General features: G+C 43.8%; 4 protein-coding genes across 5 annotated transcripts; 1 reads left to right on the top strand and 3 right to left on the bottom strand.

Annotated features, from left to right (window-relative positions):
• Positions 1-231,398: 231,398 nt before the first annotated feature.
• Positions 231,399-815,675, bottom strand: bmp5 (bone morphogenetic protein 5). 2 transcript variants are annotated; one of them, XM_068021227.1, is made up of 7 exons: positions 814,741-815,670; positions 280,951-281,143; positions 277,154-277,302; positions 255,300-255,497; positions 236,865-236,941; positions 233,577-233,687; positions 231,399-232,525 (listed from the first exon to the last, which is right to left on the bottom strand). In XM_068021227.1, the coding sequence occupies exons 1-7, from the start codon at positions 815,150-815,152 to the stop codon at positions 232,376-232,378; spliced, it is 1,290 nt and encodes a 429-aa protein (XP_067877328.1). In that variant the 5' UTR covers positions 815,153-815,670; the 3' UTR covers positions 231,399-232,375. The 2 variants fall into 2 exon arrangements, with proteins under 2 accessions (XP_067877328.1, XP_067877337.1); XM_068021236.1 differs by lacking the exons at positions 231,399-232,525; positions 233,577-233,687; positions 236,865-236,941 and adding an exon at positions 254,813-254,881 and having other exon boundaries at positions 814,741-815,675.
• Positions 815,676-915,560: 99,885 nt separating this feature from the next.
• Positions 915,561-916,994, bottom strand: LOC137366860 (probable G-protein coupled receptor 139). The gene is made up of 2 exons (XM_068028439.1): positions 916,925-916,994; positions 915,561-916,480 (listed from the first exon to the last, which is right to left on the bottom strand). Exons 1-2 carry the CDS (start codon positions 916,992-916,994, stop codon positions 915,561-915,563), a joined length of 990 nt encoding a protein of 329 aa, XP_067884540.1.
• Positions 916,995-954,715: 37,721 nt separating this feature from the next.
• On the bottom strand, positions 954,716-956,719 carry LOC137366844 (probable G-protein coupled receptor 139). Its single transcript, XM_068028438.1, has 2 exons — positions 956,650-956,719; positions 954,716-955,635 (listed from the first exon to the last, which is right to left on the bottom strand). Exons 1-2 carry the CDS (start codon positions 956,717-956,719, stop codon positions 954,716-954,718), a joined length of 990 nt encoding a protein of 329 aa, XP_067884539.1.
• A 71,212-nt stretch (positions 956,720-1,027,931) lies between these two features.
• On the top strand, positions 1,027,932-1,029,365 carry LOC137366828 (probable G-protein coupled receptor 139). Its single transcript, XM_068028437.1, has 2 exons — positions 1,027,932-1,028,001; positions 1,028,446-1,029,365. The coding sequence occupies exons 1-2, from the start codon at positions 1,027,932-1,027,934 to the stop codon at positions 1,029,363-1,029,365; spliced, it is 990 nt and encodes a 329-aa protein (XP_067884538.1).
• Positions 1,029,366-1,034,295: the final 4,930 nt, after the last annotated feature.

The following is a 1,034,295-nucleotide window of genomic DNA, read 5'->3' as shown; positions in this document are numbered from 1 at the left end:
CTAAATGACTGATGGCTTCTTTTCCTACAATTACATGAACTTTGCCTGCGATCATACCAGTCAGAATGAGCGGGTGCTTGGGTTTACAGCTGTGGATGGCTTTCTTCGGATGTTGAGCATCACTGACTGCTTATGTGTTTCAACTAAGGCACCCATCGATCACCCAGGTCTTTTTGTCCACCACAAGGGCCTCTATATTATAGTAAACCTTTGTAAATTATTGATTAGGCCTTAGCTGGAAGGTCATGCTCAATTCCAAGCACCACACTTTAGGAAGGATAGCAAGACCCTGGAGAGAGTGAAAAGATTTACTAGAATGATACCAGGTATGAGGGACTTCAGTTATGTACAGAAACTAGAGAGAGAGAGAGCAGAGAAATCTAAGGGAAAATTTATCAGAGATTTTCAATGTTAGGTAGGATTTTAGTAAAAGACAAACTATTTCCACTGGCAGGATGATTGGTAACCAGAGGATACAGATTTACGATAATAGGCAGAAGAACCAGAGGGGAGATGAGGGGATTTTTTTAACATATAAATTTGTTGTGATCTGGAATGCTCTGCTTGAAATGATGGTGGAATCAAATTCAGCAGTAACTTTCAAAGGGGAATTGGATAAATGCTTGGAAAGGAAAAGTTTTCAGGACTGTGGTAAAAGTGAAGAAGTGTGAGATTAATTGGATAGCAGAGAGTCAGCACAGACACAATGAGCTGAACGGCCTCGTTCTGTGCTATGTGATTAAATGATTCTATGATTGGAGACAAATCCCTTTTCTTGATTTATATTTATGAGATACAAACATTAAACAAATTACCTTCAGAATGAACCCACTGGGGGGAATTTCAACTCCCAAAAACAGATGGTATGGATCAGGTGGAATGTTAAAATGTAAAACTTTTAAAACATGCTCACTTTCGGTTTTAACAGAGGTAGGTTGGTGGGGGAGGAAACCAACCCACTCCCAAGATGGGGCTGCTCTTTGTAATATTATAATGAGGCTGCATGCCTCATATTTTGCCTCTCTTCCGGCTTTAACGCTGATTGACTGGGTTTTCTGGGCCTTGGGAAACCTAGCATCTAAAGGAAGGCGAGGACTGCTGCGTGGAAGAGCTAAGTGCCAATCCAACCTTGCTTGTGGGCCAGGAGGATTAGTTGAACAAGCTATTCCACTTCCCTCTCCAGGATAGTAGCCCACCTCCCCAGCTAGATCAGACAGCCCCGTGCTCACCAACACGCCGCGCTGCGGTCACTGACCTTCCCAGCCTTCCATCTATGCCCTGACCTCATTCCCATCCTCCCACAATCACCCAACTCTCCAAGCCACGCTATACCCACACCAACCTCGAGTTCTCCACCCCAAACCCAGAATCAGGATATCTACCATTTGTTTTAGAGATCTTGTTGAGTAATGTACAATCAATGGTAAGTGTTTTTTTTGCCCGAAGCCTGCAGCATATAGATTTTGGCGGTGTATTCATATAGATTTTCAGATATACAATCGGCTAAAGCTTAATATTCTTACACTGAAGATTGTTAGCAAACAAGATGAAACTGATTAAATGATTAATACATCATTATATCATGACCTGATTTAAGTACGTTTTAAATTTCCATGGTGATGACAGGGTTAGTTTTTGCATTTGCATGCATACCTCATTTGACCCTGTTCCTTGTGCATTTTTTGGTTCTTAGTGGTCACATTGTAGCACAAGGTACCCTTATTATTTTTACAAATGTTAACAGCATTTATAAAAACAGCCACTAACCTGGACTCGGTTCTTTCAAAGCAATCACTGTTCATCCAACTTTCCAGTTTCCATTCCTCATGAGGGGCTCCAGATGCAATAAGGATTAATTCTTGCTCCATTTGTGCTCTATCCAACCACTGGAATTTTACTCCTAACTTGAGACACATTTTAACAGAGTCATCACTGGAGGACAAGTTATCAGGTTTGCAACATCTTAAAATGCAATTAGGTGTGCTGACTTTGTAGGTCTGATTTAATTTAATCAGATACCATAAGATGTTTTACTGTGAGGATCTACAAAAAAGTTCCTGTGACAATTCAAAAAGTAATTTGAACATATTGTTTATTCACCTTGCCTCAACGTGACAAAATGTTGCCTAATTAGATTAAAACTTATCTACCCTTTGTTGAATGTTGCACCTTGTCAAAAAAGATCCCACCAGAGTTAGTTGCTTGGTAGTTTCAGACGCTGACCAAGCTCCTTATGATGGATTACAAGTTTAAAGTACATCTCTAACTAAAAGGTTAACATGCATATTTTCATATGTGCCAGTTTTGTCTGGGCGGTTAGAGGGAGCACTTCGCAGTAAGGAAATATTCCAGTACGGAAGAGAAGAATTCTGGCAGTTTTGGTCCTTCCCTTCAGTACTGAATCTCCTGTGACCATGGAGCATGGTTAACAGTACCCAAAAAGCAACCAAATGAAATGTGACAGCAGTAAGCTATTTATAGAATCATAGCATCATATAGAACAGAAGGAGGCCATTTGGCTCATCGTGCCTCTTTGAAAGAGTTATCCACTTCATCTCACTCCCCTGCTTTTTCCCCATATTGCTACAAATTTCTTTTTCAAGTATTTATCCAATTCCCTTTTGAAAGTTATGATTGAATCGGCTTCCACTGTTGTTGCTGTTGGAAGAAAACTGGCATTGAAGCACAATTGATTCAAGATGTTTTAGTATATAATCCTGACCCTTTAACTCTAGTAGAATGCTGTAAAAGTTCTAAAGATGATGACAATCACATATTTAATCATAATCAGATTTATGCATTGCAAAAATTGTCCACATCAGTACTGAGGATGTCAAGTTGAAATTGGAAGTCAAAGATTTTTTTCTGGTATTAGGGACATCAGTCACAGTTGGCATTTATGTTTTTAATGTAGTAACATATCTTAATATGCTTCACAGTACCAAAGGCAATAGCAGAACTTAAAGGATATGAGCAAAGCCAAGCTTGAGAAAGTAGGTTTCAGTAACAATTTGAGGGTAGGAAGAGAGGCAGAAGGATAGAAGATTTACAGAAAGTGTACCAAAAGGATGAGGCCAAACAGATGAAGGTTTGAAGTTGGAACAGAGGAAGGAGAGGACGCAAAGGAAATGTGAATCAGAAGAGGAGATGTTGCATGCTGGTATGTCGGCCATAAAGAGTAAGACCCAAGGGAGATTTGTAGATGTGGACTAAAGTTTTAAATTTAACACACTGGTGGACAGACAATAATGGAGGTTTATGAAGACGTGAGGAACAGGGAACCAGGATTTAGTGTAGGATGGGTTGAGGACAGCAGAGTGTTGTCTGTGTTGGCTGAAGTTTGGGAGGTTAGCAATAGAGAATGACACTTATCAAGCTTGGAAATAATGAAAGCCAGGGATGATGGTTTCATCAACAGTAAGAGTGAGCTAGAGATTGGGATGTTGCTAGAAATAGATGGTATTGATGATGGATAGAATATAGGGATTGAAGCTCAGCTTAGAGTCACAGGGAAGTTGTGCTCTGTCAGATGCAGCCTAAGGGAGTAAGCAGGAAAGGAGATGAAATTAGCTGCTAAATTACAAAGGTTTTGGCTGGAACCAAACTAAATAGCTTCCATCATAATGATGCTAAGTTGGGGAAATGTGTAGAGCACCCATGACTTAACGATAGATACACACTGTGGTGGTCAAGGTGTTAAGGGTGGTGGTAAAAAGGTATAAGTGGCTGTCATCAGCTGACCCCATGTCTATGGATAATGTCACCAATTGTTATGACCTCAGAGAGATCGTTAACATGAAAAATATGAGATATGAACTCCCCCCTGACCAATTTAACGAATTACACAAGATTTTACGTTTTAAGACTTTTATTATAACAACTAAACTAAAAGAAATCCCCAATTAACTAAGACGACTTATTTGAAAACCTCACTACACACTTATAAATTACACAGTGCTTTTTGATGACGCAATCCTTTGCGGCTTAAAGTCCCAAACTCCTCGCAGTTGCAATGGGTTGGATCTCCCAGACTTTTCAAAAATCAATGTTCTCTTCACTCACTTCTCCGAGCATCTCTGATCGCAGTATCCATGAATAATGTGATTCCCGGTGATCCCGTGGGTCCTCCACAAACTTCGACTCTTAAAACAAGTTCAAGTTTTCACAGCCTTTCGCTGTATATCTTTAGTGAGCAGGGATTTTCTCTCGCTGTCTCTCTCCAGCTGCCACCGCTGAGTGTCTTCTCTTATAGCCTGTCTTGAGGCCACAACTGTTGACTCCTTTTCTTACAGCCTGTTTGCCTCCAGAAATTCTGTTTATCTGGACCTAGAAGTCAATAGTTTATTGTTCTGCTCCAAAATGTAAAGGCCATAAGTCTGGGTTCACAAAGCCAGTCGAGTCTTTCCATTGTCCTCAGGTCTCAACACCAGCCTGGTTCATTTGCAATTTCCCAATTATGATCCAAAATTCTAGGAGAGCGAAACCCATTGTTCTTCAGGTGTTAGTGATGTAGTCTTGTTTTTTCCATAAGACAGTCTTTGATCTGTGTTCTCTCATGTCCTGGTAACCTTTAGCAGAGAGGAGGTGAGGTCACCTGACCTTCTGGACTCCATCTTGAACTTTTAAGAATCACAATTTTTAAGGAATAATCATATTACCAGGTCCAGTGTTCATAACACCTCCGCCCTAAAAATAGAAAAGTCATTACCGTGGTAATGATTTTTCTTACAATGTAATCACATATAGCATTGCAAACATTTTCATTATTAACATTTTACACTTCACACAGGTAACAACAATATTTTATATTTCTGAGTTGTTTGCCTCCATTATATTCCTTATTTAAATTCTGGATGGGGCATCGGCAATTACATTGCTCTTTCCTGCAACATGTACAATCTCCAGGGTAAACGGTTGTAACATTAGGCTCCTTCAGAATAATCTAGCATTCTTGGTTTTGAATTTTTCTAGAAACCTCAATGGATTACACTACGTATAAGTTGTTATTTCTCCTTTTCTATTATTAACGTATTCTTCAAAATGTTGAAGAGCCAATAAGAGACCTAAAACCTCCTTCTCAATGGTGCAACATTTCGTCTGGTACTCATCGCATTTTCTGGAAAAATAACTGACTGGTCGTTCGATTCCATTATCATCACTCTGGAGTAATACTGATCCTACTCCTTCATCAATGGCATTAATAACCACTTTAAAGGGCTTGGCTTAATCTGATGCCACCAGAATGGGTTCATTTATTAAAATGACCTCTAACTTTTCAAATGCCATTTGACAGGATTCTGTCCACTCGATCTTCACATCCTTTTTTTATAAATTTGTTAGTGGAGTCACTACGGTACTTAAGTTAGGAATGGACTTACGGTAGAACTCACACATCCCTAGGAATCATAATACTTCCTTTTCTGTCTTGGGGACTGGCAAGTCTATTATCACCTGAACCTTAGCTTCCCTAGGCATCACTTGACCTTGACCCACTACATACTTGACCTTAGCCTTCGCAAACTTGCTCTTCACTAAGTTTATTACAAAATTGGCTCTCTCTAACCTGCCGAACAGAGCCTTTAATTGTTTAACATGGTCTTCCCAGGTCTCACTGTATACCAACAGATCATCAAGGTACACAATGCAATTCCTTAGTCCAGCGATCACCTGGTTGGTCAACCTTTGAAACGTGGCCAGTGTATTTTTCATACCAAACAGCATGACCTTGCACTGAAATAGGCCATTTGGGGTCATGAAGGTGGAAATTTCTTTAGCTTGGTTGATCAAGGGGACTTGCCAATAACTTTCAGCAAGTCAATTTTGCTGATAAAGACTGAATTCCCCATTCTATCAATACAATTCTCAAATCGTAGGATTGGATAAAAATCTGTTTTAGTTACTGCATTGATTTTCCAATAATTAATACAAAATCTTTTAGAATCATCCGGTTTTGGTAGCTGCACCACTGGTGAGCTCCAGCTACTTTGACTAGGTTCAATTATATTGTTCTTTAGCACATATGGGACCTTCACTCTGACCTGAGCTAATTTATCAGGACTGATTTTATAAGGGTTCTGTTTAATGGGTATAGCTGTTCCCACATCAACCCTATGAATAGCCAGAGGAGTTAGATGTGGTTTATCTGCACATGTGACTTTAAATTCTTTAGCACTTCAGCTATATCCCTTTTATGCTGTTCAGAAAGATTATGTAGAACTCTATCTAGATTTTCTAACACTTCTGTGTTTGCCAGTTTCATCGCAGGGGGTTCAGTCTGAGAGTTCTCAGTCTCTGCCCCTTCCTCTAGTTCCTCAAAAGAACACTAGCTCTAACTTCCTTTTCTGCCATTTGATGTACAGTTACTGGCTGACAAGGTTCACGGTCATAGTATCTATTCAACATATTCACATGACATGCTCTTTGATTTTTCTGTCTGTCTGGGCTGCTCGCAAAATAATTCACCTCACTAAGTTTCCTCTTAATGAAGTAAGGTCCACTGAATCTAGCTTTCAATGGTTACTCGGACAAAGGCAACAAAACTAACGCTTTGTCTCTGGGCTGCAAACTGCGTGCCTTAGGTGTTCGATCCACTTGGGTTTTCATCATTTACTGAGAAATCTTGAGATGCTTTCTGGCCATCTCACAAGCTTTTGTGAGTCTCTCTCAAAGTCTAAGAGGGTAGTTTCTTCTTCCTGTGCTAAAAATCTCCCTTTAATGAGTTTAAGGGAACCCCTAACCTCATGCCCACAGAAAAAGTCAAATGGACTGAAACCAGGGGACTTGTTTGGTGTGTCCCTGGTGGCAAATAATAAAAATGATATCACAAGAAATAGGAGCAGTCGTAAAGTATTTGGCCTATTTGGCTCTGTGGAGTGAAACCCGTGCTTGCAGGTCGCCATTATCGGTGGCAGCAACATGGAATCCAGCCCACTCTCTCAGTCTCTACCCCATTCAGCCCCTTCAGAATCCTGTATGTTTCAATGAGATCACCTCTCATTCTTCTAAGGTCCACAGAATATTGGCTCAATTTACTCAGCCTCCCAACATAGGACAACCCCCTCATCCCAGGGAGCAACTTAGTGAACTTGCAATGCAAGTATATCCTTTCTTAAATGTGGAGACCAAAACTGTGCACAGTACTCGAGTTGTGGTTCCACCAAAAACCTGTACAACTGTAGCAAGACTTCTTTATTCCTGTGCTCCAACCTCCTACAATAAAGGCCAACATGCAATTTGCCTCCTAATTTCTTGCTGCACATGCATGTTTACTTTCTGCCTACCTTGTACAAGCAACATCAACACTTACAAATTTTACACCTTTCAAAAAATATTCTGCTTTTCTATTCTTATGACCAAAGTGAATAACTTCACACTTCCCGACATTACACTCCATCTGCCATCTTGTTGCCCACTCACTTAACTTGTCAAAATCTCTTTGCAGCTTCTCTGTGTCCTCTCCATAGCTTACATTTCCAACTACCTTTGTATCATCAGCAAACTTAGATGCATTACTCTCTGTCTCTTCATCTAATATGGATTATAAATAGCTGAGGCCCCAGCACTGATCCTTGTGGCACTCCACTATTCACTGCCTGCCAACTTGTAAATGCCCTGTTTTTTGCCCACTCTTTGCTTCCTGTCCATTAACCAATCCTCTATCCATGCTAATGTATTACCCCCAACTTGATGAGACCTTATCTTGCCTATTAACCTTTTGTGTGGCATGTTACTGAATGCATTTTGGAAATCCAGGTCTACTACATCTACTGGTTCCCCTTTATCTAGCCTACTAGTTACATCCTCAAAGAACTCCAATCATGTTGACTTGTTCTCATCATACTGTGCTTTTATAAGTGCATTGTTAAGATTTCCTGAAGAAACTTAAGGGACTAAAATCTGACAAATCCCTGGGACCTGATGGCCTCCATCCTAGGCTTCTAAAAGAGATAGCTGCAGAGATAGTGGATGTGCTAGCTATGATTTTCCAAAACTCCTTAGATTTGGGAACAGTCCCATCAGATTGGAAGTTGGCAAATGTTACACCACTTTTCAAGAAAGGAGAGAGAGAGAAAACAGGGAACAACAGGCCAATTAGCCTAGCATCAGCCATTGGGAAAATGCTGGAATCTATTATTAAGGAAGTCTAACAATACACCAAACAACATTCCATTGCACCAACTGCTTAAAACACATTAACAACAGCAGTTAATTAACAACAATGTTGGGAATTTAGAATAGTGGGAATGGAGGTTAAGGCAGTTGTATGTTCCTCCTGCAGAATGTGGGAGGTAAGGGTCGCCAAGAGTGTCCCTGCTGACTGCATCTGCGGGAAGTGCACCCAACTCCAGCTCCTCGAGAACCACGTTAGGGAACTGGAGCTGGAGCTGGATGAACTTCGGATCATTCGGGAGGCGGAGGGGGTTATTGAGAGGAGTTATGGGGAGGTAGTCACACCTCAGGTAAAAGAAGTAGGTAGATGGGTTACCGTCAGGGGAAGGAGAGGGAACCAGCAGGCAGTGCAGGGATCCCCTGTGGCCGTTTCCCTCAACAACAGGTATACTGTTTTGGATACTGTTGCGGGGGACGACTTACCAGGGGTAAGCAATGGGGTACAGGTCTCTGGCACAGAGTCTGTCCCTGTTGCTCAGAAGGGAAGGGGGAAGAGGAGCAGAGCATTAGTCATTGGGGACTCCATAGTTAGGGGAACAGATAGGAGGTTCTGTGGGAACGAGAGAGACTCACGGTTGGTGTGTTGCCTCCCAGGTGCCAGGGTTCGTGATGTCTTGGATCGTGTTTTTGGGATCCTTAAGGGGGAGGGGGAGCAGACCCAAGTCATGGTCCACATAGGCACCAACGACATAGGTAGGAAGAGAGATGGGGATTTAAGGCAGAAATTCAGGGAGCTAGGGTGGAAGCTTAGAGCGAGAACAAACAGAGTTGTTATCTCTGGGTTGTTGCCCGTGCCACGTGCTAGCGAAGCGAGGAATAGGGAGAGAGAGGAGTTGAACACGTGGCTGCAGGGATGGTGTAGCAGGGAGGGTTTTAGTTTCCTGGATAATTGGGGCTCTTTCTGGGGTAGGTGGGACCTCTACAAACAGGATGGTCTTCACCTGAACCAGAGGGGTACCAATATCCTGGGGGGGAGATTTGCTAGTGCACTTCGGTGGGGTTTAAACTAATTCAGCAGGGGAATGGGAACCTAAATTGTAGTTCCAGTGTACAGGATGTTGAGAGTAGTGAGGTCAGGGATAAGGTTACAAGGACGCAAGAGGGCACTGGCAAGCAAGAACTTGGTTTAAAGTGTGTCTACTTCAACGCCAGGAGCATCCGGAATAAGGTGGGTGAGCTTGCAGCCTGGGTTGGGACCTGGGATCTCGATGTAGTGGCCATTTCGGAGACATGGGTAGAGCAGGGGCAGGAATGGATGTTGCAGGTTCCGGGATTTAGATGTTTCAGTAAGAACAGAGAAGATGGTAAAAGAGGGTGGGGTGTGGCATTGTTAATCAAGGAGAGTATTACAGCGGCAGAAAGGACGTTTGAGGACTCGTCTACTGAGGTAGTATGGGCCGAGGTTAGAAACAGGATAGGTGAGGTCACCCTGTTGGGAGTCTTCTATAGACCTCCGAATAGTTCCAGAGATGTAGAGGAAAGGATAGCGAAGATGATTCTCGACAGGGGCGAGAGTAACAGGGTAGTTGTTATGGGGGACTTTAACTTTCCAAATATCGACTGGAAATACTATAGTTCGAGTACTTTAGATGGGTCAGTTTTTGTCCAGTGTGTGCAGGAGGGTTTTCTGACACAGTATGTAGACAGGCCAACCAGGGGCGATGCCACATTGGATTTGGTACTGGGTAATGAACCCGGCCAGGTGTTAGATTTAGATGTAGGTGAGCACTTTGGTGATAGTGATCACAATTCGGTTAGGTTTACCTCAGCGATGGGCAGGGACAGGTATATACCGCAGGGCAAGCATTATAGCTGGGGGAAAGGAAATTATGATGCGATTAGGCAAGATTTAGGATGCGTAGGATGGGGAAGGAAACTGCAGGGGATGGGCACAATCGAAATGTGGAGCTTATTCAAGGAGCAGCTACTGCGTGTCCTTGATAAGTATGTACCTGTGAGGCAGGGAGGAAGTTGTCGAGCGAGGGAGCCGTGGTTTACTAAAGAAGTTGAAGCGCTTGTCAAGAGGAAGAAGAAGGCTTATATTAGGATGAGACGTGAAGGCTCTGTTAGGGCGCTTGAGAGTTACAAGCTAGCCAGGAAGGATCTAAAGGGAGAGCAAAGAAGAGCAAGGAGAGGACACGAGAAGTCATTGGTGGATAGGATCAGGGAAAACCCTAAGGCTTTCTATAGGTATATCAGAAATAAAAGAATGACTAGAGTTAGATTAGGGCCAATCAAGGATAGTAGTGGGAAGTTGTGTGTGGAATCAGAGGAGATAGGGGAAGCGTTAAATGAATATTTTTCATCAGTATTTACAGTAGAGAAAGAAAATGTTGTTGAGGAGAATACTGAGATTCAGACTTCTAGGCTAGATGGGATTGAGGTTCACAAGGAGGAGGTGTTAGCAATTTTGGAAAGTGTGAAAATAGGTAAGTCCCCTGGGCCAGATGGGACTTATCCTAGGATTCTCTGGGAAGCCAGGGAGGAGATTGCAGAGCCTTTGTCCTTGATCTTTCTGTTGTCATTGTCGACAGGAATAGTGCCGGAAGACTGGAGGATAGCAAATGTTGTCCCCTTGTTCAAGAAGGGGAGTAGAGACAGCCCTGGTAATTATAGACCTGTGAGCCTTACTTCGGTTGTGGGTAAAATGTTGGAAAAGGTTATAAGAGACAGGATTTATAATCATCTTGAAAAGAATAAGTTCATTAGCGATAGTCAGCATGGTTTTGTGAAGGGTAGGTCGTGCCTCACAAACCTTATTGAGTTTTTCGAGAAGGTGACCAAACAGGTGGATGAGGGTAAAGCAGTGGATGTGGTGTATATGGATTTCAGTAAGGCGTTTGATAAGGTTCCCCACGGTAGGCTATTGCAGAAAATACGGAAGTATGGGGTTGAAGGTGATTTAGAGCTTTGGATCAGAAATTGGCTAGCTGAAAGAAGACAGAGGGTGATGGTTGATGGCAAATGTTCATCCTGGAGTTTAGTTACTAGTGGTGTACCGCAAGGATCTGTTTTGGGGCCACTGCTGTTTGTCATTTTTATAAATGACCTGGAAGAGGGTGTAGAAGGGTGGGTTAGTAAATTTGTGGATGACACTAGGGTCGGTGGAGTTGTGGATAGTACCGAAGGATGTTGTAGGGTACAGAGGGACATAGATAGGCTGCAGAGCTGGGCTGAGAGATGGCAAATGGAGTTTAATGCGGAAAAGTGTGAGGTGATTCACTTTGGAAGGAGTAACAGGAATGCAGAGTACTGGGCTAATGGGAAGATTCTTGGTAGTGTAGATGAACAGAGAGATCTTGGTGTCCAGGTACATAAATCCCTGAAAGTTGCTACCCAGGTTAATAGGGCTGTTAAGAAGGCATATGGTGTGTTAGCTTTTATTAGTAGGGGGATCGAGTTTCGGAGCCACGAGGTCATGCTGCAGCTGTACAAAACTCTGGTGAGACCGCACCTGGAGTATTGCGTGCAGTTCTGGTCACCGCATTATAGGAAGGATGTGGATGCTTTGGAAAGGGTGCAGAGGAGATTTACTAGGATGTTGCCTGGTATGGAGGGAAGGTCTTACGAGGAAAGGCTGCGGGACTTGAGGTTGTTTTCGTTGGAGAGAAGGAGGAGGAGAGGTGACTTAATGGAGACATATAAGATAATCAGAGGGTTCGATAGGGTGGATAGTGAGAGTCTTTTTCCTCGGATGGTGATGGCAAACACGAGGGGACATAGCTTTAAGTTGAGGGGTGATAGATATAGGACAGATGTTAGAGGTAGTTTCTTTACTCAGAGAGTGGTAGGGGCGTGGAACGCCCTGCCTGCAACAGTAGTAGACTCGCCAACTTTAAGGGCATTTAAGTGGTCATTGGATAGACATATATTGTTTGTGTGAATAGTTGGACGGGGTTGAAGGGCAAAGGTTAGAAGGTTGCAGGGGAAAGTTCAGGTAGGGAAAAAGGCATGTGTTGATCATTTCGGGCATTGAAATGACCATTGAGGGGGGTTGTGGAAGGGCCACCCACATCTTGATTATTAGTCAATAAAAAATTCACAACAATGCACCTTTAAAAATTAAAAGTAATTCTGAGGGCTTAAAGCCCTTTAAGAATGGAACCGGCGCATGCACGGTGGCACCAGACTCCTTTACCGGGGATTCGGCGGCCGCATCCTCTACATCATTGGGGGAGACCGCTCCGCCCCTCCATTTAAATGAGCCCTTGTACGTAATATCGTGTGGGCTCAGGGATGGTGAATCCGTGAGGGATGCATGCCGCCATTAGGGTGCACTGCCATGAACTGCGGCGCACTTGTAAAATTCAGTCCCCTGTGTGCCAAAAAGAAACAGCTTTCCCAGTCCAAGTGTAAGCATACATGCTAAGGTGGGTACAATTCACTTGACATTCTCCAGATGCCATAAGATAGCTTGTAAATTTTCTTGCAGGTACAAGAAACCTGGGTGACTGCAAGCAATTTACATCAGCTATCTCCAGCAATGCAGCTTGCACCTCTGCTTGGGGAAGTGGATGGCTTTCAGCACCCAGAGTACACCTCACATTTACTGCACCTCCTGTAGCAAGATCTCCAAGAGAGTATTGCTGAGTGTATTTCTTCAACTCTATGCTTTCACAGCTCCTTTTGGTCAGGAAAAGAGTGCATTTTCCCATCACAATGAGCTTTTGGCATGCCCAATTTTACAATTCTCAGTCAACCAAAATATAGACACATGTACTTCACTTGCATTTTCAATGAATATGGACAAGATAGAAATTAAAAGGAGCATGTTGCCTCAGTAGATTCTAAAAGGCCTCTCTTACCCACTGCTGGCAAAGGTAACCTCACATCTAAGGTTAGAACAGCTCTAATTTTGAACTCCCCACAAAATCAAAGTAAGTAAGTTGAGCTGGATCAAACATATACAACAGGCTTTATTATGTCAATACAAAGTAGACTGCACAAGTTATGAATCCTGACACAGAGATTTGCGGGACAGAAGAACATATAGGAAATATGGGGCTGAATTTTACGAACGCGCCACAGTTCACGGTGGCGCACTCTTAAAAAGGCGCGCATCCCGCGTGGATGCACCATCCCTGAGCCCCAGCGATATTATGCACGGTGGCTCATTTAAATAGCGGAGTGGCTGTCCTCGGCGATAGCGTCCAGTGCCACTGCGCAGATGCTGGCGCCATTTTTAAAGGGCTTTAAGCCCTTCAGTTGCATTTTAAAATTTAAAGGTCCCGATCTCTGGGATATAACTATGAAATGTCATTTCAAATATAAATCACTTCTCCCACCCTCCCCCATGGATAAATTATACATCTATCGCACTCTTCCCCCATAATAAACCATTAATAGCATTCCGAACTTTCCCCCGCGAAATCTGATCCCTTTGACTCTCAACCCCTACCCACTATCCCATTAGCCAGTAAAGATTGTTTACCCTGCTCCTCCACCCCTCCTGCCCTGAAAATTCTATTCCTCCCCCCTCCCCACCTGTTTCGTGCCTGGAACTCCGTATGGAGGTCCGAAGGCGTGCCGAGTATGAAAGGCGGGTTGTAAAATCAGATGGCTGCTGCCTGCAGGTAAGTTCATTTACATCTCTTTATTGTCAATTTGAATATTAAAATGAACGGCCCTCCGCCACGTGGCGGGGGGGGAGGGGCGGGGTGGCGCACCGAGATCGCCCCACCGCCGGTAATATGCGGCAGGCCCTTCTCGACGTCACAGGTCAAGGCAGGCCTCTCCCTGCTGCATTTTACTGGCCCTCGCGCTGCGACCCGCGGCTTTGATGCACCGGTAAAATTCAGCCCATGGAAACCGAGGTTGTTGCCTCCTGCATCAATTTCCATCCATTTCTGGATTAGCATTTCTGAATCAGTTTCCTGTGAAGTAAGTTAATGTAAGGGCCTGAATTTTATTAGCGCACCACACTTCGCTGGGGCGGCCTTTGAACTCAGCGGCATGCCCGCACTGAGCGACTGCTGCCGAGCGCCCGCAATATTATGCGTGGGGGCCCATTAGCATTGTGATGGAATATCGGTATAATAGGCTTAATTAGGTAGAATTTAGATATAGTTAATATATTATACCTTTTAGAATTAGAGATTGAATAAATGGTCAATTTTCAAGACTCACTGACATTCCCCTTTAAGAAAGTAGAGTTAGAAATTTCAAGGTCTTTCAAGGTCCCTGTTACAATAGAATGTGAACCAGAAACACCTTTTAAGTTGGGAAATCCATTTCAGCACTTTTGTTGCCAGGGACTAGGAGGATAAACACACATTGAAATATCCTGTGTGACATCAGTAACAGGTATCAATAAACTTAATTGATGGTGTTGGTCATGTAGGCAGATTGGCTCAAAAGGTTGTTACAAGGTACCATAAAAAACACAATTATAGATAATAAAACAATAAATGGAATAGAAGCAAAATACTGCGCATGCTGGAAATCTGAAATAAAAACAAGAAATGCTGGAACCACTCAGCAGGTCTGGCAGCATCTGTGGAAAGAGAAGCAGAGTTAACGTTTCAGGTCAGTGACCCTTCTTTGGAACTGACAAATATTAAAAATGTCACAGGTTATAAGCAAGTGAGGTGGGGATGGGGCAAGAGATAACAAAGGAGAAGGTGGAGATTGGACAAGGCCACATAGCTGACCAAAAGGTCATGGAGCAAAGGCAAACAATATGTTAATGGTGTGTTGAAAGACAAAGCATTAGTACAGAAAAGGTGTTAACAGACTGAATATTGAACAGCAGCAAGTGCAAACATGAAAAAAACCAGTGGGTAAGCAAACTGAACAAGCAAAGATGAAATGAAATAAATGCAAAAAAAGGTTGTAAAAAATGTAAAAAAGGAAAAAGAAAAAACAACTAAAAATGAAAGTAAAACGAGGGTCTGTCATGCTCTGAAATTATTGAACTCAATGTTCAGTCCGGCAGGCTGGAGTGTGCCTAATCGGTAGATGAGATGCTGTTCCTTGAGCTTGCGTTGATGTTCACTGGAACACTGCAGCAATCCTAGGACAGAGATGTGAGCATGAGAGCAGGGGGGAGTGTTGAAATGGCAAGCTACCGGAAGCTCAGGGTCCTGCTTGCAGACTGAGCGGAGGTGCGACGCAAAGCGGTCACCCAGTCTGCGCTTGGTCTCCCCAATGTACAGGAGACCACATTGTGAGCAGCGAATACAGTATACTACATTGAAAGAAGTACAAGTAAATCGCTGCTTCACCTGAAAGGAGTGTTTGGGGCCTGGGATAGTGAGGAGAGAGGAGGTAAATGGGCAGGTATTACACCTCCTGCAATTGCAGGGGAAGATGCCATGGGACGGGGACGAGGTGGTGAAGGTAATGGAGGAGTGGACCAGGGTGTTGCGGAGGGAATGATCCCTTCGGAATGCTGACAGGGGAAGGGAGGGGAAGATGCGTTAGGTAGTGGCATCACGCTGGAGGTGGCGGAAATGGCGGAGGATGATCCTTTGGATATGGAGGCTGATGGGGTGGAAGGTAAGAACAAGGGGAACCCTGTCAAGGTTCTGGGAGGGAGGGGAAGGGTTGAGCGCAGAGGTATGGGAAATGGACCGGACACGATTGAGGGCTCTGTCAACAACAGTGGGGGGGAATCCTCGGTTGAAGAAAAAGGAGGTCATACCAGAAGCACCGTCATGGAAGGTAGCATCATCAGAGCAGATGCGTCGAAGACGGAGAAACTGGGAGAATGGAATGGAGTCCTTACAGGAGGTAGGGTGTGAAGAAGTGTAGTCGAGGTAGCTGTGGGAGCCGGTGGGCTTATAATGGATATTAGTAGACAACCTATCCCCAGAGATGGAAACAGAGAAGTTGAAGAAGGGAAGGGAAGTGTCAGAGATGGACCATGTCAAGGTGAGAGAAGGGTGGAAATTGGAAGCAAAGTTGATAAAGTTTTCCAGTTCGGGGCGGGAGCAGGAAACGGCACCGATACAGTCATCAATGTACCGGAAAAAGAGTTGGGGGAGGGGGCCTGAGTAGGACTGGAACAAAGAATGCTCGACATATCCCACAAAAAGACAGGCATAACTAGGACCCATGCGGGTACCCATAGTGACACCTTTTACTTGAACGAAGTGCGTGGAGTTGAAGGAGAAGTTGTTCAATGTGAGAACAAGTTCAGCCAGGCGGAGGAGGGTGGTGGTGGATGGGGACTGGTTGGGCCTCTGTTCCAGGAAGAAGCGGAGAGCCCTCAAACCATTTTGGTGGGGGATGGAGGTGTAGAGTGATTGGACGTCCATAGTGTAGAGGAGGCGGTTGGGACCAGGAAACTGGAAATTGTCCAAATGACGTAGGGCGTCAGAACAGTCACGGATGTAGGTGGGAAGAGACTGGACCAGCGGAGAAAAGATAGAGTCAAGATAGGAAGAAATAAGTTCAGTGGGGCAGGAGCAGGCTGACACAATGGGTCTGCCGGGCCAGTCCCATTTGTGGATTTTGGGAAGGAGGTCGAAGCGGGCTGTCCAGGGTTGCGGGACTATGAGGTTGGAAGCTGTAGGGGGAAGATCTCCAGAGGAGATGAGGTCAGTGACAGTTCTTTGGACGGTGGCTTGATGTTCGATGGTGGGGTCATGGTCCAGAGGGAGGTAGGAAGAAGTGTCTGTGAGTTGGCGTTGAGCTTCTGCAAGGTAGAGGTCAGTACGCCATACAACAACAGCACCATCCTTGTCTGCAGGTTTGATGACCATGTCAGGGTTAGACCTGAGAGAACGGAGTGCCTCAAGTTCAGAGGGGGCAGGTTAGAGTGAGTGAGGGGGGCAGAGAAATTGAGATGACCAATGTCTCGCCGACAGTTTTCAATGAAGAGATCAAGAGCGGGTAAGTGGCCAGGGGGAGGGGTCCAGGTCAAGGGAGAATGCTGGAGGCGGGTGAATGGGTCTGCTGGCCGGGAGGAGGACTCCTGGTCAAAGAAGTGAGCCCGGAGGTGGAGGCAACGGAAGAAGAGCTCAACGTCATGCCGAGCGTGAAATTCAATTGAGGTGGGGGCGTAAGGGAATAAAACTGAGACCTTTGCTGAGTACAGAACGTTCAGCATCAGAGAGGGGGAGGTCAGAGGGTATAGTAATAAATGGAACAGTACTTACAGGAACAAGAGGTCAAGTAAACACAATTATAAACATTTTGACCAGGGCGGCACAGTGGTGCAGTGGTTAGCACCGCAGCTTCACAGCTCCAGCGACCCGAGTTCAATTCTGGGTACTGCCTGTGTGGAGTTTGCAAGTTCTCCCTGTGTCTGCGTGGGTTTTCTCTGGGTGCTCCGGTTTCCTCCCACAAGCCAAAAGACTTGCAGGTTGGTTGGTAAATTGGCCATTATAAATTGCCCCTAGTATAGGTAGGTGGTCGGGAAATATAGGGACTGGTGGGGATGTGGTAGGAATGTAGGATTAGTATAAATGGGTGGTTGATGGTCGGCACAGACTCGGTGGGCTGAAGGGCCTGTTTCAGTGCTGTATCTCTAAACTAAACATAAATGCTCACAACTTCAAGAGTGGGGAATTCCAGCAAAACATTAAGTGACGTTGTTAGTTAATGATATTACCAAATATTGATTTTAAAAGCAGGAAAACACACAGAAAAGTAACACCTACCTGCTAAAAGGTCAGATGATACCTCAGAAACAGTATAGACATGAGAGTTTCTGAAGCATAAATTAGAAGTATTGAATTCTCAACAATACTTCTCACCCTATGACTTGCTCGGGTAAAAGTTTATTTTAAATTTTGATGGATATTCTAACATATTTTGCTGTAGCATTAGCAGGGTTAAACTTTTGGATTCTCTGTTAAAAATAAGATTACGTGTTACATCGCTTCATAATATTTGATATTGTGATATGCTTCACCACTTAAAAGTGTACTGCATGTTCAATTCTTTAATAAATATATAAAAGTTAATAAATCGTCTCATGTAGCATTCTGTATACAACTGCAAGAACCCCCCACCCCTGTGTCTCTTTAAGTAGAGAGATACATATTGAAGAGAGTTTCCCAGACCCTTATAATATCTGGGATATTTATGACTTAGCCATTATTATTTTTAAAAAACACTATCTGGAAGATGGTAATATTCTCTGCTAGTTTTCTTTCCTTGAGGGAAAACTAGGTCAATTCTTTGGACCCAAATAAGTGTCTTTAGGAATTTGCCTGGTTTGAACTTAATTAAAGGAGTTTCATAGGGATGTACTCCTGATTTGGTTTAGTCCCTATAACGGGTTAAAGTCATAAATCACTTCAGTTGGCGCACAAAAACTTGTCTTGTTGCTAATAGAATCCTGTATTTATATGTTAGTCTATGATGTTTATTTTAGATTTGTAAGTACGGAAGGAATGTTTTCTGTCAGTGGCAGTAAGACCCAGATTTAAAAATCTAGAGACGGCAAACTCTTGTTCAGGGTTTGTGTATCTTAAATCAGAATTCCCTCATTCTACTTTTGAGGATTGGAACTTTCCTTTAAATTTCACCTTAAATCCTATTGAGATTAGGTCCTGACACATTTTAAGCATGTTGAAGTTGCGGCATTGCAGCTTGCTTTAGAAAAGGCAGACCCTATTGAGCCCACATTAATTTGTACAGATAGTGACTATTGTAAACGGGCTCACAACCAAGTCCTTATGTTTTGGGAGCAAACAGGCTTTACCAATCATAAAGGTAAACCCATAAAACACAAATCATTGTGGGAAGATATTCTCCATTTGCGACAGGAGAAACAGAATTGTCAGGTAATCCATGTACCCGGGCATACCACTGGTTCAGTACATTCAAAGGGCAACAGTCTTTCAGATGGACAGGTAAAACATTCAGTTTGCATGGCACTCCCTCGAGAGGGGCCTGCCACAGTTACTAGGGCAGAATGGGCAGCTAATCAGGATGAGGAACTGATTCAGCTATTAGCCCCAACGAAAGAGAATCCAAAAGAATATCCATCAAAGTACTTCTATTCAGAGACCCTGACTGGTATTGTACTGGTTAAGTTGCCCAAGGGTGTCCGGGAAGTACGCCCGACTCACAAACGAGAACAGCTTGTACGAGAAGCTCACAAGGGTATAGGTCAGGCACATAGTGGTGCCCGAAAACCATTCTGCAAATTGACTCCTTTATATTGGTGGACAGGCATGTTTAAAGCCTGTAAAACAAATGTGGCAAATTGTGAGCCATGTAATTTGAGCAACAAATCATCACTAATTAAATCACCACCGTTGGCTCCTGTGAAGCCTAAATAATCAATGGAGAATTTTTTTGTTGATTTCATTAGACCACTACCCCCATTGATGGGGTATAAACATGTCCTTATTTGTGTTGATGCCTGCACTTCTTTTTGCTGGCTGGTCCCCACAAAAACTGTTTTGGAAACCGCACTTATCAATGCTATTACTGACATTACTACAATAGCTGGTGCACCCAAAGTCCTACACTCTGATCAAGGCACAGCCTTCGTTTCCAAGGATTTCAAAGACTATTGTGTGCAAAGAGGGATTGGGTAGAGCACAGCACGCCACGTCATCCGCAGTCAGTGGGACCGGTGGAATGTAAAAACCAGGAAGTAAAAAAGCTATTGACCAAACTGTTGAGAATCAGAGGGAATAAGTGGGCCGCCATCATTCCGGAAGTACAGTTATCACTAAATAATGTGCCCGTGGTGCGCATCAGGGACAGTGTTCCCTAGAACACCATATTATTTAATGTATGGTGTTGAAATGCTTACACCACTTACTTGCCGTTCTTTTATTGCCTCTATGCTTTCTGACACCTTGACCCAACAGCAACAATTAGATTTGAAACAAGAAATAACAGATCAAATTCATGAAATTGATCAGAGAATCAGAGAGACGAATAGACAAAAACAGGTAACTAACAAAGCTTGGCAATCTGTAACCAGGGTGTGGGAGAGAAGGTTTGAACAGAAAGCTGGTTTGAGACCCAAGTGGAAGAAACCTGTTCAAAAACCTTCTGTTATTAATGAAAGAACTGTCAAAATACTTGATAACCAGCCGAATGGCAAGCAGTCTCTTAAAATTGTCGCTTTGACAATCTGAAGAGGTGTTCTGAAGGGTACAGGGATGGAGGAACAGTACAAGGGGTAGTTGTATGCTATCTTTCAGGATCCAACCTGAAGGATGGCATTGGAAACAACACTAATCGAACTGCAACCAACTGCATCAATAACTGTTCTTCCCCCACGCAGGCCCTCGCAGCACCTTAAAGGTTGGTTTCACAGGGAACCACACTCGGCGCAACAAGTGACAGTCAAGTCACAGCAACAGAGGAAGGAAACAATAGGCAAAGGATAGCCCTTGTCTCCAAGAAGCCACTCCTCCATCTGAGCCAGTTCAGTGAACAACGGTGGCAGACGGGACTGGCGCAAGACCCAGGTGTCATAGTAGCTGCCTGAGAAGCAGGCACAGATTTGCATGAAGCATCTCTGGTGATCGCATTCCAGCTGCACCTAGATTAAGAGAATTCCTTTAATGGTGACGTCTGCAGGTGGTAGCCTGGCAGTAGGCCTGATGGCCACATGAGTGCAGTCTATTAACATTACAACTTATGGATCTCCGGCAATGGTGCCAGAAACAATGACCCTCTGGGCCTGGCTGTGAGAGTCCATCCTGAAGCGAACATACTCACTGGCCCTCCGGTGCAGGGCATCAGTGACCACCTTGATGCTGCGGTGCACTACTGACTGTGTGACCCTACAATGATCTCTGGTGGGCCCCTGAAATGCTGCATAGTCATAAAGCTTGAGAACTGCAGCCACTATGAGGACCGTAGGCATAGGATGTCCACCAAAGCCCGTAGGCTGCAGGTCATCGTTGAGTAGGGCACAGAGACATGTCATCACCCTCTGACACTGGCACTCTGACATCTGCTGGCATGTCATGTAAGGCCTGTAGATGCATGGCAACCGTAATAGTGAGCTCCCCTTGGGGGCTGCTGCTCACGACTGGGTGCCTCTACGTGGTCCGCACCTGCCTGTTGATTTTGTCTCTGGCAGGTACGGATCCTCAGGAGAAGTGGATCACACAATGTAGGATGAGCCATACCTATTTCCATAAATAAAGTTGTATCCTTCATTTATTCGAAGGTTCCAAAGAGGGCAGGGATTTGTGTTGATGGGTACATCAGATGCTTTCATGGATCATCTATATGGCGTGGCATGGCTTTGCACATCTTGGCTCACACCCGGAGTGGCACAGCATGACCACATCAAGATCCTCAAGATCCTATCAGTTGCATCGATTGCTCCCACCATCCCTATAACCTTAATGCTCCTACCCTTTCTGGCACCCTCCCCACACACAGGGTGACTAGGATGCCATTGCTCCTTCACACACACCTACAAACGCAGAGCACACACAGTTTAAGGAGGGAGGGTACACAATATCTCCCTTCATGCCTGCAGAGGTTTCCCTCCAGCAATCCCAGACCCCCTTCCTCCTCCCTTCCAGCAAGCAGAGCTGAGACCCCTGAATGTTTGGCGAATTACCTTCACTGGTGAAACCTTCTGCCTCCGATGACCCACCAGCTTTTCTTTTCATGAACAAGACGGCACATGAGGGCCGCCCGTTCAATGTAAAATGCAGAAGTGTGCAGCGAGAGGTGGCGGGATGCTTAATCAGGAGAGGTATGTTAATTGAATATGTTAATTGGTAATTGGGGTGACGCCGCCAAGCAGCAGGGGGGCCGCAGTGAGGTCCCCCCGCCGATGGTAATATGCAGCGGGCCCTTCTTGACATTGTGGGTTGTGGCAGGTCTCTCCCCGCAGAATTTTACTGGGCCCCCGCCATAACCCGTGGCCTCAAGGGGCTGGTAAAATTCAGCCCAAGGAATACAGAGCAGAGGCCAATGCCTAATGCATTATATTCTGTCCAATAGAATTGGCTGGGACAGCTAAAATATATCATTATTTTTACATTGAATGCTCATACTAGTTATATAAAGAAGAAACGTTTGTTTACTACTTTCCCTGACACTGGGATCAAATGCGGATCATGACTTCGCATCTTGTCGGGAATAGTCACCCAACACGATTTTCCAAAGAATGATCAATTAATGGCCAGAGGGCATTTTTGCTCGCCAATTAAGGACAGCAGTGGGTTCCTGACGCTGGAGAGCCAATAGGCAGTCTTCCTGCACTGAGAGAGCGGCAGCCTGCCGATGCAGGTAAGGGAGAGAGAGGGTGCCTTAAGATGGAGATTCTCTGCCAGGACTTTTAACAGTCTGGAAAATAAAAATGACCACAGCTACCAGACAACCATTGTGTAGGGGAGCCCCTCACACAGGGCAGCTTGCAGCTGCAGCTGTGGCTATCTTTCTGCACCAGCAGTGGAGAGGTATGGGGGGCTTTAAATTATTCTGGAGTACTGCCCCCCCTACCTCCCTGTTGGCTGCTTTCCACCACACAGGCACCTTTCATTGGCCCCTTAATTGCTTCAATTGGCTACCCATTACTTGTGGGCAGGTAGTTATTGCACGTCTGACCTGGCCTCGTTGAAAACGGCCTGGAGGCGGGAAGATACTGACAAACTGGCATGCTGCGCTCCCAGAGCAATTTTTTTGCTTGGCCTCCTTTGGTCCCACCTCCCCTGCGAATGGAAAATCCGGCCCATGACTTCGAACTTTTTTTTTGTACCTGTCCTGGGAATGTTTGATGGGACGGTGTAGAGGGAGCTATACTCTGTATCTAACCCTGTTTTTTTATCTTTTGTTTCCTCTGGGGTTCTACAAAGACTGCCAAGAGTTATTTTACAATCCATGTGCGAGCAGACAGGGTATAACATCTGTATCTAACCCCATTTTTTTTTATATTGTATTTTATGTCGAGGGGGCCTTTATTTTCCAGGTCCCCTTTATATACATTTTAAAATAACTTTATTTAAAAAACAGAAAAATGGCTAGTGGCAGGAGACAGAGGGTGATGTTCAAGGGTTGATTTTGCGAGTGGAAGCCTGTGACCAGTGGGGTACCACAGGGATTGGTGCTGGGACCCTTGTTGTTTGCAGTGTACATTAATGATTTAGACATGAATATAGGAGGTACGATAAGTAAGTTTGCAGATGACACGAAAATTGGTGGTGTCATAAATAGTGAGGAGGAAAGCCTTAGATTACAGGACGATATAGATGGGTTGTTGGTGAGATGGGTGGAGCAGTGGCAAATGGAAATTAATCCTGAGAAGTGTGAGGTGATGCATTTTGGGAGGACTAACAAGGCAAGGGAATATACAATGGATGGTAGGACCCTAGGAAGTACAGAGGGTCAGAGGGACCTTGGTGTACTTGTCCATAGATCACTGAAGGCAGCAGTACAGGTAGATATGGTGGTTAGGAAGGCATATGGGATACTTGCCTTTATTAGCCGAGACATAGAATATAAGAGCAGGGAGGTTATGATGGAACTGTATAAAACACTAGTTGGATCACAGCTGGTGTACTGTGTACAGCTCTGGGCACCACACTATAGGAAGGATGTGATTGCACTGGAGAGGGTGCAGAGGAGATTCACCAGGATGTTGCCTGGGCCGGAGCATTTCAGCTATGAAGAGAGACTGAACAGGCTAGGGTTGTTTTCCTTAGAGCAGAGAAGGCTGAGGGGGGACATAATTGAGCTATACAAAATTATGAGGGGCATAGATAGGTTAGATAGGAAGGAACATTTTCCCTTAGCAGAGGGGTCAATAACCAGGTGGCATAGATTCAAGGTAAGGGGCAGGAGGTTTAGAGGGGATTGGAGGAAAAATCTTTCATCCAGAGGGTGGTTGGAATCTGGAGCGCACTGCCTGAAGAGGTGGTAGAGGCAGGAACCATCACAACATTTAAGAAGTATTTAGATGAGCACTTGAAACGCCACAGAATACAAGGCTACAGGCCAATTGCTGGAAAATGCGATTCGAATAGTTAGGTGCTTGATAGCCGGCCCGGACATGATGGGCCAAAGGGCCTGTTTCTGTGTTGTATAACTCTATGACTGTATGACTCGAAAAACTCAAATCAAAATGCCATTCTTGGCGTCGATGATGCACTCCAGCTCCTGCGGTGCCCACCGGTCGCGGAAGGCCTCAAGCGTGTCGAGGGATGTCGCATGCTCCTTCTCCAGGGACACCCAGGCGCGAATGTAACCTCGGAAGAGGGGCAGGCAATCAGGGAGGATGTCCCCTCCCAAAGGCCCACAGCCTGGACCTGTGAATTGCCACCTTGGCCAGATTCGTTTCCAACTTGTAACATATCATTGTCTAAAGCATGGTTCTTGCACTGTTAAAACCAATGGAATATTGTCTGTGTCTGAATGGAATAATGTAGAATAGGAATGCTAAAGTGATATCCTGGAGTGTTTAGCCAATTACTGTGGGGAAAATCATAAAGTTTGCTCTTTTTGGATGATTTATCAGTTCTTCACCAACCTCAACAGCTTAACATTGAGCACCTGTGAGGAATGCAAAGGAGAATTTATACATCATGAGATGTATCTGAGCAATAGCAGCAGGCCCTTCTGATCATCAGAATATCAGGTGAGATCAAAAACTCAAAGCTCTGTGAACACTACATCCCATTACCTGCCTGGATTGGGCAGTTCTCCTCTGTCTTCCCTGGCCCACAAAGGCTCCCCTGTGTATCTGTCCAGGAGCCGTAGAGCTTGCGTCCTCATTTGTCTGCTGTGGGGCCTGATGCTGGTCATTCCTCTATAAGAACAGGAGGAGGCCATTCAGCCCCTCGAACCTTTTCCAACATCCAATTAAATCTTGGCTGATCTGTATCTCAATTCCATCTCCATTGCTACCCTCACCTAACAAAAACCTACTGATGTCAGTCTTGGAAATTCCAAGGACTAGATTTTCAACCTGGGGTCAGGAACCCAAAGCCTAGATCATTCCTGGGTCCTGACCCTGCACTGCATCAGTGTCAGTGATGCAACTCAATTTTAAAATGTAAAGGGCCTAATTGGCCACGGGGGTGAGTTCTGCACCCAATTGGCGGTGACAGGAGCGGCATGGAGGCAGGACCCAGTGATAGAGGGCCTTTTGAAAAGGCAAGTGGCATCGATGACTGGGCTTGCTGTTCACTGAAGCAGTGGAGCAGCAGGGACCTCAGAAGGTCAGTGCTGACTTGGCAGGTGGCCCTTGGTGGCACCATGATTTTCGGATGCTTCCCTTGAGGCTTTAACAGATGAAGTGTCCAACAGGAGGCTGTCAGATCAAGTGGTCAGTTGCATCACTGAAGCATCAGTGACCCAAACATAGGGGGTGTGTTCGAACAGGGGACATCACTGAGGAGCACAACATCTCATCGGGAAGTCATGCTGGAATAGGTGAGAGAGGGCAGCCTACTCATAAATCTTTCTCTCTTTATCATGTAGGAGAAGAGAGCACATAATGCGAGGGAAATGTCTTGGACAGGAGATTGTGTGCCTCAGTTCCACACTCTTTCCATGATGGAGGAGGCAGCACTGGAGATTATGAGGGTGCCATTGTGTCAGGCCATGGATGATGGTGAGGTGGGAGGTTGTGAAGAGCAGGATCATTTGAAAGCTCTATCTTCAGGAGAGGGGCATATAGGAGACTCCTGTCTAATGTGCACCATGGCTATACCACTGTCATCTATGGGGTTGATTGAGCTGAAGCACCTGCAGAGTAGCCCGAGTTCTCATCACCACCTTCTTGCATTCCCAACAGGACCAGTTGTGGAGGGGGAGCAGAATGTCCCAGCACAGTTGTCACTGGCCTCTTCATCAGGGAGAGATTTCCCTGAGGCAGCAGCATCACTTCATTCCTCTGTGCCTTCCACCAGTGCACACATACTCACCTCTGTTGGGCCTCATTCTAGCTTCAGACAGGGAGCACTGGGTGAGCTGTCGATCACGAGTGAGCAGGAGGAGGAGAGTGAGGCAGAGTCAGCAGTGGACAGTCCCTTTCGGAGGTCGGAGGACAGACACAGTCATGCTCCATTGGGCAAAGATGCTGGGCCTCGGGTGTCACATAAAAGGAGAGTTTTTCTGGAGCATCAGTGAATGTTAGAGATCTCTGAGGCATTGTGTAGACAATGGAGGAGTCCATGCAGCACATGTGCACTGTTATGACTCAGGGTTTTGTGCGCATGAACTCCTCCATTGAGGGAATGGCCAAACTCTTGGAGAGCCACATGTGGCATCACTCTGAGACAGTGCAGGAGCAGCACACTGATGTGCACAGAAAGAGTGAAACTCTCTGTTGTATGGACCCCTCGGTGTCGCTGATAGCGCAGAGATGCTTCGAGTCGATGCCAGCAGCGTCACAGCCGGTGGCCTCATCCAGCATGCAAGGCGCCATGAAAGGGCTGAGGCAGTCAAAGAAGCTGATGAGGGGGTCCTGTGACAGAAGCTGCTCCTGCCAGGACGCAGGCACAGCAGCCTGTGGAGAAGCCCCCACTGGCACCTGCACGATGAGGATGGGCATCTCAGCTGTGAGCAGAGACAAGGGAGCAGGCTGCCTTCAATTCATTAACAAGGGGGGCACCTGGTAGAAATGAAAAGGAACACAAGGTGTCATGCTTTAGATGCATTTAATGGGTCACCTGGTTGATGCTTTCTCAGTTTGCATGATCATTAACCTTTTCTTCAATAATAATTGTTTATGCCTACAATCAGATTTGTGTGTTTTTATTGTTTGATGTCAAAAAGGACATGGAGTTAAGCGGGCTTGGGGGGTGTGGTGGGGGGTGGGGGCACAGTTTCATGGGAAGTGGGGGTTATGTTTGCTGCAGTGCCATGGTCTGTGTTGTGGGAGACCCCATTCTCAATCTACTTGGGTGGCAATGGGATTATTCAGATGTGTGTGTTTTCTGGATGATTTCTCTCTCTGATGGAAGGTGAGTTCCAGAGTCATCTATCATCAGGGTTAAGAACAGCTCAAGTGAAACATTGCTAAATTAGCGTGGCCCTTGCGGCCATGCAACTCCAGGCCTCTTTATATTGTCATGTTGTGCATTACACAGTAAGCAACCACAATACGAGACACTCTGGCTGACTCGTACTGGAGGGCACCACTCGAGCATTCAAGATACTGGAAGCGCATTTTCAAGATGCCAATGGTCTGCTCAATGGGATGACGAGAAGGACCTGGAACACCACTCTTCCTCAGGGGAGGAGGAGGAGGAGGAAGAAGAGGACAAAGGGGGGGTTTCAGAGGAGCCCGGGCACCCAGACACTGGAGGAAGACCACCGAGGCCATCCCACACCGCACAACAATCACCAAGCTGGCAGGTCCATGTTAGTTCGTGACCCTGGCTGTAGCACCTCTCTCCATCCGTGTCTGGATAGAGCACGGGCATCAGGAGCTACCTCTTCAGGGGATAACCCTTATCCCCCAGCAAGCACTCACAGAGTCTGAATGTGGGCCTGAAGAGGTACCTGGGACTCTCACAGGATGAAGGAATCATGACAGCTGCCCAGGAATTGAGCACAGACCTACAAGATGCACTTCCTGTGGTCACAGACCAACTGGACATTCAGTGAGTGGAAGCTATTTTCCGGGATCTGGCTGGTCTGTCGGTGCCTTGATGGCTATGTGGGTGCAATCGATGACCCCTGAACCTGAGGGAATCCATTGATGGCAGCAAACCCCAATGTCTTCTGTGCCTGCGATGACCCATCTATCTCAAACTGGATATATTCCCCCAACCTATTAAAGTGGGCATCCATGACCTGCCTGATGGCATGATCAGCTGCCGACTGCAGGATGTCACCCAGGTCCACAGCTGGAAATAACCAGATACATAAAAATTCAGGGCAACGATGATCTTGAAAGCTGCAGGTAGGGAACTTCCATGGGGGTCGTGAAGCCTCAGGTCATTGTGGATCAGAGCACCAATGTCCGAGACCATCTGCCTGAATATATGCAGCCTCCTATGGCACTGGCACTCTGTCATTTGCAGGTAGCTGACTCATGGGCGGTAGACCCAATGTCTTCAGGAGTGTCTTCTTCCCCTTGTAGCCTCTCGCTGTGCTCCTCTGGCCTCCTCCTATCCAGGAGGATAAATCTGCTGAAGCTCTCCTCGTTACTCTATCCAATGTCAGAGCATCCTGCTCCCATCTCAACTCCTCAGTTTCAGCTTTTCGTTCACCAGGGCTTCCTCCACCAGTCTCTGATGCCCATTTGATGCCAGCAGCCTCACGTCCCTATCAAGAGTTCAACCACTCACTGTTCACAAATGCTACTGGTTGAGCAGCTGAATATAAATCTCCATTTCTTAAATTTGTTAACCAGTGGATCAATTAGCACTCATGGTTCCTCACTGTGTTCATGACAACTGCACCCTAACGTGGCCCAGATCCTGCATTTTCACTGACCCATCCAAGAATGCTATTTTCAATGCGCACCCACACCTGTACTCACCCTCATGGGCAATTGAAAATCCAGCCCCAATTGTCCCAATATCTACAGCATTTCTGGGGAGAGAAATACAGATTTTTACGACCATTTGTGTAAAAGTTGCTTCCTGATTTCCCTCCTAAATGGCCTGGATCTATTTTTAAGATAGTATCCCCTCAATTCCCCCACCTGAGGAAATAGTTTCTCTGTATCTGCACTATTGAATCCTATTAACGTTTTAAACACCTCAATCAGATCATCCCTCAATCTTCAACACTGAAGGGAATACCAGCCAAATTTATGAAACCTATCTTCATAATTTAATCCTCTAAATCTGGGTATAATTCTGGCAAATCTGCACTGCACCCCCTCCAAGGCGAATATATCCTTCCGGAGATGCAGTAACCAAAACTGAATGCAGTACTCCATACAACTGAGGTATAAATTCCTCCAGTCCCCTTGAGATAAAGAAAGGGGCTGTGGATGCTGCGACAATTGGAGCTTTCAAGACGTCAATCGAAATATTTTTGTTCGTGAAGGGTTTCAGGGGATATGGAGCTATGGTGGATGGAAACAGACAGCAGATTAGTCTGTGTGAAGCCAAAGGAGAAACGTATGTGGAACCAAAGGCAAAGGGCAGTTCCAGAAGCCCTCAGTGATACCTAAGAGAACACAGTGCAGCACTTTAAAGGGAGACCAGAATTGAAAGGAAGGGAAAAGGAGATGGGATGTTCAAGTACCTGGGCTCATGTTATAGTGCCTTAGCCTATCGCACTGTGAGCTTCAGCTGAACATTTACGCCATCGATCTACAGACCCGATCGTCATTCCACCATTGGCAACTTGAAAAGTGAAAGGGGCTGAAATTCAAAGATTGTATTGTTACAGGACTCACAAAATGCACACCTAGTGCAGCATGCATTGCATGAATTTTACTGATGCACGACCCCCAAAACAAACCCAGGGTTTTTGTCGAATACCTACTTTAATCTGCAGACTTTCAGATTCACATGAGCAATTTGCTTTTTGTTTTGTCCTATGTTTCATTATATAAAGAGATCAATACCATTCTGTGTAGATTTTGTCAAAGATATTAAACAGAAAGGACCAATTTAAGTTGGAAATAGTGCAGGACTATTTACAAGCCAAAGTCTTGTGCTCCAGTAAAACATAGCAGTCAAAGAAAGATTATGTACAATCATAGTCTGCAAGAATACTCATCGCTTGTTTTTCTCTTCCAGTAAATCTCAGTGATTCTCTGGGTAGCACTTAACTTTCATGAAAAAACCCTTACATTATATAACGACTGTACGTGATAAGAAGTATGATTTGAGTAAAGAATCAGACGTTGGATCCAGCTAATTTATCCACAATTTAAACATTGGCATTTAAAACTAGGTCAGAGCTTTAATTTTTTTTTAAATGACGTTACTGTTAGATGGGTTATTTAAAGATTATATACGAGTTAAGCATTAGAAATATCCAAAATGCTGTGGTGAAGTCATGTTCTCACTGACTACAACATGTGGTGATATTCCCCACATGGTGAGTTCCTCAACGCAGTCAAGCTGCCTGGGGAGGTAGCAGTTGGAAGTAAGACACTTAAAGAGGGAGGTACTCCGAGGGCATCAACCTGCACTGCTCATATGCACTTTTTGGCAGGCTGCTCAGGAGTGACATTGGCAAGAGCTGAGGATTAGCCTCCTGCAATCCTTGTGTTCAGGAAATGGAATCTTATCCAACAGAGACTGAAACGGTCAAGAAGAAATAAGTTACAAAACATTGAAAGGAAAAATGAAAGAAACATACTCTAAACTATTTTTACAGATGTTACATGATAAAAACTTCTGCTTATTTTGAAGGCTCTGAAGGACATTTTTTCTGTTAATCATTATATCATAAAGGATAGAACTATACCAGTTAGACTGAAGATTTCAGATCAAATTCAGACTTCCTGCAAAGAATGCTGTTTTACTGTATTTTTTTGCTGGTAATGCTGTATATGACCTTTAGTGAAATCCCTAAGAAAAAATATGGTAACATCCAATTGTTCAGATATTGTCATCTAAGATCACCAAGTAACTTGCTGTTCCTCAAATTAAGATTCCACACATACAAGGGTTCAGAGAAGGTCCAGGTTTCATTGCTGGTCTGTGCTGAATTAGCTAATCATAGCCAGGACAGTAGTAGAAGTTTTAATACTGGCCTCAGCAAGGCTGGATTAGAAAATGGAAAACTGGGGCCAGGTTTCTGATTGCCTATCTAGTGACTGGTGCTGCACGCTCACATTCGTGAAAGCCAGGTGAGGGCAGGAGTGGGCTTGGGCAGTGATTCCCCACATAATCAATTCACCTGCCAATACTCACTTCCGAGGCCCTATCATAAATAATGATGAGCCAGTGGAGTGCAACAGGCAGTGATGATAATGCTGTATCCCGGCAAAGATTCAGTGATATCAGAAGAGTAGGGGAAGGGATAGAATTTGCAAGAAAAAAACAAAGTTCTATATGCCTATATAGAAGTATAATGATTCCTGTTTCAGCCAAGACTGTCTGGAACACGTGTTCATTATTACTATCAATGCAGGTAGGAGACTCTTTCACGTGCGTCTCTCACTGCTTTTCCCCTTTGGTTAGTTACAGTCTTTTGTTAATCACTTTGTTACCTAGAAATTACAACATGGAACAGGCCATTCAGCCCAACCACTCTGTCTTGGTGTTTATCCTCTAAAAGAGCATTAGTTCTAATACCAGGATCTTTGTTCCCATTCCATTCAACATCCTAGCTAACCTGTTTTTAAATGTTGAGATGGTCTCTGTTTCAATCCCCAACAGCCTCATAACTCTCTGTGTAAAAAAAAAGTTTATTTTGCATTCAGTCCTAAATATCTTACATTTAATCAGAACCATGTTCCCTTGTTTTCACTCATTGGAAACAGTCTGGGCTAAAATTTCCATAGAGATTCACTGATCTCCTGCCATTACTTCTGTGAAAGAGCAGTAAGAGACCCAGAGAAACAGCACAAATAGTTGCTTATGTTGTTTCTCTGGGCTTTTAATGAACTTGCACCAAAGTTATATCAGGAGATCAGGAGAACCCCTGCAGAAATAACTAGTAACTGATTTTCTACCTAGTCTTTCCTATTCCTTCACAATTTTAAATATCTCTACTAAATGACTCATTAATCCTCTCTGTTCTCACAAAAACTGCCCCAAGTTTTCTTTTCATGTTTGTATCTTCTCATGCCAGGCAGCATCCTAGTGAATATGCTCTGTACAGAAGCACAGAAGGAGGCCATTCAGTCCATCGTACCTTTCAAATAAAATAAATAGTCCCACTCCCCTGAAAATTATTCCTTTTCAAGTATTTATCCAATTCCCTTTTGAAAGTTACTATTGAGTCTGCTTCGCTGCCCTTTCAGGCAGTGCATTCCAGATCACTGTACAACAAAAAAAAGTCACCTCATCTCCTCAATGGCTCTTTAGCTAATTCTCTTAAATGTGTGCCCTCTGGTTTTTTGACAGCATCATCAATTTGTGGGGGTACTTAAACCCCGAGGGCTTCCTATCCCTGCACCCCAATGCGCTCACTTCACCAGTCTGTTTATGCCCATGAAATTATACCATTTTGTTTATATAACCTCACCTCATTCTTCCTTTCAAAATGCATCATTTCACACTTGTCTTCATTAAATTTTATGTCGTGTGTCTGCCCAATTCGCCAGCCTGTTTATGTTCTCCTAAATTCTGTAGCTAACCTCCTTAATATGTACTTATGGGCTTAACTTTAAGGGAATAGTGTGGACGGGTATGGAGGCTGGAGGGGACATAAAATCGGAGCAGGACCGTGACGTCCCATCCCAATTTTATCCATGGTGCCAAATATGGAGGGCGGAGTTCCGGTGGCAATGCGGCAGGCAGGTAATTAAGCTTGTTAAATGGCCAATTGAAAGTGATTTTCTGTGTCAGCTGCAATTTTATAAACAGAGCACGGGTCTCAGAGGGTTTCTGTGACTTGCTTCCTTCAACGAGGTGACATCGATGCAGCAGATCATGGCTCCCTGGAAGAGGAGGCTATTGGAAGGGCAAACATCGAGGGCCTGGAAGGGTCACCAAATGAGGGCTGAGCTTAGCATGTCAGGAGTGAGGGGAAGGTTGGCTGTCCTGCAGGGGGGCCAATACAAGAGGGCAACGGGCAAGTGACACCTGAACAAGGGTCACAAGTGTGGGCATCAAGAGGGGGAAACTGGCAGGGGAAGACTGCTTTTAAGGGAGAGGTCACTTATCATGGGCCTCATTCATCCAGTCTTTGGGGACCCTGTCAAAGACAAATTTCTCCTGAGAGGGAAGCAGTGCCAGGCTTCTTCAGCGGCATGGCCATGGACTGTGTGCCCACAGGAGGGACCTCAGTGGCCTCTGGATGTGGCAGTAGGGTGAAGAGGAGAGAGAGAGACAGGGATGTGGCCTTTGCAGAATGATGTACCCTCCAGAAAGAGTGTACAGGTCGAGGCTGAACTACCTGCAGATGTCCGAGAGGTAATGCCAGAGAGGCCATTACTGACAATGATGCAGAATGAACTGTGCACCAGGGGACTAGGTCTCAATCCAATGCCAGTGGCCTTGTAGGTCACCGTGGCACTGAACTTTGTCACCTCTGGATCATTCCAGAGATCCACAGAGGACATTTGTGGAATCTCGCAGCCCGTAGCACATCGGTGCATCAAGGAGGTCACCAATGCCCTGCTCAGGAGGGCTGGAGATTATGTCGGCTTCTGCATGCATCCTGGCTTACAAGCCGAGCGGTCCATTGGTTTCGGGACCATTGCTGGGTTCTCCCAGGTGTACGGAGTCATCAACTACACGCACGTGGCCATCAAGGCTCTGGAACATCAGCTAACGGCCTTCATCAACAGGAAGGGCTTCCAGTCTCTCAATGTTCAACTGGTCTGTGCACGCATCCCAGGAAGTTACTACAATGTCTACATTTTGAGCAGTCACAGGTGCCTGACATTTTCTGCCCTCCAACCAGCCTTCAGGGATAGATCCTTAGAGACACGGGCTACCAACTGAGGACATGGCTGCTGACACCTGTGAGGGGCCCTCGCAAGATGCAGAGGAGAGATACCACACCTACCACAGGACAATGCAAGCTACCATTGAGCAGGCCATTGGTCTGCTGAAGATGAAATTCAGGTGCCTGGATCTGTCCGTTAGAGCCCTCCAGTGTGACCTGGTGAAGGTCTCACGTATCGTCGTGATGTGCTGTGTGCTGCACAACTTTGCCCTGCAGAGGGGGGAGGCGATCAGACATGAAGAAAGTGAGGAGAGGACTGCCTCCTCAGCCAATGAGGATGTGGAGTGGGATAGGCCAGATGTAGAACCTCAGGGACAACATGACATTGGACATGAGAGATACGCAAGAGAGGTTCGCGATGCCCTTATACACTCGGGTTTCATTTGATCCTTTATGGCCCTTGTAACTTATTCAATAAAGACCTTCCTTTATGCAGCTATCTTTCTGCATTCCTTCATTAACAATCCATTGTCTTATTGAACATTTGCACAGAGCTGATCTGGTGAGGCTTTAGAGTTGACCCCTTGCAGCATCTTCAATTGCCTCCAGCTCCTTACTAGAGGCTGGGATGCAGTGAAGGGTCAAGCCTTTGATGGAGGAAAAAGGGAGGGAGTCCTTTCCTAGCAGTGAAGATTTATTCACTGTTATAATGGAGGCGGACAGTGTAATGATGGACAAACGCTCACTGTGAAAACCCAATGATTCTAAAAGCATTTCTTAATTCTCTTACGTGAACTCTTATGTGGTGTTGCCCCTATGCTGTCAGCTGAGGTGGAGGTTGCCTGCTGACCTTAGTGTCCTCTGGTTACGGATAACCTTGGTATCCATCCTTGGGATGCCTTGGCCTGGAGAGCCCTGACATGCTGTGGGTCTCCTGCACAGAAGCAGTACAGCCCTCTTTAGGCTGGGACGTTGGATAAACTGGCGACACTGGCAGAGGGGCAGGGGAGCTGCTGCCCACACCAGGATCACATTGAGAGGAGCCCCCAGCTGCAGGAGGCAGACACTCTTCCCCTCCATCAAGGCAGACTTCTGCCTCTCTGCTGACCTGAGAGGACAGAGGACCTGATGGTGACTCGAGGTCCCCTGTTTCCCTCTTGCCTTGCCACTGCTGCCCATGGCCAGGATGAGGGTATGGAGGTCTGCACAAATATCCAACAAACACTGAGTGCTCTCGTGGATGTGGCTCTCTATCAGATCCCACCAACCTCTCAACAGAGGAGGCCACTCGCCCACCAGTCAGAGACAAAGTTGAGGTCAAGGCTTGGATGCACTCCTCTACAGATCGCCCTTGGACAATCATAGACTCTGGTATCTCTGCCAGATGCTGCCGCACCTCTCGCTGCAGCTCCAGAATTTCCCTTGTCACTGCCAAAACCAGAGGCCCATCACGATCCTAGGGCTCAGCATGGGCCTGGCTTCCCACAGTCCTCCAACTGTCAGAGGCCTGGGCTGGCACAGCCTCCGTTAGCTGCTCGGGCACGTGTGTGCCGTGCTCACCAGATTCTGTGCCCAGATCTAAACTTGTGCGAAAACCCACCAAGGTGCGAGTATCTGTGCTGGTAGAGTAGTATGAGATGCCAATGGACCCTCTTCAGAGGTGGCAGAATCTGCAATATATTCAACTAGTGTCTGATTTGGCTTAGTTTGACCTGTATGACAGAAGAGAGACATGTAAACGAGAGGCTACCATCCCTCCAACAGACATCCCTACGATGCAGAGCCCTGTGTGTACCGAATGCCTGATGAGCAGCATGGCTCCATTGTTGCAGATACAGCATTATGCCTCATGTAGACCTTACTTACTATCTTGGCAGGTTGTCCCTGTCACTCCGTCAGCAACACTCCTTCCATCCTGCTGTCCGGCCAGCTCCATGGCCTCCTCCTCCTTCAGCATAAGGGAGATGCAGCAATGACAGCCCACCTCCGGTCTTCGTCCACTCCCTCTGAATATGTGCCATTTTCACCTGCAGAGGGAAGGGAGATGTTGGACCCCTAGTGACATCAATCCCAACACATAGGCTGCTGGCAGTCCAGTTACCACTGAAGGTGGTACACTAACCCCTCCTGCACGTGGTCCCTTCATAGGAATCTCGTGGGATTCAAATGTGACAGGGGGGCTACTTTCAGGGCCACTATGACAGGCCACGGGGGGGGTAGATCACTCTCATCCCAATGCAATGTCCTACTACAAGGCCCAAGAAGATGAAAGGATTATTTGACACTCACTTTCACAGACTGGATGAGGTAATTGAGCCACTTGCAGCACCGTATCCGCGTGCGAAGAGTTACACCATGGCCGCTGACCTCCTCAGCAATCGGGAGCCAGGCCTGCGTGGTTTGGTTCCCAGGACTTTTCCTCCTATCCCTCGGGAACAAGATGTCCCTCCCCTCACTGACAGCCTGTCGTAGCACCTGGAGGGAGGGAGGTAAGGGGCTGCATGGGGTCTCCTGTCAGCCATATGTAAGTATGCAATGTCATCCCCTCCTCTTCCAGGCCTTCCCAAAGCAGAGTTCAATGCAGGGCTGGCAGCTCTTTAAAACTGGTGCCAGACCCTGCTGAGGTGTCACCTGACCTGTGCTCCCCGCCTCCGGGCCCGATTCCGACCACGCAATTGGTTGGAGTTCACAGCTCATTAGTCTCAATTTTCCGGCCGCTGCTGCCCCCGACGTGCCTTGCGCCCAACGGCGGGACCGTCGTTCAAAACATAAAATTCAGCCCTATATTTCTGAGTTTTGTGTCATCTGCAAATTTTGAAATTCTGCCCTGTTCAGGTCATTTATATATATACTCAAAAAGAACAGTGGTCTTAATCCTGATACCTGGGGACACCACTGTACACTTCCCTCCAGTCTGACAATTAACTGTTCAGCACTACTCTCTGTCCCTTAACCAAATTTAAATCCATATTGCCACTGCCCGTTTAATCCGATGGGCTTCATTTTTATTAATGTCTATTATGTGAAACTTTATCAAACGCCTTTTGAATGCTCATGTACACAACATCAACTGTAGTGTGTTAGGCTGAGTGTGACCAGCCCCATTGGGAGAGGTGACTTGTCAATTGAGAATTGGTCAATTACAGCCATATTAAAATGACTTTTGCAATTTAACTGTGGGTCCAAAGATTTTATTGTCTTCCTGGAAATTGTTAGTGAAAGCAAGGCAAGTACCTAGCAGCAAGTGAGGGTTATGAGAGGATACTTTGACAACTTTGGAGGTTTATAGGTCTGATCTGCACTTTGGAGTTCTGATCTATCAGATCAACCTGGGTGCTACATATGCTTTGTTAATTTGGACCTCTGATGAAGACCAAGGTGACAAGCACTAACACCAGCAGTGGCAGGAACAATAACAGCAATAACAAAGGGTAGCAAAGACTGCTCCACCTGCAACTATACAGGAGAAGTCTGAGCCATCAAGTCATGAGGCAGCATGTGGTGTACTGACTGAGGAGGAGGGGGGGTGCAACACTTGAGAATTGGAAGATGCTTTGAGCAGAGTATGAGTTGGTGCATGATCCGCACGAGTCCTGTGACGGTACACACTCAGAGGGAGTGATCCTTCTCTGAGGCGTCGTCATCCTTCTGCACCACCTCCTGTGAGACACTTGAATACCCTGAGGGAGTTTGATGAATTAGTTCTATCAAGGTAAGAATGTTTTCAGTGATCATTGTGCACATGATCATATTTTGCTCACTGCTGATATCAAGTCAACATGACTGAGTGTTATACACCATGTGGCTGTCTGATAGTTAATTCTGCCACCAAGTAGCTGGGAGGCCCCTATCTCTGATGATCAAACACACAGAGACTCCACTGATGTCCAGCAACTTCTCTTCTACAAATGTCAGTTGAGAGATGGTTGGAGGGCCACCTCTAGTTCTCTATCTCTCTCTGATATTCTATGCTATCTTCTTATAGAGTTATTTACAGCACAGAAGGAGGCCATTCGGCCCATTGAGTCCATGCCCACTCTCCAAAGAGCGATCCAGTCAATCCCACTCCCCTGCACGATCCCCATAGCCCTGCAAGTTTATTTCCTTCAAGTGGCCATCCAATTTCCTTTTGAAATCATTGTCTCCGTTTCCACCACCCTTTCTGGCAGCAGGTTCCAGGTTATTACCACCCACTGCATAAAGAAGTTCTTCCTCATGTTTCCCCTGCAACTCCTGCCCAAAATCTTCAATCTGTGTCCCCAAGTCCTTGCACCATTAATTAATGGGAACAGTTTTTCCCTGTCTAACTTATCTAAGCCTGTCATAATCCTGTACACCTCTATTAAATCTCCCCTCAATCTCCTTTGCTCCAAGAAGAACAACCCCAGCTTTTCCAAGCTAACCTTGTAACTAAAATCCCCCCACTGGAACCACTCTGGTAAATCTTCTCTGCACCCTCTCAAGGACCCTCATATCCTTCCTAAAGTGTGGTGACCAGATCTGGATGCAGTACTCTAGTTGAGGCCTAACCAGAGCTTTATAAAGGTTCAGCAAAACTTTGCTGCTTTTGTACTCAATACCCCTATATATGAAGCCCAAGATCTAATATACTTTACTAACCACTCTCAATATGTCCTGCCACCTTCAAAGATCTATGCACATGCACCCCTAGGTCCCTCTGTCCCTGCACACGCTTAGAACTGTGCCATTAAGTATATATTGCCTCTCCCTATTCCTTCTGCCAAAATGCATCACCTCACACTTGTCAGTATTAAATTCCATCTGCCACCTGTCTGCCCATTCTGCTAGCCGATCTATGTCCTATTGCAGGCGACTAATACTATCCTCACTGTTTACCAAGTTTGGTGTCATCGGCAAATTGTGAAATTCTAATTCTCCGGCAAAGAGTGGAAAAAGAAAGAGAGCCATGAGTGACAGTAATGGCTTGTGTTGAATAGCTGGATGGAGAGCATTTGTTGAGGGTGTCTAGTGGGGGAGGCATGGCATTGCATAAAAATGAGGGTGAGTGTTAGTGGTGGATATATACACGGAGATGTGAGGAAGAGCATAGATAGAGAGGGATAGGTGTGATGAGTGATGTGCTGGAGTAAGCTTGAAAAGGCAGAGTGCAGTGGTTAGGGTGATACGCACATCAGAATGTAGGTGAATGTGCCACTGTACTCACCTTTCCTGCTTTGCTTAGGCCATTAAACCACTTTTGGCTTTGAATCCACAAGTGTCGCACTATGAGGGGTGACGGTAGCATAATGGTAATGCTACTAGACTAATAATTTGAGGTCTGGATGAATGCTTTGGTGACATGTTCAAATCTCACTCCTGCAGCTGTGGGTGTTTAAAGTCAATTAATTAATAAATCTGTAGTTAAAAAGGCTAAGGGTGGCACAGTGGTGCAGTGGTTAGCACCGCAGCCTCACAGCTCCAGCGACCCGGGTTCAATTCTGGGTCTTGCCTGTGTGGAGTTTGCAAGTTCTCCCTGTGTCTGCGTGGGTTTCCTCCGGATGCTCCGGTTTCCTCCCACAGCCAAAGGACTTGCAGGTTGATAGGTGAATTGGCCATTATAAATTGCCACTAGTATAGGTAGGTAGGGGAAGATAGGGACAGGTGAGGATGTGGTAGAAATATGGGATTAGTGTAGGATTAGTATAAATGGGTGGTCCTGGATGGTGTCGAGCTTCTTGAGTGTTGTTGGAGCTGCACCCATCCAGGCAAGTGGAGAGAAAGGTATTAATATGGGAAATGATAAACAGACTGTGACAGGAAGGGACAGAGCGTACAAATCTATGGGTAAATAAACAGATAAGGCTAGAGGTTACAAAATAAAAGGACACAACTAAAGGCTCTGTATCTTAATGAACGTAGCATTCAAAACAAAACAGATGAACTGAGAGCGCAAATAGAAATAACTAAGTATGATCTTGTAGCCATTACAGAGACATGGCTGCAGGACGACATAGATTGGGACCTGAATATTAAACGGTACGTGGCATTTAGGAAGGACAGAAAGCTAGGAAAATGTGGAGGGGTAGCTCTGTTAATTAATGATGGTATTACCGCAATAGAGAGGGATGACCTAAGTTCAGGAGACCAGGATGTAGAAGCAGTTTGGGTAGAGATGAGCAATCTTAAAGGCAAGAATTCACTTGTGGGAGTGGTGTACAGGCCAGCTAACATTAACCACACTTTAGGACAGGGTATAAAGGAAGAAATAATGGCAGCTTGTCAGAAAGGTACAGCGATAATTATGGGGGATTTAAACCTACATATTGACTGGAAAAATCAGATGGGCAGAGGTAGCCTAGATGAGTAGTACATAGAATGTTGTCAGGATAATTTCTTGGAAAAATACATTCTGGAGCCAACCAGAGAGCAGGCTATACTAGACCTGGTATTGTGCAACGAGATAGGTTTAATTAATGACCTCATTATTAAGGCGCCCCTCGGTAGCAGTGATCATAATATGTTGAATTTTCAGTTGGAGGGAGAGAAGAGTGGGTCTAAGACTAGTATTTTAAATTTAAATAAGGGCAATTATGAGGGTATGAAAGCGAGCTAGCTAAAGTGAACTGGCAAATCAGGTTAAGGGATAGGTAAATCGAGATACAGTGGCAGACATTTAAGGGGATATTTCAGAATGCACAGAATAGATACATTTCAATGAGAAAGAAAAATTCCAAGGGTGGGACCCGCCATCTGTGGTTAACTAAAACAGTTAAAGTTAGTATCAAACTTAAAGAAAAAGCCTATAATTGCGCAAAGATGAGAGACAGGTCACAAGATTGGACAGAATATAAAAACCAGATTGATAAGGCAGATAAAATTAGAGTACAAGAGAAAGCTAGCTACAAATATAAAGACAGATAGTAAGAGTTTCTATAGATATTTCAAAAAGAAAAGAGTTAACAAAGTGAGCGTTGGTCCTATAAAAAGTGATTCTGGGGAATTAATAATATATAATAAGGAGATGGCAGATGAATTGAACAGATATTTTGCATCGACCTTCACTATTGGGGATACAAGTAACATCCCAGTATTAGCTGTAAGTCAGGAAATGGAAGGGAGGGAGGAACTCAAGAAAATTACAATCACCAGGGAAGTGGTACTAAACAAATTGTTGGAGCTGTGGGCTGACAAGTCCCCGGGTCCTAATGGGCTTCATCCTAGGGTGTTAAAAGAAGTGGCTAGTGAGATAGTTGATGCGCTGTTTTAATTTTCCAAAATTCCCTAGATTCGGGGAAGGTTCCGTTAGATTGGAAAATAGTGAATGTAACTCCTTTATTCAAAAAGGGAGCGAGACAGAAAGCAGGAAACTACAGGCCAGTTAGCTTAACATCAATCTTAGGGAAAATTTTAGAAACTATTATTAAAGATGCTATATTAGGGCACTTAGAAAAATTCAAGGTAATCAGGCAGAGTCAACATGCTTTTGTGATAAGGAAATCATGTTTAACCAATTTATTGGAGTTCTTCGAAGGAGTTACATGTGTCATGGATAAAGGGGAACTGGTGGATCTATTGTACTTAGATTTCCAGAAAGCATTTGATAAGGTGCCACATCAAAGGTTATTGCAGAAAATAAAAGCTCATGGTATAGGGGGTAACATATTGCATGGATAGAAGATCGGTTAGCTAGCAGGAAACAGACAGCAGGCATAATTGGGTCATTTTCTGGTTGGCAAGATGTAATGAGTGGTGTGCCACAGGGATCAGTGCTGGGGCCTCAACATTTTACAATTTATATAAATGTCTTAGATGAAGGGACCGAAGGTATGGTTGCTAAATTTGCTGATGACACAAATATAGGTAGGAAAGTAACTTGTAAAGAGGACATAAGGAGACTAAAAAGGGGTTAAGTGAATGGGCAAAGACCTGGCAAATGGAGTAAAATGTGGGAAAGTGAGAAATTGTCCACTTTGGCAGGAAGAATAAAAAAGCATATTATCTAAATGGTGAGAGATTGCAGAGCTCTGAGATGCAGAGGGATTTGGGTGTCCTAGTGCATGAAACGTAAAAGGTTAGTATGCAGGTACAGCACGTAATTAGGAAAGCTAATAGAATGTTATCATTTATCATGAGGGAAATTGAATGCAAATGTAGGGAGGTTATGCTTCAGTTTTACAGGGCATTGGCGAGACCACATCTGGAGTACTGTGTACAGTACTGGTCTCCTTATTTAAGGAAGGATGTAAATGCATTGGAGGCAGTACAGAGAGGTTTACTAGACTAATACCTGGAATGGGTGGGCTGTCTTATGAGGAAAGATTGGACAGGTTAGGCTTGAATCTGCTGGAATTTAGAAGAGTAAGAGGCGACTTGATTGAAATATATAAGATCCTGAGGGGTCTTGACAGGATGAATGTGGAAAGGATGTTTCCCCTTGTGGGAGAATCTAGAACTAGGGGTCACTGTTTAAAAATAAGGGGTCGCCCATTTAAGACAGAGATGAGGAGAATTTTTTTCTCTCGGAAGTTCGTGAGTCTTTGGAATTCTCTTCCTCAAAAGGCAGTGGAAGCATGCTCGAAGGGCCGAGTGGTCTACTCCTGCTTCTAATTTGTATGTTCTCTTTTGAGTGCCGCTAACCTTTGAAGTACCTCCTCTTTATTGTTATCCTATTGAATTTCTCGATTACCTCTTGCTTTATTGCAACAATGCCAGCATCCTCTTCTTCGGTGAAGACAAAAGCAAAGAACATATTTAGTACCTCAGCCATATGCTGTCTCCACAAGACTTCCTTTTAAATCAGCCCTGCCCTTCTCTTGACCATTCTTTTACAATTTTTATGTTCATAAGAGACTTAAGTGTTCCCTTTTATATTATCTGCTAATTTTTTCTCACACAAAGGGCTGAATTTTATTAGCGCCGCTGAGATTGGCGGCACACTTTAAAAATGCCAGTCTGTGTGCGCAGATTGCCCGTTGCAGAACCATAGCAATATTCAGTGCGGTGGCTCATTATCATCATGTGGAGGGGGAGGGATTTCCAGTGCTGGTATCAGTGTTGGGTCAGGTGACCATCAGGTGCTGGAACCCTATTTAAAGGGCAGCCAGCACATCAGTAATGCCTCCACTGACAGAATACAGCGACTGACAGATCTCATTGGGCTGCAGAAGCCCAATATGACCAATCTCATTTGGGGACATCAGGAAAGTTGGATAATGGTGTCAGAGGGGCGTTCCAGGGTGGCCACACGGTTCAGCGCTGCCTCCCTGCTCACTCTCCTCCAGGCTATGCAGGCAACGCAGGAGGTCCCCTTCCCCAACGATAGCAAGAAGAGGCCCTCCCACCAGACCAAGGCAGCCTGGCTGGAGGTCAGTAGCTGTGGGGCCATCCGGCGTGGGTTCAGTGTCACAAGCAGCTCAACGGTCTGCTGTGAACTGCAAAAGTAAGTGCCACTTTAGATCAGGGCTCAACTGAACCTGAGTGTGCCCACACAGAGTGGCACATGTGTGCCACTACCATGCCAAAGACATGGAGGTTGGGCAGGGAGGAAAGACGTTACAAGAATGGAAGAATGTATGATAGAACATACCCTTGTCTGCTTCTCAGAGCATGGCACCTACATAAGTGGCTCACCGAGCATTCCCCACCTTTGGGCACAGCACCCTTCTTGTGACATGTGTCATGTTGTTGATCTGCCATGCTTAATATCTGCCTCCTTGCTTCTCCAGGTGAAGAGGGCCCACAATTCAAGGGAGGCCACTCGTACCGGTGAAGGTGTGCCAGAAATCAGAAGGCTCAACGAAGCTGCGGAGGAGGCTCTGGAGATAGGAGCTAGCCATGTGGAACGTACATTTGGTGAAGTAGACCTCAGGGTCCATGGTGAACAATGATCAATATGAAATTTTTGTTGTATGATATAATGTTATAATTGTGACATGTGCAACGTCAAGACTGACAGTATGCTCTTCCCATTGTATCTTCGAGCTCAATGCTCTGAATCGACTCCGGCGGCCCATGACTCCTCCTCCACCTCGAAGAAAGGGACAGCCTCCGAGGAAGTAGCATTCCATGACACTCCCGCACCTTCCACCAGCGCAGATACTGTCACCTCGGTGGGTATCCGTTCGGCCTTAGATTCAGGGTCACAAGCTGGTGAGAGCGCTGCACACTCGCCCGAGCAGCTGGCTGAGGCTGAGAAAGCCGACGCCCCTGACAGTCAGAGGGCTGTGAGTGGCCAGGCCCATCCTGAGCCCCAGGCTGATGATGACCCTCTGTTGTCGACAGCACAGGGGTTGCTAGAGCTGCAGCAGCAGTGCTGGCAACATCTGGCAGAGATGCCACATGCCGTGCGCAGCCTTGAGCGGACGATGGGGGAGTCCATCCAGGCCATGACAGCTGCCATGTCCCAGGCATATGAGCGCATGGTGTCATCCATTGAGGTGGCGTGGCCCTCTTGGTGAGCCAGATTCCAGTAATATGCGTTGGCCTGCAAGCGCTCGCTGCGACCACAACATCCAATCAGCAGTGGCAAGCCGAGAGAGGGACCAGAGGCATGGAGACTGTCCCTGCCCCTGGTCTCCCCAGGAGAGCGGACGGGTTCCAAGGAACCCTGAGATGGAGGAGGAGAGCCAACGCACCACATCTGGGATCCCCTCTCAAGATGATTCCAATGTGGACAACAGCCCCTCCACCCCTCCACCCCTCCACCGGTAAGTCAAGCTCCAGCAGCCATGACATTTGAGAAGAGTTCTGCACTGACGCAGGATTCCCCCAGCCAGCCGGGGTCCTCCAGGCCTCATGCGCACAGAGGACGGCCGCCAAATTCAGCTATAGCCAAAGGGCAATCAGATCAGCAGCCTTCCTCCAGTCAGGTTGCCAGCGCTGAGGCTGCACCACAAAGGAGCATTTAAAGAAAACACACCGACACAAATAGGAATGCACGGGTGACAGTACAATGTAAATACCTATTTCGCTAAGTGTTCTTCACTAACATCTTTGTTGTTTTTACTGTGTGAATGAGGTGTGCCAGCATTTACCGCTCATGTCTCCTCCCTTTACATCATTGCCCTTTCAGAACTGCCAATGTATGGAATGACATTATTGCCATGCCAGCATTAATCATGTGCGTCTCCACGGATGCAGTGACATGGACAATGGCTCAGTATTCTGCTGCCTCTAATGGTTGAGACAAAGATGTTGCAGATGCAGACTGCTGCACAGCAGGTGATCGAGGGTGCTGTGTGGCTTGCAGAGCTCGTGGTGGTTCCTATGGAGTGGAGAACCTTTGATCACTAAAGCCCAGCTGTGCATCCCTAGCTCACTGCTCATCCTGCATGTGGCGCCTGGATGCCCTCTGCCCTCCCATGCGCCTTCCCTGTTGTAAGTCTTCTGCGTCCTCATCATCCAAGGAGGAGTCCTGCTGACATCTCTCCTCATACTGCAGGGCAGCACCTGATCTATCCAGGCAGTGGAAGCGCATTTTCAGCATGCTGATCGCCTGCTCAATGGTGGCTCTTGTAGCTCTGTCACTGGTGTTGTATCTCTCCTGTGCAGCAGTGGTGGGGTGTCTCACCGGTGTCAGGAGCCATGTCTGCAAGGGGTATCCCTTGCCTCCAAGAAGCCACCCCTCCATCTGAGAAAAGGCACCTGGGACTGGCGTAGGATGAAGGCATCATGGCAGCTGCCTGGAAAGCGAGCAGAGATTTGCATGAAGCATTTCTGGTGATTATATACCAGCTGCACGTTGAGTGAGTGGAAGCCCTTAAGGTTTACGTATGCAGCTGGTCGCCTGGTGGGAGCCTTGCTGGCCACATGGGTGCAGTCTATGACCCTTTGCAGCTGTCATGAAGTGGATATAGTTACCAGCCCTCTGGTACAGGGCATCGGTGACCTCCATGATGCAGCAGTGCACTGCTGACTGTGTGACCCTGCAAAGGTCTCCAGTGGGTCCTTGAAATGATGCAGAGGCGTAATGTTAAGAGTCACTTTCACTTTGAGGGCCACAGGCATAGGATGTTCACTGAAGCCCATTGGCTACAGGTCATTGTTGAACAGTACACAGTGATGTGTCACTGCCTCTCTTGACATCCGTAGGTATGTCATGCAGGACCTGTAGATGCAGAGCGATCTGTAGTGGCGAGCTCTCCTTGGGGGCTGCTGCTGCTCATGACCAGGGGTCTCTATGTGGGCTGCACCTGCCTGCGGCGCATATGGCTCCTCGCGACAAGCGGAATGATGCATATAGGGTGAAACATTCCCATCGCTAAGTTGCAATTAAACTTGGTTCCTTCGCTTCTTCGAGACTACCTAACAGGGCTAAGATTGATGCTGACTGTACATCAGGTGCTTTCATGTATCGACTATGTGGCATGGCATGGCATTGCCTGTCTTAGCTCCCACAAAGAGTGGCACAGCATGACCACATTCAGATTGTAACAGCTGCATTGATTGCCCCACCAGCCAGATAACCTTTGCACGCCTACTGTTTCTGGCACCCTCCCCACATACATTGTAACTGGAGTGCCAGTGCTCCTTCATTCACACAAACAAACAATGGTGCAGGGCGGCCATCCCTAACAGAGGGAGGGTACGCAGTATCTTCCTTCATGCCTGCAGAGTTGTGCACCCAGTAATAACATCCCCCCTATTACCTCTCTTCGTGCCTGCAGAGTTGTGCCCCCAGTAATAACATCCCCCCTTCCCACCTCCCTTCATGCCTGCAGAGTTGTGCCCCCAGTAATAACATCCCCCCTTCCCACCTTCCTTCATGCCTGCAGAGTTGTGCCGCCCGGTAATAACATCCCCCCTTCCCACCTCCCTTCATGCCTGCAGAGTTGTACCCCCAGTAATATCCTCCCTTCCCACCTCCCTTCATGCCTGCAGAGTTGTGCCCCCAGTAATAACATCCCCCTTCCCACCTCCCTTCATGCCTGCAGAGTTGTGCCCCCAGTAATAACATCCCCCCTTCCCACCTCCCTTCATGCCTGCAGAGTTGTGCCCCCAGTAATAACATCCCCCCTTCCCACCTCCCTTCATGCCTGCAGAGTTGTGCCCCCAGTAATAACATCCCCCCTTCCCACCTCCCTTCATGCCTGCAGAGTTGTGCACCCAGTAATAACATCCCCTCTTCCCACCTCCCTTCATGCCTGCAGAGTTGTGCCCCCAGTAATAACATCCCCCCTTCCCACCTCCCTTCATGCCTGCAGAGTTGTGCCCCCAGTAATAACATCCCCCCTTCCCACCTCCCTTCATGCCTGCAGAGTTGTGCACCCAGTAATAACATCCCCTCTTCCCACCTCCCTTCATGCCTGCAGAGTTGTGCACCCAGTAATAACATCCCCCTTTCCCACCTCCCTTCATGCCTGCAGAGTTGTGCCCCCAGTAATAACATCCCCCCTTCCCACCTCCCTTCATGCCTGCAGAGTTGTGCCCCCAGTAATAACAACCCCCCTTCCCACCTCCCTTCATGCCTGCAGAGTTGTGCCGCTCGGTAATGCCATTCCCCCCTCCAACCTCTGTACACACATGTAGAGTTGACACCCATCTTGCAAGACTTACCTGCAATGTCTCCGAAAACTGCTACTTCTGCTGTCCTGCTGGCTTTTCTTATTCGTGAATGGGATGGCACGTGAGAGATGCCCGTTCACAGATAAATGTAGAACTGTGGACTGAGAGGCAGCGGGATGCCTAATGAGGCAAGGTAAGTAGCGTTTTGCATGTTTGAATTGGGTTGCCGCCACTGAGCGGTGGGGGTGGGGCAGGAAACGGAAGTCGGGACTGTTTTTAGGTTCTGAACTAGCCCCCGGGAGTGGGGGGAGGAGCAGGGAAGAAAATGGAGGCATGATTTTCTCAGGGCAACCACTTAATTGATATGGAAATGGGTTTGGCAGCTAATGAGCAGTCACGGGGGTGTGAACCGAGGTGGGCCAATTGAATTGCAAGCCCGATTTAACCTCATCACGGCAGCCATTGCTGTGGCTGCTGTTTCACTGCTGCAAGAGGACAGAGAAGACTGTCAGTGAGCTTTAGGCTGCATTTCTGTATCTCATGATGTCTCAGAAGAGCCATAAGCCTGGAACCCAGGGCAGGGTACCCCTCATTTTTCCAACAATGACCTAGAAGTGATGTTGAAGGCCGTGAGGGAAAGGAGGGAGGTCCTCTTTCCAGACAATGGCAGGAGGAGACCACCCATTCAGACCAAACAGACCTGGGTTGAAATAGCAACCACTGTCAGTGACAGAAGTGTCGTAAGATGAACCTGGATCCAGTGTTGGAAAAGTTTGAATGACCTGATACATTCTTTCAAGATGAGTGCAAGCCCGCAGCCCTCAGGGCAGGCCTCTGGGTATTCACCCTCCAGCAGACAAGCCAGCTGAGCAGCCTCAGTGTACATGCTGCTCCTGAACATGGCAGGAGTGTGTGCCCAGGCCACTTACTGACCCCTCAGAATGGCTCAGAGACATAGTGCTGCTGAGGACCTGTACACCACTGAGATATGTCACTTCTAATGAATAGGAGCAGACTCCATTGACCGCAGAGGACAGCTGTGCATTATCATGCTTTTTATTGCCCTTGCAGGAGAAATGGGCACATAATGCCCAGGAGTGGGCCCAAACAGGCAGAAAGGTGTCATACTTTCAAATTATCATGGCAATGGAGGATTGAGCAACGGAAATAGCCAGGATTGTGGACCATGAGGAAGTCAGTCCTGATGAAATTGGACACTCATGGTAGAGATGGCGATTACAGAGGACAACGCTCTCATCAGGGGGGTGAAGTGCACTCTACCCCATCCAGTAGTATGTTAAACACAGAGTTGCATTGGGTAGTCTCAGCATTGCAGAGGTTTCTACATTCCTAGGCTAGCTTTCATCATTTCTTCTTGTGTCTTCCACAAGTGCAGACGTCCACCCCAGAAGAACTTCTCCCTTTCCTTATGCAGCACCAGATGACCAGTAAGGAACTGAAGAATCACCGTCACACCTTTAAAGCACACCGTCCACTAGTGCAGATAATCTTACCTCGGTGGGTCTTCACATGCAGATAGATAGGGTGATACAGGGTGAGCAGCACGGCCCTAGTGTGCAGGAGGAGGTGCCAGAAGCAAAGGCAACTGTGGGAAACTACCCCTCAGTGGAGGGAGGACAGACACAGCCCTGCTCAGCTGGGCACAGATGCAGGACCTCAGGAGTCACTGGAAAGGAGGTTTTACCTAGATCAACGGCAGAAGATATGCATCCGCCTGTCGGAGTTCCCTGAGACAGTGCAGGGTCTTGGGCAGAAAATGGAGAAGTTCATGCAGCTCCTGTGCGCCTCCATGGCTCAGGGTTATGAGTGCATGAGCTCCACCATTGCAAGAGTAGCCAACCTCATGGATAGCCAAATGCAGCATCACTCTGTGCATGCAGGAAAGGCACACTTATCTCCACAGGATGCATGCCACACTTTGTAACTTGGACTAGTCAGGGCACGTAAGCCCTCCTCCAGCCAAGGGCAGAGAATGTCACCGACGTGGATGAGGCTGCCACCCCTTACAGGGTGGCTTCATCATCATCGGCCTCCTTGGCTCCTCTGACAGTGGGAGCCACTGTGCAGCATGGCCCGGTGGTGGAGGCTGCCCCTACTCTGAGGAAAGTGCAGCAGCCTCTGGAGATGCCCCCAAGGGCAACAACCATATGCATCTCAGCCGCAAGCCGAGGCAAGTGAGCGAGATGCCTCCACCTACTCCGAGGCAATGAGGGGAGCACTGTGTCATGTGGAGCACTGAGTGGGTCACTGGTATGTCTTCTTGCTGTATCTGTGCACTGTTTTCCTTGCTGAGCACCATGTAAATAATGACACTTTAAGCCACACTTTAAGTCTGAGATTCCTTTTATTGATGGCGGGACAAGCAAAGAGTTATGAAATGGTGAAGGAGGTCAAGGGTTCCTCAAGGGTGAAAGTGAAACCTCTGGACAGATGTGCATTCTTCATTGGAGGTATGAGTTTAGATGTTCCAGGCTGTGTCTTCAATGGATGTGTTAGCACAGGCACCTCCGAGTGAATTCCATCCCATGCCCTTTCTCCTGGGTCAGAGGGACTCAGTTAAAATGTCCCTGAATCAAATGATCCCTGACATCCATGGCATCCTGACAAGACCTTTGCACCCCACCCCATGCCTGGTCATGTCACTGTGCACTGGGAGAACCTCGGAGTTCTGCATCTTCCTTCTCTGCCTCATCTTCCTCCTCCCCTCCCACCTCTTGCTCCTTCTCTTCCTCCAATGAGCTGTCTCCTCCCAGGTCCTCACTGTCCTCAAGGTCCACACCTCTCCAGAGGACCATGTTATGGAGAGTGCAGCAGACCACCACAATGACAGAGACCCTTGCAGGAGGGTACTGGAGGGTGCCACTCGACCAATCCAGGTATGGAACTGCATCATGAGAAGCCTGATGGCCTGCTCAATGGTTATTCTAGTGAGTAGTTGGCATTGGTTGTATCGCCTTTGTGCCTCTGTCTGGGGCTCTCATAGAGGGGTGAGGAGCTATCTGTTCAGGAGATGGCCCTTGTCCCCAAGAATCTGTCCATGCACTTTGGGAATGGAGTGAAGAGCTGCAGCAGCCTGGACTGTCGGAGGATGAAGAAGTCATGGCTGCTGCCAGGAAAGCGAGTGCACACATGCAGGAAGCTCTTGTTCTGGTCTCAGTTGAACATTGAGGGAGTTGAAGCCCTTCCTGTTGATGAATCTGTCTGGCCTGTCACTGAGCGCCTTGATGACCACATGGGCGCAATCGATGATGCCTTTCACCTGGCAGAATCCAGTGATGGCATCAAAACCCACTACCCTCTGTGCTTGCAAGGTCTCATCTGTCATGATTAGATTTTTAGATTAGAGATACAGCACTGAAACAGGCCCTTCGGCCCACCGAGTCTGTGCCGAACATCAACCACCCATTTATACTAATCCTACACTAATCCCATATTCCCAACAAACATCCCCACCTGTCCCTATATTTCCCTACCACCTACCTATACTGGTGACAATTTATAATGGCCAATTTACCTGTCAACCTGCAAGTCTTTTGGCTTGTGGGAGGAAACCGGAGCACCCGGAGAAAACCCACGCAGACACAGAGAGAACTTGCAAACTCCACACAGGCAGTACCCAGAATTGAACCCGGGTCGCTGGAGCTGTGAGGCTGCGGTGCTAACCACTGCGCCACTGTGCCGCCCTCATGAAATGAATATATTGTCCAGCCCTGGCAAAGAAGGCTTCAGTAACCTGCGAGATGCTGTTCTGTGCTGCCGTTTGCGAGATGCCACCATGGTCTGCAGCTGATCCTTGGAAGGAGCCAGAAGCAAAGAAATTCAAGGCAGCAGTGACTTTGATGGCTACCAGCAGGGTAAGGTGAACAATGCTGTGAGGCGCGAGGAGGCTTTTGCTAGCGCATAGAGTAAGTAGCTTGGAATCCACTTCAGCAGAGTACGCATCTACCGAGTACTTAGTTTGGGAATTTGGCGAATGAGGGAATTTGGCACAGGGAGGGAAGAGGTGCTGTTCTGATCTTTTACAAAACAAGGAACGGGTGAGGGAGCAAAAGGCAGCGAGACCTGAGAGCTGACGTCTAGAAGCATTATTTAAGTGAGCATATAGGTGATTGGTTGGTGAGTTTTATGCTTTTTTTTCTCTAAACTAGGGCAGTAGTTTAAACTAGGATGGGGAGATACAAGTACTATCTTAAATGTATAGCTTAACTAGTTAAACTACTTAATATAGCTACAAATAATCATTGAGTGACATTTCAAAACATGAATACCAAATTACTTAAATAAAATACAATAGAGAAGACAGGTCATCTGACGTGTTGCAGCTGTAGCATGTGGGAGCTGGTGGACACCAGTGTGATCCACAACAACCAAATCTGCAGTAAGTGTTTGCAGCTCAGGGAACCTCGGCTCAGAGTTGTTGAGCTGGAGTCTGAGCTTTGGACACTGCGATGCATCAGGGAGAAAGTTACTGGACACTTTGTTCCAGAAGGCAGTCACACCCTTTAGAATCTTTTGGGCCTCCTTATCTCGAGAGACAATGGATACGCGCCTGGAGGTGGTCAGTGGTTTGTGAAGCAGCGCCTGGAGTGGCTATAAAGGCCAATTCTGGAGTGACAGGCTCTTCCACAGGTGCTGCAGAGAAATTTGTTTGTTGGGGCTGTTGCACAGTTGGCTCTCCCCTTGCGCCTCTGTCTTTTTTCCTGCCAACTACTAAGTCTCTTCGACTCGCCACAATTTAGCCCTGTCTTTATGGCTGCCCGCCAGCTCTGGCGAATGCTGGCAACTGACTCCCACGACTTGTGATCAATGTCACACGATTTCATGTCGCGTTTGCAGACGTCTTTATAACGGAGACATGGACGGCCGGTGGGTCTGATACCAGTGGCGAGCTCGCTGTACAATGTGTCTTTGGGGATCCTGCCATCTTCCATGCGGCTCACATGGCCAAGCCATCTCAAGCGCCGCTGACTCAGTAGTGTGTATAAGCTGGGGATGTTGGCCGCTTCAAGGACTTCTGTGTTGGAGATATAGTCCTGCCACCTGATGCCAAGTATTCTCCGAAGGCAGCGAAGATGGAATGAATTGAGACGTCGCTCTTGGCTGGCATACGTTGTCCAGGCCTCGCTGCCGTAGAGCAAGGTACTGAGGACACAGGCCTGATACACTCGGACTTTTGTGTTCCGTGTCAGTGCGCCATTTTCCCACACTCTCTTGGCCAGTCTGAACATAGCAGTGGAAGCCTTACCCATGCGCTTGTTGATTTCTGCATCTAGAGACAGGTTACTGGTGATAGTTGAGCCTAGGTAGGTGAACTCTTGAACCACTTCCAGAGCGTGGTCGCCAATATTGATGGATGGAGCATTTCTGACATCCTGCCCCATGATGTTCGTTTTCTTGAGGCTGATGGTTAGGCCAAATTCATTGCAGGCAGACGCAAACCTGTCGATGAGACTCTGCAGGCATTCTTCAGTGTGAGATGTTAAAGCAGCATCGTCAGCAAAGAGGAGTTCTCTGATGAGGACTTTCCGTACTTTGGACTTCGCTCTTAGACGGGCAAGGTTGAACAACCTGCCCCCTGATCTTGTGTGGAGGAAAATTCCTTCTTCAGAGGATTTGAACGCATGTGAAAGCAGCAGGGAGAAGAAAATCCCAAAAAGTGTGGGTGCGAGAACACAGCCCTGTTTCACACCACTCAGGATAGGAAAGGGCTCTGATGAGGAGCCACCATGTTGAATTGTGCCTTTCATATTGTCATAGAATAAGTACTTTAGAATAAGTACTTCAGATGTGGTCTATGGTCAGGGACAGGAGGGTGTGATTACGAGCGAGGCAAGTATGGGGATCCAGAAGGTGGCACTGGAGGACCCTTGCACTTGTCCAACAGGTACAGCATGTTTGCAGCCTGTGTGCTGAGAGCACGGACTGTAGGGAGGATGAGCAAACTGACCACATCACTGTGGTGCAGGGGGCCATTCAAGTTGGGGGAGTAAAAAGAATGTAGTAGTAGTAGACAGTATAGTTAGGGGGATAGATACTGTTGTCTGCAGCTGAGAGTGCGAGTTCTGAAGGCTGTGCTGCCTGCCTGGTGCCAGGTTAAGAACATCTCCTCGGGGCTGGAGAGGAACTTGGAGTGGGAGGGGAAGGATCCTGTTGATGTGGTCCATGTAGCTACCACCGACATAGGTTCTGCAAAGGGAGTATGAGCAGCTCGGGGTAAATTAAAAAGCAGAACCAGAAAGGTATTGATCTCTGAATTACTACCTAAGCCACGAGCAAATTGGCATAAGGTAAATACGATTAGAGAGTTGAATGCATGACTCAAAGATTGGTGTGGGAGAAATGGGTTTTGATTCATGAGGCACTGGCACCAGTATTGGGGAAAGACCATTGGGATGGGCTTCACTTGAAGTGAACTGGGACCTGTGTCCTGGTGAACCAAAAAACGAGGGCTGTAGAGCGGATTGTAAACTCAATCGCGGCAGGGAAGGTTCAGGTGAGGGGAAATTTAGAAAATTTAAGAGAAAGGACAAGGCAATTGTGCAGTGTAGCGTTATCAGTATTGATAACCAGAGTGTGACAGGAAGGGACAGAGTGTACAAACATAAGGGTGCACCAGCAAATAGGGTCAGAGTAGGGAAATTTGGGAAAAACACAGAAGTCATAACAAGATAGGTGAATTGATGGCACAAATAGAAATAAATGGGTATGATATGTTATTCATTACAGAGGCTTGGTTGCAAAGTGACCAAGTCTGGGAATTAAATATTCAAGGGTATTTCACATTTTGTAACGATAGGAAGAAAGGAAAAGGAGGTGGGGTAGCTCTGTTAATAAAGGATGAGATCAGTACACTAGTGAGAAATGATCTTGGTTTGAAAGATCAAGAGGTAGAATCAGTTTGGATGGAGATAAGAAATAGTAAGCGAAAAAAGTCACTGGTGGGAGTAGTTTATAAGCCCCCTAACAGTAGCCACACTATAAGATAAAGTATAAATTAAGAAATAATGGGTGCTTGTATGAAAGGTACTGGAATAAATGTGGGTGATTTTCATCTTCATATAGATTGGACAAATCAAATTGGCAAAGGTAGCCTTGAGTTCATAGAGTATATTCTGGACAGTTTCTTAGAAGGATATGTTGTGGAACCAACCAGAGAACAGGCTATTTTAGACTTGGTAATGTGTACAAAGAACAAAGAACAAAGAACAGTACAGCACAGGAACAGGCCATTCAGCCCTCCAAGCCTGCGCCAATCTTGATCTTGCCGAAACTAACACCTTCTGCACTTCCGGGGACCGTATCCCTCTATTCCCTTCCTATTCATATATTTGTCAAGATGTCTCTTAAACGTCGCTATCGTATCTGCTTCCACCACCTCCCCTGGCAGCAAGTTCCAGGCACTCACCACCCTCTGTATAAAAAACTTGCCTCGCACATCCCCTCTAAACTTTGCCCCTCGCACCTTAAACCTATGTCTCCTAGCAACTGACTCTTCCACCCTGGGAAAAAGCTTCTGACTATCCACTCTGTCCATGCCGCTCATAACTTTGTAAACCTCTATCATGTCGCCCCTCCACCTCCGTCGTTCCAGTGAAAACAATCCGAGTTTTTCCAACCTCTCCTCATAGCTAATGCCCTCCAGACCAGGCAACATCCTGGTAAACCTCCTCTGTACCCTCTCCAAAGCCTCCACGTCCTTCTGATAGTGTGGCGACCAGAATTGCACGCAATATTCTAAGTGTGGCCTAACTAAGGTTCTGTACAGTTGCAACATGACTTGCCAATTTTTATACTGTATGCCCCGACCGATGAAGGCAAGCATGCCGTATGCCTTCTTGACTACCTTATCCACCTGCGTTGCCACTTTCAGTGACCTGTGGACCTGTACGCCCAGATCTCTCTGCCTGTCAATACTCCTAAGGGTTCTGCCATTTACTGTATACTTCCCACCTGCATTATACCTTCCAAAATGTATTACCTCACATTTGTCCGGATTAAACTCCATCTTCCATTTCTCCGCCCAAGTCTCCAATCGATCTATATCCTGCTGTATCCTCTGACAATCCTCATCATTATCCGCAACTCCACCAAATTTTGTGTCGTCCACAAACTTACTAATCAGACCAGCTACATTTTCCTCCAAATCATTTATATATACTACAAACAGCAAAGGTTGAGGCCCCAGCACTAATCCCTGCGGAACACCATTAGTCACATCCCTCCATTCAGAAAAACACCCATCCACTATTACCTTCTGTCTTCTGTGACCGAGCCAACATGGATTTATGAAAGGGAAATTGCCGACATTGTAGATACCATCAGTGTCCTCAAGTGATGAGTTTTGCTGCCTGGATCACACTGGAGGAGCCCTGCAGTTCTCAGCTGGGTGCATGACAAGATTTGTCCTTGTGTGTTGTATGCTGTCCAACCTGGCCAATACGAGGACCGGCCCTTAACTCCACCTATCAGACAAGATGCTAAGGAGCAGGCAGCAGATAGATGGCTACAGCAGTCAGCTCCCATTTGATCTATGGAAGAATCCTGGGAAAATCCCTACATTGCATTTTCTTGCTAATTAACAAAAGCTAACTTAAATACTATGACTACACTGCTTGAATTTCATTCTTACACTGAATCTAACTTAAGTCTTTTTTTAAAATTCCTGCTTGTAATACACCCTGAGTAAAAGCGACGGAGAGGCGACATGATGGGTAATTGTGGTTTGGGCCTTCATTGACCAAGTGTTTTTGACCCTGAAGGTTTATGAAAGGGACTAAATCGTAAAAAGGAAAATATTTAGCAGAAAACAGGCAGCCAAATGCATGAGAACGAAAAGATAAACACCTTAGCAGAATCTTAGAGGCCTAGATGGGGGTAGAGTTGAGACAGAATAGCTGAGAACCAAGACCACTATGTTTTTCTTGCTTTGGCCAGCCACTAGCATTGGAATGTTTACGAGTTGATAAGAATTCCAATGTGGGAAGCCAGAGATCTTGAGAGTCAGATCTGCCTTAGCCAGGCAGATGGGTAAATGACAACTTTTGTAATTGGGCCATTCATATAATAGCAAGGTAATGATTGGGGTAATTGGTGTCAATAGTCTTTGCTGTGTAAAGAAAGTATAAGAAGGAATTCCTCAAGCAGAGACATTGAAGAGATATTACATGACTGACATGATGGTATCTGTGGCACAATCAGGGATTAATTACATAGAGATTGCACTGCTAGTCAGGGGGTCATGGTAATGCTGTTGTGCTTTGATGCTGCTGCTCAGACATTCGCATGTGTCAAGTCTTACTTATACTGAATAAAATATAACCACCGTCACCAATAAGGTTTATCACTTCGAATCATTACAGAACTTGAGAGTGAGAGGTTAAAGGGTTAATTGACTCTATTACCCTGAGTTCCAATATGCCCAACCTCTGAATGAACAAGTAATTCATGAGCAATGCGAGTAAGTTCAACAACATGACCCCATTCACCCGCAGTCCCACGCTCTTTGCCTTTCCTCTCACACTTAGATTAAACATTGTCCTATTTCCAACACAAAAATAAAAATCACCAGAAAATGCACACTCTAATCCAATTTTATAAATTTAATCATCACATAATGCAAACAGAAATAAAGTAATCACCCGTGTGCCTTCCCTTAGTGCCTGTCTTCTATGTATCTTTGCATATCCTACTGCTTCAATGAGGTGCTTCCCCAGTGTCTGCCGCATGGAAGCTGGAAGGCTGCTGCTCTTTGATTGAGGAGACTGCAGATGGCCTCAGAGGGCGACCTCGAGAAGCTCTGGGTAAAGAAGGTCAGACTTCAAACTGTACCATCACGGCCTGGACTGCAACAGTTTGAGCTGACAGACAACAGGAAGGGCAGCGGCAGAGTGGCAGAGGTGACAGCAGGAATGCTGTCATCCTGAGAGAGGACAGCAGGTTCATGGAATCAATGCTGCTCTCCTGGAACAGTGCCTCAACAGTCTGAGTAATCTGTTGGAGAACAGATTGATGGACTGCTGTGAGGATCTGAATAGTACTTTGAACAGTGGTATCCAGGGCCATGATGGCAGCAGTCTGAGCTTCCACTACAGCATTCAGACTGTTGGTGGAAGTTGAGCCATCAGCCATCAGATGCTGCATCAAGCTGTAAGTCAGAAGAGATTAAGGTATGAGAGGAGGAGGATTAGCTTTGCTGATACCCTCAACATCAATTCCTCCAGCTCCACCAGTGGCTGGGCCTCATTGATGCCCCTTCTCATGAAGGTCAGCACTATCTCCTCCATGGCAGGGGGTTAAAACTTGCAGGCACACTTGCCCTTCTCCAGTTCTTTTCTGCTGCCTCCTGTTATGCACCACCTTCCCCAGCAAGAAAGAAGGAAGCATATCAGTGAGTCTGCTGCAATATGTTTGGGTGATGTGATTGTCATGGTTGAATTGCTGCTAATATGTGTGAGCTGTGGGTGTGAGGCTTGCAGCAGTGCAAGGTGTATGAAGGTGAGGTAAAGCATGTGAATGTTAGGATTGAGTCCTGATTGAGAAAGGTTGTTGATAGGTGAGTGATGAGGGTGTAGAGAATTTAGCAGTCCATGAAGCTTGTGGTGCAGTTGGTAGGATATGGTGCTGAAGATGAACTCACTCACCTTGACAATTTGTGTAAGATCATTAAACTTCTTCCTGCAGAGCGTCCATGTTCTTGGCCCAGCACTAGAATCATTGACGGTTACCGCTACTTAGTCCCATTGCCTTCTGAGCATGTGTCTGGAGGACCTCCTGCCCCCCTGCACATACAGGTTATTTCTCCTTTCCATCTCTTCCACCAGAACCTCCTGTGTGTTGTCAGAGGACCTCGGACCATGCTCTCGCGTATCTTCAGTCATTGCTCAAAGTTTCACAGCCCAGAGTGACTTTTGAAAAACTGCCACCACTTCTTGCAGCCACAATGAACCTCCCCTTTAAGAAGTGCAGGTTCCTTTAAGTAGTGTTAGCCATTCACAATATCGGGCCCCCTGCTGATGTGTGCAGCCAGTGAACAGGGCAGGGGGTGCTGGCTACATGCAGTGATCATTTGGTGGAGAAGGCAGCAGCAATTTGATGTACTACCTGCAACGCAACAGATAATCCCCACGCCCGTTTTTGGGGGTTAGCCACTTTCTCTCCTGATGGCTCAGTGAGAAGACTAAACTTACTTTATTATCGATTTGCTTCTCTATCATACTCAGCAATATTGAAAAAGCAATTACGTGAATGTGCCATTTTCCAGCTAATGATTCAAATGGTGATTCAATACGGTTGCCCATTTAACCTATTTTTAAAAATATAAACAACATATTTGCGGTTATAATTGAGGAAAAGAAATAGTTCTCTGTCTTTTAACAAGCCCTTTGTAAATTGCCCACATTTGAACCACTGAATAACAGCAGAACAGATAATTATTCTTGTGGTTGGAAGTGAGACTCCCACGTGATGTAATAACATAAACAATTTTTTTTAAAATCAGTTTAGCTTTTTCCGTTGCATCATACTTTACATGCAATCTGTGGAAGTATGTTGCCTTGACAAATAAATACAATATTGTGGAATAATATTGTGAAAATTACGCAAAAGTATGATTTCTTTAACCAGCCATGTCTGCAGTTTGTAAACAATAGCCAGTCAGCCTCCTTCTCCTGGCGCCTGTGCAGTTTCTATTGCGCCACGTGTTGTAACTCTGCTGGTTCTTAAAATGTTTTCCTCAATTATAGCGTGCAAGAGAACATTAATACTTAAAGAGCAAATATCTCATTTTATAAATGAAAATTATGATTAATATTAACACTTACTTTCTTTTTTATTTCTGTTGATTTGAAAATATATGTTTTTATTCAAGTGAGTCCTCAGGACATCATTGGGAGAACTTACTTGAAGGGGTTGGCAAGGACCTCAGGTTCTGAAAATAAATAGCCCATTTTTAGACTGTTAGTATATCATTTTTGTGATCACTTCCCAACAAACTCAGACACCTCCCTCCCGGCTTGCAAAAGGCTTCTAAAGGCATTTCTCAAACTGTTTCTGCCCCCGCACAAATCCTTCTCTTCTGTTATGCTCTGTTCCAAGCTCAGTCTCCACCTATGCCCAACACCGTCATAGAATTATTGAATCATACAGCACAGAAGGAAGCCATTTGGCCCATCACATCTGTCCTAACTCTTTGAAAGAGCTATCCAATTAATCCCACTCCCCTGCCCTTTCTCTCCGGCACTGCCAATTTCTCCTTTTCAAATTCCAATTCCCTTTTGAAAGTTACGATTGAATCTGCTTCCACCGTTGCTGTTGAAGAAAACTTGTTGAAGCACAATTGATTCAAGATGTTTCAACATGTAATCCCTGCCCTTTAAATCTAGTGGAAGACTGTAAAAGTTATAAAGTTAATAAGCAACAAATATGTAATTATCAGATTTATGCAGAAATATTGTATACATCAGCACTGAGTATTAAAACCTCAATGGGAAGGCAGTGGCGTAGTGTTATTGTCATTGGACTAGTAACCCAGAGGTCCAGGATATGGCTTAGGGGGACATGGGCTCGAATCCCACCACGGCAGAGGTGGAATTTGAATTCAATTAATAAATTTGGACTTAAAAGCTAGTCTAATGATGGCCATGAAACCATTGTCAAGGTTCTCATAGTCACAGGGAAGGAAATCTGCAGTCCTAACCTGGTCTGACCAACATATGACTTTAGACCTTACAGCAATGTGGTTGACTCTTAAAAGCCCTCTGAAAAGGCCTAGCAAGCCGCTCAGTTGTATCAAACCACTACAAAGTCAAGAAGGAATTAAACTGGACAGACTACCTGGAAATGACAACAGCAAACCCAGCCCTGTGCGACCCTGCAAAGTCCTCCTTACTAACATCTGGGGGCTTATGCCAAAGTTGGGAGAACTGTCCCACAGACTAGTCATGTAACAGCCTGACATAGTCATACTCATGGAATCATACCTTACAGACAATGCCATCACCATCCCCGGGTATGACCTGTCCCAGCAGAGGTGGCAGCACAGTGGTATACAGTCGAGAGGGAGTTGCCTTGGGAGTCCTCAACATTGACTCAGGACCTCATGAAGTCTCATGGCATCAGGTCAAGCATGGGCAAGGAAACCTACTGCCCCCTCCCCGCCCTCAGCTGATGAATCAGTACTGCTCCATGTTGAACACCACTTGGAGGAAGCACTGAGGGTGCTAAAGGTGCAGAATGTTCTCTGGGTCGGGAACTTCAATGTCCATCACCAAGAGTGGCTCAGGAGTGCCACTACTGACCGAGCTGGCCAAATCCTAAAGGACATAGCTGCTAGACTGAGTCTGGAGCTGGTGGTGAGGGGAAAAACTACTTGACCTTGTCCTCACCAATCTGCCTGTCACAGATTGTCCATGACAGTATTGGGAGGAGTGATCACCGCACAGTCCTTGTGGAGACGAAGTCCTGCTTTCACATTGAGGATACCCTCCACTGTGTTGGGTGGCACTACGACCGTGCTAAATGGGACAGATTTCGAATAGATCTAGCAATGCATAACTGGGCATCCATAAGGCACTGTGGGCCATCAGCAGCAACAGAATTGTACTCACCCACAATCTGTAACCTCATGGCCTGGCATATCCCTCACTCTACCATTATCATCAAGTTGGGGGATCAACCCTGGTGAAATGAAGAGTGCAGGAGGTCATGACAGGAGCAGCACCAGGTATATCTCAAAATGAGGTGTCAACCTGGTGAAGTTACAACCCAGGACTACTTGCATGCCAAACAGAGTAAGCAGCATACGATAGACAGAGCTAAGCGATTCCACAACCAACGGATCAGATCTTAGCTCTGCAGTCCTGCCACGTCCAGCTGTGAATGGTGGTGGACAATTAAACAACTGACAGGAGGAGGTGGCTCCACAAATATCCCCATCCTCAATGATGGGGGAGCCAAGCAGTGCAAAAGATAAGGCTGAAGCATTTGCAACAATCTTCAGTCAGAAGTGCTGAGTGGATGATCCATCTTGGCCTCCTCCTGAGGTCCCCAGCATCACAGATGCCAGTCTTCAGCTAATTCCATTCACTCCGAGTGATATCAAGAAACAACTGAAGGCACTGGATACTGCAAAGGCTATGGGGCCTGACAATATTCCGGCAATATTACTGAAGACCTGTGCTCCAGAACTTGCCGTGCTCCTAGCCAAGCTATTCCAGTACAGCTACAACACTGGCATCTACCCAGCAACGTGGAAAATTGCCTGGGTATGTCCAGTACACAAAAAGCAGGACAAATCCAACCCAGCCAATTACCACCCCATCAGTCTACTTTCGATCATCAGTAAAGTGATGGAAGATGTCATCAACAGCGCTATCAAGCGGCACTTGCTTTGCAATAACCTGCTCAGTGACGCTCAGTTTGGGTTCCGACAGGGCCACTCAGCTTCTGATCTCATTTACAGCCTTGGTTCAAACATGGACAAATGGGCTAAGCTCAAGGGGTGAGGTGAGAGTGACTGCCCTTAACATCAAGGCAGCATTTGACTGAATATGGCATCAAGGAGCCCTAACAAAACAGGAGTTAATGGGAATCAGGGGGAAAGCTCTCTGCTGGTTGTAGCCGTACCTAGCGCAAAGGAAGATGGTTGTGGTTGTTGGAGGTCAATCATCTGAGCTCCAGGACATCACTGCAGGAGTTCCTCAGGGTAGTGTCCTAGGCCCAACCATCTTCAGCTGCTTCATCAATGACCCAAAGCCTGTCTACCATCGACAAGGCACAAGTCAGAAGTGTGATTGAATACTCTCCACTTGCCTGGATGGATGCAGCTCCGACAACCCTCAAGAATCTTGACACCATCCAGGACAAAGAAGCCCGCTTGATTGACACACCATCTACAAACATTCACTCCCTCCATCACCAATGCACAGTAGCAGCAGTGTGTACCATCTACAAGATGCACTGCAGCAATGCACCAAGACTCCTTAGACAGCATCTTTCAAACCCACAACCTCTACCACATAAAAGGACAAGGGCGGCAGATGCATGGGAATAGCACCATCTGCAAGTTCCCCTCCAAGCCAAACACCATCTTGACCACCATCCGTTCCGAAGAAGGGTCACTGACCCGAAACGTTAACTCTGCTTCTCTTTCCACAGATGCTGCCAGACCTGCTGAGTGATTCCAGCATTTCTTGTTTTTGTACCATCTTGACTTGGAACTATATCACCATTCCTTTACTGTCGCTGGGTAAAAATCCTGGAACTCCCTTCCTAACAGCAGTGTAGGTGTACCTACACCAGATGGACTGCAGCGCTTCAAGAAGGCAGCTCACCACCACCTTCTCAAGGGCAATTAGGGATGGGCAATAAATGCTGGCCTGGCCAGTGACGCCCACATCCCAGGAACAAAAATAAACAGCTTCCACAACCCTTATAGGTAATACATTCCAGATTCTAATAACTCACTCCTTAAAAATAATTCTCTTCATTTCCCTCCTGGACGTTTTGCCAATTACCTTAAATCTGTGTCCTCTCATTACCAACCTTTCTGCCAGTGGAAACTTTTTTTCCCTATCAACTCTATCAAGACCCCTCACAATTCTGAACTATTAAATCTCCTCTTAATCTTCTCTGCTCCAAGGAGAACAAACCCAGCTTCTCTAGTTTCTCCCCATAACTGAAGTCCCTCATTTTTGGTATCTTCCTGATAAATCTCCTCTACACCCTCTCCAAAACCTTAACATCCTTCCTAAAGTGTGGTGCCCAGAACTGGACACAATACTCGAGCTGAGGCCTATCCAGTGAATTATAAAGATTTATTTCATGTTCTTATAAAACTTTTGGAGATTTCTCACTCGACATGAGAAGCAACCTTGAATTGTAAGTAGTTGTTACTCCAGCCAGTAAGGGTAGTTAAGGCTTCATATTGGTCTACGTATTCCTAAACAGGTTTAGTCCACAGGTGAACAAAAATAATGAAGACGACTATTTTTGGATGCCGCCCCCGAATTCCGAAAGTTTAGTAATTGAGTAGATGAAACAGACTAGACAGAATTACTACTATGCCTCTAATGTAATAAAACATCCCAAATGCTTCACAGGAGCATTATAAAACAACGTATGAAATTGAGCCACAAAAGGAGATATTAGGTCAGATGACCAAAGGTTTTGTCAATGAGGTCGATTTTAAGGAGCGTCTTAAAGGAGGAAAGCGAGGTGGAGAGGCAGGGAGGTTTAGGGAGGGTATTCCAGAGCTTGGGGTGTAGGCAACCGAAGGCACGGCCACCAATGGTGGAGCGATTAAAATCGGGTGCACAAGAGGCCAGAATTAGAGCACAGATATCCTGGAGGGTTGTGGGACTGGAGGAGATTACTAAAATAGGGAGGGACGAGGCCATGGAGGGATTTGAAAACAAAGCTGAGAATTTTAAAATCAAGATGTTGCTTGACTGGGAGCCAATGCAGGTCCGCGAGCACAGGGGTGATAGCTGAACGGGACTAAAATGTGGTCATTTGTTTCATTGCTGCTTGTGGGATCTTGCTGTGCTTATATTGGCTGCTCTGTTTCCTAGGTTACAATAGTGGCTGCACTTCAAAATTGTTTATGATGTCCTGAGATCGAGAAAGGTGCTATATAAATGCAGTTTCTCTTTTATCACTTCCGATAACTGTCCGCTGACTCCTGCAACAAGGATGGAAGAGCGACTGATGAATCAGGTTTGCTACAATCCTCTTATTTGCTCTGTGGCCAACTCCATTCTCTACCAATTGAAAAGTCTGATAATACTCACTGTTAATTCATACATGTAAAAAAGTAGCCTCCATAGGCAACAGAGTACAACTGTATCCCAGTCAGAAATCAATGTTTTTTGGAGAAGTAAGGAAGAAAATTGTTCAGGAAAAAAAGTAACTGATTTTAAAAAGGAAGGGGGCCAACAGAGCCAAATAACTGAAGTATTTGCATTTTCTGCACTTTAAAAGTCATGCAACACCATTAGCAAAGTTATATTCAGGCTTTAAGAATGCCAGAGTACTAACTGCAGTATTGAAAATCTTGATTGAAATGTTGCTCCTGCCAGTTGAAGCAGTGGTTGTGCTGCCTGAGGGCAAGTAAGATGAATAGACCATTCAGCCCCTCAAGCCTGTTCCATCATTTAATTAGACCATGACTGATCTATATCTTAACTCCATTTTATCCACATCTGCTCCATATTCCTTACCCATGATAAATCTATTTATCTCAGTTTTGAACTTTTCAATTGACTGAGTCTCAACAACTTTGAGGGGATCTAAGCATACAGAAAGGGGAGCAGCAAATAGGCCGAGAATTAATTGATAGCTTTATCTGGTGAGCAGCACATTCAGAAGTTTCAGCTCAATTTGAACTACCTCTGCACAGGAATTGTTGACTTCCAGTATGGCTTTTGAGCATATGTGAAGTCAGATGCCTCATAGGACAATTGTTGATTTGACACCAAACAAGTTTTGTCTACTACTCAGGCTTTTGGACAAGAACCATACTGCAGCTGCTGGAAACAGCTTTGCAACTGAATAAGTACATTCTTAAACAAAAACAAAAAATGCTGGAAATACTCAGCAGGTCTGGCAGCATCTGTGGAGAGAGAAGCAAACTTAACATCTCAGGTCTGTGACCTTTCATCAGAACTGGCAAAGGTTAGAAAAGAATTAGGTTTTAAGCAAGTGAAGGGGAGGGGGTAGAGGAGAGAACAAAGGGAAAGGAAGGAGAGATTAAATAACAAAGCTGTCCTGGGACAAAGGCAAAGCGTGTGTTAATGCTTGTGGTGAAAGACAAAGCCTTAGTCCAGAGAGAGTGTTAATAGCAGAATAATGAGCAGCTCTGACTACATGAAAAGCAGGCACATGGTTAAAAAATAAAATATTAAAAAAAAGGCCAGTCATGCTCTGAAGTTATTGAACTCAATGTTCAGTCCGCAAGGCTGTAGAGTGCCTAATCGAAAGATCAGGTGCTGCTCCTCGAGCTTGCGTTGATGTTCACTGGAACACTGGAGCAGGCCGAAGACAGAAATGTGGGCATGAGAGCAGGGAGGAGTGTCGAAATGGTAAGCAACCGGAAGCTCGGGCTCATGCTTTTGGACTGAGCGGAGGTGTTCCGTAAAGCGGTCACCCAGTCTGCGTTTGGTCTCCTCAATGTAGAGGAGACCACATTGTGAGCAGCGAATACAGTATACTACATTGAAAGAAGTACAAGTAAATCGCTGCTTCACTTGAAAGGAGTGTTTGGGCCTGGGATAGTGAGGAGAGAGGAGGTAAATGGGCAGGTATTACACTTCCCGCGATTGCATGGGAAGGTGCTGTGGGAAGGGGACGACGTGGTGGGGGTAATGGAGGAGTGGACCAGGGTGTCGCAGAGGGAACAATCCCTTCTGAATGCTGACGGGGAAGGGAGGGGAAGATGCATTTGGTAGTGGCATCACGCTGGAGGTGGTGAAAATGGCAGAAGATGATCCTCTGGATGTGGAGGCTGGTGGGGTGGAAAGTGAGGACAAGGGGGACCCTGTCACGGTTCTGGGAGGGAGGGGAAGGCATGAGGGCGGAAGTGCGGGAAATGGGCCGGACACGGTTGAAGGCAAGTGGGGAGAATCCTCAGTTGAGGAAAACAGAAGACATATCAGAGGCGTTGTTGTGGAAGGTTGTTTCATCAGAGCAGATGCGTCGGAGATGGAGAAACTGGGAGAATGGAATGGAGTCCTTACAGGAGGCAGGGTGTGAAGAAGTGTAGTCGAGGTAGCTGTGGGAGTCGGTGGGCTAATAATGAATGTTAGTAGAGGATTCTTAAGCTTAAGTACATCCTTAAGCTTTCCAAAACCTTTGTTGGCTCGTCGTTGGGGTACAATGCCGCAAGATCTGTTCAGCCGCTAAGACCACATTATGTGGCAAGGACTATTATTTTGAGGTTTTAAAACAGGTTGGACTGTTCAGCTATGATTGTTCCTGTCCCTAAAAGGGGTGTATGCATAGCAATTGTAACTAGTAGCTGTAATTTGACCCAGACATTTCATGGCTTTCAGTACAACAGCTGGTCACAACTTCTTAAACTATCCATGGCTGTTAACTGAGGGAAGTATTTTGCCTAAATAGAGCTTGTAGCTATTCCTTTCTATATTCTAGATCTGGAGGGTGTGATCAGAGGAGGCATTGACTAAAATTTTCCTAGATTCTGCAGCATCAGCAGCACATTGCTCCTGATATCAAGAAATTGCCGAATGCCCAGGATACATCAAAAGCTATGAGCCCTGACAACATTCCGGCTGTAGTGCTGAAGACTTGTGCTGCAGAACTAGCTGCGTCCCTAGTCAAGCTGTTCCAGTACAGTTACATCTACTTGACAAAGTGAAAAATTGCCTATGTCTGTCCTGTCCACAAAAAACAGGACAAATCCAATCTGCCCAGTTACCACCTGTTATGATATCACTTTAACAGTCTGAGTACTTCATACATCATCACAGGAAGTGATGCCAACCAACATGTGATAGAGCAGTTGGAGTCGTGTCAGTCACCTATTCACATATGTATGATAGATCTCTCTTGTAAACTTGTTACTTCGCAATAAAGATCCCAATATTTAACTACCACGCAACTCAGGATTGTTTGATACCTTATTGCTGAAGAAAGCAATAACACAACACCACCCATCAGTCTACTCTCAATCATCAGCAAAGTGATGGAAGGTGTCGTTGACAGTATTATCAAGTGGCACTTACTGAGCAATGACCTGTTCACTAATGCTCAGTTTGGGTTACTCCATGACCACCGGACTCCAGACCTCACTGCAGCGTGGGTCCAAATATGCACACAAGACCTGAAGCAAGAGTGACTGTCCCTGACATTTGGTAGCATTCAGCTTGGCAGCATTTGACCAAATGTGGCATCAAGAAGCCCGAGTAAATTTGAAGTCGATGGGAATCAGGGCGAAACTCTCCACCAACTGAAGTCATACCTAGCACAAAGAAAGACGGTTGTGATTGTTGGAGGGCAAACATTTAAGTCCCAGGATATTAATGCAGGAGTTCCTCAGGGTGGTATCCTAGGCCCAACCATCTTCAGCTATTTCATCAATGGCCTTCCTGGCATAAGGTCAGTAGTGGAGACATTCACTGGCGATTGCACCATGTTCAGTTCCATTCACAACTCCTCAGAATCTGAAGCAGTCAGTGCCAACATGCAGCAAGACCTGGACAACATTCAGGCTTGGGCTGAGAAGTGGCAAGTAACATTTGAGTCACAAGTGCCAGACAATGACTATCTCCAAGAAGAAAAAGCCTAACCACCTCCCTTTGGCATTCAACAGCATTAGCATCACTGAATCCCCCATCATCAACATCTTGGGGTTTACCATTGACCAGAAAGTTAACTGACCAGGCATATAAATACTGTGGCTTCAAGAGCAGTTTAGAGGCTGGGAATTCTGCGGCGAGTAACTCACCTCCTGACTCTCCAAAGCCTGTCCACCTTTTACAAGGCAAAAATCAGGAATGTGATGGAGTACTCCACACTTGCCTGGATGAGTGCAACTCCAACACCAAAGAAGCTTGACACCATCTAGGACAAAGCAGCCTGCTTGATTGGCACCCCAAATAGCACCTTAGACATTCACTCCCTCCACCACCTACACACAGTGGCAGCAGTGTGTACCATCTACAAGATGCACTGCAGCTATTCCACGACTCCCACCATTGTTCAGATATCAGGATTGTCTCTGAATCTGGAAGTTAAAAATGCTGTTGCAGCATAGATGACGCCAATGGGCTGTGATTTTTCAATGCAAAAGTAGGTCCCCACTGGCTAGTGGTGGTGGTTCTGCTTTCTTTGAATTAGGTAAACATAATGTGAGGCAGGAACACATCACGGCACCTCTTGCCTCCCACCCTAACATTTTAACCCCCCCTCCGCTGTGTGGGTTAAAAAATCTACCCTGGTGTCTCTGTTCACACTTCCTTCTTAAGTTCATCACTAACAACTTTAGGCTGGAGGCAACCTGAACTGCAGTCATCATCAATTGACGATTATCCATAGGGGATTGATCTTGCGTGGCCTTGGAGTTGTCTAACTAGTTATTGCTCTTCCCGAGATGGGCACTTAATTAGGAGTTGAACTTGAGTCTTAGCGGGGAATCAAAAATACTGCTGCAAGAGAGGTAGAAGGCAGTTCCATTTTGATTGAATGTATAAATAAATAAATGAATTATGTTTCAAACTCAGTATTGTGGCTCATTAGCGGAAATAATGCCAACAATTAATTTGATTAAATGAGAGGTTTGGCTACGCTAAAGGAAGGCATAGTATACTGTACTGAATCCAATTCTGTCATTTCTGAACTGTCCAAACTTAAACCATATGATTAATGTATCAGCTTCAAAGGATTTTTATCTTCCTTAGATTTTTAATTTAAGTGACATTGTGGGGGTCACACTTTTAACAACTGCAAACAAGCTTGTTTGTAGAACAGCCAAATAATACCACCAAGAAATATGCAATCAAGTAGCTCATTGAAGAAACCACAGAGTGGTTTCTCGTTCCTTACTTGCACCTGTTTTTGTTGCAAAGTATTCCCACCTGTATATAAAACAAAAAAGGTCAACCTTTCATGTCTGTACAGAAGGGAAAAATGATATCATAGCTACTGTGCTCTAATTCTTCTTGGGCCATATTTTCCCCTGTGCTAATTTTGATAAAATCATACACTTGTGTAAACTGGGAAGCAGGACTGGTGGAAATCAGTAACAGATTTTTTTTTTCATACCACATGCTACTCTGAGTCTTGCTTCTGTTCCAAAATGTGTTCAACAATTTACCAAAAAGACCTTGCTTGTTAAAACCTATCAAGACCTTGTTCAAGGCCAATTAAGAGCAAACCTGAGCAGTATTATGCAGGGGATAAAGATTGTCACAATGCTTGCCCTCGGAGGCCTCACTCATGCCTAGGTGGCTGCAAATTGAATCAATGTCCATAGACTCCCTTCAAATATTTCGAGACCAGTGGACACCACAAAGTACACGGTGTTTTAATAACGATGGTAATAATACCATATTCTAACTCAACACATGCGTTTAAAGTTTGTTAGAATCAACAACCACTTGCATTTATATAACACCTTTAACATACTAAAACATCCCAAAGCACTTCACAGGTGTGTTAAACAATATTTGACATTGAGCCACTTAGAAATATTGGGAGGGGTGACAAGAAACTTGGCTAATGAGTTAGGTTTTAATGAGGGTCTTAAAGAAGAGAGAGGCTGAGGGAGGAAAGTCCAGTGCTTAGGGCCCAGGCAGCTGAAGGCTGCACAGTGGCGGCACAGTGGCGTAGTGGTTAGCACCGCAGCCTCACAGCTCCAGGGACCCGGGTTCGATTCTGGGTACTGCCTGTGCGGAGTTTGCAAGTTCTCCCTGTGTCTGTGTGGGTTTCCTCCCACATGCCAAAGACTTGCAGGTTGATAGGTTAATTGGCCATTATAAATTGCCCCTAGTATAGGTAGGTGGTAGGGAAATATATAGGGACAGGTGGGGATGTGATAGGAATATGGGATTAGTGTAGGATTAGTATAAATGGGTGGTTGATGGTCGGCACAGACTCGGTGGGCCGAAGGGCCTGTTTCAGTGCTGTATCTCTAAACTCTAAAAAATGAAGCAATTAAAATTAGGGATGCACAATAACCCAGAATCGAAGGAGTGCAGAGCTCTTGGAGGGTTGTAAGGCTTGAGTAAGTTAGAGGTGGGAAGGCATGAGGCCATGGAGAGAGATTTGAAAACAAGGATGAATCAATTTAATAATAGCATAATACTGTGGATGTTGGAAATCTGAAATAAAACATTTGGTGATGAAAATACTCAGCAGGTTTGGCAGCATCTGTGGAGAGAGAAAGGTCAGTGACCTTTCAGCAGAACTGGCAAAGGTTAGAAATGTAATAGGTTTTAATCAAATAAAGTGGGGGTGGGGGTTCAAAGAACAAAAGGGAAGGTGTTGATAGGACAGAGGGTCACAGAGAATAACTGACAAGGCGGTCATGGGGCAAAGGCAAAGAGTGTGCCAATGGTGTGATGAAAGACAAAGCGTTAGTGCAGAGAGGGTGTTAAATGACAGAATAATGAACAGCCAAAAGCCAGTGGACATGCACAAGGTTAAAAAAGAATCATGAAACAAGCATTATTCTATCTTTTAACACCCTCTCTGCATTAATGCTTTGTCTTTCACCACACCATTAGCACACTCTTTGCCTTTGCCTCATGATCTCCTTGTCAGGCACATGGTTAACAAAATAAAACAAGCTAAAATAAAATAAAATAAAAAAGGGCCAGTCAAGCTCTTGAAATTATTGAACTCAATGTTCAGTCCAGCAGGCTGTAGTGTGCCTAATCGGTAAGTGAGGTGCTGTTCCTTGATCTTGCATTGATATTCACTGGAACACTGCAGCAAGCCCAGGACAGAGATGTGAGTATGAGAGCAAGGGGTATGTTGAAGTGGCAAGTAACAGGAAGCTCGGGGTCATGTTTTCGGACTGTGCGGAGGTGTTCTGCAAAGCCGTCACCCAATCTGCCACTTAGAAATATTGGGACAGGAGACCCGAAACTTGGTGAATGAGTCAGGTTTTGAGGAGGGTCTTAAAGGAGAGAGAGGCTTGGGGAACAAATTCCAGAGCTTAGGGCTCAGGCTGCAAATGGAGTAATTAAAATCAGGGATTGTAGAGGAGACCGCGTTGTGAGCAGCAAATACAGTATACTAAATCGAAAAAAGTACAAGTAAATTGCTGCTTCACCTGAAAGGAATGTTTGGGGCCTTGGATAGTGAGGAGACACGTGTCCAGCCCATTTCCCGCAATTCTGCCCTCACGCCTTCCCCTCCCTCCCAGAGTCACGACAGGGTTCCCCTTGTCCTCACTTTCCACCCCACCAGCCTCCACATCCAGAGGATCATCCTCCGCCATTTCCACCACCTCCAGCGTGATGCCACCACTAAATGCATCTTCCCCTTCCCTCCCCTGTCATGAATCAGAAGGGATCATTCCCTCTGTGACACCCTGGTCCACTCATCCATTACTCCCGACACCTCATCCCCTTCCCATGTCACCCCATGCAATCACAGGAAGTGTAATACCTGCCCATTTACCTCCTCTCTCCACACTATCCAAGGCCCCAAACACTCCTTTCAGGTGAAGCAGTGATTTACTTGTACTTATTTCAATGTAGTATACTGTATTCGCTGCTCACAATGCGATCTCCTCTACATTGGGGAGACAAAACACAGATTGGGTGACCGCTTTGCGGAACACCTCCGCTCAGTCCGAAAACATGACCCCGAGCTTCCTGTTGCTTGTCATTTCAACACTCCCCCCTGCTCTCATGTTACAAATCTGTCCTGGGATTGCTGCAGTGTTCCAGTAAACATCAACACAAGCTCGAGGGACAGCATTTCATTTACCGATTAAGCACGCTACAGCCTGCCGGACTGAACATTGAGTTCAATAATTTCAAAGCATGACTGTCCCTTTTTTATTTTTATTTTATTTTAGTTTGTTTTATCATTCATTGTTTAACCATGTGCATGCCCACTGTTATTTTCAATTTTGTGCTTTTGGTTAGGGCTGTTCTTTATTTTGTCATTTAACACCCTCTCTGCACTAAAGCTTTATCTTTCACCACACCATTGGCACACTCTTTGCCTTTGCCCCATGACCTCCTTGTTGGTTATTCTCCGTGACCCTCTGTCCTATCAACACCTTCCCTTTTGTTCTTTTCTCTCCCGTCTCTGCTTTATTTGCTTAAAACCTATTACATTTCTAACCTTTGACATTTCTGATGAAGGGTCACTGACCTGAAACATTAACTCTGCTTCACTCTCCACAGATGCTGCCAGACCTGCTGAGTATTTCCAGCACTTTTTGAGTTAATTTAACGGTGCTCCACTAAAGGGGACTCTTGTTGGGTATTAGTTGCTTATTTGTGGCATTGGTGCACCCAATGTCACTTTACTGGCTCACACAAGAGAGGCAGGGGAAATAAAAATGAAATATGTGTTTTGAAAATATAGAATCACAGAATCATAGAACGATACAGCACAGCAGGAAGCCGTTTGGCTCATTGAACCATTGCTGGCTCTTTGGTAGAGCTTTCCAATTAGTCCCACCCTCCTGCTCTTTCCCCACAGCCCTGCCATGTTTTTTCCCATTCCAGTATATATCCAATTCCCTTTTAAAAGTTCCTATTGAACCTGCTTCCATGATCCTTTCAGGCAGTGCAGTCCAGATTACAACTGACCGTGGGTTTTAAAAAAAAATCCTCATGTCGCCTCTGGGTTGTTTACCAATCAACTTTACATCTGGGTCCTCTGGTTACCTTCCCTTCTGCCACTGGAAATGGTTTCCCCTTATTTACTCTATCAAAACCCTCATGATTTTGAACATCTCTATTAAATTTCCTCTTCACCTTTCTTTACTTTAAGGAGAACACCATCAGCATCTCCAGTATTTCCACATAATTGAAGTCCCTCATCCCCACTGGTCACATTCCAGTAAGTCTCCTCTGCACCCTCTCCAAGGTCTCGACATCATTCCTAAAGTGTATTGCCCAGAATACCCCAGCTGACGGCTAACCAGTGTTTTATAAAGGTTTAGCAAAACTTCTGTGTTTTTGTACTCCATTCCTTTATTAATAAAGCCAAGGATCCCAAATGCTTTTCTTTCCTTTCCACCACCTTAAAGTTTGTGTATATATACCCCAGATCTCTGCTCTAGAACCTGTTATAAAATTGTACCATTTAGCCACCAACCAATTTGCAGTGAATTATATTGGCCCTGAAATTATTGGTCCTGTCAGCAAATTCAGCTGCAAATCAGAAATGCCAGGTCCCAACCATGTGCTAGTTTCTGGGGATGGCTTTGTGGGAGCAGGCCGTCCACCAGAAGGTAAATCATGCAAAGGTTTCCAAAGTCAGGACTTCCTGCTCTTGGGTCTTCAGTTGAAACTTGCCACATGTTCCATTCAGGTACAGCTGGTTTCACCAGTCATACTTGCCTGATTTTGGCAGAAATTGGACCCACCTTGAGTTCCAGGCAGTAGTCAGAACCTGGACCACTGAAGATAAAAAGCTAAAAGGTATTTGGGGGTGGGAGAAAAAGAAATACAGATGTGCCCCAAAACCACTAAAGGCCCATGGAGCCCTCACCCCTGACCCCACCAACTTCAGTGCAAGTAGAGGAGTTCTGTAGCATAATCCCAGTATAACTGGCATGATTGCATCCCTTTGGAATTTCTAGGATATCGAAATTGGACTCCCAGTGACATTCATGTCATTTTACACAATTAACATCTGTAAAGTGCTAAGTCATCTATCCATCCATTTAAAATGGGCACTCTGGGCTAGTAAGATGTGCTGCTTGGAGAAGTGTATCACCAAAAGTTTGCTAATCCAGCATTTGAGCTTGCAATATTTGCATGTAATGTAGAAGTTTCTTGCTGGGACATGATTTATCTTCATAAAATATAGCTAATTTCTTAAAATTCATACTCTGGTGTGGGCATTACTTGCAAGGTTGGCATTTATTGCCCGTTTCTAGTTGCCGTTAAGGAGGTGGTGATGGGCTGTTGTCTGCAAGGTAAAGATGCTCGCACAAAGCTATTTTCTGGGGGTTCTGCCAGTGTCCTGCCAGAGTTACAGCAGGAATCCAGTCAAACTGCCATGTAATATGAGGCCAATATGTTGACTCGAAGTGGGTGGGGGTGGTGGAGAAGGTTTCAGACCTCTCTGGCATCAGTTAAAGGCAGCCTGTTCATTTTTAAAGAAGTGGACAGTGGCTGCAATCAGCTTCATTCTGAACAAAAAAATGGCAGGCAGAAGAGATGCTGGAAGGTCTCCCTGCTTTTTTGCTTTGGAGGTGGGAGTGAAGGAGGTTCCACCCAGTGACAGGAAGGTGTCTTGGCTAAATGGCAAAGCAGGTCAGCATTAGAAGCACTGGTCCAAAAACCTTGCTGTAATGGTCTCAAGTGCTACTCAAGGTAAGCCTCGTAACTCATCTCCTACATTACTCTACTACTGACCAAGTTGGCTGAGTCCTAAAGGACATAGCTGCTAGACTGGGTCTGCAGCAGGTGGTGACGGAAAAACTTACTTGACCTCATCTTCACCAACCAATGTGTCGCAGAAGCATCTGTTCATGGCAGCATTGGTAGGAGTGACCACCGCACAGTTCTTGTGGAGACGAAGTCTCGTCTTCACATTGAGGATACACTTCATCGTGTTGTGTGGCACTACCACTGTGCTAAATAGGATAGATTTTTAACAGATCTATCAATGCAAAACTGGGCATCCATGAGGCGCTGTGGGCCATCAGAAGCAGCAGAATTGTATTCAACCACAATCTGTAACCTCATGGCCCGCATATCCCCAACTCCACCATTACCATCAAGCCAGGGGACCAACCCTGGTTAATAAGGAATGCAGGAGGACATGCCAGGAGCAGCACCAGGCATACCTCAAAATGAGATGTCAGCCTGGTGAAGCTACAACACAGGACTATTTGCATGCTAAACAGTGGAAGCAGCAGGCAATAGGCAAAGCTAAGCAATCCCATAACCAATGGATCAGATCTAAACTCTGCAATTCTGCCACAACCAGTTGTGAATGGTGGTGGACAATTATACAACTGAGAGGAGGAGGAGGCTCCACAAACATCCTCATCCTCAATGATGGGAGAGCCCAGCACATTGGTGCAAAAGACAAGGCTGAAGCATTTGCATCCATCTTCAGCAAGAGGTGACATGTAGATGATACATCTCAGTCTCCTCCTCAGGTCCCCAGCATCACAGATGCCAGTCTTCAGCCAATCCAATTCACTCCACGTGATATCAAGAAACGGTTGAAGGCACCGGATACTGCAAAAGCTATGGGCCCTGACAACATTCCGGCAATAGCACTGAAGACCTGTGCTCCAGAACTTGCCGCACCCCTAGCCAAGCTGTTCCAGTACAGCAACAACACTATCATCTACCCGGCAATGTGGAAAATTGCTCAGGTATGTCCTGTGCACAAATCTAACCTGGCCAATTAGCGCCCTAGCAGTCTACACCTGATCATCAGCAAAGTGATGGAAGGTGTCATCGACAGTGCTAACAAGCGGCTCTTGCTCAGCTATAACCTGCCCAGTGACACTCAGTTTGGGTTCCGCCAGGGCCACTCAGCTGCTGCCCTCATTACAGTCTTGGTGCAAACATGGACAAAACAGCTGAACTCCGGAGGTGAGGTGAGAGTGACTGCCCTTGACATCAAGGCAGCATTTGACCAAGTATGGCATCAAGGAGCCTTAGCAAAACTGGAGTCAATGTGAATCGGGGGAAAATCTCTTTGTCGCTTGGAGTCATACCTAGCGCAAAGGAAGATGGTTGTGATTGTTGGAGGTCAATCATCTCAGTCCCAGGACATCACTGCATGAGTTCTTCAGGGTAGTGTCCTTGGCCCAATCATCTTCAGCTGCTTCATCAATGACCTTCCCTCCAACATAAGCTCAGAAGTGGGGAGGTTCGCTGATGATTGCACAATGTTCAGCACCATTCGTAACTCCTCAGATACTGAAGCAGCCCATGTCCAGATGCAGCAAGACCTGGACAACATTCGAGCTTGAACTGATAAGTGGCTAGTAACATTCACACCACACAAGTGCCAGGCAATGACCATCTCAAACAAAAGAGACTCTAACCATCTCCCCTTGACATTCAATGGCATTACCATCACTGAATCCCCCACTATAAACAGCCTGGGGTCACCATTGACCAGAAACTGAACTGGACCAGCCACATAAATGCTGTGGCTACAGGAGCAGGTCAGAGGCTGGGAATTCTGTGGCAAATAACTCATCTCCTGTCTCACCAATGTTTGTCACCATCCACAAAGCACAAGTCAGGAGTGTGATGGAATACTCTCCACTTGCCTGGATGGGTGTAGCTCCAACAACATTCAAGAAGCTTGACACCATCCAGGACAAAGCAGCCCACTTGATAAGCACCCCATTCACCACATTCAACATTCAGTTCCTCCACCACCAATGTACAGTGGCAGCAGTGCGTACCATCTATAAGATGCACTGCAGTAACTCACCAAGGCTCCTTCGACAGCACCTTTCAAACCCATGACCTCTACCATTTAGAAGGACAAGGGTAGCAGATGCATGGGAACATCACCACCTGCAAGTTCCTGTCCAAGCCACACACCATCCTGACTTGGAACTGTATCCCCAATCCTTCACTGTTGCTGGGTCAAAATCCGAACTCCCTTCCGAACCGCACTGTTGGTGTACCTACACCCAAGAACTGCAGCGGTTCAAGAAGGCAGCTCACCACCACCTTCTCAAGGGCAATTAGGGTTGGACAATAAATGCTGGCCTTGCCAGTGACACCCACATCCCACAAACAAATAAAAAAAATACTCTGTTCAGCCAGGCATTAATTGCGACCTCACTGCTCACAATAAATATTTGAAGAAAGATAACTTGCAGGGCTATTGGGAAATGGCAGGGGAATGTGGCTAACTGTATACCCCTTCAAAGAACTGGTGCAGGCATGATGGGCCCTTTCCTGCCCTGCTTCCCCCACCACTCCTCCAATCGTTGTAGTGGTCTTCACTCCACCTTCTTCAGCTGCTCCTGACACATTACACCTGCTACTGTCTTAATTATCACTTCTCCCATTTTTGCCATCTTTCACATCGCCACTAGACCAGCATTAATGTTTCCAGTTTACTTGCAAGAGAAACTCGTGCACAATAACATGGAGCAGACGGCAAACAGAGCCCACCTGCCACACACATCCATCCCATCAGAACGGGACTGAAAACTGAACAACCACAAGCACACAAATGATGGGCCCCCCATTTTACTTTTATTTTTAGTTCTTTTTTCTTTTTGTGTTTATTTTATTTTAGTTTGTTCAGTTTGTTTCTACTGTGCCTACCCACAGCTTTTTTTTCATGTTTGTGCTTGTGGCTGTTCAGTTTTCAGTCCATTAACACCCTAACTGTACTAATGCTTTGTTTTTCAGCACACCATTAGCATATTGTTTTCCTTTGTTCCATGACCTTCTGGTCAGATATTCTGTGACCTTGTCCTATTAACACCTTCTCTTTTGTTATCTCTTGCTCCACCCCCACTTTACTTGCTTAAAATCTTTTACATGTCTTATATCTGCTAGTTCTGAAGAAGGGTCGCTGACCCGAAACGTTAACTCTGCTTCTCTCTCCACAGATGCTACCAGACCTGCTGAGTATTTCCAGCATTTATTGTTTTTATTTCAGATTTCCAACATCCACAATATTTTGCTTTTATTATGTTGCTGAGCCTATTCTTGTTTGCATGTGTAAAACACTGTAAAGATTGAATCTATGATGTGACCAGATCAACCATTCAAGTTTGGACTTACATTTAGCTAAACAAAATCTATAAAACTATGAAGGTTTTCATGAAATTCTAATGGAGAAGAGTAACAGTAGGGTTGAGTTACCACATGGTTTACCTCATCACTGCTGATTATAGTCCTGAGAGAATTATATCTCATTCATACGATCACACCAATTTTAGAAATGAAGGTTAAAGTAATAATTCAAAGTTGAAAAAACCTTTGTGCACAACAATATTTTTAAACAATAGTTTTATCTCTAAACTTTCTTTTATTGTCATGTGAAAACATTGACTATTGGTGCACTAATACATTTCATGGCCAGATGCAATTGCCTACTAAAGTCACTAAATGTTCAAAATAAATAGGTTAATGCCTCTTAAAATAGTGGGAAAAGGAACTGCATATAAAAGGATTAATATTTTCAAACTGATGAAAGGATACCCAGCATTCATAGCAGAAAGGAACCACTGGTACTGGAGAGATTTGCTTGCCAATGGAAGAGATTGCACAATCTTGACAAATAACCAATAAGAGGAGGATAGTGTAGAACAGCAAAAGGATGTAGGCAAGTTGGTGCAATGGGCAGACAGGTGGCAGATGAAGTTCAATGCAGAGAAATGTGAAGTGATTCATTTTGGTAGGAAGAACATGGAGAGACAATATAAAATAAAGGGTACAATTCTAAATGGGGTCCAGGAACAGAGGGACCTGGGTGTATATGTGCATAAGTCATTGAAGGTGGCAAGACAGGTTGAGGGAGCAGTTAATAAAGCATACAGTATCCTGGGCTTTATTATTAGGGGTATAGAGTACAAGAGAAAGAAAATTATGTTGAACCTGTATAAGAAACTAGTTTGGCCTCAGCTGGAGTACTGCGTCCAGTTCTGGGTGCCTCACTTTAAGAAAGACATGAGGGTATTGGAGAGAGTACAGAAAAGATTCATGAGAATGATACCAGGAATGAGGAACTTCAGTTATGAGGATAGATTGGAGAAGCTGGGACGGTTTTCCTTGGAGAAGAGAAGGCTGAGAGGTGATTTGATAAAGGTATTCAAAATGATGAGGGGTCTGGACAGAGTAGATAGAGAGAAACTGTTCCCACTCGTGAAAGGATCGAGAACGAGAGGGCACAGATTTAAAGTATTTGGTAAGAGAAGCAAAAGTGACATGAGGAAAAACTATTTCACGCAGTGAGTGGTTAAAGTCTGGAATGCACTGCCTGAGCATGTGGTGGAGGCAGGTTCAACTGAAGCATTCAAAATGGAATTAGACTGTTATATGAAAAGGAAGAATATGCAGGGTTACTGGGGAAAGGCAGGGGAATGGCACTATATGAATTCCTCTTTCGGAGAGCCAGTGCAGACACAATTGGCCAAATAGCCTCCTTCTGCGCTGTAACATTTCTGTAATTCTGTGAAGAGAAAAAGAAATGGAAGAAAATTAGAAAGGAAAAATAGGAATGCAAAATGCAGCACGTGAGTGAAACTGAAGAATTGAGCAAGATAATATGATTTGTTTTTTGGGAACTTCTAATAAATGATGTCTTTTTGGAAAATTGAAATACTTATTACAGTAACCATATTCAGTAAAATATCTAAGGTTATCAACCTGAAACATTAACTCTGTTTCTCTCTCCACAGATGTTACCAGAGCTGCTGTGTATTTCCAACCTCCGCAGTATTTTGCTTTTGTCCCAGTAAAACATTTAATGGTCTGTCCAAAATGAACATCACTTCTTTAAACCAGCAACTTGTGGGTGGGAGAATAGCAAATTTTTATAACAAATTATTTTGAAGTAAAAAAAAAGTAAAGATAGGAAGCTGAAAAATATATGTGGGAAGTAAAAATGTTGGTTTTAGTTACATCTTTATCTATCTTGTTTGGAACACATTTACTTACATTGGCTCAGCTGTAAATAATAAGATGGTTGTTTACTTTTATGTGGTTATGGACTGACATGAAGGAAATGCAGACATGTTGAAAGCACCATACAAACCATCATACATATTAATGATATAACTGGGAATCTAGTTCTGTACAGTTGGAATGTGTTCATAATATCAAACAGAACACAGGACTGTGAAGTGCTAGAAATGATCATGCAGAGCAATAGGCCACAGGAATGCAAACCATCCACTGAGCCAAAATCAAAAACTAGCAGGTGGCCTGCCCCAGTCATCTGATGTCAATACCCTTCTCAGTTTTAGCTATCAGCACATCTGGCAAGACTGATTACTACGTTCAATTAAATGAAACAGTCACTTGGTGCATTTCTGTGCAATAAAACCACAAGGTTAAAAAAAAAGGAATATTTTGTGCAAATATCCGACATTCTGTTGCAGGAAAGCAGCAGGAAGTTCTCTAACTTTAATGAAAAAGGTTTATTTTTCTGTTCTACAAACATACTTGCCACATAAATTATGGTGTTTTCTTGTAGCTGAGTACCACATGTGCTTCCCATTGAACTAATGATAGTATTAAAAGATGGCAGAGGAAAAACTGTTTAACTTTACAATCCATTAAAACGGCACAAATATACACATGGACACAGTGCAGGGAGTCACAAAGCCATAACTCAGTTGAGCAGTTCTTAATGAATATCAGTGAAACCCTAAAGTACTGTTTAACTCTTATCACAGCATCTGTTGTATCATGCAGCATACACTACTCTGACCTCGAAAGTTTTAAACAAAAGGAAATAATTTTCTAATGTGCACAATTTGTGGTTGTACAGTTGACAAGGTTGGGTACCATGAGGAAAATGTGAACAACTGGAAGTAGGGGCCATCCACAAAATGGTGGAATACAAAAATAGCACTATCACATCATTCACAGACTTTTTTTAAGTCAATGATTTATGGAGTGATTATGCAGTTAATATATTTTATAGATTTGATTTGCAATCCAGATACATGGGCCTAAAAACTCAGTCCGAAATGGGCTGCATGGGTCTCCTCACGGGATCTCAGGCAGCACGATAACTTTAGGCTGGGACATCCTTCTCCTTCTGCCTCATGACCCACAATATTCCCCTCTGCCCCACTTCCCTTTCACTCTCCTCCAATTACACCTCATGCACACACATTATTACAATCCTCACTTCCCCACACCTCACAACATACACACTGCATACCACAGTCCTCCCATGACAGACACATTCTTTAAACACCTCACAAGTCGATCACTCACACACCACAGGAGACAGGAGGCTGCTAGCAGAGAAGTCTGAGCCCGCCTGTACAGCCTCCCTCCCATGAAAGAAAACACCCTGGCCATCATGTGCTGGGCATACAAACATTGTACACAGTTCTTCCTATGTTATCTTCTTTTAGCCTAATGCAAAAGACAAAATACTGTGGATACTGGAAATCTGAAAAATAAACTGAAAATGTTCGAAATGCTCAGATCAGGCAGTATTTGTGGAGCAAAATAGAGTTAACAGGAGAATTCTGTCCTAAAAAATGGATGGGGTTGGGTTGGGTGGGGGAATTGATATATAAGAAATCTGATTTCTGACCCAAATCACCTCCAAACCACCCACTTCTGGCTTTACCTGAGGCTGGAAGGTGGGCAGGCGATCATCCTGCTCCAAGGAGGTAGATTAGAACTATACATATGATCATGAGGTTATGAGTCCCATTGTCAATCAAGTTTTCAACTTTAACTGTTGTTGGCCAACTTTCCCAAGTGTCAGAAAACCCAGCAGCTTCCTCGAGGTGAGGACTTCGTGGATTCAGGAGGCAGGTGTCTTTACACCTACCTCCTGAATCCAGATGCTTGATCTGCAGAGACTCTGTAATCAGTCACCCTCCCCAACCCACCTCCATGATCTTCCCTCCAAACCCCCCAGTTGCCTCTGAGGCCCCCGGTCCAAGCTCCCAACCTCCCCTAACCATGAAGCCTCCAATTCTTTGCCCCTTCATCCCCCTCAACCTCCACCCTAGGATCGGCAGCCCACCCGATCACTTGATCTCCCCCAACCCACCTCCTGCACCATCCTAGCCACTGGCCTTCACCTCCTTCCCTCCCACCATCCAAGGCTCCAAACACTCCTTCCAGATGAAACAGAGATTTACTTGTACTTCTTTCAATTTGGTATACTGTATTCACTGCTCATGATGTAGTTTCCTACACAGGGGAGACCAAACGCAGATTAGGTATTATTTTGCTGACAGTCCGCAAGCATGACCCTGAGCATCCAGTCACTTTTCATTTTAATTCTGGTCCCACTCCCACTCTGACTTCTCTGTCTTCTGCCTCCTTTACTGTTCTAATGAAGCTCAATGGATGCTCATAGAATAGCTTTCGCTTAGCGCCTTACAGCCTTCCCAGTCAGATCCAACACAGAGTTCAAAAATTTCAGATCATATCTACTGCTCCCATTCTTACAGGGACAGCTTTTGGTAATGATTCTGCTATTTCCTATTTACACCTCCTTTAGTCCCATCTTTTGTTGCTTTATTTCTCCCATTATTGCTCCTTTTTGCTGCCACCGCCCCGACAGTCATTTAATCTCTCCTATCTTCCACCCTACTACATATCTTCCCCTTTGTCCTTTTCTCCCCTCCACTTTCCCTGTCTCTATACTTGCTTTAAACCTGTTACATCTTTTACTTTTTCCAGTTCTAACAAAAGGTTAGCGATCTGAAACATTGGGCTGAATTTTCCTAGCCCCAGAGTGCCTGGCTTTGGGGTGGAGCCACCAGGAAAATAAGGGGGAGCCACATCAAGATAGCTCCCCGATGCATTCTGGCCACCGGGCAGCTTTTCAAGGGGCAGGCTGGGAAATGGATCGGCTGCCCGCTACAGGGAGATGGGCAGCCAATTACTGTAGGTAAAGGCCTATTTAGGGGCGATTTTATGGCAATGGTATATTGCCACTGGTGGAGCAGACCCCTGCCATATGCGAAGGCTGCCATCTCCTTGGCAGGCAAGGGGACTATTGGAGACAAAGGCAATTTCGCAAAGTGGAGTTGTGTTCATAATTGCACCCAAGACCAATCCATCAGAGGAGATTTTCCCTCCAGGTCAATTCAACTACCAGTCTATATCCCTGTTATTTGATGACTGATGTGCAGTCCAGAGAGGACGCTGCCAGGTTGAGCCTGCGGCATTGGGAGCCTGCCCGCTGTCCTTAATAGGATGGAAAACACAGAGGCAGCCAAGTAGGAGGCCGCCTCTCAGAAGTCTTCTCTGCTGGCCTCGCAACTACAGGCTTGAGACCCAAATCGGCCCAGCAGTCATGGTCCTAAAGCCCGTGGTAAAAATCCAACCATTAATTCTGTTACCCTCCACAAATGCTGCTTGACCTGCTAAGAATTTGCAGCATTTTCTGTTTATATCCTTTTTTTAAAAGCAAAACTTCTATCTCACGCTACAGCCACTGCATGACGTATCACAGCCGCACATCTCTCCCCTCACTATAAAGACTAACCCTTGTTCCTCTGTTTCATTTCTGGAGCTGAAAATGTGGAGATACCTCTGCCATTTCAGTTAGAGGAAGCCTGCCTTACTGACAATGCATTGTCACTTGATCGACCCTCACCAGCAACCGTTCAGATATTTACATCACATGTACTTTCAAGGCCAAGTGAGAGGAGGGGTCTTCACGTAATGAATTTCTGAGAGCGTGCACAGGAGCTAGGGCACTAGGACAGGATGCTAGAGGTGCCAGCTGGTGAGAAAGGGAGATCACATACTAGCTCTGCTGCAGGTGACTCAGATACTGTCTTTGAGGGCCCAGGCTAAGGAAAAAAGCTGCTGAAATAAAAAGCTTGATGTGCTGGGCAGCCTGCCAGAGAGCTAGTGCACAATTTCTTGTAGCAGAGTGGAGTCCAGCTCCAACTTCTGTCAAAGCTTCATGCAGAGCATAGAAAACATTCAATCCAACATGGATTAGTTAGTTTCACAAACATGATGGAGGATTTGTTGACAGCTGCTGTGGAAGGCCAGACAGCTGTTTTGGGAGCCAGTGTTGATGGGGTTTTCCAGAGCATCACCCCACTTCTGCACTGTGTTCTCAAGTAGAGCTGGAGGAGTGCTGAGACCCACTGCAAGAAGTGTGTCTGTGTCTCCATGGGAAGTGGACGGTTATATTCTCTCAGGCGAGCAGAATGCCTCTTCCTTTACCATCCAGTTCACCAGCATCCTTGATATTGTCTTATGCCAGCTAGGTAGACTGCCTGGACCCACGCCAAGATGTTGTAGTCTGACCCCAGCACCTCGAGACCCACAGCTGCTCAAGGTCACCTTCCACCGTCATCTGAAGTGTCCTCACTGAAAGCTCCACTTCCTAAGCTGCAGCCACTGGAGAAACACTTTTTAGGAGCACTAGGATAAGTTAAAAAAAAGTACAGACAATGGACACTAAGGGCATGTACAAGGGTGATTCATAATTATTTCTATTTAATACTAGATACAAATGGAATTGGGTTGATTGATTTGGATTTGTTTGTGGTGTTTGTAGTGAAGTGAGGACACTTATGGCTAGACTGAATGGAGGCAGATGATAGTAATAAAGATGATCATGTTCAGGATTGTTGGACTGTTCATGGATTCGGGAGGGGAGTGATAGTTGCTGAGCACAGCGGGACTGGTGGTCTGAAGTGCACTTGTTTCAATGCGAGAAGTATAACAGGTAAGGCAGATGAACTTAGAGCTTGGATTAGTACTTGAAAATATGATGTTGTTGCTATTACAGAGACTTGGTTGAGGGAAGGGCAGGATTGGCAGCTAAATGTTCCAGGCTTTAGAAGCTTCAGGCTGGATAGAGGGGGATGTAAAAGGGGTGGGGGAGTTGCATTACTGGTTAAGGAGAATATCACAGCTGTACTGCGGGAGGACACCTCGGAGGGGTCATGCAGTGAGGCAATATGGGTGGAGCTCAGGAATAGGAAGGGTGCAGTCACGATGTTGGGGGTTTACTACAGGCCTCCCAACAGCCAGCGGGAGGTAGAGGAGCAGATATGTAGACAGATTTTGGAAAGATGTGAAGGTAACAGGGTTGTGGTGGTGGGTGATTTTAACTTCCCCTATATTGACTGGGACTCACTTAGTGTTAGGGGCTTGGATTGGGGCAGAATTTGTAAGGAGCATCCAGGAGGGCTTCTTGAAACAGTATGTAGATAGTCCAACTAGGGATGGGGCCATTCTGGACCTGGTATTGGGGAATGAGCCCGGTCAGGTGGTCGAAGTTTCAGTGGGGGAGCATTTCGGGAGCAGTGACCATAATTCCATAAGTTTTAAGGTACTTGTGGATAAGGATAAGTGTAGTCCTCGGGTGAAGGTGCTAAATTGGGGGAAGGCTAATTTTAACAATATTAGGCAGGAACTGAAGAATTTAGATTGGGGGCGGCTGTTTGAGGGGAAATCAACATCTGTCATGTCGAAGTCTTTCAAACGTCAGCTGATTAGAATCCAGGACCAGCATGTTCCTGTGAGGAAGAAAGACAAGTTTGGCAAGTTTCGGGAAGCTTGGATAACGTGGGATACTGTGAGCCTCGTCAAAAAGAAAAAGGAAGCATTTGTAAGGGCTGGAAGGCTAGGAACAGACGAAGCACTTGAGGAATATAAAGAAAGTAGGAAGGAACTTAAGCAAGGAGTTAGGAGGGCTAAAAGGGGTCATGAAAAGTCATTGGCAAACAGGATTAAGGAAAATCCCAAGGCTTTTTATACGTATCTAAAAAGCAAGAGGGTAACCAGGGAAAGGGTTGGCCCACTCAAGGACAGAGATGGGAATGTATGTGTGGAGCCAGAGGAAATGGACGAGGTGCTAAATGAGTACTTTGCATCAGTATTCACCAAAGAGAAAGACTTGGTGGATGATGAGCCTAGGGAAGGGAGTGTAGATAGTCTCAGTCATCTCATTATCAAAAAGGAGGATGTGTTGGGTGTCTTGCAAAGCACTAAGGTAGATAAGTCCCAAGGGCCTGATGGGATCTACCCCAGAATACTGAGGGAGGCAAGGGAAGAAATTGCTGGGGCCTTGACAGAAATCTTTGCATCCTCATTGGCTACAGGTGAGGTCCCAGAGGACTGGAGAATAGCCAATGTTGTTCCTTTGTTTAAGAAGGGTGGCAAGGATAATCCAGGAAATTATTGGCCGGTGAGCCTTACGTCAGTGGTAGGGGAACTATTAGAGAGGACTATTCGGGACAGGATTTACTCCCATTTGGTAACAAACGAACTTATTAGCGAGAGACAGCATGGTTTTGTGAAGGGGAGGTCGTCTTACGAATTTGATTGAGTTTTTTGAGGGAGTGACGAAGATGATTGATGAAGGAAGGGCAGTGGATGTTATCTATATGGACTTTAGTAAAGCCTTTGACAAGGTCCCGCATGGCAGACTGGTATAAAAGGTGAAGTCATACGGGATCAGAGGTGAGCTGGCAAGATGGATACAGAACTGGCTCGGTCATAGAAGACAGAGGGTAACAGTGGATGGGTGTTTTTCTGAATGGAGGGATGTGACTAGTGGTGTTCCGCAGGGATCAGTGCTGGGACCTTTGCTGTTTGTAGTATATATAAATGATTTGGAGGAAAATGTAGCTGGTCTGATTAGTAAGTTTGTGGACGACACAAAGGTTGGTGGAGTTGCGGATAATGATGAGGATTGTCAGAGGATACAGCAGGATATAGATTGGTTAGAGACTTGGGCGGAGAAATGGCAGATGGAGTTTAATCCGGACAAATGTGAGGTAATACATTTTGGAAGGTATAATGCAGGTGGGAGGTATACAGTAAATGGCAGAACCCTTAGGAGTATTGACAGGCAGAGAGATCTGGGCGTACAGGTCCACAGGTCACTGAAAGTGGCAACGCAGGTGGATAAGGTAGTCAAGAAGGCATACGGCATGCTTGTCTTCATCGGTTGGGGCATAGAGTATAAAAATTGGCAAGTCATGTTGCAACTGTACAGAACCTTAGTTAGGCCACACTTAGAATATTGCGTGCAATTCTGGTCGCCACACTACCAGAAGGACGTGGAGGCTTTGGAGAGGGTACAGAAGAGGTTTACCAGGATGTTGCCTGGTCTGGAGGGCATTAGTTATGAGGAGAGGTTGGAAAAACTCGGATTGTTTTCACTGGAACGACGGAGGTGGAGGGGCGACATGATAGAGGTTTACAAAGTTATGAGCGGTATGGACAGAGTGGATAGTCAGAAGCTTTTTCTCAGGGTGGAAGAGTCAGTTACTAGGGGACATAGGTTTAAGGTGCGAGGGGCAAAGTTTAGAGGGGATGTGCGAGGCAAGTTTTTTACACAGAGGGTGGTGAGTGCCTGGAACTTGCTGCCGGGGGAGGTGGTGGAAGCAGATACGATAGCGATGTTTAAGAGACATCTTGACAAATACATGAATAGGATGGGAATAGACGGATATGAGCCCCGGAAGTGCAGAAGGTGTTAGTTTAGGCAGGCATCAAGATCGGCGCAGGCTTAGAGGGCTGAATGGCCTGTTCCTGTGCTGTACTGTTCTTTGTTTGTTCTTTGTTTGTTTGTTCTTTACATGACATGCTCTTCAGTGCACTGTTCTGAGAGCTCTGGTAGCTCCTGGCACTGTTGGGGAACCAAGATGTTTCAGTAAAACATGTAAAACTTTCCAACTCAGTTATATTGTAGTCATAAAAATTTATAAACTAACCCTTTCCCTCTGACTACAAATTCATGAAGTATCGACACAGATAGTCCAAAGACTTGGGTTCCTGTACACATTCAGTCACAAGAAGAGTAATGGCACCTTCCAACTCCACATACAATCCACAGAAGATCTGATATATTCTCCACAGTTGCAATCCTTGAGAAACTTGAAGCAATCTCTGTTGTCACCCCCACCACACACACACACACAGATTAAAAATTCACAAAGTTCTCAGAAATGTTAGCAAAGCAGTTAACAAAGCATATGGGATCCTGGACTTTATAAATAGAGGCATAGAGCACAAAAGCCAGGAAGTTATGCTAAACCCATATAAACACTAGTTCAGCCCCAGCTGGAGTACTGTAGCCAATTCTGGTCACCACATTTTAGGAAAGATTTCAAGGCTTTGGAGATGGTGCAGAAGAGATTTACTAGAATGGTTCCAGGGATGAGGGATTATCGTTAGTTGGATAGACTAGAAAAGATGGGGTTGTTCTCCTTAGAGCAGGGAAAACTATGAGGAAATTTGATAGAGGTCTTTAAAATTGTGAATAGTTTGGATGCAGTGAATAAAGAGAAACTGTTTCGGATGGCTGAAGTGTCAATAACCAGACACCACAGATTTCAGGTGATTGACAAAAGAATCAGAGGCAACATGAGAAAAACCCTTTTTACACAACTCGTGGTTGCAATTTGGAATGGGCTGCCTGATAGGCTGGGCGAGATAGATTCAATAGTAGCCTTAGGGAGAGATTTGAATCAATTACATTTTGAGGCAGAAAATATTGTAGAAATATGGGGAAAGAGCCGGTGAGTGGGACTAACTGGATGGCTCTTTAAAAGAGTCAGCGCAGACTCCATGAGCTATTCTATAATTCGAGAAGTTGAGACCAATCCCCTTTCAAACTAAGAATTTGAAAATGAACTCAGACTATCCCAACCAACACCCCCACCACCCCCAAGCAAGTTTAGTCAATATAAATATATTTTCAAAACGGATTATGAGAATGTGAGGCGTGTGCAAAGGCTTATAAATCAACTTCATGGAAAGATGCAAGTAAATTAAGGCATATCTGGGCAGGTACAAAGATACACCAGTAGACCTAGTTACCAAACCCTTTGTCTGAGTGTATATACACACACACACACACACACACGGGAACAGAGCAGATAAACATATGTGTCTCATTTAAAAAACCTGAGCATCAAACTAAACTGTTGAAACATTCCATGCTGTGTTGTTAGCAGCAGCAAAGCTCTTTAATAAAATGGCAAATAGAATCTTTCGGCTCATGGACAAAAGGAATAAAAATTACCTGACATTTGCACAGTGGAAAAAGTATAGATCATTTGCAATTTCTTTCCCAAATAGACCTGGAGATATTTAAAATTAAATAGAAAAGACACAAATCAATGCCATCCATATACTTTGCCAGTGACTGTCTTGGAGAAAACTGTCCCAAGCATTTTCCAAAATCTAAAATCAACATTGGTGCTTGTCCTCAGTGTCACATACTACATTCAGCTCCTTCATACCCTAGTTATCTCAAGAGCAGAGCAGTCTTTGTACACACATTATAGAAAACTATAAGGCATGTAGAATAATAGAGGGGTGCAAACAGTTTTTGTCCAGCAAAACTCTTAGTGCTGCTTCCCAATAGCTGAATGAGTAAAGGTACTAATTTAATAGAGACTAGAAAATTGATTTAATCTGGGCAGCATTTGGGTGCTTCAGTCGATTTCTGCCCTCCTGGGTAAAAGAGCAGAAGAATTAACCAGCATTCCCACTTATGTTTCCATTGACGCAGCTGGAGAATATGCATGCCAAAACGTCAGGTGTCAATACGACAGGCTCGGCTGTGATCACTTTTATAGTCATATGGCCTAATGTCACTCAATGTCCAAGCTTATTTGTGGTGAATGGTTGCTGTGATGGTGTGCTGAAGGTCACATAGAATAGTACCCCAAGTCCATACTTTAAACTGAACACGGGGATGGGGTGAGGGGAAAACTGGAGGAAATTGAAGAAAAAAACTACAGTCATGCTAGCCCGTGCGGGAATCACAGCAGGAATTTTATGTTGACGTGGGGGCCCTGCCCACTGGCTGAAAAGTCAGAGGAACAGCCTGTCTCAGCTGGGCCTGGAGGCCACAGAGCAATTTTGCATGACCCAGGCCCTTAATTGGCCTTGGGTGGGGCTTATGCCCCTCTGAGGCAGGAAGCCCCACCTCCAAGAGCTGCCATCCAATCAGAGGGCCAGCAGCTGTTCAGTCCCAGCAGCGCCACCGGCCACATCTGGGACTGCATCCAGCAAGATGAGGATGATGAATACGCCCTTCAAAACGGTAAGTAGTGTTCGGGCCTTGCCAGGGACAATCAACTGGGCCCTGGCAAGGGAGGTGACAGTCAGAGAGCAGGGCAAGGGGGGCAGTTTTAGCAGAGTCGGCCCATGCTGCTGGGGAGGCCCTCTGTGGAGCACAGGATGCCCGATCGGGACGGCCTCCACACCACCTCCCCCCAGCCTGCAAGGAGACCACCAGGTATTACTGTGCAGATTCCTCAGGTGCTAACATGCCCGTTTGCTGCTGGTAAGATAGGGCCTCAATTGGCCTTGGGCGGGCGGGCCATTTGTCACTTCCCCCACTGCTGGTAAAATGGAAACGGGGGTGGGTAGGTGACGGGTATGGCAACCCCCACACATCCCCCCCTGCCTCCCACTCAATTTTATGCCCATCCCCCTCCCAGCTCACTCCTGGGAGGCATAAAATTCCAGCCCACATTTATAACCACCTAGTGCAGAGAGAAACAAAAGGTTCAATGAACTGTGCCACAAAAGTTATTTAACTGTTGAAAACTAGCTGATTTCATCAAAGTGGTGGTGACATATCAAAAACAGTTCAGCTCTTAATTTCTAATGGATACATAATTGGTCCAGTCAAAATGTCAACCAATGGTTAAATAAAGCTTCAGTTTTGTCCACAAACAAAATATGCAGTTATATATGGCAGAAATGTTTATCAAACAGAAAATTTATGTTACCAACATGACAGGCCCAAATCATTTGGAAAATAAAGTAATTTATCAAATATTAAATGATCTTACCTTACCTATCTCTCCATTTTCCTTTGTATATCCCAGCTCAATTGTCTTTTACAGCTCATTTCTAATCAACTTGATTACTCCTTGTTTACTATCAAAGATTTTTTTTTAACTATCACTTCCTCTTGTTAATGTTCTGGTTAAAATAAAACTAGCTGACCATAAGCCAAGCAATTTTGAAAGCAACCTGCCCGATAACTAGAGCTAGAACTCTTCGGGAGGGTTTAAACTAGTTTGGCAGGGGGATGGGAACCGGAGCCACGGATCAGTGGATGGGGTAGCTGTTGAACAGTCAGATACAGAGTGCAGAGAGTCTGTGAGGAAGGTTAGACAGTTGACAGGGCAAAGTCGCAGCCAGTATGATGGGTGTGTCTATTTTAACGCAAGAAGTGTCAGGAATAAGGGTGATGAACTTAGAGCATGGATCAGTACTTGGAGCTACGATGTTGTGGCCATTACGGAGACATGGATATCACAGGGGCAGGAATGGATGTTGGATGTTCCAGGGTTTAGATGTTTCAAAAGGAATAGGGAGGGAGGTAAAGGAGGTGGGGGAGTGGCATTGTTAATCAGGGATAGTATCACAGCTGCAGAAAGGGAGGTCGTCGAGGAGGGTTTGTCTACTGAGTCATGATGGGTGGAAGTCAGAAACAGGAAAGGAGCAGTCACTTTGTTGGGAGTTTTCTATAGACCCCCCAGTAGCAACAGAGACATGGAGGAACAGATTGGGAGACAGATTTTGGAAAGGTGCAGAAGTAACAGGGTTGTTGTCATGGGTGACTTCAACTTCCCTAATATTGATTGGAACCTCCTTAGTGCAAATAGTTTGGAGGGAGCAGTTTTTGTCAGGTGTGTCCAGGAAGGTTTCCTGACTCAACATGTAGATAGGCCGACTAGAGGGGAGACTATGTTGGACTTGGTGCTTGGCAACGAACCAGGCTAGGTGGCAGATCTCTCGGTGGGAGAGCATTTTGGTGATAGTGATCACAACTCCCTGACCTTTACTATAGTCATGGAGAGGGACAGGAGCAGACGGGATGGGAAAATATTTAATTGGGGGAAGGGGAATTTCAATGCTATTAGGCAGGAACTGGGGAGCATAAATTGGGAACAGATGTTCTCAGGGAAATGCACGACAGAAATGTGGAGGTTGTTTAGGGAGCACTTGCTGCGACTGCTGGATAGGTTTGTCCCGATGAGGCAGGGAAGGGATGGTAGGGTGAAGGAACCTTGGATGACAAGAGATGTGGAACAGCTAGTCAAGAAGAAGAAGGAAGCTTACTTAAGGTTGAGGAAGCAAGGGTCAGGCAGGGCTCTAGAGGGTTACAAGGTAGCCAGGAAGGAACTGAAGAATGGACTTAGGAGAGCTAGAAAGGGACATGAAAAAGTCTTGGCGGCTAGGATTAAGGAAACTCCCAAGGCGTTCTGCACTGATGTGAGGAACAAGAGGGTGGCCAGAGTGAGGGTAGGGCCTATCAGGGATAGTGGAGGGAACTTGTGCCTGGAGTCGGAGGAGGTAGGGGAGGTCCTAAATGAATACTTTGCTTCAGTATTCACTAGTGAGAGGGACCTGGTCGTTTGTGAGGACAGCGTGGAACAGGCTGATATGTTCGAACAGGTTGAGGTTAAGAGGGAGGATGTGCTGGAAATTTTGAATGATATGAGGACAGATAAGTCCCGGGGCCAGACGGGATATACCCAAGGATATTACGGGAAGCGAGGGAAGAGATTGCTGCGCCTTTGGTGATGATCTTTGCGTCTTCACTGTCCACTGGAGTAGTACCGGATGATTGGAGGGTGGAAAATGTTGTTCCCTTGTTCAAGAAAGGGAATAGGGATAACCCTGGGAATTATAGACCAGTCAGTCTTACGTCGGTAGTGGGCAAATTATTGGAGAGGATTCTGAGAGACAGGATTTATGATTATTTGGAAAAGCATGGTTTGATTAGAGACAGTCAGCATGGCTTTGTGAAGGGCAGGTCATGCCTCACAAGCCTTATTGAATTCTTTGAAGATGTGACAAAACACATTGATGAAGGAAGAGCAGTGGATGTGGTGTATATGGATTTTAGCAAGGCGTTTGATAAGGTTCCCCATGGTAGGCTCATTCAGAAAGTAAGGAGGCATGGGATTCAGGGAAAGTTGGCTGTCTGGATACAAAATTGGCTGGCCCATAGAAGTCAGAGGGTGGTAGTAGATGGAAAGTATTCAGCATGGAGTTCGGTGACCAGTGGTGTTCCACAAGGATCTGTTCTGGGACCTCTGCTCTTTGTGATTTTTATAAATGACTTGGATGAGGAAGTGGAAGGCTGGGTTAGCAAGTTTGCCGATGACACGAAGGTTGCTGGAGTTGTGGATAGTGTGGGGGGCTGTTGTAGGTTGCAACAGGACATTGACAGGATGCAGAGCTGGGCTGAGAAGTGGCAGATGGAGTTCAACCTGGAAAAGTGTGAAGTGATTCATTTTGGAAGGTTGAATTTGAATGCGGAATACAGGCTTAAAGACAGGATTCTTGGTAGTGTGGAGGAACAGAGGGATCTTGGGATCCATGTCCATAGATCGCTCAAAGATGCCAGCCAAGTTGATAGGGTTGTTAAGAAGGCGTATGGTGTGTTGGCTTTCATTAACAGGGGGATTGAGTTTAAGAGCTGCGAGGTTATGCTGCAGCTCTATAAGGCCATGGTTCGACCACACTTGGAATATTGTGTTCAGTTCTGGTTGCCTCATTATAGGAAGGATGTGGAAGCTTTAGAGAGGGTGCAGAGGAGATTTACCAGGATGCTGCCTGGACTGGAGGGCATGTCTTACGAAGAAAGATTGAGGGAGCTAGGGCTTTTCCCATTGGAGCGAAGAAGGATGAGAGGTGACTTGATAGAGGGGTACAAGATGATGAGAGGCATAGATAGAGTGGATAGTCAGAGACTTTTTCCCAGGGTGGAAAGGGCCATCACCAGGGGGCATAATTTTAAGGTGATTGGAGGAAGGTTTCGGAGAGATGTCAGAGGTAGGTTCTTTACACAGAGAGTGGTGGGTGCGTGGAATGCGCTGCCAGCGGTGGTAGTAGAAGCAGATACATTAGGGGCATTTAAGCGACTCTTGGATAGGTACATGGATGATAGTAGAATGAAGGGTAGGTAGTTAGTTTGATCTTAGAGTAGGTTAAAGGTTCGGCACAACATCGTGGGCCGAAGGGCCTGTACTGTGCTGTACTGTTCTATGTTCTATAACTAATGAGCAAACCAGTAAATGCACAATATGACACTAAAGCTAGTAAGCTAGTTCCAGTGAGAATAGGTTAGTATTGGTTTTCTCATGGACTGTAAGTATGCAGAATGAATTGTGTTAGTTTTGCTGTAAAGTTGCAAAAGAACTGTAAACATCTGAAATGTCTGGAGAGCATTATGGAAAGGAATATTACTGAGTGCTCTGGGTATGTTTGTTCATGTGGAGCCGACATAGTTATACCAGCATCTACTACAGCTGCAGCCGCAGCTACCCCGGTTTGGCAGTTAATGGAGGTTAAGTGTTTTAATGCAATTTCTAATTAAATGGATAGACTAAAGTAAGGCAAACAACATTACTGCTCCAAAGGCCAACCATGGTTCATTAAAAGTGCAGTAATGAACTGCTTAACATTTTTTGTAAACTGGAACTCTGGTGGGTCTGGTATATGTTTTCATCTGTCTCTCACTTAAGTGCCATAACAAATGGCAGTGTCTTCAAATCCAGATAATTCCATTCCAATTGCAACCTTCAATAATACTTAAAGTTCATACTGATAATAGCTTGCATAGATATGCCGACGTGAATTGAGATAGATACTACCTGTTGTTTTTGCGCTACAGTTGCCAATTGGTAATCAAAATGGCATCTGTGATACACGTGCAAACTTTTGGGGTGAGTGACGCCAAGCCCTCTATTGTTGAGGGTCTTAGCTCATGTGCAGTGAACAGCTGTTGAAAATATACAGAGCAGACAGATCATGATGTCAGTTAGCAAGTAACATTGAATTGACGCCAGCTGTGCCATTTTGGAGCTCAATGCTCCAGATAATGCTCTCTGTTAACCTCGGACAGCTGAATATGCATTCAGCAGCAGGAAGGATACCACCCACACCCTGTTCCCCATTATGCTGTTTAAAGATATCATCAGCTGCTTATAGGTTAGTGGCTGGTTGATTTCTACTGGATGTTGTTTCGATTTTACAAGTGTAAGGTATTCCCCTTGGAATGCAGTGTGACTTGGAGAATAAACAGAGGCAACACAGAGCAGGACAAGCTGCTGGAAGAGGAGGAGAAGGGCTTTCGGCAGGAGGTGTTCAATGAGCAATTCTCCTACCTGAACCTCAGCAAGGAACAGTATGTGAGACATTCCTGCTGCACTAAGGACATCCTCATTGAAAGTAACCAAAACCGCAACCTCAAAGCAGGGCAGTGACCACATTACCTGTGGCTGTGAAAGTGACCATGGTCATGAACTGACTCCTTCTAGGCTGGAATTATAGGTATTTTTAACGTCTCCCAGTTTCCAATCCACTGTTGCATAAGGGAGGTCATTGAGATCTAGCTAAACTTCATTGTCTTTTGCTGGAGGGAAGCAGGCAGAGCGAGCACACAACTTTGCTGTGATTTCAGGTTTCCCCATGGTGCAGGGTGCCAGTGATTGCACACACGTCGCTTTGAGGGCATCACATGCCAACTGTGCCATATACTGGAAATGAAAGGGATTCCACTCCCTCAAAATTCAGCTGGTCCATGACCATGAACAGCAAATCATGTAGCTCACTACCCGGTATCCTGGCATCATGCCTTCATTCTGCAGCAGTCTGCTATGCCAGCTGCATTTGAGCCACCAGGGGAAAACCAAAGGGTGGTAACTGGGTGACAAGTGCTATGCATGATGACATGGCTTATGATTCTGTGCAATCCACACATGCGTAGGCATCACGAAATATAACGAAAACCACGCTGTCACATGAAATGTGATCGAGCAGATCATTGGCACGCTGAAACAACATTTCTGCTGCCTTGACTGCTCTGGAGGAGGTCTTCAGTACTCGGCAGAGCAGGTGTCACGATTCATGGTGGGCTGCTGCATGCTACACAACCTTGCCATCATGAGGACAGCGCTTGTCTCTTGGCATATGATGAGCAGCTCAGGAGCAGGAGCATTAGGAGAAAGATGAGGAGCAGGAGCATGAGGAAGAGGAAGAGAGGAGGTCATCTAGACAGCACCTTCCTGACCAGGCTGAATGGGAAGAAGTCATCTAAGTGCAATACTAGAACCACAACCACAATTCCCCATTCACCAACAGTCCTTACCTTTCCCCTATCACTGACCATCACAGCATATGCTTGGCCACATGCAAAACCACAAAAGCTACCAGAAAATAAACATTCCAAACCAAATTTATAAATGAAATCATTGTATATTGTATACAAAAGTCAACCATCACCCTCGAGCAGTCCCTTAGTGCCTGTCTTCCATGTGCCTTCGCCTGGCCTAGTGCTCTTCTAAAGTGCATACAGTGTCAGTATCTGAGCTGGTGGGGGTGGCTGTAAGTGTGAAAACAAATGGGGATGGTATGTGTTCATCATCACTGTCTTCTTGGTGTTCCCCCACTGCCTTGCCATGTTTCACCTGTTGTATATCTGAAAGGAGAAAGGCACAAGGGTAAGTTTGTGGTATGTGCAGGGGGGAGGTAAGAGATGTATCCTTAAACCATCTGTAGCTTGTAAATCAGAAGTGTTGGATGAGTGGGAGGCGTGATCTGAGAAGGAGGACACTGTCATCTTTCATGGTTTCAGCCACGGTCTCAGCAATGGCTATCCCAATAGTGGCCCGCACTATCTCCTCCATGGGGGTTAAGACATGCAGGCACACCTGCCCCCTCCCCCTCTAATTAGCTCCTGCTACCTGTCCTGCAAGGGAAAGGGAAGCTTGTCAGTGAGTGTGGTAAAATCTGTTTGGGTGATGTGGCCATCATGGATTTATATCTGGCAGTGTGAGAAACATGTGAGATGTGGGTGTGAGGCTTGGAGCAGTGATAAGTGTGTGAAGGTGAAGTGAAGTTACAAAGGTTAGTTATGAGTCGTGATTGATAGAGAATATTGGTAGGTGAGTGGTGGGGGTGTGGTTAATGGAGCAGTGTGTGAGGCAAGTGGTACAAATGGGGGGATATGGCATTTAAAGATGTATTCACTGACTTGACCACTCGTGTGAGGTCATTAAACCTCTGCAAAAACTGCATCCAGGTCCTCGGGGCTTGACTCCTGGCATTGACGTCCATGTTTATCTGCTCCCACTGCCTTCCAACTATGTGTCTGGACCTGTTGTTATATATTGTTATATTAGTTGTAAAGAGCTAGGAACTAATTGTCATGTGTAAGTGTGTTCCAGAGTTACACATTTCACAGATGCACTGGAGAGTCATGTGATGCGTAACACGACACTGGTCTATCGCAGTCCTTACCAGGCAGAAAGGCGAGATGAATGGAATAAACAAAGAGCTCCAGCCTTTCCAAGTCCAAAGTGTGATTATTTCTAAATTATGGGATCCGAAGACAACCAGGAGACGTAATATAGTGGCAGCAGTTGTCTGTGAGTAAACCTAACACATTTTAAACAAATTTAATGCTGACTTAAATTGCAAACAACTGATCCAAATTAGTGCCAGAGAGAGGGAAACTGAGTGAATCCACTAAAATAAAAATGACTGCTGGCACAACAAGGAAAGCACAACTGCAGCCTGTAATGAATTGGGAAGCTGATGATGTCGTAGAGGCATTTGAGAAGTTTAAATAAAAGTGCAGATTGACATTCAGTAGTTTTCTAAAAGGCACTAGTGATGAAGAGAGGGTCAGCTATATCCTTCTGTGGGCAGGAGATAAAGGATTAGATTTTTTTCATAGCTGGGAGCTGAGTGAAGTGGACAGCAGAAACCCAAACAAAATTTTTGAAAAATTCAAAATGCAGCCAAAATCAAATTATCAGATCTACTGATATGAATTTCAAGACCTCAAACAGGAATTAGGTGAGCCTATTGAGAATTTCATAACAAGATTGAAGCTAATTTGGGGTTCTGCACACCCTAAAGTAAAGAAAGCACTAATTGGGAAAGACAAGCTCACAGGTTGCAGACACTGGCAACGCACATGAAGCCACGAGCAAACAGATGAAGATATTGACTATCCAAACAGCTAGCCTTCAGTTAAGTCAAGAGAACAGCAGCAGAGCTGATGCGGTGAAACAGCAAAAGAATGTACGCCAAACAGAGAGGAAGACGTCCAGGAGCTGTGGTCGACCACATGAATTCACCAAATAGACCGAAGGAAATGTTCCGCATATGGATCAATCTGCAGAGCTTGTGGGAAGGCCAGTCACTGGGAAAAGATGTTCAGAACAAGGGAAGAAGGAATGAGTCACCAGAGACAGAGCAACAGGTGAATGAGTAGGAAAAGAAACCAAAACATCCATACCCTGGATGATGACGATGAGTTTGAGAACATGATAGGCATCGGAACCATACAATTGCATGAAATATCTGGATGTGACAGTTCCCAGAGAAAAGAAATTCACACGACCATTCAGACCAGGAATATGGTGAGAAATAAGCCCACAATGATAAATCTGAAGGTGAGATTGATACCAGGGGTCAGGGTAATATCATCCCCTCAGACCATACCAAGACGATCTTTCCTGAAAATTTGGAAGAAAATGGTTATCCAAGGAAAGGTGTTCTGAAACTGTCATGCTAACAGGATTCAACAGCTAGGAACAACCAAAATCAGAGGGACACACAAAGGAAAAGATGTTAACTGTATGTTCTACATCACTGAAACAGATGGTCCTGCTATCCTGGGGTTGAGCAGTTGTGAAGAGCTGCAGATTATCTCAGTTAACCATAAGGTGAAGGAGGCGACACTGAGGGTTAAAGATCGTACACCTATTGAAAAGTGCCTTCCAATCGGAAGCAAAGAAGATCTGGTACAAATGTACCCAGAGTGTTTTGAGGAGATGGTTGAATGCTTTAAAGATTTTGAATATCACATCACTATTGACCCAGCAATGAAACCAGTGTTTCATCCCCCACATCAATTACCAAATAAACTAAAAGGAAAGCATGAAAGAGAGCTCCAAGATATGGAAGAAAAGAAGGTAATCACCAGAGTCACAGAGCCTACAGATTGGGTAAATTCAATCATGGTGAGAGAGAAGCTGAATGGACGGCTAAGAATTTGCCTGAATCACAAAGATCTTAATCAAGCAATAAAGAGGAATCACAACCCTATTTCCAACACTGCAAGAGATCACACCAGGACTAGCAGGGGCAAAAGTTTTCAGCAAATTTGATGCCAGAAATAGCCACTGGAATGTGAAGCTTGACACAGAATCTTCATTGTTGACAACATTGAACACACCCTTTGGACGGTACAAATTCCTGCATCTACCTTTTGACCTCAGCCAGGATATGTTCCAGCAGAAAGTATACGAGACATACAGGGGATGCAAAGGAGCAGTCGGCATAGCAGATGATATTCAGATATATGGTGTAGATGGAAAAGATCATGACAACCATCTACATGAAGCCATGAAGAGAACCAGGAAAGCTGGGATCAAGTTAAACACAGACAAATGCATTGTGAAAGTGACAGAATGCCAGTTCTTTGGAATGGTGTACACATCTGATGGAGTCAAGCCGAGTCCTGAAAGAATGTCAGTCATCTCTGGGATGGAAGCCCCAAGAGACAAGAGAGAGTTACAAAGTTTCATTGGCTTGATCCAATACATGAACTCGTTCATACTGCATATGTCGGAAAACACAGCAAACCTGTGGGAGCTGATGAAAGATGATGTAGAGTACCAGTGGTCAGAGTCACATGACAGGCATTTCAACAAACTCAAAAAGGTAGTATGCAAGGAGACAAGTCTTTCATACCAAAACAGAAAAAAAAAACTGTCACTCTGAATGTAGATGCTTCTACAAAAAGACTAGCAGCATCCCTGGTACAAGAGGGAAAGCCAATAGCATTTGCATCCAAAGCTGTAACATCAGCTGAGAGCAGATTTGCCAACACAGAAAGAGAGCTTTTGGCAGTTGTGCATGGATGTGAGAAGTTCCAGACATATCTCTAAGGGAGAAAGTTCATAGTGGAGAGTGATCATCTGGAACAGATCTACAAGAAAAATCTATGTAAAGCACCAGCAAGACTGCAGAGGTTACTCTTGAGGCTTCAGAGTTATGATTTCACTCTGAAATACAATCCAGGAAGAGAAATGGTGCTGGAAGATACCCTATCTTGGTTGTCGCCGCAGGAGAAACACGAGATAGAAGATAAAGATTCATCACTTAGTAAATGTGTAACACCTCCGAAACTGAGTCAAATCAGAGTTAATGAGGAGTTACAAAGGTCTCTCAGCAAGTGAACCAGGGGTAGCCTGATAAGATACAGCAAACACAGCCAGCATTACGGCAGTACTGGTCTATCAGAGATGACATCTCACTGGAAGATGGTATTCTGTTAGCCGGATCCAAAGTATCATACCCAAAACAATGCAGGAAGGACTTCTCCAAGTGATACACAAGGCCACATGGGAATAGAAAAGTGTAAGCTCAGAGCCAGATCAGCTGTGTACTGGATAGGCAAATGCAAAGACATCGAAAATATGGTGCCTACATGCAATGTATGCCAGAAGTACACATAGCAGAAAGAGATGATAGCTACTGAAGTACCACCCAGATCATGGCATACTGTTAGGAGCTGATGTCATGCTAGGATCTCACCTGCCAAGAATGAGGCACATCAATTTTGTCATGAACATTGATTTTTAACTGTTGTTGGAGGGAGGAAATGACTTGTTAAACAGATCAGCCATGGCTGGAAAAAAACATTTACATACTAACAGACATCGAGGGTGAGGAGGTGCATTCCAGGGTCTGCTAAGAAGGATATAATCCACAAGGTCCAGGACTGGTTAGACCAGCTGGTCACATGACTAACTAGCTGTTCCAGGGTTTTCTTTTGAGCTGGCCACAGAGAGTTGGAACTCAGAAAGACTGTTTGCTTCTGGAATGAGAAAAACTCTCTCCTGTCTGCTCCCATCTCTTTCTCACAAGCCTCTGAATCCACTGAAGACACATGACCCCCAAGAGTGAACAAGGTTTAAGAAGAATACTGGGCCCCAATGAAAAGCTTGAAGAACTGTAACGAAAACTCTTCAGATATTGCCTCAAATTTTTCCACTTTATTTTTCTTCTGCTCTTTTCTGTCTCTATTTGCATGTGTGTATTGCGTCTGCATGCTAGCGTGGGCACGTTGTGTATCTGTAGGCGTCAACCGAATTAGAGTTTAAGTTCAAGTTTAATACATTTCAACTTTTCTTCTTTAAACCTAAGAAAAGCGATGAAAAAGGATTCACCAAGGGGGAGCTAAAAATAAAACCCTGTTACAGTAAGAGCAGGTGAAGGCTGAGAGGGACCCCTAGACACCTTTCTCACCTGGTCGTAACACCGATATAGTCACACACAATCAGAAATGGTATCTCTTAGTCGCAGACGACTACTCAAAGTTCCCTTTTATCCAGAAGATGAAAGACTTGACAGCCACAACAGTATGAATCCTGTTTGCTGAGCAAAGGATTCCTGAAAGATTAATATGTGACAATGACACCAAATTCACCTCCAGAGAATTTAAGGAATTCGCTGAACTGTATGGGTTCAACACCGTCATTTCTTCACCACACTACCCACGGGGACATGTGTTTATAGAAAGACACATTCAGGCAGTCAAAAGAACCCTTGAAAAATGCAAAGAGATGAAGGAAGACCCAAACCTTGCCCTATTGTCACTCCGATCCACTTCTCGCAAGGCTGAGTTTAAATCACCTGCGGAGCTGTTGAATGGAAAAAGACTCTTGCAAGCAAAATATATCCTCCAAGTGACAGGAGAAAATGAGACAACAACTCACTGAAGCATAGGTAAGAGGAGATCAACACTTCAACAAGCATGCTAAATCCCTTCCTGAGCTGTTGAGAAAGGACAAACTGTACATGTGCAGGATCCAATCCTGAAAGCTTGGAGCCCAGCAAAAGTTGTTGGGGAAGCTGAGACTCCAAGGACATGCATCATTGAGACCAAAACCAGTAAGCAAATGAGAAAGAACAGGGTCCATAATCAACCTGCACCTGAGCTGGAAAAACAAAAAAGACCATCAACAACACCAGAAATATCACTATCCAGTGAGACAACATCAACAATGTCACCAGCAAGTGACACAACATTAGCAACAGCAAACATGACTCCTACAACACCAGGAGCAACAAGCACAGCATTGTCTGTGCAGCGTGCCAACTCACCACTGACAGCAACGAATGCCAAATCTACAAGAAGGAGACAAAAAATCTTTCCACCTAAGTAATACTGTGAATAATATTTCTTGAAAAGAAAACAAGCTATAAAAGACTCTAACAGGTGTTCAGTTTATTTCTGAAAGACAATTGATAACCTTCTTTAGTTTAGAAAAGCCTGCGTTGCTGACAACGCAACCACTAGGTGGTGCAGTATTGGCATATGTGCAAATGCAGCCTCATTGACTGAAACGTCACTGTCTCTGACGTCTCAGGCAGTTACCAGTAATAAAAATGGCGTTGCTCAATTTGACACAAAAAAACTAAGTGTACCCAAAGACCCTACCCCTCAATGGCCATGATCGCCACTTCCACACCACGCCCCCAACAATACTCCCTTGCGATCGCCACTTCTGTTCCCTGCTCCATCCTGTGACTGCTGCCTCAATTGCTGCATTCAGTTTCCCACTCCCTCCCATGGACACCACTTCTCTTCCCTTCTCCCTCCCGCCGCTTCAGACTGCTTACCGCTCCATCTTGCCGTTACCTCCTGTTGCTCGCTCCCTGCCCAGAGAAGCGCAGCGAGGTGGGAAGCGAGCAGTGGGATGGAGTGGTGAACAGTCAGGAGCGGCGAGCAGGTGGGAGCAGTCTTGCGCAAGCGGTGCGGGAGAGACGGTGGGAGGGAGTGGGCAAGAGAAGTGGCGATTGAGGTGCTGATTGCAGGGGGAGTGGGGGTACTGTTGGAGGTGATGGTGACGGCATCGCAGACACTGAGCGGTAAAGCAACACTCGGGAGTCATTGTGTCTGACGTCATTATGCGGTGACATCGATGTGCGCAAGCGTTAACCCATACTGGCAAGCTGGAAAATGTTTGGACGCACCAATGGCATCGCAATCGCTATGCACATGCGCTGCATTGTCAGGAGACACTCGGTTACATAAAATTTAATGATTGAAACAGTTATAGTGATATAGAGGCATTGTGTTTTTTTAAAGAAAGAGGGATGTTATATATTGTTACAATAGTTGTAAGGAGCTAGGAATTAATTAGCTAGGAATTAATTGTCATGTGTAAGTGTGTTCCAGGGTGACACATTTCACGGCTGCACTGGAGAGTTATGTGATGCATAACACGACACTGGTCTAACGCTGTCCTTACCAGGCAGCATGGTGAGATGAATGGAATAAACAAAGAGCTCCAGCCTTTCCAAGTCTAAAATGGATTAATTTCTAATTTATGGAATTAGAAGATAACCAGGAGACATAACATCCGTCAATACAGGACATCTCTCCTACTTTCTACCTCCTCCACCAAGACTTCAATCCAGCCTCCAAAATTCTTACAGCCTGGACTCTCCCATATTGTGCCATTTTTCAATGGTTCACAGGTCAGAGTCACTTTCCGCTTGACTGTCATCACCTGCTCCAGCCACAGTGCATCTCCCCTTTAAGAAGTGCAGGCCAGTTTAAGCAGTGCAGAATAACTTTAACAGGTATTGGCCCCATGCTAGGCATCCAGCCAATTAAGAGCATGTTTAGTGCTTGCTGGACCCTGAACTCATTTAAAACACCCAGCAGCATAGAGTTGACATGCTGTCTACCATGCAGTCCACAGGCACAGATCGCGCATCACGATCCCTGTGCCGGTTTTCGGGAACTCTTAAATTTAGTGCCTCACCCCTCTATATTTTTGAACATGGAAGATTAAATATAAAACAAGGGGTGGAATTTTACTGGCCCCCGGGTGGCAGACTAGGGGGCAAGAGGTAGGGGAGGGGGGTGACGGTAAAATGCTGGGGAGCCGCATCAGGTAGGTTCCTCAATGCTCTACCACCACAGGGGCAGTTTACCAGCAGCCCGGCTGTCACCAACCGGAGAAAGGTAGGCAATTTAGATAATTAAGGGTCCAATTAAGGGCCATTTTCCCGGGCCGCTGGCATTTTGCCAGCAGTGGAGCTGCCTCACCGCATGGGGAGGCCATCAACCGCAAGGAGGCCAACACTCTGCAGCTTCCTGGGGGATGGGGCTGGAATTTTAGCCAGAGGCTCGATGGTTCAAGGAGAGGGCCGCTAGTAACGAAGGCCACACCTGCGGCCCTGATGCCGCCACCGGAGAGGCTTTCCCTCCAACCACCAGGGCCTGCCTGCTTGGTCCTGGCAAAAAAAAGCTCTCTGCCACTCCTGTGAGGGCCCTTCAAAATGGAGGGGCCCTCACATTTCCTTTGCTGCCTCAGCAGGGGCCTGTCTCTCGGTTGTGCTGCCGAGGATGCAAAGCTGCCAGTCTTCTGATTTGGCTGGCAGCTTAAGAGCAAAAGAACATGAGAAACAGGGGCTGGAGTAGGCCATTCGGCCCCTCGAGCCTGGTCCTCCATTCAATAAGTTCATGGCTGATCTGTTTATGGCCTTAATTCCACTTTCCTGCCTGTCCCCCATAACCCTGGACTCCCTTGTAGATCAAAAATCTGTCTGACTTAACCTTGAATATATTCAATGACCCAGCCTCCAGTGCTCTCTGGGGTAGAGAATTCCAAAGATTAATGACCCTCTGAGAGAAGAAATTCTTCCTCATCTCCATCTTAAATGGGAGACCCTTCATTCTGAAACCGTACCCCCTAGTTCTAGATTCCTTCATGAGGGGAAACATCCTCTTAGCATCTACCCTGTCAAGTCCCCTCAGAATCTTATATGTTTCGATAAGATCACCTTTCATTCTTCTAAACTCCAATGAGTATAGGCCCAACCTGCTCAACCTTTCCTCATAAGACAACACCTTCATTTCAGGAATCATTCTCGTGAACCTTCTCTAAGCTGCTTCCAATACAAGTATATCCCTCCTGTACCTTGGCATTCTGCAGTCTCTTGCTATTCAAATAATATTTTGCTTTTCTTTTCTTCCTACCAAAGTGGATAACCTCACGTTTTCCCACATTATAGTCCATCTGCCAAATTTTTGCCACATTACTCAACACACCTTTAGCCCTATCTGGGCTGGATTTTCATTCCGGGGTCAGGAACCCAGTGAACTGAGCATTCCCAGTCCCAATCCCATGCTTCAGCAGCATTGCTCTCGCCACGTGATCTCGGAATGCAAATGCCCTTAATGGGCAAGAGGCAAGCTCGGCACCCAATTGCCTGCCTGGGGCCCGAGGCAGAGGCAGGCAGTGGCCATGCTGGGGGCTGCCGCTGCTTTTGCCGTGGAGTGAAGGCAACTCATGAAAGGTCCAGGATGGTGACAAGGATGGAAAGTGGCCATGGAGACAAAGAAGGTACAGCACAAGACTCAGTGCCAGTTGGCCCCTCAAATATATTTCCATCACACTTTCTAGTAAAGTTTATTTGGTCCCCCGGAGACCGAGGGCTCTGCACTAATGTGCACCAGACTGATCGGGATTGCCGAAATCAGGATTGAAAATGCTCTTCCCCAATGCCCCAGCCCCTTAATAAGCTCATAACTGCCCGACATCAGGACATTTCCCTTTCTGGGAAGATCCTGCCAAGCGCTTTGATTTTAGGCTCTTTCAATATTAGCATATCAATGCTGGCTGCTTTCTTACAAAGTTCTTTTGTTTCTTTTCAATCTGTTAATACACTCATGAACATAGAATAGGAATTTTATACTGAGGAATTAAATAGTTGTACATTAACATTCTGAGCGGCTAATTGAGGGGTGACAGTAGCATAATGGTAATGCCTCTAGACTAATAATTTGAGGTCTGGATGAATGACTTTGGTGATATGTTCAAATCTCACTCCTGCAGCTGTGGGTGTTTAAAGTCAATTAATTAATTAATCTGTAGTTAAAAAGGCTAATCTCATCAATAATGACTATGAATCTACTGGGCTGTTGTAAAAAACCATCTGGTTCACTAATATTCTTTTAGGGGAGGAAATCTGCTGTCTGACCTCCATGTGACTCCAGACCCACAGCAATGTGGTTGACTCTTAACTGCCCTCTGAAATGCTGAGCAAGTCATTCACTTGTAGACGGTTCACCACCTCCTACTCAAGGGTAATTAGGGATGGGCTTTGTCAGCAAACCTCACATGCCAAGAACAAATTTTTAAAAAATTCAATATAATGGCTCCTTGTACCATTACTTACATTTATAGATTCAGAACGATTACAAAAGCTTGTTGTCGGTAGTTTTTGTGTTCTATGTAACAACTGCATATATATTTAACCTCTTATCATTCCCAATATAAACTAGATTCAAGACAGTATTAACCTATATTTCTTGCTTCCATACAGTGACAATACCATGACATTTCCCACACCATATTATCACATACAAGGTGGTAGCCTTTTCAAAGGAGAACAGCCATGTGAGGTTTGGACTGCTTCCTGCTGTCAGACCTGACTCTTTAACTAGACAGGCCTTCTAGTCCTACTATCACAATACATTTCAAACATTTCACAAAAGCTACTATGTTCAATATTTTTTATCATTTTAAAAGACTTAGTCATATACCCTGGACCTTACATCTCTGCAAAGTGAAGAACCCCAAGGGGGTTAAATTGAGCCACATAGTGCCCATTTTTCAGGCATTACACCACCTCCTAATGTCCCTAAATGGTAGGCAGGAAGCATGTGTGGGCTTCCAACAGAAAGTGTGCCACTCAACATATCGGGTAAGGACAAAGAAGAGACATTCTTTACCCACAGCTGGAACAGACATTGGTCCCTTTTCATACATGCCATCCCTTCCCCATTGGCATGCAGCCAGTGAATAGCAGAATAGCAATGGCTGCATGCACAAATGATTACAATTAGCAGGGAGCATGGATATTGTTTGCTGCCTGCATTGTAAGTAAGTGGGAAAAATTTGCGTCATGCTCCTGCAATTTCTAAGCTGTTATTTGCATGGGTTCTGCAGATTAATGCAATTGCTGCTGAATAATAGAGTTTGTTGTGTTAAATGTTTTAATACAAACAGATGATAATGGACGTGAAAAGATGATCTGGTCCATCCAGCTTTGTGTGTAACCGTACATACACTTTCCATCCCACACTTTAAACCGTGTGATCTTCTGGGAGTCGCCAAAAAATAGATTTGAAAAACAGAAAGATTGGGAAAAGAAAATCTGGAGATTTCTCTCCAATACCCATAGATGATCAAAACTAGTCCAGGAGATCACACTGGCCCTGAATACCCAGCAGTGGCATTTTATATGAGGTGACATCACCCCAGCCAGAAACAGGCCCAGCTCACATGTGAAGGAATTCAGCGAGTCAGTGTCCACCACATGAGCCAGCAGACTGTTCCGGAGATCCACTATTTTCTGGAAAAAGAAGCACCTCCTGATATCTCACTTTGATCTGGCCTTACACAGCTTAAAATTGTGACCCAGGTCCTCCCTATCCTATTTAATTGGAGCAAACTGTCAACTGGAACACAATCTATTCCATTTAACACCTTATAAACCTTCATCAGATCAACCCAAAGTCTATGCTTCACTAAAGTGTACAGTTTCAACTCTTTTAACCTACCTTGATAACTAAGATGCTTTATACTGTGGATTAGTCTAATGGCCATCCTCTGCACCCGTTCCAAAGCCCCAGTATCACCCACTATATTAGGATATCAAAACTAGACACATTATTCCATGCAAGGCCTAATCAAGGTCTTGTACAAAGATAAATAGTTTATCTTATAGTCAATTGTCCTATAAATGCATCCCAACACTCTATTTACTCTAGCTATCATTTAACAGCAATGATCATGTACCATTAGAGATCTATGCACGCAAATGCCCAGATCTCTTTCTCCACCTTCTTTAATGTTTATCCCTGAAGGGCATATGTATGTACCTTAACCCTACCCACATGCATAACACTGTGATTTTCCAAATTAAACATTATTTGTCTGTCTCGTGCCCAATCCCCCAACGCATCACGATCTGCCTGAAGTAATCAAGCATCATCTACAGACCTAACACTCACGTAGATCTGAGTATCATCTGCGAATTTTCATATCATGCCCCCAACACCTACATCTGGACCATAAGAAGAGTAAAGAGCAACAGTCCCCACACTGTGGGACACCACGGGTGACTGGGAATCTAAATCCATCCATTACTACTTTCTGCCAGTGGCCTTCCAGCCTGTTTTCAATCCAGCTCAATATATTAACCACTAAAAAAATGTCGGAACTTCCGTGGGAAACCTCGAATCTGTCCGAAGTTCAGAAACTGCTGTTCCTGATCCAAGCAGCTGTCAGCTGTAAAACTGAGAGCGTGACTTTAAAAAAAAACTGTCCACCCATCTGCTGAGCGTTCTCACTCTCTGCAACTGTCAGAGACAGAGAAATGGGACAGAGAAAGAGTGGGAAAGGGAGTCAGAGAGAAAATGAGAAAGGGGGACAGAGAAAGGGAGGGAGGACAGAGAGACAGAGGGCAAGAGAGAGATCAAGATCACTCCTGACAGATGAACATCTATCCAGAATACTCCGCATCAATACATCCACTGTGCAGGCAGATATTGACTACTTGTGCAAGCAAAAAATGCCAGGTATCTCACTAAATCAGTGTCTTGTCAGGTAACGTTTCTTCACAAAAATATGCATTTGTTGTCACTTTGATTAATAGTAAGATAACTTTTTAATGCCTTTATCTCTCAGAAATTGTCTCACCGGCCCCCTATGTAAGAAAAAAATTGTAATGTACCCCCCCCCCCGCCCCCCCATGTGAAAAGGTTGGACAACCATGGTGTACAGGAGCAGAGGGATCTGGGGGTGCATGTGCATCAATTTTTAAAGGTGGCAGGACATATTGAGAGAGTAGTTAGCCAAGCATATGGGATCTTGGGCTTCATAAATAAATGTATTGAGTACAAAAGCAGAGCGGTTATGCTGAACCTTTATAAAACTCTGGGTAGGCCCCAACTAGAGTATTGTGTCCAATTCTGGTCACCACACTTTAGGAAAGATGTGAGGGGTCCTTGAGAGGGTGCAGAGGAGATTTGCCAGAATGGTTCCAGGGCTCTGGGATTTTTGCTGAGGGATGGGCAATAAATGCTGGCCTAGCCAGCGACACCCACATCCCATGACGAATTTTACAAAGTTACACGGTTTGGTTGGGAAGCTGGGGTTGTTCACCTTGGAGGAAAGGAGATTGCGGGAAGATTTGATGGAGGTGTACAAGATTATGATGTTTTGGATAGGGTAGACAAAGAAAAACTGTCCCAATATCTGATGGTCCAAGGACTAGGGGGCATAGATTTAGGATTTTGGGCAGGAGATGCAGGGGGGAGGGGGGTGTGAGGAAGAACTTTTTTACACAGCGTGTGGTATGCTCAGTGACCTGGAACATGCTGCCTACGAGGGTGGTGGAAGTGGAGATAATGAATGATTTCGAAAGGAAATTGGATGGGCATTTGAGGGAAATAAACTTGCAGGGCTACAGGGATATTGCCGGGGAATGGGACTAACTGGATTGCTCTACAGATAGCCGGCACAGACTCAATGGACCAAGTGGCCTCCTTCTGTGCCATTCTGACTCTATATTGGGCTATCTGTGCCTAGTTCATCAGACAGTTAGTCTACAGTCTCTGACCGGCAGACAGTCTGTGATGGTTTGACTTTGTAGTAGTAGTTCACCGAGTAAGAACTGAACATCCATGTTTAATCGGGATGGTGCAGTAACTCAGGAAGAAGTGCTTTCTTGTTTTGATATACCAAGGAGAATAGTAATTGCTGTCATATACTATTTTAAACTGAATTCTGTTCATTGACCTGCTTTATTTAAATAAATTGTCTGTTGGTTTATAACCTGAGCTCCAGCCCTGTTAAAATGTATATTAAACACATCTACAGAAGAAAGGAAATACAATAAGGCTTCCATCATTACATCATTGTAAGAGGCAGAACTGGTGACATCCGCCTTTCCCTAGAAATCCTGTCCAATCTGCCTATCTTTAGGTAATGTGTAGTACGCTTGCTTGATGCAATCTACATCACAGTCTAACTCCACTACACTCTTGACCAGAAACTGGTCTGTGCAGTTACATTTCTACTTAAGATTGAAAGCTGAAATTATTACTGTGTACTGAGGTCTTTTGCCTGTGATTATAAGAAGTTGCTTGACTGGCATGAATTCCATTACCATGCACTGATAAGAATTGTTCCTAATGCAGTGAGTATGAATGAAGCCTTGAAATGGTCCAACAGCTTATTGTTAAACAACAAAGAATCAAATTTTAAAAGTTTCCTGTCTAGTTAGCATGTTAGCAATATAAACTAGTGAAAGTTATTTAATTTCAATGTCAGCCATTGTCTCACCACTGCATACTTTTATTTCCTTGGGAAATTGGCTTTGTGCCTGACTGCAACTATATTGCAACAGATTTATGAGGCTCCTTCATGAAGTTAATCTCACACCTACATATTCTATGGAGGATTGCTTTTCCGAAGGCATGGCCCAACATAGACAGTCACTGGTCAGGAGTGCGTAACAAGAAGTAGTAGGCACAATTTAATAGATGGAAAATCATAGGCCTATGATTTCCTAATGTGCATTCCCAGTGGACAAGGCTCCATCCAGGAGCAGGAATTCAAAGAATCAACCTTTAAACAATTTCACATCTGAATTCCACTGGAAAGTTTGCACTGATGTGAAGTTGACAGTATTACTCACCAACACGAACTGTAGAACTGACCTGCAAAGTTCATGACTTGAGCCTAATTGTATCATAATATTGCACTAGTTACATGGCAGGTGAGGAGAGCAGTATTTTACTCTCATTCCTCTGGCTTGAGACTGCTGCCTGCTGAGTTAACAGGCATATTAAAACTATTTTTAACATGCGAATACCCTGGTTGTGTTAAGTTTCTAATGGTGTGCTAATTTGCTTTATTATACCCTTAGGCTCAATTCTCAAACTCAATTGGCTAAAATTAAAAGCACACAATTTTGCCTGTCAGCTTAAGAGGAATATAATTATTTTCTTTACCTATGAGATTAAATATGAATATCCTAAAACAAAGTACTCTGTAATAGAACATAATATTTACCGTTAGTCTCTAAGGAGGTGACATTTTTCATAGTCTGCAGCCAGTACATTAAATTCGAGTTAAAATGTTGGTCTACAGATCAGATTAGGAAGAACTTCATAGAGCTCCTGACCCTATGATAAGAATGGCTGTCCTGCTGATCATATGCAATGAAGCAATATAGCTTTTATGTTCTTCCAGAACTTTGCTCCCAGTCCTTTCTCAGTTCTTTAATGTGAGCTACTGGGCAATAGGTGTAAAAGACCCATTAACTGTGAACAGCCGTATGTATTGACCTATATCAAGTGACTCAGGAAAATTAGGTCAGTCAGAAGGCCCTGAGATCAACAGCCTATCCCACAGTTGCAGCCTCCTTGGGCTTGCATTTAGGCCTGTGTACCTAACCCCTGTTCCAGGCACAAAGGCAATAATCCATCCATATGGCATTTTGGACATGCACACCTATCCAGCACCCAAGCAAAGTGGCTACACGAATGTCTAGGCCAATATTTTCCTTGTTCTAGACCAAACTGGTTCACAATATCGTAGAATCATAGAAACCTACAGCACAGAAGGAGGCCATTTGGTCCATCATATCTGTTTGGTTCTTAGAAAGAGCAGTTTTGTTTAGTCCCACATCCCTTTTTTTGTCTATAACCCTGTAAGTTCCTCATTCTCAATTACCTGTCCAACTCCCTTTTAAAATTATTTGTGGAATCTACCTTTTCAGGTAGAGTGTTCCAGCTCCTGACAACTCTCTGAGTGAAAAAGTTCTCCTCATCTCCCCGTTAGATAGTTTGCCAATGATTTTGAATCCATGACCTCTGGTTAATGACCCACTCAAGAGGGGGAATTGTTTTCTCAATCTACTCTGTCAAAACCTCACATGCTTCACAAGAAGCAACACTAACATTTATCAGTTGATTAGCAGAGGCCTTGTGTGAGTAACCAAACATAACACAAGTGTCAGTGAAACACACATCTGACCCATTTGGAAATAGGAGATACAGTGGGCAGAGTTTTCCAGGCCCCGCAGAGGCATGTTTGGAGGCAGGACTGGGAGCCAAATGTGAAAGTTTTTGTCGGGTCGGCTCCCCAACGCATTCCTGTGTTGGAGCACACTTGCTGGAGGCAGGGTCAAGGGAGCAGTGGCTACCCACTTGGTAGTGGCAGGTAGCCAATTAGGCCAACTGAGGGATGCCACTGGGACCTTTGCGGCATCGGACCAGCCCCCCGCTGAGGATGAAGGCGGAAGCATCTTGGAGGCAGCCTCCTCGCAGCAAACAAATACAAAGGTCACAGCCTCGGCCATACTTCTTCCTGTGGAGCAGTTTTCCCTCCACGCTGATGGCTCTACAAGGTGGGCCTGCTGGTTTTTCAAATATTAATCAGGCTTCTGAGGGTGGTGTGCTGGATCTAGCTCCAGGGAATGATGGAGGGCAAGTGGAGCATGTTTTAATGGGCCAAAATCTGGATAATGGTGATCTTCATAGAATTAAAATATGTTTATATAGTTATGGAAAGAGACAAAGAAAAATCAAAGGTAAAATGCTCAACTGGAAGTGAACTAATTTCAGTGATTTGAAAAGCAATGAAACAGATGGACTGGAAACAGAGATTGGCTGGGTAAACAGTAAATGAGCAATGGCAGGTCTTCATGGCAGATGTCTTCTTTAGCCTCCTTATCTCAAGAGACAAAGGGTAAGCGCCTGGAGGTAGTCAGTGGTGTGTGGAGGAGCGCCTGGAGTGGCTATAAAGGCCAATTCTAGAGTGACAGACTCTTCCACAGATGCTGCAGAAAAATTTGTTTGTCAGCGCTGTTACACAGTTGGCTCTCCCCTTGCGCTTTTGTCTTTTTTCCTGCCAACTGCTAAGTCTCTTCGACTCGCCACACTTTAGCCCCGCCTTTATGGCTGCCCGCCAGCTCTGGCGAATGCTGGCAACTGACTCCCACGACTTGTGATCAATGTCACAGGACTTCATCTCGCATTTGCAGATGTCTTTAAAGAGGAGACCTGGACGGCCGGTGGGTCTGATACCAGTGGTGAGCTCGCTGTACAATGTGTCTTTGGGGATCCTGCCATCTTCCGTGCAGCTCACATGGCCAAGCCATCTCAAGCGCCACTGACTCAGTAGTGTGCATATGCTGGGGATGTTGGCCACCTCGAGGACTTCTGTGTTGGAGATATGGTCCTGCCACCTGATGCCAAGTATTCTCCGGAGGCAGCGAAGATGGAATGAATTGAGACGTCGCTCTTGGCTGACATACGTTGTCCAGGCCTCGCTGCCATAGAGCAAGGTACTGAGAACACAGGCTTGATACACTCGGACTTTTGTGTTCCGTGTCAGTGCGCCATTTTCCCACACTCTCTTGGCCAGTCTGGACATAGCAGTGGAAGCCTTTCCCATGCGCTTGTTGATTTCTGCATCGAGAGACAGGTTACTGGTGATAGTTGAGCCTAGGTAGGTGAACTCTTGAACCACTTCCAGAGCGTGGTCGCCAATATTGATGGATGGAGCATTTCTGACGTCCTGCCCCATGATGTTCGTTTTCTTGAGGCTGATGGTTAGGCCAAATTCATTGCAGGCAGCCGCAAATCTGTCGATGAGACTCTGCAGGCACTCTTCAGTGTGAGATTTGAACGCATGGTAAAGCAGCAGGGAGAAGAAAATCCCAAAAAGTGTGGGTGCGAGAACACAGCCCTGTTTCACGCCACTCAGGATAGGAAAGGACTCTGATGAGGAGCCACCATGTTGAATTGTGCCTTTCATATTGTCATGGAATGAGGTGATGATACTTAGTAGCTTTGGTGGACATCCAATCTTTTCTAGTAGTCTGAAGAGACCACGTCTGCTGACGAGGTCAAAGGCTTTGGTGAGATCAATGAAAGCAATGTAGTGGGGCATCTGTTGTTCACGGCATATCTCCTGTATCTGACGAAGGGAGAACAGCATGTCAACGGTCGATCTCTCTGCTCGAAAGCCACACTGTGCCTCAGGGTAGACGCGCTCGGCCAGCTTCTGGAGCCTGTTTAGAGCGACGGGAGCAAAGACTTTCCCCACTATGCTGAGCAGGGAGATACCACGGTCGTTGTTGCAGTCACCGCGGTCACCTTTGTTTTTATCGAGGGTGATGATATTGGCATCGCGCATGTCCTGAGGTACTGCTCCCTCGCCCCAGCACAGGCATAGCAGTTCATGTCGTGCTGAGAATATAGCAGGCTTGGCACTCTTGATTATTTCAGGGGTAATGCTGTCCTTCCCAGGGGCTTTTCCGCTGGCTAGAGAATCAATGGCATCACTGAGTTCCAATTTTGTTGGCTGTATGTCCAGCTCATCCATGACTGGTAGAGGCTGGGCTGCATTGAGGGCAGTCTCAATGACAACATTCTCCCTGGAGTAGAGTTCTAGGTAGTGCTCAACCCAGCAGTCCATTTGCTTGCGTTGGTCAGTGATTATGGCCCCTGATTAGATTTGAGGGGGGCGATCTTCTTGATGGTTGGCCCAAGAGCTCTCTTCATGCCATCATACATTCCTCTGATGTTTCCGGTGTCTGAGGCCAGCTGAATATGACTGCATAGGTGTTGCCAGTAGTCGTTTGCGCAGCGCCTGGCTGTTCTTTGTGTGGTGCTTCTGGCTGCTTTAAGTGCTATGGATGTTAACTCGCTGGGGGCTTTCTTGTAGTTCAACAGTGCAATGCGCTTAGCGGCTATGACAGGTTCCAGCTCTTCATTATGAGATTGAAACCAGTCTGCATTTCTCTTCGCACTTTTGCCGTAGGTGGTCAAAGCTGACTCATAGATGGCGTCTCTGATGTGGGCCCACTTGGTCTTAGCATCCCCTGTGGGAGTGTTTTGAAGGGCTGTTACAAGTGAATTTAGAAATTTTTGTAACAGCTGTGGATGAGAAATTCTGCTCGTGTTGATGCGCAGGTGGCCCTTCTGCTTGGAATGATGCAACTTCTTTGGTCTGAGTCTAACCTTGCTGCACACCAGGGAGTGGTCGGTGTCGCAGTCCGCACTGTGGAAGCTGCGTGTGATTTGAACACTGTTTAAGGAGGCTTGCCTTGTGATGATGAGGTCTAGCTGGTGCCAACGATGCGATCTTGGGTGCCTCCATGAAACCTGGTGACAGGGTTTAATGTGAAAGAACGAGTTGGTGATGCAGAGGTTATGATAGGTACACAACTCAAGCAGTCTCTGCCCATTCTCATTCATCCTTCCAACGCCATGGCGCCCAAGGCAGGAGGGCCATGAGTCATGGTCGGCCCGAACCCTGGCATTAAAGTCCCCCAGCAGGAATAGGTGTTGGGGATGCTGCTAATGATGTTATGGAGTTCATCGTAGAACTGATCTTTAGCTTCAGGTGGGGAGCAGAGTGTTGGAGCATAGATGCTGAGTAGGTGTACTGGACCAGAGGTGGTGAGCAGTCGGATGGACAGTATGCGCTCCGAGCCATTTGAGGGAGGCTCTATCATGCTGAGCAAGGAGTTTCTGATGGCGAAGCCCACTCCGTGCTGTCTTGGTTCTTCAGGATCCCTGCCCTGCCAGAAGAAGGTGTAGTCTTGCTCTGCTAGAGATCCACTCGCGGGGAGGCGTGTCTCCTGAAGTGCTGCAATGTCTACATTGAGTCTACTCCGAGAATCGTTGATTTGTGTAAGGCCTTCCGACAGGACAGGGCACGTAGTTCTGACGTTCCAGGTTGCAAAGCGAAGGGCTGGTACCTTCTTTCCTTTTTTCGTGTTGTTTAGTGCGGTGTTGCAGTCCACCTTTCGGGCAATGACCCTGAGCTCCAAGCACCCATTGAAGCAGGTAGACTGTGGCGGGACAGAACCTTATTGACCGGGGGCTGCTCGTTATGAGGCGGGCGGTAGCTGTCCAGTGAGGTGCGATGACCTCTCCCACCGACAAAGGCAACCCGTGGCGCCCAATCTCTATGCCAATTTAGCTGGACTTATAACCTGTAACTGCTGCCTTCCGTGTTGTTTTAGTCGCTGTGAGGCAACTATGGAGTGACCTCTCCATGGCGCATGCCTGGGCGAATTTATGGAGGTTGAGAATTGCCCAATCGTCAAAACCCCCCTCTCGGCCTTTCTGTTGGGATCCAAAGGAGTGCAGAGCACGACGTTTGGCACCGGTATGGCTGCAGAAACTGCTGGAAACATGCCAAAGGTGACACATGACCGCTTACGGGGTTCCGCTCCGGATTTTCTGTTAGGGTTTACTCCCTTAGCCTTGGTCTCTCCCGAGACACCCACAAAACAGTGGGGTTGTTAGGGCCCCTACACAGGTGTAGGATGATGCCGGTGGGAGGAGGGGGTGCGAGGGGGAGGGGTGGAGGGAAGCGGGTGCGAGGGGGAGCTGGGAAGGGGGCTGTAAGGGGGTGGGATGTAGTGCATGTATAAACCAAGCATATTCTCATAAGGGGAAAAGATAGGCCATCAAAAGCTAGAGGCTCCCTGGGTAACAAAGGAAATAGAGGTTAAAATAAAACAGAAGAAGGAAGTTTATGAGAACTGTCAGGTATAGAGTAAAATAGAAAACTAGGCAGAATACGGAGAGTGCAGGGGAAAATTGAAAAAGGATATAAAAGGGCACATTAATTTTGCCACATGGACGTTAAACGTCAAATTGTTGCTGGGAAGAAGAGAAGGCCTGGTACAAGGAATTGCCGGGCCTGGCCAGAGGACATTTTTTGCATAGCAACAGGCACTGCTTGGAACAAAGGACCAGTTCCTGCTCCCAATACACAGAACAGATGTGGTCAGACCAGTTTAGTCACATGACTAACTGGCTGTTGCAGACTTTTGAACAGAGAGTTTTAAATAGGAGAAACTGTGTTTGAAGACAGAAAGCTTCTGGCTCCTGGATTGAGAACATCTCTCTCCTGTCTGCTCCCATTTCATTCTCACCAGCTTCGAAATCCCTTGAAGACACATGAACGCCAAGAGAGAAAAGTCTCCTACAATGAACAAGGTTTAAGAAGAATACTGGGCCCCAACGAAAAGCAAGAATTACCTACAAGCAAGGACTCTACAGTGAGTTCGAAGAACCGTAACCACTCTTCAGATATTGCCTCAAACCTTTCCACTTATGTTTTCTTCTGCTCTTTTCTGTCTCTATTTGCATGTGTGTATCACATATGCATGCTAGTGTGGTTGCGGCGTGCATCCGTGGGTGTTAACCAAATTAGACATTTTAGTTTAAATTTTAATAAATTTCACCTTTCTTTTTTAAACCCAAGAAAGCCTGTTTGTGCTCATTTCTTTACCTTATAATTGGAAAGCAGTGAACAAGGATTCATCGGGGGAGCTAAAAACACAGTATGTTTAAAAATAAAACCCTGTTACAGTAAAACCAAGTGAAGGCTGAGAGAGACCCCTAGACACCTTTCTCACCTGGTTGTAACAGAAATTTGGGTGCTAGTGTCCGGCATTTTACCCAAAGACAAATGAGAAAAATTGGAAGTGGGAAGTCGAATTGTTCCCAATCAAAAAACAGCAAGATTAATACTTGTTTGCTTGTGGTTGCATGTGATTGAATACTAACATGTCTGCAACTGAAGCTGGTAGCTCTCCAAGCCAGGGTGAAGTAACTTGGGGATAAGCTGAAAGCACTGTCTATGGAGGAGTTGAGAAAAATGGCTGAGCAGTGTGGGATCACTGTATGTGGCAAGGTTAGGAAGTCTGAACTCCTCAGGCTAGTGGCCAACCATTTTCCCCTTGAATCTGAAGAAGCAGAAGCAGTGTTAGAAGCAGACGCAGAGAGGGTACTGTTAGCAAAGATACAATTGGAACAGAGGAATCTTGAATTAAAGGAAAGAGAAAGAGAGAGAGAGAGGCAGGAGAGGGAGAAACAGAGAGCCTTTCAGAAGGAATGGGAAGAGAAAGAAAGAGCCTTCCAGAAGGAACATGAAGAAAATGAAAGGCAGGAGAGTGAGAGCGAAAGAATATTCCAGAAAGAATGTGAAGAAAGAGAGCTGAAGTGGCTTCAGTTAACAAGGGGGCGACAGAGTAACCCCAGTGAAAGCATGGCCAATGTGGAGTAGCGTAATTCAGGGTTGGGTACAAAATTGCTAAAACTTGCTCAACTAATTCCAAAATTCAATGAGGAAGATGTGGAGTCTTTTTTCTGTCTTTTGAGAAACTGGCAAGGCAGCTAAAATGGCCAGCTGAGACCTGGTCTCTTTTACTGCAAAGCGAGCTAACTGGAAAAGCCCATGAGGTTTATTCCCTGTTGCCAGATGAGAGTTCATCAAATTATGAACTGACCAAAAATGCTATCCTCAGGGCATATGAATTAGTACCCGAAGCCTATCACCAAAAGTTTCGAACACTCAAGAAGCAAGCTAATCAAACTTACCTGGAGTTTGAAAGAAGTAAGCAGCTAGCTTTTGACCAGTGGCTGAGGACTCTTAAAGTACAGCTCAGCTATGAGAATTTCAGGAAAGTAATTCTGTTAGAGGAATTTAAACTCTCTCCCCCACTCTCCATAAAGACCCATGTAGAGGAACGGTAGGTTCAGAGAGCTCAGCAAGCGGCCGTTCTGGCTGATAAGTTTTCTTTAATTTATAAGTTGGTTTCCCAGGGAGAACCTTTACTAATCACCCCTCAAATCCGAAAAGAACAAAGGGTTGGAAGGTGATCTCCGCCCAGGCAGTCCTAGAAGAGAAAGGAAAGCAGGAGACGCAGGGGGTCCTCCTCCAGCTAAAAAGGAAGGTGCTGTGAGCAAGAGTGAGACCCGGAGACCTGTGTGCTTCCATTGTAATAAAGCAGGGCATTTAAAAGCTGACTGCTGGAAACTAAAGGGGAAACCAGTAGGGTTAATCAGGGCACACCTGCTCAGTGAAGACAGGGACCTGATGGAAAGCACAGCAGAACAAGCTGTGGCTTTAACTGCAGTAAGATTGCAACACAGGAAGCTTACTATGGCCAGTGCAGGAAAATTTAATAGGATTCCTCAAGGTTATCAGGGTTTTGTGTTTGAAGGGAAAGTAACCCCATACCCCTCGAGTGGGGCAAGCAAGCCCATAGTGATTCTCAGGGACACAGGGGCCACTAGATCCCTTCTACTGGGAAAACGCCTGACCTTTCCCCCAGAAAGTGCAGTGAACACCAGAATGGTGGTGAATGGTTTTGGAGGGCAGTGCATGCCTCTACCTGTACACCGGGTGCACCTGGAGCACCACCTAGTTTAGGGACCGGTGACTGTAGGGATTGTCCCTAGTTTGTCTGTGGACAGGGTTGACCTGCTCCTAGGTAATGATCTGGCATAGGTGAAGGTGGTTGCCCTCCCCCCACCCCCAGTATTGAAAGAAAGACCGCAGGAGGTCAGAGAGATAAGGCAGTGGCAGGAAACGGTCCCCTGCAGAGTCCCTGAATGTGTAGTGAATCAGGCCATGATCAAACCAGCTCCCCTAGAGGAGACTGAATTGGCACTGTAGGCAGATGACCATGAGGCCGGGCTGTCTGAGACATTCTTTGGAAAGTTAGGAGACCCAGGGAATGAATTAAATGGATTTTCCCTAGGTGAGGCTCAGCAAGCTGACCCAGTATTGTGAGAGTTAGCGCAGACAGCCCAGTCTGAAAGTGAAGCAGAGGAAGTCCCTGATTGCTACTATTTGAAGAATGGGGTACTGATGAGGAATGGAGTTCTCCTCACAGACCTGAGAGCAAGGAGTGGACAGTAGGAGAAATATTAAGAAGGTCCCACGGGACTACAGTGGCTGTACATGCCAGTATACGAAAGACCAAAGCCCACATAAGATAGCTGTTTGACTGGCCAAAACTCCACAAAGATGTGGTGGAGTACTGCAGGAATTGCCACATGTGCCAGGTTGAGGAGAAACCCCAACCTATAGTGAAACCTGCACCCCCATGGTTTTCTTTCTGTGTCTTATATTTCTCTCAAACTCTGTAATGAAGTGCGCTGTTTTTCTTCAAATCGCATTTCATTCCCTTGGGTGTGGAGGTGTCAGGAAAACCCCCCACCTGCCAAGACTGAGGCACACATTAACCTGCCACATGAACAAAAACTTAGAATTGCAAGCCCTGACTGGAAGGACATTTGCATAGCACCAGACAATGTTGAAACAATGGGGACCCAGTGGTAGCTTCCCCAATACACACAAGTGGTCAAACCAGTTTTAGTCACAAGACTAGCTGGCTGGAGATTTTGAATTTGAATTTCCAACAAAGGATTTGAACTCAGAATGCCATGTGCTCATGGACTGAGACCAGCTCCTCTCCTGTCTGCCTGCCTCCATTTCTTTCACATGGAACTGAATCTTGTCAAGACATGTAAACTCAAAGAGAGAACAGTCTCCTACATGAACAAGGTTTAAGACGAATACTGGGCCCCAAGGAAATGCAAGACCATATCTTCAATCAAGGACTACAGCCAGTTCGAGAAACAGTAACAACAGTTTGCCTCAAACTGTTCTACTTTTCTTCTTCTGCTCTTTTTTGTCCCTATTTGCATGTGTGTATCGCATGTGCATGTTAGCATGGGTGCATTGTCTATCCGTAGGCATTAACTTCATTAGCATTTAAGTTTAAGGTTTAATAAATGTCATCTTTCTTCTTTAAACCAAAGAAAGCCTGTTTGTGCTTATTTCTTTGCCTTATAATTGGAAAGTTGTGAACAAGGATTCACAAAAAGGGAGCTCAAAGCACAGTGTGTTTAAAATAAAACCCTGTTACAATAAGGCCAGGTAAAGATAGTAACAGACCCCTAGACATCATTTTCACCTGGTCGTAACAGAATAAATATTTTTATAAGTTATTCCACAAAATGGTAGGATTCAAAGGCATTTATGGTCTTTCATAGGCATTAAGCATACAATAGCTATTTTATTAACAATTACACAATAATTTAGGGTCACATTTATGATACAAGATTGGCGAATTCACTGTATCACAGCTTTCAAGCTCAAGCGGAATGGTTGGACGAGCCTCGTTGAATTCTGAACTATGTATTCTAACAGGATTTTTATATTTGTCTTTCACTTTGGCTACACGTGAATCTGCAGTTTCAAAGTATTACCTTATCCAGTTAACTGCACTTCAGTATAACAAGAAAAGCTCTCCAAGCCTTCACCGTGACTGAACCGTCAATCAAGTTATTCAACTGCAGACAGTTACTGGACTCCAAGGCTCTCCTGTAGATGAGTTATCACTTGCATTGTGCAGATATGTCCTTGGAGGATGTAATCCCTAGATGGACAGCTGAGAAATCTATGAAGGTCGGACAAAGAAAGCTCGTAGCTGAATGCTTGACAGGTAAAATCTCTGTCTGGTAACTTTTAATTTCACTGATATTTCCAGCCTTCTAACAGAAACTCACTTAAAAATCTTAATTTAATATAACTAACCACTTCCTTACAATCCTCATCTCTGTCTATTTCACCATCGGCACTGGAGGATAAAGCCTACAGTTGCTGTGATTTTACACTCTGGAGTTCTATTCCCAAACATTTTCATTTCACCGCTTCTCCCCACCTTCATGAGGTTTCTCTCCTATTTCCGACATGTTGTTGACAGCTCCCTCAGTAAAGGAGCTTGGGACATTTTGTGATATGAAAGGCAGCATATAAATATGCTATTATGTTCTTCACCTGCTCTGTGCTGTTTGCAATGACAAGTAGGCTGAAGAAATAGAACAAGGGTCTGATGTTGAAGATTTAATCTGGCACAGCGGTAGTTACCTCAACACCCCCTTTAATTTGGCTGCGTGGCATCTTAAGGAAAGTGTGACTCGCATCAGTCCTGATCTGGAAGAGAGAGTTGCATTCAAGACCAGCTCCATAAAGAGGTATTGAAGTCCTTCATGATTTCTTCCAAAACATCTTGCACAGGTCTGCTGCACTGGTTTCTATCCATTTGCCTGATTACATCCTGATTTGCAGCCACAGTGATGTGAGTTATATGCTGGTTGTTCCTCATGGCATTCCGTATGGTAACCAATCTGTACATGCATCATATTAGTACATAGAACCTTCATTCAGATTGATAATGCCAGTCTGCATAGTGCCTTTCAGCTCTGGAATTGCAACCTACAGCCATAAGCTATCTGTCGTAAAGCAGCTCTTGTTCCACTGTGCCAGTTCTTTCAACTAAAATGCCCTTTAGTAACTGCCAGGACTTGGTGAGAAAACATGTGGAAGCAGAAATGCTATGGTCTATAATACTCCTCATATGGCAAATGATTTGTTCAAGAGATCCAGCTGTTTTCTCCGAGGCGTTTTCTGTGATTCTCACAACTGTCAGTCTGACTCCAGATGTCACAGGTGCAGCTGTTTGGAAAGGAAAAACAATAACTTTTGCGCAATAGAATGAACAAATAAAATCTGCTCTTCTTAATATTAAATTGATTAATCACAGTTGTGACATGAATGTAGGATTTCGAAAGTGCTTACCATGAAGCTTAAACATTCACTTCCTCCACCACCGCCGCACAATGGCAGCAGTGTGTCCCATTTACAAGATACACTGCAGCAACTCCTCACGCCTCCTTTGACAGCCCTTGACCTCTACCACCTAGAAGGAAAAGGGAAGCAGACGCATGGGAACACCACCACCTGCAAGTTCCCCTCCAAACCACACACCATCCTGACTTGGAAATATATCGCTGTTCCTTCACTGTCACTGAGTCAAAATCCTGGCGCTTCCAACCTAATAGCACTGCGGGAATGCCTTCAGAATTCACACTGCAGTGGTTCAAGAAGTCAGCTGAAGGAGGCGTCTCACCACAACCTTCTCAAGGGCAACTCCAGATGGGCAACAATGGCTGGCCTTGCCAGGGATGCCTACATCCCATGAATGAATAAAAAGATCATATTCATTGCCTCATTGCCAAAATATCTCTAATAATGATCGAAAATGAACTGTTGTCCTATTAATTCACTATTGAATAAAAAAACTTACTAAAATTACAAATTAATCACAAAAATTACATTTACTTCAAAATTCTTCGACATAATTTCCCTCCCTACTTCGATAAGTTATATCTGTGGCCAACGTTGGAAGTTTGTATTACCTGCTACATGCTGGCAGAATGAAAATTGTTGCTTAAATCAGTCACTTATCAATGTGTTATCTGCTTACACTGCCATCACATGGATTGTCAACCTTCATCTGAAACATTAAATGCCATGTATTCCCTATTGCCCCAAATATCTGCAATCTTTCTGTCAAACTCTAGCTTTCACTTCAACAGTCAGCTGCAAACTAGCCTGTATGTATTTCAGTAGGTTGGATTGGTCTTGGGGTAGGGACTCCCTACATTAGCAATTTCCACTTTCTCAGCTTTCAGTGGGACCTAGCATAGGCCAAGATTGTGCACTGAATTCCGAAAAGGGAGGAACAGTTTTATACAACAGACCCCTTACAAATGAGATGGGACTCTGCAGGCTTACATTATGCAATTTTATTGAAGACATAACATTGGCCGGAATTTTATACCCCCTGCTGGAGCAGGCTGGAGGCGAAGTGGGTGGTGTAAAATTGAATGGGAGGTGGAGGGTGCTATTCCTGCTGCCTTCCTGCCCCCGCTGCAATTTTATGAGTGGCAACGGGGTGACAAATGGTCCATCTACCCAAGGGCTATTACAGTCCTTAAGCTGCCAATTAATTGCCACTTAAGGGCCTCTTCCCACCGCCGTAGCTTTTATTACCAGTGGAGGGTGGGCAACTCAAGACCCCCAGGAGACTGCCCTGTAAAGCTTGGTCGCCTACTTTCGGGCTGGGGGGACCCTCCTGATTGGTCACCCTATGCCCACGGAGGGACCCCTCCCCAATGGCACAAGCTGCCCCCACCGCAGCACACGATCCCCCCCCACCTCTCAACTGACCTCCCCTTGCCTTGCCGGGGTCCGGCCAATTGTCCCCGGTGAGGCCCCACACACTTACCTTGATTCTGGGGCCTCCTCCATTACTGCTCCTCTCCCTGGCTTCAGTCCCAGCAGTGGCCACCGCTCCCGGTGGCTTTGCTGAGACTGAGAGCTGCCAGCCCACTGATTGGCCGGCAGCTCATGGAGGTGGGACCTTCTGTCTCAGAGTGGAGTAAGTCCAGCCTAAGGCCAATTAAGGGCCTGGACCAGGTAAAATCTCTGCATGGATCCCAGGCCAGGCGGAGGCGGGCTTGCCAGTGCCTTTTTGGCCAGTGGGCAGGATCTCCAGCCCAACGTAAAATTCCAGCCATTGTGTTGTAGTTATGGCTAAAACAAACAAGGTTTTATCACCTCAATCAAAACAGCGTGCCTTTATGTAACCAGTCCTCCTGAATGTCATAACGATAAATTGCACACTGTAACCCTGGAGATTTGTGTCTCTTAAGCTTGCTCCTGCCATAACTTTGGCTGAAACGTGCCAGCAGGGCCGACATCTACAGCTTGTCTGGAACCCAACCTTGCAGTGAGGAATTTAAATGGCCATTGGCGAAGTAGCAGTGGAGCAGAATGTGAGGGGGGATTTTCTATGATGGGAGTGTCTAATTTTTCTTCAATGCATCCCGAGATTTTGTCTCCCTTACTCCAGCTGAAAGTCCATTCTAAGTGTTGATCAAGAATAACTCCCTGATATATCAGTCCGAAATAACTTTTTGCTCATACAAACTGCTATGCATGCTGGAAATCTAAAATAAAAGCAGAAAATGCTGGAAATACTCAGCAGGTCTGGCAGCATGTATGTAGAGAGAAACAGAGTTAACGTTTCAGGTTGTTGACCTTTCATCAGAACTGAACAGAACTGAAACGTTGGATCGGATTCAAATGACAGCGGGATCGGGACTGTTTGCGGACATGATTTAAAAATCACGGTCCTGGAGGGCGTCTCTGGATCTCGACGCCTCTGGGACAGACTTCAATTTTTAAAGTGAGGGTGGGGGGGAAGGAACGAGGAATCCACTTGCCTCCAATTAATGGCCCATTAAACTCCTAAAGGAGCTTGTTAAGGGGACAGGGAGGTTGGGACTGCCATTTCCAATTTTGATTCCAGTGAACCCGAACAGTCTGGTGCACGACAATGCTCAGCTGCCAGGTTCACCGCACATTGAAAGGAAACTTTTGTTTTATAAGGTTAAAAATTATGGGGCCCTTGGGGATTTGGTACTGGATCAAGGGCCTTTCCTCATTTTTGAATCTTTCAACAACGTTGCCTTTTTTTTATGCTACTGGCCCTCTAAGGAGCTGCCTGCTCTCTTCGGCAAGGCGGCGGCAGGCCCCATCATGGTTGCCCTCTGTCTTTGCTGCTTGTGTTCTGCAGGTAGCTTTCGCCTCCTGGAGACGCTGGGCACCGAGCTCACCTCCTGACCAATTAGAGCATTAACATATCAAAATAGCATTGTGTAAGCGATGCAGCTGAGGCGCCGGGTCAGGACCCGGAAATTATCCAGGCGTTAGGTTCCCATCCCCATTTTGAAAATGCAGACCATCAACTCAGTTCCTCTTGGCACAGATGCTGCCTAATCTGCTGAGCATTTTCAACATTTTCTGTTTTTATTACCTTGACTAGATTGAATTTATATTTCCCTCTTGTTCCATTCCTATAACTTACTTTAAAATAATATTCTGAGTTTACTTTTTCCATACTAACTACTGTCTTGTATCCCTCTCAGATATCTCTTCCCAGACTGAAAAGCCCAACCCTCTCTAGTCTTTCCTCATATCCCAGATCCTTGGCACCAAGGATCCATCCCGTGGCTCTTCTCTGCACCACCTTAAACATTTGAATATCTCTCTGTGTCTCAGTAGCCAGAACTGAGTGCAGTGTGAAAAGTGTGGTATGACCATTTCCTTATTGAGTTTGACCATGACATCATCTGACTAATATTTAACTGCTTTGGTGAACAGTTCAACATTCTATTGCCTGTTGATTGCTACTCTGCATTGGGTAGACTTGTTAAGATTCCTAGGTCTCTTTTGACTTTGTCCTTAGCTATTTCAACACCAATTTACATGGGCTGCTCATTTTTCCATCCTAACTTCCTTCTTAACAGCACTGTTGGTGTACCTAAACCCCAAGGACTGCAGTGGTTCAAGAAGGCAGTTCACCACCACCTTCTCAAGGGCAAATTAGGGATGGGCAAAAAAATGCAGTGCTTTGCAATTGCCTATATTGAATTCCATCTGCCATCGATCTGCCTGCATAATTATTTTGGCTAATTTACTCAAATGTTTGAATCATTCCCTATAATTCTACTGGCTCTCCCACTTTGGTATCATAGAAAAATTTTGAATTGAGATGCTGAATTGCGATCAGCAACCTAGTTTTATGTAACGTGAAACAGTTGTAGTCCCAACATCAAGCCCTAGGGACTGTACTCAGTCCTCCTCCACACCCTGCCCCACCCCGACCTAACCTCCAACAAGTATTTTAATGCAGTAGTACCCCATTCTACTTGTATGAAAGCACTGTTCTCCGTGGGAGCATGTAGGCCCATATGGATCCCACCAATCGTGCTCTGCTCACTGAAAAAGTTGGAGAGTCATATAAGTTTGTTGCTTCATAGCATCTAAAGAGATGATCTATTGATCTGCCCTGAAAAACAAGGAACCAATGACCTGGAGGATACACTGATTTGCGGCTGAGTGACTTAAACAAGCATATGTCCATGGTAGCCCCCTGAAAATCTCCAATGCAGTACAAATCAGATGCTATGGTGATCATCACTGGCACAGAGGAAGCTCGGGACCAGGTTTCAGCATGGGAGCCAAATTCCTTTAATGTTTATGATATCAAAAAAGACAATGAAGTATTCTTAACAGCAGCAAAGTTTGTCCACCTCAATATTCTTGCTATGTCGGGCCTCATAGTGCTCAAAACATTTTGACCCTGAATTTCCACTCCTACTTACAGCAATTCTCCAGGCGTTCTCCCTGAAGTCACAGCAAAAGATCAGGAGAACTCTGATTCCTGTGGGCAGCTCGCACAGTCGCGAAACCAGGAAGTCAGTTTGCCGGTCACTGTATGATGTCAGAAACGTGATATAGCCCTTTAATTTATATCCCAGCAATGGCTTCTGACATAGCAATGAAGCTTTCGGAAAATAAAATTGCAGGAAGTCCAGGGGCAGCTCTGTGGGAGTCGAGACCGAGTGTTGTGAGTACATATTTTCAAATGCACTGTGTTTCCTGATAAGGGACTTCAGGGATGCTATATCCAGGAAATTTTCTATCCAGTAAATTGTCCCCTAATCCCAAGAGTCAGTAGCTCCAGTGCAAGTGCTAATAGAATCTAATGGCACACATTCGGCCGGATCTTACTGGAAAAATAAAGTCATGTTAACCATATACACCATTATTAATATGCAAAAGGCAGAAAGATTAAGAGATATGTTCTGAGTTGCGAATCTGCAGAAGTAGCTGGTCAATATATGTCACTCCGCCACCATCTCACCAGATTTTATACTCTCCCCACCCCTTCTCCTAACCTACCATGGGGGAGAGCATAAAATTCCCCCTGTTAACTCTATTTCTTTATCCACAGATGCTGCCAGACTTGCTGAGTATTTCCAGCATTTTTGTTTTTATTTCAGATTTCCAGCATCCACAGTATTTTGCTTTTGCTTTTTATATTTATTATTGGATTAGGTAAAGATGCTGGTGTGATGATGATAATACCTGTAAGTCAATCCAGAAAAGGTTGGTGCAATGAAGGCTCACAAATTGCATTTGCAGCTGATGGATCAACCAGACTTTGCACTGATTACACACAAAAGTAATGCAGTAACTCGTACAGACTCGCATTCAATCCCTGTATTGAGGATTGCATTGACCGAGTAGGAATCTCTACCTACATCAGTAAAATCGACTTATTTTAAAGATATTGGCAAGTCACAATGACCACCCAAGCAAAGGAAATTTCAGAAACAAAAACAAGAAATGCTGGAATCACTCAGCAGGTCTGGCAGCATCTGTGGAAAGAGAAGCAGAGTTAACGTTTCGGGTCAGTGACCCTTCTTCAGAACTGACAAATATTAGAAAAGTCACAGATTATAAACAAGTGAGGTGGGGGTGGGGCAAGAGATAACAAAGGAGAAGGTGCAGATTGGACCAGGCCACATAGCTGACCAAAAGGTCACGGAGCAAAGGCAAACAATATGTTAATGGTGTGTTGAAAGACAAAGCATTAGTACAGATTAGGTGTGAATACACTGAATATTGAACAGCAGCAAATGCAAACCTGAAGAAAAACAACCTGAAAAAAACAGTGGGTAAGCAAACTGAACAAACTAAGATGAAATGAAATAAGTGCAAAAAAAGATTTAAAAAATGTAAAAAGGAATATAAAAAAAGGAAGAAAAAATAACTAAAAATGAAAGTAAAATGGGGGGGCTGTCATGCTCTGAAATTATTGAACTCAATGTTCAGTCCGGCAGGCTGTAGTGTGCCTAATCGGTAGATGAGATGCTGTTCCTCGAGCTTGCGTTAATGTTCACTGGAACACTGCAGCAATCCCAGGACAGAGATGTGAGCATGAGAGCAGGGGGGAGTGTTGAAATGGCAAGCAACCGGAAGCTCAGGGTCCTGCTTGCGGACTGAGCGGAAATTTCAGCATTTGTCACACCCAAAGTTTATACCAATGTAATGTAATGCCATTTGGTTTAAAGAACGCCCCAACAACTTTCCAAAGACTCATGAAGCAGGTGGTAGCTGGTTTTAACATCTGGGTCATCTACCTGGATGACCTGTTGTTGACAGTGATACCTGGGAAGACCAGCTGAACCATCTAAGGGAACTCTTTAAAGGTTTACAGAGAGTTCATCTAGTGGCCAATCTAGCAAAGAGCTAGTGTAAAACCCTCTGTCTGGTCTAAAGGTTTTAGCCTCTACCCTGGGTATCAATGGCACACAAAAACTTGGATACTGTTCCACTACATCTTTATTGTACCACTAAGCTATAGCACATACTCATGATAATACCAGTTGCTTAGCAGCTCTGCAAGCTGGAATCCATCACAGCGGTCAATTTTCCGATGAATCTTTTGTGCATGACTTCTGGATGGCCAACCACACCACCCTAACCACTGCAGCAAAGATGTTCTTGTGGGCTCTTTCTTTGACCTTTTTTTGCTCTGGCCCTGTTCCATATAAGGTAAAACCTGTCTTTAACTCCTTCAATTGGTCTGTAAGTATCTCACTGTTCTTTCCAACACAAGACAGTTACTTCTCCAGATGGTTGCCAACTTGGGCCTCATGCAGAAATTTCAAGGCCCACTACTTCAAATACCAAAGACTGTTTCGCTCTGCTTCATTATCTCTAGCACCATTATCAACCTCCAGGCTGGTACAGACAGACCTGTTTTTTTAGCTCTTAATGAGCAAGGTCTGCATCCCATCCCGGATGTTAGCACTTTTGCAGTTTAATTGGTTTTCAGACCTTACAGAAAAGTTTAGGGGGGATATGCGTGGAAAGTTCTTTACGCAGAGGGTGGTGGGTGCCTGGAACGCGTTGCCAGCAGAGGTGGTAGACGCGGGCACGATAGCGTCTTTTAAGATGTATCTAGACAGATACATGAATGGGCAGGAAGCAAAGAGATACAGACCCTTAGAAAATAGGCGACATGTTTAGATAGAGGATCTGGATCGGCGCAGGCTTGGAGGGCCGAAGGGCCTGTTCGTGTGATGTAATTTTCTTTATTCTTTGTTCTTTGTACTAATTCTGGCAAGGCTCTGTCATGACCTAATTGACCATCCTGCCCTGCTCCTTCAGGCCCACAATACAGTTCAGTAGATGTCTTCAGTCTAGGTACTTCGATGCTCCATGTTACCACCATGAGACAGACTCCACATACATACGACTCCATCATAACTGGTCTACATTTATCTACATTCATTAATATAAAAAGAAATAAAGGAACAGTTACATGGTTAAGAGGTGATTGCACATTAAAAGGCAAATAACATGTTGGATTACACAAGTTTTCTAAAGCTAAAGAAATCTATTTAGGTCACATTGTAGGCTAAGGTGGAGTGTTGCCAAGGGCAGCAAAAGCACAAGCCCTGGTAGATTAGATTAGATTAGATTAGAGATACAGCACTGAAACAGGCCCTTCGGCCCACCGAGTCTGTGCCGAACATCAACCACCCATTTATACTAATCCTACACTAATCCCATATTCCTACCAAACATCCCCACCTATCCCTATATTTCCCTACCACCTACCTATACTAGTGACAATTTATAATGGCCAATTTACCTATCAACCTGCAAGTCTTTTGGCTTGTGGGAGGAAACCGGAGCACCCGGAGAAAACCCACGCAGACACAGGGAGAACTTGAAAACTCCACACAGGCAGTACCCGGAATTGAACCCGGGTCCTTGGAGCTGTGAGGCTGCGGTGCTAACCACTGCGCCACTGTGCCGCCCACGAATGGGTAGATATCCCCATTCCAAAAAAAAAGAGGGAAATAATGTGTTTTGCCAAAACACTTTTCACATTTCAGCACCATAGCTGTACCTTTAACTGACGTGTTGAAGAAAAGTGTAAAATTAGTGTGTCAGCTAGCTTTCGAAAAGTTGAAGGCAATTTTAACAAATGACCCAGTATTGGCAGCTCCAAATTTCAACAAGCCTTTTAAAATGGCTATGGATGCCAGTGATGTCGGAGTGGGGGCTGTCCTAATCCAAGGTGATGATTCAGGCCTAGAAAGGCCAAATGGCTATTTTTCCAAAAAATTAAACAAACATCAAAAAGAAAACTCGACTAAAGAAAAGAAGGCATAGAGCTCCTACTCGCCCTTCTACATTTCAAAGTCTATGCCAATAATGGACATCAAAAATTCAAATTTACACTGATCGCAACCGCCTAATATTCCTGGAAAAAAATCAAAGTTAAAAATTCCAGATTCTTTAGAAGGAGCTTGCTCCTCCAGCCATTCAACCTGAAACTTGTACATATCGCTGGAACAAGCATTGTAGCAGATGCTTTGTCCAGAATGTAAAAATACTGTGCAACCAAAAAGCCTGTACAGAAGTCATAACTGGAAGCCTGAGGAATGCACGGGATAAATGTGTAAATGTGTACTATCCTATATTTTACTTTCCTTCTTTCTGACGGAAAAAAAAAAATGAAACACCAAGGAATTTCATTTTTTCCCTTTTGTGGCGGAGTATCATGCACGGAAGGAGTCGTGATGAAATATACAATGAAATGAAAGAATTATGAATTTAAAAAGTCAACTGTTAAACAAAACCACAAGAACATGTACACTTGTACCACAGTCAAATGGAGTAGCGATCACGCGACCCCTCCTGTACTGGAAATCAACAAATCCGTCTACAAGGATGGAACTCGTTAATCTTGTTTGAAACAGCTGTGGGAAGAAACACGTTGAAATTGAAATGAGCACTATTACATATTAATGACTCATCGACATGAACAAACTAATAAATAATTCTGAAGATCGATGGACTCACAGCCCAAACCAAAATTGAATAGGTGTGAAATAGCACCATGTTAACAGAAGGGTCCCAATTCAGACATCAATCAATAGCCATGGGCTCCACATCTTGGTCCTTTGCGTGGTCACACCAGGGGAGCCGACCGTGTGCCTCCTAACAGAAACTCTAGGGCTGGATTTTACAGCCTGCCCGACATTAGGGATTGTAGTGGGGGACGTGTGGGGGGGCAGAAAATGTCTCCAGGAGAGGCCTGCCAGGGACCTCGACACTGGAAAAGCCCCGCCCCATATTGCCGGTGACAGGAGGCACATCTAAATATTCAAATAAATGTTAATTAATGAATTAAGTACTTACCGGCTCCTGCCATCTGTTCCACTCCGTTATTCGTGCCGATGGCCAGCACTCCTGCGCCTTCAGATCTCCGTTCGGAGATCCGATGCAGGACACTGGTGAGGAGGGAGCAGCAGGTAAGTATCTCAGTGTAGGAGGGGGAGAGCGGGGTCAAACTAATATGATTGGGGATGGTGGGAAGGGTTAAAGATAAAAGTTTGTGAACTTCGGGGTGGGGGGGGAAGGTCAGGTAAACAAGGTAAGTATTTTGCGTGGGGAGAGGGCAAGGAATGAAGTGTCTGGTTATGGTGGGGGGGGGGAGATGGGCTAGGAACTTTTATTTAATTTTTTTTAGCTAAATTTAAAATTCCTATATCTTTAAGTATGTAAATGAAGCCCTTTAAAAATGGTGTCGCGCCTGCGCAATGGCGTCTGCCGCTGTTGCCGGAGACAGACCGCCCACTCCCTCCACATCATTGGTTGGGGGGGGTGGGGGGGTGGCGGGACGGATAGTCCACTCTGTCAATCTAAATGAGCCGCCGCTTTTAATATCATGGTGGCTCCACGATGAGAACGCCATAATTTATGGCTGTGGCTGATTTTGGTGGCAGCAGTGTAAAATCTAGGCCCTAATGTGATGAATTTTTACCTTAAAAAGGTAACCCTCTGGAGAGAGGGGGGGATATGAAGTCAACACCTTCAGAAAGCAGTCCAGCCAGGGACTGTGAAAGAGATCCAGCCAAGTAAGGAAGAAGCCCTGCCACTAATTCTACACTTCAACATGCTGCAGCCAATAACTTATAGTCTCCAGTCTGAACCTTTAACCACCAGAAAATCTACAAAACCTCAACAAGTTCAAGACTACAAACACCCAGGCCTACCCTTTAAAAGAGACTGCCCTCCTGAGAAAATTCAACAGATTTATTGTAAACCAAGAACACCTACCTCACCTTGAATTTTAAACTACTTACCTTTTTCTCTCTATCTATCTATTCTTGTGTATGTGTGTGTGCATGGGTGAGGTTGCAACCATTTCGGGAATCAGTTAATCAGTTATCTTCTTTTTAACCTACGAGAAAACATGTCATTTGTCTGCTTATTTGACCTAAAGATACTCAGGGGCTAACACAACATTTTAACAAAACACAATTGTGGTCATTTGGGTGGTAAACAGTGGGAAACACCCACACCCCTTACCACCTGTCCATAACAATGGTATGTGCCATATGCATGCTCATTCCACACAAGGTAAGCATTGCACATTGGTTAGGCACCCTGTAGTTGCACCAGCATTAGGCCCATGGCCTGTGCAAATCAGGGGCCATGTTTCAGGCCCCTTTCCATATTGAGCTGTGACTGACCACAGCAGATAACGTGCATGTTACCATCAGTTTTCTTAAGTGGACAACAGTCTTTAATTGGAAAATTGAAGCCTGCCATCAAAAAGTAAAAAATATTTTACTTCTCTGAATGTGGACTCAGAAGGCTCAGGAGTGCTTCCCTTGACTCCCAATTAAAACTAAAAGCCAGGGCTCATCCCACACCCCAACTCCACGATTGCTGGTCTTCTGGCCCACCAACTCACTTAGAGTGCATCGGGAATCCTCATCAGGCTGGTCACATCCCGTTGATGCCAGAAGACCAATTTAGTGTGATCCTCTTGCTCAGCAGTGGCACACAGTGGTTTGTGTCCTCTGGCACCACCACCCCAGGAAGATTGAAATATTGTGGCCAGAGCCTCTTCTATTTCCACCTTTACTTCCCTCAGCAACCTAGCATTCCATCCTGAGCAGGTGGCTTTTCGACTTTGAGCACAAACATTTTAAGGGCCAGACATCACACGTGAACCAATTTCTAGACCTACATATGTTTTGGCCAGTATGAGCCGAACATCCATCACTTGTTTGATATACATGTGCATGTGAACTGATGGCAGAAAGATATTTGATGTGCTGCTTGTGCCATGCTGGAATGCCCCAGTGCAAAGACATTCAATGCTGTGGTAACTTGTACTGCTACAGGGATGGCCATTCGAACTATGTATTGAGGCTGAAAGTTGTCCTGCATCAAGGCACAAGTTTCTCCTGCCACCTTTTTGTAAAACAAAGACTTTGAAGGTTCCTCAGTCGGGTCTAAAAATATTCTGTGCATTTCAAATATCATTGGTGCATTGGTAACAACAGATTACCTCTATGACATCTAAACATGCTTCTTGGCAGTCCTTGTAATCCTTCAAATAGGCTGGTATAAGGGATGTTTAAAGGCTAAAAGAGTTAAGTTATGAGGACAGGTTGCATTGACAAGGCTTGTAATCCCTTGAGTATAGGAGCTTAATGGCTGATCTAACTGGAGTGTTTAAGATGATAAGAGTATTGTTACGACCAGGTGCGAAATGTGTCTAGGGGTCTTTTGCTGTCTTTACCTGGTCTTAGTGTAACAGGGTTTAATTTTTAACACACTGTGTTTTGAATCCTTGTTCACAGTTACCAATTATAAGGCAAAGAAACCAACACACCAGGTTTTCTCAGGTTTTCTTCTCTTCTTTGGCCTCCTTGTCTTGAGAGACAATGGGTAAGCGCCTGGAGGTGGTCAGTGGTTTGTGGCGTAGTGCATGGAGTGGCTATAAAGGCCAATACTAGAGTGACAGACTCTTCCACAGGTGCTGCAGATAAAATTGGTTGTTGGGGCTGTTACGCAGTTGGCTCTCTCCTTGCGCTTCTGTCTTTTTTCCTGCCAACTGCTAAGTCTCTTCGACTCGCTACACTTTAGCCCCGCCTTTATGGCTGCCCGCCAGCTCAGGTTTAAAGAAGAAAAAATGAATGTTATTAACCTTAAACTTACTCTAATACAGTTCACGCCTACGGATATACGATGCACCCACACTAGCATGCACATGTGATATATGCAGGCAGATAGGGACAGAAAAGCGAAGAAGAAAAGATAAGGTGGAACAGTTTGCGACAATATCTTGTTACTGCGCATTGAGCTCATGGTTTAGTCCTTTAGTAAGTAGTCTTGCTTTTGTCGGGGCCCAGTATTCTTCTTAAACCTTGTTCATGTAGGAGACTTTTCTCTCTTTGAGTTTCACATGTTTTCACAAGATTCAGTTCTGTGGGAAGGAGATAGAGCAGGCAGACGGGAGAGGAGGTAATTCTTGCTTCAGTTCCAGGAGCATGCAGTGTTCTTCTCAAATCCTTTGTTGGAAGTTCAAATTCTCTGCAGCAGCCAGGTAGTCATGTGACTAAAATTGGTCTGACCACTTCTTCTGTGTATTGGGAAAGCAATGACTGGCTCCCCATTGTTCCAACACTGCTAGTATGATACAAATGTCCTTCCAGTCAGGGCTTGCAATTTTAAGTTGTAATGTTCATGTGGCAAAATGATATGTCTCAGTCTTGGTAGGTGGGGGGCTTGTCTGACAGTATAGAGAGAAACTATTTCATCTGGCAGGGGAGCCCAGAACAAGAGAGCATAACATTAAAATTAGAGCTAAGCTGTTCAGGATTTGATGTCAGGAAGCAATGCTTCACAGAAAGGGTAGTGGAAATGTGGAAATCTTTCAAAACTGAGATTGATAGATTTTTGTCAGACAAGGATGTTAAAGGTTACAGAATAAAGACGGATAAATGGAGTTAAGATACAGAACACCTATGATCTAATTGAATGGCAGAACAGACTCAAGGGGCTGAATGAGCAACTGCTGTTCCCATGTTTCTAGTTCCAAAGGATCTCTTGGATCACACTGCAAGCTTTTCCAATGAGAGTTTCTCAGATTTTTCAGGTGTACCCGACCTGCGATCAGCAGAAATTCAGGAAAGAGGGGCACAAGAAGGAGTGACATCAGAAATATTTCCATCTATTTAAATTTTTGGGCCTATTTCCGATGCTACTGATCACAGACGTTATAAAGGCAGGAAAATCAATCACAACAGAGGTGGGGAGAAAGTCCAGCACTGATAGTCAGCACTTCCATTTCTCTCTTAAAGGCGTGTGATCCTCTCTGCTTGATTTTATTTTATGTGCTGCACCCGAGCAACCCAGTGTATATATTGAACCTCAGTATTTTGCGTATGAAATGGGGGCCAAAAGTTCCGATTTTGCGGGACTATGTCCTTGTGGTGAGCAAGCCTGAAATATGCCTGATGCCACATTCGCTCCGCTGATATTCTGACAACCACAGTGGCTATCTTAGACAGGCACTTGTATCTTCTTCTTTGGCCTCCTTATCTCGAGAGACAATGTAAGCGCCTGGAGGTGGTCAGTGGTTTGTGAAGCAGCGCCTGGAGTGGCTATAAAGGCCAATTCCAGACTGACAGACTCTTCCACAGTTGCTGCAGATAAAATTGGTTGTCGGGGCTGTTACACAGTTGGCTCTCTCCTTGCGCTTCTGTCTTTTTTCCTGCCAACTGCTAAGTCTCTTCGACTCGCCACTCTTTAGCCCCGTCTTTATGGCTGCCCGCCTGCTCTGGTGATCGCTGGCAACTGACTCCCACGACTTGTAAGCAATGTCACAGAACTTCATGTCGCGTTTGCAGACGTCTTTAAAGAGGAGACATGGTCGGCCGGTGGGTCTGATACCAGTGACGAGCTCGCTGTACAATGTGTCCTTGAGGATCCTGCCATCTTCCATGCGGCTCACATGGCCAAGCCATCTCAAGCGCCGCTGGCTCAGTAGGGTGTATATAATGGGGATGTTGGCTGCCTCGAGGACTTCTGTATTGGAGATACATTCCTGCCACCTGATGCCAAGGATTCTCCGGGGGCAGCGAAGATGGAATGAATTGAGACGTCGCTTTTGTCTGACATACGTTGTCCAGGCCTCGCTGCTGTAGAGCAAGGTACTGAGGACACAGGCTTGATACACTCGGACCTTTGTATTCCGTGTCAGTGCGCCATTTTCCCACACTCTCTTGACCAGTCTGGACATAGCAGTGGAAGCCTTTCCCATGCGCTTGTTGATTTCTGCATCGAGAGACAGGTTATTGGTGATAGTTGAACCTAGGTAGGTGAACTCTTGAACGACTTCCAGAGCGTGGTCGCCGATATTGATGGATGGAGCATTTCTGACATCTTGTCCCATGATGTTCGTTTCCCTGAGGCCGATGGTTAGGCCAAATTCATTGCAGGCAGCCGCAATCCTGTCGATGAGTCTCTGCAGACACTCTTCAGTGTGAGATGTTCATGCAGCATCCTCAGCAAAGAGGAGTTCCCTGATGAGGACTTTCCGTACTTTGGTCTTCGCTCTTAGATGGGCAAGGTTGAACAACCTGACACCTGATCTTGTGTGGAGGAAAATTCCTTCTTCTGAAGGCTTGAACGCATGTGAGAGCAGCAGGGGGAAGAAGATCCCAAACAGTGTATGTGCGAGAACACAGCCCTGCTTCACGCCACTCAGGATTGGAAAGGGGTCTGATGAGGCACTGCTATGCTGAATTGTGCCTTTCATATTGTCGTGGAATGAGGTGATGATACTTAGTAGCTTTGGTGGGCATCTGATCTTTTCTAGTAGTCTGAAGAGACCACATCTGTTGATGAGGTCAAAGGCTTTGGAGAGATCAATGAAAGCAACGTAGAGGGGCATCTGTTGTTCGCGGCATTTCTCCTGCAGCTGGCAAAGGGAGAACAACATGTTAATGGTGGATCTCTCTACTCGAAAGCCAAACTGTGCCTCAGGGTAGACACGCTCAGCCAGCCTGTTTAAAGTGACTCGAGCGAAGACTTTCCCCACTATGCTGAGCAGCGAGATTCCACGGTAGTTGTTGCAGTCACCGCGGTCACCCTTGTTCTTATAGCGGGTGATGATATTGGCATCACACATGTCCTGTGGTACTGCTCCCTCGTCCCAGCACAGGCAAAGCAGTTCATAGAGTGCTGAAAGTATAGCAGGCTTGGCACTCTTGATTATTTCAGGGGTAATGCCGTCCTTCCCAGGGGCTTTTCCGCTGACTAGAGAATCAATGGCATCACTGAGCTCCGATTTTGTTGGCTGTACGTCCAGCTCATCCATGACTGGCAGAGACTGGGCTGCATTGAGGGCGGTCTCAGTGACAACATTTTCCCTGGAGTACAGTTCTAGGTAGTGCTCAACCCAGCAGTCAATTTGCTTGCGTTGGTCAGTGATTGTGTCTCCTGATTTAGATTTGAGGGGGGCAATCTTCTTGATGGTTGGCCCAATAGGTTTGTTAATGCCATCATACATTCCTCTGATGTTTCCGGTGTCGGAGGCCAGCTGAAATTGACTGCATAGGTGTTTCCAGTAGTCATTTGCGCAGCACCTGGCTGTTCTTTGTGCTGCGCTTCTGGCTGCTTTAAATGCTACGGATGTTAACTCGCTGGGGGCTTTCTACAGTGCAATGCGCTTAGCGGCTATGACAGGTTCCAGCTCTTCAAAGTGAGATTGAAACCAGTCTACATTCTGCTTCACACGTTTGCCATTGGTGGTCATAGCTGAGTCATAGATGGCGCCTCTGATGTGAGCCCACTTGGTCTCTGCATCCCCTGTAGGAGTGTTTTGAAGGGCTTTTTCAAGTGAATTTAGAAACTTATGTAACAGTTGTGGATAAGAAATTCTACTAGTGTTGATGCGCGGGTGGTCCTTCTGCTTGGAGTGATGAAGCTTCTTTGGTTTGAGTCTAACCTTGCTGCACACCAGGGAGTGGTCGGTGTCGCAGTCCGCACTGTGGAAGCTGCACGTGATTTGAACGCTGTTTAAAGAGGCTTGCCTTGTGACGATGAGGTCCAGCTGGTGCCAACGACGTGATCTTGGGTGTCTCCATGAAACCTGATGACAGTTTTAGTATGAAAGAACGAGTTGGTGATGTAGAGGTTATGATAGGTACACAACTCAAGCAGTCTCTGTCCATTCTCATTCATCCTTCCAATGCCATAGCACCCAAGGCAGGAGGGCCATAAGTCATGGTCGGCTACAACCCTGGCATTGAAGTCCCCCAGCAGGACCAGATGTTGAGTATTGGGGATGCTACTAATGATATTATGGAGTTCCTCGTAAAACTTGTCTTTAGATTCAGGTGGGGAGCAGAGTGTTGGAGCATAGATGCTGATTCTGACAACCACAGTGGCTATCTTAGACAGGCACTTGTATATGCTAGTGGGAAACCTCTCACTTGTTTATGGACCGCTGTTGGAAATTGGTCAGCAGCACTTAGCCTGCTCCACTCAGTTTTTTCATTGTTACTGCTGTCCAATTGCTACATAAAAGATAATTTTTGAAACTTACTATTCTATGGAGCTGCGGGGGGTGGGGGGTGGGGGGGGTGGGTGCGGAAGCGAAAGTTCTCCTCCTAGCTTGATCTACAACACTGCTATGGGCTGTTGCTGGCCTGTGCTTACCACTGTCGCATTCTCCTTCCATCACTCCCAGAACCTACCTGAGGGTCAGTGCTGGCATGGTAGCTGGTCCAAAAAGGCTCCACAGACCAGAGGCAGCTCACTGAAAATGTTCAGATGAGGCCCAAGACCCAATTATGGCCGAGCCTTGGGCCTCCATCTTTGGACACCCATTCCATGCCTGAAAATGGACATAAACCAATTCCTATAGGCTAGGATGTCCAGATGTGCAACAAGAAAATTTGACCAATTGTCTTTTATCTTTTCATTCTCCTTCGGATGTTGATTGACCTGCTCCAGAATTTCTGGTTTTATTTGAGTGGTCCAGCATTCAGCATTTGAGCAGCTAATGTTTCTGAGTTTGTACAAATGCTAAAGAGAGTATGGCATTTTTCTGTACTGTATGCTTTACCCACCACTATGATGTATATATAAAAAAGTAGCAATGGTCATAAAACTGAACCTTGAGGGAAGTTGGATACAAAGAGCACACTGTGAAATGTGGCAATGAGAAACACATTTTATGCTCTTTCTGGTAAATATGCTGAAACCCAATTTACTGCTTCATTTCTCAAACCAGAAACATTACGCTAATTCAACAGGATACTGCGGTCAAGAGTATCAAAGGCTTTACTTAGATCAAGGAAAAGGGCCTCAGTTAGAAGATAGACATTCATAGCTTTAGAAAGGTTCTCTAGAAACTGGTGTGATGTGGTGTGGAATGGATCTCAAACCCCAGTGCCACGGATTAGGAAAACATCTGAAATTGAAGCCATGAAAATAAAACTCAAGCTGTATGCTTGCAGTGTTAGATGACTTTTTGAGATTAGCAGGCTAATGATTGAGCACTTGAACTTTGCAATTTAGTTCACAGCAGTGATAAGCTTTAGATTCCACATCAAATTCCAGAAACACAACTAAACCTCTTCCCTCCTATTCTCGCCAAAAATAACTCTTTAAATTACTTCAAAGCTGTATTACCTTCAGAAAAAATACCTAGACCTACATTATAACACAGAACAGTTCTATATGGTTCTAATAACATGACAAATACCTCGAAGTCTACCCTGTGACCTGGGTTCAAATCCAGACAGATATGAATGAATACATGGAATGAATTTCACCTATCTGAATCAAGTTCTTATTGAGCATGAGCCCACATCACAAAACAATGCCGTTTTTAGATTAATTTAGTAGTTGTTGGTCGTCTCACTCAGAGGAACTACACGATGGTTACTGTGGGAAATAGAAGTATGTAACAAGATAAATTTTGAAACTTACCTTCTGGGCCTCTTCTTGGCCCAAGACCCAGCTCCCGTCAGCTTTTGTCAGACGGGAGAGCTGACACTGCCCCTTCACTTGCTCATAAATCTGGTTGATATTGCAGATGGGGTCCAGTGATGTCATCAATACCCTATCTCCATACTTAACACAGAACCCACTTCCTTCCTGCAGGTGCCCTAATCAGTTGCTCAGAACAGAAGGTTAATACAGGGACAAACAGGGAAGGAAGTGGGATTGATGTGGGTGACATCTGTCCCTTCTCTGGATTTCTGCCAGGTGGGGCCCATTTAAATTAGGGCCAATTAGTTACTTGAAAATGCAGTTAGTGTTATTGTGCAGGTGACTGTGGCAACTGGTTTATGCCTTGCAAGGTCCCATAAACAACAATGAGATGAATAAGTAATTTATCTGATTTTGGTGGTTCAAAGGTAATATTGGCCAGGATACATGATACAGGACTCTCTGCCCTTCTTTAAATAGTGCCGTGCAATCTTTAACATCCAACAGAACAGGCAGATTGAATTTCACACTTCTTCGAAAGGATGGCACCTCAGACAATTCAACATTTCCCCAGTAAAAGAGCCTGGATTGTGTGTTCAAATCCTGATGTGAGGTTTGTACCCACCACCTGCTAACTCAAATGGGACAGTCATTGCTAGGAATTGATACCAGCTTTACAAGATGCGATTACTCCAAATTCAATAGTAAAAGGGATAAGGGGTTAATTTTCCAACATTGTACTTCCAGTCGGGAGTCTTGCCTGTTGAGAACCATATATGGCAAATTCTGGCACATGCTGTCACGATACTCTAACTGTTACTTTAAATAACTGGAAAACCAAGCATTGCATTGCACTGGAATTTCTAATGTACCCTATCGATGGGCAGCACTCCCAACCAGGAGCAGAAATTTAGAAAATTAAGCCTCAAACTTTTCAAGAATTTCTAGAATTTCAGAGCACCAAAACCTGCCATAAGAGATGTTGTACATGGTGGGACGGAGTTTGAAAATTGACTCTCCTGGTGCAGAGCTGTGCACATCGGGATACGGTTGCAGGATCCACAGAAATTTTCTGTCTGGAAAGTAATGTAGGGCTCACTGACATGCATGCCTAATTACTGATTTCTACTCCTGCTGCATGACTCTCTGTGCTGGTAGTATGAATTTGTGAACTCTGTCCAGATGTATATTGTCCAGCACACTCTAAGGTTGACTACACATATTTCACTCTTCCACAGCACCAACAAGGCCCCACTTGTAGTCATTTTATCTCCTTGTTGCTGTAGTCCTTGTAAAAAGAATTCCCTGACTCAAGCAACTGTTGTTTTTCACTCCTGACGCACCCACTTTAAAGTGCTGCTGCAGACCCGTCAAGATCGGCAGCTCTGTTGGTCTTCCCATCCCCTTCAATCAGCAAGCTGCCTATGAAGAAGGTGATTAGTACTGTCAGCTTGCTGAACCAATCTTGATGAGGCAAGCCAGGGAAATTGATCTGGTCTCCCACCAGCTATATCTTCTGCCTAATGTGGATCCAAATCAGAAATCACCCCCATATAACTTTGTCTAGAACAATGAGAACAAGCTTGAAAGAGGACTCTATCTAGAAACAAGCCCTTGATGAAGGAATGCAGTAAAAGAGAAACAATAAGGTACATAATAACCATTTTTTTGTGGGCATCTTGAAAAATTTAAAAACCAGACTGAGAGATTTACTCATTAATTGGTATCTAAAGAGTAGGTTAATCTAGTAAAATTACTGATGGGAAAAATCCCCCCCACCAAGTCTATAAGAATATCTTTTTGTGAATACTAATATGCAGCTGTATACTTTGATTATAACCAGTTATTTGTGCTATTCCTACCATTCTGTTCAATGCAATGTTCGTGGATTAACATTATAAAAACAGCACTGGTATTGATGTAGCAAATCCATTGACAGTGTTACAGAACCGTATTTATTTTCTCCTCGGATTAAAACAATGTGCCTTTAAGACTCTGTTAAAAACAGTGCACCTTTCAGACAGAGAGAGAATCTTTTGGATTTCTGAGGCACAGTGTGCCAGCTGCACTTGTTACCAAGGCCACAGCAGGAGAGTGAGGTCACATGGTGTACTGTAACAATTTAACTCTGTGGTAAAAAACAGAAAAAAAACAGTTTTTGAGAGACTTGCCAGCGAAGCATGCTACTGAGCTACTCTCAGCAAAAATTCTGTAAGGAGCTACAGGCCAAGTTAATTGCCTAAGGAAGAAATAACTCTTTGAAGAGACCATTTGTTTTGCTGAAGTAAAGCTTCAACTAAGAGACTGTCAGTTTTAAAATTCATGTAGACCTATTGCTGTGCTCATTGTTGAAAGAACTATTTGATGCCTGCTGTAGCCGAAGTGTTTTGAATGCCTATCTACTAAGAAACTATTTCATCAAATCCGCTTGGAGACTTCAACTGACATTTGATTATTTACACATTAGAATACCTCACTCATCAGGAACATAACCCACAAAGATTATATGCCAGTTATTTACTTATTCTTAAGAAACAGCTAATTTTTAAAACATAACTTTTTTTTAAAAAAAGGAAACTGGATGACCATGATTTTTGAGTGTATGTTTGTGAATGGGGGAGTATGGTTAAAATAAGAAGTTATAAGTTCTTTAGACATAGGTTTATCTTAATAGTGTTTAAGATTTAGTTTTTATTAAATAGTTAATTTGTTGTTGTCTAAAGATACCTGGTTTGGTCTGTTTTATTCTGGGGTTTAGTAGAGTGTTTAATTTGGCTGTTTTTTCTGGTTGGGTGGGAAAACTTTAATAATATGCTGCGACCTGTGGAGTGACAGGACTGAATTGACAGTGCATCACTCCCACTGCAGTTGTAACAACAGCATAAATTACAAAATACTTGAGTCATGTGAATCAGGTTGAGTAGATGCCTTTGTATATAAGGGTAGAAATTTGAGTGGAGTGATTCAAGTGGAAGTGGTGCATTATTAGAGATCATAAGAACATAAAAACATAAGCACATATGTAATAAGAGCTGGAGTAGGCCATTTCGCCATTTGAGCCTGCTCTGCCAGTCAATAAGAGCATGGCTGATCTTCAACCTCAACTCCACCTTCCCACACTATCACCATGTCGCTTAATTCCGCTAGGGTCCAAAAATCTTTGGAACTCAATCTTGAACATGTTCAACAACTGAGCATCCACAGCTCTTTGGGGTAGAGTATTACAAAGACCCACAACTCTTCAAGTGAAGAAATCACTCCTCATCTCACTCCTAAATGGCCAATCCCTTATTCTGATGGTGACCCCTAGTTCTAGAATCCCCAGCCAGGGGAAATACCCTCCCAGCATTTACCCTATCAAGCTCCTGAAGAATGTCATATTTTCAATCAGATCACCTCTCATTCTTCTAAATTCTATGGAATATATGTCTAGTCTACCCAATTCCCTCATCTCACAACCAGTCAAGTGAACCTTTGTTGCAATCCCTCTGAGGCAAATATATCCTTCCTTCGGTAAGGGGATTAAAACTGCACATAGTTCTCCAGATGTGGTTGCACCAAGGCCCTATACAATTGTAGTAAGTATTCTTAACTTTTATGCTCTCAACCTTTCATAGCAAAAGCTAACATACCATTTGTTTTCCTAATTACTTGCGGTGCCTGCATGCTAAATTTCTGTGACTCGTGTACAATGACTCCCAGGTCCCTCTGAATACCAATATTTTAGTCTGTCATCACTTAAAAAATATTTGGCTTTTCTATTTTTCATTTCAAAGTGGATAACTTCACATTTCTCCACTTTATATTCCAACTTCCATGTTCTTGCCCACTCACTTACCCTGTCTATATCCCTTTGCAGCCTCTTTGTGTCCTCTTTACAGTTTACTTTCTCACCTAACTTTCTATCATCAGCAAACTTGGATACATTACATGTGGTCCCTCATCTAACTCATTGATATAGATTGTAAATAGGTGAGGCCCAAGCATTCATCCTTGCGGCAACCCACTAGTTACAGCCTGCTAACCCATTTATTCCTACTCTCTTAACCAATCCTCAGTCCATGCTGATATGTTACTGTGAATCCCATGAGTCCTAATTTTATATAATAATCTCTTGTGTGGCACCTTATCAAATGTTTTTTGAAAATCCAAATACACTGCATCCAATAGTTCCGTCTTGTCTACCCTGCCAGTTACAATCTCAAAAAGCTCTAACATATTTGTCAAACACGATTTCCTTTTCATAAATCCTTGTTGACTCTGCCTAATCAGATCTCATCAATATTTTTCACATGACCATTTTCACTCAAAAGTCATGAATAGCACATTTTCCTTATTTTTAGTGAGCTTCCACCACACAGTGGGCTGCCTGTGTGAGCTTGTGTGTGGCTGCCAAGTATTTTGTAGTGAAGTTACATCCCGGGCCAGAATCTTGCATGCAGTGCAAAGCAGGACACAACTGGCAGGTTTATACACTGTCGTTTTTTCTGACATCCACTCACTGGAGAAAGCACTTTTGCTGGAAGGAATTTCCACTCTATAACTCACAAGAACAAATGGGATCAGGCAAAATAAGGTAGGCTGCACCACTCAGGTCAAAAGTGTGAGTTACATAGAATTACATAGAATTTACAACACAGAAACAGGTCTTTCAACCCATCTGGTTTGTGATCATGTTTATGATCCACACAAGCCTTCTCCCACACCTCTTCATTTCACCCTATCAACATGTCCTTTTATCCCTTTTCCCTCATGTATTTACCCTTAAATACATCTATGCTATTCGCCTCAACTCCATGTGGTAGCAAGTTCCACATAAAGATGTTTCACTTGAATTCCTCATGGGATTTATTAGTGAATATTTTATATTGATGGTAGCTAGTTTTGGTCTCCCTCACTAGTGAAACATCTTGTCTACAGCTGCGCTATCATATCTTTTTCTAATCTTAAAGACCTCTATCGGTCACCACTCAGCTTTCTCTTTTTTCTTTTGAAGAGTCAGGGCCACATTCATAGAGTCATAGGGCTGACTTTTATTGGGAAAATGTGGACAGGTATGGAGGCATAGGGGGACATAAAATTGGGATGGGACACATGGGGCAGGAAGTCCAATGTCGTGGTGTCCCATCCCAACTTTGTGCATGGCGGCAGTCATGGCGGGCAGAGGTCCGGCGTTGATGCAGCGGGCAGGTAATTAAGACACATTGAAAGTGATTTTAATCGGCAGATTCAATTTTATTAACATTGACGGGTCTCATGGGGCTTCAGAATCTCACCTCCTTTAAGGAAGCGACATCGAGGTATGTCTTGCTGGAAGGGGAGGCTATCTGTAGAGCAACCATCAAGGGCCTGGAAGGACCCCAAAGGGAGGGATAACTGTAGGGCGTCAAGCGTGAGGGGTAGGCGTGCTGCGCTGCAGGGGGGCCAATACAAGGAGGGGAACGGGCAAGTGACACCTGGTCAAAAATCAAAGTGGGGGCATTAAGAGGAGGCCACTGGCAGAGGAGGACTGCCTTGCATGGAGATGCTACTTATCATGGGCACTTATCATTCATCCAGGCTTCGGGGACCCCATTGAAGACAAAGTGCAGCTGAGCGGGAAGGAGGACCAGGCACTTGCAGCGGCACCGCAACAGACTATGAGCTGAATGGAGGGTCCTCAGCTGCCTCCGGATGCGGAAGAAAGGCAAAAAGGAGAGAGGGAGAGCTGCCCTCCACAGAGAGTGGACAGGTTGAGCCTCAACTACCTGCAGATGTCTGACAGCCAGTATCAACACAGACTTCGCCTCTCCAGAGAAGCCAAGCCATGATGCATAATGATTGTGCCCCAGGGGACTTGGTGAAAATGCACTGCTAATGGCCCTGAAGGTCACTGTGGCACTGAACTTAATTCCAGGGATCCACAGAGGACATGTTTACAATTTTGCAGTCAACGGTACATCGGTGTATCAGGGAGGTCACCAATGCCCTTTTCAGGAGGGCTGAAGATTATGTGCAATTCAGAATGGATCCCAACTCACAGGCTGAGAGGGCCATTGGTTTTGGGGTCATTGCTGTATTCCCCCAAGGGCAGGGGATCATGGACTGCACGCAAGTGTCCATTAAGGCTCCTGACCACCAGCCAGTGGCATTAATCAACAGAAAGGGCTTCCAGTCCCTCAATGTACAACTGGTAAATGGATCCTGCAGGTCTGTGCATGCTTCCCGGGAAGTAACTACGATGTCTACGTTTTGAAGCAGTCACAGGTGCCGACATTTTATACCCTCCCTCCAGCCTTTGGGGATGGATCCTTGGAGACAAGGGCTACTCACTGAGGACATGGCTGCTGACACCTGTGAGGAACCCAAATACAGATGCAGAAGAGAGACACACGTCTGTCACGGGACAACGCAATGCAAGTAACCATTGAGCAGACCATTGGTCTACTAAAGATGAAATTTAGGTGCCTAGATCAGTCTGGTAGAGACCTTCAATATGCCCTGGTGAGGGTCTCACATATCCGGGTGGCTTGTGTGCTGCACAACCTTGCCCTGCAGAGGGGGGAAGTCGATGAGCAACGAGGAAAGTGATGGGCAGGATGCCTCCTCAGCCAATGAGGATGTGGAGCAGGAAGATGGGCAAGCTAGGCCAGATGAAGAACCCCTTTCTCGCTGCAGCTCCAGCATTTTCTTTGTTTCTACCGAAACCAGAAGCACATCATGAGCCTGAGGCTCAGCATGGGGCCTGGCCTCTCACAGTCATCCTACTGTCAGAGGCCTGGGATGGCATAGCCTCCGTCAGCTATTTGGGCACGTGTGTGCTGTGTTCGCCAGATTCTGTGCCCAGTTATAAATTCACACGAAAGCCCACCGTGGTGCGAGAATCTGGGCTGGCAGAAGGTGGAGGAGTATGAGATGCTGATGGACCGTCTCAGGCTACTTCCTCCCCCTCAGAGGTGGCAGGAGACACCACGGCTTCCAGTATTTTATGCTGTGCAACAGCTTGTCCTGTGTGTAGAACAAAGACATGTAAGGATCAAGGGCTTGCCTTCCCTTCAAATCAAGGACCCCAATGATGCAGATCTTTGTGTGCACCATATGCTTTATGAGCTGCATGGCTCCATCATGGATGATGCCACAGTGTGCCCCATGGAGTCCTTACCTATGATCTTGAGAAGGTGCCTCTGTCTCCTTGTTTGCAGTGCTACACCCATTATTTTGGCCAGCCAGCTCCACGTCCTCCTCCTCCTTCAGCGCAAGGACACGCTGCAATGACAGCCCATTCCCTATGATTATGTGCCATCTTCTGCTGCAGCCAGAGGGAAGGGAGATGACCCCAAATGACATCAGTCCCAAAAAATAGGCTAGATGCCACCAATGGGAGAACACGGATGCCTCCAGCATGTGGTCCCCTCCCAGGGATCCTGCGGCATTGCACTAAAGCAGGGGGCCTCATTTAATTGCCACTGTGACAGGCCACTGACTGTCATGTGGCATCCTTGTCCCTTTGGCCATGCCATTGCTCTCTTCCCAATGCATCCTCCTACTTCACCAGATGCCAGGCCCAAGAGGATGAAGGCATTATATGATACTCACTTTTGCAGCCGGGAAGAGGTCATTGATGCACTTGCGGCACTGTATCCAGGTGCGCGGAGCAACACTGCAGCTGCTGACCTCCTCGGCTCTCTGTGGTTTGGGTGGCAGATCACCTCGTCCCGTCACTCGGGAACAGGATGTCCCTCCTATCGCTAACACCCTGAAGGAACATCTGGAGGGAGACATCAGGAAAGCATGGGGCTGCACAGGGTCTTCTGTTAGCCATTTATTGAGAACTGCTGCTACCTCCTCCTCTTCCAGGCCTTGCAAATGCAGAGTGCACTGCATTAAAACTGGCCGCTTTTACTGCTGAGACATCAGCTGGCGCCTTGTGCCACACCTCCGAGCCTGATGGTGACAATGTAATTGCACGCAGGCCCTATCTCATTAGGGTTAATTGGCCAGCTGCCACTGAATTTTGTTGGTCAGCTGCTATTGCCCCCAACGTGGATTGCATACGGCTCTGGCCCAATGTCGGGACTAGCGTCTGAAAAATAAAATCCAGCCCATAGAGTCATAGAGTCATTTACGACATAGCAGGAGGCCATTCAGCTCATCAAGTCCATGCTGGTTCTCTGCAGAGCAATCCAATCTATCCCAATCTCCTGCTCAATCCCCATAGCCTTGTAAGTTTATTTTCTTCAAATGTCAGTCCAATTACCTTTCTAAATCATTGATTGTCTCTGCTTCCACCACACTCGTGGGCAGTGAGCTCCAGGTCATTACTACTCACTGTGCAAAAAATTTCTTCCTCACACTCCCCCATCATCTCTTGCCCAAACCTTCAATCTGTGTCCCTGAGTCCTTGTACCATCGATTAATTGGAACAGTTTTTCCTTGTCTAACTTATCTAAGCCTGTCATATCTCATACACCTCTATCAAATCTCGCCTCAATCTCTTTTGCTCCAAGGAGAACAACCCCAGCTTCTCCAAACTAACCTTGTAACTAAAATCTCTCATCCCTGGTACCATTCTGGTAAATCTCCTCTGTACCCTCTCAAGGACCCTCACATCCTTCCGAAAGTGTGGTGACCAGAACTGGATGCAATACTCTAGTCGGGGCCTAACCAGAATTTTATAAATGTTCAGCATAATTTCCCTGCTTTTCTACTCAATGCCTCTATTTAAGAAGCCCAAAATCCCATGGACTTTGCTAACCACTCTTTCAATATGTCCTGCCACCTTCACAAATCTATGCACATGCACCCCATGTCCCTCTGTTCCTGCACACTCTTTGGAACTGTGCCATTAAGACTATATTGCCTCACCTTATCCCTTATGCCAAAATGCATCACATCACATTTGTCAGTATTAAATTCCATCTGCCATTTGTCTGCCCATTCTGCTAGCCTATCTATGTCCTGTTGCAGGCAGTTCGTATCATCCTCACTGTTTGCCACTCCTCCGAGTTTGGTGTCATTGGCAAATATTGAAATTCTACTCTGCATTCCAAGAACCAAGTCATGTATAGAATCATGGAAAGATGAAGGCACAGAAAGAGGCCACTTGGCCCATCATGTTTGTGCCAGCTGAAAAACAATCCACACATTCTAATCCCACCTTCCAGCATTTGGTCCATAGCCCTGCAGATTATGCCACTTAAGGTGCATATCCAGACTCCTATTGAATGAGTTGACGGTTTCTGCCTCAACTACCCTTTCAGGCAGTGAGTTCCAGACCCCCACCACCCTCTATGTGAAAATGTTTTTCCTCATCTCCCCTCTAATTTTTCTACCAATCACTTTAAATCTATGCCCCTCATCACTGACCTCTCTGCTAAGGTGAATAGACCCTTCACCTCCACTCTATCCAGGCTCCTCAAAATTTTGTACATTTCAATCAGATCTCCCCTCAGCCTTCTCTGTTCCAAGGAGAACAACCCCAGCCTATCCAATCTTTCCTCATAGCTGCATTTTCCAGTCCTGGCAGCATCCTCGTAAATCTCCTCTGTACCCTCTCTAGTGCAATTACATCCTTTCTGTAATAAGGTGACCAGAACTACACACAGTACTCAAGTTGTGGCCTGACCAATGAGTTATACATTTCCAGCATAACCTCCCTGCTCTTATATTCTATACCTCGGCTAATAAAGGAAAAGATTCCATATGCCTTCTTAACCACCTTATCGACCTCCTGCTACCTTCAGGGATCTCCAAGGTCCCTCACTTCCTCTACACTTCTCAGTATTTTCTCATTAATCGTGTAATCCTTTGCCTTGTTTGACCTCCTCAAATGCATCACCTCACATTTCTCTGGGTTGAATTCCATTTTCCACTTTTCTGCCCATCTGACCAGATCATCAATATCTTCCTGCAGCCTACAGCTATCCTCCTCACTATCTACCACACAGCCAATCTTTGTGTAATCTGCAAACTTCTTGATTATGCCTCCTACATTTATGTCCAAATCATTAATATGCACCACAAAAAGCAGGGGACCCAGTACTGAGCCCTGTGGAGCACCACTGGAAACAGCCCTCCAATTGCAAAAACACACTGCAACAATTACCCTTTGTTTCCTGCCACTGAGCCAATTTTGTATCCACCTTGCTGCAATTCCCTGGATCCCATGGGATTTTATTTTTTTAACCAGTCTGCCATGTGGGACCTTGTCAAAAGCCTTGCTAAAGTCCATGTAGACCACATCGACTGCACTACCCTCATCAATCTTCCTTGTTACTTCTTAAAAAAATTCGATCAAGTTGGTCAAACAAGATCTTCCCTTAACAAATCCATGTTAACTATCTATGATTAACCTATGCCTTTCTAAGTGACAGTTTATCCTGTCTCTCAGAATAGATTCCAATAATTTGCCCATTACTGAGGTTATACTGACTGGCCTGTAATAATTCGGTCTGTCCCTCATTCCCTTTTTAAACAGAGGTACAATGTTAGCAGTTCTCCAATCCTTCGGCACCACACCTGTATCCAGTATATATAGATATAGCAAAAAAAGCAGTGGTCCAAGCACTGATCCTTGGGGAACACCACTGACTACCATCCTCCAGTCTGAAAAACAACCATTTACCACGTCTTGTTTTTTGTCCTTAAGCCAGTTTTTATCGAATTGGACACTGACCCTCCTATTCCATGAGCCTCAATTTTTTTCACCAGTCTTTTATGTGGTACTTTATCAAATGCTTTCTTGCAATCCAGAGACAACATCCACCCTTGATCAATGTTCTCTGTTACTTAAAATTCACTTAGATTAGTCAAGCATGATCTACCTTTTACAAGTCTGTGCTCGCTATCTTTAATTAACTCAAACCTCTCCAAGTGCCTGTTGATTTTTTCCCTGATTATTATTTCTAAAACCTTACCCACCACTGATGTTAAACGAACTGGCCTGTAGTTGCTAGGACTGTCCTTACACCCTTTCTTGAATAAAGGTGTTACATCTGCCATTCTCCAGTCCTCTGGCACCTCCCCCATATTGAGGGAAGATTGGAAGATTATGGCAAGCGCTTCTGTTATCTCCATCCTCACTTCCTTTAGCAACCTGGGATGCAAGCCATCTGGACCAGGTCACTTATCTACTCTAAGCATAGCCAGCCTTTCCAGTACCTCCTCCCCCTCAGTTTTTACCCCATCCATTCCCTCGACTCTCTCTGCTTCTACTGGTATTTTCTCAGATTCCTCTTCCTTAGTAAACATTGATACAAAGTACTCATTAAGTATTCCAGCCTTGCTTTGAGCCTCTAAGCATATATTACCTTTTTTCCCCTAATAAGCCCATTCCACCTCTTACTACCCGCTTACTATTTACATGCCTGTAGGAGATTTTTGGGTCCCCTTTTACGTTAACTGCCATTCTATTCTCATATTCTCTCTTTGCCAGTCTTATTTTCCTCTTCACCTCCCCTGTCAACTTACTGTATTTGGCCTGGTTCTCACTTGAAGAATTCACCTGACATGCATCTTTACACCCTCTTTTTTTGTTTCATCATATTCTCTATCTCCCTCGTCATCCAAGGAACCATGTTTATGGTTCCCCTACCTTTTGCCCTTGTTGCCTGAGGAATTTCTTCCTTAAAGCTAACCCATTGTTCCATTACAGATTTTCCTGTCAATCTTTGGTTCTATTTTATCTTGGCTAGATTCCTTCTCACCACACTGAAATTAGCCCTCTTCCAATCTAGCCATTCTACCTTTTTTTGCTCCTTGCTTTTCTGCATTACAAGTCTAAACCTTATGATATGATGATCACTCTTACCAAAGTGCTCCCTGACACAATCCCACCTTTCTATTTGGGCTGAGAACAGACTGATCAAGGAAGTTCTCCTGGACACAATCCAGAAATTCCTCCCCCTCCTTTCCCTTTACTCCAAAATTATCCCAATTGATATTTGAGTCAATAAAGTTCCCCAGTATCACCATTCTATAGTTCTTGCACATCTCTGTGATTCCCTGCAGATTTGCTCCTCTATCTCTCTCTCACTATTTGGGGGCCTAAAGAATCCCCTAGTAGCTTTTTGTTTCTCAACTCCAAACAAATGGATTCTGTCATTGCCCCCTCAAGGACCTCCCCTCTTTCCCACACTACTATGCCTTCCCTAATCAGTACTGCTATCCCACATCCCTTTTTCCCTTTTCTACCTTTTCTGTATACTTTGTATCTTTGTATATTTAGTGCCCAGTTCTCATCATTTTTAAGCCACATTTCTGTCATTGCCACTACATCATATTCCCATACTTCTATTTGCACTTGTAGCTCAGCAACCTTATTCACCACACTTTGTGCATTTACATACATGCATTGTAATCCTGTCTTTGCATTCCTTGTAGTCCTTACTAGTCTTCTTCTATCTAACATGGAACTACTTCCTTTTCTAGTACTGTCCAACAGTCTCACATTATCCATTTTATTCCTCTTTTCTACTTCTATATGCTGGTGCCCAACCCCCTGCCAATTTAGTTTAAACTCTCCCTAACCACACTAGTAAACCTAACCTGTTGAGGTGCAACCTGTTCCTTTTGAATAGATGCCTTCTGCCCCAAAACTGGTTCCAATGCCCCAAGAATCTGAAGCCCTCCCTCCTGCACTTGCTTCAGGCCACGCATTGATCCTCCCTATCTTCCTATTTCTATTCTCGTTAGCGCATGACACTGGCAGTCATCCAGAGATTACTACTTTCAAGGTCCTACTCTTTAACTTCCTCCCTAGTTCCTAAAATCAGAGCATAGCACCTCAATACCTGTCCTTGCTATGTCATTGGTACCAACGTGTACCACAACTTCTTGTTCACTCCTTTGCACAATATCCTGCACCCTCTCTGTGATGTTCTTTACCCATGGCACCAGGGAGGAGACATACCATGCGGGACTCACAATGATGGTTACAGAAACATCTTTCTGTCACTCCCACCCCCTCAACTATGGAATCACCTACAACAACTGCATTTCTGCACTTTGCTGCTCCCTCCTGTACAGTCCCATGCCCATTGGTGCCATGGTCTGGACTGCGCTCCTTCAGGGTATCGTCAGTCCCAGCAGTCTCCAATGTTGAGTACCTGTTTGAGAGTGGCACACACCCCAAAGACTTCTGCACCTCCTACCTCTTCTTACTGTTCCAGATGGCCACCCACCTTGTATCCTGAACTCTTACTGCCATGAGGGGTGACCACCTCCTGGACCGTATGATCCAGGAAACTCTCCTGCTCTCTGATGCACTTCAGTGATAGCAGCTGCCCCTCAAGCTCAGAAATCCTGAGCTCGAGCTGAAGCAGCTGCAGATACTTCTTACACACCTGGTCACCCAAGACACATGGAGTGTCCTGGAGTTCCCACAAGGCACAGGAATTGCAAGCAACAGGTCGCAGCTGCCTATTCATGATCTAAAAAAAAAATCAATTCCCTCTTTTAGAATTTAGTTGATGCCTTGTTTAAACTATTAATTTTAATTAATGCCTCTAGACGTGCTCTGTGCTACTACTCTTATTAATTTACTTATATTCACCCTAATTGAGGTCATTAATTTCCCAGCTCCTAATTTGAAAAACTGCCCTAGTTTAGAGAGAGAGAAAAATAAATACTCACCAACCAATGACTTACCTACTTTACTGCGATATCACAGTTTAAATTTTTTTCTTGGTTTCCTCTCGCAGTGCCCTCTCTCTCTCTCTCTCTCTCTCTGCACCACTGCTTTATCCCACTGTGCTTTCAGACCTTCTGCTCTTCCTGCAGTGCTCTCTCCCTCTCTCTGCCACTGCTTTATCCCTGCTGTGCTCTCGGACCTTCCACTGTTCCTATGGTGCTCTCTCTCTCTGCTGCTGCTTTATCCCCACTGTATTATAGCCTTATCCCTGACTCACACCTCCATCTAACAAGGCTCCCTTCCGGGAGTGCAGACTCACTGAATTTTCCAACTAAAAAGCAACTAATACCATCATTTCATTATAGTTTGAAAATATGATTGCAGAAATATAGAACCTCAAATTTATGCATGATCCCTAATGTATGCATAGGAAATTTTATAACCAAATTAAATTCTAGCATGGAGATAAAACACAAATAATGCAAATCTGAAATCAAATTGAAAGGGAAATGCAGAGCAAGTCAATCAGCATCTGAAAAGAGCAAAGTCCTTTGTCAATACTGAGGAAGAAAGCCTGGTGAGGAAAACCTGTATTGAACTGACCAAAACAATGAGGGGTCATTGTAGGTCAAGTACATTAATCACTGACATAAAGAAGAGCTTTGGGGGTTAAATTGGGTCACGTGGAGCCCATTTTACAGGTGCTAATGCTCCAAAGGGGCAGACAGGAAGCGCATGCGCACTTTCAACCAAGCACCCTTGCTTCTCTGCTGATTGCAAAACTCAGACCCTTATATAGCGCCTTTCATGACCTTAGAACATCCCAAAGCACTTTATAGCCAAATAAGTACTTTTGAAGTGTGATCACTGTTATAATGTACGAAATGCAGCAATCAATTTGCACACAGCAAGCTTCCACAAACAGCAGTTTGATAATGAGCAGATAATCTGTTTTCTGTAATGTTGATTGATGGACACTGGGAAGAACTCCCCTGCTTTTCTTCAAAATAATGCCTTTGGATCTTTTATATCCACTTGAAAGAACAGACCGGCCCTCAGTTTAACATCTCATCTGAAAGACAGTACCTCCGACAGTGCAGCACTCCCTTAGTACTGCAGTATAGAGTCAGCCCTGATTTCTGTATTCAAGTCTTTGGAGTGGCAATTGAACCCATAACCTTCTGACTCAAAGACAAGAGTGCCACCAGTTGAACCATGACTGACAAGAGGCCTACCATACCCATGCCCGAAGCAGGTGTTAGTCCATTTGCAAGGGGCCACAGTGATGTCCTTGGGACTTGAGTGACGTTTAGCCAAGTTTGGTATAGGATATGAGACAAAGACAGGGAGACAAAGACTGCAGCTCCTGAACATAAAGGCTTCTCTTTTATTCTGTCTTAGTTTCACTTTCATTTTTCCAGCATATGTGTTCTACAGCAGCCGCTAGAATACCCAATGCACAATGCAATTGTAATTTCAAAACACTACAACATTACATCACCCCCTTCCTTAGTAAATGAGAGCATAGCCTATTCAATGGTTTGCTTCTCAAAATATAATAAACTCAAGCATAAATAGTTCATCTCCTAACATAGTTACTTCAGTAGGTTGGGTGTTTTCTCTCATGAATAGGATATCATCTGGCATCGGGTGCAGTCTCATTTGACTTATGTTTTTCATCTGAGGTGTCGATGTTGGAATAGGATTCAATGCTTGCGAGTGGTGTTTTCAGTGCTTTGGAGAATGATTCATTGCTTGTGATGATTTGTGAACCGTGTTTAGCAGTGATCATTGATCCTTTTGTGTTGGTGACAACAAATGGTTGGATGTCATAAGGGGTTATTTGCTTTCCAATATTACCATCACATTTCACAAGTACTTTATCTCCTGGCTTAAGTAGCATGTTTCGCTCTGCATGTACTTTCATTCAATCCTTCTGTTCTCGGTCGCGTTTGCGTACATATTGATCATTAGCTCTGCAGGGTAGCTCAGGTAGACATGTATACATAAGATGTGCAAAAATGAGTGTAGCTGCAGGTTTTCCAGTAGTCGAGTGAGGAGTCACTCTGTAATTACGAAGAAAGTGATATAGTTCTTGCTTCCATGACTTGTTCTCAGCTGTAGCTGTACATATCACTTTTTTCAAGGTTTGCATAAATCTCTCAATTTCACCATTAGCGCTTGGCCAATGGGGTATGATTTTTTTGATGAGTGAACCCTAGGTAGTTGGTGAATTTACTGAACTCATCACTGTTGAATGTGGGTCCATTGTCGCTTCTTACCGTTTGAGGGATTCCAAACAAGGCAAAGATCTGGTCAAGCTTTGGGACGACTGCTTTCATTGAAATTGACAAACTAATTCCACGATTGGGAATCTGTTGTAGTCGTCAGTGACAACAAGCAAGTGTTCACCGGTGGGCAAATCTGTGAAATCAACACTGACTTCAATCCATGGAACTGGAGGTAGTTCAGACATCTTTAGAGGATCATGAAGATTTGACATTGTGGTTGCTTGACATGGCAAACACTGATTAATTTTGTGCTCTACCTTACGATCAATTACTGGGAACCATACCTTTTCCTTAAGGAGTTGTTTGGTCTTGACTATCCCCTGGTGTCCTTCATGTGCCATATTGACAACACATTCCTTCAATGAGTGTGGAATGATAATACAGTTGTTGCTTAATACGAGATCTGGTGTTGTTGTAATGATGAGTTCATTTCAAACATTGTGAAGACCTTGTAATGTTTGAGTGATTTCGTTTGTAGACAGTATCTCAAACACATCTTTCCAGTTTCGAGATTCCACAGCCTCCATCCATAGTTTCAAAGCTTCATCTTGTTTTCTTGCTGCTTTGATGCCAACTATTTTTAGCAACTTTGGCACCGCTGACATAGTTAAGATGTTGTTCGGCAACCTTTTCCTCATGACTGGTATGACTGACTGTCAGCAGCGGATGTCGTGTAAGATAATCCACTGGGTTCAGCTTGCCTGGCTGATACTCAACTTGGAACTCGTACTCTTGTAGTTTGAGTATCTAACTTTCTATTTGAGTGGGTGGTTTGTTATGTGGATTGATGAACAAGCTCACTAGTGATCTATGATCAGTTATTACTTTAAACTCACATCCATATAAGTAGAGATGAAAGTGTATGGTACCCCATGTGATTGAGAGCACTTCTCTCTGCAAATAATGTTGCTCTACAAGCTTTAATGATCTGTTTGCTATCGCAGTAATTAATGGGTGACCTGTCTTGTCTTTTTGTACGAGAACTGTACCCAAGCCAACTGAGCTTGTATCCACAACTAGCTGGGTGTTTTTCTCAGGGTCCAAATAGGCATTTGTGCAACTTGCTGACAAACATTGTTTGATCTGGTGTACCGCCTGTTTGTATGACTTAGTCCATTCCCAATTGGTGGTCTCTTTTGTCAGATCGTGTAGTGTGACAGATAGTGTAGTGAGGTCAAGAATGAAGCAACTGCAGTATGTGACAAATCCTAGCAGACTCCAGACCTCTTGCACATTTGTAGGATCTGCAGCATTTGCGAAGGATTCAACTTTTCATGGATCTGATGCTACTCCTTCACCATTGAACACATGACCCAAGAATTCAATTCTGCTTTCATTGACCTTTGTTCAAGATGAAGTTACATTCTATGAGGCATTGTAGACAATCATGTAGGTGTGTCTCGAGTTCCTTTTCAGTGTGACCATAGATGAGAATGTCATCACTGATGTTCAACGGGCCTTCAAGTCCTTGAAGTGCAGATTGAATCAGTGCTGAAATACCTCAGCTGCTGAGCTGGCTCCAAAGTTGAGCCTCTTGTATCGGAAAAGTCTGATATGAATACAGAATACCGTCAGATATCTCGATTCTTCTGCAAGCTCCATTTGATGGTAGCCTGCATTGAGGGCAAGTTTAGCTTTCTCTGTAATATCATCGATTTTCAGTGTCAAGTGTCTTTCTCGTTGTATGGCTTGATTTGGTGATCACATATCAACACAGATCCGAATCTGGTTCTTGATCTTGGGTTTCTTGACGACTTGTATGGTTGAGACCTAAGGGGTAAACTTATCCCCAACCTTCTCAATAATGTCAAGGTCAAGTAGGCGTTAAAGTTCCTTTTCTGTCTGTTTCCTGACAGGAAATGGTATTCGTCATCATTGATGCACAACTGGGGGCACATTAGGATCAACATGCAGCTTGCATGTAACACCTTTCAGTTTTCCAATATCAGTGAAGTGATCAGCATATAGTTCGAGAATGTTTTTGTTATGCATAGGAATTGCATATGTCACCGTAATCATGTGCATATGCTGTGTAGAAACTGACATGTGTGTCACATTCTCCAGATATGACATAGAATACAGCTTTCGCTCCAGTACTTTTGAAAGAAACTGGCGTTTCAAAAGTTATGAGGATTTTCAGCGGTTTGCCACTGTTGTAAGGGAAAATTTTCACATTCCCTGGTTTGCAGAGATTGGGGCAATCCTGCAGTTTGTTGAATGTTTTATCTTCCATGACATTAACAGACACTGCTGTGTCTATGAGAGCATCTACGTCTGAGCAGCCAATGGTCACAGTCACAGGTGGCTGTTTGCTGTGTCTGAGAGTGAGCTCAAAAGAATGTACAGCATCATCTGCCTCTATGTTACCTACGTTTCTCGCCTTTTTGCTATGGTATGCATATATGGCACCCTTCTGCTGGTATTGGTCTTAGTAGTGATTTTGCTGATGAGCGACAAACATGAGCAAAGTGGTTGGGTTTTCCACAGCTTTACACTGTTTAGCAGTAGCAGGACACTCTGTCCGGTGTAGGTAAGCACCGCCACAGGGGTAACCTTCTTTGGATAAGTCACGGTTTTTGTGAGATGGTTGTTGTTATTTTGCAGGTGGTTTCCTGGCAAATGAGCAATGAATAGTGTTCACAGTAGTTGTACTTGGAGTGTGGTAGTTACTCTTAGCGGCCTCAACCTCAATAGTTCTGAACTCTGAGAGCGATAGTGATCTTGCTAACTTCAGCAGCTCTGATACTCAGACGTAAGTGTCTCAAAGATATTGTCTAATTCTTCACCTCCATAGTGTAGAAGCAAGGCCTTTATCCTTGCGCCATCCTTGATTGCGAAACCTGCCATCGCACCTTCAAAATGTCACAGCTATGTTTGCCAACGTAGGGATACAGATGATGGCTCCAAATGCACAACAAAGGTAGTATCTTGGGCATAGACAAAGCCATACTGATCAGCAACACAGTGATAAAGGATCTGGGATCACACTCCTTTTCAGAGGAAGCTTCTCTGCAGTGATCCGTTATAATTTTTTTTTAGATTGGATGCTTATTTTGGAGAGGTCAGTGTGTGAGCATACACTGTACAAGCTTCCTGTGTGTCACTCTAACACAGTATCCAAGGTAAAAAGGTGTCTGTGAAAATAGACAAAAGATTCCAAAGTTTTCATACCTGAAAGCAATGGTTCTGGATTTTATTTTCATTCTTTTTCTGTTTACCACATCACCATCCTCAGGACCTGAGTGAGGTTTAGCCTAGTTTGGTATAGGCTTATACACACTACTGAGTCAGCGGCGCTCGAGATGGCTTGGCCATGTGAGCCGCATGGAAGATGGCAGGATCCCCAAAGATACATTGTACAGCGAGCTCGCCACTGGTATCAGACCCACTGGCCGTCCATGTCTCCACTTCAAAGACGTCTGCAAACGCGACATGAAGTCCTGTGACATTGATCACAAGCCGTGGGAGTCAGTTGCCAGCGTTCGCCAGAGCTGGCGGGCAGTCATTAAGGCGGGGCTAAAGTGTGGCGAATCGAAGAGACTTAGCAGTTGGCAGGAAAAAAGACAGAAGCGCAAGGGGAGAGCCAACTGTGTAACAGCCCCGACAATCAAATTTTTCTGCAGCACCTGTGGAAGAGCCTGTCACTCTAGAATTGGCCTTTATAGCCACTCCAGGCGCTGCTCCACAAACCACTGACCACCTGCTGGCGCTTACCCATTGTCTCCCGAGACAAGGAGGCCAAAGAAAGGTATAGGATATGATGCAAAGATTGAGAGACAAAGACTGCAGCAGCAGAACATAAATGCTTCTCCTTTATTCTGTCTTAGCTTCACTTTCACTTTGCTAGCATGTTCTACGGCTGCCTCTAGAGTACCCAATGCACAATGCAATTGTAATTTCAAAACACTACAACACTACAACCACAACACCTGCTTCAGGCTCCCTTTCCAACATTAGTTTGCCTCATGGCCTCCAGGAAAAAAACAACCCAAAACATTGCATACATAAATTAGGTAAATATTTACGACAATCACTGATGCTTCCAGTCCCAATGTTCCCGGCCTCCAGGCCCTGGCCCCAACCTCTGATGTCCCTTCTCCAACAGGCCCTAACCTCCAAACTCTCTGGGATAAGCTAGGAAATGATAGGTCTATTAGTTTAAAATCTATTGTGAGAAAGTTACTCGATCTGTTATTAGGCATAGAGGGATTGAGCACTGTTCAGAGAGAACCAGCATGAATTTCTAAAAAATAAGTTATGTTTAATGAATCTTGCTGAATTTCTTGAAGATGGAACATAAGTGATAGATAAGGGAGTATGTATAGATGTCATTTATATGGACTTCCAGAAGGCATTCAATAATGTTCCACATAAGAGAATGTTAACAAAAAAGAAAGCACATAGAATTGCAGACAGGTTTGGGTAGGAAGTTGGTGGAACGTAGGAGACAGACAGTGCAGATAATGGGTATGTATTCCAATTGGCCCTATGTGACTAGCTGTGTTCCCAAACAACATGGATAAGAGGGGAAGAGAGGAGTCTTGAAACCTCCATTCCCTCACCCTATTCTAGGAAAGGCAGAGCCTGGCTATCTGTTGTGGAGCTCATCATCAGCTTGTGGCTTCACCCTGGATGAAGAAGCTCCCTGCCGCACAACTTATGAAATGAACTCAAATGGAACAATTACAGCTATTGTATGTCGGAGTGTCTCCAACTTGCACTCCTGCGCAATGAATGAGCCAGACAGATTTGAGATGGAGACATCAACTGCAGATGTGTTGGCTCAGGACAGTTTCGCTGTCCCCAAAATACCTGCTCTACTATATCTTAGTCTAAGAACATAGGAATATAGGAACAGGAATAGGTCAGTTAGGCCCTTAAGCCTGTTTCACCATTCAATGAGATCATGACTGCTCTGTGACCTAACTCCGCATAACCGCCTTTGCCCCATCTCCCTTAATACCTTTGGTTAATTAAAAATCTATAAATCACAGTTTTAAAATTTACAATTAATCTAGCATCATTTGCCATTTTCAGAAGAGAGTTCCAAACTTCTCTCACCCTGAGGCGGGGTTGGAGGTGGTGGGGACACGGAGTATCGCAACAGGTAGCAGGGGACAGAGGGCCCATCGCCAAGCTTTCTTCCTGGAGGCGGGATAGGCTGACGACAGCCTTCCTGCCCAGAGGACAAATGAGGCCCTTAAGTGGCCTATTGACAAATCTTAAGTGGCCTATTGAGGATTGCTTCGGCTGGGCACGAAAGGGTAGTGGCAGGCTTTCCCCCGCCTTTTCAGCCTGACGCTGGGAGCCCCGGCTCCAGCACAAAATCCAGCCCTTTGTGTGTAGAGATGTTTCCTAATTTCACTCCTGAAAGATCTGGCTCTAACCTTTAGGCTATGTCCCCTAGTCCTAGACTCCTTAACTATGGGAAATAGTTTCTCTCTATCTATCCTATCTGTTTCTCTTAACATATTGAAGACTTGGATCATTTCTGCACTTAACCTTCCAAATTACAGGGAACACAACCCTAGTTTGTGTAATCTCGCCTCATAGTTTAACCCTTGGAGACCAGGTTTCATTTTAATAAATCTACGCTGCAGTCCTTCCAAGGCCAATATTTCCTTCCTAAGGTGTGGTGCCCAGAACTGCTCACAGTACTCCAGGTGTGATATAACTGAAGCATGACATCTACCCCCCTTGTATGCTAGTCCTCTAGATATAAAGGCCAACATTCCATTAAACTTCTTGATTATTTTCCATACCCGTTCATGACATTTTGCCCATGTACCCGGACCTCCAAGTCTCTTTGGACCGCCACTGTTTCTAGCTTTACCCCATTTAGAAGGTTCCCTGTCCTATCCTTTTTAGGTCTAAAGTGGATGATATCACATTTGCCTACATTGAAATCCATTTGCCACAGTTTTGCCTATTCACTTAAAATAACAATATTCCTTTGTAATTTTAGGTTTCCATCTACACTGCTTACAATGCTGCCTATCTTTGTGTCATCACAAATTTGGATATGTGGCTTTCTATCCCATCATCTAAGTCATTAATAAATGCAGTGAATAGTTGAGGCCCCAACATGGATCCTTGTAGGACACCACAAGTCATATTCTGCCAATTAGAGTACCTGCCCATTATTCCTACTCTCTGTCCTGCTGTTCAGCCAATTTCCTAACCAGGTCAATAATTTCCTTCAATTGCATGACTTTCAACTTTACTTAACAGTCCCTTATAAGGAATTTTATCAAATGCCTTCTGGAAGTCCATATAAATAACATCCATTGACATTCCCCTATCAAGTACCTCAGTCACAACTTCAAAAAATTCAGATTCATCAAGTATGATCTACCTTTTACAAATCCATGTTGGTTCTCTCTAACCAGCTGAACATTTTTAAGGACTTCAGTCAGTTAATTATAGACTCCAGCAATTTTCCAACAACAGATGCTAGGCTAACTGGTCTCTAATCCCCAGGTTCCCCTCTTTCACCTTGCTTAAATAACGGAGTGACATACACAATTTTCCAATCTAAAGAAACGGTTCCCAAATTGAGAGAACTTTGAAAGATTATCGTTCGGGCATCTGTGATGTTCTCACCTACTTCCTTTTAAACCTTCAGATAGAAACCATCTCATCCTGGGGATTTGTCACTCTTTAGTTCCCATTATTTTCTTCATTACTGTTTTTTTGTTTACATTAATTTTAGTGAGTTCCTGTCCCTGATTCAATAATAGTTTCCTTTGGATGTCTGGCATGCTGACCTTTTCTGTAAATACGGACGCAAAGTAATTTTTCAACGCGTGTGCCATTTCCTTATTTTAATTGACAATATCACCATTATCAGTTTTGAAGGGGCCCACATTGCTCCTGAAGACTGTCTTTTTCCTAATATGATTGTAAAATTTTTTGTATTGATCTTTATATCCTTTAAAAGCCTCTTTCCACACCCCCTTTTTGTAGCTATTACAATCAGTTTATAGCCTTTTAGCTGTTCTTTGTATCTTTCCCATTTGCCAGGATCTATGATCTTTGTTTTGCATTTTTGTATACTTTTTCTTTTCATTTTATGTTGTCTGTTACCACTTTAGTTGTCAATTTCAGTTACGGTCAAGTGAGGAGGGGTCAAAGGGCTTCCCTATTTTCCCTCTCCTTGTTTGACCACAACAGGTTTAATTCTTTATTAAAGTGGATGTACTGACCAATTCAATTGGTGTTTAATTAGTTACTTGCTATGATCATAACACGATCCAATTGGACAGGTTTTCTTGAGATAACAAAGAAAGCAGTTAACTTTATTGTAGCTAAACTGAAATAATAAAAATAATAAACTATGCACCAACTTTCGCTCACACACACACTCTGGAGGTCTACATACACACAAATAGGTTACAGAGTGGGGAAAGATAGATTGGTTGAGTTAGAGTCCATTAAAAGGGGTATACAGTCTATGGCATTTGGTGATTCAACTGGCTTCTAGCTGAATTTGGTGGTCCTGAGTCTTTTAGTTTAAAGAGGTAGATGACTGTTCAGTAGGTCTCTTGCTGACAGCGATGCGGATGATTTCCTCCAATGGGATTGTTGATTGTAGCTGGAGCATACAAAGGTGGTCAGTCAACAGGCAGGATTTGAAAGCTCTCAAGCTGGAATGGAGAGAGAGGAAGAAAGAGAGAGAGACTCCCACTCGGATCTGCACATGTCAGAGTCCAGTTGCTTCTCCTGTGCTGCAGAGAAAACACCAGCTTAAAAGCACAGATGGGGAGGGGCTTGTCACATGACAGTCACTCAGTGATTCAAACATAGCAGTTAGCAATATTTCTTCTTCTTGCTAAAAGAAAGAGAATAAACAGTTCCCTTAAACTTCCAGGCTCTTGGTTCTTGCTGGGGAATTAGCAACATTTTGTCTCCCTCTTCACAGTCCTTGCATGTAGCATACAGTGTTGCAAACACTGACCATCCGAAGCTGCTAGCAAAGTCATCTTTATTTAAATGTCTTCTGAAAATATATATATAAATTCAGATCTGCAGTCAGTGGATTAAAGAAAATTATCATTCAACAAAGGACATTGGTATAACACCATGGCTGTCTTTTTTGGCATGTTGAACTCTTGCCCCTTTGAGGTATAAACTAGTTCTGTGTCACGTTTGTTTTTTTGAACAACTCCCATTGTCATTTTACCCATTATCAGATTTGCCGATGTTACTCTGGACAGTCTCTGTCTCATTCCATTGAAGTCAGCCTTACCTAAATCTAAAATCTTAGCAGCTGTTTCATGTTTCTCCCTTTCAAACACTGCATTGAAGGTGATAATATTCTGTTCATTATTAGGTAAATAGTCTAGATTATTTATATTATTTGTCTGCTCTTTAGTTTTTTTTTGTTTTCTTTTTCTACACACCAACTTGCATTAAACACTGGAAAAAATAGTTACCGCCTCAAGCTTACAAAAGCCACTACATGTATTGGAGGCAAAGAGCAGAACTTCCTTCCCCTTCTGCACCAAATTCCACTCTCACCAAATTCCCAACTTTTGCACTCTGAATTTCTCAATAAATATTACAGTTGTTGCAACTAGACATATCAATTAATAGGTTTAGCAGAAGTGGCCATATTAGTACAGTTTTACATTTGCAAAAGACCTTTCCTTTTCCTAGTTGCCATCAGTCTAGGCACTAGACCCATAAATCCACCTCCAAAATCCAAGGAATCCAATGTGATTGGGTGTAAAGAATGTACATTTGCTCTATATACACTTGGGATTTTGCTATTTATGAATAGCTTAACTAACTCAATTCTTCTTTTATGGGAAGTGTTGGTACTGTTTGTAGAATTAATGGTTACAAATTAACTTGGGAAAAGACCTTGCCAATTTCCAACCTATGTCAGAAAATTATATACACAGATGTTCTTTTACATAGGCTTTAGAAGAATTCAAATATTATGGAGTTTGACTTCAAAGAACAAAGAACAAAGAACAGTACAGCACAGGAACAGGGCATTCGGCCCTCCAAGCCTGCGCCGATCTTGATGTCTGCCTAAACTAAAATCTTCTGCACTTCCGGGGACCGTATCCCTCTATTCCCATCCTATTCATGTATTTGTCAAGATGCCTCTTAAACGTCATTATCGTACCTGCTTCCACCATCTCCCCAGGCAGCAAGTTCCAGGCACTCACCACCCTCTGTGTAAAGAACTTGCCTCACACATCCCCTCTAAACTTTACCCCTCTCACCTTAAACCTATGTCCCCTAGTAACTGACTCTTCCACCGTAGGAAAAAGCTTCTGATTTGAACTCTGTCCATGCTGCTCATAACTTTGTAAACCTCTATCATGTCACCCCTCCACCTCCGTCGTTCCAGTGAAAACAATCCGAGTTTATCCAACCTCTCCTCATAGCTAATGCCCTCCAGACCAGGCAACATCCTGGTCAACCTCTTCTACACTGTACCCTCTCCAAAGCCTCCACGTCCTTCTGGTAGTGTGGCGACCAAAATTGCACGCAATATTCTAAGTGTGGCCTAACTAAAGTTCTGTACAGCTACAGTATGACTTGCCAATTTTTATACTCTATGCCCCGACTGATGAAGGCAAGCATACCGTATGCCTTCTTGACTACCTTATCCACCTGCGTTGCCACTTTCAGTGACCTGTGGACATGTACGCCCAGATCTCTCTGCCTGTCAATACTCCTAAGGGTTCTGCCATTTACTGTCTACTTCCCACCTGCATTAGATCTTCCAAAATGCATTACCTCACATTTGTCCGGATTAAACTCCATCTGCCATTTCTCCGCCCAAGTCTCCAACCGATCTATATCTTGCTGAATCCTCTGACAATCCTCATCACTATCCGCAACTCTACCTTTGTGTCGTCCGCAAACTTACTAATCAGACTAGCTACATTTTCCTCCAAATCATTTATATATACTACAAACAGCAAAGGTCCCAGCACTGATCCCTGCGGAACACCACTAGTCACATCCCTCCATTCAGAAAAGCATCCTTCCACTGCTACCCTCTGTCTTCTATGACAGAGCTAGTTCTGTATCCATCTTGCCAGTTCACCTCTGATCCCGTGTGACTTCACCTTTTATACCAGTCTGCCATGAGGAACCTTGTCAAAGGGCTTTACTGAAGCCCACAGAGATAACATCCATTACCCTTCCTTAATCAATCATCTTTGTCACTTCCTCAAAAAACTCAATCAAATTAGTGAAACACGACCTCCCCTTCACAAAACCATGCTGCCTCTCGCTAATAAATTTGCTTGTTCCCAAATGGGAGTAAATCCTGTCCTGAAGAATCCTCTCTAATAATTTCCCTACCACTGATGTAAGGCTCACCGGCCAATAATTTCCTGGATTATCCTTGCTACCCTTCTTAAACAAAGGAACAACATTGGCTATTCTCCAGTCCTCTGAGACTTCACCTGTAGCCAATGAGGATGCAAAGATTTCTGTCAAGGCCCCAGCAATTTCCTCCCTTGCCTCCCTCAGTATTCTGGGGTAAATCCCATCAGGCCCTCGGGACTTATCTATCTTAATGCTTTGCAAGACACCCAACACATCCTCCTTTTTGACAATGAGATGACTGAGACTATCTACACTCCCTTCCCTACACTCATCATCCACCAAGTCCTTCTCTTTGGTGAATACTGATGCAAAGTACTCATTTAGTACCTCGCCCATTTCCTCTGGCTCCACACATAGATTCCCTTCTCTGTCCTTGAGTGGGCCAACCCTTTCCCTGGTTACCTTCTTGCTCTTTATATACGTACAAAAAGCCTTGGGATTTTCCTTAATCCTGTTTGCCAATGACTTTTCATGACCCCTTTTAGCCCTCCTGACTCCTTGCTTAAGTTCCTTTCTACTGTCTTTATATTCCTCAAGGGATTTGTCTGTTCCTGGCCTTCCAGCCCTTACGAATGCTTCCTTTTTCTTTTTGACTAAGCTCACAATATCCCGCGTTATCCAAGGTTCCCGAAACTTGCCAAACTTATCCTTCTTCCTCACTGGATTCTAATCAACTGACATTTGAAAGACTCCCACATGTCAGATGTTGATTTACCCTCAAACAGTCGCCCCCAATCTGAATTCTTCAGTTCCTGCCAAGATTAGATTAGATTAGGTTAGATTAGAGATACAGCACTGAAACAGGCCCTTCGGCCCACCGAGTCTGTGCCGAACATCAACCACCCATTTTATACTAATCCTACACTAATCCCATATTCCTACCAAACATCCCCACCTGTCCCTATATTTCCCTACCACCTACCTATACTAGTGACAATTTATAATGGCCAATTTACCTATCAACCTGCAAGTCTTTTGGCTTGTGGGAGGAAACCGGAGCACCCGGAGAAAACCCACGCAGACACAGGGAGAACTTGCAAACTCCATACAGGCAGTACCCGGAATCGAACCCTGGTCACTGGAGCTGTGAGGCTGCGGTGCTAACCACTGCGCCACTGTGCCGCCTAATATTGTAATTAATTAGCCTTCCCCCAATTTAGCACCTTCACTCGAGGACTACTCTTATCCTTATCCACAAGTACGTTAAAACTTACGGAATTATGGTCACTGTTCCCGAAATGCTCCCCTACTGAAACTTCGACCACCTGGCCGGGCTCATTCCCCAATACCAGGTCCAGTATGGCCCCATCCCTGGTTGGACTATCTACATATTGTTTCAAGAAGGCCTCCTGGATGCTCCTTACAAATTCTGCCCCGTCTAAGCCCCTAGAACTAAGTGAGTCCCAGTCAATATAGGGGAAGTTAAAATCACCCACCACTACAACACTGTTACCTTTACATCGTTCCAAAATCTGTCTACATATCTGCTCCTCTACCTCCCGCAGGCTGTTGGGAGGCCTGTAGCAAACCCCCAACATCGTGACTGCACCTTTCCTATTCCTGAGCTCCACCCATATTGCCTTGCTGCACGACCCCTCCGAGGTGTCCTCCCGCAGTACAGCTGTGATATTCTCCTTAACAAGTAATGCAACTCCCCCACCCCTTTTACATCCCCCTCTATCCAGCCTGAAGCTTCTAAATCCTGGAACATTTCGCTGCCAATCCTGTCCTTCCCTCAACCAAGTCTCTGTAATAGCAACAACATCATAGTTCCAAGTACTAATCCAAGCTCTAAGTTCATCTGCCTTACCTGTTATACTTCTCGCATTGAAACAAATGCACTTCAGACCACCAGTCCCGCTGTGCTCCGCAACATCTCCCTGCCTGCTCGTCCTCTTAGCCTGACTGGCCTTATTTACTAGATACCCCTCATTTATTTCACTTGCTGTCCTACTACTCTGGTTCCCACCCCCCTGCCACACTAGTTTAAACCCTCCTGAGTGACACTAGCAAACCTCGCAGCCAGGATATTTGTGCCCCTCCAGTTTAGATGCAACCCGTCCTTCTTGTACAGGTCCCATCTGTCCCTGAAGAGATCCCAATGGTCCAGATATCTGAAACCCTCCCTTCTACACCAGCTGTTCAGCCACGTGTTTAGCTGCACTATCTTCCTATTTCTAGCCTCACTGGCACGTGGCACAGGGAGTAATCCAGAGATTACAACCCTAGAGGTCCTGTCTTTTAACTTTCTACCTAACTCCCTAAACTCCCCCTGCAGGACCTCATCACTCTTCCTGCCTATGTTGTTGGTACCGATGTGTACCACAACCTCTGGCTGTTCACCCTCCCCCTTCAGAATGCCCCCTGTCCGTTCAGAGACATCCTTGACCCTGGCACCAGGGAGGCAACATGCCATCCTGGAGTCTCTTTCACGTCCACAGAAGCGCCTATCTGTGCCACTGACTATAGAGTCCCCTATAACTTATAACTTTAAAAGGCACAGTGGCGCAGTGGTTAGCACCGCAGCCTCACAACTCCAGTGACCCGGGTTCAATTCTGGGTACTGCCTGTGTGGAGTTTGCAAGTTCTCCCTGTGTCTGCGTGGGTTTCCTCCGGGTGCTCCGGTTTCCTCCCACATGCCAAAGACTTGCAGGTTGATAGGTAAATTGACCATTATAAATTGCCCCTAGTGTTGGTAGGTGGTAGGGAAATATAGGGACAGGTGGGGATGTGGTAGGAATATGAAATTAGTGTAGGATTTGTATAAATGTGTGGTTGATGGTCGGCACAGACTCGATGGGCCGAAGGGCCTGTTTCAGTGCTGTATCTCCAAATAAAAAGTAAAAAATAAATTTAAAAAAAACTATTGCTCTTCTGCGCTTTGTCCCTCCCTGCTGAACAACAGTGCCAGCCGTGGTGCCACTACTCTGGCTGCTGCTGTTTTCCCCTGATAGGCCATCCCCCACAACAGTATCCAAAACTGTATACTTGTTAGAGAGGGGGATAGCCACAGGGGATTCTTGCACTGACTGCCTGCCCCTTCTAGTGGTCACCCATTTATCTACCTGCACCTTGGGTGTAACCACTTCTCTAAAACTCCTGTCTATGACGCTCTCTGCTACCTGCATGCTCCTAAGTGTATCCAGTTGCCGCTCCAACCGATCCATGCGGCCTGTGAGGAGCTGCAACTGGATACACTTCCTGCTGATGTAGTCGTCCGGAACGCTGGAAGTGTCACGGACCTCCCACATCTCACAGGTGAAGCACTTTACCCCTCTAACTGACATTTCTAGCACTAATTAGTTAATTAATTTAAGATAAATAAATACTTATTAAATCCTTACTAAATTGTTATAACTCTATGGTCCCTAGTGCTAGATTCCTACTATAAATATTAAATGCTAACTAAATACAGTAATCTCCTCCCTCTGGTTTAGCTACTCTACTTATTAATTAGTTAATTAGGGTTTTAATCAATTTTTATCAATGTTTTATTTTCAAATTCAGTAAAAAAAAATTCCTACCAGCCAATCAGGTCACAGCTTTCCTGTGACGTCACTTTCAGATTTTTTTTTACCAGAGTTAAGTTTTTCTCTCCTTACCGATCCGGAACTCTGCCCTCCGAGTCTTCTCCCAGTCAGCTGTGCTCTTTGGAAGCTCCGGGCTCCCCTCACTCTGAGGACAGGTAGGAAATGAAAGGAGCTCCTCGCTCCCTCCTTACCGAACTTCCTCACTTACCAAACTTCCACTGTAGCACGCTATTGCAACCCAAGTCAGCACTCCAATGCAAACGAAGTCAGCACTGTAAGATGGCTCACTTCTATACTGACTCACTCTTGCCCCTGAAAACTGGTTTAAACCAATTCTCTAATTAACAAGGTGCAGCTGCAAGCAGAGCCTGAGTGAACCCTGTTTCAAGCTGGTCCAAAACTCACCTTCCCCAACCCTAACAGCAACTGTTAAGTTGATCAACTAAATAAAAGACAGATTAGATTTAAGATAAAATTAACCCTTAATTATCCTCACTTACCAAACTTCCACTGTAGCACTCTATTGCAACCCAAGTCAGCACTCCAGTGCAGAAAAACAGATTACTGGTCAATGTCAGAAATAACATTTGGAAAAGTCTGTATGCTGAATTGAATGAAATCAAAATAATTATGATCATGAGTTAAAATATACCAACATATGAAATCGGTGGGTAGGAAAGGACAAGCTTGTCCATCAAGCCTGCCCTACACAGTGATGGCAGGAGCATCATAACTAAGCACTTCTTTCCTCCCACCACAGCAATCAATATCCCACCTCCTCCCTCAAGAGCCATATGATGTCCTGTGACAGACAACAAACAGAGAAAAAGCCTAGGGCCAATAAGGGAAAAAATAATCTAGAAAATTCTTCTCCGACTCGTCGTGTGATCAAAACCAACCCAAGAGATCACATGGTGTAAGTGTTATCTATAAAGACTCTCACCTTCTATATGATGTGATCACTTCTTCAGCCAGGAACTGGTCCAGCCCCGTCTCGAAGGTGTGCAAAGTGTAAGTACCCACTACACCAATGTTCTCACTGAGAGGTTATTTAGAACTGTTGGCGAAGGTTGAAAATAATTTGGCAGGAGGAGGACAACCAGAAAATAGCAGAAAGGAGATCAGAGGACAGAGATCGAAACACCAGCAAAATTAGAAATATCCCAATAAATGCAGGAACCAGACTGAGGAAAACAATGATTAAGGAACAATGATTGCACAATGTTCAGCATCATTCACAACTCCTGAGATACTAAAGCAGCCCTTGTCCACATGCAGCAAGACCTGGGCAACATCCAGGCTTGGGCTGATAAATGGCAATTAACATTCGCCCCACACAAGTGCCAGGCAATGACCTTCTCCACAAGCGAGAATCTAACCTTCTCCCTTTGACATTCAATGGCATTACAATTGCTGAATCCCCCACTATCAACATCCTGGTGGTCACCATTGACCAGAAACTGAACTGGAACAGCCACATAAATACTATGGTTACAAGAACAGGTCAGAGGCTGGGAATTCTGTGGTGAGTAACTCAACTCTTGACTCCCCAAAGCCTGTTCACCATCTACAAGGCACAAGTCAGGAGTGTGATGGAATACTCTCCACTTGCCTGGATGGGTGCAGCTCCAACAACACTCAAGAAGCTTGGCACCATCCAGGACAAAGCAGGTTGGGGAGCTACAGGCACTAATTACTACATGGGATTATGATGTGGTTGCATTAACAGAGACATGCCTCCTGCAAGGCCAGGAATTGGTTATTAATATTCCTGGTTACCAAGTATTCAGGAATGATACAGAAGGAAAACAAGAAGGGGGTGTGGCAATATTGATTAAGGATGGTGTTACAGTTTTAAATAGAAAGGATATACCAGCTGATTCTAGGCAATCTATTTGACTTAAGTTGAGGAACAGAGGGGAAGCTGGTATTGTTGGGAACTTTTTTATAGAGCACTAAACAGTAAGAAGGAGATAGATGAGCAAATCTTTTGGCAAATGTCAAAGGCGTGCAACAATAATAGTGTAGCAATATTAGGCAATTTTAATTAATCTAATAGAGACTGGCATTAATAGTGTTAAGAGCAGTGGAGAAGAGGAATTTCTGATATGTGTACAGGAAAACTTTCTTGATCAATATCTCTCCAGTCCAACAAGGAAGGAAGCAGAGTTGGATCTGCTTCTGGGAAATGAATTAGGGTAAATGGAGTATGTTGTAGTCGTAGATCATCCAACTAACAAGGACCACAATTCAATTTAAAGTAATTATGGAAAGAGACCACAAAACATCAAAGATAAAAATGCTCAACTCGGGAAGAGCTAATTTCAGTGATTTAAGAAATATCACAGGTAGATTGGAAAAGGTGACTGTAGGGCAAAGTAGCAACAGAACAAGAGTGAAGAGATAGTTCTGGTACAAACAAGGCATGTTCCTTTGAAGTGAAAAGAAAGGACATCCAACACTAATGCACACTGCATGACAAAGGAAATAAAAGTTAAAATAAAACAGGAAAAGGAGGCTTGTGACAAATGTCAGGAGCAAAATTCGGTTAATAACCAGAAAGATTATGGAAAATACAGGAGGGAATTGAAAAAATTAATAAAGAAGGTGAAGAGAGGCAGGCACCATTAAATTGAAGCCTAAAACATTTTATAAATATATAAAGACTCACAGGTTAGCTAGGGAAAGTGGGCCTATTAAGGACCGAAAGGGAAATATTCATGTTGAGGCAGAGGACATGGCTGAAGTATTAAATGAACACTTTGTATCTGTCTTCACAAAGGAAGTTGATGATATGAAAATTACACATAAAGAGGAGAGGCAACTTATGGGCAGGATAGTAATTGATAGAGAAGATGTACTAAAAAGATTAGCATTACTGAAAGTTGGTACGCCAACTGGTCCAGATAGAATATATCCTAGGTTGCTGAAAGAAGCAAAGGTAGAAATAGCAGAGGCATTGGTCACAATCTTTCAATCTTCATGGGATACAGAAGTAGTGCCGGGGATCTGGAAGCTTGTTAATGTTGTACCATTATTCAATAAAGGGCAGAGGGATAAACCAGGAAACTGCAGGTCAGCCAGCCTATCATCAGTGGTGGGGAGAGTTGTTGGAAAAAGTACTGGACAAAATAAACTTTCGTTTGGAAAGGCATGGGTTAATCAAGGAGAACCAGCATGAATTTACTATAGGCAAATCATGTGTGACTAACTTGGTTGAATTCTTTGATGAGGTAACTGAGCAGGTTGATCAAGGTAGTGCAGTAAATGTTGTATATGTAGATTTCTATGAAGCATTTCACAAAGTGCCACACAGGAGACTTATTAAGAAGATGGAAGCCTTAATGTTATAATTTAATATTAAGAGGAAAGTGGTGGTATGGATATGGAATTTTCAGTGACAGGAAGAAAAAAGTCGTGATGGATGGATGTTTTTCAAACTGGGAGGGGGCTTGCATTGGTGTACCCTAAGAGCCCATTTTGCTTCCATTACCCTTTCAATTTTTCTAAACAACGTAGATCCATGTGCAGGGAGCAGCATTATAAAGTTTCCAGTTGATACAAAACTTGGCAAAGTAGTAGATAGTGACGAGAATAGTAATGGGTTTCAGATGACATAGATGGGATAGTGAAATCGGCTGAAATATGGCAGATAAAATTTAGTGCAGAAAAGTGTGAAGTGATGCACTTTGGGAGGACTAATATGGGAAGATAATACATTATAAATGGCATGATTTTGAAAAGTGTAGATGAGTGGAAGAATCTTGTAGTCCTTGTACACAAATCCTTAAAGTTGTTAAGGTGGTTAATGAAGCATATGGTTTACATAGATTTATAAACAGAAGAATGGAATATAAAAACAAAGAGGTCATGCCAGAACCTTATAAATCACTGGTTAGGTTACAGCTGGTGTATTGTGGACAATTGTGGACACCACACTTCAGAAAAGATGTAAAGGCCTTAGAAAGGGTTCAGAAGAAGTTTACCAGGATAATACCAGGGATGAGGGACTTCAGTTATGAGGAGACATTGGAAAAATGAGAATTATTCTCTTTGGAACAGAGAAGGTTAAGAGGTCACCGAATAGAGGTTTTCAGGATGGTGAGAGGTTTTGATTGTGTCTTTCTTTTGGGCCTCCTTATCTCGAGAGACAATGGATACGCGCCTGGAGGTGGTCAGTGGTTTGTGAAGCAGCGCCTGGAGTGGCTATAAAGGCCAATTCTGGAGTGACAGGCTCTTCCACAGGTGCTGCAGAGAAATTTGTTTGTTGGGGCTGTTGCACAGTTGGCTCTCCCCTTGCGCCTCTGTCTTTTTTCCTGCCAACTACTAAGTCTCTTCGACTCGCCACAATTTAGCCCTGTCTTTATGGCTGCCCGCCAGCTCTGGCGAATGCTGGCAACTGACTCCCACGACTTGTGATCAATGTCACACGATTTCATGTCGCGTTTGCAGACGTCTTTATAACGGAGACATGGACGGCCGGTGGGTCTGATACCAGTGGCGAGCTCGCTGTACAATGTGTCTTTGGGGATCCTGCCATCTTCCATGCGGCTCACATGGCCAAGCCATCTCAAGCGCCGCTGACTCAGTAGTGTGTATAAGCTGGGGGTGTTGGCCGCTTCAAGGACTTCTGTGTTGGAGATATAGTCCTGCCACCTGATGCCAAGTATTCTCCGAAGGCAGCGAAGATGGAATGAATTGAGACGTCGCTCTTGGCTGGCATACGTTGTCCAGGCCTCGCTGCCGTAGAGCAAGGTACTGAGGACACAGGCCTGATACACTCGGACTTTTGTGTTCCGTGTCAGTGCGCCATTTTCCCACACTCTCTTGGCCAGTCTGGACATAGCAGTGGAAGCCTTACCCATGCGCTTGTTGATTTCTGCATCTAGAGACAGGTTACTGGTGATAGTTGAGCCTAGGTAGGTGAACTCTTGAACCACTTCCAGAGCGTGGTCGCCAATATTGATGGATGGAGCATTTCTGACATCCTGCCCCATGATGTTCGTTTTCTTGAGGCTGATGGTTAGGCCAAATTCATTGCAGGCAGACGCAAACCTGTCGATGAGACTCTGCAGGCATTCTTCAGTGTGAGATGTTAAAGCAGCATCGTCAGCAAAGAAGAGTTCTCTGATGAGGACTTTCCGTACTTTGGACTTCGCTCTTAGACGGGCAAGGTTGAACAACCTGATTGTGTAAATAGGGCATAAATACTGCTTCTGCCAAATGGGTCAATAACCAAAGGTCACAGATTCAAAATCATTAGCAAAAGATCTATAGTGGAAATGAGAAGAATTTCTTTCTCTCGGAGAGTTGTAGGGATTTGGAACGCTCTACCTGAAAAGATGGTGGAAGCTGATTCCATATAAAATTTTAAAAGGGACTTAGACGGGTACTTGAGGATGAGGAACTTACAGGGTTATGGACAAAATGCGGGAAAGTGGGACTCAGCATGACTACTTTTTCTGAGAGACAGCACAGGCAAGGTGGGATGAATGGCCTCATTCTGTGCTGTAAGTTTCTATTATTCTATGATTCTACACCAGTTGGCAATGTAATCCGCAGACTCACTACTTTCTGGAGAAAAAAGAACTGCCTAACCGCCAATCTATTCCCTCTATTACTTACTTTTAACTCATGTCTGCTGGTCCTCCCCAATCTGTTAATAATATAAACATAGGAACATACAAATTAGGAGCAGGAGTAGGCCACTTTGCCCCTCAATGATGCTCGGCCATTCAACATCATGGCTGATCTGATTGTAACCTCAACTCCACATTCCCGCCTACCAGCAAGAACCTTTCACTCCCTTGCTTAACAAGAATCTCTGCCTTAAAAATATTCAAAGACTGTGCTTCTACTGCCTTTTGAGGAAGAGAATTCCAAAGACTCACGACCCTCTGAGAGAAAAAATTTCTCTTTATCTCTGTCTTTATTGGGCGACCCTTATTTTTAAACACTGACCCCTAGTTCTAGATTCTCCCACAAGGGGAAGCATCCTTTCCACATCCACCCTGTCAAGACCCCTCAGGATCTTATATGTTTCAATCAAGTCACCTCTTATTCTCCTAAAATCCAGCAGGTACAAGCTTAGCCTTTTCAATCTTTCCTCATAAGACATCCCGCCCATTCAGGTATTAGTCTAGTAAACCTTCTCTGAACTGCTTCCAATGCATTTACATCCTTCCTTAAATAAGGAGACAATACTGTACACAGTACTCCAGATGTGGTCTCATCAATGCCCTGTAAAACTGAAGCATAAACTCCCTACTTTTGTATTCAATTCCGCTTGTAATAAATGATAACCTTCTATTAATTTTCCTAATTACTTGCTGTCCCTGCATACTAATCTTTTGCGATTCATGCACTAGAACACCCAGATCCCTCTGCATCTCAGAGCTCTGCAATCTCTCACCATTTAGATAATATGCTTCTTTTTATTCTTCCCGCCAAAATGAACAATTTCACATTTTCCCACATTATACGCCATTTGCCAGATCTTTGCCCACTCACTTAACCTTCATTCCTTTATTGCCTCCTTATGTCCTCTTCACAAGTTACTTTCCTACTTATCTTTGTATCATAAGCAAATTTAGCAACCATACCTTCCGTCCCTTCATCTGAGTGATTTATAGAAATTGTAAAAAGCTGAGACCCCAGCACTGATCCCTGCGGCACACCACTCATTACATCTTGACAACCAGAAAATGAGCCATTTATGCTTACTCTCTGTTAATCTGTTAATTGTGTATCAATTGTTTGATTATATGCAGGTGGAGGATATCAATTGGGGTCTTACTTGAACACTTATAAGCAACACCTACTGAGACTGGTGGAGGGGTTTGAGTGAGCAGCTGCATGTTTGTAATCCTTTTATTCTGTACAATAAATGTGCATCTGAGTAAAGATTGGCTCCAGCATTATCCTTCCAGAACAAGCTTTCTGGAGTTTAACATGGTAGCAGAGAATGGTTGCCTAAAGCTGAAGGTTGCAAACAAGGAATTTTTTTATATAGAAAACTAAAATCTTAAGGGTTATTGTGGAAAATATAGCAGAAAGCAAGGGTGCATTGTGAGGGTATGATTACCCTCTGATGTTCTCTGAGTCTGAACTATATGACCAGTGGGAGAATGAAATGGATATGTGGTCTCAGGTTACATCTCTGCCAAAGAGAAAACAAGGTATGGCTTTGGCGTTGTCACTTCCGAACAAAAGTAAAATCAGAAGTAAAGTGTTTTGTGAACTGGATGCTCGTCAGTTGGATACTGATGAAGGTTTGGATCTTCTGTTTGAATTCTTGGATGAAACTTACAAGAAAGATGACTGATTGAATGCATATGAGGCATAGTCAGACTTTGATAGATTTCAGAAAACAGATGGTTATTCAATGGAGGAATACATCATGGACTTTAACAGACGGTATAGAAGATTGAGGAAATTCAATTTGGAGATCCCTGTTTCAGTGCTTGCATTTAAATTGATAGATTGTGCTAGGGTGTTGCACATGGACAGTTTCCTGGTTCTAACTGGGGTTTGATTCTTGGACAAAGACTCCCTGTTGGATCAAATGTCTGCTGCCTTAAAGAAATTCCTGAGGAAACAGTCATTTCCTGCAGCCCTGGTAGAACAAACAGGGAATTCTGTGGTGGCACAAAGAATGGAGGACTCCGTATTTATTAGATTTCTAAATAGTCCAGATATGGGAAGCAGGCAGAAGTACAATGGCGGAGTTAAAGACAGGAAGAATGAGGGTGAAAGCACCTTTAGCAGGTCTGACTATTACTGTGGAAGACAGAATTGGAACAGTAATCATAGACGAATGAATCCCAGGAAAGCCCAAGGAGCAGTTAATAGGTGCTTCAGATGTGATTCAAAGTATTATTATGCAATGAACTGCCCTAAATGGAGGGGCAAAGTTCTCAAAATAACACACAACACAGAGAATTTTTTTAATTTGTTCATCGGATGAGGGCATCACTGGCCAGGCCAGCATTTATTACCCATCCCTAATTGCCCTTGAGAAGGTGCTGGTGAGCTGCCTCCTTGAACCTCTGCAGTCCATGTGGGGTAGGTACACCCACAGTGCTGTTAGGAAAGGAGTTCCAGGATTTTGACCCAGTGACAGTGAAGGATCGGCAATATAGTTCCAAATCAGGATGGTGTGTGGCTTGGAGGGGAACGTAGGTGGTGGCGTTCCCATGCATTTGCTGCCCTTGTCCTTCTAGTTGGTAGAGGTCGCAGGTTTGGAAGGTGCTGTCTAAGGAGCCTTGGTGCATTGCTGCAGTGCATTTTGCAGATAGTACACACTGCTGCCACTGTGCATCGGTGGTGGAGGGAGTGAATGTTTGTAGATAAGGGTGCTAATCAATCAGGCTGCTTTGTCCTGGATGGTGTTGAGATTCTTGAGTGTTGTTGGAGCTGCACCCATCCAGGCCTTGTGCCTTGTAGATAGTGGACAGGTTTTGGGAGGCCAGGAGGTGAATTACTTGCTGCAGGATTCCTCGCCTCTGACCTGCTCTTGCAGCCACTGTATTTATATAACTACTCCAGTTCAGTTTCTGGTCAATGGGACCCTGCAGGATATTAATAGTGGGGGATTCATCAATTTTAATGTCATTGAATGTCAAGAGGAGATTTAGATTCTCTTTTGTTGGAGATGATCATAGCCTGGCACTTGTGTGATGCGAATGTTACTTGCCACTTATCAGCCCAAGCCTGGATATTGTCCAGGTCTTGCTGCATTTCTAAATGGACTGCATCAGTGTCTGAGGAGCCGTGCATGGTGCTGAACATTGTGTAACCATCAGTGAACATCCCACTTCTGACTTTATGATTGAAGGAAGGTCATTGATGAAACAGCTGAAGATGGTTGGGCCTAGGACACTACCCTGAGGAACTCCTGCAGTGACGTCCTGGAGCTGAGATTATTGACCTCCAACAACCACAAAAATCTTCCTTTGCACTAGGTACGACTCCAACCAGTGGAGTGTTTTCCCCCTGATTCCCATTGACTCCTGTTTTGCCAGCGCTCCTTGATGCCATACTCGGTCAAATGCTGCCTTGATGTCAAAGGCAGTCACTGTCAGCTCACGTCATTCTGAGGCAGAAAAGGAAGATACTGATACATCTAAATGAATCTTACTGGTCACAAGGAGTTTTTGTCCTGTGATAAATGTGTTAGTTGCAGATTCGTTCAGCTGTGCTGTATTAGATAGTGCTTGCATGTCAAGAGTATGTGGAACTGATTGATTACAATGTTATTTGGATTCACTTCATAGTGAGGATTGATGCAAGGTTAAGGAGTATAAAAGTAGTACCAGCTTTAGGTTTGGTGATGACAACACATTGAAGTCACTGAAGAGAGTAGTAATTCCATGTAAAATAACTGGAGTAAGCCACTTTATCAGTACTGATGTAATCTTGAGTGAGATACCTTTACTGCTGAGCAAGCCCTCAATGAAAAAGGCACAAATGAAACTTGACGTAGAGCATGATAAGGAAATTGTTTTTTGGAAAGTCAGTGAATTTGCAGTTTACCCAGTCAGGGCAATATTGTATACCCTTAACAAAACCTGTTGTTTCTAGTCAGTGTTAGAGCAGTATTACTGGCATCAGGCGTTAAGAAGTCAGAGATAAAAAGAAAATTGTCTTAAAGTTACAAAAACAATTTGCTCACCCTTCTTGTCAGAGATTAAAAACCCTGCTAAAGGATGCCGGTATGATTGATGAAGAGTATATGAGGATAATAGAAGAGATTAATGAAAAGTGTGAAATCTGTAAAAAGTAACAGAGGACACCATCACATCCTATTGTCAGCCTTACCATCAGCATGTGACTTTAACAAGGTAGTCGCCATGGATTTAAAGGTATGGGACAAAGATAAGGATATTTTCATTCTAGATTTTATAGACTTAGCAACTAGATTTAGTCTTTCTACAATAATAAATAGCAAGGATGGAAGAATGATTATAGACAAAGTTATGGAGAATTGGATAAGGACTGGACTTGGGCACCAGCTAAGCTTCTGACTGATAATAGAGGGGAATTTAATTTGCCATTGACGAGTTCAGAGATCTGTGTGATAACGCGAACATTATTGTTATGAATACTGCAGCTGAAAGTCCTTTCAGCAATGGGTTCTGTGAAAGGAATCACACAGTGGTTGGTGAAAAGCTGCATAAAATCTTAGCTAACCAGCCAAACTGCAAGTTGACAGCTGCCCGAGCATAGGTGGTTCATACGATGAATTTGCTTCAGATGGTTGGAGGATATAGTCCCTATCTATTGGACGATGGACAGAATCCCAAATTGCCTTCTGTATTGTGTGACAGTCCTCCTGCTCTAGAAGGTACTACAATTAGTTCGACTTTTTTTCTGCACATTTGAATGCTTTACATGTAGGGAGATGGGGTTTCATCAAGGCTGAGGTCTCTGAGAAAATTCAGAGAGATCTGAGGCATTGTATAAGGCCACCTGAGGCAGAATTTAATTCAGGAGATTTGGTCTATTATAAAAGAGACGGTCATAGGGAATGGAAGGGCCCTGGTAATGTAATCGATCCTAATGGTAAGACAGTAGTTATCAAGCATGGAAATCAAACTGTTAAGGTCCATTCCTCACAATCAATTGGGGTTGATTACAAAATGTCAGATTCTGAGCAGCTGATGGAGGGAAAAGAGGCATCTTGTACCTCAAATATTCATGTGCTTTGTGATGAAGGTCCTGAGGAACAGAATGAGGTAGATGAAGGGTTGGTTAGTAATGTGAGGGATCATGATGCTCAAGAAAGTGCTTTTGCATCCAAAGGACAATTGCCCCGAGTAGGTACTCGGGTGGTATATCGGGGTCTAATAGATGGGGGAATGCAACAATTGTGGGCCATGCAGGAAAATCTACAGGTCAGTTTAAATATTGGGTGAATGTTCAAGATGATGGTCAAGAAGTGAGGTCTATGGACTGGCAGAATGGATTGAAAGAGTGGAGGTAAGAAAGTGCAGTGCAAGTTCTAATAGTGGTTATGGAAGTGACTCTTGCATAAGGAAGCAATAACGTATTGGAGAAAAAGCCTCCAATAAAGTGCGAGGGAGACCTTCTAGCATTAGTTGCGAAAGACATCAAAGTGCTAATAGAGGCCGTAGTTTGAACAGATTCCACAATGAAATGAAGGCTAGAGAGCAGTCTCGTAATAGAACTAGAAGCAGAACTCCTCATGACCGTGAAATTTTAGTGGCCGCCAATAAACTTGAGGATAAACTAATAAGAGAAGCAAAAGATAAGGAATTAGAGAGTTGGAGAGAGTTTGGAGTTTATTCTGAGATACCAGATAGGGGTCAGCCGGCCTTGTCACACAGATGGATTTGTACTGAAAAAGTCCTTCTCGATGGAACTTATAAGGCTAAAGTGAGGCTAGTTGCGAGGGGTTTTGAAGAGTGACTGGGTGATACTGATGTTAGAATGGAAAAGTAATCTTGAAAATCTTTTTAGCTCTTTTGGCCACGTATTCATGGGAGTGTAGATCCATTGACATCAAAGCCGTATGTCTGCAGGGTGATACTTTTCAGAGGGAAGTGTTTCTGAAATCACCTAAAGAGGCAGCAGATGCAGAAGGAAAATTGTAGAAACTGAACAAATGTATCTCTGGCCTTAATGATGCTTCCAGGGTGTGGTATTTCTCAATGAGACCTGCTTTGTTAAAAATTGGTTGTGTTCAACTAAAAGCAGATGCTACGATGTTTTATTGGTATCATAAAGGAAAACTTTCGGGCATTTTCATGATGCATGTTGATGATTTCTTGTGGGGTGGTACTGCAGGTTTTGAGAAATGTGTTATTAATAAGATTAGAGCAGAATTAAGATTGGGAATCAGGCTTGTGGGGCCTTTAAATATATTGATTTAGATATTAAGCAACGTCTGGTATAACTTTAAATCAACAATCCTATTTAGAGAGTGTTCCATCCCGGTTAATCATGTTAGGTCATCACAGAAAGATGATATATCTTAAGCAGAGAATAAGTAATTGCGAAGTTTGATTGGTCAATTAAACTGGCTGTGCTCTCAGACTAGGCCTCATGCTAGTTTTGATGTGCTGGAGTTAAGCATGATGATGAAACATCCAAAAGTTGAGAATGTTTTAAGCAAATAAAACTAAATCTGGAGAATTGTGTACTGAGGTTCCCATCCTTAGGTGACCCAAAGAACATGAAGCTAATAATTTTTAGTGATACTTCATAGGCTAATCTTGCTGATGGGTATTTGAGTGCAGCTGGTTTCATAATATTTCTGAGGGTCAAAATGGAAAATGTTGTCCTTTAGCTTGGGAGGCTATGAAAATAAAATGGGTTGTTAAAAGCATTTAAGCTGCAGAAACGCTGGGTCGTGTGGAGGCATTGAATATGGGGTTCTATTTATCAAATATTTTGAGTGAAATTCTGAACAAAGGACTTACTGAAGATAGGATACCCAATGAATGTTATGTGAATGTTACACTGAACAAAAGGTGCGAGTGAGAAAAGACTATTAATTGACCTTGCTGGATTGAAACACACGCTGGAGAGAAAGGAAATCTCCAAATTTAAATGGGTAGATGCAAGTCATCAGCTATGCAATTGTTTCACAAAAAGAAATGCTCGTACAAAGAAATTGTTCGGGGTGCTAGTGGTGGGGCATCTCACAATGTAATACTTTGTACCCAAAATGGAATTTATTTTGATTTATTTTGAAATGTTCTTTGAACATGTTAATAATTTGTGCATAAGATGGAATTTATTTTGAAATGTTGTTTGAACATATTAAACCACATTGTATTATAAAGGAAATAAGGAAATCTGTTAATTGTGTATAAATTGTTTGATTATATGAAGGTGGAGGGTGTTACTTGGAGTCTTACTTGAGCACTTATAAGCAGACATGTACTGAGACTGGTGGGGGGGGTTTTGAGTGAGGAGCTATATGTTTGTAATGCCTTTATTCTGTACAATAAATGTGCAACTGAGTAAAGATAGGCTCCAGCATTATCCTTCCATAAAAGCTTTCTGAAGTTTAACACTCTGTTTCCTATTAGCTAGCCAATCTTCTATCCATGCCAACATGTTATCCCCTGCACCATGAGCTTTTATTTTCCACAGTAACCTTTGATGGAGCACGTTATCAAATGCCTTCTGGAAATCTAAGTACAGTACATCCACCAGTTTCCCTTTTATCCACAGCACATGTTACTTTTTCAAAGAACTCCAATAAATTGGTGAAACATAATTTTCCTTTCACAAAACCCACAAAACCCACATTGGCTCTGCCTGATTACCTTCAATTTTTCTCAGTGTCCTGCTATAATGTCTTTAATAATAGCTTCTAATATTTCCCCTATGGCAGGTGTTAAGCTAACTGGCCAGCAGTTTCCTGCTTTTAGTTTCCTCACTTTTTGAATAAAGGAGTCACATTCACTATTTTCCAATCTAATGGAACCTTCCTTAAGTCTAGGGAATTTTGGAAAATTAAAACCAATGCATCAACTATCTCACTAGCCACTTCTTTTAAGACCTTAGGATGAAGTCCATCAGCACAGTGGCGCAGTGGTTAGCACCGCAGCCTCACAGCTCCAGTGATCCGGGTTCAATTCTGGGTACTGCCTGTGTGGAGTTTGCAAGTTCTCCCTGTGTCTGCGTGGGTTTTCTCTGGGTGCTCCGGTTTCCTCCCACAGCCAAAAGACTTGCAGGCTGATAGGTAAATTGGCCATTATAAATTGCCCCTAGTATAGGTAGGTGGTAGGGAAATATAGGGACAGGTGGGGATGTGGTAGGAATATGGAATTAGTGTAGGATTAGTATAAATGGGTGGTTGATGTTCGGCACAGACTCGGTGGGCCAAAGGGCCTGTTTCAGTGCTGTATCTCTAAACTAAACTAAACCTGTCTGCCTGCAGTGCCAACAATATGGTCAGTACCATTTCCCTGGTGATTGTAAATTTTCTTGAGTTCCTCCCTCCCTTCCATTTCCTAATTTATAGCTATATCTGGGCTGTTACTTGTATCCGCTATGGTGACGATCAATGCAAAATATCTGTTCAATTCATCTGCCATCTCCTTATTCTCCATTATTAATTCCCCAGACTCTATTTCTGTAGGACCAATGCTCACTTTGTTAACTCTTTTCTTTTTAAAATATCTATAGAATGTCTTACTATCTGTTCTTATATTTCTAGCCAGCTTTCTCTTGTACTATAATTTTATCTTCGTTATCAATCTTTGAGTCCTTCTTTGCTGCTTTTTTATATTCTGTCCAATCTTCTGACCTGCCTCCCATCTTTGTGAAATTATTTGCTTTTTCTTTAAGTTTGATACTACCTTTAACTTTTTTAGTTAACCGCGGATGGTGGGTCCCACCCTTGGAATTTTTCTTTCTCATTGAAATGTATCTATTCTGTGTATTCTGAAATATCCCCTTAAATGTCTGCTACTGCATCTCTGTTGACCTATCTGTTAACCTAACTTGCCAGTTCACTTTAGCTAGCTCTGGTTTATGCCCTCATAAATGCCCTTATTTAAGTTTAAAATACTTAGTCTTAGACCCACTCTTCTCTCCCTCAAACTAAATGTAAAATTCAATCATATTATGATCACTGCTACCTAGGGGTGCTTTCACTATGAGGTCATTAATTAATCCTATCTCTTTTCACAATACCAGGTCTAGTATAGCCTGCTCTCTGGTTGGCTCCAGAATGTGCTGTTCTAACAAACTATCCTGAAAACATTCAATGAACTCCTCATCTAGGCTACCTTTGCCCATCTGATCTTTCCAGTCTATATGTAGATTTAAATCCCCCATGATTATTGCCGTACCTTTCTGACAAGCTGCCATTATTTCTTGCTTTATACCCCGTCCCACCATGTGGTTACTGTTAGGGGGCCTGTACACCACTCCCACAAGTGACTTCTTGCCTTAATCATTTCTCATCCCTACCCAAACCCCTTCTACATCCTGGTTTCCTGAACTTAGGTCGTCCCTCACTAATGTGCTAATACCACCATTAATTAACAGAGCCACCCCTTCACTTTTTTCCTAGCTTCCTGTCCTTCCTAAATGTCATGTACCCTTCAATATTCAAGACCCAATCTACGTCATTCTGCAGCCATGTCTCTGTAATGGCTGTCAGATCGTACTTATTTATTTCTATTTGCGCTATCAGTTCATCCGTTTTGTTGCGAATGCTACATGCATTCAGATACAGAGCCTTTAGTTTTGTCCTTTTATTATTTTGTAACCTCTAGCCTTATCTGTCGATTTACTCTTCGGTTTGTCCCTTCCTGTCACAGTCTGTTTATCATTTCCCATATTAATACCTTTCTCTCTTGCCTTGTATTGACTCTTTGATTTACCAAATCTTCCCAAATTTGATCCCTTGCCCCCACTATTTAGTTTAAAGCTCTCTCCATTTCCCGGGTTATGTGACTTGCTAGAACACTGATCCCAGCATGGTTCAGTTGTAGACTGTCCCAAAGGTACAGCCCTCACTTTCCCCAGTTCTGGTGCTAGCACCCCACAAACCGGAACCCACTTCTACCACACCAGTCTTTGAGCCACGCATTCATTTCTCGAATCTTATTTGCCCGATGCTAATTTGCACATGGCTCAGGTAATAATTGGGAGATTACCTTTAGGTTCTTCTTCTTACTTTGGTGCCTAGCTCCTCATACTGACTATGCAGAACCTCTTTCCTTGTCCTGCCTATGTCGTTGGTACCTAAGTTTCTCTCCAGCCCTGAGCAGATGTCTCGAACCCTGGCATCGGGCAGGCAACACAACCGTCTAGACTCTTGCTCTTTGTTGCAGAGAACAGTGTCTATCCCCTCACTATGCTGTCCCCTACTACCACTACTTTCCATTTTGTTCCCCCCGCTTGAACATCCACCTGTACCATGGTGCCATGGCCAGTCTGCCCATTCACCCTGCAGACCTCGCTTTCATCCACACAGGTTACAAGGACCTCAAACCTGTCTGACAATTGCAAAGGCTGAAGCTCCTTCACTACTGTCTGCTCGGTCCCTTTACCCGCCTCACTAAAGGTCACACCCTCCTCTCCAGCAGGCACTTGAAAAGAACAGTGGCAGAGAGAGAGAGAGAGAGAGCGGGACCAGTGAGCAATGTAAAAGAGCTGTCTAGTCCTACCCAGTCCAGGCAACAAGAGTGGACAGACCTCCTTCTGAGGAGAGAAAAGTAAAATCAAAGTGTGAGGTCACTTGTTGTCATTTATCTTTCAAAACTCGAGTAATTTTACTTTTTATTCATTTGTGGGTGCTGTGGGCCTCGTCGGCTAGGCCAGCATTTATTGCCCAACCCTAATTGCCCTTGAGAAAGTGGTGGTGAGCTGCCTTCTTCAACCACTGCAGTCCATGTGGGGTAGGTGCACCCACAGTGCTGTAAGGAAGGGAGTTCGAGGATTTTGACCCAGTGACAGTAAAGGAATGACGATATAGTTCCAAGTCAGGATGGTGTGTGGCTTGGAGGGGAAGTTGCAGGTGGTGGTGTTCCCATGCAACTGCTGCCCTTGTCCTTCTAGGTGGTAGAGGTCGCGGGGTTGAAAGGTGCTGTCTAAGGAGCCTTGGTGCTTTGCTGCAGTGCATCTTGCAGATGGCACACACTGCTGCCACTGTGCGTCGGTGGTAAAGGGAGTGAATGTTTGTGGATGGGGTGCCAATCAATCAGGCTGCTTTGTCCTGGATGGTGTTGAGATTCTTGAGTGTTGTTGGAGCTGCACCCAAAAAGGCAAGTGGAGAGTATTCCATCACACTCCTGACTTGTGCCTTGTAGATGGTGGACAGGCTTTGGGGAGTCAGGAGGTGAGTTAGTCGCTGCAGGATTCCTAGCCTCTGACCTGCTCTTGTAGCCACTGTATTTATATGGCTACTCCAGTTCAGTTTCTGGTCAATTATAACCCGCAGGATTTTAATAGTGGGGGATTCAATGATGGTAATGCCATTGAACGTCAAGGGGAGATGATTAGATTCTCTCTTGTTTGAGATAGTCATTGCCTGACACTTGTGTGGCATGAATGTTACTTGCCACTTATTAGCCCAAGCCTGGATAGTCTCCAGGTCTTGCTGCATTTCTACACAGACTGCTTCAGTATCTGAGGAGTTGCGAATGGTGCTGAACATCGTGCAATGAGGTCAGGAGCTGAGGGGGCCTGGTGGAACCCAAACTGAGCATCACTGAGCATGTTATTGCTAAGTAAGTGCCGCTTGATAGCACTGTTGACAACACCTTCCATCACTTTACTCAAGGTCGAGAATAAACTGTTGGGGTGGTAATTGGCCGAGTTGGGTTTGTCCTGCATTTTGTGTACAGTGTCGTAGCTGTACTGGAACAACTTGGCTAGGGGCATGGCAAGTTCTGGAGCACAGGTCTTCAGTGCTATTGCCAGAATGTTGTCAAGACCCATAGCCTTTGCAGTATCCTGTGCCTTCAGTCATTTCTTGATATCACGTGGAGTGAATCGAATTGACTGAAGACTGGCATCTGTGATGCTGGGGACTTCAAGGGCAGGCTGAGATGGATCATCAACTCAGCACTTCTGGCTGAAGATTGTTGCAAATGCTTCAGCCTTATCTTTTGCATTGATGTGCTGGGCTCCCCCATCATTGAGGATGGAGATATTTGTGGAGCCACCTCCTCCTGTTAGTTGTTTAATTGTCCACCATTCACAACTGGATGTGGCAGGACTGCAGAGCTTAGATCTGATTCGTTGGTTATGGGATCATTTAGCTCTGTCTAACGCAAGCTGCTTACGCTGTTTGGCACGCAAGTAGTCCTGGATTGTTGCTTCACCACGTTGACGCCTCATTTTGAGGTATGCCTGGTGCTGTTCCTGGCATGCCCTCCTGCACTCTTCATTGAACCAGGGTTATTCCCCGGCTTGATGGTAATGGCACAGTGGGGGATATGCTGGGCCATGAGGTTACAGGTTGTGGTTGAATAGAATTCTGCTGCTGCTGATGGCCCACAGCGCCTCATGGATGCCCAGTTTTGAGTTACTAGATCTGTTCAAAATCTATCCCATTTAGCACACACCAAGATGGAGGGTATACTCAATGTGAAGACAAGACTTCATCTCCACAAGGACTGTGTGGTGGTCACTCCTACCAATACTGTCATACTGCCATGGACAGATGCATCTGTGACAGGCAGGTTGGTGAGGACAAGGTCAAGTGTGTTTTTTTCTCTTGTTGGTTCCCTCACCACCTGCCGCAGACCCAGTCTAGCAGCTATGTCCATTAGGATTTGGCCAGCTCGGTCAGTAGTGGGGCTATCAAGCCACTCTTAGTGATGGACATTGAAGTCCCCTACCCAGAGTACATTCTGTGCCCTTTCCACCCTCAGTGCTTCCTCCAAGTGGTGTTCATAAGTTTGTAGAATGTTTTTGGGACAGTTTCTTGGAGCAATACGTTGTGGAGCCAATTAGGGATAAAGCTATCTTAGATCTAGTACTGTGTAATGAAGCAGGGTTAATAAGTAATGTCATAGTAAAAGATCCACTGGGAAACAGTGATCATAATACCATTGAATTCCATGTTAAGTTTGAAAGTGACATGCTCCAATCACAAACAAGGAACTTAAACTTAAACAAAACCAATTATGTAGGCATGAGGGGAGAACTGGCTAAGGTAAATTGGGTAAATAGACTAAAAGGCATGGCAGTAAATGAACAGTGGGAAACCTTTAAACAAACAATTCAAAATGTTCAACAAAAATATATTCCTTTGAAAAACAAAAACTCAGCCAGAAAGACCCATCCCTGGCTCACTCAGGAAGTTAAGAATAGTATTAGATTAAATAGTATTAGATTAGATTAGGGCGGCACAGTGGCGCAGTGGTTAGCACCGCAGCCTCACAGCTCCAGGGACCCGGGTTCGATTCCGGGTACTGCCTGTGTGGAGTTTGCAAGTTCTCCCTGTGTCTGCGTGGGTTTTCTCCGGGTGCTCCGGTTTCCTCCCACAAGCCAAAAGACTTGCAGGTTGATAGGTAAATTGGCCATTATAATTTGTCACTAGTATAGGTAGGTGGTAGGGAAATATAGGGACAGGTGGGGATGTTTGGTAGGAATATCGGATTAGTATAAATGGGTGGTTGATGTTCGGCACAGACTCGGTGGGCCGAAGGGCCTGTTTCAGTGCTGTATCTCTAATCTAATCTAAAAGAAAAGGCTTACAATGTTGCAAAAATGAGTAACAAGTCTGAGGATTGGGAATGTTTTGGAAACCAGCAAAGGGCCCCTAAAAGTTGATTAAAAAAAAGGAAAAAATAGAATGAGAATAAACTAGCCAGTAACATAAAAGCAGATAGTAAGAGCTTTTATAGGTATTTCAAATGAAGAGAGTAGCTAAAGTAAACGTTGGTCCCTTGGAAGCAGAGACAGGAGAAATTATCATGAGGAATGACGAAATGGCAGAGGCTTTGAACAAATATTTTGGGCTGCATTTTACAAGCTCACCACCGATCTCGGAGCCGTTGCGATATTAAATGTGGCGACTCATTTACATGGCCAGGGCAGAACGCCACCCCCTGCACCACCCCCCGCATCCCCCCCCCCCGATGACATGGAGCAGGAGGGTGGTGCATCCCCGGCAATGGCATCAGGCACCATTGCGCAGGCGCCGCTGCCATTTTTAAAGAGCATCAACCCCTTACATTTCAATTGAATTTTTAAAGGAATAGTGAGTCACAATTAATTCAAAAATATTAAATACATTTTCCTACCCCCTATACCACCCCTCCAATAACCAAACACTTCATTCCTTGCCCTCTCCCCCACAAAATACTTACCTTGTGCATCTGACCTTCCACCCCCCAAAGGTTACAAACGTTCATCTTTAACCCTTCCCACCATCCCCTACACCAATCATGAGTTTGACCCCACTTCCCCCCCGCCCCCTCGCACTGAAATATTTACCTGCTCCCCCCTCCCTATCAGTGTTTTACCTCGGACCTCCCAATGGAGATCCGAAGGTGTGGGAGTGCCGGCCACCGGCCTGAATATCTCTCTGGGATGGGCAAGTATTTAATTCATTACTTTTAATAAATTTAAATATTTAAATTTTGACGCCGCCACCAAGTGGCGGGGGGGAGGGGCCACCATGAGGCCTCACCACCGCTGACAAAATGGGGCGAAGCCTTCCCAGCTTCAAGGTCCATGGCGGGCCTCTCCTGGAGGCATTTTCCGGGCCCCCCTGCCACGAACTCTGATGTTGGGGGTTCGGTAAAATTAGCCCCTTTTGTCTGTCTTCACAGCAGAAGACACAAGTTCCATACCAGAAATAGACAGTAACCTAGGGTCTAAAAAGAGTGAGGAAATTCATATCAGCAGAGAAAAAGTATTGGATAAACTTAAGGGATTAAAATCAGATAAATCTCCAGGACCTGATGGCCTACATTCTAGGGTTCTAAGAGATAGCTGTAGATATAGTGGACGCACTAGCTATGATTTTCCAAAACTCCTTAGATTCAGGTACGGTCCTATCAGAGTGGAAGTTGGCAAATGTTACACTGCTTTTCAAGAAAGGAGGGAGAGAGACAAAAGGGAACTACAGGCCAGTTCGCTTTACATCAGCCATTGGGAAAATGCTGGAATCTATTATTAAAGAAGTCTTAACAATGCACTTAGAAAAACAAACACAGTATGATTAGAACAAATCAACATGGTTTTACTAAAGGAGATCCTGTTTGACAAATTTATGAGAGTTTTTGAGGATGTACCTCGTAGGTTAGATAAAAGGGAATCAGTAGATGTAGTCTATCTGGATTTCCAAAAGGCATTCGATAAGGTGCCACACAAAGGTTAATTGGCAAGTTAAGGGCTCATGAACTTGTGGATAATATATTAGTATGGATAGATGATTGATTAACACTCAGGAAGCAATGGGTGGGCATAAACGTAGCATCTCCAAGTTGGCAGGCAGTAAATAGCGGAATGCCGCAAGGATCAGTGCTAGGGCTTCAGCTAGTTATAATGTGTATTAATGACTTAGATGAAGAGACAGAAATGTATCTAAGTTTGCTTATGATACAAACGTAGGTGGAAAAGTAAGCTGTGGGGAGGACACACAGAGGCTGCAAAGTGATATAGACAGGTTGTGCTGAATTTTCATAGCCCTCCGGTATCAGGGGTCGTAGCAGGGGGGCCCAGAAAATTCTTCCGGGAGAGGCCTGCCATGACCCCCGATGTCGGGAAGGGAAGGCCCTGCCACATAGTGCAGCCCCCGCGGGGCCTTCATTATCAGATGCAAATGATATTAAAATTAAATAACAATTATTTATCTGGCCGTGACGGCCGTCCCATGCCGATATTCCAGCCACCGGCCGGACCACCCATGCCTTCGGAACTCCGTTCAGAATTCCGAGGTATGACACTGGTGTGGAGGGGGGAGGAGTGAAATTTCCAGGGTGGGTTGGGGGGGGAATGCCAAAATCCTATGCGATTGGTGGGGGGGATGCTGGAAAGGGGTTAAATGGTAAAGTGGTGAAAGGTCGGGGAGGGGGAAGGTTGGAATCAACTCTTTAATATTTTTGTCTGGAAAGGGCTATTCAGATATAGCGTTCTCATTGCGGAGGGTGGGAGAGTGGATTTGCACTGATAATAAAGCTTAAACTTTAATGTTTTAACACCTGTCCCTTTAAAAATTGTAATTAAAATGATTGGTCCCTTTAAAAATGGCACCAGTGCCTGCGTGGTGGTGCTGAACGCCTTTGCCAGGGATGGAACGGCCGCTCCCTCTAAGTCATCTGGGGCGATCGCTCCGCCCCTTCCATTTAAATGAGCCCCCATGCAAAACATCACGGAAGCTCAGCGACAGCGAATCCACACAGGCAGACCCCCGAGATCAGAGCACGCCTCCGCGATTTGCGGCATGGTTATAAAATTCAGCTTGTTAAGTGAGTGGCAACAAGAAGGCAAGTGGGGTATAATGTAGGGAAGTGTGAAGTTATTCATTTTGGTCGTAAGAATAGAAAAGCAGAATATTTTTTAAAAGGTGTGAAACTTGTAAGTGTCGATGTTCAAAGAGACTTGAGTGCTTGTACAAGGAACACAGAAAGTTAACATGCAGGTACAGCAAGCAATTAGGAAGGCAAATGGCATGTTGGCTTTTGTTGCAAGGGGATTGGATTACAAGAATAAGGAAGTGTTGTGACAATTGTACAGGGTTTTGGTGAGACAATATCTGGAATACTGTGTGCAGTTTTGGTTTCCACGTTTAAGAAAGGATATACATGCACTGGAGGTGGTACAGCGAAGGTTCACTAGATTGGTCCCTGGGATAAGGGGGTTGTCCTATGATGAGAGACTAAGTAAATTGGGCCTGTATTCTCTGCAGTTTAGGAGAATAAGAGGTGACCTTATTGAAACATATAAGATTCTAAAGGGGCTGGATAGAGTAGACACTGAGAGATTATTTCTGCTAGTCGGTGAATCTAAAATACAGGGGGGCACAGTTTCAGGTTAAGGGGCTGCTCATTTAGGACTGAGATGAGGAGAAATTACTTCATTCAAAGGGTTGTGAATCTTTGGAATTCTCTACCCCAGAGGGTTGTGGATGCTCCATCGTTGAATACATTTAAGGCTGGGATAGATAGATTTTTGATTTCTCGGGGAATCAAAAGATATGGCGAGTGGGTGGGAAAGTGGAGTTGAATCCTAAGATCAGTCATGATCATTTTGAATGGTGGAGCAGGCTCGATGGGTCATAGGGTCCACTCCTGCTCCTATTTCTTGTGTTCTTGTGTTCCCTCACTGCTAACCAAAGTAGACGATCCTATTCTAAGGGGTGTGACCGTCTTCTGGTACAAATGTCCGGGTATCTCTCCCCCTCCCTGATGTTACACAGTGTCTGCAGTTCGGATTCCAGATCAATTATCCTGATCCAGAATTCCTCTAGCTGTTTAGACTTTCTGCAGATGTGTTTGTCCTGGATTGCGTTGGCGTCCAGGAGATCCCACATTCCACAGCTGCAAAACAATCTTTATCTATCTATATCTAAAATCTATCTATAAGAGCACTACCCAGCCCTTTAATTATCAGGTTGTCTCTAAGTCTCTAAAGTAAATAGACAAAGATCCTTGAGTATATCTGAGTAGCTGAGATTATTTAAGCTAGGAATCATTCTTGCAGCTTTCCACTAGATCTTTACCAAGGCCATTATATCACCCACCATGTGAGAGGACCAAAACTGGGCACAATACTTCAGAGGTGGTCTGACCCACTATCTGTATAATATCAATATGGTGTCTTGTGATTTATACTGAATGGTTCTATTCATACAACTCAACATCCTGTTAGTTTTAGCTACAGATTCTCTAAAATTGGTCATGAACCTTCAGTGATCTGTGCATAATGACAACTAAGTATTTTTCTCTCTCTACCTTTTTTGTTACTGTTCCCTGCAAATGATACATGTATTCTTTGTTGGTACTACCAATATGCATGACACTACATTTACTTAAGTTGAATGCCATTTGCCATAGGTGGTTCATTCCCCGAGCACATCAAAATCCTCTTGCACTCAATTTCACTCCCTGCTGTCTTAAAACTTGCACACTTTTGGTGTCATCTGCAAACGTACTTAACTTACTCCAACACCACTTTCCAGGTCATTAATATAGAACAACAGCAGGCTTAGGCCTGATCCCTGGTGGTCACCAGTAGTAGCATGCCTCCAGGCTGAACCTCTCTGTTACAACCAGGTGAGAAAGAGGTCCAGGGTTCCCTTTCAGCCTTCACCTGGTCTTACTGCAACAGGGTTTAATTTTAAATACACCGTGTTTTTTTTTAGCTCCCCCTTGGTGAATCCTTGTTCACCACTTTCCAATTATAAGGCAAAGAAACCAGCACAAACAGGCTTTCTCAGTTTTAAAGAAGAAAAGTTGAAATTTATTCAACTTTAACTTAAACTCTAATTCGGTTAACGCTTATGGATACATATTAGCATGTATATGCGATACACACATTAGAGGCAGAAAAGAACAGAAGAAAAATAAAGTGGAAAAGTTTCAGGCAATATCTGAAGAGTTGTTGTTATGGTTCTTTGAGCTCACTGTAAAGTCCTTGATTGTAGGTAGCTCTTGCTTTTCATTGGGGCCCAGTATTCTACTTAAACCTTGTCGCTGTAGGAGACTTTTCTCTCTTGTGTTTCATGTGTCGACAGTGGATTCAGAGTCTTGTGAGAAAGAGATGGGAGCAGGCAGACAGGAGAGAGATCTTTTCAGTCCAGGAGCAAACAGACACTCTGCCCAAACTCTTTGTACAAATTCAAAAAACTCAAGTTGCCCAGTAGGTTAGTCATGTGACTAGCTGGTTTGACCATGTCCGTTCGTGTATTTGGCCATCTTAGCAGTCAACCTGGAATGTGAGCTCCCCCACCTTCAACGTCTAGTGATCAAAAGTCCATTGTGGGTTGAATGTCAGGGAATGGTCCTTTGTCCTTCTAAACACTGTCTGTTAATATGCAAATGTCTTGTCCAGCCACGGCTGATCTGTTTAACAAGTCCTTTCTTCACTCCAGTAACAGTTTAAAATTAATGTTCATGACAAAATTAATGTGCCTCATTCTTAGCAGGTGGGGGCCAAGCATGACAATATCTGTTAACGACAAACTGTTTGGCTGCATGATTAGAGCCAAGTCCTAATCCGGTGTTTCAAATTCCTACTGATACCACACAGTTCTATCTTGTAAAGTTACCTAGTGTGAGGTATTTTATCAAAGGCTTTCTGAAAGTCCATTTCGATAATGTCTGCCCATCCATTATCCACTGATGTGTAAGGCACTATTTTTTCAGAAGCCGTGTTGCGATTTTCTAAAGGTCTCTTTCATTTTCCAGTAATCATTAAGGAGATGTCTTACAAACCCTTCAATTATCTTCCCAATAAAGAATGTCAGGCTGATCAGTCTGTAATTCCCTGGATTTTCTTTGTTCCCATTTTTGAAAATAAGGACTACATGAGATACCTTCCAGCATAAGGGAACTATTCCTGACTCTATCAAACTATTGAAGTTATGGGGCAAGGGGCACTTAGGTACTCAGATGAATTTGGATACTTCTCCTGTTTTTCTGAAGTGACAGATTTCAAGAGCTTTATCTCTTCTCTATACCTATTTTATCACCCATATATGGTCACATTTGTGACTTCCATAATTCACTTGAGTCAGTAAGTTTTAGCTTGTGACCTTTAGCTCATTGAATTTAACTTTGGTGGACGTTTTATGACCCATAGGTCATTGGACAGATTGCTGAACACAAACAACTATTGAGGCCCTACCTCTACCTTCGCAATATCCTATTCCATTGTCTAAAGTTATCATCCTTGTAGATAGTGCTCAACCATTTTTCATTACACATGTCTATACTAGAATACCTTCTTGGCAGCGAGTAAAGTTAGAAACTTCCACTTCCTGTTTGTTTGCTTAAAATATCTTTATCCTACATCAAAAATTTCAGAAAGGCCAACTTTATTTATCCATATCACTGCATTTTACTGTACCAATAATTTTTGCATTAGCCATTCTGCCTTGGTTTCAGTAAAATAAACACAAAAGGAAATTCTCCAACAGGCTATAATGATGGATGTGTAGCAAAAGGACTGAGAGAGAGCAGAGAGGATTTTATATGTTGCATCTGACCCATGCTATACATCGGAATTGGGAATTCGTGATGCTAACAATGAAAAATATTCGAACAGCCCTTGATCCTTACTTTGAGAAGCACAATGTTCACTCACGCTTTTATTTTAAGTTATTGATGAAAGGGTCAAATCTTTAGTGTATGCCAATCTTTGCAGTAATGTGACAGTTATTCCACTTCTTTTGTGGATGACTCTGGGTAATCTAACATTGAAATCATAAGGCCACAGTTCTGGATCATATCCATCACCAATCAATAAGACTAGTAACTATAAAACATACAGGTAGAGAACACCAAAACTGAGATTTCTGGGTTAATGTGTACTGTAGACATCATAGAAGCTGCGATTAAATTGGCAGTGACTGAAACTATTGAATTATACCGAATGCTATTGTTCAATTGGTTAAGGCAGAAGTGGTAGCAATGTCTCAATTTGAAAATTTTCATCCTTGCCTCACCCCTCCCAATTTCTGTAATTTCCTCCAGCCCTGATACCCTCCAATTCTAACCTCTTGCATATCCCTGATTTTATTCTCTTCATCACTGGCGGCTGTGCCTGCAACTGTCCAGGCCCTAAGCTCTGGAATTCCCTCCCTAAATCTTTGTAACTCTCTACCTGTCTCACCTCCTAAATGACACTCCTCAAAACATAGCTCTTTGACCAAGTTTTTGATCACCTGTCCTAATATTTCCTTAAGAGTCTTGGTGTCAAATTTTGTTTGATATTTGCTTCTGTGAAGTGTCTTGGGCCATTTTACTGCATTAAACGTGTAAGATAAATGCAAGTTATTGCTGTTGTAGTAGCTGAATGGTAAAGCAAGGTGATGCTGATGTGGGAAGTGAACTTTGTCCTGTGATTTCCAATGTACCGAGTTGTTCATTTCAGTTCTGCTGTCAGACAGAGCTGCTGAGTGGGGAGGCTAGCCACTTCTAGATAACCTGAGATTGAGGTGTTCTCAGCCACTATTATGCACCTCCTGTTATAAAAGCAGTATCAGCAGAAGCCTGCTTGGAGGAATGGGTCTTGACCAGGATAAACCTAAAAAAGCTCAAATGAAATGGGAAAAAAAATGCAAAGATCATCAGCACTGGGAGAGAAAATCTTACAGTTTTATTTCTAAAAGTTATTTATGTATACTCAATCCATTTATAACAGGAAATGCTCCTACTCAGCAAGAAGCATTTGAGCTTGAGAGATCAGTTGATCTGCAATTCATCACCAGGTTTTTACAGACAGGAATGTCCCAGATTTGGCTTTCTTGATAACATTATTCCAATATCCACACGTGAGCCCACAGAGTATTTCAAGTAATCACAGCCCTGGGTACCTATTAGTTTGTTTAAGCATATTTAAGATACTAAGAACCTGTTTTCAAAACTTTGCAAACTTTTTGTCATGTAATTTATTCCTTTTTATGTGTGTGCCAGTGCGCTAGTCTCTTTCCTACTCATTTTTGATTTTGTTGCTTTAGCAAACCACTTCCAGAAGTGGACATTTACAGGGTAGTTTTATGACTTTGTGCTCCTGATTGGGCTCCCTGCTCATTGACAGTGCACATTGAAAATTTGGCGCACACTGTTCCAACGAGAAGAGCAAACTGGGAAAAAGACTCTGTCATGTCAACCCTTGTTGTTTTGACAAAATCATGTAAACAAAGTACAATTTGTTTACTTCTTTCAGTTCCTAATGATTTTCGCCTCTTCTATCCTGGCAATGTCTTCTATTTTACTTCTTTTATTTAGAGATACAGCACTGAAACAGGCCCTTCAGCCCACCGAGTCTGTGCCGACCAACAGCCACCCATTTATACTAACCCTACAGTAATCCCATATTCACTACCACTTACCTACACTAGGAGCAATTTACAATGGCCAATTTACCTATCACCTGCAAGTCTTTGGCTGTGGGAGGAAACCGGAGCACCCGGTGAAAATCCACACGGTCACAGGGAAAACTTCCAAACTCCGCACAGGCATTACCCAGAATCGAACCCGGGTCCCTGGAGCTGTGAGGCTGCTGCGCTAACCACTGCGCCACTGTGTCACCCCATGTCGGCTTTTTTGTTGGAACCCAGTTCTATGAGAATTGCTCATGCTCCAGTTATTTGCCTATTCGGGTGGATGTAAAAGATCCCATTACTTTTTTTTTAAAGAAAAACAGGGAAATGCTCCTGCTGTTCTGCTCAACACTAATCACACAACCAACACCACTGAGAATTATTAACTGGTCATTCATCCCAGGGCAGTTTGTGGAACCTAGTTGCGTGCAATTGACAGCCATTTATACCTGTGAAAAGAATAATGACTGCAGGATATAGATCAACTGGGAGAGTGGGCAAGGGATTGCAGACAAGTGCGAATAATGCATTTTGGGAAGTTAAACCAGGGCAGGACATATACAGTGAATGGCAGGGCCCTGGGGAGTGTTGTTGAGCAGAGAGACCTTGGGGTGCAAGTATATAGTTCCCTGAAAGTGGCAACACAGGTAGACGGGGTGGTGAAGAAGGCATATGGCATGCTTGCCTTCATCAGCCGAGGCACTGAGTACAAGAGTTGGGGCGTCATGTTACAGTTGTACATAACATCAGTTAGGCCGCATTTGGAGTACTGTGTGCAGTTCTGGTTGCCGAAAAACAGGAAAGATGTGATTAAGCTAGAGAGGGTGCAGAAAAGATTCACAAGGATGTTGACTGGTTTGGAGGGCTTAAGTCATAAAGAGAGATTGGATAGGCTGGGTCTGTTTTCCCTGGAGCGAAGGAGGCTGAGAGGGGACATGATAGAGGTATATAAAATTATGAGAGGCATAAATAGGGTAGATAGCCAGAGTCTGTTTCCCATGGTAGGGGTGACTAAAACTAGAGGGAATAGATTTAAGGTGAGAGGGAGGAGGTTTAAAGGGGATCAAAGGGATAAATTTTTCACACAAAGAATACACTCTGATTTGAGATTTGAGATTTGCTACTGGTTTACAATTCTGTAGTTTGCATCCACTTTTAAGCGTTGGCCTCAGATTTGCCAATTTTTTCTATCGGTGTTCCTTCGGAATGAGACCAAGGGAAAGAGCATAGGAATATAGCATCAAGCAGGTGACTTATGCATCAATCAGAATGCCTTGAACTTTCATTTCGATCCACATTGTATAGTGTGACATGGTTTTCCTATTATACCCAGTAGACTCGTTTAAAGAGCAATTAATAAGATTGAAATATTTGGGGATTAGTCTTTTTTGTCTGATTATACTCTGAACAACGTGGGATGTTTTATCGTGCTAAAGAATCGTAGAATCATACAGCACAGAAGGAGGCCATTCAGCCAATCCTGCCTGTGCTGGTTTCTTGAAAGAGGTATCCAATTAGTCCCAGTATCCTGCTTTTTGCCCATAGCGCTGCAATTTTTTTTCCTTTTCAAATATTTATCTGATTCCTTTTAAAAAGTTAATATTGAATCTGTTTCTACCACATTTTCAGGCAATGTACTCCAGATCATAACAAATAGCTGTATTGAAAAAAATCCAACTTATCTTAAATCTATGTTTACCAACCCTCCTGCCACTGTAAACCGTTTCTCCTTATTTACTCTATTAAAACCCTTCATCATTTGCACATCTCGATTAAATCTTACCTCCACCTTCTTTGCTCTAAGGAGAAGCTTCTCTTGTCTCTACACATAACTGAAGTCTCTCACCATTCTAGTGAATCTCCCCCTCTCCAAGGCCTTTACATTATTCCTAGAGTGTGGTGCCCAGAATTGGATGCAGTATTCTAGCTGAGGCTGAAAGAGTGATTTATAAAGGTTCAGCATAACTTCCATGTGTTTCAACTCGATGGGCAGAATTTTAACTGCCCAGGGAAGCAGGTTCGGTTGCTAATGGGGTTTAAAGCTCCGGAAAGTGACATCGGTGCAGGAAGCCAACATGGTTCCCCCATCTTCCGGGTTTAATCCACATGGGTTTGCAGGTGAATGGGAACCCTTATTTAAATCCCCAATTAACTCAGGATTTCATACAGCATTCTGGCTTTAACAGCCAGCACGTGGGTTTCCCGAGCTGTGTGCAAGTTCCCAGGGTTAACAAAGCTCGAGCACAGGGAGTCATTGATCAATGAAACTGATAGGCTGGCAAGTCTTTAAAGAGTGAAATTGCATAGCTGCTTCCCTGCCTATGTGAAAGGTTAGTGCCCACAGAACTTATTCTGAGTGTGTGACTTCACTGCTTTACAGGTGATTTCCAACTTTTTGGAAGTCATTTCACCTGCCTTGGACTTTACTTACCTTGATCTGAACTTCCTTGCTGTCACCCTTCACTGCAGCATGGGAATAACTTATGGAGCTATAGCATGGACCTCTGATGCAGAGCAACAGGAGCGCACACCAACAGCAGCACCAGGACCCACAGCAACAGCAGCAGCAGCCTCAATTCCCGCCACACAGAGGCCGGTAAAATTCAATCCATTGTCTCAACATTTTTCCCACAACTGACAATAGGCTGACTGGCCAAAGATACCTCATTCATCGTTGTGTAACATTTGCAATCCTCCAATTACAGGCCATTTTACAGAGCCATGCGAACATATCGTCATGCAGAACCCCACCTGCCAAGAATGAGGCAGAGTAATTTTTTGTCAAATGAACATTGATTTTAAACTGTTGCAGGAGTGAGGAAATGACTTGTTAAACAGATCACAGCTGTCACTGGAAAAAGCATTTGCATACTAACAGACAGTGCTTGGAGGGACAAAGAGGCTATTCCCTGCTCCAATTTAACCTACTTTGAGCACCAGGTATTGAGTGTAAGAAGAGACATTCCAGGGCCTGCTAAGACAAGAGAATCCACAAACAGATGTGGTCAGACCAGCTAGTCACATGACTAATCTGCTTGGCAACCTGGGTTTTTCTGAATTGTACAAAGAGTTTGAACAGGAAAAAGACTGTTTGCTCCTGGAGTAAGAAAACCTCTCCTCTCTGCTCCCATCTCTTTCTCACAAGCCTCTGGACCCAACGAGGACACATGAACTTCAAGAGAGAAAAGTCTCCTACATCGAACAAGGTTTAAGAAGAATACTGGGCCCCAGTGAAAAGCAAGACCTACCTACAATCAAGGACTATATAGTGAACTCAAAGAGCAGTAACCAAAACCACCTTCAGATATTGCCTCAAACTTTTCCACTTTATTTCTTCTGCTCCTTTCTGTCTCATGCGTGTATCACTTATGCATGCTAGCGTGGACGCGTCATGTATCCGTAGGCATTTACCAAATTAGAGTTTAAGTTTAATAAAATTCAATCTTTTATCTTTAGTTTTGGACTAAAAACTGTTTAGCTGGTTTATTTGCCATACAATTGGAAAGAAGTGAACAAGGATTTACTAAGGGGGAGCTAAAAAAGCAGTGTGTGTGAAAAAAAACCCTGTTACTGTAAGACCAGGTGAAGGCTGAGAGGGACCCCTAGACCCCTTTCTCACCTGGTCATAACAATATGAACATACAAATTAGGAGCAGGAGTAGGCCACTCGGCCCCTCAAGCCTACTCCACCATTGAACAAGATCATGATGATCTGATTGTAACCTTGACTCCACGTTCCCGTCTTCCCCGATAACCTTTCACCTCCTTGCTTATCAAGAATCTATCTACCTCTGCCTTAAAAATATTTAAAGACTCTGCTTCCACTGCCTTTTGAAGAAGAGTTCCAAAGACTCACGACCCTCTGAGAAAAAATTTCTCCTCAGCTCTGTCTTAAATGGGTGATCCCATATCAAAGGAGGTTTCAAAAATTGTGCCCACCCTTATTTCCCAGAGAACCCTAGGATGCATTCCGTCTAGTCTGGGTGAATTTTGTACTTTGAGCAATGTCAACCATTTCAATATCTCCTGTTTATTTATTTTTATCCTATCCAATTTCTCAATCCCCTCCTCAGTATTGCAACTACCTCCTCCTTTACTATAACATTACTGCTTCCACTTCTATTGCAAATGCAGATGCAAAGTACTTTTTCAGTACCTCAGCCATGCCCTCTTCCTCCACAAAAAGATCTTCATTTTAGGACCTAATCAGCCCTATCCCTCCTTTGACTATCCTTTTACTAGGATGTCCAGCACTCTTAACAATGTGAAACATCTCAAGGTGCTACACAGGAGCATTATCAGACAAATTTTGACACCAAGTCACGTAAGGACATATTAGATCAGGTGACCAAAAACTTGGTCAAAGAGTTAAGTTTTAAGGAGCATCTTAAGGGAGAAGAGAGATAAGGAGACAAAGAGTTTTAGGGTGAAAATTTGAGGGGTTAGGGCCTAGGCAGCTGAAGGCACAGCCACCAATGATGGGGAGGTTAAAATAGGGATGCGCAAGACACCAGAATTGGAGGAGTGCAGAGATTCCAGAGGATTGTTGGACTGGAACCAGTTAGAGAATTAGGACGGGGAAAGGCCATCGAGGGATTTAAAACCAAAGATGAAAATTTTAAAATTAAGGCCAGGAAGAGGGATGGAGTCTGTGGCAAGAGAACGGGTTTGTGATGGGAACTAAAGACAATGGCTTCAGCCTACCCAAATTTCTTTGGGGGCAAAATTTTTGTTAGTACAATACTTGATGACAGACAAGCCGCGTGACAAATCAAAGGCAGTGGAGGGGTCGAGAGAGATGGTGATGAGATAAGCTGGATATTCTTATATTCAGCATAGATGTGGAACTTGACATTGTGTCTTCAAAGGATGTCGCCTGGGGCAGCATGTAGATGAGAAAAAGGAGGTGCCAGGAATAGATCCTTGGGGTAACAGTGTGGAAGTGCAAGAGAAGACATTGCAGGTGATTATCTGGCAATGACTGGATTGATAAGAATGGAACCAGGCAAGGGCAGTCCCACCCAGCTGGACAACAGATGAGAGGTGGTGGAGGAGGATGGCCCAAGACAGGGAAGATGCTGATAACAGAGATGAAAATGTGAACTTTTCTCAAAGTGTTCGCAAGTCTCACCCATTACCTCCCACCCCTCTTGCCATTCCCTCCTCACAGTACCCAGTATGCTTCCTCCTCTCCCACTGTCCCAGTCTGTCCCTGCACAGGTGCAGGAGAAGCAGCTCATGGGCTCCAACACTCACAGCTTGTCAGCTGTGAGTACTTCAGAAATCAGCAAACAAAAATTGCTGAGCACTTCTTCCTCCTGATGTCCAGTCCTCACTGCTGCATTATGTTGTGCAGAACACAGCACACCATGATTATCCTGGAGACTCTCACTGGTGAGTATTGCAGGGCACCCTCCGATCTGTCCAGGCACCTGAAGCGTGCTTTGGTATGCTGATGACATGCTCAATGGCATCTGGTTGTCACATGGCTCATGTTGTTTATTGGTGGGGTTCCTCAGCCTGGTTTGAAGGGGGTATTCTTCATCACCCAACAGCCACCCCTTGAGGCTAGTTCCAGGGATGTTGGACTGTTGCCATGTGAAAGCTGCATGGCAGCTCTCGGGGAATCTGCTGCAGACCTGCATCAAACTTTTCTTGTGGTTGCACAGCAGCTGAACATTGATGGAATTAAATCCCTTCTGGTAGACGAATGCTCCTGTTTGATCTGGGGGTGTTCAGATTGTCACGTGTGTGGTATCAATGGCACCCTGAACCCGCGGGAACCCAGCCAGAGAGTCAAATCCCAGTGTCTGCTCATTTTGTCTATTTCATCACAGGGGAAGTTTACATACCTCCACCCCTGGCAAACAATCTGGCCGTCTTACACATTTTACATACTCATAAATATACATATATACCTTCCTATGCACTTATGAACAGCTGATTGTGACACCCTCTCTATGTTCCATTAGGGGTCTGGAAGGAGCCAGAGGTAAAGAAATTGAGGGCGGGGGTGACTTTCATAGTCACTGGTAATGTGTGCCTGCCATATCCAGCAGGGAGTAGATCTGCTTCTAGGAGGATGGTCTGTCACCAACTGACGTGATAATCTCAGGAAGCATTGCTCCTTTGACAGGTCAAGGAAGCTGACTCTCTGTCTGTAGACCCTATTACTGTAGTATAATGTGATATAGCTTGTTGTTAGGTAGATTATGTAAATAGACTGTAAGTATCATTACAGGATGTGATGTCACAGATTGTACAGAATGTCGTGTGAGGAGTATTGTAGTGGAAGCCATAGGTGCTAGACAGTTGTAAATAAACTCCAGTTACCTTAACCCACAGACTAATATCTTTATTTGGTACAAAGAGTATAGCAACCCGGATATTACAATTAGGTGGGTAGGGCCTCCTGTAACCTCAGCCCCCTCCGTTGCTCCCTACTCTGTTGGTCACCTGCAGCTCAATACACAGCACATCCCTGCTGCTGATGATGCTCATTCTCCTCCTCTTCCTCAGACCAATTGAGAGTAGCCATGGCACCACCCATCATGAGCTTCTCTGGCTGAACAACTCCATTCTGTCCCAATCACTCTCTCTCACCAAGTACTCTCACCAAACCAGGTTCCAGAGTGTACTGAGAAAGAAACTGTGAGCACTGAACCTTGATTCAGATGGGACGTCCTGACGTTTAGCATCTCTGACAAAGTGCCACTCAACCTCACCTCGATTTCACTGATGGGTTTCCCAAACCCCAGGAAAGCCACACAGCAGCCGTTAACTCCAAATCAGTCTCCCAACTGCATTATAGGAGCCTGATTTCAATATGTTAATAAGCGTCCCACCTTTTCACAGATGCCCCAAGATCTCCGGCCATAAAAATATTGGCGGACAGATGGACAGTGTGTTGGGGTCGATTAATGCAAAATTAACACTTCAATTCACACTATCAAGTGGGGGTTAATATCGAGGCCAATGCTTCTGTTATATGAATTAATGTGGAACAATTATGTGTTACTGGATCATGAAGACAATTTTGCTTACACTCCCTGAGTTCCTCCTGGAATCTAATCAATTTAATGTCCATTAATGCTCAGAGGTAGCGTTAACCTTTTTTTGACCTGTTCTTGTCAAGCAGTACTTAAAAAGATGTAAATTTGCATACACTTGACATTAATGACATAAGTTCAAATTCCACCATGGCAGTTTGTAAATTTAAACTCAGTTAATTAAATAAATGTGGAATAAAAAGCTAGAATCAGTCATGGTGACCTTTAAGCTATTGGGTTTTTGTTAAAAAAAACAACTGGTTCACAAAGGAAAGGCAGGAAATCTGCCATCATTACGCAGTCTGACCAATCTGTGACTCCAGACCCACAACCATGGGATTGACTCTTAACTGCCATCTGAAATAGCCTAGAAAGCCACTCAGCTGTATCAAACTGCGAAACAAAAAATACAGGAAGAATAAAACCGGATGGCTCACTTGACATCGGCCTAGGTATCAGATTCAGAAATGATAAATGCACACCCAGCCCTGTCAACCCTGCAAAGTCCTCCTTGCTAACATCTGGGGACTAGTGCCAAAATTGAGAAAGCTGTCCCACCGACTAGTCAAGCAACAGCCCAGCATAGTCATACCCACAGAATCATTCCTGACAGCCAATGTCCCAGACTCCTCCATTACCATCCCTGGGTATGTCCCGTCCCACTGGCAGGACAGACCCAGCAGAGGTGACGCCACAGTGATATACAGTCAAGAGGGAATGGCCATGGAAGTTCTCAACATTGAGTCCAGACCCCATGAAGTCTCATGGCATCAGGTCAAACATGGACAAGGAAACCTCGTGCTGATTACCTCCTACTGTCCTCCTTCAGCTGATGAATCAGTGCTCCTCCATGTTGAACATCACTTGGATGGGGCAATGAGGTTTGCAAGGGCACAGAAGGTACTCTGGATGGGGAACTTCAATGTTCATCACCGAGAGTGACTCGATGGCACCATTACTGACCGAGTTGCCAATTCCTGAAAGGCATATCCACCAGACTGGGTTGTGGCAGGTGTTGAGAGAACCAACATGAGGGAAAAATCTACTTGGCCTTGTCCTCAATCTCCCTGTTGCAGATGCAGCTCTCCAAGTCAGTATTGGTAGAGGTGATTGCCCTTGTAGAGATTAAGTCCCATCTTCACTCCAAGGAAAGCCTCTATCATGTTGTGTGGCACTACCAATGTGCTAAATGGGATAGATTCAGAGCAGATCTAGAGGCCCAAAAGTGGGCATCCATGAGGTGCTCTCGACCATCAACTGCAGCAGAATTGTATTCCATGCAATCTGTAAGCTCAGGGCCCGGCGTATCTCTCACTAAACCATTACCATCAAGACAAGTCACCAATCCTGCTTTAATGAGGCATGTAAAAGAGCATGTCAGGAACAGCATCAGATATATTTGAATAGGAGGTGCCAACCTGGTGAAGTTACAACACAGGACTATATGCATGCTAAACAACTGAAGCAGCATGTGATAGTCAGAGCTAAACGATCCCACAACCAATGAATCAGCTGTGCAGTCCTGTCACATCCAGTCATGAATGGTGGTGGAAAATTAAACCACTAGCAGGAGGAGGAGGCTCCTTGTCCTCCATGATGGCAGACCTCAATGAGCGAGTGCAAAAGACAAGGCTAAAGCATTTGCAACCACCTTCAGCCAGAAGTGTCGAGTGGAAGATCCATCTCAGCCTCCTCCTGAGATCCCCACATCACAGATGCCAATCTTCAGCCAATTCGATTCATTCCATGTGATATCAAGAAGCAGCTGAAGGCCATGGATGCGTCAAAGGCTATGGGCACTGACAACATCCCGGCTGTAATAATGAAGACTTGTGCTCCAGAACTATCTGTGCCCCTAGCCAAGCTGTTCCAGTACAGATACAGCACTGGTATCTTTATTTATTTATTTAGACAGCACTGAAACAGGCCCTTCGGCCCACCGAGTCTGTGCCGACCAACAACCACCCATTTATACCAACCCTACAGTAATCCCATCTTCCCTACCACCTACCTACACTAGGGGCAATTTACAACAGCCAATTTACCTATCACCTGCAAGTCTTTGGCTGTGGGAGGAAACCGGAGCACCCGACAAGAACCCACACGGTCACAGGGAGAACTTGCAAACTCTGCACAGACAGTACCCAGAATTGAACCCGGGTTCCTGGAGCTGTGAGGCTGCGGTGCTAACCACTGCGCCACTGTGCCGCCTATCTAGCGGATAAAGTTACCCAGGTATATCCTATCCACAAAAAATTGGACAAATCCAATCTGGCCAATTACTATCTCATCAGCCTACTCTCAATCATCAGCAAAGTAAATAAAAGTGTCATTATCAGTGCTCTCAAGTGGCACTTACCAATAACCTGCTCACCAATTTTCAGCTTGGGTTCTAACAGGACCGCTCATCTCAAGACCTCATTACAGCCCTGCACCAAACAAAGAAAGAGCTGAATTCCGGAAGTGAGAGTGACTGCCCTTGACATCAAGGCAGCTTTTGACTGATGTGGCATCTGGAATCGGGCGAAAACTCTCTGCTGTTTGGAGTCGTACCTAGCACAAAGGAAGATGTTTGTGGTTGTTGGAGGCCAATCATCTCAGTCCCGGGACATTGTTGCAGGAGTTGCTCAGGGTAGTGTCCTAGGCCCAACCATCTTCAGTTGCTTTATCAATGACCTTCCCTCCAACGTAAGGTCAGAGGTGGGGATGTTTGCTGATGATTGCAGTATGCAGTACCATTCACGACTCCTCAGATAATGAAAGAGTCTGTGCCTGCATGCAACAAGACCTGGATAACATCCAGATTTGGACCGCTAAATGGCAAGTAACATTCGTACTACACAAGTGCCAGGCAATGACTATCTCCAACAAGAGAAATTCTAACCACCATGCTTGACTGGCATCCCATCCTATTCTTCACCTTGAACATTCATTCCCTCCACCACTGCTCCTTCGACAGCACCTTCGAAACAAACCCACGATCTCTACCACTTAGAAGGACAAGAGCAACATGTGCATAGGAACAACACCATCTTCAAGTTCCCCTCCGGGTCACGCACCATCCTGACTTGGAAATATATCCCTACTCCGTCACTGTTGCTGGGTCAAATTCCTGGAACTCCATCCCTCACGCCACTATGTGTATATCTACACCACATGCACTGCAGCGGTTCAAGACAGTGGCTCACCACCACCTTCTCAGAGGAGATTAGGGATGGGCAATAAATTCTGACCTTGCCAGTAATGCCCACAACCCATGAATGAATAAATAAATAATTAAATGACAACTGCCATAAGAATAGCATTAAAGTAATGGAAGAAACTAGCAGATATCAAGCATGCAGCAGAGTAGCAATCATTGTAAAAATCATCAGCAGCTTGAGAGCATCAGCACAATATATCATGTTGAAAAAGGTGGTGTATGAGCAGTGCAGATTATCTACATACTGTGCCCAGACCCTAATACAGCATTTAGAAAATAGGAGCAGGAGTAGGCCATTCAGCCCTTCGAGCCTGCTCTGCCATTCATTATGATAATGGCTGATCATCCAACTCAGTAACCTGCTCTGGCTATCAACATAAATAGCCTTTTAAAGGGTTTGGATCATATTCCTAGGGTAAGCATATCTGTAATGATGTTTTGAAGCCAGCTTGACACAGATCATAGAATCAGGCATGGCCTGAGGTCATGAATTTAATTGACAGCTGTGTCTGAGACCTCTGAGGGTGGGTCCGAGCCATTGATTGGTTGTATTCCTCTTTGATGGACACCTCGGTAGCCTGGGGGTCTTCAATTATGGATTTATACTAGACTTGTGTGCAGTGCCAGGGTCAGTTTAAAGTCAACTTTTCAGTCTTACAGCCACCAGCTGTGTGTTTCTTTGCATTTTGTGGCAGCTTAGCAGGGAAGCTAGACCCAATTGAAACTACAGAAAGGAAACGTTTATTATCTAAAACCTTCAGTCACCAGTACCTAAATACTGATTAAAGTTTAATGCAAATGAAGAGCAGGAAGATTAAAAAGGTGAACAGCAGTTAAAAAAATTCTCAAACACAATTTGCTGAGTACTGGTTATCTTCTTCTCTTGCGTGCCTAGCGTCACACCAAAGGACCATTTTCTTCCATTGCTTTTATACCCAGCAGATTGTGCTCTGGGCTGTCTCTGTAACAAAGACCTTTTTGTTGCGGACAGGTTGTTAGTCTGACTCAACTGCCTACCAGGATAATGGGCTAGGGGGTTGCTACTCTGCTCCCAAGCAATGCGATTACCCTCCTGGATGTTACCCAATATTCATGACCAGAACTCTCCTCTCTGCTCACCAGGCCCATTGATACTGTAACTGGTGTGAAAATAATAAAGTGCAATCTCACATCACTTAAATTTATTTCAAGCAACTTCACACATAGTACACATTTTGTGTTAATGCAAAGCCAAAACTGCTTTTCATTGATGCAAAATGTATGGTATAACTGGATTACTAGCCACTCTTTTATACCTAAACATATAGGTAAACGTATTTAATATAAAGGCTTTCTCTTTGGGATTGTTATTTGTGTGCTGATACTTATTGAAGTGGCATTGAAGCCAATGAGCATTCAGACCTGCCGAAGACCCTATTCCCTTCTTTCATCGAAGCAACAAGAGGGCAATGGATAAATAAGTCTATTCATCACACATTCTTTTTCTAAAAAAATGCATAAGCTATCCACAGTTATCTGATTTTGTGCAATGCTGACCTTTGAATTTTGAGGCAGTAGCTTTCAACAACGAGGCAGTGGGGCCAGAAAAGATGCATTTTGTTAATGTAAGGGTTACCATCTGTAGAAAGTACCCCAACTGTCTGTGACTAGACAGTAATCAGAAATCTCAGTGATCTGATAAAAAGGAGAAGCTTTTTATTATTTCGAAAGATCTAAGGGTGCAAATGCCATGAAGCAAAGGAACGTAACTTGACCTGTTATCTATAAATCACAGGTGATGAGGGAAAAGAAAGTGGAAGGTTGCTGAACAAAAAAAGCTTTAAACTGACCCCATTCACCCAAGTAAATTTAGCTTGCTGAGAACCTTCCCCATTCTGCAATATGCATTCAGCTTTTTTACAAAGATCCAAACTACTTTTTTCAGTTATGCTTTGTAGTTGCTTCTAACTTTTAAGTGTGCCCCATGCATGAATCTAACTTGAAGAAGTGAAACTGTGCATCAAGGTGTGGCTGAAAATAAATAGCATATAGAAAATGTTTCACTCTAATTTGACAATAGGTTGCTTGTGTTTAAAAGTCAATGACATTTTTGCTTTGTTAGTAAATCTCTCCTCCCTTTAGGTAAACTGCATGACAATAACAACCTCATGATTACAGAATGTAAATCAAATTTGCGGCTTTTGTAGATTTAGTGGATATACAAGTTTACTATTGTGTGAAAGTAATGGTAAGGACATTCTTGCAAAAAGGGTGTGTTTTATTCACAAGATATTATAGGCATTTTTTGGCAGAAAAAGGGAAAATTAGACAAAAGGATAATTGTTGCCCCATTGTTCAAACAAGAGCAAACTTGTGCTTTTGCAATTGTTGTGAGAAACATTAACCCTATGGTTTAATAATAAAGAGCTAAGTGTAATACTAGAGAACTGTTTATAAAATTAGAAGTTCAATGAGAATAATGCACTTAGTGCTTTTTTCATGATAAATTAATCTAAGAGTTAGGCTACCGAGGAAACATCCCAGAGACACGGCCTTGATTTAATATTAATCTGTGCGGATTGCAACATAGGAAGTGAAATTGTCCTTCGTCAGTCATCATCTTTACATAGCGCCAGGTTTCCTTTCCTATTTGGCTGCTGTGAACAGGTTTTGTGCTATTGGTGAAAACCAATTTTACCCCCATTTTCTCCTATTCACAACATGTTCTCAGTATGTTCTTTCTAACCTAGTGACAGCATAACTATTTCTCTTCGAAGTATAGAATCTAGTCACTGCAGCCCAGATATCCAGATCAGTGCCACTCAATTTGCACCCATAGATCAGGTAAACTGAACTGAAAAAGTAGGTGGAGAACCATTGCACCTCATCGTCCCCTCACTGTTTGTATGTAGACAAACGTTTTAGTTGGTTTGCTCATAGCAAGATCCCGCAAACGGTAAATGACTGAATATTTTTTCAAACGATGGACGTAGGAATATTGTCCAGGAAAAAACCATGCTCTTCTTTGAATAGAGCTATGGGGTCTTTTATGTCCACCTGACCACGCAGGTTGTGTATGAGATGGCACCTTCAAAAATGGATCGCTCCCTCAGCATTGCTGTGTAAGCCTAGGTTTTGTGCTCACCTGATTGGTTTTAATCCAACAACATTTTGACTCAGCAATGAAAGTGCTACCAATTGAGCCAAACTGATCCATACTGAACCATTTGCAGGTTTATTTTCATTGAAAGATGCTCTTATGCATATTGCCAAATTAGGAGTTCAATCAATTCTGTGGAGATTTGTTCCTTCCAGCCACTTCACCAACTTAGCTGCTGCATAAATTCAGATGCATTTCCTGAGAGAAATAAAGTGCTTCCCATTTGACAAAATGTTTTCTTAGTCAGTGGAAGCAACAGTATTCAACTTTATTAGGCTCCAACCTATTAATACTGAAACAAGTAAATTATGAGCTCAAGTTACTGAATTACAGTCAGTCACTAAAGGCTGAATTTTCAATAGGTGGCAGGGGTCCTGTCGCTGGGGCAGAAAGGTGGGGGGGGGGCGGTGGAAGGCAGGGCGCGAAACCACTTCAGCAGACAGTGGGACCTAGGGCTGCACCTTATCGGCAGCAGCCAATTAAGTGGCTGACACTGGAGCTGCTGCCCCTATTAAGAACAGATGCCCACCCCGCAAGAGCTGCCGGCTAACCAGAAGGTGGCAGCTAAGATGCCGCAGCAATGTCACTGCTAGTGTTGGTCACTGCTGGGGTTGCACTGGGAGGATAAGGGTGTATCGATGGCCGTGTGCCCCCAAAGACAGGTAAGTGGAATCTGGGGGCTCCGGGGCCAGACAGGCAGGCTTCAGGGTGGGAATGGGGGAAGGTCGCTGAGGGCAGGTGGCACCTTTGCTGCAAGGGAGGCCATTGCCCCTGGGGACCTGCTCCTTGGGCCAAAGAGTGCTAGAAAAGGAGAACTCCCCCTCCACCAGAGGCCACTGGAAGGCTGCCAGGGCCTCCCACATTCTGGTAAAATGCCAGCAGAGGCGTGAAAAGTCCTTCAATAGCCCACTTAAATGGCTCAATTGGGCTCAAGGTGGGCGGGACGTTTGCCACCTTTCTGCCGCTGGCGAAATCGGAAGACATTGAGCACATCACCTGCTAACTTCCTGTACCATTTCGCCAGCCTTCCTGCCTCCCAGCCCATCCCCAAAGAGTTGGTAAAATCCAGCCCTGCAACATGTTAAATCAAAGCCGGTCAAAACTGCTTTTCACACACAGGGCCGGAATACATAATGCTTTTCATTCAACTTTCAGGGGAACTGCCAAATTAACATTAAAACTCTGCTGGTACTTGGTGGCAGCTCCATTTTGCATTGATCCAGGTATCAGGGAAATGAATTTAATGCTACTCTGTTCATGTTGTTCACACAGCTGGGTGACTATTAATAACCTCAACTGAATACATTTAAGGGGAAATTTTAATACCCGGACTGTCAATTGGTGGATCAGTGGGAAATTGTATACCTTGTCCATTTTAATGGCTGGGTCTTATTTAAAAGCAGCCAACAAGCTGCCCAGCCGAAATGGGCACACAGAAGCAGCTTTCCAGTTCCAGCTGGCACAATATCAAGTGGCCCAAAGGCCACTCAGCTGGCAGTCAGGTAAGTTGTCTAGGGTGTGGAGTTTTGGAGGGTACTTGGAGTGAGGAAGAGTGGGATCCTGGGGAGGCAGGAGGGCCTTTGGAAGCACTCCTGCTCCTCAAGGCCCTCAGAAATATGTTTTGACCTTACCATTTGGTAGCTCCATTGAGTGTTTGGGAGTGGAGCATATGCAGTGATTGGTCTGTTCATTTGGCCATTAAATGACTTGACGGTCCTAGCTAAGTGATAGGATCCTGCCTTCATGAAGCTCTGATTTGAGTAAGGAAGCAGCTCAGTCTCAGCTGTCCAGCTTTTAAATACCTGAAAAATGGTAAATGAGTTTAATTTTAACTCCCATACCATCTGGCAAAGAGACTCAAAATCTGCACCTTGTGAAATTCAACATCTGGAACAAAGTGGTTCAAAATGTTTGAAAGCTCAGCAACAGTTTTTTTTTTAAATTTATTCATTCACTAGATGTGGTTGCCACTGGCAAAGCCAGCATTTATTGCCCATCCCTTTTGCCCAATGTCAGACTGCTTGTTTAATAGTTTGTCGGCCCTGCCCATCTCTGACGTAAGTGTTCTGTCCTGTGCTATCCACAGATTTTGTTTTCTACTGCCTACTAATTGTATTAGCTAAACCGACTGACCTCACCTACTTTAGGAGATCTATATCCAGCGCAAATCAACTTGCTGTGGTTTTTACCAATTGAATTCATCATTAAACAATGGTTTTTGTGGGAAGAGTGCTTTTGCTGGGTTATTTGTGCTGGATTAATCTGGCGCAGATTACACTGAAAAGTTCTGGCATCATTTCTGACGTTTCTGTTTGTTTCCTGTACTTTGAAAATAAATGAAGCTCAGCTGTTGAGCTGATAAACTGAAGCAATGGCGTTTGTTTCATTGGGTACCAGGAACTCATTAAACATGGTGATCTGCATTAAATTATGGCATCGCCCTAATCAAGTTCACCCAGCACCAATCCCTCCACCCCGCCACCCCTGACCCCCTGATAAATCCATTCGAAAATATAAAGCCCAGGTCCAACAGCCTCGGAGGAACATTGCGAGATTTGACCTAAAAGGCAGGATAGTATGCCTGAGTTGACCTGACCCACCATATTGCTAAGAGGTACAAGATGATACTGTCCCGTTGTGTGCTTGAAATAACCAGAGATTCAGTTGCCTGAGGAGAATTGTAGAGGGATCGAGGATATGGCTGGACTTTTCCACAAGTCAATAGGAACAGCTTAATGACGCTATATGTCAGGAAACTGGGTCACACATCATGAGAGTAAGGAGTATTGCAGAGGGTACATCTTGTAGTTCCTAACAGTTTCTTCATGCAGATACAGATATTTCCATTGTTCCTCTGTATGTAGTAAAATCCTTGTTAGAGAATTTTTTGTTTTGTAAAGTTATTCTATTCCAATCCTTCAGGGACTTTGAAGTTGTCAGGACACTATACTATAATTAGATTGTGACCTTTTCCACTAGCCTGAGATAATGTTAGCTGTCAATGTTTTACAGGCAGTAAAGGGTGCTGCACAAGTCAAAACCTTAATCATAAGAATGTTATAAATTACGTTGCTGTATAAGCTGTTCCTTTATATTCCCATCAAAAATAGGGTTGTTATACACATCAATTATATTTCACAAATAAGCTTGGCAAGTTGCTAGGCTTTTCAAGTTAACAATCTCCCAGAAATATTACTACTCCAGTCCAGGCAGTTCTGTGGAATTGGAGACTGAGTGCTGTGACTCTTGTTTTCAGTACATTGTTCTTCCTGCTAAGGGATTTCTAGGATGCTATATCCAGGAAACTTGTTATTCCATAAATCATCACCAAATGGCACCAGTCAGTAGCCCCAGTGTCTGTGATAATAGCACACATTGGGCTGGATCGTGCTGGAAAAATAAAAGTCAATTTGGAAATGTTATAAAATTTGAAGATATCAGTGTGCACTTCTGCATTGGGTGGGGCGCACACAACCGGAAGAGATCCAATGGGTGGGGTGCACACAATGGGAAGAGACCCATTGGGACAACTCTTCCTGGCACAATAACGACGAGTTCACGTGCACGCCATTATTAATACGCATCATAAGAACATAACATAAGAAACAGGAGTAGGAGGAGGCCATTCAGCCCCTCAAGCCTGCCCTGCCATTCAATAAGATCATGGCTGATCTGTCCTAGTCCTCAACTCCTCTTTCGGGCCTGCACCACCTAACCCTCGACTCCACGAGATTTCAAAAATCTATCCACCTCCTCCTTAAATACATTTCGTGACCTAGCCTCCACAACTCTCTGAGGCAGAGAATTCCAGAGATTCACCACCCTCTGAGAGAAGAAATTCCTTCGCATCTCAGTTTTAAATTTGTGTCCCCTTATTCTGTAACTATGTCCCCTAGTTCGAGATTCCCCCACCAGTGGAAACATCTTCTCAACATCTACCCTGTCGAGCCCCCTTAAAATCTTATATGTTTCTCTAAGATCACCTCTCATTCTACTAAACTCCAATGAATAAAGGCCTAACCTGTTTAACCATTCTTGATAAAGACAAACCCTTCATCCCAGGAATCAGCCTGGTGAACCTTTTCTGAACTGCCTCCAATGCTAGTGTATCCTTCTTTAAATACGGGGACCAAAACTGTACACAGTACTCCAGGTGCGGCCTCACCAACACCCTGTACAGTTGTAACAAGACTTCCCTATTTCTAAACTCTAACTCCCTAGCCATAAAGGCCAAAATTCCATTTGCCTTCCTAATCAGAAAGCATGTTCAAGGGATTAAGAGATACACTGTGATTTGTGAATCTCCAGAACTTCCTAGGCGATTTAGGCCACACCACCACATGCCTCGCACAAACGTCATCTCACTCTTAGACTCCCTATTATTTTTAAGAACTTTCTGGATTTGTACATTAATTGACCAGTAAACACATCACAGAAAGTTAGGACTCATGATTAATAGTATAAGTGCCCTTTCAACAACGTGATAATTGTTAATGAAATGCCAACCAAAGTCGTTGGGTCCGACAGGCAACAATTCAAGTTCTGGTCAATGGTAACCCCCCTGGCTGTTGATGGTGGGGGATTCAGTGATGGTAATGTCGTTGAATGTCAAGGGAGCCTGGCACTTATGTGGCACAAATGTTACTGGTCACATTTCAGCTCAAACCTGAACGTGGTCCAGGTCTTGCTGCATGTGGACAAGGACTGCTGCAGTATCTGAGGAGTTGTGAATGGTGCTGAACATTGTACAATCATCCGCAAACATCCCCACTTCTGACTTTATGATGGAGGGAAGGTCATGGATGAAGCAGCTGAAGATGGTTGGGCCAAGGACACGACCCTGAGGAATTCCTGCAGCTATGTCCTGGAGCTGAGATGATTGACCTCCAATAACCACAGTCATCTTCCTTTGTGCTAGGTATGACTCCAATCAGCGGAAAGTATTCCCCCTGATTCCCATTGGCTTCCTATTACCCTTCTGTATTGAATCTGAAATTTTGTAAATTCTTCCAAGTAACTCCCCTTCTGCTCTTTGTTAAATTCGTTCTTCTTCTCATTTGTCGATTTAGGATCACATTTTTGAGAGTAGGCTAATCTTATGCACTGATATTTAGATACGATTCTAGATTATTTCAAATTGAAATACCAACAACAATCCCAGTGGTAATCCATTCAGAACAGTTGTGTCATATTGTGCCAACAGCAGCTGTTCCTGTTTCAGGCATTGGGCATTATCTTGAGTTTCACCAATTGGGTGGTAATCTGGCAAATCCGCCCATTGCAGAACCCATCCAATTTTCATCACTTTGACTTCTACCAGATGCTATTCAGGGGGTGAAGTTGAAATTACCCCAATTGACAGTGCTTTGAAATAAATTACAATTTCTTTCAGCCTCATTATATCCAAGTATTGAATATTAGTTTTTAACAGTGTGATTGTACTGGACTACAGGACCTATGAAGATAATTACATGGGATAGTTTATAACAACCTAGATAAGTTTGTAGAGTAACCTCATCTTGACATTTATGCTAGCATCGGATACTGTCTGACTACAACTCAATGTATTACTGATCTAGTAAATTGGAGTTACAGGTAGAATTCGAAAGTTAAGTCGACAGGCCTGAGCATAATGTTGGATCTTGGATAGAAAATCCCATTATGTCGCTATGACTGGAAGAGCTACGCAGGTGACTGGTGAAGAAGGATGAAAGCTGAAGCATGAGGCTGCAAAAAACCTTTGAACATGTGGATCAATGGAGAAGGGAATGAAATATCCAGAAAAGCCAGGCTTCTATAACACTTTAGAGCTTTATGCTGTTTTATTTCCTTTGGAAAACTTTAATAATTCTTTTGCCTCAAATGTTCAACTTCTGAACATTCTTTGTTCATATTGTCATGAATGGTTGCGAACCGCCTTGCGCATTATGTTGTGCATTTGAGTATTAATGTCAACTGCCATTTTATGCAGCATGTTTTAAGTTTGTACTTCTGTGTTCTGATTGTCAAAATGGAGGAGAGTGTCAAGTGGGACAGCCACCTGAGAAGCGTCCAGCTTTAGGACCCAGGAGATCCCTATTCAACCCGTGTGGACTCGAAACTGTAACCGTTTGTGGGTACAGCCTGTCCTCCATTATACAGCTGCCATGTGCTAGAGACACATCTCCTTGCAAGAAGCCACAGCCTACCTGTAACTGCATAGACTTCTCTCTAAGGCCTTTTCAACAAGAAAAATTAAGGAGAAGCCACATTTTGAAAAATCCAGCAAGAAACAAACCAACTCAAAGACAAGCTGCAGTAACAGCAGAAAAGGTCAATTTCTATCAGTTTCCTCCCTGTCTAAAATAAGGTGACTTCAGCAATTTATCTGCCTCCATTACTACCTTTGAGAGTGCAAATAAAAAGGAATTTGCAAGAGAAGAGATACCTCCAACAGCTCCTCCCCTATTTAGCATTTCTAATCAGTGATCTCCAACTTTTGGACACTTTCTTTTTCCATTCATGTACACTAGTTTTAACTGAAATCCATATTAGCTAGTAGTAAAGATAAGTTTCTATTTAATAAATGTCCTTGCCTTTTTTTAATGCCTTTAACTTTTCCCTGAACGTTTGTAAGCATGTGCGGCGAAGTTAAAGCCCTTCCTGAGTTTGAGTGTGTTAATAAACCTTGCTTCTTTATTTTAACTTTAAAATCCATGTTCTAGAAGCAGTCATTTATTATTAGGGTTTAAGGGAAGGAAAGAAATTCAATTACTAATCTAGTTATGGACAGATGGTTGAAAAAAACAGGGAAATTTGATCAGAGGAAAAACATTAATTAACTGCCAGTTTATAACATTATTTTGAAATATGTTAGATCTTTCTGAATTCTCATACCAATGTAAACTGACTCCAATAACAACCATGAGTGTACGAATGCCGAAACTGTGCAAACATATTTTAAAATCAGAATATAACTATGTTCTAAAACAATGCCAGACGACAAATTGGGATGGCTTTTGGTTTATATTTGTTAATTAATCAGTGGTCTATGATGCAAAGCCCTATGTTATGTTCTGCAGTTTGAGGTCAGGATAAATTGACTGACCCGTACTAGCACACCAGCATCCCTGGGTGGAATTCAGTGTAACCCCTACTTTGCCTACTTTAGAAAAGATGTTTGCAATTGCACTAGTGAGGAGTAACCTTGTTATGTAGAGTTTCTGTCAAGAGTGTCAATATCTTTTCTGTCCATGAAGCCTTTTTTCCCTCACTTATTTGTTTTGAATTGAACTATTTTCTTGTCTTCGAGAACACACCCATTGCTCATGGTTGAGGACCTACCATCCATGCTGTCAACACTGGACAAATTCTAAATGTGAAATTTTCATCTGTGGGCCATATATCATCCTTTCATTCAGTTCAAAAACATAATAGGGCAAATTTTACACATCCCCTAACATCGGAGGTTGTGGCAAGGGGGTGGGGGGCCGACAAATGCCTCCAGAAGAGGCCCACCACGGGCCTCGATGCTGGGAAGGCCCGGACCAATATTGCTGGTGGTGGCAAGGCCTCGTGGCGGCCCCCTGCCACTTGGTGATGGGAGCCACATCTGAATACGTTAAGTTGAATTAATTAATAAATGACCTACCTGATCCCGCCATCCATCCCGGTGCGATATTGCTGCCGGTGGCTGGCACTCCCGCGCCTTCGGATCCCTGTTCGAGGATCTGAGGCAGAACACTGGTGGGGAGGGGGGAGCAGGTGGGTTTTTCAGTTGAGTAATTTTATTGGTCTAGGGGGTGGTGGGCAGGGGTAAAGTTTAAAGTGCATGAACTTTGTGGGAGGAAGGTCAGAAGCACAAGGTAAGTGATTAATGGGGGGAGAAGGCAAGTAATGAATTTTATGGTTATTTGGGGAAGTGGGAGAGGCTTGGGATCACTTTATTTAATTTTTTAAAGTCACTATATCTTTAAATATTTAAATACAATGCAGAGCACGAAGCCCTTTAAAAATGGCATCAGCGCCTGCGTAAAGGCTGCTGGTGCCATTGCGGGGGACGGACCCTCCGCCCCCTCCACTTCATCGGGGGTGGGGATGGGGGGGGGGGGCGGTAATGCAGGGAGGTGGTCTGCCCTGGTCATTTAAATAGCCTTGGCGTTTAATATTGCGGTGGTTCCACAAGCCATTGTTTAAATTAAGTCGGCAGCGGACATGTAAAATGCAGCCCAATGTGTGGCAAAAAACAGAAAGGTAATTTTGTTACATGCGCTGCAAGGAATGGACAAGTGGAATTATTGTGTGATTCTCCCTCCTTTATTCTTTTTCCCCATTTCTTTCACTTCATTTTGTCTCTTTACTATGCTTGTTGAAATCTGGAAGTGTTTACTCTTACTGTCAAGCTGAGAAAGTTCTGTGTTCAACCCAACAATGGCTACACATACAGGAGATTGCGATCCTCAGGCACAGGGTGGAGATTATGATCACCTCCATAAGTGTCCCACCACATGTGGGTGGATTTGTAGGCCTGCCGTATATCTGAGGCATCCTGGTCTACCTAACAGCACAGATATAGCATTCAGCTGATTTAAACTCACTTAAAATCAGAAGGCATGGCGTGACAGGAATGGAATCCAAAAGGAATGCAGGTTTTGTACAGTGGGACTCCAATATCTGAGAGCACTCTGATGTTTTAGAAATATTTCAGCTCTTTGTCATTAGAGTGAGAGGTTTCAGGGCTAAAAAATGAACCATTATTCACACCTGGTGGCAGCAAACACTCCCAGGTCAAATGCAATGTGACAGTCCCTCTACTGTGCAACAGCCCCAACAAACAAATTTCTCTGCAGCACCTGTGGAAGAGCCTGTTACTCCAGAATTGGCCTTTATAGCCACTCCAGGCGCTGCTTCACAAACCACTGACCACCTCCAGGCGCGTATCCATTGTCTCTCGAGATAAGGAGGCCCAAAAGAAAGTCCCTCTACATTATTCTGACAACGAAGTGCAGTTTAACCGCTAACCTTAGAATAGTAATCCTTTTTGCACAAATGTTATATTTCCTTTCAAGACCCTCTCTATTTTTATGCCCTGTCCAAGCAACATTGTTGAATTAATATTTGTTCATGAGGAGTTTCTGGCAATTTGTCCTCTGGATGGATATTGCAGGATAATGAACGAAGATGGTTGGAAATAAATTTTCTTGTTATCAATTACAGCCGTCAAAGAATAAAGTTCTTTGATGCCTCTATGAGCTGGATATATAACTATAGACAAACAGAATGCTCTGACTTGACATTCTTACAATATATTTTTAGACTTATCTTAATCGTTAATCTAGGTCCTATGGAGCTAAATTATGCTTCATTCATGCTTCCATTTGACTTGATGAAAAATGATGTAACTACAACTTACAATTCAAATAAATACTAATTTAATCTCTGCACACAGCCTAACAAATGAATACAATTTCCGAATATTTTTGCTTCAGTAGGAAGCATGAATGCAGCAGTAAAAGTGATGTCCCAGCAAAAAGTAACAAAGACATAAATCACAATTGCAAACCAAAATAGTGCCGGACAATGAATTTTATCGGGCTGCTTTACTGATTGCTGGCAAAGTGTAATGTCATTTGTCTCTTCATTCTTTCATATAAGACCAGAGTGATGAAGGATGGGTAAGGCAATTAGCACAAATCGAATCTTGCAGCGAATCATGGATCACTTAGAAATACCTGGAACATTAGTAATCTAAAGAGCCCCTATCAGCTTCAGTACTTGAAGCATCTCTGTCAAAAAGGTCACTAATCTTAAGACAGTCCCAAAGGTAATGTACCAGAAAGAGAAAGATCACTGACATAATATCAGCGTGTAAGGGTGGATTATACTGGATATGATTCAATAGAATTTAAATATTAGCAGAGACCCGCAAAACATTTGTGGTGAAATTAGTATTTTTATTGCAACAGAACTTCTTTAAATACAGCATTTCTCTTTATTCCTTCACCGAAGACTTGTAACAGAATTACATTTCTCACTCAAAACAAAAGATGACGATGTTTTTGCGACCAGAAAGCTGTTTCCAGTGGGGTTTTGCAGAGCTCAGTACTAGGTATCCTGCTTTGTGTGGTATTTTTTTTTTAGAGATACAGCACTGAAACAGGCCCTTCGGCCCACCGAGTCTGTGCCGACCATCAACCACCCATTTATACTAATCCTACACTAATTCCATATTTTTACCACATCCCCACCTGTCCCTATATTTCCCTACCTCTACTAGGGGCAATTTATAATGGCCAATTTACCTATCAACCTGCAAGTCTTTGGCATATATTAACGATTTGGATGTAAATGTAGAGGGTATCTAGAAGTTTGCAGATGACACAAAAATTGGCCATGTGGTTGATAGCGAGGAGGATAGCTGTACACTGCAGGACAATATCAATGGACTGGTCAGGTGGGCAGAAAATTTAACCCAGAGAAGTGTGAGGTGATGAATTTGGGGAGGTCAAACAAGGCAAAGGAATACACAATTAGTGGGAAAATACTGAGAAGTGTAGAGGAAGTGAGGGATCTTGGAGTGAATGTCCACAGATCCCTGAAGGTAGCAGGACAGGTCGATGGGTGGTTAAGAAGGCATATGGAATCTTTTCTTTTATTAGACGAGGCATAGAATATAAGAGTAGGAAGGTTATGTTGGAACTATATAAAACATTAGTTAGGCCACAACTTGAGCACTGTGTGCAGTTCTGGTCACCTCATTACAGAAAGAATGTAATCGCACTAGAGAGGGTACAGAGGAGATTTACGAGGATGTTGCCAGGACTGAAAAATTGCAGCTATGAGGAAAGATTGGATAGTCTGGGGTTGTTCTCCTTGGAACAGAGAAAGCTGAGGGGAGATTGGATTGAGATGTGCAAAATTGTGAGGGGCCTGGATAGAATGGATGGGAAGGGCCTATTTACCTCAGCAGAGAGGTCAGTGACCCAGAGTCAGTCTGGACTGTTTTGATTAGTCAGTTTAAGGGACGCGTCTGTTGGTGGATTTATTTGGTGGGCATTGCCTGGCACATGTGGAGGCCCATGGGGTGTGTGGAGGACTGGAGCATGTGACGCATGTGTGGCAGTGATAGTGGTGGAGTGGGGGATTGATGGAGCACAAAAACAGTGGAAAGTAAGGGGAACCCAACAACATAGCGGGCATAGATTTAAAGTGATTGGTAGAAGGAGTAGAGGGGAGATGAGGAAAAGTATTTGCACCCAGAGGATGGTGGGGATCTGGAACTCATTGCCTGAAAGGGTGGTAGAGGCAGAAAACTTCATCTCATTTAAAAGGTGCCTGGAACCGCACCTCAAGTGCTGTAACCTACAGGGCTACCGACCAAATGCTGGACAGTGGGATTAAGCTGAGTGGCTTTTTCTTTCGGCTGGCACAGACATGATGCACCAAGTGGCCTGTTCCTGTGCAGTGAACTTTCTATGATTCTACAGCCGGAATTGTATGACCCCCCCAACCCCCAAAGAGCGGGATGGTGGTGGGGTGGGGTAGTGTAAAATGGAGTGGGAGTCTCGGGGTGCCCTTCCAGACTCGCTCCCACCTCTGCCGCCATTTTACACGGGGCAGCAGCGAAAAATGGCCCGCCTGTCCCAGGCCAATCAAGGCCCTTAAGTAGTCAGTTGACGGCCACATAAAGGCCTCCACCCACCACCACGGGGATTTTACCGTAAGCAGGCAGACGGCCCAGGCCTGACTAAAGCCACCTGTAAAAATTAGGCTACCTTCTGGCCTTGGGATCCCTCCTGATCAGGCACCATGTGCCCGACGGAGGGCCGCCCCTGATGCCCCAACCACCCCCAATGCCCAACATACCCCACCCCCCACAATCGACCCCCCTTGCCTCTCCAGGGCTCAACCGATCACCCCTAGCGTGGCCCCAAAGACTCACCTCTTTTCCAGGACGTACTTCCTCTTCATCTTGAAGCTGGGTTGCAGTCCCAGCAGTGGCCACCGCTCCCAGTGGCACTGCTGGGACTAAGAGCTGCCAGCCCATTGATTGTCCGGCAGTTCCATTAGATGGGACTTCCTGACCTCAATGAGGTGGAAGTCTCGCCGCAGATCAATTAAGGGCCTGGAGACCCTAAAATATGGTCTGGATCTCCAGACCTGATGGAGGCAGAATCGCCACCGACTTTTTGGTCGGTGAACAGCTCCCGTCCGATGAGAGTAAAATTCACTCTGGAAAAAGCTACATAAAGCTGTCCATGTGTAAAAACAGGCCTAGGAATATAATTACAATTTTTTTCAAGCATCTGGCCTTGCTTATAGTCATAGAAAATGACAGTTTAATTGGGAACTGTTTTCTCCTGAGTTGAAAAGGCAGGTTTACATGTGATGGGCTCAATATTATTAGAGGAGTAAACACTCTATTTCCTTGAAATTTGCCTTATATAATTTCAGTATCTCTCATCAAAGAAAACAGCTTCCTAACTACCAATCTTGTTCCATGACAAAGTCCTTGTTTAGGATTCAAGTTTCATAGCAACATTATAACTGCTCCTTCCTCAAGACGAAGTTTGTGCAGTGGCATGTCCATTGGAGTTCGACTGTGTAGAAGCTCGAGGGTACGGTCTGTTCTCATCTTCTTCATCTATAGAATCAATGACGATGTACTATTTTAATTCACCTGACAGCTTTTCTAAAAATTTTGTATCCAAATCTAGTTCATCTACATTTTTCAGCACAAAGAATAGCTCTTAAATAATAAGTTGTATCAAATAATTGTCCATGCCTTTTTGCCACACTTATCCAATTTCATCATCTCATCCACGCCTCCCACGCCATCCCCTAACTCCCATGCCATCCCCATCCCTCGCTTATGGAAACTACCTCTCCAGCCAGCGTAACATTGCTTTAGGTTCCACTTACTTTCCACTGTTTTTATACTCCATCAACCCCCCACTCTGCCACAGTCACTGCCACCAACCTCTGGCAGCCACACCTGCATTATGCGCTTCAGTCCACCGCATACCCCATGTGTGCCTGGCAATGCATACCAAATAAACCCACCAACAGACACACCCCTTAAACTGATCAATCAAAACAGTCTGGACTGACAAAAACTGTATTATTATTATAGATGTATTTTCTTTCTAAACAAAATCACCTTTTGCTTACGAAACCACCAGCGAGTTATGTTCCAAATTTTCCTCCAGTGCTTCCTAGAGATCTTCAATTAGGGTCTCAAACCCAAGGAGCACCCAGCGATGAAGATAAACTGAACCCCATGATTTAAACCTTGCCTAAGCTAGCACTGGGGATAGTAACTTCAAGCGTTCATTCTATGTTCACGAACCACAGTAAATCGTTTTGCACCTGGCCTATTTAGACATTGCTGTCATCAATATGTATTAGTGTTCAGTTAACGTGTGAACCATTTGCTATTCACCGACTTTGTTGCCTATAAATCCTTCTTATTACAGAACAAGAAAATTCATTGCACTGCTCCAACTTCCTGCTAATGACCTCTGACCAGCACTTGGAAAGCCAAAGTAATTAGGAAAGCAATTCCAAATGAGATTAGTTATTTCAGTTCCAGAATCACCGAACAGCTGGAGACATATGTTCATGCCTTCCAATCTTCTGCTGAACTGATATTGTTGCTGCCGCCAGTTTATCAATAGCCAAACATTGTACATGGTAATTGTGTGTCAAATATTCGGACATTTTCAAACAGAATTGAATGGAAAACATCAAACGTGAATAAAAAATGTAACTGGGCCTACTGAAGTAGTTATAATAAAAGAATATTAGAGATTAGGAACTTAAAAAGAATTCATAGCATAACATTTTATGCAAGAACAAAGTTCAAATGAAGGATTTTTGTTTTTTTTATTGGTTACATCTTTATCCAAGCTGATCTTATTTTATTGATTGTGGTCAAATTTCAGTTACAAACTAAAATACAGTGTTGAAAAATTATTCAAAAAATGCTATATATTAAGGATTGGTTTACATACATACTTACATACAAATGAGAAGCAGGAGTAGGCTATTCGGCCCCTCGAGCCTGTAACCGCCACTCTATAAGATTATGGCTGGTCAGTTAGTTTACTGAACTCCACTTACCTGCCTACCCCCGATACACTTTGACTCCATTGTTTGTCAAGAATCTGTCTACCTCTGCCTTAAAAACATTCAATGACCCTGCCTCCACCGCTCTCCGGGCAAGAGAGTTCCACAGACTCATGACTCTCAGAGAACAAAATTCTCATTTCTGTCTTAAATGTGAGACCCCTTATTTTTAAATTATGCCCCCTTGTTTTAGTCTCCCCCACAAGGGGAAAGATCCTTTCAACATCCACCCTGTCAAGATCCTCAGGAACTTATATGTTTCAATACGATCACCTCTTATCCTTCTAAACTTCAATGAATACAGCCGCAACCTGTCCAACCTCTCCTCATAAGATAACCCTCTCATCCCAGGAACCAGTTGGGTGAACCTTCTCTCAACTGCTTCCAATGCAATTATTTCTTAAGTAAGGAGACCAAAACTGTACACAACACTCTAGATGTGGTCTCACTAATGCTCTGTACAACTGTATTAAAACATCTCTACTTTTGTATTCCATTCCCCTTGCAATAAACGACAACATTGCATTTGCCTGTTTAATCACTGGCTGTATCTGCATACTAACTTGTTGTGTTTCGTGTACTAGGATACCCAGATCCCTCTGCTTCTCAGAGTTCTGCAATCCCTCTCTATTTAAATAATATGTTGCTTTTCTATTTTTCTGGCCAAAGTGGACAACTTCACACTTTCCCACATTATACTCCATCTGCCAAATCTTTGCCCACTCACTTAACCTATCTATATCTCTTTGCAGACTCTTTTATGTCCTCTTCACAACTTACCCTCCTACCTATCTTGGTGTCATCAGCAAATTTAGCAACCATAAAAGCTGTCCCTTCATGCAAGTCTTTGATACAGACTGTAAATAGTTGAGGCCCCAGCAGTGATCCCTGTGGCACGCCACTTGTTATAGCTTGCCAACCTGAAAACAACCCACTTATGCCTACTCTCTGTTTCCTGTTACATAACCAATCCTCTATCCATGCTGATATGTTGCCCCCTATACCACAGGGTCTTATTTGTTTAGTAACCTTTGATGTGGAACCTTGTCAAATGACTTCTGGAAATCCAAGTACACCACATCCACATGTTTCCCTCTATCCACATTGCTTCTTACTTCCTCAAAGAACTCTAATAAATTAATCAAACATGATTTCCCTTTCACAAAGCTATGTTGACTCTGCCTGATTGCATTGATATTTTCTAAATGACCTGCTATAACCTCCTTGGGGGGGGGGGGGGGGTGGGGGGCGGTGAAAAGATTCTGTACTGTTTTATAATTCCAATTTGTAATATCTCCTTTAATACAAAGAAGCTGTATAGTTTACAATACTCAAAATTATGGCACTATTATTGTGTAAGGCCCGAAATTATTCTTCAAATTAATGGATAAACAATGCACCCATACAGTATTCCTCTGTTTGCTATTATAACAGAGGCATTAAACCAGTTTTGATTCTCCATTAAAATAGAAGATAGTGTAATGCCATACCAGCTTGTCAAGCGTTTGTCTGCTAATATTGTTCATGGTAATATCTGGCCACCATTCAACCAATGGGTGCTGTAAATACTTTAAATAATTATTTTAATATTTTAGTTTCCACTATTTCCAGCCATTATAATTTAGCTAGGAAGTAAAATAGCAACAATCTTTTAAAATATCCATGTTCTGGAGGAGACATAACCATGTCCTCCCACAATTAGATCACTGTCATATGAATACAATGTGTGGCTACCATAGGTTATCCCACTAAGATTAATCTAGAGTTGAAGCAGGGTGAAATTAGCAAATTTAGCTTTTTTCTCGAAGCAAAAACTTCTGTGTGGTGCTTCCTGTTAACAGCGGGCTAGAATCTTACTAAACCCCCACATCAGGCACAGAGGCAGCCTTGAGGCTTGAATATGCAGCTTTCTGATTGGAAGTCAAGTGCTCAACTGTATGAACTATCTGGCGACACGCCATTTCATTATTTGTCTTTTCTTAAAATGAATGGAAAATGTTGAACTATGTTTATGTAATACAACACATAATATTAATTCATAACAGAAGTTATGGTGAGGCGGACAGCTCAGAACACTGTTTAGCTTTGGTCACATCACAAAAAGGATATTCTGACATAAAGAAAGGTACAGGAAACATCAACAAGTGTAAAGATGATGAGCTATGACAAAAGATTAAACTTTACAATCTAGAAGCAAAGAGATTAATTTGGATCTGTGAAGTTTATAAAATATTATGTAGTATATCTTAGGTTAACTTGGATTAATACTTTAAAGTTTGTAAAGAAAGTCGGACCAGAGGACATTACTGAAAATGAGTGAAAAGTAAACTTAGAATGAGAATAATGAGCTACGACAAACCAGTCTGCTCTCAATGAAAAAGATTAATAAGGGACCCAAAACCGAAGAGTTGAGAACAAAGCAGGACTATATTTGAGTTACTTTCACTTTTGCACATGCAGCTGTTGCTCATCCATTTGGAAAAGGATAGCAATGGCAGTAATATATTTCTTGCAGTAACCACGCTCTGGCTCAGTGTTGCTTCCAGAATTGAAGTGAGAAAAAAATTAAGTGAGGCAGATATTGGCACTTACCATAAAAAAAGCATAGTTATTTACTAATTTTAATAAAGCTCTTCTGGCAATTATTGATCAAATCACGCAATGAATGTTTCCATAATGTTTAAAATGCTTACCAGCAACACGTCATTGGATATATTTAGAACCCATGCATTACATTGAAAGCAATAACCTTTTAGATGTTACTTATTGATCAATATAATTTAATTAAATGAAAATAAGTTCCCATCCCTAGTTATATAACCAGCACCAACTGTAATAAGGAAGGAAAATTAAACAGTACTTTCGAAACCTCCCAATAAGATTGTGATGGCATAAATTATAGAAAGCAAATGTGTGTACATGTGTTAATAAGCTGAAAAAAGGTCATAAGTGGCACAAGCTTCGTGCTTTCAGTTTAGAATATTAGAAACCCACCCTCAGCCTTGTAAATATGTATTCAGGGATGGGTTATTGATGAGGAGGAACAATAGCTCTCACTACAGAATAGTAATAGTCATCCAGAAAAAATTCCACAGTTCAGCTATTGGCACTTAGACATCTTTTATTCTAGAAAATATATTCCTGTATAACATACATACAATGCTGGTATACAACTTTCTTACAAAACAGAGTTCCAAAACCTTTTACCATTTAATTGCCATTTTGGACAAGGATGGTGCTAAAGCAGACAATGTTAATATTAAAGATTTAAAAGTTCCCTGATATTAAAAACAAACAAAACCAGTGAAAAAGTGTTCTTCTAAATTTATCAAGGACTCTTTCAGGGCCATAAAATCTTCTAAACTCTATATACAATACCATCTGTATAGAATGTAGCTAAAGTCTTGCCTGTGAGTCAGAAGATTAGGGATTCAAGGACCACTCCAGTGTCTTGAGCACAAAATCTAGGCAAACACTCCAGCACTGCACTGCCAGAGGTGCCGGCTTTCAGGTGAGACATTAAACCAAGGCCCTGTGTGTCCTCTCAAGGGGACGTAAAAAGTTCCATTGGCACAATTTCAAAGAAGAGCAGGGGTGTTCTCCGCAGTGTCCTTGCCAATATTCAGCCCCTCAACCAACTCCTAAAAACAGATTATCTGGTCATTATCACATTGCTGTTTGTGGGAGCTTGCTGCCCGCAAATTGGTTGTAGCATTCCCTACCTTACAGCAGGGACTACACTTCAAAAAGTACTTAATTGGCTGTAAGGCATCTTGTCCTGAGGTCACGAGAGGCACTATCTAAAAGCAAGTTTTTTTTTAAGTTACAAAGTTAAAATTTGATAAAAGCAAAGTAGTGCAGATGCTGGAAATCTGAAACACAAACAAGAAATGCTGGAAATATTCAGCAGGTCTGGCAGCATCTGTGGAGAGAAGCAAAGTTAACGTTTCAGGTCAGTCACCCTTCATCAGAACTGCTGTTCTGATGAAGGGTCACTGACCTGAAATATTAACTCTGCTTCTTTCTCCACAGATGCTGCCAGACCTGCTGAGTATTTCCAGCATTTCTTGTTTGTATTTAAAATTTGATGTCGAGTAGTGCTGCTACATGTCTGTTTAAACGAGTTATATGAAGGAAGTGTAACTTGCAATATAAATTCTAGAATCATTGCCTTATTAGAGGAACATAAGAACCAATCTGACCATACACTAAATGCCACAATTTTAGCAATTTTCTGGAACTTGCACCTTAGTGTGAGTCAATTATTCAGCACCCAGATGTCAAAGTGTAACGCCAGTCTTAAATACTAGTAACTAACTATGAATTTGAGGCTGAAAAGTAATGTTACGATTTGATTTTTATATATTATGCAAAAAGCAGGTTAAAATAACTATTTTACATTCATGGACACTTCATGCAGTGTTAAATAATCTGAGGATTCACGTTGAAAATTTGCTGTACTGAATGAACATGCAGGAATACCAATTTGATGATGTGAAAAACAAACCTGTTTAAGAACTATTAAAAAACAGTATTCCGTGTGAGTGATTTGAATAGGGGAGCAAAAGCTCAGCAAACAGTCATGCATTGAGTGTTGGGTCCAATTCTGGGGGCCATGCTTTAGCAAGGATGTCAAGATGCTGGAGAGGAGCAGAGGAGGCTTAGTTATGTGGAGAGACTTGAAGCTGGGATTGATCTCCTCAGAAAAAGAGAAGATTAAATGGAGATTTACTAGAGATGGTTAAAATTTAAGGGATTTTAATAAGGGTAAATAAAGAAAAATGGTTTCCACTGTCAGAAGAGTTGATTACCAAAGATCAGAGATTTGAGATAATTGGCAAAAATACCGGGGATGGTAAATGAGGCTAATTTGTTTTTACTCAGCCAGTAATCATCACCTGGAATGCACTGCCTGAAAGGATTGCGGAAGCAGATTCAATATCAACTTTCCAAAGAAACTTGAAAAGGAAATATTTTCAGTGCAATGGGGAGAGATCAGGGCATTGATGCTAATTAAATAGCCCCTTAAAAGATCCAGCACAGACACAATGGGCTGAATGGCCTCTTTCTGTAGTGCAAGAGTCAGAAGTATGAAAGAGTGTTGAAACTATGATGCTCCCTGCCTGCAAGAAGGCACCTACCTGGTCTCTGCCGTGCATCTCCCTACAGCATCACATTTGAGATGAAGAATTTGGCCTAAACAGTGGGGAGAGGGGATTGGGGGTGCAGGAGGGCTTCATTTACCTGCCTCTATTCCATTCCATTAAAGGTCGTGGGTCGTGTTACTCCTATTACCTCCTTTAAATGGTACCATTTAGATTTTTAGAAAGTTGAATAGTATTGATGAATAGTATGAATAGATATTCCTTAGCAAACACATCAGCCTTTAGATTAATCCATTTATTTTAAACATGTTATTGCTTCCACTACAACAGAAGAGAAAGGAAGATCAGAATTAAGTGTTAATATCCTCCTATTCTACAATGATATTTCATGGTCAGAGCTATAACAAATTTCTTGTATCTCAGCTTAAGCCTAAGATATCAGAGTATTTTATGTTGAAAAGTAGTTGGAATTTAGGCTCAAAAATTGATTTAACTGATGTACTAATCATTACACTTTCCTGAAAGGATACTGAAAGGCAGTGGTTTACAAAGAAAAACACTGCTTTTGACTTTCTGTTCAGCTTCAGGCAGTGTGCCCCTCTGCAGATATCAAATGATTTAGGAAATACTGGATAGCACTGGAATCCTGAGTAATCAGGCCTGGGAAAATATGCCAGGACAGAACAAATAAAACAAAGGCAGCCTCAGTCATTACAGAAAACCCCAGACAAACTGGAACATGTGGTCACAGGAACATAAAAACAGGAGCAGTCCATTTAGTCCCTCGAACCTATTCTACCATTCAATTAGGTCAGAGCTGATCTGTTCCTCAATCACATTTCCTGCCTTTGAACATATCCCTTGATATCCTTGCCTGATAAAATCTGTTGACCCAAATCTTAAATGATACCCTTTAAGCTCTGGTATCATTCCCGTGAATCTGCTCGGCATCATCTCTAAGGCTAGTGTATCCTTCCGATGGTGTGGTGCCCAAAACTGAACACAGTATTTCATATGGGCTATGACCAAGGCTCTGTACAACTGCATCAGTTCCTCCTCTTTGTGCTCTAGCTTTATATTCAGTTTCACAGGACTGGATTTTGTGCTGGAGACGGGGCTCCTGGCACCATGCTGAAAAGGCAGGGTTTGCCTTTTCATGCCCCACCCCCAACCCCCGGAGAGATCCTCCGGTCTGTTTGAATCAAAGTTTTAGGAGGTGGAATTCCTCCTCCCTTTAAAGACTTTAAAGGGATGGAGAACCCACCTCCAAGAGCTGCCGGCCAATCAGAGGGCTGGCAGCTCAGCGGTATCGGATGTGCCACTGGAAGTGGTGGCCACTGCCAGTACTGCAGAAGCTTCAGACCCAGGCCCAGCACTGGAACTCCAGACCAGAGGTAAGTGAGGTGGGGTCGCTGGGGAGGTGGGGTTGTGGTCGTGCAGTCCAGGGGGAGGTGGGTCCGGGGGTTGACGTTGTTGCAGGAGGGGGTCCTCTGTGGGCCACAAATTGTCCACGAAGGAGGGAGCCCCCCCACCCCCCCCAAGCCCACAGGGATGGTGCCTTGTTTTACAAGGTGTCCTCCTCGTGCAGCCGTGCACCCGCCCCCCCCCCCCCCCCCCCCCACCCCCACAACCCACCGCTGGTAAGAGCCCAGCGGTGGGAAGGGACCCTTAATTGGCCACTTAAAGGCCTCAATTGGCCTTCCCTACCCCCAGGAAAACGGCTGGGCAATGGCGAAACGACAGGCCCTCTGCTCCGCCACCCCCTCATCCCCGCCACCTGTCACGATTTTCCATGCCACCCCCAACCTCTGATCCTGCCTCTGGGGGACTCACAAAATCCTGGCCATAACGTTTAATTTCACAGTGAGAAAGCTTCATGATAGAATGTAAGACTTGTGGTTTGTCAAAGTCAATGCACATCCACCATGTGACTCATTGGGATGAAATCCCAATGTCCATCCATCTGTCTCATGGAGTAATTTTACTTTTTTGTAGTAAAGGAAGATTTTTTTTACTAATTGGTCCTAATATTTTGAATTGCTGGACTGAACAGATACAAATAACTGATTAAAATAGTACTGAAATTAAGAATTAGTCATCAAAATGATTGTAATATATTTCATATAATGGCCAGCAAGTTTGAAGATATACAGTACATCATGGATAGGACAATAATTAGACAACTTTTTAATCTCTAATATTTTATATAGTACAGTTTAAGAAAGAGTTGAAGTGTGTAAAAATATTTTTAAATCCCTCTGTTTTAAAAAAATATATATAGCAGGTAATCAGATAAGTTAATAAACCATTTACCACCTTTGCAATGTTTGTATCATAAAGAAAAGCTTTGTCTAAAAATGTACCAGTTTTCAGCTCTATTGAATAAATATTTAGTCAACCACAGTTGTTTTTGTGCACTATCAGAAAGGACTGAGAACATCTGTTTTAGTTTTCCTGTAGCAAAGTAGTTAAATTGAAAGAAATAAATTACAAGCACAATGAGTACTATATACATAATACTGTACATAAAGCACCTTCAAACCCAATTTGGAGTCACTTAGTAAAAGTTTAAGGATGGTTTAAAGATTGTATTTTTAATTGGGTTCTCTTTCTGCTAAAATTTCCCAGCTAGTGACAACCACATGATCTTACCACCATGTTTCTATATTTCTTTAATATTACATTTGAACTGTCATCAAAATACAGCACAGAGATAGCATTTAGCTTAGTTGGTGCACAGCAAGGTTTGGGAACGTTGTCAGGGAACATCAAGTGAACCTGCAAATGGAAACAAAATTCTTAAATCAACGTCCATGTTCAAAACTATAGTCAGCAGAGAAAAATAAAATTTATGGAACTATGCGACGATAGATTGGTTCATAAGCTTTCAATGCCTAAGGGTGAATCCATCATCCAAAAAGCTAATGCAAAAACACAGCCAATTTACCATATGTTGATTTTCCAGGAACAGAGGTAGGTCATTCAGTTCCTAAAACTTGGTCCGCCATGCAATTACATGATAGTCAACTAGCATCATGTTCAGGACTGACACACTGCCTCATAGGGCACAAATTATATCCCAGATTGCCGGTCGTTATTTAATGATACAAAAGGACCAATTTCATGTGGTCCTCTTGGGCATCTGTTTTGACAGTCCGGTTCATAGTTGTCGGGTGCAAATCAATTTCTAACCAATATGGCACATAACTGCATTTGCAGAAAGTTGGAACTAAGAAACTATTAGGTTAAGTTTCATCTGCTCACAATTTTAGTGAAAAACGCAGTCGATGTACAAAATGGAATTTTATGTGCAGTCTTTGTTGTGTCAAAAATATCAACAGAAGTTCAGTCCCACCATTGAATCAGAGTGGAGGGAATGTAAGAGCTGATCATGCATTGATTTTCTTATGACAATATCATAACCATAAAAATGTAACCGTAGCACTTGGGTTTCTTTAATTACATTTCAATCATTGCATGTTCATCTTCACTATCCCATACCAAAAATAGAAATGTGTCAAATTTTCTCTAAAATATAATCACATTCAAGAATAATTGGTTAGTCAATACTGTACAAAGTTAAGGACTTCCACAATCCTAATTCTCTATCACTGTGGCCCAGTTCTTAGAAATATTGACAATGCATTCATTACATTTTAGCCAATTTAATGAAATACAGTTTTCTAGAACTTGGCTGCAAAGGATCATAAATTTATCCAACTGCATTCAAATTGCAAAAATGACTTCAGCAGGTCTGAAAAGCTTCATGAGCCTAGACCTCAGCACTCCTACGAAGTTACATATGATTTCTTAATATTATGGCACATACCAGTGTTTGTACAATTGCATGGTTTGTAGCGTTCATGTGAGCATTGAGTGGAAAAGAACACTCTCCATCACAGTAGAATGCAGCATAGCCCTCTGGTGCTATGATCCAGTCCTAGAAACACAGTTTAGGCAAGTTATATTGTGGCTATTACAAAATAATAAAAATAACGACATTTCCCTCTTTAAAAATCTATTAGCTCCTTTATATATTACAAACCGTCTGTTTCCTGGACCAAATCAATTAGAATTAAGCACCCTATGAGTTATTTTTAAAGTGATCGGTCATATTTTAAATATGCTAACATCTTTGACGCAATTTTCAAGGATCAACATGAAATTGATAGCATATTCTGACTTTTGTTTAGCACCAGTAGACTATGTTGAGCACTTTATAGTATTATAAAGTTTGTAGCTAATTTTTGCCATTTTGGGAAGTTACATATAAATACATAAAATATGTGCCATGATACAGAAATTGAAGGTGAAGCCAATCTTATGAAGGGATTATCAGCACTAAATTTTGGATCAGTGGTTCTGCTTCCCTGGTTCAGATTAGCCTATCCAGATTTCTGAACTTCCTATGGACATTGTTTAAAGGGAGAGGGTCGACTCTGTAAATCAACAAAATGTGCCAATATCACTAATCCTCCACCAACAGAATGACAGAAATTTACTATATTTAAAGGAAAAAAATATTTTAAAAGAATTTTTCTGGTTCTTATAATGTTGATCTTCCATCAACATGAACAAAAAGTGACTACTTGCAAACCTGAAAACCTACAGCAGACTCTGCCCAAAGCTGCAGGGGGATTCTGCTGGAATCTGGAATATATGGAAAGTAGGCCAGAGCCCAGTTAGGCCAAGTCCTGCCTTCCAATATTTCAAGAACTAAAAAAAACATAATGTTCAAAGAAACTGAAAACAACACACAATTCTTTTAAAGCCTTAATGCATTTTCTAGTGGGTTGCTGGCAGCAGTGTCCAGGAGATTAATCTGTAATTCCTGAAGATAAATTCTGGAAGGTTGCTAACTCTATGGTGCACACATGGAAGAGGCAGAGGCCTGGTTTGTATGCAGATTGTATTTCCTGTCTACAAACCTGAACAAAAGTTATTCTCTATTGTTAGGTACTTAAACAGAACAAGATTCCATTGAAACCAAAAGGGAAAAGTTGGAGCTCTTAAAACACTGCATAGTTGGAAGACTATGTATGGCATATTTAGGCTGAGAAGCAACATGGTATGGGAAGCAACAAGAGAGCCTAAGAACATGACTCTAAAAGTGTAAATTTCCCTGCATGTGACATTTGCTAGATTAGGCAGTAGTAGCAATACACCTCAAAGACGGAAGAAATATTCTATGTTAAAAATTTTATTATGTTTGTAAACATTAAGAGTATAAACTCTAATGCTTTTGAGCCTGTGGTATTTGAGCTATTTTCAAAAGACATCTGCCCTTAATGATGCCAGATCCACTGAGCTCTGAAATATGGAAAAAGGTTGAAATATGAGAACCAGGATTTGAAGCAAGTACTCTACACAAATTTTAATCATGAATACACTTAAGTGGCGATTTTCTGTCTGGTGTTATTGGTACTGTCAGCAGCATTTGGGCAAGTGATGAACAGGAAATTGGGTCCTGAGCCCTTCCACCTGGTTCTAGCTGCAAACTTACCTCAAGGTCACCTCCTTGCATGTTGTACAACTGCACTCTTTCCTGCCACTCATTGTGAGCCTGAGTGTAATATTTACAGCATGCTAATGGAGGCCTTTAGCAGGCGCGTTCACATTCCGGACGTTTGGGCAAAGGTCCTACTCGACAGTACGCCTGTCATTACAAATAAATGTTAATGGTAAACTGATCCCAGTTTTAAGGGGTCAGAGGAAGTAATTTGAAATGTTTTTTAAATTTGTTTTATTAATCAACTAATAGGGTATTGATAGTTTTTGTTTAGTTTTGCAATAATGTTTAATATATTTTTCCTGCCTTTTCTAGATCAAACAATTTCTGTGCAAAATGAGCATAATCCCTGGGGGGGGGGGAGGCTAATCCCTCACCCCCCTCCCCAAGAATGAGCATGAGAGAGGAGGGGGAGGGAATGAAAATTCAGAAATTTGAAACCTGACCAATAGCGTGCCCATTTACGATTTTAACTAAAGTACATTGGGGTGAGGGAGGTGGTGTGGGTGACTAACTTGCTCACTTAAGTTAGGCAGGTCCCTAATTTAAATATTTTACTGAGGTTGCATGACTCATATTTTAGCTGATGGGGTAGGTTTCCCAGGGCTTGAGAAACAGCAGCTGAAGTGTGGTGAGAAGGGCTGGACCCAAAGGGTAAGTGCTTTTCCAGCACGGCTTGTGGGCCAGGAGGACTGGGCGTGCTTCCTCCAGATCCAAGAAACTAACCTGCAAACACCCTGCAATTTGTCCAAACCTCAGTCTGATTCCCCACCTGCACACCAACCTTGCTCCTGAAAAATGCTCCCCCCATGATATTTCCACAGATGTTTTGACAGTTCTCTCTGCACCCCCCCCCCCCCCACCCCCTCGCTGATCCCTCTGCCACACCCACACCTCTTTGGTCCCTGACCAATCTTTCGGGCCTCTGATCAATCTCTACACAGCACACCCAAAGGATCTCTCTGCTCCCATTCACTGATCCCTCTGGCCCTCCAACACCACCCCCCCACCACCACCCTCTAATCACTATGACCCCTACACTCTCTCCAACTCCTCCCCACGCACAACCCCCACTGCACCCCACCAATCTATCAGGACACTCCCCCATTGATTTCTGTGATCCTCTCCTCTAATCTCTCCACTTCCTTGTTCCCACCCCCATCCCCTACTGCTCTCGCTGGCTCCCAACTATTCTCTCCAGCTTTCCCCCTCCCGGATACTCCATGGCCCCCAACTGATCTCTCCAGCAATAAACCAATCTCTCCATGCCCCAACCCTACCTCACTGACTGATCTTTATCAGTACAGTGTTTATAAAGAGAGTAAAGTTTACACCTTCCAGCGTGCTCTCTAAAGCCTGCTGATGTATAATTTTCTGCCCTATCCTCACGCTTCTTCAGGTAATAAAATCCCGGTATCAAGCCCAACATCTGAATATATTAAATCAGTCGACCACAAGTCAATCCTGTGAAGTCAGCATTGGGCTAAACTGGTGGGTGAAATGCCAGTCACACTCAGTCCTGCCACCTTATTGCAAGGGACCAGAACATTGACCCTGTAAAAATTTCTGAAATGCTTACAAAAAAAAGACAAAAAAAACATTAATTACCTGCCACCCCAGGTCCCGAAAACTCACGTACAGTTCATGCTTCTTGCAAGCTTGTTTCTGCTCACTGCTGTTGTAATCTGTGAAGTGAAAGACCCATGTTAGCTAGCAACCTAAACAAGCACATATACAGTGCTGGCAGCATTCACAATTTACCGTGGCATCTGACAGTTTGCAGGTTTTTAATGTTCACGCATTATGGGGGGAAACACTGAGGCTCTGAAACTCCATGGGGTCTAACCAGGAGTAGGCTGACAGATCCACCAAGGAAAAGGCCATTTGCTCTGCTTCTCTCAGATTCTGCCAGTCTCTATCTCTGGAGCTGTGGCAGAACCCCTGGTGAGACCCCACAGAATTTCTGGCTCAAAGAAACCTATGCACCTATGTTGAAATTACCGAGTGGGTGAAAAAACAAACACGAACTGTGGCAATCATGAGTAAATTGTAAGGGCTGGCAACGTCATTGGTCCAGCTCCTCGACTAACTCTTTTGGTAAATGTTCTGTTGCGTGTGGAACTGAATTGTGCAGGCCAGGGAGGTTCCAGATTAAACTTCAGTTTCTGTTAAATAAACTGATCCCAGCTGACAGGTGGTAGGAAGTGTTACCATTAGCCTCAGCACCTCTAACTTGCTTCTTTGTATAGGGGGGGGGGGGGAGGGGGACATCACCCAGGGCTCCTGCTCCTGAGTACTATGATAATTTGTGGTTTCTCCTGGCCAGATGTGTGCAGATGCTGTGCGAGGAAAGGTTTGGGCTCAAACGTGATTCACCCATTCCACCTCACTCCAAATATGGTCAGTTAGTCTGCCAACATTCACTGTCCAGCCTCACACATGAAGAATAGTAATTTCCACAAACTACAGTGGTGCAGCCAACACCTGGGGAATTGCACCTGAGCCTGACACAGTGCTCTGAGGAGAGGAGAGAACTTGGAAGATAAACTCAAATCGCACATTTATTCTGAGCTCAAATTCACACTAAGCTTGAATGTAATATGGTAAGTAATGACTGTCACAGGTAAGGGCCTCTTGTATTAAAGTCATTGGCTTCAAAATGGGCAAATTAGTGCACATTTTCAAGGCACTAAGAGGCCTACTATGTTCCCAGAATTCTGTGCAGGAAGCAGGTGTGTGCTACTGCTTGGAAGTGCGCCACCTGCTATAAGCGCTTGTATAAGAATCTCACGACGACAGCATCCTAAATTGAAATTAATAAATGCAGAAGATTGTGCTGCAGTTTCTGAAGTACCCACTTTCCATTTCAGATCTCCTGAGTATCTCACTTACTACGTGCTGACCTCATTTAGCACAATGCCACGCTAACTGGCATTAAGGTCCTCTCACCAGCACTATTTAAAGAATTCATGCAGTAATTACAGGTTATTTTCTGGTTTGCTATTTCTGGCAACTGTTTGACTTCTGGATGCTCTTTTGCTGTACTCTGGCACTCTGAAAAGTTCACTTTAATGTACAGAGGGAGGCATTGTTACTTTTGAACTGCTATTGCTTTTTGGCTTACAAGGGGAGTCTAGCTCCAAACATGAGTGGTCTGGTAGGGCTGCCTTTGCAGATAGAGAATGACTGGGAGCAGTGAGGAAAACACCATGAGCAGGAGTAGCTGCCAGAAGAGTGAGGAAGGGGTATCAGAGGCGTTATAAGATATTCCACCTTGGTAGATTCCACTGTGGTATTGATGGAGCCAATCACTCGGTCCATAAGAACATAGGAAATTGGAGCTGGAGTAGTCCATTTGGCCCTTTGAGCCTGCTCCGCTATTCAACAAGATCATGGCTGATTTTCTACCTCTGTTCCGCCTTCCCTTACTATCTTCATATCCCTCGATTCCCTTAGTACCCAAAAATAGATTGATCTCTGTCTTGAATATACTCAATGACTGAGTATCCACAGCTGTCTGGGGTACAGAATTCCAAAGATTCACAACCTGTCTATATCTCCCTGCAGCCTCTTTGTATCCTCCTCATTGCTTACTTTCGCACCAAACTTTATATCATCAGAAAACTTGGATACATTACACTCAGTCCCCTCATCTAAGTCATTGATATAGGTTTCAGAGAGGTTTGGGCCAAGTCGGGATCAGTTAGCTCGATTGGCTAGATGGCTAGCATATGATACAGAATAACATCAACAGCATGGGTTCAATTCCTCTACTGACTGAGGTAGTTCTTGGTGCCTGCTTGCTCGCCTTGCCCCATAGTGATATCACAGCAGCATTGGACAATGAAGATACTACATAGAGAGACTGTACTGATCCTTGCAGTATCCTGGTTACAGCTTGCCAACCTGAAAATGTCCTGTTTATTACTACTCTTCGCTTTCGGTACATTAAGCATGTTGGACAGAATCGTCTCCATGCCCTGCACAAAGCCTTGCAGCAAATTTGAGGAGGAGATAGACTGTCCAGTGAAGCTTCCATTTCCCATTGTTTGTCCATGAGCCTTCTTCAGTAGCCCGAACCTTCAAAGGTCAACATCTGAGTCCTCCGCGGGAGAACTAGTGTCTGACCTCTGCCTCAGGCGAGCTGATACCTATGGCTTCCGATCCTCCTGTCCAGGCCCAAGTCACCATATGGAGTTCCATCCTTTAACTTAGCCTCTAAAATCCACTTGGTGCTTGTATCTGAGCTGGTGCTTGCCAGAGTCAGACGCAGTAATGGTGCATCTTCAGAAACATTTCCTCCTTTGACTCAACATTCTCAGCAGCTGAAGTGAAAGAAAGGGATAAGTGTTAGCTTGTGGTGTGAGGAAGAGCAGAGAGAGAGAGGGAAGTGGGTGTTGAAAGGATCTGCAGTTTATCAATCAGAGTGTGTGAGATGAGGAAGAATTCAGAAGAGACAAAGAGAATCAGATAGAAAGAAACCATGCACGGTCCACTCTGCCCCTTCCCATGATGGCCAGGCTGCTGTCTTCAATGGGGAGAGGCTGTTCAGACAGGCTTTACCTCCCCCGGTGGCAGCCTGTTGCCTGGTGTTGTTTGTGACCTTCTTCTATGAGAAAAGAGTGAAGTGTGTTGGTGAGAAACTTGTGAGGAGCTTGGAAAATGTACAAGGTATAGGGGGAGAGCTGTGTTATAATTAATGAGTCATGCAGTTATGAGCAGAAAGAATGAGAACAGTCGTTGTACCTTAATAACTCTAGTTAGATCATTGAAGATTTTCTGCATTGCAGTCTTGTTCTTGGGGCAATATTCCTGGCTTTGATACCCTCAACTATTTCTTCCCACTGCCGCCGCAGTAGATGCCTCGAGGGTTTCCTGCCCTCTGGGGAATAAAAAGATGTTGCTCCTCCTCTCCACATCGTATACCAAGGCCTCCAGTGCAGCATCATGGAACCTTGGTGTTCACTTGCTTCCTCCTTCAGCTATTTCCTTAACTAACAGCTGAAATACAGGTCTTACAGTCAGAATCCACGCCCTCTTTAAGAGGTGGTAGTTGTCTTTAAGTAGCATCCTGGCCACCACCAGTGCCCCTTCCCCACCACCCACCCCGCCCGAGACGAATGCAGCCAATGAACTGTGGGGGTAGCACTGGATGCACAAATAAGTCACTGTAATAAAGAGGCAGAACATATTTTTACATTCTGTCAGTATGGATTTCAGCTGCTGCCCCTCCCCACCCATTTTTACACATTGCGTCTGTTTCTCACTTCTGTTTCTTCAACTCTCCCTCCTCAGTAGAAGCCAGACTGCAGTGAAAATGGCAGCTATAACCATGGGAGTATGAATAGATGGATTTCTTGTTTATTCTTTCATGGGAAGCAAGTGTCGCTGGCAAGGCTAGCATTTGTTGCCCATCCCTAACTGCCATTAAGGCAGTGGTGAGCTGCATTTCTGAATCACTGTAGTCCACGTGGTGCAGTGCTGTTAGGAAGGAAGTTCCAGGTTTTTGACCTAGTGACAGCTACTAAATGGCAGCTGTACACCAGCGAATGCCATAGACATTTACCAACTGCTCACATCAAGGAAGGGCTGCTCTTTTGCTCTAGTCACTTCTCCATTTAACTCTGGTAGGTGCACTGGACAAGGGAGCCCCAAGCCAGCCTGGTGTACACGTTTTTATAAAGAGATTACATGGGTTGAAGTATTCTGTATAGTGTTCAGGTGTATGGGTGGCATCACGAGTAATGGAGTAATGTAAATATCTCAAAGACAACAACTTCCATCTCCGTTTATTACTGCCTGAGAGATAATAGTGCCTGCTCTTAGGCTGAAAACCCTCTCTCTGTACTGGTTGTAAGAGCCACATGTTTTTCTTTTAATTCATTCATGGGATGCGAGTGTTGCTTACTAGGCCAGTATTTCTTGCCTATCCCTAACTGCCCATGAGAAGGTCACAATCCTGACTTGTGCCTTGAAAATGGTGGACAAGCTTTTGGGAGTGAGGAGGTGAGTAGCCACAATATTTATAAGGCTGGTCCAGTTAAGCTTCTGGTCAATGTTAACCCCAAGGATGTTGATGGTGAGGGATTCAGTGATGATAATGCCGTTGAATGTCGTCAAGGGGAGATGGTTAGATTCTCTATTGTTGGAGTTGGTTATTGCCTGGCACTTGTGAGGCATGAATGTTACTTGCCGCACATCAGCTCAAGCCTGAATGTTGTCCAGGACTTGTTGCATATATACACAGACTACTTCTGTCTCTGAGGAGTTGCAAACGGTACTGAACACTGTGCAATCATCAGCGAACATCACCACTTCTGACTTTATGATGAAGGGAAGGTTATTGATGAAGCAGCTGAAGATGGTTGGGCCGAGGACGCTACCCTGAAGAACTTCTGCAGTGATGTCCTGGGTCTGAGATGATTGGCCTCCAATAACTACAACTATCTTCCTTTGTGCCAGATATGACTCCAACCAGTAGAGAGTTTTCCCCCTGATTCCCATTGACTTCAATTTTTCTAGGGCTCCTTGATGCCACACTCAGTAAAATGCTGCCTTGATGTCAAGGGCAGTCACTCTCACCTCACCTCTTGAGTTCAGCTCTGTTGTCTATGTTTAGACCAAGGCTGTAATGAGGTCAGGAGCTGAGTGGCCCTGGTGAAACCCAAATTGAGCATTGAACAGGTTATTGTTGTGCAAGTGCCACTTGATAGCACTGTCGATGACAACTTCCATCACTTTGATGATGATTGAGAGTAGACTGATGGGGCGGTAATTGACCGGTTTACATTTGTCTTGCGTTTTGTGAGCATGACATACCTGGGCAATTTTCCACACTGTCGGGTAGATGCCACTGTTGTAGCTGTATTTGACCAGCATGGCTAGGGACACGGCGAGCACAAGTCTTCAGCACTACAGCAGGGATGTTGTCAGGACCCATAGCCTTTGTTGTATCGAGTGCCTTCAGTAGTTTCTTGATATCATGTGGCTGAAGACTGGCATCTGTGATGCTGGGGATCTCAGATGGATCACTTTTCACTGTTGGCTGAAGATGCTACTGGTGAAGATGGTTGCATTTTTTAAAAATTCGTTCATGGGAAGTGGGTGTTACTGGCTATGCCAGCATTTATTGCCCATCCCTAATTACCCTTGAGAAGGTGGTGGTGAGCTGCCTTCTTGAACCGCTGCAGTCCATGTGAGGTAGGTACACCCACAGTGCTGTTAGGAAGGGAGTTCCAGGATTTTGACCCAGCGACAGTGAGGAAACAGCGATATAGTTCCAAGTTAGGATGGTGTGTAACTTGGACGGGAACTTGCAGATGGCGATGTTCCCATGCATCTGCTGCTCTTGTCCTTCGAGGTGGTAGAGTTTGGAAGGTGCTGTCAAAGGAGCCTTGGTGCATTGCTGCAGTGCATCTTGTAGATGGTATTCACTGCTGCCACTGTGCGTCGGTGGTGGAGGGAGTGAATGTTTGTGGATGGTGTGCCAATCAAGCAGGCTGCTTTGTCCTGGATGGTGTCAAGATTCTTGAGTGTTGTTGGAGCTGCACGCATCCAGGCAAGTGGAGAGTATTCCATCACACTCCTGACTTGTGCCTTTTAGATGGTGGACAGGCTTTGGGGAGTCAGGAGGTGAGCTACCACCGCAGGATTCCTAGCCTCTGACCTGCTCTTGTAGCCACGGTATTTATATGGCTACTCCAGTTCATTTTCTGGTCAATGGTAGCCCCTAGGATGTTGATAGTGGGGGATTCAGTGACGGTAATGCCATTGAATGTCAAGGGGAGATGGTTAGATTCTCTCTTGTTGGAGATGATCACAGCCTGGCACTTGTGTGACGCAAATGTTACTTGCCACTTATCAGCCCAAGCCTGGATATTGTCCAGGGTATGCTGCATTTCTGCACAGACTGCTTCAGTATTTGAGGAGTCGTGAATGGTGCTGAACATTGTGCAATCATCAGCGAACATCCCCACTTCTGATCTTATGATTGAAGGAAGGTCATTGATGAAGCAGCTGAAGATGGTTGGGCTTAGGACACTACCCTGAGGAACTCCTGCAGTGGTGTCCTGGAGCTCAGATGATTGAGCTCCAACAACCACAGCCATCTTCCTTTGTGCTAGGTATGACTCCAACCAGCAGAGTTTTTTGCCCTGATTCCCATTGACCTTAGTTTTGCTAGGGCTCCTTGATGCCATACTCGGTCAAATGCTGCCTTGATGTCAAGGACAGTTACTCTCACCTCACCTCTTGAGTTCAGCTTTGTCTTTTGCTTTGTCTTCAGCTTTGAATTTTGCACTGATGTGCTGGGCCCCCCATCATAAAGGATGGGAATGTTTGTGGAGCCTTCTCCTTCAGTTAGTTGTTGAATTGTCCAGCACCATTCAGGACTGCAGTACTTAGATTTGATCCATTGGTTGTGGGATCGCTTAGCTCTGTCTATTGCATGCTGCATCCGCTGGTTAGGATGCATGTCATTCTGTCTTGTAGCTTCACCAGGTTGGCACCTCAATTTTAGGTATACCTGGTTCTGCTCCTGGCATGCCCTCCTGCACTCTTCATTAATCCTCCAGCTTGATGGTCATGGCAGAGTGAGAGATATGCTGGGCCATGAGGTTACAGATTGTGGTTGAATACAATTCTGCTGCTGCTGTTGGCCCACAGTGCATCATGGAGGCCCAGTTTTCAGCTACTAGATCTTTTTTGAATCTATCCCATTTCGCACAGCGGTAGTGCCACACAACTCAATGGAGGCTATCCTCAGTGTGAAGACAGGACTTTGTCTCCACAAGGATTGTGTAGTGGACACTCCTACCAATACTGTCATGATAGGTGCACCTGCAACAGGTAGATTGGTGAGGACAAGGTCTAGTAGGTTTTTCTATCTTGTTGTTGGTTCTCTCACCACCTGCCACAAGCTCAGTCTGGCAGATATGTCCTTCAGCACTCGGCCAGTAGTGTTGGTACTGAGCCACTCTTGGGGATGGACGTTGAAGCCCCCCACCCAGAGTACATTCTGTGCCCTTGCTACCCTCAGTGCTTCTTCCAACTGATGTTCAAAATGGAGAAGCACTGATTCATCAGCCGTGGGGGGACTGTAGGTGGTAATCAGCAGGAGGTTTCTTTGCCCATGCTTGACCTGATGCTATGAGACTTCCATGGGGTACAGAGTCAATGTTGATGACTCCCAGGACAACTCCCTCCCAATTGTATATTACTGTGCTGCCACCTCTGGTGGGACTGTCCTGCCAGGGATGGTGATAGAGGAGTCTGGGCATTGTCTGTAAGGTCTGATTTCGTGTGCATGACTGTGTCAGGCTGTTGCTGGACTAGTCTATGGGACAGCTCTCCCAAGCCCCCAGATGTTAGTAAGGAGGACTTTGCAGGGTCGACAGGGCTGGGTTTGCCATTGTCGTTTCCAGTACCTAAGTCGATGCTGGGTGTTTCGTCCAGTTTTATTCCTTTTCAACTTTTGTGTAGCAGCTTTTTGTACAACTGAGTAGCTCCTCTTCAGAGGGCATTTAAGAATCAACCACATTGCTTTGGGTCTGGAGTCACATGTAGGCCAGACTGGGTAAGGATGGCAGATTTCCTTCCCTAAAAGCTTTTAGTACACCAGATGGGTTTTAACGACAATCTGGTAGTTGCATGGTCACATTACTGAGAGTAGCTTTTTATTCCAGATTTATTAATTAATTGAATTTAAATTCCACCAACTGCCATGGTAGGATTTGAACTTGTCTCTATTAGTCTGGGCCTCTGTCCAGTAACATTACCACGATACTACTTTTCCCCTCAGCGGATTTGAGAGGCAGGAAAAGAACAGTTGATCCATCAAGCCTGCCCTACACTCATAATGGCTTGGACGTCATAACCAGACACTTCCTAATCCACCCCACCAACTCTGTAACCTCTCCATAGCAAGGTGATCACCTCTCAGAACCCCTCAGCTAATTGAAACCAGTTTAGGACATCACATTATCCAAGTATAAAGATGCTTCTGTGTGATGCAATCTCAGTCTTAGTAAGAAACCAGACCATCCAACTCTGTATTCCAGAGGCTCACCACTCTCTGGGGAAAGAACTGCCTAACATCGAGTCTATTCCCACTCTTACATCGTTTAAACTCATGTCTCCTGGTCTTCCTCAATCTGTTAAACAGGAATTATCTATCAATGGGGACATTATCCAGCCCTTTAATTATTTAATAGACTCTATTGGGCTGTCTTTAAGTTTATGCTGCTCTAAAAAAAAATGCACAAGGTTCTTGAACCATTCTGGTAGCTAAGGTCTTTTAAACTAGGACACATTCTTGTAGCTCTCCCTCGCATCTTTTCCAAAACCACCATATCATCAACCACGTGGGCTGATCAATACTGGGCACAGTCCTCCAGATGTGGTCTGAACAGTGACCTGTATTGTAATAATATGGTGTACTTTGATATATACTGAATGGTTCTATTGATACAACCCAATACCCAATACCATGTCTCCTCTTTAAAGACGTCTGCAAACGCGACACGAAGTCCTGTGACATTGATCACAAGTCATGGGAGTCAGTTGCCAGCAATCGCCAGAGCTGACGGGCAGCCATAAAGGCGGGGCTAAAGTGTGGCGAGTCGAAGAGACTGAGCAGTTGGCAGGAAAAAAGACAGAAGCGCAAGGGGAGAGCCAACTGTGTAACAGCCCCGACAACCAATTTTATCTGCAGCACCTGTGGAAGAGTCTGTCACTCTAGTATTGGCCTTTATAGCCACTCCAGGCACTGCTCCACAAACCACTAACCACCTGCAGGCGCTTACCCATCGTCTCCCGAGACAAGAAGGCCAAAAAAGAATACCCTGTTAGCTTTCACTACAGTTTCTCTACATTGGTCATGAACCTTCAGCGATCCATGCACAATAACAACTCGATTATTTTCTCTTGAATCTCTTTCAGTATTCTTCCTTGCTAATGACAAGTATATTCTGTGTTGGCCCTATCAACATGCGTAGCGGTATATTTAGCTAAGTGAAATGCCATTTGTCATTGTGTGGCCCACTCCCCTGAATCTTTTTTGCATTTGATTGCATTCCTCTAATGTCTTAACTCTTGCACAGATTTTGGTGGCATCTGCAAACTTACTGACCATACTGTCAACACCATTGTCCAGGTTACTAAAGTCCAAGCCCTGGTGGATACTATTGGTAATATTGGTAAGATGCCTCCAGGCTAGACCATATCCATTAACTGCAACATTTTAGCTGCAAGATTGGAACCAAGTCCGACTGATACCACGTGGTTCTATCCTGTGAAGTAACCTAGTGTGAAGTACTTTATCAAAGGCTTTCTGAAAATCCAGGTAGACAATGTCGACCAGATTTCACGACACAAGTGACTTCCTCAAAAAACTATCAAATTTGTACGGCTCAACCTATGTTGCCAGAAATTATGTTGTGTATTTCTAATGGCCCCTTCTGTTTTCCAATGATCAAAAAAGGCATTTCTTTTGATCCCTTCCAGCATCTTCCCAAAAATAGATGGCAGGCTGATAGACTTGGAGTACCCTGGCTCTGATAATTTCGCCTGGCTTTGAAAAAGGAACTAAATATGCCAGTTTTCAGTCTATAGGAATTATCTGTTGAACTACTGAAGTTCACAGAGCACCTACCGCATCTCTTTAATCACCCCCAGATGGATATTATCCTGGAGCCCTATCAAGTTTGAGCTTTCCTAATCTATCCAATTTTATTTTATTGCAATATTGATATTCAATACAGTAGAAGAGGTTTACCAATTCTTCATAGTTGGAGGCCTGCTGTGTAGTCTCCCTTGTTTTGGGATACTTTGTGGATTACAGTTTTAAAAAAAATGGGAAGCTGGCAATGGCTGATCACTAAAGGAAAGGAAAAGGTAATGCAATCAAATTGCACTGAAAATTTTGTGAAATTGGTTTCAATCAGCATGTTGGGGTTCTCCCAGCTGAAAATTTATTGATTAAAAGTAATATTTATAAGAAAAGAAATCCATAAGACATGAATATTTCTGTTTAAAATGCTTATTCTTATGTAGAAGAGCAGATTTTAACACCCATTGGAAAGCTGGCAGAAGCAGATGGCATTCTCACTCGAGGGTTTGAATGGGAGGCCCAGCAGATTTTAACTGCCAGGCCCCTTCTGCATGTCACGCGTTAGCCGCTTGCCCTTCTTGGGGCCAAACCCAGCAGCTGGCTTGTTTTTTTAATTGATTCATGGGATGTGGGTGTCGCTGGCCAGGCCAGCATTTATTGCCCATCCCTAATTGCCCTTGAGAAGGTGGGGGTGAGCTGCCTTCTTGAAACGCTGCAGTCCATGTGGAGTAGGTACACCCACAGTGCTGTTAGGAAGGGAGTTCCAGGATTTTGACCCAGTGACGGAACAGTGATGTAGTTCCAAGTCAGAATGGTGTGTGACTTGGAGGGGAACTTGCAGATGGTGGGGTTCCCATGTGTCTGCTGTCCTTGTCCTTCTAGGTGGTAGAGGTCGGGGGTTTGGAAGGTGCTGTCTAAGCAGCCTTGGTGCATTGCTGCAGTTGCATCTTGTAGATGGTGCACACTGCTGCCACTGTGCGTCGGTGGTGAAGGGAGTGAATGTTTCTGGATGGGGTGCCAATCAAGCGGGCTGCTTTGTCCTGGATGGTGTCGAGGTTCTTGAGTATTGTTGGAGCTGCACCCATCCAGGCAAGTGGAGAGTATTCCATCACATGCCTGACTTGGCCAGTAGGTGGGTAATGAAGATCAGGTGGTGCAGATGCCACCTGCTGACATCAACAGATCTCTGCTGGCAGCGAGGTACATTGGGAGCTGCGGTGCCCCAAGAGTCTTGAGGCATTGTTGGGGGGCCCAAAGCAGCAGAAGTCCAGACTTTCCTTTGTTACCTCTCGACTATTCCAATGTTCTCCTGGCTGACCTCCCACCTTGCATCCTCACTAAACTTGAGTTTATCCAAACCTCTGCTGCTGCCTACATCCTAACTTTCACCCATCACCTGTGCTTGCTGACCTACATTGTCTCCTGGTATGACGACGCCTTGATTTTAAAATTCTTACTTGTTGTTTCCAAATCCCTCCATAGCCTCACCCCTCACTATCTCTGTAACCTTCTACAGCCCCGCAACCCTCCGAGATATCTGTGCTCCTCCAATTCTGAACTCTTCCACATTCCCAGTTTTCTTTGCTACGCTATCAGTGCCTGTGCCTTCAGCTGCTGAGGCCCTAAGCTCTGGAATTCCCTCACCAAACCTCTCTGCCTCTTTCCTCCTTTAAGACACTCATTAAAACCTACCTCCTTGGCCAAGTTTTTGGCCAGCTCTTCTAATATCTAATTATGTGGCTCAGTGACAAAAATGTGTTTGATAATCACTGCTGTGAAACATCTTGGAATGTCTTACTACATTAAAGATGCTATATAAATGCAAGTCAGTGTTGTTTTTCCTCCTGCTCCTCCTGACCCCACTAAGAAAAGCTTTTTCACCTATCTTCAGTGGCCTCACTGGCTTCATGACTTTACTCGGCAGAGCAGCCAAATGAAGCCAGCCCAGGATACGGTAGCATAGTAGTTATGTTACTGGGATAGTAATCCAGAGATATGAGTTCAAATCTTACCATGGAGGCTGGAGAATTTAAGTTCAATTAATTAAATAAATCTGGAATCAAAAGCTAGTGACTGAAGCTACTGGATTATTGTAGAAAACCCATCTGGTTCACTAATGTTCTTTTAGAGGAGGAAATCTCCTGCCTTTACCTGGTCTGGCCTGCATGGGACTCCAGGTAATGTGGTTGACTCTTAACTGCCCTCTGAAATGGTCTAGCAAGCCACTCTGGTTATATTTCAGGGGCAATTAGGAATGGGCAATAAATGCTGACCTTGCCAGCAATGACTACATGTTAATATAGAAACATAGAAAATAGGAGCAGGAGAAGGCCATTCGGCCCTTCGAGCCAGCTCTGTCATTCAGTATGATCGTGGCTGATCATCCAACTCAGTAACCTGTTCCGGCTTTCGCCCCATACCCTTTGATCCCTTTAGACCCAAGCGCTATATCTAACTCCTTGAAAACATACAATGTTTTGGCCTCAACTGCTTTCTGTGGTAGCGAATTCCACAGGCTCACCACTCTCTGGGTGAAGAAATTTCTCCTCATCTTAGTCCTGAAAGGTTTACCCCATATCCTTAGACTATGATCCCTGGTTCTGGACTCTCCCACCATTGGGAACATCCTTCCTGCATCGACCCTGTCAAGTCCTGTTAGAATTTTATAGGTATCTATGAGATCCCCCCTCACTCTTGAACTCCTGCGAATATAATCCTAACCGACTTAATCTCACTTCATACGTCTGTCCCACCATCCCAGGAATCAGTCTGGTAAACCTTCGCTGCACTCCCTCTATAGCAAGAACATCCTTCCTCAGATAAGGAGACCAAAACTGCACACAATATTCCAGGTGTGGCCTCACCAAGGCCCTGTATAATTGCAGCAAGACATCCCTGCTTCTGTACTTGAATCCTCTCGCTATGAAGGCCAACATACCATTTGTCTTTTTTACCGTCTGTTGCACCTGCATGCTTACCTTCAGCGACTGGTGTACAAGAACACCCAGGTCTCGCTGCATATTCCCCTCTCTCAGTTTATAGCCGTTCAGATAATAATCTGCCTTCCTGTTTTTGCTACCAATGTGGATAACCTCACATTTATCCACATTTTACTGCATCTGCCATGCATTAGCCCACTCACTCAACTTGTCCAAATCACCCTGAAGCCTCTCTGCATCCTCCTCACAACTCCCACTCCCACCCAGTTTTGTGTCATCTGCAAATTTGGAGATATTACATTTAGTTCCCTCATCTAAATCATTAATGTATATTGTGAATAGCTGAGGTCCTAGCACCGATCCCTGCGGTACCCCACTAATCACTGTCTGCCATTCTGAAAAAGACCCATTTATCCCTACTCTTTGTTTCCTGTCGGCTAACCAATTTTCTATCCATCGCAATACACTACCTCCAATCCCATGCGCTTTAATTTTACATGCATGCTAATCTCTTATGTGGGACTTTGTCGAAAGCCTTCTGAAAGTCCAAATAAACCACATCCACTGGCTCCCCCTCATCAAGTCTTGTAGTTACATCTTCAAAGAATTCTAGTCGATTTGTCAAGCATGATTTCCCTTTCATAAATCCATGCTGACTCTGCCCGATTCCACCACTGTTCTCCAAGTGCTCTGCTATAAAATCTTTGATAATGGACTCTAGAATTTTCCCCACCATCGACGTCAGGCTGACTGGTCTATAATTCCCTGCTTTCTCTCTGCCTCCCTTTTTAAATATTGGGGTTACTTTAGCCACCCTCCAATCTGTAGGAACTGTTCCAGGGTCTATAGAAGATGACCACCAATGTATCCACTATTTCTAGGGTCACTTCCTTAAGTACTCTGGGATGCATACCATCAGGCCCTGGGGATTTATCGGCCTTCAATCCCATCAATTTCCCCAACACCATTTCTCTACTAATACTGATTTCTCTCAGTTCCTCTCTCTCACTAAGCCCTGTGTTCCCCAACATTTCTGGTATGATATTTGTGTCCTCCTTTGTGAAGACAGAACCAAAGTATGCATTTAGTTGGTCAGCCATTTCTTTATTCCCATAATAAATTCGCCTGTTTCTGACTGTAAGGGACCTACGTTTGTCTTCACCAATCTTTTTCTCTTCACATATCTATAGAAGCTTTACAGTCAGTTTTTATGTTCTCTGCAAGCTTCTCTCGTACTCTATTTTCCCCTTCTTAATCAATTCCTTGGTCCTCTTTTGCTGAATTCTAAACTGCTCCCAATCCTCAGGTCTGTTGTTTTCCCTGGCAAATTTATATGCATCTTCCTTGGATCTAAAGCTATCTCTAATAGCATTATGAGGGATGGGTAGACGACAGGATTGACACCCCCCGCCTACCACTCGATTTTATGGGCAACAAACACCGCCCATCAACCCTCCCCCCCACCGCCCCCCACCCCCGCAGCCTCCTGTCCGCTCCCGGGGGAGGGGGGTGGGGCTTAACATTTTGGCCATAGCTAGCTTGGAACAAGAGGTTTGGGAAGGAAGTTCAAAGATACATACATCTGGAGCATTTTTATAAATAGCACGCATCTTCAACATTGAATACATCACATTGTACAGGGATAGGGGAGGTCACCTGGAACTTCTGGCCTGTCTCCTCCACACCACTAAAGGTGCATCTTTGGTGCCTGCCCGGAAGGGAAGGTCAGACATTCCCATGTGAGAATCTCTATCTCAGCCCAAACCCCTTTATTCTTCTTCTTTGGCCTCTTTGTCTTGATAGACAATTCGGTAAGCACCTGGAGGTGGTCAGTGGTTTGTGAAGCAGTGCCTGGAGTGGCTATAAAGGCCAATTCTAGACTGACAGACTCTTCCACAGGTGCTGCAGATAAAATTGGTTGCAGGGCTGTTACACAGTTAGCTCTCTCCTTGCACTTCTATCTTTTTTCCTGCCAACTGTTAAGTCTCTTTGACTCGCCACTCTTTAGCCCCGCCTTTATGGCTGTCCGCCAGCTCTGGCGATCACTGGCAACTGACTCCCACGACTTGTGGTCAATGTCACAGGACTTCATGTCATGTTTGCAGACATCTTTAAAGCAGAGACATGGACGGCCGGTGGGTCTGATACCAGTGACGAGCTCACTGTACAATGTGTCCTTGGCGATCCTGCCATCTTCCATACGGCTCACATGGCCAAGCCATCTCAAGCGCCGCTGGCTCAGTAGGGTGTATATGCTGGGGATTTTGGCCACCTCGAGGACTTCTGTGTTGGAGATACGGTCCTGCCACCTGATGCCAAGTATTCTCCGGAGGCAGCGAAGATGGAATGAATTGAGACGTCGCTCTTGGCAGACATATGTTGTTCAGGCCTTGCTGCCGTAGAGCAAGGTACTGAGGACACAGGCTTGATACACTCGGACTTTTGTGTTCCGTGTCAGTGCGCCATTTTCCCACACTCTCTTGGCCAGTCTGGACATAGCAGCGGATGCCTTTCCCATGTGCTTGTCGATTTCTGCATCGAGAGAAAGGTTACTAGTGATAGTTGAGCCAAGATAGGCGAACTCTTGAACCACTTCCAGAGCGTGGTCACCTATGTTGATGGATGGAGCGTTTCTGACATCCTGTCCCATGATGTTAGTTTTCTTGAGGCTGATGGTTAGGCCAAATTCGTTGCAGGCAGCCGCAATCCTGTCGAAGAGTCTCTGTAGACACTCGTCTGTGTGGGATGTTAATGCAGCATCATCAGGAAAGAGGAGTTCCCTGATGAGGATTTTCCGTACTTTGGTCTTCACTCTTAGTCGGGCAAGGTTTAACAACCTGCCATCTGATCTTGTGTGGAGGAAAATTCCTTCCTCTGAAGACCTGAATGCATGTGAGAGCAGCAGGGAGAAGCAGATCCCAAACAGTGTATGTGCGAGAACACAGCCCTGTTTCACGCCACTCAGGATAGGAAAGGGGTCCGATGAGGCACCGCTATGCTGAATTGTGCCTTTCATATTGTCATGGAATGAGGTGATGATACTTAGTAGCTTTGGTGGACATCCGATCTTTGCTCGTAGTCTGAAGAGTCCACGTCTGCTGATGAGGTCAAAGGCTTTGGTGAGATCTATGAAAGCAATGTAGAGGGGCATCTGTTGTTCACGGCATTTCTCCTGTAGCTGGTGCAGAGAGAACAGCATGTCAATGGTGTATTTCTCTGCTCGAAAGCCACACTGTGCCTCAGGGTAGACATGCTCAGGCAGCTTGAAAATAATAGGAAATTGCTTCAATCCTCAGGCCCGACAAACGCTGGCTTGTACACAAGAGGCTCAGTGTAACAATTCCCGGCTCTTGCACGAGGCAAAGGCCAAGAAAACTCTCAGTTTGAGATACCTCTCCTCTGGCTGCCAGATACCGGTCTTCTTGTTGGGTGGGTGGAAGTTTTACCCTATGGAAGCTGGTAGTTCGGAAGGCCAAGGTGTCGAGTATCTGCATCCTGGCCTAATTTCTGGCCATTCCATCATACTCCCACCTAATCTAAGACAGGAGTGCACCAGAAGGGCCAGAAATCTTTGGCTCTTTGTATCTGAGAGACCTGTTTCAGCATCAGTAAAATGAATGGGGAACCTAAAATCCACCCCTCCCTAGAGGAAAAAAAAATCAGGGTTACACATAAATTAAATCTTTCTTTTCAACAAACTCTTTCTTCTTGTTCCCCAATTTTTTCTCTTGATAGTCATGACCTCTTAATGCAGAGTGGTTCTGCTTGCACCATTTGAACAGTAGTGTCTTGCCCAATTCGTCATGTGTTGGTAAACTATTTAACTGTGGAAGGCATCGCAGCTGAACCTGATCCATTCTGCAACCAACATCGACTCACATCTTTGGTCGAGTTCCACTACAATTGCACAGATCAGAAACTGAATCCTAAGCCATAAGGGGAAAGCACAAAAATATTTCTCAATGTATTGCAATCGAATTGAATTCTCATTTGTACGTTTGGAAGAGATACCTTGCGATGTTGACAGATGGTTGCCAGTTTTATGCAGGTGAATTGCTTTCACTGCACAATGTGACAGGACACCTGGCAATTACACCACACCACTGAAGTCTCACCCTGGCCTTGAAATATAGGGTACATATTGGAGTGGTTCTTTTAAATGTGGTTTTAATTATCACAATTAAATATGACATTTTTGTCATACTGTTTCAATTGAGCTTTAAGTACAGTATTTAAGGTATTCAAAATCAGTTTTACACGATGTCAAACATAATCACACTCATTATCTCGAAACAGATGTCATTACCATTTAGGGAAGGAGAAAGGAAAACAAAATGGAACATTGACTATTGCGTGTGCTGTACGGAGAATTATGCTCAGCACTGAATCTCCTTGACAACTTTCAAAACTTCAATGTTGCAGCTGCCTAACTAGGTTTTTGAACCCTGAATTACATAAACAGCAAAATCTAGGGGGTTTTTTTTCTTTCATTTTTTCTGTGCTTTTTTAGCTGCAATGAACACAGTTATTATGTTTTTAGCACTGAAAGGATTCAGGATTAGTGAATAAATTTCAATATTGCATTAATTATATCTGAGGCAATTATTTTTGCCTCTAAAAGATAATCCTTAAATGGGAAATGTATCTATTTTGTAAAACGATATTAGAGAACAGACAAGAGCTTGGTTCTCGATGCCAGCAGGATTCAATTCATCATTTTAAACAAAGTGATCAGATAACCAGCTGTGCCCTAAGGGCTTGGTAGCAGAAAATACCAGCAAACCAGACCACAAACATATACTCACACAGGCAGGAAGTAAGAACGCGCTCTTGTTGTCATCTAGCTCTTTAATTATGTTTTTCAAACCCTCTGGTAAAAGACTACTGATTAAAACCCATTTTTTTTGAACATAAATGAGTGACAGCATGGTCACATCATGGTTTTAATATAATAGACAGGAATTGGAATATCCACATTGAACACTGAGAAATTAAGGATGACAGCACCATCATAGGAAAAAGGTTCTGGAAGATCAAAGCTTTCCACATGACTTCTGCATCACACTAGACATAACATCCTGTAATAAGTAATAGGGAACTGCTTTAATTGGAGATGAAATAGGTCATAAGTTACAGAAAGGCGGCTGAGGCAGCTTTAAGGAAGATAGATGAACATTTCTTCATCAAAGTCTTATTAACACTTCCTTTAAATTTCCATGAAAGAGCAACAATGAGTATGAAATGATTGAAACAAATAGAAAAGTAGGAGACATGTGTATACAGAAATATAAGGTAGTTTTGTGTCGCCATCCCAGTTTACTTTAATCAGGTCATTTAGAAAGACCATGTGAAGACTTTTAAAAGACATGGGCAGAATTTTCTGTGTGGGATATATGTAGCCAATTGTAAAGACATTCAGAAGGAACACGCTGCCAACATGTAACACACAGAGGAAATTTTCCCCTTCATTTAAGGTGCAGGGTTATGTTTTCATACCTCCAGGGCTGGATAATCTTGAAGAATCTTGAGAGCTACTGGATTTGTTTCGGTTTTGGTTTTTCCGTTTATTACTGGCAGCCCTCACAGAACGTAGCAGCACTTCACTGGCTTTGAAAAAGGCCACCATAAAGGGCTGCTTGGATTGTGGTCCGTGTCTTCCTATTAGGCCAGCTGATCTAATATTAATGGTGCGACCTAAAATAAATTCAAAGTTAATGTTACAGTATTCACAAATCTTCAACATAACCTTGACTGCAAACATTTTTAAAGGGTCTTCTTCTACCTGGAAATTGGTGAATAAGTCAAATGAATAAACTTCACAGCTCTATTTTTCCACTTAGCCTGTCATTATATTGCCATTTTCATTTCAATGTCAAGCAGTCTGGATGTGTGCGGGTACAAAATCAGTAGTATAACATGCGAGTCAGTGATCTGACTCCCAACCACATTAAAGCAATGAAGTGTGACACCACCTCCAGCAGCTATTCTCCTATTGCTTGGGCGTCTCACCAGATGCAGTTGTTTCACTTCAGTATTAAAAGCAGGTTTACAAGCTGCTTGATGTTGGATGTTTTTGATGTCAGCAGAGAGCTGTCATCCAGGCCGCTTTCTCCTAAGGCTCAAATCTCAGCGGCCAACAAGCTGAGCTTTGTACATCCCTTGCTTCCATGAATGCACAGAGCACCATTGTCAGTGAGCAGAATGCAACCTGTTCCTGGGGTCTGGCAGCTGGATATGACATTTTTATAGGTACAGGTCTCCAAACTCTGCCACTAGTCAGTTACAAATCACTCAGCATGCGGAGTGCAATTGCAGCCGGTTAGAATAGTCTGAAGATGAAAAGATATATAAAATTTACCCGAGGTTCGCTGGGTTAGATTTCTTCACCATTGAGTTTGCTTCAGCAACTAGGGGAATTGCAGGTTTGTCATTTTAGTTTTTCTCCAGGTAGCTGTGGTTTACTGATATTATTTTACTGACAAGTGTACGAGTTCCATCTATAGATATTTATTCTGGCTGAGTAAACAGTTTATTTTGTAAAATGTAAGACACTCTCAATGAAAAATGAGGACCTGTCATAAGAAACTGTACAGCTGCTCACACCAACTGCTTTCCAAGCTAGAATCAGGGGGCTGTATCTTTGAACTTGTGGGTATTTGAAGTAGGCTTCCAAACTTTACCCACCCTTTATTCCCCTCTTTGTTGTTGGCATTGCATGATCAAGCAATTTACTTTATGACACAAATAATTTCCTGTATTGCAATTTCCACCATACAGCTTTGTAATATGGAACATTTTTGAACAACGGGTAGGAAAAGCATCTGTCTCCCAAATGTGCAATCAGATTAATCTTTTTTTGACTTATTGAAAGAACTTAAACAAATAATCTGTTAAGGTACTTTTAAAGGGAAAGCCTAAAGTGGCTAAGAGCCAAAGTCTGTATTTTGCAAGAAAACGTTTGGTCCTGGCACACATGAATGGAGCAGTTTTATTTGTGGTTTCAGCCATTTCCATTCTATTTCCACGGTAACAAATGTATTAATTCAGATCGAACTTCCTCTCTCTGGCAGCCTGTTTGCTGTAAAAGAGAAATTACAAATTCCAGCCAAATACCATACCTTGAAATGGCCCACTTCAATACATAAACACTTTTACAACATGTTTATTCAGGTGTTTTACTTTAAATTAGTTTAAGATGTTCCCAATGAAAAGAAGCACAGCTAAGGCAAAAAAGAAATGAACACTTTAATGAATATATGCAGCTGCATCATTCTCATCCACACCAAACTACTGTTAAAAAAAAATTCAAATTGCACAACAAAATGTCTTTGCAAGTTACAGCCGACACTTTGTAATGCTTTGTAATTAGATGTTTTAGCTAGTTTGAAGTATGGACTCTGAAAAATAAATTAGATTACTTTCATTTAATTCTACTTGATCCAAGATCAACGAATGACCTAATGCACATTTAAAAGAAAAATTAGACTTTTTTTGTCTGTTATAAAGGTCTATTTGTTGGACTCAGTCAGAGTTTAATCTTTCGTAGAACATGAATCCATAACCATTCATGAAAATGGTTCAAGATTGTTGGCAATTTTAGATCTTTGTTCACAAGAACAATTGAAAAAATACCCCCTTTTGTTTTTAAGGATTTTTCTTTACTTGCCTATTTTCTCCCCTCCCCTTCTTAGCACATCCTTGTTCCATGGACACTGACCACTTTTTGCTTCTTGATCGAGTTGCCATCACTCTGACTCTTAATAGTGAATGTTGACAAGTAATTTGAACTATAGGACACCAGCAGTGACCACGCTCATGACTTCAACCAATGTCCACACATATTCTATGCAGGGAATTGTTGGCTAGCAATCAAGAGATTTTATATTCCTCAAGCCAGGAGGAACTGCAGCCAGCAATAAGGCTCCTACTGCAGCCTTGGCTGAAATGAGGTGATTAAACTTCAACCAAGATCTGAAATCTTCCTGGTCTGCTACTGATCTGACACTGACGCTGCCATTGGTACAAGGTAGATGAGATCAGGATCAGAAGGCAGCTGTCAGTTTTCTCTACCCTAGGGTGAGTTGTTCCATCCGCCAAGCAGTGTTGGCAATCTTATAGTGGAGCTGTGGTTTTTGAGGTCAAGTGTCAACCTCTGCTGTGATTTGAACCCTGGACTAAAGGATAAAAGGTCAACCTGCCACATGTTTTGGGACTGTGTTGCCAATCTTTAAATATCTAATTTTTGAAAGGATCAGAATTTTTAAGTTTGACGTAAGGCATTCAGCTCAAAATCATGGTGTAAACTCTGACTTTTAAAAAGTACTTGATGCGCTCTGGAACTCTGTCACATTGTTTACCCTGATAAAGTTTTTACCCTGACCATTAAAGTAGACTTATAGCCAAAGATAAAGCGAGGCAATTTACATGCCATATTTTGAAATATTAGCAAGAAAATATACATTTATTTTCATAGCCATTGTGTAACCTCACATTTTTGGTGGAATTTATTCTCTCCCCCATGACGGGTTTGGAAGCAGGGAGAGCATAAAATCGGTTGGGATGGTAGTTGGTGGGGGGGTGGTGTCAAATATTGTGGGGTCTGCTTGCATTAAATGTAAATGTAAATTTACATTTCTAATATTTGCCAGTTCTGATGAAGAGTCACTGACCTGAAACGTTAACTCTGCTTCTCTCTCCACAGATACTGCCAGACCTGTTGAGTATTTCCAGCATTTCTTGTTTTTATTTCAGATTTCCAGCATTTGAAGTATTTTGTTTTTATCCTTCTGATCAGAGTCTACTTTAGTTTTTTTTATTCATTTGAGGATGTGGGCATGGCCGGCTCGGCCAGTATTTATTGCCCATCCCTAATTGCCCTTGAGAAGGTGGTGGTGAGCTGTCTTCTTGAACTGCTGCAGTCCTTGGGGTATAGGTACACCAACAGTGCTGTTACAAAGAGAAATTCCAGGATTTTGACCCAGTGACAGTGAAGGAATGGTGATATAATTCTAAGTGTGTCCCTGGTGTGTGGCTTGGAGGGGAACTTGCAGGTGGTGGTGTTCCCTTGCATCTGCTGCCATTGTACTTCTAGGTGGTAGAGGGCATGGGTTTGCTGTCAAAGGAGCCTGAAGTTGCATCTTGTATATGGTACACTCTGCTGCCACTGTGTGTTGCTTTTGGAGGAAGTGAATGTTGAAGGTGATGGATGGGATGCTAATCAAGCGGGCCGCTTTGTCCTGAATGGTGTTGAGCTGCTTGAGTGTTGTAGGAACTGCATTCATCCAGGCAAGTGGAGAGTATTGCATCACACTCCTGACTTATGCCTTGTAGATGGTGAATAGGCTTTGGGGAGTCAGGAGGTGAGTTACTCGCTGCAGAATTCCCAGACTCTGAGCTGCTCTTGTAGCCACAGCACTTATGTGGCTGGTCCAGTTCAGTTTCTGGTCAATGGTGACCCCCAGGATGTTGATGGTGGGGGATTCAGCCAGTGAATGTCAAAGTTAGATTCTCTATTGTTTGAGATGGTCAATGCTTGGCATTTGTGTGGTGAGAATGTTGCTTGCTATTTATCAGCCCAAGCCTGGATGTTGTCCAGGTCTTGCTACATATGGATATGAGCGGCTTCAGTATCTGAGGAATCGTGAATGGTGCTGAACATTGTGGAATCTACTGTGAACATCCCCACTTCTAACCTTATGATGGAGGGAAGGCCATTGAAGCAGCTAAAGAAGGTTGGGCCTAGGACACAACCCCAGGGAACTCCTACAATGATGTCCTGGAACTTCTAAATGAGTACTTTGCATCGGTATTCACCGAGGAGAGGGACATGACGGATGTTGAGGTTAGGGACAGATGTTTGATTACTCTAGGTCTTACTAGATTAATTGATTACTCTTACTAAGGAGGGAGGAAGTGTTGGGTATTCTAAAAGGCATTAAGGTGGACAAGTCCCCAGGTCCAGATGGGATCTATCCCAGGTTACTGAGGGAAGCGAGAGAGGAAATAGCTGGGGCCTTAAAGATATCTTTGCAGCATCCTTAAACACGGGTGAGGTCCCGGAGGACTGGAGAATTGCTAATGTTGTCCCCTTGTTTAAGAAGGGTAGCAGGGAAAATCCAGGTAATTATAGACCGGTGAGCCTGACGCCAGTGGTAGGGAAGCTGCTGGAGAAGATACTGAGGGATAGGATCTATTCCCATTTGGAAGAAAATGGGCTTATCAGTGATAAGCAACATGGTTTTGTGCAGGGAAGGTCATGTCTTACCAACTTAATAGAATTCTTTGAGGAAGTGACAAAGTTGATTGATGAGGGAAGGGCTGTAGATGTCATATACATGGACTTCAGTAAGGCGTTTGATAAGGTTCCCCATGGTAGGCTGATGGAGAAAGTGAAGTCGCATGGGGTCCAGGGTGTACTAGCTAGATGGATAAAGAACTGGCTGGGCAACAGGAGACAGAGAGTAGCAGTGGAAGGGAGTTTCTCAAAATGGAGACGTGTGACCAGTGGTGTTCCACAGGGATCCGTGCTGGGACCACTGTTGTTTACAATATACATAAATGATTTGGAGGAAAGTATAGGTGGTCTGATTAGCAAGTTTGCAGACGACACTAAGATTGGTGGAGTAGCAGATAGTGAAGGGGACTGTCAGAGAATACAGCAGAATATAGATAGATTGGAGAGTTGGGCAGAGAAATGGCAGATGGAGTTCAATCAGGGCAAATGCGAGGTGATGCATTTTGGAAGATCTAATTCAAGAGTGAACTATACAGTAAATGGAAAAGTCCTGGGAAAAATTGATGTACAGAGAGATTTGGGTGTTCAGGTCCATTGTTCCCTGAAGGTGGCAACGCAGGTCAATAGAGTGGTCAAGAAGGCATACGGCATGCTTTCCTTCATCAGATGGGGTATTGAGTACAAGAGTTGGCAGGTCATGTTACAGTTGTATAGGACTTTGGTTCGGCACATTTGGAATACTGCGTGCAGTTCTGGTCGCCACATTACCAAAAGGATGTAGATGCTTTGGAGAGGGTGCAGAGGAGGTTCACCAGGATGTTGCCTGGTATGGGGGGCGCTAGCTATGAAGAGAGGTTGAGTAGATTAGGATTATTTTCATTAGAACGACGGAGGTTGAGGGGGGACCTGATTGAGGTGTACAAAATCATGAGAGGTATAGACAGGGTGGATAGCAAGAAGCTTTTTCCCAGAGTGGGGGATTCAATTACTAGGGGTCACGAGTTCAAAGTGAGAGGGGAAAAGTTTAGGGGGGATATGCGTGGAAAGTTCTTTACGCAGAGGGTGGTGGGTGTCTGGAACGCGTTGCCAGCGGAGGTGGTAGACGCGGGCACGATAGCGTCTTTTAAGATGTATCTAGACAGATACATGAATGGGCAGGAAGCAAAGAGATACAGACCCTTAGAAAATAAGCGACATGTTTAGATAGAGGATCTGGATCGGCGCAGGCTTGGAGGGCCGAAGGGCCTGTTCCTGTGCTGTAATTTTCTTTGTTCTTTGAACTGAGATGATTGACCTCCAACAACCACAACCATCTTCCTTTGTGCTAGGTATGACTCTAACCAGTGGAGAGTTTTACCCAGGATTCCCATTGACTCCTGTTTTGCTAGGGTTCCTTGATGCCATAGTTGGTGAAATGCTGCCTTGATGTCCAGGGCAGTCATTCTCACCTCATCTCTGGAGTTCAGCCCTTTTGTCCATGTTTGGACCAAGGTTGTAATGAGATCAGGAGCTGAGTGGTCCTGGTGGAACCCAAACTGAGCGTCACTAAGCAGATTATTGCTGAGCAAGTTCCACTTTATAGCACTGTCCACAACACCTTCCATTACTTTGATGATTGAGAGTAGGCTGAGGGGGAGGCAATTGGCCGGTTTGGATTTGTCCTGCTTTTTGTCTACAGGACAATTTTCCACATTGCCGGGTGGATGCCAGTGTTGTAGCTGTACTGGAACAGCTTGACTTGTGGCGCGGCTAGTTCTGGGGCACAAATCTGCAGTACTATTGCCGGAATGTTGTCAGCCTTTGCAGTATCCAGTGCCCTCAGCCATTTCTTGATATCATGTGGAGTGAATCAGATTGGCTGAAGACTGGCATCTGTGATGCTGGGGACCTTAGATGGAGCCCAAGATGGATCATCCACTGCTCTTCTGGCTGAAGATTGTTGCAAATGCAACAATCAAATGCCTTATCTTTTGCACTGATGTTCTGGGCTCCCCCACTGTTGAGGATGGGGATGTTTGTGGACCCACCTCCTCCTGTCAGTTGTTTAATTGTTCACCACCATTCACAAGTGGATGTGGCAGGACTGCAGAGCTTCAATATGCTCCGTTGGTTGTGGGATTGCTTAGTCCTGTTTAATGCATGCTGCTTACGTTGTTTGGCATGCAAGTAGTCCTGTGTTGTAGCTTCACCAGGCTGATGCCTCATTTTTAGATATGCCTGGTGCTGCTCCTGGTATGCCCTCCTGCCCTCTTCATTGAGCCATGGTTGGTCCCCCAGTTTGATGGTAATGGTAGAGCAGGGGATATGCGGGCTATGAGGTTACAGATTGTGGTTGAGTACAATTCTGTTATTGCTGTGGGCCCACAGTACCTCATGAATACCTAGTTTTGAGTTGCCAGATCTGATCGAAACCTATCCCATTTAGCATGGTGGTAGTACCACACAACATGATGGAGGATATCCTCAATGTGAAGATGGGACAAGGACAGTGCGGTGGTCACTCCTATCAATACTGTCATGAACAGATGCATCTGTGACAGGTAGATTGGTGAGGACGAGGTCAAGTAGGCTTCTTGTTGGTTCCCTCACCACCTGTCGCAAACCCAATCTCGTAGCTATGCCCTTTAGGACTTGGCCAGCTTGGTCAGTAGTGGTGCTACCAAGTCACTCTTGATGATGGGCATTGAAGTCCCCCACCCAGAGTACATTTTGTGCCCTTCCCCCCCTCAGTGTTTCTTCTAATTTGTGTTCAACATGGAGGAGTACTGATTCATCAGCCAAGTGGGGAGGTGGTAGGTGGTAATCAGCAGGAGGTTTCCTTGCCCATGTTTGACCTGATGTCATGAGACTTCATGGGGCCCGGAGTCAATGTTGAGGACTCCCAGAGCAACTCCCTCCCAACTGTATACCACTGTGCCGCCATCTCTGTTGGGTCTGCCCTGCCGGTGGGACAGGACATACCCAAGGAGGGTGATTGCAGTGTCTGGGACATTGTCTGTAAGGTATGATTCTGTGAGTATGACTATGTCAGGCTGTTGCTTGACTAGTCTGTGGGACAGCTCTCCCAATTTTGGCACAAGCCCCCAGATGTTAGTAAGGAGGACTTTGCAGGGTTGAGAGGGCTGGGTTTACCATTGTCATTTCCAGTGCCTCGGTTGATGCTGGGTGGTCTGTCCGGTTTCATTCTTTTTCTGAGACTTTGATACAACTGAGTAGCTTGCTAGGCCGTTTCAGAGGACATTTATGAGTCAACCAGCTGTGGGTCTGGAGTCACATGTGGTCCAGACCAAGTAAGGATGACAGTTCCTTTCCTAAAAGGACTTTAGTGAAGGGTTTTTACAACAAACAATGGTTTCATGATCACAACTAGACTAACCTTTTAATTCTAGATTTACTAATTGAATTCATGCTAAATCCAGGTGTAGCTCAACAGTTTGAAGCCTATGGAATTCTGGTTGCTTTCAATGCTGAGCCAGCCTGGGATGATCCTGGGTATTGAAAGGGGAGGCAAAGCAAAGTGGGGAGCAGAGTCCAGACTAGCAGAGACCGCAGCACTTTTGTGAAGCCAGGAGCACTACTAATCCTACTGAATCCATTAAAAATAATTTAAAACTGGCATTGCAAGCACCTTTAGTGTAGTGATTCATTTCTAGCTCACTGTTTAGGTCACTCAACATCTGGACATATGGTTATGGCATGTCCCTGTCCACTCTCTGTCCATGTGCTTTCAAATCCTAATTCACTTAATAAAGGGACCTACTGACTGAAACACCCATGGGAAAGCCAAAATGGTGATGGTCCTGCACGCTATCGATTACTTTTTAAAGTATTTCCCACTGTGTTCTCTCTCTTTATTTGTCAATATATTTTTCATAGTTCTATCCTCGTCCTTCATAATTAGCTTTTTTCCAATCTATTACTTTGATCTTTATCTTACTTATGTACCTCTGTAACATTAACATAAACCTTATTATACTATGATTGCTATTACCTAAATGCTCCCATATACTTATTTCTCTTACCTGCTCTGCTTCACCTCCCATTACCAAATCCAGCAGCATTTCCTTCCTTGTTGGACTGCTTACATACTGGCTAAGAAAGGAGTCCCATGCACATTGTAAAAACTCCATTCCCTTTTCCCTGTCTCTCTGTCAGTTTATTTGGGGGCACTTGAAATCTCCCATGTTCATTATTCTGTGTCTTTATTCATTGCATAGATTTGTTCCTCCATTTCTCTTATTAGGTTGTCTATAGTATATCCCTATTCGTGTGATTGATCCCTTCTTATCCTTTACCACAATCCATATGTATTTTATATGCATCATAATGTTAGTTTTGTCCTTTTTTACCACATGCCAATATGTTATCTCTAATTAGTACAGCTACTCCACCCTCATTGCTTTCCCCCATCTTTCCTAACTACGTAATATCCTGCAATATTTAACTGCCAGTCCTGTCCTTCATGTAATCATGTTTCAATTATCCCGACTACATCTGTTTCCTCTATTCCAGTTCTCCTCTTTAGTTTTGATGCTATGCACATTGCTGTATGGCTATTTAATTTGTTTTTATTAATAGTTCTTCTTGCTTTATTTTTAGCAGTTACTTTTACATAAATTCGATAACTATAACAGTGCACTGACTGTTTATGTTAGCTTATTCCATTCCTTAATCTGACCTTTACTCTCATCTCCTATATCCTTTATCTTTAGATTGCTGTTAATTCTACCAGATCACTCCCCTGTCTTATTACTTTGAAGTATTATCTACAGCCCTATTTATTTTCAATTTCAAATTAGTTAGATTTCCTGAACATGGGCACCCATTACTGCCAATGGTAGGATAAGGAACCAGGCCAGGCCTTGCATTGCTGATATCAGTCTTAGAAGAGGAGGTTGAACAGAATACAACAAAAAGAAACACACGCTATGACTTGGGTTTTTAACTCAGATATTTTTCTGATGCTCAGTGCCAAAGAGCACTTCTGAATGTGAATCATTTCTTCCTGCACCCGAATATACCAACATATACCCAGTATCCCCTGACATACAAAGCACCGGAATAAAACCCTTATCTCTACATTTAGTTTACTAAATATATCATGAACGCTGTCACGGGCTTCTAAACTTCACAAAGCAGTTAAATAAACACTCTATCAGACTGCAGCTTAGATTATAAATGATGGAATGATTCAAACATTACAGATACGCAATAGTGTCCTGTTTTTCTGAGCTAAGGATGTTGTTTTGCCTCCAAAACGACATTCATGGTACGTGTGTGCAGTTCTGGTGCTAGCCTTAGCAGATGCCACTTTGGTGATCACATTAGCAGGGAGCTTCTGCCGGAAGCATACAGAATAGACGGATCATGATGTCAATCAGCAAGTAACGCTGATTTGATGCCAGCACTGCCATTTTGGAGCTCAATGCTCCAGCTAACACCCTCACTTAACATCTCACAGCTGAACATGCATTCAGCAGCAGGAAGGACCCCCACCCATCAGCACTATTTAAAGGGATAATTAACTTTCAGGTTAGTTGCTGATTGATTTCTACTGCCACTTGTTGAGTTTGCAGAAGTATTTGGTGGTTTCCAGAGTTGCTGAAAGTTGTTGGAGTGGGCGGTGTGGCACAAGCTGCAGGACTTTGTTCTGACTTCAAGGATTCTGCACAAGCCACTTGCTTCCAGACATGGGGCGATGGAACAACACTTCCACTCCCTGGACTGTTCTCGTCAAGTCCTGCACTACTCAACAGAGCACCAGTCAAGATTTGTCATGGTCTGTTGCATGCTGCGCATCCTGGCCATCATGAGGGCACAGCCCTTGACACCAGCTATATGGCAACCATATGAAGAGCAGGAGGAAACCGAGGAGGAGGAGAAAACGGAATGGAGGATTAAACCCACACAGCCCCTTTCTGGCTGAGCTGTGTTGTATGATTGCCTTTAAGAGTGATATCTAAAGTATGCAGTGAGCCTAGGTCCTACGAGATTGCAACATCTAGTGGAGCGGTGTTGAGAAGGAACTGAAGCCAATGCAGAGGAACGTGCAATACTCCAATTGTGCACAGCGGACTCGAAAGAACACACTCTGACGATGAGGGTGTGATGGAACAACAGGACAACAACCAACACATTGACAACATCCCGGCCAACTAAAAACAGCCAAGGGTGAAATCCACATCCCCAGAAGGTTATACCATAACAAGATCTGGAAGAGTTGTCAAACCATTGAAACGATATATGGACTCTTAAGCTTCTATACTTGTAAATTTGAAAGTCTTTATCCCATATAAATAGTCTTGATGTTATCTAATTTTATGTGTTTTTACTTTTAGTATACGATACTTATCTTTGGAAAGAAAGGCAAAGTGATGTCCCTTTAAGATCTTAGCATGCGAATAAGCTAACTACCAGGACACAGTCATGTGACTCAAAGCCAAAGTCTGCAACTGTAACACCTCGAGGAAGTTGTGTACATAGTTTGCTCTGTACTGTATATAATAGTTTAGCTGGAATAAACCTATGTGATCTTCAGCATAACGGGACTCCACGCATCTCATTTATGTTGCATCAGACAACATAAAGAACTCATACAGGCTGTCTGTGATTAACTCATCTGACTGCGATACTGGTATAAGCAATCCTAATTTCCCATTCAGCAACTGACCTTACCTTCCTTTGTTACTGATCATCGTATATTGTTGTTAGGCAAGGGAATCAAAGGTTATCAGGGTTAGATGGGACTGTAGAATTCAAGACAGAAACAGATCAGCCATGATCATTGAATGGTGGAACAGGCGAGAGGAGTCGAATGGCCTACTTCTGCTCCTAATTTATATGTTCGTATCACAGCATCCTCTTGGCCACAATGCAAAAATAAAAGCCAACACAAAATAAACGGTCCAAAGCAAATTTATAAATCAAACCATATTGCATACAAACATCAACGAATCACCCTCGTGCATTCCCTTCGTGCCTGTCTTCCATGTGCCTTTGCCTGTCCTAGTGCTCCTATGCAGTGCCACCCCAGTGGCTGCAGCATGACTGATGGAAGGCTGCTGACTTTCAGTGGAGGAGACTGCAGATGGCCTTGGAGGACGACCTCAAGCAGCTCTAGCCCTGAAAGGCCCGGCTTTGGACTGCGCCATCAGGGAATGGGTGGCAGCAGTCTGGGCTGGTTGGCTGACAGGCAGCTGCATGGGCACTGGCAGAGTAGCAGTGATGGGAGGATGAATGCTGTCATCCTGCGAAAGGACGTCAAGCTCATGCTCAACAGACCCACTGCCACTCCTCTGGGACAGCATCTCAGCAATCTTAGCAATCCGTTGGAGGACAGATTGCTGGACTGCTGTGACCCTTCAAGTGGCTTTGAACACTGATATCCATAGCTGTGAGGACAGCTGTCTGAGCCTCTGTGGCAGCAAACTGATCTTGCATGACTTCAATCTGAGCTTGCATGGCAGCACCCAGATGTTAGGTGACTTCTGTTTGTGCTGCAGTAGAAGCTGAGGCACAGCCATCAGATGCTGCATCATGGTGGGGTTTTGAAGTGTTCTCATGGAGTTGGCCACCACTTCCATGCTGGCAAGGATGGACTCCAAGCTCTGTGCCAATTTGTTGCTAGACTCCTCCATGTTTCTTGACTGTGACTGCAGGCTTTTTAAGCAGGCCTGTCAATGCACCAAGCATCATATTCTGCATGCCCATCCTTCTTCTGTAGGCTGCCTCATCAAAGTTCTCATCGGTGTCCTCTGCAGCAGGATGCATGTGTGACCTCACACTCTGGTGAGCTGGCACCTGCGCTATCCTTGTCCCTGCCCTGGCTGCAGCCCGCTCGTGCCCAATGTCTCATCAAATGCAGTTCCCTCCTGTACACTGACCTCTATAGTAACCCAGTGTCAGTATCTGACGCGATGGCTGTGAGAGTGAGTGATGGTGTTCCTTTATCAGTGTCTTCCTGCTCTTCCACCACTGCCTAGCCAGGTTGCAGTTCTTGGGTATCTGAAAGTAGAAAGGAACAGGGGTAAGGATTGTGCTGAGGGTAGAGGGAGAAAGGGAAGAGGTGCATGTTTATACCACGCTCAACTTATAAAATCAGAAGAGATTGTGGGATGAGAGGGAAGTGGAATGTGAAAAGGAGGATTTGGCATGAAAATACAGTCATCTTCAATATTTTCAGCCGCATCGTGGTCACAGCCTTAATCATGGGCACTGCAATGATGGACAGCACCGACTCCTTCATGGGGTAAGGACATGCAGCGGTGTCTGTCCCCACCGGTTAGTACCTGCGGTAGTGCACTACCTTGACCTGCAAGACAGAGGCAGGTGTGTCAGTGAGTGTGCTGCAATGTCTCTAGGTCATGTAGCTGTCATGATTGAATAGCTGACAGTGTGTGCAAGTTGTGAGATGAGAGTGCGGGGCTTGCAGCAGTGCTAAGTGGGTGAGGGTGAGGTGAAGCAATGAATTTTAGGTATGAGTTGTTGATAGAGATTGTTGGTTGGTGAATGGGTATGGTACACTGAGCAGAGTGTGAGGCTAGTGGTGCGGTTGGTAGGATACAGCATTTGAAGATACATTCACTAACCTTGACCACTTGTGTGAAGTCACTGAACATTTTGCGGCACTGCATCCAGGTCCTCAGTTCTAGACTGCTGGCATTGACTGCCAGGACTAACTGGTTCCATTGCCTTTGCAAAGTTTATCTGAAGGGTCTCCTGGCCCCTGTGGATGGACCACATCTCTCCACCTCCTGCACCAAGCCCTCCAGTGCAGCTCTGGAAAATCTTAGAGCCCGCTCTCTGCCATATTGTGTTATTGTTGCGTCTTTCCCAGGTCAAAATCACTTTTACAATGACTTCCAGCACCTGCACCAGCCACAATGCACCTCCCATTTAAGAGGTATAGGCTGGCATTAAATACTGCAGGCTAGCTTTACCTTGTTTTAGTCCCTCATGATTTTGCATCAGCAGCTCAGGTGTGCAGACACTCAACAGTGTGTTTAGTGCTGCCTACACACTACAGTCATTGAAATGAGCAGGCAGCATGAAGTTTGCTGTATGGGAAGCAAAGGGCATGGGTTAATCATGCATCGTGATCCCTGTGCCCATTTTCGAGTGTTAATCAATTTTGCAGCCATGGCATTTCACTATTGTTACTATTAAACCTGGATCTGCATCCATAACATAAATGGCAGGTTTTGCATTATCTGTGGTGTTACCAGATCCCATCTCAGTGGCCTCAAAAAAGCTGGTCACTCCTGGGAATATCTCTAGTGCTCATTGAAATTTGACCAGGAGTGAATAAAGTCAAACCAGTAACTTATTAAAATCAATTAAAGCTATCAAAAAATCATGTGCTTAGAGACAAAGAGGATACCTGTAGCCTCCATCTGATAGGTGTTGGGGCTATTTGTCACCAAGTTGCAAATTGCAAGCTGCACCACACTTTAGGAAGGAAGTAAAGGCCTTGAAGAGGGTACAGAGGAGATCTACTAGAATGGTACCAGAGATGAGGGGCTTCAGTTATGTAGAGATACTGGAGAAGTTGGGATTATTCTCCTTTGAGCAGATAGAAGGTTAAGTGGAGATTAAATTGAGATATTCAAAATCTTGAAGCATTTTAATCGAGTCAATAAGGAGAACCTGTTTCCACTGGTACGAGGGTCAGTAACCAGAGGACACAAATTAAATTTAATTGGCAAAAGAACCAGCGAGGAGATGAGATTTTTTTTTTTACTCAGAGTTGTTATGATCCAGAATGCACTGCCAGAAAGGGGGGGGGGGGTGGTGGAAGCAAACTCATTAATACATTTCAAAAAGCTATTGGATAAATACTTAAAAAGAAGAAATTTACTGGGCTATGTGGAAAGAACAAGGCAATGGTACAAATTGGATAGCTGTTTCAAAGAGAAAACACAGGCACGATCGGCTAAATAGCCTCCTTTTGTGCTACGTGCCTCTATGATTCTAGTTCCTTTTTGAAGGGATAGTTTGAGAAGTCAGTTCCACAATGACAGATAGAAGTATTTCCTCACCCCTTCCACTCTTTGCCCTCTTATTCTATGCTCATAGTCCAAGTTAAAAAGCATACTGAAATCTGCATTATCTTCGCCTCTTATGTTAAAGACAAGGATCATGCCCCTTTAATCTTCTGTTCCCCAGTGAAAATTAATTATTTTCATACATTGAAGCTCAGAATCATCCTTGCTGTTTGTCAGAAAATCAGCTAATCCATCAGTGTCCTTTTGCAGGTAAAATGCCCAGAGCTGCATCAATTTTAATGATCTGTATAAGCGTTGAATAACTTTTTTTGACTTATCGCATGCCCTTGAAATTTATTGAAGTACATGTGGAATGAACAGCTTTACATTGATTGAAACCTTCAATAGATTGTCAGCTTGACTCATATGGTAGCACTCTGATCTCTGAATCAAAAGACTGTGGCATTAAGCCCCATTCCAGGACTTTGGCACATAATCTGGAGTGAGACTCACGTGTAATGCTGAGGAAATGCTGCGTTGTTGACCGAACTACTGCCGGCCTGTTCAAGTGGAGGTTAAAGGTCCCTTGCCATAATCTGAAGAAGAGGAGGGAGTTTATCTCGTATCCTGGCCAACATTCCTCCCTCAACTGTAAACAAGTTCATTTGTCATTCATGTCAATGTTATTTCCAGGATCTTGCTGTGTGCAAAAATTGCTACCATGTTTCCTTATGTAACAAGACAGTGCAAATCATAATAAGTGAAGTGTTTTGACGTATTTGAGAGAGAGGTGAAATAGTGCTACATAAATATGTCGCACCTTATGTAAAATAAAACCCATCAGGTATAGAAATTAAATGAATACTTCTTATCATTACCCTCACTGTTATGCATCCCGAAATGTGTCTTTCAATAGTCTATGTACTTAATTAGTTCAATTCGTTTTGAATGCTGATACATTTATCACAGAACCATGTACCTTGTGATCACCACAAGAACCTGTAATATTACAAGAAGTGCTGTCCATTGGCTCAGTTGTGAAAGAAACCAAATACTGGATATAACACAGATCGATGCCTAAAGCTATGCCATAATTATTTCTGTTGCATCTGCTTCATCTCTTGCACCACACAGTGTTTGTTCGGCCGGAACCCAGCATAAACAAGTTTAACTGGGAGATATGCTGTAACAATCAATAACAAACAAGACTGAAGGAAGCAGTTGACAGCTTGTGTATATAACCAATAATATGAGTAAGGTAGCCAATAAAGACAGCAAAATAAATGCTTCAGTGAATGATACTGTATCTAGAAGCTTTGGACATCTACTAGAATGCTACTGATCTGTGCCAGATGACAAAAAAATTATCAGAGGCACAAGTGTGCAAAAAAGTTCAGGAAATCTGAAGAGAAATAGTACGTTTAGACCAGGAGGACCTAAGCCATGACAACAGAATTTGGGGAAGAGAGGAAGAATACTTTTCCCTTATTCTGCCCCTCTGGTGGTTGTTGGCTGCAGACATAGGAATGGTCACAAGGCCTACACTTTAAATGATGCTGATAGAAGTCTTAGAAATCATTGCAAAAAAACTAAAATGCAATCCATGAGAAACATATAAATATGATAAGTAGCTTGTAAAGTACTTAGAGATGAATTATTTGCTTTCTAAAGCAATAAATGTGTAATGTTAGTGTTTCAAAACATATGTTTCTCAGAATTTCCAAGCGTTTGACTGCATTTATTCCTACTCCAACCACCCCACCCACCCCCACCCCCCCCCAAACACCTCGGTGACTTTATGGCATTTTTCCCTCCCACAATTTACCCCCTCCTCTTTTGAATGCCGTGACTCATCCATGGAAATGGGCAGCCCTCCCGTTGATACTTTACCCAAGTGACCATTCTGAACCTCTCCACACCTAAGATCCCCACATGTACATTTTGCCACCCTTGGTAGTGAATGGGAGTAGGACCTTCTGTTGTCTTTGCTCTTCCGTAGCCACTCAGACATTAATACCGAGCACCCAACTGTTTCACTATGAAAACGGCGAAGTCAACATCGACCAGCAATTGAATCTGAGGCCTTCCTAATTGATATAGTTCAGTATCAGAATTCTTACCCACTGGGGCAGTAAGTTAAGGAAATGTTTCTTGCACAAATAATGTGTGACAGGCAGCACCAGCCTGCAGAGGAATGCTGTTGAGTTTGTATGACATTCATTTGTTTGCTATTTTAAAAAAAGGCATGAACTTTACTTGGGCACTAACTATTCCTTCATTGTCTTTGGGTCAATATCCTGGAATCCGCTACTGACAGAATTGTGGGAGAATCATAAAGACAGCATTTTATCAAGGAGAGGTCCCCCAGAACTCCAGTGGCCCCAAGTGGAAGAAGCACTGAGGGCAGCAAGGACACAGAATGTGCTCTGGGTGAGGCACTTCAATTGTCCATCACCAAGAGTGGCTCAGTAGCACCATCACTGACCAAGCTGGCCAAGTCCTGAAGAACATTTTTTTTTTATTCATTCATGGGATGTGGGCGTCACTGGCTGTGCCAGCATTTATTGCCCATCCCTAATTGCCCTTGAGAAGGTGGTGGTGAGCTGCCTTCTTGAACCACTGCAGTCCATGTGAGGTAGGTACACCCACAGTGCTGTTCGGAAGGGAGTTCCAGGATTTTGACCCAGCGACAACGAAGGAACGGCGATATAGTTCCAAGTCAGGATGGTGTGTGACTTGGACGGGAACTTGCAGGTGGTGGTGTTCCCATGCATCTGCTGCTCTTGTCCTTCGAGGTGGTAAAGGTCGCAGGTTTGGAAGGTGCTGTCTAAGGAGCCTTGGTGCGTTGCTGCAGTGCATCTTGTAGATGGTACACACTGCTGCCACTGTGCATCAGTGGTGGAGGGAGTGAATGTTTGTGGATGGTGTGCCAATCAAGCAGGCTGCTTTGTTCTGGATGGTGTCGAGCTTCTTGAGTGTTGTTGGAGCTGCACCCATCCAGGCAAGTGGAGAGTATTCCATCACACTCCTGACTTGTGCCTTGTAGATGGTGGACAGGCTTTGGGGAGTCAGGAGGTGAGTTACTCGCCTCAGGATTCCTAGCCTCTGACCTGCTCTTGTAGCCACGGTATTTATATGGCTATTTCAGTTCAGTTGCTGGTCAATGGTAGCCCCGAGGATGTTGATAGTGGGGGATTCAGCGATGGTAATGCCATTGAATGTCAAAGGGAGATGGTTAGATTCTCTCTTGTTGGAGATGGTCATTGCCTGGCATTTGTCTCAGCCTGCAGCAGGTGGTGAGAAAATCAACAAGAGGGAAAAACTCAGTTGACCTCGTCCTCAATCTGCCTGTTGCAGATGCATCTGTCCATGACAGTATTAGTAGGAGTGACCACCACACAATCCTTGTGGAGACAAAGTCCTGTCTTCTCCCTGAGGACACCCTCCATCATGTTGTGTGGCACTAACACCGTGCTAAATATGATAGACTTAAAACAAATCTAGCAACTCAATTCTGGGCATCCATGCAACACTGTGAAGCATCAGGAGCAGCAGAGCTATATTCAACCACAATCTGCACCCTCATGACCCAGCATATTCCTCACTCTACCATTACCATCAAGCCAGGGGATCAGCCCTAGTTCAATGAGGAGTGCAGGAGAGTATGCCAGGAGCAGCACCAGGCATACCTCAAAATGAGGTGTCAACTGGTGAAGCTACAACACAGGAATGCATGCCTGCTAAAAAGCTGAAGCAGCATGCTATAGACAGAGCTAAGCAATCCCACAACCAACGGATCAGATCAAAAATCCCCAGTCCAGTCACATCCAGTCATGAATGGTGATGGACGATTAAACAACTAACTGGAGGAGGAGGCTCCACAAATATCCCCATCCTCAATGATGGGGGAGCCCAGCACATCAGTGTAAGAGGCAAGGCTGAAGTATTTGCAACCATCTTCAGCCAGAAGTGCCAAGTGGATGATCCATCTCGGCCTCCTCCTGAAGTCACCAGCATCACAGATGCCAATCTTCAGCCAATTTGATTCACTGTAGGTTGTTATGACCAGGTGAGAAAGGAGTCCAGAGGTTTTCTCTCAGCCTTTGCCTGGTTTAACCGTAACAGGGGTTAATTTTAAAAACACCGTGTTTTTCGCTCTCAGTGAATCCTTGTTCACTGCTTTCCAATTGTAAGGCAAGGAAATCAGACAGGTTTTCTTAGATTTAAACAAGAAAAGTGGAAGTTTATTAATCTTAAACTCTAATTCGGTTAATGACTAGAAGTACGCTATACGACCATGCTAGCTTGCGTACACAATGAACACACACGCAGATAGAGAAAAAGTAGAAAGAATAAAGGGGTAAAGTTCGAGGCAATAGCTGGGTTGTAATTACAGTCCTTTGAGTTCGATGTGAAGTCTTAGGTTGCCGGTAAGTCTTGCTGTTTGTAGGGGCCCAATGCACGCTTTAACTTGTTTCAATGTAGGAGTCTTTTCTTTCGAGGTTTAAGCAATTTCAGTGGTTCTGGAGGTTTGTGAGAAAGTGAGAGAAAGCCAGCCAGGATAGAGGCTGTCCTGTTCCAGGTCCAGTTGCAATCTGCAGTCAGTCTACAAACTGTCCAGTGTGTAGTTCAAAAAGCCTGGGCCAGCAGGTTAGTCATATGACCAGCTGGTTTAACCACTCCTGTGTTCGTGGAGTCTCCATCTTAGCAGACACTGGAATGTGAGCTTTCTTACAGCTTCAATGTCTGGTGATCAAAATCCATTTCGGTTAATTGGACCACCCCATCAGTCTACTCACATTCATCAGCAAAGTGGAAGATATCATCAACATTGCTGTCAAGTGGCACTTGTTCACCAATAACCTGCTCACCCATGCTCAGTTTGGGTTCCACCAGAACCATTTGGCTCCTGACCTCATTGCAGCCTGGGTCCAAACATGGACAAAAGAGCTGAAATCCAAAGGAAGATGCTTGTGGTTGTTGGAAACCAATCATTTGAGCCCCAGGACATCGCTGCAGAAGTTCCTCAGGATAATGTCCAAGACTCAATCATCTTCAGCTGCTTCATCAATGACCTTCCCGCCATCATAAGGTCAGAAGTGGGGATGTTCGCTGATGATTGTACAATGTTCAGCACCATTCGCAACTTCTCAAATACTGAAGCAGTCCGTGTCCATATGGAGCACGTCCTGGACAACATTCAGGCTTGGGCTGATAAATGACAAGTAATATTCGTGTCACACAAGTGCCAGGCAATGACCATCTCCAACAATAGAGAATCCAACCATCTCCCCTTAACATTCAATGGCATTCCCATTGTTGAGTCTCCCACTATCAACGTCCTGGGTGTCACCATTTACTGGACTAGCCACATAAATGAGTTGACTACTAGGGAAGATCAGAGGCTGGGTATTCTGCAGCAAGTAACTCACCTCCTGACTCCCCAAAGCCTGTCCATCATCTACAAGGCACAAGTCAGAAATGTGATGGAATACTTTCCACTTGCCTGGATGAGTGCAGCTCTAACACTCAAGAAGCTCAACACCATCCAGGACAAAGCAGCCCACTTGATTGGCACCTCATCCACCACCTTAAACATTCACTCCTTCCACCACCAGCGTACAGTGGCAACAGTGTGTACCATCTATAAGATGAAGTGCAGCGACTTCTTCGGCAATACCTCTCAAACCTGCGAGTTCCACTGCTTAGGTGGTCAACGGCGGCAGCTGCATGGGAACACCATCATCTCCAGGTTCCTCTCCAAGTCACACACCATCCTGACTTGGAAATATATTGCCCTTCCTTCATTGTAACTGGGTCAAAGTCCTGGAACTCCATCCCTATCAACATTGTAGGAGTACCTTCACACATGACAACAGCAGTTCAAGTAGAAGGCTAAACTGTGCCTTCTCAAGTGCAACTAAGGATGGACAATAAATAGCAGCCTTGCCAGTGACATCCATATCCCGAGAATTTTTTTTTTAAAACCAGTGTTTAACATAACATATTTGAACATTTCTTTGACTCAGTTGTTTGCTGGTACTGTAGCTGAAATTCTTTTTTTCAGACAATCCTTTACTCTAGAAAAAAGGACTTGCCTTCATATAACATCTTTCATGTGCTCAGAACATCCTAAAGTGCTTTACAACCAATTAAGCACTTTTGAAGTGTAGTCACTTTAGTCGTGTAGGAAACCAATTTGCACACAGCAAGCTCCCACAAACAGCAGTATGATTATCACCAATCTATTTTTAGGCATAAAATACCAGCCAGGATACCAGGGAGAAGTTCCCTGCTTCTCTTTGAAATAATGAGGGACAACACCATCTGACAGTCCAGCACTTCCTCTATCCTGCACTGGAGTATCAGTTTAGATTTTGTGCTCAAGTTCCTGGAGTGGGACCTGAACCCACGATATTCTGACTCAGAGGTGAGAATGCCACCACTGACTCACAGCTGACACTTGGAGGGGAGAAATTAAACAATTAATCTTAATCTGTTTTGCACCTGAGAAAAAGGTGCGAGAAAAGGGTTGAAAATTGAGTTGGCACTTCACCCACCTCATTGATGGGCAAAGCCTGCCTGATACCATATTTAGGTGAGCCTATGCTAAACGGGATCATATGCCAGTTGTAGAGTCCTAATGAAAATTTAGTTACAAATAGGCAGCCTGACCAGCCACAAAGAGCTGCACAAGATTTTCAAAGTTATATTTTGTGGAGCTGGAAGGAGCAGGATCAACACCACTAGCCAACCACCACCACCCCCTTCACCACATACGCAAAACACACACACCCTGCCAAACTTGGCCCCACACTCCCCAGGATATGGTATGCTGCACTGGGACAGCGGTTTGGCACCCACAGCTCACCACTATCATTCAACTGAGGCTCTGTGCCGAGTTTATCTCAAGCTCAGACAGGCACACAGAGCAATTGGTCTGCCAACTTGCTAACCATTTTGGGTGCAATTCCAATTTCTCCTATATGGTGTGAAACCTGCTCCAATGATACAATTGATGCAAGGCAGTCAAAGATAACCCCATGAAAAAGTGGTAACAAACAGCTCCCAAAATGACTTCTCCAGTTGTTCTAAAAACTACCGCAATTGGTTTACAGCAACGGGTAACCTACCATCCATTATTTCCACACAAAGCTGTAAACCCAGATTATGCTGTGGGTTTACTACCCAGTGATTGCTGGTAGCAGTGATATCGAAGACAAGCCACCCTCCATCTGATGCTCGGATCTTCTTGCCATCCAGCAGAAAGAGGTCAGCGTCCCTAGTTAATAGAAATATAGCCGGCAATGAGTTACAATGCAAACCAATAGATAGGAATGAGAACTTACATTGATATAGCACAACTCACATCCTCAGTACATCTCAAAGTGTTTCACAATCAATCACTAGTGTTTTGTAGGCAAACATGGCAATGAGATAAGTCACCAGATAATCTGTTTGGAAGATGTTGATTGAGGGATAATGTTTCCCAGGATGTCAGAATAATTTCAAGTGGTGCCGTGGAATCTTTTGCAACCACCTGAATGGGCAGATGGTGTCTCAGTTTTAACATCTCATTTAAAAGATAGCACCTCCATTTACCTCAGCCTAGATTTTAACACAAGGGTCAAATCCATTACCTTCTGACTTAGAGGCAAGTGCATTTCACACCAAGCTAATACTGCAAACAAGTATTCATGCAAAATACATTGTGGACACTACGGCATGTGAATAGAGATTTATTTCTCAACAAATAAAGGGAACACAAATACATACAAAATATATCAATGGGATTGAAATTTCAGCCCCATTCCATCATAAGAAATCGTTTCTGCAGTTTTTAAAGATGGAATTCCTGTGGTAAGCAGAGAACACCCACATACATGCCCCCCAAAGCAGCTTGCAGTGCTTAGAAGGGCATGCAGAAGACTTGTCAACTCCCCAGTCAGAATTTGCACTATGTCGTAAATGGGGGACAAGCCAGACACAGCCTGGTTCTTCCCCAATTTCCAGCCCTCCACCAGGGAAAATCCACCCCCTTTGCGCACTTCCACCTCCCAAGAATTTCAGGCCCAAAGTTTCTATACGTAAGTGCAAAAAGCAATAGCTGCAAAAATATTATAAGTACCAAGTACACCCACTATAATGCGAGAAATTGGCAATACATCCTCCCCCATCTCCTAAAGATTAGGACATACCACAGCCTTGGAAAAGCAGTCAGTGGATAATTATATCAGTCCTGGTATTGCTCTGTCAAGCAGCTAATGCTGATTACTGTGCAGTTTCAATCCTCGTCACTCTGTAATTCTACAAATGTGAGAATGGCCACACAAGGAGAACATTTCTCACCTCCCATGGGTGCATCTGAGATGGCAACAATCATATAATTGGACCGGCCTTGACCTGCCTCTCCAGAAGTGGTCAAATGAAAAGGTACCACTACCTAATAAATTGTATTTAGTATTCTCTGGAGTCTGAAATGTAAAATCTCTGACTAATGGCCTGTATGTTCTTTGAACTGCTTGAAAGGTTGTAATTAATTAGACATGTCTCTTATGATGGTTCTTCAAGTATAACCACCTAAAATAAACATTCCCAATCTTGGGGGTGATTAATGGGCCATTCAGTGGAAAGTTTTTGATTTTACTATTAACTGTCAATAGACAGAATTACATCTGTTTTATAAGGCGGTGAATGGCAAAGTTGAGGCAATAGAAATTTCAAACATCGAGGACTTTTGTTACTTAAAGTATTTATTTTTATTTTATTTAGAGATACAGCACTGAAACAGGCCCTTCGGCCCACCAGCTCTGTGCCGACCATCAACCACCCATTTAAACTAATGCTACATTAATCCCGTATTCCTACCACATCCCCACCTTCCTTCAATTCCCCTCCCACCTACCTATACTAGGGGCAATTTATAATGGCCAATTTACCTATCAACCTGCAAGTCTTTGGCTGCGGAAGGAAATTGGCCAGCAGCTCTTGGGGGTGGTCAATTAATTAGTTGCCACTGACAAGATGCAGGCCTGGGTCCCACTGACTGCTAAAGTGGGGTTGCCACCTGTTTTCGAGTCCATCGGCAGGATTCCCCACCACCAGCACTAAATTCAGCCCACTGAGTGGAAAAAGTGCTTGGGGACAGTTCTACTGCCACTGTCATTTTGATGTGAAGCTGCAGTCTCAGGTACACAGTGGCATGAAAGTGGCAGCATAGCTTGAGAGAGCCCACCCCCTTGAGGCTTCCAAAATACCCCTCACTGTAAGGCCTCCAATCCCTCAGGCCTCTGACCACCCCCACCCCCCAGGATCAGACCCCACCCCACCCCTGGGAATGAAGCCCCCATTTTGAGATCAAATACCCCCCTCCCCCACAGAATCAGACACCCCTTCTCTGGTATCGGACCCCCAACTGCCCCCAGGATTTGGGCCCTCCTTCCCAGGATCACAGCCCTCCTTACTGGGATTAATCCCCACTTCCCCCCCATTAAAACATCCACAGCATGTGGGAAAACACAATTTCTGGGTTTCCTGAGAGCTCCTGGGCCCCCTCCTCCCCCACTCCCGGTAGCTTAAAATGTTAAAATTCCCTTTTTTCCAGCAATATCACTTTTTAAGAGTATCTTGAAAACCTTGTGCTCAAACATGCGTAAGTTAATTAAATTAAAGGTAATTAGAGGAAGTTTTTTTCCCCCGATAATGTATGTGTTCAATTACAAGTCCAGGGAGAGCCTATATTGTATGTGACTGTTCATTGAGATTAAAGGAGACTTGAGGCTCTCTGGAGTTACATCTCCCTCAAAGCTATGTCTACAGAATAATTAGCAGAGTAGCACAGTGACTTTTCACAATAATGGCATAATAGGAATGGCAACATATATTAAATAGCAAAAAAAAAGTAAGCCAGAGATCTTTTTATGAACATTGATAAAGCTTAAAAGCTACGAAGAATGTCGGGGCAATTCTGCAAATCTCCCATCCAGGCGAGAGCCTTACTGAATGGGAATGCAGGTCAAACATATGGCAATAACACTACAACTAATCGTACAGCTGCATTTTTATCCACGACCTCACACAATTATCCCTTACACATTAAAGCTGCATTAATAACGATCATACAATGAAAGAGTCAATAACTCACTATCGTGGAATGGGTGAAAATATTACGCCTACTCATATTTGTAAACATTTCATTTTGTAATTTTTTTCACAGTAATCCTCTTTGGGAATTTCAAACTCTTTACAAAATAAATGAAAGAAAGAATTATTCCCTATATACAACGTTACACATTCTCATGGAGTTATTCCCATTAACCACTTATTTTCCATATCTCCTTTGCTTCCAGTTTCTTCTTCAGTTACTATATTGTAACAAAAATAAATGAAACTACACAAATTTTGAACTTTGCAAGAGTTATTACAGTTTAACTCATTTGCCAACATTTCCTTCTTAACTATCTCTTAAATACATGACTGTCTTGTCATTTTTCATGGTACACTGACCGGAAGTGTTTTTCAAGAATGGAAATCACTTTTCTTTAAATCTTCCAAGATTAAATGGTAACCATTCGGAAAAGCCAATTTCTGACTATTGGTTGATTCCATTTTAAATGGACGTCATAGTGTTCTTTCCAGTTATTAATATTATAGCATTATTTTACAGAAGAAAACAAACATTAAAAATAGCATTGCAGTTGGTTGAATATGCAACATCTGCAAATCAAGAGTCTTTTTGACTAATATCATAGAGTATATACTACATAGAGCACAGAAGGAGGCCATTCAGCCCATCATGCCTCTGCCAGCTCTTTGAAAGAACTATCCAATTAGTCCCACTCACCTGTTTTTTCCCCATGGCCATGCAACACTTTATGAAAAACAGATTATGGCATTTTAACAATATGTCTGGACTTAATTGAATACTTACCTTTTAGAATATTCTTTAACAACCTGGTATATAGTAATCCTAAAGGTGTCATTTTCATATCTACTGTTGCTTCGATCTTTGTAAATCCGGAATTCTGCCGCTGTTACTGCCTCCCCTTCCGGAATCTGTGTGAGATCAAATCGGAATTCCTTGTAGTGTCTTCGCTGGTGAGAAAAATACTTGTCTCTTTCAACTAAGATAAGAAATAAGAAAAAGAAAAAGATGGTATCACTTATGGCCTTAACTAGATGTGCTAGAAGCAGAACCTTTTCTTTTTATTGTTATATTATTTGGTTTATAACTCCATCTAAGCTCTTTTGGTCATTTGAGAATAGTCCAGGACCTAGCACAGCTAAACACAAAGGGCAAAAAAAAACCGAATGGAGGAGAATAATATTCTGTGTTCTCGACACATTTCCTTTTAAATAACAGACAGGCTGTTAGTGAAGGGAAACAGATTTCAGTCATTGTCAAGCTTTTCGTCACTTTATAAAACACTTGCAGTCAACATTTGTACCACTGCGTTGGGGGAGCAGGGGGGAGGGTAATCAGTGGCACTGTTTAATAAACAGGGCAAAAGATCACCATCAAACTGTAAAATTTGCTTTTGCCTTCCAACATCCACAGAAGATTTTTCAATTAAAATAAATTCATTATAGTAATCTGGGAATAAGACTATCAAACTGTGAGTGTACTGTGCCAAAACACAAAAATGGCTAGTGCCTCCATTCCATTCTATTTATTTATTTTCAACAAAAAGGCGATACAATTACTGGAGGTAATGTAATTTGAAAGGAATGCATTCAGTTTCTTCAGTGGGTAACACTGGAGGGATGACTGACAGTTTTCAGCACTGTTTATCAGGTACATTAGCCAAGCCCAAATACACAGTACCATTTCTGCCCTATTTACACTTTGTAAATCAGCTTCATTTTATTCCTTTGGTTTGTTCAGTTGATTTTCAGCTTTTGCCTAGAGGCAGATAAAACAAAGTGAACAACTGGGATTTACCTGTGTGAAAATTTTGGAATAAAGTAAAACCATTTGAATGAGATAGTCAATTTCTGTACCTTTGCAGATGTGAGGCCAAGTTTCCTTAAAATCTGAGAACAGTTAAAATGTCACAAATGGGAATCCAAGTTCAAGTACAGGAGATAAAGTTCTCTTGTACAAAAGACGAAAATATTGGATAAGAGTTAAACAGCATTGTGGCAGGTTTTAAGCACATGTACAGAGCAAGTAAATCCACAGTATGGATGCCCTACCAAATAAGGGTAATGGAAATATGCAATGCATTAGGACTTGTTCTGAAAAAAGACAGAAAATGGGCTGCATCTTTGGAGAGAGAAACAGAGTTAATAGGCTGAATTTTACTAGTTTGGGGATCGTGACAGGGGTGGGGGGGCCCGGAAAATTCTTCCAGGAGAGGCCCGTCACCGAGAAGGCTGCGCCGCATTTTACTGGCGGCCGTGAGGCCTCGGTGCAGCCCGCCTCCCCGCCGCCCAACGGTGGCACCTTCGTTTCAATATGTTAATAAAGATTAATGAATGCAAATGAGCTCACCGGTGGCCATCCCATGCCATTATTGCAGCCGCCGTCCTGAATTCCTGCACCTTCAGAACTCCGAGTTCCTAAGCGTGACACTGGTGGAGAGCGGGGAGGAGTGAAATTATCAGGGTGGGGGGAGCAGGACAAACACTTTGTATTAGCTGAGGGGATGGATGGGTGGGGAAGGGGTTGAAGGGCAAATGTTACGAGGTTGCGGTGGGGGAAGTTCAGGTTGGGAATAAAAGTTAATTTTCGTGATATAGGCCCAAAAGAAAACATTGGAGGTGAGGGGTTGGGGAAAGGGCCTCCAGCTTTGAATTACATTTTCTTGGAAAATGCACAATAATATAACTTTAAAAATTCAATTTTTTTCTAAGGGATTGAAGCCCGTTAAAAATGGTACCGACGCCTGCGCGGTGGCACCGGACACCATTTCTAGGGACAGATCAGCCATCCCCTCTACGTCATTGGGGTGGCTGCTCCGCCCCCTCCATTTAAAAGACCTCCCGTGTGAAATACCGCGGGGGCTCAGTGATGGCGCATCCGCGTGGGCAGACCGCCAAGATCAGAGTGCGAAGCTGCAATTTGCGGCCCACTCAAAATTCAGCCCAATGTTTCAAGTCAATGACCTTTTGTTAAAACTGGAAGAAGTTAGAGATTTAACAGCTTGTAAGCAAAAACAGAGCTGGAGATAAAAACTAGGTGGGTTGGGGAGGCGTAGGAGGCGCAGTTGGAACAGAGAAAGAACAAAAGGGAAGGTTTGTGATAGGGTGGAAGGCAGGAGAGAGTAAATGACAAAAGGGGTGATAGCACAAGGCAAAATGTGGTGGTAATGGGTCAATAAACAAACAAAAGATGGGTCCAGAGAAGCTGTAAATGTCAACAGAACCATTGCCAGCACATGCTGCATGAGAAAATGGGAACTGTGGTTATGATCAGAAGTTGTCGAGTTCAAAGTTGAGGCCGAAAGAGAGTAAATTGCCTGATCGAAAGTTGAGGTGCTGTTCCTCGAGCTTGCGTGAGCTTCATTGGAATGCTATAGGAATGCTATAGGAGATGGAGGACAGAGAAGTCAGAGTGGGATGGAGAATTAAAATGACACGCGACCAGAAGTTCAGTGTCATACATTAGACTGAATGGAGGGTCGGGATTTTTATTTAGATTAGAGGGTGGGAACTGGGGCGGGCAGTCACTTAAACCCATCCCTCGGATTGGCCTTCCAGTTTCTCGATGCAAAACTGACATGCTCAAAGCTTAAAAGGCTCCGCCGGGACCCGGAAGAGGCAACCCACCTGCGATCAATTAACGGCCAGTTAAACCCATTAACGAGCTTGCTGTCAGCTTGTTGGGGCCAGTTTTACATTTTCTTTGTAAGGCACAGAATCCACGCAGGGTCTCAACCATGACAGGGAGGCGGAGGCGCAAACACAATGGGGAGTAAGTCAAAATGGTGGGAGAGCAGCATGAGGCACCATTAAAGAGGGAAGGCTCAGAAAAGGCCCTCATTCACAGGCAACCAGTTGTACAGAGTCAGGAGAATTATCGGTCATATCTCTTCACTCTTGACAAGCGCACTTAGGTGGGAGAGGAGTGGATGGGTTCCTTGGCTTATGGGCTTCACAGGCTCATGAGGTGTTTAGGATGACTGGACATTCCAATAGAAAGGAAGAAAGGACAAAACATGATTAAGTTAATCCGAGATAGAATCAACTAGTGATGAGAAGCAGCATCTGCAGGAGCAGAGGCAGACCCTTAGGCAACAGGGGCACAGCAGTGAGGAACATGGGGCAGGAAGACAGCAAACACGATATCCTCATAGAGTCATAGAGTTATACAGCACAGAAACAGGCCCTTTTGCCCATTGTGTCCGTGCCGGCCAACAAGCACCTATCTATTCTAATCCCATTTTCTAGCACTTGGCCCGTAGCCCTGTATGCTATGGCATTTCAGGTGCTCATCTAAATACTTCTTAAATGTTGTGAGGGTTCCTGCCTCTACCATCTCCTCAAGCAGTGTGTTCCAGATTCCAACCACCCTCTTGGTGAAAATATTTTTCCTCAAATCCCCTCCAAATCTCCTGCCCCTTACCTTAAATCTATGCCCCCCCGGTTATTGACTCCTCCACTAAGGGAAAAAGGTTCTTCCTATCTACCCAATCTATGCCCCTCATAATTTTGTTTACCTCAGTCAGGTCCCCCCTCAGTCTTCTTTGCTCTAAGGAAAACAACCCTAGCCTATCCAGTCTCTCTTCATAGCTGAAATAGCAGAGGGTCTACAACCAATAAAGAAGCTGCCTGAGGATGTTGAAGCATCAGTGCCCCAGTGTCCAGGCAGATGGTTGCTGACTTGTGTGTCCTCCTCAAGGGTCATAGAGCACTGAAACAGGCCCTTTGGCCCACCATGTCTGTGCCAACCATGAACCACCCATTTATACTAATCCTACATTAATCCCATCTTCCCTACCATTCTCCTACCTACACTAGGAGCAATTTACAATCTCCAATTTACCTATCAACTTGCAAGTCTTTGGCAGTGGGAGGAAACCGGAGCACCCGGAGGAAACCCACGTGGTCACAGGGAGAACTTGCAAACTCCACACAGGCAGTATCCAGAACTGAACCCGGGGTCGCTGGAGCTGTGAGGCTCCATCCAAGGAGCATCCGCAGATATTGGTAGCATCTTGCAGGCAGCAGCACATATAGTCATAGAGTCATTTATGGCACAGGAGGCCATTTGGCCCATCAAGTCCATGCTGGCTCTCCAAACAGCAATCCAGTCAGTCGCACTCCCCTGCTCGATCCTTGTAGCCCTGAAAGTTTATTTCCTTCAAGTACCTAACCAATTTCCATTGCATTACAGATGCTGTATTCGATAGGGCAGGGGATTACATTGAATTCAAGGTGGATAGAAACACTCAAGCTCAAAGGGCAGTGGGATTTGCCTCTGCCATCGGATTCCTTCGGGTGCAGGGGATCATCGATTGCACCCATGTGGCCGTCAATGCACCGACTGACCAGCCAGCGAGATTCCTCAACAGAAAGGGATTCCACTCCCTAAAAGTCCAGCTGTTATGCGACCACAGCAAGCACTTCATGCAGGTTGGCTGCATGCTATCCTGGAAGCTGCCACAATACCTCATCCTACGGCAATCACAGGTGCTGCAGTTCTTCATGGAGCCATCGGAAATCCATGGATGGCTGTTAGTGAATAGACTTAGCCCGTGAGGAGATGGCTGATGACTCTGGTGCATAACCCTGCCTTGGAGGCTGAGAGACACTACAATCGACGCCAAGTGAGCACGAGTGTCATCATTGAGCAGACCATCGGCATTCTGAAGATGAGGTTTCGATGCCTTGACCGGTCAGGTGGCACCCTCTATTACACTCCCTCAAGGGTCTTAAATATTGTGGTGATCTGCTGCGTACTTCATAACATGGTTCTCCAGAGTGGTGTGGACTTTGAAGAGGAGGAGGCTGAAGGAGAACTGGAGAACAGTCCCCATGCTTTGCAGGGATGTCGCTGAGGTAAGCTCGGGAGGCAGAGCGCTTATCAGGATGGTAGGGATGCTAAGGCCACTCTGATCCAGACACGTTTCATCCAAGTGATCCTCCAGTCTGCAGGACAGTTGGAGAGGAGATTCTCCTGCTCCATCTTAGTGGGAGCAAGCATCCATTAACAACAAAGGTCACTAAACGTACAATGCCACAAACACTGCAAGGCGCCAGAGTTTCCACCTGATGCACTTTCCCCAACACACTCCTTTGCCCTGCTAACCCTTATTTTCCATTATCCTGCCTTTCAACATGATGAAATGAAAACACACATGTCTGTCTTAGAGCTCAGTGCTTTATCACAGAACAGTTTGATGTCATGTCTAACACACATCCAAGTGACCCACCAATTGACATTTCCAATGCAGTGGCCTGCGCTCATGGCCACTACTACGAGGTGCTCCCCCTGTGGCTGAGGATGTGGTGGAGACAGACTGCTTGCTCGTGTCTGTCTGGGACTGGGATGCCCGTGGTGCTGGGGTGGGGTGGGTGGGGGTCAGCGGTACGGGCACCTCCAAAGGCTGCTGCATGGCATCACTTCAGGGGCAGCCTCTGTCACAGGGCATGACTCGACAGATGTTTTGTCTGTTCAAGGAGCCATGGGGACAGATGAGTCCCATGAGGGGTGGCCCCCTCATCGTCATCTGTCGCTACCTTATCTCGTTCGTGATCACTAGAGGGAACCACCAGCTGGGTCGCTGCTGGCATCCATTCTGTGCTTCTTTGCACCATTTGTGCCACTGACCATTCTGCATGTCAGTGCACTGTTCCTGCATCCACTCTGAGTGATGCTGCATTTGGCTCTCCATGAGGTTGGCCATTCTCTCAATGGAAGAGCTCGTGTGCTGAAAGACGTTATGAATCACTTGAGATGAATGGACTCCTGCATTCTCATCCCATGACTCCTCAGTGCCTGACATAACTCCGATATCTCAGCACACATCTCATGCTGTTTCTGCAGATAGAGCCGTCTGTTTTGTGACTCTCTGAACTCTGCAACTCCACCCTGCTGAGCAAGGCTGCGTCTGTCCTTCATCCTGCGAGGGAGTTTGTCCACAACCGACTCTGCCTCCTCTGTATCCTCCTGCCGTGAAGTGATGTGTGTTTCATCTGTGCCACTGTCTCTAATAATGTGCGAGGACCCACAGATGTGTGAGTATCTGCACTGGTGGAGGGTGCACAAGCAGGATGTGACGGTGCAGGCTCCGAGGTGTCTCCCTCCTCTGATCCTGCACAATAGGTTGGCGGTGCCTTGACTCCTCCCCCTCTGCAGCTGGCTCAATGAGAGACAATAAGAGGTGATCATGAGAAATCAGCACAATCAACAGATGCTTCTGCTGCTTGAAATAATGAGATGACAGCTTATGCATTGACAACTCCTTGTACTAGGTGGATTACCATGCATCCCTGAACCTGTGAATGTTGAGATCTTTTCACCCTGTCTATTTTGGACTCCCATTTCTCCATCTCCAATGTCCCACTCTGGCCAGATCAAGGGACAGCTTCTCAAAATGAGTCAGTGACGCGAGCTGGGGGACTCCACCTTCCAAGCACGCCCTCTCACTCTTCCTGGCATTGTTCTCCCATTTGGCCTCTGAGTTGAAAAAAGATGCTGTTGGAAGAATATCTCTTTCTCTCCCTCACCACTTGCAGCTTTTCCTTCACATAGGATGTTGCGGACTTCCCCATAACCCACTGTCCAATAGTGCTCAGATAATGATCATTGCATATGGGTCATCAATGCTGTTGAACACACATCTCTCCCATGGGCAGGCGAACTGTGTGTGCCCTCAGGATGCCCCTCACTTTTGCTTTCTGGTGACTACTGACCAGGAGGCATGCCATCTGGGTTTATCTTTAGACTCACTTTGCCAGACGTTGGTTATTGAAGCATTTCCTGCAATGAACCCAGTTGCTCCTCTTCTCTGCTGCTGACCTCATGAACCACCTCTAGGTAGGCCTTCTTGCTCAGCTTTGCAGGCTTTCTCGTGCCGCTGGCAGGGAACAGGATATGTCTCTGTGCTGTTCACCTCAAGTAAGGTGCCAGAAAATTTTGGGGGTGAGGAGTGCGGCCCACTATCATCTGCTCAGCTTCATCTTCCATTTTTCAGATGAACGGCAACTACAGTAATGGCTTTAAATCGTGCCTGCAGCTGCGTTTTGCCTTCTTCCTGCGTCCGCCACCCGCTAATCGGCCGGTGAATGTGACTCTGGGCCAATTAACCGGTTTTCCTATTAAAATTGCAACATGTGTGCATTGCTGATACGGTGTGAGGTCGGGACCTGGAAGTGACCATGATATTGGCAGCCCGACCCCAGAATGGAAGTGTTCACCAAACTGATCAACTAGTCTGTGATTGGTATCCTCAGTGTAGAGGAGACCACATCGTGAACAGTGAATACAGTATACTGAGTTGAAAGGAGGACAAGTAAACCACTGTTCCACAAGGAAGAAATATTTGGGGCCTTGAACAGTCAGAAGAGAGGAGGTAAAAGGGCAGGTCCAGAACACCTGCAGTGTTTTCCTTTTGTTTTAAGACTTCTTCTGAATTCAGGACTGACATCGAGGAAATATATCTGTATTCAGGATTACGACTGAGCTTTATTACATCCATCTGATATTGCCTATCACTCTATAAAAAAAGAGAAAAAATGCCATTCTCCACCACAGTCAGCCTTTCCTTACTGTGCAATGACAAGCTGAACTAGCAGCAAGACACAGAGGCCAGCAAGACAGGAAATTTAGTCATGCCCAAATTGGGAGGCAGTAGCAAGAAACTGGAGGAGGAGGACACCTGCACATGCTAGCCCCCATGGAGGGGAACAGTGCCGACCATCATGGGAAGGGGCATCACTGAGGCCGTGGCCAATGGCAGAGCTGGAAGGGTTGATTATGAGGGTGTCTGCATCCTCCTTCTCTCTTCCCACTTTCCCCTTCCCTTCTGACGCACAAGCTGCAGATGGTGCAAGCACTTAATTTTTTTCCCTCCTCTCACCACAATCCAACCCTTGTCCCTTTTTCATTTCAGATACCCAAAACTAGAACTTTCCCAGCCAAAGAAGGATGAGGAAGAAGGCAGTAAAGAAGAAGAGACACCATCACTCGATCTTAAATCTGCAGCCACCAGCTCAGAGACTGACACGACATGCAATTTGGAGGATAGCATAAAGGAGGGATCTGCACGTGGTGAGACACGGGGCACAAAGGCACAGGAGCCAGGGCGGAGGGGTGGTGGTGGTGGTGAGCGGGGGTGGGAGAAGTGCAGGTTGGCTGCCTCGTGGAGGGCAAGTCACACACTCTTTCAATTGCAGAGGAGTCAGATGAAATTTGATGGTCGCACGTACTGGAGAAGTTGGCTGATGGGTATGCACAACCAAATACGTGATGCACTGGAAAGCCTACCAGAAAGCCTGTGCACAATGTCATGGAGCATGGAGAAGCTCAGCACCAAATTGGCACAGAGCTTTGTGCAGAGTTTGGATGCCATCTTTTCCAACGTATTCACGTCCATCAGAACAGCTGTGAAACCCAATGAGATGCAGCATCTCCTGGCCAATGTCACAGCTGCCATTGTAGCACAAGTAGCTAAGAGTCATAGAGTCATAACGGTACAGGGAATGAGGCCATTTGGCCCATTGTGTCCATACCAGCTCTCTGCAGAGCAATCCAGTCAGTCCCATTCCCCAGCTCCAGCTGTGTCACCCTGAAAGTTTATTTCCCTCAAATGCCATCTAATTGCCTTTTGAAATCAATCATCATCTCTGCTTTCACCACCCTCATAGGCAGTGAATTTCAGGTCATTACCACTCGCTGCATATAAAGTTCTTCCTCACATTCCCCCTACATCTCTTTCCCTAATCCTTCAATCCTGCTCCTTGTATCATCAGCTAATAGGAATAGCTTTTCTTTGTCTACCTTATCTCAACCTGTCATAATCTTGGACACTTCTATCAAATCTCCCTTCAATCTCCTTTGCCCAACTTCTCAACTTAACCTTGTAGCTAAAATCCCTCCGTCCCTGGAATCATTCTGGTAAATCTCATCTCAAGGGCCTTCACATCCTTCCTACAGTGTGTTGACCAGAATTGGATGCAAGACACTAGTTGGGGCCTAACCAGAGCTTTATAAAGGTTCAACATAAGCTCCTTGCTTTTGTACTCAATATCTCTATTTATGAAGCCCAAGATCCAAGATCCCACATGTTTGCTAACTGCTAGGTCATGCCTAACAAATTTGATTGAATTTTTTGAGCATGTGACCAGGTGTGTAGATGAGGGTAGTGCAGTTGATGTAGTTTACATGGATTTCAGCAAAGCCTTTGACAAGGTACCACATGGGAGACTTATCAAGAAAGCAAATGCACATGGGATACAGGGTAACTTGATAAGGTGGATTCAAAATTGGCTTAGCTGTAGGAGACAGAGAGTGATGACAGATGGCTGTTTTAGTGACTGGAAGCCAGTGTCCAGTGGTGTACCACAGGGATCTGTACTGGGTCCCCTATTGTTTGTCATTTATATAAACGACATAGATGACTATGTGGGGTGTAGGATCAGTAAGTTCGCGGATGACACAAAGATTGGCTGAGTGGTTAACAGTGAGGTGGAGTGTCTTAGGTTACAGGAAGATATAGACGGGATGGTCAAATGGGCAGAAAAGTGGGAGATGGAATTTAACGCTGAAAAGTGTGAGGCGATACACTTTGGAAGGAGTAAAGTGACACGGAAGTATTCAATGAATGGCCTGACACTGGGAAGTTCCGAGGAACAAAGGGACCTTGGCATGTTTGTCCATAGATCTCTGAAGGCAGAAGGGCAGGTTAATAGGGTGGTGAAAAAGGCATATGTGAAACTTGCCTTTATCAATCAAGGCATAGATTGCAAAAGCAGGGAGGTCATGTTGGAGTTGTACAGAACTTTGGTAAGACCACAGCTGGAGTACTGTGTGCAATTCTGGTCGCCACATTATAGGAAGGATGTGATTGCACTGGAAGGGGTGCAGAGGCGATTCACCAGGATTTTGCCTGAGATGGAACATTTAAGCTATGAAGAGAGGTTGGATAGGCTTGGGTTGTTTTCACTGGAGCAGAGAAGACTGAGGGGTGACCTGATCGAGGTGTACAAGATTATGAGGGGCATGGACAGAGTGGATAGAGAGCAGCTGTTCCCCTTAGTTGAAGGGTCAGTTACGAGGGGACACAAGTTTAAGGTGAGGGGCAGGAGGTTTAAGGGGGATTTGAGGAAGAACTTTTTTACCCAGAGGGTGGTGATAGTTTGGAATGCACTGCCTGGGAGGGTGGTAGATGCAGGTTGCCTCATATCCTTTAAAAAGTACCTGGATGAGCACTTGGCACATCATAACATTCAAGGCTATGGGCCAAGTGCTGGCAAATGGGATTAGGTAGACAGGTCAGGTGTCTTTAATGTATCAGTGCAGACTCGATGGGCCGAAGGGCCTCTTCTGCACTGTATTATTCTGTGATTCTGTGTTTCTGCTCTGTCAATATGCCCTGCCACCTGTGATGGAATCTGTGGTTGCAAAGATTGTTTTTTTTTAAAGACAGATCTTAATTGAGAGGGGAACTAAAACAGAACCTAAAACTGACACAGAAACAAAAACTAAAATGGAAACAAAAACTGAAATGAAAACTGAAACGAAAACCCTGGGTTTCTGGGGAAACAGAAACTGGCTGGAACCAGAAAAAAGGACACAGAGCCATCCAAGCTCATATCACACAGAAAGGTGGTGCCGGCACACCAAAGAAAGTGAAGGCTGAATCTCGAAGCTGTTTCATTTACTTCTGGAGATGTGTACCATTTTTGTGAAGACTGTACTTGTGGAGTTCAGGTTGAAGGGGAACTGCTGTCGGATGAGAAGCAGAAGCTGAATTTTGAAAGACCTGGAGATCTACCTGAGGAAGTTCAGAGCTTTGAAGAACTTTTTTGCTGTAATTGGTGCAATATATGCTAAGCTCACTGCTCAGTATCACAGAATTGTTGCCGTGCGTAAGGTGGCCATTCGCCCCATTGTGTCCACACCGGCTCTCCGAAAGAGTAATTCCCTCAGTTCCATTCCCCTGCTTTCTCCCCATAACCCTGCACATTCTTCCTTTTCATATAACAGTATAATTCCCTTTTGAATGCTTCAGTTGAACCTGCCTCCACCACACTCTCAGGCAGTACATTCCAGACCTTAACCACACGCTGTGTGAAATTTTTTTTTCCTCATGTCACTTTTGCTTCTCTTACCAAATACTTTAAATCTGTGCCCACTCGTTCACAATCCTTCACGAGTGGGAACAGTTTATCTCTATCTACTCATGATTTTTTAAAATTCATTCATGGGATGTGGGCATCACTGGCTATGCCAGCATTTATTGCCCATCCCTAATTGTCCTTGAGAAGGTGGTGGTGAGCTACCTTCTTGAACCGCTGCAGTCCATGTGAGGTAGGTACACCCACAGTGCTGTTAGGAAGGGAGTTCCAGGATTTTGACCCAGCGACAGTGAAGGATCGGCGATATAGTTCCAAGTCAGGATGGTGTGTGACTTGGAGGGGAACTTGCAGGTGGTGATGTTCCCATGTATTTGCTGCCCTTGTCCTTCTAGCTGGTAGAGGTCGCGGGTTTGGAAGGTGCTATCAAAGGAGCCTTGGTGCATTGCTGCAGTGCATCTTGTAGATGGTACACACTGCTGCCACTGTGCATTGGTGGTGGAAGGAGTGAATGTTTGTAGATGGGGTGCCAATCAAGTGGGCTGCTTTGTCCTGGATGGTGTCGAGCTTCTTCAGTGTTGTTGGAGCTGCACCCATCCAGGCAAGTGGAGGGTATTCCATCACACTCCTGACTTGTGCCTTTTAGATGGTGGACAGGCTTTGGGGAGTCAGGAGGTGAGTTACTCGCCGCAGGATTCCTAGCCTCTGACCTGCTCTTGTAGCCACGGTATTTATATGGCTACTCAAGTTCAGTTTCTGGTCAATAGTAGCCCCCAGGATGTTGATAGTGGGGGATTCAGCGATGGTAATGCTGTTGCATGTCAAGGGGAGGTGGTTAGATTCTCTCTTGTTGGAGATGGTTATTGCCTGGCAGTTGTGTGGCGCAAATGTTACTTGCCACTTATCAGCCCAAGCCTGAATATTGTCCAGGTCTTGCTGCATTTCTACATGGACTACTTCAGTATCTGAGGAGTCACGAATGGTGCTGCACATTGTGCAATCTTATGCGAACATTCCCACTTCTGACTTTATGATTGAAGGAAGGTCATTGATGAAGCAGCTGAAGATGGTTGGGCTTAGGACATTACCCTGAGGAACTCCTGCCATGATGTCCTGGAGCTCAGATGATTGACCTCCAACAACCACAACTATCTTCCTTTGCGCTAGGTATGACTCCAGACAGCGGAGGGTTTTCCCCCGATTCCCATAGACCTCAGTTTTGCTAGGGCTCCTTGATGCCGTACCCGGTCAAAAGACATCAAATGATGTCAAGGGCAGTCACTCCCACCTCACCTCTTGAGTTCAGCTCTTTTGTCCATGTTTGAACCAAGGCTCTAATGAGGTCAGGAGCTGAGTGGCCCTGGCAGAACCCAAACTGAGCATCACTGAGCAGGTTATTGCTGAGCAAGTGCTGCTTGATGGCACTGTTGATGACACCTTCCATCACTTTGCTGATGATTAAGAGTAGGCTGATGGGGCGGTAGTTGGCCGGGTTGGACTTGTCCTGCTTTTTGTGTACAGGACATACCTGGGCAATTTTCCACATTGCAGGGTAGATGCCAGTGTTGTAGCTATACTGGAACAGCTTGGCTAGGGGTGCAGCAGGTGCTGGAGCACAGGTCTTCAGTACTGTTGCTGGAATATTTTCAGGTCCCATAGCCTTTGCAGTATCCAGTGCCTTCAGTCGTTTCTTGATATCACGCGGAGTGAATCGAATTGACTGGCATCTGGGATGCTGGGGACTTCAGGAGAAGGCCGAGATGAATCATCAACTCAGCACTTCTGGCTGAAGATTGTTGCAAATGCTTCAGCTTTATCGTTCACACTGATGTGCTGGGCTCCCCCATCATTGAGGATGGGGATATTTGTGGAGCGACCTCCTCCATTTTGAATACTTCTATCAAATCACCTCGCGGCCTTCTCTTCTCCTAGGAAAAAACAATCCTATCTTCTCCAATCTATCTTCATAACAGAAATTCCTCATCCCTGGAACCATTCTCGTGAATCTTTTCTGTACTCTGTCCAATGCCCTCAGGTCTTTCCTAAGGTGTGACACCCAGAACTGGATGCATACTCCAGCTGAGGCCAAAGTAGTGTCTTATACGAGTTCAACATTACTTCCTTGCTCTTGTACCTTATGCTCCTCTTAATAAAGCCCAGGATACTGTATGCTTTATTAACTGCTCTCTTGACCTGTCCTGTCACCTTCAATGACATGCACAGACATCCAGGTCCCTCTGCTCCTGCACCCCCTTTAGAATTGTATCCTTTATTCTATATTGTCTCTCCCTGTTCTTCCTACCAAAATGAATCACTTCACATTTCTCTGCATTGAACTTCATCTGCCACCTGTCAGCCCATTCCACCAACTTGTCTATGTCCTTTTGAAGTTCTCCACGATCCTCCTCACAGTTCACAATGCTTCCAAGTTTTGCATCATCAGCGAACTTTGAAATTGTGCCCTGTATACCAAGTTCTATGTCATTAATATATATCAGGAAAAGCAAGGGTCTCAACACTGATCCCTGAGGAACTCCACTACAAACCTTCTTCCAGCCTGAGAAACATCTATTAACTGCTACCCTTTGTTTCCTGTCACTCAGCCAATTTCATATCCATGTTTTATTCCATGTGCTACAAGTTTGAGCTATCTTTGTTGTATCTGATAATTAATGTGCAATTTGTAATATATACATACATATAGACTGTGATTTGTCTGTTTAATGAATGTTGATTTTGCTTTGATTGTGAAAGTAAAAGTTATAAAAGTGAAATCTTCTTTTGTTTTTTCTATTTGGGGTCATTCAATAAATTTGGTGTTTTGGTTTGTTGATCCCCAAAACGATCATAACACACCTTTAAACGGTCAATGCACATGAATCCGCAGGTCCCTTTGTCCCTGTACACTCTTTAGAACTGTCCCATTTAGTCTATATTGCCTCTCCCTATCACTTATTCCAAAATGCTCCACCTCACATTTCCCTGCTCAGACTACTGCTACCATGGCTCTGGGTACCACTGTTCAAAGGGGCTTGCAGGGCATCACAGCAATCTGATCTCCAATAGATTACTAGGATTGATAAGGCACTACCTCGAGAGTGTGGCAGTAGCTCCATGGAACAGGAACCTGCTGTCCTCTCAGGATGGTAGCTCTCACCTTGCCACTCCACCAGCGTCCTCACCCGTCAGTCCAGACTGCTGCTGCCTAGGCCAAGATGGTGCAGTCTGAAGCCAGGCCCAGAACTGTTCAAGGTCATCGTATAAGACCAGCTACACACTCCTCAATTGAAGGCCAGCAGCCTTTCGCCTCCCATGTTGCAGCCACAGGGGAAGTATCTCACAGGATAGCGTAGGCATATGTAAGACAGGCACTAAGGGAATGTTCAAGTTGACTAGTTCTGTGTTTTGTTGACGCAATTATTGATTTGACAAATTATGATTTGATTTTTTTTTATATCTAAAGTCAAGTGAGTGTGGAACCAGTAAGTATTGTCAGAAAGCGAACAATATTGGAGGGAAGAAATGGAGAATGTAATGAGTATGGGACTGCTGCTGAACAGGGAAATGTTATTGAGGACACCAGAATCACTGTCAAGCCACCTGATCACAAAGAGCCCTGATCAAAGGGGCTGTCTACATTACAACCTCCTTTCCTCTTCTCCCTCTTCTTCCTCCCCCTCTGTTTCCTCATATTCCTCCTCCTCAGCTTTATGCCTGATAGGTGGTGGCATGGGCTGGTCCTTCATAATGGGCAGCTTGTACTGCATGCATAAATCTAGATACCTGTTCAGCTGAGTATGGCAGGACCCCTTCATGGCAGTCCAGGTAGCTGAAGTGTTCCTTGAAGATTCCGCTGGTCTATTCTATAACCTTCTTGATGGCAGCATGGCTTTCAGAAGGGGAAATTGGGAGGGAAATTGCTGACCCCAGGCGCAGAATTACAGTCCATCAAGGACAGCATGCAGTAGGAACCCCAAAGCAGGAACTGCCCCCACACCACCACCCACCACCATCTCAACCTAGAGGTTTGCACAAGTTGTATAGAGTAATGTAGTGGCCAAAGATAGAATTAATATATAAACATTATGGGGAAAATATTGCTACGCCAAGGTGTTTTGTTGAATGATAATTTTCTTTGGTCCACTGACTGGAGATCTGAATTTATATGTTTTTGAAGAAATTTAAAAAGACATTTTAAAAAGAATGACTGCTGACAGCTTAAGATGATCACATAGTCTGCTACATTGTAACCTACATTGCAAAAGACTGTGAGGAGGGAGACAGAATGTTTGTACATTTCCCAGCAAGAACCAAGATCCAGGAAATATTACTCACTGCAATGTCTGAATGACTCTGTGACTGTCCTGTGACAAGCCCTACCCCTTCTGTGGTTTTAAGCTGGTGTTTTTCTCTGCAGCAGAGGAGAAGCAACTGGACTCTGACATGGCAGACTCTAAGTGTCTCTCTCTCTCTCTCTCTCCATTCCAGTTTGAAAGTTTTCAAATCCTGCTTGTTGACTGACCGCCTTTGCATACTCTGGCTACAATCAGAAACGCCGGAGGAAATCATCTGCATCGATGTCTCCAAGAAACCCACCGAATCAGTCATCTTCAACCTAAAAGCCTCAGGACCACTGAATTCAGCGAGAAGCCAACCGAATCACCAAACTTCACAGACTGTGTTCCTTTTTATTTTTATGGACTCTATCTCAACCGATCTACCTTTTCCCACTCTGTAACCTATTTGTATGTGTGTAAACATCTCGTGTGTGTGTGTGTGAATGAAAGTTGGCGAGTTATTTATTATTTTAATAGTTCAGTTTAGGTACAATAAAGTTCACCTCTTTCTTTCTCTCTCAAGAAAACCTGTCTGATTATTTACTTACTATGATAAGAAGAACCAAACACCTACTGAATTGGCCAAGTACATCAACTTTTAAAAAGAATTAAGCCTGTTGTGGTCAAACAGGAAGAGGGAAAAGAGGAAAGCCCGTTGACCCCTCCTCACTTGACCGTAACAATATTCATTCGCTGAGCACCATTTCAAGCCACACAGGGAATGGTCCCAGTGCAGCCTGCCCTGTGGCACTATGCAAATACATTTTGCCCCGATGGAACTAAATTTTTAAGGGGTTGCTGATAGAAAAGTGCCAGAACCCCCAGAGAAAATGAAATTACACAGTTTTTAGCCATTTGCACTATTTCTCTGGGCGTCCCATCCACCTCGTACTAAAGAACACTCCATCCAATCTGTTGAGCATTTGAAGTGTTCCATCAAGATCCTATAGTGTGTTCGATGATGATCCGTGGCTGCATATAGGTCTCCTTGTGTCTGTGTTCGATGGCTGTTCCCTGTTATCTCAGAGGTACTACTAGCCAGGACTTAAGAGTTCCTAGATCTCTTAGGATCCAATATAAACAGCAAAATGACACTTATTTTTGCAATTCTAGTAATATTGGCACCTTGGATTTTGGGCAATGCCAAGATGTGAAAAAATGTCATACCTTCTCATTCTGCTGTGTGAAAAAAGGGTTCTCTATGAGGAAAGTGCATTGTTGCCCTGCTGAATGAGATATTGGTCATCTACTGGATATATCTGAACATTGCAGATTAACCCATGGCAACTTGGAATCAACCTGAAAATTCAGGACTGACATGAACTTGACAGCTGCTGGCACTGCCATCCTGTGAAGATCAGTTTCCAGGAGACAGGAGATTGCTGCCTTTTGATTTAAGCACAGTGTTTCATTTGACCTGCCAAGGTAGGTGAGCTTCTGCCTGTAGTTAAAGGCTCATGAGTTAAATCAGGTGTGAGTAGCTTGCCTCTCATACAATCTGACCTGCCTTGCCTCTTCACCCACTTCGTCACGCTTTAATCAACAAAACGCGGAATTTCCATAATTGCAGCAGATAAAGTTCTTCTGATTAAAAACAGAAAATAATGTCTAAAACTAATATATACAAGAATTCCATTTTTAGTTACTATTATTGTAGTCAACTTTTAATTACTGACTTGTCATGCCCATATCACATTAACATTTAAGGTTCAAAATTTATTCAATGTGAACTCCTTGAAATTGACTTTTCCTTTAAAGAAAACTGGACAATGTGCTGCAAAGATGGCCACTGAAGGTCAGATGACCTGGCCTGTGTATTCAAAAAACTGCCTCACTGTCTTGAAAGGACAAAATGATATATTCCAGGCTAAGAGCTGTTAACTACAGCCATCCTGAAACCATCAAGAGAAATTCCTGAATTGAATGGGGTCTTCAGAGACAAAGAAGGTGTGCAGTAGTGACATATTAACAGAATAGTACCCATCCAGACATTAGATAACCATAGATTCCACATCCTGGTCCATTGTATGGTCACACAAGGGAGAAGGCCATGTGTCAACTAACAGACTCTAATTTGATGGATTTTGATCTTAAAAGGCAACCCTCTGGAGAGAGGGAGGACGAGATCATAGCAATTTCACAGAAAGCAATCCAGCCAAGGGCTGTAGAAGAATCTAGCCTTATCAAGGCATAAGCTCTGTTGCTAAATCTGCACTTTAATTTGCTACAGCAGAAAACTGAAAGCGACCACCTCCAGTCTGAACTCTTAACCAGCAGAAATCTATACCACCTCAACAAGTTCAAGACCACAAACACCCAGGCTTGCACCTCTAAAAGAGGCTGACTTCCTTAGAAGATTCAACAGGTTTACTGTGAACCATGAATACCTACCTCACTTTAAACCACTTATCCTTTTTCTCTCTATCTATTCTTATGTATGCGTGTGTGGTTGAATGTGCGTCAGTGGTGTTGCGAACATTTCAGGGAAGGAATATTGTTTAATAAATAGTTAATCTGTTTTTAACCTACAAGAAAACCTATAATTTGTCTGTTTATTTGACCCTAAAAATACTCAGGGGCTAACTCATCATTTTTGAACAAAACACGATTGCAGTCAGTTGAGAGGTGAATAGTGGGAACCATCTACACCACTTATCACTTTTCCATAACACTTCTGTTAGCACAGTATGGCCATAAGATCTAACTTTCACTGCCAAATTGAAGGCACAGAGCACTCCAGATGAGAGTCATAAGAATTTGTGTCGAAAGTAATAAACACCTCAGTTTTAAATTGATTGTTGCAATATGATAAAGTTCGTGATCAGTGCAATATGGGATCTCTGCCTAATTTTACCACCTTTGTGTTCTTTCATTCTGATGCACTAGTGACAGCAACTGGTAAATATTCCCATGGCTGTTTGAAATTCACATTTGAAAAGCTACAGCCGATGTGAAAAACTATTTGGAACTTTATTAGCAAATACATGGCAAAATATTGAAAATCACCTCAACTACATTAGCATAGCACCTGAATGTAGCATTATCAAAATAAAATTTGCAAGGTACTCTTATGGATCTTTTCCTTTCCAAATCAAAAGCCAAATGCTTTTCTCCAGAAAGAAAGTAGTCACAGTAGTGGTGTTGTTAGTTGCATTGGAATTGCTGGTTTCTAACTTTTCAGAGCTGCATTTGGGTTGAATGTCACCAGCTTTACTGCTCTAGAAACAAGCTTTGATAATAAAGTTATTTAATTTTCATATAGAATCATAGAATGGCACAGCAACAAGGCCATTTGGCCTTGAATAAGTTCATTTGCGATAGTCAGCACGGTTTTGTGAAAGGTAGGTCGTGCCTCACAAACCTTATTGAGTTTTTCGAGAAGGTGACCAAACAGGTGGATGAGGGTAAAGCCGTGGATGTGGTGTATATGGATTTCAGTAAGGCGTTTGATAAGGTTCCCCACGGTAGGCTATTGCAGAAAATACGCAAGTATGGGGTTGAAGGTGATTTAGAGCTTTGGATCAGAAATTGGCTAGCTGAAAGAAGACAGAGGGTGGTGGTTGATGGCAAATGTTCATCCTGGAGTTTAGTTACTAGTGGTGTACCGCAAGGTTCTGTTTTGGGGCCACTGCTGTTTGTCATTTTTATAAACGACCTGGATGAGGGTGTAGAAGGGTGGGTTAGTAAATTTGCGGATGACACGAAGGTCGGTGGAGTTGTGGATAGTGTCGAAGGGTGTTGTAGGGTACAGAGGGACATAGATAGGCTGCAGAGCTGGGCTGAGAGATGGCAAATGGAGTTTAATGCGGAGAAGTGTGAGGTGATTCACTTTGGAAGGAGTAACAGCAATGCAGAGTACTGGGCTAATGGGAAGATTCTTGGTAGTGTAGATGAGCAGAGAGATCTTGGTATCCAGGTACATAAATCCCTGAAAGTTGCTACCCAGGTTAATAGGGCTGTTAAGAAGGCATATGGTGTGTTAGCCTTTATTAGTAGGGGGATCGAGTTTCAGAGCCACGGGGTCATGATGCAGCTGTACAAAACTCTGGTGAGGCCGCACCTGGAGTATTGCGTGCAGTTCTGGTCACCGCATTATAGGAAGGATGTCGAAGCTTTGGAAAAGGTGCAGAGGAGATTTACTAGGATGTTGCCTGGTATGGAAGGAAGGTCTTACGAGGAAAGGCTGAGGGACTTGGGGTTGTTTTCGTTAGAGAGAAGGAGGAGGAGAGGTGACTTAATAGAGACATACAAGATAATCAGAGGGTTAGATAGGGTGGATAGTGAGAGTCTTTTTCCTCGGATGAGGATGGCAAACACGAGGGGACATAGCTTTAAGTTGAGGGGTGAAAGATATAGGACAGATGTCAGAGGTAGTTTCTTTACGCAGAGAGTAGTAGGGGCGTGGAACGCCCTGCCTGCAACAGTAGTAGACTCGCCAACTTTAAGGGCATTTAAGTGGTCATTGGATAGACATATGGATGTAAATGGAATAGTGTAGGTCAGATGATCGGCGCAACATCGAGGGCCGAAGGGCCTGTACTGCGCTGTAATATTCTAATTCTAATTCTAATTCATGTCCATGCCAGCTCTTTGAAAGGACTATCCCATTTTCACCTCTCCCCTGCTCTTTCACCACTTTCCCCTTTTCAAGTATCTATCCAATTCCCTTTTTAAAGTTATTATTGAATCTGATACCACCACTTTTTCAGGCACAGCATTCCAAATCTACCAAAAGTGTTTTAAGCTACTAAATAACATTGTTGGCGTCACTTTCCAGTAAGTCTATTTAAAAAAAAAAATCAGCAGTATGATTCCTACAAACCTGAAAATTACTGTGAATTATGTTATCATACGTTTCATATCATAATCCTATCTCTGTTATTTTAATGCAGGTGATAAGCCTTATGAAGTAAACAGGTTAATGCCTCCATTAAAACAGGGAGAGCAAAATTTGGTAAGCATTCAGAATAACATCATTCAGTAATTTCCAGACTCTGGAGTTAGTTATTAAGTTTAATGAAAACACCACTGAGCTTTTTATAAAAATAAAGTGGTTTATGGTTACACCCATGTGTGGTTTCAAACATGCTCATTTTGAAAGGAACAGAGCATAATGAAAACTGAAGCCTTTAAAATCGTGGTGAATCTCCTCAAAACATATTGCTGAGATGATGAATTGCTGCCCAGAGTCAGTGGTCACATACAACACAGCCAACTTAAAGATGGTGGCAGGAAATCATTTTCAGATATGGTCAAGATCTAATGAATTAAGCGATATGCAATCTCTGTGTGTTTATGTACATTATAGATGGCCCCACCAAGCTCCTTTCTAAATATTCCAAGAGATTTCTTAAAACATTTCTGTAATGGCACCTGCAAAAATCTTTTAAAAAAAGATTTGCTCAGCTCTTGCAGCTAATTTTCAGGAGCCATAGCAATTGGAATTAATGCGGACATGCATGATTTTCACAGGTGTTATGGCCTTAAAAATCTTTACCATACAGCATTTTGTTATAGCAGCTTCTTCCTGCTGTAGTAGAGCATGATGGGAATTAAGTGCTAATTTTCTTTGTATATGCAGACAGTAGATTCGTGTCCAGTTAGTTAGTCAGCAAAGGTTTCTCCGGAACAGCAGTGATGCAGTAAGTGTCGGAAGTACATATGTATTCTCACACATTTATTGAACATAAATTAGTCAATTCTGCAATGTTGCAATTTCCAGGAAATTAGCAAATGCTTTGAAAAGAACTCACCCTCAAATTTCACAGTCACACCTGTATTTTATTTTTGAATAAAAAGAGGAATTTATTGTTTGGCGAGAAGGAATCACTTATAAATGACCAGTTTTAAGTTTTGCTGGTACATTTATTCCACCTTTAATAGTTTGCATATTGCAGACTTAGCTATGACCATTGCAAGCTGCACAAGTGCATTGGAATTCTGCAAGTACTGTAAAACAAATATAAATGTTCTTTTTCTTTACACAATTACTTTTTGTAAGTTCGGCAGTGTCTTTCATTGAAATATGTTTGAAGTTGTTTTCCTTCTCACTATTTGATTTTCATATACAGTTCTACGGTTAACATAAAATCATCGTGAATTGAGCAAAACTATTCCCATGTCAGGTCAGAACAGAAGGAGGAACAAGATGCAACTGAGGAAGATTTGGAAACACAGGATGTGCAATAAATTCCTTGTGTAAGGATTAGTAGGGCATTAGGAGATAATTTGCTCTATAGCAGGGTCTACCATTGTCCTCCCTTGTAATCCAGGTACACCCCAATCTTTTTAGGTTTCACTTCGAGGGTGAGTAGGACAGTTAAAACCTTTGTATTTAGTGGCATTTTTCAGTCACATTCTGAGAGAGTGCAAATTTTTCCTTCCTGTTGATGTACTTTCTGTCCATCACTGATAAGAAGTAAGCTCCTAGAGTCAACAGTTACTTCCTCCAATATAATCCTACAGCATGTGAAAAATAACGTTGGGGCAATGTTGCTAGAAAAATAATGATGCACATGATTATTAATGCGCAAATTAGCCAGAAAGTTCAGGTGAAGAAGAGATACACTGGTCAGTTTACACTGGTCCGCCTGCTTGCTTCACACAATAGGCCTCTTGCCCTTAACCTGCCTGTTATTTTAAGAACTTGTTGGATTTGCACATTAATTGGCCATGAAAATCATTGCTGAAAGTTAGGGCAGATGACCAAGAGCCTAAGTACCCCATTAACAACTTGATAATTGTCATGACAATGTCAACCTCTGTGACACAGAAAGTGAACAATTTAAACTACTCAATCTCATTCCTGCATGTAGTAAATTCTTTCATGATTTTCAAAATCACGAATTTAAAAAACTTACTTTTTGTTTGCCTTTTTTTCCTCACTCTCTGAATCAAATGTTTCTTTTCCTCTCTATATTTCTCTTTCTGTGCCCAATTTGACCTGAACCATTAACTCCGTTTCACTCTCCACAGATGCTGTCTGACCTGCTAAGTATTTCCAGCATTTTCTGCTTGTTTCAAATTTTCAGCACCCGCAGTATTTTGCTTTGGCCTTTCTCCGTCAGTTCTCAGTTTCTTTCTCAATCCTTGTTTCTTATTCAAAGGTTCCAGATACCCTGTTACCAGCTCACACTCCCAGCAAGTCACAATGTAAAAGCTTTGAGCTGAATGTTCCAACACAAAGTCTAACTAAGAGCGTATGCTGTGAGGTGCCCTGCTCCAGCAATATTTGGCCCAATAACTCTATACATCAGAAGCAAGATATGCGTGACTATTGCATAATGCAGAGAGATTAAATTACCCAGAGTTAACTTCCTATTGGCTTATGTGAACATTTCAGGGATTATTCCAACTTTAAGCAGTTCCTTTTGGATTGATGTGGAACTGATCAAGCACTTGCTATTACAGGCTGCGTGCTAGTAAATTGCACTGGAAAATCAAGAAACTGTCAATAATAATTTGACAACTTTCTAATTCCTTCCCCTAGCCACCTCACTGCTCACTCCCATTAAGTTCCCTACCTTTTCATTATCCCACTATCATCTACTTTTCCTAGCACCTCATTACTCCAATTAGTACTCCATTTTCTTCCCTCTTAAAGCACCCACCTTAACCTTTGTAATTTCCCCTTCTCCCTTGCTCCACAGTCATTCACTCCACTTTTAACCCTCCATCCACAGCCCTCAATTCCCACATACTCACCACTTTCTTTTGAGGGGAGAAGCCAGAAGCACCCCCCCCTTCCCCTCACCTTGAACCTATTTCTCCATTCTCTTCCTTACTCAGTTCGCCTCAGAGGCTTTGTTTACTTTTAAAAAATACAGGAAGTTGAATTTCAAAGAGATCAAATTATAAGAAAGACCATTTGCCTTTCTCTGCATCTGTCTGCCTCTTCCTTCCTTTCCTCTATCTCTTTCTTTGTTACTCTCAATGTTTCTCCCTCTGTTTATCTGTCCATCTCTCTCTCTCTCTCTCTGTCACACAGACAGACAATTAGAATCGCTGTTGAAAGCAAATTCCACTTTGCCACTGGAATTTCATAAGAGGTGCGGCAGATATGTTAACGGGATTTCTGACGCACTTCCAGTGAAATATTGGTGGTGGAGTGGGACCAGCTTTGAGGAAGTTCTGACCCTCTGCCTCATACGTGTAAAAGGAGTTAACAATGACCTTTTCTAACACTTGGTTGAGTTCAAAAATTAAACTTCTTTTTTGAAAACTGAAGCAGCATTAAGAACTGGAAATCCTGTTAGAATTAACTCAAGCACCATACAATCATTATCATTTTGAAACAAGCAGCCAGCATTGCCAACATTGGACTGAATTTTGCGAGCCCGTTGCGGGTCCTGAGGGTGGACCCAGAAGTGGGTGTCGTCACCGCATGTCTCATGTGCAGCTAGCCGACCACGATCTCACAGCGGCCAGCCATTTAACATATTGGAGGTAGGGGCCCATCTTATTGTAGGGCTCCGAAGCACTGATTGCAGCATCAGGTGATTGCAGCGCAGGTTCTGGCGTCATTTCTAAAGTGCTGTCAGTCCTGTTTGTACTGCAGCCTTTCATTGAGGCACTGATCCTAGAGTGCTGCTGCACCCCTCTGCTGTTATTCGGAACTCCTGGACCCCCAAAGTGGGTGAGGCATCAGCTGCATCTCAGCGACAGGCTGCCTTCTTTCTCAGCTCATCCCCATTATGTCCTCTGAGAGCAGACATGACAGAGCCATTTAAGAGACCCGATCAGGGGTCGAGGGGCTGCCACGAGCATAAGTGTTCTATTGCTCTTCCTGTGAAGTCTAACTGTATCCCTCTTTACACTTACAAGACAAACCAGCCCATCACACCAGGGAGACATCAAGGACTGGCAGAGGGATTCCTGATCTTCATCCTCTAAATGCTAGCAGAGGAGGAGGCTCTAGAGCTTGCGGGGAATCCAAAACGGCCATGCAATCGTGGACAGTGAGACTGAAGTGACCGCACAAGAGAGTGAGGAGACATTGTGTTCATGTGTCCTCAACCACACTTCTGGAGATCCACATTGCACATGGTTGGCATGAGGAGATCTGAACAACCTAACCCATAAAAATGTTTGTGTTCTCACATGCAGGTCGTTGATCACCAGAGGCAAGTGCAGCCCCTGCAACAGGAACGCTGTTGTTGACATCTGAGGAGGAGGAGGAGAAGCGGGTGCACTGTTACATCATTCTCCTGCACCTTACACCAGCACAGATACTTTCACCTTGGTGGCTGTTCGCTTTGCTGTAGAATCAGGATCACAAGCTAGTGAAAACACCACACAGGCCCCCAGCAGCTGGCTGAGGCTGGGACTGCCAAGGCCTCTGACTGCGGGTGGCTAGGCCGATGCTGAGTCCAAGGCTGATGTCGAGCCTCTGGTAATGACAGCACAGGGCATGCTGGAGTTGCAGAGGGGAGTAAGGCAACATCTAGCGGCGATGCCAGAGGCAATGCACAGCCATGAGCGGATGATGGAGGAGTCCATCCATGCCATAGCGCTGCCATGTCTCAAGCATGTGGGAGCATGGCTTCCTCCATCGAGAGGTTGGTGCCCCTCAAAGAGGCAGATCCCACAGATCTGTGCAGACCTGCAAACCCTCACCTTGGCGGTGAGCTCAATGCAGCAGTGGAAAGGCAAGAGAAGGCCGAAGCACCTGGGTTAGGTCTACACATCTGGGGACTCCCCTCAGGGTGCTCTGAGTGTGGACAGCGACTGCTCAGCCCCTCCGCCAGTGAGCCCAGCTCCAGCAGCCACGACACCCGAGGAGAGTCTTGCACATGTGCAGGAAACCCTCAGGCCTCATGCAGCCAGAAGACGGCTACAAAAGTCATTTCACGCCAAGGGACAGCCTGATCGGCAGCCTTCCTCCCATTCAGCTGCCAGGGCAGGGGTCACAGCTTGTAAAAGCACATGAAAACATAGATAAAGAAAGGCACCTAGATGCTCTTGGGGTTTCACGGGTATATTAGATTTGACCTTTATATTGTTTACTGCAATTGGTGTTATAAAGAGCGTTCACATTTATTGTTGTAAAATGCTCATTCTTTCATGCCTGATTTGTGAGATGCTTGCTGCCTCAGTGTAGGCACAGGCCGCCTTTAGTAAGCATCTCAGATGTGAAGCTGAGCACGAGGCACGGAATTGATATAGAAAGGAGGCGACAAGTGGAATGCAGTTAGGTGAGTCTTTATTGAGTTTACTTTGAGAGGCCATCACGGTGGCAGGAAGCAGATCTCTCAATGGTCCTAGTCTCCAGTGTAAGGGAATCAAGATCCAGTGGTGCCTGCTCAATAGCCTCTTCCATATCCTCCCTCATTGGTTGCTAGTCCTTATCCAATCATTTCCAAATTACACAAGTCCTCCCCCTCTGCAGTGCTAGATTGTGCAGAGCACAGCAGACCACCACAATACGCGAGACCCCCGCTGGAGCATACTGTAGGTCTCCACCGGATCGATCCAGGCACCTGAATCTCATCTTCGGCAGCCCAACGGCCTGCTCGATGGTCACTCAGATGGAGCCGTGGCAAGTGTTGTATCTCTCCTCTGCTGCAGTGCGAGGGTTCCTCACAGGCGTCAGTAGCCATGTCTTCAATGGGTAGCCCTTGTCCCTAAGAATGCATCCCTGAAGCAGGGGGGCTGAAATGCTGTGGCAATTGGGACTGTCAATGTAGGCATCGTGGCTGTTTCCCAGGGAGTGAGCACACACCTACAGGAAATGCTTTCAGTGGTCGCAGACCAGCTGTATATTGATGGAGTGAAAGCCCTTCCTGTTGAAGAAGGCCTCTGGTTGATCCATGGGAGCCTTGATGACCACGTATGCAGTCAATGACACCTTGATCTGCAGGGAATCCAGCGATGGCCATCACCGCCTTAGTGTCGGTCAGGGTCGGTCCAGTAATGCACATAGTCGCCAGCCCTCGAACAGGGCATTGGTCACCTCCTTGATGCAGCAATGGACTGCTGCTTGGAGACCACGCACATGTCCCCAGTGGATCCCTGGAAAGAGCCAGGTGCATAGAAGTTGAGTGCCATGGTAATCTTCAGGGCCACAGGCATTGGGTGCCCACTGAAGTCGATGCGGGAGATGGTGACATAGTGGTAATGTCACTGGACTAGTAATCCAGAGGCCCAGGCTAACTCCATGGGGACGCAGGTTTAAATCCCACCAGGGCAGCTGGTGGAATTTAATTCAATTAATTAATAAATTCAATTAATGGCACCCACGTTCCTAGAAATAAGAATAAAGCTCTACTCCAGTACGGCACATAAGTTGGTGGCGGCCCCTCTCAAGAACCAACACTGCGCTTGGACATTTGGAGGTAGCTGAGCTGAGTCCGGTACTCTCTGGCATGGGTAGGCCCTTCTTGGCATGGCTAGCTGCTGCTGCTCTCCCCATAAAATTGTGATCACTTCAATGCAAATTTATTAAAATGAGCTGTTCAATTTAAATTGGAGTCCCATCGCATCGACAGGGCGATGCTGCCTTGGTGCTTTCCTGCTGCTGACAAAATCTGGAACCGACGGCACGACGTCAGGTTTCTGGGCAAGCGCGTCTGTCCTGACTTTTCAGCCCCCATCCCTCCACACCCGCTCCTGCTGACTGGACAAAATTCAGCCCATTGGCTGCACGTCTGTTAAGGTGGTCGGATATTGAACCTCTTCGAAGTACCTTAAAGGCAGCCAAAATCTTTTCAAGATGCACTTGGGCTGTCGGCACCAGGGAGAAACTTGCAAGCAGAGAAATGGCTGACCCACCCCCCCTACTTTCTCTACTTCCCTATTCATCATACATTGTAACCAGGAAGAGTAAATTCCCAATCTGCCCTTTTCTGAGCCAGGTTTCCATTATTGCCAGTATGTCACAACCACATGTGGCAACTTGCATCGGCTGTTCACCAACTTTACTTGTAATGCTCCGTGGATTTACTTAAATGCACTCCATACCCATCTTCGTCTGTCTTGCATTGCTTTCTGGTCTGATCTTTCCTACACCTAGACTACTCTTTATTATGATGCTGGTTGTCTCTCTCAAGCACCTTGCTTCTTTTCTCTGATGCTTCACTTTGGTTTCCCTCCCCCTGCCAAATTGGTTTATATACTCCCCCACAGAGTGAGTTAACCTTCCCGTGAGGATGTTGGTTCCAGCCCTATTCAAGCGTAATCTAGCCACCTTGGACAGGCCCCACCTGCCCCAGAACTGCTCCCAATGCCCCAGGAATCTGAAACCCTCTCCTCCTGAACCATTTCTCCAGCCTGCTTTATCTCAGTGTTCTTATACTCACTAGCACTTGGCACTGGGTTATTCAGAGATTAGCAGCTTTGATGACCTGCTCTTTAGTTTCCTCTCATATAAAAGAGTACAAATTGTTGGCAAGTAGCCACCTAGAGGTGTAACTCAAATTAAAGGGACTGCTGCTAAAAGTCCAAACATGTAAAGAAAGTGTTTATTTCTTCACAGTGCTGATTTCTCCCTGCTTCCACCCAGCTCTGCTGCCTTACCACTTTCAACCTGGATACAGGTTACTTCTGGAACGGCTGACCTAACTGCAACAGCAAACAGTTTGTTCCACCACAACTATGTCCATTAAGATACTTACTCATGTATGGCCTCGACAAGCCTGAGCCAACCAGGAGTACACAAACTTCATCCAGGGAGTTAATCTAAGATAGATTTCTATTTTCAAACAGGAATGTATTTTGGAGAAAAATCATATTTGACAAATTTATTATAGTTTTTTGAGGATGTAACCAACAGGGTAGATAAAGGGGATCCAGTAGATGTAGTATAACTGGATTTCCAAAAGGCATTTGATAAGGTGGCGTCGTGTTAATGTCACCTAACCAGTAATCCAGAGGCACAGGCTAATGTCCTTGGGATACAGGTTCAAATCCTACCACGGCATATGTTAGAATTTAAATTCAATTCATGAATAAAAATCGGGAACTTAAAGCTAGTCTCAGTAATGGTGCCATGAAACTATTGATTGTTCTAGAAACCCATTTGGTTCACTAATGTCCTTTAGGGAAGGAAATCTCCTTACCTGGTCTGGCCTATATGTGACTCCAGACCCACAACAATGTGGTTGACTCTTAACTGCCCTTTGAAATGGACTAGCAAGCCACTCAGTTGTCAACAGCGATTAGGGATGGGCAACAAATGCTGGCATTGCCAGCGACACCCACATCCCATGAAAGAATAAATAAAAACAAAATGTTAATAGGCAAGATAAGGGCTCATGGAGTAAAGGGTGCTATATTAGCATGGGTAGAGGATTGGTTAACAAACAGGAAGCAAAAAGTGGCACAAATGGGGCAGTTCAAATTGATAGGCTGTGACTAGTGGATCAGTGCTGGGGCCTCAGCTATTTGCAATCTATATGAATAACTTCATTGAAGAGACAGGGGGAATGTTTGCCAATAATTAAAAGGTAGATGGAAATGCAAGCTGTGAGGAGGACACAGAGAGGCTGCAAAGAGATATGGACAGGTTAATTAAGTCGGCAACAAGGTGATAGTATAATGTGGGGAAGTGTGAGGTTATTCACTTTGGTCGTAAGTAGAAAATCAGAATTTTTTTAAAAAGGCATGAAACTTGTGCATGATGTTATGAGAATAAAACTATACACCAGGTAGCCTACCATCATTAGCTTCTGTCATGAAAACCCTATGTGCTAAATGGGAAATGGGCACACAGTAATTTCATTGGTTGAAACCTTGCCTTAGACGTTTACTGGAAATTATTACAAATAACTTTTTTAAAAAGGTAAACTGGCAGCCAAGATGGCCACTGCAATTTACATTTGAAACAAGAGATCAGACTGGAGAAGATATGACTGACTCAACCTAGCCAGAACAATTGGGTGCTCTTGGTGATTAAATTACCTGCAATGGCCTTATCAGCACGATTGTCAGGGGCTACCTACACCCATTGACTTTGAAAGAGCCAACCCCCAGCAAGTGTAACTGGACAGCTTGTGGTGTAGCACCTTGAATCTCAGAGAAGATTCCAGAAAGACATGATTTAAATCACAAAGGGGTTTGCTAATGTCACATGACTGCCTGTGCAGCTCTGGAGAGACTGTAAGCTTGGTCACACGGAAAGCAGACAGGAGTAACTGAAATGCCATCAACGAAGCATGTCTCTTTCTCTCGCTCTCCAGTAAATATCAAGAGAAGACCTGGCTGCAACTGGAAACCACCACCCCCCAACCAACCCACATACCCCCAAGTCGACATACTGCCACAACCAGCAATGAGGGGATAAGGATCTAACCCCTCTTCTGCCTTCAGGAGCCATGCATGTGGCCCAGCAATGACTTCAGGAATATAACTTCAGCTGAGGACTTGAGATTTAAAAGTGTATTTAAAATTCCATTTATTCCGGACTTTACTCCAACCAACAAAGCTGTTTTCCGTCTGTAATCTGTGTGTGTGTGAATGCATAGGCATATTTTAGTAATTTTAACCGGTTTAGAGTGGTAAAAGTAATAAACGTACATCTTTCTTGTTTCAACTCAATAAAACCTGTCTGATTGGTTCTTTTGCAATTATATTAGAGGAACATGAACAGGAGCAAGTGCTCACTGAGGTGGTAAGTTCAATCATTGTGTTAAAAAAAGGATAAACCCTGTTGTGGTCAAACCAGAGACGGCAAGAAAGGGGAGCCGGAGACTCCTTCCTCACCTGGTCGTAACACTTGGAAAATGCTGAAATCTATTATTTCGGATGTGGTAACGGGGCACTTGGGAAATCACGATTATGCAGAAGCAACATGGCTTTATGAAAGGCAAATTATGTTTGACGAATCTTAGAGTTTGATAATGAAAGAAAAAAAGCAATTTTGGACAAAATCAATTGTCACATGGACAAATAAAAGTCAATTAAGGAAAGTCAGCATGGATTTCTTAAAGGAAAATCATGTTTAACTAACTTGCTGGAGTTTTTTGATGAGGTGACAGAGAGGGTTGGTGTGGGCAATGCTGTTGATGTGGTGTACATGGACTTTCAAAAGACATTTGATACAGTGCCACACAGTAAACTTATGACCAAACTTGTAGTTCATGGAATAAAAGGGATGGTAGCAACATGGATACAAAGTTGGTTGAATGACAGGAAACAAAGAGTAGTGGTTATTGGACGTTTTTTGGGCTGGAGGGAGGTTTGTAGTGGTGTTCCCCAGGTATCAGTGTTGGGATCCTTACTTTTCCTGATATTTATTAAAGACTTAGACCCTGGAGTGCAGGGCACAATTTCAAAGTTTGCAGATGATACGAAACTTGGAAGCATTGTGAACTATGAGGAGGATAGCGTAGAACTTCAACAGGAAAGAAGTAATTTGGTGGAATGGGTGGACAGGTGGCAGATGAAGTTCAATGCAGAGAAATGTGAAGTGATTCATTTTGGTAGGAAGAACATGGAGAGACAATATAAAATAAAGGGTACAATTCTAAAGGGGGTGCAGGAGCAGAGGGACATGGATGTCTGTGCATGTCATTGAAGGTGGCAGGACAAGTCAAGAGAGCAGTTAATAAAGCATACAGTGTCCTGAGCTTTATTAATGGGGGCATAGAGTACAAGAGCAAGGAAGTTATGTTGAACTTGTATAAGATACAAGTTCAGCCTCAGCTTGAGTAGTGCATCCAGTTCTGGGTGCCGCACTTTAGGAAAGATATGAGGGAATTGGAGAGAGTACAGACAAGATTCACGAGAATGGTTCCAGGGATGAGGAATTTCAGTTATGAAGATAGATTGGAGAAGTTAGGACTGTTTTCCTTGGAGAAGAGAAGGCCGAGAGGTGATTTGATAGAGGTATTCAAAATAATGAGCAGTCTGGACAGAGTAGATAGAGAGAATCTGTTCCCACTCGAGAAAGGATGGAGAATGAGAGGGGACAGATTTAAAGTATTTGATAAGAGAAGCAAAAGTGACATGAGGAAAAATGTTTTCATGCAGCAAGTGGTAAAGGTCTGGAATGTATTGCCTGAGAATGTGGAGGAGGCAGGTTCAACAGAAGCATTCAAAAGGGAATTAGACAGTTATATGAAAAGGTAGAATGTGCAGGGTTACGGGGAGAAGGCAGGGGACCGGAACTGAAGGAATTACTCTTTCAGACAGCCAGTGTAGACACAATGGGCTGAGTGGCTTCCTTCTGCTCTGTAACGATTCTATGATTTTTTCTTTGAGGGTGTAACTAGCAGGGTTGATAAGGGAGAACTGGTGGATATAGTAGATTTAGATTTTCTGCAGGCATTTGATAAGGTTTCACACAAGAAGTTGTTACTCAAGATTAGGGTTCATGGGATTTGAGGTAAAAAGCTAGCATGGATTGAGGACAGAATGGACAGAAAACAGAGTGTAGGAATAAACAGGGCATTCTCAGGATGGCGGGCTGTAACTAGTGGGGTACTGCAAGGATCAGTGCTTGGGTCTCAATGGTCTACAATCCATATCAATGACTTAGATGAGGGAACAAGTGTAATACAATGATGCAAAGCTGGGCGGGAAAGTAAGCTGTGAGGTGGCTACAAAGAAGGTGTAAAGCAATATCGACAAGTTAACTGATTGGGTAAGAAGGTGGCAAATGAAATATAATGTGGATAAATGTAATATTATCCGCTTTAGTAGGAAGAATGGAAAAGCAGAATTTTTTTTCAAAAGGTGAGACACTAGCAAATGTTAGTGTTCAGAGGAATTTGGGGATCCTTGTACACGAATCATGGAAAGTTAATATGGTACAGTAAGCAATTAGGAAAGCAAATGGTCTATAGAACATAGAACAGTACAGCACAGTACAGGCCCTTCGACCCACGATGTTGTTCCGAACCTTTAACCTACTCGAAGATCAAACTACCTACATATCCTTCATTCTACTATCATCCATGTACCTATCCAAGAGTCGCTTAAATGTCCCTGATGTATCTGCTTCTACTACCACCGCTGGCAGTGCATTCCACGCACCCACCACTCTCTGCGTAAAGAACCTACCTCTGACATCTCTCCGAAACCTTCCTCCAATCACCTTAAAATTATGCCCCCTGGTGATAGCCCTTTCCGCCCTGGGAAAAAGTCCCTGGCTATCCACTCTATCTGTGCCTCTCATCATATTGTACCCCTCTATCAAGTCACCTCTCATCCTTCTTCGTTCCAATGAGAAAAGCTCTAGCACCCTCAACCTTTCTTCGTAAGACATGCCCTCCAGTCCAGGCAGCATCCTGGTAAATCTCCTCTGCACCCTCTCTAAAGCTTCCACATCCTTCCTATAATGAGGTGACCAGAACTGAACACAATATTCCAAGTGTGGTCTAACCAGGGCCTTATAGAGCTGCAGCATAACCTCGCAGCTCTTAAACTCGATCCCCCTGTTAATGAAAGCCAACACACCATACGCTTTCTTAACAACCCTATCAACTTGGGTGGCAACTTTGAGCGATCTATGGACATAGACCCCAAGATCCCTCTGTTCCTCCACACTACCAAGAATCCTGTCTTTAAGCCTGTATTCTGCATTCAAATTCGACCTTCCAAAATAAATCACTTCACACCTTTCCAGGGTGAACTCCATCTGCCACTTCTCAGCCCAGCTCTGCATCCTGTCAATGTCCCGTTGCAACCCACAACAGCCTTCCACACTATCCACAACTCCAACAACCTTCGTGTCATCGGCAAACTTGCTAACCCAGTCTTCCACTTCCTCATCCAAGTCACTTATAAAAATCACAAAGAGCAGAGATCCCAGAACAGATCCCTGCGGAACACCACTGGTCACCGAGCTCCAGGCTGAATACTTTCCATCTACTACCACCCTTTGTCTTCTATGGGCCAACCAATTCTGTATCCAGACAGCCAACTTTCCCTGTATCCCATGCCTCCTTACTTTCTGAATGAGCCTACCATGGGAAACCTTATCAAACGCCTTGCTAAAATCCATATACACCACATCCACTGCTCTTCCTTCATCAATGAGTTTTGTCACATCTTCAAAGAATTCAATAAGGCTTGTGAGGCATGACCTGCCCCTCACAAAGCCATGCTGACTGTCTCTAATCAAACCATGCTTTTCCAAATAATCATAGATCCTGTCTCTCAGAATCCTCTCCAATAATTTGCCCACTACCGACGTAAGACTGACTGGTCTGAAATTCCCAGGGTTATCGCTATTCCCTTTCTTGAACAAGGGAATAACATTTGCCACCCTCCAATCATCTGGTACTACTCCAGTGGACAGTGAAGACGCAAAGATCATCGCCAAGGGCGTGGCAATCTCTTCCCTCGCTTCCCTTAATATCCTTGGGTATATCCCGTCTGGCCCCGGGGACTTATCTGTCCTCATGTCTTTCAAAATTTCCAGCACATCCTCCCTCTTAACATCAACCTGTTTGATCATATCAGCCTGTTTCACGCTGTCCTCACAAACGACCAGGTCCCTCTCACTAGTGAATACTGAAGCAAAGTATTCATTTAGGACCTCCCCTACCTCCTCCGACTCCAGGCACAAGTTCCCTCCACTATCCCTGATCGGCCCTACCCTCACTCTGGCCATCCTCTTGTTCCTCACATAAGTGTAGAACGCCTTGGGATTTTCCTTAATCTTACCCACCAAGATTTTTTCATGTCCCCTTCTAGCTCTCCTAAGTCCATTCTTCAGTTCCTTCCCTGCTACCTTGTAACCCTCTAGAGCCCTGTCTGATCCTTGCTTCCTCAACCTTAAGTATGTTAGACTTTATTGCAAGAGGATGGGAGGTTACGAGTAAGGAAGTCTTGGTGCAATTATATAGGGCTTTGGTGAGACCACATCAAGAGTACTGTGTACAGTTTTGGTCTCCTTACCCAAGAAAGGATATACTTGCCATAGAGGGGATGCAATGAAGGTTCATTAGATTCATTTCTGAGATGAGAGAGCTATCCTCTGAGAGGTTGAGTAGAATGGGCCTATGTTCTCTGCATTTCGAAGAATGAGGGGTGATATTGTTGAAACTTAGAAAATTTATAGAGGGATTCACAGGATAGACACTGAGAGGTTGTTTCCCCTGGCTGGAGAATCGACCATTAAGGGTCAAAAACACAGGATTTAGGACTGAGATGGGAATAATTTTTTTTTTTTAAACTTAGAGGGCTGTGAATCTTTGGAATTCTCTACCTCAGAGGGCTGTGAACGCTCAGTTGATGAGTATATTGAAGACAGAGGTCAATAGATTTTTAGGCAATCAAGGGAATTGGGGATAGGGTGGGAAAGTGGAGTTCAGGTCGAGGAATAGCTATGATCTTATTGAATGGTAGAGCAGACTCAAGGTGCCACATAGCCTCTCCTGCTCTTGTGTTCTTCGTCTGTTCTTTAGACATCTTTTACAGGGTCCTTACTTTGTGAAATAGTAACCTCAACTTACTATGGTGAGTTGAATATGTATTTACTATGCAATTTCTGGGCACTCATGGGGAGGCTGATGGCAAGCTCTGGTTTTTGCAAGGCTAACGGTGGAGCGTGCAAATCAATTTCTGGCAATTCGTAACTCATGCCATATCTCTTACTTGCTACAAAATGCTTGATCTTTTATGCACTCATACCGCTGAGTACTGTGAACTTGCCATTTTGGTTCCAGGAAATTCTGGGCCAGTAAGTCCAAGCCCATGCTTTTGGAAGAGGCTGAAGCCTTCAAGTTAAAAGAAAAATGCAGACATTAAACACAAAAAGATAATCCAGTGGATTAAAATCACTGCTGGTCCATTCAGAAAAAGCATTAAATTTGATCTTACATTACTTTAAGCTTGTGTATTTTTTGATTAAATGCAATATCAACAAAATTATTGTATTAGTTAAATTTTGCTGCAAATATTTAGTGAAACAGTGGAACTAAATTATTTGATTCCAGAAGCGAATGTGAAATGCTATTTTTGAGACCATTTTAAGTAATTTGAGAAAAACAAGTGGCTAAATTGTTCAATCACAGTGTAACATATTCTCACTAGAAAAGGGAATGTGGGACTTCAGTTACGTGGAGCGACTGGAGAAGCTGGGAAAGTTCTCCTCAGTGCAGATTTAATAGATGTGTTCAAAATTATTAAGGGTTTTAATGGTTCTCCTTATTTTCTCTGTTTCTAGTGACAGGAGGGTCAATAGCCTGAGGACACAGATTTAGATTAATTGGTAAAAGAATCAGAGGGGAGATGATGAGAGTATCTTTATGAAGCAAGTTATGATGATCTGGAATGCACTGCCTGAAAAGGTGGCGGGAGAAGATTCAATAGTAACTTTCAAATGGGAATTTATAAATACTTGGAAAAGAAAAACCAGCAGGAATAATTGGATAGTTCTTCAAAGAGCTATCACAGACACAATGGAACAAATGGCGTCCTTCTCTGCTATAAGATTCTGTGATAAGAAAGCAACTATTGTATGTCATAAAGCATGACACCTTTAATATTGAAAAGCCTATAACAGTGCCACTTCCATGAGTAACAAGTACTGCAGGTGTCTGTAATGAGTTTTCGATAAAATGTAGCACATTTATAGAATATAATTGGTAGTTTTTTTTTAACTCATTCATGGGATGTGGGCGTCACTGGCTATGCCAGCATTTATTGCCCATCCCTAATTGCCCTTGAGAAGGTGGTGGTGAGCCGCCTTCTTGAACCGCTGCAGTCCATGTGAGGTAGGTACACCCACAGTGCTGTTAGGAAGGGAGTCCCAGGATTTTGACCCAGCGATAGTGAAGGAACGGTGATATAGTTCCAAGTCAGGATGGTGTGTGACTTGGGTGGAAACTTGCAGGTGGTGATGTTTCCATGCATCTGCTGCTCTTGTCCTTCTAGGTGGTCAAGGTCACGGGATTGGAAGGTGCTGTCCAAGGAGCCTTGGTGCATTGCTGCAGTGCATCTTGTAGATGGTACACACTGCTGCCACTGTGCGTCGGTGGTGGAGGGAGTGAATGTTTGTCGATGGGGTGCCAATCAATCGGGCTGCTTTGTCCTGGATGGTGTCGAGCTCCTTGAGTGTTGTTGGAACTGCACACATCCAAGCAAGTGGACAGTATTCCATCACACTCCTGACTTGTGCCTTGTAGATGGACAGGCTTTGGGGAGTCAGGAGGTGAGTTACTTGCTGCAGGATTCCGAGCCTCTGACCTGCTCTTGTAGCCACGGTATTTATATGATGACTCCAGTTCAGTTTCTGGTCAATGGTAGTCCCTTGGATGTTGATAGTGGGGGATTCAGCAATGGTAATGCCATTGAATGTCAAGGGAAGATGGTTAGATTCTCTTTTGTTGGAGATGGTCATTGCCTGACACTTGTGTGGCACAAATGTCACTTGCCACTTATTAGCCCAAGCCTGGATATTGTTCAGGTCTTGCTGCATTTCTACACGGGTTGCTTCAGTATTTGAGGAGTTGCAAATGGTGCGGAACAATGTGCAATCATCAGCGAACATCCCCACTTCTGACCTTATGATTGAAGGAAGATCATTGATGAAGCAGCTGAAGATGGTTGGGCCTAGGACACTACCCTGAGGAACTCCTGCAGTGATGTCCTGGAGCTCAGATGATTGACCTCCAACAACCACAACCATAACCATCTTCCTTTGCGCTAGGTATGACTCCAACCAGCAGAGAGTTTTCCCCCGAATCCCATTGACTCCAGTTTTGCTGGGGCTCCTTGATGCCATACTCGGTCAAATGCTGCCTTGATGTCAAGGGCAGTCACTCTCACCTCACCTCTTGAGTTCAGCTCTTTTGTCCATGTTTGAACCAAGGCTGTAATGAAGTCAGGAGCTGAGTGGCCCTAGCAGAACCCAAACTGAGTGTCACTGAGCAGGTTATTGCTAAGCAAGTACGCTTGATGGCACTGTTCATGACACCTTCCATCGCTTTACTGATGATTGAGAGTAGGCTGATGGGCCGGTACTTGGCCGGGTTGGACTTGTCCTGCTTTTTGTGTACAGGACATACCTGGGCAATTTTCCACATTGCCGGGTAGATGCCAGTGTTGTAGCTATACTGGAACAGCTTGGCTAGGGGCGCGGCAAGTTCTGGAGCACAGGTCTTCAGTACTATTGCCAGAATATCGTCAGGACCCATAGCCTTTGCAGTATCCAGTGCCTTCAGTCGTTTCTTGATATCACGCGGAGTGAAACGAATTGGTTGAAGTCTGGTATCTGTAATGTTGGAGACTTCAGTAGGAGGCCGAAATGGATCATCAACTCGGCACTTCTGGCTGAAGATTGTTGCAGATGTTTCAGCCTCATCTTTCACACTGATGTGCTGGGCTCTCCCATCATTGAGGATGGGGATATTTATGGAGCCACTTCCTCCAATTAGTTGTTTAATTGTCCACCACCATTCACGTCTGGATGTGGCAGGACTGCAGAGCTTAGATCTGATCCATTGGTTATGGGATCGCTTAGCTCTGTCTATTGCATGCTGCTTCTGCAGTTTGGCATGTAAGTAGTCCTGTGTTGTAGCTTCACCAGGTTGACACCTCATTTTGAGGTATGCCTGGTGCTGCTCCTGGCATGCCCTCCTGATTGAACCAGGGCTGGTCTCCTGGCTTGATGGTAATGGTAGAGTGGGGAATATGCCGGGCCAAGAGGTTACAGATTGTGATTAAGTACAATTCTGCTGCTGCTGATGGCCCACAGCACCTCGTGGATGCCCAGTTTTGCATTGCTAGATCTGTTAGGTAGGTAGGGATGCAGCTATGTAGGTGTATGGAGGGAAGCAGGTAGTAGGTATTTTGGATGTGTCATTCTGAAATACATCCAAATTGTTCCAAAGCATTGGCCTATTAAAAGATTGTGAGTGGTTAAAAAGCCTCAAAAAATCTGGTACCCAATATAACTTGGGGGAGAACAAATTGGCAGAGTTCCACCCAAATACAACTTTCTACTCAATCTCAAATTTCTGACTGTTCACAATCAGTTAGGAACTGATAGGCAGAAGATTCCCTTCTGGGCTCATATATTTAGTACTTGAGTATTGTTGAAAAGAGAGACATGCCGTTGAAGCTTTTCAGTCTTACATTCATCAGGACAGATGCGAGAATGCCAAATTTCAAACGGTGCAACAATTAAAACTGCATGAGAAAAGGATGCTGATTGGTCGAGGCATTATTATGGAGAATGCACCAGGGAACTGTCGTCCCCACACTTGTTTAATTCAAAAAAGGTGCAATGCCTGGATATGTTCCTTTTGCCTGCAGAGGACTAGTCCCTGCATATGAATATATGTAGCTTCAAGTAAGCATAAGTGAGCCACATTGCGAGGTTGGCTGATTGTGTAATTCTTAGCATCCTCGGGATTGTTCAATAAGTGCTGTCCAATCGTGGAATCATATCTAACGTTGGGCATTGTTCCGAGTTTTGCAGAGATGGGCTGGTTGAGTACAATCAGTACCCTGCCTATTGCAAACAACTGAAGGGACATGCTGTTTGATACGATCCACCAGTCACTGGGGTGTATGTACCTGACTGGCACTGAAATTCCTATAGCACATTATTCATTTATGTTATGGGCAAAACATCTTTTTGGCTTGACAGCAGCATCCTGTTAGTGGAAAATACTATTCGTGTTGGATTGCATAGTAGCAGCGTGAAATGCTAGTATTACCTGTTGCTCAAATGTTTGAGAAACCTTACCTTCCAGAGTAATTTGAGGTAGACTGGGCACTTTCCAGGGCCGAATGTGATGGCTTTAGGCCAATACATGAGTATGCACGATACATAGCAAGCAATTATCTGATTGGGGTAGCCATTATCCCACAGGATAGCTTCGATGTGGCCTATTTCGGCGTCAAGCTTTCATAGTGAGAAGATGGCTCGGGCCCTATTTACAAGATTGCCAATAAGGTCAACCTTATAGCATGTGGAGCTGTAGGAATCCCAACCTGTATATTGACCAGTGAAGGTAAGCTTGTGGTAGACAGTAGTCGAGCTCATTCGACTGCTCTATTTCAAAGGTGAATTTGTGTGCGGGATGGAGTGCATTAAGGTGTGTAAGGAATTCTGACATGCAGCTGCAGATTCAAATATAGCAAATGTTTAATCTACATATGGGAAATATGCAAGGGTTAGGAGGTTAGAGGTCATTCCATAGAAAATACGTTTCTCGTGGAAACCAATGCAAATGTTAGCGAGAGCAGAGCCTAGAGGGGATTCCATGGCAACACCATCTATTTGGGCATACATGGTGTCATTAAAGCTGAACTCAACTGCACAGTTTGCTAAGTTCATAAGTTCAATTAATATAAATTCAGAAAATGGCGGCATGTCTAGATTGCCATGATATAGTGATGTGGCGCAAATGTCTATGGCTTTTTCGAGTGGCACATTAGTAAACAGGCTCACAATGTTGAATGAGCACATAGACACAGCATTGCTATCGATATGCAGGTCACGTACAGTCTTCGCGAAGGTGAAGGAGTCCTTCACCGTGTATGTGGAAAACTTACTCAGAACTGCAGCAACTCACTCAACTATTTGGGCAATTCATGTTGTGCAGAACCAGTCATAGATAAGTTAGAGCGTAATGGGGCGTCACTTTTGTGTCTTGGGCAGCCCATTATTATCTGGACACAGTAAACCGTGAGGATGAATCCTATCATATACACCACAAAACAGCTTGTCACTCTTACACAAGTCAAACAAACATTTTTGTAACTTCCTTTCGAGCAGGGCTTGGCTGGGGGTGGGTGGTGGTCCAATGGATACGATTTTGTACTCGCCATTAAAAACGGTGTGCATTTTGTCAATATAAATGTGCTTGTTAAGGATGACTTTCCAGTCCCTTTGTCAGGCTTGCAAATATGTAGCTAATAAGTAAAGGTAAAATACTATGGATGCTAGAAATCTGAAATAAAAACAGTAAGTGCTGGAAATACTCAGCAGGTTGGGCAGCATCTGTGGAGAGAGAAACAGTTAACGTTCAGGTCTATGAACTTTCATCAGATATTATTTATTATTGTAAATACATATGTCTGGGTTGGTCTTGATGTGCGATGCCACCAGGTAAGTCACTGAGTATCCCACAATATGGGCTGAATTTTACCGGCCCCTCGACACCGCAGGTCGCAGCGTGGGGGCCGGTAAAATGTTGAGCAGCCTCGACTCGCGGCATTGAGAAGGGCCTGCCGCCTCTCCACTGACACTGCCAGATTTTTCGCTGAACGGGCGGCCGTCATGTGCCGTTCCATTCATGATCTGAAAAGCCGGCAGGTCCTCACTCTGCATTACGGAAGGGAGGAGGGAGGGGGGATAGACAGGGGTCTAATTCTGCATTCTGAAAGGGAGGGGGTCTGGGATTACTGGAGGGAAAGCTGTGCTGGCATGAAGGGAGGTACTGTGTACCATCCCTCTGTTAACAGTGTACGCTCTGTGTTTGTGAGGGGGCAATGGCACACTGGGCACCCTGTGTGTGGGGCGGGTGCCAGAAAGGGCAGGAGCATTAACGTTTTATGGATGGTGGGGGCAATCGATTCAGTTGGTAGGATCTTGATGTGGTCATGCTGTGCCACTCTGAGTGTTGGCCAAGATGGGCAATGCCATGGCACGCCACATAGTTGATCCAGGAAAGCAGCTGATATACTCGTCAACACCAATCGCTGCCCTGTTAGGAACCCAGGGTTCAACCTTATCACATGGAAATAGGTATGGCTCATCCTACATTGTGTGATCTTCTGCTCGTAAGGATCCATACACGCCAGAGGCAATATCAGCAGGGAGGTGCGATCCACGTAGAGACCCCCGGTCGTGAGCAGCAGCCCCCAAGGGGAGCTCGCCATTACATTTGCCATGCATCTACAGGCCCCACATGACATGCCATCGGATGTCAGAGCACCAGTGTCAGAGGAGATTACAATGTAGAGAGGGTGGTGACATGTCTCTGTGCCCTGCTCAAGGATGACCGGCAGCCCATGGGCTCCGGTGGACATCCCATGCCTTTGTTCCCCATAGTGACAGCGGTTCTCAAGCCTGATGCCTCTGCAGCTTTTTAGGGGCCCACCAGAGACCTTTGTGGGGTCACACAGTCAGCAGTGCACCGCTGCATCTGGGAGGTCACCAATGCCCTGCACCGGAGGTTCAGTGAGTATGTCCGCTTCAGGACATTGCCGGAGAACCATAGGTTGTAATGTTCATAGACTGTACTCATGTGGCCATCAGACCTACTGCCAGGCTACCACCTGCAGACGTCACTATGAAAGGAAGCCTCTCAATCTAGATGAAGCTGGTATGTGAACATTGCAGATGCTCGCAGTGAATGTGTGACCGCTTCTCAGGCAGCTGCCATGACACCTGGGTCTTGCACCAGTCCCGGCTGCCACCGCTGTTCACTGAACTGGCTCAGATGGAGGGGTGCCTTCTTGGAGATAAGGGCTATTCTTTGCAGACATGGCTCCTGACACCAGTAACAGACCCCACCACTGCTGCAGAGGAGAGATACAACACCAGCCACTGAGCTACATGAGCCACCATTGAGCAGGAGATCGGTATGCTGAAAGAGCACCTCCTATGCCTGTATGAATAGGGTGATGCCCTGTACTATGGGCTGAAAAGGCCAGCTCCTTTCTTTACTGCTCTGCACAACTATGCACCCAATAGAGTCCAGGCCTGGCATGATGAGGAGAGACGTCAACAGGATTCCTCCTCGGACTAATTACGCTGAGGACCTACAACATGAAAGACACATGGGAGGGCAGATGGCACCCAGGCTCTGCACGCAGGGCTAGCAGTGAGGTAGGGATGTACGGAAGTGGCTTATCAGTCAAAGGCTGTCTGCTCCATGGGAACCGACATGAGCTCTGCAAGCCACACATCACCCTCGCTCACCTGCTGTGCACCAGTCCACATCTGCAGCCTCCCTGTGTAAACCATTAGAGGCAGTAGCTGACTGAGCCAATGTCCATGTCACTGCATCCATGGAGATGCTCACGAATAATGGTGGCATGGCAATGATGTTATTGTATACGTTTGCTCTCCTGAAGGGTCAATGGTGCAAAGGAATGTGACACACATCTGGCACACATCATTCACACAGAGAAAAGGACACACATGTTGTTGAGGAACATTTAGTGAAAGACGTATTTACATTGCTGTGACACCCGTGCATTCCCATTTGTGTCAGTGTGTTCTCTGTAAACCTCTGTAATACCTTTTATGGTCTATTTAAGTCTCAAGTCCTGGAATGTGCAAATTTAAGATTATTCACCCAGGTGTGGCACGCCTACAGGAAGGAATGTTACACTTGAGTGGGAGAAGAGGATCGCAACTTCACAGGACACTGGGACACAGCAGGGTAAGAATGTGGCAGCAAAGTGGAAAGTGCTGGGTCACTCAGCAGGTCAGGGAGCATCTGTGGAGAGAGAAACAGAGTTAACTTTCAGGTCTGTGAACTTTGACCAGTTAACTCTGCTTCTCTCTCCACAGATGCTGCCTGACCTGCTGGATTTCTGCAGCACTTTCTGCTTTGCTGCCAGATTGACAGCAGCCCCACTCTTCAGCAGTCAGCTAAGTATTTCTTTGACAGCTGTCAGGAAGCAGGTGCTGGGGCGCTTAAAATAGGGCCCAGCACCTGCTGCACAACTGTCAAAAACTCTCACTGCGCTGAATGTTCTGCCTCTCCCTACGTAATATGGGGAGGGCAGCTCGGGTCCATGATTCTAATGAGCCCCTGCGATTAATATCATGGGGGCTCAGCAGTGGCCAGCGAAAGAGGGCGCGCCACCGCAGACGGCAGCACCCCAATAAAATTCAGCCCTATGTGTGCGCTAAATCAGCTAGGCATGCTTTTAAGGACCCAGTGTTTTCATTGGACGCTGGTTGGTGGCGGGATGGCTGAGAATAGAGGATATTTAGAATTACAAGTCACTAGCAGAGACTCGCTAAACATTTGTGATCAAATTTGTATCTTGATTCTAACAGCACTTCTTTAAATACAAGATTTCTAATTATTCTTTCACCAAAGACTTTAACAGAATCAAAACTTCTCACTCTGGGAAAAGCTGCATAAAGCAGCCCATATGTAAAAACAGGCCGAGGAATATAAATACAAATTTTGTTAAGAGTCTGGCTTTGTGATTTGTTTATAGTCATAAAAAATGACAGTCTAATTGGGAACCGATTCCTCCTGAGTTGAAAAAGCAGGTTCACTTCTGGGCTCAATATTATTCGAGGAATAAACACTCCATTTCCTTGAAATCTGCCTATTATAACTTCAGCATCTCTCATCGAAGAAAACAGCTTCCTCACTACCAATCTTGTTTCATGATAAAGTCCTTGTTTAGGATTCAAGTTTTGTAGCAACATTATAACAGCTCCTTCCTTGAGTCTAAGTTTGTGTCGTAGCATGCCCATTGGTGTTAGACTGTGTAGAAGCTCTGGAGAGTAAAGACTATCATTTTCACCATCAATAGAATCAATGCAGATGTATTGTTTTCATTCATCTGATAGCTTTTCTAAAACTAGTTCATCCAAATCTAGTGAATCTTCATTTTTAACACAAAAAATAGCTTTTGAATGATAAGTTGTATCAAATAATTGTCCCAGCATTTTTGCCACACTTACCCAATTCTATCATCTCATCCACCACTCTCATGCCATTCCATCTTTTACATGATCTCCCTCTCATGTCACCCGCATCCCATTCCTTCCAATCCTCCCATGCTATCCCCATCCCACTCTTACCATCCCTCGGAGAAACAATCACTCCAGCCAGGGTAACTTTATTGTTGGGCTTCCCTTACGTCCCGCTGTTTTTGTTCTCCACCAGGCCCCACCCCACCACCAACGGTTGGCAGCTGATGTGTGTAACGCGCTCCAGTCCTCTATACACCCCATGTGCACCAAGTACAACCCACCAAATAAACCCACCCACCCCTTAAACTAATCAATAAAAACAGTCCTGGCATTTAAAAAACTGATTATTATAGATTACCTCATACCATACAATATTTAAGTTAATTGTTCAGAAGGTGACTTAGTTTAGTTATACAGCACTGAAACAGGCCCTTCGGCCCACCGAGTCTGTGCCGACCATCAACCACCCACTTATACTAATCCTACACTAATTCCATATTCCTACCACATCCCCACCTGTCCCTATCTTTCTCTACCACCTACCTATACTAGGGGCAATTTATAATGGCCAATTAACCTATCATCTGCAAGTCTTTTGGCTGTGGGAGGAAACTGGAGCACCTGGAGGAAATCCACACAGACACAGGAAAACTTGCAAACTCCACACAGGCAGTACCCAGAATTGAACCTGGGTCCCTGGAGCTGTGAGGCTGCGGTGCTAACCACTGCGCCAAGACTAATCTACTGGAGGTAGATGGTAAACAAGGATTACTATATAGAGTTACAGAGTCATTACAGCACAGAAGGAGGCCATTCAGCCCATCAAGTCCATGCCAGCTCTCTGTAGAGCAACTCAGTCAGTCCCATTCTCCCACTCTATCCCCTGTAGCCATGCAGGTTTATTTCCCTCAAGTTGCCCATCCAATTTCCTTTTGAAATCATTCATCACTTCTGCTTTAACCACGCTCATTGGCAGCCAGTTCCAGGTCATTACCACTCGCAGCATTAAAAAAGGTCTTCCTCACATCCCCCCTGTATCTCTTGCCCCAAACCTTACATCATTGTCCCCTAGTCCTTATACCATCAGCTGATGGGAACATATTTTCTTTCTCTACCCAAATGCGACATGAAGTCCTGTGACATTAACCACAGGTCATGGGAGTCAGTTGCCAGTGATCGCCAGAGCAGGCAGACAGTCATAAAGGTGGGGCTAAAGAGTGGCGAATCGAAAAGACTTAGCAGTTGGCAGGAAAACAGACAGAAGCACAAGGAGAGAGCCAACTGTGTAAGAGCCCCGACAACCAATTTTATCTGCAGCGCCTGTAGAAGAGTCTGTCACTCTAGAATCGGCCTTTATAGCCACTCCAGGCACTGCTTCACAAACCACTGACCACCTCCAGGCACTTACCCATTGTCTCCCAAGACAAGGAGGCCAAAGAAGACCTTATCAAAACCTGTCATAAACTTGTACTCCTCTATCAAATCTCCCAACAACCTCCTTAGCTCCAAGGAGAACAATCCCAACTTTCCCAACCTAACCTTGTAACTAAAATCCCTCATCCCTGGAACCATTCTACTAAATCTCCTCTGCACCCTCTCAAGGACCCTCACATCCTTCCTCATGTGTGGTGGCCAGAACTGAATGCAATACTCAAATTGTAGCATAAACAGAGCTTTATAAAGGCTCAGCAGAACCTCCCTGCTTTTGTACTCAATACCTCTATTTACGAAGTCCAAGATCCCATATGCTTTGCTAATTACTCTCTCAGTACGTCCTGCCACCTTCAAAGATCTTTGCACGTGAACCGCAAGGTCCCTCTATCCCTGCAGACTCTTTAGAACTGTGCCATTTAGTCTATATTGACTCTCCCTATCCCTTCTACCAAAATGCATCACCCCACACTTCTCTATTAAATTCCAGCGGCCACCAGTCTGCCCATTCTGCTAGCCTGTCAATGTCCTGTTGCAGTCGATTGGTATCATCCTCAGTGTCTGCCACATCTCCAAGTTTGGTATCATTGGCAAGTGTTGCACAAATTTCCTTTCTTCAGGGGAAAAGATTCAGCTGTGATAGCTACACCTTCCAGGTGATGTCAGGGAAAATCATGCCTTCCATGACTCTTCAGTATAGTGCATCAGTGCAGTAAAGTAGCACCAACAGGCTTGCCCAGTCATTCCAATTGCAGCACTGATTATTACATTGTTTAAAGATCACAACCAATTGTTATATTCATCAAAATGTCCTCTCATATTCGAAGGGTGCTACGTAAGTGCTGCAATGTGCACATTCCAGCTCCCTCTAGTGGACCAGATTCAGCTCAAGGAACTGGACCAGTAAAATTTGAATCTATAACTGGAGGAAATAACTAGTTTTTAGCTGAACAGATGTTAACGGCTTCCCTAACTGAAACAACAATGCCACATGGCAAACAGTTAATATTGACATTGATGCTTCACACTAATACACTCTTTATTAGTCCCACAGATCGTTAAGCAGGAGGATCTTCGTAATCCCCTGTTTAATGACCTGCTATACTAACAGTACAAAGTAAAGCAGTTTTGACTGTACAGTATAATTCAGATGCAAAGTTACTTAAAGCACACTTCACTAAGAGATGAAATATCACTTTTTATATGCAATGAATATGCAAAATTATGTTGTAGAAAGATTTTAATGTTGAGACATTAAAGGCAAATGAAAACTGAAATGCAGAAGAGCAGTGCTCTGTGTACATCATCCAATAACAATACCCACTTCAATCATTTGTGATGTGCAAAATACATTTTTATTTATTCATTCTTGGGATATGGGCGGCACTGGCAAGGCCAGCATTTGTTGTCCATTCATATTGGCCCTTGAGAAGGGGGTAATGAGCCACCTTCTTGAACCATTGCAGTGAAAGTGGTAAAGGTGGTGTTAGGTAGACAGTCCCCTAGGATTTTTGACTCTGTGACACTGAAGGAATAGTGATATGTGGTGTGCATCTTGGATGGGAACTTAGAAGTGATGGTATTCCCATGCACCTGCAGCCTTAATTCTTCGAGATACTAAAGGCTGCAGGCAGGAGAGATGTTGTCTAAGAAGCCTTAATGAGATACTACAGTGTATCTTGTAGACGGTACACACTGCAGCCATAATTCGTTGGTGGTGGAGGGAGTGAATGTTTAAGGTGGTGGATGGGGCGACGATCAAGTGGACTGCTTTGTCCTGGCTGGTTTTGAATTTTGAGTATTCTTGGAGCTGCACCCATCCAGGCAAGTGGAGACTATCCCATAACTTTTCTGACTTCTGGCTTGAAGTTGGTGAAGAGGTCTTGGGGAGTTAGGAAGTGAACCACTCACCACATAATACCCAACCTCTGACCAGTTAAGTTTCTGGTCAATGGTAACCCCAGGACATTGATAGTGAGAGGTTCAGTGATGGTAACGTTGAATGTCAAGAGGAGGTGCTTAAACTCTCTTTTGTTAGAGATGGTCATTGCCTTGCACTTGTGGCATGCATGTTATCATCACTTATCAACCCAAGGCTGAATGTTGTCCATTCATGCACACTGGCATGGACTGCTTCATTATCTGAGGAATCGCAAATGGAACTGTTCAATCGCCAGCAAACACCCTACTTCGTATCTTATGATAATGGGAATTGATGAAGCAGCTGAAGGTATTTAGAACTAGGCCACAGCGTTCTCTCAATTTTTTTTTGGAGTGAGTGGGTGATGATTTAAGCATGCAGCCCTGTTAAATTTTTTTGCATGGTCACACACACATAGTAACTAAAAGGGACTGACTTGTGTGCAGGGACTTTTTGATTGTGCTTGCATGGAACATTGCTAGAATGCTGCCCTGAGGAACTCTTGTAGCCATGTCCTGCCACACGCACGATGGGCCAAATGGCATTCTTTCAGGAAGTGCATTCCAGATCACAAGAACTCACTGTGTAAAAAAAAAAATTCTGCTCATCTCACCTTCAGCTCTTTTTCGAATGACTTTAAATCTGTGTCTTCTGCTCATCGACCCTTCCACCATTGGAAACAGTTTTTCCTTATTTATCAAAACCTGTCATGGGCGGCACAGTGGCTAGCACCGCAGCCTCACAGCTCCAGCGACCTGGGTTCAATTCTGGGTACTGCCTGTGTGGAGTTTGCAAGTTCTCCCTGTGTCTGCGTGGGTTTCCTCCCACAGCCAAAGACTTGCAGGTTGATTGGTAAATTGGCCATTATAAATTGCCCCTAGTATAGGTAGGTGGTAGGATAATATAGGAACAGGTGAGGTTGTGGTAGGAATATGGGATTAGTGTAGGATTAGTATAAATGGGTGGTTAATGGTCGGCACAGACTCGGTGGGCCGAAGGGCTTGTTTCAGTGCTGTATCTCTAAATCAAATCAAATTTTGACCGCATCTATTCAATCTCCCATTAGCCTTTTCTGCTCTAAGGAGAAAGCCCCAGCTTCTCCAATCTCTCTACATGACTGAAGTACCTTAACCCTGGTACCATTATAGTAAATCTCCTCTGCACCCTCTCTTTGACATCCTTCCTAAAATTTGGTGCCCAGAATTGGACAGTATTCAAGGTGAGGTCTAACTAGTGTTTTATAAAAGATTTAGCATATCTTCCTTGCTTTTTACTCTATGCCTTAATTAATAAAGTCCAAGATTCCATATGCTTTAAAAAAAAAGCCTGATCAATGTAACCTGCCACCTTCGAATATTTGTGCAAAGGTGTATGGTTTTAGGGAGGGAATTCCAGAGAGTGGGACCTAGCCAACTGAAGGTGTGGGTGCATAGTGTGGTGAAGGGAAGTTGATATGCAATGCATCTACTTGTATTTTCAGTCTCTTATACATTGAGGGTGCTACACAAAGCATTAGCAATAGAACAGAAATTACATGAGAACACATTGACATTTAAAATTGACATTAAATTACCTAACGAAATGGGACCATATTCCCTCTGCTGTTCAACTAGATTCATGAACCTGTTCAGAGCTGGGAGCCAATGGGGAGAAACAATATCATTTCTAATACACAGCTTGCATTGCACCAGTAGCAAAGGTGTGCCTTAATTGGAAAAGTAAACCCAGTTTGTCTCCAAAGTAAAGCTAGGTCTCCATCAAAAATGATTTTTTGATCAAAACATTTTTGAATTTACTGGCTGTAATATTTTCTCTCGGGAAACACTTAGTTCTCTGGGCACAAATATCAGGAAAAAGGAAAGGAGACTTATATCACCCCTGTAACATAGGGTTTCTGGAGTGGTGCAGAACCTGTAGTAGACGCAGACCCAATGGAACTATTCAAATGCAGCAGCTGGCAGTGTTCCGAGCCTGCCACCTCATTCTCCAGTCTGAATGTCAGCTGGTCACGTCAGGGCCGGGGTACCTGATCATGGTGCTGCAGCCTGCCCCTCCATTCCTCCTAACCAGATAGTGAATGGAGGTCCTGGGCAGGCAAAAGACTGAGGAAAAACCAGAAGAAGTTTAAGCTTTTCAGTTTAAGTATTCCAGCATTTTCTCCTCTTACTGTTGAAGACGTTTAAGCTTCCCACACATGATCATGCAATGGAGTGAGGGTCTTTAGGCTGCTTTCATTGACAGGCAGCAGGTCCCACCTCACCAAAGCCACCGAGTTGGCTGCATTCCTCAGGCCTGCAGCTGCCCTTCATTTCCCTGAAGTTCCCCCTGCAGTGTTGGGCCCTGTCACTGAGTATACCTGCACCTGCATTGCCCGCAGGCTATTTAAATAGCCAACATTTTATGTCTCAAAAAAAAAATCACAGAATTATTGGGAGAAATTGCATTTCAGTACCAAAATGTAAGTTAGGACTTTTTGTTTTGAACTATGAAGAAGTTAGAAATCTAATTATTATGATTTGGTAAAGCTGGCATCCTGCCTTGATTATTCCTAATTATAGTGGCAATGAATAAACTCTTAAAACTAGGGAGGAAGGGTCTTCAGGTTTCCCTCACAGATCACTTCAGTTTCCAGTTTGGGAGACAAGGAGAAGATAATGACTAATTTACTCTAATTTGTTCTATCCACCAATAGACGAAGCCTTTCAGGATTGAAGTTAAGAAACACTTCTACATGCAAAGGATGATGGAAATTTGGAATTCTCTTCTGCAAACAGTAGTTGATGCTAGATCAATTGTTAATTTTAAATCTGAGAGCAATAGATTTCTATTAATCCAAAAGGTATTACATTAAGGTGTAGATCAGCCATGATCTCATTGAATGGTGGAACAGGCTTGAGGGGCTAAATGGCCTCCTGCGAATCCTACGAAACAGCATGGCTTTCTTTGAGGCATCCAGTATAGTTCACTTTTCCTGACTGTTTTTCAATTTTCCTTACCAACTCACTGATATGAAGAGTGGAGAGCAGATATTGCTATAAATCACCGTGTCATTTCCCACTATACAGACTGGCCACATTGTAGTTGGGCGCCCCTCAACTGCTTCTGAACTGGATTCTTTCTCAAATCTGCCGCTGGGACCTTTGTGAATGATAACAAATGTTCTTGTGGACTTATACAAACCATGTCCCACATCCTTGGATTGTGCCCACTAACTGAACTATCTACCTGGTGGCCTGAACAATGCTGCTAATGATAATGCTGTAAGATGGTTGAAACTACACACTGAATCTGCATGCGTTAAATAAATAACTGCTGGTTCAGTCCTGATTTACACAACACTGACAGAAGCACTCAGCCATGAGGCATTGCAATGACAGGATCATTCAAAAATGAGGGGGCATCAAAATAGGCTCCTGAATGTTTAAAAAGAAATACTGAAGTCAAGCTGGCTAGAATGGACATTTTTATTCTGGTTATTAATCTGAGATCCTACCTTTAACACCAAAGGCATACACATATTTCACTGGTGAAATGCAGAAATAATAAAAGGTATTGGGGTAGAAGTGCATTTGTTTCCTATTCTACCAGTATCCCAGTGCCTGGGGAAGGTGGGGGGAAAAGGTGGAATGAGTAAGCGCCTGGTTTTTACTTCAGTGGCCCCAGGATTAGATATTAAATAATCCTGATAAATCACTCATATGTCAGCCTCCCTAGTGCAGTAGAGAACATGGCTTCATCCCCTCTGGTGACAAATAATGTAATAGCCAAACAGTGAGGTATCAAAAAGATTTAACTCACTGACTCAAATGTGAGTAAAAACATGCACCAATTTTAATCTAAGTAGAGCATACTGGACATTATTCATAGAATCACAAGTTAGTGCAGCACAGAAAGAGGACATTCAGCCCATGGGGTCTGTGCTGGCTCTTTCATAGAGCCAGTTAATCCCACTTCTTTGCTCTTTCCACATATCCCTACAATTGTTTCTCCTCCAAATATTTGTCTAATTCCATATGAAGACTATTACTGAACCTGTATCCACCACCTTGTCAGGCAGTACATTCCAAATCCTTACCACTCATTGGGTAAAAAAAGGTTTTTCCTCATGTCACCTCTGGTTCCTTTACCAATCATCTTAAAACTGTGCCCTCTAGTTATCGACCCTTCACCATTGGAAACAGTGTCTCTTTATTTACTCTATCTAAACACTTCATGATTTTAATTATTGGCCATCCCTTGCAGGCGGGGATGATTGTCTTCCATGAGTCCAAAGACAGCTGATGAGGCAAATTCTGGATTTACAAACTTTATTGTATGTAGGGCATTTGTTGTCATGTTGGATGTCTGCTCCTGTATTATTAGTTCAGATCATGGCTTGTTCTTTTGCCATTCTCGCTTTTCCTCTTTATTTTGTCATTGTTGGGTCTCAAAATGCAGAGACCTCTTTTAAGTCTCCTCTGAACGTTCTCTGCTCAAAGGAAAAAAATCCCATCTTCTCCAGTCTATCCATGTGAATGCAATCTCTCATCCCTGGAATCATGTTAGTAAATCCCTTTAGTATTCTCTCCGAAGTCTTTACATCCTTCTTAAAATGTGGTTCCCAAAATTAGACATAATACTCCTGTTGGAGCCACACTAGTACGTTATATGGGTTTAGCACAGTTTGCTGGCTTTTGTACTCTATGTCTATTTTTGTAAAGCCCAGGATACCACATGCTGTATGAACTGCATTATAAACCTGCCCTGCCACTTTCAAAGTTTTATGTACAAACACTCCCAGATCTCTCTTCTTGCACCCACTTTAAAATTGTACCATTTAGCATGTGTTGTCTCTCCTCATTCTTCCTACCCAAATCTATCACCTCACACTTTTGTACATTGAATTTCATCTGCCATGTGACTACCCAAATCCACCAGCCTCTCTCGGTCTTCTTGAAGTCTATTATTATCTTCCTCACTGTTTACTACCCTTCCAAGTTTCATGTCATCTGCAAATTTCGAAATGGTGCCATGTATCCCCAAGTGCAAGTCATTGATGGCTATCAAAAACAGCAGTGGTCCTGGTACACTAGTTCCTTGGGAAACTCCATTGTATATCTTGCTCCAATCCAAAAAACAACCATTCACAACTCTGTTTTCTATCCCTTAGCCAATTTTATATCCATGCGACTACTTCCCCTTTTATCCCAAGTGCTTCAGTTCTGTTAACATGCATATTTTATGTGATATTTTATCAAACACCTTTTGAAATTTGTTGGGTGCACAATGAAGTGTTGTTATACTGTTTGAACTATTGATGCTTAAAGTAGCTACATCTCAGAGTAAAACCTAAATGTTATAAACACTGGTATCAAAAGATGTGGCTGTAATTAATTGAGTTTGTATGTACACATGGCCTGGTGTTATTCAGGCCATCAGATGCAGCCACTGTGAAACGGAAGGAGGTTGGGTACATGGCAGAGAGCTTCCCTGAGTAAGTTGTTGCCAGCACCTACCCAGGATTCACAGAATTGGTGATGCGCAGTAGTGGAGAAGTGGGAGGAAAGCCTATTTTTTTTTAGCCAAATCATTTTGCATGTGAGAAAGAGCAGCCTTTTGCAGTACTGTACCTCACTATCCTCCGAAGCTAAGCTGCAGTTGTACAATTTTTTATTAATTTCTTTAGTACAATTCAATAAGGAACAGTACTGTGACTGTGACAGCATCATAAGCCAACAATAAGTTTTATGTACAAGAACCAGAATTCCATAAGTCGGAAGTGTGTCGGTATAACTTTTTGTCTGGACCTATGCAGAGAGAAGAATTATACAATTTATTGTTGAAGATTGGTCTACTTTTTTCATTGCTATATTTTCCCTCTCTTTCCTTCCTCAGTCTGATCCCTCCACTGCAATGTTTCCATTTCATGTCAATAATACGGTATTATGGTGTATGATATTACATTTCAGTTTCATACATGGGTATTTGTACATTTGTACTTGCTCCTTTAGAATGAGCCATTTTCTTTACAAATTCTATATCTGAATGCAACGTAATTATATGTTGCTTGGAAAAAATTCTGAGGTGATTTACACTAACTTAGATCATACTGGTTGAGTCTTATTGCTGAATCAAACGGATTCTGATTTTCATAAAGAAAGCCCCTTGTGCAAAGGTTAGGCCTGAGTGAGGATTGCTGAATGCTGCTGTTTCCTCTCTTGCAAAAAACTATTTCCTTGCTTCTCCTAAGCCTTAATGTGCTCCCTTGGCAGTGAAATCCCACTTGTCAATTTCCTGTTTTCCACTCATGCCATCTTCTCCAGTAAACATACTGACGGGTGCAACATCACCTCCAACAATTTAATATTGTTGTGGTTTCTCTGATTACACTCTTCAGGCAACAGCCAAAGGCAGTTCACTTTCTCTCAGACTGGAAAAGGGACCATCTCATGCTTAGTTGGAATTGTTCCATATAGATGCTTCCCCACAGCCGATGTGCTCACTAATTGTGTCCCTGAAACAGGCCATTCATTTTTCAGTTGCATAGGCCTGATCCTGTACCCATTACAGTCCACCGCAGAAAAATGCATCCCAGATCTAAGCTTGGAATTTCAATGCATAAAACCTCTTCCCATTTAGTCCCATTGTAAAAAAGAGTTCTGATCCAAGCATAATATTTAAATATAACATAGGGATCCAAAAAAAGTTCCTCAATTAACTGGTTTACAATGGTCAGTACATTAACACAGCTAATTCAATACCAGCATTTCACTGAGAGAAAGCAACACATTTTGTAAATCTAATTATTTTTGTACAAAACGTGTTTTTACGAATATTTTCACGTGAGTTTATTTTCATTAAGTTGCAGACTGATTGATGAAATGGGCTAGGATGCAAAGATTTGCAAATTGGCCATTGTTATCTGCGGTTTAGGAAACCCTGATCCAAGCATAGCATTTCTCGGCAAACGAGTTACACTTTCAGGATTCAGCTATGCAGCAACCAGTTGGGTTTTCCCTCCAACTCAAAGTTTCAGACGTTCTGGTACAATCTTGTGCGTGAACATTTCAGTGTAAAGGATAGAAAGATTAAGGAGATATCTTGGAGCTCATCTATAAGGACACCTAAGTATGCTCTTGTAGTCTACTACAAAGAAAGTAATTCACCTTTTTGTAAACTTCGCTCTTATTTCTTTGCTGTTGAGATTTGACATCTTTCTTCTCAACATTTCACTATCCTAAACTATGTTTAACAGTTCCTGTGTTTCTTGAGGCAATGGACTGAAATCAGCATCAATTAAATGTAAATATCCACAAAACTCTGCCAACAAAATGGTCAAATGGTACAAAACTCCCCAGCTCTTCATACTGCAAGGATACTAAACTTCCTTGTGGAACAGGAAAGCCACGAAGACTGTAATCACACAGCATGCAGCACATTCCAGCATTACTATCGTCAAAGTTATGTGCTGTAGATTGGAGAAAAACATTCATGCTGGTAGCAGTGTTTAATAAATAGGCTATCACCTACCGGGACCTCTTACACCCTTTCTCATCATCTAACACGAGAATAAATTTAGACAAGTTGAAGGCTGCTGTGATGTAATTTCAAGAGCATGGAATGAGCAAACAATGTTAACCACATCCAGCGAACTACATGAACAAGCTCAATCTGTCCACAGATCATCCACCAACGACATTAACAAACACACTCTGTCCACAGATCATCCAACAACTACATGAACAAACTCACCCTGTCCACAGATCATCCACCAACTACATTAACAAACTCACTCTGTCCACAGATCATCCACCAACGACATTAACAAACTCACTCTGTCCACAGATCATCCACTAACTACATTAACAAACTTACCCTGTCCACAGATCATCCACCAACTACATTAACAAACTCACCCTGCCCACAGATCATCCACCAACCACATGAACAAACTCACCCTGTCCACAGATCATCCACCAACATTAACAAACACACCCTGCCCACAGATCATCCACTAACTACATTAACAAGCTCACCCTCTCCACAGATCATCCACTAACTACATTAACAAACTCACCCTGTCCACAGGTCATCCACCAACTACATTAACAAACTCACCCTGCCCACAGATCATTCCACCAAACACATTAACAAACTCACCCTGCCCACAGATCATCCACCAACCACATGAACAAACTCACCCTGTCCACAGATCATCCACCAACATTAACAAACACACCCTGCCCACAGATCATCCACTAACTACATTAACAAGCACACCCTCTCCACAGATCATCCACTAACTCCATTAACAAACTCACCCTGTCCACAGATCATCCAACAACTACTTTAACAAGCTCAACATGTCCACAGATCATCCACCAACTACATTAACAAACACACCCTGTCCACAGATCATCCACCAACTACTTTAACAAGCTCAACATGTCCACAGATCAACCACCAACTACATTAACAAACTCACCCTCTCCACAGATCATCCACCAACTACATTAACAAACTCACCCTGTCCACAGATCATCCACCAACCACAATAACAAACTCACTCTGTAAAATCATCCACTAACTACATTTACAAATTCACACTCTCCACAGATCATCCACCAACTACATTAACAAACTCACTCTGTCCACAGATCATCCACCAACTGTATTAACAAACACACCCTGTCCACAGATCATCCACTAACTACATTAACAAACTCACCCTGTCCACAGATCATTCACCAACTGCATTAACAAACACACCCTGTCCACAGATCATCCACTAACTACATTAAAAAACTCACCCTGTCCACAGATCATCCACCAGCTGCATTAACAAACTCACTCTGTCCACAGATCATCCACCAACTACATTAACAAACTCACTCTGTCCACAGATCATCTACCAACTGTATTAACAAACTCACCCTGTCCACAGATCATCCACCAACTATATTAACACACTCACCCTGTCCACAGATCATCCCCCAACTACATTAACAAGCTCAACCTGTCCACAGATCATCCACCAACTGCATTAACAAACTCACTCTGTCCACAGATCATCCACCAACTGCATTAACAAACTCACCCTGTCCACAGATCATCCACCAACTGCATTAACAAACTGACCCTGTCCACAGATCATCAACCAACTGCATTAACAAACTCACCCTGTCCACAGATCATCCACCAACTGCATTAACAAACTCACCCTGTCCACAGATCATCCACCAACTGCATTAACAAACTCACCCTGTCCACAGATCATCCACCAACTGCATTAACAAACTCACCCTGTCCACAGATCATCCACCAACTGCATTAACAAACTCACCCTGTCCACAGATCATCCACCAACTGCATTAACAAACTCACCCTGTCCACAGATCATCCACCAACTGCATTAACAAACTCACCCTGTCCACAGATCATCCACCAACTGCATTAACAAACTCACCCTGTCCACAGATCATCCCCCAACTGCATTAACAAACTCACCCTGTCCACAGATCATCCACCAACTACATTAACAAACTCACCCTGTCTGCAGATCATCCACCAACTAGATTAACAAACTGACCCTGTCTAAAGATCATCCACCAAGTGCATTAACAAACTCACCCTGTCCAAAGATCATCCACCAAGTGCATTAACAAACTCACTCTGTCCACAGATCATCCACCAACTGCATTAAAAAACTCACCCTGTCCACAGATCATCCACCAACAACATTAACAAACTCACCCTGTCCACAGATCATCCACCAACTACATTAACAAACTCACGCTGTCCACAGATCATCCACCAACTACATTATCAAACTCACCCTGTCAACAGATCATCCACCAACTACATTAACAAACTCTCCCTGTCCACAGATCATCCACCAACTACATTAACAAACTCACCCTCTCCACAGATCATCCACCAACTACATTAACAAACTCACCCTGTCCACAGATCATCCACCAACTACATTAACAAACTTACCCTGTCCACAGATCATCCACCAACTACATTAACAAACTCACCCTGTCCACAGATCATCCACCAACTACATTAACAAACTCACCCTGTCCACAGATCATCCACCAACTACATTAACAAACTTACCCTGTCCACAGATCATCCACCAACTACATTAACAAACTCACCCTCTCCACAGATCATCCACCAACTACATTAACAAACTCACCCTGTCCACAGATCATCCACCAACTACATTAACAAACACACCCTGTCCACAGATCATCCACCAACTACATTAACAAACTCACCCTGTCCACAGATCATCCACCAACTACATTAACAAACTCACCCTCTCCACAGATCATCCACCAACTACATTAACAAACTCACCCTGTCCACAGATCATCCACCAACTACATTAACAAACACACCCTGTCCACAGATCATCCACCAACTACATTAACAAACTCACCCTGTCCACAGATCATTCACCAACTGCATGAACAAACACACCCTGTCCACAGATCATCCACCAACTACATTAACAAACACCCCCTGTCCACAGATCATCCAGCAACTACATTAACAAACTCACCCTGTCCACAGATCATCCACCAACTACATCAACAAACTCACCCTGTCCATAGATCATCCACAAACTGCATTAACAAACACACCCTGTCCACAGATCATCCACCAACTACATTAACAAACTCACCCTGTCCACAGATCATTCACCAACTGCATTAACAAACTCACCCTGTCCACAGATCATCCACCAACTACATTAACAAACTCACCCTGTCCACAGATCATCAACCAACATTAACAAACTCACCCTGTCCACAGATCATCCACCAACTGCATTAACAAACTCACCCTGTCCACAGATCATCAACCAACAACATTAACAAACTCACCCTGTCCACAGATCATTCACCAAATGCATTAACAAACTCACCCTGTCCGCAGATCATCCACCAACTAGATTAACAAACTCACCCTGTCTGCAGATCATCCACCAACTACATTAACAAACTCACCCTGTCAACAGATCATCCACCAACCACAATAACAAACTCACCCTGTCTGCAGATCATCCACCAACTACATTAACAAACTCACCCTGTCCAAAGATCATTCACCAACTGCATTAACAAACACACCCTGTCCACAGATCATCCACCAACTGCATTAAAAAACTCACCCTGTCCACAGATCATCCACCAACAACATTAACAAACTCACCCTGTCCACAGATCATCCACCAACTGCATTAACAAACTCACCCTGTCAACAGATCATCCACCAACCACAATAACAAACTCACCCTGTCTGCAGATCATCCACCAACTACATTAACAAACTCACCCTGTCCAAAGATCATTCACCAACTGCATTAACAAACACACCCTGTCCACAGATCATCCACCAACTGCATTAAAAAACTCACCCTGTCCACAGATCATCCACCAACAACATTAACAAACTCACCCTGTCCACAGATCATCCACCAACAACATTAACAAACTCACCCTGTCCACAGATCATCCACCAACTACATTAACAAACACACCCTGTCCACAGATCATCCACCAACTGCATTAAAAAACTCACCCTGTCCACAGATCATCCACCAACAACATTAACAAACTCACCCTGTCCACAGATCATCCACCAACTACATTAACAAACTCACGCTGTCCACAGATCATCCACCAACTACATTACAAACTCACCCTGTCCAAAGATCATCCACCAACTACATTAACAAACTCACCCTGTCCAAAGATCATCCACCAACTGCATTAAAAAACTCACCCTGTCCACAGATCATCCACCAACAACATTAACAAACTCACCCTGTCCACAGATCATCCACCAACAACATTAACAAACTCACCCTGTCCACAGATCATCCACCAACTACATTATCAAACTCACCCTGTCCACAGATCATCCACCAACAACATTAACAAACTCACCCTGTCCACAGATCATCCACCAACTACATTAACAAACTCACCCTCTCCACAGATCATCCACCAACTACATTAACAAACTCACCCTGTCCACAGATCATCCACCAACTACATTAACAAACTCACCCTGTCCACAGATCATCCACCAACTACATTAACAAACTCACCCTGTCCACAGATCATTCACCAACTGCATGAACAAACACACCCTGTCCACAGATCATCCACCAACTACATTAACAAACACCCCCTGTCCACAGATCATCCAGCAACTACATTAACAAACTCACCCTGTCCACAGATCATCCACCAACTACATCAACAAACTCACCCTGTCCACAGATCATCCACAAACTGCATTAACAAACACACCCTGTCCACAGATCATCCACCAACTACATTAACAAACTCACCCTGTCCACAGATCATTCACCAACTGCATTAACAAACTCACCCTGTCCACAGATCATCCACCAACTACATTAACAAACTCACCCTGTCCACAGATCATCAACCAACATTAACAAACTCACCCTGTCCACAGATCATCAACCAACAACATTAACAAACTCACCCTGTCCACAGATCATCCACCAACTACATTAACAAACTCACCCTGTCCACAGATCATCAACCAACATTAACAAACTCACCCTGTCCACAGATCATCCACCAACTACATTAACAAACTCACCCTGTCCACAGATCATCCACCAACTACATTAACAAACTCACCCTGTCCACAGATCATCAACCAACAACATTAACAAACTCACCCTGTCCACAGATCATTCACCAAATGCATTAACAAACTCACCCTGTCCGCAGATCATCCACCAACTACATTAACAAACTCACCCTGTCCACAGATCATTCACCAAATGCATTAACAAACTCACCCTGTCCGCAGATCATCCACCAACTACATTAACAAACTCACCCTGTCCGCAGATCATCCACCAACTACATTAACAAACTCACCCTGTCCACAGATCATCCACCAACTACATTAACAAACTCACCCTGTCCACAGATCATCAACCAACAACATTAACAAACTCACCCTGTCCACAGATCATTCACCAAATGCATTAACAAACTCACCCTGTCCGCAGATCATCCACCAACTACATTAACAAACTCACCCTGTCAACAGATCATCCACCAACCACAATAACAAACTCACCCTGTCTGCAGATCATCCACCAACTACATTAACAAACACACCCTGTCCACAGATCATCCACCAACTGCATTAAAAAACTCACCCTGTCCACAGATCATCCACCAACTACATTAACAAACTCACCCTGTCCACAGATCATCCACCAACTACATTAAAAAACTCACCCTGTCCACAGATCATCCACCAACTACATTAACAAACTCACCCTGTCCACAGATCATCCACCATCTACATTAAAAAACTCACCCTGTCCACAGATCATCCACCAACTACATTAACAAACTCACGCTGTCCACAGATCATCCACCATCTACATTAACAAACTCACGCTGTCCACAGATCATCCACCATCTACATTAACAAACTCACCCTGTCCAAAGATCATTCACCAACTGCATTAACAAACACACCCTGTCCACAGATCATCCACCAACTACATTAACAAACTCACGCTGTCCACAGATCATCCACCAACTACATTACAAACTCACCCTGTCCAAAGATCATCCACCAACTACATTAACAAACTCACCCTGTCCACAGATCATCCAGCAACTACATTAACAAACTCACCCTGTCCACAGATCATCCACCAACTACATTATCAAACTCACCCTGTCAACAGATCATCCACCAACTACATTAACAAACTCACCCTCTCCACAGATCATCCACCAACTACATTAACAAACTCACCCTGTCCAAAGATCATTCACCAACTGCATTAACAAACACACCCTGTCCACAGATCATCCACCAACTGCATTAAAAAACTCACCCTGTCCACAGATCATCCACCAACTACATTAACAAACTCACCCTGTCCACAGATCATCCACCAACTACATTATCAAACTCACCCTGTCAACAGATCATCCACCAACTACATTAACAAACTCACCCTCTCCACAGATCATCCACCAACAACATTAACAAACTCACCCTGTCCACAGATCATCCACCAACTACATTAACAAACTCACCCTGTCCAAAGATCATTCACCAACTGCATTAACAAACACACCCTGTCCACAGATCATCCACCAACTACATTAACAAACTCACGCTGTCCACAGATCATCCACCAACTACATTACAAACTCACCCTGTCCAAAGATCATCCACCAACTACATTAACAAACTCACCCTGTCCAAAGATCATTCACCAACTGCATTAACAAACACACCCTGTCCACAGATCATCCACCAACTGCATTAAAAAACTCACCCTGTCCACAGATCATCCAGCAACTACATTAACAAACTCACCCTGTCCACAGATCATCCACCAACTACATTATCAAACTCACCCTGTCAACAGATCATCCACCAACTACATTAACAAACTCTCCCTGTCCACAGATCATCCACCAACTACATTAACAAACTCACCCTCTCCACAGATCATCCACCAACTACATTAACAAACTCACCCTGTCCAAAGATCATTCACCAACTGCATTAACAAACACACCCTGTCCACAGATCATCCACCAACTGCATTAAAAAACTCACCCTGTCCACAGATCATCCACCAACAACATTAACAAACTCACCCTGTCCACAGATCATCCACCAACTACATTAACAAACTCACTCTGTCCACAGATCATCCACCAACTGCATTAACAAACACACCATGTCCACAGATCATCCACCAACTACATTAACAAACTCACGCTGTCCACAGATCATCCACCAACTACATTATCAAACTCACCCTGTCAACAGATCATCCACCAACTACATTAACAAACTCTCCCTGTCCACAGATCATCCACCAACTACATTAACAAACTCACCCTCTCCACAGATCATCCACCAACTACATTAACAAACTCACCCTGTCCACAGATCATCCACCAACTGCATTAAAAAACTCACCCTGTCCACAGATCATCCACCAACTACATTATCAAACTCACCCTGTCAACAGATCATCCACCAACTACATTAACAAACTCACCCTGTCAACAGATCATCCACCAACTACATTAACAAACTCTCCCTGTCCACAGATCATCCACCAACTACATTAACAAACTCACCCTCTCCACAGATCATCCACCAACTACATTATCAAACTCACCCTGTCAACAGATCATCCACCAACTACATTAACAAACTCTCCCTGTCCACAGATCATCCACCAACTACATTATCAAACTCACCCTGTCAACAGATCATCCACCAACTACATTAACAAACTCTCCCTGTCCACAGATCATCCACCAACTACATTATCAAACTCTCCCTGTCCACAGATCATCCACCAACTACATTAACAAACTCACCCTCTCCACAGATCATCCACCAACTACATTAACAAACTCTCCCTGTCCACAGATCATCCACCAACTACATTAACAAACTCACCCTCTCCACAGATCATCCACCAACTACATTAACAAACTCACCCTGTCCAAAGATCATTCACCAACTGCATTAACAAACTCTCCCTGTCCACAGATCATCCACCAACTACATTATCAAACTCTCCCTGTCCACAGATCATCCACCAACTACATTAACAAACTCACCCTCTCCACAGATCATCCACCAACTACATTAACAAACTCTCCCTGTCCACAGATCATCCACCAACTACATTAACAAACTCACCCTGTCCACAGATCATCCACCAACTACATTAACAAACTCACTCTGTCCACAGATCATCCACCAACTGCATTAACAAACTCACCCTGTCCACAGATCATCCACCAACTACATTAACAAACTCACCCTGTCCACAGATCATCCACCAACTACATTAACAAACTCACGCTGTCCACAGATCATCCACCAACTACATTACAAACTCACCCTGTCCAAAGATCATCCACCAACTACATTAACAAACTCACCCTGTCCACAGATCATCCACCAACTACATTACAAACTCACCCTGTCCACAGATCATCCACCAACTACATTACAAACTCACCCTGTCCAAAGATCATCCACCAACTACATTAACAAACTCACCCTGTCCACAGATCATCCACCAACTACATTACAAACTCACCCTGTCCACAGATCATCCACCAACTACATTACAAACTCACCCTGTCCAAAGATCATCCACCAACTACATTAACAAACTCACCCTGTCCACAGATCATCCACCAACTACATTACAAACTCACCCTGTCCACAGATCATCCACCAACTACATTAACAAACTCACGCTGTCCACAGATCATCCACCAACTACATTACAAACTCACCCTGTCCACAGATCATCCACCAACTACATTACAAACTCACCCTGTCCAAAGATCATCCACCAACTACATTAACAAACTCACCCTGTCCAAAGATCATCCACCAACTGCATTAAAAAACTCACCCTGTCCACAGATCATCCACCAACAACATTAACAAACTCACCCTGTCCACAGATCATCCACCAACAACATTAACAAACTCACCCTGTCCACAGATCATCCACCAACTACATTATCAAACTCACCCTGTCCACAGATCATCCACCAACAACATTAACAAACTCACCCTGTCCACAGATCATCCACCAACTACATTAACAAACTCACCCTCTCCACAGATCATCCACCAACTACATTAACAAACTCACCCTGTCCACAGATCATCCACCAACTACATTAACAAACTCACCCTGTCCACAGATCATCCACCAACTACATTAACAAACTCACCCTGTCCACAGATCATTCACCAACTGCATGAACAAACACACCCTGTCCACAGATCATCCACCAACTACATTAACAAACACCCCCTGTCCACAGATCATCCAGCAACTACATTAACAAACTCACCCTGTCCACAGATCATCCACCAACTACATCAACAAACTCACCCTGTCCACAGATCATCCACAAACTGCATTAACAAACACACCCTGTCCACAGATCATCCACCAACTACATTAACAAACTCACCCTGTCCACAGATCATTCACCAACTGCATTAACAAACTCACCCTGTCCACAGATCATCCACCAACTACATTAACAAACTCACCCTGTCCACAGATCATCAACCAACATTAACAAACTCACCCTGTCCACAGATCATCAACCAACAACATTAACAAACTCACCCTGTCCACAGATCATCCACCAACTACATTAACAAACTCACCCTGTCCACAGATCATCAACCAACATTAACAAACTCACCCTGTCCACAGATCATCCACCAACTACATTAACAAACTCACCCTGTCCACAGATCATCCACCAACTACATTAACAAACTCACCCTGTCCACAGATCATCAACCAACAACATTAACAAACTCACCCTGTCCACAGATCATTCACCAAATGCATTAACAAACTCACCCTGTCCGCAGATCATCCACCAACTAGATTAACAAACTCACCCTGTCTGCAGATCATCCACCAACTACATTAACAAACTCACCCTGTCAACAGATCATCCACCAACCACAATAACAAACTCACCCTGTCTGCAGATCATCCACCAACTACATTAACAAACTCACCCTGTCCACAGATCATCCACCAACTGCATTAAAAAACTCACCCTGTCCACAGATCATCCACCAACAACATTAACAAACTCACCCTGTCCACAGATCATCCACCAACTACATTAACAAACTCACGCTGTCCACAGATCATCCACCAACTACATTAACAAACTTACCCTGTCCACAGATCATCCACCAACAACATTAACAAACTCACCCTGTCCACAGATCATCCACCAACAACATTAACAAACTCACCCTGTCCAAAGATCATTCACCAACTGCATTAACAAACTCACGCTGTCCACAGATCATCCACCAACTACATTAACAAACTCACCCTGTCCAAAGATCATTCACCAACTGCATTAACAAACTCACCCTGTCCAAAGATCATCCACCAACTACATTAACAAACTCACCCTGTCCAAAGATCATTCACCAACTGCATTAACAAACTCACCCTGTCCACAGATCATCCACCAACTGCATTAAAAAACTCACCCTGTCCACAGATCATCCACCAACAACATTAACAAACTCACCCTGTCCACAGATCATCCACCAACTACATTATCAAACTCACCCTGTCAACAGATCATCCACCAACTACATTAACAAACTCTCCCTGTCCACAGATCATCCACCAACTACATTAACAAACTCACCCTCTCCACAGATCATCCACCAACTACATTAACAAACTCACCCTGTCCACAGATCATCCACCAACTACATTAACAAACTTACCCTGTCCACAGATCATTCACCAACTGCATTAACAAACACACCCTGTCCACAGATCATCCACCAACTACATTAACAAACTCACCCTGTCCACAGATCATTCACCAACTGCATTAACAAACACACCCTGTCAACAGATCATCCACCAACCACAATAACAAACTCACCCTGTCTGCAGATCATCCACCAACTACATTAACAAACTCACCCTGTCCAAAGATCATTCACCAACTGCATTAACAAACACACCCTGTCCACAGATCATCCAGCAACTACATTAACAAACTCACCCTGTCCACAGATCATTCACCAACTGCATTAACAAACACACCCTGTCCACAGATCATCCAGCAACTACATTAACAAACTCACCCTGTCCAAAGATCATTCACCAACTGCATTAACAAACACACCCTGTCCACAGATCATCCAGCAACTACATTAACAAACTCACCCTGTCCACAGATCATTCACCAACTGCATTAACAAACACACCCTGTCCACAGATCATCCACCAACTACATTAACAAACTCACCCTGTCCACAGATCATTCACCAACTGCATTAACAAACTCACCCTGTCCACAGATCATCCACAAACTGAATTAACAAACACACCCTGTCCACTGATCATCCACCAACTGTATTAACAAACTCACCCTGTCCACAGATCATCCACCAACTACATTAACAAACTCACCCTGTTCACCGATCATCCACCAACTGCATTAACAAACTCACCCTGTCCACAGATCATCCACCAACGACATTAACAAACTCACCCTGTCCACAGATCATTCACCAAATGCATTAACAAACACATCCCGCCCACAGATCATCCACCAACTGCATTAACAAACTCACACTGTCCACAGATCATCCACCAACTACATTAACAAACTCACCCTATCTGCAGATCATCCACCAACTACATTAACAAACTCACCCTGTCAACAGATCATCCAACAACTACATTCACAAACTCACCCTGTCCACAGATCATTCTCCAACTGCATTAACAAACACATCCCGCCCACAGATCATCCACCAACTGCATTAACAAACTCACACTGTCCACAGATCATCCACCAACTACATTAACAAACTCACCCTATCTGCAGATCATCCACCAACCACAATAACAAACTCACCCTGTCCACAGATCATCCAACAACTACATTCACAAACTCACCCTGTCCACAGATCATTCTCCAACTGCATTAACAAACACATCCCGCCCACAGATCATCCACCAACTACATTAACAAACTCACCCTATCTGCAGATCATCCACCAACTACATTAACAAACTCCCCCTGTCAACAGATCATCCACCAACCACAATAACAAACTCACCCTGTGCACAGATCATCCAGCAACTACATTAACAAACTCACCCTGTCCACCGATCATCCACCAACTACATTAACAAACTCACCCTATCTGCAGATCATCCACCAACTACATTAACAAACTCACCCTGTCAACAGATCATCCACCAACCACAATAACAAACTCACCCTGTCCACAGATCATCCAGCAACTACATTAACAAACTCACCCAGTCCACCGATCATCCACCAACTACATTAACAAACTCACCCTGTCCACAGATCATCCAGCAACTACATTAACAAACTCACCCTGTCCACAGATCATCCACCAACTACATTAACAAACTCACCCTGTCCACAGATCATCCAACAACTACATTCACAAACTCATCCTGTCCACAGATCATTCACCAACTGCATTAACAAACACATCCGGCCCACAGATCATCCACCAACTGCATTAACAAACTCACCCTGTCCACAGATCATCCAGCAACTACATTAACAAACTCACCCTGTCCACCGATCATCCACCAACTACATTAACAAACTCACCCTGTCCACAGATCATCCAGCAACTACATTAACAAACTCACCCTGTCCACAGATCATCCACCAACTACATTAACAAACTCACCCTCTCCACAGATCATCCACCAACTACATTATCAAACTCACCCTGTCAACAGATCATCCACCAACTACATTAACAAACTCTCCCTGTCCACAGATCATCCACCAACTACATTAACAAACTCACCCTCTCCACAGATCATCCACCAACTACATTAACAAACTTACCCTGTCCACAGATCATTCACCAACTGCATTAACAAACACACCCTGTCCACAGATCATCCACCAACTACATGAACAAACTCACCCTGTCCACAGATCATTCACCAACTGCATTAACAAACACACCCTGTCCACAGATCATCCACCAACTACAATAACAAACTCACCCTGTCCACAGATCATCCACCAACTACATTAACAAACTTACCCTGTCCACAGATCATTCACCAACTGCATTAACAAACACACCCTGTCCACAGATCATCCACCAACTACATTAACAAACTCACCCTGTCCACAGATCATTCTCCAACTGCATTAACAAACACACCCTGTCCACAGATCATCCACCAACTACATTAACAAACATACCATGTCCACAGATCATCCACCAACTACATTAACAAACACACCCTGTCCACCGATCATCCACCAACTACATTAACAAACTCACCCTGTTCACCGATCATCCACCAACTGCATTAACAAACTCACCCTGTCCACAGATCATCAACCAACAACATTAACAAACTCACCCTGTCCACAGATCATTCACCAAATGCATTAACAAACTCACCCTGTCCACCGAGCATCCACCAACTACATTAACAAACTCACCCTGTCCACAGATCATCCACAAACTGAATTAACAAACACACCCTGTCCACTGATCATCCACCAACTGTATTAACAAACTCACCCTGTCCACAGATCATCCACCAACTACATTAACAAACTCACCCTGTTCACCGATCATCCACCAACTGCATTAACAAACTCACCCTGTCCACAGATCATCCACCAACGACATTAACAAACTCACCCTGTCCACAGATCATTCACCAAATGCATTAACAAACACATCTCCCCCACAGATCATCCACCAACTGCATTAACAAACTCACACTGTCTGCAGATCATCCACCAACTACATTAACAAACTCACCCTGTCAACAGATCATCCACCAACTACATTAACAAACACACCCTGTCCACAGATCATCCACCAACTACATTAACAAACTCACCCTGTCTGCAGATCATCCACCAACTACATTAACAAACTCACCCTGTCAACAGATCATCCACCAACCACAATAACAAACTCACCCTGTCCACAGATCATTCACCAACTGCATTAACAAACTCACCCTGTCCACAGATCATCCAACAACTACATTCACAAACTCACCCTGTCCACAGATCATCCACCAACTGCATTAACAAACTCACCCTGTCCACAGATCATCCACGAACCACAATAACAAACTCATTCTGTCCACAGATCATCCACCAACTGCATTAACAAACTCACCCTGTCCACAGATCATCCAGCAACTACATTAACAAACTCACCCTGTCCACCGATCATCCACCAACTACATTAACAAACTCACCCTGTCCACAGATCATTCACCAACTGCATTAACAAACTCACCCTGTCCACAGATCATCCACAAACTGCATTAACAAACACACCCTGTCCACTGATCATCCACCAACTGTATTAACAAACTCACCCTGTCCACAGATCATCCACCAACTACATTAACAAACTCACCCTGTTCACCGATCATCCACCAACTGCATTAACAAACTCACCCTGTCCACAGATCATTCAGCAACTGCATTAACAAACACAATCTGTCCACAGATCATCCAACAACTACATTCACAAACTCACCCTGTTCACCGATCATCCACCAACTGCATTAACAAACTCACCCTGTCCACAGATCATCCACCAACTACATTAACAAACTCACCCTGTCCACAGATCATCCAACAGCTACATTAACAAACTCACCCTGTCCACAGATCATCCATCAACTACATTAACAAGCTCACCCAGTCCACAGATCATCCACCAACTGCATTAACAAACTCACCCTGTCCACAGATCATCCAACAACTACATTAACAAGCTCACCCTGTCCACAGATAATCCACCAACTACATTAACAAACTCACCCTGTCCACAGATCATCCAACAACTACATTAACAAACTCACTCTGTCCACAGATCATCCACCAACTGTATTAACAAACTCACCCTGTCCACAGATCATCCACCAACTACATTAACAAACTCACCCTGTCCACAGATCATCCAACAACTACATTAACAAGCTCACCCTGTCCACAGATCATCCACCAACTACATTAACAAACTCACCCTGTCCACAGATCATCCAACAACTACATTAACAAACTCACTCTGTCCGCAGATCATCCACCAACTGTATTAACAAACTCACCCTGTCCACAGATCATCCACCAACTACATTAACAAACTCACCCTGTCCACAGATCATCCAACAACTACATTAACAAACTCACCCTGTCCACAGATCATCCATCAACTACATTAACAAGCTCACCCTGTCCACAGATCATCCACCAACTGCATTAACAAACTCACCCTGTCCACAGATCATCCACCAACTACATTAACAAGCTCACCCTGTCCACAGATCATCTGCCAACTACATTATAAACTCACCCTGTCCACAGATCATCCACCAACTACATTAACAAACTCACCCTGTCCACAGATCCTCCACCAACTACTTTAACAAACTCACCCAGTCCACAGATCATCCACCAATCTCAATAACAAACTCACCCTGTCCACAGATCATCCATCAACTACATTAACAAACTCACCCTGTCCACAGATCATCCACCAACTACATTAACAAACTCACCCTGTCCACAGATCATCCACCAACTACATTAACAAACTCACCCTGTCCACAGATCATCCTCCAACGACATTAACAAACTCACCCTGTCCACAGATCATTCACCAAATGCATTAACAAACACATCCCGCCCACAGATCATCCACCAACTGCATTAACAAACTCACCCTGTCAACAGATCATCCACCAACCACAATAACAAACTCACCCTGTCTGCAGATCATCCACCAACTACATTAACAAACTCACCCTGTCCAAAGATCATTCACCAACTGCATTAACAAACACACCCTGTCCAAAATCATCCACTAAGTGCATTAACAAACTCACTCTGTCCACAGATCATCCATCAACTACATTAACAAACTCACCCTGTCCAAAGATCATTCACCAACTGCATTAACAAACTCACCCTGTCCACAGATCATCCACCAACTACATTAACAAACTCACCCTGTCCACAGATCATCCACTAACTACATTAACAAAGTAACCCTGTCCACAGATCATCCACCAACTACATTAACAAACTCACCCTGTCCGCAGATCATCCACCAACCATAATAACAAACTCACCCTGTCCACAGATCATTCACAAACTGCGTTAAAAAACACACCCTGTCCACAGATCATCCACCAACTGCATTAACAAACTCACTCTGTCCACAGATCATCCACCAACTACATGAACAAACTCACCCTGTCCACAGATCATCCACTAACAACATTAACAAACTCACCCAGTACACTGATCATGCACCAACTACATTAACAAACTCACACTGTCCACAGATCATCCACCAACTACATTAACAAACTCACTCTGTCCACAGATCATCCACTAACAACATTAACAAACTCACCCTGTCCACTGATCATCCACCAACTACATTAACAAACTCACTCTGTCCACAGATCATCCACCAACCACATTAACAAACTCACCCTGTCCACAGTTCATCCACCAACGACATTAACAAACTCACCCTGTCCACTGATCATCCACCAACCACATTAACAAACTCACTCTGTCCACAGATCATCCACTAACAACATTAACAAACTCACCCTGTCCACAGATCATCCACGAACAACATGAACAAACTCACCCTGTCCACAGATCATCCACGAACAACATGAACAAACTCACCCTGTCCACAGATCATCCACCAACCACATTAACAAACTCACCCTGTCCACAGATCATCCACCAACAACATTAACAAACTCACCCTGTCCACAGATCATCCACCAACTACATTAACAAACTCACTCTGTCCACAGATCATTCACCAACGGCATTAACAAACACACCATGTCCACAGATCATCCACTAACTACATTAACAAACTCACCCTGTCCAAAAATCATTCACTAACTACATTAACAAACTCACCCAGTCCACAGATCATCCACTAACTGCATTAACAAACTCACTCTGTCCACAGATCATCCACCAACTACATTAACAAACTCACCCTGTCCACAGATCATCCACTAACTACATTAACAAATTCAACCTGTCCACAGATCATTCACCAACTGCATTAACAAACACACCCTGCCCACAGATCATCCACCAAATGCATTAACAAACTCACTCTGTCCACAGATCATCCACCAACTACATTAACAAACTCACCCTGTCCACAGATCTTCCACTAACTACATTAACAAATTCAACCTGTCCACAGATCATTCACCAACTGCATTAACAAACACACCCTGTCCACAGATCATCAACTAACAACATTAACAAACTCACCCTGTCCACAGATCATTCACCAACTACATTAACAAACTCACCCAGTCCACAGATCATCCACCAACTACATTAACAAACACACCCTGTCCACAGATCATCAACTAACAACATTAACAAACTCACCCTGTCCACAGATCATCCACCAACTACATTAACAAACTCACCCTGTCCACATATCATCCACCAACTACCTTAACAAGCTCACCCTGTCCACAGATCATCCACCAACTGCATTAACAAACACACCCTGTCCACAGATCATCCACCAACTACATTAATAAGCTGACCCTGTCCACAGATCATGCACCAACTACCTTAACAAGCTCACCCTGTCCACAGATCATCCACCAACTACATTAACATACTCACCCTCTCCACATATCATCCACCAACTACATTAACAAACTCACCCTGTCCACAGATCATCCACCAAATGCATTAACAAACTCACCCTGTCAACAGATCATCCACCAAATGTATTAACAAACTCATCCTGTCCACAGATCATCCACTAACAACATTAACAAACTTACCCTGTCCACTGATCATCCACCAACCACATTAACAAACTCACTCTGTCCACAGATCATCCACCAACTACATTAGCAAACTCACCCTGTCCACAGATTATCCACGAACAACATGAACAAACTCACCCTGTCCACAGATCATCCACCAACTACATTAACAAACTCACCCTGTCCACAGATCATTCACCAAATGCATTAACAAACTCACCCTATCCACAGATCATCCACAAACAACATTAACAAACTCACCCTGTCCACAGATCATCCACCAACGACATTAACAAACTCACCCTGTCAACAGATCATCCACCAACTACATTAACAAACTCACCCTGTCCACAGATCATCCACCAACTACATTAACAAACTCACCCTGTCCACAGATCATCCACCAACTACATTAACAAACTCACCCTGTCCACAGATCATCCACCAACTACATTAACAAACACACCCTGTCCACAGATCATCAACTAACAACATTAACAAACTCACCCTGTCCACAGATCATCCACCAACTACATTAACAAACTCACCCTGTCCACAGATCATCCACCAACTACATTAACAAACACATCCTGTCCACCGATCATCCACTAACTGCATTAACAAACTCACTCTGTCTACAGATCATCCACTAACTACATTAACAAACACAGCCTGTCCACAGATCATCTACCAACTACATTAACAAACTCACCCTGTCCACAGATCATCCACCAACTACATTAACAAACACACCCTGTCCACCGATCATCCACTAACTGCATTAACAAACTCACCCTGTCCACAGATCATCCACCAACTACATTAACAAACACACCCTGTCCACCGATCATCCACTAACTGCATTAACAAACTCACCCTGTCTACAGATCATCCACTAACTACATTAACAAACTCACCCTGTCCACAGATCATCCACCAACTACATTAACAAACTCACCCTGTCCACAGATCATCCACCAACTACATTAACAAACACACCCTGTCCACCGATCATCCACTAACAGCATTAACAAACTCACTCTGTCTACCGATCATCCACTAACAAATTAACAAACACAGCCTGTCCACAGATCATCTACCAACTACATTAACAATCTCACCCTGTCCACAGATCATCCACCAACTACATTAACAAACACAGCCTGTCCACAGATCATCTGCCAACTACATTAACAAACTCACCCTGTCCACAGATCATCCACCAACTACATTAACATATTCACCCTGTCCACAGATCATCTACCAACTACATTAACAAACTCACCCTGTCCACAGATCATCCACCAACTACATTAACAAACTCACTCTGTCCACAGATCATCCACTAACTACATTGACAAACTCACCCTGTCCACAGATCATCCACCAACTACATTAACAAACTCACCCTGTCCACAGATCATCCACGAACAACATTAACAAACTCACCCTGCCCGCAGATCATCCACCAACTACATTAACAAACTCACCCTGTGCACAGATCATTCACCAACTGCATTAACAAACACACCCTGTCCACAGATCATCCACCAACTGCATTAACAAACTCACCATGTCCACAGATCATCCACTAACTACATTAACAAACTCACCCTGTCCAAAGATAATCCACCAACTACATTAGCAAACTCACCCTGTCCACAGATCATCCACTAACAACATTAACAAACTCACCCTGTCCACAGATCAACCACCAACTACATTAACAAACTCACCCTGTCCACAGATCATCCACCAACTGCATGAACAAACTCACTCTGTCCACAGATCATTCACCAACAGCATTAACAAACACACCCTGTCCACAGATCATCCACCAACTGCATTAACAAACTCACCCAGTCCACAGATCATCCACTAACAGCATTAACAAACTCACTCTGTCCACAGATCATCCACCAACTACATTAACAAACTCACCCTGTCCACAGATCATCCACCAACTGCATTAATAAACTCACCCTGTCCACTGATCATCCAATAACTACATTAACAAACTCACTCTGTCCACAGATCATCCACCAACTACATTAACAAACTCACCCTGTCCACAGATCATCCACCAACTGCATTAATAAACTCACCCTGTCCACTGATCATCCAATAACTACATTAACAAACTCACTCAGTCCACAGATCATCCACTAACTACATTAACAAACTCACCCTGTCCACAGATCATCCACCAACTACATTCACAGACTCACCCTCTCCACAGATCGTCCACTAACTACAATAACAAACTCACCCTGTCCACAGATCATCCACCAACCTCATTCACAGACTCACCCTCTCCACAGATCGTCCACTAACTACAATAACAAACTCACCCTGTCCACAGATCATCCACCAACTACATTCACAGACTCACCCTCTCCACAGATCGTCCACTAACTACAATAACAATCTCACCCTGTCCAGAGATCATCCACCAACCTCATGAACAAACTCACCCTGAACGCAGATCATCCACTAACAACATTAACAAACTTACCCTGTCGACAGATCATCCACCAACTACATTAACAAACTCACTCTGTCCACAAATCATCCACGAAGCACATTCACAATCTCTGCCTGTCCGCAGATCATTCACCAACTGCATTAATAAACTCACCCTGTCCACAGATCATCCAACAACTATATTCGCAAGATATCTCTGTCCACACATCATCCACCAACTGCATTAACAAGCTCACCCTGTCCACAGATCATCCAACAACTATATTAGCAAGATATCTCTGTCCACAGATCATCCACCAACCACATTAACAAGCTCACCCTGTCCACAGATCATCCACCAACTGCATTAACAAACACACCCTGTCCACAGATCATCCATCAACTACATTAACAAGCTCACCCTGTCCACAGATCATCCACCAACTACATTAACAAGCTCACCCTGTCCACAGATCATCCACTAACTACATTAACAATCTCACCCTGTCCACAGATCATCAACTAACAACATTAACAAACTCACCCTGTCCACAGATCATTCACCAACTACATTAACAAACTCACCCTGTCCACAGATCATCCACCAACTACATTAACAAACAAACCCTGTCCACAGATCATCAACTAACAACATTAACAAACTCACCCTGTCCACAGATCATCCACCAACTACATTAACAAACTCACCCTGTCCACAGATCATCCACCAACTACATTAACAAACTCACCCTGTCCACATATCATCCACCAACTACCTTAACAAGCTCACCCTGTCCACAGATCATCCACCAACTGCATTAACAAACACACCCTGTCCACAGATCATCCACCAACTACATTAATAAGCTGACCCTGTCCACAGATCATCCACCAACTACCTTAACAAGCTCACCCTGTCCACAGATCATCCACCAACTACATTAACATACTCACCCTCTCCACATATCATCCACCAACTACATTAACAAACTCACCCTGTCAACAGATCATCCACCAAATGCATTTACAAACACACCCTGTCCACAGATCATCCACCAACTTCATGAACAAACTCACCCTGTCCACAGATCATCCACTAACAACATTAACAAACTTACCCTGTCCACTGATCATCCACCAACCACATTAACAAACTCACTCTGTCCACAGATCATCCACCAACTACATTAGCAAACTCACCCTGTCCACAGATTATCCACGAACAACATGAACAAACTCACCCTGTCCACAGATCATCCACCAACTACATTAACAAACTCACCCTGTCCACAGATCATTCACCAAATGCATTAACAAACTCACCCTATCCACAGATCATCCACTAACAACATTAACAAACTCACCCTGTCCACAGATCATTCACCAAATGCATTAACAAACTCACCCTGTCCACAGATCATCAACTAACAACATTAACAAACTCACCCTGTCCACAGATCATCCACCAACTACATTAACAAACTCACCCTGTCCACAGATCATCCACCAACTACATTAACAAACACATCCTGTCCACCGATCATCCACTAACTGCATTAACAAACTCACTCTGTCTACAGATCATCCACTAACTACATTAACAAACACAGCCTGTCCACAGATCATCTACCAACTACATTAACAAACTCACCCTGTCCACAGATCATCCACCAACTACATTAACAAACACATCCTGTCCACCGATCATCCACTAACTGCATTAACAAACTCACTCTGTCTACAGATCATCCACTAACTACATTAACAAACTCACCCTGTCCACAGATCATCCACCAACTACATTAACAAACACATCCTGTCCACCGATCATCCACTAACTGCATTAACAAACTCACTCTGTCTACAGATCATCCACTAACTACATTAACAAACACAGCCTGTCCACAGATCATCTACCAACTACATTAACAAACTCACCCTGTCCACAGATCATCCACCAACTACATTAACAAACACACCCTGTCCACCGATCATCCACTAACTGCATTAACAAACTCACTCTGTCTACAGATCATCCACTAACTACATTAACAAACTCACCCTGTCCACAGATCATCCACCAACTACATTAACAAACTCACCCTGTCCACAGATCATCCACCAACTACATTAACAAACACACCCTGTCCACCGATCATCCACTAACAGCATTAACAAACTCACTCTGTCCACAGATCATCCACCAACTACATTAACAAACACAGCCTGTCCACAGATCATCTACCAACTACATTAACAATCTCACCCTGTCCACAGATCATCCACCAACTACATTAACAAACACAGCCTGTCCACAGATCATCTGCCAACTACATTAACAAACTCACCCTGTCCACAGATCATCCACCAACTACATTAACATATTCACCCTGTCCACAGATCATCTACCAACTACATTAACAAACTCACCCTGTCCACAGATCATCCACCAACTACATTAACATATTCACTCTGTCCACAGATCATCCACTAACTACATTGACAAACTCACCCTGTCCACAGATCATCCACCAACTACATTAACAAACTCACCCTGTCCACAGATCATCCACGAACAACATTAACAAACTCACCCTGTCCGCAGATCATCCACCAACTACATTAACAAACTCACCCTGTGCACAGATCATTCACCTACTGCATTAACAAACACACCCTGTCCACAGATCATCCACCAACTGCATTAACAAACTCACCATGTCCACAGATCATCCACTAACTACATTAACAAACTCACCCTGTCCAAAGATAATCCACCAACTACATTAGCAAACTCACCCTGTCCACAGATCATCCACTAACAACATTAACAAACTCACCCTGTCCACAGATCAACCACCAACTACATTAACAAACTCACCCTGTCCACAGATCAACCACCAACTACATTAACAAACTCACCCTGTCCACAGATCATCCACCAAATGCATTAACAAACTCACCCTGTCCACAGATCATTCACCAACTGCATTAACAAACACACCCTGTCCACAGATCATCCACCAACTGCATTAACAAACTCACCCAGTCCACAGATCATCCACTAACTGCATTAACAAACTCACTCTGTCCACAGATCATCCACCAACTACATTAACAAACTCACCCTGTCCACAGATCATCCACCAACTGCATTAATAAACTCACCCTGTCCACTGATCATCCAATAACTACATTAACAAACTCACTCTGTCCACAGATCATCCACTAACTACATTAACAAACTCACCCTGTCCACAGATCATCCACCAACTACATTCACAGACTCACCCTCTCCACAGATCGTCCACTAACTACAATAACAAACTCACCTTGTCCACAGATCATCCACCAACTACATTCACAGACTCACCCTCTCCACAGATCGTCCACTAACTACAATAACAATCTCACCCTGTCCAGAGATCATCCACCAACCTCATGAACAAACTCACCCTGAACGCAGATCATCCACTAACAACATTAACAAACTTACCCTGTCGACAGATCATCCACCAACTACATTAACAAACTCACTCTGTCCACAGATCATCCACGAAGCACATTCACAATCTCTGCCTGTCCGCAGATCATTCACCAACTGCATTAATAAACTCACCCTGTCCACAGATCATCCAACAACTATATTCGCAAGATATCTCTGTCCACACATCATCCACCAACTGCATTAACAAGCTCACCCTGTCCACAGATCATCCAACAACTATATTAGCAAGATATCTCTGTCCACAGATCATCCACCAACCACATTAACAAGCTCACCCTGTCCACAGATCATCCACCAACTGCATTAACAAACACACCCTGTCCACAGATCATCCATCAACTACATTAACAAGCTCACCCTGTCCACAGATCATCCACCAACTACATTAACAAGCTCACCCTGTCCACAGATCATCCACTAACTACATTAACAATCTCACCCTGTCCACAGATCATCCACCAACTACATGAACAATCTCACCCTGTCCACAGATCATCCACCAACTACATTAACAAGCTCACCCTGTCCACAGATCATCCACTAACTACATTAACAAACTCACCCTGTCCACAGATCATCCACCAACTACATTAACAAACTCACCCTGTCCACAGATCATCCACTAACAACATTAACAAACTCACCCTGTCCACAGATCATCCACCAACTACATTAATAAGCTCACTCTGTCCACAGATCATCCACCAACTACATTAAAAATCTCACCCTGTCCACAGATCATCCACCAACTACATGAACAATCTCACCCTGTCCACAGATCATCCACTAACAACATTAACAAACTGACCCTGTCCACAGATCATCCACCAACTACATTAACAAACTCACTCTGTCCACAGACCATCCACCAACTACATTAAGCAACTCACCCTGTCCACAGATCATCCACTACCGACATTAACAAACTCACCCTGTCCACAGATCATCCACCAACTACATTAACAAACTCACTCTGTCCACAGATCATCCACCAACTACATTAACCAGCTCACTCTGTCCACACATCAACCACCAACTGCATTAACAAGCTCACCCTGTCCACAGATTATCCACTAACTACATTAACAAACTCACCCTATCCACAGATCATCCAGCAACTGCATTAACAAGCTCACCATGTCCACAGATCATCCACCAACTACATTAACAAGCTCACGCTGTCCACAGATCATGCACCAACTACATTAACAATCTCACCCTATCCACAGATCATCCACCAACTACATGAACAATCTCACCCTGTCCACAGATCATCCACCAACTACATTAACAAACTCACCCTGTCCACAGATCATCCACTAACAACATTAACAAACTGACCCTGTCCACAGATCATCCACCAAATACATTAACAAATTCACCCTGTCCACAGATCATCCACCAACCACATTAACAAACTCACCCTGTCCGCAGATCATCCACCAACTGCATTAACAAATACACCCTGTCCACAGTTCATCCACTAACAACATTAACAAACTCACCCTGTCCACAGATCATCCACCAACTGCATTAACCAGCTCACTCTGTCCACACATCATCCACCAACTACATTAACAGACTCACCCTCTCCACAGATCATCCACCAACGACATTAACAAACTCACCCTGTCCGCAGATCATTCACCAACTGCATTATCGAATACACCCTGTCCACAGTTCATCCACTAACAACATTAACCAGCTCACTCTGTCCACACATCAACCACCAACTGCATTAACAAGCTCACCCTGTCCACAGATCATCCACTAACTACATTAACAATCTCACCCTATCCACAGATCATCCACCAACTACATTAACAAACTCACCCTGTCCACAGATCATCCACTACCGACATTAACAAACTCACCCTGTCCAAAGATCATCCACCAACTACATTAACCAGCTCTCTCTGTCCACACATCAACCACCAACTGCATTAACAAGCTCACTCTGTCAACAGATCATCCACTAACTACATTAACAATCTCACCCTGTCCACAGATCATCCACCAACTACATTAACAAGCTCACCCTATCCACAGATCATCCACCAATTGCATTAACAAGCTCACCCTGTCCACAGATCATCCAACAACTACATTAACAAGCTCACGCTGTCCACAGAACATCCAGCAACTACATGAACAATCTCACCCTGTCCACAGATCATCCACTAACAACATTAACAAACTGACCCTGTCCACAGATCATCCACCAAATACATTAACAAACTCACCCTGTCCACAGATCATCCAAGAACAACATGAACAAATTCACCCTGTCCACAGATCATCCACCAACTACATTAACAAACTCACTCTGTCCACAGACCATCCACCAACTACATTAACAAACTCACCCTGTCCACAGATTATCCACTAACTACATTAACAAACTCTCCTGTCCACAGATCATCCACCAACCACATTAACAAACTCACCCTGTCCGCAGATCATTCACCAACTGCATTAACAAACACACCCTGTCCACAGATCATCCACCAACTGCATTAACCAGCTCACTCTGTCCACACATCATCCACCAACTACATTAACAAGCTCACCCTGTCCACAGATCATCCACTAACTACATTAACAATCTCACCCTTTCCACAGATCATCCACCAACTACATTAATAAGGTGACCCTGTCCACAGATCATCCAGCAACTACATGAACAATCTCACCCTGTCCACAGATCATCCACTAACAACATTAACAAACTCACCCTGTCGACAGATCATCCACCAACCACATTAAGAAACTCACCCTGTCCACAGATCATCCAGCAACTACATTAACAATCTCACCCTGTGCACAGATCATCCACCAACTACCTGAACAAACTCACTCTGTCCACAGATCATCCACTAACTACTTTAACAAACTCACCCTGTCCACAGATCATCCACCAACGACATTAACAAACTCACCCTGTCCACAGATCATCCACCAACTACATTAACAGACTCACCCTCTCCACAGATCATCCACCAACTACATTAACCATCTCTCCTTATCCACAGATCATCCACCAGCTGCATTAACAAACACAACCTGTCCACAGATCATCCACCAACTACATTAACAAGCTCACCCAGTCCACAGATCATCCATTAACAACATTAACGAACTCACCATGTCCACAGATCATCCACGAACAACATGAACAAACACACCCTGTCCACAGATCATCCACCAACTACATTAACAAGCTCACCCAGTCCACAGATCATCCATTAACAACATTAACGAACTCACCATGTCCACAGATCATCCACGAACAACATGAACAAACACACCCTGTCCACAGATCATCCACCAACTACATTAACAAGCTCACCCTGTCCACAGATCATCCACCAACTACATGAACAAACTCACCCTGTCCACAGATCATCCACTAACTACATTAACAATCTCACTCTGTCCACAGATCATCCACAAACTGCATTAACAAACTGACTCTGTCCACAGATCATCCACGAACAACATGAACAAACTCACTCTGCCCACAGATCATTCACCAACCACATTAACAAGCTCACCCTATCCACAGATCATCCACTAACAACATTAACAAACACACCCTGTCCACAGATCATCCACGAACCACATTAACAATCTCACTCTGTCCACAGATCATCCAACAACTATATTAGCAAGATATCTCTGTCCACACATCATCCACCAACTGCATTAACAAGCTCACCCTGTCCACAGATCATCCACTAACTACATTAACAATCTCACCCTTTCCACAGATCATCCACCAACTACATTAATAAGGTGACCCTGTCCACAGATCATCCAGCAACTACATGAACAATCTCACCCTGTCCACAGATCATCCACTAACAACATTAACAAACTCACCCTGTCGACAGATCATCCACCAACCACATTAAGAAACTCACCCTGTCCACAGATCATCCAGCAACTACATTAACAATCTCACCCTGTCCACAGATCATCCACCAACTACATTAATAAGCTCACTCTGTCCACAGATCATCCACCAACTACATTAACAATCTCACCCTATCCACAGATCATCCACCAACTACATGAACAATCTCACCCTGTCCACAGATCATCCACTAACAACATTAACAAACTGACCCTGTCCACAGATCATCCACCAACTACATTAACAAACTCACTCTGTCCACAGACCATCCACCAACTACATTAAGCAACTCACCCTGTCCACAGATCATCCACTACCGACATTAACAAACTCACCCTGTCCACAGATCATCCACCAACTACATTAACAAACTCACTCTGTCCACAGATCATCCACCAACTACATTAACCAGCTCACTCTGTCCACACTTCAACCACCAACTGCATTAACAAGCTCACCCTGTCCACAGATCATCCACTAACTACATTAACAAACTCACCCTATCCACAGATCATCCAGCAACTGCATTAACAAGCTCACCATGTCCACAGATCATCCACCAACTACATTAACAAGCTCACGCTGTCCACAGATCATCCACCAACTACATTAACAATCTCACCCTATCCACAGATCATCCACCAACTACATTAACAAACTCACTCTGTCCACAGACCATCCACCAACTACATTAAGCAACTCACCCTGTCCACAGATCATCCACTACCGACATTAACAAACTCACCCTGTCCACAGATCATCCACCAACTACATTAACAAACTCACTCTGTCCACAGATCATCCACCAACTACATTAACCAGCTCACTCTGTCCACACTTCAACCACCAACTGCATTAACAAGCTCACCCTGTCCACAGATCATCCACTAACTACATTAACAAACTCACCCTATCCACAGATCATCCAGCAACTGCATTAACAAGCTCACCATGTCCACAGATCATCCACCAACTACATTAACAAGCTCACGCTGTCCACAGATCATCCACCAACTACATTAACAATCTCACCCTATCCACAGATCATCCACCAACTACATGAACAATCTCACCCTGTCCACAGATCATCCACCAACTACATTAACAAATTCACCCTGTCCGCAGATCATCCACCAACTACATTAACAAACTCACTCTGTCCACAGATCATCCACTAACTACATTAACAAACTCCCCTGTCCACAGATCATCCACCAACCACATTAACAAACTCACCCTGTCCGCAGATCATCCACCAACTGCATTAACAAATACACCCTGTCCACAGTTCATCCACTAACAACATTAACAAACTCACCCTGTCCACAGATCATCCACCAACTGCATTAACCAGCTCACTCTGTCCACACATCATCCACCAACTACATTAACAGACTCACCCTCTCCACAGATCATCCACCAACGACATTAACAAACTCACCCTGTCCGCAGATCATTCACCAACTGCATTATCGAACACACCCTGTCCACAGATCATCCACCAACTAGATTAACAATCTAACCATGTCCACAGATCATCCACTACCGACATTAACAAACTCACCCTGTCCACAGATCATCCACCAACTACATTAACCAGCTCACTCTGTCCACACATCAACCACCAACTGCATTAACAAGCTCACCCTGTCCACAGATCATCCACTAACTACATTAACAATCTCACCCTATCCACAGATCATCCACCAACTACATTAACAAACTCACCCTGTCCACAGATCATCCACTACCGACATTAACAAACTCACCCTGTCCAAAGATCATCCACCAACTACATTAACCAGCTCTCTCTGTCCACACATCAACCACCAACTGCATTAACAAGCTCACTCTGTCAACAGATCATCCACTAACTACATTAACAATCTCACCCTGTCCACAGATCATCCACCAACTACATTAACAAGCTCACGCTGTCCACAGATCATCCACCAACTACATTAGCAATCTCACCCTATCCACAGATCATCCACCAATTGCATTAACAAGCTCACCCTGTCCACAGATCATCCAACAACTACATTAACAAGCTCACGCTGTCCACAGAACATACAGCAACTACATGAACAATCTCACCCTGTCCACAGATCATCCACTAACAACATTAACAAACTGACCCTGTCCACAGATCATCCACCAAATACATTAACAAACTCACCCTGTGCACAGATCATCCAAGAACAACATGAACAAATTCACCCTGTCCACAGATCATCCACCAACTACATTAACAAACTCACTCTGTCCACAGACCATCCACCAACGACATTAACAAACTCACCCTGTCCACAGATTATCCACTAACTACATTAACAAACTCCCCTGTCCACAGATCATCCACCAACCACATTAACAAACTCACCCTGTCCGCAGATCATTCACCAACTGCATTAACAAACACACCCTGTCCACAGATCATCCACCAACTGCATTAACCAGCTCACTCTGTCCACACATCATCCACCAACTGCATTAACAAGCTCACCCTGTCCACAGATCATCCACTAACTACATTAACAATCTCACCCTTTCCACAGATCATCCACCAACTACATTAATAAGGTGACCCTGTCCACAGATCATCCAGCAACTACATGAACAATCACACCCTGTCCACAGATCATCCACTAACAACATTAACAAACTCACCCTGTCGACAGATCATCCACCAACCACATTAAGAAACTCACCCTGTCCACAGATCATCCAGCAACTACATTAACAATCTCACCCTGTGCACAGATCATCCACCAACTACCTGAACAAACTCAATCTGTCCACAGATCATCCACCAACTACATGAACAAACTCACTCTGTCCACAGATCATCCACTAACTACTTTAACAAACTCACCCTGTCCACAGATCATCCACCAACGACATTAACAAACTCACCCTGTCCACAGATCATCCACCAACTACATTAACAGACTCACCCTGTCCACAGATCATCCACTAACTACATTAACAATCTCACTCTGTCCACAGATCATCCACCAACTGCATTAACAAACTGACTCTGTCCACAGATCATCCACTAACTACATTAACAAACTCACCCTGTGCACAGATCATTCACCAACCACATTAACAAGCTCACCCTATCCACAGATCATCCACGAACAACATGAACAAACTCACTCTGCCCACAGATCATTCACCAACCACATTAACAAGCTCACCCTATCCACAGATCATCCACTAACAACATTAACAAACACACCCTGTCCACAGATCATCCACGAACCACATTAACAATCTCACTCTGTCCACAGATCATCCAACAACTATATTAGCAAGATATCTCTGTCCACACATCATCCACCAACTGCATTAACAAGCTCACCCTGTCCTCAGATCATCCATCAACTACATTAACAAGCTCACCCTGTCCACAGATCATCCAGCAACTACATTAACAAGCTCACCCTGTCCACACATCATCCACCAACTCCATTAACAATCTCACCCTATCCACAGATCATCCACCAACTGCATTAACAAACACACCCTGTCCACAGATCATCCATCAACTACATTAACAAGCTCACCCTGTCCACAGATCATCCACCAACTACATTAACAAGCTCACCCTGTCCACACATCATCCACCAACTGCATTAACAAGCTCACCCTGTCCACAGATCATCCACCAACTACATGAACAATCTCACCCTGTCCACAGATCATCCACCAACCACATTAACAAACTCACCCTGTCCACAGATCATCCATGAACAACATGAACAAACTCACTCTGTCCACAGATCATCCACTAACTACATTAACAAACTCACCCTGTCCACAGATCATCCACCAACTACATTAACAAACTCACCCTGTCCACAGATCATTCACCAACTGCATAAACAAACACACCCTGTCCACAGATCATCCACTAACAACATTAACAAACTCACCCTGTCCACAGATCATCCACTAACAACATTAACAAACTCACCCTGTCCACAGATCATCCACCAACTACATTAATATGCTCACTCTGTCCAGAGATCATCCACCAACTACATTAACAAGCTCACCCTGTCCACAGATCATCCACTAACTACTTTAACAAACTCACCCTGTCCACAGATCATCCACCAACTACATTAACAAACTCACCCTGTCCACAGATCATCCACTAACATTAACAAACTCACCCTGTCCACAGATCATCCACCAACTACATTAATAAGCTCACTCTGTCCAGAGATCATCCACCAACTACATTAACAAACTCACTCTGTCCACTGATCATCCACCAACTACATTAACAAGCTCACCCTGTCCACAGATCATCCACCAACTACATGAACAATCTCACCCTGTCCACAGATCATCCACGAACAACATTAACAAACTGACCCTGTCCACAGATCATCCACCAAATACATTAACAAACTCACTCTGTCCACAGACCATCCACCAACTACATTAACAAACACACCCTGTCCACAGATCATCCACTAACTACATTAACAAACTCACCCTGTCCATAGATCATCCACTACCGACATTAACAAACTCACCCTGTCCACAGATCATCCACCAACTACATTAACAAACTCACTCTGTCCACAGATCATCCACCAACTACATTAACAAACTCACTCTGTCCACAGACCATCCACCAACTACATTAACAAACTCACCCTGTCCACAGATCATCCATCAACTACATTAACAAACTCAATCTGTCCACAGATCATCCACCAACGACATTAACCAGCTCACCCTGTCCACACATGAACCACCAACTGCATTAACAAACTCACCCTGTCCACAGATCATCCACTAACTACATTAACAATCTCACCCTATCCACAGATCATCCACCAACTACATGAACAATCTCACCCTGTCCACAGATCATCCACTAACAACATTAACAAACTGACCCTGTCCACAGATCATCCACCAACTACATTAACAAACACACCCTGTCCACAGATCATCCACCAACTACATGAACAATCTCACCCTGTCCACAGATCATCCACTGCCGACATTAACAAGCTCACCCTATCCACAGATCATAGACGAACAACATGAACAAACTCACTCTGCCCACAGATCATTCCCCAACCACATTAACAAGCTCACCCTATCCACAGATCATCCACTAACAACATTAACAAACACACCCTGTCCACAGATCATCCACGAACCACATTAACAATCTCACTCTGTCCACAGATCATCCAACAACTATATTAGCAAGATATCTCTGTCCACACATCATCCACCAACTGCATTAACAAGCTCACCCTGTCCTCAGATCATCCATCAACTACATTAACAAGCTCACCCTGTCCACAGATCATCCACCAACTACATTAACAAGCTCACCCTGTCCACACATCATCCACCAACTCCATTAACAATCTCACCCTATCCACAGATCATCCACCAACTGCATTAACAAACACACCCTGTCCACAGATCATCCATCAACTACATTAACAAGCTCACCCTGTCCACAGATCATCCACCAACTACATTAACAAGCTCACCCTGTCCACAGATCATCCACCAACTGCATTAACAAGCTCACCCTGTCCACAGATCATCCACCAACTACATTAATAAGGTGCCCCTGTCCACAGATCATCCACCAACTACATTAACAATCTCACCCTGTCCACAGATCATCCACCAACCACATTAACAAACTCACCCTGTCCACAGATCATCCATGAACAACATGAACAAACTCACTCTGTCCACAGATCATCCACTAACTACATTAACAAACTCACCCTGTCCACAGATCATCCACCAACTACATTAACAAACTCACCCTGTCCACAGATCATTCACCAACTGCATAAACAAACACACCCTGTCCACAGATCATCCACTAACAACATTAACAAACTCACCCTGTCCACAGATCATCCACCAACTACATTAATAAGCTCACTCTGTCCAGAGATCATCCACCAACTACATTAACAAGCTCACCCTGTCCACAGATCATCCACTAACTACTTTAACAAACTCACCCTGTCCACAGATCATCCACCAACTACATTAACAAACTCACCCTGTCCACAGATCATCCACTAACAACATTAACAAACTCACCCTGTCCACAGATCATCCACCAACTACATTAATAAGCTCACCCTGTCCACAGATCATCCACTAACTACATTAACAAGTTCACCCTGTCCACAGATCATCCACTAACTACATTAACAAACTCACTCTGTCCAGAGATCATCCACCAACTACATTAACAAGTTCACCCTGTCCACAGATCATCCACTAACTACATTAACAAACTCACTCTGTCCACAGATCATCCACCAACTACATTAACAAGTTCACCCTGTCCACAGATCATCCACTAACTACATTAACAAACTCACCCTGTCCATAGATCATCCACTACCGACATTAACAAACTCACCCTGTCCACAGATCATCCACCAACTACATTAACAAACTCACTCTGTCCACAGACCATCCACCAACTACATTAACAAACTCACTCTGTCCACAGACCATCCACCAACTACATTAACAAACACACCCTGTCCACAGATCATCCACTAACTACATTAACAAACTCACTCTGTCCACAGATCATCCACCAACTACATTAACAAGCTCACCCTGTCCACAGATCATCCACCAACTACATGAACAATCTCACCCTGTCCACAGATCATCCACGAACAACATTAACAAACTGACCCTGTCCACAGATCATCCACCAAATACATTAACAAACTCACCCTGTCCACAGATCATCCACCAACTACATTAACAAACTCACTCTGTCCACAGACCATCCACCAACTACATTAACAAACACACCCTGTCCACAGATCATCCACTAACTACATTAACAAACTCACCCTGTCCATAGATCATCCACTACCGACATTAACAAACTCACCCTGTCCACAGATCATCCACCAACTACATTAACAAACTCACTCTGTCCACAGACCATCCACCAACTACATTAACAAACACACCCTGTCCACAGATCATCCACCAACTACATTAACAAACTCACTCTGTCCACAGACCATCCACCAACTACATTAACAAACACACCCTGTCCATAGATCATCCACTACCGACATTAACAAACTCACCCTGTCCACAGATCATCCACCAACTACATTAACAAACTCACTCTGTCCACAGACCATCCACCAACTACATTAACAAACTCACCCTGTCCACAGATCATCCACCAACTACATTAACAAACTCACTCTGTCCACAGACCATCCACCAACTACATTAACAAACACACCCTGTCCACAGATCATCCACTGCCGACATTAACAAGCTCACCCTATCCACAGATCATAGACGAACAACATGAACAAACTCACTCTGCCCACAGATCATTCCCCAACCACATTAACAAGCTCACCCTATCCACAGATCATCCACTAACAACATTAACAAACACACCCTGTCCACAGATCATCCACGAACCACATTAACAATCTCACTCTGTCCACAGATCATCCAACAACTATATTAGCAAGATATCTCTGTCCACACATCATCCACCAACTGCATTAACAAGCTCACCCTGTCCTCAGATCATCCATCAACTACATTAACAAGCTCACCCTGTCCACAGATCATCCACCAACTACATTAACAAGCTCACCCTGTCCACACATCATCCACCAACTCCATTAACAATCTCACCCTATCCACAGATCATCCACCAACTGCATTAACAAACACACCCTGTCCACAGATCATCCATCAACTACATTAACAAGCTCACCCTGTCCACAGATCATCCACCAACTACATTAACAAGCTCACCCTGTCCACAGATCATCCACCAACTGCATTAACAAGCTCACCCTGTCCACAGATCATCCACCAACTACATTAATAAGGTGCCCCTGTCCACAGATCATCCACCAACTACATTAACAATCTCACCCTGTCCACAGATCATCCACCAACCACATTAACAAACTCACCCTGTCCACAGATCATCCATGAACAACATGAACAAACTCACTCTGTCCACAGATCATCCACTAACTACATTAACAAACTCACCCTGTCCACAGATCATCCACCAACTACATTAACAAACTCACCCTGTCCACAGATCATTCACCAACTGCATAAACAAACACACCCTGTCCACAGATCATCCACTAACAACATTAACAAACTCACCCTGTCCACAGATCATCCACCAACTACATTAATAAGCTCACTCTGTCCAGAGATCATCCACCAACTACATTAACAAGCTCACCCTGTCCACAGATCATCCACTAACTACTTTAACAAACTCACCCTGTCCACAGATCATCCACCAACTACATTAACAAACTCACCCTGTCCACAGATCATCCACTAACAACATTAACAAACTCACCCTGTCCACAGATCATCCACCAACTACATTAATAAGCTCACCCTGTCCACAGATCATCCACTAACTACATTAACAAGTTCACCCTGTCCACAGATCATCCACTAACTACATTAACAAACTCACTCTGTCCAGAGATCATCCACCAACTACATTAACAAGTTCACCCTGTCCACAGATCATCCACTAACTACATTAACAAACTCACTCTGTCCACAGATCATCCACCAACTACATTAACAAGCTCACCCTGTCCACAGATCATCCACCAACTACATGAACAATCTCACCCTGTCCACAGATCATCCACGAACAACATTAACAAACTGACCCTGTCCACAGATCATCCACCAAATACATTAACAAACTCACCCTGTCCACAGATCATCCACCAACTACATTAACAAACTCACTCTGTCCACAGACCATCCACCAACTACATTAACAAACACACCCTGTCCACAGATCATCCACTAACTACATTAACAAACTCACCCTGTCCATAGATCATCCACTACCGACATTAACAAACTCACCCTGTCCACAGATCATCCACCAACTACATTAACAAACTCACTCTGTCCACAGACCATCCACCAACTACATTAACAAACACACCCTGTCCATAGATCATCCACTGCCGACATTAACAAACTCACCCTGTCCACAGATCATCCACCAACGACATTAACCAGCTCACCCTGTCCACACATGAACCACCAACTGCATTAACAAGCTCACCCTGTCCATAGATCATCCACTGCCGACATTAACAAACTCACCCTGTCCACAGATCATCCACTAACTACATTAACAATCTCACCCTGTCCACAGATCATCCACCAACTACATGAACAATCTCACCCTGTCCACAGATCATCCACTAACAACATTAACAAACTGACCCTGTCCACAGATCATCCACCAACTACATTAACAAACACACCCTGTCCATAGATCATCCACCAACCACATTAACAAACTCACCCTGTCCACAGATCATCCACCAACTGCATTATCCAGCTCACTCTGTCCACACATCATCCACCAACTACATTAACAGACTCACCCTGTCCGCAGATCATTCACCAACTGCATTAACAAACTCACCCTCTCCACAGATCATCCACCAACTACATGAACAATCTCACCCTGTCCATAGATCATCCACTGCCGACATTAACAAACTCACCCTGTCCACAGATCATCCACCAACTACATGAACAATCTCACCCTGTCCACAGATCATCCACTAACAACATTAACAAACTGACCCTGTCCACAGATCATCCACCAACTACATTAACAAACTCACTCTGTCCACAGACCATCCACCAACTACATTAACAAACTCACCCTGTCCACAGATCATCCACTAACAACATTAACAAACTCCCCTGTCCACAGATCATCCACCAACCACATTAACAAACTCACCCTGTCCGCAGATCATTCACCAACTGCATTAACAAACACACCCTGTCCACAGATCATCCACCAACTGCATTATCCAGCTCACTCTGTCCACACATCATCCACCAACTACATTAACAGACTCACCCTGTCCGCAGATCATTCACCAACTGCATTAACAAACTCACCCTGTCCACAGATCATCCACCAACTGCATTAACAAACTCACCCTGTCCACAGATCATTCACGAACAGCATTAACAAACTCACCCTGTCCACAGATCATCCACTAACTACATTAACAAACTCACCCTGTCCACAGATCATTCACGAACAGCATTAACAAACTCACTCTGTCCACAGATCATCCACCAACTACATGAACAATCTCACCCTGTCCACAGATCATCCACCAACTACATTAACAAACTCACCCTGTCCACAGATCATCCACCAACTACATTAACAAACTCACCCTGTCCACAGATCATCCACCAACTACATTAACAAACTCACCCTGTCCACAGATCATCCACCAACTACATGAACAATCTCACCCTGTCCACAGATCATCCACCAACTGCATGAACAAACTCACCCTGTCCACAGATCATCCTCCAACTACATGAACAATCTCACCCTGTCCACAGATCATCCACCAACTACATGAACAAACTCACCCTGTCCACAGATCATCCACCAACTACATTAACAAACACACCCTGTCCACAGATCATCCACCAACTACATTAACAAACTCACCTTGTCCACAGATCATCCAGCAACTACATTAACAAACTCACCCTGTCCACAGATCATCCTCCAACTACATGAACAATCTCACCCTGTCCACAGATCATCCACCAACTACATGAACAAACTCACCCTGTCCACAGATCATCCACCAACTACATTAACAAACACACCCTGTCCACAGATCATCCACCAACTACATTAACAAACTCACCTTGTCCACAGATCATCCAGCAACTACATTAACAAACACACCCTGTCCACAGATCATCCACCAACTACATTAACAAACTCACCTTGTCCACAGATCATCCAGCAACTACATTAACAAACTCACCCTGTCCACAGATCATCCACCAACTACATGAACAATCTCACCCTGTCCACAGATCATCCACCAACTACATTAACAAACTCACCCTGTCCACAGATCATCCACCAACTACATTAACAAACTCACCCTGTCCACAGATCATCCACCAACTACATGAACAATCTCACCCTGTCCACAGATCATCCACCAACTACATTAACAAACTCACCCTGTCCACAGATCATCCACCAACGACATGAACAATCTCACCCTGTCCACAGATCATCCACCAACTACATGAACAATCTCACCCTGTCCACAGATCATCCACCAACTACATTAACAAACTCACCCTGTCCACAGATCATCCACCAACTACATGAACAAACTCACTCTGTCCACAGATCATCCACCAACTACTTTAACAATCTCACCCTGTCCACAGATCATCCACCAACTACTTTAACAATCTCACCCTGTCCACAGATCATCCACTAACAACATTAACAAACTCACCCTGTCCACAGATCATCAACCAACGACATGAACAAACTCACTCTGTCCACAGATCATTCACCAACTGCATTAACAAACACACCCTGTCCACAGATCATCCACCAACTGCATTATCCAGCTCACTCTGTCCACACATCATCCACCAACTACATTAACAGACTCACCCTGTCCGCAGATCATTCACCAACTGCATTAACAGACTCACCCTGTCCGCAGATCATTCACCAACCGCATTAACAAACTCACCCTCTCCACAGATCATCCACCAACTACATGAACAATCTCACCCTGTCCACAGATCATCCACCAACTACTTTAACAAACTCACCCTGTCCACAGATCATCCACCAACTACATTAACCAGCTCACTCGGTCCACACATCAACCACCAACTGCATTAACAAGCTCACCCTGTCCACAGATCATCCACTAACTACATTGACAAACTCACCCTGTCCACAGATCATCCAACAACTACATTAACCAGCTCACTCTGTCCACACATCAACCACCAACTGCATTAACAAACTCACCCTGTCCACAGATCATCCACCAACTACTTTAACAAACTCACCCTGTCCACAGATCATCCACCAACTACATGAACAAACTCACTCTGTCCACAGATCATCCACTAACAACATTAACAAACTCACCCTGTCCACAGATCATCCACCAACTACATGAACAAACTCACTCTGTCCACAGATCATCCACGAACTACTTTAACAAACTCACCCTGTCCACAGATCATCCACTAACAACATTAACAAACTGACCCTGTCCACAGATCATCCACTGCCGACATTAACAAACTCACCCTGTCCACAGATCATCCACTAACTACATTAACAATCTCACCCTATCCACAGATCATCCACCAACGACATGAACAATCTCACCCTGTCCACAGATCATCCACCAACTACATTAACAAACTCACTCTGTCCACAGACCATCCACCAACTACATTAACAAACTCACCCTGTCCACAGATCATCCACTAACAACATTAACAATCTCACCCTATCCACAGATCATCCACCAACTACATTAACAAACTGACCCTGTCCACAGATCATCCACCAACTACATTAACAAACTCACTCTGTCCACAGACCATCCACCAACTACATTAACAAACTCACCCTGTCCACAGATCATCCACTAACTACATTAACAATCTCACCCTATCCACAGATCATCCACCAACTACATTAACAAACTGACCCTGTCCACAGATCATCCACCAACTACATTAACAAACTCACTCTGTCCACAGACCATCCACCAACTACATTAACAAACTCACCCTGTCCACAGATCATCCACTAACAACATTAACAAACTCCCCTGTCCACAGATCATCCACCAACCACATTAACAAACTCACCCTGTCCGCAGATCATTCACCAACTGCATTAACAAACTCACCCTGTCCACAGATCATCCACTAACTACATTAACAATCTCACCCTATCCACAGATCATCCACCAACTACATGAACAATCTCACCCTGTCCACAGATCATCCACTAACAACATTAACAAACTGACCCTGTCCACAGATCATCCACCAACCACATTAACAAACTCACCCTGTCCGCAGATCATTCACCAACTGCATTAACAAACTCACCCTCTCCACAGATCATCCACCAACTACATTAACAAACTCACTCTGTCCACAGACCATCCACCAACTACATTAACAAACTCACCCTGTCCACAGATCATCCACTAACAACATTAACAAACTCCCCTGTCCACAGATCATCCACCAACTACTTTAACAAACTCACCCTGTCCACAGATCATCCACCAACTACATTAACAAACTCACCCTGTCCACAGATCATCCACTAACAACATTAACAAACTCACCCTGTCCGCAGATCATTCACCAACTGCATTAACAAACTCACCCTGTCCACAGATCATCCACTAACTACATTAACAAACTCACCCTGTCCGCAGATCATTCACCAACTGCATTAACAAACTCACCCTGTCCACAGATCATCCACTAACAACATTAACAAACTCCCCTGTCCACAGATCATCCACCAACCACATTAACAAACTCACCCTGTCCGCAGATCATTCACCAACTGCATTAACAAACTCACCCTCTCCACAGATCATCCACCAACCACATTAACAATCTCACCCTGTCCACAGATCATCCACCAACTACATGAACAATCTCACCCTGTCCACAGATCATCCACCAACTACATGAACCAGCTCACTCGGTCCACACATCAACCACCAACTGCATTAACAAGCTCACCCTGTCCACAGATCATCCACTAACTACATTAACAAACTCACCCTGTCCACAGATCATCCAACAACTACATTAACCAGCTCACTCTGTCCACACATCAACCACCAACTGCATTAACAAACTCACCCTGTCCACAGATCATCCACCAACTACTTTAACAAACTCACCCTGTCCACAGATCATCCAACAACTACATTAACCAGCTCACTCTGTCCACACATCAACCACCAACTGCATTAACAAACTCACCCTGTCCACAGATCATCCACCAACTACATGAACAAACTCACTCTGTCCACAGATCATCCACTAACTACTTTAACAATCTCACCCTGTCCACAGATCATCCACTAACAACATTAACAAACTCACCCTGTCCACAGATCATCCACCAACTACATGAACAAACTCACTCTGTCCACAGATCATCCACTAACTACTTTAACAAACTCACCCTGTCCACAGATCATCCACCAACTACATTAACAATCTCACCCTGTCCACAGATCATCCACTAACAACATTAACAAACTGACCCTGTCCACAGATCATCCACCAACTACATTAACAAACACACCCTGTCCATAGATCATCCACTGCCGACATTAACAAACTCACCCTGTCCACAGATCATCCACCAACTACATTAACAATCTCACCCTATCCACAGATCATCCACCAACTACATGAACAATCTCACCCTGTCCACAGATCATCCACTAACAACATTAACAAACTCACTCTGTCCACAGACCATCCACCAACTACATTAACAAACTCACCCTGTCCACAGATCATCCACTAACAACATTAACAAACTCCCCTGTCCACAGATCATCCACCAACCACATTAACAAACTCACCCTGTCCGCAGATCATTCACCAACTGCATTAACAAACACACCCTGTCCACAGATCATCCACCAACTGCATTATCCAGCTCACTCTGTCCACACATCATCCACCAACTACATTAACAGACTCACCCTGTCCGCAGATCATTCACCAACTGCATTAACAGACTCACCCTGTCCGCAGATCATTCACCAACTGCATTAACAAACTCACCCTCTCCACAGATCATCCACCAACTACATGAACAATCTCACCCTGTCCACAGATCATCCACCAACTACTTTAACAAACTCACCCTGTCCACAGATCATCCACCAACTACATTAACCAGCTCACTCGGTCCACACATCAACCACCAACTGCATTAACAAGCTCACCCTGTCCACAGATCATCCACTAACTACATTAACAAACTCACCCTGTCCACAGATCATCCACCAACTACATTAACCAGCTCACTCTGTCCACACATCAACCACCAACTGCATTAACAAACTCACCCTGTCCACAGATCATCCACCAACTACATTAACAAACTCACCCTGTCCACAGATCATTCACGAACAGCATTAACAAACTCACCCTGTCCACAGATCATCCACTAACAACATTAACAAACTCACCCTGTCCACAGATCATCCAATAACAACATTAACAAACTCACCCTGTCCACAGATCATCCACCAACTACATGAACAAACTCACTCTGTCCACAGATCATCCACCAACTACTTTAACAAACTCACCCTGTCCGCAGATCATTCACCAACTGCATTAACAAACACACCCTGTCCACAGATCATCCACCAACTGCATTAACCAGCTCACTCTGTCCACACATCATCCACCAACTACATTAACAGACTCACCCTGTCCGCAGATCATTCACCAACTGCATTAACAGACTCACCCTGTCCGCAGATCATTCACCAACTGCATTAACAAACTCACCCTCTCCACAGATCATCCACCAACTACATGAACAATCTCACCCTGTCCACAGATCATCCACCAACTACTTTAACAAACTCACCCTGTCCACAGATCATCCACCAACTACATTAACCAGCTCACTCGGTCCACACATCAACCACCAACTGCATTAACAAGCTCACCCTGTCCACAGATCATCCACTAACTACATTGAGAAAACTCACCCTGTCCACAGATCATCCAACAACTACATTAACCAGCTCACTCTGTCCACACATCAACCACCAACTGCATTAACAATCTCACCCTGTCCACAGATCATCCACCAACTACTTTAACAAACTCACCCTGTCCACAGATCATCCACCAACTACATGAACAAACTCACTCTGTCCACAGATCATCCACTAACTACTTTAACAATCTCACCATGTCCACAGATCATCCACTAACAACATTAACAAACTCACCCTGTCCACAGATCATCCACCAACTACATGAACAAACTCACTCTGTCCACAGATCATCCACTAACTACTTTAACAAACTCACCCTGTCCACAGATCATCCACCAACTACATTAACAAACTCACCCTGTCCACAGATCATCCACCAACTACATGAACAAACTCACTCTGTCCACAGATCATCCACTAACTACTTTAACAAACTTACCCTGTCCACAGATCATCCACTAACTACATGAACAGACTCACCCTCTCCACAGATCATCCACTAACTACATTAACAGACTCACCCTCTCCACAGATCATCCACTAACTACATTAACCATCTCTCCTTATCCACAGATCATCCACCAACTGCATTAACAAACACACCCTCTCCACAGATCATCCACTAACTACATTAACAGACTCACCCTCTCCACAGATCATCCACTAACTACATTAACCATCTCTCCTTATCCACAGATCATCCACCAACTGCATTAACAAACACACCCAGTCCACAGATCATCCACCAACTACATTAACAAAATCACCCTGTACACAGATCATCCACCAACTGCATTAACAAACACACCCTCTCCACAGATCATCCACTAACAACATTAACAGACTCACCCTCTCCACAGATCATCCACTAACTACATTAACCATCTCTCCTTATCCACAGATCATCCACCAACTGCATTAACAAACACACCCAGTCCACAGATCATCCACCAACTACATTAACAAACTCACCCTGTCCACAGATCATCGACGAACAACCTGAACAAACTCACCCTGTCCACAGATCATCCACCAACTACATTAACAAGCTCACCCTGTCCACAGATCATCCACCAACTACATTAACAAGCTCACCCTCTCCACAGATCATCCACCAACTACATGAACAAACTCACCCTGTCCACAGATCATCCACCAACTACATTAACAAGCTCACCCTGTCCACAGATCATCCACCAACTACATTAACAAGCTCACCCTGTCCACAGATCATCCACCAACAACATTAACAAAATCACCCTGTACACAGATCATCCACCAACAACATTAACAAACTCACCCTGTCCACAGATCATCCACCAACTACATTAACAAACTCACCCTGTCCACAGATCATCCACAAACTACAAGAGCAAACTCACTCTGTCCGCAGTTCATCCACCAACTATATGAACAAACTCACTCTGCCAACAGATCATCCACGAACAACCTGAACAAACTCACCCTGTCCACAGATCATCCACCAACTACATGAACAAACTCACCCTGTCCACAGATCATCCACCAACTACATTAACAAGCTCACCCTGTCCACAGATCATCCACCAACTACATGAACAAACTCACCCTGTCCACAGATCATCCAAGAACAACATGAACAAGCTCACCCTGTCCACAGATCATCCACCAACAACATTAACAAACTCACCCTGTCCACAGATCATCCACCTACAACATTAACAAACTCACCCTGTCCACAGATCATCCACAAACTACAAGAGCAAACTCACTCTGTCCGCAGTTCATCCACCAACTACATGAACAAACTCAACCTGTCCACAGATAATCCACCAACTACATTAACAAACTCACCCTGTCCACAGATCATCCACCAACTACATTAACAAACTCACCCTGTCCACAGATCATCCACCAACTACATTAACAAACTCACCCTGTCCACAGATCATTCACCAACTACATTAACAAACTCACCCTGTCCACAGATCATAAACCAACTACATTAACAAACTCACCCTGTCCACAGATCATTCACCAACTACATTAACAAACTCACCCTGTCCACAGATCATTCACCAACTACATTAACAAACACACCCTGTCCACAGATCATCCACCAACTACATTAACAAACTCACCCTGTCCACAGATCATTAACCAACTACATTAACAAACTCACCCTGTCCACAGATCATCCACCAACGACATTAACAAATTCACCCTGTCCACAGATCATTCACCAACTACATTAACAATCTCACACTTTCCACAGATCATCCACCAACTACATTAACAAACTCACTTTGTCCACAGATCATCCACCAACTACATTAAGAAACTCACCCTGTGCACAGATCATCCACCAGCTACATTAACAAACACACCCTGTCCACAGATCATCCACCAACTACATTAACAAACACACCCTGTCCACAGATCATCCACTAACTACATTAACCATCTCTCCTTATCCATAGGTCATCCACCAACTGCGTTAACAAACACACCCTGTCCACAGATCATCCACCAACTACATTAACAAACTCACCCTCTCCACAGATCATCCACTAACTACATTAACCATCTCTCCTTATCCACAGATCATCCACCAACTACATTAACAATCTCACCCAGTCCACAGATCATCCATTAACAACATTAACGAACTCACCCTGTCCACAGATCATCCACCAACCACATTAACAAGCTCACCCTGTCCACAGATCATCCACGAACAACATGAACAAACTCACCCTGTCCACAAATCATCCACCAACTACATTAACAAGCTCACCCAGTCCACAGATCATCCATCAACTACATTAACAAACTCACCCTGTCCACAGATCGTCCACCAACTACATTAACAAACTCACCCTGTCCACAGATCATCCACGAACAACATGAACAAACTCACCCTGTCCACAGATCATCCACTAACTACATTAACAAACTCACCCTGTCCACAGATCATCCACTAACTGCATTAACAAACTCACTCTGTCCACAGATCATCCACCAACTACATTAACAAACTCACCCTGTCCACAGATCATCCACTAACTGCATTAACAAACTCACTCTGTCCACAGATCATCCACTAACTACATTAACAAACTCACCCTGTCCACAGATCATTCACCAACTGCATTAACAAACTCACTCTGTCCACAGATCATCCACTAACTACATTAACAAACTCACCCTGTCCACAGATCATCCACTAACTGCATTAACAAACTCACTCTGTCCACAGATCATCCACCAACTACATTAACAAACTCACCCTGTCCACAGATCATCCACTAACTGCATTAACAAACTCACTCTGTCCACAGATCATCCACTAACTACATTAACAAACTCACCCTGTCCACAGATCATTCACCAACTGCATTAACAAACACACCCTGTCCACAGATCATCCACTAACTACATTAACAAACTCACCCTGTCCACAGATCATCCACTAACTGCATTAACAAACTCACTCTGTCCACAGATCATCCACCAACAGCATTAACAAACTCACCCTGTCCACAGATCATCCACCAACTACATTAACAAACTCACTCTGTCCACAGATCATCCACTAACGACATTAACAAACTCACCCTGTCCACAGATCATCCACCAACTCCATTAACCAGCTTCTCTGTCCACAGATCATCCACTAACTACATTAACAAACTCACCCTCTCCACAGATCATCCACTAACTGCATTAACAAACTCACTCTGTCCACAGATCATCCACCAACTACATTAACAAACTCACCCTGTCCACAGATCATCCACCAACTACATTAACAAACTCACCCTGTCCACAGATCATCCAAGAACTACATTAACAAACTCACCCTGTCCACAGATCATTCAACAACTACATTAACAAACTCACCCTGTCCACAGATCATCCACTAACTACATTAACAAACTCACCCTGTCCACAGATCATCCACTAACTGCATTAACAGACTCACTCTGTCCACAGATCATCCACTAACTACATTAACAAACTCACCCTGTCCACACATCATCCACCAACTGCATTAACAAGCTCACTCTGTCCACAGATCATCCACGAACTACATTAACAAACTCACCCTGTCCACAGATCATCCACTAACTGCATTAACAAACTCACTCTGTCCACAGATCATCCACCAACTACATGAACAAACTCACCCTGTCCACAGATCATCCACCAACTACATTAACAAGCTCACCCTTTCCACAGATCATCCACTAACAACATTAAAAAACTCACCCTGTCCACAGATCATCCACCAACTACATTAACAAACTCACCCTGTCCACAGATCATCCACTAACTACATTAACAAACTCACCCTGTCCACAGATCATCCACCAACTACATTAACAAACTCACCCTGTGCACAGATCATCCACTAACAACATTAACAAACTTACCCTGTCCACAGATAATCCACCAACTACATTAACCAGCTCACTCTGTCCACACATCATCCACCAACTGCATTAACAAGCTCACCCTGTCCACAGATCATCCACCAACTGCATTAACAAGCTCACCCTGTCCACAGATCATCCACCAACTACATTAACAAAGTCACTCTGTCCGCAGATCATCCACTAACTACATTAACAAACTCACCCTGTCCACAGATCATCCAATAACTACGTTAACAAACACACCCTGTCCACAGATCATCCACTAACTACATTAACAAACTCACCCGGTCCACAGATCATCCACTAACTACATTAACAAACACGCCCTGCCACAGATCATCTACAAACTACATTAACAAAGTCACTCTGTCCGCAGATCATCCACCAACTACATGAACAAACTCACCCTGTCCACAGATCATCCACTAACTACATTAACAAACACACCCTGTCCACAGATCATCCACCAACTACATGAACAAACTCACCCTGTCCACAGATCATCCACCAACTACATTAACAAACACACCCTGTCCACAGATCATCCACTAACTACATTAACAAACTCACTCTGTCCACAGATCATCCACCAACTACATTAACAAACACACCCTGTCCACAGATTATCCACCAACTACATTAACAAACTCAACCTGTCCACAGATCATCCACCAACTACATGAACAGACTCACCCTGTCCACAGATCATCCAATAACTACATTAACAAACACACCCTGTCCACAGATCATCCACTAACTACATTAACAAACTCACTCTGTCCACAGATCATCCACCAACTACATTAACAAACACACCCTGTCCACAGATTATCCACCAACTACATTAACAAACACACCCTGTCCACAGATCATCCACTAACTACATTAACAAACTCACTCTGTCCACAGATCATCCACCAACTACATTAACAAACACACCCTGTCCACAGATTATCCACCAACTACATTAACAAACTCAACCTGTCCACAGATCATCCACCAACTACATGAACAGACTCACCCTGTCCACAGATCATCCAATAACTACATTCACAAATACAGCCTGTCCACAGATCATCCACCAACTACATTAACAAACTCAACCTGTCCACAGATCATTCACCAACTACATGAACAAACTCACCCTGTCCACAGATCATCCACTAACTACATTAACAAACTCACCCTGTCCACAGATCATCCACCAACTACATTAACAAACTCACTCTGTCCACAGATCATCCCTCAACTACATTAGCAAACTCACCCTGTCCACAGATCATACACCAACTACATGAACAAACTCACCCTGTCCACAAATCATCTCCAAACTACATTAACAAAGTCACTCTGTCCACAGATCATCCACCAACCACATGAACAAACTCACCCTGTCCACAGATCATCCACTAACTACATTAACAAACACACCCTGTCCACAGATCATCCACCAACTACATGAACAAACTCACCCTGTCCACAAATCATCTCCAAACTACATTAACAAAGTCACTCTGTCCACAGATCATCCACCAACTGCATGAACAAACTCACCCTGTCCACAGATCATCCACTAACTACATTAACAAACACACCCTGTCCACAGATCATCCACCAACTACATGAACAAACTCACCCTGTCCACAAATCATCTCCAAACTACATTAACAAAGTCACTCTGTCCACAGATCATCCACTAACTACATGAACAATCTCACTCTGTCCACAGATCATCCACTAACTACATTAACAAACTCACTCTGTCCACAGATCAACCCTCAACTACATGAACAAACTCACCCTGTCCACAGATCATCTCCAAACTACATTAACAAAGTCACTCTGTCCACAGATCATCCATCAACTACATTAACAAACTCACTCTGTCCACAGATCATCCAACAACCACATGAACAAACTCACCCTGTCCACAGATCATCCACTAACTACATTAACAAACACACCCTGTCCACAGTTCATCCACCAACTACATGAACAAACTCACCCTGTCCACAGATCATCCACTAACTACATTAACAAACACACCCTGTCCACAGATCATCCACCAACTACATGAACAAACTCACCCTGTCCACAGATCATCCACTAACTACATTAACAAACACACCCTGTCCACAGATCATCCACTAACTACATTAACAAACACACCCTGTCCACAGATCATCCACCAACTACATTAACAAACTCACTCTGTCCACAGATCAACCATCAACTACATTAACAAACACACCCTGTCCACAGATCATCCACCAACTACATGAGCAAACTCTCCCTGTCCACAGATCATCCACGAACTACATTAACAAACTCACCCTGTCCACAGATCATCCACTAAATACATGAACAAACACACCCTGTGGGCAGATCATCCACCAACTGCATTAACAAGCTCACCCTGTCCACATATCATCCACCAACTGCATTAACTAAGTTACTCTGTCCACAGATCATGCAGCAATTACATTAACAAACTCACTCTGTCCACAGATCATCCACCAACCACAAAAACAAACTCACCCTGTCCACAGATCATCCACCAACGCATGAACAAACTCACCCTGTCCACAGATCATCCACCATCTACATTAACAAACTCACCCTGTCCACAGATCATCCACCATCTACATTAACAAACTCCCCCTGTCCACAAATCATCCACCATCTACATTAACAAACTCACCCTGTCCACAGATCATCCACCATCTACATTAACAAACTCCCCCTGTCCACAGATCATCCACCATCTACATTAACAAACTCACCCTGTCCACACATCGTCCACCAACTACATTAACAAGCTCACACTGTCCACAGATCATCCACTAACTACATTGACAAACTCACTCTGTCCACAGATCATCCACCAACTACAATAACAAACTCACACTGTCCACAGATCATCCACTAACTACATTAACAAACTCACCCTGTCCACAGATCATTCACCAACTACAATAACAAACTCACCCTGTCCACAGATCACTCACTACCTACATTAACAAACACACCCTGTCCGCAGAGCATCCACCAACTGCAGTAAAAAAGTTACTCTGTCCACAGATCATCCACCAATTACATTAACAATCTCACCCTGTCGACAGATCACTCACTAACTACATTAACAAACACACCCTGTCCGCAGAGCATCCACCAACTGCATTAAAAAAGTTACTCTGTCCACAGATCATCCACCAATTACATTAACAAACACACCCTGTCCACAGATCATCCACCAACTACATTTACAAACTAACTCTGTCCACAGATCATCCACTAACTACATTAACAAACTCACTCTGTCCAGAGATCATCCACTAACTACATTAACAAACACACCCTGCCACAGATCATCTACAAACTACATTAACAAAGTCACTCTGTCCGCAGATCATCCACTAACTACATTAACAAACTCACCCTGTCCACAGATCATCCAATAACTACATTAACAAACACACCCTGTCCACAGATCATCCACCAACTACATGAACAAACTCACCCTGTCCACAGATCATCCACTAACAACATTAACAAACACACCCTGTCCACAGATCAACCACCAACTACATTAACAAACTAACTCTGTCCACAGATCATCCACTAACTACATTAACAAACTCACTCATTCCACAGATCATCCACCAACTACATTAACAAACTCACCCTGTCCACAGATCATCCACCAACTACATTAACAAACACACCCTGTCCACAGATCATCCACTAACTACATTAACAAACACACACTGTCCACAGATCATCCACCAACTACATTAACAAACTCACCCTGTCCACAGATCATCCACCAACGACATGAACAAACTCACCCTGTCCACAGATCATTCACTAACTACATTAACAAACACACACTGTCCACAGATCATCCACCAACTACATTAACAAACTCACCCTGTCCACAGATCATCCACCAACGACATGAACAAGCTCACCCTGTCCACAGATCATCCACCAACTACATTAACAAACACACCCTGTCCACAGATCATCCACTAACTACATTAACAAACACACCCTGTCCACAGATCATCCTCCAACTACATTAACAAACACACCCTGTCCACAGATCATCCACCAACTACATTAACAAACTCAACCTGTCCACAGATCATCCACCAACTCCATGAACAAACTCACAATGTCCACAGATCATCTACTAACTACATTAACAAACACACCCTGTCCACAGATCATCCACCAACTACATTAACAAACACACCCTGTCCACAGATCATTCACTAACTACATTAACAAACTGAACCTGTCCACAGATCATCCACCAACGACATGAACAAACTCACCCTGTCCACAGATCATCCACTAACTACATTAACAAATACACCCTGTCCACAGATCATTCACTAACTACATTAACTAACACACCCTGTCCACAGATCATCCACTAACCACATTAACAAACTCAACCTGTCCACAGATCATCCACTAACTACATTAACAAACACACCCTGTCCACAGATCATCCACTAACTACATTAACAAACTCACTCTGTCCACAGATCATCCATCAACTACATTAACAAACTCACCCTGTCCACAGATCATCCACTAACTACATTAACAAATTCTCCCATTCCACAGATCATCCATCAACTACCTAAACAAACTCACCCTGGACACAGATCATCCACCAACTACATGAACAAACACACCCTGTCCACAGATCATCTACAAACTACATTAACAAACACACACTGTCCACAGATCATCCATCAACTACATTAACAAACTCACCCTGTCCTCAGATCATACACCAACTACATGAACAAACTCACCCTGTCCACAGATCATCTACAAACTACATTAAAAAAGTCAATCTGTCCACAGATCATCCATCAACTACATTAACAAACTCACTCTGTCCACAGATCATCCACCAACTACATTAACAAACTGAACCTGTCCACAGATCATCCACTAACTACATTAACTAACACACCCTGTCCACAGATCATTCACTAACTACATTAACAAACTCACCCTGTCCACAGATCATCCACCAACGACATGAACAAACTCACCCTGTCCACAGATCATTCACTAACTACATTAACAAACTCAACCTGTCCACAGATCATCCACTAACTACATTAACAAACACACCCTGTCCACAGATCATCCACTAACTACATTAACAAACTCACTCTGTCCACAGATCATCCATCAACTACATTAACAAACTCACCATGTCCACAGATCATCCACTAACAACATTAACAAACTCACTCTGTCCACAGAGCATCCATCAACTACATTAACAAACTCACCCTCTCCTCAGATCATCTACAAACTACATTAAAAAAGTCAATCTGTCCACAGATCATCCACCAACTACATTAACAAACACACCCTGTCCACAGATCATCTACAAACTACATTAAAAAAGTCAATCTGTCCACAGATCATCCATCAACTACATGAACAAACTCACCCTGTCCACAGATCATCCACCAACTACATTAACAAACTCACTCTGTCCACAGATCATCCACCAACTACATTAACAAACTCAAACTGTCCACAGATCATCCACCAACTACATGAACAAACTCACGCTGTCCACAGATCATCCACTAACTACATTAACTGACACACCCTGTCCACAGATCATTTACTAACTACATTAACAAACTCACCCTGTCCACAGATCATTCACCAACTGCATTAACAAACTCAGTCTGTCCACAGATCATCCACAAACTGCATTAACAAACTCACCCTGTCCACAGATCATCCACCAACTGCATTAACAAACTCACCCCGTCAACAGATCATCCACTAACTACATTAACAAACACACCCTGCCCACAGATCATCCACCAACGACATGAACAAACTCACCCCGTCAACAGATCATCCACCAACTGCATTAACAAACTCACCCTGTCCACAGATCATCCACCAACTGCATTAACAAACTCACCCCGTCAACAGATCATCCACTAACTACATTAACAAACACACCCTGCCCACAGATCATCCACCAACGACATGAACAAACTCACCCCGTCAACAGATCATCCACCAACTGCATTAACAAACTCACCCCGTCAACAGATCATCCACTAACTACATTAACAAACACACCCTGTCCACAGATCATCCACTAACTACATTAACAAACTCACTCTGTCCACAGATCATCCACCAACTACATTAACAAACTCAAACTGTCCACAGATCATCCACCAACTACATTAACAAACTCACCCTGTCCACAGATCATCCACTAACTACATTAACTGACACACCCTGTCCACAGATCATTCACTAACTACATTAACAAACTCACCCTGTCCACAGATCATCCAACAACTGCATTAACAAACACACCCTGTCCACAGATCATTCACCAACTGCATTAACAAACTCAGTCTGTCCACAGATCATCCACCAACTGCATTAACAAACTCACCCTGTCCACAGATCATTCACCAACTGCATTAACAAACTCACCCTGTCCACAGATCATTCACCAACTGCATTAACAAACTCTCCCTGTCCACAGATCATCCACTAACTACATTAACAAACTCACCCGGTTCCCAGATCATCCACCAACTACATTAACAAACTCACCCTGTCCACAGATCATCCACCAACTACATTAACAAGCTCACCCTGTCCATAGATCATCCACTAACTACATTAACAAACTCACCCGGTTCCCAATTCATCCACCAACTACATTAACAAACTCACCCTGTCCACAGATCATCCACCAACTACATTAACAAGCTCACCCTGTCCATAGATCATCCACCAACTACATTAACAAACTCACCCAGTCCACAGATCATCCAACAACTACATTCACAAACTCACCCTGTCCACAGATCATCCACCAACCTCAATAACAAACTCACCCTGTCCACAGATCATCCGCCAACTACATTAACAAACTCACCATGTCCACAGATCAGCCACCAACTACATTAACAAACTCAAACTGTCCACAGATCATCCACCAACTACATGAACAAACTCACGCTGTCCACAGATCATCCACTAACTACATTAACTGACACACCCTGTCCACAGATCATTCACTAACTACATTAACAAACTCACCCTGTCTACAGATCATCCAACAACTGCATTAACAAACACACCCTGTCCACAGATCATTCACCAACTGCATTAACAAACTCAGTCTGTCCACAGATCATCCACCAACTGCATTAACAAACTCACCCTGTCCACAGATCATTCACCAACTGCATTAACAAACTCACCCTGTCCACAGATCATTCACCAACTACATGAGCAAACTCTCCCTGTCCACAGATCATCCACGAACTACATTAACAAACTCACCCTGTCCACAGATCATCCACTAAATACATGAACAAACACACCCTGTGGGCAGATCATCCACCAACTGCATTAACAAGCTCACCCTGTCCACATATCATCCACCAACTGCATTAACTAAGTTACTCTGTCCACAGATCATGCAGCAATTACATTAACAAACTCACTCTGTCCACAGATCATCCACCAACCACAAAAACAAACTCACCCTGTCCACAGATCATCCACCAACGCATGAACAAACTCACCCTGTCCACAGATCATCCACCATCTACATTAACAAACTCACCCTGTCCACAGATCATCCACCATCTACATTAACAAACTCCCCCTGTCCACAAATCATCCACCATCTACATTAACAAACTCACCCTGTCCACAGATCATCCACCATCTACATTAACAAACTCCCCCTGTCCACAGATCATCCACCATCTACATTAACAAACTCACCCTGTCCACACATCGTCCACCAACTACATTAACAAGCTCACACTGTCCACAGATCATCCACTAACTACATTGACAAACTCACTCTGTCCACAGATCATCCACCAACTACAATAACAAACTCACACTGTCCACAGATCATCCACTAACTACATTAACAAACTCACCCTGTCCACAGATCATTCACCAACTACAATAACAAACTCACCCTGTCCACAGATCACTCACTACCTACATTAACAAACACACCCTGTCCGCAGAGCATCCACCAACTGCAGTAAAAAAGTTACTCTGTCCACAGATCATCCACCAATTACATTAACAATCTCACCCTGTCGACAGATCACTCACTAACTACATTAACAAACACACCCTGTCCGCAGAGCATCCACCAACTGCATTAAAAAAGTTACTCTGTCCACAGATCATCCACCAATTACATTAACAAACACACCCTGTCCACAGATCATCCACCAACTACATTTACAAACTAACTCTGTCCACAGATCATCCACTAACTACATTAACAAACTCACTCTGTCCAGAGATCATCCACTAACTACATTAACAAACACACCCTGCCACAGATCATCTACAAACTACATTAACAAAGTCACTCTGTCCGCAGATCATCCACTAACTACATTAACAAACTCACCCTGTCCACAGATCATCCAATAACTACATTAACAAACACACCCTGTCCACAGATCATCCACCAACTACATGAACAAACTCACCCTGTCCACAGATCATCCACTAACAACATTAACAAACACACCCTGTCCACAGATCAACCACCAACTACATTAACAAACTAACTCTGTCCACAGATCATCCACTAACTACATTAACAAACTCACTCATTCCACAGATCATCCACCAACTACATTAACAAACTCACCCTGTCCACAGATCATCCACCAACTACATTAACAAACACACCCTGTCCACAGATCATCCACTAACTACATTAACAAACACACACTGTCCACAGATCATCCACCAACTACATTAACAAACTCACCCTGTCCACAGATCATCCACCAACGACATGAACAAACTCACCCTGTCCACAGATCATTCACTAACTACATTAACAAACACACACTGTCCACAGATCATCCACCAACTACATTAACAAACTCACCCTGTCCACAGATCATCCACCAACGACATGAACAAGCTCACCCTGTCCACAGATCATCCACCAACTACATTAACAAACACACCCTGTCCACAGATCATCCACTAACTACATTAACAAACACACCCTGTCCACAGATCATCCTCCAACTACATTAACAAACACACCCTGTCCACAGATCATCCACCAACTACATTAACAAACTCAACCTGTCCACAGATCATCCACCAACTCCATGAACAAACTCACAATGTCCACAGATCATCTACTAACTACATTAACAAACACACCCTGTCCACAGATCATCCACCAACTACATTAACAAACACACCCTGTCCACAGATCATTCACTAACTACATTAACAAACTGAACCTGTCCACAGATCATCCACCAACGACATGAACAAACTCACCCTGTCCACAGATCATCCACTAACTACATTAACAAATACACCCTGTCCACAGATCATTCACTAACTACATTAACTAACACACCCTGTCCACAGATCATCCACTAACCACATTAACAAACTCAACCTGTCCACAGATCATCCACTAACTACATTAACAAACACACCCTGTCCACAGATCATCCACTAACTACATTAACAAACTCACTCTGTCCACAGATCATCCATCAACTACATTAACAAACTCACCCTGTCCACAGATCATCCACTAACTACATTAACAAATTCTCCCATTCCACAGATCATCCATCAACTACCTAAACAAACTCACCCTGGACACAGATCATCCACCAACTACATGAACAAACACACCCTGTCCACAGATCATCTACAAACTACATTAACAAACACACACTGTCCACAGATCATCCATCAACTACATTAACAAACTCACCCTGTCCTCAGATCATACACCAACTACATGAACAAACTCACCCTGTCCACAGATCATCTACAAACTACATTAAAAAAGTCAATCTGTCCACAGATCATCCATCAACTACATTAACAAACTCACTCTGTCCACAGATCATCCACCAACTACATTAACAAACTGAACCTGTCCACAGATCATCCACTAACTACATTAACTAACACACCCTGTCCACAGATCATTCACTAACTACATTAACAAACTCACCCTGTCCACAGATCATCCACCAACGACATGAACAAACTCACCCTGTCCACAGATCATTCACTAACTACATTAACAAACTCAACCTGTCCACAGATCATCCACTAACTACATTAACAAACACACCCTGTCCACAGATCATCCACTAACTACATTAACAAACTCACTCTGTCCACAGATCATCCATCAACTACATTAACAAACTCACCATGTCCACAGATCATCCACTAACAACATTAACAAACTCACTCTGTCCACAGAGCATCCATCAACTACATTAACAAACTCACCCTCTCCTCAGATCATCTACAAACTACATTAAAAAAGTCAATCTGTCCACAGATCATCCACCAACTACATTAACAAACACACCCTGTCCACAGATCATCTACAAACTACATTAAAAAAGTCAATCTGTCCACAGATCATCCATCAACTACATGAACAAACTCACCCTGTCCACAGATCATCCACCAACTACATTAACAAACTCACTCTGTCCACAGATCATCCACCAACTACATTAACAAACTCAAACTGTCCACAGATCATCCACCAACTACATGAACAAACTCACGCTGTCCACAGATCATCCACTAACTACATTAACTGACACACCCTGTCCACAGATCATTTACTAACTACATTAACAAACTCACCCTGTCCACAGATCATTCACCAACTGCATTAACAAACTCAGTCTGTCCACAGATCATCCACAAACTGCATTAACAAACTCACCCTGTCCACAGATCATCCACCAACTGCATTAACAAACTCACCCCGTCAACAGATCATCCACTAACTACATTAACAAACACACCCTGCCCACAGATCATCCACCAACGACATGAACAAACTCACCCCGTCAACAGATCATCCACCAACTGCATTAACAAACTCACCCTGTCCACAGATCATCCACCAACTGCATTAACAAACTCACCCCGTCAACAGATCATCCACTAACTACATTAACAAACACACCCTGCCCACAGATCATCCACCAACGACATGAACAAACTCACCCCGTCAACAGATCATCCACCAACTGCATTAACAAACTCACCCCGTCAACAGATCATCCACTAACTACATTAACAAACACACCCTGTCCACAGATCATCCACTAACTACATTAACAAACTCACTCTGTCCACAGATCATCCACCAACTACATTAACAAACTCAAACTGTCCACAGATCATCCACCAACTACATTAACAAACTCACCCTGTCCACAGATCATCCACTAACTACATTAACTGACACACCCTGTCCACAGATCATTCACTAACTACATTAACAAACTCACCCTGTCCACAGATCATCCAACAACTGCATTAACAAACACACCCTGTCCACAGATCATTCACCAACTGCATTAACAAACTCAGTCTGTCCACAGATCATCCACCAACTGCATTAACAAACTCACCCTGTCCACAGATCATTCACCAACTGCATTAACAAACTCACCCTGTCCACAGATCATTCACCAACTGCATTAACAAACTCTCCCTGTCCACAGATCATCCACTAACTACATTAACAAACTCACCCGGTTCCCAGATCATCCACCAACTACATTAACAAACTCACCCTGTCCACAGATCATCCACCAACTACATTAACAAGCTCACCCTGTCCATAGATCATCCACTAACTACATTAACAAACTCACCCGGTTCCCAATTCATCCACCAACTACATTAACAAACTCACCCTGTCCACAGATCATCCACCAACTACATTAACAAGCTCACCCTGTCCATAGATCATCCACCAACTACATTAACAAACTCACCCAGTCCACAGATCATCCAACAACTACATTCACAAACTCACCCTGTCCACAGATCATCCACCAACCTCAATAACAAACTCACCCTGTCCACAGATCATCCGCCAACTACATTAACAAACTCACCATGTCCACAGATCAGCCACCAACTACATTAACAAACTCAAACTGTCCACAGATCATCCACCAACTACATGAACAAACTCACGCTGTCCACAGATCATCCACTAACTACATTAACTGACACACCCTGTCCACAGATCATTCACTAACTACATTAACAAACTCACCCTGTCTACAGATCATCCAACAACTGCATTAACAAACACACCCTGTCCACAGATCATTCACCAACTGCATTAACAAACTCAGTCTGTCCACAGATCATCCACCAACTGCATTAACAAACTCACCCTGTCCACAGATCATTCACCAACTGCATTAACAAACTCACCCTGTCCACAGATCATTCACCAACTGCATTAACAAACTCTCCCTGTCCACAGATCATCCACTAACTACATTAACAAACTCACCCGGTTCCCAGATCATCCACCAACTACATTAACAAACTCACCCTGTCCACAGATCATCCACCAACTACATTAACAAGCTCACCCTGTCCATAGATCATCCACTAACTACATTAACAAACTCACCCGGTTCCCAATTCATCCACCAACTACATTAACAAACTCACCCTGTCCACAGATCATCCACCAACTACATTAACAAGCTCACCCTGTCCATAGATCATCCACCAACTACATTAACAAACTCACCCAGTCCACAGATCATCCAACAACTACATTCACAAACTCACCCTGTCCACAGATCATCCACCAACCTCAATAACAAACTCACCCTGTCCACAGATCATCCGCCAACTACATTAACAAACTCACCATGTCCACAGATCAGCCACCAACAACCTTAAACTCACCCTGTCCACAGATCATCCACCAACTACATTAACAAACTCAACCTGTCCACAGATCAGCCACCAACAACCTCAGCAAACTCACCCTGTCCACAGATCATCCACCAACCTCAATAACAAACTCACCCTGTCCACAGATCATCTGCCAAATACATTAACAAACTCACCCTGTCCACAGATCAGCCACCAACAACCTTAACAAACTCACTCTGTCCACAGATCAACCACCAACCACAATAACAAACTCAACCTGTCCACAGATCATCCACCAACTACATTAACAAACTCACCCTGTCCACAGATCAGCCACCAACAACCTTAAACTCACCCTGTCCACACATCAGCCACCAACAACCTTAACAAACTCACCCTGTCCACAGATCAACCACCAACCACAATAACAAACTCAACCTGTCCACAGATCATCCACCAACTGCATTCACAAACTCACTCTGCCCACAGATCATGCATCAACTACATTAACAAACACACCCTGTCCACAGATCATCCACCAACCACAATAACAAACTCAACCTGTCCACAGATCATCCACCAACTACATTAACAAACTCACCCTGTCCACAGATCATCCACCAACTACATTAACAAACTCACCCTGTTCACCGATCATCCACCAACTACATTAACAAACTCACCCTGTCCACAGATCATCTGCCAAATACATTAACAAACTCACCCTGTCCACAGATCAGCCACCAACAACCTTAACAAACTCACCCTGTCCACAGATCATCTGCCAAATACATTAACAAACTCACCCTGTCCACAGATCAGCCACCAACAACCTTAACAAACTCACCCTGTCCACAGATCAACCACCAACCACAATAACAAACTCACCCTGTCCACAGATCAGCCACCAACAACCTTAAACTCACCCTGTCCACAGATCAACCACCAACCACAATAACAAACTCAACCTGTCCACAGATCATCCACCAACTGCATTCACAAACTCACCCTGTCCACAGATCATCCACCAACTACATTACCAAACTCACCCTGTCCACAGATCAGCCACCAACAACCTTAACAAACTCACCCTGTCCACAGATCAGCCACCAACAACCTTAACAAACTCACCCTGTCCACAGATCATCTGCCAAATACATTAACAAACTCACCCTGTCCACAGATCAGCCACCAACAACCTTAACAAACTCACCCTGTCCACAGATCAACCACCAACCACAATAACAAACTCACCCTGTCCACAGATCAGCCACCAACAACCTTAACAAACTCACCCTGTCCACAGATCATCTGCCAAATACATTAACAAACTCACCCTGTCCACAGATCAGCCACCAACAACCTTAACAAACTCACCCTGTCCACAGATCATCTGCCAAATACATTAACAAACTCACCCTGTCCACAGATCAGCCACCAACAACCTTAACAAACTCACCCTGTCCACAGATCAACCACCAACCACAATAACAAACTCACCCTGTCCACAGATCAGCCACCAACAACCTTAAACTCACCCTGTCCACAGATCAACCACCAACCACAATAACAAACTCAACCTGTCCACAGATCATCCACCAACTGCATTCACAAACTCACCCTGTCCACAGATCAACCACCAACCACAATAACAAACTCAACCTGTCCACAGATCATCCACCAACTGCATTCACAAACTCACTCTGCCCACAGATCATCCACCAACCTCAATAACAAACTCACCCTGTCCACAGATCATCCACCAACTACATTAACAAACTCACCCTGTCCACAGATCATCCACCAACTACATTAACAAACTCACCCTGTCCACAGATCATCCACCAACCTCAATAACAAACTCACCCTGTCCACAGATCATCCACCAACTACATTAACAAACTCACCCTGTCCACAGATCATCCACCAACTGCATTAACAAACACACACTGTCCACAGATCATCCACCAACTGCATTAACAAACACACCCTGTCCACAGATCATCCACCAACTGCATTAACAAACTCACCCTGTCCACAGATCATCCACCAACTACATTAACAAACACACTCTGTCCACAGATCATCCACCAACTGCATTAACAAACACATCCTGTCCACTGATCATCCACCAACTACATTAACAAACTCACCCTGTCCACAGATCATCCACCAACTGCATTAACAAACACACTCTGTCCACAGATCATCCACCAACTGCATTAACAAACACACTCTGTCCACAGATCATCTACCAACTGCATTAACAAACACATCCTGTCCACTGATCATCCACCAACTACATTAACAAACACACTCTGTCCACAGATCATCCACCAACTGCATTAACAAACACACTCTGTCCACAGATCATCCACCAACTACACTAACAAACTCACCCTGTCCACTGATCATCCACCAACTACATTAACAAACTCACCCTGTCCACTGATCAACCACCAACTGCATTAACAAACTCACCCTGTCCACAGATCACCCACCAATTACAATAACAAACTCACCCTGTCCACTGATCATCCACCAACTACATTAACAAACTCACCCTGTCCACTGATCAACCACCAACTACATTAACAAACTCACTCTGTCCACAGATCATTCACTAACTACATTAACAAACACACCCTGTCCACAGATCATCCACCAACTGCATTAACAAACTCACCCAGTCCACAGATCATCCACCAACTACATTAACAAACTCACCCTGTCCACTGATCATCCACCAACTACATTAACAAACTCACCCTGTCCACAGATCATCCACCAACTGCATTAACAAACACACTCTGTCCACAGATCATCCACCAACTGCATTAACAAACACACTCTGTCCACAGATCATCCACCAACTGCATTAACAAACACATCCTGTCCACTGATCATCCACCAACTACACTAACAAACTCACCCTGTCCACTGATCATCCACCAACTACATTAACAAACTCACCCTGTCCACTGATCAACCACCAACTGCATTAACAAACTCACCCTGTCCACAGATCATCCACCAACTACAATAACAAACTCACCCTGTCCACAGATCATTCACCAACTGCATTAACAAACACACCCTGTCCACAGATCATTCACCAACTGCATTAACAAACACACCCTGTCCACAGATCATTCACCAACTACATTAACAAGCTCACTCTGTCCACAGATCATCCACCAACTGTATTAACAATCTCACCCTGTCCATAGATCATCCACCAACTACATTAACAAACTCACCCTGTCCACAGATCATCCACCAACTACATTAACAAACTCACCCTGTCCACAGATCATCCACCAACTACATTAACAAACTCACCCTGTCCACAGATCATCCACCAACTGCATTAACAAACACACTCTGTCCACAGATCATCCACCAACTGCATTAACAAACACACTCTGTCCACAGATCATCCACCAACTGCATTAACAAACACATCCTGTCCACTGATCATCCACCAACTACACTAACAAACTCACCCTGTCCACTGATCATCCACCAACTACATTAACAAACTCACCCTGTCCACTGATCAACCACCAACTGCATTAACAAACTCACCCTGTCCACAGATCACCCACCAATTACAATAACAAACTCACCCTGTCCACAGATCATCCACCAACTGCATTAACAAACTCACCCTGTCCACAGATCACCCACCAATTACAATAACAAACTCACGCTGCCCACAGATCATCCACCAACTACATGAACAAACTCACCCTGTCCACACATCATCCACCAACTACATGAACAAACTCACCCTGTCCACACATCATCCACTAACTACATAAACAAACACACCCTGTCCACAGATCATCCACTAACTACATTAACAAACTCACTCTGTCCACAGATCATCCACTAACTACATTAACAAACTCACCCTGTCCACAGATCATCCACCAACTACATTAACAAACTCACCCTGTCCACAGATCATCCACCAACTACATTAACAAGCTCACCCTGTCCACACATCATCCACTAACTACATAAACAAACACACCCTGTCCACAGATCATCCACTAACTACATTAACAAACTCACTCTGTCCACAGATCATCCACTAACTACATTAACAATCTCACCCTGTCCATAGATCATCCACCAACTACATTAACAAACTCACCCTGTCCACAGATCATCCACCAACTACATTAACAAACTCACCCTGTGCACAGATCATCCACCAACTACATGAACAAACTCACACTGTCCACAGATCATCCACTATCTACATTAACAAATTCACCCATTCCACAGATCATCCATCAACACCACAAACAAACTCACCCTGTCCACAGATCATCCACCAACTACATGAACAAACTCACCCTGTCCACACATCATCCACTAACTACATAAACAAACACACCCTGTCCACAGATCATCCACTAACTACATTAACAAACTCACTCTGTCCACAGATCATCCACTAACTACATTAACAAACTCACCCTGTCCACAGATCATCCACCAACTACATTAACAAGCTCACCATGTCCACAGATCATCCACTAACTCCATTAACAAATTCACCCTTTTCACAGATCATCCACCAACTGCATTAACAAACACACCCTGTCCACAGATCATCCACCAACGACATTAACAAACTCACCCGGTCCACAGATCATCCACCAACTGCATTAACAAACACACCCTGTCCACAGTTCATCCACTAACTACATTAACAATCTCACTCTGTCCACAATTAATCCATCAACTACATTAACAAACTCACCCTGTCCACAGATCATCCACTAACTACATTAACAAATTCACCCATTCCACAGATCATCCATCAACTACATTAACAAACTCACTCTGTCCACAGGTCATCCACCAACTACATGAGCAAACTCACCCTGTCCACAGATCATCCATTAACTACATTAACAAACTCACTCTGTCCACAGATCATCCATCAACTACATTAACAAACTCACCCTGTCCACAGATCATACACCAACTACATGAACAAACTCACCCTGTCCACAGATCATCCACTAACTACATTAACAAACTCACCCTGTCCACAGATCATCCAGTAACTACATTAACAAACTCACTCTGTCCACAGATCATCCACTAACTACATTAACAAACATACCCTGTCCACAGATCATCCACTAACTACATTAACAAACACACCCTGTCCACAGATCATCCACTAACTATATTAACAAACTCACCCTGTCCACAGATCATCCACCAACTACATTAACAAACTCACTCTGTCCACAGATCATCCATCAACTACATTAACAAACACACCCTGTCCACAGATCATCCACCAACTACATGAGCAAACTCTCCCTGTCCACAGATCATCCACCAACTGCATTAACAAGCTCACCCTGTCCACATATCATCCACCAACTGCATTAACTAAGTTCCTCTGTCCACAGATCATGCAGCAATTACATTAACAAACTCACTCTGTCCACAGATCATCCACCAACCACAAAAACAAACTCACCCTGTCCACAGATCATCCACCAACGACATGAACAAACTCACCCTGTCCACAGATCATCCACCAACTACATTAACAAACTCCCCCTGTCCACAGATCATCCACCAACTACATTAACAAACACACCTTCTCCACAGATCATCCACCATCTACATTAACAAACTCCCCCTGTCCACAAATCATCCACCAACTACATTAACAAACACACCCTGTCCACAGATCATCCACTAACTACATTAACAAACTCACCCTGTCCACACATCGTCCACCAACTACATTAACAAGCTCACACTGTCCACAGATCATCCACTAACTACAATAACAAACTCACCCTGTCCACAGATCATCCACTAACTACATTAACAAACTCACCCTGTCCACAGATCATTCACCAACTACAATAACAAACTCACCCTGTCCACAGATCACTCACTACCTACATTAACAAACACACCCTGTCCACAGATCATTCACCAACTACAATAACAAACTCACCCTGTCCACAGATCACTCACTACCTACATTAACAAACACACCCTGTCCACAGATCATCCACTAACTACATTAACAAACTCACCCTGTCCACACATCGTCCACCAACTACATTAACAAGCTCACACTGTCCACAGATCATCCACTAACTACATTAACAAACTCACCCTGTCCACAGATCATCCACTAACTACAATAACAAACTCACCCTGTCCACAGATCATCCACTAACTACATTAACAAACTCACCCTGTCCACAGATCATTCACCAACTACAATAACAAACTCACCCTGTCCACAGATCACTCACTAACTACATTAACAAACTCACCCTGTCCACAGATCATTCACCAACTACATTAACAATCTCACCCTGTCGACAGATCACTCACTAACTACATTAACAAACACACCCTGTCCGCAGAGCATCCACCAACTGCATTAAAAAAGTTACTCTGTCCACAGATCATCCACCAATTACATTAACAAACACACCCTGTCCACAGATCATCCACCAACTACATTTACAAACTAACACTGTCCACAGATCATCCACTAACTACATTAACAAATTCACCGATTCCACAGATCATCGACCAACTACATTAACAAACTCACCCTGTGCACAGATCATCCACTAACTACATTAACAAACTCACTCTGTCCAGAGGTCATCCACTAACTACATTAACAAACACACCCTGCCACAGATCATCTACAAACTACATTAACAAAGTCACTCTGTCCGCAGATCATCCACTAACTACATTAACAAACTCACCCTGTCCACAGATCATCCAATAACTACATTAACAAACACACCCTGTCCACAGATCATCCACCAACTACATGAACAAACTCACCCTGTCCACAGATCATCCACCAACGACATGAACAAACTCACCCTGTCCACAGATCATCCACCAACTACATTAACAAACTCACCCTGTCCACAGATCATCCACCAACTACATTAACAAACTCACCCTGTCCACAGATCATCCACCAACTACATTAACAAACTCACCCTGTCCACAGATCATCCACCAACTACATTAACAAACTCACCCTGTCAACAGATCATCCACCAACTACATTAACAAACTCACCCTGTCCACAGATCATCCACCAACTACATTAACAAACTCACCCTGTCCACAGATCATCCACCAACTACATTAACAAACTCACCCTGTCCACAGATCATCCACCAACTACATTAACAAACTCACTCATTCCACAGATCATCCACTAACTACATTAACAAACTCACTCATTCCACAGATCATCCACCAACGACATGAACAAACTCACCCTGTCCACAGATCATCCACCAACTACATTAACAAACTCACCCTGTCCACAGATCATCCACCAACTACATTAACAAACTCACCCTGTCAACAGATCATCCACCAACTACATTAACAAACTCACCCTGTCCACAGATCATCCACCAACTACATTAACAAACTCACCCTGTCCACAGATCATCCACCAACTACATTAACAAACTCACCCTGTCCACAGATCATCCACCAACTACATTAACAAACTCACCCTGTCCACAGATCATCCACCAACTACATTAACAAACTCACCCTGTCCACAGATCATCCACCAACTACATTAACAAACTCACCCTGTCCACAGATCATCCACCAACGACATTAACAAACTCACCCTGTCCACAGATCATCCACTAACTACATTAACAAACTCACTCATTCCACAGATCATCCACCAACAACATGAACAAACTCACCCTGTCCACAGATCATCCACTAACTACATTAACAAACTCACCCTGTCCACAGATCATCCACGAACTACATTAACAAACTCACTCATTCCACAGATCATCCACCAACGACATGAACAAACTCACCCTGTCCACAGATCATCCACTAACTACATTAACAAACTCACCCTGTCCACAGATCATCCACTAACTACATTAACAAACTCACTCATTCCACAGATCATCCACCAACGACATGAACAAACTCACCCTGTCCACAGATCATCCACCAACTACATTAACAAACTCACCCTGTCCACAGATCATCCACTAACTACATTAACAAACTCACTCATTCCACAGATCATCCACCAACTACATTAACAAACACACCCTGTCCACAGATCATCCACCAACGACATGAACAAACTCACCCTGTCCACAGATCATCCACCAACTACATTAACAAACACACCCTGTCCACAGATCATCCTCCAACTACATTAACAAACACACCCTGTCCACAGATCATCCACTAACTACATTAACAAACTCACTCATTCCACAGATCATCCACCAACTACATTAACAAACACACCCTGTCCACAGATCATCCACCAACGACATGAACAAACTCACCCTGTCCACAGATCATCCTCCAACGACATGAACAAACTCACCCTGTCCACAGATCATCCACCAACTACATTAACAAACACACCCTGTCCACAGATCATCCTCCAACTACATTAACAAACACACCCTGTCCACAGATCATCCACCAACTACATTAACAAACTCAACCTGTCCACAGATCATCCACCAACTCCATGAACAAACTCACAATGTCCACAGATCATCTACTAACTACATTAACAAACACACCCTGTCCACAGATCATCCAACAACTACATTAACAAACACACCCTCTCCACAGATCATCCACCAACTAAATTAACAAACTGAACCAGTCCACAGATCATCCACCAACTACATGAACAAACACACCCTGTCCACAGATCATCCACTAACAACATTAACAAACTCACTCTGTCCACAGAGCATCCATCAACTACATTAACAAACTCACCCTGTCCTCAGATCATACACCAACTACATGAAAAAACTCACCCTGTCCACAGATCATCTACAAACTACATTAAAAAAGTCAATCTGTCCACAGATCATCCATCAACTACATTAACAAACTCACTCTGTCCACAGATCATCCACCAACGACATGAACAAACTCACCCCGTCAACAGATCATCCACCAACTACATTAACAAACTCAAACTGTCCACAGATCATCCACCAACTACATTAACAAACACACCCTGTCCACAGATCATCCACTAACTACATTAACAAACTCACTCTGTCCACAGATCATCCACCAACTACATTAACAAACTCAAACTGTCCACAGATCATCCACCAACTACATGAACAAACTCACCCTGTCCACAGATCATCCACTAACTACATTAACTGACACACCCTGTCCACAGATCATTCACTAACTACATTAACAAACTCACCCTGTCCACAGATCATCCAACAACTGCATTAACAAACACACCCTGTCCACAGATCATTCACCAACTGCATTAACAAACTCAGTCTGTCCACAGATCATCCACCAACTGCATTAACAAACTCACCCTGTCCACAGATCATCCACTAACTACAATAACAAACTCACCCTGTCCACAGATCATCCACTAACTACATTAACAAACTCACCCTGTCCACAGATCATCCACTAACTACATTAACAAACTCACCCTGTCCACAGATCATTCACCAACTACAATAACAAACTCACCCTGTCCACAGATCACTCACTAACTACATTAACAAACTCACCCTGTCCACAGATCATTCACCAACTACATTAACAATCTCACCCTGTCGACAGATCACTCACTAACTACATTAACAAACACACCCTGTCCGCAGAGCATCCACCAACTGCATTAAAAAAGTTACTCTGTCCACAGATCATCCACCAATTACATTAACAAACACACCCTGTCCACAGATCATCCACCAACTACATTTACAAACTAACTCTGTCCACAGATCATCCACTAACTACATTAACAAATTCACCGATTCCACAGATCATCGACCAACTACATTAACAAACTCACCCTGTGCACAGATCATCCACTAACTACATTAACAAACTCACTCTGTCCAGAGATCATCCACTAACTACATTAACAAACACACCCTGCCACAGATCATCTACAAACTACATTAACAAAGTCACTCTGTCCGCAGATCATCCACTAACTACATTAACAAACTCACCCTGTCCACAGATCATCCAATAACTACATTAACAAACACACCCTGTCCACAGATCATCCACCAACTACATGAACAAACTCACCCTGTCCACAGATCATCCACCAACGACATGAACAAACTCACCCTGTCCACAGATCATCCACCAACGACATGAACAAACTCACCCAGTCCACAGATCATCCACTAACTACATTAACAAACTCACTCATTCCACAGATCATCCACCAACTACATTAACAAACTCACCCTGTCCACAGATCATCCACCAACTACATTAACAAACTCACCCTGTCCACAGATCATCCACCAACTACATTAACAAACTCACCCTGTCCACAGATCATCCACCAACTACATTAACAAACTCACCCTGTCCACAGATCATCCACCAACTACATTAACAAACTCACCCTGTCCACAGATCATCCACCAACTACATTAACAAACTCACCCTGTCCACAGATCATCCACCAACTACATTAACAAACTCACCCTGTCCACAGATCATCCACTAACTACATTAACAAACTCACTCATTCCACAGATCATCCACTAACTACATTAACAAACTCACTCATTCCACAGATCATCCACCAACGACATGAACAAACTCACCCTGTCCACAGATCATCCACCAACTACATTAACAAACTCACCCTGTCCACAGATCATCCACCAACTACATTAACAAACTCACCCTGTCCACAGATCATCCACCAACTACATTAACAAACTCACCCTGTCCACAGATCATCCACCAACTACATTAACAAACTCACCCTGTCCACAGATCATCCACTAACTACATTAACAAACTCACCCTGTCCACAGATCATCCACTAACTACATTAACAAACTCACTCATTCCACAGATCATCCACCAACGACATGAACAAACTCACCCTGTCCACAGATCATCCACTAACTACATTAACAAACTCACCCTGTCCACAGATCATCCACTAACTACATTAACAAACTCACTCATTCCACAGATCATCCACCAACGACATGAACAAACTCACCCTGTCCACAGATCATCCACTAACTACATTAACAAACTCACCCTGTCCACAGATCATCCACTAACTACATTAACAAACTCACTCATTCCACAGATCATCCACCAACGACATGAACAAACTCACCCTGTCCACAGATCATCCACTAACTACATTAACAAACTCACTCATTCCACAGATCATCCACCAACTACATTAACAAACACACCCTGTCCACAGATCATCCACTAACTACATTAACAAACACACCCTGTCCACAGATCATCCTCCAACTACATTAACAAACACACCCTGTCCACAGATCATCCTCCAACTACATTAACAAACACACCCTGTCCACAGATCATCCACTAACTACATTAACAAACTCACTCATTCCACAGATCATCCACCAACGACATGAACAAACTCACCCTGTCCACAGATCATCCACCAACTACATTAACAAACACACCCTGTCCACAGATCATCCTCCAACTACATTAACAAACACACCCTGTCCACAGATCATCCACTAACTACATTAACAAACTCACTCATTCCACAGATCATCCACCAACTACATTAACAAACACACCCTGTCCACAGATCATCCACCAACGACATGAACAAACTCACCCTGTCCACAGATCATCCTCCAACGACATGAACAAACTCACCCTGTCCACAGATCATCCTCCAACTACATTAACAAACACACCCTGTCCACAGATCATCCACCAACTACATTAACAAACTCAACCTGTCCACAGATCATCCACCAACTCCATGAACAAACTCACAATGTCCACAGATCATCTACTAACTACATTAACAAACACACCCTGTCCACAGATCATCCACCAACTACATTAACAAACACACCCTGTCCACAGATCATCCACCAACTACATTAACAAACTGAACCTGTCCACAGATCATCCACCAACTACATGAACAAACACACCCTGTCCACAGATCATCCACTAACAACATTAACAAACTCACTCTGTCCACAGAGCATCCATCAACTACATTAACAAACTCACCCTGTCCTCAGATCATACACCAACTACATGAAAAAACTCACCCTGTCCACAGATCATCTACAAACTACATTAAAAAAGTCAATCTGTCCACAGATCATCCATCAACTACATTAACAAACTCACTCTGTCCACAGATCATCCACCAACGACATGAACAAACTCACCCCGTCAACAGATCATCCACCAACTACATTAACAAACTCAAACTGTCCACAGATCATCCACCAACTACATTAACAAACACACCCTGTCCACAGATCATCCACTAACTACATTAACAAACTCACTCTGTCCACAGATCATCCACCAACTACATTAACAAACTCAAACTGTCCACAGATCATCCACCAACTACATGAACAAACTCACCCTGTCCACAGATCATCCACTAACTACATTAACTGACACACCCTGTCCACAGATCATTCACTAACTACATTAACAAACTCACCCTGTCCACAGATCATCCAACAACTGCATTAACAAACACACCCTGTCCACAGATCATTCACCAACTGCATTAACAAACTCAGTCTGTCCACAGATCATCCACCAACTGCATTAACAAACTCACCCTGTCCACAGATCATCCACCAACTGCATTCACAAACTCACCCTGTCCACAGATCATTCACCAACTGCATTAACAAACTCTCCCTGTCCACAGATCATCCACTAACTACATTAACAAACTCACCCGGTTCCCAGATCATCCACCAACTACATTAACAAACTCACCCTGTCCACAGATCATCCACCAACTACATTAACAAGCTCACCCTGTCCATAGATCATCCACCAACTACATTAACAAACTCACCCAGTCCACAGATCATCCAACAACTACATTCACAAACTCACCCTGTCCACAGATCATCCACCAACCTCAATAACAAACTCACCCTGTCCACAGATCATCCGCCAACTACATTAACAAACTCACCATGTCCACAGATCAGCCACCAACAACCTTAAACTCACCCTGTCCACAGATCATCCACCAACTACATTAACAAACTCAACCTGTCCACAGATCAGCCACCAACAACCTCAGCAAACTCACCCTGTCCACAGATCATCCACCAACCTCAATAACAAACTCACCCTGTCCACAGATCATCTGCCAAATACATTAACAAACTCACCCTGTCCACAGATCAGCCACCAACAACCTTAACAAACTCACCCTGTCCACAGATCATCCACTAACTACATGAACAAACTCACCCTGTCCACAGATCATACACCAACTACATGAACAAACTCACCCTGTCCACAGATCATCCACTAACTACATGAACAAACTCACCCTGTCCACAGATCATCCAGTAACTACATTAACAAACACACTCTGTCCACAGATCATCCACTAACTACATTAACAAACACACCCTGTCCACAGATCATCCACTAACTACATTAACAAACACACCCTGTCCACAGATCATCCACTAACTATATTAACAAACTCACTCTGTCCACAGATCATCCACCAACCTCAATAACAAACTCACCCTGTCCACAGATCATCCACCAACTGCATTAACAAACTCACCCTGTCCACAGATCATCCACCAACCACAATAACAAACTCAACCGGTCCACAGATCATCCACCATTTACATTAACAAACTCACCCTGTCCAAAGATCATTCACCAACTGCATTAACAAACACACCCTTTCCACAGATCATCCACCAACTACATTAACAAACTCAGCCTGTCCACAGATCATCCACCAACCACAATAACAAACTCAACCTGTCCACAGATCATTCACCAACTACATTAACAAACTCACTCTGTCCACAGATCATCCACCAACTGCATTAACAAACTCACTCTGTCCACAGATCATCCAACAACTACATTCACAAACTCACCCTGTCCACAGATCATCCACCAACTACATTAACAAACTCACCCTGTCCACAGATCATCCACCAACCACAATAACAAACTCAACCTGTCCACAGATCATCCACCAACTACATTAACACACTCACCCTGTCCACAGATCATCCACCAACCACAATAACAAACTCACCCTGTCCACAGTTCATCCGCCAACTACAGTAACAAACTCACCCTTTCCACAGATCATTCACCAACTGCATTAACAAACTCACTCTGTCCACAGATCATCCAACAACTACATTCACAAACTCACCCTGTCCACAGATCATCCACCAACTACATTAACAAACTCACCCTGTCCACAGATCATCCACCAACCACAATAACAAACTCAACCTGTCCACAGATCATCCACCAACTACATTAACACACTCACTCTGTCCACAGATCATCCACCAACTGCATTAACAAACTCACTCTGTCCACAGATCATCCAACAACTACATTCACAAACACACCCTTTCCACAGATCATCCACCAACTACATTAACAAACTCAGCCTGTCCACAGATCATCCACCAACCACAATAACAAACTCAACCTGTCCACAGATCATTCACCAACTACATTAACAAACTCACTCTGTCCACAGATCATCCACCAACTGCATTAACAAACTCACTCTGTCCACAGATCATCCAACAACTACATTCACAAACTCACCCTGTCCACAGATCATCCACCAACTACATTAACAAACTCACCCTGTCCACAGATCATCCACCAACCTCAAGAACAAACTCACCCTGTCCACAGATCATCCACCAACTACATTAACAAACTCACCCTGTCCACAGATCATCCACCAACTGCATTAACAAACACACACTGTCCACAGATCATCCACCAACTGCATTAACAAACACACCCTGTCCACAGATCATCCACCAACTGCATTAACAAACTCACCCTGTCCACAGATCATCCACCAACTGCATTAACAAACACACACTTTCCACAGATCATCCACCAACTGCATTAACAAACACACCCTGTCCACAGATCATCCACCAACTGCATTAACAAACTCACCCTGTCCACTGATCATCCACCAACTACATTAACAAACTCACCCTGTCCACAGATCATCCACCAACTGCATTAACAAACACACACTTTCCACAGATCATCCACCAACTGCATTAACAAACACACCCTGTCCACAGATCATCCACCAACTGCATTAACAAACTCACCCTGTCCACTGATCATCCACCAACTACATTAACAAACTCACCCTGTCCACAGATCATCCACCAACTGCATTAACAAACACACTCTGTCCACAGATCATCCACCAACTGCATTAACAAACACACTCTGTCCACAGATCATCCACCAACTGCATTAACAAACACATCCTGTCCACTGATCATCCACCAACTACACTAACACACTCACCCTGTCCACTGATCAACCACCAACTGCATTAACAAACTCACCCTGTCCACAGATCACCCACCAATTACAATAACAAACTCACCCTGTCCACAGATCATCCACCAACTGCATTAACAAACTCACTCTGTCCAAAGGTCATCCACGAACGACATTAACAAACTCACTCTGTCCACAGATCATTCACTAACTACATTAACAAACTCACCCTGTCCACAGATGATCCACCAACCACAATAACAAACTCACCCTGTCCACAGATCATTCACCAACTGAATTAACAAACACACCCTGTCCACAGATCATTCACCAACTGCATTAACAAACACACCCTGTCCACAGATCATTCACCAACTGCATTAACAAACACACCCTGTCCACAGATCATCCACCAACTACAATAACAAACTCACCCTGTCCACAGATCATTCACCAACTGAATTAACAAACACACCCTGTCCACAGATCATTCACCAACTGCATTAACAAACACACCCTGTCCACAGATCATTCACCAACTACATTAACAAGCTCACTCTGTCCACAGATCATCCACCAACTGTATTAACAATCTCACCCTGTCCATAGATCATCCACCAACTACATTAACAAACTCACCCTGTCCACAGATCATCCACCAACTGCATGAACAAACTCACACTGTCCACAGATCATCCACTATCTACATTAACAAATTCACCCATTCCACAGATCATCCATCAACACCACAAACAAACTCACCCTGTCCACAGATCATCCACCAACTACATGAACAAACTCACCCTGTCCACACATCATCCACTAACTACATAAACAAACACACCCTGTCCACAGATCATCCACTAACTACATTAACAAACTCACTCTGTCCACAGATCATCCACTAACTACATTAACAAACTCACCCTGTCCACAGATCATCCACCAACTACATTAACAAGCTCACCCTGTCCACAGATCATCCACCAACTACATGAACAAACTCACACTGTCCACAGATCATCCACTATCTACATTAACAAATTCACCCATTCCACAGATTATCCATCAACACCACAAACAAACTCACCCTGTCCACAGATCATCCACCAACTACATGAACAAACTCACCCTGTCCACACATCATCCACTAACTACATAAACAAACACACCCTGTCCACAGATCATCCACTAACTACATTAACAAACTCACTCTGTCCACAGATCATCCACTAACTACATTAACAAACTCACCCTGTCCACAGATCATCCACCAACTACATTAACAAGCTCACCCTGTCCACAGATCATCCACTAACTCCATTAACAAATTCACCCTGTTCACAGATCATCCACCAACTGCATTAACAAACACACCCTGTCCACAGATCATCCACCAACGACATTAACAAACTCACCCGGTCCACAGATCATCCACCAACTGCATTAACAAACACACCCTGTCCACAGATCATCCACCAACTACATTAACAAACTCACCCTGTCCACAGATCATCCACCAACTGCATTAACAAACACACACTGTCCACAGATCATCCACCAACTGCATTAACAAACACACCCTGTCCACAGATCATCCACCAACTGCATTAACAAACTCACCCTGTCCACTGATCATCCACCAACTACATTAACAAACTCACCCTGTCCACAGATCATCCACCAACTGCATTAACAAACACACACTTTCCACAGATCATCCACCAACTGCATTAACAAACACACCCTGTCCACAGATCATCCACCAACTGCATTAACAAACTCACCCTGTCCACTGATCATCCACCAACTACATTAACAAACTCACCCTGTCCACAGATCATCCACCAACTGCATTAACAAACACACTCTGTCCACAGATCATCCACCAACTGCATTAACAAACACACTCTGTCCACAGATCATCCACCAACTGCATTAACAAACACACTCTGTCCACAGATCATCCACCAACTGCATTAACAAACACATCCTGTCCACTGATCATCCACCAACTACACTAACACACTCACCCTGTCCACTGATCAACCACCAACTGCATTAACAAACTCACCCTGTCCACAGATCACCCACCAATTACAATAACAAACTCACCCTGTCCACAGATCATCCACCAAATGCATTAACAAACTCACTCTGTCCAATGGTCATCCACGAACTACATTAACAAACTCACTCTGTCCACAGATCATTCACTAACTACATTAACAAACTCACCCTGTCCACAGATGATCCACCAACCACAATAACAAACTCACCCTGTCCACAGATCATTCACCAACTGAATTAACAAACACACCCTGTCCACAGATCATTCACCAACTGCATTAACAAACACACCCTGTCCACAGATCATTCACCAACTGCATTAACAAACACACCCTATCCACAGATCATCCACCAACTACAATAACAAACTCACCCTGTCCACAGATCATTCACCAACTGAATTAACAAACACACCCTGTCCACAGATCATTCACCAACTGCATTAACAAACACACCCTGTCCACAGATCATTCACCAACTACATTAACAAGCTCACTCTGTCCACAGATCATCCACCAACTGTATTAACAATCTCACCCTGTCCATAGATCATCCACCAACTACATTAACAAACTCACCCTGTCCACAGATCATCCACCAACTGCATGAACAAACTCACACTGTCCACAGATCATCCACTATCTACATTAACAAATTCACCCATTCCACAGATCATCCATCAACACCACAAACAAACTCACCCTGTCCACAGATCATCCACCAACTACATGAACAAACTCACCCTGTCCACTCATCATCCACTAACTACATAAACAAACACACCCTGTCCACAGATCATCCACTAACTACATTAACAAACTCACTCTGTCCACAGATCATCCACTAACTACATTAACAAACTCACCCTGTCCACAGATCATCCACCAACTACATTAACAAGCTCACCCTGTCCACAGATCATCCACCAACTACATGAACAAACTCACACTGTCCACAGATCATCCACTATCTACATTAACAAATTCACCCATTCCACAGATTATCCATCAACACCACAAACAAACTCACCCTGTCCACAGATCATCCACCAACTACATGAACAAACTCACCCTGTCCACACATCATCCACTAACTACATAAACAAACACACCCTGTCCACAGATCATCCACTAACTACATTAACAAACTCACTCTGTCCACAGATCATCCACTAACTACATTAACAAACTCACCCTGTCCACAGATCATCCACCAACTACATTAACAAGCTCACCCTGTCCACAGATCATCCACTAACTCCATTAACAAATTCACCCTGTTCACAGATCATCCACCAACTGCATTAACAAACACACCCTGTCCACAGATCATCCACCAACGACATTAACAAACTCACCCGGTCCACAGATCATCCACCAACTGCATTAACAAACACACCCTGTCCACAGATCATCCACTAACTACATTAACAAACTCACTCTGTCCACAATTAATCCATCAACTACATTAACAAACTCACCCTGTCCACAGATCATCCACCAACTAGATGAACAAACTCACCCTGTCCACAGATCATCCACTAACTACATTAACAAATTCACCCATTCCACAGATCATCCATCAACTACATTAACAAACTCACTCTGTCCACAGGTCATCCACCAACTACATGAGCAAACTCACCCTGTCCACAGATCATCCATTAACTACATGAACAAACTCACTCTGTCCACAGATCATCCATCAACTACATTAACAAACTCACCCTGTCCACAGATCATACACCAACTACATGAACAAACTCACCCTGTCCACAGATCATCCACTAACTACATTAACAAACTCACCCTGTCCACAGATCATCCAGTAACTACATTAACAAACTCACTCTGTCCACAGATCATCCACTAACTACATTAACAAACATACCCTGTCCACAGATCATCCACTAACTACATTAACAAACACACCCTGTCCACAGATCATCCACTAACTATATTAACAAACTCACTCTGTCCACAGATCATCCACCAACCTCAATAACAAACTCACTCTGTCCACAGATCATCCACTAACTACATTAACAAACATACCCTGTCCACAGATCATCCACTAACTGCATTAACAAACACACCCTGTCCACAGATCATCCACTAACTATATTAACAAACTCACTCTGTCCACAGATCATCCACCAACCACAATAACAAACTCAACCGGTCCACAGATCATCCACCATTTACATTAACAAACTCACCCTGTCCAAAGATCATTCACCAACTGCATTAACAAACTCACCCTGTCCACAGATCATCCACCAACTGCATTAACAAACTCACCCTGTCCACAGATCATCCACCAACCACAATAACAAACTCAACCGGTCCACAGATCATCCACCATTTACATTAACAAACTCACCCTGTCCACAGATCATCCACCAACTGCATTAACAAACTCACCCTGTCCACAGATCATCCACCAACCACAATAACAAACTCAACCGGTCCACAGATCATCCACCATTTACATTAACAAACTCACCCTGTCCAAAGATCATCCACCAACTACATTAACAAACTCAACCTGTCCACAGATCATTCACCAACTACATTAACAAACTCACTCTGTCCACAGATCATCCACCAACTGCATTAACAAACTCACTCTGTCCACAGATCATCCAACAACTACATTCACAAACTCACCCTGTCCACAGATCATCCACCAACTACATTAACAAACTCACCATGTCCACAGATCATCCACCAACCACAATAACAAACTCAACCTGTCCACAGATCATCCACCAACTACATTAACACACTCACCCTGTCCACAGATCATCCACCAACCACAATAACAAACTCACCCTGTCCACAGTTCATCCGCCAACTACATTAACAAACTCACCCTTTCCACAGATCATTCACCAACTGCATTAACAAACTCACTCTGTCCACAGATCATCCAACAACTACATTCACAAACTCACCCTGTCCACAGATCATCCACCAACTACATTAACAAACTCACCCTGTCCACAGATCATCCACCAACCACAATAACAAACTCAACCTGTCCACAGATCATCCACCAACTACATTAACACACTCACTCTGTCCACAGATCATCCACCAACTGCATTAACAAACTCACTCTGTCCACAGATCATCCAACAACTACATTCACAAACACACCCTTTCCACAGATCATCCACCAACTACATTAACAAACTCAGCCTGTCCACAGATCATCCACCAACCACAATAACAAACTCAACCTGTCCACAGATCATCCACCAACTGCATTAACAAACTCACTCTGTCCACAGATCATCCAACAACTACATTCACAAACACACCCTTTCCACAGATCATCCACCAACTACATTAACAAACTCAGCCTGTCCACAGATCATCCACCAACCACAATAACAAACTCAACCTGTCCACAGATCATCCACCAACTGCATTAACAAACTCACACTGTCCACAGATCATCCACTATCTACATTAACAAATTCACCCATTCCACAAATCATCCACCAACTACATGAACAAACTCACCCTGTCCACACATCATCCACTAACTACATGAACAAACTCACCCTGTCCACAGATCATCCACTAACTACATTAACAAACTCACTCTGTCCACAGATCATCCACTAACTACATTAACAAACTCACCCTGTCCACAGATCATCCACCAACTACATTAACAAGCTCACCCTGTCCACAGATCATCCACTAACTCCATTAACAAATTCACCCTGTTCACAGATCATCCACCAACTGCATTAGCAGACACACCCTGTCCACAGATCATCCACCAACGACATTAACAAACTCACTCTGTCCACAGATCATCCACTAACTACATTAACAAACTCACCCTGTCCACAGATCATCCACCAACTACATTAACAAACTCACCCTGTCCACATATCATTCACCAACTGCATTAACAAACACACCCAGTCCACAGATCATCCACCAACGACATTAACAAACTCACTCTGTCCACAGATCATCCACTAACTACATTAACAAACTCACCCTGTCCACAGAAAATCCACCAACTACATTAACAAACTCACTCTGTCCACAGATCATCCACCAACTACATTAACAAACTCACCCTGTCCACAGATCATTCACAAACTGCATTAACAAAAACACCCTGTCCACAAATCATCCACCAACTGCATTAACAAACTGACTCTGTCCACAGATCATCCACCAACTACATTAACAAACTCACCCTGTCCACAGATCATCCACTAACTACATTAACAAATTCACCCATTCCACAGATCATCCATCAACTACATTAACAAACTCACTCTGTCCACAGGTCATCCACCAACTACATGAGCAAACTCACCCTGTCCACAGATCATCCATTAACTACATGAACAAACTCACTCTGTCCACAGATCATCCATCAACTACATTAACAAACTCACCCTGTCCACAGATCATACACCAACTACATGAACAAACTCACCCTGTCCACAGATCATCCACTAACTACATTAACAAACTCACCCTGTCCACAGATCATCCAGTAACTACATTAACAAACTCACTCTGTCCACAGATCATCCACTAACTACATTAACAAACATACCCTGTCCACAGATCATCCACTAACTACATTAACAAACACACCCTGTCCACAGATCATCCACTAACTATATTAACAAACTCACTCTGTCCACAGATCATCCACCAACCTCAATAACAAACTCACTCTGTCCACAGATCATCCACTAACTACATTAACAAACATACCCTGTCCACAGATCATCCACTAACTACATTAACAAACACACCCTGTCCACAGATCATCCACTAACTATATTAACAAACTCACTCTGTCCACAGATCATCCACCAACCTCAATAACAAACTCAACCGGTCCACAGATCATCCACCATTTACATTAACAAACTCACCCTGTCCAAAGATCATTCACCAACTGCATTAACAAACTCACCCTGTCCACAGATCATCCACCAACTGCATTAACAAACTCACCCTGTCCACAGATCATCCACCAACCACAATAACAAACTCAACCGGTCCACAGATCATCCACCATTTACATTAACAAACTCACCCTGTCCACAGATCATCCACCAACTGCATTAACAAACTCACCCTGTCCACAGATCATCCACCAACCACAATAACAAACTCAACCGGTCCACAGATCATCCACCATTTACATTAACAAACTCACCCTGTCCAAAGATCATCCACCAACTACATTAACAAACTCAGCCTGTCCACAGATCATCCACCAACCACAATAACAAACTCAACCTGTCCACAGATCATTCACCAACTACATTAACAAACTCACTCTGTCCACAGATCATCCACCAACTGCATTAACAAACTCACTCTGTCCACAGATCATCCAACAACTACATTCACAAACTCACCCTGTCCACAGATCATCCACCAACTACATTAACAAACTCACCATGTCCACAGATCATCCACCAACCACAATAACAAACTCAACCTGTCCACAGATCATCCACCAACTACATTAACACACTCACCCTGTCCACAGATCATCCACCAACCACAATAACAAACTCACCCTGTCCACAGTTCATCCGCCAACTACATTAACAAACTCACCCTTTCCACAGATCATTCACCAACTGCATTAACAAACTCACTCTGTCCACAGATCATCCAACAACTACATTCACAAACTCACCCTGTCCACAGATCATCCACCAACTACATTAACAAACTCACCCTGTCCACAGATCATCCACCAACCACAATAACAAACTCAACCTGTCCACAGATCATCCACCAACTACATTAACACACTCACTCTGTCCACAGATCATCCACCAACTGCATTAACAAACTCACTCTGTCCACAGATCATCCAACAACTACATTCACAAACACACCCTTTCCACAGATCATCCACCAACTACATTAACAAACTCAGCCTGTCCACAGATCATCCACCAACCACAATAACAAACTCAACCTGTCCACAGATCATCCACCAACTGCATTAACAAACTCACTCTGTCCACAGATCATCCAACAACTACATTCACAAACACACCCTTTCCACAGATCATCCACCAACTACATTAACAAACTCAGCCTGTCCACAGATCATCCACCAACCACAATAACAAACTCAACCTGTCCACAGATCATCCACCAACTGCATTAACAAACTCACACTGTCCACAGATCATCCACTATCTACATTAACAAATTCACCCATTCCACAAATCATCCACCAACTACATGAACAAACTCACCCTGTCCACACATCATCCACTAACTACATGAACAAACTCACCCTGTCCACAGATCATCCACTAACTACATTAACAAACTCACTCTGTCCACAGATCATCCACTAACTACATTAACAAACTCACCCTGTCCACAGATCATCCACCAACTACATTAACAAGCTCACCCTGTCCACAGATCATCCATTAACTCCATTAACAAATTCACCCTGTTCACAGATCATCCACCAACTGCATTAACAGACACACCCTGTCCACAGATCATCCACCAACGACATTAACAAACTCACTCTGTCCACAGATCATCCACTAACTACATTAACAAACTCACCCTGTCCACAGATCATCCACCAACTACATTAACAAACTCACCCTGTCCACATATCATTCACCAACTGCATTAACAAACACACCCAGTCCACAGATCATCCACCAACGACATTAACAAACTCACTCTGTCCACAGATCATCCACTAACTACATTAACAAACTCACCCTGTCCACAGAAAATCCACCAACTACATTAACAAACTCACTCTGTCCACAGATCATCCACCAACTACATTAACAAACTCACCCTGTCCACAGATCATTCACAAACTGCATTAACAAAAACACCCTGTCCACAAATCATCCACCAACTGCATTAACAAACTGACTCTGTCCACAGATCATCCACCAACTACATTAACAAACTCACTCTGTCCACAGATCATTCACCAACCATAATAACAAACTCACCCTGTCCACAGATCATTCACCAACTGCATTAACAAACACACGCTGTCCACAGATCATCCACTAACGACATTAACAAACTCACCCTGTCCACAGATCATCCACCAACTACATTAACAAACTCACCCGGTCCACAGATCATCCACCAACTACATTAACAAACTCACCCTGTCCACAGATCATCCACCAATTGTATTAACAAACTCACCCTGTCCATAGATCATCCACCAACTACATTAACAAACTCACCCTGTCCACAGATCATCCAACAACTACATTCACAAACTCACCCTGTCCACAGATCATCCACCAACAACATTAACAAACTCACTCTGTCCACAGATCATTCACAAACTGCATTAACAAACACACCCTGTCCACAGATCATCCACCAACTGCATTAACATACTCACTCTGTCCACAGATCATTCACCAACCATAATAACAAACTCACCCTGTCCACAGATCAACCACCAACCACAATAACAAACTCACCCTGTCCACAGATCATCCACCAACCACAATAACAAACTCAACCTGTCCACAGATCATCCACCAACTACATTAACAAACTCACCCTGTCCACAGATCATCCACCAACTACATTAACAAACTCACCCTGTCCACAGATCATCCACCAACTACATTAACAAACTCACCATGTTCACCGATCATCCACCAACTACATTAACAAACTCACTCTGTCCACAGATCATCCAACAACTGCATTAACAAACTCACCCTGTGCACAGATCATCCACCAACGACATGAACAAACTCACCCTGTCCACAGATCATCCACTAACTACATTAACAAACTCAACCTGTCCACATATCATCCACTAACTACATTAACAAACACACCCTGTCCACAGATCATCCACTAACTACATTAACAAACTCACCCTGTCCACAGATCATCCACTAACTACATTAACAAATTCTCCCATTCCACAGATCATCCATCAACTACCTAAACAAACTCACCCTGGACACAGATCATCCACCAACTACATGAACAAACTCACCCTGTCCACAGATCATCCACTAACAACATTAACAAACTCACTCTGTCCACAGATCATCCATCAACTACATTAACAAACTCACCCTGTCCACAGATCATCCACCAACTACATTAACAAACTCACCCTGTCCACAGATCATCCACCAACTACATTAACAAACTCACCCTGTCCACAGATCATCCACCAACTACATTAACAAACTCACCCTGTCCACAGATCATCCACCAACTACATTAACAAACTCACCCTGTCCACAAATCATCCACCAACTGCATTAACAAACTCACCCTATCCACTGATCATCCACCAACTACATTAACAAACTCACCCTGTCCACTGATCATCCACCAACTCCATTAACAAACTCACCCTGTCCACAGATCACCCACCAATTACAATAACAAACTCACCCTGTCCACAGATCATCCACGAACTACATTAACAAACTCACTCTGTCCACAGATCATTCACTAACTACATTAACAAACTCACCCTGTCCACAGATGATCCACCAACCACAATAACAAACACACCCTGTCCACAGATCATCCACCAACTACAATAACAAACTCACTCTGTCCACAGATCATTCACCAACTACATTAACAAGCTCACTCTGTCCACAGATCATCCACCAACTGTATTAACAATCTCACCCTGTCCATAGATCATCCACCACCTACATTAACAAACTCACCCTGTCCACAGATCATCCACCAACTACATTAACAAACTCACCCTGTGCACAGATCATCCACCAACTACATGAACAAACTCACACTGTCCACAGATCATCCACTAACTACATTAACAAACTCACTCTGTCCACAGATCATCCACTAACTACATTAACAAACTCACCCTGTCCACAGATCATTCACCAACTACATTAACAAGCTCACTCTGTCCACAGATCATCCACCAACTGTATTAACAATCTCACCCTGTCCATAGATCATCCACCACCTACATTAACAAATTCACCCTGTCCACAGATCATCCACCAACTACATTAACAAACTCACCCTGTGCACAGATCATCCACCAACTACATGAACAAACTCACACTGTCCACAGATCATCCACTAACTACATTAACAAACTCACTCTGTCCACAGATCATCCACTAACTACATTAACAAACTCACCCTGTCCACAGATCATTCACCAACTACATTAACAAGCTCACTCTGTCCACAGATCATCCACCAACTGTATTAACAATCTCACCCTGTCCATAGATCATCCACCACCTACATTAACAAACTCACCCTGTCCACAGATCATCCACCAACTACATTAACAAACTCACCCTGTGCACAGATCATCCACCAACTACATGAACAAACTCACACTGTCCACAGATCATCCACTAACTACATTAACAAACTCACTCTGTCCACAGATCATCCACTAACTACATTAACAAACTCACTCTGTCCACAGATCATCCACTAACTACATGAACAAACTCACACTGTCCACAGATCATCCACTACCTACATTAACAAATTCACCCATTCCACAGATCTTCCATCAACACCACAAACAAACTCACCCTGTACACAGATCATCCACCAACTACATGAACAAACTCACCCTGTCCACACATCATCCACTAACTACATTAACAAACACACCCTGTCCACAGATCATCCACTAACTACATTAACAAACTCACTCTGTCCACAGATCATCCACTAACTACATTAACAAACTCACCCTGTCCACAGAAAATCCACTAACTGCATTAACAAACACACCCTGTCCACAGATCATCCACCAACTACATTAACAAAGTCACTCTGTCCACAGATCATCCACCAACTACAATAACAAACTCACCCTGTCCACAGATCATTCACAAACTGCATTAACAAAAACACCCTGTCCACAGATCATCCACCAACTGCATTAACAAACTCACTCTGTCCACAGATCATCCACCAACTACATTAACAAACTCACTCTGTCCACAGATCATTCACCAACTGCATTAACAAACACACGCTGTCCACAGATCATCCACTAACTACATTAACAAACTCACCCTGTCCACAGATCATCCACCAACGACATTAACAAACTCACCCGGTCCACAGATCATCCACCAACTACATTAACAAACTCACCCTGTCCACAGATCATCCACCAACTGTATTAACAAACTCACCCTGTCCATAGATCATCCACCAACTACATTAACAAACTCACCCTGTCCACAGATCATCCAACAACTACATTCACAAACTCACCCTGTCCACAGATCATCCAACAACTACATTCACAAACTCACTCTGTCCACAGATCACTCACCAACCATAATAACAAACTCACCCTGTCCACAGATCATCCACCAACTACATTAACAAACTCACCCTGTCCACAAATCATCCACCAACTGCATTAACAAACTGACTCTGTCCACAGATCATCCACCAACTACATTAACAAACTCACTCTGTCCACAGATCATTCACCAACCATAATAACAAACTCACCCTGTCCACAGATCATTCACCAACTGCATTAACAAACACACGCTGTCCACAGATCATCCACTAACGACATTAACAAACTCACCCTGTCCACAGATCATCCACCAACTACATTAACAAACTCACCCGGTCCACAGATCATCCACCAACTACATTAACAAACTCACCCTGTCCACAGATCATCCACCAATTGTATTAACAAACTCACCCTGTCCATAGATCATCCACCAACTACATTAACAAACTCACCCTGTCCACAGATCATCCAACAACTACATTCACAAACTCACCCTGTCCACAGATCATCCACCAACAACATTAACAAACTCACTCTGTCCACAGATCATCCACCAACTACATGAACAAACTCACACTGTCCACAGATCATCCACTAACTACATTAACAAACTCACTCTGTCCACAGATCATCCACTAACTACATTAACAAACTCACCCTGTCCACAGATCATTCACCAACTACATTAACAAGCTCACTCTGTCCACAGATCATCCACCAACTGTATTAACAATCTCACCCTGTCCATAGATCATCCACCACCTACATTAACAAACTCACCCTGTCCACAGATCATCCACCAACTACATTAACAAACTCACCCTGTGCACAGATCATCCACCAACTACATGAACAAACTCACACTGTCCACAGATCATCCACTAACTACATTAACAAACTCACTCTGTCCACAGATCATCCACTAACTGCATTAACAAACTCACTCTGTCCACAGATCATCCACTAACTACATGAACAAACTCACACTGTCCACAGATCATCCACTACCTACATTAACAAATTCACCCATTCCACAGATCTTCCATCAACACCACAAACAAACTCACCCTGTACACAGATCATCCACTAACTACATTAACAAACTCAACCTGTCCACATATCATCCACTAACTACATTAACAAACACACCCTGTCCACAGATCATCCACTAACTACATTAACAAACTCACCCTGTCCACAGATCATCCACTAACTACATTAACAAATTCTCCCATTCCACAGATCATCCATCAACTACCTAAACAAACTCACCCTGGACACAGATCATCCACCAACTACATGAACAAACTCACCCTGTCCACAGATCATCCACTAACAACATTAACAAACTCACTCTGTCCACAGATCATCCATCAACTACATTAACAAACTCACCCTGTCCACAGATCATCCACCAACTACATTAACAAACTCACCCTGTCCACAGATCATCCACCAACTACATTAACAAACTCACCCTGTCCACAGATCATCCACCAACTACATTAACAAACTCACCCTGTCCACAGATCATCCACCAACTACATTAACAAACTCACCCTGTCCACAAATCATCCACCAACTGCATTAACAAACTCACCCTATCCACTGATCATCCACCAACTACATTAACAAACTCACCCTGTCCACTGATCATCCACCAACTCCATTAACAAACTCACCCTGTCCACAGATCACCCACCAATTACAATAACAAACTCACCCTGTCCACAGATCATCCACGAACTACATTAACAAACTCACTCTGTCCACAGATCATTCACTAACTACATTAACAAACTCACCCTGTCCACAGATGATCCACCAACCACAATAACAAACACACCCTGTCCACAGATCATCCACCAACTACAATAACAAACTCACTCTGTCCACAGATCATTCACCAACTACATTAACAAGCTCACTCTGTCCACAGATCATCCACCAACTGTATTAACAATCTCACCCTGTCCATAGATCATCCACCACCTACATTAACAAACTCACCCTGTCCACAGATCATCCACCAACTACATTAACAAACTCACCCTGTGCACAGATCATCCACCAACTACATGAACAAACTCACACTGTCCACAGATCATCCACTAACTACATTAACAAACTCACTCTGTCCACAGATCATCCACTAACTACATTAACAAACTCACCCTGTCCACAGATCATTCACCAACTACATTAACAAGCTCACTCTGTCCACAGATCATCCACCAACTGTATTAACAATCTCACCCTGTCCATAGATCATCCACCACCTACATTAACAAACTCACCCTGTCCACAGATCATCCACCAACTACATTAACAAACTCACCCTGTGCACAGATCATCCACCAACTACATGAACAAACTCACACTGTCCACAGATCATCCACTAACTACATTAACAAACTCACTCTGTCCACAGATCATCCACTAACTACATTAACAAACTCACCCTGTCCACAGATCATTCACCAACTACATTAACAAGCTCACTCTGTCCACAGATCATCCACCAACTGTATTAACAATCTCACCCTGTCCATAGATCATCCACCACCTACATTAACAAACTCACCCTGTCCACAGATCATCCACCAACTACATTAACAAACTCACCCTGTGCACAGATCATCCACCAACTACATGAACAAACTCACACTGTCCACAGATCATCCACTAACTACATTAACAAACTCACTCTGTCCACAGATCATCCACTAACTACATTAACAAACTCACTCTGTCCACAGATCATCCACTAACTACATGAACAAACTCACACTGTCCACAGATCATCCACTACCTACATTAACAAATTCACCCATTCCACAGATCTTCCATCAACACCACAAACAAACTCACCCTGTACACAGATCATCCACCAACTACATGAACAAACTCACCCTGTCCACACATCATCCACTAACTACATTAACAAACACACCCTGTCCACAGATCATCCACTAACTACATTAACAAACTCACTCTGTCCACAGATCATCCACTAACTACATTAACAAACTCACCCTGTCCACAGAAAATCCACTAACTGCATTAACAAACACACCCTGTCCACAGATCATCCACCAACTACATTAACAAAGTCACTCTGTCCACAGATCATCCACCAACTACAATAACAAACTCACCCTGTCCACAGATCATTCACAAACTGCATTAACAAAAACACCCTGTCCACAGATCATCCACCAACTGCATTAACAAACTCACTCTGTCCACAGATCATCCACCAACTACATTAACAAACTCACTCTGTCCACAGATCATTCACCAACTGCATTAACAAACACACGCTGTCCACAGATCATCCACTAACTACATTAACAAACTCACCCTGTCCACAGATCATCCACCAACGACATTAACAAACTCACCCGGTCCACAGATCATCCACCAACTACATTAACAAACTCACCCTGTCCACAGATCATCCACCAACTACATTAACAAACTCACCCTGTCCACAGATCATCCAACAACTACATTCACAAACTCACCCTGTCCACAGATCATCCAACAACTACATTCACAAACTCACTCTGTCCACAGATCACTCACCAACCATAATAACAAACTCACCCTGTCCACAGATCATCCACCAACTGCATTAACAAACTGACTCTGTCCACAGATCATCCACCAACTACATTAACAAACTCACTCTGTCCACAGATCATTCACCAACCATAATAACAAACTCACCCTGTCCACAGATCATTCACCAACTGCATTAACAAACACACGCTGTCCACAGATCATCCACTAACGACATTAACAAACTCACCCTGTCCACAGATCATCCACCAACTACATTAACAAACTCACCCGGTCCACAGATCATCCACCAACTACATTAACAAACTCACCCTGTCCACAGATCATCCACCAATTGTATTAACAAACTCACCCTGTCCATAGATCATCCACCAACTACATTAACAAACTCACCCTGTCCACAGATCATCCAACAACTACATTCACAAACTCACCCTGTCCACAGATCATCCACCAACAACATTAACAAACTCACTCTGTCCACAGATCATCCACCAACTACATGAACAAACTCACACTGTCCACAGATCATCCACTAACTACATTAACAAACTCACTCTGTCCACAGATCATCCACTAACTACATTAACAAACTCACCCTGTCCACAGATCATTCACCAACTACATTAACAAGCTCACTCTGTCCACAGATCATCCACCAACTGTATTAACAATCTCACCCTGTCCATAGATCATCCACCACCTACATTAACAAACTCACCCTGTCCACAGATCATCCACCAACTACATTAACAAACTCACCCTGTGCACAGATCATCCACCAACTACATGAACAAACTCACACTGTCCACAGATCATCCACTAACTACATTAACAAACTCACTCTGTCCACAGATCATCCACTAACTGCATTAACAAACTCACTCTGTCCACAGATCATCCACTAACTACATGAACAAACTCACACTGTCCACAGATCATCCACTACCTACATTAACAAATTCACCCATTCCACAGATCTTCCATCAACACCACAAACAAACTCACCCTGTACACAGATCATCCACCAACTACATGAACAAACTCACCCTGTCCACACATCATCCACTAACTACATTAACAAACACACCCTGTCCACAGATCATCCACTAACTACATTAACAAACTCACTCTGTCGACAGATCATCCACTAACTACATTAACAAACTCACCCTGTCCACAGATCATCCACCAACTACATTAACAAACTCACCCTGTCCACATATCATTCACCAACTGCATTAACAAACACACCCTGTCCACAGATCATCCACCAACGACATTAACAAACTCACTCTGTCCACAGATCATCCACTAACTACATTAACAAACTCACCCTGTCCACAGAAAATCCACTAACTGCATTAACAAACACACCCTGTCCACAGATCATCCACCAACTACATTAACAAAGTCACTCTGTCCACAGATCATCCACCAACTACAATAACAAACTCACCCTGTCCACAGATCATTCACAAACTGCATTAACAAAAACACCCTGTCCACAGATCATCCACCAACTGCATTAACAAACTCACTCTGTCCACAGATCATCCACCAACTACATTAACAAATTCACCCATTCCACAGATCTTCCATCAACACCACAAACAAACTCACCCTGTACACAGATCATCCACCAACTACATGAACAAACTCACCCTGTCCACACATCATCCACTAACTACATTAACAAACACACCCTGTCCACAGATCATCCACTAACTACATTAACAAACTCACTCTGTCCACAGATCATCCACTAACTACATTAACAAACTCACCCTGTCCACAGAAAATCCACTAACTGCATTAACAAACACACCCTGTCCACAGATCATCCACCAACTACATTAACAAAGTCACTCTGTCCACAGATCATCCACCAACTACAATAACAAACTCACCCTGTCCACAGATCATTCACAAACTGCATTAACAAAAACACCCTGTCCACAGATCATCCACCAACTGCATTAACAAACTCACTCTGTCCACAGATCATCCACCAACTACATTAACAAACTCACTCTGTCCACAGATCATTCACCAACTGCATTAACAAACACACGCTGTCCACAGATCATCCACTAACTACATTAACAAACTCACCCTGTCCACAGATCATCCACCAACGACATTAACAAACTCACCCGGTCCACAGATCATCCACCAACTACATTAACAAACTCACCCTGTCCACAGATCATCCACCAACTACATTAACAAACTCACCCTGTCCACAGATCATCCAACAACTACATTCACAAACTCACCCTGTCCACAGATCATCCAACAACTACATTCACAAACTCACTCTGTCCACAGATCACTCACCAACCATAATAACAAACTCACCCTGTCCACAGATCATCCACCAACTGCATTAACAAACTGACTCTGTCCACAGATCATCCACCAACTACATTAACAAACTCACTCTGTCCACAGATCATTCACCAACCATAATAACAAACTCACCCTGTCCACAGATCATTCACCAACTGCATTAACAAACACACGCTGTCCACAGATCATCCACTAACGACATTAACAAACTCACCCTGTCCACAGATCATCCACCAACTACATTAACAAACTCACCCGGTCCACAGATCATCCACCAACTACATTAACAAACTCACCCTGTCCACAGATCATCCACCAATTGTATTAACAAACTCACCCTGTCCATAGATCATCCACCAACTACATTAACAAACTCACCCTGTCCACAGATCATCCAACAACTACATTCACAAACTCACCCTGTCCACAGATCATCCACCAACAACATTAACAAACTCACTCTGTCCACAGATCATCCACCAACTACATGAACAAACTCACACTGTCCACAGATCATCCACTAACTACATTAACAAACTCACTCTGTCCACAGATCATCCACTAACTACATTAACAAACTCACCCTGTCCACAGATCATTCACCAACTACATTAACAAGCTCACTCTGTCCACAGATCATCCACCAACTGTATTAACAATCTCACCCTGTCCATAGATCATCCACCACCTACATTAACAAACTCACCCTGTCCACAGATCATCCACCAACTACATTAACAAACTCACCCTGTGCACAGATCATCCACCAACTACATGAACAAACTCACACTGTCCACAGATCATCCACTAACTACATTAACAAACTCACTCTGTCCACAGATCATCCACTAACTGCATTAACAAACTCACTCTGTCCACAGATCATCCACTAACTACATGAACAAACTCACACTGTCCACAGATCATCCACTACCTACATTAACAAATTCACCCATTCCACAGATCTTCCATCAACACCACAAACAAACTCACCCTGTACACAGATCATCCACCAACTACATGAACAAACTCACCCTGTCCACACATCATCCACTAACTACATTAACAAACACACCCTGTCCACAGATCATCCACTAACTACATTAACAAACTCACTCTGTCGACAGATCATCCACTAACTACATTAACAAACTCACCCTGTCCACAGATCATCCACCAACTACATTAACAAACTCACCCTGTCCACATATCATTCACCAACTGCATTAACAAACACACCCTGTCCACAGATCATCCACCAACGACATTAACAAACTCACTCTGTCCACAGATCATCCACTAACTACATTAACAAACTCACCCTGTCCACAGAAAATCCACTAACTGCATTAACAAACACACCCTGTCCACAGATCATCCACCAACTACATTAACAAAGTCACTCTGTCCACAGATCATCCACCAACTACAATAACAAACTCACCCTGTCCACAGATCATTCACAAACTGCATTAACAAAAACACCCTGTCCACAGATCATCCACCAACTGCATTAACAAACTCACTCTGTCCACAGATCATCCACCAACTACATTAACAAACTCACCCTGTCCACAGATCATCCACCAACTACATTAACAAACTCACCCGGTCCACAGATCATCCACCAACTACATTAACAAACTCACCCTGTCCACAGATCATCCACCAACTGTATTAACAAACTCACCCTGTCCATAGATCATCCAACAACTACATTCACAAACTCACCCTGTCCACAGATCATCCAACAACTACATTCACAAACTCACTCTGTCCACAGATCACTCACCAACCATAATAACAAACTCACCCTGTCCACAGATCATCCACCAACTACATTAACAAACTCACCCTGTCCACAAATCATCCACCAACTGCATTAACAAACTGACTCTGTCCACAGATCATCCACCAACTACATTAACAAACTCACTCTGTCCACAGATCATTCACCAACCATAATAACAAACTCACCCTGTCCACAGATCATTCACCAACTGCATTAACAAACACACGCTGTCCACAGATCATCCACTAACGACATTAACAAACTCACCCTGTCCACAGATCATCCACCAACTACATTGACAAACTCACCCGGTCCACAGATCATCCACCAACTACATTAACAAACTCACCCTGTCCACAGATCATCCACCAATTGTATTAACAAACTCACCCTGTCCATAGATCATCCACCAACTACATTAACAAACTCACCCTGTCCACAGCTCATCCAACAACTACATTCACAAACTCACCCTGTCCACAGATCATCCACCAACAACATTAACAAACTCACTCTGTCCACAGATCATCCACCAACTGCTTTAACATACTCACTCTGTCCACAGATCATTCACCAACCACAATAACAAACTCACCCTGTCCACAGATCATCCACCAACCACAATAACAAACTCAACCTGTCCACAGATCATCCACCAACTACATTAACAAACTCACCCTGTCCACAGATCATCCACCAACTACATTAACAAACTCACCCTGTCCACAGATCATCCACCAACTACATTAACAAACTCACCCTGTTCACCGATCATCCACCAACTACATTAACAAACTCACCCTGTTCACCGATCATCCACCAACTACATTAACAAACTCACCCTGTGCACAGATCATCCACCAACGACATGAACAAACTCACCCTGTCCACAGATCATCCACTAACTACATTAACAAACTCAACCTGTCCACATATCATCCACTAACTACATTAACAAACACACCCTGTCCACAGATCATCCACTAACTACATTAACAAACTCACCCTGTCCACAGATCATCCACTAACTACATTAACAAACACACCCTGTCCACAGATCATCCACTAACTACATTAACAAACACACCCTGTCCACAGATCATCCACTAACTACATTAACAAACTCACCCTGTCCACAGATCATCCACTAACTACATTAACAAATTCTCCCATTCCACAGATCATCCATCAACTACCTAAACAAACTCACCCTGGACACAGATCATCCACCAACTACATGAACAAACTCACCCTGTCCACAGATCATCCACTACCTACATTAACAAATTCACCCATTCCACAGATCTTCCATCAACACCACAAACAAACTCACCCTGTACACAGATCATCCACCAACTACATGAACAAACTCACCCTGTCCACACATCATCCACTAACTACATTAACAAACACACCCTGTCCACAGATCATCCACTAACTACATTAACAAACTCACTCTGTCCACAGATCATCCACTAACTACATTAACAAACTCACCCTGTCCACAGAAAATCCACTAACTGCATTAACAAACACACCCTGTCCACAGATCATCCACCAACTACATTAACAAAGTCACTCTGTCCACAGATCATCCACCAACTACAATAACAAACTCACCCTGTCCACAGATCATTCACAAACTGCATTAACAAAAACACCCTGTCCACAGATCATCCACCAACTGCATTAACAAACTCACTCTGTCCACAGATCATCCACCAACTACATTAACAAACTCACTCTGTCCACAGATCATTCACCAACTGCATTAACAAACACACGCTGTCCACAGATCATCCACTAACTACATTAACAAACTCACCCTGTCCACAGATCATCCACCAACTACATTAACAAACTCACTCTGTCCACAGATCATCCACTAACTACATTAACAAACTCACCCTGTCCACAGAAAATCCACTAACTGCATTAACAAACACACCCTGTCCACAGATCATCCACCAACTACATTAACAAAGTCACTCTGTCCACAGATCATCCACTAACTACATTAACAAACTCACCCTGTCCACAGAAAATCCACTAACTGCATTAACAAACACACCCTGTCCACAGATCATCCACTAACTACATTAACAAACTCACTCTGTCCACAGATCATCCACTAACTACATTAACAAACTCACCCTGTCCACAGAAAATCCACTAACTGCATTAACAAACACACCCTGTCCACAGATCATCCACCAACTACATTAACAAAGTCACTCTGTCCACAGATCATCCACCAACTACAATAACAAACTCACCCTGTCCACAGATCATTCACAAACTGCATTAACAAAAACACCCTGTCCACAGATCATCCACCAACTGCATTAACAAACTCACTCTGTCCACAGATCATCCACCAACTACATTAACAAACTCACTCTGTCCACAGATCATTCACCAACTGCATTAACAAACACACGCTGTCCACAGATCATCCACTAACTACATTAACAAACTCACCCTGTCCACAGATCATCCACCAACTACATTAACAAACTCACCCGGTCCACAGATCATCCACCAACTACATTAACAAACTCACCCTGTCCACAGATCATCCACCAACTGTATTAACAAACTCACCCTGTCCATAGATCATCCACCAACTACATTAACAAACTCACCCTGTCCACAGATCATCCAACAACTACATTCACAAACTCACCCTGTCCATAGATCATCCACCAACTACATTAACAAACTCACCCTGTCCACAGATCATCCAACAACTACATTCACAAACTCACTCTGTCCACAGATCACTCACCAACCATAATAACAAACTCACCCTGTCCACAGATCATCCACCAACTACATTAACAAACTCACCCTGTCCACAAATCATCCACCAACTGCATTAACAAACTGACTCTGTCCACAGATCATCCACCAACTACATTAACAAACTCACTCTGTCCACAGATCATTCACCAACCATAATAACAAACTCACCCTGTTCACAGATCATCCACCAACTACATTAACAAACTCACCCTGTCCACAAATCATCCACCAACTGCATTAACAAACTGACTCTGTCCACAGATCATTCACCAACTGCATTAACAAACACACGCTGTCCACAGATCATCCACTAACGACATTAACAAACTCACCCTGTCCACAGATCATCCACCAACTACATTAACAAACTCACCCGGTCCACAGATCATCCACCAACTACATTAACAAACTCACCCTGTCCACAGATCATCCACCAATTGTATTAACAAACTCACCCTGTCCATAGATCATCCACCAACTACATTAACAAACTCACCCTGTCCACAGATCATCCAACAACTACATTCACAAACTCACCCTGTCCACAGATCATCCACCAACAACATTAACAAACTCACTCTGTCCACAGATCATCCACCAACTACATGAACAAACTCACACTGTCCACAGATCATCCACTAACTACATTAACAAACTCACTCTGTCCACAGATCATCCACTAACTACATTAACAAACTCACCCTGTCCACAGATCATTCACCAACTACATTAACAAGCTCACTCTGTCCACAGATCATCCACCAACTGTATTAACAATCTCACCCTGTCCATAGATCATCCACCACCTACATTAACAAACTCACCCTGTCCACAGATCATCCACCAACTACATTAACAAACTCACCCTGTGCACAGATCATCCACCAACTACATGAACAAACTCACACTGTCCACAGATCATCCACTAACTACATTAACAAACTCACTCTGTCCACAGATCATCCACTAACTACATTAACAAACTCACTCTGTCCACAGATCATCCACTAACTACATGAACAAACTCACACTGTCCACAGATCATCCACTACCTACATTAACAAATTCACCCATTCCACAGATCTTCCATCAACACCACAAACAAACTCACCCTGTACACAGATCATCCACCAACTACATGAACAAACTCACCCTGTCCACACATCATCCACTAACTACATTAACAAACACACCCTGTCCACAGATCATCCACTAACTACATTAACAAACTCACTCTGTCCACAGATCATCCACTAACTACATTAACAAACTCACCCTGTCCACAGATCATCCACCAACTACATTAACAAACTCACCCTGTCCACAGATCATCCACCAACTACATTAACAAACTCACCCTGTCCACATATCATTCACCAACTGCATTAACAAACTCACCCTGTCCACAGATCATCCACCAACGACATTAACAAACTCACTCTGTCCACAGATCATCCACTAACTACATTAACAAACTCACCCTGTCCACAGAAAATCCACTAACTGCATTAACAAACACACCCTGTCCACAGATCATCCACCAACTACATTAACAAAGTCACTCTGTCCACAGATCATCCACCAACTACAATAACAAACTCACCCTGTCCACAGATCATTCACAAACTGCATTAACAAAAACACCCTGTCCACAGATCATCCACCAACTGCATTAACAAACTCACTCTGTCCACAGATCATCCACCAACTACATTAACAAACTCACTCTGTCCACAGATCATTCACCAACTGCATTAACAAACACACGCTGTCCACAGATCATCCACTAACTACATTAACAAACTCACCCTGTGCACAGATCATCCACCAACTACATTAACAAACTCACCCGGTCCTCAGATCATCCACCAACTACATTAACAAACTCACCCTGTCCACAGATCATCCACCAACTGTATTAACAAACTCACCCTGTCCATAGATCATCCACCAACTACATTAACAAACTCACCCTGTCCACAGATCATCCAACAACTACATTCACAAACTCACCCTGTCCACAGATCATCCAACAACTACATTCACAAACTCACTCTGTCCACAGATCACTCACCAACCATAATAACAAACTCACCCTGTCCACAGATCATCCACCAACTACATTAACAAACTCACCCTGTCCACAAATCATCCACCAACTGCATTAACAAACTGACTCTGTCCACAGATCATCCACCAACTACATTAACAAACTCACTCTGTCCACAGATCATTACCAACCATAATAACAAACTCACCCTGTCCACAGATCATTCACCAACTGCATTAACAAACACACGCTGTCCACAGATCATCCACTAACGACATTAACAAACTCACCCTGTCCACAGATCATCCACCAACTACATTGACAAACTCACCCGGTCCACAGATCATCCACCAACTACATTAACAAACTCACCCTGTCCACAGATCATCCACCAATTGTATTAACAAACTCACCCTGTCCATAGATCATCCACCAACTACATTAACAAACTCACCCTGTCCACAGATCATCCAACAACTACATTCACAAACTCACCCTGTCCACAGATCATCCACCAACAACATTAACAAACTCACTCTGTCCACAGATCATCCACCAACTGCATTAACATACTCACCCTGTCCACAGATCATTCACCAACCACAATAACAAACTCACCCTGTCCACAGATCATCCACCAACCACAATAACAAACTCAACCTGTCCACAGATCATCCACCAACTACATTAACAAACTCACCCTGTCCACAGATCATCCACCAACTACATTAACAAACTCACCCTGTCCACAGATCATCCACCAACTACATTAACAAACTCACCCTGTTCACCGATCATCCACCAACTACATTAACAAACTCACTCTGTCCACAGATCATCCACCAACTGCATTAACAAACTCACCCTGTGCACAGATCATCCACCAACGACATGAACAAACTCACCCTGTCCACAGATCATCCACTAACTACATTAACAAACTCAACCTGTCCACATATCATCCACTAACTACATTAACAAACACACCCTGTCCACAGATCATCCACTAACTACATTAACAAACTCACCCTGTCCACAGATCATCCACTAACTACATTAACAAACACACCCTGTCCACAGATCATCCACTAACTACATTAACAAACACACCCTGTCCACAGATCATCCACTAACTACATTAACAAACTCACCCTGTCCACAGATCATCCACTAACTACATTAACAAATTATCCCATTCCACAGATCATCCATCAACTACCTAAACAAACTCACCCTGGACACAGATCATCCACCAACTACATGAACAAACTCACCCTGTCCACAGATCATCCACCAACTACATTAACAAACTCACCCTGTCCACAAATCATCCACCAACTGCATTAACAAACTCACCCTATCCACTGATCATCCACCAACTACATTAACAAACACACTCTGTCCACAGATCATCCACCAACTGCATTAACAAACACACTCAGTCCACAGATCATCCACCAACTGCATTAACAAACACATCCTGTCCACTGATCATCCACCAACTACACTAACAAACTCACCCTGTCCACAGATCACCCACCAATTACAATAACAAACTCACCCTGTCCACAGATCATCCACGAACTACATTAACAAACTCACTCTGTCCACAGATCATTCACTAACTAAATTAACAAACTCACCCTGTCCACAGATGATCCACCAACCACAATAACAAACACACGCTGCCCACAGATCATCCACCAACTACAATAACAAACTCACCCTGTCCACAGATCATTCACCAACTGCATTAACAAACACACCCTGTCCACAGATCATTCACCAACTACATTAACAAGCTCACTCTGTCCACAGATCATCCACCAACTGTATTAACAATCTCACCCTGTCCATAGATCATCCACCACCTACATTAACAAACTCACCCTGTCCACAGATCATCCACCAACTACATTAACAAACTCACCCTGTGCACAGATCATCCACCAACTACATTAACAAACTCACACTGTCCACAGATCATCCACTACCTACATTAACAAATTCACCCATTCCACAGATCATCCATCAACACCACAAACAAACTCACCCTGTACACAGATCATCCACCAACTACATGAACAAACTCACCCTGTCCACACATCATCCACTAACTACATTAACAAACACACCCTGTCCACAGATCATCCACTAACTACATTAACAATCTCACTCTGTCCACAGATCATCCACTAACTACATTAACAAACTCACCCTGTCCACAGATCATCCACCAACTACATTAACAAGCTCACCCTGTCCACAGATCATCCACTAACTACATTAACAAATTCACCCATTCCACAGATCATTCACCAACTGCATTCACACACACACCCTGTCCACAGATCATCCACCAACTACATTAACAAACTCACCCTGTCCACAGATCATCCACCAACTACATTAACAAACTCACCCTGTCCACATATCATTCACCAACTGCATTAACAAACACACCCTGTCCACAGATCATCCACCAACGACATTAACAAACTCACTCTGTCCACAGATCATCCACTAACTACATTAACAAACTCACCCTGTCCACAGAAAATCCACTAACTGCATTAACAAACACACCCTGTCCACAGATCATCCACCAACTACATTAACAAAGTCACTCTGTCCACAGATCATCCACCAACTACAATAACAAACTCACCCTGTCCACAGATCATTCACAAACTGCATTAACAAAAACACCCTGTCCACAGATCATCCACCAACTGCATTAACAAACTCACTCTGTCCACAGATCATCCACCAACTACATTAACAAACTCACTCTGTCCACAGATCATCCACCAACTGCATTAACAAACTCACGCTGTCCACAGATCATCCACTAACTACATTAACAAACTCACCCTGTCCACAGATCATCCACCAACTACATTAACAAACTCACCCTGTCCACAGATCATCCACCAACTACATTAACAAACTCACCCTGTCCACATATCATTCACCAACTGCATTAACAAACACACCCTGTCCACAGATCATCCACCAACGACATTAACAAACTCACTCTGTCCACAGATCATCCACTAACTACATTAACAAACTCACCCTGTCCACAGAAAATCCACTAACTGCATTAACAAACACACCCTGTCCACAGATCATCCACCAACTACATTAACAATGTCACTCTGTCCACAGATCATCCACCAACTACAATAACAAACTCACCCTGTCCACAGATCATTCACAAACTGCATTAACAAAAACACCCTGTCCACAGATCATCCACCAACTGCATTAACAAACTCACTCTGTCCACAGATCATCCACCAACTACATTAACAAACTCACTCTGTCCACAGATCATTCACCAACTGCATTAACAAACACACGCTGTCCACAGATCATCCACTAACTACATTAACAAACTCACCCTGTCCACAGATCATCCACCAACTACATTAACAAACTCACCCGGTCCACAGATCATCCACCAACTGTATTAACAAACTCACCCTGTCCATAGATCATCCACCAACTACATTAACAAACTCACCCTGTCCACAGATCATCCACCAACTACATTAACAAACTCACCCTGTCCACAGATCATCCACCAACTGTATTAACAAACTCACCCTGTCCATAGATCATCCACCAACTACATTAACAAACTCACCCTGTCCACAGATCATCCAACAACTACATTCACAAACTCACCCTGTCCACAGATCATCCACCAACTGTATTAACAAACTCACCCTGTCCATAGATCATCCACCAACTACATTAACAAACTCACCCTGTCCACAGATCATCCAACAACTACATTAACAAACACACTCTGTCCACAGATCATCCACCAACTGCATTAACAAACACATCCTGTCCACTGATCATCCACCAACTACACTAACAAACTCACCCTGTCCACTGATCAACCACCAACTGCATTAACAAACTCACCCTGTCCACAGATCACCCACCAATTACAATAACAAACTCACCCTGTCCACAGATCATCCACCAACTGCAATAACAAACTCACTCTGTCCAAAGGTCATCCACGAACTACATTAACAAACTCACTCTGTCCACAGATCATTCACTAACTACATTAACAAACTCACCCTGTCCACAGATGATCCACCAACCACAATAACAAACTCACTCTGCCCACAGATCATCCACCAACTACAATAACAAACTCACTCTGTCCACAGATCATCCACCAACTGTATTAACAATCTCACCCTGTCCATAGATCATCCACCACCTACATTAACAAACTCACCCTGTCCACAGATCATCCACCAACTACATTAACAAACTCACCCTGTGCACAGATCATCCACCAACTACATGAACAAACTCACCCTGTCCACACATCATCCACTAACTACATTAACAAACGCACCCTGTCCACAGATCATCCACTAACTACATTAACAAACTCACTCTGTCCACAGATCATCCACTAACTACATTAACAAACTCACCCTGTCCACAGATCATCCACCAACTACATTAACAAGCTCACCCTGTCCACAGATCATCCACTAACTACATTAACAAATTCACCCTGTCCACAGATCATCCACCAACTGCAATAACAAACTCACTCTGTCCAAAGGTCATCCACGAACTACATTAACAAACTCACTCTGTCCACAGATCATTCACTAACTACATTAACAAACTCACCCTGTCCACAGATGATCCACCAACCACAATAACAAACTCACTCTGCCCACAGATCATCCACCAACTACAATAACAAACTCACTCTGTCCACAGATCATCCACCAACTGTATTAACAATCTCACCCTGTCCATAGATCATCCACCACCTACATTAACAAACTCACCCTGTCCACAGATCATCCACCAACTACATTAACAAACTCACCCTGTGCACAGATCATCCACCAACTACATGAACAAACTCACCCTGTCCACACATCATCCACTAACTACATTAACAAACGCACCCTGTCCACAGATCATCCACTAACTACATTAACAAACTCACTCTGTCCACAGATCATCCACTAACTACATTAACAAACTCACCCTGTCCACAGATCATCCACCAACTACATTAACAAGCTCACCCTGTCCACAGATCATCCACTAACTACATTAACAAATTCACCCATTCCACAGATCATTCACCAACTGCATTCACAAACACACCCTGTCCACAGATCATCCACCAACTACATTAACAAACTCACTCTGTCCACAGATCATCCACTAACTACATTAACAAACTCACCCTGTCCACAGATCATCCACCAACTACATTAACAAACTCACCCTGTCCACATATCATTCACCAACTGCATTAACAAACACACCCTGTCCACAGATCATCAACCAACGAAATTAACAAACTCACTCTGTCCACAGATCATCCACTAACTACATTAACAAACTCACCCTGTCCACAGATCATCCACTAACTACATTAACAAACTCACCCTGTCCACAGAAAATCCACTAACTGCATTAACAAACACACCCTGTCCACAGATCATCCACCAACTACATTAACAAACTCACTCTGTCCACAGATCATCCACCAACTACAATAACAAACTCACCCTGTCCACAGATCATTCACAAACTGCGTTAACAAAAACACCCTGTCCACAGATCATCCACCAACTGCATTAACAAACTCACTCTGTCCACAGATCATCCACCAACTACATTAACAAACTCACTCTGTCCACAGATCATTCACCAACTGCATTAACAAACACACGCTGTCCACAGATCATCCACTAACTACATTAACAAACTCACCCTGTCCACAGATCATCCACCAACTACATTAACAAACTCACCCGGTCCACAGATCATCCACCAACTACATTAACAAACTCACCCTGTCCACAGATCATCCACCAACTGTATTAACAAACTCACCCTTTCCATAGATCATCCACCAACTGCATTAACAAACACACGCTGTCCACAGATCATCCACTAACTACATTAACAAACTCACCCTGTCCACAGATCATTCAACAACTACATTCACAAACTCACCCTGTCCACAGATCATCCACCAATTACAATAACAAACTCACCCAGTCCACAGATCAACCACCAACTGCATTAACAAACACACTCTGTCCACAGATCATCCACCAACTGCATTAACAAACTCACCCTGTCCACTGATCATCCACCAACTACATTAACAAACTCACCCTGTCCACTGATCAACCACCAACTGCATTAACAAACTCACCCTGTCCACAGATCACCAACCAACTGCAATAACAAACTCACTCTGTCAAAAGGTCATCCACGAACTACATTAACAAACTCACCCTGTCCACAGATCATTCACCAACTGCATTAACAAACACACTCTGTCCACAGATCATTCACCAACTGCATTAACAAGCACACCCTGTCCACAGATCATTCACCAACTACATTAACAAGCTCACTCTGTCCACAGATCATCCACCAACTGTATTAACAATCTCACCCTGTCCATAGATCATCCACCAACTACATTAACAAACTCACTCTGTGCACAGATCATCCACCAACTACATGAACAAATTCACTCTGTCCACAGATCATCCACTATCTACATTAACAAATTCACCCATTCCACAGATCATCCATCAACTACATGAACAAACTCACCCTGTCCACACATCATCCACTAACTACATTAACAAACACACCCTGTCCACAGATCATCCACTGACTACATTAACAAACTCACTCTGTCCACAGATCATCCACTAACTACATTAACAAACTCACCCTGTCCACAGATCATCCACCAACTACATTAACAAGCTCACCCTGTCCACAGATCATCCACTAACTACATTAACAAATTCACCCATTCCACAGATCATTCACCAACTGCATTAACAAACACACCCTGTCCACAGATCATCCACCAACTACATTAACAAACTCACTCTGTCCACAGATCATCCACTAACTACATTAACAAACTCACCCTGTCCACAGATCATCCACCAACTACATTAACAAACTCACCCTGTCCACATATCATTCACCAACTGCATTAACAAACACACCCTGTCCACAGATCATCCACCAACGACATTAACAAACTCACTCTGTCCACAGATCATCCACTAACTACATTAACAAACTCACCCTGTCCACAGAAAATCCACTAACTGCATTAACAAACACACCCTGTCCACAGATCATCCACCAACTACATTAACAAACTTACTCTGTCCACAGATCATCCACCAACTGCATTAACAAACACACCCTGTCCACAGATCATCCACCAACTACATTAACAAACTCACTCTGTCCACAGATCATCCACCAACTACAATAACAAACTCACCCTGTCCACAGATCATTCACAAACTGCATTAACAAAAACACCCTGTCCAGAGATCATCCACCAACTGCATTAACAAACTCACTCTGTCCACAGATCATCCACCAACTACATTAACAAACTCACTCTGTCCACAGATCATTCACCAACCATAATAACAAACTCACCCTGTCCACAGATCATTCACCAACTGCATTAACAAACACACGCTGTCCACAGATCATCCACTAACAACATTAACAAACTCACCCTGTCCACAGATCATCCACCAACTACATTAACAAACTCACCCGGTCCACAGATCATCCACCAACTACATTAACAAACTCACCCTGTCCACAGATCATCCACCAACTGTATTAACAAACTCACCCTGTCCATAGATCATCCACCAACTACATTAACAAACTCACCCTGTCTGCAGATCATCCAACAACTACATTCACAAACTCACCCTGTCCACAGATCATCCACCAACAACATTAACAAACTCACTCTGTCCACAGATCACTCACCAACCATAATAACAAACTCACCCTGTCCACAGATCATCCACCAACTACAATAACAAACTCACCTTGTCCACAGATCATCCACCAACTGCATTAACAAACACACCCTGTCCACAGATCATCCACCAACTGCATTAACAAACACACCCTGTCCACAGATCATCCACCAACAACATTAACAAACTCACTCTGTCCACAGATCACTCACCAACCATAATAACAAACTCACCCTGTCCACAGATCATCCACCAACTACAATAACAAACTCACCTTGTCCACAGATCATTCACAAACTGCATTAACAAACTCACCCTGTCCACAGATCATCCACCAACTGCATTAACATACTCACTCTGTCCACAGATCATTCACCAACCATAATAACAAACTCACCCTGTCCACAGATCATCCAACAACTACAATAACAAACTCACCCTGTCCACAGATCAACCACCAACCACAATAACAAACTCACCCTGTCCACAGATCATCCACCAACCACAATAACAAACTCAACCTGTCCACAGATCATCCACTAACTACATTAACAAACACACCCTGTCCACAGATCATCCACCAACCACAATAACAAACTCAACCTGTCCACAGATCATCCACCAACTACATTAACAAACTCACCCTGTCCACAGATCATCCACCAAGTACATTAACAAACTCACCCTGTTCACCGATCATCCACCAACTACATTAACAAACTCACCCTGTCCACAGATCATCCAACAACTACATTCACAAACTCACCCTGTCCACAGATCATCCAACAACTACATTCACAAACTCACCCTGTCCACAGATCATCCAACAACTACATTCACAAACTCACCCTGCCCACAGATCATCCACCAACTGCATTAACAAACTCACTCTGTCCACAGATCATCCACCAACTACATTAACATCTCACCCTGTCCACAGATCATCCACCAACCACAATAACAAACTCAACCTGTCCACAGATCATCCACCAACTACATTAACAAACTCACCCTGTCCACAGATCATCCACCAACTACATTAACAAACACACCCTGTCCACAGATCATCCCCTAATTACATTAACAAACTCACTCTGTCCACAGATCATCCACCAACTCCATGAACAAACTCACCCTTTCCACAGATCATCCACTAACTACATTAACTAACACACCCTGTCCACAGATCATCCACTAACTACATTAACAAATTCTCCCATTCCACAGATCATCCATCAACTACCGAAACAAACTCACCCTGGACACAGATCATCCACCAACTACATGAACAAACTCAAACTGTCCACAGATCATCCACTAACTACATTAACAAACTCACTCTGTCCACAATTAATCCATCAACTACATTAACAAACTCACCCTGTCCACAGATCATCCACCAACTAGATGAACAAACTCACCCTGTCCACAGATCATCCATCAACTACATTAACAAACTCACTCTGTCCACAGATCATCCATCAACTACATTAACAAACTCACCCTGTCCAAAGGTCATTCACTAACTACATTAACAAACTCACCCTGTCCACAGATGATCCACCAACCACATTAACAAACTCACCCTGTCCACAGATCATCCATCAACTACATTAACAAACTCACTCTGTCCACAGATCATCCATCAACTACATTAACAAACTCACCCTGTCCACAGATCATTCACCAACTACATTAACAAACTCAGCCTGTCCACAGATCATCCACCAACCACAATAACAAACTCAACCTGTCCACAGATCATTCACCAACTGCATTAACAAACTCACCCTGTCCACAGATCATCCACCAACTGCATTAACAAACTCACCCTGTCCACAGATCATCCACCAACCACAATAACAAACTCAACCGGTCCACAGATCATCCACCATTTACATTAACAAACTCACCCTGTCCACAGATCATCCACCAACTGCATTAACAAACTCACCCTGTCCACAGATCATCCACCAACCACAATAACAAACTCAACCGGTCCACAGATCATCCACCATTTACATTAACAAACTCACCCTGTCCACAGATCATCCACCAACTGCATTAACAAACTCACCCTGTCCACAGATCATCCACCAACTACAATAACAAACACACCCTGTCCACAGATCATTCACCAACTGCATTAACAAACACACCCTGTCCACAGATCATTCACCAACTACATTAACAAGCACACTCTGTCCACAGATCATCCACCAACTGTATTAACAATCTCACCCTGTCCATAGATCATCCACCAACTACATTAACAAACTCACCCTGTCCACAGATCACCCACCAACTACATTAACAAACTCACCCTGTGAACAGATCATCCACCAACTACATGAACAAACTCACACTGTCCACAGATCATCCACCAACTACATTAACAAACTCACCCTTTCCACAGATCATTCACCAACTGCATTAACAAACACACCCTGTCCACAGATCACCCACCAACTACATTAACAAACTCACCCTGTGCACAGATCATCCACCAACTACATTAACAAACTCACCCTGTCCACAGATCATCCACCAACTACATTAACAAACTCACCCTTTCCACAGATCATTCACCAACTGCATTAACAAACACACCCTGTCCACAGATCATCCACTGACTACATTAACAAACTCAACCTGTCCACATATCATCCACTAACTACATTAACAAACACACCCTGTCCACAGATCATCCACTAACTACATTAACAAACACACCCTGTCCACAGATCATCCACTAACTACATTAAATAACACACCCTGTCCACAGATCATTCACTCACTACATTAACAAACTCACCCTGTCCACAGATCATCCACTAACTACATTAACAAACTCAACCTGTCCACATATCATCCACTAACTACATTAACAAACACACCCTGTCCACAGATCATCCACTAACTACATTAACAAACTCACCCTGTCCACAGATCATCCACTAACTACATTAACAAATTCTCCCATTCCACAGATCATCCATCAACTACCGAAACAAACTCACCCTGGACACAGATCATCCACTAACTACATGAACAAACTCACCCGGTCCACAGATCATCCACTAACAACATTAACAAACTCACTCTGTCCACAGATCATCCACCAACTACATGAACAAACTCACCCTGTCCACAGATCATCCACTAACTACATTAACAAACTCAACCTGTCCACATATCATCCACTAACTACATTAACAAACACACCCTGTCCACAGATCATCCACTAACTACATTAAATAACACACCCTGTCCACAGATCATTCACTCACTACATTAACAAACTCACCCTGTCCACAGATCATCCACCAACTACATGAACAAACTCACCCTGTCCACAGATCATCCACTAACTACATTAACAAACTCAACCTGTCCACATATCATCCACTAACTACATTAACAAACACACCCTGTCCACAGATCATCCACTAACTACATTAACAAACTCACCCTGTCCACAGATCATCCACTAACTACATTAACAAATTCTCCCATTCCACAGATCATCCATCAACTACCGAAACAAACTCACCCTGGACACAGATCATCCACCAACTACATGAACAAACTCACCCGGTCCACAGATCATCCACTAACAACATTAACAAACTCACTCTGTCCACAGATCATCCACCAACTACATTAACAAACTCAAACTGTCCACAGATCATCCACCAACTACATGAACAAACTCACCCTGTCCACAGATCATCCACTAACTACATTAACAAACTCACTCTGTCCACAATTAACCCATCAACTACATTAACAAACTCACCCTGTCCACAGATCATCCACCAACTAGATGAACAAACTCACCCTGTCCACAGATCATCCACTAACTACATTAACAAATTCACCCATTCCACAGATCATCCATCAACTACATTAACAAACTCACTCTGTCCACAGATCATCCACCAACTACATGAGCAAACTCACCCTGTCCACAGATCATCCACTAACTACATTAACAAACTCACTCTGTCCACAGATCATCCATCAACTACATTAACAAACTCACCCTGTCCACAGATCATACACCAACTACATGAACAAACTCACCCTGTCCACAGATCATTCACAAACTGCATTAACAAAAACACCCTGTCCACAGATCATCCACCAACTGCATTAACAAACTCACTCTGTCCACAGATCATCCACCAACTACATTAACACACTCACTCTGTCCACAGATCATTCACCAACCATAATAACAAACTCACCCTGTCCACAGATCATTCACAAACTGCATTAACAAACTCACTCTGTCCACAGATCATCCACCAACTACATTAACAAACTCACTCTGTCCACAGATCATTCACCAACCATAATAACAAACTCACCCTGTCCACAGATCATTCACCAACTGCATTAACAAACACACGCTGTCCACAGATCATCCACTAACAACATTAACAAACTCATCCTGTCCACAGATCATCCACCAACTACATTAACAAACTCACCCGGTCCACAGATCATCCACCAACTACATTAACAAACTCACCCTGTCCACAGATCATCCACCAACTGTATTAACAAACTCACCCTGTCCATAGATCATCCACCAACTACATTAACAAACTCACCCTGTCTGCAGATCATCCAACAACTACATTCACAAACTCACCCTGTCCACAGATCATCCACCAACAACATTAACAAACTCACTCTGTCCACAGATCACTCACCAACCATAATAACAAACTCACCCTGTCCACAGATCATCCACCAACTACAATAACAAACTCACCTTGTCCACAGATCATTCACAAACTGCATTAACAAACACACCCTGTCCACAGATCATCCACCAACTGCATTAACATACTCACTCTGTCCACAGATCATTCACCAACCATAATAACAAACTCACCCTGTCCACAGATCATCCACCAACCACAATAACAAACTCAACCTGTCCACAGATCATCCACCACCTACATTAACAAACACACCCTGTCCACAGATCATCCACCAACCACAATAACAAACTCACCCTGTCCACAGATCATCCACCAACCACAATAACAAACTCAACCTGTCCACAGATCATCCACCAACTACATTAACAAACTCACCCTGTCCACAGATCATCCACCAACTACATTAACAAACTCACCCTGTTCACCGATCATCCACCAACTACATTAACAAACTCACCCTTTCCACAGATCATCCACCAACTGCATTAACAAACTCACCCTGTCCACAGATCATCCAACAACTACATTCACAAACTCACCCTGTCCACAGATCATCCAACAACTACATTCACAAACTCACCCTGCCCACAGATCATCCACCAACTGCATTAACAAACTCACTCTGTCCACAGATCATCCACCAACTACATTAACAAACTCACCCTGTCCACAGATCATCCACCAACTGTATTAACAAACTCACCCTGTCCATAGATCATCCACCAACTACATTAACAAACTCACCCTGTCTGCAGATCATCCAACAACTACATTCACAAACTCACCCTGTCCACAGATCATCCACCAACAACATTAACAAACTCACTCTGTCCACAGATCACTCACCAACCATAATAACAAACTCACCCTGTCCACAGATCATCCACCAACTACAATAACAAACTCACCTTGTCCACAGATCATTCACAAACTGCATTAACAAACACACCCTGTCCACAGATCATCCACCAACTGCATTAACATACTCACTCTGTCCACAGATCATTCACCAACCATAATAACAAACTCACCCTGTCCACAGATCATCCACCAACCACAATAACAAACTCAACCTGTCCACAGATCATCCACCACCTACATTAACAAACACACCCTGTCCACAGATCATCCACCAACCACAATAACAAACTCACCCTGTCCACAGATCATCCACCAACCACAATAACAAACTCAACCTGTCCACAGATCATCCACCAACTACATTAACAAACTCACCCTGTCCACAGATCATCCACCAACTACATTAACAAACTCACCCTGTTCACCGATCATCCACCAACTACATTAACAAACTCACCCTTTCCACAGATCATCCACCAACTGCATTAACAAACTCACCCTGTCCACAGATCATCCAACAACTACATTCACAAACTCACCCTGTCCACAGATCATCCAACAACTACATTCACAAACTCACCCTGCCCACAGATCATCCACCAACTGCATTAACAAACTCACTCTGTCCACAGATCATCCACCAACTACATTAACAACTCACCCTGTCCACAGATCATCCACCAACCACAATAACAAACTCAACCTGTCCACAGATCATCCACCAACTACATTAACAAACTCACCCTGTCCACAGATCATCCACCAACTACATTAACAAACTCACCCTTTCCACAGATCATTCACCAACTGCATTAACAAACACACCCTGTCCACAGATCATCCCCTAATTACATTAACAAACTCACCCTTTCCACAGATCATCCACTAACTACATTAACTAACACACCCTGTCCACAGATCATTCACTCACTACATGAACAAACTCACCCTGTCCACAGATCATCCACTAACTACATTAACAAACTCAACCTGTCCACATATCATCCACTAACTACATTAACAAACACACCCTGTCCACAGATCATCCACTAACTACATTAACAAACTCACCCTGTCCACAGATCATCCACTAACTACATTAACAAATTCTCCCATTCCACAGATCATCCACCAACTACATTAACAAACTCAAACTGTCCACAGATCATCCACTAACTACATGAACAAACTCACCCTGTCCACAGATCATCCACCAACTACATTAACAAACTCAAACTGTCCACAGATCATCCACTAACTACATGAACAAACTCACCCTGTCCACAGATCATCCACCAACTACATTAACAAACTCAAACTGTCCACAGATCATCCACCAACTACATGAACAAACTCACCCTGTCCACAGATCATCCACTAACTACATTAACAAACACACCCTGTCCACAGATCATCCACTAACTACATTAACAAACTCACCCTGTCCACAGATCATCCACTAACTACATTAACAAATTCTCCCATTCCACAGATCATCCATCAACTACCGAAACAAACTCACCCTGGACACAGATCATCCACTAACTACATGAACAAACTCACCCTGTCCACAGATCATCCACCAACTACATTAACAAACTCAAACTGTCCACAGATCATCCACCAACTACATGAACAAACTCACCCTGTCCACAGATCATCCACTAACTACATTAACAAACTCACTCTGTCCACAATTAATCCATCAACTACATTAACAAACTCACCCTGTCCACAGATCATCCACCAACTAGATGAACAAACTCACCCTGTCCACAGATCATCCATCAACTACATTAACAAACTCACTCTGTCCACAGATCATCCACCAACTACATGAGCAAACTCACCCTGTCCACAGATCATCCACTAACTACATTAACAAACTCACTCTGTCCACAGATCATCCATCAACTACATTAACAAACTCACCCTGTCCAAAGGTCATTCACTAACTACATTAACAAACTCACCCTGTCCACAGATGATCCACAAACTACATTAACAAACTCACTCTGTCCACAGATCATCCATCAACTACATTAACAAACTCACCCTGTCCAAAGGTCATTCACTAACCACAATAACAAACTCACCCTGCCCACAGATCATTCACCAACTGCATTAACAAACACACCCTGTCCACAGATCATTCACCAACTGCATTAACAAACACACCCTGTCCACAGATCATTCACCAACTGCATTAACAAACACACCCTGTCCACTGATCATTCACCAACTACATTAACAAGCACACTCTGTCCACAGATCATCCACCAACTGTATTAACAATCTCACCCTGTCCATAGATCATCCACCAACTACATTAACAAACTCACCCTGTCCACAGATCACCCACCAACTACATTAACAAACTCACCCTGTGCACAGATCATCCACCAACTACATGAACAAACTCACACTGTCCACAGATCATCCACCAACTACATTAACAAACTCACCCTGTCCACAGATCATCCACTATCTACATTAACAAATTCACCCATTCCACAGATCATCCATCAACACCACAAACAAACTCACCCTGTACACAGATCATCCACCAACTACATGAACAAACTCACCCTGTCCACACATCATCCACTAACTACATTAACAAACACACCCTGTCCACAGATCATCCACTAACTACATTATCAAACTCACTCTGTCCACAGATCATCCACTGACTACATTAACAAACTCACCCTGTCCACAGATCATCCACCAACTACATTAACAAGCTCACCCTGTCCACAGATCATCCACTAACTACATTAACAAATTCACCCATTCCACAGATCATTCACCAACTGCATTAACAAACACACCCTGTCCACAGATCATCCACCAACTACATTAACAAACTCACTGTCCACAGATCATCCACTAACTACATTAACAAACTCACCCTGTCCACAGATCATCCACCAACTACATTAACAAACTCACCCTGTCCACATATCATTCACCAACTGCATTAACAAACACACCCTGTCCACAGATCATCCACCAACGACATTAACAAACTCACTCTGTCCACAGATCATCCACTAACTACATTAACAAACTCACCCTGTCCACAGAAAATCCAGTAACTGCATTAACAAACACACCCTGTCCACAGATCATCCACCAACTACATTAACAAACTCACCCTGTCCACAGATCATTCACAAACTGCATTAACAAAAACACCCTGTCCACAGATCATCCACCAACTGCATTAACAAACTCACTCTGTCCACAGATCATCCACCAACTACATTAACGAACTCACTCTGTCCACAGATCATTCACCAACCATAATAACAAACTCACCCTGTCCACAGATCATTCACAAACTGCATTAACAAAAACACCCTGTCCACAGATCATCCACCAACTGCATTAACAAACTCACTCTGTCCACAGATCATCCACCAACTACATTAACAAACTCACTCTGTCCACAGATCATTCACCAACTGCATCAACAAACTCACCCTGTCCACAGATCATCCACCAACTACATCAACAAACTCACCCAGTCCACAGATCATCCACCAACTACATTAACAAACTCACCCTGTCCACAGATCATCCACTAACTATATTAACAAACTCACCCTGTCCATAGATCATCCACCAACTACATTAAGAAACTCACCCTGTCCACAGATCATCCAACACCTACATTCACAAACTCACCCTGTCCACAGATCATCCACCAACTACATTAACAAACTCACTCTGTCCACAGATCACTCACCATCCATAATAACAAACTCACCCTGTCCACAGATCATCCACTAACTACATTAACAAACTCACCCTGTCCACAGAAAATCCACTAACTGCATTAACAAACACACCCTGTCCACAGATCATCCACCAACTACATTAACAAACTCACCCTGTCCACAGATCATTCACAAACTGCATTAACAAAAACACCCTGTCCACAGATCATCCACCAACTGCATTAACAAACTCACTCTGTCCACAGATCATCCACCAACTACATTAACAAACTCACTCTGTCCACAGATAATTCACCAACCATAATAACAAACTCACCCTGTCCACAGATCATTCACAAACTGCATTAACAAAAACACCCTGTCCACAGATCATCCACCAACTGCATTAACAAACTCACTCTGTCCACAGATCATCCACCAACTACATTAACAAACTCACTCTGTCCACAGATCATTCACCAACTGCATCAACAAACACACCCTGTCCACAGATCATCCACCAACTACATTAACAAACTCACCCTGTCCACAGATCATCCACTAACTACATTAACAAACTCACCCTGTCCATAGATCATCCACCAACTACATTAAGAAACTCACCCTGTCCACAGATCATCCAACACCTACATTCACAAACTCACCCTGTCCACAGATCATCCACCAACTACATTAACAAACTCACTCTGTCCACAGATCACTCACCAACCATAATAACAAACTCACCCTGTCCACAGATCATCCACCAACTACAATAACAAACTCACCTTGTCCACAGATCATTCACAAACTGCATTAACAAACACACCCTGTCCACAGACCATCCACCAACTGCATTAACAAACTCACTCTGTCCACAGATCATTCACCAACCATAATAACAAACTCACCCTGTCCACAGATCATCCAACAACTACAATAACAAACTCGCCCTGTCCACAGATCATTCACCAACTGCATTAACAGACACACCCTGTCCACAGATCATTCACCAACTGCATTAACAAACACACCCTGTCCACAGATCATTCACCAACTGCATTAACAAACTCAGTCTGTCCACAGATCATCCACCAACTGCATTAACAAACTCACCCTGTCCACAGATCATTCACCAACTGCATTAACAAACACACCCTGTCCACAGATCATCCACTAACTACATTAACAAACTCACCCGGTCCACAGATCATCAACCAACTACATTAACAAACTCACCCTGTCCACAGATCATCCACCAACTACATTAACAAGCTCACCCTGTCCACAGATCATCCACCAACTGTATTAACAAACTCACCCTGTCCATAGATCATCCACCAACTACATTAACAAACTCACCCTGTCCACAGATCATCCAACAACTACATTCACAAACTCACCCTGTCCACAGATCATCCACCAACCTCAATAACAAACTCACCCTGTCCACAGATCATCCACCATTTACATTAACAAACTCACCCTGTCCAAAGATCATTCACCAACTGCATTAACAAACACACCCTTTCCACAGATCATCCACCAACTACATTAACAAACTCACCCTGTCCACAGATCATTCACCAACTACATTAACAAACTCACTCTGTCCACAGATCATCCACCAACTGCATTAACAAACTCACCCTGTCCACAGATCATCCACCAACCACAATAACAAACTCAACCTGTCCACAGATCATTCACCAACTACATTAACAAACTCACTCTGTCCACAGATCATCCACCAACTGCATTAACAAACTCACCCTTTCCACAGATCATTCACCAACTGCTTTAACAAACATACCCTGTCCACAGATCATCCACCAACTACATTAACAAACTCACCCTGTCCACAGTTCATCCACCAACTACATTAACAAACTCACCCTGTCCACAGATCATCCACCAACCTCAATAACAAACTCACCCTGTCCACAGATCATCCACCAACCTCAATAACAAACTCACCCTGTCCACAGATCATCCACCAACTACATTAACAAACTCACCCTGTCCACAGATCATCCACCAACTGCATTAACAAACACACCCTGTCCACAGATCATCCACGAACTGCATTAACAAACTCACCCTGTCCACTGATCATCCACCAACTACATTAACAAACTCACCCTGTCCACAGATCATCCACCAACTGCATTAACAAACACACTCTGTCCACAGATCATCCACCAACTGCATTAACAAACACATCCTGTCCACTGATCATCCACCAACTACATTAACAAACTCACCCTGTCCACTGATCATCCCCCAACTACATTAACAAACTCACCCTGTCCACTGATCAACCACCAACTGCATTAACAAACTCACCCTGTCCACTGATCAACCACCAACTACATTAACAAACTCACCCTGTCCACTGATCAACCACCAACTGCATTAACAAACTCACTCTGTCCAAAGGTCATTCACTAACTACATTAACAAACTCACCCTGTCCACAGATGATCCACCAACCACAATAACAAACTCACCCTGTCCGCAGATCATTCACCAACTGCATTAACAAACACACCCTGTCCACAGATCATTCACCAACTGCATTAACAAACACACCCTGTCCACAGATCATTCACCAACTACATTAACAAGCACACTCTGTCCACAGATCATCCACCAACTACAATAACAAACTCACCCTGTCCACAGATCATTCACCAACTGCATTAACAAACACACCCTGTCCACAGATCATTCACCAACTGCATTAACAAACACACCCTGTCCACAGATCATTCACCAACTACATTAACAAGCACACTCTGTCCACAGATCACCCACCAACTACATTAACAAACTCACACTGTCCACAGATCATCCACTATCTACATTAACAAATTCACCCATTCCACAGATCATCCATCAACACCACAAACAAACTCACCCTGTCCACACATCATCCACTAACTACATTAACAAACACACCCTGTACACAGATCATCCACCAACTACATGAACAAACTCACCCTGTCCACACATCATCCACTAACTACATTAACAAACACACCCTGTCCACAGATCATCCACCAACTACATTAACAAACTCACACTGTCGACAGATCATCCACCAACTACATTAACAAACTCACCCTGTCCACAGATCATTCACAAACTGCATTAACAAAAACACCCTGTCCACAGATCATCCACCAACTACATTAACAAACTCACACTGTCGACAGATCATCCACCAACTACAATAACAAACTCACCCTGTCCACAGATCATTCACAAACTGCATTAACAAAAACACTCTGTCCACAGATCATCCACTAACTACATTAACAAACTCACCCTGTCCACAGATCATCCACCAACTACATTAACAAGCTCACCCTGTCCACAGATCATCCACTAACTACATTAACAAATTCACCCATTCCACAGATCATTCACCAACTGCATTAACAAACACACCCTGTCCACAGATCATCCACCAACTACATTAACAAACTCACTGTCCACAGATCATCCACTAACTACATTAACAAACTCACCCTGTCCACAGATCATCCACCAACTACATTAACAAACTCACCCTGTCCACATATCATTCACCAACTGCATTAGCAAACACACCCTGTCCACAGATCATCCACCAACGACATTAACAAACTCACTCTGTCCACAGATCATCCACTAACTACATTAACAATCTCACCCTGTCCACAGAAAATCCACTAACTGCATTAACAAACACACCCTGTCCACAGATCATCCACCAACTACATTAACAAACTCACACTGTCGACAGATCATCCACCAACTACAATAACAAACTCACCCTGTCCACAGATCATTCACAAACTGCATTAACAAAAACACCCTGTCCACAGATCATCCACCAACTGCGTTAACAAACTCACTCTGTCCACAGATCATCCACCAACTACATTAACAAACTCACTCTGTCCACAGATCATTCACCAACCATAATAACAAACTCACCCTGTCCACAGATCATTCACTAACTACATTAACAAACACACCCTGTCCAGAGATCATCCACCAACTACATTAACAAACTCACCCTGTCCACAGATCATCCACCAACTGTATTAACAAACTCACCCTGTCCATAGATCATCCACCAACTACATTAACAAACTCACCCTGTCCACAGATCATCCACCAACAACATTAACAAACACACGCTGTCCACAGATCATCCACTAACTACATTAACAAACTCACCTTGTCCACAGATCATCCACCAACTACATTAACAAACTCACCCGGTCCACAGATCATCCACCAACTACATTAACAAACTCACCCTGTCCACAGATCATCCACCAACTGTATTAACAAACTCACCCTGTCCACAGATCATCCAACAACTACATTCACAAACTCACCCTGTCCACAGATCATCCACCAACAACATTAACAAACTCAATCTGTCCACAGATCACTCAGCAACCATAATAACAAACTCACCCTGTCCACAGATCATCCACCAACTACAATAACAAACTCACCCTCTCCACAGATCATCCACCAACTACATTCACAAACTCACCCTGTCCACAGATCATCCACCAACAACATTAACAAACTCAATCTGTCCACAGATCACTCAGCAACCATAATAACAAACTCACCCTGTCCACAGATCATTCACCAACTGCATTAACAAACACACCCTGTCCACAGATCATTCACCAACTGCATTAACAAACACACCCTGTCCACAGATCATTCACCAACTGCATTAACAAACTCAGTCTGTCCACAGATCATCCACCAACTGCTTTAACAAACTCACCCTGTCCACAGATCATTCACCAACTGCATTAACAAACACACCCTGTCCACAGATCATCCACTAACTACATTAACAAACTCACCCGGTCCACAGATCATCAACCAACTACATTAACAAACTCACCCTGTCCACAGATCATCCACCAACTACATTAACAAGCTCACCCTGTCCACAGATCATCCACCAACTGTATTAACAAACACACCCTGTCCATAGATCATCCACCAACTACATTCACAAACTCACCCTGTCCACAGATGATCCACCAACCTCAATAACAAACTCACCCTGTCCACAGATCATCCACCAACTGCATTAACAAACTCACCCTGTCCACAGATCATCCACCAACCACAATAACAAACTCAACCGGTCCACAGATCATCCACCATTTACATTAACAAACTCACCCTGCCCAAAGATCATTCACCAACTGCATTAACAAACTCACTCTGTCCACAGATCATCCACCAACTGCATTAACAAACTCACTCTGTCCACAGATCATCCACTAACTACATTAACAAACTCACCCTGTCCAAAGATCATTCAACAACTGCATTAACAAACTCACTCTGTCCACAGATCATCCACCAACTGCATTAACAAACTCACTCTGTCCACAGATCATCCAACAACTACATTCACAAACTCACCCTGTCCACAGATCATCCACCAACCACAATAACAAACTCACCCTGTCCACAGTTCATCCGCCAACTACATTAACAAACTCACCCTTTCCACAGATCATTCACCAACTGCATTAACAAACACACCCTGTCCACAGATCATCCCCTAATTACATTAACAAACTCAACCTCTCCACAGATCATCCACCAACCACAATAACAAGCTCACCCTGTCCACAGAACATCCACCAACTACATTAACAAACTCACCCTGTCCACAGTTCATCCACCAACGACATTAACAAACTTACCCTGTCCACAGATCATCCACCAACCACAATAACAAACTCACCCTGTCCACAGATCATCCACCAACTACATTAACAAACTCACCCTGTCCACAGATCATCCACCAACTGCATTAACAAACACACCCTGTCCACAGATCATCCACCAACTGCATTAACAAACATACCCTGTCCACAGATCATCCACCAACTGCATTAACAAACTCACCCTGTCCACTGATCATCCACCAACTACATTAACAAACTCACCCTGTCCACAGATCATCCACCAACTGCATTAACAAACACACTCTGTCCACAGATCATCCACCAACTGCATTAACAAACACACTCTGTCCACAGATCATCCACCAACTGCATTAACAAACACACTCTGTCCACTGATCATCCACCAACTACATTAACAAACTCACCCTGTCCACTGATCATCCACCAACTACATTAACAAACTCACCCTGTCAACTGATCATCCACCATCTGCATTAACAAACTCACCCTGTCCACAGATCACCCACCAATTACAATAACAAACTCACCCTGTCCACAGATCATCCACCAACTGCATTAACAAACTCACTCTGTCCAAAGGTCATCCACGAACTACATTAACAAACTCACTCTGTCCACAGATCATCCACCAACTGTAATAACAATCTCACCCTGTCCATAGATCATCCACCAACTACATTAACAAACTCACCCTGTCCACAGATCATCCACCAACTACATTAACAAACTCACCCTGTCCACAGATCATCCACCAACTACATTAACAAACTCACCCTGTCCACAGATCATCCACCAACTACATTAACAAACTCACCATGTCCACAGATCATCCACCAACTACATTAACAAACTCACCCTGTCCACAGATCATCCACCAACTACATTAACAAACTCACCCTGTCCACAGATCATCCACCAACTACATTAACAAACTCACCCTGTCCACAGATCATCCACCAACTACATTAACAAACTCACCCTGTCCACAGATCATCCACCAACTACATTAAAAAGCTCACCCTGTCCACAGATCATCCTCCAACTGTATTAACAATCTCACCCTGTCCACAGATCATCCACCAACTACATTAACAAGCTCACCCTGTCCACAGATCACCCACCAACTACATTAACAAACTCACTCTGTCCACAGATCATCCACCAACTGCATTCACAAACTCACTCTGTCCACAGATCATCCACCAACTACATTAACAAACACACCCTGTTCACCGATCATCCACCAACTGCATTAACAAACTCACTCTGTCCACAGATCATCCACCAACTGCATTAACAAACTCACCCTGTCCACAGATCATCCACCAACCACAATAACAAACTCAACCGGTCCACAGATCATCCACCATCTACATTAACAAATTCACCCTGTCCAATGATCATTCACCAACTGCATTAACAAACACACCCTTTCCACAGATCATTCAACAACTACATTAACAAACTCACTCTGTCCACAGATCATCCAACAACTACATTCACAAACTCACCCTGCCCACCGATCATCCACCAACTGCATTAACAAACTCACCCTTTCCACAGATCATTCAACAACTACATTAACAAACTCACTCTGTCCACAGATCATCCACCAACTACATTAACAAACTCACCCTGTCCACAGATCATCCACCAACCACAATAACAAACTCAACCTGTCCACAGATCATCCACCAACTACATTAACAAACTCACCCTGTCCACAGATCATCCACCAACCACAATAACAAACTCAACCTGTCCACAGATCATCCACCAACTACATTAACAAACTCACCCTGTCCACAGATCATCCACCAACCACAATAACAAACTCAACCTGTCCACAGATCATCCACCAACTACATTAACAAACTCACCCTGTCCACAGATCATCCACCAACCACAATAACAAACTCACCCTGTCCACAGTTCATCCGCCAACTACATTAACAAACTCACCATTTCCACAGATCATTCACCAACTGCATTCACAAACACACCCTGTCCACAGATCATCCACCAACTACATTAACAAACTCACCCTGTCCACAGACCATCCACCAACCTCAATAACAAACTCACCCTGTCCACAGATCATCCACCAACCTCAATAACAAACTCACCCTGTCCACAGATCATCCACCAACTACATTAACAAACTCACCCTGTCCACAGATCATCCACCAACTGCGTTAACAAACACACCCTGTCCACAGATCATCCACCAACTGCATTAACAAACTCACCCTGTCCACTGATCATCCACCAACTACATTAACAAACTCACCCTGTCCACAGATCATCCACCAACTGCATTAACAAACACACTCTGTCCACAGATCATCCACCAACTGCATTAACAAACACACTCTGTCCACAGATCATCCACCAACTGCATTAACAAACACACTCTGTCCACAGATCATCCACCAACTGCATTAACAAACACACTCTGTCCACAGATCATCCACCAACTGCATTAACAAACACACTCTGTCCACAGATCATCCACCAACTGCATTAACAAACACACTCTGTCCACAGATCATCCACCAACTACATTAACAAACACATCCTGTCCACTGATCATCCACCAACTACATTAACAAACTCACCCTGTCCACTGATCATCCACCAACTACATTAACAAACTCACCCTGTCCACTGATCATCCACCAACTGCATTAACAAACTCACCCTGTCCACAGATCACCCACCAATTACAATAACAAACTCACCCTGTCCACAGATCATCCACCAACTGCATTAACAAACTCACTCTGTCCAAAGTTCATCCACCAACTACATTAACAAACTCACTCTGTCCACAGATCATTCACTAACTACAATAACAAACTCACCCTGTCCACAGATGATCCACCAAACACAATAACAAACTCACCCTGTCCACAGATCATTCACCAACTGCATTAACAAACACACCCTGTCCACAGATCATTCACCAACTGCATTAACAAACACACCCTGTCCACAGATCATTCACCAACTACATTAACAAGCTCACTCTGTCCACAGATCATCCACCAACTGCATTAACAATCTCACCCTGTCCATAGATCATCCACCAACTACATTAACAAACTCACCCTGTCCACAGATCATCCACCAACTACATTAACAAACTCACCCTGTCCACAGATCATCCACCAACTACATTAACAAACTCACCATGTCCACAGATCATCCACCAACTACATTAACAAACTCACCCTGTCCACAGATCATCCACCAACTACATTAACAAACTCACCCTGTCCACAGATCATCCACCAACTACATTAACAAGCTCACCCTGTCCACAGATCATCCTCCAACTGTATTAACAATCTCACCCTGTCCACAGATCATCCACCAACTACATTAACAAGCTCACCCTGTCCACAGATCACCCACCAACTACATTAACAAACTCACTCTGTCCACAGATCATCCACCAACTGCATTCACAAACTCACTCTGTCCACAGATCATCCATCAACTACATTAACAAACTCACCCTGTTCACCGATCATCCACCAACTGCATTAACAAACTCACTCTGTCCACAGATCATCCACCAACTGCATTAACAATCTCACCCTGTCCACAGATCATCCACCAACCACAATAACAAACTCAACCGGTCCACAGATCATCCACCATCTACATTAACAAATTCACCCTGTCCAAAGATCATTCACCAACTGCATTAACAAACACACCCTTTCCACAGATCATTCACCAACTACATTAACAAACTCACTCTGTCCACAGATCATCCAACAACTACATTCACAAACTCACCCTGTCCATAGATCATCCAACAACTACATTCACAAACTCACCCTGCCCACCGATCATCCACCAACTGCATTAACAAACTCACTCTGTCCACAGATCATCCACCAACTACATTAACAAACTCACCCTGTCCACAGATCATCCACCAACCACAATAACAAAGTCACCCTGTCCACAGTTCATCCGCCAACTACATTAACAAACTCACCATTTCCACAGATCATTCACCAACTGCATTCACAAACACACCCTGTCCACAGATCATCCACCAACTACATTAACAAACTCACCCTGTCCACAGACCATCCACCAACCTCAATAACAAACTCACCCTGTCCACAGATCATCCACCAACCTCAATAACAAACTCACCCTGTCCACAGATCATCCACCAACTACATTAACAAACTCACCCTGTCCACAGATCATCCACCAACTGCGTTAACAAACACACCCTGTCCACAGATCATCCACCAACTGCATTAACAAACTCACCCTGTCCACTGATCATCCACCAACTACATTAACAAACTCACCCTGTCCACAGATCATCCACCAACTGCATTAACAAACACACTCTGTCCACAGATCATCCACCAACTGCATTAACAAACACACTCTGTCCACAGATCATCCACCAACTGCATTAACAAACACACTCTGTCCACAGATCATCCACCAACTGCATTAACAAACACACTCTGTCCACAGATCATCCACCAACTGCATTAACAAACACACTCTGTCCACAGATCATCCACCAACTGCATTAACAAACACACTCTGTCCACAGATCATCCACCAACTACATTAACAAACACATCCTGTCCACTGATCATCCACCAACTACATTAACAAACTCACCCTGTCCACTGATCATCCACCAACTACATTAACAAACTCACCCTGTCCACTGATCATCCACCAACTGCATTAACAAACTCACCCTGTCCACAGATCACCCACCAATTACAATAACAAACTCACCCTGTCCACAGATCATCCACCAACTGCATTAACAAACTCACTCTGTCCAAAGATCATCCACCAACTACATTAACAAACTCACTCTGTCCACAGATCATTCACTAACTACAATAACAAACTCACCCTGTCCACAGATTATCCACCAAACACAATAACAAACTCACCCTGTCCACAGATCATTCACCAACTGCATTAACAAACACACCCTGTCCACAGATCATTCACCAACTGCATTAACAAACACACCCTGTCCACAGATCATTCACCAACTACATTAACAAGCTCACTCTGTCCACAGATCATCCACCAACTGCATTAACAATCTCACCCTGTCCATAGATCATCCACCAACTACATTAACAAACTCACCCTGTCCACAGATCATCCACCAACTACATTAACAAACTCACCCTGTCCACAGATCATCCACCAACTACATTAACAAACTCACCATGTCCACAGATCATCCACCAACTACATTAACAAACTCACCCTGTCCACAGATCATCCACCAACTACATTAACAAACTCACCCTGTCCACAGATCATCCACCAACTACATTAACAAGCTCACCCTGTCCACAGATCATCCTCCAACTGTATTAACAATCTCACCCTGTCCACAGATCATCCACCAACTACATTAACAAGCTCACCCTGTCCACAGATCACCCACCAACTACATTAACAAACTCACTCTGTCCACAGATCATCCACCAACTGCATTCACAAACTCACTCTGTCCACAGATCATCCATCAACTACATTAACAAACTCACCCTGTTCACCGATCATCCACCAACTGCATTAACAAACTCACTCTGTCCACAGATCATCCACCAACTGCATTAACAATCTCACCCTGTCCACAGATCATCCACCAACCACAATAACAAACTCAACCGGTCCACAGATCATCCACCATCTACATTAACAAATTCACCCTGTCCAAAGATCATTCACCAACTGCATTAACAAACACACCCTTTCCACAGATCATTCACCAACTACATTAACAAACTCACTCTGTCCACAGATCATCCAACAACTACATTCACAAACTCACCCTGTCCATAGATCATCCAACAACTACATTCACAAACTCACCCTGCCCACCGAACATCCACCAACTGCATTAACAAACTCACTCTGTCCACAGATCATCCACCAACTACATTAACAAACTCACCCTGTCCACAGATCATCCACCAACCACAATAACAAAGTCACCCTGTCCACAGTTCATCCGCCAACTACATTAACAAACTCACCCTTTCCACAGATCATTCACCAACTGCATTAACAAACACACCCTGTCCACAGATCATCCCCTAATTACATTAACAAACTCAACCTCTCCACAGATCATCCACCAACCACAATAACAAGCTCACCCTGTCCACAGAACATCCACCAACTACATTAACAAACTCACCCTGTCCACAGTTCATCCACCAACTACATTAACAAACTCACCCTGTCCACAGATCATCCACCAACCTCAATAACAAACTCACCCTGTCCACAGATCATCCACCAACCTCAATAACAAACTCACCCTGTCCACAGATCATCCACCAACTACATTAACAAACTCACCCTGTCCACAGATCATCCACCAACTGCATTAACAAACACGCCCTGTCCACAGATCATCCACCAACTGCATTAACAAACACACCCTGTCCACAGATCATCCACCAACTGCATTAACAAACTCACCCTGTCCACTGATCATCCACCAACTACATTAGCAAACTCACCCTGTCCACAGATCATCCACCAACTGCATTAACAAACACACTCTGTCCACAGATCATCCACCAACTGCATTAACAAACACATCCTGTCCACTGATCATCCACCAACTACATTAACAAACTAACTCTGTCCACTGATCATCCACCAACTACATTAACAAACTCACCCTGTCCACTGATCATCCACCAACTGCATTAACAAACTCACCCTGTCCACAGATCACCCACCAATTACAATAACAAACTCACCCTGTCCACAGATCATCCACCAACTGCATTAACAAACTCACTCTGTCCAAAGGTCATCCACGAACTACATTAACAAACTCACTCTGTCCACAGATCATCCACCAACTGTAATAACAATCTCACCCTGTCCATAGATCATCCACCAACTACATTAACAAACTCACCCTGTCCACAGATCATCCACCAACTACATTAACAAACTCACCCTGTCCACAGATCATCCACCAACTACATTAACAAACTCACCCTGTCCACAGATCATCCACCAACTACATTAACAAACTCACCATGTTCACAGATCATCCACCAACTACATTAACAAACTCACCCTGTCCACAGATCATCCACCAACTACATTAACAAACTCACCCTGTCCACAGATCATCCACCAACTACATTAACAAGCTCACCCTGTCCACAGATCATCCTCCAACTGTATTAACAATCTCACCCTGTCCACAGATCATCCACCAACTACATTAACAAGCTCACCCTGTCCACAGATCACCCACCAACTACATTAACAAACTCACTCTGTCCACAGATCATCCACCAACTGCATTCACAAACTCACTCTGTCCACAGATCATCCACCAACTACTTTAACAAACTCACCCTGTTCACCGATCATCCACCAACTGCATTAACAAACTCACTCTGTCCACAGATCATCCACCAACTGCATTAACAAACTCACCCTGTCCACAGATCATCCACCAACCACAATAACAAACTCAACCGGTCCACAGATCATCCACCATCTACATTAACAAATTCACCCTGTCCAAAGATCATTCACCAACTGCATTAACAAACACACCCTTTCCACAGATCATTCACCAACTACATTAACAAACTCACTCTGTCCACGGATCATCCAACAACTACATTCACAAACTCACCCTGTCCATAGATCATCCAACAACTACATTCACAAACTCACCCTGCCCACCGATCATCCACCAACTGCATTAACAAACTCACTCTGTCCACAGATCATCCACCAACTACATTAACAAACTCAATCTGTCCACAGATCATCCACCAACTACATTAACAAACTCACCCTGTCCACAGATCATCCACCAACCACAATAACAAACTCACCCTGTCCACAGTTCATCCGCCAACTACATTAACAAACTCACCCTTTCCACAGATCATTCACCAACTGCATTCACAAACACACCCTGTCCACAGATCATCCCCTAATTACAATAACAAACTCACCCTGTCCACAGATCATCCACCAACTGCATTAACAAACTCACTCTGTCCAAAGATCATCCACCAACTACATTAACAAACTTACTCTGTCCACAGATGATCCACCAAACACAATAACAAACTCACCCTGCCCACAGATCATCCAGCCACTACAATAACAAACTCACCCTGTCCACAGATCATTCACCAACTGCATTAACAAACACACCCTGTCCACAGATCATTCACCAACTACATTAACAAGCTCACTCTGTCCACAGATCATCCACCAACTGCATTAACAAACTCACCCTGTCCACAGATCATCCACCAACCACAATAACAAACTCACCCTGTCCACAGTTCATCCGCCAACTACATTAACAAACTCACCCTGTCCACAGATCATCCACCAACCACAATAACAAACTCACCCTGTCCACAGTTCATCCGCCAACTACATTAACAAACTCACCCTTTCCACAGATCATTCACCAACTGCATTCACAAACACACCCTGTCCACAGATTATCCCCTAATTACAATAACAAACTCACCCTGTCCACAGATCATCCACCAACTGCATTAACAAACTCACTCTGTCCAAAGATCATCCACCAACTACATTAACAAACTTACTCTGTCCACAGATGATCCACCAAACACAATAACAAACTCACCCTGCCCACAGATCATCCAGCAACTACAATAACAAACTCACCCTGTCCACAGATCATTCACCAACTACATTAACAAGCTCACTCTGTCCACAGATCATCCACCAACTGCATTAACAATCTCACCCTGTCCATTGATCATCCACCAACTACATTAACAAACTCACCCTGTCCACAGATCATCCACCAACTACATTAACAAACTCACCCTGTCCACAGATCATCCACCAACTACATTAACAAACTCACCATGTCCACAGATCATCCACCAACTGCATTCACAAACACACCCTGTCCACAGATCATCCACCAACTACATTAACAAACTCACCCTGTCCACAGATCATCCACCAACTACATTAACAAACTCACCATGTCCACAGATCATCCACCAACTGCATTAACAATCTCACCCTGTCCATTGATCATCCACCAACTACATTAACAAACTCACCCTGTCCACAGATCATCCACCAACCACAATAACAAGCTCACCCTGTCCACAGAACATCCACCAACTACATTAACAATCTCACCCTGTCCACAGATCATCCACCAACTACATTAACAAACTCACCCTGTCCACAGACCATCCACCAACCTCAATAACAAACTCACCCTGTCCACAGATCATCCACCAACCTCAATAACAAACTCACCCTGTCCACAGATCATCCACCAACTGCGTTAACAAACACACCCTGTCCACAGATCATCCACCAACTGCATTAACAAACTCACCCTGTCCACTGATCATCCACCAACTACATTAACAAACTCACCCTGTCCACAGATCATCCACCAACTACATTAACAAACTCACCCTGTCCACAGATCATCCACCAACTGCGTTAACAAACACACCCTGTCCACAGATCATCCACCAACTGCATTAACAAACTCACCCTGTCCACTGATCATCCACCAACTACATTAACAAACACACCCTGTCCACAGATCATCCACTAACTACATTAACAAACTCACCCTGTCCACAGATCATCCACCAACTGCGTTAACAAACACACCCTGTCCACAGATCATCCACCAACTGCGTTAACAAACACACCCTGTCCACAGATCATCCACCAACTGCATTAACAAACTCACCCTGTCCACTGATCATCCACCAACTACATTAACAAACTCACCCTGTCCACAGATCATCCACCAACTGCGTTAACAAACACACCCTGTCCACAGATCATCCACCAACTGCATTAACAATCTCACCCTGTCCACAGATCATCCACCAACTGCATTAACAAACTCACCCTGTCCACTGATCATCCACCAACTGCATTAACAAACACACTCTGTCCACAGATCATCCACCAACTGCATTAACAAACACACTCTGTCCACAGATCATCCACTAACTGCATTCACAAACACATCCTGTCCACTGATCATCCACCAACTACATTAACAAACTCACCCTGTCCACTGATCATCCACCAACTACATTAACAAACTCACCCTGTCCACTTATCATCCACCAACTGCATTAACAAACTCACCCTGTCCACAGATCACCCACCAATTACAATAACAAACTCACCCTGTCCACAGATCATCCACCAACTGCATTAACAAACTCACTCTGTCCAAAGATCATCCACCAACTACATTAACAAACTCACTCTGTCCACAGATCATTCACGAACTACAATAACAAACTCACCCTGTCCACAGATGATCCACCAAACACAATAACAAACTCACCCTGTCCACAGATCATGCACCAACTGCATTAACAAACACACCCTGTCCACAGATCATTCACCAACTGCATTAACAAACACACCCTGTCCACAGATCATTCACCAACTACATTAACAAGCTCACTCTGTCCACAGATCATCCACCAACTGCATTAACAATCTCACCCTGTCCATAGATCATCCACCAACTACATTAACAAACTCACCCTGTCCACAGATCATCCACCAACTACATTAACAAACTCACCCTGTCCACAGATCATCCACCAACTACATTAACAAACTCACCATGTCCACAGATCATCCACCAACTACATTAACAAACTCACCCTGTCCACAGATCATCCACCAACTACATTAACAAACTCACCCTGTCCACAGATCATCCACCAACTACATTAACAAGCTCACCCTGTCCACAGATCATCCTCCAACTGTATTAACAATCTCACCCTGTCCACAGATCATCCACCAACTACATTAACAAGCTCACCCTGTCCACAGATCACCCACCAACTACATTAACAAACTCACTCTGTCCACAGATCATCCACCAACTGCATTCACAAACTCACTCTGTCCACAGATCATCCACCAACTACATTAACAAACTCACCCTGTTCACCGATCATCCACCAACTGCATTAACAAACTCACTCTGTCCACAGATCATCCACCAACTGCATTAACAATCTCACCCTGTCCACAGATCATCCACCAACCACAATAACAAACTCAACCGGTCCACAGATCATCCACCATCTACATTAACAAATTCACCCTGTCCAAAGATCATTCACCAACTGCATTAACAAACACACCCTTTCCACAGATCATTCACCAACTACATTAACAAACTCACTCTGTCCACAGATCATCCAACAACTACATTCACAAACTCACCCTGTCCATAGATCATCCAACAACTACATTCACAAACTCACCCTGCCCACCGATCATCCACCAACTGCATTAACAAACTCACTCTGTCCTCAGATCATCCACCAACTACATTAACAAACTCACCCTGTCCACAGATCATCCACCAACCACAATAACAAAGTCACCCTGTCCACAGTTCATCCGCCAACTACATTAACAAACTCACCCTTTCCACAGATCATTCAACAACTGCATTAACAAACACACCCTGTCCACAGATCATCCCCTAATTACATTAACAAACTCAACCTCTCCACAGATCATCCACCAACCACAATAACAAGCTCACCCTGTCCACAGAACATCCACCAACTACATTAACAAACTCACCCTGTCCACAGTTCATCCACCAACTACATTAACAAACTCACCCTGTCCACAGTTCATCCACCAACTACATTAACAAACTCACCCTGTCCACAGATCATCCACCAACCTCAATAACAAACTCACCCTGTCCACAGATCATCCACCAACCTCAATAACAAACTCACCCTGTCCACAGATCATCCACCAACTACATTAACAAACTCACCCTGTCCACAGATCATCCACCAACTGCATTAACAAACACACCCTGTCCACAGATCATCCACCAACTGCATTAACAAACACACCCTGTCCACAGATCATCCACCAACTGCATTAACAAACTCACCCTGTCCACTGATCATCCACCAACTACATTAACAAACTCACCCTGTCCACAGATCATCCACCAACTGCATTAACAAACACACTCTGTCCACAGATCATCCACCAACTGCATTAACAAACACACTCTGTCCACAGATCATCCACCAACTGCATTAACAAACACATCCTGTCCACTGATCATCCACCAACTACATTAACAAACTCACTCTGTCCACTGATCATCCACCAACTGCATTAACAAACACACTCTGTCCACAGATCATCCACCAACTGCATTAACAAACACACTCTGTCCACAGATCATCCACTAACTGCATTCACAAACACATCCTGTCCACTGATCATCCACCAACTACATTAACAAACTCACCCTGTCCACTGATCATCCACCAACTACATTAACAAACTCACCCTGTCCACTTATCATCCACCAACTGCATTAACAAACTCACCCTGTCCACAGATCACCCACCAATTACAATAACAAACTCACCCTGTCCACAGATCATCCACCAACTGCATTAACAAACTCACTCTGTCCAAAGATCATCCACCAACTACATTAACAAACTCACTCTGTCCACAGATCATTCACGAACTACAATAACAAACTCACCCTGTCCACAGATGATCCACCAAACACAATAACAAACTCACCCTGTCCACAGATCATGCACCAACTGCATTAACAAACACACCCTGTCCACAGATCATTCACCAACTGCATTAACAAACACACCCTGTCCACAGATCATTCACCAACTACATTAACAAGCTCACTCTGTCCACAGATCATCCACCAACTGCATTAACAATCTCACCCTGTCCATAGATCATCCACCAACTACATTAACAAACTCACCCTGTCCACAGATCATCCACCAACTACATTAACAAACTCACCCTGTCCACAGATCATCCACCAACTACATTAACAAACTCACCATGTCCACAGATCATCCACCAACTACATTAACAAACTCACCCTGTCCACAGATCATCCACCAACTACATTAACAAACTCACCCTGTCCACAGATCATCCACCAACTACATTAACAAGCTCACCCTGTCCACAGATCATCCTCCAACTGTATTAACAATCTCACCCTGTCCACAGATCATCCACCAACTACATTAACAAGCTCACCCTGTCCACAGATCACCCACCAACTACATTAACAAACTCACTCTGTCCACAGATCATCCACCAACTGCATTCACAAACTCACTCTGTCCACAGATCATCCACCAACTACATTAACAAACTCACCCTGTTCACCGATCATCCACCAACTGCATTAACAAACTCACTCTGTCCACAGATCATCCACCAACTGCATTAACAATCTCACCCTGTCCACAGATCATCCACCAACCACAATAACAAACTCAACCGGTCCACAGATCATCCACCATCTACATTAACAAATTCACCCTGTCCAAAGATCATTCACCAACTGCATTAACAAACACACCCTTTCCACAGATCATTCACCAACTACATTAACAAACTCACTCTGTCCACAGATCATCCAACAACTACATTCACAAACTCACCCTGTCCATAGATCATCCAACAACTACATTCACAAACTCACCCTGCCCACCGATCATCCACCAACTGCATTAACAAACTCACTCTGTCCTCAGATCATCCACCAACTACATTAACAAACTCACCCTGTCCACAGATCATCCACCAACCACAATAACAAAGTCACCCTGTCCACAGTTCATCCGCCAACTACATTAACAAACTCACCCTTTCCACAGATCATTCAACAACTGCATTAACAAACACACCCTGTCCACAGATCATCCCCTAATTACATTAACAAACTCAACCTCTCCACAGATCATCCACCAACCACAATAACAAGCTCACCCTGTCCACAGAACATCCACCAACTACATTAACAAACTCACCCTGTCCACAGTTCATCCACCAACTACATTAACAAACTCACCCTGTCCACAGTTCATCCACCAACTACATTAACAAACTCACCCTGTCCACAGATCATCCACCAACCTCAATAACAAACTCACCCTGTCCACAGATCATCCACCAACCTCAATAACAAACTCACCCTGTCCACAGATCATCCACCAACTACATTAACAAACTCACCCTGTCCACAGATCATCCACCAACTGCATTAACAAACACACCCTGTCCACAGATCATCCACCAACTGCATTAACAAACACACCCTGTCCACAGATCATCCACCAACTGCATTAACAAACTCACCCTGTCCACTGATCATCCACCAACTACATTAACAAACTCACCCTGTCCACAGATCATCCACCAACTGCATTAACAAACACACTCTGTCCACAGATCATCCACCAACTGCATTAACAAACACACTCTGTCCACAGATCATCCACCAACTGCATTAACAAACACATCCTGTCCACTGATCATCCACCAACTACATTAACAAACTCACTCTGTCCACTGATCATCCACCAACTACATTAACAAACTCACCCTGTCCACTGATCATCCACCAACTGCATTAACAAACTCACCCTGTCCACAGATCACCCACTAATTACAATAACAAACTCACCCTGTCCACAGATCATCCACCAACTGCATTAACAAACTCACTCTGTCCAAAGGTCATCCACGAACTACATTAACAAACTCACTCTGTCCACAGATCATCCACCAACTGTAATAACAATCTCACCCTGTCCATAGATCATCCACCAACTACATTAACAAACTCACCCTGTCCACAGATCATCCACCAACTACATTAACAAACTCACCCTGTCCACAGATCATCCACCAACTACATTAACAAACTCACCCTGTCCACAGATGATCCACCAACTACATTAACAAACTCACCATGTCCACAGATCATCCACCAACTACTTTAACAAACTCACCCTGTCCACAGATCATCCACCAACTACATTAACAAACTCACCCTGTCCACAGATCATCCACCAACTACATTAACAAGCTCACCCTGTCCACAGATCATCCACCAACTGTATTAACAATCTCACCCTTTCCACAGATCATCCACCAACTACATTAACAAGCTCACCCTGTCCACAGATCACCCACCAACTACATTAACAAACTCACTCTGTCCACAGATCATCCACCAACTGCATTCACAAACTCACTCTGTCGACAGATCATCCACCAACTACATTAACAAACTCACCCTGTTCACCGATCATCCACCAACTGCATTAACAAACTCACTCTGTCCACAGATCATCCACCAACTGCATTAACAAACTCACCCTGTCCACAGATCATCCACCAACCACAATAACAAACTCAACCGGTCCACAGATCATCCACCATCTACATTAACAAATTCACCCTGTCCAAAGATCATTCACCAACTGCATTAACAAACACACCCTTTCCACAGATCATTCACCAACTACATTAACAAACTCACTCTGTCCACAGATCATCCAACAACTCCATTCACAAACTCACCCTGTCCATAGATCATCCAACAACTACATTCAGAAACTCACCCTGCCCACCGATCATCCACCAACTGCATTAACAAACTCACTCTGTCCACAGATCATCCACCAACTGCATTAACAATCTCACCCTGTCCACAGATCATCCACCAACCACAATAACAAACTCAACCGGTCCACAGATCATCCACCATCTACATTAACAAATTCACCCTGTCCAAAGATCATTCACCAACTGCATTAACAAACACACCCTTTCCACAGATCATTCACCAACTACATTAACAAACTCACTCTGTCCACAGATCATCCAACAACTACATTCACAAACTCACCCTGTCCATAGATCATCCAACAACTACATTCACAAACTCACCCTGCCCACCGATCATCCACCAACTGCATTAACAAACTCACTCTGTCCACAGATCATCCACCAACCACAATAACAAAGTCACCCTGTCCACAGTTCATCCGCCAACTACATTAACAAACACACCCTTTCCACAGATCATTCACCAACTGCATTAACAAACACACCCTGTCCACAGATCATCCCCTAATTACATTAACAAACTCAACCTCTCCACAGATCATCCACCAACCACAATAACAAGCTCACCCTGTCCACAGATCATCCCCTAATTACATTAACAAACTCAACCTCTCCACAGATCATCCACCAACTACATTAACAAACTCACCCTGTCCACAGTTCATCCACCAACTACATTAACAAACTCACCCTGTCCACAGATCATCCACCAACCTCAATAACAAACTCACCCTGTCCACAGATCATCCACCAACCTCATTAACAAACTCACCCTGTCCACAGATCATCCACCAACTGCATTAACAAACACACCCTGTCCACAGATCATCCACCAACTGCATTAACAAACACACCCTGTCCACAGATCATCCACCAACTGCATTAACAAACTCACCCTGTCCACTGATCATCCACCAACTACATTAACAAACTCACCCTGTCCACAGATCATCCACCAACTGCATTAACAAACACACTCTGTCCACAGATCATCCACCAACTGCATTAACAAACACACTCTGTCCACAGATCATCCACCAACTGCATTAACAAACACATCCTGTCCACTGATCATCCACCAACTACATTAACAAACTCACTCTGTCCACTGATCATCCACCAACTACATTAACAAACTCACCCTGTCCACTGATCATCCACCAACTGCATTAACAAACTCACCCTGTCCACAGATCACCCACCAATTACAATAACAAACTCACCCTGTCCACAGATCATCCACCAACTGCATTAACAAACTCACTCTGTCCAAAGGTCATCCACGAACTACATTAACAAACTCACTCTGTCCACAGATCATCCACCAACTGTAATAACAATCTCACCCTGTCCATAGATCATCCACCAACTACATTAACAAACTCACCCTGTCCACAGATCATCCACCAACTACATTAACAAACTCACCCTGTCCACAGATCATCCACCAACTACATTAACAAACTCACCCTGTCCACAGATCATCCACCAACTACATTAACAAACTCACCATGTCCACAGATCATCCACCAACTACATTAACAAACTCACCCTGTCCACAGATCATCCACCAACTACATTAACAAACTCACCCTGTCCACAGATCATCCACCAACTACATTAACAAGCTCACCCTGTCCACAGATCATCCTCCAACTGTATTAACAATCTCACCCTGTCCACAGATCACCCACCAACTACATTAACAAACTCACTCTGTCCAAAGATCATCCACCAACTGCATTCACAAACTCACTCTGTCCACAGATCATCCACCAACTACATTAACAAACTCACCCTGTTCACCGATCATCCACCAACTGCATTAACAAACTCACTCTGTCCACAGATCATCCACCAACTGCATTAACAAACTCACCCTGTCCACAGATCATCCACCAACCACAATAACAAACTCAACCGGTCCACAGATCATCCACCATCTACATTAACAAATTCACCCTGTCCAAAGATCATTCACCAACTGCATTAACAAACACACCCTTTCCACAGATCATTCACCAACTACATTAACAAACTCACTCTGTCCACAGATCATCCAACAACTACATTCACAAACTCACCCTGTCCATAGATCATCCAACAACTACATTCACAAACTCACCCTGCCCACCGATCATCCACCAACTGCATTAACAAACTCACTCTGTCCACAGATCATCCACCAACTACATTAACAAACTCACCCTGTCCACAGATCATCCACCAACCACAATAACAAACTCAACCTGTCCACAGATCATCCACCAACTACATTAACAAACTCACCCTTTCCACAGATCATTCACCAACTGCATTCACAAACACACCCTTTCCACAGATCATCCCCTAATTACAATAACAAACTCACCCTGTCCACAGATCATTCCCCAACTGCATTAACAAACTCACTCTGTCCAAAGATCATCCACCAACTACATTAACAAACCTACTCTGTCCACAGATCATTCACTAACTACATTAACAAACTCACCCTGCCCACAGATCATCCACCAACTACAATAACAAACTCACCCTGTCCACAGATCATTCACCAACTGCATTAACAAACACACCCTGTCCACAGATCATTCACCAACTGCATTAACAAACACACCCTGTCCACAGATCATTCACCAACTACATTAAAAAGCTCACTCTGTCCACAGATCATCCACCAACTGCATTAACAATCTCACCCTGTCCATAGATCATCCACCAACTACATTAACAAACTCACCCTGTCCACAGATCATCCACCAACTACATTAACAAACTCACCCTGTCCACAGATCATCCACCAACTACATTAACAAGCTCACCCTGTCCACAGATCATCCTCCAACTGTATTAACAATCTCACCCTGTCCACAGATCATCCACCAACTACATTAACAAGCTCACCCTGTCCACAGATCAACCACCAACTACATTAACAAACTCTCTCTGTCCACAGATCATCCACCAACTGCATTCACAAACTCACTCTGTCCACAGATCATCCACCAACTACATTAAAAAACTCACCATGTCCACAAATCATCCACCAACTACATTAACAAACTCACCCTGTCCACAGATCATCCACCAACTACATTAACAAACTTACCCTGTCCACAGATCATCCACCAACTACATTAACAAGCTCACCCTGTCCACAGATCATCCTCCAACTGTATTAACAATCTCACCCTGTCCACAGATCATCCACCAACTACATTAACAAGCTCACCCTGTCCACAGATCAACCACCAACTACATTAACAAACTCTCTCTGTCCACAGATCATCCACCAACTGCATTCACAAACTCACTCTGTCCACAGATCATCCACCAACTACATTAACAAACTCACCCTGTTCACCGATCATCCACCAACTGCATTAACAAACTCACTCTGTCCACAGATCATCCACCAACTACATTAACAAGCTCACCCTGTCCACAGATCATCCTCCAACTGTATTAACAATCTCACCCTGTCCACAGATCATCCACCAACTACATTAACAAGCTCACCCTGTCCACAGATCAACCACCAACTACATTAACAAACTCTCTCTGTCCACAGATCATCCACCAACTGCATTCACAAACTCACTCTGTCCACAGATCATCCACCAACTACATTAACAAACTCACCCTGTTCACCGATCATCCACCAACTGCATTAACAAACTCACTCTGTCCACAGATCATCCACCAACTACATTAACAAGCTCACCCTGTCCACAGATCATCCTCCAACTGTATTAACAATCTCACCCTGTCCACAGATCATCCACCATCTACATTAACAAATTCACCCTGTCCAAAGATCATTCACCAACTGCATTAACAAACACACCCTTTCCACAGATCATTCACCAACTGCATTAACAAACTCACTCTGTCCACAGATCATCCAACAACTACATTCACAAACTCACCCTGTCCATAGATCATCCAACAACTACATTCACAAACTCACCCTGCCCACCGATCATCCACCAACTGCATTAACAAACTCACCCTGTCCACAGATCATCCACCAACTACATTAACAAACTCACCCTGTCCACAGTTCATCCAGCAACCACAATAACAAACTCAACCTGTCCACAGATCATCCACCAACCACAATAACAAACTCACCCTGTCCACAGTTCATCCGCCAACTACATTAACAAACTCACCCTTTCCACAGATCATTCACCAACTACATTAACAAACTCACTCTGTCCACAGATCATCCAACAACTCCATTCACAAACTCACCCTGTCCATAGATCATCCAACAACTACATTAACAAACTCACTCTGTCCACAGATCATCCACCAACTGCATTAACAATCTCACCCTGTCCACAGATCATCCACCAACCACAATAACAAACTCAACCGGTCCACAGATCATCCACCATCTACATTAACAAATTCACCCTGTCCAAAGATCATTCACCAACTGCATTAACAAACACACCCTTTCCACAGATCATTCACCAACTACATTAACAAACTCACTCTGTCCACAGATCATCCAACAACTACATTCACAAACTCACCCTGTCCATAGATCATCCAACAACTACATTCACAAACTCACCCTGCCCACCGATCATCCACCAACTGCATTAACAAACTCACTCTGTCCACAGATCATCCACCAACCACAATAACAAAGTCACCCTGTCCACAGTTCATCCGCCAACTACATTAACAAACACACCCTTTCCACAGATCATTCACCAACTGCATTAACAAACACACCCTGTCCACAGATCATCCCCTAATTACATTAACAAACTCAACCTCTCCACAGATCATCCACCAACCACAATAACAAGCTCACCCTGTCCACAGATCATCCCCTAATTACATTAACAAACTCAACCTCTCCACAGATCATCCACCAACTACATTAACAAACTCACCCTGTCCACAGTTCATCCACCAACTACATTAACAAACTCACCCTGTCCACAGATCATCCACCAACCTCAATAACAAACTCACCCTGTCCACAGATCATCCACCAACCTCATTAACAAACTCACCCTGTCCACAGATCATCCACCAACTGCATTAACAAACACACCCTGTCCACAGATCATCCACCAACTGCATTAACAAACACACCCTGTCCACAGATCATCCACCAACTGCATTAACAAACTCACCCTGTCCACTGATCATCCACCAACTACATTAACAAACTCACCCTGTCCACAGATCATCCACCAACTGCATTAACAAACACACTCTGTCCACAGATCATCCACCAACTGCATTAACAAACACACTCTGTCCACAGATCATCCACCAACTGCATTAACAAACACATCCTGTCCACTGATCATCCACCAACTACATTAACAAACTCACTCTGTCCACTGATCATCCACCAACTACATTAACAAACTCACCCTGTCCACTGATCATCCACCAACTGCATTAACAAACTCACCCTGTCCACAGATCACCCACCAATTACAATAACAAACTCACCCTGTCCACAGATCATCCACCAACTGCATTAACAAACTCACTCTGTCCAAAGGTCATCCACGAACTACATTAACAAACTCACTCTGTCCACAGATCATCCACCAACTGTAATAACAATCTCACCCTGTCCATAGATCATCCACCAACTACATTAACAAACTCACCCTGTCCACAGATCATCCACCAACTACATTAACAAACTCACCCTGTCCACAGATCATCCACCAACTACATTAACAAACTCACCCTGTCCACAGATCATCCACCAACTACATTAACAAACTCACCATGTCCACAGATCATCCACCAACTACATTAACAAACTCACCCTGTCCACAGATCATCCACCAACTACATTAACAAACTCACCCTGTCCACAGATCATCCACCAACTACATTAACAAGCTCACCCTGTCCACAGATCATCCTCCAACTGTATTAACAATCTCACCCTGTCCACAGATCACCCACCAACTACATTAACAAACTCACTCTGTCCACAGATCATCCAACAACTCCATTCACAAACTCACCCTGTCCATAGATCATCCAACAACTACATTCACAAACTCACCCTGCCCACCGATCATCCACCAACTGCATTAACAAACTCACTCTGTCCACAGATCATCCACCAACTGCATTAACAATCTCACCCTGTCCACAGATCATCCACCAACCACAATAACAAACTCAACCGGTCCACAGATCATCCACCATCTACATTAACAAATTCACCCTGTCCAAAGATCATTCACCAACTGCATTAACAAACACACCCTTTCCACAGATCATTCACCAACTACATTAACAAACTCACTCTGTCCACAGATCATCCAACAACTACATTCACAAACTCACCCTGTCCATAGATCATCCAACAACTACATTCACAAACTCACCCTGCCCACCGATCATCCACCAACTGCATTAACAAACTCACTCTGTCCACAGATCATCCACCAACCACAATAACAAAGTCACCCTGTCCACAGTTCATCCGCCAACTACATTAACAAACACACCCTTTCCACAGATCATTCACCAACTGCATTAACAAACACACCCTGTCCACAGATCATCCCCTAATTACATTAACAAACTCAACCTCTCCACAGATCATCCACCAACCACAATAACAAGCTCACCCTGTCCACAGATCATCCCCTAATTACATTAACAAACTCAACCTCTCCACAGATCATCCACCAACTACATTAACAAACTCACCCTGTCCACAGTTCATCCACCAACTACATTAACAAACTCACCCTGTCCACAGATCATCCACCAACCTCAATAACAAACTCACCCTGTCCACAGATCATCCACCAACCTCATTAACAAACTCACCCTGTCCACAGATCATCCACCAACTGCATTAACAAACACACCCTGTCCACAGATCATCCACCAACTGCATTAACAAACACACCCTGTCCACAGATCATCCACCAACTGCATTAACAAACTCACCCTGTCCACTGATCATCCACCAACTACATTAACAAACTCACCCTGTCCACAGATCATCCACCAACTGCATTAACAAACACACTCTGTCCACAGATCATCCACCAACTGCATTAACAAACACACTCTGTCCACAGATCATCCACCAACTGCATTAACAAACACATCCTGTCCACTGATCATCCACCAACTACATTAACAAACTCACTCTGTCCACTGATCATCCACCAACTACATTAACAAACTCACCCTGTCCACTGATCATCCACCAACTGCATTAACAAACTCACCCTGTCCACAGATCACCCACCAATTACAATAACAAACTCACCCTGTCCACAGATCATCCACCAACTGCATTAACAAACTCACTCTGTCCAAAGGTCATCCACGAACTACATTAACAAACTCACTCTGTCCACAGATCATCCACCAACTGTAATAACAATCTCACCCTGTCCATAGATCATCCACCAACTACATTAACAAACTCACCCTGTCCACAGATCATCCACCAACTACATTAACAAACTCACCCTGTCCACAGATCATCCACCAACTACATTAACAAACTCACCCTGTCCACAGATCATCCACCAACTACATTAACAAACTCACCATGTCCACAGATCATCCACCAACTACATTAACAAACTCACCCTGTCCACAGATCATCCACCAACTACATTAACAAACTCACCCTGTCCACAGATCATCCACCAACTACATTAACAAGCTCACCCTGTCCACAGATCATCCTCCAACTGTATTAACAATCTCACCCTGTCCACAGATCACCCACCAACTACATTAACAAACTCACTCTGTCCAAAGATCATCCACCAACTGCATTCACAAACTCACTCTGTCCACAGATCATCCACCAACTACATTAACAAACTCACCCTGTTCACCGATCATCCACCAACTGCATTAACAAACTCACTCTGTCCACAGATCATCCACCAACTGCATTAACAAACTCACCCTGTCCACAGATCATCCACCAACCACAATAACAAACTCAACCGGTCCACAGATCATCCACCATCTACATTAACAAATTCACCCTGTCCAAAGATCATTCACCAACTGCATTAACAAACACACCCTTTCCACAGATCATTCACCAACTACATTAACAAACTCACTCTGTCCACAGATCATCCAACAACTACATTCACAAACTCACCCTGCCCACCGATCATCCACCAACTGCATTAACAAACTCACTCTGTCCACAGATCATCCACCAACTACATTAACAAACTCACCCTGTCCACAGATCATCCACCAACCACAATAACAAACTCAACCTGTCCACAGATCATCCACCAACTACATTAACAAACTCACCCTTTCCACAGATCATTCACCAACTGCATTCACAAACACACCCTGTCCACAGATCATCCCCTAATTACAATAACAAACTCACCCTGTCCACAGATCATCCACCAACTGCATTAACAAACTCACTCTGTCCAAAGATCATCCACCAACTACATTAACAAACCTACTCTGTCCACAGATCATTCACTAACTACATTAACAAACTCACCCTGCCCACAGATCATCCACCAACTACAATAACAAACTCACCCTGTCCACAGATCATCCACCAACCACAATAACAAACTCAACCTGTCCACAGATCATCCACCAACTACATTAACAAACTCACCCTTTCCACAGATCATTCACCAACTGCATTAACAAACACACCCTGTCCACAGATCATTCACCAACTGCATTAACAAACACACCCTGTCCACAGATCATTCACCAACTACATTAAAAAGCTCACTCTGTCCACAGATCATCCACCAACTGCATTAACAATCTCACCCTGTCCATAGATCATCCACCAACTACATTAACAAACTCACCCTGTCCACAGATCATCCACCAACTACATTAACAAACTCACCCTGTCCACAGATCATCCACCAACTACATTAACAAGCTCACCCTGTCCACAGATCATCCTCCAACTGTATTAACAATCTCACCCTGTCCACAGATCATCCACCAACTACATTAACAAGCTCACCCTGTCCACAGATCAACCACCAACTACATTAACAAACTCTCTCTGTCCACAGATCATCCACCAACTGCATTCACAAACTCACTCTGTCCACAGATCATCCACCAACTACATTAAAAAACTCACCATGTCCACAAATCATCCACCAACTACATTAACAAACTCACCCTGTCCACAGATCATCCACCAACTACATTAACAAACTTACCCTGTCCACAGATCATCCACCAACTACATTAACAAGCTCACCCTGTCCACAGATCATCCTCCAACTGTATTAACAATCTCACCCTGTCCACAGATCATCCACCAACTACATTAACAAGCTCACCCTGTCCACAGATCAACCACCAACTACATTAACAAACTCTCTCTGTCCACAGATCATCCACCAACTGCATTCACAAACTCACTCTGTCCACAGATCATCCACCAACTACATTAACAAACTCACCCTGTTCACCGATCATCCACCAACTGCATTAACAAACTCACTCTGTCCACAGATCATCCACCAACTACATTAACAAGCTCACCCTGTCCACAGATCATCCTCCAACTGTATTAACAATCTCACCCTGTCCACAGATCATCCACCAACTACATTAACAAGCTCACCCTGTCCACAGATCAACCACCAACTACATTAACAAACTCTCTCTGTCCACAGATCATCCACCAACTGCATTCACAAACTCACTCTGTCCACAGATCATCCACCAACTACATTAACAAACTCACCCTGTTCACCGATCATCCACCAACTGCATTAACAAACTCACTCTGTCCACAGATCATCCACCAACTACATTAACAAGCTCACCCTGTCCACAGATCATCCTCCAACTGTATTAACAATCTCACCCTGTCCACAGATCATCCACCATCTACATTAACAAATTCACCCTGTCCAAAGATCATTCACCAACTGCATTAACAAACACACCCTTTCCACAGATCATTCACCAACTGCATTAACAAACTCACTCTGTCCACAGATCATCCAACAACTACATTCACAAACTCACCCTGTCCATAGATCATCCAACAACTACATTCACAAACTCACCCTGCCCACCGATCATCCACCAACTGCATTAACAAACTCACCCTGTCCACAGATCATCCACCAACTACATTAACAAACTCACCCTGTCCACAGTTCATCCAGCAACCACAATAACAAACTCAACCTGTCCACAGATCATCCACCAACCACAATAACAAACTCACCCTGTCCACAGTTCATCCGCCAACTACATTAACAAACTCACCCTTTCCACAGATCATTCACCAACTGCATTCACAAACACACCCTGTCCACAGATCATCCCCTAATTACATTAACAAACTCAACCTCTCCACAGGTCATCCACCAACCACAATAACAAGCTCACCCTGTCCACAGAACATCCACCAACTACATTAACAATCTCACCCTGTCCACAGATCATCCACCAACTACATTAACAAACTCACCCTGTCCACAGATCATCCACCAACCTCAATAACAAACTCACCCTGTCCACAGATCATCCACCAACCACAATAACAAGCTCACCCTGTCCACAGAACATCCACCAACTACATTAACAATCTCACCCTGTCCACAGATCATCCACCAACTACATTAACAAACTCACCCTGTCCACAGATCATCCACCAACCTCAATAACAAACTCACCCTGTCCACAGATCATCCACCAACTACATTAACAAACTCACCCTGTCCACAGATCATCCACCAACTGCGTTAACAAACACACCCTGTCCACAGATCATCCACCAACTGCATTAACAAACTCACCCTGTCCACTGATCATCCACCAACTTCATTAACAAACTCACCCTGTCCACTGATCATCCACCAACTACATTAACAAACTCACCCTGTCCACATATCATTCACCAACTGCATTAACAAACACACCCTGTCCACAGATCATTCACCAACTACATTAACAAGCTCACTCTGTCCACAGATCATCCACCAACTGCATTAACAATCTCACCCTGTCCATAGATCATCCACCAACTACATTAACAAACTCACCCTGTCCACAGATCATCCACCAACTACATTAACAAACTCACCCTGTCCAGTGATCATCCACCAACTACATTAACAAACTCACCCTGTCCACAGATCATCCACCAACAACATTAACAAACTCACCCTGTCCACAGATCATCCACCAACTACATTAACAAACTCACCCTGTCCACAGATCATCCACCAACCTCAATAACAAACTCACCCTGTCCACAGATCATCCACCAACTACATTAACAAACTCACCCTGTCCACAGATCATCCACCAACTACATTAACAAACTCACTCTGTCCACAGATCATCCACCAACTGCATTAACAAACTCACTCTGTCCACAGATCATCCACCAACTACATTAACAAACTCACCCTGTTCACCGATCACCCACCAACTACATTAACAAACTCACTCTGTCCACAGATCATCCACCAACTGCATTAACAGACTCACCCTGTCCAAAGATCATTCACCAACTACATTAAGAAACTCACCCTGTTCACCGATCATCCTCCAACTACATTAACAAACTCACTCTGTCCACAGATCATCCACCAGCTGCATTAACAAACTCACTCTGTCCACAGATCATCCACCAACTGCATTAACAAAAACACCCTGCCCACTGATCATCCAACAACTGCATTAACAAACTCACTCTGTCCACAGATCATCCACCAACCACAATAACAAACTCACCCTGTCCACAGATCATTCACCAACTGCATTAACAAACACACCCTGTCCACTGATCATCCACCAACTGCATTAACAAACTCACTCTGTCCAAAGATCATTCACCAACTGCATTAACAAAAACACCCTGTCCACTGATCATCCACCAACTGCATTAACAAACTCACCCTGTCCAAAGATCATTCACCAACTGCATTAACAAACACACCCTGTCCACTGATCATCCACCAACTGCATTAACAAACTCACTCTGTCCAAAGATCATTCACCAACTGCATTAACAAAAACACCCTGTCCACTGATCATCCACCAACTGCATTAACAAACTCACCCTGTTCACCGATCATCCACCAACCACAATAACAAACTCACCCTGTCCACAGTTCATCCGCCAACTACATTAACAAACTCACCCTTTCCACAGATCATTCACCAACTGCATTCACAAACACACCCTGTCCACAGATCATCCCCTAATTACATTAACAAACTCAACCTCTCCACAGATCATCCACCAACCACAATAACAAGCTCACCCTGTCCACAGAACATCCACCAACTACATTAACAATCTCACCCTGTCCACAGATCATCCACCAACTACATTAACAAACTCACCCTGTCCACAGACCATCCACCAACCTCAATAACAAACTCACCCTATCCACAGATCATCCACCAACCTCAATAACAAACTCACCCTGTCCACAGATCATCCACCAACTACATTAACAAACTCACCCTGTCCACAGATCATCCACCAACTGCGTTAACAAACACACCCTGTCCACAGATCATCCACCAACTGCATTAACAAACTCACCCTGTCCACTGATCATCCACCAACTACATTAACAAACTCACCCTGTCCACAGATCATCCACCAACTGCATTAACAAACACACCCTGTCCACAGATCATCCACCAACTACATTAACAAACTCACCCTGTCCACTGATCATCCACCAACTACATTAACAAACTCACCCTGTCCACTGATCATCCACCAACTGCATTAACAAACTCAAGCTGTCCACAGATCACCCACCAATTACAATAACAAACTCACCCTGTCCACTGATCATCCACCAACTACATTAACAAACTCACCCTGTCCACAGATCATCCACCAACTGCATTAACAAACACACCCTGTCCACAGATCATCCACCAACTACATTAACAAACTCACCCTGTCCACAGATCATCCACCAACTGCATTAACAAACTCACTCTGTCCAAAGATCATCCACCAACTACATTAACAAACTCACTCTGTCCACAGATCATTCACTAACTACATTAACAAACTCACCCTGTCCACAGATGATCCACCAAACACAATAACAAACTCACCCTGCCCACAGATCATTCACAAACTGCATTAACAAACTCACTCTGTCCAAAGATCATCCACCAACCACATTAACAAACTCACTCTGTCCACAGATCACCCACCAATTACAATAACAAACTCACCCTGTCCAGAGATCATCCACCAACTGCATTAACAAACTCACTCTGTCCAAAGATCATCCACCAACTACATTAACAAACTCACTCTGTCCACAGATCATTCACTAACTACATTAACAAACTCTCCCTGTCCACAGATGATCCGCCAAACACAATAACAAACTCACCCTGCCCACAGATCATCCACCAACTACATTAACAAACTCACCCTGTCCACAGATGATCCACCAAACACAATAACAAACTCACCCTGCCCACAGATCATCCACCAATTACAATAACAAACTCACCCTGTCCACAGATCATCCACCAACTGCATTAACAAACTCACTCTGTCCAAAGATCATCCACCAACTACATTAACAAACTCACTCTGTCCACAGATCATTCACTAACTACATTAACAAACTCACCCTGTCCACAGATGATCCACCAAACACAATAACAAACTCACCCTGCCCACAGATCATCCACCAATTACAATAACAAACTCACCCTGTCCACAGATCATCCACCAACTGCATTAACAAACTCACTCTGTCCAAAGATCATCCACCAACTACATTAACAAACTCACTCTGTCCACAGATCATTCACTAACTACATTAACAAACTCACCCTGTCCACAGATCATCCACCAACTGCATTAACAAACTCACTCTGTCCAAAGATCATCCACCAACTACATTAACAAACTCACTCTGTCCACAGATCATTCACTAACTACATTAACAAACTCACCCTGTCCACAGATCATCCACCAACTACAATAACAAACTCACTCTGTCCACAGATCATTCACTAACTACATTAACAAACTCACCCTGTCCACAGATGATCCACCAAACACAATAACAAACTCACTCTGTCCACAGATCATTCACTAACTACATTAACAAACTCACCCTGCCCACAGATCATCCACCAACTACAATAACAAACTCACCCTGCCCACAGATCATCCACCAACTACATTAACAAACTCCCCCTGTCCACAGATCATTCACCAACTGCATTAACAAACACACCCTGTCCACAGATCATTCACCAACTGCATTAACAAACACACCCTGTCCACAGATCATTCACCAACTACATTAACAAGCTCACTCTGTCCACAGATCATCCACCAACTGCATTAACAATCTCACCCTGTCCATAGATCATCCACCAACTACATTAACAAACTCCCCCTGTCCACAGATCATTCACCAACTGCATTAACAAACACACCCTGTCCACAGATCATTCACCAACTGCATTAACAAACACACCCTGTCCACAGATCATTCACCAACTACATTAACAAGCTCACTCTGTCCACAGATCATCCACCAACTACATTAACAAACTCACCCTGTCCACAGATCATCCACCAACTACATTAACAAACTCACCCTGTCCACAGATCATCCACCAACTACATTAACAAACTCACCCTGTCCACTGATCATCCACCAGCTGCATTAACAAACTCACTCTGTCCACAGATCATCCACCAACTGCATTAACAAAAACACCCTGTCCACTGATCATCCAACAACTGCATTAACAAACTCACTCTGTCCACAGATCATCCACCAACCACAATAACAAACTCACCCTATCCAAAGATCATTCACCAACTGCATTAACAAACACACCCTGTCCACTGATCATCCACCAACTGCATTAACAAACTCACTCTGTCCAAAGATCATTCACCAACTGCATTAACAAAAACACCCTGTCCACTGATCATCCACCAACTGCATTAACAAACTCACCCTGTTCACCGATCATCCACCAACCACAATAACAAACTCACCCTGTCCACAGTTCATCCGCCAACTACATTAACAAACTCACCCTTTCGACAGATCATTCACCAACTGCATTCACAAACACACCCTGTCCACAGATCATCCCCTAATTACATTAACAAACTCAACCTCTCCACAGATCATCCACCAACCACAATAACAAGCTCACCCTGTCCACAGAACATCCACCAACTACATTAACAATCTCACCCTGTCCACAGATCATCCACCAACTACATTAACAAACTCACCCTGTCCACAGACCATCCACCAACCTCAATAACAAACTCACCCTGTCCACAGATCATCCACCAACCTCAATAACAAACTCACCCTGTCCACAGATCATCCACCAACTACATTAACAAACTCACCCTGTCCACAGATCATCCACCAACTGCGTTAACAAACACACCCTGTCCACAGATCATCCACCAACTGCATTAACAAACTCACCCTGTCCACTGATCATCCACCAACTACATTAACAAACTCACCCTGTCCACAGATCATCCACCAAGTGCATTAACAAACACACTCTGTCCACAGATCATCCACCAACTGCATTAACAAACTCACTCTGTCCAAAGATCATCCACCAACTACATTAACAAACTCACTCTGTCCACAGATCATTCACTAACTACATTAACAAACTCACCCTGTCCACAGATGATCCACCAAACACAATAACAAACTCACCCTGCCCACAGATCATCCACCAACTACAATAACAAACTCACCCTGTCCACAGATCATTCACAAACTGCATTAACAAACTCACTCTGTCCAAAGATCATCCACCAACTACATTAACAAACTCACTCTGTCCACAGATCACCCACCAATTACAATAACAAACTCACCCTGTCCACAGATCATCCACCAACTGCATTAACAAACTCACTCTGTCAAAGATCATCCACCAACTACATTAACAAACTCACTCTGTCCACTGATCATTCACTAACTACATTAACAAACTCACCCTGTCCACAGATGATCCACCAAACACAATAACAAACTCACCCTGCCCACAGATCATCCACCAACTACATTAACAAACTCACCCTGTCCACAGATGATCCACCAAACACAATAACAAACTCACCCTGCCCACAGATCATCCACCAATTACAATAACAAACTCACCCTGTCCACAGATCATCCACCAACTGCATTAACAAACTCACTCTGTCCAAAGATCATCCACCAACTACATTAACAAACTCACTCTGTCCACAGATCATTCACTAACTACATTAACAAACTCACCCTGTCCACAGATCATCCACCAACTGCATTAACAAACTCACTCTGTCCAAAGATCATCCACCAACTACATTAACAAACTCACTCTGTCCACAGATCATTCACTAACTACATTAACAAACTCACCCTGTCCACAGATCATCCACCAACTACAATAACAAACTCACTCTGTCCACAGATCATTCACTAACTACATTAACAAACTCACCCTGTCCACAGATGATCCACCAAACACAATAACAAACTCACTCTGTCCACAGATCATTCACCAACTGCATTAACAAACACACCCTGTCCACAGATCATCCACCAACTACATTAACAAACTCACCCTGTCCACAGATCATTCACCAACTGCATTAACAAACTCCCCCTGTCCACAGATCATCCACCAACTACAATAACAAACTCACCCTGCCCACAGATCATCCACCAACTACATTAACAAACTCCCCCTGTCCACAGATCATTCACCAACTGCATTAACAAACACACCCTGTCCACAGATCATTCACCAACTGCATTAACAAGCTCACTCTGTCCACAGATCATCCACCAACTGCATTAACAATCTCACCCTGTCCATAGATCATCCACCAACTACATTAACAAACTCACCCTGTCCACAGATCATCCACCAACTACATTAACAAACTCACCCTGTCCACAGATCATCCACCAACTACATTAACAAACTCACCCTGTCCACAGATCATCCACCAACTACATTAACAAACTCACCCTGTCCACAGATCATCCACCAACTACATTAACAAACTCACCCTGTCCATAGATCATCCACCAACTACATTAACAAGCTCAACCTGTCCACAGATCATCCACCAACTACATTAACAAACTCACCCTGTCCACAGATCATCCACCAACTACATTAACAAACTCACCCTGTCCACAGATCATCCACCAACTACATTAACAAACTCACCCTGTCCACTGATCATCCACCAGCTGCATTAACAAACTCACTCTGTCCACAGATCATCCACCAACTGCATTAACAAAAACACCCTGTCCACTGATCATCCAACAACTGCATTAACAAACTCACTCTGTCCACAGATCATCCACCAACCACAATAACAAACTCACCCTATCCAAAGATCATTCACCAACTGCATTAACAAACACACCCTGTCCACTGATCATCCACCAACTGCATTAACAAACTCACTCTGTCCAAAGATCATTCACCAACTGCATTAACAAAAACACCCTGTCCACTGATCATCCACCAACTGCATTAACAAACTCACCCTGTTCACCGATCATCCACCAACCACAATAACAAACTCACCCTGTCCACAGTTCATCCGCCAACTACATTAACAAACTCACCCTTTCGACAGATCATTCACCAACTGCATTCACAAACACACCCTGTCCACAGATCATCCCCTAATTACATTAACAAACTCAACCTCTCCACAGATCATCCACCAACCACAATAACAAGCTCACCCTGTCCACAGAACATCCACCAACTACATTAACAATCTCACCCTGTCCACAGATCATCCACCAACTACATTAACAAACTCACCCTGTCCACAGATCATCCACTAACCTCAATAACAAACTCACCCTGTCCACAGATCATCCACCAACTACATTAACAAACTCACCCTGTCCACAGATCATCCACCAACTGCGTTAACAAACACACCCTGTCCACAGATCATCCACCAACTGCATTAACAAACTCACCCTGTCCACTGATCATCCACCAACTACATTAACAAACTCACCCTGTCCACAGATCATCCACCAAGTGCATTAACAAACACACTCTGTCCACAGATCATCCACCAACTGCATTAACAAACTCACTCTGTCCAAAGATCATCCACCAACTACATTAACAAACTCACTCTGTCCACAGATCATTCACTAACTACATTAACAAACTCACCCTGTCCACAGATGATCCACCAAACACAATAACAAACTCACCCTGCCCACAGATCATCCACCAACTACAATAACAAACTCACCCTGTCCACAGATCATTCACAAACTGCATTAACAAACTCACTCTGTCCAAAGATCATCCACCAACTACATTAACAAACTCACTCTGTCCACAGATCATCCACCAACTGCATTAACAAACTCACTCTGTCCACTGATCATTCACTAACTACATTAACAAACTCACTCTGTCCACTGATCATTCACTAACTACATTAACAAACTCACCCTGTCCACAGATGATCCACCAAACACAATAACAAACTCACCCTGCCCACAGATCATCCACCAACTGCATTAACAAACTCACTCTGTCCACTGATCATTCACTAACTACATTAACAAACTCACTCTGTCCACTGATCATTCACTAACTACATTAACAAACTCACCCTGTCCACAGATGATCCACCAAACACAATAACAAACTCACCCTGCCCACAGATCATCCACCAACTACATTAACAAACTCACCCTGTCCACAGATGATCCACCAAACACAATAACAAACTCACCCTGCCCACAGATCATCCACCAATTACAATAACAAACTCACCCTGTCCACAGATCATCCACCAACTGCATTAACAAACTCACTCTGTCCAAAGATCATCCACCAACTACATTAACAAACTCACTCTGTCCACAGATCATTCACTAACTACATTAACAAACTCACCCTGTCCACAGATGATCCACCAAACACAATAACAAACTCACCCTGCCCACAGATCATCCACCAATTACAATAACAAACTAACCCTGTCCACAGATCATCCACCAACTGCATTAACAAACTCACTCTTTCCAAAGATCATCCACCAACTACATTAACAAACTCACTCTGTCCACAGATCATTCACTAACTACATTAACAAACTCACCCTGTCCACAGATCATCCACCAACTGCATTAACAAACTCACTCTGTCCAAAGATCATCCACCAACTACATTAACAAACTCACTCTGTCCACAGATCATTCACTAACTACATTAACAAACTCACCCTGTCCACAGATCATCCACCAACTACAATAACAAACTCACTCTGTCCACAGATCATTCACTAACTACATTAACAAACTCACCCTGTCCACAGATGATCCACCAAACACAATAACAAACTCACTCTGTCCACAGATCATTCACTAACTACATTAACAAACTCACCCTGCCCACAGATCATCCACCAACTACAATAACAAACTCACCCTGCCCACAGATCATCCACCAACTACATTAACAAACTCCCCCTGTCCACAGATCATTCACCAACTGCATTAACAAACACACCCTGTCCACAGATCATTCACCAACTGCATTAACAAACACACCCTGTCCACAGATCATCCACTAACCTCAATAACAAACTCACCCTGTCCACAGATCATCCACCAACTACATTAACAAACTCACCCTGTCCACAGATCATCCACCAACTGCGTTAACAAACACACCCTGTCCACAGATCATCCACCAACTGCATTAACAAACTCACCCTGTCCACTGATCATCCACCAACTACATTAACAAACTCACCCTGTCCACAGATCATCCACCAAGTGCATTAACAAACACACTCTGTCCACAGATCATCCACCAACTGCATTAACAAACTCACTCTGTCCAAAGATCATCCACCAACTACATTAACAAACTCACTCTGTCCACAGATCATTCACTAACTACATTAACAAACTCACCCTGTCCACAGATGATCCACCAAACACAATAACAAACTCACCCTGCCCACAGATCATCCACCAACTACAATAACAAACTCACCCTGTCCACAGATCATTCACAAACTGCATTAACAAACTCACTCTGTCCAAAGATCATCCACCAACTACATTAACAAACTCACTCTGTCCACAGATCATCCACCAACTGCATTAACAAACTCACTCTGTCCACTGATCATTCACTAACTACATTAACAAACTCACTCAGTCCACTGATCATTCACTAACTACATTAACAAACTCACCCTGTCCACAGATGATCCACCAAACACAATAACAAACTCACCCTGCCCACAGATCATCCACCAACTGCATTAACAAACTCACTCTGTCCACTGATCATTCACTAACTACATTAACAAACTCACTCTGTCCACTGATCATTCACTAACTACATTAACAAACTCACCCTGTCCACAGATGATCCACCAAACACAATAACAAACTCACCCTGCCCACAGATCATCCACCAACTACATTAACAAACTCACCCTGTCCACAGATGATCCACCAAACACAATAACAAACTCACCCTGCCCACAGATCATCCACCAATTACAATAACAAACTCACCCTGTCCACAGATCATCCACCAACTGCATTAACAAACTCACTCTGTCCAAAGATCATCCACCAACTACATTAACAAACTCACTCTGTCCACAGATCATTCACTAACTACATTAACAAACTCACCCTGTCCACAGATGATCCACCAAACACAATAACAAACTCACCCTGCCCACAGATCATCCACCAATTACAATAACAAACTAACCCTGTCCACAGATCATCCACCAACTGCATTAACAAACTCACTCTTTCCAAAGATCATCCACCAACTACATTAACAAACTCACTCTGTCCACAGATCATTCACTAACTACATTAACAAACTCACCCTGTCCACAGATCATCCACCAACTGCATTAACAAACTCACTCTGTCCAAAGATCATCCACCAACTACATTAACAAACTCACTCTGTCCACAGATCATTCACTAACTACATTAACAAACTCACCCTGTCCACAGATCATCCACCAACTACAATAACAAACTCACTCTGTCCACAGATCATTCACTAACTACATTAACAAACTCACCCTGTCCACAGATGATCCACCAAACACAATAACAAACTCACTCTGTCCACAGATCATTCACTAACTACATTAACAAACTCACCCTGCCCACAGATCATCCACCAACTACAATAACAAACTCACCCTGCCCACAGATCATCCACCAACTACATTAACAAACTCCCCCTGTCCACAGATCATTCACCAACTGCATTAACAAACACACCCTGTCCACAGATCATTCACCAACTGCATTAACAAACACACCCTGTCCACAGATCATTCACCAACTACATTAACAAGCTCACTCTGTCCACAGATCATCCACCAACTGCATTAACAATCTCACCCTGTCCATAGATCATCCACCAACTACATTAACAAACTCACCCTGTCCACAGATCATCCACCAACTACATTAACAAACTCACCCTGTCCACAGATAATCCACCAGCTGCATTAACAAACTCACTCTGTCCACAGATCATCCACCCACTGCATTAACAAAAACACCCTGTCCACTGATCATCCAACAACTGCATTAACAAACTCACTCTGTCCACAGATCATCCACCAACCACAATAACAAACTCACCCTATCCAAAGATCATTCACCAACTGCATTAACAAACACACCCTGTCCACTGATCATCCACCAACTGCATTAACAAACTCACTCTGTCCAAAGATCATTCACCAACTGCATTAACAAAAACACCCTGTCCACTGATCATCCACCAACTGCATTAACAAACTCACCCTGTTCACCGATCATCCACCAACCACAATAACAAACTCACCCTGTCCACAGTTCATCCGCCAACTACATTAACAAACTCACCCTTTCGACAGATCATTCACCAACTGCATTCACAAACACACCCTGTCCACAGATCATCCCCTAATTACATTAACAAACTCAACCTCTCCACAGATCATCCACCAAGCACAATAACAAGCTCACCCTGTCCACAGAACATCCACCAACTACATTAACAATCTCACCCTGTCCACAGATCATCCACCAACTACATTAACAAACTCACCCTGTCCACAGACCATCCACCAACCTCAATAACAAACTCACCCTGTCCACAGATCATCCACCAACCTCAATAACAAACTCACCCTGTCCACAGATCATTCACCAACTGCATTAACAAACACACCCTGTCCACAGATCATTCACCAACTGCATTAACAAACACACCCTGTCCACAGATCATTCACCAACTACATTAACAAGCTCACTCTGTCCACAGATCATCCACCAACTGCATTAACAATCTCACCCTGTCCATAGATCATCCACCAACTACATTAACAAACTCACCCTGTCCACAGATCATCCACCAACTACATTAACAAACTCACCCTGTCCACTGATCATCCACCAGCTGCATTAACAAACTCACTCTGTCCACAGATCATCCACCAACTGCATTAACAAAAACACCCTGTCCACTGATCATCCAACAACTGCATTAACAAACTCACTCTGTCCACAGATCATCCACCAACCACAATAACAAACTCACCCTATCCAAAGATCATTCACCAACTGCATTAACAAACACACCCTGTCCACTGATCATCCACCAACTGCATTAACAAACTCACTCTGTCCAAAGATCATTCACCAACTGCATTAACAAAAACACCCTGTCCACTGATCATCCACCAACTGCATTAACAAACTCACCCTGTTCACCGATCATCCACCAACCACAATAACAAACTCACCCTGTCCACAGTTCATCCGCCAACTACATTAACAAACTCACCCTTTCGACAGATCATTCACCAACTGCATTCACAAACACACCCTGTCCACAGATCATCCCCTAATTACATTAACAAACTCAACCTCTCCACAGATCATCCACCAACCACAATAACAAGCTCACCCTGTCCACAGAACATCCACCAACTACATTAACAATCTCACCCTGTCCACAGATCATCCACCAACTACATTAACAAACTCACCCTGTCCACAGACCATCCACCAACCTCAATAACAAACTCACCCTGTCCACAGATCATCCACCAACCTCAATAACAAACTCACCCTGTCCACAGATCATCCACCAACTACATTAACAAACTCACCCTGTCCACAGATCATCCACCAACTGCGTTAACAAACACACCCTGTCCACAGATCATCCACCAACTGCATTAACAAACTCACCCTGTCCACTGATCATCCACCAACTACATTAACAAACTCACCCTGTCCACAGATCATCCACCAAGTGCATTAACAAACACACTCTGTCCACAGATCATCCACCAACTGCATTAACAAACACACTCTGTCCACAGATCATCCACGAACTGCATTAACAAAAACATCCTGTCCACTGATCATCCACCAACTACATTAACAAACTCACCCTGTCCACTGATCATCCACCAACTACATTAACAAACTCACCCTGTCCACTGATCATCCACCAACTGCATTAACAAACTCACCCTGTCCACAGATCACCCACCAATTACAATAACAAACTCACCCTGTCCACAGATCATCCACCAACTGCATTAACAAACTCACTCTGTCCAAAGATCATCCACCAACTACATTAACAAACTCACTCTGTCCACAGATCATTCACTAACTACATTAACAAACTCACCCTGCCCACAGATCATCCACCAACTACTATAACAAACTCACCCTGTCCACAGATCATTCACCAACTGCATTAACAAACACACCCTGTCCACAGATCATTCACCAACTGCATTAACAAACACACCCTGTCCACAGATCATTCACCAACTACATTAACAAGCTCACTATGTCCACAGATCATCCACCAACTGCATTAACAATCTCACCCTGTCCATAGGTCATCCACCAACTACATTAACAAACTCACCGTGTCCACAGATCATCCACCAACTACATTAACAAACTCACCCTGTCCACAGATCATCCACCAACTACATTAACAAACTCACCATGTCCACAGATCATGCACCAACGACATTAACAAACTCACCCTGTCCACAGATCATCCACCAACTACATTAACAAACTCACCCTGTCCACAGATCATCCACCAACTACATTAACAAGCTCACCCTGTCCACAGATCATCCTCCAACTGTATTAACAATCTCACCCTGTCCACAGATCATCCACCAACTACATTAACAAGCTCACCCTGTCCACAGATCACCCACCAACTACATTAACAAACTCACTCTGTCCACAGATCATCCACCAACTGCATTCACAAACTCACTCTGTCCACAGATCATCCACCAACTACATTAACAAACTCACCCTGTTCACCGATCATCCACCAACTGCATTAACAAACTCACTCTGTCCACAGATCATCCACCAACTGCATTAACAAACTCACCCTGTCCACAGATCATCCACCAACCACAATAACAAACTCAACCGGTCCACAGATCATCCACCATCTACATTAACAAATTCACCCTGTCCAAAGATCATTCACCAACTGCATTAACAAACACACCCTTTCCACAGATCATTCACCAACTACATTAACAAACTCACTCTGTCCACAGATCATCCAACAACTACATTCACAAACTCACCCTGTCCATAGATCATCCAACAGCTACATTCACAAACTCACCCTGCCCACCGATCATCCACCAACTGCATTAACAAACTCACTCTGTCCACAGATCATCCACCAACTACATTAACAAACTCACCCTGTCCACAGATCATCCACCAACCACAATAACAAACTCAACCTGTCCACAGATCATCCACCAACTACATTAACAAACTCACCCTGTCCACAGATCATCCACCAACCACAATAACAAACTCACCCTGTCCACAGTTCATCCGCCAACTACATTAACAAACTCACCCTTTCCACAGATCATTCACCAACTGCATTCACAAACACACCCTGTCCACAGATCATCCCCTAATTACATTAACAAACTCAACCTCTCCACAGATCATCCACCAACCACAATAACAAGCTCACCCTGTCCACAGAACATCCACCAACTACATAAACAATCTCACCCTGTCCACAGATCATCCACCAACTACATTAACAAACTCACCCTGTCCACAGATCATCCACCAACCTCAATAACAAACTCACCCTGTCCACAGATCATCCACCAACTACATTAACAAACTCACCCTGTCCACAGATCATCCACCAACTGCGTTAACAAACACACCCTGTCCACAGATCATCCACCAACTGCATTAACAAACTCACCCTGTCCACTGATCATCCACCAACTACATTAACAAACTCACTCTGTCCACAGATCATCTACCAACTGCATTAACAAACACACTCTGTCCACAGATCATCCACTAACTGCATTAACAAACTCATCCTGTCCACAGATCATCCACCAACTGCGTTAACAAACACACCCTGTCCACAGATCATCCACCAACTGCATTAACAAACACATCCTGTCCACTGATCATCCACCAACTACATTAACAAACTCATCCTGTCCACAGATCATCCACCAACTGCGTTAACAAACACACCCTGTCCACAGATCATCCACCAACTGCATTAACAAACTCACCCTGTCCACTGATCATCCACCAACTACATTAACAAACTCACTCTGTCCACAGATCATCCACCAACTGCATTAACAAACACACTCTGTCCACAGATCATCCACTAACTGCATTAACAAACACATCCTGTCCACTGATCATCCACCAACTGCATTAACAAACTCACCCTGTCCACAGATCACCCACCAATTACAATAACAAACTCACCCTGTCCACAGATCATCCACCAACTGCATTAACAAACTCACCCTGTCCACAGATCACCCACCAATTACAATAACAAACTCACCCTGTCCACAGATCACCCACCAATTACAATAACAAACTCACCCTGTCCACTGATCATCCACCAACTACATTAACAAACTCACTCTGTCCACAGATCATCCACCAACTGCATTAACAAACACACTCTGTCCACAGATCATCCACTAACTGCATTAACAAACACATCCTGTCCACTGATCATCCACCAACTGCATTAACAAACTCACCCTGTCCACAGATCACCCACCAATTACAATAACAAACTCACCCTGTCCACAGATCATCCACCAACTGCATTAACAAACTCACCCTGTCCACAGATCACCCACCAATTACAATAACAAACTCACCCTGTCCACAGATCATCCACCAACTGCATTAACAAACTCACCCTGTCCACAGATCACCCACCAATTACAATAACAAACTCATCCTGTCCACAGATCATCCACCAACTGCATTAACAAACACACTCTGTCCACAGATCATCCACTAACTGCATTAACAAACACATCCTGTCCACTGATCATCCACCAACTACATTAACAAACTCACCCTGTCCACTGATCATCCACCAACTGCATTAACAAACTCACCCTGTCCACAGATCACCCACCAATTACAATAACAAACTCACCCTGTCCACAGATCATCCACCAACTGCATTAACAAACTCACTCTGTCCAAAGATCATCCACCAACTACATTAACAAACTCACTCTGTCCACAGATCATTCACTAACTACATTAACAACTCACCCTGTCCACAGATGATCCACCAAACACAATAACAAACTCACCCTGCCCACAGATCATCCACCAACTACAATAACAAACTCACCCTGTCCACAGATCATTCACCAACTGCATTAACAAACACACCCTGTCCACAGATCATTCACCAACTGCATTAACAAACACACCCTGTCCACAGATCATTCACCAACTACATTAACAAGCTCACTCTGTCCACAGATCATCCACCAACTGCATTAACAATCTCACCCTGTCCATAGATCATCCACCAACTACATTAACAAACTCACCCTGTCCACAGATCATCCACCAACTACATTAACAAACTCACCCTGTCCAGTGATCATCCACCAACTACATTAACAAACTCACCCTGTCCACAGATCATCCACCAACAACATTAACAAACTCACCCTGTCCACAGATCATCCACCAACTACATTAACAAACTCACCCTGTCCACAGATCATCCACCAACAACATTAACAAACTCACCCTGTCCACAGATCATCCACCAACTACATTAACAAATTCACCCTGTCCACAGATCATCCACCAACCTCAATAACAAACTCACCCTGTCCACAGATCATCCACCAACTACATTAACAAACTCACCCTGTCCACAGATCATCCACCAACTACATTAACAAACTCACTCTGTCCACAGATCATCCACCAACTGCATTAACAAACTCACTCTGTCCACAGATCATCCACCAACTACATTAACAAACTCACCCTGTTCACCGATCACCCACCAACTACATTAACAAACTCACTCTGTCCACAGATCATCCACCAACTGCATTAACAGACTCACCCTGTCCAAAGATCATTCACCAACTACATTAAGAAACTCACCCTGTTCACCGATCATCCACCAACTACATTAACAAACTCACTCTGTCCACAGATCATCCACCAGCTGCATTAACAAAAACACCCTGTCCACTGATCATCCACCAACTGCATTAACAAACTCACTCTGTCCACAGATCATCCAACAACTACATTAACAAAAACACCCTGTCCACTGATCATCCACCAACTGCATTAGCAAACTCACCCTGTTCACCGATCATCCACCAACTACATTAACAAACTCACTTTGTCCACAGATCATCCACCAGCTGCATTAACAAACTCACTCTGTCCACAGATCATCCACCAACCACAATAACAAACTCACCATGTCCACAGATCATCCACCAACTACATTAACAAACTCACCCTATCCACTGATCATCCACCAACTGCATTAACAAACTCACTCTGTCCACAGATCATCCACTAACTACATTAACAAACTCACCCTGTCCAAAGATCATTCACCAACTGCATTAACAAACACACCCTGTCCACAGATCATCCACCAACTACATTAACAAACTCACCCTGTCCACAGATCATTCACCAAATGCATTAACAAACTCACTCTGTCCAAAGATCATTCACCAACTGCATTAACAAACACACCCTGTCCACAGATCATCCACCAACTACATTAACAAACTCACCCTGTCCAAAGATCATTCACCAAATGCATTAACAAACTCACTCTGTCCAAAGATCATTCACCAACTGCATTAACAAACTCACTCTGTCCACAGATCATCCACCAACTGCATTAACAAACGCACTCTGTCCAAAGATCATCCACCAACTACATTAACAAACTCACTCTGTCCACAGATCATCCACCAACTACATTAACAAACTCAACCGGTCCACAGATCATCCACCAACTAAATTAACAAACTCACCCTGTCTGCAGATCATCCACCAACTACATTAACAAACTCACCCTGTCCACAGATCATCCACCAACCACAATAACAAACTCAACCTGTCCACTGATCATTCACCAACTACATTAACAAACTCACCCTGTCCACAGATCATCCACCAACTACATTAACAAACTCACCCTGTCCACAGATCATTCACCAACTGCATTAACAAACACACCCTGTCCGCAGATCATCCACCAACTACATTAACAAACTCACCCAGTCCACAGATCATCCACCAACTACATTAACAAACACACCCTGTCCACAGATCATTCACCAACTGCATTAACAAACACACCCTGTCCACAGATCATCCAGTAACTACATTAACAAACTCACTCTGTCCACAGATCATCCACCAACTACATTAACAAACTCACCCTGTCCACAGATCATTCACCAACTGCATTAACAAACACACCCTGTCCACAGATCATCCACTAACTACATTAAAAAACTCACCCTGTCCACAGATCATCCACCAACTGCATTAACAAACTCACTCTGTCCACAGATCATCCACCAGCGACATTAACAAACTCACTCAGTCCACAGATCATCCACCAACTGTATTAACACACTCACCCTGTCCACAGATCATCCCCCAACTACATTAAAAAACTCACCCTGTCCACAGATCATCCACCAACTGCATTAACAAACTCACTCTGTCCACAGATCATCCACCAGCGACATTAACAAACTCACTCAGTCCACAGATCATCCACCAACTGTATTAACACACTCACCCTGTCCACAGATCATCCCCCAACTACATTAACAAGCTCACCCTGTCCACAGATCATCCACCAACTATATTAACACACTCACCCTGTCCACAGATCATCCCCCAACTACATTAACAAGCTCACCCTGTCCACAGATCATCCACCAAATGCATTAACAAACTCACTCTGTCCACAGATCATCCACCAACTGCATTAACAAACACACCCTGTCCACAGATCATCCAACAACTACATTCACAAAAACACCCTGTCCACAGATCATCCACCAACTGCATTAACAAACTCACTCTGTCCACAGATCATCCACCAACCACAATAACGAACTCACCCTGTCCAAAGATCATTCACCAACTGCATTAACAAACACACCCTGTCCACTGATCATTCACCAACTATATTAACAAACTCACCCTGTCCACAGATCATCCACCAACCACAATAACAAACTCAACCTGTCCACAGATCATCCACCAACTACATTAACAAACTCACCCTGTCCACAGATCATCCACCAACTACATTAACAAACTCACCCTGTCCACAGATCATCCACCAACTACATTAACAAACTCACCCTGTCCACAGATCATCCACCAACTACATTAACAAACTCACCCTGTCCACAGATCATTCACCAACTGCATTAAGAAACACACGCTGTCCACAGATCATCCACCAACTGCATTAACAAACTCACCCTGTCCACAGATCATCCACCAACTACATTAAAACACTCACGCTGTCCACAGATCCTCCACCAGCTACATTAACAAACTCACCCTGTCCACAGATCATCCACCAACCACAATAACAAACTCAACCTGTCCACAGATCATCCACCAACTACATTAACAAACTCACCCTGTCCACAGATCATCCACCAACCACAATAACAAACTCACCCTGTCCACAGTTCATCCGCCAACTACATTAACAAACTCACCCTTTCCACAGATCATTCACCAACTGCATTCACAAACACACCCTGTCCACAGATCATCCCCTAATTACATTAACAAACTCAACCTCTCCACAGATCATACACCAACCACATTAACAAGCTCACCCTGTCCACAGAACATCCACCAACTACATTAACAATCTCACCCTGTCCACAGATCATCCACCAACTACATTAACAAACTCACCCTGTCCACAGATCATCCACCAACCTCAATAACAAACTCACCCTGTCCAAAGATCATCCCCCAACCTCAATAACAAACTCACCCTGTCCACAGATCATCCACCAACTACATTAACAAACTCACCCTGTCCACAGATCATCCACCAACTGCGTTAACAAACACACCCTGTCCACAGATCATCCACCAACTGCATTAACAAACTCACCCTGTCCACTGATCATCCACCACCTACATTAACAAGCTCACTCTGTCCACAGATCATCCACCAACTGCATTAACAAACACACTCTGTCCACAGATCATCCACCAACTGCATTAACAAACACACTCTGTCCACAGATCATCCACTAACTGCATTAACAAACACATCCTGTCCACTGATCATCCACCAACTACATTAACAAACTCACCCTGTCCACTGATCATCCACCAACTGCATTAACAAACTCACCCTGTCCACAGATCACCCACCAATTACAATAACAAACTCACCCTGTCCACAGATCATCCACCAACTGCATTAACAAACTCACTCTGTCCAAAGATCATCCACCAACTACATTAACAAACTCACTCTGTCCACAGATCATTCACTAACTACAATAACAAACTCACCCTGCCCACAGATCATCCACCAACTACAATAACAAACTCACCCTGTCCACAGATCATTCACCAACTGCATTAACAAACACACCCTGTCCACAGATCATTCACCAACTGCATTAACAAATACACCCTGTCCACAGATCATTCACCAACTACATTAACAAGCTCACTCTGTCCACAGATCATCCACCAACTGCATTAACAATCTCACCCTGTCCATAGATCATCCACCAACTACATTAACAAACTCACCCTGTCCACAGATCATCCACCAACTACATTAACAAACTCACCCTGTCCAGTGATCATCCACCAACTACATTAACAAACTCACCCTGTCCACAGATCATCCACCAACAACATTAACAAACTCACCCTGTCCACAGATCATCCACCAACTACATTAACAAATTCACCCTATCCACAGATCATCCACCAACCTCAATAACAAACTCACCCTGTCCACAGATCATCCACCAACTACATTAACAAACTCACCCTGTCCACAGATCATCCACCAACTACATTAACAAACTCACTCTGTCCACAGATCATCCACCAACTGCATTAACAAACTCGCTCTGTCCACAGATCATCCACCAACTACATTAACAAACTCACCCTGTTCACCGATCAACCACCAACGACATTAACAAACTCACTCTGTCCACAGATCATCCACCAACTGCATTAACAGACTCACCCTGTCCAAAGATCATTCACCAACTACATTAAGAAACTCACCCTGTTCACCGATCATCCACCAACTACATTAACAAACTCACTCTGTCCACAGATCATCCACCAGCTGCATTAACAAACTCACTCTGTCCACAGATCATCCACCAACTGCATTAACAAAAACACCCTGTCCACTGATCATCCACCAACTGCATTAACAAACTCACTCTGTCCACAGATCATCCACCAACCACAATAAAAAACTCACCCTGTCCAAAGATCATTCACCAACTGCATTAACAAACACACCCTGTCCACTGATCATCCACCAACTGCATTAACAAACTCACTCTGTCCAAAGATCATTCACCAACTGCATTAACAAAAACACCCTGTCCACTGATCATCCACCAACTGCATTAACAAACTCACCCTGTTCACCGATCATCCACCAACTACATTAACAAACTCACTCTGTCCACAGATCATCCACCAGCTGCATTAACAAACTCACTCTGTCCACAGATCATCCACCAACTGCATTAACAAACTCACTCTGTCCACAGATCATCCACCAACCACAATAACAAACTCACCCTGTCCACAGATCATCCACCAACTACATTAACAAACTCACCCTGTTCACCGATCATCCACCAACTACATTAACAAACTCACTCTGTCCACAGATCATCCACCAGCTGCATTAACAAACTCACTCTGTCCACAGATCATCCACCAACCACAATAACAAACTCACCCTGTCCACAGATCATCCACCAACTACATTAACAAACTCACCCTATCCACTGATCATCCACCAACTGCATTAACAAACTCACTCTGTCCACAGATCATCCACTAACTACATTAACAAACTCACCCTGTCCAAAGATCATTCACCAACTGCATTAACAAACACACCCTGTCCACAGATCATCCACCAAATGCATTAACAAACTCACTCTGTCCAAAGATCATTCACCAACTGCATTAACAAACTCACTCTGTCCACAGATCATCCACCAACTGCATTAACAAACTCACTCTGTCCAAAGATCATCCACCAACTACATTAACAAACTCACTCTGTCCACAGATCATCCACCAACTACATTAACAAACTCACCCTGTCCAAAGATCATTCACCAACTGCATTAACAAATTCACCCTGTCCACAGATCATCCACCAACCACAATAACAAACTCAACCGGTCCACAGATCATCCACCAACTAAATTAACAAACTCACCCTGTCTGCAGATCATCCACCAACTACATTAACAAACTCACCCTGTCCACAGATCATCCACCAACCACAATAACAAACTCAACCGGTCCACAGATCATCCACCAACTAAATTAACAAACTCACCCTGTCTGCAGATCATCCACCAACTACATTAACAAATTCACCCTGTCCACAGATCATCCACCAACCACAATAACAAACTCAACCGGTCCACAGATCATCCACCAACTAAATTAACAAACTCACCCTGTCTGCAGATCATCCACCAACTACATTAACAAACTCACCCTGTCCACTGATCATTCACCAACTACATTAACAAACTCACCCTGTCCACAGATCATCCACCTACTACATTAACAAACTCACCCTGTCCACAGATCATTCACCAACTGCATTAACAAACACACCCTGTCCACAGATCATCCACCAACTACATTAACAAACTCACCCAGTCCACAGATCATCCACCAACTACATTAACAAACACACCCTGTCCACAGATCATTCACCAACTGCATTAACAAACACACCCTGTCCACAGATCATCCTGTAACTACATTAACAAACTCACTCTGTCCACAGATCATCCACCAACTACATTAACAAACTCACCCTGTCCACAGATCATTCACCAACTGCATTAACAAACACACCCTGTCCACAGATCATCCACTAACTACATTAAAAAACTCACCCTGTCCACAGATCATCCACCAACTGCATTAACAAACTCACTCTGTCCACAGATCATCCACCAGCGACTTTAACAAACTCACTCAGTCCACAGATCATCCGCCAACTGTATTAACATACTCACCCTGTCCACAGATCATCCACCAACTATATTAACACACTCACCCTGTCCACAGATCATCCCCCAACTACATTAACAAGCTCACCCTGTCCACAGATCATCCACCAAATGCATTAACAAACTCACTCTGTCCACAGATCATCCACCAACTGCATTAACAAACACACCCTGTCCACAGATCATCCAACAACTACATTCACAAAAACACCCTGTCCACTGATCATCCACCAACTGCATTAACAAACTCACTCTGTCCACAGATCATCCACCAACCACAATAACAAACTCACCCTGTTCAAAGATCATTCACCAACTGCATTAACAAACACACCCTGTCCACAGATCATCCACCAACCACAATAACAAACTCACCCTGTTCAAAGATCATTCACCAACTATATTAACAAACTCACCCTGTCCACAGATCATCCACCAACCACAATAACAAACTCAACCTGTCCACAGATCATCCACCAACCACATTAACAAACTCACCCTGTCTGCAGATCATCCACCAACTACATTAACAAACTCACCCTGTCCACAGATCATCCACCAACTACATTAACAAACTCACCCTGTCCACAGATCATTCACCAACTGCATTAACAAACACACGCTGTCCACAGATCATCCACCAACTACATTAAAACACTCACGCTGTCCACAGATCCTCCACCAACTACACTAACAAACTCACCCTGTCCACAGATCATTCACCAACTACATTAACAAACACCCCCTGTCCACAGATCATCCACCAACAACATTAACAAACACACCCTGTCCACAGATCATTCACCAACTACATTAACAAGCTCACTCTGTCCACAGAACATCCACCAACTGCATTAACAAACTCACTCTGTCCACAGATCATCCACCAACTGCATTAACAAACTCACCCTGTTCACCGATCACCCACCAACTACATTAACAAACTCACTCTGTCCACAGATCATCCACCAACTGCATTAACAGACTCACCCTGTCCAAACATCATTCACCAACTACATTAACAAACTCACCCTGTTCACCGATCACCCACCAACTACATTAACAAACTCACTCTGTCCACAGATCATCCACCAACTGCATTAACAAACTCACCCTGTTCACCGATCATCCACCAACTACATTAACAAACTCACTCTGTCCACAGATCATCCACCAGCTGCATTAACAAACTCACTCTGTCCACAGATCATCCACCAACTGCATTAACAAAAACACCCTGTCCACTGATCATCCACCAACTGCATTAACAAACTCACTCTGTCCACAGATCATCCACCAACCACAATAACAAACTCACCCTGCCCAAAGATCATTCACCAACTGCATGAACAAACACACCCTGTCCACAGATCATCCACCAAATGCATTAACAAACTCACTCTGTCCAAAGATCATTCACCAACTGCATTAACAAACTCACTCTGTCCAGTGATCATCCACCAACTGCATTAACAAACTCACTCTGTCCACAGATCATCCACCAGCTGCATTAACAAACTCACTCTGTCCACAGATCATCCACCAACTGCATTAACAAACTCACCCTGTTCACCGATCATCCACCAACTACATTAACAAACTCACTCTGTCCACAGATCATCCACCAGCTGCATTAACAAACTCACTCTGTCCACTGATCATTCACCAGCTGCATTAACAAACTCACTCTGTCCACAGATCATTCACCAACTGCATTAACAAAAACACCCAGTCCACTGATCATCCACCAACTACATTAACAAACTCACCCTGTCCACTGATCATTCACCAACTGCATTAACAAACACACCCTGTCCACTGATCATCCAACAACTATATTAACAAACTCACCCTGTCCACAGATCATCCACCAACCACAATAGCAAACTCAACCTGTCCACAGATCATCCACCAACTACATTAACAAACTCACCCTGTCTGCAGATCATCCACCAACTACATTAACAAACTCACCCTGTCCACAGTTCATTCACCAACTGCATTAACAAACACACGCTGTCCACAGATCATCCACCAACTGCATTAACAAACTCACCCTGTCCACAGATCATCCACCAACTACATTAAAACACTCACGCTGTCCACAGATCCTCCACCAACTACACTAACAAACTCAATCTGTCCACAGATCATCCACCAACCACAATAACAAACTCACCCTGTCCACAGATCATCCACCAACTACATTAACAAGCTCACTCTGTCCACAGAACATCCACCAACTACATTAACAAACTCACCCTGTCCAAAGATCATTCACCAACTGCATTAACAAACACACCCTGTCCACAGATCATCCACCAAATGCATTAACAAACTCACTCTGTCCAAAGATCATTCACCAACTGCATTAACAAACTCACTCTGTCCACAGATCATCCACCAACTGCATTAACAAACTCACTCTGTCCAAAGATCATCCACCAACTACATTAACAAACTCACTCTGTCCACAGATCATCCACCAACTACATTAACAAACTCACCCTGTCCAAAGATCATTCACCAACTGCATTAACAAATTCACCCTGTCCACAGATCATCCACCAACTACATTAACAAGCTCACCCTGTCTGCAGATCATCCACCAACTACATTAACAAACTCACCCTGTCCACAGATCATCCACCAACTGCATTAACAAACTCACCCAGTCCACAGATCATCCACCAACTACATTAACAAACACACCCTGTCCACAGATCATCCACTAACTACATTAACAAACTCACTCTGTCCACAGATCATCCACCAACTAGATTAACAAACTCACTCTGTCCACAGATCATCCACCAACTAGATTAACAAACTCACTCTGTCCACAGATCATCCACCAACTGTATTAACAAATTCACCCTGTCCACAGATCATCCCCAACTACATTAACAAGCTCACCCTGTCCACAGATCATCCACCAACTGCATTAACAAACTCACCCTGTCCACAGATCATTCACCAACTGCATTAACAAACACACCCTGTCCACAGATCATCCACTAACTACATTAAAAAACTCACCCTGTCCACAGATCATCCACCAACTGCATTAACAAACTCACTCTGTCCACAGATCATCCACCAACTACATTAAAAAACTCACTCAGTCCACAGATCATCCACCAACTGCATTAACAAACTCACCCTGTCCACAGATCATCCACCAACTATATTAACACACTCACCCTGTCCACAGATCATCCCCCAACTACATTAACAAGCTCACCCTGTCCACAGATCATCCACCAACTGCATTAACAAACTCACTCTGTCCACAGATCATCCACCAACTGCATTAACAAACACACCCTGTCCACAGATCATCCAACAACTACATTCACAAAAACACCATGTCCACTGATCATCCACCAACTGCATTAACAAACTCACTCTGTCCACAGATCATCCACCAACCACAATAACAAACTCACCCTGTCCACTGATCATTCACCAAATGCATTAACAAACACACCCTGTCCACAGATCATCCAACAACTACATTCACAAAAACACCCTGTCCACTGATCATCCACCAACTGCATTAACAAACTCACTCTGTCCACAGATCATCCACCAACTATATTAACAAACTCAACCTGTCCAAAGATCATTCACCAACTGCATTAACAAACACACCCTGTCCACTGATCATTCACCAACTATATTAACAAACTCAACCTGTCCACAGATCATCCACCAACCACAATAACAAACTCAACCTGTCCACAGATCATCCACCAACTATATTAACAAACTCAACCTGTCCAAAGATCATTCACCAACTGCATTAACAAACACACCCTGTCCACTGATCATTCACCAACTATATTAACAAACTCAACCTGTCCACAGATCATCCACCAACCACAATAACAAACTCAACCTGTCCACAGTTCATCCGCCAACTACATTAACAAACTCACCCTGTCCACAGATCATTCACCAACTACATTAACAAACTCACCCTGTCCACAGATCATTCACCAACTGCATTAACAAACTCACCCTGTCCACAGATCATCCAAGAAATACATTAAAACACTCACGCTGTCCACAGATCCTCCACCAACTACACTAACAAACTCAATCTGTCCACAGATCATCCACCAACCACAATAACAAACTCACCCTGTCCACAGATCATCCACCAACTACATTAACAAACTCACCCTATCCACTGATCATCCACCAACTGCATTAACAAACTCACTCTGTCCACAGATCATCCACCAACTACATTAACAAACTCACCCTGTCCAAAGATCATTCACCAACTGCATTAACAAACACACCCTGTCCACTGATCATTCACCAACTGCATTAACAAACTCACTCTGTCCACAGATCATCCACCAACTACATTAACAAACTCACTCTGTCCACAGATCATCCACCAACTACATTAACAAACTCACCCTGTCCACAGATCATCCACCAACTACATTAACAAACTCACCCTGTCCACAGATCATTCACCAACTGCATTAACAAACACACCCTGTCCACAGATCATCCACCAACTACATTAACAAACTCACTCTGTCCACAGATCATCCACCAACTGCATTAACAAACTCACCCTGTCCACTGATCATTCACCAACTGCATTAACAAAAACACCCTGTCCACTGATCATTCACCAACTGCATTAACAAACACACACTGTCCACAGATCATCCAACAACTACATTCACAAAAACACCCTGTCCACTGATCATCCAACAACTGCATTAACAAACTCACTCTGTCCACAGATCATCCACCAACCACAATAACAAACTCACCCTGTCCAAAGATCATTCACCAACTGCATTAACAAACACACCCTGTCCACTGATCATTCACCAACTATATTAACAAACTCACCCTGTCCACAGATCATCCACCAACCACAATAACAAACTCAACCTGTCCACAGATCATCCACCAACTACATTAACAAACTCACCCTGTCTGCAGATCATCCACCAACTACATTAACAAACTCACCCTGTCCACAGATCATCCACCAACCACAATAACAAACTCACCCTGTCCACAGTTCATCCGCCAACTACATTAACAAACTCACCCTGTCCACAGATCATTCACCAACTGCATTAACAAACTCACCCTGTCCACAGATCATCCACCAACTACATTAAAACACTCACGCTGTCCACAGATCCTCCACCAACTACACTAACAAACTCAATCTGTCCACAGATCATCCACCAACCACAATAACAAACTCACCCTGTCCACAGATCATCCACCAACTACATTAACAAACTCACCCTATCCACTGATCATCCACCAACTGCATTAACAAACTCACTCTGTCCACAGATCATCCACTAACTACATTAACAAACTCACCCTGTCCAAAGATCATTCACCAACTGCATTAACAAACACACCCTGTCCACAGATCATCCACCAAATGCATTAACAAACTCACTCTGTCCAAAGATCATTCACCAACTGCATTAACAAACTCACTCTGTCCACAGATCATCCACCAACTGCATTAACAAACTCACTCTGTCCAAAGATCATCCACCAACTGCATTAACAAACTCACTCTGTCCACAGATCATCCACTAACTACATTAACAAACTCACCCTGTCCAAAGATCATTCACCAACTGCATTAACAAACACACCCTGTCCACAGATCATCCACCAAATGCATTAACAAACTCACTCTGTCCAAAGATCATTCACCAACTGCATTAACAAACTCACTCTGTCCACAGATCATCCACCAACTGCATTAACAAACTCACTCTGTCCAAAGATCATCCACCAACTACATTAACAAACTCACCCTGTCCAAAGATCATTCACCAACTGCATTAACAAACACACCCTGTCCACAGATCATCCACCAAATGCATTAACAAACTCACTCTGTCCAAAGATCATTCACCACCTGCATTAACAAATTCACCCTGTCCACAGATCATCCACCAACCACAATAACAAACTCAACCGGTCCACAGATCATCCACCAACTAAATTAACAAACTCACCCTGTCTGCAGATCATCCACCAACTACATTAACAAACTCACCCTGTCCACAGATCATCCACCAACCACAATAACAAACTCAACCTGTCCACTGATCATCCACCAACTACATGAACAAACTCACCCTGTCCACAGATCATCCACCAACTACATTAACAAACTCACCCTGTCCACAGATCATTCACCAACTGCATTAACAAACACACCCTGTCCACAGATCATCCACCAACTACATGAACAAACTCACCCTGTCCACAGATCATCCACCAACTACATTAACAAACTCACTCTGTCCACAGATCATCCACCAACTACATTAACAAACTCACCCTGTCCAAAGATCATTCACCACCAGCATTAACAAATTCACCCTGTCCACAGATCATCCACCAACCACAATAACAAACTCAACCGGTCCACAGATCATCCACCAACTAAATTAACAAACTCACCCTGTCTGCAGATCATCCACCAACTACATTAACAAACTCACCCTGTCCACAGATCATCCACCAACCACAATAACAAACTCAACCTGTCCACTGATCATCCACCAACTACATGAACAAACTCACCCTGTCCACAGATCATCCACCAACTACATTAACAAACTCACCCTGTCCACAGATCATTCACCAACTGCATTAACAAACTCACCCTGTCCACAGATCATCCACCAACTACATTAACAAACTCACCCAGTCCACAGATCAACCACCAACTACATTAACAAACACACCCTGTCCACAGATCATTCACCAACTGCATTAACAAACACACCCTGTCCACAGATCATCCACTAACTACATTAACAAACTCACTCTGTCCACAGATCATCCACCAACTACATTAACAAACTCACCCAGTCCACAGATCAACCACCAACTACATTAACAAACACACCCTGTCCACAGATCATTCACCAACTGCATTAACAAACACACCCTGTCCACAGATCATCCACTAACTACATTAACAAACTCACTCTGTCCACAGATCATCCACCAACTACATTAACAAACTCACTCTGTCCATAGATCATCCACCAACTGTATTAACAAACTCACCCTGTCCACAGATCATCCCCCAACTACATTAACAAGCTCACCCTGTCCACAGATCATCCACTAACTACATTAACAAACACACCCTGTCCACAGATCATCCACCAACTACATTAACAAACTCACCCAGTCCACAGATCAACCACCAACTACATTAACAAACACACCCTGTCCACAGATCATTCACCAACTGCATTAACAAACACACCCTGTCCACAGATCATCCACTAACTACATTAACAAACTCACTCTGTCCACAGATCATCCACCAACTACATTAACAAACTCACTCTGTCCATAGATCATCCACCAACTGTATTAACAAACTCACCCTGTCCACAGATCATCCCCCAACTACATTAACAAGCTCACCCTGTCCACAGATCATCCACCAACTGCATGAACAAACTCACCCTGTCCACAGATCATTCACCAACTGCATTAACAAACACACCCTGTCCACAGATCATCCAAAACTACATTAAAAAACTCACCCTGTCCACAGATCATCCACCAACTGCATTAACAAACTCACTCTGTCCACAGATCATCCACCAACTACATTAACAAACTCACTCAGTCCACAGCTCATCCACCAACTGTATTAACAAACTCACCCTGTCCACAGATCATCCCCCAACTACATTAACAAGCTCACTCTGTCCACAGATCATCCAACAACTACATTCACAAAAACACCATGTCCACTGATCATCCACCAACTGCATTAACAAACTCACCCTGTCCACTGATCATCCACCAACTACATTAACAAGCTCACCCTGTCCACAGATCATCCACCAACTGCATTAACAAACTCACCCTGTCCACAGATCATCCAACAACTACATTCACAAAAACACCCTGTCCACTGATCATCCACCAACTGCATTAACAAACTCACCCTGTCCACTGATCATCCACCAACTACATTAACAAGCTCACCCTGTCCACAGATCATCCACCAACTGCATTAACAAACTCACCCTGTCCACAGATCATCCAACAACTACATTCACAAAAACACCCTGTCCACTGATCATCCACCAACTGCATTAACAAACTCACCCTGTCCACTGATCATCCACCAACTACATTAACAAGCTCACCCTGTCCACTGATCATCCACCAACTGCATTAACAAACTCACTCTGTCCACAGATCATCCACCAACCACAATAACAAACTCACCCTGTCCAAAGATCATTCACCAACTGCATTAACAAACACACCCTGTCCACTGATCATTCACCAACTATATTAACAAACTCACCCTGTCCACAGATCATTCACCAACTACATTAACAAACTCACCCTGTCTGCAGATCATCCACCAACTACATTAACAAACTCACCCTGTCCACAGATCATCCACCAACCACAATAACAAACTCACCCTGTCCACAGTTCATCAGCCAACAACATTAACAAACACACCCTGTCCACTGATCATTCACCAACTATATTAACAAACTCACCCTGTCCACAGATCATTCACCAACTACATTAACAAACTCACCCTGTCCACAGATCATTCACCAACTACATTAACAAACTCACTCTGTCCACAGATCATTCACCAACTGCATTTACAAACACACGCTGTCCACAGATCATCCACCAACTGCATTAACAAACTCACCCTGTCCACAGATCATCCACCAACTACATTAAAACACTCACTCTGTCCACAGATCCTCCACCAACTACACTAACAAACTCAATCTGTCCACAGATCATCCACCAACTGCATTAACAAACACACCCTGTCCACAGATCATCCACCAACTGCATTAACAAACTCACTCTGTCCAAAGATCATTCACCAACTGCATTAACAAACTCACTCTGTCCACAGATCATCCACCAACTGCATTAACAAACTCACTCTGTCCACAGATCATCCACCAACTACATTAACAAACTCACTCTGTCCACAGATCATCCACCAACTACATTAACAAACTCACCCTGTCCAAAGATCATTCACCAACTGCATTAACAAATTCACACTGTCCACAGATCATCCACCAACTACATTAACAAACTCACCCTGTCCACAGATCATCCACCAACTACATTAACGAACTCACCCTGTCCACAGATCATTCACCAACTGCATTAACAAACACACCCTGTCCACAGATCATCCACCAACTACATTAACAAACTCACTCTGTCCACAGATCATCCACCAACTGTATTAACAAACTCACCCAGTCCACAGGTCATCCACCAACTACATTAACAAACTCACTCTGTCCACAGATCATTCACCAACTGCATTAACAAACACACCCTGTCCACAGATCATCCACCAACTCCATTAACAAACTCACTCTGTCCACAGATCATCCACCAACTGTATTAACAAGCTCACCCTGTCCACAGATCATCCACCAACTGCATTAACACACTCACCCTGTCCACAGATCATCCCCCAACTACATTAACAAGCTCACCTTGTCCACAGATCATCCACCAACCGCATTAACAAATTCACTCTGTCCACAGATCCTCCACCAACTATATTAACAAACTCAACCTCTCCACAGATCATCCACCAACCACAATAACAAGCTCACCCTGTCCACAGAACATCCACCAACTACAATCACAAACTCACTCTGTCCATAGATCATCCACCAACTACATTAGCAAACTCACCCTGTCCACAAATCATCCAACAACTACATTCACAAACTCACACTGTCCACAGATCACTCACCAACCATAATAACAATCTCACCCTGTCCACAGATCATCCACCAACTACAATAACAAACTCACCCTGTCCACAGATCATTCACAAACTGCATTAACAAACACACCCTGTCCACAGATCATCCACCAACTGCATTAACAAACTCACTCTGTCCACAGATCATCCACCAACTACATTAACAAACTCACCCTGTCCACAGATCATCCACCAACTACATTAACAAACTCACCCTGTCCACAGATCATTCACCAACTGCATTAACAAACACACCCTGTCCACAGATCATCCACCAACTACATTAACAAACTCACCCAGTCCACAGATCATCCACCAACTACATTAACAAACACACCCTGTCCACAGATCATTCACCAACTGCATTAACAAACACACCCTGTCCACAGATCATCCACCAACTACATTAACAAACTCAACCAGTCCACAGATCATCCACCAACTACATTAACAAACTCACCCTGTCCACAGATCATCCACCAACTACATTAACAAACACACCCTGTCCACAGATCATCCACCAACTACATTAACAAACTCACCCTGTCCACAGATCATTCACCAACTGCATTAACAAACACACCCTGTCCACAGATCATCCACCAACTACATTAACAAACTCACCCAGTCCACAGATCATCCACCAACTACATTAACAAACTCACTCTGTCCACAGATCATCCACCAACTGTATTAACAAACTCACCCTGTCCACAGATCATCCCCAACTACATTAACAAGCTCACCCTGTCCACAGATCATCCACCAACTGCATTAACAAACTCACCCTGTCCACAGATCATTCACCAACTGCATTAACAAACACACCCTGTCCACAGATCATCAACTAACTACATTAAAAAACTCACCCTGTCCACAGATCATCCACCAACTGCATTAACAAACTCACTCTGTCCACAGATCATCCAAAAACTACATTAACAAACTCACTCTGTCCACAGATCCTCCACCAACTATATTAACAAACTCAACCTCTCCACAGATCATCCACCAACCACAATAACAAGCTCACCCTGTCCACAGAACATCCACCAACTGCATTCACAAACTCACCCTGTCCATAGATCATCCACCAACTACATTAACAAACTCACCCTGTCCACAGATCATCCAACAACTACATTCACAAACTCACCCTGTCCATAGATCATCCACCAACTACATTAACAAACTCACCCTGTCCACAGATCATCCAACAACTACATTCACAAACTCACTCTGTCCACAGATCACTCACCAACCATAATAACTAACTCACCCTGTCCACAGATCATTCACAAACTGCATTAACAAACACACCCTGTCCACAGATCATCCCCCAACTACATTAACAAGCTCACCCTGTCCACAGATCATCCACCAACTGCATTAACAAACTCACTCTGTCCACAGATCATCCACCAACTGCATTAACAAACACACCCTGTCCACAGATCATCCAACAACTACATTCACAAAAACACCATGTCCACTGATCATCCACCAACTGCATTAACAAACTCACCCTGTCCACTGATCATTCACCAACTGCATTAACAAACACACCCTGTCCACAGATCATCCAACAACTACATTCACAAAAACACCCTGTCCACTGATCATCCACCAACTGCATTAACAAACTCACTCTGTCCACAGATCATCCACCAACCACAATAACAAACTCACCCTGTCCAAAGATCATTCACCAACTGCATTAACAAACACACCCTGTCCACTGATCATTCACCAACAATATTAACAAACTCACCCTGTCCACAGATCATCCACCAACAACATTAACAAACTCACCCTGTCTGCAGATCATCCACCAACTACATTAACAAACTCACCCTGTCCACAGATCATCCACCAACAACATTAACAAACTCACCCTGTCTGCAGATCATCCACCAACTACATTAACAAACACACCCTGTCCACTGATCATTCACCAACAATATTAACAAACTCACCCTGTCCACAGATCATCCACCAACAACATTAACAAACTCACCCTGTCTGCAGATCATCCACCAACTACATTAACAAACTCAACCTGTCCACAGATCATCCACCAACTACATTAACAAACTCACCCTGTCTGCAGATCATCCACCAACTACATTAACAAACTCACCCTGTCCACAGATCATCCACCAACCACAATAACAAACTCACCCTGTCCACAGTTCATCAGCCAACTACATTAACAAACTCACCCTGTCCACAGATCATCCACCAACTACATTAAAACACTCACTCTGTCCACAGATCCTCCACCAACTACACTAACAAACTCAATCTGTCCACAGATCATCCACCAACCACAATAACAAACTGACCCTATCCACTGATCATCCACCAACTGCATTAACAAACTCACTCTGTCCACAGATCATCCACCAACTGCATTAACAAACTCACTCTGTCCACAGATCATCCACCAACTACATTAACAAACTCACCCTGTCTGCAGATCATCCACCAACTACATTAACAAACTCACCCTGTCCACAGATCATCCACCAACCACAATAACAAACTCACCCTGTCCACAGTTCATCAGCCAACTACATTAACAAACTCACCCTGTCCACAGATCATCCACCAACTACATTAAAACACTCACTCTGTCCACAGATCCTCCACCAACTACACTAACAAACTCAATCTGTCCACAGATCATCCACCAACCACAATAACAAACTGACCCTATCCACTGATCATCCACCAACTGCATTAACAAACTCACTCTGTCCACAGATCATCCACCAACTGCATTAACAAACTCACTCTGTCCACAGATCATCCACCAACTACATTAACAAACTCACTCTGTCCACAGATCATCCACCAACTACATTAACAAACTCACCCTGTCCAAAGATCATTCACCAACTGCATTAACAAATTCACACTGTCCACAGATCATCCACCAACCACAATAACAAACACAACCGGTCCACAGATCATCCACCAACTACATTAACAAACTCACCCTGTCCACAGATCATTCACCAACTGCATTAACAAACACACCCTGTCCACAGATCATCCACCAACTACATTAACAAACTCACTCTGTCCACAGATCATCCACCAACTACATTAACAAACTCACCCTGTCCACAGATCATTCACCAACTGCATTAACAAACACACCCTGTCCACAGATCATCCACCAACTACATTAACAAACTCACCCTGTCCACAGGTCATCCACCAACTGCATTAACAAACTCACTCTGTCCACAGATCATCCACCAACTACATGAACACACTCACCCTGTCCACAGATCATCCCCCAACTACATTAACAAGCTCACCTTGTCCACTGATTATCCACCAACTGCATTAACAAATTCACTCTGTCCACAGATCCTCCACCAACTATATTAACAAACTCAACCTCTCCACAGATCATCCACCAACCACAATAACAAGATCACCCTGTCCATAGATCATCCACCAACTACATTAGCAAACTCACCCTGTCCACAAATCATCCAACAACTACATTCACAAACTCACCCTGTCCACAGATCACTCACCAACCATAATAACAATCTCACCCTGTCCACAGATCATCCACCAACTACAATAACAAACTCACCCTGTCCACAGATCATTCACAAACTGCATTAACAAACACACCCTGTCCACAGATCATCCACCAACTGCATTAACAAACTCACCCTGTCCACAGATCATTCACAAACTGCATTAACAAACACACCCTGTCCACAGAACATCCACCAACTACAATCACAAACTCACCCTGTCCACAGATCATTCACAAACTGCATTAACAAACTCACCCTGTCCACAGATCATTCACAAACTGCATTAACAAACTCACCCTGTCCACAGAACATCCACCAACTACAATCACAAACTCACCCTGTCCACAAATCATCCAACAACTACATTCACAAACTCACACTGTCCACAGATCATCCACCAACTACAATAACAAACTCACCCTGTCCACAGATCATTCACAAACTGCATTAACAAACTCACCCTGTCCACAGATCATCGACCAACTATATTAACAAACACACCCTGTCCACAGATCATTCACCAACTGCATTAACAAACACACCCTGTCCACAGATCATCCACTAACTACATTAACAAACTCACTCTGTCCACAGATCATTCACCAACTACAATAACAAACTCACCCTGTCCACAGATCATCCACCAACTGTATTAACAAACTCACCCTGTCCACAGATCATCCCCCAACTACATTAACAAGCTCACCCTGTCCACAGATCATCCACCAACTGCATTAACAAACTCACCCTGTCCACAGATCATTCACCAACTGCATTAACAAACACACCCTGTCCACAGATCATCAACTAACTACATTAAAAAACTCACCCTGTCCACAGATCATCCACCAACTGCATTAACAAACTCACTCTGTCCACAGATCATCCACCAACTACATTAACAAACTCACTCTGTCCACAGATCCTCCACCAACTATATTAACAAACTCAACCTCTCCACAGATCATCCACCAACTACATTAGCAAACTCACCCTGTCCACAAATCATCCAACAACTACATTCACAAACTCACACTGTCCACAGATCACTCACCAACCATAATAACAATCTCACCCTGTCCACAGAACATCCACCAACTACAATCACAAACTCACCCTGTCCATAGATCATCCACCAACTACATTAGCAAACTCACCCTGTCCACAAATCATCCAACAACTACATTCACAAACTCACACTGTCCACAGATCACTCACCAACCATAATAACAATCTCACCCTGTCCACAGATCATCCACCAACTACAATAACAAACTCACCCTGTCCACAGATCATTCACAAACTGCATTAACAAACACACCCTGTCCACAGATCATCCACCAACTGCATTAACAAACTCACTCTGTCCACAGATCATCCACCAACTACATTAACAAACTCACCCTGTCCACAGATCATCCACCAACTACATTAACAAACTCACCCTGTCCACAGATCATTCACCAACTGCATTAACAAACACACCCTGTCCACAGATCATCCACCAACTACATTAACAAACTCACCCAGTCCACAGATCATCCACCAACTACATTAACAAACACACCCTGTCCACAGATCATTCACCAACTGCATTAACAAACACACCCTGTCCACAGATCATCCACTAACTACATTAACAAACTCACTCTGTCCACAGATCATCCACCAACTACATTAACAAACTCACTTTGTCCACAGATCATCCACCAACTGTATTAACAAACTCACCCTGTCCACAGATCATCCCCCAACTACATTAACAAGCTCACCCTGTCCACAGATCATCCACCAACTGCATTAACAAACTCACCCTGTCCACAGATCATTCACCAACTGCATTAACAAACACACCCTGTCCACAGATCATCAACTAACTACATTAAAAAACTCACCCTGTCCACAGATCATCCACCAACTGCATTAACAAACTCACTCTGTCCACAGATCATCCACCAACTACATTAACAAACTCACACTGTCCACAGATCCTCCACCAACTATATTAACAAACTCAACCTCTCCACAGATCATCCAACAACCACAATAACAAGCTCACCCTGTCCACAGAACATCCACCAACTGCATTCACAAACTCACCCTGTCCATAGATCATCCACCAACTACATTAACAAACTCACCCTGTCCACAGATCATCCAACAACTACATTCACAAACTCACCCTGTCCATAGATCATCCACCAACTACATTAACAAACTCACCCTGTCCACAGATCATCCAACAACTACATTCACAAACTCACTCTGTCCACAGATCACTCACCAACCATAATAACTAACTCACCCTGTCCACAGATCATTCACAAACTGCATTAACAAACACACCCAGTCCACAGATCATCCACCAACTGCATGAACAAACTCACTCTGTCCACAGATCATCCACCAACTACATTAACAAACTCACTCTGTCCACAGATCATTCACCAACTACAATAACAAACTCACCCTGTCCACAGATCATTCACAAACTGCATTAACAAACACACCCTGTCCACAGATCAACCACCAACTGCATTAACAAACTCACCCTGTCCACAGATCATTCACAAACTGCATTAACAAACACACCCTGTCCACAGATCATCCACCAACTGCATTAACAAACTCACTCTGTCCACAGATCATCCACCAACTGCATTAATAAACTCAGTCTGTCAACAGATCATCCACCAACTGCATTAACAAACTCACCCTGTCCACAGATCATCCACCAACTGCATTAACAAACTCACTCTGTCCACAGATCATCCACCAACTACATTAACAAACTCACCCTGTCCACAGATCATCCACCAACAACATTAACAAACTCACCCTGTCCACAGATCATCCACCAACTACATTAACAAACTCACCCTGTCCACAGATCATTCACCAACTGCATTAACAAACACACCCTGTCCACAGATCATCCACCAACTACATTAACAAACACACCCTGTCCACAGATCATTCACCAACTGCATTAACAAACACACCCTGTCCACAGATCATCCACTAACTACATTAACAAACTCAATCTGTCCACAGATCATCCACCAACTACATTAACAAACTCACTCTGTTAACAGATCATCCACCAACTGTATTAACAAACTCACCCTGTCCACAGATCATCCCCCAACTACATTAACAAACTCACCCTGTCCACAGATCATCCACCAACTGCATTAACAAACTCACCCTGTCCACAGATCATTCACCAACTGCATTAACAAACACACCCTGTCCACAGATCATCCACTAACTACATTAAAAAACTCACCCTGTCCACAGATCATCCACCAACTGCATTAACAAACTCACCCTGTCCACAGATCATTCACCAACTACATTAACAAACTCACTCTGTCCACAGATCCTCCACCAACTATATTAACAAACTCAACCTCTCCACAGATCATCCACCAACCACAATAACAAGCTCACCCTGTCCACAGAACATCCACCAACTGCATTCACAAACTCACCCTGTCCATCGATCATCCATCAACTACATTAACAAACTCACTCTGTCTACAGATCATCCAACAACTGCATTCACAAACTCACCCTGTCCACAGATCATCCAACAACTACATTCACAAACTCACTCTGTCCACAGATCATTCACCAACTGCATTAACAAACACACCCTGTCCACAGATCATCCACCAACTACATTAACAAACTCACCCTGTCCATAGATCATCCACCAACTACATTAACAAACTCACCCTGTCCACAGATCATCCAACAACTACATTCACAAACTCACTCTGTCCACATATCACTCACCAACCAAAATAACAAACTCACCCTGTCCACAGATCATTCACAAACTGCATTAACAAACAAACCCTGTCCACAGATCATCCACCAACTGCATTAACAAACTCACTCTGTCCACAGATCATCCACCAACTACATTAACAAACTCACCCTGTCCACAGATCATTCACCAACTACAATAACAAACTCACCCTGTCCACAGATCATTCACAAACTACATTAACAAACTCACCCTGTCCACAGATCATTCACCAACTACATTAACAAACTCACCCTGTCCACAGATCATCCACCAACTACATTAACAAACTCACCCTGTCCACGGATCATCCACCAACTACATTAACAAACTCACCCTGTCCACAGATCATTCACCAACTGCATTAACAAACACACCCTGTCCACAGATCATCCACCAACTACATTAACAAACTCACCCAGTCCACAGATCATCCACCAACTACATTAACAAACACACCCTGTCCACAGATCATTCACCAACTGCATTAACAAACACACCCTGTCCACAGATCATCCACTCACTACATTAACAAACTAACTCTGTCCACAGATCATCCACCAACTACATTAACAAACTCACCCTGTCCACGGATCATCCACCAACTACATTAACAAACTCACCCTGTCCACAGATCATTCACCAACTGCATTAACAAACACACCCTGTCCACAGATCATCCACCAACTACATTAACAAACTCACCCAGTCCACAGATCATCCACCAACTACATTAACAAACACACCCTGTCCACAGATCATTCACCAACTGCATTAACAAACACACCCTGTCCACAGATCATCCACTCACTACATTAACAAACTAACTCTGTCCACAGATCATCCACCAACTACATTAACAAACTCACTCTGTCCACAGATCATCCACCAACTGTATTAACAAACTCACCCTGTCCACAGATCATCCCCCAACTACATTAACAAGCTCACCCTGTCCACAGATCATCCACCAACTGCATTAACAAACTCACCCTGTCCACAGAGCATCCACTAACTACATTAAAAAACTCACCCTGTCCACAGATCATCCACCAACTGCATTAACAAACTCACTCTGTCCACAGATCATCCACCAACTACATTAACAAACTCACTCTGTCCACAGATCCTCCACCAACTATATTAACAAACTCAACCTCTCCACAGATCATCCACCAACCACAATAACAAGCTCACCCTGTCCACAGAACATCCACCAACTGCATTCACAAACTCACCATGTCCATAGATCATCCACCAACTACATTAGCAAGCTCACCCTGTCCACAGATCATCCACCAACTGCATTAACAAACTCACCCTGTCCACAGAGCATCCACTAACTACATTAAAAAACTCACCCTGTCCACAGATCATCCACCAACTGCATTAACAAACTCACTCTGTCCACAGATCATCCACCAACTACATTAACAAACTCACTCTGTCCACAGATCCTCCACCAACTATATTAACAAACTCAACCTCTCCACAGATCATCCACCAACCACAATAACAAGCTCACCCTGTCCACAGAACATCCACCAACTGCATTCACAAACTCACCATGTCCATAGATCATCCACCAACTACATTAGCAAACTCACCCTGTCCACAGATCATCCAACAACTACATTCACAAACTCACCCTGTCCATAGATCATCCACCAACTACATTAACAAACTCACCCTGTCCACAGATCATCCAACAACTACATTCACAATCTCACTCTGTCCACAGATCACTCACCAACCATAATAACAAACTCACCCTGTCCACAGATCATCCACCAACTGCATTGACAAACTCACCCTGTCCACAGATCATTCACCAACTGCATTAACAAACACACCCTGTCCACAGATCATCCACTAACTACATTAAAAAACTCAGCCTGTCCACAGATCATCCACCAACTGCATTAACAAACTCACTCTGTCCACAGATCATTCACCAACTACATTAACAAACTCACTCTATCCACAGATCCTCCACCAACTATATTAACAAACTCAACCTCTCCACAGATCATCCACCAACCACAATAACAAGCTCACCCTGTCCACAGAACATCCACCAACTGCATTCACAAACTCACCCTGTCCATAGATCATCCACCAACTACATTAGCAAACTCACTCTGTCCACAGATCACTCACCAACCATAATAACAAACTCACCCTGTCCACAGATCATTCACAAACTGCTTTAACAAACACACCCTGTCCACAGATCATCCACCAACTGCATTAACAAACTCACTCTGTCCACAGATCATCCACCAACTACATTAACAAACTCACTCTGTCCACAGATCATTCACCAACTACAATAACAAACTCACCCTGTCCACAGATCATCCACCAACTGCATTAACAAACTCACCCTGTCCACAGATCATTCACAAACTGCATTAACAAACACACCCTGTCCACAGATCATCCACCAACTGCATTAACAAACTCACTCTGTCCACAGATCATCCACCAACTACATTAACAAACTCACTCTGTCCACAGATCATTCACCAACCATAATAACAAACTCACCCTGCCCACAGATCATCCAACAACTACAATAACAAACACACCCTGTCCACAGATTATCCACCAACTGCATTAACAAACTCACCCTGTCCACAGATCATTCACAAACTGCATTAACAAACACACCCTGTCCACAGATCATCCACCAACTGCATTAACAAACTCACTCTGTCCACAGATCATCCACCAACTACATTAACAAACTCGCCCTGTCCACAGATCATTCACCAACTGCATTAACAAACACACCCTGTCCACAGATCATTCACCAACTGCATTAACAAACACACCCTGTCCACAGATCATCACCAACTGCATTAACAAACTCAGTCTGTCAACAGATCATCCACCAACTGCATTAACAAACTCACCCTGTCCACAGATCATCCACCAACTGCATTAACAAACTCACTCTGTCCACAGATCATCCACCAACTACATTAACAAAGTCACCCTGTCCACGGATCATCCACCAACTACATTAACAAACTCACCCTGTCCACAGATCATTCACCAACTGCATTAACAAACACACCCTGTCCACAGATCATCCACCAACTACATTAACAAACTCACCCAGTCCACAGATCATCCACCAACTACATTAACAAACACACCCTGTCCACAGATCATTCACCAACTGCATTAACAAACACACCCTGTCCACAGATCATCCACTAACTACATTAACAAACTCACTCTGTCCACAGATCATCCACCAACTACATTAACAAACTCACTCTGTCCACAGATCATCCACCAACTGTATTAACAAACTCACCGTGTCCACAGATCATCCCCCAACTACATTAACAAGCTCACCCTGTCCACAGATCATCCACCAACTGCATTAACAAACTCACCCTGTCCACAGAGTATCCACTAACTACATTAAAAAACTCACCCTGTCCACAGATCATCCACCAACTGCATTAACAAACTCACTCTGTCCACAGATCATCCACCAACTACATTAACAAACTCACTCTGTCCACAGATCCTCCACCAACTATATTAACAAACTCAACCTCTCCACAGATCATCCACCAACCACAATAACAAGCTCACCCTGTCCACAGAACATCCACCAACTGCATTCACAAACTCACCATGTCCATAGATCATCCACCAACTACATTAGCAAGCTCACCCTGTAGACAGATCATCCACCAACTGCATTAACAAACTCACCCTGTCCACAGAGCATCCACTAACTACATTAAAAAACTCACCCTGTCCACAGATCATCCACCAACTGCATTAACAAACTCACTCTGTCCACAGATCATCCACCAACTACATTAACAAACTCACTCTGTCCACAGATCCTCCACCAACTATATTAACAAACTCAACCTCTCCACAGATCATCCACCAACCACAATAACAAGCTCACCCTGTCCACAGAACATCCACCAACTGCATTCACAAACTCACCATGTCCATAGATCATCCACCAACTACATTAGCAAACTCACCCTGTCCACAGATCATCCAACAACTACATTCACAAACTCACCCTGTCCATAGATCATCCACCAACTACATTAACAAACTCACTCTGTCTACAGATCATCCAACAACTGCATTCACAAACTCACCCTGTCCACAGATCATCCAACAACTACATTCACAAACTCACTCTGTCCACAGATCATTCACCAACTGCATTAACAAACACACCCTGTCCACAGATCATCCACCAACTACATTAACAAACTCACCCTGTCCATAGATCATCCACCAACTACATTAACAAACTCACCCTGTCCACAGATCATCCAACAACTACATTCACAAACTCACTCTGTCCACATATCACTCACCAACCAAAATAACAAACTCACCCTGTCCACAGATCATTCACAAACTGCATTAACAAACAAACCCTGTCCACAGATCATCCACCAACTGCATTAACAAACTCACTCTGTCCACAGATCATCCACCAACTACATTAACAAACTCACCCTGTCCACAGATCATTCACCAACTACAATAACAAACTCACCCTGTCCACAGATCATTCACAAACTACATTAACAAACTCACCCTGTCCACAGATCATTCACCAACTACATTAACAAACTCACCCTGTCCACAGATCATCCACCAACTACATTAACAAACTCACCCTGTCCACGGATCATCCACCAACTACATTAACAAACTCACCCTGTCCACAGATCATTCACCAACTGCATTAACAAACACACCCTGTCCACAGATCATCCACCAACTACATTAACAAACTCACCCAGTCCACAGATCATCCACCAACTACATTAACAAACACACCCTGTCCACAGATCATTCACCAACTGCATTAACAAACACACCCTGTCCACAGATCATCCACTCACTACATTAACAAACTAACTCTGTCCACAGATCATCCACCAACTACATTAACAAACTCACCCTGTCCACGGATCATCCACCAACTACATTAACAAACTCACCCTGTCCACAGATCATTCACCAACTGCATTAACAAACACACCCTGTCCACAGATCATCCACCAACTACATTAACAAACTCACCCAGTCCACAGATCATCCACCAACTACATTAACAAACACACCCTGTCCACAGATCATTCACCAACTGCATTAACAAACACACCCTGTCCACAGATCATCCACTCACTACATTAACAAACTAACTCTGTCCACAGATCATCCACCAACTACATTAACAAACTCACTCTGTCCACAGATCATCCACCAACTGTATTAACAAACTCACCCTGTCCACAGATCATCCCCCAACTACATTAACAAGCTCACCCTGTCCACAGATCATCCACCAACTGCATTAACAAACTCACCCTGTCCACAGAGCATCCACTAACTACATTAAAAAACTCACCCTGTCCACAGATCATCCACCAACTGCATTAACAAACTCACTCTGTCCACAGATCATCCACCAACTACATTAACAAACTCACTCTGTCCACAGATCCTCCACCAACTATATTAACAAACTCAACCTCTCCACAGATCATCCACCAACCACAATAACAAGCTCACCCTGTCCACAGAACATCCACCAACTGCATTCACAAACTCACCATGTCCATAGATCATCCACCAACTACATTAGCAAGCTCACCCTGTCCACAGATCATCCACCAACTGCATTAACAAACTCACCCTGTCCACAGAGCATCCACTAACTACATTAAAAAACTCACCCTGTCCACAGATCATCCACCAACTGCATTAACAAACTCACTCTGTCCACAGATCATCCACCAACTACATTAACAAACTCACTCTGTCCACAGATCCTCCACCAACTATATTAACAAACTCAACCTCTCCACAGATCATCCACCAACCACAATAACAAGCTCACCCTGTCCACAGAACATCCACCAACTGCATTCACAAACTCACCATGTCCATAGATCATCCACCAACTACATTAGCAAACTCACCCTGTCCACAGATCATCCAACAACTACATTCACAAACTCACCCTGTCCATAGATCATCCACCAACTACATTAACAAACTCACCCTGTCCACAGATCATCCAACAACTACATTCACAATCTCACTCTGTCCACAGATCACTCACCAACCATAATAACAAACTCACCCTGTCCACAGATCATCCACCAACTGCATTGACAAACTCACCCTGTCCACAGATCATTCACCAACTGCATTAACAAACACACCCTGTCCACAGATCATCCACTAACTACATTAAAAAACTCAGCCTGTCCACAGATCATCCACCAACTGCATTAACAAACTCACTCTGTCCACAGATCATTCACCAACTACATTAACAAACTCACTCTATCCACAGATCCTCCACCAACTATATTAACAAACTCAACCTCTCCACAGATCATCCACCAACCACAATAACAAGCTCACCCTGTCCACAGAACATCCACCAACTGCATTCACAAACTCACCCTGTCCATAGATCATCCACCAACTACATTAGCAAACTCACTCTGTCCACAGATCACTCACCAACCATAATAACAAACTCACCCTGTCCACAGATCATTCACAAACTGCTTTAACAAACACACCCTGTCCACAGATCATCCACCAACTGCATTAACAAACTCACTCTGTCCACAGATCATCCACCAACTACATTAACAAACTCACTCTGTCCACAGATCATTCACCAACTACAATAACAAACTCACCCTGTCCACAGATCATCCACCAACTGCATTAACAAACTCACCCTGTCCACAGATCATTCACAAACTGCATTAACAAACACACCCTGTCCACAGATCATCCACCAACTGCATTAACAAACTCACTCTGTCCACAGATCATCCACCAACTACATTAACAAACTCACTCTGTCCACAGATCATTCACCAACCATAATAACAAACTCACCCTGCCCACAGATCATCCAACAACTACAATAACAAACACACCCTGTCCACAGATTATCCACCAACTGCATTAACAAACTCACCCTGTCCACAGATCATTCACAAACTGCATTAACAAACACACCCTGTCCACAGATCATCCACCAACTGCATTAACAAACTCACTCTGTCCACAGATCATCCACCAACTACATTAACAAACTCGCCCTGTCCACAGATCATTCACCAACTGCATTAACAAACACACCCTGTCCACAGATCATTCACCAACTGCATTAACAAACACACCCTGTCCACAGATCATCACCAACTGCATTAACAAACTCAGTCTGTCAACAGATCATCCACCAACTGCATTAACAAACTCACCCTGTCCACAGATCATCCACCAACTGCATTAACAAACTCACTCTGTCCACAGATCATCCACCAACTACATTAACAAAGTCACCCTGTCCACGGATCATCCACCAACTACATTAACAAACTCACCCTGTCCACAGATCATTCACCAACTGCATTAACAAACACACCCTGTCCACAGATCATCCACCAACTACATTAACAAACTCACCCAGTCCACAGATCATCCACCAACTACATTAACAAACACACCCTGTCCACAGATCATTCACCAACTGCATTAACAAACACACCCTGTCCACAGATCATCCACTAACTACATTAACAAACTCACTCTGTCCACAGATCATCCACCAACTACATTAACAAACTCACTCTGTCCACAGATCATCCACCAACTGTATTAACAAACTCACCGTGTCCACAGATCATCCCCCAACTACATTAACAAGCTCACCCTGTCCACAGATCATCCACCAACTGCATTAACAAACTCACCCTGTCCACAGAGTATCCACTAACTACATTAAAAAACTCACCCTGTCCACAGATCATCCACCAACTGCATTAACAAACTCACTCTGTCCACAGATCATCCACCAACTACATTAACAAACTCACTCTGTCCACAGATCCTCCACCAACTATATTAACAAACTCAACCTCTCCACAGATCATCCACCAACCACAATAACAAGCTCACCCTGTCCACAGAACATCCACCAACTGCATTCACAAACTCACCATGTCCATAGATCATCCACCAACTACATTAGCAAGCTCACCCTGTAGACAGATCATCCACCAACTGCATTAACAAACTCACCCTGTCCACAGAGCATCCACTAACTACATTAAAAAACTCACCCTGTCCACAGATCATCCACCAACTGCATTAACAAACTCACTCTGTCCACAGATCATCCACCAACTACATTAACAAACTCACTCTGTCCACAGATCCTCCACCAACTATATTAACAAACTCAACCTCTCCACAGATCATCCACCAACCACAATAACAAGCTCACCCTGTCCACAGAACATCCACCAACTGCATTCACAAACTCACCATGTCCATAGATCATCCACCAACTACATTAGCAAACTCACCCTGTCCACAGATCATCCAACAACTACATTCACAAACTCACCCTGTCCATAGATCATCCAACAACTACATTCACAAACTCACTCTGTCCACAGATCACTCACCAACCATAATAACAAACTCACCCTGTCCACAGATCATTCACAAACAGCATTAACAAACACACCCTGTCCACAGATCATCCACCAACTGCATTAACAAACTCACTCTGTCCACAGATCATCCACCAACTACATTAACAAACTCACTCTGTCCACAGATCATTCACCAACTATAATAACAAACTCACCCTGTCCACAGATCCTTCACAAACTGCATTAACAAACACACCCTGTCCACAGATCATCCACCAACTGCATGAACAAACTCACTCTGTCCACAGATCATCCACCAACTACATTAACAAACTCACTCTGTCCACAGATCATTCACCAACCTTAATAACAAACTCACCCTGTCCACAGATCATCCAACAACTACAATAACAAACTCGCCCTGTCCACAGATCATTCACCAACTGCATTAACAAACACACCCTGTCCACGGATCATTCACCAACTGCTTTAACAAACACACCCTGTCCACAGATCATTCACCAACTGCATTAACAAACTCAGTCTGTCCACAGATCATCCACCAACTGCATTAACAAACTCACCCTGTCCACAGATCATCCACCAACTGCATTAACAAACTCACCCTGTCCACAGATCATCCACTAACTACATTAACAAACTCACCCGGTCCACAGATCATCCACCAACTACATTAACAAACTCACCCTGTCCACAGATCATCCACCAACTACATTAACAAGCTCACGCTGTCCACAGATCATCCACCAACTGTATTAACAAAGTGACCCTGTCCATAGATCATCCACCAACTACATTAACAAACTCACCCTGTCCATCGATCATCCACCAACTACATTAACAAACTCACCCTGTCCACAGATCATCCAACAACTACATTCACAAACTCACCCTGTCCACAGATCATCCACCAACCTCAATAACAAACTCACCCTGTCCACAGATCATCGCCCAACTGCATTAACAAACTCAACCGGTCCACAGATCATCCACCATCTACATTAACAAACTCACCCTGTCCAAAGATCATTCACCAACTGCATTAACAAACACACCCTTTCCACAGATGATCCACCAACTACATTAACAAACTCACCCTGTCCACAGATCATTCACCAACTACATTAACAAACTCACCCTGTCCACAGATCATTCACCAACTACATTAACAAACTCACCCAGTCCACAGATCATCCACCAACCACAATAAAAAACTCAACCGGTCCACAGATCATCCACCATCTACATTAACAAACTCACCCGTCCAAAGAACATTCACCAACTACATTAACAAACTCACTCTGTCAACAGATCATCCACCAACTGCATTAACAAACTCACTCTGTCCACAGATCATCCAACAACTACATTCACAAACTCACCCTGTCCACAGATCATCCAACAACTTCATTCACAAACTCACCCTGCCCACAGATCATCCACCAACTGCATTAACAAACTCACTCTGTCCACAGATCGTCCACCAACCACAATAACAAACTCACCCTTTCCACAGATCATTCACCAACTGCATTAACAAACACACCCTGTCCACAGATCATCCACCAACTGCATTAACAAACTCACTCTGTCCACAGATCATCCACCAACCACAATAACAAGCTCACCCTGTCCACAGATCATCCACCAACTACATTAACAAACTCACCCTGTCCACAGATCATCCACCAACCTCAATAACAAACTCACCCTGTCCACAGGTCATCCAGCAACCGCAATAACAAACACACCCTGTCCACAGATCATCCACCAACTACATTAACAAACTCACACTGTTCACCGATCATCCACCAACTACATTAACAAACTCACCCTGTCCACAGATCATCCAACAACTGCATTAACAAACACACTCTGTCCACAGATCATACACCCACTGCATTAACAAACACATCCTGTCCACTGATCATCCACCAACTACATTAACAAACTCACCCTGTCCACAGATCATCCACCAACTGCATTAACAAACACACTCTGTCCACAGATCATCCACCAACTGCATTAACAAACACATCCTGTCCACTGATCATCCACCAACTGCATTAACAAACTCACCCTGTCCACAGATCATCCACCAATTACAATAACAAACTCACCCTGTCCACAGATCATTCAGCAACTGCATTAACAAACTCACTCTGTCCACAGATCATCCACCAACTGCATTTACAAACTCACTCTGTCCAAAGATCATCCACCAACTACATTAACAAACTCACTCTATCCACAGATCATTCACCAACTACATTAACAAACTCACTCTGTCCACAGATCATCCACCAACTACAATAACAAACTCACCCTGTCCATAGATCATCCACCAACTACATTAACAAACTCACCCTGTCCACAGATCATCCACCAACTACATTAACAAACTCACCCTGTCCACAGATCATCCACCAACGACATTAACAAACTCACCCTGTCCACAGATCAACCACCAACTGTATTAACAATCTCACGTTGTCCATAGATCATCCACCTACTACATTAACAAACTCACCCTGTCCACAGATCATCCACCAACTACATTAACAAACACCCCCTGTCCACAGATCATCCACTAACTACATTAACAAACTCACCCTGTCCACAGATCATCCACCAACTACATTAACAAACTCACCCTGTCCACAGATCATCCACCAACTGTATTAACAATCTCACCTTGTCCATAGATCATCCACCAACTACATTAACAAACTCACCCTTTCCACAGATCACCCACCAACTATATTAACAAACTCACTCTGTCCACGGATCATCCACCAACTGCATTAACAAACTCACTCTGTCCACAGATCATCCACCAACTACATTAACAAACTCACCCTGTTCACCGATCACCCACCAACATTAACAAACTCACCCTGTCCACAGATCATCCACCAACCTCAATAACAAACTCACCCTGTCCACAGATCATCCACCAACTACATTAACAAACTCACCCTGTCCACAGATCATCCACCAACCTCAATAACAAACTCACCCTGTCCACAGATCATCCACCAACTACATTAACAAACTCACTCTGTCCACAGATCATTCACCAACTACATTAACAAGCTCACTCTGTCCACAGATCATCCACCAACTGTATTAACAATCTCACCCTGTCCATAGATCATCCACCAACTACATTAACAAACTCACCCTGTCCACAGATCATCCACCAACTACATTAACAAACTCACCCTGTCCACAGATCATCCACCAACAACATTAACAAACTCACCCTGTCCACAGATCATTCACCAACTGCATTAACAAACTCAGTCTGTCCACAGATCATCCACCAACTGCATTAACAAACTCACCCTGTCCACAGATCATTCAGCAACTGCATTAACAAACACCCCCTGTCCACAGATCATCCACTAACTACATTAACAAACTCACCATGTCCACAGATCATCCACCAACTACATTAACAAACTCACCCTGTCCACAGATCATCCACCAACTGTATTAACAATCTCACCTTGTCCATAGATCATCCACCAACTACATTAACAAACTCTTCCTGTCCACAGATCACCCACCAACTACATTAACAAACTCACTCTGTCCACAGATCATCCACCAACTACATTAACAAACACCCTCTGTCCACAGATCATCCACTAACTACATTAACAAACTCACGCTGTCCACAGATCATCCACCAACTACATTAACAAACTCACCCTGTCCACAGATGATCCACCAACTGTATTAACAATCTCACCTTGTCTTTAGATCATCCACCAACTACATTAACAAACTCACCCTGTCCACAGATCACCCACCAACTACATTAACAAACTCACTCTGTCCACGCATCATCCACCAACTGCATTAACAAACTCACTCTGTCAACAGATCATCCACCAACTGCATTAACAAACTCACTCCGTCCACAGATCATCCCCCAACTACATTAACAAACTCACCCTGTTCACCGATCACCCACCAACATTAACAAACTCACCCTGTCCACAGATCATCCACCAACCTCAATAACAAACTCACCCTGTCCACAGATCATCCACCAACTACATTAACAAACTCACCCTGTCCACAGATCATCCACCAACTACATTAACAAACTCACTCTGTCCACAGATCATCCACCAACGGCATTAACAAACTCGCTCTGTCCACAGATCATCCACCAACTACATTAACAAACTCACCCTGTTCACCGATCACCCACCAACTACATTAACAAACTCACTCTGTCCACAGATCATCCACCAACTGCATTAACAAACTCACCCTGTCCAAAGATCATTCACCAACTACATTAACAAACTCACCCTGTTCACCGATCATCCACCAACTACATTAACAAACTCACCCTGTCCAAAGATCATTCACCAACTACATTAACAAACTCACTCTGTCCACAGATAATCCACCAACTGCATTAACAAAAACACCCTGTCCACTGATCATCCACCAACTACATTAACAAACTCACTCTGTCCACAGATCATCCACCAACTGCATTAACAAAAACACCCTGTCCACTGATCATCCACCAACTACATTAACAAACTCACCCTGTCCACAGATCATCCACCAACCACAATAACAAACTCAACCTGTCCACAGATCATCCACCAACTACATTAACAAACTCACCCTGTCTGCAGATCATCCACCAACTACATTAACAAACTCACCCAGTCCACAGATCATCCACCAACGACATTAACAAACTCACCCAGTCCACAGATCATCCACCAACTACATTAACAAACACACCCTGTCCACAGATCATTCACCAACTACATTAACAAACTCACCCTGTCCACAGATCACCCACCAACTACATTAAAACACTCACGCTGTCCACAGATCCTCCACCAACTACACTAACAAACTCAATCTGCCCACAGATCATCCACCAACCACAATAACAAACTCACCCAGTCCACAGATCATCCACCAACTACATTAACAAACTCACCCTATCCACTGATCATCCACCAACTGCATTAACAAACACATCCGGCCCACAGATTATGCACCAACTACATTAACAAACTCACCCTGTCCACAGATCATCCACCAACCACAATAACAAACTCACCCTGTCCACAGATCATTCACCAACTACATTAACAAACTCACCCTGTCCACAGATCACCCACCAACTACATTAAAACACTCACGCTGTCCACAGATCCTCCACCAACTACACTAACAAACTCAATCTGCCCACAGATCATCCACCAACCACAATAACAAACTCACCCAGTCCACAGATCATCCACCAACTACATTAACAAACTCACCCTATCCACTGATCATCCACCAACTGCATTAACAAACACATCCGGCCCACAGATTATGCACCAACTACATTAACAAACTCACCCTGTCCACAGATCATCCACCAACCACAATAACAAACTCAACCTGTCCACAGATCATCCACCAACCACAATAACAAACTCACCCTGTCCACAGTTCATCCGCCAACTACACTGACAAACTCACCCTTTCCACAGATCATTAACCAACTGCATTAACAAACACACCCTGTCCACAGATCATCCACCAACTGCATTAACAAACTCACTGTGTCCACAGATCATCCACCAACCACAATAACAAGCTCACCCTGTCCACAGATAATCCACCAACTACATTAACAAACTCACCCTGTCCACAGATCATCCACCAACCTCAATAACAAACTCACCCTGTCCACAGATCATCCAGCAACCTCAGTAACAAACTCACCCTGTCCACAGATCATCCACCAACTAAATTAACAAACTCACACTGTTCACCGATCATCCACCAACTACATTAACAAACACACTCTGTCCACAGATCATCCACCAACTGCATGAACAAACACATCCTGTCCACTGATCATCCACCAACTACATTAACAAACTCACCCTGTCCACAGATCATCCACCAACTGCATTAACAAACACACTCTGTCCACAGATCATCCACCAACTGCATTAACAAACACATCCTGTCCACAGATCATTCACCAACTGCATTAACAAACTCACTCTGTCCACAGATCATCCACCAACTGTATTAACAAACTCACTCTGTCCACAGATCATCCACCAACTAAATTAACAAACTCACTCTGTCCACAGATCATTCACCAACTACATTAACAAACTCACTCTGTCCACAGATCATCCACCAACTACAATAACAAACTCACCCTGTCCACAGATCATTCACCAACTACATTAACAAGCTCACTCTGTCCACAGATCATCCACCAACTGTATTAACAATCTCATGCTGTCCATAGATCATCCACCAACTACATTAACAAACTCACCCTGTCCACAGATCATCCACCAACTACATTAACAAACTCACCCTGTCCACAGATCATCCACCAACTACATTAACAAACTCACCCTGTCCACAGATCATTCACCAACTGCATTAACAAACTCAGTCTGTCCACAGATCATCCACCAACTGCATTAACAAACTCACCTGTCCACAGATCATTCACCAACTGCATTAACAAACACCCCCTGTCCACAGATCATCCACTAACTACATTAACAAACTCACCCTGTCCACAGATCATCCACCAACTACATTAACAAACTCACCCTGTCCACAGATCATCCACCAACTGTATTAACAATCACACCTTGTCCATAGATCATCCACCAACTACATTAACAAACTCACCCTGTCCACAGATCACGCACCAACTACATTAACAAACTCACTCTGTCCACAGATCATCCACCAACTACATTAACAAACACCCCCTGTCCACAGATCATCCACTAACTACATTAACAAACTCACCCTGTCCACAGATCATCCACCAACTACATTAACAAACTCACTCTGTCCACAGATCATTCACCAACTACATTAACAAGCTCACTCTGTCCACAGATCATCCACCAACTGTATTAACAATCTCACCCTGTCCATAGATCATCCACCAACTACATTAACAATTTCACCCTGTCCACAGATCATCCACCAACTACATTAACAAACTCACCCTGTCCACAGATCATCCACCAACTACATTAACAAACTCACCCTGTCCACAGATCATTCACCAACTGCATTAACAAACTCAGTCTGTCCACAGATCATCCACCAACTGCATTAACAAACTCACCCTGTCCACAGATCATTCACCAACTGCATGAACAAACACCCCCTGTCCACAGATCATCCACCAACTCCATTAACAAACTCACCCTGTCCACAGATCATCCACCAACTACATTAACAAACTCACCCTGTCCACAGATCATTCACCAACTGCATGAACAAACACCCCCTGTCCACAGATCATCCACCAACTCCATTAACAAACTCACCCTGTCAACAGATCATCCACCAACTACATTAACAAACTCACCCTGTCCACAGAGCATCCACTAACCAAATTAACAAACTCACCCTGTCCACAGATCATTCACCAACTGCATGAACAAACACCCCCTGTCCACAGATCATCCACCAACTCCATTAACAAACTCACCCTGTCCACAGATCATCCACCAACTACATTAACAAACTCACCCTGTCCACAGATCATTCACCAACTGCATTAACAAATTCAGTCTGTCCACAGATCATCCACCAACTGCATTAACAAACTCACCCTGTCCACAGATCATTCACCAACTGCATGAACAAACACCCCCTGTCCACAGATCATCCACCAACTCCATTAACAAACTCACCCTGTCCACAGATCATCCACCAACTACATTAACAAACTCACCCTGTCCACAGATCACCCACCAACTACATTAACAAACTCACCCTGTCCACAGATCATTCACCAACTGCATGAACAAACACTCCCTGTCCACAGATCATCCACCAACTCCATTAACAAACTCACCCTGTCCACAGATCATCCACCAACTACATTAACAAACTCACCCTGTCCACAGATCATCCACCAACTACATTAACAAACTCACCCTGTCCACAGATCATCCACCAACTACATTAACAAACACCCCCTGTCCACAGATCATCCACTAACTACATTAACAAACTCACCCTGTCCACAGATCATCCACCAACTACATTAACAAACTCACCCTGTCCACAGATCATCCACCAACTGTATTAACAATCTCACCTTGTCTTTAGATCTTCCACCAACTACATTAACAAACTCACCCTGTCCACAGATCACCCACCAACTACATTAACAAACTCACTCTGTCCACGGACTATCCAACAACTGCATTAACAAACTCACTCTGTCCACGGATCATCCACCAACTGCATTAACAAACTCACCCTGTCCACAAATCATTCACCAACTGCATTAACAAACTCACCCTGTCCACAGATCATTCACCAACTGCATGAACAAACACCCCCTGTCCACAGATCATCCACTAACTACATTAACAAACTCACCCTGTCCACAGATCATCCACCAACTACATTAACAAACTCACCCTGTCCACAGATCATCCACCAACTGTATTAACAATCTCACCTTGTCTTTAGATCATCCACCAACTACATTAACAAACTCACCCTGTCCACAGTTCACCCACCAACTACATTAACAAACTCACTCTGTCCACGGACTATCCAACAACTGCATTAACAAACTCACTCTGTCCACGGATCATCCACCAACTGCATTAACAAACTCACCCTGTCCACAGATCATTCACCAACTGCATTAACAAACTCACCCTGTCCACAGATCATTCACCAACTGCATGAACAAACACCCCCTGTCCACAGATCATCCACTAACTACATTAACAAACTCACCCTGTCCACAGATCATCCACCAACTACATTAACAAACTCACCCTGTCCACAGATCATCCACCAACTGTATTAACAATCTCACCTTGTCCATAGATCATCCACCAACTACATTAACAAACTCACCCTGTCCACAGATCACCCACCAACTACATTAACAAACTCACTCTGTCCACAGATCATCCACCAACTACATTAACAAACACCCCCTGTCCACAGATCATCCACTAACTACATTAACAAACTCACCCTGTCCACAGATCATCCACCAACCACATTAACAAATTCACCCTGTCCACAGATCATCCACCAACTGTATTAACAATCTCACCTTTTCTTTAGATCACCCACCAACTACATTAACAAACTCACTCTGTCCACAGATCATCCACCAACTGCATTAACAAACTCACCCTGTCCAAAGATCATTCACCAACTACATTAACAAACTCACCCTGTTCACCGATCATCCACCAACTACATTAACAAACTCACTCTGTCCACATAAAATCCACCAACTGCATTAACAAAAACACCCTGTCCACTGATCATCCACCAACTACATTAACAAACTCACTCTGTCCACATAAAATCCACCAACTGCATTAACAAAAACACCCTGTCCACTGATCATCCACCAACTACATTAACAAACTCAACCTTTCCACAGATCATCCACCAACTACATTAACAAACTCACCCTGTCCGCAGATCATCCACCAACTACATTAAAACACTCACGCTGTCCACAGATCCTCCACCAACTACACTAACAAACTCAATCTGTCCACAGATCATCCACCAACCACAATAACAAACTCACCATGTCCACAGATCATCCACCAACTACATTAACATACTCACTCTGTCCACAGATCATCCACCAACTGCATTAACAAACACATCCGGCCCACAGATCATGCACCAACTACATTAACAAACTCAACCTGTCCACAGATCATCCACCAACTACATTAACAAACTCACCCTGTCTGCAGATCATCCACCAACTACATTAACAAACTCACCCTGTCCACAGATCATCCACCAACTACATTAAAACACTCACGCTGTCCACAGATCCTCCACCAACTACACTAACAAACTCAATCTGTCCACAGATCATCCACCAACCACAATAACAAACTCACCATGTCCACAGATCATCCACCAACTACATTAACAAACTCACCCTATCCACTGATCATCCACCAACTGCATTAACAAACTCACTCTGTCCACAGATCATCCACCAACTACATTGACAAACTCACCCTGTCCAAAGATCATTCACCAACTGCATTAACAAACACACCCTGTCCACAGATCATCCACCAACTGCATTAACAAACTCACTCTGTCCAAAGATCATTCACCAACTGCATTAACAAACTCATTCTGTCCACAGATCATCCACCAACTGCATTAACAAACTCACTCTGTCCACAGATCATCCACCAACTACATTAACAAACTCACTCTGTCCACCGATCATCCACCAACTACATTAACAAACTCACCCTGTCCAAAGATCATTCACCAACTGCATTAACAAATTCACCCAGTCCACAGATCATCCACCAACCACAACAACAAACTCAACCGGTCCACAGATCATCCACCAACTACATTAACAAACTCACCCTGTCCACAGATCATCCACCAACTGCATTAACAAACACATCATGTCCACTGATCATCCACTAAAAGCATTAACAATCTCACTCTGTCCACAGCTCATTCACCAACCACAATAACAAACACACCCAGTCCACAGATCATCCACCAACTACATTAACTAACTCACCCTGTCCACAGATCATTCACCAACTGCATTAACAAACTCACTCTGTCCACAGATCATCCACCAACTACATTAACAAACTCACTCTGTCCACAGATCATCCACCAACTACATTAACAAACACACCCTGTCCACAGATCATTCACCAACTGCATTAACAAACACACCCTGTCCACAGATCATCCACTGACTACATTAACAAACTCACTCTGTCCACAGATCATCCACCAACTGCATTAACAAACTCACTCTGTCCACAGATCATCCACCAACTGTATTAACAAACTCACCCTGTCCACAGATCATCCCCCAACTACATTAACAAGCTCACCCTGTCCACAGATCATCCACCAACTGCATTAACAAACTCACCCTGTCCACAGATCATTCACCAACTGCATGAACAAACACACCCTGTCCACAGATCATCCACTAACTACATTAAAAAACTCACCCTGTCCACAGATCATCCACCAACTACATTAACAAACTCACTCTGTCCACAGATCATCCACCAACTGTATTAACAAACACACCCTGTCCACAGATCATCCCCCAACTACATTAGCAAACTCACTCTGTCCACAGATCATCAACCAACTACATTAACACACTCACCCTGTCCACAGATCATCCCCCAACTACATTAACAAGCTCACCTTGTCCACAGATCATCCACCAACTGCATTAACAAATTCACTCTGTCCACAGATCCTCCACCAACTATATTAACAAACTCAACCTCTCCACAGATCATCCACCAACCACAATAACAAGCTCACCCTGTCCACAGAACATCCACCAACATTAACAAACTCAACCTCTCCACAGATCATCCACCAACCACATTCACAAACTCACCCTGTCCACAGATCATTCACCAACTGCATTAACAAACACATCCGGCCCACAGATCATCCACCAACTGCATTAACAAACTCACCCTGTCCACAGATCATTCACCAACCTCAATAACAAACTCACCCTGTCCACAGATCATCCACCAACTACATTAACAAACTCACCCTGTCCACAGATCATCCTCCAACTACATTAACAAACTCACTCTGTCCACAGATCCTCCACCAACTACATTAACAAACTCACTCTGTCCACAGATCATCCACCAACATTAACAAACTCAACCTCTCCACAGATCATCCACCAACCACAATAACAAGCTCACCCTGTCCACAGAACATCCACCAACTACATGAACAAACTCACCCTGTTCATCGATCATCCACCAACTGCATTAACAAACTCACCCTGTCCACTGATCATCCACCAACTGCATTAACAAACTCACTCTGTCCACAGATCATCCCCCAACTACATTAACAAGCTCACCCTGTCCACAGATCATCCACCAACTGCATTAACAAACTCACTCTGTCCACAGATCATCCACCAACTACATTAACACACTCACCCTGTCCACAGTTCATCCCCCAACTACATTAACAAGCTCACCTTGTCCACAGATCATCCACCAACTGCATTAACAAATTCACTCTGTCCACAGATCCTCCACCAACTATATTAACAAACTCAACCTCTCCACAGATCATCCACCAACCACAATAACAAGCTCACCCTGTCCACAGATCATCCACCAACTACATTAACAAACTCACCCAGTCCACAGATCATCCACCAACTACATTAACAAACTCACCCTATCCACTGATCATCCACCAACTGCATTAACAAACACATCCGGCCCACAGATCATGCACCAACTACATTAACAAACTCACCCTGTCCACAGATCATTCACCAACCACAATAACAAACTCAACCTGTCCACAGATCATCCACGAACTACATTAACAAACTCACCCTGTCCACAGATCATCCACCAACCACAATAACAAACTCACCCTGTCCACAGTTCATCCGCCAACTACATTGACAAACTCACCCTTTCCACAGATCATTCACCAACTGCATTAACAAACACACCCTGTCCACAGATCATCCACCAACTGCATTAACAAACTCACTGTGTCCACAGATCATCCACCAACCACAATAACAAGCTCACCCTGTCCACAGATCATCCACCAACTACAGTAACAAACTCACCCTGTCCACAGATCATCCACCAACCTCAATAACAAACTCACCCTGTCCACAGATCATCCAGCAACCTCAATAACAAACTCACCCTGTCCACAGATCATCCACCAACTAAATTAACAAACTCACACTGTTCACCGATCATCCACCAACTACATTAACAAACACACTCTGTCCACAGATCATCCACCAACTGCATGAACAAACACATCCTGTCCACTGATCATCCACCAACTACATTAACAAACTCACCCTGTCCACAGATCATCCACCAACTGCATTAACAAACACACTCTGTCCACAGATCATCCACCAACTGCATTAACAAACACATCCTGTCCACTGATCATCCACCAACTGCATTAACAAACTCACCCTGTCCACAGATCACCCACCAATTACAATAACAAACTCACCCTGTCCACAGATCATTCACCAACTGCATTAACAAACTCACTCTGTCCACAGAACATCCACCAACTGTATTAACAAACTCACTCTGTCCAAAGATCATCCACCAACTAAATTAACAAACTCACTCTGTCCACAGATCATCCACCAACTACATTAACAAACTCACCCTGTCCACAGATCATTCACCAACTACATTAACAAGCTCACTCTGTCCACAGATCATCCACCAACTGTATTAACAATCTCATGCTGTCCATAGATCATCCACCAACTACATTAACAAACTCACCTTGTCCACAGATCATCCACCAACTACAGTAACAAACTCACCCTGTCCACAGATCATTCACCAACTGCATTAACAAACTCAGTCTGTCCACAGATCATCCACCAACTGCATTAACAAACTCACCCTGTCCACAGATCATTCACCAACTGCATTAACAAACACCCCCTGTCCACAGATCATCCACTAACTACATTAACAAACTCACCCTGTCCACAGATCATCCACCAACTACATTAACAAACTCACCCTGTCCACAGATCATCCACCAACTGTATTAACAATCACACCTTGTCCATAGATCATCCACCAACTACATTAACAAACTCACCCTGTCCACAGATCACGCACCAACTACATTAACAAACTCACTCTGTCCACAGATCATCCACCAACTACATTAACAAACACCCCCTGTCCACAGATCATCCACTAACTACATTAACAAACTCACCCTGTCCACAGATCATCCACCAACTACATTAACAAACTCACTCTGTCCACAGATCATTCACCAACTACATTCACAAGCTCACTCTGTCCACAGATCATCCACCAACTGTATTAACAATCTCACCCTGTCCATAGATCATCCACCAACTACATTAACAATTTCACCCTGTCCACAGATCATCCACCAACTACATTAACAAACTCACCCTGTCCACAGATCATCCACCAACTACATTAACAAACTCACCCTGTCCACAGATCATTCACCAACTGCATTAACAAACTCAGTCTGTCCACAGATCATCCACCAACTGCATTAACAAACTCACCCTGTCCACAGATCATTCACCAACTGCATGAACAAACACCCCCTGTCCACAGATCATCCACTAACTACATTAACAAACTCACCCTGTCCACAGATCATCCACCAACTACATTAACAAACTCACCCTGTCCACAGATCATCCACCAACTGTATTAACAATCTCACCTTGTCCATAGATCATCCACCAACTACATTAACAAACACACCCTGTCCTCAGATCACCCACCAACTACATTAACAAACTCACTCTGTCCACAGATCATCCACCAACTACATTAACAAACACCCCCTGTCCACAGATCATCCACTAACTACATTAACAAACTCACCCTGTCCACAGATCATCCACCAACTACATTAACAAACTCACCCTGTCCACAGATCATCCACCAACTGTATTAACAATCTCACCTTGTCTTTAGATCATCCACCAACTACATTAACAAACTCACCCTGTCCACAGATCACCCACCAACTACATTAACAAACTCACTCTGTCCACGGATCATCCACCAACTGCATTAACAAACTCACTCTGTCCACGGATCATCCACCAACTGCATTAACAAACTCACCCTGTCCACAGATCATTCACCAACTGCATTAACAAACTCAGTCTGTCCACAGATCATCCACCAACTGCATTAACAAACTCACCCTGTCCACAGATCATCCACCAACTGTATTAACAATCTCACCTTGTCCATAGATCATCCACCAACTACATTAACAAACTCACCCTGTCCACAGATCACCCACCAACTACATTAACAAACTCACTCTGTCCACAGATCATCCACCAACTACATTAACAAACACCCCCTGTCCACAGATCATCCACTAACTACATTAACAAACTCACCCTGTCCACAGATCATCCACCAACTACATTAACAAACTCACCCTGTCCACAGATCATCCACCAACTGTATTAACAATCTCACCTTGTCTTTAGATCATCCACCAACTACATTAACAAACTCACCCTGTCCACAGATCACCCACCAACTACATTAACAAACTCACTCTGTCCACGGATCATCCACCAACTGCATTAACAAACTCGCTCTGTCCACAGATCATCCACCAACTACAATAACAAACTCACCCTGTTCACCGATCACCCACCAACATTAACAAACTCACCCTGTCCACAGATCATCCACCAACCTCAATAACAAACTCACCCTGTCCACAGATCATCCACTAACTACATTAACAAACTCACCCTGTCCACAGATCATCCACCAACTACATTAACAAACTCACTCTGTCCACAGATCATCCACCAACTGCATTAACAAACTCACACTGTCCACAGATCATCCACCAACTACATTAACAAACTCACCCTGTTCACCGATCACCCACCAACTACATTAACAAACTCACTCTGTCCACATAAAATCCACCAACTGCATTAACAAAAACACCCTGTCCACTGATCATCCACCAACTACATTAACAAACTCACTCTGTCCACAGATCATCCACCAACTGCATTAACAAAAACACCCTGTCCACTGATCATCCACCAACTACATTAACAAGCTCAACCTGTCCACAGATCATCCACCAACTACATTAACAAACTCACCCTGTCTGCAGATCATCCACCAACTACATTAACAAACACACCCTGTCCACAGTTCATCCGCCAACTACATTAACAAACACACCCTGTCCACAGTTCATCCGCCAACTACATTAACAAACTCACTCTGTCCACAGATCATCCACCAACTGCATTAACAAAAACACCCTGTCCACTGATCATCCACCAACTACATTAACAAGCTCAACCTGTCCACAGATCATCCACCAACTACATTAACAAACTCACCCTGTCTGCAGATCATCCACCAACTACATTAACAAACACACCCTGTCCACAGTTCATCCGCCAACTACATTAACAAACTCACCCTGTCCACAGATCATCCACCAACTACATTAACAAACTCACCCTGTCTGCAGATCATCCACCAACTACATTAACAAACACACCCTGTCCACAGTTCATCCGCCAACTACATTAACAAACTCACCCTGTCCACAGATCATCCACCAACTGCATTAACAAACTCACCCTGTCCACAGATCATCCACCAACTACATTAAAACACTCACGCTGTCCACAGATCCTCCACCAACTACACTAACAAACTCAATCTGTCCACAGATCATCCACCAACCACAATAACAAACTCACCATGTCCACAGATCATCCACCAACTACATTAACATACTCACCCTATCCACTGATCATCCACCAACTGCATTAACAAACACATCCGGCCCACAGATCATGCACCAACTACATTAACAAACTCAACCTGTCCAAAGATCATCCACCAACTACATTAACAAACTCACCCTGTCCACAGATCATCCACCAACTACATTAAAACACTCACGCTGTCCACAGATCCTCCACCAACTACACTAACAAACTCAATCTGTCCACAGATCATCCACCAACCACAATAACAAACTCACCATGTCCACAGATCATCCACCAACTACATTAACAAACTCACCCTATCCACTGATCATCCACCAACTGCATTAACAAACTCACTCTGTCCACAGATCATCCACCAACTACATTGACAAACTCACCCTGTCCAAAGATCATTCACCAACTGCATTAACAAACACACCCTGTCCACAGATCATCCACCAACTGCATTAACAAACTCACTCTGTCCACAGATCATCCACCAACTGCATTAACAAACTCACTCTGTCCACAGATCATCCACCAACTACATTAACAAACTCACTCTGTCCACAGATCATCCACCAACTACATTAACAAACTCACCCTGTCCAAAGATCATTCACCAACTGCATTAACAAATTCACCCAGTCCACAGATCATCCACCAACCACAACAACAAACTCAACCGGTCCACAGATCATCCACCAACTACATTAACAAACTCACCCTGTCCACAGATCATCCACCAACTGCATTAACAAACACATCATGTCCACTGATCATCCACTAAAAGCATTAACAAACTCACTCTGTCCACAGATCATTCACCAACCACAATAACAAACACACCCAGTCCACAGATCATCCACCAACTACATTAACAAACACACCCTGTCCACAGATCATCCACCAACTACATTAACTAACTCACCCAGTCCACAGATCATCCACCAACTACATTAACAAACACACCCTGTCCACAGATCATTCACCAACTGCATTAACAAACACACCCTGTCCACAGATCATCCACTGACTACATTAACAAACTCACTCTGTCCACAGATCATCCACCAACTGCATTAACAAACTCACTCTGTCCACAGATCATCCACCAACTGTATTAACAAACTCACCCTGTCCACAGATCATCCCCCAACTACATTAACAAGCTCACCCTGTCCACAGATCATCCACCAACTGCATTAACAAGCTCACCCTGTCCACAGATCATCCACCAACTGCATTAACAAACTCACCCTGTCCACAGATCATCCACCAACTACATTAACAAACTCACCCTGTTCACAGAACATCCACCAACTGCATTAACAAACTCATCCTGTCCAAAGTTCATTCACCAACAGCATTAACAAACTCACCCTGTCCACTGATCATCCACCAACTGCATTAACAAACGCACTCTGTCCACAGATCATCCAACAACTACATTCACAAACTCAACCAGGCCACAGATCATCCACCAATCACAATAACTAACTCAACCGGTCCACAGATCATCCACCAACTACATTAACAAATTCACCCAGTCCACAGATCATCCACCAACCACAACAACAAACTCAACCGGTCCACAGATCATCCACCAACTACATTAACAAACTCACTCTGTCCGCAGATCATCCACCAACTGCATTAACAAACACATCATGTCCACTGATCATCCACTAAAAGCATTAACAAACTCACTCTGTCCACAGATCATTCACCAACCACAATAACAAACACACCCAGTCCACAGATCATCCACCAACTACATTAACAAACTCACCCAGTCCACAGATCATCCACCAACTACATTAACAAACTCACCCAGTCCACAGATCATCCACCAACTACATTAACAAACACACCCTGTCCACAGATCATTCACCAACTGCATTAACAAACACACCCTGTCCACAGATCATCCACTAACTACATTAACAAACTCACTCTGTCCACAGATCATCCACCAACTGCATTAACAAACTCACTCTGTCCACAGATCATCCACCAACTGTATTAACAAACTCACCCTGTCCACAGATCATCCCCCAACTACGTTAACAAGCTCACCCTGTCCACAGATCATCCACCAACTGCATTAACAAACTCACCCTGTCCACAGATCATTCACCAACTGCATTAACAAACACACCCTGTCCACAGATCATCCACCAACTACATTAACAAACTCACTCTGTCCACAGATCATCCACCAACTGTATTAACAAACACACCCTGTCCACAGATCATCCCCCAACTACATTAACAAACTCACTCTGTCCACAGATCATCCACCAACTACATTAACACACTCACCCTGTCCACAGATCATCCCCCAACTACATTAACAAGCTCACCTTGTCCACAGATCATCCACCAACTGCATTAACAAATTCACTCTGTCCACAGATCCTCCACCAACTATATTAACAAACTCAACCTCGCCACAGATCATCCACCAACCACAATAACAAGCTCACCGTGTCCACAGAACATCCACCAACATTAACAAACTCAACCTCGCAACAGATCATCCACCAACCACATTCACAAACTCACCCTGTCCACAGATCATTCACCAACTGCATTAACAAACACATCCGGCCCACAGATCATCCACCAACTACATTAACAAACTCACCCTGTCCACAGATCATCCACCAACTACATTAACAAAGTCACCCTGTCCACAGATCATCCACCAACTACATTGACAAACTCACTCTGTCCACAGATCCTCCACCAACTACATTAACAAACTCACTCTGTCCACAGATCCTCCACCAACTACATTGACAAACTCACTCTGTCCACAGATCCTCCACCAACTACATTAACAAACTCACTCTCTCCACAGATCATCCACCAACCACAATAACAAGCTCACCCTGTCCACAGAACATCCACCAACCTCAATAACAAACTCACCCTGTCCACAGATCATCCACCAACTACATGAACAAACTCACCCTGTTCATCGATCATCCACCAACTGCATTAACAAACTCACCCTGTCCAAAGATCATTCACCAACTGCATTAACAAACTCACCCTGTCCACTGATCATCCACCAACTGCATTAACAAACTCACTCTGTACACAGATCATCCCCCAACTACATTAACAAGCTCACCCTGTCCACAGATCATCCACCAACTGCATTAACAAACTCACTCTGTCCACAGATCATCCACCAACTACATTAACACACTCACCCTGTCCACAGATCATCCCCCAACTACATTAACAAGCTCACCTTGTCCACAGATCATCCACCAACTGCATTAACAAATTCCCTCTGTCCACAGATCCTCCACCAACTATATTAACAAACTCAACCTCTCCACAGATCATCCACCAACCACAATAACAAGCTCACCCTGTCCACAGATCATCCACCAACTACATTAACAAACTCACCCTGTTCACCGATCATCCACCAACTACATTAACAAACTCACTCTGTCCACATAAAATCCACCAACTGCATTAACAAAAACACCCTGTCCACTGATCATCCACCAACTACATTAACAAACTCACTCTGTCCACAGATCATCCACCAACTGCATTAACAAAAACACCCTGTCCACTGATCATCCACCAACTACATTAACAAACTCAACCTATCCACAGATCATCCACCAACTACATTAACAAACTCACCCTGTCTGCAGATCATCCACCAACTGCATTAAAAAACACACCCTGTCCACAGTTCATCCGCCAACTACATTAACAAACTCACCCTGTCCACAGATCATCCACCAACTACATTAAAACACTCACGCTGTCCACAGATCCTCCACCAACTACACTAACAAACTCAATCTGTCCACAGATCACCCACCAACCACAATAACAAACTCACCATGTCCACAGATCATCCACCAACTACATTAACATACTCACCCTATCCACTGATCATCCACCAACTGCATTAACAAACTCACCCTGTCCACAGATCATCCACCAACCACAATAACAAACTCAACCTGTCCACAGATCATCCACCAACTACATTAACAAACTCACCCTGTCTGCAGATCATCCACCAACTACATTAACAAACTCACCCTGTCCACAGATCATCCACCAACTACATTAAAACACTCACGCTGTCCACAGATCCTCCACCAACTACACTAACAAACTCAATCTGTCCACAGATCATCCACCAACCACAATAACAAACCCACCATGTCCACAGATCATCCACCAACTACATTAACAAACTCACCCTATCCACTGATCATCCACCAACTGCATTAACAAACTCACTCTGTCCACAGATCATCCACCAACTACATTGACAAACTCACCCTGTCCAAAGATCATTCACCAACTGCATTAACAAACACACCCTGTCCACAGATCATCCACCAACTGCATTAACAAACTCACTCTGTCCAAAGATCATTCACCAACTGCATTAACAAACTCACTCTGTCCACAGATCCTCCACCAACTACATTAACAAACTCACTCTGTCCACAGATCATCCACCAACATTAACAAACTCAACCTCTCCACAGATCATCCACCAACCACAATAACAAGCTCACCCTGTCCACAGAACATCCACCAACCTCAATAACAAACTCACCCTGTCCACAGATCATTCACCAACTGCATTAACAAACTCACCCTGTCCACTGATCATCCACCAACTGCATTAACAAACTCACTCTGTCCACAGATCATCCCCCAACTACATTAACAAGCTCACCCTGTCCACAGATCATCCACCAACTGCATTAACAAACTCACTCTGTCCACAGATCATCCACCAACTACATTAACACACTCACCCTGTCCACAGATCACCCCCCAACTACATTAACAAGCTCACCTTGTCCACAGATCATCCACCAACTGCATTAACAAATTCACTCTGTCCACAGATCCTCCACCAACTATATTTACAAACTCAACCTCTCCACAGATCATCCACCAACCACAATAACAAGCTCACCCTGTCCACAGATCATCCACCAACTACATTAACAAACTCACCCTGTCCACAGATCATCCACCAACTACATTAACAAACTCACCCTGTTCACAGAACATCCACCAACTGCATTAACAAACTCATCCTGTCCAAAGTTCATTCACCAACAGCATTAACAAACTCACCCTGTCCACTGATCATCCACCAACTGCATTAACAAACTCACTCTGTCCACAGATCATCCAACAACTACATTCACAAACTCACCCAGGCCACAGATCATCCACCAATCACAATAACTAACTCAACCGGTCCACAGATCATCCACCAACTACATTAACAAATTCACCCAGTCCACAGATCATCCACCAACCACAACAACAAACTCAACCGGTCCACAGATCATCCACCAACTACATTAACAAACTCACCCTGTCCACAGATCATCCACCAACTGCATTAACAAACACATCATGTCCACTGATCATCCACTAAAAGTATTAACAAACTCACTCTGTCCACAGATCATTCACCAACCACAATAACAAACACACCCAGTCCACAGATCATCCACCAACTACATTAACAAACACACCCAGTCCACAGATCATCCACCAACTACATTAACAAACTCACCCAGTCCACAGATCATCCACCAACTACATTAACAAACACACCCAGTCCACAGATCATCCACCAACTACATTAACAAACACACCCTGTCCACAGATCATTCACCAACTGCATTAACAAACACACCCTGTCCACAGATCATCCACTAACTACATTAACAAACTCACTCTGTCCACAGATCATCCACCAACTGCATTAACAAACTCACTCTGTCCACAGATCATCCACCAACTGTATTAACAAACTCACCCTGTCCACAGATCATCCCCCAACTACATTAACAAGCTCACCCTGTCCACAGATCATCCACCAACTGCATTAACAAACTCACCCTGTCCACAGATCATTCACCAACTGCATGAACAAACACACCCTGTCCACAGATCATCCACTAACTACATTAAAAAACTCACTCTGTCCACAGATCATCCACCAACTGCATTAACAAACTCACCCTGTCCACAGATCATTCACCAACTGCATTAACAAACTCACCCTGTCCACAGATCATTCACCAACTACATTAACAAACACACCCTGTCCACAGATCATCCACCAACTACATTAACAAACACACCCTGTCCACAGATCATCATTCAACTACTTTAACAAACTCACTCTGTCCACAGATCATCCACCAACTACATTAACACACTCACCCTGTCCACAGATCATACCCCAACTACATTAACAATCTCACCTTGTCCACAGATCATCCACCAACTGCATTAACAAATTCACTCTGTCCACAGATCCTCCACCAACTATATTAACAAACTCAACCTCTCCACAGATCATCCACCAACCACAATAACAAGCTCACCCTGTCCACAGAACATCCACCAACATTAACAAACTCAACCTCTCCACAGATCATCCACCAACCACATTCACAAACTCACCCTGTCCACAGATCATTCACCAACTGCATTAACAAACACATCCGGCCCACAGATCATCCACCAACTACATTAACAAACTCACCCTGTCCACAGATCATTCACCAACCTCAATAACAAACTCACCCTGTCCACAGATCATCCACCAACTACATTAACAAACTCACCCTGTCCACAGATCATCCACCAACTACATTAACAAACTCACTCTGTCCACAGATCCTCCACCAACTACATTAACAAACTCACCCTGTCTGCAGATCATCCACCAACTACATTAACAAACTCACCCTGTCCAAAGATCATTCACCAACTACATTAACAAACTCACCCTGTTCACCGATCATCCACCAACTACATTAACAAACTCACTCTGTCCACATAAAATCCACCAACTGCATTAACAAAAACACCCTGTCCACTGATCATCCACCAACTACATTAACAAACTCACTCTGTCCACAGATCATCCACCAACTGCATTAACAAAAACACCCTGTCCACTGATCATCCACCAACTACATTAACAAACTCAACCTGTCCACAGATCATCCACCAACTACATTAACAAACTCACCCTGTCTGCAGATCATCCACCAACTACATTAACAAACACACCCTGTCCACAGTTCATCCGCCAACTACATTAACAAACTCACCCTGTCCACAGATCATTCACCAACTGCATTAACAAACACACCCTGTCCACAGATCATCCACCAACTGCATTAACAAACTCACCCTGTCCACAGATCATCCACCAACTACATTAAAACACTCACGCTGTCCACAGATCCTCCACCAACTACACTAACAAACTCAATCTGTCCACAGATCATCCACCAACCACAATAACAAACTCACCATGTCCACAGATCATCCACCAACTACATTAACATACTCACCCTATCCACTGATCATCCACCAACTGCATTAACAAACACATCCGGCCCACAGATCATGCACCAACTACATTAACAAACTCAACCTGTCCAAAGATCATCCACCAACTACATTAACAAACTCACCCTGTCTGCAGATCATCCACCAACTACATTAACAAACTCACCCTGTCCACAGATCATCCACCAACCACATTAAAACACTCACGCTGTCCACAGATCCTCCACCAACTACACTAACAAACTCAATCTGTCCACAGATCATCCACCAACCACAATAACAAACTCACCATGTCCACAGATCATCCACCAACTACATTAACAAACTCACCCTATCCACTGATCATCCACCAACTGCATTAACAAACTCACTCTGTCCACAGATCATCCACCAACTACATTGACAAACTCACCCTGTCCAAAGATCATTCACCAACTGCATTAACAAACACACCCTGTCCACAGATCATCCACCAACTGCATTAACAAACTCACTCTGTCCAAAGATCATTCACCAACTGCATTAACAAACTCACTCTGTCCACAGATAATCCACCAACTGCATTAACAAACTCACTCTGTCCACAGATCATCCACCAACTACATTAACAAACTCACTCTGTCCACAGATCATCCACCAACTACATTAACAAACTCACCCTGTCCAAAGATCATTCACCAACTGCATTAACAAATTCACCCAGTCCACAGATCATCCACCAACCACAACAACAAACTCAACCGGTCCACAGATCATCCACCAACTACATTAACAAACTCACCCTGTCCACAGATCATCCACCAACTGCATTAACAAACACATCATGTCCACTGATCATCCACTAAAAGCATTAACAAACTCACTCTGTCCACAGATCATTCACCAACCACAATAACAAACACACCCAGTCCACAGATCATCCACCAACTACATTAACAAACACACCCTGTCCACAGATCATCCACCAACTACATTAACTAACTCACCCAGTCCACAGATCATCCACCAACTACATTAACAAACACACCCTGTCCACAGATCATTCACCAACTGCATTAACAAACACACCCTGTCCACAGATCATCCACTGACTACATTAACAAACTCACTCTGTCCACAGATCATCCACCAACTGCATTAACAAACTCACTCTGTCCGCAGATCATCCACCAACTGTATTAACAAACTCACCCTGTCCACAGATCATCCCCCAACTACATTAACAAGCTCACCCTGTCCACAGATCATCCACCAACTGCATTAACAAACACACCCTGTCCACAGATCATTCACCAACTGCATGAACAAACACACCCTGTCCACAGATCATCCATTAACTACATTAAAAAACTCACCCTGTCCACAGATCATCCACCAACTACATTAACAAACTCACTCTGTCCACAGATCATCCACCAACTGTATTAACAAACACACCCTGTCCACAGATCATCCCCCAACTACATTAACAAACTCACTCTGTCCACAGATCATCCACCAACTGCATTAACAAATTCACTCTGTCCACAGATCCTCCACCAACTATATTAACAAACTCAACCTCTCCACAGATCATCCACCAACCACAATAACAAGCTCACCCTGTCCACAGAACATCCACCAACATTAACAAACTCAACCTCTCCACAGATCATCCACCAACCACATTCACAAACTCACCCTGTCCACAGATCATTCACCAACTGCATTAACAAACACATCCGGCCCACAGATCATCCACCAACTGCATTAACAAACTCACCCTGTCCACAGATCATTCACCAACCTCAATAACAAACTCACCCTGTCCACAGATCATCCACCAACTACATTAACAAACTCACCCTGTCCACAGATCATCCACCAACTACATTAACAAACTCACTCTGTCCACAGATCCTCCACCAACTACATTAACAAACTCACTCTGTCCACAGATCATCCACCAACATTAACAAACTCAACCTCTCCACAGATCATCCACCAACCACAATAACAAGCTCACCCTGTCCACAGAACATCCACCAACCTCAATAACAAACTCACCCTGTCCACAGATCATCCACCAACTACATGAACAAACTCACCCTGTTCATCGATCATCCACCAACTGCATTAACAAACTCACCCCGTCCAAAGATCATTCACCAACTGCATTAACAAACTCACCCTGTCCACTGATCATCCACCAACTGCATTAACAAACTCACTCTGTCCACAGATCATCCCCCAACTACATTAACAAGCTCACCCTGTCCACAGATCATCCACCAACTGCATTAACAAACTCACTCTGTCCACAGATCATCCACCAACTACATTAACACACTCACCCTGTCCACAGATCATCCCCCAACTACATTAACAAGCTCACCTTGTCCACAGATCATCCACCAACTGCATTAACAAATTCACTCTGTCCACAGATCCTCCACCAACTATATTTACAAACTCAACCTCTCCACAGATCATCCACCAACCACAATAACAAGCTCACCCTGTCCACAGATCATCCACCAACTACATTAACAAACTCACCCTGTCCACAGATCATCCACCAACTACATTAACAAACTCACCCTGTTCACAGAACATCCACCAACTGCATTAACAAACTCATCCTGTCCAAAGTTCATTCACCAACAGCATTAACAAACTCACCCTGTCCACTGATCATCCACCAACTGCATTAACAAACTCACTCTGTCCACAGATCATCCAACAACTACATTCACAAACTCACCCAGGCCACAGATCATCCACCAATCACAATAACTAACTCAACCGGTCCACAGATCATCCACCAACTACATTAACAAATTCACCCAGTCCACAGATCATCCACCAACCACAACAACAAACTCAACCGGTCCACAGATCATCCACCAACTACATTAACAAACTCACTCTGTCCGCAGATCATCCACCAACTGCATTAACAAACACATCATGTCCACTGATCATCCACTAAAAGCATTAACAAACTCACTCTGTCCACAGATCATTCACCAACCACAATAACAAACACACCCAGTCCACAGATCATCCACCAACTACATTAACAAACTCACCCAGTCCACAGATCATCCACCAACTACATTAACAAACTCACCCAGTCCACAGATCATCCACCAACTACATTAACAAACACACCCTGTCCACAGATCATTCACCAACTGCATTAACAAACACACCCTGTCCACAGATCATCCACTAACTACATTAACAAACTCACTCTGTCCACAGATCATCCACCAACTGCATTAACAAACTCACTCTGTCCACAGATCATCCACCAACTGTATTAACAAACTCACCCTGTCCACAGATCATCCCCCAACTACATTAACAAGCTCACCCTGTCCACAGATCATCCACCAACTGCATTAACAAACTCACCCTGTCCACAGATCATTCACCAACTGCATTAACAAACACACCCTGTCCACAGATCATCCACTAACTACATTAACAAACTCACTCTGTCCACAGATCATCCACCAACTACATTAACAAACTCACTCTGTCCACAGATCATCCACCAACTACATTAACACACTCACCCTGTCCACAGATCATCCCCCAACTACATTAACAAGCTCACCTTGTCCACAGATCATCCACCAACTGCATTAACAAATTCACTCTGTCCACAGATCCTCCACCAACTATATTAACAAACTCAACCTCGCCACAGATCATCCACCAACCACAATAACAAGCTCACCCTGTCCACAGAACATCCACCAACATTAACAAACTCAACCTCGCAACAGATCATCCACCAACCACATTCACAAACTCACCCTGTCCACAGATCATTCACCAACTGCATTAACAAACACATCCGGCCCACAGATCATCCACCAACTACATTAACAAACTCACCCTGTCCACAGATCATCCACCAACTACATTAACAAAGTCACCCTGTCCACAGATCATCCACCAACTACATTGACAAACTCACTCTGTCCACAGATCCTCCACCAACTACATTAACAAACTCACTCTGTCCACAGATCCTCCACCAACTACATTGACAAACTCACTCTGTCCACAGATCCTCCACCAACGACATTAACAAACTCACTCTCTCCACAGATCATCCACCAACCACAATAACAAGCTCACCCTGTCCACAGAACATCCACCAACCTCAATAACAAACTCACCCTGTCCACAGATCATCCACCAACTACATGAACAAACTCACCCTGTTCATCGATCATCCACCAACTGCATTAACAAACTCACCCTGTCCAAAGATCATTCACCAACTGCATTAACAAACTCACCCTGTCCACTGATCATCCACCAACTGCATTAACAAACTCACTCTGTCCACAGATCATCCCCCAACTACATTAACAAGCTCACCCTGTCCACAGATCATCCACCAACTGCATTAACAAACTCACTCTGTCCACAGATCATCCACCAACTACATTAACACACTCACCCTGTCCACAGATCATCCCCCAACTACATTAACAAGCTCACCTTGTCCACAGATCATCCACCAACTGCATTAACAAATTCCCTCTGTCCACAGATCCTCCACCAACTATATTAACAAACTCAACCTCTCCACAGATCATCCACCAACCACAATAACAAGCTCACCCTGTCCACAGATCATCCACCAACTACATTAACAAACTCACCCTGTTCACCGATCATCCACCAACTACATTAACAAACTCACTCTGTCCACATAAAATCCACCAACTGCATTAACAAAAACACCCTGTCCACTGATCATCCACCAACTACATTAACAAACTCACTCTGTCCACAGATCATCCACCAACTGCATTAACAAAAACACCCTGTCCACTGATCATCCACCAACTACATTAACAAACTCAACCTGTCCACAGATCATCCACCAACTACATTAACAAACTCACCCTGTCTGCAGATCATCCACCAACTGCATTAAAAAACACACCCTGTCCACAGTTCATCCGCCAACTACATTAACAAACTCACCCTGTCCACAGATCATTCACCAACTGCATTAACAAACACACGCTGTCTACAGATCATCCACCAACTGCATTAACAAACTCACCCTGTCCACAGATCATCCACCAACTACATTAAAACACTCACGCTGTCCACAGATCCTCCACCAACTACACTAACAAACTCAATCTGTCCACAGATCATCCACCAACCACAATAACAAACTCACCATGTCCACAGATCATCCACCAACTACATTAACATACTCACCCTATCCACTGATCATCCACCAACTGCATTAACAAACTCACCCTGTCCACAGATCATCCACCAACCACAATAACAAACTCAACCTGTCCACAGATCATCCACCAACTACATTAACAAACTCACCCTGTCTGCAGATCATCCACCAACTACATTAACAAACTCACCCTGTCCACAGATCATCCACCAACTACATTAAAACACTCACGCTGTCCACAGATCCTCCACCAACTACACTAACAAACTCAATCTGTCCACAGATCATCCACCAACCACAATAACAAACCCACCATGTCCACAGATCATCCACCAACTACATTAACAAACTCACCCTATCCACTGATCATCCACCAACTGCATTAACAAACTCACTCTGTCCACAGATCATCCACCAACTACATTGACAAACTCACCCTGTCCAAAGATCATTCACCAACTGCATTAACAAACACACCCTGTCCACAGATCATCCACCAACTGCATTAACAAACTCACTCTGTCCAAAGATCATTCACCAACTGCATTAACAAACTCACTCTGTCCACAGATCCTCCACCAACTACATTAACAAACTCACTCTGTCCACAGATCATCCACCAACATTAACAAACTCAACCTCTCCACAGATCATCCACCAACCACAATAACAAGCTCACCCTGTCCACAGAACATCCACCAACCTCAATAACAAACTCACCCTGTCCACAGATCATTCACCAACTGCATTAACAAACTCACCCTGTCCACTGATCATCCACCAACTGCATTAACAAACTCACTCTGTCCACAGATCATCCCCCAACTACATTAACAAGCTCACCCTGTCCACAGATCATCCACCAACTGCATTAACAAACTCACTCTGTCCACAGATCATCCACCAACTACATTAACACACTCACCCTGTCCACAGATCATCCCCCAACTACATTAACAAGCTCACCTTGTCCACAGATCATCCACCAACTGCATTAACAAATTCACTCTGTCCACAGATCCTCCACCAACTATATTAACAAACTCAACCTCTCCACAGATCATCCACCAACCACAATAACAAGCTCACCCTGTCCACAGATCATCCACCAACTACATTAACAAACTCACCCTGTCCACAGATCATCCACCAACTACATTAACAAACTCACCCTGTTCACAGAACATCCACCAACTGCATTAACAAACTCATCCTGTCCAAAGTTCATTCACCAACAGCATTAACAAACTCACCCTGTCCACTGATCATCCACCAACTGCATTAACAAACTCACTCTGTCCACAGATCATCCAACAACTACATTCACAAACTCACCCAGGCCACAGATCATCCACCAATCACAATAACTAACTCAAGCGGTCCACAGATCATCCACCAACTACATTAACAAATTCACCCAGTCCACAGATCATCCACCAACCACAACAACAAACTCAACCGGTCCACAGATCATCCACCAACTACATTAACATACTCACCCTGTCCACAGATCATCCACCAACTGCATTAACAAACACATCATGTCCACTGATCATCCACTAAAAGCATTAACAAACTCACTCTGTCCACAGATCATTCACCAACCACAATAACAAACACACCCAGTCCACAGATCATCCACCAACTACATTAACAAACACACCCTGTCCACAGATCATCCACCAACTACATTAACAAACTCACCCAGTCCACAGATCATCCACCAACTACATTAACAAACACACCCTGTCCACAGATCATTCACCAACTGCATTAACAAACACACCCTGTCCACAGATCATCCACTAACTACATTAACAAACTCACTCTGTCCACAGATCATCCACCAACTGCATTAACAAACTCACTCTGTCCACAGATCATCCACCAACTGTATTAACAAACTCACCCTGTCCACAGATCATCCCCCAACTACATTAACAAGCTCACCCTGTCCACAGATCATCCACCAACTGCATTAACAAACTCACCCTGTCCACAGATCATTCACCAACTGCATTAACAAACTCACCCTGTCCACAGATCATTCACCAACTACATTAACAAACACACCCTGTCCACAGATCATCCACCAACTACATTAACAAACACACCCTGTCCACAGATCATCCCCCAACTACATTAACAAACTCACTCTGTCCACAGATCATCCACCAACTACATTAACACACTCACCCTGTCCACAGATCATCCCCCAACTACATTAACAAGCTCACCTTGTCCACAGATCATCCACCAACTGCATTAACAAATTCACTCTGTCCACAGATCCTCCACCAACTATATTAACAAACTCAACCTCTCCACAGATCATCCACCAACCACAATAACAAGCTCACCCTGTCCACAGAACATCCACCAACATTAACAAACTCAACCTCTCCACAGATCATCCACCAACCACATTCACAAACTCACCCTGTCCACAGATCATTCACCAACTGCATTAACAAACACATCCGGCCCACAGATCATCCACCAACTACATTAACCAACTCACCCTGTCCACAGATCATTCACCAACCTCAATAACAAACTCACCCTGTCCACAGATCATCCACCAACTACATTAACAAACTCACCCTGTCCACATATCATCCACCAACTACATTAACAAACTCACTCTGTCCACAGATCCTCCACCAACTACATTAACAAACTCACTCTGTCCACAGATCATCCACCAACATTAACAAACTCAACCTCTCCACAGATCATCCACCAACCACAATAACAAGCTCACCCTGTCCACAGAACATCCACCAACCTCAATAACAAACTCACCCTGTCCACAGATCATCCACCAACTACATGAACAAACTCACCCTGTTCATCGATCATCCACCAACTGCATTAACAAACTCACCCTGTCCAAAGATCATTCACCAACTGCATTAACAAACTCACCCTGTCCACTGATCATCCACCAACTGCATTAACAAACTCACTCTGTCCACAGATCATCCCCCAACTACATTAACAAGCTCACCCTGTCCACAGATCATCCACCAACTGCATTAACAAACTCACTCTGTCCACAGATCATCCACCAACTACATTAACACACTCACCCTGTCCACAGATCATCCCCCAACTACATTAACAAGCTCACCTTGTCCACAGATCATCCACCAACTGCATTAACAAATTCACTCTGTCCACAGATCCTCCACCAACTATATTAACAAACTCAACCTCTCCACAGATCATCCACCAACCACAATAACAAGCTCACCCTGTCCACAGATCATCCACCAACTACATTAACAAACTCACCCTGTCCACAGATCATCCACCAACTACATTAACAAACTCACCCTGTTCACAGAACATCCACCAACTGCATTAACAAACTCATCCTGTCCAAAGTTCATCCACCAACTGCATTAACAAACTCACTCTGTCCACAGAGCATCCAACAACTACATTCACAAACTCACCCAGGACACAGATCATCCACCAATCACAATAACTATCTCAACCGGTCCACAGATCATCCACCAACTACATTAACAAACTCACCCTGTCCACAGATCCTCCACCAACTGCATTAACAAACTCACCCTGTCCACAGATCATCCACCAACTGCATTAACAAACTCACCCTGTCCACAGATCATCCACCAACTGCATTAACAAGCTCACCCTGTCCACAGATAATCCACCAACTGCATTAACAAACTCACCCTGTCTGCAGATCATCCACCAACTGCATTAACAAACTCACCCTGTCCACAGGTCATCCACCAACTGCATTAACAAACTCACCCAGTCCACAGATCATGCACCAACTGCATTAACAAACTCACCCTGTCCACAGATCATCCACCAACTGCATTAACAAACTCACCCTGTCCACAGATCATCCAGCAACTGCATTAACAAACTCACCCTGTCCACAGATCATCCAACAACTACATTCACAAACTCACCCAGGCCACAGATCATCCACCAATCACAATAACTAACTCAACCGGTCCACAGATCATCCACCAACTACATTAACAAATTCACCCAGTCCACAGATCATCCACCAACCACAACAACAAACTCAACCGGTCCACAGATCATCCACCAACTACATTAACAAACTCACCCTGTCCACAGATCATCCACCAACTGCATTAACAAACACATCATGTCCACTGATCATCCACTAAAAGCATTAACAAACTCACTCTGTCCACAGATCATTCACCAACCACAATAACAAACACACCCAGTCCACAGATCATCCACCAACTACATTAACAAACACACCCTGTCCACAGATCATCCACCAACTACATTAACAAACTCACCTAGTCCACAGATCATCCACCAACTACATTAACAAACACACCCTGTCCACAGATCATTCACCAACTGCATTAACAAACACACCCTGTCCACAGATCATCCAGTAACTACATTAACAAACTCACTCTGTCCACAGATCATCCACCAACTGCATTAACAAACTCACTCTGTCCACAGATCATCCACCAACTGTATTAACAAACTCACCCTGTCCACAGATCATCCCCCAACTACATTAACAAGCTCACCCTGTCCACAGATCATCCACCAACTGCATTAACAAACTCACCCTGTCCACAGATCATTCACCAACTGCATGAACAAACACACCCTGTCCACAGATCATCCACTAACTACATTAAAAAACTCACCCTGTCCACAGATCATCCACCAACTACATTAACAAACTCACTCTGTCCACAGATCATCCACCAACTGTATTAACAAACACACCCTGTCCACAGATCATCCCCCAACTACATTAACAAACTCACTCTGTCCACAGATCATCCACCAACTACATTAACACACTCACCCTGTCCACAGATCATCCCCCAACTACATTAACAAGCTCACCTTGTCCACAGATCATCCACCAACTGCATTAACAAATTCACTCTGTCCACAGATCCTCCACCAACTATATTAACAAACTCAACCTCTCCACAGATCATCCACCAACCACAATAACAAGCTCACCCTGTCCACAGAACATCCACCAACATTAACAAACTCAACCTCTCCACAGATCATCCACCAACCACATTCACAAACTCACCCTGTCCACAGATCATTCACCAACTGCATTAACAAACACATCCGGCCCACAGATCATCCACCAACTACATTAACAAACTCACCCTGTCCACAGATCATTCACCAACATCAATAACAAACTCACCCTGTCCACAGATCATCCACCAACTACATTAACAAACTCACCCTGTCCACAGATCATCCACCAACTACATTAACAAACTCACTCTGTCCACAGATCCTCCACCAACTACATTAACAAACTCACTCTGTCCACAGATCATCCACCAACATTAACAAACTCAACCTCTCCACAGATCATCCACCAACCACAATAACAAGCTCACCCTGTCCACAGAACATCCACCAACCTCAATAACAAACTCACCCTGTCCACAGATCATCCACCAACTACATGAACAAACTCACCCTGTTCATCGATCATCCACCAACTGCATTAACAAACTCACCCTGTCCAAAGATCATTCACCAACTGCATTAACAAACTCACCCTGTCCACTGATCATCCACCAACTGCATTAACAAACTCACTCTGTCCACAGATCATCCCCCAACTACATTAACAAGCTCACCCTGTCCACAGATCATCCACCAACTGCATTAACAAACTCACTCTGTCCACAGATCATCCACCAACTACATTAACACACTCACCCTGTCCACAGATCATCCCCCAACTACATTAACAAGCTCACCTTGTCCACAGATCATCCACCAACTGCATTAACAAATTCACTCTGTCCACAGATCCTCCACCAACTATATTAACAAACTCAACCTCTCCACAGATCATCCACCAACCACAATAACAAGCTCACCCTGTCCACAGATCATCCACCAACTACATTAACAAACTCACCCTGTCCACAGATCATCCACCAACTACATTAACAAACTCACCCTGTTCACAGAACATCCACCAACTGCATTAACAAACTCATCCTGTCCAAAGTTCATCCACCAACTGCATTAACAAACTCACTCTGTCCACAGATCATCCAACAACTACATTCACAAATTCACCCAGGACACAGATCATCCACCAATCACAATAACTATCTCAACCGGTCCACAGATCATCCACCAACTACATTAACAAACTCACCCTGTCCACAGATCCTCCACCAACTGCATTAACAAACTCACCCTGTCCACAGATCATCCACCAACTGCATTAACAAACTCACCCTGTCCACAGATCATCCACCAACTGCATTAACAAACTCACCCTGTCCACAGATAATCCACCAACTGCATTAACAAACTCACCCTGTCTGCAGATCATCCACCAACTGCATTAACAAACTCACCCTGTCCACAGATCATCCACCAACTGCATTAACAAACTCACCCAGTCCACAGATCATGCACCAACTGCATTAACAAACTCACCCTGTCCACAGATCATCCACCAACTGCATTAACAAACTCACCCTGTCCACAGATCATCCACCAACTGCATTAACAAACTCACCCTGTCCACAGATCATCCACCAACTGCATTAACAAACTCACCCTGTCCACAGATCATCCACCAACTGCATTAACAAACTCACCCTGTCCACAGATCATCCACCAACCACAATAACAAACACAACCGGTCCACAGATCATCCACCAACTACATTAACAAATTCACCCAGTCTGCAGATCATCCACCAACTACATTAACAAACTCACCCTGTCCAAAGATCATCCACCAAGTGCATTAACAAACTCACCCTGTCCACAGATCATCCACCAACTACATTAACAAACTGACCCTGTTCACCGATCATCCACCAACTACATTAACAAACTCACCCTGTCCACAGATCATCCACCAACTGCATTTACAAACACACCCTGTCCACAGATCATCCACCAACAACATTAACAAACTCACTCTGTCCACAGATCATCCACCAACGACATTAACAAACTCACCCTGTCCAAAGATCATCCACCCAGTGCATTAACAAACTAACTCTGTCCACAGATCATCCACCAACATTAACAAACTCACCCTGTCCACAGATCATCCACCAACTACATTAACAAACTCACGCTGTTCACCGATCATCCACCAACTACATTAACAAACTCACCCTGTCCATAGATCATCTACCAACTACATTAACAAACTCACCCTGTCCACAGATCATCCACCAACTACATTAACAAACTCACCCTGTTCACAGAACATCCACCAACTGCATTAACAAACTCATCCTGTCCAAAGTTCATCCACCAACTGCATTAACAAACTCACTCTGTCCACAGAGCATCCAACAACTACATTCACAAACTCACCCAGGACACAGATCATCCACCAATCACAATAACTATCTCAACCGGTCCACAGATCATCCACCAACTACATTAACAAACTCACCCTGTCCACAGATCCTCCACCAACTGCATTAACAAACTCACCCTGTCCACAGATCATCCACCAACTGCATTAACAAACTCACCCTGTCCACAGATCATCCACCAACTGCATTAACAAACTCACCCTGTCCACAGATAATCCACCAACTGCATTAACAAACTCACCCTGTCTGCAGATCATCCACCAACTGCATTAACAAACTCACCCTGTCCACAGGTCATCCACCAACTGCATTAACAAACTCACCCAGTCCACAGATCATGCACCAACTGCATTAACAAACTCACCCTGTCCACAGATCATCCACCAACTGCATTAACAAACTCACCCTGTCCACAGATCATCCAGCAACTGCATTAACAAACTCACCCTGTCCACAGATCATCCACCAACCACAACAACAAACTCAACCGGTCCACAGATCATCCACCAACTACATTAACAAACTCACCCTGTCCACAGATCATCCACCAACCACAACAACAAACTCAACCGGTCCACAGATCATCCACCAACTACATTAACAAACTCACCCTGTCCACAGATCATCCACCAACTGCATTAACAAACACATCATGTCCACTGATCATCCACTAAAAGCATTAACAAACTCACTCTGTCCACAGATCATTCACCAACCACAATAACAAACACACCCAGTCCACAGATCATCCACCAACTACATTAACAAACACACCCTGTCCACAGATCATCCACCAACTACATTAACAAACTCACCTAGTCCACAGATCATCCACCAACTACATTAACAAACACACCCTGTCCACAGATCATTCACCAACTGCATTAACAAACACACCCTGTCCACAGATCATCCACTAACTACATTAACAAACTCACTCTGTCCACAGATCATCCACCAACTGCATTAACAAACTCACTCTGTCCACAGATCATCCACCAACTGTATTAACAAACTCACCCTGTCCACAGATCATCCCCCAACTACATTAACAAGCTCACCCTGTCCACAGATCATCCACCAACTGCATTAACAAACTCACCCTGTCCACAGATCATTCACCAACTGCATGAACAAACACACCCTGTCCACAGATCATCCACTAACTACATTAAAAAACTCACCCTGTCCACAGATCATCCACCAACTACATTAACAAACTCACTCTGTCCACAGATCATCCACCAACTGTATTAACAAACACACCCTGTCCACAGATCATCCCCCAACTACATTAACAAACTCACTCTGTCCACAGATCATCCACCAACTACATTAACACACTCACCCTGTCCACAGATCATCCCCCAACTACATTAACAAGCTCACCTTGTCCACAGATCATCCACCAACTGCATTAACAAATTCACTCTGTCCACAGATCCTCCACCAACTATATTAACAAACTCAACCTCTCCACAGATCATCCACCAACCACAATAACAAGCTCACCCTGTCCACAGAACATCCACCAACATTAACAAACTCAACCTCTCCACAGATCATCCACCAACCACATTCACAAACTCACCCTGTCCACAGATCATTCACCAACTGCATTAACAAACACATCCGGCCCACAGATCATCCACCAACTACATTAACAAACTCACCCTGTCCACAGATCATTCACCAACATCAATAACAAACTCACCCTGTCCACAGATCATCCACCAACTACATTAACAAACTCACCCTGTCCACAGATCATCCACCAACTACATTAACAAACTCACTCTGTCCACAGATCCTCCACCAACTACATTAACAAACTCACTCTGTCCACAGATCATCCACCAACATTAACAAACTCAACCTCTCCACAGATCATCCACCAACCACAATAACAAGCTCACCCTGTCCACAGAACATCCACCAACCTCAATAACAAACTCACCCTGTCCACAGATCATCCACCAACTACATGAACAAACTCACCCTGTTCATCGATCATCCACCAACTGCATTAACAAACTCACCCTGTCCAAAGATCATTCACCAACTGCATTAACAAACTCACCCTGTCCACTGATCATCCACCAACTGCATTAACAAACTCACTCTGTCCACAGATCATCCCCCAACTACATTAACAAGCTCACCCTGTCCACAGATCATCCACCAACTGCATTAACAAACTCACTCTGTCCACAGATCATCCACCAACTACATTAACACACTCACCCTGTCCACAGATCATCCCCCAACTACATTAACAAGCTCACCTTGTCCACAGATCATCCACCAACTGCATTAACAAATTCACTCTGTCCACAGATCCTCCACCAACTATATTAACAAACTCAACCTCTCCACAGATCATCCACCAACCACAATAACAAGCTCACCCTGTCCACAGATCATCCACCAACTACATTAACAAACTCACCCTGTCCACAGATCATCCACCAACTACATTAACAAACTCACCCTGTTCACAGAACATCCACCAACTGCATTAACAAACTCATCCTGTCCAAAGTTCATCCACCAACTGCATTAACAAACTCACTCTGTCCACAGATCATCCAACAACTACATTCACAAATTCACCCAGGACACAGATCATCCACCAATCACAATAACTATCTCAACCGGTCCACAGATCATCCACCAACTACATTAACAAACTCACCCTGTCCACAGATCCTCCACCAACTGCATTAACAAACTCACCCTGTCCACAGATCATCCACCAACTGCATTAACAAACTCACCCTGTCCACAGATCATCCACCAACTGCATTAACAAACTCACCCTGTCCACAGATAATCCACCAACTGCATTAACAAACTCACCCTGTCTGCAGATCATCCACCAACTGCATTAACAAACTCACCCTGTCCACAGATCATCCACCAACTGCATTAACAAACTCACCCAGTCCACAGATCATGCACCAACTGCATTAACAAACTCACCCTGTCCACAGATCATCCACCAACTGCATTAACAAACTCACCCTGTCCACAGATCATCCACCAACTGCATTAACAAACTCACCCTGTCCACAGATCATCCACCAACTGCATTAACAAACTCACCCTGTCCACAGATCATCCACCAACTGCATTAACAAACTCACCCTGTCCACAGATCATCCACCAACCACAATAACAAACACAACCGGTCCACAGATCATCCACCAACTACATTAACAAATTCACCCAGTCTGCAGATCATCCACCAACTACATTAACAAACTCACCCTGTCCAAAGATCATCCACCAAGTGCATTAACAAACTCACCCTGTCCACAGATCATCCACCAACTACATTAACAAACTGACCCTGTTCACCGATCATCCACCAACTACATTAACAAACTCACCCTGTCCACAGATCATCCACCAACTGCATTTACAAACACACCCTGTCCACAGATCATCCACCAACAACATTAACAAACTCACTCTGTCCACAGATCATCCACCAACGACATTAACAAACTCACCCTGTCCAAAGATCATCCACCCAGTGCATTAACAAACTAACTCTGTCCACAGATCATCCACCAACTACATTAACAAACTCACCCTGTCCACAGATCATCTACCAAGTGCATTAACAAACACACCCTGTCCACAGATCATCCACCAACAACATTAACAAACTCACGCTGTTCACCGATCATCCACCAACTACATTAACAAACTCACCCTGTCCATAGATCATCTACCAAGTGCATTAACAAACTCACCCTGTCCACAGATCATCCACCAACTACATTAACAAACTCACCCTGTCCACAGATCATCCAGCAACTACATTAACAAACTCACCCTGTCCACAGATCATCCACCCAGTGCATTAACAAACTAACTCTGTCCACAGATCATCCACCAACATTAACAAACTCACCCTGTCCACAGATCATCCAGCAACAACATTAACAAACTCACTCTGTCCACAGATCATCCACCAACGACATTAACAAACTCACCCTGTCCAAAGATCATCCACCCAGTGCATTAACAAACTAACTCTGTCCACAGATCATCCACCAACATTAACAAACTCACCCTGTCCACAGATCATCCACCAACTACATTAACAAACTCACGCTGTTCACCGATCATCCACCAACTACATTAACAAACTCACCCTGTCCATAGATCATCTACCAAGTGCATTAACAAACTCACCCTGTCCACAGATCATCCACCAACTACATTAACAAACTCACCCTGTCCACAGATCATCCACCAACTACATTAACAAACTCACGCTGTTCACCGATCATCCACCAACTACATTAACAAACTCACCCTGTCCATAGATCATCCACCAACTACATTAACAAACTCACCCTGTCCATAGATCATCCACCAACTACATTAACAAACTCACCCTGTCAACAGAACATTCACCAACTGCATTAACAAACACACCCTGTCCACAGATCATCCACCAACTACATTAACAAACACACCCTGTCCACAGATCATCCAGCAACTACATTAACAAACTCACCCTGTCCACAGATCATCAACCAACTACATTAACAAACACACCCTGTCCACAGATCATCCACCAACTACATTAACAAACACACCCTGTCCACAGATCATCCAGCAACTACATTAACAAACTCGCCCTGTCCAAAGATCATTCACCAACTGCATTAACAAACTCACCCTCTCCAAAGATCATTCACTAACTACATTAACAAACTCACGCTGTCCACAGATCATCCACCAACTACATTAACAAACTCACCCTGTTCACCGATCATTCACCAACTGCATTAACAAACAGACCCTGCCCACAGATCATTCATCAATTGCATTAACAAACACATCCCGCCCACAGATCATCCACCAACTGCATTAACAAACACACCCTGTCCACCGATCATCCACCAACGACATTAACAAACACACCCTGTCCACCGATCATCCACCAACGACATTAACAAACACACCCTGTCCACCGATCATCCACCAACGACATTAACAAACTCACCCTGTCCACAGATCATTCACCAACTGCATTAACAAACACACCCTGTCCACCGATCATCCACCTACTACATTAACAAACTCACCCTGTCCACAGATCATCCACCAACTACATTAACAAACTCACCCTGTCCACAGATCATCCACCAACTACATTAACAAACTCACCCTGTTCACCGATCATCCACCAACTGCATTAACAAACTCACCCTGTCCACAGATCATCCACCAACATTAACAAACTCAACCTCTCCACAGATCATCCACCAACTACATTAACAAACTCACCCTGTTCACAGAACATCCACCAACTGCATTAACAAACTCATCCTGTCCAAAGTTCATCCACCAACTGCATTAACAAACTCACTCTGTCCACAGATCATCCAACAACTACATTCACAAATTCACCCAGGACACAGATCATCCACCAATCACAATAACTATCTCAACCGGTCCACAGATCATCCACCAACTACATTAACAAACTCACCCTGTCCACAGATCCTCCACCAACTGCATTAACAAACTCACCCTGTCCACAGATCATCCACCAACTGCATTAACAAACTCACCCTGTCCACAGATCATCCACCAACTGCATTAACAAACTCACCCTGTCCACAGATAATCCACCAACTGCATTAACAAACTCACCCTGTCTGCAGATCATCCACCAACTGCATTAACAAACTCACCCTGTCCACAGATCATCCACCAACTGCATTAACAAACTCACCCAGTCCACAGATCATGCACCAACTGCATTAACAAACTCACCCTGTCCACAGATCATCCACCAACTGCATTAACAAACTCACCCTGTCCACAGATCATCCACCAACTGCATTAACAAACTCACCCTGTCCACAGATCATCCACCAACTGCATTAACAAACTCACCCTGTCCACAGATCATCCACCAACTGCATTAACAAACTCACCCTGTCCACACATCATCCACCAACCACAATAACAAACACAACCGGTCCACAGATCATCCACCAACTACATTAACAAATTCACCCAGTCTGCAGATCATCCACCAACTACATTAACAAACTCACCCTGTCCAAAGATCATCCACCAAGTGCATTAACAAACTCACCCTGTCCACAGATCATCCACCAACTACATTAACAAGCTCACCCTGTCCAAAGATCATCCACCAACATTAACAAACTCACCCTGTCCACAGATCATCCACCAACTACATTAACAAACTGACCCTGCTCACCGATCATCCACCAACTACATTAACAAACTCACCCTGTCCACAGATCATCCACCAACTGCATTTACAAACACACCCTGTCCACAGATCATCCACCAACAACATTAACAAACTCACTCTGTCCACAGATCATCCACCAACGACATTAACAAACTCACCCTGTCCAAAGATCATCCACCCAGTGCATTAACAAACTAACTCTGTCCACAGATCATCCACCAACATTAACAAACTCACCCTGTCCACAGATCATCCACCAACTACATTAACAAACTGACCCTGCTCACCGATCATCCACCAACTACATTAACAAACTCACGCTGTTCACCGATCATCCACCAACTACATTAACAAACTCACCCTGTCCATAGATCATCTACCAAGTGCATTAACAAACTCACCCTGTCCACAGATCATCCACTAACTACATTAACAAACTCACCCTGTCAACAGAACATTCACCAACTGCATTAACAAACACACCCTGTCCACAGATCATCCAGCAACTACATTAACAAACTCACCCTGTCCATAGATCATCTACCAAGTGCATTAACAAACTCACCCTGTCCACAGATCATCCACTAACTACATTAACAAACTCACCCTGTCCACAGATCATCCACCAACTACATTAACAAACACACCCTGTCCACAGATCATCCAGCAACTACATTAACAAACTCACCCTGTCCACAGATCATCTACCAAGTGCATTAACAAACTCACCCTGTCCACAGATCATCCACTAACTACATTAACAAACTCACCCTGTCCACAGATCATCCACCAACTACATTAACAAACACACCCTGTCCACAGATCATCTACCAAGTGCATTAACAAACTCACCCTGTCCACAGATCATCCACTAACTACATTAACAAACTCACCCTGTCCACAGATCATCCACCAACTACATTAACAAACTCACCCTGTCCATAGATCATCTACCAAGTGCATTAACAAACTCACCCTGTCCACAGATCATCCACTAACTACATTAACAAACTCACCCTGTCCACAGATCATCCACCAACTACATTAACAAACACACCCTGTCCACAGATCATCCAGCAACTACATTAACAAACTCACCCTGTCCACAGATCATCAACCAACTACATTAACAAACTCACCCTGTCCATAGATCATCAACCAACTACATTAACAAACTCACCCTGTCCACAGATCATCCACCAACTACATTAACAAACTCACGCTGTCCACAGATCATCCACCAACTACATTAACAAACTCACCCTGTCCACAGATCATCAACCAACTACATTAACAAACTCACCCTGTCCACAGATCATCAACCAACTACATTAACAAACTCACCCTGTCCATAGATCATCAACCAACTACATTAACAAACTCACCCTGTCCACAGATCATCAACCAACTACATTAACAAACTCACCCTGTCCATAGATCATCAACCAACTACATTAACAAACTCACCCTGTCCACAGATCATCCACCAACTACATTAACAAACTCACGCTGTCCACAGATCATCCACCAACTACATTAACAAACTCACCCTGTCCACAGATCATCCACCAACTACATTAACAAACACACCCTGTCCACAGATCATCCAGCAACTACATTAACAAACTCACCCTGTCCACAGATCATCAACCAACTACATTAACAAACTCACCCTGTCCATAGATCATCAACCAACTACATTAACAAACTCACCCTGTCCACAGATCATCTACCAAGTGCATTAACAAACTCACCCTGTCCACAGATCATCCACTAACTACATTAACAAACTCACCCTGTCCACAGATCATCCACCAACTACATTAACAAACTCACCCTGTCCATAGATCATCTACCAAGTGCATTAACAAACTCACCCTGTCCACAGATCATCCACCAACTACATTAACAAACTCACCCTGTCCACAGATCATCCACCAACTACATTAACAAACACACCCTGTCCACAGATCATCCAGCAACTACATTAACAAACTCACCCTGTCCACAGATCATCAACCAACTACATTAACAAACTCACCCTGTCCATAGATCATCAACCAACTACATTAACAAACTCACCCTGTCCACAGATCATCTACCAAGTGCATTAACAAACTCACCCTGTCCACAGATCATCCACTAACTACATTAACAAACTCACCCTGTCCACAGATCATCCACCAACTACATTAACAAACACACACTTTCCACAGATCATCCACCAACTGCATTAACAAACTCACCCTGTCCACAGATCATCCAGCAACTACATTAACAAACTCACCCTGTCCACAGATCATCAACCAACTACATTAACAAACTCACCCTGTCCACAGATCATCCACCAACTACATTAACAAACTCACGCTGTCCACAGATCATCAACCAACTACATTAACAAACTCACCCTGTCCATAGATCATCAACCAACTACATTAACAAACTCACCCTGTCCACAGATCATTCACCAACTGCATTAACAAACTAACTCTGTCCACAGATCATCCACCAACATTAACAAACTCACCCTGTCCACAGATCATCCACCAACTACATTAACAAACTCGCCCTGTCCAAAGATCATTCACCAACTGCATTAACAAACTCACCCTCTCCAAAGATCATTCACCAACTGCATTAACAAACTCACCCTGTCCACAGATCATCCACCAACTACATTAACAAACTCACGCTGTCCACAGATCATCCACCAACTACATTAACAAACACACCCTGTCCAAAGATCATTCACCAACTGCATTAACAAACTCACCCTCTCCAAAGATCATTCACCAACTGCATTAACAAACTCACCCTCTCCAAAGATCATTCACCAACTGCATTAACAAACTCACCCTCTCCAAAGATCATTCACCAACTGCATTAACAAACTCACCCTCTCCAAAGATCATTCACCAACTGCATTAACAAACTCACCCTCTCCAAAGATCATTCACCAACTGCATTAACAAACTCACCCTCTCCAAAGATCATTCACCAACTGCATTAACAAACTCACCCTCTCCAAAGATCATTCACCAACTACATTAACAAACTCACCCTGTCCAAAGATCATTCACCAACTGCATTAACAAACTCACCCTCTCCAAAGATCATTCACCAACTGCATTAACAAACTCACCCTCTCCAAAGATCATTCACCAACTGCATTAACAAACTCACCCTCTCCAAAGATCATTCACCAACTGCATTAACAAACTCACCCTCTCCAAAGATCATTCACCAACTGCATTAACAAACTCACCCTGTCCACAGATCATCCACCAACTACATTAACAAACTCGCCCTGTCCAAAGATCATTTACCAACTGCATTAACAAACTCACCCTCTCCAAAGATCATTCACCAACTGCATTAACAAACTCACCCTCTCCAAAGATCATTCACCAACTACATTAACAAACTCACCCTGTCCACAGATCATCAACCAACTACATTAACAAACTCACCCTGTCCACAGATCATCAACCAACTACATTAACAAACTCACCCTGTCCACAGATCATCCACCAACTACATTAACAAACTCACCCTGTCCACAGATCATTCACCAACTGCATTAACAAACTAACTCTGTCCACAGATCATCCACCAACATTAACAAACTCACCCTGTCCACAGATCATCCACCAACTACATTAACAAACTCGCCCTGTCCAAAGATCATTCACCAACTGCATTAACAAACTAACTCTGTCCACAGATCATCCACCAACATTAACAAACTCACCCTGTCCACAGATCATCCACCAACTACATTAACAAACTCACCCTGTCCACAGATCATCCACCAACTACATTAACAAACTCACCCTCTCCAAAGATCATCCACCAACTACATTAACAAACTCGCCCTGTCCAAAGATCATTCACCAACTGCATTAACAAACTCACCCTGTCCAAAGATCATTCACCAACTGCATTAACAAACTCACCCTCTCCAAAGATCATTCACCAACTGCATTAACAAACTCACCCTCTCCAAAGATCATTCACCAACTGCATTAACAAACTCACCCTGTCCACAGATCATCAACCAACTACATTAACAAACTCACCCTGTCCACAGATCATCCACCAACTACATTAACAAACACACCCTGTCCACAGATCATCCACCAACTACATTAACAAACTCGCCCTGTCCAAAGATCATTCACCAACTGCATTAACAAACTCACCCTCTCCAAAGATCATCCACCAACTACATTAACAAACTCACGCTGTCCACAGATCATCCACCAACTACATTAACAAACACACCCTGTCCACAGATCATCCACCAACTACATTAACAAACACACCCTGTCCACAGATCATCCACCAACTACATTAACAAACACACCCTGTCCACAGATCATCCACCAACTACATTAACAAACTCACCCTGTCCAAAGATCATTCACCAACTGCATTAACAAACTCACCCTCTCCAAAGATCATTCACCAACTGCATTAACAAACTCACCCTGTCCACAGATCATCCACCAACTGCATTAACAAACTCACCCTCTCCAAAGATCATTCACCAACTGCATTAACAAACTCACCCTGTCCACAGATCATCCCCCAACTACATTAACAAACTCACGCTGTCCACAGATCATCCACCAACTACATTAACAAACTCACCCTCTCCACAGATCATCCACCAACTGCATTAACAAACAGACCCTGTTCACCGATCATTCACCAACTGCATTAACAAACAGACCCTGCCCACAGATCATTCATCAATTGCATTAACAAACACATCCCGCCCACAGATCATCCACCAACTGCATTAACAAACACACCCTGTCCACCGATCATCCACCAACGACATTAACAAACACACCCTGTCCACCGATCATCCACCAACGACATTAACAAACTCACCCTGTCCACAGATCATCCACCAACTACATTAACAAACTCACCCTGTTCACCGATCATCCACCAACTGCATTAACAAACTCACCCTGTCCACAGATCATCCACCAACTACATTAACAAACTCACCCTGTCCACAGATCATTCACCAACTGCATTAACAAACACATCCGGCCCACAGATCATCCACCAACCACATTCACAAACTCACCCTGTCCACAGATCATTCACCAACTGCATTAACAAACACATCCGGCCCACAGATCATCCACCAACTACATTAACAAACTCACCCTGTCCACAGATTATTCACCAACCTCAATAACAACCTCACCCTGTCCACAGATCATCCACCAACTACATTAACAAACTCACCCTGTCCACAGATCATCCACCAACTACATTAACAAACTCACTCTGTCCACAGATCCTCCACCAACTACATTAACAAACTCACCCTGTCCACAGATCATCCACCAACATTAACAAACTCAACCTCTCCACAGATCATCCACCAACCACATTCACAAACTCACCCTGTCCACAGATCATTCACCAACTGCATTAACAAACACATCCGGCCCACAGATCATCCACCAACTCCATTAACAAACTCACCCTGTCCACAGATCATCCACCAACCACAATAACAAGCTCACCCTGTCCACAGAACATCCACCAACCTCAATAACAAACTCACCCTGTCCACAGATCATCCACCAACTACATTAACAAACTCACCCTGTCCAAAGATCATTCACCAACAGCATTAACAAACTCACCCTGTCCACTGATCATCCACCAACTGCATTAACAAACTCACTCTGTCCACAGATCATCCCCCAACTACATTAACAAGCTCACCCTGTCCACAGATCATCCACCAACTGCATTAACAAACTCACTCTGTCCACAGATCATCCACCAACTACATTAACACACTCACCCTGTCCACAGATCATCCCCCAACTACATTAACAAGCTGACCTTGTCCACAGATCATCCACCAACTGCATTAACAAATTCACTCTGTCCACAGATCATCCACCAACTCTATTAACAAACTCAACCTCTCCACAGATCATCCACCAACCACAATAACAAGCTCACCCTGTCCACAGATCATCCACCAACTACATTAACAAACTCACCCTGTCCACAGATCATCCACCAACTACATTAACAAACTCACCCTGTTCACCGAACATCCACCAACTGCATTAACAAACTCATCCTGTCCAAAGTTCATTCACCAACAGCATTAACAAACTCACCCAGGCCACAGATCATCCACCAATCACAATAACTAACTCAACCGGTCCACAGATCATCCACCAACTACATTAACAAACTCACCCTGTCCACAGATCCTCCACCAATCACAATAACTAACTCAACCGGTCCACAGATCATCCACCAACTACATTAACAAACTCACCCTGTCCACAGATCCTCCACCAACTGCATTAACAAACTCACCCTGTCCACAGATCATCCACCAACTGCATTAACAAACTCACCCTGTCCACAGATAATCCACCAACTGCATTAACAAACTCACCCTGTCTACAGATCATCCACCAACTGCATTAACAAACTCACCCTGTCCACAGATCATCCACCAACTGCATTAACAAACTCACCCAGTCCACAGATCATGCACCAACTGCATTAACAAACTCACCCTGTCCACAGATCATCCACCAACTGCATTAACAAACTCACCCTGTCCACAGATCATCCACCAACTGCATTAACAAACTCACCCTGTCCACAGATCATCCACCAACTGCATTAACAAACTCACCCTGTCCACAGATCATCCACCAACTGCATTAACAAACTCACCCTGTCCACAGATCATCCACCAACCGCAATAACAAACACAACCGGTCCACAGATCATCCACCAACTACATTAACAAACTCACCCTGTCCAAAGATCATCCACCAAGTGCATTAACAAACTCACTCTGTCCACAGATCATCCACCAACATTAACAAACTCACCCTGTCCACAGATCATCCACCAACTGCATTTACAAACAGACCCTGTCCACAGATCATCCACCAACAACATTAACAAACTCACTCTGTCCATCGATCATCCACCAACGACATTAACAAACTCACCCTGTCCAAAGATCATCCACCCAGTGCATTAACAAACAAACTCTGTCCACAGATCATCCACCAACATTAACAAACTCACCCTGTCCACAGATCATCTACCAACTGCATTAACAAACACACCCTGTTCACCGATCATCCACCAACTACATTAACAAACTCACTCTGTCCAAAGATCATCCACCCAGTGCATTAACAAACTCACTCTGTCCACAGATCATCCACCAACTACATTAACAAACTCCCCCTGTCCACAGAACATTCACCAACTGCATTAACAAACACACCCTGTCCACAGATCATCCACCAACTACATTAACAAACTCACCCTGTCCAAAGATCATTCACCAACTGCATTAACAAACTCACCCTGTCCACAGATCATCCACCAACTACATTAACAAACTCACGCTGTCCACAGATCATCCACCAACTACATTAACAAACACACCCTGTCCACAGATCATCCAGCAACTACATTAACAAACTCACCCTGTCCACAGATCATCCACCAACTACATTAACAAACACACCCTGTCCACAGATCATCCACCAACTACATTAACAAACTCACCCTGTCCACAGATCATCCACCAACTACATTAACAAACACACCCTGTCCACAGATCATCCAGCAACTACATTAACAAACTCACCCTGTCCACAGATCATCCACCAACTACATTAACAAACTCACCCTCTCCAAAGATCATTCACCAACTGCATTAACAAACTCACCCTGTCCACAGATCATCCACCAACTACATTAACAAACTCACCCTGTCCACAGATCATCCACCAACTACATTAACAAACTCACCCTGTTCACCGATCATCCACCAACTGCATTAACAAACTCACCCTGTCCACAGATCATTCACCAACTGCATTAACAAACAGACCCTGTCCACAGATCATTCATCAATTGCATTAACAAACACATCCCGCCCACAGATCATCCACCAACTACATTAACAAACACACCCTGTCCACCGATCATCCACCAACGACATTAACAAACTCACCCTGTCCACAGATCATTCACCAACTGCATTAACAAACACACCCTGTCCACCGATCATCCACCTACTACATTAACAAACTCACCCTGTCCACAGATCATCCACCAACTACATTAACAAACTCACCCTGTCCACAGATCATTCACCAAATGCATTAACAAACACATCCCGCCCACAGATCATCCACCAACTGCATTAACAAACTCACCCTGTCCACAGATCATCCACCAACTACATTAACAAACTCACCCTGTCCGCAGATCATCCACCAACTACATTAACAAACTCACCCTGTCAACAGATCATCCACCAACTACATTAACAAACTCACTCTGTCCACAGATCATTCACCAACTGCATTAACAAACACAATCTGTCCAAAGATCATCCAACAACTACATTCACAAACTCACCCTGTCCACAGATCATTCACCAACTGCATTAACAAACACATCCGGCCCACAGATCATCCACCAACTGCATTAACAAACTCACCCTGTCCACAGATCATCCACCAACCACAATAACAAACTCATCCTGTCCACAGATCATCCACCAACTACATTAACAAACACACCCTGTCCACCGATCATCCACCAACGAGATTATCAAACTCACCCTGTCCACAGATCATTCTCCAACTGCATTAACAAACTCATCCTGTCCACAGATCATCCAACAACGACATTCACAAACTCACCCTGTCCACAGATCATTCACCAACTGCATTAACAAACAGATCCGGCCCACAGATCATCCACCAACTGCATTAACAAACTCAACCTGTCCACAGATCATCCACGAACCACAATAACAAACTCATTCTGTCCACAGATCATCCACCAACTGCATTAACAAACTCACTCTGTCCACAGATCATCCACCAACTGCATTAACAAACTCACTCTGTCCACAGATCATCCACCAACTACATTAACAAACTCAACCTGTCCACAGTTCATTCACCAACTGCATTAACCAACTCAGCCTGTCCACAGATCATCCACCAACTACATTAACCAACTCACCCTGTCCACAGATCATTCACCAACTACATTAACCAACTCACCCTGTCCACAGATCATCCACCAACTACATTAAAAACCTCACTCTGTCCACAGATCATCCACCAACTACATTAACAAACTCACTCTGTCCACAGATCATCCACCAACTGTCTTAACAAACTCACCCTGTCCACAGATCATCCGCCAACTACATTAACAAGCTCACCCTGTCCACAGATCATCCACCAACTACATTAACAAACTCACTCTGTCCACAGATCATCCACCAACTACATTAACAATCTCACTCTGTCCACAGATCATCCACCAACTGTATTAACAAACTCACCCTGTCCACAGATCATCCACCAACTACATTAACAAACTCACCCTGTCCAAAGATCATCCACCAACTACATTAACAAACTCACCCTGTCCACAGATCATCCACCAACAACATTAACAAACTCACCCTGTCCACAGATCATCCACCAACTACATTAACAAACTTACCCTGTCCACAGATCATCCACCAACTACATTAACAAGCTCACCCTGTCCACAGATCATCCACCAACTACATTAACAAACTCACCCTGTCCAAAGATCATTCACCAACTGCATTAACAAACACACCCTGTCCACTGATCATCCACCAACTGCATTAACAAACTCACCCTGTCCACAGATCATTCACCAAATGCATTAACAAACACATCCGGCCCACAGATCATCCACCAACTGCATTAACAAACTCACTCTGTCCAAAGATCATTCACCAACTGCATTAACAAACACACCCTGTCCACAGATCATCCACCAAATGCATTAACAAACTCACTCTGTCCATAGATTATCCACCAACTACATTAGCAAACTCACCCTGTCTGCAGATCATACACCAACTACATTAACAAACTCACCCTGTCCACAGATCATCCACCTACCACAATAACAAACTCAACCTGTCCAGAGATCATCCACCAACTACATTAACAAACTCACCCTGTCCACAGATCATTCACCAACTGCATTAACAAACTCACTCTGTCCACAGATCATTCACCAACTGCATTAACAAACTCACTCTGTCCACAGATCATCCACCAACCACAATAACAAACTCACCCTGTCCACAGTTCATCCGCCAACTACATAAACAAACTCACCCTGTCCACAGATCATCCACCAACCTCAATAACAATCTCACTCTGTCCACAGTTCATTCACCAACTGCATTAACAAACTCACTCTGTCCACAGATCATCCACCAACCACAATAACAAACTCACCCTGTCCACAGTTCATCCGCCAACTACATTAACAAACTCACCCTGTCCACAGATCATCCACCAACCTCAATAACAATCTCACTCTGTCCACAGTTCATTCACCAACTGCATTAACCAACTCACCCTGTCCACTGATCATCCACCAACTGCATTAACCAACTCACCCTGTCCACAGATCATCCACCAACTACATTAAAAAACTCACCCTGTCCACAGATCATCCACCAACTACATTAACAAACTCACTCTGTCCACAGATCATCCACCAACTGTATTAACAAACACACCCTGTCCACAGATCATCCACCAACTACATTAACAAGCTCACCCTGTCCACAGATCATCCACCAACTACATTAACAAACTCACTCTGTCCACAGATCATCCACCAACTGTATTAACAAACTCACCCTGTCCACAGATCATCCACCAACTACATTAACAAACTCACCCTGTCCACAGATCATCCACCAACTACATTAACAAACTCACCCTGTCCACAGATCATCCACCAACTACATTAACAAGCTCACCCTGTCCACAGATCATCCACCAACTGCATTAACAAACTCACCCTGTCCACAGATCATCCACCAACTGCATTAACAAACTCACCCTGTCCACAGATCATCCACCAACTACATTAACAAGCTCACCCTGTCCACAGATCCTCCACCAATCTCAATAACAAACTCACCCTGTCCACAGATCATCCACCAACTACATTAACAAACTCACCCTGTCCACAGATCATCCTCCAACCTCAATAATAAACTCACCCTGTCCACAGATCATCCACCAACTACATTAACAAACTCACCCTGTCCACAGATCATCCTCCAACCTCAATAACAAACTCACCCTGTCCACAGATCATCCACCAACTACATTAACAAACTCACCCTGTCCAAAGATCATTCACCAACTGCATTAACAAACACACCCTGTCCACAGATCATCCACCAACTGCATTAACAAGCTCACCCTTTCCACAGATCATCCACCAACTGCATTAAAAAACTCACTCTGTCCAAAGATCATTCACCAACTGCATTAACAAACACACCCTGTCCACAGATCATCCACCAACTGCATTAACAAACTTACTCTGTCCATAGATTATCCACCAACGACATTAACAAACTCACCCTGTCCACAGATCATTCACCAACTGCATTAACAAACACACCCTGTCCACAGATCATCCACCAACTGCATTAACAAACTTACTCTGTCCATAGATTATCCACCAACGACATTAACAAACTCACCCTGTCCACAGATCATCCACCAACTACATTAACAAACTCACCCTGTCCACAGATCATCCACCAACCACAATAACAAACTCAACCTGTCCACAGATCATCCACCAACTACATTAACAAACTCACCCTGTCTGCAGATCATCCACCAACTACATTAACAAACTCACCATGTCTGCAGATCATCCACCAACCACAATAACAAACTCACCCTGTCCACAGTTCATCCGCCAACTACATTAACAAACTCACACTGTCCACAGATCATCCACCAACCACAATAACAAACTCACCCTGTCCACAGTTCATCCGCCAACTACATTAACAAAGTCACCCTGTCCACAGATCATTCACCAACTGCATTAACAAACTCACCCTGTCCACAGATCATCCACCAACTACATTCACAAACTCATCCAGTCCACAGATCATCCACCAACTACATTAACAAGCTCACCCTGTGCACAGATCATCCACCAACTACATTAACAAACTCACTCTGTCCACAGATCATCCACCAACTGTATTAACAAACTCACCCTGTCCACAGTTCATCCACCAACTACATTAACAAACTCACTCTGTCCACAGATCATCCACCAACTGTATTAACAAACTCACCCTGTCCACAGATCATCCACCAACTACATTAACAAACTCACCCTGTCCACAGATCATCCACCAACTACATTAACAAACTCACCCTGTCCACAGATCATCCACCAACTACATTAACAAGCTCACCCTGTCCACAGATCATCCACCAACTGCATTAACAAACTCACCCTGTCCACAGATCATCCACCAACTACATTAACAAACTCACCCTGTCCACAGATCATCCACCAACTACATTAACAAGCTCACCCTGTCCACAGATCCTCCACCAATCTCAATAACAAACTCACCCTGTCCACAGATCATCCACCAACTACATTAACAAACTCACCCTGTCCACAGATCATCTCCAACCTCAATAACAAACTCACCCTGTCCACAGATCATCCACCAACTACATTAACAAACTCACCCTGTCCACAGATCATCCTCCAACCTCAATAACAAACTCACCCTGTCCACAGATCATCCACCAACTACATTAACAAACTCACCCTGTCCAAAGATCATTCACCAACTGCATTAACAAACACACCCTGTCCACAGATCATCCACCAACTGCATTAACAAGCTCACCCTGTCCACAGATCATCCACCAACTACATTAACAAACTCACCCTGTCCACAGATCATCCACCAACTACATTAACAAGCTCACCCTGTCCACAGATCCTCCACCAATCTCAATAACAAACTCACCCTGTCCACAGATCATCCACCAACTACATTAACAAACTCACCCTGTCCACAGATCATCCTCCAACCTCAATAACAAACTCACCCTGTCCACAGATCATCCACCAACTACATTAACAAACTCACCCTGTCCACAGATCATCCTCCAACCTCAATAACAAACTCACCCTGTCCACAGATCATCCACCAACTACATTAACAAACTCACCCTGTCCAAAGATCATTCACCAACTGCATTAACAAACACACCCTGTCCACAGATCATCCACCAACTGCATTAACAAGCTCACCCTGTCCACAGATCATCCACCAACTGCATTAAAAAACTCACTCTGTCCACAGATCATCCACCAACTGCATTAACAAACTCACCCTGTCCACAGATCATCCACCAACTACATTAACAAGCTCACCCTGTCCACAGATCATCCACCAACTACATTAACAAGCTCACCCTGTCCACAGATCCTCCACCAATCTCAATAACAAACTCACCCTGTCCACAGATCATCAACCAACTACATTAACAAACTCACCCTGTCCACAGATCATCCTCCAACCTCATTAACAAACTCACCCTGTCCACAGATCATCCACCAACTACATTAACAAACTCACCCTGTCCACAGATCATCCTCCAACTACATTAACAAACTCACCCTGTCCACAGATCATCCACCAACTACATTAACAAGCTCACCCTGTCCACAGATCCTCCACCAATCTCAATAACAAACTCACCCTGTCCACAGATCATCCACCAACTACATTAACAAACTCACCCTGTCCACAGATCATCCTCCAACCTAAATAACAAACTCACCCTGTCCACAGATCATCCACCAACTACATTAACAAACTCACCCTGTCCACAGATCATCCTCCAACCTCAATAACAAACTCACCCTGTCCACAGATCATCCACCAACTACATTAACAAACTCACCCTGTCCAAAGATCATTCACCAACTGCATTAACAAGCTCACCCTGTCCACAGATCATCCACCAACTACATTAACAAACTCACCCTGTCCACAGATCATCCACCAACTACATTAACAAGCTCACCCTGTCCACAGATCCTCCACCAATCTCAATAACAAACTCACCCTGTCCACAGATCATCCACCAACTACATTAACAAACTCACCCTGTCCACAGATCATCCTCCAACCTCAATAATAAACTCACCCTGTCCACAGATCATCCACCAACTACATTAACAAACTCACCCTGTCCACAGATCATCCTCCAACCTCAATAACAAACTCACCCTGTCCACAGATCATCCACCAACTACATTAACAAACTCACCCTGTCCAAAGATCATTCACCAACTGCATTAACAAACACACCCTGTCCACAGATCATCCACCAACTGCATTAACAAGCTCACCCTGTCCACAGATCATCCACCAACTGCATTAAAAAACTCACTCTGTCCAAAGATCATTCACCAACTGCATTAACAAACACACCCTGTCCACAGATCATCCACCAACTGCATTAACAAACTTACTCTGTCCATAGATTATCCACCAACGACATTAACAAACTCACCCTGTCCACAGATCATCCACCAACTGCATTAACAAACTCACCCTGTCTGCAGATCATCCACCAACTACATTAACAAACTCACCCTGTCCACAGATCATCCACCAACCACAATAACAAACTCAACCTTTCCACAGATCATCCACCAACTACATTAACAAACTCACCCTGTCTGCAGATCATCCACCAACTACATTAACAAACTCACCATGTCTGCAGATCATCCACCAACCACAATAACAAACTCACCCTGTCCACAGTTCATCCGCCAACTACATTAACAAACTCACACTGTCCACAGATCATCCACCAACCACAATAACAAACTCACCCTGTCCACAGTTCATCCGCCAACTACATTAACAAAGTCACCCTGTCCACAGATCATTCACCAACTGCATTAACAAACTCACCCTGTCCACAGATCATCCACCAACTACATTCACAAACTCATCCAGTCCACAGATCATCCACCAACTACATTAACAAGCTCACCCTGTGCACAGATCATCCACCAACTACATTAACAAACTCACTCTGTCCACAGATCATCCACCAACTGTATTAACAAACTCACCCTGTCCACAGTTCATCCACCAACTACATTAACAAACTCACTCTGTCCACAGATCATCCACCAACTGTATTAACAAACTCACCCTGTCCACAGATCATCCACCAACTACATTAACAAACTCACCCTGTCCACAGATCATCCACCAACTACATTAACAAACTCACCCTGTCCACAGATCATCCACCAACTACATTAACAAGCTCACCCTGTCCACAGATCATCCACCAACTGCATTAACAAACTCACCCTGTCCACAGATCATCCACCAACTACATTAACAAACTCACCCTGTCCACAGATCATCCACCAACTACATTAACAAGCTCACCCTGTCCACAGATCCTCCACCAATCTCAATAACAAACTCACCCTGTCCACAGATCATCCACCTACTACATTAACAAACTCACCCTGTCCACAGATCATCCTCCAACCTCAATAACAAACTCACCCTGTCCACAGATCATCCACCAACTACATTAACAAACTCACCCTGTCCACAGATCATCCTCCAACCTCAATAACAAACTCACCCTGTCCACAGATCATCCACCAACTACATTAACAAACTCACCCTGTCCAAAGATCATTCACCAACTGCATTAACAAACACACCCTGTCCACAGATCATCCACCAACTGCATTAACAAGCTCACCCTGTCCACAGATCATCCACCAACTGCATTAAAAAACTCACTCTGTCCACAGATCATCCACCAACTGCATTAACAAACTTACTCTGTCCATAGATTATCCACCAACGACATTAACAAACTCACCCTGTCCACAGATCATCCACCAACTGCATTAACAAACTCACCCTGTCTGCAGATCATCCACCAACTACATGAACAAACTCACCCTGTCCACAGATCATCCACCAACCACAATAACAAACTCAACCTTTCCACAGATCATCCACCAACTACATTAACAATCTCACCCTGTCTGCAGATCATCCACCAACTACATTAACAAACTCACCATGTCTGCAGATCATCCACCAACCACAATAACAAACTTACCCTGTCCACAGTTCATCCGCCAACTACATTAACAAACTCACACTGTCCACAGATCATCCACCAACCACAATAACAAACTCACCCTGTCCACAGTTCATCCGCCAACTACATTAACAAAGTCACCCTGTCCACAGATCATTCACCAACTGCATTAACAAACTCACCCTGTCCACAGATCATCCACCAACCTCAATAACAAACTCACTCTGTCCACAGATCATCCACCAATTGCATTAACAATCTCACCCTGTCCACAGATCATCCACCAACCTCAATAACAAACTCACCCTGTCCACAGATCATCCACCAACTACATTAACAAACTCACCCTGTCCACAGATCATCCACCAACTACATTAACAAACTCACCCTGTCCACAGATCATCCACCAACTACATTAACAAACTCACCCTGTCCACAGATCATCCACCAACCACAATAACAAACTCACCCTGTCCACAGTTCATTCACCAACTACATTAACAAACTCACCCTGTCCACAGATCATCCACCAACTACATTAACAAACTCACCCTGTCCACAGATCATCCACCAACTACATTAACAAACTCACCCTGTCCACAGATCATCCACCAACTACATTAACAAACTCACCCTGTCCACAGATCATCCACCAACCACAATAACAAACTCACCCTGTCCACAGTTCATTCACCAACTGCATTAACCAACTCACCCTGTCCACTGATTATCCACCAACTACATTAACCAACTCACCCTGTCCACAGATCATCCACCAACTACATTAACAAACTCACCCTGTCCACAGATCATCCACCAACTACATTAACAAACTCACCCTGTCCACAGATCATCCACCAACCACAATAACAAACTCACCCTGTCCACAGTTCATTCACCAACTGCATTAACCAACTCACCCTGTCCACTGATTATCCACCAACTACATTAACCAACTCACCCTGTCCACAGATCATCCACCAACTACATTAACAAACTCACCCTGTCCACAGATCATCCACCAACTACATTAACAAACTCACCCTGTCCACAGATCATCCACCAACCACAATAACAAACTCACCCTGTCCACAGTTCATTCACCAACTGCATTAACCAACTCACCCTGTCCACAGATCATCCACCAACTACATTAAAAAAAACTCACCCTGTCCACAGATCATCCACCAACTACATTAACAAACTCACCCTGTCCACAGATCATCCACCAACCACAATAACAAACTCACCCTGTCCACAGTTCATTCACCAACTGCATTAACCAACTCACCCTGTCCACAGATCATCCACCAACTACATTAAAAAAAACTCACCCTGTCCACAGATCATCCACCAACTGCATTAAAAAAAACTCACCCTGTCCACAGATCATCCACCAACTACATTAACAAACTCACTCTGTCCACAGATCATCCACCAACTGTATTAACAAACTCACCCTGTCCACAGTTCATCCACCAACTACATTAACAAACTCACTCTGTCCACAGATCATCCACCAACTGTATTAACAAACTCACCCTGTCCACAGATCATCCACCAACTACATTAACAAAATCACCCTGTCCACAGATTATCCACCAACTACATTAACAAACTCACCCTGTCCACAGATCCTCCACCAACTACTTTAAGAAACTCACCCAGTCCACAGATCATCCACCAACCTCAATAACAAACTCACCCTGTCCACAGATCATCCACCAACTACATTAACAAACTCTCCCTGTCCACAGATCATCCACCAACTACATTAACAAACTCACCCTGTCCAAAGATCATTCACCAACTGAATTAACAAACTCACTCTGTCCACAGATCATCCACCAACTGTATTAACAAACTCACCCTGTCCACAGATCATCCACCAACTACATTAACAAACTCACTCTGTCCACAGATCATCCACCAACTACATTAACAAACTCACTCTGTCCATAGATTATCCACCAACGACATTAACAAACTCACACTGTCCACAGATCATCCACCAACTACATTAACAAACTCACCCTGTCTGCAGATCATCCACCAACTACATTAACAAACTCACCCTGTCCACAGATCATCCACCAACCACAATAACAAACTCACCCTGTCCACAGTTCATCCGCCAACTACATTAACAAACTCACCCTGTCCACAGATCATTCACCAACTGCATTAACAAAAACACCCTGTCCACAGATCATCCACCAACTACATTAACAAACTCACTCTGTCCACAGATCATCCACCAACCTCAATAACAAACTCACTCTGTCCACAGATCATCCACCAACTGCATTAACAAACTCACTCTGTCCACAAATCATCCACCAACTGCATTAACAAACACACCCTGTCCACAGATCATCCAATAACTACATTAACAAACTCACCCAGTCCACAGATCATCCACCAACTATATTAACAAACACACCCTGTCCACAGATCATTCACCAACTGCATTAACAAACACACCCTGTCCACAGATCATCCAGCAACTACATTAACAAACTCACTCTGTCCACAGATCATCCACCAACTGTATTAACAAACACACCCTGTCCACAGGTCATCCACTAACTGCATTAACAAGCTCACCCTGTCCACAGATCATCCACCAACTGCATTAACAAACTCACCCTGTCCACAGATCATTCACCAACTGCATTAACAAACTCACCCTGTCCACAGATCATCCACTAACTACATTAAAAACTCACCCTGTCCACAGATCATCGACCAACTGCATTAACAAACTCACTCTGTCCACAGATCATCCAGCAACTACATTAACAAACTCACTCTGTCCACAGATCATCGACCAACTGTATTAACAAACTCACCCTGTCCACAGATCATCCACCAACTATATTAACACACTCACCCTGTCCACAGATCATCCCCCAACTACATTAACAAGCTCACCCTGTCCACAGATCATCCACCAACTGCATTAACAAACTCACTCTGTCCACAGATCATCCACCAACTACATTAACACACTCACCCTGTCCACAGATCATCCCCCAACTACATTAACAAGCTCACCTTGTCCACAGATCATCCACCAACTGCATTAACAAATTCACTGTGTCCACAGATCCTCCACCAACTATATTAACAAACTCAACCTCTCCACAGATCATCCACCAACCACAATAACAAGCTCACCCTGTCCACAGGACATCCACCAACTACATTAACAAACTCACCCTGTCCACAGATCATTCACCAACTGCATTAACAAACACACCCTGTCCACAGATCATCCACCAACTACATTAACAAACTCACCCAGTCCACAGATCATCCACCAACTACATTAACAAACACACCCTGTCCACAGATCATTCACCAACTGCATTAACAAACACACCCTGTCCACAGATCATCCACTAACTACATTAACAAACTCACTCTGTCCACAGATCATCCACCAACTACATTAACAAACTCACTCTGTCCACAGATCATCCATCAACTGTATTAACAAACTCACCCTGTCCACAGATCATCCCCCAACTACATTAACAAACACACCCTGTCCAGAGATCATTCACCAACTGCATTAACAAACACACCCTGTCCACAGATCATCCACTAACTACATTAACAAACTCACCCAGTCCACAGATCATCCACCAACTACATTAACAAACACACCCTGTCCACAGATCATTCACCAACTGCATTAACAAACACACCCTGTCCACAGATCATCCACGAACTACATTAACAAACTCACTCTGTGCACAAATCATCCACCAACTGTATTAACAAACACACCCTGTCCACAGGTCATCCACTAACTGCATTAACAAACTCACCCTGTCCACAGATCATCCACTAACTACATTAAAAACTCACCCTGTCCACAGATCATCGACCAACTGCATTAACAAACTCACTCTGTCCACAGATCATCCACCAACTACATTAACAAACTCAATCTGTCCACAGATCATCGACCAACTGTATTAACAAACTCACCCTGTCCACAGATCATCCACCAACTATATTAACACACTCACGCTGTCCACAGATCATCCCCCAACTACATTAACAAGCTCACCTTGTCCACAGATCATCCACCAACTGCATTAACAAATTCACTGTGTCCACAGATCCTCCACCAACTATATTAACAAACTCAACCTCTCCACAGATCATCCACCAACCACAATAACAAGCTCACCCTGTCCACAGAACATCCACCAACTACATTAACAAACTCACCCTGTCCACAGATCATCCACCAACCTCAATAACAAACTCACCCTGTCCACAGATCATCCACCAACTACATTAACAAACTCACCCTGTCCACAGATCATCCACCAACTACATTAACAAACTCACTCTGTCCACAGATCCTCCATCAACTACAGTAACAAACTCAACCTCTCCACAGATCATCCACCAACCACAATAACAAGCTCACCCTGTCCACAGAACATCCACCAACCTCAATAACAAACTCACCCTGTCCACAGATCATCCACCAACTACATTAACAAACTCACCCTGTCCACAGATCATCCACCAACTACATTAACAAACTCACCCTGTCCACAGATCATCCACCAACTACATTAACAAACTCACCCTGTCCACAGATCATGGACCAACTACATTAACAAACTCACCCTGTTCACCGATCATCCACCAACTATATTCACAAATTCACTCTGTCCACAGATCATCCACCAACCTCAATAACAAACTCACCCTGTCCACAGATCATCCACCAACTACATTAACAAACTCACCCTGTCCACAGATCATGCACCAACTACATTAACAAACTCACCCAGTCCACAGATCATCCACCAACTACATTAACAAACACACCCTGTCCACTGATCATCCACCAACTACATTAACAAACTCACTCTGTCCACAGATCATCCACCAACTACATTAACAAACTCACCCTGTCCACAGATCATCCACCAACTACATGAACAAACTCACCCTGTCTGCAGATCATCCACCAACTACATTAACAAACTCACCCTGTCTGCAGATCATCCACCAACCTCAATAACAAACTCACCCTGTCCACAGATCATCCACCAACTACATTAACAAACTCACCCTGTCCACAGATCATCCACCAACTACATTAACAAACTCACTCTGTCCACAGATCCTCCATCAACTACAGTAACAAACTCACTCTGTCCACAGATCATCCACCAACATTAACAAACTCAACCTCTCCACAGAACATCCACCAACCTCAATAACAAACTCACCCTGTCCACAGATCATCCACCAACTACATTAACAAACTCACCCTGTCCACAGATCATCCACCAACTACATTAACAAACTCACCCTGTCCACAGATCATCCACCAACTACATTAACAAACTCACCCTGTCCACAGATCATGGACCAACTACATTAACAAACTCACCCTGTTCACCGATCATCCACCAACTATATTCACAAATTCACTCTGTCCACAGATCATCCACCAACCTCAATAACAAACTCACCCTGTCCACAAATCATGCACCAACTACATTAACAAACTCACCCAGTCCACAGATCATCCACCAACTACATTAACAAACACACCCTGTCCACTGATCATCCACCAACTACATTAACAAACTTACCCTGTCCACAGATCATCCACCAACTACATTAACAAACTCACCCTGTCCACAGATCATCCACCAACTACATTAACAAACTCACCCTGTCTGCAGATCATCCACCAACTACATTAACAAACTCACCCTGTCTGCAGATCATCCACCAACCACAATAACAAACTCACCCTGTCCACAGTTCATCCGCCAACCACAATAACAAACTCACCCTGTCCACAGTTCATCCACCAACTACATTAACAAACTCACCCTGTCCACAGATCATCCACCAACCTCAATAACAAACTCACTCTGTCCACAGATCATCCACCAACTACATTAACAAACTCACCCTGTCTGCAGATCATCCACCAACCCCAATAACAAACTCACCCTGTCCACAGTTCATCCGCCAACCACAATAACAAACTCACCCTGTCCACAGTTCATCCACCAACTACATTAACAAACTCACCCTGTCCACAGATCATCCACCAACCTCAATAACAAACTCACTCTGTCCACAGATCATCCACCAACTACATTAACACACTCACCCTGTCCACAGATCATCCACCAACTACATTAACAAGCTCACCTTGTCCACAGATCATCCACCAACTGCATTAACAAATTCACTGTGTCCACAGATCCTCCACCAACTATATTAACAAACACAACCTCTCCACAGATCATCCACCAACCACAATAACAAGCTCACCCTGTCCACAGAACATCCACCAACTACATTAACAAACTCACCCTGTCCACAGATCATCCACCAACCTCAATAACAAACTCACCCTGTCCACAGATCATCCACCAACTACATTAACAAACTCACTCTGTCCACAGATCATCCACCAACATTAACAAACTCAACCTCTCCACAGATCATCCACCAACCACAATAACAAGCTCACCCTGTCCACAGATCATCCACCAACTACATTAACAAACTCACTCTGTCCACAGATCATCCACCAACATTAACAAACTCAACCTCTCCACAGATCATCCACCAACCTCAATAACAAACTCACCCTGTCCACAGTTCATCCACCAACTACATTAACAAACTCACCCTGTCCACAGATCATCCACCAACCTCAATAACAAACTCACCCTGTCCACAGTTCATCCACCAACTACATTAAAAAACTCACCCTGTCCACTGATCATCCACCAACCTCAATAACAAACTCACTCTGTCCACAGATCATCCACCAACTACATTAACACACTCACCCTGTCCACAGATCATCCCCCAACTACATTAACAAGCTCACCTTGTCCACAGATCATCCACCAACTGCATTAACAAATTCACTGTGTCCACAGATCCTCCACCAACTATATTAACAAACACAACCTCTCCACAGATCATCCACCAACCACAATAACAAGCTCACCCTGTCCACAGAACATCCACCAACTACATTAACAAACTCACCCTGTCCACAGATCATCCACCAACTACATTAACAAACTCACTCTGTCCACAGATCATCCACCAACATTAACAAACTCAACCTCTCCACAGATCATCCACCAACCACAATAACAAACTCACCCTGTCCACAGATCATCCACCAACTAGATTAACAAACTCACCCTGTCCACAGATCATCCCCCAACTACATTAACAAACTCACCCTGTCCACAGATCATGGACCAACTACATTAACAAACTCACCCTGTTCACCGATCATCCACCAACTATATTAACAAACTCACCCTGTTCACCGATCATCCACCAACTATATTAACAAATTCACTCTGTCCACAGATCATCCACCAACTACATTAACAAACTCACCCTGTCCACAGATCATCCACCAACTACATTAACAAACTCACCCTGTCCACAGACCATCCACCAACTACATTAACAAACTCACCCTGTCCACAGATCATCCACCAACTACATTAACAAACTCACCCTGTCCACAGATCATCCACCAACTACATTAACAAACACACCCTGTCCACTGATCATCCACCAACTACATTAACAAACTCACCCTGTCCACAGATCATCCACCAACTACATTAACAAACTCACCCTGTCCACAGATCATCCACCAACTACATTAACAAACACACCCTGTCCACTGATCATCCACCAACTACATTAACAAACTCACTCTGTCCAGAGATCATCCAACAACTAAATTCACAAACTCACCCAGGCCACAGATCATCCACCAACCACAATAACAAACTCACCCTGTCCACAGATCATCCACCAACTGCATTAACAAACTCACCCTGTCCACAGATCATCCACCAACTGCATTAACAAACTCACCCTGTCCACAGATCATCAACCAACTGCATTAACAAACTCACCCTGTCCACAGATCATATACCAACTGCATTAACAAACTCACCCTGTCCACAGATCATCCACCAACTGCATTAACAAACTCACCCAGTCCACAGATCATCCACCAACCACAATAACAAACACAACCGGTCCACAGATCATCCACCAACTACATTAACAAACTCACCCTGTCTGCAGATCATCCACCAACTACATTAACAAACTGACCCTGTCCAAAGATCATCCACCAAGTGCATTAACAAACTCACCCTGTCCAAAGATCATCCACCAAGTGCATTAACAAACTCACTCTGTCCACAGATCATCCAGCAACTGCATTAAAAAACTCACCCTGTCCACAGATCATCCACCAACAACATTAACAAACTCACCCTCTCCACAGATCATCCACTAACTGCATTAACCATCTCTCCTTATCCACCGATCATCCACCAACTGCTTTAACAAACACACCCTGTCCACAGATCATCCACCAACCACATTAACAAGCTCACCCTGTCCACAGATCATCCACGAACTACATTAACAGACTCACCCTCTCCACAGATCATCCACTAACTACATTAACCATCTCTCCTTATCCACAGATCATCCACCAACTGCATTAACAAACACACCCTGTCCACAGATCATCCACCAACTACATTAACAGACTCACCCTCTCCACAGATCATCCACTAACTACATTAACCATCTCTCCTTATCCACAGATCATCCACCAACTGCATTAACAAACACACCCTGTCCACAGATCATCCACGAACAACATGAACAAACTCACCCTGTCCACAGATCATCCACCAACTATATGAACAAACTCACTCTGCCATCAGATCATCCACGAACAACCTGAACAAACTCACCCTGTCCACAGATCATCCACCAACTACATTAACAAACTCACCCTGTCCACAGATCATCCACCAACTACATTAACAAACTCACCCTGTCCACAGATCATGGACCAACTACATTAACAAACTCACCCTTTCCACCGATCATCCACCAACTATATTCACAAATTCACTCTGTCCACAGATCATCCACCAACCTCAATAACAAACTCACCCTGTCCACAGATCATCCACCAACTACATTAACAAACTCACCCTGTCCACAGATCATCCACCAACTACATTAACAAACTCACCCAGTCCACAGTTCATCCACCAACTGTATTAACAAACTTACCCTGTCCACTGATCATTCACCAACTACATTAACAAACTTACCCTGTCCACAGATCATCCACCAACTACATTAACAAACTCACCCTGTCCACAGATCATCCACCAACTACATTAACAAACTTACCCTGTCCACAGATCATCCACCAACTACATTAACAAACTCACCCTGTCCACAGATCATCCACCAACTACATTAACAAACTCACCCTGTCTGCAGATCATCCACCAACTACATTAACAAACTCACCCTGTCTGCAGATCATCCACCAACTACATTAACAAACTCACACTGTCCACAGATCATCCACCAACCACATTAACAAACTCACCCAGTCCACAGATCATCCACCAACTACATTAACAAACACACCCTGTCCACAGATCATTCACCAACTGCATTACCATACACACCCTGTCCACAGATCATCCACTCACACCATTAACAAACTCACTCTGTCCACAGATCATCCACCAACTACATTAACAAACTCACTCTGTCCACAGATCATCCACCAACTGGATTAACAAACTCACCCTGTCCACAGATCATCCCCCAACTACATTAACAAACACACCCTGTCCACAGATCATTCACCAACTGCATTAACAAACACACCCTGTCCACAGATCATCCACTAACTGCATTAACAAACTCACCCAGTCCACAGATCATCCACCAACTACATTAACAAACACACCCTGTCCACAGATCATTCACCAACTGCATTAACAAACACACCCTGTCCACAGATCATCCACTAACTACATTAACAAACTCACTCTGTCCACAGATCATCCACCAACTGTATTAACAAACACACCCTGTCCACAGATCATCCACTAACTGCATTAACAAGCTCACCCAATCCACAGATGATCCACCAACTGCATTAACAAACTCACCCTGTCCACAGATCATTCACCAACTGCATTAACAAACACACCCTGTCCACAGATCATCCACTAACTACATTAAAAACTCAACCTGTCCACAGATCATCGACCAACTGCTTTAACAAACTCACCCTGTCCACAGATCATCCACCAACTGCATTAACAAACTCACTCTGTCCACAGATCATCCACCAACTACATTAACACACTCACCCTGTCCACAGATCATCCCCCAACTACATTAACAAGCTCACCTTGTCCACAGATCATCCACCAACTGCATTAACAAATTCACTGTGTCCACAGATCCTCCACCAACTATATTAACAGACTCAACCTCTCCACAGATCATCCACCAACCACAATAACAAGCTCACCCTGTCCACAGAACATCCACCAACTACATTAACACACTCACCCTGTCCACAGATCATCCACCAACTACATTAACAAACTCACCCTGTCTGCAGATCATCCACCAACCACAATAACAAACTCACCCTGTCCACAGTTCATCCGCCAACCACAATAACAAACTCAACCTGTCCACAGTTCATCCACCAACTACATTAACAAACTCACCCTGTCCACAGATCATCCACCAACCTCAATAACAAACTCACTCTGTCCACAGATCATCCACCAACTACATTAACAAACTCACCCTGTCTGCAGATCATCCACCAACCACAATAACAAACTCACCCTGTCCACAGTTCATCCGCCAACCACAATAACAAACTCACCCTGTCCACAGTTCATCCACCAACTACATTAACAAACTCACCCTGTCCACAGATCATCCACCAACCTCAATAACAAACTCACTCTGTCCACAGATCATCCACCAACTACATTAACACACTCACCCTGTCCACAGATCATCCACCAACTACATTAACAAGCTCACCTTGTCCACAGATCATCCACCAACTGCATTAACAAATTCACTGTGTCCACAGATCCTCCACCAACTATATTAACAAACACAACCTCTCCACAGATCATCCACCAACCACAATAACAAGCTCACCCTGTCCACAGAACATCCACCAACTACATTAACAAACTCACCCTGTCCACAGATCATCCACCAACCTCAATAACAAACTCACCCTGTCCACAGATCATCCACCAACTACATTAACAAACTCACTCTGTCCACAGATCATCCACCAACATTAACAAACTCAACCTCTCCACAGATCATCCACCAACCACAATAACAAGCTCACCCTGTCCACAGATCATCCACCAACTACATTAACAAACTCACTCTGTCCACAGATCATCCACCAACATTAACAAACTCAACCTCTCCACAGATCATCCACCAACCTCAATAACAAACTCACCCTGTCCACAGTTCATCCACCAACTACATTAACAAACTCACCCTGTCCACAGATCATCCACCAACCTCAATAACAAACTCACCCTGTCCACAGTTCATCCACCAACTACATTAAAAAACTCACCCTGTCCACTGATCATCCACCAACCTCAATAACAAACTCACTCTGTCCACAGATCATCCACCAACTACATTAACACACTCACCCTGTCCACAGATCATCCCCCAACTACATTAACAAGCTCACCTTGTCCACAGATCATCCACCAACTGCATTAACAAATTCACTGTGTCCACAGATCCTCCACCAACTATATTAACAAACACAACCTCTCCACAGATCATCCACCAACCACAATAACAAGCTCACCCTGTCCACAGAACATCCACCAACTACATTAACAAACTCACCCTGTCCACAGATCATCCACCAACTACATTAACAAACTCACTCTGTCCACAGATCATCCACCAACATTAACAAACTCAACCTCTCCACAGATCATCCACCAACCACAATAACAAACTCACCCTGTCCACAGATCATCCACCAACTAGATTAACAAACTCACCCTGTCCACAGATCATCCACCAACTACATTAACAAACTCACCCTGTCCACAGATCATGGACCAACTACATTAACAAACTCACCCTGTTCACCGATCATCCACCAACTATATTAACAAACTCACCCTGTTCACCGATCATCCACCAACTATATTAACAAATTCACTCTGTCCACAGATCATCCACCAACTACATTAACAAACTCACCCTGTCCACAGATCATCCACCAACTACATTAACAAACTCACCCTGTCCACAGACCATCCACCAACTACATTAACAAACTCACCCTGTCCACAGATCATCCACCAACTACATTAACAAACTCACCCTGTCCACAGATCATCCACCAACTACATTAACAAACTCACCCTGTCCACAGATCATCCACCAACTACATTAACAAACTCACCCTGTCCACAGATCATCCACCAACTACATTAACAAACTCACCCTGTCCACAGATCATCCACCAACGACATTAACAAACTCACCCTGTCCAAAGATCATCCACCCAGTGCATTAACAAACTAACTCTGTCCACAGATCATCCACCAACATTAACAAACTCACCCTGTCCACAGATCATCCACCAACTACATTAACAAACTCACCCTGTCCACAGATCATCCACCAACTACATTAACAAACTCACCCTGTCCACAGATCATCCACCAACTACATTAACAAACTCACCCTGTCCACAGATCATCCACCAACTACATTAACAAACACACCCTGTCCACTGATCATCCACCAACTACATTAACAAACTCACTCTGTCCAGAGATCATCCAACAACTAAATTCACAAACTCACCCAGGCCACAGATCATCCACCAACCACAATAACAAACTCACCCTGTCCACAGATCATCCACCAACTGCATTAACAAACTCACCCTGTCCACAGATCATCCACCAACTGCATTAACAAACTCACCCTGTCCACAGATCATCAACCAACTGCATTAACAAACTCACCCTGTCCACAGATCATATACCAACTGCATTAACAAACTCACCCTGTCCACAGATCATCCACCAACTGCATTAACAAACTCACCCAGTCCACAGATCATCCACCAACCACAATAACAAACACAACCGGTCCACAGATCATCCACCAACTACATTAACAAACTCACCCTGTCTGCAGATCATCCACCAACTACATTAACAAACTGACCCTGTCCAAAGATCATCCACCAAGTGCATTAACAAACTCACCCTGTCCAAAGATCATCCACCAAGTGCATTAACAAACTCACTCTGTCCACAGATCATCCAGCAACTGCATTAAAAAACTCACCCTGTCCACAGATCATCCACCAACAACATTAACAAACTCACCCTCTCCACAGATCATCCACTAACTGCATTAACCATCTCTCCTTATCCACCGATCATCCACCAACTGCTTTAACAAACACACCCTGTCCACAGATCATCCACCAACCACATTAACAAGCTCACCCTGTCCACAGATCATCCACGAACTACATTAACAGACTCACCCTCTCCACAGATCATCCACTAACTACATTAACCATCTCTCCTTATCCACAGATCATCCACCAACTGCATTAACAAACACACCCTGTCCACAGATCATCCACCAACTACATTAACAGACTCACCCTCTCCACAGATCATCCACTAACTACATTAACCATCTCTCCTTATCCACAGATCATCCACCAACTGCATTAACAAACACACCCTGTCCACAGATCATCCACGAACAACATGAACAAACTCACCCTGTCCACAGATCATCCACCAACTATATGAACAAACTCACTCTGCCATCAGATCATCCACGAACAACCTGAACAAACTCACCCTGTCCACAGATCATCCACCAACTACATTAACAAACTCACCCTGTCCACAGATCATCCACCAACTACATTAACAAACTCACCCTGTCCACAGATCATGGACCAACTACATTAACAAACTCACCCTGTTCACCGATCATCCACCAACTATATTCACAAATTCACTCTGTCCACAGATCATCCACCAACCTCAATAACAAACTCACCCTGTCCACAGATCATCCACCAACTACATTAACAAACTCACCCTGTCCACAGATCATCCACCAACTACATTAACAAACTCACCCAGTCCACAGTTCATCCACCAACTACATTAACAAACACACCCTGTCCACTGATCATTCACCAACTACATTAACAAACTTACCCTGTCCACAGATCATCCACCAACTACATTAACAAACTCACCCTGTCCACAGATCATCCACCAACTACATTAACAAACTCACCCTGTCTGCAGATCATCCACCAACTACATTAACAAACTCACCCTGTCTGCAGATCATCCACCAACTACATTAACAAACTCACACTGTCCACAGATCATCCACCAACCACATTAACAAACTCACCCAGTCAACAGATCATCCACCAACTACATTAACAAACACACCCTGTCCACAGATCATTCACCAACTGCATTACCATACACACCCTGTCCACAGATCATCCACTCACACCATTAACAAACTCACTCTGTCCACAGATCATCCACCAACTACATTAACAAACTCACTCTGTCCACAGATCATCCACCAACTGGATTAACAAACTCACCCTGTCCACAGATCATCCCCCAACTACATTAACAAACACACCCTGTCCACAGATCATTCACCAACTGCATTAACAAACACACCCTGTCCACAGATCATCCACTAACTGCATTAACAAACTCACCCAGTCCACAGATCATCCACCAACTACATTAACAAACACACCCTGTCCACAGATCATTCACCAACTGCATTAACAAACACACCCTGTCCACAGATCATCCACTAACTACATTAACAAACTCACTCTGTCCACAGATCATCCACCAACTGTATTAACAAACACACCCTGTCCACAGATCATCCACTAACTGCATTAACAAGCTCACCCAATCCACAGATGATCCACCAACTGCATTAACAAACTCACCCTGTCCACAGATCATTCACCAACTGCATTAACAAACACACCCTGTCCACAGATCATCCACTAACTACATTAAAAACTCAACCTGTCCACAGATCATCGACCAACTGCTTTAACAAACTCACCCTGTCCACAGATCATCCACCAACTGCATTAACAAACTCACTCTGTCCACAGATCATCCACCAACTACATTAACACACTCACCCTGTCCACAGATCATCCCCCAACTACATTAACAAGCTCACCTTGTCCACAGATCATCCACCAACTGCATTAACAAATTCACTGTGTCCACAGATCCTCCACCAACTATATTAACAGACTCAACCTCTCCACAGATCATCCACCAACCACAATAACAAGCTCACCCTGTCCACAGAACATCCACCAACTACATTAACAAACTCACCCTGTCCACAGACCATCCACCAACCTCAATAACAAACTCACCCTGTCCACAGATCATCCACCAACTACATTAACAAACTCACCCTGTCCACAGACCATCCACCAATCTCAATAACAAACTCACCCTGTCCACAGATCATCCACCAACTATATTAACAGACTCAACCTCTCCACAGATCATCCACCAACCACAATAACAAGCTCACCCTGTCCACAGAACATCCACCAACTACATTAACAAACTCACCCTGTCCACAGACCATCCACCAACCTCAATAACAAACTCACCCTGTCCACAGATCATCCACCAACTACATTAACAAACTCACCCTGTCCACAGACCATCCACCAACCTCAATAACAAACTCACCCTGTCCACAGATCATCCACCAACTACATTAACAAACTCACTCTGTCCACAGATCCTCTATCAACTACAGTAACAAACTCACTCTGACCACAGATCATCCACCAACATTAACAAACTCACCCTGTCCACAGATCATCCACCAACTACATTAACAAACTCACCCTGTCCACAGATCATCCACCAACGACATTAACAAACTCACCCTGTCCACAGATCATGGACCAACTACATTAACAAACTCACCCTGTTCACCGATCATCCACCAACTATATTAACAAATTCACTCTGTCCACAGATCATCCACCAACCTCAATAACAAACTCACCCTGTCCACAGATCATCCACCAACTACATTAACAAACTCACCCTGTCCACAGATCATCCACCAACTACATTAACAAACTCACCCTGTCCACAGATCATCCACCAACTACATTAACAAACTCACCCTGTCCACAGATCATCCACCAACTACATTAACAAACTCACCCTGTTCACCGATCATCCACCAACTTTCTTAACAAATTCACTCTGTCCACAGATCATCCACCAACCTCAATAACAAACTCACCCTGTCCACAGATCATCCACCAACTACATTAACAAACACACCCTGTCCACTGATCATCCACCAACTACATTAACAAACTCACCCTGTCCACAGATCATCCACCAACTACATTAACAAACTCACCCTGTCCACAGATCAATCACCAACTACATTAACAAACACACCCTGTCGAATGATCATCCACCAACTACATTAACAAACTCACTCTGTCCAGAGATCATCCAACAACTAAATTCACAAACTCACCCAGGCCACAGATCATCCACCAACCACAATAACAAACTCACCCTGTCCACAGATCATCCACCAACTGCATTAACAAACTCACCCTGTCCACAGATCATCCACCAACTGCATTAACAAACTCACCCTGTCCACAGATCATCAACCAACTGCATTAACAAACTCACCCTGTCCACAGATCATCCACCAACTGCATTAACAAACTCACCCTGTCCACAGATCATCCACCAACTGCATTAACAAACTCACCCAGTACACAGATCATCCACCAACCACAATAACAAACACAACCGGTCCACAGATCATCCACCAACTACATTAACAAACTCACCCTGTCTGCAGATCATCCACCAACTACATTAACAAACTGACCCTGTCCAAAGATCATCCACCAAGTGCATTAACAAACTCACCCTGTCCAAAGATCATCCACCAAGTGCATTAACAAACTCACTCTGTCCACAGATCATCCAGCAACTGCATTAAAAAACCCACCCTGTCCACAGATCATCCACCAACAACATTAACAAACTCACCCTCTCCACAGATCATCCACTAACTACACTAACAAACTCACCCTTCCACAGATCATCCACGAACAACATGAACAAACTCACCCTGTCCACAGATCATCCACTAACTACATTAACAAACTCACCCTGTCCACAGATCATCCACTAACAACATTAACAAACTCACCCTGTCCACAGATCATTCACCAACTGCATTAACAAACTCACCCTGTCCACAGATCATCCACTAACAACATTAACAAACTCACCCTGTCCACAGATCATTCACCAACTGCATTAACAAACTCACCCTGTCCACAGATCATCCACTAACAACATTAACAAACTCACCCTGTCCACAGATCATCCACTAACTACATTAACAAACTCACCCTGTCCACAGATCATCCACTAACTACATTAACAAACTCACCCTGTCCACAGATCATCCACTAACAACATTAACAAACTCACCCTGTCCACAGATCATCCACTAACTACATTAACAAACTCACCCTGTCCACAGATCATCCACTAACTACATTAACAAACTCACCCTGTCCACAGATCATCCACTAACAACATTAACAAACTCACCCTGTCCACAGATCATTCACCAACTGCATTAACAAACTCACCCTGTCCACAGATCATCCACTAACAACATTAACAAACTCACCCTGTCCACAGATCATTCACCAACTACATTAACAAACTCACCCTGTCCACAGATCATCAACCAACTACATTAACAAATTCACCCAGTCCACAGATCATTCACCAATTGCATTAACAAACACACCCTGTCCACAGATCATCCACCAACAACATTAACAAACTCACCCTGTCCACAGATCATTCACCATCTCCATTAACAAACACACCCTGTCCACAGATCATCCACTAACAACATTAACAAACACACCCTGCCCACAGATCATCCACCAACTCCATTAACAAGCTCACCCTGTCCACAGATCATCCACCAACTGCATTAACAAACTCACCCTGTCCACAGATCATTCACCATCTCCATTAACAAACACACCCTGTCCACAGATCATCCACTAACAACATTAACAAACACACCCTGTCCACAGATCATCCACCAACTACATTAACAAGCTCACCCTGTCCACAAATCATCCGCCAACTGCATTAACAAACTCACCCTGTCCACAGATCATCCACCAACTATATTAATAAGCTGACCCTGTCCACAGATCATCCACTAACTACATTAAGAACTCACTCTGTCCACAGATCATCCACGAACAACATGAACAAACTCACCCTGTCCACAGATCATGGACTAACTACATTAACAAACACACCCTGTCCACAGATCATCCACTAACTACATTAACAAACACACCCTGTCCACAGATCATCCACCAACTACATTAACAAACTCCCCCTGTCCACAGATCATCCACCAACTACAATAACAAACTCACCCTGTCCACAGATCATCCACTAACTACAGTAACAAACTCCCCCTGTCCACAGATCACCCACTAACTACATTAAGAAACTCACTCTGTCCACAGATCATCCACGAACAACATGAACAAACTCACCCTGTCCACAGATCATCCACTAACTACAGTAACAAACTCCCCCTGTCCACAGATCACCCACTAACTACATTAACAAACTCACCCTGTCCACAGATCATCCACCAACTACATTAACAAACACACCCTGTCAACAGATCATTCACCAACTGCATTAACAAACACACCCTGTCCACAGATCATTCACCAACGACATTAACAAACTCACCCTGTCCACAGATCATTCACCAACTGCATTAAGAAGCTCACACTGTCCACAGATCATCCACCAACTACATTAACAAACTCACTCTGTCCACAGATCATCCACGAACAACATGAACAAACTCACTCTGTCCACAGATCATGGACTAACTACATTAACAAACACACCCTGTCCACAGATCATCCACTAACTACATTAACAAACTCACCTTGTTCACAGATCATCCACTAACTACATTAACATACTCACCCTGTCCACAGATCATCCACGAACAACATGAACAAACTCACCCTGTCCACAGATCATCCACGAACAACATGAACAAACTCACCCTGTCCACAGATCATCCACCAACTACATTAAGAAACTCACCCTGTCCACAGATCATCCACCAACTATATTAATAAGCTGACCCTGTCCACAGATCATCCACTAACTACATTAAGAAACTCAATCTGTCCACAGATCATCCAGGAACAACATGAACAAACTCACCCTGTCCACAGATCATCCACCAACTACATTAACAATCTCACCCTGTCCACAGATCATTCACCAACTGCATTAACAAACACACCCTGTCCACAGATCATCCACCAACTACATTAACAAACTCACCCTGTCCACAGATCATTCACCAACTGCATTAACAAACACACCTTGTCCACAGATCATCCACCAACAACATTAACAAACTCACCCTGTCCACAGATCATTCACCAACTGCATTAACAAACACACCCTGTCCACAGATCATCCACCAACCTCAATAACAAACTCACCCTGTCCACAGATCATCCACCAACTACATTAACAAACTCACCCTGTCCACAGATCATCCACCAACTACATTAACAAACTCACCCTGTCCACAGATCATTCACCATCTCCATGAACAAACACACCCTGTCCACAGATCATCCACTAACAACATTAACAAACACACTCTGTCCACAGATCATCCACCAACGACATTAACAAACTCACCCTGTCTGCAGATCATCCACCAACTACATTAACAAACTCACCCTGTCTGCAGATCATCCACCAACCTCAATAACAAACTCACCCTGTCCACAGATCATCCACCAACTACATTAACAAACTCACCCTGTCCACAGATCATCCACCAACTACATTAACAAACTCACCCTGTCCACAGATCATTCACCATCTCCATGAACAAACACACCCTGTCCACAGATCATCCACTAACAACATTAACAAACACACTCTGTCCACAGATCATCCACCAACGACATTAACAAGCTCACCCTGTCCACAGATCATCCACCAACTACATTAACAAACTCACCCTGTCTGCAGATCATCCACCAACTACATTAACAAACTCACCCTGTCTGCAGATCATCCACTAACTACATTAACAAACTCACCCTGTCTGCAGATCATCCACCAACTACATTAACAAACTCACCCTGTCTGCAGATCATCCACCAACCTCAATAACAAACTCACCCTGTCCACAGATCATCCACCAACATTAACAAACTCAACCTCTCCACAGAACATCCACCAACCTCAATAACAAACTCACCCTGTCCACAGATCATCCACCAACTACATTAACAAACTCACCCTGTCCACAGATCATCCACCAACTACATTAACAAACTCACCCTGTCCACAGATCATCCACCAACTACATTAACAAACTCACCCTGTCCACAGATCATGGACCAACTACATTAACAAACTCACCCTGTTCACCGATCATCCACCAACTATATTCACAAATTCACTCTGTCCACAGATCATCCACCAACCTCAATAACAAACTCACCCTGTCCACAGATCATCCACCAACTACATTAACAAACTCACCCTGTCCACAGATCATGCACCAACTACATTAACAAACTCACCCAGTCCACAGATCATCCACCAACTACATTAACAAACACACCCTGTCCACTGATCATCCACCAACTACATTAACAAACTTACCCTGTCCACAGATCATCCACCAACTACATTAACAAACTCACCCTGTCCACAGATCATCCACCAACTACATTAACAAACTCACCCTGTCTGCAGATCATCCACCAACCACAATAACAAACTCACCCTGTCCACAGTTCATCCGCCAACTACATTAACAAACTCACCCTGTCCACAGATCATTCACCAACTGCATTAACAAACACACCCTGTCTGCAGATCATCCACCAACTAGATTAACAAACTCACCCTGTCTGCAGATCATCCACCAACCACAATAACAAACTCACCCTGTCCACAGTTCATCCGCCAACTACATTAACAAACTCACCCTGTCCACAGATCATTCACCAACTGCATTAACAAACACACCCTGTCCACAGATCATCCACCAACTACATTAACAAACTCACCCTGTCCACAGATCATCCACCAACCTCAATAACAAACTCACTCTGTCCACAGATCATCCACCAACTACATTAACACACTCACCCTGTCCACAGATCATCCCCCAACTACATTAACAAGCTCACCTTGTCCACAGATCCTCCACCAACTATATTAACAAACACAACCTCTCCACAGATCATCCACCAACCACAATAACAAGCTCACCCTGTCCACAGAACATCCACCAACTACATTAACAAACTCACCCTGTCCACAGATCATCCACCAACCTCAATAACAAACTCACTCTGTCCACAGATCATCCACCAACATTAACAAACTCAACCTCTCCACAGATCATCCACCAACCACAATAACAAGCTCACCCTGTCCACAGAACATCCACCAACTACATTAACAAACTCACTCTGTCCACAGATCATCCACCAACATTAACAAACTCAACCTCTCCACAGATCATCCACCAACCACAATAACAAACTCACCCTGTCCACAGATCATCCACCAACTACATTAACAAACTCACCCTGTCCACAGATCATCCACCAACTACATTAACAAACTCACCCTGTCCACAGATCATCCACCAACTACATTAACAAACTCACCCTGTCCACAGATCATGGACCAACTACATTAACAAACTCACCCTGTTCACCGATCATCCACCAACTATATTTACAAACTCACCCTGTTCACCGATCATCCACCAACTATATTAACAAATTCACTCTGTCCACAGATCATCCACCAACCTCAATAACAAACTCACCCTGTCCACAGATCATCCACCAACTACATTAACAAACTCACCCTGTCCACAGATCATCCACCAACTACATTAACAAACTCACCCTGTCCACAGATCATCCACCAACTACATTAACAAACACACCCTGTCGAATGATCATCCACCAACTACATTAACAAACTCACTCTGTCCAGAGATCATCCAACAACTAAATTCACAAACTCACCCAGGCCACAGATCATCCACCAACCACAATAACAAACTCACCCTGTCCACAGATCATCCACCAACTGCATTAACAAACTCACCCTGTCCACAGATCATCCACCAACTACATTAACAAACTCACCCTGTCCACAGATCATCCACCAAATACATTAACAAACTCACCCAGTCCACAGATCATCCACCAACTACATTAACAAACACACCCTGTCCACTGATCATCCACCAACTACATTAACAAACTCACCCTGTCCACAGATCATCCACCAACTACATTAACAAACTCACCCTGTCCACAGATCATCCACCAACTACATTAACAAACACACCCTGTCGAATGATCATCCACCAACTACATTAACAAACTCACTCTGTCCAGAGATCATCCAACAACTAAATTCACAAACTCACCCAGGCCACAGATCATCCACCAACCACAATAACAAACTCACCCTGTCCACAGATCATCCACCAACTGCATTAACAAACTCACCCTGTCCACAGATCATCCACTAACTACATTAACAAACTCACCCTGTCCACAGATCATCCACCAACTGCATTAACAAACTCACCCTGTCCACAGATCATCCACTAACTACATTAACAAACTCACCCTGTCCACAGATCATCCACCAACTGCATTAACAAACTCACCCTGTCCACAGATCATCAACCAACTGCATTAACAAACTCACCCTGTCCACAGATCATCCACCAACTGCATTAACAAACTCACCCTGTCCACAGATCATCCACCAACTGCATTAACAAACTCACCCAGTCCACAGATCATCCACCAACCACAATAACAAACACAACCGGTCCACAGATCATCCAACAACTACATTAACAAACTCACCCTGTCTGCAGATCATCCACCAACTACATTAACAAACTGACCCTGTCCAAAGATCATCCACCAAGTGCATTAACAAACTCACCCTGTCCAAAGATCATCCACCAAGTGCATTAACAAACTCACTCTGTCCACAGATCATCCAGCAACTGCATTAAAAAACCCACCCTGTCCACAGATCATCCACCAACAACATTAACAAACTCACCCTCTCCACAGATCATCCACGAACAACATGAACAAACTCACCCTGTCCACAGATCATCCACTAACTACATTAACAAACTCACCCTTCCACAGATCATCCACGAACAACATGAACAAACTCACCCTGTCCACAGATCATCCACTAACTACATTAACAAACTCACCCTGTCCACAGATCATCCACTAACAACATTAACAAACTCACCCTGTCCACAGATCATTCACCAACTGCATTAACAAACACACCCTGTTCACAGATCATCCACTAACTACATTAACAAACTCACCCTGTCCACAGATCATCCACTAACTACATTAACAAACTCACCCTGTCCACAGATCATCCACTAACAACATTAACAAACTCACCCTGTCCACAGATCATTCACCAACTGCATTAACAAACTCACCCTGTCCACAGATCATCCACTAACAACATTAACAAACTCACCCTGTCCACAGATCATTCACCAACTACATTAACAAACTCACCCTGTCCACAGATCATTCACCAACTACATTAACAAATTCACCCAGTCCACAGATCATTCACCAATTGCATTAACAAACACACCCTGTCCACAGATCATCCACCAACAACATTAACAAACTCACCCTGTCCACAGATCATTCACCATCTCCATTAACAAACACACCCTGTCCACAGATCATCCACTAACAACATTAACAAACACACCCTGCCCACAGATCATCCACCAACTCCATTAACAAGCTCACCCTGTCCACAGATCATCCACCAACTGCATTAACAAACTCACCCTGTCCACAGATCATTCACCATCTCCATTAACAAACACACCCTGTCCACAGATCATCCACTAACAACATTAACAAACACACCCTGTCCACAGATCATCCACCAACTACATTAACAAGCTCACCCTGTCCACAAATCATCCGCCAACTGCATTAACAAACTCACCCTGTCCACAGATCATCCACCAACTATATTAATAAGCTGACCCTGTCCACAGATCATCCACTAACTACATTAAGAACTCACTCTGTCCACTGATCATCCACGAACAACATGAACAAACTCACCCTGTCCACAGATCATGGACTAACTACATTAACAAACACACCCTGTCCACAGATCATCCACTAACTACATTAACAAACACACCCTGTCCACAGATCATCCACCAACTACATTAACAAACTCCCCCTGTCCACAGATCATCCACCAACTACAATAACAAACTCACCCTGTCCACAGATCATCCACTAACTACAGTAACAAACTCCCCCTGTCCACAGATCACCCACTAACTACATTAAGAAACTCACTCTGTCCACAGATCATCCACGAACAACATGAACAAAGTCACCCTGTCCACAGATCATCCACTAACTACAGTAACAAACTCCCCCTGTCCACAGATCACCCACTAACTACATGAACAAACTCACCCTGTCCACAGATCATCCACCAACTACATTAACAAACACACCCTGTCAACAGATCATTCACCAACTGCATTAACAAACACACCCTGTCCACAGATCATTCACCAACGACATTAACAAACTCACCCTGTCCACAGATCATTCACCAACTGCATTAAGAAGCTCACACTGTCCACAGATCATCCACCAACTACATTAACAAACTCACTCTGTCCACAGATCATCCACGAACAACATGATCAAACTCACTCTGTCCACAGATCATGGACTAACTACATTAACAAACACACCCTGTCCACAGATCATCCACTAACTACATTAACAAACTCACCTTGTCCACAGATCATCCACTAACTAAATTAACATACTCACCCTGTCCACAGATCATCCACGAACAACATGAACAAACTCACCCTGTCCACAGATCATCCACGAACAACATGAACAAACTCACCCTGTCCACAGATCATCCACCAACTACATTAACAATCTCACCCTGTCCACAGATCATTCACCAACTGCATTAACAAACACACCCTGTCCACAGATCATCCACCAACTACATTAACAAACTCACCCTGTCCACAGATCATTCACCAACTGCATTAACAAACACACCTTGTCCACAGATCATCCACCAACAACATTAACAAACTCACCCTGTCCACAGATCATTCACCATCTCCATGAACAAACACACCCTGTCCACAGATCATCCACTAACAACATTAACAAACACACTCTGTCCACAGATCATCCACCAACGACATTAACAAGCTCACCCTGTCCACAAATCATCCGCCAACTGCATTAACAAACTCACCCTGTCCACAGATCATCCACCAATTATATTAATAAGCTGACCCTGTCCACAGATCATCCACTAACTACATTAAGAAACTCACTCTGTCCACAGATCATCCAAGAACAACATGAACAAACTCACCCTGTCCACAGATCATGGACTAACAACATTAACAAACACACCCTGTCCACAGATCATCCACTAATTACATTAACAAACACACCCTGTCCACAGATCATCCACCAACTACATTAACAAACTCCCCCTGTCCACAGATCATCCACCAACTACAATAACAAACTCACCCTGTCCACAGATCATCCACCAACTACATTAACAAACTCACCCTGTCCACAGATCATCCACCAACTACATTAAGAAGCTCACACTGTCCACAGATCATCCACCAACTACATTAACAAACTCACCCTGTCCACAGATCATCCACCAACTACATGAACAAGGTCACCCTGTCCACAGATCATCCACCAACTACATTAACAGACTCACCCTGTCCACAGATCATTCACCAACTGCATTAACAAGCTCACACTGTCCACAGATCATCCACCAACCACATGAACAAGGTCACTGTGTCCACAGATCATCCACTAACTACATTAAGAAACTCACCCTGTCCACAGATCATCCACCAATTATATTAATAAGCTGACCCTGTCCACAGATCATCCACTAACTACATTAAGAAACTCACTCTGTCCACAGATCATCCACGAACAACTTGAACAAACTCACCCTGTCCACAGATCATCCACTAACTACATTAACAAACTCACCCTGTCCACAGATCATCCACTAACTACATTAACAAACTCACCCTGTCCACAGATCATTCACCAACTGCATTAACAAACACACCTTGTCCACAGATCATCCACTAACAACATTATCAAACTCACCCTGTCCACAGATCATTCACCAACTGCATTAACAAACTCACCCTGTCCACAGATCATCAACCAACTACATTAACAAATTCACCCAGTCCACAGATCATTCACCAACTGCATTAACAAACACACCCTGTCCACAGATCATCCACTAACAACATTAACAAACTCACCCTGTCCACAGATCATTCACCAACTGCATTAACAAACACACCCTGTCCACAGATCAACCACTAACAACATTAACAAACACACCCTGTCCACAGATCATCCACCAACTACATTAACAAACTCACCCTGTCCACAAATCATCCGCCAACTGCATTAACAAACTCACCCTGTCCACAAATCATCCACCAACTACATTAACAAACTCACCCTGTCCACAAATCATCCGCCAACTGCATTAACAAACTCACCCTGTCCACAAATCATCCGCCAACTGCATTAACAAACTCACCCTGTCCACAAATCATCCGCCAACTGCATTAACAAACTCACCCTGTCCACAAATCATCCGCCAACTGCATTAACAAACTCACCCTGTCCACAGATCATCCACTAACTACATTCAGAAACTCACTCTGTCCACAGATCATCCACGAACAACATGAACAAACTCACCCTGTCCACAGATCATGGACTAACTACATTAACAAACACACCCTGTCCAAAGATCATCCACTAAGTACATTAACAAACTCACCCTGTCCACAGATCATCCACCAACTACATTAACAAACTACCCCTGTCCACAGATCATCCACCAACTACAATAACAAACTCACCCTGTCCACAGATCATCCACTAACTACAGTAACAAACTCCCCCTGTCCACAGATCATCCACTAACTACATTAAGAAACTCACTCTGTCCACAGATCATCCACGAACAACATGAACAAACTCACCCTGTCCACAGATCATCCACCAACTACATTAACAAACTCACCCTGTCCACAGATCATTCACCAACTGCATTAACGAACACACCCTGTCCACAGATCATTCACCAACTACATTAACAAACTCACCCTGTCCACAGATCATTCACCAACTGCATTAAGAAGCTCACACTGTCCACAGATCATCCACCAACGACATTAACAAACTCACCCTGTCCACAGATCATCCACCAACTACATTAACAAACAAACCCTGTCCACAGATCATCCACCAACTACATGAACAAGTTCACCCTGTCCACAGATCATCCACCAACTACATTAACAGACTCACCCTCTCCACAGATCATCCACTAACAACAATAACAAACTCACCCTGTCCACAGATCATTCACCAACTACATTAACAAACTCACCCTGTCCACAGATCATCCACCAATTATATTAATAAGCTGACCCGGTCCACAGATCATCCAGTAACTACATTAAGAAACTCACCCTGTCCACAGATCATCCACCAACTATATTAATAAGCTGACCCTGTCCACAGATCATCCACTAACTACATTAAGAAACTCACTCTGTCCACAGATCATCCACGAACAACATGAACAAACTCACTCTGTCCACAGATCATGGACTAACTACATTAACAAACACACCCTGTCCACAGATCATCCACTAACTACATTAACAAACTCAACCTGTCCACAGATCATCCACGAACAACATGAACAAACTCACCCTGTCCACAGATCATCCACCAACTACATTAACAAACTCACTCTGTCCACAGATCATTCACCAACTGCATTAAGAAGCTCACACTGTCCACAGATCATCCACCAACTACATTAACAAACTCACCCTGTCCACAGATCATCCACCAACTACATGAACAAGTTCACCCTGTCCACAGATCATCCACTAACTACATTAACAAACTCACCCTGTCCACAGATCATCCACCAACTACATTAACAGACTCACCCTGTCCACAGATCATTCACCAACTGCATTAACAAGCTCACACTGTCCACAGATCATCCACCAACCACATGAACAAACTCACCCTGTCCACAGATCATCCACCAACTATATGAACAAGTTCACTCTGTCCACAGATCATCCACTAACTACATTAAGAAACTCACCCTGTCCACAGATCATTCACCAACTGCATTAACAAACACACCCTGTCCACAGATCAACCACTAACTACATTAACAAACTCACCCTGTCCACAGATCATTCACCAACTGCATTAACAAACACACCCTGTCCACAGATCATTCACCAACTGCATTAACAAACACACCCTGTCCACAGATCAACCACTAACTACATTAACAAACTCACCCTGTCCACAGATCATTCACCAACTGCATTAACAAGCACACCCTGTCCACAGATCATCCACTAACAACATTAACAAACACACCCTGTCCACAGATCATCCACCAACTACATTAACAAGCTCACCCTGTCCACAGATCATCCACCAACTGCATTAACAAACTCACCCTGTCCACAGATCATCCACCAACTACATTAACAAATTCACCCTGTCCACAGATCATCCACCAAATACATTAACAAACTCACCCTGTCCACAGATCATCCACCAACTACATTAACAAACTCACCCTGTCCACAGATCATCCACCAACTACATTAACATATTCACCCTGTCCACAGATCATCCACCAAATACATTAACAAACTCACCCTGTCCACAGATCATCCACCAACTACATTAACAATCTCACCCTGTCCACAGATCATTCACCAACTGCATTAACAAACACACCCTGTCCACAGATCATTCACCAACTGCATTACCAAACACACCCTGTCCACAGATCAACCACTAACTACATTAACAAACTCACCCTGTCCACAGATCATTCACCAACTGCATTAACAAGCACACCCTGTCCACAGATCATCCACTAACAACATTAACAAACACACCCTGTCCACAGATCATCCACCAACTACATTAACAAGCTCACCCTGTCCACAGATCATCCACCAACTGCATTAACAAACTCACCCTGTCCACAGATCATCCACCAACTACATTCACAAATTCACCCTGTCCACAGATCATCCACCAAATACATTAACAAACTCACCCTGTCCACAAATCATCCACCAACTACATTAACAAACTCACCCTGTCCACAGATCATCCACCAAAAACATTAACAAATTCACCCTGTCCACAGATCATCCACCAACTACATTAACATATTCACCCTGTCCACAGATCATCCACCAAATACATTAACAAACTCACCCTGTCCACAGATCATCCACCAACTACATTAACAATCTCACCCTGTCCACAGATCATCCACCAACTACATGAACAAGTTCACCCTGTCCACAGATCATCCACCAACTACATTAACAAACTCACCCTGTCCACAGATCATTCACCAACTGCATTAACAAGCTCACACTGTCCACAGATCTTCCACCAACCACATGAACAAACTCACCCTGTCCACAGATCATCCATCAAGTACATGAACAAGTTCACTCTGTCCACAGATCATCCACTAACTACATTAAGAAATGCACCCTGTCCACAGATCAATCACCAACTACATTAACAGACTCACCCTCTCCACAGATCATCCACGAACTACATTAAGAAACTCACCCTGTCCACAGATCATCCACCAACTATATTAATAAGCTGACCATGTCCACAGATCATCCACTAACTACATTAAGAAACTCACCCTGTCCACAGATCATCCACCAACTATATTAATAAGCTGACCCTGTCCACAGATCATCCACTAACTACATTAAGAAAATCACTCTGTCCACAGATCATCCAGTAACAACATGAACAAACTCACCCTGTCCACAGATCATGGACTAACTACATTAACAAACACACCCTGTCCACAGATCATCCACTAACGACATTAACAAACTCACCCTGTCCACAGATCATCCACCAACCACATGAACAAACTCACCCTGTCCACAGATCATCCACCAACTTCATGAACAAGTTCACTCTGTCCACAGATCATCCACTAACTACATTAAGAAACTCACCCTGTCCACAGATCATTCACCAACTACATTAACAGACTCACCCTCTCCACAGATCATCCACTAACTACATTAAGAAACTCACCCTGTCCACAGATCATCCACCAACTATATTAATAAGCTGACCCTTTCCACAGATCATCCACTAACTACATTAAGAAACTCACCCTGTCCACAGATCATCCACTAACAACATGAACAAACTCACCCTGTCACAGATCATCCACTAACAACATGAACAAACTCACCCTGTCCACAGATCATTCACCAACTACATTAACAAACACACCTTGTCCACAGATCATCCACTAACTACATTAACAAACTCACCCTGTCCACAGATCATTCACCAACTGCATTAACAAACACACCCTGTCCACAGATCATCCACTAACTACATTAACAAACTCACCCTGTCCACAGATCATTCACCAACTACATTAACAAACACACCTTGTCCACAGATCATCCACTAACAACATGAACAAAATCACCCTGTCCACAGATCATCCACTAACAACATGAACAAACTCACCCTGTCCACAGATCATCCACGAACAACATGAACAAACTCACCCTGTCCACAGATCATCCACCAACTACATTAACAAACTCACCCTGTCCACAGATCATCCACCAACTACATTAACAAACTCACCCTGTCCAAAGATCATCCACCAACTACATTAACAAACTCACCCTGTCCACAGATCATCCACCAACTACATTAACAAATTCACCCTGTCCACAGATCATCCACCAACCACATGAACAATCTCACCCTGTCCACAGATCATTCACCAACTGCATTAACAAACACATCCTGTCCACAGATCATCCACCAACTACATTAACAGACTCACCCTCTCCACAGATCATCCACCAACTACATGAACAAGATCACCCTGTCCACAGATCATCCACCAACTACATTAACAAACTCACCCTGTCCACAGATCATCCACTAACTACATTAACAAACTCACCCTGTCCACAGATCATCCATTAACTACATTAACAAACTCACCCTGTCCACAGATCATCCACTAACAACATTAACAAACTCATCCTGTCCACAAATCATTCACCAACTGCATTAACAAACAAACCCTGTCCACAGATCATCCACGAACCACATTAACAAACAAACCCTGTCCACAGATCATCCACGAACCACATTAACAAACTCACCCTGTCCACAGATCATCCACCAACTACATTAACTAACACACCCTGTCCACAGATCATCCACCAACTACATGAACAAGTTCACCCTGTCCACAGATCATCCACCAACTACATTAACTAACACACCCTGTCCACAGATCATCCACCAACTACATGAACAAGATCACCCTGTCCACAGATCATTCACCAACTGCATTAACAAGCTCACACTGTCCACAGATCATCCACCAACCACATGAACAAACTCACCCTGTCCACAGATCATCCACCAACTACATGAACAACTTCACTCTGTCCACAGATCATCCACTAACTACATTAAGAAATGCACCCTGTCCACAGATCAATCACCAACTACATTAACAGCCTCACCCTCTCCACAGATCATCCACTAACTACATTAAGAAACTCACCCTGTCCACAGATCATCCTCCATCTATATTAATATGCTGACCCTGTCCACAGATCATCCACTAACTACATTAAGAAACTCACCCTGTCCACAGATCATCCACCAACTATATTAATCAGCTGAACCTGTCCACAGATCATCCACTAACTACATTAAGAAACTCACTCTGTCCACAGATCATCCACGAACAACATGAACAAACTCACCCTGTCCACAGATCATCCACCAACAACATTAACAAACTCACCCTGTCCACAGATCATCCACTAACGACATTAACAAACTCACCCTGTCCACAGATCATCCACTAACTACATTAACAAACACACCTTGTCCACAGATCATCCACTAACTACATTAACAAACTCACCCTGTCCACAGATCATTCACCAACTGCATTAACAAACACACCCTGTCCACAGATCATCCACTAACTACATTAACAAACTCACCCTGTCCACAGATCATTCACCAACTACATTAACAAACACACCTTGTCCACAGATCATCCACTAACAACATGAACAAACTCACCCTGTCCACAGATCATCCACTAACAACATGAACAAACTCACCCTGTCCACAGATCATCCACTAACAACATGAACAAACTCACCCTGTCCACAGATCATCCACGAACAACATGAACAAACTCACCCTGTCCACAGATCATCCACCAACTACATTAACAAACTCACCCTGTCCACAGATCATCCACCAACTACATTAACAAACTCACCCTGTCCAAAGATCATCCACCAACTACATTAACAAACTCACCCTGTCCACAGATCATCCACCAACTACATTAACAAATTCACCCTGTCCACAGATCATCCACCAACCACATGAACAATCTCACCCTGTCCACAGATCATTCACCAACTGCATTAACAAACACATCCTGTCCACAGATCATCCACCAACTACATTAACAGACTCACCCTCTCCACAGATCATCCACTAACTACATTAAGAAACTCACCCCGTCCACAGATCATCCACCAACTATATTAATAAGCTGACCCTTTCCACAGATCATCCACTAACTACATTAAGAAACACACCCTGTCCACAGATCATCCACTAACAACATGAACAAACTCACCCTGTCCACAGATCATCCACTAACAACATGAACAAACTCACCCTGTCCACAGATCATTCACCAACTACATTAACAAACACACCTTGTCCACAGATCATCCACTAACTACATTAACAAACTCACCCTGTCCACAGATCATTCACCAACTGCATTAACAAACACACCCTGTCCACAGATCATCCACTAACTACATTAACAAACTCACCCTGTCCACAGATCATTCACCAACTACATTAACAAACACACCTTGTCCACAGATCATCCACTAACAACATGAACAAACTCACCCTGTCCACAGATCATCCACTAACAACATGAACAAACTCACCCTGTCCACAGATCATCCACGAACAACATGAACAAACTCACCCTGTCCACAGATCATCCACCAACTACATTAACAAACTCACCCTGTCCACAGATCATCCACCAACTACATTAACAAACTCACCCTGTCCAAAGATCATCCACCAACTACATTAACAAACTCACCCTGTCCACAGATCATCCACCAACTACATTAACAAATTCACCCTGTCCACAGATCATCCACCAACCACATGAACAATCTCACCCTGTCCACAGATCATTCACCAACTGCATTAACAAACACATCCTGTCCACAGATCATCCACCAACTACATTAACAGACTCACCCTCTCCACAGATCATCCACCAACTACATGAACAAGATCACCCTGTCCACAGATCATCCACCAACTACATTAACAAACTCACCCTGTCCACAGATCATCCACTAACTACATTAACAAACTCACCCTGTCCACAGATCATCCATTAACTACATTAACAAACTCACCCTGTCCACAGATCATCCACTAACAACATTAACAAACTCACCCTGTCCACAAATCATTCACCAACTGCATTAACAAACAAACCCTGTCCACAGATCATCCACGAACCACATTAACAAACAAACCCTGTCCACAGATCATCCACGAACCACATTAACAAACTCACCCTGTCCACAGATCATCCACCAACTACATTAACTAACACACCCTGTCCACAGATCATCCACCAACTACATGAACAAGTTCACCCTGTCCACAGATCATCCACCAACTACATTAACTAACACACCCTGTCCACAGATCATCCACCAACTACATGAACAAGATCACCCTGTCCACAGATCATTCACCAACTGCATTAACAAGCTCACACTGTCCACAGATCATCCACCAACCACATGAACAAACTCACCCTGTCCACAGATCATCCACCAACTACATGAACAACTTCACTCTGTCCACAGATCATCCACTAACTACATTAAGAAATGCACCCTGTCCACAGATCAATCACCAACTACATTAACAGCCTCACCCTCTCCACAGATCATCCACTAACTACATTAAGAAACTCACCCTGTCCACAGATCATCCTCCATCTATATTAATATGCTGACCCTGTCCACAGATCATCCACTAACTACATTAAGAAACTCACCCTGTCCACAGATCATCCACCAACTATATTAATCAGCTGAACCTGTCCACAGATCATCCACTAACTACATTAAGAAACTCACTCTGTCCACAGATCATCCACGAACAACATGAACAAACTCACCCTGTCCACAGATCATCCACCAACAACATTAACAAACTCACCCTGTCCACAGATCATCCACTAACTACATGAACAAACTCACCCTGTCCACAGATCATCCACTAACTACATTAACAAACTCACCCTGTCCACAGATCATCCACTAACTACATTAACAAACTCACCCTGTCCACAGATCATCCACCAACTACATGAACAAACTCACCCTGTCCACAGATCATCCACCAACAACATTAACAAACTCACCCTGTCCACAGATCATCCACCAACTACATTAACAAACTCACCCTGTCCACAGATCATCCACAAACTACAAGAGCAAACTCACTCTGTCCGCAGTTCATCCACCAACTACATGAACAAACTCACTCTGTCCACAGATCATTCACCAACTGCATTAACAAACACACCTTGTCCACAGATCATCCACTAACAACATTTACAAACACACCCTGTCCACAGATCATCCACCAACGACATGAACAAACACACCCTGTCCACAGATCATCCACGAACAAGATTAACAAACTCACCCTGTCCACAGATCATCCACCAACTACATTAACAAACTCACCCTGTCCACAGATCATTCACCAACTGCATTAACAAACAAACCCAGTCCACAGATCATCCACGAACTACATTAACAAACTCACCCTGTCCACAGATCATCCACTAACTACATTAACAAACTCACCCTGTCCACAGATCATCCACTAACTACATTAACAAACTCACCCTGTCCACAGATCATGCACCAACTACATTAACAAACTCACCCTGTCCACAGATCATCCATTAACTACATTAACAAACTCACCCTGTCCACAGATCATCCACTAACTACATTAACAAACTCACCCTGTCCACAGATCATCCATTAACTACATTAACAAACTCACCCTGTCCACAGATCATCCACTAACAACATTAACAAACTCACCCTGTCCACAGATCATCCACTAACTACATTATCAAACTCACCCTGTCCACAGATCTTTCACCAACTGCATTAACAAACACACCCTGTCCACAGATCAACCACTAACTACATTAACAAACTCACCCTGTCCACAGATCATCAACCAACTACATTAACAAATTCACCCAGTCCACAGATCAACCACCAACTGCATTAACAAACACACCCTGTCCACAGATCATCAACTAACAACATTAACAAACTCACCCTGTCCACAGATCATCCACCAACTGCATTAACAAACTCACCCTGTCCACAGATCATCCACCAACTACATGAACAAACACACCCTGTCCACAGATCATCAACTAACAACATTAACAAACTCACCCTGTCCACAGATCATCCACCAACTACATTAACAACTCACCCTGTCCACAGATCATCCACCAACGACATTAACAAACTCCCCTGTCCACAGATCATCCACCAACTACATTATCAAACTCACCCTGTCCACAGATCACCCACCAACTCCATTAACAAACACACCCTGTCCACAGATCATCCACTAACAACATTAACAAATACACCCTGTCCACAGATCATCCACCAACTACATTAGCAATCTCACCCTGTCCACAGATCATCCACCAACTGCATTAAAAAACTCACCCTGTCCACAGATCATCCACTAACTACATTAATAAACTCCCCCTGTCCACAGATCATCCACGAACAACATGAACAAACTCACCCTGTCCACAGATCATTCACCAACTACATTAACAAACTCACCCTGTCCACAGATCATTCACCAACTGCATTAACAAACTCACCCTGTCCACAGATCATCCACCAACTACATGAACAAGTTCACCCTGTCCACAGATCATCCACTAACTACATTAACAAACTCACCCTGTCCACAGATCATCCACCAACTACATTAACAGACTCACCCTGTCCACAGATCATTCACCAACTGCATTAACAAGCTCACACTGTCCACAGATCATCCACCAACCACATGAACAAACTCACCCTGTCCACAGATCATCCACCAACTATATGAACAAGTTCACTCTGTCCACAGATCATCCACTAACTACATTAAGAAACTCACCCTGTCCACAGATCATTCACCAACTGCATTAACAAACACACCCTGTCCACAGATCAACCACTAACTACATTAACAAACTCACCCTGTCCACAGATCATTCACCAACTGCATTAACAAACACACCCTGTCCACAGATCATTCACCAACTGCATTAACAAACACACCCTGTCCACAGATCAACCACTAACTACATTAACAAACTCACCCTGTCCACAGATCATTCACCAACTGCATTAACAAGCACACCCTGTCCACAGATCATCCACTAACAACATTAACAAACACACCCTGTCCACAGATCATCCACCAACTACATTAACAAGCTCACCCTGTCCACAGATCATCCACCAACTGCATTAACAAACTCACCCTGTCCACAGATCATCCACCAACTACATTAACAAATTCACCCTGTCCACAGATCATCCACCAAATACATTAACAAACTCACCCTGTCCACAGATCATCCACCAACTACATTAACAAACTCACCCTGTCCACAGATCATCCACCAACTACATTAACATATTCACCCTGTCCACAGATCATCCACCAAATACATTAACAAACTCACCCTGTCCACAGATCATCCACCAACTACATTAACAATCTCACCCTGTCCACAGATCATTCACCAACTGCATTAACAAACACACCCTGTCCACAGATCATTCACCAACTGCATTACCAAACACACCCTGTCCACAGATCAACCACTAACTACATTAACAAACTCACCCTGTCCACAGATCATTCACCAACTGCATTAACAAGCACACCCTGTCCACAGATCATCCACTAACAACATTAACAAACACACCCTGTCCACAGATCATCCACCAACTACATTAACAAGCTCACCCTGTCCACAGATCATCCACCAACTGCATTAACAAACTCACCCTGTCCACAGATCATCCACCAACTACATTCACAAATTCACCCTGTCCACAGATCATCCACCAAATACATTAACAAACTCACCCTGTCCACAGATCATCCACCAACTACATTAACAAACTCACCCTGTCCACAGATCATCCACCAAAAACATTAACAAATTCACCCTGTCCACAGATCATCCACCAACTACATTAACATATTCACCCTGTCCACAGATCATCCACCAAATACATTAACAAACTCACCCTGTCCACAGATCATCCACCAACTACATTAACAATCTCACCCTGTCCACAGATCATCCACCAACTACATGAACAAGTTCACCCTGTCCACAGATCATCCACCAACTACATTAACAAACTCACCCTGTCCACAGATCATTCACCAACTGCATTAACAAGCTCACACTGTCCACAGATCTTCCACCAACCACATGAACAAACTCACCCTGTCCACAGATCATCCATCAAGTACATGAACAAGTTCACTCTGTCCACAGATCATCCACTAACTACATTAAGAAATGCACCCTGTCCACAGATCAATCACCAACTACATTAACAGACTCACCCTCTCCACAGATCATCCACGAACTACATTAAGAAACTCACCCTGTCCACAGATCATCCACCAACTATATTAATAAGCTGACCATGTCCACAGATCATCCACTAACTACATTAAGAAACTCACCCTGTCCACAGATCATCCACCAACTATATTAATAAGCTGACCCTGTCCACAGATCATCCACTAACTACATTAAGAAAATCACTCTGTCCACAGATCATCCAGTAACAACATGAACAAACTCACCCTGTCCACAGATCATGGACTAACTACATTAACAAACACACCCTGTCCACAGATCATCCACTAACGACATTAACAAACTCACCCTGTCCACAGATCATCCACCAACCACATGAACAAACTCACCCTGTCCACAGATCATCCACCAACTTCATGAACAAGTTCACTCTGTCCACAGATCATCCACTAACTACATTAAGAAACTCACCCTGTCCACAGATCATTCACCAACTACATTAACAGACTCACCCTCTCCACAGATCATCCACTAACTACATTAAGAAACTCACCCTGTCCACAGATCATCCACCAACTATATTAATAAGCTGACCCTTTCCACAGATCATCCACTAACTACATTAAGAAACTCACCCTGTCCACAGATCATCCACTAACAACATGAACAAACTCACCCTGTCCACAGATCATCCACTAACAACATGAACAAACTCACCCTGTCCACAGATCATTCACCAACTACATTAACAAACACACCTTGTCCACAGATCATCCACTAACTACATTAACAAACTCACCCTGTCCACAGATCATTCACCAACTGCATTAACAAACACACCCTGTCCACAGATCATCCACTAACTACATTAACAAACTCACCCTGTCCACAGATCATTCACCAACTACATTAACAAACACACCTTGTCCACAGATCATCCACTAACAACATGAACAAAATCACCCTGTCCACAGATCATCCACTAACAACATGAACAAACTCACCCTGTCCACAGATCATCCACGAACAACATGAACAAACTCACCCTGTCCACAGATCATCCACCAACTACATTAACAAACTCACCCTGTCCACAGATCATCCACCAACTACATTAACAAACTCACCCTGTCCAAAGATCATCCACCAACTACATTAACAAACTCACCCTGTCCACAGATCATCCACCAACTACATTAACAAATTCACCCTGTCCACAGATCATCCACCAACCACATGAACAATCTCACCCTGTCCACAGATCATTCACCAACTGCATTAACAAACACATCCTGTCCACAGATCATCCACCAACTACATTAACAGACTCACCCTCTCCACAGATCATCCACCAACTACATGAACAAGATCACCCTGTCCACAGATCATCCACCAACTACATTAACAAACTCACCCTGTCCACAGATCATCCACTAACTACATTAACAAACTCACCCTGTCCACAGATCATCCATTAACTACATTAACAAACTCACCCTGTCCACAGATCATCCACTAACAACATTAACAAACTCATCCTGTCCACAAATCATTCACCAACTGCATTAACAAACAAACCCTGTCCACAGATCATCCACGAACCACATTAACAAACAAACCCTGTCCACAGATCATCCACGAACCACATTAACAAACTCACCCTGTCCACAGATCATCCATCAACTACATTAACTAACACACCCTGTCCACAGATCATCCACCAACTACATGAACAAGTTCACCCTGTCCACAGATCATCCACCAACTACATTAACTAACACACCCTGTCCACAGATCATCCACCAACTTCATGAACAAGATCACCCTGTCCACAGATCATTCACCAACTGCATTAACAAGCTCACACTGTCCACAGATCATCCACCAACCACATGAACAAACTCACCCTGTCCACAGATCATCCACCAACTACATGAACAACTTCACTCTGTCCACAGATCATCCACTAACTACATTAAGAAATGCACCCTGTCCACAGATCAATCACCAACTACATTAACAGCCTCACCCTCTCCACAGATCATCCACTAACTACATTAAGAAACTCACCCTGTCCACAGATCATCCTCCATCTATATTAATATGCTGACCCTGTCCACAGATCATCCACTAACTACATTAAGAAACTCACCCTGTCCACAGATCATCCACCAACTATATTAATCAGCTGAACCTGTCCACAGATCATCCACTAACTACATTAAGAAACTCACTCTGTCCACAGATCATCCACGAACAACATGAACAAACTCACCCTGTCCACAGATCATCCACCAACAACATTAACAAACTCACCCTGTCCACAGATCATCCACTAACTACATTAACAAACTCACCCTGTCCACAGATCATCCACTAACTACATTAACAAACACACCTTGTCCACAGATCATCCACTAACTACATTAACAAACTCACCCTGTCCACAGATCATTCACCAACTGCATTAACAAACACACCCTGTCCACAGATCATCCACTAACTACATTAACAAACTCACCCTGTCCACAGATCATTCACCAACTACATTAACAAACACACCTTGTCCACAGATCATCCACTAACAACATGAACAAACTCACCCTGTCCACAGATCATCCACTAACAACATGAACAAACTCACCCTGTCCACAGATCATCCACGAACAACATGAACAAACTCACCCTGTCCACAGATCATCCACCAACTACATTAACAAACTCACCCTGTCCACAGATCATCCACCAACTACATTAACAAACTCACCCTGTCCAAAGATCATCCACCAACTACATTAACAAACTCACCCTGTCCACAGATCATCCACCAACTACATTAACAAATTCACCCTGTCCACAGATCATCCACCAACCACATGAACAATCTCACCCTGTCCACAGATCATTCACCAACTGCATTAACAAACACATCCTGTCCACAGATCATCCACCAACTACATTAACAGACTCACCCTCTCCACAGATCATCCACTAACTACATTAAGAAACTCACCCTGTCCACAGATCATCCACCAACTATATTAATAAGCTGACCCTTTCCACAGATCATCCACTAACTACATTAAGAAACACACCCTGTCCACAGATCATCCACTAACAACATGAACAAACTCACCCTGTCCACAGATCATCCACTAACAACATGAACAAACTCACCCTGTCCACAGATCATTCACCAACTACATTAACAAACACACCTTGTCCACAGATCATCCACTAACTACATTAACAAACTCACCCTGTCCACAGATCATTCACCAACTGCATTAACAAACACACCCTGTCCACAGATCATCCACTAACTACATTAACAAACTCACCCTGTCCACAGATCATTCACCAACTACATTAACAAACACACCTTGTCCACAGATCATCCACTAACAACATGAACAAACTCACCCTGTCCACAGATCATCCACTAACAACATGAACAAACTCACCCTGTCCACAGATCATCCACGAACAACATGAACAAACTCACCCTGTCCACAGATCATCCACCAACTACATTAACAAACTCACCCTGTCCACAGATCATCCACCAACTACATTAACAAACTCACCCTGTCCAAAGATCATCCACCAACTACATTAACAAACTCACCCTGTCCACAGATCATCCACCAACTACATTAACAAATTCACCCTGTCCACAGATCATCCACCAACCACATGAACAATCTCACCCTGTCCACAGATCATTCACCAACTGCATTAACAAACACATCCTGTCCACAGATCATCCACCAACTACATTAACAGACTCACCCTCTCCACAGATCATCCACCAACTACATGAACAAGATCACCCTGTCCACAGATCATCCACCAACTACATTAACAAACTCACCCTGTCCACAGATCATCCACCAACTACATTAACAAACTCACCCTGTCCACAGATCATCCATTAACTACATTAACAAACTCACCCTGTCCACAGATCATCCACTAACAACATTAACAAACTCACCCTGTCCACAAATCATTCACCAACTGCATTAACAAACAAACCCTGTCCACAGATCATCCACGAACCACATTAACAAACAAACCCTGTCCACAGATCATCCACGAACCACATTAACAAACTCACCCTGTCCACAGATCATCCACCAACTACATTAACTAACACACCCTGTCCACAGATCATCCACCAACTACATGAACAAGTTCACCCTGTCCACAGATCATCCACCAACTACATTAACTAACACACCCTGTCCACAGATCATCCACCAACTACATGAACAAGATCACCCTGTCCACAGATCATTCACCAACTGCATTAACAAGCTCACACTGTCCACAGATCATCCACCAACCACATGAACAAACTCACCCTGTCCACAGATCATCCACCAACTACATGAACAACTTCACTCTGTCCACAGATCATCCACTAACTACATTAAGAAATGCACCCTGTCCACAGATCAATCACCAACTACATTAACAGCCTCACCCTCTCCACAGATCATCCACTAACTACATTAAGAAACTCACCCTGTCCACAGATCATCCTCCATCTATATTAATATGCTGACCCTGTCCACAGATCATCCACTAACTACATTAAGAAACTCACCCTGTCCACAGATCATCCACCAACTATATTAATCAGCTGAACCTGTCCACAGATCATCCACTAACTACATTAAGAAACTCACTCTGTCCACAGATCATCCACGAACAACATGAACAAACTCACCCTGTCCACAGATCATCCACCAACAACATTAACAAACTCACCCTGTCCACAGATCATCCACTAACTACATGAACAAACTCACCCTGTCCACAGATCATCCACTAACTACATTAACAAACTCACCCTGTCCACAGATCATCCACTAACTACATTAACAAACTCACCCTGTCCACAGATCATCCACCAACTACATGAACAAACTCACCCTGTCCACAGATCATCCACCAACAACATTAACAAACTCACCCTGTCCACAGATCATCCACCAACTACATTAACAAACTCACCCTGTCCACAGATCATCCACAAACTACAAGAGCAAACTCACTCTGTCCGCAGTTCATCCACCAACTACATGAACAAACTCACTCTGTCCACAGATCATTCACCAACTGCATTAACAAACACACCTTGTCCACAGATCATCCACTAACAACATTTACAAACACACCCTGTCCACAGATCATCCACCAACGACATGAACAAACACACCCTGTCCACAGATCATCCACGAACAAGATTAACAAACTCACCCTGTCCACAGATCATCCACCAACTACATTAACAAACTCACCCTGTCCACAGATCATTCACCAACTGCATTAACAAACAAACCCAGTCCACAGATCATCCACGAACTACATTAACAAACTCACCCTGTCCACAGATCATCCACTAACTACATTAACAAACTCACCCTGTCCACAGATCATCCACTAACTACATTAACAAACTCACCCTGTCCACAGATCATGCACCAACTACATTAACAAACTCACCCTGTCCACAGATCATCCATTAACTACATTAACAAACTCACCCTGTCCACAGATCATCCACTAACTACATTAACAAACTCACCCTGTCCACAGATCATCCATTAACTACATTAACAAACTCACCCTGTCCACAGATCATCCACTAACAACATTAACAAACTCACCCTGTCCACAGATCATCCACTAACTACATTATCAAACTCACCCTGTCCACAGATCTTTCACCAACTGCATTAACAAACACACCCTGTCCACAGATCAACCACTAACTACATTAACAAACTCACCCTGTCCACAGATCATCAACCAACTACATTAACAAATTCACCCAGTCCACAGATCAACCACCAACTGCATTAACAAACACACCCTGTCCACAGATCATCAACTAACAACATTAACAAACTCACCCTGTCCACAGATCATCCACCAACTGCATTAACAAACTCACCCTGTCCACAGATCATCCACCAACTACATGAACAAACACACCCTGTCCACAGATCATCAACTAACAACATTAACAAACTCACCCTGTCCACAGATCATCCACCAACTACATTAACAAACTCACCCTGTCCACAGATCATCCACCAACGACATTAACAAACTCCCCCTGTCCACAGATCATCCACCAACTACATTATCAAACTCACCCTGTCCACAGATCACCCACCAACTCCATTAACAAACACACCCTGTCCACAGATCATCCACTAACAACATTAACAAATACACCCTGTCCACAGATCATCCACCAACTACATTAGCAATCTCACCCTGTCCACAGATCATCCACCAACTGCATTAAAAAACTCACCCTGTCCACAGATCATCCACTAACTACATTAATAAACTCCCCCTGTCCACAGATCATCCACGAACAACATGAACAAACTCACCCTGTCCACAGATCATTCACCAACTACATTAACAAACTCACCCTGTCCACAGATCATTCACCAACTGCATTAACAAACTCACCCTGTCCACAGATCATTCACCAACTGCATTAACAAACTCACCCTGTCCACAGATCATCCACTAACTACATTAACAAACTCACCCTGTCCACAGATCATCCACAACAACATTAACAAACTCACCCTGTCCACAGATCATTCACCATCTCCATTAACAAACTCACCCTGTCCACAGATCATCCACTAACTACATTAACAAACTCACCCTGTCCACAGATCATCCACAACAACATTAACAAACTCACCCTGTCCACAGATCATTCACCATCTCCATTAACAAACACACCCTGTCCACAGATCAACCACTAACTACATTAACAAACTCACCCTGTCCACAGATCATCCACAACAACATTAACAAACTCACCCTGTCCACAGATCATTCACCATCTCCATTAACAAACACACCCAGTCCACAGATCATTCACCAACTTCATTAACAAACACACCCTGTCCACAGATCATCCACTAACAACATTAACAAACTCACCCTGTCCACAGATCATTCACCAACTTCATTAACAAACACACCCTGTCCACAGATCATCCACTAACAACATTAACAAATACACCCTGGCCACAGATCATCCACCAACTGCATTAAAAAACTCACCCTGTCCACAGATCATCCACTAACTACATTAATAAACTCCCCCTGTCCACAGATCATCCACCAACTACAAAAACAAACTCACCCTGTCCACAGATCATCCACTGACTACATTAACAAACTCACCCTGTCCACAGATCATCCACCAACTACATTAACAAACTCCCCCTGTCCACAGATCATCCACTAACTACATTAATAAACTCCCCCTGTCCACAGATCATCCACCAACTACAAAAACAAACTCACCCTGTCCACAGATCATCCACTAACAACATTAACAAACACACCCTGTCCACAGATCATCCACCAACTGCATTAACAAACTCACCCTGTCCACAGATCATCCACGAACAACATGAACAAACTCACCCTGTCCACAGATCATTCACCAACTGCATTAACAAACACAACCTTTCTTCAGATCATCCACTAACTGCATTAACAAACTCACCCTGTCCACAGATCATTCACCAAATGCATTAACAAACTCACCCTGTCCACAGATCATCCACCAACTACATTAACAAATTCACCCTGTCCAAAGATCATTCACTAACAACATTAACAAACACACCCTGTCCACAGATCATCCCCCAACAACATTAACAAACTCACCCTGTCCACAGATCATCCACCAACTACATTAACAAACTCACCCTGTCCACAGATGATCCACCAACTACGTTAACAAACTCACCCTGTCCACAGATCATCCACCAACTACATTAACAAACTCACCCTGTCCACAGATCATCCACTAACTACATTAACAAACTCACCCTGTCCAAAGATCATACCCTAACTTCATTAACAAAATCAGCCTGTCCACAGAACATTCACCAACTGCATTAACAAACACAACCTATCCACAGATCATCCCCTAACAACATTAACAAACTCACCCTGTCCACAGATCATCCACGAACAACATGAACAAACTCACCCTGTCCACAGATCATTCACCAACTACATTAACAAACTCACCCTGTCCACAGATCATTCACCAACTGCATTAACAAACACACCCTGTCCACAGATCAACCACTAACTACATTAACAAACTCACCCTGTCCACAGATCATCCACAACAACATTAACAAACTCTCCCTGTCCACAGATCATTCACCATCTCCATTAACAAACACACCCTGTCCACAGATCAACCACTAACTACATTAACAAACTCACCCTGTCCACAGATCATCCACAACAACATTAACAAACTCACCCAGTCCACAGATCATTCACCAACTCCATTAACAAACACACCCTGTCCACAGATCATTCACCAACTCCATTAACAAACACACCCTGCCCACAGATCATCCACTAACAACATTAACAAACTCACCCTGTCCACAGATCATTCACCAACTCCATTAACAAACACACCCTGTCCACAGATCATTCACCAACTCCATTAACAAACACACCCTGTCCACAGATCATCCACTAACAACATTAACAAACTCACCCTGTCCACAGATCATTCACCAACTCCATTAACAAACACACCCTGTCCACAGATCATCCACAACAACATTAACAAACTCACCCAGTCCACAGATCATTCACCAACTCCATTAACAAACACACCCTGTCCACAGATCATTCACCAACTCCATTAACAAACACACCCTGTCCACAGATCATCCACTAACAACATTAACAAACTCACCCTGTCCACAGATCATTCACCAACTGCATTAACAAACACACCCTGTCCACAGATCAACCACTAACTACATTAACAAAGTCACCCTGTCCACAGATCATCCACAACAACATTAACAAACTCTCCCTGTCCACAGATCATTCACCATCTCCATTAACAAACACACCCTGTCCACAGATCAACCACTAACTACATTAACAAACTCACCCTGTCCACAGATCATCCACAACAACATTAACAAACTCACCCAGTCCACAGATCATTCACCAACTCCATTAACAAACACACCCTGTCCACAGATCATTCACCAACTCCATTAACAAACACACCCTGTCCACAGATCATCCACTAACAACATTAACAAACTCACCCTGTCCACAGATCATTCACCAACTCCATTAACAAACACACCCTGTCCACAGATCATCCACCAACTACATTAGCAAGCTCACCATGTCCACAGATCATCCACCAAATGCATTAACAAACTCACCCTGTCCACAGATCATCCACTAACTACATTAATAAACTCCCCCTGTCCACAGATCATCCACCAACTACAAAAACAAACTCACCCTGTCCACAGATCATCCACTAACTACATTAACAAACTCACCCTGTCCACAGATCAGCCACTAACTACATTAATAAACTCCCCCTGTCCACAGATCATCCACCAACTACAAAAACAAAATCACCCTGTCCACAGATCATCCACCAACTACATTAGCAAGCTCACCCTGTCCAAAGATCATCCACCAACTGCATTAACAAACTCACCCTGTCCACAGATCATCCATTAACTACATTAACAAACTCCCCCTGTCCACAGATCATCCACTAACTACATTAACAAACTCCCCCTGTGCACAGATCATCCACCAACTACAAAAACAAACTCACCCTGTCCACAGATCATACACTAACAACATTAACAAACACACCCTGTCCACAGATCATCCACCAACTACATTAACAAACTCACCCTGTCCACTGATCATTCACTAACTACATTAACAAACACACCCTGTCCACAGATCATCCACCAACTACAAAAACAAACTCACCCTGTCCACAGATCATCCACTAACTACATTAACAAACTCACCCTGTCCACAGATCATCCACCAACGACAAAAACAAACTCACCCTGTCCACAGATCATCCACTAACAACATTAACAAACACACCCTGTCCACAGATCATCCACCAAGTACATTAGCAAGCTCACCCTGTCCACAGATCATCCACCAACTGCATTAACAAACTCACCCTGTCCACAGATCATCCACGAACAACATGAACAAACTCACCCTGTCCACAGATCAGCCACCAACTACATTAACAAACACAACCTGTCTTCAGATCATCCACTAACTACATTAACAAACTCACCCTGTCCACAGATCATTCACCAACTGCATTAACAAACTCACCCTGACCACAGATCATCCACCAACTACATTAACAAACTCACCCTGTCCTCAGATCATTCACCAACTGCATTAACAAACTCACCCTGTCCACAGATCATCCACCAACTACATTAACAACTTCACCCTGTCCACAGATCATTCACCAACTGCATGAACAAACTCACCCTGTCCACAGATCATCCACTAACAACATTAACAAACTCACCCTGTCCACAGATAATTCACCAACTGCATTAACAAACACACCCTGTCCACAGATCATCCCCCAACTACATTAACAATCTCACCCTGTCCACAGATCATCCACCAACTACATTAACAAACTCACCCTGTCCACAGATCATCCACCAACTACGTTAACAAACTCACTCTGTCCACAGATCATCCACCAACTACATTAACAAACTCACCCTGTCCACAGATCATCCACCAACTACGTTAACAAACTCACTCTGTCCACAGATCATCCACCAACTACATTAACAAACTCACCCTGTCCACAGATCAGCCACCAACTGCATGAACAAACTCACCCTGTCCACAGATCATCCAAGAACAAGATTAACAAACTCACCCCGTCCACAGATCATCCACCAACTGCTTTAACAAACAAACCCTGTCCGCAGATCATCCACTAACTACATTAACAAACTCACCCTGTCCACAGATCATCCACTAACTACATTAACAAACTCACCCTGTCCACAGATCATTCACCAACTGCTTTAACAAACAAACCCTGTCCGCAGATCATCCACTAACTACATTAACAAACTCACCCTGTCCACAGATCATCCACTAACTACATTAACAAACTCACCCTGTCCACAGATCATCCACTAACAACATTAACAAACTCACCCTGTCCACAGATCATTCACCAACTGCATTAACAAACAAACCCTGTCCACAGATCATCCACTAACTACATTAACAAACTCACCCTGTCCACAGATCATCCACTAACTACATTAACAAACTCACCCTGTCCACACATCATCCACTAACTACATTAACAAACTCACCCTGTCCACAGATCATCCACCAACTACATTAACAAACTCACCCTGTCCACAGATCATCCACCAACTACATTAACAAACTCACCCTGTCCACAGATCATCCATTAACTACATTAAAAAACTCACCCTGTCCACAGATCATCCACTAACTACATTAACAAACTCACCCTGTCCACAGATCATCCAATAAACTACATTAACAAACTCACCCTGTCCACAGATCATCCACCAACTACATTAACAAACTCACCCTGTCCACAGATCATTCACTAACTACATTAACAAACACACCCTGTCCACAAATCATCCACTAACTACATTAACAAACTCACCCTGTCCACAGATCATCCACTGACTACATTAACAAACTCACCCTGTCCACAGATCATTCACCAAGTGCATTAACAAACACACCCTGTCCACAGATCAACCACTAACTACATTAACAAACTCACCCTGTCCACAGATCATCAGCCAACTACATTAACAAATTCACCCTGTCCACAGATCATCCACTAACAACATTAACAAACACACCCTGTCCACAGATCATCATCGAACAACATTAACAAACTCACCCTGTCCACAGATCATCCACCAACTACATTAACAAACTCACCCTGTCCACAGATCATCCACCAACTACATGAACAAACTCACCCTGTCCACAGATCATCCACGAACAAGATTAACAAACTCACCCTGTCCACAGATCATCCACCAACTACATGAACAAACTCACCCTGTCCACAGATCATCATCGAACAACATTAACAAACTCACCCTGTCCACAGATCATCCACCAACTACATTAACAAACTCACCCTGTCCACAGATCATCCACCAACTACATGAACAAACTCACCCTGTCCACAGATCATCCACGAACAAGATTAACAAACTCACCCTGTCCACAGATCATCCACCAACTACATTAACAAACTCACCCTGTCCACAGAACATTCACCAACTGCATTAACAAACTCACCCTGTCCACAGATCATCCACTAACTACATTAACAAACTCACCCTGTCCACAGATCATCCACTAACTACATTAACAAACTCACCCTGTCCACAGATCATCCACTAACTACATTAACAAACTCACCCTGTCCACAGATCATCCATTAACTACATTAACAAACTCACCCTGCGCACAGATCATCCACCAACTACATTAACAAACTCACCCTGTCCACAGATCATCCATTAACTACATTAACAAACTCACCCTGTCCACAGATCATCCACTAACTACATTAACAAACTCACCCTGTCCATAGATCATCCATTAACTACATTAACAAACTCACCCTGTCCACAGATCATTCACCAACTGCATTAACAAACAAACCCTGTCCACAGATCATCCACTAACTACATTAACAAACTCACCCTGTCCACAGATCATCCACTAACTACATTAACAAACTCCCCCGTCCACAGATCATTCACCAACTGCATTAACAATCAAACCCTGTCCACAGATCATCCACTAACTACATTAACAAACTCACCCTGTCCACAGATCATCCACTAACTACATTAACAAACTCACCCTGTCCACAGATCATCCACTAACTACATTATCAAACTCACCCTGTCCACAGATCATCCACTAACTACATTAACAAACTCACCCAGTCCACAGATCATCCATTAACTACATTAACAAACTCACCCTGTCCACAGATCATCCACCAACTACATTAACAAACTCACCCTGTCCACAGATCATCCACTAACTACATTAACAAACTCACCCTGTCCACAGATCATCCACCAACTACATTAACAAACTCACCCTGTCCACAGATCATTCACTAACTACATTAACAAACTCACCCTGTCCACAGATCATCCACGAACAACATGAACAAACTCATCCTGTCCACAGATCATTCACCAACTGCATTAACAAACACACCTTGTCCACAGATCATCCACAAACAACATTTACAAACTCACCCTGTCCACAGATCATTCACCAACTGCATTAACAAACACACCCTGTCCACAGATCAACCACTAACTACATTAACAAACTCACCCTGTCCACAGATCATCCACCAACTACATTAACAAACTCACCCTGTCCACAGATCATTCACCATCTCCATTAACAAACACACTCTGTCCACAGATCATTCACCAACTCCATTAACAAACACACCCTGTCCACAGATCATCCACCAACTACATTAGCAAGCTCACCCTGTCCACAGATCATCCACCAACTGCATTAACAAACTCACCCTGTCCACAGATCATCCACTAACTACATTAATAAACTCCCCCTGTCCACAGATCATCCACTAACTACATTAACAAACTCACCCTGTCCACAGATCATCCACCAACTACAATAACAAACTCACCCTGTCCACAGATCATCCACTAACTACAAAAACAAACTCACCCTGTCCACAGATCATCCACTAACTACATTAACAAACTCACCCTGTCCACAGATCATCCACCAACTACAATAACAAACTCACCCTGTCCACAGATCATCCACTAACTACATTAACAAACTCACCCTGTCCACAGATCATCCCCTAACTACATTAACAAACTCACCCTGTCCACAGATCATTCACCAACTGCATTAACAAACACAACCTGTCCACAGATCATCCCCTAACTACATTAACAAACTCACCCTGTCCACAGATCATCCACCAACGACATTAACAAACTCACCCTGTCCACAGATCATCCACCAACTACATTAACAAACTCACCCTGTCCACAGATCATTCACCAACTGCATTAACAAACACAACCTGTCCACAGATCATCCACTAACTACACTGACAAATTCACCCTGTTCACAGATCATTCGCCAACTGCATTAACAAACTCACCCTGTCCACAGATCATTCACCAACTGCATTAACAAACACAACCTGTCCACAGATCATTCACCAACTGCATTAACAAACACAACCTGTCCACAGATCATACGCCAACTGCATTAACAATCTCACCCTGTCCACAGATCATTCACCAACTGCATTAACAAACACACCCTGTCCACAGATCATCCACCAACTACGTTAACAAACTCACTCTGTCCACAGATCATCCACCAACTACATTAACAAACTCACTCTGTCCACAGATCATCCACAAACAACATTAACAAACACACCCTGTCCACAGATCATCCACCAACTACATTAGCAAGCACACCCTGTCCACAGATCATCCACCAACTGCATTAACAAACTCACTCTGTCCACAGATCATCCACCAACTACGTTAACAAACTCACCCTGTCCACAGATCATTCACCAACTGCATTAACAAACACACCCTGTCCACAGATCATCCACCAACAACATTAACAAACACACCCTGTCCACAGATCATCCACCAACGACATGAACAAACTCACCCTGTCCACAGATCATCCACAAACAACATTAACAAACACACCCTGTCCACAGATCATCCACCAACTACATTAGCAAGCACACCCTGTCCACAGATCATCCACCAACTGCATTAACAAACTCACTCTGTCCACAGATCATCCACCAACTACGTTAACAAACTCACCCTGTCCACAGATCATTCACCAACTGCATTAACAAACACACCCTGTCCACAGATCATCCACCAACTACATTAACAAACACACCCTGTCCACAGATCATCCACTAACAACATTAACAAACTCACCCTGTCCACAGATCACCCACCAACTACGTTAACAAACTCACCCTGTCCACAGATCATCCACGAACAAGATTAACAAACTCACCCTGTCCACAGATCATCCACCAACTACATTAACAAACTCACCCTGTCCACAGATCATCCATTAACTACATTAACAAACTCACCCTGTCCACAGATCATCCACTAACTACATTAACAAACTCACCCTGTCCACAGATCATTCACTAACTACATTAACAAACACAGCCTGTCCACAGATCATTCACCAACTACATTAACAAACTCACCCTGTCCACAGATCATCCACTAACTACATGAACAAACTCACCCTGTCCACAGATCATTCACTAACAACATTAACAAACTCACCCTGTCCACAGATCATTCACCAACTGCATTAACAAACACACCCTGTCCACAGATCAAACACTAACTACATTAACAAACTCACCCTGTCCACAGATCATCAAACAACTACATTAACAAATTCAACCAGTCCACAGACCATACACCAACTGCATTAACAAACACACCCTGTCCACAGATCATCCACCAACTACATTAACAAACTCACCCTGTCCACAGATCATCCACCAACTACATGAACAAACTCACCCTGTCCACAGATCATCCACCAACTACAATAACAAACTCACCCTGTCCACAGATCATCCACCAACTACAATAACAAACTCACCCTGTCCACAGATCATCCACCAACTACAATAACAAACTCACCCTGTCCACAGATCATCCACCAACTACATGAACAAACTCACCATGTCCACAGATCATCCACTAACTACATTAACAAAATCGCCCTGTCCACAGATCATCCACCAACTGCAATAACAAACTCACCCTCTCCACAGATCATCCACTAACTACATTAACAAACTCGCCCTGTCCACAGATCATCCACCAACTACATCAACAAACTCACCCTGTCCACAGATCATCCACCAACTACATGAACAAACTCACCCTGTCCACAGATCATCCACTAACTACATTAACAAACTCGCCCTGTCCACAGATCATCCACCAACTACATCAACAAACTCACCCTGTCCACAGATCATCCACTAACTACATTAACAAACTCGCCCTGTCCACAGATCATCCACCAACTACATCAACAAACTCACCCTGTCCACAGATCATCCACTAACTACATTAACAAACTCACCCTGTCCACAGATCATCCACTAACTACATTAACAAACTCGCCCTGTCCACAGATCATCCACCAACTACATCAACAAACTCACCCTGTCCACAGATCATCCACTAACTACATTAACAAACTCACCCTGTCCACAGATCATCCACCAACTACATGAACAAACTCACCCTGTCCACAGATCATCCACCAACTACATTAACAAACTCACCCTGTCCACAGATCATCCACCAACTACATTAACAAACTCCCCCTGTCCACAGATCATCCACCAACTGCAATAACAAACTCACCCTGTCCACAGATCACCACCAACTGCAATAACAAACTCACCCTGTCCACAGATCATCCACCAACTACATTAACAAACTCACCCTGTCCACAGATCATCCACCAACTACATTAACAAACTCCCCCTGTCCACAGATCATCCACCAACTGCAATAACAAACTCACCCTGTCCACAGATCATCCACCAACTACATTAACAAACTCACCCTGTCCACAGATCATCCACCAACTACATTAACAAACTTACCCTGTCCAAAGATCATCCACCAACTACAATAACAAACTCACCCTGTCCACAGATCATCCACTAACTACATTAACAAACTAACCCTGTCCACAGATCATTCACCAACTGCATTAACAAACACAACCTGTCCACAGATCATCCACTAACTAAATTAACAAACTCACCCTGTCCACAGATCATTCACCAACTGCATTAACAAACACAACCTGTCCACAGATCATCCACTAACTACATTAACAAACTCACCCTGTCCACAGATCATTCACCAACTACATTAACAAACTCACCCTGTCCACAGATCTTCCACTAACTACATTAACAAACTCCCCCTGTCCACAGATCATCCACCAACTACAATAACAAACTCACCCTGTCCACAGATCATCCACCAACTACATCAAAAAATTCACCCTGTCCACAGATCATCCACTAACTACATTAACAAACTCACCCTGTCCACAGATCATTCACCAACTACATTAACAAACTCACCCTGTCCACAGATCATCCACCAACTACATCAAAAAACTCACCCAGTCCACAGATCATCCACTAACTGCAATAACAAACTCACCCTGTCCACAGATCATCCACCAACTACAATAACAAACTCACCCTGTCCACAGATCATCCACTAACTACATTAACAATCTCACCCTGTCCACAGCTCATCCACCAACTACCTTAACAAACTCACTCTGTCCGCAGATCATCCACCAACTACAATAACAAACACACCCTGTCCACAGATCATCCACTAACTACATTAACAAACTCACCCTGTCCACAGATCTTCCAGTAACTACATTAACAAACTAACCCTGTCCACAGATCATCCACCAACTACATTAACAAACTCCCCCTGTCCACAGATCATCCCCTAACTAAATTAACAAACTCACCCTGTCCACAGATCATTCACCAACTGCATTAACAAACACAACCTGTCCACAGATCATCCACTAACGACATTAACAAACTCACCCTGTCCACAGATCATTCACCAACTACATTAACAAACTCACCCTGTCCACAGATCATCCACGAACTACATTAACAAACTCCCCCTGTCCACAGATCATCCACCAACTACATCAAAAAACTCACCCTGTCCACAGATCATCCACTAACTACATTAACAAACACACCCTGTCCACAGATCATCCACCAACTACATTAGCAAGCACACCCTGTCCACAGATCATCCACCAACTGCATTAACAAACTCACTCTGTCCACAGATCATCCACCAACTACGTTAACAAACTCACCCTGTCCACAGATCATTCACCAACTGCATTAACAAACACACCCTGTCCACAGATCATCCACCAACTACATTAACAAACACACCCTGTCCACAGATCATCCACTAACAACATTAACAAACTCACCCTGTCCACAGATCACCCACCAACTACGTTAACAAACTCACCCTGTCCACAGATCATCCACGAACAAGATTAACAAACTCACCCTGTCCACAGATCATCCACCAACTACATTAACAAACTCACCCTGTCCACAGATCATCCATTAACTACATTAACAAACTCACCCTGTCCACAGATCATCCACTAACTACATTAACAAACTCACCCTGTCCACAGATCATTCACTAACTACATTAACAAACACAGCCTGTCCACAGATCATTCACCAACTACATTAACAAACTCACCCTGTCCACAGATCATCCACTAACTACATGAACAAACTCACCCTGTCCACAGATCATTCACTAACAACATTAACAAACTCACCCTGTCCACAGATCATTCACCAACTGCATTAACAAACACACCCTGTCCACAGATCAAACACTAACTACATTAACAAACTCACCCTGTCCACAGATCATCAAACAACTACATTAACAAATTCAACCAGTCCACAGACCATACACCAACTGCATTAACAAACACACCCTGTCCACAGATCATCCACCAACTACATTAACAAACTCACCCTGTCCACAGATCATCCACCAACTACATGAACAAACTCACCCTGTCCACAGATCATCCACCAACTACAATAACAAACTCACCCTGTCCACAGATCATCCACCAACTACAATAACAAACTCACCCTGTCCACAGATCATCCACCAACTACAATAACAAACTCACCCTGTCCACAGATCATCCACCAACTACATGAACAAACTCACCCTGTCCACAGATCATCCACTAACTACATTAACAAACTCGCCCTGTCCACAGATCATCCACCAACTGCAATAACAAACTCACCCTCTCCACAGATCATCCACTAACTACATTAACAAACTCGCCCTGTCCACAGATCATCCACCAACTACATCAACAAACTCACCCTGTCCACAGATCATCCACCAACTACATGAACAAACTCACCCTGTCCACAGATCATCCACTAACTACATTAACAAACTCGCCCTGTCCACAGATCATCCACCAACTACATCAACAAACTCACCCTGTCCACAGATCATCCACTAACTACATTAACAAACTCACCCTGTCCACAGATCATCCACTAACTACATTAACAAACTCGCCCTGTCCACAGATCATCCACCAACTACATCAACAAACTCACCCTGTCCACAGATCATCCACTAACTACATTAACAAACTCACCCTGTCCACAGATCATCCACCAACTACATGAACAAACTCACCCTGTCCACAGATCATCCACCAACTACATTAACAAACTCACCCTGTCCACAGATCATCCACCAACTACATTAACAAACTCCCCCTGTCCACAGATCATCCACCAACTGCAATAACAAACTCACCCTGTCCACAGATCACCACCAACTGCAATAACAAACTCACCCTGTCCACAGATCATCCACCAACTACATTAACAAACTCACCCTGTCCACAGATCATCCACCAACTACATTAACAAACTCCCCCTGTCCACAGATCATCCACCAACTGCAATAACAAACTCACCCTGTCCACAGATCATCCACCAACTACATTAACAAACTCACCCTGTCCACAGATCATCCACCAACTACATTAACAAACTTACCCTGTCCAAAGATCATCCACCAACTACAATAACAAACTCACCCTGTCCACAGATCATCCACTAACTACATTAACAAACTAACCCTGTCCACAGATCATTCACCAACTGCATTAACAAACACAACCTGTCCACAGATCATCCACTAACTAAATTAACAAACTCACCCTGTCCACAGATCATTCACCAACTGCATTAACAAACACAACCTGTCCACAGATCATCCACTAACTACATTAACAAACTCACCCTGTCCACAGATCATTCACCAACTACATTAACAAACTCACCCTGTCCACAGATCTTCCACTAACTACATTAACAAACTCCCCCTGTCCACAGATCATCCACCAACTACAATAACAAACTCACCCTGTCCACAGATCATCCACCAACTACATCAAAAAATTCACCCTGTCCACAGATCATCCACTAACTACATTAACAAACTCACCCTGTCCACAGATCATTCACCAACTACATTAACAAACTCACCCTGTCCACAGATCATCCACCAACTACATCAAAAAACTCACCCAGTCCACAGATCATCCACTAACTGCAATAACAAACTCACCCTGTCCACAGATCATCCACCAACTACAATAACAAACTCACCCTGTCCACAGATCATCCACTAACTACATTAACAAACTCACCCTGTCCACAGCTCATCCACCAACTACCTTAACAAACTCACTCTGTCCGCAGATCATCCACCAACTACAATAACAAACACACCCTGTCCACAGATCATCCACTAACTACATTAACAAACTCACCCTGTCCACAGATCTTCCAGTAACTACATTAACAAACTAACCCTGTCCACAGATCATCCACCAACTACATTAACAAACTCCCCCTGTCCACAGATCATCCCCTAACTAAATTAACAAACTCACCCTGTCCACAGATCATTCACCAACTGCATTAACAAACACAACCTGTCCACAGATCATCCACTAACGACATTAACAAACTCACCCTGTCCACAGATCATTCACCAACTACATTAACAAACTCACCCTGTCCACAGATCATCCACGAACTACATTAACAAACTCCCCCTGTCCACAGATCATCCACCAACTACATCAAAAAACTCACCCTGTCCACAGATCATCCACTAACTACATTAACAAACTCACCCTGTCCACAGATCATCCACCAACTACATCAAAAAACTCACCCTGTCCACAGATCATCCACTAACTACATTAACAAACTCACCCTGTCCACAGATCATCCACTAACTACATTAACAAACTCACCCTGTCCACAGATCATCAACCAACTACATTAACAAATTCACCCAGTCCACAGATCATCCACTAACTACATTAACAAACTCGCCCTGTCCACAGATCATCCACCAACTGCAATAACAAACTCACCCTGTCCACAGATCATCCACTAACTACATTAACAAACTCGCCCTGTCCACAGATCATCCACCAACTGCAATAACAAACACACCCTGTCCACAGATCATCCACCAACTACAATAACAAACTCACCCTGCCCACAGATCATCCACTAACTACATTAACAAACTCGCCCTGTCCACAGATCATCCACCAACTGCAATAACAAACTCACCCTGTCCACAGATCATCCACTAACTACATTAACAAACTCGCCCTGTCCACAGATCATCCACCAACTGCAATAACAAACTCACCCTGTCCACAGATCATCCACTAACTACATTAACAAACTCGCCCTGTCCACAGATCATCCACCAACTGCAATAACAAACTCACCCTGTCCACAGATCATCCACCAACTACATCAACAAACTCACCCTGTCCACAGATCATCCACTAACTACATTAACAAACTCGCCCTGTCCACAGATCATCCACCAACTGCAATAACAAACTCACCCTGTCCACAGATCATCCACCAACTACATCAACAAACTCACCCTGTCCACAGATCATCCACTAACTACATTAACAAACTCGCCCTGTCCACAGATCATCCACCAACTGCAATAACAAACTCACCCTGTCCACAGATCATCCACCAACTGCATTAACAAACTCACCCTGTCCACAGATCATCCACCAACTACCTTAACAAACTCACTCTGTCCGCAGATCATCCACCAACAACATGAACAAACTCACCCTGTCCACAGATCATCCCCTAACTAAATTAGCAAACTCACCCTGTCCACAGATAATTCACCAACTGCATTAACAAACACAACCTGTCCAAAGATCATCCACCAACTACATTAACAAACTCACCCTGTCCAAAGATCATCCACCAACTACATTAACAAACTCACCCTGTCCACAGATCATCCACCAACTACAATAACAAACTCACCCTGTCCACAGATCATCCACCAACGACATTAACAAACTCACCCTGTCCAAAGATCATCCACCAACTACAATAACAAACTCACCCTGTCCACAGATCATCCACTAACTACATTAACAAACTCACCCTGTCCACAGATCTTCCAGTAACTACATTAACAAACTAACCCTGTCCACAGATCATCCACCAACTACATTAACAAACTCCCCCTGTCCACAGATCATCCCCTAACTAAATTAACAAACTCACCCTGTCCACAGATCATTCACCAACTGCATTAACAAACACAACCTGTCCACAGAGCATTCACCAACTACATTAACAAACTCACCCTGTCCACGGATCATTCGCCAACTGCATTCACAAACACACCCTGTCCACAGATCAACCACTAACTACATTAACAAACTCACCCTGTCCACAGATCATCCACCAATTACATTAACAAATTCACCCTGTCCACAGATCATTCACCAAATGCATTAACAAACTCACCCTGTCCACAGATCATCCACTAACAACATTAACAAACTCACCCTGTCCACAGAAAATTCACCAACTGCATTAACAAACACACCCTGTCCACAGATCATCCACCAACTACATTAACAAACTCACCCTGTCCACAGATCATCCACTAACAACATTAACAAACTCACCCTGTCCACAGATCATTCACCAACTGCATTAACAAACACACCCTGTCCACAGATCATCCACCAACTACATTAACAAACTCACTCTGTCCACAGATCATCCACCAACTACATGAACAAACACACCCTGTCCACAGATCATCCACCAACTACATTAACAAACTCACTCTGTCCACAGATCATCCACCAACTACATGAACAAACTCACTCTGTCCACAGATCATCCACCAACTACATGAACAAACTCACTCTGTCCACAGATCATCCACTAACAACATTAACAAACACACCCTGTCCACAGATCATCCACCAACTACATTAACAAACTCACCCTGTCCACAGATCATCCACTAACTACATTAACAAACTCACTCTGTCCACAGATCATCCACCAACTACATTAACAAACTCACCCTGTCCACAGATCATCCACCAACTACATTAACAAACTCACTCTGTCCACAGATCATCCACCAACTACATGAACAAACTCACTCTGTCCACAGATCATCCACCAACTACATTAACAAACTCACTCTGTCCACAGATCATCCACCAACTACATTAACAAACTCACTCTGTCCACAGATCATCCACCAACTACATGAACAAACACACCCTGTCCACAGATCATCCACCAACTACATTAACAAACTCACTCTGTCCACAGATCATCCACCAACTACATGAACAAACTCACTCTGTCCACAGATCATCCACCAACTACATGAACAAACTCACTCTGTCCACAGATCATCCACTAACAACATTAACAAACACACCCTGTCCACAGATCATCCACCAACGACATTAACAAACTCACCCTGTCCACAGATCATCCACCAACTACGTTAACAAACTCACTCTGTCCACAGATCATCCACCAACTACATTAACAAACTCACCCTGTCCACAGATCAGCCACCAACTGCATGAACAAACTCACCCTGTCCACAGATCATCCAAGAACAAGATTAACAAACTCACCCCGTCCACAGATCATCCACCAACTACATTAACAAACTCACCCTGTCCACACATCATCCACTAACTACATTAACAAACTGACCCTGTCCACAGTTCATCCATTAACTACATTAACAAACTCACCCTGTCCACAGATCATCCACCAACTACATTAACAAACTCACCCTGTCCACAGATCATCCATTAACTACATTAAAAAACTCACCCTGTCCACAGATCATCCACTAACTACATTAACAAACTCACTCTGTCCACAGATCATCCAATAAACTACATTAACAAACTCACCCTGTCCACAGATCATCCACCAACTACATTAACAAACTCACCCTGTCCACAGATCATTCACTAACTACATTAACAAACACACCCTGTCCACAAATCATCCACTAACTACATTAACAAACTCACCCTGTCCACAGATCATCCACTAACTACATTAACAAACTCACCCTGTCCACAGATCATTCACCAACTGCATTAACAAACACACCCTGTCCACAGATCAACCACTAACTACATTAACAAACTCACCCTGTCCACAGATCATCAGCCAACTACATTAACAAATTCACCCTGTCCACAGATCATCCACTAACAACATTAACAAACACACCCTGTCCACAGATCATCATCGAACAACATTAACAAACACACCCTGTCCACAGATCATCCACCAACTACATGAACAAACTCACCCTGTCCACAGATCATCATCGAACAACATTAACAAACACACCCTGTCCACAGATCATCCACCAACTACATTAACAAACTCACCCTGTCCACAGATCATCCACCAACTACATGAACAAACTCACCCTGTCCACAGATCATCCACGAACAAGATTAACAAACTCACCCTGTCCACAGATCATCCACCAACTACATTAACAAACTCCCCCTGTCCACAGAACATTCACCAACTGCATTAACAAACAAACCCTGTCCACAGATCATCCACTAACTACATTAACAAACTCACCCTGTCCACAGATCATCCACTAACTACATTAACAAACTCACCCTGTCCACAGATCATCCACTAACTACATTAACAAACTCACCCTGTCCACAGATCATCCATTAACTACATTAACAAACTCACCCTGCCCACAGATCATTCACCAACTACATTAACAAACTCACCCTGTCCACAGATCATCCATTAACTACATTAACAAACTCACCCTGTCCACAGATCATCCACTAACTACATTAACAAACTCACCCTGTCCACAGATCATCCATTAACTACATTAACAAACTCACCCTGTCCACAGATCATTCACCAACTGCATTAACAAACAAACCCTGTCCACAGATCATCCACTAACTACATTAACAAACTCACCCTGTCCACAGATCATCCACTAACTACATTAACAAACTCACCCTGTCCACAGATCATTCACCAACTGCATTAACAAACAAACCCTGTCCACAGATCATCCACTAACTACATTAACAAACTCACCCTGTCCACAGATCATCCACTAACTACATTAACAAACTCACCCTGTCCACAGATCATCCACTAACTACATTATCAAACTCACCCTGTCCACAGATCATCCACTAACTACATTAACAAACTCACCCAGTCCACAGATCATCCATTAACTACATTAACAAACTCACCCTGTCCACAGATCATCCACCAACTACATTAACAAACTCACCCTGTCCACAGATCATCCATTAACTACATTAACAAACTCACCCTTACCACAGATCATCCACTAACTACATTAACAAACTCACCCTGTCCACAGATCATCCATTAACTACATTAACAAACTCACCCTGTCCACAGATCATCCACCAACTACATTAACAAACTCACCCTGTCCACAGATCATTCACTAACTACATTAACAAACTCACCCTGTCCACAGATCATCCACGAACAAAATGAACAAACACACCCTGTCCACAGATCATTCACCAACTGCATTAACAAACACACCTTGTCCACAGATCATCCACAAACAACATTTACAAACTCACCCTGTCCACAGATCATTCACCAACTGCATTAACAAACACACCCTGTCCACAGATCAACCACTAACTACATTAACAAACTCACCCAGTCCACAGATCATCCACAACAACATTAACAAACTCACCCTGTCCACAGATCATTCACCATCTCCATTAACAAACACACCCTGTCCACAGATCAACCACTAACTACATTAACAAACTCACCCTGTCCACAGATCATCCACCAACTACATTAACAAACTCACCCTGTCCACAGATCATTCACCATCTCCATTAACAAACACACTCTGTCCACAGATCATTCACCAACTCCATTAACAAACACACCCTGTCCACAGATCATCCACTAACAACATTAACAAACACACCCTGTCCACAGATCATCCACCAACTACATTAACAAACTCACCCTGTCCACAGATCATCCACTAACTACATTAATAAACTCCCCCTGTCCACAGATCATTCACCAACTACAAAAACAAACTCACCCTGTCCACAGATCATCCACTAACAACATTAACAAACACACCCTGTCCACAGATCATCCACCAACTACATTAGCAAGCTCACCCTGTCCACAGATCATCCACCAACTGCATTAACAAACTCACCCTGTCCACAGATCATCCACCAACTACATTAATAAACTCCCCCTGTCCACAGATCCTCCACCAACTACAATAACAAACACACCCTGTCCACAGATCATCCACTAACAACATTAACAAACACACCCTGTCCACAGATCATCCACCAACTACATTAGCAAGCTCACCCTGTCCACAGATCATCCACCAACTGCATTAACAAACTCACCCTGTCCACAGATCATCCACTAACTACATTAACAAACTCACCCTGTCCACAGATCATCCACCAACTACATTAACAAACTCACCCTGTCCACAGATCATCCACTAACTACATTAACAAACTCACCCTGTCCACAGATCATCCACCAACTACATTAACAAACTCACCCTGTCCACAGATCATCCACCAACTACATTAACAAACTCCCCTTGTCCACAGATCATCCACCAACTACAAAAACAAACTCACCCTGTCCACAGATCATCCACTAACTACATTAACAAACTCACCCTGTCCACAGATCATCCCCTAACTACATTAACAAACTCACCCTGTCCACAGATCATTCACCAACTGCATTAACAAACACAACCTGTCCACAGATCATCCCCTAACTACATTAACAAACTCACCCTGTCCACAGATCATTCACCAACTGCATTAACAAACACAACCTGTCCACAGATCATCCACCAACGACATTAACAAACTCACCCTGTCCACAGATCATCCACCAACTACATTAACAAACTCACCCTGTCCACAGATCATTCACCAACTGCATTAACAAACACAACCTGTCCACAGATCATCCACTAACTACACTGACAAATTCACCCTGTCCACAGATCATTCACCAACTGCATTAACAAACTCACCCTGTCCACAGATCATTCACCAACTGCATTAACAAACACAACCTTTCCACAGATCATCCACTAACTACATTGACAAATTCACCCTGTCCACAGATCATTCACCAACTGCATTAACAAACACAACCTGTCCACAGATCATCCACTAACTACATTAACAAACTCACCCTGTCCACAGATAATTCACCAACTGCATGAACAAACACACCCTGTCCACAGATCATCCACCAACTACGTTAACAAACTCACTCTGTCCACAGATCATCCACCAACTACATTAACAAACACACCCTGTCCACAGATCATCCACCAACTACATTAGCAAGCACACCCTGTCCACAGATCATCCACCAACTGCATTAACAAAATCACTCTGTCCACAGATCATCCACCAACTACGTTAACAAACTCACCCTGTCCACAGATCATTCACCAACTGCATTAACAAACACACCCTGTCCACAGATCATCCACTAACAACATTAACAAACTCACCCTGTCCACAGATCATCCACCAACTACGTTAACAAACTCACCCTGTCCACAGATCATCCACGAACAAGATTAACAAACTCACCCTGTCCACAGTTCATCCACCAACTACATTAACAAACTCACCCTGTCCACAGATCATTCACCAACTGCATTAACAAACAAACCCTGTCCACAGATCATCCACTAACTACATTAACAAACTCACCCTGACCACAGATCATCCACCAACTGCATTAACAAACTCACCCTGTCCACAGATCATCCATTAACTACATTAACAAACTCACCCTGTCCACAGATCATCCACTAACTACATTAACAAACTCACCCTGTCCACAGATCATCCATTAACTACATTAACAAACTCACCCTGTCCACAGATCATCCACCAACTACATTAACAAACTCACCCTGTCCACAGATCATTCACTAACTACATTAACAAACACAGCCTGTCCACAGATCATCCACTAACTACATTAACAAACTCACCCTGTCCACAGATCATCCACCAACAACATTAACAAGCTCACCCAGTCCACAGATCATCCACCAACTACATTAACATGCTCACCCTGTCCACAGATCATCCACCAACGACATTAACAAACACACCCTTTCCACAGATCATCCACCAACTACATTAACAAACTCACCCTGTGCACAGATCATCCACCAACTACATTAACAAACTCACCCTGTCCACAGATCATCCACCAACTACATTAACAAACTCACCCTGTCCACAGATCATCCACCAACTACATTAACAAGCTCACCCAGTCCACAGATCATCCACCAACTACATTAACAAGCTCACCCTGTCCACAGATCATCCACCAACTACATTAACAAACTCACTCTGTCCACAGATCATCCACCAACTACATTAACAAACTCACGCTCTCCACAGATCATCCACCAACTACATTCACAAACTCACCCTGTCCACAGATCATCCACCAACTACATTAACAAACTCACCCTGTCCACAGATCATCCACCAACTACGTTAAAAAACTCACTCTGTCTGCAGATCAACCACCAACTAGGTTAACAAACTCACTCTGTCCACAGATCATGCACCAACTGCATTAACAGACTCACCCTGTCCACAGATCATCCACCAACGACATTAGCAAGCCCACCCAGTGCACAGATCATCCACCAACTACATTAACAAGCGCACCCAGTCCACAGATCATCCACCAGCTGCATTAACAAACTCACCCTGTCCACAGATCATCCACCAACTGCACTAACAAACTCACGCTGTCCACAGATCATCCACCAACTACATTAACAAACTCACCCTGTCCACAGATCATCCACCAACAACATTTACAAGCTCACCCAGTCCACAGATCATCCACCAACTACATTAACATGCTCACCCTGTGCACAGATCATCCAGCAACTACATTCACAAACTCACCCTGTCCACAGATCATCCACCAACTACATTAACAAACTCACCCTGTGCACAGATCATTCAGCAACTACATTCACAAACTCACCCTGTCCACAGATCATCCACCAACTACGTTAAAAAACTCACTCTGTCTGCAGATCAACCACCAACTAGGTTAACAAACTTACTCTGTCCACAGATCATGCACCAACTGCATTAACAGACTCACCCTGTCCACAGATCATCCACCAACGACATTAGCAAGCCCACCCAGTGCACAGATCATCCACCAACTACATTAACAAGCTCACCCAGTCCACAGATCAACCACCAACTAGGTTAACAAACTTACTCTGTCCACAGATCATGCACCAACTGCATTAACAGACTCACCCTGTCCACAGATCATCCACCAACGACATTAGCAAGCCCACCCAGTCCACAGATCATCCACCAGCTGCATTAACAAACTCACCCTGTCCACAGATCATCCACCAACTACATTAACAAACTCACCATGTCCACAGATCATCCACCAACAACATTAACAAGCTCACCCAGTCCACAGATCATCCACCAACTACATTAACATGCTCACCCTGTCCGCAGATCATCCACCAACTACATTAACAAACACAACCTTTCCACAGATCATCCACCAACAACATTAACAAACACACCCTTTCCACAGATTATCCACCAACAACATTAACAAGCTCACCCAGTCCACAGATCATCCACCAACTACATTAACATGCTCACCCTGTCCACAGATCATCCACCAACGACATTAACAAACACACCCTTTCCAAAGATCATCCACCAACTACATTAACAAACTCACCCTGTGCACAGACCATCCACCAACTACATTAACAAGCTCACCCAGTCCACAGATCATCCACCAACTACATTAACAAACTCACTCTGTCCACAGATCATCCACCAACTACATTAACAAACTCACCCTGTGCACAGATCATCCACCAACTACATTAACAAGCTCACCCAGTCCACAGATCATCCACCAACTACATTAACAAACTCACTCTGTCCACAGATCATCCACCAACTCCATTAACAAACACACCCTGTCCACAGATCATCCACCAACTACATAAACAAACTCACTCTGTCCACAGATCATCCACCAACAACATTAACAAACACACCCTGTCCACAGATCATCCACCAACTACATTAACAAACGCACCCTATCCACAGATCATCCACCAATTACATTAACAAACTCACACTGTCCACAGATCATCCACCAATTACATTAACAAACTCACACTGTCCACAGATCATCCACCAATTACATTAACAAACTCACCTTGTCCACAGATCATCCACCAACTGCATTTACAAACTCACCCTGTCCACAGATCATCCACAAACTACATTTACAAACTCACCCTGTCCACAGATCATCCACCAACTACATTTACAAACTCACCCTGTCCACAGATCATCCACCAATTATATTAACAAACTCACCCTGTCCACAGATCATCCACCAACTACATTAACAAACTCACCCTGTCCACAGATCATCCACCAACTACATTAACAAACTCACTCTGTCCACAGATCATCCACTAACTACATTAACAAACTCACCCTGTCCACAGATCATCCACCAACAACATTAACAAACACACCCTATCCACAGATCATCCACCAACTACATTTACAAACTAACCCTGTCCACAGATCATCCACCAATTACATTAACAAACTGACCCATTCCACAGATCATCCACCAACTACATTTACAAACTAACCCTGTCCACAGATCATCCACCAATTCCATTAACAAACTCACCCTGTCCACAGATCATCCACCAACTACATTTACAAACTCACCCTGTCCACAGATCATCCACCAACTACATTAACAAACTCACCCAGTCCAGAGATCATCCACCAACTACATTAACAAACACACCCAGTCCAGAGGTCATCCACCAACTACATTAACAAACTCACCCAGTCCAGAGGTCATCCACCAACTACATTAACAAGCTCAACCTGTCCACAGATCATCCACCAACTACATTAACAAACTCACCCAGTCCAGAGGTCATCCACCAACTACATTAACAAACTCACCCAGTCCACAGATCATCCACCAACTACATAAAACAAACACACCCTGTCCACAGATCATCCACCAACTACATTAATAAGCTCACCCAGTCCACAGATCATCCACCAACTACATTAACAAGCTCACCCTGTCCACAGATCATCCACCAACAACATTAACAAACTCACCCTGTCCACAGATCATCCACCAACTACATTAACAAGCTCACCCTGTCCACAGATCATCCAACAACAACATTAACAAACTCACCCTGTCCACAGATCATCCACCAACTACATTAACAAACTCACCCTGTCCACAGATCATCCACCAACTGCATGAACAAACTCACCCTGTCCACAGATCATCCACCAACTACATTAACAAACTCACCCTGTCCACATATCATCCACCAACTACATTAACAAACTCACCCTGTCCACAGATCATCTACCAACTACATTAACAAACTCACCCTGTCCACAGATCATCCACCAACTACATTAACAAACTCACCCTGTCCACAGATCATCCAACAACTACATTAACAAACTCACCCTGTCCACAGATCATCCACCAACTACATTAACAAACTCACCCTGTCCACAGATCATCTACCAACTACATTAACAAACTCACCCTGTCCACAGATCATCCACCAACTACATGAACAAACACACCCTGTCCACAGATCATCCACCAACGACATTAACAAACTCACTCTGTCCACAGATCATCCACCAACGACATTAACAAACTCACCCTGTCCACAGATCATCCACCAACTACATGAACAAACTCACGCTGTCCACAGATCATCCACCAACTACCTTAACAAGCTCACCCTGTCCAAAGATCATCAAATAACTACATTAACAAACTCACCCTGTCCACAGATCATCCAATAACTAAATTAACAAACTCACCCTGTCAAAATAATATCCACCAACTACATTAACAAACTCATACGGATCACAGATCATCCACCAACTACATTAACAAGCTCAACCTGTCCACAGATCATCCACCAACTACATTAACAAACTCACTCTGTCCACAGATCATCCACCAACGACATCAACAAACTCATCCTGTCGACAGATCATCCACCAACTGCATTAACAAACTCACCCTGTCCACAGATCATCCACCAACAACATTAACAAACTCACCCTGTCCACAGATCATCCACCAACTACATTAACAAACACACCCTGTCCACAGATCATCCACCAACTACATTAACAAACTCACCCTGTCCACAGATCATCCACCAACTGCATTAACAAACTCACTCTGTCCACAGATCATCCACCAACAACATTAACAAACTCACCCTGTCCACAGATCATCCACCAACTACATTAACAAACTCACTCTGTCCACAGATCATCCACCAACTACATTAACAAATTCACCATGTCCACAGATCATCCACCAACTACATTAACAAACTCACCCTTTCCACAGATCATCCACCAACTACATTAACAAACTCACCCTGTCCACAGATCATCCACCAACTACATTAACAAATTCACACTGTCCACAGATCATCCACCAACTACATGAACAATCTCACCCTGTCCACAGATCATCCACTAACTACATTAACATGCTCACCCTGTCCACAGATCATCCACCAACTACATTCACAAACTCACCCAGTCCACAGATCATCCACCAACTACATTAACAAGCTCACCCTGTGCACAGATCATCCACCAACTACATTAACAAACTCACTCTGTCCACAGATCATCCAACAACTACATTAACAAACTCACCCAGTCCACAGATCATCCAACAACTACATTAACAAACACACCCTGTCCACAGATCATCCACCAACTACGTTAACAAACTCACGCAGTCCACAGATCATCCACCAACTACATTAACAAACTGACCCTGTCCACAGATCATCCACCAACTACATTAACAAGCTCACCCAGTCCACTGATCATCCACCAACTACATTAACAAGCTCACCCTGTCCACAGATCATCCACCAACTGCATTAACAAACTCACCCTTTCCACAGATCATCCACCAACGACATTAACAAATTCACCCTGTCCACAGATCATCCACCAACTACCTTAACAAGCACACCCAGTCCACAGATCATTCACCAATGACATAAAACAAACACACCCTGTCCACAGATCATCCACCAACTACATTAACAAACTCACCCTGTCCACAGATCATCCATCAACTACATTAACAAGCTCACCCAGTCCACAGATCATCCACCAACTACATTAGCAAGCTCACGGTGTCCACAGATCATCCACCAACTACATTAACAAACTCACCATTTCCACAGATCATCCACCAACTACATTAACAAGCTCACCCAGTCCACAGATCATCCACCAACTACATTAACAAGCTCACCCTGTCCACAGATCATCCACCAACTACATTAACAAACTCACTCTGTCCACAGATCATCCACCAACTACATTAACAAACTCACCCAGTACACAGATCATCCACCAACTCCATTAACAAACACACCCTGTCCACAGATCATCCACCAACTACATAAACAAACTCACTCTGTCCACAGATCATCCACCAACAACATTAACAAACTCACTCTGTCCACAGATCATCCACCAACAACATTAACAAACACACCCTGTCCACAGATCATCCACCAACTACATTAACAAACACACCCTGTCCACAGATCATCCACCAACAACATTAACAAACTCACCCTGTCCACAGATCATCCACCAATTACATTAACAAACTCACACTGTCCACAGATCATCCACCAATTACATTAACAAACTCACCCTGTCCACAGATCATCCACCAACTGCATTTACAAACTCACCCTGTCCACAGATCATCCACCAACTACATTTACAAACTCACCCTGTCCACAGATCATCCACCAACTACATTTACAAACTCACCCTGTCCACAGATCATCCACCAATTATATTAACAAACTCACCCTGTCCACAGATCATCCACCAACTACATTAACAAACTCACCCTGTCCACAGATCATCCACCAACTACATTAACAAACTCACTCTGTCCACAGATCATCCACTAACTACATTAACAAACTCACCCTGTCCACAGATCATCCACCAACTACATTAACAAACTCACTCTGTCCACAGATCATCCACTAACTACATTAACAAACTCACCCTGTCCACAGATCATCCACCAACAACATTAACAAACACACCCTATCCACAGATCATCCACCAACTACATTTACAAACTAACCCTGTCCACAGATCATCCACCAATTACATTAACAAACTCACCCATTCCACAGATCATCCACCAACTACATTTACAAACTAACCCTGTCCACAGATCATCCACCAATTACATTAACAAACTCACCTTGTCCACAGATCATCCACCAACTACATTTACAAACTCACCCTGTCCACAGATCATCCACCAACTACATTTACAAACTCACCCTGTCCACAGATCATCCACCAACTACATTAACAAACTCACCAAGTCCAGAGATCATCCACCAACTACATTAACAAACTCACCCTGTCCACAGATCATCCACCAACTACATTTACAAACTCACTCTGTCCACAGATCATCCACCAACTACATTTACAAACTCACCCTGTCCACAGATCATCCACCAACTACATTTACAAACTCACCCTGTCCACAGATCATCCACCAAATACATTAACAAACTCACCCTGTCCACAGATCATCCACCAACTACATTTACAAACTCACTCTGTCCACAGATCATCCACCAACTACATTTACAAACTCACCCTGTCCACAGATCATCCACCAACTACATTTACAAACTCACCCTGTCCACAGATCATCCACCAACTACATTTACAAACTAACCCTGTCCACAGATCATCCATCAATTACATTAACAAACTCACCCTGTCCACAGATCATCCACCAACTACATTTACAAACTCACTCTGTCCACAGATCATCCACCAACTACATTTACAAACTCACCCTGTCCACAGATCATCCACCAACTACATTTACAAACTCACCCTGTCCACAGATCATCCACCAACTACATTAACAAACTCACCCAGTCCAGAGGTCATCCACCAACTACATTAACAAACTCACCCAGTCCAGAGATCATCCACCAACTACATTTACAAACTCACTCTGTCCACAGATCATCCACCAACTACATTTACAAACTCACCCTGTCCACAGATCATCCACCAACTACATTAACAAACTCACCAAGTCCAGAGATCATCCACCAACTACATTAACAAACTCACCCAGTCCAGAGGTCATCCACCAACTACATTAACAAGCTCACCCAGTCCACAGATCATCCACCAACTACATAAAACAAACTCACCCAGTCCAGAGGTCATCCACCAACTACATTAACAAACTCACCCTGTCCACAGATCATCCACCAACTACATTAATAAGCTCACCCAGTCCACAGATCATCCACCAACTGCATTAACAAACACATCCTGTCCACAGATCATCCACCAACAACATTAACAAACTCACCCTGTCCACAGATCATCCACCAACTGCATTAACAAACACATCCTGTCCACAGATCATCCACCAACTACATTAACAAGCTCACCCAGTCCACAGATCATCCACCAACTGCATTAACAAACACATCCTGTCCACAGATCATCCACCAACAACATTAACAAACTCACCCTGTCCACAGATCATCCACCAACTGCATTAACAAACACATCCTGTCCACAGATCATCCACCAACTACATTAACAAGCTCACCCAGTCCACAGATCATCCACCAACTGCATTAACAAACACATCCTGTCCACAGATCATCCACCAACTGCATTAACAAACACATCCTGTCCACAGATCATCCACCAACTACATTAACAAGCTCACCCAGTCCACAGATCATCCACCAACTGCATTAACAAACACATCCTGTCCACAGATCATCCACCAACAACATTAACAAACTCACCCTGTCCACAGATCATCCACCAACTACATTAACAAACTCACCCTGTCCACAGATCATCCACCAACTGCATTAACAAACACATCCTGTCCACAGATCATCCACCAACTACATTAACAAACACATCCTGTCCACAGATCATCCACCAACTGCATTAACAAACACATCCTGTCCACAGATCATCCACCAACTACATTAACAAACTCACCCAGTCCAGAGGTCATCCACCAACTACATTAACAAACTCACCCTGTCCACAGATCATCCACCAACTACATTAACAAGCTCACCCAGTCCACAGATCATCCACCAACTCCATTAAAAAACTCACCCTTTCCACAGATCATCCACCAACTACATTAACAAGCTCACCCTGTCCACAGATCATCCACCAACTACATTAACAAACTCACTCTGTCCACAGATCATCCACTAACTACATTAACAAACTCACCCTGTCCACAGATCATCCACCAACAACATTAACAAACACACCCTATCCACAGATCATCCACCAACTACATTTACAAACTAACCCTGTCCACAGATCATCCACCAATTACATTAACAAACTCACCCATTCCACAGATCATCCACCAACTACATTTACAAACTAACCCTGTCCACAGATCATCCACCAATTACATTAACAAACTCACCTTGTCCACAGATCATCCACCAACTACATTTACAAACTCACCCTGTCCACAGATCATCCACCAACTACATTTACAAACTCACCCTGTCCACAGATCATCCACCAACTACATTAACAAACTCACCAAGTCCAGAGATCATCCACCAACTACATTAACAAACTCACCCTGTCCACAGATCATCCACCAACTACATTTACAAACTCACTCTGTCCACAGATCATCCACCAACTACATTTACAAACTCACCCTGTCCACAGATCATCCACCAACTACATTTACAAACTCACCCTGTCCACAGATCATCCACCAAATACATTAACAAACTCACCCTGTCCACAGATCATCCACCAACTACATTTACAAACTCACTCTGTCCACAGATCATCCACCAACTACATTTACAAACTCACCCTGTCCACAGATCATCCACCAACTACATTTACAAACTCACCCTGTCCACAGATCATCCACCAACTACATTTACAAACTAACCCTGTCCACAGATCATCCATCAATTACATTAACAAACTCACCCTGTCCACAGATCATCCACCAACTACATTTACAAACTCACTCTGTCCACAGATCATCCACCAACTACATTTACAAACTCACCCTGTCCACAGATCATCCACCAACTACATTTACAAACTCACCCTGTCCACAGATCATCCACCAACTACATTAACAAACTCACCCAGTCCAGAGGTCATCCACCAACTACATTAACAAACTCACCCAGTCCAGAGATCATCCACCAACTACATTTACAAACTCACTCTGTCCTCAGATCATCCACCAACTACATTTACAAACTCACCCTGTCCACAGATCATCCACCAACTACATTAACAAACTCACCAAGTCCAGAGATCATCCACCAACTACATTAACAAACTCACCCAGTCCAGAGGTCATCCACCAACTACATTAACAAGCTCACCCAGTCCACAGATCATCCACCAACTACATAAAACAAACTCACCCAGTCCAGAGGTCATCCACCAACTACATTAACAAACTCACCCTGTCCACAGATCATCCACCAACTACATTAATAAGCTCACCCAGTCCACAGATCATCCACCAACTGCATTAACAAACACATCCTGTCCACAGATCATCCACCAACAACATTAACAAACTCACCCTGTCCACAGATCATCCACCAACTGCATTAACAAACACATCCTGTCCACAGATCATCCACCAACTACATTAACAAGCTCACCCAGTCCACAGATCATCCACCAACTGCATTAACAAACACATCCTGTCCACAGATCATCCACCAACAACATTAACAAACTCACCCTGTCCACAGATCATCCACCAACTGCATTAACAAACACATCCTGTCCACAGATCATCCACCAACTACATTAACAAGCTCACCCAGTCCACAGATCATCCACCAACTGCATTAACAAACACATCCTGTCCACAGATCATCCACCAACTGCATTAACAAACACATCCTGTCCACAGATCATCCACCAACTACATTAACAAGCTCACCCAGTCCACAGATCATCCACCAACTGCATTAACAAACACATCCTGTCCACAGATCATCCACCAACAACATTAACAAACTCACCCTGTCCACAGATCATCCACCAACTACATTAACAAACTCACCCTGTCCACAGATCATCCACCAACTGCATTAACAAACACATCCTGTCCACAGATCATCCACCAACTACATTAACAAACACATCCTGTCCACAGATCATCCACCAACTGCATTAACAAACACATCCTGTCCACAGATCATCCACCAACTACATTAACAAACTCACCCAGTCCAGAGGTCATCCACCAACTACATTAACAAACTCACCCTGTCCACAGATCATCCACCAACTACATTAACAAGCTCACCCAGTCCACAGATCATCCACCAACTCCATTAAAAAACTCACCCTTTCCACAGATCATCCACCAACTACATTAACAAGCTCACCCAGTCCACAGATCATCCACCAACTGCATTAACAAACACATCCTGTCCACAGATCATCCACCAACTGCATTAACAAACACATCCTGTCCACAGATCATCCACCAACTACATTAACAAACTCACCCTGTCCACAGATCATCCACCAACTGCATTAACAAACACATCCTGTCCACAGATCATCCACCAACAACATTAACAAACTCACCCTGTCCACAGATCATCCACCAACTGCATTAACAAACACATCCTGTCCACAGATCATCCACCAACTGCATTAACAAACACATCCTGTCCACAGATCATCCACCAACTACATTAACAAACTCACCCTGTCCACAGATCATCCACCAACTGCATTAACAAACACATCCTGTCCACAGATCATCCACCAACAACATTAACAAACTCACCCTGTCCACAGATCATCCACCAACTGCATTAACAAACACATCCTGTCCACAGATCATCCACCAACTGCATTAACAAACACATCCTGTCCACAGATCATCCACCAACTGCATTAACAAACACATCCTGTCCACAGATCATCCACCAACTACATTAACAAACTCACTCTGTCCACAGATCATCCACCAACAACATTAACAAACTCACCCTGTCCACAGATCATCCACCAACTGCATTAACAAACACATCCTGTCCACAGATCATCCACCAACTGCATTAACAAACACATCCTGTCCACAGATCATCCACCAACTACATTAACAAACTCACCCTGTCCACAGATCATCCACCAACTGCATTAACAAACACATCCTGTCCACAGATCATCCACCAACTACATTAACAAACACATCCTGTCCACAGATCATCCACCAACTACATTAACAAACACACTCTGTCCACAGATCATCCACCAACTACATTAACAAACTCACCCAGTCCAGAGGTCATCCACCAACTACATTAACAAACTCACCCTGTCCACAGATCATCCACCAACTACATTAACAAGGTGACCCTGTCCACAGATCATCCACCAACTACATTAACAAGGTGACCCAGTCCACAGATCATCCACCAACTCCATTAAAAAACTCACCCTGTCCACAGATCATCCACCAACTACATTAACAAACTCACCCTGTCCACAGATCATCCACCAACCACAATAACAAACACACCCTGTCCACAGATCATCCACCAACTACATTAACAAACTCACCTTTTCCACAGATCATCCACCAACTACATCAACAAGCTCACCCTGTCCACAGATCATCCACCAACTACATTAACAAACTCACCTTTTCCACAGATCATCCACCAACTACATTAACAAACTCACTCTGTCCACAGATCATCCACCAACTGCATGAACAAACTCACCCTGTCCACAGATCATCCACCAACTACATTAACAAACTCACTCTGTCCACAGATCATCCACCAACTGCATGAACAAACTCACCCTGTCCACAGATCATCCACCAACTACATTAACAAACACACCCTGTCCACAGATCATCCACCAACTACATTAACAAACTCACCCTGTCCACAGATCATCCACCAACTACATTAACAAACTCACCCTGTCCACAGATCATCCACCAACTACATGAACAAACTCACCCTGTCCACAGATCATCCACCAACTACATTAACAAACTCACCCTGTCCACAGATCATCCACCAACTACATTAACAAACTCACCCTGTCCACAGATCATCCACCAACTACATTAACAAACACACCCTGTCCACAGATCATCCACCAACGACATTAACAAACTCACTCTGTCCACAGATCATCCACCAACGACATTAACAAACTCACTCTGTCCACAGATCATCCACCAACTACCTTAACAAGCTCACCCTGTCCAAAGATCATCAAATAACTACATTAACAAACTCACCCTGTCCACAGATCATCCAATAACTAAATTAACAAACTCACCCTGTCAAAATAATATCCACCAACTAGATTAACAAACTCATACGGATCACAGATCATCCACTAACTACATTAACAAACTCACCCTGTCCACAGATCATCCACCAACTACATTAACAAACTCACTCTGTCCACAGATCATCCACCAACGACATCAACAAACTCATCCTGTCGACAGATCATCCACCAACTGCATTAACAAACTCACTCTGTCCACAGATCATCCACCAACTACATTAACAAATTCACCATGTCCACAGATCATCCACCAACTACATTAACAAACTCACCCTTTCCACAGATCATCCACCAACTACGTTAACAAACTCACGCAGTCCACAGATCATCCACCAACTACATTAACAAACTCACCCTGTCCACAGATCATCCACCAACTACATTAACAAATTCACACTGTCCACAGATCATCCACCAACTACATGAACAATCTCACCCTGTCCACAGATCATCCACCAACTACATTAACAAACTCAACCTTTCCAGAGATCATCCACCAACAGCATTAACAAACACACCCTGTCCACAGATCATCCACCAACTACATTAACAAACTCACCCTGTCCACAGATCATCCACCAACTACATTAACAAGCTCACCCAGTCCACAGATCATCCACCAACTCCATTAAAAAACTCACCCTTTCCACAGATCATCCACCAACTACATTAACAAGCTCACCCAGTCCACAGATCATCCACCAACTGCATTAACAAACACATCCTGTCCACAGATCATCCACCAACTGCATTAACAAACACATCCTGTCCACAGATCATCCACCAACTACATTAACAAACTCACCCTGTCCACAGATCATCCACCAACTGCATTAACAAACACATCCTGTCCACAGATCATCCACCAACAACATTAACAAACTCACCCTGTCCACAGATCATCCACCAACTGCATTAACAAACACATCCTGTCCACAGATCATCCACCAACTGCATTAACAAACACATCCTGTCCACAGATCATCCACCAACTACATTAACAAACTCACCCTGTCCACAGATCATCCACCAACTGCATTAACAAACACATCCTGTCCACAGATCATCCACCAACAACATTAACAAACTCACCCTGTCCACAGATCATCCACCAACTGCATTAACAAACACATCCTGTCCACAGATCATCCACCAACTGCATTAACAAACACATCCTGTCCACAGATCATCCACCAACTGCATTAACAAACACATCCTGTCCACAGATCATCCACCAACTACATTAACAAACTCACTCTGTACACAGATCATCCACCAACAACATTAACAAACTCACCCTGTCCACAGATCATCCACCAACTGCATTAACAAACACATCCTGTCCACAGATCATCCACCAACTGCATTAACAAACACATCCTGTCCACAGATCATCCACCAACTACATTAACAAACTCACCCTGTCCACAGATCATCCACCAACTGCATTAACAAACACATGCTGTCCACAGATCATCCACCAACTACATTAACAAACACATCCTGTCCACAGATCATCCACCAACTACATTAACAAACACACTCTGTCCACAGATCATCCACCAACTACATTAACAAACTCACCCAGTCCAGAGGTCATCCACCAACTACATTAACAAACTCACCCTGTCCACAGATCATCCACCAACTACATTAACAAGGTGACCCTGTCCACAGATCATCCACCAACTACATTAACAAGGTGACCCAGTCCACAGATCATCCACCAACTCCATTAAAAAACTCACCCTGTCCACAGATCATCCACCAACTACATTAACAAACTCACCCTGTCCACAGATCATCCACCAACCACAATAACAAACACACCCTGTCCACAGATCATCCACCAACTACATTAACAAACTCACCTTTTCCACAGATCATCCACCAACTACATCAACAAGCTCACCCTGTCCACAGATCATCCACCAACTACATTAACAAACTCACCTTTTCCACAGATCATCCACCAACTACATTAACAAACTCACTCTGTCCACAGATCATCCACCAACTGCATGAACAAACTCACCCTGTCCACAGATCATCCACCAACTACATTAACAAACTCACTCTGTCCACAGATCATCCACCAACTGCATGAACAAACTCACCCTGTCCACAGATCATCCACCAACTACATTAACAAACACACCCTGTCCACAGATCATCCACCAACTACATTAACAAACTCACCCTGTCCACAGATCATCCACCAACTACATTAACAAACTCACCCTGTCCACAGATCATCCACCAACTACATGAACAAACTCACCCTGTCCACAGATCATCCACCAACTACATTAACAAACTCACCCTGTCCACAGATCATCCACCAACTACATTAACAAACTCACCCTGTCCACAGATCATCCACCAACTACATTAACAAACACACCCTGTCCACAGATCATCCACCAACGACATTAACAAACTCACTCTGTCCACAGATCATCCACCAACGACATTAACAAACTCACTCTGTCCACAGATCATCCACCAACTACCTTAACAAGCTCACCCTGTCCAAAGATCATCAAATAACTACATTAACAAACTCACCCTGTCCACAGATCATCCAATAACTAAATTAACAAACTCACCCTGTCAAAATAATATCCACCAACTAGATTAACAAACTCATACGGATCACAGATCATCCACTAACTACATTAACAAACTCACCCTGTCCACAGATCATCCACCAACTACATTAACAAACTCACTCTGTCCACAGATCATCCACCAACGACATCAACAAACTCATCCTGTCGACAGATCATCCACCAACTGCATTAACAAACTCACTCTGTCCACAGATCATCCACCAACTACATTAACAAATTCACCATGTCCACAGATCATCCACCAACTACATTAACAAACTCACCCTTTCCACAGATCATCCACCAACTACGTTAACAAACTCACGCAGTCCACAGATCATCCACCAACTACATTAACAAACTCACCCTGTCCACAGATCATCCACCAACTACATTAACAAATTCACACTGTCCACAGATCATCCACCAACTACATGAACAATCTCACCCTGTCCACAGATCATCCACCAACTACATTAACAAACTCAACCTTTCCAGAGATCATCCACCAACAGCATTAACAAACACACCCTGTCCACAGATCATCCACTAACTACATTAACATGCTCACCCTGTCCACAGATCATCCACCAACTACATTCACAAACTCACCCAGTCCACAGATCATCCACCAACTACATTAACAAGCTCACCCTGTGCACAGATCATCCACCAACTACATTAACAAACTCACTCTGTCCACAGATCATCCAACAACTACATTAACAAACTCACCCAGTCCACAGATCATCCAACAACTACATTAACAAACACACCCTGTCCACAGATCATCCACCAACTACATTAACAAACTGACCCTGTCCACAGATCATCCACCAACTACATTAACAAGCTCACCCAGTCCACAGATCATCCACCAACTACATGAACAAGCTCACCCTGTCCACAGATCATCCACCAACTGCATTAACAAACTCACCCTTTCCACAGATCATCCACCAACGACATTAACAAATTCACCCTGTCCACAGATCATCCACCAACTACCTTAACAAGCACACCCAGTCCACAGATCATTCACCAATGACATAAAACAAACACACCCTGTCCACAGATCATCCACCAACTACATTAACAAACTGACCCTGTCCACAGATCATCCACCAACTACATTAACAAACTCACCCTGTCCACAGATCATCCACCAACTACATTAACAAGCTCACCCAGTCCACAGATCATCCACCAACTACATTAACAAGCTCACCCTGTCCACAGATCATCCACCAACTACATTAACAAACTCACCATTTCCACAGATCATCCACCAACTACATTAACAAATTCACCCTTTCCACAGATCATCCACCAACTACCTTAACAAGCTCACCCAGTCCACAGATCATTCACCAATGACATAAAACAAACACACCCTGTCCACAGATCATCCACCAACTACATTAACAAACTCACCCTGTCCACAGATCATCCACCAACAACATTAACAAACTCACCCTGTCCACAGATCATCCACCAACTACATTAACAAACTGACCCTGTCCACAGATCATCCACCAACTACATTAACAAACTCACCCTGTCCACAGATCATCCACTAACTAAATTACAAACTCACCCTGTCAAAATAATATCCACCAACTACATTAACAAACTCATACGGATCACAGATCATCCATCAACTACATTAACAAGCTCAACCTGTCCACAGATCATCCAACAAATACATGAACAAACTCACTCTGTCCACAGATCATCCACCAACGACATCAACAAACTCATCCTGTCGACAGATCATCCACCAACTGCATTAACAAACTCACCCTGTCCACAGATCATCCACCAACTACATTAACAAACTCACCCTGTCCACAGATCATCCACCAACTACATTAACAAACTCACCCTGTCCACAGATCATCCACCAACTGCATTAACAAACTCACTCTGTCCACAGATCATCCACCAACAACATTAACAAACTCACCCTGTCCACAGATCATCCACCAACTACGTTAACAAACTCACGCAGTCCACAGATCATCCACCAACTACATTAACAAACTCACCCTGTCCACAGATCATCCACCAACTACATTAACAAATTCACACTGTCCACAGATCATGCACCAACTACATTAACAAACTCAACCTTTCCACAGATCATCCACCAACAGCATTAACAAACACACCCTGTCCACAGATCATCCACTAACTACATTAACATGCTCACCCTGTCCACAGATCATCCACCAACTACATTCACAAACTCACCCAGTCCACAGATCATCCACCAACTACATTAATAAGCTCACCCAGTCCACAGATCATCCACCAACTACATTAAGAAGCTCACACTGTCCACAGATCATCCACCAACAACATTAACAAACTCACCCTGTCCACAGATCATCCACCAACTGCATTAACAAGCTCACCCAGTCCACAGATCATCCACCAACTACATTAACAAACTCACCCTTTCCACAGATCATCCACCAACTACATTAACAAATTCACCCTGTCCACAGATCATCCACCAACTACATTAACGAGGTGACCCTGTCCACAGATCATCCACCAACTACATTAACAAGCTCACCCTGTCCACAGATCATCCACCAACTACATTAACAAACTCACCCTGTCCACAGATCATCCACCAACTACATTAACAAACTCACCCTGTCCACAGATCATCCACCAACGACATTAACAAACTCAACCTGTCCACAGATCATCCACTAACTAAATTAACAAACTCACCCTGTCAAAATAATATCCACCATCTACATTAACAAACTCATACGGATCACAGATCATCCATCAACTACATTAACAAGCTCAACCTGTCCACAGATCATCCACCAACGACATCAACAAACTCATCCTGTCGACAGATCATCCACCAACTGCATTAACAAACACACCCTGTCCACAGATCATCCACCAACTGCATTAACAAACTCACTCTGTCCACAGATCATCCACCAACAACATTAACAAACTCACCCTGTCCACAGATCATCCACCAACTACGTTAACAAACTCACCCAGTCCACAGATCATCCACCAACTACATTAACAAACTCACCCTGTCCACAGATCATCCACCAACTACATTAACAAACTCACCCTGTCCACAGATCATCCACCAACTACATTAACAAACTCACCCTGTCCACAGATCATCCACCAACTACATTAACAAACTCAACCTTTCCACAGAACATCCACCAAGAGCATTAACAAACACACCCTGTCCACAGATCATCCACTAACTACATTAACAAACTCACCCTGTCCACAGATCATCCACCAACTACATTAACAAGCTCACCCTGTCCACAGATCATCCACCAACTACATTAACAAGCTCACCCTGTCCACAGATCATCCACCAACTGCATTAACAAACACACCCTGTCCACAGATCATCCACCAACTGCATTAACAAACACACCCTGTCCACAGATCATCCACCAACTGCATTAACAAACACACCCTGTCCACAGATCATCCACCAACTGCATTAACAAACACACCCTGTCCACAGATCATCCACCAACTGCATTAACAAACACACCCTGTCCACAGATCATCCACCAACTACATTAACAAACTCAACCTTTCCACAGAACATCCACCAAGAGCATTAACAAACACACCCAGTCCACAGATCATCCACCAACTACATTAACAAATTCACCCTGTCCACAGATCATCCACCAACTACATTAACAAGCTCACCCTGTCCACAGATCATTCATCAACTACATTAACAAATTCACCCTGTCCACAGATCATCCACCAACTATATTAACAAGCTCACCCAGTCCACAGATCATCCACCAACTACATTAACAAACTCACCCTTTCCACAGATCATCCACCAACTACATTAACAAATTCACCCTGTCCACAGATCATCCACCAACTACATTAACAAGCTCACCCTGTCCACAGATCATCCAACAACAACATTAACAAACTCACCCTGTCCACAGATCTTCCACCAACTACATTAACAAACTCACCCTTTCCACAGATCATTCACCAACTACATTAACAAACACACCCTGTCCACAGATCATCCACCAACTGCATGAACAAACTCACCCTGTCCACAGATCATCCACCAACTACATTAACAAACTCACCCTGTCCACAGATCATCCACTAACTACATTAACAAACTCACCCTGTCCACAGATCATCCACCAACTACATGAACAAACACACCCTGTCCACAGATCATCCACCAACGACATTAACAAACTCACTCTGTCCACAGATCATCCACCAACTACCTTAACAAGCTCACCCTGTCCACAGATCATCAAATAACTACATTAACAAACTCACCCTGTCCACAGATCATCCACTAACTAAAATAACAAACTCACCCTTTCCACAGATCATCCACCAACTACATTAACAAGGTCACCCTGTCCACAGATCATCCACCAACTACGTTAACAACCTCACGCAGTCCACAGATCATCCACCAACTACATTAACAAACTCACCCTGTCCACAGATCATCCACCAACTACATTAACAAATTCACACTGTCCACAGATCATCCACCAACTACATGAACAATCTCAACCTGTCCACAGATCATCCACCAACTACATTAACAAACTCAACCTTTCCACAGATCATCCACCAACAGCATTAACAAACACACCCTGTCCACAGATCATCCACTAACTACATTAACATGCTCACCCTGTCCACAGATCATCCACCAACTACATTCACAAACTCACCCAGTCCACAGATCATCCACCAACTACATTAACAAACTCACTCTGTCCACAGATCGTCCAACAACTACATTAACAAACTCACCCTGTCCACAGATCATCCACCAACTACATTAACAAGCTCACCCAGTCCACAGATCATCCACCAACTACATTAACAAGCTCACCCTGTCCACAGATCATCCACCAACTACATTAACAAACTCACCCTTTCCACAGATCATCCACCAACTACATTAACAAATTCACCCTGTCCACAGATCATCCACCAACTACCTTAACAAGCTCACCCATTCCACAGATCATCCACCAATGACATAAAACAAACACACCCTGTCCATAGATCATCCACCAACTACATTAACAAACTCACCCTGTCCACAGATCATCCACCAACTACATTAACAAACTCACCCTGTCCACAGATCATCCACCAACTACATTAACAAACTCACCCTGTCCACAGATCATCCACCAACTACATTAACAAACTCACTCTGTCCACAGATCATCCACCAATGACATTAACAAACTCACTCTGTCCACAGATCATCCACCAATGACATTAACAAACTCACTCTGTCCACAGATCATCCACCAGCGACATTAACAAACTCACTCTGTCCACAGATCATCCACCAATGACATTAACAAACTCACTCTGTCCACAGATCATCCACCAGCGACATTAACAAACTCACTCTGTCCACAGATCATCCACCAACTGCATTAACAAACACACCCTGTCCACAGATCATCCACTAACTACATTAACATGCTCACCCTGTCCACAGATCATCCACCAACTACATTCACAAACTCACCCAGTCCACAGATCATCCACCAACTCCATTAACAAACACAACCTGACCACAGATCATCCACTAACTACATGAACAAACACACCCTGTCCACAGATCATCCACCAACTACATTAACAAACTCTGTCTGTCCACAGATCATCCACCAACTACATTAACAAACTCACCCTGTTCACCGATCATCCACCAAATACATTAACAAACTCACCCTGTCCACAGATCATCCACCAACTACATTAACAAACTCTGTCTGTCCACAGATCATCCCTTTCTTCTTTTGGGCCTCCTTATCTCGAGAGACAATGGATACGCGCCTGGAGGTGGTCAGTGGTTTGTGAGGCAGCGCCTGGAGTGGCTATAAAGGCCAATTCTGGAGTGACAGGCTCTTCCACAGGTGCTGCAGAGAAATTTGTTTGTTGGGGCTGTTGCACAGTTGGCTCTCCCCTTGCGCCTCTGTCTTTTTTCCTGCCAACTACTAAGTCTCTTCGACTCGCCACAATTTAGCCCTGTCTTTATGGCTGCCCGCCAGCTCTGGCGAATGCTGGCAACTGACTCCCACGACTTGTGATCAATGTCACACGATTTCATGTCGCGTTTGCAGACGTCTTTATAACGGAGACATGGACGGCCGGTGGGTCTGATACCAGTGGCGAGCTCGCTGTACAATGTGTCTTTGGGGATCCTGCCATCTTCCATGCGGCTCACATGGCCAAGCCATCTCAAGCGCCGCTGACTCAGTAGTGTGTATAAGCTGGGGATGTTGGCCGCTTCAAGGACTTCTGTGTTGGAGATATAGTCCTGCCACCTGATGCCAAGTATTCTCCGAAGGCAGCGAAGATGGAATGAATTGAGACGTCGCTCTTGGCTGGCATACGTTGTCCAGGCCTCGCTGCCGTAGAGCAAGGTACTGAGGACACAGGCCTGATACACTCGGACTTTTGTGTTCCGTGTCAGTGCGCCATTTTCCCACACTCTCTTGGCCAGTCTGAACATAACTCACCCTGTCCACAGATCATCCACCAACTACATTAACAAGCTCACCCAGTCCACAGATCATCCACCAACTACATTAACAAGCTCACCCTGTCCACAGATCATCCACCAACTACATTAACAAACTCACCCTTTCCACAGATCATCCACCAACTACATTAACAAATTCACCCTGTCCACAGATCATCCACCAACTACCTTAACAAGCTCACCCATTCCACAGATCATCCACCAATGACATAAAACAAACACACCCTGTCCATAGATCATCCACCAACTACATTAACAAACTCACCCTGTCCACAGATCATCCACCAACTACATTAACAAACTCACCCTGTCCACAGATCATCCACCAACTACATTAACAAACTCACCCTGTCCACAGATCATCCACCAACTACATTAACAAACTCACTCTGTCCACAGATCATCCACCAATGACATTAACAAACTCACTCTGTCCACAGATCATCCACCAATGACATTAACAAACTCACTCTGTCCACAGATCATCCACCAGCGACATTAACAAACTCACTCTGTCCACAGATCATCCACCAATGACATTAACAAACTCACTCTGTCCACAGATCATCCACCAGCGACATTAACAAACTCACTCTGTCCACAGATCATCCACCAACTGCATTAACAAACACACCCTGTCCACAGATCATCCACTAACTACATTAACATGCTCACCCTGTCCACAGATCATCCACCAACTACATTCACAAACTCACCCAGTCCACAGATCATCCACCAACTCCATTAACAAACACAACCTGACCACAGATCATCCACTAACTACATGAACAAACACACCCTGTCCACAGATCATCCACCAACTACATTAACAAACTCTGTCTGTCCACAGATCATCCACCAACTACATTAACAAACTCACCCTGTTCACCGATCATCCACCAAATACATTAACAAACTCACCCTGTCCACAGATCATCCACCAACTACATTAACAAACTCTGTCTGTCCACAGATCATCCACCAACTACATTAACAAACTCACCCTGTTCACCGATCATCCACCAAATACATTAACAAACTCACCCTGTCCACAGATCATCCACCAACTACATTAACAAACACACCCTGTCCACAGATCATCCACCAACTGCATTAACAAACTCACCCTGTCCACAGATCATCCACCAACTACATTAACAAACACACCCTGTCCACAGATCATCCACCAACTACATTAACAAACTCACCCTGTTCACCGATCATCCACCAAATACATTAACAAACTCACCCTGTCCACAGATCATCCACCAACTACATTAACAAACACACCCTGTCCACAGATCATCCACCAACTGCATTAACAAACTCACCCTGTCCACAGATCATCCACCAACTACATTAACAAACACACCCTGTCCACAGATCATCCACCAACTGCATTAACAAACTCACCCTGTCCACAGATCATCCACCAACTACATTAACAAACTCACCCTGTCCACAGATCATCCACCAACTACATTAACAAACTCACCCTGTCCACTGATCATCCACCAACTACATTAACAAACTCACCCTGTCCACAGATCATCCACCAACGACATTATAAACTCACCCTGTCCACAGATCATCCACCAACTGCATTAACCAGCTCACCCTGTCCACAGATCATCCACCAACTACATTAACAAGCTCACCCTGTCCACAGATCATCCACGAACTGGTTTAACAAGCTCACCCAGTCCACAGATCATCCACCAACTACATTAACAAACACAACCTGACCACAGATCATCCACTAACTACATGAACAAACACACCCTGTCCACAGATCATCCACCTACTACATGAACAAACACACCCTGTCCACAGATCATCCACCAACTACATTAACAAACTCTGTCTGTCCACAGATCATCCACCAACTACATTAACAATCTCAACCTGTTCACCGATCATCCACCAAATACATTAACAAACTCACCCTGTCCACAGATCATCCACCAACTACATTAACAAACACACCCTGTCCACAGATCATCCACCTAATGCATTAACAAACTCACCCTGTCCACAGATCATGCACCAACTACATTAACAAGCTCACCCTGTCCACAGATCATCCACCAACTACATTAACAAACTCACCCTGTCCACAGATCATCCACCAACTACATTAACAAACTCACCCTGTCCACAGATCATCCACCAACTACATTAACAAACTCACCCTGTTCACAGATCATCTACCAACTACATTAACAAACTCACCCTGTCCACAGATCATCCACCAACGACATTATAAACTCACCCTGTCCACAGATCATCCACCAACTGCATTAACCAGCTCACCCTGTCCACAGATCATCCACCAACTACATTAACAAGCTCACCCTGTCCACAGATCATCCACAAACTGGTTTAACAAGCTCACCCTGTCCACCGATCATCCACCAACTACATTAACAAACTCACCCTGTCCACAGATCATCCACCAACTACATTAACACGCTCACCCTGTCCACAGTTCATCCACCAACTACATTAACAAACTCACCCTGTCCACAGATCATCCACCAACGACATTAACAAACACACCCTGTCTACAGATCATCCACCAACTACATTAACAAACTCACCCTGTCCACAGATCATCCTGCAACTACATTAACAAACTCACCCTGTCCACAGATGATCCACCAACTATATTCACAAACTCACCCAGTCCACAGATCATCCACCAACTACATTAGCAAACTCACCCTGTCCACAGATCATCCACCAACTACATTAACAAACTCACCCTGTCCACAGATCATCCACTAACTACATTAACAAGCTCACCCTGTCCACAGATCATCCACCAACTACATTAACAAACTCACCCTGTCCACAGATCATCCACCAACTACATTAAAAAGCTCACCCTGTCCACAGATCATCCACCAACTACATTAACAAACTCACCCTGTCCACAGATCATCCACCAACTACATTAACAAGCTCACCCTGTCCACAGATCATCCACCAACTACATTAACAAACTCACCCTGTCCACAGATCATCCACCAACTACATTAACAAACTCACCCTGTCCACAGATCATCCACCAACTACATTAACAAACTCAACCTGTCCACAGATCATCCACCAACTACATTAACAAACACACCCTTTCCACAGATCATCCACCAACTACATTATCAAGGTGACCCTGTCCACAGATCATCCACCAACTACATTAACAAACTCACCCTGTCCACAGATCATCCACCAACTACATTAACAAACACACCCTTTCCACAGATCATCCACCAACTACATTATCAAGGTGACCCTGTCCACAGATCATCCACCAACTACATTAACAAACACACCCTTTCCACAGATCATCCACCAACTACATTAACAAGGTGACCCTGTCCACAGAGCATCCACCAACTACATTAACAAGCTCACCCTGTCCACAGATCATCCACCAACAACATTAACAAACTCACCCTGCCCACAGATCATCCACTAACTACATTAACAAACTCACCCAGTCCACAGATCATCCACCAACTACATTAACAAGTTCACCCTGTCCACAGATCATCCACCAACTACATTAACAAACTCACCCTGTCCACAGATCATCCACCAACTACATTAACAAACTCACCCTGTCCACAGATCATCCACCAACTACATTACAAAACTCACTCTGTCGACAGATCATCCACCAACTACATTACAAAACTCACCCTGTCCACAGATCATCCACCAACATTAACAAACACACCCTGCCCACAGATCATCCACTAACTACATTAACAAACTCACTCTGTCCACAGATCATCCACCAACGACATTAACAAACTCACCCTGTCCACAGATCATCCACTAACTACATTAACATATTCACCCTGTCCACAGATCATCCACTAACTACATTAACAAACTCACCCAGTCCACAGATCATCCACCAACTACATTAACAAGCTCACCCTGTCCACAGATCATCCACCAACTACATTAACAAACTCACCCTGTCCACAGATCATCCACCAACTACATTACAAAACTCACTCTGTCGACAGATCATCCACTAACTACATTTACAAACTCACTCTGCCCACAGATCATCCACCAACTACATTAACAATATCAGTCTGTCCACAGATCATCCACCAACTACATTAACAAGCTCACTCTGTTCACAGATCATCCAACAACTACATTAACAAACTCACCCAGTCCACAGATCATCCATCAAGTGCATTAACAAACTCACCCTGTCCACAGATCATCCACCAACTACATTAACAAACTCACCCAGTCCACAGATCATCCATCAACTGCATTAACAAACTCACTCTGTCCACAGATCAACCACCAACTGCATTAACAAACTCACCCTGTCCACAGATCATCCACCAACTACATTAACAAACTCACCCTGTCCACAGATCATCCACCAACTACATTAACAAACTCACCCTGTCCACAGATCATCCACCAACTACATTAACAAACTCACCCTGTCCTCAGATCATCCACCAACTACATTAACAAACTCACCCTGTCCACAGATCATCCACCAACTACATTAACAAACTCACCCTGTCCACAGATCATCCACCAACTACATTAACAAACTCACCCTGTCCACAGATCATCCACCAACTGCATTAACAAACTCACTCTGTCCACAGATCATCCACTAACTACATGAACAAACACACCCTGTCCACAGATCATCCACCTACTACATGAACAAACACACCCTGTCCACAGATCATCCACCAACTACATTAACAAACTCTGTCTGTCCACAGATCATCCACCAACTACATTAACAATCTCAACCTGTTCACCGATCATCCACCAAATACATTAACAAACTCACCCTGTCCACAGATCATCCACCAACTACATTAACAAACACACCCTGTCCACAGATCATCCACCTAATGCATTAACAAACTCACCCTGTCCACAGATCATGCACCAACTACATTAACAAGCTCACCCTGTCCACAGATCATCCACCAACTACATTAACAAACTCACCCTGTCCACAGATCATCCACCAACTACATTAACAAACTCACCCTGTCCACAGATCATCCACCAACTACATTAACAAACTCACCCTGTTCACAGATCATCTACCAACTACATTAACAAACTCACCCTGTCCACAGATCATCCACCAACGACATTATAAACTCACCCTGTCCACAGATCATCCACCAACTGCATTAACCAGCTCACCCTGTCCACAGATCATCCACCAACTACATTAACAAGCTCACCCTGTCCACAGATCATCCACAAACTGGTTTAACAAACTCACCCAGTCCACAGATCATCCACCAACTACATTAGCAAACTCACCCTGTCCACAGATCATCCACCAACTACATTAACAAACTCACCCTGTCCACAGATCATCCACTAACTACATTAACAAGCTCACCCTGTCCACAGATCATCCACCAACTACATTAACAAACTCACCCTGTCCACAGATCATCCACCAACTACATTAAAAAGCTCACCCTGTCCACAGATCATCCACCAACTACATTAACAAACTCACCCTGTCCACAGATCATCCACCAACTACATTAACAAGCTCACCCTGTCCACAGATCATCCACCAACTACATTAACAAACTCACCCTGTCCACAGATCATCCACCAACTACATTAACAAACTCACCCTGTCCACAGATCATCCACCAACTACATTAACAAACTCAACCTGTCCACAGATCATCCACCAACTACATTAACAAACACACCCTTTCCACAGATCATCCACCAACTACATTATCAAGGTGACCCTGTCCACAGATCATCCACCAACTACATTAACAAGCTCACCCTGTCCACAGATCATCCACCAACAACATTAACAAACTCACCCTGCCCACAGATCATCCACTAACTACATTAACAAACTCACCCAGTCCACAGATCATCCACCAACTACATTAACAAGTTCACCCTGTCCACAGATCATCCACCAACTACATTAACAAACTCACCCTGTCCACAGATCATCCACCAACTACATTAACAAACTCACCCTGTCCACAGATCATCCACCAACTACATTACAAAACTCACTCTGTCGACAGATCATCCACCAACTACATTACAAAACTCACCCTGTCCACAGATCATCCACCAACATTAACAAACACACCCTGCCCACAGATCATCCACTAACTACATTAACAAACTCACTCTGTCCACAGATCATCCACCAACGACATTAACAAACTCACCCTGTCCACAGATCATCCACTAACTACATTAACATATTCACCCTGTCCACAGATCATCCACTAACTACATTAACAAACTCACCCAGTCCACAGATCATCCACCAACTACATTAACAAGCTCACCCTGTCCACAGATCATCCACCAACTACATTAACAAACTCACCCTGTCCACAGATCATCCACCAACTACATTACAAAACTCACTCTGTCGACAGATCATCCACTAACTACATTTACAAACTCACTCTGCCCACAGATCATCCACCAACTACATTAACAATATCAGTCTGTCCACAGATCATCCACCAACTACATTAACAAGCTCACTCTGTTCACAGATCATCCAACAACTACATTAACAAACTCACCCAGTCCACAGATCATCCATCAAGTGCATTAACAAACTCACCCTGTCCACAGATCATCCACCAACTACATTAACAAACTCACCCAGTCCACAGATCATCCATCAACTGCATTAACAAACTCACTCTGTCCACAGATCAACCACCAACTGCATTAACAAACTCACCCTGTCCACAGATCATCCACCAACTACATTAACAAACTCACCCTGTCCACAGATCATCCACCAACTACATTAACAAACTCACCCTGTCCACAGATCATCCACCAACTACATTAACAAACTCACCCTGTCCTCAGATCATCCACCAACTACATTAACAAACTCACCCTGTCCACAGATCATCCACCAACTACATTAACAAACTCACCCTGTCCACAGATCATCCACCAACTACATTAACAAACTCACCCTGTCCACAGATCATCCACCAACTACATTAACAAACTCACCCTGTCCACAGATCATCCACCAACTACATTAACAAACTCACCCTGTCCACAGATCATCCACCAACTACATTAACAAACTCACCCTGTCCACAGATCATCCACCAACTACATTAACAAACTCACCCTGTCCACAGATCATCCACCAACTACATTAACAAACACACCCTGTCCACAGATCATCCACCATCTACATTAACAACCTCACCCAGTCCACAGATCATCCACCAACTACATTAACAAACACAACCTGACCACAGATCATCCACTAACTACATGAACAAACACACCCTGTCCACAGATCATCCACCAACTACATTAACAAACTCTGTCTGTCCACAGATCATCCACCAACTACATTAACAAACTCACCCTGTTCACCGATCATCCACCAAATACATTAACAAACTCACCCTGTCCACAGATCATCCACCAACTACATTAACAAACACACCCTGTCCACAGATCATCCACCAACTGCATTAACAAACTCACCCTGTCCACAGATCATCCACCAACTACATTAACAAGCTCACCCTGTCCACAGATCATCCACCAACTACATTAACAAACTCACCCTGTCCACAGATCATCCACCAACTACATTAACAAACTCACCCTGTCCACAGATCATCCACCAACTACATTAACAAACTCACCCTGTTCACAGATCATCTACCAACTACATTAACAAACTCACCCTGTCCACAGATCATCCACCAACGACATTATAAACTCACCCTGTCCACAGATCATCCACCAACTGCATTAACCAGCTCACCCTGTCCACAGATCATCCACCAACTACATTAACAAGCTCACCCTGTCCACAGATCATCCACGAACTGGTTTAACAAGCTCACCCAGTCCACAGATCATCCACCAACGACATTAACAAACACAACCTGACCACAGATCATCCACTAACTACATGAACAAACACACCCTGTCCACAGATCATCCACCAACTACATTAACAAACTCTGTCTGTCCACAGATCATCCACCAACTACATTAACAAACTCACCCTGTTCACCGATCATCCACCAAATACATTAACAAACTCACCCTGTCCACAGATCATCCACCAACTACATTAACAAACACACCCTGTCCACAGATCATCCACCAACTGCATTAACAAACTCACCCTGTCCACAGATCATCCACCAACTACATTAACAAGCTCACCCTGTCCACAGATCATCCACCAACTACATTAACAAACTCACCCTGTCCACAGATCATCCACCAACTACATTAACAAACTCACCCTGTCCACAGATCATCCACCAACTACATTAACAAGCTCACCCTGTCCACAGGTCATCCACCAACTACATTAACAAACTCACCCTGTCCACAGATCATCCACCAACTACATTAACAAACTCACCCTGTTCACAGATCATCTACCAACTACATTAACAAACTCACCCTGTCCACAGATCATCCACCAACGACATTATAAACTCACCCTGTCCACAGATCATCCACCAACTGCATTAACCAGCTCACCCTGTCCACAGATCATCCACCAACTACATTAACAAGCTCACCCTGTCCACAGATCATCCACGAACTGGTTTAACAAGCTCACCCTGTCCACCGATCATCCACCAACTACATTAACAAACTCACCCTGTCCACAGATCATCCACCAACTACATTAACACGCTCACCCTGTCCACAGTTCATCCACCAACTACATTAACAAACTCACCCTGTCCACAGATCATCCACCAACTACATTAACAAACTCACCCTGTCCACAGATCATCCACCAACGACATTACCAAACTCGCCCTGTCCACAGATCATCCACCAACTGCATTAACAAGCTCACCCTGTCCACAGATCATCCACCAACTACATTAACAAGCTCACTCTGTGCACAGATCATCCAACAACTGCATTAACAAGCTCACCCTGTCCGCTGATCATCCCCCAACTACATTAACAAACTCAACCTGTCCACAGATCATCCACCAACTACATTATCAAACTCACCCTGTCCACAGATCATCCACTAGCTACATTAACAAACTCACCCTGTCCACAGAACATCCACCAAATACATTAACAAACTCACCCTGTCCACAGATCATCCACTAACTACATTAACAAACTCACCCTGTCCACAGAACATCCACCAAATACATTAACAAACTCACCCTGTCCACAGATCATCCACTATCTACATTAACAATCTCACCCTGTCCACAGATCATCCACCAACTACATTAACAAACTCACCCTGTCCACAGATCATCCACCAACTACATTAACAAACTCACCCTGTCCACAGATCATCCACCAACGACATTATAAACTCACCCTGTCCACAGATCATCCACCAACGACATTAACAAATTCACCCTGTCCACAGATCATCCACCAACTGCATTAACAAACTCACCCTGTCCGCTGATCATCCACCAACTACATTAACAAACTCACCCTGTCCACAGATCATCCACTAACTACATAAACAAACTCACCCTGTCCACAGATCATCCACCAACTGCATTAACAAACTCACTCTGCCCTGGGGGCAAACTTCAATAGCCACTAAAAAAAAGGCATGGTGATCACAATGCACGATTTAATCATGCCCGTTCCTTCTGATTCAGACAGGGTGCTAATTTAAATGATTGTGGCATGCAGCCCAGCACTAACTGCGCTGTTGAATGGCTGCACACGTCAGCAAGGGGCCCAAGACTGTGCGATACTCGCACCACTTCAAACTAGCCTTCACTACTTAAAAAGGAGGTGAATTCTGGCTGGAGCAGGTGCTGCAAGTGGCTGGGGAAGAGATTCTGACCTGCAAGAAGAGTGATTAATGGTACAGCAGAGGAAAGCAACATGCTGCACCAGAGGCCTTGGTGCAGATGGTGGACCGGAGGTGAGATGTCCTCTTTCCACTGGAGGTTAAGAGGCCTCCAGACAGGCATTGTGAAAACAATGGGACTAGATAGCCATGGTGGTCAATGCCAGCAGTCGAGCCCTGACGACATTGATGCAGTGCTGCAAGAAGTTCAATGACCTCACACAAGTGGTCATGGTCAGTGAACGTATCTCCATATACCATCAACTGTGCCACGATGCTCACACACTGTTCAATGTACCACATCCCCATCGCCAACCAACAATCTCTTTTGATCACAACACATACCTAGCATTCATTCTTTCACCTTACCCTCACACACTTAGCACTGCTGCAAGCCTCACATCCAAATCTCACAGGTTGCACATGCTGCCAGCTATTCATCCGTGACCACATCACCAAAACACATTTCACCAGACTCACTGACAAACACAGGCCCAAACATAGTTCCTGCTGCTGCCACTGGGTTAGCACTGCAGAGGAGCAATAGGACAGGCATAGTGTAAATACTAAACTCTCCTGAACGAGGATATATCTTGCTAATTTTCAAAGCGATCATGGACGGCCTGGCAAGAATGGGACTGTGTTGGTCGCCTCCTCCCTTCCTCTCCCTCCTCCTCAGCTGGTCACCATTTAGATGGCAGCAAGGGCTCTGCCCTCATGATGGTGAGGTTTTGTAGAATGCAAAAAAGAACACTAAGGATCTTGACATGTGCTCTACTTAGTACTACAGGTCTGCACCAAAGCTGTTCGGGCAGCGGAAGCGTTGTTTCAGCACGCTAATAGTCCGCTCGATCATGTTTTGTGTGGCAGCATGGCTTTCATTATATACATGCTGCCCATGTGTGTGTGGTCGAGCACCAGAGTCAGGAGCCATTTGGTCAGCAGATAGCCCTTGTTACCCAGTAGCCACCCTTTGATTTGTCATGGCAGTTCAAATGCAGATGGTACAGCAAATTGCCACAGAATGAAGGCAGCATAACTGCTGCCAACATGCCGGGCTTTGACCCACATGATAGAAACATAGAAAATAGGAGCAGGAGAAGGCCATTTGGCCCTTCGAGCCTGCTCCATCATTCATTATGATCATGGCTGATCATCCAACTCAGTAACCTGTTCCCACTTTCTCCCCATCCCCTTTGATCCCTTTAGGCCCAAGATCTATATCTAACTCCTTTTTGAAAACATTCAATATTTTGGCCTCAACTGCTTTCTGTGGTAGCAAATTCCACAGGCTCACCGCTCTCTGGGTGAAGAGATTTCTCCTCATCTCAGTCCTGAAAGGTTTACCCATATCCTTAGACTATGACCCCCGGTTCTGGACTCTCCCACCATTGGGAACATCCTTCCTGCATCGACCCTGTCAAGCCCTGTTAGAATTTTATAGGTTTCTATGAGATCCCCGTCACTCTTCCGAACTCCAGCAAATATAATCCCAACCGACTCAATCTCTCCTCATACGTCAGTCCACCATCCCAGGAATCAGTCTGGTAAACCTTAGCTGCACTCCGTCCATAGCAAGAACATCCTTCCTCAGATAAGCAGACCAAAACTGCACACAATATTCCAGGTGTGGCCTCACCAAGGCCCTGTATAATTGCAGCAAGACATCCCTGCTTCTGTACTTGAATCTTCTCGCTATGAAGGCCAACATAGCATTTGCCTTTTTTACCACCTGTTGCACCTGCATGCTTACCTTCAGCAACTGGTGTATGAGAACACCCAGGTCTCGCTGCATATTTCCCTCTCTCAGTTTATAGCCATTCAGATAATAATCTGCCTTCCTGTTTTTGCTATCAAAGTGGATAACCTCACATTTATCCACATTATACTGCATCTGCCATGCATTAGCCCACTCACTCAACTTGTCCAAATCACCCTGAAGCCTCTCTGCATCCTCCTCACAACTCACCCTCCCACCCAGTTTTGTCTCATCTGCAAATTTGGAGATATTACATTTAGTTCCCTCATCTAAATCATTAATGCATATTGTGAATAGCTGAGGTCCTAGCACCGATCCCTGCGGTACCCCACTAGTCACTGCCTGCCATTCTGAAAAAGACCCATTTATCCCTACTCTTTGTTTCCTATCCACCAACCAATTTTCTATCCATCGCAATACACTACCTCCAATCCCATGCGCTTTAGTTTTACATGCTAATCTCTTGTGCGGGACTTTGTCGAAAGCTTTCTGAAAGTCCAAATAAACCACATCCACTGGCTCCCCCTCATCCTCATCAACTCTACTGGTTACATCCTTGAAGAATTCTAGTAGATTTGTCAAGCATGATTTCCCTTTTGTAAATCCATGCTGACTCTGCCCGATTCTACCACTGTTCTCTTAGTGCTCTGCTATAAAATCTTTGATCAAAGACTCTGGAATTTTCCCCACTACCGACGTCAGGCTGACTGGTCTATAATTACCTGCTTTCTCTCTACAGCCCTTTTTAAATAGTGGGGTTACATTAGCTACCCTGCAATCTGGAGGAACTGTTCCAGAGTCTATGGAATCTTGGAAGATGACCAGCAATGCATCCATTATTTCTCGGGCCACTTCCTTAAGTACTCTGGGATGCATACCATCAGGCCCCGGGGATTTATCGGCCTTCAATCCCATCAATTTCCCCAACACCATTTCTCTACTAATACTGATTTCTCTCAGTTCCTCTCTCTCACTAAGCCCTGTGTTCCCCAACATTTCTGGTATATTTGTGTCCTCCTTTGTGAAGACAGAACCAAAGTATGCATTTAGTTGGTCAGCCATTTCTTTATTCCCATAATAAATTCCCCTGTTTCTGACTGTAAGGGACCTACATTTGTCTTCACCAATCTTTTTCTCTTCACATACCTGCAGAAACTTTTACAGTCAGTTTTTATATTCCCCACAAATTTGCTCTCGTACTCTATTTTCCCCTTCTGAATCAATCCCTTGGTCCTCCTTGGCTGAATTCTAAACTGCTCCCAATCCTCAGGTCTGTTGTTTTTCCTGGCAAATTTATATGCCTCTTCCTTGGATCTAATGCTATCTCTAATTTCCTTTGAAAGCCATGGTGTGGCTACCTTTCCTGTTTTACTTTTGCGCCAGTTAGGGATAAGCAATTATTGCAGTTTATCCATGCACTCTTTAAATGTTTGCCATTGCCTATCCACCATCACCCCTTTAAGTAATGTTTCCCAATTCATCATGGCCAACTCGCGCCTCATACGTTCGTAGTTTCCTTTACTAAGATTCAGGACCCTTGTCTCAGAATCAACTACGTCGCTCTCCATCTTGATGAAGAATTCTATCATATTATGGTCGCTCATTCCCAAGGGGTCTTGCACTCCTGGATTGTCAATTATTCCTCTCTCATTACACAATACCCAGTCTAGGATCATCTGTTCTCTAGTTGGTTCCTCAACGTTTTGGTCCAGAAAACCATCCCGTATACACTCCAAGAATTCCTCCTTTACAGTATTGTGACTAATTTGATTTGCCCAATCTATATGCAGATTAAAGTCACGCATAATTACAGATGTTCCTTTATCGCATGCATCTCTAATTTCCTGTTTAATGCCATTTCCAACATTACCACTACAGTTTGGGGGTCTACATACAACCCCCACTAAAGTTTTTTGCCCCTTAGTGTTTCTCAGCTCCACCCATACAGATTCCACACCATCAGAGCTAATGTCTTTCCTCACTATTGCATTAATTTCCTCTTTAACCAGCAATGCAACTCTGCCGGCTTTTGCTTTTTGTATGTCTTTCTTAAATACTGAATATCCCTGGATGTTCATTTCCCATTCCTGGTCACCCTGCAGCCATGTCTCCGTAATCCCGACTATATCATACCCGTTTACATCTATTTGCGCGATTAATTCATCCACTTTATTGCGAATGCTCCGTGCGTTAAGGCACAAAGCCTTAAGGCTTGTCTTTTTAACATTACTTGTCCTCTTCCCAATATTTTTCACTGTGTCCCAGTTTGATTGTGGCCCTTGATTTCTCTGCCTATCACTTTTCTTATTCCCCTTACTGTCTTTTGTTCTTGTCTTTGATCCCCCTCCTCTGACTCCTTTCTAAGGTTCCCATCCCCCTGCCATTTTAGTTTAAATCTTCCCCAACCACTCTAGCAAATACTCCCCCTAGGACATCAGTCCCGGTCCTGCCCAGGCGTAACCCGTCCAGTTTGTACTGGTCCCACCTCCCCCAGAGCCGGTCCCAATGCCCCAGGAATCTAAAACCCTCCTCCTCACACCATCTCTTCAGCCATGTATTCATCCGATATATCCTGCTATTTCTACTCTGACGAGCACATGGCACTGGTAGTAATCCTGAGATCACTACCTTTGAGGTCCTACTTTTCAACTTACTTTTTATCTCCCAATATTCTGCTTTTAGGACCTCATCTTTTTTTTTTACCTATGTCGTTTGTACCAATGTGTACCACGACCACTGACTGTTTACCCTCCCCCTTCAGAATGTCCTGTAACCACTCTGAGACATCCTTGATCCTCGCACCAGGGAGGCAACATACCATCCTGGAGTCTCTTTTTCCAGCCACAGAAATGCCTATCTATTCCCCTTACAACTGAATCCCCTATAACTATTGCATTCCCACATTTTTTACTCCTCCCCTGTGCAGCTGAGCCAACCGTGGTGCAACGAATTGGGCTGTTGCTGCTTTCCCCTGAGAGGCCATTCCCCCCCAACAGTATCCAAAGCAGTATATGTGTTTTGCAGGGGAATAGCCACAGGAGATTCCTGCACTGCCTGCCTAGTCCTCTTGCTCTGCTTGGTGGTCATCCATTCCCTTCCTGCCTGTGGGGTCTGAGCCTGAGGTGTGACTACCTCTCTATATGTGCTATCCACGATACTCTCTGCCTCGTGGATGCTCCACAGTGTCCCCAGCTGCCGCTCCAGCTCTGAAACCCAGACTTCCAGGAGCTGCAGCTGGACACACTTCCTGCACGCATGCTGGTTCCGGGCACTGGAATTGTTCCCAGCTTCCGACATGGAGCCCGAGGAGCACACCACGGCTTTGAGCTCTCCTGCCATGACTTAACCCTTTAAATTAAATTAAACCTTCTGGAAGATCTTAATGTCCAATAACATTAGTTACTCTAAGGCCCTTCTTCCCTGGTCCTCATTATTACAGAACTCCCTAAAAAAAAACAATAGGCTGCATATGGTCATAGACCAGTGGGATGTTGAGGGAGTAGATTCACTTCCTGTTGCAGTACATCTGAGTTGGCATGCGATGCCCGCAAAGCGGCATGCATGCAGTCAATGGTACCTTGCGCCATTGGGAAGCCTGCAATCCTTGCAAATCACTCTACCTGCTTCTCTCTAGCAAGAGAGAATGAGTGTATTCCACTCTTTTGGAATACAGATCTTTATGTAACAATGGATGGCAAATTTGGATATGTTATAAATATTGCCTGTACCAGAATGGAAGGAGTCTGAAAGGGTTAATCTTGAGAGAGTGTACAAAATACTGCACACCATGATGACGTAAGAGATCATGTGGGAGAGACTCGAGAACAGATACAGCGTGGCTTTTGTAGGAATCACACAGGCTAGTGTGGGGTGTATATAGTTAAGAAATAAATATTAAGTTTTAAATACTACAGTCTAAGAACCTCTCTGGCTAGACTCAATATGGTGGCAGCATCCAGAACCAAACATATAAAATGGTGAACAGCAGTGGATCCTACACCCATAAGAAAAAGTTTGAAGCAACTACCATCCTTCAGCCAGAAGAGAAAATTTAAAGCAACTAGCTTGACCTTAGGAGGCTGAGAGAAGCTCCACAGAACAGAAGCATGGCTGCCTGCAAATCAATCAATCGGGTGAGTCATGGTTCTGACGGTTGAGGAATTACAGTAAAAAAAAAACCTTTGAAGAGTGTAAAATTATTTTTTGAAGGCATCGGGCTACAGAAAAAACAACAGGGAAAACTCAATCCTTCACTTGAGCTGAACATGAGGGCAAAGAGCGGGAAATCCCCGAAAAGCATGTGAACTGCTGAAAAGCACGGAAAACCCCTGAACACAGCAAGGAGATTCCATTCATGCAGCCAAGCCTGAAAAAGTAAAACAAATAACCTGAAGCTCTGAAAGAAAAAGGAACATCCTGGAACCGTCTATTAAAACAGCAGGGAACTCTCAAACAGCTGTGTTAAGTCCATTCGGCAAGCTAAATAAACAAATAAAGTGAAGTGCTCAAGCAAAGGGAGAAACCCTAAAACAGCCTGTTAAAATCAGGAGGAGAAACTTGAAAGCACCTGCCAGATTCCATTAAAGCAAGCTAGCCTGAAGAAAAGAAAACAGAATTTCTTAAAGAGGAATACGTTAAAAAAATGTCTGTAAAATAAAACTAAATGGATCAAAAATTGGTAATGCCAGAGAGTTTCAAAATTCAAGAGGGACACAATCAGATTCAAAACTGGGTATTGTTACGACCAGGTGAGAAAGTGGTCCAGGGTTTCTTTTCAGCCTTCACCTGGACTTACCATAACAGGATTTAATTTTAAAACACACTGTGTTTTTAGCTCCCCCTTGGTGAATCCTTGTTCACTGCTTTCCAATTATAAGGCAAAGAAACCAGCACAAACAAGCTTTCTTGGGTTTAAAGAAGAAAAGTTGAAATGTATTAAATTTGAAATCTAATTCGGTTAACGCCTATGGATACACAATGCGCCTACACTAGCATGCATATGTGATAGACACATGCAAATAGAGACAGAAAAGAGCAGAAGAAAAATAAAGTGGAAAGATTTGAGGCAATATCTGAAGAGTTTATGTTATGGGTCTTCAAGTTCACTGCAGAGTCCTTGATTGTAGGTAGATCTTGCTTATCATTGGGGCCTAGTATTCTTCTTAAACCTTGTTTGCTGTAGGAGACTTTTCTCTCTTGGGGTTCATGTGTCTTCAGTGGATTCAGAGACCTGTGAGAAAGAGATGGGAGCAGACAGGAGAGATTTTCTCAGTCCAGGAGCAAACTGCTTTCTGCCTAAACTATTTGTACAAATTCAATAAACTCAGGTTGTCCAGCAGGTTAGTCATGTGACTAGCTGGTTTGACCATATCCATTTGTGTATTCGGCCATCTTAGCAGTCATCCTGGAATGTGAGCTCCCCCACCTTCAATATCTGGTGGTCAAAAGTCCATTGTGGGTTGAATGTGTCAGGGAATGGCTACTTTGTCCTTTCAAACACCGTCTGTTAACATGCAAATGAAATGTCTTTTCCAGCCACGGCTGATCTGTTTAACAAGTCCTTTCTTCACTCCAGTAACAGCATAAAATCAATGTTCATGACAAAATTAATGTGCCTTATTATTGGCAGATGTGGGCCTAGCATGACAGGATTATGGGAAAAAGGTTTATCAGATATAGAATTGCATCTAAATTGGATAGCAGGTCAGAAGCAGAGCAAGTGAATACACTATCATATTCAATTGGTGCTACAGCTGTTGACATAATAGCAAGACAAGGTATCAAGGTATCAAAAGCTTGTGATTCCTATTTCAATATACAGAGTAATAAGATTTTTGAAAGTGCAAAATTCAACAATCCATATAACAATGACCATGGCCACCTTCATAACCATTAGCAATGATGTCCTCACCCCCTGCTCTGAGACTGTAGTTGTGACTGCAGCAGGTGGCAGATTCCAGTGAAGACCTCCTTGATGAAGCAGAGATGTTTCACACACTAATATAAGAGCAAAATGTGGCAGCTGCTAGAAATCTGAATTAAAGAGAGAAAATGCTGGAAATACTCATCAGGTCAGATAGCATCTGTGGAGAGAGAAGCAGAGTTAGTGTTTCAGGTCTGTGACCCTTCATTAGTCATCAACCTGAAACATTAATTCTGTTTCTCTCTACAGATGCTGTCAGATCTGCTGAGTATTCCCAGCATTTTCTCTATTTCATCTCACACACTGCTCCTCGCTGAGGTTCAGGTTGGAGAATTGCTCCCTGATCACCCTGGGTCAATATGCCTCCTGCTGAGAGCCCTTCTCCCCTTCCACCTCATCCTCCCTCCTCCAGTAAGTTGTCCTGCTCGATGCCAGCTCTATTCATTCTCCCTGTCACCCTGTCAGGGGATACAAACTACTGAGTCCATGTCTGGGTGCAAGTGGTTTGTGCAGAATCCTTCAAGCCAGGTGAAAGTCCTTCAGTACCCAGCACAAAATTTCCAGCAAATTTAAATAACAAACCACGGAACACCTCTACAAACTTGGCAATAGCGTCGAAATCAATCAGCAACTAACCTATAAGTAGTTGATGTTGCCATTAAATGGAGCTGGGGTTGGGGGTGAGGGGGTGTCCTTCCTGCTGCTGAACATGTGTTCAGCTGTGCAAGGTTAAAAGAAAGCACTGAACTCCAAAATAGCAGCGCTAGTATCAAATCAGCATTACACGCTGATTGAAGTCACGATGTGCCTACTCTGCGTAATTCCTGCGCACGTTCCCTGCACCCGTGCAAGTGCCCTATCCAAGACGGCAACTGACACAGTCCACAGCAGAAGTGTGCGCATGTGCTGTGAACGCCATTTTGGAATCGCTTGGCTGCCAAACAACTGTTGATACGGAGCCAAAGTTTTCCACACTTATCTGTTGCTGAAACCCTCAGCCATGCCTTTGTTGTCTCTATTACCAATATTCCAATATTTACCTGGCTGGCCTGCCACCATGCACCTTCCGTAAACTCGGACTCACTTTGCTGCCCATATCCTAACTCACACTATCACCCCGATGCTCACTAACCTACATTGGCAATGCCTCAATTTTTAAATTCTCAATCTTGTTTTCAAATCCCTCCATGGCCTCACCCTTCTTAATCTCTGTAATCTAGTCCAGACCCACAACTCTCCAAGGTATCCGAACTCCTCTAATTCAGGCCTCCTGAGCATCCATAATGTAATTATTCCACCATTCGCAGCCAGGCCTTCAGCTGCCTAGGCCCTAAGCTCTGGATTTCCCTCCCTAAACCTCTCTACCTCATTTTCTTCCCTTAAGGTGCTATGTAAAATTTGCCTCTTTTACCAAGTTTTTGGTCACCTATACTAATATCTCCTTATATGGCTAAGTATCTGATTTTGTTTGATAATGTTCCTGCTGTTCTCTATCCCTTCATTTAGTCATTGGAATATTTGGTAAAGCGTTGAGTCTGCAATACAAATCCCTGGGATTTTACCCCATCAGAGTAATTTCCCTTTATCCATTCTCTCTGTCTCTTATCTTATAACACATGTCACATTAATGACTTAGACTTGAGGGTAAAAGGCACAATTTTGAAATTTGCAGATGGCACGAAACTTAGTAGTGCAGTACAAAGTGAGGAAGATAGTATTGGATTTCAAGAGGACATAGATGGGCTGGTGGAATGAGCAGGCACAAGGCAGATGAAATGCAACACAAAAAGTGTGAGGTACTACATTTTAGTAGGAGGAATGAGGAGAAACAATACAAGTTAAATGGTATAATTTTAAAGGGGATGCAAGAGGAGAAACCTGAGGGTGTTTGTGCACAAAGCTTTGAAAGTGGCAAGACAGATTAATAAAGCATATGGGATCCTGGGCTTTATTAAGAAAAAATGCAAAGAGAGTGATTTTTGCCAAATATTTTAGGTGCTATTAAACTAAATGGACGTGAGCCTCTTGCATTAGAAAGCTTGCCTCATCTTAGAACCATAAAAGGCAGCTTCTGATATGAAGAAGTCGTTCCCAAAGTCATGAATCTCACTACACGGAAAATCATTGATAACATAGTTTTACAATCTGTCATGAAACCTACCACAGTGTAATATTTGATAAGATGGCTTTATGCTGATAGCCCTAAGCCACAGTCAGCTGAATTTTTGACAAAGTTAACCAATCCCAAAAACGGGATGATAATCTTAAAACACAATTAGATGACGAATGAAAAATTGGCCATCACAAGGCTCGCAGCTTGGAGTTCTTAGAAATCAAAGAGGTCTTACCTCGAAATTAGCAGTTATACAACCTTTCTTAGGAATCAAGGAGGACGGACCTTACTTAGGAATTAACAGTTATACAGCCTTATTTGGGAAATAAAGGGGAATAAACTTCCTTAACAGTTGAGGTAATATGCCCCTATGTAAGAAATTAGTTATTCAACTTGAAAAACAGTATAAATATTGGGAGCACACTCTGGATTTTTTACTTTGTTGGGCTCACTCAAGCGTCTCTCAGAATAAAGGTACGGCTATTGAAGTGAGGCGATGATAGTTCTCCCCTTAACTGGGAAAGAGATATATTGCTAACTCTGTAGTCTTCTACTCAGGAATTTAAGATAAATGTTACTTTAATAATTGATGGATATCCTACTTAAATCCTTTACTGCAACAATATTGGGATTTTAAAATTGGATTCTCTACAAGAAACAAGATTGTACTTTCTATCTTTTCCTAGAACTATTAACATTGCGATTGACTATCACCAACTGTGAACTGCATGTTCAGTTATTTAATAAACTTTTATATAAATTAGAATTTATATTGTCTCACATAGTCTTCTGTATCGCTAACTCATGAACCTATCTCTGTACACTCTTCGGTGGGGAGAGATTCCCGGACCGTCATAATATCCGGGTTATTATAATCTGGCTGAAACTTGTGATAAGGCTATCTGGAGGACAGTAATATTCTCAGCTGGTTTCTTTCCTTTAGGGAGATTTAGATCAGTCCTTCAGACCCATTCAAGTGTCTTTAAGGTCTGTCTTTCTCAACCTTAAATTGAGAATGATCATCTGAGAAGTATGCCTGATCCAGGACAGCCCCAAAAAGGGGCTAGGATTATAATCCACCACAAGATGAAGATAAAATGCCAGTTTAGCGCAGGATCTCATTTTGGTAAAGAAGTTGAAATCAGCGCTAGGAACAACTGCCCAGAGACTACTTAAAAAGCTGATTGCCACTTAAAATGTGTATGAGCAATCATTAAAGAGGCTACACAACAGTTTTGTGGCTAGTGCACCAATCAAAGCCCTTTCCTAACAGTAACCAGCTGTTTGAGGTTAAACATGGTAGTGATGTCGCTTTCAAGTGCTACTTAAAGGGATACATTTATAGGAATCACCAGGAGAAAGGAATTGCTTGGTCATGGGCATTTTGCTAGGGGTTCCCCTTGGTCTGGATGAGGAATAGGAGGAGGAAATGAGGCCAGATAGAGCCGCTGCAGGAGAGAGGAGGGTGAGGAGGGCGAGGTGGCCCTCTTTCTCACTGCAGTTACAGAGCAGTCCTCCTCCTCCTCTGGACCTCCTCCATTGTCACATTCAAGAACCTGTGCACATCTCCATTGTGCCTGAGCCATTCTGAAATCTGCCATTCAGTACCAGCCAGAGTACTCCACACCTTTAGTGGAAGTGGATGCGAGGAACCTACATATACTGCTCCATGAAATTTGTGTCTGATCAGTGCTTGAGTGCTCAACCTACAGGTTTCTGGTGAACAACACCAGGCAATTTCAAATTGTGGTAATCAATAATTAGGATCAAAGTTGTGTGCTAAATCCAGACTTTCAAAGAGGCTACTCTTATTAACTCAGCACTAATTTTGCACCTGTTTTTCACCCTTTGGTCAAAGTAACCCCCATAGAGTACAAAAGCCAGGAAGTTAGGCTAAATACATATAAAACACTAGTTTGGCCCCAGCAGGAATATTCTGTCCAATTCTGGTCACCGCAAAATGCCCATGACCAAGCACTTCCTTTGTCCTGGTGACTCCTATAAATGTATCCCTTTAAGTAGCACTTGAAAGCGGCATCAATACCATGTTTACTCCCAAACAGCTGGTTATAGTTAGGAAAGGGCCTTGATTGGTGCACTAGCCACAAAAACATTGTGCAGCCTCTTTAATGATTGCTGACACACATTTTAAGGGGCAATCAGCTGTTTAAGTAGTCTCTGGGCAGCCTTTCCTAGCGCTGATTTCAATTCCTTTACCAAAATGGGATCCTGCACTAAACTGACATTTCGGCTTAAGACCCCAACTCGTGGTGGATTATAATCCTAGCCCCTTTTTGAGGCTATCCTGGACGCAAAGGCTTTGGAGAGAGTCCAGAAGAGAATTACTAGAATAGTTGCAGGATATAGACAGACTGGAGAAGCTGGAGTTGCTCGTCTTAGAGCAGAGAAGGCTAAGAGGCGATTTGATAGAGGTGTTTAAAATCATGAAGGGTTTAGATGGGACAAATAAAAAGAAACTATTTCCAATGGCTGAAGGGTCAATAACCAGAGAGTACAGATTCAAGGTGAAGCAACCAGAGGTGGCATGAGGAAAAGCTTTTTCATGCAATGAGTGGTTAAGATTTGGAATGCACTGCTGATAGGGTGGTGGATACAGGTTCAATAGAAGTCTTCAAAAGGGAATTGGATGAATACTTGAAGGAGAAAAATATGCAGGGATATGGGGAAAGAGCAGGGGAGAGGGATTAACTGGACTGCTTTTCAGAAGAGCCAACGGAGACTCAATGGGCTGTTTCACCTCCTTCTGTGCTGTACTATTCTCAGATTCTATGCTAAGTCATTATTAATGTTGTTCAGAAGCTTATTCCCACCATAGATCATGTATCAACACCATATCAAGCTCACTCACTCCATAAATCAAGGACCATTTCAGGTTCACTCCCTTTGCAGACTACACACTAACTACCATTTCAGTTTCTCTCCACGTACCAATTGCCATTATCAGTCTGACTCTCTCCATACACTATCCACCACATAAAGCTTGCTTTCTCCATGCACCAGCTATCTTATCAAGCTCACTCCCTTTGTGCATAGTGTTGAAGGAAGCTGCTATATGGGAGGACTTGCTAAACAGAATTTGGGGAGAATGGGAATTTGGTACAGAGGTGGAAGGAGATGTTAAGTAATTTAAACCAAGATGCAATAGTAAATAAGTATATATATAAATAAATAAACAGTCATTAATTATGAATTAATTTACTAAATAGAGGATACCAACAGTACAGGATTCAAATTGCATTAAATAAACATCTGTTAATACATAAATAATAAATAGAAGATATGGGGACACTAATATAAAGAAATTAATAAACAAGAAAGAAGACCAACTGTTAACAAATTAACCTGAAATCAAGCTAAATTCACCCACTAAATAAAATCTAGATTGCATGTACTTCAATTATATCTGGAATTAAATTACTACTTAGCATTAAATTTATAAGTAAATACAAACTAGAATTGGTAGTGCAGGCTATGTATTGGAAACATGTTATAGAATCATAGTCATAGAGTTATACAGCACAGAAACAGGCCCTTCGGCCCATCGTGTCTGTGCCGGCCACCCGGCGCCCAATTATTCTAATCTCATATTCCTGCATTTGGCCCGTAGTCTTGTATGCTATGGCATTTCAAGTGCTCATCTAAATACTTTATTTATTCATTTATTTAGAGACACAGCACTGAAACAGGCCCTTTGGCCCACCAAGTCTGTGCTGACCATCAACCACCCATTTATACTAATCCTACACTAATCCCATATTCCTACCACATCCCCAACTTCCCTCAATTCCCCTACCACCTACCTATACTAGGGGCAATTTACAATGGCCAATTTACCTATCAACCTGCAAGTTTTTGGCTGTGGGAGGAAACCGGAGCACTCGACAAAAACCCACGCAGACACAGGGAGAACTTGCAAACTCCACACAGGCAGTACCCAGAATTGAACCCAGGTCGCTGGAGCTGTGAAGCTGCGGTGCTAACCACTGTGCCACTGTACTTCTTAAATGCTGTGAGGGTTCCTGCCTCCACCACCTCTTCAGGCAGAGTGTTCCAGATTCCAATCATCCTCTGGGTGAAAATGTTTTCCTCAAATCCCCTCTAAACCTCCTGCCCCTTACCCTAAATCTATGCTCCCTGGTTCTTGACTACTCCGCTAAGGGAAAAAGTTTCCTCCTATCTAACCTATCAATGCCCCTCATAATCTTGTACACTTCAATCATGCCCCCCCTCAGCCTTCTCTGCTCCAAGGAAAACAACCCTAGCCTTTTAAGTCTCTCTTCATAACTGAAATGCTCCAGTCCAGGCAACATCCTGGTGAATCTCCTCTGCACCCTCTCCAGTGCAATCACATCCTTCCTATAGTGTGGTGACCAGAACTGTACACAGTACTCCGGCTGTGGCCTAACTAACATTTTATGCAGCTCCATCATAGCCTCCCTGCTCTTATATTCTATGCCTCAGCTAATAAAGGCAAGTATCCCACCTTATCTGCCTGTGCTGCTGCCTTCAGTATGGACAAGTATACCAAGGTCCTTCTGTACTTCCTCGGGTCCTACCATCCATTATATATTCCCTTGCCTTGTTAAGTGCTCCCAAAATGCATTACCTCACACTTTTCAGGATTAAATTCCATTTGCCACTGCTCCGCCCATCTATATCTCCCTGTAATCTAAGGATTTCCTCCTCACTACTTACACCACCAATTTTCATGTCATCTGCGAACTTACTGATCATTGCTCCTGTATTCATGCCTAAATCATTAATGTACACTACAAACAGCAAGGATCCCAGCACCGATCCCTGTGGTACACCACTGGTCACAGGCTTCCACTCGCAAAACAACCCTCGACCATCACCCTCTGCCTCCTGCCACTAAGCCAATTTTGGATCCAATTTGCCAAATTGCCCTGGATCCCATGGGCTCTTACCTTCTTAACCAATCTCCGATGCGGGACCTTATCAAAAGCCTTCCTGAAATCCATGTATACTACATCTATTGCTTTACCCTCATCGACACATCTAGTCACCTCCTCGAAAAATTCAATCAAGCTAGTTAGACACGATCTCCCCCTGACAAAGCCATGCTGACTATCCCTGATTAATCCCTGCCTCTCCAAGTGGAGATTAATCCTGTCCCTCAGAATCTTTTCCAATATTTTCCCAACCATTGATGTTAGACTCCGGCCTGTAATTACCTGGTTTATCCTTACTACCCTTCTTGAATAATGGTACCACATTCACTGTCCTCCAGTCCTCTGGTACCTCTCCTGTGGCCAGAGAGGATTTGAAAATTTGTATCAAAGCCCCTGCTATCTCCTCCCTTGTCTCACATAACAGCCTGGGATACATCTCATCTGGGCCTGAGGATTTATCCACTTTTAAGCCTGCTAAAACAGCTAATATTTCCTCCATTTCAATGCTAATATGTTCAAGTATATCACAATCCCCCTCCCTGATCACTACACCTACATCGTCCTTCTCCAGTGTGAACACTGATGAAAAGTAATCATTTAAGCCCTGTCCTCCGGCTTCACACAAAGATTGCCACTTTGATCCCTAATGGGCCCGACTCTTTCCCTGGTTATTCTCTTACCCTTAATATACTTAGAAAACGTCTTGGGATTTTCCTTTATCTTGCCCGCCAGTGTTTTTTCATGTCCCCTCTTCGCTCTCCTAATTACTTTTCTAAGAGCCACCCTACACTTTCTATACTCCTCCAGTGCCTCCGCTGTTTTCAGCGCTTGGGATCTGCTGTAAGCCTCCTTTTTTTTCCTGATCCAATCCTCTATATCCCTTGACATCCAGGGTTCCCTGGGCCTGTTCGTCCTACCCTTCACCTTAATGTGTACATGTTGGCTCTGAACTCTCACAATTTCCTCTTTGAATAACACCCACTGATGTGATGTAGACTTGCCTACAAGAAGCTGCTCCCAGTCCACTTTGGCCAGATTCTGTTTTATCATATTGAAATCAGCCTTCCACCAATTCAGTACCTTTATTTCTGATCCATCTTTGTCCTTTTCCAGAACCACCTTAAATCTTACAGAGTTATGGTCACTATCCCCATAAAGCTCCTCCACTGACACTTCTACCACTTGACCAGCTTCATTCCCTAGGATTAGGTCCAGTACTGCTCCTTCTCTTTTAGGACTTTCTACGTATTGGCTCAAAAAACTCTCCTGTATGCATTTTAAGAATTCCGCCGCTTTTAAGCCTTTTGCAGTAATATGGCAGTATTTGGACAATGAGACTGTCTTGGATTGCTCCATCTGCAGGAAATGTCTCTGCCTTGAGACACTTCAGCTCAAAATCCTAGAGACATTCTCCAGAATACAGATGCACCTCAGAGGAAAGCACAGGTTTAGGAAAAAGAGATTGTCAGTCAACAGGGAGGGGGAGCAGAGGGGAGATAGAGAAGGTGGCCCCACAGACACTGGTCCTGTCCCATAGGTACAATATACTTGATACCTGTGAGGATAAGGTGAAAGACTGTGGATTGGACAGCCACAATGCTGACCTGGGTACTGTGGAGCAGGATGCTGTCCAAAGAGGGAAGGAGCAGATTAGAAATGTAGTAGTGAGAGGGGATTCGATAACTTGGGCGATAGCTAACATTCTCTGCAGCCATGATTGAGAATCTGAATGGGGTGTTGCCTAACTGGTGCCAGGGTAAGGGATATCTCAATATGGCTGGTAAGGAATTAGAAAAGGGGATGGGGGTGATGTGAAGATCCAGTTTTTGTGGTTCAAGTTGGGACCAATGACACAGGGAAGAAAACAGAGAAGGTCCTGCTGAGGGAGCATCACAGGAGATAAATTACAAAACAGGACCTCCAGGGTGGTAATCTCAGAGTTATTACCCAAGCCTCGTGCCATGTGGCATTGGGACAAACAGATCAGAAAGGTAAACACATCCATAAAGGATTGGCGTGAGAAAAAGGGGTTTCATTTCATAGGACACTGGCACCAGCACTGGGCCAGGAGGGAGCTGTGCCACTGGGGCAGACTGCAGATGAACCAGGCTGGGACCAATGTCCTAGCAGCAAGGATACATAGCCTGGTATAAAGGGCTTCAAACTAATAAATTGGGGAGGGGGAGAACTCAGTCAGAAGCAATAGAAAAAATCATAGTTTAAAGATTTTAAAAAAGGGATACGAGCAGATTTAAGTCAGAAACAGTGATATAGATACTCTGGGTGAATAAAATAACTAAAATAGCTAAAGTAGTTCCTGCTTGAGGGTCAAATAAGAAACATGTTAAGTGAATCAGTATGAGAAAGGCAGTATCAAGGCAGAAGGATAAAGTTAGGGTCTCTTGCCCAAAGAAGAGTTTTATATACTAACACACAGAGTAGAAGAAATAAATTACCTGAATTAGAGGTTCACATACAGTTTAGAGAGTATGACATGGCAGCCATTATAGAGACATGGCTGCAAAGTTGGTCATGATTGGAAATGAAATATTCCAGTTTGTTAGCTTAGAAAGTATAGGGAAAGTGGAAGAGGAGGAGGGGTAAACTTTTGATAAAAGACACTATTACAACATTAGGAAGAGAGAATATAGGTAAAGGGAAAGCATTCTGTGGAGACTCTGGTTAGAATTGAGGAATAAGAGACTACTTAATGCTGCTATGGAAGCTATCTACAGGCCTCCTGGTAGCAGTAAAAGTGGCAGAATATATTAATTCAGAAATTAGAGAAGCTTGTAGCAAAAGCAAAGTTGTTTCAATGCGAGATTTTCACATAGATTGGGAAGAGCAGAGTAGCTCCAGTTAGAAAGGTAGTGAATTTCTTGAGTGCATTCAAGATAGCTTTCTCGAGCAACATGTTCTAGAACCAACAAGAGGGAAGGCCATACTAGATTTGGTAATGACTAAGGAGACAGTCTTAGTTAATAATCTAACAATAAGGGAAAATTTATCTAACAGTGATCATAATATGATCAAATTAAATTTTAGGTTTGAAAAGGAGGAATTGGCAGTTAATAAGATTCTACATTTTGGTAAGACTAACTTTAATGGGATTATACAGAGATTGACCACAGCAAACTGATTAGAACTATTATCAGGTAGAACTGCAGATAAACACAGGTGGCACAGTGGTTAGCACCGCAGCCTCACAGCTCCAGCGACCTGGGTTTGGTTCTGTGTACTGTCTGTGCGGAGTTTTTTAGAACATTACAGCGCAGTACAGGCCCTTTGGCCCTCGATGTTGCGCCGACCTGTGAAACCATCTGACCTACACTATTCCATTTTCATCCATATGTCTATCCAATGACCACTTAAATGCCCTTAAAGTTGGCGAGTCTACTACTGTTGCAGGCAGGGCGTTCCACGCCCCTACTACTCTCTGACATCTGTCCTATATCTATCACTCCTCAACTTAAAGCTATGTCCCCTCGTGTTTGCCATCACCATCCGAGGAAAAAGACTCTCACTATCCACCCTAACTAACCCACTGATTATCTTATATGTCTCTATTAAGTCACCTCTCTTCCTCCTTCCCTCCAACGAAAACAACCTCAAGTCCCTCAGCCTTTCCTCGTAAGACCTTCCCTCCATACCAGGCAACATCCTAGTAAATCTCCTATGCACCCTTTCCAAAGCTTCCACATCCTTCCTATAATGCGGTGACCAGAACTGCACGCAATACTCCAGGTGCGGTCTCACCAGAGTTTTGTACAGCTGCAGCATGACCTCGTGGCTCCGAAACTCGATCCCCCTGCTAATAAAAGCTAACACACCATATGCCTTCTTAACAGCCCTATTACCTGGGTAGCAACTTTCAGGGATTTATGTACCTGGACACCAAGATCTCTCTGCTCATCAACACTACCAAGAATCTTCCCATCAGCCCAGTACTCTGGATTCCTGTTACTCCTTCCAAAGTGAATCACCTCACACTTTTCCGCATTAAACTCCATTTGCCATCTCTCAGCCCAGCTCTGCAGCCTCTCTATGTCCCTCTGTACCCTACAACATCCTTCGGCACTATCCACAACTCCACCGACCTTAGTGTCATCCGCAAATTTACTAACCCACCCTTCTACACCCTCTTCCAGGTCATTTATAAAAATGACAAATAGCAGTGGCCCCAAAACAGATCCTTGCAGTACACCACTAGTAACTAAACTCCAGGATGAACATTTGCCATCAACCACCACCCTCTGTCTTCTTTCAGCAAGCCAATTTCTGATCCAAAGCTCTAAATCACCTTCAACCCCATACTTCCGTATTTTCTGCAATAGCCTACCGTGGGGAACCTTATCAAACGCCTTACTGAAATCCATATACACCACATCCACTGCTTTACCCTCATCCACCTGTTTGGTCACCTTCTCGAAAAACTCAATAAGGTTTGTGAGGCACGACCTACCCTTCACAAAACCGTGCTGACTATCGCTAATGAACTTATTCTTTTCAAGATGATTATAAATCCTGTCTCTTATAACCTTTTCCAACATTTTACCCACAACCGAAGTAAGGCTCACAGGTCTATAATTACCAGGGCTGTCTCTACTCCCCTTCTTGAACAAGGGGACAACATTTGCTATCCTCCAGTCTTCCGGCACTATTCCTGTCGACAATGACGACATAAAGATCAAGGACAAAGGCTCTGCAATCTCCTCCCTAGCTTCCCAGAGAATCCTAGGATAAATCCCATCTGGCCCAGGGGACTTATCTATTTTCACACTTTCCAAAATTGATAACACCTCCTCCTTGTGAACTTCAATCCCATCTAGCCTAGTAGTCTGAATCTCAGTATTCTCCTCGACAACATTTTCTTTCTCTACTGTAAATACTGACGAAAAATATTCATTTAACGCTTCCCCTATCTCCTCTGATTCCACACACAACTTCCCACTACTATCCTTGATTTAACTCTAGTCATTCTTTTATTCCTGATATACCTATAGAAAGCCTTAGGGTTTTCCCTGATCCTATCCGCCAATGACTTCTCGTGTCCTCTCCTTGCTCTTCTTAGCTCGCCCTTTAGATCCTTCCTGGCTAGCTTGTAAATCTCAACCGCCCTAACTGAGCCTTCACGTCTCATCCTAACATAAGCCTTCTTCTTCCTCTTGACAAGCGCTTCAACTTCTTTAGTAAACCACGGCTCCCTCGCTCGACAACTTCCTCCCTGCCTCATAGGTACATACTTATCAAGGACACGCAGTAGCTGCTCCTTGAATAAGCTCCACATTTCGATTGTTCCCATCCCCTGCAGTTCCCTTCCCCATCCTACGCATCCTAAATCTTGCCTAATCGCATCATAATTTCCTTTCCCCCAGCTATAATTCTTGCCCTGCGGTGTATACCTGTCCCTGCCCATCGCTAAGGTAAACCTAACCGAATTGTGATCACTATCACCAAAGTGCTCACCTACATCTAAATCTAACACCTGGACGGGTTCATTACCCAGTACCAAATCCAATGTGGCATCGCCCCTGGTTGGCCTGTCTACATACTGTGTCAGAAAACCCTCCTGCACACACTTGACAAAAACTGACCCATCTAAAGTACTCGAACTATAGTATTTCCATTCAATATTTGGAAAGTTAAAGTCCCCCATAACAACTACCCTGTTACTCTCGCCCCTGTCGAGAATCATCTTCGCTATCCTTTCCTCTACATCTCTGGAACTATTCGGAGGTCTATAGAAGACTCCCAACAGGGTGACCTCTCCTCTCCTGTTTCTAACCTCGGCCCATACTACCTCAGTAGACGAGTCCTCAAACGTCCTTTCTGTCGCTGTAATACTCTCCTTGATTAACAATGCCACACCCCACCCTCTTTTACCATCTTCTCTGTTCTTACTGAAACATCCAAATCCCGGAACCTGCAACATCCATTCCTGCCCCTGCTCCACCCATGTCTCCGAAATGGCCACTACATCGAGATCCCAGGTACCAACCCATGCTGCAAGCTCACCCACCTTATTCCGGATGCTCCTGGCGTTGAAGTAGACACACTTTAAACCAAGTTCTTGCTTGCCAGTGCCCTCTTGCATCCTTGTAACCTTATCCCTGACCTCACTACTCTCAACATCCTGTACACTGGAACTACAATTTAGATTCCCATTCCCCTGCTGAATTAGTTTAAACCCCACCGAAGAGCACTAGCAAATCTCCCCCCCAGGATATTGGTACCCCTCTGGTTCAGGTGAAGACCATCCTGTTTGTAGAGGTCCCACCTACCCCAGAAAGAGCCCCAATTATCCAGGAAACCAAAACCCTCCCTCCTACACCATCCCTGCAGCCACGTGTTCAACTCCTCTCTCTCCCTATTCCTCGCTTCGCTATCACGTGGCACGGGCAACAACCCAGAGATAACAACTCTGTTTGTTCTCACTCTAAGCTTCCACCCTAGCTCCCTGAATTTCTGTCTTAAATCCCCATCTCTCTTCCTACCTATGTCGTTGAGAACTATGCAAGTTCTCCCTGTAACTGTGCGGGTTTCTGCTGGGTGCTCTGGTTTCCTCCCACAGCCAAAGACTTGCAGGTTGATTGATAAATTGGCAATTGTAAATTACCCCTAGTGTAGGTAGGTGGTAGGAGAATTGTGGGGATGTGGTAGGGAATATGGGGTTAATGTAGTATTAGTATAAATGGGTGGTTGTTGGTTAGCACAGACCCGGTGGGCCAAAGGGCCTGTTTCAGTGCTGTATAAAAGAAAACAGTGGGAGGTGGTCAAAGAAGAACTTAGCTTAATATGGGACCAGTATATACCATAAGGGGAAAGAGCTCTATCTACCATATAAAACAGCTGGAGTCAGAAGGTACAAAAGCAAAATACTGTGGATACTGGAAATCTGAAATAACAAAAAAGTGCTGGAAATACTCAGCCAGTCTGGCAGCATCTGTGGAGAGAGAAACAGAGTTAATGTTTCAGGTCTGTGACCTTTCATCAGAAAGCAGCAGGTTATCCCCAGTGGCCTGGCCAATATTTATTCCTCAATCAACATCACAAAAAACAGATAATCTGGTCATTATCACATTGCTGTTTGTAGGAGTTTGCAGGGTTCTGATGAAGGTTACAGACTTGAAACGTTAACTCTGTTTCTCTCTCCACAGATGCTGCCAAACCAGCATTTTCTCTTTTTATTTCAGCTTTCCAGCATCTGCAGTATTTTGCTTTTGTATTGTTGATCACTTTGTGTCAGTAGAGGAAAAGGATAATATACCTGATAGTTCAAGGAAATGAATAACGAATGAATCAATCACTACAGTTAACATAAGCAAGAAAACAGTATGAGAAAAAATGCACTAAAGACTGACAAATCCCACCCTAGGGTTTTATCCTAGGGTTTTAAGGAAGTAGGTGAGGAAATTGCAGATGTTTTAACCATAATCTTCTAAAGCTTTCTTGATACAGGAATTGTTCCTTTAGATTTGCAAACTGCAAATGTAAATCCATTAACTAAGAAAGGGAGAGAAACCAGGAAATTATCGACCAGTTAGTTTAACATCTGTTGTGGGGAAGTTGTTGGAATCTATAATTAAGGACAAAGAGACTGAACGCTTAAGAGAAATTTGAGTTGATACAGAGAGCCAACACAGATCTGTAACACATAGATTATGTCCAATGAACCAAATTGAATTTTTTGAGGGAAATGGGGCTAATTGGTAGGTATTTCAAAGAGCCAACACAGACACGATGGGCAGAATGGCCTCCTTTTGTACTGTATTATTTTATGATTCTATGAGCTCTTGCCCTCCATACACCAACTACCTTACCAAGCTCTCTCCTGCCACAGATCATATACACTGCCTGATTAAGCTTAATCACTCTGCAGATCATGCAGCAACTGCCTTATCAAATTTATTCCCTGCATATATCAACTACCATATCAATCTCACTCTGTCTATGCACCACTGTATCATTAAGCTCACTCTCTCTCACCTCACGATATGCATAGACCATGCAGAAATTAACATATCAAGCTCAGTGTCTCCCTCTACCAATAACCTGACCATGAAGCTCACTCACTCATATCACCAACTTCCTCAACAAACTCTCTCCAGCAATGCACCAATGATATTATTGAGCTGACACTCCACAGCCCTTATCAAGCTCACTTTCTCCATGTATCAGCTATCATACCAAGCTTACACATGCCATGCATCAGCTATGTTATCAAGCTCACAGTCTGTATGCACCAACTACCTTATTATTCTCACTCCTTTCTCGCACCAACAAGCTCACTGCTCACAATGAACCAACAACACCATCAGGCTCACTCACTCCACTGACCATGTGTCAACTACCAGATCAAAATCTCTCCCTCCATGCACCAACTGAATGGTGTATGGAGAGTGTGAGCTTGATAAGAAATGGTGGTGGGCAATTAAACCTATTAAAGAAGTAAGCTGTAGAAAGCAGGAAAATATCAATGGTCAGGTGGGCAGAAAAGCGAAAAATGGAATTCAATCTAGAGGAGTGGGAGATAATGCATTTGAAAACAGGAGCAAGGGAAGGGAATATGCAATAAATGGTAGGCTACTGAAAAGTATAGAGGAACAGAGGGACCTTGGAGTGCATGTTCACAGATCTCTAAAGGTTGTAAGTTGGGCACAGAAGCTGGTGAAGAAGGCATGCAGGATACTTTCCTTTATTAGCCGAGGCATCAAATATATGAGCAGTTAAAATTATGCTAGAACCGTATAAAACACTAGTTAGGCCACAGCTAGAGTACTGTATACATTTATGGTCAGCACATTACAGGGAAGATGTGATCACCCTCGAGAGGGTACAGAGGAGATTTACAAGGATGTTGCCAGGAATGGAGAATTTTAGCTATGAGGAAAGTTTGGATAAGCTGGGGTTGTTTTCTTTGGAACAGAAGAGGTTGAGGGAGAGTTAATTGAGGTATATAACATGATGAGGGGCCTGAACACAATGGATATGAAGGACCTATTTCTCTTAGCAGAGGTCAATAACCAGGAAGCACAGATTTAAAGTAATTGGCAGAATTATTGGAGAGGAATTGAGGAGAACTTTTTTACCAAGAGGCTGTTGGGGGTCTGGAACTCACTGCCTTAAAAGTGGTGGAGGCAGAAATCCTCATCGCACTTACCAATTGGAAGAGGAGGCTCTATGAACATTTCCACCCTCAATGATGGTGGAGCCCAGCATCTGAATGCAATAGACAAGGTTGAAGCCTGTGCAACTATTTTCAGCCAGAAGTACCAAGTGGATGATCCATCTCAGCCTCTTCCTGGAGGTCCCCACCATCAAAAAAGCCATCTTAGCCAATTTGATCCATTTCGCAGGTGATATCAAGAAATGGTGGAGTGCACTGGATATACCAAAGGATATCGGCCCTGACAACATCCGGCTGTAATACTGAAGAGTTGTGCTCCTAAACTAGCCACGCCCTTGGACAAGTTACTCCAGTACAGTTGGAGCATCTACCGAACGAAGTGGAAAATTCCCCAGGTATGCCCTGTCCACAAAAAGCAGGACAAATCCAATCCAGCCAATTACCACCATATCAGTCTACTCTCAATCATAAGCAAAGTGATGAAAGGTGTCATTGACAGTGCTATCAAGCGGCACTTGCTCAACAATAACCTCACCACTTCCCATTTTGGGTTCTGCCAGGGCCACCCAGCTCCAGATCTCTTTACAGCCTGGGTACAAACATTGACAAAAGAGTTGAATTCAGTAAGTGAAGAGAGAGTAACTGCCCTTGACATTAGGGCAGGATTTGACCGAGTATAGCGTCAAGGAGCCTTAGCTAAACTGAAGTCAATAGCAATCGGGGAAAACTGTCCACTGGCTGGAGTCATACCTAGCACAAAGGAAGATGAGAACAGAAATTGCCGGAAATACTCAGCAAGTCTGGCAGCATCTGTGGAGAGAGAGAAACAGAGTTAACGTTTCAGGTCTGTGACCCTTCGGCAGAACAAATGAAGATGGTTGTGGTTTTTGGACATCAGTCATCTGAGCTCCAGGACATCACTGTAGGAGTACCTCAGGGTAGTGTCCTCAGCTCAACCATCTTCAGCTGCTTCATCAATGACCTTCCTTCAATCATAAGGTCAGAAGTGGAGATGTTCACTGATGATTGGACAGTGTACAGTTCCATTCATTACTCCTCAGATAATGAAGCAGTCTGTGCCTGCATGCAGCAAAACCGGGACAACATTCAGGCTTGGCTGATAAGTGGCAAGCAAGATTCATGCCAGGTGCCAGGTAATGACCATCCCCAACAAGGGAGAGTCTAACCACCTGCCCTTGACATTCAATGGCATTACCATCGCTGAATCCCCCATTATCAACATCCTGGGGGTCACCACTGACCAGCCACTGGCTACAAATGGTTGTCAGAGACTGGGAATTCTGCGATCAGTGACTCACGTCCTAACTCCCCAAAGCCTGTTCATCATCTACAAGGCAGAAGTCAAAGGTGTGACAGAATATTTCCCATTTGCCTGGATGCGTGCACTTCAACAATACTCAAGAAGCTCACTGCCGACCAGGACAAAGCAATCCACTTGATTGGCACCTGAACCACCATCTTAAACACTTACACACTGCACCACCAGCACAGACTGCAGCGGTTTAAGAAGCTGGCTTATCATCACCTTCTCAAGAGAAATTATGGAAGGGCAATAAATGCTGGCCTTGCCAGCAATGCCCACATCTCAAAAATGAAAACATTTTCAAGAAAAAAAACAGCTTATCATGTTCCCTCTTTCAACATGCACCACCTACCAAATCAACAAGATGAGCTTAAAAAGAATATTTCTACATTTGAGATGGAAGAGAAAAAATAATTGCCAAACTAGCAAAACTAAAGAAGGATAAGTTCCCAGGTCCAGATGGTACGCACCCACGCACACTCAAGGAGACTACGGTAGAGCTAGCAGAGGCATGAGTACACTATATAAAAGTTCCATAGAAGAGGGGACAGTGCTAGAAGACTGGCGGACAGCTAATATTTCTTATGCACAAAAAGGGAGATTTAAAAACCTTGGGAACTACAGACCAGTCAGCTTAGTGCCAGTGATAGGAAAGATACTGGATTCAATATTAGAAGTAGTGATACAACAGCATCTAGAGACAGAAAATATAATTTAAAAATAGTCAATATGAAGTTCCGAAAGACTGAGTCATGCTTTACTAACATGATAGAATTCGTTGAAGAGGTAACAGAAGGAGTAGACAAGGGTAATGCAGTAAGGTTCATATACTTTGCTATAATTTACTTAGCATTTGCAACAATCTTCAGCCAGAAGTGCCGAGTTGATGATCCATCTCAGCCTCCTCCTGAAGTCCCCTGCATCACATTTGCCAGTCTTCAGCCAATTCGACTCACTCCACGTGATATCAAGAAACGACTGAAGGCACTGGATACTACAAAGGCTAAGGGCCCAGACAACATTCCGGAAATAGTACTGAAGACCTGTGCTCCAGAATTTGCTGCATCCCTAGCCAAGCCGTTCCAGTGCAGCTGCAGCACAGGTATCTATCCAGCAATGTAGAAAATTGCCCTGGTATGTCCTGTACACAAAAAGCAGGACAAATCCAAACCGGCCAATTACCGCCCCAGCAGTCTACTCTCCATCATCAGTAAAATGATGAAAGCTGTCATCGACAGTGCCATCAAGTGGCACTTGCTTAGTAATAACCTGCTCAGTGACGCTCAGTTTGGGTTCCGCCAGGGCCACTCAGCTCCTGAACTCATTACAGCCTTGGTTCAAACATGGTCAAAAAAGCTGAACTCAAGAAGTGAGATGAGAGTGACTGCCCTTGACATCAACGCAACATTTGACTGAGTATGGCATCAAGGAGCCCTAGCAAATCTGGAGCCAATGGTAATCGGGGGAAACTCTCTGCTGGTTGGAGTCATACAAGCACAAAGGAAGATGGTTGTAAATGTTGGAGGTCAATCATCTGAGCTCCAGGACATCACTGCAGGAGTTCCTCAAGGTAGCACCATTCAATGGTATTAGGATCACCGAATTCCACACTATCAACATTCTGGGGGTCACCTTTGACCAGAAACTAAACTGGAGTAGCCATATAAATACCGTGGCTACAAGAGCAGGTCAGAGGCTAGGAATCCTGTGGCAAGTAACTCACTTCCTGTCTCCCCAAAGTCTGTCCACCATCTACAAGGTACAAGTCAGAAGTGTGATGGAATACTCTTCACTTGCCTGGATGGGTGCAGCTCCAACAACACTCAAGAAGCTTGAGATCATCCAGGGCAAAGCAGCCACTTGATTGGCACCACCACCTTCAACATTCACTCCCTCCACCCCCACACACAGTGGCAGCAGTGTATACCATCTACAAGATGCACTGCAGCAACGCACCAAGGCTCCTTAGACAGCACCTTCCAAACCCATGAACTCTACAACCTAGAAGCACAAGGGCAACAGATGCATGAGAACACCATCACCTGCAAGGTCCCCTCCAAGCCACACACCATCCTGACTTGGAACTATATCGCCGTTCCTTCACTGTCGCTGGGTCAAAATCCTGGAACCCAATTCGTTACAGCACTGTGGGTGTACCTACCTCACATGGACTGCTGTGGTTCAAGAAGGCAGCTTACCACCACCTTCTCGAGGGCAATTGGGGGTGGGCAATAAATGCTGGCCTGGCCAGCGATGCCCACATCCCATGACCAAACAAAAAAAACTTGGAATTTCAAAAGGCCTTTGGCAAGATACCACAGGATAGGGTCATGACAAACGTCATATGCCATATGGCGTGAGGAGAAAAATAGATAAATCGATAGCAAATTGGCTAAAAATAGAAAGTCGAGAATAGGGGTAAAGGATAGTTATTCAGATTGGAGGAATGTAGAAAGCAATGTTCCACAAGGATCAGTGCTGGAACCACTGTTATATAATTTGCATTAATGATTTTGACTGTGGAACAAGTAACTCAATATCGAGATTTGCAGATAATACAACACTGAGGCATATAGCAAACACTGAGGGCGAATGCAATATAACACAAGAAGACGCTAGAAAAATTGCAGACTGGGGAGTTCAGTCACAAATGAACTTTAACATAGATAAATGTCTGGTGATGCACTTCAGCAGGAAAAACAGAAAATTCACCTACACCTTAAAAATACAAAATACAGAATGGGTTAGAACAGCAAAGGGATCTAGGAGTACAGGGAAAATAAATTAAAAGCAGCATCACGAAACAGCAAAACTATTAAAATGCTAACAAAGCACTGGGGTTTATTTCTAGGGATACAAAATTCAAAAGAAGTGATGTTAAACTTGTATAGGATTCTATTTTTTAATTCATTTGTGGTGTGTGAGCGTCGCAGGCTAGGCCAGCATTTATTGCCCATCCCTAATTGCCCTTGCGAAGGTGGTGGTGATCTGCCTTCTTGAACCACCGCAGTCCATGTGGGGTAGGTACACCCACAGTGCTATTGATTTTGTAGCGGTTCGGTACAACTGAGTGGCTTGCTAGGCCATTTCAGAGGGCATGTAAGAGTCAACCACATTGCTGTGGGTCTGGAGTCACATGTAATCCAGACTAGGTAAGAATGGCAGATTTGCTTCCCTAAAGGACATTGGTGAACCAGATGGGTTTTTACAACAATCAACAATGGTCTCATGGTCACAGTAGACTAGTTTTTTTAATTCCAGATTTATTAATTGAATTCAAATTTCACCATCTGCTGTGGTGGGTTTTAAACCTGTGTCCCCAGAGCATTAGCCTGGGCTCTGGATTACTACTCCAGTGACATTACCACTACGCCACCTCCTCCCAAGCTGCAAGTGGTTAAGCTGCACTTAGACTACTTTGCACAGTTATGGTCTCCATACTATAAAAATGACAAAGACGCACAGGAGATAGTATAAAAATGATTTACAAGGATGCTGCTGAACCTCAGAGATTATAGCTATCGGGAAAGTTCAAACAGATTGGGGCTTTTGTCTTCAGAAAAGAGAAGGCTTAGAGGTGACTTGATTGCCATCTTTGAAGTTATGAATGGGTTGGACAGGGTAGACCAGGAGAGAATGTTTTCACTTGTTGGAGAATCCAAAACTAGGGGGTCATAAATACAAGATTGTGACTAATAAATCCAACAGGGAAATAAGGAGCAATGTATTTAATCAGAGAGTGGATAGAATGTGGAACTCGCTATGACAGGAACTGGTTGAAGCAAATAGCTTAGATGCTTTAAATGGGAAACTAGACGAGTGCATGTGAGGAATAGAAAAATATTCTGAAAGGCTGAGATAACAATGATAGAAAGGGAGCAGAAACACCAGCACAGACTAGTTGAGTCAAACGGCCTGTTTTTCTGCTGTGCATTCTATGTAACTTGATATGAACACCACTTTATTTTAACATTTTTTCATGGGATGTCACAGGCAAGGCCAGCTTTTGATGCCCATCACTAATTGCCCTGGACAACTGAGTGGCTTGCTAGGCCACTTCAGAGGGCAGTGAAGTGTCAACCACATTGCTGTGGGTCTGAAGTCACATGCAGGCCAAACCAGGTAAGGACGTCAGATTTCCTTCCCTAAAGGACGTTAGTGAACCAGATGGGTTTTTACAATAATCGATGATAGTTTCATGGCACCATTATTGAGACTAGCTTTCAAGTTGAGATTTTTATTATTATTTGAATTTAGACTCTATCAGCTGCCATGGTGAGATTTAAACCCGTGTCCCCAGAACATTAGCCTGGGCCTCTGACTTGCTAGTTTAGTAATATTACCACAACGCCACTCTTTCCTTCAAATCCCACGTGAAACTCACTCACTCCATGCAGCAACTACCTTATCAGGCTAACTACCTCATCAATCTCACTCCTTTCATGAACCAACTACCTTATCAAGTTCATTCCCTCCACAGACCATGCACCATCTAGCTTATCAAGCTCACTCTCTCCATTAAATCGTAGGATGGTGCTGCACAGAAGGAGGCCATTCAGCCATCATGCCTGTGATGGCTCTTTGAAACTGCTATCCAATTACTCTCACTTTCTGTGCTCTTTCCCCATAGTCCAATATTTTGTCCTTTACAAATTTGTATCCAATTCCCTTTTGAAAGTTATTATTGAATTTGATTTCACCATCCTTTGAGGCTGTACCTTCTAGTCCATAAAAGCTTGCTGTGTAATTTCTTTTATCCATATGTCACCTCTGGTTCTTTTGTCAATTACCTTAAATCTGTGTCCTCTGGTTACTGGCCCACCTGCTGCCAGAAACAGTTTCTCCTTATTCACTCTACCAAAACCTTTCAAGGTTTTGAACAGCTCGATTAAATCTCTGCTCTCAGGACATCAAACCCAGTTTCTCGAATGCAACTGAAGTCTTTCATCACTGCTACCATTCTAGTAAATCTTCTCTGCACTCGCTCTGAAAGCCTTGACATCCTCCCAGAATTGGTCACCATATTCTAGCTAGGGCCTAAACAATATTTTATAAAGGTTTAGCATAACTTCTTTGCTTTTGAACCCTTTTCCTCTATTTGTAAAGCCCAGGATCCCATATGCTTTTTTAACAGCATTCTCAACTTGTCCTGCCGCCTTGAAAGGTTTCTATTGTTATGACCAGCTGCTCCAGTCAATGCCGCCAATCAAAATATATGATTCTGATTGTGGTGGGAGAAACGCTCTGTTAATTCAATCCCGTCCCTCCACAGATCGCCGAACATATCATTTTAAACTTTCCAAATTAAAGAAAGACCCCAGCCAAATTGTAACATTTATTAACCCCTGAATGAGGCTAACCAAACCAGGTGTCTTTAAATCAACAAATTAACTGTTTAATTAGTAAAGCTAAGTTCTTAAACACTATGAAGCTATAAACAACATTTAAAATAGAAAAAATTAGACTCCTTGCAAATTTGTGCTCCTGCCGGAGGTGGATAAAGTCCAAGGTAGCTTGAAGTCCTCAAAGCCGTCCGATGGGGAGAAAAAGGTTCTTTAACAGTAGAACAATACGTAGTCTAATTCCAGCAGTAAGTGATGCTTTCCTTCTCCAGCGATGAATTTCAACAATTAACAACTTGCAAACACTTTCAATAGAATCAATCTGACTTTAGACTTTTGAGGGATAAAAGATTGGCACAGTCTCACTTCCCTTCCTTCAGTTTAAATTATCAGAGATCTCTATTTTGGCTTGACTTTTTTTGAATTTTGAGAGAATAATGAATAAACAGACTAAATTCTCTGCCTTCCATTTAAATGGGCTGAGAGTTCTTCTTTCAGGTGCTAACACACAACTGTCTGTCTGAGTCTCTTAGAACAGACTGCTTGCACTAGAAGCCAGTTCAAAATTAAATTGTAACAAATGTATCTCTCAATTCTCAGTACGAGTGGCTACATCCAAGGCAACGAGAATGCATTCTTTGACTCAGTCTTTAGAGCTTGCTGCCTTAAAGCAGTACAGCTCTTTTCCAGCCTTAAAGGCATGCAGCATTCTTCCCGGAAAAAAAAAACTACAGGATCATAACAGTATACATATAACCCCAGGTCTCTCTGTTCCTTCACGTCCTTTGAAATTGTATGGATTTATTTGTATTGCCTTTCCTCATTCCCATTTCTCTGCATTAAATTTCACCTTCCAGATGTCTGCCCATTTCACCAGTGTTCTGTGTCCTTCTGAAGTCTGTTACTATTCCTCGCTCTCTACTAGATTTCCTAGTTTCATGCCATTTGCAATCTTTTAAATTTAGCCCCATATATTCAAGTCCAGCTCATTAATTATATATCAAAAGGAACAGTAGTCTTAATACTGAGTTGGTGAGCAGTTGATGAAGGATAGGACTGGAGCGAATCTTATACACTTTTCTATTTATTTACAAACTTACACATTACAAGGATATACCTCCCAACCCAACAACCACGGTTTTCATCTATGTCTACTATAGGTGGCTCAAGTGAATACCCAGGCAATGCCCACCAGCTGCATACAATTAAACAGAATTAATATACAATTAACACACATCAGTAGGCGAAACTGTTGGATTGGTGTCCCATGTAAGTGAATTTGTTAAAAAATAATTGTTTTGTTTGGTCCAACACATTGCCCAATCATACTGCTACAGTATTAATAATGAGTGCGGTAACAAGAACATATGTGCATCAGAGAATACAAGCAGTTACATGCATATGTCAAAGGCCTATTCAGTCACTGGGGGAATTTTCAGAACATGGGTAGGGTAGTAGATTGACCACAACCAGGTCAGGCAGCATGCGTGGATAGAAAATCAGAGTTAACGTTTCAGGTCTGTGACCTTTCTCTTCACGATGCTGCCTGACCTGCTGAGTATTTCCAGCATTTTCTGTTTTTGTTTCAAATTTCCAGCATCCGCAGTATTTTGATTTTGTGTTGCAGTAGATTGACCACCCGTTTTACACACAGTCCAAATTCACTTTTAACTATTCACAAGGGACGTAAAAATTGAGCGATACAAATCAAAATTCACCATAGGCGATCTAATCCTTACCAACACTCTGTGTAACATGTCAGCCTGGTTAATTTTTACATTTTTAACATTTGGTCAGCTCCAAAAGACCACTGTTTTGGAAGGTTTTCCCACCCTCAGGAGCAAACAGGTAAATCAGATGATGGAAATATTTTTTATTAGAGGCAAAAAGGGTTGAATAGAATAAACTAAATTAGATTCAGTGATAAGAAAGCAAAATTAGGTAAAATAAAAATGTAGAAGAAAAGGAGTCTGGAGAAAGGGAGGACAAGGCAATCAGAAGTGAAGGTACCAAAATTAATTTGTGATATAGTTGCGGAGGAAGCTGGAAACGTCAGTAACAGCCAATCTAAAATACACACTAAATTCTGATAGAATTGGCTGCTGGCAGAAAATGCACCTGCCTTCAAAGTGGTTCTTATATGCAAGTGGCAGGATAGTAAGGAACAAAGCTACTCACAGAAATTCTGCCATTTACTCTCGAACTACACCTGAGTTAAGTTAAACCTATTGGAAAGTTACCTGCATCACTTGTCAAACCAGGAAGATGTTGAGTTCACAGGCTTTCAATATGCACAAACTTTATCTGAAACATTGACTTTGACTGAAGTGATTAGAAAACTCTTTTCATACTAAGATGGAATTACTTTTAACAATTTCAGGTAGGGAAATCTTTTTCTTCCCATCCATCTGTTGTGTAGTCACTCCTATAGGATTCACTATAGCCATTCCCATATATCTCCTTACAATGGAGGCAGAAGCAGCAGAAGGAAAAAGACATGAGAGAGGCACACAGAATGAGGCTACACCAAAGAACTCCAACAAGCAGTACCATTCTACGAGAAGCTATTGACCATGCTGCTTCTATGATGGTGTCTCAGAAGAAGTTTTCTTAAGGAGGGAACAGTCCAGTAAGAAAACATAGAAAAATCTCTGGTTCTGATATCAAACTGGCTGCCAAACAACCACTCAGACACAAACGCAAAGCATAGACATAGTTCAGAACATTGGAATTAATATCAAAAAACGGCTTTACTGTCACATATATATTTGCAGCAAGTTCTTATTATCAACATGTCTGCTTGTGGTACCTGTCTGTCCTGTTCTTAAACCTATCCTGGTTGATGTGATAGCTGAGGACCAGAATGCCAGTTGTGCTTAGCTGTGCTGCGGTATCATAAGCCTTTTGGAAACACACTGGCCCTCGTCTCAGAACTGCTGACTCCTTCAGGACTGTTCATTAGAATGACTGACTGTCAGTGCAAGTTGTTTCGGTGACTTGGTCCTATATCCTGATGCCTACATGAGAAGATATCTGAGGGGGTTGACGAGAAATGTTATAAGCCCGGGGGCGCCACAGTGGCGCAGTGGTTAGCACTGCAGCCTCACAGCTCCAGGGACCCGGGTTCGATTCCGGGTACTGCCTGTGTGGAGTTTGCAAGTTCTCCCTGTGTCTGCGTGGGTTTTCTCCGGGTGCTCCGGTTTCCTCCCACAAGCCAAAAGACTTGCAGGTTGATAGGTAAATTGGCCATTATAAATTGTCACTAGTATAGGTAGGTGGTAGGGAAATATAGGGACAGGTGGGGATGTTTGGTAGGAATAGGGGATTAGTGTAGGATTAGTATAAATGGGTGGTTGATGTTCGGCACAGACTCGGTGGGCCGAAGGGCCTGTTTCAGTGCTGTATCTCTAATCTAAAAAAAATCTAATCTATCATTATCAAAGCGGACGGCTTCATGATGGTGGACTTTATGTCCATTTGTGTTGAGTCCTGGATCTGAGTACCTACTAATCAGTGGAAGGTAGGCTTGATGATATCAGTTAGCTCCTGAAGACCCTGACAGATGTCACCCAAAGCTCTCAGAAGATGATCTCCATTGATCTCTCCAAATAACCCCCAAGGTCTGAAGGCTAGTGATAAAAGCACCCCTTTTATATATGGAGTCCACTCTTTTGCGGGGTGGTGGTGGTGGGGGGTGGGGGCGGAGTGCAGTGAGGGAACACGTGCTGGTGTTCATGGTGCTGCCACTACCAGTAGTGGTGAATTGTGTTGAATTTGTCTCAGATATTTGCACTGAGAATGACATTGCACTTTGCCATGACTGCTGTGATCTGCCTGTTGGCCTCCAAGATGGTTCCCAGTGTCTCCATGGGCATATGATGGCCAATCAGCACACTGCAGAGAACTGAGTCTCCTGGCTTAGAAGCCAGGGGCTTATTGCTTCAGACCCTCTGCTTCCTGTGAAGGTTCCACGTTTTCCTCTGACACAATATTGGGCGGCACAGTGGCGCAGTGGTTAGCACCGCAGCCTCACAGCTCCAGGGACCCGGGTTCGATTCCGGGTACTGCCTGTGTGGAGTTTTCAAGTTCTCCCTGTGTCTGCGTGGGTTTTCTCCTGGTGCTCCGGTTTCATCCCACAAGCCAAAAGACTTGCAGGTTGATAGGTAAATTGGCCATTATAAATTGTCACTAGTATAGGTAGGTGGTAGGGAAATATAGGGACAGGTGGGGATGTTTGGTAGGAATATGGGATTAGTGTAGGATTAGTATAAATGGGTGGTTGATGTTCGGCACAGACTCGGTGGGCCAAAGGGCCTGTTTCAGTGCTGTATCTCTAATCTAATCTAATCTAATCAATATGCATAATTAAAGAAGGAATGCCACCATATAACTGAGACAGCAAGGGAGGGTCATGGAGAGCAGGTAGCTTACCTTGACTGCTCTGTGAGGTCATTAAACTTCTTTCTCCACGACAAAGGCTGTAGTAGGGCACCCACTGCGTACTGGGCTTCTGGCCACCCGACCCTGAGTCAAAGCAGCTCTCGTGTTCTGTACCTCAGTTATGCAGGTCTGGCTCTACGTTGCCCAGGTTGCCTGCTTTCTCCAGTGTTACTACTCCCCCTATAAGCAACAGCTGGTTATATTTTCTGTTGCTGCACCAAGTTGTTGCCTCTCCTTCAGGAATTTTCTGGTATACACAACTGTGTTCTTTCACTCCCTCACCTCCCTGCTCTCATTGCCTTCAGAATCTTGGGCCCAAAGTGTTTACAATTTTCCTGTTTAATTTACCTGCATAGTGTTGGGTCATTATAACAATAAAGCTGCTCCTGTCATCTGATTAGTTTTATTATTGTATGGTTCCTGTGTTGTTCTGTGTGAGCTAAAACTTTAAAATTGGCCATAAAATTCCCCATGTGTTCCCCAAGTTTACCCAGTAAGTAACTCAATAATAAAAATCCTGCAAAATACCAGGTTCAAAACCTGATCTGTACTAGGTTAGTTAATTGCAGCTGGGACAGCAATAGGGTCATGTCAATGACCTGGATAAGGGGCGGGCGGGGGGGCGGTGCGATGGAATCAGCTACTCCTGATTGCAAATATCCTGAAGTGCACAAGTGTAGGTGTCGAGTGAGAACAATAACGGGTTGCATATGAATTACCCCGCAATCAAATGGCTGGCTGGCACGCATAAATAATGAATAATTGGGTGAGGTTCGGAAGGCTATCCAGCATTTATGGACCAGACCTCTCCAACAAGGAGAGGGGAGAAAATTGGCAACAATTTAAAATAAATCTGGCCATCCCAGGCAAAGTGTTGTTTCCCAGAATCTACCAAGAGAAAAACAGCAATTTGCAAAGAAATGAGATAGCCCAGAAAATTGCTTTGGTAATAGAAACAAATGAACTTAATTAGTTCAAAACATTATGATTGATGATGTACCAATGTTTTCAAGAGTATATAGGAACAGTAGGAGGCCATTTAGCCTCTTGAACCTGCTCCACCATTCAGTTTGATCTTGGCTGATCTGTGACCTAACTCCATATACCTGCCTTTGCCCCATATCCCTTCATTCATTTGGTTCACACAAATCTATTAATCTCAGATTTAAAATTAACATTTGATTGAGCATCAGTTGATGTTTGTGGAAAAGAGTTCCAAACTTCTACCACTCTTTGTGTGCACAAGCATTTCCTAATTTCACTCCTAAAAGGTCTGGCTCTAATTTTTAGACTATGCCCCTTGTCCTAGATTCCACAACGAGTGGAAGTAGTTTCTCTCTATATAACCTGTCAGTTTCTCGTAGTATCTTTATAACTTCATCAAATCATCCCTTAGCCTTCTGAACTCCATGGAGCACAACCATGGTTTGTGTAATCTTTGCTTGTAATTTAACTATTGGAGTTCATGTATTATTCAGTTAAATCAATGCTGCACACCTTCCAAGGCCAATACATTCTTCCTAAGATGTGGTGCGCAGAACTGCACACAGTTCTCCAGATATATGACTGAAGCATAATTTCTATCCCTTTGTATTTTAGTCTTCTAAATACAAAGGCCAGCATTCCATTACACTTCTTAGTTTCTCCATTTCCGAGCATCTGCTCTGATGATGCTACCTTCCATGACAGCGCTTCTGATATGTCTTCCTTTTTCCTCAACCGAGGATTCCCCCCACTGTGATTGACAGGGCCCTCAACCATGTCCAGCCCATTTCCCGCACCTCTACCCTCACCGCTTCCACTCCCTCCCAGAACCTTATTTTTCTTATTACCAATAAAACTGCCTTTATGGGGAGATCATGGCATAATGGTAATGTCACTGAACTAGCAATCTGGACATCAAGGCCAATGTCCTGGAGACACAGGTTCAAATCCTACCATGGCAGCTGGTGGAATTTAAATTCAATTAGTTAATAAATGCAATTAATAAAATCTGGAATTGAAAGCTGGTCTCAATAATGGTGCCATGAAACTATCATTGATGGTCATAAAAGCCCATCTGGGTCACAAATGTCCTTTAGAGAAGGAAATCTGCCATCCTTACCTGATCTGGCCTACATGTGACTCCAGACCCACAGCAATGTGGTTGACTCTTAACTTCCCTCTGAAATGGCCTCGCAAGTCACTCAGTTGTCAAGGGCAGTTAGGGATGGGCAACAAATGATGGCCTTGCCAGCAATGCCCACAACCCATAAAAGAAAAAAAAACGCGACTGGGTTCCCCTTGTCCTCACTTTCCACCCCACCAGCCTCCACATTCAAAGGATCATCCTCCGCCATGTCCAGCTTGATGCCACTCCCAAACGCATCTTCCCCTCCCCTCCCCTGTCAGCATTCTGAACGGATCATTCCCTCCGTGACAGCCTGGTCCACTCCTCCATTACTCCCAACACCACAGCACCTTCCCATGCAATCGCAGGAGGTGTAATATCTGCCCCTTTACCTCAATTCTCCTTAATATCCTAGGCCCCGAACACTTCTTTCAGGTGAAGCAGCGATTTAGTTGTACTTCTTTCAATTTAGTGTACTGCATTCACTGCTCACAATGTGCTCTCCTCTACATTGGGGAGACCAAACATAGATTGGATGACCGCTTTGCAGACCACCTCCACTCACTCCATAAGCATGACCCCGAGCTTCTGGTTTCTGGCCATTTCAACACACCCACCACCACCCGCACTCTCATGCCGACATCTCTGTCCTGGGATTGCTGCAGTGTTCCAGTGAACATCAACGCAAGCTCGAGGAACAGCGTCTCATTTACCCATTAGGCATGCTACAGCCTGCCGGACTGAAAATTGAGTTCAATCATTTCAGAGCATGATGGGCCCCCCCTTTTTTATTTTTATTTTATTTTGGTTTGTTTCATCATTCTTTTTTTTTTACCATGTGTCTGTCCACTGTTTTTTCATATTTTCTTTTGGCCAGGGCTGTTCATTTTTCTGTCAATTAACACCTCTCTGCACTAACACTTTGTCTTTCAGCACACCATTAACATACCGTTTGCCTTTGCTCCACGACCTTCTGGTCAGTTATTCTCTGTGACCCTCTGTCCTATCAACACCTTCCCTTGTGTTATCTCTTGCCCCACCCCGGCTTTATTTGCTTAAAACCTATTACATTTCTAACCTTTGCCAGTTCTGATGAAAGGTCACTGACCTGAAACATTAACTCTGCTTCTCTGCCACAGATGCTGTCAGACCTGCTGAGTATTTCCAACATTTCTTGTTTTTATTCCAGCATTCCATTAGCCTTAATGATTAATTTCTGTACTTATCCATGAGAGTATAATGATCTACGTACATGGAACACATGTCTCTATGGAACTCCCTTCTTTGTAGCTTTTCACTATTTAAAAAATACCCTGCTCTATCCTTTTTAGTCTAAATTGGCTGGCTTCACATCTGTAAAGTAGACTTCCAAAAATGCATGACCAATGCAGTAAGATCAATAGGTCTGGCAAAACACCAGAACTTTCTGCGTTGGGTTCAAGAAGAAAGCAGTTACAATTTATTTTCAATAAAATTGCATTTATCAGCTTTAATATATACAGAGGTTACAGGCAGAAATATAGGTGGGGTAGTTATGACTGATTACAGCATCAGGTGTGATACGCAGAATCTTTTATTTGAGATGGAGGAAAGATGGGCAGAATTGAAGCAAAATGTACCAGGAGGGGAAGGATGAGGTATGAAACATCCCATGCCACCCAGAATAACACTAGTTACTTTACTAGCCCCAGAAAATAGTGGGAGAGGATCTTCAGATTTAGCTTTTGTTTACCTGGAGCAAACATTGACATCATTTCAAGGCCATCACTTTTTCGCGTTTTTTTTGCCAAACAGTGGCTGTCATTTCAACTTTTGTGAACGACTTGCCAATCGATTCCCTGGTGACGATGCTTAAACATTACACTGACACATAGCACATATACAGTTAAAGGGCGTTAATGGGGATGGCCTGATGGAAATTGTACAGTGTAAATACCCTTGTTAGCCATATTCTCTTCCATGGACAGAAATCTGAGCCAACAGTTGCTTAGCCATTGTCAGTAAACATTTAATATTTTAATGTTTTTTTGTGTCCTGCAACATAAACAAGTTTGGTATACGTGCTTTAAAATACATATTCAAAAGTTTCAAAATTAGTAGATTTAGGACTGAATACATAGAAATAACCTTCACATCAATACAAATTATGATTACTTTATGCCAGCTCATTATCCTAATGAACAGTTTAAAATAACGGGTCTTATACTACATGCTAAGAAACAGTTAAATATGGATTTTTATTTTCTTGATTTATCACCAGGTTTTAACAAGTCTATATCTTTACATCCTACAGAAGGCTCAGGTTTATTAGAGTGCAAGTAAAGTTCTCTGGTGAAAATTTCCTAAAGCAATCTCTACCTTTATTTTAACCACAAACACATGTATGTTATGTGCTGAAATCTCCTGAAGGGATCTCTTGCCTTTACACCGACACAAGGACCAGTCCACACCTCGAGATGCGTCTACATCATAAGCAGGCTTAAACTTTGGCAACCTTAGGCTTCTATAACTGATGACAAGCTAAAATTGCTAAACCCTTTGGAAACATTTCATGGCCCGTTTACATTAACTATCCAATTCTTTGTATTCTCTTAAATTTTATGTTGGAACTTAATCATTGTGCCACCAATAAAAATTGAAGCCATGTTTCAATATTAAGATATAACAATCCCAAAATGAAATAGCTAATGGATGACATGCAAAAGCACAAATCATTCATTTAGGAGATGTCATTACATGCACTGGGACAAGATTGAAAAATATTGCTTGTTTCTAATTTATCTATTTTGTCTTCATTCTTTTGTTATCTACGGGTAAATGGGATTGTCTTCTTGACCATGCCACACAGTGGCAAATCATACAGTTTAACTGAAGAATTCAATGCCGTCGAGCAACCATCCACCCACCCCACACCCCCGCCAAAAAAAACAAAAACATTGGTTTCTTTCCCAAAAAGGGTCAAAGGCCACATGAGTTTTCTACTGAAGTTACTACAGTTCCAGTAATGATTGTTAATTAAAACCAGAAAACTAAAATATGAAATGTGCTGTGTGACAGATAAGCTACAGATGATTGTAGATGCCCGCACTACAGGGCACTAACAGGTCAAAGGTCAAAAGAATCAGTTATTATATTACCGTGAAAAAACACAGGTTGCCACTGACTGCTAGGAATAAAATCTAATCAGCTATCTAAAAATCTTTGTTTTAAAATGCATCGGAACTTCACCTTACTTTTGAAAAATTCATTAACGAGATTAAGGGCTGGATTTTCTTTTTTTGCCGCTGGGAGCGGTGGCAGACAAACAAAATGGTGGCCTGCTTGCACCGCCATGCCGCCGCGATCTTCCTCACGGCCCAGGATAATTAGCCAGTCGGGCTACCCCCCACCTCATGTACCACCGATAAATCTATCGCCCCTTCCCCCCCATATAACAATTAAATTAAACATTTACCCTCTCCCCACAAAACACTTACCTTGAACACTTGACCTTTCCCCACCCAAACCAATCAAAATGCAGAGGTGTCCCCTTCCCACCCACCCACCCTTACACTAGTAATTTGCACTAGAGCCCATTCCCCACCCCAACTCCCGCCCCACTGCACTAAAAATCATAAGCTCCCCCCTTCCCCACCATGGTGGCACCTGCTTTCCCTGGACGGGAAAGTGAAGGCGTGTGAGTGCCGGCCACAGCTTGGACGATCGCGGCCCCAAGGTAAGATCGCATTAATTTTAATATGTTAATCTGGGTCCCGTCGCCCAGCGGCGGGCAGGGAGGGGTGGTGGGTGCCGCCATGGAGACTCACCGCCACAGGGGAGATCAGGCCCAGCACTCCCGGCATCGGGCTCCGTGGCAGGCCGCTGCCGGAATGACCTTCCATCCCTCCCCACCATGGAGCTGGACGTTGGGAGCTCAGTAAAATCCCGGCGTCAAGAGTGTGTAGGAATCGTGGGCTATCCTTAATACTAATTGCCATAAGGACATGTCAACGAGAAAAAACCTTTAAAATTACAATACATAACAATGGATAATTTTTCAAATGCAAATGACAGAATTTCATAATTTGGAATCAATTATGAATCAAAAGGAGTGCAAATAATTTCTCTTTTAAATTTGCCTGTACTCCATAACTTATTATCCCATTTCAGCAGTTATTAAGACATCCTGTCAAGCCATTGCAATGAAATTCACAGCCTTACTTTTGTTCTCGATACCGTTCTTAGGTTGCCATTTCAACATGACAGAGTAAAACACACTGGTTGGAATTTTACACACCTTCCCTCCCTCCCCCCACCACACAACGAGCAGGCTGGTGGTGGGCGGCCTTGGAGTGCTTATCCACAGATCCTTGAAGGTAGCAGGAAAAGTGACTAAGGTGGTTTAGAAGGCATACGGGATACTTTTCTTTATTAGCCAAGGCAAATGATATAAGAGCAGGAAGGTTATACAAAAACTGTATAAAACACTAGTTATGCCATAGCTATAGTACTGTGTACAGTTGTAGTCACCACAATATATATATATAGGAAAGAAGTTATTGCACAAGAGAGGGTACAGAGGAGATTTACAAGGATGTTACCTGGACTGGAGAATTTTAACTATGAGGAAAGATTAGATAGACTATGGTTGTTTTCTTTAGAGTCGAGGAAGCCGACGGGAGATTTAATTGAGGTGTATAAAATTATGAGGGACATGAATAGAGTGGATAAGAAGGACCTATTTCCTTTAGTTGAGCGATCAATAAACAGGGAGCATAGATCTAAAGTAATTGGTAGAAGGATTCAAGGGGAGATGAGGAAAAGACTTTTCACTCAAAGGGTGGTGGGGGGCTGGAACTTACTGCCTGAAAGGGCCGTAGAGACAGAAACCCCTCATCACATTTAAAAAGTACTTGGACACGCACTTGAAGATTAGGCTGGATAACTCTACATCGGCTGGCATAGACACAATGGGTCGAATGGCTTACTTCTGTGCCATAAATTTCTATGATTCTATATAAAGTGTAAGTGTTTTGCTAGGGAAAATCTGAGCCTATTAAGGCCCCAAAGGGAAATTTTTATGTAGAGGCAGAGGACATGGCAAAAGTATTAAATGAGTATTTTGCATCTATCTTCACAATGGAAGCGGATGATGTGGAAGGTTACACTAAAAGACTAAAAGAGGATAGGGAAGTTATAAACAGGATAGTAATAGAGATGTAGTCAAAAGATTAGCAATGCTGTAAGTTGTTAAGTCACCTGGCCCAGATGGAATGCAGCCTACGTTGCTGAAAGAAGCAAAGATAGAAATAGCAGACGCATTGGTCACAATCTTTCAATCCTTATTAGATACAGGAGTCTTGCCAGAGAACTGGAGGGTTGCTAATGTTATACCATTATTCAAGAAAGGTAAGAGATAAACTAAGAAACTACAGGATAGTCAGCCTGATATTGGAAGGAATGGAAGTTAGTAGAAACCATTGTTACTGACAAAGTAAACTTTAATTTGGAAAGGCATATGTTAATCAAGGAGAGCCAGCATGGATTTGTTAAAGGCAAAGACTAACTTGATTGAATTCTTTGATGGGGTAACAGACAAGGTTGATTAAGGTAGTGCAGTAGATGTTGGCTCTATGGACTTTCAGAAGGCATTTGACAAAGTGCCACCCAGGAGGTTTATTGAGCAAATGGAAGTCTAATTAAATGGAAAGTGGCGTATGGATATAAAATTGTCTCAGTTACAGAAAGAAAAAGGTGGCAGTGGATGGATGTCTTTCAGACTGAGGTGGTTTGCAGTGGTGTTCCCAAGGGTCCGTTTAGGATCCATTACTCTTTTCAATTTTTATAAATGACCTAGACTCGGGTTTAGGTAGCATTCTAAAGTTTGCAGTTAATACAAAATTTGGCTAAGTAATAGATAGTGACGAGGATAATCATGGGCTTCAGGATGACATAGGCAGGATGGTGAAATTGGCAGAAGTATGGCAGATGGAGTTTAATGCAGAGAAGTGTGAAGTGTTGCACTTTGGGAGAACGAATGTGGAAAGACAGTTTAATGGCACAATTTGAGTAACGTAGATAAGCAGAGAGAACTTAGTGTCCATATACAAAAATCTTTAAAGGTGGCAGGGCAAGTTGATAACATGGTTAAAAAAAAATATGGGTTACTTGGGTTTATAAATAGAGGAATAGAATATAAAAGCACAGCAATTATGTTAGAACTTTATATATCACTGGTTAGGCCTCAGCCGCAATATTGTGGACAATTCTGGGCACCACATTTCAGGAAAGATGTAACGGCCTTAAAAAGAGTTAAGAGGAGGTTTATTAGGATGTTCCCAGGGATGAAGGACTTCAGTTATGTGGAGAGGTTGGAAAGGTTAAGACTCTTCTCCTTGGAACAGAAAAGGTTAAGACTGGACCTGATAAAGGTTTACAAGATGGTGAAAGACTTTGATTGAGTAGATAGAGAAGAATTATTCCCTCTGTCAAGTTGGTCAGACATTCAAAATCAATTGAAAAAGACCTAGAAGGAGAAGGGGAGAATTCTTATCACTCAGAGTTGTCAGGCTTGGGAAAGAATGACCTGAAAAGATGGTGGAAGCTGATTCCAGAAATACTTTTAGAAGGGAGTTGGACAGGTACTTGCAGAAGAGAAACTTACGGGGTTATGGACAAAAAGCGAGAATGTGAGACTAATCAAGAATGCTCTTTCTATGAGTCAGCACAGACATGATGGGCTGAAAGAATTCATTCTTACTGTAAGTTTCTATGATTCTAAATAGAGGCACAGAGCGCAAAGGTAAGGAAGTTATGCCGAGCCTCTACAAATCACTAGTTAAGCCCCAGCTGGAGTATTGTGTCCAACTCTGGGCATCACACTTTAGGAAGGATGTCAAGGCCTTGGAGAGGGTGCAGACGAGATTTACTAGAATGGTACCAGGGATGAGGGACTTCAGTTACGTGGAGAAACTGGAGCAGCAGGGGTTATTCATCTTAGAGCAGAGCGGGTTAAGCAGCGATTTAATAAAGATGTTCAAAATGATAGAATAGGCAGGATGGGTGAGATTTCCATTCCAGAATCAAAACCCCTTCATCACAGTCGGTAACGCACACAAGTTACAATTTTAATATGTAAAACTGTTAATTGGTCCAGAGTCACGTTCACCGCCCAATCAGCAGCAGTGGACACGGGAAAGAGGTGGGACAAAGGCAGCAGTGGGCCCAATTTAAAAGGCAAGTGGCAGCATTGCTGAGGTTGCTGTTCATCCAACGGATGGAAGAAGGAGCAGAGCAGAGGGAAATGAATAGCTAGTCCTCCTGTGCCAGGGCAGTCCCCTGTTTTTTTGACACCCCACTGGAGGTGCTGTTGGAGGGGTGACTGAGCACAGAAACATCCTGTTCCCTGCTAGTAGCAACAGAAAGTCTGCAAGGCTTACCCAGAGGCCATGGCTGGAGGTGGCTCACAAGGTCTGCAGCAGAGAAGTGGTGAGGAGGAACTGGGTCCAGCGAAGGAAACATTTCAATGACTTTCTCAGGTCTGGAAAACTGAGTCCAAAAATAGACCCAGATGGCATGTCTCCTGGGCACCAGTCACCAGTTTGGAAAAGCGAGGAATATCCTGAAGGCATATAGAGTTTTCCTGACCGTAGGAGAAATGTGTGCTTAGCAGCATTGATGACCGATAAGCATATGTCAGAAACCTAGTGCTGTTGACAGCAGACTGGAGTGCAGACTGCAGCAGTGTATGCGAGTGAAAAGCTGTGAGTGGTGGGTGAGAGAGGCATTGTCCTAACTGCATCTTTCTTCACCTTGCAGGCCAAATAGGAGTTGAGCGGCAGGGAGAATGAGAGGGTACACCTGGATGGTAGGGTGCCCCAACTCACATCACTGAGGCGCTTTGAGTAGCTGGCCCTTAATGTGGCCAGAGTGTCAAGCCACAGGGACACTGGGGATGGACAAGGGGGGTCCCTGTAGATAGGGTGAAAATATCTCAACATCTCCAGGTTCAGGGAATGCATAGCAATGCTCCCCATACAACAAACTGTCCATGCATGGGCAGTCATCTCATTATTTTAAGCAGTAAAAACATCTGTTGACTGTCCTGATGTCTCATCACCATCTTTTCTTATGTCTTCCACAGGCCAGCTGCAGAGGGGCAGGAGGCAACACAGCGCCAACAAGATCCTGAGGAGTCAGAGAAGGAAGACACATCAGAGCCTGCACTGTCACATTTTTCTTGCATACCCTCCACCAGCGCAACTACTCGCACCTTGGTGGGTCCTCCCGCAGTTTTAGGAATGGTGACATAGGGTGAAGTACACATCATCTCAGAGCAGGAGGATACGGGGGAGGCAGAGTCGGCTGTGGCCAGTCCTCCTCGGTGGATGAAGGATAGGCACAGCCCTGCTCAGCCGGCTGGAGATACAGAGCCCTAGGGAGTGACGAAAAAGGCAGCTCTACCTTGAGATGTGTGCCGCAGCTCAGAGATACCTGAGGCACAGTAGAGTCATGGGCTGAGAATGGAGGAGTCCATTCATCTCATATGCTCCACCATGTCTCAGTGCTTTGAGCACATGAGCTCCTCCATCGAGAGAGTGGGTAACCTTGTAGAGAGCCAAAAACAACATCACTCAGAGTGGATGCAGAAACAGCACACTGACATGCACAGGGTGCATGCTGCAGTTTGTAGCATTGACCAGACAGTGGCATAAATGGCACAAAGAAGCATGGAGTAGATGCCAGTTGTGCCCCAGCTAGTGGTCTCCTCCAGCATTCAAGGAAAGCGCTGAGGAGGTGACAGATGGAGATAGGGGGGCTCCATCATCAGCATCTACCTCCATGCCCCTCTGATGGATGAAGCATCTGTAGAGTCACGCCCTGTGACAGAGACTGCCCCTGCAGTGATGCTGGTGCAGCAGCCTTTGGAGGTGAACCCCCAACCCCTCCAAGCCGAGGCTGGAGACCATGGCCATCTCAGTCCCAGACAGGCATGAGTGAGCAATCTGCCTCCACTTCATCCTCAGCCACAGGATGGCAGACTCTGCTGTATTTTCCTCAAAACTAACCGCAGCTACTTTTTCGAGATAAAGATTTCCCGAGTGTGAATCATTAGCTTGCTTTTGACACGGTTTTGGAAAGACAAAGTGCGCTTGAAATTTAAATAAAATGGTTCAATTTTAAAAGGGGGTGCAGGAACAAAGAGACCTGGGGTCTTTGTACACAAATCTTTGAAGGTGCAGGATAAGTTGATGGGGCTTTTAAAAAAGACGACAATATCCTTAGCTTTATAAATAGAGGCACAGAGCTGAAAAGCAAGAAGCTATTGCATAGCTGTATAAATCACTGGATAGGCCTCAGCGAGAGCATTGTGTCTAATTCTGGCAGCACACCTTTGGGAAGTATTGAAGAGGGCGCAGAGGACATTTACTACAATGCTACCAGGGAAGAGGGACTTCAGTTATGTGGAGGGGTTGGAGAAGCTGGGATTGTTCTCCATAGAGCTGAGGAGATTAAGGGGAGACATAATAGAGATGTTCAAATCGTGAAGGGCTTGATTGAGTAAAGGAGCAACTGTTTCTAATCGATTTAAGGTAATTAGCAAAAGAGCCAGATGTAAGCTGAGGGATTTGTTTTTTACACAGCGAGTTGTTCTGGTCTGGAATGCACTGCCCGAAAGGGTGGATGAAGCAGATTCAATGAAAACTTTCAAAAGGGAATTGGATAAGTACCCGAAAGGAGAAATTTGCAGAGCTATGTGACCAGAGCAGGGGAGTGGGATTAATTGGACAGCTTTTCAAATAGCTGACACAAGAATGATGGGCCGAATGTGCTGTAAGATTCTATGGGGACAATTTTAACGGATAGGTTTCGGAACCTAACCCAACCTTCCCTCTGAGGTCTCCAATTCCATCACTAGGCCTCTGACCTCCCTCACCATCAGGCCTCTGGTCCTCCCCCACTAAGAGACCTCCGATTCCCTCCACCACAATTCTTGTGGTCTCCCCCATTGCCAGACCTCCAACCTCACCCTCCCACCCCCACCCCCCAAGAATCGGCAGCCCGACCGATCAACCCCTCCCTCTGAGCTCGACCCCCACCACCTCCCCCACCAGCGGGTGACCTCGCCCCACAACCCCCCAACCTCCGAGTTGGGAATTTGAAATTCTTTTCAATTTAATAATCTTCTACACTTTAAAAAGTACTTTAGTTCTACTGAAGTTGAATGTGTTAAAAGATGCCTAAATATTAATTATATTACTGCTTAATACTTACTATAAGTAAATATTGGAATTTCTCAGTTTTCATATTCTAGTATTATTCCAGTAAAGTTAGGGAAAGAGGCAATTCAACCTTAATTCTACTAGACACTGTGAGCTTTACCCAAATTCTGATGCAGGAGGCAGAATCAAAATGTTTTGCTGACGTTTCCATCAGAGTCAATTGCTTGGAATATGGATGAGGTTATTTTAAAATCCATTCCTTGCTCCCATTGTATTGTCATAAAATGTTATCAGCAGTCTATTTTTTAACTGGAAGGAGGAGGATGGTGTGTCGTTTCGATTAAGGAGAGGGAGCTGGAGTCACCCACACAATGCAAAATGTGACCAGCTGCTGCTGAAGGAGGAAACGTAAAGAGAGGAAATGGATACATCTGGGAGGGGGAAAAATCACCGAATTCAACACAGACTAAAAATTGAAAAGGGATCCTCCCGAGCTTATATGGCTCAACTGTTAATGGAACGCCACGCTGGGCCACCAGGGAAGACCTGAGTAGGGAAGCAGCTGAAGAAAACTATTATCCCCAGGGTTTTAAAGTATTCAAGCAATCTCTTGACCCCCGATTCTATTTTGCTCCTACTTCCCTCATTTCTTTGAAGAGCTTTTGGCACTACACACGTTCCCTTTGAGGTCCTAACAGAGCCAACGTGCTTTGCACAGTAAGGTACAGGTCGTGGTCACGCCCACCCGCTCCAATTGGTTGGGAAACCTGGAAGCGGGATGCTAATGCTGTGTCTGAGTTAAAGAGCCACGGCAAAATCCACTCCATTAACCTTTGGGTTTCTGACCCACTGCCGGCCTCCCGCATTGCAAGAGGATCCAAAATTAAAAATCTGCCGTATGATCCGAAATGACAGTGACCTTTTATTTTAAATAACTTACACTGTGATTCCCACAATCAGGATTTTACTGATGCCAACTGTTGGCTTGTTTGTGTGTGAGTCACATTGGCCTTTATGTTCTGTAACTCTGTAACAGTTCCTGTTCCTGGAAATCATACTTTTATGCACTTTACTTTTTCAATGATTGCAGAGTGTAATAAATATTTATTTTAGTAGAAGAAAATGGTAGCCCCCAAAGAGCAACATAGGTTTCCAAATGAGCGCCATGTCCAGATTCACCGAGAGGATAAATCGCTCCCCTTCATCACTCACACCACCTTCAGTCATTTTTACATTCACCACTTCTGCACACTGTACTTTTATGTACTTAAGGATTTTCTCCCACAATAAAAATGATTAAATGTGAATAAAACACATAAATGGAGGTCTATAGAGTACAAAAGTCAGGAAGTTATGCTAAACCCACATAAATAGCTCATTCAGCACAGCTAGTACATTAGGCGGAATTTAATTCTGCCCTCAGAAGTGGACTGGAAGGCAGCTGGGGGGAAGTGTTGCCATAGAATTGGTAGAGAAGGTGGGGTGGGCGGGGGGGGGGGGCGTTGGTGTGGCATGCCCGTTGCTTTCCCGACTCCCTCTGATTCAGTCGGGGGTGGGGGGTAAGTCGAGGATGGCCTACTTGCCCAGAGGCCAATTGAGGCCCTTAAGTAGCCAATTAATAGCCTCTTAAAGGCCTCATTCTGCCGCTGCTGGTGGCCTCCTTGCAGACTCAATGTGGGGGAAGTGGGGGCCTCCTGATTGGGCACCCTGTGACCTACCGAGGGTCCCCCTGTGGCAAGGGCTACTCCCTCCTGAAGCCCCCCACTTCCCTCAACAACGCGCCCCCCCCGCCACACTTGCTGGGCCCTGTCTGACTGGTCCCGGTGTGCCCACAAACTTACCTGCATTCCAGGGCTGGGGCCTCCTCCATGGCTGCAACTCCAAGCCTCCTGCAGTCCCAGCACTGGCCATTGCTTCCTGTGGCGCTGCTGGAACAGAAGAGTTGCCCACCCTCTGATTGGTCAGCAGCTCTTGGAGGTGGGGCAGTGAGTCTTGGGAATTAATAATGGGAAATAAGGAAATGACGGAAGCATTGAGCAGATATTTTGTATCTGTCTTCACTGTAGAAGACACAAAAAAACACCTCAAAGATACTTGAAAAACAAGAGTTAATAGGGAGGGAAGAACTTAAAACAATCACAATCACCAGGGAAAAGGTACTGGAAAACTATTAGAGCTAAAGGTTGACAAGTGTCCAGGACCTGATGGCCTGTATCCTAGCATCTGCAGAGACAGTAGATGCATCAGCTGTGATCTCCCAAAATTCCTTAGATTCTGGAAATGTTGCAGCGGATTGTAAAATAGCTGTGCAACACCTCTATTCAAGAAAGGAGGGAGAGAGAAAGCAGGAAGCTATAGGCCAGTTAGCCTAACATCCATCATTGAAAAAATGCTAGAATCCATTATAAAGGAGGATATAGGAGGACATTTAGAAAATCAGAGTCAATATGGTTTAGTGAAAGGGAAATGTGTTTGACTAATTTATTAAAATTCTTTGAGGAAGTAACAAGCAACATGGATAAAGGGAAACCTATAGCTGTGGTGTACTTGGATTTCGAGAAGGCATTCAATAAGGTGCCACATCGAAGATTACTACACAAAACAAGAGGTCACGGTATAGGGAGTAACATATTACCATGTATGGAAGATTGGTTAGCTACCAGGAAGCAGAGAGTAGGGATAAATGGGTCATTTTTGGGCTGTCAGGATGTGCCTAGTGGAGTGCCACAGAGATCAGTGCTGAGGCCTCAACTATTTACAATCTACATTAATGACATATTGAAGGCCCGTCCGCCTCCCCCCCGGCCCCCTCTACCATCCGACCCAATTTTATGCTCTGGCCGCCTCCAAACCCGCAGCGGGGGAGAGCATAAAATTCCACCCAAAGAGTCTGCAAAGAGATATAGATAGGATCATAGGAAATAGGAGCAGGAGTAGGCCATTTTGCCCATCGCACCTGCTCCAGTATTCAAACAGGTCATGGCTGAACATCTACCTTAACGCCATTTTTCCCCGCTATCCCCATATCCCTTCATGTCATCAGTATCCAGAAATCTATCGATTTCCATCCTGAACATACTCAATGATTGAGCTTCCACAGCCCTCTGGGGTAGAGAATTCCACAGATTCACCAGCCTCTGAGTAAAGAAATTCCGCCTCATTTCTGTCTTAAATGGCCTGTCCCTTATACTGATACTGTGTCCCCTGGTTCTATACACACCAGACAGAGGAAACATCCTATCCACATCTACCCTGTCATGCCCTGTAAGAATTTTGTAAGTTTCAATAAGATCACCTCTCATTCTTTGAAAATCTGGAGAATACAAGCCCAGTTTCCTCAATCTCTCCTCATAAGACAATCCTGCCATCCCAGGGATTAGTATGGTGAACCTCCGTTGCACACCCTGTATGGCAACTATATCCTTCCTTAGATGAGTAGGCCAAAACTGTACACTACACTCCAAGTGCGGTCTCACCAAGGGTCTATACAATTGCCGCAATACATTTTTACTCCTGTACTCAATCCCATTGCAATGAAGGCCAACATAACATTTGCCTTCTTAATTGCTTGCTGCACCTGCACTAGCTTTCAGTGACTCATGAACAAGGACACCCAGGTTTCTTTGGTTATCAACACTTTCAAACTTCTCACATTTAAGAAATAGTCTGCATTTCTGTTTTTTCTACCACTTCACACCTGTTCACATTATATTCCATCAGCCATGTTCTTGCCCATTCACTTTGCCAGTTGTCATGCTAGGCCCCACCTGCCAAGGATGAGGCACATTAATTTTGTCTTGAACATTAATTTTAAACTGTTACTGGAATTAAGAAAGGACTTGTTAAACAGATCAGCCGTGGCTGGAAAAGACAGTGTTTGGAAAGACAAAACAGCCATTCCCTGACACATTCAACTCACAAAGGACTTTTGATCACCAGATGTTGAAGATGGGGGAGCACGCATTCCAGGTTGACTGCTAAGAAGGCTGAATACACAAATGGACATGGTCAAACCAGCTAGTCACATGACTAACCTGCTGGGCAGCCTGAGTTTTTTGAATTTGTACAAACAGTTTGGGCAGAAAGTCTGTTTGCTCCTAGACTGAGATCTCTCTCCTATCTGCTCCCATTTCTTTCTCACAAGCCTTTGAATCCACTGAAGACACAAGAACCCCAAAAGAGAAAAGTCTCCTACAGTGAACAAAGTTTAAGAACACTGGGCTGCAATGAAAAGCAAGATCTACCTACAATCAAGTACGCTATAGTGAGCTCGAAGAACAGTAACAAAAATTCTTCAGATATTGCCTCAAACTTTTCAACTTTATTTCTGCTGTTTTCTTTCTGTCTCTATCTGCATGTGTGCATCGCATGTGCGTACTAGCGTTGGCGTGTCGTGTATCCATAGGCATTAACTGAATTAGAGTTTAGGTTTAAGTTTAATAAATTTCAACTTTTCTTCTTTAAAACTAAGAAAGTATTTTTGTGCTGGTTTCTTTACCTTATAATTGGAAAGCTGCGAACAAGGATTCACCAAAGGGGGAGCTAAAAAAAGTGTTTTAAAAACTGAATCCTGTTACAATAAGACCCGGTGAAGGCTAAGAGGGGCCCCTAGACACCTTTCTCATCTAGTCATAACAGAAATTTGGATAATGGCATCCGGAATTGACCCACAGACAAACGAGAGAAATTGGAAGTGGGAAGCCAAATTGTTCCAAAACCAAAAAAAAGAGCAAGTTTTCAATACAGATTTTCTTGTGGTTGTGTGTGCTTGAATACTAACATGTCTGCAACTGAAGCGAGTAGCTCTCTAAGACAGAGTGAAGTAACTTGGGATAAGTTAAAAGCACTGTTTATGAAGGATTTGAGCAAAATGGCTGAGCAGTGTGGGATCACTGTACGTGGCAAGGCTAGGAAGTCTGAACTCCTAAGGCTAGTGGCCAACCTTTTTTCCCTTGAATCTGAAGAAGCAGAAATAGGGTTAGAAGCACACTCTGACAGGGTGTTGTTAGCAAAGATACAATTGGAATAGAGGAAACTTGAATTTGAGGAGAGGAAGAGACAAAGAATATTCCGGAAGGAATGTGAAGCGAGAGAGTTGAAGCGGCAGAGTAACCCCAGTGAAAGCATGACCAATATGGAGGAGCATAATTCAAGGCTGGGTACAAAATTGTTAAAACTATCTCCACTAATTCCAAAATTCAATGGGGAGGATGTAAAAGAATTTTTGTGTCCTTTGAGAAACTGGCAAGGCAGCTAAAATGGCCAGCTGAAACTTGGTCTCTTTTAATACAAAGCAAGCTAACTGGAAAAGCCCATGAGGTTTATTCCCTGCTGCCAGATGAGAGTTCATCAAATTATGAACTGACAAAAATTGCTATCCTCGGGGTATATGAATTAGTACCTGAAGCCTATCGCCAAAAGTTTAGAACCCTCAAGAAGCAAGCTAATCAAACTTATCTGGAGTTTGAAGGAAGTAAGCAGCTGGCTTTTGACCAGTGGCTGAGGACTCTTAAAATACAGTTCAGCTATGAGGATCTCAGAGAAGTAATTCTGTTAGAGGAATTCAAACACTTTCTCGCATTCTTCATAAAGACCCATGTAGAGGAGAAGTGGGTCCAGACAGCCCAGCAAGCGGCCGTCCTGGCCGATGAGTTTGCTTTAATTTATAAGTCGGTTTTCCAGGGAGAAACTTTCCTAGTCACCTCCACAAATCTGAAAAGGACAAAAGGTGGGAAAGTGATAGGAGCCCAAGCAGTCCTGGGAGATAAAGAAAAGCAGGAGACACAGGGGGCCATCCTCTAGCCAAAAATGAAGATGCTGTGAGCAAGAGTGAGACCCGGAGACCTGTGTGCTTTCATTGTAATAAAGCAGGGCATTTAAAAGCTGACTGCTGGAATCTAATGGGAAAACTGGTCGGGTTAATCAGGGCACGCTTGCTCAGTGAAGAAGAGGACCTGATGGAAAGCACAGCAGAACAAGCTGTGGCTTTAACTGCAGTAAGATTCAGACCCAGGAAGCTTACGCCTGCAAGTGCAGGAAAATTTAATAGGATTCCTGAAGGCTTTCATGGTTTTTATGTCTGAAGGGAAAGTAACCCCATACCCCTCGAGTGAGGCAAGCAAGCCCATAGTGATTCTCAAGGGGCCACTCGATCCTTTTTACTGGAAAACGGCCTGACCTTTCCCCCAGAGAGTCCAGTGAACACCAAAATGGTGGTGAATGGTATTGAAGGGCAGTGTAGGCCTATACCTGTACACCTGGTGCACCTGGAGTGTGACCCAGTTTTGGGACCGGTGACCGTAGACATTGTCCCTAATTTGCCTGTGGACAGGGTTGACCTGCTCCTAGATAATGATCTGGCAGGGGTGAAGGTGGTAGTGCCACCACCCCCCCCCCCCCCCCCCCCCTCCACCCCCAGTAGTGAAAGACAGACTGCAGGAAGTTAGAGAGACAGGGCAGTAGCGGGAGACGTACCCCTGCAGTTTCCCTGCATGTGTAGTGGATCAGGCCATGATCAACCAGCTGTCCCAGGGACCTTTCTCACCTGGTCGTAACACTGTCCAACACCCCTTGAAGTCTCCTTGCATCCTCCTCACGACTTACATTCCCTCCTAGTTTTGTGTCATCTGCAAATTTGGAAATATTACAATTCATCTCCATATCCAAATCATTTATATAGATTGTGAATAGCTGTGGCCCAAGTACTGATCCTTGCCGTAACCCACTAGTAACAGCCTGCCATCCAGAGAATGACCCATTTATTCCTACTCTCTATTTTCTGTCTGTTAACCAATTCTCAATCCATTGCAGTATATTACCCCCAATCCCATGAGCTCTAATTTTGTTTACTAACCTCCCGTGTGGGACCTTATCAAATGCCTTCTGAAAATCCAAATACACCACATTCACAAATAACATCCTTAAAAAACTCCAACAGGTTTGTCAAACATGATTTCCCTTTCACAAATCCATTTGACTCTGTCCAATCATGTCATTATTTTCCAAGTTTCCAGTTATTTCATCCTTTAAAATAGATTCAAACATTTTCCCTATTACTGATGTCGAATTAACATTCTCCATTTTCTCTCTCACTCCCTTCTTAAGTAGTGGAGTTACATTTGCTACTTTCCAGTCTGCAGGAACCCTTCTAGAATTTATATAAGTTAAATGAGTGGGCCAAAATTTGGCAAACGGAGTATAGGGCTGGATTTAGTTCTCTCCCCGGCATATCAGGGTCCGTGGCGGGGGTAGGGTGGGGGTGCCTGAAGATTCCTCCAGAAGAGGGCCACCACGCACCACGACAATGGGAGGGCCTGGCCCGATGTTGCCGGTAGTGGTAAGGCCTCATGGCAGTCCCCCCGCCACTCGGTAACGGGAAACCTATTTGCATATTTAAATAAATTAAAACTAATGAGTTAATCATACTTACGTCACTGCCTGAGTTCCTGCTCTGATCTTCGGCCCGGGGAAATGAGATGCCACACTGGCGGGGAGGGGGGAGAAGATAAGTTTCTCAGTGTGGAAGCAGGGGAGTACGGGGTCAAAGTGACATCATTAGTGTAGGGGATGGTAGGAAAGGTTGGAGATTAAAGTTTATGCAGTTTGTGGGGGGGGAAGTCAGATTGTAGAGGTAAGTGTTTTTGGGGGGAAAGGGAAAATTAATAATTTTATGGTTATTGGAGGGTCGGAGAGGGCCAAAATAAATGTATTTAATTTTTTTAAATTTGCTTTATCTTTAAATATTTAAATCTGCTATTAGGGCTGACAGCCCTTTAAAAACAGCGTCAGCGCCTGCACACAGGCAGCCATTGCCATTGCTGGGGATGGACAGCCCCCCTCCTCCATGTGATCGGGGCGGGGGGTGGTGCCATTCAAATGAGCCGCTGCACAGAATATTCCAGCGGCCCCACGACATGCGGCCGTGCAGGCGGGACGCCGTTTTATTCACCCACCACCAACCTCGGCAGCGGGCACAGAAGATTTAGCCCATAATGTGGAGAAATGTGAACTTGTCCACTTTGGCAGAAAGAATAGAAAAGCAGAATATTATTTGAATGAAGAGAGGCTGCAGAACCCTTCGGTACAGAGGGATCTGGGCGTCTTGATACATGAATCACAAAAAGTTGGTATGCAGGTACAGCAAGTGATTAGAAAGGCAAATGGAATGTTGTCACTTATTGCAAAGGAAATCGAATATAAAAGTAGGGAAGTTTTGCTGCAGCTGTACAGGGCATTGGTGAGACCATATTAGGAGTACTGTGTACAGTTTTGGTCTTCTGACTTAAGAAAGGATAAAATTGCATTAGAATCAGTTCAGAGAAGATTCACTCGACTGATTCTTGGGACGAGGGGGTGGTTATCTTATGACGAGTCTTTGAACAGGTTGGGCCTTTACCTGTTGGAGTATGAGGAGGTGATCTTATTGAAACATGTAAGATCCTGAGGGAACCTGACAGGGTGGATGCTGGAAGGATGTTTCCACTTATGGGTGAGACTAGAACTAGGGGTTCTAGGGTTCTAGGGTAAAAATAAGGGGTCTCACATTTAAGACAGAGATGAGGAGAATTTTGTTCTCTCAGCAGGTCGTTAGTCTGTGGAATTCTCTTCCTCAGAGAGCAGTAGGGGCTGGGTCATTGAATATATTCAAGGCGGAGTTAGATAGATTCTTGATAGTGTTACACCCAGGTGAGAAAGGTGTTTCGGGATCCCTCTCAGCCTTCACCTGGTCTTACCGTAACAGGATTTAATTTTAAATACACCGTGTTTTTAACTCCCCCTTGGTGAATCCTTGTTCACCACCTTCCAAATATAAAGCAAAGAAACAAGCACAAACAGGCTTTCTTAGGTTTAAAGAAGGAAAGTTGAAATTTGTTAAACTTAAACTCTAATTCGGTTAACGCCTATGGATACACAATGCGCCACACTAGCATGCTTATGTGATACACACATGCAAATAGAGACAGAAAATAGCAAAAGAAAATAAAGTGGAAAAGTTTGAGGCAATATCTGAAGAGTTTTTGTTATAGTTCTTCGAGCTCACTGTAAAGGCCTTGATTGTAGGTCGATCTTGCTTTTCATTGGGGCCCAGTATTCTTCTTAAACCTTGTTCACTGTAGGAGACTTTTCTCTCTTGGGGTTCATGTAACTTCAGTGGATTCAGAGGCTTGTGAGAAAGAGATGGGAGCAGACAGGAGAGATCGTCTCAGTCCAGGAGCAAACAGACACCCTCAGTTCAAACTTTTTGTACAAATTCAGAAAAACCCAGGTTGCCAAGCAGATTAGTCATTTGACTAACTGGTCTGACCATGTCTTGGCTCTGTGGATTGTATCAGCTTAGCAGGGCCTGGAATGCTCCTCTTACACACAATACCTGGTGATCATGGTCCATTGTGGGTTGAATGTGCCAGGGAATGGTCCTTTGTCCTTCCAATCACCACCTGTTAATGTGCAAATGTTTTTTCCAGCCACGGCTGATCTGTTTAACAAGTCCTTTCTTCACTCCAGTGACAGTTTAAAATCAATGTTCATGACAAAATTAATGTGCCTCATTCATGGCAGTTGGGGCCCAGCATGATAATAGACAAGGGAGTCAAATGTTATGGGGGGCAGACAGGAAAGTGGAGTTGAGGCCACATTCAGATGAGCCATGATCTTATCAAATGGAAGAGTTGGCTCGAGGGGCCAAATGGCCTACTCCCTGCTGCTAATTTGTATGTTCATATTATAATCAGCCAGAGGGTGATACAAAGTGAGGAGGGCAAATTAAACAGTGTAAATTTCCCAACCCTCCAAGACTAAAGGGTAAAGTAGCATTCTTACAGGGTGCATCAAGTTAGCGATGATCTGACCTTCAGTCAATGGATCTCTTCCTCAACACTGCCAGAAACCCTGATATTAACCCAGGTCCTGGAGATCTCACTCCTACACTGTGGGAAAGGTCAAAAATTCAGAAAATATTTGAAGAGAATATCTTGTCGGCCTGTCCAAGTTCACAAGTGAATATTAAACTTACGCTATGTGAAGCACGTAGGCAGAGATTTAAAAGTAATGGCAAATTCTTATTCTTATGACTACGATATTATTTGAATCATTCACACATGATAGTGCTCCTTGCTCCTTAGAGTTTATTTTGTGTGTATGATGCTAGAAATGGTTTTCAACATTGCTCGGTTGAACTATTTATTTCAGAGATGTCTTGTTTCAGCTGAAGCTGACTGAAAGTATGCACAAAGTTTGTTAGCCAAAACAGTTGAAGTCAGAATGTGACGTTATATTTCCATAAGAACTCTTAAGTAGTTTACAACCAGTTAATTGTCAGCAGCAGAAACTGATAAACAATACAGATAGTCCACAGCTGTCTTTGCTGGAGGATTTATCTATCTCATGACTCTTCACAAATGAGTTTATAACTGCTCTGTGGAGAGCTTTATGAGAGTCAAGTCACTGGGCTGAATTTTGTGCAGGCAGCAGGGGTCCCGACACTGGGCCAGAAAAGTGAGGGGAACCCCGCCTCGGTCATTTGGGAGACGCCAGGGTGCATTTTATGGCACTCAGACAGTTGACTGCCTTGTGCTGGGGTCCCCATCCCTTGTTGAGGGGTATAGGCACCGGAGCGGCCTTTGCCGCTGGGGGCCCTCCATGGGCCATACATTGCCCAAGCAGGAGGATTCCCTCCCAAAACCCTGCAGGGAGGTCACCTGCTTCTACTGGGTGGCCTCCCCATGTAACAGGGCTCACACCAGATGCTGGTAAAATACCAGCAGCAGCAGGAAGAGGCCAATTTACTCCATAAGAACGATGAGACAGGTTATTCAATCTCATGGTTGTTCCGATCACAAAATCTGGGCCATAGACAAGCAGACGAGAAAAAATCCTTTAACTCGTGCCATGGCATCTTTTGCACCCACCTGACAAAACATAAGGTCTCCAAGTTTACCACCTCATCCAAAAGATGGAAAAGGTACAGCAGTGCAGTGTTCCTCTAGTAATGCACCAAACTGTCAAACCACGTTATGTGGCATGGAGGGTGTAATAGTGTAAATTAGACAATAATAGATTTGCAGTCAATTTTACACATTGCCCTATTTTCGATTGGGTGGGTTGGAAGACAGACTGCCCATTCACCATTGCCTGGTTTGTGCTATCACCAAAGACCAATTTCACCCCCTAAATCTCCAGAGAGGGTTTTGAACACAAAACTTTCCAACTCAAAGGCAAGGGTGAGGCAAAGTGAAAGTCACCATACATGACTCAAAAATCCAGACTTCAAAGAATAAACAGTACTGATGGAGGATGGGAAAGGAACTTGATACTAAGACAGTTCTTTCATTTCACCCCTGTTCAGACTAACCCCTACGCAGGCAATCACCACATAAATCTAGATGGACAAAATATAAAAGATATTTAAAGTGACAGTGATGAGATCACAAGGGAACTCAAACATATTGATTCATTTCGCTCAATTCTTTCATAGCATCATGGTTGTCAGAGTCATAAGTGACGTGTGACTGTAAACTAATACTTTTGCCCTTCTCGACCTGTCTGCAGTCTTTGGCATGGTTAACCACACCATCATCCTCCTATGTCTCTCCACCATTGTCCAGCTGGGTGGAACTGCCCTCACCTAATTCTATCCTTATGTACCCAGAGAACCACCTGCAATGGTTTCTCTTTCCATTCCTTCACTGTTGCCTCTGGAGTCCTCCAAGAATTTATCCTTGGCCTCCTCCGATTTCTCATCTGCATGCTGCCCCTTGGCAACATCATCAGAAAACAGGGCAGGTTCCACACGATACCCAGCTCCTCCTCACCATCACCTCTCCCAACCCTTCCACTTCCTCATATTTGTCATGCTGCTTATCTGACTTTCAGTACTGGATACGCAGAACGTCCATCCAATTAAATATTGGAAAGACCAAAGCTTTAGTTTCCTTCACAAACTGTATTCCTTCATCACATTTTATTTTATTTTATTTAGAGATACAGCACTGAAACAGGCCCTTCGGCCCACCGAGTCTGTGCCGACCAAGAACCACCCATTTATACTAACCCTACAGTAATCCCATATTCCCTACCACCTACCTACACTAGGGGCAATTTACAATGGCCAATTTACCTATCACCTGCAAGTCTTTGGCGTCATGTCTCCATCCCTCTCCCTGGCCACTGTCTGAGGCTTCAACAGACTGTTCAAAACACAGAAGTCATTTTTGACACGGAGCTGAGCTACTGATCCTATATTGTCTCCACCACCATGACCGCCTGCTTTACTGTGTTTGCTGACCTACATTGACTCCCAGGCTGGCAATGTTTCAATTTTAAACTTCGCATCCTTATTTTCAAATCCCTCCGAGGTATCAATCCTCCCTATCTCCTTAACCTCTTCCAGCCCTACAACCCGCCGAGATCTCTGCATTCCTTCAATTCTGACCTCTTGCCCATTCTAATTTCCTTTGTTTCACCATTGGTGCCCATTTTTAGCTGCCTAGGCCCTAAATTCTGGAATTTCCTCCCTAAACTTCTCCACCTCTATAGCTCTCTCTCGCTTCCTTTAAGACGCTCCTTAAAACCTACCTCCTTGACCAAGCTTTTGGTCACATGACCTAATATTACCTTGTCTGGCTTGGTGTTACATCTTGTTTGACAATAGATCCTGTGAAGTGCCTTGGGACGTTTCACTGCTGTAAAGGTGTTGCACAAATGGGATTTGTTGCTGGTGTTGTTCTGAAGCAATAGATTCCCTACTCTGTGGGGAATGAAAGTGGTGGGGAAAGCTAAATGTACGTGATTAGAAATATAAAAATGGGGAAATATGTTTCTTTACAATATTGGTGCTTATGAGATACAATAGCTTGCACTTATATAGTGCCAGTAACATTAAAACAATCCCAAGATGCTTCACAGCCATGTAATCAACCAAAAAAAACAATGACACGGAGTCAAAGAAGAAGCTATTAGTGCCATTTACCAAGAGCTTGGTTTAAGGAGTGTTTTATGGAGGGAATTCCAGAGCTTAGGGCTGAGGCAACTGAACGCATGGCCCAGTAATAGTGGAGTGAAAGAAGTGGGGACTGCAGTAGAGACCAGAGTCGGATGAATGCACAGTGCTGGGAGGGTCGTAGGGCTGGAGAAAATTACAGAGATAGGGAGGAGTGAGGCCATGGGGAATTGAACTGAAGGATGATCATTTTAAAATCGGGGTATTTGTGGACTGGGAGCCAATGTAGGTCAGCGAGCACAGGGGTGATGGGTAAGATAAAGTCTTGTTTGTCAAATAATGATGTTTTGTCAAATAATGCTCCTGTGAAGCACCTTGGAACATTTTACTACATCAAAGGCACTATATAAATGCGAGTTTTTGTTTTAAGGAGGACTTGGTGCAGGTTCGGATACAGGAATTTTGGATGAGCTGAACCTTATGGAGGTTGGAAGATTTTAGGCCTACCACGAACACATTGGAATAGCCAATTCCGGAGTTAACTAAAGTATGGATGAGGATTTCAGCAGCAGATGCGTTTTGGCAGGAAAGAGATGGGCACTGTTGTTGAGATGGAAGTAGACAGTTTTCAAGATTGAGAGGATATGGGGCGAGGATCTCACCTCAGGGACAAATAGGATGGTGAGGCTATGAACAGTCTGGTTTCACTTGATATAGTGGTCAGGGAAGGGGATGGAATCAGTGGCAAGAAAACGGATTTTATGGCGGAGTCCAAAGACAATGGCTCCAGCCTTTGCAAAGTTTAATTGGAGGAAATTGCGGCTCACCCAGGGCTGAATTTAGGAAAAGCAACACAGAGGCAGTGGAGGGCTCAAGAGAGGTAGAACTAGGTACATGTGGAACCTGATGTCATGTGTTCAGATAATATCACTGAGAGTCAGCACTAGATGAGAAAATAACCTACTCGCCAACCGAGGACGCAAATACCGTGGAAAATGGAAGCAAAGATGCAATAAAATATTCTATTATACATATTATGAAAGAAGAATTTAAAATGAGCCATTTGCCTTTACACCAAGATCTTTCTGACCATTGCACCAGCAAAAGCATGAAGACAAACGTTTGCAAATGGAAATAGCAATGTGTCTTCATAAACCAGAAGAGTACTACATTCTGCAAGGACAAGCCTATCCAAACAAAACTAACTCAGTTGGGCACAATTAGTTTTTTTCCCCTGTGTAAAGTTTGGCCCATTGCACACCAATTCAAATGTGAAAATTGCTTCTGCCCTCATCCTTACAAATTAATATGCAATATTTCAAAATTCTTGACACATTTCCTGAAATGTACTTAGGTATTTAAATACTGTTTCCACAAAACTCTTGAAAATTATCAAGAGGGAATTGGAGTAAAAAAAATCTTCAAATCCTTAAAATATTTTAATTTGTTACATATGCCTCGACAATGCTATCAACCATGATAATAAAACCATCAGCGCTCAGTCTTTTGAGCAAAATAAAATTGAAAGGGCAAAAAGACGTAATTATATTACAGATAGAAATGAGCAGGAAGCAGTTAATGGAATGCATCCATGGTCACCCTCAATTGCATAACATTGTCAGTAATGGAATGAGCTGGCCAGTCAAGAAATTGAAGCAAAATGAACTGGGGGATGGGTAGGTCAGTGTGCATTACAATCCCTTTAGCACAGGCAGTCCTATACTTGGGATAGAAACTGTGCATGAACGTGGTTGTGGAATCATAGCACTCCACAATGGCTTGAGGCACTCAATGTTTTAATTTAATAAGAGGCAAGTCTTATTATTTAATAACTAAATAAGATATTAAGTATCTCGTCTAAATGGCTTATTCCTTCAAATCTATTTAATTAAGTAGGTTATTGTTTACATGAAATCTTATATGACTAAGTGGGCAGTACTCATATTTTTAGATGTATTGTGTTTGAAAGGTTCACTAAGTTTCCATACACTTAACAGTTACCTGATGCACATTCTCCTTTTACTTATCTCCCACGTTATTTATAAGAATATAAATTACTATTCCTATTTAGAAGAAAATAAAAGGTACAGAGAAGGAAATATTAATTCACTCCTTCTGCAGAACACCTTATCAAAGACTCTACACAGTTAATTTAACAAAAGTAAATTCAGCATTGATGCTTTCGGGTGCCCAGCAGTCATTAAGCCAATCCCCAAACTATCTATCCATCCCCACTGATCACACCTCAACAACTAGCTCCAAAAGTCACATTCCTCTCCAACTTCTTGGCCCCATTGTGTTCCAGTGTGCATTTAATTATCACGGTTTGCACTTATTTGTATCACCTTTTATCTCTTTCGCCAGTGATTTTTATCCACTTCTTGTTTAAAGGAATTATCTGTGTAAATTATCATCTCCCACAGTTCCAGCCCAGATCAGCGCACACCAAATGTATATGCCAAAACGGAAAATTCTGGGACAGGGGCCATGCCAAATTCCCAACATGTGTTCCAAGTGAATGAAGCTGTACCAGGGGTTTCGCCGGGAAGGTCGGTAGGTGGGGAGGGGGCGGGGGGGAGGGGTGGGAGGGGGGGTGCATGGATCGGAAGTGTCAGGAGGGTGTGTCCGACCACAGGCTTTGTCCAGGCAGGCACATTGCATCCAGCAAGTAGGTGGAAAGGCACTTACATCCTGCTGGATCGGCCAATCCTCGCCTGGGTTTCGCTGCCGGGCTTCCCAAGATTCGAGAAACCTGGCCATCCACAGCTAAATTTAAAATGGTAAATGCAAATGAGACATGCAGCCTCATTATAATATTTAACGTGCCAACTTGTCTCGTGGGAGGGGGTTAGTTGCCTTCCCACCATCCGACTTCCATTAAAACCAGAAGTGGGCGGGTTGGAGGCTGGTGTGGATGGTATTTCAATTTTTAACACATTAATTTTCCACTCGACCCAAACCCACCCGCTACTGGGGCTAAAATTCCCTGCAATGAATTGAATTAGTTTGAAGGGCAGTGACAGTTTTTATATAGGCAAACAGAGCAGCCATTTTTTTGCACAAGAGCCCACGAATATCAATGTTTTAAATTAGGAACTATGCTATTTACGGAAGTGCTGGTTGAGGGAGGAGTACTAGGCAAGGATGTTGCTCTTCTTCAAACAATGTTATCATGCTAGGCCCCCACCTGCCAAGAACGAGGCACATAAATTTTGTCATGAACATTGATTTTTAACTGCTGTTGGAGCGAGGAAATGACTTGTTAAACAGATCAGCCGTGGCTCAAAAAAGCATTGAGAGAGCCACAGAGCCAAGACATGGTCAGACCAGTTAGTCACATGACTAAGCTGTTTGGCAACCTGGATTTTTCTGAATTTGTACAAACAGTTTGAACTGAGGGTGTCTGCTCCTGAACTGAGAAGATCTCTCCTGTCTGCTCCCATTTCTTTCTCACAAGCCTCTGAATCCACTGAAGTTACATGAACCCCAAGAGAGAAAAGTCTCCTACAGCAAATGAGATTTAAGAAGAATACTGGGCCCCAATGAAAAGCAAGATCTACCCACAATCAAAGACTCTACAGTGAGCTCGAAGAACCGTAACAAAAACAAAAACTCTTCAGATATTGCATCAAACTTTTCCTACTTTATTTTTCTTCTGCTCTCTATTTGCATGTGTATATCGTGTATGCATGCTAGCGTGGGCGCATTGTGTATCCGTAGACGTCAACTGAATTAAAGTTTAAGTTCAAATTTAATACATTTCTTCTCTAAACCTAAGAAAACCTGTTTGTGCTGGTTTCTTTGCCTTATATATTGGAAAATGGTAAACAAGGATTCACCAAGGGGGTGCTAAAAACAGTGTGTTTGAAATTAAACCCTGTTACGGTAAGACCAGGTGAAAGCTGAAAGGGAACCCTAGACCTCTGTCTCACCGGGTCGTAACAATGTCATGAAATCTTTAATCCCCACAAGAGAGGGGCCTTGGATCAAAATGTCATGTAAAAAAGGCTGTATCGAGCAGTGGTGCAATCCCTCTGTGTTTGACTGATTTTGCTGTCCATGAGTCCAGATTTTGTGCGAAGACCTGGAGTGGGACTTCAATCCACAACCTTTTGATTGAAAGGTGAAAGCATTACCAACTGAGCCAACCTGAAACTAATAGGAAGAACATTTTCCATGGAGCGATATTGTGTAGGTTTTGGCCATGATTCCACTCCAGGAGAAAGATTTGAGCTGTTTGTATCTGGTGCAAAATTGTGAACACAAGTATAACAATAACAACTGCTATTTATATAGCACCTTTAACGGAATAAAATACCCAAGGCAGTTCACAGAGACATCATAAAACAGAATATGACACCAAACCATATTGGTCAGATGACCAAAAGCTTGATCAAAGAGTGTCTTAAAGGAGAAAAGTAAGGATGAAATTCCAGAGCTTAGGGCCCAGGCAGCTGAAGGTACAAGCACCAATAAAGGAGCAATTAAAGTCAGGAATGCTCACAAAGCCAGAATTAGAGGAGCACAGATATCTCGGAGGATTGTGGGGCTGGAGGAGATTACAGAGATAGGGAGGGACGAAACCATAGAGGGATTCGATCACAAGGGTGAGAATTTTAAAATCGAGGCATTGCTTTGAATAAAGAATGCACTTAAGCTCCAATATAGTGAGACTGTGCTCTCAGCACAGTGGGAGTGAAAGTAGTCTTCGGCAGTAGCAGAAAATATGTGGTAATGAATCGGCAGCCAGTTTTACACCTCAATCAAAATCAATGTAAAAGAATATTGGGCAAAACAACTCGCTATCACCCATTTTGCACTGAGACTGATTTCATCCCCAGAAATTCAATCAGTGTGACGGCAAATCAGAGAATCGGGCACCTAAGTCAGGACATCTCACTTGTAGTTCTCCTACATTTTCCCACCTCTGATTTTAGTTCTCTGATCTGCTCTTCCACTGAGCGACTCTGCAGCATGAGTAAAGTCTTGCTATTTCAGGGGTCTACAATAATCACAAAAAAATAGCAAACAGGGAAAATTCTTCCCATGATGGGCTACGAACCTCAGTTATGATTCCAGGAGGAGAGGATGAGCATCTGGTTTTGAAGCAATATTGGCAGAGGCCTGCGAGCAGATCATCTGTCTGCCCTTTCAATTGGCAACTGTGTGTGGCATAAAGGGATCCAAGGAGAGAAAGAAGAGGAAAAAAATAAGGAAAATACCCTTAAAATACAGAGAGATTGATAGGCACATTTCACAAAGTTGTTATATAATCCTGGGGTTCAGATCACACTAACTTCAAGTTGAAATTTACTATGTCACTTGAACAGCCAATTGCGCTTTAAATCTTTATTGCACTGCATGAATTTACGTACTTTAGGTTACTTAGACATGTTGCAAGGATTTCTGTAAAATATTTTGGAGTTTCAATTCAAAAAAATAAATGCGCTGGAAGAAGGCAAATGCAAGAGGAACCTTGCTCTTTTTCAGTATGAGAGGTCAAAGCTTGTGTTCCAAAAAATGGGGCAGGAACCAGATTCAGGAATAGGCCAGTTTTGGGTTAGTTTTTGCAAAAGTCAGCTGTGTAGCCAACTGAGCCAAGAGGTTTGTTAATCTGAACAGGATTTTAGTTTGGACTGCCTCATCCACAGTTTCAAAGCATCTTGCAAGACTCAGAGTATATGAGTAGAGACATGAAGAGCATTGGAGGATGCTTTGATCTCTGACTTACACAGATCAAAATGAAACCAGCTAAGCACGTCGCCAACATTCTTGGGACAAATGGTAACCTGGTCACTCCCAGAAAGTATTTCTGGGCTATGCAACTGTGCAGCTGTTTCCTGAGGCTTCTGCCAATGCATGGCCTGGTTTAATCTTATGCTTTTAGTAATGAGCATGGTTCAGCCAAGTTACTCATCCAATATTGGAGCTCATGAAAGAATTTAGTTCTCCCTTAGTCTCCCAAGAGGCAGAAGAACTTGGCTGCTTTATTCTTCTTGCAAACAGATTCAAGCACTCAAATTCTTCCCTCCAAGGTGAAACTGGAAAGCCTGTGTGATGTCCTCAGGACTTGAGCGAGGTTTAGCACAGTTTGATATAAGATATGAGTCAAAGAAAGAGAGACCAAGACCACAGATGCTGAACACAAAGGTTGTCCATTTATTCTTCTTAGTTCCACTTTCACTTTGCTAGCGTGTGTGTTCTACAGCAGCCTCCAGAATACACTACGCAATTGCAATTTCAAAACACTACAACACTACATCCCTCCCCTTCTTAGTAAATGAGAGATATAGCATGTTTCAATGGCTTATTTCTAAAAATGTAAACGATAAACTCAGTCATAAATAGTTCAACTCGTAACATAGCCATTCAAGTATGGTAGGCATTTTGTCTCACAAGTTTATTTATTTATCGATATAGCACTGAAACAGGCCCTTTGGCCCACCAAGTCTGTGCCAACCATCAATCACCCATTTATACTAATCCTCCAATAATCCCACTTTCCTACCACATCCCCACAATTTCTCTACCACCTACCTATACTAGAGGCAATTTATAATAGCCAATTTACCTATCAACCTGCAAGTCTTTGGCTGTGGGAGGAAACCAGAGCACGCAGTGAAAACCCACACAGTCACAGGGAGAACTTGCAAACATCGCACAGGCAGTACCCAGAATCAAACCCGGGTCACTGGAGCTGTGAGACTGCGGTGCTAACCACTGCGCCACTGTGCCACCTGACATCATACAGATTGGTGAGGACGAGGTCAAGCATATTTTTCCCTCTTGTTGGTTCCCTCACCACCTGCCGCAGACCCAGTTTAGCAGCTATGTCCTTTAAGACACAGCCAGTAGTGGTGCTACCGAGCCACTCTTGATGATCGACGTTGAAGTCCCCACCCAGGTTGAAGTCCTCACCCTTGCTGCCCTCATTGCTTCTTCCAAGTGCTGTTCAACATGGAGGAGTACTGATTCATCAGCTGAGGAAGGGCAGTAGGTGGTAATCAGCAGGAGGTTTCCTTGCCCATGTTTGATCTGATGCCATGAGACTTCATGGGGTCTGAAGCTGATGTTGAGGACTCCCCGGGCAACTCCCTCCTGACTGTATACCACTGTGCTGCCCCCCTCTGCTGGGTCTGTCCTGCGAGTGGGACAGGACATACCCGGGGATGGTGATGGCGGTGTCTGGGACATTGTCTGTAAAGTATGATTTGATGAGTATGATTATGTCAGGCTACTTCTTGACTAGCCTGTGGGACAGCTCTCCCAGCTTTGGCACAAGCCCCCAAATGTTAATAAGAAGGACTTTGCAGGGTCAACAGGGCTGTGTTTGCCATTGTCAGTGCTGAGAATGATGTTGGATGTGTCCAGTTTTGTTTCTTATTGACTTTGTAGCAGTTAGATACAATTGAGTGGGCTTGCTCGGCCATTTCAGAGGGCACTTAGCAGTCAACCACATTGCTGTGGGTCCGGAGTCACGTGTGGTCACAACAGATTTCTTTCCCGAAAGGGCATTAGTGAATTAGATGGGTTTCATGGCCATCATTAGACTAGCTTTTTAGTTCCAGATATTTATTAATTGAATTTAAATTCCACCTTCTGCCATTGTGCGATTTAAACCCGTGTCCCCAGAACAATACCCTGGGTCTCTGGGTTATTATTCCAGTGACAATACCATTACATCACCTCCTGGACTGCTTTTCGTTTGTTGGAGGTAAATCCATGGAAAATCACCTTGGCTGTTTTTTTTAAAGCAGAATAGGAATGTCCTAAGAATATTGTGTGTCACAGAGCAGGGAAACATCCAAGCTCCAACCTCACTGCTATTTGCGCACAATCAAACCCCGTCATTCAGAAACTCACGAGTAAAGCAATAATGTATTCTTAACTGGGATTTTGGGGATTAAAGAATAAATGGTGTCACTTAAAGCAGTCAGGTTACACCTTCATTGCATGTTCACCAATACCAGTTGCTTTAATCCATGCTACAAGGTCAGAGTCAAACAAGATAGGGCAAGCAATCTGTTGCACAGCTTATCCACCTGATAATTAACAATACAATTAAAATTCCAACCTGTGATAGTTGTTGGACACAGCTGTAAACCAAAACAAATAAAAGGGTAGAGAGAAAAGTGTTTATCAGTGTTAGGCTGTAAACATTTACTAAGTTAATGGGTACATTACTTAAATGGGCAGAGATCACAACAAAGCAGGTCTGTTCATTGAGCAACAGTAAATGGGAGACCACTGCTTCTTGAAAGGGGGGCCTAGGTAAAGACGTTCATCCATCCTTGACAAAGCTTTTCTTGCTCTGCTAGAGATATGTGCATCTCCCGAAGTAAGGAAATAGCTGCATATCCCAATGGAGAAAGAAGAAATAACTGGCATTTATACAGCAACCTTTTACATCCTTAAGATGTCGCAAAATGCTCCACATCAAATGAGCTATTTTGAAATGTTGTTATGTAAGGAAACATGGAAGCCGATTTGTGCAAAGACCTAGAAACAGCAACGAGGTAAATGACCATTCACCCTCTTTCAATGTTGGTTGAGGCATAAATGTCAGCAAGGACGCGGACAAAAACATTCTTTGCTCTTCCTTGAATAGAGCTATGGGACTTTTTGCATCCACCTGAACAAGTAGACAGGACCTCACCATAACAATTCATCCAAAAGGCAGCACCTCTGACAAAGCAGCACTCCCTTAGTACAGTACTCAAATCTCAGCCTAGATTATATGCTTAAATCCCTGCAATATACAGTTCAGGAGTTCAGAACCACGGGGCAAAGCTGATACTTGATAAAAGTGCCTTCATTGAATATTCAATGATATACTACTGAGAGTTCTTGGCATCATAAAAAATAGCAACCTAAGAGGAGCAGTTGCACATTTCTAAGGAAAAACTTCCACTGACGAAAGTAACAGATAATATTTTGTCTGGCTGATAAAGTCATAGATAACCTTGGAAATATGACCATAGCCTTTAAATCTAAGAAATGGATTAATGTGCATCATGTTATGCATCCTGTAGCCGCTTCCCATTCCTTGCCTAATCTGCCCCTTGGTGACAACTGTGGGATCAGCTCTTTATTTATTTCAATGATATGCAACTCTACCTGTCCAAAAGTGCCTATCTGAGCTCAAGGCATGGATAAGCCAGAACGTTCTTCATTTCAACTTCCAGCTTACTTCCTGGCAGACATTTTGCACCTAAAATGTTTATCCTTGTTATATCAGGTGATAAAACCTGCTCTTGTAATGAGAGCAAATGGTTATAACCTGTAACTGGCCAGCACCTGGTGCTGTGCAATGGTTACGTGACCTGGTCACCTCCATAAAGTGCTAATGGTTTTGAGTGGATAAGTGCCAGGAGGCAGATAGTGGGTGCCTTGTTGTAGGGAATGCCATCAAAATGTAAATGAGACAACCTTTGAATGAACCAACCACATCCATAGCCTGTAAACCATGATGGAACTGTAATCATTAAAAATGCAACCATGGACAATCCTAAAAGAAGAGTCACTGTCCTGCATTATGAATAAATTAGTGTGGAGGACTGTCGTAGGAGGTTCAATTATAGTCAATTAACCATAATGGTGAAATTTCTAATTGAATCGCTCCAAAAGTTCTGATAGCCCACACCAGTGATGTAAGCACAATGAAACCGAACCTCCGCCTGCCCTAGTCCCAACCCTGAGACCCTATCCCAAATCCCAGAGATGGTGTCATCTGCATGACCGGGGAAGAAGCATTGCACCTGCAAGAATGTATCAGCGGGACACACTTAGAACCATTAGCTGAAATGTCAGTGTCATTCCATTGATGGATAGGAGACCTGCAAAGTCACGGAGACCCTTCCATTGAGAGTAGTCATGGGCAGAGCTTTCTCAAATAAACGATTCAAGTCTTTTTACAGGCCTAATGGAAGTCACATTAACTGAGACCTATGGAGTATATAAAGACTACGATGCTCAGGGAAGCATGGGACCTCCCTGTGCCCCAGATTTGGGCTGAGAGAATGCAAGATCCACTCTCAGTTGCACCACTGGAAACGGGGTGGAGCTTCAGCATTAATCAGGTTTTTGTGACCCTAGGTGGAAAAGGAGTTTTCTACCCTATTCAACTTCAAGAATGTCAAGGCCTAACTGTCTTTGGCTGCTCACTCAGTCTGAGTCTGATGGGTTCAGTATTGCTGTCTGGCTTGAACCCAAGCTGTGATTTCAAACTTAAATCTAGTGCATCCTCAAGGCTGTATATATCCACCTCCACAACATCCTTCACCTATGCCTTTATCTCATCCTTACTGCTGATAAAGCCCTCATCCAGACCTTACTCACCTTTAGGCTCAACTTCAGCAAAGCATTCCTTTTGCCTTCCACAAATCAACCATACACAATCACTAACTCTTCCAAAACGTCTTGGTCAGTGCTCTATCCTACACTCAACAACCAACTGTGTCACTCCACAATTCTCCTGACCCCATTCATCCCTTTCAGGTCCATTGAAATATCATATTTTAGGAAATGATTTTCCCATTTTTTTCCTCATCATGCCTCAACCACCACCTGAATCACCTCTCAATGCTCTCCTAAGCTAGATCTGATGTCACTCGTCTCCTCATTTGGACTAATGCTTTCTAATATCCAGACCCAAATCCCATGCTGAGTCTTTCAACCCAACCTTGATTTTTGCAACATTTTTCAACGATAATCGAGAACATGGATATGGGGTGCACGGAAAATCAAAGGTTCTCTTTAAAATGTATGTCTGGGCCATGTTAAGAGCATTATCCACAAACTGAAAACTGTTAATGGTCTCTGAAGAGAGTGTAAATATCCAAGTAAATCAAGTAAAGAGTCTCCCACATTTATCAACATGTTAACTTAAGTCTTTTGATATTAATGATATTAAGTGTCATATATATAGTCAAACCAGCATGCCCTTTAACCACAATGAACATTCCACTCATTAATTTAAGCAACAATCAATCAATGAGTCAGCAAAAAAGTAATATAACCTACTAATTTAGACAACTATATAAAGCAAAAATCCCATCTCCTTGAGGCCAGCTCACAAAGAGCTCATAAACCACATGAATCATTTAATTGGCCTGGAAACCAGCAATTTTCAGGAAGACACGTACATCTTATGACCAGTCATTCTAACTTAAGGCAACTTGGATTTCCTCAGACGTGGCTGTCGAGGAGCATGTTTGCTGCACTCTTCATGCTTGGATCATTCCTCACAATGGCAGTTCTTTGCAGCTGGCAATGATCAGCTGGGATTTCATGAGTCCAGTGTCCACCAAGGATGATGATTTTTCCAGGTAAGGGTCTCAGGAACATATGTAGTTGAAGGTGAAGCCATTCGGCCCATCGTGTCTGCACTGGCTCTCCAAAAGAGCAAGAAACCAAGAAATTTACTACGGAGCTTCAAGGGATAAAGCATGACATAGTGTAAACCTTCCCATAAAATGTTTGGTTGATCTAAACAAATTCCTGCTGGTGGCTAGATGGATTAGAAGATTAATGGATTTTGCCTTAGTTTGCAAGGAGAGCTGCAATCTTAAATAAGAACCTTCAGAAGCTACTCTTTTATTTGATATGAGGTTAAACTTAACACAAATGTCTGAAAGTTGATCTGGATGCTGGCCATCATGTAGTTTGATCCATTTATCAGGAGGTTGAGATCCCTCACATTAAAAAATCTTTCCGGGCCCTTACAAAAGACAGATCACTCAACACAGGTTCCAAATTGTGGTTGTATCAATGAGTTACATAGGACTAAACATAGCTGTTTTCACTTAGCATCACATGATCTTACGATCCACCTTTATGTGTGACCGCAGACAGTGGTCAAACTATTCTCACACTGGATGTTTTTATTTGCTTGATACACTGAGGCTAATTGATAGTGTTCCTATTATCTCAGCACAAGCCATGGTTTAAACCAGGAGCCACCCTTGGCTATAAGGCACTGAATGACACTGTGGGCTGGATTTTACCAGCCTCCCGATGTCGGGGTCATGGAGGGGGGCCTGGAAAATGCCTCCGGGAGAGGACGGCCACACCAGGAAAACCCCGCACCACATTACCGGCGGCGGCCTGGCCTCATGGCGGCCCCGCCACTGCTCGGCGACAGAAGCAGGATTTAAATATGTTAATTAATGAATTAATTACCTACTAGTTCCCATCAGCCATCCCACTGCCATATTTCGGTTGTCAGGACTCCCGTGCCTTCAGATCTCTGACCGGAGATCTGATGTGGGACATTGGTAAGGAGGGTAGTAAGGAGGAGGTAAATTTTCAGGGCAGTGGGGGTAGTGGGGTGAAATCTTTTTGATTGGTCGAGGAGGTGTTGTGAAGGGGTAAGGTTCAAAGTTTGTAAGCCTTGCCGGGGTGGGGGGGGGGGGTGCGAGGCACGTAATAACGTGTTTCCTCATTGGGGAGGTGGGAGAGCATATTGAAACTTTTATTAAGGTTTTCATTTTTAACTTATACTTCATACATCCTTAAACATGTAAATACATTGGAAGAGTTTGAAATCCTTTAAAAATGGCGGCGGTGCCTGCGCAGTAGCATCGGATGCTTTTGCTGCCGACGGAACACCCACCCCCCTCCATGTCATCGGGGAGAGGGGCGGTCACCCCCGACCACGTAAATGAGTCGGTGCATTAAATATCGCGGTGACTCCGCACAATAAATCTGGTGCGTGCGCCTCACCATTCTTGAAACTCACCATCGATCTTGACGGCGAGCTGGAAAAATTCAGCCCAATGCAGTAGATTCGTTCACTTAGTTATCAGAAAAGTCCATTGCACAGGAAGCATTTTCCCTGTGTTTGTGTAGTTGTTAACAACTGCCAATTAAATGGCTAGTGGATATGATTTTCGTACAATCAAGTTCGTAATGCATGAACTCTTTAATGGGAATGCTAGAACACTGGACAATCATGCTGCAGTGCAATAGTGATCCTTTCACAGTTCTCGAATAGCTTACAAACTGAATAACCGCTATGGATGATGTAAAGTTCATTCTGCTAGCTGTGGGCTGTGCAAAACTTTGATGCAGTGGCTTAGCACCCAGTTTCTAAAGTTTACTTTAATACCAAGGACACAAAGGGGCTAATAAGTTTTACAATAGAGAAAAGGAATTCATTTTTTGTGCTTCAGGATGTCAGCACAGAATAGAGAGAAAATGCATTGTAATACGTAATGGAGCAGAGGCTGGAAGTTGTACAGACCCTTTTGATGTGGTAGACATCCTACTGCCACTTTGAGCTGCTGCTTACCCTGATCAAAACTGGTCCATGAAGAGGTGCATAGTGAGCAAGGTAAGCATCATATTAACCACATATTTCATAATGTTACAACATTTTGTAGATGATTTAACATTCTAAAAGTAGATTATATCAATTGAATCAATCTGGCTGATCAATTTTTCTCTGTCAAAATTCCAGTAGATTTGTGAGGCATTTCAGGTTCCTTCTAAACGATATACTGAACAATTCTGATGCCACCACCAGACCTTGCCCCAAAAAACCAACACTTGACTCCTTTGTCCTTGCAAGCTACTCCCCCGCCCCCGTCTCCCACCTTTCCTCTCCGAAGTCCTTGAACATGTTGTCACCTCCCAAATCAACTCCATCTTTCCCAGAACACCATATGTGAATCCCTACAATCAGGTTTCCGCCCCGTCACAGTACCAAAACGGTTGTTATCAAAGTCAGAATTATATCCATGTGACTGTGACAAAGGTAAACCTTCTCTCTTTGTTCCTCTCGACCTGTTTGCAGCCTTTGATATGGTTGAATGTACCATTCTTCTCCAACACCTCTCCACTGCTGTCCAACTGGGTGTGACTATTTCACCTGGTTTCATTCTCAGCTATCCATTTGTGCTGCAGTATGACTGACAATGGCCTCTCTTCCCACTCCTTAGTTCTGGTGTGCCCCAAGGATCTATCTTTAGCCCTCTCCTATTTCTCTGAATGCTGCCCCTTGGCAGCATCATCCAAAATCAGAGCATCAGATTCAACATGTCTGCTGGCGGAACCAAGCTCTGCCTCACCATCGCCTCTCTCAACCCGTCCACTGTTTCTAAATTGTCAGACTGCTTGCCCAATGTCCAGTACCGGATTAGCAGAAATTTCCTCCAACTACGTTTCAGGAAGACTGAAGGCATTGCTTTCAGTCCCTGTCACAAACTCCACTCCCTAGCCACCAACTCCAGCCCTCTCCGTGGCAACTGTCTGAACCAGACTGTTCACAATCTTGATGTCATATTTGCCCCTGAAATGAGCTTCAACCACATATTGGCACCATCACTAAGGCCGCCTATTTCCACACCGGTAATATTGCCCGACTTCACCCCTGCCTCAGCCCATCTACTGCTGAAACCCTCACCCATGACCTCTCGGTTTGGCTATTCCAACACACTCCTGACCAGCCTCCCTTGTTCTACGCTCCATAAACTTGAGGTCATCAAAACCTCCGCTACTTTTGTCCTAACTTGCAACAAGTCCTGTTCACCCATGACCTCTGCATTCGCTGACCTGCATTGGCTCCTGGTTAAGCAACGTTTCAATTTTAAAATTCTCATCCTTCTTCCCAAACCCCTCCATGGTCTCACCCCTCCCTATCTATGTCATCTCCTCCAGCCCCACAACCCTCCGAGATATCTGTGATCCTCTGATCCTGACCTATTGAGCATCCCCAATTTTAATCCATCCATCACTGGTGGCCATGCCTTCAGCTACCTGAGCCCTAAGCTCTAGAATTCCTTCCATAAACCTTTCAGCCTTTACCTCGCTTTCCTCCTTTAAAACCTACCTCTTTGACTAAGCTTTTGATCATCTGACCTAATATCTCCTTGTGTGCCTCGGGGCTATATCCTGTTTTAGAATTCCCCTTTGAAGCACCTTGGGATGTTTCATTGCATTAAAAGTGCTATATAAATGCAAGTTGTTGTTATTTACAATGCAACATATAATTCCAGATCTACAATAAAGTGCACATGTACAGGTCCACAATGCAAAGTACCAATGTAGAGCTACTATTCGGAGTACCAATACAGAATTACAATCGAGTATCAGTGCAGATCTACAACACAGAGTAGCAGTACAGATCTACAATACCAAGTTCCAACACAGGTCACAATGCCTTGTTTTAGCAGAGATCTATGATACTTACAATACACAGCACCAAACCAGGTTCTCAATACATGTCCTCAATCCAGAGCTACAATACAGAGTACCAACACAGAGCTACAATACGTACCAATACAAGTCCAATGTACAAAGTACCAACTGATTGCCACAATACAGAGTACCAATAAAGGTTAACAATATAGAGTACTATACACATCCATAACAGCCTGCAGCTTAAAAATGTGCAGGCAGGGAATGAATCGGTGATCACCAGAAGGACACGGAGGACCAGGGAGGCAGGGCAGTGATCCCATGAGTGCAGTCTGAATTCTGGTGAGAGTGATGGTTCCGTTGGGGAGTGCAGGAAGAGCCATGTCCATGGCAGCATGGGTGGCTCAGCTGTATGGGGGCAGGAAGAAGAGTGGAAGAGCAATAGTGGTAGGGGATTCAATAGTGAGGGGAACAGACAGGCACTTCTGCGACTGCAGACATGAGTCCCAGATGGTGTGTTGCCTCCTTGGTAGCAAGGTCAAGGATGTCACTGAGTGGCTGCAGGACATTCTGAGGGGGGAAGGTGAACAGTCCTCAGCACCAATAACATAGGCAGAAAGAGGGATGAAGTTCTGAAGGCAGAGTTTAGAGAGCTAGGAGAGATTTAAAAGGTAGTTGTAGTATAAAGGTCTGAAAGGGTTAATGTTGAGAGAGTGTAAAGAAAACCTCCTACCATGATGAGGTACGAGATCACATGTGAGAGAGACACGAAGAGAGATGCAGCATCGCTTTAGAGGAGTCACACAAACTAGTGTGAAGCTGTATATAGTTATCATGTAATAAATATTAATGTTCGAATTACTCCTGCCTAAAGAATCTCTCTAAGTTAGACTAAATAAGGTGGCAACATACCAAACAAACATACGACATGGTGCTCAGAGGTGAGATTGTGAACAACGGTGGCTCTTACCGTGCAACTCCTAGGAGAAAAATTTGAAGACATATTTAGAAGAGGGCTGACCTGAAAAATGTGGCAAACCTGCAGAACTCGAAGAGGCTATGGAAAATCTCCAGAACTCCAGACACAGAGATTCAGGAAATCAGCAGTAGAAATCCAGTCCAGCAATCAAAGGCTTTGAGGTGGAGAACCAAGCAACAGTCGAGGATCTGGTGAGCAACCCTGAAAGAGGGTAAAAAGATTTTTGTCCCTAACGGCACTAGGCAGGCAGTACCTGGAAAGTCCTTAGCGAGGGTTGATCTGAGGTTTGCGCCATTACATGTGGCAACTGGAGTGAAGAGAGAAAAAACAAACGAGGCTGCAAATACTCAATTCTCCATGAGAAGGGAGTTAAAGGAGTATAGCAGTAACGCCATAAAACTTTAATATAAGGAGGAAATAAATCCCAAGTCTAGCGGCGAGGTTTCACAGGGAGAGACGGCGGCCACAGCAGTGCTGAAAAGCATGGGAAACTTCCAATACTGGAGGGAAAAACCCAAAAGAGAAAGTAAAACAAATAGAAGCTATGGAGCTGAAATTCACAATACCAGAAAGGTTTGGACACATGGAAGGACCAAATCAAACCCAAAATTGGTCACTCTGGCAAAAAAAGATTTCGGAGGTACAGAATTGCTTTCAATTTAGACAGCTAGTCTGAAGCAGATCAAGTTAAACCATTGTTGTCTTCTATTCGGGCTATAGCAGACAATGTTATTTCAAGACAAGGCATTAATGAGAGATAAAATATGCCAAATTCGATGAAGTTTTAAAAGCTTTTGATACTCATTTGAACTTGCAGAGCAATAAGATTTTAGAAAGAGCAAGATTCAACAGAAGGGGCCAGAAGCCAGCTGCTTTTATCAATAACCTTCACAGACTAGCTAAAGGATGTGAATATGGAGTTTTGAAAGCAGAATTAATAAGAGATCGCATTGTTGTAAGTATTGCTGATGAATCCCTATTAGATTTATTGCAGTGTAAAGAAGACCTCACCCTGGACAAAGGCTATTTGGCTGGTGAGACAAGCAGAGGTCCACAAGAGCAACAGAGCAATCCTGAGAGGTGAAGAAAGACCTTGGTTCAGGAAACCTCCAGCAACCACATAGTTCCTTAACCAGAGGGCTGTAAATGAAGCACCAGAAGAAAAGGTATACTGGGGGAGGGAAAAGCGAAAGGCGCCATTAAACCCTGCCAGCGATGTGGCGCCAAAAGTACCCACAGGGGCGAATAGTGTCCTGGAAACAAAGCAGAATGCTTCCACTATAAGAAAATAGGGCATTTTGGTAAAATATGCCAAAGTAAAATCTCTACTCTCAAGTTCAAAAGAAGAGAGAACCTCTTATCTCGACCCAATTCCCAACCAGACTGTGGGAATGTCTAGTGATGGATCTATTCATCTTTAATGGAACATCCTATTTGATTGTAGTCGATTACTTTTCTAGATGGATCAAGGTTAAATGTATGTACACAGCAACAATTGAAGCAGTCATTCGAGAGTTACAAGCAATCTTCGCAACACATGGTGTACCTGATCAGAGTGTCCGATACTGGACCACAATTTGCAAACGACTACTTCATGCACTTTGCGGAAAACTGTGGCTATGTACATCTTACAAGTTCCCCTAGGTATCCACAATCTAACAAAGAAGCTGAGCAAGGATTCAGAACTATCAAAGCACTGTTAAAGAAAAATCAAGATTTTCAAACAGCACTCCTGATCTACAGAACTACTCAATTGCTATGCAGATTAGCACCATCCGATTTACTGATGGGAAGGAAACTTAGAATGCAACTTCCAATCCTACCCAAGAAGTCCAGGTCTACAAGTCCATGATTATCAGAGAAAAGTCTTACAGAAAGAAACAAGCTTATAATTATAACAGGGAATATCATACCAGGAACCTAGCAAAGTTGTCAAATGGCAAAAGATATGGGTCTGAGACCAAACCAGAGAAGGAGGAATCATCCACAGAGATGAGAATCAACAGCGATCTTATTTAGTAAGAACTTCAGAAGGTAATATAAGAAGAAACAAAAGGAATCTTGTTCCTATTCATCAAAGATGCCAATCAGTTATACATTTGGACGAAACAGATGTTGAACCTAAAATTCAGCAAGCACCCGATACTTCAAACCTCAATGAAGGCCGTCCAAGTCAGGAAACAAAAGTTCAGAGAAAGACTACTGATCTTCTGAGTCTGACAACAAGATCAGGGAGAGTTGTGAAGGCTCCTGACAGACTGAATCTATGAAGTCAGAGACTTGGGGGGAGATGGGGTAGTATGTAAATAAAAGGTAAATGTATGTATATATATTTGAATAAAGATTTGGAGGGGGGATATAGTATAAGGGTGTGAAAGGGTTAATGTTGAGAGAGTGCAAAGAATACCTCCTACCATGATGATGTAAGAGATCACATGTGAGAGAGACTTGAAGAGAGATGCAGCGTGGCTTCAGAGGAGTCACACAGACTGGTGTGAAGGTGTACATAGTTAGAATGTAACAAAGGTTAATGTTCTAATTAATTCAGACTAAGGAATCTCTCGAAGCTAGACTAACTAAGGTGGCAGCATAGCAAACAAACATAAAACAGTAGCAATCTCTGGATTACTATCAGTGCCACATACAGAAATAGGAAGATAGAGCTGATGAATACGTGGCTGGAGATGGTGCAGGAGGGAGGGCTTTAGATTCCTGAGGTATTGGTACTGCTTCTGGAGGAGTTAGGACCTGTACAAGCCAAGCAGATTGTACTTCAGCAGGGCCAATATCCTCACAGGGGATTTGCTAGTGCTCTTGGGGAGTGTTTTCACTAGATTGGCAGAGTGATATATTCAGAAGGGAAAGAAAAAAGTTAGAAATGGAAGATAGAAAATTAGTAAGTGTGTTTGGAAGGCAGAGGAAACGAAGGATAGAAAATAGACAACAAGGGAGTTTGGCACAGCTAAATGGTGTATACTTCAATGCAAGAAGTCTAGCGAATAAAGCAGATGAGCTGAGAGCACAGAGACATGACTGAAAGAAGGGCAGGAATGGCAGTTCAGCATTCCTGATAACAGCATTTTCAGATGAAATAGAGAGGGGGATAAAAAAGGAGGGGGGTCACAATATTGATTAAAGAAACAATTACAGCTGTGAGGATGGATGATATGGTCGAAGGATTATCAAATGAGGGCTTGTGGGTTGAAGGAGGAACAAAAATGGGCAATCACACGACTGTGAATGTACTTAGGACCCCCAAATAGTCAGAGGGAAATAGAAGAGCAAATATTTAGGGAAACCACAAAGAGTGTGAAAGGCACAGAGGGAGCAGAATTCTTAAAATACGTTCAGGAGAACTTTTTAGCCAGCATGTGGCAAAACCAACAAGAGAGGTGTTGGTTGTGAACTTAGTTTTAGGGAATGAAGCTGAGCAGGTGGAAGGGGTATCAGTTGGGGAGTACTTTGGTGGAAGCAATCATAATTCAGTTAGATTTAGGGTAGTTATGGAAAAGAACAAAGATAGATGAGGAATAAAAATTCTCAATTGGGGAAAAACTGCTTTTACTGAGCTGAGATGTGATTGAGCTAAAGTGAGCTGCAAACAGCTACTTGGAGGTAAATCAGTTACAGATCAGTGGGAGGCATTCAAGGAAGAGGTAAGAGGTTTCAGAGCAAGTATGTTCCCTTCAAGAAAAAGGGAGAGACTGACAAATCCAGAGTCCCCTGAATGTCAAGGGGCTTAACAGACAGGATAAAGGAAAAAAGAGAAGCTTATGACAGATACTGAGGGCTCAATACTGCAGAAAGCCTAAAGGAGTATAAAAAGTGTAAGGGTGAAATTAGGAAAGCACAAAGAGTGTATGAAAAAATCTTGGCAAGTAAAATCAAGGAAAATCCAAAGATTTTTATAAATACATTATGAGCAAGAGGATAACTAAAGAAAGAGTAGGGCCTATAAGGGACCGTAATGGTAACCTGTATATGGAGACAGAGGATGTGGGTATGGTTTTTAATGAATACTTTGTTTTGTCAAAAGAGAGGGACGACCCAGACATTACAATCAGGGAGGAGGAGTGTGAAATATTAGATGAAATTAACATAGTGAGAGAGGAGGTGTTAAAGGGTTCAACATCTTTGAAAGTGGACAAACCCCCAGGCCCAGATGAAATGTATTCTAGGCTGTTAAGGGAAGCAAGTGGTTTTTCAATCCTTTCTAGGTACAGCTGTGGTGCCAGAGGACTGGAGGGCAGCTAATATTGTGCCATTGTTTAAAAAGGGAGAAAGGGATAGACCAAGTAATTACAACCCAGTCAGCCTAACCCAAGTGGTGGGAAAATTATTGGAAAAAATTCTGAGGGATAGGATAAATCTTCATTTAGAAAAATACAGATTAATCAAAGACTGTCAGCACGGATTTATTAAGGGAAATGTCTGACTAACATGATTGAATTTTTTGAGGAGGTAACAAGGAGGGTCGATGAGGGTAGTGCATTTGATGTAGTCAATATGGAATTTAGCAAGGCTTTTGATAAGGTTCCACATGGCAGACTGGTCATGAAAGTAAATGCCCATGGGACCCAAGGCAATGTGGCAAGTGGATCCAAAATTGGCTCAGAGGCAGGAAGCAAAAGGTAATGGTTGATGGGTGTTTTTGTGATTGGAAGGCTACTTCCAGTGGGGTTCCTCAGGGTTCAGTATTAGGTCCCTTGCTTCTTGTGGTATATATCAATGATTTGGACTTGAATGTAGGGGATATGATTAAGAAGTTTGCACACGATACGAAAATTGGCAATGTGGTTGATAAAGAAGAAAGCTGTGGACTACAGGAAGATATCAATGGACTAGTCAGGTGGGCTGAACAAAGGCAAATGGAGTTCAATCCGGAGAAGTGCAAGGTAATGCATTTAGAGAAGTTTAACAAGGCAAGGGAATACATGATAAATGGCAGTATAAGAGAAGTGTAGAGGAACAGAGGGACCTTGGAGTGCATGACCACAGATCACTGAAGGTGGCTGGACAGGTTGATAATGTGGTCAAGAAGGCATACAGGATGCTTGCCTTTATTAGCCAAGACATAGAATATAAGAGCTGGGAGGTTATGCTGGAACTGTAGAAAACACTAGTTAAGCCACAGCTGGAGTACTATGTGCAGTTCTAGCACCAAACCATAGAAAAGATGTGACTGCACCAGAGACAATACAGAGGAAATTTATGAGGATGTTACCTGAACTGGAGAATTTTAGTTATGAGGAAAGATTGCATAGTCTAGTGCTGTTTTCTTTGGAACAGAGGAGGCTGAGGGAAGACCTAATTGAAGTGTATAAAATTATGAGGGGTCTAGATAGAGTGGATAGGAAGTCCCTATTCCCCTTAGCCGAGGGGTCCACAACCAGGGGGCATAGATATAGGATATGAGGTAGGGGTTTAAAGGGGATTTGAGGAAATATATTTTCACCAAGAGGGTGCTGGGGATCTGGAACTCACTGCTTGAAAGGGTGGGGATGGCTGACACCCTCATAGTATTTAAAAGTACTTAGATATGCACTTGAAATGCCGTAACCTACAAGGCTACAGACCAAGAGCTGGAAAGTGGGATTAGGTTGAATGGCTCCTAGTCGACCAGCACAGACATGATGGGCTGAATGGCCTCTTTCCATAGTGTAAACGTCTATGATTTTATTAATTTCTGTACAAGAAATGCGAATGTGGGGTGCGGCATGTATGCCTATGTATAATCAGCACTCTGACACTATGACTGTCTGGGACAGGCTTGATGGATCAGCACAGCTTTTCCTTTTCTCGTATATTTATTTGTATGTACTTTCAATCTAACTATGTCATAGGCCTATATTCCAGGTTGCTTTTCAAACGTGAGCAATAGCTTGTGTGTGCAATGATAAATTTATAAAATAAATGAGTTCAATCTGTCTGCTAAAACTGGAGATATGGATGCATTAAGCACTTGTCAGATATTATCACAACATGATTTTTAGGATATGGAGTCTTGCAGAAAATTGACGTAAACTACTTTGAAACAAGAAAAATAGGTACAACTCAACTTTAAGGGATCAGGTTGCCCAGCTGTTAACAGACTGATAGGAATTGTAGTTCTTACAAACTAAATTTAGAGGGACGAAGACTTTTAAGTAGAGGTAAGCTGAGGCTAGAGGGTGGTCAAGAGGAGCTAACAATGGAGAAAGTAAATCTAGGCAAAGTAGATAAATACAAAGGAACTAAACAATCCAAGAAAAGTATAGAGATCATAATTAAATGTCTGGACTTGAAAGGTAGAAGCATTTAAAATAAGAGGGTAGATTTTAATTCTTAGGCAGTCAACTGGCAGGGTATGTGGGTCAGCTGCTCAGGCCTGCCAGTGGGAGGTCCAATCCATTTTAAGTGTCAGGTCTCATTACCATGCTTTTGGCAAGTTGCATGCCCAGACTGGGTGTCCTGCTTCAGTTCACCGACTCTGAGCCGACACAATATCAGGTGGTATAGACCCAGCCAGCAAGCAGATACACAAAATCCTGAATCCTGGAATCATAGAATCCTAGAATCATATGACGCAGAAGGAGGCCATTCAGCCTATTGTGTCTCTCCTGTCTCTTTGAAAGAGTTATCCAATTAGTCCCAATCCCTTGCTCTTTCCCAGCAGCCCTGATTTTTTTCCCCCTTTTCAAGTATCTATCCAATTCCCTTTTTGAAAGTTTCTATTCAATCTGCTCCCACCACCCTTTCAGGCAGCACATTCCAGATCACAACTTGCTCCATAAAAATGTCCTCATCTCCCCTCTGGCTGTTATGCCAATTATCTGAAATCTGAATCCTCTGGTTACTGACCGTCCTGCCAGTAAAAACAGTTTCTCCCCATCTATTCTATCAAACCCCTTTCTAATTTTGAACACTTGTATTAAACTTTCCTTAACCTTCTCTGCTCTAAGGCAAAAAATTCCAGCTTCTCTAATCCCTTCACATAACTGAAACCCCTCATAGGAACATGAGTAGATCATTCTACCCATCAAGCCTGCTCTGCCATTTAATTAGATCATGGATCATCTATATCTTAACTCTATCTGCCTGCCTTGGTTCCATTGCCTAATAAAATCGATCAAGCTGAGTTTTGATATTTTGAATTGATCCCCAGCCTCAACTGCTTTTTAGGGGGAGAGAGTTCCAGATTTCCATTTCCTCTATATGAAGAAGTATTCCTGACATTACCCCTGAATGGGCTAGCTCTAATCTTAAGGTTATGCCTCTTGTTCCGTACTCCCCCTCCAGAGGAAATAGCTTCTCAGTACTTCTTTAATCATCTTAAGTACCTCAATTAGGTCACCTTTGTATACTCATGGGAATACAAACCAAGGGCTGGATTTTATCAGCCCTCTAGGTATGGGCAAGGTGGTGTGGGGGCCCATTAAATTGCAAGGGAAGGTGGGGGGGGGGGAGGGGCGGTGGAGTGCCCCTCGATCCCTTTTACTGGGAAAAGGCCTGACCTTTCCCCCAGAGAGCACAATGAACACCAGAATGGTGGCGAATGGTATTAGAGGGCAGTGTATGCCTGTACCTGTACACCGGGTGGACCTGGAGTGTGACCTAGTTTCAGGACCAGTGACCATAGGGATTGTTCCTAGTTTGCCAGTGGACGGAGTTGACCTGCTCCTAGGTAATGATCTGGTGGGGGTGAAGGTGGTAGCCCCCACCCAGTAGTGAAAGAAAGACCGCAGGAGGTCAGAGAGACAGGGCAGTGACAGGAGACGGACCTCTGCAGTTTCCCTGAATGTGTAGTGGATCAGGCCATGATCAAACCAGCTCCCCCAGAGGAGATTGCATTGGCACTGCAGGCAGGTGACCAGGTCTGTCTGGCTGACACTATCTTTGGAAAGTTAGGAGACCCAGTGAATGAATTAAATGGATTTTCCCTAGCTGAGGTTCAGCGCGTCGACCCAGTATTGCGAGAGTTAGCACAGGCTGCCCAGTCTGAAAGTGAGGCAGAGGGAGTCCCTGACTGCTACCATTTAAAGAATGAGGTACTGATTAGGAAATGGAGTTCTCCTCACAGACATGAGAGCAAGGAGTGGACAGTAGTTCACCAGTTAGTGGTGCCGCAGAGGTACCGGAGAGAAATATTAAGAAGGGCCCACGAGACTACAGTGGCTGTACATGCCAGTATACGAAAGACCAAAGCCCGCAAAAGACAGCAGTTTGACTGGCCAAAACTCCACAAAGATGCAGTGATCAGGCTGAGGAGAAACACCAACTGACAGTGAAACCTAAGTCCTGTACCGGTGATAGGAGGACCCTCCAGCAGAGGGGGTGGTGAACTGTAGGGGACCCCTGCCAAGAACAAAAGGGGACAGGCAGGCACATGGCTGGCAAAGGTTTAGAAAGGGAAGGGGAAAAAGTGACCAAGAGGGCAGGTTAAAGGAAGTCCGGGAGGAAAACCCTTACTGTCCAGTCAGCCAACCCTGAAAAATGTGACAGGTTAGACCCCACATCCTCCTACGTAAATGTAGACACTAGAAGCATCCCACCAGAGTTTCTAACAACATTTAGAGGAACCTGCAGAGACAATGAAAAACCTCTAGGGGGCAGAGAAACCGTGATAGTGATGCCTCACCTAGATGAAGTGCCACAGGGGATTGCAGCAGAGTCTGCACAAATGCCTGCAGGCAGGAGTGTCCCAGAGGACAAAGGGGAGATTAGCAAAGAGAACCACCCATCCTCCAAAGTCAAAAGCCTTTGCATGACTCAGCAAAGCACTGAAAGAGAGTTCAGGATAGACCGATCACTACTGACTCTCCTGAAAAAAAAAATTCCAACTTAGGGCTAATTAAACCTAACCATCTCAAAGACCCTAGGCAGCCATGGAAATGGGCAAACAGAAGAGAAACTTCCCCCAAAATGAACCACATGTTTATTGGGATGCCAAAAAAGTGGTGTTTTTAGTAAGTTTTAGGATTTGTGAATGAATTAGAGAAATGTATGGGTTTTTTCTGTATCATAGTTTCTCTCGACCCTTTTAATAAAATGCTCCTTTTCTCAAATTGCTTTTCGTTCCGCTGGGTGTGGAGGTGTCCTGCTAGGCCCCCACCTGCCAAGAATCAGCCACATTAATTTTGTCATGAACATTGATTTTAAACTGCTACTGGAGTGAAGAAAGGACTTGTTAAACAGATCATCCGTGGCTGGAAAATACATTTGCATATAACAGACAGTGCTTGGAAGGACCTGGGCCATTCCCTGACACATTCAACTAACAATGGACCTTGGTCACTAGGTATTGTGTGGTAAGAGGAGAATTCCAGAGACTGCTAAGGTGATACAATTCAAGATGTGGTCAGACCAGTTAGTCACATGACTAACCTGCTTGGCAACCTGGGTTTTTCTGACTTGTACAAACAGTTTGAACTCAGAAAGACTGTTTGTTCCTGAACTGAGAAGGTCTCTCCTGCCTGCTCCCATCTCTTTCTCACAAGGCTCTGAATCCACTGAAGACACATGAACCCAAGAGAGAAAAGTCTCCCACAGCGAACAAAGTTTAAGAAGAATACTGGGCCCCAATGAAAAGCAAGAACTACCTACAATCAGGGACTCTATAGTGAGCTCAAAGAACCGTAACAAAAACTCTTCAGATAATGCCGCAAATGTTTCCACTTTATTTTTCTTCTGCTCTTTTCTGTCTCTATTTGCATGTGTGTATTACGTATGCATGCTCGCTTGGGCGTGTCATGTATTCGTAGGCGTCAACTGAATTAGAGTTTAAGTTCAAGTTTAATAAATTTCAACCTTTCTTCTTTAAACCTAAGAAAACCTGTCTGTGCTGGTTTCTTTGCCTTACAATTGGAAAGCGGTGAACAAGGATTCACCAAGGGGGAGCTAAAAACACAGTGTGTTTAAAACTAAACTCTGTTACAGCAAGATCAGGTGAAGGTTGAAAGGGAACCCTAGACCTCTTTCTCACCTGGTCGTAACACTTTCTGTTTGTTTCTACCTGTCCACTAGCTTTTTGTGATTTTTGCACTTGGACCCCAAAATCTTTCTCTTCCTCTGTAGTTCTTAGTTACTAATCATTTAGAAAATACTTTGATTTATCTTTCTTCGATACCATTCCTGGTATCATTCTAGTAAATCTCTAAGACCTTGACATACTTCCTCAAGTGTGATGCCCAGATTTGGACACAATTCTCTAGCAGAGGCCCAACCAGTGCTTTATAAAGGTTTAGCATAACTTCCTTGCTTTTGAACTCTTGCCTGTCTTTATTAAGCCAAGAATTCTGGATACTATTTTAACAGACTTATCAACTTGTCCTGCCACTTTCAAATATTTGTGTCTGTAAACCCCCTTTAAAATTGTATCATTCAATTTACATTTCCTCCCCTCATTTCTCCTTCCAAACACCGTCACTTCAAAATTCCCTGCGTTGAATTTCATCTGCCATGTGTCATGTCCTGCTGAAGTCTGCTACTATCCTCCTCACTGTTTCCTACATTTGCAAGCTTTTGTCATCTACAAACTTAGAAACTATGTCCATTATACGCAAGTCCGGGACATTACAATACATCAAAATGATCAATTTTAATATTAATAATATTAACCCTGGGAAACACCACTGTATACTTCCTTCCAGTCTGAAAAACAAACATTCACCAATATTCTCTGCTTTCTCTCTCTCAGCCAATTTTATATCCACGCTTCAATCCCATGATCTTTAATTTTGCTCACAAGTCTATTATGTAGCATGTTATCAGAAGTGTCAGGTATTCAAGGATATTATTCTTTTTAATACTGCCCTTTATCATTTCCAGACACTGATTCAACATAAAACTATTTTCACAGCATTGTTCCAACACTAAGAATACATATTGTCAGCAGGGGTTTCTATTTCAAAGGGTAGAATATGGGTACAGACATCTTGCAATGTTGGACAATGCTGACCCCATAGTATAATACTAAGTGATGACCTGGCCTGTTTATTACCTTTTGTAGGTATTGTTTGTCTTCGTTCCCTCTCTTAGCTCACAACGCCTGAGCCCTGCTCAAGTCAGGTGATATTTTGGAGCCTTCTAGCCGTGCTACTATTTGAAAGAAAAATTTATATAGCGCCTTTCAAGACCTCAAGAAAGCCCAAAGTGTTTTACAGCCAATGAATACCTTTGAAGAACAGTTACTGTTCTAATGTAGGAAATGTGGTAGCCAGTTTGAGCACAATAAGCTCACAATCAGCAATGAGATGAATGATTAGGTCATCTGCATTTGTGATGTTGGTTGAGGGATAGCTATCAGGCAGGACAATAGGGAGAACAGCCCTACTCTTCTTCGAATAGTGTCATGGAATCTGTTTCAGCCACTTGAGGAGGCCGACGGGGCCTGTTTAAAATAAGAACAAGAAATGCTGGAACCACTCAGCAGGTCTGGCAGCATCTGTGGAAAGAGAAGCAGAGTTAACGTTTCGGGTCACTGACCCGAAACGTTAACTCTGCTTCTCTTTCCACAGATGCTGCCAGACCTGCTGAGTGGTTCCAGCATTTCTTGTTTTTATTTCAGATTTCCAGCATTAGCAGTATTTTGCTTTTATTCCCGTTTAAAATAAGCAGGTTAACGATTGTGTTGAAATGGTGCAAAAGGCAATTTTATAGATGCACATTAACCTGCGTGCCACTGCAAAAAAATTAACTCCCTCTGTGAGAAACAGCATCCAACCACTGAGTGACGCAGTATGTTAGCACTGTAAAATGCTGTGGTACCATGCTACCTTGGCAAAGTTACCCATTTATACCATGAAAGTGATCAAAACTGCCAGTTATTCACCAAGATTAACTTTTGAGTGTCATTAGTCTCAAGTATGAGTTCTTGCTATTTGGCAGGGATACCCAGAATAATATAATGATATGGTGAAACACAGTCTGTTGCAATGGCACATTGCTGACACTTTGCAGTTCCACAAGATGTGAGGTTAAATTTTCTCATCCTGATGCTCAGATGGTCGGAAGTGCAGGGATGATGGAGCCAGAGGCCTCCTCTAAGCTCAGGGTTTGTCACATTCTCACTCTATCTCTCACAAGCATACAAACAAATATTACACACCGTTTGAAGGTGTCTTTTGGAGCCAGCAGTCTAATGTTTGTTCTTTATCTGTCATTGTAGGCCTGGGGCAGCTTGCCAGCATTGCTACTGGCCTCGAGCAAGAAAGTACATTGGAGCACCCTGCCTAGCAATCAACATTTCCAAGTTAGCATTGGGCGAGTTGCAGTGTACAAATGAATAATGTGGCAGAGAGAGGGCAGGAACATCAGCATTTTTTGGTCCTGTAAGTCCCATCAGTAAATCCTTGAACTTTAAGAACCTTCTCATATTCTGAAACCATAATAGAGGAGGCGGTGGCATAGTGGTAATGTCACTAGGCTAGTAAGCCAGAGCCCAGGCTAATGCTCTGGGGACATGGGTTCAAATCCCACCACAGCAGATGGTGAAATTTGAATTCAATTAATAAAACTGGAATTAAACACTAGTCTAATGGGGACCCTGAAACCATTGTTGATGGTAGTAAAAAACCATCTGGTTCACTAATGTCCTTTGAGGAAGGAAGTCCGCTGTTATTAGCTGGTCTGGCCTACATGTGACTCCAGACTCACTGTAATGTGGTTGACTCTTAAAATGCCCTTTGAAATAGCTGAGCAAGCTACTCAGTTCAAGAGCAATTAGGGATGGGCAATAAATGCTGGCCGAGCCAGCGATGCCCACATCTGACAAAAAACAATTAAAGAAAAATTCCGATTTTGAATAGTAGCAATCAAAAATCATGTGACTAAAAATCTGGTCACATAAATATTATAAAGTGCAGAAAAAATAAATAAATCTAGCTCTTAAAAAATCCACAATCAATAATCCATCTGAGACAAATGCAGCATGTCATCTTTAAAGAAATCAATTACCAAAAGACTACAACTTTTCTGATTTCATTGCCCATTTGATTATGGGTGAGCTGAGTGTATAGCACATTCCCCACACAAATAAATCTGGAAATTGTGCTAGTGCTCATTACCATTGCATCAGCACTGCTTTGAATATTAAAACTAATGTTTGCATATTTTGCGTGAGAGTTCTTCAAGTAAACCGCAATCACGCAAAAGTGAATCCTGACCTGATTCCCTTCCTTTCCTGGTGATCTTGAAATCCCATGCCAGCCAACCGATCCTGCTGGTCAGAATATACACCAATAGAGCGCAGTATAGAAACTTGTTTGATGAAAAAATGGTTAGATTGCATGGCCGGAATTTTACGGTGGGTGGATGGGCCCCATCCAACGGCCGTAAAGTCGGTGGCGAGCCCACCTCTGCCGGACCTGGGGATCCAGATTGGATCTTACACTCACCAGGCCCTTAATTGGTCTTGGGTAGGACTTCCACCTCAATGAGGCAGGAAGTCCGGCCTAATGGAGCTGCCGGCCAATCAGCTGGTCGGCAGCTCTTAGTCCCAGCTGTGCCACCAGGAGCGGTGACCATTGCTGGGACTGCACCCAGCTTCAGGATGAAGACGAAGGACGGCCCTGGAAAAAAGGTAAGGTTTTAGAGCCTCGCCAGGGACTATCGGTGGGGCCCCGACGAGGCAAGGGGGTGTCAGTTTCGGGGGTCGGGGACATGATGTGCATTGGGGCAGGTTGGGACTTCAGGGGCAGCCCTCTGTGGGGCACAGGATGCCCAATCAGGAGGGCCTCCCCCCCCCCTCAGCCCGCAAGAAGGACGCCTAGTTTCATCAGGTAGGTTTTCTGAGGCCTCAGCCGCCCACCTACCAAGTGTAAAATACCTGTGGCGGCAAGCAGAGGGCCCTTAAGTGGCAGTTAATTGGCCACTTAAGGGCCTTGATTGGCCTGGGGTAGGTGGGCCATTTCTCTCTGCCGCCCCGTGTAAATTGGCAGCGGAAATGGGAGCAGGTCGGGGAGGGCAGTTTCCCACTCCATTTTATGCACCCTCCCCCGCCCCGCCCAACACCAGCCCAATCTTTTGGGAGGACATAAGATTCCGGCCCATGACGCAGAATACAGTTTTCCAGTAGTGATTCTACTGATAGGATCATATCATTGTAACTAATCTTTCTCTGCCATATGTGTTGTTCTTAACTGTTCTTCAACCTTCCTTTAATGTAATATTCTGATAACTATTAAGGCTTAGAACAGAATAAATAAGAGTCTGACAGTTAAAATAACAGAATTTATTGAACACATGTTGCATCTAAGGTTTCCTCTACAACTCTCCACCAGGTTCTATACAGATTACATTACATCACTTCCTGTAATGATGCACACAGTCTATTTACATAATCTGCCCAGTAACAATCCAGTGTCCACTGCGTTACATTATACCTCAGTCTAAGCATTCAACCTTCCTTTAAAAGGGCACTGCTGCATTGAACTGGGCTCAGAGAAGAAGTGGAAGATGATTCCAGTATGGAGCACTCTAACAGAGAGTCATAGAATGAACTTGTTTTCACTCAGAGCACAGAAAATTGAGGAGATCGGATCTAAGTTTTCATAGCACTTAAAGGAACAAACAGTATGGAAAAAACAGGTCATTGAACTTTGCCTATCAGGGCAGATCAAAGGATGTGAGCATGAAAATACCAATTCTCAGGCAAAGCTAGCAAATATTTCCCACAGGGAATGTTTCCCACAGAGTAGTGAATATTTGAGACAGATTCTCAGCTAAAACAGTTAATGCTGCTCTCATATCTTTTCAAGAGCAGATGGAATTGGCCACCATTGTCCTCATCTTTTTTGTCTCTTTCTCCTTCTAGGCTAGCATATGGGATACCTGCAGTATCAAACAATGAGTTTGATACATGTGTTCACTGCTTGATATGGCAGATGTCCCCTGTGGTGATTTGGAAATGGAAGAATGAAAGTTTCATGCTGCAGAACTCTCACCTGAAGGGAAAGAGCCCCGCCTGTTGCTAATGTTATCTGCTGGCCATTCTGCAGTGGACAGTACAACTGTGCAACAATCTGTTGTGAAGCAGAGGTGGCAAAGTTTAGTCTCCTCAGATATGTCCAGATGTAAAAGGCTCTATGTTTACAGGTACCACCGTGATAATGGCTGTTGGCAAAACGCCTGAGGTGGTGTTACGCCTTCATTTGTTCATCCCTCATTAAATCATCTTTCTCATCTAAATCATGCAACGCTGTAGGATCCCCAAAAGCAATTTTGATTCTCATGACTTTCTACAGTGCTATATAAATGACACAAGGGAAGAATAACAAAGCAAAACATTGGAGGAAAGAACTTCAGAAATGGTAGGCTTTGCAGCAAAACATCTCAAACAATAATCTCCTTTTAAGAAGCCTACTCAGGCTGGCTAGTCCCCAAGTCTCCCAAGGTATTTACTTCATATGGATGCGGTGCACCTCACTAGGAAGATGGGGGACCAAATTTAAATAAATATTCCATCCCAATGTGGTTCCTATAGCCCTGTAGCCTAGCCACATTCTTTCCCATCCCAAAACTGCACATTGCAAGATGCATTTCAAAATGAATTGACGATCATTCCCTTGAAGCAGCCACCTTCCCTTCAAAGGGAAGCTGAAGCCCTTTATGAGCTGCACTGCAATGGATATTCTACTATCCCACTGCCTTTTCCAAGGTCTCAGTAAGAGGCTGAATTCTGCCTGAGAGCCTGCAATGGCTATATAGTTAGAGCTGACCCTGGAAGATTCAATGGGATTTGCCATCCCTATTTTTAGCAGAAAGCTTGTAGTGCACCTGCCCTGCAACCCAAGTGCCAATGAAAGCAAATTCATCAAGGGTTTTTCCATAGGGTGTAAGGTCAGCCAGCTAGTCTGGAATTCGTTTGGTTTACATTGGGTGTCAGGGAGAACTTTAGAGAATATTTTATACAGGAAATGAAACTAATACAAGGGACTACGCATGAACTGCAGAAGTAATAGGGTTGATGTAATGAATTAAAGTTTCTCATTCAACGTTGTATTCTTGTGTTCTTATATGCTGAGTCATATGATGCATACTCTCAGCTGAAATTCATCACATGGGATGTGCCCAACTCATCCAGTGTCTCTGGGGAAAAATGTCAAGCAGCAGCTAACAAGGTCTTCAGAGCAAGACAAAAGATAAGGATAATTGGAGGTTACAAAGAGAACATTCTTATACTTTTACAGATCTTTTGCCTCCTTGTTCAAGAGCACAGGCTTCAAAGTAGTTTGCCTGTCTGCTCTTTCCTTTAGAGAGTGGTTCCGAAGATTTTAAAAAAGTTGTACTGAACTTGTGTTTGGAGAAAGAGGGGCATAACTCATTTCCGCTAAAGACAACAAACCATTACTTTACAATTCAAAAAGGCAGAAGTACTTAAAAAGGAAAACCAGAAAAGAACAGGAAACCAATGACAAAGAAGCAAAAATAGAATAAAAGAAAAAATGGTGCCAATACAATGCACTATTTTCGTAATATCATGGCACTGTTTCACATTTCTGGCTAGACTCCCTGTAGTGTCAGTATGTTGGTTGATGATGTGGCATCCATGGAAATATGATTTTAGTTTCTACAGTTGCCAGATTATGCAAGTATTAGTACTGATTCAACTCAATGCACAAGAGAATTATGGTTACAAAAGAGCCCAGTGCATGTACCGTGTTCAATTCAAAATGTATTGCTTCTGTTAGGCGTAACCATGTTCTTTGGCACTTATAGCCCTCCAATTTTAAACAGCATTTATTCCAGGTTACCATATCCAATAGCCACATTTATCAATAAGCATAATTAAGGAGGTGCAGTATTATAAGCAGTGTCATTTTATTAAAAGTTTTTTTTTGTGGCACTGTCTGTTTTTGCTTTTTACTGATTTTTTTTATTTTCTGTTTATTTTTGGATTTTCTTTCCAATCGTCTAGCAAGCGTTTAAGTTGAAACAAAGAAGTAAATTCAGTTAGGCTGTACTCCTAGGCACAGAGTCTCAGTTGATAGAACTGCAGATCAGAGAATCAGGCTTAGAGGTCAGTGCAGTTAATGTCCACTCCTTCACACATTTCTTCAACAGACATTATTCCCTGCTATCTGTAGTGAAAATGCGCCTCCCCTATCTGCCAGTAGGTAGTGATATAAATGGCAAAGAGCTTACATACAATATCATGGGGCATGAAGGAGGCAATCTCCAATTTGTGTCAAAACTTTGAGCAGAACATGGAGACTATTAGGTACAAAAGTGGTCAAATCCATCAACAGCACAGTAAAACCGTGATGGAGCTTGGTGCGACCGCTCTGACAGCTTCCACAGTCTACTGTTACAAACATTGAGAATGCTGCTATCTTTGCTTTGGAGGCCACTGTTGAAACACACTACCAGAGCGTCATATCACTGCTGAACTCTGTTTTTGACTGCAGCCATAGAAGTGCTGAAGCATTGCCCCAGGAGAGGGCTCTTGTTCCATGGAGAGGCACCAGTATCTCAGGACAATAGCATTCTTGCTCCTTCCTCACCTGCTGTAATGAATATAATGCTGGGTCCACCGTTCCATAGTTTAGAACTCGGCTTAACCCATGCCATGTGCATTGGTACCAAGTAATGACTTGGTGTTGGTGCAAAGAGAAATATAGGATGGTTTTGGAAGGATAGAAGAACTACCTTGTGACTGCGATGGAGTCTGCATCAAGTTATGTTTGCAGCCATGTCTTTACACAACATTTAGGACAGAGAGAGGCCTTTAGAAAGAAGTTCTGGATATCTGATCCAGCTTACAATTCATTACTAGTCCAAATATCCCTCCACCAACTTATCCAAGATGCAGGTTTTAAAAAAAAAATTGATACCATGACTCCTGCAAATTGCCGCACTCATTCTGCTCTTTGTCACAAAAAAGAATAGTTTCTTATTAAAATATTGCAGTTGTTTTAAAGAAATAAACATTGTTTAATTTAGCATTCATATTGGAAAAATACTTGCTGCATTGTCACCATTCCCTCTGCACTGAAAAACATTGGTATTATGCTATGATACAGCACACTGCAAAGCAGATCAAATACAACTCCTTGGAGTGTTGCACCAGGGTTAGTGAAAAAAGCCAGCAGGGTCAATTACAGTAACCAACATGCAGCAGAGTTGACTTTAATCAGTGTCCACAAAGTGCTACAGTATTCCAGATGTGGTGAAGAATAGTATAGAATACAGTGTGGAAAACAGTTGTAGCATTGCCATCTGACAGACCTCAATAGATTCCATAGCTTCCTTTAAGCTAGTGTCTATAAATCCAAGAATAATGTCATATATCGGGAAAGTCCACAATTTTTTTAACTACAAGCTGACCCACACCTACTCCCACCTCCATTAATATGACTCCGAGTAACATGGAACTCTTTTATTACAGACAGTCTTGTGTCCACACTTATTTTGCTGATGTGTTTTGTAGGCTGTATACCAGAAGCTAGAAAGACCATTCACGGAAAAATTCAGGCCGCATGTGCAATGGTGATGGCTGCCGTTTGACTTTTGAATAAATTCTTCTCTGGTAATGGCTTTTCTTCAAGTGTGAAAACATCACATGCATACAGCTCACCTGGCATTTCACTGAGTCATATAATCCTTGGTAGTCACTCTATCAGCACTGAGTTAAAATAACACTGAATTCCTATAGATATTACCCAGTTAATGTTAGCATAGAAAATGTCTTCTGTTAATTAAATTTTTAAGATGGGTCATATTTATTTGTATTTTTCCCAGTATAGTCGCTGAGATGGTAATACAGACAATATACTTCCCAGTACTACAGAGAGTTTCATCTTGTCCTTGAGAATACTCCTTGACACCTGCCTGGAACTATCCTGCTGCACAGACTTTTGGAATATCATAACACACAAGCTATTAAAGGCTTATGACCAGCTCAAGGTGATTCCACTGATATTTTGATTCTTTCTAGAAAAATGCTTTTGAACTCAGGATAATCTACTGAGAGACTAAGTTTTGCTTTCATTGCTTTCTACCCCACAAAACCATACCTAGCAAGGTGTAGACACCCAGGACCAGTAATTGGGTTAGCCCTGTCTTTTGGGTGTGGGAGTCGTCTGTCCAGATTGAGGTGGGAAACATGCAAATTTGGTGTACACACCTCATCTGAATGATTGTGGTATGTGGCTGAGCAGGTCCCATGCTTGGCTCTTCTCCTCAAAGCTGCTGGCAGCCTCTGCACTCAGCAGGGAGGCCCAGCAGCATTGTTATCAAACCAAGTGGTGCAACCAACCTGCTCTTCTTACAGGCAGCCTGCCTCTTAAAGGGAAAGTGCATTGAAGAATCTTGCTGCAATTTAAATTATGCCAAAGTGAACACCAGGGCAGAAAGACAGTTCCAGGATGATGAATGTGACAACAGAGGCATTCGTTGTGGTGGGCAGGAGGGGAGACACTATGGTTCAGTGGGGGTGCCAGGAGGTTCTCAAGGACCACCCTCCGAAGGGAGTGGGAGCAGCTGGCCAGGAAGATCAACTCCCAAAGACTGGACCTGAGGACCTGGCAGCAGTGACACAAGAAGTCTAATGACTTCATATGGGTCATCAAGGTCAGTGAATGCATCTTCAGACGACATCTCCTACCCACCTTACCACCAGCCTCTTACATTGCTCAATGCACCACACCCCCATCACTCACCAAGCAGCACTCCCAAGCACTTAGGACGAACAGCTAACATCCACATACTCCACCTCACTCTCACACACCAATGCTGCCAGCCTCACAACCACCTCTCATTGCCTCCACATACCTCCAGATATTCAGCTGTGGCAGGCACATCACTCAAACACACAGTGCAATGCAGTCACTGACATTCTGTCCTCTGTCTTGTAGGAAGGTGCCAGACAATAGAAGGGAGCAGAGCAGAGACAGCGGTGGACGAGGATGCTTATTTCTCCTGAACCCCACAGAGGAGATGGTTCTCCCCATCACGGGGTTGGCTGTGATGGGGTCCGTGGCATTGAGAATATTGAGGATGATGGTATGTCCCTGCCTTATGTCCCTCAACTCCCAGCTCACCCTCATCCTGCTATCTGGCACAATGAGCAAGCTGTTGATGGTGTGATGATTACCTCTTGATCCCCATCCCAACCCCTTCCCTCACACCAATCTTCCCCTTCTGATTTGCTGCTTTCAGATACATAAGTACTGCCATCTGCCTGGCCACAGGAGCCCCAGGAGGAGGCAAGAGAGCAACAGTACTAATGAAGAGGCCCCATCACTTGATCTGACACTCACAGCTACCAGCTCATATACTAGCACTGCATATACCTTGGGAGCTAGTATAGAGGTGGGATCTGCATATGGTGGGCTGATTTTAGTCAAACTGCTGGAGATGGGCGCTGTTCCTGATTATCTGCAATAATGCGCAGGTAACCATTTTACATACTGGAGGCGCGGGGCCACCCCCAATCACATGACGGAGGCGGGAGGCAAAATGCCAAATAAGGTGTCAGATGACCCCGGAGCAGGTGCTGGCACCATATTTAATGCCAGCCCTGTATTCACTCCTGCCTGCTTGAAAAGGGTGCCTACAAGTGTGCCGTTTGCTGCCTAGGACCCCTTCTGCAGACTGATAGTCAACCTGTACCACAGCCTGCAGTGACCACAGCAGAAGGAAGACATAGGGTGGCCCCATGGTTTAGCAGTGCCACCCTCGAGATTTTTCTCCAGGCTGCAAAGGAAAAGCAGGAGGTCCTGTTCCCCAGCGATGGCAAGAAGGGGTCCTCCTGCCTGACCAAGCAAGCCTGGATGGAGATTGCAGAGGACATCAGCAGCAGTGGGATCACCTCCCGAACATGGGTACAGTGTCGAAAGAGGGTCAATGATCTCCTTCGTTCTGCCAAGGTGACTGCTCCATAACTCTCTCTTTCTTAGGAATTGCATGTGGTTACGCGGGAGGAAGTGGCATATGGGGAGGGAGGCACCACAAAGGCACTGGCAAAGGGGGTTAGGCATCATCTCATCCTGACAGATGCATGGCTGCATTTCGGTCACAGGATGCCCTCTTTCACTGCTCGCCCGCATGAACACCCTTGAGAGCTGACGTGAGGATAGGCGACATAGGAAACCCCAGTAGGGGACGAAGGGGTGCCACTAGCAGAACTGTCATGTTGATCTCTCTGTAAAGTATGACTATCTCCCTCTTTCCACTTGCAGGACAAGAGAGCCCATATCAGGAGGGAGACATTACGGAAGGGCAGAGAGATGCCAGACATCGGGCCTCTCTCCATGGCTGAGGAGGAGGCACTAGAGCTGGCGGGAACACAGGGCGGCCATTCCATTCCATAGCGGATGGAGAGACTGGAGTCTCCACGCAAGAGAATGAGGATTCACTTCCATTGACATACATTTAATTGCTGGAGACCCCCATGATGCATGGTTGGCATGATGGGTTCTGGTAATCCCTGCAGGAGGCTCCAGTGGAGTGGGGGGGGGGGGGGGCTCAAGATTCCACCTCTGAGGAGGAGGAGCACTCAGAGGATGCACCATTCCATGACTCTCCTGCACCTTCCACCAGCGCAGATACTCTCACATCAGTGGAGTTCCGCTTGACTTTAGAATCAGGGTCACAAGCGGGTAAGAGCGCCACACGTGCCCGCACAGCTGGCTGAGACTGTGACAGCTGAGGCCTCTGACAGTCAGAGGACTGTGGGTGTCCAGGCCCATGCTGAGCCCCAGGCTGACGATGAACCTCTGGTGTCGACAGCAAAGGGCATGCTGGTGTTGCGGAGAGAGGTATGGCAACATCTGGTGGGTGTAGATGCCAGAGGCCATGCGCGGCCATGAGCAGACGATGGAGGAGTCCATCCATGGCATGAGTGCTGCAATGTTGCAGGTGCATGAGCACATGGATTCCTCCATGGAGAGATTGGAGAACCTCCTGGAGTGCCAGATCCCACAGATGTGCGCAGACCTGCACACCATCGCCTTGGTCATGAGCTCAATGCAGCAGTGGCAAGGTGAGAGAAGGACAAGGCACCTGGAGTCTTCTTCAGCTCCTCGTCCTCCTCTGGTGAGCAGGAAGATTCAAGTGAGCCTTGAATGGGAGAAGGAGAGGCTGGCCTCCGCTGCTGGGGTCTCCCCTCAGAGCACTCTGAATGTGGACAGCGACTCCTCAGTCCTTCTGTCAGTGAGCCCAGCTCCAGCAGCTGCGATGCCTGAGGAGAGTCCTGCACCAGTACAGGAAACCCTCAGGCAGCCGGGGACCTCCAGACCTCAGGCACCCAGAGGACAGCCTCCGAAGTCATCATAGGTCAAGGGGCAGCCTGATCAGCAGCTTGTCTCCAGCTCAGCTGCTAACGCTGGGATCACACCTTGCAGCAGCACCTGCAAATGTATGAAGAAAACTACCGAGCCACAATTGGGGAGTCATGGGTGTCTGCCCTCTGAAATGAAATGATTCTTAAAAAATTATTTTGTTCACGTTGTCATGCAGACCTGCCAAGAATGAGGCATACTAATTTTGTCATATGAACATTAATTTTAAACTGTTGCTGGAGGAAGAAATGACTTGTTAAAGAGATTACCAGACCTTTGACTGGAGGATATTTGCATACGAAGAGACAGTGCTTGCGGAGACAAAGCAACTACTCCCTGAATCCAACTAACCCAACTTGATTTTGATCACCAGACATTGAAAGTGTAAAAAAGTGCATTCCAGGGACTACTAAAATGATACAATCCACAAACACAGGAGTGGTTAAGCCAGTTAGTCACATGACTGACCTGCTGGTCAAATTGAAGTTGAATTGTGCCACACAGAAAGGAACAGAAGGCAGTTTGTAACTGAAGCTGAAACAAGAAAGCCTCTCTCTCTCTCTCACTTTCTCCCAAGCCACCGGACCCACTGAAGACACGTAAACCTAAAGAGAGAAAATACTCCTACATCGAAACAAGTTGAAGCGTGAACTGGGCCCCAACGAACAGCAACCAAAGACTCCACATTGAACTCAAAGGACAGTAAATAACTAACAGATATTGCCTCAAACTTTTCCCCTTTATTCTTTCTACTTTTTCTGTCTCTATCTGCATGTGTTTATCGTGTATGCATGCTAGCGTGGTCGTGTCACATATTCATAGATGTTAACCGGATTAGAGGTTAAGATTAATAAACTTCTACCTTTCTTGTTTAAATCTAAGGAAACCTGTCTGATTTCTTTGCCGTACAATTGGAGCAGTGAACAAGGATTCACTGAGGGGGAGCTAAAAACACACAGTGTTTCTAAAATTAAAGCCTGTTACGGTTAAAGCAGGCAAAGGCTGAGAGGGAACCCCTAGACCCCTTCTCACCTGGTCGTAACAACGTAATTAATGATCATTGTGTAACAGTCATTATTCCATTATGCCTTAATTGTGAGCTGCTGACTTCACCCTTCCCACCTAGTACAATGCCAAAGTGACCACAGTCCTCATTACATTTGATCACCCATGGGCACTAGCACAAGTCAGGGAACACAAATAGATAGGAGGCGACAGACTACATGCATTAAGGTGAGACGTCATTGGTTTCTCTGTGAGTGGACTTCAGGGTGGCTGGAAGAGGATGATTATGAGATTGTCTCTTGCCTCCTTGGCGCATTGCTCAATCTGCCTGGCATCCAGTGCAAGGGCTTCAACACCCAGTGCTGCTTGCTCCTCCCCTCCTCTGCATCCTCCTTGTCGGTGGAGGAGTGTCACTCAGGCATCTCATCATCATTGCAAGTCCTCTCCCTCTGCAGTGCTAGATTGTGCAGAGCACAGCAGACCACCATGATATGTGAGACCCTCACTGGGACACACTGCCAGGCTCCGCCAGATCGATCTAGACAACGGAATCTCATCTTCGGCAGCCCAATGGCCAGCTCAATGGTCGCTCGGGTGGAGCCATGACAAGTGTTGTACCTTTCCTCTGCTGCAGTGCGAGGGGTCCTTACAGGTGTTAGTGACCATGTCTTCAACGGGCAGCCCTTGTTCCCAAGAATCAAGAATGGCCTTCAGTGCCCACTTTTACTGATAACTGACCCTCTCATCAAGCAGTATGGGCAGCCAAACATCTCACACAACAAATTGGTCACCCAGTACAGCCACCCATCTGGGCATGAATAGCCAAGCCAGGAGTAAAGCTTGTTTTGTGTACCAGCCAGCTGGAGGGCAAGGTGGCCAACAGGTTCTGCTGCAGGGAAGTCAGATGAGGACGTCGATGGGACAGAATACTGGATTATACTGATTGGTATGCACGCCGAGATGCTGGGTGCATTAGCAGGCCTACCTGTCTGTCTATTGTCACTGTCAAGGAGCATGGAGGAGTCCATCGCCAATATGGCAGAGGGCATCATGCAGCCTCTGCTTCATCTGCCTGTCATGCTGCAGACCCAGTGGCGCTGTCACCTGTTGCAGCCTTCGTGTTGCCAGGTCACCTACTTCTCTGCTCCCGCTGTGAGGATGCGACAACACTCTCTGTTAAATCCAGGAACCCACCACAACACCTCCGAAAACACTCCAGAGTATTTCCAGACACTTTGCAACAGAAAAAGTTCAAAAAAAATTACTTTATCTGCAAGTTAGGTACCAGGCCCTGTAAATTAACTGGTGCAGGGCCCATTTTGCAGCCTCACGCTAGAAAACTTTGAAGAGTGATAAATGAATAGGTACACAGGACTGGCATGGTCGAAATTTGGAAATCTAATGTCACATCAGCTGGTTGGGTTGTGTGATGCCTATTGAAAGTCTTCTGGCTGATGCAGGGGACGCACCTATGTGTGCCTTTCTCCTGCTGCCACAATGTGAGAGTCACACTGGCAGTGGCCAGCGGTGCATCGCGCCCACCGGGACACTGTGGTAAGCCTCCATGACCAAATTTCTAGCCCACTGTCTCATGAAAGTTACAGTTATGCGTCAAAGTGACTCAAAATTCATACTTGACAATTCCTGTTTTGGGGAAACACAGGGGGAGAAATTGGACTTCTGCCCAAAGTCGGCGGCATGTCAGTGCAGCGAACATTCTTTGCATGGATCCATGTTAGTGTGACCAAATTTGGCACCAGGCTTCATCTGCATTTAACGGACGGATAATCCAGAAGCCTGAGGTAATGCCTGGGGATACAAGTTCAAATCCCACCATGGCAGCTGGTGGAATTGAAATTCAATTAATAAATAAAAATCTGGAATTCAAAACTAGTCTCAGTAGTGGTGCCATGAAACTATCATCGATTGTCATCAAAAACCCATCTGGTTCACCAATGTCCTTTTAGAAAAGGAAATCTGCTGCCCTTACCTGGTCTGGCCTACATGTGACTCCAGACCCATGGCAAGAGGTTGACTCTTAACTGCCCTCTGAAATGGCCTAGCAAGCCACTCAGGTGTCAAGGGCAAATAGGAATGGGCAACAAATGCTGGCCTTGCCAGTGATGCCCACATCCCATGAAAGAATAAAATAAAAGTGAGCTGCTGCACCAATCGAGTATCTGGAAACAGCTTGCCAGTACCAATGGCAGCAATTTGGAGTGGCTGCAATGTTGGGAGTGAGCCTCGAGTTGGTCCTGCGAGATGGGGGGAAGCAATGTTGAGATGAAGCAACCTCAGCCTTCAGGTTGCAACTGTTTTCTAGACTCAGGAGGAAAACTCTTGCTCCTTCTGATTCCAAACAACAGAAATGTCTACTAAGTTTTTGGTCTTTTATCAGCGGCTTCCAGGAGTCCACTAAGACCACTGGTTAAGTTACTCTCGACCTGGAAGAACCATCAAGTGCCACTTAGCTGCAGTTCAATTTCACATTGGGGCCCGACAACCAGTTTAGGGCTTCAATTTGCATAACCACATCAAGCCTGCCACCTCTTAGAATTTTTCACGAGGCACACTTCCGGTTTAATCGGGAATGGAAGATCACCACCTGATTTTTAGATCCTGTTTCAACTATTTCACGCCTGAAAAGTGTAGCATTGATGTCCAAACTCTCTCTGACAGTCTTCTTTATAAACTTCAAATGGCCCCACAGCAACAATATTGTTGTAAAGCTTCTCAACAGTCTATTGAACAGACTGATTTTTTTTGGAACAATATGCACACTTTGTATTGATTTATAAACAACGCATTCCCCCTGTTGTTGAAAATAATGAGATGAGATGATGTATCAAAATGATACGTCGACCCCAAGCTCAGATGTATAGCTACCAATTTCAAAGTACTGTATTAAACTGTAGCAGTGAATAATCCCCAAAACTTTTCTCGTAGTCGAGATACTGGAGCAGATAATCTCTTATCAATCTTCCTGGTTGTAACTTTCAAGATAGGTCTGAATCTTGCTAGAAATATAATGGTGTGTTGAGGCCATGCTGTTAATGCACAAATCGGCCAGCAAGTTCAGGGGATTAAGAGATACGCTGTGGAGTTTCAGATCTCTGGAACTTGCTCATCGATTTAGGCCACTCCTTTGCTTGCTTCACACAAACAGTATCTCATCCTTAGCCTCCCCATTATTATTCAGAACTTGCTGGAATCACACATTAATTGCCCTTTAAACTCATTGCAGAAAGTTAGGCTTCGAATTTAACAGCGTAACTATTTTAACGCCATGATAATTATTAAAGCAATATCATTCAAAATCTTGCCCCAGAAAGAGAATAATTTGAACTATTGAATCTCTTTCCTGCATGTTGTTAAGAGATTTTTAAAATATCAGATTTAAATTTTTTTTTAAACTTACTTTTCCCGTCTTTCTCTTTTACCTCTCGCTCTCTTAATCCAATCTTTCTTCCCCTTGCCTTTTGTACCAGAAGTGACTCTCATTCACCCTCCCTCTCAGTTGTTCCTCTGTTTCTTTCTCAATGCTTAAATTACTTTGGTTAAAGAGACACACTGTTGGTCCCACCATTCACTAAGGTCCCTGTTGCCCTCACCACACTCTTATCATCTCACATTTCCAGTAACTTTAGAGTGCAAACAATTTTGAACTAAAGGGTACAGAAGAAGTTTAACTAATGGTGCGCGCCACAAGATGTCCTGCTTCAGGCAAGGTCTGGCCAACTGGATTCAGCAATTTCCAGCAGTATTAGACCTACATTCTGAAAGTTTACGGCTGCTGATGAACACAAACATCTGAAAAACCTTCCGGATACTCGGGGAGGCTGGATTGTCTGCTAATATATGATTAACTACTGAGTGCCAAAGTCAACATTACAGTGCTAATGTAGCAGTTAATTTACAGACTGACTTCATAGAGAATTGTATAACTATACTGACAATATGAAACTGTCACAGAGAGACACATTACAGTGTAATTGAAGTGCTTAAATAATTTGGTACAGTAAAGTGAAAAAGACAAGTCTGGGTTTAAACCTCACAAAAAAAGGCAAGGAAAATCCAAATATTTTTAGTTTTACTTTGTACCACGAATCTGCAAATGGCAGAAACTGAGAAGATCCCTTCATTTAATACAATAGAATGCCTTTCAGCCATGATTTGGATCAAATGATTTTAAAGTGTTTAGCTATGTGTTCCAAAACACCAAGAAACATCAAATTATAGCAGATATTCTTTAACTGTATCTAGTAGACAATCCTGACTGCTGTGATTACAAACACAAGTTAGTCCATTTTGTACAATAACTTCTACTGCAGCTGCACACAAAATGGGCTGGATTCTACAAGCTCGCCGCCGATTCTATGAGCTCAGCGGCGAGCTCAAAATTGGCGGCCCAACCATGGGCCACACGCCAAAGAGCCTCCATGATCTTAAGTGCAGCGGCTCATTTAAATTGCTGGGGTGGCCCGCCACCCCCCCAATCACATGGCGGGGATGGGCTGTCCGCCCCCGGCGATGGCGTCAGCTGTCTATGCGCAGGTGCTGACGCCATTTTTAAAGGGCAGTCAGCCTTGTCGGGATATTTAAATTTTTAAAGAAATATCTCCCCAAAATTACATAAACAACATTCCAACACCCCTTTCCAGCAACCTCCCCGTAACAATTTCATTAACTATTTGTCCTTCCCCCCAAAAACACTTACTTACAACATCTGACCTTCCCCCCAAAACTGCACAAAGTTTAAAGTACAACGCTTCCCACCATCCCCAACACCCATGACATTTATTTGACCCCATCACCCCCCCACCCCCGCACCCCAACCACACTGATAAACTTACCTCCTCTCCCCACCACTGTCGTGCCTCGTTTCCCCGGATGGGGATCATAAGGCGCGGGAGTGCCAGTCGCCATACCGAAGATTGTGGCAGGCCCTCAAGATCACAGGTGAGTATATTTAAATTAATTAATTTTATTGATTTAAATATTCATATTGTGGTCCTGTCGCCCAGCCACGGAGGGGGGGGGGGGGGTTGGAGGGCCGTCACGGAGCTTCACTGCCGCCAGGAGGATCGGGCCGGACCCTGAAGGTCCGTGGTGGGCTTCATCCAAAGCCATCTTCAAGACCCCCCACCACCGCCACGGATCATGATGTCGAGGACTGCTTAAAACCCAGCTCAATGAATGAGTTAATGTGTAGAAAAGACAATTTATAAATCTGCTGCATTAGGGGATGTGTTCTTTAACCTCTATCCTAGGTTTAAACCTAGTCCTTATCCATGGATTGAGGTGTTACACTTTGTTGGTTTTAAGGACCCCATGTAAAATTAATACAGTCACAACCCCAACTACGAACTGATTGGCCCACAGCATAAAACTGTCTGCAATTTGGTACAAATTGACAATCTCAGTCAGAGTGAAGTTATAATTCAGAGTCAGGGCCTAATCCTAATCCAACAAAAACAACTTGCATTTATATAGTGCCTTTAATGTAGTATAACATCCTAAGGCACTTCACAGAAGTAATAACCAGCCAAATTTGGCACCGAGTCACATAAAGAGATATTAGGATAGGTGATCAAAAGCTTGATCAAAGAGGCAGGTTCTAAGGAGCATCGTGAAGGAGGAGAGGGTGGAAGAGAGGCGGAGAGGTTTAAGGAGGGAATTCCAGAGTTTAGGGCCTAGGCAACTGAAGGCACGGCTGTCAGTGGAATATGGTGGTATGAGACCCCTATGGAGAGGCCATATTACTCCAGTGTTTAAGCTGGATTTAAAAAGTGTTCACGAGTCCAGCAGACCTCTTGGAGACTTTATAAAAAGTAAGCCGCGTCATTTTCAATTGACTGTGAAAGCATACGCTTCTGTTCGCTATCTCAATTAATAAATGTTTGCTGCCTGTGAGCAGAGCACTTTACACGTTTAAGAATGTGCAAAACCCTTTCCAGGGAGCAGAGTGCAATTTGCAGTCAGACAACATTTTACTGGCTGCAAATCGCAACCTGCAGCTAGCGGTCACAGATAGCAGAATATAACTGCAGCCTCGGAAATACTTTCAGGGAAGCTGGCAGCAGGAGGTGGAAATGTTCAACTGCTGGAGGATAGAGTGCTCTTCTGAGTTGGACCGTGCTGTACTTGCAATGCAGTGAAAGCTTTAATCTATAGAGCTGATTTTCTGAATCCAGAACCCCCAGCACGATGCATCACCATCCAGGACTACATATTGGGAAATCACTAGTGCACTCCCCACAATTTTCCTTTCTGTAACTTAAGACTCCATACTGGGAATGAACATTTAGAAAATAGCCCTTATGTCTAGCTCTGAAATCTTTGACAAGATGTGAAATGTAGGAAATGTTTCCTTCCTGAGCACTGATGTCTCTATCTTGATGAGCACAGAAATTCACCAATTGTTTTGAAAAGCATAAAAATTATGTTTTAAAAAAAAAGATTGACACAGTGTCGTATTTAAAAGACAGTAAAAGATATACCTAGAGTTCAACAGCTTTGGAACAAAATCTTGTTTGCTATGGCAAATGTTCACCCTAGCCAGAGTTTCAATACATCATGTATAGACATTTAACCATTTCAGGATGAGAGTTTATTCACACTCAGTTACAATTAAGTTAACTTAGTTCGAAGCTGCTGTCTTCAAAAGTGATTCAAGGGCCCTGAAATTGGATTGTGCCCTAATTCAGGTGTGGCTCGGTTGAAGCAGCAACTGCAGACCCCTAAAGAGGCTAGCTGCAATATCTGTGCAAATTGGTCTGATTTTTATACACCTAGTTTATAGAGACCAGCCATAAATCAAAGTGGTCTCGGGCACCATTGTGCCTTCACAGCAGATGTGACTATCATTCTCCTTTGGTGCAGAGCAAAGATGAAAATGGATGGCCTGAGAACATTTTAAACTTCATGTTTAATGTTAGCAGGGAGTGGCAGTACGGTTGGTCCTCGCTAACATCAAATTTAAGTGGCATTTGATGCTGGTGGCCATAACTCTGCACATGTTTACAACAAGCATTCATGAAACTCCAGTTTCACTGAAAAGGGGGTGATGCAGAGCGGGCAATATATCTGTTTGCTCTTTGAAGACACTAGTCTGGGACAAGTATTTGTTATACACCAACACCCTAAGAGATTCAGGCAAGGTGCAGACAAAGCATAAATGCTTTGTGCCTGGAAGCACCTTGATTGTAGAGCACATTCCACTGGACTTAAGGTTCAAACAATGGAAGGTTAGCACTCGAATTTCAAACAAAAGGAGATAATGATGTCACTAAAACATCAGCGTATCCATTCAGTTGTTAACATGCATTTTTTCGATTTTATTCAAGTTAATTTAAGCAGGTGCACTTCGATGAAACTATAGTTCTGCAACTTATTTTTCATTTTTGATAACTCATGCAAGTAACTCATCCTCATTGTGATCCTGCACAGTGTGATCTTGACTGTGGGGCATCAATGTAAATCCAGTCTTGTACTGATCAGCAGGATGACAATTTCCAGCAGCAACAACGACTTGCTTTTATATAGCATCTTTAATGAAGTAAAACATCCCAAGGCACTTCACCGGAGCGTTATCAAACAAAATTTGACATAAGGAGATATTAGGATGGGTGACCAAAACCTTGGTCAAAGCGATAGGTTTTAAGGAGCTCCTTAAAAGAGCAGAGAGGTGAAGAGATTTAGGAATTCCAAGGCTGAATAGGAGTGAGACCAATGGCCAATTTTGGCTTTTAAGCCCAGGGATAATTGAAGGGTCATGAATGATGCCCCAACTAGATCAGAAAATTCAGCACACACCAGGAACTGAACCTAGAGCCCGCTTCTCCTCCTCTCACACTTCTTTGCAAATCCCTCCATGGCCTCGCCCCCTCTCTATCTCTGTAATCTCCTCCAGCCCCACAGCCCTCTGAGATATCTGTGCTCCTCTAATTCTAGTCTCTTTAGCATCCCTGATTTTAATCATTCCACCATTGGTGGCATTGCCTTCAGCTCATAAGGCCCTAAGCTCTGGAATTCCCTCCCTAAATCTCTCCTTTCGTTCCTCATTTAAGAAGCTCCTTAAAACCTACTTCTTTGTCCAAGCTTTTGGTCATCGGCCCAAAAATCTCCTTTTGTGGCTCGGTGTCAAATTTTGTTTGATAACACTCCTGTGATGCACCTTGGCACATTTGACAGTGTTAAAGGTTTATATAAGTACAAGTCACTGCTGCTGTTGTTGTTAATCTGCATGTTTCAATACCACACCAACAAGTAATAAAACTGCTCTCATAGCAGAAACAAGAGAATGCCTCATTTGCTCTGTAATTAACAACCCAATACTGAAATTGCATTTTTAGAAATAACACATTACTGATTCTCATGATTCAGTTTGGGGCTGGTTAATTAGAGAGAAATATAAGCATGCTTCCATTTTTGTTGAAAGAATTCCACCTCTGGCCCCATGCAAGCAATCAACTGCTGTCCTTTTGAAATTTATAAAAGCATTCCTTTTAGGTTATTCTGCCCACTTTATTTTTTTCCGACTGAGAAGGCAGACTGGTGATATGTTCCTAATTATTTGACAATATTGTTTTGTGCCTGGGCACCAGGAGATATACGAGAAAACCATTTTTTCCTCCCTAACCCAACTAGGCAACTGGCCTCCACCAGTCCCTTCTATTTGGGAGATCCCCATGTGCAGAGACTGCAGATGCACGTTTGTGGTCTATCACTTCAGGATACAGTACATTAAGATATACCAACTGCTTTACTATATATTTAGTTTTTGATTATAAGCACTTATAATCTATATTTCACTTCATAATCTCTTGATTTTGTGTACAAGCGGCCTTTTTTTTCCTGTTGCAGTTTACTTACAGAATATTTTGATTGTCCTTATCAAATATGGCTCAGGTTGAAAATGGCTCAACTTGGCTTTTGTTAAGATTGACGATTAGAGCAGCGTATATATTTCCCATCATTACCAAATTACCATCACATCTGTTAGTATTTAGAACTTTCTTTCTTCAAAACTGCCACAAAGAAAAATTTTGTTTGTCCTGGTAACCTTGACTAGCTTTGTGAGAGGACTGCAAACTATTTGCTGCTGTTTGGGAAACTCGATACTGACACTGTCAAGAAATACTACCTGTGGGATTTGATAATGTAAGCTCCTGAGAAAAAAAGTTCCCATGTCCCTAAATCACACAACACACCTCCCATTTTCTTAAATTTACAACAGGAAATAATTAAGTGCAATTACCAGCAGGTCAGACGGTCATCTGATAAGAATAGCCAAGATCAAGTAGTCAGGAAGGTCAGCATTTCTGAGCTCATGTGATGTTAACCAAAGTAAATGATGGGAATTTCTTCCCATCAGCTGTCAAAATCAGAAAAGAGTGCCACAGTGAATTGTAAAAAAAATCTTTCACCGCATAATATTCTGTTAAAAAGTGATCAGAGTTACAAAAATACTGCAAAAAGGTGTTTGTGTGATGTTACTTTTCTGTTTTTAAAGGCATTTAATAAAAAGAAAATAAAGAATACATGAGGGTGAGTTGCAAAGTTGTAATCTAACCAAAGGGTATAGATGGCATCATAAATTTCAATGACAAAGCTTGAATGGTTTATTACCTTCATCTGTATCCTAAGGTTAGATTACAGCCTTACACTCACTCCCTCTTATTTGTTCTTATTTTCTTTTAGATATGTGTAGTTTTATCTGCTTGTGGGCTTCCTATTTCATGACTGAACTGTGATGTCTGACAGCATATATTATGTTTTAGATGTATGGCATGATGCTCACAGAATATATCAAGTGAATGTTTAAAGAGAGAAAAAAGGTAATTTTTTTTTAAAGAGAACCACACATGCTGGCAACCAATAGTCAAAATATTAACCCATCTTTCCTTTTCAGATATGGATCAAAACATGCGCCTTTCCAGTATTTATTTTTACTGCTTTGTTTTCCCTCTTCTGCTCCTTAACACACATGCACATCCAGCAAGGCTATCTGGATAGCAACCGGGGGCTGGGAACTCCAGCCCATTTTCTCCTTCCTAACCTAGGGACACTGAGGTTATTTATAGTGTCCATACTGCTTCTCCAGCTGAGATCAGCTGCGTTAGCAGAGATCAGTGAAGAACCCTGGGACTTTCCTAGTCTATTACGTAGAATTTAAAGCACAGAAATAGGCCCATCTTGTCTATGCTGGTATTTATGCTCCAAAAAAGCTTCCTCCCATCCCTCTTCATCTAACCCTATCAACACACCCTTCCTGGTCTATGTGACTCAGCAACTCACTGTGGAAACCTGCCGAGCCATTAGAGGAATTTTATTTATAATTCTGACAAAGAGATATGATACATTTTGGAAACAGTTAAATTCTAGTAATTGCCTTTTTTAAAAACTATTTGGAACTATAAATGCTGCGTAACGACGAGCATTTGAAATCTGTGAATCTACAATGATTACAGCATTGATCATTAAATATATTAAAGACAAGCATATACTGTAATCAGAATCTATTATAATTGCTATAATAGAAAAGTAAATTATAAACCAGTACAACAAATTGCTAATTTCCAAAAATTGCAACAAAGAAAATTGTTGTGAGTTCTGTGGCTTGGAGTTTCCCCCATGGGCACAATCAGGAAATTGCATCCAAAATACACGTGAAATCGTGCCTGTCTGTCCAAAGTGAAATTGCACCAAGAATGCAGCCACAAAGCATGGATCAGGGGAGCCTGTCTTATCGGCTGCAAGCATGAAGAACAGTCTGCTGATGGAGTATCTCAGGGTCTTGAGGACCATGAGCTCCATCAATGGCAATATGAACTTGTCCACCTGGTGTTAGACTCTGCTATCATGATTGGCAGCAACATTGCAATAGTGACACTACAGCTCCAGGAAGCCAGTACAGCAGCTGACTGCTTCTTTGGGATAACCAGCAGCTCCTCAGCAAGGGGATGACAAAGTAGATGACAAAGGCCCCGATTTTAATGGAGACTATGTTTTCAGCTCTTCAGGTTTTGGGCGGCAGACTGGAGTGCATAATGTCCTGCAGTTTTCAGAGTTTCAATGAGGCTTTGTGGGATCTGGTGGCTGCCAGTGTTTCACTTACCAGTTGGCTGAAGCCACAGATCATTTCCACACTGGTGTGGTTCAATTGTCAGGCGTTTCCACCTCTATGAGTTGCAGCATCATCGTGAGCTCCAGCCTAACAGCAGTGGGCAGGTTCCCAGCTACTCAGGATCTTAATCCTGGGACGCAGGTTGGGCTACATCCTTGCACTAGGAGAAGAGGGCCACAAGATTCGGTGAGTCACAGACCCACAGCCCATCAGACCTACATTCCTCACCACATTGCAAGTAGACATGGTGGCTTGTAGGCAGTCCAAGGGGGACGATGGTAGATATTCTTGCCTGGGCACAGGAGGTCAAGTGAAGTGCCTTGAGAGAGTTGGGAAATTCAATTCTGTCTTTAGTGCCTCCACTTTGTCCCCCCTTGTCATCCCAAGGGTGGGGGGGGGGGGGGGGGGGTGGCAACAGCCAGACTGGAAAACATTTCATTAAAGTTTAATACAGTTTATGCACAATTTTTATAGAGTTTACATCATTTGGTCTTCCAAATTGTTACATGCAGGATGTACAGCCAAGGAGAGCAGACCAACTGCACATTGAGTGAGTTGCATCTCTTCAAGATCGTGTAGCTCTGTGGGTTTTCAAAGGGGGTCTCTCTCCAGTGTCACGTGTGCCCCATCAATCACTTCAAACATCTTGGGGGAGCCAGTAATCTAACAGAAGGTCTGTTACACCACTGACACCTCGAATTCATGAACCCTCCAGCCAGGGTGGCAGTCACCTGATGTATGCAGTCCCTCTCTGCTCCTTGACTGATCCGACATAGGCTCCCCCCACAAGGATGCTTTGAATAACCCAGATCCATAGGTTTTACAGCTGTGATGATCTTCATCTCCACAGTGATGGCCTTGCAACCTATGGACCGAGGTTTAAGATCATTTCATGGCAATCCACACAGTCGGCCAATAGCACCCCTCGTGAATTATAGGTGGCTCCTCAGACATCTCCTCCTAACTCATTCGAGGCCTATACACTCTTTGGGCAAATGGGGTGCAGTCTGTGATGCTTAATTATTGGGCCTTGAGTCTGTGGAACTCTCTCTCCTCTTCCTCTTCCTCCAGCATTATAAAGTTCAATGGAATAGCCAGAAAATGAACCTACCTTAAGATATGTAGCTGAAAGGCAGGCAGGCCTGAGGCTTTTATTTGCTGTTGTTCAGCTGATTAGCATTGGATTCACATGACCTGAGAGTCTGGGAGTAATAAACATCCTGAACAAATGCAATTGACATACACTTGTCTTTTTGGTGCTGGGGTGAGGTCCAGCTTCATTCGGGCAAAGAGATCAGTGAACACACTTAAAAGATCACAGATACATGTGTGTATTGTAGTTATAAGCATAACTCATTTACACCTGATTTTCCACAATCTTTTAAGCTTTTTAACAAATAAAGAGAATTTTTCACAAGATAATTATGGATATTGAAGACCATTCAGCCCATTTTTATGTTCATCCATCCAGAATCCTCCCATTGTTTCTTAAATTATTCCACTGTTCTCCACCTTGCTGCCCAGAAATCTATTCCATGTATTGATTACTGCTTGTGTGAAGAACAATTTCCTGAAATCAATCTTAAACTTGTCTTTGAGCCTTTGTCCCCTTGTCTTTCTGTCACAATTTACTCTTTCAATTACCACTTGGCAGCTAAAATTTATATTACATATTAATAACATTGTACTGTTGCTACTTTGTTTATTAATATCAATGATCAAAACATCAATTCTGGTGTGAATTATAGGCCGGGATTTTGTTGAGCTCCCGATGTTGGGCTCCGTGGCGGGGGCAGGGGTTTGGGGGGTGTGGTGGAAGATCGCAGCATCAGCGGTCCGCCACAGAGCCCGTGCTAGGACTGCCAGGATTGCCGGGCCTGATCTTCCCGGCAACAGCGAGGTTCCGTGGCGGCCCCCCACTGCTCGGCGACGGGACCCAATTTTACATGTTTAAATAAAAGAAATGAATACTTTTAAATACCATTCACCATGATCTTACCGGCTGCCCGGGATCTTCCATGCGATGGGCGGCACTCACTCGCTTTCACTTTCCCATCCAGGGAAATCGGACAATACCGAGGTGGGGAAGGGGGGTACTTAGAATTTTTAGTGAAGTTCGGGGGGGGAGGGGGTTGAATGGGGTGAACTCTGCATTTCTCGTGTGGGGGGGACGGGTTGACCTCTGAACCTTGTGCAGTTGTTGGAGGGAGAGGTCCAATGTTCAATGTAAATGTTTTGGGCGGCCATTTATTTTCATTGTATTGGGTGAGGAAAGGGTCAGAATTTATTAACAGTGTTGGGGGTGGTGGTACAGGATTCAACTCTGTAGTTTCTGTGCAGGTCTGGCAGCCCTTTATAAATGGCCCCAGCACCTGCGCAGAGGCAGCTGACACCGTTCACAGTGTCACTGAGGCCGTCCCTGCCACGTGATTGGTGGGGTGGCCCGCCCTGTATATTTAAATGAGCTGCCACGCACTAGATGGCAGCGCACGGCCCGGATTCAGCTCATACTCTTCCTACATTGTGAGCTAATCTATTAAATTTTCTGAATATTAATGAGCTCTATTTTAATACATTGCAACAAAGCTCAGAGCCTTTAGCAAATTATTTAGGGCTCATTAAGGTGACAGGTATCAGTACTAGGGGAATGGAATATTCTCCACTTTTGGCATTCATTCAAACTATCCCGGGTCAATAAAACTCACTTTACTCTACCCAACAATGGTGTAATATTCCTCTGGTCAACAAACGGAACATCTTAAAAAGTGGTTATAACAATTTATGCTCAGTGCAATTATTGAGATCATTAACATCTTTTCAGAACTTGTTTCCAATTTTGTTACAAATAGCAAATAAAGAAAATCTTAACAAACTGATTTACATTGTCACAATGCAGAGTGACCTGAGGAATACTTAACCCATTGCACTTTCAAGCCCATCAGGTGAACATTCATTGCTGCCCCAACTTGGCATTTCCATCTCATACACAAGCCACTCTTGTGACTGCTCTGAGTCAATACTAGGGAAGTGGAATATTTTCCACTTTTGGTTCCCAGTCAAGCTATCCCAGGTCAGCAAAGCTCACTCTGAGCCAATAGAATAAACCTTGAATAGTTTTCTCTTTGGACTTTTGTTCACAAAAATCCAAGTGTATCAAGCCTGTGTCCTCAGTACCTTGCTCTACGGCATCGAAGCCTGGACAACGTATGTCAGCCAAGAGTGATGTCTCAATTCATTCCATCTTCGCTGTCTCCGGAGGATCCTTGGCATCAGGTGGCAGGACCGTATCTCCAACACAGAAGTCCTCGAGGCGACCAACATCCCCAGCATATACACCCTACTAAGCCAGCGGCGCCTGAGATGGCTTGGCCATGTGAGCCGCATGGAAGATGGCAGGATCCCCAAGGACACATTGTACAGCAAGCTCGTCACTGGTATCAGACCCACCGGTCATCCTTGTCTCCGCTTTAAAGACGTCTGCAAACGTGACATGAAGTCCTGTGACATTGATCACAAGTCGTGGAGTCAGTTGCCTGCGATCGCCAGAGCTGGCGGGCAACCATAAAGGCGGGGCTAAAGCGTGGCGAGTCGAAGAGACTTAGCAGTTGGCAGGAAAAAACTCAGAAGCGCAAGGAGAAAGCCAACTGCATAACAGCCCCGACAACCAATTTTATCTGCAGCACCTGTGGAAGAGTCTGCCACTCTAGAAGTGGCCTTTATAGCCACTCCAGGCACTGCTTCACAAACCACTGACCACCTCCAGGCGCTTACCCATTGTCTCCTGAGACAAGGAGGCCAAAGAAGAAGAAGTTTTCTCTTTACTGAGGATTTATGCCACCAGGAACTGTTTTGCAATAGCCCAAACCCATTACACTTTGGCCCCGAACTGCCAGCACAGAAAGAAGACTTTCATTCTATAAAGCTCCAAATTCAAGGCAGAGAAGCTAGAAAAAAAAACAATTCCATGTCTTCTGTGCCAAGCCGCCCAATGAAGATTGATCTCTAGCTTATTAAACTCAATTGGTGAAATTAGATTGTGTTTTAGCAATTTATCAGTGGATCACAGTGTGAGTTGCTGCCTCACGAAGTACAAAATTTGCAAGTTCAGTGATAAATAAAAATGATTAAGAATGTGAAAAGTAATTGTTCCAGTTTCATGAAAGGAATAATTCTTCATGTGAAGAATAATGATGCCTTTCCAAGGATTTATTAGAAATTTGCTAATTCACTCTTGCCCTTTTCTCAAATCAGTGAAGTTGTCTGAATATTAACACACCAAGGTTTTTGGATATTAATAGTTTACCTTTACTGTCAATACAAGCCCCTAGTGAACACCTGACATTAACACATCCAATAAGGGATTGAGAACAAGTGAGTAATCTATTTTGTATTAATCCTCTAAGGTTAAGATCTTGCAGAGTGCTGCTGATGGGGCAATCTTCACAGGGGTCACAAACAGCCTGATCTCAAAGTTAAACAGCACATTGACATTTAGATCTGACCCATGTTAATTAATTTTGCGCTCGATTATTGTACGTTTGTAGACATTGCAAGGAGGAAAGGACTTGGCATGACTCTATTTGGTTATCAATATCCCTCCTTTTTAACTTTTTGGATGATAGTATTCAATATTAAAAATCCAGTGTCCAAATGACACTGTATTAAAGGCAAAAAAAAATACTCAATGAACCAAGGACCAGTGGATGTTCAAGTTGGAAAAATGAACTGGCACTGAATGTTCAAAAATAAAATGATGGCCAAGATCAACAAGTGATTGGAAGCAGAATATAAAAGAAAACATAGAAGAAACTGCAAATGGAAGGAAAGGAAACTAGTACCCTTGGGCTTGGAGCTTCCTCTGTGAATGCATTTCACCCAGGTAGCTGCCCAATCTCCATTAAATATTCCAGAACTAAAAAATAGGGGTAATTCTGCCTCATATTCCAACATAACTGGGACAGTCAATGGGGTCTCAAGGTGCTAGAGTGAAGAACTATAAAAATTGAAGTTAAAAATGTTCTCCTTCAGAGTGAGCCTGGGGGCTGAAGGTAAGCAGCACCCAGCACTCTGTCCTGTAGCTTTGTTAACTTATTCACTGAAACTGCTCTGTTGAGAGTCTAAACTGCCTCAAACTTCTCACCTCACGCAGATGACTGATTGATGGAAGAAGGCTAGAAAAAGAGCATTTAGCTCGACAGATGAGGACTTTCAGGCCCTCTTGGATGAGGTAGAGGAAAGGTGGAAGCAGCTGATCAACTCCGCGACAGTCCTGCCCTCAGCTTTGGGAAGGTAGCAGAGGCACTGAGTACCTTGATGATTGTCCCAAAGTTGGCCTGACCAGAGCTGGGAAGGTAAGAATCTTGAGATGCCATGACATTCTCCCATGCCCAATATGGTGGCCATACTCAGGTGGAAGAAACTAATTAGTGGCTTGTTGATAAGACATCCGACCCCCAGCCCCACCACCCACCAACTCCTGAAAGACGACAACCAGTTGGTTCTGCAATTGCTCTACAGACTGAAAGCACTGCAAGCCTAATCTTTTCCATTTTTGTCTTTTCAGGGCATGAATGCCCACAGTGCCCAAGCGAGGGAAAGGAGTGGAGAAGGGTCCCAAGCCTCTACTCTCTGACCTTCATAAGCAGAAGGCAGTGTACTTACTGTACCATTTGACCATAATGTGATAGATGGTGCAGGGGAATTGAGTCCACAAGCCAGTGAGTACTTGCCCACTAGCTATTTATCAACACTTCTGTGCAAAACATTGGCACAGGATTACACCTCCATCCCAACTATCCCCTACTCCCCAAACTGGCAACCCCACTTCTTCCTCCAATACCCCGACCATGGGGTACCTCATCACTGACAAGAACAAACATTTTAACTGCACATTTTCCTTTCCACAAGTCAGACGAGACACAGTGACACAGCTTCTGCAGGCAGAGGAGCACGAGGAGGAGGAATAGGACATGCAGGAGGGTCGAGGGTGTTGGAAAGAGAGGCATAGCAGATTCCAGAGGAGATAGAAGGAGAGAACTTTGACTTTGTCATCCAGCCTGAGACCTTTGAACTATCAGCGGGAGAGCTGACGCTCCTTCCTGGGAAATGCAGCCTATGCCCCACCTCCAAGTCAACTTCAAAAAGACAGTCAACAGGTACCAGCACAGAGACATTAAATCATGCCAATGCAAGGTGAACTCCCAGGGATCTGGATCCAGTTTCCTAGCAGGAGGAGACTCAAAGGAGGAGGAGAATGCAGTTATCTCTCCAGCGGGACCAGTCAGAAAGCAGCCATGGACTAGTGAGTCAGTGGATTCTGACCAAGAGATGCCTGCTGATGGAGTATCAAAGGGGCACCAGGACTCTGGGCTCTATCAACAATATCATAGAGATCCTTGCGCCCTGTCCTCTGAGTCGGCAGTGCTGATCAGCAACAGCATTGTACAGGCAATGTTGAAAATGAAGGAACCAATCTGGAATTCTTCTGTCCATTATTTTAGCACTAAACATTATGCCATTTATTTAAAACAGGTTAATATCTCTGATGAAAGAACAGAAAAGAATTTTAAAAGAACACATTTTAGCTTTGATCTGCTAGTATCCAATCATATAATTTTAGTACTGTATTGTTGAGGCTGTTAAATAAATATATGAAAATGATCTGTTTTAAACATTTCTGCTTCTTGGAATGTAACCACAGTCATGTCATTGTGCTGGTTTGAATTGAGATCAATGTTGATAAAACAAAAGACTTGCAATTATATAATGTCTTCCCCATCCTCAGGATGCCCCAAGGTGTTTTACAGCCAATCAAGTAGTTTGGAAGTGTAGTCAGAATTGTAATGTACAAAACATGGCAGCCAATTTCTGCACAGCAAGCTCCCACAATCAGCTATGCGATAATGACCAGATAATCTATTTTAGTGATGTCAGTTCTGGGACAAACATTGACCAAGATGTTAGCAAGACTGCTCCTCCTAGCTCCACATTCAGAAAATTATCACTTTCAAAACTTTAAGAGCTGCTGTTTAGGCCTGATGCAGGCAAAATACTGCAGATGCCGGAAATGCTCCATGACCTTTTGGTCAGCTATTCTGTGACCTTGTCCTATCTACACCTCCTTTGTTATCTCTTGCCCCACCCCCACTTTACTTGCTTAAAACATTTTACATTTCTAATATTTGCCAGTTCTGAAGAAGGGTCACTGACCTGAAATGTTAACTCTGCTTCTCTCTGCACAGATGCTGCCAGACCTGCTGAGTATTTCTTGTTTTTATTTTAGGCCAGATGCAGACTTAGTTATCCTGAAAGCAGCAGGCGAGGCACAGCAGTGTTCAGGACAGCCAATTTTTGGAAGGGGTCCTGAAAAAGGCTTTAATCCCCCTATCTGGATATGCAAAGGGCCTAACACCTTTTTCTGACACAGGCCCTGGACACTTATATTGCAATGGTGCACTTCCAGCTTGGAATGTGTACAATCATGCCCTCCACCATATGCAGGATGGGTGCAACCTCACTGACCCATATTCCCACAATCTACAGCAATAATCAGGTTTATAAACTTAAAAAATATAAGTTTCCATTGTTGCATAAAATATAGACAGCGTTCACCACTTATTTCATGATTAGAAACTAAACATTGTTCACTCGTTACTTAGTTGTGAATTTAATATGTTATGGTCATCACATTATTTTAAAATAGTGTTCACTATAGATGCAAGAGTTTTAACTATAGTATTGTGATATTTGGTGTGGGTTGGGGACGCGATTGCCTATGGCGACAGACACAAATGAGTGGAAAACACATCTCTGAAATAAAACGTTCTCTTTTATGCAGGTAACTGTGTAAACAAAATTGTATGGATTCATAAGCCCTGATATTTACAGGGAGATGCAGAGAGTGTGGGGAGCTCGGTGGCGTGGGAGAAATCCGGCAAGGCTAGGGACACGGAGGTCCTGACGAATTTAATGGCAGGACCTCATTATAATGTTGTTCTTCCAGTTGCCGGCCAGCGGTCAGGTGGGAAAAACAATGCCAGCACGCCCAAGCCGGGGACCCTTACAGACTGTTCCCAGCAATCGGGCTGCAGAACAACACTTAGTGGGTGAGAGAGAGGGCGGAGTCGCCCGGCCAAAATAGCCGGACAGGCTGCAAATTAGGACTGAAAGGGGGAGGTCGCTGATCAGAACAAGGGCTAGAGAGAGGTCCAAGGCTTCCTTGAGAAGCTGGGGGAACGGGGAGCACTTCTGGCCCGCAAGGAGTGCTATGAAAAGCACTTGCCTTGTGGAGCCAGCAGCTCCGTCTCCATTTCGCTGCCAGGTTTCCCAGCCTGATTTAAATGTTATAATTGAGTGTCCCACCTCTCCAAGATGGGACAGTCAATGGTGCACTACCAGCTGCCATAACGCCTTGGGTTAACATTGCTTCTCACATGTTTAAAGGTACAACCACACTCACCCACTCCCACTCCCACTCCAATGTCCTCGCAAGCGTCATGAGAGGGTTAATATCAAGGTCATAGTCTGCTTAATTATTATTAAATCAATACTGGCCTTCAAGCTTCAGTAATAAAAACAATCTTGCCATATAAACTGTAGTTATAACAAAGTACTCCTAACAAAGTGGTGTCATAGAATCAGCACTGTAGAAATTTAATTCCTAGATCCTGGTTAATAATCGTATGGATGTTTTCAGTAAGTGTCAATTAATTTGGCTATACATGCAAGCGACTACAAAAAGCTACTAAGATTCAGACAGAAGTCATGATTACCTATTCTCCAGTCTATAAGATGTAGCTTAAAGACAACTTCTAATGATCAAATGCAACAACTTTGCCAAATAGTCCTTTCCTGATATTTATTGAACACTTAATTGCAAATAATAGTATTCAATATAATGATTTGGATGTTTTGAACTAACAGTGATGTGATAGTCCCGGTCGACTATACTGCTTGTATAGGCATGCTTCATTTAGAGTTATTCAGTGACAAATTGCATGCTTTTCCCACGATGTTAACAATGATAGAGATTGCATTACGTCAACATTCATTCAAATGCAAACTTTTAAAGCATTACATTTGGTTTTATAAATGAATAGCTTGTATTGAAACTGTTGCAATTTATATTTCCAACTGGTGCAAAAACAAGCTTGAGCATGTTTCTTATTTTATGCCTCCAATAATGAAATAGGACACCAACTATATACTTCCCTTACAGTATCAAACAACTGTCCAACACGTCTTCCTAGATTCATAGAATCAGAGAAAGCTTACAGCACAGAAAAAAGCCACTTGGCCCATTGCTTCCTGAAGTGTAATTAACCCCATATGAAATTAGAGTTCTTTATACTATTGTTATTAAACTAAAAGTTATTGTATTTTTGCCATGTTACTAGGAAGTTTAGTTTTCAAGTAACCAGTTTCTTTAAGATTGGACAACTGACACAAATTGTGTCTTTCCATATTTTTGAAGATCTAATAAAGGTTTTGTAAAAGGCTTTGACAGAGTAGACACCGGGTGTTTTCGCATGTGGGAAAGAGAAAAACTAGAGGTCATCAATGGATGTTAGTCACCAAGAAATCAAATAAGAAATTCAGACGAAAACTCTTTACCCAGAGAGTAGCGAGAATGTGGGGAACTCGCTAGCACAGGGAATAGTACAGGCCAATAGTACAGATTTAAATGGAAGTTAGATGAGGGGGAAGGGGAAGGTCATGCTGCTGGATTTTCAGGAGGAAGGATGGGAGGAGACTCCAGTGGAGCATGGACATTTTGGGCCGAATGGCCTGTTTCTGTGCTGTATATGCTATGTCATTCTATATTAAAAATGCAGTAGGACATAATCTTTCAATAAATATTAAACTTAGCCCATAATGTATCACGCCGTACTTCAATGCTATATTTCAAAACTCCCAAATAATAATTTCCGTGAGTATTAGGAATTGCCGCAGAAGCTTCAATATTCAGGGATATAATCGTTTCTTACCAAATAAAGTGCTATTGAACTGCTAGTCTTTGCATAATAGGATACTCTGAGTTATAGTGAGTGACAATAAAGAATGCTCCTTCCACCTGCAGAGGTACAAAGGCTAACCTCTTTTAGCTCCAGGGCAAATGAAAGAGCAACTAAATTAAACTTCACTTCACTTCACCTCCGCCTTTGCTGGCAGCGCTGGAGAATTCATGGGAAATAATTAGAAGGGATTGAACCAGTCAGAAATCTCCTGGGGAGTCTTTATCCACACTTCATAATTGACACCTTGCAAACGGTTTTAATTTAAACTAATATCGCACCTTTAAAACCCAAATTACGAAAGAATACGTTTACCAAACAAACTCAGGTTTGTTATAAATCAGCAATTGGTTGACGAATCAGTTCTAAGCATGCTATACACATTGCAACCAAAACAAGTATCTGCAGTTATTACTAGCAGGCTGAGTGCAGCCATTCGAAAGTGAAAATAATTTACCGAACAGTCGGTTTATAAAAATATTGGTGGTAGCGAAGTTGCTAATTGAACTGGATTGTTTGGATAAGACACTCCTACAGATGTTGCTACAGAAAATAGCGACTTCTTGCCAAGTTATTTCTGTAATATAATATACACACGAACTGGGAATGTACAGCCGCCTTCAGTAATGTAAAGACTGCCGTTTCAAAGAGAGTTAAAGATTAGATCAAACTGGCAATTAAACTCCAATTTATTATTGCACAGAAACGCAGACTGAATCCTCACATGTACATTTTTAAAAAATGATACGTGTTAATTTGGGTTCCCATGTTGAATTATTTCTGCAACTTGCTGCGGAACTGACTGCTGGCCGTGCCATAAACGCTAAGCCTGGTGTTCCGAGTTCCGTCTGGCGGAGAAATGTAAAAGGAGGACTGTTTAAGTCGTTCTCTCTCGGAAACAAAAAAAGAAAATATATGGTACTCAGTTGGCCATCTGCTAAATCGGCCCGCAGCGCTCCTTCTTGGATCCCCTTTGCGATCGAGATGAGAAAATGTCAGCATTTGCACTCCCAGCAAGGTACTAGGAATAGAGATCTAGAAACGATCAGCAATCAAAAAGCAGTACTCACGAACTCCCCTGGAGTTAACAAAGAAAGCAGGCTTTTTGTCAAAAAAAGCAGCTGCTCTCATCTCTTAAGAAATCTTGATCACCGTCCTTATCACAACTTGCTTTCACACGAAACATAACTTCAACCAGATCAATTTATTGTCCTGACAAATGGGTTTTTGTTTAAATATCCATACCACTAAGTCTACTAAGACAGACCATTAAACAAGCACTTGCGAAGACATTTGGCATAGGCTTATCCTTGAATTTGACAATCTCTGACGGAATTTTCTTCTCGGCTCCTTTTTGCCACATGATTTTACCAATGTTTTTTGAAAGATTTAGCACAGTTATCGCGGTTCTTCTCAAAATTAAAATAAATCGCAGAACGTTTCCCCACACTTTGCATTTTATTGGATGTTTATTTTGTAACGAACGCTGTATTTGTCCTCTAACCTGTGCTTTTCAAACCTGGAATTCGAGAACTTTAACGCAAAGGTTTTAAACTCTGTTGAAAACCTCCACGAGAACAATAATTGGGAAGGGTTATCAACTCACAATAATTTCGGTGACAAATCTCTCTTGAGTTTTCTGGGAGGAAGTATTTTGACACAGTATTCACAGATATTCCTCAGCGGTACAAAGGACCTGTAATAGAAAGAGTTCCTTCCAAATCGATATTTCCTACATATACTTTCATGGAATGTTGCTTCCATTCCAATTGCTTGCTCCTTTGTGAGGTGGGATGCACTTTGGAATGTAACCTTTGCTGAAATCGAGTGAAAATCCCACCTAATAATGAGATCTTTAAGTAAACTTCCTCTCACTTTGGAGAGGGAGAATTGAAGTGGGGCTGTTTGTGATAGATAGATAGATAGATAGATAGATAGAGGCAACTACCTCCATCCATCACCTGAGGCACAGAACAGAATTTAAGTTCGCAAAACATACCACAAAAAACAAAACACAAATAGTTTCTAATCCCAATGTAACGCCTGAAGAACAGAATTGAGGTTAGAAGGCCAACATATGCTGCGAGAATGCAAACTAAGCGTTTCTAATGTTCATGTGGGAACTGAGTGGTTACCTAGGTTAACGAAGCTCATGACCATGTCGGCATCGTTGAGGAAGTTGTTATCGTGCAGGGTGGCGAGAGGCGGGCTCTGTGTAGTGAGTGTGGCTCGGTAAGGCAGGGAGCCCCTGGCCGCTCCTCGCTCCGCCTCTTGGTCGTTGGACATCGCGTTGTACAGATCGAGCATGAAGAGGGGAGCCGACGAGCTGTGCTTCCCCACCGAGAAGGGCCTGGGACGGTGAGGCAGCCCTAGGATGGACAGAATCTCCCTCTGGATCTCCCTCCTCTCGTGGTTCCGCAATCGCCTGTAGATGAAGCTGGAGTGGACGTGGTGATCGGCCAGATTCCCCTCGGCGCTTCCCACCAACACGCAACAGATCCACAAGAGTCCAGCGATGGCTTTAGAGAAACCTTTCCGCTTGTTCATTGCAGTGATCTCTTTTTGTTTAACAAATACGGTCCTGTTGGTGTTTTTTCCCCCCTCTCCTTGTATAACTGTGTTCCTGTCAAGAGTTGCCCTTTTCTTTTATAAAGTCCGGGGCAGGTCTGGAAGTTAAACTGTCAGCAGGACCAGCCAGGTAATGTGTTCATATCGCCACTGGAAATTCCACTTTTTTTTTTTGGGGGGGGGGGGGGAGGATTTTGTTGTGTATAAATCTTCAACAACAAAGCTGCAGCAACTGTTGGTTTCCCCTCTTTTCCCTTAAAAAAAACTCTCGAACGCTTTCTGCTGGTGTCTTGTCTTGCCAGGGTTTAAAGTGGAGTGTGCTGCTGCCCTCTCTGTGTTAGTTACTGACTGCAAGCTGCTCTCTCTCTCTCTCTCTGTCTGTGTAGTGCACACTCCGCACTGGCCTGAATCCACCTCTAGCTGACGCAGGGACTGCCAGCTCTCCCACCACCAGCCCCCTCGCCGTATCTCCTCCTTCTGCAACCATCTCCTCAACACACTGACCTGACTGTCATCTCCACCCCTGCAAACTTTCAAATGTCAACTTTCCCCTCTTACTTCCCATTCCAGGCGCTTGTAATGTTTAATTGTGTAAGATGGTTCATTTATTGCAACCCTGGGTCTACAAACGTTGAACACTCCTCTGGGACGGAAGGTTAATGGGCCCAAGTTGAAGAGTCGTATTTGTTTTTTCTGTGTAGGATATTTGTATCAATGCTGGATGATCATTGCTGATTCTACGGGGGGATTTCTATCAATAAGCGACAATAGAATATAGCTTTCAGTTTAATACAATGTGTTCAGTTTGATTCGGCATTGCCAACATAAGTCTGTTTTTCTTTCTGTAAGGTTTAACACGAGGATTCAGTGTTCCCTGGTGTTGTCCCATTGTCCCACTGGTCAGGGTGGGGGAGGGGAGGGAGGGTGTGTGTTGCTACATAATTGGGCCTGGTGCTGTGCCCTTTCTGTGTGTGTGCTACACCCATGTCAGAGCCAATGCTTCCGGAGCAGTGTGAAAGGTGATTGTGGTGGTATGCTCAGTATCACTGCAGTGTGAGGTGACAGCTCCAGCAAATCAACCCACCATGCCACTGGCAATAGCACACCGACTGCCGTCTGCCGGAGTCCGCAGTTCTGATGAAGAGGCACAGTCTTCAAATCCTCCTCCCCCGCATCCCATCACCCCACAGCAAGTACTCAAACTGCAGAGATGATCATCCGCATTGAACTGCAACACAAGTGTCGCCTATTCAACAGGCTGGTGAATTGTTTACACACACGGGCATGGACAGAAACCGAACGCGGGTGGGAACTTTCCGTACACACTCCCAGTCCCCACTGCCCCCCCCCCCCCCCACCCAAACCCTCCAAAAAAAACTCTGATAAAAGTCTATCATTCCTCCTTCTACCCAGTATTTGATGTACTTCCATTAATTACTTGGAAAGGAGTTAGAATTAGACTTCAATTTGAACCATAGTTTATGAACATCTATCTATAGGATCCTGAGATGGCACGACAGGTTTGTACTTAAATCCCAATTTGGGTTTTTGTTTGGACCAAATGCAGGCACGATCCGACATCAAAAGCCGGCAGAGCACTCAGTAAAAGCCGGCAGCACTTCTGTATGATGTATCAGAGGAAGCTACCATCCATTGATGTTTGTTGTGAAACCGCCGGCAATGAAAGCAATAAAATGTGAAGGTAATTGGAGAAACGATGAGAAATAGCTCTATCTCCAGTTCACTATCACTGTTGTTACACATTGCGACAGGGTTTACATTCCTTTTCGATCAGTAAAATACCAGCGCAATCCAGGCGGAATCGGCCGAACCAGCGCAAGAGATGGGGGAAATTTTAAACCGAAATGAGTTATATGTAAAACTCATTCCAATCGCGCGTTTCCCACCATCTTTTACACTGGTTTAAGATTTGATTCGCCAGATCAGGCCCCGCCCACAAAACTGGCCACGCCCCCAGGGCTAAATGGTGAGATTTCGCTCAAAGTGCTGCTTCTGGAAGGCTTTTCATTTTGCACTCATTTTCTTCAACGCACAGGCACTTTTCCGCGTATTTTAAACGTTTTCATATCAAAAAGATTTAATGTACTAAGAAACTGACTAATGTACACCAATAAAACTATTAAATCGTTCAGTATAGTTTTCTAGTCATTTTCCGTGCTGTTAAATGGGATTACTCACCGGGAGAGGGGGAGGGGGGAACTTATTAAAATGCTTATTTTTGGTGATACATCCACTTCCAGCTGTACTAATAAAACTGCACCAGATTGCCACTAGCAGGACGGTCGGTAACCCAAGGGTAGAGATTGGCAAAATAAATCCTAGAGGGAAATGAAGTAATACAAACAGAAAGTGCTGGAAATACTCAGCAGGTCAGGCAGCATCTGTGGAGAGAGAAACAGAGTTAACATTTCAGGTCAGTGACCTTTCATCAGAGCCAGCAAAGGGCAGAAATGTAATAGGTTTTAAGCAAGTAAAGTTGGGGTGGGAGGAAAAGAGAACAACAGGGACGATGTGTGATAGGACAGAGGGCCAGAGAGATTAACTGACAAGTAGGTCATGGGCAAAGGCAAAGAGAGTGTGCTAATGGTGTGGTGAAAGACAAAGCATTAGTGCAGAGAGAGTGTTAATGACAGAATAATGAACAGCCCTAGCCAAAAGCACAAACATGAAAACCCCAGTAGGCATGCACATGGTTAAAGAAAGATGAAAATTTTAAAAAAGGGCCAGTCATGCTCTGAAATTATTGAACTCAATGTTCAGTCTGGCAGGCTGTAGTGTGCCTAATCGATAAATGAGATGCTGTTCCTCGAGCTTGTGTTGATGTTCACTGGAACACTGCAGCAATCCCAGGACAGAAATGAGAGCGGGGGGATGTGCAATGGCAAGCGAGCGGAAGATCGGAGTCATGTTTTCGGACTGAGCGGAGGTGTTCTGCAAAGTGGTCACCCAGTCTGCGTTTGGTCTCCCCAATGTAGAGGAGACCGCATTGTGAGCAGTGAATACAGTATACTACATTGAAGGAAGTACACATAAATTGCTGCTTCACTTGAAAGGAGTGTTTGGGGCTTTGGATGGTGAGGAGAGAGGATGTAAAAGGGCAGGTATTACACCTCCTGAGATTGCATGGAAAGGTCCTGTGGGAAGGGAACGATGTGTCAGGGATAATGGAGGAGTGAACTGGGTGCCGCGGAGGGAACAATCCCTTTGGAATGCTGACGGGAAGGGAAGGGGAAGATGTGTTTGGCGGTGGCATCACAATGGAGGTAGCGGAAATAGTGGAGGATGATCCTTTGGATGTGGAGGCTGGTGGGGTGGAAAGTAAGGACAAGGGGCACCCTGTCGTAACTCTGGGAGGGAGGGGAAGTGGTGAGGGTAGAGGTGGGGAAATGGGCCGGACACGGTTGAGGGCCCTGTCAACCACAGTGGCGGGGGGTGGGGGGGGGGGGCGGGGGGGAATCCTCGGTTGAGGAAGAAGGAAGACATATCAGAAGTGAAATGAAGTAATTTTGTTTTTACCCAGTAAGTTTTTATGATCAGGAATGCACTACCTGAAGGGATGGTGCAAGAAGATTCAACAGTCAGCTTCAAAAGTGAATCGAATGCATTTTGGGTGTAATTTCCCACTTGCACCCAAAGCCAAAATTCTACCCCAGTGTGTTATCTGATATGATTTGTTTGAATCTTAGTGATAGTTAGCAGATTCATTTCCCCAGAGATTTTCCTGCCTCATTTGTGAGTGAGTTGAATTCTCAATTGTTTTACTCAAATAACTCCTGCAATCTATTTCTCCTGTACCCTAAGAAGCAACTGGTAATTACTTTCCAACAATACATCTAGTTTCAGGTTTAACACCGGTAAGTATTTTGGATTTAAAGTATTTCCTCTTATAACATTTCCTGTTAACTATTCTTTGCATCTAATATTTCCTGTAAAAAAATGGAATAATAGTGTTATTGATAGATTTATTTAACATATTGGTACCAATACACCACAGAGAAAATCCTCACTCGAGGCAACACACTTTACTGTGCAATTCTATTGTGTGATATTCTTAATTCATCAAAATTGGTCTCACCACAAGCACTATGACATCTCTGTAGCCATCAGGGCTTCTTCATTATACTGTTCATAGAGTCATACAGTACAAAAAGAGGCCATAGCTTTGAAAGAGCTATCCAATTAGTCCCACTACTCTGCTCTTGCCCTATAGCTCTGCCATTTTCTCCTTTTCAAGTATAGATCAATTCACCTTTGAAGCTGTCTGTTGAATTTTCTTTCACCACCTGTTCAGGTAGTACATTCCAGATTGTAACAACTCACTGGGTAAAAACAAAATTACTTCATTCCCCCCCATGGGTTTTCTTTTGTCAATTATCTCAAATCTGTTTCCTTTGGTTACCGACCCTCCTACTAGTGGAAACATTTTCTCTTTAGCTACTATTGAAATGCTTCATTGAACTATTAAATCACCACTAAACTTTCTCTGTTCTTAGGAGAACATTCACAACTTCTCTAGTCACTCCACAGACTGAAGTCCCTCATCTCTGATACCATTACTAGTAAATCTCCTCTGTACCCGATCCAAGACATTGACATCCTTCCTAAAGTGTGGTGCCCAGAATTGGGCACAATATTCCAGCTGAGACCTAACCAGATTTACTATAATTTCCTTACTTTGAACTCAATGGATGTTAAATTGGAAGTGTCTTTAACTCACGACCATTTATTGTGTTGCAGTTTGCATGGCTATCTGCCATTTTGAATGATTGCTGCAGGCAACCAGCACTACCGATGTCTGTTCATTGCCTCCACACATCAGTAGGGGGCCAAATATGAGTTTGTTAACGCTACTTAAAGGCAGCCTGCACCTCTTAAAGGGGCAGTGCATTGTGCTTGCAAGAAGTGATGGGAATTCCATGTGAACTGAAACTGTGCTGTAAAAGATTTAAGAATGACCGAACACGTGAAGGAACATGCATTGAGGTTTTCCGATAATTGGAATTGGTGGAAACCTTGGTGGAAGAGGTGGAAAGGAGAAGAGATGTCCTATCTTCATAGGAGAACCTCCATGCATATGCTCAGGAGGCAACAACAATATATATTTGTATAGCACCTTTAACGTAATAAAACTTTCCAAAACACTTCACAGGGGCATTATAAAACAATATATGACACCGAGCCACAGTAGGAGATATTAAGGCAGATGACCAATAGCTAGTTCAAATAAGTAGGCTTTAAGCAGCGTCTTAAAGGAAGAAAGTGAAGTCAAGAGGCAGAAAGATTTAGGGCGGGAATTCTAGAGCTTAGGGCACAAGCAGCTGAAAGCATGGCCACCAATAATGGAGTGCTTAAAGTTGGGGATATTCAAGAGTCCAGAATTAGATGAGCGTAGATATCTTCGAGGGTTGTGGGGCTGGAGGAGATTACAGAGTTAGGTGAGACCATGGAGGGATTTAAAAACAAGGATGAGAATTTTAAAATCAAAGTGTTGCTTAACCAGAAGCCAATGTAGGCCAGTGAGCACAGGGGTAATTGGTGCGTGTTAGGACAGGAGCAGCAGAGTTTTGGATGACATGAAGTTTACACAGGGTAGAAAGCGGAATCAGCAAGTCTAATAGTAACAAAGGCATGGATGAGGGAGCTCAAACAGGGGCAGCATGTGTAATATTATGGTCATGGAAGTTGGCAGTCTTAGTGATAGTGCAGATATCTGGTCAGAAGATCATCTAAGATCAAATATCACACCAACTTTGCAAACAGTCTGGTTCAGCCTCAGACAGTTGCCAGGGAAAGGATGGAGTCAGTAGCTAGGGAACAGTGCTTGTGGTGGGGACCAAAGACAGTGGCTTTGCTCTTCCCAAAATGTAATCGGAAGAAATTTCTCCTCATCAGTATTGGATGTCAGACAAGCAATCTGACTGTTTAGAGACAGTGGAGGGGTCGAGAGAGGTGGTAGTGAGGTAGAGCTGGGTGCCATCGGTGTTCATGTGGAAACCGGCATTGTGTTTTTCTAAGATGTTGCCAAGGGGCAGTGTGTGGATAAGAGGGAGCCAAGGATAGATCCTTGGGGAAGATGAGAGGTAAGTTCATAAGCAGAGAGAGAAGCCATTGCAGATGATACTCTGGCTATAATTAGATAGATAAGAATGGAATCTGGCAAGTGCAGTCCCACCCAGACGACAGAGAGGCATTTGAGAAGAATGCTGTGATCAACCATGCCAAAGGCAGTGGGAAGAAATACCAGAGGAAGTCACAGCCCTGAGTGTTGCTTTTAGAACCTGGATGTAGTGCAGGAAGTAGTTTAATGATCTCACACGAGTTGTCAAGGTGAATGAATTCATCTTCAAATGGAATATCCTACCAATTGTACCACTAGACTCATCCCTTGCTCAATTAATACAATCCCATCACTCACCTTCCAACAATCTTTATCAATCAGGACTCAAACCTACTATTCATAGAATCATGGAATGGTTACAACACAGAAGGAGGCTATTTAGTCTATCATGTCCATGCCAGCTCTCTGCAAGAACAACTCACCTACTTCCACTCCCCTGCCTTTCCCCTGTAGCAAATTTTTCTCTTTGGATAATTATCTAGCTGCCTTTCGAAGCCATGATTGAATCTGCCTCCCTGACACTCTCAGGAGGCAATGCATTCCAGATCTTAACCACTCGCTGGGTAAAAAAGTTTTTCCTCATGCTGCTGTTGCTTCTTTTTCCAATTACCTTAAATCTGTGTCCTCTGGTTGTCAATCCTTCCACTATTTGGAACAGTTTCTCTCTATCTACTCTGTCGAGACCCCTCATGATCATGATTTATCAAATCTCCTCTCAGCCTTCTCTTCTCCAAGGACAACAGCCCAAACTTCTCCACTGTATCCACATAACTGAAGTTCCTCATCCATAGAACCATTCTCATGAATCTTTTCTGGACCCTCTCTAATGCCTTCACATTCTTCCTAAAGTGTGGTGCCCAGAACTGAACTCAATACTCCAGTTGAGGTTGAACCAATGTTTTATGCAGGTTTACCATAATTTCCTTGTTTTTGCATTCTTTGCCCATATTTATAAAGCCCAGGATCTTATTTGCTTTATTAACCACTTTCTCAACCTGCCCTGCCACTTTCAGTGATTTGTGCACATATACCACCAGGTCCGTCTGCTCCTCCGTCCCCTTTAGAATTGTGCCCGTTATTTTATATTGACTCTCCTTGTTCTTCCTATTAAATGTATCACTTCACACTTCTCTGCATTAAATTTCATCTGCCACTTGTCCGCTCATTCCATCAGACTGTTTATGTCCTCTTGATGTCTATCACTATGCTCACCCTCACACACTTAGCATTGTTGCAAGTCTAGCATCCACAGATCATGCACATTGGCAACTATTCGACCATGATAGCCACATTATCCAACCATATTGCAGCAGACTCAATGACATGCTTCCTTCTTTCTTGCTGGGAAGGTGGAGCATAACAGGAGGCAGCAGAAAAGAACTGGAGAAGGAAAAGTGCACCTGCATGTTTTAGTCCCCCCTCATGGAGCAGGCAGCACTGGCCCTCATGAGAAGGGGCATCAATGAGGCTCAGCCACTGGTGGGGATCAAAGCTGAGAGTATCAGGATACCTAATCATCTTTCTCTCATCCCACTTTCCCCTCATCTCGCAATCTCTTCTGACTGAGAAGCTGTGGGGATGGTATAAGCATTCACTTCTTATTTTGGTCGCACACCAGCTGCACATTGAGGGAGTGGAATCCCTTTCAGTTCACATGAGGTGAAGGCAATGTGCATGTGGTCAATGGCACCCTGCACCACGAGGAAGTCTACAATCTGAAAACCCTAGTGCTCTCTCTGCCTGCTTGTCTCCGGCAAGATGAAATGAGATGAAGCTGTCTCTCTGTGTTCAGAGAGCCTCAGTGACCTCCAAGCACTGCCTGGTCCTTAATATTTATGCATCAGGCTCCTTCCAGGATGAAGCAGTTGAATTTAGCAACATAACTCAGTTTCCAGTACACCAATGTATCAGGGGGTGTGGTGGGGGGACAGTGTTGGGGGGGAGGGGGCACCAAGGCTCTATACCAATAATTACACGAACGTCTCATTCCCTATGGGCAGAATGAAGCAAGATGAGACAGCAACAGTTTCACTCACGTGGCAGGCTTCCCCAAGGTACAAAGTGTCATAGACACACCCACATTGTCTTGTGTGCTCCACATCACCAGCCTGGAATCTTTATCAATGGAAAGGAATTTCATTCCCTCAATGTACAGCAGGTTTGCAACCACAAGCAGTTCATGATATAGGCATGTGCCTGCTATCTCAGCGGCATTCATGACTCGTCCTCTTCCAGTTCGCTGTCCCTCCTTTATTACATTCAGGCTATAAAGTTACAGGCTGGCTACTGAGCAACAAGACTCCTATCAGGATCCTGGGCACATCAGCAGAGCTGGGCTATGAGAGCCATGCCACCATGAGAAATACCATCGAGTAAGCAATTAATGTGCCCAAGCAATGCTTCTGTTCTAGACTGTTCTGAAAGAGATTTGCAGTACACTCTGTGGGCCGGTATCCAGATTTGTAGTTGATGTATGATCCATGACTTTTTCCTCATGAGGGATGTGTCTTTACCATTACCAGGGAAGAAACAAGTAGGGGAGGAGAGGTACGGACATCACATGCCCCATCTGCCAGAACTATCAGTGACCAGCTTATTGAGGAGGGCTTAACCTAAACCATCTCTGCCATCCCCAACATACCAACAATCCCACAATCCTGACCACTATCCTCACTGCAACTTCCTTCAGTCCAGCCTTACGAATCTTGCCCTCACTTCATTATAAATATACATACCAGCAGCAAATCTGGAACAAAAGTCAAATATATCAAACAAATATTCGTGCATTATTGACAAAACAGATTATGAATCACCCTTGTGCAAGCACGTAATGACTGTCTCTTGTGCTTGTTCCCCTATTCAAATGCTGCTGTGAAGTGTTTCCCCTGTGGCTAAAGCTGGGAGGTGGATGGATGCTGACTTCCATTGATGACCTTTAAAATGGCTGTGGAGGAAAATCTTGAGGAGCTCTGGTACTCAAGGGCCTGACTGCACTCAGCAGCATGTCGCTGTGGGCTGGAACAGTCTGGGCTGGCTGGTTGTGTGACACTATCAAGAGGACTGGCAGAGTGCTATTTGGGGGAGCAGGCATTCAATCATCCTGAGAAGGATAGCAGGTGCCTCGACCATGGAGCCAAGGCCATTTTCCTGGGACTGTACTTCAGCACTCCCATGGTTCTGCTTGAGAATAGAGTGTAGGGGTGAGGTGATGCTCCAGAAGCCCCTGTCAACTGTGGTCCCCAAAGCAAAACAACAGCCTTCTGATCTTCCATGGTAAGTGATAGAGCCATCAGGGGCTGTTCCATGATGGTGGGTGTCATGATTGTATGTATAGGCTTGAGCATTTGACACTATACGGTACTTGGAAGAGAAACTGAAAGTAACGTTGTGCTTTGAGGAAAACATTTGACCTGGGGGTTGCTGTAAGGTCAGGTAACGATATGTAGCAGCAATGAGCAGAACTCTTTATTAAAGCTTGTTAAATCTTTATTAAAATTAAATCTGCGACTTCAAGTGTGATTCTTTGAGCTTGAGATGTGACATTGCCAACGAGGATATAAAGACAAATAATACAGAGGTAAATTCGGAGATATTTAGGATTGTGTCATGGCATTTGCTGCAGCTGATATGTCTGCAGTCGGGGAATTGAGTCGTTTGATCTGATGGGTGACGCCAGTACTGTCAGTGTGAAATGGAAAGCATGGCTGGAGGAGTTTGAAGCATATGCTGACAGCACGGTTTTTCGAAGGGACGACGAAGATGTACAAAGCACAGCGACGGCCTTATTGCTGTTTAATGCGGGTGCTTCGGTGAGGGAGACTTTCAATACGTTGCCTGACATGGGAGTAAAGTAGGATTATGAACATTCAGTGAAAGCTATGAAGGATCATTATGTGGTGACACCAAATGCCACATTCCAAAGCATGTTTTCCATCAAATGAGACAGAAAGAGGGGGTAACAGTAGCCCAATTTGTAACTCGTTTGAGGCAGGCATCAGATGGATACACTTATGTTTCAATGGATCTGAATAACCAGATAACGGATAAGGTGGTCCAACATTGCAAGTTGGATAAGTTGAGATGCAGGCTGCTGGAAAGAGGAGGTGACTTAACGTTGGATGACACTTTGAAGATAGCGGCTGCATTGGAAGCAGTGCACGGACAAGATCACAGCATGAAACTTGGTCCCATTTCCACCATCAGCATAACAAAATTTGAGGTTAATCGAGTGACACAACAGAATCTAGGTACATGCAAATGTAAACAGCAAAAGGCTCAGAGAGAGTGTTTCAGATATGGCAACTTGGGGCAATATGGAAGAGATCATTGCTGCCTTGCCAAGGGAAAGATATGTAGAAAATGTACAGGCAGAGACCAATTTTGCCAAGACGTGCAGAAGCAAAGCTGAACAGAGTGGTAAGCCTTGCAAACCATATAAAGGAAAGAGAGATGGAAGTAGTACAACTGTGAGACAAGTTGAAGAAGATGCAGTGAGTGAGGACGTGAATAGCAATGGTGAATACATGTTTTCTGTCAATGGAAGCAACTATGAGAAAGGTCCAGTTCCAGTGATTGTTGGGTGTGTTGAAGTAAGCATTATTGTAGATTCAGGCAGTGACAGGAATATCATCAGCAGAGCATTGTGGGAGGAACAAAGGGAATCAAGTGCACATCTCAAAAATGTGTCAAAAATCTTTATCCTTACACATCTAAAGCCCCACTTCAAACTGTTGGGTGTTTCACTATGAGTGTGAGAGCTGGAGATCAGAGTGTGGAGGCAGAATTCGTAGTGATTGAGGAGGATGGTGAGCCTCTTCTGAGTAGAGAAACTGACCATGCCTTGGGTGCTGCACATTGGATTGAAAGTGAATTCTGTGAAATCCTATTCAGAACTTTGAGAGGAGTTTGGACCAGTGTTTCAAGGAATTGGGAAGTTGCCCCACCGCCAAGTGAGATTAACAATTGACAAGAACGTGAAGCCTGTAGCTCAGCCTGTAGCTCAGCCTGTAGCTCAGCCTGTACATAGAGCACCTTTTGCTCTGAGAGGCAAAGGTCAAAGAACTTGTTGACCAAGACATCAACGAGTCAGTTGAAGGACAAACACACAGATTGTGGCAGTTCATTCTACACCCAGAGCAATGACAACTAGAGAAATTGAAAGAGAGTCAAAGATCCAGAATTGAATGACATCAGACGGAGAATTCGAGCAGGAAATCAGGAGAATTACATCATTATACGAGATGAACTGTGTACAATTGGGAAGTGTGTTCTCAGAGATAACAGACATGTAGTGCCACAAAAGCTTAGGCCTAGGCTGGTGATGCTAGCTCATGAGGGTCACTTGGGAGTGGTTGGTACAAAGCAAAACTTATGAACCAAAGTATGGTGGCTAAGGATGGAGAAAGGTATGGAGCAGTTTGTCAAAACATGTCATGGATGTCAACTTGTCAATAGACCCAATCCACCAGAACCAGTATGCAGTACACCGTTACTGGCTGGACCATGGGAGGATGCAGCAGTTGACTTCTTAGGTCCATTTCCATCATGAAAGTCCATACTCGTGGTGATTGACTGCCTTTATTATGAGTATGTGGTAATGAAGTCTATAACAGCAGAGAAAATGGTGTTTGCATTGACTGAAATATTTGCGAGGCATAGTCTACCAGTCACTTTGTATTCGGACAATGTGCCACAATTCATTTCACAGACCTTTGAAAATTACATGCAAGTCACAGGTATCCACCATCACAGAGTAACACCTAAATGGCCGCAGGCAAATGAGGAAGTGGAAAGACAAAACCAATCCTTAGAGAAACAGATGAGGATTGCTCAGGCTGAGGGCAAAGACTGGAAGGAGGTGTTGTTATCATATGTGGCCATGTGTAGAGCAGCTACACACACAGCAACGGAAAGAGCCCAGCTGAGTTGTTGTTTGGACGCAACATACACACCAAGATGGACGGCTCAGTGGCGCAGTGGTTAGCACCGCAGCCTCACAGCTCCAGCGACCCGGGTTCAATTCTGGGCACTGCCTGTGTGGAGTTTGCAAGTTCTCCCTGTGTCTGCATGGGTTTCCTCCGGGTGCTCCGGTTTCCTCCCACAGCCAAAAAGACTTGCAGGTTGATAGGTAAATTGGCCATTATAAATTGCCCCTAGTATAGGTAGGTGGTAGGGGAATATAGGGGCAGGTGAGGATGTGGTAGGAATATGGGATTAGTGTAGGATTAGTATAAATGGGTGGTTAATGGTTGGCACAGACTCGGTGGGCCGAAGGGCCTGTTTCAGTGCTGTAGCTCTAAAAATATTTTAAAAAAAGATCCCAGAGCTGAGGGACATTAGAGTTGATCAGGAGGTTTGAGATCATGATGCTGAGAAAAAGGGTGCTGTAAAGTTTTATGCAGACCACAGAAGGAAAGTTAAGACAGTCTGATATGATGTCAGGTGATGAAGCATTGCTGAGATGGGAGAGTCCGAGTAAGATGGATGCACCATATTATCCCAAACTGTACACTGTTTTTGTCAAGAAAGGAAACAGTGTGACTGTGCAGTCACCAGAAGGAGTACTGTATGGCAGAAATTCTTCATGTGTGAAAAAGTATTATGGTGACAAGTACACCACAGCAGATGAACCAGATGTAGGAGCTGAGGTGAAGCTATCATCCAGCAATCCAGCAGTCCAAGCCAGTGACACTGTTGGCAGGAACACAGCTTGCTATCCAGAGGGAAAAACATCAGTTCCAGAGGGGCTGACGACATTTCAAAATCCTGACGTGGTGACAAGAGTTCCTGATACAACAGGAAGACCACGGCGTGAGAGGAGACCACCAAGTGATATGAAGATTTTGTGTTGTGATTATGTTCAAAACAAAAATGGTGTAAGCTGAACACTGCCCTTGAATGCAAATGTAATTGAACCAATTCATTCAATCAGTGAGTTGGGAAAATAATGATTTTTTAGTTTGTTTGAACATTTATTACAGTATGTTTGGTAAGAGATGGAATTTAAGCTACATACGCCAAGCAGGAAAATCATGGACATGTTTTAGTCTGATACGGGAGGAATGTCATGATTGTGTGTGTGGGCTTGAGCATTAGACACTATGTGGTACTTGGAAGAGAAACTGAAAGTAACTTTGTGTTTTGGGGAAAACACCTGACCTGGGGCTTGTTGCAAGGTCAGATCGGCATATGTAGCAACAGTGAACAGAACTCTTTACTAAAGTTTGTTAAATCTTTGTTTAAGTTAAATCTGTGACTTCAAGTGTGATTCTTTGAGCCTGAGATGTGACAGTGGGCACCATTTGGTCCACGATGTATAGAATGGTCTCCATGCTGTGCACAAAGATTTGACACAAGTTGGAGTTGGCAGGCTCTCCAGTGCACCAAATCTCCTGACGTATTTCCACCAGCCTTCTTCATTAGATTTGGAACTCAAAGACAGCATCTGCATTCTCTGTAGCAGAGCTAGTATGTGATCTCACACTCCTTGCTGACACCTGTGCCATTGTATCCCCCTGCCCTAGCTCCCATACAGTTGTGCCCAATGATTCACCATGTGAAGACCCATTCTGTAGCCTAGCTTCTAAAGTATGCAAATAGCCATTAGCTGAGCTGGTGCTTCCGAGGGTGAGATCAAGTGACTGAGCATTAACCTGGGCTTGGGATTACCAGTCCAGTGACATTACCACAATGCCATCATCTCTCCCAGAGGTGGTGGAGGAGTGTGCAGCATGTTAGAGAGCAGCATTCTTGCCTCAATGACTCTAGTGAGCTTATTGAACTTCTTTTGTCATTGCAGCATGTCCTGGGCACTAAACCACTGGCATTGGCATGCTATGTGACCTCCTCCCACTGTCAGTGAGGTTAATGCCCTGAGGACTTCCTGCCCTGGGTGGGAAGAAGATGTCTTTCCTCCTGTCCATGGACTGGACCAGTGCCTCCAACATGACATTTGAGAATCTGGGTGCCTTTTCTGGACCTCTTCTAGTTATTTATTTCACTCTGTGTAGTCCCCCTGTTGTTTGCCACCAGAGTGCAACTTTGCTTTGATTGTTGTTGACTCTCATTAAGCAGCGTCACACATGCATAATATCCTGCCCCCAGTGAGGTGTGGTTATAATGACTCAGGCATGCAGACAATGAATAGTGCAGGCTGCATGCCTGGGTCATTATAACCAGCAGGCAGTATGAATTTCTAGGTCAATAGTTCTGCTGGGAATACGCAATTCAATTCACTTGGTATGAAACTTTATACTGAATATACGTAATACTGAAATCCTATCTGCCAATAATATAGCATTTTAAGAGAATCCATTTTCAGTGGAGTGATGCCAGATGGAATAACTATCTCAAATGTTAGATGTGATAATGTGCACAAGTGGTACAGCTATAATTTTGTAACAGTGATGTTTTTTTGGTGTGAGTTATATAATAGCAGAGGAAGCTGTGCCAACTCAACCTTAGGGTTAAAAATATTCCTTTAAATGGTTGCCTTTGCGCTGCTGCTGTGGCTCAGTTGGTTACACTCTTGCCTCTGAGTCAGAAGATTGTGGGTTTAAGTCTCACTCTAAGGACCCGAGCACAAAATTCAGCCTGACACTCCAGTACAGTACTGACAGAGTGTTGCTCTGTTGGAATTGCTGCCTTTCAGATGAGACATTAAACAGAAGCCCCATCTGCCCTCCCAAGTGAACATCAAACATCCCGTGGCAATATTTGAAGATATGCAGATGAGTTCTCCCCGGTGTCCTGGGCAACATACGGGCGGCACAGTGGCGCAGTGGTTAGCACCGCAGCACCGCAGCCTCACAGCTCCAGCGACCCGGGGTTGATTCTGGGTACTGCCTGTGCGGAGTTTGCAAGTTCTCCCTGTGACCATGTGGGTTTTCGCCGGGTGCTCCGGTTTCCTCCCACAGCCAAAGACTTGCAGGTTAATAGGTAAGTTGGCCATTATAAATTGCCCCTAGTATAGGTAAGGGGAAGGCAGGGATGTGAGAGGGTAATTGGATTAATATACATTTGTGGTTGATGGTCAGCACAGACTCGGTGGGCCGAAGGGCTTGTTTCAGTGCTGTATCTCTAAATAAGTAAAATACCTAACATCACTAAAACAGATTATCTGGTCATTACCACATTTCTGTTTGTGGGAGCTTGCTGTGCACAAAGTGGCTGCTGCATTTCCTACATTACAACAGTAACTACACTTCAGAAGTACTTCATTGGCTGTAAAGCACTTTGGGAAAGATGCTACACAAATGCAATATTTTCTTTCTCTACATAATGATGGTCTGTGCTACAAGTTCCTCCAGTGCCACATAACAGAGATTATACCATGATATGTTTGGGCTAACATTTATGGATCTGGAGAGTTGATTTGGTCAGTTGTTTAACTATACAGTGGCAAGAGTGTAATTATGTGCTGATGTCAGTGTATATTCCAGTAGAGTATCCATGAGATTATTTATGGAGGATGTATTTTCTACCCATTCTTTTGCTTTCCTTCATAAAAATACAATGTTTCGTCAATGGGAATAGAATGGACTATTAGCAAAGGATTAGCATTAACTTACAACTGAAGGGATGAAATATCAAAACGGTCAATCTGCTGCATAAATTATGACATTAAAATGGAGATTAAAGAAAGAATGAAATTGCTATATATAGTGTAGTGTCTTTCACAGCCTCGGGATGTCCCAAAGAGCTTTACAGGCAATGAAGTACAAGATTATCTATAAATTACCATTTTAACTCCCTCCACCTGATAATAACAGGGCTTGTAGAGGGTTATAATTCTTGCAGTGACTTACTCAATCCTCATTGGCCTTGTGATGCGCTCCATTTTAACAAGTGTGTGCTCTGACCACAGCTGACTTAAAGCCCTCATATAAAGGGTCTGTTAACATCGTCAGACCTTGACTATATTTTAACTGTGGGAGCCACATTCAGTGCCGATCATGGCAGATGTATTGAATGTAAGCCCAGAAGAAAAGCATAAAGGTAGGCATTAAAACATGATGGGTGAAACTGCAGTTGGAATAAAGGTAAATAATTTGTCTTTTAAAAAGGTTTCCTTGTGGGGCTTGGGAAGAGCAGGAGTGTTTCTTTGGCCTCACAAGGAAACTTCGGGACCCAGGCTTCCATCGCCAATTGTAATCGCCTGATCACCTCTTGCCATTTACCTGACCACCGGGGACTATTTCCATAGTCCCTTGTTGCGGCCTTCTACTACGTTCACCTGACTCTTAGCTGACATCATTGACATCCGGTTTGGGTTAGAATCAGGCCTGGGAAGTTTAAATATATTTAAATGAGGCATAGAAGTTAAATTGGCCAGGGATTCACGTGAATGTGCTTGGGCAAGCCTGATGCATCCCATCAGCTCCACACACTCTCCTTGGCTCCAGTTAAAAGATTCGGCCTATAGTTCATTTACAAGTTTATAAAGAAATTTATATATTATCAATTCTATCTGATGAATTAGCTCTCAGCTGTTTTCTAAGTTTCTAAGCCAGCCCTAAAATGAATAATAATTTAAACATTAGTTTGATGCAAATAGTCATATGGTAGTACAGAACTTGAGTATCGCTGAAAATAGAGACATGTTGTCAAAGCTTTTTGTCTTGCACTCATCAGGACAATATGCAAGAATATCAATGTAAGGGAAAACAACAACTTTATACTGTATGAGAAGAGAGTGCTGACTGGTTGGCAAGTGAACTCTGATTGGTAGAGGCTTTGCCATGGAGAATGCACCAGTTTACGGTGACTGACAGTTAATGAAAAGCTTCGACAACATGTCTCCAGTTTGATGCAGTTCGTGTTTATTGGTCGATGAACAATAAAATATGTGATTCAATATAAATGGCGTTTAAATTTTAAAAGCTTTACAAATTGAATTATGGAGCTGTATTTCTTAAAGCCAAAAACTACAAAGCAAAATTAATACTTTTGAGGGTGGATATCAGAAATGTCTAAACAAAAAGCAGTTTTTGACCAGATCTTTATTACACAGGACATAGGTCAAAGTAAATGTGTCATTGCTGGCCACAAAAAAATATAATTTGCCTTTAGTGGTTGACCATAAGAAGTTTTAATAAACCACAAAAATGTTAGTTTGGTTACCAACAACTTCATTTGAGCCATGTAGAATGTTGTTTGTGATATATTTAATTGTCAAAACATTTTCTTATAAGTGAGCTGTTCCAATAAGACATTTTTCAGTCATTCTCACAGGGTGCCATTGTCTGACGTGCTGTTTACACTCAATTCCATACTTTTCCCATAACAATTATATCACATGTAGTGCTACTCGGGTTCTCAGGTGATCTATTTGAATGCCTTGGGCAGTAAAGCCTTTTCATGTGGTTACACCTGTTGAAGTAAAATTTTTTTTTTTGAAATTTCTGTTTTAAATGCAGTCCCTTACATTGAGATACAGTTCCACGGGGATCCTTAGCTCTTCAGTGCCCTGCATCATGGCTATTCTTAATTCTGAAACTAGACCATGAATATTGGCCAGCTATTTAATCATGGAGAGCATTACAACTAATCCAGGACAAAATGAATAGTCACTTGGACAAGTGTGGATTAATTAAGGGAAGCCAGCAAGGATTTATTCAAGGCAAATCTTGTTTAACTAACTTGATTGAGTTTTTTTGATAAGGTAACAGAGATGGCTGATGAAAATAATGTGGTTGATGTTGTATATGTGGACTTCCAAAAGGCATTTGATAAAGTGTCACATAACAGGCTTACCAGCAAATCTGAAGCCCATGAAATAAAAGGGAAAGTGGCAGTATGGATATGAAGTTGGCTGAGTAACAGGAAGCATTCAGTTGGGGTGAATGGTTGCTTTTCAGGCAGGACGATGGTATACAGTAGGGTTCTCTAGGGGTCAGTATTAGGACCCCTGCTTTTCATGATATATATTAATGACCTAAACTTGGGTGTACAGGGCACAATTTCAATATTTGCAGATGACACAAACTTGGAAGTATTGTGAACTGTGACCAGGATAATGATAGAATTCAAGAGGGCATAGACAGGCTGGTGGAATGACTGGTCACATGGCAGATTAAATTTAATGCAGAGAAGTGTGAAGTGGTACATTTTGGTAGGAAGAACAAAGAGTGGTAATATAAAATAAAGAATACAATTCTAAAGGGGATGCCGGAACAAGAGAGACCTGGGGGTATATATGCACAAATCATTGAAGGTGGCAGGGCAGATTGAGAAAGTGGTTGAAAAGGCATTTGGGATCCTAGGCTTTATAAATAGAGGCATTGAGTACAAAAGCAAGGATGTTGAACCTTTATAAAACTCTGGTTCGGCCTCAATTGGAGCATTGTGTCCAATTCTGGGGACTGTACTTTCAGAAGGATGTGAAGGCTTTAGAGAGGATGCAGAAAAAACTTACTGGAATCATTCCAGGGACTTCAGTTACATGAATAGATTGAAGAAGTCGGGGTATTCTCCTCAGAGAAGTTTGTGAGGAGATTTGATAGACATGCTTAAAATGATGAGGGGTCTGGAAGGAGTAGATGGAGAGATATTGTTCCCATATGTGGAAGGGTTGAGAAGCAAAGGACACTAATTTAAGGTCATTGGCAAAAGAGCCAATGGCGACATGAGGAAAAACATTTTCATACAGCAAGTGGTTAGGATCTGGAATGCACGGCCTGAGAGTGTGGTGGAGGCAGATTCAATTGTGGCTTTCAAAAGGGAATTGGATAATTATCAGAAGAAAAACATTTAACAAAAGGGCCAGAGCGAGTAGCTCTTGGAGAGCCAGCATGGACACGATAGGTTGAATGGCCTCTTCCTGTACTGTAACCATTCTATGATTCTATGAATTGATCTGAAGCTATTAGAATCTAGAGAAAAAAAATGTTCCATCCGTGTAGCTGACTGCACAGTACTGAGGCTTCCTTGCAGTTAGTTATGCTTCACACGCTCGTACTTCACAATTGAAATTCTGCGCATTGTCCCATAGCTCTGGGCAAAATGATCAAGATCAGACCTAAGATTTTGTGTGAGGCCAAGGCCTTGAAGGAAAAAATGTAATCAAAGGATTACAAGACAGAAAGGATAATTCTGGGATCAATTTAATTCTGTTATTCAGAAACATGTAATATTCAGATTTTTTAATTTCATTGAAACTTTTATTTTGGACATTGGAAATTTTACTTTCTGAGAAAAATTGGCAATAAAGAAATTTCACAAATTGCTTTGAGTGATTTGTGAATAAGTGGTTACACAGCTCTATCTGGCGGCCATATTGTGTGATTACACCAATTTGCATTTATAGTAAAATATTCCAAAGTGCTCTAGAAATGCATGCGCAAAAAATGGATCTGAAACCAAAGAAGGAGCTTATAAAAGGAGCGATCAAAAGCTTAATAAAAGAGGTGAATTTTAGAGACGGTCTTAGAGGCATTTAAGAAGGATACTCCAGAGCAGGGAGTCATGGCAACTGAAGGCATGACTGCCAATAACGGGGCAAAAGAGAGGGGATGCACAAGAGGCCAGAGTTGGAGAAACAGAGTTTGGAGGTGGAACTTTTCAGCTGCAGGATGTTACTGAGATAGGAAAGGGCAAAGCTGTGGAAGGATTTAAACACAAAAATGAGAATTTAAAATTGTAGGCATTGGGGAACCGAGTGCTAATGTAGATCAGTGATGGATGAGTGGTGCTTGACACAGAATACAATACAGGCAGCAGAGTCTTAGATCAACTAATGCTTATGGAATCACAGAATTATTATAGTGCAGGAGGAGGCCATTCGGCCGATCGTGTCTACACTGGCTCTCTGAGCAATTCACCAAGTTCCATTCCCCCGCCATCTCTCCGTAACCCTGCATATTCTTCCTTTTCGGATAACCATCTGATTCCCTTTTGAATGCCTTGATTGAACCTGCCACCACTGCACTCTCAGGCAGTGCATTCCAGATCCTAACCACTTGCTGTGTGAAAAACCTTATCCTCATGTCGCTTTTGTTTCTTTTGCCAATTACTTTAATTTACAGATTACTTTAAATCTGTGCCCATTCATTTTTGATTCTTTCACTAATGGGAACAATGTCTCCCTATTTACTCTGTCCAGAACCTTCATGATTTTGAATATTTCTATCAAATCAGCTCTCCGCCTTCTCTTCTCCAAGGAAAACAGTCCTAACTTCTCCAAACTATCTTCATAACAGAAGTTCCTCATCCTTGGAACCATTCTCGTGAATCTTTTCTGCACTCTCTCCACCTTCACAAGGACAATTAGGGATGGGCATTAAATGCAGGCCATGCCAGCTACACTCACATCTTTCCTAAAATGCAGCACCCAGAACTGGACATAATACTCCAGCTGAGGCCGAACTTGTGTCTTATACAAGTTCAACACAATGTCCTTTCTCTTGTACTCTATGCCACTATTAATAAAGCCTGTGATACTGTATGCTTTATTCAATGCTGTCTCAACCTGTCCTTCCACATTCGATGACTTATGGACTTATACACACCCAGGTCCCACTGCTCCTGCACCCCCGTTAGAGTTGTACCTTTATCTTATATTGCCTCTCCATGTTGTTCCTACCAAAATGAATCCCTTCACATTGTTGTTGTTTTCACTTCACATTTCTCCCCATTGAACTTCATCTGCCTCTTGTCTGCCCATTCCACCAACTTGTCTATGTCCTTTTGAAGTTCTACACCATCCTCCTCACAGTTCAGTTACAGAGAGTGGAAGTTGGGATGCCAGCCAGGAAAGTACTAGAATAGGTGACATTGGAGGTGAAATAATTCAGTCCCCTGTTTAAAATCATACATTCTGTCCTTACAATATATATATATATATATTTCCATTAGCAATTAATATGTCCACATTTTTAATGGAAGAGGTCTATGTAAATTTGTCATGATGTAATTATAGCCTCCCTCCAGTCAGAATGATACAACACTACCACTAACTGTGGTAGTGCAATTATCACAAGCATCACAAGTTTAGATGTGCAATTCCCATTATAAATGTGGATACAGAAAAAAGTGACAAAGTATGTACAAACGTTAAGATTTTTAATGCTAGATATATCCTATAGCAGTGCTCACAGTGTGTTAGAGAATGTATTGGTAGAATATACAGGATGCTGTTTTTGGTTTTAGCCTTTTACTGCAGCATTACTGAGACCTGTTTAGGAAATTCCCATTGAAACTAATTACACAGGCATCTACAATGTTAAATGTTGAAAGTAGAAGCACAATCAAAAATCATGACAATAGGATGTTTCTGGATGAGAAATGTGAACATAAACAATATCTAATATAATACTCTTAAATCTCCTGTTGTGTTGCACAGGGGGAGTAAAGACTAAGAGGCTGAAATCCATGGGCCTGACACTTGACCTTGCCAGGGTATGCAGTGTTGGGGAGGTTACATAGAAATTACAGAAACAGGCCATTCAACTTAACTGATCTGTGCTGGAGTTTATGCTCCACATGAGCCTCCTTCCATCCTGCTTCATTTCACCCTATTGACATAACATTTCTATTCCTTTCTTCCTCTAGTGCTTATCAGGCTTTCTCTTAAATACATCTACGCTTTTTTTATTCTTTCATGGGATATGAGTGTCGCTGGCCAGGCCTACATTTATTGCCCATCCCTAATTGCCCTTGAGAAGGTGGTGGTGAGCTCCCTTCTTGAACCGCTGCAGTCCATCTGGTGCAGGTACAACCACAGTGCTGTTAGGAAGGGAGTTCCAGAATTTTTTCCCAGCGACAGTGAAGGAATGGCGATATAGTTCCAAGTCAGGATAGTGTGTGACTTGGAGGGGAACTTGCAGGTGGTGGTGTTCCCATGCGTCTGCTGCCCTTGTCCTTCTAGTTAGTAGAGGTCGCGGGTTTGGAAAGTGCTGTCGAAGGAGTCTTGGTGAGTTGCTGCTGTGCATCTTGTAGATGGTACACACTGCTGCCACTGTTCATCGGTGGCGTAGGGAGTGAATGTTTAAGGTGGTTGCTGGGGTGCTGATTAAGCGGGCTGCTTTGTCCTGAATGGTGTCAAGCTTCTTGAGTGTTGTTGGAGCTGCATTCATCCACGCAAGTGGAGAGTATTCCATCACACTCCTGACATGTGCCTTGTAGATGGTGGACAGACTTTGGGGAGACAGGAGATGAGTTACTCGCCACAGAATTCCCAGTCTTTAACCTGCTTCTGTAGCCACGTTGTTTATATGGCTGGTCAAGCTAAGCTTCTGGTCAATGGTAAGCCCCAGGATGTTGATGGTGGGGGGGTTCAATGATGGTAATGCCATTGAATGTCATGGGGAGATGGTTGGATTCACTCTTGTTGGAGATAGTCATTGCCTGACATTGTGTGGTGTGAATGACGAGGTGAGGCATCACCCTCATGGTTTCTGTGCCCCCTAGAGTCTCCCTTTGTCTCTGCATGTTCCTGTAATTGCTGTTAGCAACTCTGGTGGGGTGCTTCTAGAGTCTGCATTTCCATAGGAGGATATGGGGTCTACCTTTTCACATTTTTCGGGGTTGGTTGAGCGGACAGTAGGGGTTTTCTTCCAGGATTCCTCTTGGACTTCCTTTAACCTGCCCTCTTGGTCACTTTTTCCTCTTCTCTTTCTAAACTTTTGCCAGCCTTGTGCCTGCCTGTCCCCTTTTGTTCTTGGCAGGGGTCCCTTACTGTTCACCAGCCCTCTGCTGGAGGGTTCTCTTAACACCGGTACAGGAATTAGGGGTGCAAACTGTAGATTGGGGTTTCCCCTCAACCTGGCATATGTGGCAACTCCTGCAGTACTCCACCACATCTTTGTGGAGTTTTGGCCAGTTAAACTGCTATCTTATGTGGGCTTTGGTCTTTCGTATACCGACATGTACAGCTACTGTAGTCTTGTGGGCCCTTCTTAATATTTCTCCCTGGTACCTCTGTGGCACCACTAACTGGTGAACTACTGTCCACTCCTTGCTGTCAGGTCTGTGAGGAGAACTCAATTTCCTCATCAGTACCTCATTCTTTAAATAGTAGCAGTCAGTGACTCCCTCTGCTTCACTTTCAGACTGGGCAGCCTGTGCTAACTCTCTCAATACTGGGTCGGCTCACTGAGCCTCACCTAGGGAAAATCCATTTAATTCATTCCCTGGTCTCCTAACTTTCCAAATAAAGTCTCAGACAAGCAGACCTCATAGTCGTTGCCTGCAGTGCCAATGCAGTCTCCTCTGAGGGAAATGGTTTGATCATGGCCTGATTCACTACACATTCAGGGACTCTGCAGGAGTCCATCTCCTGCCACCACCCTGTTTCTCTGACCTCCTGTGGTCTTTCTTTCACTACTCGGGGGGCTACCATCTTCACCCCCACCAGATTATTACCTAGGAACAGGTCAACCCCGTCCACAGGCAAACAAGGGCCAATCCCTCCGGTCACTGGTCCCGAAACTAGGTCGCACTCCAAGTGCACCCAGTGTACAGGTACAGGAATACACTGCCCTCCAATACCATTCACCACCATTCTGGTATTCACTGGACTCTCTGGGGGGGGGGGGGGGGGGGGGGGAAAGGTCAGGCCTTTTCCCAGTAAAAGGGATCTAATGGCCCCTGTGTCCCTGAGGATTATTATGGGCTTGCTTGCCCCACTCGAGGGATATGGGATTATTTTCCTTTCAATCGTGCCTGAAAAACATGTTTAATTTGAAGAATCACCTTGAAGACCCCAACGGTGCGAAATCAGTGGAAACTGGCCATGCTGATTAATTCAATCTGAGGGCATGGCCAATTTTGTGGGCGGTTCCAGCTTCCAGCACAATTTTTTTTTTTAAACCAGTGTTAAAGATCGCAGAAACTCAGTTGACATGTGACGTAACGTGGGCTTGAAATTCTACGATCATTCGTGCTACTTTAGCAAATTTCAGTCAAATTGTGGGAGCTGTAACCTGTTTGATATTTGTACATTTTTGTCAATTTCCATAGCACATTGGCGATTGTGGCCAAATGTTTTTGCCTGCTCCAACAGGAAGTAGGTTTTTCCAAATCTGTCACGAGGCATTGGTCAGCTGCAAGAGGAAGTGAGTAGGAGGCCACTATTCAATTTAACCCATTCATCGCTTTCTCAGAATCATTCACATTGTCTGATGAACAACAAAAAACCCATACAGAAAGGTTAGCTCGGAGCTCACCAAAAGCCTCATTTGGTAAAGTCAGTGTTTAACTCAACTGTGTGGGAAAATCCCAGAATCAAGTGAGATTCCCCCACAAATGGAAAATTTTCTCTACGGCTAGGCTTTCAAACCCCTTCAGCTTTAAAGACCTCTATCTGGTCACTCCTGAACTATCTCTTTTCTAGAGAAAAGCACCCTAGCCTGTTCAGTTTTTCCTCTCAGTTCTGGTATCATCCTTGTAAATCATTATTGCATCTTCAGTGCCTCTAACATTTTTGTAATATGAAGAACAGAACTGTTCACAGTTCTCTAGCTATGGTCTAACCAAGGTTCTTGGAAAGTTTAACATAATTTCTCTGCTTTTCAATTCTATTCATCTAGAAATGAACCCAATGCTATGTTTGCATTTTTATGGTCTTGTTAACCTGAATCACTACTTTTTGTTATTTGTCTATCTGTATCCCTAGATCTCTTTGCTCCTCTACCACTTTTCAAACTCTCATATTCTAAAGCATATGTGCCTCCTTACTCCTCCTACCAAAATGCACCATCTCACATTAATCTATATTGGAATTAATTTTCTATTTACATACCCATTCTACAAGTTTCTTAACATCTTCTTGTATTTTTTCACAGTCATCATCAGTATTAACTGCATACCCCAACTCGGTACCATTCACAAGTTTGGAAATTGCACTCCCGATTTCTGAGTCCAAATCATTTATGTAAATGCTAGTTGTCCCAGCCATTTTGCTGTCAGTATCTGTGAATTTACCTTGTGCAACCCTTAGTGGCTTTTGTGTGATTGCCTTTAAAAGTGATGTCCCTTTAAGATCTTAGTATGCCAATGAGCCAAGTACCAGGATGCAGTCATGTGTCTCGAAGCCAGAGTCTCACTCTGTAACTGCCACACCAGGAGGCAAATCCTGTAAATGGTTAACTCTGCACTGTCTATATTAGTTAGCTGCTTAAGAAACCTGTTTGAGATCTTCAATCAACTGAACTCCATGCATCCCATTTATGTTGCATCTGACAACATAAAAACTTCTCATTACAGTCCTATCCTGATTTTCTTTGTGTTAGTTATGTGTTTGAGGAAAGCTTTAGTATTTCTTTTATGTTCTTGATTAGTTTAATTTTGTAGTTCCTCTTTGCCTTTCTATATCTCTTATTTCCTCTGGCTCATTTTCCATAAATAGATCCAGCAGTGGTTCTCTTTTTTTTTGCCTTTTTATGTGCTGGGTAAAAGAGGAGTCCCATATAGATTGTAAACACTTGATTCCCTTTATCCCTTTCCTTGCCCTTTCTTGTCAGTTTATTTGGGGCCAGTTAAAATCTTCAGTTATTATTATTCTATGTCTTGTACTCATTCCATAGATTTTCCTGCATTCCATAGATTTCTTCCTCACTTTCCTTTCACTTTTCGGTGGCCTGTAATATATCCTTATTAGCATGATCTATTCCTTCTTCTCCTGCATCTCAATCTATATGAATGTCTTAATGTTAGTGATGTCTCCTCATCTACCCTACCCACCCTTCTCCCTTCCCTATCTTTTCTAAATATGTTATATCCTGCAATATTTAACTGTCAGTCCTGGTCTTCATGTGGCCATATTTCAGTTATCCCCACGACACCCAGTTCTTCAATATGAATTATTGATTCCAGTTCCCCCATTCTGTTTTGGATGTTGCACAATTTACTTCATTTATATTAATTGATCCTTTCCCTTATTTTCACTCATTTTATACCTATGTGCTGTAACTGACTGTTTCTGTTACCCTTATTCCTTTCCTTTGTCTGACCTTTTCCCTCATCTCCTATTTCTTAAATCTTCAGGGTTGTGTTATTTCCCCCAGATCCTTGCCCCATTACTTCTTTTTAATATTGCTAACAGACAGCCAGGCCACCAAGGAGCAAAAATAAACAGAGGAAAATAATTTATTTGGGCATCCAGGCCACTGAGACTTGCAGCCCTCCCCTGGTCTACTGCACTTAAGTTCTGTTCCTATACTCAGCCACCACTCTTCACTTGAGATGAGGAAACTCCAGACCTGGGACTCACCTACCATGCCTTCATTGACACTGGTGGGGAGAGGGCATGTTTTGGAATTTCAGTGCCATGTGTAGTCTTCAGAGAAAAAGGGGTAAGAAGGATGCAGGATATTTGGATGCAGATATAATCAGGATTGTCTTTCAAGTCATATATTTTGTCCTTATTTTTATATAATACTTTGACAAAATTTATGCCAATTGGAGAAGTCGAGGTTATTGGAGCAAGTGATGTTCGCCGCATTACAGTCTCAGCTTCTGGGAAACACTAACATAAGTGGGATGGTATAATTACAACAGGACAAGTTTACAATCATAATTCTAAATGCAGAGGTAGGAATTTATAATGGAAAAGTTGATGCAGTCATAAGGGTCTCCTGCTGTACCTGTGGTTGAGGTCTGCTGAAACAGTTACAAACTAGAATGAGACTTGCTTATACCAGTTCTTGAATTCCAGAAAATTTCTCCAGATAGCCTTGTGAGAGCATTGCTCCACCTGCCCCTTACAAGACCATCTTATGAAGGGGCAGTCCTCTGACCCAAGTCCCCAGATCCACCTCCAGCCTGTGGAGCATTTGCAAATCACATGATCTCCTTGTGAATGTGAACTTTGGTAGGGTCAGTGACAGAGGTGAGTGGTTGAAGCATCTTAGTACTTAATGCCAAGGGGGACAGAATTGGACCAGACCTAAAACAGGCACAGGGATCTTGATACGGGATTGCCCACACCCATTGTTTCTGAAGCAGGCAGCGCACAAACTTTGTGCTGACGTTGATTTCAATGATTGCAGTGTGCAGCTATCTCCAAGCGTGCTGTTGAGTGTCTGTGTGCCTGAGGAGGGGGTGCAAAATCATGAAAGGCTAGAATGAATTAAAGAAAACCTGCACTACTTAATGTCAGCCTGCACCTCTTAAAGGGGAGGAGTATTGTGGCTGGAGAAGGGGCTGGAAGTCATTGTAAAAGTGATTTTGACCTGGGAACACTCAACAATGGCTCAACATGGGAGAGAGCAGTCTCCAAGATTTTCCAACGCTGCACAGGAGGCTGTGGTGCAGGAGGTGGAGAGGGGGAGAGATGTGGTCTATCCACAGGGGCCAGGAGGCCCTCCAGATACACTTTGCAAAGGCAGTGGAACAAAATAGCCCTGGCAGTCAATGCCAGTAGTCTAGACCCGAGGACCTAGATGCAGTGGTGCAAAATGTTCAATGACTTCATACAAGTGGTCAAGGTCAGTGAATGTGTCTTCAAATGCCATATCCCACTAGCCTCACACTCTGCTCAATTCATCACTCATCCCATCACTCATCTACCAACAATCTCTGTCAAATGTGACTCATACCTAACATTCATAGCTTCATCTCACCCTCACACACTTAACACTGATGCAAGCACCACGCCCACACTGCACACATTACTAGCTATTCAACCATGACAGTCACATCACCCAAACACATTGTACCACACTCACTGACACACCTGCCTCTCTTGCAGGACAAGATGGTGTATAACTGGATGCAACTGTGCTAACCAGCCAGGGACAGACACAGCTACATGTCCTTCCCCTCATGGAAGAGGCAGTTATCGCTATCATTTGGATGCCCATTGCTCAGGCCGAGGCCAGTGACAGGATTGAAACCATCAGAGATGATAGAATCCTCATACCTAACCCCCCTGTTCACATTAAGAAGGAGAGGTAATTGGAGCATCTGATGTGCTCTGCATACAGTCTCAGGTGCTGAGAGACACAAGCAGAGGTAGAACAAGTTTACAAACACAGTTCCAATTATAGTATGAAGGCAGGGTCTTCTGCTCTAACTTTGCTAGAGATCTGCTGAAACAGTTGAAAACTAGGCTGAGACCTAGTTGTGACCGTTCTTGGCCTTGTGGAAAACTTTGCAGATAGCCTTGTGAGAGCTCTCTCCACTTTCTCCTACAAGGCCATCTTCTCAGATTCCCCCTTTCCCCGCATCCCACAATCTCTTCTGATTTACAAGCTACAGATGGTGTAAACATCTACCTTTTACTTTCCCCCCCTCCCCTCACACCTTTTCTCCTGGCCAGGCAGTGGCGGGAGAGCAACAGAGAGATGTGCAAGAAGAAATGCCACTCACTTTCACACTCACAGCCACCAGCTCAGATACTGATGTGTACTTTAGAGCAGTGGTTCTCAAACTGGGGTCCACTGACTCCTAAAGGTCCATCGAGCCCATATGGGGGTCTGCAAAATAACCTCTCTAGCAGGTGAGAGAGAGAGTAAAGCACAAGGGGAAAAAAGGGGAAGAACAAAAGGACAAGCCACCCACTTTGTATAAATTAATGGCAGTTAGTGTTTGTCCCACACAAGTCGTTGACAAGATGTCCATTCACAAAGCCCCCGAATAATTAGCCGCCTTCCCTGTGATGAGTGTCTCGGCTGCCATGGTTTTTGGCAGTGAGTCCATTTACTTTCTGCTTGAGGGGAGGTGGGAAGCCAGCTTTACTGTGATACTCAGGTGTATTCAATCTGAACACATGCAGTGAGCAGGTATCATTACAATGCTGTCAGACCTGCTGAGTATTTCCAGCATTTTCTGTTTATATTAATCTCTTGTTGGTTTGGTTTTTGTAATTGTGGAAAACCTGTCAGTTTAACTTACTTAAATCTTCCAACATGCTGCAATAATGTCAATTCCTTGCATGATGAAATGCCAATGAGAAACTGGGCTGGGTTTGCACAGGTCTGTAAAATATTCCTCAGAATGTCATGTTCTGTATTAAACTTGGAGACAAGGAAACTCTTACGTTTATGGGAAGTTTATTTAAATTAAAGAAGTAACCTGCTTCGAGTCTGTTAACTGTGGTAAGACTGTTGTTAATACTGATTTGGCCAATAACTGTTTGCTTGTATTGGATGTGATCTGTGAACTGACTGGGTATGACTGTCATTAACAGGCAATCTTTAACCACAATAAAAGCAGCTCAGTTGACATTCACTAGAATATTAGTGGAGTTACACTTATCCTTACTGTCGCGTTTGTCTGGTGGGTCTCACCACTTCCTACAGTGAAGTAGTTTTCAAATTGTGACTGTAAGTAATTAACTGTTTTCTTAAAAGCATTACTAACATACTCTTTACATGCTGCACTATTGTATTCGGAGTAATATACAGTACTATAATTTAGATTGGTGATCCATGATTACGAATCCATTTGATAAAGGGTCTTTCAGCCAAAAAAGGTTTGAGAACCACTGCTTTAGAGAATAGTTTAGAAGTGGGATCTGCACATGGTGAGACACCAGGAAGAAGTGGCCTGCAGCCAGGACAGGGGGAAAAGGTGGTGCAGAGGCAAGGTCACACACAAGTTCTGTTGCACAGAACTCATATGTGAACTTCAATGAGGCTGGCCACAGAAGAAGGCTGATGGGTATACACAATGAAATGCTTGGTGCATTGGCAGGTGAACCAGAAAGTCTCTCCTCCACTGAAAGTCAGCAGTCTTCCACCAGCCACTGGAGTGGAGCACTAGGCAAGGCAAAGGTACACGGAATACACAAGCTAGAAGCAGACTCATCTATGCTCTCAGACACGTGTTACGACCTCAGTGGAAGGTGTCATCGGCAGTGTTATCAAGCGGCACTTACTCAGCCATAACCTGCTCACTGATGCTGGGTTTGGGTTCCGTCAGGGCTACTCAACTCCTGACCTATGACAGCCTGGGTCCAAACATAGACAAAATAGCTGAATTCAAGGAGCGAGGTGAGAGTGACTGCCCTTGATATCAAGGCAGCATTTGACTGACCATTGTATCAAAGAGATCTAGCAAAACTGAAGTCAATGGGAATCGGGGAGAAAACTCTTTTTACTCGTTGGAGACATACCTAGCGCAAAGGAAGCTGATTGTGGCTGTTGGAGGTCAAACATCTTAGTCCCAGAACATTATTGCAGGAGTTCCTCAGGGTAGTGTCCTAGACTCAACCATCTTCAGCTGCTTCATCAACGACCTTCCTTCAATCATAAGGTCAGAAGTGGGAATGTTTGCTAATAATTGCAGAATGTTCAGCACCATTCGCAACTCCTCAAATACTGAAGCGGTCCGTGTCTATGTGCAGCAAAACCTGGACAACATTCAGGCTTGGACTGATAAATGGCAAGTTACATTTGCACCACAAAAGTGCCAGGCAATCACCATCCCCAACAAGAGAAAATCCAACCATCTCCTCTTGACATTCAATGACATTATGATCGCTGAATCCCCCACAGCCTGGTACATTTGCAGCTTCAGAAACATTGACTCCTTGTTTACGATCTGAAAGTTTGGGAGGGTGAAATCCATTGTTCTTCAGGTGTTACCCCTGCAGTCTCTATTTTTTTTCAAAAAAAGTCTTGTTCTTGAGCAGAGTGGTTGTGAGGTCACCTGACCTTCCAGACTACATCTTAAATTTTAAAAATCACCATTCTTTTAAAGCATTATCATGTTATGAAGACCAGTGTTCATAACACATGGGAAGGCAGGGCTGATGCTGCAGTTATTGACATTGTCATCTCCTCCCAGGCCTGCGTTACAGTCTGTTTGGTACTTTCCTACCATCTGAGGGGAACAGGATCTTGCATGACTTCTTTCACCTGTTCCACTAGCACCTCCAGGGCTGTATCAGAGAAGTTTGCAAAGAACACCTTCTCAGGGATGGGAAATAAATGCAATCTAGCTTCTTTTTGAACTGTGATTGCTCTTATGCTCTGTTTGAAAAGGTATCTAAAATATGCTCTTCTGATCCTCTAGTTGCACAAAATGAAGAGGGAGCTGAACCTAATGTCCACCCTGAGTGAACCACCTCACAGCACCTTGCATCATTCAATCACATGATGGCAAAGGCTAACAGAGAGCTACTTTGCTAGGTTCCATTACTGATTGGCAGAAGGGAACACTTGGTGAATCACTGAATGCAAGGGAAAAGGAGGAAATAGAATGAGGTTGGAGTGGCAACCTACTGAGTTAGGGACAAACTTGCAGCGCTATGGGGAAAGAGCAGGGACAAATTGGAGAATTCTTCCAAAGAACAAGCCCAGACATAATGGGCCAAATAGCCTCCCTCTGTGTTGGAAGGTTCTATGATTGCTGAGGCTCTGGTTAACCATGTCTGAAATGAAAAGCCCAGCATGGAAATCATTGTCTGAGTTTCTAAGCTCTGACACAGTTTCCTGAATGAATGCTCTGACTGAGGCTATAGAGACCTTAGATTTCAATCTATGGCAGAATCTCTCATCTGGACCCACCATGTTAAGGAATCAAATTAAGACAGTCAGAACATGAGTCTTCAACAACCTTTGCTGCCCAGTGGCCTGCTCCCATGCTGATGTCTGGACATGTTGAGGGAAAGTGCAACAACAAAGGAATGACCGGAATTGGCACATACGATGGGTATGTTGCACAGGATCACATCGTATGCAATCACTTAGCTGCTCCCCTTAAATGTGCTATGCAGTGTACAAGCCCAGATGGTCATCATTGCAATACCTTTGCTACCAGCTACCAGCAATTACCTAAATATGTCAGGGTAGAATTTTTATGGGAGTTCTTCCGATTGCCCACATCAGTAGGAGTTCAATACACAGCTCGGAGAAATGGCATGAAAAGCCATTTACACCATTTCTCCTGAGTTTCTGCTCATCTTCTACCTAAGTTACAGCTGACAATCAGAAGAACCCCCACAGAAATTCTAAAGTCTTATAATAAAGTTTGCTTTAAGACTTTTCCTGATCGATTGGCTCATTCAGCAATTATGTCTTCTGCCTCATGGTCAGGATCTCTTTGACCACTGAAGTCCCTGCCTTTGTTCTGCTACCTGCTCCATGGCAGTGCCTCATTGCAGGGTAAAGTTATGTAAAGATGCAGAAGGCAATGATAATTTGAGATATCTTGCCAGGCTGTGCTGCAAGACCATTTCTGATTGGTGCCAGCATCTGATCCTTTGCTTTCATATCCTGATTGCCTGCTCCACTGAGAAATAATGGTGCCATTATCAATTGATGTTAAATATATGAATTTTGACTTCTACCAGGGTAGTCTGCATGAGCATTGATCACTCTATACCAATAGTCACGCACCAGCAGCACACATTGTTCATTAAGAGGATGTCATTGGAGGTAAGGCCTGATTTGACTATATGCTTGCCGTCAATAATGTCCTGCATTTTAGGGAATGCACAGCAAGTGCACAACAAAGTCCAGGCTCTTTCCAGTTTTTGGCTGCTTTCCATGGGGAAATGTCTGAAATTCCTGGCACAGCATTTGTCACCTACATGCTATAACTGTGCTCTGCTAGCTGTTAGATTTGACAGTAAACTCATGCTGGTGCTTGGGGAAAAAGAAGTGGCAAAAGAATTCAAGGCAGCAGTGACCTTTACACACCTCCCCTCCCTCTTGAAGTAATTATAAGGTCTGGATCCAGGTAACAGCAGAGCATCCTTTGTGAATTATAATTTTTGCATGCATGTTTGCCTTAGCCTGTATGCACAAGTGTTGAATTAAGTCATTATCAGAAGCAGAATTTTATTCCACCATAATCTGCAACCTTATGGCCTGGCCCATCACCTACTTAACCATTCCAATCAAGCCAGCAGATCAACACAGGTTCAATGAGGTCTGCAGAAGAATATTTCATGAGCAGCAACAGGCATACTTAAAAATGAGTTACTAACCTGGTGAAGCGAGAATGCAGGACGACAAACATGCTAAACAGCAGAAGCAACATGCTATAGACAGAGCTAAGCGATCCCAGAATCAATGGATCAGATCTAAGCTCTGCAGTCCTGCCACATCCAGTCGTGAATGGTGGTGGACAATTAAACAATTAACCGGAGGAGGAGGCTCCACAAACATTCCCATCCTTAAGACTAAAGCATTACAACTACCTTCAACCAGAAGTGCCAAGTGGATGATCCAACTCAGCCTTCTCCTGAGGTCCCCACAGACCCAGTCTTCAGCCAATTTGACTCACTCCACGTGATATCAAGAAATGGCTGAAGGCACTGGATACTGCAAAGGCTATGGGCCCTGACAACTTCTGCCCCTAGCCAAGCTGTTCCAGTACAGCTAAAACATTGACATCTACCTAACAATGTGGAAAATTGCCCTGGTATATGCTGTTCACAAAACGCAGGAGAAATCCAATCTGGCAAATTACCACCCGTCTATTCTCAATTGTCAGCAAAGTGATGAAAGGTGTAATTGACAGTGCTATCAAGCAACTCACCAAGACTCATCAATAACCTGCTCACCAATACTCTGGGTTCTGCCAGGACCACACAGCTCCAGACCTCATTGCAGCCTGGGTCCAAATATGGACACAATCTGAATTCCTGAAGTGAGTTGAGAATGACTGCCCTTGATATCAAAGCAATATTTGACCAAGTGTGTAAAGGTCGGCTCAGGTCTGCAAACGAAGCCCGACCCAGCCGAGTCCTTTCATTTTTTCCCGTGCCCTACCCGACCCGACGTGACCATCAGTTAACCTACCTTCTGTTGTTCACTTTGTTGCTGATCTGCACAAGCTTAAAATAATTGTAACAAAACAACCTTTCAAGTCCAAAACGTACATTAACATTGTAGCCACTTAACGGAGGTGGTGATGGAGCGTGTCCGACCCGACCTGAGCCCGAATGCCAGACCCAGAAGTGCGACCCGACCTGACCCGAACATGTCGTCTGTTCCCGTCGGGTTTGGGTTGGGGAGTCGGCCTTTACAAGTGTGGCATCAAGGAGACTCAGTGAAGTTGACGTCAATGGGAATCGGGGTGGAAACGCTCCACTGACTGGCCAAACAAAAGGAAGTTGGTTTGATGGGTTTTGGAGGCCAATTATCTCAGCCCCAGGACACCACTGCAGAAGTTCCTCAAGGTAGTGTCCTAAGTCCAACCATCTTCAGTTGCTTCATTAATGACTTTCCCTCCATCATAAAGTCAGAAGTGGGGTTGGTTATTGATGTTTGCACAATGTTCAGCTCCCTTTGTAATGCAGCAAGACCTGGACAGCATTCAGGCTTGAGCTGATAAGTGGCAAGTAACATTTGTGCCACACAATTGCCAGGCAATGACTAACATAAGAACATAAGAAATAAGAGCAGGAGTAGGCCATACGGTCCTTCTAGCCTGCTCCGCCATTCAATAAGATCATGGCTGATCCGATCTTGGCCTCAACTCCACTTTCCTGCTGTCCCCCCAGAACCCATGACTCCTCTATAGTCCAAAAATCTCTCTAACTCAACCTTGAGTATATTCAATGACCCAGTCTCCATCGCTCTCTGGGGTAGAAACTTCCAAAGATTCACAACCTTCTGAGAGAATAAATTCCTCCTCATCTCCATCTTAAATGGCAGACCCCTTATTCTGAAACTGTGCCCCCTGGTTCTAGATTCCCCCACAAGGGGAAACATCCTCTCAGCATCTACCCTATCAAGCTCCCTCAGAATCTTATGTTTCAATGAGATCACCTCTCATTCTTCTAAACTCCAATGAGTATAGGCCCAACCTGCTCAACCTTTCTTCAAAAGACAACCCCTTCATCCCAGGAATCAACCTCGTGAATTTTCTCTCTACTGCCTCCAATACAAGTATGTCCCTTGTTAAATAAGGAGATCAAAAATACACAGTACTCTTGGTGTAATGTCACCAATGTACTATACAGTTGTAGCAAAACGTCCCTAGTTTTATACTCCATCTCCCTTGCAATAAAGGCCAACATTCCATTTGCCTCCCTAATTATTTGCCATACCTGCATGCCAACATTTTGTGCTTCATGTATGAGGGCACCCAGATCCCCCTGTACTACAGCATTCTGCAGCTTCTCTCTATGGAAATAATATTCTGATTTTCTGTTCTTCCCACCAAAGTGGGCAACCTCACATTTCCCCACATTATACTCCATCTGCCAAATGTTTGCCCATTCACTTAACCTATCTATATTTCTTTGCAGACTGTTTAGGCTGAAATTTCGGTTCCCACCTGGGGCGGGAACGGAGATGAACGGGGCCCAGAAATACAGGCACTAGCCAGCCTGCCTGTTTCCCGACACCTTTCTGGGTGCCAGCTATATTCACCGGGGTGGGGGGGGGGTGGGGAGGGTAGCGGGGGTTGGGGAGGAAGGGTGGGATCACAATCCCGCCACATGTCCCATTTAGGCCAATTAAGGTGCTTGCAGAGTTCATTAAGAGCTCGTTTACGGAGGCTATTGAGAGAATCCTGGGGGTGCACAGGCAACACACACTGGGAAAGGTCAGGTGACGGGACGAGGGTATAGAGTGGGAAGCCAGTCAAAGCCGTCCCATGGAATTATCCCGGATGTATTACAAGTTTAAATGGCACAGAGGGAGACTCGGCCTTTGGGAGACAGGTGCCCTTGGCACTGCACAGGTGCTAGGCAGAATGGGCTGTCAGTGCTTGGGCTCAGGTTGCACATCTGCTCAGAGGCTTTGCCCTCACCATGGAGGAAATCCTCATCTTTCTCACTACCTCATATCACTTTTCTTGCATATCAGCAATAAAAGGAGTCTGAGACATGTGTCTTTAAAGTGTCATTATTTATACAATGCAAAGAAGCATAGTACTCAGACAGTAAGAAGACAATCGCGTGACCCAATCAGTGCCACATGCTACACAGTGGCCTCTGGACTCGGCCACCTCGTGCTCCCCTTGCGGCTTTGGAGGAGGTGGAGGCAACCTGCTCACTTGTTTTGGCCTGCATCGGAGAAACAAAGGGCAGCCCTGCCCTGGGTTCCAGGCCTCCGGCTCTCCTGAGATGTCTTGGAAATGACAGCAGGTTGAATGAAACAGCAGCCACAGTAATGGCTTCTGTGGTCTGTTTAAATTAAGCCTGCACTTTAAAAGCCCCATCTCCATTCCTGCCTCCATAGCTGCTAATTGAACCGCAAACCCGTCTCCATTTCAATTAAGAGATCGCCGTGTGAATATTGTGCATCATTTCCATTTCTGCTCAGAGGTGAGTTCACGACTTGGAAATCATCCCGACTCACATTTCCCAACTCAATGTGAAAATTCAACCCTTTGTGCCCTCCTCACAAGTTGCTTTCCCACCTATCTTTGTATCATCTGCAAACTTGGCTGTAATACACTCGGAACCTTCATCCAAGTCATTAATGTAAATCGTAAATCGTTGAAGCTTCAGGACTGATCCCTTTGGTACTCCACTAGTTACAGTTTGCCAACCTGAAAATGATCCATTTATCCAGACTCTCTGCTTCCTGTTAGTTAGCCAATCCTCTATCCATGCAGAAGCCTTTTATGTGGCACCTTATCGAATGCCTTTTGAAAATACACATCTACTGGTCTCCCTTTATTACCTTGCTCATTGACTCCTCAAAGAACTCTAATAAATTTGTCAAACACGATTTCCCTTTCATAAAACCATGTTGATTCTGCTTGATTGTGTTATGATTTTCTCAATGTCCTTCCTTAATAACATATTCCAACATTTTCCCAATGGCTCTGTCCAACAAGAGAGAGTCTAACCATCTTTCATTGACATTCAACAGCATTACCATTGCGAAATCCACCGCCATCAATATCCTGGTGGTGGGGAGGGGGAAGGGGTCACCATTGGCCAGAAACTGAACTGGACTAACCACATAAATACCAACAGATCAGCGACTGGGAAATCTGCAGTGAATAACTCACCTCCTGACTCTCCAAAGCCTGTCCACCATCTACAAGGCACATGTCAGGAGTGTGATGGAATACTCTCCATTTGCCTGGATGAGGGTGGCTCCAACAACACTCAAGAAGCTTGACACTATTCAGGACAAAGCAGCCCGCTTGATTGGCACCCCATCCACCACCTTCAACAGTCACTCCCTCCATCACCGACACACAGTGGCAGCAGTGTGTACCATCTACAACAGTGTTGTCCAACATACAGCCTGTGGGCCAGGATCCTGTCCGCGGATGTAAACTGTACAGGGCCATTTCTCATCCTCACTGGGATCCATGACTGGAGATGGGAGCTTTTCCTTTGTCGTCTTCTTGCAGACTGGCTTTTAACAGCTGACAGCTGCTGACATCAGGAACAACTGTTTCCCAACTTCAGACAGACTTAGGGTTTTCCTGCAGGTTTTAAAAAAAATTGTAATGTGCCCCCACACACCTCCCCCCCCCCTCCTCCCAATGCAAAAAGGTTGGACAATCTGCAAGATGCACTGCAGCAACTCGCCAAGGCTCCTTCAACAGCACCTTCCAAACCTGTGATCTCTACTGCCTAAAAGAACAAGGGCAGAAGCACATGGGAACACCACCACCTACAAATTCCCCTCCAAGTCACACAGCATCCTGATGTGGAAATATATTGCTACATCGTCACTGAGCCAAAATCCTGGAATGGTCTTCCTAACAGCACTCTGGGCGGTGGAAGAAGATTGAAGAGTAACTGTCAAAAGGGAATTGGGATTATTGGGATAACTACTTTAAAAGTAAAATTTTACTGGTCTATGGGGAAAAGTGTAGGGGCAGCGGGACTAATTGGATAGCTTTTTCAATGAGCTGGCATTGGTAAGTAAGATGGATTTAATGGCCTTCTGTGCTGTAGGATTCTGTGATTCTATATCATCCTGTGTTGTGTGCTGTTGTACATTGTGTTATATTCCTGAAGTTAGGCAGTGTTGGTGTTTCTCCTGAAGGACTGAGACTCACCTCACTGGAAGTAAATTCCCTGTTTCCTTTCGAAGGAACTACTTTCCTATAGATAAATACAGTCCTTCTTGAAGTACCATCTTACCATAACACCACCTTTTGCCAAGTACAGTGGAATTTACTTGAAGTTTCTCATTGCATTCAATATTGTAGAACCATCACAGGAGTAGATTTTATTCAAACATTACTTATCCTTATATCCTTTTATTCTTTTGTGTTATTTCTTTGATTACCAATTGTTGTTTGAACCCCCTACCTCCTTCTCCGAGCCCAGCCAACTGTCCCCGGCAAGGCCCGAAACCGCACTTACCTTTTTTGGGGCCAGTATCCATGCTGCTCCTCACGCTGAGCGCAGTCCCAGCAGTGGCCAATGCTCCCAGTGGCTCTGCTAGGACTGAAGAGCTGCTGGCGCGCTGATTGGCTGGCAGCTCTTGGAGGCGTGACTTCCTGCCTCAGAGGGGTGGAAGCCCCGCCCGGGGCCAACTGAGGGCCTGGGCCGCGTAAAATCGCTGTGTGGCTTCCAGGCCTGGCGGAGGTGGGCTCACCCCCAACTTTTAAGCCAGTGCATGGGGCCTCTGCCTTCAAGTAAAATTCCTGCCCTAGTTTCAAAATTAAAACTTTAAACTCAAGTCACTACTACTGAAAGTTAAGTTTGCAACTGACCTGAAGCCATTAAGAAAATTTGAGGCAACAAATCAAGTACTGATGCCCTGAAGCTGGATCATTTGGAATCTCTGTAATTCCATAGTTATTACTGCATATTCAGTCTTCCTGAACGTGTCAAACAATAATCATAAAAAGCATGTCCCACACCTACTAGACATAGGTAAAACATTGTCCTCACCTTAGAAAAAGTTTACAAAATCCTTGGACAAATAATCCAAGAAGTACATGTACGCCTTCTAAAAATGTTATTCAGTGAAGATTCTGCCAAAAACACACATCACGCTTTTACAGAGTAAAATAAATCACTGTAAATTGATCCTCATACACACCAACTAAGCATAAAAAACATTTAAAAGTGGCTTACTGAGAAGAGGACATTCTGTACCAGATGTTATACCTTACAAAGGTGGTGTTATAGCAAAGTGGTGCTCCGAGGAGGGGTTCCATTTATTTACAGGAAAGTTATTGATGGTGTAAATTACCTTGTGAAGGAAGCAAGTCAAAATGACAGAAAATGCACATATGGCAGAAAGTCCAGCATAGCAAAAGAAAAAAAAACACTTGCCTCTCTTTGAAACCCGAACATGGGTGGCATTAGCTGCAGGATAAAACTGATATGGTCTGCAGAGCTTATCATGCAAATTTAAATGAATTTATTCTCTTCATATTCAGAAAATCACATGCACTGTACATCCATTTGTGAAGTCGTTGCACAGTTTTAGCACATGCTACTTGAGGGACTGTATATATCTGTGCCAGCTGTGGCTCAGTTGGTCGCACACTCACTCTGAGTTACCAGGTTCAAGTCCCACTCCAAGACTTGAACTCAAAAATCTAGGCTGACACTCCAGTGCAGTCAAGGGAATGATGAACTGTCGGAGATGCTAGTCTATGGACGGAATTTTAAATTGAGGCCCCGTCTGCCTTCTCCGATGGATGTAGAAGATCCCATGGCACTAATTTGAAGAAGAGCAGGGAAGTTACCCCTGATGTCCTGACCAATATTTATCCCTCAATCAACATCACAAAAACAGATTATATGGTCATTATCACATCGCTGTTGTAAGACCCTCTATCTGGTCTTAAGGTTTTAGCCTTTACTCTGTGTATCAATGGCACACAATAACTTGGATGCTGTTACACTAGATGTGGTACATCTTTATTACACCATTAAGCAATAGTACATCCTTACAATAATACCAGTTGCTTCAGCAGCTCTGCAAGCCGGAATCTGTCTCAGTGGTCAATCCGCCAATGAATCTTCCATGCTACACCACCCTAACCACTGCAGCAAAGCCGTTATTTATTTATTTAGAGATACAGCACTGAAACAGGCCCTTCGGCCCACCATTAACCACCCATTTATACTAATCCTACACTAATTCCATATTCCTACCACATCCCCACCTTCCCTATATTCTCCTACCACCTACCTATACTAGGGGTAATTTATATTGGACAATTTACCTATCAACCTGCAAGTTTTTGGCTGTGGGAGGAAACCGGAGCACCCGACGAAAACCCACGCAGTCACAGGGAGATCTTGCAAACTCCGCACAGGCAGGACCCAGAATTGAACCCAGGTCGCTGGAGCTGTGAGGCTGTAGTGCTAACCACTGCGCCACTGTGCTGCCTGTGGGCTCTTTCTTTATACCTCATTTTGCTATGGCCCTGTTCCATATAAGGTAAAACCTGTCTTTAACTACTTCAAATGGTCTGTAAGTATCTCACTCTTCTTTCCAACACAGGACAGTTACTTCTCCAGATGGTTGCCAACTTGGGCCTCATGCAGGGATTTCAAGGCCCACTGCTTCAAATACCAAAGATTGTTTAGCTCCACTTTGTTATCTCTAGCACCATTATCAACCTCCAGGCTGGTACAGACAGACCTGTTTTTTAGCTATTAATGACCAAGTTCTGTATCTCATCCCGGATGCTAGCACTATTGCAGTTTAATTTGGTTTTTCAGACATTGCTAATTCTAGCAAGGCTCTGTCATGACCAAATTGACCATCCTGCCTTGTGCCTTCAGGCCCACAATGCAATTCATTAGATTTCTTTGGTCTGGGTTCTTAGATGCTCCATGTTGCCATCATGAGACAGACTCCACATACACAGGACTCCACCACAACTGGTCTACATTCATTCATATAAAAGAAACAAAAGAACAGTTGGGCGATTAAAAAGTGGTTGTAAATTAAAAGGTTAAATAATACGTTGGCTTACACTATGTGCAAATTGGCTGCGGCTTTTCCTACATTGCAACTGTGTCGACAATTCAAAAGTACTTCATTGACTATAAAGTGCTTTGAGGTGTCCGGTGGTTGTGAAAGGTGCTATATAAATGCAAGTCTTTCTTTTGTATTGGAATTGCTGATTTGGGTTTTAGCGTGTGCTTGGGCAATACCATATTGAGGCAGTTTGATTGTGATTCTCAGATCAATGATTCTCAGTCACATAAGGTTGGGTTACATCTTGAAGTTATGACCTTCTGATATATGAGTACGCACCAGTTGCAATGAAAGAGTTAAGGTGTGTGGACTTAGTACGTTCTAATAGTAAATGTGGAACATTTGACAGGCCATCTATGAGATATATGCTACAGTTAGATAGTCTTTGCCAAATTTGTTTAAGTGTGCCATATTCTCCATGTCTGTTCCTAAATCCTGCAGGTAGTATATTTAGTCGCACTCGGCTGCGAGAGCTGGTGTAGTGTTGTCGTCAGGGAAGGCTGTTTGTCAAACAGGGCAACCATCCACGCACTCAGCTCATGCTGCTGATGTACAATTAGCCATTCCTAAGAAAGGGTGTTGTAGCATCCCATCTGTTTTGAACCTTCACATTGGGTTTCCTTTCACCTTCTGCCTTCATAGTTTTAAAAACTTCAATTAGTTCAGCTTAATTCCATGATAGATTAATTCCAGTCTCATAATCAGCTGTTCAACCTACTCTTTGGCAAAGAAAGCAAGTTAAGGGGGACCGGGGGGAAATCACTTTCTTTGCTATGTATGGGGGAGTTTTAGATGTGTTCATGAAGAGTTGGGCATGACACATAGCAGCACAGACCAGTTCTCCCCTACCGCCCCCACCCCTCACTCTAACCTCCTTAACCTTTCCTCCAAATTACCTAGACTGTGGGTCATCTTCATTGCTTACATCTGTGATTTCTCAAGGCTAATAAATTATTTCTATTAGCCAGGACTGGTGATAGTACAGTGGCGGCGCAGTGGTTAGCACCGCAGCCTCACAGCTCCAGGGACCCGGGTTCGATTCCAGGTACTGCCTGTGTGGAGTTTGCAAGTTCTCCCTGTGTCTGCGTGGGTTTTCTCTGGGTTTTCTCCGGGTGCTCCGGTTTCCTCCCACATGCCAAAGACTTGCAGGTTGATAGGTAAATTGGCCATTATAAATTGTCACTAGTATAGGTAGGTGGTAGGGAAATATAGGGACAGGTGGGGATGTTTGGTAGGAATATGGGATTCGTGTAGGATTAGTATAAATGGGTGGTTGATGTTCGGCACAGACTCGGTGGGCCGAAGGGCCTGTTTCAGTGCTGTATCTCTAATCTAAAAAAAATACTCCAATTAAGGGCTGATTATTGCTTTATACAGTAACAATATAAACCTCTTTTGACTTGTACTGCCTCTGTATTTTCCAGCTTATTTGTTCACGCTCTCTTAACCCCCTTGTCTTTGTGTGCCAACAGGAGAATGTACAGTGAAGAATTAGGGCAAAGGAAAGTGATATAGGGACAGAGAGTGCACCCAGGAGCAGGGTCGATCAGAGCAGAGTGCAAGTTGCTTAAAGGTTTCTTCTTGTGTCTCCTTTTCTCCCAGCAAATTTTGTTTTCTTTTCTTCCGTGTTCTCTTTGCCCCTTGTCTTTGAGTACCAGCAGGAGAATGTACAGTGAAGAAATGGGGTGGAGGAAAGCAGGGAAGGGAGAGAGTGAGTGCGGGAGCACATCGCAAAAACATTGCTGACTGGAGGCAGCAGGAAAGTGCAGAGCCGAGAGCAGCCTGTGATGGCAAAAAGAGCTTATCATGCCTGGTACTTGCAGGCGAGAACGATCTAGGTCTAACTGCTTAGCTTCCAAGATCACACTGGATCGGGCGCTATCAGAGCACCAAGGATAGCTTGTTTTCATTCTTTTTAACTTAAAGACTTCCTGTTTTGTCTGTTTTACCCAGCCAAATTCTGTTTTCTTTTTTCGCTCTCAGCTTGACCAACTCGTCATTGTGTACCTGCAGCAGAATTAGGCAAAAGAACGCGAGAGACTGAGTGAGTGCAGGAGAAAGATTACTGACGGAAGGCAGTGTGAAAGATTACTGACTAAAGGAGCCGAGAGCATCCTCTGGTGGCCTTAAACCTCTACTGCACATGGCATTGTCTGACTGTCTCCCATCTGAGTATTAACCACACCCAACTCAGCTGAGCTTTGATTATCAATGGATTCATTCATCACTAAACACATTCACAAAATTGAGATCATTCCGTTCTACCATGTAATTATTCCTTTACTAGTAATTAACTTCAGAAATTAAAGTTCAATATGCTTCTGACGATATATTAAACTACAAAAACTGATTCAAAAATACCATCCATAAATTTATTTCAGAACAATAAATCCAGATAGACATACAATGCTGTTAGTCTATGTATTTCCAGGATCTTATCAGCTTTTAAACCCAGTAAAATCTTTCCACCTCCTCTCAGTGTTGTGTGATTGCCTTTAAGAGTAATATACCTTTAAGATCTTAGAATGCTAATAAACCAAGTGCCAGGATGCAGTCATGTGACTACATGCCAGTCCCACTCTGTACTGTAACACCAAGAGGTAAGACCTGCAAATAGATAGCTCTGTACAATATATGGTTGTTAGCTGTTCAATAAACCTGTTTGAGATCTTCAATTTTCTGGACTCCATGCATCTAATTTATATTGCACAGACAACATAAAGAAGCTTCTCATTGCATGGTGGCAGTGTCGGATGAAAAAAATCTACGTTTGAAGACCACAGTAAAACAGCTTTAAAAATACCGACAGCCACAAGAAAGTTAAAAGAAACACTGGCCCAAACAGTGTAAAGAAAAAAAACCCTCACCTTCAGCTGCAGAAGAAAGAGCTCTGAATGACAGGCTGCAGATCAATCACTGTGAGTGGGTGAGTCAGTCTGCTGTCAGTAGAAGATACCCTGTTTTTAAAAAAAGAGAAGCCTTGAAATCCTTAAAAGATTGATTTCTTTTGTCTCTCAAAGTCTCCCTGGGAGAGTAAAAAATACAGGGAAGACCCAATCCCTTTCATAGATTGATCGTGGTAGGCACTCTAACTGGAGGTATCCGACAGTGAAAGCGTGGGACTCCTCCATTCATGCAACTCCCAGCCAGAGTTTAAAAATAAACCCAGAAAACCACTGAAGTGTGAATAATTGCCTAAAGAATGGCTGCATAAACAAACACTAGCAGAGAGTAAAGGAAAGCACTTGAAATACCTATTGCTCAGCTGTATAAATAAACAGACTAGAGTGCTGGAAGCTAGATAAACAGACAGGCTGCTCCTGTCAATCAAATCAGCCAAGAAAGTTTCTTCAAGGGAAAACAAGTGCAGAGTCACAGAACCAGGTCTTAAAGCAAGTTCTTAAAGCATGCTTTAAAGCACAAGAACAGCAGAAAGATGAATCCCAAGTTTCCAAACATGAACTGGAAAACCATGGACATCCTATCTGAGTTCCAACTGTTCAACCGGAGAATGCAGTCATGCTTCACTGACCAAGTGATGGTATAACCAGAGAAACAAGATCTAAAAATAATAATAGCAATTGAAAATGAGGGATTGCACAGAATCAATACCTCAGCCATATCTGAACAGGACCAGAAAGATTCTGCTAAAATATGGAAAGTGCAGGAAGATCAACTCTGATTAGGAGTGAATTTCAGAATTCACCACCTGGAATTGATGTCCAACAGGCAACAGCCAAAGGAATCAATAGACCAGTTCATCAGTAGATGCTGAAGTAAGGGCAAAGAATGCGATTTCTCAGAAGCTGAGTTGTCAGACCGAATAATGGAGCTAGTGATCGTAGCAACATCCATCGAAGCGTTTCAAAAAGACCTCTTGGAGAAAAAGGAGGGTCACAGCATTGATACACTGCTGGAAGATGGCAGGAAATACGAACCTGTTGTAGCTGGACAACAGCACCTCCAAGCATTAGGTGCAGCCAACAGTATCGGCACCATAACCACGTCAAAAAGAGCAAGCAAACTATGTGGTAAGCGCGGTCTGTCCCACTCATGGTGAAATTGCCCTGCATGTCATGACCTGTGTAAAGCATGAGGTGTAAAAGAACACTGGGCCCAACTATGCAGGAATTCTGGATCCAGAAGTAATGGATAGATACAAGCAAACAGGCAACAGGGCAACAGCAGCAAGGAAAGTGACAGAGACCTGCATAATCACAAATTGATACATGAGGTCCATAGCAAAACAGACCTGAAACAAGACCCAGAGAGAAGCAAGTCTCAGTCAGAAGACAAACAGATATTCCACATTGTGAACTTGACACATCATGTTGATGAAGTCCAACAAATGAAACCTTTCACCACCATCAACATCACGTGCCCAAAGAAAGCTGACAAACATGCACTCAAGATCAAGACTGACACAGGGTGCTAGTGCAAATATCCTCAATGTTATGTACCGGAGTCGTTGGAGAACGATGATACATCTGACAACTGCCAAATTATCTGCATACAATGGGTCACCCATCCCTGGCAGTGGCACATTAACAATACAATGCAGATACAGTAAGTCAGTGTGGAAACCACAAACATTCTACCTAGTAGACATGAGTGGACCAGCAGTGGCAGGACTACCAGCGTGTAAGGACCTCCACATCATAACTATCCACAAGAGCATTGCCAAGGGGAAATCTTCAAGGACCAGAACCTGCTCGCAGACTCTGACCAACATCAAACGGTGCAGTCTGGAAACCCAGCAACAGCACAACTATGCCACACCTTCACTTCTGCTCTCTAGAGAGGCACCAGCACCACAATAAGGCAGAATGGACAGGTAACTCCATGAGACCAAGTACTCTTCCCCCAGTGTCTTTGACTTTGAACCCAAAGCCTTCAGACATGGAGGATGAGGAGAGGCGAAGGACACGCAATGTCCTGAAGAGGCAGAGGAGGACTGAGTTAAAGCATTGTCTATTGGCTCTTTGAGATGAGGTGCTGGAACTTTCCAAGAATGACGAGATTCCAAAAGTGGTCATCTTGAGAAAAGCATCAGAGTATGTTAGGAGGCTGAAGGCAGAGCAACAGAAACTGAATGCAGAGCAAGAGAAACTTCAGAAAGAACAGCAATAGATGAGACACAGAGTACCGAAGCAAGAGTTGTCAAAGCACCAAGATGACCTATAGACTTGTGAGCCTCTATTCTTGTAAATTTCATAATCTCCAGCCATGTGTCAATAATTTTGATGTAATCTAATGTAATGTATTTTCACTATTAGCATACGCGACTTATCTTTGGAAAGAAGGGGGATGTTGTGTGATTGCCTTTAAGAGTAATGTACCTTTAGGATCTTAGTGTGCTAATGAGCCAAGTGCCAGGATGCAGTCATGTGACTACATGCCAGTCCCACTCTGTAACTGTAACACCAACAGGCAAGACCTGCAAATAGATAGCTCTACTCTTTATAGTTATTAGTTGTTCAATAAGCCTGTTTGAGATCTTCAATTACCTGGACTCCAGGCATCTCATTTTTGTTGCATCAGACAGCATAAAGAAGCTTCTCATTTCACTCAGCAACTGACCGTCAACTCAAACCTAACAATTAACTTCAGTCACACAACATGTAACTTTGGTCGGTAGGCAATGTAGCCTCTTTCCCTGCAGCCGTTGTGCACTGCGTGGATAATATCCAAGGCTCTTATCCCCTTATCATAATGCACAACCACTGTACTCTCCTTTCCAAATCTCTGAGAGTCTTGGTTGAATCCTTGGGCCTTTCCTTCTCCCTTCCCTCAACATTTCCTCCCTAATTAAACTCATCCTGGACATATCATCCTGAGAAGAGTCCAGCACACCAGGCCTCACTGCAGCCACATGGCTGCTGTTTATGGACCAATTAGGCCAAAAAAAACCAACAAATTATGTTTATCCAGTGCCTTTAACATAATAAAACGTCCCAAGGTGCTTTACAGGGCATTATAAAACATGTGACACTTAGTCACTAATGGAGATATTAGGTCAGATGACCAAAAACCTGGTTAAAGAGGTAGGTTTTAAGGAGTGTCTTCAAGGAGGAAAGTGAAGTGGAGAGGAGGAGAGGTGTAGGGAGGGTATTCCAGTGCTTGGGGCCTTGGCAACTGAAGGCGCGGCCACCAACGGTGGAGTGATTAAAATCAGGAAAGTACAAGAGGCCAGAATTAGGGTTCTGGGGCTGGAGGAGATTACAGAGTTAGGGAGGGGTGAGGATGAGAATTTTAAAATCAAGACATTGCTTGACTGGGAGCCAATGTAGGTCAGTGAGCTCAGGGGTGATAGGGGACGGGACTTGTTGCGAGTTAAGACACAAGCAGCAGAGTTTTGGATGACCTCAAGTTTACGGAGGGTAGAATGTGGGAGACAAGCCAGAAGTGCATTGGAATAGTCAAGTCTGGAGTTACAAAGACATGAATGAGGGTTTCAGCAGCAGATGAGCTGAGACGGGCGAAGTCAGACAATGTTACCGATGTGGAAATAAGCAGTCTTAGTGATGGCACGAGTATGTGGTTGTCAGCACATCTCGGGTGAAATGTGACACCAAGTTTGTGAAAAGACTGGCTTAATCTCAGACTGTTGTCAGAGAGAGGAATGGACTTGGTAGCTAAGGAACAGAGTTTGGAGTGGAAACTGAAAACAATGGCTTGAGTCTTCCCAATATTTAATTGGAGGAAATGTCTACTCACCCAGCACTGGGTGTCGGATACGCAGTCTGATAATTTAGCAAATGGAGGAGTCGAGAGAGGTGGTGGTGAGGTGGAGCTGAGTGTCATCAGTGTTCCTTATTCCAGGATGATGGCACTGAGGGGCAGCAGGTAGATGAGAAATAGGAGGAGGCCAAGGATAGTTCCTTGGAGGACACCAGAGGTAACAGTGTGGGAACAGGAAGAGAAACCATTGCAAGTGATTCCCTGATTATGATTAGATAGATAAGAATGGAATCAGGTGAGAGCAGTCGCACCCACCTGGACAACAGTGGAGAGGAGTTGGAGGAGGATGGTGTGGTCAACCATGTCAAAGGCTGCAGACAGGCCCAAAAGGACGAGGAGGGATAGTTTACCTTTGTCACAGTCACATAGGATGTCATTTGTGACTTTGATAAGAGCTGTTTCAGTACTGTGGCAGGAGTGGAAACCAATTGGAGGAATTCAAACATCGAGTTCCAGGAAAGATGGGCATGGATTTGGGATGCAACAACACATTCAAGGACTGTGGAGAGGAAAGGGAGGTTGGAGATGGGAATGTAGTTTGCAAGGGGTCAAGGGTTGGTTTTTTGAGGAGATGGCAGATTTAAAGCAAAGAGGGACAGCACCTGAAGAGAGAGAACTGTTAACAACATCAGATAACATGGGGACCAGGAGAGGAGGTTGGGTGGTCAGCAGTTTAGTGGGTATAGGATCGAGGAAGCAGGAGGTGGGCCTCATGGACAGTATGAACTCAGAGAGGGCAGGAGGGGAAATAGGAGCGAAACTAAGGAAAGATGTGAGTTCAGGGCTAGGGTGAGGGGAGTTTTAGAGGAAGTTTGGCCAAGTGGGCTAGTGGAAGGCAGGGTCATGGCAGAGGCAGCTGATTGGATGATCTCAATCTTAGTGACAAAGAAGTCCATGAGCTCCTTGCACTTATTGTTGGAGGTGAAGGTGGAGGGGAGAGGGGTTTAAAAAGATGGTTTGCAGTGGAGAAAAGAAACCAGGGGTTACCTTTGCATTCCAGGATGATCCTGGAATAATGAGCAGTTTTAGCAGGCAAGAGCAGCCGGATCTGGTGGTGGATGTCCAAACTAGTTGTCCGCCATAACCTTTCAAGTCCGCATTCCTTGTACTTAAGGGAGCGAAGGTGAGGGCTGTGCTAAGGGGAATGGCCATAGTGAGAGAGACTGATATTTTTACTGGGGGCTAGGGCATCAAAGGTGGAGGTGAGAGTGAGGTTGAGAAAATCAATGGCTGCATTAATGTTGTGGTGAACGGAGGGCCAAAGGCTAGATAGAACCCCCAATTAAAGCTTGGCACCAAATATTTCCAAACTGTCTCACACTGCCACCAGCAGTCAAACACCAAGCAACACCTGCTTACTCCAGCCACTCTCCAAGAAATTATTACTCTATCTGATTTCTCATCTAACACCCCACCAAATCTAATTCTGCTTAGCTCTGAGACCAAACCAAGTCAGGTGCTACCACTGAAGTCAGCAAGAGCTTGGTTTCATTTCTTTTACTTCAAGATTTCCTGTTCTGCCTCTGTATTTTTGCCCACTTATTTTGTTTGCGTTTTCTCTCTCTCGAGCTTGACCCCATTGCCTTTGTGCAGCTGCTGACTGTACAGTGAAGAAATGGGGCAAAGGAAAGTGAGAGAGGGAGACTGAGTGTAGGACCACGCAGTGAAAAGATTGCAGATTGAAGACGGAGTGAAACTGCCGAGCTGAGAGCAACCTCTGATAGCATTAAAAGCCTCATATTGCTCACTGAGCCCACCCCCACCCCCTTCCACCACCTGCTCCCTGTGTATAACTGTGAGGGGGCTGATGGGGATCATTGTCATAGTCGGATACAGCACAGAAACAGGCCATTTCATTCATCACCTCTGTGCTGGCTGTCTGAAACAGCTATCCAGCTAGTCTCACTCTTTCCTCATTGTCATACAAATTGATTCCCTTCAAGTATTTGATAGTATTGAAATAAAAACAAGAAATGCTGGAAATACTCAGCAAGTCTGGCAACATCTGTGGAGAGAGAAGCAAAGTTAACGTTTCAGGTCAGTGACCCTTCATCAGAACTGAGAACCTGTGGGAAGCCAGCCTGAGATACAAACCCAAGTGCCCATTCATTCTCACCGGCCCTCTACTCTATCACACACCTTCTCTTTTGTTCTCTTCACAACGCCCCCAACCCCGGCTTTACTTGCTTAAAACCTATTACATTTCTAACCTTTGCCAGTTCTAAGGAAAGGTCACAGAACTGAAATGTTAACTCTGCTTCTCTCTCCACAGATGCTGCCAGATCTGCTGAGTATTTCTAGCACTTTCTGTTCTTATTTCAGATTTCCAGCATCCGCAGTATTTTGCTTTTAATTTAGTGTTTAATTCACTGCAACTTCTCTTGAAGGAGTTCTGCACTTCTCTCCAATTGGATTTCCATTTGTCTCTTTTACCTTGTTCACCTTCATTGCTTTCTATTTCCCTCCTGGTGTTTGATAAGGTGTCTACCAAAACTCATTTTTGCAACCGCATCTCCTTCCTCAGTGACTGTCTCGGCTCTGACTTATTCCACGTGGATCCCAACTGAAGTTCCATCCTTCCATGTTTTGAATACGCTCAGGATTATAGGTAACTCCGAGACATACAACATTCCTTGGACTGCTGCTCTCGCCGAAACCTGATATCTGCACTCAGTGCCATGCACCGCCACATGTACACACTTGACCTCCCTCTCCAGAAGCACCGCTTCACAGTTTCATTTCATCCTTTGTTTTATCTGGCGCATTAACAAAAACCTTTTTTTCTTCCTTTCTTGTGCTCAGGAACGCAAGCTCCAGCAGCTGATGGGGACTAATGCCCCTCCAGATCCTTCTTCCCCTTCACTTCCCTCTGACCCCATCCCTTCTAATCTGACCCCATGCAGTGTGTTCACAACACCCTCTGACCTTCCCCTCTCTGACACTGAATGATGTGTATTCAACAAAGGACTCAATTTTATCCCCTTATGCCCCCACCTCAATGAATTTCACACTCAGCATAATCTTCAGCTCTTCTTCTGTCGCCTTCATCTTTGGGCTCACTTCTTTGACCAGAAGTCCTCCCTCTGACCAGCAGACCCATTCAGCCACCTCCAGCATTCTCCCTCCACATGGACCGATCTCTACCTTGCAGAGGCTGATTGTCAACTCACAGACACTTCTTCCTACCTCCCCCTGAACCATGACCCCACCACCAAAAATCAAGCTACTGTCCACAGGACTGTCACTGACCTCATCTCCTCCAGAGATCCTCCCTCTACAGCTTCCAACCTCATAGTCCCACAACCCTGGACAGCCCGATTCTACCTCCTTTCTAAAATCCACAAACAGGACTGTCCTGGAAGACCCATTGTTTCAGCCTGCTCCTGCCCCACTGAACTTATTTTTTCCTATCTTGACTCCATCTTTTCTCCCCTGGTCCAGTCTCTTCCCACCTACATCCATGACCCCTCTGACACCCTACATCATTTTGACAATTTGCAGTTTCCTGGCCCCAACCGCCTCCTCTTCACTATGGACGTCCAATTTCTCTACACCTCCACCCCCCCCCCCCCCCAATCAGGATGGTTTGAGGACTCTCTGCTTCTTCCTTGAGCAGAGGCCCAACTAGCCCCCATCCACCACCACCCTCCTCCGCCTGGCTGAACTTGTTCTCACATTGAACAACTTCTCCTTCAACTCCACTCACTTCCTTCAAGTAAAAGGTGTTGCTATGGGTACCTACATGGGTCCCAGTTATGCCTGTGTTTTTGTGGGGTATGTCAAAAATTCCTTGTTCCAGTCCTACTCAGGTCCCCTCCCCCAACTCTTTTTCCGTGATGGCTGTATCGGTGCCGCTTCCTGCTCTCACCACGAACTGGAAAATTACATCAACTTTTCTTCCAATTTCTACCCTTCTCCCAATGTCTCTGTCTCCGACACATCTGTTCTGATGATGCAACCTTCCACAACAGCGCTTCTAATATGTCTTCCTTTTTCCTCAACTGACGATTTCCCCCACTATAATTGACAGGGCCCTCAACCATGTCCAACCCATTTCCCACATTGCTAGGGCGTTCCTGAGAAAGTCTTAGTTCTGCCTTTAATTTTCTGTTTATGTATCCTTCTGCCAATCGATACAGGTCATTAATATAGGAATCTCCAGATTCACCAATCTTCAGTGCCTGCTTATTAAATTTGGCTGTTTCCAAGATTTTATTGCTGCAAAGATTGAAATGTTTATCAAAAGCTTGACGTACTTCTTCAAATTTATCAGAAGCCTCGTCAATCCCTTGTTGAACAATTATGTCGTCTGCAATCGCAACTATTGGATATAAAAGCGTGCTCTTGTTCCTCTTCTGATTTGGTATGGAGGTGAGAAGCAATTATAAACTTTGGAAACCTTTTCCTCCATAAGGACCAATTTTGTTCCTAATTGGGTTCTTCTTGATCATGGAAACCTTTAAGCATTCCAAATTTTGATGCAGGTTGCAATTGCTACCGCCTGGAAACAAAGCAAGGCACAGGTTGTACTGCTGTGGTCAGTCTTGTGGGCTCTTCATATTGAAAAAAACAAATTACTATTGACCTTTTGATTCTGGATAAATTCTACCAACTTTGAGAAATCTGCAGGCTGTAAGGAAGACCAGGAAACAGTGACCAGCAGTGGCAGCCTCAAGGGAGAGAGAGAGAGAAAACCTGCTCTCAAAACACTGATACAGTGAAAGGCTATGAAACTGAAACCTGATTTGAAAGTTGAGGTTTTCAGAGAAGGGAAAGAGCAACAGGATCACCAGAGATCATCATTAGTAGCATTAGCTATTGTGATTTATCAAATAGACTCAATTAAATTGTCTTTTTGTCTGATATTTAAGAATAAGAGAAACAATTGAAAATGTTATTGGACAGTTTGAAAATAATGCTTTACAAATGGAAAATAGAATCTGCCTGTACTGCTGCTGCCTCTAATCATACAGGACTGCTGAAGGCAGATCTCCTCATAGCCATCATGCTGACTCTGCCCTTGACTCTCTCCTCTTGTCCCAACTCCTCCTGAGTTGCAGTATTGATGATGACCCCAGAATTTCAATATTGCAGGTGAGCAAATTCCACTGGTAGTTCTGGTACCCTACATTTACACTAAATTTAACTGCGCCACTCTGATACTAGTGTAACCCTAGACTTACACTAGAGTTAAGCATGTTACTCCGGTACTAGTGGTATCCCTACACTAACACTAGAGCTAACCATATTATTCCAGTACTAGTAGTGCCCTACATATACACTAGAGCTAACCATGTTACTCCGGTACTAGTGGTACCCCTACACTGACACTAGAGTTAACTGTGCTATTCCGGTACTAGTAGTACCTTACACATACACTAGAGTTAACCATGTTACTCTGGTACTTGTGGTACCCTGCAATGAGACTAGAATTAACCATGTTATTCTGGTACTGGTATGCCTACACTTACACTAGAGTCAACCATGTTACTCCAGTACCAGTGGTACCCATCACTTACATGAGAGTTGATCATGTTATTCCAGTCCTAGGGGTACTCGACGTTAACACTAGATTGAACCTTGTTATTCCACACTGGTGGTACCCGACACAGTCGATAACTGTGTTACACCAGTACCAGCTGTACTGTATGCTTACACTAGAGTTTACTGTGTTGGTCTGATATTAGTGGTATTTGATGATTACACAAGAGTTAACTATGTTAGTCCAGTACTAGGAATACCTTACACTTACACTAGAGTCAGTGATGTTACTCATCACTAGTGGTACCCTACACTTACACTAGAGTTAACCTTGTTACTCCAGTTCCTGTGGCACCCTACACTTACAATAGAGTTATCCGTGTCATTTCAGTGCTAGTAGTAGCCTACATTTGCCCTAGAGTTAATTGTGTTACTCCAGTACTAGTGGTTCTTACAATTACATTGGAGTTAACCATGCTACTCCAGTTCCTATTGTAACCTACACTTACCGTGGAGTTAACTTTGTTACTCTTTTATTAGTGGTACTCCATGCTTACACTAGAGTTAAACTTGTTACTTCAGTACTAGTGGTACCTGACACTTGGAGTAGAGTTAACTATGCTACTAGTTACTAGTGGTATTCTTTACTTACACTAGTGTTCACCATGTTACTCCAGTACTAGTGGTACCCCAACACTTACACTGGAGTTAATCATGTTACTTCCATACTAGTGGTACTCTGCACTTACATTAGACTTAACCATGTTACTCCAGTACTAGTGATCCCCTACACTTAAACTAGAGTTAACTGTGTTACTCTGATTGTAATTGTACCCTACACTTACAGTAGAGTTAACCATGTGGTACTAGTGGCACTCTATACTTACCCTAGTGTTAATTGTGTTACTCTGGTACTTGGGATACTCTACACTTACAATACAAATAACTGTGTTACTGTGGTACTTGCAAAAACAGTGGAAGGTCTAAGAGCACAGCCTGGATAAAGCAGCGGTGGAAAGAGAGAGAGAGACAGCAATTCAAGACAGCGGAAAGTCCAAGAGCATAGCAGAGATAAAGCAGTGACATAAAGGGAGAGACAGCACTGCAAAAACAGCAGAAGGTCCGAGAGCACAGCAGGGATAATGCAGCAACAGAGAGAGAGAGAGGGCACTGCGAGAACAGTGGAAGGTCCAAGAGCACAGTGGGGATAATGCAGCAACAGAGAGAGAGAGAGGGCACTGCGAGAACAGTGGAAGGTCCGAGAGCACAGTGGGGATAATGCAGCAGTGGGGGAGAGAGGAGAGAGACAGAGAGTACTGCGAGAATAAACAAAGGTCCGAAAGCACAGCGGGGCAAAAGCAGCAACAGAGAAAGAGAGAGGGAGCACTGCAAGAACAGTGGAAGGTTCGAGAGCACAGTGGGATAAAGCAGCAGCAGAGAGAAAGAGAGATAGAGTGAGAGAGAGAGAGCACTGCAAGAACTGCAGAAAGTCCTAGAGCACAGCAGGGATAAAGCAACGGCAGAGAGAGAGCACTGCGAGAACAGTGGAAGGTCTGAGAGCACAGTGGAGATAAAGCAGTGGCATAGAGAGAGCGAGAGAGTACTGTGAAAACAGCGAATGGTCTGAGAGCACAGCGAGGATAAAGCAGCAGCAGAGTGAGAAAGAAAGAGAGAGCACTGCGAGACGAAACTAAGAAAAAATTGTGACTTTACAGAAAAACAAGAACGTGATTGGTTGGTGAGTATTTCTCTTTTTCTCTCTCTAACTAGGGCATTCTTTCAAAATAGGAGCTGGGAAATGAATAACTTCAATCGGGGTGAGTGTAACAGTGAGTGAATTAATAAGAGTAGTAGCACAGAGCAGGTCTAGAGGCATTCATTTAAATTAATAGTTTAAACAAGGTACCAGATAGATTCTAAGAGAGGGAATAGAGTTTTTTTAGATCACGAATGGACAGCTGAGGCCTGTTGCTTGCAATTTCTGCGCCTGGTGGGAACTGGTGGAGTCACTGAGGAGCATCAAGAAGCAGGAGAGTTTCCTGGGTCATACTTTCCAGGAGGTGGCCATCCCACAGGCAATAAGAGTTCAGGATACTATGTGGTTGGCCATCTGGAAATCTAGGAAGAGACAGTGAGTGTAGGAGTTTTCAGGGTGTGTGCCGCTCTCATACAGGTACTCAGCATTAGAGACTGATGGAAATGACAATACCCTTAAGGAGTGCAATCCAGACCATGGCACCAATGGGAAAGGGACTGCACAGGAGGGAGCAGCAAACTGTAGAAATGTTGTTGTTCTAGGAGATTCCATAGTCAGGAGGTCAGACAGGCATTTCTGTAACTGTCGTTGTGAGTCCTGCATGGTGTGTTTCCTCCCCGGTGCCAGGGTCAAGGACATTACAGAGAGGGTGCAGGATATTCTGCAGGAGGAAGGAAGTGAGCCAGAAGTTGTAGGATATGTTGGTACCAATTACATCACAAGGGCAAGCACTGGAGCTGGGAGGAAGTAACAAAAACACAAGAACACAGGAAATAGGAGCAGGAGTAGACCCTATGGCCCATCGAGCCTGCTCCACCATTCAGTACAATCATGGCTGATCATAGGCTACAACCCCACTTTCCTGCCCGCTTGCCATGTCTTTTGATTCCCTGAGAGACCAAAAATCTATCTATCCCAGCCTTAAATGTATTCAACGATGGAGCATCCACAACCATCTGGGGTAGAGAATTCCAAAGATTCACAATCCTTTGAGTGAAGTCATTTCTCCTCATCTCAGTTCTAAATGATCGGCTTCTTATCCTGAAACTGTGCCCCCCTGTTTTAGATTTCCCGACCAGCAGAAATAATCTCTCTGTGTCTACTCTATCCAGCCCCTTTAGAATCTTGTATGTTTCAATAAGATCGCCTCTAATTCTTCGAAACTCCAGAGAATACAGGCTCAACTTACTTAGTCTCTCATCATAGGACAACCCCCTTATCCCAAGGACCAATCTAGTGAACCTTCGCTGTACCACCTCCAGTGCATGTATATCCTTTCTTAAATGTGAAGACCGAAACTGCACACAGTATTCCAGATATGGTCTCACCAAAACCCTGTACAATTGTAGCAATACTTCCTTGTTTCTGTACTCCAGTCCCCTTGCAAGAAAGGCCAACATGCCATTTTCCTTCTTAATTGCTTGCTGTACCTGCATGTTAATTTATTTATTTATTTAGAGATACAGCACTGAAACAGGCCCTTCGGCCCACCGAGTCTGTGCCGACCAACAACCACCCGTTTATACTAACCCTGCAGTAATCCCATATTCCCTACCACCCACCGACACTAGGGGCAATTTATAATGGCCAATTTACCTATCAACCTGCAAGTCTTTGGCTGTGGGAGGAAACTGGAGCACCCGGCAAAAACCCACACAATCACAGGGAGAACTTGCAAACTCTGCGCAGGCAGTACCCAGAATCGAACCCAGGTCCCTGGAGCTGTGAGGCTGTAGTGCTAACCACTGCGCCACTGTGCCGCCTGCATTCCTTGTGCAAGCACACACAAGTCTCTTTGAACATCGACACTTACAAGTTTCACACCTTTTAAAAAATATTCTGCTTTCATGCACACTTCTCTACATTATACTCCATCTGCCATCATGTTGCCCACACACTTAACCTGTCTCTCTGTCTCCTCCTCTCAGCTTACCTTTACATCTAGCTTTGTATCATCAGCAAACTTAGATGCATTACTCTCTGTCTCTTCATTTAAGTCATTAATATAGATTATAAATAGCTGAGGCCCCAGCACTGATCCTTGGGGCACTCCACTATTTACTGCTTACCAACTTGAAAATGCCCTGTTTATGCCCACTTGTTGCTTCCTGTCTATTAACCAAGCATCTATCCATGTTAATATATTACCCCCAACTCTATGAACCCTTAAATAAAAGCAAAATACTGCGGATGCTGGAAATCTGACCCGAAACATTAACTCTGCTTCTCTTTCCACAGATGCTGCCAGACCTGCTGAATGGTTCCAGCATTTCTTATTTTTATTATCTATGAACCCTTATCTTGCCAATTAACATTTTGTGTGGCACCTTATCAAATATCTTTTGGAAATCCAGGTATACTATATCCTCAAAAAACTGTAATAAATTTGTCAAACAGAATTTCCCTTTAGTAAAATCATGTTGACATGTTCTAATAATACCATGCTTTTCTAAGTGTATTATTCCTTAATTATAGATTCCAGCATTTTCCCAAAGTCTGATGTTAGGCTAACTGGCCTGTAATTCCTTGTTTACTCTCTCCCTCCTTTCTTTAAGAGTAGGACCTCGAAGGTAGTAATCACTGGATTACTCCCTGAGCCAAGCACTATTAAGAGTTCACATAGGAAGATAGGGATGATCAATGGTGCAGGAGGGTGGGCATCACATTCTTGGGGCATTGGGCCCAGTTCTGGAGCAGAAGGCACCAGTTCAAAAGACACGTGTTGCATCTCAACAGGACTGGGACCAATGTTCTCGTGGGGTGTTTCACTAGTGTCATTGGGGAGGATTTAAACTATATTGGCAGGGGGATGGGCACCAGCATATAGAAGTAGAAGAACAATAAGGTGCAGAATGTGAGAGTGTTGGACAGTACCAGAGAAAGGAATAGTTCTATATTAGATAGGAGCAGACTGAGAAGGACAATGAGGAATGCAAAGACAGGATTACACTGCATGTATGTAAACGCGCAAAGTGTGGTGAATAAGGTTGGTGAGCAATAAACACAATAGCAGTATGGGAATATGATGTAGTGGCAATAATGGAAACATGGCTTAAAAATGGTGAGGACTGGGCATGTAATATACAAGGATATAAAGTGTTCAGAAAAGATAGAGAAGGGAAAAAAGGAGGTGGGGTGACAGTACAGATTAGGGAAGACATTGTAGTGTTTGAAAGATGGGGATGTCCTTTAACTGTTAGTGTTGGGAAACAAAAAGGGTATGATCTATCTACTAGGGGTATTCTATAGGCCTGCAAATAGTGAGAGAGAGATGGAGGAGCAAATCTGCAGGGAAATAACAGAGCTATGCAAGAACTATAGAGTAGTGATATTGGGGGACTTTAATTACCCAGATATCAATTGGGATAATTTTAGATTGAAGGGAAAGGTAGGGGAGGAATTTCTGGATTGCGTTCAGGAGAACTTCCTTGAACAGTATGTTCTCAGCCCAAATAGAAAGGAGGCATTTCGGGATCTGGTGCTGGGAAATGAGGTGGGCCAAGTCGACCATGTGTCTGTGGGGGAACACTTGGGTAAGAGTGATCATAGTACCATAATGTTTAGACATGTAATGTAGAAAAGCAAGGAATGATACTAGGTAGAATGGCTAGATTGGAATAGGTCTAATTTCAATGCGACGAGAAGGAATGTAGCCAGGATAAAACGAAACCAAAGGCTGATAGGAAAATCTGTAACGGAACAATGGGTTATCTTCTAGGAAGAGATGCTTCAGGTACAGGCAAGGTCCATTCCAACAAGGGTATAAGAACAAAAACGGCACCTTGGATGATAAGGGAGATCGAGAATATGATGGGCTGAATTTTATTCGGGCACCACGCTGTGCGGCGGCACCCTTTAAACTCATCGGGGTGCCCTCATCAGCAGCCGCCGAGGAGCCCCTGCGATATTTTGCACAGGGGCTCATTTAAACAGTGAGGGGCGGAGCTCCCGCCCCCGATGATGCTGTTTTTCAAGGGCTTTAAGCTCTTACAAATAATTATAACTATTAAAGGGAAAATATAATTGATTTTTATTAAATATAAAAATAAGTGATGGAGGCCCACCCCCAACCCCCCAATGGTCACTTAATTGCCTGAAATGACTATCAATTGATTTTTCAAATAACCGAACTTTCCCCCCCCAACCTTCAATCTTTTGCCCTTCGACCCCTTCCCACCATCCCACATCCAAGAAAAATTGATGTCTCCACTCCTCCACCCCTCCCGCCCTGAAAATTTTATTCCTTCCACCTCCCCACCAGGTTCTCAGCCCGGAATTCTGTGCAGAGTTCCAAAGGTGCGTGCAGGCCGAACGGAGGCCGTAAAATTGGCGTGGGACGGAAGGTAAGTTATTTTGCATACATTTATTGGCAATCCGCATATGGAGATAAAGGGCTTGACGCCAGACGGCGGGGGGGGGGGGGGTGGGGGGGGGGAGGGGGTGCTGCTGCACTGAGGCCCTTCCACCGCCGGTAATATGTGTCGGGCCTTTCTCGACGTCGAGGGTCGAGGTGGGCCTTTCCCAACAGAATTTTACCGGCCCCTGCGCCGTGACCCGCGGCATCAAGGGGCTGGTAAAATTCAGCCTGATACAGCAAAAAAGAGGCTGTATGCTGCATGTCAGGTGAATTCCTCAAGTGAGAACAGGGCCAAATACAATAAATTGAGAGGGGAGTTGAAGAGGAAAATAAGACTGGCAAAGAGGGCATATGAGAATACAATGGTAGTCAACATAATAGGGAACCCAAAAATCTTCTACCGGTATATAACTAGTAAGTGGGCAGTAAGAGGTGGAGTGTAGCCTATTAGGGACAAAGAAAGTAACATATGCTTAGAGACACAGGGCAAGGCTAGAATACTTCATGAGGATTTTGTATCAGTGTTCAATAAGGAAGAGGAACCTGACAAAATACTGGTAGAAGTGGAGACAGTAGATGTAATCAATAGGGTAAAATTTGAGAGGGAGGAGGTACTGGAAAGGCTGGCTATGCTGAGGGTAGGTAAGTCACCTGGTCCAGATGGCTTGCATCCCAGGTTGTTAAAGGAAGTGAGGATGGAAATGGTGGAAGGGCTTACCATAATCTTCCTATCTTTTGGATAATGGGGAGCTGCCAGAGGATTGTAGAGTGGCAAATGTGACACTGTTATTCAAGAAAGAGTGTAAGGACAGTTCTAGCAACTACTGGCCAGTTAGTTGAACATCAGTGATGCGTAAGGTTTTTGAAACAATAATCAGGGAAAAAAGTCAACAGGCACTTGAAATTCAGAACAAAGAGTTGAACTTATGGGTATTTTGAAAGGAAGTTAAACTTGTAAAAGGACAGGAAGGACAGCAGTTGCAAAGAAATCATAGGGGTTTGACCTTTCTTCAGAGCAGCTTGAGTGACCAGGGATGACACTGCATGTGGACATGTGGCCAGGTTCAGGAAGGTGCTTTTTTTCACTTTGAACCCTTTAAAAGCCTGTGAATTGGATAAAGAGCAGACATTTTGAAATCTTTGCTTGACCTGCCTGCAGCAACGAGAAAAAGACCCAGAAAAGTGTTACCTGTCTCTGTAAAGGAGACTTTCAAAGGAATTCTGCATTTGAAAGGTGGAAGATTCCTGTTGCCTCTGGTCTCTGAAGAATTTCTGCATCCGGTGAGATTCCTGCTGCCTCCTGTGTCTAAGAAATCCTGAAATCTGAAGAATTCCTCTACTGCTGGACTACTGCTTCAAAACCCAAGCAGACCTGTTGCTACACCCCTGATGGAAGACCTATGTGATGCCTGCTGCAGTTAAATTGGCATGCACACCTACCCATCACTCTCAAGGTTCATCAAGCTCACCTGGAGAGACTTTGAGTGGCTTCCAACTATTTGACTCTGGGACACTTCACCGTACCGAAAACATCCTACCAGAACGTGAACCTCAATTACTTTTTATTATTCCTTCTATTCCGAAGAAACAGTTATAATCCAACCCCCCCTTTTGAAAGCAGTTAACCATTTCTTTTTGAATGTATGTGTGTGTGCATGAGGGTTAAGGGAATAAGGTTTTTTTTCATGTAAATATTTATCTCGTTAGTAGTTATGACTTATTATTTCTTTTGTTGTTGGTGCTTAAAGAAACCTAGTTTGGTGTGCTTTATTCTGGGGGGTGGGGGTGGGGGGATACAGTTTTTAATTTGGCTAGTCTTCGATCGGAGGGAAACTTCATTTGATATGCTATGACTTGTGGAGTAGTGGGACTGAATTAACAATGCATTACTCCTGCCTTGGTGGTAACAATATGGATTTTATGAAAGTGCTCATGGAATAGAATGGTCAGTGTCCATTTGGATAATAAATTAGCTCAAGGACAGAAAACAGCCAGTCATGGTAAATGGTAGTTTTTCAGACTGGAGAATGGTAGACAGTGTGTTCCCCAAGGGTCAATGCTGGGATGACTGCTTCTTTTGCTATATACAAATGGCTTGGATCTTGGAATAGAGTAGAATCTCAAAATATGCCAATAATACCAACCTTGGAGGAGTGGCAAACAGTGAGGATGATACAAACAAGATATAGATAGGCTAGCAGAAATTGGGAGACAAGTTGCAGATGGAATTTGTTGCAGACAAGTGTGAGGTGATGCATTTTGGCAGGTGAGGAAATATAATGCAGGAACAGAGGGACCTGGGGGTGCATGTGCATCGATATTTGAAGGTGGTAGATATGTTGAGAGAGTGGTTAGTAAAGAATGTGGAATCTAGGGCTTCATAAGTAGATGCATAAAGTACAAAAGCAGGGAAGTTGTGGTAAACCTTTATAAAGCTCTGGTTAGTCCCCAACTGGAGTATTGCATCCAGTTTTGGTCACCACACTTTAGAAAGGATGTGATGATCCTTGAGAGGGTGCAGAAGAGATTTGCCAGAATGGTTCCGGGGATGGGGAATTTTAGTTACAAGGTTAGGTTGGAAAAGCTGGGGCTGTTCTCCCTGGAGCAAAAGAGATTGAGGGGAGATTTGATAGAGGTGTACAAGATTATGACAAGTGTAGATAAGTGTTCAAAGAAAAACTGTTCCCAATAACTGATGGTACAAGGACTAGGGGAAACAGATTAAAGGTTTTGGGCTGGAGATACAGGGGAGTGTGAGGAGGAACTTTTTTATGCAGCGGCTGAGAATGAACTGGAACTCGTTGCCCATGAGGGTGGTGGAAGTTGAGATAATCAATGATTTCAAAAGGAAATTGGATGGGTACTTGAAGGAAATAAACTTGCAGAGCTACGGAAATCAACTGGGGAATGGGACTGAGTAGATTGCTCTGCAGAGAGCTGTCATGTCATCAATGGGCCGAATGGCTTCCTTTTATGCCGTAAATGACTCTATGACTTGACTTTGTAAATAAGGGCATTGAATACAAAAGCAGGGAAGTCAAAGTAAATGTCTGTGGTTAGGCTTCAGCATTGTGTACCACATTCTGGGCACCACATTTTAGGGAGGCTGTGAAGACTTTCGAGCAGGTACAGAGAAGGTTTACCAGAATGGTACCAGTGATGAAAGAATTCAATTATGTGGAGAGATTTGAGAAGCTGGGGTTGTTCTCCTTAGAGCAGAAAAGTTTAAACTGAGGCCGAATAGAGGTATTCAAAATAATGAAGGATTTGATTGAGCGTGTAGAAAAAATGTATTTCCACTAGCAATTGGGTCAGTAACCAGGTATCATAGGTTTAAAATAATTAGTAAAAGAACTCGAGGGAAATGAGGAGAAATTTCATCACACAGAGAGATGTTAAGATCTGAGACATACTACCCGAAAGGGTGGTGGAATCAGATTCTACAGGGACTTTCAAAAGGGAATTGGACGTTGTTTGAAGAGACTAATTTTCAGGATTATGGGGAAAAATCTGAGGTAGGAGACGAAACTGGGCAGCATTTTCAAAGGCTTAGAACAGGTGTCATGGGCTGAATGGCCTCCTGTGGTGATGTAAGATTCTATGACGCTGTGATTTATCATACATGTAGTCCTGTGTTGCAACTTCACCAGTTTGGCATCTAATTTTCAGGTACTGCTGGTGCTACTCCTGATATTGCTCCTCTATACTCCTCATTAAGCCAGTGTTGGTCCCTTGGTTTGATGGTAATGCTCGAATGAGGGATATGCTGGGCTATGGAGTTACAAATTTTGGTGGAATACAATTCTGCTGCAGCTGATGGCCCACAGTGCTTCATAGATGCCCAGATTTGTGCTGCTATATCTGTTTTGAATCTATCCCATTTAGCACAGTGGTACTGCTACAGAACACGATGCTGTCTGCAGTGTGCTTATGCAGATTGTTGGTTAGACCATATTGAAACATAAAATGGTACCACACAGAAGGAGGCCTATCGTGCCTGTGCCAGCTCTTTACAAGAGCTATACAATTAGATCTTCTTCTCTGCTCTTTCCATATAGCCTAACAAATGTTCCTCTTTCAAGTTTCAATTTTCCCCTTCAATTCCCTTGTCAAAGTTATTATTGATTCAGCTTCCATCACCCTTTCAGGCAGAGAATTACCCATCATAACGACTGGCTGCGTAACATAATTTTCCCTCATGTTGCGTCTGCTTCTTTCTCCAATCACTTTGAATCTGTGTCCATTGGTTACTAATCCTTCTGCCACTGGGAACAGTTTTCCTTCTTTACTCTATCAAAACCATGCATGATTTTGAAAATCTTTATCAAGATTTATCTTGCCTTACCCTTATCTGTTCCAAGGAGAGCCACCCCAGTTTCTCCAGTCTCTCCATGTACCCAAAATATTTCATACCTGGTTTATAAATAAGGCATGTTCTAAAAATTTCTCTGCACCCTTGTGTATGAACTGAATATTTTTAAGAATTGGGTCTGAATTCTATATCCCCCTATAAAACCTAGGGAGATGATTAATATATTTCAAAAACATATTAATGCATTCCATATAAACTGTCCTCCCTGCATGTTTCTTTTTTTTTAAAGTAGTCAAACCAACCCTTGCAGAAACTTGTATTTGACGTCTTCCCCCATTTGATTCTGAAAGAGCGTTTCTTCAAATCAATGTCTTTGAATTTGATCCTGCCTTTATTTCTCCTTCCAATCATAGAATGGTGGAAACATAGAATAGTGCAGTCTGGGCACCTGCTTCGAAGAGCAATACAATTAGTTCCACTTCCCTGCCCTTTCCCAAGGACTCTGCAATTTATTTTCTCCATTAAGGTGTTGTTCCATTTCCTCTTGAAGGCCACTATTAAATCTGTATCCAACAACCTAGCAGGCAATTGCTTCCAAATCCTAATCACTCATCATGTAAAAAAGCTTTGCCTCATGTTGCCTCTGGTTCTTTTGCCAAATGCCTTAAATTTGCGTTCTCTCATTATCGAAACTTCAGCCATTGGAAATGGTTTTTCTTTATTTACTCGATCGCAACCTCCATGATTTTAAACACCTCTATCAATTCTCCTCTTTGCCTTTTCTGCTCTGAGGAGAACAAACGCAGCTTTATTTTTTATTTTTTATTTTATTTAGAGAGACAGCACTGAAACAGGCCCTTCGGCCCACCGAGTCTGTGCCGACCATCAACCACCCATTTATACTAATCCTACACGAATCTGATATTCCTATCACATCCCCACCTGTCCCTATATTGCTTCTCCAGTCTATCCACAGAACTGAAATCCCTCAACCCCGAAACAATTCGAGTAAATCTCTTTGAAAGTTTCTCCAAGCCTCCTTATCATTCCTAAAGTGTTGTGCTCAGAATTGGACACAAAACTACAGCTGGGGATGAACTAGTGTTTATATGGTATCACGGCTGAGGTGGGAAGAGTGCACTGCTTGTTCTAGTTCCACTTCGCCACAGGTCACAACATATATTTAAATGTTTACCCAGTTACCGATGCGGTCAATCATCAACTATTTTTATCCCAGAATAAAATACACTAACCAGGTTTCTTTAATAAACAACAAAATTATCTGTTTATTATAGAACAAAACATAATCAGTAGCAAAGCAAAGAATTAATACACAGATTGAAATATGAAAGTTCCCTTTACCTGAGCCCTTAGCACCACTAACACACACACACACACACAAACACCTCGTCCTCACCAATCTGCCTGCCGCAGATGCTTCTGTCCATGACTGTATTGGTAGGAGTGATCACCGCACAGTCCTTGTGGAGACGAAGTCCCGCCTTCACATTGAAGCTACCGTCCATCGTGTTGTGTGGCACTATCGCGGTGCTAATTGGGATAGATTTCGAACAGATCTAGCAATCCGTGAGGCGCTGTGGGCCATCAGCAGCAGCAGAACTGTACTCAACCACAATCTGTAACCTCATGGCCCGGCATATCCCCCACTCTACCATTACCATCAAGCCAGGAGACCAACCCTGGTTCAATGAAGAGTGTAGGAGGACATGCCAGGAGCAGCACCAGGCATACCTCAAAATGAGGTGTCAACCTGGTGAAGCTACAACCCAGGACTACTTGCATGCCAAACTGCATAAGCAGCATGCGATAGACAGAGCTAAGCGATCCCATAACCAACGGATCAGAACTAAGCTCTGCAGTCCTGCCACATCCAGCCGTGAATGGTGGTGGACAATTAAACAACTAACTGGAGGAGGTGGCTCCACAAATATCCCCATCCTCAATGATGGGGGAGCCCAGCACATCAGTGCGAAAGATAAGGCTGAAGCATTTGCAATAATCTTCAGCCAGAAGTGCCGAGTTGATGATCCATCTCAGCCTCCTCCTGAAGTCCCCAACATCACAGATGCCAGACTTCAGCCAATTCGATTCACTCCGCATGATATCAAGAAACGACTGAAGGCACTGGATACTGCAAAAACTATGGGCCCTGACAATATTCCAGCAATAGTACTGAAGACCTGTGCTCCAGAGCTTGCCGCGCCCCTAGCCAAGCTGTTCCAGTACAGCTACAACACTGGCATCTACCCTGCAATGTGGAAAATTGCCCAAGTATGTCCTGTACACAAAAAGCAGGACAAGTCCAACCCGGCCAATTACCGCCCTATCAGCCTACTCTCAATCATCAGTAAAGTGATGGAAGGTGTCATCAACAGTGCCATCAAGCGGCACTTGCTTAGCAATAACCTGCTCAGTGACGCTCAGTTTGGGTTCCGCCAGGGCCACTCAGCTCCTGACCTCATTAGAGCCTTGGTTCAAACATGGGCAAAAGAGCTGAACTCAAGAGGTGAGGTGAGAGTGACTGCCCTTGACATCAAGGCAGCATTTGACCGAGTATGGCATCAAGGAGCCCTAGCAAAACTGAGGTCAATGGGAATCAGGGGGAAACCCTCTGCTGGCTGGAGTCATACCTAGCGCAAAGGAAGATGGTTGTGGTCGTTGGAGGTCAATCATCTGAGCTCCAGGACATCACTGCAGGAGTTCCTCAGGGTAGTGTCCTAGGCCCAACCATCTTCAGCTGTTTCATCAATGACCTTCCTTCAATCATAAGGTCAGAAGTGGGGATGTTCGCTGATGATTGCACAATGTTCAGCACCATTCGTGACTCCTCAAATACTGAAGCAGTCCATGTAGAAACACAGCAGGTCCTGGACAATATCCAGGCTTGGGCTGATAAGTGGCAAGTAACATTCGCGCCACACAAGTGACGGGCAATAACCATCTCCAACAAGAGAGAATATGACCATCTCCCCTTGACATTCAACGGCATTACCATCGCTGAATCCCCCACTATCAACAGCCTAGGGGCTACCATTGACCAGAAACTGAACTGGAGTAGCCATATAAATATCGTGGCTACAAGAGCAGGTCAGAGGCTAGGAATCCTGAGGCAAGTAACTCACCTCCTGACTCCCCAAATCCTGTCCACCATCTACAAGGCACAAGTCAGGAGTGTGATGGAATACTCTCCACTTGCCTGGATGGGTGCAGCTCCAACAACACTCAAGAAGCTCGACACCATCCAGGACAAAGCAGCCCACTTGATTGGCACCCCATCTACAAACATTCACTCCCTCCACCACCGACGCACAGTTTCAGCAGTGTGTACCATCTACAAGATGCACTGCAGCTATGCACCAAGGCTCCTTGGACAGCACCTTCCAAACCTGCCACCTTTTCCACCTGCAAGTTCCCCTCCAAGTCACACACCATCCTGACTTGGAACTATATCGCCGTTCCTTCACTGTCGCTGGGTCAAAATCCTGAACTCCCTTCCTAACAGCACTGTGGGTCTACCTACCCCAAATGAACTGCAGCGCTTCAAGAAGGCAGCTCACCACCACCTTCTCAAGGGCAATTAGGGATGGGCAATAAATGCTGGCCTGGCCAGTGATGCCCTCATCCCATGAATGAATAAAAAAAAACCACACACACACATACACTGGTTAACCAAAAAATAAAGAGATTTTCACTTTCGAGCTCTGTTACAACCAAAGACAAAAAAAATAAAAAATACTTTGGCCAAATACTTGCTAATTCTTGAAGAAAAAAGAGAAGATATGGAAAGATGTCAGAGGTCCTTTTCTTTTGTCTGGCATCCGGGTATATGGTGACGGGTCATTGGGATCCTTTTCTGGAACAATTCGTTCAGGCAGCATCAAGGATTTATCTGGCAGGTTTTTCCAGCATCTCAGGAGAAATGCAGCATTAGGGGTTTTAGTTCCTACACATTCGATTAGTAGGTTTTCTCTGCAACAGGAGGAAAGAGATTAGTTAACACACTGGACATCTTAGGATTCCTTAGAGAGATGCAGGAAAGATAAGCTGAGGGAGGGGGTGGTGGTTGGTTCTTTATCCATGGCAGGAAAAGCACCTGCTGTTTTCAAAACAGTTCACACCACAACACACTGTCCAAAAGCGAAACCAAAAACAATGGGCTGAATTTTAGTCGTGTGCGCTGCATTTCATGGTGGCAAGCTTTGAAGCTGGCGGCCTTCCGACACGGAAGTGCCCCCGCAATATTCCGCATGGGGTATCATTTAAATGGAGGGGGTGGAACGGCTGCCCCTGATGATGTGGGGGGGGGGAGGGAACGTCCGCTCCATCCCCGGCAATGGTGTCCGGTGCCACCGTGCACGCGCCAGCACCATTTTAAAGGGCGTCAAGCCGTTAACAAAAATTTGAATGTTTAAAGAGCAAGTACTTTGATAATTCTTTAAAATAAACATTAAAAGCTGGAGGCCTTTTCCCAACCCCTCCGCCCCCCCCCCCCATGGTTGTTTTATATGCCAATATGAACAGCATTAATTTTATTTCCACACTGAACCCCCAACCTCATCACTTTTGCCCTTCAACCCATTCCCACCATCCCCACAACCAATAAAATAAATTACCCCTGCTCCTGCCTTCGCGCCCTGATAATTTCAGTCCTCCCCCTCCCCACCAGTGTCTCGCCTCGGAACACCATATGGAGTTCCGAAGGTGCGCGAGTTGTGGCGGATGTCGGTACTATCAGCGTGGGAAGACCAGGTGGACCAGATAAATAGATTTGCATTTGTTTTAAGATTTAAATGAAGGCCCCACCGCTGGGCGGCGGGGGTCCGCAACGAGGCCTCACCTCCACCGGTAAAATGTGGCGGGGCCTTCTCGGCGCCCAGTATCTCAAGAGGCAAGTTTCCTGACCGCTATAAACTTGACCTATCACTTCTCTGTAAACATTTCCCCCAAGTCAAAAAGCCCCTGCTGGGTATTTATCTGAAGACAGGTGACTTCCAGTATATGTTGTTTTCAAACCAGACATCTCAGTGTCCTTTCAATGACATCAGTGAAAATATATAGTATTTATAAAATCTTCAGCTTTCCAAGGAAAGGAACCCATTTCCAGAATTTAAATATGAGTCCTCAAAAAAAACTTAACAAAAACTATAAAAGCCCTGTCATAAGAATGGGTTTAGCATAGCTTCCTGGCTTTTGTACTCTTTGCCTCTATTTATAAAACCCAGGATCCCATATACTTTATTAACTGCCTTGTCAACCTGTCCTGCTACCTTCCAAGCTTCGTGCACAAACATCCCCAGATCTATCTCTCTCTCCTTTCACCTCCCCTTTAAAATGGTACCATTTAGCTTGTCTTGTCGTTCTTCATCCTTCCCAGCAGAATACATCACCTCACACTTTTCTGCATTGAATTTCATCTGACGGGTGTTCACCATTCCACCAACTGACCATGTCCTCTTGAAGTCTGTTATTATCTTGCTCACTGTTTACTATGCTTCCAAGTTTTGTGCCCTGTATCCCGAAGTCCAATGTATATGAAAAACAGTGATGTTCCTAGTACTGAACCTTGGGGAATGCCGCTGTATTCATCCCTCAAGTCTGAAAACAGCCAATCACTACAACTCTCCGTTTTCTATCCATTAACCAATTTTGTATCCATGCTGCTACTGCCCCTCTTATTCCATGGGCTTCAGTGCTGTTAACCATCATAATATGTGGCGCTTCATCATATGCATTTTTAAAGTCCTTATACACAACATCAATTGCATGGCCCTCATCCACCCACCTCATCAAAAAACTCAATGATGGCATTGTAAGCTTATTTCCCTTCCCATGAAAACCTCACACAGGCCTCTTTGATAGACCTGGAGTAGCCTCCACTGTCATGATGCACCATAGTTTGGATGGCAGGAGGACTGACAGCTCTTTCTTAGACTTTCGAACAACATTTTTCCTATCGTCCCAGAATCTTCTTAATTTTCCTACTAGATCCCAGTTTAATTGATTCACCTGCTCCCTGTTCTTCTTACCACCCACATGAACTTCCAGAATGTCCAGAATTTCAGCAACTTTAAAGGGGCTTTCCTCCAATGACTCCGCCATCCCTTCCCACAACCAGGCATTAGGATTTACTATAGTTGACTCTGGCCCTCCAGTATTCCTCCACTACTCCCATAGCTTCCTTCACTGTCTCTGTATCTCTCAACCTCAAGGTTATGTCATAAAATTGGCATATCACAAACACCAGCCCAGAACTGAGAATTGCAATCTCGACTTCTCCATTTTCTTTCTGCAACATATAACCAAATGGATCTGTTGCTAAAATGTATAGCAGTGGGGATGGGGACAACCTGGTCTCACTGACCTCTTTATCAGACAATACTTTGATAGAAACATTGCTGAAAACATTTGAAAAAATAATCCTTATCCACTCAATAAAATTGCTCTGGAAATGCTTCCAAAACTGTGACTAAAAACTCAAGAGAGACCTGATGTTAGATTTTCTCTTGATGTATCGTTAGCACATACACCTCCCCCCAATCACGTCCATAAGCTCTAACAGATGTTGGAGTAAAGCCACTGAGTCTGCTATGTCCCAGCCTACCACTCTATAGGACTGAGAGGGTGAAACTATTGTGGCATCACCTCCTCTATAATGTTACAGCCAAGGTGGGAGCAATGCACTGTCAATTCAGTCCCATTACTCCACAGGTCATAGTATATTATTAATGTTTCCCCACCTACCAGAAATTAGCCAATTTAAACAATTTATTTACCCCCAGAATAAAACCGACTAAACCAGGTATCTTTAAACAACAATAAATTAACTATTTATTAATAAACTAAATCTTAAACACTTTTGAGATAAACCTATGCTTAAAAGACTTTAACTTCTTATTTATCCTAACTTTCATTCACACACACATGCATTCAAAAACCAACGGTTAACCGTTCTAAAAAATTATGTTTCTTAGGAATAAATAAGTAGCTGGGTTATGAGTCCTGGTGATTTATGTTCCCGGTTGAAAAGGTGTCCCAGAGTAGAACAGTCAGATGCCACTCGAAGTCTCCAGGAGAATTCGACGAACAGTCTTTAAGGGATAAGTGTTCAAAGCGCTTTGGATGTAGCAGGCGTCATACAGTTCATTCAGCAAGAAATATAGCAACAGGTCTATTTGGATTTTAAAATTGGTAGTCTTCCAGTAGAAACTTTACTGAAAATTCCAGCAAACACAAAAAGGCAGTATAGATTTGCCCCTGACGCAGGCAATTCTTAGAGTTTGGAAGTAAAAAGGAATTTACTACCTTCAACAATGTAAATGTTCTTTTCCGGGATTTTTTCTCTCCTTAGACAATACAGAGCCTGAAGATAAATGTAGATTTTTCTGCTAAGAGAGAGGGATCCTTCCTTTCAGTGCATGGTCTCCAGATCAAAACTGCTTCTTGCCGATCTTTTACACAGTCAAATTGAATCAGTACAGCATGTGGCTTCTCTCTCCTGTTGTTGCCTAGGAAAGAGGCTTGCTGCTGGCACACTGTGCCCAGAGAGAATATAAAAGCTTCTCTCTCTGCCTTAAAGGTACACTGCCCCCCTTAGTTTTTAAACAGAGGAAAAAAAAACTCCACTTCCATGACAATAAGAATTGCCATAATCCTCACTAAGATTTTCCAATCTATTTTCAATAATGTCCAGTTCTTTGAAACACCTTTTTTTCCTTTATTTTTTATAAGTTAAGTTCATGATACCTGTTCTTGCAGATGGGGACATGCTTCCTTCAAATTTAATTTCCTTAAAATAGAATTAAAATCTCAAAAAATTCTTTGTAAAAGTCTGCAATCAGTTCATCGGACCGTGGGCTTTTTCCCAATTTCATTCCTCTCATTGCTAGTTCAATTTCTGCAAATCCTACCATTTTGTCACACATGTTTCTCTCATCCTTCTTTAAACCCTCTTCAATACAAGCTCTAAGTTATCCATTGTGAATTTGGAAATGTCTTCTTTTGTTTCTAACTCTTATTAAAAATTCTTAGCCGTCTCTAGAATATATCCATTTTCATTAAGGCGACTCACCCCAACCTTCAACTCTACAAATAACAATAACTTTTGTCACTACCACTCTTGCTCTGAAAAGTATCTGGATAATTTCTTTCCCTCCAAAGTATCTTTAGCTTTTGTACAGAGCAAGCCCTCCTTCCTTTTTTCAGCCTGCAATAATTCCGAATCTTCCTTTGAAGCTACTGTCATGAACATCTTTCCATTGTTAACATTTTTGCGGAATTGTGTGTAAAAGGCGATGGTGAATATTTGTGAGATACTGGACTTGTTTTTTAAAAAAAAGGTCACTGGAAGGACTTTGGGACTTTGTTTAAAAACAAACACTTACTGGAAGTCACATGTCTTAACCTAAGTAAACAGCAGGAGTCTTGCTGACTGTTGGAGTTGTTTACAGAGAAGGTACATGCCTAGATTAATGGAAGTCAGGAGTGGGTTTCATTTTTGAACTGTTTTAATGGGCAGTTGGGGTGTAAGCTTGCTAAGAGAGAGAGGCCACCAGCTCATTCTGTTCCAGCTCTGAAAAACCCTGAGAATCCAGTGTGAGAACTGGAGAAACTGCTACAGCATTTCTCCTGAGAAGCTTTTGCACGACTTTCTCTTGACATCTCCTGAACGAACTGCTTCTGAAAAGATCCCAGTGACCATCACACATGCCTAGTGACTCCCGTCCATGTGTACCTGGACACCAGATCAAAGAACCAACTGGAACAATGCATATCTTATCCTTTTTCTTCAAGAATTAACAAGTATTTGGGAAAAGTATTTTTGTTTTTTGTAAAGTTGATCTCTGCAGAGAAAGCTTCTTTAATTTTCCTTTAACTGTTGTGTGTGTGGGTGTGTTGGGTTATTTAGAAGGGAATATATCTATCCTTTCATAGTTCCACCTTTGTGTTAATAAGCTTTGCATTTTTATTGAATGAGTCTTGTTTTATAATAAATTAATAATTTTGTTGTTTATGAAAGAAACCTGGTTGGCAGATTTTTATTAAACTAAAATAGATAAAGTATATCATTGTCCGTATTGGTAACTGGGTAAAACATTTAAATATATGTTGTGACCCGTGGAGAAGTGGAACTAGAGAAAGACAGTGCACTCCTCTATCCTCAGTCGTAACACTACCAACTTTGTCCTTACCTCATTACCCACTCTGTCACCTGTTCTTCAAATACCCGTAAACCATTTTCTGTTCACTGTTTGGTTCCTGCTCACTGCCACTGTCTCTCTCCTGTAACATTTTTAAAAAAGCTTTTGCATCATATTTGATATTGTCCCACCAAGCACTTTCGAGTTACCAGTCAAGGTCAAATCCTGCACCCATTAGGAACTCTTCAGCAACTCTTTTGGATCCTAATCTAATACAGAGAGGCCATGTAAAAGCTACAACTTGAATTACCTTGTGTTCTGCTCAGCAAATTCAAACATTGGACAGGAACATCATCAGCGGAACTACAAACATCATGTAGATGGAAGGTACCATGATAAAAACACAAACCAGCTATCAGAAATCAAACACAAGCAAGCCAATGAATTAAAAATAAATTTAAATGAGCAAAGCGGCCTATGTCTGCGGTGCCCATCAATCATAGGTGATGTGTAAAGGTTGAGGTGACACAGTGCTGGCTCAATGCTATGTATAACCAGTTATACAGAAAAATATAACAGTGGAGACAGTGAGGGACAACTTTGCTGATGATCAAACACATCCTGCAGTGTGAACAGTGGTTTTGACCAATCCTAGGAGCAGCCTCTCCTCAGCATCTTACAATCTGCAACTCATATGCTGCAGGTGAAATTGAAAACTGTTCCCTGACAATAGACTGACTAGCCTATAGATACTTGGTTCATTGTTGTGTAACATTTGCAATCTTCTAATTACAGGCCATTTTACAGAGCCATGCGAACATATATTCATGCAGAACCCCACCTGCCAAGAATGAGGCACATTAATTTTTTGTCATATGAACATTGATTTTAAACTGTTGCAGGAGCGAGGAAATAACTTGTTTAACAGAGCAGCCGTGGCTGGAAAAAGCATTTGCATACTAACAGACAGAGCTTGGAGAGGCAAAGGGGCTATTCCCTGCTCCAATTTAACCAACAATGGACTTTCAGCACCAGGTATTGTGTGCAAGAAGAAACATTCCAGGGTCGGCTAAGACAAGAGAATTCACAAACAGACGTGGTCAGACCAGCTAGTCACATGACTAATCTTCTTGGCAATCTGGGATTTTCTAAATTGTACAAAGAGTTTGAATGGGAAAAAGACTGTTTGCTCCTGGAGTGAGAAGACCTCTCCTGTCTGCTCCCATCTCTTTCTCACAAGCCTCTGGACCCACAGAGGACACATGAACGTCAAGACAGAAAAGTCTCCTAAATGGAATAAAGTTTAAGAAGAATACTGGGCCCCAACGAAAAGCAAAAGCTACCTAAAATCAAGGACTTTACAGTAAGCTGAAAGAACAGTAACCCAAACTATCTTCAGATATTGCCTCAAACTTTTCCACTTTATTTCTTCTGCTCTGTTTTGTCTCTACCTACATATGCGCATTGCGTATGCATGTTAGCGTGGGCACGTTGCGTATCCATAGGCCTTAACTGAATTCGAGTATAAGTTTAATAAAGTTCAACCTTTTTCATTAAACATAAGAAAACCTGTTTGGCTAGTTTCTTTGCATTATAATTGGAAGTTGGTGAACGAGGATTCACTAAGTGGGAGCTAAGAAAACGGTGTGTTTAAAATTAAACCCTGTTATGGTACGACCAGGTGAAGGCTGAGAGGGAACCCGAGACCCCTTTCTCACCCAATTCTGGCCGTATTATTAGCAGATTAATGACTCTAATATCCCGATTATTAGTGTCACTATCAGTTCTAAGTTTTTACACTGTTTCACCAGTTTCACTGAATCATGCTTCAGATTCACAGCCATCCTCACGACACATTTAGCAGCAACAAATGACAACTTTAGTTTAATGTTACTGGACAGCCTTCATCTAGTCCTCATTCATCGAGACCCCAGAAAATAGCGAGTCAAATGACAGTATAAATGACAGTTCACATTCATAAACTGGTGAACATTGTAACACTGAGAGTGAGACAACCGCTCTGCTCCTTGTTCCCAGTAGAGTGGATGAAGAGGCCTTTGCACCTGACATCAGTCCAAGCAACATTTTCATCAATCCTCCAAGAAAAAGTAATATCACCAGGGGTTCTAAACAACTGCATCTTTGCCTACAACTGGAGACTTTTCCTGTCAAATTAGGTTAGACTGAATTATAGTCCTCGCACTATCAGGTAATAAACCCATTAATCATATATTCCATTCCACTTTAAAGTTCACTTCATTACTTACACTTTCCACACTCAAGAGGGGTTGTGCTTATTTGGCAGAGGTCACTCGGCCAATGAACTGAAGAAGCCTGCAGTCAATGAGGGCAAAAAAATGCCACAAATCAGACCAAATATAAGCACGTAGCTGTGATTTTATCTCAGAGACATTGCTGACCATAAGGAGAAAAACAGAGATTAAGCTAAAATAGGAGCTGAAACTGAATTCTAATGTACCAAAGTGAGCTCTAGACTGTTTTTGTTTCATTTTTAATCAATCTTTCAATCAGTGTCCACGGAGATTTCAGCAACCTCTTTAGCTCTTCCCTGAATTTTCTCTGGGTAGCTGCATAAATACACGTGTTTGTGCAGGAACTCAAAGGTTTCAGCATAGCTCCAGTTTCAGTGGCGATATATGCAGGGTCTGTGCGGTCTCCTCGATAGTAAGTTGTGTTTGTCACTCTTGTAATTACAAAGCTCATGTTGGCTGTCAGCCACAACAGTATAAAACTGCCCGATATAGTGAAGAGTAAAATTATGGATTTCCTTCGGTTCTCCATCTCTGGATCGCTCTGATTCTCACTACTGTGACCCCGGAGTCCTCTACTGGCCACTAAAATATGTCTGACTGTCAATGAATTAAACAAGACAATTAAAGTATAACAGAGCCAAACGTGCCAGATGCTGTGAAACAAGATGTACACTTCGCTGAGAGGTGAGGAAAAAAAAGTGAGATTTGACTGATAGCCCCACTGTAATTTGTTAATTATCTGTTAAAATTTATATGCAAACAATGTGGGGATGTTCTTTATAAAGATCAGAATGGAGATAATTGTTATAACCACAGCTGCAGTTTTCTCAATGCAGTACTTTGTTTTAAACTGCTGGTAGCAGATAATTATAAAACGGTCAAATCTGAAGGAGACGGTGAACCAAACAGACAAATCAGGGGTGATAATAGTCATGCATAGAATAAACTTACACATGGGTGTATGCGACAGGAATGAAAGTGGAAAATGATAACTGAAAATCTAATACACCATTACATTGTTGATCAAGACCAGTGGATCTGATGTTGCCATGGCCGCCATTTAAATAGAGATACATTTGGAAGGGCCACTGTTTCCTCTGGAGAGAATCTGAATCGTCATTAAGTTCACTGTCAAAAAGAGAGCGGAGAGAACATAAATATCACTATCTAATTTAACTATATACGGAGATACTGGTTGAGAGATTTTTAGTCTATTCTGAGTGATTATCAACAGGAAGCAGTGTGAGACAGCATTGGCATTGAAGCAATTATATAGGAAACCTACCCACAGATATTAATAAACTGCTTCAGCTTTAATTCTGCACAAGATGACAAGATAGTCCAGAAATGCACAAGAATCCTTGTGTTTGAGCTTTAGAAGCAATGTACTATAAAAGAGGTTATCGAGTTAAAGGAACATGGAAAGTGTGGACAAGCAGTTCAGAAGTTAGTTCTGGCAATTATTGACTGCATGACACTGATATCCAGGAAACACTTTACCTCATCGAACAAACGGGAAGAATAAGGAGACCGTCAACAGTTGTAATAACTCACTGGGGACACCAATAATTGCGAGAATGGGATAGTAAATCTCTTTTATATGCAGAATAGTTAGTTGCCCCATTTTTTGTGAGAATGGATGAATTCTATCCAAGCTGAAATAATTTGACTGGTGCATGGCTGAGACACAGAAAGGGAACTCTATATTTATGCACACATCAGTCCTCCAGGGAGTCAGTCAGGTTACATAATTAGTAGCATGAGCTACAGTCATTTAACAAAGAGACTCAATTAAATTGTTTTTGTTTGAAATTTTACAATAAGGGAAAATGTTATAGGACAGTTTGAAAAAATACATACAATGAAACAATTCTTTACAAATGGAAAATGGAATTTGCCAGTACTGGCGCTGCCTCTAATCATACAGGACTGCTGGAGGCAGATCTCTCATAGTCGACATCCTGACACTGCCATTGACTCACTCTGAATGCCCAACTCCTCCAGAACAAGTAGCAAACTTAACCCTGGAACACTGTTGACAGCCCCAGAATTTCAGTATCACAGGTGAGTATATTCCACTGGTACTAGTGGTACCCTACACTTATAGTGGACGTGACTGTGCGCCTCTGGTTGCATGGTTGAATAGTCCTCCTACATTCCTTCAATTCGTTATCCTTGCCTTAGGCCTGCTTTACAAAGCATCTCTGTTCAGCAGAAAGCTGTTTTAACTCATTGGGCTAAATTTAATGAACCTGCCACTGCCTGAAAAATGGCGCTATTTGCATCCATCTCATTGGTGGCCTCTCCACCGCGATTACATGGCGGGCAGCCATTTTGCATAGTTGAGGTGCGATTCCACCCTAATCACGGGGCAGGAGGTGAGTCTGTGATTATGGCATCAAATGACTCTGGAGCAGATGCTGGCATCATATTTAAAGGCCTGCCAGTCCTGCATTCACTTAATTCACTCCTGCCTTGACATTGTCAGCTTTGTGCACCTACAATCCTCTCTGATGCGTTCCTGTACCCGCCCCCCCCCCCCCACCGCTAGAGGTGGGCAGAAGGTGATGGCCAAGGCAAGGGTGGCCCCATGGTTCAGTGATGCCTCCCTGCAGATTCTCCTCCAGCTGCAAGGGAAAGGCAGGAGGGTCTCTTCCCAAGAGATGGCAATACGAGGTCCTCCCCCCTGACTAAGCAAGCCTGGGCAGAGATTGCAGAGGAGATTAGCAGCTGTGGGATCACCCAGCGCAACTGGGTCTAGTGAAGGAAGAGGGTCAATGACCTCTTGTGTTCGACCAGGGTGAGTGCTCTACACCAATCACCTTTCTGAGCATGGCATGTGACTACATGGGAGGTTGCACGACATGGGGAGGGTAGCAGCACCATGGTGTTTGCTGAGTGGCTAGTGTTTTATCTATTCCTGACCGATGTATGGCTGCCTCTCAGCCACAGGCCATCTTCCTTCATATCTCACCCTCCCACCTTTTCCCCCTCTGACAGTGTCAGCATGAGATGCATCAGGTCCCCCAGTAAGGGAGAGGGGGCTGGCATGATCTGAACTGTCATGTTAATCTCTGTGCCATCCTCTACTATCTCCATCCTTCCTCTTGCAGAACAAGAGGGTCCGTAATAGGAGAGAGATGGCCTGGACTAGTAGACGGCTCCCAGATTTATGTCCACTCAGCTCTGCCAAGGAACTGGTGGACAACCAGAGTGGTTTAGTTTAGAGATACAGCACTGAAACAGGCCCTTCGGCCCACCGAGTCTGTGCCGACCATCAACCACCCATTTATACGAATCCTACACTAATCCCATATTCCTACCACATCCCCACCTGTCCCTATATATTTCCCTACCACCTACCTATACTAGGGGCAATTTATAATGGCCAATTTACCTACCAACCTGCAAGTCCTTTGGCTTGTGGGAGGAAACCGGAGCACCCGGAGAAAACCCACGCAGACACAGGGAGAACTTGCAAACTCCACACAGGCAGTACCCAGAATTGAACTCGGGTCGCTGGAGCTGTGAGGCTGCGGTGCTAACCACTGCGCCACTGTGCCGCCCACAAAATCAGTTGCGCAAAATCAGGCAGGGAGACTGGAGTCCCTGTGTGAGAGAGTGAGGATTGGCTCCGATCAGCGTACACATTAATTCTGAAGATGCAGAAAATGCATGGTTGACATCAGGAGATCTGCACAGTCTAACCCACATATGTTTGTGTTCTCACATGCAGATAGCCATTCACGAGGGTCTGCAATCACAGGGGACAGTTGTCCACTCTGAGGAGGAGAACCACTCAGGGGATGCACCATCCCATGACTCCCTTGCACCCTCCACCAACGCCGATACTTTCACCTCGGTGTGGGGGGGGGGGGGGGAGCGGTGCCAGTGGGGGGGGTACCCGCTCGCCATTAGAATTAGGGTCACAAGCTGGTGAGTGCATCACACACATGCCCAAGCAGCTGGCTGAGGCTGAGACAGCCGAGGCCTCTGACAGTCGGAGGACTGTGGGTGGTCAGGCCCATACAGAGCCCCAGGCAGGTGCCGAGCTTCTGGTGTTGACCACACAGGGCATGATGGAGTTGCAGAGAGAGGTAAGGCAACATCTGGCGGAGATGCCAGTGGTCAGTCGCAGCCATGAGTGATGATAGAGGAGTCCATCCATGCCTTGACTGCTACCATGTCTGAGGCCTATGAGCAAATGGCTTCCTCCATTGAGAGGTTGGCGACCCTCATGGAGAGTCAGGTTCCACAGATGCAGACAGATCTGCACATGCTCGATGAAACAGTGACAAGGCGAGAGAAGGTATAGGAGCCTGGAGGCTTCTGTAGCTCCTGGACCTTTTCTGGTGAGCACAGAGGCTCAAGAGAGCCTTCAAAGGGAGGAAGAGAGGCCACCATTCATACCTGGGGCCTCCCCTCAGGATGCTCCAAGTGTGGCCACTGGCTACTCAGCCTCTTTCCCTGTAAGCCCAGCTCCAGCAGCTGTGATGCCTGAGGAGAGTCCTGCAACAGTCCAGGACACCCCCAGGCAGCCGGGGCCTTACAGGCCTCAGGCAGCCAGAGGCTGCCTGCCAAAATCAACACAGGCCAAAGGGCAGCCTGATCATCAGGCAGCCTCCAGCACAGCTGCTGATACCGCTGGTGGCTCACACTGTGTAGGAACACCTACAGCCCTATTAAGAGGAACACATAACTACACTTTGGGTCTCACGGGGCTAGCATATATGTTTGGTGTTAAAAATTAAAATTTTCTTTGTTCAAATTATTAGCTGTCATTGTCTGAAAGTCATGTGCCATTATGCCTTAATTGTGATCTGCTGACCTCTTCCTTCCCCCTTAGGGTTATTCCATTGTGATGATAGCCTTCATTAACATATGTTCTCTCATGGGCACTAGAGCACATTGCAATTGGTCACGAGTCATGGAGAACAAATGGAAAAGAAGCGACAAAATTCATGCCTGAAGGTGAGTCTTTGTTACATCAGGGTGACTGGAAATGGGTAATTATGAGGTTGGCTTTTACCTCTTTTGCACATCGCTCAATCTGTCTGGCCTCCAGCATCATGTCTTCAACACCATTTTTGTTTTCCCCTTTCCCTCCTCTGAATCCTTCTCATCGGTGGATGAATGCCGCTGGGGCATCTCATTGTTATGTTGGGCCTCTCCCCTCTACACTGCTAGGTTGTGCAGAGCACAGCAGACCACTACAACAGGTGTGACCCTCGCTGAGGCATACTACAGGGCTCCACCAGATCGATCGAGGCAGTGGAATCTCATCTTCAGTAGCCCAATGGCCTGCCCGTGGTCAATCAGGTGGAGCCGTGGCAATTAGGATCATAGGAAATAGGAGCAAGTCTATGCCATTCGGCCCCTTGAGCCTGCTCCACCATTCGACTAGATCAAGGCTGATCTTCTACCTCAGTGACATTTCCTGCACTATCCTCATCGCCCTTGATATTTTTAATATCAATTGTTTTACCTGTCCTCCATTGCATTGTGAAGGTCCTTCACAGGCGTGAGAAGCCAAGTCTTCAATGGATACTTCTTGTCCTCCACAGATATTGACCAATGAAGGTGGAAAGGCCACTAACCTCCTACTCCTTGCATATTTCTGATATGTAAATGATACATTTGCTATATTTGAATCTGCAGCTGCATGTAAGAATTGCCTTACATACCTTAATGCACTCCATCCCTGATCCAAATACACCTGTGAAATGGGGCAGTCAAATGAGCTCTCTTTCCTCAATGTGCTAGTTCAGAAATCGGCAAATGGGTTCTCTATTATTGTCTACCACAAGCTTACCTTCACAGTTCAGTATATGGGTTGGGATTCCTACATCTCCACAGGGTATAAGAATGGCTTTATCGGCAATCTCGTAAATAGAGCCTGAGCCATTTGCTCACCAGGCAAGCTTGATGCCGAAATAGGGCGCATCATTGGGGGAGGCAGTGGCGTAGTGGTATTGTCACTGGACTAGTAACCCAGAGACTCAGGGTATTGCTCTGGGGACATGGGTTCAAATCCCACCACAGCAGAAGGTGGAATTTGAATTCAATTAATAAATCTGGAATTAAAAAGCTAGTCTAATGATGGCCATGAAACCATTGTCGATTGTTGTAAAAACCCACCTGGTTCACTAATGTCCTTTAGGGAAGGAAATCTGCTGTCCTTACCTGGTCTGGCCTACATGTGACTCCAGACCCACCACAATGTGGTTGACTCTTACATGCCCTCTGAAATGGTCTCGCAAGCCACTCAGTTGTATCTAACCACTACGAAGTCAATAAAAAAGAATGAAACCGGACAGACCACCCAACATCGACCTAGGCACCGGAAATGACAATGGCAAACCCAGCCCTGTCGACCCTGCAAAGCCCTCCTTATTAACATCTGGGGGCTTGTGCCAAAGTTGGGAGAGCTGTCCCACAGACTGGTCAAGCAACAACCTGGCATAGTCATACTCATTAAATCATACCTTACAGACAATGTCCCAGACACTGCCATCACCATCCCCGGGTATGTCCTTTCCCACCAGCAGGACAGACCCAACAAAGGTGGCAGCACAGTAGTCTACAGTAGGGAGGGAGTTGCCCTGGAAGTCCTCAACATCGACTCAGGACCCCATGAAGTCTCATGGCATCAGGTCAAACATGGGCAAGGAAACCTGCTGATTACCACCTACCGCCCTCCCTCAGCAGATGAGTCAGTACTCCTCCATGTTGAACACAACCTGGAAGAAGCACGAAGAGTGGCAAGGGCACAGAATGTACTCTGGGTGGGAGACATCAATGACATCACCCAGAGTGTTTCAGTAGCACCACTATTGACCGAGCTAGCCGAGTCCTAAAGGACATAGCTGCTAGACTGGGTCTGCAGAAGGTGGTGAGGGAACCAACAAGCGGGAAAAACATACTTGACCTCGTCCTCACCAATCTGCCTGCCACAGATGCATCTGTCCATAACAGTATTGGTAGGAGTGACCACCGCTCAGTCCTTGTGGAGACGAGGTCCCACCTTCACATTGAGAATACCCTCCATCGTGTTGTGTGGCACTCTCTCTCTCTCTTTGGCCTCCTAGTCTCGAGAGACAATGGGTAAGCGCCTGGAGGTGGTCAGTGGTTTGTAAAGCAGTGCCTGGAGTGGCTATAAAGGCCAATTCTAGAGTAACAGACTGTTCCACAGTCGCTACAGATAAAATTGGTTGTCTGGGCTGTTACACAGTTGGTTCTCCCCTTGCGCTTCTGTCTTTTTTCCTGCCAAATGCTAAGTCTCTTCGACTCGCCACACTTTAGCCCCGCCTTTATGGTTGCCCGCCAGCTCTGGCAATCGCTGGCAACTGACTCCCACGACTTGTGATCAATGTCACAGGACGTCATGTCGTGTTTGCAGACGTCTTTAAAGCAGAGACAAGGACGGCTGGTGGGTCAGATACCAGTGACGAGCTTGCTATACAATGTGTCATTGGGGATCCTGCCATCTTCCATGCGGCTCACATGGCCAAGCCATCTCAAGCGCCGCTGGCTTAGTAGGGTGTATATGCTGGGGATGTTGGCCGCCTCGAGGACTTCTGTGTTGGAGATACGGTCCTGCCACCTGATGCCAAGGATTCTCCGGAGGCAGCGAAGATGGAATGACTTGAGACGTCGCTCTTGGCTGACATACGTTGTCCAGGCCTCGCTGCCGTAGGGCAAGGTACTGAGGACACAGTCTTGGTACACTTGGACTTTTGTGGTCTGTGTCAGTGCGCCATTTCCCCACACTCTCTTGGCCAGTCTGGACATAGCAGAGGAAGCCTTTCCCATGCGCTTGTTGAATTCTGCATCGAGAAACAGGTTACTGGTGATAGTTGAGCCTAGGTAGGTGAACTCTTGAACCACTTCCAGAGCGTGGTCGCCGATATTGATGTTTGGAGCATTTCTGACGTCCTGTCCCATGATGTTCATTTTTTTGAGGCTGATGGTGAGGCCAAATTCGTTGCAGGCAGCCGCAATCCTGTCGATGAGTCTCTGCAGACACTCTTCTGTGTGAGATGTTAATACAGCACCGTCAGCAAAGAGGAGTTCCCTGATGAGGACTTTCTGTACTTTGGTCTTCGCTCTTAGACAGGCAAGGTTGAACAACCGGCCACCTGATCTTGTGTGGAGGAAAATTCCTTCTTCTGAAGACTTGAACGCATGTGAGATCAGCAGGGAGAAGAAGATCCCAAACAGTGTAGGTGCCAGAGCACAGACCTGTTTCACGCCACTCAGGATAGGAAAGGGGTCTGATGAGGCACCACTATGCTGAATTGTGCCTTTCATATTGTCATGGAATGAGGTGATGATACTTAGTAGCTTTGGTGGGCATCCAATCTTTGCTAGTAGTCTGAAGACACCACGTCTGCTGACGAGGTCAAAGGCTTTGGTGAGATCAATGAAAGCAACGTAGAGGGGCATCTGTTGTTCACGGCATTCTCCTGTAGCTGGCGAAGGGAGAACAGCATGTCAATGGTGGATCTCTCTGCTCGAAAGCCACACTGTGCCTCAGGTTGAAATGCTCAGCCAGCTTCTGGAGCCTGTTTAAAGCGACTTGAGCAAAGACTTTCCCCACTATGCTGAATAGGGAGATTCCACGGTAGTTGTTGCAGTCACCACAGTCACCCTTGTTCTTATAGAGGGTGATGATATTGGCATTGCGCATGTCCTGTGGTACTGTTCCCTCGTCCCAGCACAGGCAAAGCAGTTCGTGCAGTGCTGAGAGTATAGCAGGCTTGGCGCTCTTGATGATTTCAGGGGTAATGCCGTCCTTCCCAGGGGCTTTTCTGCTGGCAAGAGAATCAACGGCATCACTGAGTTCCGATTTTGTTGGCTGTACGTCCAGCTCATCCATGACTGGCAGAGACAGGGATGCATTGAGGGCGGTCTCAGTGACAACATTTTCCCTGGAGTACAGTTCTCGGTAGTGTTCCACCCAGCGGTCCATTTGCTTGCGTTGGTCAGTGATTGTGTCCCCTGATTTAGATTTGAGGGAGGCAATCTTCTTGATGGTTGGCCCAAAAGCTCTCTTAATGCCATCATACATTCCTCTGATATTTCCGGTGTCTGAGGCCAGCTGAATATGATTGCATAGGTGTTGCCAGTAGTCATTTGCGCAGTGCCTGGCTGTTCTTTGTGCAGCGCTTCTGGCTGCTTTAAGTGCTATGGATGTTAACTCGCTGGGGGCTTCCTTGTAGTTCAGCAGTGCAATGCGCTGAGCAGCTATGACAGGTTCCAGCTCTTCAATTTGAGATTGAAACCAGTCTGCATTCCGCTTCACACGTTTGCCATAGGTGGTCATTGCTGAGTCATAGATGGCGTCTCTGATGTGGGCCCACTTGGTCTCTGCATCCCCTGTGGGAGTGTTTTGAAGGGCTTTTTCAAGTGAATTTAGCAACTTATGTAACAGCTGTGGATGAGAAATTCTGCTGGTGTTGATGCGGCCCTTCTGCTTGGTGTGATGCAGCTTCTTTGGTTTGAGGCGAACCTTACTGCACACCAGGGAGTGGTCGGTGTCGCAGTCCGCACTGTGGAAACTGCGTGTAATTTGAACGCTGTTTAAAGAGGCTCGCCTTGTGACGATGAGGTCCAACTGGCGCCAACGACGTGATCTTGGGTGTTCGGTGTTGGGGATGCTACTAATGATATTGTGGAGTTCCTCGTAGAACTGGTCTTTAGCTTCAGGTGGGGAGCAGAGTGTTGGAGCATAGATGCTGAGTAGATGTACTAGACCAGAGGCGGTGAACAGTCGGATGGACAGTTTGCGTTCCGAGCCATTTGAGGGTGGCTCTATCATGCTGAGCAAAGAGTTTCTGATGGCGAAGTGGCACTACCACTGTGCTAAATAGGATAGGTTTCGAACAGATCTAGCAATGCAAAACTGGGCATCCATGAGGCGCTGTGGGCCAGCAACAGAAGCAGAATTGTACTCAATCACAATCTGTAACTTCATGGCCCGGCATATCCCCCACTCTACCATTACCATCAAGCCAGAAGACCAACCCTGGTTCAATGAAGAGTGTAGGAGGGCATGCCAGGACCAGCACCAGACATACCTCAAAATGAGGTGTCAACCTGGTGAAGCTACAACCCAGGACTACTTGCATGCCAAACTGCATAAGCAGCATGCAATAGACAGAGCGAAGCGATCCTATAACCAACGGACCAGATCTAAGCTGTGCAGTCCTGCCACATCCAGCTGTGAATGGTGGTGGACAATTTAACAACTAACTGAAGGAGGTGGCTCCACAAATATCCCCATTCTCAATGATGGGGGAGCCCAGCACATCAATGCTAAAGATAAGGCTGAAGCATTTGCAACAATCTTCAGCCAGAAGTGCCAAGTTGATGATCCATCGCGGCCTCCTCCTGAAGTCCCCAGCATCACAGATGCCAGATTTCAGCCAATTCGATTCTCTCTGCGTGATATCAAGAAACGACTGAAGGCACTGGATACTGCAAAGGCAATGGGCCCTGACAATATTCCGGCAGTAGCACTAAAGGCCTGTGCTTCAGAACTTGCCGTGCCCCTATCCAAGCTGTTCCAGTACGGCTACAACACTGGCATAAGAACATAAGAAAATAGGAGCAAGAGTAGGCCATTCATTCCCTCAGGCCTGCCCCACCATTCTTTAAGATCATGGCTGATCTGTCCCAGGCCTCAACTCCTCTTTTGGGCCTGCTCCGCATAATCCTCGACTCACCAAGATTTCAAAAATTATCTACCTGCTCCTTAAGTACGTCTACCCGGCAATGTGGAAAATTGCCCAGGAATGTCTTGTACGCAAATAGCAGGACAAATCCAACCCAGCCAATTATAGTAGTACAGCAGTATTACAGCAGTGTTATACAACTGAGATCATGTTCGGCCACTTCAGAAGTCAGTTAAGCAGCCAACCACATCGGTATGGGGCTGGAGTCACATATAGGGATGGCAGCTTTACTTCCCCAAAGGACATTACTGAACTAATAGTGTTTATATGACAAGCCAGAGGCTCCATGAACACTTTTACAGAGACCAATTTTTATAGAAACTTACAACACAGAAGGAGGCCATTCAGCCCATCATGACAGCACTGCTTCTTTGCAAAAGCAATCCAAGTAGCAAACCACTCCCCCATTCTATTCGCATAGCATCACAACATAGAAGCCTAGAAACATAGAATATTTACAGCACAGGAGGAGGCCATTTGGCCCTTCATGTCCATGCCGGTCAAGAGAACTATCTAACCTTATCCCACTTTCCAGCTCTTGATTCATAGCCCTGTAGGTTATGGCACTTCAAGTGCAAGTCCAAGCATTTTTAAAATTTGATGAGGGTTTCTGCCTCTACCACCCTTTCAGGCAGTGAGCTCCAGACCCCCAGCACCCTCTGTGAGAAATAATTTATTTTGCTACTTACTTTAAATCTATGACACTGGTTATCGATCTCTCTGCTAAGGGAAACAGGTCCTTCCTATCCACTCTATTCAGGCCCTCATAATTTCATACACCTTAATTAAATTTCTCCTCAACTTCCTCTGTTTCAGGGAAAACAAGCCCAGCCTATCCAAACTTTACCTCATAGCTAACATTTTCCATACCTTATCATAGCCTAGTAAATCTCCTCTGTACTCTCTCTAGTGCATTTACATCCTTCCTTAAATGCAGTGACCAGAACTGTACCACAGTACTCCAGCTGTGGCCTTAGTTGCATTTTATACAGTTCTAGCATAATCTCCCTGCTCTAATATTCTGTGCCTCAGCTAATATAGGAAAGTATCTTCTATGCCTTCTTAGCCAGCAGGTCAGGCAGCAATGTGGAGCAATGTTTCATCAGAACTGGGAAAAGTTAGATATGTAGTAGGTTTTAAGAAAGTGAAATAGGGGAGGGTGGAAAAAGAACCAAAGGGAAGGTCTGTGTTGTGTGGAAAATACATTTATGACAAAAAGTGTGAGGTGCAGTCATAGGGATTCGTAATGTGACTGATACTACCATGGAGGGAGCAACGCATTGTCAATTCAGTCCCGTCACTCCACAGGTTACAGCATATTATTAAACTTTGGCACCCAGTCAGAAAGCAGCCAAATTAAACACTCTAGTAACCCCTGCAATAAACAGACCAAACCAGGTATCTTCCAACAACAACAAATTAATTATTTATTAAAAACTAAATTTTAAACACTATGAAGATAAACCTATGTTAAAGAACTTTAACTTCTTATTTTAATCTAACTCCCCCATTCACACACATACACTCAAAAATAACAGTAGTTAACAGATATTTTTTAAAAAGTGTGTTTTTTCAAAGTGAGCTGTCCCTTAAGAATAACTAAAATAAGTCTTTGTGAATTACATTCCTGGTGAATGAGGTATTCTAATGTGGAAATAGTGGTGAGAGCAGAAGTGCGGGTAATGGAATGGACATGGTCGAAGTCTTTATGTGAATTTGATGCAGTAGTCGATTCTTAATAGGCATTCAACAATTCGGCTGCAGTAGCATCAACAGTTCCTTCAGCAATACAAATGGTTTCTTGAAAAACGAAGGCTTTTATTCTTTCCTAAGGGAATTAACTTGGCCTGTATCTCCTTGGAGAATTTCTGCTGAGAGAGAATAAGCAGCGCCTTTCTCTTCAGTACGCCTTGCTGGAAAGTCAGCTTTCAGCACAATTTTGCCAGTTTTGCACACAGGCAAGTAGAAAAATTACGCCATGTGACCTCTCTCTCCTGCCCAGGGTAACAAAATGCAGCTGAGGCACACTGTGTCTCTGAAATTCCAGAACTTTCTCTCCTTTAAAGGTGCACCGTTTTTAGTCTGAGGAGAAAAATAATTACAGGTCAGTGACAGGAAAAGTAAAGAAAAGATGTGTTTAGAGGAGTTGTGAACGGCAGAATGATGAACAGCTGCAGTCTGAAAGCAAAGACAAGAGAAAAACCAAGTGTAAGACAGAAACATGCAAAGAGAAAGGAAACAAAATGAAGGGGGTGGGGAAGTCAGTGGTGAGGGGACGGGTGCGGAAATGATGGTCTGAAATTGTTGAACTCAATGTTGAGTCTGGAAGGTTGTAAAGTGTGGGATATGTGAAACATTCCTTGTTCCAGTCCTACACAGTCCCTCTCCGTCGCCTCTTTTTTAGATGCATTGATGACTGCAACAGTACCGATTCCTGCTCTCGCCCTGAACCAGAAAACCTGATCAACTTTGCTGCCACTTCCCACCCTTCTTTCAACTTCACATGGTCCATCTCCAACTCTTCCCTTCCCTTTCTCGACTTTGGCTCCATTTCTGGGGAAAAGCCATTGACCAATATCCACTTTAAGCCCACTGACGCCCACAGCTACCTCAACCACACTTCCTCATACCCTTTTTTCCGTAAGGACTCCATTCCATTCTCCCAGTTTCTCTGTGTCCGTTGCATCTGTTCTGATGATGCAGTCTTCCATACCAGCACTTCTGATATATCTTCCTTTTTCCACAACCGAGGATTCCTCTCCACCGTGATTGATACGGCCGTCGACCATGTCCATTCCATTTCCCACATGTCTGCTCTCACCCCTGCCCCTCCATCCCAGAATCATGATAGTGTTCCCCTTGTCCTCACCTTCCATTCCACCAGCCTTCATAGTCATTGAATCATCCTTCACCATTTCCACCATCTCTGGCGTGATGCCACCACCAAAAACATCGTCCCCTCCCCTTTGAGATTTCCAAAGGGACCGTTCCCTCCGTGACACCCTGGTTCACTCCTCAATCACCCTCAACAGCTTCTCCTCTTCCCATGGTACCTTACCATGTAAGCTTAGAAGATGCAACAACTGCCCTTTTACCTCCACTCTCCTCACTGTCCAAGGCCCCAAACACTCCTTCCAAGTGAAAGTGGTTTACATGTACTTGTTTCAATTTAATATACTGTATTCACTGCTCACAATGTGGTCTGCTCTACAGTGGGGGAGGGGCTGGGTAACCAAATGTAGATTGGATAACCACTTTGCAGAACACTTCTGTTCAGTCTGCAAACATGATTTTGAGCATCCAGTTGCCTCTCAGTTTAATTCTTCACCTTACTCTCATGCTGACCTTTCTGTTTTTAGCCTATTACGGTGTTCCAATGAAGCTCAACATAAGCTCTAGAAGCAGCACCTCATCTTTCAATTGGACACTTTACAGCCTTCTGAACTCAACATTGAGTTCAACAATTTCAGACCATCATCTCTGCACCTGCCATGTGCCAGGTTGTTTCTCGTTTCCCCCATTTTGTTTTCTTTTTCTTTGCATGCTTCAGTCTTACTGTTGTTTTTCTCTTGTCTTTGCTTTCAGACTGGAACTGTTCATCATTCTGCCATTCACACCTCCTCTAGACATGTCTTTTGTTGCTTTACTTGTCCCTTTGTCCCTACACCACCAATTCTTTTGGCATTTAATCTTCCTTTTCTTCCACCCTCTCACAGACCTTCCCTTTTGTTCTTCCCCCCTCTCCCACCTTACACCATTTCACTTGCTTAAAACTTGTTACATTTACAACTTTTCCCAGTTCTGATGAAAGGCCATCGACCTGAAATGATAACTCTGTGTCTCTCTCCACAGATGCTGCCAGACTTGCTGAGCATTTGCAGCATTTCCTGCTTTTATTTCAGATTTCTGGCATCTGCAAGATTTTGTTCTTGCCTTCTTAGCCATCTTTTCTACCAGTCCTGCTACCTTCAGGGATCTGTGGACATGTACTCCAAACCCCTTCTGTTCCTCTGCACTTCTTAGAATTCTAACATTTATTGGGTATTCCCTTGCCTTGTTTGTCCCCCCAAATGCTTTACCTCACACTTCAGAATCTCTGAATTGTTCCAGCACAGAAAGAAGCCATTCAGCCCATTGTATCTGTGCTGGCTCTCCCAAGGAGCCATTTACCGAGTGCCACTCCTCTGGCGTATCCCTGTAGCCCTGCACATTCTTCCTTTTCAGATAATAATCCAATTCCCTCTTGAATGCCTCAATTGAATCTGCCTCCACCACACTCTCAGGCAGTGCATTCCAGATCCTAACCACTTGTTGCTTCTTTGTCAATTACCCTAAATCTGGCCCCTCTTGCTCTCGCTCCTTCCACCAGTGGGAACTGTTTATCCCTGTCTACTCTGTCCACACCCCTCATGATTTTGGAAACCTCTGTCAAATTTCCTCTCAACCTTCTCTTCTCCAACGAAAACAGTCCCAACCTCTCCAGTTTGAACTCCCTTTGCCACTGTTCTGCCCACCTGACTAATCCATTGATATCTTCCTGGAGTCTACAAATTTCTTCCTCGCTATCAACAAGATGGCCAATTTTTGTATCATCTGCAAACTTCTCAAACCAACCCTTGCAGAAACTTGTATTTGGCGTCTGATTAAATCTCTTCACCCATTTGATTCTAAAAGAGTGTTTCTTCAAATCAATGTCTGTGATTTTGATCCTGCCTTGGTCTCTCCTTCCAATCAGAGAATAATGGAAGCATAGAAAAGTACAGTCTGTGCAACGGCTTCAAAGAGCAATCCAGTTAGTTCTACTTCCCTTTCCTTTCCCAAGATCCCTGCAATTTATTTTTTCCATCAAGGTGATATTCCATTTCCTCTTGAAGGCGTCACGGACCTGTAAGTATTTTTCTCCTCAGATTAAAAAGTGTGTGCCTTTAAGACTCTATTAAAAACAGTGCACCTTTAAGGGAGAGAAAGTCTGGAATTTCTGAGTCGCAGTTTGCCACAGCTGCATTTCGTTACCCTGAGCAACAGCTGGAGAGAGAGAGGTCACATGGTGCAATGTTTCCACTTGACTGTGTCTAAGACTGGCAAAAACGGCTGAAACCAGCCTTTCCAGCGTGGCGTACTGAAGAGAATTGAGCTGTTTATTCTCTCTCAGCAGCAATTCTACGAGGAGCTACAGGCCAAGTTTATTCCCTGAAGATAGAAGAAAAGCTTTATTTTTTCAACAAACTGTTTGTATTGCTGAAGGAACTGTTGATGCTACTGCAGACGAATAATTGAATGCCGATTAAGAATCAACTGCTGCATCAAATCCACTTGAAGACTCCAAGTGGCCTTTGACTATTTCCACATTAGAGTACCTCATCCATCAGGAATGTAACACACAAAGACTTACTTATTTTATTTATTCTGAAGAGGCAGATAATTTTTAAAGACATCACTTTTAAAACCGGTAACTACTGCTATTTTTGAATGTATGTGTGTGAATGGGGGAGTAAGGTTAAAATCAGATGTTATAAGGCTGGTTTATCTTATAGTGTTTAAGATTTAGTTTTTAATAAATAGTCAATTTGTTGTTGTCTAAAGACGCCTGGTTTGGCCCATTTCATTCTGGGGTTACCAGAGTGTTTAATTTGGCTGTTTACTGGTTGGGTGGAAAACCTTGGGCAGCACAGTGGCGCAGTGGTTAGCACCGCAGCCTCACAGTTCCAGCAACCCGGGTTCAATTCTGGGTACTGCCTGTGTGGAGTTTGCAAGTTCTCCCTGTGTCTGCGTGGGTTTCCTCCGGGTGCTCCGGTTTCCTCCCACAGCCAAAAGACTTGTAGGTTGATAGGTAAATTGGCCATTATAAATTGCCCCTAGTATAGGTAGGTGGTAGGGGAATATAGGGACAGGTGAGGATGTAGTAGCAATGTGAGATTAGTGTAGGATTACACTATATGGGTGGTTAATGGTCGGCACAGACTCGGTGGGCAGAAGGGCCTGTTTCAGTGCTGTAAATCTAAAGAAAAAATATGCTGCGACCTGTGGAGTGACAGGACTGAATTGACAGTGTATTGCTCCCACTGCAGTCCTAACAAAGGCCACTATCAAATCTATATTCCACAACCTAGCAGTCAGTTGCTTCGAAATTCTAACCACTCATCACTTAAAAAAGCTTTGCCTCACTTTACCTCTGGTTCTTTTGCCAAAGTCTTAAATTTGTGCTCTCTCATTATCAACACATCAGCCATTGGAAATAGTTTTTCTTTATTTACTCTATCTCAACCCTCTTGTTTTTTAACACCTCTATCAAGTTTCCTGTTAGCCTTTTCTGCTCTGAATAGAATAAACCAGCTTCTCCAGTCTATCCATATAACTGAAATCCCTCAACCCTGAAACCATTCCAGTAAATCTCTTCAAAACCTTCCCCAGAGTGTTACAACCAGGTGAGTATAGGGTCTAGGGCCTCCCTCTCAGCCTATTCCTGGTTTGGCCGTAACAGAGTTTAATTTTTGCTCATCTTCCCTTTGTCCCCTGGAACGCCCCTGCTTGCAGGTATTTGTACTGATTCTACCACACTCCCCTGTGGCACTTCGATTATGTGAGGCATCACCCTCACAGTTTCTCTACCCTCTTGAGCACTTCCTTTGTCTCTGCAGGTTTCTGTAAATGCTGTTAGAAACTCTAGTGGGGTGCTTCTGGTGTCTGCATTTACATTGGAGGTGTGAGGTCTAATTTTTCAAATATTACGGGGTTGGTTGACCGGACAGTAAGGGTTTCCATTTGGGATTCCTGTCAGATCTCCTTTGTCTTGTCCTCATTGTCTCTTTTTCCAATTTCCTCTCCAACGTTTTGCCAGACCTGTGCCTGTCTGTCCCCTTTTGTTCTCGGCAGTGGTCGCTTACAATTCACCAGCCCTCTGCTGGAGGGTCATCCAAATGCCGATACAGGACATAGGGGTGCAGATTTCACTGTAGTTTGGGGTTTCCCCTCCACCTGGCACATGTGGCAACTCCTACAGTACTCCACCACATCTTTGTGGAGGTTTGGATAGTCAAACTGCTGTCTTATGCGGGCTTTGTTTTCTCATATTCCGACATGTAAAGCAACTGTAACCTTGTGGGCCCTTCTTAATATTTCTCTCCGGTACCTCTGTGGCACCACTAACTGGTGAATCCATGTCCACTCCTTGCTATCAGGTCTGTGAGGAGAACTCCATTTCCTCATCAGTACCCCATTCTTTAAATAGTAGCAGTCAGGGACTCCCTCTCTTCAACTTCAGACTGGGCAGACTTTGCTAACTCTCTTAGTACTGGGACAGCTCACTGAGCCTCAGCTAGGGAAGATTCATTTAATTTGTTCCCTGGGTCCTCTCACTTTCCAACGAAAGTCTCAGACAGACAGACCTGGCCATTTTCCTGCAGTGCTAATTCAGTCTTCTCTGGGGGAGCCGGTTTGATCATGGCCCGACTCATTACACATTCATGGGAACTGCAGGGGACCGTCTCCTGCCACTACTCTGTCTCTCTGACCTCCTGCGGTCTTTCTTTCACTACTGGGGAAGCTACCACCTTCACCCCTGCCAGATTATCACCTAGGAGCAGGTCAAGCCCATCCAAAGGCAAACTGGGGACAATCCCTACGGTCACTGGTCCCGAAACTAGGTCGCACTCCAGGTGCACCCGTCATAAAGGTACAGGCATACACTGCCCTCCAATACCATTCACCATAATTCTGGTATTTACTGCACTCTCTGGAGGAAAGGTCAGGCCTTTTCCCAGTAAAAAAGATCTAGTGGCCGCTGTGTCCCTAAGGATTACTTTGGGCTTGCTTGCCCCACTCGAGAGGTATGGCGGTACTCTCCCTTCAGACACAAAATCCTGATAACCTTTAGGAATCCTATTAAGTTTTCCTGCACCCACAACAGTATGTTTTCTGGGCCTTACTAATGCTGCTGTTAAAGCCACAGCTTGTTCTGCTGTGCTTTCCATCAGGGTCCTTTCTCCTTCACTGAGTGGGTGTGCCCTGATTAACCCTACAGGCTTTCCCTGTAGTTTCCAGCATTCAGCTCTTATATGACCTGCCTTATTACAAAGGAAGTACACTTGTCTCCGGATCTCACACCTACTTACAGCACGATCCTTTTTGGCTGGAGGAAGGCTCCTACGTCTCCTGCTTTTCTCTGTCTCCCAGGACTGCTTGGGCTTCTATCACCTTCCCGCCCTTTGTCCTTTTCAGATTTGTGGGGGGTGACTAGGAAAGGCTTTTCCTTGGGGAATTTACTTGTGTATTAGAGCAAATTTATCAGCCAGAACTGTGGCTTACCTTGCTCTATGAATTTTTTGTTCTTCCACATGAGTCTAGATGGAGAGTGTGAGAGAGTTTTTAAATTCCTCTAGCAGAATTAAATCTCTGAGGGTTTCTTAGCTGGCCTGCACTTTAACAGCCCTCAACCACTGGTCAAAACCAGCTGCTTACTTCTCTCAAACTCCAAGTAAGTTTGATCAGCTTGCTTCTTGAGGGTTCGGAATTTCTGGCGGTAGGCTTCTGGTGCTAGCTCATATCCCCCAAGGATAACATTTTTTGTCAGGTAATAAATTGAAGAACTCTCATCTGGCAACAGGGAATAAACATCATGGGCTTTTCCTGTTAGCTTGCTTTGCAGCAGAAGAGTCTAAGTCTCAGCTGGCCATTTTACCTGCCTTACAAGTTTTTCAAATGACACAAAAAGTGCTGCCACGTCTCCCTCATTGAATTTTGGAGTCAATTGGGAAATTTTTAACAATTCAGTGCAGAGCCCCGACTTGCTATTCTCCATATTGGCCATGCTTTCACTGGAGTTACTCTGTCGCCCCCTAGTTAACTCAAGACGCCTCAGCTCTCTTTCCTCACGTTCCTTCTGGAAGGTTCTTTCTCTCTCTCTCTCTTCTAGCTCAAGTTTCCTCTGTTCCAATTGTATCTTTTCTAGTAATACCCAGTCGGAGTCTATTTCGAACCCTGTTTTTGCTTTTTAGATTCAAGGGAAAAATAGATTGCCACTAGTCTTAGGAGTTCCAATTTTCTAGCCTTGGCACGGACAGTGATCCCACACTGCTCAGCCATATTGCTCAACTCCTCCATAGACAGTGCTTTTAACTTATCCCAAGTTACTCCACCCTGGCTTGGGGAGTAACTGGCTTTGGACGTGTACATGTTAGTATTCTAGCACACAACCACAAGAAAACCTGTATTGAAATCTTTTCTCACTTTGATTGGGATCAATTTGACTTCCCACTTCCAATTTCTCATTTGTCTGTGAGTCCAATCGCAGATGCTAGCGCCCAAATTTCTGTTACAACCAGTTGAGGATGGGATCCACGGCTCCTCTCTCAGCTTATTCCTGGTTTGGCCATTAACAGTGGGGCAGCACAGTACTGATTGCAAACGTTACACCTTAGTTCAAAAAAGGGTATAAAGATAAGGGCGGCACAGTGGCGCAGTGGTTAGCACCGCAGCCTCACAGCTCCAGTGACCCGGGTTCAATTCTGGGTACTGCCTGTGTGGAGTTTGCAAGTTCTCCCTGTGTCTGCGTGGGTTTCCTCCGGGTGCTCCGGTTTCCTCCCACAGCCAAAAGACTTGCAGGTTGATAGGTGAATTGGCCATTATAAATTGCCCCTAGTATAGGTAGGTGGTTGGGGAATATAGGGACAGGTGAGGATGTAGTACGAATATGGGATTAGTGTAGGATTAGTATAAATGGGTGGTTAATGGTCGGCACAGACTCGAAGGGCCTGTTTCAGTGCTGTATCTCCAAAATCTAAAAAAAAATCTAAACAGGTTTTACATTTTAAAAACACTGTGTTTTTAGCTACCCTCAGTGAATCCTTGCTCACTGCTCGCTAATTGTAATGGCAAAGAAATCAACCAGATAGGTTTTCTTAGATTTAAACCATAAAGGTGTAGGTTTATTAACCTTAAAACTGTAATTCAGTTAAACTACTAGCAATATGTGACGCGACCATGCTAGCATGCATATGTGATAAACACATACACAAATAGAGACAGAGGAGGAGAAAGAATTAAAGAGGAGAGGTTTGAAGTAATATGAAGTTCAGTTACTTGTTTTGGGATTCAGTGTAAAGCCTTTGATTGCAGTTAAGTCTTGTAGTTCTCGTTGGGGCCCAGTGCACAGTTTCACTTATTTAGCTGGTACCAGAAGGCTGCAGGAGTCTTCTATCTTGAGGCTGGAGTTACTTCCATGGGTCCCTGGAATTTTGCATGAGAGAGCGGGACAGAGCGATAGTTACTTTCTTCTTCAAGTTCAGTTGCATTCTGTTCTCTTTCTGTCTGGCACAATTCAAAAAACTCCAAGTTGGCCAGCAGGTTAGTCATGTGACTAGCTCCTTATTTGGAACAACTTCCCCGGTGAGGTTTGTGGATTTCGAAGCTTACTAGTCATACTCGATAGGGTGAGGGGTGGGAGGGTGGGGTGCGGGTAGTGGTGGTAAATTGCTGTCTCTTACACAGACAAGATGTAGATTATCACCCGAGGATTTCCCCCCACTGTGGTTGACAGGGCCCTCAACCGTGTCCGACCCATTCCCCACACCTCTACCCTCACCCCTTCCCCTCCCTCCCAGAACCGTGACAGGGTTCCCCTTGTCCTCACTTTTCATCCCACCAGCCTCCATATCCAAAGGATCATCCTCTGCCATTTACGCCACCTCCAGCGTGATGCCACTTCCAGTCGCATCATCCCCTCCCTTCCCCTGTCAGCATTCCGAAGGGATTGTTCCCTCCGCGACACCCTGGTCCACTCCTCCATTACCCCCACCACCTCGTCCCCGTCCCAGGGCACCTTCCCCTGCAATCGCAGGAGGTGTAATACCTGCCCATTTACCTCCTCTCTCCTCACTATCCCAGGCCCCAAACACTCCTTTCAGGTGAAGCAGCGATTTACTTGTACTTCTTTCAATGTAGTATACTGTATTCGCTGCTCACAGTGTGGTCTCCTCTACATTGGGGAGACCAAGCGCAGACTGGGTGACCGCTTTGCGGAACATCTCCGCTCAGTCTGCAAGCAGGACCCTGAGCTTCCGGTTGCTTGCCATTTCAACACTCCCCCCTGCTCTCATGCTCACATCTCTGTCCTGGGATTGCTACAGTGTTCCAGTGAACATCAACACAAGCTCGAGGAACAGCATCTCATTTACCGATTAGGCACACTACAGCCTGCCGGACTGAACATTGAGTTCAATAATTTCAGAGCATGACAGCCCCCCATTTTACTTTCATTTTTAGTTATTTTTTCTTCCTTTTTTTTACCTTCTTTTTTCCATTTTTTAGAATTTTTTTTTGCATTTATTTCATTTCATCTTAGTTTGTTCAGTTTGCTTACCCACTGTTTTTTTCAGGTTTGCACTTGCTGCTGTTCAATATTCAGTATATTCACACCTAATCTGTACTAATGCTTTGTCTTTCAACACACCATTAACATATTTTTTGCCTTTTCTCCGTGACCTTTTGGTCAGCTATGTGGCCTGGTCCAATCTAGACCTCCTTTGTTATCTCTTGCACCACCCCCACCTCACTTGCTTATAACCTGTGACTTTTCTAATATTTGTCAGTTCCGATGAAGGGTCACTGACCCGAAACTTTAACTCTGCTTCTCTTTCCACAGATGCTGCCAGACCTGCTGAGTGGTTCCAGCATTTCTTGTTTTTATATGTAGATCATCACTGTTGCCCAGACCAATCTTTTTAGTTGAATCAATGAGTAGTTCCGTTGTCTCTCTTTTTCAACTGTCTTTTAGAATGCAAATGTGCAGCCATGTTTTCAGCCACTGTTGTGGTCTTTTTAAACACATTATTTCAAATCCAGTAACAGTCCAAAAATAATGTTCCATACGATGAAATTAATATGTTCCATTTTTGGCAGGTGTGGTTTCCGTCACAAGTGTCTTGCTGTCATTCTTGAAGTGTGCTGCTCAGAATAGGACACAAAACTATAGCTGGGGCTTCACTATTATTTATATGGGTTCAACATAACTTCCTGGCTTTTGTACTGTATGTCATTTTTATAAAACCCAGAATTCCATACTCTTTATTAACTGCCTTTTGAACCTGTCCTGACACCTTCAAAGATTTGTGTACAAACATCCCCAGATCTATCATTCTTTCCTTTCACATCCCCTTTCAAATTGTATCATTTAACTTATCATGTCCTTCCTCATTCTTCCCAAAAAAATACATCACCTCACACTTTTCTGCATTGAATTCATCTGACAAGTGTACGCCCATTCTACCAACTGACCATGTCCTCTTGAAGTCTGTTATTATCTTCCTCACTGTTTACTATGCTTCCACATTTTGTCTCATCTGCTTATGTTGAAATTGTGCCCTGTTTCCCAAAGTCCAAAGTCCAAGATATCCATATACCTTTTTATGTTCTCTTATTGGTGCCTGCTCACTGCCATTGTCTCTCTCCCATAGAATTTCAATAAAGCTTTTACATCATATTTGATATCCCACCAAGCACTATCGAGTTACCAGTCAATTTCAAATCCTGCACCCATTAGGAACCCTTCAGCAACCCTTGTGGACCCTAATCCAGTACAGAGAGCTGATGTAAAAGCTGTAACTTAAATTACCTTGTGTTCTGCTCAGCAAATTCAATCACTGGGCACGAATATCATCATCAGCGGAACTACAAACATCATGTAGATGGAAGGTACCATGATAAAAATGCAAACCCCTGCTCTCATGCTCACATCTCTGTCCTGGGATTGCTGCAGTGTTCCAGTGAACATCAACGCAAGCTCGAGGAACAGCATCTCATCTACCGATTAGGCACACTACAGCCTGCCGGACTGAACATTGGGTTCAATAATTTCAGAGCATGACAGCCCCCCACTTTACTTTCATTTTTAGTCATTTTTAGTTATTTTTTCTTCCTTTTTTTTTTACATTCCTTTTTACAATTTTTACAATCTTTTTTTGCATTTATTTCATTTCATCTTAGTTTGTTCAGTTTGCTTACCCACTGTTTTTTTCAGGTTGTTTTTCTTCAGGTTTGCACTTGCTGCTGTTCAATATTCAGTATATTCACACCTAATCTGTACTAATGCTTTGTCTTTCAACACACCATTAACATATTGTTTGCCTTTGCTCCGTGCCCTTTTGGTCAGCTATCTGGCCTGGTCCAATCTGCACCTTCTCCTTTGTTATCTCTTGCCCAACCCCCACCTCACTTGTTTATAATCTGTGACTTTTCTAATATTTGTCAGTTCCGAAGAAGGGTCACTGACCCGAAACGTTAACTCTGCTTCTCTTTCCACAGATGCTGCCAGACCTGCTGAGTGATTCCAGCATTTCTTGTTTTTGTTTCAGATTTCCAGCATCCGCAGTATTTTGTTTTTAGTCAGAAATAAAATACGTGCAAGCCAATGAATTAAAAATAAATTTAAATGAGCCGAGCAACCAATATCTGTGGTGCCCATCAATCGTAGGTAATGTAGAAAAGGTCGAGGTGACACAGCGCTGACCCAATTCTGTGTAACTAGTTACACTGAAAAATGGAAGAGTGGAGACAGTGAGACAACTTCTCTGATGATCAAACATATCCTGCAGTGTGAACAATGGTTTTGACCATTCCTAGGGGCTGCCTTTCCTCGACATCTTACAATCTGCAATTCATATGCTGCAAGTGAAATTGGAAACTGTGTCATTGAAGGCACAGGAAATGGCGGGAGTACGATATCAAGTATTCATCTGATACCTTTGCCACAAGCAATGCTCTCAAACCCAGGTCCCCAGTGGTGCTGGATGATGCTCTGAATACACTGAATATACAGCCTTGCACTGGGGATTCCGGTCCAACACAGCTGGTAAAAGGGGATGGGATATTACAGGTTACCGTCTGTGCACCAGGACACACAGTGGAATATTCCATCTCAATATCTGGCAGGATTATTAGCAGATTGGTATCTCTAATATCCCAATTATAACTGTTATTATCAGTTCTGGGTTTCCCCAGTTTCACTGAGTCATTGTTTTAGATTGACAGCCATCCCCATGACACATTTAGTAGCAACAAATGGCAACATTACTTTAATGTTCCTGGACAGCCTTCATCTAGTCTTCATTCATTGAGACCCCTCAAAATAGCGAGTGAAAGGACAGTAAAAATGACAGTTCATATTCAAAAAGTGGTGAAACATCCCAACACTGAGAGCGAAACAACCGCTCTGCTCCTTGTTCCCAGGAGAAGGGATGAAGTGGCCTTTGAACCTGAAATCAGTCCGAACAACATGTCCATCAAATCTCCGAGAAAAAGTAATGTCACCAGGAGTTCTAAACAACTGCATCTTTGCCAACAGCTGGAGACTTTTCCTGTCAAATTATGGTAGATTGAATTATAGTCCTCACACTATCAGATAATAAACACATTGATCATATATTCTTTTCCACTATTAAAGTTCACTTCATCACTTACACTTTCCACACTCAAGAGGGGTTGTCTTTATTTGTCAAGAGTCACTCAGCCAATGAACTGGAGAAGCCTGCAGTCAATGAGGTCAAAAAAGCCACAAATCGGACCAAATATAATCACATATCTGTGATTTTAACATTGCTGGCCATAATGAAATAACCAGAGACTAAGCTAAAAATAAAAGCTGAAACTGAATTCAAATGTCCCAAAGTGAGCTCTAGATCGATTTTGTTTCATTTTTAACCAATCTTTCAATCAGTGTCCAAGGTGATTTCAGCAACTTCTTCAGCTCCTCCCTGAATTTTCTCTGGGTAGCTGCATAAATACACGTGTTTGTGCAGGAACTCAAAAGTTTCAGCATAGCTCCAGTTTCAGTGGCGATATATGCAGGGTCTGTGCGGTCTCCTCGATAGTAAGTTGTATTTGTCATTCTTGTAATTACAAAGCTCATGATGGCTGTCAGCCACAACAGTATAAAACTGCCCGATATAGTGAAGAGTAAAATTATGGATTTCCTTCGGTTCTCCATCTCTGGATCACTCTGATTCTCATTACTGTGACCCCGGAGTCCCCTTCGTCTTCTACTGGCCACTAAAACATGTCTGACTGTCAATGAATTAAACAAGAGAATTAAAGAGAAAGGGAGCCAAACACGCCAGATAGTGTGAAACAAGATCCACGCTACACCAAGTGGTGAGGAAAAAAATGCAAGACTTGACTGGCAGCCCCACTCCAATTTGTTAATTATCTGTTCAGATTCATATGCAAATGAAAAGGGGATGTTCTTTATAAAGATCAGGGCAGCGATGATTGTTATAACTACAACCACAGTTTTCTCCATGCAGTACTTTGTTTTAAACTTCTGGTAACAGATAATTATAAAACGGTCAAATGTAAAGGAAACAGTGAACCAAACAGACAAATCAAGGGTAATAACAGTCATGCATAAAATAGACTTACATATAGGAGTGTGAGACAGGAATGAAAGTGGAAAATGACAACTGAAAATATAATACACCATTACATTGATGAGCAAGACCAATACATCTGCTGTTGCCATGGCCACCATGTAGATAGAGATACATTTGGAAAGGCCACAGTTTCCTCGGAAGAGAATCACAATCGTCATTAAGTTTGCTGTAAAAGAGAGAAGAGCACATATGTTCCACAATCTAATTTAACTATATGTTGAGACACTGGTTGAGAACATTTTCCTCTATTCCAAGTGATTATCAACATAGAGCAGTGTGAGACAGGATAAGTATTGGAACTATTATGTGGGAAACCTTACCCACACATTTTAATGAATTGCTACTGCTCTGACTCTGCATAGGATGACAAGGTAGTCCGGAAATCCACAAAAGATCATTGTGTTTGAGCTTTAAACAGCAATGTAATACCAGTGAGGTTGTTGAGTTAAGGTAACTTGGAAAGTGTGGACAAGCAGTTCAGAAGTTGGTATCAGGCAACTATTGACTGTATGACACCGCCATCCAGGAAACACTTTACCTCATCAAACAAGCAGGAAGAACAGGGAGACTGTAAATACTGATTAATAACAAGCAGGTTACAATAACTCACCGGGGACACCAATAATTGCGAGAATGGGATAGTAAATCTCTTTTACCAGCAGAATAGTTAGTTGCCCCATTTTCTGTGAGAATCAATGAATTCTGCCCAAGCTTAAAGCATTTGACTAGTGCATGGGGCTGAGGCACAGGAAGGGAACACTATATTTATGCACACATCCATTCTCCAGGGAGTCAGTCTGGTTACATCATTAGTAGCAGGAACAATAGTCATTTCACAAATAGACACAATGAAATTGTTTTTTTTTGCCTGATATTTTGCAATAAGGGAAAATGTTATTCAAGAGTTTGAAAAAAACACATACAATGAAACAATTCTTTACAAATGGGAAATGAAATCTGCCAGTATTGGAGCTGCCTCTATTCATATAGGACTACTGGAGGTAAATCTCCTCCTCATAACCATCCTCCTGACCCTGCCCTGAACTCACTCTGAGTGCCCCAACTCCCCCAGAACAAGTGGTGAACCTAACCCTGAAACACTGGTGATAACCACAGAATTTCAGTATCACAGGTGAGTATATTTCATTGGTACTAGCGGTACCCCTACACTTACACTAGAGGTGACTGTGCACCTCTGGAGATATGGATGAATAACCCTACTGAATTCCTCACAATTCCTCATCCTTGCCTTAGGCCTTGATTCACAACGCATTTCTGTTCAGCAGAAAGCTGTTTTATACCTGTCAACCCTGCAGAGTCCTCCTTACTAACATCTGGGGGCTTGTGCCAAAGTTGGGAGAGCTGTCCCACAGACTAGTCAAGCAACAGCCTGACATAGTCATACTCACGGAATCATACCTTACGGACAATGTCCCAGACACTGCCATCACAATCCCTGGGTATATCCTGTCTCACCGGCAGGACAGACCCACCAGAGGTGGCGGCACAGTGGTATACAGTAGGGAGGGAGTTCCCCTGGGAGTCCTCAACATCGACTCTGGACCACATGAGGTCTCATGGCATCAGGTCAAACATGTGCAAGGTAACCTCCTGCTGATTACCACCTACCGCCCTCCCTCAGCTGATGACTCAGTACTCCTCCATGTTGAACATGACTTGGAGGAAGCACTGAGGGTGGCAAGGGCACAAAATGTACTCTGGGGGGGACTTCAATGTCCATCACCAAGAGTGGCTCGGTAGCCCCACTACTGACCGAGCTGGCCAAGTACTAAAGGACATAGCTGCGAGACTGGGTCTGCGGCAGGTGGTGGGGGAACCAACACGAGGGAAAAACATACTTAACCTTGTCCTCACCAATCTGCCTGCCACAGATGCATCTGTCCAACGCAATATTGGTAGGAGTGACCACCGCACAGTCCTTGTGGAGATGAAGGCCCGCCTTCAGATTGAGGATACCGTCCATCGTGTTGTGTGGCATTATCACTGTGTTAAATGGGATAGATTTCGAACAAGTCTAGCAATACAAAACTGGGCATCCATGAGGCGCTGTGGGCCATCATCAGCAGCAGAATTGTACTCAACAACAATCTGTAACCTCATGGCCCGGCATATCCCCCACTCTACCATTACCATCATGCCAGGAGACCAACCCTGGTTCAAAGAAGAGTGCAGGAGGGCATGCCAAGAGCAGCACCAGGCATACCTCAAAATCAGGTGTCAACCTGGTGAAGCTACAACCCAGGACTATCTGTGTGCCAAACTGCGTAAGCAGCATGCGATAGACAGAGCAATGCAATCCCATAACCAACGGATCAGATCTAAGCTCTGCAGTCCTGCCACATCCAGCTGTGAATGGTGGTGGACAATTAAACAACTAACTGGAGGAGGTGGCTCCACAAATATCCCCATCCTCAATGATGGGGGAGCCCAGCACATCAGTGCAAAAGATAAGGCTGAAGCATTTGCAACAATCTTCAGCCAGAAGTGCCGAGTTGATGATCCATCTCGGCCTCCTCCTGAAGTCCCCAGCATCACAGATGCCAGACTTCAGCCAATTCGATTCACTCCACGTGATATCAAGAAACGACAGAAGGCACTGGATACTGCAAAATCTATGGGCCCTGACAATATTCCGGCAATAGTACTGAAGACCTGTGCTCCTGAACTTGCCGTGCCCCTATCCAAGCTGTTCCAGTATAGCTACTACACTGGCATCTACCCTGCAATGTGGAAGATTGCCCAGGTATGTCCTGTGCACAAAAGGCAGGACAAGTCCAACCCGGCCAATTACCGACCCATCAGCCTACTCTCAATCATCAGTAAAGTGACGGAAGGTGTCATCAACAGTGCCATCAAGCGGCACTTGCTTAGCAATAACCTGCTCAGTGACGCTCAGTTTGGGTTCCGCCAGGGCCACTCAGTTCCTGACCTCATTACAGCCTTGGTTCAAACATGGACAAAAGAGCTGAACACAAGAGGTGAGGTGACATTGACTGCCCTTGACATCAAGGCAGCATTTGACTGAGTATGGCATCAAGGAGCACTAGCAAAACTGAGGTCAAAGGGAATCGGGGGGAAAACCCTCCGCTGGTTGGAGTCATACCTAGCGCAAAGGAAGATGGTTGTGGTTGTTGGAGGTCAATGATCTGAGCTCCAGGACATCACTGCAGGAGTTCCTCAGGGTGTGTCCTAGGCCCAACTACCTTCAGCTGCTTCATCAACGACCTTCCTTCAATCATAAGGTCAGAAGTGGTGATGTTCGCTGATGATTACACAATGTTCAGCACCATTTGTGACTCCTCAGATACTGAAGCAGTCCGTGTAGAAATGCAGCAAGACCTGGACAATATCCAGGCTTGGGCTGATAAGTGACAAGTCACATTCGCACCACACAAGTGCCAGGCAATGACCATCTCCAACAAAAGAGAATCTAACCATCTCCCCTTGACATTCAACGGCATTACCATCGCTGAATCCCCCACTATCAACATCCTAGGGGCTACCATTGACCAGAAACTGAACTGGAGTAGCCATATAAATACCGTGGCTACAAGAGCAGGTCAGAGGCTAGGAATCCTAAGGCGAGTAACTCACCTCCTGACTCCTCAAAGCCTGTCCACCATCTACAAGGCACAAGTCAGGAGTGTGATGGAATACTCTCCACTTGCCTGGATGGGTGCAGCTCCAACAGCACTCAAGAAGCTCAACACCATCCAGGACAAAGCAGCCCACTTGATTGGCACCCCATCTACAAACATTCACTCCCTCCACCACCGACGCACAGTGGCAGCAGTGTGTACCATCTACAAGATGCACTGCAGCAATGCACCAAGGCTCCTTAGACAGCACCTTCCAAACCCGCGACCTCTACCAACGAGAAGGACAAGGGCAGCAAATACATGGGAACACCACCACCTGCAAGTTCCCCTCCAAGTCACACACCATCCTGACTAGGAACTATATCGCCGTTCCTTCACTGTCGCTGGGTCAAAATCCTGAACTCCCTTCTTAACAGCACTGTTGGTGTACCTACCCCAAATGGACTGCAGCGGTTGAAGAAGGCAGCTCACCAGCACCTTCTCAAGGGCAATTAGGGATGGGCTATAAATTCTGGCCTGGCCAGTGATGCCCACATCCCATGAAAGAATAAAAAAAATACATTGGGCTGAATTTAATGAGCCTGCCACCACCTGCAAAAGGGTGCTGTTCACATCCATCATGTGGGTGGCTGCCCCACAACGATTACGTGGTGGGCAGCCATTTTGCGTAGTGTACGGTTCGCCTCCCATCATGTGACAAGAGCGGGAGGCGAGTCATTAATTACGGCATCAAATGACTCTGGAACAGGTGCTGGCGCCATATTTAAAGGCCTGCCACCCCTGCATTCATTGCATTCACTCCTATCATGCATTCATTGTCAACTTTGTGTAGCCTACAACTCTTTCTGACAGGTTCCTATGCCCCCCAACCACCAAAGGGGGGCAGAATGTGATGGCGGAGGAAAGACACCGGGAAGCCCCACAGTGCAGTGATGCCTGCCTGCAGATTCTCCTCCAAGCTGCAAGGGAAATGTGGGAGGTAGTTTTCCCCCGTGATGGCAAGATGCAGTCCTCCCGCCTGACCAAGCAAACCTGGGTAGAGATTGCAGAGCAGGTTAGTTCATGGGGTCATCCAGTTCAGCTGGGTCCAATGAAGGAAGAGAGTCAATGACCTCTTGCATTCTGCCATGCTGAGTGCTCCATATTAGTCGCCTTTTTGAGAATTGCATGAGACTATGTGGGATGTTGTGCGACATGAGGAGGATAGCAGCACTGCAGCGTTGCCTGTGTATCTAGGGTTCTATCTCTTGCTGATGGAGGTATGGCTTCCTCTCGGCCACAGGCCACCTTCCTTCATAGCTCAACCCTCTTAACTCCACTGACAGCGAGTGTTGGCATGAGATACATCAGATGCCCCAGTAGAGGAGAAGGATCTAACATGAGCTGAACTGTCATGTTGACCTCTGTGTCATTCTCTACTATCACCATCCTTCCACTCGCAGGGCAACAGGGCCCATAATAGGAAAGAAATGGCTGGACTAGCGGAGGGCTCCCTGATCTATGCCCACTCGCTTCCACTAAGGAAGAGGCATTGGAGCTGGCAGGCACCCAGGACAGATACACAATATCGGACAAGGAGTCTGGAGTCCCCGTGCGAGAGAGTAAGGACTGGCTCCCGTCAGCATGCACATTAATGCTCGAGACCCAAATAATGCATGGTTGGCATCAGGAGATCTGCACAGTCTAACCCACATATGTTTGTGTCCTCTCATACAGGTAGCAATTCGGAGGGGCCCAAGCCATAGGGGGACAGTCATCCACCACTTAGAGAATGCACCATCCCATTATACTCTTGCACCTTCCACCAGGGTAGATACTTTCACCTGCCAAATTCATCACAGCCCAATGGGCAGCCTGTTCAGCAGCCTGCCTCGAGCACAGCTGCTGTCACAGGAATCACACTGCGTAGGAGCACCCGCAAACGTATTAAGAAGAGCACGTAGCTACCCTTTGGGTTAAGGTGTGCTGCATATATGTTTCTTGTTAAATAATTAAATGATCCTTTGATCATATCATGGAATCATAGAATGTTTATGGCACTGATAGAAACCACTTGGCTCACCGTGTCTGCACTATGCAAACAAATGGGACGCTCAGCCTAATCCTACCTTCCAGCATTTAGTCCACGACCCTGCTGGTTACGGCACTTCAGGTGCACATCCAGGCACCTTTTAAATGAGTTCGGGGTTTCTGCCTCTACCACCCTTTCAGCAGTGAGTTCCAGACCCCCACCACCCTCTGGGTGAAAAAAGTTTTTCCTCATCTCCCCTCTAATCTTTCTACCAATCGCTGTAAATCTATGCCCCCTAATCACTGACCTCTCTGCTAAGGTCAATAAGCCCTTCACCTCCACTCTATCCAGGCCACTCACAATTTTGTACATCTCAGTCAAATCTCCACTCAGGCGTCCTCTGTTCCAAGCTGAACAACGCCAGCCTATCCAAACTTTTCTCATTGCTGCAATTTTCCAGTCCTGGCACCATCTGCATAAATCTCCTCTGTACCCTCTCTTGTGCAATTACATCCTTTCTGTAATGAGGTGACCAGAAAAGCACTCAGTACTCAAGCTGTGGCCGAACTAATGTTTTATATAGTTTCAGCACACATATACTCCTATATTCTGTACCTTGCCTAATAAAGGAAAGGATTCCATGTGCCTTCTTAACCACCTTATCAAGCTGTACTGCTACCTTCAGGGATCTGTGGACATTCACTCCAAGGTTTCTCACTTCCTCTCAGTATCCTCCCATTTATTGTGTATTCCTTTGCCATGTTTGACCTCCCCAAATGTATCTCTTCACACTTCTCTGAGTTAAATACCATTTGCCACTTTTCTGCCCACTTGAGCAGTCCATTGATATCTTCCTGTAGTCTACAGCTATCCTCCTCATTATCAACCACGCAGCTAATCTTTGTGTCATCTGCAAACTTCTTGATCATGCCCCCTACATTTACACCCAAGTCGTTAATATATACCACAAAAAGCAGGGGACCCAGTAGTGAGTCCTGCGGAACCCCACTGGAAACAACCTTCCAGTCGTAAAAACACCCATCACCAATTACCGTTTGTTTCATTACGCTTCATTGTCTGAAAGCCATGTGATATTATGCCTTAAATGTGATCTGCTGACCTCTCCCTTCCCCCTTAGGGCCATGCCAATGTAACCACACTAACATTGCATTGTGATGACAGCCCTCATTATGTTCTCTCATAGGCATTCGAGCACATTGCATTTGTTCGTAAGTCATGGAACACAAATGGAAAGGAGGCAACAGAATTCATGCCTGAAGGTGAGTCTTTATTACATTCTTAGTGAGTGGACATCAGAGTGGCTGGAAACTAAGGAGGCTAAGATCTCAATGGATACCCCTTGACCTCGGGTATATTGATCAGTGAAGGTGGAATGACCCCCAAGTTCCTACTCTTGCATATTTCCAGTACGTAGATGTATATGTAGATATGTAGATAGTAGTTTGCTATATGTGAATCTGCAGCTGCATTTAAGAATTTCTTCACATACCTCAATGCACACTATCCTGTGTTCAAATTCAGCTCTAATGCGCTCCCTTTCCTCGGTTTGCTAGTTGAGAAATCTGCTAATGGGTTCTCTACTATTGTCTACCACAAACCTACCTTCACTGGTCAATTGGACTGCTACAGCTCCACGCAGTATAAGAATGGCCTTATCGGCAATCTCGTAAATAGGGCCTGAGCCATTTGCTCACTGTGCAAGCTTGACGCCAAAATAGGACACATCAAAGCTAACCTGTGGGATAATGGCTACCCCGATTAGTTCACTGCACGTTGTCCATCACGCATACTCATGAATAGACCTAAGGTCACCACTTTCGAATCTGAAAGGTGCTCAAATTACCCTGGAAGGGTAGGGTACCATAAAAAATTGAGCAACAAGTGAAACTAGCCATTTCACACTGCTACCATGCAGTAGCAACACAAGTGATATTTTCCACTAACAGGATGCTGCTAACAAACCAAAAAGATGTCCTGCCGATCACACAAATGAGTAATGGTGTATATGAATTTCAGTGCTGGTGCGATGCCAGGTACATAGACCGTATATCACAATGACTGGTGGATTATATCAAACAGCATGTCCTTTCGGCTGTTTGCAATAGGCAGAGTACTGACCTTAGTCCAGCCCTTATTTGCAAAACTCAAAACTCAACGTCTAACATTAGATGTGATTCCATGATTGGACAGCACATATTGAACAATCCTGAGTGTGGTACGAATGATACTGAAAACTAATTTGAGATTATCAGTTGGGCTTGCAATGTGGCTCACTGACGCTTGTTCGAAACTATATATTATCATTTACAATTTATTACTTTCCCTCTCCCCCCAAAAAAAGCTTACCATGCGATCCCGATCTTCCCCCCCCCCCTCCAAAGTTTATGAATTGTCACCTTCAACCCCTTCCCACCATCCCCTCCACCAATCGCAATAGTTTTCTCCACTCCCACCCCACCCCCCCCACCCTCAATACTTACTTGCTCCCCCCTGCCAACCAGTATGTCACTTCGGATCTCCAAGCTAGTGGAGTACTGCAGGGGTCAGTGTTAGGACCCCAGCTATTCACAATATATATTAATGATATAGATGTGGGAATTAAATGTAATATATCCAAGTTTGCAGACGAGACAAAGCTGGATGGGAGTGTGAGCTGTGAGGAGGATGCAGAAAAGCTCCAGTGTGATTTGAACAGGTTGAGTGAGTGGGCAAATACATGGCAGATGCAGTATAATGTGGATAAATGTGAGGTTATCCACATTGGTGACATAAACAGAAAGGCAGATTATTATCTGAATGGCGATAGCTGGGAAAGGGGGAGGTGCAGTGAGACCTGGGTGTCTTTGAGCACCAGTCGCTGAAAGTAAACATGCAGGTGCAACAGGCAGTTAAGAGACATATAAGATAATCAGAGGGTTGGATAGGGTGGATAGTGAGAGTCTTTTTCCTCGGATGGTGATGGCAAACACGAGGGGACATAGCTTTAAGTTGAGGGGTGATAGATATAGGACAGATGTCAGAGGTAGTTTCTTTACTCAGAGAGTAGTAGGGGCGTGGAACGCCCTGCCTGCAACAGTAGTAGACTCGCCAACTTTAAGGGCATTTAAGTGGTCATTGGATAGACATATGGATGAAAATGGAATAGTGTAGGTCAGATGGTTTCACAGGTCGGCGCAACATCGAGGGCCGAAGGGCCTGTACTGCGATGTCATGTTCTAAGAAAAAAAAGAAGGCAAATGGTATGTTGGCGAGAGGATTAGAGTACAGGAGCACGGATATCTTGCTGCAATTAAACAAGGCCTTGGTGAGACCACATCTGGAGTATTGTGTGCAGTTTTGGTCTCCTTATTTGAGGAAGGATGTTCTAAGGAGGGAATACTGCGAAGGGTCACCAGACTGATTCCTGGTATGGCAGGACTGACGTATGAAGAGAGATTGGGTCAATTAGGCTTGTATTTGCAAGAGTTTTGAAGAATAAGAGGGGATCGCATAGAAACCTACAAAATTCTAACAGGACTGGACAGGCTAGATGCAGGAAGGATGTTCACAATGGTGGGGGAGTCCAGGACCAGGGGTCACAGTCTAAGGACGTGGGGTAAGTCATTTAGGACTGAGATGAGGAGGGATGTCTTCACCCAGAGAGTGGTGAACCTGTGGAATTCTCTTCTACGGAAAGCAGTTGAGGCCAAAACATTAAATGTATTCAAGAAAGAGTTAGATATAGTTCTTCGAGCTAATGGGATCAAAGGATATGAGGAGAAAGCGAGAACATGATTGTATTGAATGGCGGCGCATGCTTAAAGGGCTGAATAGCCTACTCCTGCTCCTATTTTTCTATGTTTCTATAAAGCCATGATTGTTTATAATATGATTTTCTAAATGTCCTGCTACTATTTTGGAAATGATGGATTCCAGCATTTCCCAATGCCAAATGTTCAGCTAACTAGCCTATACTTTCCTGCTTTCTGTCTTCCTCCTTTCTTGAATAGAGGTGTTACATTTGCGGTTTTACAATCTGCTTAGACCTTTCCAGAATCTAGGGGATTTTGGAAGATTACAACCAATGCATCCACTATCTCTGCAGCCACTTTGTTCAAGATTCTTGGATGCGGGCCATTCGATCCAGGGGACTTGTTTACCTTTAGTCTCATTTGTTTTCCTTGTCCTTTTTCTCCAGTGATTGTTTTAAGTTCCGCCTGCCCTTTAGCCCCTTATTTTCTATTATTATTGGGATGCTTTTAGTGTCTTCTACTGTGAAGACAGACACAAAATATTTGTTCAAGTCTCTACCATTTCCTTGTTTCCCATTATTAATTCCCTAGTCTCATCTTCTAAGGAACTAATGTGTACTCTAGCTATTCTCTTCCTTTTTAAATACTTGTAGAAACTCTGTTTTTATATTTCTTGCTAGTTTACTCTCATATTCTAATTGCTCCATCTTTATTACTTTTTAGTCATAACTTTTGCTGGTTTCTAGAGTTTTCCTGATCTTTTGGCCTATCACTAATCTTTGGAGAAATGTATGTCTTTTCTTTCATTTTGATACCATCCTTAATTTAGTTAGCTACAGTTCATCCTTCTCATGGAGTCATTTTTTCTCAATGTCTTTGTTGAGAGCTGTGAAATATCTCCTTAAATGTCTGTCATTGATAATCTACTGTCTTACCTCTTAACTTATTTTCCTAGTCCACTTTAGCCAACTCTGTCTTCATACCTTTGTAATTGCCTTAAGTTTAAGAGACTAGTTTCAGATCCAAGATTCTCATGTTCAAACTGAATGTGAAATTTGATCATGTTATGATCACTCTTCCTGAGATGATCCTTCAGTATGAGATCATTAACTAATCCTGCCTCATTCGACATTACAAAGTCTAAAATAGATGATCCCTGGTTGGTTCCACAACATATTGTTTTAAGAAACTGTCCCACGATTATTGCAGTACCTTTATCTATCTCCTACTGTTGGTTTCTCTCTGTTTCATTCACTGTACTCAGTTAACTTTTCTCAATATCACTCTTGTGCTGCCTTTCTGTATCGCTCACTGTACTCATTCACACCTTCGTCAATCTCCTCTGTTTGAGTATCTCTGAGTAACACATTTATCTCTATCCCTGAGGAACATAGGAACAGGAGGAGGCCATTTAGCCCCTTGAGCCTGTTCTGCCATTCAATCAGCTGATGGCTAATCTGCAACTGAACTTCATCTATGCTCCTTTGCCCCATATCCCTATGGTTAACAAAAATCGATCAATATCCGACTTAAAATTTACAATTGTTCGAGTATCAATTGTTGTTTGCAGAAGAGAGTTCCAAATTTCTATCACAATTTGTGGAAAGGTGTTTCCTAATTTCACACCTGAAAGATTCGGCTCTAATTTTTAGCCACTGCTCCCGAGTTGTAGACACCCTAACCTGCAGAAATAGTTCATCTACCATAGCTGTTCCCTTTAATATCTTGGAAACTTTGATCTTAACCATCTAAATTCCAGGGAATATAACCTTAGTTTCTCTCTTCATAATTTAGCCCTTGGAGCCCAGGTACCATCCTTTTTTTAAATTCTTTCATGGAATGTGGGCGTCACTGGTCAAGCCAGCATTTATTGCCCATCCCTAATTGCCCTTGAGAAGGTGATGGTGAGCTGCCTTCTTGAACCGCTGCAGTCCATGTGGGGTAGGTACACCAACAGTGCTGTTAGGAAGGGAGTTCCAGGATTTTGACCCAGCGACAGTAAAGGAACGGCGATATAGTTCCAAGTCAGGATGGTGTGTGACTTGGAGGGGAACTTACAGGTGGTGCGGTTCCCATGCATTTGCTGCCCTTGTCCTTCCAGTTGGTAGAGGTCGCGGGTTTGGAAGGTGCTGTCAAAAGAGCCTTGGTGCATTCCTGCAGTGCATCTTGTAGATGGTACACACTGCTGCCACTGTGCTTCGGTGGTGGAGGGAGTGAATGTTTGTAGATGGGGTGCCATTCAAGCGGGCTGCTTTGTCCTGGATGGTGTCGAGCTTCTTGAGTGTTGTTGGAGCTGCACCCATCCAGGCAAGTGGAGAGTATTCCATCACACGCCTGACTTATGCCTTTTAGATGGTGAACAGGCTTTGGGGAGTCATGAGGTGAGTTACTCGCCTCAGGATTCCTAGCCTCTGACTTGCTCTTGTAGTCACGGTATTTATATGGCTACTCCAGTTCAGTTTCTGGTCAATAGTAGCACGAGGATGTTGATAGTGGGGGATTCAGTGATGGCAATGCCGTTGAATGTCAAGGGGAGATGGTTAGATGAGGAGGTAATTGGCCAGGTTGGACTTGTCCTGCTTTCTGTGTACAGGACATACCTGGGCAATTTTCCACATTGCAGGGTAGATGCCAGTGTTGTAGCTGCACTGGAACAGCTTGGCTAGGGGCGCAGCAAGTTCTGGAGCACAGGTCTTCAGTACTGTTGCCGGAATATTGTCAGGGCCCATAGCCTTTGCATTATCCAGTGCCTTCAGTCGATTCTTGATATCACGCGGAGTAAATCGAAATGGCTGAATCTGGCATCTGTGATGCTGGGGACTTCAGGAGGAGGACGAGATGGATCATCAACTCGGCACTCCTGGCTGAAGATTGTTGCAAATGCTTCAGCCTTATCTTTTGCACTGATGTGCTGGGCTCCCCCATCATTGAGGATGGGGATATTTGTGGAGCCACCTCCTCCAGTTAGTTGTTTAATTGTCCACCACCATTCACGGCTGGATGTGGCAGGACTGCAGAGCTTCGATCTGATCCGTTGGTTATGGGATTGCTCATTTTGAGGTATGCCTGGTGCTGCTCCTGGCATGCCCTCCTGCACTCTTCATTGAACCAGGGTTGGTCTCCTGGCTTGATGGTAATGGTAGAGTGGGGGATATGCCAGGCCATGAGGTTACAGATTGTGTTGAGTACAATTCTGCTGCTGATGACCCACAGCGCCTCATGTATGCCCAGTTTTGCATTGCTAGATCTGTTCTAAATCTATCCCATTTAGCACGGTCGTAGCGCCACACAACACGATGGACGGTATCCTCAAAGTGAAGGTGGGACTTCGTCTCCACAGCAACTGTGCGGTGGTCACTCCTACCAATACTGTATTGGACAGATGCATCTGCGGCAGGAAGATTGGTGAGGACGAGGTCAAGTATGTTTTGCCCTCTTGTTGGTTCCCTCACCACCTGCTGCATACCCAGTCTAGCAGATATGTCCTTTAGGACTCAGCCAGCTCGGTCAGTAGTGGTGCTACCGAGACACTCTTGGTGATGGACAGTGAAGTCCCCCACCTAGAGTACATTCTGCACCCTTGCCACCCTCAGTGCTTCCTCCAAGTCATGTTCAACATGGAGGAGTACTGACTCATCAGCTGAGGGAGGGCAGTAGGTGGTAATCAGCAGGAGGTTTCCTTGCCCATGTTTAACCTGATGCCATGAGACTTCATGGGGTCCAGAGTCAATGTTGAGGACTCCCAGGGCAACTCCCTCCCTACTGTATACCACTGTGCCACCACTTCTGCTGGGTCTGTCCTGCCGGTGAGACAGGACATATCCAGGGATGGTGATGGCCGAGTCTGGGACATTGTCTGTTAAGTATGATTCCGTGAGCATGACTATGTTAGGCTGTTGCTTGACTAGTCTGTGGGATAGCTCTCCCAACTTTGGCACAAGCCCCCAGATGTTAGTAAGGAGGACTTTGCAGGGTCAACAGGGCTGTGTTTGCGATTGTCATTTCGGTGCCTAGGTCGATGCCGGGTGGTTCGTCCGGTTTCATTCCTTTTTATTGACTTCGTAGCAGTTATATACAACTGAGTGGCTTGCTAGGCCATTTCAGAGGGCATGTAAGAGTCAACCGTATTGCTGTGGGTCTGGAGTCACATGTGGGCCAGACCAGGTAAGGACACCAGATTTCCTTCCCTAAAGGACATTAGTGAACCAGATGGGTTTTTACACTAATCGACAATGGTTTCATGGCCATCATTAGACTAGCTTTTTAATTCCAGATTTATTAATTGAATTCAAATTCCACCTTCTGCTGTGGTGGGATTTGAACCCATGTCCCCAGAGCAATACCCTGGGTCTCTGGGTTACTAGTCCAGTGACAATACCACTACGCCACAGCCTCCCAAGGACAATACATTCACCATAAGGGTATGGTACTCAGAGTAACCTTGCCCTCAAAGGCCTCAGTGTTGTGCAGGACCCAGACCAAAGGGATCGGAATAAGGTCATTGTGGGAGTGATAAATTCAGAGATCGTCATCAACAATGGGCCTGCAGATTGTAAAGGTGCTGTTATAGATGGGACAATGGAAGATGTTGGTGCAGGAGGGGACAATGTTTGAGCAACAGGAATCATTATACTAATTACCTGATAATACTTCTGACCAATTACACCTACTGTTCTATTTCACAATTCTGTATCTGACACATTGTAGCTGGTACACTGTAAATAACTTTCTCCTGTGCAGAAATACCACAGATGCATTGCACATAAACTCCAGTGTTTGACACTTGAATAGACAAAGTTCTCCAAAGCCATCTCACTCCCAGATTTGATGTTCAGCAAGTTGGTCAATCTTTCAGCATTGGAGTTCAGGTAATCAGTTCTTTCTCTGGTGCTGCACATATTTATTCTGAGTTAGATGTCTGACTCACAGCAATCTATCTAGGTCCTTCAGAATGGGCACATGAAGCGACTGGGAAATCCACATTGCTCCTTCGCAGTTATTTGAATTGTCAGCACGATCTGTCCTTTCATGAGAAGCTCCAAAGATTCCTCAAGTCCTGGGCCCCTTGTCACCTCCCAATGGAAATGTTGATTCTTTAACATGAATTTAGTGATTTGATTTCATCAATTTTTACATGACTTGAGTGTTTGGAGTCGTTTCCAAAAACTATTATTCTCAGTTTGAAAGCCGTATGATTGTTAATCTTCTATTTTGTCTACATGTTACCTTTCTCTCTTGCACTTTCTCTCTCTTTCTTTATCAACTTGATAAAACACTGAAAAACCTTCTCACTTTAGTATCTGCAATGTGGAAGAATGTCATTGAGCTCAGGGGAGAGATAACTTGGTCAGGATACCAGGGAGAATTTCTTGCTGTTCTTCAAATGGTGTACTTGGTTATTTTACATGACGAGAGAGTGCAGAAGAGTTTAAAATCACATCCAGCAGGTGTCTGACAGTGCCACCCTCAGTACTGCCTCACAGGATCAGCATAGATTAGCTGTTCAACTCCCCAGAATGGAGTTTGAAGGTACAACTTTCTGATTCAGTGAGAGAGCATTATGGTACTGTTATTGTACCACAGACCCAAGATTAGCACTTGAGGTACGGGTCAGCCTGCAAATGGAACTGCTCCAGTCTGTATTTTTTTCGCAGTATTTTTCAACTGAGATCTTGTTCGGTCACTTAAGAGGTCAGTTAAGCAGCTAACGATGTTGGTATAGGGCTGGAGTCACATATAGGGATGGCAGCTTTACTTCCTTAAAAGACATTAGTGAACTAATAGTGTTTATATGACAAGCCACAAGCTCCATGGACATTTTTACAGATACCAATTTTTACAGAAACTTACAACACAGAAGGAGGCCATTCAGCCCATCATGACAGTGCCTCTTCTTTGAAAATACAATCCAATTGTACCACTCCCCCATTCTGTTTGCATAACATTAAAACATAGAAGCCGAGAAGCATAGAACATTTACAGCACAGGAGGAGGCCATTTGACCCTTTATGTCCATGCCGGACAATAAAGAACTATCCAGCCTAATCCCACTTTGCAGCTCTTCATCTGTAGCCCTGTAGGTTACGGCACTTGAAGTGCAAATCTAATATTTTTGAAATGCGATGAGAGTCTCTGCCTCTACCACCCTTTCAGGCAATGAGCTCCAGACACCCAGCACCCTTTGGGAGAAAGAATTTCTTTTGCTCATTTCTTTAAATCAATGCCTCTTCTTATTGACCTCTCTGCTAAGGGAAACGGGTCCTTCCTATCCACTCTATTCAGGACCCTCATAATATCATGCACCACTATTAAATTTGTCCGCAGCCTCCTCTGTTCCAGAGAAAACAAGCCCAGCCTATCCAAACTTTCCTGATAGCTAAAACTTTCCATTCCTTGTAACATCCAAGTAAATAAATCTCTTCTGTACCCTGTCATGGTCCTGTAGTTTATTTTTTTCCAGGAATATGCAGTTTGCCTTTAAGGCTTGCAAAGGATCAGTATTGCTTTAAGAACCAGCAAGCCTCAGGAGTTACAGGAAGGTGCATTTTTGTTGTCTTGGAAACAGCCATTTGGAGACTGTGATTCAAAGGGTGCATTCTCGTTACCATAGATACAGTCACTGGGAGTGAGTATTAAGCGATACATTTGTTCAATTTTGAACTGGCTTTTTTGTTGAAGACAGTTTGTTCTAACAGAACACAGACACAAAGGACACATGGACATAGACAGCTGTGGTGATTAGCACCTGAAAAAAGAGCTCTCAGTCATTTAAATTGAAGGGATAGGATTTTAGTCTGTTTAATTATTATCTCTCAAAATACTAAAAAAAGTCAAGCCAAAACAGAGATCTCTAGTAATTTAAATTGAAGAAAGGGAAGTTAGACTGTAACAATCTTTTATCCCTCAAAATCTCTGAAGTCAGATTGATCCTATTGAAAGTGTTTGCAAATCATTAATTGTTGAAATTCGTTGGAGAAGGCAAGCATCATCTATTGCTGGAGTTAGACTATGGACTGTTCTACTGTGGAAGAGCCTTTCTTCCACATCAGACGACTGTGAGGACTTCAAGGAACATTCTTTGAGGACTTCAAGCAACATTGGACTGTAAATTTGCAAGGGCTCTAATTTTCTTCTATTGAATTATCAGTGCGTTTCTCCCACCACAATCAGAATCGTATTTTTGATTGAGTGCTTTGACTGGAGCGGTCAGTCGTAACATTGGGGAATCATCCCGGGATTTGAATAGCATATTAATTGGGGGCTCACTCAAGATTTGAATCACATATTAATTGGGTTTCTTGGGATTTGAATAATATCTTAATTGGGGGCTCGCTCGTAGTTGAATTATATTTAATTCAATGGCTCGTGTCTAGAATCAGAATCAGACAAATTTGAAGTGCTTGTATTTGGAATCGTAATAATTACTCATCTCTGGGATAACATATTTAAATTGGGGTCCTGCGTTTGGCATCAGATTAATTGCTCTTGAGTCTGGAATCTTATCAATTGGAAACTTGATTGTTGGGATCTAAATCTGACATCAATTACAAAAAGAAATTAAAAGAACCAGGTCTCTTGTATTATAAGGTACAGTCTATACCATTGTTATGGCATTAGTCATTGTAGTAGAGTTTTTGGGAAAGCAGAATGTTTCCCTGAGTGACTTGATAACTTTAACTAAGAACAAATTAAAAGAATTGGCAGCGAAATTGGGGTTGGAATTGAAATCAGGTGCCAAAAAAGCAGAGTGAATTGAAATAATAGCCACACATCTGGAATTAGAAGATGATGATGAAGATGATACAGATGAAGGTAATAGGTCCGAGACTGATGCAGTGGAATTGGCTAGGATTCAGTTCGAAATGAAAAAAACTGGAGCTTTAGCAGGAAAAAGAATTAAGAAAACTTGAATTGGAAAAAGAAGAAAGGGAGAAAGAGAGAGCATTTCAGAGAGAAAGTGAAAGAGAAGAGAGGGAATTTAAGTTAAATGAGATGGAACTAAGGCAAAAGGGTAGTCTTGAATCCAGAGAAAATTCGGGTCAGGAAGAATTTGAGTTTAGATCAGGACCCAGTGAGAAGTTGTTTACATTTATACAGGCTCTTCCTAAGTTCGAGTAAAGGGACGTAGAGGCATTTTTCATATCTTTTGAAAAAATAGCCAAACAGATGAAATGGCTGAAAGAAAGCTGGACATTGGTCACACAGGGCAGAATGGCAGACAGAGCTCATGAAGCTTATGCCATGCTTTCTGAAGAGGTTTCTGCAGATTATGAGATGGTAAAAAAAGGCTATTCTCGCTGCGTATGAGTTAGTCCCTGAAGTTTACCGTTAGAAGTTTCGGAACTTATGGAGATTGACTGGGAAGACATATTTAGAATTTGAGAGGGTGAAGCAAATGAATTTTGACCATTGGATACGGGCATTAAAGATCGGAACCACATTAGACAACCTTCGAGAATTGATTCTCTTAGAAGATTTTAAAAACTCTATTCCTTTAGTCGTGAGAACTCATATAGATAACCTAAAAGTTTTGAAAGTTAGGCAAACAGCAGAGATTGCTAATAATTTTGAGGTTGTGAATAAGCCAACGTATTTGTCCGTCACACCCATAAACCAGAGAAGGATAGAAAGTGGGAGAGTGAAAGAAGGCAGGTAGCCAGGGACAAGAAAGAACAGCTCGGGATGCCCCAGGATCACTTCCTCAGGTCAGAAAGGAAGGTGCTGAGGGTAGAAGTGAGGTTCGCAAGCCAAAGTGTTATCATTGCCACAAAACGGGTCATCTTCGTTCAGAGTGCTGGAAATTGTGAGATAAACCCATAAGACTTGCTGGGGTATGCAAAGTTAGTGCAGAGAAAAGGACTCTGACTGAGTGTATAGCAGACTAGGCTACAGCTTTAATGGCAGCTGTGAATGTGAAACCAGATACTGAAACTAAAATGAGTGTAGAGGTTAAGAATGAAATAGCTGTGAGTAAAAATGAATTTTTGTCAAATGCGAGAGCAACTCTATATTCTGTAAGTGGGGCAGGAAAACCTATCATTATACTCAGGGATACAGGAGAACCCCAAACACTCTTGCTGGGGAAAGATATGAGGCTTCCACCAGAGAGCGCCTTGAATGCTAAAGTTCTCGTTAATGGAATTGGTAGGGTGTGTATACCCCTACCTTTGTATAAAGTGCACCTTCTTCTTCTTTGGCCTCCTTGTCTCGAGAGACAATGGGTAAAGCGCCTGGAGGTGGTCAGTGGATTGTGAAGCAGCGCCTGGAGTGGCTATAAAGGCCAATTCTAGAGTGACAGACTCTTCCACAGGTGCTGCAGATAAAATTGGTTGTCGGGGCTGTTACCCAGTTGACTCTCCCCTTGTGCTTCTGTCTTTTTTCCTGCCAACTGCTAAGTCTCTTCGACTCGCCACACTTTAGCTCCGTCTTTATGGCTGCCCACCAGCTCTGGCGATCACTGGCAACTGACTCCCACGACTTGTGGTCAATGTCACAGGACTTCATGTCACGTTTGCAGACGTCTTTCAAGCAGAGACATGGACGGCTGGTGGGTCTGATACCAGTGACGAGCTCACTGTACAATGTGTCCTTGGCGATCCTGCCATCTTCCATGCGGCTCACATGGCCGAGCCATCTCAAGCGCCGCTAGCTCAGTAGGGTGTTTATGCTGGGGATGTTGGCTGCCTCGAGGACTTCTGTGTTGGAGATACGGACCTGCCACCTGATGCCAAGTATTCTCCGGAGGCAGCTAAGATGGAATGAATTGAGACGTCGCTCTTGGCTGACATACGTTGTCCAGGCCTCGCTGCCGTAGAGCAAGATACTGAGGGCACAGGCTTGATACACTCGGACTTTTGTGTTCCGTGTCAGTACGCCATTTTCCCACACTCTCTTGGCCAGTCTGGACATAGCAGTGGATGCCTTTCCCATGCGCTTGTTGATTTCTGCATCGAAGGACAGGTTACTGGTGACAGTTGAGCCTAGGTAGGTGAACTCTTGAACCAGTTCCAGAGCGTGGTCGCCGATATTGATGGATGGAGCATTTCTGACGTCCTGTCCCATGATGTTCGTTTTCTTGAGGCTGATGGTTCGGCCAAATTCGTTGCAGGCAGCCGCAAACCTGTCGATGAGACTCTGCAGACACTCTTCAGTGTGGGATGTTAATGCAGCATCGTCAGCAAAGAGAAGTTCCTTGATGAGGACTTTCCATACTTTGGTCTTCGCTCTTAGACGGGCAAGGTTGAATAACCTGCCATCTGATCTTGTGTGGAGGAAAATTCCTTCTTCTAAAGGCTTGAACGCATGTGAGAGCAGCCGGGAGAAGAAGATCCCAAACAGTGTAGGTGCGAGAACACAGCCCTATTTCATGCCACTCAGGATAGGAAAGGGGTCTGATGAGGCTATGCTGAATTGTGCCTTTCATATTGTCATGGAATAAGGTGATAATACTTCGTAGCTTTGGTGGACATCCGATCTTTTCGAGTAGTCTGAAGAGACCACGTCTGCTGACGAGGTCAAAGGCTTTGGTGAGATCAATGAAAGCAACATAGAGGGGCATCTGTTGTTTGCGGCATTTTCCTGTAGCTGGTGAAGGAAGAACAGCATGTCAATGGTGGATCTCTCTGCTCGAAAGCCACACTGTGCCTCAGGGTAGACACGCTCAGCCAGCTGCTGGAGCCTGTTAAGAGCGACTCGAGTGAAGACTTTCCCCCACGATGCTGAGCAGGGAGATTCCACGGTAGTTGTTGCAGTCACCGCGGTCACCCTTGTTCTTACAGAGAATGATGATATTGGCATCACGCATGTCCTGTGGTACTGCTCCCTTGTCCCAGCACAGACAAAGCAGTTCTTAGAGTGCTGAAAGTATAGCAGGTTTGGCACTCTTGATTATTTCAGGGGTAATGCTGTCCTTCCCAGGGGCTTTTCCGCTGGCTAGAGAATCAATGGCATCACTGAGTTCCGATTTTGTTGGCTGTACGTCCAGCTCATCCATGACTGGCAGAGTCTGGGTTGCATTGAGGGTGGTCTCAGTGACAACATTTTCCCTGGACTACAGTGCTCAACCCAATGGTCCATTTGCTTGCGTTGGTCAGTGATTGTGTCCCCTGATTTAGATTTGAGGGGGGCAATCTTCTTGATGGTTGGCCCAAAAGCTCCCTTAATGCCATCATACATTCTTCTGATGTTTCCGATGTCAGAGGCCAGCTGAATATGACTGCATAGGTGTTGCCAGTAGTCATTTGCGCAGTGCCTGGCTGTACTTTGTGCAGCGCTTCTGGCTGCTTTAAGTGCTACGGATGTTAACTCGCTGGGGGCTTTCTTGTAGTTCAGCAGTGCACAGCACTTAGCGGCTATGACAGGTTCCAGCTCTTCAAAGTGAGATTGAAACCAGACTGCATTCTGCTTCACACGTTTGCCATAGGTGGTCATAGCTGAGTCATCGATGGCGTCTCTGATGTGGGCCCACTTGGTCTCTGCATCCCCTGTGGGAGTGTTTTGAAGGGTTTTTTCAAGTGAATTTAGAAACAGTTGTGGGTAAGAAATTCTGCTAGTGTTGATGCGCGGGCGGCCTTTCTGCTTGGAGTGATGCACCTTGTTTGGTTTGAGTCTAACCTTGCTGCACACCAAGGAGTGGTCGGTGTCGCAGTCCACACTGTGGAAGCTGCGTGTGATTTGAACGCTGTTTAAAGAGGCTCACCTTGCGACGATGAGGTCCAGCTGGTGCCAACGATGTGAACTTGGGTGCCTCCAAGAAACCTGGTGACAGGGTTTAGTGTGAAAGAATGAGTTGGTGACGCAGAGATTATGATAGGTACACAACTCAAGCAGTCTCTGTCCATTCTCATTCATCCTTCCAATGTCATAGCGCCCAAGGCAGGAGAGCCATGAGTCATGGTCGGCCCCAACCTTGGCATTAAAGTCCCCCAGCAGGAACAGGTGTTCGGTATTGGGGATGCTACTGATGATATATGGAGTTCCTCGTAGAACCGGTCTTTAGCTTCATGTGGGGAGCAGAGTGTTGGAGCATAGATGCTGAGTAGGTGTACTGGACCAGAGGCGGTGAGCAGTCGGATGGACAGTATGCTTTTCGACCCATTTGAGGGTGGCTCTATCATGCTGAGCAAAGAGTTTCTGATGGTGAAGCCCATTCCATGCTGTCTTGGTTCATCAGGATCCCTACCCTGCCAGAAGAAGGTGTAGTCTTGCTCTATTAGAGATCCGCTTACAGGGAGGTGTGTCTCCTGAAGTGCTGCAATGTCTACGTCGAGTCTGCTGAGTTCGTTGTTAATGATGGCGGTCTTCCGAGAATCATTGATTTGTGTAAGGTCTTCCGACAGGCCAGGACACATAGTTCTGACATTCCAACTTGCAAAACGAAGGGCTGGTACCTTCTTTCCTTTCTTTGTTGTGCTGTTTTGTGCTGTGTTGCAGTCCACTTTTTGGGCAATGACCCTGAGCTCCAAGCACCCATTGAAGCAGGTGGACCGTGGCGGGACAGAACCTTACTGACCGGGGACTGCCCGGTTTGAGGCAGGCGGTAGCTGTCCAGTGAGATGCGATAACGTCTCCCACTGACAAAGGCAACCCATGGTGCCCAATCTCTACGCCAATTAAGCTGGACTTATAACCCGTAACTGCTGCCTTCTGTGTTGTTTTGATCGCTGTGAGGCGACTATGGAGTGACTTAATATCTGAGATAGTAACGGTAGGTGTTGTCCACAGTTAACCAGTAAAGGGAAGTGATCTACTCCTCGGAAACGATTTGCCTGAATCAAAAGTATCAGTTTCTCCTATAGTTACAGCGGAACCAAGTGAAATTAAGGAAATGGAGCAATTACCTGAGCAAGTTCCAGGAATATTTCCTGCATGTGTAGTTACCTGAGCAATGGCTAAACAGGATCCATTGTCTGAGGTAAAAGGGGCACCACAAATAGGTAATCAGGCATCTGAAACCTTCTTTGGGGATTTAGATAATTCAAATGAGATGCTGAACAGATTCGCTATCATTGCAGCACAGCAAACTGATCCAGAGATCTACCAAATAGCACAGACGGCTCTGTCAGAGACTGAGGTGAAAGGAGTTCCGGAAGGCTAGTATAAGGCAAATGGGGACTTGAAGTGGAAATGGAGACTGCCTCATAGACCTGCCAACGAGGACTGGACAGTTGTTGACCAGATAGTGGCACCACCTAAATATTGAGACGGATTATTAAGGTTAGCACACGACATTCCTTTTTCAGAACATAGGGGAATTCAGAAGACCAAATCACACATAAGCAAACATTATTAATGGTCTGGTCTTACAAAGCATGTGAGACAATTTTTTGGGCATGCCACACATGTCAAAAGGTGGGAAAACCACAACCTACCATAAAACCAGGGGATGAGGTATTAGTGTTGCTACCATCACAGGGAGAACCAGAAAAAGCACGGTTCAGTGGCCCATATGGAGTGATCAAAAAAGTGGGTAAGGTAGATTACTTGATTGACATCCCTGATCGCCGGATGAAGAACCGGTTGTGTCACATTAATTTACTCAAACAATATTACTGCAGGGAGGAGGATAAGCCAGGACAGGTATGTCAGGTAATCGGGACTGTGGAGAAGGAAAAGGATAGTGAGGAAAAGGCAGAAGTAGGTCAAGGAAATTCTCAGATTGAACCTCCAACTATCCAATTAGTGAATACAGAATGGCTAGGAAAATTAAACAATAGGCTTTTACACTTTGAGGCAAAACAGCATGAAGTCCTAACCAGGATTTTCACAATGTTTCAAAAAGTTTGTAGGGATAAGCCAGGATGTACAACCTTAGCCACACATGATGTGGGTATAGGGGGAACCATTCCTTTAAAACAACATCCTTGTCATTTAGGTTCAGACAGACAGGACCAAGTGGAAACAGAGGTACAATGCATGCTGAAGGGTAGCTTAAATGAACCTAGTCAGGACCGCTGGAATTCGCAGATGTTGTTGATGACTAAACTTGGTGGGATGGCTCAAACTTGCATAAACTCTAGAAAAGTCACTGTGGTAAAGAAGGCAGTCTCCTACACAAATTCTCATTTAAAGGACTGGATGGACAGAGTGGGCAACACAATGTGTCTTAAAGAGACAAATGTGTTGGAAGGATACTGTCAAATTCCTTTGACACCCCAGGGTAAGAAAAAAATCAGCTTCTGTTACACCGGACAGGGTTTTCCAGTGTCAAGTGATGAAACATAGGTTAAGAGGTACTCAAGAAACTTCTCAGAGAATAGTGAACCCAATAATGGTCAGTGCTCCTCGCTGTGCAGCTCACCTGGTTGAGGTGATGGACAATAGGGACACTTGGAAGGAAAACACAAAACAATTAGAAGACTATACTGGTAAATTTGAAATGGGTTAATTGGAACAACCTTTTGAAAATTTATGAAATGTTCTGGTAGAACTTTTTGCTGTAGTCTAAACATTTTTTTTAGAATTGTGCATATCTGCAATGTGTGAAAAAAAATTGTTAGCATTTTTTCAATTAATTTTTTTTTACCCATTCTAATGAAACATATTTCAGGAATGGGGATTCATTCCACTGGGGCGGAGGTGTCATGGTCCTGTAGTTTTTTTTTCAGGACTATGCAGTTTGCCTTTAAGGTTTACAAAGGATCAGTATTGCTTTAAGAAACAGCAAGCCTCAGGAGTTATAGGAAGGTGCATTTTTGTTGTCTTAGAAACAGCCATTTGGAGACTGTGATTCAAAGGGTGCATTCTCATTACCATAGTTACAGCCACTGAGAGTGAGTATTAGGCGATACATTTGTTACAATTCAATTTTGAACTGGCTTTTTTGTTGAGGACTGTGTGTTCTAACAGAACGCAGACACAGAGGACACACGGACACAGATAGCTGTGGTGTTTAGCACCTGAAAAAAGAGCTCTCAGCCATTTAAATTGAAGGAATAGGATTGTAGTCTGTTTAATTATTATCTCTCAAAATTCAAAAAAAAGTCAAGCCGATCTCTGATAATTTAATTTGAAGAAAGGGAAGTTAGACCTTTTATCCCTCAAAATCTCTGAAGTCAGATTGATTCTATTGAAAGTGTTTGCAAGTTGTTAATTGTTGAAATTTGCTGGAGAAGGAAAGCATCACTTACTGCTGGAGTTAGACTACGGACTGTTCTACTGTGGAAGAACTTTTTTTCCACATCGGATGACTGTGAGGACGACAAGCAACATTGGACAGTAAATTTGCAAGGACTCTAATTTTTTCTATTTTGAATGCTGTTTATATCTTCATAGTGTTTAAGAATTTAGTTCTTCTAATTAAAGAGTTAATTTATTGATTTAAAGACACTTGGTTTGGTTAGCCTCATTTGGGGGTTAATAGATGGTATTATTTGGCTGGATCTTTCTCTAATTTGGAAAGTTTTAAATGATATGCTCGGCGATCTGTGGAGCAACAGGATTGAATTAACAGTGCGTTTCTCCCACCACAATCAGATTTGTATATTTTGATTGGGGACTTTGACTGGAGCGGTCGGTTCTAACAACTCTCTCTCATGCAATCACATCCTTCCTTAAATGCGGTGACCAGAACTGTACGCAGTACTCCAGCTGTGGCCTTAATTGCACTTTACACAGTTCTAGCATAACCTCCCTGTTCGAATAATCTGTGCCTCAGCTAATATGCCTTCTTAGCCAGCAGGTCAGGTAGCAATGTGGAGACAGATACGCAGTTAACTTTTCAGGTTCATGATGTTTCATCAGAACTGGGAAAAAGGATATGTAATAGTTTTTAAGCAAGTGAGAAGGAAGGGTGGAAAAAGAACCAAAGGGAAGGTCTGTGTTGGGTGGAAAATGAAAGAAGCGTTTGTGATGCAGAATCATAGGAAGTGAAAAGTAAAGAAACAATAGATGTGTCTCGAGGAGTTGTGCATGGCAGAATGATGAACAGCTGCAGTCTGAAAGAAAAGACGAGAGAAACAAAAGTAAGACTGAAACATGCAAAGAAAAAAGAAACAAAATGAAGGGGGGTGGAGGGGGGGAGAGGGCAGGTACGGAGATGATGGTCTGAAATTGTTGAACTCATGGTTGGGTTCAATAGGCTGTCATGTGCCTAATTGAAAGATGAGGTGCTGCTTCTTGAGCTTATGTCGAGCTTCATTGGAACATTGTAATAGGCTGAAAACAGAAAGGTCAGCATGAGAATAAGGTGCAGAATTAAAATGATAGGCAACTGGATGCTCAAAGTCATGTTTGCGGACTGAAAAGGTTCTGGAAAGCAGTCATCCAATCAAAGCGCATTGTGAGCAGTGAATACAGTATACTAAATTGAAAGAACAGAGGAACATAGGAAGATCGGAAGATAGGAACAGGAGTAGGCCATTCAGCCCCTCAAGCCTGTCCCACCATTCAATGAGATCAAGGCTGATCAGCAGCCTAACTCCATATACCTGCCTTTGGCCCATATGCCTTAATATCTTTGCTTAACAAAAATCTACCTATCTCAGATTTAAAGTTAACAACTGTTCTAGCTTCAACTGCTGTTTTTGGGAGAGAGTTCCAAACCTCTACCACCCTTTGCGTGAAGAAGTGCTTCCTAACATCTCTCCTGAATGGTCTGGTCCTAATTTTTAGACTATGCCACCTAGTTTTAGAATCTCCAACCAGTGGAAATATTTTAACTTTATCTAGCCTGTCTTTTCCTGTTAATATCTGGAAGACTTCAATCAGATCACCCCTTAACCTTCTAAATTCTTGTGAAAACTGGCCTAACTTGTGTAATAAAAACAAGAAATGCTGGAAATACTCAGCAGGTTTGGCAGCATCTGTGGAGAGAGAAGCAGAGTTAACATTTCAGGTCAGTGACCCTTCTTCAGAACTGGCAAATATTAGAAATGTTAAAGGTTATAAGCAAGTAAAGTGGGGGTGGGGCAAGAGATAACAAAGGAGAAGGTGTAGATAGGACAAGGTCACAGAATAGCTGACCAGAAGGTCATGGAGGAAAAATATGTTAATAGTGTGTTGAATAGCATTAGTACAGAAAGGGTGTTAACAGACTGAAAATTAAACAGTTGCAAGTACGAAGATGAAAAAAACAGTGGGTCAGCAAACTGAACAAACTAAGATGAAATAAAATAAACTAATTTGTGTAATCTCTCCTCATAACTTAACCCTGTAGTTCAGGTATCATTCTTGTAAACCTACGTTGCACTCCCTCCAAGGCCAATGTATCCTTCCTAAGGTGTGATGCCCAGAACTGCTCACAGTACTCCAAGTGGGGTCTAACCAGGGTTTTGCACAGCTGCAGCATAACCTCTGTGTCTTTATACTCCAATCCTCTGGATATAAAGGCTAGTATTCCATTAGCCTTTTTGATTATTTTCTGCATTTGCTCGTGGCATTTTAAAGACCTATGCACTTGAACCCCCAAGTTTCTTTGGATATCTACTGTACTTAACCTCTTCCCATTTAGAAAGTACCCTGCTCTATCCTTTTTTGGTCCACAATGGATAACCTCACACTTGCCCATATTGAAATCCATCTGCCACAGTTTTGCCCACTCACCTAGTCTGTCAATATCTCTTTGCAATTCTATGCTATCATCTAGACTGTCTACAATGCCGCCTAACTTTGTATCATCAGCAAATTTGGATGTATGACTTACTATGCCATCATCCAAGTCGTTAATGAATAACATGAATTATTGAAGCCCCAACACAGATCCCTGCGGGACACCACTAGTCACATCCTGCCATTACTTATCCATTATCCCCACTCTCTGTCGCCTACCACTCAACCAACTTTCTAACCATGTCAATCATTTGCCCTCAACTCCATGGGCTTCTACCTTAGTTAACAGTCTCTTATGTGGGACTTTATCAAATACCTTCTGGAAATCCATATAAATAACATCCATGGACATTCCCCTGTCCACTACCTTAGTCACCTCTTCAAAAAATTCGATGAGATTTGTCAGGCATGACCTTCCCGTCATGAATCCATGCTGGCTGTCCCTGTTTAACTGAAAATTTTCTAGGTGTTCAGTCACCCTATCTTTGATTATAGACTCCAGCAACTTGCCCACCACAGATGTCAGGCTAACTGGTCTGTAGTTTCCTTGGTTCCCCCTTTCACCCTTCTTAAAAAGTGGAGTGACATGTGCAGCTTTCCAATCCAGAGGGACCACTCCTGAATCTAGGGAACTCTGAAAGAGTATAGTTAGGGCATCTACAATGTACTTCCCTACTTCCTTTACATGTAGAATTACATGGAAATCACTGTTTCACTTGGAAGGAGCGTTTGGGGCCTTGGACAGTGAGGAGAGAGGAGGTAAAAGGGTATGTGCGGCATCTCCTGAGCTTGCATGGTAAGGTACCATGGGAAGAGGAGGCGCTGTTGAGGGTGTTTGAGGAGTGGACCAGGATGTCGCGGAGGGAACGGTCCCTTCGGAAATCTGAAAGGGGAGGGGACGATGTGTTTGGTGGTGGCATCATGCTGGAGGTGGTGGAAATGGTGGAGGATGATTCATTGAATACGAAGGCTGGTGGGATGGAAGGTGAGGACAAGAGGAACCCTATCATGTTTCTGGGAGGCAGGGACAGGGATGAGAGCAGATGTACCGGAAATGGGATGGACATGGTCGACAGCCGTATCAATCACAGTGGGGAAGACTCCACGGTTGTGGAAAAGGAAGACATATCAGAAGTGCTGGTATGGAAGATTGCATCCTCAGAACAGAAGGGACGGACGCAGAGAAACTGGGACAATGGAATGGAGTCCTTACGGGAAGCAGTGTATGGAGGAAGTGGGGTTGAGGTAGTTATGACAGTCGGTGGGCTTAGAGTGGATATTGGTCAATGGCTTTTCCCCAGAAATGGAGACAAAGTCGTGGAAGGGAGGTGAAGAGTTGGAGATTATAGCTATTAAGGAAACGTGGTTGAGGAATGGGCAGGACTGGCAGCTCAATGTTCCGGGGTACCGAACTTTCCGGCGTAACAGAGGTGGACGTAAGGGGGGGGGGGGGGGGAATTGCACTATTGATTAGGAAGGACATCACGGCAGTATTTAGAGAGGATATCCCGGGGGAAATGTCCAGCGACGCCATATGGGTAGAACTTAGAAATAAGAAAGTGGTGATCACTTTGATGGGATTATACTCTAGGCCCCCCAATAGTCAGAGGGAAGTGGAGGAGCATATATGTAGGGAAATCACAGATAGGTGTAGGAATTATAGGCTTGTAACAGTAGATGATTTTAACTTCCCTGATATTGACTGGGACTGCCTTAGTGCTAAGGGATCAGATGGGGAAGAATTTGTTACGTGTGTCCAGGATAGTTTTCTGAAGCAGAATGTGGATGGCCCTACTAGAGAAGGGGCCACACAACCTTCTCTTAGGAAATGAGGATGGGCAGATGGTTGTTGTGTCAGTGGGGGAGCACTTTGGGACCAGTGACCATAACTCTATTAGCTTCAAGATAGTTATGGTTGAAGTCCTAAATTGGGGGAAGGCTAATTTCGATGGCATCAGACAGGAACTCTCAAAAGTTGGATGGGAGAAGCTGTTTACAGGTAAAGGGACGTCTGGCAAGTGGGAGGCTTTTAAAAGTGAGATAGGAAGAGTTCAGGGCCGGCATGTTCCTGTTAGATGGAAGGGCAAAGCTGGCAAGTTTAGGGAACCTTGGTTGATGAGGGATATTGAGGCTCTGGTCAGGACAAAGAAGGAGGCATATGTCAGGTATAGGCAGCTGGGATCAAGCGAGTCCCTCAAGGAGTATAGAGGATGTAGGACTACACTTAAGAAGGAAATTAGGAGGGCGAAAAGGGGCCATTAGATTTCTCTGAGAGACAGGATTTATATGCATTTGGAAAGGTATGGTCTGATTAGGGATAGTCAGCATTGGGCGGCACAGTGGCGCAGTGGTTAGCACCGCAGCCTCACAGCTCCAGGGACCCGGGTTCGATTCCGGGTACTGCCTGTGTGGAGTTTGCAAGTTCTCCCTGTGTCTGCGTGGGTTTTCTCCGGGTGCTCCGGTTTCCTCCCACAAGCCAAAAGACTTGCAGGTTTATAGGTAAATTGGCCATTATAAATTGTCACTAGTATAGGTAGGTGGTAGGGAAATATAGGAACAAGTGGGGATGTTTGGTAGGAATATGGGATTAGTGTAGGATTAGTATAAATGGGTGGTTGATGTTCGGCGCAGACTCAGTGGGCCGAAGGGCCTGTTTCAGTGCTGTATCTTCTAAAAAAAATATAAGATAAAGGAGAATCCTAACAGATTCTATAAGTATATTAAGAGTAAAAGGGTAGCTAGGGAGAGAGTAGGTCCCCTTAAGGATCAGTGTGGCAATCTATGTGTGGAGCCACGGGAAATGGGCGAGGTCTTAAATGAATATTTCTTGTCCGTATTTACTGTGGAGAAGGTCATGGAAGCTAGTGAGTTCAAGGGAGGGAACACCAATATCCTGGAGCATATCAACATTACAAAGGAGGAGGTGTTGGAGGTTTTGAAGCACATTAAGGTGGATAAATCCCCAGGGCCTGACCAGGTGTATCCTGGGATGCTATGGGAAGCAAGGGAGGAGATTGCTGGGGCCCTGGCAGAGATTTTTGTATCATCATTAGCCACGGGTGAGGTACCGGAAGACTGGAGGATAGCTAATGTTGTGCCTTTATTTATGAAGGGCAGCAGGGATAATCCAGGGAACTACAGGCCGGTGAGCCTTACATCAGTGGTGGGAAAGTTATTGGAAGGGATTCTGAGAGACAGGATTTATATGCATTTGGAAAGGTATGGTCTGATTAGGGATAGTCAGCATGGCTTTGTGCGTGGGAAATCATGCCTCACGAATTTGATTGAGTTTTTCGAGGAGGTGACCAAGAGGATTGACGAGGACAGGGCAATAGACGTTGTCTACATGGACTTTAGCAAGGCCTTTGACAAGGTCCCGCATGGTAGGCTGGTCCAAAAGGTCCGAACACATGGGATCCAGGGTGAGCTAGCAAATTGGATACAAAATTGGCTTGGTGATAGGAGGCAGAGGGTGGTAGTGGAGGGTTGTTTTTTCAGACTGGAGGCCGGTGACCAGTGGTGTGCCACAGGGATCGGTGCTGGGCCCTCTGTTGTTTGTCATATATATGAATGACTTGGATGTAAATGTAAGGGGCATGATTGGTAAGTTTTCAGATGACACCAAAATTGGTGGTATAGTGGACAGTGAAGTAGGTTGTCTAAGGCTACAACAGGCTATAGATCAACTGGGAAAGTGGGCAAGGGAGTGGCAAATTGAATTTAATGCAGACAAGTGTGAAGTGATGCATTTTGGGAAGTTAAACCAGGGCAGGACATATGCAGTAAATGGCAGGGCCCTGGGGAGTGTTGTTGAGCAGAGAGACCTTGGGGTGCAAGTACATAGTTCCCTGAAAGTGGCAACACAGGTAGACAGGGTGGTGAAGAAGGCGTATGGCATGCTTGCCTTCATCGGCCGAGGCATTGAGTACAAGAGTTGGGACGTCATGTTACAGTTGTACATAACACTGGTTAGGCCGCATTTGGAGTACTGTGTGCAGTTCTGGTCGCCGCACTACAGGAAAGATGTGATTAAGCTAGAGAGGGTGCAGAAATGATTCACAAGGATATTGCCTGGTTTGGAGGGCTTGAGTTATAAAGAGAGATTGGATAGGTTATGTCTGTTTTCCCTGGAGCGAAGGAGGCTGAGCGGGGACATGATCGAGGTATATAAAATTATGAGAGGCATCGATAGCGTAGATAGCCAGAGTCTGTTTCCCATGGTAGGGGTGACTAAAACTAGAGGGAATAGATTTAAGGTGAGAGGGAGGAGGTTTAAAAGGGATCAAAGGGGTAAATTTTTCACACAAAGAATAGTGGGTATCTGAAATGAGCTGCCTGAGGAGGTGGTGGAGGCAGGAAGAGTAGCAACATTTAAGAGAAATCTGGACAGGTGCTTGAATGAGCAAGGCATAGAGGGATATGGAATTAATGCAGGCAGGTGGGATTAGTATAGATAGGCATTATGGTTGGCATGGACGCAGTGGGCCGAAGGGCCTGTTTCTATGCTGTACGACTCTATGACTCTATGAGATGGACCATGCGAAGTTGAGAGGAGGGTGGAAATTGGCAGCAAATTTGATGAGGTTTTCCAGTTCAGGGCGAGAGCAGGAAACAGCACCGATACAGTCATCAATGCATCAAAAACAAGGCGATGGAGGAGGACTGTGTACGACTAGAACAAGGAATGTTCCACATATCCCACACTTTACAGCCTTCCAGACTCAACATTGAGTTCAACAATTTCAGACCGTCATTTTCACACCCACCCACTCCCCCTGACTCTCCCCACCCCCGACCTCCCTATCCCCTTCATTTTGTTTCCTTTATCTTTGCATGCTTCAATCTAACTGTTGTTTTTCTCTTGTCTTTGCTTTCAGACTGGAACTGTTCATCATTCTGCCATTCACACCTCCTCTAGACACGTCTTTTGTTGCTTTACTTGTCCCAGTAACACACCCTTTGGCCCTGCATCACCAACTTTTTTGGCATTTAATCTCTCCTGTCTTGCATCCTATCACAGACCTACCCTTTTGTTCTTTCCCCCCACCCCCACCCCACGTCATTTTACTTGCTTAAAACTTGTTACATTTCTAACTCTTTCCAGTTCAGATGAAAAGTCATCGACCTCAAATGATAACTCTATTTCTCTCTCCACAGATGCTGCCAGACTTGCTGAGTATTTGCAGCATTTTCTGTTTTTATTTCAGATTTCTGGCATCTGCAGTATTTTGTTCTTGCCTTCTTAGCCATCTTTTCTACCAGTCCTGCTACCTTCAGGGATCTGTGGACATGTACTCCAAACCCCTTCTGTTCCTCTGCACTTCTTAGAATTCTAACATTTATTGGGTATTCCCTTGCCTTGTTTGTCCCCACAATTGCTTTACCTCACACTTCAGCATCACAGAATCACAGAATTGTTCCAGCACAGAAGGAGGCCATTCAGCCTGTCGTATCTGCGCTGGCTCTCCGAAGGAGCCACTTACAGAGTGCCACTCCCCTGCACATTCTTCCTTTTCAGATAATAATCCAATTCCCCCTTAAATGCCTCAATAGAACCTGCCTCCACCACACTCTTAGGCAATACGTTCCAGATCCTAACCATTTGCTGCATCAAAGAAGTTTTTCCTCGTGTCTCCATGGTTTCTTTTGTCAATTACCCTAAACCCTCTTGCTCTCGATCCTTCCACCAGTGGGAAAAGTTTTTCCCTGTCTACTCTAACCAGAACCCTCATGATTTTGGAAATGTCTGTTAAATCTCCTCTCAACCTTCTCTTCTCCAATGAAAACAGTCCCAACTTCTCCAGTTTGAACTCCCTTTGCCACTGTTCTGCCCACCTGACTAATCCGTTGATATCTTCCTGGAGTCTACAGCTTTCTTCCTCACTATCAACAAGATGGCCAATTTTTGTATCATCTGCAAACTTCTCAAACCAACCCTTGCAGAAACTTGTATTTGACATCTGATTAAATCTTTTCACCCATTTGATTCTAAAACAGCATTTCTTCAAATCAATGTCTTTGAATTTGAGCCCGCCTTGATCTCTTCTTCCAATCATAGAATGATGGAAGCATAGAAAAGTACAGTCTGTGCAACTGCTTCAAAAAGCAATCCAGTTAGTTCCACTTCCCTGCCCTTTCCCAAGGACCCTGCAATTTATTTTCTCCATTAAGGTGCTGTTCCATTTCCTCTTGAAGGCCACTATTAAATCTGTATCCAACAACCTAGCAAGCAGTTGCTTCCAAATTCTAACCACTCATCACTTAAAAAAACTTTGCCTCATGTCGCCTCTGGTTCTTTTGCCAAATGCCTTAAATTTGTGCCCTCTCATTATTGTCACTTCAGCCATTGGAAATGGTGTTTAATTGCTTACTCTAACTCAACCTTCATGATTTTAAACACCTCTATCAACTCTCCTGTTTGCCTTTTCTGCTCTGAGGAGAATAAGGCCAGCTTCTCCAGTTTATCAACATAACTGAAATCCCTCAAACCTGAAATAATTCTCGTAAATCTCTTCGAAACCTTCTCCAGAGCCTCTTGTCATTCCTAAAGTGCCGTGCTCAGAATTGGACACAAAACTATAGCTGGGGCTTCACTAATATTTATATGGGTTTCGCATAACTTCCTGGCTTTTGTACTCTATTGCATTTTTTATAAAGCCCAGAATTCCATTTATTTTATTAACTGCCTTTTGAACCTGTCCTGACAACTTTAAAGATTTGTGCACAAACATCCCCGGATGTATCATTCTTTCTTTTCACCTCCCTTTAAAATTATACCATTTAGTTTGTCTTGTCCTTCCTCATTCTTCCCAACAAAATACATTACCTCACACTTTTCTGCATTGAATTTCATCTGACAAGTGTTCGCCCATTCTACCAACTGACCATGTCCTCTTGAAGTCTGTTATTATCTTCCTCACTGTTTACTATGCTTCCACATTTTGTGTCATCTGCAAATTTTGAAATTGTGCCCTGTTTCCCAAAGTCCATGTCATTAATATGTGTGAAAAACAGTGGTGGTCCTAGTACTGAACATTGGGGAATGCCACTGTATTCGTCCCTCAAGTCTGAAAACAGCCACTCACTCTTTTGGGCCTCCTTATCTCGAGAGACAATGGATACGCGCCTGGAGGTGGTCAGTGGTTTGTGAAGCAGCGCCTGGAGTGGCTATAAAGGCCAATTCTGGAGTGACAGGCTCTTCCACAGGTGCTGCAGAGAAATTTGTTTGTTGGGGCTGTTGCACAGTTGGCTCTCCCCTTGCGCCTCTGTCTTTTTTCCTGCCAACTACTAAGTCTCTTCGACTCGCCACAATTTAGCCCTGTCTTTATGGCTGCCCGCCAGCTCTGGCGAATGCTGGCAACTGACTCCCACGACTTGTGATCAATGTCACACGATTTCATGTCGCGTTTGCAGACGTCTTTATAACGGAGACATGGACGGCCGGTGGGTCTGATACCAGTGGCGAGCTCGCTGTACAATGTGTCTTTGGGGATCCTGCCATCTTCCATGCGGCTCACATGGCCAAGCCATCTCAAGCGCCGCTGACTCAGTAGTGTGTATAAGCTGGGGGTGTTGGCCGCTTCAAGGACTTCTGTGTTGGAGATATAGTCCTGCCACCTGATGCCAAGTATTCTCCGAAGGCAGCGAAGATGGAATGAATTGAGACGTCGCTCTTGGCTGGCATACGTTGTCCAGGCCTCGCTGCCGTAGAGCAAGGTACTGAGGACACAGGCCTGATACACTCGGACTTTTGTGTTCCGTGTCAGTGCGCCATTTTCCCACACTCTCTTGGCCAGTCTGAACATAGCAGTGGAAGCCTTACCCATGCGCTTGTTGATTTCTGCATCTAGAGACAGGTTACTGGTGATAGTTGAGCCTAGGTAGGTGAACTCTTGAACCACTTCCAGAGCGTGGTCGCCAATATTGATGGATGGAGCATTTCTGACATCCTGCCCCATGATGTTCGTTTTCTTGAGGCTGATGGTTAGGCCAAATTCATTGCAGGCAGACGCAAACCTGTCGATGAGACTCTGCAGGCATTCTTCAGTGTGAGATGTTAAAGCAGCATCGTCAGCAAAGAGGAGTTCTCTGATGAGGACTTTCCGTACTTTGGACTTCGCTCTTAGACGGGCAAGGTTGAACAACCTGCCCCCTGATCTTGTGTGGAGGAAAATTCCTTCTTCAGAGGATTTGAACGCATGTGAAAGCAGCAGGGAGAAGAAAATCCCAAAAAGTGTGGGTGCGAGAACACAGCCCTGTTTCACACCACTCAGGATAGGAAAGGGCTCTGATGAGGAGCCACTATGTTGAATTGTGCCTTTCATATTGTCATGGAATGAGGTGATGATACTTAGTAGCTTTGGTGGACATCCGATCTTTTCTAGTAGTCTGAAGAGACCGCGTCTGCTGACGAGGTCAAAGGCTTTGGTGAGATCAATGAAAGCAATGTAGAGGGGCATCTGTTGTTCACGGCATTTCTCCTGTATCTGACGAAGGGAGAACAGCATGTCAATAGTCGATCTCTCTGCACGAAAGCCACACTGTGCCTCAGGGTAGACGCGCTCCGTTTTCTATCCATTTACCAATTTTGTATCCATGCTGCTACTGCCCCTTTTATTCCATGGGCTTCAGTCTTGTTAACCATTGTAATATGTGGCACTTCGTCAAATGCTTCTTGAAAGTCCTTATACCCATCAACTGCACGGCCCTCATCCACCCATCTCATCAAAAAAACTCAATGATGGCATTGAGTAACCAAGGCTTGTTTCCCTTCCCATGAAAACCTCATGCAGGCCTCTTTGATAGACCTGGAATAGCCTTCACAGTCCTGATGCGCCATAGTTTGGATAGCTAGAGGACTGGCATTATTGTTGCTCTTTTTTAGACTTTCAAACACCATGTGTTCTGCTCGGCAAATTCACTCACTGGGCAGGAACTACATCATCAGTGGCATTACAAACATCATGTAGATGGGAGGTACCATGATAAAAATACAAACCAGCTGTCAGAAATAAAACACTTGCAAGCCAATGAATTAAAAATAAATTTAAACGAGCAGAGCAATCAATAACTGTGGTGCCCATCAATCGTAGGTAATGTATAAAGGTTGAGGTGACACAGCGCTGGCCCAATTCTGTGTGTCACCAGTTATACCAAAAAATGGAAGAGTGGAGACAGTGTGAGACAACTTCTCTGATGATCAAACACATCCTGCTGTGTGAACAGTGGTTTTGACCAATCTTAGGGGCTGCCTTTCCTCGACATCTTACAATCTGCAACTCATATGCTGCAGTTGAAATTGGAAGCTGTTGCATTGAAGCTGCAGGAATTGGTGGGAGGCCAATATGTTTGTTCAAGTCTTCATCTGATACCTTTGCCCCAATCAATGCTCTCAAATCCAGGTCCCCACGAAGTGATTTATGACTTTAACTCCCTACAGGGACCAAATCAAATCAGGAGCACATCCCCATGAATCTCTTTTAATCAAGTTCAAACCAGACAAATTCTCAGTCACTTATTTGGGTCCAAAGAATTGTGCTAGCTTTCCCTCAAAGAAAGAAAAACAACTTTTTAATATTTTATGGCTAAGTCATGAATATCCCAGATAGTATAAGGGTCTGGGAAACTCTCTTCAATAAAGAGACACAGAGAGGGGATTATTGTAGTTGTATACAGAATACTACATGAGACGATTTATTAACTTTTATATATTTATTAAAGAATTTAACATACAATAAAGTTCTTAAGTGGATAAGTACATCATAATATCAATTATTACTGAGAGATGTAACACATATTCTTATTTTCAACATAGAATCCAAAAGTTTAAACTTGCTAATGTTACAACAAAATTATCTTAGAATATCCAGAATAGCCATCAAAATTTAAAGTAAACTTGTACCTTAAATCCCCAAATAAGGCATGGGATGAGAAGTGTTGTTTGAAGATACAACACCCCTAAATGTTTGCTTCAAAAACATTTTTATACTATTTCTAAGGTGTCATATGGCTTTTGCATTAGATGTGACCTTCCTGTGTTCCTTTGAAAATCCATATCTTTAATTACCATTTTCACTTAATGTTTTCTTGGAATTTGAAGTTGCAAGCTTTTATCTGGTCAAAATGTTTATAATTGTGTTTACTTGACCTCTATTGTTCCTGTGAGTAGATTCTCATTTATTGTTAATTGCCCTTTCCATGGTACCCACAGCAACCTCCAGAGCCAACCTGTCTGAACAAACCAATTAAGTTTGTTGCTACCTCTTACTGACAGGATATTTTAATGTATGTTTATCTTCCAAGTCCCTGAGAACAGAGATTCTATTCTAACAGGACCTTGAAATATTTAACTCTACCATTTAAAGGGGAACTACAGTGATCTCTGAAAACTAACCATTTATTCAAACTTTAACTCTAAAGGCATAATACACTATTTCCGCATTCTACTTAATCAAGCCTATTATATCTATATTGCATCACACCCAGTGGTGCTGGATGATGCTTTGCATTTCTCAAAGCAGCGATACAGGTGAGTGAGGAGATCCATTCGATTCGATACCTGGAAGTAATTGTACATGGCATCGAGCTCTGAATACACTGAATATACAGCCTTGCACCGGGGTTTCCGGTCCAACACCAGCTGGTAAAAGCGGAGGGGATATTACAGGTTATCTCTCTGCACCAGGGCACACAGTGGATTATTCCATCTCAATATCTGGCAGTATTACTAGCAGATTGGTGTCTCTAATGTCCCGATTATTACTGTTATTATCAGTACTAAGTTTTTACACTGTTTCCCCAGTTTCACTGAGTCATTGCTTTAGATTAACAGCCATCCCCACGACACATTTAGAAGCAACAAATGACAACATTACTTTAATGTTCCTGGACAGCCTTCATCTAGTCCTCATTCATCGAGACCCCTGAAAGTAGTGAGTGAAAATGATAGTTCATATTCAAAAAGTGGTGAAACATCCCAACACTGAGAGCGAGACAACCGCTCTGCTCCTTGTTCCCAGGAGAAGGGCTGAAGTGGCCTTTGCACCTGAAATCAGTCCGAACAACATGTCCATCAAACCTCCGAGAAAATGTAACGTCACCAGGAGTTCTCAAGAACTGAATCTTTCCCTAAAACTGGAGACTTTTCCTGTCAAATTATGGTAGATTGAATTATAGTCCTCACACTATCAGATAATAAACACATTGATCATATATTCTATTCCACTATTAAAGTTCACTTCATCACTTACACTTTCCACACTCAAGAGGGAATGTTTTTATTTGGCAGGAGTCACTCAGTCAATAAACTGGAGAAGCCTGTGGTCAAGGAGGGCAAAAAAGCCACAAATCAGACCAAATTTAATCACATAGCTGTGATTTTATCTCAGAGAAATTGCTGGCCACAATGAGAGAATCAGAGACTAAGCTAAAAATAGAAGCTGAAATTGATTTCTAATGTCCCAAAGTGAGCTCTAGATTGTTTTGGTTTCATTTTTAACCAATCTTTCAATCAGTGTCCAGGGAGATTTCAGCAACCTCTTTAGCTCTTCCCTGAATTTTCTCTGGGTAGCTGCATAAATACACGTGTTTGTGCAGGAACTCAAAAGTTTCAGCATAGCTCCAGTTTCAGTGGCGATATATGCAGGGTCTGTGCGGTCTCCTCGATAGTAAGTTGTGTTTGTCACTCTTGTAATTACAAAGCTCATGTTGGCTGTCAGCCACAACAGTATAAAACTGCCCGATATAGTGAAGAGTAAAATTATGGATTTCCTTCGGTTCTCCATCTCTGGATCACTCTGATTCTCACTGCTGTGACCCCGGAGTCCCCTGCGTCCTCTACTGGCCACTAAAACATGTCTGACTGTCAAAGAGTTAAACAAGAGAATTAAAGCAAAAGGAAGCCAAATACGCCAGATGCTGTGAAACAAGATGCACACGACACCAAAAGGTGATGAAAAAAAAGCAAGACTTGATTGACAGCCCCACTGTAATTTGTTAATTATCTGTTCAGATTCATATGCAAACAATGTAGGGATGTTCTTTATAAAGATCATGATGGAAATGATTGCTATAACCACAGACGCAGTTTTCTCAGTGCAGTACTTTGCTTTAAACTTCTGGTAGCAGATAATTATGAAACGGTCAAATGTGAAGGAGACGGTGAACCAAACAGACAAATCAAGGGTGATAACAGTCATGTATAGAATAAACTTACACACGGGAGTGCGGAACAGGAATGAAAGTGGAAAATGATAACTGAAAATATAATACACCATTACATTGATGATCAAGACCAGCAGATCTGATGTTGCCATGGCCACCATGTAGATAGAGATGCATTTGGAAAGGCTGCAGTTTCCTCTGGAGAGAATCAGAATCGTCATTAAGTTCACTGTCAGAAAGAGGGAGGAGAGGACATAAGTACCACTATCTAATGAATATATGAAGATACTGGTTGGGAGCTTTTTACTCGTTCTGAGTGATTGTCAACATGAAGCAGTGTGAAACAGGATTAGCATTGAAGCTATATATAGGAAACCTACCCACACATTTTAATAAACTGCTTCAGCTTTAATTCTGCATGAGATGACAAGATAGTCCAGAAATGCACAAAAATCCTTGTGTTCAAGGTTTAAAAAACAATCTAACATAAATGAGATTACCGAGTTAAAGGCTTTGGTGAGACCGCACCCGAAATACTGTGTGCTCTTTTGTCTCCACATTTAAGAAAGAATGAACTTGCATTGGAGGCGGTGCAGCAAAGATTTACAAAATTGGTCCCTGGGATGAGGGGGTTGTCCTAAGATGAGAGGCTAAGTAAATTGGGCCAATATTCTCTGGAGTTTAGAAGAATGAGAGGTAATCTAATTGAGACATACAAGATTCTGAAAGTGCTTGATATGGTAAAAGTTGAGAGATTGTTTCCACTGGTCAGGGAATCTAGAACGCAGGGGCACAGTCTCAGGATAAGGGGTCAATCATTCAGGACTGAGATGAGCAGATATTGCTACACTCAAAGGGTTGTGAATCTTAGGAATTCCCTACCCCAGATGGTTGTGGATGCTTCAGATTAAATACATTTAAGGCTGGGATAGATAAATTTTTGGTCTCACAGGGAATCAAGGGATATGGGGTGTGAGCAGGATGGTGGAATTGAAGCCCAAGATCAGCCATGATCGTATTGAATGACGGAGCAGGCTTGATGGGCCATATGGTCCACTTCTGCTCCTAATTCTTGTGCTCTTATGAACATGGAAAGTGTGGACAAGCAGTTCAGAAGTTGGTATCTGGCAACTATTGACTGTATGACACTGCCATCCAGGAAACACTTTACCTCATCAAACAAGCAGTAAGAACAAGGAGACCGTAAATACTGATTAATAACAAGTAGGTTACAATAACTCACCGGGGACACCAATAACTGTGAGAATAGGGTAGTAAATCTCTTTTACCAGCAGAATAGTTAGTTGCCCCATTTTCTGTGAGAATCGATGAATTCTATCCAAGCTGAAAGCATTTGACTAGTGCATGGGGCTGAGGCACAGGAAGGGAACTTTATATTTCTGCACACATCCATCCTCCAGGGAGTCAGTCTGGTTGCATCATCAGTAGCATGAACAACAGTCATTTCACAAATAGACTCAATGAAATTGTTTATTTTTTGCCTGATATTTCGCAATAAGGGAAAATGTTTGAAAAAACACTAACAATGAAACAATTCTTTACAAATGGAAAATGAAATCTGCCAGTATTGGAGCTGCCTCTATTCATACAGGACTACTGGAGGCAAATCTCCTCCTCATAACCATCCTCCTGACCCTGTCCTGAACTCACTCTGAGTGCCCCAACTCCCCCAGAACAAGCGGCAAATGTAAACCTGAAACACTGGTGATGACCCCAGAATTTCAGTATCACAGGTGAGTATATTTCATTGGTACTAGTGGTACCCCTACACTTACACTAGAGGTGACTGTGCGCCTCTGGATGCATGGATGAATAACCCTACTGAATTCCTTCAATTCCTCTTCCTTGCCTTAGGCCTGATTCACAAAGCATCTCTGTTCAGCAGAAAGCTGTTTTAACCCATTGGGCTGAATTTAATGAACGCACCGCTGCCTGAAATAGAGTTCAGTTCATGTCCATCTCATTGGCATCTGCTCCACCACGATTACATGGCGGGCAGCTATTTTGCATAGTGAAGGCGCATGCAAGCTAACCTGTGGAATAATGGCTATCCCGATCAGATCACTGCTCGTTGTGTAACGTGCATACTCACAAATGGGCCTAAGGCCACCACTTTTGCACCTGAAAAGTGTCCAGTCTACCCTGGAAGAGTAAGGTATCTCAAAAATTCGAGCAACAGGTGAAGCAAGCCATTTCATACTGCTACTATGCAGTAGCAACACAAGTGGTATTTTCCACCAACAGGATGTTGCCATCAAGCCAAAACGATGTTCTGCCAACCACACAAATGAGTAATGTGGTATATGAATTCCAATACCTGTGTGATGCCAGGTAAGTAGGCCTTACATCCCAATGACTGGTGCTGCCTCTATTCATATAGGACTACTGGAGGCAGATCTCCTCCTCAAACAGCACGTCCTTCGGCTGTTCGCAATAGGCAGAGTATGGAACATACCCAACCAGCACGTACTTGCAAAACTCAGAACATGGGGTCTAATGTTAGGTGTGATTCCGCATTTGGACAGCACTTACTGAACAATCCCGAGTGTGTTAAGAATTACACTAACAACCAATTTAAGATTATCATTCGGGTTCACAATTTACGCTAGCTAGAAGCTACATACATTCATACACAGAGATCAGTCCTCTGCAGGTAAAAGGAACATGTCCAGGTGCTGGAGATCACCTCTCATTTTTAATTTTTTGAATTAAACTGAAGTGTGGGGGACAATAGTTCCCTGCTACATTCTCCATGACAACACCTCAACCAATCAGATTCGACTTGTCAACCAATCAGCACCCTTTTCTCCTGCAGTTTTAATTGTTGCTCCCTTGCAATTTGGCATTCTTTCATATATCCTGATGAGCGCAAGATGAAAAGCTTCAACAGCATGTCTCTTTTTCTCAGAAAGGTTCAAGTTCTCTACTACAAAGTGATTACTTACACTAGAGCTAACTGTGTTACTCTGGTATTAGTGGTATCCGACACTTACACTAGAGTTTGCCAGGTTACTCTGAGAGAATGTAAGAACAGAAGAGATAGGAGCAGGAGTAGGCCATATGGCACCTCGAGTCTGGTCCTCCATTCAATAAGATCATGGCTGATCTGATTGTGGCATCAATTCCAATTTCCGCCTGCCACCATCAACCCACCCCCCCCCACCCCCACCGTGCTGCCCACCATCTCCCAGTAATCCTTGACTCCCTTGTAGATCAAAAATCTGTCTGACTCTGCCTTGAATATATTCAATGACCCCGCCTCCACTGATCTGTCAAGTAGAGAATTTCAAAGATTAACAACTCTCTAAGAGAAAAAATTCCTCATCATTTTTGTCTTAAATGGGAGATCCCTCATTCTGAAACTGTGCCCTATAGTTCTAGATTCCCCACGAGAGGAAATATCCTCTCAGCATCTACCCTGTCAAGCCCCTCAGAATCTTACATATTTCAATAAGATCACCTCTCATTCTTCTAAGCTGCAATGATTATTGGTCCAACCTGCTCAACCTTTATTCATAAGAAAACCCCTTCATCCCAGGAGTCAACCTAGTAAACCTCCTCTGAACTGCTTCCAATGCATGTATATCCCTCCTTAAATAAGGAGACCAAAACTGTATGCAGTACTCTAGGTGCACTCTCACCAACACCTACTACAGTAGTAGCAAGACTTCCCCACTTCTACACTCCATCCCCCTTGCAATAAAGGCCAACATTCCATTTGCCTTCCTAATTACTTGCTGTACCTACCTGCTAACTTTTTGTATTTATCTACTGTATTCGGAACATAGGAAACAGGAGCAGGAGTAGGCCATTCAGCCCCTTGATTTGCAATTTGACTAGATCATGGCTGATCGTCTACCTCAATGCCATTTTCCCACACTGTACCCATATCCCTTGATGCCTTTAATATCTAGAAATCTATTAATGTCTATCTTGAACATTCTCAATGACTGAGCCTCCACTGCCCTCTGGGGTAGAGAATTCCAATGATTCTGAGTGAAGAAATTCCTTCTCAGTCCTAAATGACCTGCCCCTTATTCTGAGACTGTGTCCCCTGGTTCTAGACTCCCCAGCCACGGGAAACATCCTTCCTGCATCTACCCTGTCTAGCCCTGTAAGAATTTTATATGTTTCAACGGGATCACCTCTCATTCTTCTAAATTCTAGAGAATACAGACCCAACCTCCTCAATCTCTCCTCACAGGACAATCCCGCATCCCAGGAATCAGGCTGCTGAAATTTTGTTGCACTCCCTCTCTGGCAAGTATATCATTCCTTGGGTAAGGAGACCAAAGCTGTACACAATACTCCAGGTGCAGTCTCATCGCAGCAAGACATCTTTAATCTTGTACTTAAATCCTCTTGCAATAAAGGCCAACATACGATTTGCCTTCCCAATTGCTTGTTGTGCCTACATCTTAGCTTTCAGTAATTCATGAACAAGGACACCCAGCTCCCTTTGGACATCAACACTTCCCAATCTCTTACCATTTAAGAAATAATCTGCATTTCTGTTTTTACTACCAAAGTGGATAACTTCTCATTTTTCCACATTATATTCCCTCTGGCATGTTCTTGCAAACTCACTCAGCCTGTCTAAATCCCCATGAAGCCTCTTTGCATCCTCCTCACAACTCACATTCCCACCTAGGTTTGTGCCATCAGCAAACGCGGCAATATTACATTTGGTCCCCATATTCAAGTCATTGATATAGATTGTGAATAGCTGGTGCCGAAGCACTGATCCTTGCAGTACCCCACTAGTCACAGCCTGACAAACTGAGAATGACCTTTTATTCCTATTCTCTGTTTTCTGCTTGTTAATCAATTCTCAATCCATGCAAATATATTACCCCCAATCCCACGTGCTCCAATTTTGTTTACTAACCTCTTCAATGGGACTTTATCAAAAGCCTTCTGAAAATCCAAATACACCACATCCACTGGTTTCCCCTTATCTGTTCTGCTTGTTACATCCTCAAAAAACTCTAAACGTTTTTTCAAACATGATTTCCCTTTCATAAATCCATGCTGACCTTGCCCAATCCTACTATTATTTTCTAAGCATTCAGTTATCACATCATGTATAACAGATTTTAGAATTTTCCCGACTGCTGATGTCAGGCAAACAGGTCTGTAGTTCCCCGTTTTCTCTCTTCCTCCTTTCTTAAATAATGGGGCTACATTTGCTACCTTCAAATCTGCAGGAACCATTCCAGAATCTATTAAATTTTGGAATATGACCACCATTGCATCTACTATCTCTATATCTACCTCTTTCAACATTCTAGGCTGTAGATCATCAGGTCCAGGTGATTTACCAACGTTCTGTCCCATTAATCATCAGTGCAAAGACAAGGCTGAGACATTTGGAACTGTCTAGAGCCAGAAGTGGTGAGTGGATGATCCATCTCGGCCTCCTCCTGAGGTCCCCAGCATCACAGATGCCAGTCTTCAGCCAATCTGATTCACTCCATGTGATATTAAGAAATGGCTGAAGGCACTGGATACTGCAAAGGCAATGGCACTGACAACATTCCAGCAATAGCACTGAAGACCTGTGCTCCAGAACTAGCCGCGCCCCCAGCCAAGCTGTTCCTGTACAGCTACAATACTGGCATCAACCCAGCAATGTGGAAAATTGCCTGGACATGTCCTGTGCACAAAAAGCAGGACAAATCCAACCCGGCCAATTACTACCCTATCAGTCTACTCCCTATCATCAGCAATGTGATGGCAGGCGTTGTCAACAGTGCTATCATGTGGCACTTACTTATCAATAACCTGCTCATTGATGCTCAGTTTAGGATCCGCCAGGGCCACTCAGCTCCTGACCTCATTACATCCTTCGTCCAAACATGGACAAAAGAGCTGAACTCCAGAGGTGAGGTGAGAATAACTGCCCTTGACATCAAGGCAGATTTGACCAAGCATGGCATCAACAAGCCCTGGCAAGACTGAAGTCAATTGGAATCAAGGGGGAAAATTCTCCCCTAGTTGGAATCATAACTAGCGCAAAGAAGATGGTTGTGGTTGTTGGAGGTCAATCATCTCAGCTCCAGGACATCACTGCAGGAGTTCCTCAGGGTAGTGTCCTAGGCACAACCATCTTCATCTGCTTCATCAATGACCTTCTGTCCATCATAAGGTCAGAAGTGGGGATGTTCGCTGATGATTGCACAATGTTGAGCACCACTCGCAACTCCTCAGATACTAAAGCAGCCCATGTCCAAACGCTGCAAGACCTGGACAACATCCAGGCTTGGGCTAATAAGTGTCAAGTAATATTCGTGCCGCACAATTGCATGACAATGACCACCTCAAATAAGAGAGAATCTAACCATCTCCCCTTGACGATCAATGGCATGGCTGAGTCCCCCATTACCAACATCGTGGGGGTCACCATTGACCAGAAACTGAACTGGACCAGCCACATAAATGCTGTGGCTACAAGAGCAGGTGAGAGGCTGGGAATTCTGCAGTGAATAACTCACCTCCTGTCTCCCCAGTACCTGTTCACCATCTACAAGGCACAAGTCAGGTATGCGAGGGAATACTCTCCACTTGTCTGGATACGATCCAACAACACTCAAGAAGCTCGACACCATCCGGGACAAAGCAGCCCATTTGATTGGCACCCCATCCACAACCTTCAACATTCATGCCCTCCACCACAGATGCACAGTTGCAGCAGTGTGTACCATCTACTATCTCACTGGTCCCTTGGTTGTCTCAAATTTCTAGGAGTTGTTTTGTATCTTCCTCTGTAAAGATTGACACAACATATTTGTTCAGTTTATTTGCCATTTCCTTATTCCCCATTATAAATTCTCCTGTCTCTGCCTGTAATGGGCCCATATTTGTCTTTTCTAATCTTTTTTTCTTTTTGTATACCTACAGAAGCTTTTGTGCATCAAAGGAATGTACATTTGTTGTAAACCATGTATTAATACTTTCAATGCTAGCCATTGCCTGTCTACTGTCATACCTTTTAATGTAATTTCACAATCTATCACAGCCAACTTGCCCATCATACCTCTATAGTTTCCTTTGTTTAGATTTAAGACCATAGTTTCAGATTGAACTATATCACTTTCAAACTTAATGCAAAATTCTATCATATTATGGTTACTCTTCCCTAAAGGCTCCTTTACAACAAGATTATTAATTAGCCCTTTCTCACTGCACAATACTAGATATAAAATAATCCATTCTCTAGTTGGTTTCTCAACATACTGTTCTAGAAAACCATCTCGTACACATTCGGGGAATTTGTCCCCTGTAATATTTGTGCTAATCAGATTTAATATAGATTGTAAATAGTTGAGGCCCCAGCACTGATCCCTTTGGCATCACTCTAGTTACAGTTTACCAATCTGAAAATGCCCCATTTATCGTGACTCTGTTTCCTGTTAGTTAGCCAATCCCCTATCCATGCTGATATATTACCTCCAACACCATGAGTTCTTGTCTTGTATGCCACCTTTTATGTGGCACCTTATTGAATGCTTTTTGGAAAACCAAATACATGACATCTACTAGTTTCCCTTTATCACCCTGCTCATTACATCCTCAAAGAACACTAATACGTTTGTCAAACATGATTTTCCTTTCAGAAAACCATGATTGATTGTATTATGATTTTCTAAATGTCCTGCTACTACTCTGTTAATGATGGATTCCGATACTTTCTCAATGTCAGATGTTTGGCTAACTGTCCTATTCTGTCCTGCTTTCTGTTCTCCCGCCCCCCACCCCACCCCCCCCCCACAACCCCGCCCCCCGCCACCCTTCTTGAATAGAGGTGTTACATTTGCGGTTTTCCAATCTGCTGAGACCTGTCCAGAATCTAGGGAATTTTGGAAGATTACAACCAATGCATCCACTATCTCTGCAGCCACTTCTTTCAGACTCTCAGATGCAGGCCCTCGGGTCCAGACGATGTCAACCTTTAGTCTCATTAGTTTTCCTAGTACTTTGGCTCTAGTGATAGTGATGGTTTTATGTCCTGTCCTCACTTTTGCCCCTTATTTTATACTATTATTGGGATGTTTTTAGCATCTTACATTGTGAAGACAGATACACAATATTTGTTCAAAGTCTCTGCCATTTCCTTGTTTCCCATTATTAATTCCCTAATCTCATCCTCTAAGGCACCAATGTTACCATATCTACTCTCTTCCTTTTTATCTACTTGTAGAAGTACTTGCTGTCTGCTTTTATATTTCCTGCTAGTTTACTCTCATACTCTAGTTTCTCCCTCTTTATTATTTTTAGTCCTCCTTTGCTGGTTTCTAGAGTTTTCCCAATCTTCTGGCCTACCACTAATCTTTGCAGAATTGTATGCCTTTTCTTTCAATTCTATCCCATCCTTAACTTCCTTAATTGGCTACAGATGGTTGATTCTTCTCATCGTCTTTTTTTCTCAATGGAATATTTCCTTGTTCAGAGTTATGAAATATCTCCTTAAATGTCTGCCACTGCTATCTATCATCCTAGGTTTGAACTTATTATCCAAGTTCACTGCAGCCAACTCTGTCTTCATACCTTTGTAATTGTCTTTATTTAAGTTTAAGACACTAGTTTCAGACTGAAGTTTCGCATGCTCAAACTGAATGTGAAATTCTATCATGTTATGATCACTCTTTCTGAGATGATCTTTTACTGTAAAATCATTAACTAATCCTGTCTCATTACATATTGCCAAGTCTAAAAAAGCCTGTTCCATTGTCAGTTCCACAATGTATTGTTTTAAGAAACTGTCCCATGATTACTGCAGTACCTTTCTTATAAGACCCCAGTATTTCTTGATTTATAATCTGTCCTATAGTGTAGCTATTGTTAGGGAGTCAATAAACTAATTCCACCAGAGACTTCTTTACCTTGCTTTTTTTAAAAATCTCCACCCAAACAGATTCTACATCTTGAGCTTCTGAGACAAGATCATTTCTCACTACCGTGCACATCTCATCCTTTATTAACAGAACTACCCCACCTCCTTTTCCTTTCTTCCTATCCTTTTGAAATGTCAAATACCCTTGAATATTCAGTTCTCAGCCTTGGTCACCTTGCAACCAAGTCTCTGTAATGGCTATCATATCATACCCATTTCTTTTCATTTGTGCCATCAATTCACCTATCTTGTTATGAATACTGCATGCACTCAAATAAACAGCCTCTATCTCTGTCTTTTTACCATTTTTCCCTACTCTGACCCTATTTGCTGGTGCACTCTTATATTTGTATGCTACGTCTCTTCCTGCCACACTCTTGTTATTATAACCCGTATCGCTACCCTGTACTGTTATCTTGTCCTTTTGCTTAAACTTTCCAAATTTCCTCTCATCGGAACCCTCCCTCTAGAGTTAAGCAGTGGCAGATCCACAATGGCCATTTAACAATGCAGAATCAAGTTGAAAAACTAAAATCTTGCTTTGTGAAAATTCACCGTCAACAATACTGAAAAGGGATCAAATTTAACACACTGTCCGATTGTGTTTCCCACTGAAGTCAGTCAGGGTATTTTTAACTTTACACAATAATATAAAACAGGTGATATTCGATGGACTGTCCATTAAATATTCTGCCCTCATGTACTTTCCATCATTACCAAAAGACGAAATAACTCAGAATATACTCAGTCCCATCTTTATCAATCACCCCTTACTGGTGTCTCCTTGTGTCATTAGTTATACTCAGTTACATCTTAACTAATATCGCTCTGCTGTGTCTCTCTGCATCACTCATTGTAGTCAATTACACCTCATTGCATTACCTTCTGTTAGTATCTCTCTTTATCACTGTACCAAGTTGCACCTTTGTCTATCTATCTCTATGTTCATTCACCCCTTCATCTCTCTCTGTTGGTGTCTCTCTGTATTCATTTACCCCTTTATCTATCTTCTCCTGCTGGTGCTCTCTGTTTCACTCCCTCTACCAGTTACACCTTTCTCGATGTTACTCTGGTGCTGTCTCTCTATATCACTCACTGTACTCTCTGTCACACCTTAGTCAATATCCGTCTGGTTGAGATCTCTGTATTTCTGAACTCAGTAACACATTTATCTCTATCCCTTAGGAACATAGGAACAGGAGTAGGCCATTTAGCTCCTTCAGCCTGCTCTGCCATTCAATCAGATGATGGCTGATCTGCAACCGAACATCATATATCCTCCTTTGCCCCATATCCCTATGGTTAACAAAAATCAATCAATATCAGATTTAAAATTTACAATCGTTCGATTATCAATTGTTGTTTACAGAACAGAGTTCCAAATTTCTCCCACAATTTGTGTAAAGGTGTTTCCTAATTTCACTCTTGAAAGATTCGGCTCTAATTTTTAGACTTTGCCCCCTAGCCGTAGACGCCCCAACCTGCAGAAATAGTTCATCTACCATAGCTGTTCCCTTTAATATCTTGAAAACTTTGATCTTAACCTTCCAAATTCCAGGGAATATAACCTTAGTTTCTCTCCTTATAATATAGCCCTCGGAGTCCAGGTACCATCCTGGTAAGCCTACATTGCATTCCTTCCAAGGCCATACATCCACTCTGAGATATGGTGCTCACAGTAAACTTGCCCTCAGAGGTCTCAGTTGCTGCTGACAGGACCCAGACCAGAGAGATGTGAGTAAGGTCTTTGTGGGAGTGATAAATTCAGAGATGGTCATCAACAATGTGTCTGAAGATATTACAGATGAAGGTGATGTTAAAGATGGGACAATGGAAGATGTTGGTGCAGGGAGGGAACAATGCTTGAGCAAGCAGAATCATTATACTAATTACTTGATACTGCATCTGACCAATTACACCTACTGTACTATTTCACAATTCCATACCTGACACATTGTAGCTGGGACACTGTAAATAACTTTCTCCTGTGCAGAAATACCACAGATGCATTGCACATAAGTCACTCTTCAAAACCCCTTACAATTAGCCATGCTTTGGCCTTGTAAATCTGATATGCAAGGACTTTTTCAATACAAAATCTGCCAGTGTGGCAAAGCTGGTTACCCCTTATCATCTAGCTGAGAATAAACTCCAAACTCTCTTCAATTATCTGGCTTCCTTTGTTTTGCCTCTCATTAATTTATCCTCAAGTTTATTGGCAGCACACAAATGTGACCCACTATTTAAGAAAAGAGGAAGAGAGAAAAGGGGAACTGCAGACCTTTTATCACCTGGCATCAGTAATAGGGAAAATGCTAGAATCTATTGTAAAGGATGTGATAACGCGACACTTAGAAACTAATGGTAGGATTGGATAAAGCCAACATGGATTTATGAAAGATTCGTCATGTTTGACAAACATATTAGTGTTTTTTGAGGATGTAATTTGCAGAATAGATAAGGGGGAACCAATGGATGTGGTGTTTTTGGATTTTCAGAAGGCTTTTGATAAGGTCCCACACAATAGGTTAGTAAATAGAATTAGAACAAATAGGATTGGGGGGGAATATACTGGCATGGATTTAAAATTGGTTAAATTACATAAAACTGAGAATAGGAATAAATAGGTCATTCCCAGGATGGCAGACTGTGACTAGTGGGGTACCGCAAGGATCAGTGCTTGGGCCACAGCTATTCACAATCTATATCAATGAGTTGGATGTTGGGACCAAATGTAATATTTCCAAGTTTTCTGATGACACAAAACTAGGTGGGAATGTTAGTTGTGAGGAGGATGTAAAGAACCTTCAAGGGGATGCAGACAGGCTGAGTGAGTGGCAGAAGAAATATAATGTGGAAAAATGTGAAGTTATCTACTTTGGTAGAAAAATGGAAATGCAGAGTATTTCTCAAATGATGAGAGATTGGGAAGGGTTGCTGTCCAGAGGGTGTTTTTTTTTGTTTTTTAGAGATACAGCACTGAAACAGGCCCTTCGGCCCACCGAGTCTGTGCCGACCATCAACCACCCATTTATACTAATCCTACACTAATCCCATATTCCTACCACATCCCCACCTGTCCCTATATTTCCCTACCACCTACCTATATTCAGGGCAATTTATAATGGCCAATTAACCTATCAACCTGCAAGTCTTTGGCATGTGGGAGGAAACCGGAGCACCCGGAGGAAACCCACACAGACACAGGGAGAACTTGCAAACTCCACACAGGCAGTACCCAGAATTGAACCTGGGTCGCTGGAGCTGTGAGGCTGCGGTGCTAACCACTGCGCCACTGTGCCGCCCAATCGCTCCAGTCGAAGCCCCCAATCAAAATATACAATTCTGATTATGGTGGGACCAATGCACTGTTAATTCAAACCTATCACTCCACAGATCGGCTAACATATCATTTTAAACTTTCCAAATTAAAGAAAGACCCAGCCAAATTGTACCATCTATCAACCCCCGAATGAAGCTAAGCAAATCAGGTGTCTTTAAATCAACAAATTAATTCTTTAATTAGAAGAGCTAAATCCTTAAACATTATGGAGATATAAACAACATTTAAAATAGAAAAAAATAGAGTCCTTGCAAATTTACAGTCCAATGTTGCTTGAAGTCCTCACAGGATGTTGTGCGAAGTCCTCACTTTCCTTCTCCAGCAATTTTCAACAATTAACAACTTGCAAACACTTTCAACAGAATCAATCAGACTTTAGAGTTTTTGAGGGATAAAAGATTGTCCCAGTCTAACTTTCCCTTCTTCAGTTTAAATTACCAGAGATCTCTGTTTTGGCTTGATGTTTTTAGAATTTTGAGAGATAATAATTAAACAGACTAAATTCCTATTCCTTCAGTTTAAATGGTTGAGAGCTCTTTTTCCTGGTGCTGTCATCACAGCTGTGTCTTCTGTCTGTCTCTGTTGGAACAACCTGTCTTCAACGAAAAAGCCAGTTCAAAACTGAATTGTAATCAATGTATCGCATGAGACTCACTCCCAGTGGCTGTTTCCATGGTATCGAGAATGCACCCTTTGAATCGCAGTCTCCAAATGGCTGTTTCTAAGGCAACGTAAATGCACCTTCCTCTAACTCCTGAGGCTTGCTGTTTCTTAAAGCAATACTGATCCTTTGCAAGCCTTAAAGGCAAACCACATATTCCCAGAAAAAAAACTACAGGACCATGACAGTGTCCTTGTTCATAAGTCATTGAAAGCTAATATGCAGATGCAGCAAGCAATTACAAAGGCAAATGATATGTTGTCCTTTATTGCAAGAGGAATTGCATACAGGAGTAAAGATGTTGCTGCAATTTTATAGAGCCTTGGTGAGACCACAGCTGGAGTATTGTGTGCAGTTTTGGTCTCCTTCCTAAGGAAATATATACTTGACATAGAGGGAGTGCAATGAAGACTCACCAGACTAATTCCTGTGATGGCAGGATTGTCCTATGAAGAGAGATTGAGGAGACTGGGCCTGTATTCTCCAGAGTTTAGAAGAATGAGAGACGATCTCATTGAATCATACAAACATCTTATAGGCTCGACAGGGTAGATGCAGGAAGGACGTTTCCCCTGGCTGGGGATCTAGGATCAGGGACACAGTCTCAGAATAAGTAGTAGGCCATTTAGGACTGAGATGAGGAGGAATTTCTTCACTTAGTGAAGAATCTTTGGAATTCTCCAACCCAGAGGCCTGGGAGGCTCTGTCATTTAGTATGTTCAAGACAGAGATCGATAGATTTCTAGATACTAAAGGCATCTAGGGATATGGGAATAGTGCGGAGAAATGACATAGAAGTAGAAGATTGGCCGTGACCTAGTTGAATGGCGGAGAAGGCTTGAGGGGTTGAATGGCCTACTCCTGCTCTTATTTCCTATGTTCCCCTCTGGAATATATATGTCACCTGGGTACTCAGTCTAGGCAATTAGTCTTTGGATGTGATAGCTTTTTCCTGTGTGTCATGATCACTCACATTGCCATCTATCCCTGATTTATCACATTTTGTTCCTCAGAACCTTCAAGACAAAACACTTAAGTATTTGAGGTACAAGGTGCCTCGTTTACTTCTATCAGTTGCTATGAGCCTGAGATTTTGTAATTAATTTTAATTAATTATGAGTAATGAACCTTAACAGTTTAATTGCCATGTTTGATAAGTACTGTCTTACCATCACAACCTACTACGTTACTAGGCCTTTCTATTCCCTACAACCCATTCTTTAATAGTATACTAAATCTGCTGAATTGAAGTCTGTCTCAGATGGTCTTATATGATGTCTGAGTGCTCTCCGAATTTTTTCTCCGAGACCTCTGCTTTGATGAAAGCATATCTCCCTGCATGCAAAGCATTCAAATATGCAGACAGAAGGGGACTAATTGTAATACCTTCTAGAGTGGGTGGACTATCACACAGAACAGAAGGCAATTTGCAGTTTTGCCCAAAGACTAATTTCTAGGGATTATACCCTCCAACCGTCTGGAGGGAATCCTTTGCATGAACCACCCATCCTGGGCAGTTGTCAGTTTGCAATCTGGTTGATCAGCTAAAATTTTATGAAGCATTTCATCGACCACCACATGATTCCTTTCACAAACTCCATTGCTGAAAGGATTTACAGCTGCGGTATTCATGTCCATGATGTTTATGTTTTCAAACATATCTCAGAACTCATCATTGACAATTTGCCTCCATTATCAGTCAGAAACTTAGCTTCATGTCTCAAGTCCAGTCCCTATTCATTTCTCCATGATTTTGTCTATAATAAGCCTTTTGTCCTGACTAAATATTGTTGTATAAAGACTAAATCTGGTCACCAGGTCAATAAAATTGAGAATGAAAATCATTCTGTCTTTGTCTCAAACCTTTAGATCAGTGGTAGCTACAATGTTAAAGTCACATGCCAATGGAAGGCTTATAATAGGACATGACAACATCCTCTGATGCTTTTTACAGATTCCACAATTCTCACTAATCTCTTCTATTAACCTTGAATACTCTTCATCATCCATACCTGCATCTTTTAACAGGATTTTAAATTTTTGACAAGTAGGCTGAACAAATTGTCTATGTAACTTTAAGACAATTTGTTTTTCTCTCTCTCTGATTCTCATCACCTGCCATTGATACTTGTCTGACACTCCAATGAGAAACGCCAGCTCTTGTTAAGGGATACGAAAATGTCCTGACTGGGTAAACTGCAGATCCACTGACTTTTCAAAAACAATTGTCTCATCATTCTCCATGTCAAGTTTCAGTTGTGCCTTTTTCAGAGAGGGTTTATTCAACAACATAGGTATCTCACTAGAGACTACAGGCAGGATTTTCTCTGCGGGCTTCAGGACCCTGATGTCAGGGACAAATGAGGGTCAGAATCCTACACTGTGAGTTGGATTTTATGGGCCCCCATGAGACGGCCATTTAAGTGCCTCTTCCCTCTGCTGCTGGGATTTAACCAGAGGTGGGGGATTCCTCTGCAAGCTAGGAGGGCATCTTGTAATACTAAGCACCCTTGCTGTGATCTTTTGGGGGGGGTGGGCTTCACTCCTCCGTGGGCAATCTGTGGTCCACAGAGGACTACCCGTCGACGAAACATCCACGTCATGGACCCCTCCCCTTTCCCCATTGGACTTCATACCCACACCCCCCCACTCCCTCATCGGGACATTTTGAACTGGCCCCGTTGACCCCGCCTCACTTACCTGGGGTTCCAACGCTGAGCCTGGGTCCAAGACCTCTGCAGTACCGACATTCGCCACCACGCCCGGTGGCACTGCCGATACTGCTGAGCTGCGGACCCTCTGATTGGCCAGCAGCTCTTGGAGGCAGGATCCCAGTCTTTAAAGGGATGGAGATCCCTGTGCCAGCACAATGGAGGATCGCACCGGGGGCGGAGGGGGAGGTTCTCAAACAGGCTGAGGTTTGGCTCCCCCAGACTTTTTGGCCCAGCATTTGGAGCCCCACTAGCTGCACAAAATCCAGTCCTGTGTAGCTAACAGTTACCAGGCTGTGTTTATCCCTGAAATTGGTCAATTAATGGCCAGAGGGTGGGCTCGCCATCCAATTTAAGGATGGCAGGCAGGCTCCTGAAGTTGGAGGACCAATAGGAAGCTCTCCAGCACTGAAAAAGCAGCAGGCTGCCTTTCCAGGTAAGTAAGAGTGAGGAAAGAGAACCCCTTCACAAGGCAGCATGTGTCTACAGTTGAAGCCAGGCAGGCATGGAGGCCCTCGAAGCCTGCCTGGAGCATTGGTCGCCCAGTCTGCTGCAGGGAGGCCACCACCAGGTAGCTACACTGTTCCCCGATGCCTTTGGGAACCCAGAGACTGACTGAAAAATTCCAGTCGTTCTCTGACAATAGGCCTTTAACAAGCTCAATTGGCTACCCATCTCTTGTGGATAGGTAGACCTCTGGGAAAGTAGTCTGGGGGCGGGATGGTGCCAGGAAACCGGCCTGCTGTCCAGCAGCATGAATGTTTGTGCCAACTTGCCTCTGTGCTCTCCCCCGTTGGGGTCTATAAATCCTCCTATGCATCAGTACTGACAAATGGCTTACTTCTGCTATTTTGCATGAAATTCCAACTCTTTCTAACGAACTCAGTGTCTTGTCATTATCAATCCTAAAGCAAGTAATACTTTTATATTCCTTAACCTTATGTCGATCCTCATGACTTAGTGAGTCAGGATAACCTTCTAACTATACTGTTGAAGTTCAAGTACTACGTAGCACTGCACAGTTGAAGGATTCCAGAGCTAATATACATTCATCACAGGACTACAACTCCTTGTGACCAGTATAACTTGTTCAGATTGAAGACCCTGCCTCTTTTGCCGTTCATCATATGATACTACTTTGAATAACACCTGAAACATCTATGAACTGTTCCTTGGGAATTTCTGGGATTCATTTACCTATTATTGCCGTCCCAATTTTTTCTTATACTGTAATAGCCAGAACTGCTAAAGGTGCTTTCATCCTCATTCTGCCTGTCTTTAATCCTTCCATTGTATTGATGCCTGCATCCGATATCGAGACTATTCCAAAATCTGGCAAACATTGGGTCTTCTATTCTTTGTCATCACTGTGGAATGTCTCATTTGTTCCATGAAGGCTGAAGGAAATGACTTTTACCTCAGGATTTTTTAAGGAAGCAGACATCTGATTCAACAGTGTCTGGGAACTGATCACTAGAATAAGTTGCATATCCACCTGAGACACCTTTGCACAATCCAGCAATATAAATGCTAGTACTGACCCAGGGATCCCCAACTGAATTTTGTCAATCTTTTATAAAGACCATAATATATTCTTTCAAGGAACAACCATCTTTTTTACAAAACCTATCAAATTCTGACCATACCTCACAAGTGTTTAACAGATCATCTTTCTTGTAGATTTGATCCAAGAACTCTAATAGAAGGTCCAAATCATTATACTATCCAGCTGATGGGCATCCAGCTCACAAAGTACTTCATTTCTGATTTCACTTCTTGAAGGAAGCAACAACACCAAGGCCATACCTTGTTTCCTCTTTGGTAGGGATGCAACCCGTGTCCACATATCCACTTCATTCTTCCATTGGTCATATGGTTTAGACTCCGAGAACACTGAAGGGCAATCATACCCTGACAATTTACACTTGCTTTCTGCCATTTTCCACAATGCCCACTAAGATTTTAGTTTTCTGTCTGAAAATCGTTTGGTTTACTTTCAAACTTTCACCTTTAGGCAACCATCCTCTGCTACCATATTATATTCCAGAAAACCAGGTGGTGAAGGATAGAACTGGAGCCAATATTTACACATTTTATAAGCATTTATTTACAGTGATACAGATTACAAGCATGCACCTCCTCACCCAATAGTCTATTCTCTTTTATAGGGGCACAAGTGAATCCTCAGTAAATGTCCACCACTTCATGCAATTGGACACAATTAATATACAATTCACATCACTGACACTGGGCTAAGAAGCATTCTTCAATATTGCACACTTTAATGTGGAAAAGTTTCTCAGTGTTTTATCGAGTTGATAAAGAGGGAATACAAGAGGGAATGGTAACATGTTGACAATATAATACAGTAAAAATGATACTGTTTTCAAAACTGAAAATAATAGTTTTTGTGAATAACTCTAACCACCCAATCCATGAAAATAGTTAGCGAAGTCTAATCAGTAAATCAAAGTTTAAAACGTCAACAGTGTCATTGGGAGATAACAAGAGGCCAAGACTTTGGGATATTTTTTAAGCTTTCCATGGAAGGACAGATTGTGCTACCAATTCAAACAAGCAGGAAGAACCCATGTGGATTTCCCAGTCGCTTCATGTGTCTACTATAAGGACCTTGATAGATTTCCATGAGGCAGACATCTACCTGTCAATAAATATGTGCAGATTCACAGAAAGAATCGATTGCCTTCATTAAGCAGTATCAAAGTAGAGTGGTGGCACCGAGTGGTCGTGAAAAGAGTGCAACCTTAATAGAGAGCAAAAAGTCAGAAATTTGATAAGAGTGGGTTCCAGTAAGTGTAGGTGAGTATTTCTCAAACTGCAATTCAGTTTAATATTTTGAATTTAACTTAGAACTTTAAAAACTGCAACCCAGTTAACAGAAACTGCCAGTCAGTGGCAGTTAACTGTCAATCAGCTGTAAGACATTGTCTGAATAAGTGCTAATTTCTGTGTGCACTTGTAACTTGACTATGGCTCAAAAAGGTATATAAAGTAAGCGGTATTTGCCAAAGCACAGAGTGGTCATGGAAAGAATGCAGCGTAAATAGAGTGCAAAAGTCAGGAATTTGGTAAGAGTTGGAATTCAGTGCAGAGGGAGAAGGAGGTGCTGCTTTTTGCCTCCAATACTCATATTGGTTTGCGCAAGCTTGAGGCTATAAGTATTTACATTTTTTTCCGAGGTTTTAGTGCTTAGTGCAAGATAGTGTGTTGAAAAAGGAAACAAAAACAATAAACTAAAAAGTAGATACAAATAATCTCAGTAATCTAGATTTAGATATGGCAGAGCAGATTGTGTGCCTGGACTGCAGTATCTGGGAGTTTGTGGACAGCGAGGTTGTCCACATTGAACACATCTGCAGTAATGTCTACATCTCAAGTCTCTCTGGCTCAGAGTCATTGAGCTGGAGTGAGAGTTGGAGACACTCGGACAAATAAGGGACGAGGAGCAGCATCTGGACAATTTACTCCGGACTTCAGTCACATCGCGTAGAGAGGTGCAGGTTCAGAATATGATTGGTGTGCCTGATGATGTGCAGAGTCAGGGAACCCAGGTGATGTCATGAGGATCCACAGAAACCTATTAAACACATACAAAGTACTTGCTACCTGTGAGGACAAGGATAAAGACTGTTGGAAGCACAGCCAAAATGTGATCTACGAGGTGTGACTGACGTCTGGAGTAAATTGTCCAGATACTGCTCCTCGTCCCTTAATTGTCCAAGTGTCTCCAACTCGCAAAGCCAGAATGTGGACCATGGCACCTTGGAGCAGGAGGCTGTTCAAACGGGAAAGGAGGAGGAGGGGAAGCCTAATGTGGCAGTTGTAGGGAACTCAATAATCAGGGGAATAGATAGTACCCTTTGTAAGCAGAATCGATGTTGGCTTCCTTGTGTCAGGGAAAGAAACATCTCAAACTGGCTATTGGGGACGGAGTGGGAGAATTCAGTCATTGTGAGCCACATTGGTTGTTCAATGACCTTCCCTCTATCATAAGGTCAGAAGTGGGATGTTCACTGATGATTACACAGCACTCAGTTCCATTTCAAGCTCCTCAGATGTGAAGCAGTCCATATCCACATGCAGTACAACATTCAGACTTAGGTTCAAGGAGGCAGCTCACCACCACCTTCTCAAGGGCAATTAGGGATGGGCAATAAATACTGGCCTTGTCAGCAATGCTCACATCCCATAATTGACTAAAACAATGGCTGAAAGAGAGAATTGGGAAAGAGGGGTTCCATTTCATGGGACACTGACACCAGTACTGGGACAGGAAGAGACTGTACTGTTGGTATGGGCTTCCCCTGAACCAGGCTGGGACCAGGGTCCTAGTGGAAAGGATAAATAGGGTGGTCACAAGAATTTTAAACTAGTATGTGGAGGCTTTGGGGGCGGGGGAAGGGTGCAGCTGGTATTAATAATTATTCAAAGACAATGAAAGGGAAGAGAGTTGAGTAACAGTCAGAAATGGAGCTTTAGGCACTACAGGTAAAGGGAAAACTAAAAGATGTAAAGTAATTTAACCAGGAGAGAGAAATCGGAAACGTGTGAGTAAAACATTAGAGTAGAAGCACAGCTTCGGGCCCAGTAAGCTTTTTTTATGCAAACACATGGGGCTGGATTTAAGAGCCAGCCGCCGATCTCGGGAGCGAGCTCATGCAGACCACACGCCAAAGAGCCACTGCAATCTCCTATGTCGCAGCTCATTTATATAGTTGTCCGACCTGGTGATGGTGTCAGCTGCCTGTGCGCAGGCGCTGGCGTCATTTTTAAAAGGCAGCCAGCCCTGCCAGTCAATTTGAATTTTTAAAGATACACCCCCCAAAATGTATTCAATAAATTTCTAATGCCCCTTTCTCACCCCCCCCCCCCATAACAATTACATTAACTATTTGCCCTCCCTCCAAAACACTTACCTTTCAAATCTGACCTTTCCCCCCACCAGGCTGCACAAAGTTTGAAGTTCACCCCTTCCCACCATCCCCTACTGCCATTACGTTTATTTGATGCCGCACCTCCTCGCACTGAAAATCTTAACTCCTCCCCCCTCCCCACCAGTGTCACGCTTGCTTTCCCCGGACGGGAAGTTGACGGCACGGGAGTTCCGGCCACCGCACTGTAGATCGATGCAGGCCGGGAAGATTGAAGGAAATTCCATTTAAATTTAAATGTTGAAATCTAGCTCCCGTTGCCCAGTGGCGGGGAGTCAGGGGTGGGGGGAGCCGCCACCCGGAGGATCGGGCCAGGCCCTCCCGACGTCAGGCTCTGTGGCGGACTGCTGCCAGCCCCATCTTTCAGCCCTGCCTGCCACAGAGCCTGACGGCAAGAGCTTGGTAAAATCCAGCCCATGGAGTGTAAAGAATAAATTGAATGAATTGCAGACACAAATTCACCTCTGAGGGTATGACACGGCAGCCATTACTGAGTCATGGCTGAATGATGCTCAAGCTAGGAAGTAAATATACCAGGTTACAAGGTCCACAGCAAAGTGCTAGATCGGGCATTTGCTTTAATTTAATTGTAAGAATTGGGTCAATTACAACTGCAGATTAAGTTGGGAGACCAGATCTAAAAGGGACTTCCAGCTCAGACTAGCTACAAAACCACATGGGTATGAGGTGCTTTTACAAGCTTCTCAGACTTTATTAAGTTTTCCACAATAAGCACAAAATCATGATACTTAGCAACAGGCAGTGGTCAGCAGTTGTGTTCACAATGGAACCTCAACCTCTGCTTAACTGGGTGCCTTGTCTCTTGATAGACGGCTATTTTCTGTCTTCTCTTCTTCTTGATGATGATGTGTATATAGTATCTTACAAATCCTTATTTTACACTCTGTTTCCAGCTTGGCTCTGTGCTATATTAAGTAAAAGCCCATTTCTGCCCAATTTAAGTGATATCACTTAAATGATTAGAGAGGATATAATGAGAGGTAAGCAGGGAGTGGAGATTTTATGGGCAGAATTAAAAAATTGAAAAGGGAGTTGTGTGTCGGCCCCCTGGTAGCAGCTGTGATGTGGTAGATGGTATAAATGCGGAGATTAGACAAGCATGTGGGAAAGGCAGACTGGTTTTAATGGGGGGTTTTAACTTTCAGAACGATTGGGAGAAGCAGAGTAGCACATGTCAGTAAGGTAGTGAATTTCTTGAATGTGTTCGGGATAGTTTTCTGCAGTGATATGTTCAAGAACAAACCAAAGGGCATGCCATATTAGATTTAATAACGAGTAAGCAACTAGCTTTAGTTGACAGCCTAACAATGTGTGAACATTTATCTAATAGTGCTCGTAATATGATCGAGTTCAACGTAGAGCTGAAATTTATGGTACCGCCATCCTAATCGGCGGCTGAGTAACAATGGTGGTCTGTCCGCTTGGGCCGCACGTCATAGAGCCGCCCCGATATTAAATGCGACGGCTCATTGAAATGGCCGGGTTGGACCTCCCCCCACAACCAATGATGTGGAGGGGGCGGGCAGTCTGTACCTGGCAATGGCGTCTGCTGCCTGTGCGCAGACGCTGACACCATTTTTAAAGGCTTTGAGCCATATCTTAACATTTGAATATTTAAAGGAGAATGGATTTTAAACAATTAAATAAATTGATTTTGCCCCTCTCCCACCAACTCCCCCCAAAATCCATAGATTTTATCCCTTGCCCTCTTCCTCGCAAAAAAATACTTAGCTTATGCACCTGATCTGCCCCCCCCCCCCACAAAGTTCATAAACTTTAAACTTTACCCCTTCTCACCATCCCCTACACAAATGAAATGACTCTGACGCCTCTTCCCGCCATCTCCCGCACTGAAAAACATACCTGCTGCCCCCTCCCACCAGTGTTCCGCCTCGGATCCCCAGACAGTTTCAATACACAAAGGTCGAGCCTTTTTCTTCGGTGGCCATTTTGGAGCATTGTTCACTTTTTAAAAGAAAGGTTCATTTTTAAAAGACAAAGTCAGTGTTTAGTAACTCTTCAGATTTAGTCCATAATTTGTATTATCACACTTCTTGTGTGCGTGACGTGTTACTGAGTACAGTGAAACAGTGAGAGATAGCAAAACAGTGGCGTAGAGAAAGGTATAACTGAACACAGTGAGAGAGACACCAACAGAGGAAAATAGATAAAGGTGGGACTCATTCATCTTGGCAATGATGGAAAAATAAAAGGTCTGGGTATTTAATTGGCAGTCCATCGAATTTCATTTGTTTTGTATTATTGTGTAAAGTTGAAAATACCAAGTTGAGTAACATGGTTAATGCTAGTTTAAGTGTAGGGAAACACCAGTATTGGAGTAATGCATTTAACGTTAGTGTAAGTGTAGGGTGAAACTATTACTGGAGTAACATAGTTAACTCTAGTGTAAGTGTAGGGCACAAGTAATACCAGAGTAACAGGGTTAACACTTGGGTAATTGTAGGCTATTGCTAGTACAGAATGGCATGATTAACTCCATTGTAAGTGCAGAGTACCACAGGAAGTTGACTAACATGGTTAACTCTAGTGTAAGTGTAGGGTATGCCTAGTACTGGGGTAACATGGTAAACTCTAGTATAAGCATTGATTATCACTAGTACTGGAATAACCTGATTAACTCCAGTGCCACTGCAGAGTTCCACTAATACCAAGTTACACAATTAAATGTTGTGTACATGTAGGATACCACTTGTACCAGAGTAACAAAGTTAACTCGACTGTAGGTGTTGAGTACCACTCATAAAGGAGTAACACAATATAAGTGCAAATTACCAGAAGCAGCAGAGTAACACAGTTAATTCCAGTGTAAGTGGAAAGTACCACTTGTACAGGAGTAACATAGTTGGCTCTAGTGTAAGTATAGAGTACCACTAGAACTGGAGTAACACGTTTAACAATATTGTAACTGTAGAGTACCCTGCTCGTATAGGATGGCATGGTTAACTCCACTGTAAGTGCAGGACACTACAGGAACTGGACTAACACAGTTAACACCACTATAAGTGCAGGGCTGGATGGTTAAATCTAGTGTAAGCATTGAATAACACTAATACTAGAGTAATAAGGCTAACTCTATTGTAAGCATCGAGTGTCACTAGTACTGGAGTAACAAGGTTCACAATAGTGTAATTGTAAGCTACCACTAGTACAGGATGGCCTGGTTAACTTCACTGTAAGTGCTGTTAGGACCAGGTGAGCAATGTGTCTAGGGGTCGTTGGCTGTCTTTACCTGGTCTTATTGTAACAGGGTTTAATTTTAAAAACACTGTGTTTTGAGCTCCCCCTTTGTGAATCCTTGTTCACAACTTTCCAATTATAAGGCAAAGAAATGAGCACAAACAGGTTTTCTTTAGTTTAAAGAAGAAAGATGAAATTTATTAAACCTCAAAACTTAAACTCTAATACGGTTCATGCCTATGGATATATGACGCACCCATGCTAGCATGCACACACGATATAAACATGCAGATAGGGACAGAAAAGAGCAGAAGAAAAGAAAAGTAGAACAGTTTGAGGCAATATATTATTACTGTTTCTTGAACACGCTGTAGTCCTTGATTGAAGATATGGTCTTGCATTTCGTTGGGGCCCAGTAATCTTCTTAAAACCTTGTTCACGTAGAAAATCTTTTCCCTCTCTGAGTTTGTGTGTCTTCAATGGATTCAGTTCCCTGAGAGATAAGCAGGCAGACAGGAGAGGAGATGTTCTCAGTCCTTGAGCACACAGTGTTCTCTGTCTCAATCCCTTTGTTGGAAGTTCAAATTCAAAAACTTCAGCCAGCTAGTCATGTGGCTAAGAGCGGTCTGAACACTTTTTTTTATTGGGGAAGCAACTGCTGGGTCACCATTGTTTCAACATTGTCTGGTACTATGTAAATGTCCTTCCAGTCAGGGCTTGCAATTTTTAAGTTTTTGTTCATGTGGCGGAATACTGTGTGCCTCAGTCTTGGCAGATGGGGGGTTTGCCTGACAGTGCAGAGTACCATAGGATCTGGATTAACACCGTTAACCCTACTGTAAGTGTAGGGTACCACCAGTAACAGAGTAACATGGTTAACTCTAGTGTAAGTGTAGAGTACCACTAGTACCAGAGAGACAGAGTTATCTCTAGGTTAAGCGTACAGTCCCATTAGTATTGGAGTAGCACAGTTAACTCTATGGTAAGTGTAGAGTACCACTAGTACCAGAGAGACATAGTTATCTCTAGGTTAAGCGTACGGTCCCATTAGTATTGGAGTAGCATGGTTAACTCTATGGTAAGTGTGGAGTTCCACTAGTACCAGAGAGACATAGTTATCTCTAGGTTAAGCGTACGGTCCCATTAGTATTGGAGTAGCATGGTTAACTCTATGGTAAGTGTAGAGTACCACTAGTACCAGAGTGACACAGTTAGCTTTAGATTAAGTGTAGGGTCCCAGTAGTATTGGAGTAACATGGTTAACTCTATGGTAAGTGTAGAGTACCACTAGTACTGGACTAACACATTTAACTCGCGTGTAAGTGTAGGGCATCACTAGTATTGGGGTAAGTCAATTAACTCTAGTGTAACTGTAGGGTAACCTGAGTACTGGTGTAATGTGGTTAACTCTCGAGTAAGTGCAGAGCACCACAAGTATGGGAGTAAAGCAGTTAATTCCTGTGTAAGTGTAGGTTACATGATTAACTTTAGTGTAAGTGTAGGATACCACTAGTACTGGAATAATGTGGTTAACTCTAATGCAAGTGCAGAGAAGCACTAGTACAGGAGTAACACAGTTAACTGCGGGCAGCACAATGGTGCAGTGGTTAGTACCGCAGCCTCACAGCTCCAGTGACCCAGGTTCGATTCTGGGTACTGCCTGTGCAGAGTTTGCAAGTTTTCCCTGTGACCGAGTGGGTTTTCACCAGGTGCTCTGGTTTCCTCCCACAGCCAAAGACTTGCAGGTTGATAGGTAAATTGGCCATTATAAATTGCCCTTAGTATAGGTAGGTGGTAGGGGAATTGAGGGAAGGTGGGGATGTGGTAGGAATATGGGATTAATGTAGGATTAGTATAAATGGGTGGTTGATGGTCGGCACAGACTCGGTGGGCCAAAGGGCCTGTTTCAGTGCTGTATCTCTAAATAAAAAAACAAAAGACTCTACTGCAATTGTAGGGTATCACTAATACATGAGTGACATGGTCATCTCCACTGTAAGTGTAGAGTAGCACTAGTAGAGGAATAACGGGATTAATTCAAGTGTACATGCAGGGTTCCACTAGTACATGAGTAACATGGTTAACTCCAGTGTAAGTATAGAGTACCACTGATACTGGAGTAATACCGTTTACTCTCTTAAGATGCTACTAGTACCAGATACACAGGGCTAACTCTTGTGTATGTATAGGGTACCACTAGTACCAGAGTAATATGGTTAACTGTAGTGTAATTCTAAGGTACCACTGGTACAGGATAGCATGGTTAACTCCACTGTAAGTGTAGAGGAACTGGGGGACTAACATGGTTAACTCTAATGCAAGTGTAGGGTACCACTAGTATCAGAGTAATACATTTAACTCTAGTGTAAGCACAGAGTAAAACTACTACCTGGGTAACTCAAGTGACTCTCATGTAACTGTAGGGTAATCCTAATACCGGTATAATGTGGTTACCTGTGGTATTCTACATCTCATGACTGAATTAAAAGAAGGGACTGTTAACTTTTAAAAAGGGAAAGTCAAAACCCAGTTACTACTGAAAGGTTACGCCACAGGATTTCATGTTTTAAACAGAAAAACTTTACCGTATAAGAGTTAAACTAAGAAAACACTACTAACTTAACACTACAATTTGGAAACACTTATATTCGACTTAACAGAACATGAACATGAATGCATTAGACTCTAAATCTCAACAGAACATTTCTGGTTGACTATTACTTCCCCCAGGAGTTCCCCTATATGTTACAGGATCTTGGCAGTTTGTTCACTTCTCTTGGGACCAATCCAAAATGTACCACAGCTCCTAGGATTTCATTTCAATTTCCTCAATTCCTTAGCTATCTTCTGAGGTATCAGATCTCCTGGATCTGGACTTCCCAGCTTGAGCACGGGCCTTACTCAAAACAGAAACATCCCAGGTTCCTGATGGCCTCTTTGCACCTGAGTCCAAAGTCAACAGCTTTCTCTGTGACCAACAGCGTGTCTGAAGCCAATCAGTTTCCCAAAAGACAGCTGCTTTTCCAAACACCAACTATCTGTCAGCAAGCACACAGATCAAAACACAAACAGGCACCCCCTGCATCATCTGTCTCCATAGCAACGTGGACACATGGGACGCCCCAGATAGAAATTTAAACTAATTATTTCTAACTCCAAATCTTCCCTTTGTTCTGAGAAATCATATGAATAATTTAAACCCCTGAGTGAGGCAGCTGCAGCCACACTGCCTCCATCAAGAAGCTCAGAGAGGTCCCATTGTTTAGGGTCTTCACACTTCCCATTACAACCTTACTACATAAACATCGGCCGCCCTTTGATTTGTAACCATGCTAGGTTAGTTTGCCAGCTTCTCAAAGCAGCTGTTTTCATTTGACTTGTGTCAAAAAAAATCAATTCTCAAATAAAAATTACCTCTAGAAAATTAATACATGAAGCAGGTGATTGTAACAGTACCACTAGTACTGGAATGAAACAACTAACATTTTTTTTTTTCTTTTTTTTTTTCTTTGGGCCTCCTTATCTCGAGAGACAATGGATACGCGCCTGGAGGTGGTCAGTGGTTTGTGAAGCAGCGCCTGGAGTGGCTATAAAGGCCAATTCTGGAGTGACAGGCTCTTCCACAGGTGCTGCAGAGAAATTTGTTTGTTGGGGCTGTTGCACAGTTGGCTCTCCCCTTGCGCCTCTGTCTTTTTTCCTGCCAACTACTAAGTCTCTTCGACTCGCCACAATTTAGCCCTGTCTTTATGGCTGCCCGCCAGCTCTGGCGAATGCTGGCAACTGACTCCCACGACTTGTGATCAATGTCACACGATTTCATGTCGCGTTTGCAGACGTCTTTATAACGGAGACATGGACGGCCGGTGGGTCTGATACCAGTGGCGAGCTCGCTGTACAATGTGTCTTTGGGGATCCTGCCATCTTCCATGCGGCTCACATGGCCAAGCCATCTCAAGCGCCGCTGACTCAGTAGTGTGTATAAGCTGGGGGTGTTGGCCGCTTCAAGGACTTCTGTGTTGGAGATATAGTCCTGCCACCTGATGCCAAGTATTCTCCGAAGGCAGCGAAGATGGAATGAATTGAGACGTCGCTCTTGGCTGGCATACGTTGTCCAGGCCTCGCTGCCATAGAGCAAGGTACTGAGGACACAGGCCTGATACACTCGGACTTTTGTGTTCCGTGTCAGTGCGCCATTTTCCCACACTCTCTTGGCCAGTCTGGACATAGCAGTGGAAGCCTTACCCATGCGCTTGTTGATTTCTGCATCTAGAGACAGGTTACTGGTGATAGTTGAGCCTAGGTAGGTGAACTCTTGAACCACTTCCAGAGCGTGGTCGCCAATATTGATGGATGGAGCATTTCTGACATCCTGCCCCATGATGTTCGTTTTCTTGAGGCTGATGGTTAGGCCAAATTCATTGCAGGCAGACGCAAACCTGTCGATGAGACTCTGCAGGCATTCTTCAGTGTGAGATGTTAAAGCAGCATCGTCAGCAAAGAGGAGTTCTCTGATGAGGACTTTCCGTACTTTGGACTTCGCTCTTAGACGGGCAAGGTTGAACAACCTGCCCCCTGATCTTGTGTGGAGGAAAATTCCTTCTTCAGAGGATTTGAACGCATGTGAAAGCAGCAGGGAGAAGAAAATCCCAAAAAGTGTGGGTGCGAGAACACAGCCCTGTTTCACACCACTCAGGATAGGAAAGGGCTCTGATGAGGAGCCACCATGTTGAATTGTGCCTTTCATATTGTCATGGAATGAGGTGATGATACTTAGTAGCTTTGGTGGACATCCGATCTTTTCTAGTAGTCTGAAGAGACCACGTCTGCTGACGAGGTCAAAGGCTTTGGTGAGATCAATGAAAGCAATGTAGAGGGGCATCTGTTGTTCACGGCATTTCTCCTGTATCTGACGAAGGGAGAACAGCATGTCAATAGTCGATCTCTCTGCACGAAAGCCACACTGTGCCTCAGGGTAGACGCGCTCGGCCAGCTTCTGGAGCCTGTTCAGAGCGACTCGAGCAAAGACTTTCCCCACTATGCTGAGCAGGGAGATTCCACGGTAGTTGTTGCAGTCACCGCGGTCACCTTTGTTTTTATAGAGGGTGATGATGTTGGCATCGCGCATGTCCTGGGGTACTGCTCCCTCGTCCCAGCACAGGCATAGCAGTTCATGTAGTGCTGAGAGTATAGCAGGCTTGGCACTCTTGATTATTTCAGGGGTAATGCTGTCCTTCCCAGGGGCTTTTCCGCTGGCTAGGGAATCAATGGCATCACTGAGTTCCGATTTGGTTGGCTGTATGTCCAGCTCATCCATGACTGGTAGAGGCTGGGCTGCATTGAGGGCAGTCTCAGTGACAGCATTCTCCCTGGAGTACAGTTCTAGGTAGTGCTCAACCCAGCGGTCCATCTGTTTGCGTTGGTCAGTGATTATGTCCCCCGATTTAGATTTGAGGGGGGTGATCTTCTTGATGGTTGGCCCAAGAGCTCTCTTCATGCCATCATACATTCCTCTGATGTTTCCGGTGTCTGAGGCCAGCTGAATATGACTGCATAGGTGTTGCCAGTAGTCGTTTGCGCAACGCCTAGCTGTTCTTTGTGCAGTACTTCTGGCTGCTTTAAGTGCTGCGGATGTTAAATCGCTGGGGGCTTTCTTGTAGTTCAAAAGTGCAATGCGCTTAGCGGCTATGACAGGTTCCAGCTCTTCATTATGAGATTGAAACCAGTCTGCATTTCTCTTCGCACTTTTGCCGTAGGTGGTCAAAGCTGACTCATAGATGGCGTGTAAGTGTATATTAGCATGAGTACTGGAGTAACATGGTTAACTCCACTGTAAGTGAAGATTACAACAGTAACTGGAGTGACACAGTTAACTTGAGAGTAAGTGTAGAGTCCCACTAGTACCAGGATAAAGCAGTTAATACTAGTGTAAGTCTGGGGTACCTCGAGTACCCGAGTAACACAGTTAACTCTACGGTAAGTGTAAGGTACTCCTAGTACTGGAGTGACAAAGTTAACTCTAGTGTAAGTTTAGGGTACTCCTGGTACTGGAGTAGCACTGTTAACTGTAATGTAATTTTAGGGTACCATTAGTACAGGAATGACATGGTTAACTCTGCCGGAAATGTAGTTACAATAGGAAATGGAGTAACATGGTTAACTCTAGTGTAAGCATAGAGTAGCACTAGTAACGGAGTAACATGGTCAACTCTAATTCAAGTGTAGGGTACCATTACTACTGGAGAAACATGGTTAACAGCTCTGTAAGTGGGGGTTACAACAGGAACTAGAGGAATAAAAGCAAAATACTGCAGATGCTGGAAATCTGAAATAAAAACAAGAACTGCTGGAAATACTCAGCAGGTCTGGCAGCGTCTGTGGAGAGAGAAGCAGAGTTAAGGTTTCAGGCCAGTGACCCTTCATCAGAACTGGCAAATATTAGAAATGCAATAGGTTTTAAGCAAGTAAAGCAGATGTGGGGCAAGAGATAACAAAGGAGAAGCTGTTGAGGAATGAGAGGAACACGGTTAACTCTAGTGTAAGCGTAGGGTACCAATAGTACAGCTTGTAATAATTAACACTAGTGATAGTGCAAGGTACCACAAAAACTGGACTAACACAGTTAACTTTAGTGTAAATGTCAATTGCTACCAGTAATGGAGTAGTAACGTAGTAATAGTAGAAAAATAAGTGGGGGTTTATGCCCCTTCTAAGGCAGGAACAGACTTGGCAGCAAAGCTTTTGTTGTGAATCGACTTTATTGAGATAAAAGTAAGGACAAGTTGATTAACTTTTCAGATAAACCATGGTCACAAACTCAGGCAGTGATTAACAGTATAACACAGATACTACCTGCATTAGAGACTGGACGGCAGAGCATATGACGCTTTCTCTTGCAGCTTCTGGTCTTCACGATTTTTGGTCCCTCTCTCTCTCTCTCGTCTCTTGTTGCTCAAACATTTTCTGCCAGACATGGATACAGACAAGGCATCTTTTATCCTGGCTGCTTTTCAATTAACCCTCCCTTCCCGCAATCATTTTTAGCTTTGAGTTTAAAGGTTGCTTTCTTAACCAACCAAGGATCATTCTTTGGCTGTTGCTAATCTTTCAGATTTACATAGATAATACCCCTTTGTGTTGACTATTTTATGTCAATGCTTTTGCATTTTGTGGTCCCTTATCTCATTACGAGACATATCTGCATTTTGTTCTCACAGAAACTGTTTTCACTGTCTGCTCCAAGGTCTCACCCTTTTGCTGCAAGTAAGCATTTTAAAACTTGACATAATCTCCCTGAATCCCTCTACTTTGACATCTTGTCTATACTGTACCCTTTTCCTAAGTTTTCCTACATCCCATACTACAAATAAGTTATATGTCAGCTTATAATAATAAGTCAATTGTTAGTTTATAATAGCTAGATGTTAACAATTAGCATTCTGGCTAGTAATTGTTTAGTAACTAATAATCTTATAACATGGTTAACTCTCGTGTAAGTATAGGATACAACTAGTACCAGAGTGACACAATTATTTCTGGCGCAAGTGTAGGGTTCCACTGGAACCAGAGTAACTCAATTAACTCTGGTGAACTGTAGGGGAACTCCAGTAATGATATAATGTGATTAACTCTCCAGTAAGTGTAGAGCACCACATGTATGGGAATAAAACAGTTAATTCCTTGTGTAAGTATAGGTTACCATTAATTGCAGAAACCTGCTCAATGTTAATTGAAGTTTATGGTATCACTAGTACCGAAGAAACACGGTTAACTCTACTGTAATTGTAGGATATCACTAGTACATCAGTGACATGGTTAACTCTGGTCTAAGTGCAGGGTACCAGTAGTACTGGAGTAACACAGTTCAATCTAGTGTAAGCGTAGAGTACCATTAGTATGGGAGTAACATAATTAACTCCAGTGTAAGTGTAGAGTGCCACTAGTACCATAGTAATACAATTAAACATAGTGTAAGTATAGAGTACCTGAGTACCAGAATAACACAGTTAACTCTACTGTAAGTGTTGGGTACCACTAGTGCAAACATAACACATTTAACTCTACTGTCATTGGAGGGTACCACTAGTATAGGAGCAACACGGATAACTCCAGTATAAGTGTAAGGTACAACAGGAACTGGGGTAACACATATATCTCAAGTGTAAGTTTAGGGTACCCCAGTACTGGAGTAACATGGTCAATTCTAGTGTTAGTGCAGAATACCAAAAGAACTGGAGTAACATGATAAACTCTAGTGTAAGTCAAGGATACCATTAGTACTGGAGTAGCATGGTTAACTTTACTGTAAGTGTAGGGTACAATTACAACCAGACTAACACAGTTAAGTCTAGTGTAAGTGTGGAATACCACTAGTACTAGAGTAACAGCGTTAAGTCTAGTGTAAGTGTGGAATACCACTAGTACTGGAGTAACATGGTTAATTCTAGTGTAAGTGTAGAGTACCACTAGTACTGGGGTAACACAGTTAAGTCTAGTGTAAGTGTCAGTTTTTAAAAATTCATTCATGGGATGTGGGCATCGCTGGCCAGGCCAGCATTTATTGCCCATCCCAAATTGCCCTTGAGAAGGTGATGATGAGCTGCCTCCTTCAACCGCTGCAGTCCATTTGGGGTAGATACACCCACAGTGCTGTTAGGAAGGGAGTTCCAGGATTTTGACGCAGCGACTGAAGGAATGGCGATATAGTTCCAAGTCAGGATGGTGTGTGACTTGGAGGGGAACTTGCAGGTGGTGGTGTTCCCATGCATTTGCTGCCCTTGTCCTTCTAGTTGGTAGAGGTCACGGGTTTGAAAGGTGCTGTCTAAGGAGCCTTGGTGCATTGCTGCAGTGCATCTTGCAGATGGTACACATTGCTGCCACTATGCATCGGTGGGAGAGAGAATGAATGTTTGTAGATGGGGTACCAATCAAGCAGGCGGCTTTGCTTGGATGGTGTCGAGCTTCTTGAGTGTTGTTGGAGCTGCACCCATCCAGGCAAGTGGAGAGTATTCCATCACACTCTTGACTTGTGACTTGTAGATGGTGGACAGGCTTTGGGGAGTCAGGAGGTGAATTACTCGCCACAGGATTCCTAGCCTCTGATCTGCTCTTGTAGCCACGGTATTTATATGGCTACTCCAGTTCAGTTTCTGGTCAATGGTAGCCCCTAGGATGTTGATAGTGGGGGATTCAGCAATCGTAATGCCATTGAATGTCAAGGGGAGATGGTTAGATTCTCTCTTGTTGGAGATGGTCATTGCCTGGCACTTGTGTGGCGCGAATGTTACTTGCCACTTATCAGCCCAAGCCTGGATATTGTCCAGGGCTTGCTGCATTTCTGCACGGACTGCTTCAGTATCTGAGGAGTCACGAATGGTGCTGAACGTTGTGCAATCATCAGCAAACATCCCCAATTCTGACCTTATGATTGAAGGAAGGTCATTGATGAAGCAGCTGAAGATGATTGGGCCTAGGACACTACCCTGAGGAACTCCTGCAGTGATGTCCTGGAGCTCAAATGATTGACCTCCAACAACCGCAACCATCTTCCTTTATGCTAGGTACGACTCCAGCCAGCGGAGGGTTTTCCCCCTGATTCCCATTGACCTCAGTTTTGCTAGGGCTCCTTGATGCCATACTCGGTCAAATGCAGTCACTCTCACCTCACCTCTTGAGTTCAGCTCTTTTGTCCATGTTTGATCCAAGGCTGTAATGAGGTCAGGAGCTGAGTGGCCCTGGTGGAACCCAAACTGAGCATCACTGAGCAGGTTATTGTTAAGCAAGTGCTGCTTGATGGCGCTGTTGATGACACCTTCCATCACTTTACTGATGATTGAGAGTAGGCTGATGGGGCGGTAATTGGACTTGTCCTGCTTTCTGTGTACAGGACATACCTGGGCAATTTTCCACATTGCACGGTAGATGCCAGTGTTATAGCTGTACTGGAACAGCTTGGCTCGGGGCACGGCAAGTTCTGGAGCACAGGTCTTCAGTACTATTGCCGGAATATTGTCAGGGCCCATAGACTTTGCAGTATCCAGTGCCTTCAGTCATTTCTTGATATCACACGGATTGAATTGAATTGGCTGAAGTCTGGCATCTGTGATGCTGGAGACTTCAGGAGGAGGTCGAGATGGATCATCAACTTGGCACTTCTGGCTGAAAATTGTTGCAAATACCTTAGCTTTCGCACTGATTTGCTGGGCTCCCCCATCATTGAGGATGGGGATATTTGTGGAGCCACCTCCTCCAGTTAGTTGTTTAATTGTCCAAACCATTCATGGCTGGATGTGACAGGACTGCAGAGCTTAGATCTGATCCATTGGTTATGGGATCGCTTAGCTCTGTCTATTGCATGCTGCTTACACAGTTCAGCACGCAGATAGTCCTGTGTTGTAGTTTCACCAGGTTGACACCTCATTTTGAGGTATGCCTGGGGCTGCTCCTGGCATGCCCTCCTGCACTCTTCATTGAACCAGGGTTGGTCTCCTGGCTTGGTGGTAATGGTAGAGTGGGGGATATGCCGGGCCATGAGGTTATAGATTGTGGTTGAGTACAATTCTGCTGCTGCTGATGGCCCACAGCGCCTCATGGATGCCCAGTTTTGCATTGCTAGATCTGTTCGAAATCTATGCCATTTAGCAAGGTGGTTGTGCCACACAACACGATGGACGGTATCCTCAATGTGAAGGCAGGACTTCATCTCCACAAGGACTGTACGGTGGTCACTCCTACCAATACTATCATTGACAGATGCATCAGCGGCAGGCAGATTGGTGAGGACGAGGTCAAGTATGTTTTCCCCTCTTGTTGGTTCCCTCACCACTTGCCGCATACCCATTCTAGCAGATATGTCCTTTATGACTGGGCCAGCTCGGTCAGTAGTGGTGCTACATTGAAGTCCCCCACACAGAGTACATTTTGTGCCCTTGCCACCCTCAGTGCTTCCTTCAAGTGGTGCTCAACATGGAGGAGTACTGACTCATCAGCTGAGGGAGGATGGTAGGTGGTAATCAGCAGGAGGTTTCCTTGTCCATGTTTGATCTGATGCCATGAGACTTCATGGGGTCCAGAGTCAATGTTGAGGACTCCCAGGGCAACTCCCTCCCTCCTGCATACCATTGTACCACCACCTCTGGTGGGCCTGTCCTGCTGGTGGGACAGGACATACCCAGGGATGGTGATGGCAGTGTCTGGGACATTGTAAGGTATGATTCCGTGAGTATGACTATGTCAGGCTGTTGCTTGACTAGTCTGTGGGACAGCTCTCCCAACTTTGGCACAAGCTCCCAGATGTTAGTAAGGAGGGCTTTGCAGGGTCGACAGGGCTGGGTTTGCCGTTGTCGTTTCCGGTGCCTAGGTCGATGTTGGGTGGCCCGTCCGGTTTCATTCTTTTTTATTGACTTCGTAGCGGTTAGGTACAACTGAGTGGCTTGCTAGGCCATTTCAGAGGGCATGTAAGAGTCAACCACATTGCTGTGGGTCTGGAGTCTCATGTAGGCCAGACCAGGTAAGGACAGCAGATTTCCTTTCCTAAAGGACATTCGTGAACCAGATGGGTTTTTACAACAATCGACAATGGTTTCATGGCCATCATTAGACTAGCTAATTAGTACCACTAGTACTAGAGTAACACAGTTAGGTCTAGCGTAAGTGTAGAGTACCACTAGTACTGGAGTAACACAGTTAAGTCTAGTGTAACTGTAGAGTACCACTAATACTAGAGTAACACCGTTAAGTCTAGTGTAACTGTAGAGTACCACTAGTACTGGAGTAACATGGTTAAGTCTAGTGTAACTGTAGAGTACCACTAGTACTGGGTAACACAGTTAAGTCTAGTATAACTGTAGAGTACCACTAGTACTAGAGTAACTCTGTTAAGTCTAGTGTAAGTGTAGAGTACCACGAGTACTGGAATAACACAGTTAAGTCTAGTGTAAGTGTAGAGTACCACTAGTACTAGAGTAACTCTGTTCAGTCTAGTGTACCACTAGTACTAGAGTAACTCTGTTAAGTCTAGTGTAAGTGCAGAGTACCACTCGTACTGGAGTAACACGGTTAAGTCTAGTGTAAGTGTAGAGTACCACTAGTACTGGAGTAACACGGTTAAGTCTAGTGTAAGTGTAGAGTACCACTAGTACTAGAGTAACTCTGTTAAGTCTAGTGTAAGTGTAGAGTACCACGAGTACTGGAATAACACAGTTAAGTCTAGTGTAAGTGTAGAGTACCACTAGTACTGGAGTAACATGGTTAAGTCTAGTGTAAGTGTAGAGTACCACTAGTACTGGAGTAACACAGTTAAGTCTAGTGTAAGTGTAGAGTACCACTAGTACTAGAGTAACTCTGTTAAGTCTAGTGTAAGTGTAGAGTACCACGAGTACTGGAATAACACAGTTAAGTCTAGTGTAAGTGTAGAGTACCACGAGTACTGGAATAACACAGTTAAGTCTAGTGTAAGTGCAGAGTACCACTCGTACTGGAGTAACACTGTTAAGTCTAGTGTAAGTGTAGAGTACCACTAGTACTGGAGTAACACCGTTAAGTCTAGTGTAATTGTAGAGTACCACTAGTACTGGAGTAACACCGTTAACTCGAGTGTAAACTTAGAGTACCCCTAGGCCTGACTCCAGTGTAAGTGTAGATTATCACTTTCACTGGAGCCACATGATTAACTCCAGTGTAAGTGTGGAGTATTACTAGAGTCATAGAGTCATTTATGGCATAGAAGGAGACCATTCAGCCCATCAAGTCCATGCTAGCTCTATCCCTGTGGACCTGCATGTTTATTTCCCTCAAGTGCCCATCCAATTTCAAAGAACAAAGAACAAAGAACAAAGAAAATTACAGCACAGGAACAGGCCCTTCGGCCCTCCAAGCCTGCGCCGATCCAGATCCTCTCTCTAAACATGTCGCCTATTTTCTAAGGTTCTGTATCTCTTTTCTTCCTGCCCATTCATGTATCTGTCTAGATACATCTTAAAAGACTCCATCGTGCCCGCATCTACCACCTCCGCTGGCAATGCGTTCCAGGTGCCCACCACCCTCTGCGTAAAGAACTTTCCACGCATATCCCCCCTAAACTTTTCCCCTTTCACTTTGAACTCGTGTCCTCTAGTAATTGAAACCCCCACTCTGGGAAAAAGCCTCTTGCTATCCACCCTGTCTATACCTCTCATGATTTTGTACACCTCAATCAGGTCCCCCCTCAACCTCCGTCTTTCTAATGAAAATAATCCTAATCTGCTCAACCTCTCTTCATAGCTAGCGCCCTCCATACCAGGCAACATCCTGGTGAACCTCCTCTGCACCCTCTCCAAAGCATCCACATCCTTTTGATAATGTGGCGACCAGAACTGTACGCAGTATTCCAAATGTGGCCGAACCAAAGTCCTATACAACTGTAACATGACCTGCCAACTCTTGTACTCAATGCCCCGTCCGATGAAGGAAAGCATGCCGTATGCCTTCTTGACCACTCTATTTACCTGCGTTGCCACCTTCAGGGAACAGTGGACCTGAACACCCAAATCTCTCTGGACATCAATTTTCCCCAGGACTTTTCCATTTACTGTATAGTTCACTCTTGAATTGGATCTTCCAAAATGCATCACCTCGCATTTGCCCTGATTGAACTCCATCTGCCATTTCTCTGCCCAACTCTCCAATCTATCTATATTCTGCTGTATTCTCTGACAGTCCCCTTCACTATCTGCTACTCCACCAATCTTAGTGTCGTCTGCAAATTTGCTAATCAGTCCACCTATACTTTCCTCCAAATCATTAATGTATATCACAAACAACAGTGGTCCCAGCACGGATCCCTGTGGAACACCACTGGTCACACGTCTCCATTTTGAGAAACTCCCTTCTACTGCTACTCTCTGTCTCCTGTTGCCCAGCCAGTTCTTTATCCATCTAGCTAGTACACCTTGGACCCCAAGCGCCTTCACTTTCTCCATCAGCCTGCCATGGGGAACTTTATCAAACGCCTTACTGAAGTCCATGTATATGACATCGACAGCCCTTCCCTCATCAATCAACTTTGTCACTTCCTCAAAGAATTCTATTAAGTTGGTAAGACATGACCTTCCCTGCACAAAACCATGTTGCCTATCACTGATGAGCCCATTTTCTTCCAAATGGGAATAGATCCTATCCCTCAGTATCTTCTCCAGCAGCTTCCCTACCACTGACGTCAGGCTCACCGGTCTATAATTACCTGGATTATCCCTGCTACCCTTCTTAAACAAGGGGACAACATTAGCAATTCTCCAGTCCTCCGGGACCTCACCCGTGTTTAAGGATGCTGCAAAGATATCTGTTAAGGCCCCAGCTATTTCCTCTCTCGCTTCCCTCAGTAACCTGGGATAGATCCCATCCGGACCTGGGGACTTGTCCACCTTAATGCCCTTTAGAATACCCAACACTTCCTCCCTCCTTATGCCGACTTGACCTAGAGTAATCAAACATCTGTTCCTAACCTCAACATCCGTCATGTCCCTCTCCTCGGTGAATACCGATGCAAAGTACTCGTTTAGAATCTCACCCATTTTCTCTGAGTCCAAGCATAACATTCCTCCTTTGTCCTTTAGTGGGCCAATCCTTTCTCTAGTTACCCTCTTTCTCCTTATATATGAATAAAAGGCTTTGGGATTTTCCTTAACCCTGTTTGCTAAAGATATTTCATGACCCCTTTTAGCCCTCTTAATTCCTCGTTTCAGATTGGTCCTACATTCCCGATATTCTTTCAAAGCTTCGTCTTTCATCAGCCGCCTAGACCTTATGTATGCTTCCTTTTTCCTCTTAGCTAGTCTCACAATTTCACCTGTCATCCATGGTTCCCTAATCTTGCCATTTCTATCCCTCATTTTCACAGGAACATGTCTCTCCTGCACGCTAATCAACCTCTCTTTAAAATCCATATCACATGTGGATTTACCTTCAAACAGCTGCTCCCAATCTACATTTCCCAGCTCCTGCCGAATTTTGGTGTAGTTGGCCTTCCCCCAATTTAGCACTCTCCCTTTTGGACTACTCTCGTCTTTGGAATCATTGATTGTCTCCACTTGCACCACCTTCATGGGTTCCAGGTCATTACCACTGGCTGTGTAAATGGTTCTTCCTCCTATTCTCCCTGCATCTCTTGCCCAAAACCTTCAGTCTGTGTCCCCAGTCATTGTACCATCAGTTAATAGGAATGGTTTTTCCTTGTCTAATTTATCTAAGCCTGTCATAATCTTGTACGCCTCTATCAAATCTCCACATTTTGCTCCAGGGAAAACAATCCCAGCTTTTCCTACCTAACCTTATAACTAAAGTCTCCCATCTCTGGAGCCATTCCGGCAAATCTCCTCCGCACCCTCACAGGGACCCTCACATCCTTTCTACAGTGTAGTGATCAGAACTGGCTGCAATACTCTAGTTTGAGGACTAACCAGAACTTTATAAAGGTTCAGCATAACTTCCCTGCTTTTGTATGCTGTACCTCTAGTTATGAAGACCAAGATCTCATATGCTTTGCCAACCACTTCCTCAATATGTCTTGCCACCTTCAAAAATCGATGCACATGCACCCTCAGGTCCCTCTGTTCCTGCACACTCTTTAGGAGTGCAGCATTAAGTTTATATTGCCTCACCCTATCTCATTTGCCAAAATGCATCACCTCACACCTGCCAGTATTAAATTCCATCCGACACTTGTCTGCCCATTCTGCTAGCCTATCCATGTCCTGTTGCAGGCTGCTTGTATCATCCTCACTGTATACCACTCTGCCAAATTTGGTATCATTGGCAAATTTTGAGATTCTACTCTGTATTCCAAGATCCAAGTCATTTATATAAGCAAAAAAAGCAGTGGTCCTACCACTACCCTTGGGGAATACCACTGCCTACCATTTACAACAACTCACTGTTTTCTGTCCTTGAGCTAATATTTTATCCAATTGGACACTGACCCTCCTATTCCATGAACCTCAATTTTGTTAGCCAATCTTTCATGTGGTACTTTATCAAACTCTTTCTTAAAATCCAGATCGACAACATCCACTGCATTCCCTTCATCAACCTTCAGTGTTACTCCATCAAAAAACTCAATTGGATAAGATCTGCCTTTTACAAATCCGAGAGGGCTCCCCTTAATTAACTTAAACCTCTCTAAGTGCCTGTTTATTTTTTTCCCCTAATTATTATTTCTAAAACCTTACTCACCACTGATGTTAAACCAACTGACTAATAGTTGCTAGGACTGTTCTTAGACCCTTTCTTGAATAAGGGTGTCACATTTTCCATGCTCCAATGCTCTGACACTTTCCCCCACATCTAGGGAAGATTGGAAGATAATGGCAAACCCTTCAGCTATCTCCATCCGCACTTCATTTAGCAACCTGGGATGCAAGCCATCTGGACCAGGTAATTTATCTACCCTAAGCATTGCCAGCCTTTCCAGTACCTCCTCCCCCTCAATTTTTACCCTATCCGTTACATCTACTCTTTCTTCTTCCTTAGTAAACACCAATATAAAGTATTAATTAAGTACTCCGGCCTTCTCCTGTGTCTCCAAGCATATATTACCCTCTTTGTCCCTAATAGGCCCCAGTCCACCTCTTACTACCCGCTTATTATTTACATGCCAGTATCTGATTTTTGGGTTCCCTTTTATGTTAACCACCATTAAATTCTCATATTCTCTCTTTGCCACCTCCCCTCTCTTTCCATCTCCCCTCTCAAAATGAAAAGTAAAAACTTCAGCATAATTACAATCTCGACAGATTGCTAACATAGATGTTGATGGTGTACGGAATGCAAAAATTAGAACTTTGGCTATCACTTGAAGAATTCACCTGACATGCATCATACAGCCTCATTTTTTGTTTCATCATAATCTCCATATTCACTGCCATCCAAAGAGCCCTGTTTTTGGTTCCCCAACCCCTCGCCCTGGCATCTCTTCCTCAAAGATAACCCATTGTTCCATGACAGTTTTTCCTGTCAGTTTTTGTTTCCATTTTATCCTGGCTAGATCCTTTCTCGTCACCTTGAAATTAGCCCTCTTTCATTCTAGCCATTCTACCTTATATTGCTCCTTGCCTTTCTGCATTACTATTCGAAACCTTATGATACAATGATCACTCTTAGCCAAATGCTTCCCGACAGACACTTGGTTCTCTTGGCCTACCTCATTTCCCAGCACCAGATCCAGCATGCCATCTTTCTAGTTAGGCCAAGAACGTACTGATCAAGAAAGTTCTCCTGATTACAATCCAGAAGATCCTCCCCTTCCTTTCCCTTTAATCTAAAATTATTCCAATCGATATTTAGGTAAAGTCCCACAATATCACCACTCTATAGTTCTTGCATAACTCTGATTTTCCTGCAGATTTTCTCCACCATCTCTCTCTCACTATTTGGAGGCCTATAGGTTACCCCTGCTAGTGTGATCATACCCTTTTTACTTCTTAACTCTAACCAAATAGATTCTGTCCTTGCCCCCTCAAGGACATCCTCCCTTCCCAACAATACAATGTCTTCCCTAATCAGTACTGTCACCCCACCTCCCTTTATTCCTTCTCTAGCTTTTCTCAACACCTTAGGCTGGATTTTACTAGCCCCTTGAAGTCGAGGGTCATGGCAGGGGGCCCCGGAAAATACCTCCGGGAGAGGCCTGCCACGGGCCTCAATGCCAGGATGGCCCCACCCCATATTACCGGCAGCGGTGAGACCCTGTTGTGGCCCCCTGCCACTCAATAACAGGGACCTAATTAAAATGTTAATTAATCCAAATAACTTGAATAAAGACCTACATTTTCACGACAGCCGGCTGCCGGACTCCCGTGCTTTGGGATCTCCGTTTGGAGATCCGAGATGGAACACCGGTGGGGACGGAGGAGGGAAAACTGTTGCTATTGGCTGAGAGGGTGGTGGGAAGGGGTTGAGTGCAAAGTTAAAAAAGTTCGGGGGGAAAGTTAGGGATCAGAAGAAAAGTTTTTTTGGGGGGGAGAGAGCGATAAATAAATTTTTGATCATGGGTGGGGTGGGAGAGGGGCTTCAATCTTTTCTTAAATTTTTAAATGAAACATCCATGACTCTTTAAAAATTGAAATTACTTGTAAGGGCTTGAAGCCCTTTAAAAATGGCGCTGGCGCCTGCACGGTGGTGCCGGACACCATTGTCGGGGATGGAGCACCTGCCCCCCTACATCATCGGGGGCGGGTGGTCCACCCCCTCCATGTAAATGAGCCACCACGCTAAATAGTATGGCGGCTCTGTGGCTCAAAACTCGCGCGTGCGGCGCGCTATTTTTGAAGCTCGCCACTGAGAGGCGGTGAGCTGGAAAATTCAGCCCTTTATATCCTTGTATATTAAGTGCCCAGTCCTCACCATTTTTAAGCCACATTTCTGTTATTGCCATTATATCATATTCTCATACTGCTATTTGTGCTTGTTACTCACCAACTTTATTCACCACACGTTATACATTTACATACATGCGTTGTAATCCTGTCTTTGTATTCCTCATAGCCTTTCTCAGTCTGCTCCTATCTAACATAGAACTACTCCCTTCTCTAGTACTGTCCAACACTCTCACATTATGCACCTTATTCCTCTTTTCTATATGCTGGTGCCCATCCCCCTGCCAATTTAGTTTTATCCCTCCCCAATCACATTAGTGATCCTCCCCGTGAAGATCCCAGTCCTGTTGAGGTGCAATCTGTCCCTTTTGAATAGGTACCTTCTACTCAAGAACTGGTCCCAATGCTCCAAGAATGTGAAGCCATGCTTCAAGCTGGGCAATGATCCTCCCTATCTTCCTATTTCTACTCTCGGCAGCATGTGACACTGGGAGTAATCCAGAGATTACTACCTTTGCGGTCCTACTCTTTAACTTCCTCCCTAGCTCCTGAAACTCTGACCATAGGACCTCAATACCTGCCCTTGTAATGTCGTTGGTACCAACGTGTTCCACAACATCTGGCTCACTCCCATCCCCTACAGAATATCCGGCACCCTCTTTGTGATGTCCTTTACCATGGTACCAGGGAGGCACTACACTATTTGGGACTTACAATGACAGTTACAGAAATTCTTGTCTGTCTCCTGACTATGGGATCGCCTACAACAACTGGATTTCTACACTTTGCTGCTCCCTCCTGTACAGTCCCTTGCCCGCTGGTGCCATGGTCTGGACCGCACTCCTTCCGGGTATCGTCATTCCCAGTACTCTCCAATGCTGAGTACCTGTTTAAGAGTGGCACACACCCCAAAGACTCCTGCCTCTTCTTAGTTTTCCAGATGGCCACCCACCTAGTATCCTGAACTCCTACTGCCTGTGGGATGACCACCTCCTGGAAAGTACGATCCAGGAAACTCTCCTGCTTCCTGATGCACTGCAGTGTTTCCAGCTGCCCTTCAAACTCAGAAATCCTGAGCTCGAGCTGAAGCAGCTGAAGGCAACTCCTATACCTGTGGTCACCCAAGACACTTGAAGTGTCCTGGAGTTCCCACATGGTGCAGAAATTGGAAGCAATAGGTCTCAGCTGCCCACCAATGATCTGAAAGAGACATCTATTCCATCATTTAGAATCTATTCGGTACCTTTTTTAAACTATTAATTTAAATTAATGCCTCTAGAGCTGCTTTGTCCTACTACTATCACTGTTATACTCACCCTAATTGAGGTTATTAATATCCCAGCTCCTAATTTGAAAGACTGCCCTAGTTTAGAGATAGAAAAAGAGAAATACTCACCAACCAATCACATACCTACTTTCCTGTGACATTAATATGTTTTTCTTGATTTCCTCCCGCAGTGCTCTCTCTTCCTCTCTTCTACCACTGCTTTATCCCCGCTGTCATGCAGGTCCCCACCTGCCAAGAATGAGGCACACATTATTTCACCACATGAACATTAAAACTTAAAATTGTGGCTTTGAAGAAAAGAGGGCCTATCACAAGGAATTGCCAAGCTCCTGACTGGAAAGACATTTGCATGCTAGCAGACGATGTTGCTTTATCCTCGCTGTGTTCTCCGACCTTCTGTTGTTCCCACTATGCTCTCTCTCTCTCTGCTGCTGCTTTATCTACACTGTGCTCTCTGACCATCCACTGTTCTCACTAGTACCACAATAACATAATTAATTGTTTTGAAAGTGTAGGGTACCACTAGTACTGGAGAAACATGATTAACAATGTGTACATAGAGAGTACCACAAGTCCCGAGGTCATGCAGTTAACTGTAAGTGTAGGGTACCACTAGTACTGGAGTAACACAGTTAAGTCTGGTGTAAGTGTAGAACACCACTAGATCAGGAGTAACATGATTAACTCCAGTGTAAGTGTAGAATACGACTAGTACCAGAGTAACACTATTAAATGTAGAATAAGTACAGAGTACCACTAGTACCAGAGTAACATGGTTAACTCTACTGTAAGTTTCAGCTACCACTAGTACTGGAGTAACACGGTGAACACTGGTGTAAGTAAAGAATACCACTAGTACCGAGTAATGCAGCTAACTCGACCTAAGTGTCGGGTACTACACGTACTGGTGTAACAAGGTTAACTCTACTGTAAGTGTTGAGTACTACTAATAAAGGAGTAACACAGTTTATTCGAGTATAAGTGCAGATTACCACTAGCATCAGAGTAACACAGTTAAGTCCAGTGTGAGTGGAAAGTACCACTTGTACAGGAGTAGCATAGGTTAGCTCTAGAGTAAGAGTAGAGTACCACTAGACCTGGAGTAACTTGTTTAACACTAGTATAATTGTAGAGTACCAGTCATACAGGATGGCATGGTTAACTTTATTGTAAGCGCATGGCACTACAGGAACTGGACTAACACAGTTAACTCCAGCGCAAGCGTCTCGTACCACTTGTATCGAACAGCATGGTAAACTCTAGTGTAAGTGTAGAGTACTGCTAATACCGGAGTAACACGGTTAACTCTAGTGTAAACTTCGGGTACCATGGATATTGGAGTAACATGATTAACATTAGTGTAACTGTAGGGGTGCCACTAGTACGAAGTAACCCAATTAACTCGAGTGTAACTGCAGGGTACCACGAGTACTGAAGTAATATGGTTAACTCTAGTGTATGTGTAGGGTACCATTAGTAGCATATTTACATGGTTAACTCTAGTATTAGTCTCAGAGTGACAGTTAAATTTACTGTAAGTAAGCTGCCAGTACTACCAGCAGAATACGCAACCTGGGATATTGAAATTCTGGGGTCATCATCAATGTTGCAGGATTAGGTTCGCCACTTGTTCTGGAGGAGTTGGGCACTAGAGTAAGTCAAGGGTAGGGTCAGGATGATGAGCACGAGGAAATCTGCCTCCAGCAGTCCTGTAGGAATAGAGGCAGCACCAGTACTGCCAGATTCCATTTTCCATTTGTGAAGAATTGTTTTGTTGTATGTGTTTTTTTCAAACCATCCAATAACATTTTCAACTGTTTCTCTTGTTCTGAAATATCAGGCAAAAAAACAATTTAATTGAGTCTCTCTGTTAAATGACTGTAGCTAATGCTACTAATGATGGAACCTGACTGACTCCCTGGAGGACTGACGTGTGCATAAATATAGAGTTCCCTTCCTGTGCCTCAGCCTTGTGCTAGTCAAACACTTTCAGCTTGGACAGAATTCATGCATTCTCACAGAAAATGGGGCAATTAACTATTCTGCTGGCAAACGAGATTTACTACTCCTTTCTTGTAGTTGTTGGTGTCCCTGATGAGTTATTGTCACCTGCTTGTTATTACTCAGTATTAACGCACTTACTGGTCTTCCTGCTTGTTCAATGGAGTAACGTGTTTCCTGGATGGCAGTGTCATGATAGTTGCCAGAACCAACTTCTGAACTGCTTGTCCACACTTTCCATGTTCCCTTAACTCGATAACCTCACTGATGCTACATTGCTTTTTAAAACTCAAACACAAGGATTTTTGTGGATTTGTGGACCATCTTGTTATTCCATGCAGAGTTAGGGCTGTAGCAGTTTATTAAAATTCTGTCTCGCACTGCTTCATGTTGATAATCAATCAGAATAAAGTGCTTTCAAACCAGTATCTCCATATATAGTTAAATTAATTAGTGGTACTAATGTTCTCTCCTCTCTTTTTTACAGCGAAGTTAATGACGGTTGTGATTCTCTCTCAAGGAAATTGCAGCCTTTCCAAATGTATCTCTCGCTACATGGTGACCACGGCAACATCTGATCTACTGGTCTTGATCGTCAATGTAATTTTGTATTATATTTTCAGTTATCATTTTCCACATTCATTCCTGTCGTGCACTCCCATGTATAAGCTCATTGTATACATGGCTAATGACATGCTCAGTTTATCTGTTTGGTTTGCTGTTTCCTTCACATTTGACCACTTCATAATTATCTGCTACCAGAAGTTTAAAACAAAATACTGCACTGAAAGAACTGTGGCTGCAGTTATAACAATCATCTCTGTCCTGATCTTTATAAAGCACATCTCTATTTTGTTTGCATATGAACCTGAACAGATAATTAACAAATTACAGTGGGGCGATCAGTCAAGTCTGGCTTTTTTTTTCATCACCTTTCAGTGAAGTGTGTGTCTTGTTTCACAGCATCTGGTGTGTTTGGATCCCTTTTACTTTAATTGTCTTATTTAATTCTTTGACAGTCAGACATGTTTTAGTGGCCATTAGAGGATGCAGGGGACTCCGGGGTCACAGTAGTGAGAATCAGAGTGATCCAGAGATGGAGAACTGAAGGAAATCTATCATTTTACCCTTCACTATATCGGGCAGTTTTATACTGTCGTGGCCGACAGCCAACATGAGCTTTGTAATTACAAGAGTGACAAATACGACTTACTATCGAGGAGACCGCACAGACCCTGCATATATCACCACTGAAACTGGAGCTATGCTGAAACGTTTGAGTTCCTGCACGAACACGTGTATATATGCAGCTACCCAGAGAAAATTCAGGGAAGAGTTGAAGAAGTTGTTGAAATCTCCCTGGACACTGATTGAAGATTGGGTAAAAATGAAACAAAATCAATCTAGAGCTCACTTTGGGACATTAGAAATCAGTTTCAGCTCCTATTTTGCCTTAGACTCTGGTTCTCTCCATATTATTTTCACAGTGTTAAATGCGGATTATAACTACTAGGTGAGGATTATGGCAATTCACCTGAAGGTGATAGTTTTGCCCTCTCAGTCCTATGAAGCCAATGGCTGGGACATGACAGACTTGGTGGCCTCAATCCAAGATGCATTCGAGTTCATGCAGAAGATGGGGAGGGAGGTTTACATGCCGAAGCTGGATGAAGAGAAGACCTCCGATAGGGTCTCTAATGAGTTTTTATTGATAGTTTTGGAAGCATTTGGTTTCAGGAACAATTTATTGAGTGGATAAAGTTTGTTACTTTCAACATTTTTAGCTGTATGAAATGAAGTTATACAGTGGTGTTCCCCAAGTTTCGGTACTAGACTATGTTTGTTTTTACTATACATTAATCACTTGGACCTGGGGGGTACAGGGCACAGTTTCAAAATGTATAGATAACACAAACCTTGGAAGTGTAGTGAACAGTGAGGAAGATAGCAACAGACTTCAAGAGGACATGGACAGGCTGGTGGAATTGGTAGATGGTAGATGAAATTTAATGCAGAAAAACGTGAGGTGATACATTTTGGTAGGAAGAATGAGGAAATAGCATACATACTAAATAATACAATTTTAAAAGGGATGAAAGAACAGAGAGATTTGGGTGTTTCAGCACAAATCTTTGAATATGTCAGAGCAGGTTCATAAAGCAGTTAATAAAAATAGAATTAAACTAGAAATTAATAAAAATCTGTAATTGAAAGCTAGTCTCAGTAATGGTGCCATAAAACTGACATCGATTGTGGTAAAAAAAAATCTGGTTCACGAATGTCCTTCAGGGAAGGAAATCTGACCTGGCCTACATATGAATCCAGACCCACAGCAATGTCGTTGACTCTTAACTGCCCTCTGAAATGGCCTAGCAAGCCATTCAATTGTCAAGGGCAAGGGAGTAGATCTACTCTACAGGACGAGCGGGAAACTATTTAACCTACGTCACCTCCAATCTAGAACCAAGGCCACTCCAACCTCTGTCATTGAGCTGCAGTATGCTGATGACACTTGTGTATGCGCACACTCAGAGGCTGAGCTTCAAACCCTCGTCGATGCATTCACAGAGGTGTATGAAAGAATGGGCCTTAAGTTAAACATCCGGAAGACAAAGGTCCTATAACAGCCTGCTCCCGCAGCGCAACACTGCCCCCTGACTATCAAGATCCATGGTGAACTGCTGAACAATGTGGATCGCTTCTCTTACCTTGGGAGCCTCCTCTCAGAAAGGGCAGACATCGACGATGAAACTCAGTAGCGCCTCCAATATGCCAGCGCAGCCTTCGGTCATCTGAGGAAAAGAGTGCTTGATGACAAAGACCTCAAATCTGGCACAAAGCTCATGGTCTACAGGGCCGCAGTGTTACCTGCCCTCCTGTATGCATTGGAAGCATGGACACTGTACTACAGACATCTCAAAGCCCTGGAGAGATATCACCAGCGGTGCCTCTGCAAGATCCTGCAAATTCAGTGGCAGGACAGGCGCTCCAATATCAGTGTCCTCTCTCAGATCAACATCCACAGTATCGAGACACTGGTCATGGCTAGTTATTTACGTTGGGCAGGCCACATTGTCTGAGTGTAGCTGGATGTTTCCCAGTAGTCAAGTGAGATGTCACTCTGTAATTACGAAGAAAGTGATATAGTTCTTGCTTCCATGACTTGTTCTCAGCTGTAGCTGTACATATCACTTTTTTCAAGGTTTGCATAAATCTCTCAATTTCACCATTAGCTTTTGGCCAATGGGGTATGATTTTCCTATGAGTGAACCCTAGATAGTTGGCAAATTTACTGAACTCATCGCTGTTGAATGTGGGTCCATTGTCACTTCTTACCGTTTGAGGGATTCCAAACAAGGCAAAGATCTGGTCAAGCTTTGGGACGACTGCTTTCATTGAAATTGACAAACTAATTCCACGATTGGGAATCTGTTGTAGTCGTCAGTGACAACAAGCAGGTGTTCACCGGTGGGCAAATCTGTGAAATCAACACTGACTTCAATCCCTGATCCTGGAGGTAGTTCAGACATCTTTAGAGGATCATGAAGATTTGACATTGTGGTTGCTTGACATGGCTTTGTGCTCTAACATGCAGACAGTTCCTGGGAACTATACCTTTTCCCTAAGGAGTTTTTTGGTCTTGAGTATTCCTTGCTGTCCTTCATGTGCTATATCGACAACACGTTTCCTCAATGAGTGTGGAATGACAATACAGTTGTTGTGTAATACAAAATCAGATGTTGTTATAATGGTGAGCTCATTTTGAACATTGTGAAGAGCTTGTAGTGTTTGAGTGATTTTTGTAGACGCTCTCTCGATCACGACTTTCAGTTTCAAGATTCTATAGCCTTCATACATAGTTGCAAAGCCTCATCTTGTTTTGTTGCTGCTTTGATGTCAGCTAGTTTTACAGACTTTGGCACGTCATTTATGCTTACATAGTTAAGATGTTGTTCAGCAACCTTTTCCTCCTGACCAGTAGGACCGACTGTCGGCGACGGATGTCGTGAAAGATAATCTGCTGGGTTCAGCTTGCCTGGCTGATACTCAACATGGAACTTGTACTCTTATAGTTTAAGTATCTGATGTTCTATCTGAGTGGGTGATTTGTTATGTGGATTGTTGAACAAGCTGACTCATGGTCTATGATCAGTTATTACTTCAAACTCACTTCCACATAAGTAGAGATATAAGTCTAATGATACCCCATGTGATTGAGAGCGCTTCTCTGTTTGCAAATAACATTGCTCTGCAGGCATTAACGATCTGCTTGCCATCACAACAATTGATGGGTTACCTGTCTTGTCTTTCTGCACCTAAGCCAACTGGGCTTGCATCCACTACTAGCTGGGTGGTTTTCTCAGGGTGGAATTAGGCATTTGTGCAACTTGTTGACAATTGTCATTTGATCTGGTGTGCTGCCTGTTTGTGCAATTTACTCCATTCCCAATTGGTGGGTTCTTTTGTCAGATTGCATAGGGGGGCAGATAGTGTAATGAGGTCAGGAATGAAATGACTGCAGTACATGATGAGTCCGAGCAGACTCCGAACTTCTTGCACATTTGTAGGATCTGCAGTGTTTGCAATGGCTTCAATTTCCCATGGATCAGGTGATACTCTTTCACATGAACTCATGACCGGAAATTCAATTTTGCTTTTATCAAACAAGCACTTGTGTTTGTTTAAGGTGAGGTTACATTCTCTGAGACATGTTAGGCATGCATATAGGTGTGCCTCGAGTTCCTTTTCGGTGTGGCCGTGGATAAGAATGTCATCACTGATTTCAAGCATGTCTTCAAGTTCTTGAAGTGCAGATTGAGTCATGTGCTGAAATATCTCAGCTGCTGAATTGATTCCAAAGTTGATACTCCTGTATAGAAAAAGTCCGATGTGAGTAGAGAATACAGTAAGATATCACAATTCTTCTGCAAGCTTGATTTGATGGTGGCCTTCATTGAGGTCAAGTTTAGCTAAGTGTTTAGCACCATTGTTATGGTCAAGTGAGGAGGGGTTGAAGGGCTTCCCTCTTTTCCCTCTCCTTGTTTGACCACAACAGGTTTAATTCGTTATTAAAGTGGATGTACTGACCAATTCAGTACATGTTTGATTACTTACTTGCTATGATCATAACAAGAACCAATAGGTCAGGTTTTCTTGAGTTTAACAAAGAAAGACGTTATCTTTATTGTACCTAAACCGAACTAATGAAAATAATTAACGACGCGCCAACTTTCACTCACACAAACACACTAGAGGTTTACACACACACGCACACATAATGGGGAAAGGTAGATTGGTTAAGTTAGAGTCCATAGACAAATGGGGTATACAGTCTGTGGAGTTTGGTGATTTGGCTAGCTTCTAGCTAAATTCGGTGGTCCTGAGGATTTTAGTTTGAAGAGGTAGATGACTAGTTCATTGGGTCCCTTGGAAACAGTGATGTGAATGATTTTTTCCAATGGGGTATCTGATTGTAGCCAAATTATGCAAAGGTGGTCAATCAACAGGCAGAGTTCGAAGCTTGTAAGCTGAAATGGAGAGACAGAGAGAGAGAGAGAAAGAGAGATGGAACCCCACTTGGTTCTGCACGTGTCAGAGTCCAAAAGCTTCTCCTTGCTGCTGCAGGAAAATTCAAGCTTAAACCACAGATGGGGAGGGTCTTGTCACAGGACAGTCACCCAGTGATTCGGACATGGTAGCAGTGATTCTCTTCTTACTAAAAAGATAATTTCATTGAACTCCCTGGGTATAGGTTCTTACTGAGATAGAAGAAATTTCGTCTCCACCTCACAGGCCTTGAAATGTAAGATATAGTGATGCAAATTAGGTGGCCATCCTAAGCTGCCAGAAAAGTTATCCTTCATCTGTTCTCCCTTAAATTTCTTGAAAAAAATATAAATTCAGATCCCCAGTCAGAGGATTAAAGAAAATTATCATTCAACAAAGCAAGCTGGTGTAACAGCATTCTCTATGATATCATCGATTTTCAGCGTCAAGTGTCTTTCTCGTGTGGCTTGGTTTCGTGATCTGCATATCAATGCAGATTCTAATCTGGTTCTTGCTCTTGGATTTCTTGATGACTTGTTTGGGTGAAACTCAAGGGGTAAACTTATCCCCAACTTTCTGAACAATGTCAAGGTCAATTAGGCATTGAAGTTCCTTTTCTGTCTGTTTCCTGACATGGAATGGTACTCATCACTGTTGATGCGCAACTAGGGTCACATTACGGTCTACAGAGGCTAGGAATCCTACGGCGAGTAACTCACCTCCTGACTCCCCAAAGCCTGTCCACCATCTCCAAGGCACAAGTCAGGAGTGTGATGGAATACTCTCCACTTGCCTGGATCGGTGCAGCTCCAACAACACTCAAGAAGCTCGACACCATCCAGGACAAAGCAGCCCGCTTGATTGGCACCCCATCTACAAACATTCACTCCCTCCACCACCGACGCACAGTGGCAGCAGTGTGTACCATCTACAAGATGCACTGCAGCAATGCACCAAGGCTCCTTAGACAGCACCTTCCAAACCCGCGACCTCTACCAACTAGAAGGACAAGAGCAGCAAATGCATGGGAACACCACCTCCTGCAAGTTCCCCTCCAAGTCACACACCATCCTGACTTGGAACTATATCGCCATTCCTTCACTGTTGCTGGGTCAAAATCCTGGTAGTCCCTTCCTAACAGCACTGTGGGTGTACCTACCCCACATGGACTGCAGCGGTTCAAGAAGGCAGCTCACCACAACCTTCTCAAGGGCAATTATGGATGGGCAATAAATGCTAGCCTGGCCATCGACGCCCACATCCCTTGAATGAATAAAAAAAAACATGCAGCTTATATGTAACACCTTTCATTTTGCCGATACCAGTGAAGCGGTCAGCATACAGTTTAAGAATGTTTTTGTTATGCGTAAGAATCACGTATGAGACTGCAATCATGTGCAGATCTGTTTCTGTGTGGAAACTGATAAACGAATCAGATTCCCCAGATATGACATTGAATAGAACATTCGTTCTAGTGCCTTTGAATGAGACTGACGTTTCAATGATTCCGAGGATTTTCAGCGTTTTGTCACTGTTGTAAGGGAAAATATTCATATTCCCTGGTTTGCAGATAATGGGGCAATCCTGAAGTTACTTTAATGTTTTGTCTCCCATGACATTGACAGACGCTCCTGTGTCTATGAGAGCATCTACGTCTGAGCAGCCACTGGTCACTGTCACACCTGGCTGTTTGCTGTGTCTGAGAGAGAGGTCAGAAGTATGTTCAGTCTCATCGGCCTTTTTGTTGTAGTACACATGACACCCTTCTGTTGGTATTGGTTTTAGTAGTTGATTTTGCTGATGAGCGACAAACACGAACAAAATGGTTGGGTTTTCCACAAGCTTTACACTGTTTACCAGTAGCAGGACACTGTCTAGTGTGGCTCAGCACTGCCACAGTGGAAACATTCTTTGGACAGCTCTGTTTGTTGTTTATTTGCAGGTGGTTTCCTGGCACATGAGCGATGAATAGTTGAGATTGGAGTGTGATACTGTTAGCCTCAATTTCAGTAGCTCTGGAGCAATAGTGATCTTGCTAACTCCAACAGCTCTGACAGCTTTCTGTCTTTCTCAAGAGCTTTTTGATGTAGTTGATTGGAGAGAGAGTCATCGATTATTTGTGTTTTGATTTCCTGTTCAATATGTTCAGCAACACCAAAGTCACATTTGGTTGCTAGTTGCCTCAATCACATGTGAAACTGGTTAATTGTCTGGCTAGCTTCTTACTTAAGAGTGCGGAAGACAATGGTTTCGTATATGGTGTTTTTCTTGGGTGTAAAGTCGGTTGTTAGTTCATTTTTTGCTGAGTTGTAGTCATTTTGCTCAGTTGTAAGTGTCTCAAAGTTATCTTCTAACTCTTTGCCTCCATCGTGTGGAAGCAGGGCCTTTTTTCTTGTGTTGTCTGTGATTATGAAATCTGTCATCGTACCTTCAAAATGTCACATCCACTTTTGCCAACGTGGGGATACAGGTGATGGCTCTGAATGCACATCAAAAGGTAGGGCACAGACAACACCATACTGATCAGCAACGCAGTGATGGTGTGTGTCAGGGATCTGGGATTGCATTCCTTTCAGAGGAAAGTTCTCTGTAATGACCTGAGATTTAATTTTGCTTGGATGGTCATTTTGGAGAGATCAGTGTGTGAGTATACACTGTACAAGCTTCCTGTGTGTCACTCTAACACAGTCTCCAACTTAAAATACTGTCTGTAAAAGTAGACAAAAACCTTCCAAAATTTTCATACCTGAAAGCAATGTTTCTGGTTTTTCACCATCCTTTCCTTTTTACCTGGCCACCATTACGATGTTCTCGGGACTTGAGTGAGGTTGAACTGAGTTTAGTATAAAATATGAGGCAGAGACAGAGAGACAGATACTGCTGGATGTTGACCATAATGGAGTCTTTTATTCTGTTTTACTTTCACTTTCCCTTTGCTGGCATGTGCGTTCTACAGCAGCCCCAAGTGTACACAATACATAATGAAATTACAATTTCAAAACAAGACAGCACTACATAAGTACGGTGAGAAAATTTTTGGACTCATTTTTAAATTTTTAGAACATGCCTTATTTTTAAACAGATGGGTAAATATCAAATGAAAGGCATTGTTTAACCAAACTAATTATAAGCCGATAGAAGGTATATTCTATGAGATGATTCCATGTTGGTTGTGCAGAACATAGTCTGGGAGGAGAATCAGGTGGTCGAGGAAAAAGCTTTAGGGATTACGTACAAAAGGATTGTGAGGGTAATGCCACAGGATTGGATGGAAGAAATAATTGTGGAGATCCCCAAAGAATGTAAAAGATGTTCAGTTTTCCAAACTTTCTGTTGGAGAAAGGTGATGTGTTGATTCAATTAGAAAACTGCAATACGTCAGGAGATTTGAGTGTAAATACCTATAGCTGGAATTTATCAGGATTTGGAAAGCAGTGTGGGTGAATTCTAAGTGTCCATAGTGTGTTGAAATGGATTGTAAATTGTCCCACAACTGGATATTTGCTGTTTTTTGTAATTTATTTCTTTTTTTATTCATTCATGGGATGTGGGCGTCACTGGCCAGGCCAGCATGTATTGCCATCCCTAAATTGAGCCCAGTGGAGGTGGCAAGTGGAAGGATGAGCTGCTGAGCGTGTAGGACACAGGATGTAACTATCCCAATTACTGCTAAATAATCCGAAGCACTATGTTCGACAGGTGCGTAATGTTTTCTTGCTGACTCGTGTTGAAGAGTGGGACTGGGAATCTCATCGGACTCTATTTTGAGATGAATATTGCAAGAGAGTCTGCACGAATCCAGCAGAGCAATGGTTAATTTAATGTTCAGTGTAGCCAGATTCACGATTGTGCAAAGAAGGAATGCTCTGTTTTATAAATGGAGGAGAATAGCCCAGAAAGCATAATGTTTTCTGGATTTATTATTCAAAAAAATAATTTAAGGCATTTTGACCAGTTTTTGAAGTTCAGAAAATGTCATGGACACCGAATCAAACTTAAATTTCTGAAGTTAATAAATGGTATCGGAAAATTGTACAGCATTGACCGTGTTGTTAATGTCTTTAATGATGACTGCAAAATATGTGGCTAAAGCCTGGTAAAGGAATGCTTTTATGGTACAAAAGAGTGACCATGCTGTAAAAAGCCGTGCCCTTAACCAAGCTGTTCCAGTACAGCTACAACACTGGCATCTACCCGGCAATGTGGAAAATTGCCCAGGTATGTCCTGTACACAAAAAGCAGGACAAGTCCAACCCGGCCAATTACCGGCCCATCAGCCTACTCCCAATCATCAGTAAAGTGATGGAAGGTGTCATCAATAGTGCCATCAAGCAGCACTTGCTTAGCAATAACCTGCTCAGTGACACTCAGTTTGGGTTCCGCCAGGGCCACTCAGCTCCTGAAATTTTACAGTCTTGGTTCAAACATGAACAAAACAGCTGAACTCAAGAGGTGAGGTGAGAATGACTGCCCTTGACATTTAACTGAGTATGGCAACAAGGAGCCCTAGCAAAACTGGAGACAATGGGAATCGGGGGAAAACTCTCTGCTGGTTGGAGTCATACATAGCGTAAAGGAAGATGGCTACGGTTATTGGAGGTCAATCATCTGAGCTCCAGGACATTACTGCAGGAGTTCTTCAAGGTAGTGTCCTAGGCCCAACCATCTTCAGCTGCTTCATCAATGACCTTCCTTCAATCATAAGGTCAGAAGTGGGGATGTTCGCTGATGATTGCACAATGTTCAGCACCACTCGTGACTCCTCAGATACTGAAGCAGTCCGCGTAGAAATGCAGCAAGACCTGGACAACATTCAAGCTTGGGCTGATAAGTGGCAAGTAACATTCGCACCACACAAGTGCCAGGCAATGACTATCTCAAACAAGAGAGAATCTAACCATCTCCTCTTGATGCATTACGATCACTGAATCCCCAACATCCTGGGGGTTACCATTGACCAGAAACTGAACTGGAATAACCATATAAATACCGTGGCTACAAGAGTAGGTCAGAGGCTAAGAATCCTGTGGCGTGTAACACACTTCCTGACTCCCCAAAGCCTGTCCACCATCTACAACGCACAAGTCAGGAGTGTGATGGAATACTCCCCACTTGCCTGGATGGATGCAGCTCCAACAACACTCAAGAAGCTCGACACCATCCAGGACAAAGCAGCCCGCTTAATTGGCACCCCATCTACAAACATTCACTCCCTCCACCAACTTCGCACGGTGGCAGCAGTGTGTACCATCTACAAGATGAGTTTTTTGATGAGGTAACAGAGATGGTTGATGCGAGTAATGTGGTTGATGTGGTGTACATATACTTCCGAAAGGCGTGTGATAAAGTGCGATATAACGGACTTGCCGGTAAAGTTGAAGCCCATGAAATAAAATGGAGAGTGGCAGGGTGGATACGAGGTTGGCTGAGTGACAAGAAACAGAGAGCAGTGGGGAATGGTTGTGTTTTAGACTGGAGGAAGACAAAATTTAATGCCGAAAAGTGTGAAATGGTACATTTTGGCAGGAAGAACAAGGAAAGACAGTAATAAAATAAAGGATACATTTCTAAAGTGGGTGCAGTAACAGAGAGACCTGGGGCGTATATGTGCATAAATGTTCAAGGTGGCAGGGCAGGTTGAGAAAGTGGTGAAAAGGCTTTATAAATGGAGGCCTAGAGTGCAAAAGCAAGAAAGTTATGATGAACCTTTATTGTATCCAATTCTGGGCATTGCACTTTAGGGAGGATGTGAAGGCTTTAGAGAGGCTGCAGAAAAGATTTACTAGAATGATTCCAGGAATGAGGGACTTCATTTACATGGATAGATTGGAGATGCTAGGATTGTTCTCCTTAGAGAGAAAAAGTTGAGAGGAGATTTGATAGAGGCATTCAAAATCATGAGAAGTCTAGACAGAGTTTATAGGCAGAAACTGTTCCAATTTGCAGAAGAGTTGGGAACCAGAGTATCCGAATTTAAGGTAAATGGCAAAAGAACCAATGGCAGAATGAGGAAAAACTTATTTTACACAGTGAGTGGTTAGGCCTGGAATTCACTGTCTGAGAGTGTGGTGGAGGCAGGTTCAATGATGACTTTCAAAGGGAATTGGATAAGTACCGGCAGAGAAAAAAATTGCAGGGCTATGGTGAAGGGGTGGGGGAGTGCGAATACTTAGTTGCTATTGCCAAATCTCCTTTGACAACACCTTCCAAACTGGTGACTTCTAACACCTAGAAGAACAAGGACAGCAGGTGCATGGGAACACCACCACCTGAAGTTCCCCTCCAAGTCACACACCATCCTGAATTAGAACTATATCGCTGTTCCTGCACTGTCACTGGGAACTCCCTCCCTCCCTAACATCACTGCCTTCTCAAGGGCAATTAGGGATGGGAAATAAGTGGTGGCCTTGCCAGTGATACCCAAATCCCATGAATGAATAAAACAAAAAAACAAGTACTATGAAAACAGGGCAGGAATTTGGAAGGACATAGGACTGATGCTCCATAAAATTATCTTGGGGAATTATGTGATACAGGAGCCCGTAGCATGGTGTAGGTGGAAGTGCTCCTTTTATACAGGAAAACAGAATCACCCCGGAGGTGTATTTTTGGCAAGTCTCAGACTATCCACTCGGGTTCAAATTGGGTACTTTTGGCATGGTGAGATGAAGGTAATAACCAGTACGCCACAGAAACCACTGATAGACTCTGCAACTATTGTTCAGGCCAAAGCTGAACTGACCAGTCACCTCGCTCTTTTCTAGAGTTTGGAATTGTGGTTACTCTCAGTTAAATAACATCACTTCTGTCCCACCGTCTCTCCCCTTGACCCTCCGACTCCATGTTTTCTGCCATATCTGCACATGAGGGCCCATGCCCTGGCTGAACCTTAGGTCATCCAAGGCCGCTAAGGCTCCTGCTGCCCTTGAATCACCAGGTCACATGGTTTGTAAAGTTAAACTGGAGCAAGTGCCTCATTAAGTATAGGAGTTGAAGGAGAGACGGTGACATTGGACAAAATGCCAGACCCCCAGAGAGGGTTTTTTTTCTGCACCCCTAACTCCTTGGGCTCTGTTTTAAGTTTCCCCATCCAATGTTTATAGTCTCTACTCATTCTTTCGCCCAAGATGAGTCACTTCATATTTCTAAGCATTGAGAAGCCGTTATTTTTTGACATCTTTTCACACTGACTTTGTGCTGGTGTCCATTCCAAACACGTTATTTACTGGATGGGAAATTGAAGGACGAATTATCCCTATTTGTACATAAATTTCCAGCTCCTCCCACCCATCTTCATCTCAGCTTTTTCACATAACCTTCTATTCCTTTGTCACTCATGTACATATCTAGATTTCCTTTAAATGTTTCTATAAAATTTGCCTCAACTACTCACTGTGGTAGCAAGTTCCACATTCTCACCATTCCTTGGGCAAAGAGGTTTCTCCTGAATTCCATATTAGAATTATTTTTGCCTACTTTATATTTATATCCCCTAGTTTTGGGGTCCCCCACAAGTGGAAATATTTCCTCCACATCTATCCTATAAAATTCTTTCATAAGTGTCAGGTTATCTCTTATTCTTCTCTTTTCTAGAAAAAAAGAACTCCAGCCTATTAAATCTTTCTCTTTACCTCTGGTGCCCCCTGTTAGATAAGGGTTTGAAAAGGTTAATGTTTGGGCCAGTGAGAGTAACTTCTCCTACTGTAATGATGATGTAAGAGATCACATGTGCAATGGGCCTGGGGAGAAGCAAGAAGCATCACGTAGAGTATGAAGTAGACAGGCTTATGGACAGGCATATAGTCCATGTAAATATAATAAATGAATTGCTGTTTAGATTTCCAACAACTCCGAGATCTCTGTAAACTAAGCTCAAGGTGGCATCTGAAATGCTGGCAACAATATACAACATACCCCAAAGATCTATCCTGGCCTCCTCCTGTTTCTCATCTGCATGCTTCCCCTTGGAGACATCATCTGAAAGCACAGTATTAGCTTTCACATGTATGCTGATCACTCCCAGCTCTACCTCACCACCACCTCTTTTGATACCTCCACTGTTGCTAAATCATCTGCCTGCTTATTCAATATCCAGTACTGGATGAGCAGAAATTTCCTCCAATTAAATATTGGGCAGGCTGTAGCCATTGTCTTCAGTTCCCTCTCCAAACTCTGTTCCCTAGCTATCGACTTCATCCCTCTCCCTGGCAAATGTCTGAGTTGAAACCAGACTGTTCGCAATCTTGCTGTCACATCGGACCCTGAGATAAGCTTCCAACTACATATCCATGCCATCACTAAGACTGCCTATTTGTATCTCCTGTTACGAAAGTGCTTCCATTTTTGTTTGGGGTTTTTTTTGAGGACCTGTGTTAAAACTGAAACGATTCCATGGATGTGTTTTTTGATTTACCAAGTGCACTAAAAGGACCCTTAAGATGTTGTTTGAAAACAACCTGTGCTGAACATTATGTGCTTTAAACTCAATAAACAACAGAAACCTTGGTGACCTGACAAAGATGTTTACAGAAAAGCCACATGTCAAGGTTTATGGAGGTCAGGAGGTTGAATTTCTTTTTGGTGTTTGGATATTGTTTTTAGTTCAGTTAGGGTGTGAACTGTTTTGAAGACAGTTGGTGTTTTTCCTGCCAAGGAAAAAGAAACCACCCAGCTCACCTCTTTCTCTACCCCTTTGAAGAAACCCTGCAAAGATCCAGTGTGGGAAAGCTAAAATCCCTGATGCTGCATAGCTCCTGAGAAACTGGAAAACCCTGCCAGATTATTTCTCAATGTCACCTGAAAAGAACTGCATTAGAAAAAATCCCAGTGACCCGTCTTCATATAACCAGACGCCAGACCAAAAAGGACAACTGACTTGCTTTCATATCTTTTTTTTCTTCAAGAATTAGCAAGTATTTGGCCAAAGTATTCTTCTTTTTTTCCTTTGTTTATTTTGTAACAGACCTCTGCTGAGAGAATTTCTGTATTTTTTTAGTGTGTGTGTGGGGGGATTTTAAAAAGGGAACTTTCATATTTCAATCTGTGTGTTAATGCTTTGCTTTGTTACTGGATAAGTCTTGTTTGATAATAAAGTGATAATTCTGTTGTTTATTAAAGAAACCTGGTTGGTGTATTTTATTCTGGGATAAAGACTAAAGTATATGATTGACCAAATTGGTAGCTGGGTAAACATTTTTAAAACATATGTTGTGACCTGCAGAGAAGTGGAATGAGAAAACATAGTGCACTCCTTCCACCTCGGTTGTAACACTCTGTACCATCGCCCAACATTGCCCTGTCTCAGTTCATTTGCTGCTAAAACCCTCATTCATGTCTTCATTACCTTTAGACTTGACTATTCCAATGCACTCCTGGCTGGCCTCCCACATTATACCTCCATACATTTGAGGTCATCCAAAATTTTGCTGCCTGTGTCCTTACTCAAAACAAATTCCATTCACCTATTACCCCTGTGCTCAGTGACCTACATTGGCTCCCGGTCAAGCAATGTCTTCATTTTAAAATTCTGATCCTTGGGCTGGATTTTACAGCACACCCCCCCTCCCCACACCACCCCCATCCCCCCCCACCCCGACGTCAGGGGTTGTGGCGGGGTGGGTGAGGGCTGGAAAATGCCTCCGGGAAAGGCCTGCCATGGGCCTCGACGCTGTCAAGGCCAGGCCCTATATTGTCAGCAGCGGCGAGGCCTTGTGGCAGCCCCCCTGCTGCTCAGCGACGGGAGAAAACCTGCATATTTAAAAAATGCAAGTAAATGAATTAATTACTTATTTCCTCCCGCCATCCATTCCGCTCCGACATTGGTGTCTTTGGACTTCCATCCGGAGATCCGAGGTGGAACACTGGTGAGGAGAGCAGAGCAGGTACGTTTCTGTGTGCGGGGGGGCGGTGGCGGCTGGGGAGTGGCGCAGAGTAATTTAATTGCTTTAGCGGATGGTGGGAAGAGGTAAAGTTTAAGTTTATTAACTTTGGTAAGGCAAGGTCAGGTGCACCAGGTAAGTGTTTTTTGGGGGGTGGGGAGAGGGCAGGTACTTAATTCTATGCTTATTGGGGGGTGGGGGGTGGGAGAGAGTCAGGATCAAGTTATTTACATTTTTAAAAACAATGTCCCTTTAAATTTTAAATTGCATTGTAGGGCTCGAAGCCCTTTAAAAATGCCGTCGGCACCTGCGCATTGGCGCCTGATGCCATTGCCGAGGACAGACCGCCTGCCCCCTCCATTTCATTGGGGGGAGGGGGGCAGTCCGCCCCAGCCTTTTAAATGAGCTGCCGCTTTTAATATCGTGGTGGCTCCTCGAAGTGCAGCCTGCAATGTGGGCCGCCATTGTCGGCGGTGGCAATGTAAAATCCAGCCCCTTGTTTCTAAATCCCTCTATGGCCTCGCCTCTCCCTAGCTCTGTAATCTCCTTCAGCCTCATAGCCCTCCAAGATATCTGTGCTCATCTAATTCTGGCCTCTTGAGCATCGCCAATTTTAATTGCTCCACCATTGGTAACCATGCCTTTTTCTGCTTAGGCCCTAAACTCTGGAATTCCCTCCCTATATCTCTCTAACTATCTACCTCTTTTTCTCCCTTAAAATGCTCCTTAAAACTTACCTCTTTGGCCATCTGCCCAATATTGCCGCAGCTCAGTGACTAACATTGCTTCATACTGCTTCTGTGAAGTGCCTTGGGACAGTTTATTACATTAAAGGCGCTATATAAATATAAGTTGTTGTTCTTGTTGATAGCCATGACCTCTTAGTTGAAAACCAATGAAGCTACTTCTGGGAATTTTTTTAGACACAGGGATTAAATAAATAGAAAGAATAATAGTTAGAAAGGTCCAATAGAATAAAGGATTGGCAAAGAAGAAAGAGACAGAGAAATGAGTAGGAATAGGAAATAGGGAGATCATGAACACGAAGAATTATGAGCAGGGGATTGATGTTGGGTAATGAGTGTGACAAGGAGAGACTGAAGTAAAAAAGAAAGGAAGTGAGGAATGAGGAGGGTGAAAGATATTGAATTAAAGAGTAGGAAAGAGAATAGAAACAAAAAAAACACAAGGAAATCCTGGAGAGATGGATGGGAATGACCAGAGTAAATCAGAAAGAAGCAAAATGAAAGGAAGAGAAAAATTACGATAAAAACACCTAGAGAAAGGGAAAGGTAAAGTTAAAAAGCAAGAGAAGAAATAAAAGGGGACGGAATGAGAGACATTGAGAAATGGGAGAAACAAGGATAGAGGTGGATTGACAAACTGGAATTGTGACATTGCAATGACAGAGAGGCATTTTACAAATAATACATACATAATACATGATAAAGGATTTGACAGAGGGAGGATGTGAGGGGAAAAGCTAGGATGAAAGAACAGTGTCCAGGTCTCAAGTACAAATGTCACATTGATGGACTAAGCTATAAAATGTCCTGCATTGTATACTGGGTTATAGTCAGAAAATATCATGTCATGCCTAGAACTTGTAGCTCCTTTTCCTAAAGGTGGCCCATCTGCTCTTTATGTAATGAAACCCTGCCTAATTAGTTTGATAGTGAAACTCCACATGGTGTCACCGTCTTGTTTGTTCAACAACCTGTGATTAATAACATTATAATTTCAATCTATTGGCACCAATAGAGATTCACTGCACCATTAATCATTTATTTTTCTTGTCTCATTATTGCAGTCAAACGATTACTTCCAACATTTACAGGAATCCTCTTGAAACAGAAAATGAATTGGTCAGAAGTTTATGATGGATACACTAGCAGATTGGTTATGTTACTGGACTAGTAATCCAGAGTAATGGACTAATGACTTACTTGGAGTTGCCAAAAATGGAAGTATTCTCCCACAGATTAGTCAAGCAACAGCCTGACATGGGCATACTCACAGAAACAGATATTTCAGCCAATGTCCCAGACTTCTCCATTACCATCCCTGGATACATCTTGTCCCACTGGCAGGGTAGACCCACCAGAGGTGGTGGCACAGTGGTACACAATCGGGAGGGAGTGGCCCTGGGAGTCTTCCACATTGACTCTAGACGTCATGGCACCAGGTGAAACATGTGCAGGCACCTACCGCCCTGCTGGAAGAAGCACTGAGGGTAACAAGGGCAGAAAATGTATTCTGGATACTTTAATGTCATCATCAAGAGTGGCTTGGTAACACCACTGCTGACTGAGCTGACTGAGTCCTGAAGGACATAGCTGCCAGACCAGGACTGCAGCAGGTGGTGAGAAAACCAACATAAGGGAAAAACCTATATGACCTCATCCTCACCAACCTACCTGTCACAGATGCATTTGTCCATGACAGTATTGGTAGGAATCCATATGGAGACGAAGTCCCATCCTCACACTGAAACAACTTCCATTGTGTTGGGTGGCACTTCTACTGTGCTATTTGGGATAGATTCAAAACAGATCTAGCAGCTCAAAACTGGACATCCATGAGTCACTGTGGGCCATCAGCAGCAGAATTCTATTCCACCACAATCTGTAACCTCCTGGGCCAGCATATCCCTCATTCTACCAGCACTATCGAGCCAGGGGGCCAACCCTCATTCAATGAGGCGTGTAGGAGAGCACGCAAGGAACAGCACCAGGTGTACCTAAAAATGAGATGCCAACCTGGTAGAACTGTAACACAAAATTACATGCTTGCTAAGCAGCAGAATCATCATGTTATTAACAGAGCTAAGCGATGCCACAACCAACAATCAGGTCAAAGTTCTGCAGTCCTGCCACATTCAATCATGAATGGTGGTGCAGAGTTAAACAACGAATGGGAGGACGAGGCTCAATCAACATCCCTATCCTGAATAATGTGCAGCTCTGTGCACCTTGATTCTTGGCTACAAGGCTTCATCCAGGTGCATATACTGCTACCAAAATTAGTTTAAACATTCCCCACTGCAATAATTAACTTCCTGCAAGAACTCTGTTCAGGTTAAACCCATCCATCATGAACAGGTCGCTGCTGCCCCTGTCCTAGTCCCAATATTGTTCTTTTTACATTAGTAACCATAACTGTCAGAGCTGGTCTGCACTCTTTTTATGTCTTCCTGATATATTCCACAGTGAGTTCTATTCATAATCCAATCCTATATCCAGATTATCTGTCAACATGCCCATTAGTGAACATTCCTTACCCAGCTCTTCCCACAGATTGTTTTGAATCCTGCCTGTGACAGAATTCAGATACTGACCTAGGCTGGAATTTTACATTGGGCGGGAGGGGAGGCCCCACCCACTGGCTGAAAAGTCAGTGGCGAGCCCACCTCACCAGGCCAGGGGAGCCAGGCCAGGATTTTTCACCCCCCAGGTCCTTAATTGGCCTTGAGCGGGACTTCCACTTCCTTAAAGCAGGAAGTCCCACCTAATAGAGCTGCCAGCCAATCAGCGAGCCGGCAGCTCTTGGTCCCAGCAGCGCCACCGGGAATGGTGGCCACTGCTGGGACTACACCCAGACATGGGAGGCAGCAGGAAGGACGGCCCTGGAACTCAGGTACATTTTAGCGCCTCACCGGTGACAATTGGCCGGGGGCCTCGGCAAGGCAAAGTGTGTCGGTTGGGGGTTGTGGAGGGAGTGTTGTGCGTTGGTGTTGGTTGGGGCTGTGCCCCACCGAGGGCCGCCCCCCCCCCCCACCCGCCATGTCCGCAAGAAGGCCGACTGGTACTAGCAGGCACGGCTTTTGAGGCCTCAGCCGGTAAAATACCCGCCGCGGAGGGCGGAGGCCCCTGAGTGCCAGTTAATTGGCCACTTAAATGCTTTGATTGGCCTGGGACGGGCGGGCCATTTCTTGTAACCATCGCCCCGTGTAGAATTGCAGCGGGGGCAGGAGGGGGTCGGGAATGGCCCCCCCCACCTCCCACAACTTTACGTCCTGCTCCGCCACCAGCCCACTCATCGGGGGACCGTAAAATTCCAGCCCTAGTCCTGATTGCCTCCTACAAATACTACATAATCAGCTTAATAATTATCTATAGCCATAGATATTCCAACTGTACCTATTCTTACGATACAAACGTTTAAAAGGCCTTTTATAAACTGTTGCAAAATATACTTGTTAGCAGCATATTAGGATTAAAGGAGCAGTGGCAGCATAGATATAAAGTTGGGTATGGAGTAGGAAGCAGAGAGTAGTGGTTGCTTTGAAGACTGGAGGTAAGTATACAGTGGTGTTTCCCAGGTGTCAGTATTAGGGCAACTGCTCTCTTTGATATATATTAACTTGGGTATAAAGAGCATAATTTCAAAGTTTTGCAGATGACAGAAAATTGGAAATGTAGTAAACAATGAAGAGGATAGAAACTGACTTTATAAGGACATAGACTAGTGAAATGGGCAGACACATAGCAGTAAAAGAGGAGCAGTTAGAGAAATTGGATAGATTAAAGTCGATAAAGAGGAGAAATTTAGAAAGGTAGCAGTGCTGAAAGTAGAAAAGTCTCTCGGTCAGGATAGGTTGCTGAGGGAAGCAAGCATGGAAACAGCAGAGATTTTGGTCACAATCTTTGAATAGAATTAAATAAATATGGATAAAATGTTTGGACTAGTGGGAGCTTCGCTAACCAAAAGGCAGAGATTTAGAGTAATTGGAAAAAAAAACAGAGGCAAGATGAGTAGAATTTGTTTTACGCAGTTATGCTATGACCTAATGCACGACCTGAAATGGTGATTGAAGCAGAGTGACTTTAAAAAGTGGATTAGGTATGTAGTTCAAAATGAAAAGAATGCAGTGCCAAGGGGAAAGAATGGGGGTTGGTACTAGTTAAATCTCTCTTTCAAAGAGCCAGCGCAGGCTCAATGGGCCGAAAGCCTCCCTCTGAGCTGTACAATTCTACAAAAAACAGACTATGAACCTGTTGGATTCTCATATAAATGCTGCTGGTTCACTGATGTCCCTTAGGGAAGGAAACGCCATATGTGTGAATCCAGCCTTACACCAACATGGTTAACTGCTTAACTGCCCTCTGAAATGCCCGAGCAAGCTCTCAGTTGTATGATGCCACTACAAAAAACACAGACTGGAGCAGCTGATGAAGAAGACCCATCCATATTAAGTGGAAACCTTGGGTCTGTATTACAATAGCAGCAAAATAACTCTCTCTCTCGCTGAGTCAGAAAGTTGTGCCTTCAAGCTCCACTCGAGAAAGTTAACAGATGATCTATACTGATGCTATTGGGTAGTTCTGAAGGTGGCCTGCACCATCAGAGGCCTGTTGGATGAGATTTTAAATCAAGGCCTCTCTGCCCTCTCTGGTGGATGTAAAAAAAGCCCATGACACCGTTTGAGGTAGAGCAGGATCTTCTCCCTGGTATCCTGACCAATAAAGCTCTCAACGAATATCATTTAAACATATTATATGGTCAATTCACAGCAATAACAACCAGAGTAAATCTTCCTCTCTGGGCGAACAGAAATAAAAATGTTCACCCAAAAGTAACTTTTACTTTTATTATTTCCACATAAAAGTGATGCCAAACAGTTATACATTAGATTTAAAATAATTTGAAATTGAGCAAGTTTCTCAGCTCAGTGAGAAATATTTCATTTTCTGCTATGTTAAAGGAAATTGGAAGTATCTTGTTCATGAACGTTGGATGATTTCCTAAAACCGAGCACTCAGACGGAATCTTTCCAACAGATTGCTCTCGCTGAGCTCAGTGACGTTCTTCAACATTACAGATAACAATGTGGGAAGGTTTTTCAGTGTTTTATCGAGTTGGTGAAGACAGAGGAAAAATAAGGGGAAAGGTAACATATTGACAGTATAACAGAGTAACAATGATACTGATTTCAAACTGAGAATAATGACTGTAATTTTACGCCCCCTCCCCCCACCCCCCACACGAGCGGGCTGGTGGCAGGGGGGAGGAGGACATAAAATTGAATGGGAAGTGGGGAGTGCCATACCCAACGCCTTCCCACCCCCTCTGCAATTTTACACGGGGCGTTGGTGGTGAGAAACAGCCCACCTGCCGCAGCCAATCAAGGCCCTTAAGTGGCCAATTAACTGCCAGCGAGGGCCAGGCGGCAAAGGTCCCCAGAAGGTGGCCAGGTAAAACTTGGCAGCCTTCTTGCAGGCCTGGGGGGGTCCTCATAATCAAGCATGGCCAAACTGCCCCCACTGGATAGCACTCAGCCCCCACTCCTAAGCAACCCCCCTTGTCTCACCGGGGCCCGGCCAATCATCCCTGGCGAAGCCCCAAAAACATATCTTGGTCCCTGGGCCATCATCCCTCCTGCTGCTGGGACTAAGAGCTGCCAGCCCGCTGATTGGCCAGCAGTTCTATTAGATGGGACTTCCTGCCTCAAGGATGTGGAAGTTCTGCCCAAGGTCAATGGGCCTGAGGAGCAAAAAATCCCAGTGTGGCTCCCAGGCCCGGAGGAGACGGGCTTGCCCTTGTCTTTTCGGCTGGTGTGTGGGGCCTCCCATCCAACATAAAATTCCAGCCAATAGTTTTTGGAAACAACTCTAACCACCCAATTCATGTAAACATTGGTGAAATCTAATTGGTAAATTTATGTTAAAAAATCAACAGTTCCATTTGGAGGTGACTAGGGACCCAGGACTTGGGGAATCTTTGCAGCTTCTCATGAAAGGACAGATTGTGCTGACAATTCAAACAATCGTGAATGACCAATAGGATTTTCCAGTCGCTTCATGTGTTGACTCTGAAGGACCTTGATAAATGACCATGAGTCAGACATCTACCTGACAATAAATATGTCCAATACCAGAGATAGAATCAAAGAGATCAACCATTTAACAGAGCGCCAAATCTGACAGTGAAATGGCCCTGGAGAAGCCGTCTGTTGCTGTGTCAAATACTGGAGTTTATGTGCAATGGGTTTGTGATATTTCTGCACAGAAGAAACATATTCACAGTGTCCCAGCTACGTTGTGTCAGATGTGGAGTCGTGAAATAGCTGTAATGTGCAGTAACTGTAATTAGTCAGATGTAGTATCGGGTAATTCGCATAATGGTTCAGTTTGCTCAAACATATGTCTCCTCCTTTCAACACCATCTACCATTGTCCTATCTTTAACAACATCTTCCCCTCCAAGATATTCAGGCACATTCTTGATAACCATCTCTGTACTCACCACTCCCACAACTCCTTATTCAGGTCTTTCTGGTCTGGGTCCAGCCAGCAGCACAGCATCAAGGCCTCGGAGGGCCCCGAAACCCTCCTTGGGAGCCGGTCCCGCACAACCCGAGCCGCCTCTCGGAAATACCCTCTGTGCCATTCCAATCAGCGCGGAGGAGTTTCCTGTACGGGCTGCTCCTGCACACTCTCCACTTCCTCGCCCTCGTCAGCCGGCTGGACACGCCCTGGCGGTCCGCGTTGCCATCTGGCAGCGAGGGGAAACCCCGATGGAGGTCTCTCTATGCGGGAGTCCTCCCTCTTTACATCGGGGATCTGGGGTGGAGGGTGTTGCACAGGGCAGTCCCATGCAATAGACCTTTAAGCAGGTTCGCGGACACCCAGGCCGCCTGTACTTTCTGCGGCCTGGACGAGTCCGTGTTTCACGTATATATGGAGTGTGCGAGGTTGCAGCTCCTCTTTGAGTATTTGAAGGGGCTGCTCATCAAGTTCTGGCTGCACTTCAGTCCCACGCTCCTGATCTTTGGGCACCTGGTGCGAAGGGGCATGGGCTGGGAGGAGGATCTCCTCGTCGATCTGCTCCTGGGCCTGGCCAAGGTGGCAATTCACAGGTCCAGGCTGCGGGCCATCGGGGGGTCCGTCCTCCCTGATTGCCTGCTCCTCTTCCGCGGTTACGTATCCCTGGAGAAGGAGCATACGGTGTCCATCGGCACACTTGAGGCCTTCCGTGACCGGTGGGCACCGCAGGGACTGGAGTGCATCGTCGACACCGAGAATGGCATTTTAATTTGAGTTTTTTGTTTATTTAAATGTTTTTAATAAAGTTATTTTAAAAGAATCTATATAAAGGGGGCCTGAGGAATAAAGGCCCCCTCGACATGGAATTATATAAAAGGGGCCTAGGGTATAAAGGCCACCTTATAAAGAAGATAAAAGAAAAAAAAACGAGGTTAGATACAGAGTAAATCTCCCTCTACACTGTCCCTGAAAAGAAAAAAGAGGGGAAAAAAAAGAAAAAAGAAAAAAAAAGGCCTCTGAGGGCAACAATACAATAATATTCTCTGTAAATCTGACCATGATTCATGATCCTTCTGGTCCTCCTTGACCTCTCTGTGACATTCTACCAGGATGGCCACTCCATTATTCTCCGATGCCTCTCCTCCATGGACCAATTCAACAGCACCTCTTTAACAAGATATCCTTTCCTCATCATGTGCGGGCACCTCAAACATAGAAATCATAGAAAATTTACAACACAGATGGAGGCCATTCAGCCCATCGTGTTCATGCCAATTGACAAACGGTTATCCAGCCATATCCCACCTACCTGTACTCGGTCCATAGCCCTGCAGGTCATGGCTCATCAAGTAGATATCCATGCCCTTTTTAAATGTGGTGAGAGTTTCTGCCTCTACCCTTTAAGCAGTGAGTACTCGGTCCCTACCACCCTCTGGGTGAAAAAATGTTTTCTCATCTCCCCCTTAATCCTTCTAACAATTACTTTAAATCTATGCCTGTTGGTTTTTGACCCCCTCTTCTAAAGGATGTAGGTCATCCCTATTTACTCTATCTAAGCCCCCTCATAATTATATACACTTCAATTAAGTCACCCCTCAGCCTCCTCTGTAGCAAGGAAATCAACCCAGCCTATCCAATCTTCCCTCAGAGCTAAAATTTTCCAACCCTGGCAACATCCTCGTAAACATCCTTTGCACCCTCTCCATCTTTTCTGTAATGTGGTGACCAGAACTATATGTATTACTCAAGCTGTGGTCTAAAGAGTGTTGTATACACTTCTAGCATATCCTCCATGTTCTTATATTCTATACCTCGGCTAATAAAGGAAAGAATGCCACATGCCTTCTTAACCACCTTATCGACCTGTCCTGCTATCTTTAAGGATCTGTGAACATACACTCCAAGGTCTCTCTGTTCCTCCACACTAGTCAGTATCCTCCCATTTATTGTGTATTCCTTGCCTTGATGCACCTTCCAAAATGGATTGCCTCACACTTCTCTGGATTGAATTCCATTTTTCACTTTTCTGCCCAAATGACCAAACTATATATATCTTCCTACAGTCTACTGCTTTCTTCTTCAATGTCAACATCAGCCAATTTTTGTATCATCTGCAAACTTCTTTATCATGCCCCCTGCAGTTGAGTCTAAATCATTAATGTAAACTACGGAACCCTGTGAAACTCCACTGGTAATAGCCTTCCAGTCACAAAAACACACGCCAATCATTAACCTTTGCTTCCTGCCACAAAGCCAATTTTGGATCCAATTTGCCACTCTCCCTTGGATCCCAAGTGCTTTTACTTTATTCACCAGCCTGCCATGTGGGACCTTGTCAAAAGCCTTGTTAAAATCCATGTAGACCACATCCACTGCTCTGCCCTCATCAAACCTAATTGTCACCTCCTCAAAAAATTCAGTCAAGTTAGTTACACATGTCTTTCACTTAACAAATCCTTAATTAATTTCTGCCTTTCTAAATGAAGGTTTATACTGCCTTCAGAATTGATTCCAATAATTTGTCCACAACCGAAGTTTAGCTAACTGGCCTATAATTACTCGGATCCTTCCTTTCCCCCCATTGACAGAGTGCCACTGGTCAACATCACCCACTGACATTGGATCAGTTCCAACATGGAGCTTCATGACACCCAGATCAACCTGTTTACTGTTGTGCTGTGTACAGTGAGTGATACAAAGAGACCTGAGCTAAGCGATAGCAATAAATGTCTTACTGAGTACAATGAAATGGAGAGAGATAGCAACACAGTGACATAGAGAAAGGTATAACTGAGCACAGTGAGAGAGATACCAACAGAGGGACATAGTTAAAGCTGTAAATGGTGCAGAGAGGCACCAGCAAAGGGAGATAGCGTGAGGTGTAGCTGAGTACAGTGAGTGATGCATAGAGTCACACCAGAGTAATATTGATTAAGGTGTAACTGAGTATAAATAGTGGCACAAGGAGACATCAGCAGTGGGTGATTGATAAATGTGGGACTGAGGATATTCAGAGATATTTTGCTCTTTGGCAATGATGGAAAAACACAAGAACAGGGTATTTAATGGGCAGTCCATTGAATTTCACCTGTTTTGTATTATTGTGCAAAATTGAAAATACCCATACTGACTTCAATCGAAAACACAATCGGACAGAATGTAAATTGGGTTCTTTTTTGCTGTCACCCAATTTTCAGTATCATCCAAGATGAATTTACCCAATAGAAGGCTTTAGATTTTCAGCTTGACTGCAGAGCGTTAAATGGGTGATGCAGATCAGCCACTGCTTAAATATAGAGAACATCTAGTACCAGAGTAACATGGTAAACTCTAGTGTAAGTGTAGGGTACCACTAATACTGGAGTAACATGCTTAGCTCTAGTGTAAGCATAGTGTGCTACTGGTACCAGAATAACATGGCTAATTGCAGTGTAAGTGTAGGGTACCATTAGTGGAGTGTCATCATTAACTCTGGTGTAAGTGTACGGTACCACCAGTATCGGGGTAACACGCGTACCACTGGGTTAAGTGTAGGGTACCACCAGTATTGGAGTAACACAGTAAACTCTAGTGTAATTGTAGTGTACCACTAGTACTGAAGTAACAAGGTTAACTCTAGTTTAGGTGTAGAGTACCACGAGTACCGGAGTAACTTGGTTAACTCTAGTGTAAGTGTAGCATACTACTAGTTCACTAGAATAACATGGTTAGCTCCAGTGTAAGTGTAGAGTACCTCTAGTCTCAGGGTAATACATTTAACATTGGTGTAAGTGTTGGGGTACCACTAGTACTGGAGTAACATGGTTAGCTCCAGTGTATGTGTAGAGTACCACTGGTACTGGAATAGCACAGTTAATTCTAGTCTAAGTGTAGAGTGCCACTAGTATTGGAGGAACACCATTCACTCTAGCGTAAGTGTAGGCCGCCACTAGTACCTGTGGAATTTGCTCACCTACAGTACTGAAATTCTGGGGCCATTACCAGTGTTTCAGGGTTAGATTCACCACTTGTTCTGGAGGAGTTTGAGCACTCGGAGTGAGCCAAGGACAGTGTCAGGATGACGACTATGAGAGATCTGCCTTCAGCACTCCTGTATGATTAGAGGTAGCACCAGTACTGGTAAATTCCATTTTCCATTTGTAAAGAATTATTTTATTGTATGTGTTTTTTAAACTGTCAAATAACATTTTCAACTGTTTCTCTTATTCTGAAATATCGGACAAAAACACAATTTAATTAGGTCGATTTGTTAAATGACTGTAGCTCATGCTACTAATGATGTAACCTGACTGACTCCCTGGAGTACTGATGTGTGCATAAATATAGAGTTCCCTTCCTGTGCCTCAGCAGTGCACTAGTCAAACACTTTCAGCTTGGACAGAATTCATCCATTCTCACAAAAAATGGGGCGACTAACTATTCTGCTCGTAAAAGAGATTTACTACCCATTTCTTGCAGTTTTTGGTGTCCCCGGTGAGTTATTGTAACCTGCTTGTTATTAATCAGTATTAAAGGCTCTCCCTCTTCTTTCTGCTTGCTTGATGGAGTAACGTGTTCCCTGCATGGCAGTGTCATGCAGTCGATAGTTACTAGAACCAACTTCTGAACTGTTTGTCCACATTTTCCATGTTCCCATAACTCAATAACCTCACTGATGTTACATTGCTGTTTAAAGCTGAATCACAAGGATCTTTATGGCTTTGCAGACCATCTTGTCATCCTCTGCAGATCTGTAGCAGCTTACTGAAATGTGTGGGTATGGTTATTAGCCACATTATGGCTCCAGTACTAATCCGGTCTCACTTTGCTCCATGTTGAAAATCACATGAAATAGAGTAAAATGTTCTCAACCAGTATCTCCATATATAGTTAAATTAAATAGTGGTACTAACGTTCTCTCCTCTCTCTTTCTTGCAGCGAACTTAATGACGATTATTATTCTCTCCCGAGGAAACTGCGGCCTTTCTAAATGTATCTCTGTCTACATGGTGGCCATGGCAACATCTGATCTACTGGTCTTGATCATCAATGTTATCATGTATTATATTTTCAGTTATCACTTTCCACTTTCATTCCTGTCTCACACTCCCATGTGTAAGTTCATTATATACATGACTGTTGTCACATTTGAATTGTCAGTTTGGTTCACCGTCTGCTTCACATTTGACCGTTTCATAATTATCTGCTACCAGAAGTTTAAAGCAAAGTACTGCACTGAGAAAACTGCGGCTGTGGTTATAACAACTGTCTCTGTCCCGGTCTTTATAAAGAACATCCCTGTTTTGTTTGCATATGAGCCTGAACTGATAATTAACAAATTACAATGGGGTTGCCAGTCAAATGCCGTTTATTTTTCCTCACCTCTCGGTGTAGTATGTTCCTGGTTTCACAGCATCTGGTGTATTTGGTTCACATTTATTTTAATTGTCTTGTTTAATTCATTGACAGTCAGACATGTTTTAGTGGCCAGTAGAGGACGCAGGGGACTCCGGGGTCACAGCAGTGAGAATCAGAGTGATCCAGAGATGGAGAACCGAAGGAAATCCATCATTTTACTTTTCACTATATCGGGCAGTTTTATACTGTTGTGGCTGACAGCCAACATGAGCTTTGTAATTACAAGAGTGACAAATACAACTTACTATCGAGGAGACCGCACAGACCCTGCATATATCGCCACTGAAACTGGAGCTATGCTGAAACATTTGAGTTCCTGCACAAACACGTGTGTTTATGCAACAACCCAGAGAAAATTCAGAGAAGAGCTGAAGAAGTTGCTGAAAGCTCCTTGGACACTGATTGAAAGATTGGTTAAAAATGAAACAAAATCAATCTAGAGCTCACTTTGGGACATTAGAATTCCATTTCAGCTCCTATTTTAGTTTAGAGTGATATCTCTTTTGGCCATTTTAAGATGGTGTTACAAGTAGGTGAAAAAAGGGTTTAGGGGTTCCCTCTCAGCCTTTGCCTGGCTTAAACGTAACAGGGTTTAATTTTAAAAACACTGTGTTTTTAGCTCCCCCTTTGTGAATCCTTGTTCACTGCTTTCCAATTGTAAGGCAAAGAAATCAATTCAGACAGGTTTTCTTAGATTTTAAAGAAGAAAGGTGGAAGTTTATTAATCTTAAACTCTAATCCGGTTACCGATTACAAATATGCAACACGACCACGCTAGCATGCATATGTGATAAACACACACACAGATAGTGACAGAAAAGTAGAAAAGAATAAAGGGGAAAAGTTTGAAGCAATAGTTGGGTTTCTATTTTACTGTCCTTTGAGTTTGCTGTGAAGTCTTTGGTTGCCGGTCAAACTTGCAATTCGTTGGGGCTCACTGCACGCTTCAACCTGTTTCGAAGTCGGAGTCTTTTCTCTCCTGAGGGTTACGTGTCTTCAGTGGGTCCAGTAGCTTGGGAGAAAGTGAGAGAGAGAGAGCGAGAGAGAGAGAGAGGCTTCCTTGTTCCAGATTCCAGTTCAAACAGCCTTCTGCCTTTCTTTGTAGCACAATTCAAAAAACCCAGGTTGCCCAGCAGGTTTGTCATGTGACTAGTTGGTTTGACCACTTCAGTTTATGGATTCTGCCATCTTAGCAGTCATCCTGGAATGTGAGCTTCCTCACCTTCAATGTCTGGTGATCACAGCCCATTTTGGGTTATGTGGACCAGGGAATAGTCCTTTGTCTCTCCAAGCACTGTTTGTTAGTATGCAAATGTTTTTCCAGCCAAGTGTCTCGTGATTTTTAACAAGTCCTTTCTTCACTCCAGCAACAATTTAAAATCAATGTTCATATGACAAAAGCCATATGTCTCATTCTTGGCAGGTGGAGCTCTGCATGACAATGGCTTTTCAAAGAATTTCTAGCTATGCGATTATATTTGGTCTTTGTTAGCAGATTTCTTAATAGTAACTGTCACACCAAAGGGTCTTAGTCCAGTGACAATAACTCTGCTTATGATTCACGCAATATTTGTTTTTATAATAATAACCTTTATTACCTGGTCTTCCAATCATCTTAAATAGCATGTAAATAACGCAACCTTGTTCCCAGGTTCCAATTTACTGCCAAGAAGTTTCTTTGATGTCAGAGAACATCACAAGTCCTGGAGTGCCCTGCTCCCACCCTCCAGGTCCTCCACACACTCAAATTGCTCCTGACCCGTAGAGAGTGATCTGAAGTTAAAGGGGACCTGGTTCTATTACAACAATAATACAACCTTGGCCTGTGCTTATTTAAAATGTAGTTTGAACATTTAGTTGAGATTGCAGCTTATAATCTTTTCAACCTTTGTTTCTGTGCAACAAGCTTCGTTTATAGAACCATTAGTACAAAGGCAAATATTTATCCCATTCCCTCGCCTTGCTATTAATATTTCTGAGACAAGATTAAGTTCCCTGTTAATTTCAGCTACGATCAGGTGAGGTGTGTGTGGGGCGGGGGGGGAGGGGGGATCGAAGGGCTCCCTCTTGTCCCTCTCCTTGTTTAACCACAACAGGTCTAGTTCTTTTTCCAGTGGAGATACTTGCAAATTCAGTGAATGTTTAACTAGTTGCATGCTATGATAATAAACAGAACCAATTGGACAGATTTTCTTGAGTTTAACAAAGAAAAAGATTAGCTTTATTGTACCTAAACTGATGGAAGTAAAATAATAAATTACGCGCCAACTTTCTCTCACACACACAACACACACACACACACATACACACACACTCGAGGTTCATACACACACACACAAATAGGTTACAAAGTGGGGAAGGATAGATTGGTCGGATTAGAGTCTTGAGCAATAAAATGGGGTATACGGTCTGTGGAGTTTGGTGACTCAGCTGGCTTCAAGCTGAATTCAATGGTCCTGAGGCTTCCAGCTTGCAGATGTGACCAGCTGGTTCAGTAGTTCTCCTGGAGACAGCAATGTGGATGATTACCTTCATGGGGTCCCTTCTGCAGCAGTGATAGGCCTAGGTGGTTATGGCTAGCAGGCAGGGTTCTAAACTTGCAAAGTGATCTCAAGAGAGAGAGAGAGAAAGAGATGGACCCCACTTTTGTCTTCTCTGGTCAGTGTCTAGTTGCTTGTCTGGTCTTCAGAGAGAGAAAAACCAACTTAAACACACAAATGGTGGGCCTGTCTGAAGCTAATAAATGGTAGAGGAAAAACTGTACAGTATACCAGAATAATGATGATGTTGTTAATGTCCTCAATGAAGATAACTTTAAATTCTGTAGCTAAAAACTGATAAAGGAATCATTTTATGTTTGAAAATTTGTTTGTTGTTGAATAAATCCAATAGAAAAAGGTGCTAGATTAAGGCTCCGGTCTTTTCAATAGTGCGGATTCCAATCCCACTGCTACCTGAATTTGTGCCATTGTCTATTTTGCTGTCTTCACGCAAAACTCTTTTATAAACTGTGCAGTGTGGTATCGCTGTGGTTTGGGTCGGATTGTCATGGATAATTGGCTGGATTTTGTGCTGAAGCTGGGCTCCCGATGCCGGCCGCAAAGTTGGGGGGTGGGGTAAAGCCCACCTTTGCCTTTTCATGCCCACCCCCGACCCCACAGTGATCCTCCATTGTTTTTAAGCCTAAGTGCCCCACACCAGGAAACCTGTCCCTTTAAAGACAGAGATCCTGCCTCCAAGAGCTCCCAGCCAATCACAAGGCCAACAGCTCAGCAGTATCAGCAGTGCCACTGGAAGCAGTGACCACTTCCAGTACTGCAGAGGCCTTAGACACAGGCCCAGCACTGGAACCCCAGACCTCATGTAAGACGAGAAGGGACAGGCCTTCGCCCCCACGCAACATGTTGCGATACTCCGTGCCCTCCATCTCGGGGTGGCCCATAAAACCCTGGCTAATATGTGACACTGTGATCAGTTAGTACTTGGCATTGTGTTCACACCATGGTCAGTTCGAATCTGAGTCACAGTATTGCTTGCTTTATCTAGTTCACCCTTTGCAACTTCTGCTAATAGAACACACCAGAAATCAATCATTACAATATGAAAAAAATACATTTTATTGATATCAACAAACCATTTACTCCTTTTACATCCCAGCATACTCACCTGACTGTGTCTGATGCTCCGACATTCAAACTCACCTGTTCTGTCTGCTACAATTAACAGGATATCTGTGCCTCCATTGCATTGACACTTCCATGGGGCCTTGTCTACTCTAACATTCACATTCACAGTCTTAGGCCTTTATGTTTGCTCCAGTTTGACACCTGTCCCTGGGAAACATGTGCCCATTCACACCAACATTCATTTGTGCCTTCAAACCAGTCTGTACATTTCAATATGGATGACCTCTCGACAGCGAGGCTCTTCAGAGAAGGTGGTGGGACCGAGTTTTCACAAAATATTCTTGGGGAATCATGTGATACAGCCCCTAAATCACTAACTCACATGGTTTGTAAATTTAAACTGGAGCAAGTGCCACGTAAAGGAGAGGAGTAGAAGGAGAGACGGTGACATTGGACAAAATGCCAGACCCACCAGAGAGTTTGTGTATCTGAACCCCTAGCTCCTTGGGCTCCCTTTAAAGTTTCCCCATCCAATGCTTATAGCCTCTCCTCAATCCCAAGCGCCCTGAAGCTCCCTCTGAAGGACCATCCCCCAGAGCTGAGATTTTTCCCACACTCTAAACATCCCATCTCAACACCCCTCCTCCCCGTGTCTGAGTCTCCCCATTTGACCTGGGCATCTCCCCTTGAGTTACTGCTCTGGCCCTCACCATGAGCAGCCATTGCCCCATCAAGCTGACCAGAGATAATAACAGCCAGCTATGTATTTCCACCACCTCTGCCGTTGCCTCCACTAATTCTGTGCTGTCAGTCTGTTTGACCAACATGTAGTCATTGGTGAGCTCCCATTTCCTGCAGTTGAACATAGGAAATGCCAAAACAATCATCTTAGGCCAGATCCACAAACACTGTAACTTTGCCAATGTTTCAGTTCCCCTCCCCAATCATTGCCTCAGGAAAACCAGATTGTTCACAACCTTTGGTTTCTATTCGACCCTGAGCTGAGCTACTGAACCTATGTAATCTACATTATAAAGACTGTAAAATCCTGCTGCCATTTTCATTCCTACATCAGACTATCGACTGCCAAATCGCTTGTCCACTCATTTGTCACCCCCGGACTCGACTATTGCAAGAATTCCTTACCTGGTGTCCCATCTCTATGCTCTGTAGCCTTCAGTTCATTCAAGCACTGCTGCTCATGTCCTATTCCACACCAAGCCCCACTCACTTATCACTCCTGTCCTTGCTGATATGAATTGGCTCCCGGTCCCTAATGCATCAAATTTAAATTGCCCATCAAAATTTCTATTTTTTTTAATGGCCTGCACACTCACTATCTCTGGAAGGCCAAATAATCCAACAACTCCCGCCACCCGTTCCCTGATATTGTCACAGTGTCCGCTCTGGCTCATTCACCTCTGAGTCAGAAGGTTGTGGGTTCATAGTCCCACTGCAGAGACATCAACACATAGGGGAAAAATTCAGATCTGTAGCAGCTGTGTTTTGGGTGCCATGATGTGCCCTTAGAGGTCTAAAATTGCGTCTGATGCCCATGCATGATCATTTCTGGTGTGAGTTACACCAGACGCCATATTAGTGAGGGCATTAGCACTCATGCAGTGGGTGTCTGCAAAAAGTATGCAGAGTAGGCAGATGGTGATGACATTCAGATTTGATGCCATGCTGTCATTTTGGTGTTCAATGTGTCATGCAGGCCCCCACCTGCCAAGAATAGGGCACA

Source organism: Heterodontus francisci, chromosome 3, assembly GCF_036365525.1.
Source record: "Heterodontus francisci isolate sHetFra1 chromosome 3, sHetFra1.hap1, whole genome shotgun sequence".
In the NCBI taxonomy this organism is placed as follows: domain Eukaryota; kingdom Metazoa; phylum Chordata; class Chondrichthyes; order Heterodontiformes; family Heterodontidae; genus Heterodontus; species Heterodontus francisci.
This window is presented reverse-complemented; position numbering and strand designations above follow the sequence as displayed.

What these genes read in the sequence shown, in the direction of transcription:
- bmp5 (XM_068021227.1), bottom strand. Translation starts at nt 815,152, where the DNA reads ATGAACAAGCGGAAAGGTTTCTCTAAAGCCATCGCTGGACTCTTGTGG. An exon ending in GTTAAAGAATATTCTAAAAG is followed by an intron (nt 277,303 to 280,950) that starts GTAAGTATTCAA and finishes TCTATTAACTAG; the next exon opens with GGACGCTGACCTCTTTCTGC. An exon ending in ATGCAATTGTACAAACACTG is followed by an intron (nt 232,526 to 233,576) that starts GTATGTGCCATA and finishes TTCCATTTGCAG; the next exon opens with GTTCACTTGATGTTCCCTGA.
- LOC137366860 (XM_068028439.1), bottom strand. Translation starts at nt 916,994, where the DNA reads ATGGGGCAACTAACTATTCTGCTGGTAAAAGAGATTTACTATCCCATT. An exon ending in CGCAATTATTGGTGTCCCCG is followed by an intron (nt 916,481 to 916,924) that starts GTGAGTTATTGT and finishes TCTCTTTTACAG; the next exon opens with CAAACTTAATGACGATTGTG.
- LOC137366844 (XM_068028438.1), bottom strand. Translation starts at nt 956,719, where the DNA reads ATGGGGCAACTAACTATTCTGCTGGTAAAAGAGATTTACTACCCTATT. An exon ending in CACAGTTATTGGTGTCCCCG is followed by an intron (nt 955,636 to 956,649) that starts GTGAGTTATTGT and finishes TCTTTCTGACAG; the next exon opens with TGAACTTAATGACGATTCTG.
- LOC137366828 (XM_068028437.1), top strand. Translation starts at nt 1,027,932, where the DNA reads ATGGGGCGACTAACTATTCTGCTCGTAAAAGAGATTTACTACCCATTT. An exon ending in TGCAGTTTTTGGTGTCCCCG is followed by an intron (nt 1,028,002 to 1,028,445) that starts GTGAGTTATTGT and finishes TCTTTCTTGCAG; the next exon opens with CGAACTTAATGACGATTATT.